The sequence below is a fragment of the Panthera onca genome, chromosome E2, assembly GCF_046562875.1.
Source record: "Panthera onca isolate mPanOnc1 chromosome E2, mPanOnc1 haplotype 2, whole genome shotgun sequence".
Classification (NCBI taxonomy): Eukaryota; Metazoa; Chordata; class Mammalia; order Carnivora; family Felidae; genus Panthera; species Panthera onca.
The window spans coordinates 24,797,667-25,951,099 of NC_138353.1; the positions used below are offsets into that span (position 1 = coordinate 24,797,667).

General features: G+C 37.8%; 7 protein-coding genes, 1 long non-coding RNA gene, 1 other non-coding gene and 3 pseudogenes across 19 annotated transcripts; 4 read left to right on the top strand and 8 right to left on the bottom strand.

Moving 5' to 3' along the window:
• Window positions 1–809: 809 nt before the first annotated feature.
• Window positions 810–36,120, bottom strand: LOC132690424 (UPF0547 protein C16orf87). 3 transcript variants are annotated; one of them, XM_060650835.2, is made up of 4 exons: window positions 35,950–36,116; window positions 27,044–27,140; window positions 9,875–10,057; window positions 1,182–3,198 (listed from the first exon to the last, which is right to left on the bottom strand). In XM_060650835.2, exons 1-4 carry the CDS (start codon window positions 36,013–36,015, stop codon window positions 3,080–3,082), a joined length of 465 nt encoding a protein of 154 aa, XP_060506818.1. In that variant the 5' UTR covers window positions 36,016–36,116; the 3' UTR covers window positions 1,182–3,079. The 3 variants fall into 3 exon arrangements, with proteins under 3 accessions (XP_060506822.1, XP_060506818.1, XP_081647661.1); XM_081791535.1 differs by lacking the exon at window positions 1,182–3,198 and adding an exon at window positions 3,788–4,486 and having other exon boundaries at window positions 35,950–36,118; XM_060650839.3 differs by lacking the exon at window positions 9,875–10,057 and having other exon boundaries at window positions 810–3,198; window positions 35,950–36,120.
• On the bottom strand, window positions 36,104–97,590 carry LOC144612750 (uncharacterized). The gene is made up of 7 exons (XM_081791380.1): window positions 97,473–97,590; window positions 92,347–92,458; window positions 91,241–91,247; window positions 90,350–90,934; window positions 57,208–57,304; window positions 44,112–44,467; window positions 36,104–36,469 (listed from the first exon to the last, which is right to left on the bottom strand). The coding sequence occupies exons 1-7, from the start codon at window positions 97,588–97,590 to the stop codon at window positions 36,104–36,106; spliced, it is 1,641 nt and encodes a 546-aa protein (XP_081647506.1).
• LOC132690425 (small ribosomal subunit protein uS9 pseudogene) lies at window positions 47,111–48,556 on the bottom strand (annotated as a pseudogene).
• A 9,040-nt stretch (window positions 97,591–106,630) lies between the features above and the next one.
• Window positions 106,631–106,945, bottom strand: LOC132689886 (peptidyl-prolyl cis-trans isomerase A pseudogene; annotated as a pseudogene).
• An 11,728-nt stretch (window positions 106,946–118,673) lies between these two features.
• On the top strand, window positions 118,674–139,671 carry LOC132689885 (large ribosomal subunit protein eL30 pseudogene; annotated as a pseudogene).
• A 4,810-nt stretch (window positions 139,672–144,481) lies between these two features.
• On the top strand, window positions 144,482–178,571 carry GPT2 (glutamic--pyruvic transaminase 2). 2 transcript variants are annotated; one of them, XM_060650833.3, is made up of 12 exons: window positions 144,482–144,605; window positions 144,823–145,086; window positions 152,555–152,644; window positions 154,734–154,842; window positions 159,443–159,576; window positions 161,686–161,929; window positions 165,766–165,845; window positions 167,976–168,112; window positions 171,542–171,716; window positions 173,185–173,340; window positions 174,429–174,541; window positions 176,044–178,571. In XM_060650833.3, the coding sequence occupies exons 2-12, from the start codon at window positions 144,844–144,846 to the stop codon at window positions 176,132–176,134; spliced, it is 1,572 nt and encodes a 523-aa protein (XP_060506816.1). In that variant the 5' UTR covers window positions 144,482–144,605; window positions 144,823–144,843; the 3' UTR covers window positions 176,135–178,571. The 2 variants fall into 2 exon arrangements, with proteins under 2 accessions (XP_060506816.1, XP_060506814.1); XM_060650831.3 differs by having other exon boundaries at window positions 144,504–144,626.
• A 21,671-nt stretch (window positions 178,572–200,242) lies between these two features.
• DNAJA2 (DnaJ heat shock protein family (Hsp40) member A2) lies at window positions 200,243–217,469 on the bottom strand. The gene is made up of 9 exons (XM_060650830.2): window positions 217,279–217,469; window positions 215,737–215,796; window positions 215,229–215,452; window positions 212,174–212,254; window positions 211,789–211,922; window positions 209,873–210,069; window positions 202,347–202,491; window positions 202,081–202,208; window positions 200,243–201,489 (listed from the first exon to the last, which is right to left on the bottom strand). The coding sequence occupies exons 1-9, from the start codon at window positions 217,354–217,356 to the stop codon at window positions 201,298–201,300; spliced, it is 1,239 nt and encodes a 412-aa protein (XP_060506813.1). The 5' UTR covers window positions 217,357–217,469; the 3' UTR covers window positions 200,243–201,297.
• Window positions 217,470–286,111: 68,642 nt separating this feature from the next.
• NETO2 (neuropilin and tolloid like 2) lies at window positions 286,112–341,687 on the bottom strand. Of its 3 annotated transcripts, none has more exons than XM_060651943.3 (9): window positions 341,308–341,687; window positions 329,472–329,528; window positions 326,586–326,726; window positions 325,665–325,913; window positions 321,834–321,857; window positions 321,603–321,730; window positions 304,607–304,835; window positions 289,746–289,859; window positions 286,112–287,951 (listed from the first exon to the last, which is right to left on the bottom strand). In XM_060651943.3, exons 1-9 carry the CDS (start codon window positions 341,339–341,341, stop codon window positions 287,371–287,373), a joined length of 1,557 nt encoding a protein of 518 aa, XP_060507926.1. In that variant the 5' UTR covers window positions 341,342–341,687; the 3' UTR covers window positions 286,112–287,370. The 3 variants fall into 3 exon arrangements, with proteins under 3 accessions (XP_060507926.1, XP_060507925.1, XP_060507927.1); XM_060651942.3 differs by having other exon boundaries at window positions 321,813–321,857; window positions 341,308–341,686; XM_060651944.3 differs by lacking the exon at window positions 329,472–329,528 and having other exon boundaries at window positions 321,813–321,857; window positions 341,308–341,686.
• A 204-nt stretch (window positions 341,688–341,891) lies between these two features.
• On the top strand, window positions 341,892–359,922 carry LOC144614579 (uncharacterized). Its single transcript, XR_013552411.2, has 3 exons — window positions 341,892–341,992; window positions 355,437–355,488; window positions 359,635–359,922. It is a non-coding gene; the product is annotated as an uncharacterized LOC144614579 (long non-coding RNA).
• ITFG1 (integrin alpha FG-GAP repeat containing 1) lies at window positions 351,862–695,285 on the bottom strand. Its single transcript, XM_060651941.3, has 18 exons — window positions 694,944–695,285; window positions 693,159–693,231; window positions 687,076–687,221; window positions 685,203–685,260; window positions 683,670–683,744; window positions 658,232–658,326; window positions 609,856–609,917; window positions 594,575–594,656; window positions 543,410–543,504; window positions 541,006–541,178; window positions 482,856–483,006; window positions 479,962–480,070; window positions 441,510–441,553; window positions 416,952–417,030; window positions 366,839–366,963; window positions 360,213–360,295; window positions 356,519–356,636; window positions 351,862–353,283 (listed from the first exon to the last, which is right to left on the bottom strand). The coding sequence occupies exons 1-18, from the start codon at window positions 695,149–695,151 to the stop codon at window positions 353,224–353,226; spliced, it is 1,836 nt and encodes a 611-aa protein (XP_060507924.1). The 5' UTR covers window positions 695,152–695,285; the 3' UTR covers window positions 351,862–353,223.
• Window positions 435,338–435,441, bottom strand: LOC132691408 (U6 spliceosomal RNA). The gene has a single exon (XR_009615758.1). It is a non-coding gene; the product is annotated as a U6 spliceosomal RNA (small nuclear RNA).
• Window positions 695,286–695,351: 66 nt separating the features above from the next.
• On the top strand, window positions 695,352–960,495 carry PHKB (phosphorylase kinase regulatory subunit beta). 6 transcript variants are annotated; one of them, XM_060651937.3, is made up of 32 exons: window positions 695,424–695,537; window positions 697,711–697,800; window positions 740,154–740,243; window positions 742,012–742,150; window positions 761,773–761,872; window positions 766,570–766,677; window positions 770,307–770,387; window positions 813,835–813,950; window positions 846,620–846,683; window positions 855,296–855,391; window positions 856,666–856,863; window positions 860,224–860,281; window positions 860,830–860,907; window positions 863,180–863,338; window positions 873,543–873,637; window positions 913,092–913,147; window positions 913,672–913,765; window positions 920,867–920,950; window positions 921,560–921,664; window positions 923,114–923,196; window positions 923,400–923,490; window positions 929,027–929,088; window positions 929,175–929,337; window positions 930,514–930,595; window positions 932,489–932,546; window positions 934,906–934,996; window positions 937,804–938,006; window positions 947,457–947,591; window positions 952,711–952,840; window positions 956,143–956,250; window positions 958,820–958,960; window positions 959,606–960,495. In XM_060651937.3, the coding sequence occupies exons 2-32, from the start codon at window positions 697,746–697,748 to the stop codon at window positions 959,741–959,743; spliced, it is 3,261 nt and encodes a 1,086-aa protein (XP_060507920.1). In that variant the 5' UTR covers window positions 695,424–695,537; window positions 697,711–697,745; the 3' UTR covers window positions 959,744–960,495. The 6 variants fall into 6 exon arrangements, with proteins under 6 accessions (XP_060507917.1, XP_060507916.1, XP_060507920.1 ...); XM_060651936.3 differs by having other exon boundaries at window positions 695,427–695,537; window positions 697,706–697,800; XM_060651935.3 differs by having other exon boundaries at window positions 695,430–695,537; window positions 697,688–697,800.
• Window positions 960,496–1,153,433: the final 192,938 nt, after the last annotated feature.

Below are 1,153,433 nucleotides of genomic sequence, written 5' to 3' on the forward strand. Positions count from 1 at the left end.
GACTCTTGATTTCAGTTCAGGTTGTGATCTACACTGACAGAGTGGAGTCTGCTTGGAATTCACTCTCCCTCTCTCTACTCCTCCCCTGCTTGTGCTCCTCTCTCTCAAAATAAATAAATAAAACATTAAAAAAACCCAGCACATAAGAACGACTAGAAAAAGTAAAATATATATGTGTACATGCATATATAGATACATATACCCAAATATAAAAACAAGGCTTAGAAAAACAGGAATCAAAGATGAAAAAAAAGGAAACCCAACTACATTTGCACAAAAAATTTAAAAATTCTATCCACAGCTTATTTTTGTATGCAGAATCAAACAAATTTGATTAATATTTTCATATGAAGTACATGAGAGCTTAATTTCTCCAAATTTAAAGGATAAACATATGCATGTTGAATGTAAAAATTATCAAAAAAAGGTAAAAAGTTTTGCAGTTAGAATTAGAGAATCAAATGCAATTACCATAGTTTAGAAAGTCGAACACTTTTCAATTTGAATTCTTATCTCAGAAAAAACACGTACATATTACTTTTAGCAAACACCACAAATGTCATGACATACTGAGCATTATTTTTTAAAGTACTTTTGAAGTTTCAAAAAGTATGTATTTATTCTGGCTAAACTTTTAAGTCATTTATAATTTTATATTTTATGTCATCATGATGTAAATTGTCTCAAGCTGTTTGATCATTTCCAGTGATTGCTACAGAAGAAATAATTTGCAGGATTTCCTTAAATAACTTACATTAAGTACAACCGAAGGCTTCTCTGCCCATAAAAATGTAAGAAGTGTTGTTAAAAAAAAAAAATTAAATCTCAAAAATTTAAGTGTCCCCCCCCCCCCCCCCCCCCCCGCAATGAAAACACTCTGGAATACAATGGGATTGGGTGGGGGAGGTAAACATACAAATTTGTATAGTTTAACCTAACAACTCCCAAATACCTTGTATTTAATTTTGTTCACATTTAAGAATGAACATATCTTCAATGGACCTAATCTAATTATGGAATCATTTTAGGGCATTCTGAATAATCATATCACTTACAGATATTAGAGCAGAATAAATTTTGGATTATATAATTAAATTACTACAATTATGTTCTTAGGATATCTGCTGATAATAAAGGCTTCTTAAACACCAATAACAAGTAATACATTCTGAGGCCATTACAACATTTTTAGACAAATTCAGCTTTATAATGAGATTATAAACATATCAGAGAATACAATTTTTAGAGAAATTTTTTAAATAGGTTACATCACAAATAGGAGAAGCTTAATTTGTCCCTCTGCCAAAGAACTTTTTAAATAAGACAATGATTTAACCTTATGAGCATCTGAAATAAATTATCTCTTTACATGGCAAGTTCCAGCCTAGTCACCAGTCTCCACCCTTATTGTATACATGACTATTTTAACATGACTTTCCTCTAAGGTCTCCAGCTTTAAATGGATAGATTCTGACATCAATAATTCTTTAAAGAGATGCCTACTCCTAAGCTTTTCTCCCTTTTTCTGAGGACATATATATACTCACAAGCATTTTAGATATTATTTTTTTTGTCAAATTAAAAATAGTTTTCTTATATTTCAAAGATAAAATCACATTAGCATGCTTGGGAATAAACTTTATTACTAGAGCTTTAAAATGCATACAAGATAATTGTAGTAGTACCTGCAGGTAAATAGGGGGATTGAGGGTAAAGGAATTCTTAGAAAATTCTTAGAATAATTCTGCATCCTACCTAGAGTACCTCTTAAGCTCCCTCTGCTGGCTACCATTTAAATGAAATAGGAAAAAATGTGAATCTTTTTTTCTTTTGGGAGGTGATGGGAGATGCAGGATGAAGCTGCCAATGCTACTATTGAAACTGAAAGGGAAATTCTCTTAAAGTTAAATCTGGCTGATGACTACCTTCACTAATAGGGCTTCTGGACTTCCAAACAGATTTGGCCACTGGGGTGGGAGAGGGAGGTACCTGAAATAAGGGAAGTTACGGTCAAATTTGAATGTTAAATTGATATGCAAAAAATGCAAAAGCATCTAGTATAAAATAAATCAGCTATAAACAGTTATCATTTATGACTAGAAAAACTAAGAATTTAAATATAGTTCACAACTTCATAGAGCACAAACTTATACCACACTATTAATCTATTAGTTTCAATATTAAGGTTTATTTTTTTTCCAGAGTGAGGTTAAGTAACAATTTAAATAATTATCAGGATGTATAAATGAACATCCATTCAGATAAAACATTACTGCTTAAAAGTGGCTAAGAAATATTTTGTATGTAATAAATATATCTTATGTTTAGGTTAACAGGCACCATCTTGAGAGCAGAAAAGGTTTTTTTTAAACCAATAAATAAATTACATTCAAGAAAACAAGTTGTTTATATCTGAAGTATGATATATCCTTAAATGTTTTTCTTCATATAGCACCCAAACTTCCCAAATGTCTAGAAAGTATCTCCCAAAATATAACTCATACCTTAAGTCATAAAAATAAAGGCCAAGAAAAAAATCAAGACAAAATTTACAGTTTATATTCTTAATTCCCCATTCAATAAAATATCAATTGCCAATTTATTAAAAGTAAATGAACTGTATATATGCAATCTGTTACTGCTGAAAATCTGAAATATATATTTTTAAAAGTCACTCTTTTTCCAAGTACTTAAAATATTGCATCTCTGGTGGCAAACCTGAAAACTAACAAGCATTTTATTTCCCTAGTTTTCATTCTTCCACTCCCACCCCCTACCCCTTTACCCTTTAACAGCCATCCATTGTTTTTGTTTTTGTTTGTTTTTGTTTTTGGTAAATATACTTACTTATATCCCAAACACAAAACACTGACAATACTCCTTGGTAAACAAGGAAATCCCAGAACAGTCCAAGCCTACAGCTTTGCTCCCAAAGTGTGGCACAGGCTAAATGACAGGGGAAAAAAAACAATCAATGGCCCTTATTGATGCAGTCAGAATGCTCCTGAGAGTCCACAACTGTTTGAGAATTTGCTGATGTAATCCTGAAGAAAGTTTCAACACATTGTGCAGACAAATATCAGAGAATAAGTCTTTGATTGATAATTTTTCTATTTATTTCTGCCAAGGCGACTGAAAACACGAAAGCCTTTTCATCAGAGAGGTTAGCATAGATGTCAATTTCCTTTTCCTGTTTCTCTGTTAAAAGAAAAAGAGAAAGCTTAATATAAAGGCAGTAAATTCAGTCATTAAAAAAATACTTAAAGCTTTCAAGTATTTCTTTAGATGATAATAAACATTATATATAATACTAACACTGTATATTAAGTGTTATATAGTATCATGCTACTAAACTGAAAATTTTTAGAAATTACACAAAGGAGTTACTGAAATGCCATGAACTAAATGGAAACTGTATATATTTCTATACACACTGTTCATGTATCTACATCATTTCTGTAAAAATCCCAAGTATTTCTTTCTCTTCACTAGGATGAGTGCTCACTGTCCCAATCAAAATAAATTTCCTCATCCTAAAGATGTTCCCTTCTGAACACCAACAGTACCTTGATGAATATATTAACTTCTTCAACAAATAAGAATAACCTACATTTAATTCTAATTTCACCCTCCTGATTACAAATGTAACCCAAGTTCATGGTAGAAAGTTGAAATAAAAACAACCTATATATTATCTCCTGAGCCAGCTAAAATCACAATAAATATCTTTGTACACATTCTGCCAAATTCTTTTTTTGGGGTCTTCTAAGATTCTATTTTTGTCTGGTTTTTTTTTTGTTTACTTGTTTTATTTTGGCTTTTTTAAGCAAAGTTAAACACATACATAAGTTTAGATTCAAATCACTTTTATAAAACTTATCACAAAAAACAGAAGTCCTCCTCCCCACATGTACATTTTTCACTCTCCAAATGCAACTATTTTTTTTTCTCAGTTGTTTCTTTTTGTTTTTGCCTCTCTAAGCAACATTTTTATATGATGCTACTTCGTGGTTTTAGGCATTATTAATTGACCTTCCACCAGAGAAAGTTAGAATTCAGTTGTATCACAATTTTGATGAGACCAATATTCAATGTTTATATTATTCTAACTATGTAAATGATTTCACTTTTACTGCACATTGTTTTTTTTTTTTCCCCTGAAGAGATTCTCTTTTTCCATCTGGTTAATTTTCATTACTAATTGAACCCAAACTCTCTCCAAGTTGTATAGATCTTTCAGGATGTTTACACATATTAGGCATTATATCAATTTTATCTTCTTGAAGAAGTCTCTCCAAGTCTTCTGCTCCAATCTGAAATGGTTGCTTTCTGGACCTGCTACACAATTAATTATCATTGAGATCTCTCTTCAACATCATGCTGGATATAACCATCTTTCTCTCGAGTTGGACTCTGTGTCCTGGATGCCAGGACATTTTCTTGGTTTACTTCTTCCTTTGGATGTCATGTATCTTGCAGTAGCTTCCTGAGAAAGGGGAGTACAGGTAGCAAAAATTTTGAGACTCTGAATGTTAGAAATTGGCTTTAGACTACCTTCATGCTAATCCATAGTGTGGGCAACTAAAAAGTCATAGATTCCCTCTTAGTATGTCTTCTAATGGTGTCACTATTTTTTTTAAAAAAGCCAGTACCTTTTTGTACAGTTATTTAAAAAATTATTGCTAAATATGCATACAATGAAATACACAGATCTTAAGTGTACAATTGGATGAGTTCTAACAAAATATACACCTACATAACCCACACCCTCAATCATTAATATACAGGAAATTCCTCATGTTCCTTTCCAGTCACTGCTTCCCCCACCTCATCAGCAACTACTGTTCCATCGCCAGAGATTCATTTGCCTGTTCTTGAACTTATATATGGCATTATACAGCATGAACTGTTTTGTGTCTAGCTTCTCTCATTCAACACATTTTTAAAATTCACTGATGCTGTTCATATATAAGTAGTTTGTTCCTTGCTGGGTAGTATTGCATTATATTAATTCCAAATGCTATCTTGATTTCCTCTTTTTCCCTTGAGCACTTGAAGGGGTTTTCCTTTGACAAAAGAGATAGGATTTATGATAGTACGTTTCAGCATGATCTCTACTTTTAACCATTCACTGGTCTGGGAATTTGGTGGGCCATTTCAATGTGGAAACTCAATGTCCTTCAGGTGGAAAAATTTCTTGAATTATTTCATCGATGACTTCCTTCTCCCCCATCTTCTATGTTCTTTTTTGGAACATCAGTTATTTATTGATGCTGACCTCAAACTGGTCCTCTAAATTTATCATTCCCATTCTATATTTTCATCTCTTTTTCTACTGCTCTAGGTTCTAGTACAATTCTTTAATTCTGCCAATAAACCTGTTAAAGTTTTTCATCTGCAAATCTTTATATGCATATTGTTTGAGATTTAAAGTTCATTTTCTAGGTACTTTTTGACACGTGCTTTTTCTATTTAAATATCATCTTGTTCTTGTTTCATGACTACAATATCTCCTCTTGCCACGAACATTAATGATAGTTTTAATTTTTTCTCATTCATGCAAAAACTTGTTTTACCCAAGCTATTGTTTTTTCCTGTTGATATGGTCTTAGCCTTCCGTATAGATGCTTTCAGAGAACACATGCGCACACAAGCTGGGGAGAAGCAGAGAGAGGGGGAGAGAAAGAATTCCAAGCAGGCTCCCTGTTGTCAGCACAGAGCCCATCACAGGACTCAATCTCACAAACCATGAAATCATGACCTGAGCCAACATCAAGAGTCAGACGTTTAACCAACTGAGCTATCCAGGTGCCCCAACCTGGGTAATTCTTGATAATTTGCTCATATTTATGAGTGGGATCCAAAAAGCTGATTAGCTCATATACATTGTGGAGCCTGACTCTGATCACTAATTTAGGGTGATCTGAATAGGCCATTTCTTTGTGAAATCCCTAATGAAACTATCTTTATTTTAGGCTTTTTCTCTTGGGTTTTTCACATTTCCTAGAGAAGATACTACTAATTTCTTTCTTACCTGGGAGATAAAAGCCTGAGTATAGAACTCAGTATTATTTATCATCTCCAATTCTCACATAGTCTTCCTGATCTTAATACAGTACCCCTGCCCTCAATGACACCTGGTGTTCCCTAAATCAGAGACTCTGTTTTGTCTGACCTTTTTCAAAGGATAAATTTGGAAGGAGGGGAAAATGATGTAAACAGCCCTACCAGGCCATTAAAAAATAGACTTCCAAGCAATCTCGTTTTTAACCTCACCTTCACCTCTACACTTCCAGACCTAACTGATGTACAAATTCCTGACCTTAAGGCAGTTGTGTAATAAAAATCAGTTTCTTTCTTAGTTTTCCCCAAAGGAGCTTACAATTTAGGTTTCATGGGTCTACTAAAGCAGTGATCACTTTCCAGAATTCTACTGCTTTTCCCATTCCTTGTCCTTGTGGTATTTGGTCCTTTAAAAAAAAAAAGTCCCTTTACTATAATATTACTAGGAGTTGAAGATGGTGGAGAGCAAGGTGTGGTTATTCAATCTACCAACTTTAACTTGAACTCTACATTAATCTCTTATGTTCATTAATAAGATATTCAGAATTGCCCATTATATTTTAATAAAAATGTCACTCAACATTACTAATATTCAAAATAATCCTACTCCCCTCATACAAAATAAAAACTTATCTTAAACCAACCAAAAAATTTTAATGGTTTGTTTTTATGATTGTATAAAAATAGGTTGTTATCTAGATGTCTAACAAGCTTCCCTTTCCCACTCTCTTCTTCCTATTCTTTTTTGAAATACAGAAAACACAGTCAATTAAAAATGTGTTTTTAGACATACTGTCAGGTTTTCCTTATTAAAGGTAAAGCTTGCTTCTTTTTAAGCACCCAATGAGCAAGGAATCAATAAAAATGGAATTAAATAGCTACTTAATACTAAGAAGCATATGACAGAAGTCTATTTTAAAATACACAGATATTTCAAAAGTTCATATTTCTTATCCCTATTATATTTAGGGAACATGGTCTGCCTCAAGGGTTGGTAAAATACAGTCCAAGGTCAAATCTGGCCTGCCACCTGTTTTTATAAAGTCTTAGTGGAACAGAGAGCCATGCCCGTTCATTTACATATTGTCTATGGCTGCTTTCCAGCTACAATGACAGGGCAGAGTAGCTGCAACAGAAGACCGTATGGCCCACAACGTCTAAAATATTTATTATCTGGCTCTTTACAGAAAAAGTTTGCTGACCTCCTCCCCCCTCAGACTCCTGGACTACATTAAAAGATTCTACTCCTCCCCCGTCGCCCTCCTGGCCTATATTAAGATTCCAGTTTATTCTACAAAAACTGCTTTGAGCATCTTCCTGTTTGTATTAAAAATAAATCAAAAGCATATCTTACTCTAGAAATAGCTCAAGATTTTTCTACCATAAGCTGAAAATACCTGAAAAAAGAATTTATAGCTAAGTAAATTCCTTTCTCAAGTTAACATGAAATAAAAATTCAGACCTGTACATACAGAGTCCTAGCACAACTATCAATAGACTTCATTTCTCCAACTAAAAGACCATCATTATCTGTTTTCTCATCTCCTCTCACCACCAGAAGCATTCCTTTTCCATTCTTTGGGTTATATTCCCTTTACTTCAACTGAAAAGTATGTTCTGTTTTCTGGGTCAAGCAGTATTTCCCTCTTTTTTTTTCCCTCCTGTTGCCTTTTCTTTACCTAGTTTCCCTTCTGAAACAGGTTTTAGCACAGATTTTCTGACCACCCCATTAAAAAATATATTCAAGGGCGCCTGGGTGGCTCAGTCAGTTAAGCGTCCAACTTCAGCTCAGGTCATGATCTTGCAGTTTGTGTTTGAGCCCTGTGTCAGGCTCTGTGCTGACAGCTTGGAGCCTGGAGCTTGCTTTGGATTCTGTGTCTCCTCCTCTCTCTGCCCCTCCCCTGCTCATGCTCTGTCTCTGTCTCTCAATAATAAATAAACGTTAAAAAAAAAATTTGTTTTTAAACACAAAAACCCCAAAAAACCACATTCATGTTTAGAAAATAACTCAAAGTCTCCGGAAGAGCAGCATAAGAGAAGGAAAGAAAATGGGAGTAAAATTACCCATGGAATTAAGGAGTATTTAAGTATACTTCAAAGAATACAAATATGATATAAACCTTATCCTTTTCGCTATACAGTGCTAAGAAACCATATATAATTTATTTTTACAGTAAATTTATTTTCCCTAACAGTAGTAACTTTATTCAAATAAAAGCATACAGAGGGCCACTTGGGTGGCTCAGTCAGTTAAGTGTCTGATCTCAGCTCAGGTCATGATTTCATGGTTGGGCAGTGCAGGGCCTGCTTGGGATTCTGTCTCTTCTTCTCTCTGCCCCTCCCCCACTCATGCAAAGGAGCGCATGCCCACACGCTGTCTCTCAAAATAAACTTAAAAAAAAAAGCATACAAAGCAGGGAGAAATGGTAAACAGGTAAAAAAAAAAAAAAAAAAAGCTCAGATGTCTAAAATAAAACAAATTTGTGCTTATGCTTGAATACCTAAAAACGAATGCCTGAAAAAGCAAAGTATAACTCACCAGCAAGAAATTATTAATGCATTTCACTGAATATGAAATTATTTTGATACAGGTTTTTTAAGTAATTAAAAAGAGCAACTATCCCTTTTTCCATTAATTACAGGTTTGACAGTCTCAATTTCAAAAGATATTCATGGCCACATGGGGGTTCATCATCTAGTCTAGTCTCTCTACTCTTGTGTCATCTTTGAAATTTCCATGGTAAAAAGTTTTTTAGAAGATGTATAAAAAGAGAAGATGAAGTTTTAGTTAATCATAAAAACAAGTTACTGGTAGACATACTACTTATCAGAAGGAGAAGACATGTAAGGAGAAATATAAATACATTTTGGACCAAGAAGAATTTACCTAACTATCCAAAAGCTGCCTCAAAGCAGGGAGGACACAATGAACAATTTAAAAATTCATACTAAAGAATACTTTCAATAGAAAAATTTTAAAACTTGTAGTATAACAGTTTGAAGTCTAATGGAACTCAGATTTATCTTTAAAAACAAATAAGTAAAAAACACCCATTTTAATAGGCTTCTCTGGGTGTCATATGAAAATTATTATCTCTGAACTCTTACTATCATCAGTTTTTTAAAATTTTTTTAATGTTTATTTATTTTTCAAAGAGAGAGAAAGAGAGCATGAGCAAGGGAGGGGCAGAGAGAGACAGACACAGAATTTGAAGCAGGCTCCAGGCTCTGTCAGTACAGACCCTGACACGGGGCTCAAACTCACCAACTGTGAGATCATGACCTGAGCCAAAGTTGGACCTTTAACTGACTAAGCCACCCAGGTGCCCCTCTGCTATCATCAGTTTATAGCAAGGTGAATTTTACCTAATTTAAGCCTTTAGATTTTGAAAACTAAACTCTGATTTTTTTTTTTTTTTAAACAAGCATCTATCCTGGAGGAAATATTTTCAAACTAAAATATGAGTTGTGGGGCACCTGGATGGCTCAGTTGGTTAAATATCCTACCCTTGATTTGGGTTCAGGTTACGATCTCACAGTTCATGAGATCAAGCCCTGCATCGGGCTCTGTGCTGTCAGTACATGGGCTGCTTGGGATTCTTGCTCCCCCTCTCTCTCTGCCCCTTCCCGCTCAGGCTCTCTCTTTCTCAAAATAAATAAACTTCTAAAAATTTTAAAAATAAAATATGAGTTGTGATTTTAAGTCTAGGAGCTCAATGCCTACCAAACACTTTCTTTACTACTATCTAATTAAGGCTCTAGAAAAATTTTAATATTTGAAAAAAAAAAAACTGCTTGGATTTATTCATACCTCTTTCTTCCTCATGTTTTTTGGCAGATGCAGTTTTAGGTCTTCCTCTTCCTCGTCTGATATGATCTGAATGGCTGTTACTTCGAGACCTCTTTCTGTTTTCTAAATCCTTATTTACTGTAGAATTTATCTTCTCTCGCCTAACTCTCTCTGTTCGCCTCCTCTTGGCCTCATGCTTGTTTTCTGTATGGATGAATAAAAGTGATATATTTTAGGGCTTAGCAAGAACTGTTTGCCCAAGTTCTCATTGTCTTCTTTTTCTTTCTAAATAGCACTAAAGTTTGCTGTCTGGCATAATTTATAAAACTACAACTGTTACATCTATGCTCCTGACACCCACATAGGAAAAAAGAAATTCAAATTGAGATCCACATTAACTCATGAGGTAGGAGGAATTTTAATAGAAGACCAGTTTCTTTATTTGGCACAGTTAATTTCAGTCCCTACATATTCACACAGTCCAACAGAGATCTTTCTGCCTTTTTCCTTCTCTCTGCTTCCAAACTAAAAATGGTCAAGTATTACAAAAGGAAAAACAAAACAAAACATTTCGTTTTGCCCCCTACTCAAATTATAGATTGAAATATGTCAAATACACAGAAGCAAAACTGACCTTAACCATAATATATTAATTAAGGTTACCAACAAAAAGCAAACAGAAGGCATCCACAGAAAAATATAAAAACACTAGGGAATAAGTAGTTTTCATTTTAGCCACAGATGAGGTCATTTCTGACATTCTCAGAGCATGTGGATCCCTAAATGGAATAGCAATAGGGGAACTTTACTCAATATGATGATTTAAATAATGCAAGAAGCGATCCTTCTCACTCCAAACAATTCAAAACGTTGGAGAAGACAAATTTTAAAAAACAAAAATGTGCTTTAATACATCTGAACTCAAAAGCAACAAAGAGAAGGGGCACCTGGGTGGCTCAGTCGATTAAACATCTGACTTCAGCTCAGGTCATGATCTCATGGCTTGTGAATTGCAGCCCGGTGTCTGTCTCTGTCTCTCTGCCCCTCCCAACTCGTGCTCTGTCTCTCTGTCTCTCTCAAAAATAAACATTAAAAAAAAAAAAAAAAGCAACAAAGAGAATTCCCCAAATGGCTAAACCACAATGGTGAAGGGCCAAAATAAATAAAATTCATATCCCAAGAAGTAAAGAGAATAATTTAAAAGACTGTAATATAATTATGCTTAATAGGCTAGTGTAAAATTAAAAAAATAGTAATGATTATTTCCAAATGCCATATCTTTAGAAAATTAATTCTAATCTCAGACATATCAGATGATGCAAGAACATTTAATTATTCCAGACTTCAAGTTATCAAAGACAACCAGGCTTGTTAAAGGATTCAAGGGCAACTGGAAAAGGCCTGACCACTGCAGGACAACTTGAGCATCAATAAAAATAGTAACTGTAAAGCTGAAACATCAAATATACTGAAAACTACAAGCACATGACATTAAATACAAAAACAAAAGCAAAAACTACTTGACCAGGATAGGAAGATGCTAATGAACCAACTGAGTATTTTGAAAACTTAAAGAGACAGAATTCAAACTGTACCATTTACTGGATAACAAAACAACAGATAAAGAGAAGTTTCTCATTTAAGGATTATTGTGGATAAAAAATGAAGAAAGAATGATAAAATCAAAGTATAGCTGTTTTCAACCAGAAATGAACTAAAGGATGTAAGTACTAAACATAAATAGCTGCTAACATCAGAAAAACAGAGACAAGCAGGCTTTAATGAACCTCCTGACAGAATATCATCTTGTCAAGAAAATCAAGCCTTTGAATCCAAATTACAATTTACAGGAAAAACAAGTCACTGGAGGAATGTGTGATCCTATATTTCTACACCATAAAGACCCAAACAGCACATCCAAATGTAAAAATGACAGTATCTTTAACATATAATTTGCAAGGAAAAACAAAAAAAAGAAAACAACGGATAAAAGAGAGCTAAAAAAGATATTGTCCATATGTAACATGGAATTTGGTTTTTAAAACTTTTTTTTTTTTAAGTTTTTAAGACCATTTATGAGACACCTGAAAATTTCAACACCAGTTGGGTATTTAATATTAAGGAATTGTTAATTTTAATTGTGCTTATGTTTTTAAAGATCTGTCTTTTAGAAACATATAATGAAATATTTACAACTGAAATTACATGATATTTGCTTAAAAATAATATGCAAGGGAAGGAGTAAATGTGGGTGTTAATGGGGACAGGTTGGCCATTTTCTCCTCTGTGTGTGCTTAGAAAACTTCTAAAAAAATCAAGGAAATAGTGATAGGTAAAGCTTCTGGTATGCCTTTTGAAGTTCAACAATGAATTTAGGTTTGTTCTTCCACCTACCCACTCATCTCTGCTAACTTCTAAATTATTAGCCAAACTTCTCAAAAAAAGAGATATCTGTACTTTCTGTCTTCAGTTTCTCAACCTCCCATTCCCTCATCAATCCATTCCAATACAGTTCCCCAATCAATGAAACTGATCATCCAGAAGGACAAACATCTGTTAACAAATCTAACAGTTTCTCTTTAATCATCTTAATACCATTCGTTATCAAATCTAACAGCATCTTTCTTTAATCATCTTAATACCATCCCTAAAAAATTCAACAAAGATAGGGGTGCCTGGGTGGCTCAGTCGGTTACGCATCTGACTTCAGCTCAGGTCATGATCTTGGTTTGTGAGTTCGAGACCCATATGGGGCTGGTCTGCTGTCAGCATAGAGCCCACTTCAGATCCTCTGTCCCCCTCTCCCTGCAGTTCCTTCATGCACACACACATACTCTCTTTCCCCAAAATAAATAAACATTAAAAAGGAGGAGGAGGAGGAGAAGTAACACACTCTCTCTCCCCAAAATAAATAAACATTAAAAAGGAGGAGGAGGAGGAGGAACATACTCTCTCTCCCAAAAATAAATAAACATTAAAAAGGAGGAGCGGGAGGAGGGAGGAGAAGAAAGAAAAAAGAAGAAAGAAGAAGAAGAGGCACCTGGGTGGCTTAGTCAGTTAAGCACCCAACTTTGGCTCATGAGTTTGAGCCCCACATCAGGCTCTGCACTGATAGCACAGGGCCTGCTTGAGATTCTGTCTCCCTCTCTCTCTCTGCCCCTCTCCCGCTCTCTCAAAATAAACTTAAAAAAAAAAAAAAAGAAAGAAAATTCAACAAAGATGACTATACTTTTCCTTAAATTATTCTTCACTTGATTTTCAGGCTTCTGTCTTTTCCTCCACCAGGTTCTCACCTTTAATATTAAAGCCCTGGGACTCTGACCTGAGCTCTCTTCTCTTACTTACACTCTAGATAATCCATAGACCCAAACGGTTCCAAAATTTATACTTTCAACTGATATCTTTCCAAAGCTCCAACTGCCTACCTGACAGCTTCACTCTAAAATCTTACAAGCATTTCAAATGTATCAAAAAAATAACTTGATTTTCCCTCCTCCAAAGCTTCCTTATATTAATAGATAGTACCACCCAGGTGCAAAAGCCAAATAATTTGTAGTTATCTGTGACTCATCTTGTTTCCTATCATCACAAAAGTCCACAGGTATTCTCTGCAAAATATATCTACAATTACTTTATCTCTTTGCCTCTATGGTCAACATCCAAACCTAATATATTTTGTAGCTGCCAAAATTATCTTTAAAATATTCAAACCATATAGCTGCCCTTCTAAAATCTTTCATTAGCTTTTCATTGTATTAAAAAATAAAGTTAAATTTCCTTATGAGAGACTACAAGTGCCTATAAGACCTGACATTTGCCTCTCTCCAATCTTCTCATAGTGCTAGACACTTTGTTCACTACACTCCAGACATGCCTCCCTTTAATTAAAACAAGTTCCTTCCTCCCCTTAAGTCTCTGCATTTGCTAATCCTTCTGCCTAAAGCTCTTCCCAAAACTTTTAATGAAGCCACTTATTTACTTCAAATTGTCAATTTATAAATAAGACTCTGTGTCTCACAGTCCATATTACTTTTTATAATCCACTACTACTATAATCTGTTATTTATTTATATGCTCAATCCCCCATTGGAATATAAACTCTATGAAAGCTGGGAGGCCTTTGTCTCATTCACAGATCGAGAACATTACTTACACAGATTAAGTAGTGCTAAATAAATAAAATCAGACTGAGCACAAGCATCTACCACCCCCCCCCTTTGTGGAAAATCCCACTGAAATGAGAATAAACATGGGTAAAAGGGAAAGGGAAAAAGGAAAATAAATCTGTAGTGCTGGAAACAAGGAAAGGATGCTATCAATCACCTGAAATTACAGAGTTTCAGCCAACTGGCGAGCTCACAGATTCTGATTAAGAAACCAGAATAGAAGAAACTATAATCTAAACTAGAAACAAAAGATGGCTCCTGTAGAAGGCAGAGGTGTTCTTCCCAAAAATACTCCCAGGACAGATCAAAAAGTACAGTAAGGGAGAGCAAGCCATGAGTAATCATCGGAATACCTACAGGACTATTGCAGAACAGTTGGGCCTAAGAACTGACATAAGGAACCTCCAAAACATAGAAGAAAGAAACAAATGGCAACTCCTCATAGAAATGAAATACTGGGGCGCCTGGGCGACTCAGTTGGTTAAGCAACAGACTTGATTTCAGCTCAGGACACGATCTCATAGTTGTAAATTCAAGCCCTGAATTGGGTTTTGCGCTAAGAGCTTGGGACCTACTTAGTATTGTGTCCCCCTCTCTCTCTGCCCCTCCCCCACTTGCTCTCTATTTCTCTCTCAAAATAAATAAAAATTTAAAAAATGAAGTACTATAAGGGATTTTGCATTCTCTCCCAGAATGAAGCTTTCCTTATTTTGGCAATCATGGAATTCAACAGGATCACTCAGCTCGTATAATTTACATCCAAAAGCCTGCCAATAAGCTCCTCCCAACGGTACACTAAAGAGATCTGTGGTCAAAACAGACCTTTAAAACAGTGTGTACGATAGTCACGCTAATTATCTACACTGATAAATCAAATCCTACACTGATAAATCAAATCCTTCATTTATAAATATCAACAGGCAATTAAGGATTACCAGCAATTTAAGGAAAATGAAAAGTGTAATAGAGGAAGAACAAAATAAAATAGGAGGAAGAAAGGTAGTTCAAAAAACAAGACAAGGGGTGTCTGGGTGGCTCAGTCAGTTAAGCGTCCAACTTCGGCTCAGGTCGTGATCTCACAGTCGGTGAGTTCAAGCCCCGCGTCGGGCTCTGTGCTGACAGCTCAGAGCCTTGAGCCTGTTTCAGATTCTGTGTCTCCCTCTTTCTCGGCCCCTCCCACGCTCACGCTCTCTCTCCTTCAAAAATAAATAAACATTTAAAAAAAAAACACAAAAAACAAGACAAAACCATCTTTAAAACATTCTAATGCATAACTTTAGAGAGACCTGATTGGACTTTATATCATTAAGAATAAGATTCTTTTACAGAAATAGAAAGCTCAATCCTAAAATTCATATGGACTCTCAAGCGATCCAAAATAGCTAAAAGAATCTTGAAAAACGATGTCAGAGGTCTCATATTTTCTGATTTCAAAACTCACTAATAAGCTACAGTAATCAAAAAAGTGTGGTACTGCAGTATGACAGATATACAGACCAACAGAATAAAATAGAGAGCCCAGAAATAAATCCTTGAATATATGGTCAAATGATTTTCAATAACAGTGCCAAGACGATTCAAGGAGAAAAAGATAATATTTTCAAGTCATACTGGGACAACTGGATATCCACATGCAAATAAATGTAATTGGACCCTTATTTTATACCATATACAAAAATTAACTCAAAATGGAATGAAGACCTAAATATAACAGCTAGAACTATAAAATGCTTAGAACAAAAAGGGAAAAGCTTCTTAACACTGGACTTGGCAATGATTTTTTGGATATGACCTCAAAAGTAGTATAGGCAACAAAGAAAAAACAGACAACTTGGATTTCATTAAAATTTAAAACTTTTGTACATCAAAGGACACTATCAACAGAGAAAAAAGGCAACTTATGGAATAGGAGGAAATATTTGTAAATGTGTATCAGATGAAGGATTAATATCCAGAATAAAAAGAACTTATACAACTCAATAACAATCCAATTCAAAAATGAGCAAAGAACTTGAATAGACATTTGTCCAAAGATGACCGGCAAATGAAAAGATGTTCAACATCACTAATCATTAGAGAAACGCAAATCAAAACCACAAGTTATCACTTCATACTGATTACAATGGCTATTATCAAAAGCATATAAAATACGCATTGGTGGGGCGCCTGGGTGGCTCAGTCGGTTAAGCGTCCGACTTCAGCTCAGGTCATGATCTCGCGGTTCATGAGTTCAAGCCCCGTGTCGGGCTCTGTGCTGACAGCTCAGAGCCTGGAGCCTGTTTCAGATTCTGTGTCTCCCTCTCTCTCTCTGATCCTCCCCCGTTCATGCTCTGTCTCTGTCTCAAAAATAAATAAACGTTAAAAAAAAAAAAAATTTAAAAAAAATACGCATTGGTGAGGATGTGGAGGAATTGGAAACTTCAGGCACTGCTGCTGGTAACATAAAATAGTGCAGCTGTGGTGGAAAATGATATGGCATTACCATAAACACAAAAATACCCTATGACCCAGCAATTCCACTTCTGGGCATATATACAAAAGAAAACAGGGAATCAAACAGATATCTGAACAACAATGTTCACAGCAGCATTATTGACAATAGCCAAGAGGTGGAAGCAACTCAAGTGTCCATCAAGGCATGAATAAACAAAATGTAGTACATACACACAATGAAGTATTATTTAAAAAGGAAATTCTGACACATGCTACAACATGGATGATATTTAAAGACATTAATGCTAAGTGAAAAAGCCAGACACAAAAAGGCAAATACTGTGTGATTCCAAATAGGAAATAACTACACTAGTTAAATTCACAGGTACAAGATATATATATCTTTGCCTGAGGCAGTGGGGAAGGGGAACGGAGAGTTACTGTTTAATGGGTATGGCCTTTCAGTTTGGGAAGATAAAAAGAGTCCTGGAGATTAATAGTGGTGATGGTTAGGTATACAATATGAATGTACTTAATGCTTAAAATGATTAAAATACTAATTTTATGTTATGTGTAATTCACCACAATGAATAATATGAAAAAAATAAGATTCAATGGAAAAGAAATCAGAAAACAAGATGAACTATTCAAAATTAAAATGCAAAAGAGAAACTAAATAATGGACATGTCTGACTGAAGACAGAATTATAGATCTAGAAAGGGAAATCCATGAAATTTCCTGGAACACCAAAAAAACAAAAAAGACAATAGGTGAAAAGTAAGTGAAGAGAAATGAAGATCGAATAAATCTAATATTCACCCATGACATAATTATTAATTATCTACCCAATATTCATTCTCCCCCTCTTCATTAAGAACAGAATGTTCTATTCAAGACAGCAATGGGCCCAGCTAAAATATACACATTCTAAGACTCTCCTGCAGATTAAGTGGACATAGAATTTTGTTCTGGCCATTAACAAGCATGTGGAATTGGGTGAGGTTGCCAAAAGATTTTTTTTAAGGGGGTAAGCATAGCTGGCATGTCCCTTTGTCCCTCTGCCCTTCCCTTTTCTTCCTACTTGGAATGCTTATAGGATGCGTGGAGGTACAATAGCTATCTTGTTAACAATGAAGATGAAAGCCATGTCAGGACAGAAGAAAGAGAAGAGCCCACGTCCTTGATGATATCATTGAATCATTAGTCCCATAGTGCCAACTTCACCTTTCTTTACTACATAGTAGAAAAAACCCTATTTGTCCAGTCCAGTGTTAGTCTCTGTGGATGGTAATCCTGATGTATCATACAGTAAGTATGCAGTAAGTATGCCAGGAGGAAGAGAAAAACGAATGGAGAAAAAGAAATACTGGGTAAAAACTGCCCTAAACTGAAGATTTGAGCCCTCATATGGAAAGGACTGAGGAAGAATGAGAATGACATTTAAATGTGAGTACAAAGGAAAGGCCTTCCACACAATGGAAAACAGGAAATGTACCACCACATATCTTTTATAAAAAAAATTTTTTACAGGCCTAAAACAATTTTCTGGAAAATTTATTTCAGAAATAAAAGCACATGAGTTAAAAAAAAAAATGGTACATAAGAAAAAGTGGAATTATCCTAAGAGTACAAAGGAAACAAGTCTCAGTATGACAGCTATGCAGCAGACCTAAAATCAGCCACTCTTAATTAGACGAAGTCAGAAGATTCTATAAGAGCCCTAAAAATAAATACTGCATCATTATACAAACTATATGATTAAGAACCTAAATGTATAGGTACAGATATATAAAGCTATGCATTCTTCCATCAAAAGGCAAAACAAAAACTTAAAGCCATGTCTCATATATGAATGTATAGCAATTTTAAGTGATTAGCATATAAGAAACAATGTTTTCTGAAATAACAAAACCAAACCTTCATTGTCAAGTAATTCAGAGTTGAGGATCACTTACTACTGAATTAATATTCAATCACTGGGTTTATAAAAGGTACTGGCAATCAATTGGCAATAATCATTTCACTTTTTTTCTTAACTAAAAGTGAATGTTATTTATAGACTTCTTGGCTTATTTATCAGCCTCTATTAACTTATCCTAGAGAATAATTTGAAAAGTTTAATTTTTTTAATCCGTTTTTTCCTTCTCAATTAAAACTGAGGAGGTTGTTATTTATCTGCCTAAGCTTAACCTGAAGAAATATACAGTTTATTTATTTATTAATGTTTATTTTTGAAGGAGAAAGAAAGAGAGTAAGTGGGGGAGGGGAAGAGAGAGAGGGGGAGATACAGAATCTGAAGCAGGCTCCAGCCTCTGAGCTGTCAGCAGTCTGTCAACAGTCTGCCGCTTGACCAACTGAGCCACCCAGACTCCTATCTTTATAGTTTTTAAAATTAAAATTTTAGAAGGAAAAAGGCACATCCATAATTATTAAATGCAAAATGGCACCCCTGATATGACAAAACACCCAGAATAACCATCAGAAAAAACAAATTTAAACATCTGGATAAAGCAGAGTTTGTTCTCGCCAAAAATTGTTTCTATCAAAATTTTTGGTGACTGATCAAATATTTGAACAATATTTGGTGCTCAAGGTTTGGTCTACAGTACAGATACTCTCAATTTTAGGATATATAGTTTTTCTCATTTAATCTTTTTATTTTTTTAGGATTTTTTTTTTTAGGTAATCTCTACACCCAATGTGGGATTCAAATTTACCCAAAACAAGAGTCCTAATGCTCCACCGACTGAGCCAGACAGAGACCCCTTCTTTAACTTTTTTTTTTTTTTAATATATGAAATTTATTGTCAAATTGGTTTCCATACAACACCCAGTGCTCATCCCAAAAGGTGCCCTCCTCAATACCCATCACCCACCCTCCCCTCCCTCCCACCCCCCATCAACCCTCAGTTTGTTCTCAGTTTTTAACAGTCTCTTTTGCTTTGGCTCTCTCCCACTCTAACCTCTTTTTTTTTTTTTTCCTTCCCCTCCCCCATGGGTTTCTGTTAAGTTTCTCAGGATCCACATAAGAGTGAAACCATATGGTATCTGTCTTTCTCTGTATGGCTTATTTCACTTAGCATCACACTCTCCAGTTCCATCCACGTTGCTAGAAAAGGCCATATTTCATTCTTTCTCATTGCCACGTAGTATTCCATTGTGTATATAAACCACAATTTCTTTATCCATTCATCAGTTGATGGACATTTAGGCTCTTTCCATAATTTGGCTATTGTTGAGAGTGCTGCTATAAACATTGGGGTACAAGTGCCCCTATGCATCATTAAAAATAGACCTACTCTTTAACCTTTTTTTAAAGAAATTGCTTCAAATCAATAGTTTAAGACTTAATCATAAAACTATTTTTTTTTCTCTTTTAATTCATTTATTTTTAAATTTACATCCAAGTTAGTTAGCATATAATGCAACAATGATTTCAGGAGTAGATTCCAGTGATTCAACCCCTATGTGTAACACCCAGTGCTCATCCCAACAAGTGTCTTCCTTAATGCCCCTTACCCATTCAGCCCATTCTCCCTCCCACAACCCCTCCAGCAACCCTCTGTTTGTTCTCTAAGAGTCGCTTATGTTTTGTTCCCCTCCCTGTTTTTATATTATTTTTGCTTCCCTTCCCTTATGTTCATCTGTTTGTATCTTAAATTCCTTATATGGGTGAAGTCATATGACATTTATCTTTTTCTGACTACTTTTGCTTAGCATAATACCCTCTAGTTCCATCCACGTAGCTGCAAATGGCAAGATTTCACCGTTTTTGATTGCTAAGTAATACTCCATTGTATATATATACCACATCTTCTTTATCCATTCATCTGTCAATGGACATTTGGGCTCTTTCCAAACTGGCTATTGTCAATAGCTATAAACATTGGGGTGCATGTGCTCCTTCGAAACAGCACACCTGTATCCTTTGGACAAATACCTAGTAGTGCAATTGCTGGGTCATAGGGTATCTCTATTTTTAATTTTTTGAGGAACCTCCATACTGTTTTCCAAAGTGGCTATACCAGTTTGTATTCCCACCAGCAGTGCAAAAGAGATCCTCCTTCTCTGCATCCTCTCCAATATCTATTTTTTAAACTCTTAGGCAACCATTCAATTTAGAAATGAAATCCTACATTAACAAGACAGTTAATTTTTTTTAATTTTTTTAATGTTTTTATTTATTTTTGAGACAGAGAGAGACAGGACATGAGCAGGGGAGGGGCAGAGAAAGAGGGAGACACAGAATCTGAAGCAGGCTCCAGGCTCTGAACTGTCAGCACAGAGCCCGACGTGGAGCTCAAACTCACAGACCGTGAGATCATGACCTGAGCCGAAGTCAGACGCTTAACCAACTGAGCCACCCAGGTGTCCCAAGACAGTTAATTTTTAAAAACCTATCTCCATTTACTACTGCCCCCCTAAAAAGAATACAAGGAATAACACAGACCTAATTCATTTGGAAAGTTATCAAAGAATAATTAATTGTCTTTTGGTTCTATGCACTCATACAAAACACTGAGCATTTCTTTTTTTTTAAATTTTTTTAATGTTTGTTTATTTTTGAGAGAGACAGAGTGTGAGCAGTGTGAGCAGGGGAGGGGCAGGGAGAGGAGGAGACACAGAATCTGAAACAGGCTCCAGGCTCTAAGCTGTCATCACAGACCCAACACAGGGCTTTAACTCACAAAACTATGAGATTATGACCTGAGCTGAAGTCAGAAGCTTAACCAACTGACCCACCCAGGTACTCCATCTTAATACAGATTTATTTATAACACTCATCTTTTACCCTTATCAAAATTAAAAAACTTGTAAAAATCCTTTAATTTCCATAATAAATTTTATTTAAATGTATTTTCAACTTAGATAAAGTTCTATGTAGGTAATGTCCTACCTCCCTATTTCTACTGTGCTATGAAGATACACAGATAATTAGTATATTTGAAAAAATTTGAGTTTTAAGCAATTTAAGCTTAGATAAATCTATTTGACTTAGCAGCTAATTTTCCTCCTACATGTCAGAAACTTACAACAGAAATTTCGGGACACCTGAGTAGCTTGGTTAAACATCCAACTTTGGCTTAGGTCATGATCTCACGGTCTGTGAGTTCGAGCCCCACATCAGGCTCTGTGCTGACAGCTCAGAGCCTGGAGCCTGCTTCAGATTCTGTCTCTCCCTCTACCTCTCCCCTCCCCTGCTCATGCTTTGTCTCTCTCTCTCTCTCAAAATAAACATTTAAAAAATTAAAAAAAAAATTCAACCCACTGAAATTTAAGATTATCTTCTACAGCTTTGATTTCATTTTTAAAATAACTGCAATCTGAACTTTACAGATGGCTCTCTTTCCTGTTTTAAATGTTTGTATAAGTAAAAGTCTTCCTTGATTCCTCCCTTCTTATTTAGTGATCTACCCATGTAGAAATCATTTTGTGGGGTCTTAAAATTAAAAACAAATGGAAAATAGAACTACCACATGATACAGCAATTCTACTTCTGGGTATTTATCCAAAGAAAATACTAACTTGAAAAGATACATGCACCCCATGTTCATTGCAGCATTATTTACAATAGCCAAGATTTGGAAACAATCTAAAGTGTCCACTGATGGATGAATGGATAAAGATTATGTGGAGTATTATTCAGTCGTAAAACAGAATTGACAGAATAAAATCTTGCCATTTTTGGCAACATGGATGGCGATATGCTAAGTGATATGTTAGACAAAGGAAGATATATACCATATAATCCCATATAATCCCACTTATATGTGAAATCTTAAAAAACAAACCTAAACTCATAAATAACAGAGAACGGATTGGTGGTTGCCAGAGGTGAGACTTGGCAGGTTTGCGGGGATGGGGTGGGGTGGGGGGTGATCTGGGTTGAAGAGGGTCCTACAAGCTTCCAGTAACACTATACAATATACAAAGTACAAGTTTCTAACAACAATATAAATAAGTCATGACAAGTAACATACAACATGGTGACTATAGTTAATAATACTCTATTGCATATTTGGAAGTTACTAAGAGTAAATATTTAAAGTTCTCATTACAAGAAAAAAAAACTTCTGTAAAAAAAAAGTTCATGCAAGTATCGTTTTGTACTTTTTTTTTAAGTATTAAAGTTTATTTATTTTGAGAGACACACACACACACACACACACACACACACACACACACACACACACACGGCACGAGTGGGGGAGGGGCAGAAGGGAGGGAGAAAGGGAGGGAGAGCGAAAGGGAGAGAGAGAGAGGAAATCCCAAGCAGTGCCTGACACAGGGCTCAAACCCACCAACTGTGAGATGATGACCTGAGCCAAAGTCGTGAGCTGGATGTTTAACTTACAGAGCCACTCAGGCACGCCCTGTACTTTTTTTCTTAAATTAACTTTTAGAGATTTTTCCATGTCAATACATAACAATTTGCACCATTCTCTCTAATTAGCATATACTATTGTTCCCTAAAAGACGTACCCTACTTAATCACTCCCCATTGATAATATCTGGCTTCACTTTTCCTATTATAAACACTGTTGCCTGAAAATCCTAGTTAAGTATTTCATTGTGTATTATAAACAACTATCTCCAGGTTACATACCTATTGATAAAGAAGTCTAGATTCTAGGTTACGTGCATTTAAATCTTTTAACAACTACTGTCAGACTGTTCTGCAAAAAGGCTGTGGTGTTTTATAACCTCACCACTAGTATGAAAGTACTCATTCCACCATATTCATAAAAGTACTTGGAAATCCTTTACATTTTTGTCAGAATATGGGTAAAAAGAATGGTATTTTATTTCAACTGCATTTCCCTAATTATTAGTGAAATTCATTATCCTTCCAGATATATATTATATTGTCCATTTTCATTTTTTATTTTATAAATTCTTATTAAAACTGAAATGTTTTGGATCCCATTGACCAATGTTCATCAAGTACTTGGTAACTGTAGACATTTTAAAAATTATACTCTTCTCAATCTCCCACATACTACAAACTAACCAAGGTAAATCTTACTTTTAAGAAATTTAATTGTAAAAATGAACATTTACTGAGTACCTATAACATACTAAACTTTGTTTACATTAGCCATTTTTATATGCACTTCATCTGCACTTCAATCCTCTACAGTTGATACTATAAATCTACCTTACATGCAAGTAAGTAGCAGCCACTCAAGGGTTAATTAACTTGTTAGAGAGTGACAAAATTGGAATCTGAATCTGAAGCCAAGGTTTCCAACTCCCATGTTTGTACTATACCAAACTGTTTTCTAGGCTTTGAATATTCTTAACCTTTCTCCTTAAAACCTTTTCCTCCTTTGGTTTCTACGGCACAGTCTACTTCTGATGTTCCTCCATATTTTTAACTATTTTTTGTTTCTTTTGCTGGTTCCTCTTCCTCCTCCAGGGAATTTCTAGGCTTTATTGTCTCATCTTTACTTCAAGGTCACAAGGCCACTTTTTATTAAACAACAGAACCTCAGGAAATTCCAAATGTAAAATAATAATGAACTGCCTCTTATTTATCACCATGACTTAAGTACCACCACTCTCTTTTGTTTGTTCCCCTACAGCTGACATGTACATGTACATCTTCTCAGTTGACCTGAACTCCCTAACAACCTCCACCATTTATGACTGGAGTTTGCCAGAGTTCAGTCTCTGAACTCCTTCCTTTTCCTACCCTATAGACCCTAGGGCACAATCTCCTCCATTTCCATGATGACAACTACCATTCACTAATGGCTCAAAAGATTTATCTCCAGGGTCACCAGGATGGCTCAGTCCAACGACTTTGCCTCAAGTCTTGATCTCACAGCGGGTGAGTTCCAGCCCCAAGTTGGGAGCTATGCTGTCAGCAGGCCTGGAGCCTGCTTCAGATTCTCTGTCTTCCACTCTCTCTGCCCCTCCCGTGCTCATGCTCTGCCTCTGTCTGTCAAAAATAAACAAATATTAAAAAAAAAAAAAAAACAAGATTTATCTCCAGGGGCACCTGAGTGGCTCAGTCCATTAAGCATCCAACTCTTGATTTCAGCTCAGGTCAGGATCTCACACTGTGAGATGGAGCCCTGCATAGGGCTCAGGATGGGCTTGGAGCCTGCTTGGGATTCCCGCTCTCTCCCTCTACCCCTCCCCTGCTCAGGAGTGCACGTGCACTCATGCGTGCACTCTCTCTCAAAATTAGTAAATAAGCATAAAAAAAGAGATTTATCTCCAGTTGCGGCTATTCCCTAAGCTTCAAACTCTATGTCCAATGGGGAAAAAAATAACCCACAAGGATATTTCACAACCACATCCAAAACTAAATTCTTCATCTTTCCCTCAAAACTTGTCTTCCTTTTTATATTCCTTTTCTAACCAGTAATTCAAGTCATTGGGAGTCACTGTAAAAGTCTTCCCTCTGGTTCAAGTGATTCCAATTTCTTAATTGCAGCATCTGTCCCTTCTCTCTATCCTTGCTGGGTTTCTTCTTTATCTCATTTCTCACCTGAGCCATTGGTATACAGAAGGAGCTCAAAAATATTTGTTGAATAAAAAAAATCAACACATTTGTCCCGCTAAGGGGCACAAACTATGTCTTACTCATTTTGGAGACCCAGAACTGAGTTGACACACCACCCAGAAATCTACTGAATGAATCATTCCAGGATTTCCATACCTGAACCAAACTCTTTAGAGAATATGACCCAGGAGAACCCATTTTTAACAAACTCTCTGGATGACTCTTGTATAACTAATCCAGCAAAGCCTTTATTCTCATAATGAATGGGAACAAACTTAAACAGAGGCAGAAATGGAATTAAATAATTTTCTTGACTCCTAGAATAAGCAGACCTCTCACAGACATAAATGTAAATAATTCTTGAATCATCTGCTACTATAACCTAACCACTCTCTTAGTATTTTCACTCAGTTAACATACTGCAATAGCCCACTTCTGTCTTGTACACCTTTCTCTAGACAACAGCCAAAATGGTTATTTCTGAAAGGCAAATCAGATCATGCTACCTTTACCTCACTCCATCCCACATCCGAGGAATAGTTTCTCCTCACATTTTAAGAACAAAATCCAAAACTTCTTACTCTGGTTTACAAAACTGTATGCAATCTGGCCCCTGCCTATCCCTCTGGCCTCATCTCCCACATTCCCCTGCTCTTACTGTCTACACTGCAACCACACTGGCCTTTTTGTTCCTAAAATACACCAAAATTTTTTCAGCCCTAAAATTTTTGCATTTGCTATTTCATCTGTCAAGAATGTTCTTGATCTTATCAGGGCTAGCCCCTTGTTCCAATTCAGCCTCAGTTTAAATGTCCCTTCTCAGAGAGGCCTTCTCCAGTCACTCAATCAAAAGTAGCCTTCTAGTCACATACTAGGACAGCAATCTATTTTAATTTCCTACAAGGCATTTATCACAAGCCAGTAACTGCCCTTTTTATTTGTTCATTGTCTATCTCATGCCCACAAGAATGTAAGCTCCATGACAGCAGTGAACCTCCCTTGAGAGATTTCATTCATTGCTTTACGCCCAAGGCTTAGAACAATGCCTAGCATACAGCAGTCACTCAAAATTTATTTGTAATCAATTTACTTTTATTTGGAGATCATCACTCTTCTAATATCACGCGAGGATAAACAACAAAATTTCATCTTTTAATAAATATACTCACTGAATAAATCCAATTTGTCTACATTAATGGGAAAGTAAAACTCCAACAAAATTATTTTTTAGATATTCTAAATGAGAGAATTATAAAAAATAACCAATATGTCTAAAACTTATATTCACATCAAAATCAAGTTATATTTTTCCAGTTACTAGTTAAAAAAAAAAAAAAAACTTGAAAGTTGTTATAAATTTTACCAGCACTGAGGGGGTAAAACCAAATGTCCATCAACCAGTGAATAAACAACATACTGTCACATAGCCATACAAAAATTACTAGTGAGTAGTAAAAAGCAATTGATTCTTATTGATAAACACAACAATATGGCTGAATCTTAAATTATGCTCAGTGAAAGCCAGGCAAAAAAAGAGTACATACTGTATGATTCTATTTATATAAAGTTCTAAGAATAGTGACAGAAAACACATCAGTGGTTTTGTGGGGGTGAAGGTAGCAAGAAGAGAGTAACAAAGGGGAACTAGAAAACTTTTGGAAAGATGGACATTTTCATTACCTTGATTTTGATGACAGGTGTAATGATATGACACAACCTATCAGACTGTACACTTTAAATATGTGCTATTTATTGAATATCAATTATACCTTAATTAAACTATTTAATTTGTAAAAATCAGATCAGATCACTCCCTTCTTTAAAACTCTTCTATGTCGAGACACATCCTCCAATAATAAACAGATTCATCAGCATTATAAGGGAGTTAACATTTAAATGGAATGAAGGGCAAACTAATGTCATAAACTGATTTCCAACAGCTAATAAGAACCAAAGGCATACTTTAATAGGTTTTAATTTTTAACTTCAACAGAGATGTAAATACTAAATTCACAAAAATTAGTTTTAAATTTCTACATCAAAAAGCTAAATATGTGGTAAACTTTCACAATTACCTGTAGAAGGTGGTGATTTTTCTGGGTGTTTTGCATTTAAAAGTTTTCTGCTAATAAATATGTAACCACAGGGACACGATTTACATGCAACAGGAACCTGTACAAAAATAAGAAAAAGTGTATTATTACTATTCTTCTATTGAACTTCTCAGTGTTTATGTAGTCTCCTGAACTGAATGATAAATTATTGAAGTAGGGATCATAGATTTATTTAAACCCCACCCCCTTACAACAAATTGACACTGGTATTATGTCCTATACATCGTTACATTCTCCTAATGCTTTAAAATACCATGAATATAGAAAATGCATGATAAACATGTGCTGATGAGAGTGACCCATAGAACACCATAACAGAATCAGAGCAAGGGAAAAAAATGTGGGATAAGAGGTAGTATTTTCTAAAATATATGTTTGAGCCAATATCCCTGATGAATATGGATGCAAAAATTCTCAATAAGATACTAGCAAATCGAATTCAACAGCATATAAAAAGAATTATTCACCATGATCAAGTGGGATTCATTCCTGGGATGCAGGGCTGGTTCAACATTCGCAAATCAATCCACGTGATACATCACATTGATAAAAGAAAATATAAGAACCATATGATCCTGTCAATCGATGCAGAAAAGCCATTTGACAAAATTCAGCAACCTTTCTTAATAAAAACCCTCGAGAAAGTCGGGATAGAAGGAACATACTTAAACATCATAAAAGCCATTTATGAAAAGCCCACAGCTAACATCGTCCTCAATGGAGAAAAACTGAGAGCTTTTTCCCTGAGATCAGGAACACGACAGGGATGTCCACTCTCACCGCTGTTGTTTAACATAGTGTTGGAAGTTCTAGCATCAGCAATCAGACAACAAAAGGAAATCAAAGGCATCAAAATTGGCAAAGATGAAGCTTTCACTTTTTGCAGATGACATGATATTACACATGGAAAATCCGACAGACTCCACCAGAAGTCTGTTAGAACTGATACATGAATTTAGCAAAGTTGCAGGATACAAAATCAATGTACAGAAATCAGTTGCATTCTTATACACTAACAATGAAGCAACAGAAAGACAAATAAAGAAACTGATGCCATTCACAATTGTACCAAGAAGCATAAAATACCTAGGAATAAATCTAACCAAAGATGTAAAAGATCTGTATGCTGAAAACTATAGAAAGCTTATGAAGGTAATTGAAGAAGGCATAAAGAAATGGAAAAACATTCCGTGCTCATGGATTGGAAGAATAAATATTGTCAAAATGTCAGTACTACCCAAAGCTATCTACACATTCAATGCAATCCCAATCAAAATTGCACCAGCATTCTTCTCGAAACTAGAACAAGCAATCCTAAAATTCATATGGAACCACAAAAGGCCCCGAATAGCCAAAGTAATTTTGAAGAAGACCAAAGCAGGAGGCATCACAATCCCAGACTTTAGCCTCTACTACAAAGCTGTCATCATCAAGACAGCATAGTATTGGCACAAAAACAGACACATAGACCAATGGAATAGAATAGAAACCCCAGAACTAGACCCACAAACGTATGGCCAACTCATCTTTGACAAAGCAGGAAAGAACATCCAATGGAAAAAAGACAGTCTCTTTAACAAATGGTGCTGGGAGAACTGGACACCAACATGCAGAAGATTGAAACTAGATCACTTTCTCACACCATTCACAAAAATAAACTCAAAATGGATAAAGGACCTGAATGTGAGACTGGAAACCATCAAAACCCTAGAGGAGAAAGCAGGAAAAGACCTCTCTGACCTCAGTCGTAGCAATTTCTTACTTGACACATCCCCAAAGGCAAGGGAATTAAAAGCAAAAATGAACTACTGGGACCTTATGAAGATAAAAAGCTTCTGCACAGCAAAGGAAACCACCAACAAAACTAAAAGGCAACCAACAGAATGGGAAAAGATATTTGCAAATGACATATCGGACAAAGGGCTAGTATCCAAAATCTATAAAGAGCTCACCAAACTCCACACCCAAAAAACAAATAACCCAGTGAAGAAATGGGCAGAAAACATGAATAGACACTTCTCAAAAGAAGACATCCAGATGGCCAACAGGCACATGAAAAGATGCTCAACGTCATTCCTCATCAGGGAAATACAAATCAAAACCACACTCAGATATCACCTCACGCCAATCAGAGTGGCCAAAATGAACAAATCAGGAGACTATAGATGCTGGCGAGGATGTGGAGAAACGGGAACCCTCTTGCACTGTTGGTGGGAATGCAAATTGGTGCAGCCACTCTGGAAAACAGTGCGGAGGTTCCTCAAAAAATTAAAAATAGACCTACCCTATGACCCAGCAATAGCACTGCTAGGAATTTACCCAAGGGATACAGGAGTACTGATGCATAGGGGCACTTGTACCCCAATGTTTATAGCAGCACTCTCAACAATAGCCAAATTATGGAAAGAGCCTAAATGTCCATCAACTGATGAATGGATAAAAAATTGTGGTTTATATACACAATGGAGTACTACGTGGCAATGGGAAAGAATGAAATATGGCCCTTTGTAGCAACATGGATGGAACTGCAGAGTGTGATGCTAAGTGAAATAAGCCATACAGAGAAAGACAGATACCATATGTTTTCACTCTTATGTGGATCCTGAGAAACTTAACAGAAACCCATGGGGGAGGGGAAGGAAAAAAAAAAAAGAGGTTAGAGTTGGAGAGAGCCAAAGCATAAGAGACTCTTAAAAACTGAGAACTGAGGGTTGATGGGGGGTGGGAGGGAGGGGGGGGTGGGTGATGGGTATTGAGGAGGGCACCTTTTGGGATGAGCACTGCGTGTTGTATGGAAACCAATTTGACAATAAACTTCATATATTGAAAAAAAAATAAAAAATAATAAATAATAAAATAAAATACATGTTTGAAAGCAGTTTATTAGAACCAGTTAGAAAAGAGAACATGGTTAGAAAGTAATTAAAGAAATCCCAGCATAAGAATGAGGGCCCGACTGGAATACGCTAATTTGATAAGACATAGGCATCTTTATTACATAGGCATGTTTATTACAGCATTATTTACAATAGCCAAGATATCCAACCCAAGTGTCCATACACAGATAAATGGATGAAGAAGTTGTGACACACACACACATACACACAGGAGTATTACTCAGACATAAAAAGAATGAGATTTTGCCAGTTGTGACAACATGGATGGACCTTGAAAATATTATGCTGGGGCGCTTGTGTGGCTCAGTCGAGAAAGTGTCCAACTCTTGATTTTGGCTCAGGTCATGATCTCACAGTTCATGGGTTTGAGCCCCATGTCGGGCTCTGCACTGACAGCACAGAGCCTGGTTGGGATTCTTTCTCTCTTCTCTCTCTGTTCCTCTCTCTCTCTCTCTCTCTCAAAAATAAACAAACATTAAAAAAAAAGAAAATATTATGCTAAGTGAAATAAGTCAGAGAAACACAAATATCATATGATTTCACTTATATGTGGAATCCAAAAAACAAATCAACAAACAAACAAAAGCAGAAACAGACACATAAATACAGAGAACAAATTGATGGCCCCTTTGGGGTGGGGCATAGGTAGGGGTATGGGCAAAATGGGTAAAGGAGAATGGGATGTTTAGGCTTCCAATTATAGAACAAAGTAAAGTCACTGGGTTGAAAGGCACACCACAAGGAATACAGTCAATGGTACTGGAATAGACTCCTAGGGTGACAGACGGTAGCTACATTTATGGTGAACACATCTTAACCTATACTATCAAAATATTATAATGTACACCTGAAACTAATGTAACGCTGCCAAATATACTTCTGTTAAAACCATTTTTTTAAAGGGAAAGTACTGAAAATGACTCGGGTTCTAAAATGAGAGGGTAAGATGCCAATTGCCACTGACAAAAAAGAGTAGTTCACAACAATCACTTTGAAGGGCAAAAGTATAGCACAAACAAAAGAGAATGTAGGAGTCAAGATCTAGGATCTTTTTTCTTTTAATATTTTTATTTATTTGAGAGAGAGAGAGAGAGAGCGAGAGAAAGAGCACGCTCAAGCCCGAGCAGGAGGGGCAGAAAGAGAGGGAGACACAGAATCCGAAGCAGGCTCCAGGCTGTGCTCTGTCAGCACAGAGCCCAACACGGGGCCTGAACCCATGAGCCCTGAGATCATGACCTGAGCCAAAGTCAAATGCTTTACCGACTGAGCCATCCAGGCGCCCCCAACCTTCTGTTTCCAAATGTGTAAATTACTTACAAGCGGCTTTCTCCATGTCAAGTCTATAATGATTTTTCAAAAGCCAAATATTATTAAAAATCATTTTTAAAAGTTTGATTTTGCATAGTCATTTCACTAATACTAGCCTTAATGATCCCTGAAATCAAGACATGTTCACCAAAAACCAGAAAGTAATCTCAATAAAAAGTACTCAGAATAATTATGGTCAGAAAATTGTAATTTACTTTTCAAGATAAATTCCATTTGCCCATTGTTTTGCCTGTGTGAAAGCTTAGCTACAATTATAAAGCTTTTTATCCATATATATGAAAAATGCTTCATGGTCTAAAATATAAATACTTGATCTGATTAAGCTAAATTAATATTTTGATAGAATTTTTTTTACATGAAAATACTAAACAAAGGATCTCTAGTTTGCAATTTCAGAAAAATCACAATGAATCCTATAAAAATAATCGAACTCCAGATAGCTCAAACAGCATGCTTTATCAAGAATATGATGAGATTCTTTCAAACCAGGACAGAAAATGTAATGTTACATTTTTTACTACTGTAAAATGTACCCAAAATAGATGTTTGTCATTTTAAAATTTCACATCTTCACAGAAATCAAACTCAAAGGTACTGACTCATTTCCTTTACACTTACACTATTAAGGTAATTCACTGTACTGTAAACTATTTTAAATTAGTGCTATCCAAAAAACACAGAAACATGATTTTCTTGTTCAAAAGGTCTTTTGCTACTCAGCAAGCATATTCTTCCAGTCACTAAAACCGAACAAATATAAATTTAGGTCTCTGTCTTATACACAAGAATAATATATCAACCCATATCCAGAATTAACAGAGGGCTGCACTTAAGTGAGACATGTACATTTGCCTTTGGGATAAAGAATGTACAAACACCAATCGATAGGTGGATTTTCATCCCTTAGTAAATGTTTTAGGACTAGAAACATTCATGCGCCTGAGCTAAGTTACCCTAAAGTCCCTTTTAAATGGAAAGTTGTCATTCCCCTAATCCCAACTCTGATAAAAACACAACCAACCACCACCAAAACCCAGATCCTAGAAAAAGAATATTAAATAGGGTGGACTTCAGTAATATTGCTCTTTTATAGTACAATTTGGATTTTAAACAAAAAAATCCTAAATTTCCTTCAAATTTCAGTTGTAATGACAAAGATGATACTAACAAAAGTTCTAATGCTATACTCTCAGGATTTTAAAATAAAAAAAATAATAAAAAACCTAAAGTTTGTTTACTGATGACTTATTGTGTATCAATTTATCCCTTGTAAAGTGCATTCAGATTGTTTACAAGTAAAAAAGGTAAAAATAGGGGCCCTGGGTGGCTCAGTCAGTTAAGTGTCTGACTTTGGCTCAGGTCATGATCTTGCAGTTAACGAGTTCAAGCCCCGCATCGGGTAAAAAAACAAGTGCAAAAACAAGACCCTGGTTCTATATTGTTTCATTGATTTTCAAAAGTTCAAAATAACCACACTACAGAGAACTCATTTACATTTCCTTGCTAACAGAACCAAAGTGACCTACAGTGGACACGTTTGCAACATAACACATAACATTTCCTATAAATGGAAAAAAAAACTGCTTTATTAAAAAAATTTAAGGCAAAAACAGACACATATACAAAAGATACCAGACAACTAATAAGAATCTTGAATATTCCTATATACAAGATGGTTCAATAGTTTGAGCTACTTGATGTGAAACCTCTCGAAAATGAAAAGTATTGTGGTTTAGATGTTTCAGAACTGTATTTTCAATACAGGATATAAAGGGTATGTTACAAAGCAACTGAAAATCTATGTCTTTCTTGATCTCTGTACCTGTTTTTAAACTTTTACACACACGGAAACAGAACATACGGGCTCTGTGCTGACAGCACAGAGCCCGCTTGGGATTTTCTCTCTCCTTCTTGCTCTATGCCCCTCCCACACACGCATACATGAACTCTCTCTCAAAATAAATAAATACTTTTTTAAAAAATGGCTTTCTAGGGGCGCCTGGGTGGCTTGGTCGGTTGGGCGTCCGACTTCGGCTCAGGTCATGATCTCACGGCCCGTGAGTTGGAGCCCCGCGTCAGGCTCTGTGCTGACAGCTCAGAGCCTGGAGCCTGTTTCAGATTCCGTGTCTCCCTCTCTCCCTGCCCCTCCCCTGTTCATGCTCTGTCTCTCTCTGTCTCAAAAATAAACGTTGAAAAAAAAAAATTTTTTTTTTTTTAAAAAATGGCTTTCTAGATTATAATTTTTTTCTCATTTGTAACCATTGGAAGATTGTATTCTCCAATAATTAGAAATTTAAAATTAATCTTTTGTTGCCTTCAATCCAGTTGCTTTTAGTAAAAGATAAATCATTTTTAAGAATCACCAAAAGGTTTTTTTTAATGTTTACTTATTTTTGAGAGAGCACAGGTGCAGGGGAGGGGCAGAGAGAAAGAGAGAAAGAATCCCAAGCAGGTGCCTCACTGTCAGTGCAGAGCCCAAGGCTCGAATGGAACTCACAAACCATGAAATCATGACCTGAGCCAAAATCAAGAGTGGCACCCTTAACTCACTGAGCCATCCAGGAGCCCCAAAAATCACCAAAAATTTTAATTAGTCCTCATGTATATTATATTCTCTTAAATATTTAGAATAAAAAACAAAACCAACATTTTAAATTATATAGTAGCTTGCTGTGGACTGAATCGTGTCCCTCCCAAAATTCATAAATTGAAATGCTAACCCCTAATCTGAAGGTATTTGGAGATTAGATAATCAGGTTTAAAGTCCCGAGAGTGGGGCCCTCATGATGGCATTAGTGCCCTTATAAAAAAAGAACAGAACCAGAAAGCTCACTCTCTGCGAGGATCTGGGACTCCCAACCTCTAGAACTGTGAAAAAATAAATTACTACTGTTTGAGCCACCTTATCTATGGTATTTTGTAATGGCAGCTGGGGGGGGGGGGGGAGTTTTGTGTGTGTGTGACAAAATTAATGTATGTTTACAAATAAAATGCTCATCACATTTTGCTGAACAATTAAGGGGACTCCTAACAAGTTTATTATCCTTTCCTTTTTCTTTAACCAGGATATTAAAAACAGGTTATTTTTCCCAAAAGATTCCATTATGCCAAGTAAAACAAGGTCAAGACTTGCAATAACTTGTGCCCTACAAAAACTGGAATGCATAAAGCATACCATGTAAACCTTATACTGCAGTTCATTAGAACAAATGGAAATGATTTAAATATTGATATTATCTAGCAAAGAGACTTAAATCACAAAATCCAATTTTGTCAGATTTAACAAATTTTAATGGTAAGAATAGAAGTTTAACTTTACTTCAAAAAACATGGCTAAATTGTTTTTATACTGCATACCCAATAAACTCAAAAGATCAATAAACTAATTCTCCTTACACAATCTTCCTTCCTTAAATTTCTATCACTGCTCATAAAATATACTGAAACATGTAATGTTTTCTTTTACTAGATTAGATCAACGTACGAGATTGCTCTTAAAGAATGCACTAACATCAGCATGTTATTTTTTTAAAAAGCTCTCCAGCTATTTACTGGAGCCATACTACTCCTGTTTTAAAGAAAAATATTTTTTTTTTTAAAGAAAAGTGGGGGAGAAAGGTAGTCATTTTGAAAAAACTGCCTCAGTAGAAAAGAAAAAAATCACACCCAGATCTGCACACTGGCATGTAATAAGGGCCTTCAGATGGTTTTATTGAGAGTTTTAACTCAATAGATTGTAAGACTTAGAGGAACGTCCATTATTCTAGTAAACAATGAGGCATGCATAAAACTAACAAACAGTAAAATGCGATTTTAAAAATTACAGCTGTCACTATTAATTCTGTGCAGAAAGAAGTCATTTAAAATTCATAAAACTACATACAAATTTTTTAAAAGATCTGGAAGCAGAAACGCCAAATTTTTAACAGCGGATACGAGGGCGGGTGGGGGAAGTGAGGAGCGCCCAGAAGACAAGGGCTTCAATGGGGGCGTTATTCAATAATGTTTCACAAAAAACAATGTAAAGATTCACTTTTATTTCCCTCAAAACTATAAGGAATATATATTTAGAAGAAAAAAATTGTCCAAATTCGCCTAAACTTGAAACCATTGCATTGCGGCCCCTTTTGTCACATTAAGCCTCCGCCTAGCTCGCGGCAGAACAGTTTTGGGGGTTCACTGTATACATCTTATGTGAACAAAGCAACCCTGCGTGGCAGGAGCCGCTTTCGGAGCCAGAACCCAGGAGCCTGGAGCCGGGCACATCGGGCATTCTCGTCGGGCAGAAGGGGAGCTGAAGGGGCCGTGCTCGTCCACTTGGGCCGCTGCCCCCACACTCCCGCCGCTGTCAACCGGAGCCGGCCAGGCGACTCGGGGAGGATCCGGACAGGCTCCAGACAAACCCACGCCTCCCTCCCGCGCACACAGTCGCCTGGCTGACGCTGCCAGGTGGGCACCGGCCGGACTGCGACCCTGAGCGCCTCCCTGGCACCCCCTCGGCTCAGCCCGGCCCGTTCCGGGCTTCCACTGTAGCCCCCGAGCCCAAGCGGCCCGTCCACTCGGCCTCCCGAACCCGGCGAGGCGGCCTCTCCACAGCCAACGGCCGCCCGCCCGCGCACTCGCCCGGTCCTCTGCGCCCACCTGTTGGTCGCACTCGGGGCACGATTTGGTGGCCATCTTCACTTTCTTGGCTCGAGTTGCAGACATGCTCCTCTCCGGGTGCGGAGGCAGTGGCAGCAGCGGCGGCGACGGCGGCGGCGGCAGCGGCAGCAGCTCGGGCTCCTCCCCTAGTACCTCATCGGCCCTGCCTCCGCCAGGCGGGTCCCTGCTGGCCAGACCAAGGGTTGGGCGGGTGCGCGCGCGCGTGCGCGAATTCGCACGGAGCCTGCGTGCCGGGGGAGGGGGGGCGGTGGCGTGCACCAGCAGCGGCCGCAGGCCTCTGGCGTCGACTCCGCGGGCCCGCGAGACTCGCTCCCACACTCACGGCGCCGGTCTTCGAGCGTGTCCAGATTCTCACGAGAAGAGACGGTCTCGAAGGTCCACAATGACCAACGCCTTCTCCTGGCCCTGCGGAATGCGTGGGGGCGTGGCTTGGGCGTGGCTCAGCAGTAACGGGCGTCGGGATCGGCCAACGAATGCACAGATAAGGCGGGTCGTGGTGCTGGACACCCCCTCCCCCCGGGAGGAAGAAGATCGTGAGTGAAAGTGGTGGAAGAGAAAGCGCGCTTAGCGCAAGTCGCGGCATTTAATACACTTCAGTGAACGTTAGCCACTCTAATTATTGAGGAATTGTAATAGACACCTGCTGAGTCTGCTGTATGTCAAGCCTAGAATCGGCGCTAAGAGATACAAAATTCAACGTTAACTCAAATATTGAAAGCTAATTCTGCCAGCCAGACAAATGTGAATACTAGGAAGTGCCTGCCCTCAAAAAATATGCAGACTACTGTGGTACATGGCCTAATATTAGAATACAGCAGAACTGGGCGGTTGATAGGAAGAGTAAATCGGTTGACTATTTAGAACTTCATACCAAAATTTTAAATCCACATAGCCATTGACCTAGCCCCATAATCTAGCAATTCACCCCTAATAGTGGAAAAGATATTTTCCACCTGTACTCAAATCCATTTGTGCAAAGATATTGCACTTTGCGTCTCTGCTTGTCAGAGAAAATCAGAAACAGTCCAGGTGTAGGACAACAAATTGCTTGGGCAAATTAAGGCATGCACGCAACAGAATATCGCTGCAGTTCTTTAAAGAATGAGATAGATCTGTATGAAGTGATATAATGGTCTCCAAAATACAGTGTTGGAGCACCTTAAGCATCCAACTTCGGCTTAGGTCATGATCTCAAGGTTCATGAGTTCAAGCTCTGCGTAGGGCTCTGTGCTGACAGCTCAGGGCCTGAAGTCTGCTTCGAATTCTTTGTCTCCATCTCTCTGCCCCTCTCCTGCTTGTGCTTTCTCAAAAATAAATATTAAGAAAAAATTTTAAAACAAGTGTTAATTGGAAAAACAAGGTACAGAACACCTTATAAAAATAATATGAAAATGTATTTATACTTGAATATGTATTGAGAAACTGGAGAAAAGGAAATGGACAGCAGGAATAGGAAGACTTATTTTTCATTCCCTATCATTCATATATCCATTCAATTCATATTATTTGAAATTTCTACTAGATCAACCTGGTATGGCCTTTTCCCCCATAAAGGGAAAAGAATTTGTAACAACTACTGAGCTACTTAAGAGGTCACCTGCCCCACTGTTGAGGGAGTTAGAAGTCCTAGAAAGCTTTCTAGAAAAGTCATCTCCACAGCTGAATCCCTAAGGATGTCAAGTGGAGGTCTCAGGCAGATGGGGCAGAGAAAGTAAGCAATTTGGTGTGGGAATACCAAGTGCAGGGCAAAGTGCTGGGGAGGTGTGCTATATCCAGTTATGCAGGGTCTTCGCTACCATGGGAAGAAGTTCAGGATTCATCCTGAGGACAATGGGGCAATAAGGGTTTTAAGTTGGAGTAACACGATTCGATTTGAATTTGAGAATGATTGGTCCAGCAAAATTTAAGTTATCAGACCTGAGACAGGAGAAAAGAAAGGTCACTAAAGGAGAGGAGAGGGACTAAAAAAATATGAAGGCCATAATGTTAGCAAAACTTGAGAAGCCATTTTGCTGTGGCAGAGAGTTATCAGAAGTATTTCCAGGATAGGTCTGAAGTATCTATTGCAAAGGACTGGAGGACTAGAAGGAGCCATGGAAGATAGTGCTGCAGTTTTCCAAGAATGGGGTGGGACACGAATCAGAAACCTAGGCCCTGCAATCCAAGCCCTGAGGAGTTTTCTGAAAGTTTCATTTCCTTTTTCTGGAAATTTCCTCAAAAGCTCACTTGGCTGGGGTAGGTGTTAATGAAGAGGTCTTTTAATGTCTTTAACTCTATGGGGTTTCCAAAATGGTTAATGTGGAAGACACTGACAGTTGGCTGACACAAACTCCATCTAGGTCCCTGCTTCTCTCTAGATGCCTTCTAGCTAAAAGTGGTCATGGGGAGTTATCTGGTCAGTAAGATACAAACCAGTCTGCTGAGTGGCGTTATCTGGCCAAAAAGATATAAACCAAAGTCTGCTGAGGTGGGATTTTCTGGAAAGGTTCTGAGTTCCTGATAAAAATGAACAGATTCGGGGCGCCTGGGTGGCTCAGTCGGCTGAGCGTCCAACTTTGGCTCAGGTCATGATCTCACCACTTGTGGGTTCCAGCCCCGCGTCAGGCTCTGTGCTGACGGCTCGGAGCTTGGAGCCTGCTTCTGATTCTGTCTCCCTCTCTCTGCCCCTCTCCTGCTTCTGCTCTATTTCTTGCAAAAATAAATAAAGGTTAATTTTTTTTTTTTAAATGAACAGATTCATATTAAAAAAAAACTCTTTGTCCTTTGCCCTTCATACTTTTTCTTACTGTCTGGGGCATGAACAAGAGACCCTGAAGGTACAAAAAGCCATCTTAGGATGAGACAATGAGGTGTCATATTAGTTACCTATTGTTACATAACAAAGTACCCCAAAACTTGGTGGCTCAGAACAACAAACATTACCTCGGTTTCTCTGGGTTAGGAATCCAGGTGTGGTTCTGCAATCCCATCTGAATGCTCAACCAAAAGGAGATCTATTTCTACACTCACTCTTTTGATTGTTGGCAGACTGTCCCTTATCACATCATCTCTTCACAACATGGCAATTGTGAGCTGCCTCACAATATAGCAATTTGGCTTTCCCTAGAATGAGTAATCCCAAAAAGTATGAGAGAATGATCATGACAGAAGCCACACTCTTTTTATAACTTAATCTCAAAAATGGCATCTCATTGCTTCTGCTGTATTCTAGTCACTAAGCTAGTCACAAAGCCCAGCCCACACTCAATGGGCTGACTACCTCAGAAGCCATCCATAGAACTATAATCAAAGTCCACTAAGGATGAACAAAGTGCATGGGTCCCCGATAGCACTGTTAAGTGCCTACTCCAGTCATAGCCTGCCTCCCTATTTTCCTTATAATGTGAAAGGGGGAAAGTAGCTCAAAATAAGATACAGCTCCACACCCACCAGAATAGATAAAAAGAGTGACATCAAATGTTAGTGAGAATGGAGGGTATAAAATAGTGTAATCACTTTGGGAAAAGGTCTAGGAAAACTAGATATATACATATGCCTATGACCCAGTATTTCCAATCTTAGATATTTATCCAAAAGATACAAAAGATATGTCCACAAAAAGACTTGTGCAAGAATATTCATAACAGCTTTATTCAAAATAGGCTCAAACTGAAAAAAAAAACCCCACAAATGTCCATCAAACAGGTAAATAGATAAATTGTTATATTTGTTTCATGGAATACTAATCAGCTTTTCAAAGGAATGAAACATTGATACACACAAAATGGGTTAATTTCAAAAACATTATGCTTAGTAAAAGAATCCTTACACAAAAGAGCACATCCTGCACAATTCTACTTATGTGTAATTCTAGAACAGGCAGAACTATTCCATGGTAGAAAAAAAATCAGAGCAGTTGTTTTGCCTCTTGGGGTCTTGTAAGAGTGGGGATAAAATGAAAAGGGGTATGAGAGAACTTTCTGGGATGATAGTAATAGTCTGTATCTTCGACAGGGATTTGTATTACACAAGTGTTTGCATTTGTCAAAACATACTGAAGAGTACAATTAAGATTTGGGCATTTTATCAAATTTAAATTTATGAGAACAAGAACTTTAAACAAATATTTAACTCTAGGTAATGATATGTATGCTAAAGTATTAAGGGTGAAATGTGCTAATGCCTGCAACTTTACATTGAAATGCATAAAAAAAAGGATAGCTATGTGGGTAGGTAAAGTGATAAAGTATAATCATAAAGTAAAGTAATGTCAATTTAGGTGGCTGGCATACAGGTGTTCACTGTAAAATTCAGGTATTTTGTTTTTATGTTTGAAAATGTTCATAAGTTACAGGAAACAAAACCTACGTATTTAAGCCACTGTTCATTAGGTTTTCAATTATGTCTTATCCACATATTCCTTACTTACACTGATACCAAAACAAGGATTTTCTATAAAGTGAATGACACTGGCCCTAACACTTATTCATTTAATAAACATTTACTAGGTACCTACCATGTGCTGGACCTTGTGCTCTTGATGGGGGTATAATCTTGTGAGGAAAAAAGTCCCTGCTGTTGTGAATCTTATAATCAACAGAGAAGATGACAAACATATACTATCACACCAATAAACATGTAACTACTGTGATCACAGTTACGAAGGAACCATACTGGGGCTCTAAAGCCATTGACAAGGGGACCTGACCTGTAGTGGGGTGGGGTAATCAGGTAAGACATCCTGGGGGAAATGTGCATGACAGGTAGAGTTAATAAGGTGAAGAACAGTAGCAGCATGGACAAATTAGCTGAGATAAAAGGAAGTGAAAGGAAGCTCTGTGGCCAAAGCACCAACAGAAAGAAGAGAGAGTCCAACCTACTGACAGGTCCTGGAACAGTCTACTTTGCACTGGCTTTTGATCCTATCTCTAACTTTACCCAAGATCTTTTATGCATGCTATTAAAGTAACTGTAGGTGCTCTAGTCTCACAATAAGCAATCAGACCAGGCAGGAGCTTCTTTAATAACGGTTACTACGTACTTAATAAACCAAAATGGCTATTCAGAGCCACTTTGTTTTTTTGTTTTAAGTAAACTCTACCCCCAACACAGGGCTCTAACTCATGACCCTAAGATCAAGAGTCACGTAAGTGACTCAAAGCCACTTCATATTTCCTTTTGTAATAAGGACCCAAGCCAGGGAATGGCAGGGAGGTGAGATGTAGCAGCTTCCATCTCACTCCTTTGACACTCAAACCAAAGTTTCTACCAAGGAACCTCTTAAAGCTTTTTTTTTCTTTTTTTTTTTTTTCCCCTAGGAAAGGAGAATAAGATGGGATGCTTGGCAGGACTTTATGTGTATAAAATTTCTCATTTTTCTTGAAAATCTAATATAGCTTCCAGTTATAAATTTAAAGCTGTAGTTCCAGGGCACGTAGGTGGCTCAGTCAGTTGAGTGTTCAACTCTTGATTTTGGCTTAGGTCATGATCGTACAGTTTGTGAGATGGAGCCTCGTGTTGGACTCTGCACTGTTAGCTGCTTGGGATTCTCTCTCTCCCTCTCTCTCTGCCTTTCCCCCACTTGTGGTCTCACACATCTCTCTCAAAATAATCTTAAAAAAAAAAAAAGTTGTAGTTGCTACTTACTACAGAAAAGCCACAGGCTCAAAGTGACTGAAGAAGTCATCCCTCTTCTACAGCTGGGTACCTCTGGACAGTCCAAGCCAGGCACCGGCCTCAGTGAGCACTGAACTCACCCCAACTGGCTACCGTGGACACAGAGGGGCCTCCAGAGGTATCCCACACACCTTACTTTGTTTCTTCTGCTTTTACTTTTCATAGTATTAAATACTACTTATTGGGCATCTACTCCATGCCTGTGCTTTACATTGTCCCTCTTGATCCCCAACCCCTGCAAGGTGGTATCATGAACTTCATTTTACAGTTTAGTAAGGCTCAGGGGAGAGTATCAGTCAGGAATCTTTCTTCTGCCAAAATAGCCCAGCTCTCCAAAACGGTTTAAGCAAAAAGGGTACTTGCCATCTCACATAACCAAAATATACTAATAGTAGTAAAGACACAACTCAATCCAGGACCCATTTCTGCCTCTCAAGTCTACACCCCTTCTTGGAGGTGATGATTGCTAGGATAACTGAACATTCTATAACTGCTCCTTTCCATGTCTCATCACATTTCACTGCTTCTTTTTGGGTTGCCTACCCATCCCCAAACCACTCATTTGGGCTGAACAAGGATATCCACCAACTGTTTTAGACAAAAGTCTAGGATCCAACTCTGAAGTCTGACAAGGGGTCTGAGAATTGAGGAAAGGATGAATGGCCATAAAGCAACTACTACTCAGACTAAGTAACTATACAACACCACTTTCTTTCACATTGGGCAACCCTCTGTGACCATTTGACCTCACCCTTGTACTTGCTGCCTTTCATATAAAGTCCTTCCCATACTTCTGGTTTTAGCCTGGTTACCTTATCAGTCTGAGCTAAATCTCAGGCTTCATTCTCTCTTGAGAGTAAGCAAGAGTCCACAAAAACACTCAATAGATTCCTTGACAATCCAAGGATGGGGCAGTAAAATAAGCAGGTGACTCCAGACCAGGGCATCCAGCCAGGGGAGTAAATTAGAACTGAAAGGCACTCTGCTCACAAAGCCTCTGTCATAGCGCAGGACTGTTACCCAAAGAAAGGGACTTCTTTATTTTTAATTTATAGTAATGCATCCCATGGTCTTTAATCTTTTAGCTCACAGTCAATTCTACTTTAGGTAATTTCCATTCCATCTTTCCCTCCAATTGTCTCCCTTCTTCCCTCTTTCTGTCTCTCTCTTCAAGTAAGATCCATTCCAGGATGTCCTTCTCTCACCTCTTAGCTTTTAGGATTCCCTAACTCTCCTTCATAGGATAGACACAGCAAGTTGTCAGGAGGGAGAAAGGCAGGAAGAGGACCATCAGTTATCTTTATGCCAACTTAATCCCTGGAAGCCACAAGGAGTAACTGCAATCTAGCTATAAAATCATAAAGAGCCCATTAATTATGGTCTCTGACAGGCCACTTACACTTTTTTAAAAATAAAGAGTAAGAATGGAAAACATATGAAAGGGATTGGTTGTGTGACAGTAAGTACTACCACTCAAAAGCACCACTGTGCCATGTCTATTGTGTTCATGGCTTTTGGTGTTAGAAACATGCTTTCATTTCTTTATTCAAAAAATATTTTCTCAGAGCCTGAAAGTTTCTGTTGAGGCTGTTCATCTCTCTAAAACCTTCTTTATACCCAGATATTTGCATGGCTGACTCCCAAGCATCTTTCAAACATATATACACTCTGGGTTGTTCTACATTCCTCCAATGAAGAAGCCCAAAACTCAGGGGTAGCTTGTAGTTTTCCAGTACATTAGGTACCTTTCAGTCTTCATGTTCTGCCAGGGTCTGGGAAGATATTAGGTTGAACCACATGAAACTGCCTTTATATAAAAATGAAAATGTTATATTTTTCAGAAAAAGAAAAGTTTCATTCAACCAAAATATGTGCTGCTAGCAATAACTGCTTTCCCAAAATGATAAATTTTTCCAAATACTAAATTACATATTAATAAAGTTCAGCATTGTTAACACTTATTCAAATCCTTCAATTACTGTTCTCTATTGGAGAATGTTCTGTTTCTTAGACTTCCAAATGATGAAAAAGGTGGTAATCTGTTGAAAGTGATGGATGTGGCAAAAGTTCTTGGCCCAATTCAGTTATTCCCTATGGTGGTCCGCAATTTCAGTGGTCAAATGTTGTCATGGAAAAGTATAGGTCCATGTCTGTTAACCAATGCAGAGTGCTTTTAAATCTATTTTTATACATAATTTCAACTTCTTGACAATAAGATGCTACTGTTAGTTTTGCCTGGGCTAAAAGTAATAAATATTCTCTCTGCAGATCACCATCATTACTAGAACCTTCATTTTGGTTGCAGCAATAGTTTTAACACGTTTGGGAACTTCATCAACATCCAACCATTGTCCAGACCACTTTCATTTTTTGTCAAAGCTTATGATCCTCTCCAGAATAGGTCTCTGCTCTTTCAAATCCTAAGGTATGAGCACATCTCTAATCATCTCCATATATGATCATCCATCAGTTGGTGTGGTACCTACCCATTTGTCCAACTTTTTCACCTTTCCTATTGCAGCCAGATGTCGAGAAATTGTTGTAGCAGAAACTCCTAAGTCTGCTGCAAGGCCTCGAATTGCCATTTTGGGGTTAGCTTCCACCATGGCTCTCAATTGATCTTCATTTAAAACAGATTTGGGTCTCCCTCGAGGCTCATTTTTCAGACTCAGATCCCCAGAACGAAATTTTTCAAACCACCACCGGATAGTCCTTTCACTAACAGAGCCTTCTCCAAAGACAGAATTGATGTTTCTACTTGCTGTGGCTGCACTATGTCCTAGTTTAAATTCATATAAAAACAGTATTCGCAAATCTTTCAAAGATATGGTACAGTCCACTTCTGTGGAAGAAATAAACAATAAAAACTCAGCCATCAAAGAAAACTGAATACCATAATATCATTACGAATACTAAACAACACACCTGAAAACAGACCTGATATCAACTTTACCAATCAAATATCAGAAATTTCATCTGGAGAACACACGTTTTTTATCACTGTGTTCTGCTGCCATCAGTTTATATCAGGCAGATGACTTTACAGTAGGAACAAAATTTCCAGTAATTTTATAAGCATTACCATAAAAGAAATGATTTTGAACTAAAATATAAGTTGTGCTTTTAAATCTAGGAACTCAATGCCACACAATTTTTTCTCTACTATCAAATTAAGATTTCAGATAAGTTTAATGCTTAGAAAAAAAATCTCCCATAATGGGTTGATAAATACCTGTTTCTTATGTTTTCTGACAGAGTATTTTTAGGTGTTCCTCTTCCCTGTTTCACATGATCTGAATGCTACTTCACACATTCTTTACACATTCTAAATCCTTATTTACTACGGAATTTTTCTTCTTTCACCTCTCTGTTTCACTTTCTTTGGCTTCATACTTAATTTTGGTGTAAATGAATATAAATAGTATTTTAGGTATATGAAAGAACTGTTTGCCTAAGTTCACATTTCCCCTGGCAGTCATGTATTTAAATGGCACTAGGGTCCACTGTACAGTGTACTTTTTAAAACTATAACCATAACATACATGTGACCTAAACCTACCAAAGGGTTACAGAGAGAGAGAGAAAGGTTCAGCAGAATTCAAATCTGGGAATATCTTGCGGTAAGAAGGGGGAAGTTTTCCTTTTCAGCAGCTTTAATTCCAGCCCTTTGTAAGTACATATTCCTCCAATACTAACTTTTCTGCCTTTTTCCTCCCCTACGCTTCCAAGATGGCAAAGTGGAAATGGAAAAGGTTTCTATTCCTTTCTACCCTCACTTAAGTTCTAAACTATTTCAAATAAGTCAATAATCTATTACAAAAGCAGAAAAAAATTCTGACCTCAACCATAAAATAGTTACCAAAAAACAAAAAAGCACCCCATATATTTAACTACATGATAAATATTAGGAAAGTGAGTAACTTTATTTAGTCCCTAATACACTGAAAGCAATTACCCTATTGTTCATAAATGGAACAGGAATAGGGGAGAAAGGTTTTCCATCAATATAGTAGATTTAATAAATGCAAGACGCATAACATCCCACTTCAGACATACTAATTGAGATATAACCAAAAAACAAAACTTGTTTTAATACAGAGCTAAATCCAAAAGCAATAGAGAATTTCCCAAATGCAAAAAAGTGGGAAACATTAAAAGAGCACAGTCGGGAAGGGACACATGAATAGAATTCATACTCTTCATCTCAGAACTATATACAAATAATGGAACAATCTAAAACAGACATTTTAAGATGTTAGAATATGACATTTTGAAACATGCCTTTAATGTTCAAAGAGAAAACAAAGAAATAGATTTCATTCAGCAAGAACAGGCCATTGTGAAAGAAAAAACTCCCACATTATATTTAGTTGTCATATCTTGTTTCTTCCAATCTCTGACAATGCTACAGTCTTCCCTTATTTTTCGTGATCATGACTCTTAAAGACTACTGATTGGTTTACTCTGTCAAATATATCTCATTTGGGTTTGGCTGATGACTGGACTAAGGTTATACATTTTGGCAAGAGTACACAGAAATGATGAATCCTTCCCAGTGCATCACATCATGGGTTTCATGATATCAATATGTTTTATTATTGTGATGTTCACCTTGATCATTTATTAAGCGATTTATTAAGATAAATTTTAGCAGGTTTCATTCTGATAAATTTACTATCTTTCCCTTTGTGATTAATGAAGATATACTTTGGGGGACATTCTTTGAATCTATATGAGTTTTACTTCTCAAATTTTCACTCACTAATTTTACAATCAGTTGGTGGATCTTGTCTACAATAATTATTACTGTGTTTAGCTAATATTTCTTTTCTATTTTCCTCATATCTTACATCTTTCCACAGTTTTAATTGGAATTTTATTATAAGCGAGAATTGTTCATTTTCCCCATTTTTTTTATCTGTATCAGTATGGACTCATGGATATTTACATTATTCTATGAATTATAATCCAGTGATTTCATTATTTCTTTTCCTCAAATTGCTCCAGCTTCGGCCATTAGAACTCTTTCCGGTTGACTCCCATGTTTTTTCAACAATATCCCCCTGCCTTTTTAAAAGCATTTTGTTATTACCTGGCACACATCAAGGTGTCCCAGGCACCTTTAGTATTTTCTCTCAGTCCTAGAATCAACAACTTCTCCAAGGAGCCCTGGTTCCTTTTATTTGAGGAAATAAAATATTTACTTAGAAATAAAAAACTGGATCCTAGGTTTATTCATTACTATTGGGGTGTCATACCTTTTAGTCACTCTCAGTGGACATTGGTAGGAAACATGCATAACAACCCACACATATATTGATAGCTCAGATACCAAACCAAACCCAAACCAACAGAGTTCATTTTAGCCTTCTCTTTTCTTTATTTATGAGAACCCAGTTCTTGTTATTTAAAACATTTACCTATTTGTTCAGTTTGAGTACACACATAAGGCAGTTTCAGAATTGCTGATCTATGGCCCTGTAAGAAATACATTTACTGACTAGATTACAGCATTAATGTGCAGTTCTTTTTAACATTACAGTATCCGGTGAAGATGTTATTTTCGAAAAAAACTTGGAATAAAGCTCTTTTCTTCCTCCATCCCCTTTAATGTCACTCCTTCCTCATTCCTGATACCTAGTTCCCATCACCCCACTTTTATGCACCCCTTTCCCACCTACCCCCTATAGGTTACCAATCACTTTAGTTTCCAGTTTATCCTCCCAGTACGGATTCTATACAAATGAGCAGATGTGTATGTACTGTCTTATTATCTCCTTCTTTCTTACACAAAAGAATAGTATACTATGGATACTCCTGTGCTTTACTTTTGTCACTTAACAGCATATTATCCTGGCAACACTCCGTATCAATTGATATAGATAATTCTCATTCTTTTTTTACAGCTCCATTATTCCACTGCATGGACATACCATAGTTTAATCACTTTGCTATGTATGGGCATTTAGACTGTTTCCAACATTTTGCAATTACATTACACTACTTTGATGCAGTGAGTATCTTGTATGTATGCATTTTTATATTGTTGGAGGTGTATCTTCATGGTAAAATCCCAGAAATGGTCAAAAAATTAACAAATACATATTTTTAGGTATTACCAAATTTCCCTTCCAAAAGATTGTAACAATTCACACTCTCAACAGCAATGTATAGGAGTATCCATATCTTCACAGCTTCACCAACGAAGTATACGGTCATATTTTAAAATTTTTGTCATTGATAGGTATTATTTTAATTTGCATTTCTATAATTATGAGTGAATTTGAACTTTTTTCATATACTTTAGGCCATTGCTATGTCTTACTTTTTTGAGTTGTCCCTTCATGTCTGATTCACATTTTTACAACAGGTTTTTGGAACTCTGTCCCAAACTCAAATTTTTTGTTTTGTTTTATTTCAAAACCTTAAATCTCACAACCACTGTTTATTACCAAGGTGAACTCTGATCTTCACAATGGGCTTATCAATAGGATTTCTGGTAGGAAGTATGGGTACCAGAGCCTCCAAACTTTTTGGATTTGCTGCAATGGGGATCCACTACCACCAGCAGGGTCCACTCATACTGGATGGGGATGTCTGTGAGCTCCTTCTTGGAAGCCTCATCCACATATTTCTAGTAATAAGTACACCAGGGCTTTGGAGCTGGTACTGGTGAACTGTGCAAACCTGGACCACGTAACTACCACTGTTCACGCAGACTCAGACATCCACCCCAGGAAATCATTCCTTGCCCAGAAGCACAACAGGTTCCAGCAGCTTGTACTGTAGTGTGCACTGATGGATCATCTCCAGGGACTGTCCATTCACCTGGATAAGGCCATTGCCCTGTTTGCAATGCACCAGGATGTGCACTGGCCACCTTCCTGTGTCCAAGGACCTGCATGGACTGTAGAGGGCCCTTGGACTACATAGCTACCAGTGGGGCAAGAGCTCCTCACTGCCTGGCACTGCAACCTGAAAAGCTTTTGTCCCTCAAATTTTAAAAGCTATTTAAATATAAAAAGTATTGTCCTTTTTATGGGTATATATTATGAATATTTTCCCCCAGTTACTCTTTGAAAAACTTTTATTTACGGGATTTTTTTTTTTGTTATGCAAGAATTTAACTTAGTGAAATTTATCAACCTTTTCTTTTAATGCTTCTGGATTTTAAGTCACAGTTAGCAAGCCTACATACCAACTATAGAGGAATTAACTTATGTTAATGGTAGATAACAATGGCTCTTTTAATAATAGTGCAGGGACAAGTGGGTAGCCATTTGGGAAATGCTAAAAGTGGATCATTCATTGTTCCATGAAAAAAAGTAGATCATTTCCAAAAAAAGTTTCCAAAAACTTTCCAAACTTCAGCAAAGTTGTCAGATACAAGAATAAAAATCAACTCTGTTTTTATACACCAGGGATGAATAACTTGAAGAGAAAACTAAAAAAGCAATTCCAATAAAATACTTAGGAATGAATCTAACCAAGGACTTAAGATTTTATGCTGAACACACTGCTGAAAGAAATCAAGCAAGATCTAAATAAATGAAAAGACAATCATACTCATAGATAGGAAGACTTAACATCATTAAGATGTCAGTATTACCCAAGCAATCTATAAATTCAATATAATCCCCATCAAAAGTCCAACAGCCTTTTTGGCAATGGAAATGGAAAAGCAGATCCTTATTTTTATACGGAATCACAAGGGGCCCTGAATAACCAAAATAATCTTGTAAAGGAATAAAGCTGGAGAACCCACACTTCCCAACTTTGAAACTAACTACAAAGCCACAATAATTAAAACAATATGGGCATAAGAACAAACATAAAGAACAATGGACCAGAAAGAAACCCTCACACATATGGTCAACTGATTTTCGACAAGGGTGTCAAGACCATTTAGTGGGAAAGGATGGTTTTTCAACAAATAGTACTGGGAAAACTGTATATCACATGCAAAAGAATGAAGTTGGACCCTAACCCAGACCTTATACAAAAATTAATTCAAAAATGGATCAAAGACCTAAATGTAAAAACTAAAATTACAAAAGTCTTTAAGAGAACATTGAGGAAAATCTTCATGGCACTGGATTTGACAACAGTTTAATGGATATGACAACAAAAGTAAAAACAGGTAAACTGGACTGCATCAAAATTTAAAATTTCTGGGAAAAAAAACACAGTTAACAGTGAAAAGGCAACCCACAGAATAGAATATTTGCAAATCACGAATCTGATAAGGGGTAAATATCCAGAATATATAAAGAACTCCTACAACTCAACAACAAAATACAAATAGCCTGATTAAAAAAAAAAAAAATTTTAATGTTTATTTTTTTGAGACACAGAGAGAGTCAGAGCACAAGCAGGGAAGGAGGAGCAAAGAGAGGGAGACACAGAATCTGAAGCAGGCTCCAGGCTCTGAGCCGTCAGCACAGCTGACTCAACACGGGACTCAAACCCACGAACCACAAGACCGTGACCTGAGCCAAAGTCAGATGCTTAACCAACTGAGCCATCGAGGTGCCCCACAAATAGCCTGATTTTAAAATGAGCAAACAGCACTAGAATAAATGTTTCTCAAACAAAAATATATACAAGGTCAACAAGGATTTGAAAAGATGGCCAACATCATTAATCATTAGGGAAATGCAAATCAAAACCACAATGAGGTATCAACTCACACCCAAAAGGACAGCTACTAACGAGAGAAAATAATAAATGTTAGCAAAGATACAGAGAAACTGGAACACTTGGGCACAGCTGGTGGGAACAAAAAATGGTACAAGTCTCTATGGAAAACATTCATGTTGGTTTCTCAAAAAATTAAGAACAGAATTACCATATGATCCAATAATTCCATTTCTGGGAATATATCCAAAAGAACTGAATACAGAGTCTCAAAGAGGTATTTATATACCCACAATCACAGCATCATTATTCACAATGGCCAAAAGGTGGAAACAACCCAAGTGTCTATCAACCAATAAATGGATAAAGAAAATGTGGTAATTGCATACAATGGAATATTATTCAGCCTTAAAAAGAAAGGAAGTTCTGGGGTGCCTGGATGACTCAGTAGGTTGAGCGTCTGACTCTTGATTTTGGCTCAGGTCATGATCCTAAGGTCGTGGGATCGAGCCCCATGTCAGGATCCATGCTGAGTGTGGAGCCTGCTTAAGATTCTCTCTCTCCCTCTGCTCCTCCCCCCGCCCCAAACAACAGAAAAGAGAAAGGAGATTCTGATACATCCTACAACACAGATGAACCATGAACACATGATGCTAAGTGAAATAAACCAGTCACAAAAAGACAAATATTGTGTGATTCTACTTAACTGACATACCTAGAATAGTCATATTCTTAGAGATGGAAAGTAGAATAGAGGTTAGTGGGGACAGGGGCGAGGGAAGAATGGGAGTTGTTGTTTAAGGCTATAGAGTTTCAGTTTTAGAAGATGAAAAAGTTCTGGAGATCAACAGTAAAAGATGTGAAAGTACTTAATACTACTGAACTATATACTTAAAAATAGGATGGCAAATTTTATATTTTTTGTATGTTACCACAATTAACAATAAAAATAAAAAAAAATTAGGTAAGTTGGATCTCATTAAAATTAAGAATTTTGTGCATCAAAGGACACTATTAAAAAAGTGAAAAGACAACCTGCAGAATGGAAAAAAATACTTGCAAATCATACTTCTGACAAGGGATTAATACTGAAAATATATGAAGAGTTTCTATAACTTAACAAACAACCAAAACAACCTAATTAAAAATGGGTAAAGGAGTTGAATAGACATTTCTCCAAAGAAGAAATACAAATGGCCAATAAGAACCAGAAAAGATGCTTAACATTGCTAGTGTTTAGGGAAATGCATATCAAAACCCAGTAAGATAACAGTTCACACCTACTAGGATTAGGTTATTTAAAAAAAAATTGGAAAATGACAAATGCTGGTACGAATATAGAAAAACTGGAACCCTCATGCATTGCTTGTGGGAATGTAAAATAGTGCAACCACTGTGGAAAAGAGTTTTACGTTTCCTCAAAAGGTTAAACACAAAACTACTATATGACCCAGCAATTCCACTCCTAGGTATATATCCAAAAGAACTGAAATTAGGGATTCGAACACATATCTGTACACCAATGTTCATTACAACAACCCTACTGTCTATCAGATGAATGGATTAAAAAATGTAGTATGTACATAAAATGGTAATTATTCAGCCATAAAAAGTAATGAAATTTTCATATATGCTACAACATAGACAGGCCTTGCAAACATTATGCTTAGTAAAATAAGCCAAACACAGAAGGACAAATATTATATGATTCCACTTATATATGAGATACCTGGAAAAAGCACATTTACAGAGACACAAAGGAGAGACTGCCAGGGATTTGGGGGAGGTGTGGTGGTGGAGTGGGGAGGAAGAGATTGTTTAATGGGTACAGGGTTTATGTTGGGGATGATAAAAAAGTTTTAAGTATAAATAGCAATGATGACTACACAGAAATGTGAATGTTTTTAATTCCACTTAACTGTACACTTAAATGGTTAAAATGATAAATATTGTATGTATTTTACCACAATAAAAATGAGAAGAAGAAAAGGTCTATCTTTACCCTAGTAATTTTAAATACTACCTTTCTCATATACTAACTTTCCATATGAATTTGGGTCTAATTCTGCACTTTTTATTCTTTTCCACTGGTTTATTTGTCCCTGCCAATGCTACAATGTTTTAATTAATAAGGCTATTCAACCCTTATAGTTTTTTTTTTAAAGTTTCTCTTTTTAAGTGTTTTCCTGGCTAAAAGTAATATTGAAGAAGAAAACCAAAGCAGGAGGCATCACAATCCCAGACTTTAGCCTCTACTACAAAGCTATAATCATCCAGACAGTATACTATTGGCACAAAAACAGACACACAGACCAATAGAATAGAATAGAGAACCCAGAACTGGACCCACAAATGTATGGCCAACTAATCTTTGACAAAGCAGGAAAGAGTATCCAGTGGAAAAAAAGACTGTCTCTTCAACAAATGGTGCTGGGAGAACTGGACAGCAACATGCCGAAGAATGAAACTAGACTACTTTCTTAACACGATACACAAAAATAAACTCAAAATGGATGAAGAAACTGAATGTGACACAGGAAACCATCAAAACCCTAGAAGAGAAAGCAGGCAACAACCTTTGACCTCAGCCACAGCAATTTCTTACTCAACACATCTCCAAAGGCAAGGGAATTAAAAGCAAAAATGAACTATTGGGACCTCATCAAGATAAAAAGTTTCTGCACTGCAAAGAAAACAATCAATAAAACTAAAAGGCAACCAACAGAATGAGAAAAGATATTTGTAAATGGCATATTGGATAAAGTGCTAGAATTCAAAATCTATAAAGAACTCACCAAACTCCACACCCAAAAAACAAATAATCCAGTGAAGAAATGGGCAGAAGACATAAATAGACACTTTTCCAAAGAAAACATCCAGATGGTCAACAGACACATGAAACAATGCTCCACGCCACTCATCATCAGGGAAATACAAATCAAAGCCACATTGAGATACCACCTCACACCGGTCAGAATGGCTAAAATGAACAAATAAGGAGACTATAGATGCTGGCGTGGATGTGGAGAAAAAGGAACCCTCTGGCACTATTGGTGGGAATGTAAACTGGTGCAGCCACTCTGGAAAACAGTGTGGAAGTTCCTCAAAAAAATTAAAGATACAATTACCCTATGACCCAGCAATAGCACTGCTAGGAATTTACCCAAGGGATACAGGAGTGCTGATGCATAGGGGCACACATACCCCAATGTTTATGGCAGCACTTTCAATAATAGCTAAATTATGGAAAGAGTCTAAATGTCCATCAACTGATGAATGAATAAAGATGTGGTTTATAAATACAATGGATTACTACTTGGCAATGAGAAAGAATGAAATCCTGCCATTTGCAGCAACATGGATGGAACACTGGTGGGTATTATGCTATATGAAATAAGTCTGTCAGAGAAAGACATATACCATATGTTTTCACTCATACGTGGATCTTGAGAAACTTAACAGAAGACCATGGGGGAAGGGGGGGGGGAGTTACAAACAGAGGGAGGGAGAAAAACCATAAGACACTCTTAAATACAGAGAACAAACTGAGGGTTGATGGGGGGTGAGGGAGAGGGGAAAGTGGGTGATGGGTATTGAGGAGGGCACTTGTTGGGATGAGCACGAGGTGTTGTATGGAAGCCAATTTGACGATAATTTATATTTTTAAAAATCTAAAAAAAAAGTGTTTTCCTGGCTATTTCTAAAATCAGTTTTATTGAGATATAATTCACATCCCATACAATTTTCCTATTTAAAATGTACAATTTGGTGATTTCTGTTACACTCACAGGGTTTTGAATCCAATTTTAGGACACTTTTCCTCTTCCAAAAGAAGCTCTGTACTAATTAACAACTGTTCCCCATTCTCCCTCTAACCCTTTCCCAGCCCTAAACCATTATTCTATTTATATATCTGTTAATATTAGTCTGTTTATATATCTGCTTATGTGAACATTTCTTATAATTGGAATCATAAAGTATGTGATCTTTTGTAACTGACTTCTCTCACATAGCACATTTTCAAATCATTCATGTTGTAGCATATATCAATACTTCCTTTCTTTTTATGTCAAATAATACTCTATTATATGGATATATCACATTTGTTGATTATCAGTTGATGGACATCAGGACTGTTTCCACTTTTTAGCTATTGTGAATAATGCTGCTAATAACATTCACAAAGGTTTTGTGTCCACTTCTGTTTTCAGTCTCTTGGGTTTATACCTAAGAATGGAATTGCTGGATCATATTATAATTGTGTATTTAACCATTTGAGGAACTGACAGATTGTTTTCAAAGTGACTGCACCATTTTACATTCCTAATAGCAATATATGAGTGTTTCAACTTTTCCACTTCCTCACCAATACTTGTTATTTTCTGTCTTTATTATTGCATCTTAGTGGTGTCAAGTGATATCTCATGATTTTGATTTGCATTTCTCTAATGACTAACAAAAATATTTTGGTATAGTTGTTGGTCATTTGTATATCTCCTTTGGACCAATTCTATTCAAATCTTTTGTCCATTTTTTAAATTGGATTATTTCTTTTTATTATTGAGGAATAAGAATTCTTTATACATTCAAGATATAAGTTCCTTATAAGATATGTGATTTGCAAATAGTTTTTTCCATCCTGTGAGTTGTCTTTCTACTTTCTTGATATCATCTGCAGCAAAAAAAAGTTTTGAATTTTGATATCATCCTATGTATGTATGTATGTATGTATGTATGTATGTCATTTGAGCTCTGGGTGTCATATTTAAGAAAACACTGCCTAACCCAAAGTCACTGAGATGTACTGCTATGCTTTTAGTTTCATTAGCTCTTATATTTAGGTTTATGATCTATTCTGAATTAATTTTTATGTGTGGCATAAGACAGGTCCCCAACTTCATTCTTTTGCGTACTCAGCATGGTATTCCAATACTATTTATTGAAAAGACTATTATTTCCCATTTAATTTCTTTAGGACCTTTACTAAAATCAATTGATGATTTTCCTGGCTATTTTTGCATGTTTGTTTTTCCATATGAACCTTAAAATCAGCTTGTCTGACTCCATAAAACAACTTAATAGGATTTTTATTAACATTGCACTGATTTTATAAATTAACCAGGGAGGATTAACATTTTTATGATGTTGAATCATCGTATTCAACAACAAAGGACATTTTACCATTTGTTTAAATCTGCTTTAGTGTCTTTTAGGAGTGTTTTCAATTTTCCTTGTATAGATTTTATACCTTTCTTATTAAATTTATTCTAAACATTTAATCCTCCATGTTGCTATTGTAAATGGGCTTTCCTCTAACATTATGTTCAGTTTAAGCTATCTGTATATATGAAAGTTGATTTTTATATGTTAATTTTAAATACTGATCCTTCACTGAATTCTTTATTGTAGGAGTTAGTTTATTATTGATTCTCTGGAGCACAGCTATACTATGATCTGCAAAGAGATATTGTTCTACTTGTTCTTTACCCGTTTTTATGCCTCTTACTGATTTCTCTTAATTTAATTCCCTTGGCTAATTTACCTCTAACAAAATGCCGAACAGTAGTGAAGATAGTGTGGATGCTTGTTCTTGACATTAATGGAGATGCCTGTAGTGTTTCCCCTTTTTAAATAAGATATAGTTTTAATGCTAAGATGTATACTTCATCAAGTTAAAAAAGTAGTATTCAAGGGGCGCCTAGGTGGCTTAGTTGGTTAAACATCTGACTTCAGCTCAGGGCATGGTCTTGCAGTTCATGGGTTTAAGCCCCTCATCGGGCTCTGTACTGACAGCTCAGAGCCTGGAGCCTGCTTCAGATTCTGTGTCCCTGTCTCTCTCTGCCCCTCCCCCACTCATGCTCTGTCACTCTCTCCTCTCAAAAATAAATAAACATTAAAAAAAATTTTTTTTAAGTAGTCTTCAATTCCTATTTTCTTGAGTGTCTCTATCATGAATGGGTACTTATTTTTGCCAAAGGTTTTCTTAGTATCTACTGAGATAACTGTATTATTTTTTCTTTATACTTAATAACATGGTATATAACACTAATAGGTTCCCTCATATTGAACCAATCCTGCATTCCTGGAATAAATCCTGCCTTTGTTTTCCCTCTGTCTAGAATTTGCTTTCCCTGGTTTTCCTTCATCTATTCAGACCTTATAAAATATCTCCTCCTCAGAGATGCATTCCCTGGAACATTTCATCAAAAGCAGCCTTCCAATTAACCTCTAGGACAGTACCCTATTTTAATTTCTTACTCAGCACTTATTACTGATATTTTCCCCATATATCCCATATGTATATACCTCTACATATACCTTCAACCATTATGACAACACTGAACCTGTCTTGGTAGTAGATTTCTTACTGTATGCCCAAAATATATAGTACCTGGCATACGTTAGGCACTCAATAATTGTTGATAATAAATGTATTGCCATTTTGGGTTGACTATTATTACAAATGTGATTTTATCAAGCAAAAAATAAGAGTAACAAAAACCTATCTCTCACTACACTTATGGCATAAATCCAGATTTCTAACTTTAAAGAGAAAGTTACAAACTCAAATAAAATTGAAGTCAGCAGCTCTTTAGCTAGTCTAAATCCGTGAACTGAAAAAAATAACTGGTACTAAAAAATTCTAATACTAAAATCAAAGTTTCCTTTCTTTCAGTTAATATTTTCTAATTAAAATTTCTCATTAAAATTTGTTACAAAATTTATCAGTAAAGGAGTTAACATTTAAATTGGTTGAACAAACCAATGTAAACAACTTGCTGTATCTAATAAAAACCAAAATGTACTTCAACAGATTTTAGTATTATAACTTCACCAGCAAAAAAAAAAAAAAAAAAAAAAAAAAAATTAACTCACAAAAATTAATTTTAACTTTATATAAAAGAAACCACAAAAGACAGAAAGGTGGTAAACTCTCTCAATTACCTGTAGAAGGTGATGATTTCTCTGAGTGTTTTACTTTTAGAAGTTTCCTATTAATAAATATATAACCACAGGGACAAGATTTACATGCAACAGGAACCTGGAAGGGGGAAGAAAAAGGAAAAAAATATATTACTATTTTACTTATCAAGTGTTTATGTGGTCTCTTTAACTAAACAATAAATTACTCAAAGGTAGAAATCTCATTTTTATTTAAACTCCACCTCCTCATAAAAATTACTCAAGATAGGAAATCCTACCCATCCCATTCTCCTAGTCCTTTACTGTTCCATGCATATGGTGAATGTTTAATAACACTAATATAAGTGGCCACAGGAAGAATGTAAAGAAAAAAAAATAAAATAAAACTATTTCCTAAAATGTCTCAGAATATTTACAACATGGATTAGATTAGAAGAAAACAACTGGTTAGGAAACTATTACATTAATTCCAGTATGAGAGGCTGTTGGCCTGTTCTACAATGCTGGCAGGGGAATGTATTTCAAAAAAAACAAAGACATTTTAAAGGGAGGAAAGAGGGGCACCTGGGTGGCTCAGTCTTGGTTTCAGCTCAGGTCATGATCTTACAGTTCGTGAGTTCAAGCCCAGCATTGGGCTCTGGACTGACAGCAGAGAGCCTGCTTGGGATTTCTCTTTCTCTCTCTCTCTCTCTCTCTCTCTCTCTCTACCCCACCCCTGCTTGTACTCTCTCTATCTCTCTCAAAAAAAATTTTTTTTTGTCTTTTATTTTTTGGTCCATTGGTTATTTCAGGGTATGTTGTTTAATTTCTATAAATTTATGAGTTTGCTAGTTTTTCTTTCTGTTGTTGATTTCTAACTTCACCCTGTTGTGGAAAAATACTCTGAATGATATGTCTTTAAAAAATGAACTTTGATTCTTACCTTATGCCATATAAAAATAATATTTCAAAATGAAACTTCTAGAAAATACTAAAAAAAAAAATCTGCCTTCAAGAGTTTGAACATGAGAGAGGAAGAGGGCCAGTACCAATTACTGGAAAAGGACCATTTACAATAGCCAGTTTAAGGGAAAGAAGGTGGAAGACTACAAAAAAGATGCCAAACATAGGTTCTCCTAGTCTCTGGTTGAGGAAAAACCTTGAACAAATCTCATAAGCCCTGCGGGTTTTCTGTTTTCTTTTCTAAAGTCTTTACTACCAGAAGTAAGTCATGATCTTTACATATCTTTATTTAATTTTTTAAAAATTATTTTTAACATTTATTTATTTTTAAGAGACAGAGAGAGACAGAGCATGAGCAGGGGAGGGGGAGACGGACACACAGAATCCGAAGCAGGCTCCAGGCTCTGAGCTGTTTGTTAGCACAGAGCCCGACGTGGGGCTTGAACTCACAAACTGCGAGACCATGACCTGAGCCGAAGTTGGACGCTCAGCCGACTGAGCCACCCAGGCACCCCTATTTATTTAATTTTTTAGAGAGAGAGAGCAGGCAGGCACACATGAGGGGGTGAGGGGAAGAGGAAGAGAGAATGGTTTTTTTCTTTAATTTTTTTAATGTTTATTTTTGAGAGAGAGAGAGACAGCACAAACGGTAGGTGCAGAAAGAGAGACACACACAGAATCCGACGCAGTTTCCAGACTCTGAGCTGTCAGCACAAAGCCCAAAGTAGACCTCGAACTCAAGGACCACCAGATCATGACCTGAGCCAAAGTCGGGTGCTCAACTGACTGAGCCACCCAGGCACCCCCACATATTTCTAAGTGAAAAAATGATTATGTCATTTAACAGCTTTATTAAGTTATAAGAAACATGCAATAAACTATACATATTTTAAATGCACAATTAGACAAGTTTTAACAATTATATATGCCCATGAAATCATCACCACAATCAAGACAGTGAATATATCCATCATCCCCAAGTTTCATGTGCCTTTGTAATCTACCCTCCTGCCTCTCCTTAGCACCTTCAATATTCCCAAGCAACTACTGATCACCATTCTACCACTACAGATCAATTTGAATTTTCTAGAGTCTTATATAAATGGAATCATAAGTACATGCTTTTTTTGTTTAGCTTCTTTCACTCAGCATAATTATTTTGAGATTTTTCCATGCTGTTGCATGTAACAAGTTCATATCTTTTATTGCTGAATATTATTCCATAAAGACATACCACAGTTTATCTACCTACCTTGCTGATGTACGTTTTGACTGTTTTCAGTTTTTTAGTTATTACAAATAAAGCTGCTATGAACTTTCACGCAAAGTCTTTGTATATACATACACATTTTTTTCTCTTGAATAAATAGCTATAAGTGGAATGGCTGGATCATAAGGTAGATTTAACTTTTTGAGAAAACTACCAAACTATTTCCCAAAGTGGTTGGACCATTTTACATTCCCAACAGCAGTGTATAAGAGGTCTAGTTCCTCCTCATCAATAGTTGGTATGCTCAGTGTTTTAACTTTAGTCATTCCAGTAGGGTTTCCTTGTGATAATATGCATATCCCTAATGCTACTGAGCATTTCTCCATGAGCTTACTTGCTATCTACTATACATCTACTCTGGTGAAGTTTCTATTCAAATTTTTGCCTATTTTTTAATTGGGTTGTTTGTTTCTTAATATTAACCTTTGAGAAACCTTTACATATTCTGGATATAAGTATTCTATTACATACATGCTTTGCAAAGGTTTTTATCTGTTTGTGTCTCCTTTCTCTGAACAGAGATTTTCAAAGAACTAAAGTTTTAATTTTGATTAAGCCCAGTTTATCTTTTTTTCTTTTATGGGTCATGCTTTTGGTGTTGTAATTAACAAACAATTGCCTAACTTAAGTTCACAGTTTTTATAGTATTTTCTAGAAGTTCAATAGTTTAAAATTTTTCACGTAGGTCTACAATCCATCTTGAAATATTATTTGTATATGGCACAAGGTAAGGATTAAAGTTCATTTTTTAAGACAGATATTCAACCACAACAGGATGAAGTTAGAAATCAACAACAGAAAGGAAAACTAGCAAATTCATAAACTTGTGGAAATTAAACAACATATTCTGAAATAATCAATGGATAAAAAAAGAAATGATAAGGAAAATGAGAAAACACAGAGATGAATGAAAACAAAAATACAACCTACCAAAACTCATGGGACACAGTGAAGGCAATGCTAAGGAGGAAAGTTATAGCTGTAGTTATAGCTGTTATGTTAAGAAAGAAGATCTCAAATCAACAACCTAACTTTACCACTTAAAGAACTAGAAAGAAAAGAGCAAACAAAACCCAAAGCCAGCATAAAAGAGGATATAATATAGATTAGAAATAAATAAAATAGAGAATAGAGAAACAATAAAGAAAATCAATGAAACAAAAGTTGGTTTCTTTGAAAAGATGAACAAAATTGACAAGCCTTTCACTAGAGACAAAAAAGAGAAGACTTAATTACAGACATACCTCATTTTATTACACTTTGTTTTACTGTACTTCACAGATACTCTTTTTTACATATTGAAGGTTTATGGCAACCCTGCAAGTCTACCAGCACCATTTTCCAATAGCATTGGCTCACTTTGTATCTTTGTCACATTGTGGTAATTCTTGAAATATTTCAAACTTTTTCATTATTATCTTTGTTATGGCAATCTGAGATCAGTGATCTTTGATGTTACTATTTGAATTGTTCTGGGATGCCCTGAAACCACACCCATGTAAGACAGCAAATTTAATTGATAAATGTGTGTGTTCTGAATGTTCCACCAAATAGCCATTCTCCCTTCTATCTCCCTCTCCTCAGGCCTCCCTATACCCTAAGACACAACAATATTGAAATCAGGTCAGTTAATAACCCTATAACGGCCTTTAAGTATTCAAGTCAAAGGAAAAGTCACATATCTCACTTTAAATCCAAAGCTAGAAATGATTAAGCTTAGTGAGAAAGCCATGTCAAAAGCCAACACAAGCCAAAAGCTAGGCCTCTTGCACCAAACAGCCAAATTCAAAATGCATTAAAAAAAATTCTTGAGGGAAATGGTACTACTCCAGTGAACACATGAATGATAAGAAAGTGAAACAGCCCTATAGCTCATATGCAGAAAGTTTTAGTGGTGTGGATAGAAGATCAAACCAACCACAACATTCCCTTAAGCCAAAGGCTAATTCAGAGCAAGGCCCTAACTTTCTTCAATTCTATGAATGCTGAGAGAGGAAAGGAAGTTGCAGAAGTCTGAAGCTAGTAGAGGTTGGTTCATGAGGTTTAAGGAAAGAAGCCAGGTCCATAACATAACAGTACAAAGTGAAGCAGCAAGTGCTGATGGAGAAGCAGCAGTGGGTTGGTTATCTGGAAGATCTAGCTAAGATAATTAATGAAGGTGGCTACACTAAATAACAGGTTTTCAGTGTAGATGAAACAGCCTTATATTGGAACAAGATGCCATCTAGGACTTTCATAGCCTCAAAAGACAGGCTGGGTTCCTTGTAGGCTAATGCATCTAGTGACTGTAAGTTGAAGACAATGCTCATTTACCATTTCAAAGATCCTAGGGCCCTTAAGAATTATACTAAATCTGCCTATGCTCTATAAATGGAAAAACCAAGCCTAGAGAGCACACCTGTTTACCACATGGTTTACTGAATAGTTTAAGCCCACAGAAAAGATTCCGTTCAAAATATCACTGTTCATTGACAATGCACCTGATCATCCGAGACCTCTGATGGAGATGTACAGTGACACTAATGTTTTCATGCCTGCTAACACAACATACACGCTGGAGCCCATGGATCAAGGAGCTATTTTGACTTTCAAGTCTTCTTATTCAAGAAATACATTTTGTAAGGCTCTAGCTCCCATAGACAGTGATTCCCCTGATGGATCTAGGAAAAATGAATTGAAAACCTTATGGAAAAAATTCACCATTCTGGATGCTATCTCAAGAACATTCATGATTCAGGAGTGTCTGGGCAGCTCGGTAAGCGTCCGACTTTGGTTCAGGTCATAATCTCACTGTTAGTGTCAGGCTCTGTGCTAACAGTTTGGACACTAGGGACATCTGGGTGGCTCAGTTGGTTAAGTGTGCAACTCTTGGTTTCAGCTCAGGTCATAATCTCACGGTTCGTGAGGTTGAGCCCCATGTCGGGCTCCACTCTGGCAGCATGGAAACTTCCTGAGATTCTCTCTCCCTCTTCCTCTGCCCCTCCCCTGCTTGCTCCCTCTCTCAAAATAAATTAATTAAAAAAAGGACTGACTCCAATTTTGAAAGAAGTTTTACTATGGGTAAATGCTATTCACAGCATTGCATGCTACAGAGAAACTGTGAAAGGAAGAACTTCATTGTTGTCTTATTTTAAGAAACTGCCACAGTTACCTGAACCTCCAGCAATCACTACCCTGATTAATCAACAGCTATCAACATCAAGGCAAAACCTTCCACCAGCAAAAAGATCACAACTCACTGAAAGCTCAGATGATGGTTAGCATTTTTGAGCAATGAAGTACTTCTTTTTATTAAAGAGAGAGAGAGTGTGCAAGTAAGGGAGAAGGGCAGAAGAAGAGAGAATTTTAAGCAGGCTCCATGCTCTGAGCAGAACCCGACATGCAGGGCTTAATCCCATGACCCTGGGATCATGACTTGAGCCAAAATCAAGGCTCAGATGCTCAACCAACTGAGCCACCCAGGTGCCCTAAATGAAGTATTTTTTAATTAAGGTATATACATTGTATTGTTAGACAAATGCTACTGCACACTTAATAGACTACAGTATAATATAAACATAACTTTTATATGCCTTGGGAAACCTAAAAATTCATCTGGCTTGCTTTATTGTAACATTCACTTTATTGCAGTGGTCTGGGAACTGAACCCATAATATCTCCAAAGCATGCTTATACTAAATCAGAAACAAAAGTGGCCGGGGGGGCGGGGGGGGGTGGTTACTGCTGATTCTATAGAAATAAAAAGAATTATAAGACAGTACTATGAACAGTATGCTAATGAACTGGATAACATAGATGAAATAGACCAATTCCTAGAAACACAAAACCTAGCAAGACTAAATCATGAAAAAATGGAATATTTAACAGACCTACTAGTAAGGAAACTGAATCAGTAATCAAAAATCTCTAAACAAAGAAAAGTCCTGGACCTGATGGCTTCCTGGCAAATTCTACCAAACATTTAAAGAAGAACTAACACCAGTCCTCAAACTTTTTCAAAACTTGCTGTAACATGAACCATTAGGGACGGTTAAGTGAAGTAAGCCATTTACACAAGATACACACAGTATGACTCCATTTACAGGAGGGACCTATAGCAGTCAAATTAATAGAGACAGAAAATAGATGGGTAGGGGCACCTGGATGGCTTGGTCAGTTAAGCATCCAACTTTGGTTCAGGTCATGATCTCAGTCTGTGAGTTCGAGCTCCACGTCGGGCTCTGTGCTGACAGCTCAGAGCCTGGAGCTGCTTCGGGTTCCAGGTCTCCCTCTCTCTCTGCCCCTCCCCTGGTCACACTCTGTCTCTGTCTCTGTCTCTGTCTCTCTCTCTCAAAAATAAATACTTTTTAAAAATTTTTAAAAAGAAAATAGATGGGTAGTTTCCAGGGGCTGGGTGGAGGGGCCAATGGAAGTTATTGTTTAATGGGTATAGAGTTTCAGCTTTCAAGATGAAAACTATTCTGGAGATGGACAGTGGTGATTGGTGCACAATAATATGAATGAACTTAATACCACTGAACTGTACACTTAAAGATAGCTAAGATGATAAATTTTACATCATATATCTTACCACAATAAAAAACAATTGGGAAAAAGTTTGTTTTTGGGGGGGATTTTTTACATGTGCATATCTAATTATTCTACCATCGCCTGTTGGAAAAAAAATCCTTTTTCTACTACTGTGGTCACCCTGCAGAGGCACATGGATCTCATATCCAAAATTTGGTTCAGATGTTGGCACTGATGATGCTACCCATGTACCAGGAGGGTATGAAAAGGCTTTGGTAATGAGGGTTTGGGGGAGAACAGGGAAAGATCCCAAGCAGGTCCAAAAGACTTGAGAAGTAAGGAAAGGAGGTTAGTTCCACTTTTACCGCAGTTAGGGGGAAGGATTGCTCTCCTACAGGAGAGCAACTGTGGTTGACATGGTTTGAATGCTCTGTTGGCATGAAAGGAGGGAGTATCCAGGCTTTCTTATCAACTTGCCAAAATGTGGCCAGCAGGAGAAAGAAATGTTGGGGTTTCAAAGCCATCTGCAATCAAACTTGATCAAAAAATGGGAGTCAGGCATTTTATTAAAATTTACTCCTGACATTTACCTGATGGTTGAAATCAGCTGTTTTACTTAACTGAACATGAACTTGTTTAAGCAAACCATTATGGCAATATGTAAGGTCTCTTGTATAGGCTGAGACGAGTAAAGGAGGTGAGGATTTTGCTGAATGCATTGTGTATTTTGAGAAGTAAAAAGAGTGCCTTGGTCACTACCAATAATGTCTAGAACTACAACTGGGATAAGGAATGCCTTAGTGAGGCCTTGTACTGTGGCTTTAGTATGTGCAGAGAAATGTTTGATTTATATTTTGGGTGTCTGTGATGTAAGAAATTCCCAAAATTCTTTACCCCAAAGGGCCAACCTTGGGTAAGGAGTTGTTGCTGCCATTGGCAAGACCAGACGGCCAGACCATTGGCAATAAAAATATAGAGTTGACTGCTGGACAGAGCATCTAGTGCTAAGATAATTGCCTGAAATTTGGCCACTTGTGCTGACCCTTGAGTCCTGCCTTTTTAATTTTTTTATTAATTTTTAATGTTTATTTATTTTTGAGAAAGAGAGACAGACCATGAGTGGGAGAGGGGCAGAGAGAAAGGGAGACACAGAATCTGAAACAGGCTCCAGGCTCTGAGCTGTCAGCACAGAGCCTGACATGGGGCTCGAACTCACAAACAGTGAGATCATGACCTGAGCCGAAGTCAGTGCTTAACCAACTGAGCCACCCAGGTGCCCCTTAATTTTTTTTTTAAGTTTATTTATTTACTTTGAGAGAGACAGAGATAGCGTGAGCAAGGGAGGGGCAGAGAGAGAGGGAGAGAGAGAGAATCCCAAGCAGGCTCTGAGCTGTCAGCTGTGAAGCCTGACATGGGGCTCAAACCCATGAACTGAGATCATAACCTGAGTGGAAACCAAGAGTCAGATGCATAATCATCTGAGCCACCAAGGTGCCCCAAGTCCTGTCTTTGGTCAGCAACATCCCGCTTAAGAAATGGACAGCAGCAGCTTTCCCATGGGCTCCAACAACTGTGATGTCATAGAAAACTGTACAAACTCCCTTTGCTGCACACTCAGTTGATCCCAAGGAGTTCCTTAAGTATCTAAGGGGTCCAGTAAAGGGGTGATGCCCTCCAGCACTGTGGCATCTGACAAAAGACTGAGAAAAAGGGAGACCAACCGTCCTACAGGTGGAATATGCCAGAGGGCTCAGGTTTGGCTATATGGTGGTTCTATTTTGGTCTTCACAAGACTTTGAGGCTATATTGAGCTTACAGGTTGCTACCTCCATGACCTAAGGCATAGTGGGCAGCTGAGAAAAGACGGTAATGGGCTCAGAGCCTCTATTTTCCAGGAAAACTAGTATGTAGCCAACAATTACTGATAATGGTGTATACCATGGGGCCAAGAAGGGCAGTTTCTTGCATCAGAAGCTTACAGACAACTTATGGCCATAATGGACGGTCTAGAGATTCCAGGAGACATAGGAGGAGGTTGCTAACACTTCTACAGTAAAGAGGTCTTTGGGGCACTATGGGAGTGTCTGTTACATTGCAATTTCAACAAATTCTAAAACACTTTGTTGTAGAGTCTCCATTCAAGGTATCTATAAGTAACACAATAAATGGGCTTAAGAATAATTTGTAAATGAGGAATACATTGGCTTCAGAATCCAAAAGAGCCCCAAAGATATTACGCTTGTTTGAATATTGCTGAGAGGGTCAATAGTTATTCCTTGATAGTATCAGCAATAGAGCTGTTCTCAGCAAACCAAATAATTTTTCAGGTATTTAACCAAGATAACAAAGACTTCTATTATGTGTAGGGTAATGGCCCATGCCCTTTCTCTGGAATCCTTTGTAAGTATCTGTATGTCCTGAATAAGTGTGTCAAATCAATCTCCTTGGAGGAGGATATCATCACTGGGATGTCATACCTGTGCTTCTAGAGAAATGTGGTGCTTTAACATCTTGCCTGTAAAGACTGTGTGCAATGGCAAGGTTGTTGACATATCCATAGGAAGCTAGGTAAAGGTGTATTATGTTTATTTGAAGGTGAAGGCAAACCATGGTTGAGAGATTCTTGAAATAGGCACTGACCAGAACAGGTTAGCCAAATCTATGCAAAATACTTATGAGACATTGATTGGATGCAATCAGTAATTTCAATAATATTGATCATAGAGGCCTTAATGGGTAGAGCCACAAAATTAAGGTTGTGGTAATCCACAAAATTAAAAATCAGGTAAAATTGGGCAATGAGGTAGAGAAGCAGTGAAGATAAACGCTGTTCTTTAAACAAGTCTTGTGTACCTTCAATCCATCAAGTCCCTGTTTTAATTTATATTGGGCCAATATTAACTATTTTAATGGGGGTCATAGAGCCCCATTTGGTAAAGCTAATTATAAGTGCCACAGACTAATTTTATAATTTTTGAATGTTTATTTATTTTTGAGAGAGAGCAAGTATGAGCAGGTGAGAGGCAGAGAGAGAGGGCTCTGTGCTGACAACAGAGACCCCAATGCAGTGCTCGAACTCACAAACTGCAAGATCATGACCTGAGCCAAAGTTGGACGCTTAACTGACTGAGCCACCCAGACACTCCAACAGACTAATTTTAATGTATTACTTGATGGGTCTGAGCATCCGTGCCCACTCTGAGATATTTTATGGCAATATACATTATGGCTATAGGGAATTTAGGCAGCAATAGTTTTGACAGTTAAGATGAGACATAACTATTTATTCTCTATATTTTGTAACTCCTTTAAAACTATAGGGATACTTTGTTTAAATTTAGTAGGATCCCAGGTATAACTGTAATTTGAGCCCCAGTACCAACTTAGGCTAAAAAGGTTTACCACTCATACCCTTCAGCAGATGTTAAGGTTAACCCAGAACCTATGCTGTACAGACACACAAAACAATCAACCCTTTCATCTTTTCATTGCACAAAATCTAATAGCAAATTTTGAACTTCTAATTGGGTTAAACTGTGGACATGTTTCAACCTTTTGTTTCTTAGGTCTCTCTGGACTTTTGGCTGTCTCCTCAACTGAGTCTGTGGTGCTACTCCTGAAGTATTTTTCCCTGTGCCACAGCCAGAAATTCTCTTAGGGCAGTACGTCAGGGCAATTATATGGCTCATCTAATTTGTTTCTCAATTCTGTGAGTCACTATCCTTCATTACCTGATGTCCAATGTCCTGAAATCCATTATTTCAAACGTTTCATCTGTTTTTTATGGATGTTACAATTAGGAGAAAAAATCTGGTCTCTGTTACTCCATCTTGGCAAAAAAATAGAAGTCTTTCATCATATCATTTTTTGGCTTTTTTGCTTTTTTGTTTACTTTTTATTTAAGGAAATTATAAGATCAGATGCAATTACAAGAAATACTATCAAGAAACCCTTATCCACTTGCCTAGTTTCCTCCAATAGTAACACTTTGCAAAACTATTATCTATATGTATACATAATATACATGTGTAAATATGTATACGTACATATGCATATATAGATATTATATGTTGATATCATATATATATAATATATACATATATTGATATCACAAACAGGATATCAATTTGATACAATCCACTGTGGTTTTATTCAAACATTTTATATTTCAATATTTAAACCCCTGCAAAAAAGAAAAACTTTTATTTTTTTATTATTTTTTAAATATAATTTGTCAAATTGGCTTCCATACAACACCCAGTGGTCATCCCAACAAGTGCCCTCCTCAATGCCCATCACCCATTTTCCCCTCTCCTCCACCCCCCATCAACCCTCAGTTTGTTCTCTGTATTTAAAAGTCTCTTATGGTTTTCCTCCCTCCCTCTCTATAACTTTTTTTTTTAAAAACAACTTTTAAAGATATTGCTCACATGATGAGCACTCGGTGTTGAATGTAAGTGATGAATCACTGAATTCTACTCCTGAAACCAATATTGCACTATACGTTAACCAACTAGAATTTAAATAAAAATTTGAAAAGAAAAAAAAAATATTGCTCGCAAATAGTTTCACTAATGACAATCCTTTAATCAAGAATTATTCACCAAAAACCAGAAAAGATTTTCAACAAAACAGCACAAACAAGAATAAATACAATCAGGGGAGCCTGGGTGGCTCAGTCGGTTAAGTAGCTGACTCTGGCTCAGGTCACGATCTCACCACTCATGAGTTGGAGCCCTGCATCGGGCTCTGTGCTGACAACTCAGAGTCTGGAGCCTGCTTCGGATTCTGTGTCTCCCTCTCTCTCTACCCCTCTTCTGCTCACATTCTGTCTCTCTCTCAAAAATAAACATTAAAAAAATTTTTTTAAAAAGAAGTACATTCAGAAAACTATAATTCAATATGTAAAAATGTCCATTCTCGAGGCACCTGGGTGGCTCAGTCAGTTGAGGGCAGGACTTCAGCTCAGGTCATGATCTCACGATTCATAGGTTCAAGCCCCACACTGGGTTTTGCGCTAACAGCGCAGAGTCTGCTTCAAATTCTGTCTCTCTCTCTATCCCTCCCCCGCTCATGCTTGCACACTCTCTCTCAAAAATAAATAAACATTTTTTAAAAATGTCTATTCTGTTTTTCTTGAATAAAGCTTACTAGTAGTGCTTTATACTCATGTATTTTCAAGATGTCTCATACACTAGAACATATACATTTTGTCCAATTAAATTATTTAAAATTAATTAAGCTGTCTAATTGCTGTAGCTAGATCTTCCAGTACTTTCTCGTATAAAAGTGGCGAGAGTGGACATTCTTGTCTTGCTCCTGACCTTAAGGGAAAAGCTCTCAGTTTTTCCCCATTGAGTATGATGTTCACTGAGGGTTTTTCACATAAGGCTTTTGTTATGTTGAAGTATGTTTCCTCTAGACCTACTTTGTAGGTTTTTATCATGAATGGATGTTGTACTTTGTCAAATGCTTTTTCTGCATCTATTGAAATAATTATTTGGTTTTTATCCTGTCTCTTATGGATGTAATGTATCACACTGATTGACTTACAAATATTGAACCACCCTTGCATCCCAGGAATAAATCCTACTTGATCATGGTGAATGATTTCTTTAATGTATTGTTGGATTAGGTTCACTAATATTTTGTTGAGGACGTTTATATCTGTTCATCAGAGATATCAACCTGTAGTTCTCTTTTCTTGTAGTATCTTTGTCAGATTTTTATATCAGGAACCACAGAATGAATTTGGGAGTTTTCCTTTCTCTTCTATATTTTGGAATAGTTTGAGAAGAATAGGTATTAACTCTTCTTTAAATGCTTGGTAGAATTCACCTGTCAAGGTGAAGAAGGTCTTGGACTTTTGTTTCTTGGGAGTTTTTTGATTACTAATTCTATTTCATTACTGGTAACAAGTCTATTCAAATTTTCTATTTCTTCCTGATTCCATTTTGGGGAATTATGTTTTTAGAAATTTATCCATTTCTTCTAGGTTATCCAATTAGTTGCCATATAACTTTTCATAATATACATATCCAAAATATATACCCAAAATATATAAAGAACTCATAAAATTTAACACTCCAAAAATGAAAAATCCAATTAAAAATGGGCAGACAACATGAATACACATTTTTCCAAAGACATACAGATGGCCAACAGACACATCTGAAAAGATGCTCAACATCAAGGAAATACAGATCAAAGCTGCAATGAAATACCACTTCACAACCTGTCAGAATGGCTAAAATCAACAACACAAGAAACAACAGGTGTTGGTGAGAATGTGGAGAAAGGGGAATCTTCCTGCACTGTTGGTGGGAATGGAAATTAGTACAGTCAACTCTGGAAAACAGTATGGAGGTTCCTCAAAAAGTTAAAAATAGAACTTCCCTACAATCCAGTAATTGCACTGCTAGGTATTTAACCAAACAATACAAAAATATTTACTCAAAGGGATACATGCATCCCACTGTTTATAGCAGCATTATCTACAATAGCCAAAGTATGGAGACAGTCCCAGTGTCCATCAACTGATAAACGGATCAAGTACTGGAGTGTTGTGTGTGTGTTACAGAATATTTTTCTGCCATAAAAAAGAAAGAAATTTTGGCATTTGCAATGATGTGGACAGAACTAGAGAGTATAAAATGCTAAGCAAAATGAGCAATCAGAAAAAGACAAGTACCATATAATTTCACTCGTGTGGAATTTAAGAAACAAAACAAAGGAAAAAAAGAAAGAGAGAGAGACAAACCAAGAAACAGACTCTTAACTATAGAGAACAAACTGATGGTTGCCAAGGGGGAGGTGAGTGAGGAGATGGGTGAAATAGGTGATGGATACTAAAGAGTACACTTATTGTGATGAGCACTATGTATAGAATTATCGAGTCACTATATTATACACCTGAAACTAATATATGTATATGCTAACTATACTGGAATTAAAATAAAAACTTCATAAAAAATAAATTACAAAAATAAAGTGCATAAGTAAAAAAAGAAAAAAAAACTAACCTAACGAATTCTGGTAGAGATCTTTCTCTTCAGCAAAAATACTGAGAAAGCAGATCTCCAGCTTCTATTAAAGAGAAAGAACTTTAGTAACTGATTTATAAGATACAACTGTACTCTTGATATATCCAAATCCTTTTTTTTTTTCACTTTTAAAGTTCATTTATTTATTTTGAGAGAGAGAGCATGAGCGAGAGGAGGGCCAGAGAAAGAGGGAGAGAGAGAGAATCCTGAGCAGGCTTCGCACTAACAGCACAGAGCCCAACACAGGGCTTGAACTCACAAACTGGGAAATCATGACCTGAGCTGAAACAAAGAGTCAGATGCTTAACCAACTGAGCCACCCAGGCGCCACCCCCAAGTCCTTATTTTACAAGTTCAAAGATATTAATTCATTTACTTAAAATAGATTACCAAGAATATCATATATGCCCACATTCAGAACTAGCAAAGACTATTCTAGTTAAATGAGACACAAATTCGCATTCAATTATAGCTTGATTTCCATTACTTAATGAAAATGTTTATTGTGACATTTTTGCAACTGAACTAATTATCACCTCTCAAGACTGATTCAGATGTCTCTGAAATACAGTCCTCCACAGAGAATGTTATAAAGAAACTGAAATTTTATAGCTTTTTCTTGTTTGTAGCATTCCTATAAATAATGATTCTAAATTTTCTTAAGTATAATATATTCAAATAGAAATATGCCTTCAAACTAAGGATTTTATCCTTCAAAAGTGAAGGAGAAATACTTTCCACAGGCAAACAAAACTTAAGGCAATTTGTTGCCAGTAGACTTGTCCTGCATGAAATGTTAAATGAAGTTCTTTAGAGAAAAGGAAAATAATAGGATCAGAAACTTGGATGTACTATATATAAAGAAAACAAGAGCATCATAGAGGTACAAATGAGATGCATAGAAGTATACATCATAGAACTATAAATATAAGTATGAAACTTATATTTCCTAATCTAACAGTCTCTTCAGAATAACAATTATAACAATATATACAATTGCATATGCTTATATTTATTCTGTATATGTATATGTGTGGGTATGATTATATGTATATGTAGACATAGACACATATGATACATATGTATAAATATATACATATATACTCATGAACCATAGATAGCAATAATACAAAGGTTAGGAGAATCACTGTTATTTTGTTATAAGGCAATCACACTACTCATGAAACAGCAGAGTATTATTTGAAAGTGGACTTGGATTAGTTGTAAATGCTGATTTCAAACTATGAGGCAACCAATCAAAAAGCATAAGTGATATGCTTAAAGAGAGAAATGAAATTTTATATAATGTCCAATAAAAACCACACACACAAAAAGTGTAAGGCAAAAACAGAAACAAAGAATAAAAGCAATAAAAGCAGAAAACAATAACAAATAATGTATATATTAACCAAACTCTAACAATAATCACTTTGAACATCAATGGTCTCAATCTACCAATTAACAGACAAACTGGAGTGGATCAAAAACCAAAACCCACTGTCTACCAAGTAGACAAACCAAAATACCAAAATACACTGTCTACAAGAAACCCCTTCTAAACATAAAAATACATAGATTTACAAGTAAATGGATAGAGAAAAATTAATCACACTAACAAAAGAAAAGCAGGAGTAGCTATATTAATTTCAGATAGAGCAGACTTCAGAGCAAGTAAAGTTATCAGGGATAAAGAAGAGCATTACATAATGATAAAGTAAACTTTCCAACAAGACGTAACAATCCATAATGTGTTATGTGCCTAACAACAGAGCATCAATCTACATAGGCAAAAACTGACAAATCCACATTACAGTTGAAGATTTCACTACCCCTCCAACAAAAATGGGATTTTTTGCCTTCCCACAGGCAGAAAATTAGGAAGGACACACAGTTGACTCAATAATGCCTTCAATCAACTGGATATAATGGACATCTGTCTTAGTCCACTTGAGCTGCTATAACAAAATATCACACACTGGGTACCTTAAAAATGACAGAAATGTATTCCTCACATGCTTGGAGGCTAGGAAGTCTAAGATCAAGGTAACAGCATGGTCACATTTTTATGAGAACCCACTCCCTAGCTCATAGCAGACTCCTCAGTATGTCTTCATATAGCAGAAGGTCTGGGGAGTTCTATGGGATCTCCTTTATGAGAACATGAATTCCATTCATGAGGGCTCCACTCTCACAACCTATTCATCTCCCAGAGGCCCCACCTACTAATATCTTTGGGTATCAGGGTATTGGTATCAAGATTTCATCACCTTTGGAGGTTAGGATTTCAACATATGAATTCAGGACAACACAAACATTCAGACCATAACAGCTGTACAACAACAGAAGAATACTTCATACAACAACAGAAGAATACTTTTCTTCCAAAGTTCACATAGAACAATCACCAAGATATATCACATTCTGGGCCATAAAACACACTTTAACAAGTTTAAGTGAATAGAAAGCATACAATGTCTGTCAGACTACAATGGAATTAGATTAGAAATCAATAACGGAATGGTAACTAGAAAATCACAAAATACATGGGGATTAAACCACACAACTTGAAATAACATATAGGTCAAAAAAGAAATCTCAAGAGAAATTTTAAATATTTTGAACTAAATGAAAATAAAAACATCAAAATTTGTGTGATGCAGCAAAATCAGTGCTTACAGGGAAACTTACAGCATTAAATGCATATATTAGAAAAGACATCTGAAATCAATAAGCTTCTCCAGAGGAAAATAGTAAAAAAAGAAAAAGTTAAGCAAGCAAAAAAAGACAAACATCAGAGCAGGAATCAGTGAAACTGAAACAGGAAACCAACAGAAAATATCAATAAAACCAGAGCTGGTTCTTTGAAAAAGACATTAAGTCTGTAACCAGGCTAACTAAGAAAAAGGGAGGACACAAATGACTAAAGTCAGAAATGAAAGAGGGAACATCACTATGGATGGACATTACCATGGATGTTACAAGGATAATAAAGGAATACCTATGTATAGCTCTACGCCCACAAATTTGATAACCTAGGTGAAATGGCAATTTCAAAGAAATGAAACTCCTTGAAAGACACAATCTGTCAAAACTCACACACAAAAAAATAGACAATCTGAACAGGCCTATATCTACTAAAAAAAAACTGAATCAATAAATAATAACCTTCAAAAACAGCACCAAGCACAAAGAGGTTCACTGGTAAAGTCTACCAAACATTTAAGAAAGAAATTATACTAATTCTCTGTAATCTCTTTCAGAAGATAGAAGTAGAGAAATTACATCCTAAGTCATTCTATGAGGCCAGCATCACTCTAATATCAAAACCAGACAAAGACTGAAAACTACGGACAAGAAAACTACAAACCAATATATCTCATGAACACAGATGTAAAAACTCTCAACAAAGTATTAACTAATCAAATCCAACAATGTATTAAAAAAAAAAACTATATACCACAACCAAGTGGGATTTATCTGAGGTATACAAAGCTAGTTCAACACTTAAGAATTAATTAATGTAATTTACCACATCAACAACCTAAAGAAAAATCACATGATCATATCAGTAGATGAAGAAAAAGCAATTGAGCAAACCCAACTCCCATTCATGATAAAAACTTTCCATCAGCTAGGAATACAAGGGAATCCTCCACTTAATAAACACTATCTACCAAACAAACAAACAAAAAACAAACAAAAAATGCTACAGGTAACTAGAAGCTCTCCCAATAAGGTCAGGAACAAGGCAAGAATGTCCCGTCTCACCACTCCTTTTCAACATCAAATTGGAAGTCCTAGTAATGCAATAAGACAAGAAAAGAAAATAAAAGGTATACTGATTCAGAAGGAAAAAATAAAAATAAAACTCTGTTTTCAAATGACATGTCTACGTAGAAATACAAAAGAATTGACCACAAATCTCTTCAGTGAAATAAGCTACTATTACAAGGTTATAGCATACAAGGATAATATTAAAAAGTCCATCACTTTTCCACATACCAACAATGAACTGGAATTTAATATTAAAAACATAATACCTTTACATTAGCATGCCAAAAAAATGAAAGACTTCAGTCTACATACTACAAAGTATTCATACTACAAAGTATGTATGTACAAAGTCCATATGAGGAAACTATGAGGAAAACTATGAAACTCTAATAAAAAAAAAATCAAAGAACTAAATATATAGATATTCCATGTTCATGGATAAGAAAACTCAATGTGTCAAGATACCATTTTTTCCCTAAAGATTCAATACAATCCCAACCAAATTCCCAGCAAGTTATTTTGTGAATATTGATAAACTGATTCTAAACTTTATATAGAGGCAAAAGACCCAGAATAACCAACACAATGTTAAGAACAAGGTTGAAGGACTGACACTACCCAACTTCAAGACTGACTATAAAGATACAGTAATTACAACAGTGTAGTATTGGTGAAAGAACAGACAAATAAATCAATGAAACAGAATAGAGAGGTCAAAAATAGACACACATAAATTAGTCAAGTGATCCTTGACCAAAAAGAAAGCAAAAGCAATACAATGGAGCAAAGATAATCTTTTCAACAAATGGTGCCAGAACTAGACATCCAGAGCAAAACAAACAAACAAAAACGACAAACCTAAAAATCTAAACACAGACTTTACATTCTTCACAAAATAAAAAATTAACTCAAAATGGATCACAGACCTAAATGTAAAACACAAAACTATAAAACTCCTAAAAGATAACATATGAGACAATCTAGATGACTTTCACTGGTGATGACTTTTTAGATATGACACGAAGGGCACCTGGGTGGCTCAGTTGTTCGGGCATCCAAGTCTTGATTTTGGCTCAGGTCATGATCTCACAGTTCTTCAGATCAAGCCCCGCACAGTCAACATGGAGCCTGCTTGGGATTCTCTCTTCCTCTTTCTCTGCCCCTTCCCCACTCATGCCCTTGTGCTCACCCTCTCTCTCCCTCTCTCCCTCCCCCCTCCTCTCTCTCTCTCTCTCTCTCTCTCTCTCTCAAAATAAATAAACATTAGATAAGACACCAAAGGCACAATCATGAAAGAACTGATAAGCTAGACATCATTAAAATTAAATTTTTCTGCTCTGCAAAAGACACTGTCAAGCAAATAAAAAGACCAGCCACAGACTGGGAGAAAATATTTGCAAGACACATACCTGCACACATTTACAGCAGCTTAATTATTCATAATTGCCAAAACTTGCAAGCAACCAAAATGTCCCTCATTAAGTGAATGGTTAAACTGTGGTACTTTCAGATAATGGAGTATTACTCTGCACTTAAAAGAAATGAGGTATCAACCCATGAAAAGACATGCAGAAACCTTCAGTGCATATTATTAAGTAAAAGAAACCAATCTGAAAAAGGCTATACACTGTATGAGTCCAACTATATGACATTCTGAAAAAGGCAAAACTACAGAGACAGTAAGAAGATCAGTGGTTGACATGGGTTCAGGGATGGAGGAAAGAATACATGAAGCAAAAGGCAGTAAAAACATCCCATAAGATACTGTAATGGTGGATAATGTCATTATACATTTGTCCAAACCCAAAGAATGTCCAACACCAAAAAGTAAGCCATAATGTAAACTACAAACTTTGGGTGATAATGGTATGATAATAGAAGTTTATCAGTTGTAACAAATCTACCACTCTGATGGGAGATGTTGACAATGGAGAGGCTATGCATATGTGGGGGCAGAAGGCATATGGGGAATTCCTGTACCTTCCTCTCAATTTTGCTATGAACCTAAAACCACAGTGGTGGTATTTTTGCAATATGTACAAATATCAAATAATTATGTGATTTGATACATACACCTAAAACTAGTATCATGTTATTTGTCAATTATACCTCAATTTAAAAGTCTTTTCAAAAATCCTGTGAATCAATTACACACATACAGACAGACACACACTGTAGTACTGGCATAAGAACAAGAACAGACATATAGATTAACAGAACAGAAGTGACAATCCAGAAATAAACCCATATGTCTATGGTAGCTTGATTTTCGACAACAGTGTCAAGGCCATTCAATGAGGAAAAAATAGTCTTCAACAAATGGGAGTTTGAACAGCTGGATATCTGCAAACAAAAGAATGAAGCTAAACCCTTACCTCACCCTCCATACAAAAATTAATTCAAAATGAATCTTGGAAGTAAACATAACTAAAATAATAAACCCCTCAGACGATAAAAGAAGTAAATCTTCATGACGATGGTTTCTTCATTATGGTTTGGTTTCTTCATTGGTGATGGTTTCTTCATTATGACACCAAAAGCACAAGCAACAAAAGAAAAAATAGGCATTCATCAAAATAAAAAATGTTTGTGCATCAAAGGACACTATAAGAAAGTAAAATACAACCCATAGTTTTTGCAAATATTTGTAAATCATATATCTGAAAAGCATCTATATCCAGAATATACAAACACTCTTACAACAACAAAAAGAAAAACCCAATTAACAAGCCAATTTAAAAATGGACAACAAACTTGAATAGATGTCTCTCTAAAAAGATACATAAATGGCCAACAAGCACATGGAAAGATGTTCAATGTCCTTATTTGTTATGAAAATGCAAATCAAAGCCAAAATGATATCCTATTTCACACACACTAGGATGACTATAATTTTTATTTTTACTTTTTACAGTGTTATACTAGTTCCAGATGTATAATACAGTGATTCAACATTCCTATACATTACTCAGTGTCCACCACAAGTGTACCCTTAATCCCCTTCACCTATTTCACCCATCTCCTCAACTACCTCCTCTCTGGCAACCATCACTTTGTTCTTTATAGTTGAAGAGTCTGTTTTTTTTCTCTTTTCTTTGTTGTTTCTTAAATCCCACATGAATGAAATCATACAATATTTGTCTTACTCTGACTTATTTCATTTAGCATTATACTCTCTAGCTCCATGTTGTTGCAAACAGCTAGATTTCATTCTTTTTTATGACAATAATATTCTGTGTGTATGTATGTATGTACGTGTATACATCACTTCTTTATCTATTCATCTGCTGATAAGCACTTGAGCTGCTTCCAGATCTTGGCTATTGTAAATATAATAAATATAGAGGTGTATATAACTTTTCTAATTAGTGTTTTCATATTCTTTGAGTAAATATTTGGTAGTGCAATTGGTAGATCCTAGAGTAGTTCTATTTTTAACTTTGTGAGGAACCTCCATGTTGTTTTCCACAGTGGCTGCACCAATTTGCACTCCAACCAACAGTCAAGAGGGTTCCTTTTTCTCCATATCCTCGCCAACACTTGTTTCTTAAGTTTTTTTATTTTAGCCATTCTGACAGGTGTGAGGTGATATCTCACTGTAGTTTTGATTTGCATTTCTCTGATGATGAGAGACGCTGAGTATCTTTTTATGTGTATGATGGCCATCTGGATTTCCTCTTTGGGGAAATGTCTGTTAATGTCTTCTGCCCACTTTTTAATTGGATTATTTGTTTTTTGGGCGTTGAGTTGTATCAGTTCTTTATATATTTTGCATACTAACCCTATATCAGATATATCATTTGCAAATATCTTCTGCCATTCAGTAAGTTCTCTTGTAGTTTTGCTGTTTCCTTTACTGTACATAAGTTTTTTATTTTAATGTAGTCCCAATAGTTTATTTTTGCTTTTGTTTCCCTTGACTCAGGAGACATATCTAGAAAAATGTTGCTATTATCAATGTTAGAGACATTACTGCCTGTACTCCCTTCTAGGGTTTTTATGGTTTCAGGAACTGCATTTATATCTTTAATCCATTATTAGTTTATTTCTGTTTATGGCATAAGAGAGTGGTCCAGTCTTCCCAACACCATATGCTGAAGAGATGGTCTCTCCCATTATACATTCTTGCCTCCTTCATCAAACATTAATTGATCATATATTTGTGGCTTTGTTTCTGGGCTCTCTATTCTTTGTAGTATATCTTGAAATCTGGTATTGTGAAACCTCCAGTTTCATTCTTTTTCAAGACTACTTTGGCTATTGGGGTCTTTTGTGGTTCCATACAAATTTTAGGATTATTTGTTCTAGTTCTGTGAAAAATGCTGTTGGTATTCTGATAGGGAATGATGGTGGTATTTTGATAGGGATTGCATTAAATCTGTAGATTGTTTTGGGTAGGGTAAACATTTTTATAATATTGGTTCCTCCAGTTCATGAGCATGGAATATCTTTCCATTTATTTGTGTCATCTACAATTTCTTTCATAAATTATTTTACAGTTCTCAGAGTACAAGTCTTTTACCTCCTTAAATTTATTCTAGGTATTTTGTTGTTTTGGGCCATTGTAAATGGGACTGTTTATTTTTTTGAAACACATGAGATTATTATAATAGATTCAAATACAGACATTATAAAAATTGAAGCTCCTCAGAAGAAATTATTAACAGTATGATATATATCATATACATATACATATTAACATAAACATGATAATATTATAGCAAATAAAACATAAAATACTATTGTTCCAGGTCTATTTTTTTTTTCAACTTTTTTTTTTTTTTTTTTTTTTTTGGGACAGAGAGAGACAGAGCATGAACGGGGGAGGGGCAGAGAGAGAGGGAGACACAGAATCGGAAACAGGCTCCAGGCTCTGAGCCATCAGCCCAGAGCCTGATGCGGGGCTCGAACTCACGGACCACAAGATCGTGACCTGGCTGAAGTCGGACGCTTAACCAACTGCGCCACCCAGGCGCCCCATTCCAGGTCTATTTAAAAAAAAAAAAAAAAAAACTAATATTGACTTCACTGAGAGTTTCAAGAAAATACTGTTACAGAGAAATCAGACAGTAACCTGATTCAAGAGAATCATGATAAGATTACAAAACAGCCTTTACTATGGATTTAAAAAATCCTTTTGAGTCCAATGAAGCTGGGTTAGCAAAAACTGCATAAAAAATATCAATTAGTGCTAATGTGATCTCATAATGGTCCAGCTGTTTCACACAGGATGAAAACTCGCATTACTTTAGTAGTAATGCGTCTTAGAAAAAAAATAACCACTTCTGATTTCAAACATTTGTTACTGAAGTATATTTTTCTTAAATACTTTATTGTCAAGTTAGCTAACATACTGTGTAGAGTGTGCTTTTGGTTTCAGGGGTAGATTTCTATGATTCATCGCTTACATACAATACCCAGGGCTCATCCCAAAACATGCCCTCCTCAATGCCCATCCTCCCTTTTCCCCTCTCTCCCACCCTCCCATCAACCCTCAGTTTCTTCTCTGTATTTCAGGGTCTATTATGGTTTGCCTCCCTCTGCTTGAAACTATTTTTTCCCCTTCCCCCATGGTCTTGTTAAGCTTCTCGAGTTCCACATGAGTGAAAATATATGATATCTGTCTTTCTGTAACTGACTTATTTCACTTAGCATAATACCCTCCAGTTCTATCCACATTGTTGCAAATGGAAGAATTTCATTCTTTCTCATTGCCAAGAAGAATTCCATTGTATATATAAACCACATCTTCTTTATCCATTCATGGACTTTTGGGCTCTTCCCATGATTTGGCTATTGTTGAAAGCAATTTATAAACATTGGTGCACAAGTGCCCCTATGAATCAGCATTCCTGTATCCTTTGGATAAATTCCTAGCAGTGCTATTCCTGGGTCATAGGATAGTTCTACTTTTAATTATTTGAGGAACCTTCACACTGTTTTCTAGAGCAGCTGCACCAGTTTGCATTCCCACCAACAGTGCAGGAGGGTTCCCGATTCTCCACAACCTTGCCAACGTGTTGTTTCCTGAGTTGTTAATTTTAGCCACTCTGACTGGTATGAGGTGGTATCTCAGTGTGGCTTTGATCTGTATTTCCCTGATGATGAGTGATGTTGAGCATCGCTTCATGTTTCTGTTGGCTATCTGGATGTCTTCTTTGGAAAAGTGTCTGTTCCTGTCTTCTGCCCATTTCTTCACTGAATTGTTTTTCAGCTGTTGAGTTTGGTAAATTCTTTATAGATTTTGGATACTAACCGTTTATTCATTATGTCATTTGTAAATATCTTCTCCCATTCTGTCGACTGCCTTTTAGTTTTGTTGTTTCCTTTGCAGTGCAGGAGCTTTTTATCTTGATTAGGTCCCAAAAGTTCATTTTTACTTTTATTTCCCTTGCAAGAGAATTGCTCAAAACAAATATAAACAATATATCTGACCAAGAATTTAGAATAATAGTCATAAAATTAATAGCTGGGCTTGAAAAAAGCATAGAAGACAGCAGAGAATCTACTGCTGCAGAGATCAAGGATAAGAAATAGTCATGACGAATTAAGAAATGCTGCAAATGAGGTACAAAATGAACTAGATGCAGTGACATCAAGGATGGAGGAAGCAGAGGGGAGAATAAGTGAAACAAGATAAAATTATGGAAAATGATGAAGCTGAGAAAGAGATAAGAAAATACTAGACCATGAGGGAAGAATTAGAAAACTAAGTGATTCAATGAAACGTAGTAATATCAAGTATCATAGGAGTTCCAGAAGAAAAGAGAGACAGGCAGAAGGTTTACTTGAACAATTTATAGCAGAGAACTTCACTAATCTGGGCAAGGAGGCAGACATCCAAATCCAGGAGGCAGAGAGAACTTCCTTCAAATTTAACAAGAATAGGTCTTCTCCATGGCATATCATAGTGAAACAGGCAAAATACAAAGATAAAGAGAAAATTCTGAAAGCAGCTATGGACAAACAGGCCTTAACCTAAAAGGGTTGACACATAAGGGTAGTAGCAGACCTATCCACTGAAACTTGGCAGGCCAGAAGGGAGTGGCAGGAAATATTCAATGTGCTGAATAGAAACAATATGCAGCCAGGAATCCTTCATCCAGCAAAGCTGTCATTCAGAATAGAAGGAGAGAAAAAGGTTTTCCCAGACAAACAAAAACTGATGGAGTTCATGACCACTAACCCATCCCTGCAAGAGATCCTAAGGGGGACTCTGTGAGTGGAACGCTGCAAACACTACAAAGGACCAGAGACATCACCACAAGCATGAAACCTACAGATAACACAATGACACTAAATCCATATCTTTCAATAATAGCTCTGGATGTAAATGGACTAAATGCCCCAAACAAAAGACACAGAGTATCAGAATGGATAAAAAGCAAGATCTATCTGTATGCTGTCTACAAGAGACTCATCAAAAAAAATTTTTTTAAGTTTATTTATTTTGAGGACAGAAACATTGTGAGTGGGGAATGGGCAGAGAGAGAAGGAGACAAAGAATCCCAAGCAGGCTCTGCACCGTCAGCAAGGAGGAGCCAGACATGGGGCTAGAACACACAAAACGATGAGATCATGACCTGAGCCGAAACCAAGAGTCGGATGCTTAGCCAACCGAGCCACCCAGGCCCCCATACAAGAGACTCATTTTAGACCTGAGAACACCTTCAGATTGAAAGTGAGAGGATGGAGAACCATCTATCATGCTACAGGGAGTTAAAACAAAGCTGGAGTAGCCATACCTATATTAGACAAACTAGATTTTAACTAAAGGCTGTAACAAGAGATGAAGAAGGACATTATATCGTAATTACATCAAGAAGAGCTAACAAATAAATGTTTATGCCCCCAACTTTTAAGCACCCAAATATGTAACTCAATTAATCACAAATAATCTTATTGGTAAAAATATGGTAATTGCAGAGGACTTTAATACTTCACTTATAGCAATGGACAGATCATCTAGGCAGAAAATCAATAAACAATGGACTTGAATGATACACCAGACCAGATAGACTTGACAGATATTTAGAACTTTTCATCCAAAAGTAGGAGAATACACATTCTTCTTGAGTGCACATGGAACATTCTCCAAGATAGATCACATACTGTGTCACAAAACAGCCCTCAATAAACACAAAAGAATTGAGATCATACCATGCATATTTCCAGATCACAATACTATGAAACTTGAAATCAACCACAAGAAAATATTTGGAAAGCCTCCAAATGCATGGAGATTAAAGAACATTCTACTGAAGAATGAGTAAGTCAACCTGTCAATTAAAGAAGAAATTTAAAAATATATGGAAGCAAATTAAAATCAAAACATGACAGTCCAAACCATCTGGGATGCAGCAAAGGCAGTCCTAAGGGGAAAATACATTCCAATCCAGGCCTATCTCAAGAAACAAGAAAAATCCCAAATAGAAAACCTAACTGCACACCTAAAGGAACAAGAAGCAGAACAGCAAAGAAACCCCAAAGCCAGCAGCAGAAGAGAAATAATAAAGATTACAGCAGAAATAAATACAAATAAAAAAAACCACAATAGAACAGATCAATGAATCTAAAAGCTGGTTTTTTTAATTTTTTTTTTTAACGTTTATTTATTTTTGAGACAGAGAGAGAGACAGAGCATGAACGGGGGAGGAGCAGAGAGAGAGGGAGACACAGAATCGGAAGCAGGCTCCAGGCTCTGAGCCATCAGCCCAGAGCCCAACGCGGGGCTCGAACTCACGGACCGCGAGATCGCGAGATCGCGAGATCGCGAGATCGTGACCTGAGCTGAAGTCGGACACTTAACCAACTGAGCAACCCAGGCACCCCTAAAAGCTGGTTTTTTGAAAGAATAAACAAAATTGATAAACCCCTAGCCAGACTTCTCAAAAAGAAAAAAGAACCCAAATAGATAAAATCACGAATGAAAGAGGAGAGATCACAACCAATACCACAGAAATACAAACAATTCTTAGAGACTACTATGAAAAATTATATACCAACAAACTGGACAACCGGGAAGAAATGGAAAAATTCCTAAATACCCACACACTACCAAAACTGAAACAGGAAGAAACAGAAAATTAGAACAGACCCATAACGAGTGAAGAAATGGAATTAGTTATCAAAAAATCTCCCAACATATAACAGTCCTGGGCCAGATGGCTTCCCGGAGCAATTCTACCAGACATTTAAAGCAGAGTTAATACCTATCCTTCTCAAGCTGTTCCAAAAAATAGAAATGGAAGGACAGCTTCCGGACTCATCCTATGAAGTCAGCATTACCTTGATTCCCAAACCAGACTGAGACCCCACTAAAAATGAGAATTAGAGGCCAATATCCATGATGAACATAAAGCAAAAATTCTCAACAAGATACTAGCAAATCGAATTCAACAGTATTTTAAAAGAATTATTCACCATGATCAAGTGGGATTTATTCCTGGGCTGCAGGGCTGGTTCAATATTCATAAATCAATCAATGTGACACCCCACATTAATAGAAGGGTAAGAACGATATGATCCTGTCAATAGATGCGGAAAAACCATTTGACAAAATACAGCATACTTTCTTAAAAACCCTCAAGAAAGTTGGGATAGAAGGAACATACCTTAACATCATAAAAGCCATATATGAAAAGCCCACAGCTAATATCCTCAATGGAGAAAAACTGAGAGCTTTCCCCCTGAGATCAGGAACACGACAGGGATGTCCACTCTTACCACTGTTGTTTAACACAGTATTGGAAGTACTAGCCTCAGTAATCAGACAACAAAATAAAATAAAAGGCATCCAAATTGGCAAAGAAGTCAAACTTTCAATTTTTGCAGAAGACATGATACTCTACAAAACCTGAAAGACTCCACCAAAAAGCTGCTAGAACTGATACATGAATTCAGCAAAGTCACAGGATACAATATCAATGTACAGAAATCGGTTCCATTTCTATACACCAATAAAGAAGCAACAGAAAGGGAAATCAAGAAACCAATCCCATTTACAACTGTACCAAAAACCATAAAATACCTAGGAATAAACCTAACTAAAGAGGTAAAAGATCTGTAGGCTGAAAACTATAGAAAACTTATCAAAGAAATTGAAGAAGACACAAAGAAACGGAAAAACATTCCATGCTCATGGATTGGAAGAACAAACATTATTAAAATGTCAATACTTCCCAAAGCAATCTACACATTCAATGCAATCCCAATCAAAATTGCACCAACATTCTTCTCAAAGCTAGAACAAACAGCCCTAAAATTTATATGGAACCACAAAAGACCCCAAATAGCTAAAGTAATGTTGAAAAAGAAAACCAAAGCTGGCATCACAATCCCAGACTTTAGCCTCTACTACAAAGCTGTAATCATCAAGACAGGATGGTATTGGCACAAAAACAGACACACAGACCAATGGAATAGAATGGAGAACCCAGAAATGGACCCCCAAAATGTGTGGCCAGCTAATCTTTGACAAAGCAGGAAGAAGTATCCAATGGAAAAAAAGACAATCTCTTTAGCAAATGGTGCTGGGAGAACTGGACCACTTTCTTACACCATACACAAAAGTAAACTCAAAATGGATGAAAGACCTAAATAAGACAGCAAACCATTAAAAACCTAGAGGAGAAAACAAGCAACAACCTCTTTGACCTCAGCCACAGCAACTTCTTACTCGACACATCTCCGAAGGCAAGGACAATAAAAGCAAAAATGAACCATTGGAACCTCATCGAGATAAAAAGCTTCTACACAGCAAAGGAAACAATCAACAAAACTAAAAGGCAACCGACAGAATGGGAGAAGATATTCACAAATGACATAATGAATAAAGGGTTAGTATCCAAAATCTATAAAGAACTTACCAGACTCAACACTCAGGACTGTTTTCTTAATTTCACTGTACGTTGCTTCATTTGTAGCATATAGGAATGCTTAATTTGTAGCGTATATTGATTTTGTATTCTAGTAGTTTTTTTGGTAGAGTCTTTAGCAGTTTCTATACATAGTATCATGTCAACTACAAATAGGAAAAGTTTTACTTTTTTCTTATCAATTTGGGTATCTTTTCCAGAACTATGTTGAATACAAGTGGGGAGAGTGGACATTCTTGTCTTGCTCCTGACCTTAGGGGAAAAGCTTTCAGTTTTTCCCCACTGAATATGATGTTGACTGTGGGTTTTTCATATATGGCCTTTATATGTTGAGGTATGTTCCCTCTAGACCTACTTTGTGGAGGCTTTCTATCATGAATGCATGTTGTACTTTGTCGAATGCTTTTTCTGCATCTATTAGAATAATCATATGGTTTTTATCCTTTCTCTTATGGATGTATCACATTGATTGACTTATACATTGATTGAACCACACTTGCATCCTAGGAATAAATCCCACTTGATTATGGTGAATGATTTCTTTAATGTATTGATGGATTCGGTTCACTACTATTTTGTTGAGATACCGGCCTATACTTCTCTTTTTTCTGTAGCATCTTTGTCTGGTTTTGGTGTCGGGATAACGGTGGCCTCATAGACTCAATATGGAAGCTTTCCTTCCTCCTCTACTTTTTACAACAGTTTGAGAATAGGTATTAACTATTCTTTAAATGTTTGGTAGAAATTCCCCTGGGAAGCTATCTGGTCCTGGACTTTTGTTTGTTGGGAGACTTTTGATTACCGATTCCATTTCTTTGCTGGTTGCGGGTCTGTTCAAATTTTCTATTTCTTCCCATTTCTATTGTTGGCAGTTTATGTTTCTAGGAGTTTATCCATTTCTTCTAGATTGTTTAATTTGTTGGCATATAATTTTTCATAATGTTCTCTTATAATCCTTTGTATTTCTGTGGTGTTATTTCTCCTCTTTTATTTCTGATCTTGTTTATTTAAGTCCTCTTTTTTTCCAGAAAAAAAAGAAAAAAGTTTATCAATTTTGTTGATGTTTTCAAAGATACTGGTTTAATGATGTTCTACTGGTTTTTATTTGGCTCTATTTTCTTTTTTTCTGCTCTAATCTTTATTATTTCCTTCTACTGGTTTTGGGTTTTGTTTGTTCTTCTATTTCTAACTCCTTCTTTAGATGTAAGGTTAGGTTGAGTTTTTTCTCGCTTTCTGAGACAGGCCTGTATTGCTACAAACTGCCCTCTCAGAAAAGCTTTTGCTGCATCCTAAAGATTTTGGACCATCGTGTTCTCATGTTCAAGTGTCTCCGTATATTTTTTAATTTCCTCTTTGATTTCTCATTTGACCCATTCATTGTTTAGTAGCACGTTATTTAACCTCCATGAATTTGTGTTCTTTCCAGGTTTTTTTCTTGTGAATGATTCTAGTTGTACAGTGTTGTGGTCAGAAAAGGTGCATAGTGGGGCCCTTGGGTGGCTGAGTTAAGCAACCAACTCTTGATTTTGGCTCAGATCACGAGCTCACAGTTTATGGGTTTGAACCCCATGCTGGGCTCTGCACTGTGTCAACACAGCCTGTTTGGAATTCTTCCTCTCTCCCTCTCTCTGCCTCTCCCTCCCTCTCTCACTTGTGCTCTCTCTCCAAATAAATTAAGTGAAAGAAAGAAAGAAAGAATGAAAGAAAGAAAGAAAGAAAGAAAGAAAGAAAGAAAGAAAGAAAGAAAAGATACATGTGATATTTTTGAATTTGAGATCAGTTTTTTGGCCTAATAGGTGTTCTGTTCTGAAGAATATTCCACGTGTACTTTAAAAGAACATGTATCCAGGGCACCTGGCTCAGTTGGGCAAGCATCTGACTTTAGCTCAGGTCATGATCTCACAGTTCATGAGTTTGAGCCCCACATCAGGCTCTGTGTTGACAGCTTGGAACCTGGAGCCTGCTTCAGATTCTGTGTCTCTCTCTGCCCCTCCCCCTTTTGCACTCTGTCTCTCTAAAATAAACAAACATTAAAAATTTGAAAAAGAAAGAAACAAAGAAACAAAGAAACAAAGAAAAGAGTATGTGTCCTGCTGTTGTAGGATGGAATGTTCTGAATATATATGTTAAATCCATCTGGTCCAATGTGTCATTCAAAGCCACTGTTTCCTTCTGATTTTCTGTTTGGATGATCTATCCACTGATGTAAGTGGGGAATGAAGTCCCTTACTATTAGTGTATTACTATCAATTAGTTCTTTTATGTTATTAACTGCTTTTAAGTATTTGAGTGTTTCTATGTTGGGTGTATAAAAATTTACAACTGTTGTGTTTTCTTGTTGAATTGTTCCCTTTAAAATTATACAGTGTCATTCTTTGTAATAATTTTTTAAAAACAAAAATACCACTGTTGCTGAGGGTGTGGAAAAATTAGAACCCATGTACAGTGTTGGTAGGAATGTAAAATAGAGCAATGGCTATGGAAAACAGGTAAGCAGTTAAATAAGTTAAACACAGAATCACCACATAACCATGCAATTTCACTCCTGTGAATATAATAAAGGAAATAAAAACAGATATTAAAACAAAAACTTGTATGTGAATGTTCACAGAAGCCTATTCACAATAGCTATAAGGTAGAAACAACTGAAATGCCCGTCAATAATGAATAACAATATGTGATATATCCATACAATGGAATGTTATTTGGCCATAAAAAGAAACAAAGTACAGACATATGCTAGAATATAGACAAACTAAATGCCTAATTAACGGAATCAGATATCAAAGGGCATATATTATACAATTTCATCTATATAAGAAATATCAAGAAGAAGCAAATCCATAGATACAGAAAGCAAATTAGTGGTTGCTAGGGGCTGGAAGCAGGGTGGAATAGGGAGTGACTGCTTAATGGAAACAAGGTCTCACTTCAGAGTGATAAAAATGTTCTGGAATTAGATAATGGTGATGATTGCACAACACTGTAAATATATTAATACTACTAAAGTAGACCCTTTAACATAGTTTAAAGGGTGAATTTAATCTTTTTTACCACAATGAAAAAAATCAATTGTATTTCTATATGTGAATAATAGACATAAAACAAAAATTTTCAAACAATTCCACTCAAAATAGCACCCAAAAAGTTGAATTCATAAGGATAAATTCACAAAATATGTGCAAAACCTGTACAATGAAAACTACAACAAACTGCTGAGAGAAATTTTTAGAGGAGGCAGTAAATTTCTATTGCCAAGGCAATAGAGGGAGGTAAAAAGAGAGGTAACTATTTTGAAAAGATAGACACTTCATTTTGGCATAAAAGATGTCTTACCAATAGTTTTAATTGCAGTTTTAAATGAATTTCTACTTTTTCTAGTTAAGAATAGCCAAATTTTATAGAACAAGAGAAAAAAAAAACTTCATAGGATTATGACATGTTAGTAAAGTGCTCACAGAAGTCCTTCCTGAGGGAAAAAAAAAAAAAACTTTGGGTAAGTCTAGCACTCTTGATCCTGTCAGCCTAATCGAGTAGTGTTATTAGGCAATATTGCTATGGTAAAAATGGCCCCTTAATAAGGCATTTGGACTGGAAGGTACCTGATGAGAAGCTACCGTTTTAGGCCTCCCTAAGTACAATATAATCACACCATTCCCTGCAAAATCTTGGAAGCAAAGTTCTTACTCATGGGCTAAGAAACATGAAATTTCTAAGCCATGGTAAGTCTTGCAACCACTAGAAGGGTTTTGGGGGGTTTTGTGTTTTTTTTGTTTTTGTTTGTTTGCTTCCATATCTGAGCTGTCTGGAAAGGCAGAGATAGTCCTTAGTATGCTATGAGGATCCTCACGGACCACAATTCTGATGCTATTCTGATTGCACGGAGTTTTTATAACTGGGCCCAGGGGCCTGGGATAAGCCTGAGTGGCTACCTGCACTAGAGCACTGGTGGTCATAAAGCCATTGCATGACCTTGTGAACTTGGTTTATAAATCAGGTATTAAAAATTCAAGAAACCACATACAGGTAAGAATGGCAAATTCATTTTTAAAAAATTTAGACACATACTATTTTAAGAAACAGGGCTTTAACATAACTTGGTAGTTAATGGTGTTCTATTAAAAATTTAAAACAAATTAACAAATGATTATTTGGGTTATGAAAAGTATTAAAAGAACATTAAGATCACCAAATTACTGAAATCTAAACGGAAAATGTCATTATGGCTGCGGCTCTTTTTGTCACCATATACATCTGACAGGAACAAAGCAACTCTGCGTGGCAGGAGCGGCTTTCGGAGCCAGAACCCAGGAGCCTGGAGCCGGGCACATCGGGCATTCTCGTCGGGGCAGAAGGGGACTGAAAGGGCCGTGCTCGTCCACTTGGGCCGCTGTCCCCGCGCTCCCGCCGCTGTCACCCGGAGCCGGCCAGGCGACTCGGGGAGGGTCCGGACAGGGCGCCTCGTCGGCTCTAGACAAACCCACGCCTCTCTCCCGCGCACACAGTCGCCCGGCTGTCGCCGGCCGGACTGCGAGCCTGAGCGCCTCCCTGGCACCTCCTCGGCTCAGCCCGGCCCGTTCCGGGCTCCCACTGTAGTCCCCGAGCCCAAGGGCCGGCCCGCCCGCTCGGCCTCCCGGACCCGGCGAGGCGGCCTCTCCACAGCCAACGGTCGCCAGCAAAGGCCGCCCGCCCGCGCGCCCGCCCGCGCGCCCGCCCAAGCACCCGCCCGGCCGGCCCTCAGCGCCCACCTGTTGGTCGCACTCGGGGCACGATTTGGTGGCCATCTTCACTTTCTTGGCTCGAGTTGCAGACATGCTCCTCTCGGGGGCGGCGGCAGTGCGGCGACGGCGACGGGAGCGACAACAGCGCCACAGCTCGGGCTCCTCCCCTCGTACCTCAGCGGCCCAGCCTCCGCCAGGCGGGTCCCCGCTGCCCAGGCCGAGGCTTGGGCAGGTGCGCGCGCGCGTGCGTGCGCGAACTCGCGCGGAGGCCGCGTGCCGAGGCAGCTGGGCGCGGTGTGCGCCAGCGGCGGTCGCGGGCCTCTCGCGCAGACTCCGTGGGACCGCGGAATGCACTCCCACCCTCACAGCGCCGGCCTTCGAGCGCGTCCCGATTCTTAGGAGAGGAGACGGTCTGGAAGGTCTAGCGCCACAATGACCACGCCTTCTCCTGGTCCTGAGGAATGCGTGGGGGCGTGGTTTGGGCGGGACTCGGCAGTAACAGGCCTCGGGATCCACCAACGAATGCACAGATAAGGCGGGTCGTGGTGCTGGGCACGCCCTCTCCCCGGGGAGAAAGGAGAACTTGCGTGAAGGTGGTGGAAGAAAAAGCGCCTAGCATAGGTGAAGGCATTTAATAACTTCAAAAATGTCAGCAACTGTAATCATTGAGAGACTGTAATAGACATCTGATTAACAGTGTGGACCTAGCGTTCAAGATTGAAAATTCATTCATTTATTTAATAAATAATTGCCTAAGGCCCACTACCAGGCGAATTTGAATAAAATGCAGTATGCTGTCTAGGAGCACACTTTAGGTATTTACACCAGCGCTACTTCGTCCAAGATGAAGGACCCGTTTTTTCTTTCTTAATCCGTCAATCGCTGATACTTAACTAAATTAAGATAAGAATAAATTACACGTAAACTGAAATGGAAAAAATTATACAAAATACAAATTCATTTTTTAAATGTGAAATTCAACAGACAAAATTACATTTCAGCAAACAATCAGGACAAACAGAAAATAATTTTAAAAACTGTACACTTTGAGAAAATGTGCCAATCAGCATTTATTATAGTAAATGGCTATTACACTGTTTTTGTTCTACAGTTGTAACTAAAGCAAAGGTGTGAGTGAAATTTCTATTCTCTTAATAAATGCCTGTAAGCATACTCTGAATGAATGAATCCATTGTGTACGAATACTTAAAGCTTTTAATGTGACATATATTTTTTCTTGTGTGGTAATTTATCTAAAGTAGATTGGATTGATAAAGGCAGAGGAAATTTTATATCTAAACTATTTCTAATTTCTCATGGTAGGAAAACTGTCTCATGATGGTATGTTAATGGGAATGGAAGAACTGATTTTAAAGCAACTTCAGTAAATTCGTGGTTCATTCTTACCCTTTATCTAAAATTAACTGATGATTTTTTTTTTTTTCCAAAATTCGTATTCGGTCCTCTTAAGTGGCCAGTTCCAACATTTTATCCCATATTGTAATTAAAATTTTAAATATCTTTCCATAAAAAGAAATGGATTCCAGATTCATGATTTTCCTATGTGGCAATCTTCTTTTGAAGGAAAGTATGGTTGAAACTGTTCTATCATATTTGTAAAATATTTAATTACAATTTTCATAGGTGTGCAATGTCAAATTCATTGTTTCTTTTATTGATGTTTTTAATATATAAAAATAATATGTAAAATCTCTGTTCCCCCAACTTTCTAACTTAAATTTTTGTTTTTCCATCCTAACTGCCTTATGTTGCATTCTTTCCTTCCATTAAAATATTAAGATCCAAATCTTGTCCACAAAATACTAGCAAACTAAACTCAGCACATGTTAAAAGATTTATAGATCAAAAAAAAAAAAAAACCCTTTTCTAATATGATAACATGTTTCAAAAAACAAAAAAGAGTTATGTCATGACCAAGTGAGATTATTTCCCAGAGTGCCCGGATGGTTCTACATACAAAAACCATTTAATGTAATAAACCACAGGAGTGATAGTTTTCTAACGTCTTCCCCTCAAAGAACCCTGATTTTGACAACGCCAGCAAATGAGAGTATCCTTTGTGATACTCCCCCTTTATGGGAGTCCAGGAGTCCAGTGGAGAAGTTCTAGCACATCCTGGGAGAAAGAAAAAACAAAAACAAAGATTGGATCCATTGAAGAAAGTAAAAGAAATAGGTTTACTTTATCTGTGTCCCCATTCCCCCAAGATAGCACAGCTCAATACTAAGAAGAACCCCTTGGCCTGCAATTTCTCCCATAGCAGAAAGTGAGAGCATGTGAGTGAGTACCCAGATTCCCCAGTGTGGGCAACACTGCCAAAGATGCCCATCTCTTTCTCACCCCATCTGGAATACTGAGGTAAGCTGCACAACTGAAGGTGAGGAGAGGCTGGGAGCAGAGCAGGCAGGACTTAGAGTGCACCGCTCTAAGAGACATAGAACATACTAACTGCTTTGTGGACTTCATTACAAGGGCCACCACAAATCACTAGAGGGATCTTGCCTGCAGACTCCCCCAAATGGCCCACAGGCATCCCTAATGCTCTCTATGCCTCACCCACATAATCCCCTGCACACACATCTTGTGGCCAGTTCCCCATGTGTGCCCCTGCGAATGGCAAGTGCAAGATTGGCAGAGAGCTCATGAACACGCACAGAAAATTGGTCCAACTCTGCAAGATTCTGAGAAAGCAAACAAACTTGAATATTCACCACTGCCCTAGGAAAAGTAACGCTGAAGCTGTCAGCACTAGGTCTAGTTTTGCAGAAAGAAGGCATATAATCTTAAGAATGCCACACACACACACACACACACACACACACACGGGACAAGAAGTGTGGAGCAGGCATACCTATAGGAATGGTCTGAGAAAATCTGAGAATCCCTAAACAGGCTGACAGAAATTATTTCTCTTTCAAAGACAGACAATAAAGACTGGAAGAAGTTACTACTTCAAATGCAAAGGCAGTAATCCAACACTTGAAGGAACATGAAAAATCAAGGGAAAATGAAACCAACAAAGGAGCAAAGGAACAAATTGATTTTTTACTAACCAACCCCAAAAGAAATGGAGATCTATGATTTGAATGATAAAAAATTCAAAATAGTTGTTTTAAGGAAGCTCAGCAGCCTACAAAGAAACAAAGAAAAACAATTCAATAAAATCAGGAAAACAACACATGAACAAAATAAGAAGTTTAACAGAGAGATAGAAATCACAAAACAGAACTAAACAGAAATTCTGGACCTGAAGACCACACCAAATAAAATGAAAATTGCAGTAGAGAACACCAACAACTGTCTTGATAAAGGGAAAGAATCTCAACTCGAAGACAAATCACATGAAATTATTTATTTAGAGGAGATCACCAACAACAAAAAGAATGAAAAAGACTGAAGAAAGACTACTACATGGATTATAAAATTGCATCAATTGAAACAATTTCTGTATTTTAGGAGTACTAGCAGGAAAAGAGAGGGAGAAAGGGACAGAAAGCTTATTTAAAGAAATAATGTTAGAGAGGGCACCTGGGTGGCTTAGTTGATTAAGCATCTGACTTCAGCTCGGGTCATGATCTCAAGGTTCGGGAGTTCAAGCCCCACACTGTTGTCAGTGCAGAGCCCGCTTTGGATCCTCTGCCCCCCTCTTTCTCTGCTCCCCCCTACTCTTACATACTGTATCTCTGTTTCAAAAATAAACATTAAAAAATGTTTTTTAAAAAAAGAAAGAATGCCTGAGAACTTCCCATTTCTGGAAAGAGATGGGCATCCAAATTCATGAAGTTCATAGGTCCCCAAATATATTCAACCCAAAGATATCTTCTACAATACATTATAATAAAACAGTCTCAAAACAAAGAGGAAATATTAAAAGCAAAAAAAAAAAAAATCCCACATACAAGGTAAACTCCATAAGGCTATCAGTGTCATCCTCAACACAAACACCACAGGCCAGGATAGAGTGAGATGAAAAATCAAAATGCTGAGAGGAAAAAAAAACTGCCAACCAAGAATACATTACCTGGCAAAGCTGTCATTCATAATTGAAGGAGAGATAAAGATTTTCCCTGAAAAAGTCTGAGGGAGTTAATCATCACTAGACTTGCCATAGCAAATGCTGAAAGGAATTCCTTAATCTGAAATGAAAGGATGCTATTAACATGAAAACATACGAAAGAATAAAACATACTGGTAAAGGTAAGAATATAGTAAGTACTCTCACACTATAGTGTGGTGTTGTATAAATCACTTAACTCTAATGCAAAGATTAAAGGACAAAGCATTAAATAACTATTGCTACAATAGTTTATTGATGGATACACAATATAAAAAAACAGATATTGTGGAATGCCTGGGTGACTCAGTCCCCCAGGCATCTGACTCTTGGTTTTGGCTCAGGTCATGATCTCGCAGTTCATGGGTTTGGGCCCCATGTTGGGCTCTGCACTTACAATGCAGAGCCTGCTTGGGATTCAATCTCTCTCTCTCTCCCTCTCTCTCTCTCTCTCTCTCTCTCTCTTCCTCTCTTTCTGCCCCTCCCATGAACTCTCAAAAAAAAAAAAAAAAAAAAAGACGGACACTGTAACATCAGAGGCAAAATGGAGTAAAAGGGTAGTTTTTGTATGCAATCAGAGTTAAGTTGTTATCACCTTAGAATACACTGTAATAACTATAAGATGCTTTATGTAAGCCTCACGTGAATGTTATTCAACCATGAGAAAAAAGGAAATCCTGCTATTTGCAACTATATGTATGAACTTCGAAGACACAATGCTCAGTGAAATAAGCCAAACAGGTAAATACAAATACCATATGATCTCTAAACATGTGGAATCTAAAACAAAAACAAACAAACAAACAAAAAACATAAAAAGTTCTAAATCACAGAAACAGATAGTAGAATGGCAGGATCTGGGGAATAGGGAAAGTGGAAAGATGCTCATCAAAATGTACAAGCTTTCAGTTGTAAGATAAGTTTTATGGATCTAATGTACATACATCATGAATCATGGTGGCTATAGTTAATAATACTGTATTGTGTGCTTGAAACTTGCTAAGAGAGTAAATTTTTTTAAACAAGATTTTTTCTTTCTTTTTTTTGAGATTTTATTTTTAAGCAATCTCCATACCCAACATGAGGGCTCATACCCACAACCCCAAGATCAAGAGTCACATGCTCTACCAACTGAGCTAGTCGGGCACACCCCTAACAGAGTAAATCTTTTTTTTTTTTTTTTTTAAGAGAGATTGAGACTGAGAGAGAGAGAGTGCACGTGAGAGAGCTCCACAGCCACACGGTCAGCATGGAGCCTGACATGGGATTCAATCTCAGATGGAAAGATTATGACCTGACCCAAAATCATGAGTCAGATGCTTAACCAACTGAGCCACCCAGGCGCCCCTAAGAGAGTAGTTTGTAAGCATTCTCTCTTCTAAAACAAAAGGTAACATAAACTATGTAATATGATGGATATGTTAATTACTCTGATTGTGGTAATCATTTCACAAAGTATACATATATCAAATCACCACATTATACATGGTATACGTATACAATTTTAATTGTCAATTCTATCTCAATAAATCTGGAAAAATGGAATGTACCAGATTAATAGAAAGAAGGAGGAGAAAAACACATGCCAATTTGAGGCAGAAAAAGCATGTTAACAAAATCAACACCTTTTCATGATAAAAACACTCAACAAAAAACAGCAAGTGCCAGTGTGAATGGGAGAAATTGGAACCCTTATGCATTGCTGCTGGGAATATAAAATGGTGCAGCTGCCATGGAAAACAGTATTGAGCTTCCCTTAAAAACTTCAACATAGCGTTACCATTTGATGCAGCAATTTCATATTTAGGTATATACACAAAAGAATTTGAAGAACGGACTCAAACAGATATTTTTATACTAATTTTCATAGCACCATTCATTGCAATAACCAAAAGGTGGAAATAATCCAAATGTGCATTCAATGAAAGAATGGACAAAGAAAATATGGTATATACATACAATAGAATATTTCTTCAGTCATAAAAAGGAACGACATTTTGATATGTGCTATAGCATGGATAGATCCTGAATAAATAAAAGATCATGCTTAAATAAGCCAGACACAGGAGCACCTGGGTGGCTCAGTCAGTTAAGCGTCTGACTTTGGCTCAGGTCATGATCTCACAGTTTGTGAGTTTGAGCCCCATATCAGGGTCACTGCTGTCAGCACAAAGCCTGCTTTGATTCTCTGCCCCTCCCCCACTGATTCTCTCTCTCTCTCTCTCTCTCTCTCTCTCTCTCTCTCTTTATCTCTCAAAATAAATAAATAAACTAAAAAAGTAAGCCAAACACAAAAGCACAAATACTGTGTAACAACTCCATTTATATAAGATACCTAGATTACTCAAATTCATAAATACAGAAGGCAAAATGGTAGCTACTAGGGTCTCAGGGGAGGGTGGAGAGGAAATATTTTGGTAGATTTTTTCTAGTTTTATCGAAATGTAATTGACATGTAACGTCATATAAGTTTAAGGTATACAACATAGTGATTTGATATATGTATACATTGCAAAATAATTACCACAATAAGTTTAATATCTATTACCCCACATGTTTACAATTTTTTCTTGTGATGAGAACTTTTAAAATCTACTTTCTTGGGAACTTTCAAATATACAATACAGTGTTGTTAATTATAGTCAACAGGCTATACGTTACCTCTCCAAAACTTATTTATCTTATAGCTTGAAGCTTATATCTTTCAATCTCCTTCACTCCTTCCCTCATTCCCACCCCCCACCACCACCCACCATTGGTAATTACCAGTTAATTCTCTGTTTCTGTAAGATTCCACATATAAGTAAGATCATACAGTATTTGTCCATATGACCTTCTGATCCTACTTGGGCTTTGACATCTTATACTGACTCATACCTCCTCCATTCCCATTGCATATGTGCTTCTCACCCTTCTCAGGCTCTAACACATCACACCAGCTGCTGCTGCTATCCCCATACACACAGTTACTCTCCTCACCCTGCCTAAACCCGAACCCTGTGCTGGCTGCTACCACTCCACTTTATGGATGCCCTCTCTAGCCAGGTAGATCTTCAACACTCCACATTGAGTTACCATGGTTGCCTTCTTTTTCCCACTTGAAACCCAATCGCCCATGGACCCTTCTATTACATTCTTCATTTTTCTCAGACTTCAACACCTTGTACCGGGCCTTCAGCACAAATGTCCCCATCCCCATTTGCAGACTCTGACATTCCACCCCTTGCTGCAGGGATGTCCTCCTACCTTTATTTGTGCAACCTCTCACTGTCTCACTCTTTTCCTCAACCCACACAGACTTAACTTGCTTAGACTCACCTGATGGTTTTGGACTGGATTGTTCAGGAAGAAAGGAAGAAAGGAAGAAAGGAGGGGGAAGGAAGGCAGGAAGGAATGAAGGATGGAAGGAAGAAGGGAAGGAAGGAAGGAAGAAAGGAAGGAAAGAAGGAAGAGTTACTTTCTGTTATAACTAACATTGATTTTTTTATTTATAGGATATATAGAGTATAATTTCTTTTTTTAAATAGACCATTTTTTGGAGCAATTTTAGGTTTACAAAAAAATTAAGCAGCAGGTACACAGATTTTCCACACATACTCTGTCCTCCCCATCCACAGAGCTTTCCCCATGGTCAAAATCTGTCAACAGAATAACCTATTTATTATAATAGACATCACTGTCACCCAAAGTTCGTAGTTCAGATTATGGTTCATTCTTGGTATTATACATTCTGTAGGTTTGAACAATGTGTAATGACATATCCACCATTATAGTATCACACAGAATAATTTCACTGCCCTAAAAATCATCTATGTTTCATTCATCCCACCTCCCCCTTAACCCTTAGCACCAACTGATCTTTTTACTGTCTCCTTAGTTTTGCCTTTTCCAGAAGGTCATATCGTTGGAATCATACAGTATGTACATTTCTCAGATTGACTTCTTTCACTGAATAATATGCATTAAAGTTTTCTCCATGTCTTTTTAGGGCTTGATAGCTCATTTCTTTTTAGCGCTGGATAATATTCCATCACCTAAACGTACCACATTTTATTTATCCATTCACCCATTGAAGAACATCTTGCTTGCTTCCAAGTTTTGGCAATTATGAATTCAGCTGTTATAGGCATCCAGGTACAGGTTTTGTATGGACGTAAGTTTCGAAGTCACTTGGGGAAATGCCAATGAGCTCAATTCCTGGATCATACACCAAGAGTATGTTTAGTTTTGTAAGAAACTGCCAAACTGCTTTCAAAAGTGGCTGTATAGTTTTGATTTCCACCAGCAATAAGTAAGAGTTCCTGTTGCTGCATTGGGTGTTATCAGTGTTATGGATTTTAGCTATTCTAACAGACGTGTAGTGGAATTTCATTGGTTTAATTTGAATTTCCCTAATGACATATGATGTGGAGCATTTTTGCATATTCTTGTTTGACATCTATATATCATCTTTGGAGAGATGTTTGTTCAGGTCTAATGTTGAGCACGTTTTCATGCATGTGTTAGCCATTCATATATACTCTTTGGAAAAATATCTATTCTGGCCTTTGCCCATTTTTAGTTGGATTATTTGGGGGGGGGGCTTGCTAATGAATTACATGAATGAATTCTTTATATATTTGGCTGTTAACCCATCATTGGATATGTGGTTAGCAAATATTTTTTTCCCATTCCTAGATAGCCTTTTCATTTTGTTAATTGTTTGTTTTGCTGTGTATAAACTTTTTAGTTTAATGTAGTCCTACTTATTTATTATTTTGTTGCTTTTGCTTTAGGAGTCATATCCAAAAAATCATTGTGAAGACCCATGTCAACAAGTTTTTCCCTATTTTTTAATATAGGAGATATATGGTTTCAGGTCTTACATTTAAGTCTTTAATCCATTTCAGGTTAATTTTTGTGAGTAGTGTGAGATAGGGGTCTTCTGCAAGTAAATATCCAATTTTCACAGCACCATTTGTTAAAGAGACTGTGTTTTCTCCATTGAGTATTTTTGGCTCCCTTGCCAAATATTAGTTGATTATAAATGCATGGAATTATTTCTGGGCTCTTCATTCTATTACATTGACTATGTGTCTATTTTTATGCCAGTACTATACTGTTTTGATACTATACATTTGTAATATAGTTTGAAATGAGGAAGTGTGGTGCTTCCAGCATTTCCCTTTTTTCCCAGGATTGGCTTGCCTATTCAGGGACTTTTGTGGTTCCTCATATGAAATCTTAATAAGGATTGCTTTGAATGTTTTGGGTAGTATGGACATTTTAACAATATTAATTCTTCCAATCCATGAACACCAAATATTTTTCCATTTACTTGTGCCTTCTTTAATTTCTTTTATCAACGTCTTTTTGTTTTGCCTCTTGGTTAAATTTATTCCTAAGTATTTTGTTTTTGATGTATTGTCAATGGGATTGTTTGCTTTTTTTCCTTTTCTGAAAATTCATTGATACTGTATTGAAACACCACTGATTTCTGCAACTATACTGAATTTGTTGATTAAATCTAAGTCTTTTGGTTGAGTCTCTAGGATTTTCTATATATAAAATCATCTGCAAATAGAGACAATTTTAGTTTTCCTTTCCATTTTTGGTAACTTTTATTTCTTTTTCTTGTCTGTCTGCTCTGGCTAGAACTTCCAATACTATGTTGAATAGAAGTGGTCTGAGTGGGCACCCTTGTCTTATTCCTGATCTTAGAAGAAAAGCTTTAACCTTTCACCATTGAGTATGATGGTAGCTATAGGCTTATCGTATATGGTCTTTGTCATGGTTAGGTAGGTTCCTTCTACACCTAATTTGTTGAGAGTTTTTTTTTTTTTATCATGAATGGATATTGAATTTTTTCAAATGCTTTTTCTGTATCTACTGAGATGACCATATGATTTTTCAATCTCATACTTCTAATGAAATGTATCATATGTATTGATTTGTATATGTTGAACCATCCTTGCATTCCAAGTATGAATTCCACTAAATCATGGTATGTGACCCTTTACTGTATTGCTTAATTTGGTTTGCTAGTATGTTGAGAATTTTTGTAAGGATCAAGGATATTGGCTTGTAGTTGTCATCAAGCCTTATCTGGGTTTTTTTTTTAAATTTTTTTAATGTTTATTTATTTTTGAGACAGAGAGAGACAGAGCATGAATGGAGGAGGGTCAGAGAGAGAGGGAGACACAGAATCCGAAGCAGGCTCCAGGCTCTGAGCTGTCAGCACAGAGCCCGACGCGGGGCTCGAACTCACGGATCGTGAGATCATGACCTGAGCCGAAGTCGTACACTTAACCGACTGAGCCACCCAGGCGCCCCAAGCCTTATCTGGTTTTGACATCAGAGTAATGTTTGATTCATAAGATAAGTTTGGAAGTTTTCCTTCCTCTTCAATTTTTTTGGAAGAGTTTGAGAAATATTGGTATTAATTCTTCTTTAAATGTTTAGTAGAACTCACTAGTTAAACCATTTGGTCCTGAGCTCTTCTTTGTCACAATGTTTTTGAAGTACTTACTCAATTTCCTTACTCATTGCTCAGATTTTCTGTTCTTTCTAATTCAGTTTTGGTAGATTGCATGTTTCTAGGAATTTATCCATTTCTTCTAAGTTGTCCAGTTTGTTGGCATTTAGTTGTTCATGTGTCTTATGATCCTTTGTATTTTTGTGGTATCAATTGTTATGTCTCTTCTTTTATTCATGATTCCATTGCTTTGTGTTCTCTTCTCTCTCTCTCTCTCTCTCTCTCTCTATCTCTCTCGGGCAGTCTAGCTAAAGGATTGTCAATTTTGTTTACCTTTTCAAAGAACTAACTCAGTTTCATTGATCTTTTCTATTGTTTTTCCTTTATTTCATTTGTTTCTGCTCTTATCTTTGGTATCTCCTTCCTTCTGCTAACTGTGGGCTTAGTTTGTTCTTTTTCTAGTTCCTTACGTGTAGAATTAGGTTGTTTGATATGTTTCTATTTTCTTGTTGTATGCTTATATATATAAACTTCCCTCTTAGAACTACTTTCACTGCATCCCATTAGTTTTGGTATATTGTGTTTCCATTTTATTTGTATCAAGATACTTTTTGATTTCTCTTTTAATTTCTGCTTTGATCCATTGTTTGTTTGGGAATATGTTGTTTAACTTCCATGTATTTGTGAATTTTCCAGTTTTCCTGATATCTAGTTCCACACCATTGTGGTCAGTGAAGAAACTTGGAATGTTTTCAATTTTCTTAAATTTGCTAAGACTTAGGGCGCCTGGATGACTCAGTCAGTTAAGCGTCCAACTCTTGATATCAGCTCAGGTCGTGATCTTATGGTGGTGGGATAGAGCCCTGCGTTAGGCTCCACACTGAGCATGGAAACTGCTTGGGATTCTCTCTCTCTGCCCATCCCCCACTCATGAGGACGCTCTCTCTCTTTCTCTTTCTCTCACAATAAATAAATAAACATTTTCAAAATCTGCTAAGACTTGTTTTGTGGCTCAACATTTGATTTATCCTGGAAAATACTCCATGTGTGCTTGAGAAGAATATGTATTCTGTTGTTGTGGTGGTGGTGGTTGTTTTTGTTGGATGGATGGGGTTTTAGATGTCTGGTAAATCCATTTGTCCTATAGTGTTGTTCAAATACACTGCTTCCTGCGGCGCCTCGGTGGCTCAGTCGGTTGAGCGTCCGACTTCACCTCAGGTCACGATCTCGCAGTCCATGAGTTCGAGCCCCATATCAGGCTCTGGGCTGATGGCTCAGAGCCTGGAGCCTTCCGATTCTGTGTCTCCTGCTCTCTCTGCCCCTCCCCTGTTCATGCTCTGTCTCAAAAATAAATAAATGTTAAAAAAATTTTTTTTTAAATACACTGTTTCCTTATTGATTCTCTGTCTGGTTGACCTACCCATTGTTGAGAGTAGAGTATTAAAGTCCTTAACTATTGGGGCAACTGGCTGGCTCAGTCGGTGGAACGTGCAACACTTGATCTCAGGGTTGTGAGTTCAAGCCCCATGTTGGGTTCAGAGGTTACTTACAAATGAATTTTTTAAATAAAAATTAAAAAATTAAGTCCTCAACTATTATTATATTGTTGTGTATTTCTCTTTTCAGTTCTGTTAGTATTTGCTTTATATTTTTAGATACTCTGATAATAGACACATAAAAAGTAGCAGTTTTATGTCTTCTTAGTGGATTGACCCTTTTATCATTATATAATGACTTTTGGTCTCTTTTGACCATTTTTTGCTTAAAGTCTATTTTTACTTGTATAAGAATAGCTCCCTTGCTTTCTTTTGTTTACCACTTGCTTGAATTATCTTTCTCTATCCCTTTAATCTTAGTCTATGTGCACCTTTAGAGCTAAAGTGGATGTCTTATAGGCAACATATCATTGAATCATGTTTATTTTTTTTTTAACAATTCAGCCATTATGTCTTTTGATGGGATAACTTAATTCATTATTTTTAAAGTAATTATTGGTAGGTAAGTACTTACTATTGTCATTTTGTGGGTTTTGGTTTGTTTTGCAGTACCATTGTTCCTTGTTTTTTTCTTATTGAGGTATATAATTAATATATAACATTATATTAGTTTCAGATGTACAACATAATGATTTGATATTTGTGTACACTGCCAAATAATCACCACAAGTCTAGTATCTTCTTGTCACCATATAAAGTTACATAATATGCAATTCAATATTATTGGCTGTAGTTACCATACTGTACATTACATCCTCTTGATTTATTTTATAACTAGAAATTTATACGTCTGGACCACTTTTTCCCATTTTGCCCACCCCCCCACATCTCCTCCCCCCTGACAACCACATCTGTTCTCTGCATCTATGAATTTTGTTTGTTTTGTTTTTTTAAGTTTTTATTTTAAATTCCAGTTAGTTAACATACAGTGTAATAGTAGTTTCAGGTATACAATGTAGTGATTCAACACTTCCATTGAACACCCAGTGCTCATCGCAACAAGTACACTCCTTTATCCCCATCACCTGTTTAACCCATCTCCCCCACTATCTCCCTCTGGCAACCATTAGTTTGCTGTCTATAGTTAAGAGCCTATTTCACACCACATGGGTGGCTCAGTCAGTTGGGCATCTGACTCTTGATTTTAGCTCAGGTCATGGTCCTGGGATTGTAGGATTGAGCCCCATGTTCAGCTCTACACTGAGCGTGGAGCCTGCTTGAGATTCTCTCTCTGTCTCTGTCCCTTTCCCCTGCTTGCACATGCTCTCTAAAATAAATTTAATTTTTTTTTAATAGTCTATTTCTTGGTTTGTCTCTCTCTTTTCCCCCGTGCTCATTTGTTTTCTTTCTTAAATTCCACATATGAATGAAATCATATGGTATTTGTCTTTCTCTGACTTTTTTCCCTTAGCATTATACTCCCTAGCTCCATCCATGTCATTGCAAATGTCAAGATTTTATTTATTTATTTTTTAATATTTATTTACTTTTGAGACAGAGAGAGACAAAGCATGAAGCCGGGAGGGTCAGAGAGAGAGGGAGACACAGAATCCGAGACAGGCTCCAGGCTCCGAGCTGTCAGCACAGAGCCCGACGCGGGGCTCGAACTCACGGGCTGCGAGATCATGACCTGAGCCGAAGTCGGATGCTTAACTGACTGAGCCACCCAGGCGCCCCAAGATTTTATTTTTTTGATGACTGAGCAATATTCCATATTACTCCATATTACATATACATATATATGTATATATACATAAATATACCACATCTTTATCCATTCATCAGTCAATGGACACTTAGGCTGTTTCCATAATTTAGCTATTATAGATAAAGCTGCTATAAACACCAGGGTGCATATATCCCTTTGAATAAGCGTTTTTGTATTCTTTGGGTAAATATCTAGTAGTGCAATTGCTAGATCATAAGATAGTTCTATTTTTAACTCTTTGAGGAAACTTCATTCTGTTTTCCAGAGTGGCTGCACCAGTTTGCATTCCCACCACCAGTGCAAAAGTGTTCCCCTTTCTTGCATTCTTGCCAACCCCTGTTGTTTTTTGTGTTGTTGATTTTAGCCATTCTGACAAATGTGAGGCAATATTCATTGCAGTTTTGATTTGTGCTTCCCTGATGATGAGTGATGTTGAGCATCTTTTCAGGTGTCTGTTGTCCATCTGTGTGTCTTCTTTGGAAAAATCTACTTTTATAATTTGCCCATTTTTAATTGGATTATTCATTTTTGGGGTGTTAAGTTTGAGAAGTTCTTTGCATATTTTGGATATGAACTTTTTATGAGATATGTCATTTGCAAATATCTTCTCCCATCCTATAGTTTGCCTTTTAGCTTTGTTGATTGTTTCCTTCACTGTGCAGAAGTTTTTATTTTGATGAAATCCCAATAGTTTATTTTTGCTTTTGTTTCCCCTGCCTCAGTAGACATATCTAGAAAGAAGTTGTTATGGCCAATGTTAAAAACATTACTGCCTGTGTTCGTCTCTAGGATTTTTATGATTTCAGGTCTCGCATTTAGGTCTTTAATCCATCTTGAAATTGTTTTTGTGTATGGTGTAAGAAAGTGGCCCAGTTTCATTCTTTTGCATATTTCTGTCCAGTTTTCCTTAAATCATTTGTTAAAGAGACTTTTTCCCATTGGATATTCTTTTCTGTTTTGTTGAAAATTAGTTGGCCATATAATTGTGGGTTCGTTTCTGGGTTTTCTATTCCGTTCCATTGATCTATGTGTCTGTTTTTGTGACAGGACCTTACTGTTTTGTTCACTACTATAACTTGAAGTCTGGAATTGTGATGCTTCCAGCTTTGCTTTGCTTTTTCTAGGTTGCTTTGGCTATTCGAAGTCTTTTGTAATTCTATACAAATTTTAGGATTGCTTATTCTAGCTCCATGAAAATGCTGTTGGTATTTGATAGGAATTGCATTAAATGTATAGATTGCTTTGGGTAGTATAGGCATTTTAACAACATTTGTTCTCCCAACACTTGAGCATGGGATATTTTTCCATTTCTTGGCATCATCTTGAATTTCTTTCATGAATGTTTATAGTTTTCAGAATACAGGTCTTTTGCCTGTTTAGCTAGGTATTTATTCCTAGGTATCGAATTGGTTTGGGTACAATTATAAATGGGATTGATTCCTTAATTTCTCTTTCTGCTGCTTCATTATTGGTGTATAGAAATGTAACAGGTTTCTGTATGTTGATTTTGTATCTTGCACCTTTACTGAACTTGTATATCACTTCTAACAGTTCTTTGGGATTTTCTATATAGAGTATCATGTCATCTGCAAATAGTTTTACTTCTTCCTTGCCAATATGGATGCCTTCTTTTCTCTTTACGTTGTCTGATTGTTGTGGCTATGACTTCCAGTACTATGTTGAATACAGTGGTGAGAGTGGACATCCTTATCTCATTTCTGACCATAGAAGAAAAGCTCTCAGTTTTTCCCCATTAAGGATGATATTCGCTGTGGGTTTTTCATATATGGTCTTTATTATGTTGAGGTATATTCCCTCTAAACCTACTCTGTTGATGGTTTCTATCATGAATGGATGTTACATTTTGTTATATACTTTTTCTGCATCTATTGAAATGATTATAATGTTCTTACCCTTTCATTTATTAATGTGTTGTATCACACTGATTGCCTTGTGAATATTGAATCACTGCTGCATCTCAAGAATAAATCCCACTTGATGGTGGTGATTGATTTTTTAAATGTATTATTGGGGGACATCTGAGTGGCTCAATCAGTTGAGCATCTGACTCTTGGTTTTGGCTTGGGTCATGATCTCACATTTCATGACTTCATGCCCCATATTGGGCTCTGTGCTGACAGTGCAAAACCTGCTTGGGATTCTCTCTCTCTCTCTCTCTCTCTCTCTCTCTCTCTCTCTCTCTCTTCTCCTCCATTGCTCATGTTCTCTCTCCCTCTCTCCCTCTCTCTCTCAAACTAAATAAACTTTAAAAATAAACAAGTTGTTGGAATCAGTATGCTCGTACTTTATTTAGAATTTTTTTTACCAATGTTTATCAGGGATATTGGCTTGTAGTTCTTTTTGCTGTTGTTGTTTTTTTGTTTTTATTCAATAATCATGAACTTAACTCTGCAATCCAGCTAGACTTGGAAGGGAATAAGGAAAATATGGAACCCATAGAACTGCAGTGAGAGCACAAAGATTATAGGATATTTCAAGCAGATGGGGACAAAAGGGTGCCCTCTTGAGGTACAGGAATGGTCTGGACGTTAAGATAAAACACAAGTCAAATTTATTAGATTTGTGCACAGTTAGCAATAGTTATCTTTTTGCTGGTCTTGCCATTCCTGGGCCCAAAGTGCTCCATGGCTTCCGCAATATTCATGCACTCTTTCACCTTGCCAAAGACCACATGCTTGCCATCCAACCACTAGGTCTTGGCAGTGCAGATGAAAAACCGGAAACCATTTGTGTTGGGTCCAGCATTTGCCATGGACAAGATGCCAGGACTTGTATGCTTCAGAATGAAATTCTTATCATCAGATTTCTCCCCATAGACGGACTTGCCAGCAATGCCATTATGGCACGTGAAGGTACCACCCAGGCACATAAATGCTGGAATAATCCTGTGAAAACAGGAACCTTTATAACCAATATTTTCTCCCCAGTGCTTACAGTACAAAAGTTTTCTGCTGTCTTTGGACTTTGTCTGCAAACAGCTCAAAGGAGACACGGCCCAAGTGCTCACTGTCTACAGCAATGTTGAAGAACAGTGAGGTTGACCATAGCTGGGAACCGCAGGTGGCTCCAGGGTGGCAGTGTCTGCAAGGCCTGTAGTTCTCTTTTCTAGTGGATTCTTTATCTGATTTTGATATGAGGCTAATGTGGCATCATAAAATGAATTTGGAAGTTTTCCTTCCTTTTCTATTATTTTGGAATAGTTCGAGAAGAAAGGTATTAACTCTTCTTTAAATGTTTGGTAGAATTCCCCCGTGAAGCCATCTGGCCCTGTACTTTTGTTTGTTGGGAGATGTTTTGATTACTGATTCAGTTTCTTTGCTGGTTATCAATCTGTTCAAGTTTTCTATTTCTTCCTGTTTCAATATTGGTCATTTATATGTTTCCAGGAATTCATCCATTTCTTCTAGATTGTCCAATTTGTTGGCATATAGTTTTTCATAATATTCCCTCACAATTGTTTGTATTTCTGTGGTGTTGGTTGTTATTTCTCTTCTCTCACTTGTGATTTTATTTATTTGGGTCCTTTCTCTTTTCCTTTTGATAAGTGTGGCTAAGGGTTTATCAACTATTAATTTTTTCAAAGAACCATCTCCTGATTTCATTGATCTGTTCTATTGGTTTTTTTGTTTGTTTGTTCTATATCATTTATTTTTGCTCTAATCTTTATTATTTCCTTCCTTCTGCTAGCTATAGGCTTCATTTGTTGTTCTTTTTTTTTTTTTTTTTTTTCTAGCTCCTTTGGGTGTAAGGTTAGGTTGTTTATATGAGATTTTTCTTGCTTCTTAAGGTAGGCCTGTATTGCTATTTACTTCTCTCTTTAGCTGCATCCCAAAGGAGTTAGACTGTGCTGTTTTCATTTTCATTTATTTCCATGTTTTTTTTTAAATTTCTTCTTTGATTTCCTGGTTGACCCATTCATTGTTTAGTAGCATGTTGTTTAACCTCCATGTCTTTGTGATCTTTCCAAATTTTTCTTCTTGCTGACTTCAAGTTTCACAGTGTTTTGGTATCTTTTTGTTTGTTGAGGCCTGATTGGTGACCTAGTATGTGATATATTTTGGAGAGTGTTCCATGTGCACCTGAAAAGAATGTGTATTCTGCTGTTTTAGGGTAGAATGTTCTCAATATATCTGTTAAGTCCATCTGGTCCAGTGTGTCATTGAATGTTATTGTTTATTGATTTTCTGTTTAGATGATCTGTCTGTCCATTGCTATAAGTGGGGTGTTAAACTCCCCTACTATTTATTATTGTATTATTATCAATTAGTTCCTTTATGTTTGTTCTAATTGTTTGTTTTATATTTGAGTGCCTTATTGTTGGGTGTATAAATATTTATAATTGTTAAATCTTCTTGTTTATTATCATCTCTTGTTACAGTCTTTGTTTTAAAGTCTAGTTCATCTGATATAAGTATTGCTACTCTGGCTTTCTTTTGACATCCATTTGCATGATTAATGTTTCTCCATTCCCTGACTTTCGATTTGCAGGTGTCTTTAGGTCTAAAATGAATCTCTTTTAGCAGCATATAAATGGCCCTTGGTTGGTTCTTTTTTTTATCTGTTCTGATACCATATGTCTTTGAATGTTTAGTCCATTTAGAATCAAAATAATTATTGATAAATATACATTTAGTGAATTTTATTACTTGTTTTGTCATTGTTTCTTGAGATTTTTCTCTGATCCTTTCTTGTCTTTCTCACTTTTGGTCTTTCCTTTCCACTCAGAATCCCCTTTAATATTTCTTGCAGAGTTGGTGTAGTGGTCACAAACTCCTTTAGTTTTTGTTTGTCTAGGAAACTATCTCTCCTTCTATTCTGAATGATAGCCTTGCTGGATAGAGTATTCTTGGCTAGAGATTTTTCTTATGCATATCATGCCACTCCCTTCTGACCTGCCAACTTTCTGTTGAGAAATCTACAGCTAGCATTATGGGTTCTCCCTTGTAAGTTAAGGAATTCTTTTGTCTTGCTGCTTTTGAGATTTTTTTCATTATCATTATATTTTGCAAATTTTATTACAATATCTTGACCATGGATGTTATAGGAGTTCTCTGTGCCTCCTGGATCTGGATGTCTGTTTCCTTTCCTACATTAGGGAAGTTTTTAACTAATAGTTAAATTTTTTTGCCTCTTTTTCTCTCTTCTTCTGGGACTCCTATAATAATCCTATAAATGTAATGTGACATTTGAATGTTAGTGACATTTGATGGAGTCACTAAGTTCCCTAAGTCTATTCTTGTGTTCCATAATTATTCTTTCTCTCTTTTGTTCAGTTTCATTATTTTCTATTATTTTGTCTTCTATGTTACTTTTTTTTTCCTTTGCTTCTTCCAGTCTGCTGTTCATTGCATCAAGCCTGTTTCCAATCTCAGTTATTGTATTCTTCATTTTTGACTGATTCTTTTTTAACTTTTATCTCTGTGGTAAGGGTCTCCCTGATGTCTTCTATTCTTTTCTTAAGTCCAGCAAGTATCCTTATGATTGTTGCTTTAAATTCTCCATCAGGCATGCCACTTATATCGGTTTTGCTTAGATCTCTGGCCATGGCCTTATCTTGTTCTTCCATTTGGGATGAATTCCTCTGTTTTGACATTTTGTCTAAGTCTCTGCCTTCTTCTCTGTGTTAGAAAATCCCATTGTGTTTCCTGCTCCTGAAGTAATGGCCTTTTGAAGAAGAGATTGTATAGTGTCCAGGGCCTGGCTCTTCCAGGATTGTCTCTGGTGTGTGCTCTGTGCATCCTGGTGTTGTGTTTTGGCTGCTCTGTCCCTCAGGTCAGTCTCCTTCAGGGGCTCTCTTTGCCTGCAATGGGCAGTGCTTGGTCTTTGGCCAGAATGTGGCAAGTTTTAACTAGGTGTGCTCTGGTTTGCTTGTTAAATGAGACCTGATACTACTTCAACTGAACTGAGGCTTTGCACAACTCTCTGGTTAGGAGATGTGGTTTGGGCAGCAGTTCCTGCTGCTCTTCTGGATGCCTTTTATTCTTTTTTTCTTATCTAATTGCTGTAGCTAGAACTTTATTTGTTCTTCTTTTTCTAGCTCCTTTAAATGTAAAGTTAAATTGTTTATTTGAGATTTTTCTTGTTCTTGAGGTGGGACCTTTATTGCTACAAAATTCCTTCTTACAACTGTTTTTGCTGCATCCCATACAGTTTGGAGTGTTGTGTTTTCATTTTCATTTGCCCCAAAGTACTTTTTATTTCCTGGTTGATTTCTTCATTGACTCATTGGTTGTTTGGAAGCATGTTGTTTGGTCTTCACATGTTGGTGTTATTTTCCACTTTTCTTCTTGTAGTTCATTTCTAGTTTCATGCACTGTGGTTGAAAAAGATGCTTGATATAATTTTAATCTTCTTAATTTACTCTTCTTAAATTTATTGACACTGTTTTGTTGCCTAATATGTGATTTATCCTGGAGAATGTCCCATGTGCACTTGAGAAGAATGTGTATTCTACTGTTCCTAGAAGGACTTTTCTCTGAGAGAGATTAAGTCTATTTGTTCTAATGTGTTGTTCAAGGTTAATGTTTCCTTATTAATCTTCTTTTTTTCTTATTTATTTATTTATTTATTTTATTAACCTGTTTTATTTTTTATTTTTTTTAATTTACATCCAAATTAGTTAGCATATAGTTCAACAATGATTTCAGGAGTAGATTCCTTAGTGCCCCTTACCCATTTAGCCCACTTAGCCCATCCCCCCTCCCACAACCCCAACCTTATTAATCTTCTGTCTGGATGATCCATCCATTGATGTTCTCTCTCAATCCATTGTACTCTTCTATCCATTGATGTTCTCAAGGTTAATGTTTCCTTATTAATCTTCTGTTTGGATGATCCATCCATTGATGTGAGTAGGGTTTTAAAGTTCCCTACTATTATCATATTGCTGTCAATTTCTCTCTTTTTGTCTGTTAATATTTGCTTATATATTTAGGTGCTCCTATTGTGGGCACATAAATATTTATAAGTGTTATCTCTTCTTGTGGTTTGATCCCTTTATCATTATATAATGCCATTCTTTGTCAATTATTACAGCCTTTGTCGAAAGTATATTTTGTCTGATATAATTATTGTTATCCCTACTTTCTTTTCCTTTCCATTCCCATCCCTCATTCCTTCTGTGTGTGTCTTTGGATCTGAAGTGAGTCTCTTATAGGCAGCATATTTTTTATCCATTTAGCCACCTTCTGTCTTTTGACTGGATTACATAACAACCTGTGTAATGTAGCAGTCTATTTTAAGTTGGTGGTCATTTAGGGGCACCTGGGTGGCTCCGTCAGTTGAGCATCCAACTTCGGCTCAGGCCATGATCTCATGGTTCACGAGTTTGAGCGCCGCATCAGGCTCTGTGCTGACAGCTCAGAGCCTGGAGCTGGCTTAGGATTCTGTGTTTCCTTCTCTCTCTGCGCCTGCCCCACTCATATTCTGTGTGTGTCTTTCTCTTTCTCAAAAATGAATATGAAAAAAAATGTTTAATTTTGTGGTCATTTATGTTCAAACACATTCCGAAAACACTACACTTTTAGTGTTTTGATGTCATAATTTACATGTTTTTATTTAATGTATTTCTTATCTAATTAATGTAGATGTATTGGCTTTTACTACTTTTGTCTCTTAACTCTCATACTAGTTTTATAAGTGTTGATCCACTACCTTTTCTATATGTTTGCCTCTACCAGTTAGAATTTTTTCTTTCATTTATTTTATTGTGTCCAGTTATGGCCTTTTCTTTTCCATTTAAAGAAATCCCTTTAATGTTTCTTGTAAAGCACATTTGGTGGTGATGAAATCCTTTAGCTTTTGTTTGTCTGAGAAACTTTCTATCTCCCTTTCAATTCTGAATGATAATCTTGCTGGGTAGAATTTCCTTGGTTATAAGTTTTTTTCCTTTAAGTACTTGGAATATATTGTCCCACTTTCTTCTACCTTGCAAAGTTTCTGCTAGAAAATCAGCTTCCCTTATACATAAGTTTCCCTTATATATAACTATTTGCTTTTCTTTTGCTGCTTTTAAGATTCTCTCTTCATCTTTACTTTCTGACATTTTAGTTGCAGTGTGTGTCTTGGTGTGGATCTCTGCATTCATCTTGTGTGGCAGTCTCTGTGATTCCTGGTAGTTGTCTTTAAACTATCCTCATTTTTAAAGATACTTTTTTCTTTTTGCTGTTCAGTTTTGGTGATTTGCACTACCCTGTCTTCCAGATCACTGATTTGTTCTTCTGCATCTTTTAATCTGCTGTTGATTCCCTCTAGTGTATTGTTTATTTCTGTTGTAGTCTTCAGCTCTGATTGATACTTTCTCATATTTTCTATCTTTGTTGAAGTTTTCACTATGTTTATTCTTCTCCTGAGTTTGGTAAGCATCTTTATGACCATTACTTTAAACTCTTTATCAGGTATATTGCTTATCTTCACTTCATTTAGTTTTTTTCTAAGATTTCATCTCGTTCTTTCATTTAGAACATATTCCTCTCTTTCTTCATTTTGCCTAACTTTGTGTGTTTGTTTCTGTGTATTAGGTAGTACAGCTAAGTATCCCAGTCTTGAAGGAATGGCCTTATATTAAAGATGTCCTGTGCGACCCGGAAGTACAATCCCTGGCCACCAGAGCCAGCTGCTCCAATTGTGTCGCCTTTGTAGTATGGCAGAGCCATAGGTGCTTTGGGTACACTGGTGGGGGGTATGGCTCCTGTCTCAGCTAACTATAAAGACCAGTTTTGACTGTTGCTGGTGTGCTGTGGGCAGAGTTATCATTCTGTCGATTGTGAGGCCCAGCCAACACACAGGGTTGTGTGATGCTTTCAGCAAGTCATACCCCAAGGCATTAGCAATTTAGAAGGAGATTCCAAAATGGCAGCCATCACTGCTGGGATCAGCAGAGCAGAATTACGTAGCAAAAATGGTTGCTGCCAGTTTCAATCCCCAGAGAGAGACCCAGCTGCCTCCTGCCTCCTGCCTTTCCAGCTGGTTCTCTCATTCATAAGTGGGTCTCCTTCACCTGTGATCTATGTACTTTTCCATCTGATGTTTTTGTGCTAGTTTCTAGGTCAAGTGAGTCTGCACACAAGCCCTTCAAAAGTGCATTTCCCTATAGTTCTATAGTTTTCCTTGAAGTATTCCCTGTTAGTTTTCAAAGATAGCTTTTTGCCAGATCATCTCTCTTGTGTAGAGTTAAGGTTTGGGGTGCCTGATCTGGAGCTCGAATATCTCACTCCTCAGGGAAAATTTCTGTACATTTGAGATCCCTCCTGACAGTGGAGTGCTGTACCTGGTGTGTAGTTTTTTTTCCTTAGCATAGCCACATCTCTGCCTCTTCTACCCATCTCAGTGCCATCCCTTGCTGGGAGGGTCTGTCCATCCAGGTTCTAGGTCGTCTTCAGAGGCAATTATTCTGAACGTAGGTGGAGATTTGTTGTGTCCATGGGAAGAGGTGAGATCAGGATCTTCCTAGTCTGCTATCTTGAAACCTCCCCTTATGTTTCATGTTTTAAGGAACTGTCAAACTGTTTTTTTCAAAAGGAGTTGCACTATTTTTCTGTTGTCTTTTTAATCCAATAATATTTATTTTAAAAGATTATCTTGAAAAGAAAAAAAAAGATTTTGTAACTGTATGGTGACAGATATTAACTAGACTTATTGTCTAGTTGTCTTGACTTATTGTCCATGCTGCCCTGCTGCCCTGGCACCCATGGCCTAGGAGCAAGGAGAATGCGACCTATGCTGCCTGCTGGCCACTGGCTGCCACCTTCACCCCTGCTGCGCTTGGCGCCACGCTACCCACCCTACCACCCCCTCCCCTGCCCTTGGAGCTGCTGGCATCTCAGCCACCTTCTGTATTTTTTTTTCTGACCTGAGATAATTCTTTTTATTTTGACCAAAGAGGTGAGTCAAGTAGGGACACCCAGCCTTCCACCAACAGCCACTTCTCCAAACAAGCTGCCTGTCCAGACACCTTGGTCCCAGGCCCAGCTAGTCCAGGGGCCCTCATGGGCAGCAGGAAGAGGAGAGAGGAGGACACAGCAACAGGGTCAGGGCCCCTATGGGGCACCCCTGGCCACCCCCGCCCTACCCCACCCACTCTGAGCCTCCAACAGCCAAGATTCAAGCAAAGCCAGGAGAGGGAGGCCTGGGGTGGGGGGGGGGGGGTTGGAATCTCTAAAATAACCCCACCCTGGAAACAAACCAAAGTGAGCCTAAGTTCTTCCTGGGAAGGAGTCCCAGCTCTCACTGGTGTATTTCTCTCAAAACAGCAGAGCCCTCAGCGGAGGTGAGGGCAGGGGGGGCAGGGACCACACTGAAGACTTGCCGTGGTGATCATTTAGCAATATATACATATACAATCATTATGTTGTATACTTGAAACTCATACAATGTTATATGTCAATTACCCCCTGATTTCTAAAAAGATTATTTTGGTTTTGAATTTATTTCTTTATGGTTTTTAAAAATATTTATTTATGTATTTGTTTAATAATCTCTACCCCCAGCGTGGGGCCAGAACTCATGACCCCAAGATCAAAAGTCGCATGTTCTACTGCCTGAGCCAGCCAGGTGCCCCTTCTTTGTGTTTTGTATGTAAAGTCATTTACATTTTTATAGTTTTATTGTTTCATTAAGCAGTATACCTCCACAAATAATATACTACAGTCTTAGCTCTTGACTGTTAACTTTGGCTTTTCTTGGCAAAACCAAACCAAAAACAGTAAAGTTTCTTTTGTCATATTAGGGTGAAAAATAAGTAAATTTTCCTCCTCTAATTTAGCTGATAATAATAAATTACATATATTTTTTAAGACTTAATTAAAACTTAAATGATTATAAATTTAGGAGCAGCTTAGCTGGGTGATTCTGGCATAGAATCTTTCATGAAGACGTTGTAGTCAAGTCGTCAGCTAGAACGCAGCCATCTGTAGCCTTGACCAGAGCTGCAGGTTATGCCTCCTGGAAGACTCACTCCCATAGTTGTCAACAGGCAGTCCCAGTTCCCTGCTTCATGGATCTATCCACAGGGATGTTTGAGTGTCCTCATGTCAGGGAATTTCCCCTCAGATCACATAGTCTAAGAGAGACAGCAAGGGTAAAGTTGTGATTCCTTTCATGACTAAATCTCAGAAATCACAAATCATTATGTCTGCTATATTCTGTTCATTAGAAGTGAGCCAACAAGTCCAGTCACACTTAAGGAGAAAGGAATTAAGCTCCATTTCCTGAAGGGAGATGTATCAAAGAATCTGTGGACATCTTTTAAAACTACTGTCTTTTAATGACACAGCAGCTAAACTTCCACAGGGCAAGTGATCCAAGAGAGAACAAGAAAGATTCCACAATGTCTTTTATGGCCTAACTTCAGAAGTTATATGCTCATTTCTGCAATATCCTATTGGTCACACAGGTCAGCCTCATTCAGTGTAGGATGGTACTAAGTAAGGGCATGTAACCCAGGAAGCAGGTATCATTGGAGGCCATTCTGGATGCTGGCTACCACAGATACCAAAGGAAGCAATAATTAATTCTGCCAGGGCATGCTGGGGATGGCACCACAAGGGAAGTGACATAAAGATGGGCTTTTGTGGTCCCCCAAGCCCTAAGAAAAATGAGAAAAACCAGTCGAAATCATCTAGTCTCTCCTTGACTTGAAGACAGAAAGAAAGTAAGAACCAGAGCAGGTGCCAGAGGACTCCACTTTCCACTGGCTTTTGATGTTATCTACTTTACCCAAGAGCTGTCATGCATGCTATTAAAGTAACTGTAGGTGCTCTAGTCTCACAATAAGCAATCAGACCAGGTAGGAGCTTCTTTAATAACAGGTATTAAGTGCTCGATGAACCAAAATAGCTATTCAAAGCCACTTTTTGCTCTCTGTAATAATTAGGACATGAACTTCCCCGGGGAGATTAGGAGAAATGAGATGTAGCAGCCTCCACCTCTACTGCTGTCATTGTAACATTCAGAACACAGAGTCTCTACTAAGAAGTCTTTTAAAGCTTTGAAATTTTTGGTGGGAGAAGAAAAGAAGACCAGTGGGAAGCCCAGCAGATTTTTAAAATATAAAATTTCCCATTTCTCTCAGAAAACTGAAAATAGTTCTTGGGTTATAAATTAGAAGTCTCTTTTCTTTCTTGTTTTGTTGTTGTTGTTTTTCCCCAAAGCTTTGGAATCAACACAATGCTGCAAATGTGGTCACGTTTATTCTTTTTATTTTATTATAAACTTTACATACTTCCACAAAAGAACCATTTACATAGTTTACAATCAACAGTAACAAAAATAAATTCAAAGACTGTCCAGGTAAAGAAAAAGAGGATGACAATCCTCATCTTTGGCTAGAAAGAAGACTTGTTTTTACTCCTACGTGGACAATAATGCACTGGGTCAGGGAACACTCATTGCAGAAAAGCCACAGGGTCACAGTGACTCAAGAGGCCAGTCCTGCTTTACAGCTGGGCCCCACTGGACAGCCCAACCAGGCACTATCCTTACTGAGCGCTGAACTCAGCCCACTGGCCTACCCTGGACACAGAGGTGCCTCCAGGGGTGTCCATACCTTGCTTTGCGCCCTTTGCTTTTTCCTCTCATAATATTAAGTGCTATTTATTGGGCATCTACTCTGTGCCTGTGCTTTACATTAATTGTCCCTCTTTCAACTCAAACCCTGCCAAGTGGTATCATGAACCTCATTTACAGTTAAGTGAAGCTCAGGGAATGTATGAATCAGGAATCTTTCTTTTGCTGAAACAGAAAACCCAAACTCAAAATGACTTAAGCAGAGTATTTATTAGTTCACATAACCAAAAAAGTCAAGCATATTATGGGTGTCAGGCACAGCTGGATCTATGTGCTCATGTGAACCACAAGGGCCACGTTTCTCTCATGTTTCTCTCTCTGCCCCTTGTACCTATACTCCTTGTGGGCAGGCTCTTCCTTCTTAGTGTTAGGAGATGGCTGAGGCAACCAGATATGCTACATTTCATTAAGTGTGGCAGCTGTGGAGGTGCTCTGTTTGGATCTCCCTTCTAAAAGAAGTTGCTATTCAGCTGCAAGGAGACAGCCTCCTGTTGTGCCACCTTCAGGATCTTGCCTTTCCTAGTCAACTACCAGGCAATGACTAGACATGGCAACAAGTCGCTGCTGCCCAGTGCATGACCCCTCTCATGATCAGTGTTTGCTCCAGAGTTCCCATGGGATTGGCTGACTGTCAGATATGACTGTGTTCTCAGGCTCTCCCTTTATTTTTCACAGGCATTACCTTCCTTCCCCCCAAACAATCCTTTTGTACTTCAAAACCATCTGTGTCTTCCTCCTTCAGGAGTCATCTGACATCCCACATTTCACCAGCTCCCATCCCCACATGAGACAGATGTCTTTGCTTCACCCAGATCCCTTTAGATCCCTTTGAACTGATTTTCAGTGTGTTATTCTAACATCCAGCACCTACAGCTATGTTAAGGCAGTGTTTGCAGAGCCTCAAAACTACCCCTTCACCCTAACTGAACATTCAGAAAGTCTAGGACCTAGGTGACTCCCATGCTTCCTCCCCTCCCACCTAACTGGTGACTATCAGGTTGAGGGTTTAAATGCTAAGGCTCTCTGCCTCTAGGCAGGTCTTCTGAAACATAACCTACCCTCCAAAACTCCCCTATAGCATCAGGCTGAAACTACCCTCCAGAGGACTTTGCCTGGGATCACACTTTGCCTGGATTTCTCACCTGTGCTGCCCTGCTTCTCACACTTCACTTCCCATCTGCCCTGGGAGTACTTCCTTAATAAATTACTTACAGATGAATCCTCTTCTTAGTGTGCTTCTCAGGAACCCAGTCAAGAACCAGCAGCTGGGACCACAGCACCTGTCAAGTGGCCTCTTCCATAGAGCAGATTCTGCTGGGTCCTCTCCCTCTTTTTGTTCCATCAGGCCTATGGGTTGTAGCTGCTTCCTACTGCCACTAACTCTAGCATGCTTCCCCAGGTCTTGATTGTTTCCCTGGGTTCCTTCTCACTCCTTTGTAAGTAGCCCTTTCATTAAACTCTCCCCAGGTACTGCTTTGGAGTGTGCTGTTTCTTGCCAGAACACTGAATCATAAATACGACCATTACAGGATTTATTTTTTTAATTACCTATCCACCCAACCATCCGTCTATCCATCTATCCATTCATCCATCCATCCATCCACCCACCCACCTATCTTATCTATCTATCTATCTATCAAATCTATCTGGTCTATCTATAAAATTCATAGTACCCTAGAGGTTTGAAATGAGACAGAAGTTTAACATTGTGAGATGATTGCCCTTTTCCCCTATCCAATCAGTTAGGCTCTGGGAGTGCAAGAAGGTAAATTGGAGATAATATAGAAAATCTGATTTTGAGTTTCTTCCTGATGTAAAGACAGAGGTAGTGACCTCCTCCTTCCAACTGGCCCTCAAAAACCTTCCAGCTGGAAACAGCCAGTAAACAACTTGCAAAAGGTGACATTTGGCGCTAGATGGCGGACATGACCCACCAGTGCCATTGCTCACAGAAGCCACTGACCGACCCAGCTTGCCTGGCTCTGCAGGTCCAGCAAAAACCAGTTTGCCTGCCAGCTCTCCACTCTTAAATCATGGTTGTTCCTCATTCCTCCAACACAGAGGCAGCTTGTGGTTTTCCAGCACCTCAGGTACCGGACCACCTGCCTTGCCAGAGCCTGGGAAGGTTTGTATTTGTATCTCCCTATAGCAGCTCTCCCTCAGTGCATCTGTTACTAGACATTAAACACTGATGCACACCCAAGGGTCTGGATCTCTGAGGAAGAGAATGTAGAATATAAAGGCTTGGGGGAATCCCTGTCAGTACAAGAAATATTAGTGTATTTCAGCTGCCTCTCCTTCTAGCTAACTGACCTCCACGATTGCTTTGGCTGGCCTCCCCCACGCCCTTTTGGCTTTAGCAAATGAGTAACATCAGTTAAAATCATTGTATTAATAAAGACACTTTTAGTTGCAAGTCACTGAAGCCCTGTGAAAATGAGCTTAAGCCAAATAAAAAGATGGGAGGTTTAGCCAATAGCTTTGAGAACCATATGTGAATTTAGACACAATTATTAAACTCATTAGACACATGAGTTTTAGGTATGGCTGGATCCAGGTGCTGAAAAAAAATCATCAAGAATCTACCTGTCTTCATCTATCTTTTTCCCTTTTCTTTTGAGTACAAACCCCCAAGCACTAAAAGAATAGTTTTGCTGAGACTCCCAGACTTGACTGAGGTCCAAATTCATCCCTAGACTAATCACATGATCACTAGTCAAATGCCTATTACTAAAAGAAGGCAGCGGTGAGAATGAAAATAAGGAAGGCTTAGATCCCCAAGAAGAAAAATCAGGGTAATATCACCTGGAGAAGGGACACAGGACAAGCCAAGTCAGCAGATGCCCATGATGACCAAGCAGCCTAGTTCCCTTTCCTCTCTCCCCTACTCACAATCTACTGACTCATTCAGTACACCTCAAAGTCTCCTGACAGAAAGCCCTCCTAGCTTTCCCTCTGCACTCCTACTCAGGCAAAAGTCCTGTTTATCCAACCTCTGTATCCTCCTACCACACAGTCTCCTAATATCCTGTTCTTTTCCTTCAAAGCACTGATCAGTTCAAGATTGTATAATGACGTGTAACTATTAACCTAGTGTGTATCTTTCTATGAGATTGTAATCTTCAAAGAAATAACATCTTGTTGTCCCAAGAGCCTAGTACAGTCACTGGTACAGTAGGTACTTAGTAAATATGTGTTGATTCATCCACTGGAGATAGTAAGTCCAATCAGACATGGTCCCTGCCTGGCTTCTATGCTAGTGAAGGAGATAGCCGAGTAAATCACTGCTCACAGTCCAACTGCAATGCTTTCTCCAAGAAGGGTGGACCCAAGGGAGTCTAGGGGAGGAACATATAAATCAGAAGGATCCAGGAATGTTTTCCTGAAGAGTCATGATGTTGACCTAACTTTAGGAAAATAAGCAAGATGAATGACAGGAGGAAGATGCCCTTAGAATAATGTTAGAAAACAGGGAAATGTAACATAGCCTGATACAGTCCTGGGAGAATTGATGGCCTTGATCTCATTTCATTAGCCACCCAGAATAGGGATAACCATATAGGAATTAGGCCTTTTAGCTAAGACTGTGCCTTTTAAAAAAAGAAGAAAAGAAAAGAAAGTGAAAGAAAGAAAAGGAAAGAAAAGAAAAGAAAAGGGGGCAGTTCTAAAGTAGAGTTTGTTGGACAGAAAAACTAGCTTAAAAGGATAGGGAGGAGCCTTCTGATTACATCAGCAACTGCCACATAGTAGGTCTTCATTAAATGTGTGAATGCCTGTATGAAAGTCATTGGAATCCATCGTTCTGCTTAAAAGCACGAGCAAAGCCAGCCAGGGATATGGCCCATTAAGAATCCAAGCAGACTCCCAAAGGCACACAAAAGAAATAAAGGGCAAAAGAAATTACTTTAAAGCAAGAAGATTTATATAACGCTGTCTGCGTAGAATAAAAATGTGCCCAGCTTTGCATGCCATTTGCTGCCAGGATCTGAGATTGTTACTAAGAAAAGGGTGGGAGGAGGCTGTTGGGAGAAATCAAATGCCAGGCGGAGACACAGGCACAGAGAATTCAACATTGGGGATTTGAAAAGAAGGCCTGGAACACAAGCCTCTTTTGTTTCTCAGGCTTCTCTTAATTACCATGTTCGAGACCTGAGATTTATGAAAAAGGCACTATTCAAAAGGACAATTTACACTCCATTATAGAGAAAGTTCAGTCACAGTCCCCAGTTTCCCCTCTAGTTGCAACCTGAGTCATTTGTGGGATGGCTGTGTTAAGTATGGAGGAGAGCTATAAATGGTTTATAAGTCAGCATGTTGCATCACAAACTGAAGTGGTTGCTGCTCCCAAGGCTGGGAGCGGAATCATGAATCAGAGTCTAAAGTTCTAGAACAATGTTTGTGAATCAAATCTCACAATGAGTTGCTCTTAATGGCATTCTACAGTGATGCCCTCACCCCCCGATCTCCTCAATGCAAGCCATACCTCATCATGCACATGCATGGAACCTGCAAGCATATCTTTCCAAACTAAGATGGATGAGTTGATGAAAGGGGTCACTTCCAGTCACTTTATCTTAGCTTATCCCACCTTAGATTAAAGGAACACTACCCTTTATTGAAGACTTGCTGTACGGAATATTTCCCCTACTTTCTCCTCAGGATCATTAAATCTGTCAATAATGGCAAAGACTTTAGATCTTATCCCATGCCTTTCTCTATTCTAAGTGTTTTATGCATATATAATCAATTTTATGTCGCACAATCTTATGGGGGGTATTGCTGTCATCCCCTACTTTTCAGATGAAGAAACTGAGGCCCAAAGAGGTTTGGTAATTTCCCAAGGTCACATAACTCTTAAATGGTTATGTCAATTTTGGAACCAAGGTCATTAGGCTCCATAGTCAACACTCCCAACTGCTATGATATGTTGCCTTGTAAGAGAGGGTGCCATCTAAGTCAGATGGAACCATTCCTTGTCACAGCCCCACTCTGTTAACCATTCCTGGTGTCCTCCTACTCACCGCTACCATTCAAGAGATGCTAAAGAAGCTGCCAACCTTGATTAGGCATGAGCCAATCAGCACATCAGTTTTCTCCTGACCTCAGTGATTGGCTCAGAGCTGGGACTGTGACCCAATCAGAGCCAGTGAATCATGATGGAATTTTTCCTGGGGCCTTTGGGAGAAAGAAGTCCTCTGTTCTCTCCTGAGGAGCAAGTGGGGAGTGTGGGGAGACGAGTTACTACAGCACTTTACTGCTATGAAGAGAGACCACTAAGAGGGAGTCAACAGAGAAAGCAGAACAAAGAGAAGACCTCCCAGCACAGGACTATGGGGGCATTGCCAAGAGTACCTAGTGTTGGGCTCATGCCATGCAATATAATGGGAGCCCCTGAAGTTGAGTAAGGCATAGTATTGCCGTGAGCCCACTGGGGCCCTGAATCCAGTGACTCTTGAAGTGTCAAATACCTCCACACTGTGTGGTTCCATGAACCAGTGTATCCCTTTTTAATAGCCAATATGAGTACGGTTTTTTGCAACTTGAATCATAAGGCACTATAATCAAAGCAATCTCCACAAACCTTATGAAAGGGGAGCCCAAAAGCCCATTAGTTACCAATACTGTGGTGGAATAGTAAGATTTGCTGATCAAAGATAGAACAATGTCTAAGGCTCTCACCATGCTCTAGAACAGAGAAAGAGCAAAATTTCTTAAATTCTCAACCATTCTCAAGTTTTACATTTTTTGTACAAATGGAAAACAGCACAGATAATCCTCCCCAAATGGCTATTAGCAGGTTCATTTTCATCATTACATTTAACTTTAGTTAATGTCAAAATGACTTTAAATGCTATGTCAGCAGGGCAGAAGGTTGTGGACCAGAAGTTTGTTGAAGATAGGGCAAAGTCAGCTAGGCATCAAAAAATAGCCAGGGGATTTGGATTGGTGAGCTGGTCAAAGAGGACTTTAGCCTTATGTTCGTGTTAATCTCTTATAAAGGAATGTATTTGTAAGTCATTCATATAATTAAAAGTTAACTTTAAAATAGGGTTAAAGGACAAGTCATGTAATTGCATTATCTTAGACAAGTATTATCATACTTTTTTTGGTAGTTTTATGGTGTTATTAACACAAATATGATGTGCACATAAGCTGTATGTCTATTCATTTTCTTCACTACACAACCTGGAGCCATGATTGGTGATTCTGATGGCCAGCTGAGCTGCTTTTTCCCTAATGGCTTTGTGGTTCTTGGAGGAGACATTGTAAGCACTCTCTGCACAGTAAGATTTGTTACACATTAGCAACACTTCAAGCTCTTTGACAGTTCAGACTAGGATCTTCTGGAAGCCACCAGGCATCATGTGCTTTGTTTTCTTATTGCTCCCTTAACCAATGTTGGGCATCAAGATCTAGCCCTTGAATCTTCTGAGCACCCTATGGCTCTGGGTTTCTACTAGTTTCACTTAATTTTGACATATGGGTCTGACTGGTACCAGATGAACTTCTTGGTCCTCTTTTTAATGATCTCAGGTTTCACCAGAGGTCTGAGGGTGACTATGATGAAGTAGGAGACCTCTGCCACCTCCTACAGACAGTGCTGAGGAAGAGCTATCATACCTTTCTTTTTTTTTTAAATAGTAGAATCCCTCAAATGAAATGTTACATAAAACACTGTAGTGAACATCTGTTGTTTCCTCTTTTTTGATATAGAGTTCAAAAATATGATAGCTTGCTTCCGGGGACCCATCTTCTCCTATTCACACTTAACTGTGGTTTAGGCACATGGTCCTGGATGAAAATATAATTTGCTTCCTGAGCTCTCCTGGCACATTTCCCACCCACACCCCCCCACACCCCGACAATTCTAGAAAGAGACAGCAGTGGCATGGTTTTTTAATCTCCCTGAATCCCCTCCCCATCCAAAAAACAAAAACAAAAAACAAAAAACAGCAGACAGTAACTAGATAGTGAAACCAAAAACAACTGTGGACAACAAGGTCAAATGACAAGGTGTCCCCACAAAATTTAAAAACTCAAGAGAGTAAGGACAACTAGTACCAGTATTACAAAATCTGCATTATATTCACATTGATACAGGAGAAAGCAGAGGGAAGAAACAGGGCAACTGATGGGATGGCAAAATTGTATTTATGGAAGGCAGAATGGGCTGATTCAAGCAAAGCAGATGAAGCAACAGACGGTTTGCCTGTTCCAATATTGGATGAGTACAAGGGGTCTCCGATAAGATCTGAAGAGGCTGGAGCAGTTTAAACAACATGGATTCCTAAAGCTAATTGACCAAGTTCCCTTCCACAAAATTGATGAAAAATATAAACTAGTATTTCAAAACTAGCTAAAAGATACTTGAAAAGATACAAGGTATCAAAGATTAACATGAATCAGAACTAGAAAAATATTGCAGTTAAGTGACAAAACTTAAGGAAAATTCAGAATAAAAGTGATTTCAGAAATAAAACTAAACCAGAAAGAAACAAGAGTATATATAGACTATAGATATTGCCTTATATGAGAAGTAGAAGGTGAAAAAAGAAAGCTTTTAAAGAATAAAGAGAAAGAAGATTTGATAGAAAATGACAAACATTGAAGACATGTAAATAATATATAACATGTTTTTTAGGGGTTACTGCAAATGAAAACCAAACCAAGGCAACAACATGACAAATAGTAAAAATAATTATTCAAGAAAACTTTCTTAAAATAAAGATTTTAAATTACATTTTGAAAAGGCACCCCTTAAAACTGAAAATATTGACCCAGAAAGACAAACACTAAGACATATTCTAAACTTCAAAGAGGAAGAATAAAATTGATCCTTTTTTGTATCTAGGCCAAAAGGCCAAATGAATTATAATGGAAAGAAAATTAGATTTCCACTAGACTTTCAACAGCAATTCTTTATGCTGGAAGAAAATAGAGTCACATATTTAACATATCAAGGAAAGAAAATGTGAGCCAAAGATTTTGTATCCAACTGAGTATAAAGGGCACAGAAACAAACAACCTGCTATCAACATGCCAAAACTCAGGGAATCTTGCCCAGAATTGTAGTCATTTTGAAAAAGGGTTGGTTGTGATTAAGATGAAACATGAATTACTTCTGAGTGGCCGGCAAAGTTCCATCTCTTATCGTAAGTGGTGGTTATAAGAGTGTTCACTTTATGTTAATTTTCAAAGCCATATGTTATGATTGGTATAGTTTTCTGTATATGTGTTTTATTTTTTAATAAAACTTTTAAGGGGCACCTGGGTGGCTCAGTCAGTTGAGCATCTGACTCTTGATTTGGGCTCAGGTCATGATCCCAGGATCATGGGATCCAGGCCCATGTTGGGCTCCTTGCTGGTCATGGAGCCTGTTGAGGATTCTCTCTCTCTCTCTCTCTCTCTCTCTCTCTCCCCCTCTGCCCCTCTACATTGCTCTCTTTCTCTCTCTCTCTCAAATAAAATTTAAAAATTAAAATTAAAAAAAAGCTTAAAAACAACAAACATAGGGGCACCTGAGTGGCTCAGTCAGTTTAAGCGGCCAACTCTTAATCTCAGCTCAGGTCATGATCTCACAATCATGAGATCAAGCCCCACATCAGGCTCCATGCTAAGCATGGAGCCTGCTCAAGATTCTCTCTCTCCATCTCCCTATGCCCCCCACCACTTGCTCACAGGCACATGTGCGTGCTCTCTTTCAAAAAAGTAAAATAAAACATTAGACAATTACATTTAGAGAAATTTGAATATGAACCAAAGATAATATTAGGAAACTATTGTTGTTAAATTTTTAGGTATGAAATAAGGGCATTGCAGTTATATAGTAGAATGTTCTTATTTTTTGGAGATGCATGCTGAAGAATTTACTTTATTATTATTTTTTCAATATATGAAGTTTATTGTCAAATTGGTTTCCATACAACATCCAGTGCTCATCCCAAAAGATGCCCTCCTCAATACCCATCACCCACCCTCCCCTCAACCCTCAGTTTGTTCTCAGTTTTTAAGAGTCTCTTATGCTTTGGCACTCTTCCACTCTAACCTCTTTTTTTTTTTTCTTCCCCTCCCCCATGGGTTTCTGTTAGTTTCTCAGGATCCACATAAGAGTGAAACCATATGGTATCTGTCTTTCTCTGTATGGTTTATTTCACTTAGCATAACACTCTCCAGTTCCATCCATGTTGCTACAAACGGCCATATTTCATTCTTTCCCATTGCCACGTAGTACTCCATTGTGTATATAAACCACAATTTTTTATCCATTCATCAGTTGATGGACATTTAGGCTCTTTCCATAATCTGGCTATTGTTGAGAGTGCTGCTATAAACATTGGGGTACAAGTGCCCCTATGCATCAGTACTCCTGTATCCCTTGGGTAAATTCCTAGCAGTGCTATTGCTGGGTCATAGGGTAGGTCTATTTTTAATTTTTTGAGGAACCTCCACACTGTTTTCCAGAGTGGCTGCACCAATTTGCATTCCCACCAACAGTGCAAGAGGGTTCCCGTTTCTCCACATCCTCGCCAGCATCTATAGTCTCCTGATTGGCATGAGGTGATATCTGAGTGTGGTTTTGATTTGTATTTCCCTGATTAGGAGCGACATTGAGCATCTTTTCATGTGCCTGTTGGCCATCTGGATGTCTTCTTTTGAGAAGTGTCTATTCATGTTTTCTGCCCATTTCTTCACTGGGTTATTTATTTTTCGGGTGTGGAGTTTGGTGAGCTCTTTATAGATTTTGGATACTAGCCCTTTGTCCAATATGTCATTTGCAAATATCTTTTCCCATTCTGTTGGTTGCCTTTTAGTTTTGTTGGTGGTTTCCTTTGCTGTGCAGAAGCTTTTTATCTTCATAAGGTCCCAATAGTTCATTTTTGCTTTTAATTCCCTTGCCTTTGGGGATGTGTCAAGTAAGAAATTGCTGCGGCTGAGGTCAGAGAGGTCTTTTCCTGCTTTATCCTCTAGGGTTTTGATGGTCTCCAGTCTCACATTCAGGTCCTTTATCCATTTTGAGTTTATTTTTGTGAATGGTGTGAGAAAGTGGTCTAGTTTCAATCTTCTGCATGTTGGTGTCCAGTTCTCCCAGCACCATTTGTTAAAGAGACTGTCTTTTTTCCATTGGATGTTCTTTCCTGCTTTGTCAAAGATGAGTTGGCCATACGTTTGTGGGTCTAGTTCTGGGGTTTCTATTCTATTCCATTGGTCTATGTGTCTGTTTTTGGGCCAATACCATGCTGTCTTGATGATGACAGCTTTGTAGTAGAGGCTAAAGTCTGGGATTGTGATGCCTCCTGCTTTGGTCTTCTTCTTCAAAATTCAAAATAGCCTTCAAAAGGCTATTCGGGGCCTTTTGTGGTTCCATATAAATTTTAGGGTTGCTTGTTCTAGTTTCGAGAAGAATGCTGGTGCAATTTTGATTGGGATTGTATTGAATGTGTAGATAGCTTTGGGTAGTATTGACATTTTGACAATATTTATTCTTCCAATCCATGAGCACAGAATGTTTTTCCATTTCTTTATACCTTCTTCAATTTCCTTCATAAGCTTTCTATAGTTTTCAGCATACAGATTTTTTACATCTTTGGTTAGGTTTATTCCTGGGTATTTTATGCTTCTTGGTGCAATTCTGAATGGCATCAGTTTCTTTATTTGTCTTTCTGTTGCTTCATTATTAGTGTATAAGAATGCAACTGATTTCTGTACATTGATTTTGTATCCTGCAACTTTGCTAAATTCATGTATCAGTTCTAGCAGACTTTTGGTGGAGTCTATCGGATTTTCCATGTATAATATCATGTCATCTGCAAAAAGTGAAAGCTTAACTTCATCTTTGCCAATTTTGATGCCTTTGATTTCCTTTTGTTGTCTGATTGCTGATGCTAGAACTTCCAACACTATGTTAAACAACAGCGGTGAGAGTGGACATCCCTGTCGTGTTCCTGATCTCAGGGAAAAAGCTCTCAGTTTTTCCCCATGAAGAATTTACTTTAATTTACCTTTTAAATGCTTTAGCAAAAACAAAAATCAATGTCAAGTCACATTTTGTTATTTTAATTTCTGAGATATAATAAATACAGTATTATGTATTATATACAGATGTTAAATCTTACAAAGAAATGAGTTTTGATAAATGCCATTATTCTATCAAAATACAGAATATTTTCCTCAGAACATTTCCTCCTGCCTTTTCCAAATCAATCTTCTCTCCAGCCCCTCACTGAGGGAGCCACTGTTCTGATTATCTCTTTCACCATAGATCAGTTTTACCTGATGTAGGACTTCATATAGTGGAGTTATGTAACACACAATCTTTAGACACGTTTCTTTTTTTATATCTTAATATCCCTAAAAATTGGAATGTATCTTAGAAATTGGTGGTGTTTAAACAATTAATAGCAGTGTTTTATTTTATTTTCATGTAAAATAATGGGGTGTCTTACAATCAGTGTCATCTTTGATTTGATGAATTATTTATATATAAATGAAGCAAATATAGCAAAAATGTTAACAGTTGCTGAATCTTGGTGGATATATGAATGTCCTACTTTTCTATGAGTTTGAGCATTTTTACATGAAAAAGTTTACTAAATAAGTAAATAAAAGGATACCACAATTGTTATACCCTGCTTTGGCCTTTTTTCCTCCTTAATTAAAGTGACCCTTAAATAATGGAATTAGCTGGAGCCTTTCTTGACCTCTGTGAGACCCTGACTACAGTAGGGACATGGGTGCTCTAGACTAGTACAAGTCTTTGTAGAATTTGTCTTTTTCTCAGATATGTTATTATTCTATGCTCTATTTTTCCAAAATTTTCAAAAGCTTCTGTCCTCTGTGTCCTGAGAAAGAGGAGCTCTGCACTTGTGATCAAAGTGCCTAGTCAGGTATCAAATCCAGCATGCTGAGGGCCTGAGTCTGAGGCAAGAAAGAAAAGCTAGGGCCCAGAACTAGCACCTTGAAACTGGAAGACCACGGTACTGGTTCTCTAAGTATAGACTTACTTCCAGTTCCTCCTTATGAATAATTATAAATCCATATAATGGGTACAGAATATATAAAGATGGAATTTTGACATTAATAATATAAAGTTTGGGAAGATGGAGCCATATAGAAGTAGAGTTTTTGTATGTGATTATAGTTAAGTTGGTATCAATTTAAAAATAGACTGTTATGGGGTGCTGTAATATATATATATATATAATATATATATTATTATATTATATATAATGAGATATATAGATTAATATATATAATATATATATAGATATATATATATTAATATATATATAATGAAATATTTTTTAATGTTTACTTATTTTGAGAGGGGGGAGGGTCAGAGAGAGAGGTAAAGAGAGAGAATCCCAAGCAGGCTCTGTGCTCAGTGTGGAGCCTAATGTGGGGTTCCATCCCATGACCATGAGATTAAGATCTGAACCGATATCAAGAGTTGGGAGCTTAACCAACTAAAGCCACCCAGGCATCCCTGTATATATAATGGAATATTATTCAGCCATAAAAAAATAATGAAATCTTGCCATTTGTAACGACATGGATAGAGCTAGAGAGTATAATGCTAAGCGAAATGTCAGTCAGAAAAAGATAAATACTATATGATGAATTTAAGAAACAAATGAGCAAAGAAAAAAAGAAGACAAACCAAGAAACAGACTTTTTTTAAAAAAAATTTTTTTAACATTTATTTATTTTTGAGACAGAGAGAGACAGAGCATGAACGGGGGAGGGTCAGAGAGAGGGAGACACAGAATCTGAAACAGGCTCCAGGCTCTGAGCTGGCAGCACAGAGCCCGACACAGGGCTCGAACTCACGGACTGCGAGATCATGACCTGAGCCGAAGTCGGCTGCTTAACCAACTGAGCCACCCAGGTGCCGCAGAGACAGACTCTTAACTACAGAAAACAAACTGATGGTTACCAGAGGGGAGGTGGGTGGGGATGTGGATGAAATAGGTGATAGGGATTAAAGAGACACTTATGATGATGAAAAAAAGTAAAATGAAATGATAAAACAAAACATATGTGGTCTTTGTTCTCAGTTCCCGGCACAGAGCTTCTAAAACCCTTGGAATATCATGAGTAATAGGAGTGTCTTTAGTTATTCATAATGAGTCCCTCTTAACCATATCTGAGTTTATGCTAAGAAGGTGGCTGAAGGTGAGCCCTTAGATAATTTCAAGGGAGGAGCTGGCCATGCACCATGATTAGAGGATTGGAACTTTCAGCAAATTCCAGGGAGGTGAGTGAGTCTAGACATTGAGTTCAATCACCAATGGTCAATGATGTAATCAATCATGCCTATCTAATGAAGCCTTGATAAAAACTGAAACAAGGAGGCTAGGGGAGCTTGTGGGTTGGTGAATATTGATTTGCTGGGAGGATGTGTTGCAGGATTTTTTACCTCAATACCCAGTGTTCGTTGTCTCGCTGCTTCAAAGAATGAAGAGGTGGACACAGAAAGAGCAGCTTGCAAAATTTTATTAGAGTATGAGATCAGAAAGGAAGAATAGTAGAAAAGCTCTCTTTACAGAGAGGAGGCATTGAAAGTGAATGCCTGCAACTATAGGCAAGGGTCCTTGTTTTTCTGGTCGTCCTCTCCTTTCCTTCCCCCTTGATCCTTCTCAGGTTCTACCCTTATTGGCTTGATAGCTCTAGGTGCTGGGTTGTCCATTCCTGATTGGCTCATTTCCATTGTATGAGGGGTGGTCTATGGCCATACTGTTCCTTGTGGGTCATACGTTTTATGGTCTATTACTTATTTTTAGTCAGGTCTTTGTCAAATTCCTGAGGGGAACCTTAGGGGGAGGAGATGTGTCTTACATTCTTAAGAGGAACCTTATGCCCAAGGGGCTTTGCTGTGGTCAGATGCTCCCAGCTATTCCCCTCTCTGAACATGTGACCCCTTGACCCCTAACTGCCTTTAGGAATTGGGACAAGACCAACAGATCTTAACTGCTTCCTGCTGAAGGGCGGGCAGGGAGGGGTGGGTGATGACAGAAAGACAGTCAGGGCAGGTTCAGCGGTTGATCCAGATGTCTGATATAATGGGAGGGTGTTTGGAAAATCTGCACTAGCAAAATTTTGTTGGATGTCTTATTTTTTTTTTGGCATATGAAACAGCATCTACAAATGACATACAAAAAGAATATTAGACCAACAAACATCAATATTCCAAATGTAATGCCTCCTAGGGAGGAAGCCACACCATAGGAAGGAAAGACACATTGCAGCCATCAAAAAAATCCCTGGCGTGTCTGGTCATATTTTTTATTAATTTGACTATAGTTTTTCCTCTCTTTCCCATACTTATTTGGATCTTGTAATAGTGTTGATTAGAATAACTAAGTACCTGAACTAGATTTTGGTTCTCAATCTTCAAATCTTCCTTTGGCCATCCAGTTTCTATAGGAACAACTCCATCAGGTGTAATTTTACCTCAAGGAAAGATTGACCTTTGATATCCAGATTGCTGTAAGTTTAGGCAATTGTTTGTCTGTCCTGGAGCTAGTAGTTTCTAATTCAGTCATAGTTTCTGTAGTTTCTAATTCAGTCATAATGTCTCTTTCTAGCAAGGGAGTGAGGCTCTCTGGCATTATCAAAAAAGAATGTGAAAAAATCAAGTCTCCCCATATGCACCCCAGTGGCTGAGAAAAAAAATTTAGTCTTAAATTTTCTGGAGGTGCCTCTAATAGTTACACTGCATTTGGATAGTTGGCCAGGAGGTGGAAAGGACAAAAAATGTGGCTCCAGTGTCAAGAAGGAAATCAACCATTTTTCCTTCTATATCTAGAGTTACCTGAGGTTCTGGATTTCCAATAAGTAATTGGTTGGGGGGAGCCACTGTAAAGAACCCTGGGCAGCATCAGTCCCTTTCAGGGACATTGGTTATCTGAGCCCTTGCAGATTGAGGTCCCTGAAGGCATTCAGATCTCCAGTGACTGTCTCCACACAAGGGGCGTGGCTTATGGGTTTCAACTTCAATTGTCCCCTCTGAGGACATTCTCATTTCCAGTGCCCTGAAAGGCCATATAATTGGCCCATGATAATTAATGAGTTGCTCATCCCCATATCTCTCAACCGCTACCAGAACCCCATGTTTCAGCATTAAGAGTCTGACCTGTATCTTTCCAGGTCAACTCAAAAACATATGTGATATTCTGAAAGGCCTCTATATACTTACCTGGATCATCAGAAAATTTACCTAGATCTCCTTTTATCTGTCTTGAATCTTGTAATGAAAAAGGTACTTGTAATCTTATCATAGTGGTGCCTCTTTGTGTCCCTTCTCCTGGCACTCTAACTTCTTGTAGGGGAAACACACCTGTTACATTATGGGGAGGGCCTGAGTAAGGTGGGCAGCAGGGAGCAGAAATGCACATTTGTGGGTTTTTTTCTTTTAAGTCTGGATATATAGATCGAGGACCCAAGGAGGAGGAAGTTGAGGTGGAAGATTTCCCTTCCTCCTTCTCTAGGTCTGCTTTGGGTACAGGTAATGGGCCCTTAATTGTTTCTTCTCCTGATTTCTGGACCTTGGAAAGGGCTGCCAATAAGCCAGGGTTGACCTTGCATTGCATACACATGTCCCAATTTTTCTCTTAAAGCCCCAAAACATCAAACATAGGGGACTTCTCCCCATTTCCCCTCATGTTTACAAAACAAGTCCAATTGTAGGATAGTACTATAATTGGTATTTCCCCCTGGCGGCCAGGTTTCCTCCTCCAATTTGTACTCAGGCCAAGCCTCCATGCAAAAGAAAGTGAGTTGCTTTTTCAGAATGCATCCCAAAGGAGTTTGGCCTTGGTTGGGGAATTGCTCAGCTATAGAAAAAAGGGGAAAAGGCATCCCTTATCTCAATTTCCTATGACTGGCCAGGAGAAAACTCATCTCCTGACCCCAATTGTTGGCCAGGAGAAACTTCATCTCCTGGCCCTGCATTTTGGCTGGCTATGTGAATGGCAGCCAAAAGCCCTGTCAGTCTCGTGAGGTGCTGGGAGGTACGTTTACCCGGGCTTGATCCTACCTCCAAGAGCTGGCCTGTCTTCCTCACTTTTTCCTACCCCTCCATTTCCCACCTGCAGGACTTTGGGGGTATCTACTACAAGCAAGACTCCCTTGGTTGTAGAAGGATGCACTAATTTTATTTTGGCCCAACAGCAATTTACATATCGATCATCAGCTGTTGAAGGGGGGTGCTGTAAGGGCCAAAGTCAAGGTCTAGTCCCCTGCCCCTTTCAGCAATGCCCACATAAATATGTTCCAGCTATATGGGTGTCCATTTTAAAGTCACTAGATTGGTACAAGTCAGCATACACTGAGCTAAGTGTAACAAAATGGCTCCCATGTGTCCTGGTAAAAGGCCTTCATGTCATAGTCATCCATCCTTCAGGCATGGGGTGCATCCATTCCTCTGCTTTGCAGAAACAACACAAATGTGGAGCATTTGGAGGCCAGCAGTGAGGGTATCGCTGTCATTTCCCCAGTTTTTGGATCAAAGGAGGGGCAATTATAATCTTATATCAGTGTATATCATTTTAACCTTAGTCCATCCTGACCACACATAAAATTCCTTTCCAAAGATTTCCCTTCATGAACCTTCTACAACTTTTCTTTGCATCCAAATTTTGTCCCAAGCCATCTCTCTCCAAAGAACCAGTTTCACTTTAGGACAAAATTACTTCCTTTTACTTCAACAAAAATGTATTTCCATTCCTTATGTTGTTCTTACACATCTACTTTTCTATATACAGAGTTGCTTTCCTTATATCCATCAGTCTTAACCACATCTATAGAATTTTAACTCTTAGAAACCTTAGTCTCCAGTGAAAACTCAGTAGTAACCAGTGAACTGTTACATCAGAATTCCTTAAATGGCAAACTTATGAATCAATAAAGCACAAAGCATGTTTTCCAACAGACCCAAATATCCTTAGTTTTTCTGCAATAAGTCAAAAGCACAAACCTATGTTTAGTAAATAATGTTTCAGCATTCCATCCAATTTGGAAGAGGCCTAAATGTCCAATGAATTTAATCCAGTTTATCATCCAAGAAAAAGTTAATAGTTTCATGTTATCAAAGACCTGAAAGCTATCTATCTTAATGATTACCCATGAAAACTTTGAGACAGACCAAATTAACTATCATTTTAAGTCATCTTTTTGCTAGCAAACTGTGACAGACATAACATGAGCTTATTTGACCTTCAGTAAACCTAGGTAGAAAAAGTTTTTTGGATTTAGTGCTGATAACTCTAAAGACATGTCTATCTTAAAGATGTTTGTTTTTTTTTAAATTTTTTTTAAACGTTTATTTATTTTTGAGACAGAGAGAGACACAGCATGAACGGGGGAGGGGCAGAGAGAGAGGGAAACACAGAATCCGAAGCAGGCTCCAGGCTCTGAGCCATCAGCCCAGAGCCGGACGCGGGGCTCTAACTCACCGACCATGAGATCGTGACCTGAGCCGAAGTCGGACGTTTAACCGAATGTCTATCTTAATTAAACCAATAAATTAAAATCTGTTTAAATACTGAATATGTTCCACCTGTGTCCATTTAAAAGTCAATCAATTTGTTCACCATTGTTAATTTTTATCTGGGGCACCAGTGGGGAAATCTGAAGTAAGCGGTACAAGTAAGGGGGTGTTTTTTGCCCCTGGACAGCAAAGGAGGAGTTAGAGCCAGTGGTCCCTGAGGCACCAAGGATTGTATAAGAACCAGTTTGTAGGCCGTACCCAAGGTGGGGCAGAAACAGGAATAGAGAGGGGAAGATGAAGAGGTGAGGTTCATAAAGAAGCCTGGACACAGATAAAAGCCCAGAGGGCTAAGAGAGCGGTCTCCTGGTCCTGCAGCCTGTCAGCTCAGACAGATGAGCAGATGCAGATATTTTTCTTCTCCCACCAACAAGTGGAAATGGGCAGTCCTTGTCAGGCCAGAAAAGATGGGGAAGTTCCTAGAAACAAAAGGAGTTTTGGCAGCTGCTTGGGAATATTCCTTACTTAAAGTCCCCATCCCGAGGTAGACTAACCAGAGACAGTTGGCTCTAATTATCATCTGCATCTTGAGGGAGCCTGCCAAATGTCTTCTCTCCCATCCACTCCATGGACATCAGGGGCAGGAGGAGGGTGGTGAGCCCAGGTGGCATGGAAGTCAGTGCTGCTCTCTGCTCTGGAAGAGACATTTGAAAATCAAAGATCCAAAAAATGGGGACCTGGGAGGTGAGCCATGCCAGAGTGTCAAAAATGGAAGCAAGCACAGGACTGCCTTCCACTGTAGTTAGGAAACTTGTGAGTAAGACCCCTTGGAAGTCATCCAGATAACTCCTGGAGAATATCCAAGGGATCAGTCCTGGGCTCTTCCACCCATTTCCCAAAGGGAGAGGCTGGCCAAGACAGAAAGAGAATTCCACTGGTTACCCAAATGGATGATCAGGGATCAGGTCCTGCCAAAGGCCTTCAAGCATCCATCAAAAAGTCACCTTGGTCAGGACCCATCAGTTGCTGTTTGGCCTCCCCTGAGCCCATGCATCCAGAACTTTTTCTCAAAAGGAAATTGGGGCTCCACCACATTCCCAATTATATTGGGAGATCAGGTGCCCATTATTTAGTTTGAGAGTTTTATTTATGATAGAAAAGGGGGGGGGGGTGCTGGCTACTCTTTACTTACGGTTGGAAGACATTGATATCCCAGACAAGCCCCCAAAGAAATGCTGTAGGATTTTTTACCTCAATACCCAGGTTTTGTTGTCTCACCACTTTGAAGAATGAAGAGGTGGACACAGGATGAGAAGCAGGAAAAAGCTTATTAGAGTATAAGGTCAGAAAGGAATAGTAGGAAAGCTCTTTTTGCAGAGAGGGGGTATTTGAAAGTGAATGCCTTTGACTACAGGCAAGGGTCCATGTTTTATAAGGTTCTGGTCGCTCTCCATCCCTTCCCCCTTGTTCCTTCTCGGGTTCTTCCCTTATTGGCTTGATAGCTCTAGGTGCTGGGTTGTCCATTCCTGATTGGCTCATTTCCATTGTATGAGGGGTGGCCTATGGCCACATCATTCCTTGTGGGTCTACTTATAGATGTTTTATGATCTACTACTTATTTTTAGTCAGGTCTTTTGTCAAATTCTTGAGGGAAACCTGAGGGGGAGTAGATGATATCTGTTACATTCTTAAGAGGAACTTTATGCCCAACGAGCTTTGCTGTGGTCAGATGCTCCCAGCATTGTTCCAAAACATGTGTTTTTCCCCACCCAGGGACCTCACGTCATAATCTTTCCCTCTCTGCCTACTAAATCCTATCTTTTCCTATCATAGCTGGCTCGCCCAAAGAGGGCATGGAAGCTCTGTGCCGTCGCACCCGCCCATACTTTGCCCTGTTCATCTCTTCCATTTAGCTACTCCTGAGTTGTATTCTTTATCATACAATTGTAATCATAAGTATAGTGCTTTCCTGAGTTCTGTGAGTCATTCTAGACAATTATTGAGCCTGAGTGGAGTGTCTCAGGAACGCTTGAGTTTGTAGTTGTTTAGGCAGAGTGCAGGTAGCTTGGAGACTCTACTTGTGACTAGTGTCAAAGTGGGAGCAGTCTTGTGGGACTGAGCCTTTGAAGTCTTAGGTTCAAATTTCAGCTCTGCCACTTATTAGCTATGTGATTGTCACAAGTAGCCCAATCTTTCTGAACATCAGTATTCCTGTCTATGTAATGGGGATCATAGTAGTAAGTATGTCATTGGGTTGTTCTGAAGCTTGTATGAGACAATGCAGTAGAGTGCTTAATACAGAACCTGACACATTTAAAATGCTTAATAAATATTAGCTATAATTAAAAAATATTATTAATAAAGAAAGCTTTGTGCCAAACCCAAATCACAGATAATGTTCTAGGTAAATATCTGTGCCTGTGTCCCCAGGCATAAAACAAGAAACAGATTTCCTTTCTTAAAATTTCTTAAAACACAGAAGAGTCTGAAGAATGAACAAGAGCTAGAATTTAAAAGCTAAAAGAGGGGTGCCTGGGTGGCTCAGTTGGTTAAGCCTCCGACTCTTGGTTTTAGCTCAGGTCATGATCTCACAGTTACCAAGTTCAAGCCCCCAACAAGCTTGTGCTCACAGCACGAAGCCTGCTTGGGATTCTCTCTCTCTGCCCCTCTGCCCTGTGCATGCACTCTCTCTCAAAAAAAAAAAAACAACAACAACAAAACCCCCCAAAAAGAAAACAAAACAACAACAACAAAAAAAAACACATAAAGTTGAAAGTAAACTTTTTTTTTTTTTTTAACCTAAAAGAATAAATGAGAACTACAAAACAAGGCCTTGCAGGGCACCTGGGTGGCTGTCGTTTAAGCTTCTGACTTTGGCTCAGGTCATGATCTCATGGTTTGTGAGTTTGAGGCCCACATTGGGCTCTTGCTGACAGCTCAGAGCCTGAAGCCTGCTTCGGATTCTGTGTCTCTTTCTCTCTCTGCCCTCCCCCACTTGTGCTCTGTCTCTCAAAAATAAATAAATGTAAAAAAAAAATTTTTAATAAAAAAATAAACATTAAAAGTTTTTTTTTCAAAGCATAAGACCTTGCATAAATATTTTTTTCTCCTAAGTTCCTAGGTCCTGAAACTATTTTGCAAGCCTCTCTAGGTGAAAGATTATGTGGCTTCATGAAGAAAATATCTGGGAAAAGTTGGAGAATAAACCAGCTGGAGATACTGATTCAAGCATTGCTTAATATTTTGTCTGTGCTTTAAGGCACTGAATAGCTAAAATCACTGAGTTTGCTGCTAAGGGTTTTCTTTATATTGGTCTCTTGGACTGTTTCTGAAGTCTCCCAAATGTCCTTCATGGAAAAAGTAAAGTCAGAGTCCTCATACCCCCGCAGGACCAGGAAGCAAGAAATCAAGGAATGTGGAACAACAAATACACTGAATGAAAGAGGCTGTATTTGCTCCTGAAGCTTATACAATTGCTCTTTCTCCTTTGCTTTTCTACCATTTCCTCTCCTCATGTTCAGTACTTTCTGGATTTTTTTGATTTGGCTGCTAAGACCACAACATTCTGCCTCTGCTTTGACATGTTGTCAATGCAATACTGAACTGTAAATATTGCTTTTGTGAAATGTCTTTATTCTGTCTCAATCTCTGTAAATTACACTTATGTTGAACATGCCAGTTGCCTTGTCTAGCTTGGCTTTGTATCTTTACAAGTTTATCTTTAACCCACTTTGCAGGTCATTTCGAAAGCTTTACTGATACGTGTGTCCTGGCTATTAGCTCAACTCAACTAATATTTGCTTGTTAGGGAGGCAATAATTTGCCTCAGATTGACTCAGAGCAGATGGATCTCAATGAAATTCCCTGCTAATTTTCTCCTCAAATCTCAACACTGACTTTTTAAAAAAATGACCTTTATTTAGAAAGGGAACCATGAGGAGCAAGGATAGAAGCTGACTGGTTTGTGGCAGAGACAGAGGGAGATGGAGAAGCCTGAGCAAATGCTCCCAGATCCACTCACAGTAGCCATCTCTGAAATAACACCACAACAGTCTAAGAGTTACAGTTTCCCTTTTTAAACTTTCCTGTGGGGCACCTGGGTGCCTCAGTCTATAGCTTCTGATTTCTGCTCAGGTCATGATCTCACAGTTGGTGACTTTGAGCCCCACATCTTCTCTCTCTCTCTCACCTCTGTCTCTGCCCCATCCCCTTTCATTCTTGCTGTCTCTCTCTCTAAATAAGTAAAAAAAAAAAAATTTTCTTGCAACATACAGGAAATCCTTGTGATTACTTTTTATTATGGTAAAATATACATAAAATTTACTATTTTGAGCATTTTTAAATTTTATTTTATTTATTATTATTATTATTATAATTATAATTATTATTATTATTATTATTATTTGGAGAGACATAGAGAGCAGGGGAGGGGCAGAGAGGGAGACAGAGGATCCAAAGCTGGCTCCTCACTGTCAGCATGGAGCCGGATACAGGGCTTGAACCTACAAACAGTGAGGTCATGACCTTTTTAAGTTTTTTAAAATTTATTTATTTTGAGAGAGAGAAAGAGAGAGAGAGCACGAGTAGGGGAGTGCACAGAGAGGGGGAAAGAGAATCCCAAGCAGGATCCACGCTGTCAGCACAGAGGCCCACACAGGGCTCCAATCCATAAACTGTGAGAGCATAGCCTGAGCCAAAATCAAGAGTTGGCCGCTTAACCAACTAAGCCACCCAGGTGCCCCTTATCATTATTTTTTAAAACATTGACAGTATGTTAAGCAAAAGGAAAAATTAGTCATCAATAAGCCCACCACTCAAAGATAACCATCATTAACAATGGACTGTTTATTCTTTCAGATTTTCAAATCTATCCTAATATCCATTTAAAAAAAAGAAGTTTAAAAATATCATTTTAGGGGCACCTGGCTGGCTCAGTCTATAAAGCATGCAACTCTTAATCCAGGGATCATGAATTCAAGCTCCATGTTGGGCATAGAGCCTACTTAGAAAGAAAGAAAGAAAGAAAGAAGAAAGAAAGAGGAAGAAAGAAAGAAAGAGAGAAAGAAAGAGAGGGAGGGAGGGAGGGAGGAAGGAAGGAAAGAAGGAAGGAAGAAAGAAAGAAAAAAAGAAAAATATCATTTTAGTCTTGTCATTCCCGGGCATCTTGGTTGGGGCTGATTCACACCTAAAGCAGGAAGATAGTGGCAGCAAAGAGGATGAAAAAGTCGCTGGAGTTGGTCAATTCTAGTTTCCAACTCGTTATGACAAGTGGAAAGTACATGCTGGGGTACAAGCAGACTCTGAAAATAATCAGATATGGCAAAGTGAAACTGGTTGTCCTCGCCAACAACTGCCCAGCCTTGAGGAAATCTGAGATAGAATACTGTGGCATGTTGGCTAAAACTGGCGCCCATCACTACAGTGGCAATAATATTAATTTGAGCACAGCATGGAAGAAATATTACAGAGTAAGCACTCTGACTAGCATTGATCCAGGTGATTCTGATGTCATTAGAAGCATGCCAGAACAGATTGGTGAAAAGTAAATCATGCAAAACTTTTCTTTAATAAAACTGACCAGAGCTTGTCTTAAAAACAGTGTTAAAAAAAATTTTTTTTTAATCCTCTCAGGAAGGATTAAAGGTCTGAGGAAGACACTGTCATCACCTTACTGACAGGTAAGGAAACTGAGGCTCAGTGAGCAGAGGCTGCAGCTGTGACTGAGGGAGTCAGTTGGGCTTGAAGAGGAGGCTGAAATATCTTCAAGCTAGAGCCAGTAACTTAGAAATCAGGTAGAAATGCAGGTTGTTCTGCAGATGAGGAGGCTAAGGCCCAAGAAGAGGACAGTGCTGGCTCAAGGTCATACATACAACAGGTTAGAGACAAATTTGGAACCAGAATTCAGAACTTTCTGATCTATGCTTTTTCCACTATGATACTGCCAAGCCTTGCCTTGCACCTGTGGTTCTCAAACTTTAGTGCACATCAAAATACTGATTATAGGAAAACCCTGGGTAAACCCACCCCTGGAGTTTCAGAACCAACAAATCCAAGTACAACTCTGGAATCTGCATTTTAAGGAAACAATCAGGGGCTCCTCAATAACACTTTAGAATCACTGCTCTGGATCAAGGCATTTGATTATTAAGGGCACTAACTTCTACTGAGCTCCCCAAGTGTCCTTGGGAGCAAGAGACCAAGAATTACCCTTAAGTCACCCGAGCACCCAACTTGAGCATGATTGGACATTCTGGAATGTCAGCCATCTCTCACTCCAGCACCATAATGCGCATCTGCTCTTGGAAGATCCTCTCACTTTCTGTTCTGGCCCTCACTGACTACAAGGACTGGCTGCTCTGCACTCTTGGGGGCTACTCTTAACACTTACTATGCACTGCCCATCTCCTGCTGGACTGCAAGGACCTTGAGAGCATGGACCTTGTAGAGAGCTCGGACCTTGTAGAGTCTACTCCATTCATTGATTCGACAGAGAACTTCTGTGTGAAAGGTAATATGCCTTTACTTTGCCCTTTAGACCAGACTGGAGATGCAGAAGAGCCTATTTCTCATCATCCATTCTTCAGTCCAGGCCAACAGTGGACCTTGCTGGTACCACAATCCATCCTCTTGCACCCTCTACAATCCATCTTCATGCAGCAGAATTTAAACATAAATAGGATTGTGTCACTCCCCTACTTTAAGCTTTCCAGAGGCTTCTAATTGTTCTTAGGATGAAAACTGAAATTCTTACATTTAGGACCTAGGCCACCTGTCCAACACCACTCACCTCTGACCCTTGTCTTCTAGCTCTGCCCCTCTTCCTCACTGTCTGCTCTACAGTCACCTTAGCCTCCTTGGAGCTCCTCACCAGTCCCTGGCCTGGGATGTTGTCTGCCTCATCACTGACAGAGATGGAATGTGAAGTGCAAGATGGATATTAGGGATCTACTTCTATAAGAGGAAGTGGGAGGAAGCAGGATTGGGCAGAGAAAGAAAAGCCATGAAGCAGGCTTGCCAAAGCCTCAGCCAACCTCCTGGGGAAGGCTTGGAGCAAATATTGCTCCAGCACTTGCTGAGTCTTGCTCTGTCACTAAGTTTAGGCTTCTCCAGTTAGGGTGTGATGGCAACCTCAGGCAAAGCAGTTCTGTGCAAGTGAGGCTGACACTGATGGCACTGACAGGTAGAGGCTGTCTGCTAACCACACCCCTTGGTTGAAGGCAAGTTCTCCCCTCCTATTTTTTAGGCAAGTTTTTCCTTGATGGGTGAGGGCACATCCCCATGTCTACCACACGGGTCAGTACTGCTATCCCTTATCATCCTGACAGGCTTCTGGGTAGTTCATAGGCTTCGTCCTCTGGGAAACCTTCACTCAGACCTCTGGGCTATAAGTGCTCATAAAACTCTGTCCTTTTTCTCCCCAGTATTATCACAGTTTGTAATCACATGCTTGTGTGTGTGTGATTATCTAACGGATGTCTGTCTTTCCTAAGACACTATATGTTTGTGCAGGCAAGGACCATCTGTGTGACTCACTATAGTCCCAGAGCTCAGGCCAGTACCTGGTACATGGTAAGGAATGAAGTAAAAACTTGTTAAGAAATGAAGACTCGTACAATGTCTTGCAAACAAATGACTTTCCCAATTGTGTGGATCATCAAGAGCTTGCTGTGTATTTGGAGTTCTCATCCAGCTCACAGAGAGGACATTCATGACTATTTCAGGTTTTATCTTTAATATTTAGGAGCCTGCTCCTGCCCCACACCAATCTGGTCTAAAGGGCAAAGTAAAGGCAAAGTTCACACTATTACCACCATCAACATCACCACAACTACCACCCATAAGCCTTTTAAGGGCCCAGTGCATTGCAATGTCAGTGCAAATTTCCAAACCCAGAGAGCTATACAAGCCTGGTCCCTGCAGGTATGGGCTACATCACTGGGTTAGAAATCACAGTCCCTGCTCTACACTTAGCTGTGCCATCTGAATAAGTCACTTAATCTCTTTGAGCTTCACCTGTAAGATGGGGATAATGCCTGCCTTTTTCACTTCATTGATGTCGATCAGGTTCAAATGCAGTGATAGATAGGCAAGTGCTTTGCAGATTGTAAAGCGTGGTTCACAGGAAAGAAAGGGAGCTTTCTTTTCATGTAATTGTGACAGGTTGGCAAAGGACATAATTGGGACACTAACTTGTTTTCTACCATGATGACGTGGGAGCCCACGTAGATGGACTGTGTGCTAGGCATTGTTTTTCCCAGTTGTGCAAATAGATTTGTGTTCCCCTCTCTGCCTGCCCTTCCTTCTACCTCCTCTGCCCCTTCTGATCAGGGGTGGAGACAACAGGAAGTGCACCAACCCTTGGGTGAACAGTGAGGGACTGTGTTGACATCATATGCAGGTCAAGGTTAAGTGTGTTTAGAGGTGGAGGGGTGTGTGGGTGTGTTTCTCCACAACTGGGCAGAGCAGGTGAGAACATGACGTTGAAGGCAGTGTAGTCCTTAGGGAAGCCAAACTCCCTGGGGGGAAATCTTTTACCTGGAAACTGAATACTTGGCCACTGAGACCGAAGCCAGGAAGAAGACAGTATAGACATAGGTGCTGGAGGTGGAACCATTGATGAGACGCCCAAATAAACTTCCAGGGTCCTTGGTGGGCAAGCCAGTTTGCTAATAGGAATATTCAGAGAGATTTTTGGTTTCTGCTGCTCTCTCCATCCCATTTACCCTTTTATTGGTAATCAATTTATTTAATCCAGGTATATGGCATTCTCTTGACAAGGATGAATAGGAGTGACCCACAGCACTAGGTTCCAAACTTTTGGCTTTTTCAGTTACCTCACTGAACTTTCTTCACAGCCCCATGACGTAAAACTAAGCTTACAAAGGCTAGGTAACATGCTCAAAGTCAATCAAGAGGTAAGGGACTATATGTAGCTACATTTAAACTTGGATTTTCCAGTACCTTCTCCCCTACACTGCTATGGAGGGTTTTTTGTTTTTAAAGTTTGCTAATTTATTTTGAGAGAAAGAGAGAGAGAAAGCACAAGGAGAAGAGGGGCACAGAGAGAGGGAGGGAGGGAGAGAATCCCAGGCAGGCTCCACGCTGAGTGAGGACACCCACACTCACAATAGTGAGATCATGACCTGAACAGAAACCAAGAGCTGGTTGCTTAACTGACTGAGCCACCCAGGTGCCCCTACACTGCCGTGTTTTTTAAGTTCCCCTCCCCCCCTCCTACTTTCACACATCTACTGTGAGTGTGTGTGTTTATTGGGGTGAGGGAGCTTTGGGCTGTTTTTCTACCTGAAAAACACCTAGGCAGTGTTTCCACAATGGGAAGGGACCTTACGGGTTACTTAATCCAATTTACTTTGCAGATAGAGAATCTGAGGCCCAGAGAGGGACAGTGACTTTTCTCACATACTCCCTGGATTTTGGGGTCTCAGACCTGGTGTCTTCCAGTCCTATTCTTGCCCACCCTCAGGGAGCCAGGGTGCCTCTGCCTGTCAATATCTTTGCCAAAAATAATAGCTATCCTATGCTGAGCAGTCATTCTTCAAATATTTACTAGTGCCTACTATGTGCCAGGAAACTTTACAGGTGCCATATGAATAGGATGAACAAAGAAAACTGCCCTTCTGGAGCTTACGTGGTGAATGGAGCTTAACAAGTCAGTAAGAAGTATATAAATACGATAATTTCAGATGCTTGCAAGGAAATAAAGAGGCAATGACGGTGGGGACAGACTCCAGACGGAGTAGTCAGGAAAAGCCTGACCACCTGGTACCTGCCAGGTGCTGGTCCTTTATTTCTCACAATAACCCTTAAAATCTAGGTTCAGACCTCCGCTTTTCTAACAAGGAAACCCACATTCAGAAGGGGTAAGAGTGGCAGTGAAGTCCCAAACTCCTAACCTACCAGCCACTGTAGGGCCCTGGATGATGAAACTCCGGACGAGGACTGCACCATCTCTCAGCCTGCCTCCTCGCAGGTATTGGGTAGTGGGGGGAGGGGCTGTGGGAAGGCGGGATGCCCTCCAAGGAGACGCTGCAAATACCTCTAAATTCGCAGAAGGCTGAAAGAACAGCCTCTGGCTGGCCCCAGCCCAACTCTGGCCGCAGCCCAACTCTCAGCACCCTCAGCGAGGACAAAGAGGCTGCCCCCTCCCACTCGGGCAGCTTCCGAAGACCGTTCCCGCCTCTTGCCCGGCCCCCTATCGGGCCGGCGCGGGGCACTTTGGGACTTGTAGTTGATCCAGCCCCCCACACCAGCTCCGGAAGCAGACTGGGGGAACTACAAGGCCCAGGAGTCAGTGGGCAAGCCCGGGGCGGATCCGCCGGCTGTGGGTGTGCGATCGCTGGGGGCCGGGCTGTGCGGGCTTGGGGCGCTGAGATGCGGCTGCTGGTGCCGGAGCCCGGGACCAGTTTTAAGCGCGCGCGCTAGCGGGGCACGGCGAGGGGTGGCCAGGCGGTGGCGACAGGCACGTTGATGCATGCGTTAGGTGCAGCTTTTGCAAAACTGCTAGGCTCTGCAGTGGCGCGGTGGAGGGTCCGAGTCGCCGGGGGATGGGCACCCAGCCCCGGAGCCAGGCTGGCACTGCTCGCTGAAAAGGCCCTTGGCTGGGTTTGGGGGCGGGGGCACTGGTGCTTGCCTTGGATTGTGCACGACGTGTTCGTTCTTTTTCTTTTTGTGCCAAGGTTTTCCTGGGCGGGCGCGCGATGCAGCGGGCAGCGGCACTGGTCCGGCTGGGCTGTTGCCCCCGGACTCCAGGCCCGTGGGGCCGTAGTCAGAGCAGCGCGGCCGCCGAGGCCTCCGCGGTGCTCAAGGTGCGACCGGAGCGGAGCCGGCGCGAGCGCATCCTTACGCTCGAGTCCATGAACCCGCAGGTGAAGGCTGTGGAGTACGCGGTGCGGGGACCCATCGTGCTCAAGGCGGGTGAGATAGAGCTCGAGCTGCAGCGGGTGAGTGCGGGCGCCGGGCTAGCGGGGTGGGAGGGCCCTAGTAGGGCCCAAGGGGAGCTGAAGTGGGGTAGGGGGAGAGCAGTAGCTGCCTGCGCCTGGGGTCCACCCGCTTGACTCACTCCCACCCCTGTGGCCAGCTCCTTAGTTGGCTAAAAGAAGAATGTCCATCTCCCATCCCTTCATCCAGTAGTGCCGGGCACCTGGCACAAAGTAAGGCCCTTAGATACCGTTCACTTGTTGAATTGAATTCATCAGTTGTAATTGAGCGACTGTAGTGCCAGGCACTGCACGTTATGTGACTGTCCTACCCGAGTGAAACCAAGATCCATGGGGGGAGGGCAACAACAAGCAGTAAAGAAATAGACGGGAATTTCAGATAGTGAATAGTGCTTTGAAGAAAGTAAAAGGGAGGAGCGGTGTAAGGGGGTGCTGGATGAGAGTGGTGGGAAGGATATCAAGTTAGGTTGGAGGAGAAGGAGGAAGGCTCTAAGACTTGGGTTTGTTCCCAAAGCCTTTTCCTTTCCGTCTGAGACCTTTTGGGTCATTCTGCCAGTAATGATTTCATGACAAGAGTAGAAGTGTGGAGGAGGATCCTGAACAATTCCTTCCTTTAGGCCCCTCACTGGAACCTTGATTAGCCACCACATTTTGTTTTCTGAGGACACATTCGTCCCTAGTGAGTAGTCAAAATCTTGGGCCTTTGGGGCCTTTGGTAGGATGGCTCTGGGACTTTTTTCATCTCAGTGGCTGGCTGGCTAGGATCGTGGCTTTAGTTCATAGTTGCTGTAAAGTGACCACATCCCCAGGGGTGATTTCTCCCTCCTTCCAACCGGGTGACTGGTGTTTGTGAAAGATGCCCCTGTAGGACACCAGTTCTAATCTGAGTGGAATTTAGGAGGCCATGTCAAGAGAGGCAATGTAAAAAAAAAAAAAAAAAAAATGTAAACACTCCTAAGATTTGTAAGATCTGATGAAATAGCTGCTTGCTTAAGATAGTTCTAACCCAGAAGGGGGGTGGGGGTGGGTTCCTTGATCTTGCTCTCAGAGGCACTAGAACTGGATGACTGGGGGGCAAGTTGATTACTTACTGTCCCTTGAATGCATGGGAAAAAGCTACGGTGGAATGCCCAGTTCTCCTGACTGAAATTAATGAGCTGGACGAATCAGAGTCCAGTGTCTCCCTCTGACTCCTTGGGTAGGGGTTTGATTGGGGTTTGGCTTAAAGAAGGCTGGCTCAGTTTCTATGGGCCAGGGGCAGAAAACATGAGTTTTGCTGCTCTGCTTCTTGTTGATATCTGGCTGACTGGAGGTGACGGTTCTGGAGACAACAGTCTTCCTGTTAAAACAAAGCTGAGATTAGATTGTTCCTGGTTTATCACTTTACAGCTAATTTCTCGGATTCCAGAGCTGGTAGGGGTTCCAGGGATTATCCCTATCTATCTTTTGCTAAATAACAGCTTGGTTGTGGGCTTCATGAAGTAGGAGGATGATTAGGACAGAAAGGGGCCCTGTCTTTGCCTTCAGGAGGTTGACTGCCATACGGTTCTCTGGGCCCGAGCCTCTCCTCCCCCAATTTTTTAAAGATTGGTGGGATTTTTTAGCAGAGAAAAATGTAAGAGCATTCCATGTGGGAGCAGGGCTGTGAGCAAAGACAGAAGGTTGGGAAGTTTTTGGGCATTTGTGGAAGGGGATGGTGCTGTTGGAAGAGCGCTATGGCAGGGGCATATGAGAGATGAATGAGACAGAAAAGGGGGACTGGAGTCTTGGGTGCTGGGCTCAGGACTTTATGGTGCAAAGTTTTGTGGTGTGAAGTGGGGGAACCATCAAGGGTTTCCAGTAGGATATGGTTCCATGATTGAGGTGGACAAATTTATTGGTCATTTAAGCCAGAAACACCTGTGATTTCTGGTATAGACACCCTACACTCCCATGGCCTACTCCTGAGTGAGTTGAGGTGTTTTGTGTCCACTTTGCATCGTCTGGTGTTTTCATTCAAGCCCATCTCTTCGTGTTTTATTCTCACTTCATCCGAGTCTCTGTTTCCCAGTCTAGGTGCTGGAGACATAGCTCGACCAAGCTGGCATAGCCTCACCTAAACCTTTCATTTTGGGAGACCACCTCTGTCCACTTTACTAGCTTACACAGGGCGCCTTCTGAGAGAGCCATATTTTCCCAGTCTTTTTTGGCATGCAGGGTGGGGGGGTGGTGGGGAGAGGGCTGGGCTTGGCACAGCTTCATTTTTTTTTCTACCTCTGTTTTGTATTGCAGTGACTGAAACTGGACTGATGTTATAAAGGGTTTGATTGGGTAGAGATGGGATGAGCAAGGGTTTGCAGGGAGTAGGGTGACTTGGGTGAATCTCCTATGCTCTCTGGGCTTTGGTTTCCCTGGTCTGTAAGAGGAAAGAGGTGGCTTGTGGGCCCAAAGTCCCCCGCCCTGACTTTTGTACCATCTTGTCCATCTGAAGGTGTCCTGGCCATTATGCTACCTTATGGAATTATTTCACCATGTGCTCTGCAAACACTACCCACTGTTTGGCTGGACACATGGTTCTGGTGTTTGACTTTGGGGTGGCTTGATGGGCGAGTCCCATCCTTCTTCCTTCTGTGATAGAGGGGAGAATCCTCAGGAAAGCCTGAAGGAGGGGGGAGGTTGGCTAAGTGGGTATGAAAGGCGCCATTCTCCAGTCTGTGTGCTCTCAGGGAGGCCTTGTTTCTCCCTGACAGCAGCTCCAAGGGGGGGACACTGTTAGCTTTTCAGATCCTGCTGTTAGCTGGGAGAGGCACTTAAAAATAAGCTGCAATTAGCAGGAGTTTTGAAAAGATCTGTCAGTTCTTCCTCAACCTACTTCTTTTTTCCTTTACTGCAGGAGGGGAGGAAGTTGGCACAAGTAGAGACAGAGGAATGGCTTTACTTCTATTTGTAAAGTACATACAGTTGAGGCAAAACATTCATAGAGGGAAAAACTGGTTATGACTGTTAACATCAGTGTGTGCTCATCTAAACCCTGGTAAAAAATGGGGGTGCTATAACACATGGTTATAGTCAGCTAAGAACTAAGATTGAAAACCCTGGCTATTCCAAGCACAGGTGGTGAAATCTAATTGGTCATTTTCTTCAGAGTTTAGATGCTACTTTAAAATAAATGTGTAGGTAGGGGCGCCTGAGTGTCCAATGCCTGATTTCAGCTCAGGCCATGATCCCAGCCAGAGTCATGGGATCGAGCCCTGCATTGGGCTCCATGCTGAGCATGGAATCTGCTTGGGATTCTCTCTCTTCCCCACTTGCGTGCATGCTCTCTCTCTCTCTCTCTAAAATAAAGATGGGGCACCTGCATGGCTTAGTAGGTTAAGCATCTGATTTCAGCTCAGGTCATGATCCCACAGTTCATTGGTTTGAGCCCTGTGTCAAGCTCTGTGCTGATAGCTCAAGCCCTGGAGCCTGCTTTGGATTCTGTGTGTCTCTCTCTCTCTCTGCCTCTCCCCCACTGTGCATGGGCATGCACGCATGCTCTCTCTCTCTTTCTCTCAAAAATAAAAAACAAAAAATAAAGATAAATAAAATAAATGTGTAGTGTGGGCTTATAATAGGATGAATCTTCTACCACCCACCCTGCTCAAGTCATCATAGACCTATACCCTGGGCTTTGGTTTTATGTGCTGTGGGCCTCAGACAGGTCTTTCAGACTACCTTGGCCTCAGTTTATTCCTTTGCAAAATATTTCTCCTAAAGCCTAGTTTGCAATGTCAGTAACAATGCTTTGAAAACAGCTAGAAGCCGGTTAGAACTCTTAAGAGCCGTTTTCTCAAACTAATGAGAGTTGCTTGAGGAGAGGCACCAATGGACCCCTGTCCTTGCCTTTGTGCTGAACCTCTTTGGGTCTGGGAATGTGCATTCTGTGGGGTTTGCTCTGTCTTTCCTGGGCCTTAGCCTTGCTGTCATGAATTATCCTATTTGGAGCTCATTCATCTTTCATCCCTACTTCTGCCCTGTGAGTCTCAGTTTCTATGGTTGACCCTCCCACAGACCCCCAGAGTTCAGAATCCTACACCCAGCCTTCCCTGCTTTCGTGGTTAGGAAACTCAGCCGTTGGAGCTCCCATCTAGTCTCTTAATTGTGGGCATTTATAGCTTCAGCTGGGTTTCTTCTAGCTTTGTTTGTCTTTCCACAGTGGTTGGGACCAGACCCAGTGCTGAGCCTCAGTTTCCTCACTTGTGAAATGCACCTGTTTTCAGGGACAGTGGGGACTGGTTTGAGTTTGTCTCTGGGACCTCCTTCTGGGGCTGTCTGTAGGACTTCCTGCCTGCCCTAGTCCTGTCCACCGCCTCAGGGTCTTTTCACATGGTGTTCCTGGCCTGGTACTTGCTGTGCCTTCTCTCCCTTTCCTGCACCCACGTGTTATTCGTTACCAGCCTGGGCTCTGAAGGGTGGTAGTGTCTCCTGTTTTGCTCATTCCTGTCACTGGGCATGGGCAATCCATAAGTATTTGTTGAATGAGAAGGAAATTATCTGGGGGAAAAACTGTCCTACCAAGCCTTTCCACCCACGTGTCACATGAAATGACAGGAGCCATCACTCGCTCAAGGAAACTGCCATGTGCCTGTTTGAATCATCTGTCATCCAGGGTGCCTGGGTGGCTCAGTCAGTTAAGCGTCCGACTCTTGATTTCAGCTCAGGTTTCTCACAGTTTGTAAATTTGAGCCCCGCATCAGGCTCTGTGCTGATAGTACAGAGCCTCCTTGGGATTCTCTCTCTCTCTCTCTCTCTCTCTCTCTCTCTCTGCCTGTTCTCTCTCTCAAAATAAAATAAACTTAAAAAAAAAATCATCTGTCATCCCCTCCGCCCTCATGGTGATGCTGGGCCTGTAAGCTGGGAAGACAATGATAATCTTTCTCCCTGCTAACACCTGCTGAAATATGCATCCCTAAGAACCCAGGGGCCTACTCCCCTGATCCTTACCTAAGCTGAATGTTGGGAAAGGAGCTCCCCTGGGTGGGACCTTCATCTCATTGCTGCACGGGGAGGCAGCTCTGAGCTGAATATATGCAGGTGGATTATCTAGATGGGCTCTAGGATACTGTGAGAGGAAACTAGGTTGCTAGTGCTGACCTGGCAGGCTCCTGGGCGGGGTTGAAGCAAGGTTAGCATTGGGTGTGTCTGTCAGACCTGGATGAGTCACTGTGAGCAGGAGTCTGTCCCTTGCTCCTTGGTATTTCCCATTCCATGTAGATCTTGAGTGTCCAGATACAGAAGTCTGCCCAGAAGTTTCCTCTATATGGTGGCCTTTTGGGAAGGCCCATTCACGGGAGCCAGTTTTCCACCCCACCCCCCAAAACATCCATCACAGCAAAGTGTCTGGGGTCTGTGGGTACCCAGACCCAAGAAAGATGTTCAGTGTTCCCAGGCTCCTTGTCAGCAGGCCCTGAATTGGTTGAGCAGTGGCAGACGGAGGGCACGGGAAAGGGACATCCAGTGCTCTGTTCCAGGCATCATTCCCTCCCTGCATTGGGTTGGCTGAGGGCCCGCAGCTGCATGTTTGTTCTTGGCCCTCGACTGTGACCGAGTTACTCCCTACCAAAGAATGGACTATGCCCATACCATGGAAATCACCTGTGTTCAACTGGCTGAACCTAGAGAACTATGTAATTCAGTCAGGCGGATAGAGGGGACCTCTGCCAGGAGCCCAGGCCAGTGCCAAGGGCTGGGTCAGGCCTGCCCCTTTGCACACAATGGCCTGGGTCCCTCCCCCATCCCCAGCCTCTTGCCTCCCATCTGTGGGGCAAGCCCTGAGGCTGCATGTCTCACTGCCTGTCTCTAAGGTGCGTGCTCTCACTCCTGTCCTATCCCTGGAGCAGAAGGTGGTGTCACCCCATGCCTTGGCCCTCAGGACCCTTTGGCTGCTTCTCCCATTCACCCTGGGACCTCTTTCCATATTGGCCACCTCCAAAGAGCTCCGCAGAAGGAACACAAGGGAATTAAAAGGGAGCTTTCCCCCACAGAAGCTTTTGGCGACTTATCAAGCCCTGTTTAAGCCCTTCTAGTCTAGGGCCATTTATGGGACACCCTCCTCAGCCACCCATCCCTCTTTGCTCCAGAGCAGCCAGAGAATTTCTATAGAGGAGGGTCTTAGGGGTGGCAGATGAGGGTCAGGAAAACTTGTGTGCCACTGTTTTTTACTTAAAGTATACATTACTGATTTGAAAAAAGGGGAAGTTTTCTAAAGGTGCTTTTATTCACACATTGTGTGAAATGGAGAGAAGCGTCAAAGCCATAGAATTGTATGTTTAAAATTTGTGTTTAGCATGCCCTTGAGGAAAGGGCAGCTGGAGATGGGAAGGTGGCCAGGCCTTCTACCCAGGCCACCCCTCGGTCCTGCCACCTCCTTGCCCCACCTCCTTCTTCCTCCACCACGACCCTCTCAGCCTCGTCCTTGGTCCGGCTTTGTAAGATGATGATGTTTGTACTCTGCCGAGTGCTTTCGTACTGTTTGTCTCGGATAATCCTTCAGCCGCTCTGGGAGGTCCTGGAACCTGCTACTGATTCTTACTCTTCCAATGGCTAATTCTGGACTTATCAAGGAGCTCTGTGGAATCCCCACATTTCTAGATCCCCACAGTCCTCCATCCAAAGTGCATTTTCCCCTTTACGTCAGCCAGGACTGACCCCTTCAGTCACCCCCAGTGACGTTGCCGTTGGTGGGGTCTCTGAGTTCCTCCTCTCTGGGACCTCCTTCCTGTGCTGAACACATTGTTCAGGCAGTGGCCATGAGTTTTCTCATCAGCCAGTCTTTCCATCCCTGATGCTTTTTTTTTTTTTAAAGTAAAAATCAGCCCACATTTTTTATTCTGCAAAGTCAGGTTGCAAGGGAACAACCTGAGAGGTCCCTGCTGATTGGGGTCTTCTGGAGGGGAGGGTGGCCTTAGTGCCCCTGCTATTTATTTAGGCTGTCAAGGTAGAGCTGCACTTGGGGACGAGTAGTGGGAGCCTCTCCCTGACGTTTGGCAGCCTCTGCTGCTGACCCCTGCCTTCCACCACTTTTGCCCCAAGGCCCTCTTTTAGGCATCCCTCCCAGGCCACAGCTGGCTGGCCCTGGACCTGCAGCTGCCTCAGGGTGCTATGGCAGCCCTGGAGAGCTCTTTCAGCCTTCTCAGAAGGAGGGGGAGTGGTGCTGCGCAGTGAGCATAGTGGTTAAGAAGAGTGATCTTGGAATGACCTCAGGCAAGTTTCTTAACCTTTGAAGCCTCATTTTCCTCATTTGTAAAATGAGATTAATACTAGTTCTTCTTCATGGGAATGGTGGTTAAGGTTAAATGGGGCTAGCCATGTCAAGGGCTTGGCACTATGCCCGACACCTGCTAAGGCTCAAATTAGGAGTGTTTATTAATATCCTGTGGGGGCATTGCTTGGCCTCTGGAATCCAGGATCTGAGAGTCTCCAAGTAACCACCTGTTGCCTTCTCTCTATTCAGGGTATCAAGAAACCATTCACTGAGGTCATCCGTGCCAACATTGGGGATGCCCAGGCCATGGGCCAGCAGCCAATAACCTTCCTCCGACAGGTAAGCTGGCCCTCAGGAGCAGAAGCTGCTGGGAGAGCAAGGAACTAGAGACTGGTAGAGCCAGCCCATTTCTCTGATGTCCCCTGGGTCTCTCCTTCAACCTCTTCTCCTTCCAAAGTTGTCTAGAATTCCTAGACTCATTTTGGGGTTACTCTAGTGTACAAGGCTCCCAGGCATGCCTTTCCACGGTCCATGGTCTTGGATACTGAATTTGGAGCTTGGTTGATGAGGGCATCAGAGAGGCAGCCTGGAGAGGTAGAGTCCCAATGGGCTGGGAGGTGGTATGTGGGAGTCCAGATACAGCTTCCCAAGTGAGACACCCCGAATTTAAGTGTTAACTCTGCCATTTACCAGCTGTGTGGCTTTGAGCAAGTGGAGATCACCAGAGCATTGCCTTGGAGCACAGCTGGGGGCCTCAGTGCAATGATGAGTGTAAAACGCTCATCCCTAGCCCAGCAGGAGAGTGTGGGGTTGGTGATCACTGTCAGCTGCTGCTCTCCTGGCTGCCTTGCTGATGTGACCCAGCTTGCTCCTGAGGTCTCCGGGAGGCAGGTGTTAATGTTTCAGTTTGAGCACCAACCACAAGGATGCTGCATGAGCTCAAATTGTGGGATTGATAGGCTGGAGGGGTAAAAATAGGGTGTGAGAATGCCATAGGGCCTCCTGAACAGAGACTGGAGACCAGCTGTGATGAAAGCTGTTTCCTAGAGGAGAATTGGGGCCCTTTTTGGAGCAAAATATGGTCCTTGTGTGGTTAAGGTTCACAGGGTCAGGCAGGCAGGGAAGCTGAGCACTGAAGTCCCCAGTTCTTTTCTCAGCCTGTGTCTCCTGCTGCAGGGGGCGATACAGGGAGGGGCGACCCTGCCCAGCTCTTGGTGGAGGGGTGTGGGGGTGCTGGGGGACCTTAGCTCAGGGAGCACACATAGGGTATGAGGAAAAGAACCGAGGCTGACACTGACCTGAAGGACATCCGTTGGCCTCCCCTGCTGTGGCCACTGCTGCTAACCTCAGGAGCATGCCAGCTGACTGTGAATATAAGACCCAAACTGGGCCCAGGATGGAGAAATGGATCAGACCAAATAGAGCAGCTCAGCCAGGGAAGTGGAGGCAGGAGGAGGCTGGGGGGCCCTGGTTGTCCTGGAATCATGCAGCTTTGAAGGGGAGAGGCAAAAGATGTTCCCCACACATGCCTGGGACTCTGGGCATGAAGAGGTTCCTGTTGCCTCAGCCTTTCTGTCTGGCTGACATGCTCCTAAACCCTGCTCTGCCTTGGCAAGCCCAGCCTCTCCCACCTGATGCTGGCCTCCTGCAGCCTTCACGCATCTCCTTTCTTCTTCACAAGTGCCCCTGGGAGGAGGGCTGGGTCACTGCCCTTGTACAAATGAAGAAGAATGAGGCTCCAAGAAGCCAGCACCTGCCTGAAGTCACCCAGCTGGGGTCAGAGCTGTGAGCACCCTCCTCCCCTTAGTGGTCCTGGCACAGTTCCTAAGCTGCCAGCTTAGACTTGCCCAGTGAGCTGGGGTTTACCAGCACTTTTGCAAACATTTCCTTGATTAATCCTCTTAATTTGTGAAGTTAGGGTGATTTTCTCTGTTATAGAGATGAGAAAGCTGACCGGCTTTCAATTCTGGCCAGGAAAGGGGATGATGGTGAGAAAGGGGGAGGGGGCCTGGGGCACGGGGATCAGGGACAGTCAGTCTGTGAGTTAGGAAGGGGTCTATGTTCCTGTCAGTTGGGGCTCACCTGCTTGCTCAGTTCTCGCCCCTTCTCAGGAGCCCCCTGGTGTGTGGACTACTGTCCTCTTTGGAAGAGTTGGTGCCAGGGACTGAGTAACAGGCTCATTCTGTCCCATGGATCCTCTTCTGGAAGACCCCCTATGGGCCCCAAGCCCAGGTCCTGATGTACCCCACCTTTCAGCATGAGAGCCCAGTGTGCTCCTCCCCCACCCGCCCCCAAGCTCCTGCCAGCTGGAACCCTTGTGGAGCACATCTGCCACACATCCCTGAGTTGTCATCTTCATACCCCTCCTGGGGCTCTGGGGTGGGGGGGGGGGGGTGCTGAGAGCCCAGCCATGCCTCTTTTCCCCCAGGTGATGGCACTCTGTACCTACCCAAACCTGTTGGACAGCCCCAGCTTCCCAGAAGATGCTAAGAAACGAGCCCGGAGGATCCTACAGGCTTGTGGCGGAAACAGCCTGGGTGAGGCCCCCAACTGGCCAGGTCCCAGAGGGTGTGAAATGAAAGTGTGCTCTGAGCGTGGGCTTGGGCCCTGACCCCGAATGGAGAGTTATTCATGTGAGTGAGTGTGTGAATGTGCATGGGATGGTGACCTGCAGAGTAAAGGGAAAAATAATGTTCTTCTTCTTGTCTGTGCTCTGCTAACCTCCTGTTAGCAAGGCAGTGAGGTCAATGCCCTCTTTGGTAAGCCGGGGCACATCAGGTACAAGAGCCTACATTTGCCTGGGTTTTGGTGTTACACCTGGGAGCCAGCTTGGATAGCTGAGCCCTCTGTCAGAGGAGAGGGTTTAACCCAGTGATTGGCCTCACTGACAGGCAGTTGGGTGCAGTGTGTGGCTTTGTCTAGCCTTCTTGCCTGTCTGTGGCCCCTGCCCAGCATCCAGCAAGTGGCAGTCAGTTACGGGGGAAGGGAAGTGCTGTGAGATGCCTGTGACCCCTGTTTGGTGGCTTCCTTCCTTCTGGTTGTGCTTCCGCCACCCCAGCCTCTGGTCCTCTCTGTCGGAAGCCCATGTCCAGCCATCTGCCTCCTTATTGAGGGGGCACACCAGGCACCAGAGGGCTCCATGGAGGGAGGCCCCAGAAGTTGGCCCCTGTACATGTGAAAATGATATTCTCTCTCCCTTTGCTGCTGAGATGGATTTCCGGCCTCTGGCCCTCTGGCTCTTTGTTCTCATCTTATGTTCTTTGTTCTGTTTGTTTTTGCCCCATTCCTTTGCCCAGCACCTACACAGGAGATCCAGCTTTCCTCACTACAGGAAAAACAGTTGTTCTTAGAGCTTTTTTAGGACACATGCCTAAATGTTCTAGAATGTGGAAGAAGGATTCTTATGGCTTGTTCAGCAGAGGATCAGCTACCTTTGGCCTCTCTGCCATCTCCCTGCCTCTCCACTCCCTTTTTCTGCTCTTTCCCTTTATTGAGAGCCCTATGCTTGCTTTCCTTGCCATGGTTACCGCGCCAGCCCTCTGTCCAAGTCTGTTACTGTCCTTTTTTTTTTTTTTTTTTTTTTAAATGTTTGTTTATTTTTGAGAGGGTGGGGAGAGGCAGAGAGAGGGAGACACAGAATCTGAAGCAGGCTCCAGGCTTTGAGCTATCAGCACAGAGACCTAATGTGGGACTCAAACTCATGAACCATGAGATCATGACCTGAGCCGAAGTCAGACGGTTAACTGACTGAGCCACCTAGGTGCCCTGGTCACTGTCCTTAATGGTGTCCTTCTCATGAAGGGGCCAGCTGCCCCTTGCTTCCTGCCCATCAGCCTGGGTAGGGTGTGGGCCAGCACCTTGTGTGGCAAGGCCTAAACCACAAGCTGGTAGAGAGCTGCCCAATAAGCCCAGAGGCCCGGCCTCCAAGCTCTTTTCCTTCTGCACCCTCTGCCCAGCCCAGAGGACAAAGGTGCTTCTCAAAGACCCCTTGGCCATGGGCCTAAGACTCTTGGAAGCTGCAAGGAGAGAGGAGGAGGGAGTGTTTGCCTTCTGCGTGTCTGGTGGGAATGTCTGGGGAAGGGGGAGGAGTTCTTTGTTTCATGGAGGAAACTTCATCAAGTTTTGCAACTCTGTCAGCCAGGCTATGGAAAGGAGTTTGAGAAGCCATGTTCCTGTGAGTCTCCTCTTGGGGTATTGTAGCAAGAGGAAAGTTGGCCTTTGGGGTTTTGGGGACCTGCACTGAGTTTTTTCTGAGGACCTTATGAGGATAGGTGAGGTAGGTGCTCTCTGAGCCCCTCTCCTCATCCTTGAACTAGGAAATACTTTGTACTCATCTCCTAGGCTTGTGAAGAAGGTTGAGATATGTGCTAACCCCCCTTGTCAGGTATGGAGAAGCCCTGTCCCTGGAGGTTGCTACCAGTTCCTGTCCATTGCTGAGGGCAGGGCAGTATCATCAGGGAGTGGTGCTCTGTCACCTAAGCCTTGGGCAGCCTAACAACCTGCCTGCCCATAAGGGTAAAGGAAATAGAAAATGTCAGTACCCAGGGCTACCCTGACCCAAGTGGGGATTATTAAATACACATACAAGGTCTTAAAGCTCACCCAGATGTTTTTATCATGCCCTTTAAAATTACTTCTTACTAGAGTTTCCTTTATTATCTGTTTGACAAGTAATTCCGCTCTCAAGTTGTATCTTGGATCTTAGGTAGGATTAAGGTGGAATCTAGCCCTTATCTAGTCCTCCCTGAGCATGCTCTAGGCATTGAGGGACACTGGTGAACCAGGTGAATGGAATTTCCATGCTCACAAAGCTCACTGTCAGATTTGGGAGAAACAAACATTAAAAAGAATTGACAACAAAAAATGTTCTAGTTTTCATGAGTTCTTGGAGAAAGAGCAGAGAGTTATGGGGCTTTACCAAGGGATTCTAATGTCCAGGGAGGGTTTAAGGAGCAAATACATCTCAAATTCATGTGGAGGGTGAGTAATAGAGAACCTGCAATGCATCAGAAGAAATGGTGTGTGCAAAGGCCCTGAGGTTTAAGAACTGGGTGAAGAGGTCTGGATGGGGCGTATGTGATGGGGCTGGGAAGTTTGGTAGTGGTGATGGTGCCAGTTTGTAGGCCATGGGAGGCAGGTTGCCATCAGCCTGAGGGCAGTGGGTCCCAAGCTGGGGTAGACCAGGCAGGGGGATAGGTGCTGTAGCAGAGATGCACAGAAGAATCTGGCCCCTGCCCTCAGGGAACTTATATTCAAGATGGGGAGGCAGGGCTTCATAAATAACTGGAGAAATTGCAGGTCAGGAGAGAGGCTGGGGGTGGGGCAGTATCTTTATGACAGGCCCCCTGGAGAGAGACTAGATTAGAGCTTTGAAGGACTAGTGTGGTTTGGAGCATAACAGAAAAGTTAAAGGAAAAGGGTTGGAAGGTCATGGCCTACTGGAACAGGGCATTTGCGGATGGCAGAAGGCCTGGGAATTCAAGGAAGTGGATGAACTAGAGGCAAGAAGGAAGGGGAGGCTTCATCCCATGGCGAATGGCCCATGGAGTGAAGAGAGCATTAAGAGAAGGCTTAGGAAAATAGGGAGCCCTAGCAAGTTTCTGAGGATGGAAGTTCAGCAATAAGTAAGTCACTCAGTAAAGGGAGAATTCTCTAACACCAGCATTTGTACTTCCCCACTGTTTTTAATTTACAAAATATTTCAATGCAACAGAATACCCAAAGTAATGTAACAAAAGACTTTATACCTACCACCCAGATTTGATACATGTTAATGTTTGCCTTGTGAACTTTAGAGAATTGGCCCAGCCTCCCCTCTTTTCCAAACCCTCCATTTTATAGCTTGTCAGAGGGGAAGTGTGAGCCAGTTTCACACACAGGCTGAGGCAGAGCCTGCCTGGCCTTCTTCAGCAGAGCCTCCAGGGTGCAGGGCCTGGACTGATATCCACTGAGGCCCAAAGAAGCCCTGTCCTGCCTCCTGGTGGTGGTTTTGCAGTAGACTTAGAAGGAATAGGCTGGTTCTTTTTAAATGTGGTATAAAATGTAAATGGTATCAAAGGATATAGAATGAAAACTCTGCCTCCCACCTCTGACCCCTAGCCTCCTCTTCACTTCCCCAGAGAGTTCAGCTCACCATTTTGAGACTCCTACCAGATCTTGTGCATGTGCAGCTACCTATTTCCAAATTCTTTCTAAAAACATAGTGGTTTGACCTAAAAAAACAAAACAAAACAAAAAAAAAAAAAAACAACAGAAAAACCCAACAAACTCTTTATTTGAAGTATAGCAAACCTATAGTAAAATGCACCAATATTAATGTACAGCTCAAATAGTTTTTGCACATGTACACACCTGTGTAACCCCCACCCAGATCAAGACATTGAACATTTCCAGTGCTGCAGAAAGGCTCCTTTGTGCCCCTTGGCAGTCATACCACCCCCCCCCAGAGTGGTCACCACTGTTCTTCTACCTTCCAGCACCGTAAATTAGTTTTGCCTGTTTTTGAACTAAATGTAAATGGTAGTCTGGATTTTAATCCAAATGATAGCCTAAGGATATTGTTGACATGGGTGGGGGTAGGGGAGTCATGCCCAGCAGCCCCAGGGATCTGTGGTTAGTACCAATCAGGGATCTGGACTCCTGGGGCTGGCAGCTGGTGCCATTTTGGGTTGACCCATTCTTCCAGGTTCTGTGGAACTGTGTGTAGGCAGAGGTGATAAAGACATAGCAAGCCCAGCTGTAATGATTTATACTATTGTAGAACGTGTATAAATCCCACAAGGGTAGATAAAACAGGTATGGGCACATTTAACTGATTGGAAGCCAGGGCCTATAATAATGCTTGACATATAATGGGTTCTCAGTGAATACTGAGTGGATGAATGGGGGGGTGGGTGGGTAGATGAACAAATATGCAGATGGATGGATGGCAGGTGGATGGTTGGATGAGAGGGTGGGTGGATGAAGCCCAGATAGGTGATTAAACAGCTTGCCACCATTCCACAGCCTAGAGTAGTGGGAGTTGGGTCCCTTCCAAGACCTTCCCAACCCCACCCTAGCTAATTATATAGATTTCACTAACTCCATAGCACCAGTTACCATGCCTCTCTAGTCACTGTCTTGTTTGCTGTCTTACAGGCTCTTACAGTGCTAGCCAGGGTGTCAATTGCATCCGTGAAGACGTGGCTGCCTACATTACCAGGAGAGATGGCGGTGTGCCTGCAGACCCAGACAACATTTACCTGACCACTGGTGCCAGTGACGGCATTTCTGTACGTGTTATCTAATGTTCACCCATGTGAAGAATAGCCTTGCATGCTAGGGCCAAGCGTGTGAGCCTACCAGCCGGGGGATGGGCCTGGGAGGGAGGGGTTGGCTACTCTCTGGTTCCTGCTGTGTCCCCCATCCTGCTGTCCTTACCCCATTCAGTCATCTTGAAGCTGGATATTCCTGCAGCCTTGGTTTCCCTCCAGAGTGCACACCTGCAGATCCAGCTGGAGAAGAGCCATGGGCACTCAAGGGTGCATTGGCCTTTCTCTCACTTAGTACATACTGGTGTCCCTTCTCTGCCAAGCACTGTACCAGGTGCTGGGGAGATGGTGGCAACCAAACACGTTTGGCCTCTGTTTACATACTCGTGTTGGATCAGACTAGCCTTCATATCAAATAAATGTCTCATCACACGCTTTCAGTTTCTCTTCTGAGTGAACAGGACAAAATGCTACAGGAGGGGCAGCAGGTGGCAGGGGTGGCTGTCAGGGGGCAGAAATGTTTCTACAAGGATGGCTGAGCAGAGATCTGGAGGATATGTAGGTGTGAACAGGGGAGGCAGGGGTCAGGGTGTGTTTGGGACAGAAGGTCAACATGTGCAGAGGCTGTGAGCTGGAAGGAGGCTTTATGTTTGGAAATGGAGAGATGAAGTGAATGAGCACCTGTAGCAAGGGCCAGTTTCCAGAAATGGGCTAGGGAGGCAACTGGAGCCCTAGTCCTATAGGGCTTTTGTGGCCATGTTAGGATTTAGGTCATTGTCCTAGTAACAATGTCCATTGAAGGATTTGAAGGTGAGGGGAGTGCTGTAAGGACATGGAGATAATTAGATTTGTGTTAAGTTTTAACTTTGGCAGGGAAGGGGCATGATCGGGATGAGGAGGAGGAGGGGGAAGAGGTGACTTGGGCTGCGGGTCAGCTGTGGATGGAGTGAAGAGGGGCTGGTATTAAAGTGTGCTTAGCAGAAGGGGCCTGAAGTCCTGGGTCTGAGGGACCTGTGGTCCATTCCCATGTAGCATGCCTCTTCCTGTGCCTAATCAGTGCTAGGCGCCTTCAATTCACTTATTTTCCCTCCTCAGGGAGTGTGTGCTGATCTTTCTTTTAAATGGTTATCTTTGTCTTTTGACCTCCAAGGCTCTTGTTTCTAATGTTTACTGAGTGCTTTCATCCTTTCCCAAAACCTTTCAGATGCTTTAAACTCTTACTGGAGACCGTGAGGAAACAGGCCCAGTAATGTTAAGTGGTCTGCAGGCTTTAAGTCAGCCTCTTGTGGAATTTGGAATTTGAGTGTTGAGGCTCAGGTCTTCAACCGCAGCATATTCCATTGTGTTCTGTTGTCAGAGCCCCTTGTAATTCCCAGAGAAACCCACATACACCCAGAGGTCCTGGAGCAGGGGAGGAAGGTGTCTTCAAGATTTAGGGAAAAGAATCAAGTTGTTGAGCTTCTTAATTTGGTGGCGTTCTTGCAGCAAGGAACTGAGCCTGTGTGTAAGGTGGGGGCTCTGACAGAAGAGGGTTTCTTATGAACTACTGCCATGTCCACCGGTAGCCCACAGGACTCACATGACCTGGTTTCTCAGGAGTCCTGCAAACCTTGAGCTGTGGAGACAGCTGTGGAGACAACCAGGTTGAAGCACCACCTGCTGATAGTAGATGGGTATTTTCTCCCAGTTTGACAATCCTTTCCTTGTTGAGGGGTCTGTCCAACCTTGGACAATGGTAATTACTAACAAGACAGATTTCCACTGCTCATCCCCACCAGGACAGACGGAATGAGGTTAAGGGCTGAGGTCAGGATATTATTCTGAGACAGCCAGTTTGTAGACCACTGCTTTAGAAGACCTCTTTAAAAAGTAGAAGCATTGAGTCTTTTAACTACTGTGCTGAGAACGTTAAAGCATTTCATTTTGCTTATTCCTCATAGCAGACCTCATTTTACACATGGAGAAAGTGAGGCTCAGGGAAGCCAAGGGGCTCATGTGGACTGCACTGCAGGCAGGCAGCAGGGTGGCTGGTGAAAGGCTAGAAGTGGGGCTTCCTGGAGTATCTGCCTGGCAGCCCCCAAAGGGTGCAAGGTGGCAGTATTCTTGGAAGACATGGCTTCTCTATTGCAGACAATCCTGAAGATCCTGGTCTCCGGGGGCGGCAAGTCACGGACCGGCGTCATGATCCCCATCCCACAGTACCCCCTCTACTCGGCCGTCATTTCTGAGCTCGATGCCATCCAGGTGAACTATTACCTGGATGAGGAGAACTGCTGGGCCCTAAATGTGAATGAGCTCCGGCGGGCTGTGCAGGAGGCCAAAGACCACTGTGACCCCAAGGTGCTGTGCATCATCAACCCTGGGAACCCCACAGGTCTGTGCTTCACTTCGCCACTTTATTGGGGAGTAGGGGTAGGGCAGCCGGTGTACTACAGGTCTGGACACGAAAGAGTTAAATAATGTGACGTTCTCTTTGCTCCCCTTTCCCAATCTAGTTCCAGATTTGTTAACATAAAGCCATAAAATCTGCCACAGGCCACCTTAGGAGATGAGCAAATGCAGGCATATTTTTTGGACAGGGTTGCATTATTATTAAGACCAGTTTTTTGGTTTTGTTTTTCTTTCTCCCATTCTTACATTTGCAAAGAATCTCCTTGAGGTTACTTACAACCTGTCACCATTAATCATAGGCCTCATTTTACCTTTACTCCTAGTTGTTTTTCTGAACCAGTTTTCAGAATGCTGGTGTGTGCGGTTTTTTCTTTAACACAGCGTTACTGTGTACTTTGAGACCTGGAAAGGAAATGCCATATTAAAAACAAAAGCAAACAAACTGAAAAAACCTGTTTCCAGAAGTTGAAAATCGCTCCTAATTTTGCATATTTTTCTTTAAAAAAAACAAAAAAAGTCCAGCCCTGCATGTTTGGATCTTTCTGGGCTGCTGGTTTCATTTGCCCCCAGTGCTATTTGGATGCTGAGAACAAGGGCTCCTCTTTCCTCCTTTGTTGAGATAAATTGGGTCAGGGCCAAAACGCGTTGGAGTTGATTGTGGAATCTGCTTCTTTGGAACATTAAATGATGCTTCAATCAGCTGAAAGCACCACTTGAATTCCTGAGTGCAGAAAATGGGTGCGCCTGGCTGTAACACTCATTTATTTACATCAGCTCCCTGGGGGTAGGAATGCAGATTCTAGCTCTAATGCAATAGGAAAATGACTACAGCTGGGTTCTCAATCCTGGTTGCACATTAGAATCACAAAAGGAGCTTTTAAAAATGCCAAAGTCATGGCTGCATCCCAGAATCTCTGGGGATCGGGCCCAGGCATCAATATTCCCCACAGCTGATGATGAGAACCACCACGTTAGGACAGTAGTTCTCAGACTTAAGCTTGTTAAAAAGCAAACTGCTGGACCCCGCTCCAAGAGATTCTGATGTAATTGGGCTAAGTTGGGGCATGAGAGTTTGTATTTCTAATGAGCTCCCAGGTGATGCTGTTGCTGCTGGTCCCAACTTGAAGTAACAGTTCCTACATCTTGGGAAATACTCTGTATACCTAGTTTATATTAGAGGGTTGGTAACTTTTAAGGCCAGGTGTTTATGCATATCTTTTCACCTGGTTCTCTGGGAAGAAATAATTGCATCAGAGACTTTACTATTTTAGGTAAAGGGATCATGGGAGTGTATATTAATATGAGTAATTTTTAGAATAACTGTAAGTGGGCAGAGGCTGGTGTTGCTTTCTGGGGTCTGAAATGTGTGAAAATTGGTGAGCTCTTGGAAGATGGGGGATGAAAAATAGAAACTCCCTGTGATGGCCATATATCTTGTCTGGACCACACACTGACCACTTGGGCTGAAAGGTGTCAAAATGGACTGGGATATTAAACCAGGCCTCTGGGTTCTAAGATAGAAACCCAGCTCAAGATTGCAATTGGGTCATAGAACTGTAAAGTCCAGGGGTGAAGGAGCACACCTGAATCAGCATCATTGTCATAGGAATCTCGGTCCATTTCCCAGGTCTCAGTTGGAGTCCTTCTCAGGAAGGATCTGTCCTTGGTGTGACCTTCAGCAGCCCCAGCCATGGCCCACCAGCTGAGCAACCTCAGCAGAGAGCCTCACCCATAGTTTTAACAAAAATTCCAGGCCAGACCCACTTTGGCCCAGCTTAGGTCATCTGCCCATTCCTGCACCAGTCAAATCACCAAGACTGTGGCCAGGTCTGTGTCCCTTGGCCCTGCTGGAGTGCAAAGAGAAGCAGTTCCCCATAGAATAGCTGAGCTCTGTCACTCAAAGGAGGGAAGGACACTGGGCAAACAAAGCAACAGATTTTCTCTTTGGGTTGTGGGAAATTTCCTTTGGCCTGGCCTCTGGTGAGAGGCACTTGGAAGACCCCTCTCCAGCCTTCTGTGTCAAAGCCATCCCTTCTATGAGGTGGTCTCATATCTCCCCCTGCTGGGCATAGCTGTGCCTTGGCCCTCTAAAGCCATTTATGACTGTCCCTTCTACAACACTGTATGTATTTGTCCACCCATTGGCTTAGAGGCATGTTCTGAGTGACTCCCAGACACTGGAGAGAAATAAGCTCTGTCCTTATCCTCAGGGTTGCGTTGCACACATCAGTGGAATTATTTACATATAGTGTGTCCGTTCCCTCTATTGAGCTGCAGGCTTTCTGAGGCCCTGGTCCTTGTTTACTTCCTCTTTGCACTCTCCTTGGCACTATGTGCACATGGTTTTGATATTCTTGCTGCTCAAATCTTTGCTTGCATTCTAACAGGATAGTGTGTGGGATCAGAGGCATGGAAGGGCAAGCCCAGTAGGGTTTGCAGGCAGACTCAGCCCCCTGGGGAGCCAGCACCTGGCTGTCAGTGGGAAGAGTAGTTGGTTCCTTGTAGAATCCCGGGCTGTCTCCTTTCCAGAATCCCAGAACCCTGAACTTCAGAGGAAGCCTGGTTTGGTGCTTGCTTGGCAGGAAAAAGCTGGACCTTTCACAAAGGAATTGAGCTTTAGTAAAATAATTGGTTCATTGCTTTGATAGTTCAAAGCTGAGATCCTGGCTGAATCATACTGTGCTCTTATAAGATATATCTATTTTTTTCCATACATGTCCTTGATATTCTCACACAGAGAAGACTATAGGTATTTTTATTTTTAACAAAAAGGTAACATATTCTACGTATATAAATAGTACCTCTGCATACATATACACATACTTACAGAGTTATATGTGATATGCATAGAGACACATACATATACATCTTTAAAAATGCTGTTTCTTTACTAAGTCAGTAAGTATTCTGACTTACTGGGATTCTGGGTGTTTTTCCGGAAGGTATGTGAGCACCGCTGATACCCCCAGTGCCACACCCATAGCAGGTCTCAGGAAACACTGGGGAAAGTTTCCATCTCCATCTTGCTGCATTTGTTTCTTCCCCATCTAAGCCCATGGCATTTCTGGTGAACTGGTAGAGTAATATTTTGCTATTTGTGCTCATTTCTGTTAAACGGGTGCTGATTATTTCCACTGTTTGTGTTGAGTCTAGTGCACAAAGGTAGACCTTAAAAGGGAAGACTGCAGAGTGTTCTCCATCATCATCAGTGATACATAACTCCCACATGGCCACGAACAGGAGACACCAGAGCTGGCACACAGGCTTGTTCATTTTGTGCTTACTTTGCAAATATTTACCGAGCACCTGCTGAATATGGGCTTTGAGGATACCCGATGAGCCATACAGACCATGTCCCTGCTTCATGGAACTTGTGTGTGCCTCTCTGGGAAGTTGTGGTAACTGTCCATCAGCCAGTGTGATTCTCTTCGTCAGTTGCTATTGGTGTGTGGTAAGGGGGGCTCAGAGATTATTGATTTAACCCCTTCAGTTTTATCTTCCTTCTCCTTAAGACACTATCCTCCAACACAAACATACCCCGCCACCCACCCACACACACCTCTCATAAGAATAACAAGAAAGTTGAGTGTGAAACACTTCTCCCTCCACATACCTGGCATAAGTGAGTCAGACAGATGGGGCAGAGACTTGGGAGTCCCTAGAGGTTGACTACACCCTATTAGGCACAGCAACTAGGGTGGTCCCTAAGGGTCATGCAGGAACACAGGACACCTGAGTGATTCTGGGTGGGATTCTTGTCCTAGGGACAATTTAAACAGCATTACAAACTGCATTCTGGTTTTGTTGGGGATTTTTTAGGTCAGGTCCAAAGCAGAAAGTGCATAGAAGATGTGATTCACTTTGCCTGGGAAGAGAAGCTCTTTCTTCTGGCTGATGAGGTAAGAGTTGCCCAGCTCTCTCCTCCGTGAGGAGTGAGGCTGAGCTTTCTCTTCCAGGGGGAGGGAGCCAGGCCTGACTGTTCTGTACCACAGGGAAATTTCTAGGTGTTGGAGGAGTGATTCTAACCAAGGAGGAGGATGTTAACAACCTGTGAAACTGTGACCTAAATCATCCCTCTATTCGGTTGGATTCTTGATTATAAATTTCAGAAAGTTAACCCAAACCACTTTAAACTTTAAAAGAGGGGCATCTGGGTGGCTCAGTAGGTTAAGCATCTGACTCTTGATTTTGGCTCAGGTCATGATCTCGGGGTTTGTGAGATAGACCCCTGCATTGGGCTCTATGCTGATAGTAGAGCCTGCTTTGGATTCTTTCCCTGCCTCTCTGCCACCGCTCCCCCCCACCCCTCACCTTCCTGCCTGGTCATGCTCTCTCTCTCTCTCAGAATAAATAAATAAACTTGAAAAACAACAGTGGGGTAAAGGTGTGGGGCTAAGTTCAGGGACACAAACCATATCCCTCAGACTCACTCTCCTTCCACTTAGGCCTCACAACATTGCTATCTTCCCAGCCTAGAAAGAGAATTTCTTCCTGGTGATTCTAGCAAAAGTCTCAGAGTTGAGCCTGAATCACACAGCTTGGGTCACACACCCACTGCTGAACCAATCACTGTGGCTGATGGTTGCAATATGCACATTGACCAGGCCCCATACAAGGGGCAGGCTGTCTTCCCTAAGAGCAGGGAGCAGTGTTCCCCGAGGGGAAATCAGGGGACTCTCTCTCAGGAAGGGAGAGTGGATGCTGGGTGGACATAATGCTGTGTTCCTGTGCCTCCTGTGCTTCCATATCTACCATCTCATTTAGTCCTCACTGCAGCCTGTGAAGGGAGGTGGGGAAATTTTAATTTCATGGTTGCCACTCCTTGAACCTCAGTTCTGGAGCCAAGGCTCCCCATTTTTTTCTTGCTTTGCAAGGAAGAAACTCAAGGCCTGTCAGATTCTATTTCACTTCTTCATTTCTGCATGATTCTGGTTAGTGGTAGCTTCTAGCACCCTGGTTTCATTTCTTTGCTCATTAGCACCCCCCCCCCCCCCCCCCCACACACACACAGAACTTACCCACCAAATTGTTGCCATGATTAATAGATGGGCTAAAAATCTTCCTTTCTCTCTCTCTCTTTTTTTTAAATTCCAGTAGAGTTAACATACAGGGTTATATTTGTGTCAGGTGTTAAAAATCTTCATTTCTAAAGGAGAGAAGGGGCAGCAGAGTGACTTCGTGCACTAAACTCCTCCCCTTGAGGTCCAGGAAGAGGAGGGCATGAGGAAGTTCATCTCCAAGGACAGAGGAAGGTGCTTGCCTGCTGAGTGTGGACTATGTGGACAGGGAAAAACAAAGCATATGTGGGTGCCATTCATGTGTACAGTCTAGTGGGAAAGCTGGCAGTGAAATGAATAGAAAAACAGTAGTTCCAAAGGGGGTAGGTGTCGTAAAAAGCCAGGAGAGCAACACGTTCAGCTCTTCAAGTACGGAGGTCAGAGGATAGCTCCATGAACTGCTTCAATTATTTTTTTAAAACTTTTTAAATTTTTATTTTTGAGAGAGAGCGACAGAGAGAGAGCAGGGGAGGGGCAGAGAGAGGGAGACACAGAATCTGAAGCAGGCTCCAGGCTCTGAGCTGTCAGCACAGAGCCTGACATGGGGCTCGAACTCATGAATAGTAAGATCATGACCTGAGCCAGTCAGACGCTTCACCGACTGAGCCACAGAGGTGCCCCTGAACTTTCATTATTAATCTTATGGAAAGAAGTAAACATTCAGGGAGGAAACTTGCTTGGGCAAGTAGGAGTCCTGACATTGTCACTGGTCAGATGAGGTAGAAAGGAGATCTGAAAGTTGGGTGGAGGTGAGTGTGGGTGAATGGGAGAAATCAAGTGGGCATACAACTCAAAGCTTTTCTCCTTGTGTGTTCTATAAGGTTCCTTTGGGCACATCTGCCTTATTCCTGGAATGGGCTTTGTAGCACACAGCCTGACTGCAGGTTGACCCTGAGCACCTGTGCCCTTCCTACATGGGCTCAGGCCTCTCGGGGAATATGGGTGACTGTCCCTGTGTCCCTGTTCCCCCAGGTGTACCAGGACAATGTGTACTCTCCGGACTGCAAATTCCACTCCTTTAAGAAGGTGCTTTATGAGATGGGGCCTGAGTACTCCAGCAACGTGGAGCTCGCCTCCTTCCACTCTACCTCCAAGGGCTACATGGGCGAGTATGTTGGCCCCCACCTTCCTCCCACTGCCTCTGGGCCTGCCCCATACCAGATCCCCTCTGCCCTGCCCCACACTCAACCTGGACAGAGAAGGCCGTCCTTATCTATGGCCTCTGCTGACCTTAGAAGCAGGAGACAGGCCACATCTCCCCAAGGGGAAGCCCTGTGATGTGAGGACAGCAGGACAGCCTTGTGCAGAGGCCCATACAAAATAAGGTCATGCTTGAAAGAAACCTGACTGCAATAAACAATGCAAATGAAAGCAAGACCTACAGCAGCTTCCAACACTAGTGTTTTCTGCCAGCCCGTTTACTGTTGCTCCAACATTGACTGAAATCTGAGGGGCTGGAGAAGGCAGGTTGAGTGGACAGATGGTGTCAGGGCCAAGCTGTATGTGTACCTCACCCTAGCACTGGGGCCAGAGAGTCCGCTTCAATCCTGTATTTGTTCATTCAGCTAATACTTTTTGATGACCTGCTCTGAGTCCAATACTGATCTCGGCACTGAGGATACAGCAGTGAGCAAACCACAGCAGTCCCTGCCCTAACAGCTTATGTTCTAGTGAAGAGAGAGGCAGTAGACAAATGAATAAAATCATGTGTCAAGTGGACAAAAATAGAGAAGAAATGGGAATGCGGGTGGTGGGGGTAGAGTTATTGAGGAGGAAAGAGGGAGCTATGCAGGTATCTGAGGGAGGAACATTCTAAGATAAGAGAATAGCATGTGTGAAGGCCCTGAGGCATGCCTGGAATATTCAAGGAGTAGCAAGGAAACTGGAAAAGAGTAAGTGAGGGGGAAAGTAGCAGACATGGAGGCCAAAGAAGTCACAAGAGGCCAGATCATCTGGGCTACTTAGGTTATTTTTTACTTTTACTCAGAGTGAGATGGGATCTGTTGGAGGATTATAGCAGAGGCATGAACTCACCTGACTTAAGTTTTACTGGACACTGTCTGTTTGCTGTCTGGTGAGGGCAGGAACAGAGACCAGTCAAGAGGCTGTTATAGCCAGGCGAGGTATATATATGACCGTGGGCCAGGATCGAGATGGGGAGAAGACGCTGAATCCTGGATATATTTGAAGGTAGAGTGGACAGGAGTGGCTTGATGGAGAAGATGATTGTGAGACAGAGGAATCAAGAATGATTCCCAGGCTTTTTATTCAAACAACGGGAAGGATGAAGTAGCTAGCCATCAATGGATGAGGAAGGCTGTGGGTGAAGTAGGTTTGGGGGAAAGATTGGGAGTTGGGTTTTTGACGTGTTGAATTTGCAAATGCTCATTGCATGTCCAGATGGAGATGGATGTGTGAGTCCCCAGCTCAGGGCTGATAGCCAGCTGATTTAAGTTTGGGAGGTTCAGTGAATGAGTTGTTAGATCTCTGAACCTGGACATCTCACAAGGAGCGAGGTAGACCCTAGGTAGACCAGGGACTGGTTTAGGCCCTCACTGCTCAGAAGCTGGGGGAGAAGAGGAGGAACCTGAAGAAGAGAATGAGAAGGAAAGACTAGTGAGTTTACAGCTAAGGGCATTCATCCACCAACTTTGTGGGGGTTCTTTTATGCGCCAGCTGTCAGGTTCTCCCTTGTTAAGCTGAAGGCCAATGGAACCATGAAGCTTGGAGGAATATTTTGGCCAGGTTGATGGAGCTGCATCATTGGGATGATTGCCCAGCTGGCTTTATTTGATGTAGGCAGGGGTTAATTTATGCTGGTCTTTCTGGTCTATACTAATAGCAGTGCTTTATCTCTGCTAGACTTTTGTGTGCTATGTAGCTCTTTTCCTAAACAAGTCTGTTCTCTATTAAGTCTTTTTTCAAACTCAGGTGTTTTTATCACATACTTAGTCGTGTCTCCATCTGTGCTATTGATTATTGTTTTTAACAGTCTTCTGGATGTTGGTATCCTGAGTTATGACCTGTAGTCTTCAGATCCTGATTACCTGGGATTAGACTGCTCTTCTCAACTTGGTTTTCTGCTCATCAGCAGAGGATTAAGCAGAAAGTTGTTTCTTTCAGCCTTTGTTATGGGAAACCTTTCTGCAATACTAGAATTTATCTTCTTGCCTTGGAAAGTCCAGTCAAGAGATGAGATGGGAACTGGCCTTTGCCAGTTCAGTTCTGCAGCCTAATTCCAGTGGCATTTTTTTTTTTTAATGTTTATTTATTTTTGAGAGAGACAGACAGAATGTGAGTGGGTTAGGGACAGAGAGAGAGGGAGACACAGAAGCAGAAGTAGGCTCCAGGCTCTGAGCTGTCAGCACAGAGCCCGACGCGGGGCTCAAACCCACGAGCTGTGAGATCATGACCTGAGCCGAAGTCGGACGCTCAACCGACTGAGCCACCCAGGCGCCCCAGTCCAGTGGCATTTTATTGAGTGTTTCACTGTGTCGGGTCTTCTGAGGTTGAGGGTGTGGAGTATACAGAGGAAGGTAAGACTGGGTACCCACCTCAAGGAGTCTGCATTTCTGCAGTCTTAGTCTGAACGTTATCTATCACAGTCCAGAGAAGGAGGTACAGCTCCAGAAAGTGTGACTGCTGGGGCAGATTCAGGTTCGAAAGTTTTTGGGGTTTTTTTTGTTTTGTTTTAACTCCTTGCAGATTTCATCTTACTTTCCTGTGATTTCAGTCTATATCAAATATCTATATCAGGATCCTAGTGGTGATAGTAATGGTGGTGATTTAGTGATGGAAACTAAACTTGAACTGACTTTCACCAAAGAGGTTTTTTTAAAAAAATTAATATCAGTAAAAAGTCTAGGAATCTTAAAGATGTCAGTGGGACTCTATCCCTGATTTCTTGCTTTGTCTCATTGTCTTTCTCAGCTCTGCTCTCCTGTAGGTTAGCTTTGTTTTCAGAAGAGGACCAGCAAAAGTCCTCAGACTAGGTTCATAAGCTCCAGTGAATCAGGTACCTACCCCTGGAGCCTGTGCAGGCTTGAATCATGTGCCCCTTTAGAACAGAGGCTAGTGTATTAGTTAGGACTCAGGCTAAGCGGCTTTAACAAAGAGGCCCAAAAATATAGTGGCTAAAACAAGTGGATCTCTCTTTGACATAACAGACCAAAGGTAGGAGAAGTCCAGGACAGGCTGTGCTCCACGAGGTCATTCCAGGACTAGGCTGGTAGGACAGTTCTGCCATATCAACATGTGGCATCCATCTCTGGCACTGAGGCTGCTGCTCCAGTGTCTCCATTTCTCAGGAAATGGGGGGAAAGAAGGAAAAAGAAGAGAGCATACTTTTTTCTTGTAAGGAAGTGATGTGGAATTTGCTCATGTCACTCCCGTTCACCTTCCATTGGGAAGAACTTGGCCACATCTGACCACTCAGCATTAGGAATGGGGATGATTACAGAACATTCTGGCTGACCGGATTGCATTTAGTTGAGGCCTCTCTGTGACTGGTGGGTCCTCTCCCCATCTTCAACCTGCAGGTGTGGCTACCGAGGAGGCTACATGGAGGTGATCAACCTGCACCCTGAGATCAAAGGCCAGCTGGTGAAGCTGCTCTCTGTGCGACTGTGCCCTCCCGTGTCCGGGCAGGCTGCCATGGACATCGTTGTGAACCCCCCAGTGCCTGGAGAGGAGTCCTTTGAGCTGTTCCACAGGGTGAGTTGCTGTGTTCTGTGGCCCATCTGCATCCCTGCCACAACAAGCATCATGGGTATTCATGGTGTATTCAGGATCACCATGGCCAGCCTCTCTCCACACCTCTGACGGGTGCTCATGGTTCCTCTTGATGCCTAAACCACCCCATGAGGTTCAGTGTGAAAATGTAGTTGGGCTGTGTTCTGAAGTGGAGGACTGTCCATGCATGTGGGTGGGAGACCCCTACCCCTTCATCCCCTGTGAGCGCCATAGATGGGCAGGCATCCCTGGAGGATTCTGTTACTAAACTAAAAAGGAGAAAAGGATGGGTGTGGCATTGGTTCTAGGCCATAGGCCTGTCTTTGGCCCAACCAGATGTTCTCACAGCTCAAAGTAATCCAGTTAGACCCTTTCCATTCATTGCAAGTGACAAAAACCCGACTTTAACTAGTTTACACACAAAGGAATTTATGGGTCATGTAACCAAACAGTCAGTTCCCAGCCATTCTAGGCTCACATTTTTTTTAAAATTGTGGTAAAATACACAGAACATAAAATTTATCATTTTAATCATTTTTCACTGAACATAAAATACACTCACATTGTTGTGCACCCATCACCACCATCGATCTCCAGAACCTTTTCCTCATCCCAAACTGAAACTCTATACCTATTAAACACTAACTCCCCATTTCTCCATCCCCCCCAGCCCCTGGTGACTAACCTCTGTTCTACTTTCTGTCTCTATGAACATGACAACTCTAGGTACTTCATCTAAGTGGAACCATACAGTATTTGTCTTTTGTGACTGGTTTATTTCACTCAGCATAATGTCCTCAAGGTACATCTGTGTTGTAGCATGTGTTAGACTGGGCTTCCTTTGGAAGGCTAAGTAATATTCCACTGTGTGTGTAGACCATGTTTCCTTCATTTTCAGGCCACAGCTTCCATCCCCTGTTCCAACAGTACTTGCAGAAGTCCTGGACTGACACATGTGCACCTCTGAGCCAGCCAGTGATTTGCTTTGCCTGAGTCACATGCCCTATGCATACCACATGGATTGAAAGTGGCCCCCCAAAATGAAGTGGTTGGGCCATCTCCTAGAAGCATGTTCTAGGGCTCTCTATCCAGGGCCAGGTCCACTCAGACCGCTGGGCAGGGACAAGGTTTTCTCATTTTGAGAAATAACCTCCTTCCTGGTAAGAGAATAGAAGCCATGACACAAGTTACCCAGGACCTACCTTTTTCCCAGAACTCCCTGCACTTATGGGCCTCAGGGCCCACAATAGCCTTTTGGGCTGAGCACCCGGAGAAGTTCCTGCAGAGGAATGTGTCACCCACCTCCTTGATTTGCTGTGTTCCTGCACACACAGGCTCACTTTTTACCAGGCCACCCCATTCCCCTCCTTGTTGAAGGGACAGTTTCCAGTAGCTAGAGCCATTCCATGATGCCCAGAGGTGCTGACTCTTGTTTTCTGTGTCTCATCAGGAGAAAGAGTCTGTCCTGGGTAATCTGGCCAAAAAGGCTAAGCTGACAGAAGACCTGTTTAACCAAGTCCCAGGAATTCACTGCAACCCCTTGCAGGGAGCTATGTATGCCTTTCCTCGGATCTTCATCCCCAGCAAAGCCGTGGAAGCAGCTCAGGTTTGGGGTGCTGGGCCGGGGCTCACTGGGTTCGCTTGGAATTGCTGGGTTGGGGGTTGGCTCTTGCCTTGGGGAGCAAAAGTGCTGGTTCTGGAGGCTCGGAATTTTTCGGACCCCTCGGCCAGATGGTGCTTATAGCATAAAGATGATGGGCCCCCGGAGGCCCAGCCCTGCAGCATGCTGTGGTGAAGGGGCAGCGATGAGGTCAGCCCCAGGCGAGTGGTGCTGATCTGGGCTCTGTTACCTCCAGTGTTCTGAAGGCAGGTGCCCAAGCATGACATGATGCATTTAAAACTGAACCCACGCTGGGGAAGCAGTGACAGCCGTCTCTTCTGCGCAGCAACTGCCCTAGAGCAGCACTTCTCAGTCCTTGAAAGTCAACACAAAATCACCTAGGGACCTTGTTAAAATGCCAGTGATGGTTCAGGAAGTCTGTGAAGGGGCCGAGATTCTGTGTTTGCAACAAGTTTTCAGGCCGTGCCATAGACATCTGCCTACTTTAAGGATCAGAAGCCAGAGCAGTGTTTCTGAAAGTGTTGTCCTTGTGTCCCTTAAACCTCCTCAATACCTTGTTAAACATTCAGAATCTGGGCCCTCCCCCACTCACTCAGACCTGCTGAGTCAGAATCCCTGGTGCCCGAGAAGCCATTTAACAGGTACCCCAGGTAGTAAAAACCAAGGTGCAAGAAGCACTATGAACAGAGCCCCCAAGCTGCTGTTCCCTAAAAGTCCCCCTGGGCACAGACCTCAGGGCCATGTTGTCAGAGGTTATACAGCTTGGCATATATATAGGGAACCACCATCAAGGCTTGCGGAGATACTGCCTGGCTGTGGGGCACAAAGGAAAGAGACTCTCAGTCCTGGGCAGAGAGCGAAGTACCACAGCCCATGGCCATCCTGAAGTAGCCCGCAGACCCCAGCTTCTAGCAGTTTCCAGTATCCCACCCTGGTCCTTGCAGGGAGGGTGGATGAGCCCTGTCACGGGAAAGAACCTGCCGTTTCCATTGTATTTGACTTTGAGTGTTCAGTGGTGTGTTTGTGCAGTGCAAAGCCGTAAATGAACTCTCAGTCCTGCCCTGCTCCCACAGGCTCATAAAATGGCCCCCGACATGTTCTACTGCATGAAGCTCCTTGAGGAGACTGGCATCTGTGTTGTACCTGGCAGCGGCTTCGGGCAGAGGGAAGGCACCTACCACTTCAGGTACTGCTGCCTCTCTGTGCCAGGGGACTGGTCCCAAGTTTGTCTTGGAAAAGACAACCTGTGTTATCATAGAACACAGTCTGGCTTTAGACACTGAGGTGTGTGCAGCCCCAAACTCACTGTGGCAAACCACCCGCCCTGCCCACTCCCATTCTGTCCTGTTGCAGAGCCAAGCCAACACCTGGGTCTGGGGATTAAGGAAAACTATGGGTAGATTCCAAGGTCATCTCCTTGACCACTCTGTCCCCCCCTCCATTGCCTCCATCTGTCACATACTATCCAAAGTGTCCCCAGTGGGGTGTTTTCTTCTTTATTTCCATGTCCTTTTCCAACTCCATGATAGCAGCTTGCAGTACCCAGGTGCTCAGTAGCTTATCCAAAAGTCTGCAGAGATGCCACATCTAAAACAATGGAATTGGTTTCACTTACTGTGACACATTTCACAGGGTGTGCCAACTCTGCCCCTGTGTGGATGGCAACCCCAGGAGCAGAGCAGGCTAGAGCAGCTCGGCCCAGGTTTCCCCACTGAAGCCAGTTCTAACAGGACAGCATCTTCTCCACGCTTGGTGCTCTCAGATGTCTCCTGCAGCAGATGCTAAAAAAAGAAATGTCATGAGCTTAGTTAGCACCTGGAGCCAAGTCCTGACTCAGGTTGTAGGCAGTGTGCCCTGGATGGACAAACGTGTCTGGTTGGCCTTTCTACCCTAGTGAGGTCCACCTTGGCAGTTCACGGCTCATTCAAAAAAACGGTTAAATCGAGAGGGCTGACTTTAAGGTGGTGAAGCAAACCAACAGTATTAGAGGAAGTATTAGTTACTATGGCAACTTGGGAGTTCTTCTGGAGGGAGAGTTGTAACTGGAGGTTCTCACTGTAAGAGAGTTTTTTTTTTTTTTTGAGAGAGAGAGAGAGAGAGAGAGAGAGCAAGCAGGGGAGGAGCAGAGAGAGGGAGACAGAGAATCCCAAGCAGGCTCCACACTGTCAGCACAGAGCCCAATATGGGGCTTGAATTCACTAACCTGAGCCAAAATCAAGAGTCAGATGCTTAACCTACTGAGCCACCCAGGCACCCCAAAAGAGAAATTTTAAAAAGGCCCACCTAGCAGGAAGAACATCTTGCTCTGTATCTGCAGGAAACACCAAGTCATGCTCTAGAGGAAGTTGTATACACAGGTCAGAATGTTGCATGGGCCTTCTGTGATAATGGGTGGACGTGTTAGTGAGATTAAATGCTGCCGGCATCTTACTGCTTTTGGTCATACATGTTACTTGAGTTAAAAGTAAATGTACAAATTCGGGCAGGAGGTGGTTCAACAAGTCAACAAGTTCCAGGTTTTGTCCAGGGGCTGGTGTTATCGCAGTGGACAAGACAAGCCTTCCCCCTCCCACACTGTTTGCCCACATTGTCACAACTGCGACTGAAGGAAGGAGCTGCCAGGTTCATTCCTCTCCCCTTTTCCAGAACAACTTATGTCCAGGCTGATGCTATCTTCTTTCCTGACAGAATGACCATCCTCCCTCCGGTGGAGAAGCTGAAAACAGTTCTACAGAAGGTGAAGGACTTTCACATAAAGTTCCTGGAGAAGTACGCATGAGGATTGCTCGGGCCCAAAGGGAGACACAGTTGTCAGGCCTTCCTCCTGATGGCCCGCCCACACCAGACTGAACTTGCCTTCCCCAGCAACTCTGCCTCAGGCCTCACAAAGGCCACTGGTGGCTTTTGTTGTCATTTTGCCCCAAGAGACTTCTTTCTTTGTGCCTTGATGTTGGGAGCACTTCTCTTCTGAGCAAATGTGAATTGGGGATATCTCAGAAGCCCTGTTTTTGTTTGTTTGTTTGTTTGTTTTTTGTTTTTTTAAGCAACCAAAGTAGAGGGGACTTGCTCAGCACATGTGGCCGGTGTTCTCTGAATCCATTATTGTGCTATTGGAGAGGCTATTTGGGGTTTAAAACAACCAGGGTATGTATGTTGGGTGAGATGTTTCAGATCTGAAGAAACACGAAGGTGCTGGGAAATGTATGATAACCATGGCAAGAAGTGGAAATCCTAAACTCACCACCGTGATCTGTGAAATAAAACCATTAGCGGTGTGAAAATCTAGTTCTTCAAACAGGAGAGCCTGGAAGTCTACTAGAGGCTCAGAGAGGGCCCACCATTCTGGCTTGTAGGCAGACAGCCTATCTCTCAGACAAGAATGGTGAAAGCAGTAGCATGTGGGTTGGACTAGATGCCAGGCTAGGTTGTGACAGGTACGAGGGGCAATGGCCAAGTCAAAGCGTTCTGCAGGGGAAGAGTGGGTGCAAGCCAGGCTCCAAGTTGAACCAGGTCTCCACTTGGGAGCGCACATCAGGTAGTGAGGACTCTGCAACAGGTAATTGAGCAACAGGTAATGAGGGCTTTGGGGGTGAAACGTTCCCTTAAGAATGCTTAGGTTGGGACCCGCATCTGGGAGGTCTTCCTGGACTTCAGGGACACAGGGTACAGCCTGTCCCAGTCGCATGGAGGCATTCTGCCTGCTGATGTGTGGATCCATCCTGCCCTTAGCCAATAGCTGTTTTCTACCAAGGGCTTGATTTCCACACATCGCCCTCTGTTGGTGACAGCAGGGACAAGGAAACACTGAAGATGTCCACAAATGAGGGAGGGGCATCCTCAAGGACTTGACCAATCAAGCCCAACCAATCCCCTCCTGTAGTGTGTGTTGTTTCAAATCAAATTCAGTCCATTTCCTAGCTGATAACTGGTCAAAGTGCCTGGTAGCTTGGCTGCTGTGGGCGAGTACAAGTAATTGGATTCGAAGTTTATAAAAGTATTTTAACTTAATGCCAAGCATTTTGCCTCACTTTGCTGCTGGCTCCCCTCCCAGACTCTGCAGACTGTGCTGTAGCATCAGTCATGTCTCCAGCCAGGGGAGTATCCTCCATCAGGCTTGCTGCTTCCCTGGCATTAGCAAACCTGGGTCAGGGCCTGACCCACACTTTGAAAACAAGTGGGTGCCATGGGAGCAGCAGGCTTATCTGAGAGCCCCTTCATTAAGAGACCCTTCCTACCATTGGCCTTCCCCAGTGGGCAGTGAGGGAAGCCAAGGCCAGCTATAGAGCCTGGGGGCCCAGCAAGTCCCAAATTGGAATCAAAGGAGCTGGAGAGACAAAAATGAAGAGAAGTGAACTTTGAAGGCAGCCTCCTATGCTGTAATTTCCACGCTTGGGCCCGTGCAGGGGAATATGATAGAACACTACAGACTGCCCCTACTTGCTAACATTACAGTTCCTGTGAAGAAAGTAGCCACAATCTACAGTAACAAAGGGAATGTTTGGGAACTTTTCCTTCCTTAAAAATTGAGAAAATTGCACTTGTGCTTGTTGGATGGCACATCAACCAGAATGTGTCCCAGAGTTGTGAGGTTTCTGGTGGAGAGGTTACATAGTAGAAGCTAGTCTATTTTTTATATTTTTGTAACAATTGCTTTTTTCATGAGGGGATGAGGGGTTAGTATTTGTAGTCTTAACGAGTCTAGTAGTTTTTTATAAATCTCTTCAGATTATAAATAACATAAAAACTTTGCAACGTTTACATGATTTTTTAAAAGACGCTGTATGCACTTGGTTTGCTTTTAAAATAAAAATGTAATAGGTCAGCTGGTTTAGGAGGTTAACTTCATTCAGGGTAGGATTGCTGATCATGATAGATTTGATTTTTTACAGACTTTATTCTGGCATCTTGTTTGGGTACCGCCAGAGAAAGTCATTTGTCATTTGGGGTCGCACTTAAATCTACACCTGCAAAGTTTTTTGTTGTTCATCTAGGTCCGCACATGGGGAATGCCAGACTGTACCTCTGGTGGTTGATCACCTCATACCCTGAGGCCCAGCATGTTGCTGTCCCAGTGTTGTGTGATTTTGCAGGAAGAGCTGACAGGCCTGCCTGTCCCTGTTTCCCAATTTAGATTCTCATAGGCATCTCCTGACAAAGGTACTTAATGATAGCTCTGCTGGAAATTTCTAAACAATAAAATACATGTCCAAAATGGTGATGGTGTTTAACTTTCCTTGTAGTTTAAAAGTCAAACAGATATCACTAATTATACATCTTCACTCTTTGTAATTTAATGGTCCTAGCACTAGAATGAACATTTTCCTCAAATGCTACAAACTTCTCTCACCATTTCTCAGCTTCCGTTTCCTTTTAGGTGTCAACCCTCAGGACCCTGAGCTGCTTTTTGTTGCTTGAGGTAGGAAAACATAGATTCTTGAAATGGGATGTTGTTAAAATGAATACAGACCTTGTCTGTCTGGTGGAATCAGAATGAACATCCTCTTCACAGTGGTCAGGAGAAGCTCGAGAAGCACAGCAAGGTCAGTGGGGGAAAGGAGTCATTGATACAAGGGATTTCATTCCTTTTCCCTAGGCTTTCCCAGATCTACATCAGTTTTGATGTGTGGTTTTGAATTCAAAACTATTTTTCACTCAAAACTAAAATTTCTATGTTTTTATTAAAAAAGAATTGGAGGGGTGCCTGGGTGGCTCAGGGTGGCTCAGTCAGTTGAGCATCTGACTCTTAGTTTCAGCTCAGGTCATGATCTCCCAGTTCGTGGGATCAGGTCCCAAGCTGAGAGTATGGAGCCTGCTTGGGATTCTCTCGCTCCCTCTCTGCCCCTCACCCCCTTATTTATCTATTTAAATAAACATAAAAGAATTGGAAAATGGAAAAAGGTAGGATTCTTTCAGTTGGAAGAAATGGAAACCTACTCAGAATAGCCTGAAGTAGGAAAGAGGAATTTATTGAAGTCCTGGAGGGAAGCTGGCTTAGGTTCTCCTGTTCACTTTGTTAAATGCAAAGCCTGTCTTGTCCAGCTCCATGTTGAAAAATTCCAAGGAAGGACTTTGATTGGCTACCTTTGTCCGTGTCCTTCCCTGAATCAGTCTCTGGTCCAGGGTGATTTGGCTGGTCCTGTGCTTGCTGGTGAGGCAGAAGAGGGGCTTAGAGTCACCAGCCCCATCAGAGCCATTGGAGGAGCTGCTCTCTGTAGGATAGGGGACTTCATTTACTATATGTGGTTCTTTAGAGAGGACTGGGGGAGAGAATGGTGTGTTTAGGGTGTGTTGAGGGTCCTTACTGGTTGATAACCAAGGGAACTAGAGATGTTCTCTGCATCTTCCCTCATCATTCATTTACATGGAAACATACAACTTGCCTGGAGACTAAACTTTGTGTAGCTATTATACAGAGAGTTTATTAAGTAGGGGTTAGAAAAGACTTATTATTCAATATTATTTTTGGTATGGTTTGCTGTAACACACCTAGAAAGCTGTCAGCAAATGTTTGATAAGTACCATGAGCCATGGACTTCTAGGAAACAGGGAGTCAAAGCTAATAAAATATCACTGTCCTCAAAAAGCCATACGTGCAATGGCCACCAGACAGTTGAGTACTCAAATTCAATCCACCTAGTTTGCTGGGCTTAAAAGAAGCATGTGGGTCAGGCATAGGAGAAGGGGATGATGCTGTTCTCTACCAATTTAAGGATTGGTACTTTCTGAGAGCCAGATATCTTTGGCTTTCATCCTGCCCCCAAGCCAGGAGACACCCCTCTCCCTAAGAAACAAAGAAGATGGAATTTACTGCCACTGCTCAGCTCCTTAAGAGGCACAGGTCATCTAGAGTTTCTTATTAAAATTTCATTCTCCCACTTAAAAAACCATACTGACGTTTTTTGTCTCCCCAATTTCATCTGCCTTGTTCTGAATGCACATACTGCGGCATCCCCTTGAAGTCCTTTTGAAGATATGAAATGTTGAAGATTTTAAAGATATTAAAGATTTTGAAGATATTTAAACATCCAGAATCCTAGTGAAAACTGACAAGTTCAGACCACAAAAGTATACATTCCACAAAAGTGTAAAACTCAAAAAATAATATGATTAGCAAAGTAAACATGTTTGTGTGGAAAAGTTAGAAAAGAAAGAAAAGTTCAGAAAACTTGAAATCCCCTAACCAAAGTTAATTAGAAGCCTAACATTCTGGGAGATTTCCTTACTGTCCTTTTCTTGAGAGAATAAATATATATATATATATATATATATATATATATATATATATATATATTCATTTTAAAATTTACATCCAAGTTAGCATATAGTGCAACAATGATTTCAGGAGTAGATTCCTTAATGCCCCTTACCCATTTCGCCCATCCCTACACACAAAACCCCTCCAGCTACCTTCAGTTTGTTCTCCATATTGAAGAGTCTCTTATGTTTTGTCCTCCTCCCTGTTTTTATATTATTTTTGTTTCCCTTCTCTTGTGTTCATCTGTTCTGTGTCTTCAAGTCCTCATATGAGTGAAGTCATATGTCTTTCTCTAACTTCGCTTAGCATAATACCCTGTAGCTCCATCCACATAGTTGCAAATGGCAAGATTTCATTCTTTTTGATTGCCAAGTAATACTCCATTGTATATATACCACATCTTCCTTATCCATTCATCCATCAATGGACATTTGGGCTGTTCCATACTTTGGCTATTGTTGATAGTGCTGCTATAAACATCGGGGTGCATGTGTCCCTTCGAAACAGCACACCTGTATCCCGTGGATAAATACCTAGTAGTGCTATTACTGGGTCATAAGGTAGTTCTATTTTTAATTTTTTCAGGAACATCCATACTGTTTTTCAGAGTGGCTGCACCAGCTTGCATTCCCACCAGCAGTGCAAAAGAGATCCTCTTTCTCTGCATCCTCGCCAACCTCTGTTGTTGCCTGAGTTGTTAATGTTAGCCATTCTGACAGGTGTGAGGTGGTTCCTGAGAATATTTTTAATGTGATTGAGGTGTGTATGTGTGTGTGTGGTTTGAATCCTGTTTACTCCCTCAGCATCACAACATGCTAATAAAGGTGCCTGATGAGCAGTTTGGATGGTCACCTTACCAATTCTGTGGAGGATCCCATCATTTAGTTAACTGCACTCTTAAGCATTTAGATTGTATATTGTTCTTGGTTTTTAAAAATAATGCTGCATAACTAGCATCCTCACATTAAGAGGGTATCACACCTCCCTTGCCCTTGTATTTAGGCTTCTTGTGGAACATTCTTAGGACTCAGTGTTTGCCATGAGTTTCAAGGGCTTCCTCCCAAGGGCAGAGTCCAGAGTAGGGTAGACCATGGTGCACACCTAGGCTCTAGCTCTTACCAGTTGTGGGATCATTGTGCCCCTGTTCCCATCTGTAAAGTAGAGCTAATAATACCAACTCATGGAGTAATAGGATAATTATGAGGATTAAATGGGGGGAAATTGTGTGTATGTGTGTGATTTAGCATATTTCCTGGCAAGTAGCCTCATTTATTGAGCATTTTCCATGATTATCTCCAGTTTAGAGTAGTGTTGATATGACCTATGTTTGATAATGTTGAAATTGAATGGGACAATATGCCAGATACAATATGAAAATGACAGAATCAGTGAGGACCATTTGCCAAAACTTCTGAACATATTCTATGAGGCAGAGTACACTGGTTATTTTTTTGTCTGTGGTAACTTTTTTTTTTTTTTTTAGTCATGGTTTCTGAAATAAAAATGCCTTGAGTCCAGTTACACTGGAGTCTTTATAAGGTAAGTCCAATTTAAAAATCACTTTTTACAACTGGACATTGTAACTGGACATTTGTTTTTGGTGTGGGTCCATCTTGACTGGCTGGTGCCAGTTAAGAACTGAAATTACTGGGCTCCTTGGCATTTACATGGGGTTGTGCCCTCCCTCAAAGGACCTCTGTGGGCCTTTATTCCTTTGTGGTTAAGGTAAACTGCTGTTTGCCATTGCTGACTTAAAACTTCAAAACAGGGTGACCCCAATCTTTTGAGTCAGCCTCATAGGACACACATTGGGTGCCAAAACCCCACTCAAGGGTACAGAGTATGTAAGTTAGGGTTTTTCTGGTCGCACATGACAGAAGAACAGACCTGAGAAGTTAAGAACTGGTACAAAGGTAAGAGAAAGGTACATTTCTCAGCTTCCCTTTCTTCTATATATGGCTACAAATTCAATGGGACATAAATAGCGTCACGTGGCAGCTGCTGGGAACTTCCCTTAGCAGAAGGCTACCTCCCCTTTGTCCCTTTTCTTCCTTGTGCTCTCCTCTAGCTGCTTGGAATCTAGCTGTAATGGGTGGCATCTGAGCCATGACAACAAGGACAACATGTATGTACATAGTGAACACTGTGAGATTTAGCTATTATTTCTGCTGTTGTGTTACTCCACCCTAATCTAAAGACACAATCTTTTGGGCTTTCAGAAACATCTGCCTGGAGTTTAGCTTGATTGTCTCATCTTGTTACCCACTAGGGCAGCTTAATAAGTGTTAGCAACATTCACAGATATGTTAGAGCTTCTTATCATTCATGCTGGGTACAGTGCTCAGTAATGGGAACACAGCAGTGAATAAGACACGGTCCCATGATTTAGAAGCTTAATAATGACCCATGCTAGTAAGAGTGGGGATACATATTGGTAGGAGTGTGAATTTGTACAACCTTTTGGAAGAGCAATGTGGCACTGTCAATGGTAAACATATATATGCCTACTATAGGAACCAAGACAGTATGGTGTTACTGAAAGGACAGACAAAAGAACAGAATAGAGACTAGATATAGACTCATACATTTGTCACTGTAGCATAAAAAAAGACCACACACTCACATATGTAAATATATATCTTTGATACACTTGTATTGACAAAATAACTCTTGATACAAAGCAGTACAAGGAGAGGTACCTGGGTGGCTCAGTTGGTTAAGCATTCAGCTTCAGCTCAGGTCATGATCTCATGGTTCATGAGTTCAAGCCCCGCATCTGGCTCTCTGCTGTCAGCATGGAAGATCCTCTGTCTCCCTCTCTGTCTGCCTGCCCCTCCCCCACTTGCACATGCATGCTGTCTCTCAAAAAATGAGTAAACATTAAAAGAAGACAAAGCAATACAATGGGAAAGAAAAGTCTCTTCAACAAATGGTACAGACCTAAAATGTGAGCTAAACTATAAATCTTCTAGAAGAAAACATAAGAGAACATCTTTGCCACTTTGAGGTAGATAAATATTTCTTAGGACGGAAAGGCACAAATCATAAAAGAAAAAATTGATAAATTGAACCATATCAAAATAAAAACTTCTGTTTTTTAAAGAACACCATTAAGAAATGAAAAAGCAAGGCTCAGAGAGAGAGAAGACATTCTCAGAACATAAATCTCATAAAGGACTTGTATCAAGAATATATAAAGAACTTTAAAACGTCAGTAACAAGACAAACAACCCTATTAAAAACCAAAGGAAAGACTTGAACAGACATTTAACAAAAGGAAATATACAAATGGCCAATAAGCACATGGAAAAATGTTCAATATCATCGGTGCTCAAAAGGAATGCAAATTAAAAGTACTAAGATACCACTGGAATGGCTAAAATGAAAAAGAATGACAGTATCAAATGTCAGGGAGGTGGAGTGATCAAAATCTTGATCATGGGAGTGAAAAATAATCCAATCACTTTGGAAAACTGGTAGCTTCCTAACAAAGTTAAACCTACATCTACTCTATGACCCAGCAATGCCACTCCTAGATGGGAATTCATCCAAGAGAAATAAAAACACATGTCCTCGAAAGCGTTGTATGAAAAGGCTTTGTTTGGGATTCTCCTCCCTACACTGTGGCCTAAAACCTTTTGCTAGGCAGAAAGCTGGGGCACCCTGCAGCTTGCTCCATTTGTTTCTCATCTCCCAACACTATCTTGTGCTGCCTATTGTTTAATGCCTCGCCTATTGTTTTGTAGGGTTTTTTTCCTCCAATTTTTTAGTTGATTAAGGTAGTCAGGTAAGTCCAGTCGCTGTTACTCCATCATGGCCTGGAACAAAGTCCTGTTCCATGTCTTCATAGAGCTGTGGGTTACACCACTGTATTCATTTGTCAAAACATATAGAACGGTCCACTTATGACCTGTGTATTCCACTGTATGTAAATTATAACCCAACAGACTTAATTGGGGCAGGGGGAATGCATATGTTCCTTGATCTAAAAATTCTACCTGTAGGAATGTATCCTAGAACATTTCCCACATGTGAAAGATACATGTACAGGGATGTTCTAGGCAGCATTGTTGGCCATAGCAAAAGGGGTGGGAAGACATAAGTATCCATTAATAATGAATTGGTGTATCTCTTCAAAGGAATACCATGTAACTGTTAAACCAGTTTAACTGTTAAACCTCTATATCTACTGACATGAAAAGTCATTCAAGATACACTATTTTTTTTTTTTTTTTAGACCGAGAGCACGAGCAGGGGAGGGGTAGAGGGAGAGAGAGAATCCCAAGCAGGCTCCGCGCTCAATGCAGAGGCTGATGCAAGGCTTGATCCTACACCCCTGAGCTGAAATCAAGAGTCAGACAGACGTTCAACTGACTGAGCCACCCAGGTACCTCAAGATACACTATTAACTAGGATTAGCAATTGCACTTGCCAAATGTGATGGACATCTGCAGTATTGTCTGATCAGACTCACCCCATCTATTTCCTGGGAATATTCTTCCCTCCCCCAAGTAAGGGAGCTGATCTTAGGTAAACCTGCCAAACCCTTGGTCTTTGGATGGGCAGTAAGTCCATTCCCAGGATTTTCTAACTTGAAACAGAGTCTAACTCTCCAAAAACTGAAATTATTAAAACAAATAAATAAAAACAAAAACAACCCATGAAACTCGAACTCCAAAGACAACATGGATCTTGTTTCATGGAGGAAAAGGGATTTTCAGCCAAACTGACATTTGTAGAAAACCAGAGATGAGAGTCTATGGCCCAAAAGCTTAGCAATATCCCTGAACTTCTGATTTCTTATATTTTAAGGGTCAGTAAACCCTCCCTTTTGTCAAAATTAGCTGGAGTTGTTTCTACTACTTTCAGACAAACTACATCTCAGTATATACAGAGGGATTATATATATGTGGACTATAGATGCTCAAACTACTCAGCCTGATTTTTAGCAAAGAGAGCTGGGAGAAGGAAATGGTGTGACTAAAGCCATCCACAACTGTTGCCACTTTTGTCGGAAGTGAAGCTGGGTCTGGTTTCGGCTGTTTAAAAGTAGATTGTGTGGAATTTTTTTTATTATTGAAGTATAGTTGACATACCATATTATGAGTTTCAGATGTTCAACAGTGATTTGACAGTTCTATACATTACGCATTGCTCACTGCAATCAACATAGTTATCAGTTACTATTTGTAGTTACCAGTAACACATAAAGTTATTATAATATTATTAATGATATTCCCTATGCAGTACTTTTCATCCTCATGATTTATTTAATTTATAACTGGAAGTTTATGCTTCTTAATCCCTTCACCTATTTCACTTATCCCCCTATCCTCTCTCCTCTGACAACACCAGTTTGTTCTCTGCATATGAGTCTATTTCTGCTTTTTGTTTGTTCATTTGTTCTGTTTTTTTAGATTCCACATATAAGTGAAATCATATGGTATTTGTCTTTCTCTGTCTTAGTTCACTTAGCATAATACCCTCTTGGTCCATCTATGTTTTTGTGAATGGTAAGATCTCATCGTTTACTGTGGCTGAGTGATATTCCATTATATATATATATATTCCATATATGTGATATTCCACATATACACATGCACACACATAGTAAAACCTTGGTTTGCAAGCATAATTCTTTCTGGAAACATGTTGTAATCCAAAGCATTTGTATATCAAAGCGAATTTCAAGAACCATTGGCTCAGTTGTGATCATGTGATGGTCAGCATCATGTACTATTCATATTCCAAGACATAGCTCATTTATCAAGTTAAAATTTATTAGAAATATTTGCTTGTCTTGCAGAACACTCGCAGAACAAGTTACTAACAATCCATAGTTTTACTGTGTGTGTGTGTGTATGTGTGTGTGTGTGTGTGTGTGTGTGTGTGTGTGTGTATTTATCACATCTTCTTTATCCATTCATATGTGGATGGACACTTAGGTTGCTTCCAAATCTTGGTTGTTGTAAATAATGCTGCAGTAAACATAGGAGTGCATACATCTTTTCAAATTAGTGTTTTTGTTTTCATTGGGTAAATACCCAGAAGTGGAATTACTGGCTTGTATTTTGAGCAGAGAACAGGAACCTACTGGGTAACCTTGAGATAGAACTGTATCTACATAATATCTGTTATGGGAATCAGTCTCCCTCACTTTCTCCCTCACTGTCTCTCTTGATTTCCATCTCTCAGGCTCTGCATCTCTCTTACAGACAAGGGATTTTCCCCTATAATGCTATTATTCTGTCCTAAATACTTAAGGAGAAAATTCTTAAGAAGTCTGAAGCATCATTACACTGCTAAAAAGTTGCAAGTCTTTATTTGTCTTTACAGCATTGCTGTATCCATCAGATTTAGTATTTAATTGCTTAATGTAATCAGTGTGTTTCTGAGGGGGGAAAATGTGTAAACCAAAGAATTTTTCTTTTTTTTTTAAATATTTATTTATTTTTGAGAGGGAGGGCAGGGGCAGAGAGAGAGGGAGACAGAATCTGAAGCAGATTGCATGTTGTCATCACTGAGCCTAATGCGGGCTCGAATTCACAAACTGTGAGATCGTGACCTGAACCGAAGTTGAATGCTTAACCACCAGAGCCACCCAGGCACCCCAGAATTTTTCATTAAAAAAAAATTTTTTTTAATGTTTATTTAATTTTGAGAGAGACACAGTACAAGCAGGGGAGGGACAGAGAGAGAGGGAGACACAGAATCTGAAGCAGGCTCCAGGCTCCAAGCTGTCAGCACAGAGCCTGACACGGGGTTCGAACCCACAAACTGTGAGATCATGACCTGAGCCAAAGTCAGATGCTCAACCAAATGAGCCACCCAGGCACCCCAGAATTTTTCATTTTTAAAAATTGTTTCTTTTAAATAATAGATGTTGTGTTTATCATAAAAAATTAGAAGACACAGATAAGAAAAAAGAAGAGAAAATCATTCATGACAGTATGACTATAATCTGGGTAGTGCAGAATGCAAAGGGCTTAGTGGACATTTTGTTAAGTGTGATAATGGCATTGTAAACACACAAGAAATGTCCTTTTTAAAGATGCATCTTGGGGCGCCTGGGTGGCTCAGTCAGTTGGAAGTCCAACTTTGGCACAGGTCATGATCTCATTGTTTGTGGGTTCAAGCCCTGTGTCAGGCTCTGTGCTGACAGCTCTGAGACTGGAGCCTGCTTCAGATTTTGTGTCTCCCTCTCCCCCTCCCCCTCCCCACCCCTTCTTTCTCAAAAATAAATAAACGTTAAAAAAATAAAATAAAGGTGCAGGTTGAAGTATGTAGGGATAAAACCCAGTGATATCTGATATTTGCTTTTAGGAGATGGTGGCTCTGTGAACTCACGGTTTGTGAGTTCAAGCCCCACATTGGGCTCTCTGCTGTCAGCACAGAGCCCACTTCAGATCCTCTGTCCCCCCTGCCTCTGCCTCTCCCCTGCGCTCTCTCTCTCTCTCTCTCTCTCTCTCTCTCTCAAAAATAAATAAATATTAAAAAGTGGGGCTCCTGGGTGGATCAGTCAGTTAAGCGTCCGACTTCGGCTCAGGACATGATCTCATGGCTCGTGAGTTCGAGCCCTGTGTCGGACTCTGTGCCGACAGCTAGGAGCCTGGAGCCTGCTTTGGATTCCATGTCTCCCTCTCTCTCTGCCCCTAACCCACTCACATTCTGTCTCTGTCTCTCTCAAAAATAAATAAAAACATTAAAAACATCTTTTTTAAGTAAGATAAAATACCTCAAGAGAAAGTTCATTTTTTAAATATTTTTGAAAGAGAGCACAAGCAAGGGAGGGGCAAGGCAGGGAGACAGAGGTTCCAAATCAGGCTCCAGGCTGACAGCAGAGAGCCTGAATGTGGGGCTTGAACTCATGAGCCATGGGATCATGACTTGAGTAAGAGTCTGACAGTCAACCGACTGAACCACCCAGGCGCCCTGAGAGGTCAGTTTTTAAAAACAAAACAGGTGAAGCAAGGATGGCCAAATATTGATAATGAATTGGGGCAATGGATGTAGAGCAGTTCATTATATAATTCTACTCAGGTGAGTATTTTCATAATAAAAATGTCTTTAAACATATATAAATGTGAAACAGAGAAAACCATTATTTTCAACTTTGTGTACCTCCTGTCAGAACACTTTTGAAAGCACATATTTTTTTAAATAGTACCATATTGAATGCATTTGCTATTATATATTTAACATCATGTCATGAAGCATTCTTTAAAACATTGTGTTTTAACAAGTACATATGATGCATTGAGTGGATGTAACAAAATTTAATGGGGCATATTCGGGTAATTTCTAATTTCTCACAAACATGAATGATCTTTCAGGGAACATTCTTGTATTGAATCTTGTAGCACAGCAATCTTTCCCTAATATAAAGACCTCAACGGGGATTTCCAGATAAAAACCTGTTTAAGCACCAGGGGGAGCTGGTCACCTACAGGATCCCCACAGGCAGTTTTTGTTTTGTTTTGTTTTGTTTTGTTTTGTTTTGTTTTGTTTTAAAGCAAACCCTCACAAAATTAGCAGCCGAGCCCATCTTGAACTTCCTATTTCAGCTTCATAAGATGAAAGTGTCAAACACCTGGCCATACAGCTCCTAAACAGTGTCTGGTACCCAGTAACACTTAACAGATCCCCTGGACATATGCCAGTTATATGACTCTATCAATTTAGAGATCCTGTGCATAGAGGGAGGTGAGATGGGTGGTAGACATTCTTTCTTTATTACTCACTGGACAAGTTTCTTAGCCTACAGATGATTCTTTCTGGTGCATTCCTGTACATCCTCATAAGCCTTGGGGTTATTTTGACATTTTGATTGGCTTTGAGGACCTGATCAGAAGGAAACTGAGGGATGCCTGGCTGGCTCAGTCACTGGAACATGTCACTCTTGATCTCGGGTTTCTGGATTCCAGCCCCACAATGAGTGTAGGGATTGCTTAAAAATAAAATCTAAAAAAAATAAAAAAATAAAAATAAAGGAAACTGAGATGTTTAACAACTGACTTTCCTCAGAGATTGTGGAGATCCTAATTCAGAGTGCCTCAGGTCCAGATGCTGCCTCCAACTCCCATCCCTGAATAGATACACATTGGTCTGTCAGAAAAGGTGCTCTATTGGGGTGCCGGGGTGGCTTAGTCAGTTAAGTGTCTGACTTTGCCTCAGGTCATGATCTCGTGGATCATGAGTTTGATGAGGCCCGCGTCTGGCTCTGTGCTGAGAGCTCAGAACATGTAGCCTGCTTTGGGTTCTGTGTCTTCTTCTGTCTCCCTCTCTCTCTGCCCGTCCCCTGCTGCTCTCTCTCTCTCAAAAAAAATAAATAAACATTAAAAAAAAAAAAGGTACTCTAGGGATGACCTCCCAACATTTCAACTGGTCAAAGATGACAGTGGAGAAGGACAGAAGCACCAAGGCCAAGAGTAGAGGCAACACTACCTCCCTGCCCACCCCCAACAAATGAGGACAACTGATGTTTCTCAAACACATAAAATGCCATCACCTTCCATTCCCAAGCCCTTTCTATATGGACATGCACTGGCATTGTCTGGGTCATGTAATTTAGATGAACATGCCCCCCCGCCCGCACCTGCCCAGGATCACGGTTGGGGATGCAACCCAAGCCCAGCAACCCTGACCCCAGTGACAGGTTTAAGGATGGCATATGTCCCACACAAGCCAACGAGAGCCCCACTCGGGACTTTTGCTCAAATTATGGAGAAAGAATTGTTGCTTTTACAGGGTTACTGACTTGGTTGTATAGCATCAGGTAGAAGAGCAAGTCCTTGAAGTTTGGACTTGAATTAGCATCCCCTCTTCATTACCTATTGGCTATGTAACCTTTATGAAATCCCTTAATATCTCTGAGATGTGTTTTCCTTATCTGTAAACTGGGGCAAGATAATTTTCTACTTTACAGGGTTGATGTGGGTTTCATATGATGTAACACATGTAAACTATTGGCACATATCAATCATTCCATGAAGTTTGTTGGTTATTATGACACCATCCTCAACCTGGCATATGAAGGCAGCAAGCTTCCATCTTGTTAATCCTGTTAGTCCACAGCACTATTCCTCTCTCACCAAATATATGTGTATATTCTTTATCCTTTTATACTGTGTGTGTGTGTGTGTATAGTATCTTAATACTATAAGTATACTGTATATATATATATATATATATATATATATATATATATATATAATCTTAATCTTAATCAGATTGTGACCATACACCTGGGATTTGGGGGGGAAACTCCCAATATCAAGTATTTGATCCTGTTGGCAGAAAACAAGTAGCAGCTTCTGGTCAAAGGAACATACAGTCCCATCCATCATTGATGGGAAAGGACCATTGCTGCTGTTCTGGTCATGTATTTTAGGCCCTGCCAGGAGATAGATTTGTATCAGGCAGGCTTCAGTCAGTTGTCAAATGACAGAAAACCTAACTCAAACTGGGTCTAATCACAAGAACTGAGAGTGAGGAAGGTCTCTTGGGGCAGAACTGGGCAAACTTTTCCTGTATAGGATCAGATAGTAAATATTTTAGGCCTTATAGACTATATGGTCTCTGTTGTGACTAGTCAACCCTGCCATTGTAGCATAAAAGTACCATATAAAATATGAAAAAAAAATGAGTATGCCTGTGTTCCAATAAAACTTTATTTATAAAAACCTAAAGAGAGGAGATTGAAAGAAAGTAGCCAAAATATAGAAAATGCTATAATATAGAAAAGGCTTATAAGCCTTTAATGCTCCTGACATACTCTGCATTTTCTGTCCTCTTCAAACAAACAAAATAATGTTGACTAGCTGGGCTAGGGATCTAGTCTATGTGGATATAACAAAGGGAGGTTCTTTCTCTCTGTGGATCTACTATATCGGGAGTTCAAATTCAGGACCTTAAAGAAGGGGATACTGAATCCTGGGGAGCCTGTGTGCTGAGATTTTACTTCTTTATAAGCTGATTTCTTTTGTGCCAGCTCTAATTTCTTAGGCAGACACCTGGAGCCATGATTGTCCATGGATCAAGACTCTTGGACTTTCAATGATACAAGATAGTGTATACATATTGTACACAAGATGGGTCTCACTGCTTCTTACGACTGGTGTGTCTTTGTTAATTGCAATCACAAAATGTTTTAGATGTAAGTATGTACTGATCAGTATTAGCAGAATGTTAATCAACCATTATGTACTTATGTTTTGAAGTGTCTTGGTCAGATAAATATGTATACCATTGGCAAAGGCATTCTAAGAACTTTATGTGGACCAGATATTAGTTTGCTGAATCTTGTGTTGAAGAAATGTAGTCATTAGTCTTCTGTGAGTAAATATGAGGAATGACAAGGAAACTCTGTGGACAAACTCTTTGAGACCAAAGCCATTTTAATCATAAGGAGTCAAAGTTTCTAAAGGAGAAGGCATAGCTGGCCAGTGGATTACTGCTTCTCCATCCTTGAAGTATTAGAACTTTGCATCAACATAAGCTGTGACAAGAGCCTAACCTATAGCTACATAGGTTCACCTATAGTTGAATCTCTTCTCTTCGATAGCAAAAAATGAAACATTCAAAGCATAAATTCCTGTAATGGGACCACTACAATGGACATGTCTGGATTATTGGGATACATTGGGAAGATGCAATACTGTCTTTCCTAGGATAATAATTCTGGGTATCTAGCTACTGACTAATGTCTAGGACCAAGCCAGAGAGGACCTAGAACTTAAGGAGCTTTAGCTATAAGACATTCCTGGATCAACATGGTGAGAAAGAGAATGGGATGAAGTGTCACCATGTCTATCATGCCACTGCTACCCATATAGAGTCTTGTTTGTAGAGCCTGCTCGTTAAGAGCATTGGGAACAAGAGATCAACTATGTCTTCAAAGAAAGAGCTCAACCCTCATTTTGCTTTTAGGTGCCTAAGCAAGGCCAAAGCCTTGGAGACTTTAGTCTAGCTGAAATCAATTGCGCATAAGGGAAGCCCAATTCTCAATGATATCAGTATTAGTTCATAAGGCTTGGCACTGAGCCATCTTTAGTTGGGTATTTCACTGAAGGATTATCTATAGTGTCTCAGGAAGTGGCATTCTCAGGCATTCTCCTTGACTGAATCTTGTGACTTCTAAAGTTAAGTAGACCACTTGAAATATAGATCCCCATTTTATGGTTTTGGTTCTACTGTGAGTTACATCATACCTTTCAGGACTGAAAATTGTGCCTTAATAAAGTAAAAATGTAAGTAACCATAATTTGTTTGGCAAGCAAAATATTTCAGCATGAGGTCTTTGGTACTGAAGAGGTTGAGAGACTCATTTTGGTTCTGTCCTCCAAATCTAGTGTTCTAAGAGGGATATATTATTCTCTAGAGTCCTTTTTCAGAGATTTTAAGTCATTATTTCATATCTTCCAGATTAGATTCAGAAGGTCAAGAGGCACTCCTTTCGTTCAATAAGTATTTATTTAAGGGCGCCTGGGTAGCTCAGTCAGTTAAGCATTTGACTCTTGATTTCAGCTCAGGTCATGATCTTACAGTTCGTCAGTTTGAGCACCACATCGGGCTCCGTGCTCATGGTGCAGAGACTGATTCTCTCCCCCATCTCTCTCTACCCTTCCCCTGCTAATGCTCTCTCACTCTCAAAATAAATAAATAAATAAATAAATAAACAAACAAACAAACAAACAAACTTTTTAAAAATAAGTATTTATTTAGGTTTTACTATGAGCCAGCATTCAATGCATTAGAAGCTTAACTTTATAATCGGTGGTTTGTGTACAAATGCACAAAGATGAGCACCTGGGTGGCTCAGTCGGTTAAGCGTCTGACTCTTGATTTCGGCTCAGGTTATCATCTCTTGGTGCATGAGATCAAGCCCCACATCAGGCTCTGTGCTGACAGCATGGAGTCTGCTTGGGACTCTCTCCCCCTCTCTCTCTGCGCCTCTTTCACTTGTGCACACTCTCTAAATAAATAAATAAATGTAAAAAAATACACAAAGACATATTTATGGTGTTATTATCCATATTACTGCTTCCAATAAGACATAATTGGAAGCAATCCAAATATCTATTGTGAAAAGTAATGAGGGAAAATCTCATTTAGAATGAAGTCAAGAGTGGCACCTAAGTGGTACAGTTGGTTAAGTGGCTGACTCTTGATCTCAGCTCAGGTCTAGATCTCAGGGTCCTTGAGTTCAAGCCCCCCTGTTGGGCTCTATGTTGGGTGTGAAGCCTACTTAAAAAAAAAAAAAAAAAAAAATGGAGTCAGGAAATCTGAATGGGGACCTCTCATACAGAAACTTTCTGTCACAGCTTACTTCACATTCCTGAGCAAGAGGTTCACATTACTGCCCCCAGCAAGAATGAGGATTTTCTCCTTGCCCAGCAACAGCCCAGCTAGTGAGAAACTAACCACAACTCAGCCAATGAGAAATCATCACCACCCTAAAGTCTTGCTTTCCTCCAATAGACTTGTTCAAAGCAGCCCCTCCTAGCTTCCTCATTTTCTCTATAAAGTAACATTTTCCTCCTTTATTCTCCAGACTTGCCTATGTTTTGCCATAGCTTGCATGTCCTGAATTGCCATTCTTCTGCTATTTCACAAATAAACTCATTTTAACTGGCTATTTTTAAGGTCAACATTACCAATAGAGAATTGGATGATGGTTCATTCAAACATCAGAACTGTGAGGTCGTTAAAAAGAAGACATAGACCATTATGTATTAGTATGCAAATATAGCAAAGGAATAAAAAGACCAAAGAAAAGTTGTTAAAGAAGTTGTATCCCATTTGCACAAACACACACATGAAAAATGGTAAAAGTGACTGTATCTGAGAAGAGGACTAAAGATGGGACGTTTGGTACTATGTGTATTAAAAAAAAAAGTCTTTTTTTTTTTAAATTAACATTTATTTATTATTGACAGACAGAGAGACACAGAGTGTGAGCAGGGGAGGAGGCAGAGAGAGGGGGAGACACAGAATCTGAAGCAGGCTCCAGGCTCTGAGCTGTCAGCACAGAGCCCGACGCGGGGCTGGAACTCACAAACTGTGAGATCATGACCTGAGCCGAAGTCGGTCGCCTAACCAACTGAGCCACCCAGGCGCCCCCCAAAAAAAGTCTTGAAGAATAAAGACTGATCTGTTTGTATTGATAGTCTCATTAGTATGGTATTTGAGGAAAGCAGTTTATTCATTTTTTCACATCTCATTTTTTAATGATCATGTGCTTCCCTGAAAACATAATTTTTAAATTTTTTTTTAACATTTATTTATTTTTGAGACAGAGAGTGAGCATGAACAGGGGAGGGTCAGAGGAAGAGGGAGGCATAGAATCTGAAACAGGCTCCAGGCTCTGAGCTGTCAGCACAGAGACCGACGCGGGGCTCGAACCCACAGACGCGAGATCATGACCTGAGCCGAAGTTGGACGCTTAACCAACTGAGCCACCCAGGCGCCCCAATAATTTTTAGATCACAAGAGGGGATTAGCTGGTCACACATAGACTGGTAAAATACACCACTAATTGAAGGTCCTCAACCTTCCACTGCTGAAGAGCTTCCTCAGGTCCTTCTCTTTAGCCTGACTCATGGGGGTACTGGCCATAGGTTCACTTTGGCCAGAGATTTAACTGAACTTTCAGAAATTAAAAACAAACAAGAATCATACAACGTTCTCTAGAAGGCTGTGCCAGACTAAGTCTGCTTCAGAATTTTATCAAATCCCTTGCAACTGGAGATGAATTAATCACAAGACTTTTGGAGTAATTATTAGATTACATGTATCTCTTTGTAATCAAACTCCAGCTATTTATATTAATATAAATGTGTTTACTTGACACTGAAAGAACATAAGAATTGCAAAATAGCAAGCCAAAAAAGTCCAGGTTTATAGATCTAACTTACTCTGTATGGACAAAGTAAATGAGTTGGCAAGGAGAGACAAGAAAATGAGTACTATAAGTAGTACTTGAGGAAAAATACACAAGACCTAGTTGATACAATTGTTTTTAAAAAAAAAAATTTAATGTTTATTATTGAGAGACAGAGAGAGATAGAGCATGAGCGGGGGAGGGGCAGAGAGAAAGAGAGAGGGAGACCCAGAATCCGAAGCAGGCTCCAGGCTCCAAGCTGTCAGCACAGAGCTCAAGGTGGGGCTCAAACTCACAAGCTGTGAGATCATGACCTGAGCCAAAAGCGGATGCTTAACCCACTGAGCCACCCAGGTGCCCCTAATTGATACAATTGTTAACTGTAACTTCATGTGGGCTTCCCAAGTAAAATATCAGTTACCAGGCAATATCTACAATGTCCTTCCTACTCACCAGAACCAGATGACTGTTGTATGCAAAACAGTAGCTACTATACCAAAATGTTATACATTTTAGTTAAAATTCTTTATACTGCTCAGAAGGACAAGTAACAAAAGAAAAAAAAAAGATAAATTGGGCTTAAAAATTAAGAATCTTTGTGCTTCAAAGGACACTATTAAGAAAGTGAAGACAGCCCATGTAATGGGAAAAAGATTTTGCAAATCAAGTGTCTTAATAAAAGATAAACTGTTGGGGGCACCTGGGTGGCTCAGTCACTTAAGTGTCCGACTTCAGCTCAGGTCATGATCTCACAGTTTGTAGGTTCAAGCCCCGCGTCAGGCTCTGTGCTGATAGCTCAGAACCTGGAGCCTTTGGATTCCTTGTCTCCCTCTCTCTCTCTGTCCCTCCCCCGCTTGTACTCTGCCTCTCTCTCTCTCAAAAGTAAATAAAATAAAACATTAAAAAAATGAAAAAAAAAAGATAAACTGTGGTACATCCATACAATAGAATCTTATTCGGCAATTATAAGAAATGAGTTATCAAGCCACAAAAAGATATTGCATGAATCTTAAATGGATATTGCTAAGTGAAATTCAGTCTGGAAAGGTTACAATTGGCTCACTCCAATTATATGAAATTCTGGAAAAGCAAACAGTAAGAAGTGGTTGCCATGGGTTCAGGAGCAGGGAGGGGCAGTTGAATAGGTGAAGCACAGGATTTATTTTAGGGTGGCCACACTATTCCGTTTGACATTGTAATAGTAGATACATGACAATGCATTTATCAAAACACTGAACTTTATAGTACAATGATGTTTAATGTATGCAGATTTAAAAAACTCATCTAGGAGGTGGTGGGGGTTGTTCATAGGATGAAATGCAGAGCACAACAAAACTTAAGTATGTTACAAACATAATAAACAGTCTCCCTGGAGAGGGTGAGGTTGCTGACCTAAGTCACTTTGGAAATGATATCTATAAAATTAAAGGTAGAGGGAACTATTCTTAGTACTCCACGCTAGTTGATAAAGTTGTTTCCCATGTGGGCATGTGTTTATAGTTCTGCTACCACTATACACGTATACTGGAATTCAACAACTAAGCAAATGGTATGCAGATGGTAGGAGCAAGCTTTCTCAATGTTTCACTGAAAGAACACTAGACTGATTCATTCATGCAAGCAGGTCTGTTAGAAGCAAGTTTTACACATGTGCCTTTACAGAGTTTTAACAGGCAGCAGTGTGTGCTGAAGTGTTTCACTGAGATAATACTGTGAGATTGTGGTAGAATAAAAATACACGCATTTGGTCTTTATTCTTGGTTCCTGGCATAGAGCTCTTAAAACCCTTGGAATTTCCTGATAGGAGTGGGAGGAGTGCCTAGGAGTGGGAGGAGTGTGTTTTTTATTCATAATAAGATCCTTTCAACCATACCTGAGTTTATGCTAATAAGATGACTCTTGTAGGACACGCTGGGAGCTGGTTACCAGAGGAAACAACCACATGATTACAGGGGTGGAACTTTCAGTCCCACCTCCAGCCTGAGAGAGAGGCTGAAGATTAAGTCCAATCACAAATGGCCGATGACACAGTTCTGAGACCATTCTTTCACCACTGATTAAGATTAGGGTGGCAGGTATCAGGGATAATATTCTTTTAGCCTTGTGAGCTCTCTGGGCATAGTTGTGACCTTGCCAGCTCCAGCTGCCCAGCTGCCTCCTGGTCCACTACTTTCATGACACCATTCAGGTTTAATTGTAAAAGGTTAATTATAACAATGCATCATAAAATGTTCAGAAGAAAAGGAGAATGTTTTGTGACCCGTGTTTTGTGTGTGCGTGGCAGTTTTAGGTTATTAATTTTTAAAATAAGTACTTCTTAATGGAAACAATTTAGCCAAAAATCTGTCAATCTTGAGACCCATTAAAACAAAAGTTGAATGAGACAACAAAAATAAACCCATAAATGGCCAATGAACTTAATCAATTATGCCTATGTAATGGAACCTCCACAAAAATCCTAAAGGACAGGTTCCGGATAGCTTCAAATTGGTGAACAACACATCAAGGTGCTGGGAGAGTGATGTGCTCAGAAAGGACATGGAAACTCCACATCCCTTGCCCTATTCATCTCTTCCCTTTGGGAACTCCTGAGTTGTATCCTTTGTAACTGACCTATATATCCTTTAGTGTTTTCTATGAGTGTAGCAAATTATCAAACCTGAAGTGGCAGTTGTGGGTAACCCAATTTATTACCAGTTAGAAGTACAGGCAACAACCTGGGACTGATGATGGACACTGAGGTAAGGGCAGTCTTGTGGGACTGAGACTTTAACCTGGGGGGTCCACACCAACCCCAGGTACTGTCAGAAGTGTTATGAGCAAACAGGTTTTTCTTTATACTAATTCATTCCTACAGCTAGTGATTTAAGAAACAACTTTACACGTGTAATCAAGGGACATTCTGTAGAAAACTTAATCAGGATTCCTCAAAATTGTGTTGGTCATCAAAAACAAAGCAAGTCTGATAAGTGTCACAGTAAAGAGGAGCCTACGAAGGCATGACTAAATGTAATATATCCTGGAACAGAAAAAGACAAAAACTAAGAAAATCTGAATAAAGTATGGTGCAAAGGGTTTGAATACATTTCTCTAAAGATCAAATAGCTAGTAAGCACATGAAAAGATGCCTAACATCATTAGACATTAGACAAAGGCAAAAACCGCTTCATTACCAAGGTGGCTATAATAAAGCCAGATACTAACAAGTGTTGGCAGTTAATGTGGAAACATTGAAATCTCATATATTGCTGGTAGGACTATAAGATGGTGCAGGCTTTTTGGAAAAATTTGGCAGTTTTTCTAAAGATTAAAGACCATGTGACCCAGCAATTCCACTCCTGGGTATAGATCTAAAATAATTCATTATTCAAGTGGAAATAAAAAACGTATGTCCACCAACTGATAGATGTGAAAACAAATGCGTGGTATTGCTAGCTATATAATAGACTGGCAATAAAAATGAACTGATACGTACTAGGACAGGGATAAACCTTGAAAACACAATGAACCGGTTACAAAAGACCACATATTGTTGACTCCATTTTATATAAAATGTCCAACAGACAAATCCTTAGAAATGGGAGGTGGGGAATGGAATGGGGAGTGACTGCTAATGGATTTGGGGTCTCTTAATTCTTTTAAATGTTTATTCACTTCTGAGAGACAGAATGCAAGCAGGGGAGGGGCAGGGAGGGAGACACAGAAACCCAGTTTCCAGACTCTGAGCTGTCAGCACAGAGCCAGATGCGGAGTTCGAACTCACGAGCCATGATCATGATGTGAGAAGTTGGACACTTCACCTACTGAGCCCCCCAGGCACCCCTTGGCGTTTCTTTTCTAGGGCAATGAAAATGTTCTGGAATTAGACTGTGGTGGTTGTTGCAAACTCTAGAAATATACTGGTAACGACTGAGTCATACACCTTTTATAAAAAGGTAGATTTAATGGCTTATGAATTACTTCAATAAAGTTACTGAAAAGACTCTTTGTGCTGTTGATACTATACATGCTTATTCTGTAAACAGGTGCTCTACAAAAGCAGAGCACAACTGAGTGAAATAACAGATCTCAACAAGGTTTTATTCTCCTTCAATATGGTTTTCTTTGCTATGGCCAAAAAACCTGAGTAGAATTAAAAGAAAGACTACACTGAACAACTCTAATGTTTTATAAACCTTTATTGGAAAGGCTACAAACTTCATATTGCCACTGCATTTCTTAACCTTAAAGTGGTTGTGGGGAAGTAACCTTGGATACAAAACTACTATTCTGTTGAATCTTGCCCAGGCTGGTTGTAAAATATTTTTTGTACAATGGAGGTAGAGTGGATAGGGCAGTAATTTAATCCTCACAGGCCTTGATTAATGCCAGGACACTTCCTAACATTCCACCCCCACCCCCACCCACCCACCATTCAGGTTATCTAGTAGGCCTAGAAATAAACTACAAGTACTGTATTTAGGCTCAGGGATGGCATAATACATTTTTTAGTTTTCAGTTTTCCCCATTTGTTCTTTTACAAATGTAAAATGTATAACTGATGTCTCTTTTCCCTAAAATTAAAGTGTGTTCTAAAAATATCTACTCTGGGAATGAAAAGGTAGTAGAAGATGGAAAGAGCAACACAACATCCTTTTCATAGTAGTTTTACCTGATTTTTCTCATACCAGCCTAAGAGTCTTACTTTTCTATAAAACATTAGTAATCGATGCTTCCCCCAATTTCAAATATTCAACTTAATGGAGACAGAGAATCTTTAACTTAACATTTAATGAAAACAGAGCATTTTAACAGGTTCTATGCAGACATGGTTCTAATATTGATTTGCTGTTACCTTATTTTTAAAAGGAGGAGGTGGTGGGGAAATACAGAGGCTAGGTTAACCTGGCCCCAATGCTCAGGATTATAACTTATGAGTTACAGAACTCAGATGTCCTTGACTGTACAAAGCATCAGTTGAAGCCAATAAAGCCTGTTTTTACCAACATGTCAAACTTTCTTTTTGCCTTTTAAAACTATAAAATGGGCATGTACCTGAAGCATAAGCTTCAGGCCAATGGGCTTTTAAGGGCTGCTTAAGAACCAGAATGAAGGATACATTCTCCAGTTTAAAGATACATTTTACAGTTCAAAGTATGTTCTTCCTTCTAGAAATGTGACACAAAGAATAATTTATACCAACTGCTTTTTATTATTGAGTCTCAGAAACCTTTCACAAGATGGTTAAAAAAAAAAAGGGGGGAAAGAAAAACAAAACAAACAAAAAAAAAAAACTTTACAACCACAGCTAATGTTATTTTCTCCATTGTTCCCAGTCAGCTCCAAACCCATTGTGTGCAAAGCCCATTTTTCCATGCATCTAAATGATAGATACAGGCTATGAAATTCTTTATTCTATTTGTAGCAGCTTACGCAGGTGCAGCCAAACACAAAGCTTCAGGACAAATTGTACACAAACTTTACAATGTGGGATTTGGATTTAAAATATGAACATAAAATCTACACAAAACTGATAAAAATCAAGCACAGATACCAGGACTGAAACTTATAACCCATGTGTGAAAGGGAGTCTTGTTTCCTTTCAAGTGCTTTATTCTGCTACAGAACAGTCAAAATGAAGATGTAAAGCTTTGTGGTTAGTTTAAATTATACACTCTGTAGATACTATACCAATTTTAAAAGTTACACATAGACCAACAGATGTCCATCAGTTCATCTGGATTGACCAGACACTCCAGCTGGATCGCTGAAAGCAAACCGAGCAAATGTGGAAAGAAAATCCACCTGTGCAATTTGTTTGCAGAGTTTACTGATGGGCACATTGCACTCCTGGTCCATGATGGCTGCTGCTTTCTTCATCAGAGCTATCATTATAGGCTTCACGCCTCTGACCACCTCCTGAGCCCCGAGTGCTATCAAATTCTTGAAGCTCTACCTCCTCTGTATCTCCAATGATGTTTGGAACTTCTGGTCTAGATGGCAGAAGGTCTTCTAGTTCCTTCATTAAAACAAAACACAGATTAGCTGGGAAATATCTTCAACTTTCCTTTGGATACAATCCAAGATATATGCTTGAGAGTTAAGATAGGTCAACCTATGTGCACTTTAAGCCAGAGATCACAAACTGATGACACACAGGCCAAATCTGCAGAAATCTTTTGTACAACCCAACTTAGAAAATAAAAAGCCAGAATTAGTTCCCAACATTAAAACACTGAAAGATTTCACATGAGACGTGCCTTCCCGCATAGAACAGCTAAAAGATGCTAAGCTGGCATACTACTATGATATGTTGGATGCCTTTTCAGGTGAGGGATCTGGTCTCCAGAGAGCCTCAATCCTCCCAACACCAACTCATACCCAGTCTGCTTTACTTCTTTACTATTCCCTGCTTGGCCCTGTCAACATTTACACCAGCAAGCCTCGCGTTTAATAACCACCAGAACGGCCCAACAATCACTCAAATGTTAAAAAAGTAAAATTTTATGAATTATGTGTTCTAATCTTAGCACTAAAAACAAATGAACGGTGACAAAGAAAAACAACTATTATTAAACTTTAAGTTATCTGCTGCTTAGAGAACACTTACAGAAAGCTTGTCTGGGTTGATCCAGTTGTTTTCAGGAAACTGCACATCAAACTTTATGTATAGATCACCTTTTTCAAAGGGATTACGATACTGTGGCATTCCTTCACCTCGAACTACACGGACACATCCTATTGAGTAAAAAGGAAACTATTTAGAATTTATTCAAGAAGGTACTCAATAATTCTTTTGAGAGTCACTAGCTATAAAAAACTAAAAATCACAAAAGAACACATGGAATCCCGGATCAAACAAAAATCAAGATCTACCTGGTTCAATTACTTTTCCAGGGGGGTATTTCACCACAATCTGACGTCCATCAAGGTGTTTAAATGTGAACTGAAATCCACACAAAGCTTCAACAAGTCCTATCTTGTATGTCATGTGCAAATCATTCCCGTCTCTCTGGAACACCTACAAATAAACCACACAAAACATTTTAAAAAGTACGGAGCCATGACCTGTTGTGCTGTGCTCCTTGAAATAATTTCAAAACCTTAATTCTACCATTCATAGTAAAAGCCAAACTGTCATCATCCCTAATTCCCTAAATTTACATAAGGAAACCTAGCTATTTTCACTTAATATGCTAGAAACTTCTGTCAGAAAAGCACTGGAATCAAGAAAACAATGGCTCATAAGGCAGGCTGAGGCTCCAAAAAACAGAACCAGGTATATTCTGCAATTGTGGCCCATTTCCTGACTCTGCCTCTGAGCAAAAAAAATGGTGCAGACAGTCCAGTAAGATTCTGTAGAACAGGTTCACCTTAGGACTGTTCCCCAGACGTGATCCTAACAGGTAAAGGGGAGAGTCCAAATTCAACATAAAGTTCAACCAGTAATGTTCAGCCAGTAAACGGGCTCACACACACGTACAAAGAAGTTTTATCTCATCTAAAATTCAAAATTTGCTTAGGTGAATGTACATCAAACAGCAAATGCTAAGGGTGCCTAATTACACTATAAGCCTATTGACTAGGTAATGCAATGATTATTCAAGAAACATCAAATATGTTTCTGAGCTTTTAACGTATAGGAAAAATATATCCAACTTCACACATACCTGACTTACAATTTTTGCTTATTAGAATTTACAAAGATCAGGGCACCTGGGTGGCTCAGTAAGTTAAGTGTCTGACTTTTGATTTCGGCTCAGGTCCTTCTCATGGTTGAGATCAAGCCCTACTTCAGGTTCTGTGAGGAGTGTGGAGCCTGCTTAAGATTCTCTACCTCTCTCTGCTCCTCCCCTGCTCGCATACACTCTCTTTCAAAAAAAAAAATTTACAAATATCTATACTTAGCCTTTGAGATTTAGGATGAAACAAAATTTACAATGAAAGGTCACTAAGATTTTTTTCAATACAAAATAGTCTCTTCCAAAAAAACAATGCTGGCTAATTCAGGGAAAAGTGGAAATCTAAAAAGATATCCTCTTTTCCTAAATTATCCTCCTAAATTTACCCATGAAGAAAAGTTAATCTCAAACCATTATCTTGGATCAGTGGTCCTGAACCAGCAGCCTCAGCAGCACCAGGAAACTTGTTAGGAATGCACATTCTTGGGCCACACCCCATACCTACTGCATCAGAAACTATGGAGGTAGGGCCTAGTAATCTGTAGTTTTTTAACACCAGGTGATTCAGGGGCACCTGGGTGGCTCAGTCGGTTAAGCGTCCGACTTCGGCCCAGGTCCGTGAGTTCGAGCCCCTCTTTGGGCTCTGTGCTGACAGTGCAGAGCCTGGAGCCTGTTTCAGATTCTGTGTCTCCCTCTCTCTCTCTGACCCTCCCACATTCATGCTCTGTCTCAAAAATAAACGTTAAAAAAAAAAAAATTTAAAAAAAAAGAAACACCAGGTGATTCTAATGTAAGTAAAAGTTGAGAACCACTGAATGTATATTACCTATGTGCATTTCTTTAAGTATTTCTCACAATGGGTGAAAAAATTAAGTTCAATAAGGATTCTTCAATGCAGAATGTTTTAACGCTTTAATATCTATAAAATGTTAGTGTTTCTAAACATCTTATTATTGTTCCAAGAATCATCTATAACCAAATATCCTTTGGTTAAAACTACATTAGAAATAGGGAACAAGGGGCACCTGGGTGGCTGAGTCAGTTAAGCACCTGACTCTAGATTTTGGCTCAGGCCATGATCTCATGGTTTGTGAGTTCGAGCGCTGACAATGAGGTGCTTGGGATTCTCCCTCCCCTCCCCCCCGACTCTCTCTCTCAAAATAAACTTAAAAAAAAAAAAAAAAAAAAAAAAAAAAAAGGAATAAGAAGGACACCATGCTCCTGGATAGGAGAGCTCAACTTAAAGTGATTCCAATTAAAAATGATATCAGGGCGACGGGGGGGTGGCGGCAGGGACTAGTGGACAGGTGTGTAGATTAGAAAACTTGGTGCTAAAATTCAAACAGAATAAACAAGCAAGGACACTCAGGAATTTTTTAAAAACCATGTTAATTAGAGGCCCCTGGGTGGCTCAGTCGGTTGAGTGTCCTTTTGTTTAGTGTCGGTTGTGTTTGACTTCAGCTCAGGTCATGATATCATAGTTCATGAGTTCGAGCCCCACATCAGGTTCTGTGCTGATAACTTTGGAGCCTGGAACCTGCTTCAGATTCTATCTTCCTCTCTCTGTCCCTCACCCGCTTACGCATACTCTCTCTCAAAAATAAATAAAAAACTAATTAAAAACCAAGAACCAGATAGTAAAAGACTTAAAAGCAGTAAGAATTTCTGGAAAACAAAGGTACAGAGAACAGAGAAGGGACTAACATCACCAGATATGGTGATTTTTTGCTATGCAAATGCACAATGGTAGCCATAACACCAGAACAGACACACACCTGTACTGAAAGATGAATACACATGATTTACTGCACTCTCAAAATCAAATGTTTTTTGATCAGAAGATTTATACTGTTTCAGCTAACAGCACCCACCCTAATCTCATGGCCTCATAATTCCTTCAGCACAAGTGTTGGGAAGTGGGGGGGAGAAAATAAAAGAAAAAAAAAAGCCCCTAACAAAATAACTACAAGCTTTTTCATGAACTAGTTGAGACTACCCAACTTTTCTTAGAGGGTTAATATTTTTGGGGCATCTGGGTGGCTCATTCGGTTGAGTGTCCAACTTCAGCTCAGGTCATAATCTCACAGTTCATGGGTTTGAGCCCCACATCGGGCTCTGTGCTGACAGCTCAGAGCCTGGAGCCTGCTTTGGATTCTGTGTCTCCCTCTCTCTCTGCCCCTTCCCTGCCTGCACTCTGTGTCTCAAAAATGAATAAACATTATAAAAAAAAAAAAAAAAAAAAAAAAAAAAAGGAGGTTAATATTTTCAGTGGTATAAATGAAACAAGATGCCTAAATCCCACCCTGGGCTCAAATTTACTTTATTGGTCATAATAAAACCAAATCTTTGACCTCTTTCTAGCTGAACTTCCACTCTAACCTCTACCATCTTTTATTTTCTACTTTACACAGTTACATCTGCTGTCTGTTGGAAATTCCATGCAATTCCACACCTTCCAACAATTTTAAGAGGTGACCTTCTTCCAAATACCTTCCCATAGCCTTAAGAAAGAAAAGTAGCTTATTCATGATCTCATTTGATTCTACAATATCCTTCTAAGGGAGGCCTCTCTTTGTATTTAATAAAGCCAAGCCAAGCCCAGGGATCCCAAAGCTAGTAAATGGGGAGTCAGAACTTAAGTCCTTATCTCCAAATCCAGTAATCTTCATTTAAAAAATTTCCATTTAATTATGTAGCAACATTAGAAACATCTGGGTAGCTCAGTTAGGCATTATACTCCTGATTTTGGCTCAGGTCATGATCTCACAGTTCCTGAGATGGAGCTCCACGCTGTTAGTACAGGGCCTGCTTGGAGGATTCTCATTCTCTCTCTTTCTGCCCCTCCCCCACCTGTGCTCTCAAAATAAACATTTTTTTTTTTTTAAATTATGTAGCAACATTAAAGAATGAATGTAGGGGTTAAAAAAAAAAAAAAAAAGGTTTCACCATCAGTCTGACATACCAAAAACTCTCCGCCAAATAAGCATTACTTAACTTCCCCATTACTCTCCCGCTACTACAGTGCCACACATCATTTGGTAACTGTTCCAACGATATAGCAACGAAAATACCCACGTGTTATCTGAACCATCTCAAAATACAGTTTATACCCAAGCATACTATAAAGCTTATAAACATCTCAATTACTTGGCTATCGTTCTGCCTTCATCCTTTGTATGGTGGTGTGCATGAAAGGCATGACTGAACAAATGAGGAAGTAGCTAAAATACCAATTAACAGAGAATCTAGAGTTACAAATATTTCAACCTCTAAGACCTTAAGGCAGAATTCTAGGAATTATTGTTTTTTAGCAATCAAGAAGCCCTTGCTATTTGCAGGATTAGCAATATCCACAAAGGGCCTAGATGTAGATAGTAATTTATAGTTTTGCCAAGGCAAGAAATTTGCCCTGAGAAAAACAAAGGAGAGCAAACCACAACCTAGCATGGGAATTGATCTAATCAAATTCCCAGAATCAATATGGCTTTATTATTCTCTATTAGATTCAATTCTTTAAGTTTTATTTATTTACTTTGAGAGAGAGAGTGAGGATAGGGAGAGGGAGGGAGAGAATCCCAAGCAGTCTCTGTGTCAACACAGGCCTCGATCTCATGACCATGAGATTATAATCTTACCCCAAATTAAGAGCCAGACACTCAACTGACTGAGCCACCCAGGCACCCCGTGATTTTCAAAATTTATTTGTAGAAATCACCATCAAATGGGAGAAATTTTTAGTGTAAACTAATAAAGTGGTGACTTGTGATATAAAGACCTTCAGAGAAACTCAAGTCAATGAGATCAAGTAATGCCAGAACCCCGTCAAAGGCTTTTATAGTCAAGAATCTGGGTGATTACTAAACAAGTTTCCTGAATAGCTCCAGATACAGCTTTCAAGAATAAAGGCTTTTTACAACTGCACCAAGAACCATAAAGTACCTAGGAATAAACCTAACCAAAGAGGTAAAAGATCTGCACACTGAAAACTATAGAAAGCTTAGGAAAGAAAATGAAGACACAAAGAAATGGAAAAACATTCCACGCTCATGGACTGGAAGAACAAATTATTGTTAAAATGTCAATACCACCCAAAGCAGTCTACACAGTCAATGCAATCCCAATTGAAATAGCACCAGCATTCTTCTCAGAGCTAGAGCAAACAATCCTAAAATTTGTATGGAACCACAAAAGACCCGAAATAGCCAAAGTAATGTTGAAAAAGAAAACCAAAGCAGAAGGCATCACAATCCTGGACTTTAGCCTCTACTACAAAGCTGTAATCATCAAGACAGGATGGTACTGGCACAAAAACAGGCACATAAACCAATGGAATAGAATAGAGAACCCAGAAATGTACCCACAAATGTATGACCAACTAATTTTTGACAAAGCAGGAAAGAATATCCAATGGAAAAAAGACAATCTCTTTAGCAAATGGTGCTGGGAGAACTGGACGGCAACATGCAGAAGAATGAACCTGGACCACTGTCTTACACCATACACAAAAATAAATTCAAAATGGATGAAAGACCTAAACATGAGACAGGAAACCATCAAAATCCTAGAAGAGAAAACAGGCAGCAACCTCTTTGACCTGAGCCGCAGCAACTTCTTAATTGACAGGTTTCCAGAGGCAAGGGAAACGAAAGCAAAAATGAACTACTGAGACCTCATCAAGATAAAGATAAAAAGCTTCTGCACAGCAAAGGAAACAATCAACAAAACTAAAAGGCAACCAATGGAACGGGACAAGATATTTGCAAATGACATATAAGATAAAGGGTTAGTATCAAAAATCTATAAAGAATTTACAAAACTCAACACCTGAAGTAATCCCATCAAAAAATGAAAGACATGAATAGATACTTTTCCAAAGAAGATATACAGATGGCTAACAGACACATGAAAAGATGCTCAACATCACTCATTATCAGGGAAATACAAATCAAAACCACACTGAGATACCACCTCACACCAGTCAGAGTGACTAAAATTAACAACTGAGGAAACAGATGTTGGCGAGGATATGGAGAAAAGGGGACCCTCTTGCACTTTTGGTGGGAATACAAACTGGTGCAGTCACTCTGGAAAACAGTGTGGAGGTGCCTCAAAAAGTTAAAAAATAGAATTACCCTATAACCCAGCAATAGCACTACTAGAAATTTATCCAAAAGGTACAGGAGTGCTGATTCACAGGGGCACATGTGAAGAGCATGTGCTATTATAGCAGAGCTATCAACAGTAGCCAAAGTATGGAAAGAGCCCAAATGTCCATCAACTGATGAATGGATAAAGAAGATGTGGGGTGTGTATGTATCTACATAAATACATACATACATACACACACGCAATGGACTACTACTCAGCGATGGAAAAGAATGAAATCTTGCCATTTGCAAAATGGATGGAACTGGAGGAACTGTTTTTATTTTTATAATCATGTTTAATTTTTTTTAATGTTTATTTATTTTGGAGAGAGACAGAGAGTGAGTGGGGGAGGGACAGAGACAGAGAGGAAGACACGGGATCTGAAGCAGGCTCCAGGCTCTGAGCTGTCAGTACAGAGCCTGACGTGGGGCTGGAACTCACAAACGGCGAGATGATGACCTGAGCTGAAGTCGGACACTTAACCCACTGAACCACCCAGGCACCCCTGGAGGGTATTATACAGAGAACTGAGGGTTGATGGGGCTGGGGAGTTGGGGAAAATGGAAGATGGGCACTGAGGAGGGCACTTGTTGGGATGAGCACTGGGTGTTTCATGTAAGTGATGAATCATGAGAATCTACTCCCAAAGCCAAGACTACACTGTATACACTATATGTTAGCTAATGTGACAATAAGTTATTAAAAAAAAAAAAAAAAAAAAGAATAAAGGTTCACAGGGGCACCTGGGTGGCTCAGTCAGTTAAGTGTCCGACTTTGGCCCAGGTCATGATCTCAATGGTTTGTGGGTTCAAGCCCCATGTCAGGCTCTGTGCTGACAGCTCAGAGCCTGGAACCTGCTTCGGATTCTGTGTCTCCCTCTCTCTCTGTCCCTCCCCTGCTAGCATGCCCTCTCTCAAAAATTAATAAACATTAAACAAAGAAAAATAACAATAGGCTCATAAAAAAAATAAAGGCTCATACTATACTATATGGCACATCAGAAAATAGAGGTGCAATGGTATAATCAAAAGAATATACACTAGACCACATCGTTGGACCAGTTAATTATGCCTTGTACCTAAAATACAACATAAGAACAGAATAAATTTTTTTTAAACTGAAGTACTTTTTCTATCAAGAAAAGGTCACGTGGTTAACCCAACATGTAAAACAATTCAACAGAAAAGCACTGAGGACTGAAGCCCTATCTATCCACCATTCAACACCAATCAAAGGAGTTTCACAATGAAAAATAAGCTGCCTTAGATCATCTGGTCCAATGCCCTTATTTTCATAAAATAAGGAAACTGGGGTACAGAAACAACAGGATTACTTACGATTACAGTGTAATCAATGGCTGAGCTGCAACCAAAACTGACTCCTTTTCAGTGCTTCTGACTGCACCTGGCTTGTTGGTCTACTAGTCAGTTCTTATGAACTCAGCCCAAGCACTTAACAACTTCATTTAAGTTCAAAGTTGTTCCAGAGAACCCAAAAAGATCTAACCCGTACCTTGAGCAAAAGACTCATTTCTGCATAAAACAAAAATCAAACAAACAAAAAGGAAATTACCTCATGTTCCTTCTCTTGGAGCAAAAGAACAATGTCTCCTGGTTCCACTCCTGGGGCCTGATCTGCTTCCCCAGTGAATGTAATTCTCTGTCCATGTTTCATGCCTTTGTCTACGTGGACTTCAAGAATCTTCACTTCTTTAATCACCTTCTTGCCTTCACATTTTTTACAGCGGTCCTTCTCATTAATTACCTCTCCTAGAAAGAGAGGTCATTCAAACTTCCAGCAAGAGAACCATACTGCACTCTTAAGATACATCTTGATAATGCTTTTATTCATTAAATAAACGTTCCGAATCTAACTACTATCTAAAGTTTTGTTTAAACTATCTTTCTTAGTAACAGAAACTTGCATCTTACTACCCAGTCTCCTCTATTTCAGAATATAATGTATTTTAAAATACACTTTCTTGGCTGACTCATCTCCTAAATTTAAAACAAAGTCCAAGGATCAACAAGGAAACAAAATGCGTGGTCAATGGCTAAAGCTTCTACAAGTGCTTCTTCATTTTTTGTTTTCAGTCTTAGTTTCATATAGGTTTAACTCTGTCAGAGACAACCCAAATAAAAATTTAAATACCCTTTATGGATCATTATTACATTGTATAATCGGTACTGGATTTTATTTATTTCATAGACTAACCCCTGCTCAGGTGTCCTATTATGGATCTTCCTTTTATTTAGGTGCACTATCATTGACAATTTCCAAAACCAAAGAAGAGATGGCTAAATTTTATCTGACACTGAGTATCTCCATACCATGTTTAGAACAACACAGCTTTTCTATGCATTCTTCTGAAACATTTAATTAGTGGTATAATGAAGTAAACATGAAGTTGTACATAACTTATTATGAAAAAATATCATTGATTTTTGATGGCTGATTATTGGCACACGTTAATGCTTAGATGACACATATAATTAATGACCTCAGGGACTGTTTCTAGAACACTGCTTTCAAAAAGTATGTTCTGTAGAACACCAGTTCCTCACAATGGTAATGGTACACGGGAAAAGATTTCAGTAAACTTGGTTCTTGATGGCAGAAACTGTTAGAAACTTTAATAAGGGAAAGTGCACTGAGACTTTACAGGAAGGGAATATAATATGTAGTTTCTCCATTATCTCATCACTTCCTGGAGCAATTTGGAAAAACATGCTCTAGAACTGTTTTCAGTGTGGTAGCCACCAACCATTTGTGGCTATTTAAAGTTTAAATTAATTATAATTAAAAATTCAGTTACTCAGTTACACTAGCTAAATTTCAAGTACTCAATAGCCACAGGTGGCTAATGGTTACCATACTAGACATTGCATATACAGTATTTTTCCGTTATTGTAGAAAAATTTTATTAGATAGCACTGCTCTACAACAGGGTCTGGCAAACTAAAACCCACAGGCCAAATAGGGTATGCCCTTGTTTTTCTAAGAAATGTTTAGCTGGAAGTCAGTCATGCCCATTTAGTTATATATTGTCTGTGGCTATAAAAGCATTACAAGGATAGGGGTGAGTAGTAGTTTCAAAAACCATTCTGAGCCTAAGTATTTCAAAGACATTCAAAGCCTAAAGTATTTACTTCTGTGAGAAGGACTTCAATCCCTGTAACTACCCTTAAAAGCTAGCAGCTTACAGTACAATCTGTTGCTATCTCCCTCTTTCTCAAATATAACCTTTAAAAATATAAAGGGACAAAAAACTTTGCCCATCCTTTTGGAACTAAAAAAGACTAACATTTCACTGAACATAACGTAAACTTACTATTTGTGTTCATTGGGCCTATACATGATAATTATTTTCATTTATTCTTTTGGAACTGTATGAATACACATGTTAAAAAGAAAAAATATAAGCCTCTCCAATTCCTGCATTCCCAGTCCATTTCAACATAAAAGCAGAGAAGTACTGGCATGCATACCTTCTCCATTACAGTCAGAACACACAGACTGCATCTGTTGTACCATTCCCGGAGCCAGCTGTCTTATCATAATGCGTACACCTCGACCCCGACAAGCACTACACTTCTGAACAGCTCCAGACTTTCCACCTTGGCTAAAGCAAGCAAAAGTGTAAATTAGATTTTTGCCCATAGACCATTCCAATAGGTCATGGAAAACAAGAATTGTGCTTTTCAACTTCATCTTCTCAACACCCAATGACCAGTATTTAAATGGACTTTCAGAAGTATCAGAAAATGCTGAGTTGGGTAGTTTAAATCATAAACAATTTTTACCTGGTAGAGACTAAATGTACCACTGAAAGATCAGATGAAATGCATCTTATAAACTAGAACACACACTTACCCACTGCATGCACTACAGAGTACATTCTTGCTAAGTTGTAGTTTGGTTGTCTTGCCATTATACAGATCTTCTAAAGATACTCTGGGGAGAAAAGAATTAGATTCAATCAAATTTTGCCAAGTTCTCCTAAATACAAGATATACATGACAGCTGACACAGCAAATTCCACTACAGCCTTTTAAAACAAAGAATTAAAAAACATCTTACACTAAGTCAACTAAGGTTTTATTTTGTGGCTCAAATTAACAGAAGGATTTTATAGTTATGGACAGTATATATGGTGTCAAAACCAGAACCTACAGGATCGGGCCAACAATTTACTATGCTGCATTTTCTGATAAAGTTGATAACTGCACAAACTCAAGGATCAACCTTCTTCTGGCCTCAAGCAGGAGCCCCTCCATCTAATCCAACCCTGTGAATGTGGTACAATTATTATCCTCATCTTACAAGACAAAACTGAGCCTAGAGAGGTTAACTTGCCTTACTTGATCACACAGGCAGTTTGGCTCCAGAATCCATGCTCTACTAAAGACTCTGTTCCCCTCAAGGACAAATTTTAGAAAAGCTACAAAGTTACATTACAACTTATGGGAGTTATATGCAACTTAGATTGTATATGTCTCAAAAACAAAACAAAAAAAAGTGACCTTGTCAACAGTGTGACAGAGAGGAGGAAAAGAACAGGTTTTCAAGAGAGACAGAAGTTTTAGAGGTCTTAAGAAACCACTGACTTATAAGCAAAATTATATATTTGAATTAACTTTTACCAAACTTTCAAAGGGGTCTATGATCAAAATAGGGAGGTTTAGGGGCGCTTGAGTGGCTCAGTCGGCTAAGCTTCCAACTTTTCATTTTGGCTCAGGTCATGATCTCATGGTTTGTGAAATCAAGCCCCAGCATCAGACTCCACACTGAACACGAAGCCTGCTTGGGATTCATATTCTTTCTTTCTCTCTCTGTGTCTGTCTCTCTCTCTCTCTCTCTCTCTCTCTCCCCCACCCCCTACCCACCCCTGCTCATATGCATGGTCTCTCTCTCTCTCTCAAAATAAATAGACATTTATAAAAAAGGCAGAGCTTATAAGCCTATTAAAAATACACAACTGATAAAACCCAACTACCTTTATACAGCAGATGAATTATAGGGCCATTTATTTCCAAACCAACCTCAAAAAAAATCTATGTATATCAAGTCTCAAAAACACTATTCAGGGGCGCCTGGCAGGCTCAGTCAGTTAAGTGTTCACCTTCGGCTCAGGTCATGATCTCAAGGTTCATGAGTTCAAAGCCCTGCATGGGGTGGGGGTGGGTCTTTCCTAATTTAATTTTTAAATTAAAAAAACATTTTTTTTTTAACACTATTCATTTAGGATCTGAAAGCAATGCTTTTAATGTGCTTTTTTACCCATCTCATTGTGTTTTTAAATTTCTTTCAGCAGTAAAGATTTACTTTAAAATAGAGGAACAATAGTTAAAAGTAATTTGCAAAGCACCCATAATATTTATTTTGTGGTATTCAAACTTTCCCAAAATCATTATTTCAAGCTAATATTTGTACACATTCTAGGCAGTATAAGAATAAGACACTTAGGGACAAAACATTATCAACACTTGCAAATAATGACATAGCTACAGCTTAATCTTAGACAAAAGCAATTGGCTGCATCTTTCTTTTAGTACTCATAACAATCTTTAACCAAATCATTTACAGAAAAAAAAAAAACAGGTACGTCTTTTCCTCCTTGTATATTAAATTGCAATCAGTATGCAAAACCACTATCTAAGAGGCCAGAAAAATACGCACTTCAACATGGCCAATGGACAAAAAATGTGGGTAACAGTCTGGCCAAGCTGGCACTATCCACCAATGGTGCTAAACTGGCACAATCCTTTACAAGGCAATTTAGTTGTATTTATCAGCCTCAAAATACTGATGCCTGCCTGGGAATCTCTGCCAAGAAGAGACAAAGCTGTATATAAAGACACTCAAAGCAGTTACTCATTACAGAAAAATATTAGCAACAGCTTATAGAAAAGGTGAATGATTAAATAAAACATGGAATGGAATATTATAAAGCCACCCAAAATGAAATGTAACAACAGGTAAATTCTAAGTAGTATTAAAACCGGCATTTACTATATAATTTGAAAAAAATTTTAAGGAGAATATTAAGAATTTATTAAGGTACAGCAAGCACTCTCTTGATCCTATTTACTTCTTAGATCACTTCTGTATCAAAGAAAAAAGAACACACACCATACAAGTATTACTCTTCGAATAATATCCTAATGATATTCTAAGGATAAATTCTTTTAAAATACAAACAAATTTGAGAATGAGATTCAAACAATGTAACAGTTTGCACTTCCTCTAATCTACTCAAATATATAAATTAGGTAATATGAAATATTTTAAATAAACGATGAAAGTCAAGTCTCTGGCATTTGCTAGTAAAACCCTTATTGGTTCGTGAAGACGATAAAAGACCTCACAAACTTTGCAAAGTAAAATAGCTATTTTCATACTGTAGAGGGCCATCGGTGGTTAGCAGTCTAAGATCAAGGTCAGACACCATTCATATGTTGGCAGGTTAATGTCAGGCTTGAAGCCAGCAAGCTCCATGGAAACCAATTTAGGAGAGTTCACACTGAGGATCAAGTAATGAGTGACTGTAACAGTGTAAACAAACTAGTCAGAGAGTCACTCACTTTGTAAGTTTTTAAACAAAAAGTAACTTGTAAAGTTTAAATACTTAAAAAGCAAATAATCTTCATAATTGAAATTTTAAATCATTTAGTAAAAGCAGCTTCAGATGCATATAACAAAACCACCTACCTACTCACTAAAAACGCCATACTTTCAGATCTGTAGCAAAGTACAAACACCTAGGTTACCAAATTCAATTTAGTCACCCAAAGAAGATAGCAAGGACATGGAAGATTTTTTTTTTCTGACAAAGGATGAACATTTTTAATACATTTCTCTTTACTGAGCATTACTACATGAAAAAGTAGTACTTAATATTTTTTTAAGAAAGAAAAAAGATATTTACTTAAGTGGATGCATCATGTCTTCTCCTCTTCTTCTGCCATTTCGACTTCTACTCTGATTGCCCATAAAGCCGAACAATCCCCCACCAAAAATGTGAGAGAAAATATCATCCATGCCACCACCTCCGCCGCTACCTTCCCGAAGACCTTGTTCTCCATATCTGTCATATAATTCACGTTTCTCAGGATTTGACAGTACTTCATATGCAAAACTTATTTCTTTGAACTATAAAGAAAAGTAACAAGGAAAACAATTGGGTTCTCAGGAAGATGAGTGGGGGAAAGGTTAAGGGAATCTGGAATCTAAAAGAAAAGCCACAAATTACATTTGGTTTGATTCTGGTCCTACCTCCCTCTGCCCGGAATGCGGGCATTCCCATTACAAAACCAAAATATTCTTAACGTAAAGATTTGGCTCTACAGGCATAGATGGGACTTTTCTTACAACGTTCCTGTTTTTAAGGAGGGCAATTTAAAACTGAAACCTCATGGGGAAAAGTGTCAACTTACTTTGTCACCAGCATTTGGATTCTTATCAGGATGATATTCCTTGGCTAACTTTCTGTATGCCTTCAATAAAAAAGAGAATTTTTAAAAAAGGTTACATAGAAAATCTGCTTTAAAGATTTGTGAGTACTAAATATCCATTTTTCTGAGAAGCAATTGTTCTAAAATCAGAACCTTCTAAAAATTATCTTTTATTCACTAAGACTGTTTGGCATCTAGATTCATAATTACTAATTTATCCATCCCAATACTGTTTACTCACTATCTTGATCCAAAAAAGCAGACAGCAGCTATACTTGAACAATGCCAGAGAAAAACCAAAATACTGGAAAATTCTGCATCTTCACTATTGTCAAATGACTTTGATGGCCAGTAACCAGACCAAGATGACTCCAATGAACTCAAGAAATGACTGTCAAGCTTAGCAAACTGCAAAACATTACTACTAAAAATGAAACGAAGAATCTCTGCTCAGGATAGCTCCTGCCTTTCCTCTAGTTGAAATACCAGGAAAAAGCCAGGAGAAGCTTTTAATATTTCATGTGGTGGATTTATTAGGGTCTTAATTAATTGGAGTGACCTCAGTCTTCGCGAAGTTGCATACATTTTAGGTGGCTGGGATATACAGCACTTAAGTCTTTATTCACAGACACATGAAATTATATAATACAGACTAGCATTTCCGGTAAGGTAACAGGAAGTCCATTTTACTCTCAACTGTATTGGTCCCAGTGCCTAAGGAGCATTCTCATTTTTTTCTCAGCTTACAAATCTGGATACTCTAAAATCAGGGAAGACGGTACAGGGTTTAATCAAATGCCGCAAGTGCCTTGAAATCCTTAGATCAAAGATTCGCAGCACTACAAACAACAATAAGGTCTTATATTTATTTTTAGTTAGTGTGCACTCAGGTGTTTGGCCGAGACCCACGGCTTATTCCCGAAGCGGATACAGAACATCTAGGTTACCTGCCCACAGAACAATACATCCGAACACAGACCCAAGGGTCTGTGAGCGGAGGAGGAAAAGAGCGAGGTGCTCCTGCGGCCGCGGCACCCAGGAAACATCCCCCACTGCCCGGAGGCACCGACGGGGGCGGCCTCAACCCTCCCGCCAGACCCTAGACCCAGCCCCGACTCGGCTCCGACGCCGACTACCACGACGTGGACAACTTCTCTCCCGGGGCGAGATGCGCTGCGCGCCTCTGTCCAACCTGTTTTTCCAGGGTGGTGACCTCCGCGCGGGGAGGGCCGAGCTGGCTGCAGCCTCCCGGGAGCGCCCAACCTCCGGCGCCCGCCGGGGGAGACAGGAAGGAAGCGTTCTTCTGGTGTTTGCGCAGGGGTGGGTTTCATTTGCTGCATTTGCGGGCGGGCGGGGCCGACAGCCCAAGGTCAGCCGAGGCCGGTCTCGCCGCCACCGCCCCCCAGCCTGGGCCCGCCGCGTCCGGCGCCGGCTCGTGGGCAGCCCCGTAGCGCGGCCTGGCCGCCCCAGCCACGCAGGCCCGCGCCCCCCACACCCTGCCTGGCCCGTCCCGCTCCCCACTACCTTCTTCAGCTCGTTCTCGCTGGCACCAGGTGGGACGCCCAGAATGTCGTACAGCTTAGTGTCGGCCACGTTCGCCATGGCGGCCGGCTGAGAAGCGCTCAGAGGAGAAGGCGACGGAGCGCAGCCAGGCCCACAGCGGCGTCGGCGGCAGCGCAGGCCGAGGAAGACAGCGAGGGGGAAGAGGGGCGGAGCTGAACTTTGACCCGGCGCACGGCGCGCCGTGACGTCGCTACGCAGAGTCCGCCCCGAGCGCTCGGCAGCGACTGTTGAGGGTCGTGGTGGTGACCGAGCTTGCGGTGGGCTCGCTTTTGCTCAGGGTCCAAGCCCTGGGAAACTGAGACAACAGTGATCTGCGCTTTCCAAGGATTCAGCTCCCTGCGAAAGGCGTTAATGGAGGGTACTGAGGGGATGAAGAGGCTGTCCCCTTGGTCAGCTTCGAATCCGGCGGGCGAGAAAACCGGGCCGGGCCCCCGCGGGAGGCCCCGTTGAGGTCGTCCTCTGAATCCGAGATGCCGCAGGTGGACTCTCTGCGTCTAGTTCCCTCGGGGCTACGAGAAAAACAGCTCCTGGGGGTGGGTGTGCGTGTCTTTCTGTCTGCGTGTTTGTTTTGTATTAAGGAATTTTTAAACACTCAACAAAGGTAGTATGTTACACCGAGGAGTACAACAGTTAGCTACATTTTACCGATTTTGTTTCATCTCCTCCAGCCTCATACTCCTTAATCTTAAGTGTTTTAAGGGAAACCGTTTTATTCATAAACATAAATATATATGTCTCTAACATGAGTTTTTAAGGCATAATCACGTTATCACATTTAGTCCATGTTCAGATTTTCACAATTGCCTTAATCACAAATTGTCTTTTCACAATTTGTTTGTGGCTTCGGGATCCAAATTAAGGCCGACCCGTTGGGTCTGGGTCATGTGTTTAAGTCTCTAACTTGATAGCTTTACAATTAGCAAACACCAGAATTCTAGATGGTATAAGGCAGCCTGACAGGACACAAAATCACCTGGTGATTGATGCCCGTTGATTTATATTCGCTTTTCAAAATGTTTGCAGTGCACCTACCACGTGCTGTGATGGTACAGACACGGACTGGGGGAGGGGTGTTACAAGAGAATAAGCCCTAGTGCCTGCCTTCAACTCACTAACGATTTATGGACAGGAAAATAAAATGTTCTGATCCTTTGCAACCTGAACTGGTGGTAAAGACTCCAACATAATTATCTCACTCAGGCTAAGCTCTCTTCCTCGGCATTCCTCCAGACCTAGTTGTGGAGGGCCTGGAGTACCATGCCCAGGAGTTTAAAATTTATCCTGAAAACCCTGGGGAGTAATTGATGGGAAGTCATCATACTGTTTCCACCTAACTCTTCCCTTTTCTTCAAATCCTACCCCAAATGCTGTTCTTTCAGTGAAGTCTTCTTTGATTCCCCAATCCGGTGAATACCACTGTCTCATCTGAGTTTACACTACTTTAAGTTTGTGCCTCTCCTAAATGGGTCTGATGTGCAATTTAAATAGTATTTTGGTGTGAGTCTGAACTCCATTAATAGGCTGTAGGTTACTCAGGGGAAATTCATTCTTCTGTACCCCACAGGGTCTGGTTTTGAATGCAGTAAAGGCCTCAGTAATTTCAGTTTCCCCACTTCCTTTTCACATTTTGAGACATTCATAAAAAGCAGTGTAAAGTTGTAGTGGAGTTAGATTATGTGGGTTGGTGGCCTGATTCTGCCATTTATTACAATGTGACCTTGAACAAGTTACTTAATTTTTCTGAGGCTATTGCCTCACGTGTCAAGTTAGATTTAATAGTATTTATGTCATTGGCTTTTTTTCAGGATTAAAAGAGTTAGTAGCATACTTAGAACAGGAGCTAAAACCAACTATATTAGCAGTTGGTTTTTACCCATTTGCCTGTAGGCTGTTTCCATATCTGTCTATTCGTTTTGTCTTCATTCGTTTAAATACCTGGCTTCCTGAGCGGGATTCCCCAGCTTCCTCCTTGTCTATGTGGAATGCCCCTCAGTCCTTTTTCATGATCTCACCTCTCCAGATCTCCCAGCTTACCAATTACCATACTTTCTTCTTCATTCAACAGTTCCTGCTCCACCTGGGAATATGAACTGAAAACTGGGTCATTATTGCAACCTTCATGTAGTTTACCTTATTTTCATCTTTTTTTTTTTTTTTTTTTTTTTGCCCATAAAGAGTCAAAAAGAGCTGGACTTTTCTGTTTCAGTTTTACTCAAACTTTTTTTTTTTTTTACAAGAAGGAAAAAATCCTCATTTAGTTCAATTTTAGTTTCTGATACTCTATTGAAGAGTAGCTGGGTAAATTCCCTCCTTAGCTCAAAGTTTTTTTTGGTTTTTTTTTTTTTTACCTGTCTCTAAGCCAGCACCATAGTTCATATTTTAATTTTGTTTTCATTTACTTATATTTTCTCCATTGCTGAGTGTTCATTGTAGTCAGTATGGTTATTTGCTAATTTTATAGGTCAACAGGTTATTTCAGAACAGTTCTGTGTGTTTCAGCTGACACATGCTCTCCTCCCTGTCATCACATACTGAGTCAAACCTGTGTCATTGTGAGCACTATAATATTTCAGCCACTGGCTTTGTGTTTTTAAGGTAGCTCTTTTATTTTAGCTCCATATTTAACTAATGCCATGAAGGGAACAAGACCTTTATCTCATTTCATGTGTCAGGCACCATAAAATGCTGAGTCACAGTCATCTGAGGGCTGCTCTCAGTAGGCAAATGATTTAAAGTTGGAGGCTCTAGTGATTTCAGATTTCTGCCAGGCTTATATTCAATTCCTTTTCAAAATTTTTAATAATTTGGTGTAATTGTGCGGGGTTGGGGTGGGGAGGAGGTGGTGGGTAAGGACTAGGGACAAAGTGTATGAACTTTAAGAGTTTTAAGGCCATTCATAATGTTCACAACTAACACAATACAGACTATGTAATCCATTACTTTGCAGATAGCCCTGTATATATGATTTAGGCAGTTCAGACAGTTTTGCTTTCAGCTTTTTATCTAATTAGTTTTGAATGTACAGGGCAGGTGATGCCAGTTAAAATATTTTTCAGGGGATACAAAAGAAAGTGCTAATGGCTCTTGTCATGAAGATATTAAGACTACAGAATTGATGATTGTTGGTACTCTGGGGAGAAAAATTGTGGGGTTCGGATCACTAAATTCTTTGCAGTTCCTCAACTAGATTGTTCAGTAATGGAGCAACATGGTTGTATATGGTGTATACATACAAATATTTATATACGTACAAATATTTATATACATATACACACACAAATATATATACACATATGTGTATATGATTGTATATGGTGTATAGCCCCGCTGCTAACCTGTCAAACCATGTCATGTCAAACTTTTCCATATCAATTAGCACACTGTAAAGGTTCAATTTGCTTATAAATTGCAATGGTATAGTAAGCATAAGAATGGATGTTTAGCTATCTAACTGTTTGGGAAAAAATAGTGGAGAAAATATCTCTACGTATTCATTCATCATCAGATATATATTAGGGCCCATAATGTATCAGACATTATCAGGGTTAGGGATATAGTCATAAATAAAATCCCTGCCCTCAACTTCTATCTAGGGGGGAAGACAGTAAACAAATATATGGTATATCATATGGCAATATGTACTCTGGAGAAAAGGAAAAGGGATAGAGAGTTTTGGGATTGGATATTATTTTTATTTAGGGTATATGGGGAAGACTTAATTGATAAGGTTACATTTGCATTTCAGTCTAAAAGAAGTGAGGATATTTGAGCAACCTCCCAGGCAATGGGCCTGCCAAGGCCCTAAGGCAGAACAGGCCTGTCTTACTTACAGGAAGGAGGCAAATATGGCTGGGTACAGCATGTTAGGGAGATAGTGGAAGGAGAGGTGGTAAAATCACAAGTTGTGAGAGACCCAATTAGGTCCATTTTATTTTATTTTTAATTTTTTTTTAACTTTTATTTATTTTTGAGACAGAGAGAGACAGAGCATGAACTGGGGAGGAGCAGAGAGAGAGGGAGACACAGAATCTGAAACAGGCTCCAGGCTCTGAGCTGTCAGCACAGAGCCCGACGCAGGGCTCGAACTCCCCGACCGTGAGATCATGACCTGAGCCGAAGTCGGATGCCCAACCGACCAAGCCACCCAGGCGCCCCTAATTAGGTCCATTTTATTCTGTGATGAGAAACCATTAAAAGGTTGTGAGCAGAGGAAAGACCTAAGTTACCATTTTAAATGTATCACTCTGAAAGCTGTGCTGAGAAGCTATTGCAATAAAACCCAGGCTGAGACATGAAGTGGGCAAGATAGAAGAGGTGGGGGTTGGTGAGGATTGGTTGGATTCTAGATGTATTTTGAACTTGGAGCTGACAGAATTAAATGTTTGTTGGAAATGGGAGTGTGGTAAAAATAAAAGTTCATGTTAAATTAGAGATGCTTATTAGATATTCATGGAGCAATGTTAAACAAATAGTTGGGTTTATAACAATGGAATTTGAATGGGGAGTGTTTCAGGTTAAAGATGTAAATTTGGAACCCCTTCAACATATTGGTGGTGTATAGAGAGGTAAGGCTGGGTAAATTTATCTAGGATGGTGCATTGAATAACTGCATGTTAGAACCCCCTAGAGAAGCTTTTTAAAAATGGCAGTGCCTAAGTCTCTCCTCCCAGACGTCCTGACTGAATTGATCAGAAACAGGGTAGGGCATTGTATTTTTTTTTAAAGTCTAAGGTGATTCTGTTTTTGAACACTTAGATTGTTTACCCTTTTTTAAAAACGTTGTAAACAATACTTATATGAGCTTATAGTCTAATTTTTGTGTATACTTTTTGTTGCTCCTGTAGGATACATTTCTAGAATATTGATAGTATTTCTGTCAGTTTCAAACATGAAGAACATATAATTTTGTTCTGGAGTACAATTCTTAAAATACTCCAAAGCTATGAATTTGCTTAATAAAATTTCCATGCCTTAAGCATTACAATAATTGTTATTAAACAATTGATAATATAGATTAGGAAAAACATCCAAAATCTATAGTGACATTTAAGTGTCAAATCTTTCTCCTACACATAGTGCTAAGAGGTCTCGTGATTGTTTAATCAGAAAAAAAAATCATAGTTTACAAAAAACAAAAAAATGAATAGCATACATAAAGCTTATTCAATTCTGATTTAGTCATTAAGGTAGTCACAATCTTGGATTCAGTTTTTTTTATCAGGCACCTTCTTTCTTGGTGAATTTCATCAAAGTAAAATCACAGTATCAAAGATACACAAAATAAAATGTTGTTAAATAAGGATTAAGGAAACCAATTAGGAAGCTTAAATGCAGGGACCCAGGAGAGAGAAAGGTAGACAATCTGGAGTAGGATGACAAAAGTGAAAATGGAGAGGAATGAATGGATTTGGTATATATCTCAGAAGTAAGGCTTGGAGGTAGGATGGATAATCCTCAAAGCTGTTTCCATATATTTCTCCCTCCTGCATTCCAAAAACAAAGTTTTACTATCTAGTCACCAGACTATATCACCTACTACTCCATAATGCATCGTCAATTTATTAACCCTTAGAGTCATTCCCCCATATTTCTCAAAAATTTTAGCTCTTGGCTCACTCTCTCCAACTCTACCACTGTCTTAATTCTTGGCCTGAAATATATGCGTAAATGATCCTTCCAACACCCTGACCTCTCAGTTATTACAACTCAAATCCAATGATCTTGTCCTACACTGCCTTGGAACTACTTACTCTCATAGTTTTAGGACTCGATCGTTGCCAAACTACCCTTAGTCCCATTTACTGACTAGCTTTCCATTCCCTCTAAGACTCTTGATTCTAACAATCTGTCAACCACACCAGGATTGGATTTAGCAAAGTGGAGACCATTAATGAGAACCATTAGTGAGACCATTTGAGAGTTTGCAGGGGAGAAATGATAATTTTTGACAGTGAGATTTTAACAAGAATGTAAATTGACATTGTTAAATAGATTATGGGTCATGGCCCTATATGACTCACTGATTGTTTTAATGTGGATATTGAAAAGAAGAGAAGATGATGTCTAGAGTTTTGACTTGAGGCTAAACTGCTGATAGAGTCATTTACATAGATAAAAAAGACTAAGGTGATAAAAAAGAGCCTAAGAGATAAAAAAAACAAAAAAACAAAAAAAACAAAAAAAACACAGATTTGCTGGTTATATGAATTATATTCTATCTAGTTAAATTTGAAATTCTAATATTTAACTAGAGCCGTAGGCTAAGGAATCAGACTGAATCACTTGGAACTCAGGGAGTAGGTCAGGGCTGGGATACTTTTGTAGCAGTTATCCTGCGGTAGCATTCAAGTCCAGAGATTAGAGGGCAGGAAGCCCAGGGGTAAGGAGGAAAAACAGGCACAGTTTGAGTGGCCTACAGGTTTTTCTTTGAACAAGAAGGCAAAGGTAAGTTCAGAAAAGGGGATGGAACTATAGGAAATTTGATGGATGGTGAATTCTAGAGGAAGAATTTTAGCCTTATGATAATTTGGGACCCAATCCACAGGAATTTAAATTTCTAGTACCAGCCAGTATTGCTTTGAAACCTTTTCAGATCTGGTGTGATATGCTTCATAAACCCAAGATGATTTATTACAGAACTTTAATTATATTAAAGGGTATCAGATATTTTTTCAATTCTAGCCTAATCAAGAGTCCTAATGCTTTCTTTCTAAATATCTGGGTCAGAAGGATTAACCAGTTTCTCAAATGAAAAAGGAAAAAAAAGTACTTGATTTAATCTACAATAGAAAAATTTCATTAAATGACTTTTGGGATCAACTGTTTTCTAGGATTATCTATCTCAACTTGAATGGTTCTTACACATATAAGTCCATAAATGTAGACATCTTGCTAACAAGATTACCTCACCCCATTGCCTATATTTCTTAACTTATCCTTCCATTTTTCTTTTAAGTTTATATTTATTTTGAAAGAGAAAGCACACAAGCACCTTGAGCAGAGGAGGGACAGAGAGGAAAGGAAAGGGGGGAGGGAGGGGCAGAGAGAGAGGGAAAGAGAATCATAAGCAGGCTCCTCTCAGCATGGAGCCCGATGCCGGGCTCCATCCCATGACTGTGAGATCACAACCTGAGCCCATATCAAGAGTCAAAAGCTCAACTGACAGAGCCATCCAGACACCCCCTTCTATTGTTTCTTTATACAAGTCAAACAAATATTTATATTCTATCTCCTCTTTTTGTTAATATGAAAATTAGAATACTAAATGTACTTCTCAGCATTGGCTTTGATCACCTAATGAATCCTGAAAATTCTATATCAGTATATAGACTTATTTCATTTTTTTCTAATTTTTTTATAGGAACATACTTTGTGAGACTATACCATGATTAATTCTTTATTGATAGGCACTTGTTATCTGGTAATTAAGGTATGTATCTGTGCCAAAGATGAATGCCTTAGAAGTTATTATTTCCCAACTTTTAGAAAATAAGATCCATTTCTTAAGGGACATCTATAAGGCTGAATCAAGTTTTGAATTTATTTTTAGTAGTTTAATTTGTAAAGGAAGTTGCTTTAATCAAAAGAAATTTTCAAATTTTCTTTGGAACAGAAGGCATTACTTTTAAATATCATGGAATTAAAGAGCTCCCGGGGGGCTATATAAAGCCAACAGCCATCAGCATCAACATTTGCCCTTTGAGCTTGAAGTTATTAGCTTTCTCCTATGATTCAGGGAAGGATACCTTGAAACTGAAAGAACAGTAGCTTTGAATTACAGTTTCTAGGTCAACGTAATGGAGACTACTTTAGCTGTGGTTTAGCTGTGGACTTGGCTAGCAGATCTTTCCTGCTAAGAAACAAGCTACTCAGGTCAAACTGGAAAAATACATAGAAGGAATCCAGAGGAATTTTGGTCTCAGTGATGGAAGACCTCTTTTCCTCCAAAAGAAACCATGTCAAAATACTGTGTCTTCTTGGAAAGAAGATCCCATTCTGAAATTTTATTTAGGGAAACCAAAGATAGGCCATTTAGATGCTTTTTATCTGGCAGATTAGTGGACTGGCAGACTGAGAAGGGTCATAAATGAATGGCCCACCTTATCTAGAAAGCCATCATTTCAGTGGTGGCCTAAGGTGAAGTGCCACCTAGCTCCTACAAGAATTTCTTGAGTTCTTTTGTCTCTTTTCCTGGCAGGATTAATGAAGTTCTAAATGTTAGTTGTGACCACTCCCCTAAAAGTTGCTCTGGGAATTGCTGCAAGTTGTCATCAAATAACAACAATAACAGTTATTGAATGCTCATTCTTGCTAGCTGCTATAGAATGGGCATGACCTTTTTCCTCAAAGACCATGCACCATGAAATCTCAACACTGCCTGTTCTCCAGCAATTAGATTCCTGAACTGGATGGATATTGAGAAGTGAATGTGGTTCCATTGCTCTTTGAAGATGGGAGATAAACAGTAATTGTTAGGTTCCAAAATGCTCTATAAGGGTAAGGGAAATGCCATCTGTAGATATGTGCAGGCCAAAGACTGTGGTTCTTATGTTTTGTAGTAAGTATTCTGAATGTGAAAGTAATTTAAAAATTCCTTCCCATTTTTCTATATGTTTCATGGGAGCAGGAACTACATCTCTCTTGTCAAAGCATGATAAGGAAGACTTTATTCATAGTGGGGGGAGCACTATTGTGTGATAGGTATAGTAACCACTTGAGTAGAATGTTGCAGTTTGACAGAGAGATTGGGCTCAACTCTGAATAGAACATGGACAAGTGGGAATTTATAGCCAAGGAATAGGGTGGGGTCAGTGGAATGAAAATTACTAAGAGGACACATTTGAGGTAAGGGGAGATTCCAGCTAAACTGACCTAACAAGATTCCTGCTGAAGGCAGGCCAGGATGATCATACATCATCTGGGGGATGGTGGAGGATGAGGAACCTGATTACATATTGAGGGTGATCAAATATGAAGGATGGGGTGGGGGGAGGGTTCTGGTTAACTGATTTATCAGGATTCTTGTTTAAATTGGACAAAGTAGAGGTAAATTAAGAAGTCAAAAAGTTAGACCTCATTGAAAAAGAGTTCAGGGGGGGCGCCTGGGTGGCGCAGTCGGTTAAGCGTCCGACTTCAGCCAGGTCACGATCTCGCGGTCCGTGAGTTCGAGCCCCGCGTCGGGCTCTGGGCTGATGGCTCGGAGCCTGGAGCCTGTTTCCGATTCTGTGTCTCCCTCTCTCTCTGCCCCTCCCCCGTTCATGCCCTGTCTCTCTCTGTCCCAAAAATAAATAAAAAACGTTGAAAAAAAAAAATTTAAAAAAGAAAAAGAGTTCAGGGGAGTCTGAGTTTGCATTGAAATACTGTTCACATGTGTGTAAAGCAAAAATATAAAACTCCCTGAAAAAAAGTAATGCATGCCCCACTGAATTTCTTAACTTTGGGACATGTGCATGCTGGTATTTACCACACTGGATTATGTGCAACTTGAGTGTCTAACCCAGTAGACTTTAGGCTCTTAATGAGTAGGATTTATGGCTTTTGTCTTTATTTCCTATCAGAGTACCTGGTCTAGACAGTACATGTTTGCGGAGTGAATGAATTTTGTATTACGAATTTTGAATGTATTATGTTTCCAGGCATTTTCCATATGAGTTTCCATTTAAATCTTTTTGTCTATAATATAAACACAAAGTTTTTTTGTGTTAAAAAATATACACATTACAAATGAGACCGGGGTTCTGTGTTGCTCAGAAACATCTGCTCTTGTGCTTTTATTGTGTATGTTGTAATTCAATAAAAATTCCTTTAGATTCCTATTGACCTTGTATTATTAATGTGTTCCCTATCAATTATAAGACATGCATTTGAGGATTTGTTTTATAATAAGTTTGATTTCTTCTAAGTTTCCATGTTCTGTTTTAAGAAGTTTGTAAAGCATAGGGATACCTGGGTGGCTCAGTCAGTTAAGCATCTGACTTCCTCATGGTTCGTGAGTTCAAGCCCCATGTCGGGTTCTGTGCTGACAGTGTGGAGCCTGGAGCCTGCTTCAGATTCCTAGTCTCCCTCTCTCTCTGCCCCTCGCCTTCTCATGCTCTGTCTCTCTCTCTGTCCCGCAAATGTTAAAAATAAATTTTAAAAAACAGTTTGTAAATCACAAAAGTGGCCCTGAACACACACAAGCCTCCACCTCCCCATTGTCCTAGCACTTCCACTTTCTCTCCTAATGCCCTCATCCTTCCAGTTGCTCCCATCACAAACACACTCTCCCTTATTTCACCCTGAACTCGTTTTCCATTTCTATCCACTCATGTTATTTCATGCCTCTCTACTCTTAAACCAGCAATGAAGTGGCTTCTAAAGTACTTGTCAAATTCAATTTGGTGACTGGCTATCAGAGTTATATCAATTTTGAAGGAAAATAAAACTAAATCTTTTTGGACCTCTTTCATTTCCCACCTCCCCTACAACATCTGATAATGGAAACACAGTGGAAACCTTTCATTGTCTTTCCATCCCCAGCAATTATTCACATTCTCCTCCTGAAAGTACTGAACTCTGCCCAGCAGACATTTTTCTTCCCAAATAGCCTTAAGTCTTTTGAATTTTCACCTCAGGAAATATGTGGAGTATTTAAAAAGCAGTCACTTTGGGAAGACCTATTTATAAAATTTTATATAAATCTTTACCACATCAGCCATACTATAAAGAATATCAACCACCTTTATCTTAAAAGGCTAAATAAGACATATGCCCAAATCACTCAGCAGGTAGAAGATTCAAATTTGGTCTAAAAGATTTCGTGGCATTAACATAATCCCAGTGAAACCTGTAGACATGGTGTTTGTAAAGGTAAAATCTATGCCTGCCAAACCTAGTATTCCTCCTAAAGTACAGTCACTTGATTTCTGTTTGTAAGTGTCATCTATACAGCACAAGTATTTATGTCAGATGCACAGAAGGTAGTATGTATGCAGATTTTTATAACCCATGTGTATCTTCTTTTCAACATCCAGCCATTGTGATTTCAATCTTTCCACAAATTTTTGTTGAGCACTTACTCTGTTAGACACAGTGCTAGAGACTAGAGATACATTCATGAATAAAACAGCAAATTTCTTGCTTTCATAGAGCTTGTATTTCAGAATTGGGGTGGGGGGAAGAAACACAAAAGAGAATATCTGATAGTGTCAAAAGCTAAGGGAAAAAGACAGAATGGGGCTACAGAGTGCTGGGAAAGCATGAGACTAGGGGTGGGAGAAGCTATCTTAAATAGGGTAGCCAGGGAGGACCTCACTAGAAAACAATTGAGCTGAGACCAGAAGGAAGGTGAGGGAACTGGCCCTACTGCCATACTGCTCTTTTTAAAAAAAAATTTTTTTTAACGTTTTATTTATTTTTGAGACAGGGAGAGACAGAGCATGAACAGGGGAGGGTCAGAGAGAGGGAGACACAGAATCTGAAACACGCTCCAAGCTGTCAGCACAGAGCCCGACGCGGGGCTCGAACTCACGGACTGTGAGATCATAACCTGAGCCAAAGTTGGCCGCTTAACCGACTGAGCCACCCAGGCGCCCCTGCCATACTGCTCTTTGAGGGAAGAATGTATTCAGTGGGCTTGGTTGATTAGTTTTTGTTTTTGTTTCCTTCAAGAAAGCTTCTTCTAACAGTCTCATTGAAAGAAAATATTTTTCTATTTCAGCAGGTCATTCCCATCCAATTACCATATACATTCTACCTTCTTTTAACTTTTGAAGGGTTTAAATGGATCACGAAGATCACAAAATCCATTTCCAACTGAAATACATTACTAAATGAAATGTATCATCATATCAATAACTATAAAGACAGAATAGAGCCTATTAGTGATATGATACAGAATTCAGTCCATCTATTAGAATCATGGCCAAGATCTAGCAGAAAAGAGACAACTCTCTTGCCTAGCCGTAAAGGGTGAAAAATGCAGAGTAAAAATGTGAGTTAGACTCCTTCCCATTGCTAATAATGAAAGTAGATGAGCTGGGAGTACCTGATTTAGACATTTTGTTTTCAAATTAGCCTTTCTTCCCAAGGGATTGGTGATTTCTTTTTTTTTTTTTTTTTTTTTTAAATTTTTTTGAATGTTTTATTTATTTTTGAGACAGAGACAGAGCATGAACAGGGGAGGGTCAGAGAGAGAGGGAGACACAGAATCCGAAGCAGGCTCCAGGCTCTGAGCTGTCAGCACACAGCCCAACGTGGGGCTCGAACTCACGGACCGTGAGATCATGACCTGAGCCGAAGTCGGACGCTCAACCAACTGAGCCACCCAGGCGCCCCAAGGGATTGGTGATTTCAGTTAGGGTTCTTTGGGTGGCAAGGAACAGAGGTCCCCCTGAACTTATTTAAATAAAGCAAGTTTTATTACAAGGATTTACAAGGTTTGACCCCTGAGTTCCCAGACCAGGAACCACTTTCCAGGAACCTGGGACCAGGAACTGTGCAGCTGTGGGAGCTGCATGCCCCCAATTCTGGTGTCCTACTCTGTCCTACTCTCTTTGCTCACTAGTTTCCTTTACCTATTCTCTAATAAATAGCTGTTGAGTTACCACTGGCTTTGGCTTTTGTTTTGACTAATTGCTGATTTTCCTTTTAATATTAAAGTAATACAGGGGTGTCTGTGTGGCTCAGTGGTTAAGTGACAGACTCTTGATCTCGGCTCGGGTCATGATCTCACGGTTCAGCATATCGAGCCCCACGTTGGGCTCTGCACTGATAGTGCAGAGCCTGCTTGGGATTCTCTCTTTCCCTCTCTCTTTGCCCATTCCATCCCCCCCCGCCCCCCACTCACATGTGTGCATACACTCTCAAAATAAATAAACTTTGAAAAATAAATTAATACATTCATGAGTAACGAATTATTTCTCTTTCACTCCAGACCCTTAGCCTTGTCCTCCAGGAGGCAATTTCTTTCTTTCTTTCTTTCTTTCTTTCTTTCTTTCTTTTTTTTTTTTTATTTATTATTATTATAATTTTTATTTACATCCAAGTTGTTAGCACATTGTGCAATAATGATTTCAGGAGTAGATTCCGGTGATTCATTCCCTATGTGTAATACCCAGTGCTTATCCCAACAAGTGTCTTCCTTAATGTTACTTGCCCATTTAGCCCATCCCCCCACCCACAACCTCTCCAGCTACCCTCAGTTTGTTCTCTATATTTAAGAGTCTTTTATGTTTTGTCCCCCTCCCTGTTTTCATATTATTTTTGCTTCCCTTCCCTTATGTTCATCTGTTTTGTATCTTAAATTCCACATATGCATGAAGTCATATGATATTTGTCTTTCTCTGATGGACTAACTTCGCTTGGCATAATACACTCTAGTTCTGTCCACGTTGTTGAAAATGGCAAGATTTCATTCTTTTTTTAAAATGTAATATATATTTGGGGCACCTGGGTGGCTCAGTCGGTTGTGTATCCGACTTCGACTCAGGTCGTGATCTCACGGTTTGTGAGTTCGAGCCCTGTGTCAGGCTCTATGCTGATAGCTGGGAGCCTGGAGCCTGCTTCAGATTCTGTGTCTCCCTCTCTCTCTGCCCTTCCCCTGCTTGTGCTCTGCCTCTCTCTGTCTCTCAAAAATGAATAAATGTAAAAAAATTTTTTTAAAATATATATTTATTTCACATGGTAGAAAGACTGTGTATTAAAATGACATCCTGGCCTAGTGTTAAAACTGAAACCAAAATAGGTAGGGAGGGGTGGGAATGTAATTCCTATTTATTTATTTATTTATTTATTATATGAAATTTATTGTCAAATTGGTTTCCATACAACACCCAGTGCTCATCCCAACAGGTGCCCTCCTTAATGCCCATCACCCACTTTCCCTCTCCCCTAACCCCCATCAACCCTCAGTTTGTTCTCAGTATTTGAGTCTCTTAAGATTTCATTCTTTTTGATTGCCAAGTAATACTCCTTGTATGTATATACCACATCTTCTTTATCCATTCATCTGTCGATGGACATTTGGGCTCTTTCCATACTTTGGCTATTGTTGATAGCGCTGCTGTATACTTTGGGGTGCATGTGCCCCTTTGAAACAGCATACCTGTATCTCTTGGATAAATACCTAGTAGTGCAATTGCTGGGTCATAGGGTAGTTCTATTTTTAACTTTTTCAGGAAACTCCATACTGTTTTCCAGAGTGGCTGTACCACCTTGCATCGCCACCAACAATGCAAAAGAGATCCTCTTTCTCCTCATCTTCACCAACATCTGTTGTTGCCTGAGTTGTTAATGTTAGCCATTCTGACAGGTGTGAGGTGGTATCTTATTGTAGTTTTGATTTGTATTTCCCTGATGATGAGTGATGTGGAGCATCTTTTCATGTGTCGGTTGACCATCTGGATGTCTTCTTTGGAGAAGTGTCTATTCATGTCTTTTGCTTATTTCTTCACTGGATTATTTGTTTTTTGGGTGTGGAGTTTGAGAAGTTCTTTATAGATTTCAGATACTAACCCTTTATCTGATATGTCATTTGCAAATATCTTCTCCCACTCCATTGGTTGCCTTTTAGTTTTGCTGATTGTTTCCTTTGCTGTGCAGAACTTTTTATCTTGATGAGGTCCCAATAGTTCATTTTTGCTTTTGTTTCCCTTGCCTCTGGAGACGTGATGAGTAAGAAGTTGCTGCAGCCAAGGTCAAAGAGGTTTTTGCCTGCTTTCTCCTTGAGGATTTTGATGGCTTCCTGTCTTCTGTTTAGGTCTTTCATCCATTTTAGTTTATTTTTGTGTATGGTGTAAGAAAGTGGTCCAAGTTCATTTTTCTGCATGTAGCTGTCCAGTTTTCCCAATACCACTTGCTGAAGAGACTGTCTTTATTTCACTGGATATTCTTTCCTGCTTTGTCAAAGATTAGTTGGCCATATGTTTGTGGGTCCATTTCTGGGTTCTCTATTCTGTTCCATTGATCTGAGTGTCTGTTTTTGTGCCAGTACCATACTGTCTTGATGATTACAGCTTTATAATACACCTTGAAGTCTGATTGTGATGCCTCCAGCTTTGGTTTTCTTTTTCAAGATTGCTTTGGCTATTCAGGGTCTCTTCTGCTTCCATACAAATTTTAGGATTGCTTGTTCTAGCTCTGTGAAGAATGCTGCTGTTATTTTGATAGGTATTTCACTGAATATGTAGATTGCTTTGGGCAGTTATCGACATTTTAACAATATTTGTTCTTCTAATCCAGAAGCATGGAATATTTTTCCATTTTTTGTATCTTCTTCAATTTCTTTCATAATCTTTCTATAGTTTTCAGTATATAGATTTTTCACCTCTTTGGTTAGATTTATTCCTAGGTATTTTATGGGTTTTGGTGCAATTGTAAATGGCATCAATTCCGTGATTTCTCTTTCTGTTGCTTCATTATTGGTGTACAGGAATGCAACCGATTTCTGTGTATTGGTTTTATATTCTGCAACTTTGCTGAATTCATGGATCAGTTCTAGCAGGTTTTTTGGTGGAATCTTTTGGGTTTTTCATACAGAGTATCATGTCATCTGTGAAGAGTGAAAGTTTGACCTCCTCCTGGCCGATTTGGATGCCTTTATTTCTTTGATTGCTGAGGCTGACTTCCAATACTCTGTTGAATAACAATGGCGAGAGTGGACATCCTTGCCTTGTTCCTGACCTTAGGAAGAAAGCTCTCAGTTTTTCCCCAAGGTTCTTCTTATAAAAAAAAATGGAAATGTATAAAGTATAATAAAAACTTTTATCTCATTGAAATTAAACACTGATCTTCCAGTATTGGATATGGAGGGAGAGTCTCTGATGAGGAGGTATAGCCAGCTACTGTTATTCTACCTATGTGTATGATGCTTACAGCTTTTACTTAATATACTTAATTGTAGAAAATTTGGCAATTCAAGATAACCAAAAATAAAACAAAACTCTTCGTTACTTGGTGTTCAATAAATCATAACCTTGTTTTGTGGCATATCTGTGCATCTGCAGAACACGTGGCACTGATGCACAGAATCACAACTCTACATTGTCTCCTGAAACCTCAAAGACTAAAACTTGCTAAGGAGGTATAGCATAGTTGATTCTGACGGCTGCTTGACCGCTTACTGTGTAACATGAGGCAAATTCACTGCTCTGCACTTCAGTTTCTTCATCTATAGAACTGGGATGGTAACAGTACCTACTTGAAGAGTTAGGAAGACTAAATGTGTAATAGCTGTAAAGTGCCAGGCACACTGTAAGTGCAATACAAATGTGTTATTACCATAGAAATCATTTTAATGTTTTAGCCCAATTCTTGGAAAATTGAGAACACATGTAGGTCTCATTTAATAGCTCTTATTTATCTAGAAGAATTGGTTAATCAGGGCACTGCCTTCCTTGACCATGTCAGATAACAGGAAATTTATTGTATTTGGTGTTGTAGAAGTATATATTCAAAAGGATGGTTATCATCATGGGTAGCTTAATATAGTCACAGAGTGATTGATACAGAAGTAATTACAGAGTGTGTGCATACATGATCTGGTACGCATCTATATTTTTCCTAGCTTTGCCCACAGAGAGAGCCTTAGTAGCAATGAGCACATCCAATACTGAGATCTTGTTTTCTAAACACCATTCTCTAATAAAAGAAATCAGGTCTTGGGCTGCCTGGGTGTATCAGTTGAGCATCCAGCTTTGGCTCAGGTCATGATCTCTCAACTGGTGAGTTCAAGCCCTGCGTCAGGCTCTGTGATGACAGCTCAGAGCCTGGAGCCTACTTTGGATTCTGTATGTGTCTCTCTCTCTGCCCTTCCCCCGCTAATTCTCTCTCTCTCTCTCTCTCTCTCTCTCCCTCTCTCTCTCAAAAATAAACATTAAAAATTTTTTAAAAACTAAAAAAACCCCAAAATATAAAATAAATATATAGGAGTCCATAGTGATATAAATAAACAATTGAATAAATAAATAAGTAGAGGAGAAGAGACAAATCTTCCTTGCCAAAGAATTTATATTGATAACCACCCCTCCTTGGGAAATGGAGCATAACCTCCACCCCAGCACCAGAGTGGGCTGCATTTAGTGATTTTCTTCCAAGAATAGAGTACGGGGGCACAGGAGAGTAACTTTACAGTGGAGAAATGTGGAAACACTACCTGAGCCTGGTAATCAAGGTTAACATCACCAATAAGTCATGTTGATAGCATGTACCCTGATAGTATGTGATGAAAAGGTTATTTCACCTCCGTGATGTTCTTCCTAAAATGCATAATTCCATATCTAAGAAAATAATCAGACAAATCCAAATTGAGGGACAAAGTACATGATCAGTAATTCTCAAAACTGTCCCAGTCAGGAAAAACAAGGAAAGACTGAGAAACTGTCATAGACCAGACAAGAGTAAGGAAGCTGGACAACTAAATGTAACATGATATTCTGGGTGTTACTTTGGAACAGAAAAAAGATGTTAGTAGAACAATAAGTGAAATCAGAATAAAGTCTGGAGTTTAGTCAATCATTCCAAGTTGGTTTCTTAGCTATGACAGATATACCATGGCAACTTAGGATGCTAGCAATGGGGAAATTGGTTGAGGGGTTTATGTGAACTCTCTGTGCTATCTTTACAACTTTTCTCTAAATCTAAAGCTATTCTAAAATAAACAGTTTATTAACCCCACCTTTTTCCCAAAAAAGGATAGCCAAATATTTGTTCCTTCTGGGTGTCTGCTCCATTAGAGACTCTACTTGGTCTGTTCCTTATCTGGGCCTTTAACAAACACTATGGTAGGACTGATTAGTCCTACTTGCCATTTATCAGTGTCCTTCCATTTATGCCCTTTCAGCCACTTTTCAATTCCTGTGAGTATTTTTATCCAAGTTATATTAAAATAATTCATAAAATAACTTTGAAACATCTATCATGTGCTTAGGTACCAAAACCTTTTTCCTTCATACATTTATTTTATAATGCTAATGGAAAGAACCATATCATTCTTCTCAAGTGGTTTGAGACCATATAGTACTAATATTTGTTATTTACGATCCCATTGTCTTCTAGACTTTGGCACTTGATTTATTATTTAATTTTTTAAAAACCCAGAAAGTGGAATCCATAATCCCTCATTTATCAGTTCTTAAAGAACAATAGAAATGATTACAACCTTAAGACTGAAGTCTGATGGAAAGAGTAATAATAAATCAATGCTACATTTGTTAATCTGCCAAGATTTGGAGTGGATTGTTTTAGTTAAATGGAAATTATAAAAATAACTTTTAAATCCCATTAGTATCCTCAAAGGTATTTTCTCTGCAATTAGTGGCTAGAATGTATTCAGATTTTCCAAGGGTACCTCAAGCAGCTTTTCTTATGTCCTTTTCTAAAAGATGTGTAAATTTTTTTAGTGAAAAATTTTCCTCTATTCTTATTCTCTGAAAAAAGGTGTCAATATTGCCATCATTTGGAAGGAGTTTTAATTTCTTACTCTTTTTCCTGTTTTAAAAATAAATTCTCTATTGTCTGTCTTGGTTTGCCTATACTTGCCTATAGAGTCTTATGGGTTCATTTTTATAACAAAAGGAGTGTAAACGAGAAAGTCTAAAATAGAAGTTGCAACCTGGTGACCCATAGGCCGAATATAACACAGATTTGTTTTGGTAGGTCCCATATAACTTAGAACTTTTTCACATGAAAGTCTAGATTTCCATATTCTCTTAAAACAGTTCTGACAATACGAGTCTCATATTTCCACCTGGCTGCAATTAGCCATACCTGAAAAGCGTCTTCCTTCATCTAGTTGTACAAATACTCCACAATGCCACAATCCTTATCAATCTAAATTGTAAGACACTCAGTTTACCCCCATTCATGCCTCTCTGCAGCTAATTGAATTTCCAAGTCCTGATGTAGAATATAAAATACTTTCCTGGTCTAAGTGATTTTCTTTGAAGTGTCATAAAGAGAAAGAAAAAATAACTAAAGCTATGTAGCAAAATGAACTTTGTACAAACCTTCCATAAAATGAATTTAAAGCGATCACTCTACACATATTTAGAAAAAGTGATAAAGAAATTAATGTTTTACTGTAAGTGTGCTACCTTTGGAATAATACTCTTGAAGGTGCCAACCAAAATTTGGGGTTGTTGGTACTTATGGCAAGAAGTACAGTCACTTCCTAACCAGCACCTACCTTTGCTGTTGGGATACTACACAGCCCTAGTGACTTTAGATTACATGCTGAATGTCTTCTCCGTTTGAAGCGTAATTGTGACTGGACAACATCAGTTCTCAGATGAATGCAGTATGATCAATGGTATTGAAAGAAGTAAAGTGGCCTTTCTGCATCCTTTATCACAATGACAGCACAGTTAGATGTGAGACTTTGCTGCTAAGAAGACAGAGCCTACCCAACATGACAGAGATGTAGATTCTCAGCCCAACTTCCTGGACTATACTGGACATTGAAATTTTAATGTTTATGCCATGGTGAACAAAACTGTACATATTTTCACATTTTCCTAAAAAGGTTAATCTATGATAATACTATATAACAACAAAAAAAGAACGGATTGTTTTCAGCTTAATAGCATATATATCCTACTTTTTCTCTACTTGTTATAAGAAATTCATTTTGTCTTAAGTATTTCTAAAATTATCTGCTGATGCGTCTTAGAGCCCTGAATCAAAAGTCATATACAGGGACATCTGTGTGGCTCAGCTGGTTAAGCGTCTGACTCTTGATTTTGGGTCAGGTAATGATCTCATGAACACCAAGAGCCCCATGTAGACCTCTGGATTAATAATGTGGAGCCTGCTTGGGATTCTCTTTCTTTCCCTTTCTCTCTGCTCCTCCCCTGCTCATGCTCACTCTCTCTCTCAAAATAAATAAATAAATAATTAAAAAAGAATCATATATGCTGTCGATTAGCCTAATGATTTTTTTATATCCTTGTGTCTAAAGTCAGCAGGAATTAGTGGAGATCTGGAAAGTTGGTTTGAAGGCAAGAAATCACAAAGACCAATTGTCCAGAAAGTAAAGAGGACCAGTATGACTTGGGGAGACATAGGTGGACACTGCTCCCACCCTGAAATTGTTCATTTCCTGGTATCAAAGAGTTGATCCAGGCCACTTCCTGGGCCTGGCAGCTCAGCCTCCTGCCTGAGTCTTCTCAGCTATTCTCATTAGGGCTTCTGTTTTCAGGAGTAGACTAAGAACAGATTCTATGGCCCTCTGGTTAGGGCTTACCAAGTCCCTTTTAACCCTAGGAAGTGAGATTGAAAAAAGAACACCAAATTTTAGTGAAAAGAGCCCCCTGGAAAATAATGCAAAGTAGAGCACATCTTATGGATTTTCCTTTATATGATGTAACAGGAGGGGGCTGATGTGCTGGGGCCAGCTGGGGTCAAATGTAGGTGGAAGGGAGGGCCAGCTGGGCAGTGACAGAAACCTAAAAGCAATGCTAACAAAGCAGTAGCACTGCAGCAGGATAATGGCTCCTTCTACCTGTTTGCTATTCACCCCCTCCCCATGTCCATCTGTCCCAGACTAAGACAAAGACTGAGGGCTGATAGATTGGGGGAAAGGGATAAGAGGGGCAGGGAAAGTGATGAAGGTTTAGACCCGAGTGAAATCTGGATAAAGGGGGTCCAATGTTCACCAGTGGGAAGTGCAGAAAGAAACATACTAAATCCCAAGAATCTGAGAACAATAGATTTGTGCCATGCTTCTTGGGAAAGTTGCAAAACCCTAGAGAGGAAATGGTCACATAGTCTGGGCGGATGTGGGTATGGAGAGACACAGTTACTTCCCAAGCCCAGACACAGCAACGGAAGCAGCGGCAGAATGGCCCAGGTGCCATTCACTATAGTGTGGACCGTGCTATGCCACCACCAGGATCAGGCAGATGGGGGGAGGGACGGCTCCTTGGACAACTAGTAGGCAACAAACTCCAACTTCCTGGTATGACAAAAGCCTCTAGAGCTTAGATACAACCACAGGAAAGGGAGGAATTCCACATTTCCACAACCTCAGTCAAATAAGGGTCTTGATGGAAATTGAGTTATAGAACAACAGAAAAAGTTCTTTTTCTTGCACACTCCAATTGTGTGCCCAATACAAAATGTAAATTGATCTGGTTTTTACCAAAGCCTACAGCACTGTGAAGCTGAAATCCTAAAACATCCCTGCCTACACACAGCTATGGTCAGAGTCTGAAATGAATAATGTGTGGTGTTGTATTGCTTATTGGTAATGAGTCATTTATTTTGTGATCTAAAGTTTAAACCCCTTAATATGTGATCCCAGGGTGGGGGTGGGGGAACGACTTGGAAATGTAAGAAGCAAAACTGAAGAATAAATAAGAATACAGAAGAAGCAGAAAGTGTTTTAATGAAATTTTTCTAACATGAAATTTGCTTTAGCCAAACAAGGTAAATTAGTAAAGCAATCTGCTTCTTGGTACAACTTTTATTAAAATTTGGTGAAAATGGGAAATCTGTGTATAAAATGGGGACATATGTATTTATATGTGCATAGGAAATGTCTGAGATGATGCAGAAGAAACTGTTGTCACTAACAGAAATTGCCTCCTGGAAGGCATCACAATCCTGGACTTCAAGATGTATTACAAAGCTGTAATCAAAAAAATATAAAAACAGGGAGGGGACAAAACATAAGAGGCTCTTCAATATGGAGAACAGAGGGTTACTGGAAGGGTTGTGGGAGGGGGGATGGGCTAAATGGGTAAGGGGCATTAAGGAATCTACTCTTGAAATCATTGTTTCACTATATGCTAACTAATTTGGATGTAAATTTTAAAAAAATAAATGAAATAAAAAAAAAAAAGAACCTTATACATTTCCCATTTCCCTTTGCCTGTAAGAAAGCTCAACATAACAACTGCACAGGTCCTTATGGCTGACTCAAAGATTTTCTTGGTTGTAATTTAATTCACTTTTAAAAATATTAAATCAGGGGTGCCTAGGTAGCTCAGTCGGTTGAGCATCCGACTTCAGCTCAGGTCATGATCTCACAGTTCATGGGTTCGAGCCCCACATTGGGCTCTGTGCTGACAGCATAGAGCCTGGAGCCTGCTTCGAATTCTGTGTCTCCCTCTCTCTCTGCTCCTCCCCCACTCATGCTCTGTCTCTCTCTCTCTCCTTCAGAAATAATAAAAAAAATTAAATCAGAGGTGCCTAGGTGGCTCAGAGGTTAAGCATCCAACTTCAGCTCAGGTTATGATCTCAAGGTTCATGGGTTCAAGCCCAGGATTGGTCTCTGTGCTGACAGTGCAGAGCCTATTTGGGATTCTCTCTGTCTCCCTCTCTTTCTGTCCCTCCCCTGCTTGTGCTCTCTCTCTCTCTCTCAAAATAAATAAATAAACATTAAAAAACATATATGTATATTTTTAAAAAGTTCAAATCCAAGGCTAAACTGAAAATAAAGAAAGAGAATTTCCCCAAGTGCCAACAATAAAGGGAAACTCATACCAGAGTGGTACCCATGCAAGTTAGTGACATGATGGCCCAGGAGACAGTGGATCTGGATATTGCCCAAACATTTTATTGGCCACAGTGGGCCTCCAGCCACAAGTGGTGAGGGGTTGAACTTAACTACTGCATAAACCTGGGGTCTGGAATGGCTGCATCTCTGTGATTAGAGGACCAAAAACATTGCTCATCTACCCAAGCATGGGGGTTTATCTTGTCAAGGCTCTGGATGAAAAAAAAAAAGAACAAATTGAGCACTTAAACATCCAAATTTCTTTTTTCTTAAATATATATATATGTATATGTATATGTGTGTATATATATATATATGTGTATATATATATGTGTGTATATGTATATGTGTGTATATATGTGTGTATATATATATGTATATATATGTATATATATATATGTATATATATATGTATATATATGTGTATATATGTGTGTATATATATATGTGTGTATGTGTATATGTGTATATATATATATATAGAGAGAGAGAGAGAGAGGAAGTTGAGATAATTAATGTGAGAAATTACCCTGTGGAAAAATAATAGACTTGATAAAATTCATAAATCTCTGGGCTCAGGAAGCACCCAGGATGCTGAGCAGCATGGACAAACCAAATGTGCCCTTGAGGTGTTTGCTTTGTCAGTTCAGGTTTTCATAAATTTAGCGTTCTTAAAGGAGAGCTCACCATACACAGAGGGCCATCAGGAAGGATTTAGGAATGTTTTGGGCAGCCCTAACAAAAGAAGCCAGCCCTTTTTAGATGCCTGGACAAAGAAAGGCTCAAACCACAGAAACCCTTATTACCTGGAAGATTCTTCCATAGCACTCTGTCCCCCAGGGCTTGGCAGACCACTGGATGTCTGCACAGGACACTGGATTAAACGGTTGTGGGTTGACATAGGAAGAAAGATTAGAAGAGCTAAAAATGACTACTGGGCAGAGTCACACAGTTTGCTGACCAGCTAGCTGCCCACTTAGTCCTGTGCTACGTGGAGCAGTTCACAGGGTTAGCAAAGGCAATGTCGGAAACTGAGAACAGGAAGTTGAGGATGTGAGCCAGGGGAAATCTGCCAGAAACACTTTCCTCAAGAAGAGAGGATGTTTGTAAGGAGAGAGGACTCAATACTACACAGGCTCTGCAGCATCTAATGAAGTTACTGTGCATCAGTTAGCTGGTTAATTTGGTCCATGAGACAATATGATCTGCCACTTGTTTTCTTATTCATCCTTCAAGACATGGCTACAAACTCCCCTCTTGGAGAACCCTCTCTGCCTGTCTCTATCCCAGCTTCGATTCTGCCCCCTCCTCAGTGTACCTTTTGTTCACGTCCATATGGTGTCTGTCTAGTAACCCTAACAAAAAGACCACAGTGGCTAAATCCTAGCGCAGTGACCTGGCATGATTTTGGATCATGGAGCCAAATGATGGGATGTCCAGACAAGCTCCCACACTCCACGCATTATTCAACTGGTGCCATACAGGTAAGGAGTTAAGTCAACTGCGCTAATAGAAGTTGATACAAATACAGTCTTAATGCTAATCAGGCAAATAGAATCCATTTATTAAGAAAAATCACAATTCAGTGGGGAGAGACCAAACAGGTTTCTTGACATGGTATAGAAAAGAGTTAATGGACTATGTTGTGCTCTTCATTGATATGTTTTGGCATCATTTACATGGTAGTAATAATTTTATCTGCCTTTCCCAACAGTTTAAAAAATTTTTTAATTCCGTGGAACATTTTTTTATATATTTTCTGTCCAACTCTGAAGGAATGAGAAAAACCAGAAGAGCCAACAATCTATTTTTAAATGTTTAAGTACAGCTATATTATTATTATTATTTTTAACAGAGGATTTAAATATTTATTTTAGCTATTGTTAGTTATTGTTCCTTAAGGCTTTATGTGGATGCTGGTGGAACTCAAAGTGGGTATATTCTTTGAATACAGAGAAATACAGTCTGTGTGAAATAAACCATGATTTAAATAGATTCCTTGACTTATTAAAAGTGGTTCTTATCATAAGCCCAAGTTTTGAATTGGTAAAGGCATTTGTTAGAAGCATGCTCCAGTGCTGAAATCAGAAGTAGGGAAACAAATTCATAAAAAATCCATTTATAAGCTCAGCAACTCTCCTTTTCACAAGCAGCAACTTCTCTCCTGAATTGGTTCAGACTCACAGCTCTTACTGCAGAGATGGTTCTGCTCTAGAAAGTGCCAACATGATTCCAGTCTATTAATGCCTTGAAGGACACAGAACTGTATCTTTAATGCAGCTCTTGGTCTAATCTTCCTGCCAGAAGGGAGCCTACAAATCTCCAGGAGCCAAAATTGTTGCTGTAAAATTGGAGAACAAAAAAGTGGTTTTTTCCTATCAAGCCACGTGTGCTGGGCTGAGGCACACATTCAGTGTCTCTCTGTGCAGATGAGGTGATAGGTGCTCCATTTCTGCTTCTAGGATGCTATGGCAAGAGAGGGGCACAGGGCTAGAGGTGCATGTGGTTACAGAATAAATGCTATCTTGGGACAGAGATTTAGTCAATAAAGGACTTTCTAGATGGAGATGGTAAAAGGCTTGATTTGGAATATGCAGGCATGAAACTAGTTAACTCATTTGTTCAAAGTAAGTGGTAAAATTGGGCCAAGTCTACAAACTGAGGCTTTGGGGGCCATTTTGTTTGGATTTGGGGAAATACAGTGGCTCCTCATACATGGTCCTCAAACCTAGCTGATCTTCAGTCACCCTGGGAACTTTTAAAATACAAATTCTTAGGCTTTCCCCTAGATTTACTGAATTAGGGGTGGGAGGGTGGGGCCCAGGAATCTTGAGTTTGGGATACACTGGACCTTAGAGAAAGAGTTCAAGCTTAAGACTAGGCAGATCTTGGGGCGCCTGGGTGGCTCAGTCGGTTAAGCGTCCGACTTTGGCTCGGGTCATGATCTCACAGTCCGTGAGTTCGCGCCCCACGTCAGTCTCTGTGCTGACAGCTCAGAGCCTGGAGCCTGCTTCAGATTCTGTGTCTCCCTCTCTCTCTGACCCTCCCCCATTCCTGCTCTCTCTCTGTCTCAAAAATAAATAAACATTAGGGCGCCTGGGTGGCTCAGTCGGTTAAGCGTCCGACTTCGGCTCAGGTCACGATCTCACAGTTCGTGAGTTCGAGCCCCGCGTCGGGCTCTGGGCTGATGGCTCAGAGCCTGGAGCCTGCTTCCGATTCTGTGTCTCCCTCTTTCTCTGCCCCTCCCCCGTTCATGCTCTGTCTCTCCCTGTCTCAAAAATAAATAAAACGTTAAAAAAAAAAAAATTAAAAAAAAAATAAATAAACATTAAAAAAAATTAAAAAAAAAGACTAGGCAGATCTTGTTTTGTGACTCTGAGCATGTTTCGAGCTTTCTTAGCCTCAGAACCTCTAAGAAGAGCAACTTTGGGGTGAATCAATGAGATGCTAAAGATCTCAGAGGGTTGGTGCAGAGGCTGGACATTATTGGGTATTTGGTAACTGTATTAGTCCACTTGGGCTACCATAATAAAAATACCATAGACTGAGTGAATTAAACAACAAATATTTACTTCTCACAGTTCTAGGGGCTGGGAAGTCTAAGGTCAAGGTGCCAGCAGATTTGGTTTCTGGGGACAGTCCTCTTCCTGGTTCATAGCTGACAGTCTTCTTGCTGCAACCTCACATTGGCGAAAGGGGCATGGGTGCTCTCTGGAGCCTCTTTTATGAGGGCACTAATTCCATTCATGAGGGTGCCACCCTCATACCCTAATCACCTCCCAAAGGCCCCATTTCCTAATACTATCACTTTGGGTCTTAGTATATCAACATATGAATTTTGTGGGGATACAAACATTTAATATATAGCAGTAACTGTGGGCTGTCATCTCCTTCCTAATTCCAGCACACGATGGCCTTTGGGATTTCCGTGGACATGGTGATACTTAAACCATAATTAGATGGCAACATGGCAGGTCAAGAAGCTGGCTAAATCACAAAGAGGAAGTACTTGACATCCTGGTGAGTTATGATAACCTCACAGTGAACCTGTAAGTATGTGGCTGCCCAATCAAAGGCCAATAGCAGTTGGATGGAACCAGTTGAGCAGGCTGGCTTAAGCCTCAGGGCTTCTGATTCATTGAGGGACATCTGTTGTATGGGGTCCCCCAAGCACTTGATCATGCTTCATGCTCACCCTGGATATCTTCAAGGTTCACTTCATTCTCACCAGAATTGGGTGGAGGATAGCCTGCAGGATCCCCCTGACAGCACCTTGCTGGCCCAGGATCTTCCTCAGGGTGCAGAAATTAAAGGAACTCAGGGGCATTTGTAGCCACAGAATAAACATGGCTTCCTGGATTGTCCATTTTATTCAAATGCTAGAGGAAGCAGCATTGATTTTACACTAATAATAGCTGGTGTTTATTGAGTGTTTGCTTTGTGCCAGGCACTTTCATCCTAATAACAATCTTATGAGGAAACCTTGTGAGGTAGGTACTATTATTATTCTTGTTTTAAAGATGAGGAAAAACTGAGAAACAGAAAGGTTAAATAACTAAACAAAGGAGTATTGAATGGGAGTGAGGAATTTGAAGAGAAAAGGCATTCTTGGTAGAGGGCACAGGGCACGTGCAAAAGCCCTGGGGCAAAAAGAAACACTGAGAAAAAGAAAGGCCAGCATAGCTGCTGTGCAGAGAACAAGAAAGCAAGAATCACCAGATCATGCAGGGCCTCTCAGACCAAAATGATTTTGTTTGTTATCATAAAAGCAATGGGAAGCAGTTGAGATTTTTGTTTTTAATTTCCCTTTTATTATTGAAATTTAAAAATATATACGGTAGCAGAAGAAAATAACAGACCCCTATGCACCATCATCCAGATTCAACAATTAACCATTTAAGCATTTCAAACAGGAAAGTGACATGATTAGCTAGCTTTATGTTCAACCAACCAACCAACCTTCTGGCTACTGTGGAAAAGGAATTGGAGGGAACAAAGAGGACATGGAGAGAATGTTGAGAGGCCACTGCAGTGCTCCAGGCAACAAGTAGTATCCTGGCAAGGTGAGAACAAACACAGGGCAGCAGACAGATTGAGGAGAAATGAAAATGAAAAAAAAAAAAAAAAAAAGAGGAAATGAAAATTCAGGAGAGTCATGGGTTGGCTTTCCCCAGAAGTAAACTCTGATACAACTATTTGACTTCAAGTGGAGTATTTGGGGGTCAGCAAATACTGATGGGAAAGAGGGGAAGAGAGATAGGGAAGGGAGGAGGGCAGACAGCTAGTGCTTTCCCAAGCCAGCTACCCCATGGGCAGGACCAGCTGCATTATTTGCAGGGCCTAGTGCAACATGAAAATGTGAGGCCTGTTGCTCATAATTTATTAAGAATTTAAAAATAATGGCAGCAGAGTGTTTGGCCAAGCATAGGGCCTTTTGGCACTGGTGACTTAGGCAGCTATGTTGCATACCCATGAAACCTGTCCTGCCTTTGGACTTGATCCTGTGGGAACCTTGGGGAAATAGTATAAATTTCATCAGAGAGATGAGGGTTGAGATAGATGAGAGATGAGGGAGCCATTGGTCATTATTTGAAGGCTTCTCCTGGAGAGGTTGAACTTCCTGGCACTTCCAGCCTGCCTTGCCTAGGAAGAATGGCTTTCCCTGACTTCTTCATGCAGATCCTGGCAGTTAGAAGATGAGAACCATTGCCAATGACCAGAGGTGCTCAGTCCTGAGGGACATAGGCTGGATACCAACAGCATCTGCTGTAGGCGCTGAGGATGGGGGGTGGTCCAAAGAGACATGAGGTGACTTCTAGGTCTCTAGCTTAGGCATTGGAAGGTCAGAGGGAACTTGAGACAGGGAACACCAAAGGGGAGCAGGTGGGGACAGGTCAGGGAAGCAACTCACTTTGGTCTGAATGTGTTGAGCTTGACTCATTCACATGGAGCTGTCAAGAAGGCATTTGGAGTTTTGGCTCTTAGGCTTAGAGACAATACTGGCTATGGGCATGGGCAAAAGTGCCTGGGGAGGGTAGACAGGGCTGTGAGACGCCTGATATCTGCAGTCCACAGGCTGAGGCCAGGCCACAGGCTGGCACTGAGGGCACTTAGTTAACTACAACTAAAATCTGCTCCCTCAGCCTCTGCTCCTCAGGCCCTGGCCTCTGAGCCAGGGCAGTCATGGGCCACCTGCACTGATGGCCTCTCCAGGGGGGCAGCTAGAGCCATCGTCCTGCCCAGGCTCCTGTAAGTATCTTCTTGTCCCAGCCTTGGTGGAAGCAGAGAGCAGATCCTCTAAAACCATCAAAGTCAGGATGACCTCTTGCCGTGCCCCCCTGAACACTCCCCAAGACAGGCCAGGGGTGGACAGAGGCAAAAGGAAGTTATAAAATCACCTGTACCAATACTGAAATCATTTTCTATCCTTATCTCCAGTTTCTGTTTCATGGATTTTCTCTGTGCAAATAAAACCCTAAGTTTACCAGTAAATATTAAAACAATGAATTTTCTTCCCAAATGGGGACATTGAAATGGCTAGAGTTTTACAGAATCTCATTACCAGGAGCAATGAAAGTGTTCAAAACTTAGTGTGTGGGTGTCCAGATGACACGGATACTTCTGCATACTTTAATGCCTATTTAAAGACAGGGCACCCAGGCTCCATTTGTGTCAAGAGAGGCTCCTGGAAGTCACTGTATTTCTGACCATTAAAGTCAGTCTGAGTTTCCAAATAAAGAGGAAGATAAATGAGTCGGACCTGCCAGTCTCAGGCAACCCTGGGCTCCTTGGCCCAGTAATTGCTTCCTTATTGTTTTTTCTCTTCAAACACTCACTGCTCTCCCTTTTAGGGTGAGAAATCTTCCCAAGGGGCAATGGGAGGGCCCCAGGAGCCCACCACAGGGAAAGTCCAGGCACAGGCTAGGGCCTCCATCTTGCATGCTTATGGCTTTACTTCAGGTCTTCTTGGGCAGAGTCTTTCTACTTTTCTTGTGCTTGAAAGACTATACATACATGAAACTACCTCCCAGGTTTTGGTGTGGGCCAGTTGAAGCAATTTGAAAAAAGGCCAGAGTGCACATCTCCATTAGAACTTTTGGAAAGTGGCAAAAATGATGAATGTATTCTATTTGTCATTGTGGAAAATTAAACATCTAGCCTGTTCATTAATTTTTTTACTTTTTTTCTTTTTTCTTTTTTTATGTTTTTGAGAGACAGAGAGAGAATGAGAGAGAGAGAGTGTGGAGGAGAGAGACAGTGCTCGTGCACACACACACACATTAGTATGAGCAGGAGAAGGGCAGAGAGAGAATCTTACACAGGTTCCACACTCAATGCTGAGCCCAACAAAGGGCTGGAACTCACCTGAGCCCAAACCAAGCTCTGGACTCTTAACTGACTGAACCACTCAGGCGTCCCTAATTTTTTTACCTTTTTTTTTTTTTTTTTTTTGAGAGAGAGGGCACAAGTGAGCAAGAAGCAGAGAGAGAGAGAGAGAGAGAGAGAGAGAGAGAATCACACAAGGGACAGAAAGAGAGAGGAAGACAGGGAGAGAGGGAGAAGCAGGGCTCACTGGAAGCAGGGCTCATGTTTTACATGAAGCGGGGTACAAGCTTACCCGATGTGGAACTTGAACTCATGAAGTGTGAGATCACGACCTGAACTGAAGTCAGATGCTTAATGATGCCACCCAGGCACCCAATCTTATTTTTTTTTAATCCAGCTATTTTGACATGGCAGAAATACAGCCTGAGAGCCTCTTATTTATTATAATTTCATGCCTGTTTTACTCAGTGATGATATTTAAATCTTGAGCATTAGGTTGGACATGAACACCACCCCAAAATAGCCAGTATATGGTGTTGGTATGCATTGGCCTAATAACAGTCCTGCTGTCCTGTTCACTCTGGAAGTGAAGGGAGGGAGAAGGGGCATCGAGGCAAGACTTTAGGTGGCATTTCCATTTGTCCTGGTATCTTGCTGTAAACTGGAGATGGTGCAATGCTGGGGAAAAGGTGGAGCATTAGGTTGCCCTGGTGTTCCTGGGAACTCAGTTCTGGGGGGCTGGTGGCTGCCTGGCTGCCCTCCCCCAGGGCAGACCTGCTGCTTCTATCTGTCCTCTTGATACCAGAGCGGGTGAGAACACAGATACCAAGGACTTGGACTCCAAGGATGGATAATCTGTGGTATAAAAAATGACACTCTAAATTGGTTCCAAATACAAGGATGTTTCATAATGCTGCTGGTGCTGATTGTCTCCTGTAGCTTCATGCTTCAAATGTTTTCAGCCAAATAGAGAGGACTAATAGCCATCAAACTCTTGTCCAGTGTAATTACCATAAATCATTACAAATGGGTTCTAATATTGCTAGAAACATAGATGCACAGCCATGGTCACGGGGAAATGGGGCCAAGAGATTGTTTTGCTGAGGGAATGTGGTATCACATTGTGTTCATGAGACTAGCTTGAACCCTTGCTCAAGAAGTGAAGGAGATCTCCCCAAAATGCTTTGTGACTATTACAGGTGCTATTATCAAATGTGGGAGAGAACTGGAATGTCACACTATTCCAGGAGAAAAGTCAGTGGTCACCTCTCGGTAGGCAGTGTTCCAGCAATAATTATAAAGGTAAGAGCTAACATTACTCCATCATTGGCTTTGTTTCCAGGTTTAATTCAAGGGACTTTACATCAATTAACTAACTTATAAGGTAGGTGTGGTTATTATTCCCAATTTACAGTGAGGAAATAGCTGGCAATTGACACAGGCAGGTACTAACTACCTGGTTACAACTTTCATTAATCCAATTCATACAGATAGTGACACCTCCATGTGCCTTGGGGGAAACACAGAAGGAGACCCAACTTCAGCCCTTAAGGGTCTGCTCCCTGTGTCCTGCAGACACAAGTTTGAAGACAATGGAGGGAAGGCCCCTTGTGGTTGGAGGGGTCCCAGGGAAGACTGGGGACTGGGGATATTTGAGCAGAGCCTTGAGAATAGGTAAGGTTCTCCTTGTTTTCAACAGCTCATATCCCCATGGTGTGAATGTAAATTCCAGGTAAAAATGTGAAGTTTGCATTGCTATTTTACCTCTGGCCCCAAACTGGATTTAGATCAGCCCCTCTGCCTGTCCCAGCTTCTCTGGGACCTGCTTGCCCAGCCTTCCCCACCCCACCCCCTTAGGGCCTTTGCTAGAGGGTCAGGAGGGTTGCCAGATTTAGCAAATAAAAATACAGGCTATTTGTTAAATTCTAATTTCAGATACACAGCAAAACAAATTTTTAGTTTAATTATGTCCATGCAATATTTGGGACATACTTATACTAAAAGAATTTTTCATTTGCTGTTTATGTGACATTCAGATTGAACTGGGCTGTCCAATGTTTTCATCTGACAACCTAATAACCAGCCTCTGGGAGATCACCCTCAGCACCCTCAGGCCTGTGGTCCCAGCCTTGAACCCAGACCCTCCCAGTGGCCCTTCTCTGGTCTACTTGAAACTCATTCATTTAGTTTTTAGAAATGGCCTGAGCACTCACATGAAGGAGAGTCCCATGCTAGACTCTTTGGGGGTGAGATGAGCTGGCAGGGTGGGCCCTGGAGAACCTCTCACTCAGTGGGACAGAGGGGATACATGCATTTGCAACATTGTTACAAGGAGAAGGGCCAAGTACAATGACTTGATTGTGGGCTGGGTGGAAGGTTCTAGGAGGAGGTGGTCTTGCAGGGGCACTTTGAAGGAAGGGATGTACCTGGCGATCAAGGAGAATGAGGGCAGGGGCTGCCATGAAGCTGGGTTCAGGCCAGTTACCACAGCCTCCAGAGCATATTCCAGAGCGTATCCTCTGTTGGAAAGTCTGGTGAATAGAAATCAACACTGCTGGTTCCTAACTCTGGCCACCAGAGGGCGGGCTGGCTTGTGAAATGATTTTCCTCCACCGAGGGGAGGGAAAACCGACTGAGCCTCACCCGGCAGAGTTTCCCATTTTTTTTGCTCTGAAACCATGTCAAAGAGGAGAGAAAACCAAGGGTACATCCCCTCCTCCTTGTCAATGAAGGGTCTTGCTGAAAGTCTCATGAGAGCCAAGACAGCACCTTCTCAGGTCAGAAGAGAACCCCCAGCACATAGTGTAAGGCCCGCCTTTCTGAGGGTGCCCAGGAAATGTGGGAAGAGAGGGAGGAAGAAGGAAGGGGGTAGAGAAGAAGGAAGGAAGGGAGAAGAAAGGAAGGAAGGAAGGGAGCAAGGAAGGGAAGGATGGAGGAAGGAAAGAAGAAAGAAAGGAAGGAAAGAAGGAAGGATGAAAAGAAGGAAGAAAGGAAGGGAGGGAGGGAGAGGGGAAGGAATGAAGGAGGGTAGAATAGATGGAGGGAGGGAGGGAGGGAGGAAAGAGGTGAGAATACAAGAGAGGACACACACTCTGGGTGTGATCAGCATTTCCTCTATCCTCTTTCCCCTGTTAAACATTCTAGAGACCCTAGGGCCATAATTTTCTTATTTGCAGGAGAGAAGTTTCATTCATTATTCAACAAGCATTTACTGAGCCCACAGTCTCTGCCATCCCAGGAGGAACATTCTAGTAGGGCCACAGCATGTATGCCACAAGATTCCCTCAAGGGTCTCTATAGGGCTTCACAGTTAATAAAGCATTTTTACAGGAGCTTTTGTATTTGTCCTCTAGGCAACTGAGGGCAGAGGCAGAGGCAAGATTATTTTTTTCTTTGATTTAGAGACAGGAAGCAAGGTCAGAGATCCCAAGTGCTGCCCAAGGTGACTCAGTAGTGAGTACATTCATTTGGCCTCTTTTTCAAGCAAATGCTTCAAATGTAGTGATTTGAGAAACGTAACAGGAGAAAGTGATCTTGTTTGAGGAATGAATTAATGAGGTGAGGAAAAACTGGAAACAAGCTGATGTTTGAAGGGGCAAAGAGGCTCAGCACCTCTGGACCATGGAAGGCTGTACCACTGTTCTCATGGCTTTGTGGGTTTTGAGATCATCACAGTGTTTTTCCATAATTTAGGGTCCTCAGTGTGCTGGGAACTCTGCCAAACTTTCCACATAGATTATCACGTAACCCTCACGACAGCGTCACAGGTAGGTACTCAGGGAGGTTGACTGACCCTTCAAGGTCACGCAGCTGGGGAGTGGTGAGGGTGGTTCCAAGCCCAGGTGTCCACTCAGGAAACTGCCTTCTCTGGATCACAGCAGTGTGAGTGCCTAGCTCTCAGGCATGTTCATGGATGTTTGTAGAAAGTTTGTCATGTCCTATGTCACCTAGTCACATTCCACTGACTTGTTGAGTGGGGAGGTAAACAAAGGAAGTTACAGAACACACCAGACTGGTGTGTTGAAAAACAAGATTTCATGTGGGCATATATTTTTGTTTATGGGAAGAATAATCCTCTGAGAGGACACTAACTAAACTATTTTCAACGGTCACCTATGCAGTGAATGGAATTAGAGTGGGGGCAGAATAAGGGAGAATGTCTGACACTATTCTATGATCGTGGCTACTGTCTGAAATTTTATACTTTAGTAGTGCCTGGGTGTTTCCCTTGGTTAAGTGTCTAACTCTTGGTTTCTGCTCAGGTCATGACTTCATGGTTCATGAGTTCATGAACATCGAGTTCTCTGCTGTCAGCACAGATCCCACTTCAGATCCTTTGTCCCCCTGTCTCTCTACCCCTCTCCCCAACTCTTTCTCTCTCTCTTTCTCCCAAAAATAAACATTAAAAAAAGTTCTTAGCGCACCAGGGTGGCTCAGTCAGCTAAGCATTTGACTGTTGGTTTCAGCTCAGGTCATAATCTCATGGTGTATGGGTTTGATCGATCCCTGTGTCAGGCTCTGCACTCTTAGTGAGATTCTCTCCCTCTCTCTCTCTCTCCCCTTCCCTCCTCTCTCTTTCTCAAAATAAATAAACTTTAAAAAATTGAAATTCTTGTACTTTAAAAACCTTGGAAATCTATTGTTTGTATTGTGAAAATTTATGAACAACATAAATGCCTCTCACCAACACCATAGGTTCTCCCAGTGCATCTGGCCTGGCTGCCCTCCCAGTTCAACCTAGGGTGGGATTGAAGGTCTCCCCATCTGAGAATGGGAGTCAGCTCAGATTGGAGTAAAAGGAAAGGCAGTTGTGTGGCTGTGGCAGCCTCCCTCCCCCCGCAGTGGCTGCTGGGACTGGAACTGAAAGTCTGTGGGAGCGTGTGCACACACATATACACATACACAGACATATTACACCTCCCCCCTACACATACCCTATAATCTGACCTCTGCTCCATAATTCAGAGGCTTCTCTGTGCCTTCAGGCCTTGCCTCCTCCTGGAAGCCTGCTCAGGGCTGGGGATGCACATGTGTTCTCTGCCACAGGCCCCATCCCTGAGGACTCTAATGGCTAAGCTCTCTCCCTGACTTGCCTCTATACCTGATAACTCTGATAGCAATGGGCCTAGGAAAGGAGACCCAGGATCCTCTAGTATCCTGGAAGATCAAGGCCTTGGGCAGTCAGCAATGATTCCAGGTTACTTTCTTGTTCCCCTTTTCAAAGGAGAGAAAGTCTTTCTCCTCCCAGCCCCTCCACAGGCCTTCCCTTGTCTAGAGTACCTAGGCAGAGTGAGCTCCATCTACACAGGATCCCAGCTGGTAGTAAGCATGTTGATACACATGCACATATATGTAGAGAAAATTTTGGGAGGTGTTGCCCAAAATGTTCACTGTGGTTACCTCTGGGTAGGGGATTGTGGATGAGCCTCACTTGTTCCTTTTCTCACATTTGTGGCTTGTATTTATTTAATTTTTAAAGTTTGCTCACAGCTCCAGACAAAAAAATCATCCAGAAAGGAAGAAAGAGAAAAGTAGAAGAGATACACAAAAAGCAAGAAGAATCAAAGAAGAAGCAATGAAGAGAGAATGAAATAAAATGAGAGAGGGTATAGGGGAGCAGAGAATAAGACTGGGAAGCAAAGAGCAGAGGAGAACTGGTGGTGGGCTGAACTCCTGGCAGCACCATGGTCTCCCTCTCAGGCCACACCTCAGGTCCTCTGGCACTTTGGGCAGCCTGGCATCTCTGCTGGTGACGGAAGCAGCAGATGCTGGAAGGAGCCAGAGCAGTTGAGTGTTAGGAGACAATCCTCAAATGGGTCTCTCATATTTCTGCACATCTCCCAAGCAAGACACTGGAAAAAGTAGTCCAGTCTCATTCTTTTGCATGTAGCTATCCTGTTTTCCCAGCACCATTTGTTGGAGATACTGTCTTTTCCCCATTGTATATTCTTGCCTCTTGTCACAGATTAATGACCATATAAGTGTGTGTATACTTCCAGACCCTATTCTGTTCCATTGTCTGTTTTTGTGCCAGTGCCATACTCTTTTGATCACTATTGCTTTGTATTATGATTTGAAATCTGAGAGTGTGGTATCTCCAGCTTTGCTCTTCTTTCTCAAGATTTCTTTGGCTATTTGGGATCTTTTGTGGATCCATACAAATTTAGGATTATTTGTTCTATTTCGATGAAAAATGCCATTGGTATTTTGTTGGGGATTGCATTGAATCTGTAGATTGCTTTGGATAGTATGGACATTTTAACAATGTTAATTCTTCTAATCCATGAGCACAGTATAGCTTTCTTTTATTTGTGTTGTCTTTAATTTTTTCATCAATGTCTTATAGTTTTCAGATTACAGGGCTTTTACCTCCTTGGTTAAATTTATTCCTAGGTATTTTGTTGTTTTTGATGCAATTGGAAATCGGATGGATTTCTTAATTTCTTCTTCTGATAGTTGGTTATTAGTTTACAGAAACTAACAGATTTTTGCATATTGATTTTGTATCCTGCAACTTTACTGAATTCATTTATTAGTTCTAGTGGTTTTTGGTGGAATCTTTAAGGTTTTCTCTGTATAATATCATGTTATCTGCAAATAGTGACAGTTTTTAAGTAAAAATTCCTTTCTAATTTGGATGCTTTTTGTTTCCTTTTCTTGCCTAATTGCTGTGTCTAGGACTTCTAATACTATATGGAAAAAAGAGTGGCAAGAGTGGCCATTCTTTTCTTGTTCTTGATCTTAGAGGAAGAACTTTCAGCTTTTCACCACTGAGGATATAGTTAGCTGTGTGAGGAGATTCTTTCATAAAACAGTTTGAAGGTGGAAGGCAATATCCTGGTTTGGAAGGTGACAATGAAGCAAAGAGATCGTCCATTGCTCTATATAAGAAATGCAAGGAGGGGCACCTGGGTGGCTCAGTGGGTTGAGCATACAACTTTGGCTCAGATCATGGTCTCATAGTTCATGAGTTCAAGCCCCAAATTGTCTGTCAGCATAGAGCCCACTTCGGATCCTCTGTTCCCCTTTCTCTGCCCCTCCCCCACTTGTTCTCTCCCCCAAATGAATAATATTAAAAAAAAAAAGAAATTCAAGGAGATTTTGGGTTGGGGTGGGGTAGTGAAGAGAAGTCAGGAGGTAGGGTGGGAAATGAGGGACAAAATGGCAGGAAGCTGATTCTTAGTAATAATTAGTAACCCTTACACAGACTTATTCTGTACTGGGCACCGTCCTAGTTCTTTCTCTAGTATACACATGTACCTTACAAAATGATTTAATCCTCCATTCTGCAGGGATTACTGAGCACGTCACATGCTCAGTAAGTGGTAGTGCTGGTATTTGAGCCAACACCATCTGGCTGTCAGTCTGAACTCTTAACTGCTAGGCTACACTGCCCCAGTGTCTTTGAAAACAGTCTCATATGTCATTATATGTCATTTGTGAGTGGCCGTGTAAATCTTCTTTCCCCCCCACCTCCATTTCAGTAGAGATTGGTTGGAGTGTCTGGGGAAGCGCTGAGTTGCATGTTGGCATCAGCATTAGCAGAGACACAAGAACAGACATGGGAGTGAGACAAGAGTCTTACTCAAATTGCAGACACCAGCAGGGGCAGGAGGGGACCCTGAGTGCAACCATCCCCAAGGAGTCGCAGATCTTGGGGACAAATATTGGATTTCTCATTGACAAGTGATCTGAGGCCCCCACAAGCTCAATTTAAATTTCAAAGAACAGCATATATATATGCTATAACTGGCATCTGGGTTATAGGAAGGCTCTGTGATCTCCATTTCACAGAATAAGAATAACCCAGAGAGATGAAGAAACTTGTCCAAGGTCACACAGTGACATGGGGTTTGAACTACCTGTCCTAAAAAATACCTAGAGAAGATTTGTGCCCTAAGAATACAGTTCCTGTCACCTGGGTCCCCAGGCTGTTCCAAAGCTGGAAAAGTTCATGTAGCCCTTTCTCTTCATCTATAAGCTGCCTGGATCTTTCAGGTAAATTATCTTCTTTGTCCTAGGAAAGCCAAAGGTGTTTCTTCACTTGCGATAAAGTACAACTAACAGATGGATGTGAGGCCTGCCCAGTGCCCAGCCTTGGCCTGGCCCTGGGCATGTAGGTCCAGCTTCTGCCCTGGAGGGGCTCATAGTCAGGAGGGAAGAAGCTGCCATTGTCAGAAGGAAGCTGATGAGAGGGTGTGTGCGCTACCCATCACCCAAAGCCTCACCGGAACTTCCCCAAAGACTGTCATCCTCCAGGAGCTGGGGCAGGAGTAGGGGAAGATGGGGGAGGGGGGACGTGTCCCTCATTTTCAGTGATGGGATTTGGATCTATAAATAGTCTTCAGAAATAGAGCAGAGAGAGAAGTCATTTGTGGGCTTACATTAATTCAATAGTGGCCTTTTTCTTCCTTATTAGACAAGCTATTTGATTCTATTCAAACTGAAAAAGATAAAAACTACTTGATTCAAAAAGTCTATTCTGCCCCCTTGATGCCCCTCAGGATGGGGAGTCACATGTTATGAGGCCCTTGCCAGGGTGCGTGTGCAGGCAGATGGCTGACTGGTGTGGAGGAGGGACAATGAACTCCAGGGCCCCTTCTTTCCTTCTCCTTCCAACAAGGCAACAGAAAAAACTAATCAGCATCAGTAGCCAGAGGGGAGAAATTCATTAGCAGATCTGGTTTTGCATAATTTAGTAGTTGGCATTAGCAAATTAAGTCTTTTTTGGCTTTCTTCATTGTAATGGTCATTAGAGAAAACAAGAAGAAAACACAGGCTCATAATCCCAACAGTTTTCTGGAGATGATAATTAATAACAGCAATAATAAACTGCTAATAAGACTTTGCAATTTTCCCTTCCACTCGCGTTGTCCTGCTTTTCCTCACAACTGTAGCAGAGGAAAGCAAATCTGGATCATTGTCCTATTTGATGGACAGTGAAACTGAGGCCTGGGAGGCATGTGCAGGTAAGGAGGGCCTCACTGCCTGCCTCAGGCATGTCCGTGTGCTCGAACTCAGGGCCAATGTGTGGTCTCAGGAGAACCAGGCTCAGGCAGGACTAATGGCCTTCTCAGTGGGAGTCTCAATTCTCCCTCAGCCAGAGCAAATCCTATTAACAGCAACAGTAACAATCATAAAGCTAACCTTTGTTGAGTACTTCCAGGCACCAAACGCTTTACATACATACTATCTCAAAAATAACAGCCATGAAGTAGGCATTGACATTAGCCTCATTCGTTCGTGAGGAAATTGTCTCAGAGAAGTGTAACAGACACTGATTGGAGTGGCTTCCTGGTTCCTAGTGAATCTTTTTCTCTAAGAGTGATGTAGACACATAGGTGGCCAGTGGCTCTGCCTTTGTCATGTGGCCCTTGACAAACCTGACTGGGCCAGGAATGGGCAACTGACTTGAGCTTGGCCAATTAAAGTCCCTCTCTGGGACTTGTCAGGTTGGAGCTAAAGCAGGGGAGCAGTCCCCTTCTGGTGATGGCTGACATGGAAGAAGTCAGGAAGGCAGATGCAGTGATGGGGCAGGGAGGGGCGGGCAACACCCTGTGGTATTTGAGTCCTTTGTTCTAATTGTCCCTGAGGCACATGGGTGGTGAGAAGCCCCAGTGTCCCCCCTTTTCTGGTTTCTGTCTCTCTTTTTTTAATGTTTATTTATTTATTTTGAGAGATAGAGAGAAAAAAAGTGCGTGTGTACACAAGTGGAGGAAGGTCAGAGAGGAGGGAGAGAGAATCCCAAGCAGGCTCTGTGTTGTCAACATAGAGCATGATGTGGGGCTTGAACTCATGAACTGTGAGATCATGACCTGAGCACAAACCAAGAGTTGGACACTTAACCAGCTGAGCTACCCAGGTGCCCCAAGTTTCTGTCTCTTCAAACCATGAGTCATAAGCTAGGACCTTGCTTGGTGTCCCCCAGGAAGAATGTGGTGTGGCAGGGACGGCAGTCTTATTCCCTTTCACCACAGTGTCCAGGGTCTCCTGAGCCTCTCCTGTCTAGCCATGTCTGGGGGCATGGGGGACAGAAGGGCAGACCTCTAGCTTTGATGGCCCCCTGGCAGTGGGGTCTGTAAGTCCTGTGCCCTGCAGAGGAACCATAGTGAAGGCAAAGTGCACTGAAGCTGAGTCTTCAGCTGAACCCTCAGTCACTAGTGTGGTGCATGGCTCAACCCCTGTGCTCTGGTAGGACTGGTAATGCTGACCATTTGGGGCCTTGGAATTTCTGAGAAAGGAAGCCACAGCCATCTTGGGTCTGGAGGGAAGGGGTAGGTGAAGATGGCCATGAATCTGCTCCTGGCCTTTGCTCTAGACCCAGCCTGTGGCCATGCCTCTGGGGGCTCCCAATCCATGAATTACCATGGAGAGTTTCCCTGCCTTCTTGTCCCACTCCTGGGCTTCCCTGAATGTCAGGAATCTAACAAGTGCTTTTCAGGATCTCTCTCCTCCCCATTTTACAGGTCTTTTGAGAAAAGTTGGCCCCAGGCTCCTATGGAATTCCCACAGTCCGGGCCTCCTGAGTAGACAGCCTGAGGCGTGTGCCACAGGTGGTTGGCATACAGGGGCTGCCGTTAAACTGCAGAGGCTCTGCCATTGCTAGTCCTGTCATCTGTAGGAACATTCTTTGACCCCTCCATGCTTCCAGTTTCTAAATCTGTAACAAAAATCCAGCAGCCCTGGCTGGAATTGAGCCGTGGTCTCTGACTCCAAAGCCCAGTTCCTTCCATCCCTGCCCCGCTGCATAGACCAGCTAGGAACAGTGAGGGGGCAGTAGGAAGGATCAGGATACTATGACGGGACATGAAGGTGGATGTGGTTTGAGAAATTTGATCCTCTGCATCTGGTCCTGTGGTACCATCGCTCTAGGTGAAGTCAGAGGGCACACACTAAGAACTACCCTGGTGAGAAGTGACTTGTAGGCCATGTGCCCATCCTGACTGACCAACCGATATTCAGAACTTGGTGGAAACTTCTTTATGCTATTTATGAAACAATAAAGAAACAAATTCTAAAAAAAAAAAAAACAACCCATCTCCTGGTGTCAGAAGCCACATACAGCACCAGAAGAGGATTGCTTATGGATGTGGCTTTCAATTGGTCACTGCCCTGAGAAAGGTGTCCCCTATCCCAATCCCTCCTATTTTCTATAGCTGGACAGGGTCCTCCAGTGGGGAGGACAGAGCCCTCTTCCACTGCACAGAGTTCATGGGACCCATCACTGCTGCTGGACCCCAGAGCTAAAGGTTGGCGAGAACTTGGACCAGGCACAGTGGGGAGAGGGAAGAATGGAGATCCAGCGAAAAAGATGGTCCATCGTGGTGGGCAAAGTTTAGCTCTTGAGGCCAAGATACTAGTCTTGCAGTGACTCTTCTCCTCACTTGTCTGTCCATCTGTCCACACACCCACTCAACACAAAGCACCTATTATCTAGTGCACTGAGGGGAGAGGCTGAAATAGGCGGTTCTTCCCTGGGTGGATTCACTAGTCCCTAGTCCAACCCCAGTTCCCTGGGCTCAGAGTCTGTATCTGGCCAGCCCCTCTGAGCACACAGGATAAAGGGAAACTAACCCACAACCCAGAGTCCTGGGAGATGGAGGTAGAAATATATATTCACTGATTAGTCACCAGTGAGAATTACAACTGGCAGGCAGAGGTCCGTATGGCCGACCAGTACCTTTCCTCCCTGCTGACCAGTGATGCGGAAGGCCTGGTTATCAGAAGGGGTCATGGTGGGCACGCTGCAAAGCCAATGACTTGTGCGTTGGGAAATGGTTGCCTGAGGCAGCCCCCATTCCCAGTGTGGCCCTGCCTTCCTCCAGAACCTCTCAGGTCAGGCATTTCTTCTTTTAAAGAACTGAAATGAGGCCACCATTCTCTTGGGAACTGCTTGGGAGGGTATGGTCTGTCTCTGTTGCTGATTTCCCCTCTTTTATACTTTCAGAGCCAGCCAACCCCCTGTGACAGAGACATTCTGTCTTTAGACATGTTATTAGTACTTGTAATCAGGTTATGGTTGGTCTTGCTGACTGAGAGCCCATCTCTCTAGAGTGACAATGTGTGATTCTGCTTTTCTCTGGGAAAATTTCATAGTTTAACTCTCAGAGAGTGATCTTCCTCCTTGTTTTCAAGTCTTTGAGTGCACCTGAAGCACACCTCCACTTGGCACAAGGCATGCAGAGATGAATAGCACACAGTCTCTGCCTTCCTTACAGTTGGGAGGGAACAAAAGGCATGCTCATGAAAAATGAACTACATTCCTGGAAGTCTTTAGGAAAAGACTCATCCACTGGATGATCACTCCCCCATCCACTGGAGGCATATTGTTTGCTTGCAGGGATGCAGGCATCCAGTTGAAGCCATGAACATTCCTGGTTGGTGAACATTCCTGCAAATGCTGGGAGATTAGTGAGGGCTGTAGCTATGGCATCCCAGGGTGCAGGGCCTCTGGCTCATCTTCTCTTATGTGCCTTCCACAACTTTCCTGGTATCCCCATTCTCAGGCTGCCCTTCCTAGGTAATGTGAAGTCCCAGGATTATGTGGTATCCCTGGGCAGTGTGAGCCCCAATCTCTTTTGTGTCCTAACTCCATCTACACTCAGCCTGGAGATCTTAAGGACTGAAAATGAGGTTACTATGTGCATTTTAGTAGGCTATGTTTGATGAGTTTGGTATTTTTTTAAATGTTTGTTTATTTATTTATTTTGAGAGAGAGAGAGAGAGAGATCAGGGGAGGGGCAGAGAGAGAGAGGGAGAGAGAATCCCAAGCAGACTCTGCACTGTCAGCACAGAGCCCAACGTGAGGCTCAAACTCATGAACTGTGAAATCATTACCTTAGCCAAAATCAAGAGTCAGATGCTTAACTGAGCCACTCAGATGCCCTGATGAGTTTGGTTTTAAAGTGAAGAAACTGAGTTCTTAATAGTGCAATTTCAGGCAAAATTGGGCACGCTTAAGCCTCCTTAGAGCTTCCAGAATCTTAACAGGATGTAGACCTTCTCTCTTACTGGTGGGACCTGGGGCAGATCGTTTATCTTATTTGAAGATCAGTTCCTTTGTCTGTAAAGCAGGAATGGAAAATATCAGAACCCACCCACAGGGCTGTTGTGAGGGTTCATTGAGGTGATATGTGTACAGGGCTTAACACTTGGTCTTAGTGCTTGTGAGGCAAGGATTCAAAAAACATCAGCTCTTCTTTTTCTGGTGGCATGGCCTCTCTGAGTTGGCTGTGTAAAGGGTATCTCCCTTTGCTTCTCTGTCCCTCTGGCTGTCCTATCTTTCATTTTTTTCCCCTCCTTAGCCCTGGCCCATTCCTCAGGAAGTGTGGCACTCCAGAAAGGAAGTGCCTGCAGAGGGCTTTGGGAATCTCACTTTGTGGGGTATTGGGGTTGACTTGGGTAGCGACACCCCAGCCCAGAGAAGGCCCCACTTTCTTCTTTTAATTAACTAAAATCTCTGCCTCCTGATTAATTCTTGTCAAGAAAATTGTTCTTCATAGTTTATAGCTATTTTCCTTTCCAATGAGTGTCTTTCTTGGAATGCTGCCCTAATTGTATTGTGGCTGCTGGGGAGGTGATAATGGTAGGGGCTGGTGTGTGTGTGTGTGTGTGTGTGTATTTGCTGGAGGTGGTTCCAGAAACTGGAAGTGGGGAGCTCCTGTTGATTCCTTCTGGGCAGTGTACAGGGTAGAAATAGGTCCCTCCTGACTCTTCTTTCCCTCTTGGCCTTTGTGCTGTGTCTGAAGTAGTGCCTGAGTGACCTGACTACTCTCCTTGAGCCACATCAGCTGACCTAAGACATGGGCTTGGAAGACAGAGTGGGTATGCTCTGCCCCTGGGATGCCCAGAAGGGCCACAGTGGCACATCTGGGTTCAACAGAGCAATTTCCCCTCCTGTCTCCTGGCCTTCACTCAGCCCTCATATTGCCAGCTATTGTAGTCTCATCTGAAACAAGTCTGTGAAACCATGTATTTTATGAACTAGCTATATTTTTATATTAAATATATAACAATTTCAACAAAATAGTTCATGTTACATTTTACCTAAAATCATCCCCATGTCCCATCAGTGGTAGCTGCCACTCTATGAAAACATCTTAGCTTGAGTTTTGGCTAAGGGAAAAGGGGTAAGAGTTCATGCCATGTGCACTTGCTAAAATCCCTCTTTCTAGGCTAGGAGCTGGGTGAGGATGGAGGCTGTAGTAAGGAGGACGGAACACATAGTAAGTAGCACGGTGTGGGTACAGGAAAGAACACAGCTTTGCATTCAGATCTGCGTTCAAAAACTAGGTGCCTGGGTGACTCAGTCGGTTAAGCATCTGACTTCAGCTCAGGTCATGATCTCACCACTTGTGAGTTTGAGTCAGGCTCTGTGCTGACAGCTCAGAGCCTGGAGCCTGCATCTGTCTCTTTCTCTCAAAAATAAATAAACATTAAAAAAATATTTTAAAAAAACCAGCTTGTGCTTTATTTTGTATCCAATTCAGGGGAAGCTAATTTATTTTGATCTAGTCCATGTAACAGGGATAACCTCTATCTTGTAGTAGTGTTGGGAGGCCAAATGGGATAGTATATCCAGTACTTAGTATAGGGCAAACTCTTAATAGATGCCAATTCCCTTCCTTTCTCTCTTCTGGTATTTGATTAATCAATCTGTACCAAGCTGTTAGTGAGATAATGTGCCTCCCCCTTTCCCAAGGGAGTTTTTGCGTTTACCCTCAAGGATGAGTCTCAAGGATCACAGGCAGTAGCAGTACAGCAGAGAGGCATTTAGGCTGAGTAGCAGCTCCCTGGTGGGCACCAAGGTCTCAGATTTCACCCTGGGGCCATCACTACTGCTGGCCTGGGAGGCAAGACTTAAAGTGGGATCGCAATCTCAAGTCATCCAGAGACTGGGCTTGTAGTAACATAACACTGAGCATAGGATGGCACCCGTGCGGGTGGCAGTGCTGACGGCACACTGGAGAAAGCCTGATGGCACTCAGGTTCATGGGAAAGCAACAACACTTTATTGGCTAAATGAAACAGGTTTGACAAAACAAACAAACAAAAGCAGAAACAGACCCATAAATGCAGAGAACAAATTGATGGCTGCCAGAGGGAATGGGCAAAAAGGAGTGAAGGAGAGTGGGAGGTACAAGCTTCCAGATATGAAATGAATGAGAAAAAAAAGAAACAAAATTTAAAAAACCCCAGGGCACTGCTAGTTTACAACCTGTCAAAGCAGGCAGGAATTATAGTCACAATATTTAATGACTAGAAGGCTGGTTATGAGACACAAGCAGCTCCCCATTTCAAGCCTCTCCATCCCCTAAAACTCTGGGTGGAGGGAAGAATGAACTTCCCCCCTGGGTCCCCAAGGCCTGAGCTGCAGCTTCCTGTCCTCATTTTACACCCAGTCTATAAAGAGTCACTGTCCTCCTGGGCTCTGGCTCAACCTCTTTCTGGGCCTCCTTGCCTGGGGCAGAGCTGCTGGGCAATGCTTGCTTCCAAGCTGTGTGGGGTCCTTAGCATGTGTAGGCTGCTCCTGCTGACCCTGAGGGGCCCTGACACCCAAGATGGCCTGGCCTAACTGCAAATCCAGGCCACTCTGCCAGTGGTGGTTTGTAGCTCAGGTTTCTAGAGCTCAGTCTTTGGGGATCTGAAGCCTCTTTATTCTTGACTTCTGAGGCTCTTACTGATGGGAGATTGAGTTGTGCAGACTGGTTTATAACCTTCTCTGAGACTTGGCTTCCTGCATCCCAAGGGTGGGCTGAATAAGATGCCAATCTGCTTGGGACGGTGAAAATCATGAAGGTCAGGTACAAGGGTATATGTATGGCTTATATTTCCTCTGGCCCACCTACTGCAGGTCAGGAATGCCCTGTGACTGGTAACCGATACAGCTCCAATGATCACATCATGGGGATTATCTGGTCCCTGTCCAGCCCTCCTGGTGTGAAGAGTCCCTCACACCTTATGTGTTCCAGTTTGAAAAGCATTTCTACATCTATACTCCCTGGGAGTCTGTTCACTGCCACCAATCTAGGCAGGACAGGGAATGATGTATTTATGGTTTTGGTAGAAGATGAGAGGTCAAGGGGCTTACCTAAAATCAAACAGAAAATTGAGGATAGTGTCTGGATTGGATAAAAGCACAGACCTGCCTCCAGGGGCTTTCCTCACCACTCTTACCTCTCTTTCCCACATTTGCTACCCCCTATTGGGGAGCATGGGGTGTGAATGGACACATTCCCTTCTATTAAACAGCTAGAGAGGGACAGTGAGCTGTGAACAGAGGAGAGGGGAACAGTGGGCATTTAAAACCCAGTTAAAACCCATGTTTCAAGGCCCATTGTGGACATCTATCAGATTATGTGTGTCTCACAAAGTATACAACATCATCTATGATATTTTAGAGCCCCAAATGTTTCACTTGAATTCCTCAAGTGGAGGACCCAACTAAAGGACATTGCACTAAAGCAACCAGACAACCAAGAGGACATGGAATTCTGCAGGGCAAGTGGTCCAGTCTCTCCACCAAGTTTAATCACATAAAAGGAATACTGTGCTAGATTACAGGAGACCTAAGGAAGGTATCAGGTGCAATTGGTGGTCCTGGATTGGACACTGGTTTGGTGAAGTGGCTGTAAGCAGGTGGGAAAATCTGATTGTTGTTTGTTCACATGAACAATGTTCACATGATATGAACATTTACTAAAATGGAAGGGAGACTGTTAACTGAACAAAATAGGTTAGGAAACAAAATAGGTTTGTATCAGACAAATCCAAATTGAAAGACATTCCATAGAACAATTGACTGGGCCATTCAAAATGTTAATATCATTAAAAAAAACCAGGAAATATAATTTAAAGAAGATGGACAGAGGCACCTGGGTGGTTCTGTCAGTTAAGCATCTGACTCTTAATCTTGGCTCAGGTCAAGATCTCATGGTTCATGAGTTCGAGCTCCTCATCAGGCTCTGCGCTGACAGTGTGGAGCCTGCTTGAGATTCTCTCTCCCCATCTCTCCCTGCCCCTCTCCCTCACTGTAGCTCTCTCTCTCTCTCAAAATAAATAAATATTTTAAAAAAGATAAAGAAGGGGTGCCTGGGTGGCTCAGTCGGTTAAGCATCCAACTTCGGCTCAGGTCATGATCTCGTGGTTCGTGAGTTCAAGCCCCCTGTCAGGCTCTGTGCTGACATCTCAGAGCCTGGAGCCTGCTTCGGATTCTGTGTCTCCCTCTCTCTCAGGCCCTTCCCCTATTGAGCTCTGTCTCTGTCTCTGTCTCTCTCTCAAAAGTAAATAAACATTAAAAAAATAAAAATAAAAAAGATAAAGAAGATGGACAACTTAGTCCAACTAGTGACCCTTGATTAGACCCAGATTTTAAAGAAAAAAAAAAAAAGAAAGTCTAGCTTTGTGCTACCCAGATGTTCCCTCAGGACTTGCTGCCCAACTGGAGGAAGAGTAGTCAGCAGACAGCTCCTTCGGATCTGTTCCAGCTCATGCCCTTCCCAGGGTGATCCCAGGGAGTGACTGATCCAAGAGGGACCACAAAGCCCACTCTGGCTCCACACAGGACCTTCTGATGGGCAGTTCTAACTCCAGAGAATCTCCATTGGGTAGACTGAGTCTTCATCAGCTCTCATGCAACACTTCATGTCTTCCTCTACCCAATCATGCTTCCTACTGCTTCCTTTCACAGGAGTTGATCCCAGATGAACATCTTGCAACCTATACTCCATCTCGATGTGTCCATCCAAAGAACTCAACCTGTGACACCAACTCTAAAGGACTGCATTGGACAATTAGGAAATTTTGACTAAGGGCTGTATATTAGTTAATAGTATTGTTTCTGTGTTAACATTGTTGAATATGGCAATTGCTGGGTGGTGGTATAAGCAGACTGTCCTTGTTCTTGGGAAACAGGTTAAAGTATTTCATAGAGAGAGGTCAACTTAGTCTCAAATGGTTCACATATATCTACATATCTGTGTTGCTATATTATCTATACAGATCTCCCTATATAGATATCCAGATACATGGATGTAGATACATATGTAACTACATAGAAACCCATATATACTGGAAATAGAGACAGAGACAAAACAATTGTTGCAAAATGGTACCAATTCATGAATCTAGGATTACAAATCTAGCTTACAAATGCTCATTTTATTAGTTCTTCAACTTCTTGTGAGTTTGAAATTTTTCCAAATAACAACTGGGAGAAAAAATCAATAGCTATAGTTTGACTTCATTTTGGTAAAAATAATACACGTATATGTCTATGTGCAGAAAAGGTCTGGAAGTATGTACACTAAGGAGCCACAGTGGTAATCTCTGAGTGGTTGGAAATGTGTTATTTTCATTTCACTTGTCAGCATTTTCTCCTTTGCTGAAATTCACATGTAATGAAAAATTACTAAAATAATTCATCAAGGCCAACAGCAGGGGAAATGTGGGCCTCCCTGTGACCCAGGAGGGCAGTGGGCTGGAAAAGGGGGACAACTCCTTCACTTCCTACCCTCCAACAAGTGAGATTAAAATTCCAATAATGTCACTGCTTCTACTGGCTGTTCCAGCCTCAGGCTGACATGGCGCTGACTTGAGAAAATGAAATTATTGAATAGGAGATCACCAGTAACAGATGAGGCTGGCCCACTGGTGGAGAGTGTGGGCTGCTGGCTACTTCAGGCCGCCCAGAGCTCTGTCTATGGACACCAGACACATGTTATTTCTGTTTTCCAGCTGTGTGTTGGTGTGGAGAAAACATGAGTATTTTTTGAATTACATTTAAAATTGAATATTTGCACCTCTCTCAGGTGTCATTGTGTAACTATCAGTTCTGATATTTTTGTAACCTTTTTATTTTTTATCTTTATTTTTTTTAATTTTTAAAAAATATTTATTTATTATTTTTGAGAGAGATCTGTGTTGCTGGGATCCTGGGCACTGAATTGGGTCTGGGTGGGAGACACAACCCAAAGTGCAAGACAGTCACCTGGATGTCTCCCAGATGCTGAAAACTCAAAATTTTCTGCTTTGAAATCATATGTTCAAACTCACTTCTATTCGTGGAGACCTTTCCCAAGCTCTAGGCTAGGCTTAGGACCTTGCCCTGTGCTCCTGCTGGTCCTTCTAATTCCTCTACATCACTCATCACATTAAAAAAAAAATTGCTTGTTTAAATCAGCCTGCTCTAAGAGCTTCTACATTCGTGAGGACAGGGACCATGTCTGTCTAATTCACAATGGGATCCTTTATGCCTGGCAGTTGGTAACTCAACATTTGCTGAATGAATGACAGAGTGAAAATTCAAGTCACAGTTGGAGAGGGAAGACGGAAGCCAGTCCAGGAAGAGCAGCAGCCTCAAGCACAGGTTTGAGATCAAAAGCCAGAGAGAAAATGAGGGATATGAAGCTACACTCAGGTATCGGCTGGGAGGTTGGGTAAGAAAACTATGGTTTGGGACATAAACTGTGGCCCAGGCAGGATGCTGGGATCTGACCACAGAAGGGACAAATCTCATGGTAAGCTGATTGTTTTAGTCCCTGTTGTTAAGCTTTCTTCAGGCACCCAGAAGTTACTCAACACTGGATCCCAGATGACTGACTCTGCACACATGGATTTTCTCTCTTGATGTGTGTGGAAGTCCTCAGCACAGATCTTGGCACTTAGCACTTACTGATGCTAAATTGACAGAGCAAAGTTATATTAGCCAAAGAAAGAAAGGCAGCTGTATTTATTAGGGTTCTCTGGTTACAAGCAAGAGAAACTGACTCTGGCTAACTTACACAAACACTTAACTAGAAGAGAAGTGGAAGAAGCAGTCTTTGAGACTGAGAGGGTGAGTACAGCTCTGGGAATATGATATCAGAAACAGTGAGGTGTCTCGATAAGGAAGAATTTCCTTCATCCATCCTTAGTCCTTCTCACACCCAGCCCAGGAGGGATAGGCTCCTTGACAGTCCCATCAAGTCTGCATGCAGCAGGAAGGGGTTCCCCAAATGAAAGGGGTATAGATGTTCACACTCCCAGCCCCTGTGTTGACTCAGTGAGAGTCTCTCCTGGTACTGGCTGGGATGTCTTGCCTTGTCTAGTAATTTGTCCTTCACATACAGTTGTCCTTTCCCTAAGCCTTGGGCTATATGCCTGAAACTTTTTGGCTTTCTGGGCTACCCTGATCTGATTCCCCTTGTTTTGCATTTTGCATCCACAGGTCCAGCCTTCCTACCCTTAGTTCCAGAAGCTGATCCCCTCCCTTGCCTGGGAGAGGAGGTCAGATAAGTTCCCAGGAAATATGAACCATCAGCAATCATAGATGTGAGCTGGAAATCGGAGGCCAAGAGGGGATAGATATGTTGTCACTATTGGTGCGTGAGTTAAGGGTAGATTCACAGCCATAGCCTAGGCTTCTCTGTTTCCTGGACAATACATTTTTGCTTTTAATTATAGAAGTAACATATGTTCATGAAAGAAAATCTAGAAAGTATGTGAAAGTGACAAGTACCCACCCCAATACACCCACCCATTTATATTTTAGACCCAAATCTTTTGACGTCTATCTAGTTTAGCTGGGGAGGCAATATAGCAAACTGGTTGAGAGAATGGGCTCTGGAGCTCCAGCCCTGCCAGTTAGTAGTTATATGACCTTTTAATGTTCATTAGCTTCCCTAAACTTCAGTTATCACCTAATGTAAAGAAAAAGCAGAGAGATGTTTGTTATATAGTAAGTACTTAACAAATCTTGGTAAGTGCTCAATAAACATTTAATTATATTAACATTTTATGCCCTGTCTATGCTGTCACACTGCCTGGCCCAATTCTTTCCCTGAATTACTTAGGCAACTTATCTCAATCCTGGCCTTCTGGGGGTACCATCCATTTGTCTTGGGGAATTTTTTTAAGCCATTTTTAAAAATGTTTATTTATTTTTGACAGAGAGAGAGAGAGCACGAGCAGGGAAAGGGCAGAGAGAGACAGAGACACAGAATCCGAAGCAGGCTCCAGGCTCCCAGCTGTCAGCACAGAGCCCGACACGGGGCTCGAACCCATGGACCATGAGATCACGACCTGAGCCGAAGGTGGATGCTTAACTGACTGAGCCACCCAGGCACCCCAGGGAATAATTTTCTTTATTGGACCCACTCCATGCCCTAAAAGCAAAGCTAGCATCCAGGAGATTACATGGAGCGATTTGAGCAGGAAGTGTGGCGAGGATGAAGACGAAGTGCATGGAAGAGCCAACGGAGCATTATGTTGGCCCACAGCAGGTAGGCTCTGACTGCTCTCCCCTTCCAGTAATAGTGCCCTTACTCCCTTTTTCTTCAGGAAAGTCTTCTCCCTAGGTATTCCAACCCACTGCCTTTGTTGGTTCAGTAATTGGCAAGTGATCTCAGCTGGGCCCATTAGATTCTTCTTGGGGCTTCGTCTTTGGAATCAAGGCTGGAAGGATGTAAATGTGTGCTTGCCATATGGAGGAAGCCTGCTTGCAGGGAGAGAGAATGAGATCAATATCAAGAGATGCACAGATGAACCTGCAAGTGTCAAGTTCTGGGTTCCAGTCCCTGAAGCTCTTGTTCTTACAGGACTTCTGAATTATGTGGGTTTCCCCAGTATTCTTCCCAGCCATGGGAAGCCATGTAATTTTCCTTTTTTTTTTTTTTTTTTTTTGCTTAACTGAATTTTTTTTCTTAACTGAATTGTATTAGGCTGTTATTTCCAAGTCAAAGAGTCCTGACTAATACAAATGCTTTGTTTGTAAATGTGGGAAGATAGTTGTGTAATCATTCTGTAATTTTGTCCATTCTGTCTCTGATGAGCAGGAACATTCTCCCCAAGTATGTAGCACTCCCAGCACACTGACCAAGATCAAGAGAACCCCAATCTTTTGGGACTAGGTCTTGCTGATTACTTATTCAAGGCTCTCTGGAGTTGCTCTCTGTCTTATTGATTGCTGATATGCTCTGAAGCATTCACTCCATCAAGCAGAATTTGAGTCTCTCAAGCCTTTGGAGTTATTTGAAGAAACTGTGATCCTTTCATCTCTTCTGGTTTCCTTGGAGCTTGTTCTATTCCCTTTCATCTCCAGCTCAGCACTATGAAAAGGTGTAATGGCATGAGATCCTGGAGTCTCGATGTGTATGAAAGTATATAAGCATATTCTGAGCAATCAGAATTAATAATGTGGCATCCATATCCTACTTGGTTTATTATCTCAGGCTTCTTTTTTTCTTTTTTTTTTTTTTTAAAGCATGCCCGGATGAATGGGACATCCCAGGGAAGGCTTGTGCAGTCCTCTGTCTGGTAGAGGTGCAGGAAGAGAGCTGGTCCCATGTAGTCAGGGATGCAACAGGTTTCCAGTTTGTTGCCACCTTGAGGATTCCCCTGCAGTCAGAGACTGTCTTCCCATTGTCTGGGAAGCCTGCCCACCTTCTCATCACGTTGTCACTCTCCTCCTTCAGGAAAGTGCACAGAACACTTCAGAAAGCCTTCTGGCTTGATTCCTTTCAGTGTCAATAAATCCAGCATTTGTTGTTTCTTACATGTGCTTTTTTTTTTTTTTTAATTTCTTTGAGCCTTCGTACTTATTGGAGGCAAGAACAGTGTATCCTTAGATTTCCTTAAGAACATCATAGAAAAAGCAAGAGATAAGGGGCTCAAGGCCAGTTTAATGGGTTCTGGGATATGTCTAGATTTCATCATCAAGGTGAGGATATAGAACTGGGGGAATAGGCTTTGTGGTGTGTACTTTCTAGGATAGAAATGCTGAGAGGGCTATGACCAACTTAGAGCTTTCAGTTGCATAAAATTCATAAGAAGAAATGAAAGAGGATGTTTTTCCTACTCTCTATTTGGTTTATCTCTGCTCTAATCATTAGTAATACTGTTTGCTAACTTTGGGTTTGGTTTGTAATTTTTCTAGTTTCTTGAGATGTGAAGTTAGGTAGTTGATTTGAGATCTTTTTTGATGTAAGCATTTATGGCCATAAACTTTTCTCTTGGCGCTGCTTTCACTTCATTCCCTAAGATTTTAATAGGTTGTGTTTTTATTTTCATGTGTCTCAAGCTACTTTATAATTTCCTTTGTGAGTTCTTCTTTGACCTACAGTTGTTTAAGACTATGTTGTTTAATTTCCACATTTCTATGGATTTTCCAGTTTTCCTTCTGCTATTCATTTTAGTTTCATTTTATCATGGTTGAAAAAACTTGTTTGTATGATTTCAGTCTTCTTAAATTTGTTAAGAATTGTTTTGTGTCTATCATGTGGTCTACCCTGGGGAATGCCTCATTGCACTTGAAAAGAGGTGTATTCTGCCGCTCTAGGCAACAAAGTCTCCCTCCTCAACTAACCTGTAGTCAACTTCTCTAAGGACATGAGGCCTCTACCTTAGTGTCTGTCCTCACTGGGGCTGCCTCACCTATTTGTAGCAGTAAACTTGCTAAATTAGCTTACAGAGAATCCCCCCACACTTGACATCTGGTCACCGTCAATCTCAGATCAAATTCTTCACCTGCTTCCATCCCCCCAAGTGATGTCTGATCATTTTGGTCTGCCCTCAGCAAGAATCCTGTTCAAGTGTATTTACTAGAATTTGTCCTTCCCTTTGATATTTCCTGTTAGTAATTTTTCATCCACTAACCCCACTCTGTTCCTTGGCTACAAATATTTAATTGTCCATGTTGTATTTGGAGTTGAACCCAGTTCAATATTGAAATCTCTTTTTCTTGATTCCAATAGTTCCTGAGTAAAATTTGTTTTTGTTTCTGTTTTTACCACTTTAACCACTGGTAGGTCTTGTTTTTCCTTAACGTTGGAAGGAGGATTTTCTGAATATTCCCACAGATATAAATGTGCAAGTGACTTTTGGCTTGATTTGTTGGCATTTGCAAATATAAATGCTACTGTGATAATTTCGTTGCAAACCAGTCAACCGGTCATATCTGAGCAACAACAAAAAAATTAAGACTTCTAACCAATGTTCTACTGGGCCTCTCGAGTGTTCTAAGGGGTCAGCAGAAGTTGTGAATCCCACCAGGATGAAGTGATCAGGTGATAAAGAGAAAATTGTAAAAGCAGTCAGAAAAAGAGACTTAGTATATATAGAAACAACAAATGGCCACAGACTTCCTGCCAGAAATGATGCAAGCCAGAAGACAATAATAATCCATCTTTAAATTGCTGAAAGACAAGAAAAATCTGTCACCTTAGAATTATATAACCAGCAAACATGTGTTCCAAAAATACTTTTTCAGACAAACCCCATGAGACCTATACTACAAATTGTACAGGAGTTCTTCAAGCAGGAAGAAAATGATACCAAATAGACACTTGAATCTTCACAAAGAGTGTATGAAATAGTAAATATGTGGCTAAATGTAAGAGATCTCCTTTCAATAACTAACATATTTAAAAAAGAAAAGATAATTGAGGGGTGCCTGGGTGGCTCAGCCAGTTAAGATTTTAACTCTTGATTAACTCTCAGGCCATGATCTCATCAGTTGTGAGATCAAGCCCTGTGTGGGGGCTTCACACCTAGTGTGGAGCCTACTTAAGATTCTCTCTCTCTCTCTCTCTCTCTCTCTCTCTCTCTCTCTCTTTCTCTCTCTCTCCCTCTCCCTCTGCCATTCCTCCATCCATGCTCTCACACAAAAATAGAATAGAATAGAATAGAGAATTAAAAAGATAATTGAATACTTAAAGCAAAGTAGTAACAATGTATTGTGGGGTTTTAGCAAAATATATAACAACAAAAGTGGAAAGGATGGAAGGGAAAAAAGGAATGCTGCTGGTATAAGGTTCATATATTACATGTGAAGGGAAATAAAATTATTTGAAGGTAGACTGTATAAGTTAAAAATGTGTATTGAAAACCCTAGAACAACCACTTAAAAAGAAGCAAAGCTATAATAGCTAATAAGCCCTTAAGTAAAAATAAAATGTAAAAATAAAGAAAAAAAAAACAGTCTAACACAAAAGAAGCCAGGAAAAGAAAAAAGAATAAAGAGTGGATGGGACAGGGGGCATCTGGGTGGCTCAGTCGGTTAAGCATCTGATTTTGGCTCAGGTCATGATCTCATGGTTTGTGAGGTCGAGCCCCATGTCAGGCTCTGTGCTGATAGCTCAGAGCCTGGAGCCTGTTTCAGATTCTGTGACTCCCTCTCTCTCTGCTCCCCGCCCCCCTCATGCTCTGTCTCTGTCTTTCTCTCAAAAAATAAACATTAAAAAAAAGAGTGGATGGGACAGATGGTACACATAGAAAATGGATAGCAAGATGGTAAATTAAAACCTAATTATATCAATAATTACATTAAATGTGAATGGTCTGCATTATCAAGGATTTAACTTGAAGGTCTATAATCATTACATTGTCAAGGATAAAGTGGATAATTTCATAATGATAAAGGGGTCAATTCAACAAGAAGATAATCTTTTTTTATTAATTTTATTTATTTATTTATTTTCAAAAATTTACATCCAAATTAGTTACCATATAGTGCAACAATGATTTCAGGAGTAGATTCCTTAGTGCCCCTTACCAATTTAGCCCACACCCCCTCCCACAACCCCTCCAGTAACCCTTAGTTTGTTCTCCATATTTATGAGTCTCTTTTGTTTTGTCCCCCTCCCTGTTTTTATATTATTTTTGTTTCCCTTCCCTTATGTTCATCTGTTTTGTCTCTTAAAGTCCTCATATGAGTGAAGTCATATGATTTTTGTCTTCCTCTGACTAATTTCACTTAGCATAATACCCTCCAGTTCCATCCACATAGTTGCAAATGGCAAGATTTCATTCTTTTTGATTGCCGAGTAATACTCCATTGTATATATATACTACATCTTTTTTATCCATTCATCCATCGATGAACAGACATTTGGGCTCTTTCCATACTTTGGCTATTGTTGACAGTGCTGTTATAAACATGGGGGTGCATGTGTCCTTTTGAAACAGCACACCTGTATCCCATGGATAAATGCCTAGTAGTGCAATTTCTGGGCCATAGGGTAGTTCTATTTTTAGTTTTTTGAGGAACCTCCATACTGTTTTCCAGACTGGCTGCACCAGCTTGCATTCCCAACAAGAAGATAATCTTATATGAGTTATGCATATAAAAGAACTTCAAAATTCTTGAAACAGAAAATGACAGAAGTGAAAGAAGAAATAGGCAAATCTACAGTTATAGTTTGAGATTTCAAAACACTTCCCTTAATAATTGATTAAAGGGGCGCCTGGGTGGCTCAGTCAGTAAAGTGTCTGACTTCAGCTCAGGTCATAATCTCATGGCTTGTGAGTTCAAGCCATGATCTCATGGCTTGTGAGTTTGAGCCCCACATTGGGCTCTGTGCTGACAGCTCAAAGCCTGGAGCTTGCTTTCAATTCTGTGTCCCTCTGGCTCTGCCTCTCCCCTGCTCATGCTCTCTCTCTCTCTCTCTCTCTCTCTCTCTCTTTCTGTCTCTCTCTCTCTCAAGAATAAAAAAAAACATCAAAAAACATTAAAAAAATAATTGATTAAAAAGCAATAGATATATAGAAGACTTCAATAATGCAATGAAGACTTTCAACCAACTATGCCAAATGATATTTATAGACCGCTACACTCAGTAACTACACAACACAAATTCTTTTAACTTTCACATAAAATATTTACCAAGAGAAACCATATTCTGGGCCATAAAATGAATTTTAATAAATTAAAATGACAAAGATCACACAAGGGGTGTATTTTTAACCACACAAGAATTAAACTAGAAATCAGTAATGGAAATATTGCTAATAATAGAAAAGTCTAAAGCCAATGATCAAAGCTTCCACCTTAAGCAGCTAGAAAAATAACAAATCAAGCTGAAATCAAGTAGAAAGGAGAAAATAAAACTATAGAAGTGAAGTCAATAAATAGAAAATAGACAAACAATAGAGAAAATCAATTAAATCAAAGGCTGGACCTTGGTAAAAATCAATAAAGTTGCAATCTACCTGGACTGATAAAGGGAAAATGAGGAATTTCTAATATTGAGAACAAAGGAGGAATCAACAAAATTAAAAAGCAATACTGAATAGGAGAAGATATTTGCAGGTGACATATCTGATAAAGGGTTAGTATCCAAAATATATAAAAACGTATACAATTCAACACAAAAAGCAAATAATCCAATTACAAAATGGGCAGAAGACATGAACAGATATTTCTCCAAAGAAGACATCCAGATGGACAACAGACACATGAAAAGATGCTCAACACCACTCATCATCAGGGAAATGCAAATCAAAACTACAATAAAGTGTCACTTCACACCTGTCAGAATGGCTAAAATAAAAAACGCAAGGAACAACAACTGTTGGCTCTCAAGGGAGAAAAAGGAAACCTTGCACTATTGGTGGGAAGGCAAACTGGTGCAGCCACTGTGAAAAACAGTATGGAACTTCCTCAAAAAATTAAAAATAGAACTATCCTACAATCCATTAATACATTACTGGATATCTACTCAAAAAACACAAAAACAGTAATCTAAAGGGATATATGCACCCCTATATTTATGGCAGCAATATTTATAATAGCTAAATTATGGAAGCAGCCCAGTGTCCATTGATAGATGAATGGATAAAGAAGATGTGATATTTATAAACAATGGAATATTTTTTTAGCCATAAAAAGAATGAAATCTTGCCATTTGAAATGACACAGATGTTGCAAGAGAGTATAATGCTAAGCAAAATAAGTCATTTAGACAAAGATAAATACCATACAATTTGACTCATGTGTGGCATTTAAGAAACAAAACACATGAACAAAGGAAAATAAAGAGAGACAGAGACAAATCAAGAAACAGACTTTTAACTATAGAGAACAAACTGATGGTTACCAGAGGGGAGGTGAGTGGGGGTGTGTGTGAAATAGGTGATGGGGATTAAGAAGAGCACTTGTCATGATGAGCACTGGGTGATGTATGGAATTGTTGAATCACTATATTGTACACCTGAAACTAATATAACACTGTATGTTAACTATACTGAAATAAAAAAAAAAAAAAAAGAGGATTGCTTTGGCAACACATATACTAAGAACAAAGGAGGGGACATCACAAGAGATCCACAGAAATCTAAAGGATAAAAAGGAGATTTTATACTAATTTTATTCCAATAAAATCAACCTAAATGAAATGCCCAAATTCTTTGAATTCCAGAACAACCCCAAAAGGAAACAGAAAAACAAAATAGCCCGGTATCAATCTTTAAAGTGAATTTCCTATTAAAAATCTTTAAACAGGTTTAGTCATAGCTTCACTGGTAAATTTTATCAAACATTTAAGGCTGAAATAATACTAATTCTATGCAAAATCAGAAAATGCAGGAGGAAGTAAAATACTTCCCAACTCATTTCGTGGGCCAGAATTGCCCTTACACTGAAGTCAAAGACATCACAAGAAACTTTATAAACCAATATTTCTCATCAACATAGATGCAAAAAATCATTAACAAACTATGAGAAATCAAATCTAGCAGTATATACAAAGTATAATATACACTATTACAAGTGAATTTATCCAAGGAATGCAAAATTTGTTAATCATTTGGAAAATCAACCAATGTAATTTACTGTATAAAAAAGAGAAAAACCATAAGATCATCTCAATAGATGTCAAAATAGCACTGGATAAAATTCTATGTAATAAAATCCCTTAGTAAAGTGTAAATAGAAGAGAACTTCATCGACCTGATAAAAAGCATCAATGAAAAATGTATATCAAAGTAATATTAAATGGTGAAAGACAGAATGCTTTCCCTCCAAGATCAAGAACAATAAAAGGATATCTACTCCCACATTTCTATCCAAAATCTTACTGAGAGCCTTAGCCAGTGTAGAAGGCAAGAAAAAGAAATAAAATGCATGCATCATGTAAAACTGCTTTTACTCACAGATGTTATGTTTGTATATATAGAAAATCTAGAGGAATCTATAAAATGCTAATAGAATAAGTGAGTTTTGCCATCTTGGGAATAAAGTCAGTATACAAAAAAATCAATTGCATTTCAATTTATCAGCAACAATTAGAAATTTAAACAATGAATTACTGAATACAGAATATAATTATATTTAAATGTTTAAAGAAAAGAAGGAGAATAAAAACCAGGAAAATTTCACAATGCATATATCTGATATAAGACTTGTATTCAGTATATATATAACTATTATTGCACCATGAAAAGAACACAAGCCAATCTAAAAAATTTTGCCAAAATATTTGTATAAAAGCCTAACCAAAGAAGATATGTAAGCACATGTAAAAAAGCACAACATCACTAGTCATCAGGGAAATAGAAATTAAAACAATGTGGTATCATACTCATTAGCATGGTTAAAATTAAAAAGACTAATCATACTAAGTAGATTAGTATGCAGTAGAGCAGATGGAAATTTCATACATTGCTGGTGAGGTTGTAAAATGGTACAACAATTTTGGGAAAACAATTTGGCAATTTCTTAAAATGTTCAACATGTACGTAGACATAATCTAGCAATCCTACTCTTTGATATTGATATGAGATGTAAACATATATGTCCACACCAAGACTTGAATGTGAATGTACACAGAGGCATTATTATAGCCAAAATGGAAAACAATCCATATGTTCAACAAAAGAATAAATAGATTGGGGTATACTCAACTATGGAATACACTCAGCAATAAAAACTATGCACTATTGACACACACAGCAACATAGATCAATGGGAACATTATCTTGAGTAAAAAAGCCAGACATAAAAGAATACATAACATACAATTCCATTTTTAGAAAACTCTTGGAAATATAAATCTACACTATAGTGACAGAAAGCAAATCAGTGATGTGAGGGGTTAGGGGAAGGTGCTCAGGGAATCTTTTGGGGTTTTATATCTTGATTTGTATGTGCCTACAGAGGTGTGCATATTTATTAAAACTCATCCAACTAGGCACTTAATTATATGCATTTTGTTGAATGGCAATTATACTTTAATAGAATTAATAAAGAATTTCATAGTATCTGTGGGTTTTGAAAATCCCAATATGAGAAACTAATCTAAAGTCATCATGGGTTGAAAGAACCCTGGAGACATCTCACAGAAGCAAATGCAAATCCTTTGTGGATGCAATATACTCACACCTGTCTTCATCAGATTCCCACAGTTATAAAGCCTTTTCACAGATGTATTCACAATAAAAAGAAAGTTAACAGCCAAGCCACCCATGAAAACCAAGTACCACGTGCATAAGTCAACAGAAAGAATAAATAACTAAAACTCTCAAGAAAGTTTGGTAATGAAATTATGGAATACAGAATGTAAAATTGTTTAAAGGAGAAAAGAGAATAAAAACACAAGAAAAGAAAAGGATACCATAAAAAGGAGCAGATAGTTTTAGAAAAGAACTAAATGGAATTTCTAGAAATAGTCAATATAATAGTTCAAGTTAAACACTCATTGGAACCCAAGAAAACCAACTACTGTGAGTTAAATAGAAGTTAGATACAACAAAACAGAATATGTAGCACATGGAAAATATGAAGGGATGGAAATACTGAGAGATTAAGAGACATGAAAGATAAAATTTTCTACAATGGAATCATATGGAACCACAAGAATAATATAAAATAAGTCCATATGTAGATATACTATAGGAAGTGACAGAATAGAAAAGAATATTGTACAATTATTAAGAGGGAAAAGAGGTTATAAATAAAAGAATTTAGATTTATAAAAGAAGCCAGGGGTGCCTGGATGACTCAGTTGGTTAAGCATCCAACTCTTGGTTTTGGTTCAGGTCATGATCTCCTGGATCATGAGTTTGAGCCCTGTGCCAGGCTCCACACTGACAGTGCAGAACTTGCTTGGGATTCTCTCTCTCCCTTTCTCTCTGCCCCTCCCCTGCTCATTCTCTCTCTCTCTCTCTCTCTCGCTCGCTCTTCTTCTTCTTCTCTCTCTCTCTCCCTCAAAATTAATACATAAACTTAAAATAAAAAAGCCAGATCATCTAAACACTGAGAGAAAATAACTGTCAATGTAGACTTTTATACCCAGATAAATTTTCAGAAAAGCAAAAATTGGACAGATCACTAGGCAGAGTGTCTATAAATAACTTCCAAAGGAAAGCAGAAGGAAAGTGAGCCAGATGTAAGGTCTGGGATGCAAGAAGATATGAAGAGCAAATGAATTGAAAACCATAGAGGAAAGTTTAAATATTCAATATAAACATAAAAATATTGACCATTTTGGGGATATATAAAAAACAAATTAAAATTAAAATACCTGTAAGATGGAAGGTGGTAACTGGAAATAAAGCATTATATGATTCTTGTTCTGTTCAGAAAGATAGTAGATATATTAATTTCAGACTTGATGCATACATGAGATAATGTGAAGGTCAGTCACAAAAGTAAGACATAGGTATTTAACTTCTAAACAATATAGACATGGGAATGATAAAAACCAAATTCAGGAACTCCGAGGGATAGGGCTGGAGAGAGGGAGGTGAAACTGGAAAGTATTAAGCAGGGCTCCGGGTATGGGGTGCTCACTATTTTTTTTTTTTTACTCTTTTTTTTAATGTTTATTTTTGAGAGAGAGAGAGAGAGAGAGAGAGAGAGAGAGAGAGAGAGAGAGAGAGAATGAGAACAGGAGCATGAGCAGGAGGGGCAGAGAGAGAGGGAGACAGAGGATCCGATCTGGGCTCCATGCTGACAGCAGAGAGCCTGATGCAGGGCTTGAATTTAGGGACTACGAGAGCACGAGCTAAGCCGAAGTCAGACATTTAACCGAGAGCCACCCAGGCACCTCTACCTCCCGTTTTTTTTTTTTTTAAATGTTGGGTGCCCTTTATTTTTTATACCTTTTCAGAAGTCTGAAGTATTTCTTTAAAATAGAATTCAACAGCTTCTGGTTATTCTTTTTCAAACCCTTTAATCTCTCTACAGCAGTGATTCTCAATCAAGGTTTATTTGAGCCCTCTCTCCAGGGGACATGTGGCCATAACTGAAGACATTTTTGGCTGTCACAAATGGGGGTGATGCTCTTGGGACCTAGTGGGTAGAGGGCAGGAATGCTGGCAAACATCTCACAGTATGCAGAACTTTCCGCCCATAACAGAGAATTATCTGGCTGTAAATGTTAATGGTGATAAGTTTGAGATATCCCATTCTTGTAGAATAAGCAAATTATTTTTTTCAAAATAGATTTTTCTCCCTCTCCCTTCCATTTAAAAGAAAATGAAACTCCATTTTGTAAATCATGAGAAGCAGAAATGATATCAGATGGTGACTTCATCCTCAGTACTTTTCATGTACATAATTATTTTCAGAAAGTAAAAATGCTTGATAAAGTCTTCAGGAAAAACATGAACTTTGTAAATAGGTAGTGTTAAAAATTAATTTACCTTTGGTTGATTGATAAAGCGCCATGAGCAGAGCAACAACTACTATGGGATGAGTTTGACTGGAATTTATATACGAAGTTTCTATGAAATAATCACTTTCATTTTCTCCATCTCCAAGAAGGGACAAAAAGGTAACTGAGAAAGAAGCTGTTTGTTCTCTTGTTTTCTTGTTAGTGGCACATTAGTATTCAACAGTGATACTGTACTAAATTCTGGAGCTGCTACTGAAATGTCATCATTAAATTCTGACTTTACACATCTGGCATGCTGCCTAAATGCAGCTCAGTGTGTTAAAGTGTAGATTACAGTCCAACAAATCAATGCTCTTGAATTGTGAGTTTATGTAAACCTGCAATTATAAACAGTGTGCAATCACTTTCTATGCTTACCTGATGAGGGGAAGAAAAGCAAGCTGTTTTTCCAGGTGAAGGGGTGAGAATGCCAGCTTAGAATAGAAGCATTCTCCAGCACATCCTTTAAGACATGGCTTTTGATAAAGGCAGTTTTTCTGCATACGTTTTAGCCTACTACTACCTGTACTGTTTAGGGAAGTTCCTTTCTTTTTCACTGACAGACTTGGGAGTTTCTTCAGGGAACTGGTTTCGTGTTTTAGTATTTTCTTAAAAAATCTGTGAGCATTTGTGGTAATAGGAAAACAAAACAAAACAAGAGCCACGAGGCCCCTAGTAGAAAGGCAGGCACTTCTAATCCCACAGAAAATGAAGTTTCAAGCAGCACACTCACTGACTGCTATCTAGCAATTAAAAATGGCAGGATGGGGAAGACCAGAGATTCTTTTTTTTTTTTTAAGTTTATTTATTTATTTTGAGAGAGAGAGGGAGAGGGAAAGAGGATCCAAAGCAGTCTCCATAATGTCAGCACAGAGTCTGATGTGGGGCTCTAACTCACGAACTGTGAGGTCATGACCTAAGCTGAAACCAAGAGTCAGATGCTTAACCAACTGAACTACCCAGGTCCCCAACCAGAGATCCTTTTGATGCTTTTGCAGAGATCAGAGTACAAGGAACAGGTACTATCCTATTTCTAGAGGCTAAGGTTTGATGGATTTATATTAGAAAAGGATTTGGGACACAATTATACCCACAGGGCAAAACAATGTCAGCAAAGTCAGCTTCAAACTCAAAGGAAAAATTTAAACACAGATACAATTAAAGATAGAACTTTATCTTCATAGCAGGTAGCTGGTGGCTGTCAGCCAGTTATTGAAAACAATTTTAGAAAGAAAAACTTTCCAGGGTTGGTCTTTCAATCATATTTTGGCCAAAATAAAGCAGAGTAAAAAAAAAAAAAAAAAAAAAAAAAAAGCGTTTTCTCAGGAAATCTTTTTATCACAACAGAAAAATCTCTATATAGAAGTGTTTTTGGCCACATTTCTCATTTGAGAATAGGGTGGTTCTGGACATGAAATGCTTGTATTTCTTTTCTCAGTGACAGTCCCCTCCACCTTTTTTTTTTTTGGAGGGGCGTTCCATTGCTTTTGGGAAAACCAATTGTTCCAAGAGTCACCTTTTCATGTAATATAGAGTTGTAACCAGCCCTGCAGTCTAGAAACTGTGATGGAAATGTGGAAGATGTTGACTGAATTATGGGAGCATGATACAGAATCTGAATAGAACTTTATTCTTTATACATTTCTAGATAAATTCATTTTCCTCAGAAACTTGATGAGTCACTTAAAAGGGGCACTATTCAAGGGTTAGGATTTCATTTAATCTAACCTACATTTCAAATGTAGAATCAAATTTCAGTATTTTGCCATACTTGGGAGACAATGGATCTAGTTAAGTGTTTTTATCTGTGGCTAGGGAGGCTAAGATAGCTGACAGGTACTCATGTTGGAAGAAGACCAACTCTTCTTATTCCATGCTGCCAGATGCGAGATGATATGCCCATTGCTTTCAGGTTCTTTTGCAAACCTAAAACATCATGTTAAATTCTCATCAACTATTTTTCCCCCCTGGGATCGAATTGGGATATGCCATTGTCCTTTTCTAGCTTTGTATTAGTTATCTATGGCTGCATAACAAGTTACTCCAAAATTCAGCTTAAAACAACACCTGTTATCTTGGATATCTGCATCAGCTATCTTGGTGGCATTCAAGGTCTTTCACAGGTTGCAATCATGGTGTTGTCTGTGGTCATCTCAAGGCTCCAGTGTGGAGAGCACCTTCTTCCAGATGTGTTGCTGGCAGAATTTCAATTCTTTACAGGTGGTTGGATTGAGGACCTCTGTACCATGTTAACTGTTGGCTGGAAATCCCCGTTTCTTGTCACATGGACCTCTCCAAAGAGCATCTCAGCACATCACATCTGACTTCCATCTGGGCAGAAAATCACAAAACTACTATTGTGTGAGCAAGACAGAAGCCAGTCTGTCACCTAATCTCAGAAGTGAGAGGTCACTTTTGGCACATTCTATTCATTAGAAGCAGGTCCCCAGATCCAGCTCACACGCAAGGCAGGGGATGACAAAAGATTGTGAACACCAGGAGGCAGAATCCCTGGGAGTCAACCTAGAAGCCTCCTACCACAAGCTTTATTCATCTTTTTTATATTAAAAATGAATGAGGAAGTAAGATTGCCTTTAGACTATGAACGTGAAAAACAGGGGCAGTTACAGCAAGTTTACTATTGTTAGTTGGATGCATTTTCAGAGCTAAACTGTCTTCTGAGGGTCTAGAAAGAACTCCCCTACAATTCATGTGACTATATTTTGGCTCAAAAGTTGTTATTTCTCTGAAACACTGTTTAATACGATAGGACAGTCATCAAAGCATGGTTCAATACCTAGATTTCTGATGAAAATTCCTTCTAGCAATCAGCCGTTACTCAAAATGTTTCAATAAAGTATGTACCCGCTGAGTGGCCTGCTGGCACCAGATGTTACAGAGTATGACAAAGCTTGGCAGGTGAGAGCACTTTCAGATAAATGCTGTTTCTTGATCCTAAATAACACAGAAAGTAAAATTGCTCTGTAACTATTTGCAGAGACACACCAGTGGTAACTGCTTTTTCTTGTCTTTCTTTACTCCTTGATCTTTGTCTATATGATTGTAAAACTCAAACGAGTTTTTTTGCCTTCTGTTGCTTTCTTCTCAGTGAAATCTACTCATCCATTCTTGCTGAGCAGTGGCTGTGACGGTTGCGTTCCACACCTCAAAAGGACGGTGTGTTCTGATAGCCCACTCTGGAAGTCCTCGCTGCCACTTTAGTGACTGGGTGTAGCAGACTGTATTTGCAGGCAATCGAACACATATTCTCCTTTAAAAAGTTCTTTTCTTTTTCTTTTAGCTTAAGATTAACCTGGAAACTTAAATGGTGTAACAGCCTGAGGATGCTCTTATTTAGTTATTTTTTTTATCATAACTAAGATTACTTTATCAAAGTAAAGCTTTGGTACTGGATAGGAAAGCTACTGGATAGGAAATGCCAACTTCGCCCTATAAGGAAATAAGGCTTCTTTGCCACTTCTGGAGACTTTGCAAATTGAGACAAGCAAGGAAAACAAAACACAAGTTTTGTTTCCAGCTCAAGGGTCATATTCCCTACTGTGAAGTGTCAAACCCAGGATTAAACATAGAAGAATTCTTATATGGTCTGGAAGTTCAACTCTAAAAAAATTAATTGCTTTAAAAAAACCATTTAGCTTTTTGGGCTTTTGTAGTCATTAAACCAATCACAGAAATATATGAAAAAGTTACTCAAAAAAAATTCAGAATTTTTGTTATTAGTAGAGGTATATAAAACATGGAATACTGATTTTGCAGGTACCTAAAAAGATATCTGAGGTCAACTTGTCATAATGGCTCAGAACTCAAATCATTCTACAAACTCAAGAGATAATAGCACATACATCTTTAATTTCTGGAGTATACATTATTTCCTTTAGATTAAAAAAAATCACAAAAGCAAAACACTGAAGCTGTTTTTATCTAGTGCCAAGCCTATAAATTGTTAACATTGTTTATTAAGAATTCACAGTAATTGTCTTGCAGTTTGCAGATGCCAAGAAGTCGTGGCAACAAAATTGTAGAATAATGTTACATAGATTAAAAAAAGGTAAAATATAATGCTTTGAAAAAATTATAGAATAAATTACATTTTAAATCAGAGTGGTAGACAAGCTTACATGGAACATCTGGGCTGCTGTTTAGAACTGTTTGACCTTTAAAACTTCCAGCCAGCTAAAGCAGGGAAAAACAGCAAAGGCAAGGAAAGAACATGGGACTAGTTCTGAGATGTGGGTACTCTCTCCTCTTTTCTGGGCCTCAGAATTCTCATTAATAAAGCTGGAGCAGATCATCTTTCTTAGGATCTTAAAAAAACCCCAAACTAGATTCCTTCTAATCATGAACAACATAGCACACACCATTTTGTAAGAGGGCATAATCCCCTTTGAGAATCACTCCTGGAATCACAACTGGCTTTTTTCCTATTCTGTCTCCTCAGTTGACACACTCCTGAAGCCAGAAAGCATCCTGCTCATCTGACAATTGCACAACTATAAAAATGTTCAGAAGTAGACACTTAGGAGGTCCTTTTAATGCCTAATAATTGCATGTAACATGACAAAGACACAAGACCTGTCATCCAGAGTTAACAAAGCCTTTTTAATCTCTTTTGTGATGTGAAATGTGGAAAATCCTTTGCTTTTTGTTAAACCTTTAGGTTGAACATTTCCCCCCACAAAAGGTACATCACACTTCATTCATACATACTTTAGATGTTGGGATTCGTAGGTTTCCTGCAATTTCTGGGCACTTGAGGGTTGGTATCTTGTGCTAAACTCAGGATCACAGATGAAAGGTAACAACAGTATAGTAGAGGTGTCCTTAATGCTGCTCCTGAGTTGAAGATATTCTCCCCTCCAGATTTGTATTTTCCACTGTATGTTTAACAACTGGCTACTACATTCTCTATGAAGGGTGTAGTAACTTCCACAAGATGGCTGAAGTTCATCTCCATTACTAAAATTTATGGCTTTTACTTTAGTAAACAATTTGTCAAGTTTTCTCACTGACCTCAAAAATGATAGACTACATATGCAGCAATTAGCATTATGCTGGTAATAATGCCTAAAAATTAGTTCCATTCTCTTCTCTTCCTATGGTGTACTGCCAAATAAATGTTTGACTAAAAAATAAATGAGGCCTAGTCCCCATCTATAGTTCAATGAAGGCATACAATACATGGCAGTTTAAGGCTGGCTTAGCTAATATTGATCATCTGGCTCTTCAGTTCTACCCCTGCAGACAGACTAACTCATCAGAAACCCCTGATCCTGGACCAAATTAAGAGGTACCTTCACTACATAAAGATTTACTATTTAGACTTCTCTCTGCATTTTGCTTTTTTTTTTTTTTCTTTCAATTCAGAGGAAATGTTGTTCTGTATAGAGACCCTCTCTTTCTTTAGTTGAAGAGAAAACTGCAAGTAAGTTTGGGTTGTCTACTGTGGAAAACAAAAACTATTTCTTTTGTTTCAGTAGCCAGAAAATTTAGAACAAACTCTGTTGTCCAAGATTTACTTGCTGAGTTGCCTGAAACTATGTACTTTTGTGCTCTTTTAATGTTAAATGTCTTCTTTAAAGGCTCTATTTTGTAGGCCTCTTCACGACCTTTTAAAAGAAAATAGGATACAAATTTCAAAAATAAAAATAAAAATATAGTTACAAGTGACTCTCATGAAGCATACTGTATTATTTTCTACTATAAGGTAGGTGTTAAAGATGAATTTAACAGCTGTTTTTATAATGCAGGTGATTTTACACAGAAAATACGCTAGCTTTCCTTCATCATGAAGAATGAGATCACAGTTATTATTATACTAAATAATTACTATGCAGTTCAAATGTTAGCTGGCTACTAATACTAGAATGCCTATTCAACATAGCTACTGAAAGAATTTCTATCTAATCTGGCTCTGGTTCATTAGTTCAATGAATACTACATTCATTAAGTCTTTCTACCTTCCCAAATTCTATTTTTAGAACAGGAAATTATGCTGACTTAAAAAACAACTTAAATCATAAATATACTATGTATAGGTTTTCGTATCTCCTGGATATTATATTTAAAAAAATAAAAAATGTGATAAGAAATATGTTGAAGGGGTATCATATATGTATAATATTTAAGGTCCCAGTTTTCACTAATCTGAGAAAATGCATGGATGTGATATCTTAAAAAAATCAATGAAATTCCATGAAACTTCAATTTCTCGTTTCACTAAGAATTTACTACAAAATATATCAAAAATGAGAATTTATCTCTTTTAAATGGCATGTCTGTATTAGTTATAATTTGATAAATGGTTCCTTTTCATATATTTTTTAAGATCCAAAATCTCAGTGTAATAACATGATTGAAGAATCATGTAACAATGTATATTTTAATATAAGATTTGTGTAGTGATTTGGAATAAATAACACACAGTGAAAAATTTATCATAAACTAAATGCAGTAACAAAAAAAACCCAAAGCTATGTACACATTACCAAGGTCTTTACAATGAGTTATAACGTGGAGCTCCATCACAGCATACTTGTATACAAAGCCACTAATGTGAACACTGAAATAAATCCGTCATGTAGGTCTTTAATCTTGATTTAATAAAGTTTTGTACAGTATCAAATAATATCAAAAGTCTAAAAAAACACAATGAGTTTTTATATCATGTTTATAAATTATTGTTTATATACCATAAAAAACATAAGGTCAAAAGTGCAGTTTAAAAAAAAGTGGAAGTTGTTATTCTTGGTAAGAACTAGAAAAATGTACTATCCCAAGTACGAAGCCATCTGAGGGCTTTTACAGTTTCTTAGGAATTCTCCTTTTACTCTCACACAACCTTGGTTACCATACGCTATAAGATAAACCAATATAAAGGGAGCAAAATCATCTTCTTATAAAAATAACAGGGAACACAAATCTGGTGGTGAGAAATGCTGGAAATAAACATAATTACAGGCTTCTTCCAAAATGAATTAAATGACTTTGCTCACAGGAATGAATGGGCTATCACTGAATGTGACCAAATTTGGGAAATTTCAAAGGATTTTCAGAAATTTTAATCCTTAAGTTTTTAGTCATAACTGGCAAGGGTGCATACATCCTAGGATTATGAATTCTTCTAGTATAAGTAAGACAAGATAGGACCTAAAGGCGATAAATCATATCATTTACCATTCAGAAAAAATAAAGACTAAAAATCCAGTAACTAAAAGGCAGCAGTATAGAAATTAGTCAAGAAACAGATGGGCGAAACAGAACTCCGGGTCTTAATTGGCACTTACCACAGTAACTAGTTATATTTTGAAAAATTCTAGAACAAATGCCTGTATTGAAATATGTGTGGTATGATAACCACTTATATTTAGCAAGAAACCAAAATGGTAAAATCACAAACTTATAAAACAAATTAAATTTAGAGAAAAGAAAAACAAAAGGAATGTAAAGAAAAATCTTATTTTTAAACTTATTGTGGGATCACAATATTGACAAACTGTATCAATCAAGAGCAGTATTCCTGAAGCAGCCTGAGCCTGGCTCAGCAGAACTACTTCACTCTTTAAATGCTATTTAACTGGTACTTTGTTTATGTGACATCAAGCAATAAATGATTATTATTTTTTTCACTGAATGGAGTAAGTTCCTTGGTTGGCTTAACATATAGACTGCCTGAGATAATAAAAACTTCACCATTACAACAGATTAATGGGAAACGAAGGTCTTCCTAGTTTCGACAGGAGAAAAGGGTTGGCTGCTGGAGAGAATGGGTGCTCTGTAGGCTGCATACGTACATACTTAATAATTAATGTCTCCTTTTGTAGAAGATTAAAAATCGATGGATATGGATGCTTGTGCAGAATCATCTCGCCCCCTGACATAAATTTCACAAGGAATCTCCTCCATTACTCTGTCTTCTAGGGCCTGTTCAGGGCACTCATGTGCCTGTTTGAAAGTGTAGCTACTCTTTTTGAAGGTGCTATTAAATGTTTTCATTGGCTGTGGTTGTGCAAAATCATTTCGGAAAGGCAGTTCCATGGAACTCAGGTTGGTCCTGCTTTGTTTGACACTGGATGCTTGCGATCCGCAGTGATGGTCATGAATGCACCGGGAGGCAGTGGAGGAGCGCCGCATCTTCTGGTAGTTGTCCAGTTCTTCTGACAGGTCGGCTAGGTCTGCAGAAATCTCTTTGTCCCTTAGTGAAAACAGTTCATAATGAGGAGGATCAAACACTTCCTGAAATCCAGTTTTATTAAAAGCAGTTTTGCAAGCCATGACCTTTTTTCGAGGCTGTTTCACTTGTACTAAAATAGAAATAATGAGAAGGACCAAGACAATCCCTGATGTAATGCCAATAATTGTTCCATGAGTTTTAGTGATTTGTTCAAATAGTCCTGCTTTTTTCTTTTCTGCAGAAAGAGAAAGAGAAACAATGAGGCTTTCAAAATTCATTAATGAGCCCTGTCCCAAACTGGTAAGGTATTTTTAGGTAAAGCAGAACACATGGGTCAAACAGACCACAGATGATGCCACCTAAAATTAGGTTTTTGAACAAATAAAACAATACCATTATGATTTCTGGTTAAATTAGCCAATCGTAATATGGCTAGATAGATTACATAAAAGAAAAAGGACTTGGTTCTTGCAAATTAAATTAAATACATGAACATAAAGAAAATGCCAGGGGCGCCTGGGTGGCTCAGTTGGTTAAGTGTCCGATTCCTGATTTTGGCTCAGGTCATGATCGCAGTTTGTGGGGTCCAGCCCCATGTTGGGCTCTGTGCTGACAGAAAGGAAGCTTGCTTGGGATTCTCTCTCTTTCTCTGTCCCCTCCCCTCCCCCAGCTCATGCACGCACATGTGCTCTCTCTCTCAAAATAAATAAAATAAACAAAAAAGGAAAATACCAAACAAATACTCTTATTCTATCAAGTTTAGCTTTCTGTTCTATGGCATATCTTTTTTTTTTTTTTTTTTAATGCTTACTTATTTTGAGAGGGAGAGAGTGTTCACGAGCAGAGGAGGGGTAGAGAGAGAGGAAGACAGAAAAACCCAAGCAGGCTCTGTACTCTCAGGGCAGAGCCCATCGTGGGGCTTGATCTCATGAACAAACCATGAGATCATGACCTATGCTGAAATCAAGAGTTGGATATTTAACTGACTGAGCCACCCAGGCTCCCCTATGGTATTTCTGACAAACTGCCATGTTGAGGTATATCCACAGTATCTCCACTAACCGCCATCAGCAAGAGAGAACTAAAGTGATCAGGCTAACCCACTTAGGGATGTTATTATCACAATCTACATTTGAATGATTACCTTAAATTACTTCAAGTACTTAAGACAGCCGTATCAGATCACATTAACTTTTCACAGTAAGATATTTACTGAGCTTTTGGAGAATAAAAGGGAGGTAAACTTTAGGACTGAGACAGTGAGTTGATAATGTTTGTAGATATTCAACTATTACCACAAGTCACATTTACCTTAGATATACACTAGAAATAGAGCATAGGAAATTTTATAAAATGAAAAAAAGCGGTTCTTACAAGTCTGTTTTTGCTGCTTTTTTTTTTTTTTTACATTGATTTATTTTTGAGAAACAGAGTGAGACAAAGCGTGAGCGGGGGAGGGGCAGAGAGAGAAGGAGACACAGAATCTGAAGCAGGCTCCAGGCTCTGAGCAAGCAGTCAGCACAGAGCCTGATGCGGGGCTCGAACTTATAAACTGTGAGATCATGACCTGAGCCGAAGTCGGATGCTCAACCGACTGAGCCACCCAGGCGCCCCTGTTTTTGCTGCTTTTTAAGACTGAATGCATCAATATTTATTAAACAGCATTTGTATATAATTTAAAAAATACTACTATTTTAGGTAACTTTCTAAATTATTCTGAGAATAAGGTATCTTTACAATATGAATAAGAAAATAATGAAAGAAATATTAGAGCAGACTTTTGAACAACTTAAAAAACACAGTACATAAAAATGAATGCTTTTGTTGAGAATAAGTATTTTTCTTTACTTTCACCACATAACAGAGGTCTACACTCTATTTAAAACAAACATTTATATTTTATGTTTCCATTTCTGCCAAAGCAGCTATTGCTAAGTACAGTTGTAGAAAAGGGCATTTTAAGTCTTTCTTAATGAAGGGCAATGGTCACTTTTCTCTCAAAAAGGTTGGCCTTTGCCATTGCACTCACCTTTACAATGATTTTCATCCCAAGGGTATGCACAGTTCTGAACACCATTACAGACTAAAGAATTATTGATGCACATGTTGCTGTGGCAAAAGAAAGTGCTACCTGTGCAGGGAGCTGCAGGAAAGAAAAACAATTTGTTGCTAAGAACTCATTTTGGTTTATTTACACTTAAACTTGTTTCATGAATACACTCCTACTATATAAACAATAAGACAAAGGCCAATACTCTCTGATATGGTCTCACCTAAACTTTTACTTAAGGGTGCCCAAGTGTCATTTTTAAAAAAAAAAATTTTTTTTAACGTTTTATTTATTTTCGACAGAGAGAGTGAGACAGAGCATGAGCTGGGGAGAGTCAGAGAGAGAGGGAGACACAGAATCCGAAGCAGGCTCCAGGCTCTGAGCCGGCAGCACAGAGCCCGACGCGGGGCTCGAACTCACAGACCGAGAGATCATGACCTGAGCCGAAGTCGGACGCTCGACCAACTGAGCCACCCAGGCGCCCCCCCAAGTGTCATTTTTAATGTAATGAGAATATGAATATATTTGCCATGGTTCTCAAGGAAGTAGTACATAGCCTGGTAGCATTCCAAACTGTTAGAATAAAATGTTGGTGAGGATGTGGAGACACTGGAACCCTTGGTGCATTGCTGAGGGAAATGTAAAATGGTACAGTTGCTGTGCAAACACTATGGAGTTTCCTCAGAAATTTGCACAGATTACCATGTGCTGCAGCAATTCTATTCCTAGGCACATATCTCAAACAACTAAAAGCAAAGATTCAAACACATAATGTACAGCCATGTTCATGGCAGCAATATTGACAAGCACACAACAGCATCATTCCACCAAAAGGTAGAAATAATCTGAATATCTGTTGATGGATGAATGGATAACCACAATGTGGTGTACACATATCTAATGAAATATTATTCAGTGTTAAAACTCAGAAGGAAATTCTGGCAAATGCTACAACATAGATAAATCTTGACATTCATTATGCTTGAAGGAAGCCAGACACAAAAGAACAAATATTGTAGGATTCCGGGTATATATATGGTACCTGGAGCAGTCAACTCATTGACATAAAAAAAGCGCAATAGCTACCAGAACCTGGAGGAAGAGGGAAATGGGGAGTGTTTAATGGGAGAGTTACAGTTGGGAATGATAAAAAAGTTCTGGAGATGGATGGTGGGGATGGTTGCAGAAAAATGTGAATGTACCTAATGCCACCAAACTATATACTCAAAAATGGTTAAAATGGCGAATTTTATGTTATAGAGATTTTACCACACAAAAAAATAACTCTTTAGAATTTTAACATTAATATTTTTTAAAACAACAAAGATTTTGGAACATATACCATGTAATTTTGTATTTTGTATAAACTGTTCAGCCTGAAATGTCTCCTTCCTCCTTTCCCTTCCTGGTGACCATCTACTCATCTTTCAAGATCATCCAAAATGTTGCCTTGTCTGTGAAGATTCCCTCAATTCTCCTAGGCAGCTAGGGACCCCTGTGTTCCAGTCATACTGTATATGTGCTTCCATCTAACACTTCTCCTTGTTTGTGTAAAAATTTGTTACACTAGATTATGACTCAGTGTGTTTACTTTAGTTAGGAAATAAAGTCTTAGATCAGAGACAAAAGTACCAGCATAGTAATAACGTGTATTTCAGTGTAAAGACACACACACACACACAAATCTGAAAGTCAAGAAGGATAGCTTATTTTTTCTTCCACTCAAAAAGACTGCAGAATTATGACAGAAGCTCCTAAAAATCAACTAACCATTTTGATTTCCAAAAATATACTCAAACACAATGTATTTCCTGTCTAAAAAATTCTACATTTATTTTAAGAAGATACATGTCACATCAAGGCAGGAAAACTGAGTACCACTCTCTATTATACTGACAGGCTTCAAATATTTTATTTTATTTTTTATTATATGAAATTTATTGTCAAATTAGTTTCCATACAACACCCAGTGCTCATCCCAAAAGATGCCCTCTTCAATGCCCATCACCTCCCCTCCCCTCCCTCCCACCCCCCATCAACCCTCAGTTTGTTCTCAGTTTTTAAGAGTGTCTTATGCTTTGGCTCTCTCTCCCACTCTAACCTCTTTTTTTTTCCCTCCCCTCCCCCATGGGTTTCTGTTAAGTTTCTCAGGATCCACCTAAGAGTGAAAATATTTTTTATATTTTCTTTTTAAAAGTTTCTTTTCAAGGTGTGCCTGAGTGGCTCAGTTGGTTAAGCACCTGACTCTTGATTTTGGCTCAGGTCATGATCTCACAGTTCGTGGGCTCTGGGCTGACAGTGAGGAGCCTGCTTGGGATTCTCTTGCTCTTTTTCTGTCCCTCCCATCTCACGTGTGAGCGCACATGCTTTCTCTCTCTGAAAATACATTAATATTAAAAAAAAGTTTCTTTTCAAGATGAAAAGAAATATCTAAAATTTTATGAGATTAATAACTGAATTTCTTCCCTAAAAGTATCTTTTTAAAAATAAATATACAATGAACCTTATTAAAACAATAATGAAGTTAGTATTTCTTTCCCTCTAAAGAGAAGGCCCTATCTTTAGGTTACAATCATAGGAAGCTTTGGAATACCTAACCACATTGTCCAACTGCATCATCAGTAATAAAACTGACAGTCTGATAGAAAACAAACAAACAAAAAACCAACACACACATAGAAAACAAAAACCTGACAGTTTGGTATCCACCTGCCTGACCCCTTTGTCTATTTCTCAGTTTGGCTCTGAAAATGGACTATAGAAACAGGTATTTATTGGGTCCCCAGGAAACCCTAAAATATCATCTGATATTTATCAAATATTTATTAGACTTATAATGTAGGTCAATAGACAACATCCATTGCATCACTAATCATCAGGGAAATGCAAATCAAAACCACAATGAGATATCACTTCACACCTGTCAGAATGGCTGTCGTGAAAGACAAGAAATAAGTGTCAGTGGAGATGTGGAAAAAAGGGAACCTTCATGCACTGTTGGTGAGAATGTATATTGGTGCAGCCCCTGCACCAGTATAAAGTTTCTCCAAACAGTATAAAGGTTCCTCAGAAAGTTAAAAATAGAATTACCATATAATCCAGCAATTCCACTTTTGGGTATATATCTGAAGAAAATCAAAATACTAATTCAAAAAGATGTATGCACCCCTCTGTTCATTACATCATTATTTATAATAGCTAAGATATATAAGCAACCTAAGTGCCCATCCATGGATGAATCAAAAATGTGCGTGTGTGTATGTGTATACACACACATACATACAATGGAGTATTACTGAACCATAAAAAGGAATGAAATCTTGTCATGTGTGACAACACGGATGGACCTAAAGGGTATTATGCTAAGTGAAATAAGTCAGAGAAAAACAAATACTGATGATTTCATTTATATGTGGAATCTAAAAAATAAAACAAATGTACAAACAAAACAGAAAGACTCAGAAACAGAGAACTAATGGTTGCCAGAAGGAAGTAGGGGTGTGGGGGTGAGATAGGATGAAATAGGGGAAGGGGATTAAGAGGAACAGTCTTCAAGTTATAAAACAAGTAAGTCATGGGAATATAATGTACAGCTTAGGGAATACAGTCAATAATATTATAACAATTTTGTATGGTGACAGATGGAACCTAGACTTATGGTGGTGATCATTTCATAATGTATGTAAATATCAAATCACTGAATAGAATATCATCCACTGAATGAATGTCAATTATTTGTCAATTAAAATAACATCCAAAATTGCTTTGCTATTAGAGAGCAAATATAAGCTCTCTTTTTTTAAAAGACTGTTTATTTATTTATTTATTGAGATAGAGGGGAGGGCAGAGAGAGAGAGAGAGAGAGAGAGAGAGAGAGAGGGAGACAGAGACAGAGAGAGACAGAGAGAGAGAGAGAGAGGAAGAACCCCAAGCAGGCCCTGCACTGTCAGTGCAGAGCACAACGCAGGGCTCAATCTCACAAATGTGAGATCATGACCCGAGTCAAAATCAAGAGTCAGATGCCTTACCAACTGAATCACTCAGGCACCCCTAAAATCTCTTTTTAAGGAAGAATCCCCCAAAAGTAATATTCACCCAAGTTCTAGTTCAGCAGGCTTATCTATGGTTAATCATTATGAACTAGGATGTGTTTATCTTTCCTCCCTCCCTACTATAAATTAAATGGAATGTAGGCATGACGTTTATATACAGTTAATTATTCAGTGCACTAAACTTTTAGGCTTGCTTATTTGCTGGGTACTTACCCACTCCAGTTTAAGTATAATAACCCTTAGGTGGCTCTGATAACTAAAGAATCTAAAATAGCTAAGAACTGTGAATAGCTTGGGAAATCATGCTATGAAGCAGAGAATGGAAAAAAAATGGATTAGTAATTAAGAAAAATTGTTTCTGTTACTAGTTAACCTGTCTACTTTGAGATTTTAACTAACTCCTTGGGTCGCTGTTTCCTCTTTTTAAATGAAGGGGATAGACTGTTATCTCAGACTTCTGGTTCTAAAATCAATGAGACTATGAAATTAGTGGTTTCAATCATGTGGATAATTCTATTCTTAGAAGTATCATGTATATAACAAGTAATTTACTCAGAGACTGAACCCATCACATGTATCATTTAAACTATTAAGTAATATTTCATGATTCTTAAAAAAAATGTTTGATGGTTTCAAAACTTACAAGGGCAATACATATGAGTTACATGAATAAGCCATTAGGTTGAGGGCAGAAAAGCCAAAGAAAACATATGATGATGGGGTGCTTGGGTGGCTCAGTCAGGTAAGTGTTGGGCCCTTGAGTTTGGCTCAGTCATGATCTCACGGTTTGTGGGATCGAGCCCCACTTTGGGCTCTGAACTGACAATGCAGAGCCTGCTTGGGATTCTCTCCTCTGCCCCTCCTCTGCTTGCGTGCTCTCTCTCTTAAAATGAATAAATTAAAAAAAAAAACAGTATGGTGGTATTTTATTTAAGTACAAACTTAGCTGGTAACCCACTTCAGTTGTGTCATGTATATTATAAAATTATATTACACCCATGTGTGCAGTTTAACATAACAAATGGCCTAGAGAACACACAGTATTTTTGAATTTCTCACTTCTAAAAACTGGAGTTTTCTGGCTTTTTGTTTATGTATCATACAACAATCCTAATACATACTATATCATATTACCTGCTGACCTCTAATTTTACCTATCTTATCCAGTTCACAAATGAGAATACAGGGAACAGAAGCTATTTTCAAGACAAGCTGAGTGAGGTTGTAAGTACTGTGGCTTCTAGGCATGCTGATTTTGAGTCAAACTATCATTAGCTCTTTAAGTTTATCCATAGAACATTGTGTGACCACATTTGGATTCTCTTTATGGTTCAAAAGTGGCAAAAAAAAGACAAGTTTTCTGCTTAGAGTTTCTCACTGACTAAACAGTAAGTAGAAAACACCCTCATGAGGTTTTTATTTTATAGAATTCTTTACAATTGCTCCCCACATGATTTAAAGCAATTAGAAAGCAGCAGTGATATCAGGTTTTGTTTTGTAGAAATACATTATATTCATAATTACAGATGTATTAAGCTCTATGGATTTTCAGTGGGTAAGCATAGCTGTTTATGATGAGAATCAAAGTATCAGTTATTGACCTGGGATGCTAATGACATGCTTCAATTAAAAACTATAAAAAATGGCTGAGTTATAGCAATTTATAAGTAAAGGGCAAAGAGAATAGCAAAAATAGTGCCAGTTATGAACTATTTTCTACTTCTAGCCTGAGGACTTTCTCTTTTCCCTTTTACTCACTACTGGATCATGGCATGAGAAAGAAGAAGGGTTATGGTTTCAGCCCCTCTTCCCTTCCCATGAGATGTGGCAATGATGCTGAAAGATGGTCTGTCCTTCAACTAGGCCTGCAGGGGCCTATAGGCAGTATGTCACTGAAAATCACATTATGGATTTATTTTGACAAAAATAACTTCTGTTGCTTTCATGGTTGTAGTCCTAGAAATTATCTTCCTAAAACCATATCCTGTCTGAAAGAGTGAGGTGTATATTAGTATTCAGTGCTTGGGAAGAGGTCAAACATATTGACTGACTGTTATTCTGTACCTTTCACTTTAGCCAAGTTATATTATTTTAGTCATATCTGTAATCCACAATGGGTAGGTATGAAGTGTATCTCATGCAGATTTAGTCCATTTATGTAAACCTTTTCTGAAATATTGATTGTTTTCATGGATGGATTCATAACAGTTACAAATTGTTAACAGTTTAGAGAAAAACAAAAAAGTTTAACAATTTGAATTAATGATGAGCATATAAAAATGTATGGTTTGGAGCTCTCTAATGTGATTAAAAGGAGATTTCCTGGGCACCTGGGTGGCTCAGTTGGTTAAGCATTTGACTCTTGATTTCGGCTCAGGTCATCACCTCACGGTTCACGGGTTCAAGCTCCATGTCAGGCTCCAAGCTGACAACATGGAGCTTGCTTAGGATTCTCTCCCTGTCCTTTCTCTCTACCCCTCCCCCACTCCCTCCATCCCTCCCTCTCTCAAAATAAATAAACATTAAATAAAAAAAAGGAGATTTCCAAACCAGGACTTTTGTTTTAGAAAACTTATAAAATCCTTTACTTTGATCACATACATATGACATTTGTTTTTTGGAGGGGTGGTTTTCTTGTTCTTCATGGATAATAAAGCTAAATTTAGGATATGGAGCTAAGTCTATTGCAACCTTTAACTTAGTTTTATATTTAATTATTGTAAAGATATCACTTGAGGGAGGCTTTTCACCTGTTTACTTATCAGATTTGTACTGATGGAGACATCACTAGTGCAGATACAGAAATACCTTAACTAAAACACATCAGAGAATAATTTTGCATTTAAGATTTAGACCAGTGTTACCCAAAATATAATGTAAGGCAAAATATGAACAAGTAGCCACAATAAAAAAGATATTTAGAAAGAAACAAGTAGAATTAATTTCACTAGTAGCTTATTTAACCTCATATATCTTTGCAGAAAAGAGAAATACAGAAGGACTGAGGCTGCTACCTTTAGAAGGGTCTGTGTGCAAGTTTGGCCCTTAGTTTTGGCAACTGAGAACTTGACTTTCCTCCATTCCCTGACTGGTAAGGTTCATGGTGCCTAGAGTTGGTGTGAACAACATCATTTATGCCATATACCTTCTTTCCTTTCGTGAGCCTACAATTTTGGTACAGGCAAGGCAGATAGATGGTGCCTATGTGCCTAGCCCTCAATAAAAACTTGGGTGCTGAGCTCTAAGTGGGTTCTCTGGGCAGAAACGTACATGTTACTGCATTTTTTGTTGCTTAAGAAATGCACATGCTTAGTATGCCCTTCATGGGAGGGAGAGAGGATAAGGAAGTCTGTGAAAGGATTTCTCCAGACTCAGACAGTATTTTTCCTTTGTTGATCCTATATCCTTTCACTGTAATAAATTTTAGCTCTGAGTATTCAAATGTATGCTGAGTCCTGTGAGTCCTTCTAGCAAATCACCTATCATGTGGGTGGTGTTAGGGAGCCCTGAAACAATATCCAAAATATTCTCATTTAACACGTATATAAAATATAAGGAGATATTTTACATTATTTCTTATCAAGTCTTTGAAATTCAGAATAAATCTTCATAATTATAGCACATTTCAATTTAGATGGGCCACATTATGAGTGTTCAATAGCTACATGTGGCTGATGGGCACTGTTGGAAAACACAGGTACAAGATGTTGGGAATAAATAAGACGAGGAGAAAGGAAAATGGCTGAAAGGCTTTCTTGCTAACTTTAACTGTATCTTTGTATCAAGCACTGCTTTGTAGTCATTTGAAATAGTGAAGCAGCCTTTACATAGCTGTTTTTTTCAAGTTTGAAAAGTTGATAAAAATTTTCTGGACATAGTTGATATCCATCAATAGGGCAACAAGCAGCGGCAGCAGTATACTCCATGCAAGTATCACTGCTGAGCTCAACATTTCCCCCTACTTGAGAAACTCACTAAATCCAAAATAACTCAAAGCTTTTTCCCTTCATCTGTCCAATTTTCACTTTCTAAGTCAATCAGACCCTAACTGTAGGTATCTTTGACTCATTTTGATCAGTCCCCAAATCTTGTGTAGTCTACCTCCACAACTCTTCTTTCTTCTGTCACTGCTCTGGTTCAGACCTTCCTGGTCTCCCCCTCTGACTATGGAAGTTAGCCTCCTAAGACCTCCACGCCCCAATTAAAGCACAGCCCTGATTACATCATCTTATAGTACAAGACCCTTCAAAACTCCCCAAAGCTTATAACATGAATTCTAATTTTATTTTATTTTATTCTAGAGAGTGTGTATTCATGCACACACAAGCTGGGGAGACAGGCAAAGGGAGGGAGGAAGGGGGAGAGAGAGAATGAATGAAATCTTAGCAGACTCTATGCTCAGTGTGGAGCCCAACACAAAGCTCAATCCCACGACCCTGGGATCTTGACCTCAGCAGAAATTAAGAGGCGGACGCTCAACAGACTGAGCTACGTCATGAACTCTAGTTTTTGTCTTCCTAAAAAAAAATTTTTTTAAGTTCATTTTTTCATTTTGAAATAAAGAGCATGAGTAGAGGAGGGGCAGAGAGAGGGAAGGAGAGAATCCTAAGCAGGCTCCACACTGTCAGCACAGAGCCCGATGTGGGGCTTGATGTCACAAACCATGAGATCATGACCTGAGCCAAAACCAAGAGTCAGGTGCTCAACTGCCTGGGCTACTCAGGTGCTCCTACTTTTACCCTTTAATTTAAAGGCTTTCTAACTCTAGCTAGGCTCCATGCCCAGTGCAGAGCCTAAAGCAAGGACTGAACTCATGGCCTGGAGATCAAGACCTGAGCTGAGAGCAAGAGTCAGACGCTCAACCAACTGAGCTACCCAGGCAACCCTAATCTACCTTTTTTTTTGTTTTTAATTTTTTTTTAAGTTTATTTCTTTGTTTTGAGATAGAGTGAGAAAAAGCAAGAGCACAAGTAAGATAGGGACAGAAATCAAGTTGATGCTCAACTGACTGAGCTATACAGGTGCTCTATGAGCTCTAATTTTAGCCTTTGTAAAAAAATTTTTTTTAAGTTTATTTATTAATTTTGAAAGAGAGAGCATGAGCAGGGGAGGGGCAGAGAAAGAAGGAAAGAGAATTCCAAGCAGGCTCCACACTGACAGTGCAGAGCCCAGTATGGGGCTCAAACTCATGAACTGTGATATCATGACCTGAGCCAAGATCAAGAGTCAAATGCTTAACTGAATGGGCCACCCAGGTGCCCCTCTAATCTACCTTTTGACTCATTTTTCTCTCTTCTTTCTTCTACTACTTCTTGTGGTCCAAATTGGCTCCATGCTTTTGTTCATTCTGTGGCCTGTTTGGAATAGCAACCTCAATTATCCAACATTTCTACCTTCTAAAATCTCAAGGACAAACTCCAAGGTCCTACCTTCAAGGATTACTTGCTCCATAATCAATGCTGTCTGCTAGAAGTAACCTGGATATTTAATCAGGAAGCACTTTGTTTTCTGTCTCAAACAGTCATTGTCATAGTCAATCCTGTAACTGCCTCATTTGCATCTATGTCACCTCACCTAAGTGACTATAATAAGATCCTTTAGAGCAGGGAATGTTTCATCCATTCCTGTATCTTCATAGCAAATAGCATCTTGTATGATAAATGTTAAATAAATGAATGGAAGGCAGGTAGGAAGGCTGGTTGGCTAAATTGGCTTCATAACCCAACTGCCCATCCGGCAATTCATCAAGTCTTGTAAAATTACAGACAGAAGAGTTCAGCTATAATAAAGCTTGTGTAGGTCACATACAATCATGATATTAATATAGAATCCATGGAACAATAATATTTTGAAATTACAAGTAAAGGGAAAAAGTACTAATTCCTAAATTTCTGAAGGAAAATATCTGATAGTATCTTACTCTTACACCTTTATATTTACAAATTTTGACTTGCAAAAATCATATAGTTTACCATTTTACTCTATTCACTTAGGCTATAAAGGCGAAAATATTTCCTTCTCTTATGAGGACAATATATACCAGTTATTTTAAAAATATATATGATGTGAACATACACACTAAACTATCTTGGGGCAGTCTGGATAAATCTTTAAATGGTAATTTTCTTCATACAGAGGTGACTGTGAGGAAAGGGATTAGTCAGAGAGGCTAATCAGCTCTCTCCAAATGTAGATTAAAGTTAAAGGCCACTTAAAGCCAAGCCAAAAACATGAAGGTATTTTTGAAATCAATTTAAAAAAACTTTTTTAATGTTTACTTTTGAGAGAGAGAGAGAGAGAGAGAGAGAGAGAGAGAGCACGCGAGAGTGAGAGGGAGGGGCAGAGGGAGAAAGAAGGAGACACAGAATCTGAAGCAGGCTCCAGGCTCTGAGCTGTCAGCACAGAACCTGATGTGGGATTCGAACTCACAAGCCATGAGATCATGACCTGAGGTAAAGCCAGATGCTTAACCAACTGAGCCACCTAGGCACCCCTTGAAGACAGTTTTTTTTTTTTTTTTTTAAATCGAAGGTAATGTAATATGATTTACACTTACAATAAGCAAAATCAAAATAATTATCAAAAGTACTGACAAGTCACTTGGACTTTTACAGGAGATAGAAAGGCAATAGAACCAATTTTTCCTTGGGATTTGTTCATGTGAATTATCAGGAATTTAAGGGAAGAATCCTAAAATCTGTCCTCAGAGTTCTTCCACTTTTAAGCTGGATTAGTATCTACAGTGAGCTACAACATCCTTTAAGATGAAAAAATTCTCACATGCTCACAAATTAGTAAAGATGACTTTTAAAGACTTAACTAAGATAAAGAGAAAACCCCATTATAACTACAAAGAAAATTTCTGAATATACACAAAAGGAAATTCAACTGTGTTGCCACAAAAAATCAATTAACCACAAAAGGAGGTTGTAATGAAGAAAATGAGGGAGAAAAAGCTTTAAGACATTTAGAAAACAAATAGCAAAAGTGTAGAAGTCCTTCCACCTTAGTAATTACTGTTAATGTAAATGAGTTAAACCCTCTATTCAAACAGCAGAGATTGGCAGAATAGATAACAAAAAACCCCCTAGATCCAACTATATACTGTTCTACAAAAGACTCACTTTAGATTTAAAGATACAAATTGGTTGAAAATAAAAAAAAAAAAAAAAAAAAAAAAATGGAGAAAGATATTCCATGCAAACAGTTAACCAAAGAGAGCTGGGGTGGCTATACAAATATCAGACAAAAATAGACTTTAATGTCAGGGTATTGACTGTTGCAAATGATAAAAAGGGACAATGTAGATTGGTAAAAGGGATTCATCAAGAAAATACAACAATCATAAAAATATATAAATAAATAAAATATCAGACCCCTAAATTATAAGAAGGAAACACTATCAGAATTTTAAGGGAGAATTAGATATTCTACAATAATGGCTGGAAACTTCAATATCCCACTTTTAATAATGGATACAACAACCAAACAGAAGATAAATAACCAAATGAAAGAATAACACTATAAGTCAACTGGAGGACCTAATAGATATATAAAGAAAATTCCACCTAGCAACAGCAAAATATACATTTTTCTCATGTATAAGGAACTTTGTCCAGGATGGACCATATGTTAGGCCAGCCATATACACACAAAAATCTTAAAAGACTGATATCATACAAAGTTTCTTTTCCAATCACAATGAAGTAAAACTAGGTATCAGTCACAAAATAAAAACTAGAAAATTTGTAAACATGTGGGAATTAAACTACACCCTCTTAACCAACTAGTCAAAGAAGAAATCACAAGGGAAAATTAGATAATACCTGAGACCAAAGAAAATGAAAACACAGCATACCAAAACTTATGAGAAGCAATGAAACAGTGCTAAGAAAGAAATTTATAGCTATAAATGCCTACATTAAAAAAGGAGAAAGATCTGGAACCATTAACTTAACCTTAAAGAGCCAGAAAAGGAAGAGCAAACTAAACTCAAAGTTCTATGCCTTTGTCAGTAGTACTGAAATTATAGAGAGAGAGAATAGAAAAACTAAAGAAAAAACCAAAAAATGGTTCTTTGACGAGATCAACAAAATTGGCAAACTTTAGTTACAATGATTAAGGAAAAAAAGAAACAGAGATAAAATGACTCAAATTACTAAAATCAGAAATGCAAGTGGAGACATTATTACAGATCTTATAGATATAAAAAGGATTAGAAGAGGATACTAACAACAATTCTACACCAATAAACTACTAATCTAGATGAAATAGACAAATTCCTAGAAACATACATTCTACCAAAATTGAATAAAAACCAAACAGGAAATCTGAACAGATCTCTAACTAGCAAGAATATTGAATCAGTAATCAAACTATTTCCCAACAAAGAAAAGCCCTGCACTGAATGGCCTCACTGATGAATTCTACCAAATGTTTACAGAATGTCAATTCTCAAACTCTTTCAAAAAGCTGAAGAGAAAGGATCACTTCTTACTTATTCTATGGATCAGCATAACCCTGATACCACAGCCAGACAAAGATACTACAAGAAATTGAACTACAGACCAATACCTCTTTATGCATATTGATGCAAAAATTCTCAACAAAATACTGGCACTGAATTCAACAACATATTAAAAGGATTATACACCATGACCAAGTGGGACTTATTCCTGGAACACAAAAACAGTTCCACATACAAAAATCAATGTAACACCCCACATTAACAGAATGAAGAGGGAAAAAATGACATGATCATCTCAACTGAATCAGAAAAAGCATTTGACAAAATTTCATGATGAAAACACTTAATAAACTAGGGCCAGAAGAAAATTTCCTCAATGTGATAAAGGCCATATATGAAAACCCCACAGCTAACACCATACTCAATGGTGAAAGGTTGAAAGCTTTTCTCTTAAGATCAGAAACAAGACAAGGATGTCTCCTTTCACTTCTATTCAACATAGTACTAGACATTCTAGCAAGAGCAATTAGGCGAGAAAAGGCAATAAAAAGCATCCAAATGGGACAGGAAAATGTAAAATTATCTGTTTGCAGATAACATGATCTTATATGTAGAAAACCCTAACAAGATTACACACACACAGACACACACAGAGCTAATCCAGTAAAGTTATAGGATACAAAAAACAGCATACAAAAGACAAAAGTCAGGAGCATTTCTACACACTAACAATGAAAAACTGGAAAAGAAAATAATTCCTTTATAACAGCATTAAACAAAAAAATTCTTAGGAATAAATGTAACCAAGGAGATGCAAGACCTGTATACTAAAGAATACAAAACACTGTTGAAAGAAATTAAAGACAACAAATAAATGGGAAGACATCCTGGGTTCATGGACTGAAGACTTAATATTAAGATGACAATACTACTCAAAAGCAATCCACAGATTCATTATGATTTCTATTAAAAAACAAAAAAAAAAGTGTTTTCTGAATGTTTTCTTTAAGAGAAGGAAAGAGCTTCTTGGAAATATGGTTGGTTCTAGGGCTGGACCAGGGAAAACACAGTTGAGCCTGGGCCATCTTGTGGTAACAGAAAGTAAGAAAGTGATTTTTTTTTTTTTTAAAGGCACATCAAAAGGATAAAGGAGACAACTTGAAGGAGCTCCCAGTGGCCAAAGCTGGGATTCTGAGCAACAAAATAATGTTAGTACTATAATAATTATATATCATATATAATTATATATATAATAATGGCATAAAATAAAAATCCATAAACTCATACTGATATAAATAACTGAATAGATAAATGAGGGGGAAAAACAGCTCTTTCTCACAGTTTAATTACAATTAATAAGGGTAGAAGGAATAATGGAAACAGAAAACTCCCATTAGGTAAACACTACAGGAATACCTATTACATGAGAAACTAACAACAGTGAGAAAAAGGATATTACATAGTCTCAAAGAGAATTATTAATTAAGATGAAAAAATCAGTAACTTTATAGTGGAGGAACCTGACAGCACGTTAAGCAAGTGACTGAAGTTAATGTCAGACAAATCCACATTATGTACCCCTGCCTCACTGGTGTGATACACTGAGAAAGATATAATGTGATTTCTGGGGTACTGACAGAAATACGTAACTTCAAATGAATCCATGAGAAAACATCAGACAAACCTAAACTGACAATCGGCTAAATAAATGGCCAATACCCTTCAAAAGTATTAAGGTCATTAAAGACTGAGGAACTGTCACAGATGGAGGACACTAAAGGACAGATGAAAGTAAATGCAATGTGGACATTAATGGGAAAACTAGTGACATGTAGATAAGGTCTATATACTGGTCAATAATACTGAGTCAGTGTTATTTTTCAGTTTTACTACATTATTAGGGGAACCTGAGTGAAAGGCATATGAAAACTCTACTATTTTCATAACGTTCTATATGCTTAAAATTATTTAAAAATAAAAAGTTAGAAAAAAACAGCCTATCTAGATCTTTGATGAGCATGGTTTGGTAGATTCGTAATTATTCACCACGCTGAATTACTACTACTGATAATTTTTTAAATCTTGAAAGAAGTCTCCACTTTCTGCATTCCCTATCACATTTACACCTTTATACTAAGGTAGTGCTCCAATTTAATGTATTAACATGGTTTTTCATCCAGGACAGTTAATTCCTTGAGAATAGGGGCTAAGACTTAGTTATTTCTACATCCTGTTACTAGTCTTTGCCAAAAGAAAATAGAACTGAGTTCTGAATAAATGAAAATTATGTAAAAGATCTCAATGCTATAGGATTTACTTACGCTCCACAAAGGAAGTAAAGAGCATTCTGAACCTGCTTAGCCGACTACCTTCATCTGCCCACATTCGGATCACTCCAACTCCTGTTTTCAGCATGACATCATTGGCCACAGTGCTGCAAAACTTGGCCTTCAGGTTTTCAATAGAACTGCTTCCATCATAAACTGCAACGAAATTTCTCTTGCATTCATTTGAGTGCTCCATTTGATAATCTAGGAACCTCAAATAAATCTGTAACATTAAAACAGAGAAAAACACTGCTTTTGAAAATATAAATTTGAATTTTCTAGTTCTGCTATCCAATGAACATGGTAGACAAGATTACAGTAGCTGACAGATAAACAGATAAATCTAACAACAGACAAAAGGCTGGGGCCTAAGCAGTTAAAAGACTAAGACACTCTTTGGCCTCTTTCTTTGTCTTAATGGAACTAAGCATTTAAGGAATCTTAAGTTTGTGTTTGATCTATAAAGAGAAGAAACTTTTTGTTCCATGAGGCTCACTGGTTGTCTTAGTTTCCTTATTATGAAAGCAATCTTGTGGTACTGACAGATTGGGAAAATAAAAGAATCCCTCATAACAAATGTAGTTTTTTAAAAGTTTTTCTTCACGTTTTTAAAGCCCAAGTTTAGTAGTAAGGTATATACAACCTGGTTTTTCATGTAACACATCAAAACCATTTTTCTATTACCTATACTCTTCATAACCATAAACATTCCCATGATGTCCTGTCATTTATTTACCCTTATTCTATACTGCACATTTAAGTGGCTTTAAAATTTCACCCCATAAATGACAATTTCTAAGGTTTCTGTCAGGAAGATGTAAACTGTAGTACCAAAATAAGCACTATTAGTATTCTAATTTGATTAGCACTCTTTTTCTTGAAATTTTATAGGCAGCTTGCCACCTGGCACTAAGTTCTTAAAATATGCTTGGTCCACTCTTGTTTAAAGATTTCCTTTAGATTGTAGGCTTAGAAGGACTGTGCACATTAATGTTCAGGTTGTGGGTTTAGAAGGACATTGTGCTTATCTCTAAAATAACTGAATGAAGTAACTATTATTCTTTACAGGCAAGGAGAAAATGAAGACTCAGATAGATTAAGGAATTTGTCCAAGGTTACTCAGGGCGAAGATCTGACCTAGGCTGGACTGACTCTAACATTTGTGTTCTTCCCACTGTCTGGGATGCCTTTCATGCAGGCACAAGCACAGTTCACTTTTTGCTCTAGTTACTCCTATGTGATTCTACAATTAAAATTTTAGTGACTAGAGAATACAGACTTCCTCTGATTGACATTAAAGACATATAATGAGTATTCAATCTAGTTTCTATCTCTGAGGTAGCAATGTGATGCCACCTCCCTCCCTCCCTTTCTATTCATTCATTCGTTCAAAGATTTTTTTTCTTAGATATTTATCTTTCCTTTTATTATTTTATTTTATTTTTTTCAATATATGAAATTTTCGTTCAAAGATTTTAAGTAATCTTTACACCCAACAGGGGCCTGAACTCACAACCCCGAGACCAAAAGTCACATGCTCTACCAACTGAGCCAGCTGTCTTTTAATTCAAAAGACTTGGGGCACCTGGGTGGCTAAATCAGTTAAGCATCTGACTCTTGGTTTCGGCTCAGATCACAATCTCACAGTTCATGGGTTTGAGCCCTGTGTTGGGCTATGCACTGACAACACAGAGCCTGCTTGGGATTCTCTCTTCCTCTCTCTCTGCCCCTCCCAGCTCTCTCTCGCTCTTAAAATAAATAAACTTAAAAAAAAAATAAAAGACTTCATATAACAAAAACGTAATGTCATAGATCTCTCTAAAATATCTTGATGGTACAAAACTAAGCAAACAAAAAAATATAGCTCAAAGGGTTAAATTTCAACCAAATAACTTTAGCTTATTTGAAATGACCAGTTTGCTACTTCCAAGAGAACAGTGGAAAATTGGTAACTAAGTAGGATCACCATTTCAAAACCTCATAAAACCTTTATAAATGTATTACATATAAGCAATAGGTTTCCTTAAATATATCATTTATTCTCATTAATTCCATTGTTTACATAACCAAAGCATTCTGTCCATGGTTCTGTGGTAGTGAGCAAGTTTCATCAATACAGTAATTATTTGCCTTCCCTATTATACTGTAAGGTCTTCCAATGAGAGAATCATGTGCTAATTATATCTAGTATAATTCTTGCTCATAGCAAGTAATGAATACATGGCTAGGCTTATAAAACTATGAACTGGTAGAGCTAAATATAAGAAAAATAAAGAAGTCTGAAGTATTTAATCTTTTCTGTAATCCAAAGAAACATGGTACTACACAAGACCACAGTAAATGCTCTTTAACTTTTTAAGCCAAAAGTTTTAAGTCCTATGATAATGACATTCTTTTCTGAGTGTAGCAAAATACTGAAATAAGTTTAGTTCAACTAATTTTCAGAAAATATTTCTAACAGTATGAACCTAACAAATTGAAATAGGTGGGAGGGGGGCACATATACTCTTCTCTCACCCAGACTGCATGGCAACAAATCTACTAAATGCTCATCTCTTATCCCACTCCTACACCTTCCCCAGGGAGGTGGAGTTACTTTGATGGTGGGGAGTCTGGTCTCTCTTTCCCTGGACCACCAAGTAGGAAGCAGTGACCTTAGTGGGTTTCTTCTGCAGATGCAAACTTTCCTTGGGCTGGGATGGTCCAGGCTAGATTTAGGTGGGAAGTACAACTGGTGGGTAAGGAACTAGCAAGTCTAATATGACTCTCTCACTAAGCTGCTTCCTCTAGCCTTTGTTGTAATAAAGGAGCTATTTTGAATCTCCACATTCTCAGTGTGGAGGGAAAAGGGGATGCAGTCTACTGGAACTCCTGAAGACTCCAAAAGAAATGCAATGACATCCTCAGAAAGCAACTATGGACATATCTTGGAGGTACTGCATGTTTGGTTCCAGACCACAATCAAGTGAATACTACAATAAAGTGAGTCAAATGCATTTTTTGGTTCCCAAAACTGGCATATAAAAGTTGGCTTGCACAGTAGTCTGTTAAGCATGCAATAACATTAAGTCTAAAAAAATGTACATTCCTTAATTCAAAAATACCTTATTGCTAAAAAAAATGATAACCAGCATCTGAGCTTTCAGCAAGTCATTATCTTTTTGCTGGTGGAGGATCCTGCCTCAGTGTTAGGCTGGGGTGACCGTGATATCTTAAAATAAGGCAACAATGAAGTTTGCTGCATCAATTGACTCCTCACACAAATGATTTCTCTGCAGCATGCAATACTGTTTGGTAGCATTTTACCCACAGCAGAACTTCTTTTAAAATGGAGTCAATCCTCTCAAACCCTGCCACTACTTTATCAACTAAGTCATGTAATATTGTGAATCCTCTGTTGCCGTTTCAAGAATCTTCACTGTATCTTCACCAGGAAGAGATTCCATCTCAAGAAACCACTTTCTTGCTCATCATAAGAAGCAACTCATCTGTTAAAGTTCTATCATGAGTTGCAGAGATTCAGTCCCACCTCTAGGTTCCACTTCTAATTCTAGTTCTCTTGCTGTTTCCACCACATTTGTAGATACTTCTTCCCTGAAGTCTTGGATCTTTAATTTGTAAAAAATGCAGTAAAATGAAGTGTGCCTGTATAGCATTCCAGATGAAAAGGAGATCCTTGATAATAGGCAGTACAACTACTGACATTAGATCCTTATCTTATAGTTGACATAAAATCAATCCTTAAATGTTAAAACCAAAGCACACAGATCAAAATACATAAGTGTAGTTCTACAACCTATGGTTAGGAAAGTTTATTAAAAACAAACATAGAAGACACAAAGTATAAACCATAAAGATAAAAATAATCAATTTTACTACATTAAATAAATGGACTTCCAGAACCACCCAAGATGAAACAGTATGGCTTAACTAAAAACTCAGAATAAAATGTGAAAAGCAACTACATGAAGATTCTGGAAAGTAAAAGATGGGCCTTGAAGGAAGTCAAACTTGAATGACCCATAAAGGAGGTGAGATTCAGTTTTTCTTTCTCCTTTGTGTCCTGGGCAGATTCATGGAACTCACAGCAAAAAACAGACAATGAACTCAGAGAAAGCACTCCAGCCAGAAGACTAAGAAATTGGGACGAGGGGTGTGTGTGTGTGTGTCTGGTTTGTTTTTCCCACTCTACCAGCTCTGCCCAGGGTCAGCACCAGTCACAGATTTGCATGCAGCAGCTACAGCAGCAACTGAAACTCCAAGAGAAATCCCATCTCCTGAACTAGCAGAACTAAGAAAAGAATATGATGATGTCAAGAGAGTGTGGAGGGAGGGAGTTCCCCCACCCCATTTTTCCCCCTCTCTCTCTTAGTCACTCAAAACTCACAGGTCAGGAGGCAGAAACACTGAAGAAACTTCTTTTCGGCCACAAGAGGAAATGAGAAAAGGAAACGTTATCTGGAGAATGTGAAGGAGTCTTGGAGAGCAGAGAACTAAAGAAAAAGCACTAATTCTGGCTTCCCTACATATTCATGGCATACCTATCTGGCTTACCTGCATATTCATGAAACAGAACTAAAGAAACATGACAAAGATGTTGAGAAACCAAACTCGAGTACCTGAGCAGGACATCCCCTGGGTAAGCCTCCACAGCACAGCAAAGGCCCCCAAAACTCAACAAATGCTGGAACCACCACCCACACGAAATGACATGGTACATGCAATCTGAATCTAACTGGGTAGACTGACAAAAATAAAATAAATAATAACAAAAGCCAACATTTTCCAGGTATTTTTAACAGGACCCAAAGTCTCACAATGTTATATTGAAAATATCCAAGACATAATAAAAAATTACATATAAAGACCCAGGAAATGGGATTAATTCTGAAATGAAAAAATAGTCAACAGATCTCAATCCTAACAGGATCCAGATATTGGAACTGTCAACGCCTTTATTTTTTAATTTTTTTTTTTTAACGTTTATTTATGAGACAAAGCATGAACAGGGGAGGGGCAGATAGAGAGGGAGACACAGAATCTGAAACAGGCTCCAGGCTCTGAGCTGTCAGCACAGAGCCCGACGCGGGGCTCGAACTCACAGACCGCGAGATCATGACCTGAGCCGAAGTTGGACGCTTAACCGACCAAGCCACCCAGGCGCCCTTTTTTTTTTTTAAATTTTTTTAAATTTTTTCTTGTCAACGCCTTTAAAGCAACAATATAAACATGCTCCGTGAGGTAAAGGCAAACGCTAAAGGAGTAGACAGATTATAGGAGAGAAATAGAAATTGTTAAAGAACCAAGTGGAAATCTTAGAACTGAAATTGAAAAATACAATGTCTGAAACTAAAAAAAAGAATCCACTGTATGGGCCCAATAGGAGAATGGGGATGGCAGAGTGAAGTCAGTAAAATGGAAGAGGACTCCTGAGAATCTGAGATACTGAGTAAAAAGGGTTGAGAACATATGAACAGAGCCTCAGGGACTTGTGGAACAATTTCAGAAGGCTTAAAATTCATGTCCCTTAAGTCTCAGGAGAAGAGATTCTTACAGAAAAAAATATTTGAAGAAATAATTGCTAAAACTGTCCAAGTTTAGTGAAAGACAAAAATTTAGATTCAAAAAGCTCAGCAAACATAAAACAGGATAAAAGCAAACAAAAACCAAGGCCTACACACATCAAAAATCAAAATCAAAGACTTGAGAACTGACAGAGAAAAATGATGCATTTTGTAGAAGGGAACAATTTGAATGGCTGTGGATTGCTCTTCAGAAATCAGTGCCAAAGGCAGTCCATCAAAATTTTTAAATGTTGAAAAAGAGAACCTGTAAACTTTAGAATTTTATATACAGCAAACATGTTCTTTCAGGAACGAGGGCAAATAACACACCCGGGTGAAGATGTAAGAGACTCAGAGTTTGCTGTATACAGACCTGCTATAAAAGAAATGCTAAAGGAAGCTAGTTATTTATTTATTTATTTATTTGAGACACAGAACGAACAAGCAGGAGAGGGGCAGAGATAGAGGGGGACAGAGGATCGGAAGTGGACTCTCTACTGTCAGCAGGTGCAGGGCTCAAACTCACAAGAAGGAACTCATGAACCTTGAGATCATGACCTGAGCCAGAAGTTGGACACACAACGGACCAAGCCACCCAGGCACCCCTAAAGGAAGTTCTTAGGTAAAAGAGAAAGGCTACTAGAATGAATCCTAGAACTTTATGAATGAAAGGAAGCAGATATGGTAAAATATCTGGATAAATATAAGCCATCAAGAATAAAAAAAAAAGAGGATGGGGCGCCTGAGTGACTCAGCTGGCTAAGAATCTGACTCTGGATGTTGGCTCAGGTCATGATCTCATGGTTCATGCATGGGTTTAAGCCCTGCATCAGCCTCTGTGCTGACAGTGCAGAGCCTCCTTGGGATTCTCTCACTCCCTCTCAAAATAAATAAGCTTAAAAAGAAAAAGAAAGAAAAAAAGAGAATATCACTACAGACCCTACCAACATTAAGAAGAGTGAAAAAAGGGGGTGCCTGACTGGCTTAGTTGGTGGGGCATACATCTCTTGATCTTGGGGTTGTAAGTTCGACCCCATGTTGAGTGTAGAGATTACTTAGAAATAAAATGTTTCAAACAAAACAATAAAAAAAATACAGTAAACAGTTCTATGCCCCCAAATCAGATGACTCAGATGAAATGGACAAATTCCTTAAAAGGGACAAACTGCCCAAACACTTCTAAGAAAAATATGTAACCTGAATGGCCATATCATTTATCAAAAATAATGAATTCATAGTTAAAAACCTTACAAAAAAAGCTCCAGGCCTAGGTGAATTCACGGTTAAATTATACCAACCATGCAAGGAAAAAGTTATGCCAATTCTTTTACCAAAGACATAAGGAAACTACTGATCAGTATTTCTGCTGTCATACTGTGTTTTATAATAAAATATATATATTCCATCTTCATCTCTGTTTCTGGCTCAGAGCTCCCCAAACCCTTGGAATTTCCTGAGCAATAGGAGCAATGGGAGGATCTTTTGTTGTATTTGGTCTCTTGTCCTCAGTTCCTGAAAATGTTCTAGAGCCATAAAGTTGAAATGGGTGTCTTGTGGCCCTTTCAACAATTATTTATGTTAGGTAACTTTTGGAAATCCCCTAAAGATGGGGGCTGGTCACTGGGGTAAATAACCATGAATTGAGGGTTTACACTTTCAGTTCCACCCCAACTTCTAGGGAGAAGAGAGGGCCAGGGCTGACAGCTGATGATTTAATTAGCCATGCTTATGTAATAAGGCCTCCATAAAAAAACTCAAAAGGAAAAGGTTTCAAGAGCTTTCAAGTTGGTGAACCAGAATGTTTCCATATGCCATTGTGCTAAACCCCATACTCCATGGGTACAGAAGCTCCTTTGTTCAGGGCCTCACCTGTATTTTTTCATCTAGCTGTTGATTTTTATCCTTTAATATGCTCTGTAATTAACTGGCAATTTAAGTAAGCAAACAGGTTTCCTGAGTTTTCTAAGTGGCTCTAGCAAATTAATCAAACTCTAGAAGGGGCTCATAGAAACCTCTGATTTATAACCAGTTGGTCAGAAGCACAGGTGACAACCTGGATATAAGAATGGCATCTGAAGTGGAGGCCAGACTTGTGGGACTGAGCCCCTAACCCTAGGAATCTGATGCCATCTCAGGGTAGATACTGTCAGAACTGAGTTGAATCACTGGACACCCAGTTGGTGTCTGAGAACTGCTTGGTGGTATAAGGGAAAAAAGCCCACAAGTTGGAAATGGTATCAGAACCATCACTCCAGAAAATAGATGCAAAAATCCTCAATAAAATATTAGCCAATCTAATCCAGCAACATAGAAAAATGGTAATACTTTTACATAATCACAACCAAATATGGTTCATCCCAGGTATCCAAGGCTGGTTTAAATTATGAAGAATCAATATAAGTCTCCATTGTAAACAGACTAAAAGAGAGAAGATACATGATCACTTTAATCTGTTAATCAACATCCATTCATGATGAAAATCTTAGAAAAACAGCAGAACTTCTGTAATCTGGTAAAGGGTATCTACAAAAACCCAGAGCTCACACCATACTTAATGGTGAAAACCTGAATGCTTTCCCCCTCAAAATCAATAACAAGGTAACTCCCATTCAGCACCATACTGGAAGCTGTAGAGTGCCAGAGTGTAGACTTTAAAGCTCCAATAATCAAAACAGTGTGGAACTGACAAAAGGACAGACACACAGATCCATGAAACAGAACAGAGCCCAGAAATAGATTCTTACAAATGAAGTTATTATTATTCTTTTAACGGAGGTACAAAAGCAATAATGGAGAAAGGATAGTCTTCAACAAATGGTGCTGGAAAAGTCAGACATCCATAAGCGAAAGAAAGAAAGAAAGAAAGAAAGAAAGAAAGAAAGAAAGAAAACAAACCTTGGGCTATACACAATACCTTATACAAAAATTAACTCAAAATGGGTCATAAAAATATAAAATTATTTAACTTTCAGAAGGAAATATAGGAAAAAATTATGACTTTGGGTCAGGCAAAGAGTTCTTAGATACATTAAAGGAAAATTCATTAAAAAGTGAATAACTTGACTGCATTAAACTTTTTCTCTGTGAAAGACACTGTTGAGTAAAAAGAGCCACCAACTGAGAGAAAATATTTGTATATCACTTGCCAAAAGACTTAACCCAGAACTCAAAAGTGAATAGTAAGAAAACTACTCAGTCTTAAAATGGGCATAGCCAACACCACTAAAGATTTAGACATTGCAAATTTGCAAATTAAAACCCATAGCATTATATCTTCATTAGAGTAACTATAAAAAAAAAACAAAAAACAAACAGCTGACAATACCAAGTGCTTAGAACTTACGTAGAGCAATTGAAAATCTGGTAACATTCCTTGTGGAAAGAAATCCAAAACAATATAACCACTCTGGAAAACAGCTTGGTGGTTTCTTATAAAGCTACCATGTGAATCAGCAGTCTCCTGGATGAATATCCAGAAAAATTAAAAACATGTTTACACAAAACAGCCTGTACAGAAATGTGTATAGAAGTTTTATCAATAATAAAAAAACTGGAAACAGTCCCCATGTTCTTCAGCTGTTAAGAATAAACTATAGTATATCCACATCATAAAATCTGTTCATCAATAAAAGAAATGAACTACTGGTACATGTAATAACAGAAGAATCTCAAGCACATCATACTAAACAAAAGAATTCAGACTCATACATACTGTGTGATTCTAATTATAGGACGTTTGGAAATGGTAAAACTATAGAACAGTAAAAGATAATTAGTTGCCAGGGATCAAGATTAAAGACGGGTTTTGACTGCAAAGGAAGAAACCAAGATAATTTCATTGGGGTAATGGAATGGTTCTTGATTATGGTGGCTGTCAAATGACTCTGAGCATCGGTCAAAAAATTTGACTGTATGTTACTTGATATGACCAAGTGTCAGCAAGGATTGAGTAATGAAAATACTCTTAAAAGAATAAATTGCCACTAACACTTTGGCAGCCTTTGGCATGCTCTGGTAAAGCTAAAGATGGTCATGTCCTACAACACAAAACTACACTTCTAGCTATATAACCAAATGAAGTCATCATACATGGGCATAATGAAAATACAAAAATGTTTATAGCAGTACTATTTAATATATTAAAATGTGAAAGCAAATTAAATGTCTAAAAAGAGAACGGTGATTTATTTCTACAATTGATAAAAAATTTAAAAATATACAGAATAGTATATATTTTTATAGTACATAAATATGAAAATACAAAATTGTATAGAAATTATAAAACTCGAACTAAGGGTATGTAGGAAAGCTAAAGGGAACATATGAGGCTTCCTCTATTCCTGTAATAGTTTTTATTTTTTCATGTGACAATATTTAATAATTATTTAAATGTTTAAGAAATTAGGGTTGCCTGGGTGGCTCAGTTGAGTGTCTGACCCTTAATTTCGGCTCAGGTCATGATCCCAGGGTTGTGGGATTGAGCCCCGTGTCAGGCTCCGCACTGAGTGTGGAGCCTGCTTAAGATTCTTTCTCCCTTTGCCCCTCTCCCTGTCTTGCCCATGTACTCTCTTTTAAAAAGGTAAAAAATAAATGTTTAAGAAATTAATATTTCTTAGACCTTGTTTTTGAAGTACTTCATGAAGAAATAATTCGAGATTCATAAATTCTTAGGAGTGTTATTTGGAATACTGAATATTGGAGAATGTTACTTTTTCAAAACAATTTTTTAATGTTTATTTTTGAGAGAGAGTGAGCAAGGAGGGGAGGGGCAGACAGAGAGGGAAACAGAGAAATCTGAAGCAGGCTCCATGCTGTCAACGCAAAGCCTGATGTGGAGCCTGAACTCACGAACGGTGAGAGCATGACCTGAGCTGAAGTCCGACACTCAACCTCCTGAGGCAGCAGGGTGGCTCAGGCAGTTAAGTGTCGGACTTCAGCTCAGGTCATGCTCTCACCGTTCTGTGGGTTCAAGCCCTGTGTCGGGCTCTGTGCTGACAGCTCAGAGCCTGAAGCCTGCTTCAGATTCTGTGTCTCCCTCTTTTTGCCCCTCCCCTGCTCACACTGTGTCCCTCTCTCTCTCAAAAATAAACATTAAAAGAAATAATAAATAAAATTGTGTTAAACTAAATGACTAAACAGATGATATAAGAAAGTTAAAGGAAAACATGTTAAAGACCACCCTAACCCATGAATACTCAATATGGAGTAAACTAGTTAATGGGTGATGTTTCAGAAAAATCCACTTATAAAAATATATACAAAAGAAGTGTGCAAGTAGTGTTCCAGTCCATTGTTCTCAGTGGCCTTTCCACAAAAAGAGAGGCATACCTTATTTCATCTTGCTTCACAGATACTGTTTTTTTTTACATATTCAAAGTTTTTGGCAACCCTGCATCAATGATGCAAGTCTATCAGTGCCATTTTTCCAACAGCATTTGCTCATTTTTGTCTCTGGATCACACTTGGTAATTCTCACACTATTTCAAACTTTGGTATTATTATATTTGAATTGCAACCATCTCATGATAAAACTCTAACAGATGAAGTTTCTCATGGATGAGCAAAGAAAGTGATTTCTTCAGATGGAGTGTACTCCCGGTGAAGATGCTGTGAAGACTATTGGAATGAGAACAGAGAATTCAGAATATTACATGAATTTAGTTGATAAAGCAGTGGGAGGGCTTGAGAGGATTGACTCCATTTTAAAAGAAGTTCTACTGTGGGTAAAATGCTCCCAAACAGCATCGCATGCTGCAGAGAAATCATTTTCGAAAGGAGAGTCAATCACAGCAAATTCATTGTTGTCTTATTTTAAGGAATTGTCACAGTCACCGCAGCCTTCAGCAGCCACCACCCTGCAGCCATCAATATCGAGGCAGCAAAAAGACTATGATTCGCTGAAAGCTCATATCCTGGTTATTAGCATTTTTTAGCAATACAGTATTTTTGAATTAAGGCACATACACTGTTGTTCTAGACATAATACTATTGCACACTTAACAGATCAAAGTACAGTGTAAAACAACTTTTAGATGCACTGGGAAACTAAAAAATTCATTTGACTCACTTTATTATAATATTTTCAGTACAATACAGTGATTCAACAATTCTATACATTACTCAGTGCTCAACACAGTAAGTGTAGTCACCAAACATTATTACAGTATTACTATATTCCCTATGCTATACCTTTCATGCCTGTGACTTATTTATTTTATAACTGAAGTCTGTACCTCTTAATTTCTTGTCTACTTCACCTATTCCCTCACCCACCTCCCCTCTGGCAACCACCATATATGTGTAGTTTTACCTTTAGATACTTAATTCAATTTTATTAGTTTGTATATTCCACTGACAAATGCATTCTATCCAACTGCCACAACTTTATCTTGAAGGGTAAGTATCTCCACTTGTTTTTATTCAAAACTGTTATGGTTCTTCTGAATGCTTTCCTCTTCTATGTGAATTCTAGAATTAGCTTGCCAACTTCCCTAGAAAGCCCTCCTGGGATTTGGAATGGAATTACTTTAAATTGATAAATTAGAGAACAATGAACATTTTTGTGATACTGAATCTTCCCATCCATGAAAATGATCTCCCTCTCTCCCCCATTTCTGTAGGCCTTCTTTTATGCATTTCAATTTAAAAATTTGCTTCCTAGTACCTTATGATTTGTTCTTATTGTAAATAGTGCTTTAAAAAGTTTGATTTTCTAACTGCTTTTGGCTTTAGTAGAGAAAAGCAGTTGATCTTTATAATTGATGAACTTTTTTTCTCTCATTTTGATGCCCCAACCAGGATTTCAGAACACTAGCAAATAAAACAATGACAACAGACATTCCTGACTTGTTCCTGACTTTAAAGGAAATACTTCTAAGGTTTCACCATTAATTACAACGTTTGAATTAGGGTTTTGGTAGATACTCTTCATCATGCTGAAGACATTCTTCTATGCTGGACTTACCAACAGTTTTTTTATCGATAGGTTTTAAGTTTCACTGAATATTTCCTCTGCATCCATTGATAACTGGATTTTCTCCTTTAATCTGTTAATATGGGAAACTATATCATTTGATTTTCTAATATTAAACTGTCCAACAATTTCTAGGTCATGACTTTTAAAACAAAACCATTATAAATAATCCTGGTGTATAATTCTCTCATGCTATTTAGCTCTGATAGAACAGGCTGGGGGAATGTTCTATTTTCTTCAATTTTTATTATGTAACATGTTCCTTGACTATTTGGTAAAATCTAACATGACCAATTTTTCTTTTTTCTTTTAGTTTATTTATTTATTTAGAAAGAAAGGGAGAGAAATCCCAAGCAGGCCCCGTGCTGTCAGCGCAGAGCCCAAAGTGGGGCTCGAACTCACAAACTGTGAGATCATGACCTGAGCTGAAGTTGGACACTTAACCAACTAAGCCACCCAGGCACCCCGACCAATTTTTCTGTTTACCTATTTTAACTAAAAAATCAATTTGATAATTTGGTAAGATTTATTCAGGTTTTCTATTTAATTAATTTTGGTAAACATATATATGTATGTAAATACGTATATACACACATATGTTTCAGGAAACTGTCCATTTAGATGGTTTGCAAATTTATCAGCAAAGAATTACTCTTAGTATCATCTTCTAGTCTAAAACAGTTTGATTATGGAAAATTTCAAATGTGCAAAAGCGGACAAAATAGTATCCTAAACTCATGCCCCATCTCCTAAGTTATTAATTCAGCCAGTCTTGCTTGAACTGTAATACGCCTCCCACTTCTGCCTCTCACATACTGAGACAAATCCCAGAGAGATTCACACGTCAACAGTTCTAGGTGTATTGCTATTGACCACTTAAAAAATAATCTCAGTACTATTATCAAACCAAATTCTTCATTATCAAATACCAGTGTTCAGACTTATGTCTTTTAATGTTTCCTTCTTTTACAGTTTGCTTGAACACACAAGTTCATTTGACTTTTATATTTCTTTTAATGTGTAGATTCTACTGCTGTGTTTTCCTACCTTGTCATTTATTTAAGAAACACTCAGGTTTTTTGTTGTTGTTGTTTAGCAGGTCTTCTTCATAGTTTGTCTTATGATGGTTTTTAATCTCTGCTGTAGATGATTCATGACCGTTTCCATTTCAATATTATTTAGGTCTTTTTTTCTAAATCAATCTTGGCAGAGGTGTGTCTATAGTAATCTTTTACAAATGGCCAGCTTTTGGTTTTGTTGATTCTTTTTATAACTTTGTTTTAAAATACTGTTTATTTCTGCTTTCATTATTACCGTTTCTTTGGATTCCTCTGGTCATTCTTCTAACTTCTTGAGTTGAATCTTAGCTTATTAAATTTAAATCTTTTTTTTCTTCTAAAATAAGCATTTATAAAACTCCCTTAAAGTACTTTTAGCTGCATACCACACATTTTGATATGTAGTATTTTCAATATTACTGAGTTTTAATCTGTTTAAATTTATGTCCTGATTTCTTCTGTGACCTATTAAATACTAGCTGGCATATTATTAAATTTCTAAACATAAGGGTTTTAAAGGTATCTTTTGGTTACTGGTTCCCAATTTATGTGTATTTTTGTCAGAGGATGCTCTGCATGAAACTAAGCACTGGTACATATTTCAGACTTCTGTTTTTAGTTTTAGCGTATGGATCAGATTTTATAAATGTCTCATGTATGCTTGTAGAAAATGCTTATTTTCTGGATGTTGGAAGTACCATGTCTTATCAGGCATACTGCATTATTTAAATCTTCTGAGCCTTACTAATTTTTTTGTATGCTTAATTACTGAGAGGTGAAATTAATTACCCACTATAATTGTGGGTCTGTCAGTTTTGCTCAGCAACTATCAATTCATGTTTTGTACATTTTGAGGCCATATTAATAGATAAAATTTAAAATTATTATCTTCCTTGCAAATTGGTGACATTCTTGATTTGTATTTTAATAGCTATATCAGATATCTTTTGGTATTTGTGCTATTTCTTTTCTATTTTTGTTATTTCAAAATTTTCCACAGTTATCCTAAAACAGGATACACTTGGATTTTAACTGTAGTATTTGGTCCATTTATTATTTGTGCTCAGAGATATTTTAATTTTGCCCATATTCTTAAATGATAGTTGAGTACTGAATTTTAGAATTTTAGCTTGGCAGTTATTTTTTTCTTAGCACTTTAAGGACATTAGTATCTTCTGGCTTCTATTTTGCTGTTAAGGATTCTGATACCTCTCTTTTATCTCTAGTTGTTTTAAAGATGTCTCATTGTCTATGGTGGCCAATATAGGTAGGTGTCAATTAAAACTTTTTTATTGCTTTGGGTATCACTTTGTGTCAATGTTTTTTGTCAGCTTGAACATCTTCTTTTCTTTTTGTTTCTTTGGTTTATTTATTTGAGAGAGAGAGAGAGAGAGAGAGAGAGAGAGAGAGAGAGAGAGAGAGATGGAGGGAGAGAGCATGAGCAGGGGAAGACATAAAGAGAGGGAGATAGAGAATTGGAAGTAGGTTCCAAGCTACAGCCTGGCATGGGGCTTGAACTCATGAACCATGAGATCATGAACTGAGCCAAAGTTGGATGAACTTACTGAGCCACCCAGGTGCCCCAGCTTTAACATTTTCTTGATAAACTGCCACTACCCCATCCCCTGGGTAATTTTCTCAGATCTATCCTTTAATAACTATACCTTTTACTTCAAGAAGTTTTACCTGGTTATTTTAAAAGTGTACTTGGGTCATTTTTCTTTCTCATCTTTTTGATTCCTTCTTATAAGATACTTAAAACACTTACGTTCTTAGGGATCTAAGAAACTCCTCGCTGTTATGCCTGCTAATTCACTTGTGGTGAGTTGTCTGCTTATGTTTTCTTTCTTTTTTTTTTTTTTTTTAATGTTTATTTTTGAGAGAGAGACAGAATACAGGCAGGGGAGGGGCAGAGAGAGAGGGAGACACAGAAACCCAAGCAGGCTTCAGGCTCTGAGCTGTGAGCATGGAGCCCAATGCAGGGCTCAAACTCATGAACAATGAGATCATGACCTCCGCAGAAGTTGGATGCTTAACCAACTGCACCACCCAAGCTCTACTTGTTTTCTAATTTTGGGTTGTGAGCATACCTTCAGCGTATTTTACTGGTGGCAATTCTGTAGCCTCCATGGTTATTTTGTATTTATTTTTGCCCGGTGTCTATAAAAAGGTTATTTGAGGTCAGGACGATTTTGTTAATTTTTAGACTAACTGGTTCCTGGATTGGGCATGGAATGTAAATTACATACATCCCAACCTCTAATATAAACAGGTTTCTAGGTAAAAATTTTAGGGGAGACCCCAGCCTTATCCCTGAGACTGAGCCTGGAAAGATAAGCTTCTTCATTATCAACCCATGTTAGTGGAAGTTTTTTTTCTAATCTACCACTTCATAGCAATTATCTCTCTTTGAGAGTTCCAGCTTTATGTGAGGGATCTCACAAACACAAACCCCAGGCCTTTTCTGTCTCACCGTGGCCGTTAACACCAAGCTCCTGGCATGTCTTCCGGTGAATAGTCAGAGTGTACTGAAATCAGCAAGAGGCATTTGTACCATCGATTTCAGTTTTCAGTTTATTACTCTGGTTTATAGTTATCTCTCTTCATTTCTAGTCCATTAAGAATTATCTTTGGAAATCTTACCTATGCTTTTAAAAGAGTATCTGTTGTATTTTACCCAATATTTCTAGGTGTTTTGTAACAGGTAAGTTTTCATATAATCTAATCCATCATATTACCTTAACTCTAAATTTGATTTTCATAATTCTTTAAAGGTTTGTTCTCTTATCCTCACCCTCTCTTTTCACATGTATCCACATTAAATATAATTTTAACTGTGAATATTCCTAGAAGTATAAATTAAAAGCTTTTTTGCAAAAGTAGTTAGCAACCAATCTCAATCTGTCAGAGTTATTTAAAAACATCCTTCCCTGTGGTACTTTCCAATCATAGTGCTACATCGTTAGCACAAGACAGCATGGAAAGAAAGAACACAGAACTGAGACTCACTATATTTGTGTTTTGGTTTTGACACTATGACCAAGTCTGAGAACCCTGATAAGACACTTCAACCTCTTGAGGTCTATTTTTCCTCCTTATAACATTTTTTTTTTTTAAGAATCTATGATCGTATGGATCAACACTTGTACTTTCCACTTAGGAATACAGAGATTTTAAGAATCTCAAAATTTGTGTGATATTCCTGAATTTATATTGTAGTTTACTTAACTGTAATAATGCTGTGATGCCCAATCTGATTGCAATAAAATCAATTTTTAAAAACTTGGAGTATCAGTTTATACAATAGTAAGTATCTGCAGGAATCAAAAAAATATATTATGCAATTCAATGTCTTGTTACGTTCTTTTCTAAAGTGACTCAGTACATAATAATACCTTGGCTTTTGGAGTAGCTTTAATTGTCCATATGCAATCAACTGCTTGGCCAGGTTTTGTTTTCTCTTCTTGTTCTACCTGACTAGAACGCACTATTCCATCAGCTCCCGAGAGCTCAAACTGGCAATCTAGAAAGAAAAGTTGAATGATGTTCAAAGGAAAATAAGACTGATCAAAATGCCATGAGGAAAAAGAGGTGATATACTAAACCTGGGATAGGATTTAAAATACCTCCTAGGTAAGTAAAGTCTGGATCTGTAACAGAAAAAAGAAGAAAGTCATTGGCATTGAGATAGTTTAGTTACTTTAAGGCTTAATGTCTTAAGTTCTATCTAATGCTAATTTAATAGCAGAGCAAGAGAAAGCTTTCATTGGTGTAGATTACAGATCACTGTTTCTGGGCATGCTTAGGTGTTTGTTTATAGGAGCAATGTTTTTTAAAATGCTAATATTTATACTTCTGATCCCATCATGAATAACTTATTTATGTCACCTGGAAACTCAGAACTCTGTCAATTGCGATAGCTAGTCCACTGAGGGATGAATGAATGTATATACAACACAATGGAGTATTATTCAGCCCAACAAAGAAATGAAATTCTGACACAAACTACAACATGGATGAACCCTGAGAATCCTAGATTAGTCAAATTCATAGAGACAGTAAGTACCACAAGCTGGAGGAAAGGGGGAATGGACAGTTAGTGTTTAATGGATACAGAGTTCCAGCTTGGGTTAACAAAACAGTTCTGGAAATGGATAGTGGTGACCACTGCACAACATTTTAATAAATGTACTTGACATGTACTTGTACACTTAAAAAGGATTAAAATTGTGAATTTTGTAAGTTATTTGTAATTCAATACATATACAAAGAAGTAGCTAGTGAGCTGTGTTTTCAAAATGGCAGGGAAAAAATGACTAGCTGATATACAGGGTATTCTGCCCTATGAAGTAGTTCATAGAAGACTGAGAACCAACAGCATATATCAAATAACTGATTAAAGTTAACTGGTCGGGTATTTGTTTTTATGAACTAAACCAATTAACTGAAGTAATGATATTTTGGTGTCAAAAAGGCTTAAAAAATCTTAAATATGAATCAAATCTTTACAAACTGGTTTAGAATACCTGAAACAAAAAAAAAAGTCAAAAACAATGCTCTTAATACTGTTTTTAAATATTAAAAATCAGGCTTTTTAATATGTAAAGATTGTCACTTTAAAGAAAAGTAGCTCTTTTTCTATTAGTTTATGTATCATGAGAGCAATTTTATATGGATTGTGGCTAAAATATAGACAAATTAAAAGAAAATGTGTAGGATTTTATAGTACTTCAGAATTTCTACACCCACTATGCTAATTATAGCAACATCAGGAAAACTATGTAATATTCTATTTTATAGATGAGGAAACTGAATGAGAGAGATAATGATTTTCTTAGACCATATATATAATGGCAAAGTCAGGACTAGATTGCAATTCTCCAGACAATTTTTCTTACCCTACCACCATGTTGCCTTTATAATGTGGGTAAGGATGCCACAGTTTTACCACTGAAGAAAAAAATATCAAAATAAATAGGTAATGCATAATTGGCTAATTATGGTTGTGTCTAGGTATTTAAAATCATATTTATAAAATAAATTTTTCAATAGGGATCAATAAAATCAAGAAGATGACTACTACTACTAATGAGAAATTAGTATGTTTTAAATGGAATTCTTTAAGCTATTGGTGATATTTGTTGAGGCAGAGGACTCTTAACGTATTGCTACTTCCTGGAAGTAGCAACTGGGATAATTCTGGAAATTTTAGTGCAATAATGACAAAATTCTAGAATTCTTGCCTACACATGAATAAACTCTGATTCATCTGGCAGGTAGTTCCTATGACTTTTTACTCCAATGCTGTTTAATTAAATTTGTCTTTGATATTTCTCTGCAAAAGAGCTCAAATGTCACTGACCCCTTTCAGCAAGGTTGATTTAGTTTATTAAGTTAAAAAAGAAAAGTCTGAGATGTATACTCAAGCTAAAAGTTTCTCCCCTACTTTTTTTTTTTCAATATGGTGACCATGCATAAAGTATCTGTAATAAAAAACAATTTTAACAAGAATTGAGCACCCAGCTAAATACAATAAACTGTGATTGAAATAGGTTTTGCAGGCTATTTAAAGATTCTGAGATGTTTTAAACTAGCAGTTTTTTCATTCTGGCAGTTTGGTGTATATAGGTCCTATATGAACTTTCAAATTAAGTTTGATAACTCTGTAATTATTTAAAATTATTTTAAATTCTGGAAAGGGCAAAACTATGGAGACAGTAAAGATCAGTGCTTGCCAAGAGCTAGGGGGAGGAATGAATAGGCGGAGCACAGGATTTTTAGGGCAGTGGGAATACTTGGTATGATACTGAAATGGTAGACACACATTGTCATACATTTGTCTAAACACACAGAACACCCAACACCAAGAGTGAACCTAATCAATGTAAACTATGAACTTTGGGTGATGTTGTGTCAGTGTGGGTTCACTGACTGTAGCAAATGGACCACTCAAGGAGCAGGATATTGATTATGGAGGCAGCTGTGTTTGTGCGGGGTTGGAGGTATATGGTAACTCTGTACTTCCTGCTTAGTTTTGCTGGGAACCTAAAACTGTCCTAAAAAATAAAAGTCTAGAGGTAAATTTTACTTTCTAAAAATGTTATCCTTTTGGTATTGAGAACATAAATATTGAAACAATGCTTAAAAATTCCCATAATGTTTACTGACAAAAAAAAAAGTTGATTATGTTGTTTAGGCAAAAAAAGCAGGTAATATAGATACATGGTCTCAGTTATGTAAGACAAAAAGAGATACAGAAAAATATCTGAAGGGATACATACCAAATTGTTAACAGTGGTTTTTTATATAGAAGATGGTAAGATTATGGATATTTTTTCATTTAGATATATGTGTTTTTTAATTAACAAATTTCTTACAAAAACATAATAGCAAAAAGATTATATAATTGATGTTACTTTTTCATTGTTTCAGTCTCTAAGTTGTTTGAAGACAGGAGCAATAACTTGTAGATCTTTGTGTTTCCGTATTAGGGATATGCATGGTTTTACACCAGAGAGGCTTTACAATTCTCACAGTGTTTATACATACCACAGGATAGGGAAGACTGGTGGAGTGGGCTGAATGGAGACCCTAATTTGAATCCTCAGAACCTGATAATATTATGTGGTTAAAAAAAAAAAAGTTGAATATTACAAAACAAAAGATGTGACTAAGTTAAGGATTTTGAGAACAGAGGGTGATGTGAACATGGAGGCAGGGACTGGAGCGATGTGGCCACAAATCCAGGAACGCTGGGGCAGCCCCCAGAAGCTACAAGAGGTGAGGAATGGATTCTCCCCTAGAGTTCTCGGAAAAAAAGGTGGCGCTCCTGGGTTTTCTGCCCTCCAGAACTCAAGAGAATAAAATTCCACTGTTTTCAGCTGCTAAATTTGTAGTTAATTAGTTAAGGCAGCCTTAGGGAACTAATACATCAGGTACTCCCATTTGACAAATAGCAACTGTCAGGCACAACTGTGCCTAAAGTCTTATAGCTATTAGGTAGCAGAGAAAGGATTCAAACCCAGATCTTTTCACCTCCAAGTGCACAGCAATATTTTTTCTATTGCTCAATACTTCTTAGAGACTACTTATTCAAATGAGGGGTTAATTCAATCATTCCAATGCAAAAAGCTGCCAAAATAATTTTTGGTAAGGATTATGAAATTAAGACAATTTGCTGTATTATTTTTAAAGTGTATTTATCTTGATTTTTCACCCTTGATAAACACTATAAAACATAAATAAATCTAAGAAAAATGTGTTACCATCTATGAAATGCTTCAAATTCAAGTGATATAGTTCTATTTCCAATTTTTGGGTTTATTTATTCACAGAGTGATTTCCCTCTGGCCTTAATTTTTTTAAAACCTTAATTTGACTAACTTGACTAAATTCTCTTTTATATACATAAGATTCTAAAACCAGAGTGAGACCCACTGAAAAGATAACTTCATTACCTGGAATAAATGAATATTTTGCTCGAAATCCCAGTCCTTCAAGTTCTTCATCAGAACTAAACTTAATCCACATAAACCTCCCTGTTGATCTAATTAGTGGAGGGCTTTTCACACCACAATATCGATCTATAAGTGGAGAGAAACCAAATGGCCCATCTCGAACTTCCAAGTGGTCAAACCGACATTCAAATGATGGTTCTATATAATAATGTTCATCAAAGGTCAACTCTATTCTTTGACGTGGAGCAGCTAGAAAATAAGAGCAAGCAAATCAGGGCAACACAAACAAAGAAAAGTAATAAATGTCCTGACAAAAGTGGGGAAAGCAAAACAACTACCTACTATTTCACAGAGGAGCATCATAATGAGGATTGTTATGTATAAAATTCATAACTGATGTTATATTTTATATCAATAGTAGCAAAGCTACTTTGTAGAACTGTAGCAATCTTTCCCTTTGGCATATGCTATTCATTAAATTAGTTAAATGTATTTAAAATTACAGTAGAAAAGCTAATGCTGAGTACATGAGATACAATATACAATGAATAGAAAAACAGAAGAAATGAACTAATGTAACTATGGACATAAGTTTGCATAAAGCATGATAAGAGATGCCAGTAAATTTAAGTCTTAACAGAGAAGTTTCTCATATATACCAACGCATCTGGTTGAATTATATTTTAAGAGATTCAAAATTCCCATAAATTTCAATTTTTTAATTGTTAATGTATTGTTAATGTGTTTGTTAATGTGTTTATGTGTTCAGTACTCAGAAATATTTAAAATTACTAGAGTTTAATTCAAATACATGTTTTTAGATTTTGTTCAAACTGGCTCAAACTGGGCATCTTACCTACGTACTTAGTTTTACAAAAAAGTAAAAATTCATCCATTAAAAGATAGAAATTGGTCAGATACCTTCCAAAATGTAGATACACTCCTTGTTTGGTGGATAAGAGTCAGGATAATTTGGTGAAGCAAAATGACCTCCATTGCTGGTTCGAACCCAAATGCCACACTGGGTTGCAGGAACATGCTTGATTCCAATATTTTGTCCATCTTAGGGAAAAAATCACATTTAAAACATGAATTACAGCAAAAGAGAATAGTATTCTCTTTTCCCCACAATTTAACTACACATTTGCTCACTAAATGTTACACATATACTGTATATAATTTTGCAAGAACCACCACTAAGTTTAGCACAAAAAACAACACAGTGAAGTGAGAGAAAGGTAAGATTGTATGCTGTGCTGGTGAGAAGAACTTGCTGCTAGAGGACAAGTTTACCCTGTAGGAGAGCAGGGAAATAAAATGCTTAGATTTTACAAGGGCAAAACCGTGTGGGAGAATCTGATAAATCAGTACAACTCTATAAAATTCAGTTCTGACATAAAAATAAAAATAAAAATAAAAGGATCCCAGGGGTTTATCTCTACTGTGGTGCCTCTATATTTAGTTTAACACAAAAGCCAAATAGGATCCAAAGATTACAAAGGATTTTGGTTGAAAACTGTAGATTAAACACATGTATTTAGTTCTCTATCCTCAAACTCCACTTAACAGTAAAGGATGTTTTAAGGGCATAAATAAACCTTTAAAGAGGTCTAAACGTAGGTGCAATAACAACTGGCAGTGCCTGATATCTCTGGAAGCAGGACAGGGGTTGACAGGTGGTGGTAAAATTGTGCTTTTTAAAAATATGAGGCTTGGGTAAAGGTGTATTTAGAATCAATCTGATTTCTAATACTCTCCCCTACTTCACAAAACCAGGTAGCTGCTACTCTATCACATCAGAAAATGAGGTTATTCCTTTGCAGAAAAGCAGCGTTATTACATTAGGAAGCACCAGGAACAGCTGACGGTGACAAGACCAACCTGCAAACAAAGAGACTCAGGAATGTTAACACAGTGGATGGCATTCCCAGCCTCTTCCCCTGCTCAACTCCCTTAAAGCTTCTAAGCAGGAAATGGAAAGCTTCCTCTCTAGGGACTCTAAACACTCCAAAGAAATCGAGACCCAAGCAAGAATGCAGACTCAGGAATTCCCCAGTGTTGGGTCATTCACCAGTGAGGGCCACAGTTAACAAGTCTTTCCCACACTTGCAGACAGCTAATGATCAGATTTTAGTGCTCTTCTCATAAATAAGTGGATATTCAGGGATCACCATATTTGAGGAAATCCTCTAATATGAAAAATGAATAAACAAAAGAAAGCAAAGCTGAGGAAACAAAGATGTAAAAAAAACCAAAAAACAAAAACACACACACACACACACACACACACAAACAAACATTTAATCTCCTTAGAGAAAGAGAGTATATCTATAAGAACAAGAATACTTTAAGAATATTTGGAAAACAAAAAGCTTCTAAAAATAAAAGAAATGAAAAATTAATAGAAAGTTTAATGAAGAGAACTATAAATGGCCTGTGCCCTGTTTCTGTAGATAAAGATTACAGTGGAAGACATCCTTTTCCACTCACATGCCTACTGTCCATAGCTACTTTCACACTACAAGAGCAAAAGTGTATAGTTGCTTCTGAGACTGTAAGGCTGTAAAGTTTTAAATATTATCTATCTGGCTCTTTAAAGAAAAAGTTTTCCAGTTTCCGGTTTAGAGGATGAAGTTGAAGAAGTCTCAATAGAGACTACTGAGAAGAAAACAGAGTAGAAAGGTGGAAAACAGAAAATAATAACAAAAATACCCCATAACTAAATACAAGTTTCTTAAAGATAGAATAGAAAAAAATAGAGAAAGATAATTTAAGAAATTAAAGGGTGCCAAACTGGCTCAGGCAGTACAGCATGTGATTCTTGATCCTGGGGTTGGGAGTTTGAGTCTCATGGGGGGTATAGAGATTACTTAAAAAAACAAAATCTTAACAAAAATTTAAACAAGGAAAAAAGGAAATAAAAATTTCCTAAATTAAAAGACAAAATTTTCATATGGATAAAGTTTCATGAGTGACTTAATGTAAATTCTGAATACAGAGGTGACCAGAATTACGACACAATTACACTGAGACAGGTGGTATGGAAGGAAAGTAACAGAACATTTGTATATACTAGGGGGTAGAAAATGCATGAAAGAGCTAAATTCTCATCTTCTGTGGTAGAAAATCATTATCTAATACCTAAGACTGAAATAATTAAGAATTAACAGTATAACATATTATTTAGTAATATGCAGCAAAATTCCAAAAGATTCAGCTAAAATACTGGTTATCTCCATGGAGAAGGAAGTAGAGTAGCATAGGATGGAGGATTGCCTTTTCATCCTTAACTTTTGAATGCTTTGATTTTTGTCACATGTATGTATAACTTAAAGGAAAATAAAAAGTAAATCAGAAAGTGTATTAAACCCTGGCATGAAAATCTGGTTCAAAAATCACACTAGCTTATCTTCTTTCATAAACAAGGACAATCAGAACAGGTTACAGGGCTTTGAATAAGATACTGATGGAAATATTTCACTTGTCTACCCTGAAAAAAGGGATTTTTATTTTTCCTGAGTGATAAGCACAAATCTCATTTAATTTCTGGATATAATCCATAGTGTGCTAGGAACCACTAGTAATGCCAATTTAAAAAATTTATCAATCAGGGCAAGACTTTATGTTGACAATTTAGTTAACTGCAGCTGAACCCAGTTAAATTGAGGCTGATAGGTTGACAGAAAGCCTTAGGTCATTGGAACACCCAGAGGGACTATGGAAATAGTATTCAAAAGTTGCAATCCCTTCCTATAAGCCATCCCACTGTCCTGGATAAGTGGTAAGTTATCACTGTAAGTACTTTACCTTGGGTCTTTTGGGCCACAGCAATCCCTTCGACTACAAGTATTGTTATTAACAACACTAGAGAAATGACAGAAAAGAAAAGTTAAAAAAGTGAATCCATATCATCTTACTAAATTTTTAAGGAAAATCAGATGATAAAAAAAAGATTAATCAAGCCCTCTCTTTCTTGCTAACATTCATTCTCAAGATTTTTAAGGTCTAAATGTTGTGTTCTGATTTACTATTTCACAGTTAACCCAAGAAGAAACACGATTGATACTGTACTCATTTACACAAACACTAATAGTGTATGGCATTTACAGCATTTTTCAATTTGTGATAGATTAAAAACACAGTTTTTTTGCAACAAACTTTGTTTGCCCTAATTTCTATTTACTATATAAATACTATAAAGTAAATATAGACTATATTGTATACATTTGTTGTACTCCATCTCAAAGGGTTTACATGCATTCTATGGCTGGCTCTGCAATGTAGTATACCAAAGTTCAATTAGTGATTGTGAGAGCACTTATAATTAAGATGGAAGTAAGGGGGCAGCAGTCTCCCAGAAATCAATTCAAGATGTTTTATAGCTGCACATAACTATGCTGTGTCCTGTGTTACAAAAGCCAGCATATTTAGAAAATGAAGCTTTAGGCAGACTTCAGCTCAGGTCACGATCTCGCGGTCCGTGAGTTCGAGCCCCACGTCGGGCTCTGTGCTGACAGCTCAGAGCCTGGAGCCTGTTTCGGATTCTGTGTCTCCCTCTCTCTGACCCTCCCCCGTTCATGCTCTTTCTCTCTCTGTCTCAAAAATAAATAAACGTTAAAAAAAAAATTAAAAAAAAAAAAAAAGAAAGAAAATGAAGCTTTCCCCCCGAGTTGAACATTTCTGAGACCCAGTCACATTGAATTGTTTTGTGTATGTATGTATTTTGATGATTCTTTTAAACATTTTATTTTTATGAATGGTGCATGGATAGCTTTCTCTGTCCCTTTCAATGTAAAGTTCACTTGCCTCAAAATCTTGTGAACTGGAATTTTTATTATTCATTCAGTCAATAAGCACTTACAGAGTACCTACTGTCAAGGATAGCAGGCACTGAGGATGCACAGATGTTGGGGGAGAAATACGGCAAAATATTTAAGACTATGGACATTACGAGTTTGGTGGATACAGGTTGAAGTTCAAGTTTTGCTGTGTACCAGCTGTGAGGCCTTTTTTTTTTTTTTTTTTTTTTTTTTTTTCCTGTGAGGCCTTTTTAACTCAGTTTACTTATTTGTAAAATGGGGATGTTGTACTAGTAGCACTAACCTCAAAAGGCTGTTGTGAAGATTAAATGAGATGATAGCACTGGTGTAGCACTGGTTACATGCTAGGCACTCTGTTACATAAATGATAGACAGGAAACTACTGTCCTTTAGTCTATTGTCAATGATAGTTTACAATACAAGGTGAAAAGAAGTTTAACAGGATTTATACTGGAAGCAGGGATGGGAACCATTCATTCTGCTGAGGGTGAAGAGGAATAAAATGGGAAAATTTCAGAAATAGATGGTATATTCTATTTGTACCTTACAGTACCTCAACCCAGGATACAGAGAAAGAAACAGCTTAGACAAAACCACGGGCGAGCACTTGCTTATGGCAGGTCAGCAAACTCTGAGTTCTATACAGCAGGATGAGCATGTGGAGGACCAGTCGTGTATCAGGTGACAAATAGAATGAAGTCTGATGTTAAAAGTCTTGACAAGCATGCTGAAGAGTTTGGACTTTTGACTATAATGAGAAGTCATTGTGAGTTTTTAAAGTACAGTGTGACATTATCACATCTGTGTTTTTGACCAATGATCCTGATGGTTGTGTGAAGGGTAAACTTTTAAAGAGAGGGGAGAAGGGGGTGCCTGGGTGGCTCAGTCAGTTGGGTGGCCGACTACGGCTCAGGTCATGATCTCACGGTCTGCGAATTGGAGCCCCGCATTGGGCTCTGTGCTGACAGCTCAGAGCCTAGAGCCTGCTTCCGATTCTGTGCCTCCCTCTCTCTCTGCCCCTTTCCTGCTTGGTCTCTGTCTCTATCTCTCTAAAAAATATTAAACATTAAAAAAAAATTTTAAAAAAGAGAAGGGAGAAGGATATTCAAAATGGAAGCAAAGATGATGAGATCTCTAAGCAGAGCAGTGGTAGTGGAAATGGAAAGGAGGAAAGAATTTATAACATGATTCAGATGTCGAGTTAATTGTAATTGGTGACTTACAGGATGAAAGCAAGGAGAGAGATGGGGGCATTGAATAGGTTGCTAGTTAAGTGACTGGTAGACAGTCACGCAACAACACGTATTGAGTATCTACACGTATTGAGTATCTACTTCCCAAGTCACCAAAGTAAAAAGATAATTCTTGCCATTCAGTTGTTTACATCTTAAAATCTAATTGCTTGGCATCTTCATCTTTAGTTTCCTGTATCCTTGCTGACCTTTGTCTCCTCTATCTTCTGTCAGCACCTTTAATTTCCTCTTCCTTTTCTTTGGTGGCTAGTAGTGTTGAAGACCTCCTGTTATGTAGGACAATCAATCCTCCCTTCAAACTCTTCACAACTCTTCACTGGATCAGAGTTTGAAGAACAGAGAATTGAAACGTGTTTTTTTAAAAACAGAATATGTGTAATCAAAAAGAAAAACCTAGGGTAATATTAGGTATCTGACAATTCAGCAAATAACACATCCATTTGTATCAATTCGTATCTTGTTAGAGGACACTACTTCCCAAGGCTATCATTCAGATGATACACAACTGATCAAAATTTTGTGCTCAGTATACCTTTCCTCCTGAATCACAGACGTAACAATTTACTAGTCCTCACATTTATGATTCATGGCATATAAGTAACACAAAGCCAGGCAGAAAGGGCAAGTAAGGAATCAACAAACTGAATCCAGGAGAGCAAGAGTGAAGCTATGGCAAAGGGATGAACTATGCTAGTTCATTATTACATAATGACCAATAATTTGGCTACATAAAATATGGACTTAAGAATTTTACAGAGTGTGCAACTAAGGCAGATCATTTTAAAAATACAATTATAAGCCCAAATAAACCTATTATTCTTTTCTACTCTATTTAGAGGGTGGCTCACAATTTTTTTTCCCCAAAATCTTTAAAAAAAAAATTCACAACTCAATAAACCAAATGAGCTATGCTACTGAATATAGAAATGATATATAAAGAATACGGTGAATCTGCATAACAATCAGGGATAGAAATATTTAGTGACACAGTTGTGACTACTAATCATTCTAAATTCCATATCATAATAAACATAGTTTCCTCCCAGTTGTATAATAGGATCTTTGCAAATTGCTTATTATAACAAGGCTGGGATATTAAAACAAACTCCATTAATGCCAAACACTGGAATTATTTAACTATAAGAAGCAGTGCCATGCTGCTTTGTTCTGTCTTTAGCCCCAACTATGTGCCACTGTTCCCTTCTTCCTCTTACCAAAAGGATCAATAATTTCTCAAATCCAGAAATACCACACACTTCAAATTAAAAGATAATGTACCCAAGAAGGCACTAATTCATTAAGGTAGAAATCCATGCCAAAATAAAAATTCTAAACTCCTTAACCATACAGTTTAATTACATAAAGAAGGGTTTGTGATTTGATGCTTAAAAGAGGGAATGCTCATTATTTATGCCCATACCTCTAGTTCTGGAGTTTAGGCAAGGCCTTGTAATGTGTGTACAGACCTGACTTAAAAATGAAGACTTAAATGATAAAGACAGATGCTATTCAAGGTGTTAAATACCAGTCCTCAATGCTACTCCTTTTACCTTGAAAAACTGTCCTATTAGCTCTATGCAGAGTCTTCTCCCCAGGGCTTTCAGTTTAAAGGCCTTACCCTGAACTATAAAAATCAAGATCAAGTTTATTCTTTCCACTGTTACTTAACAGTGGAAACTCTGGCCAATGCAATACTGGAAAGGAGACAAAATTATTATTTATAGATAATGTTACTTAAAACCTAGAAGTCTCAAGAGAATTACTAGGAAATTATTACACCTATTAAAAGAAGAAAGTAAGACTAAAACAAACAAACAAGTAAACAAATTTAATACAACGGAGTGACTATAGGTTTTGGATAATAAAACAATGTGAAGGTAACAATTCTTCCCAATAAGTTACATATTTAATGTTTTAATCAAAATCTTAGTTTTCTGGAGGACTTAAAATGTTGCTGATAACTCATCTTAAAAGCTTTTTCATACGGCTCAAGAAAAATTAAAAAATAAAAGACATAAAATACATAAAAATAATATATACTTATTGCAAAGCTATAGTAATTCAAAATGTAGTAATGGTATAGGAAGAAACAGATGATCCGTCAACAAACATATCCAGCCCCCACTGTATTACAGGCAGTGGTCAGTCCTTGAGGCTACAGCAATGAAGCAAGCAGCCCTGGTCCTTATTCTCAAGCTTAAAGATAAGAAGATGGAAGAAAAAGCTGAAGAAATGAAATAAAATAAATAAATAAATAAATAAATAAACAAACATACATACACACACACACCACAATTTATTATATGTATGGTATTTGAAACTCTTGGTGAAATGATTCTGGGATAACTTGTTAATTATTAAAAAAAAAAAAGTAGGTCTGTTCCTTCAAGCTAAATAGAAAAATAAACACCATATTGAAAAAACAAAAAGTTGAATTATCTATGTATATTTTTGGGTGGAGAACACGTTCATGTACCAAAGACAAACAAATAAAAATTACAAATAACTGAGAAAAAAAGATTATGCCATAAGAAAAATGTGCCAAAACCAAAAACAATGAAGGACACCTGGGTGGCTCAGTCAGTTGACTGTCTGATTCTTGATTTGGGCTCAGGTCATGATCCTAGGGTCACGGGATTGAGCCCATGGAGTAGAGCCTGCCTAAGATTCTCTCTGTCTCAGTCTCTCTCTCTCCTCCTGTCCCTCTCCCCAGCTTGCATGCATGCTTCTCAAATAAATTTTTTAAAAATGCAAAAATTTAGCCTAATATTAAAAAAAGGCAGATTCTATTGTTGGTCAGGATATAGAAAACTGACATACACTGTCACTGGACTGTAAACTGGCATACCTTTTTGGAGGTTAATCTGGTAATAATATACCAGTTTAAAAATGCACAAATCCCACCCAGCAAGTCTACTTCCAGGTGTGAGAACTGAATCAATCATCGGGACAGTAGCGTGCAATGTAAAAGATAATCACCCAGAGAACTTATTAAAACACAGATTTTGGAGTGGGGTGGTGGGGGTGGGTGCCTCCAGAGATTTTGACCCAGTAGGTCTGGGTTGGGGCTTGAGAACTTGCATTTTAACAAGGAAGTCCCCCATTGATGCTAAAAGCTTCTGGCCCTGGGAACATACTTTGCAAACCAACTACTACAATAAGAGAATGATGGTAGACTGTAAGAAATGGAAAGAGGCTGCCCATTTTCTCCATTGGTGAAGGCAGGGGCAAGTTTGGGCCAAAATGGATGTGGCAGGGTAGGGGACTAGCAAAAAGGAGTTGATGAGTTGGTTTTGGAAATGTTGCTGAACGCTCTGCTACCTATTCTTATAATGTTCCTATAAATACTTCTTATTTCTGGGCATCTGCACTTGCCATGGATCACCCTTTGCTTCCACTAGAGTACTTTTGCACTGTTTAAGACATGCACTTTCAAAATTAATTTTATTTGATAGCATTCAGATTTTTCACTTCTGTGACTATTTAACAGTTCTCAATCTCTGCCTGGTTTTCTTTTACTGATTTTGCACAGTTTACACAACATAGAATATATTTCTGCCAAGTATACAAACTGTGGAGGTAAGTAGTCAAGGGCTAGAGTGAAGGCTATATCATTACTAGGGATCTTCTATTTTATGCAGTTGTAGATGATTTAAAAATTTTTTTTTTAAATTTTTAAAATGTTTATTCATTTTTGAAAGAGAAAGACAGAGCACAAGCAGGGGTGGGGCGGGGAGGGAGGGGGGAACACAGAATCTGAAGCAGGCTCCAGGCTCTGAGCCCAACAAGGAGCTCAAACTCACGAACTGCGATATCATGCCCTGAGCCCAAGTCGGATGCTCAACCGACTGAGCCACCCAGGTGCCCCAGTTGTAGCTGATTTTAATTCCAAGTTCATCTTATGGTCCAATATGTACGCCAGAGTGCCAGTCAGTATATCTTCATTATAGCTACTCACTCCTGTGTCAGCAAAAATGAAGAAGTGACACAGGACATTCCTCCTTCCTTTAAAAGACATTTGCCCAGAATCTACAGTGATTTCAAAATAAAATTTTTAACTGAACAAAAACACCATCACTTTCCCAAAGTTGCACACACATGTAATTGGCCAAACTTAGTCACATGACCACACCTAACCCTATGGAAAGCTGGAAAATCTAGTCTTTCTGTTGGGTGTTCACGGGCTTAATTAAAATTCAGAGAATTACTGAATTATAAAATGGATATTGGGAGACAACTGGCTATTCCTGCCACAGTTCCCTATAATCTATTCTGTACTCAGCAGCCAGTGATCCTTTCAAGACATAAACCAGATCGTATCAGAGCCTTTCATAAAATCTTCCAATACAGTCCCATTACATTTAGAATAAATCCAATACTCTTTACTCTGACTTCAGAGGTCCTACGTGATCTAGCATCTGACCTCCCGATTGCTACCAATGGCTACACAGGCCTTCTTCTCATTACTTCTATACACCAAGCTAATTCTTGCTTTAGGGACTAGTTTATTCCTTTTGCCTAGAATCTCTCTGCATGGCTGGGTTCTTCTGGTCATTCAGGTTTTGTGACTGACTTCTAAAGAAACTCTACATTTTCTCCTTCATCCTACTTTATTATATAAATATTTTAATTACTATTTATATGACTTGGTATTTTCTTGCTTATTATTTGTCTCTTCTTACTAGAAAGAGGAGCATTGTCTGATTCACTGATGCCTCTCTAGTGACTAGAAGACTGTCTGGCCCACAATAGCATTCAATAAAAATTAGATGAATACATGAAATGACTAAGCATGATCCTGATTATGTCTTTTCTGTTGACTACAACATAGTACAGAGAGCCCTGCATTAACAAACTAAGCAGCACACATCTTGGTTAACAGTAATCACACAGATGACCCAGCTTCTTTTATCTGAGCATACGTCAGGGACAGGAAAATAATTGATTTTTTTTTTTTCTTTTCAGATATCTAGTCACTACTCTTACTTTCCTCAAGCTGGCTCAATTTACTTGTTAGTAATTGAGTGTGCCTCTTTCCAATAAGCCTTCTTGTTTTAAGCACTTAAGGTTTGTAGAATCTATCATGAGATGCCATGATGTAAAAACCACCTAACTCTTTACGGCTCTATAATGAGAGCAGAATGGAGTTTGATGAGAGTCCAAATGCTACTTGAGGTAGCAGTAACTTGTTTTCAATAAACTGTGTTCCACAGGATGGAGTACCCAAATGTAATCAAACTCAATTTTACTTATTATTATTAGTTAAGGAAGAAGACGGATTTGGGTGCCTGGGTGGCTCAATTGGTTAAGTGTCTGACTTTGGCTCAGGTCATAATCTCACAGTTCCTGAGTTCGAGCCCTACATCGGACTCCATGCTGACAGCTCAGAGCCTGGAGCTTGCTTCGGATTCTGTGTCTCGCTCTCTCTCTCAAAAATTAGTAAACATTAAAACATTTTTTCAAAAAAAAAAAGACACAAAGAAGATGGATCTTGGCAAACTCTGGGATCACTCCAGCCTACATATGCTAATCCCACTGCCAACCACTTTAACAAAGATTAACTGTAGCAGTACTTTCTTTCCTGCAGAATGTGACAACCTCTTTGCTGGCCAAATGCTCTGCAGACAGCAGTTTTGTATCTTCTCATTTTACAAGAGCCTTCTTTAGACATCCACAGCAACTACCATCAAATTTTAATGTGACCAGATCACATTTTAAAGAGTGAGTCTTCTCACACACTAGTGCTGTAATTTCCAACATGCTACTCTAGGCATATTTAAACCAACATGTTTTAATATCATTTTGCCTAGGAAGAACTGAACTTTCAGATTAGTGAACTACAATTTTGTAATATAACAAACACATTAAAAAGTATCAGTTTTGGGGGGCCACTCTGATGAGCCTTTGAGAGGGTGAGGTCCCTCACCAATTAGAGCAACCTTGCTCTTATCTATTGTCTTTGTTTAGTTTTTAAGTACCTCCTCATAAGGGTTCCTTTGAGGTAGCTCTCCTGTTAACCTAAGTTTGGAAACCAGTGGGCTGGATAACATCTTTGGTTCCCCTTTCCAACTTGAAGACCATAATAACTGGGATCTCAAAGTGATTCAGGGATACATTTTTTTAAATGTCAACAATTACTGTGCAGGAGCATAATTCAAAAATGAGACTGGAAAAAAAACTGCAGGAGACTCTGAATAGGTAATAACCAAGAGGAGAACTTGGGATTGTTTTAAAACTTTATATATGAATTTTACTTACAGTTTATCTTTTTCTATCTTATTCCAAAAAGGACTGAAGGTGGTTTTGGTTTGAATTTGTTTTATAATGCATGTGTGTCTGTATTACAGGGCTGCATGTTTTCTCTAACAGGTGATCATGGTTTCAAAACACAAATACACTGGATTCTAGTTTGAGGATTTACTACAATAAAACCAGTGTTTACTCATACTTTTCAGTTTTCAGCATTAAAACATTTTCTTCAACTCCTGGGGGGAAAAGCTGAAAAGCTAATTTTTAACAAGACTGTGCTTAAAGACTTCACTATTAAAGGGACAGGTTTCCAGTACTGTACGTATTTTGGTATAGTTTACATTTTTGGATGAGGTGTAAGAATGAAAGACAGGAGTTAATTTTTGCCAGTCTAAGATTTTAAAAATACAGTGTTGAGGGATATTTATGATTTTAAAAATATAGCATAGAGGGATATTTATGCTATTACACAATAAATTTAACCTCAGTTTATACAGATTTAAATATAACGGAGTCTAATAGGTTTCTCCAGAAGTGTGCAGAGTGAATAAAACAGTAAAAAATGGGTTTATAATACTAATGCAGTATTTTCATGTGACTATGATGTTTACTTAACTTTGGCAGAAAGTTAAATTTTATAAGACCTGGAGTGATCGCAAACAGTTAAAAGTGAACTATTCAGTAATAACATGTGAAAGATTTAAAAAGCCTAGTACAAGTTATCCTTTTGTTCTCACTGCTGAGAGTAAAACAAAAAGAATCAATGGCATCTTAAAGAAAATTACCTTCCATTTAAAATCTCACACACTCATTATGGATGATTTGTTTTAGTAGAAATTGACCATAATATTCCAAACAAGGCTTTAGGTAGGTAATATCTGTAATTATGCAAATACTAAAGAACTGCCTCTGATAAGAACCTCTTCAGCATTGAAACAATTCACCTTACAGAACACTTAAAGGCTGCTTTTTATGCCTTCATGCACACAGTGAATGGCAGGATTCCAATATTTTTCCAAAAGATAATTAAAAAAAATTTTTTTTAACGTTTATTTATTTTTGAGAGACAGACACAGAGTGTGAGTGGGGGAGGGGCAGAGAGAGAAAGACACAGAATCTGAAGAGGCTCCAGGCTCTGAACTGTCAGCACAGAGCCCAACACGGGGCTCGAACTCACAAGCTGTGAGATCATGACCTGAGCCGAAGTCCGACACTTAACCGACTGAGCCACCCAGGTGCCCCTGATAATTTTTTTAATTAAAAATGCCAATTTTTGTATAGGTAACACACTTACTTGGTTTAAAAAAAAAAATCAAGTGGTACAAATGGGCATGCAGTGAAATAGAAGTGTTCCCCTCACTTTGGTCTCTGTCTCCCAGATTCCTTTCTCAGAATCAACTTTTGTTAATTTCTTTAATCTTTCCAGACCAATTTCCCATATTTACAAGAGCGCGTGCACACACACATACACTTTAGCAGACTTAAAAATAGCTTGTTTCATCTCTAGTAAGCCTACAACAACTTAATTTGAATTTTAAAAATACTTCAGCATGTAAAACTAGTGTAGGTTTTAGTGTACTTTAAAAAAGAAAAGCCAGATACTACATTGTTTTCACTGTTAGCTCTGTCATCACCACAGAATCCTTTCCTCAAAGGTGCAACAACTAAATGCTTCATCACAGTGGCCAGAGAGGGCACTGTGTACCAACGACAAAGGCATAGGCAGAAAAGCTGCGAATCCCTTCACCATTCAGGAGGACCAGAGATTCTCTCCTATCCAGCTCAGTTCCCTCAAGTTCAGCAGCAAGAGCTGTATAACAGGGCTAACTGATTTCTCCCCAAGGAGGCTACCCAGATGGACTGTCATGATGTTGATAACTTTAAAGCAATCAGAACAATGAAGCAAATTTGGATCATGAGGACTATCAGAAATCTTACTGTGCTTATGTGATTTATTTTGAAAGAGTAAAAGAGGATCTTAATTTCCAAGGAATGGCTATGTAAATTAGGATTTACAGATAGGAAAACTACATGAAATTAACCTCAGAGTTTTAAATTGTAACATAATAAAGGAATCACTAAGAATTTATGGGGTGACATGAAATATTCACAAGGTAGAAAGTCCTAGGTTACCTTAGTACAAACTGTATCTGTAAGCATACAGTTGGCTAGTTAAGCATTTTAAATTAAACTGCTCAAATCTCAATTATGAATTTAGGTATGTCTGGAGAGCAGGTAATTTGTCCAATTAAAATTAAAATCAAAATTAGACTGAATTTTCTAATAAACAAATTTGAGAAAAGTATTAATATGGAATGGGAAAAAACACCCAACATCTGTCACTGTACAAATATCAGCATACAATAAGCTATATATGACACTGCTAATACAATACCTTAACTCCTTACCCAGTATGAAAAAGAGAATATTTCATAACATTACAAACGTTACAGCTATTCAGTTTTTAATTTAAATCGGTAGGGAAAAAGGGAAGCCCTTTTTTTTGTGTGGTGGTGTTTTCCTCTGACGACTGAAAAAAGGACTTATTCAGTCCGAGTTTCGGAAGCAACTTTGTATCACAATCTTAATTACCTATGTATATAAATTTTAATCTAAAATAACACCTTCAGGAAAATGCAAAGCAGCTACAGCACGTTTGAGAGCTTTGTGCACTTGGCAAGTCCACTGTTTTAATTCCCGGCACAACAAATCAAAAGAACTACACGACAGCAGCACGGTATTCCGAGGTCCTGGGAACCGCCGGGGCGCGGCCACGAGCAGAGAGCTCCGGGCCGGGCAGACTCGGGTCGCGGCGCCCGCAGTGGTGCCGCAGCCTCCGCGGCCGCAGCAGGTGGGACCCGGCCCGGCCCGCAGGCCGTTCCGCCACCCGCCATCGCGGGGCTTTTGGAGAGCCGCTCCGCGACTCCTCGGCTGGGGCTTTTATTGTTTGTGTGGAATGACTTTCTGTCATTAAATGCTGAAAACAGACCAGTCTTCGCCCCACTTACACGAACCCCACAACTTTGCAAAGCGATGCGAGGAATTTTAAGAAAGAGGCGCGAGGACACAGCTCGGAGGGCCCCGCCGGGCCGCCGCTTCCTGATCTCCCGTTTGTTCCTACCAGTGCCCCCGGAGCCTGTCAGACACACAGAGCGTAGGGGAGAGGCGCTCGGAGAGCAAATCGATCCCGGGCGGGCGCGAGGGCTTGGCGGTCCGCGCGGACCAGACAAAGAGGCGCGTCGGGCGCCCGGCTCCAGGGAGGGACGCGAAGACGCCGGTCTCGGCCCGCAGGGGGCGCCGTCCGCGGCCCCGGGCGCTTACCTTTGAGGACCGCGCAGAGCTGCTTCAGGGCCATATTCCCGAGCGGCCCGGCGCTTCGCGAGGGGCCGAGGCGGCGGCTAGGAGGAGGCGGCGGCGGCGGCCCTCACGGCCCGGTGCGGCGGCAGTCCCGCTCAGTCCCCATCGCTGGCCACCAGGATACCTCCCCGCGGGGCACGGCTCAGGTCCTGCGGCCCGCCATGCTCGAGCACCCCGGCGGGCTCACGCGCTGCCCGAGCCCCCCGACGGGCGGCACCTTCTGCTCCGTGACGCTCCGTCCCATTGACCGCCCCGGAGGCGAGGCGCGCTGGCGAGAGGCACGGCACCGACGCTGGCCGCCCCGCCTGCGGCCGCGGCGCGGACCCCTCCGAAGTGGCGGGCCTGGGAGCCCAGGCTCATTTAAGCGGGGAGCGCGAGCGCCGCGTGCCGGCCGCGCCGCCTGCGCGCATGTGCCCGCCCCCCGCCTCCGCCCGCGTGCCCCTCGCACCCTCCCGGCCAATCGCCTGGCGGGCCCGCCCGCGGCCTCGAGCCCTGGGAGGGCTGCGCGCCGGCGACCGTTGAGCTGGGGGCGGGGCGAGGGGGTGCGGGGCGCCGCCGTCTCGACCCCTTCGGCTGTGAACCGCTGATCCAGAGAGGCCGGCGCTGAGGGAGAGCCCGGCCGATTCCCCGCCGCCGCAGGGCGTCCGGGGTAAGCAGGTCCGAGCCCTCGAGGCCTCTGGCCCCAGGGAGGGAACGGGGAGCCCCGCAGCCCTTCCCCACCTGGCCATCTCCGCGCGCCCTCTCAGATAGAAAGGGGAGCCGACCCCTCGGCCTCTTAGGACTCAGCTCAAGGTCAAAACTCTGCCCCAGTTTGCCCCTGCTGGACTATCTGCTTTGGGCAGGGGGCGTGGATCTGGGCGGGGCTCAGGGGCAGGGGGCGCTTGAGGCTCTCACCTTCCCTTAGCGTCAGGTAAGTTAACCTGACGGCCTTGGGGATTATTAGCATTTCCTGAGCACTTCCCAGGTTGCCAGGCAGAATGCCAAACACTATGCATATCAACTCTTTTTAATCCTTACACCCAACTCATGCGGTAGGTACTGTTAGAGAGTGGGAATAACGAGGCCAGAAAGGTTAAGTAATTTGTCCAGAGCCACACAGCAAGGGAGAAAGGGTTGTGAACCTGGAAAAGCTGCGGCATTGTCCACTAAGCCATGTTGATGGGGTTGCTCTACTCTGCTGCTAAAAAAATCCAAATTAGCAAACTGTATTAATATATCTTGTTTTATTTTCTCCATAGTAATTGTTATGCTCTGAAATTACCTAGCTCTTCTACTTGTTTTTTTGTTCATCACCTATTTCCCATTTACCCCTACACCACTAAAATATGAACTGCTTGAGGGCAGGAGGCTACATTCATAGAGACGCTCAACACATGCTTACTGAGTTAACTATGCAGAAAACCATAATAGGTGCTGGGGACTTAAGGCTGTGATTAAGACTCTACTTACCATAATAGAATATTTGTGCCTGTATGTGACCTCCAGTAGGAACTCCACAAATACTTGTCTAACAAATTATAATTAAGGACAATGTTAGGCAACCGAAAAAAACTCTTCCAGGATGCCAAGCTCTTTTTCCTTCTGTCCCTCCAAGAAAGGCACAAAAGTATTCACAAGGTTTGCAAGTAAAAACATATTTAACAGAAATTAATAGCAAGATATTTGGTCTTTTGCCATGTGCTATGGGAGGTATAAAAGATGTGTATGTTTGGGTTCCCAAGACAAATCACCTACAAATCACAAATCACTTGTGAACCAACTAGTAAATAAAACATTCAAGATCCTTTCCCACAAGTATAAAGTGACATATTGGAAGACTAGGACAGTAGTAAGTATTAAATTTAAGTCACAGACAAATGTGGACAAAAAGAATTAGGAGGAAGGAGTCCTCTCAACTTCTGGAACAGAATAGGTTTCTTAATGCATAGTTGTTGACTGAAGGAAGAATCAGTGTGTGTGATGTCATCAGAGAATACTTCATGAAGGAGATGACACACAAAGAATGGAAAGGCTGTGTGTGGATGGCAAGTGGAGAGGAGAGAAGGCAGAAGAGCTTTCAAGTCAGGCAAGGAGCAAGTGTTAGCATTGCATTTGGGGCAAGTGCTGTGTCTGGTAGTAAAGATAGAATATGAAATTCTTGCTTGAATGCTAGGCAGAGGGGTTTGTGCTTGATTCAGGGGCCAGAGGCATAGTTTTTAATAGTGGAGTAATATAGTTCTGGAAAGATTAATCTGGCAGTTCACTGAGGATATAGTAAAAGCGGGGAGGGTATTAGAGCAACTGTAGTGATTTAAAAAGTGTATACACAGTACTCACATTTGGCCTAGTAGCTCTTACTGGTAGTATCATTTTGATGAAACCTAAAAAAGTTTTTTCCTCTAGGATATTGGCTATAGATTGGGGATGTTCATTTTTGGCTCCCTTTAAGACACCTATCTTTTGGCTGTACTAGTATAATTGTAGTACATTTTTCAAGGAATGTGATAAAGCACAATCATGGTTGGGACTACTGTGTGGCCATATGTTAATCAAAAGGAAAGCACTTTGCATATGTCTCAGTTGGAGACTTCTGTATTTGAATTAGTTTCCCTCAGAAGACCACCCAGTAGCACTCAAGTCTGTTTCTAGGTTACCTGCCAATTCCCAGGTGACTGGGGACTCTGCCTTCATTGCATCCTGCCCGATCTTCCAAGGCGTAGATATAACTTCTCCAACTCCTCACAGAATCATTCCTAGTTTATATATTATTTTTAAAAAAATGTTTACTTGTTTTTGAGAGAGAGAGTGTGTGAGCAGGGGAGGGGCAGAGAGGAAGGGAGACAAAGGATCCAAAGCAGGCTCCACGCTGCCAGTGCATGGAACTCACGAACCCGTGAGATCGTGACCTGAGCTGAAGTCAGATGTTTAACCACCTGAGCCACCCAGGCACCACTCATTCCTATGGTTTAAGTTGGCTTTTCTCCGACCAGGTTCCCTGTTGCACTTGAATAGTATGTAGCACTGACTTACTAGGAAAATGAGTCATAAAAAATACATCATTTTATCTCAGTGTATACTGAACAGCTTTTTTTTTTTTTTTGTTTAAAAAAGAGAGAGAGAGAGAGAGCGAGAGCGAGCAGGGGCGGGGAGACACAGAATCTGAAGCAGGCTCCAGGCCCTGCTGTCAGCACAGAGCCTGATGCGGGGCTTGAATTCATGAATGGTGAGATCATGACCTGAACCAAATTTGGACCCTTAACTGATTGAGCCACCCAGGCACACCCTGAACAGCTTTTTGTTGTCTCTCTTTTTCACTAGAGTTTGGGAGCTCTAACATCTTATTAAATGATAGCCTAGGAAGGTTGGTGGTTCTGTTTAGAGATTTTTATGGACTGAATGTTTGTTTCCCTTAGAATTCATATGTTGAAGTCCTACTCCCCAGTATGACTATATTTGGAGATGGGACCTCTAAGGTTAAATGAGGAGGGGGCTCTATCTGATCAGATTAGTATCCTTAAAGAAGAGACACCAGGGAGTGATCCCTTCTCCTTTACACTCCAACACAGAGGAAATGACCTGTGAGGACAAAGTGACAAGGTGGCAGTCTACCAGCCAGGAAGAGTTCTCACCAGAAACCCAAATGGCTAGAGCCTTGAAATGGGACTTCTGCCTCCAGAACCAGGAGAAAATAAATGCTGCTAAAGCCACTCAGTGTATGGCATTTTGTTAGGGAAGCCTGAGCAGACTAATACAGAGATATGATTCAGGAAGACAGGAATTTACACATAACCAAGGTGATGTACAGAAACATTTTTTCATACTAAAGTAGCATAGGGGGTCTTACACTGCTTTTCATATAGCATGTGGATATGGAAACAATGATGGTGAAATTTAGTGAAAAACAATATCATATAGATGAAGATTTCATTGTAATTATACAACTGTAGGGACAGAAAAGAGGAACTTAAAAAAAATTTTAACCCATTGTATTAGTCTGCTTGGGCTGCCATAACAAAATACCACATACTGGGTAGCTTAAACAATAGAAATATATTTTCTCACAGTTCTGGAGGCTGGAAGTCCAAGATAAATGTGCACATAGGGTTGGTTTCTGGTAAGTCTTCTCTTCCTGGCCTGCAGACTGCAGACTTCTCGCTGTGGCTTCACATGGCCCTTTCTCTGTGCACTGTAAATGTTTCTTCCAGTTATAAAGACACCTCAGACTGCATTAAGGTCCCACCCTTATGACCTCATATAACTTTAATTACATTCTCAAAAGCCCTTCTCCATCTGTATCACACTGAGGGTTTAAGCTTCAACATATGGATTTGGGGGACACAATTCAGTCCATATACTCATATTAGGCACAATTCAGTCCATATACTTATACCTTCATGAACCAAAATTATTCCTTTGTTACCGATCTTGAAGAAGAGCTGCTTCCAGGGAGTCAAAACCAGTTCTTTCAGTAACACTGTCATCTACACTACACTTGTTTCCAAATTTCTACTTTTGTAATTCCGAAGCAAGGAAGTTTTTAAGAAATACTGCCTACCACCAGTACAAAAGTATTTCAACTTTATCAGGAGAATTTCTGATCAACCATTTACTTTCATTTGATTGTGAAAAACTAAAAAAGGTCCTAATGATAGTCCTTAGAATAACATTGCTAACATATATGGTATCATTTTCTTAAAAGCCAAAATCCCATTTTGGAGTATCTATTTACCTTATGCTTAAACCTGTTTATAACAAGCTGAAATGAATGCTGGATTATTTGTACAACATGAAACCATAATTAAACTGTAAAATTCTTTATATAGTTATTTGGTAATGTTTGATAGATAATAGAACTTTCCTATATGTTCAGCTTAAGGACTGAATAATATTTGTGCTGCTTTATATCCTATGCTATTAATGCTAGTGTGATTAGAATGTGTATATATTCAACTATATATTAGTGTTCTTCAATTCTTGTAAGGAAGTATCTAAATTATTTTTTTATTAACAAAAATCTCAAAACTATTTTTTATGCTATAAAATACATAAGATTTATAATGAAACTTATATTTATAGATATGTGATCTACAAAAGGATCTTTGGGAAACTTTTGTAGGAGTATCTTCAAAGTTGTGAAATAAAATGACATATCTGATAAAGGGTTAGTATCCAAAATTTATAAAGAACCTAAACTCAACACCCCAAAACCAAATAATCCAGTTAATAAATGGGCAGAAGACATGAATGGACATTTTTCCAAAGAAGACATCCAAATGGCTAATAGACACATGGAAAGATGCTCAACATTGCTCATCATCAGGAAAATACAAATCAAAACCACGATGAGATACCAACTCACACCTGTCAAAATGGTTAAAATTAACACAAGAAACAACAGATGATGGCGAGGATGGGGAGAAAGGGGAACACTCTTGCACTGGTAGTGGGAATGCAAACTGGTGCAGCTACTTGGAAGACAGTATGGAGGTTTCTCAAGAAGTTAAAAATAGAACCACCCTACAATCCAGCAACTGCACTATTAGATATTTACCCAAAGGATACAAAAATACAGATTCAAAGGGGTACATGAACCCTGATGTTTATAGCAGCATTATCAACAATAGCGAACTATGGAAACAGCCTAAATGTCCATTGACTGATGAATGCATAAAGAAGATGTAGTATATATATATATATATATATATATATATATATATATATATATATAGTATATATGCAGTTAATATTACTCAGCCATTAAAAAGAATGAAATCTTGCCATTTGCAACAACGTGGATGGAGCTAGAGTGTGTTATGCTAAGTGAAATAAGGCAGTCAGAGAAAGACGAATACCCTATGATTTCACTCATATGTGGAATTTAAGAAACAAAACAGATGAACATATGGGAAAGGGGGTGTGGGCGAAAGAAGAGAGAGAAAGACAGTTCTCTGTCTCTTAAAGACAGAGAACAGGGGCACCTGGGTAGCTCAGTCGGTTGAGCATCCTACTTCAGCTCAGGTAATGATCTGGGGGTTTGTTCATGAGTTTGAGCCCCATGTTGGGCTCACTGCTATCAGCATGGAGCCCGCTTCAGATCCTCTGTCCCCCCTCTTTCTGCCCCTCCCCTGCTCATGCTTTCCCTCTCTCTCTCCAAAATAAACATTAAAAAAGAACAAACAGGATTGACAAAGAGAGGTAGGTGGGAGATGGGCTAGATGGGTGATGGATACTAAGGAGGGCACTTGTGATGAGCACTGGGTATTGTATGTGAGTGATCAATCACTGAATTCTACTCCTGAAACCAATATTGCAATGTATGTTAACTAACTAGAATTTAAATAAAAATTTGAAAAGGAAAAAAAATTGTGAAATATAATATTTATTCAGAGAACTGTCTGAAACAAATATGTATGTTTGTTAATTATAAAGCTAAGTGCCATGTAAACACCACCTAGATCAAGAAATAAAGCTTCACTTATACCCTGAAGCTCCCCAAGTGCTTGTGCCTGATTATAATCTTCTCATTTCCCCAGAGTTTATTACTATTCTTCATCATTTCCTTCCTTTTTTTTTTCTCATGTAACATAACTATTTTTCTCCTTTTTAAAATTTTTTTAAACGTTTTATTTTTGCGAGAGAGAGAGAGAGAGAGAGAGAGAGAGAGAGAGAGGAACAGAGTGTGAGCGGGGGAGGGGCAGAGAGAGAGGGAGACACAGAATCTGAAGCAGGCTCCAGGCTCCAAGCGGTCAGCACAGAGCCGGATGCGGGGCTCGAACTCACAACCGCGAGATCATGACCTGAGCCAAAGTCAGACGCCTAACTGATGGAGCCACTCAGTTGCCCCTCTCCTTTTTTTAAATTGAGGTATAGCTGACATACAGTATTAGTTTAAGATGTACAACACAGTGATTTGATCATTGTATACGTTACAAAATGTTCACCATGATAAATGTAGATACCATCTGTGACCATTATTATAATCTTATGGACTGTACTCTCTCTGATGTACATTTCATCCCATAACAGTTATTGTGGAACTGGAAGTTTGTACCTCTTAATCCCCTTTACCTATTTTGCCCATCCCCTCACTCCCTCTTCTGTGGCAGCCACCAATTTGTTCCTGTTTCTGATGTTTTGTTTGCTTAATTTGCATTCCCTTAATTTGAACACCTTTTTATATGTTTATTGGCTACTTGGATTTCTTTTTTTGGTGAATGACCTGTTCAAAACTTTTGCCCAATTTTTTTACTGGGCTTTTATTTTTTTATTTATTTTTTTACTGGGCTTTTAAAATCATTTTGTAGAATTTCTTTATTTTGGATACTAATCACTTACATGTGTTGAAATATTTTCTTTAATTTTATGGCTTTTCTTCCCCTTTTAATAGTGTCTGTGGTGAATGGAAGATATTAATTTTAATATGCTCTATACATATAAAATTTTAATTTATAGTATTATGAGTGACTTGAATAAGAAACCCATCCCTACCCCAGGATCATGAACTTATTTATGTATGTTAAAAATACTAAAAGCTTATAAACTTGCATTTCACATTTAGGTCTTGAATCCACCGGTCTCTTTGCTAATACTACACTGTATTAATCATTATAACTTTATATTAAGTTTTGGTATCTGATAGAGTAAGTTCTTGTTCTTTTTCGAGATAGTCTTGGCTATTCTTGGCACTTTGTATTTCCATATGCATTTTAGTATATGTGCTGCCGAAGCGAGCACTCCATATGCATTTTATAAACAGCTTATCAAGTTTAGCAGCAACAACAACAAAAATCTGTTGGGATATTGAGTGGAGTTGGAGATGATTTGACATCTTGACAATACTTTGTCATCCTGTCCACAAATATGGTATAGATGTACATTTATTGAAGATTTCTTTAATTTTCCTCAAGAAAGTTTTATAAACCCCACTGAGATGTGATGCAACTTGTGTTATTGATTCCTGTATAATTGACTTTATTTGATGCTCTTATAAATGTTACCTGTTTTAAAATCTATTTTGTATCTGATATAAATTATATATTCAATGCATATATAAAAATGTGTTTGATTTTAGAAACTACCAAAGTGTTCTCCAGAGTCGCTTTATTCTTTTATATTCCTACCAGGAATATGTGAGAATTCCAGTTTGCTCCAGTTGTTCCTCATCCATGTCAGCACTTGGAATTGTCAGTATTTTTTGTTTTAGCTGTTATAATAGGTGTGTAATGGTATCTTTTCATGATTCTTAATATTCTTTTACCTAACAGCTAATGTGGGAAATCTTTTCATCTGATTAGTTGCCATTTGCATATCTTTTTTAGTAATGTGTCTTGCCCAGTTTTAAATTGTATATATTTTAATTTATTGTTGACTTTTGAGAGTTTACTATACATTCTGGATACAAGCCCATTTTCGGATATATGATTCGTAAATATTTTCTTCCCATATGCAGCTTGTCTATTCATACTCTTGAAAGTGTTTGGCAAAGAAAATGTTTTTAATTTAGATGAAGTCAAATTTGTCAATATTTTCTTTTATGGATCATACTTTTGGTGTCATTTTTAACAACACTTTGCCTAACCCCAGTTCATGAAGATATTATTCTATGTTTTCTTCTAACAGTCTTATAGTTTTATGCTTTACACTGAAGTTTATGATCATATTATCATATTAGGTATTTTTGTTATTTATCATATAAGGTATGAAAGTTTAGGTCAAGGTCCCTTTTTTCTCTTTGCATATATCTGACCAATTATTCAAGCACTATCTGTTGAAAAGACTGTCTTCCACCTAATCACTTTTACACTTTTGTCAAAGATCAAATGGCTATATTTGTGTGGGTTTCTTTCTGGACCCTCTACTTTGTTCCATTGCTCTTCTATTTATTTGTCAATACCACACTATCTTGATTTCTATAAATTTATTCTAAGACTTATTGTAAGTCTTAAAATCAGATAGTTTGATTCCTCCAACTTTGCCTTCTTTTTCAAAATTATTTTAAGCTACTTTAGTTCCTTTACTCTTTTATGTAAATTTTACAATAATCTTGTCTATTTCTACAAAAACAACAACAACTGCTGGGATTTTGATAAGGATTAAATCTATAGATCACTTTGGGGAGTGTTACATCTTTGCTTGATCGAATCTTCCAACCCATAAACACAGTCTTTACATTCAAGTCTTCCTTGATTTCTTTCATCAGCATTTTATAGTTTTCTGCATACAGATCCCATGCATGCTTTGTTAATAGTTCCACATAAGAGTTTCATTGTGTTTATATAGAAATGATTGTGTTGGGGCACCTAGGGGGCTCAGTCATTTAAGCATCTGACTTCAGCTCAGGTCATGATCTCATGGTTCATGGGTTCAAGCCCCGCATTGGGCTCTGTGCTGACAGCTCAGAGCCTGGAGGCTGCTTCAGATTGTCTCCCTCTCTCTCTCTGCCCTCCCTCCACTTACACTCCATCTCTCTCTCTCTCTCTCTCTCAAAGATAAATAAACTTAAAAAAAATGATTGTGTTGACCACGAATTTGCTGAATTCACTTAGTTCTAGGAGGTTGTGTGGGTGTGTAGATTCCTGGGAATTTTCTAGGCACTCATGTCATCTAATAGGGACAGTTTTATTTCTTCCTTTTCAATCTGTATGCCTTTTGTTTCATTTTCTTGGATTATTAAGATTTCCAGGACTATGTGGAAAGCTATCAGTGGGAGAGGACATCCTTGCCTTGTTCCTAGTCATTGGGAGAAAGCATTTGGTCTCTCACCATTAAGTATGTGAGCAGATTAGCTCAGGTTTAAAAAACATCATTAGCTGCAGATAAAAAAAAAAAAAAAAATGCCCCTTAAGGTGAAGGAAGTTCTATTCATAGTTTGCCTAGATTTTTTTTTTTTTTTTAAATCAGGAATGTTAGATTTGTTAAATTTTCCTTCTGTGTCTATTGAGAGCATAAAAGATGGTTTTTCTGATTTATTAGTATGGTGAGTTATACTGCTTTTTTTTTTTTACCTCAAATAGTGAAATTAGTTTTGCATTCTGGAGGAAACCCACTTGATTATTACATGTTATCTGTCTACATATTTCTGGATACAATTAACTAATGTTCTGTTGAGTTTTGCATCTATATTGGCCTGTAGTTTTATTTTCTTGTAATGTACTTGGTTTTAGTGTTAGGGAAATATTGACCTTATTAAAGGAATTGTGAAGTATTCCTTTCTCTTCTTTTTTTCTTTTTAACATTTGGTTTGCTTATAACACTACTCCTCCATATATCCTGACTCCCAAGTGAGTTTTAAACCTCATGCTGTATCAATTTATAGATACTCAGCCTAACAGTCTTTAGGGACAGCGTGGAATAGTGCCTGGCACAGTATTGCCGTTGATAACTATTTAGTGAATTTAACTAAGTACTGTAGTCAGGGGATTCTTATCTTGCATGAACTCACAAGGAGGCAATGGGTGAATCAATTTTCCTCTGTCTCATGGTCCAGAAGGTGATTTAGACTTTATAATTAGTTACAAAATATTTACAAATTCACCAAAATACTTTGTTTCAATACACAGTATTTATTAAGGAGACATATTAACATGCATAGATACACAAAGTAAACCACTTATACACATGCCATTCCCAGTGAATTGTGAAGAAAAAAATAACACAAAGAAAAAAATTAAATTTTGGGGGGTAAGTTTTTGTGTTTTATAGGCATCATATGTCCATTTGCACATTAGACAATCATTAGCACTGACATATAAACTTTTCCCAGTCTTAGGTTTAAATCTTAGGGTAACTTTTTGGTGAGGTGAAGTTCACAAAAATTTGCATTGAAGTGTGAGTGTAAATTAGAGAATGCTTTTGAGAATAAAAATGTGGTTGAAGATTTGCATTCTCAGATGCTATCTACAGCAGTTTCCTTTCAAGAAATCAAATACTCTTCATTATCACATGATTAGGATCAGTGTTCAAAAGAAAATTTTTAGTGCACGTTAATTCTTGGAGGGTACTATCATTTGTAGTTAATATGAGCAAGTAATAAATTGTTATATAAGATGTCAACCACCCTAAGAATTTAGGCTTTCCAAAGAATATGATTTCTTCATGCCTGAAAATAAAATTCTATTGAGTCTATATATTTTGATAATTAGTTGTAGAAGTCTGTAAAAAGCAAATCTAAAAATAGTAACAATGACAACTACCACTTAATTGAGCACTAACTCTGTGCTAGGCACCAAGCTAAGCACTTCACATTCATCATCCCATTTGATGTTGACAAACTCAAGTAAGTAGTATTCTTAGCCCCATTTGTAAACAAGAAAACTGAGGCTCACAGATTAAGCAATTAGCCAAATTCAATCACCTTGTGACTGGTGGAACTGGAAATTTAAGGCAAGTCTGTTGGACTGCAATTCCAAAGCCAGAGTACCCAATCACTACCCTGTGTGCCCTCAGTGAGTGATTCCTGGCCCACTGTGGCGAAGGTGAAATAACTTTATCTGTGATACATTCACAAAAGTATAATTTGCAGTTAGAAGAAAAAGCAAGACCAATTCAAGTGGAACACAAAAATCCCTGCTCATTTATTTTTATTTATACATGTCTTTTTCCATCATCATTATTCTAATAAGATTATAAATACATAAACACCTGAGTACATGCAACACATTCCACAAAGGAACAAAAACATACAGCACATTTAAATAACCCAAATCTTTGTATACAAAGTGCTTTAAAAAAAGACCTTGTGACACATTCAGACCATATTTATTTGAATACTTTTCAATAATTACCAAAGGATACATCATTTATAAATAATATTCAAAATCCCCTATTTTCTTCTATCAGCCAAATTTAGTATTTCAATTAATCAAGTGAATAGCTGTTCCATCACATAATATTAAAGGCAAGTCACATAGCATCAAAATGAAACCGATGGGCTTCTTGTCGTTTTTCTCTATCATCTGCTTTCTGAAAAAGAATTTTAGACTAGGTTATAAATGATAGGAAAATGTCAATAAAAGCCATTTCTGAAATGTTAATTAAAAAAATCTTAAACCTCTAAGCTAGTAGTAGGTAAACGATGTGATTTTATTATGTAATAATGTTATGAAATTTTTGTAGTTTACAGTAGCTATTTTATAATTAAGAACCCACTAACTGAATTGAAAAACCAACTAGAATGGGCTAAATGGGTAAGGAGCACTAAGGAATCTACTCCTGATTGTTGCACTATATGTTAACTAATTTGGATGTAAATTTTAATAAGTAAAAAATACAATTAAAAAAACAAAGTACTGTCCAGGGGGAAGATAGATTTTCTTTTAAAGGGATAATAAACTCAAGAAAACAAAACAAAACAAACAAAAACTAAAAAAAAAAAAAAAACAAAAAAACCCAACAAGAAATGTTCCTTTTCCTTAAATACTGAGTTGGTTATCATTTATTATTTATTTGAAAGTAGTAGTAAACATTTAATTCTACAAGGATGGAATTAACTATTTTTCCCATTCTTTCTTATTTTATTTTTTAATAAAGTTTATTTATTTTGAGAGAGACAGAGACAGTGCCAGCGGGGTAGGGGCAGAGAAAGAGAAAGAGAGGGAATCCCAAACAGGCTCTACACTATCAGTGCAGAGCCTGATGTGGGGCTTGAACTCATCAACTGTGAGATCATGACCTGAGCCAAAGCCAAGAGTTGGAAGCCTAACCAACTGAACCACCCAGGCACCCCAACTATTTTTCCCATTCTTAACACTATAAGCAAATCTAAGCAAAGTACGTTAATTATTTTTGCATTAACCTATTGATTTAGCATATATTCATTGACCTTCCACTCCCAGCAAAGTACTGTGCTTGGTATTTTGAGGGATTAGAAAAATCCTCAGTTTTGTATCTTGTTCTCAAGGAACTTAAAGCCTAGAAAGAAAAAAGCAAACCAGATTGAATTAACTGTATTTCAGGAAAAAAAAGTGAAAAATGTCACTAATATTCTGGGAGAGAGATTACTTCTAGGTTGGAGTGAGGAAAGGGAAAGCTTTGAAAAGATAGTAGTCATGGAAATGAGGGGGAGGGGCATTCATTCCAAACTGGGCATGAAATAGGTATAATCATGCCAAGTGGGGCAGAAGCATGGAATACTTGAAAGCAACTGGTAACAAATAAGGTTGGAAAGGTATATGGTGGAGTCCTATGGAAGTTCTAAGAATGATAGACTAAGGAGTTTACAGATTTTAGGCAAGAGATTTTTGAACAGAGGAGTGACATGATTAAGGCTAAACTTGATGATGAATAATATGGCAGCAGTGCAATCAATGAAGTGGAAAGGGAAAGAATGAACTCCGGGAGACCAGGCAGGACCTAACAAGGAGCTGAACCTAAAGCCCCTGGGAGTAAGAATGCAGATGTGGGGTCAGCTGCAGGGATTGCTATGGAATCAGAATCAGTGGGGCAACTGATCAAATTTTATAGTTAAGTAGGAAAGAAGACAAAGCTTTACAATATTGTTTGTTTTTTAAGTTTATTCCTTTTGAGACAGAGAAAGTGTACAAGCGGAGAAGGGCCAGAGAGAGAGAGGGAGAGAGAATCCTAAGCAGTCTCCACATCCAGCGCAGAGCCCTCCACTGGGGCTTGATCCCACAAACTGTGAGATCATGACCTGAGTTGAAATCCAGAGTCAAAGGGCTTAACCAACTGAGCCACCCAGGTGCCCCTACAATACTGGTTTTATGGTGCTTGTAAGTGATCTAGGTAGAGATGTCATGGAGACAGCTAGAAATGAGGGAAGAGACCTTTAGGGAGAGATGAGTGTTAGGGGTATTTGAAGTAATAGTGTGAAGTTATGCCTTTGGATAAAATTGGCAGGAAAACTGTACAAAGAAGACACCCTAAGGCAGACACTATGGTTAGGAAATGGTAGAAGGGAGCACCCAGCATAGGTGAAAGAGAAGTGGTCAGAAAGGTAGAAGAACCACAGTACCAGAGTGGAGCATATATGGTTAAATCCACATCTGTATTTAAAACTTCAATTTTCAGTCACTGAATCATTATTATAAGTCCACAATGTTTATCCTGTAATCAGATGATCTGAGGAATTAATGAAATTAATTTCCTTTCCTTTATAGGTCTAGAGCTATTTAATACTTCAGACTGTGTTCTGATACTTCTGGAAAAAAAGTATGTAGGATCACCCTTTATTTTACTTCTTAAGTTGCAATCTTAAAATTAACTGAATATGTAAGTTTCTGTTATCATTTTTGATGGAAAGGAGTAATTTTTGGGGAGAGACAAACCTATGAAAATTTATCAGAACAGTTAAATTTTTCTCTTTTTCATAAGTTAAAACAGCTAAAACACATGGTAAATTTAGTTAATAAAAAATAATTATAATGGGCATGACAATCCAAAGAGAGTAGTTACAAAAAAAAAAAAAGAAAACAGTTGTATGACACAAAGAAGACTTTTTTGGGGAATATTGTTGGAACCTGCTAGTTATATACTTTAATATATATTCCTATTAACACATGTATTTAATTCATATTCACATTTTCATAGAAATTGGTTTTTCAATTTATATCTCAACTGCTAGTAAATTTATGTGATAGCCTTTTCTTTCCTCCTCACAAACACTGTATAAAGAAAAACTATGTTTTTGGACTGTTGTTTTTAATTATTTAGGAGTTATACTAAAGAATAGAAATATGTTTAGTGCAAAGAATACTTTACAAATAGAAAAGATGTTTATCACTTTAGTTGTTACTTCCCATCCAAACCTTGAGAAAATCATTTAACTTGTCTGTGTTTCAATTCTTTATATAGAGATAGCTGTTATTCCTGGAAAAAAGGGTTCATGGCTCTAAGTAGATCATAAACATAGGCTTGTTAAAAAAATTATTTTTCAGGACTTTATGAAATTGTTTCTAATTAAGTTTTTCTATATTTCTGGTAATTTTTGGGTGATCATTTTATTACTATTATACAGCACTGAAGTTTTAAAATAATTTTCTGTGATTTGTATGAATTGTTAAGAGACATTTGTAAGTTGAGAGGATGAAAGAAATTATCAGTAAGATGACATTATGGACAGAATGTGAAAAATCAGAAAATCTTAGTTATTTGAAAAAAGTTTAAAACATAATGTTTTTAGAGAGCAATGTATTACTATTCTAAGTTAACAAAAGTTAATGTTTCATTTAAATGAACAAACCTTTTCCTGCCAATGTAAAATGCCAATTATTGCCAAGATGAAAACACAGACACCGATGAGAGCTATAGCAGTAAGTAGGACGATGTTACTTGGTGTAAGGTACAGCTTGGCACTCCAGCTGTAGATAAAACAGAATCATTAAAATTACACATTTAAATGAAAAAATTACAAAATTCTACTGAGACCCAAAAGCAAATAGCTATTAACTAATGAAACAGTTGATTCATCAATTAATTCATTCTCCCAACTATCCATTCACTATAAATAAAACAACAGCACTTAAATTTAGATAGGGCTAAGAATATTAATGATCCTGTAGAGTTCAGATTTCACTCAGAGAACTGAAACAGAATAGAATTTTTGATGAGATGCTTCATTATTTTTCTTTGATCCTGTGAGAATTATTCTTTTTTAATTTTTTTTTTTTCAACGTTTATTTTATTTTTTGGGACAGAGAGAGACAGAGCATGAACGGGGGAGGGACAGAGAGAGAGGGAGACACAGAATCGGAAACAGGCTCCAGGCTCTGAGCCATCAGCCCAGAGCCTGACGCGGGGCTCGAACTCACGGACCGTGAGATCGTGACCTGGCTGAAGTCGGACGCTTAACCGACTGCGCCACCCAGGCGCCCCTGTGAGAATTATTCTTAAGTGAACTTATTAAGGGTACTTAGGACAATCTTAGAGATTGTTTTTATGTCTTGATTTACTTGCTGAATTTGCAACCTTGAACTTCAAGACTATATAATTTTGATATCATGTCACCTTATTTTCTGATCCTTGTTCATATATGTACTATGGCCAACTAAAACAGCCATATAACTAAGTGGGTATAGATAGATGGCTTGTGTAAAAACACTTCTACCATTTCTGTGCCATGTTGGAGGGTTTACATTACCACAATGACATTGAGACTTCTTACAAAATCACTTTTAGTCCCTCAGTGTTAATGACAATATACAGACTTTAGCATAAATAGAACTAGCTCTTTCTCTAAAACAGTCTACGTAATATGGCACTTGCAAACCTTGAAAAGCTTAAGGTCTATATCACCAACACTGCAGGTGGTTATATACAAAGAATTTTATTCTCCCTGAAAATAGATGATGGATATATTTTCATTTTAAAGTCACCTACTATTATTATATTACTGTCAATTTCTCCCTTTAGGTCTGTTAATGGTTGCTTTATATATTTAGGTGCTCCTATGCTGGGTGCGTAAATATTTACAATTATTATATCCTCTGGGTTTTTTTGACTCTTGTGTTATTATGTAATGCCCTTCTTTGTCTTTTATTAAAGTCTTTGTTTTAAAATATTTTGTCTGATATATATATATATGATATATATATGTATATATATACATATATATGTACACATATACATATACGTATATGTATATATATGTATATATATACATATATGTATATATGTGTGTGTGTGTGTGTGTGTGTGTATATATATATAGCTATCCAGCTTCTTTTTCTTTCCATTTGCATGAAACATCTTTTTTCCTTCCTTTGACTTTCAGTATGTGTGACTTTACATCTGAGGGGAGTCTCTTATAGGAAGCATATACATGGATTTTTAAAAAATATATTTAGCTTATTTTTATTTTAAAAGTTTAATAAAAGTAAGATCATTCCAATGAATAGTAAGTAGTAATTGACTTATTTTGGGATAATTAAAATTTATTGATCTGTAAGTTAGCCTCTAGTCAATAAATCTCAAAATACACCTCAAACTAAAATCAATTAACGTTTTTATTATGTACATAAATTTGAAAAGAACATTTCTTCAGAAAGAGCAAGAGAAACATGAAAAATGTTGAGATTATAAAAGAAAACTGTAACAGAATTTTCCAAAATACAAAAGTAAGAAAACTAAGAAAATGAATACTGTTAGTTGAGGTTAGTTATTCTCAGTACCTTACTTCATACTTAAAAAAAAAAAAAAGTTCTTTCATGAGATTTTTTTGGCAGTTCTTTTAAAATAAACAACAAAAAAATGAAAAGACGTAAGAAAAAAAATCTTGGTAAGAAAAAATATGGACAAAAGGCCAATGTTTAGTTTCTTATTCAGAAGCAATCAATTCTTAGCAATTTCCTGCATATCCTTCCAGAGATATTCTATACATACATAGACATATATGCACAAATATCTTCTTCAAATCACAAATGGTTGCTTATTGTACATATTCTAAATGCATTTGCCTTTTATTGTCTTTTGCTTACCACTCTATTTTAAGAGATTGTTCTGTGTCACGATATTACACCATATAGAAGTACCATAATTTATATAGCTTCCTATGCATTGTGCAGATTTTTTAGTTTTGTTATAAATTTCATGTATAAAAAAGTAACAAACACATAATATAGACTCATTAAAAAATATCTGAACTCAGGCTATAACTGTTTCTAGAGATGTTCTCTCTTTTTAAAAAGATTTTATTTTTAAGTAATCTCTACACCCAACATGGGGCTTGACCCACAACCCCAAAATCCAGTCATGTGGTCCACTGGCGGAGCTAGCCAGGTGCCCCTCTACTGATGTTATCTTATTTCATGCCTAATGTTGTGATAAAGTTGTTTTCTTAAGTAGTTTGCTTCTAAAGCCCTTAAATCTACCATAAAATATATCCTGTAGTGAGCTGGTAAAGTGGCTCTCTGGGGTGGGGAAAAAAGACCTATTGGCAGTTGCCAATTTTCATGTTGTAAATACTCCCATCATAGCTGATTTTAATGTTACCTCACTGAACAGAGTGGGAAAAAGATGCATACCATCAGCTCATGAGATGGCATGAGCTGGTTCTAGCAAACCATTCAATATATTCCATTGAAAAATTTAATAAAGAACAATACAGCCTGGATTTTGAGAAGAAATGTAACAAAACAGCACCCTGCTGGTTACATATTCATAGATAAATTACACCCTTCCTCTTTGGTTATTTTCCAAAACTGATATCAGACTAACTTTAAGGACAACTTGTATTCTTTCCAATGAAACAAGTGTTAGTGAATACTTTCATTACCTACTTTTTAAAAATGATGTAATGAATCTAGTATTTTAAAGAAAAATGAACAAAGATAAGGAGTTAGATTTATGCTATTTTTACAGGAGGAATATATTCTGCTAAAGATAAAAAACATCTACCTTTCACTGAAAATTTACTCTATGCTGGGCACTGTCTTAAACATATTTCATCTTCATCTTTTTAAGGTAGGTGTTCTACTTCCCACTTCACAAATGCAGAAATTGACCATCAGCAGCGGGTCTTAGTTTCTAGCTTAGGTCTGTTTGACTCCAAAACGTGTGCCTAACCACTGTGGGATATATACCACTTCTCTAAGCATTTATTAAAAAGATCAATGCTTATTGAAAAATTCAGCACTCTGAAATCTTAGAATTTATAGCTAGTGAACTGAAGATCAGTTTATTTAATCAGAATATATATAAATCCCTAATTAGTTAACCTGCTGTTTTTCTAATAGGGTTTAATTTGTTTTCCATAAAAAAAGTCAGGGACCTTTTGTGTAGGAATGTTTAGTCATTTAAGGTTTGCTGTAAGCAAATTAAATGATGGCACTCATGGGAACACAGCAGGAATAGAGACAGAGTTTTTAAAAGATGTAACTGTTTCTATGATTCTGAATTGACAGTATTTTTACCAAAATCAGTTCAAGCAAGGGCATTACCTTCGAGGAACATTGTGAGGATATGGAATGACAATTAGCTGGGAATTTGGAATGATTGCAGTCCACTCTTGTTTTCGTACAGACTGAAAAAAGAATGTTAAGAACATTTAACATCTAGTATACTTTAAAAACAATTATTAGATTAAATCGAAGATGGCGGCATAGGAAGACACTGGGCTCACCTCGTCCTGCTGATCGCTTCGATTCCACCCACATCTGCCTAAATAACCCAGAAAACTTCCAGAAGACTAGTCGAACAGACTCTCCAGAGCCAAGCGTAGACAAGAGGCCCATGGAAGAGGGTAGGAAGGGCAGAGAGGCAGTGCGTGCTACACGGACTGGTAGGAGGGAGCTGGGGCGGTGGAGGGGCAGCCCACCTGGCAAGGCAGAGCCCCCGAAGTCTGGCTTGCAAAAGCAGAGGGGCCGGACCCTATGAGTTCTGACAGCCAGTGGGACTTACCATCTGGAATGTCAAAAGTCAACAGCTCTGCTCTCAGAGAGCAGGGAGGGCAAGAGGACACTGGAAGGGAGAGTTGTTGAGCCCCAGAACACAGAGCTCAGCTTGGCGGGAGACAAAGGCACTGGGAAGTGCCATTTCCCTCTCCCATCTCCCAGCTGAAATTCCAAAGGGAACCAGTTCCCCTCACCAAACTTGCTTGCACTGTGCAAATGCCCAACGCTGTTCTTCTGTGGATCCACGCCTCTGACGGGCCTACCTCCCTCCCCATGCTGCAGGGTTTCTCCCACAGGGGACCACCCATGGCAAACCTAGCTAAGCCTGCCCCTCCCGCCCCTGTGCACCTTGAAGATCCACCCCGGCTAATACGCCCTTGGCCATATCCCATTGAAGCAGCAGCACAAGCCTGGCAGTGTGCAAGTAGCCCAGACAGGGGCCACACCACTCCACAGTGAGTCCTGCCCTTGGGAGAAGGGAAGGTAAGGTACACACCAGTATGACTGTGGCCCCAGCGGTGAGCTGGGGACAGACATCGGGTCTGACTGCGGCCTCGCCCACCACACAAGTTACTCCTGATAGCACAAGAAGTGGCCTATAGTTTGGAGTTACCACAGGGACTACCCAAAATAACAAAACGGAAGAACTCTCCTCAAAAGAAGGTCCAGGAAGTAGCGACAGCTAATGAATTAATCAAAACTGATTTAAACAATATAATGGAATAAGAATTTATAATAATGGTCATAAAATTAATCACTGGGCTTGAAGAAAGCATAGAGGCCATCAGAGAATCTATTGCTACAGAGATGAATTAAAAAATGCTATAAATGAGGTGAAAAATAAATGGAGGCGGCCATAGCACGGATTGAAGAGGCAGAGGAGAGAATAGGTGAATTAGAAGATAAAATTATGGAAAAAGAGGAAGCTGAGAAAAAGAGAGATAAAAAAATCCAGGAGTATGAGGGGAGAATTAGAGAACTAAGTGATGCAATGAAACGGAACAATATCCATATCATGGGAATTCCAGAAGGAGGAAAGAGAAAAAGGGGCTGAAGGTGTACTTGAACAAATCATAGCTGAGACCTTCTCTGATCTGGGGAAGGAAAAAGGCATTGAAATCAAAGAGGCACAGAAAACCCCCTTCAGACGTAACTTGAATTGATCATCTGCACGACATATCAGAGTGAAACTGGCAAAATACAAGGATAAAGAGAAAATTCTGAAAGCAGCTAGGGATAAATAGGCTCTAACTTACAAAGGTAGACACATAATAGTAGTAGCAGACCAATCTACTGAAACTTGGCAGGCCAGAAAGGAATGGCAGGAAATCTTCAATATGATGAACAGAAAAAAAAAAAAAAAAGAAAGAAAGCAGCCAAGAATCCTTTATCCAGCAAGCCTGTCATTCAGAATAGAAGGACAGATAAAGATTTCCCCAAACAAACAAAAACTGAAGGAATTCATCACCACTAAACCAGCCCCAAAAGAGATCCTAAGGGGGATTCTGTGAGTGAAATGTTGCAAGGACCACAAAGGACCAGAGACATCACTACAAGCATGAAACCTACAGACATCACAATGACTCTAAACCCATATCTTTCTATAATAACACTGAATGTAAATGGACTGAATGCTCCAACCAAAAGATATAGGGTGTCAGAATGGACAAAAAAAAACAAGACCCATCTATTTGCTGTCGATAAGAGATTCATTTTAGACCTGAGGACACCCTCAGATTGAAAGTGAGGGGATGGAGAACTATCTATCATGCTACTGGAAGTCAAAAGAAAGCTGGAGTAGCCATACTTATATCAGACAAACTAGACTTTAAATTAAAAGTAAAAAGAGATGAAGAAGGGCATTATATAATAATCACAGGGTCTATCCATCAGGAAGAGCTAACAATTGTAAATCTATGTTCCGAATAAGGAGGCCCCAAATGTGTAAAACAATCACAAACATGAGCAACCTTATTGATAAGAATGTGGTAATTGCAGGGGACTTTAATACCCCACTTACAGCAATGGATAGATCATCTAGACACATGGTCAATAAAGAAACAATAGCCCTGAATGATACATTGGATCAGATGGACTTGACAGATATATTTAGAACTCTGCATCCCAAAGCAACAAAATATACTTTCTTCTTGAGTGCACACGGAACATTCTCCAAGATAGATCACATACGGGGTCACAAAACAGCCCTTCATAAGTATACAAGAATTGAGATCATACCATGCACACTTTCAGACCACGATGCTATGAAATTTGAAATCAACCACAGGAAAAAGTCTGGAAAACCTCCAAAAGCATGGAGGTTAAAGAACACCCTACTAAAGAATGAATGGGTCAACCAGGCAATTAGAGAAGAAATTAAAAAATATGTGGAAACAAACGAAAATGAAAATACAACAATCCAAATGCTTTGGGATGCAGCGAAGGCAGTCCTGAGAGGAAAATACATTGCAATCCAGGCCTATCTCAAGAAACAAGAAAAATCCCAAATAGAAAATCTAACAGCACACCTAAAGGAAATAGAAGCAGAACAGCAAAGACACCCAAACCCAGCAGAAGAAGAGAAATAATAAAGATCAGAGCAGAATTAAACAATATAGAATCTAAAAAAACTGTAGAGCAGATCAATGAAAGCAAGAGTTGGCTTTTTGAAAAAATAAAATTGATAAACCTCTAGGCAGGCTTCTCAAAAAGGGAGACGACCCAAATTGATAAAATCACGAATGAAAATGGAATTATTACAACCAATCCCTCAGAAATACAAGCAATTATTAGGGAATACTATGAAAAACTATATGCCAACAAACTGGACAACCTGGAAGAAATGGAGAAATTCCTAAGCACCCACACAGTTCCAAAACTCAAACAGGAAGAAATAGAACACTTGAACGGACCCATAACCAGCAAGAAATGGAATCAGTTATCAAAACTCTCCCAACAAAGAAGAGTCCAGGACCAGATGGCTTCCCTGGGGAATTCTAACAGACATTTAAAGCAGAGATAATACCTATCCTTCTCAAGCTGTTCCAAAAAATGGAAAGGGAAGAAAACTTCCAGACTCACTCCATGAAGCCAGCATTCCTTTGATTCCCAAACCAGACAAAGACTCAGCAAAAAAGAGAACTACAGGCCAATATCCCTGATGAATATGGATGCAAAAATCCTCAATAAGACACTAGCAAATCGAATTCAACAGCATATAAAAAGAATTATTCACCATGATCAAGTGGGATTCATTCCTGGGATGCAGGGCTGGTTCAACATTTGCAAATCAATCAATGTGATACATCACATTAATAAAAGAAAACATAAGAACCATATGATCCTGTCAATCGATGCAGAAAAAGCATTTGACAAAATACAGCATCCTCTCTTAATAAAAACCCTCGAGAAAGTCGGCATAGAAGGAACATACTTAAACATCATAAAGCCATTTATGAAAGCCCACAGCTTAAATCATCCTCAATGGGGAAAAACTGAGAGCTTTCTCCCTGAGATCAGGAACACAACAGGGATGTCCACTCTCACCGCTGTTGTTTCACATAGTGTTGGAAGTGCTAGCATCAGCAATCAGACAACAAAAGGAAATCAAAGGCATCAAAATTGGCAAAGATGAAGTCAAGCTTTCACTTTTTGCAGATGACATGATACTATATATGGAAAACCCAACAGACTCCACCGAAAGTCTGCTAGAAGTGATACATGAATTCAGCAAAGTCGCAGGATACAAAATTAATGTACAGAAATCAGTTGCATTCCTTTACACTAACAATGAAGCAACAGAAAGACAAAGAAACCGATCCCATTTACAACTGAACTAAGAATCACAAAGATCTGTATGCTGAAAACTATAGAAAACTTATGAAGGAAATCGAAGAAGATACAATGAAATGGAAAAATATTCCATGCTCATGGATTAGAAGAATAAATATTGTTTGAATGTCAATACTACCCAAAGCAATCTACACATTCAATGCAATCCCAATCAAAATTGCACCAGCATTCTTATCGAAGCTAGAACAAGCAATCCTAAAATTTGTATGGAACCACAAAAGACCCTGAATAGCCAAAGTAATATTGAAAAAGACCAAAGTGGGAGGCATCCCAATCCCAGACTTTAGCCCTACTACAAAGCTGTAATCATCAAGGCAGCATGGTATTGGCACAAAAACAGACACATAGACATATGGAATAGAATAGAGACTCCAGAATTGGGCCCACAAAAGTACGGCCAAGTAATATTTGACAAAGCAGGAAAGAATATCCAATGGAAAAAAGACAGTCTCTTTAACAAATGGTGCTGGGAGAAGTGGACAGCAACATGCAGTAGAATTAAACTAGACCACTTTCTTACACCATACACAAAAATAAACTCAAAATGGATGAAGGACCTGAATGTGAGACAGGAAACCATCAAAACCCTAGAGTAGAAAGCAGGAAAAAAACCTCTCTGACCTCAGCCGCAGCAATTTCTTACTTGACACATCTCCAAAGGCAAGGGAATTAAAAGCAAAAATGAACTATTGGGACCTCATGAGATAAAAGGCTTCTGCACCGCAAAGTAAACAATCAACAAAACTAAAAGGCAACCAACGGAATGGGAAAAGATATTTGCAAATGACATATCGGACAAAGGGCTAGTATCCAAAATCTATAAAGACCTCACCAAACTCCTCACCCAAAAAACAAATAATCCAGTGAAGAAATGGGCAGAAGAAATGAATAGACACTTCTCTAAAGAAGACATCCAGATGGCCAACAGGCACATGAAAAGATACTCAATGTCGCTTCTCATCGGGAAATACAAATCAAAACCACACTCAGATACCACCTCACGCCAGTCAGAGTGGCTAAAATGAACAAATAAGGAGACTATAGATGCTGGCGAGGATGTGGAGAAATGGGAACCCTCTTGCAGTGTTGGTGGGAATGCAAACTGGTGCAGCTGCTCTGGAAGAGTGTGGAGGTTCCTCAAAAAATTAAAAATAGACCTACCCTATGACCCAGCAATAGCACTGCTAGGAATTTACCCAAGGGATACAGGAGTGCTGATGCATAGGTGCACTTGTACCCCAATGTTTATAGCAGCACTTTCAACAATAGCCAAATTACGGAAAGAGCCTAAATGTCCATCAACTGATTAATTGATAAAGAAATGTTAGTTTATATATGCAATGGAATACTATTTGGCAATAAGAAAGAATGAAATATGGCCTTTTGTACAATGTGGATGCAACTGGAAAGTGTTATGTTAAGTGAAATAAGTCATACAGAGAAAGCAGATACCATATATTTTCACTCTTATGTGGATCCTGAGAAACTTAACAGAAGCCCATGGGGGAGGGGAAGGGGAAAAAAAAGTTAGAGAGGTAGGGAGCCAAACCATAAGAGACTTTTAAAAGTAGAATAAACTGAGGGTTGATGGGGGGTGGAAGGGAGGGGAAAGTGGGTGATGGGCATTGGGGGGGCACCTGTTGGGATGAGCACTGGCTATTGTATGGAAACCAATTTGACAATAAATTTCATATTAAAAAAACCCAAAAACCAAAAAAACCCCAATTATTATTATAAATAATTAAGGAAAAAGCTTAAGTGCTCCTTGATTAACTGAAATCCTATGTATGGATTAAGCTAAACTGATATATAATAAGCACCAAATAGGGCTCCTGTGCCCTGGTGGCAATTTTTTTTTTTTTTATCTTTTGAAGGATTATATTTCTGTCTCACAGATTTAATAATTCAACAAATACTTATTCAACAGTGTAGCAGGCATTGTTCAAAGTGCTATGTACAAATGCTGCTTGAAGCTAAAATTCGAGTGGAGGTGGAGTATGACAAACAAAATAAAATACATATTATGTTAGATATTCAAGATGAAGAAAAAAAGGAGAAAAGAGGGATAGGGGGTCATGAGGTTTATGAGAGAGATGCTAGAAAACTATATCTTCTAATTATGACGTGTTCTATGTAAGGCAAGTTTAGATAGATCACTATTTCTTTTTCTTAAGTCATTATGTCTATTTTTCTACATCTCTTTAAAGAGATTAAAAAAGTTTGAATTATTTGAATTCAAATATTCAAATTGTTGAATTCAAATACTAAATAGTGAATGTTAAAACACAGATTCATTGTAAACAAAATAAATTTTTACTTACCTTCTCTCCAGATGGACGGGGAATGCCAACATAAAGATGATCAAGAAAATTTGCACTTCGACCTAAACCAAGTACATTGTATGGTAGTTGGAGAGCTAAATGTGCTGACTGGCTGAGTTGTCCAGCTACATTTATTAAAAAAAAAAAAAAGCATCTTTGTAAACATTGCTCTTATCAAACATTAAAATGATAAAAATGTTAATAATTTAGGTGCCAGAACTTAATTCTTTAAGGATAAAAATGTGAAATGAAATGTCTCGATTATTAACATTACTGATTCACTTTTCAAAGAAAGCAGGTTTATTGAGATATAATTCACATACCATAAACATCACCAACTTAAAATGTGTAGTTAGTGTTTTTGAGTATATTAAAAATGTTGTTGAACTATAACCACAAATTTTAGAACATTTTCATCACCCAAAAAGAAATCCCATACCCATTAGAAGTTACTCCTATTTCTAACCTTTACTCTTTCAGCTATGGGTAATCACTAATCAGTTTCTCTATAGATTTGCCTCTTCTAGAGATTCATATAAATACAATCATACAATGTGTGGTCTTTTTATGAATAATGCTGCTGTGTGAACATTCACATACAAGTCTTTGTGTCAACTAGTTTTCCAAAATGGCCACAGCATTCTATATTCTGTATTCCCACCAATAATGTATGAAGGTTCCAAGTTTTCCACATCCTTGCTAATGCTTCCTCTGTCTTTTTGATCATAGCCATCCCAGTGGTTGTGAAGTGGTATTTCTCATTGTGGCTTTTTTTGCATTTACCTAATGCCTAATGATGCTGAGCTGCTTTTCAAGTGTTATTGGCTATTTATGTAGCTTCCTTTTCTGTTAAGGTTGGTAATAGTATCCTCTTTCATTATGGACTTTAGCAATTTGAGTCTTCTCTTTTTTTTTTTTTTTTGTCAGTCTAGCTAAAGGTTTGTAAATTTTGTTAATCTTAAAAAAATCTTTCAATTGGTTTTCTTTATGTTTTTCTTCCCTTCTTATTTTCTCTCATTTCTTGGCTTCTGCTTGCTTTGGGCTTAGTTTCCTTTTCCTTGGCTAATTCCTTCCTTTTCCTTCCTTCCTTCCTTCCTTCCTTCCTTCCTTCCTTCCTTCCAGTTTATTTACTTATTTTGAGAGAGAGAGAGAGAGAGAGAGAGAGAGAGAGAGAGAGAGAGAGAGATAGCACACAAGCAGGGGAGGAGCAGAGAGAGAGAGAACCCCAAGCAGGCTCTGCACCACCAGCACGGAGCCTCATGTGGGGCTCGAACTCATGAACTGTGTGAGGTCATGACCTGAGCTGAAACCAAAAGTCAGATGCGTAACAGACTGAGCCACCCCAGGTGCCCCAGGTAGTTTCTTAAGGTGGTTATCAGTTTCATATTTTTCCTATTCCTTAATATAGGCACTTACATCAATAAATTTTCCTCTAAGAACTGGTTTAGCTGCAGCCTATATATTTTGGTATGTTGTGTTTGTGTTTTCATGCACCTAAGTATTTTCTAGTTTCCCTTGTGATTTATTTGACCTATTGGTTTTTTAGGAGTCTGTTGTTTAATTTCCACATATTTGTGAATTTTCAAATTATTATTGATTTCTAATAGCATCCCATTGTAGTTAGGGAACATACCTAGGATGATTTCAATTCTTTTAAATTTATTGAGGCTTGTTTTATGACCTAGCATATGGTCAGTCTATTTTGGAGAATGTTCCATGTGCGTTTGGGAAGAATGCATATTCTGCTGTTGTTGGGTGGAGTGTTCTGTACAGTTCTGTTAGGTTTTGTTGGTTTGTAGTGTCATTTTCTCTTTCCTTAACAATCTTATGCCTGATTTGATCCATTATTGAAAGTGCAGTATTAAAGTCTCCAATAATTTATTTTGAATTATCAATTTCTGTCCTCAATTCTTCATGTATTTGGGGTGCTCTGTAGTTAGGTGCCTATGTCTTTATAGTTCTTATAGCTTCCTTATGGATTACCCTTTTTATGGTCATTATAAAACGTCCTTCTTTGTCTCTAGTAACAATTTTTGTCTTAAAGTCCAGTTTAGTCTGATACTAGAATGGCCACTCCAGCTCTCTTTTGGTTACTTTTTGCATGGCATAATTTCCCCCATCTTTTTACTTTCAAGTTATTTGTATCTTTTTTAAAAAAGATATTATTTTTTAAAGTAATCTGTATACCCAGTGTGGGGCTCAAGCTTACAATCCTGAGATTGAGAGTCACTGAGCCAGACAGGCACCCCCCCCTCCCCAAACTTATTTGTATCTTTGAACCTAAAGTGTCTTTTGTAGATGGCACATAATTGAGTCATATATTATCCATTCTACCAATCTCTGCCTTTTGATAGGAGTGTTTATTCCAATTACACTTAGTTTGGTTGCTGATAAGGCAGGATTTATGTCTCCCATTTACTATTAGTTTTGTACATGTTTTATGTCTTTTGAATTAAAGGCACTACTACTTTGTTAAATTATTTTAGTATACTATTTTAATTCCCTAGTTATTTCTTTTATAGTTTTTGAATTATTTTCTTCATGGTTGCCATAGAGATTACAATTAACATATTAATTAACTTAATTCCTAGTGCATATAACAACTTTGCTCCAGTATAGCTATTGTCCTCCCCTTTCCTTTGTGCTCTTATTATATGTTATATTTTTATACATAATCAGCTCATCAACACAGATTTACATGATTACTTTATGCACTTTTAAGTCAGATAGGAAATAAGAGACATTACCATATTTTCTATTTATCTATAGTCTTACTGGTGTTTTTACTTAATTGTGTGGATTTGAATTACTGTCTAGTTGTCCTCTAAGCTCAGCCTGAAGGGCTCCCTTTAGCATTTCTTTTAGGGCTGGCCTGGTAGTGATGAATTGTCTGTTTAAAAAAAATTTTTTTTAATCTTTATTTTAGAGAGATTAAGAGGGAGAGAGAGAGAGAAACAGAGAGAGAGAAACAGAGAGAGAGAGAGAGAGAGAGAGAGGGAGGGAGAGAGAGAGAGAGAGAGAGGGAGAGAATCTCAAGCAGGCTCCACATTCAGTACAGAGCCCAATGCAGGGGCTTGATCCCACAATCATGGGATCAAGACTTGAGCAGAAAACAAAAGTTGGACACTCAACTGACTGAGCCACCCAGGTGCCCCTGAATTGTCTGTTTTGTTTATCTAGGAATGTCTAAATTTCTTCATTTTTGAAGAATCGTTTTGCCACATATAGAATTCTTCACTGACAGTCCCCCCCCACCCCCACCTTTAGCATATATCCTCCTCCTCTGGCCTCTATGGTGTTTGTTGATAAGTCAGCTGTTGATCTTATTGAGGCTCTCATATATGTGATAAGTAGCATCTCTCTTGCTGCTATCAATAGAATTTTTGTCTTGTTGACAGTTTGACTATGCGTGGATCTCTTCTTAGAATTTGCTGGGCTTCTTATATGTGCATATTAATGCTTTTCATCAAATTTAGGTGCTTTTGGCCATTATTGCTTCAGATATTTATTTTGCCCCTTTCTTTTTCTCTTTTCCTTTTATGAATCCCCTTATACATATGTTGGTATGCTTGATGGTGGGTCCATAGGTCTCTGAGTTTTTTTTTTTTTCTTCTATAACTCAGGCTGTATATACTTCCTGTATACAGAAATTAGTATTCAAGTTTGATCCTATTCAAGTTTGCTTATTCTTTTGTCAACTCAAATCTGTTGAGTCCTCTGCTGAATTTTTCTCTTTAATTTCCATTTCCAGAATTTCTATTTGATTTTTAAGATGATCTTTATCTCCTTATTTCCATTTTCTATTTACTGAGACATAGTTGTCATATTTATCCCTAATTCTTCAATCCTGGCTTCTTTTAGTTCTTTCAACATATTTATAATACCAACTTTATAGATTCTGTCAACTATGTCCAATATCTTTGGGTACATTTTCTGTTATTTTATTTTATTTTTTTAAAAATGTGTTTGTGGCATAATTTCCTGTTTCTTTGCATGTCATATAATTTTTGGTTGAAAGTGGATTTCTTAGATAATATAATGACTGTGGTATCAACCATCTCCTTTCAAGGATTTGTTGGTTTTTCTTTGTTGGTGGCGCTCATTTGTTCAGTGAGTTTCCTGGATGAATTCTATAGATCCTTCATTCCCTGCCACAAAGTTATTTTATTTTCTTATTTTTAAAGTTTTTATCTTAAGCCTGGCTTCCTAGGGGATATACTTGAGTCAGCAATGACTGGTCACAAGATTTCTTTAAATATCTTGTCTATATGTCTTCCACACTTTGGGGGATTTGTGTGTGGAAGTATTCCTTCAAACTTCAGGCAGTTTACAGATTAATTTTATCTTTCATGCATTGCTTAAGCAGGGCCACAAGGTAGTATTTGAATGAGGTAGTTTTATTTCTAGGCATGTTCACAGCCATATAGATCCCTATGAAAATATTGGAGTTTTTCAAAGTCATTTTGTTCCTCAAGATTTCCTTTTATACATTGAACAGGTTCTTGTTTCACTACATTTGAAATCATAGGCCTAGGTAGCTTAGATTTTGCCAGCAGATGATTGTTCTTTTTGGTAATGCCCCAGGGATAGGGCTTTTTAAAATTTTTAAAATAAATTTTATTTTTTACTGCTGGGCTGAACTCTGAGTCAAATCAAACAGCCCCCAAATCCTGAGAATGGGGATTTTCCAAGGAGTTGCTAGTTTAGATAAAATATGGACAGTGCTATGGGGATCGGAATTTTAATGGAGCTCCAAAGGTCAGTCCTGTCCACTGACTGTGAGGCTGCTAGCTTTTCCTTGCTGCTGTACTGCTCAGTAGAGAAGGTAGTTCAGATGGGAATAGCCTGAAGTAAAAGTGCCACAGATCCTGCTGTCTTAGTGAGGATTAGTAGGTCTTCTTGGATACATACAGACACACTCCATTCTATAGCTTTGGTTAATTTCTTAAATTCTGAAGTGGTTGATACTAGTTGTTTGGCCAGTATTTTTATTTCGCTTTTTGGGGAGAGCAGGTTCATGTAGTCCTCACACTGGCATTCCAAAAGTCAATCTCTCCCTATGAGTATATATATTTGCTAGGTGTTTGTTACATAATTAAGCTGAACATTTAAACACTAAGACTGGGGTGCCTGTGTGGCTCAGTATGTTAAGTGGCTGACCTTGGCTGAGGTCATGATCTCGTGGTTCCCATGTCAAGCCCCATGTTGGGCTCTGTGCAGACAGCTCAGAGCTTGGAGCCTGCTTCGAATTCTATGTTTCCCTCTCTCTCTACCCCTCCTCCACTAGTGTTGTCTATCTCTAAAAATATAAAAATTAAAAAAAAATAAAGGATAAGACTAATATCTAAAAATTTTAATATTTAGTGGGACTCTCTTAACATCACTAACATTACCTAGAAATATGAAATAATTTGAAAGTATACATGATTTATTATATAGTTCTTATGTTAGAAATAGAAATGTATAATGGAAAGAGTGAACTTACGTATAGGCATTTAAAAAAGGTTAATGTATATAAAATTGTAAAGCAATATAATGAATTGCAAATTAGAAGAATTAGTCTGCCTTATGGAGTTATGCTTATTGAATGAGAATGCTTAAAAGTATCTTGCCCTGCCTGGTAAACACTAAATACAGGTTAGCTGTATTTGTTAAGATAAAATTTATTATTACATGGTTGAAGTAAAAATCAAATATGTATGGATTTTGCTACAGTACCAGCAAAGACTGACTTAATAGACATCAAACTACTCACATAAATTATTTTCCTATAATTACCTTGCTGTAAAGAACCAAAAATAAGAACATTTATCAAGAGTACTCTGTTAATAACATAAATTACAAATTAAAAGAGTATGTTTAGTAAGAAAACATGTGGCATGTGGGTGGGTCAGTTGGTTAAGCAGCTGACTTTGGATCATGTCATGATCTCGCGGTTCATGAATCTGAGACCTGCATTGGGCTCTTTGCTGACAGCTCAGAGACTGGAGCCTGCTTCAGATTCTGTGTCTCCCTCACTCTCTGCCCCTCCCCCCCCAACACTCTCGCTCTCAAAAATAAAGCAATAAAAAATTGTTAAAAAAAATAAGGAAACTTGAAAACTATTAAAAATAATTAGCATAAAATTATCCAAAATCTCAAAATGAAGACATAATTATTATATTTTAACATACTTTCAATCATGTAATTTTTTTCCCTAGGTATATGCATGCACAGATAAACACATTAGCATAGTTTGGTATTGTTGCTTTTCACTCAGTATTATTTTATGAATATTTTTTCATGTTATTAAAATTCTTTAAAAATAGGTAAGCAGAAAGATCATTGTAAAACTGAAATCCCATTAAGAGAAAACCAAAGTAACAGTTAAAAGACATTTATTATTATAAATGCCTTTAAAAATTATTTTTTCTAAAATCTACACAGACATGATCAAAAACATAATTTTAAGCAAAAATGAACTACTGGGACCTCATCAAACTAAACTAAACTAAACTAAACTAAACTAAACTAAACTAAACTTCTGCACAGAGAAGGAAACAATCAGCAAAACTAAAAGGCAACCAACAGAATGGAAGAAGATATTTGCAAATGACATATCAGATAAAGAGTTAGTATCCAAAATCTGTAAAGAACTTATCAAACTCAACACCTAAAAACCATAATCCAGTGAAGAAATGGGCAAAAGACATGAATAGACACTTCTCTCTTCTCCAGAGAAGACACTCAGATGGCTAATAGACACATGAAAAAATGCTCCAAATCACTCATCGACATACAAATTAAAACCACAATGAGATACTACTTTATACCTGTCAGAATGGCTAACATTAACAACTCAGGCAACAACAGATGTTGGTGAGGATGTGGAGAAAGAGGATCTCTTTTGCATTGTTGGTGGGAATGCAAGCTGGTGCAGCCACTCTGGAAAACAGTATGGAGGTTCCTCAAAAAGCTAAAAATAGAACTACCCCATGACCCAGCAATTGCACTACTAGGCATTTATCCAAGGGATACAGGTATGCTGTTTTGAAGGGACACATGCACCCCCATGTTTATGGCAGCACTATCAACAATAGTCAAAGTATGGAAAGAGCCCAAATGCCTATCAATGGATGAATGGATAAAGAAGATGTGGTATATATATACAATGGAGTATTACTTGGCAATCAAAAATAATGAAACCTTGCCATTTGCAACTATGTGGATGGAACTGGAGGGTATTATGCTAAGTGAAGTTAGTCAGTCAGAGAAAGACAAAAATCATATGACTTCATTCATATGACGACTTTAAGAGACAAAATAGATGAACATAAGGGAAGGGAAACTAATACAAAAACAGGGAGAGGGACAAAACAGAAGAGACTTATAAATATGGAGAAAAAAACTGAGGGTTACTGGAGGAGTTATGGGAGGGGATTGGGCTAAATGGGTAAGGGGCACTAAGGAATCTACTCCTGAAATCATTGTTGCACTATATGGTAACTAATTTGGATGTAAATTTTTAAAAATAAAAAATAAAATAAAAAAAATTCCAGTTAACATACAGTGTAATATTAGTCACTCTACTTAAAAAAAATCTTAGTAAAGCAGTATCTTGAAAATATTTATCAACATATGGAAGTCAACTTTTTTCATGAAGAGTGAAAAAGACAATGATTAAGACTCATCACATGAAGACTCTTTTTTGAAGTAAACAGAATGACATCTTGTAATAACTTTATAATTCCTTTCATATATATTTCTCTTTGGGATTACATTACTCAGTGAAACTAGCAAGAAAGGGAAAGATGAAAATCTTAAGACACTCCAAAGTTAATTTCTCAAGATTTCACTGGTAGTCTGTGTTAGAGTCAGCCCACGAATATACTTAAAAATTTTTGTTTAATGTTTATTTGTTATTTTAGAGAGAGAGAGAGAGAGAGAGCAAGCGAATGTGAGCAGGGGAGGGGCAGAGAGAGAGGGAGATACAGAATCCAAAGCAGGCTCCAGACTCTGAGCTGTCAGCATAGAGCCTAATGTGGGGCTCTGAGATTATTACCTGAGCTGAAGTAGGATGCTTAACCGACTGAGTATACTTTTAACTTCCTATTAGTATTCTCTTCACTACATGAGATTGCCTTGGTGATGAATTCAAGACCATTGCATTACACAAAAATCCAATTCATTTTCCTTCAAAACTAACTTAATGACATGTATGATTACTGCTTTTGTTTAAGTGTCCTCTCTGCCAGTTTGTAAATCTTGTAAAAAATTCTTAAAAGCTATGTGAAGAGCTAATGGAGGATAAGAACATGAACTGTGGATGTAACTTTGTATTTGCTGTCCATTGCCTTAACAAAGATAGAAAATACATTGCTGTGACATGATGTGTCAACTTATAAGCTTAGAGACTTATAAAACAATGCTATGTTACCATATGTATACTTTAAAAAAAGAAAAAAGAGGAATGTTAAAAAAGACCATAATTTTATTCCCTACATTAATTCTCTAATATCATCATTTTAAAAATCTACTGTTGGAGAGGGAGGAGCCAAGATGGTGGAACAGCATGGAGGTTTTTTTTGTGTCTCAAGTCCATGAAATACAGCCAGATCAACACTAAACCATCCGGCACACCTAGAAAACTGATTTGAGGATTAACACAACAATCTGCACAACCTGAACCACAGAACTCGGCAGGTATGCGGCACAGAGAGGTGAACTGGGTGAGAGAGAAACCACGGAGGGCAGGGAGCTATTTTTGCTTGTGGAGAGAGGATAGAAACAGGGGGAGAGTATTGGAAACCCCCCTCCCCCCAAAAAAAAGCAGCTGGAGAGAAAGTAGAAAAGTGGAAACAGCCACAGGGACTGAACTAAAAAGGGACAAAAGAGAAAGGAGAGTGTTTAAAATCCACTGAGACTCTATAAACAGGGGGAGCACAGCGTCTGAAACTCCACAGCTTGATACCTGGTGGTGCTCTGCTGGGAAGGAAGAATCCCCAGGAGCAGAGTGAGGTCCAGGAGTCCTTGAGCCACAGGGGAGAGGTGGTTCCCCAGTGGGGAGGAAATCTGGTATAGGCTGTGTGGCCCCCCCACAGGCAAATGTGCCAGTAGACCCTGGAGAACAACCACATTTGCTGGTACTGGAACAAGATCGTTGAGGGTAAAGACTGGTGCCAGATGTGTGTTGAGATTTTACATGATCCCTGAAACACTGCTGCTACGTGATCATGTGAACATATTCTGGGGTGGGCTGGCAATCAGCCGTAGTCTCTGGGCATTGGCAACAAACAGCATGGTCCCAGGAACATTCCTGGGTGTGGCTGGCACCTGGCCATTGCTTGGTGAGATCCTCCCCAGAAGGTCTGCGCAGGACAAAGCCACAGTCCCTCAGAAGTGAGGGGTTGGGAAACACAGTCACATCTGAAATAAAACTCAGGAGGGAGGCACCGCCTGGCAAAATGATGGCTTGGTCACAGACAGTGTAGAATCAGGGAGTGGATGGAAGCCAGAGACAAAGGATGGGTGTGTGATTGCTGATCTGGGAGAACAGAGTTCCGATACTAGAAACTGGATATCTGGGTGACACCATTTTCAGCCCTCCCGCGCATGCGCATACACATCTACAAGCACCACAGCAATCCATTCCAGTAAGCTATGCAGCGCCACCTAGTGGAGAACAGACCCCTTACACTACGCCCTGCCCAACTGGGCCAACCTTGCTTTCAGGAACACAAGTCTCTCTGCCTGCTTAGTTTACGGACTATACTTGCTTCATAGTTTCACTTCTAGGGGAAAATGATGTAATTTCAATCGTATTTCAGTCTGTTCACTGGTCCATCTATTTAATTTTACTTTTCTTTTGTTTTTCTTTTTTGTTTCTTGAATACAGAAAGAGAAAAAATTTATTTTCATTTTCAATTTTTATTAAAAATATTTTTTTCTCCTGTATTTTTCACTTTCTTGTAAATTTTTCAAATTCTATTTTACTTCCATCATTTCCTTTTATTCTATTTCTTTTTTTTAAAAATTTTTTTTTAAGTTTATTTATTTTTGAGACAGAGACAGAGCATGAATGGGGGAGGGTCAGAGAGAGAGGGAGACACAGAATTGGAAGCAGGCTCCAGGCTCTGAGCGGTCAGCCCAGAGCCCAACGCGGGGCTCGAACTCACGGACCGCAAGATTGTGACCTGAGCCGAAGTCGGACGCTTAACCGACTGAGCCACCCAGGTGCCCCATCATTTTATTCTATTTCAATGTATTCAGTTTTTCAAATTTTCAAATGTTTTCCTTTTTTTCTTTTTCCCTTTTTTCTCTAATCTGTCAAGCTCCTTTCAACAACCAGACCAAAACACACCTAGGATCTAGCATCATTTATTTGATTCTTTTATGTGTATGTGTTGGTTTTCATCTTTTAATTTTAATTTTTTTGCTTTATTAATTCTTTTCTTCTTTCGAAATGATGAAATGAAGGAATTTACCCAAAAAATAAAGAGCAGGTAGAAATGACAGCCAGGGACTTAACACAGATACAAGCAAGATGTCTGAACCAGAATTTAGAATCATGATAATAAGAATACTAACTGGGGTCAAAAATAGATTAGAATCCCTCTCTGTGGAGATAAAAGAAGTAAAAGCTAGTCAGGATGAAATAAAAAAATGCTATAACTGAACTGCAATCTCAAATGCATGCCATGGTGGCAAGGATGGATGAGACAGAGCAGCAAATCAGCGATATAGAGGACAAACTTATGGAGAATAATGAAGCAGAAAAAAAGAGGTAGACTAAGGCAAAAGAGCACAATTTAAGAATTAGAGAAATCAGTGACTCATTAAAAAGGAACAACATCAGAATCATAGGGGTTCCAGAAGAGGAAGAGAGAGAAAACAGGGTAGAAGGGTAATGTGAGGAAATCATAGCAGAAAACTTTCCTAACCTGGGAAAAGACACAGACATCAAAATCCAGGATGCACAAGGGACTCCCATTAAATATTACAAAAACTTATCATCAACAAGGCATATCATAGTCAAATTCACAAAATACTCAGGCAAGGAAAGAATCATGAAAGCAACAAGGAAAAAACAGTGCTTAACCTACAAGGGAAGACAGATCAGGTTTGAACCAGACCTATTCAGAGAAACCTGGTAGGCCAGAAAGGAGTAGCAGGATATATTCAATGTGCTGAATCGGAAACTATGGAGCCAAGAATACTTTATCCAAGAATTCTTTATAATTCAAAATAGAAGGAGAGATTAAAAGTTTTTCAGACAAAGAAAAATTACAGGAGTTTGTGACCACTAAATCAGCCCTGCAAGAAATTTTATGGGGGACTCTCTCAGGGGAGAAAAGACAGAAAAACAAAAACAGACCAAAAGCAACAAAGACTAGAAAGGACCAGAGAACACCATCAGAAACTCCCAACTCTACAGGCACACATACATATATACTATGGAGTATTACTTGACAATCAAAAAGAATGAAATCTTGCCATTTGCAACTATGTGGATGGAACTAGAGGGTATTATACTAAGTGAAATTAGTCAGAGAAAGACAAATATCATATGACTTCACTCATATGAGGACTTTAAGATAAAAAACAGATGAACATAAGGGAAGGGAAGCAAGAATAATATAAAAACAGGGAGGGGGACAAAACATAGGAGACTCTTAAATATGGAGAAGAAACAGAGGGTTGCTGGAGGGGTTGTGGGAAGGGGGATGGGCTAAATGGGTAAGGGGCATTAAGGAATCTATTCCTGAAATCATTGTTGCTCTTTATGCTAACTTGGATGTAAATTAAAAAAAAAAAATTAAAAAAAATCTATTGTTGGAGATGATGGATTTCTCTTTATTTTTCACTATTACATTAAACTGATAAGAATAGAGCCAAAAGACCAAGAAGTGATTAGTCTTTCACCATTGTAAATAATTCTTTAGTGAATATCTCTGCACATCAATATTTGTCTGCATGCAGATTAGTTTTTTATATTCCTATATGTGGAATACTGGATCATGGAGTAGAACGTTCATTAGATAAAAAACAGTCTCTTCAACAAAGTGCGGTGGGACACCTGGATAATGATACAAAAAAGAAAACCCGATTTCTAAAATGAGGTTGTATCTACTAGTTTTCAATGAAAGCACCTATTACACTCCATTTCATTATTTTTTTTTTTTTAGGGTGAAATTCACATAATGTACAATTAACTACTTTAAAGTATAAAAATTAGGTGGTCTTTAGTATATTCACAATGTTGTGCAACCACCAGCTTTCTCTAGTCTCCAAACATTTCATCACCCCATAAATATAACCATACTCATTAAGTAAAAACTCCCCATTCCCTTCTCCTCTCGTAACCTCTAATCTGCTCTCAGTCTCATGTATCATATAAAAGGAATCATACAACACGTTACCATTTGTGTCTGGCTTCTTGCACGTAGTTTAATGTTTTCAAGACCTATATAAATTGTAGCAATTATCAGTACTTTACTCCTTTTAATGGCTGAATAATATTCCTTGTATGTATATACTTTATTTAGCCATTCATCCACTGATAGACATTTGGATTAATATGTACATTAATGTACAAATATCAATTTGAGACCCAGCTTTCAGTTCTTTTGGGGTATATACTCAGAACTAGAACTCCTCAGTTATGTAAGTCTGTATTTCTACTTACTTGGACTGGTAACCCTGTAGTTACAGTACTTTCCCTCCCTCATATATACACAGTCTGCCAAGAAGTCAAATATATGTATGTCCACAATGCAAACACATTTCTAACTTCATTGCTGTCACCTTGATCCAAGCTACATATCATCTCTGGCCTGAATTATTTTAATTGTTTTCTATTTGGTTTCTTTGCTTTAGCTGTTGTTCTTCCTATTGTTACTACTTCACTCAGAATAAAGATTTGTCCTACCTAGTTTACATTCCCCACTCCTCATTTAACTCCGTTTCACCTTCTACTCCTTAATCTCCCTTCCTTCTTTTCTAAGACACTGGTCTTTTCAGTTTCTTGGAAATTACAGGAATGCTTATACCTTCCAGGCTTGACACTGGCTTTCTCCTTTGTCAAGAATATTCTTCAAAAGAATAATAACTTTTCAAAAGAATAATAATATTCAAAATAATAATATTCAAAATTCAAATATTCAAAATTCATATTTTCAAAAAAATATTCTTATTTAAAAGAATAATATAACTTTATGTCTAACTCTCTTATCTCCTTCAAATCTTTGTTCAAATTGACCCTTTCTCAGAGAGGCCCACTTTGGCCACTCTACACAAAATTGATCCTGGCTTTATTTTCTCCTGCCCCACAGTTCTTATCACTTCCTAACAACTAAATAGTGTTAAATATATTACTTAATTATGTTTATTACCTCTCTCCCCCTACTAGGATGTAATCTCCATGAGGGGTAAATTTTAGGTCTGTTTTATTTATTTCCATATTAGAAGAGACTAGAACAGGCTAGACATACATTAGGCACTCAGTACATATGTGCTCAACAAGTGAATGAATACATGAAGGAAATTTTACCCTCCAAATACATCAGACCTGAGTCTTGTAATGTACTCCCTGCTCAAAAATACTATGTCAGTTTATATCACATAGATAACCGGTACAGAAAGATTGTCTACCTAAAGGTAAATACATAAAATGCATTTGTGATACTCCAGCCATCAGATTCAAATGCCTGCAGGTTCTTTTATGCCTGCATCATAATTGGACTTTCAAAAAACAGTTCAAACAGACATTTATGTAATTAAAAAATTAACAGTTTTTAAAGTTGATTCGTTTTTATTCTCCAGGAGAATATTATACTGACATGCAATTCTGACTGGCAATTCTGAATGCCACTGTAAAATAGATTATGCTGTAATTTAAAATTCTGAATTAAGTAAGAAGGTAGGACAGGAGATAAATTTCACTTGGTTTTGAGGCCAAGTGAATATTGGCCAAGTGAATATTGAAGCCAACTTCATTGTTTAAGAGTACTAGATATTAACTTTTATCATAACTGTAGCTTTGATATCTTAAATAATGTATATATGCTGACATAAGAGGTGGGAAGAGTGGAAGGGAAAAGTCACTAGCTGAAGGGGGGAAAAACCACTGAAATTTTATCTTTCTTGGTGTGTGTGTGTGTGTGTGTGTGTGTGTGTGTGTGTGTGTGTGTCTGTGTGTCTGTGTGATTCTGAGTCAAAAGGACATTGAATTCTATCTCCCTGCAAGGGTTTAAGCCACAGGGAATTGGCATCTAACAGTAATGTGTGTAACTCCTCTGGCACTGCCCTGGCTTGAGGAAAAATAGCATCTCTATAAAAATGAGATAAAAGAACACATTCAAACACCCAAATTTTTATGCAACTTTGGAGAAAAATATGCCTCTTCTTGGGAGAGGAATTGTTCTGAGAAGTATTCATTATCTCAGATGGATGGCTCTGAAACAATAGTACATTGACATCAATTAAAATGGAGATGAAGAACACCAAGAAAGGACAAAATATGAAAATTAAATACACTCTGTAAGCAATAAGAATTAACAGCTATTAAATGTGTCTGATTTGGGGCACCTGGGTGGCTTGGTCGGTTGAGCGCCTGACTTCGGCTCAGGTCATGATCTCATGGTCTGTGAGTTCAAGCCCTGCGTTGGGCTCTGTGCTGACAGCTCAGAGCCTGGAGCCTCCTTCAGATTCTGTGTCTCCTTCTCTCTCTGCCCCCACCCCTCCACTCTCTGTCTGTCTCTCTCTCTCTCTCTCAAAGATAAATAGACATTAAAAAAATGTGCCCAATATGCCAAAAACCGTGGCAAGTGCTTCTTGTATGTTATTTGTTAACAATAATTGCATGTGAATAGGTACTATTATCTCTACTTTATCGTGAGGAAATCAAGAGGTTAAGCAATTTGACTAAATGGTGGAGGTAGGGCTTTATTTTTGGCAGCCTAATTCCAAATCCCACACCCTTCATCATCACCTATGATCTTATTTTCAGTTGAAAAAGAAGTGTGATGTTTGTCTTACTGCTCTATAAAAAGGGTTTCTAATGACACAGAATAACCTCCTCCAATGACATTTGATCTTTTACTTTTTGGATCTATATAGTATTTGTGATATCCCAGGATATGGTCTGGGAATCTGTTTGTTGTTCCAGTTAACATGACATTTGTTAAGTTTTGTAAACCCAGGCTGTAAGGCCATATTTAATGGTTGTGGCATGTGGGCTTTGTGATGTTCTGGCTTTTTAAGGAATTCTGGGAGATGAGGCTGGTGTATTTTGTTGATCTTCTACAACAGGCACCAACTTGCTCAAGAGTTTAATCCAATTATATCCATGCAGGATTCGATTATGAAAAAGACTGTGCTCTGGATATGGATTAGCCCTTGATCTACACTAGAATAAACTCAGGTTCTCTGGCTCACTCAAGACAGTTAAAAGGGCAGAGTGAAAATTTTAGGACTAGTTTCATTGCTTATAGGGGGATTATAAAAAGAAATATCATCATATTTTTGTGTCATGTGGTATGCATGATAAATTCTATTTTCCTATAAGAATTATGGAGATTCTAAGAATTAGTAAATTCTATTTCCTATAACAAGGAAATATATTCTCCTATATGAGAATATCAGGTAGGGGACAATGTTTCTCTACAAGGAAAACCTGTAATGTTGAGAAATTGGATAATAACATGAGTGGTCAAGGTTAAGAAAAATGAAGGTAAGATTTTTAAAGAAAAATATGCTTCTAAATAGATTTAATATATTTTTATTTTTTTTATTAACGTTTAGTTTTTTTTGAGACAGAGAGAGACAGAGCATGAACGGGGGAGGGTCAGAGAGAGAGGGAGACACAGAATCCGAAACAGGCTCCAGGCTCTGAGCTGTCAGCACGGAGCCCGATGCAGGGCTCGAACTCACAGACTATGAGATCATGACCTGAGCCGAAGTTGGACGCTCAACCGACTAAGCCACCCAGGCGCCCCAATAGATTTAATATTAACTCTATTTCATTATATAGGAACTCTTCTATAAATTATTTGGCCAGCAGTGTTTCCTCTTACTCATTGGTATGTACTCTTTAATGGCCTGTTTCCAATTGTCTAGCTGCTTAAGAGAATCATGCTTTTGGTATAATGTCACTCTATCTTGAGTCTTTCCACTGTTAAGTAAGAGATGTTCCTTTAATCAATATGTTCTCTGTTCATTAGGTGATGTAGATATACCATCTCTTCCTGGCAGGGCAAAGAGATGGAGAAAGGGACTGTTCCAGGTACTGATGTTTTTTTTCCCCCCTCATAACAAAGTTGTCAAGAATGATTAGGATTCTATAAAAATCAGTGGATTTAAAGTCTTGATAAATGGTAAAATTAAAAATTAAAAAATACATTATCACTTGCTTTCCCTTGCTGCTGGTATATTTTAACAGCTAACAGAATAAGTTTCTGATATAGGTAATAAAATATTACTGGCTAAAATAGTTATCACAGTCCCTGGTATGTAAATGACAGCCTGAGGTAAAAATTTGTATTATTTCATATGATAAGTTTCGTTGTAAAATTTACCAAATCAGATATCCTAGCCAGAAAGTCTAGCAGTTAAGAAAACAAGTGCTAAAATGGATTAAAATAGTGATGATTTTTAAAATACTTGTTTGAATCTTTTATTCTTTAAAAAATTTAAAAAAAAAATTTTTTTTTTTTTTTTTTGAGAGATATAGATAGAGCACAAGGCAGGTAGGGCAGAGGGAGAGACAGGGAGACACAGAATCTGAAGTTGGCTCCAGGCTCAAAGTCGGCTCTGTCTGCACAGAACCCAATGCGGGGTTTGAACTCACAGAACCATGAGATCATGACCTGAGCTGAAGTTGGATGCTTAACTGACTGAGTCACTCAGGCGTCCCTCTTTTATTCTTTTTTTTAAAATTCCAGTAGAATTAACATACAGTGCTATAGTAGTTTCAGGTGTACAATATAATGATTCAACACTTCCATACAACACCTGGTACTCATCATGATAAGTGTACTTTTAATCCCCATCACCTATTTCCCCGGTCCTCCCCACCCCCCACCACTGCTAACCCTCTGGTAACCACTAGTTTGTTCTCTATAGTTAAGAGTCAAAACAGTGATGATTTTTAACATTTAAATTCATTGCTGAAGTGTTTAGCCAGCTATAGGGAGAGATAGCTAATTCCTAAATACAGAACACAGTTAATTATGAAAAAGCTACTTGTTGTCAACAGTCTACACTTACCTGTATTTCTCAATACCATACTATAATCTGACACCAGAATTTGAAGTTGTATAAAAAGAAGACACAATAGATTTGGAAGGTAAGGAGAAATTTTGGAGAGAAATTTTGGAGAGAATAATAAAGTATTGATATTTCATTTTAAAAATTGGGTACATTTCAGCCTTAGTCACTTGACATTTAAAACATTTACCAAATTGGAGCTTAACTTCTTATTTTTGTTTTAAAATTCATTGATTTTAATTAAATGGATGGCTACCCACACAGAAAAAAAGAAATGAAGCAGTTTTTTTTTTTCTTGATGGTAAAACCTCCTACTGGATTATATGACTAAAGCACATCATTTTATTGAACTTTGGGAAAAATCTAGTTTCCAGTAAGTGGATGTTCACTAATCACCAAGTTTGTGACTGCCTGGAGAAGCACCTTAACCAATGTATGGTCAAATTACAAATCTGAGACGTGTTAATTTAATGTCACTATATGCATATTCCCGTTTTTTAATAGTCCAATTTAGTAATCAGCTTAAGAATAAGAAATAGCCTGTCTTCATAGGAAGGCATAAATCCAAGCAGAGTAAGTTGTTAATACCTTTTAAAAAGTATGTGATGTTACTAAGGTGCTCTAGAATGTGGATGTAGAAGAAACATCCTGCATTATCTTAAGTGAATAGTATATGGACATTTGTGAGGTTACATGCTCAAATGCTAAATTCCTGGATTTCAGAAGTTAAAGGAGTACAGCTATGGAAAAATTCTTTAAAGAACTGTTGGCCTCTTTTCCTGGTAGTTGATGGGTGACTTATAATGGAGAGTGATGGAATCCACTGACATTTGACTGTTATTCCTTTGGAGTATTTTGAATTATATCTGAACTCAGCTTCTAGATAACCGACAAGGATAAAGTGATAAAATACGTGGGAGAACCTCCTACTAGATTGAAAATAGCTCCATGAAAAGAGGTGCTGAGGTGTTTTCAGTCTAGTGATGTATTCCTTTTTATGCCCTATTTCTAGGGTATAGCATAGTGGCTGACACCTAACAGGCACTTGGTAAATATCTGTTGTACTGAGCGGAAGATCTGGTAGTAAATAATAAAGTCTAATTTGTATAATTGTTTAACTTCAGGTTTTCCTGAGGTCTTACACAATACACCATATCAATGATTACTGTTGAAGACATTCATTTTGCAGAGAACAAAAAAAGGGCATTGGGGGGGGGAGGCAAAATGGGTGATGGGCAGTGAGGAGGGCACTTGTTGGGATGAGCACTGTGTATTGTATGTAAGCGATGAATCATGGGAATGTATTCCCAAAGCCAAGGGCACACTGTTTACACTCTATGATAGCTAACTTGACAATACATTATATTAAAAAAAGACATTCATTTTAATAATAACCTGACATCAGCTTAACAACTGGCACTTGAACGAATGTATTCCTTAACACAGGAGGCTTGTGATGTGGTATTATGGAAAGCACATAGGATTTGAAGACCAAAGATGGTGTTTTAACACTGCTTTGTTTGATTTTTAGAAAGTTCCTGGACTTCTCTAAGACTTAATGTGTCTATTTATTCCCAAAACATATGTTGAATGCATACTATATATGCCTTTTACACAGAGATGAAAAAGAGACAAACCCTGACCTGGAAATCCTTAAAGATATAACTGAAAAATATAACTTGAATGTTTCTTCATTCTTAAAATTAGAATTACAATACCACTTATTCATGGACTTGGTGAAGTAATTACCACACTGGTACGTAATTTTTTTTTTTTAACATTTATTTATTTTTGAGACAGGGAGAGACAGCATGAACGGGGGAGGGTCAGAGAGAGAGGGAAACACAGAATCTGAAACAGGCTCCAGGCTCTGAGCTGTCAGCACAGAGCCTGACGCGGAGCTCGAACCCATGGACTGCGAGATCATGACCTGAGCTGAAGTCAGTCAGATGCTCAACCGACTGAGCCACCCGGGCGCCCCGTAATTTTTAATGGTAGATAAAAGTGCTTTGGAAACTGTAAAGCACTATACACATGTTAGCTGTTATTTATTATATAATCATTCTTCCTAGTTTTTGTTTTTCTTAGGTTAAATTCAACTTCCTAGTCCTGAAAAATAGTGTAACACCAATTTTTCTTGGAAGTTCTTTTAATTTGTCTTTTGTAATAAATCAGGAAGCTTGGAAATCTGGTTCAAACTTCGTGTCAACCTGCTTCCCAATTATAAATTGAGAATATCGTTTTAACTTTCCTTTTTGTTAAATTGATATATAATTCACATGCCCCAATGTCCACCACTTTAACGTGTACAATTCAGTGGTTTCCAGTATAGTCGCAAGGTTATATAACTGTCACCACTAATTCCAGGACATTTTCATCACTACAAAAAAGGAACCCTGACCTTGCAGTCATTTCCCATTTTTTCCTTCCCCGAGTCTCTAGTAAGCCTTGGTCCCTTTCTATCTCTATGGATTTCCCTATTCTAGATCTTTTATAAATGGAATTGTATAATATGCAGTCTTTTGTGAGTGACTTCTTTCACTGAGAATGTTTTACAAGGTTCATCCATGTTATAGTATGAATCATGTTTTTATGGCTGGATAATGTTCCACTGTATGGATATGCCACATTTTGTTTACCCATTTATTAAAGGGCATTTGGTTCATTTATACTTTTTAGCTATTATGATAATGCTATGAACATTCATATACAAGTTTTTGCATGACTTACATTTTCTATTCTCTTGGGAATATTATTCCAAGGAGTGGAATTAATGGTTCAAATGATAAGTCTGTACTTAACTTTTTTAGGAACTGAGTAGTTTGACTTTGATAACTGTTTTTCTACAGTTTAATGCTCATAGCATCTAATGAAGGAATGATAAAAACCACAGCCAATGCATGTAAAAAATAACGTGAAGGGAAACAATAAAATAAATCCACAAGTCTCATAAAGCCAAATTGCATTAGGTGTGACTGTGAATGTCTAATGTAATGATCAGTGCTCCTACAGAGTTGCATTAGGGAGGTAAACTTTTCTGAGGTTATATACAATTATGTTTCAGCTGTCATTCTCTGGATTAGAAAGATAAACTCTGGTTTCCAAAGTGGACAAAGTGGTATAAATGAGCTAAATGGGAAAGCCTGGCTTATGCTTTAGTGCATATTATTTTTCATGTTGGAGACCTCTCTCTGAGAGGCAAACCATTTGGCCGTGGCATATTAGTAAAAACTGCAGTTTCTTGGTAGTGTAAATAAAAAAGCACAATAAAGTAAAACTGCTTGGTTCTAAAATAGTGATAGAAGATGCAAAGCTACTTAATAAACCAAAGGGGAGAAGTTTTTTTATTTGCAAGTTAGGTGTTTCACTGAAATATGTGATTTAAAAGTGTTTATTAGACTAGGTAGGTATCATATTTTTTTTAAATATGAAATTTATTGTCAAATTGGTTTCCATACAACACCCAGTGGTCATTCCAACTGGTGCCCTCCTCAATACCCATCACCCACCCTTCTCTCCCTCCACCAACCCTCAGTTTGTTCTCAGTTTTAAGAGTCTCTTACGCTTTGGCCCTCTCCCTCTCTAACCTTTTTTTTTTTTCTTCCCCTCCCCCTTGGACTTCTGTTAAGTTTCCCAGGATCCACATAAAAGTGAAAACATATGGTACCTGTCTTTCTCTGTATTACTTATTTCACTTAGCATAACTCGAGATCTCCAGTTCCAACCACGTTGCTACAAAAGGCCAGATTTCATTCTTTCTCATTGCCACGTAGTATTCCATTGTGTATATAAACCACAATTTCTTTATCCACTCATCAGTTGATGGACATTTAGGCTCTTTCCATAATTTGGCTATTGTTGAGAGTGCTGCTATAAACATTGGGGTACAAGTGCTCCTATGCATCAGCACTCCTGTATCCCATGGGTAAATTCCTAGCAGTGCTACTGCTGGGTCATAGGGTACACCTATTTTTAATTTTTTGAGGAACCTCCACACTGTTTTCCAGAGTGGCTGTACCAGTTTGCATTCCCACCAACAGTGAAAGAAGGTTCCTGTTTCTCCACATCCTCGCCAGCATCTATAGTCTCCTGATTTGTTCATTTTAGCCACTCTGACTGGCGTGAGGTGATATTTGAGTGTGGTTTTCATTTGTATTTCCCTGATGAAGAGTGACATTGAGCAACTTTTCATGTGCCTGCTGGCCATCTGGATGTCTTCTTTAGAGAAGTGTCTATTCATGTTTTCTGCCCATTTCTTTACTGGATTATTTGTTTTTCAGGTGAGGAGTTTGGTGAGCTCTTTATAGATTTTGGATACTAGCCCTTTGTCCGATATGTCATATGCAAATATCTTTTCCCATTCCGTTGGTTGCCTTTTAGTTTTGTTGATTGTTTCCTTTGCTGTGCAGAAGCCTTTTATCTTCATGAGGTCCCAATAGTTCATTTTTGCTTTTAATTCCCTTGCCTTTGGGGATGTGTCAAGTAAGAAATTGCTGCGGCTGAGGTCAGAGAGGTCTTTTCCTGCTTTCTCCTCTAGGGTTTTGATGGTTTCCTGTCTCACCTTCAGGTCCTTCATCCATTTTGAGTTTATTTTTGTGAATGGTGTGAGAAAGTGGTCTAGTTTCATCTTTCTGTATGTTGCTGTCCAGTTCTCCCAGCACCATTTGTTAAAGAGACTGTCTTTTTTCCATTGGATAGTCTTTCCTGCTTTGTCAAAGATGAGTTGGCCATACGTTTGTGGGTCTAATTCTGGGGTTTCTATTCTATTCCATTGGTCCATGTGTCTGTTTTTGTGCCAATACCATGCTGTCTTGATGATGACAGCTGTGTAGTAAAGGCTAAAGTCTGGGATTGTGATGCCTCCTGCTTTGGTCTTCTTCCTCAATATTACTTTGGCTATTCGGGGTCTTTTGTGGTTCCATATGAATTTTAGGATTGCTTGTTCTAGCTTTGAGAAGAATGCTGGTGCAATTTTGATTGGGATTGCATTGAATATGTAGATTGCTTTGGGGAGTATTGACATTTTAACAATATTCTTCCAATCCATGAGCATGGAATGTTTTTCCATTTCTTTATGTCTTCAATTTCCTTCATAAGCTTTCTACAGTTTTCAGCATACAGATCTTTTACATCTTTGGTTTGGTTTATTCCTAGGTATTTTATGCTTCTTGGTGCAATTTTGAATGGGATCAGTTTCTTTACTTGTCTTTCTGTTGCTTCATTATTAGTGTATAAGAATGCAACTGATTTCTGTACATTGATTTTGTATCCTGCAAATTTGCTAAATTCATGTATCAGTTCTAGCAGACTTCTGGTGGAGTCTATCGGATTTTCCATGTATAATATCATGTCATCTGCAAAAAGTGAAAGCTTAACTTCATCTTTGCCAATTTTGATGCCTTTGATTTCCTTTTGTTGTCTGATTGCTGATGCTAGCACTTCCAACACTATGTGAGACAACAGCGGTGAGAGTGGACATCCCTGTTGTGTTCCTGATCTCAGGGAGAAAGCTCTCAGTTTTTCCCCATTGAGGATGATTTAAGCTGTGGGCTTTCATAAATGGCTTTATGATGTTTAAGTATGTTCCTTCTATGCCGACTTTCTCGAGGGTTTTTATTAAGAGAGGATGCTGTATTTTGTCAAATGCTTTTTCTGCATCGATTGACAGGATCATATGGTTCTTATCTTTTCTTTTATTAATGTGATGTATCACATTGATTGATTTGCAAATGTTGAACCAGCCCTGCATCCCAGGAATGAATCCCACTTGATCATGGTGAATAATTCTTTTTATATGCTGTTGAATTCGATTTGCTAGTATCTTGTTGAGAATTTTTGCATCCATATTCATCAGGGATATTGGCCTGTAGTTCTCTTTTTTTACTGGGTCTCTGTCTGGTTTAGGAATCAAAGTCATACTAGCTTCATGGAGTGAGTCTGGAAGTTTTCCTTCCCTTTATATTTTTTGGAACAGCTTGAGAAGAATAGGTATTATCTCTGCTTTAAATGCCTGTTAGAATTCCCCAGGGAAGCCATCTGGTCCTGGACTCTTCTTTGTTGGGAGAGTTTTGATAACTGATTCCATTTCTTCGCTGGTTATGGGTCCGTTCAAGTTTTCTATTTCTTCCTGTTTGAGTTTTGGAACTGTGTGGGTGCTTAGGAATTTGTCCATTTCTTCCAGGTTGTCCAGTTTGTTGGCATATAATTTTTCATAGTATTCCCTGATAATTGCTTGTATTTTTGAGGGATTGGTTGTAATAATTCCATTTTCATTCGTGATTTTATCAATTTGGGTCATCGCCCTTTTTGAGAAGCCTGCCTAGAGGTTTATCAATTTTGTTTATTTTTTCAAAAAGCCAACTCTTGCTTTCATTGATCTGCTCTACAGTTTTTTTAGATTCTCTATTGTTTATTTCTGCTCTGATCTTTATTATTTCTCTTCTTCTGCTGATTTAGGCTGTCTTTGCTGTTCTGCTTCTATTTCCTTTAGGTGTGCTGTTAGATTTTGTATTTGGGATTTTTCTTGTTTCTTGAGATAGGCCTGGATTGCAATGTATTTTCCTCTCAGGACTGCCTTCGCTGCATCCCAAAGCATTTGGATTGTTGTATTTTCATTTTCGTTTGTTTCCATATATTTTTTAATTTCTTCTCTAATTGCCTGGTTGACCCATTCATTCTTTAGTAGGGTGTTCTTTAACGGCCATGCTTTTGGAGGTTTTCCAGACTTTTTCCTGTGGTTGATTTCAAGCTTCATAGCATTGTGGTCTGAAAGTATACATGGTATGATCTCAATTCTTGTATACTTATGAAGGGCTGTTTTGTGACCCCGTGTGTGATCTATCTTGGAGAATGTTCCGTGTGCACTCAAGAAGAAAGTATATTTTGTTGCTTTGGGATGCAGAGTTCTAGATATATTTTTCAAGTCCATCTGATCCAATGTATCATTCAGGGCCTTTGTTTCTTTATTGATCCTGTGTCTAGATGACCTATCCATTGTTGTAAGTGGAGTATAAAGTCCCCTGCAATTACCACATTCTTATCAATAAGGTTGCTTATGTTTGTGATAAATTGTTTTATATATTTGGGGGCTCCTGTATTCGGCGCATAGACATTTATAATTGTTAGCTCTTCCTGATGGATAGACCCTTTTATTATATAATGCCCTTCTTCATCTCTTGTTACAGCCTTTAATTTAAAGTCTAGTTTGTCTGATATAAGTATGGCTACTCCAGCTTTCTTTTGACTTCCAGTAGCATGATAGATAGTTCTCTATCCCCTTACTTTCAGTCTGAAGGTGTCCTCAGGTCTAAAAGGAGTCTCTTGTAGACAGCAAATAGATGGGTCTTGTTTTTTTTATCCACTCTGATACCCTGTATCTTTTGGTTGGAGCATTTAGTCCATTTACATTCAGTGTTATTATAGAAAGATATGGGTTTAGAGTCATTGTGATGTCTGTAGGTTTCATGCTTATAGTGATGTCTCTGGTCCTTTGTGGTCCTTGCAACATTTCACTCACAGAATCCCTCTTAGGATCTCTTGTGGGGCTGGTTTAGTGGTGATGAATTCCTTCAGTTTTTGTTTGTTTGGGAAAATCTTTACCTCTCCTTCTATTCTGAATGACAGACTTGCTGGATAAAGAATTCTTGGCTGCTTTTTTTTTTTTTTCTGTTCATCATATTGAAGATTTCCTGCCATTCCTTTCTGGCCTGCCAAGTTTCAGTAGAGAGATCGGTCATGAGTCTTATTGATCTCCCTTTATATGTTAGAGCATGTTTATCTGTAGCTGCTTTCAGAATTTTCTCTTTATCCTTGTGTTTTGCCAGTTTCACTCTGATATGTCGTGCAGAAGATCAATTCAAGTTACGTCTGAAGGGGGTTCTCTGTGCCTCTTGGATTTCAATGCCTTTTTCCTTCCCCAAATCAGGGAAGTTCTCAGCTATTATTTCTTCAAGTACACCTTCAGCAACTTTCTCTCTCTCTCCCTCCTCTGGAATCCCTATTATACGTATATTATTGTGTTTCATAGCATCACTTAGTTCTCTAATTCTCCCCTTGTACTCCTGGATTTTCTTTTTCTCAGCTTCCTCTTTTTCCATAATTTTTTCTTATTCACCTATTCTCCCCTCTGCCTCTTCAATCCGAGCTGTGGTCACCTCCATTTTATTTTGCACCTAATTTATAGCATTTTTAGCCCCTCCTGACTGTTTCTTAATCCCTTGATCTCTGTAGCAATAGATTCTTTGCTGTCCTCTATACTTTTTTTAAGCCCAGCGATTAATTTTATGTCTATTATTTTACATTCATTTTCTGTTATATTGCTTAAATCGTTTTTGATCAGTTTGTTAGCTGTCACTACTTCCTGCAGTTTCTGTTGAGAATTCTTCCATTTCGTCATTTTGGACAGTACCTGGAGTGGTGCGGAACTGCAGGGCTCTTCCCCTGTGCTGTCTGGAGTAACTTGTGTTGGTGGGCAGGGCCACAGTCAGACCTGATGTCTGCCCCAAGCCCACCGCTGGGGCCACAGTCAGACTGGTGTGTACCTTATCTTCCCCTCTCCCGGGGTCAGGACTCACTGTGGACTGGTGTGGCCCCTGTCTGGGCTTCTTGCACACTCTCAGGCTTGTGCTGCTGCTTCTGTGGGATCTGGCGTATTAGCCAGGTTGGATCCACAAGGTGCACAGGGGTGGGAGGGGCAGGCTCAGCTTACTTTGCCTTTGGTCGTCTGCTGTGGGAGGGGCAGTGCTGCACCGGGAGGGAGGCAGACCATCGGAAGGATGGATCCACAGAAGCACAGCTGTTGGGTGTTTGCATGGTGCAAGCAAGTTCGGTGACAGCAACTGGTTCCTTTTGGGAGTTTGGCTGGGGGATGGGCGAGGGAGATGGTGCTTCCCAGCGCCATTGTTCCCTGCGGAGCTGAGTTCTGTGCCCCGGGGCTCAACACCTCTCCCTCCTGTTGTCCTCTAGCCATCCCGCTCTCTGAGCAGAGCTGTTGACTTATAACATTCCAGATGTTAGGTCCTGCTGGCTGTCAGAACACACTCCATCCCGCTCCTCCGCTTTTGCAAGTCAGACTCGGGTGCTCTGCCTTGCCTGGCGGGCTGCTCCTCCACTGCCCTGGTTCCCTCCCACCAGTCCCTGTATTGCGCACAGCCTCTCCGTCCTTCCTACCCTCTTCCGTGGGCCTCTTGTCTATGCTTGGCTCCAGAGAGTCCATTCTGCTAGTCTTCTGGCAGTTTTCTGGGTTATTTATGCAGATGTGTGTGGAATCTAAGTGATCAGCAGGACACAGTAAGCACAGCGTCCTCCTACGCCATCTTCCTCAAAACTCCAGTGTAGGTATCATATGTTAATCAACTTGGAGAGACTTGGAGACAATCACCTGGCTATAATATAGATAAAATAAAAGTACCTTATAGTTTTTCCTTTACCAAAGTCCTTTCTTTCACATGCAGCTTCTTTCTGGAGAACGTGATGAAAGTTGTGACTGTCAGGAAGCGTGTTCTCTTAAACTCTTAAGTTCTCACCTTCTGCTTCTGTATATTTCTTTCCCTTTCCTGTCTCCTTATGTCTGCAATTACCAAACACACCTTTTTTTTTTGTTGTTGACAGGTCCACCTCTGTAAATGCTTTCATATTTGGCTCTTAAGGAAAGCAGAACACACTCGTTTAGTATTTATTGTTTTATAACAAACCGACCAAAAGTTTGGTGGCTTACAACTATAACCATTTTATTTCTTATGGCTGGGAAGTTTCTGCTGGTTTTGACTGGGCTCACTATTATGGCTGCATTCAGCCGGTAGGTTGGCTGGGATGGCTGAGTAGGTCTCTCTCCTTTTAGGCTTAAATTCTCTAGGAGACTAGACTGGCTTCTTTACATGCAATCTCAGGACAGCATTCCAAAAGGGCAAGTATCTAATGTAAGAGTTATCAAGGTTCTACTTGTGTCATGTTTGCTCATATCTTTTTGGTTAAGCAAAGTCAATATGGGAAGGGCCTATATTATGAGTTATTGGGGGCCATTGGTGTAGCAGTTTACGCCTCAGTGGTCATTAAGCTAAATGATAGTTTTTTCTTTTTCTCTCTGATTTTTAGTTTGGGAAGTTTCTATTGACTTCTTCAAGCTTACCGATTCTTTCTTCAACCATGGCATTCTTAATTTGTTATGGTGCTTTTGGTTTCTAGCATTTCCTTTTTTTCTGTTTGAGCCCTTAGGATATTAATCACAGTTATTTTAAATTCCCAGTCTTACAATTCCAAATTCTCTGTCATAACTGATTCTGGTTCTGATGCTTGCTTTGTCTATTCAAATTGCCGTTTTTGTTTGTTTTTTGCCATTTAGCATGCCTTTTGATTTTTGTTGAAAACTGGTCATTTATAGTGTGAGGCTTTATGTTTATCAAGGTATGAGTTAGGCTGCAATTCTTGGTTGCTGTAGCTGTGGGTGTCAGAGGCTAAAATTTCCTTTAGTGTCCTCTTTTCGTCTTCTTTGTTATCTTTAGACTTCCTTAGAGACTCTTTTTTAAAAGGGCTTGATCCTTGCTCACCTGTAATCCCCTGTTATACAGGAGCCTGGTTAATGTTGTGGTAAGATGTTGGGGGAAAGGTTAAGTGTTCTATAGGTCTACAATTAGGTCTCACTCTTTAAGAAAGTCTATGACCTTTTACATGTGTTTCTCAGGTCCCTTCCCCTCAACCTTCATCCATTCCTGATGGTGAGACAGGAAGACAAGATGGGGCTAGAGGTGGGTATTTCACTTCTCTTAAACCAGTTAAGTAAGATCTAAAAACCTAAGTTGATTAGGTTGTTGTATAAAAATTTCCCGAGATCAGGGCTTTGTTAACATGAACAGTAGCTCTGGGAGTCTTTAAAAATGTTTAATTTCCCCCTCTTCCAACAGCAGCACAAGGAGATTTTTTTTCCAGATTTTGACCCCAAGAAACTGGTATGGCTCCTAGATGTGAAACTCATGAAAGTGCGAGGTCCCCTAAGTCTGGACCTCCAGGACTTTTTAATCTCTTAAACTAGTCTCAAACTCCATCTCCAGCAATTAGTCAATTACTTTTAATTGTTCTTGCTGGCCTCACTGTGACATCTGCTCTATTACGCTGTGATTCTATGTATTTGCCTCCTTTCCAGTTTTGGGGGCAGTGGTTTGCTTTGTGTTCTCAATTTTCTTATGAGTCTAAGAGGACTTGTTGATTTCTATTTTCACCTTTTTTTGGAGTGAGGGTGGGAGTATGAATTCCAAGCCTGTTGGACTAGAAACAGAAAGTCCCCAACACTGAACTTGTTAAAAGGAGATTTTTCATTCATTTGTTCATCATTCATTCATTCTTTCTTTCTTTAAAAATTTATTTCAAGAACTGGGCAACCAGGCATATTCTAAGATTGTTTATTGATTTTTAAAAAATATAAGATCCTTGAAATAAATTAAATTGGACTCATATTCCCAGTTACTACATACTGTGAATATGGCTAATTAAGTAACATATATTGTAATGGTTAGTAAACTCTCTAACTTAAACTTAGAAATAACAAATATTTTGTGTAAAGAACAATAACCATACTAAATTTCAGGGATGCCTGGGTGGTTCAGTCGGTTAAGCATCTGACTTAGGCTCAGGTCATGATCTCACGGTTCATGAGTTCGAGCCCCGCATTGGGCTCTGTGCTGACAGCTCAGAGCCTGGAGCCCGCTTCAGATTCTGTGTCTCCCTCTCTCTCTGCCCCTCCCCAACTCATTCTCTGACTCTGTCTCTCTCTCTCTCTCTCAAAGATAAATAAACATTAAAAAATATTAAAAAAAGAGCAATAACTATACTAAATTCCTGGCTATTTTTCCAAGTTATACAAAGATGCTAGAACAACTAAATGAAATCAATGGGAACATCTGTCTGGGATACTAGAGATTTTCCTCAATGCACTTAAGAAAGTAAAAGGAAATATTCAAAGATGATATAGCTTTTGTGTGTGGTATAGATTTCAAAAAACAGAACAAGATTTGATTGATTGTTAAATTATTTTCTTTTTGTGTTTTTGTACTTTCCTAATAAGGTCACATTTCTCATATTTTGACTTTTATAATACTACTTCAACCTTCTTCTTCTTTTTAATGTTTGTTTTTGAGAGAGAGAGAGAGAGAGAGAGAGAGAGAGCGAGAGCACGCATGAGCAGGGGAGGGGCAGAGAGAGAAGAAGACACAGAATCTGAAGCAGGCTCTGCGCCACTGTCAGCACAAGCCGGACATGAGCTCAAACTCCCCAACTGTGAGATCATGACCTGAGCTGAGATCAAGAGTAGGAAGCTCAACCAACTGAGCCACTCAGGCGCCCCCTTTACCTTTCTTCTTCTTCATTTTTCCTGATACATGTTGTACCAATCCTTCAAATGAAGACTTCCTCCACAAAGTGTTACCTGTCAATCAGTCCACAATGATCTTTTCTTTCTTTGAACTTCTTTTTTTTTTTATGTTTATTTTTGAGAGAGAGAGAGCGAGCATGAACGGGCAAGGGCAGAGAGACAGGGAGACATAGAATCTGAAGCAGGCTCCAGGCTCTGAGCTGTCAGCACAGAGGCTGACATGGGGCTTGAACTCACGAACTGTGAGATCATGACCTGAGGCGAAGACGGATGCTTAACTGACTGAGCCACCCAGGCATCCCCTTTTCTTTGAACTTCTATAGCACTTACTGTTTGCCATTAATTTGACACTTATTGCTTTGTAATTACTACCTATGAAGATATTTGAAAATATTTATGTTTAGCTTTATATGAAAAATAAAGTTCCTCATGGTAGCAACTGCATCTTAATATTTTTGCACATAGCAACTGGCAAACTGTCCTGCTCAGTTATCCAGGCAAATAAGGTCAAGGGCATCAAATTTCTAGGAAGTCTTATAAGTAATGATATGGAATCCTTGTCTTTCTTATGACTCCACTCTAGATACATAAATCTCATAGAAGAAAGGGCCAGTGAACAGTGAAGTCATCATCTTCCAGAAAGTTATTTGTCTTCTGACAAATCCTTTATTAGTTGGTTATCATGTTATAGCAGCATTATCAACAATAGCCAAATTATGGAAAGAGCCCCAGTGTCCATTGACTGATGAATGGATAAAGAAGATGTGGTATGTATATACACAATGGAATATTCTCAGCCATCAAAAAGAATGAAATTTTGCCATTTGCAAAGACAGGAATAGAGCTAGAGAGTATTATGCTAATAAGTGAAATAAGTTAGAGAAAATTAAATTTGATATACTTTCACTCATATGTGGAATTTAAGAAAACAGAACAAACTATCATAGGGGGAAAAAAGAGAGAGGCAAACCAAGAAGCAGACTCTTAACTATAGAGAACAAACTGATGGTTAGCAGAGGGAGGGTGGGTGGGGGGATGGGTTGAATGGGTGGTGGGGATTAAGGAGGACACTTGTCAGTGATAAGCACTGGGTGTTTGTAAGTGTTGAATCACTAAATTGTACACCTGAAACTAACAAATTGTAGATTATGTTAACTAACTGGAATTTAAATAAAAACTAAAAAAAATCAGGTTATTTTTTCTTGTTATCTGTCCAAATAAACTGTAGACTTTTTGAGGATAATGAATATATTTCATACTTCTTTTTTTTTTTTTTTTTAAAGATTTTATTTTTTTAAAGTACTCTCTATACCTAATGTGGGGCTTGAATTCACAAACCTGAGATCAAGCATCGCATGCACTACTGACTGAAAAATTCCCTAATCTGGGAAAGGAAAAAAATATCCAGATCTAGGAGCCACAGAAACTACCATCAAAATCAGTAAAATCAGGCCAACACCATGACATATTGTAATTAAATTTGCAAAATATAGTGATAAAGAAAAAATCTTAAAAGCAGCAAGACAAAAGAAGTTAACTCACAAGGAAAAACCCATAAGGCTAGCTGGAGATTTTTAACAGAAACGTGGCAAGCTAGAAATGAGTGTCACGATATATTCAAAGTGCTGAATGGGAAAAATCTGCAGCCAAGAATACTCTATCTATCCAGCAAGGCTACCATTCAGAATAGAAGGAGAGATAAAGAGTTTCTCAGACAAACAAAAACTAAAGGAGTTCTGAACACTAAACCAACTCTGCAAGAAAATATTAAAGGAAACTCCTTGAATGCAAAGGAGAGACCAAAAGTGACAGACAAGAAAGGATCAGAGAAAATCTCCAGAAACAACAAGAAACAAATAAAATGCAATAAATACATATCTATCTTTGAATATAAATGGACAATGCTCTCATCAAAGACAAAGGGTGTCAGAATGGATTAAAAAGACAAGACCTATCTATACGCTGCCTACAAGAGACTCATTTTACATCTAAAGATACCTGCAGATTGAAAGTGAGGGAATAGAGAAACATTTATCATGCAAATAGATGTCAAAAGAAAGCCAGAGTAGCAATACCTATATTGGACAAACTAGACTTTAAAACAAAGACTGTAAAAAGAGACAATGAAGGGCATTACTATATAGTCATAAAGGGGACAATCTAATAAGAAGACCTAACAACTGTAAATATTTATGCACCCAACATTTCATAGAACCCAAAGAACATTCTAATTGACTTTTAAAATTTATGAAACTAGTTTTCAGTTTATGATTACAATGAGCCACACACTACTATCGTAGTAGAGAAAATCACTAGTTTTGGTTTGCCAAAAGAAATTTTTTTCTCCAATTCTGAATTGAATATTTCTCTTCATTGTCCCGTCTTAAAAATGGATATTTTATTAACAAATCCATTAATGTATGTATTTCATAAAAGATATGCTTAAACCTTTTTCTAGATGAATTAGAAATCTATTTTAGAGCTCATTTCTTTTCTAATAGGGTCAAATACATGTGTCATGATCCTGCTTTTTAATTTTTGTTAGTCCTGTGGCAACTTAATCATATATGAATGTAGATTCAGTTGTAGAATATGAATTAAAATATACTAATCAAAAAATATATGCAGAACTAAGTAAAATTATTTCAGATTTCTTGATCCTTTTAATGTGTACAGCTTGTTGGTGGTGACATTTTTCTTGCTGGGCACTTGAATTTTAAGGATTTTGTACTTTTCTGCTGTAGCTAAGATTTATGGTTTTATGGTACAGTTCTGATCTGTTGGGTAAACTACAGCAGAGTTGCAGTCACTATGCTAAAAACCAAAAGAAACGGAGGTGCCATTTATATATTAGCAATATGCCTTACAGTCAACTATTTTATTTCAACTTAAAACAATATGACTAATGAGAAAACTTTAGTTAATGTAAACAGAGTAAGACTTTTATGCCTGAAACATGCTTAACAATAAGAGTACATATCTTTCCCTAGGTGTCTTCCACACAGACATTCCAATTTTCCATTTTAACTGCTAAAATAATTTCTATTATTAATAATATAGTATATTAATTGTCATAAGTATCAATGGATAGAGGTACACACATAAAGGTACTTGTTTTTCGTCCTTGGTAATTACCTGGAAATTGTACTATGCTCATATTGATCTTTTCTACCGTACTAAGTTAAAATACTTATATAAGAATGATGATGTTAAAACAAAGTATATCCTAGAAAATAAACATTTTTAAATAGTGCTCTTAATAAAATGAGTCTAATTAATTGCAATGCCAAACAGTCCACTACACAACTGGTAGATTTCAAATGAGACTGTCAAATACTGTTAACATCTGAGTACCATAGCTCATTAATCAGAAATTCCTTCATTTTTGGTTCCATGATATATTATTTTTATATAATGTTCCCCTTCTCACATACATGAATGAGACAAATGAATCAATAAACAAATTGCTTGGTAGTATTGTATAAATGAAGTTTTATTAGATAGATAACTATTTTTTTTTTTATTAGAAAGTGAGAGCAAGTATAGGAGAGGACCAGAGGGAGAGTGAGAGCGAAAGCAAGAGTGAGAGAGAATCCTAAGCAGGCTCCATGCTCAGTGTGGAGCCCAATGCTGGGCTCAACCCATGACCCTGGGATCATGACCTGAACCAAAATCAAGAGTATCAAGAGTTGGACAGATGCTCAACCGACTGAGCCACCCAGGCACCCCTGTATATATTTTTATTCTAGAAGCTTAAAAAGTGACAGATGTAGAAACCAAGTCAGCTGTGTCATGAAAGTGAGGTTAAGACACACAAGTTTCAGGTTGTTGTATGCCTTTGCCACTGCCCCCACCCCCTAGATCTACCACTGTCATTCTCTCATTTGAGAAACTAAACCTCAATTGTGGCAAGAGGAACTGGCAACGTATAGACCAGAAAGTTTTTTTTTTTTCCATTCCTTCTAGATTAAAATCACTCAGGCTAAACTTTCCCTTCTGTGAAGATACTAATAGTGGATTCATGTTTCCTAATTCCTCCTGCTAAGTATAACTAAAATCCTGGAACTAGGTAGAAAGATCATGTCTGGAGACATTTTCCCCCCAGTTTTACTGAGATATAATTGACACAGAGTTCAAGGTATATAGCATAATAATTTGACTTAAACTGTAAAATGATTACCACAATAAGTTCAGTTAACATCTATAATCTCAAATAGATACATAAAGAAAAAGTTCTTTTCTTGTGATACGAACTCTTAGGATCCAATCTCGTAACATTCAAATATACCATACAGCAGTGTTAATTATAGCTATCATGTTGTATCTTACATCTCTAGCACTTATAACTGGAAGTTCATACCTTTTGACCACATTCCTCCGATTCTCCCTCACCCCAACCATAAATCTGATCTCTTTTCCTATGAAGTTTTTTTTAGTTGTTTTTTTAAGACTCCACTTATATGTGAGATCATACAGTGTTTTTTAAAAAAATATATTCATTTAGGGGCACCTGGGTAGCTCAGTTGGTTAAGTGTCTGACTTCAGCTCAGGTCATGATCTCACAGTTTGTGAGTTCGAGCCCCACATCAGGCTCTGTGCTGACAGCCCAGAGCCTGGAACTTGCTTCAGATTCTGTGTCTCCCTCTCTCTCTGCCCCTTCCCTGCTCATGCTCTCTCTCTGTCTCTCAACAATAAATAAATGTTAAAAAATTAAAAAAAATATTCATTTATTCTGGGGAGGGCACAAGCAGGGGAGGGGCAGAGAGAGGGGGACAAAGGATCTGAAGCAGCTGACAGGCTGACAGCAGCAAGCCCGATGTGGGGCTCCAACTCATGAATTGTGAGATCATGACCTGAGCTAAGTCGAACACTCAACAGACTGAGTCACCCAGGTGCCCCAGATCATGGAGTATTTATCTTTCTGTCTTACTTATTTCATTTAGCATAATGCCCTCAAGGTCCATCCATGTTGTCACAAATGTCAGGCTTTCCTTCTTTTTTTATGGCTGAATAATAGTCAATTTGTGTGTGTGTGTGTGTGTGTGTGTGTACACACATGCTACAACTTCTTTATCCATTCTCTGCTGATGGACACTTAGGTTGTTTTCATATCTTGGGTACTGCACATAATGCTGCTGTATACATAGGGAGCAAATATGTCTTTGACATAGTATTTTAATTTCCTTCAGACATATTCTCAGAAGTGGAATTGCTGGATCATCTGGTAGTTCTATTTTTAATTATTTTCCGGAAACTCCATACTGTTTTCTATAGTGGCTGCACCAATGTACAGTGCTACCAACAGGGCAAGAGGGTTCCCTCTTCTCTATATCCTTACCAGCATTTGTTATCTCTCATCATTTTGATGATGGCCATTCTAACAGGCATGAGGTGATGTCTCATTATGCTTTTGATTTGCATTTCCTGATGATTAATTACGTTGAGCACCTTTTCATGCACCTGTTGGTCATCAGTATACCTTTTTTGGAAAAGTGTCTATTCAGCTCCATTGTCCATTTTTAAATTGGATTACTTGTTATTTTGCTATTGAGTTGTATGAGTTCTATATATATATTGGATATTAACCCCTTATATATGATTTGCAAATATTTTTTTCCCATTCTGAGGCTATCTTTTCATTTTGTTGATCACTTCTTTTGAAGCTTTTTAGTTTGATGTAGTCCTATATTTACTTTGTTTAATTTTGATTTTTTTTTTTGTTTGTACTTTAGGTATCAGACCCAAAAAGCCATTGCCAAGACCCATGTCAAAGAGCTTTTTTCCTGTGTTTTCTTCTAGTTTTATGGTTTCCAGTCTTATATTTAAGTTTTAGTCCAATTTGAGTTAATTTTGGTGAGTGTTATAAGACAGGAGTATAGTTCCATTCTTTCACAAGTGAATAACCAGTGTTCCCAACATCATTTATTGAAAAGATCATTATTTCCTCTGCTAAATATTCTTGGCTCCCTTGTCAAATGTTAGTTGACCATGTATGTGGGGCTTTATTTCTGGGCTTTCCATTCTGTTCCACTGGTCTATGTGTCTATTTTTATGTCAGTTCCATACTGTTTTGGTTACTATAACTTTATAATATAGCTTTAAGTCAAGAAGTGTGATTCCTCTCACTTTGTCCTTCTTTGGAGACATTTTTGTTTGTCATGACCAGAGGGTGTTAGTGGAACCTAATGGGTTGAGGCCAGAAAGGCTGCTAAACAACCTATAATAAACAGAACAACACCCACAACAAAAAATTATCTGGCCCAAAATGTCAATAGTGCTAATTTGAGAAATCCTGCCATAGACTATAAAATACACAAATAGTATAAAATTTATGAATATTTAGTTAGGATTCCCCCTTTCTATCTACTTGCCTAAATAATATTATCTGCCAGACACTTTATGGCACTGCAAACAAAAAGATGAATTGGGACAAGATTTGATATAGAGAACAAACTGAGGGTTGCTGGAGGGGTTTGGAGTAGGGGGATGGGCTAAGTGGGCAAGGGGCATTAAGGAGTACACTTATTGGGATGAGCACTTGGTATTATATGTAGGGGATACATCACCGGATTCTACTTCTGAAATCATTATTGCACTATATACTAACTTGGATGTAAATTAAAAAACAAAAATAAATATAAAAAAAGGGAAAATATTTGAAAATTGAGGAGCTTATAATTTAAGGGCAAAAGAGGAGAGGCAAATCTAGATGGCTCTGGGTTCATTTTCTCCTACCTTTTGACAACCTAGTAAGAAGTTGGCTCAGCAGGTCTGAGTTTGATCAATAAAAGAACAAGCTAATAACTGAAGCTTAGTTCCAGAGATTTTTCCTTTCTAAGAAGGCCATTTTCCTTAACCAGGAATTTCTCTTTTCATCTAGACATTCCTCATTTTCTTCCAAGATCTGTAAAAAATACATTCTCTGGACATTTTATCTTCTACTGGAGCATTCTCCATGGTGCATCCCACTACAGTTGATTAAGGTGTGCCTTGCTGTAATATAGTGAGAGGACAGAGGGCCATGTATTCTGCTGTTTCTCTTCCTGTCAGTTATCATTAAACCTCATTGCACTTTTACACTACTTGGTACAAGTGATGAGTGTGTGCATACCTCCTTTAAGAACAAGCAAGGAAGGAAATAATTAAACAAAAAAAGCTGTAATAGAGTTATAAACAAATGTGAAGAAACTAGAAGCTATCAAAGTATAAAAGTATTTCTTTTAGCGAAGTTATTGAATTTACTATCTGAAGTAGCACTTTAGAGGAAAAAAAGATGCTGTCTTTCACCCCCTTAATTAAGTTTATTCCTAGCTATTTTATTGTTTTTGGTGTAATTGTAAATGGAATTGTTTTCTTAATTTCTCTTTCTGTTGTATAGAAATGCAACAGATTTATGTACATTGATTTTGTATTGTTTGACCTTATTGAATTGATATTTATTAGTTCTAGTTGTGGAGTCTTTAGGATTTTCTACATATATTATCAAATCATCTGCAAACAGTGAATATTTTACTTATTCTTTACCAATTGAGATGCCTCTTACTTCTTTTTCTTGTCTTATTGCTGTGGCTAGGACTTCCAGTACTATGTTGAATACAAGTGGAGAGAGTGGAATCCTTTTCTTGTTCCTTATCTTAGGGGAATAGCTCTCAGTTTCCCCCCATTGATTATGATGTTCTCTGTGGGTTTTTCATACATGGCCTTTATTATGTTGAGGTATGTTCCCTTTAACCCTACTTTGTTGAGGGGTTTTTTTTTTTTTATAATAATGAATGGATGTTGTACTTTGTTAAATGCTTTTCATGTATCTACTGAAATGACCATATGTTATCCTTTCTCATATTGATGTGATGTGTCACACTGATTGATTTGCAAATAGTAAAACATGCTATACAGGAATAAATCCCAGTTGATTGTGGCGAATGATTTTTTAATGTATTGTTGGATTCAGCTCATCAATATTTTGTTGAGGATTTTTGCATATATGTTCATTAGAGATATTGGACAGTAGTTCTCTTTTTTTGTAGTGCTTTTGCCTGGTTTTGGTGTCAGGGTAATCCTAGCTTTCCCTCCTCTTCTATTTTTTGGAATAGATTGAGAAGAATAGGAATTAACTCTTCTTTAAATGTTTGGTAGAATTCACCTGTGAAGCTTTCTGTTCCTAGACTTCTGTTTGTTGGGAGTTTTGAATCCTGATTCAATTTCATTGCTGGTAATTGGTCTGTTCAAATTTTCTGTTTCTTCCCGCTTCAGATTTGGGAGATTATAGGTTTCTAGGAATTTATCAATTTCTTCAAGGTTGTCCAGTTTGTGATATAATTTTTCAAAATATTCTATTACAATCCTTTGTATTTCTGTGATGCTGGTTATTATTTCTTCTTTTTTATTTCTTATTTTGTTTATTTGAGTTCTCTTTTTCTTGATTAGTATGGTTAAATGTTCATCAATTCTGTTGATTTTTTCAGAGTACCAGCTCCTGAATTTCATTGACATGTTGTATTTCATTTTTAGTTTCTATTTCATTTGTTTCTGCTTTTAATCTATTATTTCCTTCAACTAGTTTTGGGGTTTGTTTGTTATTTTTTTTCTGGCAACTTTAGGTGTTGATAGGTTTAAGATTTTTCTTGTTTCTTGAGGTAGAACTGTATTGCTATAAACCTCCCTGATTGGGTTGTGTTTTCATTTTCATTTTTTTCCCCATGTATTTGGATTTCCTCTTTTATTTCTTGGTTGACCCATTCATTGTTTAGTAGCATGTTATTTAACTTCCATGGGTTTGTGTTCTTTCAGATTTTTTCTTTTGGTTGATTTCTAGTTTCATAGTGCTGTGGTTAGAAAAGATACATTGTATGACTTCAATCTTTCTAAATTTGTTGAGACTTGTTTTGGGGCCTAATATGTGATCTATTCTGGAGAATGTTCCATGTGCACTTGAAGGACTGTGTATTCTGCTGTTTTAGGATGGATTGTTCTAAATATATCTGTTAGATCCATTTGATCCAGTGTATCATTCAAAGCCACTGTTTCCTTGTTGATTTTCTGTTTGGATGATCTGTCCAATGTTTTAAGTGGGGTGTTCAAGTCCCCTAAAATTATTGTATTACTATTAATTACTTGCTTTATGTTTGTTATTAGCTGATTATGTATTTAGGTGCTCTCATGTTGAGTGCACTAATATTTATAATTGTTTCAATGTCTTGTTGGATTGTTCCCTTTATGATTATATACTGTCCTTCTTTGTCTCCTATTAACTGTCTTTGTTTTGAAGTCTATTTTGTCCAATATAAGTATTGCTACCCTGGCTTTATTTTCACTTTCATTTGCATGATAAATGCTTTTCCATTCCTTCCCTTTCAACCTTCATGTGTTTGTACTGAGTCTCTTCTAGGCATCATATAGGTGGGTCTTGCTTTTTTATCCATTCGGTCACCTTATGTCTTTTGATTGGAGTGCTTAGTCCATTTACATTCAAAGTAAGTATTGATAAGTATGTACTTTTTGTCATTTTGTTACTTGTTTTATGGTTGTTCTGGTAGTTCTTCTCTGTTCTTTTTTTCGCTTGCCCTCTTCTCTCATGGTTTGTTGGCTTTCTTTAGTGATATATTTGGAAACCTTTCTCTTTATTTTTTTTGCATATCTATTACTGGTTTTTGATGTGTGGTTACCATTAGTTTCATATATAACATTTTAGGTATATAGCAGGCTACATTAAGTTGATGGTCACTTAAGTTTGAATCCATTCTTTATTCTTTTCCCTTCACATTTTAGGTATATGGTATCATATTTCAAATCCTTTTATTTTCTGAATCCTTTGACTGATTTTTATAGATATTCTTAATTTTACTGCCTTTATGCTTCCTTCTTTTCTTACTCTTACTTATGGTCTTTCCTTTCCACTCAAAGAATCCCCTTTAACATTTCTTATAGAGCTGTTTTAGTGTCATGAATTCCTTTAATTTATGTTTGTCTCGGGAAAGTATCTCTCCTTCTATTCTGAATGAGAGCCTTGCAGGACTTTTCTTTCAGCAGTTTGAATATATCATGCCACTCCCTTCTGGCCTATAAAGTTTCTGCTGTAAAATCAGCCGATAGCCTTATGGGGTTTACCTTGTATATAACTGTTTTATTTCCCCTTTCTGCTTTAAAAATTATCTTTATTGCTACTCTTTGCCATTTTAACTACCATATGTCTTAGTGTGGACCTCCATGGGTTGAGGGCACTCTGTGCCTCATGGATGTGCATTTCTGTTTCCTTCCCTAGATTTCTGAAGTTTTCAGATGTTATTTCTTCAAATACATTTTCTGCCCCCTTTTCTCTCTCCTCCTTTTGCGAATGTTATTATTCTTAATGATGTCCTAAGGTTCCCTAAGTCTCTTTTCATTTATTATTGTTATTTTTTCCTCTCTTCTGTTCAGCATGCTTTCCATTACCATGTCCTTTAGGTCACTGACACATTCTTCTGCTTCATTCCCTCTAGTGTATTTTTCATTTCAGTTATTGAGTTCTTCATGTCTGATTGGTTCTTTTTCATATTTTTTAAACCTCTTTGTTAAGGGTCTCACTAAGAACCTCCAGGCTTTTCTCCAGTTCAGTGAATACCTTCATGACCACTACTTTAAATGACCTATCAGGCATATAACTTATCTCTGGTTCAGTTTTCTTGCTGTGATTTTGTCCTGTTCTTTCATCTGGGATATGTTCTCCTGTCTCCTTATTTTGTCTAAATATCTGAGTCTGTTTCTATGTGTTAGCAAAGTCAGCTATAGCTCCTGCCTTGAAAGTAGTGGCCTTAGGAAGAAGAGATCCTGTAGGGTCTTGCATTGCAATGTCTCCTGTTCACCAGAACCTGGCACTTCAGGGGTGTCTTCTGTATGTGCTGTGTGCACCTACTGTTGTGGCTAAGCTGCATTTGCTTTCAATCCAGTTGTCTGAAATGGTTTTTTTTTTTTTTTTTTTTTTTTTTTTTTGGCTGTTGTGGGCAGGGTTTGGTCCTGTGTTGTTAGTTAGTCGGCCAGTTTGGGGTTGCCTTGGCCTTGAGTTGAGTCATAGCTGGTGTTTGCCAGAGACGGAGTAGCAGCAAACTACCCAGCACTTTTCCTGTGTTGTCCCCTGAGAAGTTTTGGGTGGTGGGTGGGGCCTGCAGCCAGACCAGCTCTCTGTCCTTAGCTCACTGCTGGGGCCATAGCTGGACTGGTATGCGTGGTTATCTTTCTTTCTACCAGGGGCAGGAGTCACTTTATAGAGTGGTGCTGGCCTGTCGAGGCTGCTTGCATACTGTCAGGCTTGTGGCACCACTTTGGATGGATTCTGGACAAGGTGGGGTGGGTTCACAGGAGAACGCGGGGGTGGGGCACACTGTTAGCAAGCTAGGTGGGGTATGTTGGTGCTTTCCTGTTTTGCGTGGGTATCTGTGTATCTAGGGGAAATTGAGGGAAATGGTGTACACCAGCTTCACTGTTCCTGGAGAAGTCTCCCAATGATTCCTGACCCTCCAGGTTATACTCTGAGATTAGTAACAAATCTTTCTCCCATATACCCAATGCATTTTGAAACTTGCTTCTATGCTGTATCCCCTTGGGCTGTTTGTGCTCTCTCCTCAAGGGTGGGGGACTCAATTTCCCACTGCCCTGCTGGCTCTTCTAGAGCTCAATGTGCTGTGTTTTTTGTTTTTGTTGTTATTTATTTATTTTTTTTTTGAGAGAGAGAGAGAGAGACAGTGCAAGTGAGGGAGAGGCAGAGGCAGAGAGAGAGAGAACATCCCAAGCAGGCTCCACACTCAGCACAGAGCCAGACAGGGCTTGACATGGGGCTTGATCTCATGACTGTGACAGCACAACCTGAACCAAAATCAGGAATCAGATGTTTAACCGACTGAGCCACCCAGGTGGCTCAAATGCACTGTCTCTTAAACTCTCCTATTATTAACCACTTTAAACACAACAGATAGTTATGTTCAACAAATAGTTAGAATTTGATGAAAGTTATAGGTCCCCGAATCTGCTGATTTTTAAACTGCCAGATGTGAAGCCCCAATGACTGCAAGAGTTTGTGAAATTATGTCCCTCTGTTTTTCAAAGCCACGTTATGAGGATTAGTCTTCTGTGCCTGGGGTGCTTGGTGTGAGTGAATGTTTCTTTCCCTTCTCTGAGCTGCTGGGTCCCTCCTTCCTAAAGCCAGTCCTGCAGGTCCATTTAGCTCCAGACCACATCTCTGTCCTTCCTACCCTCTTGGATGTGACCTCTTCTGTACATTTAACTGTGGAGAGTCTGTTCTGCCAGTCTTTGGGTTATCTTCTGGATTATTTACATTGATGTGAGGATTATCTACTTGTATCCTTGGGACAAGTTGAGCCCAGGATCATCCTATTCTGCCATTTTCCCTACAAGTTCTCTATCCATTCATCTGTTAATCTACACTTGGGTTGCTTTCACCTTTTGGCAATTGTGAATCAAGCTGCTATGAACATGGGTTTACAAATATATTTTGGAGACCTTGTTTAAAATTCTTTTGGGTATATACCCAGAGTGAGACTGCTGGATCATATAGTAAATTCTGTTTAATTTTGTGAGAACTGTCATTCTGTTTTACATAGCGGCTGCACCATTTACATTATTGTCATGTCTGTCTGTTCAGACCATTATAAAAAAAAATGCCATAGGCTAGGTAGCTTATAAACAACAGTAATATATTTTGCACTGTTCTGGAGGCTGGGAAGTCAGAGATCAAGAAACTAGCATGATTGTATTCTGGTGAGAGTCTGCTTCCTGGTTCATAGTCAGAGCCTTCTTGCTGTGTCCTCACATGATGGGAAGGGGGAGGCAATTCTCCAGGGCTTCTTTTATAAGGGCATTAATCACTTTCCAAAGGCCCCATCTTCTAATACCCTGGATATTAGGATTTCCACAGGAATTTTGGGGGAATATAAATTTCTGCCTATAGCATATGCCTATAGCACAGGGTTCTATTTCTCTGCATCCTTACCAATGCTTGTTACTTTCTGCTTTTTTGTTTCGTTAGTAGTCATCCTAATAAGTGTGAGGTAGAATCTCATTATGGTTTTGATTTGTATTTCTCCAATGATCAGTTTTATTGAACATCTTTTCAAGTATTATTAATCATTGGTATATCTTTTATGGAGAGTTATCTACCCAAGTTTTGTCCATTTTTGAATTGTGTTTGTTTTTGTTGTTGAGCACTGCCACAGATTTAAGATTTCTGTCTGAGGTAATAACTGATTCTAAGTGCTTTCCTATTATATTTCATTTAATAGTTACAAACTGCATAGCAGCCTTTGAAATAACTATCCACTCACAGGGTAGAGTGTGAGAAGAATTAATGCTAGGAGAACCTTAAAGAATATCAATTAGCTTGTGAAACATAGCAGAGATTTAAAAAATTGATTACAAGGTTTGAATCTGTATATTTTTGTTCTTAACATTTAGTTTTTGAATCTGAGAACTAAGCCTGAGTTGGCCAATGTTATGGAATAATTTTTTTCTGTTTTCCATTTTAAGAAGTCTTTAGAACACTAGTGTCTCCTTTCTTAAACTACTTGAGTGTATTAAATGATATCTTCCTAGGTGAGAAAGATAATTTAACTCTTTAAAAAATTTTTTTTAAATGTTTATTTTTGAGAGACAGACAGAGTGCGAGCAGAAGAGGGGTAGAGAGAGGGAGACACAGAATCTGAAGCAGTCTCCAGGCCCTGAGCTGTCAGCACAGAGCCCGATGCAGGGCTTGAACTCACAAACTGTGAGATCATGACCTGAGCCAAAGTCGGACACTCAACTGACTGAGCCACCCAGGCATCCCAAGATAATTTAACTCTTAATAACAAACACCCATTCCATCTCATCTACTAAATTATTCATATATCACTAAAATAAATTATAAAATATTTACAGATTAAAGAATAAGTACTTCTTACTACCTACTTTAATATAAAGGAATAACAATAGTCACGTAATATTTGGCAGAGTGTACTATTTGGTTCCTAGTGTTTAGCCTATGAATATTGGGTTTTCTAACCTACGAATGTAACTAAACCATTCTTTTTGGTTTTTTACATAGAATGCCTGTTCTATGAATTATTGAAAAACTTTCAAAAGTATTTTTGCTTACATGGAAAAAGTTCAAGGATACCAAAATTAATATAGTAAAAACACATTTAATAAAACAATCTGGTCATACATTTTAATTTAATTATTTTAATTCTTTGGTTAAAATACCTGAATTTACTATAGTCTTAACTGTTGAAAGTGTAATTTCTTTGTCTTAAATGAAGAATGTTAGAAATATTAGAAATTTTAAGGTACATCTATTATCTTCTTCAGAATGTATTAGGAAAATGGAAATCTATGTTCATTAAATCAAGGAAAAAAGAAATGCAAAAGCAGAATACCAGAATCATAACATTTCCTTGTTTTACTGAGAATTTTTCTCCTCTTCCTTATGTACCAATATATGTACTATTATGATACTAGAGTGCTTTTTAAAATTTTTAAAAAAATGTTTATTTATTTTTGAGAAAGAGACAGAGCATGAGCAGGCGAAGGGCAGAGAGAGAGGGAGACACAGAATCTGAAGCAGGCTCCAGGCTCCGAGCTGTCAGCACAGAGCCTGATGCAGGGCTCGAACTCACGAACCAGGAGATCATGACCTGAGCCCAAGTCGGATGCTTAACCAACTGAGCCACCCAGGCGCCCCACTAGAGTGCTTTTTTAATTCTTATGTATTTACATTTTAAAAGCTTTATGCACTATATATAGCTGAAAGGAAATTTTATGCCCAGTATTACAAATCAGAACATCCATGTACAATGCTTTGTACAATGCCTGGTCAGAGTAAGTACTAATCACTGTTGGCTATTATTATTACTGAAGAGTATCCTCAAGTCCTAAGGACATAAAAGATAGTAACAATGTCCCTTAGAAACAACATCAAGCAGTTTGTTAGAATCACTGGTCAATTTGACACATCTCTGAAGGCAAGGGAAATAAAAGCAAAAATGAACTACTGTAACCTCATCAAGATAAAAAGCTTCTGCACAGCAAAGGAAAAGGCAACCAATGGAATGGGAGAAGATATTTGCAAATGACATATTGGATAAAGGGCTCATGTCCAAAATCTATAAAGAACTTACCCAAACTCAACACCCGAAAAACAAATAACCAGTGTAGAAATGGGCAGAAGACATGAATAGACACTTTTCTAAAGAAGACATCCAGATGGCCAACAGACACATGAAAAGATGCTCAACATCACTCATCATCAGGGAAATACAAATCAAAACCACATTGAGATACGACCTCATGGCTAAAATTAACAACTCAGGCAACAACAGATGCTGGCAAGGATGTGGAGAAACGGGAACTGGTGGGAATGCAAACTAGTGCAGCCAGTCTGGAAAGCAGTACAGAGGGTCCTCAAAAAATTAAAAATAGAATATCCAAGGGATACAGGAGTGCTGATGCATAGGGGTACATGTACCCCAATGTTTATAGCAGTGCTCTCAACAATAGCAAAATTATGGAAAGAGCCTAAATGTCCATCAACTGATGAATGGATAAAGAAGATGTGGCTTATATACACAATGGAATACTCTTGGCAATGAGAAAGAATGAAATCCTGACATTTGCAACAACATGGATGGAAATGGAGGTATTATGCTAAGTGAAATAAGTCAGAAAAAGACAGATATATGTTTTCACTCATATGTGGAATTGTAGAAACTTAACAGAAGACCATAGGAGAGGGGAAGGAGAAAAATAGCTTCAAACAGAGAGGGAGGCAAACCATAAGGGACTCTTAGATACAGAGAACAACGTGAGGGTTGATGGTGGGGGGTAGAGGGGCAGGGTGAAAACGGGTGATAGGTATTGAGGAGGGCACTTGTTGGGATGAGCACTGGGTGTTGTATGTAAGTGATCAATCATAGGAATCTACGCCTAAAATCAAGAACATACTGTATACACTGTATGTTAGGTAACTTGACAATAAATCATATATATATATATATATATATATATATATATATATATATATATATATATATATAAATTGTGGGAAGATCAAAGCTGAAGCAATACTTGCTCACTGATATGAACTAGCATTAACTTTACTATTTTACATTCACTTTAATGCTGCTGGGAGCTCCTATATAAAGAGCCTTTCAGAATGTTCTTTAAAATAAAACCAAGACTTGGAAAGCACAATAAAATTCAATTTATCCTGATCAAAACACAAAACAAACAAAAAAGCATCACTGGTAAATTGACTCCTCCTGTCACTTAACTACTAAATAAAGTAGGATCAGCAACCTCCTAGAAAGTCAAAGGATGTACCCATTATTTAAATGCTGTTTCTGAAATCACTACAAAACACAAATCATTAAGTACAAAGTCTTAAGCCTAAACCAAAACCAAAACATCATAAAACAACAGTTTATGTTTATTAAATTTAGTCATTTTCACTTTACACAGTTACCATGGTTAAAATAGAAATGAAACAAAGATTATTAGGGATAATTTCCTCTTTTTAGGATACCCTAAGCTTTTTACAAGATGACACTTAAAAATATTGTAGTAGTATTAAGAATGTACAGGTTTTGTAGCATCTTTTCATGTCTGGTAGTCATCTGGATGTCTTCTTTGGAAAAGTGTCATTTCATGTCTGCTGGCCATTTCTTCATTGGATTACTTGTTTTTGAGGTGTTGAGTTTGAGAAGTTCCTTATAGATTTTGGATACTAACCCTTTATCTGATATGTCATTTCTAAATACCTTCTCTCATTCTGTCAGTTGCCTTTTAGCTTTGTTGATTGTTTCCTTTGCTGTGCAGAAGTTTTTATCTTGATGAAGTCCCAATAGTTCATTTTTGCTTTTATTTCCCTTGCCTCTGGAGACATGTCAGGTAAGAAACTGCTGCAGCCAAGGTCAAAAAGGTTGCTGCCTGTTTTCTCCTCTAGGATTTTGGTGGTTTCCTGTCTTACATTTAGGTCTTTCATCCATTTTGAGTTTATTTTTGTGCATGGTGTAAGAAAGCGGTCCAAGTTCATTCTTCTGCATGTCACTGTCCAGTTTTCCCAACACAATTTGCTGAAGAGACTGTCTTTTTTCTACTGGATACTCTTTCCTGCTTTGTTGAAGATTAGTTGGCCATCTATATATGTCCATTACTGGGTTCTCTATTCTGTTCCATTGATCTATGTGTCTGTTTTTGTGCCAGTACCATACTGTCTTTATGATTACAGCTTTGTAATTACAGCTTAAAGTCCAGAATTGTGATGCTTCCAGCTTTGGTTTTCTTTTTCAGGATTGCTTTGTCTAGTCAGGGTCTTTTCTGGTTTCAAACAGATTTTAGGATTGTTTGTTCTAGTCTGTGAAGAATGCTGGTGTTATTTTGATAGAGATTGTATTGAATATGTAGATTGCTTTGGGTAGTATTGACATTTTAACAATATTTGTTCTTTCAATCCATGAGCATGGAATGTTTTTCCATTTCTTCGTGTGTTCTTCAGTTTCTTTCATAAGCTTTCTATAGTTTTCAGCATACACATCTTTTACCTCTTTGGATAGGTTTATTCCTAGGTCATTTATGTTTTTTGGTGCAATTGTAAACGGGATCGATTCCTTACTTTCTGTTTCTGCTGCTTCATTATTGATGTATAGAAATGCAACCGATTTCTGTACATTGATTTTATAGCCTGTGACTTTGCTGAATTCATGTATCAGTTCTAGCAGTTTTTTGGTGGAGTCTTTCAGGTTTTCCATGTAGAGTATCATGTCATCTGCAAGGAGTGATAGTTTGACTTCTTTTTTCCCAATTTGGATGCCTTTTATTTCTTTTTGTTGTCTGATTGCCGAGGCTAGGACTTCCAGTTCAATATCACTCATCAACAGGGAAATACAAATCAAAACCACACTGAGAAACCACCTCACACCTGTCAGAATGGCTAAAATTAACAACTCAGGAAACAACAGATGTTGGTAAGGATTGAGAGAAAGGGGAACCCTTCTGCACTACTGGGGGGAATGCAAACTGGTGCAGCCATTCTGGAAAACACTATGGAGGTTCCTCAAAAAATTAAAAATAGTACTACCCTATGATCCAGCAACTGTACTACTAGGTATTTATCCAAAGCATACAAAAATGCTGATTTGAAGGGATACATGCATCCCAATGTTTATGGCAGCAGTACCAACAATAGACTAATTATGAAAAAAGCCCAAATGTCCCATCGACTGATGAATGGATAGAGAAGATATGGTATGTGTGTGTGTGTGTGTGTGTGTGTGTGTGTGTATAATGGAATACTACTCAGCAAGCAAAAAGAATGCAATCTTTCCATTTGCAACCACATGGATAGAACTGGAGTGTATTATGCTAAGAGAAGTAAGTCAGGCAGGGAAAGACAAATGTACAATTTCACTCATATGTGGAATCTGAGAAACACAACAGATGAACATAGGGGAAGGGAAGGAAAAATATGTTAACAACAGAGAGGGAGCCAAACCATAAGAGACTGTAAAATACAGAGAACAAACTGAGGGTTCCTGGAGAGGAGGTGGGTGGAAGGATTGATGGGCATTAAGGAGGGCACTTGTTGGGATGAGCACTGGGTGTTATATGTAAGTGATGAATCACTGGGTTCTACTCCTGAAACCAATACTACACTGAATGTTAATTCACTTGACTTTATAAATACATTATAAGAAAGAAAAATAAAAGAATGTGTAGGTTTTGTAGTTAGTGCTGAGTTTAAGTCCAGCTCTACTAGTTAAGAGCTGACTGAAACAGCTAAATTACTTGAGCTCCCGGAGCCTCAGCATCCTCAGGTGTAGACTGAGGGCTGCCATGCAAGGGTGCTGTGAAATTCAATGAGATACCATAGAGTGAGTTTGCAATAGTGGCCAGCATAAAGTAGAGGCTTTATAATAATAAACACAGATCTATTAATTTTAATTCAGTTTTTTCAATAGTTTATACTACTTTATGTTAGATGAAGAAATTGTTTTTGCAACCAGTTATGAACTGTCACTATAATCTATTTTGGTTAAGCTTTCTGTTCAAGTTTTCTGTCTCAAATCTTATTTTAAAGAAATATAAATCCTTGAACTGGTTTTATGTTAGCATTTCAACCAATATTTGGGTGTCCTAGAAAGGGCAAAGCACATAAAGACAAAATTAGGTATAGAACCAGTCTTTAATGAGTCTATAGTCTAATGGGAGATAAGACAGATATAGAACTATTGACACAAGGTAGAGTGTGGTAGGTGTTATAAGAGAGGTACACCATCAAGTTCTACTGACATTTGGTGGGAAGGGAGTTTATTTCCAGTTTTTGAAGGAGGGTTAGCGAAAGACTGATTGCCTAAGTTATACTTACTTCATTAAATGAAATAAGTACATCTTTTTTTCATGTGCTCTGGAACAGCTTACCTAGCAATTAAATTATCTACATGTTAAAACTCAAACAGAATTAACTGATAAAAGATAAAACCAACTGGTCCCAGGAACTTTTTTGTACAGTTTGATATGTATCTGAACTAAAACATAGATAAGTAATTTGTTCAAATTGTCTATATCCTTATTCAAATCTTCTTGACTAACAATGATGTACTTATTAAAGTATTTGTTTTTAGTCATGTTTGTCAATTTCTCCGTGAATTTTATTAAACAGCTTTTGTTTTATGGAATGTTTCTATGCTGAAGCAGTATTATAATTGAGAGTCTTAAGTGTGTATAATTAGCTAAAAAGGAAACTCATTCTTTTATATTTCATTTATTGTTAAGCCATTATATAAAAAGAGAATGGTCATATACGGATTCTTCCTTTTTTTGGTGCATAAAAATGGACGAGTAACAGCAACTCTTTTTATACTTCTTCATGGTTAGGACTCTAGGAATCTCAAAGAAGCCCATTAATATGTTAGGGTTCCTTTTCTTATTTAGGGAATTGAAATTAGAACAGTTGTATTTACTATGATTTGGACCTCCTCTCAGTCAGCTAGCCATCTGTCAAAAACGGACATCCTTTGCTTAGTCTTATTTCTTTTTTGTTTTGATTGCATACAACTAGAAGTTTTTATTTATAATCACATATTAAAAAACCTATATATAACATTGTAGCTTCTATTTCACATATGAGAAAACTAGAATTAGTCTAGGTTGTAGACTGGATTCCTAATTTTTACTTCTTCTAAGAATAGCTTTGTTAATAACTAAGTTACCACTTCACATCTTGGTCAAAATAACTCAGGTAATGTCTCCCAATTTCTCTGTTACTTCAACTGAAAAGTGAGGATAATGATTTGGCTCCAATATGGCTCATAATCGGGATATATGAGGAATGAACGTTAGTATATTTATCATAAGGATCTTTTTGTAATCTGATGGGCACAGTTTCTGGTGTGAAAACATGATGATAATTTTTGTCATCCAGCTTACCTTGCCAATATATTGATTGAAGGTGTTTTTGTGTATTATGGATATTGTATCAAGTCTTACCTGAACCATTTTTCAGATATCCATTTGCATCTACAGTTGTATACATGATATAAGGTCCAGGCTGATTTACTCCAAAGGGCTGCAATAAAAAAGGAATAAATAGTTAAGCCTACAAAAGTAAGTCATTTGAAGTTTCAGACAAATCTCTTACAAATAAATTAAAACAGTTTTACAATAATTATTATATAGAATATATGTTATATATTATGTATATTATATATATACATATATATGTATGTATATATGTATGTATGTGTGTGTATATATACACACACATACATACATATATAGCAGTTAGAGAACATTTCCTTAAGTAGACAACCTGTTAAGTATTCAAAAGAAAACCTCTGTGGGTCGCCTGGGTGGCTCAGTCGGTTAAGCGGCCGACTTTGGCTCAGGTCATGATCTCAGGGTCAATGAGTTCGAGCCCCGCGTCGGGCTCTGTGCTGACAGCTCAGAGACTGGAGCCTGTTTCAGATTCTGTGTCTCCCTCTACCTGACCCTCCCCCATTCATGCTTTGTCTCTCTCTGTCTCAAAAATAAATAAACATTAAAAAAATTTTTTTTTTAAATAAAAAAAAGAAAACCTCTGTTAGTAGAAAATTCTCAACACTTTAAATGATTTCATAGTTGCATTTATAGTTATTTTATTGTATATTTCTAACATCTAATATTATTCTTTATTATATTAATGTGAATATTTTAAGCAAAATTTACTACTTTTGGTTCCACCTAGAATAGAGTTACGAGAGTCTTATTATGACATTTCTGTTGAGTATAGAATTCCTTTTCCGTTCTGGGATGGATTGGACATAGTTTACATTTTCCCAAAATAAATATCAAAATGAATAAAATCCATCCATAATAATTATAATAGATTGGAAAATATTAATGAATAGTTCCACCACATTTCTTCTCTTATGCTAGACTTAAGAGAATACATTATTTTCCAGTTTAGGAAAACACAACTGGCAGAGCCTAGTTACAGTCACGATGTTTGGCTCCAATTTGTGTATTTATTGTTCCTTACTTCTGGAACATTGATACAATGATTTATTCTCTTTATATATCAACACTAATTAAATAGAGTACAAAGAAACCAATGTCTTTAATGGGTATCCTAAGAGGAGATGACAAAATGATTAAGAAATTCTTTGAACACTTCACAGAATTCAAAATTCTACTGTTCTTCCCACTAAAGTAGAGAAAAGTTAACTAAGATATGTAGATGGTCTAATGATGTGCTAGAAAAGATTTTCCTCCAGGATGACAGGCCAGAAATAATGGATTTAACTGATATGACAATTACCTGATTGATATTTTAAGAGTGTTAGAAGTCTATGGACTTTCAATGGTCATGAGAAAACAGGTTGCTCTAAGAATGGAATTATTCATAAGATATAACTGAGTAAAAGATTCATGAGTAATACAACTACTAACAACAAACTTATCAATGAAGTCCTTTTTTTTCTTAAAATATTTTTTTAATATGTATTTATTTTTGAGAGAGAAAGAGTGAGAGCGTGAGCAGGGGAGGGGCAAAGAGAGAGGGAGACACAGAATCTGAAGCAGGCTCTGGGCTCTGAGCCGTCAGCACAGAGCCCGAGGTGGGGCTTGAACCCACAAGCCATGAGATCATGACCTGAGCTGAAGTTGGGTGCTCAACTGACTGAGCCACCCAGGAGCCCCAGTGAAGTCCTTTTCTGGAGGAAAAAAAAAAATATTTGTACACTTTGTACAACATATATTACTTCAATGAAAGAAAGACTAAGACTCTTTTGCAAATGGGCAAGAGAAAGCGTTGTTCTTTAGATATGCACAATTTTAAAGCAACTACAGGTAGTTTTATAGAAGTTACTCTATGGAATTATCTTCATGCAATTATTCCTTTTTACTTTATAGTTTTATCATTTATGCAAATGTGTTAAAATATATTTGGTTATGCTTGTTTTAAATTTTTATGTAAATAGAACAATACTGTATGTATCTTTCTGTTTTTTTAAAACTTGCTTTTTAAAATATATTATTTTGAGACGTATTCATGATTAAGCATGTAGCTATATAGTTCATTTTCACTGCTTTGGAATATGCCATTCTATGATTAGGGTATATTTTTCATTCTATTGTTGATTGGCACTTGTTTCCTTTTTTTTGCCATGATAAACATGGCATTCTTATGTATGTCACCTGATGCACAAGTGCTAATAACATTTATCAGGGGTTATGTACCCAGAGCAGAATTGTAAAGTCAGAGGATATGAGTGCATCTTCAAGTGTACTAGGTAGTGCCAGTTTTTTAAAAAAAGTTTTTATTTAAATTCCAGTTAACATACAGTGTGATATTAGTTTCAGGTGTACAATATAGTTATCCAACACTTCCATACAACACCTGTTGTTCATCACAACAAGTGCACTCCTTAATCCCCATCTCCTATTTCACCCATTGCCCTACCCACTTCCCATCTGGTAACCAGTTTGTTCTCTATCATTAAAAGTCTGATTCTTAGTATGCCTTTCTCATTTCTCCCACCCCCCCTCCCCCGCCCTACCCTTTCTCCTTTGTTTCTTAAATTCCACATCAGTGAAATCATATGGTATTTGTCTTTCTCTGACTTATTTTGCTTACCATAATAACCTCTAGTTCCATCCATGTCATTGCAAATAGCAAGATTTCATTATTTTTTATGACTAATATTCCATTACATAGATACCACATCTACTTTTTATCCTCTCAAATATAGGGTTAGAGTTAGGGCCAGGGTTAGGGTTAGGATTAGGGCCAGGGTAAAGGTATGTGCCTGGCATCCTGCAGTTCAGAGACCTTTCCATAGAGTTAGGTTTAGGGGTTAGGGGCTAAGTGTTAGGTTAGGGGTAAGGTTTGGGTTACGCTATGTGCCTGGCATGCTGCAGTTGAACAACCTCCTCAGAGAATAAAACCCCAAACTTCTGCTGGGGTGAGAATAGACATGGAAGCCATCTACAAAGCTGAGGCAAGGAGAGGATTTGGGGCTCTAAACACTCTTTGAATAGATATTCAATATTTCCTTCTGTTTTTTCCCCTATGTTGGTAGGTAGCAATATTATTATTATTATTACTGTTGTTGTTATTTTAAGTTTTAATTTAAATTCCAGTTAGTTAATGTACAGTGTAATATTAGTTTCAGGTGTACAATATAGTGATTCAACGCTTCCATACAACACCAGGTGCTCATCACAAGTAGTGCCATTTCTTTCTTTCTTTCCCTTTCTTTCTTTCTCTCTCTCTCTCTCTTCTAAAGTGGTAATACAGGTTTACACTCCTACTAGCTGAATGTTGCTTCACATGCTTAGCAACAAACATTGCTAATGTGGTATACACTTCTTAATATGAATTATTTCATCTCTCCTAGGTTTATTTCTTTGGAATAGGGTATGCCCTTTCATAGTTTACTCTTGTCTCATCCCACTGAAGCTTGAAATAATATTTATGAGGCTACATTTATCACTGTGTTACAACCTCAAATTTACTTCATTACCCATGGTCTCATCTATGTGCTGGAATACTGGTATCTTGAATATAAGCAGTGTTTTCAGTGAACTTCCCCAAATGTATTCTAGACTATTTTTTGTACTTCACACTTGAAAAATTTCATACTATTATCCACAGTACCTTATTTTACAGATTTACTTAGGCATGTTTTTCTCTCTTGTTCTATATTCATTTAAAAAATAAGGTCAGCAAGTCACTATTATGAGTCTTAAAGCTGAATTTCACTTCTCACCATGGGTCGGTCACTTTGATATTGAAATCCAGATTCAATTCCTCCATACAATAGTTCTGACTATGGTGGAAGGTCCCTGGGTCCCTGGGATGTCCCAAGGTCCCACTGTAAAAAGGGTGAATAATCAGCAGTGGCACTAAACTATGGTTGTTCATTAGGTATTTCAATTTAGCCTACATTTTCTTGAAAATGACAAGGCAAGTCTGTCATTTGTAGGAAAATGACTGGCAGTATTCGTGGCTAATGATACAATTTGAGCTTCTCAATGAAAATTGGAATTTTATTTATTTTTTAAATTTTAGAGAGCGAGCGTAAGTAAGGGAGGGGGCAGGGGTGGGGGGGAAGGGGGGGAAGAGAGAGAGAGAGAGAGGGAGAGAGAGAGAAATATCTTAAGCAGTTTCCATGCTTAGCATGGAGCCTGATGCGAGGCTCAATTCCACAACCCGGGATCATGACCTGAGCTGAAATCAAGAGATGGACACTCAATGGACTGAGTGAGCCACCTAGGTGCCCTGAAAATTGGAATTTTAGAAGACTTGTATCCACCACTGTGAGCCTGAAATATTAAAAACTTAACAACTTTTCCGATGCGATCAGTGGTGATATAACAAGTGTGATTTTATTTTATTTATTTATTTAATTAAATTTTTTAGTAGGCTTCAGGTCCAGTGTGAAGCTCAATGCTGGGCTTAAACTCATGACCCTGAGATCAAGACTTGAGCTGAGATCAAGAGTTGGACACTTAACTGACTTAGCCTCCCAGGCACCCCTAACAAGTGTGATTTTAAAATATTATATAATGAAATATGTTAATATTGGGAAGATCTGCATAACTTGGTAAACCAGTATTTTCCAAATGACCAATGCATGATGTTATTAAATCATTCATGGATTCAAAGTACAAGACAGACCAATGGATTTTAAAATAATAGAGGAGAATCACTTCTAGAATGGTATAGTAAGGACCTCAAAAATCTCCTTCATAAAAGCAATGAGAACACTGGTAAAAAAAAATTGTCAAATCCTTTCAGGACTCTGGAAATCAAAGTTTTGCAAGCATCTGAAAAGAAAAGAACTTCAAGAAAAGAACTGAATATTGTTAAGAATAGTGCACTTTGCTGCATTTTAATTTGTCCTATTCCTATAACCCTTTCCCTAGCTCTGAAGTAGGCTTTGAAATCAGCAGCTCTGCAACTACATTAGCGTGAAAATGAAAGCATAGCAGCTAATAGAGGGGCAGAACAGGTTGGGAGCTCCCAAAGCCTCATCCACAGAGAAATGTCACTATTTGCTGTGTCTGGCAGTTTTCACCAAAGCTCTATTCTAACTATCTTTATTTGGAAAGACTGAGAACTTGCTCTGGGTGGATAGCCCTATCACACTGGAACATTTATTAAAAACGATCATTAGCAATTGCTTATTTGATATCAGTTTGGGCTAATGAGAGGTTGACCAAATCTTAAAAAGCAAAATGTGAACAAGATGTTCAAAGACGGGCTTTGAAAAGCTCGGACATATTTCTGGAGACTAGCAGGCCACACACGTGTAACACTGTTTCCAGACAAAAGACCACAAAGGCCCTAATCTCTCATCTAATATCTCATTTAAGGAAATGTCTATCCAATTATATCTGACTCTTAGGCTGACTAGGGACTTCAGTGGCTACACACAATAGAGACTTTAAAGTATTAGCCCAGGAAAATCACTGAAAAAACAGGAGCAACAACAACAAACACCAAAAACAACAAACCCAGGGGAGAGATCTCCATTATATAAAATGTCTGGTTTTTAACAGAAAATTATGACACAAATAGGAGAGTTTGGTTCATACATAGAGGGAAGAAAAGCAGTCAGTAGAAATTGCCCCCAAGGCAGCCTAGATGTTTGACTTACTAGGCAGAGATTTTATTTTTATTTTTTTATTATTTTTTAAAATTTAGGGGCGCCTGGGTGGCTCAGTCGGCTAAGTGTCCGACTTCGGCTCAGGTCATGATCTTGCGGTCCGTGAGTTCGAGCCCCGTGTCGGGCTGTGTGCTGACTGCTCAGAGCCTGGAGCCTGTTTCAGATTCTGTGTCTCCCTCTCTCTCTGACCCTCCCCCATTCATGCTCAGTCTCTCTCTGTCTCAAAAATAAAAATAAACGTTAAAAGTTTATTTAAAAAAAATTTAAATCCAAGTTTCTTAACATATAGTGTAATAATTATTTCAGGAATAGACTTTAGTGATTCATCACTTACATATAACACCCAGTGCTCAACCCAACAAGTGCCCTTTGTAATGCTCATCGCCCATGTTAGCCCATCCTCCTACCCAACACCCCACCATCAACCCTCAGTTTGTTCTCTGTATTTATGAGTCTCTTATGGTTTGTCTCCTTCTCTGTTTTTTTTTTTTTTAATTTTTATTACTTTTGCTTTCCTTCACTATGTTCATCTGTTTTGTTTCTTAAATTCCACAGATGAGTGAAATCATGTATTTGTCTTTCTCTGACTTATTTCGCTTAGCGTAATACACTCTAGTTCCCTCCACATTGTTGCAAATAGCAAGATTTCATTTTTTTTATCGTCACGTAATATTCCATTATGTGTGTGTGTGTGTGTGTGTGTGTGTGTGTGTGTGTGTATACACACACACACCTTCTTTATCCATTCATCTGTCGATGGACATTTGGGCTCTTTCCATACTTTGGCCATTGTTGATACTGCTGCTATAAACATTGACGTGCATGAATCCCTTCGAATCAGCACTCCTGTATACCTAGTAGTGCAACTGCTGGGTCATAGGGTAGTTCTATTTTTAATTTTTTCAGGAACATCCATGTCTTCCAGAATGACTGCACCAGTTTGCATTCCCACCAGCAGTGCAAAGGAGATCCTCTTTGTCCGCATCCTTGCCAACATCTGTTGTTGCCTGAGTTGTTAATTTTAGCCATTCTAACAGGTGTGAGGAGGTATGTCATTGTGGTTCATTGTGGTTTTTTTTGGGAGGGGGGGCAAATAAGGTTTATTTGAGTTAGCTTGAATGTGGGGAAATATAGTATAAAAACCACGTCTTTATTTTTTACTTTATTTTTATTTTTTTAAAAATATAATTTATTGTTAAGTTAGCTAACACACAGTATGATACAGTGTGCCCTTGGCTTTGGAAGTAGATTCCCATGATTCATCACTTACATATAACACCCAGTGCTCATCCCAACAAGTGCCATCCTCAACGCCCATCACCCATTTTCCCCTCTCCCCTGTCCCCATTAACCCTCAATTTGTTCTCCGTATTTAAGAGTCTCTTATGGTTGCCTCCCTCTCTTTTGAAACTATTTTTTCCCCTTCCTTTCCCCCCATGGTCTTCTGTTAAGTTTCTTAAATTCCACATATGAGTGAAAACATATGATGTCTCTTTCTCTGACTTATTTCCCTTAGCAAGTAATTAATTAAAAAACCATGTTGTTGGCACATAATGCATGAAGATGTAATTTGTATGACAACAAAAGAACAAAAGAGGGGGGAGTAAACTGAGGTATACTGGAGCAAAGTTTTTTTTATGCTATTGAAATTAAGTTGGCATTAATATGAATTAAATAGATTGTTTCTAAGATGGAAACTAATTCTGAGAGAAACTACTAAGAAAATAAGTTAAAAAAATAGAGTATAAGAAACAAGGGATTTAAAATCCCATCTAGATGGTAACCCAATTAGAGCTGGAGTGGCCATACAACACTTTAAGACAAAATACACTTTAAGAGGAAATTTGTTACTAGAGACAAAAAGGACATTTTATAATGATAAAAGGAGATATAATTATACATTTTTTAAATGTTCATTTATTTTTGACAGAGAGAGAGACAGAGCATGAGCAGGAGGGGCAGAGAGAGAGGGAGACACAGAATCTGAAGCAGGCTCCAGGCTCTGAGCTGTCAGCACAGAGCCTGACATGGGGCTCGAACTCACAGACCATGAGATCATGACCTGAGCCGAAGATGGATACTCAACCGACTGAGCCAGCCAGGCACCCCAAAAGGAGACATAATTATAAATGTACCTAACAACAGAGTTCCAAAATACATAAAGAATTGATGGGAGAAATAAATAATTCAACAATAATGGCTGGATACTATTATAATTATCAAAAAACCAGTTTTATTAATGTATAGTACAATGAGGCAGAAGATCAACAAGGAAATAGATGACTTAATACTATAAATCATTTAGATGTAGCAGATGTGGAAAGAACACTGCACTCACCTCCAGCAGAATGCATATTCTTATCAAGCACACATAGAACATTCTCCAGGGGGAACCAAGTAGTAGACCATAAAACAAGCCTCAATAAATGTAAATTCACAAATGTATGGAAAATTATTCAACCGACTTGTAAATAACCAGTGGGTAACGTAACAGAGCAAGAAAAATTCATTGATATGGTTTAAAATTCCTCACTACAAGCAACCTGTCAATAACTGCCACTTGTTCAGCCTCAGTATAGTATTAATCTGAACAGGAAATCAAACTTCCCCATTTTCTACTATACATGTGTGAGAAGTAAAATTTTTTTCATGTATTTCAACAAAAACAACAAAAAACTGAATGCAAAAAGAGATAGAAGAATCTTCTGTCTTCTATTATGCCAGACATTAAAGAGATTTAAAAAAAAATGTAAAGCAATGCCACTCCACTAATTTTTTAATTTGGAAGGTATAGTTAATTTTTTCATAAAATATAGGTTATGTTAACATACAATGGGTTTATTGTTATTTTTAAATGAATTAATAGAAATATTAGCAATTATTTGTTTTTGGTTTTTTAAAAAAAATTTTTTTTAACGTTTATTTATTTTTGAGACAGAGAGAGACAGAGCATGAACGGGGGAGGGTCAGAGAGAGGGAGACACAGAATCTGAAACAGGCTCCAGGCTCCGAGCTGTCAGCACAGAGCCCGACGCGGGGCTCGAACTCACAGACTGCGAGATCATGACCTGAGCCGAAGTCGGCCGCCCAACCGACTGAGCCACCCAGGCGCCCCCAGCAATTATTTGTTTTTAATTTCAAATAGAGTAGTAGTGATAGACATAACTCAAAGAAAACTCTTTGGGGTCCTTAGACCAAGAAGTTTTAAAACCACTGTGTACATAATGAGTAATAAATCCTGCTTTGCCTTCCCCATTTGAAATGATATGACTGATACCTCTGCCTATAAATCTTTTTGGTCTCTTACTCTATATGTCATAGCATTACACATGTTTCAGAGTTGTTTTTTTTTCTTCCCCAAGATAGTGCCACTTGGCATTTGTATGAATACTCAGTACAGAATATACTAAAAAATGATCATGCTTACACTGAGTGCCAAGATACTTGGAATAATTTTTACCCTGTGTCTCTTCTAATACAGTAGAAGTGCTAGGAGTATTGCTATATCTTTAGTATCTTTTACATATCTTTATTAAGAATTTCTGAAATAATTCCTCTAGTTCATGTAAGTATTTATGCACACATCTTAAATTCCTTTAGGTAAAACCTGAAAAGGTAATATGCCAGGAGCCCAAACTATGGGAATGTCAATCAGGAATGATGATAACACATCTGTGAGTTTCACATTAATTTCTTCTTCACACCTCCTCTGAAATGGATTTTTGTTCTGTTATGGACTGAATGTTTGTCTCCACCCCAAATTTATATGTTGAAGCCACAACTCCTAATGTGCTGATATCTGGAAGGTAATTAGGGTTAGAGAGGTTATGAGAGTGGAACCCTCGAGACACCACAGAGCTTGCTCTCTCTCTCTCCATGTGCTCAAACCTAGAAAGGCCATATGAACACAAAGCAAGAAGGTGACCCTTGGCAAGCCAGGAAGAGAGCCTCCATCAAAACGTGACCATACTGGTACCCTGATCTTAGACTTCCAGGTTCCATAACTGTGAGAACATAAATTTCTATTGTATTTTGTAATGGTAGTTAGAGCTGATTAATACAATAATTTTAGGCCTGTGAGTTATTCCATATATTTCATATATTGAGAGTATTTTAGGTATTAGCTTTTCAAATCCTGAGAATAACAATGTAGTTTTTAGAGTCAGACAATATGGATTCAAATTTCTCCTCTTTAATTTATTTTCTGTGTGATCTTCGGCAGGTTACTTAACTCCTCCCTGTTTCAGTTCCCTCATCTTAAATTAAGGATAATCACAGTACCTCTCTCATAGGATTATAGTGAAGACTGAGCAAATATGTGTAAAATAATTAGAACAGTGCCTGGCACACAGTAAGTATTCAATATGTACACATTATTGTTTTTTAATTTTGGTAATGAAATCTCCTTTTCAATTATGTTGAACTATTAAGTGAGCAAAATTATTTTGATTATAACCAGAAACATTTATCAAGTTCACCTTCTTTTTTTTTTTATTGTAGGATTTTAAAACTACATGAATAATTTCTTTGCAAGAATTTATCTTTGGAATAAAATTCCACTTCCAAGTATACATAATTGCTGTGTAAGACAAAGATGGCCTATAGTAAATCCCTTTCCCCAATGTCCAGGGCTGTGGACTGGACTTTCAAACTTTAGAAAGCACTGAACACCTGGAGTGACTGTTAAAATACAGATGGATTGAGTGCATCCCCAGATGTTCTTATTTCACATGTCTGGGTGAGCCCTTGGGAATGTGCATTTCTTACACTTTCCAGAGATGCTGATGCTGGTTGTTTGGGGACCCCACTTATCTACTAGGACTACATTTTGTATACTTTATAAATATTATCAGCTTATGAGAGTATTTAGCATACCCTAAGTTTTTGTTTAATGATTGGATTTGATTCAATACAAGAGAATAAAACCATTGATTCAGTTGGGTACACAGAAAACACTGAGACACTTCTCATTCTTTTCAATTGCTTGTAGTGGTGCGGAATTTTTTTTTTTTTTTTTTTTTATAGTTGCAATGCACCTTTCTTAACCAACACAAATTTTGCAAAGCAGTAAAATGAGAGTTCATAGAATTGAAATTTCGCAGATTTGAAAGGCAGAGAGATTCAAGTTGGGAATCATTAAGCTTTCTGAATTGTGTGATATAATATGAAATGTTTATTTACTTTAAATTATTTAGCTCTTAAAAGGCATGATCTGAAAGCATTTATTGTGTAAGTGCTTTCACATGGCCTATACTATTATGACTTGAGCATACTCAATTTTCATCTGTAACTACAAAATAGTGTGACCTTTTCCTCTTAAGGGCAAACTTAAGGCTATCAGATAGGTATATAAGTGAAGTGTAGGGTCTTGTAGGAATATGTGTGGGAGTAGAATTCCCTTGACAAGCAAGGAAGCAAGTAGTATACATAAGAAAATATGGATATTTCAGCATTAAATAACCTTTATTAAATTTGCAAGCAAATTTTAATTTGCAAGTGATTTAAATTGAGAGAAAGAACAATCATGTAGATGGGAGCACTCCTATCTTGAGCACTAAATCAGAGTATTTCAAATGAGAGAATCCTATAGCTTGTATAGTTTCACAAGAGATAGTTTAAAATGATTTGGAGGGAACATCTCTGAAACAGCAAATATATGACTGAATGGATATTTAGGGTGCTAGCTTAAAAAGTTTAGTTAATCAGAGAAAGATGAGAGTAACTTTTACTTTCTATTGTTGTTATTCTGCCCAGATGTCTGCAAACATTTTATCTATAGAGCCAGATAGACAGTAAATATTTTAGGCTTTGTGGACCATAAAGTCTTTCATTGCCAGTTACTTTGATATAGCATTAAAGTAGCCATAGATAATATGTAAATAAATGAGTGCGGCCGTGTCCCAATAATACTTAATTCACAAAAACAGTCAGGAAGCTGGATCTGTCCACTGGATGGTGTTTTCTTGCCCCTGTTCTATTCAACAGAAAGAACAATAAGGCAGAAATTATAAAATTCTAAGTAGTTTGTCTGATATGGATGATCACTCTACCATAAGGTTTATATGTGCCAATGATGTGTTTTAACGTTTAGAAATGTTTTCCACATACATGGGATAAGGAAAAGGTACTTACTATAAATGGGAAGACTTGTAACAATACATAAAGTAAACAATCTCTTTTTTATCACTTCCTATATTAAGTGAGTAATTATGGAGTTCTTCACCATTTCATGAGAGTTTCTTCCTTTTTACAGTAAGACATCTAAGTTCCTGAATTGAACAGAAAAAGACACAGGTTTTTGGTTTGTTTTTTTTTTCCCTGGTTTGTAAGTGGGGGAAGAAGGCTGAGTCAGGGTCTAGGAATGGACCTGGTGCTGCTTTGGAGGTCCTGAGTTTCATCTGAAGTTTACAGACACACTTTCGAGGATGTAACCTGTAGTAAGTGGTACAGTAATCTTGGTTGTCTAAGTGTTAAGAGTTCTTGCTTAATGAAACAAATGCATACTAGTTTCTATAAAATGAACTGTTTCCTCTTTGAAATTCCTCCCCCCTACAGAATTCACACTGAGGTCAACGTTCCCCCCTACACATTCCTATGGAGACCTAACATCCAGGATTAGCAAGAAGTGTATTAAATGTCTTTTTTTTTCGAGCTGCCCACTTTCTTTGAAGACACTCTTGAATTGTTTTTGCTGTGGACATTTGATTTCCTAAACAATCCAAGCCCATTCCCCTCTTTTATGCTTTTACCCCATCCATTCCTCTCCCATCCCTCCAATTTTTGACTACCTGAATTGGGTATGTTCGCCCAGTTATAAGCACTCCTAACGCTGGGTACTTTACTACTGAAGTGCTCATCATTCTTGTAATTCTTCATATGGTCTTGGATTGTGAATTCCATGAGGTTGGGTACAATTTTGGATTTGTTCACTGCTGTATCCCAATGTTTTATAGTGGAGCCTGGATCATGGTAAGTGCTTAACAACTATTTTTTTTCAATGACTGAAGGAATGATGTGGTTTTATAATTCAGGTCACAAGAATTTACTCTTAATAGCCCCAGGGCCTACAGCCACATCAACCTTAGGCACTAAATAAATGATGCCTTCGCATATACTATTTTCCTCTACCTGGACTGCCCTCCTTCTGCTTCTGTACCTACTAAAATCCTAGTCTTTCAAGAATCAAGTCATGGTCACCATGGAAGACTCTACAGGTTGTCCATTTTACCACTCTAGGGGGTGCCACTGACACAGACTGTGACATGAATGGTGAAACCCTGGAGCTGTGCAATATAAAGGCCACTCCCAGCTCAAATATCTCATTCTACTAGTATGCTGTACTAGTGTACTAGACTGTGATCTCCATGAGGGCAGTGATTTTTGTCTCATGTAGCACCTAGAACATAGCAGGAAGTGAATAAATAAATACTGACTGAATACATGAATGACCTCCTCAGTCATAAAAAAATCATTGGTCCTTTATGTCTTACATCTTGTCCTTGCTTCTGGTTTGGCAACTTTTTTTGTGTGGAATGATGTTTATAAGTGCCTCACGATTATGACCCAGTTCCCAGTGATTCTGAATCTTCTTTTTTATACTGGAATGTGAGGGTTTTAGAGAGCCCGTAATAGTAAGATTGAAGGCATGATGCCATATCTACACACAGGCAGATCAACTCTCCACAGAAATTTCTGGAAATTGTGCACAACCATGTTTTAATGTGGCCTGAAAATTTCACATCAGGGTGTGGTACATACAGTTTAGGTCACAAACCATGGTTTTTGAGAAGTGCTGTTTGAGAGTGAAGGCTCTGGAAACTTAGATAGGAAGCACAAATAAGCCTTAATGGATTGACAGTTATACTCACAGGTGCCAGCCCAAACATAAGGTACACCACCAGGCATTTCTGGCTTGAATTGTATAAAAGAGTGGTGTTCCATGTTCTGAAGAGTTGGGGGAAGGGAGGGACTGTGTCATACGTGTGGGTGACCAAACCTCCTGTTTTCAGCAATGATATCTAGTATATTGTGATTTCATATTCTGTGTATTTTGGGGTCTCAGATCATACAGGAGCATTTTTTCTCTTGGATTCACTGCAAAGCCCAAGAATTTACTCACACTTTCCTGGACACACCTCACTTAACATGACATTTGTACAATGATGTTTTGAATCAGGCTGAGTAAGTGGTAAAGCAGTCAATCATTGAGTGTATAACCCTGGGTAAGCATTGCCAAACAATGGCCCCTGTGGCAAACCTGGCCTGCATCCTGTTTTTATAAATTTTTATTGGAACACAGATTTTTGCTCATTGTTTACATATTGTCTATGGCTGCTTTTACTTTAGAGTTGAGTAGTTGAGATGGAGACCATGTGACCCACACAAAGCTGAAACTATTTACTCTCTGGTCTTTTACAGTTTGCCAACTTCTGACTTAGGAGACGAAGCCTCCTTCTGTCATTAGAAGAAGTCATGTTGTAATTGCCTATTTTCGTTTTTAAATTGAAGTATAGTTAACATAAATTTTACAGTAGTTTCAGTTTTTATTTTCAAGGCAGAAACATATTTGTTGAAAACATTTCATAAATTGATTTCATAAATTTTGGTAAGAAAAAATTAAGACATTAGCTATTCCTCTGGAATGCTGAGCCCTATACCCCATCATCTAGTAAGTTCACTTTCTGTGTGAAAATCTTAGTACAAATCTCTCACATTGTCCCAACTTTCCTTTTAAATGTCATGCTGATATTCGTTTGAGAGAATTCAGAGAAGTTAAATGAAAAAATATTAGTGATCTCTCAAGTTTTCCATTCTAGAAGTAAACAAGGACTATATTTGGCTCATTTTTCTTGTTCTAGGATGTGTCATATTGATGCAACACTGTTTGGGTGCTGTATTATACAGATTGTTTTAAACTAACTGTCCTCTGTATGCCTGTTGAATTATAGAAAATCAGGGTTGGAATACATTTCTTTTCTTCATTAGACTATCTTTTTAAGTAGCCTAGACGAATCTTGGGGTTTTTTTTGGGGGGGGGGTTTTATGTCACTGTTAAGTGCCTGATTATCTAAGGATTTGTTTTAAGGTCTTGGGCTCCTACTTGGAGACTACAGTATATTTTACATCACTGGCTCTGGATGGTAAAACTAAACTGGAAGAACTTGTAAGACACATTGTGTTAGCTAAAATCAATATTAGGTTTAACTATGCAATATAAAGTTTATGATTCTAAAATGTTAGAAAAATAGGTGACTTACATATGGATTTATTTTTCTCACAGGTAATTTTTTTATCTTGTTCATGTTTTTATAAACACTCATGGATATTTTTCCTTATTTTCATTAGTGTTAACTGTATTGCCTAATTTAGTTCAATATTGAATTTTTTCTATTATTTCTTACTTATTTCTTCAAGACATTAAATTCAGTAAATTATTTATTTAATTTTGGTTATTTTCCTGTTAAAAATGCAAGGAACTTTTCCCTTTGTAAAGGACTACAAAAGGACATTAAATGCAGAAAAATTTCAATTTTTTTCTATCCTTGGTAGAAGAAAGATGATATTGCCACTGTCAGGTGTGATAAAAAGGCAAATACTTAGAATTAAAGGTAGAATAATAGTTTAAAAAGATATCAAATACATAAATCTGTTTTGATCAATAAATATTTGTTGTAGCAAAGACTAGTGTCTTTTAAAGATGGGAAGGTAAAAGTACTAAATCAGATTATTTTCCTTAAAATAAAGACAAAGAGAAACTTACTTGGCTTATACTTTCTCATATTATTCCTACACAGAACAAATACAAGCCTGAGAATATTTCTGATTGAAAAGATGAAAAAAAATGTTAAAGATACATCTTGTTCTGCTACATATATTAAAAATCTGTTTGTAGTAACAACTGAAACATCTGTCTCATAATGAGGTATCTCTGAGAGCATAAATAAGGGATGTTTTCCCTTTATATCAGGGCTTTGCAGAATGCATTTCTCTTGTGAATAGCTTGTAATTTATTCTGCAAATGTTCAAACTTAGCAATGAATATGTTAAGTGATTGTGGTTAAGAGGTGGTATGTGGATTGTGATTGTGGTTAAGAGGTGGTATGGTAAATTTATCAATGAAGGCCCATAAAAAAAAAGGAAACCAAATTTTAGGAAAAGCTCATTTATTCATACATAAATATTTATTGTGCTACTATGTGTCAGGCCACTGTGTTAGGGAGTAAGTACAGAATAATAAACAAGACCCAGTCTCCTTCAAGGGCTGAACACAGATAACTCACCAAATACAGAAGTGGTAAGTAGCAGGACTATGCATAGGGTGCTAAGAAACAACAGACGGTATATCCAGACCTATGTCAGTGGGGAGCCCAGGAATGATTCTCAGAGGAAATACTGTCTGAAAGCTGACCTGAAGGTCACATGAAGGAATCTAGGAGAAGGTGGAGAAGAGGAGGCTTCAGGACAGAGAAAAAACATGCAAGAGGCTGGAGATGAGACAGAATGGCAGAACAAGTAGTTATGTGTGGCTGAGAGAGCTGGGAGTGGGTGTGAGGAGAAATGGCAAGGAATATGGCTGAAGAGGTAAACAAAAGCTCAAGCTAGGTCAAACTAGGTCTAACTAGGTTTGGACCATTTTTCAAGGACAAAGAGAAGCCACTGAAGGTCTGTATTTTAGAAAGATCACTGGGGTACCTTTTTGAAGGATGGCTCAGATAACTCCCAACAGTCAGGCATGAAAAGCAAGAACAATGATAACCTGGACTAAATGATGATTGGATAGAGGAAGGATATTTAGGGGTTGAGACCAATAACCTCGTAGATCTGGGGGGTAAGGGAAAGGAAAAAGTAACTGAGAAAGGGAACATAGGAAGTGGACTGAGTTTTTGTGGGGAAACACTGGATTTCAGTTTTATCAGTCCCTGTAAGACACTCAGATATAAAGGTCTGAAGCTCAGGAGAGATGGCTGGAAAACAGGTTTGGGAGTGATCAGTATACAAATGGCAAAAACAAGCACCCCAAAACAAAACAAAACAAAACACCCACCAAACAAATAGGGGAGAGACTGAGATAACTAAGAGAGTAGAGTGAGAAGAGAACCTAGAGTGAGAGCCTGAGGAGCACCTGCATTTCCAGATGGGCAGAGTAAATGTCCATAAAGGAAAAGGGAGAATGGCCAGAGAAGTGGAAGGGAGCCAGAAAGGGTGAAAATAAAGGAAACCAAGGAAAGGAGAGTGTTCCTAGGAGTGGTCAGGAGAACCAGGCCTCAGGTCAAATGCTAGATTATGACAGTCGGTTAAGGATATGGAAGTAACTAATTGGGAGAGATCCAATGGTGGACAACTTAATAAATTTGACTGAGCAGAGAAAACCGAGATTAGGTAATAGCTGGAGAGGATGTGAGATTCTGGAAAATATGCATATTTGCTCTTGCAGATAAGAGAGACTTGGGTGCTCCTTAAATGCTGAAGGGAAGGCAGCAACAGAGAGGCGGAGGTTGAATACACAGGCTAGGTAGAATAAACAATGGAATGAGGTCTCTGAGAAGGATGTGGAACTCACAGCATAATTAGTACATTGATTAATAAAAAGAAATAGCAAAAGGGATGGGTGTGGATGAAGAGATTATATTTAGTGCTATAGAAGATAACTGAAACTGGTAAGCACGGGCCCTGTGCTATGTTCTAGGACATACAGACAGGCAAAACAGATCCTTCCTCTGTCCTCATGAAACTACTTAAAAGGAATATGCATGGATTCTTTTTGTGTATAGCAGATTAAAGGACTATTTCCAACCCTTTGTTCAATGAGAACACTCATATGCCTGCTTATAGACTCATAATCCAGAAAGCGGGAAAAGTCAGCAGGCTTTGGTTAAAAGAATTACCAATTGACAGAGAAAGAAGCTATAATCTCTACTAACACAGTATATGTTATTATTTTTAAAATGTTTTTATTTATTTTATTTTATTTTATTTTTGTTTTTATTTATTTTTGAGACAGAGACAGAGCATGAGCAGGGGAGGGGCAGAGAGAGAGGGAGACACAGAATCTGAAGCAGGCTCCAGGCTCTGAGCTGTCAGCACAGAGCCTGACCCAGGGCTCAAACTCACAGACCGTGAGATCATGACCTGAGCTGGAGTCGGATGCTTAACCTACTGAACCACCCAGCCGTCCCCACAATATATGTTAAATTGTGAATAAAAGATTAAAAAAATTAGTTTGGTATTTAAAGAGAAAAATCAGGAAATAGGAATAAAAATACTCTTTAGATTCACAGATGCTTATGGTAGCTCTCACTAAAAATAGATATCCATATTTCATAAATTTGTGATATATATCAAAAAAGATTTACATTATAAGAAAAAAGTCATGAAGTCAAATAGACCTCTAGTCTTATCTTGAAGGCAAACAGAACACCAGCATTTCTCAAAAATTTGGAACTCATTATCCTTGCTAATACAGGGATGTTATAGAGGCAGGGAAATAACCATTACCATTGACAAAGAATAGCAGATACACTTTTTGAGTATTTATTGTGTATTAGACCTCTGCTCTGATTTGCCTACATTAATTCTTCTAATCCTAATAAAAACCTTAGGAGGTAGTGTAGTAGGCAGAATAATGGTCCCCTAAAGATGTTCACATCCTAGCTCCCAAAACCTGTTGATAATCTTATATTGCAAAAGGGAATTTGCCAATGTGATTAAGGATTTTTTTCCCTTAAGAATGTGGAATGCTTCATGAATTTGCATGTCGCTCTTACCCAGGAGCGATGCTAATCTCTGTATCACTCCAATTTTAGTATATGTGTTGCTGAAGCAAACACATGATTAAGGGTCTTGAGATGGAGAGATTATCTTGGATTGTCCAGATGGACCCAATGTAATCACTACAGTCCTTATAAGTGAAAGAGGAAGGCAGGATTGGGTTAGGGTCAGTGGTACGAAGATGCTACATGGTTGGATTTAGAGATGGATAGAAGGGCCATAAGCCAAGGAATATAGGTGGCCTTGAGAAGTTAAGGGCAAGGGAATGGATTCTCCTTAAAGCCTCCAAAGGAATGGAGTCCTGCTCTGTGAAGCGTATTTGTATTTTTGACTTCCACAACTGTAAAAGGATATATTTGTGCTGTTTGAGGCCACTAAATTTATGGTAATTTGTTACAGCAGGAATAGGAAGCTAACATAAATGCATACAATTAGTTCCCCATTATACAGATGTGGAGAATAAGGCTTAATAGGAGTTATATAACTTCCCCAAAGTTACTGAACACAGTTGAAGAAATTCTGATTTTACATTCTTATTTTCCCTTTGAAGTAGGAATCTAGGTCAATGACTGAGAAATGAACGTGGGGATGGATTTAAGAAGATGCTGGAAAGGATATAAAATAGTTTTTATGAAAAAATGGGAGTTTCTGGTCTAACATGTAAAAAGTCCTTATCTTAGAGAGATATACATGGAAGTATTTACAGAATATAAGACATAATGGATTTTCCTTAAAATAGCGTAAGAGGGGCTGTGAATGGAATTAGTAGGTGGTGGTATATGATGATAGTGCTGAAGCTGGATGGTAGTATGGACACAAGGAGTTTTATTATATTAACCTATACTTCTATAGATGTTCAAATTTTAAAAAAAGTTAAACAAATTTCAAGGAAAAGAACAATAAATGACACAGAGGAAGACATATTGATAAAAGCCATGAAGTAACAAGAACAACTTTTAAAGTAAAGCAACACTCACAGAGAAGCTATCAGTGGTGACTGAGGAAAAGTAAGTAGCATAGGGAGGAGGGTCAGGGAAGGTGAGAAGGAGGGATAGCCAAGGGGCACAAAAAAACTTTTAGATATAGTGTTTCATTATATTGGCATGATATATCCATATATAATGGATATATATATCCAAATAAATATATATATTGTGTATATATATATATAATATATACAACATAACATCAAATTGAATATATTCATTATGTACAGCTTATTGCATGTCAGTTATGTTGTAATAAAGCTATAACAAGGAAAAATAAAGCAATACTGATAAAAATGCAAGGAGAGGGGCTCTTGGGTGCCTCAGACAGTTAAGCATCTGACTTTTGATTTTAGCTCAGGTCATGCTTTAATAGTTCATGACATTGAGCCCCACGTCAGGCTCTATGCTGACAGTATGAAGCCTGCTTGGGATTCTCTCTCTCCCTCTCTCTCTCTCCCCTTCTCCTGCTCTCTCAAAATAAATTTACTTAAAAAAAATCTTTAAAGAAAAAATATGAGGAGAGTTTCTGGTCTGACCTGTAAAGAGCTTGGAAGTCCTAACTCCTCAGAAAAAGAACAAAAAAAGCTGAAGTAAAACAATTCTCCTTAGATTCAGAGAACTCAGGTCACAGGGCAAACTGCTACCCTGACACTGGAGAGAGGGGTGGATACAGAATCACAGCTTACTGGGAGCAGAGGCCTAGATGCAGATGACTGAAACTGGAGCTAGTACTGGTAGGACACTTAAACTGTAATGGAAAAATTGCTGGAAGCTCAATAGGAACTAGTTTGAGAATTCAAACTCTGGAAGAGGGAGGTAAACAGTCTTAGAGGAGCCCCACGCTTTTGTGAGTTTTACCTCCAGAAGTCCCACCAGATTCTCAGGGGTAAGATTGGGTCAGAACTCTCATGCTTCTAGCACAGGGAGGGGAGGTAAGCATTCTGACATAGGCCCAGAGCCCTTGGTTCTTAACACCTTACCCTCAAGGAAAACTATTTTACCAGATCTTAAGTGACCTGGGTTTAACCTGGGGGAAAGGAAATGCCTAACTTTAGCCCTTTCTGGCCTTCCTGTCTTGCCCATGGGGGAGGGGAAGCTAAGAAGAAGCACATGTGTATGCCACATCCCAGGGACACAGGCTCACTAAAAGCCTGAGACCTAATCATAGGAGTATAGGATGCATTTTCTAACTCTTGCTCCTTACCACCACATCAACTGGGCTTCTGTCTTATAATGGGATTATAGCTAAAAGCACTGCAAGCCTCAGACCCTGTTTAAGAAGTGGGAGAAAAACACAAAGACAATAGGGAAGAAAAAAGACACTGGAGAAAACTGCTTCCTCTGACAGCATAGCTACTGCAAACAGTAAACACAGTTGTTAGAGTTATCCTAGCTGGATAAACATAAAACCTCATGCTAAAGGCCCATCTACCTTAGTTCCTTTCACCCAATATATAATATCCGATTTTCAACCAAAAATTTCAAGGCATGCTAAAAGGCAGAAAACAAAGTTTGAATGGACAAAGCAAGCATTGGTACCAGATTCAGATATAGCAGAATGTTAGAATTAGCAGACCAGAAATTTAAAAGAACTATGATTGATACATTAAGGGCTCTACTGGAAAACGTAGACAGCATGCAAAAACAGACTGTTAATACAAGCAGAGAGATGGAAACTCTTAAGAATCAAACAGAAATGATAGAAATAATTAAAATGAAGAAAGCCTGGATACGGCTGAACAAAGGATCAGTGAGCTTGAAGATCTAGCAATAGAAACTTCCAAAACTGAAACAGAGAAAAACTATTGAAAAAATTGAACAGAACTGTGGGACAAAGGTGTAACATATGTGTCACTGGATTACTGGAAGGAGAAGGAGAGAAAGGAATAGAAAGAAATGTTTGAAATAACATGACAATTTTCCAAAATTAGTGACAGATATCAAACCACAGATCCAGGAAGCTTAGAGAACACCAAACAGGAAAAATACTAAAAACCTATATTTATCTATGCATATCATATTCAATCAGCAGAAAACCCAAGACAAAGAGAAAATCCTGAAAGTAATCAGAGAAAAGGAATAGGCGAAAAGATGACTAGGAATCCATATAAGACTATGATACAATTAAGAATGCTCATTTCAGGTAAAGACTATGAACTAGTGGTGGTACCAATATGCAAGTATGTTTATTATTTTTTTTAGAAATGCCCAGGAGCCTAGGTCTAGGACTGAAGAAGGTAAACAGCTTGGACTAACCCAGGGCTATAATTTTGCTAGGCAGGTACAGTAGAAGGAGAGTGCTTAATGGGAGTTAAAAGTAATGGCAGGAGTGAGGTTGATGTATGGTAGCTAAACGAGGAGGGTAAAGGCAGGAATGGGCTGATTACAGGTCAAGAGACGAACAGCCTTAAAGTTGAACAGGTGTAGTAATGGGAAAGAGAAGGCTGGAAAACAGTTTGTAGTCAAATAGCTGAATGGATGGCATTAAAATTTCAAAAGTAGGGTACCTGGGTAGCTCAGTAGGTTAAGCCTCTGACTCTTGATTTTAGGTCAGGTCATGATCTCACACTTTGTGAGATGAAGCCCTGAGTTGGGCTCTGGGCTGACAGCATGAAGCCTGCTGGGAGTTTCTCTCTTCCTTTCTCTCTGCCCCTCCCCTGCTCGCCTGCATGCCTCTCTCTCAAAATAAATAAATAAATAAACAAACAATAAAAAAATTTCTAAAGTAAAATAGTTCTGGTAGATAAGGTCCAGAGTATGACCAGGGGTTTTCAAAATGGAGATGAAGGAATTTGGGTGGGATTGGTTTCTGATTTGAATAATTCCTTCCTTTCTTCATGTTATCAAATAGGCTGCCTGTATCAGGTGGGAACATATTAGTAGCACAAGAGCTATCCAACTCATAAATTAACTCAAGTGGTAAAGTACTCATGTGGTAGGTACATTTTCCCTCTTAGTTTAACATAGGGTCATATACCTGATGTAAAACTTTATACTATGTTCAGTACAAAGCAATATGAAGAAGGCCTACTTTTTCATAAAATACAAGAGGGCATACATTTGATATATGGAAAACTGGGGAAGTATAGTGTGCATTTGTTTCTTTTAGGTTGTCATAAAATTGTGATTTGTGATATCAGTGGGGCAGGAAAATGATATATGTGAAGGCAGTTCAGCAGGATCTGAATTTCAAAGAAAATAATAAATGGACTAATGGGAGGCAGATCTGTCACCAAAAAAAAGCCCAAAGGTGCAGGACTGTTGGAGTAATCATCGTAAGAACATCTCTCTGCATGGTGAATTTTACTTATGTGACTTTCTAAAAAAAATTTTTTTAAACGTTTATTTATTATTGAGAGACAGAGAGACACAGAGTGTGAGCAGGAAAGGGGAAGAGAGAGGAGGAGACACAGAATCTGAAGCAGGCTCCAGGCTGTCAGCACAAAGCCCGATGCAGGGCTCGAACCCACAAACCGGGGGATCATGACCTGAGCTGAAGTTGGACACTTAATCGACTGAGCCACCCAGGCACCCCAATTTATGTGACTTTCTAAATGAAAGTTCTCCATACAATTAAAGTTGCTTTTATTTTAAGATAAAGAGAATGGGGACATTATTGATCTCAGAAGTATTACCTGCAGCTGCTTTAATCATACAGCCTTTCCTATCCACTTTTCTGCCAGAACTTATAGGTAAAATGAGTGGGTTTCATTTCAATGTTTCACAGTTCTTTGCTTGACCATGTAATGAATATGGTCAATGACAGGAAGCAAGAGGAATTGAATAATTCACAGATTAGGTAGACAATACCTAAATCACCAAGTTAATCTTAAGCCTCTGATTAATTACATTTATACGTTAAAATTTTTAAAAAACAGACTTTCTTGTTTAGAGCAGTTTTAGATTCATAGCCAAATTAAGTAGAAGGTACAGAGAGTTCTCATACATCTTCTGCATTCCCCTCCCCATAGCCTCCCCTACTATATACATCTACATTTTTATAATGATATGAAAGCAGATGGACTTGACCAGGCACTCATATACATTCATAAAAGATGTGATGCATTGTCCAGATATTTTCTTCAGGACTGAGGCACTTATTCCCTGAGCTCCTCAAAGTGTTGGCTGCTGATAGCTCACAGCCGGGTTCCTACCTGGACACTGTTTTCAGCCAAAGGAAGCTGGCTCCTACTAGCTATAAGCCTTTCCTGGAGACTGCCTGCAGGCAAAGTCTGATTAAAGCAGGAATACAAACGCCTGGCTTCTCTGCCTCTATTTGAGCCATTTCTGAAGGGCCAATAGCTGTTGCTTTGGAGTTGAGTCTAAATTAAATCTCTGCATGCAAATCTCTGGGTTAGGGTCTGTTTCCACATGTCTCAAATATGTGAAGTTTCCCAACCATACACAAAGTGTTGGTCTTGCAGTGCTTAACTGGGGTAGTAAAAGTGTGAGACTATAAGCAGAACACCTAGCTTTGTGCTCTAGTTCCAGTACTTCATAGCTCTATGATTAGATAATTTAATTTCACTAAGCTTTAGTTTCCTCATCTTTACATGGGGGGTAATTCCTCATGAAACAAGGTTATTATGAGGACCCAAGCAGGGATACGCCCACACCCATACACAATATAATATTCTTATTATAATTTATATGAACTGGCAATTTAAAAAACTAAGCCTAATTATTTTTACACTTTGTTATTTCACTGAAGCACAGAAAGTCAATATTAAGACTATACCAAAAAAAATCATTATTTACTATATGCTTGACCTTCGGTTATGTACCAGGTATACATGATGAGAGGGTTCTTGACCTTAAGGGATGCCAGTCTAGTATAGAGAGGCTTTTAATATAGAGACGTGAGCTCAAGTATTATATATGCTAAAATGGCGGTAGTATGCCTTATGCCAAGAAATTACAGGAAGGTATCAGAAAAGCCTTCATAAAGGAGGTGAACCTTGAGGTGAGAATCTTTTAGACAAGGTATTTTATTCTCAGTAAAGTTTTTTGAGCACTAAAGGATACTTTAATCACTTCTAAATAATAACAATTTGAATGTAACTTATAAGTATTTTGTGAGTATCTATTATGCAGAATATTTTCACTGAAAATTTTACAACTGAGATTTGTTTACTTACTGTTATCTTACGAGGACAGTCATTAGAACACAGACCACTAAGAACTGTGGAAAAATAAAGAAAAGGCTATTACTACTATATTATTACTTTAGCTTATATTTAAAGTTAACTCTAATTTTTCCCCTATAATCTATTAACATGCTCTACTGAATCATAATCACAGGCAGAAACCAAATCAATTCCTTTAGATCTGAGTAAATCAAGTTTCTATTGTTTATTTTATACTGATATTTTAAAAGCTTTTATTAAGCAGTTAAGATGCTAATGTTTTGTGAAATATATAGGTGAAATAATTAATTATATTTATATCATACTATACCTACTGTTGGTTCTAGTTTCCAAGTATAAGACTTAGAATCTGACAGAAGTGCTAAATGCAAACCAATTAAAATGTATGCTGAGAAAAACATTTTATATCTCATATTAGACTTTTTTCCACTTATCTAGTCAAAGTTGTTGGGTCAAAGATTTTGGGCACCCTTGATAACTATTATGGAGAACACAACTATAAAGAATTGACGGGTCTATAACAAATACATAAAAATAATTTAATGACACATTTATTCTATAATCACCAAAAAAGAAAAGGTTAGAGTATCTGAATATTCTTTATATAAGTAACATGAGTTTTGAAATATAATTATATTACCACCTCTTCATGTGAAGTGATACCTCTATAAGAAAGTGGACATTACCACTCCTGTAACTTTATTCAACACAGTGTTGAAAGTCCTAACCTCAGCAATCAGACAACAAAAAGAAATAAAAGACATCAGGGGTGGCTCAGTCGTTAAGTATCCAACTTCGGCTCAGGTCATGATCTCATGGTCTGTGAGTTTGAGCCCCATGTCAGGCTCTGTGCTGTCAGTTCAGAGCCTAGAGCTTGCATCGGATTCTGTGTCTCCCTCTCTCTCAGCTCCTTCCCCTCCCCTGCTCTCTGTCTCTCAGAAAAATGAATAAATGTTAAAAAAAAAAAAAGAAACAGAAATAAAAGACATCCAAATTGGCAAGGAGGAAGTCAAACTTTCACTCTTCACAGATGACAGGATACTCTTTGTGGAAAACCCAAAGGATTCCACAAAAAACTGCTAGAACTGATACATGAATTCAGCAAAGTCACAGGACATAAAATCAATGCACAGAAATCAGTTGCATTTCTATACACCAAAAGAAGCAGCAGAAACAGAAATCAAGGAGTTTATCTCATTTACAATTGCACCAAAACCCATAAAATACCTAGGAATAAACCTAACTAAAGAGGTGAAAAATCTATACACTGAAAACTATAGAATGCTTATGAAAGAAATTGAAGACGCAAAGAAATGGAAAAACATTCCACGCTCATGGACTGAAGAACAAATGCAGTTAAAATGTCGATACCACCCAAAGCAATCTACATATTCAATGCAATCCCTATCAAAATAACACCAGCATTCTTTACAGAGCTAGAACAAACAATCTTAAAATTTGTATGGAACCACAGAAGACCCTGAATAGCCAAAGCAATGTTGAAAAAGAAAACCAAAGCTGGAAGCATCACATTTCCGGACTTCAAGCTGTTTTACAAAGCTGTAATCATCAAGACAGTATGGTACTGGCACGAAAACAGACACACAGATCAATGGAACAGGAAAGAGAACCCAGAAATAGACTCACAAACATGGTCAACTAATCTTTGACAAAGCAGGAAGGTGTATCCAATGGAAAAAAGACAGTCTCTTCAGCAAATGGTGCTGGGAAAACTGGACAGCAACATGCAGAAGAATGAACCTGGACCACTTTCTTACACCATGCACAAAAATAAACTCAAAATGGATGAAAGACCTAAATGTAAGAGAGGAAACCATCAAAATCCTAGAGGAGGAAATAGGCAACAATCTCTTTGTCCTCAGTTGCAGCAACTTCTTACTTGACATGTGTCCAGAGGCAAGGGAAACAAAAGCAAAAATGAACTACTGGGACCTCATCAAAATAAAAAGCTTCTGCACAGTGAAGGAAACAATCAGCAAAACTAAAAGGCAACCGATGGAATAGGAGAAGATATTTGCAAATGACATATCAGATACAGGGTTAGTATCCAAAATCTATGAAGAATTTATCAAACTCAACACCCAAAACACAAATAATCCAGTGAAGAAATGGGCAAAAGACATGAATAGACACTTTTCCAAAGAAGACATCCAGATGGCTAATAGACACATAAAAAGATGCTCAACATCACTCATCATCAGGGAAATATAAATCAAAACCACAATGAAATACCACCTCACACATGTCAGAATGGCTAACATTAACAACTCAGGCAACAACAGATGTTGGCAAGGACGTGGAGAAAGACGAAGTGCTTTTGTACTGCTGGTGGGAATACAAACTGGTGTAGCCACTCTGGAAAGCAATATGGAGGGTCCTCAAAATTCTAAAAATAGGACTACCCTATGACTCAGCAATTGCACTACTAGGTATTAAAGGATACAAAAACACTGATTTGAAGGGGTACATGCCCCCAATGTTTATAGCAGCACTATCGACAATAGCCAAATTATGGAAAGAGCCCAAATGTCTACTGAGTGACAAATGGATAAAGAAGATGTGGTATATATATACAATGGAATGTTACGTGGCAATCAAAAAGAATGAAATCTTGCAATTTGCAACAACATGGATGGAACTAGAGTGTATTATGCTAACCAAAATAAGTCAGAGAAAGACAAATATCACAGGATTTCACTCATATGTGCAATATAAGAAACAAAACAGATGAACACGGGAAGGGAAGCAAAAATAATATAAAAACAGAGAGGGAGACAAACCATAAGAGACTCTTAAATACAGAGAGCAAACTGAGGGTTGCTGCTGGGGTGTTGGGTGAGGAGATGGGCTAAATGGGTGATGGGTACTAAGGAGGGCACTTGTTGGGTTGAGCACTGGATGTTATATGTAAGTGATAAATCACTAAATTTATTCCTGAAATCATTATTACACTATATGTTAACTAACTTGGATTTAACTTAAAAAAAAAAAAAAGAAAAAAAAAGAAAGTGGCCATTATGTGCTATTAAATATTCTATATGTTATGCATTAAAGAGGGATGGCATACAGTTGTGCTTGGTAAACATGAATTATTTCAATAAAAACTGTAAATTTTTCATTCAAACATATCCATAGGAAAAAGGTATGTTACTTAGGTTAGGTATATAAAGTATATATAAGGTCTATACAGTATATACAGGACACCAGAAAATAAGCATGGCATACTTCACCACAAAGAAGATACCTGTTTGTTGACTATAGTGCACTTACATGAACTACAATCAGAGAAGACAGTAAACTAAACGTTTTATATTTGGAAAACAGTTTTCATTATTTAAGTTTCTTATCATAGCACAGTGCCTGGTTCTCTTTTATTCTCAAACTTTCCATGACCTAACTTTTTCTTTGTTCCTCTCTTCCCTCAACTCCAGGCAGATACTGGTCATTCTTTTCTTCTTGTCACAAAATGATTTTCATAAACTTCATTAAAATCATTATCTTGCTGAATAGTAATTATTTTCTCACAAGTCTGTCTTTGAACTAGTATGTAAGCTCTGCATCATTTTCTCCTTATTTTCTCAGGGTCTAACCCAACATATTTGCTCAATAAGTACCTGTTGAAGGAGGAAAAACATGGATTATTCAATAAATGGTCCTGGATAGTTGGCTATTTGGTGGAAAATAAACATAGATTTTAACTCATAACATAAAAATTATATCTGGCAAAGACACAAATAATATAAATAACTCATATTTTATTTTTTTAATTTTAATTTTTTAAAAAATTTACACCCAAATTAGTTAGCATATAGTACAGCAATGATTTCAGGAGTAGATTCCTTAGTGCCCTTTACCCATTTAGCCCATCCCCCCTCCCACAACCCCTCCAGTAACCCTCAGTTTGTTCTCCATATTTATGAGTCTCTTATGTTTTGTCCCCCTCCCTGTTTTTATATTATTTTGTTTCCCTTCCCTTATGTACATCTGTTTTGTCTCTTAAAGTCCTCATATGAGTGAAGTCGTATGATATTTGTGTTTCTCTGATTGACTAATTTCACTTAGCATAATACTCTCCAGTTCCATCCACGTAGTTGCAAATGGCAAGATTTCATTCTTTTTGATTGCTGAGTAATACTCCATTGTATGTATGTGCATATATATATATATATATATATATATATATATATATAGATTACATACACACACACACACACACCACATCTTCTTTATCCATTCATCCATCGATGGACATTTGGGCTTTTTCCATAATTTGGCTATTGTTGATAGTGCTGCCATAAACATTGGGGTGCACGTGTCCCTTTGAAACAGCACACCTTTATCCCTTGGATAAATAACTAGTAGTGCAGTTGCTGGGTCGTAGGGTAGTTCTATTTTTAGTTTTTTGAGGAACCTCCATACTGTTTTCCAGAGTGGCCACACCAGCTTGCATTGCCAGCACAATCCAAAAGAGATCCTCTTTCTCCGCATCCTCGCCAACATCTGTTGTTGCCTGAGTTGTTAATGTTAGCCATTCTGACAGGTGTGATGTGGTATCTCATTGTGGTTTTGATTTGTATTTCCCTGATGATGAGTGAAGTTGAGCATTTTTTTCATGTGTCGGTTAGCCATCTGGATGTTTTCTTTGGAGAAGTGTCTATTCATGTTTTTTGCCCATTTCTTCACTGGATTATTTGGTTTTTGGGTGTTGAGTTTGATAAGTTCTTTATAGATTTTAGAGAACTCTTATATTTTAATAGAAAGACAGGCCAATTAAAAATTGGGCAAAGCATCTGAATAGGCACTTTTCCAAAGTAGATACAGAGATATACAAAGCTCAGGAAAAGATGCTCAGCATCATTAGCAATCAGGGAAACCAAACCACATCCACAATGCAACGCACATTTGCAATATCCAAGAGGTGGAAGTAACCCAATAAATGTCTGACAAGTAAGTGGAAATAAATAAAATGTGGTATATATACACAATGGAACCTTATTCAGCTTTAAGAAGAAATCCTGTCACATGTTACAACATGAATGAACCTTGAAGACATTATGCTAAGTGAAACAAGCCAGTCACAAAAAGACAAATACTGTATGATTCCATTATGCAAGGTATCTAACAGTGAAATTCACAGAAACAAAAAGCAGAATGGTGGCTAAGGGTGAGGAGAAGAGGGGCAGTTGAAAAATGGGTATAGAGTTTCATTTGTGCAAGACGCAAAAGTTCTGGAGATCTGTTCAACAACATGAATATACTTAACACTACCAAACTGTACATTAAAAAAAGGTAAGATAGTAAATTTTATGTTTTTTTTTTTTACCACAATAAAAAAAATGGTTAAGATGGTAACAAAACAAAATGAAATAAACTCCCAAGATACCATTTCATACTAATTAGGATGGGTACAATAAAAAAGTCAGATAATAATGTTGGTAAGGATGTAGAGAAATAGGTCCCTCAAACATTTCTGGTAGGAATATAAAATGGTTGAGCTGCTTTGGAAAACAACCTGGCAATTCCTTAAAAGGATAAACACAGAGTTCCCATTTAACCCAGCAATTCCATTCCTAGGTATACCTCAAGAGGTATTAAAGTAGAGAAATGAAAACATATGTCCACATGAAAAATTGACATGAATGTTCACAGTAGTAGTATTCATAATTGCCCAAAGTCATCAGCTGATGAATAAATAAGATGTGGTATATTCATATAATGAAATATTATTTGGCAATTAAAAGGAATAAAGTACTGATAATGCTACAATATGGATGGATCTTAAAAACATTATGTATGGTAAATGAACGAAGTCAGTCACAAAAGACTACACTTTATATGATTCCATTTATATGAAATGTCTGGGATAGGCAAATTTATGGACACAGAAAGTAGTGGCTGCCTAGGGCTGGGGTAGGATGGGGTGGGGACAGGGGATTGAGAGTGATTACTAAAGGGCTTCTGTGGTAATAAACATTTTTAAAATGTATTGTGGTGATGGTTGCATAATTCTGTGAATAAGCTCAAAGCCACTTAAGTGTACACTTCAAATGGGTGAATAGTATGGTACATGAATTATATCTCAAAGCTGTTACAAAATAAAAAAGATACCATAAAAATTTAAAAACTAATGAAGGGGTAAACTTTCTTTTAAACATACATTACAAAGGCATACTGTTGCTCATATACAAAGATCTTCTAGGTGTGAGTTCAAAGATCATAATCCAATAGAAACAAAGGATATCAAGAAGCAATATCCAGAAAGAAAATGCAAATAATCAAAAGCCATGAAAACACTCAACCTTACTAGTCAGGGGAAAAAAAAATCAATTTTATACCTAACAGGCACAAAATAAAATGCTGAGAAAAATGTCTGCAGGAAAAACAATAAAATCAAAGACAAATGACAAACTAGGAAAAATACTTGCAACACATGTCACAAAGGGTTAACTTCCCTAATATATACTATGGTGCATTTATAAATAAGACAATGAAAAAGGGTAAGGACTGTTTGTAAAAATAAAAATACAGATGGCTCTCACACATATGAAAAGATGCTGAAATTTACTCAGTATAAGAAAGACACAAAATAAAAGAGACAATACTTTCACTTACATGACTGGCAAAACTAAAAAAGTTAATAACCCGTTGGGTTGGTGAAGGTATTAGGAAATATGCATTCTTATATACTGCAGGTGAAAGTATAAGCTGATACAATTTCTATGAAGGGACATCTTATACTATACTGTAGTGTGTGTGTGTGTGTGTGTGTGTGTGTGTGTGTGTACGTGTATGTGTATGTATGTATATATATATACACATACACATTCGAGCTACAAAGTTCGAAACTGGGCAGAATTAATCTATGGTGTTTAAAATTAAAATAGTGGATACTTTTAGGTGAAGAGGGTTAGTAACTAATAAGGTGGCATGAGGAAGCTTCTGATTACTGGTTATGTGTTTCTTGATTAGGTGTAATTACATGAGTACATTTATTTTGTGAAAATTTACAGACCTGTGTACTTAGATATACTTTTCTGTATGTATATTTCAATAATATGTTTATTTAAAAGATGCACATGCTATTTTTTAATAATTCCATTTTTAGAAATTTATCCTACAGGATATTCTCTGTGGCATTATTTATAATAACAATAAGAGATTGAAATAGCCTTGATATCTACTTTAAAAGAACTCTGGGGCGCCTGGGTGGCTTAGTCGGTTAAGCGTCCGACTTCAGCTCAGGTCAAGATCTCACAGACCGTGAGTTCAAGCCCCGCATCGGGCTCTGGGCTGATGGCTCAGAGTCTGGAGCCTGCTTCCGGTTCTGTGTCTCCCTCTCTGTCTGCCCATCCCCCGTTCATGCTCTGTCTCTCTCTGTCTCAAAAATAAACGTTAAAAAAAAAAAATTAAAAGAACTCATTAAATTATGTCTTATCCATACTATGTGATACTATTCAGTAGAAATAATGAATGAATAACTGATGCTATCAGTTAAAATAATGAGGCTGCTCTAGATTATATTACTGTAGTATAATCTTGAAGATATGTTGTTAAGTGGAGAAAGTAAAGCCTAGAACAACCATTTATGTACAATAAAAGTATATACACATATAAGCTCATATACACATAAAATATCTTGGAGCGATACAAAGAACTTGTCTTTGGGAATAGGAATTGGATCATTGGGAGACAGGTTAAAGGGAGACTAATTTTTCACTATATACTCTTGAATTTTTTTCATTGTTATCATGTATTACTTATTTTAAAAACCAAACTTATTAATGAAATAAAAACTTAGAGCTCTCAGATGAATATATGCTGGACAGTGTCATATGCTGGTGGGAATATAAATGTGTGTATATTGTGGGAACGATAATTTGGTATTATCTATTAACATTAAAAACACAGCCCCCTCAGCTTATCGATTTCATGCCTGGAAACCACCTATGTGTCTGCTGAGAGGAAACATTGGGTAAACTGTGGAATATCCATAGTATTATGGAATGGCATGGAGTTATTAAAAGAGTGAAAAAAGACCTGGTAAGTCCTAACTTGAAAGGGTGTTTATACTCTCTCACTGAGGTAAAAAAAAAACAAGATGCAGGGAAACATGTTTAGTAACATTCTATTTGCAAACGTATGTGTTGGATAAATCTCACAGACATAATGCTGAGCAAAAGAAGCCAGATGCAAAGGGTACAATCCTGTATTCTTGCTTTTACGTGACATTCAGAAAAGGGAAAATGATTCTACGGTGACAGAGATCAGGACAGTGGTTATACTTTTGCAGGGGAGTACTGACTGGCTTGGAGGACCTTCTAGGGTATGGCAAATATTTTATCTTGATCTAGGTGTGGTAGAAGGGGGTATACCTATGTAGAATTTCACCAAGCTGTAGACTTTCACCATATTTCCTTTGTAACCCCATCACTATTACCTTTCTTATCACTTCACACCTATCTGACTGTATGCCAAGGTGGTTACCCTGGGATTGAATTTTTCATTATGCACATCTATTTTTTTCCCTCTGAACACTGCTGCAAAATCTGTCTTCTTAATTCACACAATTGTGTTAACAAAGGCTCTCTTTGATGAAAAATGTAAAGAGTGTGATAGTTTTTTGCGTAAACTTGACCAGGCCATGGGGTGCCTAGATGATTGGCCAAAAATTATTCTAGATGTTTCTGTGAGAGAAGTTTTGGGTGAGATTAACATTTAATTGGTAAAATGAGTGAAAGAGAGAGACAGGAAAAAGGAAGATGGCGGCGCAGCTGGACGCTGGGCTTACCATGTCCTGCTGATCACTTAGATTCCACCTACACCTGCCTAAATAACCCAGAAAACCGCCAGAAGACTAGCAGAACGGATTCTCCAGAGCCAAGCACAGAGGAGAGGCCCATAGAAGAGGGTAGGAAGGGCGCAGAAGTGGTGAGCGCTACACGGACTGGGGGGAGGGAGACAGGGTGGTGGGGCAGCATGCCAGCCAAGCAGAGGCCCCAAGTCTGGCTTGCAAAAGCGGAGGGGCCAGATGGAGTGTGTTCTGACAGCAAGCGGGACTTAACATCTGGGAGGTTATAAGTTAACAGCTCTGCTTGGAGAGCGGAAAGGCTGGAGACAACAGGAGGGAGAGTTGTTGAGCCCCAGACGACAAAGCTCAGCTTGGCGGGGAACAAAGGCGCTCGCCGGCACCATCTCCCTCACCCATCCCCCAGCCAAAATCCCAAAGGGAACCAGTTCCTGTCAGGGAACTTGCTTGCACTGAGCATGCTTCTGCGGATCCATCCCTCCAGCGGCAGCGGGTCTGACTCCCTCCCGGTGCCTCAGGGCCCCTCCCAAAGTGGATCACTGAAGCATAAGCAAGCTGAGCCTACCCTGCCCCTGTGCACCTTGCTGAACCATCCCAGCTAATACGCCAGATCCCCAGCACCACAAGTCTGGCAGTGTGCAAGTAGCCCAGACGGGCCACCCCACCCCACAGTGAATCCCTCCCCTATGAGAGGGGAAGAGAAGGTACACACCAGTCTGACTGTGGCCCCAGCGGTGGGCTGGGGGCAGACATCAGGTCTGAATGCGGCCCCACCCACCAACGCAAGTTATTCAAGACAGCACAGGGGAAGTGCCCTGCAGTTCTGCCCCACTCCAGGACCTATCCAAAATGACCAAACAGAAGAACTCACCTCAAAAGAATCTCCAGGAAATAACGACAGCTAACGAACTGATCAAAAAGGATACAACAATATAACAGAAAGTGAATTTAGAATAATACTCATAAAATTAATTGCTGGGCTTGAAAACAGTATAGAGGACAGCAGAGAATCTATTGCTACAGAGATCAAGGGACTAAGGACAGCCAGGAGGAGCTAAAAAATGCTATCAATGAGTTGCAAAATTGAAATGGAGATGACCACAGCTCGGATTGAAGAGGCAGAGGAGAGAATAGGTGAACTAGAAGATAAAATTATGGAAAAAGAAGCTGAGAAAAAGAGAGATAAAAAAATCCAGGAGTATAAGGGGAAAATTAGAGAACTAAGTGATACACTAAAGAGAAATAATCTACGCATAATTGGTATTCCAGAGGAGGAAGAGAGAGGGAAAGGCGCTGAAGGTGTACTTGAAGAAATAATAGCTGAGAACGTCCCTGATCTGGGGAAGGAAAAAGGCATTGAAATCCAAGAGGCACAGAGAACTCCCTTCAGACATAACTTGAATCGATCTTCTGCACGACATATAGTGAAACTGGCAAAATACAAGGATGAAGAGAAAATTCTGAAAGCAGCTAGGGATAAATATGTTCTAACATATAAAGGGAGACTGATAAGACTCATGACCGATCTCTCTACTGAAACTTGGCAGGCCAGAAAGGAATGGCAGGAAATCTTCAATGTGATTAACAGAAAAAATATGCAGCCGAGAATCCTTTATCAGCAAGTCTGTCATTTAGAATAGAAGGAGAGATAAAGGTCTTCCCAAACAAACAAAAACTGAAGGAATTCATCACCACTAAACCAGCCCTACAAGAGATCCTAAGGGGGGATCCTGTGAGACAAAGTACCAGAGACATCGCTACAAGCATGAAACCTACAGACATCACAATGACTCTAAACCCATATCTTTCTATAATAACACTGAACATAAATGGACTAAATGAGCCAACCAAAGACATAGGGTATCAGAATGGATAAAAAAAAAAACAAGACCCATTTATTTGCTGTCTACAAGAGACTCATTTTAGACCTGAGGACACCTTCAGATTGAAAGTGAGGGGATGGAGAACTATTTATCATGCTACTGGAAGTCAAAAGAAAGCTGGAGTAGCCATACTTATATCAGACAAACTGGACTTTAAATTAAAGGCTGTAACAAGAGATGGAGAAGGGCATTATATAATAATTACAGGGTCTATCCATCAGGAAGAGCTAACAATTATAAATGTCTATGCGCCGAATACCGGAGCCCCCAAATATATAAAACAAATATATAAAACAATTACTCACATACATAAGCAACCTTATCGATAAGAATGTGGGAATTGCAGGGGACCTTAATACCCCACTCACAGCAATGGATAGATCATCTAGACACATGGTCAATAAAGAAACAAGGACCCTGAATGATACATTGGATCAGATGGACTTGACAGATATATTTAGAACTCTGCATCCCAAAGCAACAGAATATACTTTCTTCTCGAGTGCACATGGAACATTCTCCAATATCACATACGGGGTCACAAAACAGCCCTTCATAAGTATACAAGAATTGAGATCATACCATGTATACTTTCAGACCACAATGCTATGAAGCTTGAAATCAACCACAGGAAAAAGTCTGGAAAACCTCCAAAAGCATGGCCGTTAAAGAACACCGTACTAAAGAATGAATGGGTCAACCAGGCAATTAGAGAAGAAATTAAAAAATACATGGAAACAAATGAAAATGAAAATATAACAATGCAAACGCTTTGGGATGCAGAAAAGGCAGTCCTGGGAGGAAAATACATTGCAATCCAGGCCTATCTCAAGAAACAAGAAAAATCCCAAATACAAAATCTAACAGCACACCTAAAGGAAATAGAAGCAGAACAGCAAAGACAGCCTAAACCCAGCAGAAGAAGAGAAATAATAAAGATCAGAGCAGAAATAAACAATATAGAATCTAAAAAAACTGTAGAGCAGATCAAGGAAACCAAGAGTTGGCTTTTTGAAAAGATAAACAAAATTGATAAACCTCTAGGCAGGCTTCTCAAAAAGAAAAGGGAGATGACCCAAATAGATAAAATCATGAATCAAAATGGAATTATTACAACCAATCCCTCAGAAATACAAGCAATTATCAGGGAATACTATGAAAAATTATATGCCAACAAACGGGACAACCTGGAAGAAATGGACAAATTCCTAAGCACCCACACACTTCCAAAACTCAATCAGGAGGAAATAAAAAGCTTGAACAGACCCATAACCAGTGAGGAAATGGAATCAGTTATTAAAACTCTCCCACCAAAGAAGAGTCCAGGACCAGGTGGCTTCTCTGGGAAATTCTAACAGACAGTTAAAGCAGAGATAATACCTATTCTTCTCAAGTTGTTCCAAAAAATAGAAAGGGAAGGAAAATTTCCAGACTCACTCTATGAATCCAGCATTCCTTTGATTCCCAAACCAGACAGAGACTCAGCAAAAAAGAGAACTACAGGCCAATATCCCTGATGAATATGGATGCAAAAATCCTCAATAAGATACTAGCAAATTGAATTCAATAGCATATAAAAAGAATTATTCACCATGATCAAGTGGGATTCATTCCTGGGATGCAGGGCTGGTTCAACATTCTCAAATCAATCAACGTGATACATCACATTAATAAAAGAAAAGAACCATATGATCCTGTCAATCGATGCAGAAAAAGCATTTGACAAAATTCAGCATCATTTCTTAATAAAAACCCTCGAGAAAGTCGGGATAGAAGGAACATACTTAAACATCATGAAGCCATTTATGAAAAGCCCACAGCTAACATCATCCTCAATGGGGAAAAACTGAGAGCTTTCTCCCTGAGATCAGGAACACAACAGGGATGTCCACTCTCACCGCTGTTGTTTCACATAGTGTTGGAAGTGACCCAACAGCAATCAGACAACAAAAGGAAATCAAAGGCATCAAAATTGGCAAAGATGAAGTTAAGCTTTCACTTTTTGCAGATGACATGATATTATACATGGAATATCTGATAGACTCCACCAAAAGTCTGCTAGAACTGGTACATGAATTTAGCAAATTTGCAGGATACAAAATCAATGTACAGTAATCAGTTGCATTCTTATACACTAATAATGAAGAAACAGAAAGACAAAAAAACTGATCCCATTCACAATTGCACCAAGAAGCATAAAATACCTAGGGATAAATCTAACAAAAGATGTAAAAGATCTGTATGTTGAAAACTGTAGAAAGCTAATGAAGGAAATTGAAGAAGATATAAAGAAATGGGAAAACATTCCATGCTCATGGATTGGAAGAATAAATATTGTCAAATGCCAATACTACCCAAAGCTATCTACACATTCAATGCAATCCCAATCAAAATTGCACCAGCATTCTTATCGAAGCTAGAACAAGCAATGCTAAAATTCATATGGAACCACAAAAGGCCCCAAATAGCCAAAGTAATTTTGAAGAAGAAGACCAAAGCAGGAGGCATCACAATCCCAGACTTTAGCCTCTACTACAAAGCTGTCATCATGAAGACAGCATGGCATTGGCACAAAAACAGACACATAGACCAATGGAATAGAATAGAAACCCCACAACTAGACCCACAAATGTATGGCCAACTAATCTTTGACAAAGCAGGAGAGAATATCTAATGGAAAAAAGACAGTCTCTTTAACAAATGGTGCTGGGAGAACTGGACAGCAACATGCAGAAGGATGAAACTAGACCACTTTCTCACACCATTCACAAAAATAAACTCAAAATGGATAAAGGACCTGAAGGTGAGACAGGAAACCATCAAAACCCTAGAGGAGAAAGCAGGAAAAGACCTCTCTGACCTCAGCCGCAGCAATTTCTTACTTGACACATCCCCAAAGGCAAGGGAATTAAAAGCAAAAATGAACTATGGGACCTCATGAGATAAAAGGCTTCTGCACAGCAAAGGAAACAATCAACAAAATAAAAGGCGACCAATGGAATGGGAAAAGATATTTGCAAATGACATATCGGATAAAGGGCTAGTATCCAAAATCTATAAAGAGCTCACCAAACTCCACACCCAAAAAACAAATAATCCAGTGAAGAAGTGGGCAGAAAACATGAATAGACACTTCTCTAAAGAAGACATCTGGATGGCCAACAGGCACATGAAAAGATGTCCTCCTCATCAGGGAAATACAAATCAAAACCATACGGAGATATCACCTTACACCAGTCAGAGTGGCCAAAATGAACAAATCAGGAGACTATAGATGCTTGGAGAGGATGTGGAAAAACGGGAACCCTCTTTCACTGTTGGTGGGAATGCAAATTGGTGCAGCCACTCTGGAAAACAGTGTGGAGGTTCCTCAAAAAATTAAAAATAGACCTACCCTATGACGCAGCAGTAGCACTGCTAGGAATTTACCCAAGGGATACAGGAGTACTGATGTATAGGGGCACTTATACCCCAATGTTTATAGCAGCACTCTCAACAATAGCCAAATGATGGAAAGAGCCTAAATGTCCATCAACTGATGAATGGATAAAGAAATTGTGGTTTATATACACAATGGAGTACTACATGGCAATGAGAAAGAATGAAATATGGCCCTTTGTAGCAACATGGATGGAACTGGAGAGTATTATGCTAAGTGAAATAAGCCATACAGAGAAAGACAGATATCATATGTTTTCACTCTTATGTGGATCCTGAGAAACTTAACAGAAACCCATGGGGGAGGGGAAGGAAAAAAAAAAAAGAGGTTAGAGTGGAAGAGAGCCAAAGCATAAGAGACCCTTAAAAACTGAGAACAAACTGAGGGTTGATGGGGGGTGGGAGGGAGGGGAGGGTGGGTGATGGGTATTGAGGAGGGCACCTTTTGGGATGAGCACTGGGTGTTGTATGGAAACCAATTTGACAATAAATTTCATATATTGAAAAAAAAATTAGTGAAAGAGATTGTTCTTCATACTGTGGATGGGCTCCATCCAATCAGTTGAAGGCTTGAATAGAACAAAAGGGGGCGCCTGGGTGGCTCAGTCGGTTGAGTGTCCAACTTGGGCTCAGGTCATGATCTCACGGTCTGTGAGTTCGAGCCCCGCATCGGGCTCTGTGCTGACAGCTCAGAGCCTGGAGCCTGCTTCGGATTCTGTGTCTCCCTCTCTCTCTCCCCCTCCCCTGCTCATGCTCCGTCTCTCTCTGTCTCAAAAATAAATAAAAACATTAAAAAAATTAAAAAAAAAAAAAAAAAAAAAAAAAAAAAAAGAACAAAAGTCTGACCCTCTCCTAAGTAAGAAGTCTTCCAACAGACAGCCTATACACTAGAACATGAGGTTTTCCAGGGACCCCTGGGTGGCTCAGTCAGTTAAGCATCCAACTTCAGCTCAGGTCATGATCTCACGGTTTGTGGGTTGGAGCCCCACATCTGAGCTATCTGTGCTGATGGCTCGGAGCCTGGAGCCTGCTTCAGATTCTGTGTCTTCCTCTCTCTTTGCCCCTCCCCCATTCACATTCTGTCTCTCTCTTTGTAAAAAATTAACATTTAAGAAAAAAAAAAGAACATGAGGTTTTCCTGCCTGACAAAGTGGGACACTGGTTTTTCCTAATTCTATAGCTGCCTGCTGGCTTTGTGACTCAAACTGGGACAGTTTACAGAGTGTCCAGATTCCAAATTATGGAAGACTTGGCAGCTTCCAACATTGCATGAATCAATTCATTATGCTGGTGGGATAATCTCTCTCTCTCTCATAGTCTATTGGTCCTGTTTCTCTGGAGAACAGTGAGTAATACAGTAAGTTTCTGCAGTTATTGGGTCACTAACAATATTCTCTTTGCCATATATGCCCATTCATCAGTGGATATCATCAATATTTTCCCTTATTGATCTTTAACACCATGCAAGAAGGTGAGTTAATTTCTATTTCTTACTTTCTGATCATGGCCTTCCACCTGGAATGTTGTGTTATTTCCCATTTTGGTTATTCCATTCCATCTTTCTGGAATTCTTGTTAACAATAAGTGTTTGTTATATAAATGGTAGTTTTTTCACTGAAAAAAACTTAGTAGTCAAAAGCCAAGACAATAATGTGCCATGTGGGTGAACATACTGTGTATGGTGACTGGAAGTGCTAATAAACAGATCTATTATCAAAACCCCTTATGTGTGTGCATGTGCATACACACACACACACACATTTTGTAAAAGCCTTGAGATATAATTCACACACCATAGCAGTCACCCACTTACAGTGTCCTATTCAGTCGTCTTTAGTATATTCCCAGAGTTGTGTGACCACCATCATAATCACTTTTTATCACTTCTAAAAAGAAACCCTGTACCCTTTAGTGATCATGCCCTAGTCCTCCTATTTCCACCTCCAGCCCAAAGCAACCACTAATCTACTAATCATCCATTGTCTACACACTTTTCTGAATATTTTGAATACATTATAGAAAAAAAAATTAAAAATGTAGACAAGAAGAAGAAAATAAAAATCAATTGTGACCCAACCATTCAGATATTATTACCAATTTGTCACTATTACAGACTGAATGTGTTCCCCACAAAGTTCATATGTTGAAGTTCTAACCTCTATTGTTGTTGTATTTGGTGATGGGGCTTCTAAGGAAAAATTAAGGTTAAATGAAGTCATAAGGGTGCAGTACAGATCTGATGGGTTTAGTGTCCTTATAAGAAGAGACATGAAAGAACTTGCTCAAAGTAGGAGTAAAACCTATTTTGCTGGCACCTTGATCTTGGAATTTCCAGCCTCTAGAACTGTGAGAAGCAAATTCGTCTTGTTCAACCTGCCCAACCTGTGTATGGTCCTTTGTTATAGCAGCCTGAGTGGACTAATATACATACTTTAAAAAATGTACACATCTGAAATCATGCTATACATAATTTTGTAACCTTCTTTTTGGTTAATATAATATAAACTTTTCCCATAGTATTAAATATGCTTCTACCACACAACTGTATTGTACATCACTGTAGTATAGATAGGTATATGCATAAAAACACACATCCATTCTTATTAGGACATTTAGGTTCTCCTCCACTCTATAATCCAACTCTTTTCCTCTTAAAAACACCACTGGGATGATCATCTTTACAGACATGGGGCATTATACACAAATCTTTGGCATATCTCTGATAATTTTCCTGGGATAATTGTATAGAATTAAAACTATATTCGGGTTTAATCCTAAAGCTTTTGGAGTATATACTGAAATTATCCTTCATAAAGGTTATCAAGCATCTTTTTAGTAAACATTCACTGATCTGGAAAGTGCCAAACTCTGAACAGAAATTTGCTTTCATATATGCTCTTCCTTTATCCTCACAGCAAGATTGTGAGATGAATTTAGTTGGCCCCCACCACCTTCTTTTTACAGAAAAGGAAACTGAAGCTTGGGCCAGTACACCACTCAAGGTCACAAAACGAAGGGAGCTTTTATGAAAGAACACGTGGCCACTAGACACTAACTCATTTAAAAAACACATTATCCTACTTTTACGGGAGATGGAAAAATCGATGAACCGGTGGATTATTTTATTTTCTGTATGAGATAAACTGTCTGTGTCTTGTTTAGCATAGTTGACAGTATTTACTCAAAATTATATAATAGTCTCTTTCATTTTGTATATAGCAAGCTAAAAATTGGGTTCCTGTATCTGTTTTTGTTTCTTTACAAGACTTCCTCTGTCAAATTTGAAGTTTCATATTATAGCAATAGAATCAAAATAAGATTTAAATGTATCATACCTATATACATATCATAAATATATGTCTACATACTATACATATATGTGTCTTATAAAAGGAAATGTCTACATAATACAAATATGCATTTCCTTGTTTTCTATAAGCACAGTTACAAGAAGGAATGGTAACAATCCTTGGGCCTAATTAATATTCTGGTTGATAATATTGTTTAATTAGGAATTCAGAACTCCTAAATACTATTATAAAAGTTAACCTGTTCTTAGCCTGAATGAATTATTTCATCTACAGAACAGCCTGACTATTTCTAGTGACATCTACCTGGTTACTGAAGGAGGGAAGGCAGACTTAGTTAGAGTGTATGGTTCTGGGCTTTACTACCTCTGTATGTTTGACATGAGGCAGTAAAAAAGAAATGCCTTTAGCTACATTCAGCAATTACACTGCTTTTTCAAAGAATATTATAGAAGAGTGGAATTTTACTTTTAGCTTTGGCTGTATCACTAAATCCATTTCCCCTTTAGGTTTCCCATCAGAAAGGGACACACATACTCACATATATACTTCTATTTTCTTCCTCTCTTGAGTTAATAGTCATGATCTCATGGTTCTCTTGAGTTTGAGCCCTGCATTCAGCTCACTACTGTCAGCACAGAGCCTGCTTCAGATTCTCTGTCCCCCCCTCTCTCTGCCCCTCCCCTGCTCACACTTTCTCTCTCAAAAATAAATAAAGCATTAAAAAATTCTGAAAAGTATTAGGTTTCTTCAAATGTACAGGCTATATTAGGAATATTTTTATTTCTCTACTACATTTTTCTGTATATTTATGTGATAGGCTCATCAGTACAGTTTAAATCATAGCTTATTAAAATTACATACAACTTCTCCAAAAGAAAGGAAGAAGTGCATTAAATGCTGCTGAGAATTCTGAATTTCAGTAATCCTGAAAAAGAAAACCAAAGCTGGAGGGATCACTATCCCAGACTTCAAGATGTATTACAAAGCTTTAATCATTAAGACAGTACGGTACTGGTACAAAAGAGACACATAGACCAATGGTATAGAATAGAGAATCCAGAAATGGACCCACAAACTTACGGTCAACTAATCTTTGACAAAGCAGGAAAGAATATCCAAATGGAGTAAAGACTGTCTCTTCAGCAAATGGTATTGGGAAAACTAGACAGTGACATGCAGTAAAATGAACCTGGATGACTTCTTACACCATACACAAAAATGAACTCAAAATGGATGAAAGACTTAAATGTAAGACAGGAAGCCACCAAAATCCTCAAGGAGAAAGCAGGCAAAAACCTCTTTGATCTTGGCTGCAGCAACTTCTTACTCAACACGTCTCCAGAGGCAAGGGAAACAAAAGCAAAAATGAACTATTGGGACCTCATCAAACTAAAAAGCTTCTGCACAGAGAAGGAAACAAGCAGCAAAACTAAAAGGCAACCGGAAGAATGGGAGAAGATAGTTGCAAATAACATATCAGATAAAGGGTAGTATCCAAAATCTATAAAGAACTTATCAAACTCCACACCAAAAAACAAATAATCCAGTGAAGAAATGGGCAAAAGACATGAATAGACACTTTTCCAGAGAAGACACTCAGATGGCTAACAGACACATGAAAAAATGCTCAACATCACTCATCATCACTGAAATACAAATTAAAACCACAAGGAGATACCACCTCACACCAGTCAGGATGGCTAAAATGAACAACATAGGCAACAACAGATGTTGGTGAGGTTGCAGAGAAAGAGGATCTCTTTTGCATTGTTGGTGGCAATGCAAGGTGGTGCAGCCACTCTGGAAAACAGTATGGAGGTTCCTCAGAATGTTAAAAATAAACTACCCTACACCCAGCAATTGCACTACTAGGTATTTATCCAAGGGATACAGATATGCTGTTTCGAAGGGGCATATGCACCCCAATGTTTATAGCAATTCTATTGACACTAGCCAAAGTATGGAAAGAGCCCAAATGTCCATCGACGGATGAATGGATAAAGAAGATGTGGCATGCGTGTATATATATATATATACACACACACACTGCAGTATTACCTGACAATCAAAAATAATGAATTCTTGCCATTTGCAACTATGTGGAACTGGAGGGTATTATGTTATGTGAAATTAGTCAATCAGAGAAAAATATCATATGACTTCACTCATATGAGGACTTTAAGATACAAAACAGATGAACATAAGGGAAGGGAAGAAAAAAAGAATATATTTCTAATATTTAAGAAAAAATAATACAAAAACAAGGAGGGGGACAAAACATAAGAGACTCAAATACAGAGAACAAACTGAGGGTTGCTGGAGAGGTTGTGGGCTAAATGGGTAAGCAGCATTAAGGAAGACACTTGTTTGGATGAGCACTGGGTGTTATACATAGGAGATGAATCACTGGAATCTACTCCTGAAATCACTGCAGTATATGCTAACTAACTTGGATATAAACAAACAAACAAACAAACAAATAAATAAAACATAGGTAAGTAAATAAATAAATACAATTAAAATAAAAGTATCAGTTTTCACTGCCACAGCTTCTTTTTTATGTGCTTGAAACTTTGGGAACCACCAAAAGCAAGCAGAATGGTCAGTGCTGATAGTATTTATATCTAATAAGTGGCAAAGGGCATAGCTTTTAAAAAATACTTCTCCAGATATTCCAAATGTTTTATAATAGGCTGCCTTATTTTGTAATCAGAAAAAGAAACAAGTGCTAAACCAAAAGTTTACCAATATAAAAAGGAACAATGTTTTAAAATTCTCTTGCATAATCAAGAAAGTAAAAGGGTAGAATCTGATGGCATTTTTACAAAATGTCACCCTGAAATTACAATTTTAAGACTCTATAATGTGAAGCTTAAGAGGTAAAAAGTACCAGTAGTCTATTAAATCATTGCAACAATGTAATTTCCACAGTGACATCAGAATAAAAATTCCATCCTTTATGCTTTTAGTGAGGAAAAAAAAAAAAAAGAAGAAAAAGAAGAAAAGAAAAAAAAAACACCAACTAGTCCTGAACGCTCCAAGGCAGAATTTATTATTATTACAGCAAAAGCTCACTTCCCAGAAGTGAGACAGTTTTACTTTTTATATAACAGCATATGGTTTTAAGTGAAGTAAAACATTTATCTTAAGCAGCTGCAACAACTGGGAAGATGTGCTAAAATAAGAGCCCAAATGGAAAACGAAATTACAGGTATACAATTCCAGCCTTCTACTACTTGTGTTTTTCACCACTGTGAGCTTCTTGAAGGCAAGGACTGTTGTGTTTTTTTTTTTTTTTAATTTGTTTTAAGTTTATTTATTTATTTTGAGAATGGGGGGAGGGGCAGGGATAAAGGAAGAGAGAGAATTAGAAGCAGAACTTGAACTCACAAACTGTGGGATCGTGACATGAGCAGAAATCAAGAGTTGGTCGCTTAACTGACTGAGCCACCCAGGTGCCCCCTGTTTACTGGTTTTTAAGTGTCTCTGTTTCCCATTTCAGATGTCAGTGAATGTTTTCCTACTAACTAGCTGAACTTGGCTAACCACAGTCTAATTAGTTTCATAAGCTTTTGTAAATTATTAGTATGTATTTGTGACCATATTGTGAAATACTATTTAGATTTATTGTAACATTTTATAATACCCTTTTAAATAAACTGTTTTAAAAAGATTAATGGAATATAGATGACAGTCTATTCACAGAATTACATGAAAACTTGTAATTAAAATACTTAATGAGCTATTTGAAGTGCTGGTTATTAGTGATTAAATTAGTTTAAAACATGACTAATGGGATGTATAATTCATAACTTTTCTTTAAAATGACAATGCTTAGGATCTTTTTTTTTTTAATGTTTTATTTATTCTTGATAGAGTATGAGTCAGGGAGGAGCAGAGTGAGAGAGGGACACAGAATCTGAAGCAGGCTCCAGGCTCTGAGCTGTCAGCACAGAGCCCAATGTGGGGCTCGAACTCACAAGCAGCCAGATCATGACCTGAGGTGAAGTTGGATGGTTAACCGACTGAGCCACCCAGGTGCCCCAGGATCTTTTTTATTTTTTAAAGATTTTTTATTTTTAAGTAATTTCTACACCCAACATGGGGCTCAACCTCACAACCCTGAGATCAAGAGCTGCATGCTCTGTGGACTGAACCAGCCAGGTGCTTCGACAATGCTTAGGATCTTAAGATTTCATGTTAAACAGGAGAGGCCAACATGGCGGAGAAGTAGGGGTATCATACTTCCTGTGTCTCTCAAAAAAAGAAGGGTTGAAGCCAAAGGACTTTGAACACTTAGAGTCTGGGAGGAAAAGAGACTGAGTCTACCAGGGAGAAACCAGGACAACCTGACGGGCCATAGGTGGGTGACTGCGAACTGGGGGAGATAAAATGGGCCACAAAGGAATGGAAGGGAGGGATCCCCTTCTGCAGAGAGACAAAGGGAAGAGAAAGACTGGCTGGGGAAGTGTAGGACTGTATCTGGATAAGAGAAAAAAACCTCGGACCAGGACAGAGAGGGATCCCATCTCTAACTGCAGGGCTTTCTTCAGACTGGGGCTGGCTGCCCTGTTCGTGCACCTGGGGAGGAGGGGAGCCACCTCTGGGTTTGGTAGTAGGTCAGGGGCGCAGTCTGCAGCAGGAGAAACCAGTACCCTACCCTGAAGTGCTGTGGCACAGGACAAAACCAGCCAGGACCACTGCTGGGGCTCACAGAGAAGGAGTTGAAATCCCAGCCAAGCAATGGAGCACAGGAATGGGTGGAGAGAGACAGACAGCCTCATTTGCACTTGTGGCACTGTGAGGGCATTTCCAAAGGAGTGATTTAGGACGCCGGGTGGTGGAGAAGAGACTGGGGTGGGGTGGGGGTTGTCATTTTTCTACCCACCACCACCAAGGCGGGGCCTCAGGGATCCACCATGGGGCCCAGAGTGGAGGCAGGACCAGCCTACACCAAACCACGTCCCTCCAAGCCAGGTAACTGCATATCTACTGGAGCGGGATACATGATGTGGAACCAGACGGACCCCTCCTCCAGACTAGTGCTGCTGCATTGCCTGGATTAATTCTAGGACAATTCTTGTTATATAGATACATTCGCCCTTCCATTTCTCCTTCTTATCTCTTCCGTCCTCTAGGCTGGGTACTCTGATTATTGGTTTGTTTAAACAGACATATTTAATCCATTCTTTTGATACATGTTCTATACCTCCTTTCTTTCCTTTCCTTTCTCTCTCTCTGGAATAATCAAGCCAAGTAATATAGTTTCTTTGGGTAACTTTATCTTCCTTTTTCCCTGCCTCCATCCTTATTTTCCCTTTTCTCAGGATTAAGCCTTTTAGACTCTCTGCCTGGTCAATGTTTATTTTTTCTCCCCCCACCCCCCTGGCCCCGTCCCTCTCATTTCTCTCTCTTTGCATGTGCTCTTCCATCAGCACCGCCTCCACCCCATTCTTTACTTGTAGCTGGTGTTTCTGGTTTTAGCTTTTGGATTGTTTTTAGTTTTTAGTTTTTGTTTGTTTGTTTGTTTTGTGTGTTTGCGTGTTTTTGTTTCCTGATGGTGTGTCTGTCTGTTTTCCTTTCCAGGACTACTCCAAGGAACAAATCAAAGCATACCTGGTAGAGAGTCCAAAACATCACTAGGAGTAGGGAAATAAAATAACCAAATTCACAACAACAGAGAGCAAGTAACACTCTCCAAAAAACACCTCCTGAAGAGCCAGGCCCTGGATAGTGTATGATCCCCCCCTTTAATATAGCAGACTCGCAGGTGCAGAGCACTTAACAAGCTTTTAAAACTCCTAAGAGACAGAAAACTAGCTAAAATGATGAAACAGAAGAATTCTCCTCAAAAGAAATTCCAGGAAGAAGTGACAGCTAAAGAATTGATTAAAACAGATATAAGCAACATAACTGAACAAGAATTTAGAATAAAAGTCATAACATTAATCACTGGGCTTGAAAAAAAAGCATAGAAGACAGCAGAGAATCTATTCCTGCAGAGATCAAGGGACTAAAAAATAGTCACAATGAATTAAAAATGCTGTAAATGAGGTGCAAAATAAAATGGAGATAGCCACAGAGTGGAATGAAGAGGCAGAGGGGAGAATAGGTATTTTAGATGATAAAATTATGGAAAAAAGAGGAAGCTGAGAAAAAGAGAGATAAAAAAATCCAGGATCACGAGGGGAGAATTAGAGAATTAAGTGATTCAATAAAATGGAACAATATCCATATCATAGGAATTCCAGAAGACAAAGAGAGAGAAGGCTGAAGGTGTAATTGAACAAATCATAGTTGAGAACTTCCCTGATCCGGGGAAGGAAACAGGCATTGAAATCCAAGAGGCACAGAGAACTCCCTTCAGATCGTAACTTGAATCGATCTTCTGCACGACATATCAGAGTGAAACTGGCAAAATACAATGATAAAGAGAAAATTCTGAAAGCAGCTGGGGATAAACAGGCTCTAACTTACAAAGGTAGACACATAATAGTAGTAGCAGACCTATCTACTGAAACTTGGTAGGCCAGAAAGGAATGGCAGGAAATCTTCAATATGATGAACAGAAAAAAAAAAAAAGCAGCCAAGAATCCTTTATCCAGCAAGCCTGTCATTCAGAATAGAAGGAGAGATAAAGGTTTTCCCAAACAAACAAAAACTGAAGTTCATCACTACTAAACCAGTCCTAAGAGATCCTAAGGGGGACTCTGTGAGTGAAATGTTGCTAAGAGATCCTAAGGGGGACTCTGTGAGTGAAATGTTGCAAAGACCACGAAGGACCAGAGATATCACTACAAGCATGAAACCTACAGATAACACAATGACTCTAAATCCAATTCTTTCAATAATAGCACTGAATGTAAATACTAAATGCTCCAATCAAAAGAAACAGGTTATCAGAATGGATAAAAAAAAACAAGTCCTCATTTCAGACCTGAGGCCACCTTCAGACTGAAAGTGAGGAGATGGAGAACTATGTATCATGCTACTGGAAGTCAAAAGAAAGCTGGAGTAGCCATACTTATATCAGACAAACTGACTTTAAATTAAAGGCTGTAACAAGAGATGAAGAAGGGCATCATATAATGTTTACAGGGTCTATCCATCAGGAAGCGCTAACAATTATAATGTCTATGCACTGAATTCGTCAGCACCCAAATATACAAAACAATTAATCACAAACATAAGCAATCTTATTGGTAAGAATGTGGTAACTGTAGGGGAATTTAATACTCCATTTACAACAATGGACAGATCACCTAGACACAGGATCAATAAAGAAACAATGACCCTGAATGATACATTGGATCAGATGGACTTGACAGATATATTTAGAAGTTTTCATCCTAAAGCAGCAGAATACACCTTCTTGTCGAGTGCACATGGAACATTCTCCAAGATAGATCACATACGGGGTCACAAAACAGCCCTCAATAAGTATAAAAGAATTGAGATCATACCATGCACACTTACACATCACAATGCTATGAAACTTGAAATCAACCACAGGAAAAAGTCTGGAAAACCTCTAAATGCATGGAGTTTAAAGAACACCCTACTAAAGAATGAATGGGTCAACTAGTTAATTAGAGGAGAAATTAAAAAATATATGGAAACAAATGAAAATGAAAACACAACAGTCCAAACACTTTGGGGTGCAGCTAAGGCAATCCTGAGAGGAAAATACATTGCAATCCAGGCTGATCTCAAGAAACAAGAAAAATCCCAAATACAAAATCTAACAGCACACCCAAAGGAACTAGAAATAAAACAGCAAAGACACCTCAAACCCAGCAGAAGAGAAATAATAAAGATCAGAGCAGAAATAAACAATATAAAAAAACAGTAGAACAGATCAATGAAACCAAGAGTTGGTTTTTTGAAAAAATAAACAAAACTGATACACCTCTAGCCAGGCTTCTCAAAGAGAAAAGACAGAGGACTCAAATAGATAAAATCACGAATGAAAATGGACTTATCACAACCCATCCCTCAGAAACACAAGATATTACAGGGAATACTATGAAAAGTTATAGGTCAACAAGCTGGAAACCTGGAAGAAATGGACAAATTCCTAAACATCCACACACTATGAAAATTCAAACGAGAAGAAATAGAAAATTTGAACAGACCCATAACAGTGAAGAAATTGAATCAGTTATCAAAAATCTCCCAACAAATAAGAGCCTGGACCAGATGGCTTCCGTGGGGAATTCTACCAGACATTTCAAGCAGAGTTAATACCTATCCTTCTCAAGTTGTTCCAAAAATAGAAATGGAAGGAAAACTTCCAGACTCATTCTATGAAGCCAACATTACTTTGATTCTCAAACCAGACAGAGACTCAGCAAAAAAGAGAACTACAGGCCAATATCCCTGATGAATATGGATGCAAAAATTCTCAACAAGACACTACCAAATAAAATTCAACAGCATAAATAATTCAAAAGAATTATTTACCATGATCAAGTAGGATTCATTACTGGGCTGCAGGGCTGGTTCAACAGTCACAAATCCATCAATGTGATACATCACATTACTAACAGAAAGGATAAGAACCATATGATCCTGTCAATAGATGCAGAAAAAGCATCTGATGAAACACAACATCCTTTCTTAATAAAAACCCTCAGGAAAGTCAGAATAGAAGGAACATAGTTAAACATCATAAAAGCCTTTTATGAAAAGCTAATCACAGCTAATGTCATCCTCAGTGGGGAAAAACTGAGAGCTTTCCCCCTGAGATCAGGAACATGACAGGGATGTCCACTCTCACCACTGTTATTTAACATAGTGTTGGAAGTCCTAGCATCAGCAATCAGAGAACAAAATGAAATCAAAGGCATCCAAATTGGCAAAGAAGAAGTCAAACTTTCATTTTTTGCGGATGACATGATACTCCACACGGAAAACCCAAAAGACTCCACTAGAAGTCTGCTAGAACTGAGACATGAATTCAGCAAGGTCACAGGGTACAAAATTAATGTACAGAAATCGGTTGCATTTTTATACACCAATAGTGAAGCAACAGAAAAAGAAATAAAGAAACTGATCCCATTCACAATTGCACCAAGAACTATAAAATACCTAGGAATAAGCCTAACCAAAGATGTAAAAGATCTGTCTGTTGAAAACTATAGAAACCTTATGAAGGAAACTGAAGAAGACACAATGAAATGGAAAAACCTTCCATGCTCATGGATTGGAAGAATAAATATTGTTAAAATGTCAATACTACCCAAAGCAATCTACACATTCGATGCGAACCCAATCAAAATTGTACCAGCATTCTTCTCAAAGCTAGAACAAACAATCCTAAAATTTGTTTGGAACCACAGAAGACCCTGAATAGCCAAAGTAATATTGAAAGAGAAACCAAAGTGGGAGGCATCACAATCCCAGACTTTAGCCTCTACTACAAAGCTGTAATCATAAAGACAGGATGGTATTGGCACAAAAACAGACACATAGACCAATGGAATAGAAGAGAGAACCCAGAATTGGACCCAGAAATGTATGGCCAACTAATCTTTGACAAAGCAGGAAAGAGTATCCAATGGAAAAAAAGACAGTCTCTTTAACAAATGGTGCTGGGAGAATGGGACAGTGACATGCAGAAGAATGAAATTAGATCACTTTCTTACACCATTCACAAAAATAAACTCAAAATGGATGAAGGACCTGAATGTGAGACAGGACACCATCAAAACCCTGGAGGGGAAAACAGGAAAAAACCTCTTTGACCTCAGCTGCAGCAATTTCTTCCTTGACATATCTCCAAAGGAAGAGAATTAAAAGCAAAAATGAACTATTGGGACCTCATGAAGATAAAAAGCTTCTGTACTGCAAAGGAAACAATTAACAAAACTAAAAGGCAACCAACGGAATGGGAAAAGGTATTTGCAAATCAGATAAAGGGCTAGTATCCAACATCTATAAAGAACTCACCAAACTCCACACCCAAAAAACAAAGAATCCAGTGAAGAAATGGGCAGAAGACATAAAGAGACACTTTTCCAAAGAAGACATCCAGATGGCCAACAGACACATAAAAAGATGCTCAACGTCACTCATCATCAGGGAAATACAACCACACTGAGATACTACCTCACACTGGTCAGAGTGGCTAAAATGAACAAATCAGGACACTGCAAATGCTGATGAGGATGTGGAGAAACAGGAACCCTCTTGCACTATTGGTGGGAATGCAAACTGGTGCAGCCATTCTGGAAAACAGTGTGGAGGTTCCTCAAAAAATTAAAAATAGATGTACCCTATGACCCAGCAATAGCACTGCTAGGAATTTACCCAAGGGATACAGGAGTGCTGATGCATAGGGGCACATATACTGCAATGTTTAGAGTAGCACTTTCAACAATAGCCAAATTTGGAAAGACCCTAAATGTCCATCGACTGATGAATGGATAAAGAAGATGTGGTTTATATGCAGAATGGAATACTACTTGGTAATGAGAAAGAATGAAATCTGGCCATTTGCAGCAATGTGGATGGAACTGGAGGGTATTATGCTAAGTGAAATAAGTCAGAGAAAGATACCATATGTTTTCACTCATATGTGGATCTTGAGAAATTTAACAGAAGACCATGGGGGTAGGGAAGGAGAAAAAAAAAAGAGTCACAGAGAGGGAGGGAGGCCAACCATAAGAGACTGTTAAATACTGAGAACAAACTGAGGGTTGATGGAGGGGGTGGAGGAAAGGAAAAGTGGGTGATGGGCATTGAGGAGGGTACTTGTTGGGATGAGCATGGGTGTTGTATGGAAACCAATTTGACAAATTATATTGAGAAAAAGATTTCATGTTAAAAAACATTATATGTTACAAGTCATGTATTCTTACAGTATATTTAAGAATGTATATTTAGGGGCGCCTGGGTGGCTCAGTCGGTTAAGCCTCCGACTTCAGCTCAGGTCACCATCTCAGGGTCCATGAGTTTGAGCCCTGCGTCGGGCTCTCGGCTGATGGCTCAGAGCCTGGAGCCTGCTTCCGATTCTGTGTCTCCCTCTCTCTCTGCCCCTCCCCTGTTCATGCTCTGTCTCTCTCTGTCTCAAAAATAAATAAACGTTAAAAAAATTTTTTTAATAAAAAAAATTAAAAAAACGAATGTATATTTAAAGAATTTATATTCAAAGTATAGCTTAGTGAATCTAGTGATAGTACAGTGACAGTATAGCTTATTTAAAGTTTACGTTAGCTGCTTCACACAAATGTCAAAACCAAAAAGCAGCAATAATCATGCATAAATACTGTAACACTAAACCACTGTGCAGGCTGGGAGAAGGATGAGTAGCAAAAAGTCAAAGCTATAAAGGTCAATACTGTATAATGGTTTTAGTAGCATTTAAAATGAAAAATCCTTGCCTGGATTATAGATGACTCCTCATATTTATTCTCTGAAAATGTCTTTCATTTTTGTTTCTTTAAGACATGTGAATACAAAGCAAATATCATAATCAAATATCATGTGTGAAATAAAGGCTCCCCTCCTAGCTATTCCTGTTATTTAGACATTATTTGAGACATTTTGTGGAAAAATGTTTATGTTTAATTACCTATCTTTCATTTTTTTAATTAAAAAATCATATGCTCATTGTAAAGAATTTAGATACAGAAAGTAAAAAATGACTAATCTTTCAAGTAATTTTGATCTTGTTCTCTACATGTGCAAACAGTTATTAAATGTGGTAGGCATATGTTTTATACACATATAACTTTATACACATATTTTTATACACATATAAAATTATTAAATTTTATGCTAAATTCAGGAGAGGTCTGACATTTAAAAACATATGTGGTTCTAGGTAAATATGTCTGAAAAACTTTTAGCAAATAATTTAATATGCAAAACATATATTTACCTTCCTTAATTCCCTAAATATCACTACCATGATTAAATAAATCTGAAAATAAAAGTGTTCAGTGATCAATGGCAGCTATTTTGAGGAATTTCTAAAGGGTTTTAAATAGGTAAATAATATTGAGAAAATAGGCAATTAATGCTGACCAGGTCAGAGAGTCAATAGGGCACTAGAGGATGGACTCTCTAGTAGATCAATGAGAGATCCTGACTCAGAGCTGTGAAAGAGAACAAGGGCAAGCCATGATGGGGCCAGGTATTCAGGAGGAGACAAAGGACCCCTGGAACTGTGTGGCTCACACAGGGAATAAGTGTATCTGTCACCTGGAGGTTCCTACTAGCTAATGAAAGTGGGGGATTTGCTGGTTCTCCTAGACAGTGTTCTAAATAATTTTAGAGTGTTGCCAAAAAAAAGAAACCTCTGAAACCACTTGGTGAAATGACACAAAAGGCTCAGGAAAGCAGCTGTGCCTCCCTGTAACTCCCCTTCTTTTCTTCCCACTGGAAAGCACAACTCTGTTCAGACTCAAAGAATCTGATGATCTCCTAGGTTGAGGACAGAGGAATGAGTAAGTCAGAGACTCTTATAATGTCCCTTGCTAGTGATTCTCACAGAGGTGGGTGCAGTTCACCACCAATGCATCACTTGTGCTATGTTATTTGAGGACCCTGAAGACACCATCTTGTTCAAAATATTTGTTCCACTTCAGGTGCCTGCTCCCAGCTTTAGAGCCCCAAGGAGCTCCTGCATGGGGAGAGGAGAAAGGGAGTAGTGGCAATCATCTGCTGGCCAGAATTGTATGTGACACATGTGCTTTTCCTACCATATTACCTACCAACACTAATTCTTTCTAGAAATATAGGCAAAGGCATAGAAAAGTTATCAGACACAAGAAGAAAAACAACAGCTTAAGAGAAGGAAAGCCAAAGTGAGAAATCATGTAAATGATCATATACATGATATAAATGATCCCTACCTAAGCAAGGAAAAGGAGAGAATTCAAAGATTACCATACTATTTGCAAGAAGTAAACAGCACAATGTTTATAAAATTCTATATTAGCAAAATTAGCATTGATATGTAAGAGCAAGACAAAAAATATTTTAAGACATAATAGTACTCAGAAAATATATTAACCTATGTACAACTTTCTGAAAATCATCCGAGGAAGTACTCTATCAAAAGAGATAGAAATTCATGGGGTGCCTGGGTGGCTCAGTTGGTTGAGCATCCGACTTTAGTTAAGGTCATGATCTCACGGTTCATGAGTTCGAGCCCCGCGTTGGGCTCTGTGCTGACAGCTCGGAGCCTGGAGCCTGCTTCAGATTCTGTGTCTCCCTCTCTCTGCCCCTTCCCTGCTCATGCTCTGTCTCTCAAAGATAAATAAACATTAAAAAAAAAATTAAAAAAAAAAAAGAGACAGGAATTCAAAAAAAGTAAGGGCAAGGGGTGGCATATAACTAAAATGGTAGCAATAAAGCTGGTAAAACTTGTTAAGTTTAAATAATCATTGATAACATGGTTTTGAATTATTAAGAAAGAATTTGCAAAACAGAAGGCACAAAATTAAAACTGAATTAATCACCAGAAAAAACACTTCCATATTATTTCAACAGAATCTTGAAACAAGCAGGGAAGTAAAACCTTTCTAAATGTGTCATCTCACTTGGGAAGTAAAAGTAAACACACTTACAATTATAAAAGTGTGAGGGAAACAGGGTCAGATATTTGTTAGAAATTGGAGTTAAGTCCTGGTAGCACTGAATTAGAATGCAGAACCTTCCAGTGCAGCTGACAAAAGAGGAAAAAGAGCTAGGAATCAATTCTGATTCAAGGGAGTTTTACTTTTCCCTTGCCAATTTCTTGAATGTCCTTAACTGAAAAACAGTGACTTTTAGCACAGGCTAGTTTGAACATTAGAGTAACAGTACAATTTTAGAGCAAAATCAATGGTGGACATTGTAGACGGCTTTGAAAGGATAATTATATACTAGTAAGTGTCTGACTTAAGGCCAAAAACTAATAATCAAAGGAAAGAGTGGAAGGGCATTCCAAAACAACTAGAAGGTTATTTTTCCCAAATGATTGCTTCAAATTGGTACCTCATTTCCCATGACCTTTTTGTAAAGTATGTTATTAATATTTATGTTAATATCTTTCATGTAAAGTTACCTTGTTTTCTAAAACTAAAACCTCCTGCACCAACTTGGCTCTGGGTCTGAGCTTGGAGATGTGTGGAGAAAACTTTCTTCAGGATACTGTTAATTAGATGCCAGTGCTATCCAGTGGTCCCCCCATCCTGACTCAGGCTAGGAAGTCACAGGCCACAGATTCTCAAGAGACTTTTAGGTATTTAAACTGTTTACATGGAATTTTTCAAATTATACAAAATTAGAAATATACAAAGGACCCCACTCACACTTCACACAAGTTCAGTGGTCAACAACACATAGCCAATCTTGTTAAATCTACCCTCCATTTCCTACTTCCCTGGATTACTTTAAAGAAACACCTCAACCATGTCATTCCATTTTCATGTAGTTTGTTTCATTATTTAATTGTTTAAATAAGTTTACTTTTTCCTGAGCAGTACCATCATGTATTCATGTATTCTGTTACTGTATTTGTGGTCTACTCTAAAGATAAAAACTGCAAAGATTTCATCAGGACTAATTGTTTTGTTATTCAACAGATATTTCTCCAGGGCCTGCTATACATCAGACATTAGTATCAACAGAAGTAAACTATGCACATTCTACTTCATACAGAATAAATATTCTGGCAACTATATTGACTCATAAAAGAAGTGTGTGTTCCTTTGTGAGGAGGTGAGCTTTACTGCAAGGCATTCAAGCAGATGCTGGCTGAGGTGTTGCATTAGGGTAGACTTGGGCAAGATGCCTTCTAAGGCCTTTCCCATATCTAAGATTCTGATTGTTCTGTAATTTCTAAAAATGTAAATAAACAAATACAAAGGAAGGACTGAAGATCCTACATTATATGTATGTATTTTCCACATGGACAATTTCCAAATGATCAATATAAAAAAAATGTGAGACCGGTTTTTGCTTCATATGAGAAACTGCCTCCTTTCTTTAGCATTATTATTATTATTATTGTTATTATTATTTTATTATCATTATTATTATTATGAGTAGGGATCTGGATCCCTTATCACTGTAGGAAAATCTTATGCTCTAATTTAACTTTATTTCACTGACAATCTCTGCTCTAGGAAAGAGTCTACAGGAATCAGCAAGGGAAGCAACAGCATCACATGCCCTCACACTAACTCAGATTTGGGAGTATATCACAAAAACTCAATCATATTTTTTCAAGAGCACAAAACAAGTAATTTTTAGTAGAAAAGTAGTTTTAAGGCTTGAATAAAACAACCTGCTGAATGCAAGGGTGAACCTGATTTGTCCTAACCATATACAAATTAATACCCCTTTCACTGGAATTTTTCCTTACTACTCAATGAGTAACATCTATTGTAGAAACCGTTAATTTTCAATCCATACAGACACACAAAAACACTTCAAATTCAGATGAACTAAGCAATAAATCTGTGGTTTTTTGGAAACTTTAAACTTGAGAAAATAGTTTCTTCAAAGTACACTGGCAAAACTCAAATCAAGGACACAAATAGTACAGCTATCTAATTACACAGAAAAAAAAAGAGAATTATTACTGTGAGTTTCAATATAAATTTTTGAGACAAATAACATTTATTCTAGGTTGGAATAAAAAGATGATTTTCACAGCATCCCATTAAGGTCATGAGAGAGAACCTCTCTCTTACTCATTGCATGATGTTCTTTCTGTACATTTTTCATTTATAAGCCTGGGAAATTAAGTATTTCTAGTCACAGAGAATCCTAAAAGATAGGTAGATGTGAGAACTTAAGCCAGGGCAGAGTAACTAGCTCACTAAGGTTAAATATTCTCTTTTCAAGAAATGAACTATTGACTAGCTATAGCTCTGACATCAGAGAACAGGTAAAGGTGCAAACATGTCCTTGAAATGGAGTTTCATCTTTTGGTAGAATGCTTCCTAGAGACAGAACATGGGCCTGAGGCATCAGGCATTAGGCCCTAGCACCATTGGGTACTAGAGGGAATACTTTTATTGTCTTAAAAATTTTTTTTTCACATTTATTTATTTTTGAGAGAGAGAATGAGAGAGCACACTTGAGTGGGGAAGGAGCAGAGAGAGGGGAAGACACAGAATTCAAAGCATCTCTAGGCTCTGAGCTGTCAGCACAGAGCCCATCGCAAACCCACAAGCTGTGAGATCATGACCTGAGCCAAAGTTGGACGCTTAACCAACTGAGCCACCCAGTTGTCCCTCTGAGCCACTCAGGTGCCCCAAGAGGGAATACTTTTATGTTATGTTATGTTATGTTATGTTATGTTATGTTATGTTATGTTATTTTAATTTTATTTTTAATATTTTTTAAATTTACATCCAAATTAGTTAGCATATAGTATAACAAGAATCTCAGGAGTAGATTCCTTAATGCCCCTTACCCATTTAGCCCATCCAACATCCCACAACCCCTCCAGTAACCCTCTGTTTGTTCTCCTTATTTAAGAGTCTCTTATGTTTTGTCCCCCTCCCTGTTTTTATATTATTTTTGTTCCCTTTCCCTTATGTTCATCTGTTCTGTGTCTTAAAGTCCTCATATGAGTGAAGTCATATGATATTTGTCTTTCTCTGACTAATTTTGCTTAGCATAATACCCTTTAGTTCATCCACGTAGTTGCAAACAGCAAGATTTCATTCTTTTTGATTGGTGAGTAATACTCCATCGTATATATATACAATACATCTTCCTTATCCATTCACCCATCGATGGACATTTGGGCTCTTTCCATACTTTGGCTATTGTTGATAGTGCTGCTATAAATATTGAGGTGCATGTGCCCCTTCAAAACAGCATACCTATATCCCTTGGATAAATAACTGGTAGTGCAATTGCTGGGTCATAGGGTAGTTCTTTAATTTTTTGAGGAACCTCCATACTGTTTTTCCAGAGTGGCTGCACCAGTTTGCATTCCCACCAGCAATGCAAAGGAGATCCTCTTTCTCCACATCCTCGCCAACATCTGTTGTTGCCTGAGTTGCTAATGTTAGCCATTCTGACAGGTGTCAGGTGGTATCTCATTGTGGTTTTAATTTGTGTTTCCCTGATGATGAGTAATGTTGAGCATTTTTTCATGTGCCAGTTGGCCATCTGGATGTCTTCTTTGGAGAAGTGTCTATTCATGCCTTTTGCCCATTTCTTCACTGGATTGTTTTTTGGGTGTGGAGTTTGGTAAGTTCTTTATAGATTTTGGATACTAACCCTTTATCTGATATGTTGTTTGCAAATATCTTCTCCCATTCTTCCAGTTGCCTTTTAGTTTTGCTGCTTGTTTCCTTCTCTGTGCAGAAGCTTTTTAGTTTGATGAGGTCCCAGTAGTTCATTTTTGCTTTTATTTCCCTTGCCTCTGGAGATGTGTTGAGTAAGAAGTTGCTGTGGCCAAGATCAAAGAGGTTTTTGCCTGCTTTCTCCTTGAGGATTTTGATGGCTTCCTGTCTTCTGTTTAGGTCTTTCATCCATTTTGAGTTTATTTTTGTGTATGGTGTAAGAAAGTGGTCCAGGTTCATTCTTCTGCATGTTGCTGTCCAGTTTTCCCAGCACCACTTCTGAAGAGACTGTCTTTATTCCATTGGATATTCTTTCCTGCTTTGTCAAAGATTAGTTGGTCATATGTTTGTGGATCCATTTCCGGGTTATCTATTCTGTTCCATTGATCTGAGTGTCTGTTTTTGTGCCAAGAGGGAATACTTTTAAATTAAGATAGCCAGGGATGTCTGGGTGGCTCAAGTTGGTAAAATGTCCAACTCTTAGTTTTGGCTCAGATTATGATCTCATGGTTTGTGAGTTCAGGCTCTGCATCCGGCTCTTCATTGACAATTTGGAGCCTGCTTGGGATTCTCTCTCTCATCCTCTCTCTTCCCCTCCCCCATTCGTATTTTCTCTCTCTCAAAAAAAAAATTAAAAAAATAATTCAGATAGCCAATTCATGCCTTGAAAAGTAGCTGGCCAATTGTTTAACATAAATTTCCTAAATGCCTCCTATAAGCCAGGCCCTGTGTAAGGCACTGGGGAATCAAAGACAAATAAGGCACAGATACTACTTTCAAGTCGTTTCAACTACCATAGCATACTATGAGAAAAAGATGGTAAGCAAGTGACCTAAATATAGATTTCAGAGTGCTTCTCAAATAGCCTGGAATAGATGGGAGTTGGGGTGGAAAGGAGATTATGTTATATTAAAATAAATGGGGACTAGGAGTATGCTGTCATTGACAAATGATAATTCTAGGGCACAGAAGAGATATTTTAAGATGTATGCTTTTGTTGAATCTCCCCTTGGCAACCAGAGTCTGCATTAGTTGATGGCTGTACTAGACTTAGTTATGTATCTGTGGGGGACCAAATTCTAAACTCTTACTTTAACAGTGCTTGTTTCAATTTAATTGATTGAAAACGAATTATTCTAATTACATATACATTTAGTGTCAGCAAAAATTTTAAGGATTCCTTGCCTTTTTATCTAGAGGATTAAAGTTGAAGGAAAATCGCTGAAAAAAAACACTTTAAACTATGTAAGTTAATAACATGACAACATACAGGATAGTTTAAATTTTTTTTAGCTCTAAGATAGCCAAATAATATTCCCTTCAAAATGGCAAATGAGAGCATACAGTCACATGGATAAAAAGTATAGAAATGGGTAGACTCATATATCCATATTCTGAGACTGCAGTAGTAATGAAGACGGGAGTCACTCTTAGTTCATTCAAATAAGAATGAATTTGCTGATTAAAAAGGAAAATTATATTTTCTGTCATTTTCATTTCTCAAAATAAATTTCCCAATATTCATTCATTATTCTGTTGCTTTTCTGTATTCAGCTACTTATGCCCATTTTAAAACTGTAATATTTATATGAAGTATGTGTCACTTCATTAACAAATGACTGCTCTTGATGGCTATCTTAGTGTTGACTATAATAGTAACACAAAAACAGTAATTTCCCATAGCAATTCATGATAAAACTCTCAGAAAACTAGAAATAGGGTAAACTTCCTTAACACAATAGAGAGCATCTACAAAACCCAATAGCTAATAATATCATAATTAATGGTGAAAGAAGGAATGCTTTCCCCCAAGATCAAAAGCAAGGCAAGGATGTCCACTCCCACCAATCTTTTCAACATAGTAATGGAAATTTTAGCCAGGAAAAGAAAAACAAAAAAGGCATAGATTGGAAAGAAGAAATAGAACTGTCTCTCTCTGGGGTGCCTGGATGGCTCAGTTGGCTAAGCATCCAACTTCGGCTCACATGATGATCTTGTGGTTTATGAGTTTGAGCCCCAGGTTAGGCTCTGTGCTGACAGCTCAGAGCCTGGAGCCTGCATCCAATTCTGTGTTTCCCTCTCTCTGCCCCTCCCCTGCTTGCATCTGTCTCTCTGTCTCAAAAAATAAACACTAAAAAAAAAAAAAAAAAAAAAAAAAAGACTCTCTTTGTAGATAACATAATTGTCTATGTAGAAAATCCTATTGAATCTTAAAAAAACCTCCTAGAGTCAATAAAGAAGTTGAGCAAGATTGCAGTATACAAGACTAACACACAAAAAAATCAATTGCATTACTAATTACTAAAAACAAACATGTGGAAGCCAAACTTAAAAACACAGCATTTATAATCACCTAAAAAATGTAAAAGATCTCTGGTGAACATACGTGTCAGCTGGAGGAGATGGTTAGCATGGTTGGGAACAGGTAACAATGAACAAATAAATAAATATACAGAGGAAAGTGGGAGCCGGGTTTCTCACTGCTAGAGAAGATATACAGACAGAAAAGATTAGAAAGAAGTCTTGACATGCTGTTTTGGATCCGAAATGGAAGTAATGGCATTAAGTTCATGGTTTTATAGTAAGTGAAGGTGATGTATACACATATATACATACACACATATAGTTATAGATATGTATATTTGTGTGTTGAGTATATAAAGCCATATCTGTATTTCCTGCTCTGTCCATTGAGAGAAGCTAGAAGAAATGACAACTCAGAAACAACCAGCACACTGAAAATTTAGAACATGGCTTTTAAATACCATCTTTTACAAAAGGAAATGGGGATCCTTGGGGAGAGAGAAGATTCTAGACTTAGGGCAAGGTAAGAATAAGATGAGTCTGGAATATCTGTCTATCCCAGAGAACATGTAAAATAGATATAGGAGCCAGCCTGAAGGAGCTCCTACTGCTTCTACTGGGAATACTTTTAACATTAAAGGAAATGATTTTATTTATTGAATAAATAAATATGAATACATAGATCTATACTGATAAATGAATACATAAATACATGGGAGAGAAGCAAAAGATCTTCCTTATAGTAGAATGCCAACTATAAATGTGGAAAGAATGTTGGAAATAGAGAATTACTCTTTGACAACTATCTTAGAGAAGGCAATCACAAAGAGGGAAAAGAGTGAATTTAAGGTGGAGAGTCCTGGTGGTCACTAAGATGATCAGAAGCTCAAGGTAAACATTTTGGTGGTGAGATAGACCAACATCATGTGCTTCCTGATATAATGCACTGAGAAATGCACAGCACTGGTTATGCAATTCTATGCAGTAGAATTTCTGCAAAGAATGTATGACCTGAGTGGAAAGAGAAGAAACAGGGTTATGGTACAGAAGAAGGCCTGTATTCTTTAAAACTGATAAGGACCTAAAAAAGGAATTATTCCATATTGAAGAAGTCTGCAAAGATGTGACAATTAAAGAGGGAATTCCTTTATAGAATCCTGAAACAGAAAAAAAAAATCATTGTTAGGACAACTGGAAAAGTTTGAAGAGTCTGTGTATAGGATGGTAGTGTTGTAACAAAGTTGATTTCCTGATTTGGAGAGTTGTGTGTGTAACACACATAGGGGTGTGTCCTTATTCTTTGGAAACTTTGAGTTGACAGACAGAATACAAAAATAAATGTTAATAATTAATAATAAAACATATGAAACAAATACTCACCAATGACTTTAACAAAATAAGCATCTGCTTCAAAGTTATTTTTTAGTGTATGGATGGAAAAATCATTCTTTGTATATCCTTTACTTAGTACTACAATGTCCAAGATTCCCTGGAAAAAACATAAACAAAAGTCATAAGAACAAACCAGCAGACTGAAAAACTAATGAAAATACATGTATGTTTATCATGTAAGTTTAAACCTTATTTATTCAACTTGATGTTTAAAATAAAAATATTATTAAAAGTATAAAACCTTAGAGAGGGGCAAACCAAGAAACATACTCTTAACTATAGAGGACAAACTGATGGTTACCAGAGGGGAGGTTGGTGGGGTAATGGGGGAAATAGGTGATGGGGGTTAAGGAGGGCACTTGTGATGAGCACCAGGTGATATATGGAAATGCTGAATTACTATAGGGTACATTTGAAATTAATATTATACTCTTTGTCAACTAACTGGAATTTAAATAAAAACTTAAAAAAAGAAAGACCTTGGCACAATACCCTCCAGTTCAATCCACGTTGTTGCTAATGGCAAGATTTCATTCCTTCTCATTGCCAAGTAGTATTCCACTGTATATATAAACCACATCTTCTTTATCCATTCATCAGTTGATGGGCATTTGTGCTCTTTCCATATTTGGCTTTTGCTCATTGGGGTCCATGTTCCCCTATGAATTAGTACTCCTGTATTCTTTAGATAAATTCCTAGTAGTGCTATTGCTGGGTTGTAGGATAATTCTATTTTTAATATTTTGAGGAACCTTCACACTATTTTCCAGAGTGGCTGCACCAGTTTGCTTTCCCACCAAGAGTGCAAGAGGGTTCCCGTTCCTCGACATCCTTGCCAGCATCTGTTTTTTCCTGAGTTGTTAATTTTAGCCACTCTGACCAGTGTGAGGTGATATCTCGATGTGGTTAAGTAAAATAAGTCAGTCAGAGAAAGCCAGATAACATCTGTTTTCACTCATATGCAGAATTTGAGAAATGTAACAGAAGACCATGGAGGAAGGGAAGGGGAAAAAACTAGTTTCAAACAGAGAGGAAGGCAAACCATAAGAGACTCTTAAATACAGAGAACAAATTGAGGGTTGATTGGTAGGGGGTAGGGGTAGGGGAGAGGGGAAAATGGGTGATGGGCATTGAGGAGGACACTTGTTGGGATGAGCACTGGGTGTCGTATGTAAGTGATGAATCATGGGACTCTACTCCCAAAGCCAAGAGCACATTGTTTACACTGTATGCTAGCTAACTCGACAATAAATTATAAAAAAAAAAAAAAAAAAAAAAAAAAATTCCCCGTGTTAAAAAAACCAAAACAAAACCTTGGAAATAGTAAAATATAAACAAAATGAAAAAAATCTGTAATTTTAATCCCTGGAGATAGCTGTTAACATTTTAGTAAATTTCTTTCTAGTCATATTTGCATGAATTTTTAAAGGCCTATGAAACGGAAGGCCAAATTGTTTCCAACCCTCAGAGAAAGAGAGCACCTTTTTAACTGTCCTGGTAACCACGGCATATTAACATTACTTTTCTGTAAAAAAGAGGGAGGCTTTGCTGATTATACTGGGGGGAAAAGGTGTGCTCATTTAAATTCCATTTCACTATTATTTATTTATTTATTTATTTATTAAACTTTTTCTGAGTATACCTGACACACAATGTTACATTAGTTTCAGGGGTACAACAGTGACTCAGCCACTGTATACCTTATGCTATGCTTGCCACAAGTGCAGTTCATTCCACTGATTCTTAATCAAACTGGTCATTTATCATATTTTTTCATATGTTAGCCACATATGTTTTTTCTGTAAATTCACTATGTTCTGTTTTTCCAGTGGGAGTTTTTGGTGACTTATATCAGTTTGCATAAACCCTTCTTATATTAAAGATATTAGTTATTTGAGTCTTTCATAAATAATTTTTTCCCCAGATTTAAAAACAATTTAAATTTCATTTATGATGTTTTTTATGTGCAAAAATTAAAAATTTATTTGTAGACAATTCTCTTGAGTTTTTTCCCCTTATGTAGTTATTTAGTTATTTATTTACAAACCAAACTAAACCAAACCAAACCAAACCAAACCAAAAATGGGGTTAGGAGACATAAATGTCCTGATGGGCACTGAATTTTTTTTTTTAATATAATTTATGGTCAAATTGGCTTGCATACAACACCCAGTGCTCATCCCAACAAGTGCAAGTGCCCTCCTCAACACCCATCACCCATTTTCCCCTCTCCCCCACTCCCCCATGTACCCTCATTTGGTTCTCTGTATTTAAGACTCTCTTAAAAAGACATGGGATGGATTTTTTAAATAATCACATTATTTTACAAGGATATACTGTGATATATTAACTCTGGAATTTAATACATTTGGTATCAGAATTTATTATTTTTCTGCATGGTAAACTGGCTTTTCAAATTAGACTGGAGGAAACCAGTGCCCTGAGGGCCTTTCATTGTCACCTGGCAACTGCAGATAGAATCATAGGAATCCTTGGCAATAGTTCACAAAGTTAAAAGGGAGTAGTACTTCATTCACTCTTCTGTGATCTTGTACAGGTTTAAGACCCTGTTATCTGTTGGCTGTGCTTTTGTCTACTGGTGCATATACACATTTGCCCGTCTCAGAGCATGATTCTCTAGTGGCTTAATCTAAATAGGCACAAAATGAGATAAAGGCGTTTTCATATTTCACTGTACTGATCAGCTAGCGGTGTCGATAAATTTGTTCCCTGTGCCATCTAACATTAAAAGGGGCTTTCTTTAATTAACTCATTAGCTTTCATTATCTCATCTACATTTTCTGGTCAAACATGGTGAAGTGAAAGTGAGATGAAGTGGATGGCAATTAGACTCCAAACATGCAGGAGACCTCTGAACTCACATCTTCATAAATGTCAAAGAAGGTGGCAACCATGGCATCTCTGATTTGATTTAGGTCCATCAGCTCCCAGTAGACTTTAAACATACGATGTGCCCCTTCACAGCTTGCGTTATTACATGGAACATTCTCCAGTAAAAAGGCCTGCTGATTGCTGTAAGATAAAGGAAAGGCATTTAGTTAATATAACACACCATTGCTGTGTTGCATCAGCTGTGCTGTATGTCCTAGAATCAAAGATATGATAAATGGTATATAGTGAAATGATATGAAAAAAGCTCCACATTTTATTATTTTACTGTGTCATAAAAAACTGAAATTGTTGGCTATACTTTGTGAGCCTTTGACAAAAATCCTGAGGCTAATTGGTTGCAAGCCTCTCCTCTTATGTGGAGTTTCCAGGTCCATCCCTCTTTCTTCCCTTGCTAATCCATAGCCATTGACCATGTGGTTCCATTTCTGAGTTCCTGGACACTGCCATTATCCCTTCTGATGTGTATAACTCCCCAAATGAATATTTGCATTTTAAATGGAACCACCTGATATCCCCAAGTCTTGTAAAACCCAAAGCAGTGAATCTACAATGATAGAATTTCCACTTCCAGACAGGCAGTAGGGTGGATATTGCTTAGGTCCTTTCAGACAAAAGAAGCACTGTACTTTGTACGGTTATGAAATCTTCCCTTTTATATGTGACTCTATAGGCAAAGTGGTTTTGAGCTTAGATTCTGGAGCCAGATTATGTGGATTCAAATTCTGACTGTCATTTAGCTGTTACTAACCTTGAGTAAATTAGTTAATCTCCTGAAGCCTCCTATCCTTATTTGTAAACTGAGCAATGAGTACTTATATTAGGGGTGCCTGGGTGGCTCAGTAGGTTAAGCATCTGACTCTTGGTTTCAGCTCAGGTCATGATCTCATGGTTCATGAGACTGAGCCTCATGTCAGACTCTGCTAATAGCATGAAGCCTGCTTGGGATTCTGTCTTTCTCTCCCTCTCTCTCTGCTGCTCCCCTGCTCACACTCTCTCCCTCTCTCTCAAAAATAAATAAACTTTAAAAGAGTCAAGAATTATAAAAAGAGTTGTTATATTATAGGATTGTTATAAAAATAAAATGAAATACTGAATGCAAAATACTTAGAACAATTCTTGTTATCCAGTTAGATCTCAGTGAAAGTGTTTGTTATCACCATTCTTTTTTTTTTTTTAATTTCTTTTTTAACGTTTATTTATTTTTGAGACAGAGAGAGACAGAGCACGAACGGGGGAGGAGCAGAGAGAGAGGGAGACACAGAGTCTGAAACAGGCTCCAGGCTCTGAGCTGTCAGCACAGAGCCCGACGCAGGGCTCGAACTCACGGACTGTGAGATCGTGACCTGAGCCGAAGTCGGCCGCTTAACCGACCAAGCCAACCAGGCGCCCTTGTTATCACCATTCTTATTTCTATAGTGCAATACCATGCCATGCAAAAATATTTCCTTTAGAAACAGAAGTAACTTTTGCAGTGTGATTTTATGTGATGGTTCCTATTATAGGCATTTCCCAATGTATATAGTTCTTTACTTCCCTCTACTTATGCAAAAAGTAATAGGCTAAAGGTATTAAATTTTACTAGTGCTCAATTTTCTCTAATAGTATTTTAAATAAAACTAAAAAGATATTTCCTTTTTTCCATATGAAAATACAACTTTGGGTATTAGCCTGAATCTGGACACTTTGGAAAAGAAAAAAAAAATGAGGAAAATTTCTTTCTGTTCAACACAGTAAGGGAACCTATGTATAAAATATTCAATTTGTATAATGTACTAAATATATAATTGACTTCAAATTATTCTAGATAAAAAATTCCAACACAAATAGTTTAGAATAATTCTTTAACAAAGGAAAAAAACCCTCCCAGGTTGTAACAATTACCTGGAAAGCAATGAGGTGACTTTGCTCAAGACCTAACATATAACAGAAGGAATAATCATTTCTTCTTTGTCTCCTGTGTAGTAAGTGATTTTTAAATTATAATTTGTAATATTCTTCCCAGGTAATTTATCCATCGTACCTTTTTAGCCATGTAATTTTACTAGATATTTCACGGAAATGAAGACTATTCTAGTTTGTTATTAGCAGATCATATTAAAACATGAGGACATGTGATAAAGGTAGCATTTCTACAATCTTCTGTAACCATAGTATCATACTGGTCAACCTTTTGAGTGACTGTGCTGTACTAATTTCCTGTTTCAAAGTGAATGTGTGGATTTCATTATTATAACTCTGGCTGCAACTTAAAATACACAATATAATCTACAACATTGTACAATTTAAAATGTCATTTTAATTTTTGTTATGAGTTTGTGAAGAGTATAAATGCCATGTACCATGGTTCTTGTCTCAATGCTCACTAACTACCTTGGTTTTGCAGTATTGAACTTGGGGTCTGTAAAATTTCAGTCCTTTAAAGTTTTACTGAACCTACAGGCACAGTCCAACATCTCACTTTTATAAATAAAATTTCATTTAAGCACAGGAAGGAAAAACCTTGATCCATTTGGGTTTGAAATCTATGAGAAGAAATGATCTTGCTTATTTAGAGTCTGTCTCTTGATGTGTTCTTGTCAATTACAACACATGTATCTTTTTAAAAACTGTTTTTTCAAAACTATTACAAAGTTATTGCTAAATTCAAGTAACAGAGACTTTAAAAAACAAAATTCTTCCTTTCTAGGGATAACCATTGTTACTAATTTGGTATGCATGTTTCCAAACCTTCTAGAAACGTACAAATATGTAAGTATATATATCCTTAAAAAAACCTATTTAGGTTCTACTATACAGATTCTTCTGCAACTGATTTCTTTATGTCCCATAATACAGCATACACAGGGAGAAAGGGATATAGTCTGAATGAAGACTTCTGATATCTATTTTGAAAAGACCCCTCAGAGAAGTTGTACTAGTTTATATCTCCCAGCAATAGCCCATCAAATTGCCTGTTTTTCCACATGTGCATTCTTTCCAATGGCTACTCCACAATATGGCTAAGCCATCATTCATTCATTTTAACACCCTGCTATTGATAAGTAGTCTTCAATAGTTTTCCGTTGCAGCATGCCACTCATTCACACACCTATAAATATGTTATTCTCCCTTGGGAATTTGTACATAAATTTCCAAATGATAGTTATGTGGTCAAACAATATGCATATTTTATATATCCATAGGTTAAGTGAAATGGTCCTCTAAAAAATGCACCAATTTGTACTTCTAGTGTATGGGTATATCACTCTTCATATTTTGCCAATGTTAGTGTTATTGCTTCCTATGCTTGCCAGGTGGGTAGCTTAAAAATCTCATTCTCCAGATTATAAGAGAAGCTGAGTATTACTTTCATATATATCAGCTATTTGTGCTTCTTCTGGGAACTGGCACTTTAATATATTTTTTTTAATTATTGATTTTCAGGACATCTCTGAATGTTAGGGACCCTAACAACTTACCTGTTACTCTGACATCCTTGTTTGTAACGTAAGGGTAAAAACAGTATATTAATTCAAAAGGTTGTTTTAAGGATTAAATTAAAAAGTACAGAATAAATAGTTCAGTGTAGTACCTGGAACACAGCACAGCACACATTCAACATATGCTATTATTATTATTGCTATACGTGCTGTAATTATTACTGATATGTTATAAACGTTTTGCCCCAGCCTTTTATTTTGTTTTAAAAATTTATGGTGTTCTTCACTGAAAGGTTTATAATATTACAGTCATTTATGTCAATATTTTTCTTCATGGCACTGTAAGAAATGTTAAAGTCCATTGTGCAGATGGAAAATGAAACCAGATGAATATTACATTTATACAAAGCAGTGAAAATGTTAAATATATAGGCAAATAAATATTTTTTATTGTTTAAATCTCTTTAAAGGTAACAGATAATTAAACAACACAGTGTGACATGAATGATGTAAGTAGATGTAAAACATGTGAAACAACAGCACCAAGGTCAGAAGGGGAGAAATGAAAATGTGCTATATTGTGTGGTTTTTCAACTGTATGAGAAGTGGTATGATATTGTTTGGAGAGAGACTGGGATAAGTTAAAGATGCATCCATTAAAATGACAAGATAAAGTTAATAATTTAACAAAAAAGACAAAATGGACTCATAAAAAATGCTCATCTAATTCAAATGAAGGCAGAAAAGGGAAAAGGCAACACTGATGGTGGGAGTGGAAAATGGTACAGCCGCTATGACAAATGGTATGGAGGCTCCTCGAAAAACTAAACACAGAACTACCATATGATGCAGCAATCCCACTTATATACTGAAAGGATCTAAAATCAGAATCTCAAAGAGATATCTGAACTCCCATGTTTGCCACAGCAGTATTTACAGTAGCTAAAATATGGAAACAATCTGAATGTCCATCAGTTGATGAATGGAGAGAATGGGGTGGTGTGTGTGTGTGTGTGTGTGTGTGTGTGTGTGTGTGTGCTGGAAAATTACTCAGACTTAAAAAAGAAAGAAATCCTGACATTTGAAACAACATGGGTGAACCTGGGGGACATTACACTAAGTGAAATAAGCCAGACACAGGAAGACAAATACTGTATGATTTCACAGGTAGAATCTAAAAACACTGAACTCTTAGAAACAGAAAGCAGCATGGTAGTTGCCAGCAGCCAAGGAGTAGGGGGAAATGGGAGATGTTGGTCAAAGAATATAAATTTTCAGTTATAGGATGATTAAGTTCAGGGGATCTAATGTACAGCATGGTGATGATAGTTAACAGTACTGTACTGTATACTGAAAACTGTTATGAGAGTAAAGCTTTAATGTTCTCACTATAACAACAAGGATAAGAAAATGGTAATTACCTGAGATGAAGAATGTTAACTAATCTTAATGTAGTAAACATTTTGCAATATACATGTATGTTTATCATATTTGCACATCTTAAATTCATACAATGTAATATGTAAACTATATGTCATAAGGCTGGAAAAAAAGAAAAGAGCAATCAGCAACAGTGACATTCAAAAATATTTGGAAGTTAAATGCTACTAAAAATCTACTGGTAAAAGAAAGGATCAAAAGGGAAATTACAAAGTACTTTGAATTGGACAAAAATGAAGACACACATATCAAGATTTGTAGTATGTCACTAAAACAGTATTTAGAGGGAAATTTATAACATTAGATACTTCGCTAGGAAAGAAGAAAAGTCTCGAATGACCTCAGTTTCTTTCTTAAGACAGTGGAACTAGAAGAGCAAATGAATAGTGAAATAAGAAGACAGGAAATAATGACACAGAGAAAAGCAATTAAGTAGAAAACAAAAACAGTACAGAAAATCAATGAAACCAAAAGATGGTTTTTTGTGAAGAATAACTTTGATAAACTTGATAACTTGATAAACCTCCAAATGAAATGGAAGAAGACACAAAATACAACTATCCTGAATAAGAGAGGTAACACCAGTACAGAGTTTACTGGTATTAAAAAGATAATAAAGAAATGTCACGAAAAACTTGTACCAATATAATTGACAAATCAGATGATTATCACAAGGGTGAGTAGAGTACAATAAGATATTTTGAGAGACAGAGACCATATTCACCTAACTTAAACATTATAGTACATTATAATTCTATTTTATTATTAGTTATTATTGTTAATCGACTATGCTTAATTTACAAATTAAACTTTCTCATAGTTCTATATATATAGGAAAAAATAGTATATATAGGGCTCAGTGCTATCAGCAGTTTCAGGTATACATTGGGGGGTCTTGGAACATACTCAGTGTGGGGCCTGCTTAAGATTCTCTCTCTCTCCCTCTGCCCCCCTCCCCAGCTCTCATGCATACATTCTTTGTCTATAAAAGAGAGAGAGAGAGAGAGAGAGAGAACAAACAAATGTCTCAAATAAAAGGCAAAAGATCTGAACAGACACTTTACCAAAGATCTATGAAAAGCAAATAATTACATGAAAATATGTTAAATAATCATCAGTTATTAGAGGAACTGAAATTAATACTACAAAGAACTACACTACAAACAAAATAGCTGAAATTAAAAAGACTGACCATACCAATGTTGAAAATGTGAACCAAAAAATTAAATGTGCACCTTCCAAAAGACCAAACATTCCATTCCTTGACATTTGCCCAAGACAAATAAAAGCTTGCATGACTTTTATAAGAGTGATCATAGTAGACTATTTTTAACAAACAGACCTGGTAAGAACCCAATGTCCGGCAACATGTAAATGGATATAATAAGCAAATTGTGATATACCTGTACAATGGAATACTCCTCAGCTATAAGCAACAATGAACTAAGATACATGTTAACAGCATGGATGAATCTCAATATTATAATGCAGAGTGAGAGAACCCAGACATAAAAAAGCATAAAATCCACGATTTCACTGATACAAAATAGAAAATGCAATCTAATCTACAGAGATGAAAAGAAGATTGGTGGTTGCCTGTGGGATGAGGGAAGGGTAGAAGGAGTGGAAGAGTAGCTTACCAAGGGTTAAAAAGAAACGTATGGGTTGTGTATATGTTCTTTATCTTGACTGTAGTATTATTTTCATAGGTGGTATATGTCAAAACTTATCAATGTACACACTTTAAAGACACGCACTTTACTTTGTCAATTAAACCTCAATGAAGCTTTTAAAAAATGTTACTCCTTCATGACAAAAAATGAAACACAAGCAAGAAAAACTAATCTTGGCATCATTCAAACGAAAAACATTTGTGCCTCAAATGATACCATCAAGAAAGTGAAAAGATGATTCACAGGCTGAGAGCCAATTTTTGCAAATCATGTATCTAACAAAAGGGACTTGTATGTAGAAGATACAAAGAATTTTTAAAATTTATTTATTTATTTATTTATTTATTTATTTATTTATTTGGAGAGAGAAAGAGAGAAAGCATGAGTGAGGGAGGGGCAAAGAGAGTAGGATAGAGACAATCCTGAGCAGACTCTGTGCTGTCAGTGCAGAGCCCAGCATAGGGTTTGATACAGTTGGATGCTTAAGTGACTGAGCCACCAGGTGCCCCAAGAATTCTTGTATCTCAATGATACAAAAGCAAATACCTATATTGTAAATGTGGGCAAAGGATCTAAATGGACAATTATTGTTTGGGAGGCTCATTTGGTTAATTAAGCATTTGACTCTTGATTTCAGCTCAGGTCATGATCTTATGGTTTGTGAGACTGTGCCTCTTGTAGGTCTCTGGGCTGACAGTGTGGAGCCCAGGTGGGATTCTTTCTCTCTTCCCTCTCTCACAAAATAAATAAATATTAAAATAAATAAATAAATGGACAACTATCAAAGGAAGATATACAAACGGCCAAGAAGCACATGAAAAGCTCAAAATCATTAGTCATCAGGAAACTTCAAACCACAATGACATAATATTTCATACTCATTAGGATAGCTATAATAAAAAAGACAAATGCTGGTGAGGCTGTGGAGAAGCTGGAACCCTCATACACAGCTGGGGGAAAAGTAAAATGGTGCTGCTGCTTTGGAAAACATTCTGGTAGTTCCTCAAATGGTTAAACACAGAGCTCCATTCCACTTCCAGGTATATCTCAAGAGAAATGAAAACATGTCTGCACAAAAACTTATATATGAATGTTGATAGTAGTATTATTCATAATAGCCAAAAAGTAGAGACAACTCATATGTCACATTCACTAGATGAATGAATAAAATGTGGTAAATACATACAATGGAATATATTCAACAACAGAAAGAAATGAAATAGTGGTATGAAAAACATGCTACCGAATAGATGAACCTGGACCCATTATTCCAAGTCAAACAAGCCAGTCATAGAATATCATGTATTATTTGATTGCATTTATATGAAATGACCAGAATAGGTAAAACGAGAGAGAGAGAGAGAGAGAGAGAGAGAGAGAGAGAGAGAGAAAGAGAGAGAAAGAGAGAGAGAGTAGATGAGTGGTTTTCTAGGGCTGGTGAGACTGGAGACTGACTAAGGTACGTGGGGCTTCTTTTCAGGGTAATGAAAATGTTCTAAATAGTGATTGTGGTGATGGATACGCAACTCTAAATATACTAAAAGCCACTGAATATAGAGGCAATGGGTGAATTGTATAGTGTGTGAATTCTATCTCAATAAAACTTATGTTAATAAAAAAACCCAGAATAGCAGAAAATTTTAACCCATTAAAAAATCCATGGGAAATGTTCAAAAGACATAAACATGTAAAATGCACATATCAAATGCCCTTTCTCTGAATAGGCTGGTATTTGCACATCTAGCATGCAGCCTTTTGAGTCTGGTTTTAATTTCTCTTTCAAGTCTATAAAATTGGTGGTGTTTCTTGATACATTACCACTTGACAAAGTTTGGTTTATTCTAGGATGTTAATATGCTGTGTGCATCTGTCTTATTTCTCATTAAGAAAGGTAGCTGATGGATCATTTAACTTGAAGTTTGATTTTCTCCCTGGCTGCTCTTAGAGCTTGTGTGTCCACTTTAGTCATTTCTATCTCCAGTGAGTTCTGCTCTTCTAGATTGTCCTTAACTCTCTTCCTCTTAATTCCCCAATTTCATTATCAGCCTAGGTTCATATGGAAGGAAAAGACCTTCATTTTGAGGGTATGTCTATCTTTCTGTGTAAACCTTAAGAAAGGCAGCTCTACACACAGAAGAAACACAAATTAAGAAACACAAATATGTCCATTAGGCATACTCTAAAAATAAAATAATTCTTTTATTTTTGAATTGCTGCTCTGAAACCATGCTGCCAGCTACTGGTAAATGCAGAATCCTTGGCTAAGCTAATATAACAAAGTAAAACTTCCACTTTGAAACACTAAAAATTATTGAAGTCTTTCTGTAATACAGACTTACAACTGGAGATATTCAAAAGAGATGATAAATTTGATATCCAGAACAAAGTTCACTTGGGCTCTGGGTAAAAGCAATACATTTATTCCCCAAACAGCACCTAGGATGTAAGATTCAGTGGGCACAGAAAATGTTTCTTGAATGAAAGGAGGAAGCAAGCATGTTTTTGTAGAGCAAGGCCAACTGAAAGGCAAAACTTAACAGGATATAAAACTTACTGCTAACTGTTCCTGTTAAATTATTGGTTAGAAAAGATTTTGCCATGTTTTAATATATCTTTATTCAAAGATGTACTTTATACTGGCCAACTTGGTAGCTGCTACAGCACCTTCTTTCTAGTTATTATATGTATTTTTTTATTATGAAAAATGAAATATAAAATGTGATCATTTTAATTGTTAGTTGGGTGAGAGCAAAAACAGGATATTTAGACTTTAAGAATGAGAAATTCATGGATATAACACAATTTATAAAGTACACATGCAAAAGGAACAAGGATATGTTAGGAAATTATACCAGTTCTGGTTTAGATGTAGGGGAAAGGGAAAGAGGAAATGAGGAAAGAGGGAAATGAAGGACGACCTCCACATTTCTGGTTTGAATAATGTAAGTGATGGTACCACCACCTGGGATAAACAGTACACTATGAACAGGTTTCGGGGAGAGAAGATACTTTCAGGTTTGGGGTGCCATAGGTACAGCTTTCAGGGGAAGATCTATCAGGCACTAATACACACAGGTATAAGGTCTAGATAAAGGGATTTAAAAGTCCTAAGCTTATAAGTGGCATTTAGAATAGCCAAAGTAGGTGATGAACAGGCAGGAGAACAAAGGGCTGAGAATGCAACCCCAAGAAACACCAGTAGTTACAGTGGCCCAGAGGAAAAGGGGTTCTCAGAAGAGATGGTATAGGAGCAGTTAGAGAGGGTACAGAGAGAACCAGAAGAATTTTAGGAGTAAATCATCAACAACCAACAGTAGGCAAGAATCTGGTGACATAAAGACTAAGTGCTCACTGGATTTGTCAGTTAGAAGTCATTGGGGCTGAATGAGATATTTAGTAGAGTGGAGTGGGCTGACGCTAAAATGACAGGTGAATCTGAAGTGATTATAGTAGAGATTGTCCAGAGTCACATTTTTTTTTTTTTTTAAATTCTGGAGAGACTTGCAATTACTTAAAGAATAAAGGAAAGAGGGTGGAATGAGAAGATTTTGAAGACAAAGGATGCAAAGATCCAGAGGATCCAGATGGAATTGAAATGGAGATGGCATCACAGAGGGACAGAGAAATCGATGAGGAAACTATTACAGTAATTCTAGGTAGGGACAAAGTGACTTGATCCAGGGAGGTGGCAGTGATGATGGAAAAGAAAGGTAATTTAACTTTTCTAGGCTAAAATGATTGGGGCCATGATAATATCTTTGTAGTAAACTGGGAATTATGAGCAAGGGTTGGATGTAAAGAGAAGGGGAACTATGATTATGGTTGGATATCTACATGACAGACAAGACAAGGTGTGAGATACAGATCTGGGAGTTATTCACTTAGAGGTTAAGATAACTTGTGCTATAAATCTGAATGGAATAGCCCAGGAGAGAAATACAGTTAAGAAGTGTCAACAGCTGAAGATTCCACCTTGTAGAATGTCCTTGGGGGAAGATAAAGGGTAAAACAAAAAAAAAACAAAACCAAAACCCAGTGATTGAGAGAACATGTCATTCAACATTAGAAATGATTTCTTTGAATATGTGAACTTTAGCTAAATACGACGTCTCATGTGATTTTTTTTGAATTATGCTGTATGACAGTGCAAGCATTCAATTACTAAAGATTGGTTAAATCAACCCAATGGAATATTTTACAATTATTAAAATATTACAAAAGTAATTATTATTGACATAAAATTGTTCATAATACGTTAAGTGAGAAAACATGTCACAAAACAGTATTAATGGTATGATCTTGTTTTGTAATACAAATGGAACACCATGCACATACTCATACACACACTCGTGAGCACACAGAGACTTAGAGCAGGTTTTGGAAGGATACATACCCAAGATGGATACATACCCAAGATTAATGGTGGTTGTCTCTTGGTAGGCAGGGTTTTAGGCATGTTTTACTTTATTTCTTTTGATATGTACTTATATTTCTGTAGTAAGCAGAAAACAGTATTTTCTTACAGTCCCCAGTCATTCTCACATCACCTATTTTAATTCACTGCATAATCTTAGCACTACTTTATATTTTTCCTATTTTTGATTTGCTTGTTTATTGCCTACCTTTCACAAATTTATCTCTCTTATTCACACTTGTATCTTCAGCATCCAAAGTCTGCTTCAATACAATAGGCACTCAATAAATATTTAAGTAAAAGTTTATAAGTAATGCTTTTGTAATAAGAAAAATAAACACTAAAACTTAATTTATTGTTAAGCCTGTTTCTCCTAAGTTTCTCTATTTTAGAAGTGACCAAATAAGTTAGAAACAAAGGAAAATGGTGGAGATGTAGCTTACCTTACCCCCAATGGACTTTACCCCCAATAACACTCTGAATCTGAAGACAGTCAAATATTTCTCTGGTCTGCCTACTGAGATACCTGACAAAGCCCAGACTAGCCTTGGATTGTTGCACAAGAAAAGACTGAAAGTGACAAGTTGATATGACTCATTTTTATAAAAAAGCAATCTCAGAACACACAAATCTTGCATCCTCCAGGTAAGCTCCTAGTAATGCTCTACACTTATTTCAATGTCATTGCTTACAGCTATGTGATTCCTCTTTGAGTATGCCGTCAGAAACTGCTGAGTCTTCTGTGATCTTCAGTGATGGTAAATCTTCAATGTGAGCAGTAAATGTGAACTTAGGTATTATTATTAAGGTCAGTAAATAGGTTCGTTAGTATAATATTTGTACAAAATCAAAGTATGTATGAAGCAGTGAGACTTATGTAAACCTGACTCTTTAATGGACTTATTTTTATTGAAATATAATTCACACATCAAAAAATTCACCATTTTAAAGTGTTCAATTTAGTAGTGTAGTATATTCATAAGGTTATACAACCATTGGCATTATCAAATTTGAGATTATTTTCATCATGCTCACATAAAATCCCATACCCATTAGTAGTCACTTCCCATATAGGCAATTATTACAGAAGAATTTTTGAAGTGTTTTAAACATCAGTAAAGAAATGCCTATTCTATGAAGATGGCTTCTTTGGACAACTGATTCATCTGTATGTATTGTTTTTAGATAAATATCAGTCATATTCATTTGTATTTGGGGATACCAATGAAATTCAATCAAGGAAAACAAACTGTATTGGCACCAGGCATATTTTCTTTTTACATCACATTCTAAAGCCAACTGTGAAATGTCCATTAGTTCATGAAAGATAAGAAATCCAAAGTACTTGATTACCTGTGAGACAAAAGAACTAATCACATTTAAGTTCAATTTTATCTTCTTGGGAACAGTCTGATAACATGCTGAGTTAAGATAATTATGTATCTTTAAAAAAGGGCATTATCCCATCAATGAGAATGCATTAAAATAAGATTAAACCAGGACTGTGTATATAATCACCTATTAAACCCTTTATTAAGCAGAGGACAAAACATTTAGATAATTAACTAAAACTTTGAAAGAAAAAGCAGATGTAACACAATTAGTGCTTCTATAAAACTGAAAACTTTTTCCTAGTCAGGTCTTTCTTGGCCTTGAGTGACCCTAAGTGACCAAACTTAAGATTTAAGTTCATCATCTTAAGTTACTTTTTACCATTACTCAAAAGTAAGATAAAATTCTCTGTTCTTGGGATAATGATGGCTTTAAAACTGCCAGGTAATGGCATACCGATGATAAGGAAACTTTATAGAAAATATTAACTATGACTCCCGTGTTAGGCTAATCATGCTAACAAATAATAAGTGGTTGAAAATGTAGAGTCTTGAACTACTGTGGGAAAGACCATGAGTTCACTTTATGTTCAATGGGAAAAAACCTGAGGAAGTGTATTTAAATACCTCAGTTATGATAAAAAAAGGAGCCTGGATTTGGTCAGTCCATGGTTTCTCCTTTGCCCTTTAGAACTCTATTTCAAAGTCTATAGCATATGAAAAATGACAAATATGTTCTATTCTCACTTTGGTGATCTGCTTGGCTTTGGATGTTCACTTATTCGGAAGGGAGGGAAGGAGTTTCTAAGACCTAAAAACATTTAAAAAGCATTTTAAAAGTTAACATGGGTTTTATATACCAGATTTCTGTTATTTTAATAGTTTCCCTTGCATGGATTCATGTTCCTAAATCTTTTGATGTTATTCTCCTTTGTTTAGTTGACATTAGTTGTCCACTTCCTGAAAGCACTAAGAATGAATACTATACATTCTTGGAATGTGAAAATCTGAGGCCTCTTCTCTGCTGTTATATTTCTTAAATTGCTGTTTTTGCATTATAAAGGGCATCTTCTGTGAAATGCCAATCATGAGTCTAAACCAAAATGCAAGCAAATATACAAAAATAGATATTTATAAAATATGGTACCTTTTCATATGATGGAGTTGTACCTTAAACAAGCACAAGTGCTCAAGTCAGTGGAGTGAACATCATTTACATACTGGAGTTGATACACACACACACACACACACACACACACACACACACACACACACACACACATTTAAGGTCCTAAATTCTACTATATGTATAATGCTTCACAGACTGAGAGATTAATATATATGCTGTTCAATAATTCCAGAAATATAGTAAAAAGGCTAGAGAAATGCATTTTCATATGTATTTTCTATTTCATTTCACAATATATATTATGTGTTAACATGGATTACACAAATCCATATACAAATACACATACACATACATACATTTATGGGTGATTTAATGAATTTTAAAGAGTAATTTTGCCTTTTTCAGACTGATTTCCAAGCCTAAATTATGATTCTGCCATAGACCAAAATGCAAATAGTGATCATCTGTGGATGATGTCATTATGGGTGCTTTTAATTTAGTTTTTTTTTCTTTTTCAAAATTTTCTTTAAGTTCTAGTTAGTTAACATACAGTGCAATATTCGTTTCAGGAGTAGCATTCTGTGATTCATCACTTACATACAATACTCAGTGCTCATCATAACAAGTGCCCTCCTAAATATCAATCATCTATCTAGTCCATCTCCCACCCACATACCTCCATCACCCTCTATCATTGTTTGTTCTTTATTATTAAGAGTCTCTATGGTTTGTTTCCCTCTTTGCTTTCCTCCCCCCTCCAATATGTTCATCTGTTTTGTTTCTTAAATCCCATATATGAGTGAACTAATATGGTATTTGTCTGTCTCTGACTGATTTATTTCACTTAGCATAATGCACTCTAGCTCCATCCATGCTGTTACAAATGGCAAGACTTCATTCGTTTTGATGGCTGAATAATATTCCATTGTATATATATCCCATATCTTTATCCATTCATCAGTTGACGGACACTTGGGCTCTGTCCGTAGTTTGGCCATTTGTGTAATATTTCTATAAACACTGGGATGCATGTACCCCTTCAAATCTGTATTTTTGTATCTTTAGGTAATGCCTAATAGTACAATTGCTGGGTCATGGAGTAGTTTTATTTTTAACTTTTTGAAGAACCTCCATACAGTTTTCCAGAGTGGCTGCACCAATTTGCATTCCTACCAACAGTGCAAGAGGGTTCCCCTTTCTCTGCATCCTCATCAACATCTGTTGTGTCTTGTGTTGTTAATTTTGGCCATTCTGATGGGTGTGAGGTGGTGCTGCATTGTGGTTTTGATTTGTATTTCCCTGATGATGAGTGATGTGGAGCATCCTTTCATGTGTCTATTAGCCATCTGGATGTCTTCTTTAGAAAAGTGTCTATTCATGTCTTCTACCCATTTCTTCACTGGATTATTTGTTTTTGGGTGCTGAGTTTGATAAGTTCATTATAGATTTTGGATAATAACCCTGTATCTGGTTATGTCATTTGCAAATATCTCCTCCCATTCTGTTGGCTGCCTTTTAGTTTTGTTGATTGTTGCCTTTGCTGTGCAGAAGTTTTTTTATTTTGATGAAGTCCCAATAGTTCATTTTTTGCTTTTGTTTCCCTTGCCTCTGGAGACATGTCAAATAAGAAGTTGCTCTGGCCGAGGTCAGACAGGTTGCTGCCTTTTTTCTCTTCCAGGATTTTGATGGTCTCCTGTATAACATTTAGGTCTTTCATCCACTTTGAATTTGTTTTTGTGTATGGTATAAGTAAGTTGGCCAATTTCATTCTCCTGTGTGTTGCTGTCCAGTTTCCCCAGCTCCATTTTCTGAAGAGACCTTTTTCCATTGGATATTCTTTCATGCATTGTTGAAGATTAGTAGATTATAGTTGTGGGTCCATTTTTGGGTTCTCTAATCTGTTCCATTTTATCTATGTCTTGATGACTACATACTGTCTTGATGACTACAGCTTTGTCATGTATTTTGACATCTGGAATTGTGATATATCCAGATTTGCTTTTCTTTTTCAGGATTGCTTTGGCTATTTGGGGTGTTTTGTGATCCCATACAAATTTTGGGGTTGTTTGTTCTAGATCTGTGATATTTACTGGTGGTACTTTGATGGGGATTGCATTAAATGTGTAGATTGCCTTGGGTGGTACAGACATTTTAATAATGCTTGCTCTTTCAACCTACGAGCACTGAATGCTTTTGCATTTGTGTCCTCTTCAATTTCTTTCATAAGAATTCTGTAGTTTCCAGAGGACAGATCTTTTACCTCTTTGGGTATCTAATTGTTTTTGGTGCAATTGTAAATGAGATCATTTCCATGATTTCATTTTCTGCTGCTTCATTATTGGTGTCTAGAAACACAACAGATTTCTGTGCATTGATTTAAAATTTTTTAAATATTTATTTATTTTTGATAGAGAGAGATAGAGCACAAGTGGGGGAGGGGCAGAGATAGAAGGAGACACAGAATCCAAAGCAGGCTCCAGGCTCCGAGCTGTCAGCACAGAGCACGACATGGGGCTCAAACTCACAAACTGCAAGATCATGACCTGAGCTGAAGTTGGGCGCCTAACCAACTGAGTCACCAAGTGCCCCTGTACGTTGATTTTATATCCTGAGACATTGTTGAATTCATGTACTAGTTCTAGCAATTATTTGGCGGAGTCTTTCTGGCAATTATTTGGCAGTCTTTTGGGTTTTCTACATAGAGTATCATGTTGTCTTCAAATAGTGAAAGTTTAACTCTTCCTTGCCAGTTTGGATGTCTTTATTTCTTTTTGTTGTCTGATTAGTGAGTCAAGACTTCTAGTACTATATTAAACAGCAGTGGTAAGAGTGGACATCCCTGTCTTGTTCCTGACTGAGGAGGAAAAGCTGTCAGTTTATCCCCATTGAGGATATTAATGGTAGGTCTTTAGTATGTGGCCTTTATGATGTAGAGGTATTTTCCAACTATCCATACTTTGTTGAGGGCTGTTATCAAGAATGGATGCTGTATTTTGTCAAATGCTTTTGCCGCATCTATTCAGAGGATCATATGGTTCTTATAATTTTTTTATTAATGTGATTTATTTGTGAATGTTGAACCAGCTCTGTAGCCCAGGAATAAATCCCATTTGATCATGGTAATTTTTTTAATGTACTTTTGGATTTGACTTGCTAGTACCTTTTTAGGAATTTTTGTATACCTGTCCATCAGGGAGATTGTCCTGTAATTCTCCTTTTTAGTGGGGTCTTTGGTTTTGGAATCAAGGTAATGGTGGCCTCATAGGAGTTTGGAAACTTTCCTTCCATATCTATTTTTTTGGAATGGTTTGAGAGGAATAGGTATTAAACTCTTCTTTAAATGTCTGGTAGAAGTCCCCTGGGAAGCCATCTGGCTCTGGGCTTTAGTTTGTTGGGAGATCTTTGATTATGAATTCAGTTCCTTTGCTGGTTATGTACAGATTTTCTATTTCTTCCTGTTTCAGTTTTGGTGGTTTGTATGTTTCCAGGAATTTGTCCATTTCTTCCAGATTACCCAGTTTGTTGGTATATAGTTTTTCATAATATTCTCTATAATTGTTTGTATTTCTGTGGTGTTGACTGTGATCCCTCTTTCATTTGTGATTTTATTTATTTGTGTCCTTTCTCTTTTCTTTTTGGTAAGTTTGGCTAGGAGGTTATCAATGTTATTATTTCAAAGAACCAGCTCATTTTGTTGACCTGATCTGTTTTTTGTTTGTTTCTATGTCATTTATTTCTGCTCTAATCTGTATTATTTTCCTTCTTCTGCTGACTTTAGGCTTTATTTGCTGTTCCTTTTCTACCTCCTTTAGGTGTAAGATTAGGTTGTGTTTGAGACTTTCTTGCTTCTTGATGTAGACCTATATTGTAAAATACTTCCTTCTTAGGACTGGTTTTGCTGCATTCCAAAAGTTTTAGACTGTCATGTTTTCATTTTCATTTGTTTCCATGTACTTTTTAATTTCATCCTTTAATTCCCTGGTTATCCCATTCAGTTTTTAGTTCTTTAACCTCTGTGTATCTGTGGTCTTTTCAAATTTTTTATTGTGGTTGACTTCAAGTTTCATAGCATTGTGGTCAGAAAATATGCATGGTATGATCTCGATCTTTTTGTGCTTGTTAAGGACTGATTTGTGACCCAGTATGTGATCTATTCTGGAGCATATTTCATGCGCACTTGAAAAGAACGTGGCTATAGGATGAAATGTTCTGAATATACCTGTTAAGTCCATCTGGTGCAATGTGTCACTCAAAGCCATTATTTCCTTGTTGATGTTCTGTCCATTGCTATAAGTAGGGTGATAAAGCCCCCTACTATTATTGTATTATTATGAATGAGTTTCTTTATGTTTATTATTAATTGATCTGAGTACTTCCTGTTAGGGGCATAATTATTTACAATGGTTAGATCTTCTTGATGGATAGACCCCTTAATTACGATGTAATGCCTATCTTCATCCCTTGTTACAATCTTTTTTTTTTTTTTTAGTGTTTATTTTTTGAGAGAGAGAGAGAGAGAGAGAGAGACAGTGTGCGAACAGGGGAGGGGCAGAGAGAGGGAGATGCAGAATCCAAAGCAGGTTCCAGGCTCTGAGCTGTCAACACAAAGCCCCACTCGGGGCTTGAAATCACGAACTGCGAGATCATGACCTGAGCTGAAGTTGGATGTTCAACCTACTGAGCTACCCAGCTGCTCCTAGGGTCTTTGTTTTAAAATTTAGTTTGTATGATAAAGTATGGGCACTCTGGTTTTCTTTTTCTTTTTTACTTTACTTTTTCTTTTTTTTTTTACCAGAGAGAGAGGGGGAGGGAGGGAGAACGAGGGAGGGACGGAGACAATTATGAGCAGGCTCCATGATCAGTGCAGAATCTGATGCCTGGCTTGATCCCATGATCCTGGGATCATTGACCTGAGCTGATATCAAGAGTTGGACGCTCAACCCAGTAAGCCACCCAGGCACCCCTCTGGTGTTTTTTTGACATCCTTTGCATGATAGATGCTTTTCCAACCCCTCACTTTCAGTATGCAGGTGTCTAGGTCTAAAATGAGTTCCTGTGTAGGCAGCATATAAATGAGTCTTATTTTTTTAATCCATTCTGATATCCTATGTCTTTTGATTGGAGCATTTAGTCCATTTATATTCAGAATGATTACTGAAAGGTATGAATTTAGTGCCATTGTGTTAGTTGTAGAGTCACTGTTTCTGGAGATCTTCTCTGTTTTTAGTCTTTGTTGCTTTTTGTCTTTTCTTCCCTCCACTTAAATAATCACCTTTTATTTCTTACAAGGCTGGTTTAGTGGTCATGAACTCCTTTTGTTTTTGATTGTCTGGGAAACTCTTTATTTCTCATTCTGAATGACAGCCTTGCTGGATAAACTAATCTTGGCTGCATATTTTTCCAATTCAGCATAGTGAATATATCCTGCCATTCACTCTGGCCTCCTATGTTTCTGTAGATCTGCTGTGAACCTGATCTGTCCTTCCTCGTAGGTTAAGGGTGTTTTTCCCTTGCTGATTTCAGGAGTCTCTCCGTGTCTGTGTCTTGGCAATGGCCAGCTTTTGTTGAATCTAATGTGAGTTCTTGGTGCTTCTTGGATTTTGAAGTCTGTATCCTTCCCGAGATTAGGGAAGTTTTCATCTACAATATGCTAAAATAAACTTCTGCTCCTTTTCCTCTCCTTTCATCTTCTGGACTCCTAGAATACAAATGTTATTATGTTTTAAGAAGTCAGTGAGTTCCCTAAATCTACCTTTGTGATCCAATACCTTTCTTTCCCTTTACTTTTAAGCTTCATTATTTCCCATAATTTTATCTTCTATATTAGTGATTCATTCCTCTGCTTCATCCACGCTTGTTGTCATGGCATCTATTTGGGTTTGCATCTCAGTTATAGCATTTTTAATTTTGGCCTGACTAGATTTTAGTTCTTTTATCTTTGTAGTAAGGGAGTCTCTAGCATCTTCTACACTTTTTTTCAAGCCTAGTTAGTATGCTTATAATTGTTGTTTTAAATTGTAATTCAGACATCCTACTTATATCTGTATTGATTAAATCCCTGGTTGTTACTCCTACTTCCTGTTCTTTGTTTTGGGGTGAATTACTTCACCTTGTCATTTTGTCCAGGAAAAAAAAAAAAAAGCTAGATCATAGGTATGTTTTGTTATGCTTATGAAAAGCTAGATCCAAAAAATAAAAGCAAATATATATATTAAAAAAATCAGAAAAATTAAAAGAAATTTAAAAAATAAAAACAAAAAGGAAACTAGATCCTATTTTCCCTAGAGTAGAAGCTTCGCAGCACTCTATGCTCAGTAGACTTGGCTCCTGTGAAAGGTTTGTGCTGGTGTTCTGGGGGCAGGCCCTGTTGACCTGATTGTCAGGTGGGCTTGCCTTAGAGTATATGAGCCTGCAGGGTGCAGGTTGGTAGGGCTTGGTGTAAAGGGCTCCAGCTTCCACTTGGTGGTGCTATTTTTCTCACTGAAGTGATATATGGTCAGTGCTGATGGGGGAGGGGTGGTGGTGAAAATGGCATGGCCATGCTCTGTCATCCCTGGAGTGGGGAGCTCACCTGTGCCACCCCTCAGGAAGCCTTCATAGAAGAGCAAACAAGGACTTCTCCTGTGTCCCTGGCCTCTGTCAAGATACGTGCCTTCATGCTGCCTGTGTCTGATTTGTCTGCCTGCTAGGTGGTGCAGCACTCCTGTACTTTATCTCAGATTGCACAGCTGGGTTCCAAAACTCCAAATTGTAGAGATCTGTACACTTTGGTCCCATGTCTATCCCATGGGGGAGGGTCTTGCTGCCATGTGGCCGCCTACCAGTTTGTTTCAGAAATCAGTTGTGAGACTATGCAGCAGCCTGGAGTTTATGGCAAAGCACAGCAGAGAGCTGGCTGGCACCAAGACTTGCAGCCCTCAGCCATAGCCTATATTCCTATGCTAGAAAAGAGGGTAGTTCAATGGTGCCCACTGGGTCCCTCACCCCTCGAGAGGTCACGCTCCCTCTCCCAAATGCACTCCAAGCAGGGGAACTTCCTCTCCCCATGGTACCCAGGGGATCCTTGGACCATGCCCTCCTTCCTCATTAGAGCAGTGGTAAGGCTGCCAGGCACCACCCTGGCAATGTCACAGACCTCCAAAATTTCAGACTCTGTGTTTCACTGTTCATAACAACTTGATATAGTCCTCCTCTCTCTTTTCCTTAGCTGACAGTTTTGGGGAAGAGTTTTTCTTGTGCAATTCTCTGCGTGCAATTCTACTTTCTCTTTCTTTCTTGCTTCTCTTTCTGTGATCAGGGCTCCCTTCCCATTGCAGCAATTGCATGTCTTCCATGCCTCAAATCAACTCTTTGCAGTTCCTACCTTCCATGACGTGGTGGTTTTTTCACCTTTAGTTGTGCATATTTGCTCTCTCAGTCCTCAGATGGATTTCTTGGGTATTCAAAATGATTTGATATTTATCAAGCTGTGTTCAAGGGATGAGGCAAGCCTAGGATCTCCCTAATTCTCCGCCATCTTAACTCCTCCTTTTATTTTTCATTTGTACTTTCTAAATTTCTGTAATTTGAAAAATACTTAAAATAAAAGAATACTATACTGTACTTACATTTACTCTACTAAATAATGCCAGTTTCTGTTTCATATTAATAAGTTTCTATTCTTTTGAATAGAAACATAATGTATCATCATGAACAAAGAAATGATGCCAGACAACACCATTACTACTCAACAATGTAATGAGAATCATGGCCAATGGAGTAAGACCAACAAAAGAAAGAAGAGTTATAACAATTCTATAGCAAGAGAACTAACTATCCTTATTTTCAAGTGAAATGATTATATACATGGGAAATCCAACAGAATATATAAACTATAAGAATAGAAGAATAAGGCAAGATTGGTGAACACAAGATCTACACATCAAATTCAAGTCTTGTCATATACCAATGATAACCATTAGAAAATTAATAGAAAAATCTTATTCACAGTAACAACAAAATCTCTAAGCTATTAAGGGGCAATTTAATGAGAGATGTGTAGCAGTTTTATGAAGGTAATTTCAAAATATTCCTACAGAATATTTAAGGAAAATATGAATAAAGGTTATGAACTGAAAGACTGAAAATCACAAATATGTCAACTCATCACAAATTGATCAGTAAATACAATGTAATCATATCAATCCAAGTCCCAACATAATTTTTTAGTCAGGTAAGAAAAATTAATTTTTAAATTTCTGTGGATAAACAAAGGGACAAGAATAATCAAGATAATTCTGAAGGAAGAAATCACACAGGAACATTTTCTCTATCAGATATCAAAACTTATCTTATAGCTACAATAATTAACACAATGTGTAATCAGCACAGAGAGTGACAAACAAGATAAGGCACAAAAATAGAAGGCACAGAAATAGAACCATGCATATAAAGCAACTTGATATATGACAAACGTGGCATTAAAATCAGTGGGGTAAAAGAGACTAAATAAATATGGGGACAATTAGTTATCTAAGAAGAATATAATTAGATCCCTTTAATGTATGCAATACACAAAAATACATTTTTGGTAGATTAAAAGCCTACATGTGATATGGAAAAAATGTTAAAGTTTTATGATAAATACAGGAAAATACCTTTATGGCCATTGGATGTATCAGTATTATTGAATAAGATCAAGTAAGCTTAGACTACATATAAAATAATCTGTATTTATATTACATAAACATTTCTAATATTAAACTGGATATAATTACCCCACTCTGTAATATTTTGTTCCATAGGAAGGGTCTATTGAGTGCTAGTGGTTATCATTAATATTATGGTAGCTTATACACAATAAAATATAAAAACATTTTAGATTTTGTATTTAATTGAACCACATAGGTCATAAAGGACACAAAATTATATTAAAACCAGTTTGCTTATTTATTAGAAATACAATCCATGCATTTTTATTTCTCAGTTATAAAAATTAAACATAAAATATATATTTACAATGAGTACAACACCTAGGAACTTAAAGGTATGACCATTTTAATATCCAATATTAAGTGGTAAAAAAAATGAAATTAGACTTGTAGCTACAAATTTGAATTTCCAGGCTATTAGTAATGAGATGATTTAGTTCAAAACTGTGCTGTCTCATATGGTAGCAAGTAGGCCACAGATGGCTACTGAGCAATTGAACTGTGGCTAGACCAAATTCAGGTGTGCTGTAATGTAAAATACATAGTGAATTTGGAAGAATTAGTACATACACAAAACTTACACACTACAATAACAAAGCTGTGTTTTGAAGAGTATATTATTTACATTTATTATTCTGTGAGGAGATGGCTGCGTGATGTGCACACGTTCATTTTAGCTCTTAGATTTGGGAGGGAGCTTACATTTCCAGTTCAAGCTCAGAATTGCCTATAATCAATAAGAATGTATATCTTAGGTGTCCCAAAATTATATACAAGAAAAAGGCAGAAGAAATGTTTCAACTTTATATCAAATATTTATTCAAATACCTTCCTCTCCTTGTTTCTTGATATTGCCACTGTCTAAAGAAGAGCTAACATTTATACCCATTCATTTGTGGGTCCACAGTACTGTTTGTAGGGTTTGTTTAAAGCAAATAATAGATTACAAATGGGAGATTCTATGTATAAAAGTGTCAGTGCATTAATACATGTAAATAAAAGATACACAAATCATGAGAGAGAACACAACATTCACAGAGGAGTCAGCTGTATTTCAATGATGTGAAGCAAATGTGACAAAAAGCTACGATTTCGTAGAGTAGCAGAGATTTGCCAGATGAATGGAAGAAGTCATTTACAAATTTCTTACCAGACATAAGGATTGGTTTAGTCAGTCTGATTCAGAAACAGACCAGGCAAGTATTGCTACCTCATTCCATACTCTAAATGGAAGATTATGCACAAGTGCCCAGAGTCCAGGTGGAATGGGAGAAAGACTAAAAGAAGAGAAGGTAAAGGAGGCAAGGAGCCTTCTTTCTATATCCCTGCCTGAACAGAAATTTGGCTGCTATTCTGAAACAGACCTGTCACACACAGGCTTAGATAAAAAATATTTCTGCATAGGAAAAAATTGTGGAAGTAATATTCTGGAATTTCTGATGCTGCTACTGCAGGCAAAAACCAGTAGTGGTAATGGGGAGGGAGAGTGATACAATACATGAGGGGAAAATAACCCAGCAACTAGAGTTGAAACAGTGATGACTATCAGCTAATAGAAATCAACATCACACTAAATACTCACTGACAGCAAAGCTATGTACAATCTATAAGAGGATAACTTAAGAAATGGTGAGTACTTACGAAAACCTGGAAATTTCTTTATTCTAGGTTTAGCCCACATAAAAATTTTTAGGAACCAGGCTATATTCTGAATCTTACTCTTTGCTTACTATTGAGTTTAGAGTTCTTCGTATATTATGAACACAAGTCCTTTTTGAGTATGAGATATGCAAATATTTTCTCCTAGTCTGTGGCTTAAAAAAATCCCTTTAACAATATCTTTTGTGAAGCAAAATTTTTGAATTTTGATAAAGATCAACTTCCCAGTTTTGTTTTTTTCCTAATTTTTTTTTAACGTTTATTTATTTTTGGGACAGAGAGAGACAGAGCATGAACGGGGGAGGAGCAGAGAGAGGGAGACACAGAATCGGAAGCAGGCTCCAGGCTCTGAGCCATCAGCCCAGAGCCCGACTCGAGCCTGGCTCGAACTCACGGACCACGAGATCGTGACCTAAGCTGAAGTCGGACACTTAACCGACTGAGCCACCCAGGCGCTCCTTTTTTTCCTAATTAAAAAAAAAAAAAATTTAATGTTTATTTTTGAGAGAGCGAGAAAGCGTGCATGAGCGGGGGAGGGGCAGAGAGAGAGGCAGACACAGAATCGGAAGCAGGCTCCAGGCTCTGAGCTGTCAGCACAGAGCCCGATGTTGGGCTTGAACTCACAGACTGCGAGATCATGACCTGAGCAGAAGTCGGATGCTCAACTGACTGAGCCTCCCAGGCGCCCCTCCTAATGTTTATTTATTTATTTTGAGAGAGAGAGTGAGCAGGGGAGGGGCAGAGAGAGAGGGAAAACAGGCTCTGCACTGTCAGCACAGAGCTGTATGGGGGGCTCGATCTCATGATTCATGAGATCATGACCTGAGCTGAAATCAAGACTCAGATGCTTAGCCAAATGAGCCACACAGGTGCTCCAGTTTTGTTCTTTTATTAACTTTTTCTTTTTTTGATGTTATGTGTAAGAGCTCTTCAATTAACTCTAGGTCACAAAAATTTTCTCTGTACTCTTCTAAAAGTTTTACATTTTACACTTATATTTATGGTCATTTTGAATTAATTTTCATATAATGTGTGAAGTTTGGGGTCAAGGTGACTCTTCATTTTTGCCTATGGATGTCCAATTGATTCAATACCTTTTGTTGAAAAGACAATGATTTCATCACTGAAATGCTACTGCACTTTTTGTCAAAAATCAGTTTGGTGTACTAGTCCAACTTTATAACCAGTTTCACTTATCTATGTGATCTTTGACCTATCTATTGCTTTGCCAATACTACTGTTACTGTATAGTAAAATCTTCTACTTAGGTACTGTGATTCCAACAATTTTCTTCTTTTTCAAACAGATTCGGCTATTCTTGCTCTTTTGTCTTTCCACATAAGTTATAATCAGTTTTTCTAAAAAATCCTATTGGATTTTGATAGGAATGACATTAAATCTATGGGGAGATGGAGAGAAACAATATCTTTGCTGTTAGGTTTTCCAAAACAACAATGTCATGTCTCTTCATTCAGTCTTCTTTGATTTCTTTCATTAGCATTTTGGAGTTACTGGCATATAGATACTTACTTTTATTTATATTTAAGAATCTTGTTCTTCTATTTTATTTAATTTTAATTTATTTCTTTTATTTTGAGAGAGTGAGAGAGGGAGGGGCAGAGAGAGGGAGAAAGAGAATCCAAAGCATGCTCTGTTCTGTCAGTGCAGAACCCAATGCAGGGCTTGATCTCACGAACCATGAGATCATGATCTGAGCTGAAATCAAAAGTTGGATATCATGACCTGAGCTGAAATCAAGAGTTGGATACTTAACCAACTGAGCCACACAGGTGTCTCTGGTTTTTCTAGTTTAAACTGCATTCTATTGTTCATTGCTGTTTCCAACTGGTAGTTGCCAGTATATACATTTTTAAAAAAAATATCGATCCCATAACCTGCAAGTTTCCAAAACTCTTTATTACATGAGGTTTTTTTTTTTCCTTCATACTTCTAAATTTTCTACACAATCATGTCATCTACAATAAAGGAATTTTAATTTCTTCCTTTCCAATTTCCTTTTCTTGCCTTACTGCACAGGGAAAGATTTCCAGTAATGTGTTTAATGAGATTGATTGTTAAGAGTACACATATTTGCTTTTTTTCCAATTTAAGGAGAAACCATTAGTCTGCCTTTCACCATTAAGTATAGGATTAACTGCAGATTTTTTCTAGTTCTTTATCAAGTTGACAAAATTCCCTGTGTTCCCTTATTTCTGTGAGTTCATATCATGAATGATTGCTGGATTTTGTCAAATGACCTTTCTATGTTAATTGACATGATTTTTCCTCATTTAGAGTAGTAAATGGAACACTATAACAATTTTTGAATATGAAACCAACCCTGCATTCATAGAATAAACTCTAGTTGGTCATGACATTCTTTTTTTTTTTTTTAAGCAATCATTTTGGGGATAGTTTATTATTTAAAGTTTTTTTTCAAAGTTAATTAATTAATTAATTAATTAACATCCAAGTTAGTTAGCATATAGTGCAATAATGATTTCAGGAGCAGGCTCCATTGATTCATCCTCTATGTATAACACTCAGTGCTCATCCCAACGTGTTGTCCTTAATGCCCCTACCCATTTACCCCACCCCCCCCACCCATAACCCCTCCAGCAACCCTCAGTTTGTTCTCTGTATTTAAGAGTCTCTTACGTTTTGTCCTCCTCCTTTTTTTCATATTAGTTTTGCTTCCCTTCCCTTATGTTCATCTGTTTTGTATCTTAAATTCCTCATGTGTGAAGTCATATAGTATTTGTCTTTCTCTAATTTCACTTAGCACAATACACTCTAGTTCCATCCACATTGTTGCAAATGGCAAGATTCATTCTTTTTGATTGCTAAGTAATACTCCATTGTGTGTGTGTGTGTGTGTGTATGTATATATACCACATCTTCTTTATCCATTCATCTGTTGATGGACATTTGGGCTCTTTCCATACTTTAGCTATTGTTGACAGTGCTGCTATAAACATTGGGTGCATGTGACCCTCTAAAACAGAACACTTGTATCCCTTGGATAAATACCTAGTAGTGCAATTGCTGGGTTGTAGGGGAGTTCTATTTTTAATTTTTTGAGGAACCTTCATTGTTTTCCAGAGTGGCTGCACCAGTTTACATTCTCACTAGCAGTGCAAAAGAGATCCTCTTTATCTGCATCCTTGCCAACATCTGTTGTTGCCCGAGTTGTTAATTCAGCCATTCTGACTGGTGTGAGGTGGTATCTCATTGTGGTTTTAATTTGTATTGGTTGTGATACTATTCTTTTGATACAATGCTGGAATTGTGTGACATAACAGAAAATACATGTCCTGTTCTTTGCACAGAGTGCCTAAAACCTTTGGAATTTCCTGTTGACAGAACCATTTTTTGCTATTCAACACAAACCTCTTAGTCTATCCTAATGAAATGACTCTTGGTGTGGCCTCTCTACGCCTTCAGGATGGGGTTAGATGCCAGAAAGAATAAGCCTTGGAACCTCCAGGAAGGAGAGGGACAGAAACTAGGGTAAATCAATAATGGCCAATGACTTAATCATGCCTAAACAAGGAAAACTCCATAAAACCCCTAAGCAACAGGGTTCAGAGGACATCCAAATTGGTTAACATAACGACATACCATTAGGGTGGTTCACTTCAACTCCATGGGGTCAGAGGCTCCTGTGCTTGGACTTTGACTTACATACCTCTGTATCTGGCTATTAATTTGTATTAGTAATAAACCAATAGTAAGTATAACATTTTCACGAGTTCTGTAAGTGGTTCTAACAAATTATCAAACCTGAAAGTCATGGGTGTGGTAGGAATCCTTGAATTTGTAGCCAAGTCAGGCTGAAGTGTCTAGAGACTGGGACTTCCAACTGGCATCTGAAGTTAAGAGCATTCCCATGAGACTGAACCCTTAAACCTGTGCAGTCTAAACTAACCCCTAGTAGTTTGTGTCAGAACAGGACTGAATTATTGGGGACACTCAACTGATATTGAGAATCAAAAAGATTTAATTTGGTAATACTTTGCTTGGTAATTTTGCATTCTTCATGAAGGATATTTGTAGTTTTACTTTTTGGATTCTGTAATTTGGTATCAAGGTAATGTAGGTCTCTTAAAATGAGTTGACTCTGTCAGTGAAACCATCTTGATCTGGAGGTTCCTTTTTCAGAAGGCTTCTACAAAAAAGATGGATTTTAAAAACAGTTATACAATGGTTAATATCATCTACTTCACTTTGGGTGAGTTTTGGTAGTTTGCAGTTTTCAAAGAATTGATCCATTATATTCAAGGTCAATTTGTGCACGTTGAGTTGTTCAGTCATCTCTTATTATCCTATAAAAGTCTGTGAGGTCTGTAGTGACAGCCTCTTTTTTATTATTGGTATTTTCTATCACTTCTCTCTTTTTTTTTAAATCAGTTTTGTTTAGAAGATTACTAATCTTTTCAAATAACCAGCTTTAAGAAATTTTTAAAACAATTTTTTTTGAAAATTTTTTAGAGAGAGAGCAAGTGTGTGTGCATGCAAATGAGGGAGGGGGAGAAAGGGAAGGAGGGAGAGAATCTTTAAAAAAATTTTTTTTAATGTGTATTTATTTTTGAGACACAGAGAGACAAAGCACAAGTGGGGGAGGGGCAGCACAGAGCCGGATTCGGCTCGAATCCATGAACCATGAGATCATGACCTGAGCCAAAGTTGGACGCTTAACTGACTGAGCCAACCAGTTGCCCCTGGGAGGGAGAGAATATTAAGCAGACTCCACGCTCAGTGGGAGCCCAACATGGTGCTTGATCCCACTACCCTGGAATCATGACCTGAGCTGAAATCAAACATCGGATGTTAACTGTCTGGGCCACCCAGACATCCCTCAAAGAACCAGCTTTTGATTTGACTATATCTACTGTTTTACTGTTTTAAATTTTATTGAATTCTTTATCTGAATTATTTCCTTCCTTCTGTCTGCTTTGAGTTTATTTTGCTTTCTTTCTCTATTCTTTTCTATTGTATTTAGTGCTGTAAATTTTCTCATAAGAATTGCTTTGTTTGTATCCCACAGATTTTAATATGTTGTATTTTTTCATTTAGTTCACTACATTTAAAAATTTTCCTTCAGACTTCCTCTTTGACCAACATACTATTTAGAAGTGTGTTGTTTAATTTCCAAGTGTTCAGAGACTTTCCTGTTATCTTTAATTGACTTTTAGTTTAATTCCATCATGGTCATATGTTGTACAGGTAAATCTATTTAGGTATGTTTTATCTTGGTAAATGTTCCATATGGTCACATGAAAAGAATGTGTATTCTTCCACTGTTGCATGAATTCCTCTGTAAATGGGAATTAGATCTTGGGTAATAGCACTGCCCAATTCTTTTATATCTTGCTGATTTTTTGTTTAGTGGTTCTTCTCATTGAGAGAGCAGTACTGATGGTTTTCTCCACTGGCCACACCTCCTCAGTCTCTTGCTAGCTACTTCTTGTTTGTAACTTGTAAATGTTGAGGGCTCTATAACTCAGTTATGATACTACTTCTCTAGCTATACCAATTCCCTAAATTATCTCAATCTTAAAGTTTTAAATATTATATATAAGCTGATCCTTCTTTTTTTTTTTTTTTTTTTTTCAAACACAGCTTTGAATGATCTCTCCTGAGCTTCTTTTTACATATCTAGCTATCTATACAACAACTCTTCTGGGGTGGTTAATGAACATTCCAACCAAAGCATATCCAAAACAGATCTACATAATCCTTTCTTCAGTGCCCCAAACTGCTTCCCCCTACTGCTCCCCTTATCAGGAAATGGTACCCCCATTCAACCAGCTAGTCAGGGCTCCTCTCATTCTCTTAGACTTTACATCCAATTCATAAGACACGTGTTGGTTCTACCTTCAAATATATTAGCAAAACTTATCACTGTCCCATACCTTCACTGCTATCAACTTTAGTCACCACTATCTCTTATCTATAGTTGTGCAACAGCCTCCTAATTGGTCTCCCTTATTCAAATCTTGCTCAACCTCACCTAAGCCCATTCTCCAAATAGTAGCAAGAATAATCAGAAATGATTCTTTTAAAACTTAAATCCTGTATCTTTTCAAATCCTCTAAAATGGTCCTATGATACTTCAAGTAAAATCCAAAGCCTGACTATTGCCCATAAAACTATAAATCATGAGGCTTCTATTTCTCTGGCCTCATTTCCTATAGTTTTCTGGATTACTCACTCCAGCCACACTCACTTTCGCAGAATATTCTAACATGGTATTTCAGGACCTTTTTCCTCTACTCACAGTGTTCTTTAACTAGATAGTCCCATGACTTCTTGCTCATTGAATTCAGGTTTCTGCTCAAATGTCACCTCCACAAGAAGGCATCACCTGATTTCTATGTCCAAAATTATCTACCATGTTTTCACTGTCCTCTCCTTCTACTCTGTGACATATTACCTTGCTTAATTTTGTTTTTCTTGGCATTTATTTTTCACATTTTATATTTACATATATTTGTAATCTGCTCTTTCCATTATAATGTCAATCCTAGGAAATTAGGTATTCTATTAATTTCATGCTGTTATTTTCCAAGTATACAAGAGGGCCAAGAATATGGTACATCCTCAACAAAATTTGTTCAATACGTAAATTACTGATCAGGTTTTATGATGTTAAGTAGTTCTCATGTGAATATCTCCTTCTTATAATTTGAGCTTAATCTCAAATGTTATTACTTTGGCAATTCCTTATTTGACAAACCTAAATTAAAGTAGACATCTTGGCCTCAGCCCCTACCACTAGAAGGTAAAGCCCAATGAGAGGCAAGAGCTTTGTCTTTTTTTGTTCTTGCTCTAACACCTGAAAAAAATTCCCAGCACTATTTATTTTCTAAGTGAATGAATACGTGAACAAATATAACTTGCATAAGAGACAAGATACCTTCACAAACTAAAATAATACAAAGATTTAGAAGAAAAAAACCCATATATATCAGTTTAGTTGATTACAAGAATATTTTAGGTATTTTCAAGGTTATTATAAGACTGAGTTTTTTTTTCCCTCTCCTATATTATATACATTAAAATGCCTTCAGTTTTGCAGATGTAGATAACATTCTTAATATTCTACTATATGTTGAGGAAAATATAAATAATCGATCATTTTAACAATTTAAAGTATACAGTTCAGTAGCTTCATGTACATTCACAGTGGTATGCAATCATCATCATTATCCATCTCCAGAACTTTTTTCATCTTCAAAAACTGAAACTGTATGCATTAAACACGGTTTCTTCACTCCCCTCATCTCCTGGTAACCACAATTCTACTTTCTGTTTCTATGAATTTGACTATGTAGGTACTTCATATAAGTAGAATCGTATAGTATTTGTCCTTTGGTGACTGGCATTTCACTTAGCATGTCTTCAGGACTCATGCATATTGTAACGTGTGAGAAAATTTCCTTTTTTTAAGGCTGATAATATTCCACTGTTACCCACCACGTTTTGTTATTCATTCATCTGTTGATGGTTTCATGGATTGCTTTCTCCTTGGCTGTTGTGCTGCTGTGAAAGTGGTATACAAATATTTGCTGGTGTCCAATACCTTTGTATACCCAGAAATGGAATTGCTGGATCATATGGTAATTTTATTTTTAATTTTCTAAGGAAACATCATACTGTTTTTCATAACAGCTACAGTTTACATTCTCACCAGAAATGCACAAGTGTTCTGATTTTTCCACCTCCTCGCCAAAATTTGTTCCTTTCTTTTTAAAATAATAGCCATCCTAACTCATGTGAAGTGGTATATTATTAAGGCTTTGATTTGATTTTCCTTAGTGCTTCATGACGTTAGGCATCTTTTCATGTGGTTATTGGCCATCTGTATATTTTCTTTGGAGAAATGTTTGTCCAAGTCCCTTGTCTGTTTTATGTTTTTGTGTTGTGTTGATCTGTTGGGAGTTCTTTATATATTACAGATATTAATCCCTTATTTATTAAGCATTTTCTCACATTCTTTGGGTTGCCTTCTCACTCTGTTGACAGTGTCCTTTAATGCACAAAAATTTATCATTCTGATGTAGTTCCATTAGTCTGTTTTTTGCCTTTGTTGCCTATGCTTTTGGCACAGTCATATCCAAGAAGTAATTGCCAAATCCAAAGTTGTGAATATTTTTTCCTGTTTTTATCTAAACGTTCTATAGTTTTAGCTCTTATCTTTAGATTTTGATTAATTTTGAGTTAGTTTTGAATACAGTATAAAGTAAGGGGCCAATTTTTTCTTTTTGCATGTGGATATTGTTTTCCCAACACTATTTATTGAAAAAAACTGTCCTTTCTCTTGAACGGTACTGCCATCTTTGTTAAAAATAATTTGGCCATATATATGAAGGTTTATTTCTAGATTTTCTATCTTATTGTCTGCCATTATGCCAGTAACATACTGTTCTGATTACTATGGTTTGTAAGTTTTGAAATCAGGAAGTTTGAGACCGCCAACTTTGTTCTTCTTTTAAGACTGGTTTGGCTATTCCACTAGGTTTTGAAAACTTAGTATTTTAAATACCATCCACCATCTCATATATGCTGTCATTTGTATTCACTTCATTCTGTGACAACCTTGTTTTGCTCATTGATAAAACGGGGTAACAACAGTACCAGCTTTTTGGAATAGCAGTGAGGATTAAATGAAATACCATATTTAAACCTGTTATCAAAAAAAAAATAAATAAACCTCTTATCAAAGCACCAGGACACATCATCAGTGCTCAGTAAAATTAGCAGTTATCTTGAGAAAAATGTACCAATATACAACTTGAGGAAGACAGAATAATGGCCACCCAAAGATGCTCACATTGTAATCCCCAGGACCTCTGTATAGGTTAGCTCATATGGCAGAAAGAACTTTCAGAAGTGATCAAGTTAAGGATCTTGAGGTGTGGAGATTATCTTGTGTTATCTGGGTGGGCCCACTGTAATCACAATGGCACTCATGAGAGGGAGGGAGATCAAAGTTAGAGCTAGAAGGCCATGGTGAGGTCAGAAGCAGAGAGGAAGAAGGTGAGGGGCTCGGAGAACTGCTGATGTGGACGTTCGTAGAATGAGGATAGCTTCCAGAAGCTCTAATGGAAAGAATAAATTCTCCACTCGAGCCTCCAGAAGGAACTAGCCCTGGTAACACTTGTTTTTAGCTTAAAAAGACTCATATAGAAATTCTGACTTCCAGAATTGTTGCAGAATAAATTGTGTTTAAAACTGTGTTGTTTTAGGCTGGTAAGTTTGTGGTAACATATCAGTAATATATCAGTAAATTAGTGGCAATAGTAAATTAATAAATATTTTGGTACCAGAAGGGGGATGGTGCTGTAACAAATATCTAAAGATGTGAAAGTGGCTTTTTTTTTTTTTTTCAACGTTTTTTATTTATTTTTGGGACAGAGAGAGACAGAGCACGAACGGGGGAGGGGCAGAGAGAGAGGGAGACACAGAATCAGAAACAGGCTCCAGGCTCCGAGCCATCAGAGCCTCCGAGCCTGACGTGGGGCTCGAACTCACGGACCGCGAGATCGTGACCTGGCTGAAGTCGGACGCTTAACCGACTGCGCCACCCAGGCGCTCCTGAAAGTGGCTTTAAAATTGGGTAATTGGTAGAGGCTGGAACATGATAGAAAAAGTCTACGTTGCCTTGAACAGACGGCTGTTTGTATAAATATGGATGTTAAAGATTGGTAGTGAAGGCTGAGAAGGATGTGAGAAACATAATCAAGAACATCTGTATCTTTTTACAGAATATCTAAGTCATCATGAACAGATTATTGGCAGGAACATGGACATTAAAAGCTCTACTTACTGGTAAGGGCTCAGAAAGAGGTGAGGACCATATTATTGGGAGGGAAGCTTAGTTGTGTCTTACTATTATATGGAAAGCAGAATAGCAAGTGATGAATGTGGACATTTAACTGAGGAGATTTTGAAGAGTTTTGAAGGTAAAACTTGGCTCTACTGCTTATAGTAAGATGGGAGATGAAAGATAAAGTGAGGAGAGAACGGTTAAACCCCAGAACTTGGTGATTTGGGAAATTTTCAGCCAATGCAGGTTGCAAAAGACACTTAAATTAAGATTCACTGTCAGGAAAGCATGCTTTAGAAAGAATGCCAAAAATGTCCCTGAGCAATATTTTGCTAGTATCTTGGAAGGATCAAAGATCAAAGCATTCAATCACAAATAGGGCTCTCTGCAGAGATCAGGTGTGTGACTTGTCTCTTTAGTCTTCTCAGAAGCCAAAAATGGGTGGGCTTGCACAAAAAAAGATTTGTGGAGAAGTCTTTTGTCTAATGGAGAGAATTCCTTAGACACATGCAGGAGATGCACAGGGTTACTGAGAATGTTATACCAACAGAAACACTGTCAGGGAGGATGGAAAGGAAGAGTGAGAGGATTAAGTGAAAGAGGGGTGTCAGACTCTTAAAATCCTACAGCCAGGAAACAGGTCAATGAAATTACTCAGCCGCAAACATGTGGTACTCTTTGTGAAAACAAGGGATGACTCCAAGGATGAGCCCATGAGCCCAGTGGATGGAGCTGAGGGCCATGGAGGATTGGTCCTAGGCCCTGAAACCTAGTAGTATGCTGGATTGGATTTTGTAGTTGCTTGAGACCAAACCATTCCTTTTCCCCTTTAGTTTTCTCCCTTAAAAAGGAGAAAAATTCCTTTAAAAAATGGGAATGTCTAAAATTATTATCCCATGATTGTCCTACCGTTGTATTTTGGTAACAAATTATTTGTTTTCTAGTTTCACAGGTTCGCAGATGGAGAACAATTGTGCCCTAAGGGTCACTTACAGCGACAGCCTTACATGTACCTAATTTATATGAGATTTGGGACTTTTGAGCTGAGACTTAGATGACATTCTGAACTTGATTTGATGCTGTAATGAACTGAGACTTTTGGGGATGTTGAAATGCAGTGAATATATTTTGCACACAGGATGAGGGTGAATATTTGGTAGGCCAGAGGGCAGATTGGTAGAATGAATAATGGCCCTCCAAAGAATACAACATTCTTTCCTTATAAAAGGGAAGAAGGAGGGAGGGAATGTGAGGAGACGATATAAAAATAGAAGTAGACCAGAAAGGAGAGAAGACATGATAGTTAAATGTGAGTTATCAACTTGACTGGGCCATGGGGTGCCCAGATATTTGGTTGAACATTATTCTTGGTATGTCTGTAAGAATGTTTCTGGATGAGATTAACATTCAAATTGGTAGACTGCATAAAGTAGATTGCTATCTCTAATGTGTGTGGGCCTCATCCCATCAACTGAAGATCTGAATAAAAAAGGCTGAGTTAAAGGGAACTCCTCCTTGAGCTAAGACATTGGTCTTTTCTGGCCTTTGGATCTGGACTGAAACACTGGCTCCTCTTGGGTCTTGAGCATGTTGGAATTTGGACTGGAACTTATACAATCAACTTTCCTGGTATTCAGGCCTTAAGACTAAGACTGAAACTACACAAGGCCCTCTGGGCCTTGAGCTTGCTAACTGCTTATCTTGGGACTTGCTAGCCTCTATTATCATGTGAGCCAATTACTTTATAATAAATCTCTCTCTCTCACCATCTATCTATACATATCCTATTTGGTCCATTTCTCTGGAGAACACTAATACAAAGTTACTACACTGTTGGCTCTGACAATGGAGGAAGGGGCCATGAACCAAGGAATGTTGGCAGTCTTGAGAATTTGGAAAAGGCAAGGAACAGATTCTTCCCTACAGTTTCCAGAGAGAGCTAGCATTGCTAACACTCTGATGCTATTCCAGTGAAACTAATTTTAGATTTCTGACCTCTACAATTATAACGGAATAAATGTTTTCATAAAATACTCTGTTTGTGGTAATACGCTAATACACAATACAGTGTCATTCTTGGTATCCTTCTACGATATTATGTCAGCCATGACTTGAAGCTTGGATAAATAAAATGTGTTATATTTATACTGTGGAATATTATTTGGCAGTAAAAAGAAAGAAGTACTGATACATGCTATAACATGGGTAAGCCCTGAAAACACTATGGTAAGTGAAAGAAACCAGAAAGAAACACATTGTATGATTCCATTTATGTCAAATGCCCAGAATAGGCAAATCTATAGAGATGGAAAGTAGATTAGTAGTTGCCTATTGTTGCCTTGGGTTGAAGGTCTGGGGAGTGGTAATAGCTTAGAGTTATATGGGTTTCTCTGTGGGGGAAATAAATACTTTCTAAAATTGATTGTGGTGATGGACACAGAACTCTATGGATTTAGCTAAAGCTATCAAACTGTATACTTTAAATGGGTTAGTTTTATGGTATGTGTATTAATAAGGGTATGAAACAATTATACATCTATAAAAAATAAATGATGAAGTGGTATGAAAGTATCCTAACATCCTAGCAAAAACCTATAAATACAGAACCTATAAAATATTACCACGTTTCTCTAGTCACAGTTGTATGCAACTTATTTAAGCAGACACTGTGTTCATTACATAGTAGCTTTAGAAATAGTATTGTTTCCTCACACTCACAAATGTTTTAATGCTGATAGAAAAAACTCAATTTTAATTTTTCTGATATATTTTTCAGTTGCAATGTATAATATAGCCATCCTGTAAACAGGTGACAGATGTTTTCATAATAATTTTTGCTACCTCTTTCATCTTCAACCACCAGTTAGATCATTTCAGAAGGAGGCAGGTAAACTATGCCCACCATCCCCACATCCACTCTAATTAGAATTATTCTTTGTGTTCCTTAGAGGCACAAGAGAAATAAATGTAGTATTTTTGTACATATCTTTGAAAAAAATTCATGTGCATGGTATAATCCATGGATATAACTCACATATGATAAAATTTTAAAGTGTATAAGTAAGTGGGGTTTTTAATATATTCACTTAGGCATGCAATCATCACCACTATCTAATTCCAAAATATTTCCATCACCCCAAAAAGAAACTCCATACCTATTCGCAGTCAGTCCCAATTCCTCTCTGCCCCTACCTCCTGATAACCATTAATCCTTTTTCTGTATCATAGATGTACCTATTCTGGAAATTTTAAGTAAGTTGAATCATATATATGGGCCTCTGTGTTTGGCTTCATTAGCTTAGCATAATGTTTTCAAGATTCATCCATGTGGTAGTATCAGTACTTCTTTCAGTGGTATTTCATTATGGCTTTGATTTCTATTTTGCTAATGAAAAATGATGTCGAGCATGTTTTCATGTGTATTGGCTATTTGTAGATCTTTGTATAAGATTCACAGTTTGTTTTTAAGATGAAAAGTGAGTATTAACTTCTATTAGAACTCATGGATAGGATTAATGTCTCAATTTACTTTTCCTCTGCCTTATACAGTGGTATACATACATAGCAACTTCAACTGTTAACATCACTTCCTCAGGGAAATCTTCTTGTTTGAATCCTTCTAGAATAGGAGAAATGACGCCGTTTTACATTTTCATTATACCTTGCACTATTCCTTCATAGCATTTAACTGTTTAAAAGAATTGTGCACTTAGACTGAAACACCATGAGGATGAGGATATGTATGTCTTCCTCCTGTATCCTCAGATCCTAGCATAATGCTCCTTTCCAAGTGTAGGAAAGGAATGAACAAATACTCAGCCAAATCAAATGGAAAGTTCAATAGACTGGATCCAGAAATACTTAAGTAATCTACTCACTTTTACTACTAATTGAGTGATCTCAGCTAAGTCACTTAACCTCTCTGAGCCCTAATTAACTCATAAATGAGGGAAATGGACAACATGTTTTTAAATTTCCTTTGAACCCTCTATATGCATTTATTTATTTATTTATTTATTTATTTATTTATTTATTTATTTAGAGAGGAAGAGGGGCAGAGAGAGAGAGAGAGAGAGAGAGAGAGAGAAAGAGAGAGAAAATCCCAAGCAGGCTCTGCACCATCAGCAAAGAGGCCAACATGGGGCTTGAACTCATGAACTGTGAGGTCATGACCTGAGACAAAATCAAGTGTTGGACACTTAATGGACTGAGCGACCCAGGTGCCCATCTATATGCCTTTATAAAGGTAAGTAAAATTCATGACTAGAGAGAATTCCTAAAAGACAATGGGAACAAAACAAACAACAAGACAAAAGAAAACAATGCCCATTAGACAATCCTCCTGCCCATATCAACTAAGAATCAAAGGTGATTCTTGAAATATATTTACACTCAAAGACAACTGATTAAAACTGAAGAAAATAGGGATTAATATATTACAATAAAGTAAAGGCAAAAGTAAAGTAAAGTCAATGCTTTAGTGAGTCTGTTTTGATTTAGAGTGAAAATAAGTAACTTCTATTATGGACTAGTAATATTTCTAATTTCTTTTAGCTAAATATTTTATATGACTGACAAATGATAAATGACAAGAATATAGAGAATGGCTGAATGATGTGACAGAGTATCAATTTGAGAACAATCTCATCTTTAACTGATGCATACTTCGAACAAATTTTTCAAAGATCCCAGTTCAAATATTAACAGGTCTCGCCTTATTGGTTGACCAGAACCAGCCAGATTTTTTATTACCAGATTATAGTATTTGACAAGCTCAGAACTGCCCTCTCAACTCACTCCATTAGGTTATTTTTACGTGGATGAAAGGTACTGAGGAGGGAGCCAACCATATGAATGTGACCATATCTAGTTTCTCCAAGTGACTTTTCACAATGAAAAACTGTGTCTCATTAAAAATGTAATGCTGTCATGCAGAATATTTGAAAAGAAGCATAAGAATAAATAAGATAAAAGGCAACCTCTATTAAAATATATTGGCTATTATTCTGTTCTTTACAAATCCTACTTGCCAGGAAGTTGTATTAGAATTTTACTATTAACAGGGATGCCTGGGTGGCTCAGTTGGTTAAATGTCCGACTTTGGCTCAGGTCATGATCTCACGGTTTGTGGGTTTGAGCCCTGTGTCGGGCTCTGTGCTGAACTCTTGCTCAAGAGCCTGAAGCCTGCTTCAGATTCTGTGTCTCCTTCTCTCTCTGCCCCTCCCCTGCTCGTGCTCTCTCAAAAATAAATAAATGTAAATATATATATATATATATATATATATATATATATATATACACATACATACATACGCACACATACACACACACACACACACACACACAGGAATTTTACTATTAACAGAAGTGTTAGAGTCAAAATTTGTATTAGTTTTTTTTTAATTAACAGAAACATTAGAGTCAAAACTTGTGTTCATATCTACAAGAGTAGAGAAATCTGAATTTTTCTTGTAAAAAGTCTGCATGTCTCCCAAATATTTCAATTAATAGAAGTATTACCAAGGAATAGACCTCTTCTTTAGCCATGATCTATCTTATTTGGTTTTATTATTATTATTATTTTTTTTTTTAGCAATGTGAATGCCTAATATATAACTAAAGGAGATTATACCCCAACGTTCAAGACTGCAATCTCTAAATGTTATGAATTAAAGCACTGTAAATACTTGCTTAGAGTAGTAAAAAACTGTTACCAAGAAATTAAACATTAAAATAAAGATTTAACTTAATAAAGCATTTTGTAGTTTTCTTTTGCATACATATTATCTTGTTTAGACAACTTCTCTGTAACACAGCACAAGTATTTGCTTCATTTCACAGATGAGGAAATGATGACCCAAAGTCCGGATGCTAAGATAAATGTTTTCATCACATCTAATTCTCATCCTGTGTGCCCTGCTGCTTTGCTGCCTGGTCTACATTTGGTATGTTTGCATATTGTGGATACTGAGGATGAAAAGTCTTAATCAGGCCTCCCCTCTGTAAAAAAAAAACAGCCCAGCTTTAAAAAATTCTATTTAGATTTAATTTAATGTCAAAGATACAAAGACAATGGGTAGCAGTGCTAATATATATTTTTGTTGCATATTCTTTATGACTGTCCCTTTCTATTTGCTCATGAAGAAAATGAGAAAAGGTGATAGATTTACACAAAAAGGATCTTGCCACCATAGACTTTTTTTTGTTTTAATTAATGTGTAATAATACTGAAAACAGTGACCCACTGTAGCATTTAATCTATCAGCCTTGTGGAAAAAAGCCTGCATATGGAAGATCTGGAAAGACTTGGAAATTTTTAAGTTACTTTTTAAACTCAATAGAAGAAACAATTCTACCTTTAGTTAAAACATTCAACTTGTGAGAGATAATTTTGAGACTGCTGTTTTCTACATAAATATACTGTCTTTTGAAAGATTCTAATCTGACTAAACCACTTAGATTTGAAAAAAAATTTACATTATATGCTTAGATTGATATGTTTTAACTTACATATTTTAAATTTCTAACACATAAATTTGGGTTTAGGAGTTGTTATGGTTCAAAATTAGCCATCAGTTCTTTGCCTGACAATATAAATCCTGTGGGGTTTATAGATCAGAGGTTACTTAGCTGTTACAGGCCTTGTGGAACTAAAGTCAACATTCATGTTATTGACAGTCTAGTTAAAAAAAAACATATATATATATATATATATATATATATATATATATTTTTTAAAGGTTTATTTATTCATTTTGAGAGAGAGAGAGAGAGAGAGAGAGAGAGAGAGAGAGATAGTGCACGTGCAGTGGAGGAGAAGGAGAGGGAGAGAGAGAGTGAAAATCCCAGGCAGGCTCCACCCTGTCAGCATGGAGACTGAGGCGGGGCTTGAACTCATGAACTGTGAGATCATGCTCTGAGCTGAAATCAAGAGTTGGACACTTCACCAACTGAGCCACCAAAGTGCCTGATGGTGCTTTAAACAGTCTAATTTAAATATAGGCTTCTTAGTAAGGTAAGCTTGAGAGGGAAGGGGGAATGGAGTGGTATTTCATACAATCCTCACAAGAAATTTGTAGGGGAGGTAAAACCATACTTATTTTATAGATTTGGAGATAGATAAGATAAATAACTTGCTGACAGAAACAGAACTCCTAAGTGGCACCACTAACATTTAAACTGGAATCCAAAGTCTATGATTTTGTCTTTCTCTTGTAAGCTGCATTTAGAATTAAACTTTTCTTTTAAGCTTATGTGATATATAATGTAGTGGAAAAAGTGTATATTTTATTTCTTCTTTTATTAATATATCTGACTCCAAGTACATACATAACAGAGAAGTCCGAATGTAAGACCTGTCTTATTCATGGACTAATAGGAGAGGCATTTTCCGTTCTGTCATCCTGAGAAATGGATTCCGTAGTGCCAGTTTCTACCGCCATGAGTCTAACTGATATAGCTGGTAAGAATTACAAAAATAGGAGATAAAAATCTTCCATGTTACTGCTCTTTTGAAGGACACTGTAACTGTTCCTTAGAGGTCATGAAACTGTGGCTACTTTTCTAGTAAGCAAGCTGATTTAAATGAAATAAAATGGATTTAAGTACATTATTCCTAGCACCTCCTAACCATTTATAAAAGTTAATTGTATATATGCTGATGATTCAATAGTTAGAAAGCTTAACTTACTCTATAACAGTATAATTTTATGCAAAAACAAAGTTAGCAATGTACTCATCAGTTATATTGAATTACTTATTGAATTTATCTTGGTAGTAATCCTGTGTAAATAATAAAATTTATCAACATAGTCTGCCTTGAAAGACTACTATATACATTCATACATTATCTACTACTCTTTGAAATTAATGATGCGTGTTGCCCTATTCATATAAAATACTTATAAAAATGATGCTCTTTATCCACTGTCAGTCATACTTTATGAGTTATTTTCATAGTGGTGATTAATAATCTGTATTAATGAAAACTAAAATTCTGTCCCATTCATTTCTGTAATGAAGGTAGTGAATTGAGCCAGATATTTTTCTAGAACTCAGCACACAAAAATGTGAGGGGATGAGATGAACAACAAAAGACGGATCTAGAAGTTCGTGCATTTGTTCTAACAAATGCTTAAGAAAAAAATGAACAAGCTAACAAGAAAGAGTCAAGAGATTCAAAGAAAAGATACAAGTCACAAAAAGAAATTTAACACGGAGACAGATCCAACATGGCGGATAAGTACAGGGACCTGAAAGTCCCAAGTACCTCAAACACAGCAGAGTTGAGGCCAAAAAGGCTTTGAATTCGAAGAGTCCGGGCTACAGAGTGGCAAACACTTCTCCAGGGGCCCACGGGGACAACCTGGCAGACCATAGGTGCATGATTCTGAATTGGGAGAGCTAAAACGGGCCGTGTAGGTATGGATGGGAAGGATCCCCTTCTGTGGAGAGACAACGGAAAGGGAATGAGAGGCTGGGGAAGCGTAGGACTGTATCTGGACAAGAGAAACACCATGAACCAGGATGGACAAAGATCCAATCTCTAACTGCTGGGCTTTCTCCACACTGGGGCCGGCTGCCCTGTTCATGCACCTGGAGAGGAGGGGAGCCAGCCCCAGGCTTGGTAAGTAGTTCAGAGGCGCAGTCTGCAGTGGGAAAAAATAAGCCCCTCCCTGGAGTGCTGTGGGAAGAAGGTATATAACTGTTCAAAGGACAAAGACTGCCTATGCCCGCCAGCCAGAGGCCATAACTCAGAGATGCGGAGTGGCACTTACCCAGAACTGGGGTACACAGAGTGGGACCCTTTAAGACACTGGGATTTAAATCCCAGGTGAGCACCAGAGAGGCGAGGTGGGAGTCGGCGGAGCGGGACAAACCGTGCATGCCGCACTGTGAGGCGGCACAGGGTGGCTCTTCCCTAGAACCGGGGCGCATGGAGTGGGACTCTTTAAGACATGTAGGTTTAAATCCCAGCCAAGTGCCAGGGAGGCTGGGAGTCAGTGGGAGCAGGACAAATCACCTCGTTCGCACCTGCCACACTATGAGAACTTCCTGAACAGAGTGGTTTGGGACACCAGGTCCATGGAGGAGACTGAGGTGTCGCCATTTTTCTCCTTATCACCAACAAGGTGGGGCTTCATGGAACTGACAGCAGGCCCACGGAGGAGGCGGGATCTGCTTACACCAAACCACGCCCCTCCACGCCTGGTAACTGCAGCAGGATTGACAGTGATTAACCAGATAAACCCTCCTCCAGACCAGCGCTGTCACTGGTTCCAAGGCACCCAGTGGTTTTTCACTTCCTGATTTAATTCTTGGACAATTCTTATTTTATATATTTATATTTATATTTATAATTTTCTTCCTTTTGTCCTTATTTCTTCCCTCCTCTAGTCTAGTTATTCTGGTTGTTGGTTTGTTAAGGCAGACTTATTTAATTTATTCTGTTTATACCTGTTCTGTATCTCCTTCCTTATTTTCCTCTCCCTCTCTCTCTCTTTTACTCTGGATTAAGCAATATAGTTTCTCTGCCCGGTCAATTTTCTTTCCCCCCGCCGCCCCTGTCATTTCTCTCTTTGTATGGGATAAGGCCTCTTCCATCAACAACGCCCCCACCCTGTTGTTTTGCTGTAGCTGGTGTGTTTTTGTTTATTTTTTTTTCTTTTCCAGGGCTACTTTAGCCAACAAATCAAAGCACACCTGGTGGAGGGTCCAAAACATCACTATGAGTAGGGAGACAAACCAACCAGAGTAACAACAACAGAGAGCAAGTAACACCTTCCAAAAAAACTACCTCCTGAAGGGCCTAGCCCTGGACAGTGCATGACCCCTCTTTAATATAGTAGTGCTCACAGGTGCAGGACACATAACAAGCTTTCAAAACACATAAGGAACAGAAAACTAGCTAAAATGATGAAGCAGAAGAATTCTCAAAAGAAATTCCAGGAAAAAATGACAACTAAAGAATTGACCAAAACAGATATAAACTATATAACTGACCAAGAGTTTAGAATAATAAGTCATGAGATTAATCACTGGGCTTGAAAAAAGCATAGAAGACAGCAGATAATCTACTGCTGCAGAGATCAAGGGACTAAAAAATAGTCATGATGAATTAAAAAAATGCTGTAAATGAGGTGCAAAATAAACTAGAGGTGGTGACAGCTAGGACTGAAGAGGCAGAGGAGAGAGTAAGTGAAATACAAGATAAAATCATGGAAAAAGATGAAGCTGAGAAAAAGTGAGAAAAAAAATTTTGGATTACAAGGGGAGAAATAGAGAACTAAGTGATTCAATGAAACGTAATAATATCCATACCATAGGAGTTCCAGAAGAAGAAAGGGGTGGAGGGTGTGCTTGAACAAATCATAGCTGAGAACGTCCCTGATCTAGGGAAGGAAACAGACCTTGAAATCCAGGAGGCACAGAGAACTCCCTTCAGATGTAACCTGAATAGACACATCATAGTGAAACTGGCAAATTACAAAGATAAAGAGAGAATTCTGAAAGCAGCTAGGAACAAATGGGCCTTAACCTACAAGAACAGACACATATGGGTAGTAGCAGACCTATCTACTGAAACTTGGCAGGCCAGAAGGGAGTGGCAGGAAATATTCAATGTGATGAACAGGAAAAATATGCAGCCAAGAATCCTTTATCCAGCAAGCCTCTCATTCAGAATAGAAGGAGAGATAAAGGTTTTCCCAAACAAAAACTGAAGGAGTTCATCTCCACTAAACCAGCCCTACAAGAGATCCTAAGGGGGACTCTGTGAGTGGAATGTTGCAAAGACCACAAAGGACCAGAGACATCACTACAAGCATGAAACCTACAGATAACACAATGACTCTAAATCCATGTCTTTCAATAATAACACTAAATGTAAATGGACTAAACGCTCCAATCAAAAGACACAGGGTACCAAAATGGATAAAAAAAACAAGACCTATCTATTTGCTGTCTACAAGGGACTCATTTTAGACCTGAGGATACCTTCAGATTGAAAGTGAGGGGATGAAGAACCATCTATCATGCTAATGAAAGTCAAAAGAAAGCTGAAATAGCCATACTTATATCAGACAAACTAGATTTTAAACTAAAGGTTGTAACAAGAGACAAAGAAGGACATTATACCATAATTACAGGGTCTATCCATCAAGAAAAGCTCACACTTATAAATGTTTATGCACCTAATTCAGCAGCACCCAAATATATAAAACAATCACAAACATAAGCAATCTTATTGGTAAGAATGTGGTAACTGCAGGGGACTTTAATACTCCACTTACAACAATGGACAGATCATCTAGACAGACAACGAATAAAGAAACAATGGCCCTGAATAATACAGTGAACCAGATGGACTTGACAGGTATATTCAGAACTTTTCATCCTAAAGCAGAATACACATTCTTCTCAAGTGTGCATGGAAAATTCTCCAAGATAGATCACATACTGGGTCACAAAACAGCCCTCAATAAATGTAAAAGAATTGAGATCATACCATGCACATTTTCAGATCATAATACTATGAAACTTCAAATCAACCACAGGAAAAAGTTTAGAAAACCTCCAAACGCATGGAGTTTAAAGAACATCCTACTAAAGAATGAAAGGGTCAACCAGGCAATTAGAGGAGAAATAAAAAAATGTATGGAAACAAATGAAAATGAAAACACAACAGTCCAAACCTTTTGGGATGCAGCAAAGGCAGTCCTAAGAGGAAAATACATTGCATCAGGCCTATCTCAGGAAACAAAAAAATCCCAAGTACAAAATCGAACAGCACAACTAAAGGAACTAAAAGTACAACAGCAAAGAAACTGCAAGGCCAGCAGAAGAGAAATAATAAGATCAGAGCAGAAATAAACAATATAGAATCCAAACAATACAAAACAAAACAAAACAAAAACAGAACAGATCAATGAAACTAAGAGCTGTTTTTTTTTTTTTTAAGAAATAAACAAAATTGATGAACTCCTAGCCGACTTCTTAAAAAGAAAAGACAGAGGACCCAAATAGATAATATCACGAATGAAAATGGACTTATCACAACCAATCACTAAGACATATAAGCAATTATCAGAATACTATGAAAAATTATATGCCAACAAGCTGGAAAATCTGGAAGAAATGGACAAATTCCTAGACACCCACACACTACCAAAACTTAAATGGGAAGAAATAGAAAATTTGAAGAGACCCATAACCACAGAAGAAATTGAATCAGTTATCAAAAATCTCCCAACAAATAAGAGTCCTGGGTCAGATGGCTTCCCAGGGGAATTCTACCAGACACTTAAAGCAGAGTTAATACCTATCCTTCTCAAGCTGTTCCAAAAAACAGAAATGAAAGGAAAACTACTGGACTCATCCTATGAAGCCAGCATTACCTTGGTTCCCAAACCAGACAGAGACCCACAAAAAAGGAGAATTACAGGCCAATATCCCTGATGAACATGGATGTAATAATTCTTAACAAGATACTAGGCAAATCAAATTGAACAGCATATAAAAAGAATTATTCACTATGATCAAGTCGGATTCATTCCTGGGCTGCAGGGCTGGTTCAATATTCACAAATCCATCGGTGTGATACAACACATTACTAAAAGAAAGGATAAGGACCATATGATCCTGTCAACAGATGCAGAAAAAGCATCTGACAAAACACAGCATCATTTCTTTTTTAAAAAAAATTTTTTTTCAATGTTTTTTATTTATTTTTGGGACAGAGAGAGACAGAGCATGAACGGGGGAGGGGCAGAGAGAGAGGGAGACACAGAATCAGAAACAGGCTCCAGGCTCCGAGCCATCAGCCCAGAGCCTGACGCGGGGCTCGAACTCACGGACCGCGAGATTGTGACCTGGCTGAAGTCGGACGCTTAACCGACTGCGCCACCCAGGCGCCCCCAGCATCATTTCTTAATAAAAGCCCTCAAGAATGCTAGGATAGAAGGAACATACCTAAACACCATAAAAGCTATATATGAAAAGTCCACAGTTAATATCATCTTCAATGGGGAAAAACTGAGAGCTTTCCCCCTGAGATCAGGAACATGACAGGGATGTCCACTCTCACCACTGTTATTTAACATAGTGTTGGAAGTCCTAGCATCAGCAATCAGAGAACAAAATGAAATAAAAGGTATCAAAATTGGCAAAGAAGAAGTAAAACTTTCACTTTTTGCAGATGACATGATACTCTATATGGAAAACCCATAAGACTCCACCAAAAGGCTGCTAGAACTGATACCTGAATTCAGCAACGTCACAGGGTACAAAATCAATGTACAGAAATTGGTTGCATTTTTATACACCAAAAATGAGGCAACAGAAAGAGAAATCAAGAAACTGATCCCAGGGCGGCTGGGTGGCTGTCGGTTGAGGTCATAATCTCACAGCTCGTGGGTTTGAGCCCCACATCGGGCTCTGTGCTGACAGCTCAGAGTCTGAAGCCTGCTTCAGATTCTGTGTTTCCCTCTCTCTCTGCAACTCCCCTCCTCACACTCTGTGTCTCTCTCTCTCAAAAATAAACATTAAAAAAATTAAAAAAAAGGAAACGGATTCCATTTACAATTGCACCAAGAAGCATAAAATACCTAGCAATAAACCTAACCAAAGGTATAAAAGATGTATATGTTGAAAAGTATAGAAAACTTATGAAGGAAATTGAAGACGAAACAAAGAAATGGAAAAAAACATTCTATGCTTATGGGTTGGAAGAATAAACATTGTTAAAATGTCAATACTACCCAAAGCAATCTACACATTAAATGCAATCCCAATCAAAATTGTCCCAAAGCTAGAACAAAAAATCCTAAAATCTGTATGGAACCACAAAAGTCCCTAAATAGCCAAAGTAATATTGAAAAAGAAAACCAAAGTGGGAGGCATCACAATCCGAGACTTTTGCCTCTACTACAAAGGCTAATCATCAAGACCATACAGTACTGGCACGAAAACAGACACAGAGATCAATGGAACAGCATAAAGAACACAGAAATGGACCCACAAATGTATGGCCAACTAATCTTTGATAAAGCAGGAAAGAGCATCCAATGGAAAAAAGTCTCTTTAGCAAATGGTGCTGAGACAACTGGACAGCAACATACTGAAAATGAAGCTAGACCACTTTTTTATACCATACACAAAAAATAAATTCAAACTGGAGGAAAGACCTAAATGTGAGACAGGAAACCATGAAAACCCTAGAGGAGAAAGCAGGGAACAATCTCTTGGACCTCAGCTGCAGCAATTTCTTGCTCGACACATCTCCAAAGGCAAGGGAATTAAAAGCAAAAATGAACTATTGGGACCTCATCAAGATAAAAACCTTCTGCACTGCAAAGGAAACAATCAACAAAACTAAAAGGCAACCGACAGAATGGGAAAAGATATTTGCAAATGTCCTATCGGATAAAGGATTAGTATCCAAAATCTAGAAAGAACTCACCAACTCCACACCCGAAAAGCGAATAATCCAGTGAAGAAATGGGAAGAAGACATGAAAAGAAACTTTTCCAAAGACATCCAGATGGCCAACAGACACATGAATGATGCTCAGCGTCACTCATCGTCAAGAAAATACAAATCAAAACCAAATCAAAACTGAGATACCACCTCACACTAGTCAGAGTGGTGAAAATTAACAACTGAGGAAACAACAGATGCTGGCGTGGATGTGGAGAAACGGGAACCCTCTTGCACTTTTGGTGGGAATGCAAACTGGTACAGCTGCTCTAGAGAACAGTGTGGAGGTTCCTCAAAAAATTAAAAATAGAACTACTCTAGACCCAGCCATAGCACTACTAGCAATTTATGCAAAGGATACAGGAGTGCTGACTCACAGAGGCACATGTACCCCAGTGTTTACAGCAGCACTTTCAACAATAGCCAAATTGAAAGAGCCCAAATGTCTATCAACTGATGAATGGATAAAGATGTGGTTTATATATACAATGGAATACTACTTGGCAATGAGAAAGAATGAAATACTGACATTTGCAGCAACTTAGAGGGAACTGGAAGGTATTATGCTAATTGAAATAGATCAGGCAGAAAAAGACAGATATGTCTTCACTCATATGGATCTTGAGAAACTTAACAATAGATTATGGGGGAATGGTAGGGGAAAAATAGTTACAAACAGAGAGGGAGGGAGGCAAACCATAAGAAACACTTAGATAAAGAGAACAAACTGAGGGTGGATGGGGGGATTGGGGAGAGGGCAAAATGGGTTTTGGACATTGAGGAGGGCACTTTGGGATGAGCACTGGGTATTATATGTAAGTGATGAACCACCGGAATCTATCCCAAAAACCAAGAGCACACTTTACACACTGTATGTTAGCCAATTTGACAACAATCAGATTAACAACAGACTTTTCACTAGCAAAATTAAGAATTGGAATTTAATTGTTAAATTAAATAAATGTTGTTTATTTATATAAAATAAAATGATTGCTTCTCGGCCTTTTGGCTAAGATCAAGTGTATATAAAATAAAATGATTTTAACGCCAGAATCCTATACTCTTCTAAGTTAGCATTCCAGCTAGAGGAAAATAAGTTTTCAGACATGGAAAGTCAGAAAGACTCTTTATACTCTTGCTTATAGAATTATTTGATAACATATCTAGAAAAATAATACATGAATCAAAGAAAGAATGGACCACACCATGTTCAATGGTGATCAAAGAAACTACTAAACTTTATAGCCAAGTGTAAATAATTATAGCAACAAATGTTAAAATAAGTAAATAAATGGTGATGATATCACTGAATGGGGAGTGAGTGGAGTGGGGAAAGAGAGAACTGAATGTGTGCTAAAAGTTCTGTAAGTATTAATGTGTCTTCAGTAGTTCATTTAAAAATAAAATTTAAAAATATATACTAAACATTAAAGTATAACCACTACAACAGAAATAAAATTTATAATATATAAACCATGTTAGGAACTATAAAAGAAGAAATATTTAAATGATCCAACAGAAGAGAGAAAAGAAGGGGAAAAAAACAAGAAAAAACATAATGAATACAAAACATAAAATGGCAGAAATAAAGCAAACATGTGTGACCACATAATATTATTAAATAATTAAAATAACAGATACACATAGAACTTACATTGTGCCATGAAGTGTTCTTAAGTCCTTTGCATATGTTAACTCATTTGATCCTCACAGTAACTTCATGACATAGGTACTATTATTATTCTCGTTAACACATATTAAAACTAAGACACAGGTCAGTAGCTGCCATGATCACACAGCCAATAAACAGTAGAGCCAGAATCTAAATCTAGGTTTTATCCACTAAATTGTATTTCTTGAAATGGATTATATTCTACTATTAAAAGACAGAGAATAATAGTTTTAAAAAATTCCCTTTCCATCATATATTCCCTTTTTTATTTCACCTAAGATTTTTAAGATTCATTCATGTTGCTTCTTCAGTAATTTATTCTCTTTTTTATTATAGATATCACTAAGTTGTATAAATATGCCATCAATTATTTATCTATTTTCTTGTTAATGTACCTTTGATTTGCTTCCAATTTGATGCTATTATAAATAAATATACCATGAACAATTTTTGTAAGTCTTTTGGTAAACTTAAGTTTTCATTTCTCTTGCATAAGTACCTAGGAATAGAATGACTGTGTTGTAGGAAAAATAGGTGTTTAAGGTCATTAGAAACTGTCAGAGTTTTTCAAAATTAATGTTCAATTTTGCATTCCTATAAAAAAATATATGAGAGTTTCAGATGTTCTATATTCTCACCAACATTTGGTGTTATTGGTAGTTTTTGTTTTTTGTTTTTATTTTAGAGAGACAGAGACAGAGAGTGTGCCCACTAACAGGGGAGAGGGGCAGGGGAGGGGAAGGAAAGAGAGAGTGAGGATCTTAAAAAGATTCCACACCCAGCACAAAGCCCAAGGTAGGGCTTGATTCCATGACTCTGGGATCATGACTTGAGCCAAAATCGAGAGTCAGATGCTGAAGCGACTGAGCCACCCAAGCACCCCCATGTTATTGGTAGTTTTAACTGCAACCATGCTAATGGGTGTGAAAAATATATAATGGGTTTAATTTTATTTCTCTAATTACCCATTGGTAACATGTAGAACATTTTCTCATATATTTATTGGCCTTTCATGTACGTTCCTCAATGAACTGCCTTGGCATCTATGCAAAAAAGTCAATTTATTATAATATGTATAGCTCTATTTCTAGACTCTCTTTTATGTTCCACTGATCTCTGTAAGTATCTATTATGTAAACACACAAGGTCTTGATTACTACAGCTTCATAGCAAGTCTTAAAGTGGCATGAGTCCTCCATCTTTGTTATTGTTGTCAAGAAAATTTTGGCTAATCTAGCTTTTAATTTTAATTTTTTAATCTAGCTAATCTATTTTTTTCACATAACTATTAGAATCAGTGTATACATTTTTTCAAAAAAGCTTGTTGGGAATTTGATGAGAATTGCATTCAATCTATAGATCTAGGTGAAAAGAACTGACTTTCTAGCAATATTGAGTACTATGATGCATGAATATTTTCTCTCTACATTTTTTCTTAGGTCTTTTGTAAACACTCTCTGCAGTATTCTGTGGTTCAAGAACAGGCAAAGCCAACCTATCTTGCTGGAAATCAAAATATTGGTTACCTATGAGGCTGGGGATTAACCAGAAGGGAAGCATGAGAGATTTTCTGGGGTGATGAAAATGTTTTTGTATTTTAATTGGAGTACTAGTTATCAAATGTTATCAAAACTCATCCAATTATACATTTAAGGTTTTTGCATTTTATCAAATGTAACTTTTTCCTTATGTGATATTTTGGCACATAAAAATTGAAAATAAAGGGATAGAAATATATGTGTGGTAAATGCTTAGGAAAAGAAATAGCATATAAATTTGATATTACAAAAAAGAAATCAAAGTAAAAAAAATTAAAAGGAAACATCCCTATATTTCATGATTATATAAGAAGTGAGGAAGACAAAATATGCAAAAAGCCTTATGCACCTAATAATCAAAGCTGCATTTTTCAAATGAAAAACTGAGAAGCTGACAACTGTTAATTATGATGGTTAAGATTGTTAATCCCAAAAATGAACTACTGGGACCTCATCAAAATAAAAAGCTTCTGCACAGTGAAGGAAACAATCAGCAAAACTAAAAGGCAACTGACAGAATGGGAGAAGATATTTGCAAACGACATATCAGATAAAGGATTAGCATCCAAAATCTATAAAGAACTTACCAAACTCCACACCCAAAAAACAAATAATCCAGTGAAGAAAAGGGCAAAAGACATGAATAGACACTTTTCCAAAGAAGACATCCATATGGCCAACCAACACATGAAAAAATGCTCCACATCAGTCATCATCAGGAAATACAAGTCAAAACCACGAGATACCACCATATACCTGTCAGAATGGCTAACATTAACAACTCAGGCAACAATAGATGTTGGCGAGGATGCGGAGAAAGAGGATGTCTTTTGCATTGTTGGTGGGAATGCAAGCTGGTGCAGCCACTCTGGAAAACAGTATGGAGGTTCCTCAAAAAACTAAAAATAGAACTACCCTAGACCCAGCAATTGTACTACTAGGCATTTATCCACAGGATACAGGTGTGCTGTTTCGAAGGGACACATGCACCTCCATGTTTATAGCAGCACTATCAAGAGTAGCCAAAGTATGGAAACAGCCCAAATGTCCATCGATGGATGAATGGATAAAGAAGATGTGGTATATATGTACACGATGTAGTATTACTCGGCAATCAAAAAGAATGAAACCGTGCCATTTGCAACTACGTGGATGAACTGGAGGGTATTATGCTAAGTGAAATTAGTCAGTCAGAGAAAGACAAAATCACATGACTTCACTCATATGAGGCCTTTAAGAGACAAAACAGATGAACATAAGGGAAGGAAAACAAAAATAATATAAAAACAGGGAGGGGGACTATACAGAAGAGACTCATAAATATGGAGAACAAACTGAGGGCTACTGGAGGGGTTGTGGGAGGGGGGATGGGTGAAATGGGTAAGGGGCACTAAGGAATCTACTCCTGAAATCATTGTTGCACTATATGCTAACTAATTTGTATGTAAATTAAAAAAAATAAAAAAAACCCCAAAAAACAAAACAAAAAAGATTGTTAATCCTAGTGAAGGATTAACATACTTTTAAAAGTAAAGAAAAATATGTAAGAGTATATAGAAGATTTAAATAACATTATTTAAAAAAAATTTTTTTTATATGTTTATTTTTGAGAGAGAGAGAGAGAGAGAGAGAGCGAGCATGAGTGGGGGAGGGGCAGAGAGAGAGGGAGATACAGAATCTGAAGCAGGCTCCGGGCTCTGACCTATCAGCACAGAGCCCAACGCGGGGCTCGAACTCGCGAACCGTGAGATCATGACCTGAGCTGAAGTCGGACATTTAACCGACTGAGCCACCCAGGCGCCCGGATTTAAATAACATTCTTAACATGAATGATATTTCAAATAATCATTCATCAGGCTATCAAAGTACCAGAAAATCTTAACAAATTTCAAAACATGTTGCACAAGACACAATTCTGTATGCAATGAAGCAACTTTAAGAAGAAACAATAAAAATATAGATCCAAACCTCAAAACAATACAAAACAACTCCCCAAACATATTTATGTGAACATTTAGGAAAGCTTTTAAAAATAACTCTTAGGTTAATGGAAACTTATAATTAAACAAACAAAAGAACGGTGAAAGCACCAATTATCAAAATATGTGGTCTGAAGTCAAGTACATAGGAAATATTTAGTCTTAAAAAACACTTATTATTAGAGGATCACCTGTGTAGGTTAAGCGTTCAGCTTCAGCTCAGGTCATGATCTTGAAGTTCGTGAGTTCAAGCCCCACTTCCGGCTCTGTGCTAAAAGCTCAGAGCCTGGAGACTGCTTGGGATTCTATGTCTCCCTTTCTGTCCCTCCCCGCCTGCACTCTGTGTATGCCTCTCACTCTCAAAAAATGAATAAACATTAAAATAATTTATTAAACACTTACTAGAAATATTTTGTTTTTATATTTAAGCTCTATTTTGCTTTTTTAGGCTTATTTTTATTTTTTGCTTAAAAGTTGATTTCAATGACTATTTTGATTTGTTTGGTACTTCCTCATATTTTCTCTATCTCTTTGTTGAAGTTCTCTTTGTGTTCATCCATTCTTCTGAGATTGGTGAACATCTATGTAAACATTACTTTATCAGGTAAATTACTTATCTCCATTTTAATAAGGTTTGTTTTGGGTTTTATCTTATTTTTCCACTCATCTGTTTCCTCATTTGCTTGAATCCCTGTGCTTGTTTCTATGTATTAGGAGAAACAGCTACTAAGTGGTAGGAAGAGTAGTAGTATGTTTCAGTCTACTGTCTGTGCAGAGCCCTGGATGTGGCAGCCTGCCAAAAACTGTCTCTCCCATTGTTTTAGTCCCATGAGGCCTAGAAAGGCAAGCTTCCCTGGCTACCAGAGTCAGGTGTTCAAGAGGCATTACCTATATGGACTATGCACATGCCCTGGCTTTGGTGGGACTGTGTGAAAGTGCAGACAGAGGTAAGCCTACTCGCCAACTTTGGTGGGGTGGTCCCAGGAGTTATGTCAGGCCAGGCATATCTGCTAATCAGATTTAGTGGGGGCAGGCTGTGTAAGAGTACCAGTTGGGTTTAGAAGGTTAGGCTGAAGGAGTGCCAGGCTGGGGCATGCCTGCTGGCCAGGCTTAGCAGGGTGGAGCTATGGGGATGTTTCTGGCTGGGGCATGTGTAACCTGGGGTTTAGTAAGCAATGCAGCAATGGTGCCCAGCAGTGCCTCTGTCTCTGGCACAACAATGTCATTTTAAGTTTTCCTTTCTTCTCTCAATAAAATGAAAATTCAGAGAATTAAGACATGACTATACATAGAATATGACAATAAACTAAGGGCAACTGAGTATCAATGGGATAGCCAAGGGAAAAAAACAGGGTTTTCAGTCAGTGGTGGCATATATGTAAAATGACTGATCTCAGACCAGGCTGCTTCTATAAAATGTCACTAATAGAGAAGTTTTTCATGTGCTATGATTTTAAAGATTAACTCATGATACATTAGGCCTTTTGTATAAGAGAAAAAACAAATCTAAACAACTCTCTTCTCAAAACAAAAACACACACGTTAACAAACTATGGTTTCAGAATTTCTCTTCATGAATTACATGTTGTGGATTTTATTCTTTCTGCATAATGTCTACCTCATTTTTAAAAACTGCAAAAAAAAAAAAAAAAAAAAAGGAGACCAAATTCTCCAGGTAGCAACCCTTCAAATTAGAACCATCACCCTGCACTAATTTTCAGCAACACACCAATCTTGATAGCAGTTAAAAATTATAAAATGCTTTTTAGATAAAAGTAAATTCACACAGGAAAGAATTATCATGCACAATATATCTCCCCAACCCCTTTTTTAAAAGTCTGTTTATTTAATTTGAGAGTGGGAAGCAGAGGCAGAGAAAGAAGGAGAGAGAGAATTCCAAGCAGGCTCCATGCTGTCAGCACAGAGCCCAACAAAGGGCTTGATCACACAAAGCATGAGATCATGACCTGAGCAGAAATCAAGAGTTGAATGCTTAACTGACTGAGCCACCCAGGTGCCTTTTTTCCTTCTTCTGTTTTTTTTTTTTTTTTTTTTTTTTAATTTTTTTTTCAACGTTTTTTATTTATTTTTGGGACAGAGAGAGACAGAGCATGAACGGGGGAGGGGCAGAGAGAGAGGGAGACACAGAATCGGAAACAGGCTCCAGGCTCCGAGCCATCAGCCCAGAGCCTGACGCGGGGCTCGAACTCACGGACCGCGAGATCGTGACCTGGCTGAAGTCGGACGCTTAACCGACTGCGCCACCCAGGCGCCCCTCCTTCTTCTGTTTTAAGGAATATATTATGCTGAATTCTCCTGGACACACATCTCCCTTTCAAGGATAAGGCTATTTTTCATTTAGTGATTTAATGAAAAATGAGATGTTAAAATCTATCCTACTAAAATCTAACCTTCAATTCTCATCTACCCCAAAAGAACCAAAGAGAAATCCCAGTTTTAAACAGTTGCCTTTATAAAAGCATCAAGTGTCTATGACTGACTGCCTCTTACATTATGTCTTCTGTGGAGTTATACTGTTCTCTGCTGAATTAGCTGTGGATACCATCATTATTTCTGAATGGTAAAGGAACTTAAGTTAAATATTTGATGGTTTAAAAGAGAAAATATTAATAAAAACTTTTATAGCAATATATATACACATGAATATTCAGCCATAAGAAGAATGAAATCTTGCCATTTGCAAGATGGAACTAGAGAGTATAATGCTAAATGAAATAAGTCAGTCAGAGAAAGACAAATACCGTATGATTTCACTCATAAGTGGTATTTAAGAAATGGAACAAATGATCAAAGAAAATAAAAGAGAGAGAGACAAACCAAGCTACAGACTCTTAAGTAAGAGAACAAATGGATGGTTACCGGGGGTGGGTGAAATAGGTGACATAGATTAAGGAGAACACTTGTGATGAGCACCAGGTGTTGTATAGAAGTGTTGAATCACTATATTGCATACCTGAAACTAATATAACACTGTATTTAACTATACTGGGTTAAAAAAAAATAACAACAACAAAATACAACTCACTAGTTTAAAAATAAAAAAAAAATCCTTTATGACAAAAACAAAAATTGTTTGGATATTCCTCTAAGGATGAGTAATCACAGACTTAATCAATTTGGGATGGAATTTCTTATTCTTTTGAATAAGATTAATGTCCAGAATAAAGCAATTTTACATTTCTTTGTTTTTACATGCCACTATACCTTTAAAAGGAATAATAATCACATTGAGTTCAGAGATTCATTTGGTTACATTAAATCTGTCTCACACATATAGGTTCTGAATGTACATACTCTGCATTATGAAGCATGATGATCATGACTGGAAAATTCTGTAAACATAACTTAGAGCAATTATAATTTCAAATCAAATTCTTAGAAAGTTTAAGTATAGATTCTCCATAATTGTCTATAAATATTTAGGGACATTCACTAATAATATATGTTTCTCTAAGAATCAGATCTCTAGATGACACTGTTTGGTGCTAAAAGCAACAATAAATCTGATTTTTTCCAGGGAAGCAGTATTGCATCATAAGCCTGGTAGAAAATGTGAAGCTGAATTATCACTAATTCCGGAGTCAACAAATGAATTAATGCACAGAGGAAAAATTATGGATAGATATGATGTAGGAGATAATAAACAATAAGGGCCAAGAAAGAGAATTAATTGTGATAGGAAAAAAACAATAAGGTATTAAAATTTAGGAAGGATCATATTTATAGAATCTGCAAAGACTCAGGCTAATTATAAATTTAACTATTTTGGTTTACCTACTGGTACCTCTACTTAAGGAAACAAAAAGGAGCTGCAGTACTCAAAGTCACTGATAATGTGATAAATACACTATTATTGTATATATATAAATACACATATATATATATATAAAATCATGTTTGAATTTTCATTGCCATTATAAACAAGCAACAGTAAGGTAACTCACTGAAAGTCTGCATGTGCTAGGTACTAATTGCTTCATTTATGTTTATCTCATTTAATCTTCACTACAACTACACAACACAGATACAATTAGTACTCTCATCCTAGGCTCAGCTCTTAATCATGAGGGTTTTCAGTCTGAAAATGTAACTGTTTTTCAAAAATTTTGGCCTATAAGTGGAGGGTTCTGGGAGATAAAGGCTTCTGGTTATGGAATGAATAAGTCATGGGAATAAAAGGCACAGCATAAGGAATACCGCATAGTGTTGTGACAGGTGGTAGCTACATTGTGAGAATAACATAAGGTACAAACTTGTCAAATCACTATGTTGTACACCTGAAATTACCATAACATTGTGTGTCAACTATACTCAAATACAGAAATAAAATAAAAAATAAATTCAACTATTTCCAGGAAAAAAAAACAAAAAATAAAGGGTACCAATCATTCTGTCCTTTGTATATGCCTCTATTATTGAATGTAATACATTGTACTGCAATTACTTGCTTATAAGCCTGTCTCTACCTCCAGAATGGAAAACTTCTTGACTGTAAGGATCATGTGTAATTGCACATAAATAAGGCTCAGTTAATATTTAATGAATTGAATATTAAATTGCAGTCATTAAAAGAAAAAAATTTTGGCTTTTTAACAATAAAGTTTTGTTGAATCAAAAATGAGCTTTGTATTTTAGATTAGATGTTCACCTCTGTTCTACAGAAATTAAATCTATGGAAGACAACAGGTATTCTAAACAATTGGTAATTCAGGCACAGGGTAAAGAAACACGAACTAAGCTCAACATGTTCCTTATTTAAGGCACTCTACCGTATTTAGGTGCTATTCAGTTAACAAAGTATCAAAGTGCAGATATTTTTTACAATATTTTTCACTTAATTTCCATACCTTCCGGATGTATTCTTCAGTATGGCAAGAGCATCTGGATAGCCATCCATGTTGTAGTCTCCAATATGAAGGGTAATTGGAATTGGTATTTCTGTTGGTCGTTGTTCATGCACAAATGGCACAAAGCCCCAGAGTGTGCCCTTGTTGCTGAACTCCCGTAGGACTGGAACCCACTATGGAATCAAGAGGGAAAAGGTCAGATTTTATAGTTACTTGAGAAAAAAAAATTCACCATTTGCAAAACAAATGATCCATTAAAAGTCCTCAAGATAAGCGTCATCTTACTTCAATTTCTTTATCTCTACAATATGCTAGAGTATTATAATTTACTTTTAAGAACAGTAATTGACACTCTGGAAAAGTAAAGTCCCCTTTAAAATTCATTACTGGTAATTTTTTCCTTAAACTGGCACATAGAGCCTTTGAAGGTTTTTCACAAAATCACAGACTCTTACATTTGAACTGATGCTGATTCTGATAGTTGAATCCCCCATTTTAAACCTGTGTTGAGTGGAAATGTAATCTCAAGTGAGTATTTTTTAAAAATTACAGCAAACTGTAATATCATCTAATACTGATGTCCTTTTAGGAGGACCAGCTTAGGAAGAAAGTTAGAAGATGACGGAGTCTCCCTTGTTCCCCTGCTTTGCCTCTTACACATGATGATGACTTCAGTTACCATCTTCAGAGCCAAGAGTTTTGAGGCTTTCCTAATAACACCAGCACCAGCCCTGAAGAAGCTCTGCCTGCCCAGGGGGATGAGCTTTGTCACCAAAACAGCTGGAAGCTACATTTTTAGTAAATTTTTTATTTCTATATTGATTATAATGAAGACAACAGAGAGCATAGGGTTGATTTCAAAAACAGCTTTCGGGAATCCATTTCTTTTTTGAATGCCCTAATCTTTACTTTTGATAACCTAACGCAAACTAAAATCTGAAGAGTGGAAATCATACCATTAAAATTATAACTATGCCCATAATTAGTTAAGAGCATGAATACTGGCATACACTCTGAAGATATGCAAATAGGTGCAGCTGGCTTGAAGTGACAGTAGGACAAACATGACTAAATATATTTTTTTTTAAACAGGTGACTCTTTATGTGTCTCCAAGTCAAACTATACTAAAAATGGCTTCTTGGAAAGGGTTTAGTACATACGGTATCCCAAACATTTTCTAGGTTTTCCAAAGAAAGCATATTTTGCCAAGGAAAAAGAAAAAAAATAGCTAATAGAAAACATACTTATAGAAAACAAGCTGTTTAAAAAAACTTATTTACATCTTTAATCAACTTTTCAGTCTTCCCTAGAAGGAAAAAAGTATTATGTAACATCAACATGTTTTAATGATTCACTTGACTTTGAAAAAAATAGTTTCTTTTGGTAGGAGATGGGAAATTTCACAAAGTGCCAAGTTATCACAAATTTCTGAAGAGGTTGACAGATTATTAATGAGGATAAAATATTCCTATTAAGGTAAACATATTAAGGTCTAAAAAGTAAAAAGATGTTTTATTAATATGACATCCTTATGAGTCACTAAAGAACTGTGACATTTATTTTCCCAGAGAGAGATTACTGTATAATTTGAAAATATTCTCATAGTAGTCTGTCACTTGAAGCCAGGCTATAATTACTGTGTTTACTTATACATATGAATCAATTATTAGGTGTTACTTGACCTCATGTTTTCAGTAATTCAAAACTTTAAAAACTTTAGGATAATAAAACTTATGGGTATAGTAAATGTTTATAGACTGTTGACTGAAGATTTTTCTTTAGTGTCTTAGTATAAAATGTGGTTTCTTATGTATAAGGGCGATAAAAGTCAATATGTTATTCTATCATTTATCACCCTAAGATAAAAAACAAAGCTGATTAATTCTACTACTATATTACTGGCTTTCTTTTTCTAGTGATATCAATATGGAAGAATTCTCAGTGTTACAACCTATCATTCCCACATTAATCTTCTGCTATGACTATCAGATTCTAAATTGTTTACCTATAAGCCACAGGTAAAAAGTCAGCATGAGAGAATGAAACTGATTTATATGCACAAATAAAGACAAGATTAGCCTTGACAATAGATGTGATGTTATTTTCCATAACCTTTTATTATAGTTGCAGTGCATTTTATCATATTCCCGGCCTATAAAATGCTAATGGATCATTTAATTATAGGAACAATAATAGGTTTTCTTCACCAGAAATGACTATAACAGTGCTTTCCCCCCTCAATAAACAAACACAAGATTTATATGCCTTTCATTAAATTAAAATGAGGAAGTCAATGATTTACTTTGGTTTCTCTGTGTGTGATTCTTCAGATACTTTTTCAAATCTCTGAAGATTTTCTTCAAGAAGGTAACTCTACTGACATTAAAAAACGAGCTGGTATACCTGCTTTGTTCCAGATCTTGCTAAGTAAATGATGCTTTTCTGGCAGTTTTTATCTTCACAGCCTGGCAGTAAGTGATCCATGTGTCCATCTCCATCTGCCAAAAGAAACTTTGAGAGTCCATTAACAGCTACAAAATAAAGTGTGCTTGTACAGCAGGTTACATTTCCTATTTGGTCAAAGTCTGCATCAATCTGCATAAATGGAAGAATGTGACGGATGACTTTGTAATAAATGTGATTCAATTAAAACAATTACTCTGGCCCTTGCTACCTATTACCTGGATTATATCTTGTTTTATTTTTATTTTAAAAAAATTTATTTATTCTTGACAGAAAGAGTGCGGGCATAAGTGGGAAAGGGGTAGAGAGAGAGGGAGAGAGAGAATCCCAAGCAGGCTCTGCACTGTCAGCTCAGAGTGTGACACAGGGCTCAAACCTACAAACTGAGAAATCAGGACCTGAGCTAAAATCAAGAGTCAGACTCAACACACTAAGCCATCCAGGTGCTCCTAGATTTATCTTGTTTTAAATTGCTCACTTTAATGTAGTTAAAAATTTATCCAATGTTGGAAAAAGACCCCATTTTCAGGCTTCAATGTTAAAATCATCAATTTTTAAACAACATGGGTTTTGATTTATTTACATAATTATCATAGCCGCCACAGGAGAAAAACAAGCATGTCAATAGTAACTCGTTATTATATGGCTTATTTTAAATGTGTCTTTACACATATTCTTAAGTGTCTTTTATATAGTATGAACTTCAATTTAAGAGTTATAAAGCTCTCAGCCCCCTGGCTTCTAAAAAGCACCAATTAATTTTTATCAATAAAAAGGCAAATGAAGAGAATACAGATGTCATTTCTGGCTGATTGGTTAAAAAACTGCACAGTGTTTTGCGAAGACCTTCAGAAATGAGGTTACTGAGGCACCTGGGTGGATCAGTCGTTTGAGCATCTGACTTCAGCTCAGTTCATGGTCTCGCAGTTTGGGGGTTCAAGCCCCATGATGGGCTCTGTGCTGACAGCCCAGAGCCTGGAAGTTGCTTCAGATTCTGTGTCTCCCTCTCTCTCTGACCCTCCCCCACTTGTGTTCTGTCTCTCTCTCTCTCAAAAATAAATATTAAAGAAAATTAAAAAAAAATAGAAATGAGGTTACTGAGGAACCTCTCTCCTATCTACTGCCCCTTACCTGATAGAGTTTACTGCAGTTTATAGATTTTGATGTCCTAGAGCTAAATCTCTACAGTGACATGCACAGAATAGTCATTTGGATTTTAAATTTTGTATTGCTTTATTCACTGACTTATTTGCTATGGTTTAATATACAGTGTGTGTCTGAGGTAAGTACCTTCAGATGGAAGGAGATAATAAGGATTAACAATAAAGAAATATTCATCCTTGTGTACACTTACATATTAAGAGAAATACAGAATTTAAACAAGCCTATCAAGTCTTCAGTAATATATTCACAAAGGAAAAAAGAATTTTAGGCTGAGTGGGTTGAAAATCTAGCCAATGGAAGCTGACCTCAGCAAGGAAAAAGGCACAGCATAGTGAAAAATAAATTTCTTTCATTTAATTTCATGGTTTAATTACTTATGATCCTTATGATTAATATCATTTGTGATAATATACCCTTACACAGAGGAGTAAAACATCAAATAAAATAGATGAATTGACAACGGAAAGTATAGAGAACATCTGTGATTTGACAATGTATAGATTTGGATTACTGAGAAAGAAGCTGAGAGAAAGAGGTACAACTCTAGACAAATACTTGGAAAGAAGACTTTCCAAGGGCATAAATATCTGTCACGGTTAAAAAAAAGAATAAAAAAGAGCCAGCTAAGTAAGAATGAGTTAAGTGAAAAATGTGATTTATAAATAGGTTCTAGTAATATCATCGACATCATTAAAAGCCAAACCATTTTATCGCAAATTAATGGGGGACCAATTAGAAGACCATTACCAAGTCTCTGCCCTTCATTTTTACCCAATGGCAAAATACTCAGATTAGATTCTGATTTACACTTTGATTTCCCCCTAGTTGGTCTTTCTTCCAAGTAGTTTCCTATTTCCTACAAGTATTTCAACCATGACTTAGCTAATACTTAATGCTGGCAAGTAACCATGTAATAAACATAAAATAAACTCAAGTGATAACTCATAATTATATCTTTTAGTATAAATTATCAGCAATATTTTATAGATATGGTCTTAGAAATTGAGAACTTAATCAGAGAATGCTCCTTGTACCCTCTCTAAGTGCTATTTTTTGATACTTAGGGAAATAGAAAAGCTTTCTGAGAGTTCAACTTCACATCCAGAGGAAAGTTTTCTTTCCTAAAGAAAACAAACATTTAAATCACACGTTTCACTTTTCTGCAGGTTGTCTGTTACATTTTATTTGAAAATAATTTAAACTTAAAATTATAACAATAAAAATAGTGGATGGAATGCCTGTAAACCCTTTATCCAGATATTCCTATTGTTACCATTTCACCCCATTTGTTTTAACATTTGTATGCTCTATGAAATCAATCTTCTGCTGACTACATACATAATTACATACATTATGGCCCTTTACCCCTAAATAATTGAGTGTTTGTTTCCTAGGAAAAGGGATATTCTCTGACATAACCACAGTAGTTATCAGTTCATCAATTCACACAAATACTTTTACCTAATGTACTATCTATATTCCAATTTTATCCACTGACTTAACAATGTCCTTTATAGCATTTTTGCCTCTTACCTATCTAATATAGGGGTAGGAATTGCATTTAGTTGTTTTTTTTTTTTTAAGTTTATTTATTTATTTTGAGAGAGATAGAGAAAGAGAAAGAACACACACTAGCAAGGGAGGGGCAGAGAGAGAGAGGGAGCAAAAATCCCACGCAGGCTCTGTGCTATTAGTGAAGAGCCTGATGTGGGGCTAGAACTCACCAAATGTGAGATTGTGACCTAAGCATCAAGAATCAGATGCTTAACCAACTGAGCCACCCAGGCACCCCTGCATTTAGTTTTTAATTTTTAGCCTTCTTTAATCTAGACTATTACCATAGCCACTGTCTTATAATCTGCATAACCTTTTTATCTCAGACTACAGTAGCCTTTTACTCAAAAAAAACCAAAAAACAAAAAACAAAAACAACTTCCTCTTTTCCATAATTTTATCTTCTAATTCACCTATTCTCTCCTCTGCCTCTTCAGTCTGTGCTATGGCTGCCTCCATTTTATTTTGCACCTCATTTATAGCATTTTTTAGCTTCTCATCACTATTTCTTAGTCCCTTGATCTCTGTATCAATAGATTCTCTTCTGTCCTCTATGCTTTTTCAAACCCAGCAATTAATTTTATGATTATTATTCTAAATTCTTGTTTCATTATATTGCTTAAATTGTTTTTGATGGGTACTGAGGAGGGCACCTGTTGGGATGAACACTGGGGGTTGTATGGAAACCATTTTGACAATAAATTTCATATTAAAAAAAATAAATGTTTTAAAAAAATAAAATAAAATATAAAAAAATAAAATAAAAAAAACAAAAACAAAACAAAACAAAACTTTAATAATACTTTAACTTTTGTACCTAGGGAAGGAAATAGTTTCAGAAAAATAAATTTTACATGAATCAAAGGCCCAAGACTAGGAAATAATTTTGATTTAAGCAAATTCTCTAAGAATAATGTGATTTTGAGTAGACCATGAAGAAATCATGCTGATAGAGGTTCCAGTCTGTAAAGTTGGACACATTCTTTAAAAAAAATTCTTTTTAACGTTTATTCAGTTTTTGAGAGACAGAGAGAGACAGAGCGTGAGCGGGGGAGGGGTAGAGAGAGAGGAAGACACAGAATCAGAAGCAGGCTCTAGGTTCTGAGCTGTCAGCACAGAGCCCAATATGGGGCCTGAACCATGAAATCATGACCTGAGCCTAACCCAGCCACTTAACCAACTAAGCCACCCAGGTGCCCAAACTTGGATACATTCTTTAAAGAAGTCCCAGGAATTGGTAACTTTGTATTCCCCTCTCCCCAGGACTTCAGTACACTACATATCTCAAGTTTTCTTGAAGGCTAACATCACTTCTCAAAGACTCAACAGAAAATATAACAGAAGGAATGGTATTTTGATTATTTTATAAACTGCAGTGTAAAAATTGACCTTTGGAATGGCTGACCACTAGAGACTACAGTGCACATTGAACACATGTTAATTTCCATTTGATGTTGACCTTAGCCAATTTTCAAATGAAATTCTCCCTTAAAAACAGATAAGTAACTTACTGAAATAAATGTAATGATTCAAACAGATTTTTCTAAGAAATTTTAACTTTAAAACCAAGAAGACACTAAAATTAAGTTACTGTTTTCATAAAAATGTATAATGAACTTTTATATAATAATTTTTATTTTTAACTAGCAGGGGATTAAGAAGATATACATAAGAAAGGGTAACATATATATTACTTGTCTTCTTAAAAATTTATAGTATTTCAGTCTCTTGAAGTTAAGTGACCTTTGGTATCATTTAAAAAAATTACAATTCATTGTTCTGGCCCCAGATCACATATTACCTATCCAACTTCGAACAGCACAGTTTCTCTAATGCAGTGATTCTCAAAGTGGAGTCTCAGTCCCCATAGCCTAAGTATCACCTGGGAACTTGTTAGAAATGTGAAATCTTAAGCCCCTGTCCAGATCTAATGAATCAGAACCTTGGAGAGTGGGGCCAAGCAATCTGTGTTTTCATACGCTTTCTGGTTGATCTTGATGCATGGGAAGGTGTGGGAACCACGGCTCCAAGGTATTTACAATGGTCTCCCAGGGGTACCAGGGGGTGCTACATGGATCCCTACTTCTGTCCTGAATAAACTCCTTTTGCTAATCAAATTCCATTAGCTGCCTCCCCCCATTTTTTATGTTTATTTGATTTTGAGAGAGAGAAAGAACACGAAGAGGGGAGGGGCAGAGAGAGAGGGAGACAGAATTCGAAACAAGTTCCAGGTTCTGAGCTGTCAGCACAGAGCCTGACATAGGCTCAAACCCACGAACTGTGGGGTCAATCATGACCTGAGCCAAGTCAGACCCTCAACCAACTAAGCCACCCAGGAGCCCCTCCATTAACGCTTTAGTATGTATCCCTTCCTTCCTCAGGAGCTTTCTTCCATCTAGCCTCTTGGGGCTGAGTCCATCTAATCTTCTACAAATTATTGTGTCTCTTGTGCAGGTCAACTCATTATGGCAACAAAACAATTACTACTACATAAAATAACTGTTTTCTGTGAATGTCTTCCTACTCCATGAGAGTGTGTGTAAATTTTAATATAATAGAAAGAAAGTAGAACCAGGATTAGACAGATTTGGATTCTTAACCTGATTTAGCTCCTAATAAGTAATTTGTCATGTGGTTTTGGGAAAGAAACTGAAAAACAATCTTAAAATATTAGGACTTTTTGGGAACAAGTGCAGCATTTCTTTTCTTTTTTTTTTTTTTAATATTTTTATAACTGTTCAAAGAGTATTCAGTTGTTTTTGAAATGTCTTCCTCCTATTTTTGTTGCTAGGTCCCCTCCAGAGTGGCAGCCACAAGCAGTTTCTTGTTTATCCTTTTTTTTTAAAAAAATTAATGTTTATTTATTTTTCAAAGAGAGAGGCAGAGCATGAGTGGGGGAAGGGCAGAGAGAGAGAGAGGGAGACACAGAATCTGGAGCAGGCTCCAGTCTCCGAGCTGTCATCACAAAGCCTGATGCGGGGCTTGAACCCACAAACCATGAGATCATGACTTGAGCCGAAGTCGGACGCTCAACCAACTGAGCCACCCAGGTGCCCTTGTGTATCCTTTAACAGATAACATATGCATATACATATACTACATATAATTTTGTACAAAAGGCAGTGTAGTCTACATAGTTTTTGGCACCTTGAATTTTTTTTTTTTAACGTTTATTTATTTTTGAGACAGAGAGAGACAGAGCATGAATGGGGGAGGGTCAGAGAGAGGGAGACACAGAATCTGAAACAGGCTCCAGGCTCTGAGCTGTCAGCACAGAGCCCGACGCTGGGCTCGAACTCACGGACCGCGAGATCATGACCTGAGCCGAAGTCGGCCGCTTAACCGACTGAGCCACCCAGGCGCCCCGGCACCTTGAATTTTTGATTTAATGTATCGTTGAGATCTTTGCACATTGATAAATCTGTATGTGTCTCATCTGTGACACAGCATTACATTATATGGATATACCTCAACATAGCCTCTATTGATGGGCAAACACTAGGTTGTTTCTGATCTTTTGATCAGAATATAACAATGAATAACTTTGTACATTTATTACCTCATCTTTTGAGATTATATCTGTAATATAAATTCCTAAAATGGAAATTACTGTTTCAATGGTTATAATGAACTTAAAGTTTTTATTTCAATCTCCAGAAAGGAGTAGTTCTCAAACTTTTTAGTCTCAAAATTCTTAAAAACTCAAAAGCTGTGGACCCCAACAAGCTCTGTTTATGTGGATTATATCCATGGGTTATTAATCACATTAGAAATTAAGACTGAGGAATTTAAATATTAAGTTAAAAATAACAACCATAAATCTACATGTGAGCACAAATAACATTTTCATGAAAAGTAACTACTGTATTTTCCAAAAAAAAAAAAAAAAAAACATTTTGTAAGAAGAGTGGCATTATTCGGCTTATTAGAAAAAAGCTGGATTTTCATGCTACTTTTGTACTCAATCTGTTGTTTTGGTTGACAAACATAAAAATATATACCTGGAAGAAGTATTTCAATAGTTTTTTTCAGAAAACTCTGGATATTCTTTCATATTACCACAAAAATTCAACAAGTAATATTTTCTTAAAGGTTAGTTGCAATGAAGAATCTAGAGCCATAGCAATGAAGTTTTCCTACTGTTAATTAAAATCCAACAATTTATTTTGCATTTTGAATGGATATTTTACCATTGCATGACTTTATAAAACCACTATCAAACATTTAGAAAATACTGATTCACTGAGTTATGGAGATTTTCCAAATGTTGAAACATTTCATTATATAATATCAAACATTCCCATTTGTTAATATCACCATAAATCTCCTCAAGAAAGTCTTTAGGAATTGGGAAGCTGTCAGTTCATGATAGATTACAATTTTCTAAAATCCCAATTTTTGCTTGAAATATTAAATTTTATCATTGGTACCTTCCTGTCAGTTGTTACCTCAAAGTGATGAGTTCATTTTGTTCATTTTAGAGAAAATGTCTACCAAACCCCAAATGTGAATAACCATAGTTTATCATTTGTTTCAAGTGTCATGTTAAAAAAAAGAGAGGGGGGTGGTTAATTCAGCTTACAATTCAATATCTCCAATGCTTTTCATCAAGACAACCACCATATTCTATATAGCAAAAAGTTTTATGGACTTATTTTCCAACAAAGACTATTAAAAAGATGTGTACTCAAGAGTCAAGATCTAATAAAACTATGATTTTTTTGCTTGCTTCATCAAAAACATTCTTTAAAATTTTTTATTAATATTTATTTGAGACAGAGACAGAGGGGGGGGGAGGGGCAGAGAGAGAGGGAGACACAGAATCCAAAGCAGGTTCCAGGCTCTGAGCTGTCAGCACAGACCCTGGACTGGGGCTTTAATTCATGAACCGCGAGATCATGACCTGAGCTGCAGTCGGATGCTTAACCAACTGAGCCACCCAGGTGCCCCAATTTTTAGTTTCCTTATTAATAATGTTGTTGGCCTTTTCTTGCCAATTTGCAGGAGTCCATTCTACATTAGAAAATTATTGTCTATGATTTATTAATATTTTTCTTTGTAGCATCTATGTTTGCTTATAAGTTAGAAGTTTGCTTTTAAATTCACAGTACTTAGGGACACTTTTTGTTTTTAGGTCTTTGATTCACCTAGAATTTATTCTGGCTTAAGCTGTGAGTTATGATCCCACTGTACTTTTTTTAGAGATATATCCAGTTTCCCACACCACTTACTGAATAATCCAGTTTTCAGGAAACTCATCTCTGTATTATTTATCTACCATCTGGGGTCATTGTGAGGATTAAATGTGGGTGAAGGAATTTGGGAAATATTATAAAACAGTAAATAACCATGAAGTAGTATATTATACCTATATTTCCCCTCTATCACAGTGATATACTGTACCTACTTAGGACAGTGGTATACTGTGCTGGTAGGCAACACAATAAAAAAAAAAAAAAAAAAAAAAAAAAGGCATAACTCCTAGAAGGACTACTTTTTCCTTCAGAGTTCTCATTTCTGGGAACCACTTAATGCTTCCACAGTAGGACACACTGAAACATCAGGTCATGAAAAATGAAAGTAACAATTTAGGATATTACTCCATAGATGGAGAAAAAAATCATAAGTAGAATCATTGAATATTCAGATTTATAACCTGGAACTCTGAGTTCAATAACAAAAATAAATCAGAAATTTCTGAGTTACAGAGTAGAACATGTCACGACAGCTCAAATGGAGAATAAGTCAAAATGACTCTTTCCACCATGTGGAAAATTTACTCATGGATGGGTATACCATGCATAGGATATAAATACCACAAGTCATATGACTAATTAATGGTAGAAGGTTCTAAATGGAATTCAAGGCTTTAACTTTTAGCATGGGCGACCCAAGGCTGAAAGATTTCTGTACAGGGTTTTTAAAATTTTATTTCTTGCTAAAATAGACAAAGAATATAAGTAGAAGTAACAGCTTTTCTATCACATTTGTCAAGAGACTTGTAAGACATATGACAGATAATGTATTCACATATTAAACTACATTTTTTGTGATTATTAATAAAAAGCTCGAAATATGCATGCTAAAGTAAAAAACCATTTACCAAAAATCATTTCCTTTTTACTTCCATTGTAATATATGAAGCTTATGATTTTATATTTTTCAGAACACATCATTAACATTAGAGAAATTACTGACACAGAAATAAATTGAATCTGATACAAAATCTGTAATAGCCAGATTAGATTATTTTAAGAAAACAAAATTCAGATTTTTAAAATAAATGATGGGGTGCCTGGGTGGCTTAGTTGGTTAAACATCTGAATTTGTTTACCTCAAAGTGATGAGTTCATTTTGTTAATATTGGTTCAGGTCATGATCTCATGGTTCATAGGATTGAGCCCCATATCCAGCTCTCTGCTGACAGTGTGGAACCTGCTTGGGATTCTCTCTCTCCCTCTCCCTTGCTCTCTCTCTCTCAAAATAAATAAATATTAAAAAAACAAACGATGAATTGTATAAGAAAAGAGGGCATGAATTAAAATACTTAATTTCTTTAGCTTAAAAAAATACTCATAAACCAAACTATGACAGTGAGAAACAGCCACTATATTACTTAAGAAAACAAGAGGAAAAAAAAGAATATTATCACATATGTAAAAGGAATAAACTTAATTTCTTCAAAATAATCATTTTTAAATGACAAAATGACAGAATTATGAATACATACATCAGTTTACTAAATTTTATTTTACATGTTAAATAGCATACAGGTTGATTTTTAACTATGTTCATATAAACCTAGTATTAATATACTTATGTGATTGAATATGAGTCTAGAAAGTACCAGGGACTTAACAAAATTTCACTGTTAAACACATATTGTCAAAGAATATGAAAATGATCAAAGCAGAAAAATTATAATTCTTTAAGATGCTGCTGGTTACTATCAGACATGGTTATGCTTGAAAGCATGAAGTGGGACCAAGAATATACAAAGTTAATCAAATTTGCTTTAAAATATAGGCTTTGTGAGTAGCTAGTCTCAAATAGGACTTTCATAATGACTTAGTTTTCTTTTGTCAATTCTATTATTTGTTCTTATTGAAACGATAAAATATTTTTTGTTATTATTTCAATACCTAAATATCTATTAGGCTTCAATAATATCTGCAGGATACTTATCTGCTGATGCTTTCTGATTTGCTGAATACACTGATTCTTTGACTACCACTTCTTCATGATTTTTTTTCTTATTAAGAATTTTATAGAAGTCATGACCTATTCCACCTCCTGTTCTGAGTTTCCCCTGCTCTGTTATGTGAATAGACATAAAAACCAACTGTTTTGGTGAGTAGGAGGTAATAGGGTAAAGAGGACTATTTCAAGCCCAGTTACCAGTAGGTAGTGGAAATGTCTCTCTAATATTCTAGATGGCAATGGCCTTATTTTACTTTCTGAAGTTGGGAAGAGAGTGAAGAGAGGAAGGTTCAACCAGGTTATTTTTAAGATTCTTAGGATTAAATCTAAAACTCTATTATTTTATGCTAATTATTAAATACGCTGTAAAATTATATTTCTTTTACCATTTCTTACCAAAACTGAACATTGTGCGTTTATTTAGCTACATACGTACACAGTAAAATTTTTCCAGAATATTCATGATTACATAAATATATGAAATTATACATGGTTTTGAAAGCAAGAACTAAGACAAATTAAAAAATAGGACATTTTAATTTTTCGGGTGCCTGGGTGACTTAGTGAGTTATGTGTCCAGCTTGATTTTGGCTTAGGTCACAATCTCACAGCTGTGAGATTGAGCCCCATGTTTGGCTCCATGCTGAGTGTGGAACCTGCTTAGGATTCTCTCTCTCTCCTTCTCTCTCTGCCCTTTCTCTGCTTGTGCACGCATACACATGCTCTCTCTCTCTCTCTCTCAAAATAAGTAAACATTAAAAAAAAAAAAAAGATTGGGGCACTTGGGTGGTTCAGTCGATTAAGCATCCGACTCTTGGTTTCAGCTCAGTCATGATCTCACAGTTTCTGAGGTCGAGTCCTGCATCCGGCTCCGTGCTGACAGTGTGGAGCCTGCTTGCGATCTACCCCTCTCTCTGTCCCTCCACTATCCCCCCACCCCCCACCCCGTTGTGCTCATGCTCTCTCTCAAAAAAAAAAAACACCCTAATTTAAATTGAAAAAAAACAAACAACAAAGATAAAGTAACTTCCTCAAAAACACCGAGTAAGAGTAGTGAGAGGCAGAGCCAGAATAGTTAAAACCGAGGCAGACTGACTCTGGAGCCACTATTCCTAGCCACTGCCATTTGCATAATGCTTGGCACATACAAGCTTAATGGGAGATGGCTCCCATTAACATGGGCATCAATAATAACCACTAATTAGGGTTTTCTGACAACTTTTGCTACACTCACCCTTCATTGAAATATATATCTTTGGAATATTCACCTTTGAGACATTTTTATAACTGGCAATATTTTAAATAAACGTGGACTAGTTTAGAAGTACTGAAAAAGGACAAATTTCAGAAATATGTAGATGAATATGAAATATTCTTTAAAAAATAAATGCTCTAGTCATGCTAATTTTGAAATTTTCATGAAAAAATACTTTAGAGGATTTTAGTCATTTGGTTGTACAATCAAGGAGCTAATTAGCACTTTTCTCAGAAGATAAACATCTTTAATCCCCTTCACAACTACAGAGTAGTTATAATTTCCACTGAGGCCATAATTTATTTAGGATGGCTATTAAACAACCAAATATGCATCTTTATTAATACCCAACAAGTTATTAGGACATCAAGCTCTCAAGTCCTGGCTCCTTATCTTTAAGAAGTACGATTTTCCACCTAATAATATTCATAATAGATTCTTCTGTATGGAATGTCTGAAAGACTGCTTTTTCTAGCTTTGGCTGAATTCTGTTTCACTGATTGGCTGTGAACTTCTTGTCAGAAGGATGGGGATAGATGAAATAAACACTGGCAACAGTGATAATACCATTACTCTCACAAGATACTCATTTTCAAGATTAAAATCTTTATTACCCATCCTTGCAAATGAGAAACAGGGAATCAAACTCTATGAAGTTGCTAAGTACATAAGCAAAGTGAACTGAACAATGAATTCTACAGCAAGCTGTGATCCCTGTAATTATTTCATGGGCATTAATTAAAAGTAAAATATTTACCTATTAAGAAGTATAAGGATCCCTCATAACACCAGTGATTTATACACATATTTTCCTAATTATTAACCCCTTTTTTTAAATAGTCAACAGAATATAGCAATCAGCTTGACTAGATCAATTTCTTTTTTTTTTAAATGTTTTATTTTTGAGACAGAGAGAGACAGAGCAGAGTGGGGGAGGGGCAGAGAGAGAGGGAGACACAGAATCCAAAGCAGGCTCCAGGCTCTGAGCTATCAGCACAGAGCCCGACAGGGCTCGAATTCAAAAAGGGCGAGATTATGACCTGAGCTGAAGTCGGATGCTTAACCTACTGAGCCACCCAGGCGCCCCTGACTAGATTAATTTCTTATTGATTTATATACTGATAAATTATATTGATAAATTATTATATTGATAATATATTGATAATATATTATATTGATATATATTGATAAATTATATAATAGAAATATAAAGGGTCATAGAAATTATGTCCTTTATCTCTACATTTAAGGATGGGAATACTAAGTCTCAGAAAGATTAAATTATTTTTCTTGCGTTACATGGAGAGGGAGAGCAAAGACTTGACTCCAGTCACATGTTCCTTCAACCATGCAGGCTCTATTTGGAAATGGTCAGAACCAGATAATTATTCAATTTGTTAGGCATAAGTCACTGTATAACATCCAGAATATTGACATCATCTTTCCAACTACCTTCTCCATTAGAACAGCATTTATTTAAAGGTACCAGAGTGATTTAGAGGGTTATTCACCTATGAAATAATTGAAACATCATTTACTATCACATTTATAAACAATTATTTCAGTTGTGTTCATAAACACTGAAAAAAATAAAAACACCATGCCTAAAGCTGCAGTTCTCAACTTTTTTACCCCACTCTGATACAAAGGAAGGGTATGTCTTGGAGTGGACAGGGGAAGAGAACAGATAATTTCTTAACATATGCTAAGTCCTAGTGGAGGTTTTTTTTTTTTTTTTTTTATACACACTATCACATTTTTCTGAATAAAAAAAACACAATAAAGTAAACAATATTATTCTTATTTTATAGATGGGATAATGATGCTTGGCTATGTTAATCACACAGGGAAAAAGCCAGGAAAAAGGAGGAGGTAACTTGGGATTTGAAATCAAGTGTAAGTTTATTATCCAAGACTGTCTCCTTCCTTTACTGAAACTGACACTTTCAAAAGTTCAACCATATTTAGAGACCTAGCAAACAGGTAGGGAATACTGTTTTCTCTGGATTTTAAGGGAGTGGACAGTAATGAATACATTCTCAAATATAACTTTACATCTTATTCTGAGTTGATCAGTTCAGGTGTAAGAAATGTGAACACTTGTTCTAAAATATTTGATTTAGCAAAATATATTAACACTGTATTTATTAACCACAATAGTAAATGGTCAAGTAACTTTGATAAGTTCATACAGTTAGTTAGGAGAGGAGCAGGGATTCATACCAAAAACTGTCTGATTTTAAGGCCATAGGTAAGTTACTTTAGTTCATATATTCAATTTTCTAATCCACAAAACAAGCCAAGTGGACATGAGACTTTTTTAAAAATTAAATTAAATTAAATTTTTAAATTCAAATTCAAGTTAGTTAATATATAGTGTAGTATTGGTTTCAGGACTAGAATTTAGTAATTCATCATTTACAAATAATATCCAGTGCTCATCTCAACAAGTGTGGACATGAGACCTCATTATTGCTTTAAGGAATTGGTCCACTTTACTTTGTCCTGGGAACAGGAAAATAAATGTATTCTTCCTCACTGACTGGGCATTTACTAAACAATATTAAACTTTGAAAACCCCAATGGCTCTAATTAAGATTTCAAAAGTTAACAATTGTGAAACCCACATCTTACATGACTTCACTATAGATTAAATAGTACTTTATTAAATAATTACAGTAACATTTAAGACACAGCATTCACCATATTGCTACATTGGCCCACTACTAGGTATTGTGATAGAAGTGTTAGCATGTGAAGAGGATTTCAATTGTGTTCCATTTCATGTGGTTAATCACTGATTTTGCTAAGACAATGAAATGCACTAATGTTACTCCCATCCAAAGACCCTCTTCTTAACATAGGAGTATATTTTTTCTTGTTTCCTTGATAAATGATGTCATTTCCCTGTCTGATGAGTTATGGCTATAGGAAATACCTTTCATTCTACATTAATACTTAAGTGTAGGTGCAATGAACGTTAAAAAAATCCCAGACCAAGTAATTACAGAGGTTTTGTGTGTGTGTGTGTGTGTGTGTGTGTGTGTGTGTGTATGACTCATTTCTTAAAACCATGTTTCCAGGCAAATTATGTATCTTTATGTGGGTGAAGAACTGTCAGCTAAATTGCAATGCTGACATTGGGTCTAGGTAATTTCAACTCTGACACCCAAGAAATTTCTGCAGCTTCTTCCTCATTCTGAGCTATGGCAAATAATCATCAGTCAACATTAGTTAGTATAATCTCTCTAAAAGACTCCATTTTATGATACTATGATACTACTTTCCTTACACACAAATACTATGATTAGAAAATACTCTAAATAATACAACGTTCTGAGATGATAAAAAATACATGTTGTTGATAAACATAACATTCAAGACCTTATTTTGAAATGAATCATAGAGATAGAGGGGGCCAAACCATAAGTGACTCTTAAAAAACAGAATAATCTGAGGGTTGATGAGGGGTGGGAGGGAAGGGAGGGTGAGTGATGGGCATTGAGGAGGGCACCTGTTGGGATGAGCACTGGGTGTTGTATGGAAACCAATTTGACAATAAATTTCATATTAAAAAAAAAAGAAATGAATCATAGACTTAAATGTAACAGGTAAAAATAGAAAACTTATAGAAGAAAACCTAGGAGAAAATGTTTCTGTTCTTGGGTTGGACAAAGATTTCTTAGATATGACACTAAAAGCATGATGAATAAAAGCAAAATCTGACAAATTAGACATTAGAAAAATGTAAAACTTTTGCTCTTCTAAAGACTCTATTAGGAAAATAAAGAGAAAGATAAGCCACAGACTGAGAGAAAAGACCATCAAATCATGTATCTGAAATACGATTTGTGTTGCGAATATACAAAGAAGTCCTACAACTTAGTAAGACAGACAACCAATTTATAAAAAATGGACAAAAGACTGGAATAGATATTTCACTAAATAAAATATATAAATGGCAAATAAACATATAAAAATGCTCAGCATCATTAGTCATATTGGAAATGCAAATAAAAGGCATAAGAAATCACTATGCACTCAACAGAATTATTATAAGAAAAAAGAATCACAACACTAAGTGTTACAAGAGAAATTGTAACCCTTATACACTGTGGGTAATAACTTAAAAAAGATATAACCACTTTATAGAACAGTTTGGCAACTTCATAAAAGTTAAGCATATACTTATTATAGAGACCTAGTAATTTTACTCCTAGTTATAACCATAGAAAAATGAAGCCACATATCTACACAGTCTTTTAACCAAATTTTCATAGTATTATTCTAACAGCTCCAAACTGAAAACATTCTAAAATATTTGTCAATAGGTGACACATGAAATATGGTACACTCAGGGAATGGAATCCCACCAAGCAATAAAAAGGATCAAATTACTAATACACACTACAACATGAATGAACTTCGGAAACATGATGCTAACTGTAAAAACCCAGAAATATTGTATGATTCCATTTATATACAATTTCTAAAATAGGCAAAACTATAAAGACTAAGTAAATCAAATGACATCAGCAAGATGGCAGGCTAGGCAGCTCTATCTAGGCTCTGTTCCGTCATAGACATACTTAAAAACAAACAAAAAACTCCAAATAAACAACCAACCAACCAAATAAAATAATCACAAACAGAACTTACAGAAACAACTTTGTCAGAATGTTAAAAACAGTCAAATGTTGACAGCAACCAAGAAAACTCCGATTTATAAAAAAGACAAGTTAAAAATGGTCGATAAAGTTTGTGGCACTTCTACCTGTCCCTGCCCTATCCCTCTCAGTGTGACAGCAGTGCTGAAATAGTGATGGCTTGCATTCCCAGCATGAGACCCTGGATCCAGCGTCAAGGACAGACCTTATCTGCAAATTACTGTGTCTATTTTAACCTAAGGGCTCCCTGAAAGACATATGCAAGATGCTTCTGGTATTTTTGGCTAACTTGAAACTCAGGCCAGAAAAGCAGCAGGCACTGTTTAAAAACACTGCAAGGCCCACAGATGTGTGGGTAAGATACAGTTGGCTGCCTAAGTCATGGGAGGAAAATATGAAAGAGATTCTTTGTGAAATTTAAAAGTACTTGGGTGAGGGATAGATGTGATTGATTTAGAAAGCTACATAGCTAGAGCAAGACACATGCTTAGAAAAGACCCAAAATAAAAGTAACCCAAAGTTTTCACTCTGGGTTGCTCCATAGACTCAGTGGAAGCCTGGCTAAGATTTGAAGGAATGACTTAGCATAGAGCTAATATGTGAAGACTAGAAGTGGGTTTTTTTTTGTTTGTTTGTTTCTTTTTTTTTTTTTTTTTTTTTAAGCTCCTGGTATTCAAGGACATCTGTCAAATACCAGAAGAACATGAGCTAAAGGTATAGAGACTTTAGTGAGTGTACATGACAAAGAGCACAGTTTTTGTGAAAAGTCTGGAAAAGTACCTAAACAAATGGACTGCTTCAGACTAGAACTCTGGGAAAGGGTTAAGAATCTGATTTTCAGTTATCACATAATAATAATCAAGTATCCAGTTTAAACAACAACAAAAACCCACACAGGATTCAAAGAAACAGAAAAGGACAGCCCATTCAAAGAAACCAAAGTAACTAATGGAAACTGTCCTGAAGGAAACCCAGACAGACTCAGTAGACAAACACTTTAAAACAAATGTCTTTATATTCTCAAAGGGGTAAAAAACAAAAAAAAACAAAAAAAAAAAAAAAAGAAAAAACAACAACAACAACAACACAGAACTAAAAGAAATCAGAAAAATGATGTATAAAGAAGTTGAGAGTATCTAAAGATATTACAGAAAGGAACCAAACAGATATTTGGAACTGAAAAATACAATAATTGAAATGAAAGGTTCACTAGAGAAGTTCAACATCAGATGTGAGTAGGAAGGAGAATAGTCAACTTGAAGATAGGACAATTGACATTAATAAGTCTGAAAAATAGAAAAATAAAAGATGAAGAAAAGTGAATAGAGCCTAAGCGACAAGTGGGATTCCATCTGTGGATCAACACAGGCATTATAGAAGACAGGGTACAGAGGGGGAGTAACAGAAGAAACATTTGAAGAAATAATGGCCAAATACTTCTCAAATTTGAGGAAAGACATGAATCTGAAGCTTAGCAAATTCCGAGTAGGATACTCTCAAGGAGACTCACTATAATAAAATTGTCAAAAGCCAATAATAAAGGGAAAACCTTAAAAGCAGTAAGAGAAAAGCAACTCATGATGAAGAAGGGAGACTTAATAAAATTAGCAATCTTTCTCATCAGAAACCACGGAGGTCACAGGGTAGTGGGACAACATATTTAAAACACTAGCGGGAAAAAAAAACACTGTTACTCATGAATTCTATATTTGACAAAACAGTCCTTCAAAATTGAGGGACAAATTAAGGTACTCCCAGATAACCAGAGGCTGAGTCTGTTATCATTAGATCTGACTTAGGAGATAAATGAGGGAACACTAGATAATAATTCAAAGCTATATGAAGGAAAAAGATTTTTGGTAAACATAAATACCTGGGCAAATATAAAAACCAGTATTACTGAATCTTTTTTGGCTCTACTTTTTATTGCCTACATGATTTAAAAGGCAAATACATTAAAATACTTATACAACTATGTTATTTGGCATGCATTATATATGTGTAATCTGGGACAGCAAAATAAAGGGAGGGACAGAGTTGTATATGGGCAAGAGTTTTTGTACATTATAATGTTAGGTTGGTTTCAATTCAAACTAGATAATATAATTTTTGGTTCTTAATTGTAATCCCCATGGTAATATAAACACACAAAAATCTACAGAATCTATATAGATTGAAATAAGAAGGGAATCACAAAAGTTCACTGCAAGTCAACTAAACATAAAAAGAAAAGATACGGGGACAATACAGTTAAATAAACAAATAAACAAATAGCATAATGGTAGAAGAAAGACCTTCTTTATCAATCACTTTAAGTGTACTTGAATTAAACTCTCCAATCAAAAGGCAGAGACTGGCAAAATGGATTAAAAAACAAAGCGAACGACAAGAAACAATAACAAAAAACATGGTCTACCTATATGTTATCTGTAAGAGACAGCATACATCTAAAGATACAAATAAGTTGAAAGTGAAAGGACCGAGAAAGATATTCCACCAAAGTGGAAGAATAACCAGAGTGAGCTGGAGAGACTATATTCATATAAGAGAAAATAGCCTGTAAGTCGAAAATGGTTGAAAGAGACAAAAGATGTTATATAATGAAGAAAAGGTAAGTTCACAAAGAAAATATAATAAATGTAAACATATAATAAATATATAGCCCCAAAACAAATGGAGCAATCTTTGACAGAACTGAGAAAAGAGATAATTCTATAGTAGTTGGAGGCTTCAGTACTGTACTTTCTGTAATGAACACAACACCTAGACAGAAGATTAAAAAGGAAAAGGAGGAGTTATACAACACTAAAAAAAACAGACCTAACAGAAATGTATAAAACAATCTAACCAACAATAGGAGAATATATATTCTCCTCAAGTGCACATGGAACATTGTCCAGGATAGATCACATGTCGGCCCACAAAACAAATCTCAATTAAAAAAAATTGAAATCATACAGATTATCTTCTCTGAGCACAACAGAATGAAGCTAGAAATCAATACTGATGGAATACAGAAGTATTCACAAATATGTGAAAATTAAACAACATATTTTTAAACTACCAGTGGATCAAAGGAGAATCACTAGGGAAATTAGAAAGTACGTAAGAGATGAATGAAAATGAAAACACAGCATACCCAAACTTATGGGATACAGTGAAGGCAGTGCTCAGAGGTAATTTATAGCTATAGATATAATGTCTACCCTAAAAAAGAATAAAGATCTCAAATCAATAGCCTAAGTACATACTTGGAGGAATAAGAAAAAAAGCAAACTACTCCAAAAGCAAGAAAAAGAAAGAAAATAAAGGGTATAGTGTAAAGAAAACAGAAGACAGAAAATAAGATCAATGAAACTAAAAGTTGCTTTTTGAAAAGATCGAAAGAATTGACAAAACTTTAGTGAGACTGAAAAGAGAGAAGATGCAAATCAAAAAAATCAGTTATGAAAGTGAGAAATAAAAAGCGGTGTAAGAGAATATTTTGAACAATTTTATGGCAAAAACAAATCAGATAATCTAGATGAAATGAACAAATTCTGAGAAACAGACAAATTACCTAAACTGAGTCAAGAAGAAATAGAAAATCACACCAAACCTATAACAGGTAAAAAGACTGAATCACTAACCAAAAACTTTCCATCTAAACAAAATTAAAGCAGATGGCCTCTCTGGTGAATTTTGTTAATATTTATAGAATTAACACCAAATTCTCAAACTCATACAAACAATAAAAGAAGGAACACTTTCTAAGTCATTGTATGAGACTAGAATTACCCTGATACCAAAGTCAGACAAAGATATCAATGAACATTACAGATCAATATTCCTTATGATTTTTGGTGCAGAATTCAATAAAATACCAAGAAACAAAATCCAACAACATATTAAAATGACTATATACCATGAGTAAGTGGTATTTATGCCAGGAAGGCAAGGGGTGACACAACATAAGAAAATGAATTAAGGTAATACATAATAATGGTAAAGAATGAACACCCACATGACTATCTCACGTGACACAGGAAAGGCATCTGATAAAATCTAACATTCTTGATAAAATTTCTCAAAAACTATGAAGAGAAGGGAACTTTCTTTCTTTTTTTAAAATTTATTTATGTTGAGAGAAAGAGAGACAGCAGCATGAGCAGAGGAGGGGCAGAGAGGGAGAGAAAGAGAATCCCAAGCAGGCTCTGTGCTGTCAGCACATGGAGTCCAATGCAGGGCTCGAGGTCATGAATGGTGAGGTTGTGACCTGAGTCCACCCAGTGCCTAGAAGGGAACTTTCTTAACTTGATAAAGAGCATTTAAGAAAACCCACAGCTAACATCATACTCAATGGTGAAAACTTTTCCCCTAAGTTCAGGAAGAAGATAAGGATGCCCACTTTCACCACTGCTATTCAACACTACTGGAAGTTCTAGCCAGAACAATTAGATAAGAAAAGAAATAATTGGCTTTCAAAATCAAAAGTAAGAAATAAAACTCTATTTCCAGATATGATGCTACATGGAGAAACACCCAAAGGACCCACAAAAAAGATATAGGATGTAACAATGCATGAACAATGGATGTAGTAGGGAAGTGGCAGAGCACAAGATCAACTAAGAAAAAAACTGGTTGTGTTTCTATATACCAACAATCAATCAATCAATCAATCAATCAATTTTTTTGACACCAAAAGCAAAGGCAACAAAAGCAGAAATAAGCAAGTTGGATTACATCAAATTAAGAAGCATCTGTACAGCAAAGGAAACCATTACCAAAATTAAAACACAGTCTACAGAATAAAAGAAAAATATTTGTAAGTCATATTTAACCACAACTAAAAAAACAGATTAGTGGTTGTCTGGGGCTAGGGGTGAGTGCAGACTACCTATGTGCATGAGGAAACTTTTTGGGTAATAAAAGTATTCCAGAATTGGGATTGAGGTCATGCTTGCACAACTGTATCACACTTTACTAAAACCCACTGAACTCTACACTTTTAATTAAAATGGAAGACTTTCATGGCATGCAAGTTATACCAAAATAAAGGTGTTAAAACTTTTAAAGGATTTATTTAAGCAAACTCCTCTCAAAGGAATTATTCATCAAACATTTACTAAGTGTTTATTGTGTGGTAACATTATTCTAGACACTAAATTATAAATATGAAAAGTCATTCTCTGCAAAAAAAACTTCTCGGTAAGTGGGGGAAACACAAGTAAATTAATCATTGCATGAGTACAGCAGGTGTTAAAACAGAGCAGGTACAGCAGGAGCAAACAGAAATTGGCAAGTCCCTCTAACTTGAAACTCTATCTCATATAATCACTTAATCGATCAGGTATAAGTAAGCAGCTTATTTATCTATCCAGCAAACACTTTCAGAGAGCCTATTATAGGTACTGTGGTTAGTTTGCTAAGTATAACTATTAATTAAGACCTGAAAAGTAAGTAGGGATCAAGTATGAAAGAGGAGGAAGGGGATTCCAGGGAAGGAAATCCCACATACAAAGGCTTGGAAATGAAATAGGAAAAGGAGTATGCTATATTTGGGGGAGTGTACACACATCACTGTGTCTGTAAAGTCTTGCTGTAGTTTAAGTAAAGAGAAGCCTGATCTAAAAGAGCCTGCCTGGTGTGCCATAGTGAACACTGGACCTTATCCTAAGGGCACAGGGAGTTTTTCAAGGATTTTAGTTTTATTTATTTTATAAAATTTATTTATTTTCTTTATTCAAGGATTTCAGATTTATTTTGTGTAGAAGGAGCACTACACAGTGGAGAATGGTTTGGAGAGGCACAAGAATAGAAGTGGAAGATCAGTAATCTTTCAGTAAGTATCCACTGAAAAGGACAGTTTAAAATTTTTTCTTTAACGTTTATTTATTTTTGAGACAGAGAGAGACAGAGCGTGAACAGGGGAGGGGCAGAGAGAGAGGGAGACACAGAATCTGAAACAGGCTCCAGGCTCTGAGCTGTCAGCACAGAGCTTGACGCAGGGCTTGAACTCACAGACAGTGAGATCATGACCTGAGCCGGAGTCAGACGCTTAACCGACAGAGCCACCCAGGCGCCCCTGAAAAGGACAGTTTAAAGAAATATGAAGGGAGTAAGACACATGCATTTTGGTGATTTGAGGAATACAGGGCAGTGAAGAGGCGGTAAAATTTTAGGTAGATATTCTGGGAGCAGTAGAGGAAAAAGGAGAAAGGTTTTAAAGAATGATTTTGTACTAGGAACTCCTCTCTTCATCTTTTGAAGAATATACTGAATAAAGAGGATATTAAACTATAAGTAAATGGTCTAAAATATTATTTCAGCTCATATTTGTTCAGAATGAACCATGTGGAAGTCACTAAAGCAACTAAAATATCATTTTGTTTTATGTTTCTCATAGACCTAGTTATAATCCCATATTATACATGAGAAAGTAGTTGGTTAGAGTTTGAATAACTTACCCAGAACTGAACTTTGAATCTAGACCTATATGAATTGAAAGCCTAAGGGGCACCTGGATGGCTCAGTCGGTTAAGCATCTGATTTCGGCTCTGGTCATGATCTTGCAGTTTGTGAGTTTGAACCCTGTGTAGGGCTCTGTGGTGACAGCTCAGAGACTGAAGCCTGCTTCAGATTCTGTCTCTCTCTCTCTCTCTGCCCCTCCCTTGCTTGCACTCTGTCTTTCTTTCAAAAATAAATAAACGTTAAAAAAAATGAAAACAAAGGGGCACCTGGGTGACAGTTGGTTAAGTGTCTGACTTCGACTCAGGTCAAGATCTTGTGGTTTGTGAGTTGGTGCCCCGCATCGGGCTCTGTGCTTACAGCTCAGAGCCTGGAGCCTGCTTCAGACTCTGTGTCTCCCTCTCTCTGTCCCTCCCCTGGTCAGGCTCTATCTCTTTCTGTCTCAAAAATAAACATTAAAAAGAAATTTTTTTTAATAAAAAAAAAAGAAAGCCTAAGACAAATCTTTAATAACAAAATAGTACCATTATAAGTGATTTGTGAAGGAGTTAAAATAAAAAACAAATTATATATTTTCTTTACAAGTCCTCAATCACCTTTAATAGGTTCATGACTGATTTCAAAAATGTCTTATATACAATTTACTACAGTCCTATTCTCTGCTGCTTTCATTTATCATACAATATGCTACTGTTTGAAAACTTGCAGTTTATATTGCCTACAATAGACTCATTTCAGTCCTAAAGACACAAAGACTCAAAGGGAAGGGATAGAAAAAGATATTCCACACAAATGGAAGCAGAAAAAAAAAAAAAAAGCAAGGGTAGCAATATTTATATCAGACAAAACAAACTGTAAGTCAAAGACAGTAGCAAGAGACAAATGGCACTACAAAATGACAAAGAGAACAATCCAACAAGAGGACAGAACAGTTAGAAGTATTACACACCCAATACTGGAGTACATAGATAAAGCAAATACATAATGCAATAATAATAGGAGACTTTAACACCCCATTTACACCAATGGATAGATCATCTACACAGACAGAAAATCAATGAGGCAACAGTGGATTTGAATGACACATTAGACCAGGTGGACCTAATAGAACACTCCATCCAAAACCAGCAGAATACATTCTTTTAAAATACATGTGGAACATTCTCCAAGACAGATCATGTGAGACCACAAAACAAGCCTTAATAAATTTAAGACTGACATCATGCCAAGCTTCTTTTCTGACCATGACAGTATGAAACTAGAAATTAATCACAAGAAAAAAATTTGGAAAAACATGGGGCGCTTGGGTGGCTCAGTTGGTTAAGGGTCTGACTGGTGGTTTCAGCTCAGGTCATGATCTCATGGTTTGTGAGTTCAAGCCCCTCACTGGGCTCTGCACTGAAAGCACCGAGCCTGCTTGGGATTTCTCTCTCCCTCTCTCTCTGCCCTTCCTGGTTTGCTCTTTCTCTCTCTCTCTCAAAAAATAAGTAAATAAACATGAAAAAATTAAAAAAGAAAAATAAAAAACACAAACACCAGAGACTAAATGCATGCCTCTAAACAATGAATGGGTCAGAGATGAAATCAAAGAGGAAATAAAAAAATGCACGGAGACAAATGAAAATAAAAACACAATAGTCTATAGTCTTTGGGACTCAGTAAAAGTATTCTAACAGGGATGCTTATAGCAATGTAGGGTTACATCAAGAAACAAGAAAAATCTCAAATAAACCACCTAACCTTATACCTAAAGGAGCTAGAAAAAGAATAATAAAGCCAAAACTAGTAGAAGGAAATAATAAGGATTAGATCAGAAATAAATGAAACAGAGACTAGAAAATCAATGGATAAGATCAATGAAATCAAGAGATGGCTCTTTGAAAAGATAAAATTGATAAACCTTTAGTCACTCACCAAGAAAAAAAAAAGGGCTCAAATAAAGTAAGAAATGAAGGAGAAGAAGTAAAACTGACACTATACAAATACAAAGAATTCTAAGAGAATATTATGAAAAATTATATGACAAACAAAATGGACAACCAAGAAGAAATAGATAAATTCCTGGAAACATAAAAACTTCCAAAATTGAATCAGGGAGAAATAGAAAATCTGAACAGATGGATTACTAGTAATGAAACTGAATCACTAATAACAAAACTTCCAACAAACAAAAGTCCAGGTGAATCATACCAAACATTTAAAGAAAAATTATACCTCTTTTTTTTAAAAACTATTCCAAAAAATAGAAAAGGAAAACTTACAAGTCCAGTATTACTCTGGTACCAAAACTAGACAAAGACACTAGAAAAAAAAGAAAGGTACAATCCAGTATCTCTGATGAACACAGACGCAAAGATCCTCAACAAAATATTAGCAAATTGAATTCAGCAATACATTTAAAAAAAATCATTCACCACAATCAGGTGGGATATATTTCAGGGATACAAGGGTGGTTCAATATTTGCAAATCAATCAATGTGATATATAACATTAACAAAAGGAAAAATAAAAACCATTATGATTAACTCAATATATATAGAAAATGTATGTGACAAAGTGTAACACACATTCATGATAAAAACTCTCACAAAATGGGTTTACAGGGAACATAACTCAACATAATAAAGGCGATATATGAAAATCCCACAGCTAACATCATATTCAGTGGTGAAAACTGAAAGCTTTTCCCCTAAGATCAGGAAGACAAGGATGTGTACTCTCAACACTTTTACTCAACACAGTGCTGGAAGTCCTAGCTACAGCAATTAGATAAGATAGAGAAGACATCCAGATTGGTAGGGAAGAAGTAAAACTGCTACTATTTGCAGATGACATTATACTATATATAGAAAACCCTAATGAGTCCACCAAAAAGCTATCAGAACTGATAAATCCATTTAACAAAGTTGCAGGATAAAAATGAAAATATAGAAATATGTTAATATTTCTATACACTAATAATGAAGTAGCAAAAAGAGCTATTAAGAAATCAATTCCATTTACAAACGCTCCAGGAATAAAATACACAGGATCAAAGTTAACCAAGGAAGTGAAAGACCTATACTGTGAAAACTCTAGGACACTGATGAAAGAAATCAAAGACAGAAGAAAGAAATGGGAAGATATTCCATACTCATGTATTGGAAGAATTGATATCATTAACATGTCAACCATACCCAAAGTAACCTATAGATTCAGTGCAATTCCCATCAAAATACAAATGAAATTTTTCACAGAACTCGAACAATCCTAAAATGTGTATGGAACCAGAAAAGACTTGAAATTGCCAAAGCAATGTTGAGAAAGAAGAAGAAAGTTGGAGGTATCACAATCTCAGATTTCAAGATATATTACAAGCTACAGTAATCAAAACAGTATGGTACTGGCACAAAAACAGACACAAATCAATGGAACAGGATAGAGAGCCCAGAAATAAAACCATACCTAGATGGTCAATTAATCTATGATAAAGGAGACAAGAATATATAATGGAAAAAAGAGCCTTTTCAATAAATGGTGTTGGGAAAATCTGATACATACATATCAGTAAATTAAACTGGACCACTTTCTTACAACATATGTATACACAAAGAATAAACTCAAAATGGATGAAAGACCTAAATGTCACTTGAAACCATAAATCTCCTAAAACACAGGCAGTAATCTCTTGGACACTGGCCTTAGCTACATATTTATGGATATGTCTCTTCAGGTAGGGAAACAAAGGAAAACATAAACTACTGGGACTATAGCAAAATAGTAAGCTTTTACACAACAAAGGAAATGACCAACCCAACAAAAAGGCAACTAATTGAATGGGAGAAGATATTTATAAATGATAAATCCAATAAGGGATTCTATATAACTTATACAACTCAACACCATATAAATACATAATCCAATTAGAAATGGGCAGAGGACCTGAATGGACATTTTCCCTAAGAAGGCATTCAGATGACCAACAGACACATGAAAAGATGCTCAACATCACTATCAAGCAAATCCAAACCACAACAGGTATCATCTTACACCAATCAGAAAGGCTAGTATTAAAAAAATAAGAAATAACAAATGTTGGCAAGGATATGGAGAAAAAAGAACTCTTGTACTGTTGGTAGGAATGTAAACTGGTACAATCATGTGGAAAACAGTACAGGAGTTCCACAAAAAATTAAAAACAGAAATACCATACGATCCATTAATTACACTACTGGTTATTTACCCAAAGAAAACAAAATGCTGATTCAAAAGGAGATGTATACCCCTATGTTTACTGCAGTATTATTATAATAGCCAAGATACGGAAGCAAGCCAGGCGTCCATGATACATGAATACATGAAGAGATGTGGTACACACACACACACACACACACACACACTCATCCACAGTGCAGTATTACTCATCCACAAAAAAGAATGAAATCTTGCCATTTGTGACAATATATATGGACCTAGAGGGAACTATGCTAAGTGAAGTTAAGTCAGAGAGAGAAAGATAAATAATGTAGGATTTTACTTTTATGTTGAATTAAAAAACAAAAAAACCCAACAGAAAACCCAGACTCTTAAATGTAGAGAACAAATTGGTTGCCAGAGGGGAGGTGAGTGGGAAGATGATGAAACAGATAATGGGGATTAAGATGTACAAATCCCAAGTTGTAATGTAAATAAACCATGGAGATGGAAAGTACAGCAAGCATTCAATGATGTATAGAATTAGAAAAAATTTTTTAATGTTTTATTTTTGTGAGACAGAGAGAGACAGCATGAATAGGGGAGGAGCAGAGAGAGAGGGAGGCACAGAATCTGAAGCAGGCTCTAGGCTCTGAGCTGTCAGCACAGAACCCGACATGGGGCTCGAACCCACAAACAGTGAGATCATGACCTGAGCTGAAGTCGGATGCCCAACTGACTGAGTCACCCAGGTGTCCCCAATAATGTACAGAATTTTTGAATCAATATGTTGTACACCTGAAACTAATATAACATTGTATGTCAATTATGCTTCAATAAAATCAAAAGAAGCATGTGTCAACAGGGACCTGCATCTATAAAAATAAATTAATTAAAATAAATAAGTAATGAATTAAAATTTACATAATGACAGCTTATTTTGAAAAGATTATATGAGATGTAGACTTTATTTATTTATTTATTTATTTATTTATTTATTTATTTATTTTGAATCACTATGGTCAGTTTATTTATTTATTTATTTATTTTTATTTTTTAATATATGAAATTTACTGTCAAATTGGTTTCCATACAACACCCAGTGCTCATCCCAAAAGGTGCCCTCCTCAATACCCATCACCCACCCTGCCCTCCCTCCCACCCCCCATCAACCCTCAGTTTGTTCTCAGTTTTTAACAGTCTCTTATGCTTTGGCTCTCTCCCACTCTAACCTCTTTTTTTTTTTTTTTTTCCTTCCACTCCCCCATGGGTTTCTGTTATGTTTCTCAGGATCCACATAAGAGTGAAACCATATGGTATCTGTCTTTCTCTGTATGGCTTATTTCACTTAGCATGAGATGTAGACTTAACGGACATCCTTAATACGTGACAGATAACCGAAGTTTCAAATGAAGACTACTAAATCAAAGGAGAAGGAAAGAAAAAAAAATCATTTGTATAATATGAAGCAAAACATTCTTGATTTAAAAAATACAAACTAAGAATTTATATACGAAAGAATGTATTTGAATACATTTAGAGAAATCCTGCTTTCAAAGGATGAGTTACAATTTAGAAATGACTAAATAATATAGACATGTGGCTGAAAACCATAAACAACTGTAGTACGGGGAACAATAAAAATCAAAGGGAGATCGAGGAGCTCATTTCTAGGAAATGACCTCCCAAAAGTACTCAGAAAATTAACAGCTTTGCACTAATAATAACTAAAAATTTATTATACTTGATAGATATATTCTGAAAAGTTGTTAATTCAAGTGATACTAATATATACAGTGAGTTTTTAAACCAAAATCACCAATTCTTGTGTTGATTTTTTTTTTCTGGAATCCATAAGCATTATATATGTTATATATGTTAGAATCATTGATACACATAATCATATTTTTGAGATGGATAATTACTTGGGAAAACTGTCAGATAATGAAGAGATTCACCATTAACATACTATACAATTTTATAAAACTGAAACAGCACATACGAGGAGGTCATTGTTGGTGGCCATCAACAAGGATGGTCCCATATTTTAATATGTAATGCAAAAGAAGAGGTATATAGTATTTAAGAGCATAGCTTGTGAGACAAAGAAAAGAATGATGTCTCAGCTCTGCCACTTACCAGCTCTGTGCCCTTGGGCAAGTTTTATAACTTCTCTGAACCCCTGTTACTACATCTGTATAATGAGGATAAATAATACTGCTTACCTCAGTAAACTCTGGGAGGATTAACTGAGATAAATGTAAAAGTTCCTGCCAAATAAGTTAAGTACTGTTAAGTATTATGAAAAGAAGTAAACAAACATTTGGAAAATACTAAACTGTTAAATCCTTAAATGTCACTAAGTAACAAGAACTTGAAACTTTCCTATGATTAAATTAAGAATACAAGGGGGAGGAGCCAAGATGGCAGAGCAGCATGGAAGTTTTTTTTGTGTCTGAAGTCCATGAAATATACTCAAAACAACACTAAACCATCCTGCACACCTAGAAAACTAATTTGAGGATTAACACAACAATCTGCACAACCTGAACCACAGAACACAGCAGATAGGCAGCGTGGAGAGGTGAACTGGGGGAGTGAGAAGCAGTGGAGGAGGACAAGTAGCTGTTTTTGCTTGTGGAGAGAGGACGGAGATGGGGGAAGAGTATGGGAAAAGCACCTCCCCCTCTCCCCCCCACCCCCCCACCCCCTCAAAAGCAGCTGGAGAGAAAGTAGAAAAGTGGAAACAGCCGGTGGGACTGAAAAAAACAAAGGGAGAAAGGAGAAAGAAGAGGGTATAAATTCCATTAAGACTCTAAACAGGGGGAGCGCAGAGTCTGAAACTCTGCAGCTCTTTACCTGGAGGAGCTCTGGTGGAAAGGGCAAATCCCCAGGAGCAGAGAGTGAGGTCTGAGGGGTTCTCGGGCCACACAGGGAGAGGCGGTTTCCCTGCAGGGAGGACATTTGGTAGAGGCTGTGCAGTCACTCTACAGGCAAAGGTCCCAGCGGACCCTGGAGAACAACCACATTCACTGGTGCTGGAACAAGGACATTAAGGGGGAAGCCTAGTGCTAGATGTGTGTTATGATTTTCCATAATCCCTCAAACGCTGCTGTTACACTATTGTGTGAACTTTTTCTGGGGCGGGATGGGATCCAGCCTCAGTCTTGGGGCATTGGCAGCAGCACGGTCCCATGAACGTTTCTGGGGTCAGGTGGACACCTGGTCATTGCTCAGTGACACCCTCCCCCAGAGGGTCAGAACAGGTCAAATCTGCAGTCCCTCAGAAGTGAGGGGTTGGGAAACAGCCACATCTGAGATAAAACTCAGGAGGGAGGTGCTGCCTGGCAACCTGACGGCTTGGACACAGACTATAAAAGCAGGGAGTAGATAGAAATTGGAGACAAAGGGAAGGTGCGTAACTGTTGCTCGAGGAGAACAGACTTCTGATACAACAGACTGGGTAGCTGGGTAACCCCATTTTTACCCCTCCCACGCATGCGCATACACACCTACCAGTGCGACAATCCACCCCAGTAAGCTAAGCAGTGCCATCTTGTGGAGAACGGAGCAATTACACTAAGCCCTGCCCAACTGGCCAACCTTGCTCTTCAGAGATCACAACTCTCTCCACCTGCTGAGTTTACAGACTATAAGTTGCTTCACAGTTTGGGGTACCTGGGTGGCTCAGTCAGTTAAGCGTCTGACTTCGGCTCAGGTCATGATCTTACAGTTTGTGAGTTTAAGCCCCGCGTTGGGCTCTGTGCTGAGAGCTAAGAGCTTGGATCCTGCTTCAGATTCTGTGTCTCCCTTTCTATCTGTTCCTTCCCCACTCGTACTCTGTCTCTCTCTCTCTCAATCAATAAAGAATAAAAAAAATTTTATTGTAAATAATAAAAGTGCTTCATAATTTGACTTCTAGGGGAAACCGATGTAATTTCAATTGTATTTCAGTCTGTTCACTGGTCTATCTATTCAGTTTTTTTTCTTTTTATTTTCTTTTCATATTCTTGAATACAGAAAGAGAAAAAATATATTTTCATTTTCAATTTTTATTAAAAATATTTTTCTTTAAAATTTTCTACTATATTTTTTGTTTTCATAATTTTTTCAAATTTTATTTTACTTCCATAATTTCATTTTATTCTATTTCATTGTATTCATGTTTTTCAAACCTTTTCCTTTTTTTTCTTTCTTTTCCTTTTCTTATCTTTCCCTTTTTTCTCTAATCTATCAAGGTCCTTTCAACAACCAGACCAAAACACACGTAGGTTCTAGTATCATTGATTTTTTTGTGTTGTTGTTAATTTTTTTAACCTTATTATTTCCTTTGCTTCCTTCAAAATGACAAAATTAAGGAATTCACCCTAAAAGAAAGAGCAGGAAGAAATGACAGCCAGGGACTTAATCAATAGAGATATAAGCAAGATGTATAAACCAGAATTTACAATCGATAATAAGAATACTAGCTGGGATTGAAAATAGATTAGAAGACCTTTCTGAGGAGATAAAAGAAGTAAAACCTAGTGAGGAGGAAATAAAAAATGCTATAACTGAGCTGTTATCTCGAATGGATGTGGCAAGGATGGATGAGGCAGAGCAGTGAATCAGGGATATAGAGGATAAACTTATGGAGAATAATGAAGCAGAAAAAAGAGGGAGACTAAGGCAAAAGAGCACAATTTAAGAATTAGGGAAATCATTGCCTCATTAAAAAGGAACAACATCAGAATCAAAGGGGTCCCAGAAGAGGAAGAGAGAGAAAATGGGGTAGAAGGGTAATGTGAGGAAATCATAGCAGAAAACTTTCCTAACCTAGGGAAAGACACAGACATCAAAATCCAGGAAGCACAAAGGACTCCCATTAGATATTACAAAAACTGATCATCAACAAGGCAAATCATAGCCAAATTCACAAAATACTCAGGCAAGGAAAGAATCATGAAAGCAGCAAGGGAAAAACAGTCCTTAACCCACAAAGGAAGACAGATCAGGTTTGCAGCAGACCTACCCACAGAAACCTGGCAGGCCAGAAAGGACTGACAGGATATATTCAATGTGCTGAATTGGAAAACTATGGAGCCAAGAATTCTTTATCCAGCAAGGCTGTCATTCAAAATAGGAGAGATAAAAAGTTTCCCAGACAAACAAAAATTAAAGGAGTTTGTGACCACTAAACCAGCCCTGCAAAAAACTTTAAAGGGGACTCTCTGAGGGGAGAAAAGACTAAAAAAAAAAAAAAAAAAAAAGACCAAAAGCAACAAAGACTAGAAAAGGACCAGAGAACACCAGAAACTCTAACTCTACAGGCAACATAATGGCAATAAATTCATATCTTTTAGTACTCACTCTAAACGTCATTGGACTAAATGCTCCAATCAAAAGACATAGGGTAACAGAATGGATAAGAAAACAAGATCCATCTATATGCTGTTTACAAAAGACCCACTTTAGACCTAAAGACACCTTCAGATTGAAAGTAAGGGGATGGAGAACCATCTATCATGCTAATGGTTGACAAAAGAAAGCCGGAGTAGCCATACATATATCAGACAATCTAGACTTCAAAATAAAAAATGTAACAAGAGATGAAGAAGGACATTATATCAAAATTAAGGGGTCTATCCACCAAGACCTAACAATTGTAAACATATATGCTCCAAATGTGAGAGCACTCAAATATACAATTGAACTAATCACAAACATAAAAACAAAAAAACAAAAAAAACCACCTCATTGATAGAATACAAGAATAGTACAGGACTTAAACACCCCACTGAAAACAATGGGTAGATTTTCTAAACATAAAATCAACAAGGAAACAAAGGCTTTGAATGACACACTGGACCAGATGGACTTAACAGATACATTAGAACATTTCATCCTAAAGCAGTGGAATATGCATTCTTCTCCAGTGCACATGGAATGTTCTCCAGAAGAGATCACATACTGGGACACAAATCAGCCCTCAACAAGTACGGAAAAACTGAGATCATACCGTGCATATTTTCAGACCACAAGGCTACGAAACTCGAAATTAACCACAAGAAAAAATTTGGAAATATAACAAATACTTGGGAGACTAAAGAACATCTTACTAAAGAATGAATGGGCCAGCCAAGAAGTTAAAGAGGAAACTAAAAAGTACATAGAAGCCAATGAAAATGATAACAACACAGCCCAAAACCTCTGGGACACAGCAAAGACAGGCATAAGAGGGAAGTATATAGTAATCCAGGCGTTCCTAAAGAAGGAAGAAAGGTCTCAGATACACAACCTAACCTTACACCTTAAAGAGCGGGAAAAAGAACAGCAAATAAAACCGAAAACCAGCAGAAGACAGGAAATAATAAAGATTAGAGCAGAAATTAATGCTATTGAAATAAAAAAAACAGTAGAACTTATCAATGAAACCAGAAGCTGGTTCTTTGAAAGAATTAACAAATTGATAAACCCCTAGCCAGTTTGATCAAAAAGAAGGAAAGCACCTAAAGAAATAAAATCAAGAATGAAAGTGGAGAGATAACAACACAGCAGAAATACAAACTAATATGAAATTATGTGCAATTATATGCCAATAAAATGGGTAATCTGGAAGAAATGGACAAATTCGTAAAACATATAAACTACCAAAACTGAAAAAGGAAGAAACAGAAAATTTGAACGGCCTCATAACCAGTAAAGAAATTGAATTAGTAATCAAAAGTCTCTAAAAAACAAGAGTCCAAAGCCAGATGGCTTTCCAAGGGGAATTCTACCAAACATTTAAGGAAGAGTTAACACCTATTCTCTTGAAGCTGTTCCAAAAAATAGAAATGGAAAGAAAACTTCCAAACTCTTCCTATGAAGCCAGCATTACCTTGATTCCAAAACCAGACAGAGACCCCACTAAAAAGGAGAACTATAGACCAATTTCCCTGATGAACACGGATGCAAAACTCAACAAGATATTCGCCAACCAAATCCAACAATACATTAAAAAAAATTATTCACAACAGCCAAGTGGGATTTATACCTGGGATGCAGGGCTGGTTCAATATCTGCAAAACAACTAATGCGATTCATCCCATCAATAAAAGAAATGACAGGAACTGCACGATCCTCTCAATAGATGCAGAGAAAGCATTTGACAAAATACAGCATCCTTTCTTGATAAAAACTCTCAAGAAAGTAGGGATAGAAGGCTCATACCTCGAGATCATAAAAGTCATTTATGAAAGACCTACGTCTAATATCATCCTCAATGGGGAATAACTGAGAGCTTTCCCCCTAAGGTCAGGAAAAGACAGGGATGTCCACTCTCACCACAGTTATTCAACATAGTATTGGAAGTCTTAGCCTCACCAATCAGACAACACAAAGAAATAAAAAGCATCCAAATTGGCCAGGTGGAGATCAAACTTTCACTCTTTGCAGATGACATGATACTCTACATGAAAACCCAAAAGATTCCACCAAAAAACTGCTAGAGCTGATGCATGAATTCAGCAAAGTCGCAGGATATAAAATCAATGCACAGAAATCAGTGCATTCCTATACACCAATAATGAAGCAACAGAAAGAGAAATTAAGGAATTGATCCCATTTACAATTGCATCAAAAATCATAAGATACCTAGGAATAAATCTAGGTGAAGAGGTGAGAAATCTGTAACTGAAAACTATAGAAAGCTTATGAAAGAAATTGAAGACACAAGAAAATGGAAAAATATTCCATGCTCCTGGATAGGAAGAACAAATATTGTTAAAATATCAATACTACCCAAAGCAATCTACATATTCAATGCAATCCCTATCAAAATAACACCAGCACTCTTCACAGAGCTAGAACACACAATCCTAAAATTTGTATGGAACCAGAAAAGACCCTGAATAGCCAAAGCAATCTTGAAAAAGAAAACCAAAGCTGGAGGCAGCATGATCCTGGACTTCAAGCTGTATTAAAAAGCTGTAATCATCAAGACAGTATGGTACAGGCACAAAAATAAGACACTCAGATCAATGAAACAGAATAAAGAACCCAGAAATGGACTCACAAACGTATGGCCAACTGATCTTTGACAAAGCAGAAAAGAATATCCAATGGAATAAAGACAGTTTCTTCAGCAAGTGGTGCTGGGAAAACTGGACAACGACATGTAGAAAAATGAACCTGGACCACTTTCTTACACCATACACAAAAATAAACTCAAATGGATGAAAGACCTAAATGTAAGACAGGAAGCCATCAAAATCCTCAAGGAGAAAGCAGGCAAAAACCTCTTGACCTCGGCCACAGCAACTTTTTACTCAACGCATTTCTGGAAGCAAGGTAAACAAAAGCAAAAGTGAACTATTGGGACCTCATCAAAATAAAAAGCTTCTGCACAGTGAAGGAAACAATCAACAAAACTAAAGGCAACCAACAAAATGGGAGAAGATATTTGCAAACGACATATCAGATAAAGGGTTAGTATCCAAAATCTATAAAGAACTTATCAAACTCAACACCCAAAAAACAAATAATCCAGTGAAGAAATGGGCAAAAGTCATGAACAGGCACTTCTCCAAAGAAGACATCCAGATGGCCAACCGACACATGAAAAAATGCTGCACATCCCTCATCATCAGGGAAATACAAATCAAAACCACAATGAGCTATCACCTCACACCTATCAGAATGGCTAACATTGACAACTCAGACAACAACAGATGTTGGCAAGGATGTGGAGAAAGAGGATGTCTTTTGAATTTTTGGTGGGAATGCAAGCTGGTGCAGCCACTCTGGAAAACAGTATGGAGGTTCCTCAAAAGATTAAAAATAGAACTACCCTATGACCCAGCAATTGCACTAGTAGTAATTTATCCAAGGGATACAGGTATGCTGTTTTGAAGGGGCACATGCACCCCAATGTTTATAGCAGCACTATCAACAATAGCCAAAGTATGCAAAGAGTCCAATTGCCTATCGATGGGTGAATGCATAAAGAAGATATGGTATGTATGTATGCGTGTGTATATACATTCATATATATATATGTATATACTACACACACATATATATACACACACACACACATATATATATATATACACACACACACACACATACACATATACAGTGGAATATTACTTGGCAATCAAAAAGAATGAAATCTTGCCATTCACAATTATATGGATGGAACTAGAGGGTTTTTTGCTAAGCAAAATTAGTCAGAGAAAAACAAATATATGACTTCACTCATATGACGACTTTAAGATTCAAAACAGATGAACATAAGGGAAGGGAAGCAAAAATAATATAAAAGTAGGGAGGTGGACAAAATATAAGAGACTCTTAAATACAGAGAACAAACAGAGGGTTGCTGGAGTGGTTGTCGGAGGGGGGATGGGCTAAATGGGCTAGGGGGACTAAGGAATCTACTCCTGGAATCATTGTTGCAGTATATGCTAACTTGGATGTAAATTCAAAAATAAATAAATTAATTATTGAGGTAAAATGATAAGGAAGAAGCAGTTTAAGTACAGATAATACCATTCATCTCTGTATGTGATAGGGAATAAAAAGGAATGACTTGCTACTGCTGGACAGAATAGGAAGATGGCATTGCTTTGTGAGAGCTGCTATGGGAATGGATTGCTCTGGACCAAGGATTGTCACAAAAGGTACTTTCACCCATCCATCCATCCACTACTCATCTACTATCTAGCTAACTACCCATCCATCCATCCATCCATCCAATCCATCACTCAACTCTTTAGTGGGTGAGGGTTAAGCACAGAAGAGCTGTGTACCTACCTACATCAAAGAATTACATCTTTGTTTTTGCTTATGAATGGATGGGGCATTTACACAGAATGAAAAAGCAGCATTTTGATGGATGAAAACGGGTTTGAAATGAAAGCCTAAGTTGTTTGAAAATGGAACAGGACATTTAGAAAGGGGGTGGCACTGGGACCTTCATAATTTATTCTCAGCCTTCTTTATTGCTCTGATAGCAGATAATTCCCCTCAGGTGTAATATACCAAAGAGGAATAAATTTCACTGTCTTTCGTCTTTCCCAGGTGGTATGTAACTACAAGATCTAAGAATAGGCAAGACCCTGCAATAATCACTTTCCTAGTACTGTGGCAATCAAATAAGGAAAAAAATGTCTGCTGAAGTTCATAGAGCAGTCACATGGATTGCTCTACTTAGCAAAGATTCATTCTACTAATTGAGACAGGCTTAGAGAGACAAGTGTCCCAATTAAGTTGTGGGTTATATCAGAAAGTAGCAAGAATATCATCCGTTCAATTACAAATAGAAATGTAATAATGTAAAATAATTATCCTACAGAATTTTTAATATTCAAAGGGTGAATTATACACTCTAATACCTTGCATAATTAAAAAAATAAAAACTGTAGTTCTGAGAATATAGAATGTCTTCAGAGGTATAGTTTTACTAAAAACCTTCTTACCTACAAAGGCAAAAATTCATATTACATACACAAACCTGTACATAAAGGCTTTAGGGATTTAGGGTCCTGGTTTTTCCTCATGCTTGTGTATCTTAAAAGAAATGAATACAGCTTTAACTCTGCTTTAAATGCTGAGTATGTATAAAATCAGGACTCTGAAGCAGCAATTTTATAATTTGTATATAAATTACCATTCCAATCAAAAAGCATTCAAAATATTTTATCAGAATCACATCTGGCATCCATGACTCACCAAGATAGATGCCTGAGTCTTTGCTAGAAAGTAGAAACTCAGAGAATAATCACTTTTGCTATGGCAACCATTGCAGTGCAATCACCATAGTGACATGGAATGGAACAAACTGGACTTAGAATATTCCAAAAACATCTATTCACTTTAGGCTCCAAATGGCAATGTGTGCATATAAAATATTTTAGTTTTATCAAAAATTTGTAACAGTATTATCTTTGCTGTGATAGGGACAGGTCAGGTGGAGGGGAACCAAGGTCTAGCAGGTTAGAGAGAAAAATGTTTAAATTGGTTGCTTTTACTTTAATCATGTCTAGAAAGATAAAAAAAAATAGTGAGAAGCTGTTCAAATACACTTGTTTCAGTGTTAAATAATATAAATACTATAGATAATACATGCTGGCAGAATTCACGAATTAGAAAAACAGAAATACAAGGACTAAGAATAAAAATCTGTAAGAACCCAGGATGTCTCCCACTGAAATCAGCACTTATCTATTTCATTTTATTCTTTAAAGTTTATTTATTTATTTTTGAGAGAAGGGAGTGAGTGAGCAGGGGGTGCAGAGAGAGAGGGAGAGAATGCTAAGCAGGCTCCACACCATCAGCACAGAGCCCGATGCAGGGCTCGAACCCATGAACCATGAGATCATGACCTGAGTCAAAATCAAGAGCTGGATGCTTAGCCGACTACACCCCAGCACCCATCTATTTTAAAGATTCAGAACACTTTTTAGTTCAAGCACTTAGCTTTAATCAAAATGAGCAAATATAATGTTAGATCAGTCCTCATCATGTAAATGACACTTAGAAGTTCTGGTTTAGTAGGATTAGGGTTAAAGATACTTAAAATATATCCTAAATTTGGGCCCAATTCTTAAAAACCAATTAGTTAAATCAACTAGAATATATTTTCATTTAATTAAATTATTCATTCAAAATTATTCATTGAGAATTTACAAAGTGACTGGCACTGCTCCAGGCATGAAATATAGCAGTGGACAAAACACAACAATGGAGGATATTCTAGTGAGTACAAGAGTAAAATGCAGCATATGCCACTGTTCAATGCTATGGAGAAAAATAAAGAGGGAAAGGACATAGGAGTGCTGGGGGGGGGGGGGGGAAGGGTAGAATTTAAATACAGTGATCAGAGAAGGTAGCCTGCAATGGGCATTATTTTAGCAAGAATAGAAGGTTGTGAGGGAGTGACCCATGAGAAATATCGGAGAAAGAACATTCTACAGAGAGGAATGAGCAAGGGCAGAAGCCCTCTGGGGAAACCATGCCTGGCCTGTCTGAAGGATACAAAGAGGCCAATATGGCTGGAATACAGTTACATTTTTATACAATTAGGAAGAAAGGTGGGATACTTTGGGCAGGTACTCCTTCATTTACCCCTCATCCATCATCTAAAAGGCATTTTAACAAGGATACGATGATACCCAACTCTGTGCCTCTCCAGAGCTTGTATCTTCCATTTGTATCTTGTTTTAGTGTGGAACAGACATCTCAAACTTAACATGTCCAAAACAGAACTATTAACAGAACTTCCTCTTTCTACTCCTTTTCTACCTTGGTGAATGGTATCAATATCCAGACAGTTGTTCAAGCCCCAAACCTGTAAGTCATCCTTTCTTCTTCTCTTCCCTCCAATATCAATCAGTAAGTCCCATCAACTTTGTCTCCAACATCTCCTAAGTATGACCCCTTCTCTTATCTCCTAATGATTACACAGGTCCAAGTCATCATATCTTTTGCCTGGTTAATTGCATATCCTACTAACAAGTCTTCTTGAAGCTTCCAATTACATTTCGAATAAAATCCAAAGTCTTTACTTTGGTCTACAAGGCTCTAAAGACCTGGCCAAGTGCCATACTTCTTTTTGTTCCTTCAACATTTGCTTAGGTGTTATCTCTACATGGAACAGTTTCCCAAAACCTCATGTGACTTCATCTTGGGTCAAATATGACCTCTAATCAGCTACAGAACATAGCCCCTCTCACTTCCCATTACAATACTTTATTTCTTCAAAGCTCTTACCACTTTCTAAAAACACCTTACTAATTTAATGAATTCTTCTTGACTTTCTCTCCTCAAACGAATGTAAACTTCATAAGGACAGGGTTCTCGTATGCTTCACTTGTGGTATATGCCAAGTAGCTAGAATAGAGCAGTCCAAACAGTAGGCACTCAAAAAATATTTTTTGAATACATTAACATATTATATATCTTTTGGTATAAAACAGGAAGAAAACTGAATGGAAAAATAAGTGATCACCATACAATTTTAAAGAATAAACTATTTGATTGATATGTTTGTATCATAAATTCATTCAAAGGAATACAAGTATTATATTTCAAATTCCTTCAATCTAAGAATTATATCTAATTTGTCCATACTCCATATATGAAAATATTCTGTATTTGAATCTACTTAATAAATTCTGATTGACAATGAAGGTGCTATGGTAGTACATTTAAAAGAGAGTGTCTGAAACCTCAAGCATTTTTTTTCTTTTACTGATTATTCTCAATTGGAATTCAGTGTCACTTTTTGATGAAAAAACAAATAAAGCTACTTAACAAAAGAGTAGCCAGTTTACAAGTGTGTGAAACAAACAAACAAACAGACTCCACTATTAAGTCTTTGAAATAAAAGGTAGTCTTAAATGACTCATACTGAAAATAGGCCCAGAAAACATAACACCTAGAACTTTCCCCTGTACAACCTCTTTTATAGTATGATCATCATCTACTTGAAGGCATTTAATTTTCAAAATTCTTTTGTAAAAGAGAATATGAACATTCAGCTCTCCATTAGCACTCAGGCTAAATAATAAATTTAAATTTCCATACATGGCTCATCTGATTTACTTTTATTACCAAATCAAGCACTAACAAGAAATAATTTTAACAGCTTGTTATTAAATATATATCTAACTGTAAAACAAGAGAAAATATAACTGTCATGTTACTTTGAACTAAGCATTTCAGTTCTACCATGGTTAATTTGGATTAAAATCTAATTTTTATCTAGTAGCATCTAGACTTCATAAAATAATTTGATTTTGAGGTTTCTTGCTTTTTCTCTTTCACTTTAAGATTATCAATGATTATTTCCTGGGCTAGGCAAGGGAATACTCAATTGAATATTTGGTCTCAACCAGCACAATATTTAAAGGGTTTGATATCTTGAAATATCAAGGGTGACCAAGTTCTGCAGACAATACCTTTTAGGCCATTAGTGCCCTTGTGACCTGTAAATGAAAAGGCCTTTTCTTGGTCATAATATTGTCAGTGGTTTCTGACCACCTTGTAGTGCTTGTTTTTCTCCCTCCTTATTCCTCTGTAAAGCTGTTTATACCCCCTTCAGGTCTTGACTTCTTAGCTCTTGGAGGACTTTTAAACTTGCCTTGCTGTATTCCTGAAACTAGGTTTCTTAAATGTTCCCGCTTTGTTGTCTTATTAGTATAATTAATGTGATGACTCTAAAATATCTCTAAGTATCCAAACAAGCTTTCTCTCCTAACTACCTATCTCTATGAAGGATGGTATAGAAAATAATTCTTTTAGTCATTCAGGGATTTTTTTTTTTTTTAATTCACTAGAGTCAAATCAATCACTAAATTGACTGATTGTTTCTTTATGTTTCTCACACTTGTTCCTCCATTAATTGATGTAGTTAAGTGCATGCTCTTAACACCTCATGCCTTGACCTGTCTCCTGACTGGTTTTTACCCCTATTAAAACATGTATTTTAAACTTTAAATGTGCCTCCCTTTTGATATAAAAATCTCAAGCATCTTAGAGATTCTAGTAATTTCCACCTGAATTCCTATTCTATGCCTAAGGAGCAATACCTTCTGCATGCCCTAAAAGACCAGAAGGTTTTAACTTTACTTTCTGAAGTTAATTTAAAAAAGGTATTAACACAGAGATGTCCAAAACTGCTCTACTACTTCCCACTGCTTTCACTGAACACAATTAACATTTGTTCACCTGCTACTCATTTGGTAATTCAATGTGTTCCCAGTCCATTTTTATGTTTTTACATTTTTACAGAAACTCTATTCAAGCCTAAGTGGTGTATTCACTAGTCACTAACCACACCCTGTTTTTATACCTCTATATATTTTTAACCAAACATCAGAGTTGTTTCAAAGTCCAGTCCAAAATCTCACATCTTCCATGAACCTTCCTACCCTTTCTTAGCCTAAAGTGATTCAATTTGCCATAAGACTTTATATCTTGTCTATGGCATTAATTCTGTAATTAACAGTGAAATACGGTCTGGTGTCTCTTACATTATGGTAGTTGTTTTTTTATTCCTGTGCTTTTTCAAATTTGTCTTTTGTTTTCCAAATTAGACTATATATATATACATATATATATATATACACACACACACATATATATATGTATATAAATATACACACACACACACACACACACATATATATATATATTTGAAAAAATATATTTTAAGTTTATTTATTTAGAGACAGAGCATGTGAGTATGCATGCATGAGCGAGGGAAAGAATCCCAAGCAGTCTGCACTGCCAGTGCAGGGCTCAATTCCACGAACCCATGAGATTGTGACCTAAGCCAAAACTAAGAACCAGGTGCCCAACTGACTGAGCCACCCAGGTGCACAAGACTACAAATTTTGTTCTTTCTTCTTAATGTTTATTTATTTTTGAGAGAGAAAGAGCATGAGTGGGGTAGGGGCAAAGAGAGGAGACACAGAATCCAATGCAGGCTCCAGGCTGAGCTGTCAGCACAGAGCTTGACACAGGGCTTGAACTTACGAACTGCGAAATCAGGACCTGTGCCAAAGTTGGATGCTTAACCGATTGAGCCACAAATTTATTTTTTTATTGAATATTTTTATGTTTATTCATTATCGAGAGAGAGAGAGAGAGAGAGAGACAGAGACAGAGACAGAGAGAGAGAATGAACGGGGGAAGGGCAGAGAAAGCGGGAGACAGAATTCAAAGCAGGCTTCAGGCTCTGAGCCGTCAGCACAGAGCCCAATGCAGGGCTTGAGCTCGTGAACTGAGAGATCATGACCTGAGCGTAAGTCAGATGCCCAACTGACGGAGCCACCCAGGCGTCCCAAGACTACAAATTACTTAAAGGCAAGGACCTTATCTTAAAAATCTCTGCATTCTTACATGGCATTCAGTATAGTATTTGAAACATAACAAAGGTCTAAGTTTTGTATTTTATTTGTAGGAGTTAAAGATCTTGTTAAAGTATATGACCACTCTAAAGAAGATTTCATGCAACTCAGAGGATAGGATCACTTATATATGAACTTAGTTAGAAATAGTAGGACAAAAATATCTAACAACACGTTAAGCACATACTTTGCTGTCTTTCTTGCCATTGCTAATTATTACCCTTCCATAATTAACTTTTTCATAATTAAGCTCATATATTAAATCAGTCTGACTACATAACAGAAAATATGAAACACAGGGAATAAGATAACCTATTAACTTGCTTTCACATAACCATGACTATCAGTCTGAAATATTTTTTCTAGTCTGGTTTTGTTTCAGATGATTACATTGTGTAACACTGTTCTGTTCTTTACTTCGAACAGAATCTTCATAACCATCATTTTCATCAGCTGCATAATACTCTATGGTGTTTTATTTAGCTAATTTCTGGTATAGAATTTGTCTTATAAAGGAAATAAACAACATAATTAGTCTGAACAATTACTCTGTTGATTTTTTGGTAAAGACTCTTGATTTGTGTGATTTCAAATCACCCTACCCTTATTCTATACCAGAATAGCCTAAGTTTAAAGTAGATTTTTTTAATCTTTAACAAAATATTTTTTATTAGCAGCTAAAAACTTCATCATAGCTGTAAAAAAACCTTCTGTTCCTAGACAACTTAAGTGAACTGGGAGCCATTTAAACCCTCTTTTCTGGTACAGGATTCTTCCTGTGAGCTCCATCATTTATTCCAGCATGTGCTTTTATTTTTTTTTTTTTTATCTATTTGGTAAATGGTGAATTTCTGAAATCATGCTGACTTCCTGGCTGTCAGTCAAACTTGACTTGGTTCTAAGAGAGTGCAGGTGGAGAAGGAGTTGAGGATGGAGGGCAGGATGCAATTCACAGATGTATTCTAATGTTTAGAAAATGTATATTTTGTTTATATTAATATTCATAACCTTATTCAATGCCATTTGCTTTTCTGCACTCATTAGCAGTCTTGTTTTTTAATAATACTCAACTAAAAATACATGGATGTTTTAAAAGACATTATGGATATTTACTTAGGGTTTACTGATATATTAAAAGTGTTTAGAAGGGAGAGGTTTGGAAGATGGTGGCGCAGGAGGACACTAGGCTCACCTCATCCTGCTGATCAGTTAGATTCCACCCATATCTGCCTAAATAACCCAGAAAGCTGCCAGAAGACTAGCAGAACAGACTCTGTGGAGCCAGGTGTAGACAAGAGGCTCACAGAAGAGGGTAGGAAGGGCAGAGAGGCGGTGCGTGCTACACGGACTGGCGGGAGGGAGACGGGGTGGTGGAGGGGCAGCCTGCCCAGCAAGGTGGAATCCCCGAATCTGGCTAGCAAAAACAGAGGGGCTGGACTTCGTGAGTTCTGAGAGCCAGCAGGACTTACCATCTGGAATGTTATAAGTCAACAGCTCTGCTCGGAGAGCGGGAGGGTGAGAGGACACCCGGAGGGAAAGGTGTTGAGCCCTGGAAGACAGAGCTCAGCTCGGCAGGGAACAAAGGCGCTGGCCAGGGCCATCTCCCTCTCCCATCCCACACGAAATCCCAAAGGGAACCAGTTCCCATCACCGAACTTGCTTGCACAGTGCAAACACCCAACGCTGTGCTTCTCTGGACCCATCCCTCCGATGGGTCTGCCTGCCTGCCTCCCTCCCGGTGCTAAAGGGCCCCTCCCGCAGGGGACCACCAAGAGCAAAGCAAGCTAAACCTGCCCCTCCCACCCCTGAACACCTTGCGGATAAACCCCAGCTAATACACCAGATCCCATCAAAGCAGCACCACAAGCCTGGGAGTGTGCAAGTAGCCCAGACAGGGGCCACACCACTCCACAGTGAGTCCTGCCCCTGGGAGAGGGGAAGATAAGGTACACACCAGTCTGACTGTGGCCTCAGCGGTGGGCTGGGGACAGACATCAGGTCTGACTGTGGCCCCGCCCACTAACACAAATTACTCCAGACAGCACAGGGGAAGTGCCCTGCAGATCCGTGCCACTCCAGGGACTATCCAAAATGACAAAACGGAAGAATTCTGCTCAAAAGAAACTCCAGGAAGTAGCGAGACCTAACGAACTGATCAAAAATGATTTAAGCAACATAACGGAACAAGAATTTAGAATAATAGTCATAAAATTAACCGATGGGTTTGAAAAAAAGATAGACGACAGCAGAGAATCTATTGCTACAGAGATTAAGGGACTAAGAAATAGTCATGAGAAGCTAAAAAATGCTATAAACAAGGTGCAAAATAAAATGGAGATGACCACAGCTCGGATTGAAGAGGCATAGGAGAGAACAGGTGAATAAGAAGATAAAATTATGGAACAAGAGGAAGTTGAGAAAAAGAGAGATAAAAAAATCCAGGAGTATGAGCGAAGAATTCGAGAACTAAGTGATTCAATCATGCGGAACAATATCCATATCATGGGAATTCCAGAAGAAGAGGAAGAGAGAGAAAGGGGCTGAAGATGTACTTGAAGGAATCACAGCTGAGAACTTCCCTGATCTGGGGAAGGAAAAAGGCATTGAAATCCAAGAGGCACAGAGAACTCCCTTCAGATGCAACTTGAATGGATCTTCTGCATGACATATCATAGTGAAACTGGCAAAACACGAGGATAAAGAGAAAATTCTGAAAGCAGCTAGGGATAAACACACTCTAACATATAAAGGGAGACCCATAAGGCTAGTAGCAGACTTATTTACTGAAACTTGGAAGGCCAGAAAGGAATGGCAGGAAATCTTCAATGTGTTGAACAGAAAAAAATATGCAGCCAAGAATCCTTTATCCAGCAAGTCTGTCATTCAGAATAGAAGGAGAGATAAAGGTCTTCCCAAACAAACAAAAACTGAAGGAATTCATCACCACTAAACCAGCCCTACAAGAGATCCTAAAGGGATTCTGTGAGTGAAATGTTGCAAGGACCACAAATGACCAGAGACATCACTACAAGCATGAAACCTACAGACATCACAATGACTCTAAACCCATATCATTCTATAATAACACTGAATGTATATGGACTAAATGCTCCAACCAAAAGACATAGGGTATCAGAGTGGATAAAAAAATACAAGACCCATCTATTTGCTGTCTACAAGAGATAAATTTTAGACCTGAGGACACCTTCAGATTGAAAGTGAAGGGATGGAGAACCATCTATCATGCTACTGGAAGTCAAAAGAAAGCTGAAGTAGCCATACTTATATCAGACAAACCACACTTTAAATTAAAGGCTGTAACAAGAGAGGAAGAAGGGCATTATATAATAATTACAGGGTCTATCCATCAGGAAGAGCTAAAATTATAAATGTCTATGCGCCAAATATGGGAGCCCCCAAATATATAAAACAATTAATCACAAACATAAGCAACCTTATTGATAAGAATGTGGTAATTGCAGGGGACTTTAATACTCCACTTACAACAATGGATAGATCATCTAGACACAGGAGCAATAAAGAAACAAGGGCCCTGAATGATACATTGGATCAGATGGACTTGACAATATATTTAGAACTCTGCATACTAAAGCAACAGAATATAATTTCTTCTCGAGTACACATGGAACATTCTCCAAGACAAATCACATCGTAAGTATAAAAGAATTGAGATCCTACCATGCACACTTTCAGACCACAATGCTATGAAGCTTGAAATCAACCACAGGAAAAAGTCTGGAAAACCTCCAAAAGCACAGAGGTCAAAAACACCCTACTAAAGAATGAATAGGTCAACCAGGCAATTAGAGAAGAAATTAAAAAATATACGTAAACAAACGAAAATGAAAATACAACAATCCAAACGCTTTGGGATGCAGCGAAGGCAGTCCTGAGAGGAAATTACACTGCAATCCAGGCCTATCTGAAGACACAAGAAAAATCCCAAATACAAAATCTAACAGCACACCTAAAGGAAATAGAAGCAGAACAGCAAAGATACCCCAAACTCAGCAGAAGAAGAGAAATAATAAAGATCAGAACAGAAATAAAACAATATAGAATCTGAAAAAACTGTAGAGCAGATCAATGAAACCAAGAGTTGGCTTTTTGAAAAAATAAACAAAAGTGATAAACCTCTAGGCAGGCTTCTCAAAAAGAAAAGGGAGATGACCCAAATTGATAAAATCATGAATCAAAATGGAATTTTTACAACCAATCCCTCAGAAATACAAGCAATTATCAGGGAATACTATGAAATATTATATGCCAACAAACTGGACAACCTGGAAGAAATGGACAAAATCCCAAGCACCCACACACATTCAAAATTCAAACAGGAAGAAATAGAAAGCTTGATCAGACCCATAACCAGCAAAGAAAATGAATCAGTTATCAAAACTCTCCCAACAAATAAGAGTGTAGGACCAGATGGCTTCCCAGGGGAATTCTACTAGACATTTAAAGCAGAGATAATACCTACTCTTCTCAAGCTGTTCCTGAAAATAGAAAGGGAAGGGAAACTTCCAGACTCATTCTATAAAGCCAGTATTACTTTGATTCCTAAACCAGACAGAGACCCAGGAAAACAAAAAAGAAGTACAGGCCAATATCTCTGATGAATATGGATGCAAAAATTCTCAATAAGATACTAGCAAATTGAATTCAACAGCATATAAAAAGAATTATTCACCATGATCAAATGAGATCAAGTGGGATTCATTCCTGGGATGCAGGGCTGGTTCAACATTTGCAAATCAATCAGTGTGATACATCACTTTAATAAAAGAAAAGATAAGAACCATATGATCCTGTCAATTGATGCAGAAAAAACATTTGATAAAATTCAGCATCCCTTCTTAATAAAAACGCTCGAGAAAGTCAGGATAGAAGGAACAGACTTAAACATCATCAAAGCCATTCATTAAAAACCCACAGTTAATATCATCCTCAATGGGGGAAAATTGAGAGCTTTCCCCCTGAGATCAGGAACACGACAGGGATGCCCACTCTCACCACTGTTGTTTAACATAGTGTTGGAAGTGCTAGCATCAGCAATCAGATAACAAAATGAAATCAAAGGCATCAAAACTGGCAAAGATGAAGTCAAGCTTTCACTTTTTGCAGATGACATGATATTATACGTGGAAAACCTGATAGACTCCACCAAAGGTCTGCTAGAACTGACACGTGAATTCAGCAAAGTCGCAGGATACAAAATCAATGTACAGAAATCAGTTGCATTCTTATACACTAATAATGAGCAAAAGAAAGACAAATAAAGAAACTGATCCCATTGACAATTGCACCAAGAAGCATAAAATACCTAGGAATAAATCTAACCAAAGATGTAAAAGATCTGTATGCTGAAAGCTATAGAAAGCTTATGAAGGAAATTGAAGAAGATACAAAGAAATGGAATAACATTCCATGCTCATGGATTGGAAGAGTAAATATTGTTAAAATGTCAATACTACCCAAAGCTATCTACACATTCAATGCAATTCCAATCAAAATTGCACCAGCATTCTTCTCGAAGCTAGAACAAGCAATCCTAAAATTTTTATGGAACCACGAAGACCTTGAATAGCCAAAGTAATATTGAAGAAGAAGATCAAAGCGGGAGCCATCACAATTCCAGACTTTAGCCTCTAATACAAAGCTGTCATCATCAAGACAGTATGGTATTGGCACAAAAACAGACACACAGACCAATAGAATAGAATAGAACCCCAGAATTAGATCCACAAAAGTACGGCCAACTTATCTTTGACAAAGCAGGAAAGAATATCCAATGGAAAAAAGACAGTCTCTTTAACAAATGGTGCTGGGAGAACTGGAGAGCAACATGCAGAAGGATGAAACTAGACCACTTTCTTACACCATTCACAAAAACAAACTCAAAATGGATAAAGGACCCGAACGTGAGACAGGAAACCATCAAAACCCTAAAGGAGAATGCAGGAAAAAACCTCTTTGACCTCAGCCACAGCAATTTCTTACTTGACACATCCCCAAAGGCAAGGAAATTAAAAGCAAAAATGAACTATTGGGATCTCATGAGATAAACGGCTTCTACTCAGCAAAGGAAACAATCAACAAAACTAAAAGGCAACCAACAGAATGGGAAAAGATATTTGCAAATGACATATCAGATAAAGGGTTAGTATCCAAAATCTATAAAGAGCTCACCAACTCCACACCTGAAAAACAAATAATCCAGTGAAGAAATGGTCAGAAAACATGAATAGACACTTCTCTAAAGAAGACATCCGGAGGGCCAACAGGCACATGAAAAGATGCTCAACGTCGCTCCTCATCAGGGAAATACAAATCAAAAGCACACTCAGATATCACCTCATGCCATGCAAAGTGGTCAAATGAACAAATCAGGAGACTATAGATGCTGGCAAGGATGTGGCGAAATGGGAACCCTCTTGCACTGTTGGTGGGAATACAAACTGGTACAGCCGCTCTGGAAAATAGTGTGGAGGTTCCTCAAAAAATTAAAAATAGATCTACCCTATGACCCAGCAATGGCACTGCTAGGAATTTACCCAAGGGATACAGGAGTACTGATGCATAGGGGCACTTGTACCCCAATGTTTATTGCAGCACTTTCAACAATAGCCAAATTATGGAAAGAGCCTAAATGTCCATCAACTGATGAATGGATAAAGAAATTGTGGTTTATATATACAATGGAATACTAGGTGGCAATGAGAAAGAATGAAATATGGTCTTTTGTAGTAACGTGGATAGAACTGGAGAGTGTTATGCTAAATGAAATAAGTCATACAGAGAAAGACAGATACCATATGTTTTCACTCTTATGTGGATCCTGAGAAACGTAACAGAAGACCATGGGGGAGGGGAAGAAAAAAGAACAGCTTAGAGAGGGAGAGAGCCAAAGCATAAGAGACTCTTAAAAACTGAGAACCAACTGAGAGTTGATGGGGGTGGGAGGGAGGGGTAGGTGGGTGATGGGTATTGAGGAGGGCACCAGTTGGGATGAGCACTGGGTGTTGTAGGGAAACCAATCTGAAAATAAATTTCATATTAAAAGAAAATAAATAAAAGTGTTTACTGATATGCTACCTAAAGTCATTAAAAATAGTGGGGAAATATAGTTATGTTTCTTAATGGGCTATATCCTATATTCTGCACATTTGAACAATACCTGCATGTAAAAGTCTATGGTTAGTCAAATTTAAATAAATTTTAAGAAAAGCTACCAATAATGTTGTTATGGTCAAGGCACTTATATAAAACACATGATCATAACACAAATAGAAGTTCTTAACTAGAGTTAAGGGAGGTATGTGTACCCTTGAAAATTATATAATGCATATATACTTTTTTTTTTCTAGAGGAAGACTTGCAAAAGGATTTGTCATCAATCCAGTTTATCAAGTCAGTCAGCAAATTTAAAAAAATTTTCATGTATAACTTCACTATTTGCTTATTAAAGACTATATGTAAATCAGGAACCAGAAAAAAGCTCAAAATCAAAGTAACATGCAACATAACCAAACTAAAATACAGTACAACATAGAGATGTTGATATTTCCATCAAGTAACACTATTTTTTAAAGTTTATTTATTTATTTTTGAGAGAGTGTGCACGCACACATGCACACATATGAAGGGGCAGAGAGAGAAGGAGGGAGAGAATCCCAAGCAGGCTCTGCACTGTTGCAGAACCTGACATGAGGCTTAATCTCACGAACCACGAGATTATGACCTGACCCGAAATGAAGAGACCAGCGCTTAACTGACTGAGGCAGCCAGGTGCCCCTCAAATAACACTATTAAACTTGTTATAGCTGCCTTGGGATTCATTTCTATGACACTGAACAAAGAGCTGATTGAGCCAACTGAGCAAAGAGCAGTAATGACAACAAAAAAACAGGTAAGTCCAATGAAAAGATGTTATACAGTAATTTATTGTCATATTACTATGTGCCCAATAATGTACTTTATTCACATTGTGTTCCTCACTATAGTCTTGGGAGGTGGATACAATTGTCATTGAAATTTGACAAATGAGGAAGCTGAGGCCTCTGGGCATGGTGACATGTCATCTGGATTCTGAGGAAGAAGCTGAGGTATTTATTGGCAGAATGAAGGAAAAGTAGGAGGAGAGTGGGCTTTAAACTCCTAGGTAGTGGTCATCTAGACTACTATCTAATACAAAATCCTTTTTAATAATAACTGACAAATGATGAAAGAGGCATACATGCTTTGGAAGTTCCTAACCAAAGTGAACTTGATTTACAGTGTAGAATCTTAAGGAAAACAGAGATTCATGTGTCCTCATCTGGCAAATTCACAATAGATGTTACTGTTCTTTGAAATTATGATGTAAATAGAAATGGTTTTTAGTATTCAAGTTTCAAGAGGTCAGGTTAACTCCCAATTTTTTTTGTTCCATCATTTAGAAATGTATGAAGACTTCACAATAATCACTAGTTGGTATCCTTTAGAAAAGCCTCAACAGACTTCCTTGTTTTGCATGTTACTCCTGCAAATAGGAGACCCTTAAGTTCAAGTTATACTTTAAACATAAATGTCATAAATGGCCCCTTCTTGTGTTAAGGAATTGACCACATGCCATGTATAATACTGGAAAAGACACCTTTTAAATCTTCAATAGTTCTGAAGACAATACAATTATATTCAGGTATGGGAAATTAGTATGACTAGGTTAGAGAAAGGGGTAGAATTTGAAAGATGAAAAGAATCTTACCAAAGTCTGCAAATGCTGACTGTCCAATCACCACCATATTTTGAGGTTTTTCAAATACAGTATTGACAGAGAAATTTCCATCCTGTTAACGGCAGAAAAGTTTGGATTAGCCTATTATAATCCATTCATCTGTCAAGTGTGAAACAAAGCATTTTAACTGAGGCACGGAAATAAATAATTTAAGGCTTTTGTTGTACTACAAAAAAACTATTCACTTTCCTGTTCTACTTTTACCATAAAATAAAAGAAAGAAAAAGCAACTGCTGTGAGTTGATAAAAATTGCCTGGAGTGCTTTCCTTGCCTTCTGGTGTTATATTCTTTACTAAATCTTCATTATAATTTCAGACATGAGTGTCTTCTCCTTTCAAGTACTGTGGAAATAGTAGTGTACTTGGTATATTCTTTATATTTGGAAATATAAAGAAGTATAAAAAATAGATCCTACCTTCAGAGAGCTTCCAGTTCAATTGGGAGATAAGATATGTCAAGAAAATAGAACTTCTGAAGGTAACACATAAGTGGTACAAGCAAGTAGCAAAGACACTGTTTTATAGATTTCAAAGGAAGAAGACTTCTATTGGGTACAATTAAGAAAAAATATCAAGATTCAAATGAGATGAGGGGTGACTGGGTGGCTCAGTTGGCTGAGCATCTGACTTTTGATTTTGGCTCAGGTCATGATCCCAAGGTTGTGAGACAGAGCCCTACATCAGGCTCTGCACTGAGCATGGAACCTTATTCTTATGATTCATTCTTTCTCTTTCTCTGTCTCTCTCTCTCTCCCTATCTCTCCCCCAACCCATGACCCTCTCCCTGGCTTCTGTGAGATCTCTTTCTCTCACTCTCAAAAAAAAAAAAAGATTCAAATGAGATGATAATTCCATGGATCCTTAAAGGGCCATTCATTAGCAACTCAACTCAAGTTTCTGTATCATTGTGAAAAGGGAACAAAGGATTACAACAACTGGTAGGTGCTAAGGAGAGCTCGGCTAAGCTAAACAAGAAAGAAAATCCATTAGAGATCCTTTGTTTCAGTTACTCTTTCCAAATGGAGAATTGCCTTTCCTTTCTATAATTTTATTTATTCATTCATTCATTTATACAGCACAAGCAGGGGAGAGAGACAGAGAGACAGAGAGACAGAGAGAGAGAGAGAGAGAATCTTAAGCAGGCTCTACGTTAACTGCAGAGCCCAACATGGACCCTGAATCCATGACCGTGGGATTTGACCTGAGCCAAAATCAAGAGTTGGGCACCCAGGTGCCCTCCTTTTCTACAATTTTAGATTACAACACCAGAAAAATCAACCAAAAAACTGAATTTGGAGCACTTAGTTCTATACAGAGCATTCTTTTTATCATTGACATTTCTACTATTTGACATACTGACTTTGATTACTATATACTTTATATAGATAACTATATGTTGAAAAATATTATAAAAATTAAAAAATTTTCTCCTAAGGATACTGCAGATTTGCAAGTTAATTTTATAAGGAGTCACTTCTGCTATTTTAGAGAAAGGCACTGCTGCAATGAAAACATGAAGACCAAATGCTCGAGGAACATGAGTAAGTGGGTAAGATTTGTCTTGTGACAAACCAAGTATTTTCCAATCATTTTAACAGTGTTATCTGCATGCAGAAACATGTTTCCCCTACGATTACTAAAGTATCTGATATACTTTTTGAATGATGCTTCTATAGAAATCTTATTTACACAGTGTCTTAAACTTATGATTCCCCTCCAGTCTTATGGAGTACCTGAAGTTACATTAGAGATATATCAAAGGTGCCAAATCTCTGACTGAAGTTCCCACTGCCTTTGCACTTTAGAAACATCATAGCATATGTTCACTCTGTAGAGTGGACATAATGGTTCTAGGATAAATAGAAAATCTCTTTTAAACTACATCAGCTTCACGTTAACATAAAGAGGAATGCCAACTCATTATACTGATTCAAGTGAACAAATTACTCCAGTGAAGTTCTTTTAAACTTAATAAGTATATGTAGAAGTGTTTCTGGATATAACCTCATGGTGCATTTCCATCAAGAAACACTGAGTACTTCCCAGGTGATGGTCTCCCATGTCTAAGATGCCATATTAACCCCAAACCTCAGTAGAACAAAAGCAATAGTTCCTTTCAGTCACTGGGGAAAAAGAACATATTCTTGCTACAGTGAGAGCATGCAGAATACATTATATATATACGACATAATTAGGGGAAGATAATACTTTATCAGATTTAACTTCCCTTTATTATCATTACTTATTCTTTGCTCTAATTGGTAATAGAAAAGTATATAACTCAATCTCAATTCAGATTAGTATCATTTACATATTTAATATTTGATAACAATGATTCTATAAACTTTATCAACATGTTATTACTCTTAATAGATAACACATTTTAAAGTGAAGTATGACCATACTTATTTTCACTTTTAACTTTATTTTTTTTTAATTTAAATCCAAATTAGTTAGCAGATAGTGCAACAGTGATTTCAGGAGTAGATTCCTTAATGCCCCCTATCCATTTAGCCCAACCCCCCTCCCACAACCCCTCCAGTAACCCTCTGCTTGTTCTCCATATTTAAGAGTCTCTTATGTTTTGTCCCCCTCCCTGTTTTTATATTATTTTTGTTTCCCTTCCCTTGTGTTCATCTGTTTTGTCTCTTAAAGTCCTCATATGAGTGAAGTCATATGATATTTGCCTTTCTCTGACTAATTTTGCTTAGCATAATACCCTTCAGTTCCATTCACGTAGTTGCAAATAGCAAGATTTCATTCTTTTTGATTGCCAAGTAATACTCCATTGTATATATATACCACATCTTCTTTATCCATTCACCCATCGATGGACATTTGGGCTCTTTCCTTACTTTGGCTATTGTTGATAGTGCTGCTATAAACATGGGGGTGCATGTGTCCCTTTGAAACAGCACATCTGTATCCCTTGGATAAATACCTAGTAGTGCAATTGCTGGGTCATAGGGTAGTTCTATTTTTAATCTTTTGAGGAACCTCCATACTGTTTTCCAGAGTGGCTGCACCAGCTTGCATTCCCACCAACAATGCAAAAGACATCCTCTTTCTCCACATCCTTGCCAACATCTGTTGTTGCCTGAGTTGTTAATGTTAGCCATTCTAACAGGTGTGAGGTGGTAGCTCATTGTGGTTTTGATTTGTATTTCCCTGATGATGAGGATGTGCAGCATTTTTTCATGTGTCGGTTGGCTATCTGGATGTCTTCTTTGGAGAAGTGTCTATTCATGTCTTTTGCCCATTTCTTCACTGGATTACTTGTTTTTTGGATGTTGAGTTTGATAAGTTCTTTATAGATTTTGGATACTAACCCTTTATCTGATATGTCGTTTGCAAATATCTTCTCCCATTCCATCGGTTGCCTTTTAGTTTTACTGATTGTTTCCTTTGCTGTGCAGAAGCTTTTTATTTTGATGAGGTCCCAAAAGTTCATTTTTGCTTTTGTTTCCCTTGCCTCCAGAGACATGTTGAGTAAGAAGTTGCTGCAGCCAAGATCAAAGAGGTTTTTGCCTGCTTTCTCCTCGAGGATTTTGATAGCTTCCTGTCTTACATTTAGATCTTTCATTCATTTTGAGTTTATTTTTGTGTATGGTATAAGAAAGTGGTCCATGTTCATTCTTCTGCATGTTGCTGTTCAGTTTTCCCAGCAGCACTTGCTGAAGAGACTGTCTTTATTCCATTGGATATTCTTTCCTGTTTTGTCCATACTTATTTTCAAACATGAAATTGCTTTGTACCTATCTAACGTAGGAAATACTAGCATATAATCAAGACTCTTTCATACCTAGAGAGCAGAATAGACTAATGGAAAGGGCACTGGATATAGAGTTAGATGACAGGGGTTCTAGTTCCGCTTTCATTGGTAAGTTGTATCACTTTGGAACAGCCACTTACTGTTGTGGGTCTCAGCTCTAAGCCCTTAGAAGGGGATAAACATACGGTCTACTCGAGGGTTCTATATGGTATCAATGCAATGACAGATTAGAAAGTATTCTACAAAATGTAGCGTTATTAGGCACTTATATAGTATTTTTATAATGGCAGTCCTATGCTTAGGAGCTCCGAGTACCTTTTTCATGGACTGCTATTTGACATGAATGCACTACACTTGGTCTTATTCTTTACCATGCTGTTCTCACTGGTCTTCACTGTTGAAGCCATTAGGGGTTCTGCTGCAGCTATGTCTTTTGCCTTTCCTTTTGTCTGTACAACGAATGACTTATAGGTAGAAATTTGAGAAACAGATTTCCTAGTTGAACTTCTGGCTCCACTGTTTGCTAGCTTTCAGGTCAAAATAAGTTAGCTCTACTCTAAAAGCATCTGTTTACTTATCTTGAAAATGTATTTTTACAAAGTTTTGTGAAGATTAGTGAGATAGTCCATATAAAGTGCTTAGTAGAATATATGCAGACAGTATGGATTTAGTAAACATTAACTATTATCACTAGTAGGAACACTAATAATAATACCACTATTCCTGCTACAAACACTACCATCTGCCATTGAAGCAGCTAACCCACTGCCAGTGACAGAGGACACTACCTGCCAGTTTCTGCTTAAATTCCAACCACAGGTGCAATGTTATAACAAGTATCTTTTTTTATAGATGGCTACCCATGCATTGGCCTATATGTTTTAATATTTAATGTTAAAATTGTTATATTTACAATGTTTGAGAAAATGACCAAGAAGTAATATCTGATGACTATTTTGTGTTTACATCTTTATTCATATAAAGCAATGATTCTCAACAGGGGGTGATTTTGTTCTCCAAGGACACTGGGCAATGTCTGGAGATCTTTTTGATTGTCAAAATCGGAGGTAGCTACTAGCATCTAAGTGAGTAGAAGTCAGAGATACTGATAAACAACCTACAATGCATAAGATGGAACTCTATGATAAAGAATTATCTGGCCCCAAATGATAATAGTGTCAAGACTATAAGTTCTGACATAAAGGGTGGTAGGTATTACCCAAGGGTCTGGCTTTGCCATTTTTGTCCTTAGTCTTTTCCTTTGTGACACTTACCTAGTCTCTTCCTTGAACTCTAGTCCGAATATTTCTTTTTTTTTTTTTAATTAAAAAAATTTTTTAAAAATTTAGTTCCAAGTTAGGTAGCACATGATGCAACAATGATTTCAGGAGTAGATTCCTTAATGCCCCTTACGCATTTGGCCCATGCCCCCTCCCACAATCCCTCCAGTAACCCTCTGTTTGTTCTCCATATTTAAGAGTCTCTGATGTTTTGTTTCCCTCCCTGTTTTTATATTATTTTTGTTTCCCTTCCCTTATGTTCATCTGTTTTGTCTGTTAAAGCCCTCATATGAGTGAAGTCATATGATATTTATCTTTCTCTGTCTACTCCTACATTACTAATTGCCTTCTTGATATATCTCTTATCTGAAATAATTTTTTTTCCCTACCTCAAATTAGATATTTCATTTGTCTTTTCTCTAACTGGTCACTAGTACAAAACACAAATTACCCTTGCATTGATAAATATTTTTCATATTTATCCCTTCTAGGCCATTCCCAATACTTTATTCCTTTAATCATTCACCTCTTTCCCAGGTTATAGTAAATTCCACCTAAGTTATCTCCCTGCTTCCAGATTTTCCATGCAAACTTATCTGATCTACAGTAGTAAGATAATGGCAACAATGAGAACTCTGTTCATCTCACCTTCAGTCCTAAAAGGTTTAAAAGCTTCTCAATAAATATTTAAAAGATTAAATTACTTAGTTTAGAAGTCAAAGCTTCTGCTGATCTTGTCTAAACCAATTCTTCTTATCTTACCTTCCAGTATCTTTTCATGCTCTGGGCCAAACCAGCCTTGTTCAACTCTCTGAATATGTCCTGGGTTCCTGTGTACTTCCTTCCCCATCTCTTTCTTTCTCTCACTTCCAACCACTAACATTCTGCTCATTTGAACTGGCCATTTCAAATACCACATCTTTATGGAGTCTTCCCTGATGATCCTCGGTAGACCAAACAGAAGCAACTGCTCTGTCTCTGAGCTACTTGTAGCATGAGGTTTGTATACCTCATTATACCAGCCAGAGCTGCCCATACTTAGCCTTCTTGGCCTATAAGCTCCATTCATTTCTGTGCCTCCCAGAGCACGGGCATGGGACTGTGTACACAATTCACATTCTAATGAGATTTGCTAAAGCTCTAGCTCTACTACCTAATATGGCTTTATAGATATTTGGAGGGTTTTTTTTGGTCAACTAGTGTATCCTACAAATTGTCTGTCCAATCTCTAACTGAAAATAATCCTCCATTTAACAAAATCTACACTTTATTTAAACTAGTTAATACTAAGTCTACATTTCCCTTAACTGTACCAGTGACTTATTAATTGTCAATATGGGTATCTTATTGATCCAGCTGTTTTACTGCAAGAACAGCCCTTAGTCTCTACTGCCCATCACTTACTTTATTAACTTTCTTTAAAAGAAAACAATAATAGAAGAGACCAAATAAATATCTGGTCTCTTCTTGAAGGTTTTCCCCTACTACATTGCTTTACTAGGTTTAATTCCGAAGGCTGCCATGATTTGCAAGACCAGGAAACTTCCCTAATATACACGACTTCTCTAATGTATAACAGAGAGTCAGACAAAATGAAGAAACATAGGAATATTTCTTAAATGAAAGATATAAAGCCACAGCAAAAGATCTAAATGAAATGGAGATAAACAATATGCCTCATAAAGAATTCAAAGTAATGGTCATAAAGACACTCACTGGACTTGAGAAAAGAGTGTAGAACCTTAGTGAGACATTCAAAAAGAGACTGAAAATATAAAAAAGAACCAATTAGAGAACAAGAAGATAATAACTGAAATTAAAAAAGCACTAGAGGGAATTAACAGAAGATCAGAGGAGAGAGAAGAACAAATTAGTGACCCGGAAGACAGAGTAATGGAAAGCAACCAAGCTGAACAGCAGAGAGAAAGAAGAATAATAAAAAATGAGAATAGACTTATGGAAGTCAATGACATCATCAAGTGTAATAATATTTGCATTATAGGCATCCCAGATGGAGAAGAGACAAAGGGGCAGAAAATTTATTTGAAAAAATAATAGCTGAAAACATCCCTAATTTGGTGAAGAAAACAGACATCCAGATTCGGGAGGCACAGAAAGCCCCCAACAAAATCAACCCAAGCAGGTTCATAATAATACACATAATAATTAAAATGGCATAAAGTACTGATAAAGAGAGAATTTTAAAAGCAGTAAGAGAAAACAGTTACATTCAAGGGAAACCACATAAGGCTTATAAGCTTATTTGCCAGCCGAAAGTTTGCAGGTCAAAAGGGAGTGGAATGATATATTCAAAGTACTGAAAGGAAAAACCTGCAACCAAGAATATTCTACCCAACAAAGTTAACATTCAGAAGAGAAAGAGAGATAAAATGTTTCCTAGACACACAAAAGTTAAAGGAGTTCATCAACACTGAGCCTTCTGAGAAATGTTAAAGGCAATCTATGAATGGAGAGAGAAGGCCATAATAATTAGGAGTAAGAAAATTATGAAAGGAAAAAATTTCACAGGTAAATACAAACATAAGGAAAGCAGATTAATCACTTATAACACCAGTACAAAAGTTAAAGGGAAAAAAAAAAGCAGTAAAATCAATTATATCTGTAAAAACCAGTCAAGGGACTCAAAATAAAAGAATGATGGGGCACCTGGGTGGCTCAGTCGGTGAGTGTCCACTTCAACTGAGGTCATGATCTCACTGTTCGTGAGTTTGAGTCCCATGTTGGGTTCTGTGCTGACAGCTCTGAGCCTGGAGTCTGCTTCAGATTCTGTGTCTCCCTCTCTCTGCCCCTCTCCTGCTCACACTCTTTGTCTCTCTCTCTCAAAAAGAAATAAACATTAAAAAATAAAATAAAATAGGATGAAACGTATGATGTCATGTATGTAAAACATAGCGGGGGGTGGGGAGTAAAAATTTAGTGCTTTTAGAATGGTTTAAATTTAAGTGACCATCAATTCAATACACAGTATTGTATGCATAAGATGTTATATATAAGCCTAAAGGTAACCATGTAATCAAAACATTACACAAAAAATATACACAAAAAATAAAGAATAAGTAATCCAAGCATATCACTAAAGAAACCCATCAAACCACCAGGAAAGACAACAAAAGAAGAAAGGAACAGAGAAGAACTACAGAAACAGACATAAAACAAGTAACAAAATGGCAGTAAGTACATACCTATCAATAATTACACTGAATGTAAATGGACTGACTACTGCAACTAAAAGACACAGGGTGACAGAATGTGTAGAAAGGCAAGACGCAGCTATCTGTTGCCTATAAGAGACTCATTTTAGACCTAAAAACACATGCAGATTGAAATTTAGTAAAGTGAGGAAAACCATTTACCATGCAAATGCAAGTGAAAAGAAAACTGGGGTAGTAAAACTTATATCAAAGAAAAGAGACATTAAATAAAAGACTGTAGGGGTGGCTGGGTGCCTCAGTGGGTTAAGCGTCAGACTCTTGGTTTAGGCTCAGGTCACGATCTCGCTGTTTCATGGGTTTGAGTCCTGCATCAGGCTCTGCACTGGCAGCATGGGGCCTGCTTGGGATTCTCTCTCATTCTCTCTCTGACCCTCCCCCACCAGCACTGTGTCAGTTTCTCTCAAAATAAATGAATAAACTTATTTTATTTTTTATATGAAATTGTCAAATTGGTTTCCATACAACACCCAGTGCTCATCCCAAAAAGTGCCCTCCTCAATGCCCATCACCCACTTTCCCCTTCCCTCCACCCCCCATTAAATAAACTTAAAAAAAACCAAAACCAAACACAAAGACTGCAACAAGAGACAAAGAAGGGCACTACATAATGATAAAGCGAACAACCCAACAAGAGTATGATACAGCTAATTGTAAATATTTATGTACCCCACATGGTAGTACCTAAATACATAAAGCAAATACTTACAGACATACAGGAAAAATCAACAGGAATACAATAATAGGGAGCTTTAACACTCCACCTACATCAATGGATAGATCATCCAGACAGAAAATCAACAAAGAAGCAATAGCGTTGAGTGACATACTGGATGGACCTAACGCAGTGGAATACTCATTCTTTTCAAGTGCACATGGACCATTCTCCAGATTAGATCACATACTGGGTCTCAATAAATTCAAATAGACTGGAAGCACATCATGTATCTTTTCTGACTACAACCTCATGAAACTAGAAATAAATCACAAGAAAGAATCTGGAAAGGACACAAATACATGGAAGCTAAGTGATATGCTACTAAACAATGAATGGGTCAAGGAAGAAATCAAAGAGAAAATAAAAAAATACTGCAGACAAATGACCATGAAAACACAAGAATCCAAAATGTTGGGGATGTAGCAAAAGCGGTTTTAAGCAGGAAGTTTATAGTAATAGATGCCTCGAGAAACAAGAAAAATCTCAAATAAGCAACCTAACCTTACACCTAAAGGAGCTAGAAAATAAAAACAAATAAAATCCCAAACCAGTAGAGGAATTAATAAAGATTAGAGCAGAAGTAAATGAAATAGAGATTAAAAAACAAGAGATCAATGAAACCAGAAGCTGATATATTAAAAAGATCAACAAATATTGATAAATCTTTAGCCAGAGGCATAAAAAATCAGAAATGAAAGAGGAGTGCAAGGCCACATGCAGAAGAGTGAAACTAAACCACTTTCTTAAATCATACACAAAAATGGATGAAAGACCTAAATGCGAGACAGGAAATCATCAAAATCCTAGAAAAGAACACAAGTAGCCACCTCTCTGACTTCGAACACATGAACTTATCAGACATGTCACCAAAGGAAAGGGAAAAAAAAGAAAACATGAACTATTAGGACTTCATCAAGATAAAAAGGACAGCAAAGGAAACAAAACGAAAAGGCAGCCAACGGAATGGGAGACTATATTTGCAAACAACGTATCTGATGAAGGGTTAGTATCAAAATCTACAAAGAACTTATCAAACTGAACACTCCAAAAAACAAACAACTCAGGTATGAAATGGGCAGAAGCCATGAATAGACATTTTTCCAAAGAAGACATTCAGATGGCTGACACATGAAAAGATGCTCAGCATCACTTATCATCAGAGAAATGCAAATCAAAACCATGATGAGATTATCACCACACACTTGTCAGAATGGCTAAAATTAACAACACAAGAGACAACAGGTGTTGGCAAGGATGCAGAGAAAGGGGAACCCTCTTGCACTGCTGGTGGGAGCACAAACTGGTGCAGCCACTGTGCAAAACAGTATGGGAGGTTTCTCAAAGAACTAAAAATAGAACTACCTATGATCTAGCAAGTGTACTATTAGGTATACCCAAAGGATACAAAAATACAGATTTGAGTAGATGCATGCACCCCAATGTTTTTATAGCAGCAATATCAATAATAGCCAAACTATGAAAGAGCCCAAATGTCTATTGACTAATGAATACATAAAGAGGATGTAGTATATATATACAATGGAATAGAACTCAACCATCAAAAAGAATGAAATCTTGCAACAATGTGGATGGAGCTAGAAAGTAAAATGCTAAGTGAAATAAGTTAATCAGAGAAAGACAAATACCATGTGATTTTACTCGTATGTGGAATTTAAGAAACAAAACAGATGAACAAACAGGAAGCAGAAAAAGGAGAGAGGGAAACAAACCGCATGAGACAATACAACAAACGATGTCTTAACGATAGAGAACAAACTGTGGGTTGAGGGAGGGAACTGTGGGGGGAGATGGGCTATATGGGTGATGAGTATTAAAAGGAGGGCACTTGTTGTGATGACCACTGGGTGTTATATATAAGTGATAAATCACTGAATTCTGCTCCTGAAATCAATATTGCAATGTATGTTAACTAAAATTTAAATAAATAATAAAAAGAAATGAAAGAGGAGAAATAACAAGTGATGCCACAGAAATACAAAGGATTATAAGAGAAGAGTGTGTGAAAAATTATATGTCAACAAATTGGACAACCTAGAAGAAATGGATAAATTCCTAGAAACTATAACTTCTTAAAACTGAATCGGGAAGAAATAGAAAATTTGACCATACTGATTACTACCAGTGAAATTGAATCAATATCCAAAAAACTCCCAACAAACAGAAATCCAGAACCAGATGGCTTCACAGATGAATTCTACCAAACATTAAAAGAAGAGTTAATACCTAATCTTCTCAAACTATTCCAAAAAACAGATGAGAAAGGAAAGCCATCCAATTCATTCTATGAGGCCAGCATTACCCTGATACCAAAACCAGAAAAAGACACTGCAAACAATGAAAATTATAGGACACTAACTCTGATGAACATAGATGGAAAGGTCCTCAACAAAATATTAGCAAACGGAATCCAATATACATATAAAATCATTCACCATGATTAAGAGGATTTATTCCAGAGATGCAAGGGTGGTTTAATATTTTCAAAGCAGTTCATATGATATGTCACATTAACAAGAGAAAGGATGAAAACCATGTGATCATATCAGCAAATACACAGCAAGCATTTGAGAATGTACAACATCTATGCAAGACAAAAACTCTCAACAAAGCAGTTTTAGAGGAAACCTACCTCAACAAAATACAGGTCATATACGAAAAACTCATGGGTAATATATGCAATGATGAAATGCTGAGCTTTTCTCTAAGATCAGGAAGAAGACAAGGATATCCAGTCATCACTTTTATTCAACATAGTACTGGAAATCCTAGCCATGGCACTAAGACATCCAAATCATCCAAATTGGTAAGAAGTAAAATTTTCACTATTTGCAGATGATACGTATAGAAAAAAAAAAAACCTACTAAAATATGTACCAAAAATCTACTAGAACTTATAAATGAATTCAGTAAAGTCACAGGATATAAAATTAATATACAGACACCTGTTGCATTTACATACCCTAATAATGGAGTAGCAGCAGGAGAAGTTAAGAAAACAATCTCTTTTACAACTGCACCAAAAATAATAAAATACTTAGAAATATACATATCCAATAAGGTGAACGACCTGTACTCCAAAAACTATAAAACTCTGATGAAAGAAACTGATGACACAAACAAATGGAAAGGTATTCCATGCTTGTGGATTGGAAGACCCACTATTGTTATAATTTCCATTATACAGTCTACAGATTTAATGCAATCCCTATCAAAATACAAATAACATTTATCACAGAACTAGAACAAACAATCCTAAATTTGTATGGAATGAAAAAAAGACCCCAAATAGCCAAAGCAATCTTGAGAAAGAAGAAGAAAGCTAGAGATATCACAATCGCAGATTTCAAAATAGAGTACAAAGCTATAGTAATCAAAGCAGTGTGGCACTGGCACAAAAATAAACACATAGATTAATGGAACAGAATATAGTCCAGATATAAACCCACACTTATATGTTCAAGTAAGAATATATAATGGGAAAAAGAAAGTCTCTTCAACAAATGGTATTGTGAAAACTGGACAGCTAAATGCAAAAGAGTGAAACTGACCACCTTCTTACACCATACAGAAAAATTAAATTCAAAACAGTTTAAAGACCTAAATGTGAGACCTGAAACCATAAAATTCCTTGGAAGAAAACATGTGGCAACTGCTTTGACATTGGCTGTAGCAATATTTTTCTAGATATCTCTCCTCAAGCAAGATAGACAAAAGCGAAATTAAACTATTGAGACTATACCAAAAATCAAAAGCTTTTGCACAGTAAAGGAAACCATCACCAAATCAAAAAGGCAACTTACTGAATGGGAGAAGTTATCCAATGGGATATAATAGGAAATGATATCCAAAAAGGGGTTGATATCCAAAATATGTAAATACCTTATATAACTCAACATCAAAAAACCCAAAAATTTGATTTAAAAATGGGCAGAGGAACTGAATGGACATTTTTCCAAAGAAGAAATAAATGGCCAACAGACACTTAAAAGATGTTCAACATCACTAATCATCATGGAAATTAAAATGATCATTAGATCATTTTACACCTGTCAGAATGGTTAAAATAAAAAACGTAAGAAATAACAAGTGTTGGCAAGGATGTGGGAAAAAAAGGAACGCTCTGTGTATTGACTGTAATGCAAATAGATGCAGGTACTGTGGAAAACAGCATAGAAGTTCTTCAAAAAGTTAAAAATAGAATTACCATATGGCCTAAGGATTCCACTCTAGGTATCAACCCAAAGAAAATAAAAGTACTAATTTGAAAAGATATATGCACCCCTATGTTTATTGCATCAGTATTTACAATAGCCAAGATATGGAAGCAACCCAAGTATCCATTCACAGATAGATAAAGAAGAGGTGTTGTATATATGCAATGGAATATTACTCATCCATAAATACAAATGAGATCTTGCCATTTGCAATAATATGGATGACTCTGGAGGGTATAATGATAAAAAAAAACATTAGTCAGAGAAAGACAAATATCATATGATTTTACTCATACGTGGAATTTAAGAAACAAATGCATAAAGAAAATGAGAGAAATTAAAAAATAGCCTCTTTAATATAGAGAACAAACTAGTATTTGCCAGAGGGGAGGTGGGTGAGGGGATGCCTGACATAGATAAAGGGGATTAACAGTACAATTATCCTGATAAGCACTTAGAAGTGTATAGAGTTGCTGAATCATCATACTGTACACCTGAAATGAACATAACACTGAATGTTAATTATACTTAAGTTAAAAAAAAATCTAACCTAGGGCAAAAGAAAATCAGCCTAGGCTGAGAGGATATCAAACAGTTAAAAGTATTTCATAATTTTATTACACCTTATATTTATGTGCAATGAGGCTTTTTGTCCTCCATATGGATATAGATTAATCAAAATGATTGATTTTCTCATATCTAATACCTCAAGATTCACTTTAGGTATTGTTTTCAAGTCCACCTAAAAAACAAATATCCCCCAGCAGTGGGAGATTTAATTTATAGTAATAATTAAGTATATAACAATCATATTTCTAATATCAGTAGAAGAAATATAATTAATTTTTTAAAAAGTAAACAAAAATAAATCGTTCTGGTTTAGTTATATTTCTCACTTTTCCCATGTTAAGAAAAAAGAAGGATCAAGTTGTTTACTGTAGAAGTAGCATTTAGAAGTCCTGTTCTTATCTACACATAGCTTCTCCACTCATCCTAGTTTCCTTCTATGAAGAAATTTGAGTCATGACCAACATCAATTACTATCCTTTACTTGAAGGCTAATAATGAACTTCCTTCCACAAACTTGTACTGAACATTTTTTGAGATATGCTTATTTTCCATCCATATTTAATAAAAAATGTAAAATGTTATGGGTTTAATTTGAATTGAATAAAACACAATCATCAGTAAATAGATGAGAAATTGAGAGATCTAAAATTAAAATTTGTTAAGTGTCTACTGGGTACCTGGCACTTCACACACATTGTTTCATTTAATCTTCACTTTCACATTACATGAAGCAGACACTCTTATTCTCGTTTTGCATATGAGGAAAGTCAGGTTCAATACTTGACCATTACTTGATGAAAGTCAGTTGGCCAATTTGGCCTGTCCTCAAATCCTGTCTTCTGTTACATAGCATGAAATTCAATTTTAAGACTTAGAGTGTTCTATTCTTCATTAATTAATATTTCATACAATCTACATCAAGCTAAAAGTAAAATAAAATAAAATCATCAGTTTGGGAGTCTTCTACTTGCAATTAAAAAAATATATATATTGGGAAAGACTCCTTAATCCTGGTCAAGTTGGCAGTCAGTTTAGTGTGTGTTGTTCTTATTATTTTATATAAGCCTGAAGGCAAAGAGGAAAAATTAGTCTTTTAAAAAAGGGTTTTTTTCAATAAACCATCATGCTGACAAATTAAATGATAGTAACCTCTCTCAACAGCTGACAGCCTAGCAGGGGCCCTGTTAACATTCACATTAGGGCAGACTGATTGGTTTAATTGGCAGTCATGCCTAAAAACCTGCAGAGGAATTGATGCTGAATGAATCATTTCCTTCAGCAATATTCAGCAGTTTGAATGCAGCAATGCAACCAAAGGCTCTTAAAGTTGTTCTATTTATTGTTGAAACCAACCAACCAAGTGATTACTTTCATTTTATTTTCTAAAATTGTGTGCTTTTACTGAAAGCCATCATTTAAAAATGCTTCAAAGAAAAGATTTCTTACCACATTTTCCCATATCTCAAACTGGAAGGTACTAGAGGCAGACAATGTCGTGAGGAACAAATCTAGAAGGAAAATAATAGAATTGTAAGTGTTGTTACTGATGTGTACATTTAAAACAGGAAGAAATGCAATACATAAAAATAGTTAATACAGTTGTACTTAAACATATTTTAAACTATATTTTAAGGAGCTTGATCCCATCAAAGAAAGCAAGCTGATGATCCTGTACTTGTAAATTAAGGAAAATGTATTTAAAGGGTGAATTTGGTGTTAATCCTTCAAAAGCATTCTTTCTTTCTTTTTAAAATATTTATTTATATTTTGGGAGACAGACAGAGAGAGAGAGAGAGAGAGAGAGAGAGAGAGAGAGAGAGAGAGAGAATGGACAGGAGAGGGGCAGAAAGTGAGAGGGACAGAGGATCTGAAGCAGGCTCTGCGCTAATGGTAGAAGCCCGATGCGGGGCTCAAACTTTGAACTCACGAACCATGAGATCATTACCTGAGCTGAAGTCAGATGCTTAATCGACTGAGCCATCCAGGTGCCCCAAGCATTCTTTATTTTTAAGAGTGGTTATGCCATAAGAGGCTCTTAAATACAGAGAACAAACTGAGGGTTGATGGGGGGGTGGGAGCAGGGAAAGTGGGTGATGGGCATTGAGGAGGGCACTTGCTAGGATGAGCACTGGGTGTTGTATGGAAGCCAATTTGACAATAAATTATGTTAAAATTTTTTTAAAGTTAAAAAGTAATAAAAATTTTCATTTTTGAATTAAAAAAAATAAGAGTGGCCATGCATACTAACCTTTTTATGACACACATTTTTAGGTTAAGGTAGACTATATTAAAAAAAAGTATTCTAGTCAGAATCACATTGTGCTTTCTCAACTTAAAAGCTATGTTTCCTTATATGTCATAGCTGGGTTTCAGAATTATTTTAAATAACAGTATTTTAGCACAAAAATCTTTAGTACTCATGTTAGATGAACAACAAATTATATTCAAATTTTGAACAGAATTGTCCTTATATAGTCCAACTAAACAAAACTGTTTTATTGGAAAGTGCAAGATTTTAATAAAATTTATTGAAGAATAGGTTGACAGTCAAATCTAACATCCTACTAACAAAGGTCAGGTGAACTGCAAATCTATTCTAGTGCAGTATTTATTATATTTGCATAATGACAATTTTACTTAATGAATATACAAAATTTAAAAATGATGAGTTGACTCAGGAATATTAAAATAACATTATTCTTCTATGCTTTAAAAATGGGAATTAACTCAGTGATATGCAGACCATGACTATTTTAAAGAAACGTTTTTTTCTTTTTTTTGCACCATTAAATACGTTTAAGAGAAATATCCTTCACATTTTAATGTGTTTTCTGTAGAGCTTTCATATGAATTTCATGAAGCTAATTTATATAATAGTTATAATAATAATAATTTTCATAGAATCCCCAAAAAACTAAGGAATATTCTTCATTGTGAGAATTTGTTATACTCAAACTCCTGATTACAAGTAAGTGGAACTATTCTTTATGTCAATGTTTTTCTCTGTGTTTATTTTTACACTAAGATGCTTTGCCTGTGGACATACAAATGTAGTCTTTAATGAAGGTAATTTCATTACTCCATCAAACATACACTCCCAGTGAGTGTCTATTTCCAGACTCATTTAGGAAAAATCCCATAGAATACCTGAGATTTGTGAGATGATATACCTACAGCCAACATGCTCTCTTCCTTCCATACACCCTCCACATTACCATCAGCATGATGAAAAATCAGAAGTGCAAATTTGATCTCATTCCTTCTCCTCCAGGATCTCTTCTCCCCCTGTGAAAAAGGCCTACTTACCTAAGCTTCCATGCTCATGTCCTGCTACTCCCTTACATGAAACTGACTCTCTGTAGTACCCTTTTACATCATAGCCATCTGGTATCCCCACCATTCCTGAGGCCATTCCTCTCTCTAGGCACAGCTTTCCCTCCATTGTTATTCCACTATGATATCTGTCAAGGGTTATCACAAGATACCATGATATTTCGATTTCACATCTGTCTTTCCTGAGCTGCTTGAAGGAGGAGTCATGCCTAACTGGTTTTTATCTTTGTGGTTCCTATGCGCTTGGAAATAATATGTGCTCAAATGACTGTTTAATAATTAAATGATACCATATATATCTTTACATATACCACTGTATACAGTGTGTGTGTGTATGTATATATATATATATATATATATATATATATATATATATGTATATATATACTAAATATATAATCATTTAGTTGAATAACTAAATGATTCAATATATATATATATAACTATAGTTATATATTGAGTTATGGTGAGAGGGTCTAGCCTTTATTTCTCTGAACTGATTCATATAGTTATATGAACTGATATGAACTCTGAAGTGATACATACAGTTATATGTATATAACTATAGTTATATATATATATATTGAATCATTTAGTTATTCAACATATATAGTGGTTCTTGCAGATACAAAAACTAAACTAGAAATAGTTACTCTATTGCCTTTTTAAAGAGTCTTGGGAAAAGAATGGTCTTCTGTTAAAGCATTTCATTAAAATTAAGTATGACTGATTATAGTGACTACAGTCTTAAAAATGTTTAAAAGCTGTTAATTTTTATATTATCTGAAAAGGTGGGTGATCAGGTTAAGGAAGTGATTAGGGATTAACAGCCACAGAGATTTCTAAGAATCACTTAGAGCCATGTCAGTGCAAGCTCTGAGCTATTTGAAAGACATAAAAAAAGGGATAATTATGCTATTATTATATAACAGAGGTGAATTTGTTCAAACAGAAAGCATTACACTGTTGAAATTCTTAATGCATTTGAGAATAGATGAGAAGGCATCTTTCTGATGAGGGATCATAGACTTGTGGCCTTGATAAACCAGTTAGCTTTGTTGGATTGGAAGAGCTATTTCATTACCATGAATGGCCATGCAGGGATATTTAGAAGGGAGGGGTGGATGGTTACCAGCAACCTCTCATCATTCCTGGAAAAATAACACAAAATGTTTTTTTTTTTTTTTTCTGTTGGTGTTGCACTTGTCTCAATATATTTGTATAAAAGGTTATAACTTAAGAGCTTTTTGCTCTTTCATTCATAGTTAGAAAATTGAACAACTATAACCACAATTTTTGCTGATTCTATTTTCATAGCTTCATGGGGTATTTACTAAGATTTTGGAATACAGTAAAGTGAGATGAAGGATTAGAAGTACCTTGTAAAACAGATTAAAAAAATCTTTTCCCTATTCAATTGTATAAAAAAGGTTATAGGAAAAATAAATGATTCATTATGTGGAGAAAAAGAGACAATTTTTAACAATTCAATATGAAGAATCACCTCTGACTCTGAATGAAATGAGAACGAAATAATAGCTAGAAAAAAATTTTAGTCAACAAAGCAACAAAGTTCTCACCCTCCTACATGGTTGAGAGTAATCCACACGATATAATGAAAGGAAATGTTCCCAATGAAACTGTAGTGGGTGCTGTGACATGCCACCCAGGTCCCCTCTTAGGATGAAGGACTTATTACTTCAGCTGCTGGAAATGCTACTGGAAGACAGCCCTTTGTAGTCGCCCTTTCTGGAACAGCTTTGGGTGAAAAGAGCTACTCTGCCAAACGTTGTAGCCTGGCCTGCATCCAATAACTAATCAGTTCAGAGAAATAAAGGCTAGACCCTCTCACCATAACTCAGGACAACTCTTCAGGGCCACTGCACATTCAGAAGCCCAAGGTCAGTTGAGGCTTTTATTGACACTAAATCATGGCCCAACTCTGCTTCCTTCCCTTTTCCTCCAGCAGTACCAACTACCAGAGCAGTCCCTAAAATTAAACTTCTTGCACACTAGTTTCCAGCTCAGAGCCTACATCCTAGGAAATGCAATCTACAACAACTGATACCAAGAGATCTGAGAAAGCAGATACTAAGATTTTGGAGTTGGATCACCTAACAAGGGACTGCCAATAAGGATTCTTTCACAGGGGTAAGCAGTGCACAGATGGCCATACTATCTTTTACTGGTATAATTGGGATGATATTCCAGTGGAAAGGAATGCACTAGAGGGTGTGATCATTCAGGCTTTTTGAGAAAAAGGGGTAAATACTAATCAGAAGGACAGTGGAATTAGATAGGTGTTGCTAAGCTTACCTGAGGAAATACAGGAGAGACCAAAGGCTAACAATGACTGCTCACAAATTAAAAGCTATGTGTGAAAGCCAGAGGGCCTCTCTTGGGTAGCATCTAGAGGTTCTCATCTCCTGCAGTAGGAGGGCAAACATGGGCTGAAGACCAAGACCAGGATTTAATGATAAGAGTAAAAGAGCTCCCAAGAAGGTTAAATTCTCAACCTAAGCAGGTCTTAACCTTAAGCAAGGTTAGGGCCCTACTTAGGAAAGAATGATACTTGTTTCATGGATTAGGAACTGTTAAAGGCTCCTGTTTGAAAATGATGAAGTTTCTCCTAAATGCTAGTGTTCTCCCTTGTTTAAAGATGATGGAGAAGATTCTGCTGCCATTGGGCAACATGCTTCCCACTTCCTACAGTCTGTCTCATCTTCTCTCCTGGCCACTATGCCAAAAAGTGGGGTCAAATTACAAAATAATCTGGCCAGGAATGGGATAGACATGAAAAGGAAAAAACTATAGCCTGAATTAAGTCCAGGACCTAGCTAACATTTAGTGGTAGGAGCTAGGACAGTATGCATGAGACTATACTCTGAGAGTGCTTGATCAAGACGGGGTAAAGGGTGGAGTAGGGAGTGGAGTATGGGGTGGAGCAGAATAAAGAGTTGGGGACAAGGTGACTACATTGGATCCCTTCCATCCTAGAAGAGGCAGCAATTCACTTTATAGGAGTAGACCATACTCTGGATCTGGATTTGCCTTTCCTGTCTTGGAAGCTAATTTTTAAAATGCTAATAGAAACAGTATGATGATAGCTGACATCACTGGTACTCACTTGAAGAAATAATCTTTAACAAAAGATCACATCATGAGTTAGTGAAAAATTCAGGACATAAACCCCAAACTCAATTAAATCCTTTTTCATTAAAATCTTGTTAACACGTAAAATAGTGAAACTATTCAATGCACATGCATTCTTCTCCAGAAAACACAGACTCATAGTCAAGTAAGTGTGTACAAAAACATCCAATGGTACTGCTTCAATTATCTCCATTCACAGCTTGAAAGGAGTAAGCTACTGCATTTTTAAACATTGCTAAGTGCAGTGCAGTCTTCTTTTCAAATGAAAAGGCTTCTGGTTAAAGTTGGCATCAAAAGGAAGCCCACTTAGGAGTTTTAAAAACTTAAATTGGAAGTTTGACTATGCAAACTAAACCATGTTAGGAAAAATGCGAAGTTTTATGACTGTGATTAAAGTTTAAAGTTTGATGGTAATGGGCACCTAACACCCTTTCCATATACTATGTATGATATGAAGGAAGAGGTTAAAAACTGTAATTTCTGGCACTGTACCCTTTCAGTGTTAAGTCTTGATGGTTTAAAAACATATTTTGGTGGAAATGTTTAAAAAGTATTCATAATGTCATTTAGACTTCCTGCATGAAGAAACTCTCCTTGAATAGTGAAAGTCACTATATTTCCAAAGGAGTATATATTATGGTTTATTTGGAAAAATATAGTTAATAAAACATTTTTAGTATTTCCTGGAAGCATCGCATCAGATATTTCCACAAAGAATGGTTCAAAGCAATATCATAGTTTGTGCTGTTTCAATGCTTGAGCCAGGAGGACATGCTAAGCTCATGTTTACATCTGTTCTATAATACTGTCCAGTATATCTCAGGCCTGGTTATAGCAAAGATCAGCATAAGAGTGTAGAATAAAAGCAGATTTCCCCTGCTTCCACTTGTTCAAAGAAAAGCACACTGAAAGCCATATGACAGCTGAAATTGTGAAGACAAATGAGCTCTTCCCCTTCCCAGCAGCAGTTTGCACTCTGTGGTTCCGAGGTCATCAACTCACACACTGTTAGGCACGATGCCCCAAATTAAATAAGTTAGCAGGCCCTAGTACAACCAAGATGATCAAATGCCCCACTTTTAACACCTGAGACTATATTGGTCTCAGGATGGATGATACAGTGGGAAGTAGGAGACCTAAAAGAAGTAACAAGCGCCTATCACTGACCAAAGAGGACAGCAACTAATTAGCTCCAGGCAATGGCAGGTATGGAAATATGGTTTCCTTAAATATGAAAAATTATATTTTAAAAATATTGAAATCTAATTCAAAATATTTTAAGCAGTAGAGGCACAAAATCAGAAACATGTCTGCAGACTCCAGTTTCAGCCACAGGTACTAGATTGAAACCTTTGATAGATGACTGCTTTGCTTATATATCTGTTTACACAGAAGCAACCCTCCTTCTTATATTTCCCTATATCAAATAATACTGCTAAATCATATTCTGTACAGATGCAATAATTTAATAAGACATGAGGAAGCTGTTTAAATGGGTGTCCATTCACAAGACAGTGTTCTTAGGAAAAAGTATACATTTCTAGGAATCATTTTTCAATTTTTTAAGTTCATAACCTTTTATCTAGACTTCCCTTTCTTTTTCCTATCCTGAAACACTGGGCCCCATATGAAGATTCACTATACTTAGCAGAGAGCTCTGACTACCTCCAACTTAAGAGTATGTACACAAGATAACAAAGACTTAGCACACTCTGGAACACAGCAACACATTATAAGAGTGGAAGCCCAAAATCATGGGTAAACAATAAACAACTCCTGCCCACCTTCCCTCATCAGTGAAATCTTTACCAGAAGTACTTTTGTTGTAAGAAAGAAAAAAAAAAAACCTTGAATTTATTTATTTCAGATTGTGTAGGAACACAAAAATCTCAGGTGAAAAAAATAAACTTGAAGTAATAGGCTGCTGGCAACAAATGATGAGAGAGGCCTAGTAAGTACCCTGAAATTGAATGTTTAAGGGGATTATAATTTTCCTTTGACGAGGATTATTAACAAATGAAGATATATTTTACTTACATTTTTTTACCACAGGATATTTGTTTTTCAGAACTTGCATGTTGAATATTTAAGAGAAATGTGCTCAAGGTAATTATGATAAGTTAATAGTAAGTCTTAGCAATGTTCTGAATTTTAGTGTTTTATACATATATTTCAATTGAAGTCACGTATTTCCTCTACTCCTAAGAGGTCAGGGTCTTAAAAGAATCCAAGAGAGTGTGCAGTTTTAATGTTTTAAATCTTATGTTTCTATGGGTGAACAGACATTATGATTCAAAATTCCAATATGAGAAGACACTTCATCTTCTAGAAGAGTTCTCTATGTTTCAGAAGGTAAAGAATTCATTAGAGATGATAATACTTAATGATGGAAAGAACTGGAGAACAAGAACCTGGTATTAATCACCACTAAGATTTTCAGATTTTCCATTAACTGTCATTAAAGTAAATTTGAAATGAATGTTTTATAACACAAATCTTAGAACTGCATTTGGCCTGATGTTTTTTCTCAGGGCTATGACATCAACCTGCATCCACCTGACTTATACAATAAGGGAATCTACTTCCATTAGTCCTTTTATTCCAAAATCCTGAGCCTTTCTTATCACATCCACTTGTGTCATTTACAAATTTATGAAGACGTCATAGTTGCTAATTATTCAACAGTTGCCTACACAGCACTTACATGACATGTTGGAGTTTTGAGTACTTATTTCCTCTGAATAAAAAGATTAAGCTACAGATGTTGGCGAGGATGTGGAGAAAGGAGATCCCTCTTACACTGTTGGTGGGAATGCAAACTGGTGCAGCCACTCTGAAAAACAGCATGGAGGTTCCTCAAAAAGTTAAAAATAGACCTGCCCTATGATCCAGCAATTGTAGTACTGTGTATTTACCCAAAGGATATGAAAATATTGTTTCAAGGGATACACGCACCCTGATGTTTATAGCAACATTATCAACAATAGCCAAAGTATGGAAAGAGCTCAAATGTCCATCACTGAAGAATAAAGAAGTTGTGGTATATATATACACAATGGAATATTACTCAGCCATCAAAAAATAAAATTTTGCCATTTGCAATGATATGAACTGAGCTAGAGAGTATTATGCTCAGTAAGTTAGAGAAACACAAATACCATATGATTTCAGTCATATGTGGAATTTAAGAAACAAAACAAATGAACGTAGAGGTAAAAAAGAGACAGGCAAATCATAAAATAGACTCTGAACTATAGAGAATAATGAAGGGGAGGGGAGGTGGGTTGGGGGTGGGCTCAATGGGTAATGGGTATTAAGGAGGGCACTTGTGATGAGCACTGTGTGTCATACGTAAGTGATGAATCACTAAATTTTACTGAAACTAGTATTAAGCTGTATGTTAACTAACTGGAATTTCAATAAAAGCTAAAAAAAAAAAAACAAACCCAACTTATGTGTAGAAGCATAAATAAAAAAATATTGTGTGTCAGTCTATAATGATGTTAAAGGACCTTTAAAGGACCACAAATGTATCCTTTATAGATTTCTGTCTCCTGAGTTGTATCATTTTTAATAGAATTCTTAATTTTCGCTACACAATGGGCTTCTCCTACTCAGGGGGTTCGGGTTAGAGAAGAAACCTCAATTTTGCTCACAAAAACAGTTGCTAGACATTTAAAATCAAATTCAACTTGAAAGTAATTTAATTCTCAAGTGGCATGATTCAATCAAGGTGATGAATGCTCTAAAATTTATGAGTGGAAGCTGTTGATCTCTCTAATAATGGCTATGTCAGACTGAACTGCAAAACACAATACATATGGTCAGAAGAGTTCATCAGATTATTCCTCTTGTAAATCCATGTGTAGGACAGTTTACCATACAAAAGGAATTATTTGAAATGCTCATAGTCACTCAAAAGCAAACTTCTAACAGTAGGCAGTTATGCCCCATCCCATTTAGGAACTCTTCAATTGTGTGCCAGCTTCTCTTCTTACCTGGTCCCAGTCTCTTTCTTATAGGGATTTTTTTTCTTTAAGTTTATTAATTAATTTTGAGACAGAGCAAGTGAGTGAAAGTGGGGGTGGGGCAGAGAGAGAATCCCAAGCAGGCTGTGCACTGAAAGTGCAGGGTTCGAACTCATGAACCGCAAGATCATGACCTGAGCTGAAGTCAGATGCTTGACCGACTGAGCCACCCAGGCGCCCCCATCCTAGTCTCCTTCAAAGCACCACAGAAGAACTTTCTGCAAACTAGAATAACAGTTACCCTCATGAGAGAATTCATTTATATGTTTTCTATGCATCACATTTCTGGAACATATTAGATGGGAATACTTTTGCTAAATATAGAGCAGTGTGGTGATAAAATGCTTAAAGTGTAATAAATTCCAGCAAGTTGGAAAAAGTAAAGTAAAGCATTAACCTCTCTGGGCTTCATTTCCTTGCCTATAAAATGATGTGGTTAAACTAAATGATCTTTAAGATTTCTTTCATATCATATCCACCCACTTGTTCAACATCTTTTGAGCACCTCTGATACACTTGGGACTTAATTAGGTATTAGATAAACACAAAGGGGGCGTACTCCTTACTTTTGAGGAACTTGTCTGTGGGGGAGACAGATGTAGAAAGACAAATAACGTCTGGTGATGGCTGTGCTAGAATTATACATGTGTACCATGGGAACTGAGTTGACAGAGATACTCACTGACTGCTTAGATGAATTTGGGGAGGGCTTCACTGAGAAGGTGACATTTGTATGGTCAGAAACTTAACAGGTAATTACTTTTAGAAGTTACAATACTCACATCAGTGAAGTGCTAACATTACCAACACATGATGTTTTATTGTATTAAAACTCCTCATATATGGAATAAGTTAAAACCAAACAATCAGATAATTAAAAAACTTCAAGTTAAAGCAATTAAAATAATGAGACATACAGCCTTCTCTTATTCAGAAACAAGTATTAGGTAAAGCTTATATTACTGATATAACATACATACTAAGTATGCTTGATAATTACAAAAATTGCTCATATACCCATTCCAGCTATACAAAATCTGAAGTTAATGGTAATTCTGAGAAGTAAATAATTTCCTCAAGATTATGGAATTTGATTAAAATAGTACCCAAATCTCACATGTGACATTACAAATGTATTTGTGAAGTAGAAACAAGCACTGTAGGGAGTAAACATAAAAATTAATTGTATATTAAATGCATTAAAGCTTCCTTTCAAATAGCTACACGAAATAATTTTAAAAACTTTATGTTAGCTCCAAAAGTACATATTTAGTGATATGGAAAGTGGACAGTTGTAATGCAAATAGTAAACTTTACGGTGTCTATTAAACCTCTAATTAACCTTTTTTTAAGTATGTCTTCTCTGCCCATTGTAATAGCAGAATGTTATTTATAGGTCATGTTAAGAGTGTTCACATCAGTAAGAAGAGAGTTAACCTTTCTTTTTTAATGTTAAAGGGCCTTACATGAGAATCAGAACTTCATTATTTAAAACTGAAAACCTAATTAAAACACTGTCAAAATTAAGAAAAGGAAAGGCTTGTTAAGCCAGATAGGAAAGTTCTAATGATGCTTTGTAAATTTATCATATTTACTTACAGAATAATCTCTAACATGACAGAATCCCATATAACATTATAAACCTTATCCTGAAAAAGCCCCACCAGAAAAAGCAAACAACAAAATTCAAGGCCATAGGCTTAAACAAAAACCATGGTCTGGCATTATGATGGACTCCTTAAGGTTGGCAAATGCCTACTAAATGTGAAAGTTCCATCTCTGGATCACAGCATGAGGAGGTAGTGTCACAGACCTGCTCCCCAGCAAAACAAGCAGGGAAAAAAAACCCAGGGGGAAAAATCATTAAAAAAACCCACAGCTGCTGAAAGTCTCTGGACATTGTTATAAAAAGCCGTCAGCAGATGGAGAAACATCTCATAAAAAAAATATACTAAAACTCAATAAGAATAGTGAGATCTGTGGCATCTGAACCACAACCAGCTCTTTCCCTTCCCATCCTAGGTCAGTGTGACAGAAAACTCTGCTCTAGGCAGGTATGGAGCCAAAACAGAGGGTTCCCTTTCTCCCCAGCTACCAAACAATCTATTCCTCTATACCAATTTATTCTTCTAGAGTAATCAAGCGTTGTGGTATGTTCTCGGGAGGGGCAGGTGCCAGTATTTTTTTTTTTTTTTTTTACCTCTCCCAGCAATTGTTCCAGAGGCTAAATTTCAAGTGAGAGTAGCTGAGATGTCAGGGGATCTCTTTTCAACTTGGCCTCCTCCTTAGGAGGATCTTCCCAAGGCAGAGCACATTTAAAATAGTGGTGCTCTGATCACCTGCACCACAGCTCATTTGTAGGGTGTTGGTTCTATGCTAGAGAGGTAAGCCAAGAGGATCAGAAGCTACCATCCTCAACCTGTGCTCTGCTCCTAAAGCAGGTATGTCACTTGCAGAATCACTGTCTTGGCTCCCAACTCTGGAGCCATGGCTGAAAGATTTTACCTAGGAGGAGAGGCAGGAGGCACACAGAGAGCTCCCAAGCTCTTGTCTAAAAAACTGACTTTATTTGAAACAGAAAGTTGGGAAGTTCAAGCCTAAGGGCACACTCAAAACCAATGAAAAAAAAAGCAATTAAGAGTAGGCTATCAGTCTTTAAGAAAGAAACATCCTAAACCACACACAGGATAACTTAGCAGAGAGAATTACGGAAAGAAGAAATAAGAGCCTTTCTGGGGTGTAAACAACCTAAAACACTGACATAAACTAACCTGCAAGGAAGTCCAAAGTTAATTACATGAGACTATGGAGCAATTTATGCCCAAGGTAGGGGCACCTGCATGGCTCAGTCGGTTAAGTGTCTGACTTCGACTCAGTTCATGAACTTGCGGTTTGTGAGTTTGAGCCCTGTTGGGTTCTGTGATGACAGCTCAGAACCTGGAGCCTGCTTCAGATTCTGTATCACCCTCTCTCTCTGCTCTGCCCCTGCTTGCATTCATTCATTCATTCATTCATTCATTCATTCATTCATTCATTCTCTCTCTCAAAAATAAAGATTAAAAAAATAATAACAGAGCAATCAGCTGGCAATTAGCCTAACAGTTGAGTGTGATCAGGGAGAGAGACAAAGATAGCCCCACTAAAACTACTGTCATCCCAGGGTCACTGTGTACACGTCAAAAGCTGTAGCCTCTGAGGAGCAAAACCAGCTAACCAGTAGAGGGAAAAGTAAAACAATACACAGAAGCAGAGCTAGTAGAAAAGTGGTGTCACTGTGATTTTAGGACAACTGGAGCTTAGATGCTCAGGATGAAATAAGGAAGGTCACCTGGTCCCCAGAGTTTCCTGGATCTCTAACAACAGCCAAGGACACATCCACCTAATGTATCTGCTCCTTTTCTGACTATGTCATACTTCAGGGTGCATGAGCCTTTATTCCTCCAGCATAATTAAATAATCGGTAATGTAATGATACACCGCACACACAATACACACAATCCAAAGGGCTGTGCTGGTGTTCAAGTATTCTGGGAGTTCAAGAGAAGGTCTGTGGTAGATTAGAAAGATCCTACAAGAAAGAATGGCAAAGAGGCAGCAGGCAAATTTTGTTTTCTATAACTGCTTACAGAATTGATCTTTTCAAGTTTATTCAGTTAAGAGTGACTATAGGGGAAATGATTCTGGGAAGATGGCAAAGTAGGAAGCACCAAGAACCTGTCTCGCCACCAAGACAACAACTACACTGGCAGAATCTATCTCATGTAATTATTTTGGAATTCTGTAGTCTATCAAAGGCTTACAATTTCCAGAGGAATGCATGGATGGTAAACTGCAGTTAAGTTTGGTCTATTTCAGCTCCCAGCCCAGTATCAGCCATTCATCTCTCATTCCCAGCTCCATGGAAGGTAGTGTGCGCCTGTTCCTGAAGCAACATCAACAGTTTGCAGAAACTGGGGATGGCAAAGAGGATCCTGTCCTCCAAATACCGGGAATCTATTCTCTGATCACTTATTGCTGTATCTGATCACAGAGGTTAAGGCAAAGAAGAGGGTAGCCATTGTTGTTGTAACTGCCCTCACTGATGCATCCCCCCCACTTTCAGCTACAGTGACTTCAGGGGATCTAAAGGGTTAGTTTCCCCACCCGCATTTTTCTCTTTTTTTTTTTTTTTTCCCAATTTAGGAACCATACATTAAAGACTAGGACATTAAAAAACAACTGAATGTACAGGAAAAATTAAAAAGTGACCATGCATGCTCAGGGAAAGGCTCAGGCCCAAAAGAAACCTGAAAAGACTTTAAGTTTACACCTCAGGTTGACCCTTGGCACTGAGAGAGCCTACAACAATCAAAAACAATAAACAATAACAACAACAAAAACCAGTTAGCCTGGGTAAGGGGAAGAATCTGGTTTCAAGGGTTAAAACATTATTAGATTCAAATGTCCAGTGTTTAGTAAGAATTCACAATGCATACAAAGAAAAAGTAAAGTATAGCCCATTTAAAGGAAAAAAAAAAAAAAAAACCCAAAAAACAGAAACTGTCCCTGAAAAAGACCTCTTGGCAGATCTAGTAAACAAAGACTTTAAAACAACGATCTTAAAGATGTTCAAAGAACTATAGGAAGATGTTCAGAATGTCAAAACAATATCTGAACAAAATGGAAACATGAATAAAGAGAAAACCTAAAAATAAACTGCCATAAAATTTTAGACGTAAAAAGACAGTAACTGATAAAACATCCACCAGAGGGAATCAAAAGCAGATCTGAGCAGGCAGAAGGAAAAAAAAAAAAAAGGCATTGAACTTGAAGAAAGGATAGTGGAAATTACTAAGTCTGAAGAACACAGAGATAAAAGATTGAAGAAAAAGGCATAATCTCTAAGGGGTCTGTGGGACACTGTGGAAGTCTCTAAAGGAGAAGAAGAAAGGAAGGGGTAAAGAGAAAATTTAAAGAACTAATGGTTAAAAAATTCCTTAATTTGACGAAAGACATGAATATAAACATCCAAGATGTCCAATGAACTCCAAAAAAAGAGATGAATTCAAAAGGAGCCACACCAAGACATTATAATCAAAACTTTCAAAAGACAAAGTCAAAGAGAGAATCTTGAAAGCAATTAATCACACACAAGAGATCCTAAATAAGATTAAAAGCAGATTTCTAATCAGAAATACTGGGAGGCCAGAAGGCAGTGCACCAATACATTCAAAATGCTAAATGGATCCTGGGAAGATGGCTGCGTAGGAGGACGCTGGGCTCACCGCGCGTCCTGCTGATCACTTAGATTCCACCTACAGCTGCCTGAATAACCCAGAAAACCGCCAGAAGACTAGCAGAACTGAGTCTCCGGAGCCAAGCGCAGACCAGAGGCCCATGGAAGAGGGTAGGAAGGGCGGAGAGGCAGTGCGCGCTCCACAGACTGGCGGGAGGGAACCGGGGAGGAGGGGCGGCCCGCCGGCCAAGCAGAGACACTGAGTCTGGCTGGCAAAAGCGGAGGGGCCTGATGGAGTGTGTTCCGACAGCAAGCGGGACTTGACATCTGGAAGGTTATAAGCTAATAGCTCTGCTCAGAGAACGGGAGGGCTGAAGGACAACGGGAGGGAGAGTTGTTGAGCCCCGGACCACAGAGCTCAGCTTGGCAGGGAACAAAGGTGCTCGCCAGCGCCATCTCCCTCGCCCACCCCCCAGCCAAAATCCCAAAGGGAACCAGTTCCTGCCAGGGAACTTGCTTGCACCATGCAAACACCCAACGCTGTGCTTCTGCAGATCCGTCTCTCCGGCGGGTCTGACTCCCGCCTGGTGCCGCAGAGCCCCTCCCAAAGTGGATCTCTGAAGAAAAAGCGAGCTGAGACTGCCCCTTCGGCCACCTTGCACCTTGCCGATCCACCCCAGCTAATACGCCAGATCCCCAGCACCACAAGCCTGGCAATGTGCAAGTAGCCCAGACGGGCCACACCACCCCACAGTGATTCTCGCCCCTAGGAAAGGGGAAGAGAAGGCACACACCAGTCTGACTGTGGTCCCAGCGGTGGGCTGGGGGCAGACATCAGGTCTGACTGCAGCCCCGCCCACCAACGCAAGTTTTTCAAGACAGCACAGGGGAAGTGCACCGCAGTCCCGCACCACTCCAGGGAGTATCCAAAATGACCAAACAGAAGAATTCCCCTCAGAAAAACGTCCAGGAAATAACAACAGCTAATGAACTGATCAAAAATGATTTAAACAATATAACAGAAAGTGAATTTAGAATAACAGTCATAAAATTAATCGCTGGGCTTGAAAACATATAAAGGACAGCAGAGAATCTCTTGCTACAGAGATCAAGGGACTAAGGAACAGCCAGGAGGAGCTAAAAAATGCGATCAATGAACTGCAAAATAAAATTGAGACAACTACGGCTCAGATTGAAGAGGCAGAGAAGAGAATAGGGGAACTAGAAGATAAAATTATGGAAAAAGAAGAAGCTGAGAAAAAGAGAGATAAAAAAATCCTGGAGTATGAGGGGAAAATTAGAGAACTAAGTGATGCACTAAAGAGAAATAATATACGCATAATTGGTATTCCAGAGGAGGAAGAGAGAGGGAAAGGTGCTGAAGGTATACTTGAAGAAATAATAACTGAGAACTTCGTGGATCTGGGGAAGGAAAAAGGCATTGAAATCCAAGAGGCACAGAGAACTCCCTTCAGAAGGAACTTGAATCAATCTTCTGCACGACATATCATAGTGAAACTGGCAAAATACAAGGATAAAGAGAAAATTCTGAAAGCAGCTAGAGATAAACGTGCTGTAACATATAAAGGGAGACCTATAAGACTCATGACTGATCTCTACTGAAACTTGGCAGGCCAGAAAGGAATGGTAGGAGATCTTCAATGTGATGAACAGAAAAAAATATGCAGCCGAGAATCCTTTATCCAGCAAGTCTGTCATTTAGAATAGAAGGAAAGATAAAGGTCTTCCCAAACAAACAAAAACTGAAGGAATTTGTCACCACTAAACCATCCCTACAAGAGATCCTAAGGGGGATCCTGGGAGACAAAGTACCAGAGACATCACTACAAGCATAAAACATACAGACATCACAATGACTCTAAACCCGTATCTTTCTATAATAACACTGAATGTAAATGGATTAAATGCGCCAACCAAAAGACATAGGGTATCAGAATGGATAAAAAAACAAGACCCATCTATTTGCTGTCTACAAGAGACTCATTTTAGACCTGAGGACACCTTTAGATTGAGAGTGAGGGGATGGAGAACTATTTATCATGCTACTGGAAGTCAAAAGAAAGCTGGAGTAGCCATACTTATATCAGACAAACTAGACTTTAAATTAAAGGCTGTAACAAGAGATGAAGAAGGGCATTATATAATAATTACAGGGTCTATCCATCAGGAAGAGCTAACAATTATAAATGTCTATGCGCCAAATACCGGAACCCCCAAATATATAAAACTATTACTCACAAACATAAGCAACCTTATTGATAAGAATGTGGTAATTGCAGGGGACTTTAACACCCCACTTACAGAAGTGGATAGATCATCTAGACACACAGTCAATAAAGAAACAAGGGCCCTGAATGATACATTGGATCAGATGGACTTGACAGATATATTTAGAACTCTGCATCCCAAAGCAACAGAATATACTTTCTTCTCGAGTGCACATGGAACATTCTCCAAGATACATCGCATACTTGGTCACAAACAGCCCTTCATAAGTATACAAGAATTGAAATCATACCATGCATACTTTCAGACCACAATGCTGTGAAGCTTGAAATCAACCACAGGAAAACGTCTGGAAAACCTCCAAAAGCATGGAGGTTAAAGAACACCCTACTAAAGAATGAATGGGTCAACCAGGCAATGAGAAGAAATTAAAAAAGTATATGGAAACAAATGAAAATGAAAATACAACAATCCAAACGCTTTGGGATGCAGCGAAGGCAGTCCTGAGAGGAAAATACATTGCAATCCAGGTCCAACTCAAGGAACAAGAAAAATCCCAAATACAAAATCTAACAGCACACCTAAAGAAAATAAAAGCAGAACAGTAAAGACACCCCAAACCCAGCAGAAGAAGAGAAATAATAAAGATCAGAACAGAAATAAACAACATAGAATCTAAAAAAACTGTAGAGCAGATCAACGAAACCAAGAGTTGGTTTTTTGAAAAAATAAACAAAATTGATAAACATCTAGGCAGGCTTCTCAAAAAGAAAAGGGAGATGACCCAAATAGATAAAATCATGAATGAAAATGGAATTATTACAACCAATCCCTCAGAGATACAAGCAATTATCAGGGAATACTATGAAAAAGTATATGCCAACAAACTGGACAACCTGGAAGAAATGGACAAATTTCTAAACACCCACACTCTTCCAAAACTCAATCAGGAGGAAATAGAAAGCTTGAACAGACCCATAACCAGCGAAGAAATTGAATCAGTCATCAAAAATCTCCCGACAAATAAGAGTCCAGGACCAGATGGCTTCCCAGGGGAGTTCTACCAGACGTTTAAAGCAGAGATAATACCTATCCTTCTCAAGCTATTCCAAAAATAGAAAGGGAAGGAAAACTTCCAGACTCATTCTATGAAGCTAGTATGACTTTGATTCCTAAACCAGACAGAGACCCAGTAAAAAAAGAGAACTACAGGCCAATATCTCTGATGAATATGGATGCAAAAATTCTCAATAAGATACTAGCAAATCGAATTCAACAGCATATAAAAAGAATTATTCACCATGATCAAGTGGGATTCATTCCTGGGATGCAGGGAAGGGAGCATTTTCTAATTCATTCTATGAGGCTGGCATTATCTGATATGAAGGCTGGACAAAAAGACACTACAAGAAAAAAATAAAAATAAAAAACTGCAAGCCAATATCCTTTATGAACACTGATGGAAAAGTCTTCAGAAAATTCAGCAAATCAAATTCAGTAGCATAGTAAACAGACTATAAACCATGGTCAAGTGGGATTTATTCCTATAACACAAGGATGGTTCAACATACAAAAACTGATCAATATAATATACCATATTAACAGAATGAAAAAAAAAAGGATACATGGTCAACTCAATTGATGCTGAAAAAGCCTTTCACAAAATTCAATACCATTTCATGATAAACATCTAACCTAGAAATAGAAACTACTTCAACATAAATAAAAGCTAAACATGAAAAGCCCACAGTCAACATTATATTCGTAAAAGACTGAAAGCATTTCTCTAAGCTGAAGGATCAAAGTAAGGATGATCACTATCACCACTTCTGTTCAACAGAGTCCTAGATGTTCTACCCAGAGCAATTAGGCAAGAAAAAGAAATGAGAGGCATCCAATTAGAAAAGAAGTAAAACTGTCTATGTTCACAGATGTAAGATCTTGTTGAAAACCATAAATATGCCACAAAAAATATTGGAACTAATAAACGAACTTAGCAAAGTAGCAGTATACAAAAAAACATGCCAAAGTCAATAGTATTAGTATACACTAACAATGAACAATCTAACAAGAAAATTAAGAATGCAGTTTCATTTACAATAGAATCAAAAAAATATAATACTCAGGATTTAACTTAACCAAGGAGGTAAACGACCTGTGAAATGAAAACTATAAAATAATGCTTAAAGAAATCATTAAGAAGACAAACAAATGGAAAAACATGCCATGTTCCTGGATTGGAAAATAATATTACAACAAAAGAAACAACAGATATACGGGACTTCATAAATTTTTAAAAAACATTTTTGCATTGACAATACTAATAGACTATAAAGGCATTCTACAGACGGGGAGAATATGTTTGCAAATCAGGTATCTGATGAGGGAGTAATATTTCAAGTACATAAAAAGCTCTCAAAGCTTAACAATAGAAGGAAGAAAAACAGCCTGATTAAGCAATGTGCAAAGGATTTGAATAAATACTTCTTCAAAGAAAATATGCAAATGGTCAATAAGTACATAAAAATATGCTTAACACCACTAAACATTACAGAAATGCAAATCAAAACTAGAACAAAATATCACTTTGCACTATTAGGATGGCTACTGTGGAAAGAAACAGAAAATAACAAGTGTCAGCAAGTAGGTGGAAAAACTGGAACCCTTGTGCACTGTTGGTGGGAATGTAAAATGGCAAAGCTGCTGTGATGGCAAGTTCCTCAAAAATCTAAAAATAGAATTACCACAGTATCCAGCAATTGCACTTCTGGGTATATACCTAAAAGAATTAAAAACAAGGTCACCAGGGTATGTTTGTATACCCATGTTCATAACAGCATTATTCACAAGCCAAAACATGTTAAGTACCCAAGTATTGTCCATCTTCGAAGGGGGGGTGGTAAGCAAAATGTGGTATCTACCTATAATCGAATATTATAAAGCCTTAAAAAGAAAGGGAATTCTGACATATGCTACAACATGGATGAATCTTGAGAATATAATGGTAAGTAAAATAAGCTGGTCATAAAAAGGCAAATACTTCATGATTCCAGTTAATGAGGGACTTAGAATAGTCAAAATCATAGAGTCATAAAGTAGAATGGTAGTTGCTAGGGGCTGGAATAAGAGGAGAATAAGTTAGTGTTTGATGTATATAGAGTTTCAGGTTTTTTTTTTTTTTTCCTCAGTTTATTTATTTTGAGAGAGAAAGAGCAAATGGGGGAGCAGTAAAGAGAGAGGACAGAGCAAGAATCCTAACAGGGTCTGCACCAGTGTGGAGCCTGATATGGGGCTTGAACCCATGAACCATGAAATCATGACCTGAGGTGAAGTCAGGTGCTTAATCAACTGAGCCACCCAGGTACCCCTAGAGTTTCAGTTTTACAAGATGTTTAGAATTATGGGAGGACTGCAGTGATGGTAGGTCCAGATTATGAATGGATTTAATATCTATGAAAAGTTAATTACAAATAGGTGGTATATACACAAATAAACTCAAAATGGATGAAAGCCCTAAACGTAAGACAGGAAGCCATCAAAATCCTTGAGGAAAAAGCAGGCAAAAACCTTTCTGAACTTGGTCGCAGCAACTTCTTACTCAACATGTCTCTGGAGGCAAGAGAAACCAAAGCAAAAATGAACTATTGGGACCTCATCAAAACAAAAAGCTTCTGCACAGCAAAGGAAACAATTAGCAAAACTAAAAGGCAACCGATGGAATGGGAGAAGATATTTGCAATCGACATATCAGATAAAGGGTTAGTATCCAAATCTATAAAGAACTTATCAAACTCAACACCCAAAAAGCAAATAATCCAGTGAAGAAATAGGCAAAAGACATGAACAGACACTTCTCCAAAGAAGACACCCAGATGGCCACCCGATACATGAAAAAAAGTACTCAACATTACTCATCATCAGGGGAATACAAATCAAAACCACAATGAGCTACCACCTCACACCTGTCAGAATGGCTAACATGAACAACTCAGACAACACCAGATGTTGGCGAGGATGTGGAGAAAGAGTATCTCCTTTGCACTGCTGGTGGGAATGCAAGCTGGTGCAGCCACTCTGGAAAACAGTATGGAGGTTCCTCAAAAAATTAAAAATAGAACTACCCTACGACCCAGCAATTGCACTAGCAGTTATTTGTCCAAGGGATACAGGTATGCTGTTTTGAAGGGGCACATGCACCCCAATGTTTATAGCAGCACTATCAACAATAGCCAAAGTATGGAAAGAGCCCAAATGTCCATCAATGGATGAATGGATAAGGAAGATGTGTTGTGTGTATATATATATACGACAGAGTATTACTCGGCAATCAAAAAGAATGAAATCTTGCCATTTGCAACTACATAGACAGAACTGGAGGGTATTATGGAAGACAAATTCCATATGACTTCACTCATATGAGAACACTAAGATACAAAAAAGATGAACATAAGGGAAGGGAAGCAAAAATAATATAAAAACAGGGTGGGAGATAAAACATAAGAGACTCTTAAACATAGAGAACAAACAGAGCGTTGCTGGAGGGGTTGTGGGAGGGGGCATGGGCTAAATGGGTAAGGGGCATTAAAGAATCTACTCCTGAAATCATTGTTGCACCACGTGCTAACTTCGATGTATTTTATAAAATATAAATTATTAGATAAAATAAAATAAAATAAAATAAAATAAAATTGCTTGTATATAATTACTAAAAACAACTAAATAAAAATAGGTGGTAAATTTTATCTTATGTGTATAAATAAAATACAAAGATTTGAAATTTTTGGAAAAAAAGAGTAATTTCATGTCACGATAAATATAAAGCTAGTTATTAAATACAAGACCGTGGAATTAGAACAAACTTCATCAAATATTTGGCTGTTTTATGTTTTGGGGATTAACAAAACCATGGGCAACCATAACACATTAATAGTTCAGTGTCATTTAAAATATATAGCTTTTAATTCAAATCCCTTTAGGTAGGTGGAGTTCTCAATTACCAAAAGGATTAGGATTCATCCTTTGGCCGATTAAACATTTTATATACTTTGGTATGCAAGCTGGAATTACCATTTATTCTAGTACAAATACTAGTAATGCTTCTGTGAGCAATAGGGAGGAATTTACTCACTAGGAGCAGGCTTTAAAACCTCATTATTTTATGTTTAGCAATTCATACACTAAATGTTTTTGTAAGAGAACCCATTCATTTCTTTCATCTGCAATATATTTATAATGATCACAAAAAAATTAACTTTGGCTTAAGAGGACAAATACATTTAAAAGTAAGATATAAATGTGCTGTCTTGCAGATATATTCCATGCTGGTTTTAAGGAAAAAACAGTATGCATGAGTTTGGCATTCAGGTCATCATTTTATTTATTTTTATTTTTTGATTTTAAATTTATTTCTTTCAATTTAATTTAGTTAACATACAGTATAGTATTGATTTCAGGAGTAGAACCCAGTGACTCATCCCTTACATATAACTCCCAGTACTCAACCCAACAAGTGCTCTCCTTAATGCCCATCACCCATTTAGCACCCCTCCCCCCAACAAACCTCCCCTCTAGCAACCCCTAGTTTGTTCTCTATATTTAAGAGTCACTCATGGTTTGCCTCTCTCTCTGGTTTTATCTTATTTGTCTTTTCCTTCCCCTATGTTCATCTGTTGTGTTCCTTAAATTCCACAGATGAGTGAAATCATGTTGTCTTTCTATGTCTGATTATTTTTAGTTCCATCATATTTTAGTTCCATCCATGTTGCTGCAAATAGCACAATTTCATTCTATTTGAATGCCAAGTAGTATTCCATTGTTTGTGTGTAAGTGAGCATGTGTGTGTGTGTGTGTGTGTGTGTGTGTGTGTGTGTGTGTGTGTGTATACATGTGTGTACTCACCAAATCTTCTTTATCCATTCATCAGTCGATGGATGTTTGGGCTCTTTCAATAATTTGGCTATTGTTCATAGCACTGCTATAAACATTGGGTGCATGTGTCCCTTTGAATCAGGAGTTTTGTATCCTTTGGATAAATATTTAGTAGCGCAATTGCTGGGTCATAGAGTAGTTCTATTTTTAAGTTTTTGAGGAACCATCATACTCTTTTCCAGAGTGGTTGTACCAGTTTGCATTCCCACCAACAGTGCAAAAGAGATCCTCTTTCTCCGCGTCTTCACCAATATCTGTGGGTTCCTGGGTTGTTCATTTTAGCCATTCTGACAGGTGTGAGGTGGTGGCTCATTGTGGTTTTGATTTGTATTTCCCTGATGATGAGTGATGTGGAGCATTTTTTCATGTGTTGGTTGGCCTTCTGGATGTCTTCTTTGGAGAAATGTATATTCATGTCTTTTGCCCATTTCTTCACTGGATTATTTGCTTTTTGGGTGTTGAGTTTAAGTTCTTTATAGATTTTGGATACTAACCCTTTATCTGATATGTCGTTTGCAAATATCTTCTCCCATTCCATTACTTTCCTTCAAGTTTTGTTGTTTCCTACGCTGTGTAGAAGCTTTTTATCTTGATGAGGTCCCAAAAGTTCATTTTTGCTTTTGTTTCCCTTGTCATCTGGGACATGTCTACTAAGAAGTTGCTGTGGCTGAGGTCAAAAAGGTTGTTGCCTTCTTTCTCCTCTAGGATTTTGAAGGTTTCCTGCCTGACATTTAGGTCTTTCATCCATTTTGAGTTTATTTTTGTGTATGGTGTTAGAAAGTGGTCCAGGTACATTCTTCTCACTGTCCAGTTCTCCCAACACCATTTGTTGAAGAGACTGTCTTTTTTCCAGTGGATACTCTTTCCTAGTTTGTCAAAGATTAAATGGCCATACATTTGTGGGTCCATTTCTGAGTTCTCTATTCTGTTCCACTGATCTATATATCTGTTTTTGTGCCAGTACCATACTGTCTTGATGATTACGGCTTTGTAATACAGCTTAAAGTCCAGAATTGTGATCCCTCCTGCTTGGGTTTTCTTTTTCAACATTAATCTGGCTATTCAGGGTCTTTTCTGGTTCCATACAAATTTTAGGATTGTTTGTTCTATCTCTGTGAAGAATGCTGGTGTGATTTTAATAGGGATTGCACTGAATATGTAGATTGCTTTGGGTAGTATTTACATTTTTTTTTTAATTTTTTTTTTTTCAACGTTTTTTATTTTTTATTTTTGGGACAGAGAGAGACAGAGCATGAACGGGGGAGGGGCAGAGAGAGAGGGAGACACAGAATCGGAAACAGGCTCCAGGCTCCGAGCCATCAGCCCAGAGCCTGACGCGGGGCTCGAACTCACGGACCGCGAGATCGTGACCTGGCTGAAGTCGGACGCTTAACCGACTGCGCCACCCAGGCGCCCCAGTGTTTACATTTTAACAATATTTGTTCTTCCAATCCATGAGCATGGAATGTTTCTACCTTTTTTTGCGTCTTCTTCAATTTCTTTCATAAGCTTTCTATAGTTTTCAGCATACAGATCTTTTGCATCTTTGGTTAGATTTATTCCTAGGTATCTTAAGGTTTCTGGTGCAATTGTAAATGGGATCAATTCCTTGATTTCTGTTTCTCTGCTTCATTATTGGTATACAGAAATTATTGGTGTATAGAAATGCAACTGATGCAACTGATGTTGATTTTATATCCTGCAACTTTGCTGAATTCACATACCAGTTCTAGCAGGTTTTTGGTGGTTTCGGGTTTTCCAGGTTGAATATCATGACATCTGTGAAGAGTAGAAGTTGGACTTCTTTGCAATTTGTATGCCATTTATTTCTTTTTGTTGTTTGACTGCTGAAGTTAGGACCTCCAGTACTATGTTGCACGACAGTGGTAAGGGTGGACATCCCTGTTGTGTTCCTGACCTTCAGGGGAAAGCTTTCAGTTTTTCCCCACTGAAGATGATATTAGCCATGGGCTTTTCATATATGTGGCTTTTATAATGTTGAGGTATATTCCTTCTATCCCTACTGTTTGAGGGCTTTATCAAGAAAGGATGCTGTATTTTGTCAAAAGCTTTTCTGCATCTATTGATCCTTTCAACAGATCACCATTTAAAAATTGTTTGGAATTAATAAATACACTTACATCAGCTGATAGCTTGCAAAACTCTCTGGAGTCAACAGTACTATGTCAGCATGCTCTGCTCTCCTGACTGCTTTGTTTTAAATCTGTTATGACTCACCTGCAAAGACTGATTCTAGAGTTTATTTCAGAAACAAAAATTTTTTGCGCCTTAGGCAATGGGGGGTGGGGTGGAAGGAGAAAACCAAAAAACACTGTCTTTGAGAATGCTGACCAGATGCTGTGTCCCAGGCACTATGTGTTTTCCTAGAGTGGAAGGGCTAGGTCCTATTATTTGCCAGAAGCACTGTAATTTAAGTTCTTTCAAAAATCATATTAAAAAAGAAAAAAACGATGGCCTCTTAATTTGTAAAAAGTAATGCTATATACTTTATTTCACCATACATTTTAATTACTTTGTATTTCTAAACATGGATACTAAAAGCATTCTCAAGTATTTTCAAAGCACCCAACTGACATGAATGATACCAAGATCTTTGTGCTAGAAGAGTGCAATGGATTCTTCAGTCAATAAAAATTACAGTTTCTTCTTACTCCATAATTTCGGGTAGCTTTCCACAAAACATCAATGGAAAACTGGCTGTCTTCGTTTTGGGGAAAAGGCAGCCATGGTGCAACTAAATATTTCCTTTTGGGCATTTCTGTTTTACTTGTTAATATACAATATGCAGAATCCATTATGAGTATAGACAATTTCTACAAAGATAAATGTATACTTCTTGGTCAAAACATTTTTAAGTGACTTAATTTAAATGTTAATTTTAAAATCTTCTTAACTGTACCAATGTAACAGTTTCAAGGCCCATGACATTTAATGTTAATAGCCTTTTTTTAAAAATGTTTTTTTTAATGTTTATTTATTTTAGAGACAATGCCAGAGACAGAGTGCAAGAAGAGGAGGGGCAGACAGAGGGAGACACAGAATCCGAAGCCGACTCCAGGCTCCGAGCTGCCAGCCCAGAGACAGATGCGGGGCTCAAACTCACAAACCATGAGATCATGACTGAGTCGAAGTCGGACGCTTAACTGACTGAGCCACTCAGGCACCCCAATGTTAATTAATAGCCTTTAAGTTCATAGTACACCAACTATAATGGATAGAAACTGACTTAGTTCATGTTGAATATAAGTAGATGACAGTTCAAAAAATTTTAGGTACTTAATGTACATTACTACACAGGATATTAAAACATGATGAACTACCACAATCATTTAAGTTTTTTGGCATAATATGTGAGGCTTGGAGATGCCATGAAGTGTAAAAGACACTAGTGAAGTGCCCAAGTAAAGAAACTTGTTTTATTTCTTTAAATTTTTTAAATGTTTTATTTCTGAGACAGAGAGAGAGCATGAGTGGGGGAGGGGAAGAGAGAGAGGGAGACACAGAATCAGAAGCAGGCTCTAGGCTCTGAGCGGTCAGCACAGAGCCCGATGGGGGACTTGAACTCACAAACCGTGAGATCATGACCTGAGCCTAAGTAGGTCGCTCGACTGACTAAGCCACCCAGGCACCCTGAACAAACTTGTTTTAAAAGTCTATACTATAGGGGTGTGTGGGTGGCTCAGTCAATTGAGTGTCTGACTCTTGGTTTCAGCTCAGGTCATGGTCTCATGGTTTGCAAGTTCGAGACCCACGTGGGGCTCTGAGCTGCTTATGCAGAGCCCACTTGGGATTCTCTCTCTCCTTCTCTCTCCCAAAATAGAGAAATAATCTTAAAAAAAAAAAAAAGTCTATGTTACAATCTAAACCAATGAAAAGGTAACTAGGAAAAGTTAAAATGGCAGCACAATTTTGTCAATTACAGACAAAGATTGAAAGACATCTTCAGATAATTAAGAATCACTGTTTAGGGTACCTGACTACTTCGCAAGCACTGTATAATAGAGCAAAACATGTAATTTTATTTTCATTATTGTATAGTCAGTAAGAGCTGAGTATCTAAGGGTACCAAACACTGCTTTAAAATGAAATTTCTAAAGTTCTATTAATAATATAAATACCCAATTTCATAATGTTGTCCAAAAAACCTGAGTTTCATAAACTTCCTTCCATTTATGTAGAAAATACAATATTACTGAGCTGTGTCTATCGTCAGCAGTATGCGATCCTGGATATCAGATTAAGAACACATCTATATTCAGAAAGCAGGTGTGAAGAAACATCAAACCATGGAACATAATCTGCTACTAAATGTCATATCCGTCTCCTGGTAAAAGACTGCCTAATGTTTTAGATATCTGATGACCCAATTTACATCTACTCAGTTATCCAAAGAATATTTTGTTCAGCCTGCTTGATAGTAGCAGAAAACGTTCAACAGTCTCTTTTTATTTTCTTAAGAATATGGGTGTCTGTGGGGGGAGGTCTATATTTGTCATTGAAGCCATTCAGAGCAAATACACTGCCAAAATGGAACAGGTACAGCTGTTGGCGGTTGTTGAAATGTGTGCATGGCTTTCTTCTCCCAAGGTAGTTGGAGGCAGGGAGGAGGAAGGGGAGAGGAACAGGACAGATCACCTGCCATGTATCAGGATGACAAGAGACCAATTTTAAACTGTGACAGAGTGAAGAAAAAGTTCAGGAAATATGAGAGAATAAAATGAGGGCTTGACTTTAGAATGTCTGATTGAGATCAAGAACAGACCCCCCAACTCAATGATTTAATGTTTTTCTTGGAGAAATAACTGGGTTTGGCCAGGATTACAGTGTTGGAATGTTAGAAATGATATAAATTAAGGGTATTTGCAAGAGACTGTAACGATGTATCATGGACAGGGAGGGAGGTGGAAGTGAGAGGGGGATGGGTGGATATAAAGCAGCAGAGATCTCAGTAAGATACAAGAAATGTTGAAGGGAGGGCACTTAGGCAGGCAGCCTAGAAGGGCAGGAGGTGGTAGTGGGAGAGTGGGACATATGATTAGTGACTCTTGGGACAGTATATTTTCTGGTACCTACAAGGTACAGGGAGTTAACTGAAGTAGCTGAGGTGGGAAGGTTATGATGCTGGGTTGGGGTCATCTCTGTGGACCATGAAATCATCTGAAATTATGGCAACACTTAGGTAACTGTCTGGGAGGCATTATACCTCCAGTAAACTAGCAAACTGGTAGGTGTCAGCCATGAAAAATGGAAGATGGTTGGTATAGCTAGGTGGCAGAAGCCTCAAAGGAATAAATGTGCAGAAATTTAGGGCAGACATAATTTGTGCATGTCATTTGCTTCCCAGGGGACGTATGGTGAAGTCTGAAGATATTTTTTTTTTTTTTTTTTTTTTTATTACTACTGGCCAATGAGCATGGCAATGAGGAAAACTAGTGCATGCTCAGTGCAGGACAGCAGCAGGGGAACTCCAGGATTAAAGCTGGATCTGAGGCGAGGGCTACACAGCATGCACCCTAGGGAACCAGCGTCTAACTTAGAGGACAAAGAGGAGCTACTCCAGGTCTCTGAGAAAAAACAATGACACAGTATCACTGACTTGGGAGGTTTGCATGACTGGGGCCTTGACAGTAATTTCTTTTCAGTTTACAAGCACTTTGTAAGCATGACTCTAACCGTAACACTTCAGTGAGGTCTCACATCCTTGACAGGAGAGACACTATGTCCCACAGTTGACCAGGCACACACAGCAGGCTAGCCTGAAGTTCAAACTTTAAACCACCACCCCACCACCTATACCTACTAAAAATAGAGAAAACGTGAAAAAGCTTTATTTCCTCTTTTGTCATTTCCAATGTTTAGTTAGAGGTGCTGAGGAACAAAAAATGGCAGGAAGCATGATGAGGGAAAAGAAAAAAAGGCCTTAATTAATATAAGAAATATGCAAATACTTCCTGAAAAATTGACTGCAAACTGTACTGCTCAATTTTGGAAATACGAAAGCTAAAACATGGGTCACTATTCTTCATTTTAATTCCTTCTCTTCAAGAAGAAAATCACTAACTCAAGCTTCCTAAATTTTTTAGCTCTTCGGTAAGCTGTTTGGCTCACTTCAGTTACGTTCTATAATGATGGTAATTTATAAAAGGCTGAACATAACCAAGGCAATCTGTTTCTAAGAACAAAATATTACCTTGATTCAGGTTGCTGTTTCTATTCCTCTCCCTGAAAATAAACTAGACACCAAATAAGGTTACTAAGGCAATAATGACCCCAAATAAATCAGATCCTTTCTGACAGGTAAAGAATTTAATCTGCTGGCAGAATGATAGCCATAATGCCAAAGTGTCACTTATTCCTTCTCAGTGCACCAAATGGAGCCTTAGTGACATTTAAGAGCTAATATGATTTCAATGGTGCTCTTTCCATACTTACGGAGAGCTTGTTTACCAGACAATGTTTTGGTGAACATTAATCAGAAAGAGAAGCCCAATTTTTCAAACTACATGTATGCATCAGACTAAATAAAATTTACAATGGACCTTTCCACATCAGGAAGGAGAGAGAGCTATTCTCCCTATAATTTTCATAGCTCAGATAAGAGTTTCCCTATGCACAGATCAAATTTTGAGGGCTAGGGCTACTCTGACATTGCAAAGAATATAAGACATGTTACCAAAGTGCAAGTAAATTAATCTGTATAACCAAATTATAGATAATAAGTCCAGTGAACATGAAATAAAAATTAAATGCAATAATACTGGTAGGTGGATTTTAACAGAGAGCTACAATTCACTTTTCTTCTGTAAGAAAAACACTGTATTTTATTTTTTAAAAATTTACATCCAAATTAGTTAGCATATAGTGCAACAATGATTTCAGGAGTAGATTCCTTAATGCCCCTTACCCGTTTAGCCCATCCCCCCTCCCACAACCCCACCAGTAACCCTCTGTTCTCCATATTTAAGAGTCTCTGATGTTTTGTCCCCCTGTTTTTATATTATTTTTGTTTCCCTTCCCTTATGTTCATCTGTTTTGTCTCTTAAAGTCCTCATATGAGTGAAGCCATGATATTTGTCTTTCTCTGACTGACGAATTTCACTTACAATAGTATCCTCCAGTTCCATCCACATAGTTGCAAATGGCAAGATTTCATTCTTTTTGATTACTGAGTAATACTCCATCATACACACACACACACACACACACACACACACACCACATCTTCTTTATCCATTCATCCATCGATGGACATTTGGGCTCTTTCCACACTTCCATACTTTGGCTATTGTTGATAGTGCTGCTATAACATTGGGGTGCATATGTCCCTTCGAAATAGCACACCTGTATCCTGTGGATAAATACCTAGTAGTGCAATTGCTGGGTCGTAGGGTAGTTCTATTTTTAGTTTTTTGAGAAACCTCCATAGTGTTTTCCCACCAACAATGCAAAAGAGATCCTCTTTCTCTGCATCCTCGCCAACATCTGTTGTTGCCTGAGTTGTTAATGTTAGCCATTCTGACAGGTGTGAGGTGGTAGCTCAGTGTGGTTTTGACTTGTGTTTCCCTGATGATGAGTGATGTAGAGCATTTTTCATATGTCAGTTGGCCATCTGGATGTCTTCTTTGGAGAAGTGTCTATTCATGTATTTTGCCCATTTCTTCACTGGATTATTCGCTTTTTGGGTGTTGAGTTTGATAAGTTCTTTATAGATTTTGGATACTAACCCTTTATCTGCAAATATCTTCTCCCATTCTGTTGGTTGCCTTTTAGTTTTGTTGACTGTTTCCTTCGCTGTGCAGAAGCTTTTTATTTTGATGAGGTCCCAATAGTTCATTTTTGCTTTTGTTCCCCTTGCCTCCGCAGATGTGTTGAGTAAGAAGTTGCTATGGCTAAGATCAAAGAGGTTTTTGCCTGATTTCTCCTTGGGGATTTTGATGGCTTCCTGTCTTACATTTAGGTCTTTCATCCATTTTGAATTTATTTTTGTGTATGGTGTAAGAAAGTGGTCCAGGTTCATTCTTCTGCATATCGCTGTCCAGTTTTCCCAGCACCACTTGCTGAAGAGACGGTCTTTATTCTATTGGATATTCTTTCCTGCTTTGCCAAAGATCAGTTGGCCATACATTTAAGGGTCCATTTCTGGGTTCTCTATCCTGTTCCACTGATCTGAGTGTCTGTTCTTGTGCCAGTACCATACCGTCTTGATGATTACAGTTTTGTAATGCAGGTTGAAGTCTACCTTATCCTGTATTTGTTATGCTACAGGCACTATGGTAGATACTCTTTATGTGTTCTCTAATTTTATCCCTTACCCTACAATGTAGGAAATGTTAACATCCTCATTTGGGGGGTTTGAAGCTTATGTGAAATAATTTGTTCAGGTGGTCAGTGGTAAAGGCAGGATTAAAACCCAGACCTACTGGACTCCAAAGCCTGTATTCTTAAACACAATGCGACACTGTCTGCCTTTATGGATTTTTCTCACTTTCATTCTTTCCTTCATCATTCAAATAGGCAATTGCTAGGCACAAGCCCTGTGTCAGGAGCTGGGGCTAAAACGATAAACAGAGCAGACAACTCTTGTTAAGAGCTGACAATCTCCTACAGGAAAAGGACAAGTAAACAAGCAATTATGACAGAGTATTAGCTGTTACACTGGGGGTCAGAGACAGCTTCCCCCCAAAAAAGGGAGCGCTCAGTTGAGAGCTGAAGGATATGTAAAAGTCAGCCAGTTGAACAGAGGCATGGGAGTTCAGAGTGTTTTGGGCAGAAGAAATAGCATGTAAGTTCCATGTGGCAGGAACACAAAGAGGGGGTTTAGAGAGAGCTCAGATGGCGGTAACACACAGCAGGGACTAGACTAGGGAGGCCCTTGGGTGCTGTGATCAGGAGCACAAAATTCTTCCTGATGGTTATGAGGTGTCACTAAGAGATTTTAATAAGGGTGTGATTAAGATCAAATCTCTACTTTAGGATTTTATCTGAACACTGGACTTGAGAGAAGGACACTGGTGACTATGAGACCAAGTTGGAAGGCTGTTCAAAGGTATAGTAAGTAAGATATAATATAATATGGTGTAAACCTGGGTAGGTGAAATAGTGGTTTCAAAAGGCTGTTAGGAGGCAAAGTCAGGAGGATTTGGTAACTGGAAGTAAGAGTGAGAAAGAGAGGGAATAAGAATGATTCTTGTAAATAGCTTGACCACCAGGGAGACAAGATAGAAAGCAAAGCAGAATGAGGAGGTTTGGAAGGTAACATAACATGTTCTATTTGGGGCATGTGGAGTTTGAAATGCCTGTGAATTACAGGAATGGTAAAATCTGTAAGAGAGATCAGGATAGGAGACATAAATTTGGGAGTTGGGGGCATAACTAATGTAACTGATTTAAGCCAAGGAAGTGAACAAACAATCAATAAAGTGCCCAAGAAGAGTGTTTAGTGTAAAAAGGGAAGAGGGCTGAGGACAAAATCCTGAGCCTTACCCAACATCTATGAGTCAGAGAGACAAAGAGGAGCCCATAGTGGGTTCTAAAAGGAAAGCAAGCCCATTTAAGAAAGCAAATATTATAAAGATAGAAAAGTTGTGTCAGATAGTGCCTAGAGATTAAATCAGAATCAAAAGGACAGGGGATTGTGGTAGGAATTCTGGGAGATAAGCAGTAGGTATGACTCGGGGACTGGTGCCTGAAATGAGGTGGGGGTGTTGACCTATGGGGATGGTTATTAAATAGAACAGACAGTTAAAGATTAAAATCATTTGGGAAAGTGTTTTGTGAAGTAATTATTTATGTGCTTAATTATAAGAGGATCATTTACAAAAAATCAGTGACCTCAGGAGACACGATTGAAAGCACAGTTTTCAAATTTGTCTAGTCAAGACAAGTTTCAAGAGCCTCACTGAAGCCGTCCCTCACTCTTGCTCTGGTTTCCTTTGTCCTTTCTCTCCAGTTTGAGCCATACACTCATTCTGCAGCCTCCTATGCCCATTATAAAGCTGATCCCCCCTGGTATTCTTTCACATACCCACATGAAACACCATGCCCAGGTGTTTCTTTGTGGTTTAGTTGATAGTTCACAATGACCCATTTTCTTGTGTATTTTCTCTCTTCCCCAAGGGGCTACAGGAAACAACAAAAAGCTAGGGACTGCCAGTTCTGTTCACACAAGTATGTGATAACTGCTCAAGATATGTTTGCTAACTGAATGACCAAAACGGTAGAATCATTTTGGTAGTAGAATCTGAAACTAATTGAATCTTTAGTGTTTTCAACCAAGGGCCATTACCTTTTATTGGGTCATGAAATCAATTTCATTAACATTTTAAAATAAAGTGTACCACACACGGTATGGGTGAAATCTGTTATATAAAAATGTTTATTACATGTATAGGTATATACCTATAAGTATACATGGTACAACTATGTGTATACAGGTTATGATGTAAAATGTTTTCTTACTATTGTTCTCAGTCAGAAACACTCTAAAGCCACTGCCTCAAGCTAGGTGATACAATCCCTAGTTTTACAAATGGGAGACAGTCTCAAAGACTAACAAAGACTTGACCAAAACCAAGGCTGTGAGGGGAAAAACCCAAAGATCAACCTCATTGGATGCCAAGACACCGCTCCCTATAGAACCCTGGCTCTGGCCACTCTTAGCCATTGTGCATGGTTGTTTAATAACGTTCACTTAACCTATGATTATAAATGTCTGAAATATGGTATCAAACGGAGAAATGACTTCAATTATCTTGTCTAATCTTAACAGCTTTTATAGGGTAAATTTATCAGTTAATGATTTAAATGACTTAATTGATCATGGATATAAGGAGATTATGTTTTTATTTCTAGAACCATAAAACATGACTATCAAACACCTTTGCACAGGATCAATGAACAGATTACAACATATCTCACATACTGAAATATAATTGTGTTTTTAATGCACAGGAAAAAAATACTTCATGCAACAAATACCAAGAACCATTTGAATCAAAGGAAGAAATTCCATGTTGCTATTTCCATATAATAAATAATATATTGTACTAATATAGTAAGGAAAAAGATAACTTAAAAATGTTTGATATATATATTGAACTTGAGAAGAGTCTCTATAAAGTGGTTATGGCCAATACACTGCTCCCTCTATGGAAATACAACTAATATAATAAGCACTCATTACATTTGATCCTTCTTTTTCTTTCTTGCTTTCTTTTTTTTTTAAAGATAACATTTGTGGTATTGATAGCATTTTTACTTTTCTCTTCATAATTACAAAAAAAGTTCATCTTTGTCAAAGCACACTGAGCTTACTGGAGTACCTTCCATTTTTTTACAATAAGAAGTTGGTGTACAAAAGTTAAACACCATGTGGAAGCAACCAGATAAATACAGAATCTGGGGCATACTGTAATACAAGTGGTTTGGACTATTTAGAAAGTTAGTATCATTAAAAAAAGGGGAGGGGCAAGGTGGTAGCTAGATTAAGAGAAAGTAAAATAACTACATATGTGAGTTTTGATTGGATCCTAAATAGGAAAGAAAGAAAGGTAGTTATGAAGGTGTTTTTGTTTTTGTTTTTAAGTTTATTTATTTTTGAGACAGAGAGAGACAGAGCATGAACGGGGGAGGGGCAGAGAGAGAGGGAGACACAGAATCGGAAGCAGGCTCCAGGCTCTGAGCCATCAGCCCAGAGTCCGACACGGGGCTTGAACTCACGGACCACGAGATTGTGACCTGAGCTGAAGTCGGACACTTAACCGACTGAGCCACCCAGGCGCCCCATGAAGATGTTTTTGAAACAACTGTAAAATGTGAATATAGATGGATTATTAAATGACATCATGGAATAACTACTAATTTTCTTAGATGTAATAACAGTATCATGGTTGTATATGAGAACATCAACTCACATTCAATTAGTTCAGGAAAACTTTATTTACGTATATATGAATGAGTGTATATATGTTAAAATATAGCAAAATGTTCAATATTGTTCAATCTAGGCTAAGAGTATTCTAACTCTAATAGTCTTCTAAATATGTTGTACATGCTTGAAAACTTCCAGAATAAAAATTTGGGAAAAGAAAACAAGAAGTCAGTGCTAAATGTAGAATGCTCTATTAAGTAAGCCAAAAGAAGATTTAGTGCTACATACAACAGTACACTGGCATTATAGCATGTGTTTACTTGAAGTTTAAATAAACTTTAGGGGCGCCTGGGTGGCTCAGTTGGTTAAGAATCCGACTTCAGCTCAGGTCATGATCTCGCGGTTCATGAGTTGGAGCCCCGCTTTGGGCTCTGTGCTGACAGTTCAGAGCCTGGAGCCTGCTTTGGATTCTGTGTCTCCCTCTCTCTCTGGCCCTCCCCCACTCATCCTCCCTCTCCCTCTCTCTCTCTCAAAAATATACATTAAAAAATTTTAAAAAGTAAACTTTAAACCAACAAAATTTATATTATTTTTTTACTTTATTAAAATTTAATACTTTTTTTGTTTTACTTATCAAGCATTTAAAAAAAATTATTTACTGTTTAATTTACACCCAAGTTAGTTAGCATATGACACAATTATGATTTCAGGAGTAGATTCCTTAATGCTCCTGACCCACTTAGCCCATCTCCCCTCCCCCACCCCTCCAGCAACCCTCTGTTTGTTCTCCATATTTAAGAGTCTCTTATGTTTTGTCCCTCTTCCTATTTTTATATTATGTTTGCTTCCCTTCCCTTATGTTCATCTGTTTTGTATCTTGAAGTCCTCATATGAGTAAAGTCATATGATTTTTGTCTTTCTCTGACTAATTTCACTTAGCATAATACCCTCTAGCTCCATCCACATAGTTGCAAATGGCAAGATTTCATTCTTTTTGATTGCTGAGTAATACTCTGTCGTATACACATATACCACATCTTCTTTATCCATTTATCCATTGATGGACATTTGGGCTCTTTCCATACTTTGGCTATTGTTGATAGTGCTGCTATAAACATTGGGGTACATGTGCCCCTTTGAAACAGCACACCTGTATCCCTTGGATAAATATCTAGTAGTGCAATTGCTGGGTCTGTAGGGTAGTTCTTTCTAATTTTTTGAGGAACCTCCACACTGTTTTCCACAGTGGGTGTACCAATGTGCATTCCCACCAGCAGTGCAAAAGAGATCCTCTTTCTCTGCATCCTCGCCAACATCTATTGTTGCCTGAGTTCATTCTGACAGGTGGTAGCTCATTGTAGTTTTGATTTGTATTTCCCTGATGATAAGTGATGTGAAGCATTTGTTCATGTGTCTGTTAGCCATCTGGATGTCTTCTTTGGAAAAGTGTCTATTCATGTCTTTGCCCATTTCTTCATTGGATTATTTGCTTTTTGGGTGTTGAGTTTGGGAAGTTTTTTCTAGATTTCGGATACTAAACTTTATCTGGTATGTCATTTGCAAATATCTTCTCCCATTCCGTAGGCTGCCTTTTAGTTTTGCTGATTGTTTCCTTCGCTGTGCAGAAGCTTTTTATTTTGATGAGGTCCCAATAGTTCATTTTTGCTTTTGTTTCCTTTGCCTCCGGAGACGTGTTGAGTAAGAAGTTGCTGCGGCCGAGGTCCGTTGACCAGGTTTTTGCCTGATTTCTCCTCTAGGAGTTTGGTTTCCTGTCTTATGTAGAGATCTTTCATCCATTTTGAATTTATTTTTGTGTATGGTGTAAGATAGTGGTCTAGGTTCATTTTTCTGCATGTTGCTGTCCAGTTTTCCTAGTACCATTTGCTGAAGAGACTGTCTTTATTCATTAGCTATTTTTTCCTGCTTTGCCAAAGATTAGTTGGCCATATGTTTGTGGGTCCATTTCTGGGTTCTCTATTCTGTTCCATTGATCTGAGTGTCTGTTCTTGTGTCAGTATCATACTGTCTTCATGACTACATAAAATTTAAATTTTAAATCAACAAAGTAAAAGCCTTAAATCCATTGATGGTAGTGGTATTTACAGACAATATGCAAAATCCACATGAACACAGAGAATCCCTTCACAAACCAGAAGGTTTAGTAAGCAGCATTTATTACTGGCATTCTTTCCAATCTATGTTTAGTGGCAAGACTTAACATGTTAAAAGAATTACATATTCACACAAAAATAATTCAGCTATGATGTAGATGAAGTAATCTAAAGTACTGAGATAGAAGAAAGGTTTCTAAGAAATTAAGTGAAAAAAAGAATTGTGAAAATGGTATATATAGTTGGACCCTCATTTTTGGCAATCATTTTTAAAACTGTGAAATAAGTCATACAAATAAAATCTACCAAAGATAGAATGAATAATAAACACTTGGGGCACCTGTGTGGCTCAAGCAGTTAAGCATCCAACTCTTGATTTAGGCTCAGGTCATGATCTTACAGTTCGTGAGATAATAAACAATCAAATACACATAATAAACACTCAAATATCTTCTGCTCCCTCAACAAAATGATCACTCTTTTGCCACTCAAATCCAGCAAATCTCTGCTGAATCTTTTCTTCCTCCTTCTCCATAAAGGTTTTGCATAGTTTTGAAATCTACCTAAAATCTCTCCTTGGACATTTTTTTTGCTGAACTAATTCTGAGATTTATTCATGTTAATGTGTACAGCAATTTTTTCACTATGCAATGAGGGAAATCTCAATAGTTTTTGCAGATCAGATGAGTGTAAAATGTTACGGTTTTCATTTTAATTTCTCTGATTGTTTAGAAGTTTGAGAAAAAGAGCACACGTGTGCGGGGGAAGGGCAGACACAGAAGGAGAGAGAGAATCCCAAGGAGGCTCTGCACCACTGTCAGCAAAGAGCCTGATGCAGGGCTCAAACCCACAAACCGTGATATCATGACCTGAGCCAAAACCAAGAGTTGGATGCTCAACCAACTGAGCCACTCAGGTCCCCCTCTCTGATTTCTACAGACATCCAATATGTACATTTGCTAGTCTTTTTGTTCTTTTGTGATAAGCCTCTCAGTATTTTTGCCTATTTTTCTAGTAAGCTGTCTTTTTTCTTGATTTATAGAAATTCTTTAGTTTGGAACTCAATCATGCTTGGTCATGTATGTTGGAAATATCTTAATTTTATTTTAATGATATTTTCTGATGAATAGAGAATTTAGATTTTAATATAGTTCTTACATCATTAAAAAAAACACAAAAGAAATCTCATATAGTCACTTTTGTGCATAAAATATGCTTTGAAAAACAATGTGGTGAACACAGACCAAAGCAATAACAATGTTAATATCTAAGGGTTCAGGTAATATGGGACTTTGTTTTCTGCATTATATGTCTGTAATGTTTAAATGTCACTATGTAAAATGAGGTGTATTATTTCCTTCTTCACTGGGGTCCTTCTAGGGAGTTTACAGATAGGGTCAGGGTGCTCATGAGCAAAACCTTTTATTTTTATGTGCATTTTTCTTCACAGAGGTTCCATAACTTTCCCTAGATTCTCAAAGGGGTTTAGGATCACAACAATGCTAAGAATACAGCTCTACATGGTTATATAAATGTATAATGTTTAGAGGCAGAGAGTCTTCCTTGGGTTCCATGGTGTGACTTTGGGGAAATTACTTAACCTCTCTATGTTGGTTTCATAATAGTGAGTTTATTAATAGAATTTGATCCATTAGGTTGTTGTAAGGTTCAAATAAGTGAATACTTACTAAATAAATAATACTTAAGCTGCTTAGAATAGGGCCACATTCATTTAAGTGTTCAATAAATGGTCATGATTCTTAATTCCTGACTATTTCAGATGAAAACTAAAAAAAATTATGACAGATTCAGTACTTTAATAGACTTTTTTTGGGTAAGGGGCGGACATTCCTGATTAAGCCCACCTACTAAAAATAGGTACTAATAGTTATGAAATAAACAAGTGTAATATTGCTACAACAGACTAGTATCTCTATAAAATCTCTCTCAGAAGTGTTTAAGAACAAACTGTGTAAGTATCAAACAAGTTATAGGATGCTTACAAAAAAACATTTCCTATTATTTTGTCTCCCTGGTGCCCTATTCTTATCAGAGACCAGGATGATAACATCAGAAACAACTGCAATTTTTAGTAAACAGGTCTCTTCATCTTTGCTGATAAAGATCAACTGTTACTTAGGACAGAATTTGAATCAGTTCAAACTGAATGCATTTAGAAGGGATTTATAAGATAACCTTATGATATCTTAAGAGTTGAAATGGCTTAATTTGTATTTTTTAAAAAATGGACAGAGTTCTTAGGAAAATGTCTCCATTATTTTCTACATCTGCTTAGATAAAATTTCCACGGCCAAAGTTCCAAGCTTTGTATATAGTTCTTAGAAAACCCTTATGGAGTTTTAAAAGAGAACCCACTTAACAATCTATGTTTGAACTTCTGTAAACAAATAACATTTTCCTCAAGAGCTTCCTTTGTTAGCCATTAAATCTTTAGCTGAAAGAGGCCTACCAATTAGGGCCAGTTTGACCACATATTTTTAATATGTTACCTGTCTTCAGGTTGTGTTCTGTTGCTAAACCTGTGACTATTTAATCAACAGATACCCTTACCTTTCTATTTGGTGCCAGGATTGTTCTAGTGAACAGAACAAACAATAATCCCCACCCTCATATACTTTATGTTGTAGTATGAGAAGATATAATAAGAAAATAAGTAGACAGTATTTTAGCAAAGGAAAGGGCTTTGGGGAAACACTAAAGGAGAGCAAAGGTAAAGGGGAGTGCTTTTGAGTTGCAATTCTGAATACAGCAGGACTCAATGAGAAATAAGATGACATCCGAATGAAGATGTGAAGGAAGCGAAGTAGATTTGGAGAAATAAGTTGAAGGAGGTGATATAGGTTTCTGGATGAATAATATTCCAGGCAGAGAAAATAGTTACTTGACTGAAGCCCTGCAATTGGACCTTGCTTTGTAGTGTTTAAAGAACATCAAGGAAGTTAGTGTGGCTAATGCAAAGTATCAAAGGGCAAAGAGAACAGAAGGGTGAAGAGGTGATGGTGGGTAAAATTATGTTCACTTTACAGACTTTGGCTGGATCTCTAAATCTAATGAAGAAGCCACCGAAAAACTTTGAGAAGAGTGACATGACCTGATGTATATTTTTAAAGAATCACAACAACTCATGTGTTAAAAACAGACTGTAGGGGGATAAAGGCAGAAGGAAAGGAATAGTAACTGGAATAATTCAAATAAGAAATGATATTGTATTGAACTAGGACTACTACAGTGCAGGTGGTGAGAAGTGGTCAGGTTGTGGATATATTTTTAAGGCAGAATGAGCAGTATTTCCCGACAGATCTGATGTTGGATGTGACAGAAAGAGGCAGCAAGGATGACTCTCAACATTATGACAGAGTAAAGAAAGATGGGGCTACCACTGAGATGGAAGATTAGGGGTTGAGAACTTCTGAAGAGAAAGATTGTGGATACAGTTTAGGAAACACTGATGTCTTATCAGACAGAGACAGAGATGTGGAGATGGTTGGCACGCAGTTGGATATGTGACTCTGGAGCTCAGAGGGAGATCTATCTTCGAGATATATAAATTTGGGAGTCATTAGCACGTGGATAATGCTTAAAACCATGAGATCGCCAAGAATTTGCAAGGAAAGAAAGATAAAAAGAATCTTGTATAGCTCCACCAAATGCACTACAAGCAAATGCTCTTTAGCACTGACAAACACCTGGGTCTGAAATTGTGCTGCATTTTAAAACATTTAAGATGTAAATCAGTGTATTTAACAATCAAATTTAAACTTCTGAATCCAGCATAAATAAAGTGCTGACTTGCTATAATAACGTCCTTGAGGTTCATGCTATTGTTGCATTTGAGTCTAGTGATCTTGTTTTTCATCTTTAAACCCCTGGTATCTAGCATAATGCCTTGTATAGAAGAAAAATCAGTAAGTAATTATTGTGATTGATGAATGAGAAAAAAAAAATATTTGACTAGGGCAGCAGTTCTCAAGCTTTTTGGCCTCTGGATTTTACACTCTTAAAAAATTACTGAGGAGAAAGCAGGAAAAAAACCTCTCTGACCTCAACCGCAGCAATTTCTTACTTGACACATCCCCAAAGGCAAGGGAATTAGAAGCAAAAATGAACTACTGGGACCTCATGAAGATAAAAATCTTCTGCACTCCAAAGGAAACAATCAACAAAACTAAAAGGCAACCAATGGAATGGGAAAAGATATTTGCAAATGACATATTGGACAAAGGGCTAGTATCCAAAATCTATAAAGAGCTCACCAAACTCCTCACCCGAAAAACAAATAATCCAGTGAAGAAATGGGCAGAAGACATGAATAGACACTTCTCTAAAGAGGACATCCAGATGGCCAACCAACACATGAAAAAATGCTCCACATCACTCATCATCAAGGAAATACAAATCAAAACCACACTGAGATACCACCTCACACCTGTCAGAATGGCTAACATTAACAACTCAGGCAACAACAGATGTTGGCGAGGATGCAGAGAAAGAGGATCTCTTCTGCACTGCTGGTGGGAATGCAAACTGGTATAGCCGCTCTGGAAAACAGTGTGGAGGTTCCTCAAAAAATTAAAAATAGATCTACACTATGACCCAGCAATAGCACTGCTAGGAATTTACCCAAGGGATACAGGAGTGCTGATGCATAGGGGCACTTGTACCCCAATGTTTACAGCAGCACTTTCAACAATTGCCAAATTCTGGAAAGAGCCTAAATGTCCATCAACTGATGAATGGATAAAGAAATTGTGGTTTATATACACAATGGAATACTGCGTGGGAATGAGAAAGAATGAAATCTGGCCTTTTGTAGCAACATGGATGGAACTGGAGAGTGTGATGCTAAGTGAAATAAGTCATACAGAGAAACACAGATACCGTATGTTTTCACTCTTATGTGGATCCTGAGAAACTTAACAGAAACCCATGGGGGAGGGGAAGGGGGGGGAAGGTTAGAGAGGGAGGTAGCCAAAACATAAGAGACTCTTAAAAACTGAGAACAAACTAAAGGTTGATGGGGGGGTGCGAGGGAGGGGAGGGTGGGTGATGGGTATTGAGGAGGGCACCAGTTGGGGTGAGCACTGGATGTTGTATGGAAACCAATTTGACAATAAGTTTCATATTAAAAGAAAATAAATTAAAAAAAATAAATAAAAAATACAAAAAAAAATTACTGAGGACCCTAAAGAGCTTTTGTTTGTGTGAGCTGTATCTATCATATAATAGATAAAACATTGATATAATCTACCACATTAAAAATTGAAGCACCTTTTTTTTAAATAGGAAGGTCTTAATTAAAATAATTAGCATTTAAAATACATGATTACTGAAGTTACAATTATGTGAAAAACATATTTTACATGGTCAAAAGTCCAGGGCAGACTCTGCCAAATTTGTGTTGGAGATTTATTCAATAAACATTTATTGAACTTGGGTATTTGGCCACACACCATTTAAGCAGATATGCTAAAAACATTAACAATATATAAACACACACACAGGATGTGAGAACAATGGACACATGTTTTTTAAAGTTTCTGATAAACTATCTACTTAAGAAAGAAGGAGATCAAAGAGAATGACAGGGAAAAGAATGAGAGAGAATGAGGGTGAAAAACAATAATGTCTTATGGTTTTTATAAAAATTCTTTTGACCTCATTGACCCTCCAAAAGGGTCTTGGGAATCCTGAGGGATACCCAGACCACACTTAAAGCCTTCAGGAGGGCAATGTGGCAATGTTTCACTGTAGAAATCTTTATTCTTGTTTAACCAGGTATTCCACTTCTAGGAACTCTCCTTGAGGAACTTATGAGAGATGTATACAAAATAAGGCACCATACGTCCATTTAGAATTAAAAACAAAACAAAACCTAGAAACTACTGTTCAAAGAAAAGGATTAAATAAACTATATGTTACAACTATACAATGGATAAGAGTCATTAAAAGCCACTGTTTTGGTAATTATCAAAAAAATTAATAAACAAAAATGTTTAAAACATGTTTGTTATGGAGAACTCAGTATATTACATATTTTGTCTTGTCTCCCATAGGAAGTCTCACTTAGAACAAGAATTTCTTTTAGAGATAATTGTTTGGAAAAGCTTTATATTTTCTAAGGAATGAACATAGAACATATGATGGACAACGAGAAGCATGTAACTCACTTCTTCCTTTGGCCAAATTCTTAGCTAACAGTCCCAAAAGCAGTGGGACTATCTCTTCCTACTACCCCTCTTATTATATAACAGTTTGCAACTACTATGCACTTACTTTATTCTGCCACATATCATGGCTAGACTTGTAAAGTCTCTCCCAGTAAACTAAATGCTCTTTAATGACTGAAAGCATTTCTTGTCATCTTTGTATTTCACATAACAATGAGTAGAGGAGCAGGTACTCAATAACTTTCCTGAAATGATTTTAAAGACAGAGATAATGTTTTGAATAACACAAGACTAACAATGACAATTTTTAATATTTCCCCATATATTTTAAGTTAACTTTGGAAAGATTACTCAAATAGAATTTCTTTACTTTTTATATAATAGATTGCTTAGCTCAAAATAAGACCTCCTGTGAACAAACGGCTCTGATGTGTTTCACCACAAAATTTCTAAGGTAGATTTTGCTGACCGTGTAAGAATAGCCAAAAATTCTTTAAAAATTACTTAAATGCAAAGTCAATGTTGTTTAAGGAAGTCTAACATTACTTTACTAAAAAAAACCCCTAAGTTCTAAAACCTCCTAAATAAGATAGATCCTTCCTGCAAAAGGAATTGTAAAAAAGAAAAAAAAAGTGTGTGTGTAGAATGCGAGAACAGAAAATGAGCCCAGAACAAATGATTTTCCTTATCTTGAAAAACAAGCTTTTACAACAACTTGCATGGCAGTATACTCAAACCTTATTACTGTGCTTTTACATGGTTTAGCATACCAGGTAAGCCACACTAAAAATAACCTCTCTTTTATCTTCTTCTTTATTATTAATTTTTTTAAATGTTTATTTATTTTTGAGGGAGGGAGAGAGTGGGAGGGAGAGAGAGCGAGCGAGCATGTGAGAGGGGGAAGAGCAGAAAGAGGAGGCAGAATCCATAGCAGGCTCCAGGCTCTGAGCTGTCAGCACAGAGCCTGACATGGGGCTTGAACTCAGGAACCATGAGATCATGACCTGAGCCGAATTTGGATGCTTAACCGACAGAGCCACCCAGGTGCCAGCTCCCACTCTTTTCTTAAACTCTCTCTTCTCTTTCTAATCAGAATACACACACACACACACACACACACACACACACACACACACACGAACCTAAACTCTTAGAACTATAAAAAACTTACTGGGCAAATGGCTTAATTTGTGGTTATTTTTGTTAAATCAGTTAAAATCCAAAGTATCTGAGCACTAAAATGTTCTCGGCTTTGCAAATATTATCTTCATAATGAAAATGCTCTAGCAAAACTGTATAACAATGTTGGAAGAGCAGAATAGGTATTTGAAAACTGGTAAAAATGGGATGAAGAGGAAAATTTTAAAAAGGTATCCAATTAGAAAAGAGGAATAAAATTATTTCTGCTCACAGATGACATGATTTTATTTGTAGAAAACCTTAAAGATTCCACCAAAAAGTGTCAGAACTAATAAATGAATTCAAAAAATAGCAAGATGCAAAATTAACACACAAAAATTGGTTGCATTTCTACACAATGACAATAAAAAAATCCAAAAAGTAAATTAAGAAAACCACTTCATTTATAATAGTATCAAAAGAATAAAATACTTAGGGATTAACCAAGGAGGTGAAAGACAAAGTATGAAAATTATAAACACTGCTGAAATAAATCATTAAAAGACATAAATAAATGGAAACATAATCCATGTTCATCGATTGGAAGACAATATTGTTAAGATGTCAATATCACCCCGGGTGCCTGGATGGCTCAGTCAGTTGAGCATCCAACTCTTGACTGTGGGTAAAATCATGATCTCATGGTTCGTGGGTTTGAGCCCCACTGACAGCACAGACACTGCTTGGGATTCTCTCTCCCCCCGCCCCTCTGCCCCTCCCCAATGCATGCTCTCTAAGTAAATAAACTTTAAAAAATAAAAAAAGATGTTAATATTCTCCAAAGTGATACAGATTCAGAATAATCCTTATCAAATTTGCAAGGGCATTTTTTTTTCAAAAACAGGAAAACCTATCCTAAAATTCATATGGAATCTCAAAGGACACCAAATAGCCAAAACAATTCTGAAAAAGAACAAAGTTGAAGAACTCACACTTCCTGATTTCAAAATTTACTACACAGCTATAATAATCAAAATAGTGTGGTATTAGCTTAAAGACAAATGTACATATAGACCACTGGAATAGAATAAAGAGCCCAGAAATAAATTCTACTAGGGGTACCTGGGTGGCTCAGCTGATTAAGTGTCCAAGTCTTAATTTTGGCTCAGGTCATGATCTCACAGTTCGTGGGATAGAGGCCCGCGTCAGGCTCCATGCTGAGTGTGGAGACTACTTGAGATTCTCTCTCTCCCAAAATAAATAAACGTTACAAAAAAAAAAAAAAAAAGAAAGAAAGAAAGAAAGAAAGAAAAGAAATCCTTCTTCTTCTTTTTTTTTTTTTTTTTTTTTGAAAAGAAATCCTTCTATACATCATCAAATGACTTTTAACAAGGGTGCCAAGATCATTCAATGGGGAAATGCCAAATCTTTTCAATAAATGGTGCTGGGAAAACTGGGTATCCATGCAAAAGAATGAGGCTGGACCCTTATCTAACACCATACACAAAAGTTAACACAAAATAGATAAAAGCTCTAAAAGTAAGGGATAAAAGTATAAAACTCTTATGAGAAAATATAGGGCAAAAGCTTCATGACACGGGACTTAGCAATGATTTCTTGGATAGACACCAAAGGCAAGACAACAAAGAAAACAACAGACAAGATGGACTTAATGAAAATTGACACCATCAATGGAGTAAAAAAGGCATCCCCCAAAATAAGAGAAAATATTTGCAACTCATGTAACTGTGAGGAAGAAATATTCTGAATAGAGAATAATTTAAACTTGACAACACCAAAAAAAAAAAAAAAAAAAAAAAAATCCAATTAAAAAATGGGCAAAGGACTTGAATAAACATTCCTACAAAGGAGATATGCAAATGGCCAATAAGGACATGTGAATGTTCAACATTATTAATCATTAGGGAAATTCATATCAAAACTATAATGAGATACCACCTTGCACCCATTAGGATAGCTACTATGAGAAACAGAAAGTAACAAATGTTGCCAAGTATGTAGAGAAATTGGAATCCTTGTGCACTCTTGGTAGGAATGCAAAATGGTGTAGCTGCTGTGATGGTGGTTCCTCAAAATCTAAAAAAATAAGAATTACCATATGGTCCAGCAATTCTACTTCCAAAGCAACTGAAAGGTTTTCTAAGAGACGTTTTTGTGCATTCATGTTTATAGCAGTATTATTCACAACAGCTAAAACATGGAAGTAACCCAAATGTCCATGAATGGATGAACGAATCAGCAAAATGTGGGATATAATATACACATTATTCATAATTATCCGTTATGAGTAATAATGAAGTATTCAGCTTTAAAGAGGAAGGAAATTGTGACATATGCCATAACATGGATGAACTTTGAGGACATTATGCTAAGTGAAGTTAAGTCAGTCACAAAATAATACTGTATGATTTCACTCATTTGATGTACTTAGGAGTAGTCAAAATCAGAGCCAGGACATAGAACAGGTGTTGTTAGAGGGTGAAGAAAGGGAATGAGCATTGCTTAATGAGTGCACAGTTTCACTTTTATAAAATGAAAAGAGTTACATTGTAGGTCAACATTATGAGTGTATTTAATACTTCTGAACTGTATATTTAAAAATGGTTAAGATGGCAAATTTTATGAGTATTAGAACACATTAAAAATATTTGGAAAAAAAATGGGGAGAAGGGGGAAAAAAATCCAGCATTTAACCTGCCTGTCTCAACTGTACCTCAGGTGACTAAAGAGCTAATGATGGAAGTTGCCTTTTTTATAAAATAGAAAATTCCAAATAATATACATATGAATGATAGGGTGCCACAATTTTGTTAACGCCTATTGAAATAATGGACATGACCATAAATATCAACAGCTGCTGACACTATTAGGAGAGCATTATAATGAATGGTCCATGCCGAGGAAAACTGAAGCCACTGATCAACCTTAACATCACAAAAGAGACAAAAGGTAAATCACCTACCTCTTAATGAACTGAAAGAAATAGCAATACTACCTAGGAAGTATTCTTGATAACAACAACCACAAAAAAAAAAAGCCCAATTCTGATCAAGACTCCAAATTTAACTACTTGTTACTGGTTTTGAAGAAATACAGGGGACAGAGTCACATGCTAACCCCATGGGGATAAGAACTGGCAAAATCCAGAGTTTGAGACATCCTACAATACAAATAATGTTTTTATGTACCTTGCTTAGCTCCCAATTTGATAAAAAACATTTAGGAGATAACTGGGGCATTTTGAATAGTGAGTATTTGATATTAAGAAATTATTAATTTTTTTAGGTCTGAAAATGATCTTGTTAAAAATAAAGAAGTCCTAATCATTTAGAGATACAGATTAAAATATTTACAAATGAAATGAAACAACATTCAGGATTCCCTTTGAAATTACCTGGGTAGCAGGGGCTTGTGGATGGTTGTAATAATGAATTGAGTATAGCCACACACTGATAATTATTGAAGCTAAGAGATAATTGCCTATATCATATTATTCTACTTTTGTATGTTTAGAATTTTCCACAGGGCACCTGGGTGGCTCGGTTAGTTAAGTGACTCTTGGTTTCAGCTCTGGTCATGATCTCATAGTCTGGGTTCGAGCCCCACGTTGGGCTCTATGCTGACAGTGCAGAGCCTGCTTGGGATACTCTCTCTCCCTCCCTCGCTCTGCCCCTCCCCTACTTGCTTGTGCACACGTGCTCTCTCTCTCTTTCTCTCTCTCAAAATAAACTTAAAAAAAAAAAAGAATTTTGCATAATAAAAAGTTGTAAAAAGCCTTTGAAAATTTTAAATTCATAAGCTAAATATTTTCTTATGATTAAATTTAGAGCATTTATCAATAATTTTTTTAATTTTTAATTTTTATTTATTTTTACTTTTTTTGAGAGGGCACATGTACATGGGGAAGGGGTAAAGGGAGAGGGAGAGACAGAATCTTAAGCAGTTCCACGCTCAGCATGGAGCCTGAAGTGGGGCTCAATCTCACAACAGTGAGATCATAACCTGAGTTGAAATCAAGAGGCAGATGTTTAACCAACTGAGCCACCGGGTAGTACCCCTAGTCAATAATTTTTCAATTAAAGGGAAAGAAACAGGTGTCTAACTTATGAATTCGTTATAAGTGGAGAATCCAAAAATAACAAGTAAAGATTCATTTATTATATTTAGTACTTTTAACGTGTATTCAGTATCATTAACTTCCTTATAACCTTGTAACATTTTGGTTTTTACATTCAATTCAACAGGATTTTTTTTTTTTTTTTTTTTTTTTTTTTTTTTGAGAGAAAGAGAGGGTGCAAGTGAGCTAGGGGCAGCGAGAGACAGAGGGAGAATCCCACAAGGGGCAGAGAGAGGGAGAGAGGGGGGAGAGAGAGAGAAGTCAGGGTCACCTGGGGCTCGTTTTACCTGAAGCAGGGCTTGAGCTCAACCAGTGTGGGACTTGAACTCATGACGTGAGCTGAACCCAGAAGTTTAACGACTGAGCCACCCAGGCGCCCTCAATAGGAAATTATTACTAAGAAAAGAGTAAATAAAATCTCATAATTCTTTGGCAGTTCTAAAGAAATATTTTACATTTATGTGCAACTTACCTGCTGTAAAATCTGCAGTCAGATCAATAAATGAATGAGAATGTGGAATTCGCATTTTACTTTTAGTGGTCAACGCAGGATGCCATGACAAATTCCTAAAAAAAAAAATAATTTTCTTAAGGCAAACATCAAATAAGCATTGTTTTAAAACAGAAAAATCTCCGGGGCGCCTGGGTGGCTCAGTCGGTTAAGCGTCCGACTTCGGCTCAGGTCTGATCTCACTGTTGGTGAGTTTAAGCCCTGCATCAGGCTCTGTGCTGATAGCTCAGAGCCTGGAACCTGCTTCAGATTCTGTGTCTCCCTCTCTCTCTCTCTGTGACCCTCTCCTGCTCACACTCTCTCTCTCTGTCTGTCTGTCTCTCTCTCAAAAGTAAATAAACATTAAAAATAAATAAATAAATAAATAAGTAAATAAACAGAAAAATCTTTGCCTGTAAGATATTTTAAAAATTTATTGATTTTTGTTGAGATATTTCTCACACCATAAAATTCACTCTTTTAGAGTATCCAATTCAGCAGTTTTTAGTACAGTTTGCAACCATCACCACTAATGACTTTGAAAACATTTCATCACCTCAAAAAGAAACCCTGTATCCATTAGTTGCTTCCCATTCTCTTTTCCTTCCTGCCCTTGGCAACCAGTAATTTGCTTTCTATCACCTTGGATTTCCCTATTCTGGATATTACATATAAATGGAATCATAGAAAATGTGACCTTTTGTGTCTGGTTTCTTTCACTTAGTATGCTAATTTCAGGTTCATCCGTGTTGTAGCATGTGTCAGTACTTCAGTACTTTAATGGCTGAATAATATTTCACTGTATGGCTACATTTTTTTATTTATCCATTTTTCTGTTGATGGACATTTGACTTGTTTCCACTCTTGGCTATTATAAATAATGGGGTAATGAATATTTCATGTACAAGTTTTTTTTTTTTTTTAACATTTATTTATTTATTTTTGAGACAGAGAGAGACAGAGCATGAACGGGGGAGGGTCAGAGAGAGAGGGAGACACAGAATCAGAAACAGGCTCCAGGCTCTGAGCTGTCAGCACAGAGCCTGATGCGGGGCTCGAACTCACAGACTGTGAGATCATGACCTGAGCTGAAGTCGGACGCTTAACCGACTAAGCCACCCAGGCGCCCCAATGTATAAGTTTTTATGTGGACATATGTTTTAAGTTTTTTTGGGTATATAACTAAGAATTGCTGGATCACATGGTAATTGTATGCTTAACTGTTTGAAGAACCATCAAACTGTTTTCTTACCAAGTGGCTTCACCATATTGTTTTTAACTAGCAATGTCAGAGGGTTCCAACATCTACATCTCTTTATCAACATTTATTATTTATTGTCCTTTTGTTTTATTATAGCTATGCTAGAGGGTGCGTATCTCATGGTTTTGATTTGTATTTTCCTGGTGGTTAATGATGTTGAGCATGTTTTTATGTGTGTATTGGCCATTTGATCCTCTTCTTTGGAGAAAGGTCTATTCAAATCCTTTGCCTATTTTCAAATTAGATTATTAAATATAATGTTTTATTTTTGAGTTGTAAGAGTTCTCACACTCTGCACATTGTCTTCTTACTTTCTTGATAGTGTCCTGTGATACACAGAAGTTTTAATTTTCATGAATCCAGTTCATCCTATTTTTTCTTTTTATTGTTCTTATGCTGTCATATCTAAGAATCCATTTCAAAATCCAAGTTCATAAAGATTTAGCCCCACGCTTTCTCCTGATAATTTTATAATTTAACTCTTATATTTGTCTTTGATTCTTTTAATTATAAAAAAGTGATTTAATATTATCATGGATCTTTTTTCAAGACACTTTAGAATGATAATGATTACCTTTTATGAATATTAATCCCAACATTTTGAGCCAAGCAAAAGAATAAATTTAAAACCTTACCTCACACCATATATCAAAAATTAACTCAAAATGCATCAAAGTGCTGAAACTATAAAACTCTTGAATGAAAGCATGGGAAAATGTTCATGACCTTGGATTTGGAAATGATTTTTTAAATATAACACCAAAAAAGGGGCACCTGGGTGGCTCAGCTGGTTAAGCACCAACTTCAGATCAGGTCATGATCTCATGGTTTGTGAGTTTGAGCCTCACATCAGGCTTGCTGCTGTCAGCAAGTCAGTGCAGAGCCCACTTCAGATCCTCTGCCACTCTCTCTCTGCCCCTCCCCCATGTGCACTCTCCCAATAAATATTTAAAAAAAAAAAAAAAAAAAAAAACCATCTTTAAATATAACACCAAAGAAGAAATAGATGAATTAAGTTAATCAAAATTAAAAACCTTTGTACATCAGAGGATACTATCAGGGAACTGAAAAGACAATTTCATAGAATGGGAAAAAATACTTGCAAATATCTTACCTCTGATAAAGATCTAATATCTAGACTATATTCAGAACTTTTACAACTCAATAATAAAAACCTGATTAAAAAATGGGCAAAGGACTAGATATTTCTCCTAAGAATATACACAAATAGCTACTAAGCATGTCAAAAGATGCTCACCATCATTAGTCATTAAGAAATTGTAAAAGAAGACCATAAGGAGAAACCACTTCACAATCACTATGATCGCCAAGAATCAAAAGCCAAGTTAAGTGTTGGGGATGAGTTGAAGAAATAGGAAATCTCATATACTGTTGGTGGGAATATAAAATGGTGCATTAGTTGTGGAAAACAGTTTGGAAACAGTGTGGAAAACAGTTCTTCAAAAAGTTCTTTCAAAAAGTGGAACACAGAGTTAACACAATCGCATTTCTACACTTGGGTATATACCCAAAACAATGGAAGACAGGTATTCAAACAAATACTAGTACATGAATGCCTATTCACAAAAACCTGGAAATAACCTAAATGTCCACCAATGGATGAATGAATAAACAAAATACCATCTATTCATACAATAGAAATATTATTCAGTCAGAGGCATTTGGGTGGCTCAGTCGGTTAAGTGTTTGACTTGGGCTCAGGTCATGATCTCACGGTTCATGAGTTTGAGCCCTGCATTGGGCTCTCTGCTATCAGCACAGAGCCTGCTTCTGATCTTCTGTCTTCCTCTCTCTCTGTCCTTCCTCTGCTCTCTCAAAAATAAACATTAAAAAAATATTATTCAGTGATAAAAAAAACTAAAGTACTGATACATGGTACAACATGAATGAACCGTTAACACATTATGCTATGTGAAAGAAGCCAGACACAAAAGGTCACATCCTGTAAGATTTCACTTAGATAGAGAGAAAGTAGATTCGTGGTTGCCAAGGACTGGGTGGGGGGGAGGGAAAATGATTGCTTAATTGGTACAGGGTTCCCTTTCAGAATGATGAAAAGCTACTGGAAGTAGGTGATGGTTGTAAAACATTGTAAATATACTAAATATCATTAAATTGTATACTTCATATAGCTAATTATAGGTTATATAAATTTTATTTCATTATAAAAAAAAAGTACATACTTTTCATATATTCCTCATCCAGTTTCCCCTAATACAACCATAGAATAATTATAAAACCATGAAGGTTACACTAGTAGACTGTTATGAACTATAGAAGAAGTTTAAATAAAATAATTTCTCTATTCCTCATCAGAACACACTCCAGTGTCAAAGGGATTCCCATTTATGAAGGCCCCACTTTACTTTTCTTAGTGGTATCTGTGTACACTTTTCTCTACTAATAGCATGTTTTAAGATGCAAGCTCCTCTGGATATCCTGATTCAGAAATATTTCTATCTATATCACCTAACCAGGACATGGCTCCCAAGTAGTGGCTGAAATGAATCATGGTCCAAACAGCAAATAACTTGCTGGACTACATTATACTTTCAAGTAGCATCACCTATTCTTCTCTACCTCTAGTAAGAACATGCTACTTTTAAAAAAAATAATATGTTCCAGTGAAATATGGAAGCACAGATGTCATCTCCAAAGATAAATTTAAGGCTAAGTAAGTCCAAATTAATTGTCAACATAGCATCCAATTGACTGGAGAGCAAACAAGGTTTATTTGAATTTGGTTTTGATGTATTGGGAAAGCAGAGAGAAAAAATTGACTAATTTGCTCTTGGCAGGTGGAATCTGGGAGAAAGAATAACAATCATCAGGAGAATATTCTCCCTACACAAAGGGTCTAAGTTCCACAAACAGTAACCTCTTCCCTATAGCCTTCTTCCACATTTTTTAGCATACAGTAGGTCTCATCTGTTAACTAAACAAGACAGTAAAAACAAAACTAAGCAATGTTCGTATACCTTGATTTTATTTTTTAACCCAAATCCCATAATAAAAGGTTATGGCAATAAAATATTAAAATAAAGTGAGAAATCATATTCAGCATTAGCATTCATGTCATGTTCTTTTTTCACACTACACAACATGAGAAATGCCTAAAATAATTTCAATCAAGTCCAATTTAATAATGGCTGGTTCATTTCTTTTTAAGATAGACCATTTATTCATAAGTTCTTTAAATTCTAAGCATTGAAGTATTTTCAATTACTAACAAAATAATCAGATGCAGGTTAGAGAAATTCTACAAGTTTAACCCAAAGTCATTTCAGAAGAGTTTCCTAATGTTCTCAACAAGTTTGTAATTACAGGCCAAAAGTAAATTAAAAAACACAAGCTTCTATAGAATTGAGCTCAATAAAGTTAATCATGTGGTTGTTTTTAATTACTACCTGAGAAATTATCGATCTCATTCCCTAAAGAATTTTTTATAGGTATGCTTTGAAATTAATTACCATTAGAATTTTTGGAAAACTTCAACTAACTCCTAGAAACTACTTGACAAAAATGTACATTTCAAATAAAGATTCCAGAAGAGTGATAAAGCAAAAATTATGAAGTGGCAGACTATAGGCCCAATTCAACATGAAAATGTGTTTTATTTAGCTCACACATTGTTTTAAATATTCTGAATTCACTGGTAAAGCTTAAATTTAAAAAATCAGATTTCACATAAAAATCTGGATTTCCAGCTTCTCTTGAAATACCTGGTCAGGTAACCAACTAGCTCTTTTTAGACAGATCTATAGTGTTTATGGGCAGGTGAAGTCCCAACCTTCTCAAACTGCTTCGCTCACTTTGGTTTCCTTCTGGGTCCCCTTAGACATTTGAGTTGCAACTCGTAACAAAATACTAATTGTAATCTTGCTTTCTGGAACATTTCAAATCAATAGTCAAGGTCTTCAGAGTATTTTAAGTTTTATACTTGTTGCCTATACTCTGTTAATTTACAGTAATGTCTCTTAAAAGGCAGTTAACTTGATCCTTATACTTTATATATATATTGTATATATATTATATATTGTGTATATAAATATATACTATATTTATATATTGTGGGGGGAGAAGGGAAGAGCTATTATTTCTTTTTGTGGAGCACTGTAAGATGGCTGAAAATTTAATGTACATACAGTTGTAAATCAGAATTCAATTGTTTAAAAATTTACAGTTGAAAATAAAACTAATCTCTCCCTACTTTTACTGTTGTTCTTTGTGTGTATCACTTTTTCAATAAGAAGCAACAGATACCATCTTTAGAAGCAACTATGTTCATATAAACTATAATCTTCTCATATACGTGCTCAACTTCATTTGAAAGTGAAGGTCACAAATACAAACTGTTCTGATTACAAAGGAAGAAACAGCAGAGATGATAAAATGGGCAGTTCTGAACCATGCTGAGTCTATTTGTTGACATTTCTTGACCTCTGTAGAAAATTCCAATTATTAGCTCCCTACCAACCCCACAGGAAATATAATTATGTCAAGGTGTTCTAATTTGTGGGCACCATTACCCTTAATAACAAAGAATAGCATTTATCAAAAGATGAATTTAAATGCAATTAATGTCAGCTGTAGCTTTTGGTTGCCTATGGTAACCGCTCTTTGAAATGACTGGTAATCCACCCACTTTTCAATGATCAGTCTATACTGAATTATCATTATTTTAGATAACCAGATAGAAGCAGTTACCAGGAAATGGGTCTTAGCATGCCTCATGAAGCTCCCTAGTTCTTTAGTCCAGTGGTCTTCAAACATTTTTGCTAAGATAGGCTCCAAAGTAATTTTTAAAAACCATGTATGCCTTCACACATTCAAGTGCATTTTTAAAAAATGTAATCTAAATATTTCCATCAGTTTAAATAGCTATAAATATGTAACTTTCAAATCCATTAGAATTATTGAGATTTTAAAATATACTTAATTTCACTTAGCATCACACTCTCCAGTTCCATCCACGTTGCTAGAGAACAAACTGAGGGTTGATGGGGGGTGGGAGGGAGGGCAGGGTGGGTGATGGGTATTGAGGAGGGCACCTTTTGGGATGAGCACTGGGTGTTGTATGGAAACCAATTTGACAGTAAATTTCATATATTAAAAAATAAAAAAAATATAAAATAAAAAAAAAAATATACTTAAAAAAATTTTTTTTAAGTTTTATATATTTATTTTGAGAGAGAGAGAGAGAGAGAGCATGAGCAGGGGAGGTGGAGAGAGAGAATACCAAGTAGACTCCACACTGTCAGTGTGGAGCCCTGATGTGGGGCCTGAACTTATGAACCATGAGATCATGACCTGAGCTGAAAATAGGAGTTGGACGCTCAATCGATTAAGCCACTCAGGAGCTCCTAAAATAATTATTCTTTTTTTTTTTTAAATTTTTTTTTTTAACGTTTATTTTTTGAGACAGAGAGAGACAGAGCATGAACGGGGGAGGGGCAGAGAGAGAGGGAGACACAGAACCGGAAGCAGGCTCTGATGGCCCAGAGCCTGACGGGGGGCTTGAACTCACGGACCGCGAGATCGTGACCTGAGCTGAAGTCGGGCGCTTAACCGACTGAGCCACCCAGGCGCCCCTAAAATAATTATTCTTAAAAGTATATTTGTGGAATATAAATACCATACTGAATTTTTGTTCACCATCATCCACACACACAAAAATCACATGAAAAAGACGGCGTGAAAAATTGGGGGAGGAGTACCCTAAACTCACCTCATCCCACATACACAACTAGATAACACTCACATTAGTGTAAATAACCCAGGAAACAATCCAAAGATTGGCAGAACTCCAAAATTAAATATAGAGAAGTGGCCACATCTAAGAAGATAGGAAATGCAGAGACACTGTGGGGAGCCAAAAGGACCCACAGGACTGTTCACAGGAGGGAGAGATACTGTAGGGAGACAAACAGACTCTCACAACAGGAAGTTCCCACAGAGAAGAAGAATCTCCCTAACATTTGGCTTTGAAAACCAGAAGGGCCAAATTTCATGAGTTCTTACAACCAGCAGGATTAAAACTTGAAACCTCAAAAATTAGAGTCTCTACTCCAGGGGAACTGGGAAGGCAAGAGAAAACTGAGTCACTGCCCTTAAAAACACGGCACAATAAACAGCTTGAGGAGATACAACACAGAAGCAGCAGTTTGAAAAGTGCCAGGGTCATATAGAAGGGAGATTTGTTTATACTAATTTCAGAGTGTATGCTGGAGGGGCAGGCCTCCGTGGGAGACTTCTCTGGGAACAAAGAGGATGGCAGGTGCCATTTCCCTCTCCTACTTCCCAGCATAAATACATGTCCACCTGCGGGAACTGGTGCAGTGCCAATACTCTCGATCTAACTTGCTTATACCACAAGTCCTGCTCCCACAGGTCCCTTCTCCCAGAGGACCCACACAAACCTTGCTAACACTGCACACCTGCCCCCACATACTTTGTGGATCTGTTCCCTCCAAACCAGGTGGCCTCAGTACTGGTGACTGCAGCTTCCCTCCTGCAAAGGACCTGCCTGCAAACCTCTCAAAAACTGCAGGTCCTACTCCAACACACTTTGCAGATCCACACCCTCAGATACTCTCTTGGCCAGTGCACACCCAAAACAACCAAAGGCCTGGTAGTGTGCAAGCAGTCCTGCCCAAAGTCAGAACAACTCCAAAGTAACTTCTGCCTCAGAAAGGGGGAAAGATAATCCCACACACACCAGTCAGATTAGGGAGCCAGCAGTGGGCTGGAGAGAGACAGCTGGTCTGTGTGCAGTCCCAGCCCACCAATCAAAGCTTCTTAGGGGAGGACACAGGGATGGCATCCTGCAGTTTGGTGTTACTGCACCTCTGACAAATGCCTGGTCTGACTAAACTAGTAACACAGGGACCAAACACTGCCCACAACAGACCAACAGAGCCATTGCCTGGACTGAAGGCAAAAGTGGCTCAGCCACAAAAGCAGGGCAAAGGCAACACAAATAGGAGAAATTCCTGAAGTGCTAGGTTCTGGTGAACAGGGGACACTACATGACCTCTTCCTCATAAGGACACAACTTTCAAGAGCAAGAGATGTAGCTAACTTTGCTAACATATAGAAACAGACTGGAGATTTAGGCAAAATGAGAAGAGAGAGGAATATGTCCTGAATGAAAGAACAAGACAAATCACAGCAAGACACCTAAGCAAAACAGAGATAAGTAATATGACTGATAGAGAATTTAAACTAATGATCATAAAGATACTCATTGGGTTTAAGAGTGGAGGACCTCAATGAGAACCTAAACAAAGAGACAGAAACCATGAAAAAGAACCAATCAGACTCAATAACTGAAATTAAAAATATACTAGAAGTAATCAATAGTAGAGTAGAGGAAGCAGAAGACCAGATCAGCAACTTGGAGGACTGAGTAATGGAAAGCAAGCAAACTGAACAGGAGAGAGGGAAAAAGATAATACAAAATGAGAATAGACTTAGGGAACTCAGCAACAACCATCAAATGTACTAACATTCCCATTATAGGGATCCCAGAAGAAGAAAAGAGAGAATAGGGGGCAGAAATTTTATCTGAATAAATAGCTGAAAACTTCCCAAATGTGGGGGAAGAAAACATATTCAGACTCAGAAGGCACAGAGATCTCCCAACAAACAAACCCAAAGAGGTCCACACCATGACATAATATTAAAATGACAAAAAGTAGTTAGGGGGAATTTTAAAAGCAGAACGAGAAAAAGAAAACAGTTACAGAGGAAACCCCATAAAGCTATCAGCTCATTTTTCAACAGAAACTTTGCAGGCCACAGAGAATGGCATGATATATTCAAAGTACTGAATGGAAAAATCTTCGGCCAAGAATGCAACAAGACTACCATTCAGGATAGAAGGACAGATAAAAAGTTTCTCAAAGTTAAGGAATTCATGACCATTAAACCAGCCCCACAAGAGATCTTTAAGGGGACTCTTTGAATAGAAAGGATAGAATATAAGTAATAGCAAGAAAAGTAGGAAGCACAAAAGCAGAAAAATAAGTATATTGTAAAAATCAGTCAAGGGATTCACAAAATAAAAGGGAGTAAAGCATACTTTACCACATACCTAAAATGTGGGGGGGGGGGGGGCTGAGGAGCAAACAATGGTTCAAACTTAAGTGAGCACCAGCTTAATATAGACTGCTATATGCAGAAGATGTTACATACAAAGCAAATGGTAACCACAAATCAAAAACCAGAAAAAAGATTTACAAAAAATAAAGGGAAAGGAATCTAAGCATACCACTAAAGAAAGCCAACTAGCCATGAGAGAAAAGAGCAAGAGAGGAAAGGAGATAACTATAAAAACAACCATAAAACAAGGAATAAAATGGCAACTAAGTACATAACTATCAATAATTACTTTGAATGTAAGTGGACTTGACACTCCAATCAAAAGACATAGGGTGAGGGGCGCCTGGGTGGTTCAGTCGGTTAAGCGTCTGACTTTGGCTCAGGTCATGATCTCAAGGTTCATGACTTTGAGCCCCGCATCGGGCTCTGTCCTGACAGCTTGGAGCCTGAAGCCTGCTTCGGATTCTGTGTCTCCTTCTCTTTCTGCCCCTCCCCTGTTCATCCTCTGTCTTTCTCTGTCTCTCAATAATAAATAAATGTTAAAAATAATTTAAAAAGCCAATATTCCTGATGAACATAGATGCAAAAATTCTCAATAAAATATAAGCAAATTGAGTCAAGACAATACATGAAAAAATCCACCAAAAAACTCCACCAAAAAACTGCCAGAACTGTAACACAAATTCAGTAAAGTTGCAGGATACAAAATCTACACACAGAAATCTTTGCATTTCTACATACCAATAATGAAGCAGCAGAAAGAGAAATGAATGAATCTATCCCATTTACAACAGCACCAAAAACCCTAAGATACGTAGGAATAAACCTACACAAAGAGTTAAAGACCTGTACCGTCTACACAACATTCATGAAAGAAAACTGAAGGTTACACAAAGAAATGAAAAGAGACATTCTATGCTTATAGATCAGAAGAACAAATACTGTTAAAATGTCTATACTACCCAGAACAATCTACACATTTAATGTAATCCCTATCAAACTAGCAACAACATTTTTCACAGAGCTAGAGCAAACAATCCTAAAATTTGTATGGAACCACAAAAGACCCTAAATAACCAACGCAAAAGCAAAGCTGGAGGAGGCATCACAATTCTGCACTTCAAGTTATATTACAAAGCTGTGGTAATCAAAACAGTCTGTACTGGCACAAAAACAGACACAGGTCAGTAGAACAGAAGAAAAAAACACAGAAATGAACCCACAACTATATGGTCAATTAATCTTCAACAAAGCAAAAAGGAATATCCAAGTCTCTTCAACAAATGATGTTAGGAAAACTGGAAAGCAACATGCAAAAGAATGAAACTGGACCACTTACTTACACCATACACAAAAATAAATTCAAAGGATTAAAGACCTAAATGTGAAACCTGAAACTATAAAAATCCTAGAGATAACTTCTTTGATATCAGCCATACAAACTTCTTTCTAGATACATCTCCTGAGTCAAGGGAAGCAAAAGCAAAAGTAAACTATTGGGACTTCATCAAAATAAAAAGCTTCTACACAGTGAAGGAAACAATCAACAAAACCAACATGCCTATGGAATGGGAGAAGATATTTGCAAATGACATATTTGTTAAACGGTTACTATCCAAAATATATACAGAATTTATACAACTCAATACTCAAAAAATAATAATCCAACTAAAAATGGACAAAAGACAAGAGTACACATATTTCCAACAACATACACATGAAAAAGTGCTCTACATCACTGATTACCAGGGAAATAAAATCAAAGCTACAATGAGATATCACCTCAAACCTGTCAGAATGGCAAAATCAACAACACAAGAAACAACAGGTGTTGGCAAAGATGTGGAAAAAGGGGGACTCTCTTGCACTGTTGGTGGGAATGCAAGCCAGTGCATCCTGGGAAAACACTATGGAAGTTCCTCAAAAAGTTAAAAATACAACTACCCCATGATCCAGCAATTGCACTACTAGCTATTTACCCAAAGTATATACAACTATTAATTCAAAGGGATACATACATCCCCATGTATAGTAGCATTATGTACAATAGCAAATTATGGGAACAGCCCAAATGTCTGTCAACTGATGAATGGATAAAGAAGATGTGGTATGTATATACAATAGAATATTACCCATAAAAAGAACAGAATCTTGTCATTTGAAACAATATGGATGGAGCTAGAGAGTATTAGGCTAAGTGAAGTAAGTCAGAGACAAGTACCATATGATTTCACTCAGATGTGGCATTTAAGAAACAACAAAAAAGCAAAGGGGAAAAAAAAAAAAAGAGAAGGAGGCAAACCAAGAAACAGACTCTTAAGTATACAGAACAAACTGATGGTCACCAGAAGGGAGCTGGGTGAGGGAATGGGTTAAATAGATGATGGGGAATAAGGAGTGCACTTGTTGTGATGAGCACTGGGTGATGTATGGAATCATTGAATCACTATATTGTATACCTAAAATTAATATTATACTTTAGGGTAACTAACTGGAATTTAAATAAAAACTTAAAATGAGTGAGAGAACTACAGATCAATATTCTCTGATGAACATAGATGCAAACATCTTCAACAAAATATTAGCAAACTGAATCCAAGAACATATTAAAAAAATCATCTACCACAATCAAGTGTGGGATGCAAGAGGAGTTCAACATTGGCAATATCACAATAAGAGAAAGGATAAAAACTATATGATCATTTCAATAGCTGTGGAAAAAGCATTTGACAAGGTACATTTATTCATGATAAAAAACCTCAACTGAGTAGGTTTAGAGGGAACATATTTTAATATAATAAAGGCCATATAGGAAAAACCCACAGCTAACATCCTATTCAATGGTGAAAAACTGACAGCTTTTCCCCTAAGATTAGGAACAAGACAAGCTGTTCACCACTTTTATTCAACATAGCAATAGTAGTCCTAGCCACAGCAATCAGACTATGTTTATGAATAAAAGGCATCCAAAGCAGTAGGGAAGAAGTAAAACTTTCTCTATTTGCAAATGACGTGATACTATACATAGAAAAAAATGCCTAGACTAGAATTGATAAATCAACTCAGTAAGGTCACGGGATACAAAATCAATACACAGAAATCTGTTGTACGTCTATATACTAATAATGGAGCAGCAGAAAGATAAATTGGGAAATTAGGAAAACAATCCAAATTACAATTGCACCAAAAATAATAAAATACCTAGGAATAAACTTAATCAAGGACGTGAAAGACCTGTACTCTGAAAACTATAAAACATGATGAAAGAAATTAAAGACAACACAAATAAAAGATAGTTCATGTTAATGGATTGGAAGGACCAATATGATTATAAAGTCCATACTACCCAAAGCACCCTACACACTTCAGGCAATCCCTATGAAAATACCAACAGCATTTTTCACAGAAGTATTGACAAAAATGTGGAGAAAAAGGAACCATTGTGTACTGCTGCTAAGAATGCAACAGGTGCAGCCACTATGGAAAAGAGTATGGAGGTTCCTCAAAAAATTAAAATAGAACTACCCGTAATCGTACTAGTGGGTACTCAAAGAATACAAAACCACTAATTTGAAAAGATATAGACACCCCCAGATTTGTTGCAGAATTATTTATAATGGTGAAATTATGGAAGCAGCCAGTGTGCCCATTGATAGATGAATGGATAAAGATGTGGTATATTTATATAATAGATTATTCAGCCTTAAAAAAGAATGAAATCTTGCCTACTGCAACAACATGGATGAAACTAGAGTGTAATACTAAACAAAATTAAGTCAATCAGAGAAAGACAAATACATGATTTCAGTTACATGTGGAATTTAAGAAACAAACCAAAGAAAAAAGGAAAGAATAAATTAAAAAATCCAGACTCTTAAACATAAAAAATAAACTGACGGTTACCAGAGGGGGATGGAGGATGGGTGCAACAGGTGAAAAGAGATTACATTTTTTTTAAATGTTTATTTTTGAAAGAGAGAGAGAGAGAGAGAGAGAGAGACAGACAGACAGACAGATCCCGAGTGAGGGAGGGGCAGAGAGAGAAAGACACAGAATCTGAAGCAGGCTCCAAGCTCTGAGCTGTCAGCATAGAGCCCGAAGTGAGGCTCAAACCCATGAACCGCAAGATCATGACTTGAGCCGAAGTCGGATGCTTAACCCACTGAGCCACCTAGGCACCCTGATTACAATTATCTTGATGAGCTCTGAATATAGAATTGTCGAATCATTATACTATATACTTGAAACTAATAAAACACTGTGTGTTAACTATAGTAGACTTAAAAAAAATATATGAGAATGAGGTCTTCTTTAATTATACATCTTTCCCTTTATCCTTGACTTTGTAATTCTATTCCATCTCTTAGAGAACTTTATCATGAACCAAAATGTTTTCATATCTGAAGCAATTTTATTGGTCACTATATCTATCATACATCTATGAAGAAATGTATGTCTACAAATTGATAAACAAATTAAAATTGGTATTTAAGTTGGTTTTGTTTATATATCCAAGTATTAAAAGAGATCTCTTTGCAGTTGAATTATTTTAACTATTAGTGTACAACTGATGAAAACACCTATTATATAGTTTGATAATTTATTAAGCAAAATGTCAAAATTTTATTAGAAATGCATTTTTTGAAGAGATGACCAGGACTTTAAAATACATTATTCATCCTTATAATAATATGACGTTACTAGAATGAGACAGTAGTCAGTATAAAGTCTATTCCTACTCTTCATCTTTATAGATATAAATGCTAAGAAATCTCGTTCATAAAGTTTTAAAACATCTCCCCGAAGATGATTCTTATTTAGGTATGGTAAAAATATTGAGACTATATATTTTTAAAATATTAGACATACTTTATAAATAGATATTGAAATATTTATAGATTAAAAATATCTTGGCTGTGGGTAGAAGAGAGAAATGAGGGGAAGATGTGAAAGAAAAAAGACAGACTAAGTGTTGATAAATAAGTGTAACTGCCTGACAGGTACATTATAAGCAAATTAATTGTCCCATTCTCTGTACCTTGCATACCTTTAAAATTTTCCATAATAAAAGTAAAAAACAAATTAGAACTGCTGAATTAATTCATTCTATTTATGGAGAATGTCTGCCGTATAATCCAATCAGCAAAGCCAGTTCTCACTGCCAAATGAATGTCATTTTCCATCAGAGTCTGACTTCAGTTTTTCAATTCAAATACATATGGGGGCGTCTGAGTGGTTCAGTCACTTAAGCATTTGACTTCGGTTCAGGTCATGATCTCATAGTTTGTGAGTTTGAGCCCGTGTCGGGTGAACTCGAGCCCAAGTTGGGTGAGCACAAGTGCCATGTCAGGTGAGTCCCGCGTCCCTTTCCCTTTCCCTCTCTCTTTCTCTTTCTCTCTCTGACCCTCTTGGATTTCTCCCGCTCTCCCTCTTTCTCTCACTGTACCCCCCCCTTCTCTCTTTAAAAAAAAAAAAAAAAAAAAATATATATATATATATACACACACACGTGTGTGTGTGTTAACACATCTTTCAAGGAATATGATTAAAAAAGCTGAGAAAAGTATAAGCAGTCAAGATTAAAATAATATAGTTCTTATAAAACTGACCTATTTTTATAAAATAGGTAATAAAAACAAGGCAGTAAGGCAACACGCTGTTTTTCAATTAACACAGCAATGCAATATAGCTAAAATAATTTATAATACAAGAAGCATGGTAAAAGAAGTTAGTTCTTCATTAAATGTGCATGAATATTGACCTCTGGTCTGGAATAATTCAATAAAAGTTGAATATAAAAAAATAAAAAAAATTGAGTATAAAAATGAGAAACAACACTGTTTTTTCTCATTTCTTTCGATAGAAGAAATGTTTCCTATGACTTTAATAAATGAGAAAGGTATATACTGCAAAAAATTACCTGGCTCAGGAGCCAGCATGTAAATTTAATTTTTATTAAGAGAAAGAAAATAATAAACATCCCAAAAAGACATAATGAGATGCTTGACTTTAAATGGAATTTTCTTGATATGATTTGATAAAATAGGTTTCAGCTACATGACAGAAAAATGCATACCAAATATGAAGGAAATTATGTAAAAGTTTTATCCATACGTTTGGTAGTCCAAGAGAACATTCCAGTCACATATAACATAATCACTGTCATCATCTAAAACTACATTGGGATGAAACTACCTTCCTTCCAGTTCATGTTGTATCCTAGGGACAGAGTACTAAGAAAAGCTGAAAGGTCTGCTTTGTGGAATTCAGTATTTATTACGGATGCTTTTTGCTTTGCTCTCCCAGGGCTCTCTCAACAGTAACAGATTTTTGACAATAGCCATGGAATGGAAGAGGCAAAGTCATTAAAACAAAAACTGTCATTACTCCCACAACACTATTCTACCACATCTGAATTCAGAATATCTCACTGTGGATCAAAATGTTCCCTTCTGCAGCCAAGCTTCATCTTAAGTGACAGAGGTATCATGAAACAGAAATACAGGAAACAGTTTAGTATAGCTGTGTTTGGTGCCCTATGGGTTTTTACTCTCCAGGAAATGCATCAGTAAAATTTAGGAAGGGTAAGGAATATGGCATCCTCATATGAAGGAGGAGAAAGTTATAATGGAAACAGGTACATTCTCAGGCACATCAATTTTGGGTAAGAGTACCTTTGAACCTGAGGATCTAGAAAGTGATTTACTTAAATGATTTGTTTGCATGTTTGTTGGTAGGTCTTCACTTATGGTAAAGTAAATACACACAGACTACTATGTTGTATTTCTAAAGATGATCACATTATTTCAATTCTGCCATGCCCACATATACAGGTAGTCTATAATCCTCCAATCCCCTTGAATCTTAGCTAGTTCCTTGATCTATTTTGACTAATAGAATGCAGCACAAGTGATGCTGTTTAACTTCTAGGACTGGATCTGGAAGAGATCTATAGCTTTTACCTACACCTCTCGGAATGCTCCTTCTTAGAAAACAGACACTATGCTATGAGGAAGTCCAAGCCAGCCATGTAGGAGCACCACCAAAGGCCCTCTGTGACTACAGCAATGGTAATGGCTGTACAGAAATAAAGGCAAGAGTACAGGCTTTAGAATTTGGAAGACCAAGATTCAAATCCCAGATCTATCACTTATTTTTATATTCTAAGCTTGTAATGGTCACTTCACCTCTGAATTAGCCTCTTTAAGCAGCCTCCCTGAAAGAGCCTCTTTAGCCACACAAATTATCTGCTGTGAGAAAAAAATATAAGACAAGTGAGGTAAAGTGCCAAGCCCAGAGTTACCAAAAGGCCTGTTTAAGGTTTTCTTTTTTCTCTTCCTTGCTCATCCAACCCCAAGCCCCAAGTCTCAGATAAGCTGTGCAACCCCATGGTATGCCTCTCCTGGAGGGGCACAGTGAGGAGCAGAATCTAGGGAAGGTGGATCAAGAAGCATCACTGGAGAACAAAGTTACCCTGGCAACATGTGATGGGCCATTCACACACTCTGGGTCTGTGTTAGAACTCAAAGGTGTGGGATGGACCAGGTAAATCTTAAGGACCTCACAGAAATAACATGCCCGTAGGAGAAAATATGGAGATTTTTTTCAGCCATATTCTTACTTTGTCCCAGTATTCCTACCTCCATACGGTATGCATCATAATATTATATCTAGGAGACATGCCAAGTTGTTATAGTTCCTAGGGCAGGGAGATACAACAACAGGATAGGAAGTCTGAAGAGAAGCATAGGACTGCACAGCTGAACTGACTCAGGACCATTGTGGAACTCAGGAACTACAGCTTAGAGCCTAGGCCTGCATACTGGTAAAAATCATGTATTTGTAGGGCATTTTGAATAGCAAATAAAAGTGTAATAGAAATCTAATGAAAGAGATTTAACCCGTATTTTCAGAAATAATAAACTATTTTGACTCATTTTACACTAAATTAGAATAGTATTACTAATCTTACTCAAAGTCTGTGTATCCACAGTTTCTCTATGTTTTTCTTTTTCCAATTTTTTTTACTATGTGAAATGTACATGACATCAAATTTAGCATCTCAATCATTTTTAAGTATACAGTTTAGTGTATTCTATGCTTGTTTTAAAGTGCACTTTTTTCAATACATATGCAAGAAATAATGATATATAAAAATAGTTTACCCTCAAAGAAGGAAACAAAACTTTGATGTATACTAATGGAAAGAGGCTGAAGCCACGACATTTAAAAATATCATCAGTATTCATAATGACTTGTTACTATCAAAATTTGCACAGAAACTATAAAACTATGCTTTCTCAAAAGAAGTTGATTATCTTTCTGAATGATTACTACAAATACATATCTAAAAATTGTAAGATTTAACTGAAAGCAAAGTGAGTAAACCTTAAGAATAATCTCTTAAATCACAAACATAAATAGACCCACTGATAATAATAATGCAATAGTAGGGGACTTCAATATCCCACTTACAGCAAAGGACGGATAATCTAAGGAGAAAATCAACAAGGAAACAATGGCTTTCAATGATACCCTGGACCAGATGGACTTAACAGGTATATTCAGAACATTTCATCCTAAAGCAACAGAATACACATTCTTCTCGAATGCACATGGAATATTCTCCACAACAGATCACATACTGGGACACAAATCAGCCCCTGACAAGTACAAAAAGATCAAAATCATACCTTGCATATTTTCAGACCACAACACTATGAAACTCAAAATCAACCACAAGAAAAAATTTGGAAAGACCATGAATACTTGGAGATTAAAGAACATCCTACTAAAGAATGAATGGGCTAACCAAGAAATTAAAGAGGAAATTAAAAAGTACATGGAAGCCAATGAAAATGAAAACAAGACAGCCCAAAAACTCTGGGATGTAGCAAAGGTAGTCATAAGAGGGAAGTATATAGCAATCCAGGTGTTCTTAAAGAAGGAAGAAAGGTTTCAAATATACAATCTATCACTACACCTTAAAGAGATGGAAAAAAACAGCAAAGAAAGCCCAAAACCAGCAGAAGATGGGAAATAATAAAGATTGGAGCAGAACTCAATGATATCAAAATAAAAATAAATAAATAAATAAACCAGAACAGGAGCTGATTCTTTGAAAAAATTAACAAAATTGATAAACAACTAGCCAGAATGATCAAAAAGAAAAATGAAAGGACCCAAATAAAATCATGAATGAAAGAGGAGAGATCACAAACAAACAACACTGCAGAAATACAAACAATAATAAGGGAACATTATGAGCAAATATATGCCAATAAAATGGGCAATATAGAAGAAATAGACAAATTCCTAGAAACATATAAACTCCCAAAACTGTAGGAAGAAAGAGAAAAACTGAACAGACCCATTATAACCGGTAAAGGGATTAAATCAGTAATCAACAATGTCCCAACAAACAACAGCCCAGGGCCGGATGGCTTTCCAGGGGTATTCTACCAAACATTTAAAGAAGAGTTAACACCTATTCTTTTGGAGATGTTCCCAAAAATAGAAATGGAAGAAAAACTTTCAAACTCATTCTACAAGGCTCCCAAAGCAATCTACCCATCCAATGCAATCCCTATCAAAATAACACCAGCATTCTTCACAGAGCTAGAACATACAATCCTAACATTTGTATGGAACTAGAAAAGACCCCAAATAGCCAAAGTAATGTTGAAAAAGAATACCAAAGCTGGAGGCATCACAATCCCAGATTTCAAGATGTAGTACAAAGTTGTAATCATCAAGACAGTATGGTACTAGCACAAAAACAGACACACAGACCAATGGAACAGAATAGAGAACCCAGAAATGGACCCACAAACGTATGGACAATTAATCTTTGACAAAGCAGGAAAGAATATCCAATGGAAAAAAGACAGACTCTCCAGCAAATGGTGTGGGGAAAACTGAACAGTGACATGCAGAAGAATGAAACTGGACCACTTTCTTACACCATACATACAAAAAAACTCAAAATGGTTGAAAAGAACTAAATGTGACCCAGGAAGCCATCAAAATCCTAGAGGAAAAACAGGCAACAATGTCTTTGACCTCAGCTGCAGCAACTTCTTACTTGACATGTCTCAGGAGACAAGGGAAACAAAAGAAAAAATAAACTATTGGGACCTAATCAAGATAAAAAGCTTCTGCAGGGCAGAGGAAACAATCAGCAAAACTAAAAGGCCACTGATGGAATGGGAGAAGATATTTACAAATGAAATATTAGATAAAGAGTTACTATCCAAAATCTATAAAGAACTTATCACAATACCTAATAAACAAATAATCCAGTGAAGAAATGGGCAAAAGACATGAACAAATACTTTTCCAAAGAAGACATCCAGATGACTAACAGACACATGAAAAGATGCTCAACAGCCATCATCAGTTAAATACAAATCAAAACCACAATGAGATACCACCTCACACCTGTCAGAACAGCTAAAATTAACAACTTGGGCAACAATAGATTTTGGTGAGGATGAGGAGAAAGGGGAACCCTTTTGCACTTCTGGTGGGAATGCAAAGTGGTGCAGCCACTCTGGAAAACAGTGTGGAGGCTCTTCAAAAAATTGAAAATAGAACTATTCTATGAACCAGCAATTGCATTTCTAGGTATTTATCCAAAGGATACAGGAGTGCTGTTTTGAAGGGGCACATGCACCCCAATATTTACAGCAGCACTATTGACAATAGCCAAAGTATGGAAAGGGCCCAGATGTTCACTGATTGATGAATAAAGAAGAGGTGATATATGTATATACACATATATAGATCACATATACACATAATGCATATACTTTGCATATGAAATGTGACATTATATATATGTGTATATATGTAATGGAATATTACTTGGTGATCAAAAAGAATGAAATCTTGCCTTTTAAAACAACATAGATGGAACTAGAGTGTATTATGCTAAGCGAAATAAGTCAAAGGCAAATATCTTATGACTTCATTCATATGTGGAATTTAAGATACAGAAGAGATGAACATAAGGGGAGGGAAGCAAAAATAACAAAAACTGGGAGGAAGAAAAACTGTAAGAGACTCTTAAATACAGAGAACAAACTGAGGGTTGCTGGAGGGGTGGTGGGTGGGGGGATGGGCTAAATGGGCAAGGGGCATTGAGGACACTTGCTGGGTTGGGCACTGGGTGTTACAGGTAAGTGATGTATCACTAAATTCTATTCCTGAAATCACTACACTATATGTTAACTAACTTGGATATAAATTAAAAATAATAAAAAAAGAAACAAACCCCAAAACATCTTAAATCATACATTTACAAACAAAAATTCACTTACATACAATACTGCCAACCAATACCTCAAACAAAGCAGTATCATTAATCACCAGAGAATTGTGGGTCATTTGACCCCTGAAAAGGCCTCTGAAAATAAAGCCCCAATCTTGATTTTGGCTCAGGTCATGATCCCAAGGTCGTGATTTTCAGCCGTATGTTGGGCTCTGCTCTGAACATGGAGCCTGCTTAAGATTCTTTCTCTCTCTCTCCCTCTCCCCTTCTCCCCTGCTTTCTCTCTTTCAAAAAGTTCCTGGTGGGACTCCAGAAAAATAACATTAGGGATCCTTAAGTAACATGCCATTTGAAATAATCACACCATATAAAATTCTGTCATCTCATAAAGCTTTTCACTATTTCTGTGGCTTTTGAAAGGAAAAAGATTTAGATGAGAAACAGTGGGAAAATAAATGAATTTATCTCCAATAAAAAAGCTTCTTTAGGAAAAGAGGAAAGTTAGAAAACTGTTGTACTGATTCTAAGGAAATACCAATATTAAACTAATTTCTCAAGTTCTAATACATTCCATTCAAAAACAATGTTCCAAATATAAACGGTGTATAAGGTGAGAAGGGGTGAAGACTACTTGGGGAATAAGAGTATTTTCATATCTGAAAATATGAATCATCTCAAGCTTTTATTGTCAAGATTATGAATACTAATGCTAATTACAAAGTTAAAAGCTGCCTTGATGATCATTTGGTTCCTTTTGTGTCATAAATCTTTAACTTTCATATTTTTTCAAAAAATAGATTTGTAACACAATATCATTTCATTTCATTAAAGGCAATTATTTGCAATATTTTCCATAATGCATCAGCAAGCCAACAAAAGGAGCAGCAGTAAAAATGAAGGGGATTAAATAAGTCAGTAATTGGTATAAAGTGAGAAAAGATTACATGGAAAAATAGGGATTTATACCTCTTGGATTGAGACTAGCTAACTATATTTAAATAGAAAATATATATATATTTTTTGGCATTGGAGGAAAATTACTCATCTACATAACAGTTAAAAATGGCTGCTTTCGGGGCGCCTGGGTGGCTTGGTCAGTTAAGCGTCCGACTTCAGCTCAGGTCATGATCTCACGGTCCGTGAGTTCGAGCCCCGCGTCGGGCTCTGTGCTGACAGCTCAGAGCCTGGAGCCTGTTTCAGATTATGTGTCTCCCTCTGTCTCTGACCCTCCCCCGTTCATGCTCTGTCTCTCTCTGTCTCAAAAATAAATAAACGTTAAAAAAAAAAAAAAAAGGCTGCTTTCAGTGCCGCTAATATTCATTCAAAATTTTTATGCAATCACTTGTGAAGTAAACAGAGTATGGCAAAGTATTTATCACATACCTACATTAATATTCCCCAGTATACAACTTGGGCCTGACCCAGAAATGTGTTTGAACTCAGTACAGGAGTCCCAGAATTTGAAAAGACTAATATTACATTTGACTTTGATTAAAATTACAAGTACAAATGTTTTCACTTCAATACTTAATATTCTGAATGTTTTTGCAACATCAGTTTCAAACTCCCTTTTATAAAAAATGCTCATTGATCATAACCTCACATCATTGCAAAAGCCACCATAACACTTAATGGGTAGGTGTTATTTTTAAGTAATATGACACATGACTACTATTTCAAGTCATTATAAAGTGGGGTTGAGACACAAACCAAAGCCTCACCTTTGACCACTTAACACAGTTATCTCTGGCACCTCAGTAGATTCAGCATCCTTCCTGTCCCTGTTAGATAGCCCCCACTGTGCCAATGAAAAGGGATTCTTTTGCCTATTATCACTGTCTTCTTAGACTGACCATATGTACTTTTACTCCAGCCAAATCAGTAATGCTAATTTTACTTGTGGGCAATCTCCTATTCTTATTCCTAACTGAACCAGGTTACAAGCTGTGGGCTTTTCAGCACAATCCTATGGGAGCATTTAGCACTCTATTTAAAGATCATTGCAAATTTCCCACAAAATTAAGGTGTTGGCAAAATTTAATTAAATTTAAGATAATCTTGGGTCTACTGTGCCCATAAAACACAATATTTAAGTTGCAAAAATTAGGTTAGATTTCTTGATAAATAAGATTGGGTTTCCAATCAGAGGTCACATGAAAAGTCCCAAATGTCAATGCTGTGGCTTTTTCACTTATGTACCTGTACATATGTCTGTATTTGTAAAAGTGGTATGGCCTAAATATAATTTTCTTATTTTAGTCACACATTAATGCTTGCTCCCAAAGGGACATATTCAGCTTTCTGTTATCTGAATCATGATATTGCCAGGCTATAGTTATCCTAAAATGCTACTGACAGGAATTCTTTTCTGCCAAGTTATATAATTTCTTTCTCTAAACTGGAATTAAAATATCTTGGATACAAACTTGTTACTTATAATACAGTTAGCTATTATTGTTTAATCTGTATGAAAGTTTAAATGAGAAATATCATAAAATACAAGGATATTACTATATTACTCCAGCGTACTAAAGTATGTCAGAATATAATGTCTAAAAAATAAAAGTGAATAAAAGTGAAAGTGAATTCTCCAAGTAGAATAAGTTTTAAAAGCTATCGTTTTTCAGGAAGCGACAGAGAAAAAATGAATGCAGAATTCAGAACAAGTAAATAAGCCATGACACTATCACATGATACTCTAAATAGTTTCCTTGTGGATTAAGTAGAAAATCCATAAAGACATTATTAGCTTTCCTTTCTGAATTAATAACAACAGCTGTTAAAAATTTTCAATTTCTAAAGATCAAATGACATATTAAAGGTATTCCAAGTATTTCTTTGACTAAAATAGAAATTACCATGAAACAAAGCAGGCCAGAAGTTACCATCATGTTCTAAATCACATGTATGCCTTTATTTACTTATGTGTTTTTAAGTTTTTATTTAAGTAATCTCTATACCTATGTGGGGATCAAACTCACAACACTGGAATTGCACACTCTTCTGACTGAGCCAGCCAGGCGCCCCCCACATGTATGCCTTTAAAGAGAGGAAATGAAAAAGACAACTTCCTGAATAGTCCCAGCCCAAGGCAAATAAGCTGGGCTTGCCATGGTAGGGGTGGGCTGTGCCTTCCTCCAACCCCACCCACACACAGTTCCCCTAGACAGGGCCACAACAGACCAAGCAAGATCTCCATCCAATTGGTCTCTAGAGCAGGGCTCTCTTCAAACTTTTTCAAAGTTTGGGGGAAAAAACAGGTTTCTCATTCAAGATTCACAGTAAGTCCTTCAAAGGTCATTCTCCCTAGCATCAAAACACCCATATTCTTCATTGAAAACCTTCAGAAAGGGGCGCCTGGGTGGCTCAGTCGGTTAAGCATCCGACTTTGGCTCAGGTCATGATCTCGCGGTCCATGAGTTTGAACCCTGCATTGGGCTCTGTGCTGACCGCTCAGAGCCTGGAGCCTGTTTCAGATTCTGTCTCCCCCTCTCTCTCTGACCCTCCCCCGTTCATGCTCTGTCTCTCTCTGTCTCAAAAATAAATAAACGTTAAAAAAAATTTTTAAAAGAAAACCTTTAGAAAAAGTGATAGGAAATGTAACATTTTCTTCTCATAATACCTTAAATTTTGACAGTTTACTCATCTATGGGCTTATCAACCACAATTCAAAAGGTACATATAAAAATATACAACTTTTCCAAAACACAGAAAGGAAATTTGTTAGATTTCCAAACACTTGGGAAAGACAGAATGATAAAGGTAGTTCTCCACACTCACTGGAAAGTTAAAAAAGTAAATGTGTTCCGTATTCTTTTTTTTTTTTTTTTTTTTTTTTTTTTTTTAATTTTTTTTAACGTTTATTTATTTTTGAGACAGAGAGAGACAGAGCATGAACTGGGGAGGGTCAGAGAGAGGGAGACACAGAATCTGAAACAGGCTCCAGGCTCTGAGCTGTCAGCACAGAGCCCAACGCGGGGCTCGAACTCACAGACCGCGAGATCATGACCTGAGCCGAAGTCGGCCGCTTAACCCACTGAGCCACCCAGGTGCCCCTGTTCCGTATTCTTAAACTAAATTTTTGGCTTATCAGATACAGAAAAAATTAACCAAGCTGAAGGGATCTCATGAAAAGTATCTTGCTATAAATGTTAAGAGGCCAGTTCTTTTTAAGTCTAGAGGAATTATATCTTTGAATTGCAAAATTCCAAACAGATTTTCCAAAGAATGGCACACAAGGATAGTGAGAGAATCCCAGCATACATGTCAGTCAAGGATAAAGTATACTTGGAAAAATTTCCAGAGCTCAGAGGAGTGTTTACATTCTTGGGCAATTATTGATTGCTCAGTGAACAAATAAAAGGAAGAAGGAACAGGCTTATCAGTAAAAGGCTCAGAGATAAAATGACTAATGTGGAGAATCCAATCAAGACTGCAGGTATCCATTCTGTTCAAATTAAATCTTTCCTAAAAAACAATGAATGAACATTCAAATTGGGACCTGTAAAGTTTGTATCTCTAATTTCCAGAAGGATAAATGGATTAAGCTGGCTCTACAAAGAGAGCAGTTGCAGATCAAATCCAAAACTGTGTGAGAAAGCTTATATGTCGACCAAATGCCCTTTTAAAAATCTCTAAGAGCATGGATTTCCAATGAGCTACGTTTTTCCCTAATGGTTAAAGCAATCAGTTTACACAGACACATAGTTCCTGTAGCAGCAATAAGTACAATTAATTACATGGTTATAATCATGTTTACTCACCCTCCCAATAATATCTGTGGCTGGCTGGATTCATTTGTAACACCAAATACATCAGGAATTAAATCACCATTGAAGCTGAAAAGAAAACATTAAAAACATTAAGCAGCTATTTCATAAAATTCTCATGTTCCAGCTTTAAAAGGAAAATAACCTTTGGGAGGTGTGGTAGAAATCACAATGCTCACCAGTTTCTGCTATAGTCAATAAAATGTCAGCAAAAGTGTCAGACATGTATTATTTCTAGGCCAAAGTGTTTGTTATTTATTACTGGACCTCCAGCCCTCCCTCTTTAAGCTGGTAGTAGCAATGAGACATGTGTTTCAGATGGTCCAGCTCCACAGATGACGGAGCCTCTGATATACCCTGAGTGATGGCACAGAGCAGAACCTACCACTGACCCACAGTGGACAGACACAAGATGTAAGAAATAAACTTTTGTTGTGGAATCTTAGGGTTGTCTATAGTTTCTGCATAACCTACCCTATTCTTGAGTGGTAAGAAAACAGTACGTGTTTCAGAATCATGACCCAAACTGTTTAGTTTAGATGGGCTGAGGAGAAATAACCCACAAAAGTAATTTCCAGCTGGTATAAAAATTCATACTGGCCATTGATTATTGCAACAACAATGAAAATATACACAACTATAAATGAAATCAAGCTGAGGGTCTTTATGGATTTATAGTTCAGACTTCTGATTGTCACTGACCTATTGGTATATGATTATTATTTTAATAACTGTATGAAAGGCAACAATGAAAACAAGAATGTGGCTGTACATTACTTTAGCTCTCGAAATGATCTCTGTGTCATTACCAAAAATTCTGACAGGAATTTGGATTACATTTATCCTGGTACATGAGTGTACTGTGAGGAATAATAACACTAAGGAAGAGCTTTATAAAAAGGATAAGCTGGGGCGCCTGGGTGGCTCAGTTGGTTGAACGTCGGACTTTGGCTCAGGTCATGGTCTTGCGGTCCCTGAATTTGAGCCTTGTGTCAGGCTATGTGCTGACAGCTCAGAGCCTGGAGCCTGCTTTGGATTCTGTGTCTCCCTCTCTCTGCACTTCCCCACTCAGCTCTCTCTCTCTCAAAAATATTAAAAAAATTGTTTTAATAAATTAAAAAAGGATAAGTTTCTCCTTAATATAGACATCTGTCTAAATTTCTGGAAGAAATCCCATACCATTCATAACTATCAATCAAGCACTAATAGTTTTACCCTGAAACAGATACCTTAATTCTTTGAGTAATGACATGGCTATAATCAACACAGATCCATAATGAAGATATTCAAAGCTACTGAAGCAAAAACAAAAACACAAAATTCTTCCTCTTTCCAAAATACTGAATTTCATTTTTCTTTTCCCTCCATCATGACAGATAAATATCATTTAATCAAGTACCAGCCTCTATCACCTTCAAAGGGAGAATGAATTTAGTGTCAATGCCATGTAGCAAAATAGTCTCTTATGTGAGAAATTTTATGTTTTTAAGTTTAAAATCATTCAAACGGTAGCAAGCACATACTTACTCCATAATTAGTGGTTCATCTTGAAAAGTCCTATTGAGTACAGTCATATTGTTAGGATCTGTATAGAAAAAAAAAAAAAAAAAAAAAAAAAATATATATATATATATATATAAGGCACTTTCTATTATTTTAAATTTTTTTTAAAAAATGTTATTCATTTTTGAGACAGAGAGAGGAGAGAGAGACAGAGCATGAGTGGGGGAGGGGCAGAGAGAGAGGGACACAAAGAATCCAAACTAGGCTGCAGTCTCTAAGTCATCAGCACAGAGTCCAACGCAGGGCTTGAACCCATGAACTGTGAGATCATGACCTGAGCTGAAGTTGGACACTTAACTGTCTGAGCCACCCTGGAGCCCCTATGATTTTTGATATCTACACTTGGGGTAAAATATCTGCATTCTTTTCAACGTTCATCTCTAATTAATTCCAACAATTACTATTAACAAGACACTATAAATCTAACTTAAACAGACATCCAAGTTTGTAAAGACAAAATCCTGGGGTTCATTCTTTTTTTTAAGTTTATTTTGAGAGAGAGAGAGAGAGAGAATATGTGGAGCAGGAGCAGAGAGAAAATCACAAGCAGGCACTGCAACGGCAGCACAGTGAGCCACCCAGACACCAATGGGGTTCATTCTATAGTTAAAACCATTACAAGAACTTTTTTTTAGAGGCTGCAATCTAAAAATCTTAGGTGAGTTTTCTTTAAATACAAATTTAGCAGTTGGCAATATGCACAAAACTACTTGATTCTAAAATATCCATGCTTATGTACACAAAATGCTTTACACATGGTACTATTTCTTCAGATATTTATTGACTGAATTAATTTGAAGTATTGAAACTACTGCTTAAGTTCAAATGTTACCAAAAACACAACTGCATCCCTTCCACCCCACCCTGAAAACTGGCCCCATGAACAAAGTCATCTATTTAGTTATAATTAATTGGTTTTTCAGATAAGTTCTGAAAGTTTAGGGGTGGATATAGTAGACTGACTCTCAATCTTTTCTACAACCTTTTTGTGCTTTTCTGTACTGGGAGGGACTAGAAACCAAAATAACTATTCTCACGTATCTTTGCATCTGAGATTCTGAATAAGATGTAAGCCTTGACAATCAGATACACTCTGAGTTTTGGAAGCTAGGAGTGAAATGAAAGCTGTGTCTCTGCTATTTCTACCTCAGTGTCTGATCATTGAATTTGTGAGTATCAAGAGGCAGGGTGCAGGGTAACCATTTGGCTGGTGAGGGTCACAGCAGACACAATGTCATCCTAATAGTTATTGTGTAATTGGCCATGTTCTGACAGTAAAAAGCCTTCCTTGAAGGCTTTGGGGATTGTTCCTGAAAGGTCAACCTAGAACGTGTTCTTTAGCCATCCCAATAATTCCATAGGCCATAAAAATCCTTTAATAATTCTCTCTCTTAAGTTAGCAAGAGCAGAGTTTGTTCAACCCCAGACTAGTCCTGGGTTGCAAAATAAAAAAATTGACTTTTAAAAAAGTTTTACAATTACTGATTTTTTTTTTGTTGTTGTTAAGTTTAAATGTTTATTTTTGAAGAGTGAGAGAGAGGGAGGGAGCAGAGGAGGGGCAGAGAGAAAGGGGGACAGAGGATCAGAAGCAAACCTGTGCTGACAGTAGTGAGCCTGATGTGGGGCTCAAACTCACAACTGAGAGAAAATGACCTGAGCTGAAGTCGGATGCTCAACCAACTGAGCCACCCAGATGCCCCTACAATTAGACTCTTAAGAACTGCATTACTGAACTGATTTCAGAACAATATTTTTGTTACATTTACCTAAGAATAAAAGGCATATTCTTCCTTTAATATCCAAAGACACATATTAAGAACTCTTAAAACAAATTCACCTAATGTTTGATTTTGTCCCCAGAAGATAACAGCTCCCAATTCACTGCTGGCATGATTTTTGGGAAGATACGTCAGGAGGACATCCATTTGTGAGTCTCCATCATAATCCCCCGGGACTACACTTGTTATCAATGCACTGTGATTCCTATAAGAAACACACATTTTAAGGTATCTAGTCAGTCTATAATAGAAAAGGACAACATCTCTATATCTGTACTACATACAAATATTTTCAATGCAAAATTTAAAGTTTCACGTTAATTTTATTCTCATCTTTAATATTTTATTATCCTTCATGTATGTAAGCCTCCTTGGTCTACAAAATAATTCAGGATGAAGGTAGACCTATCTTAAATAAAAAATCTAAAACATTTCAAAAGAAAGCACAGTTTAAAAAAAAAAAAGAAAGCACAGTTTTACATTCATGCACTGCTTAATATAGTCCTTTTACTTAGTTCTTTTGTCAAGGACACTAGTGCATTTGGCTGGCTTATAAGAAATAGAGGCTCAGGGTGCCTGGGTGGCTCAGTTGGTTAAGCATCCGACTTCACCTCAGTTCATGATCTCACGGCTCAAGGGTTTAAGCCTCGCATCAGGCTCTGTGCTGACAGCTCAGAGCCTGGAGCCTGCTTCAGATTCTGTGTCTCCCTCTCTCTGTCCCTCCCTGGCTCGTGCTCTGTCTCTCTCTCAAAAATAAATAAACTTTAAAAAAAAAACTTAAAAAAAAAAAAAGAAATGGAAGCTCATAATCAATTGTTAAAGCACTGTCACTTTATCAGTTAAAAGGTATTATTTGTGAAATATTTAATTTTGGATTTTAATGCAGATTTGAAATTTTACAGTGAAAATTAATCATTTTATTTCTGAAAGATATTCAATATTCACAATGGAAAATAAGTTCTTTTTACTAAACCTGGCAATATACTGTCAAAACACATATACCTAATACTACGTTATTAAAGTGAAATAATTCTGAATTTATTTATATTAACATTGAAAACGTAAAGCATGTCTTGTCATAACGCAGTTTGAATAACCCAACCAAAAAAATAGGCCTTGTGTTCAATTTATATTTAATTCCATTTAGAGCAAATAGCAAGGCAGCAAGTTTTCAAATATATAATTATTTTGAAAATACCATCAAAGTTCTAAAAATATATATATCAGATTTTATTTAAGATGAAAATGAGAAAAATACTGAAAAGGTTAAATAGGGTGAAGAAAAACAATACTACAGATTTATCATGATGCATCTACCTACTGTGTCCCACACATTACATCAATGCTTAACAGCTATTAACTGATAAGTTTCCAAACCTGAAATAGGTATGGTCATTCTTATTGAATGGACTAGGAAACTGAAGTTTGTAGCAATTAAGTAGCTAAACCTAAAAGCTAATAGCAAACTACTAGTAGCTAGAAATTCAAATTGTGTCAGTCTCTAAAATTGATTTTCATTATGATAAAATCATTTTGGTAATGCCAATTTCCTCAAATAATTCCAATAAAACTTTAACTTTTCCATGAAAAATACCTGGTGTTTAAAAATGATGATACAGCAACCATACACGCTACTATGAGATACAGTAGCAAACTATATCTAATGGTGGAGGCCTCTTCATGTGCATGTGTACATATGTATCCACAATAACATATACTGCACATACTTGGCAGTAATACCTGTCTATATATATTCATAATTTGGGGCTAAAAATATTATGGAATAGATAGAAATATATTACAAAGGATTAGATGGAAATTTAACATAATCAATAGGTTTTTTTCTTTTTCTTTTTAAATTTTTTAATGTTTGCTTATTTTTGAGAGACAGAGTGCCAGCGGGGTAGGGGCAGACAGAGAGGGAGATACAGAATCTGAAGCAGGCTCCAAGCTCTGAGCTATCTATCAGCACAGAGCCGGACCCGGGGCTCAAACTCACCAACCATGAGATCATGACCTGAGCTGAAGTCGGAAGCTTAACAGACTGAGCCACCCAGGCGCCCCAACCTAATCAAGGTTTCATTGTCATAAATACCCAGCTTCTTTATGATTGTAAAAATACAAAGTAGAAGCATTTAAAGATATGAGATTAACTCATGTGTTTATCTTTTCTTCTTTCAAAGAATCCACTAAAATTATATGGAATGAACTTTAAAAACAAAAAAGGTATAGCCCCTCAGAAACAAAGAGATCACGAAGGAAGATATTGATAACGGACTTACAATGGCAAGGAAACTGTAAGCTAAAGTGTCTGAAGGTAAAGTCTTAAGAAGAAAAGCTTTTGGCCCAGAACACCTGAGAGGCTCAGAATTTGGAGTCATCAGAAATTGTGAAACACAAGAGTGATGCAGAAGGCTGAATACAGGTTAAACTGAAAGTCTGTATTGTGAGTGACGGTCCCTTCTCTGTCTCTCTCTCTTAGCAAGACAAGGACCACAGAGTTTATTAATCATGCATTAGAGAGTTAAATTACAACAGAGCGTAAGGTTTTAGCCATAAGCTAAAAACAGGGGGTTAATGGAAAGTCTACAGAAGGAACAGTTTGACCCTTCCTCCAGCTCTACCCTATTCCTGGACTGCTAGTCAGCCAGGAACATGACCACAGGGCAAGAGACAGGCGACATGTTCAACCATGCAAAGACTTTCCAATTAGTTCTTTATTGCCTTACTCTTAAATATGATATCCCTGCTTTTTGAAGAAAACTATGAATATCAAAGAGAGCCAAAAAATAGCAATAAAGAATCTGAACAAAACAGTAAGATGAATAAAGAAACTTCAAATTACACTTGAAGACATAAGAGAAGAACGTATGTCCATAAAACAAAAAGAAACAGCCTGCTTAAAAAAGGATAATAAGAGAACAAAGAAAACTTCTTGGAGATAAAAAATATGACAGCTAAAATAAAAAATTCAATAGAAGGCTTAAAATAAAAGTGAGAAGACTTCCTAGAAAGGGAAACAAAATGAAATGACAAAAACACAGATAAAATGAAGGAATAAAGGTTGGACTCAGCAGTCCAATAACAAAGTGATAAGAATCCTGATAGAACAAATAAATTACTAAAGAAATAAGAACATTTCAAAAAGCCCCCAAGATAGAAGCTTCCAGTTTGAAGGGATCCACTTAATACCCAGTATAATAAATAAAAAATAATCTATATCAAGGTACAACATCATGAAATACCAAAACAAAAGGGATAGAGAGACCCTAATAGCTTCCAAAATTAAAAATAAAACAAGTCACATTAGAAGGATTAGAAGAAAGAAAAGCAATGGATTTTAAAATAGCAACCCATGAAGCTAGAAGACTATAGGCCAATGAAATTATTAAGAGTAAAAAAATTGGGGGACATTGAACATACCATACATTCTATCTCAGGAATTTCCTAAAGGATGCATTCCAGGGAAGTAAACGAAGAAGCTAAGAATAAAATGGCACAGGATCCAAGAAAGAGGGATCCAACAAAGAACAGCAAAGGGAAAGTCTCCAAATACTAACCTTGCAGAAGGCTTAAAAATGAACTGATTGGGCAGAAGTGTATAGGACTCAAAGGGGAAAACAAAATGTACAATAGATATTTGGCCGATATGCAACATCTACCAAGAAATTAAGGATATGTACACAGAAAACTATGCAATTGATTGTTTTCAAGTTTATTTATTTTGAGAGGGAGGAAAAAGGAGTGTGAGTGTGCACATGAGCGGGAGAGGGGCAGAAAGAAAAGGAGAGAGAGAAGCCTAAGCAGGCTCCTCCTGTCAGCATGCAGCCCAACTCAGGCCTCCATCCCATGAAGAGTGAGATAATGAGCTGAGCTGAAATCAAGAGTCGGAAGCTCGACCAACTGAGCCACCAGGCGCCCCTGCAATTGATTTTAAAAAGCAACCATTTACAGCAGGAGGAAAAACGCTACAGAAATGAAATACGGGGGTGCCTGGGTGGCTCAGCTGGTTGGGCGTCTGACTTTGACTTGGGTCATGATCTTGTGGTCTATGAGTTCGAGCACGTTGGGCTCTGTGCTGACAGCTCAGAGCCTGGAGCCTGCTTCGGATTCTGTGTCTCCCTCTCTCTGTCTACACCTCCCCTGCTCGTGCGCGCTCTCTCTCTCTCTCTCAAAAATAAACATTAAAAAAAAATAAAAAAAAAAAATGAAATACTGTATGCTTCTTGGTTCTGAAGTGCACAGAATCTACATGGTCAAAATGTAAACAATGTTTATTGATTTAACTAAAAATATGATATAATGATAATTGAGATGATATAATTTAAAGATGGTAAACCCTCATCTATGCTAACAAAAATCCAAGAGATAAAGATAATTACTAAAGAGATTACAGTGTAAAAGCTTATTTTAAAATACGGAAATAAGCACCAGAAAAAAATAGCTTAAGTTTTTAAAAGTGGTTGCATCTGAGAAAGGAACAAGGGAGCGGGGGAAGTAAAGAATGAAGGAGAGTTATTTATACTTTGAAAAATATTCTTTTAGGTTTTTGGGTTTTTTTTGAGGGGGGAGGGGCAGGGAGTGAGAAGGAGAGAATCCCATGCAGGCTCTGTGCTGTCAGCACCGAGCCCAAAGCGGGGCTTGAACCCGTGAACCCGTGAGATTATGACCTGAGCTGAAACAAAGAATCGGATGCTTAACTGACTGAGCCACCCAGAAGCGCCATATGCTTTGAAAGATATTCTAAATAAATAAAATAAAAACAAGTTTCTAAATTGTAATAGTATAGAAAACAACACTGCATTTGTTAATCAAGAAGATGAAATGAATTGGGATTTTTTTTTTTAACTTAGTGGAACCCTAGTCCTTTGTAGTTCAAACATTTCTTTCCAAGAAAAATCATTTGTAAGCAAGTCATTTCTTGTATATAATATTTATCTTTCTGTTCCCACTCCAAGCATGCTGATATCCAGTACGTAGGAAAATTTCTCACTAGGGTAAGTTTCTGTTTGTCCATTTAAAACTTTCCTTTCAATGTTCTAACTTAAGGCCATTTTTTAAAACATAAGTGTGAGTTTAAATATTGTAGACTCTGGGCAGTTATTAACCCACAAAGGAATTTAAATTTTTTTTAAACCATTTCCTAAGTAACCTCTGATCTTTCTGTAAACCAATTCATCCTGCATATGGTTAACAAGTAAATAAACTTAAAATACTGTTGTTTTTTCATCTCTCCTTTAAACAACAACCTATCATTCTCCACTTCTCATGGGATTGGGTTCAAACTCTTTCTGATATTTATGAAGGTTCCTAGTCTGCCCTAATCTCATCTTCTTGGTCCAAAACTCTCCAAAGTACACCCTACACTTCTGTTAGGTAAATCTTTCCACCTCCTCTTCACAATATGCTTACTGCCATCTTGTTAATGCTGTGTCGCCAAACTTGAAAGCCCTTACCTAAATTGTACTGAAGTTCACTGAAATTTTGTAACTTTCTGGAAGCTTCCACCTTAGTATGCACTAACTCATTTCTTCTTCCTTGAACCATCCAGCAATCAATCCTTGCTTCTATGTTTCAAAACTGTGCTGGCTCACTACTGAAGATCACTGAGTTTCAGGCAATGCCAGTCATATAAATGAAAGAACTATTATTTGAACATTTAAAGACTTCTGCTTGATTTAAATTCCTTCAAAATAAACCTTAAAAAACTCATCACCTACAAGTCAACAAACAAAAAGAAATTAGAACACCTCTTCCCCAGTGCAAATGAAGCCCCCCTCTCACCCTCAATACATAGTTGACCTGACAAGCCTGTGTTCCCACCGGCACACTCAGGATGAGGGACAATCCCCAACACATTCATGAAGGGGTACTATATTGCTAGAGAATGAAGGGTGTTTATGCAGGAACAGATGTGATCTACTCAAATTTATTAATTTGTTTTCAAAAGTAAATGACTTTTAAACTTTGGTATATTCACTATTTTTCCTAACTAATTACTTGCTACTCACACCTCATAACTAGTGGTTTTGTGTCAACACAGTTAAATAAAATTGATTTCAAAGACAACCCAACTAGCTATTACATATCAATCATTACAGTAATGATTGTTTTTTATAGGAACAGATACATTTGTACTTACTTCAAGGATATTTTTACTTTGGGTTTAAAATAGGGTGCATTCTGGTCTGCCAAAAAGACGATTAAATCATTTCCTAAAAGAAGCGAATACATGATATTAGAGAAAAGTTTCTAGGTAACACCTCCAATCAGTAGTTACAAAAAGCTTTTCTGGGTGCTGTTCTTAACAATAACATTTTCATTTTACTCTAGTTACTATGCCCTTTCAAGGTGAGTCCTACATGTCTAATGGAATGGAGATACCTAATAGTATATCACAAATTCAATGTTAAAAAAGTAGCAGAGAAATAGGAAGGATGAACAGTTGGTCAAAACAAACTGAAACCAATGGCTTTTTGCCAGGAATCAGATCAGTTGACTTAACCATGTAAAGAACATACCTTTTAATTATAGTATATGTCAAGCCTTGTTTCCCCAAGAACATGACCTCTTATAAGCTGTTTAGTTCATCACGCAGATGCATCACACCAAGGACACAGGAACTCCTACTGTAGGTATCTGACTAGTAACAAGGACATGACTACATACTTAAGAAGAAAAAGATGTATCCTCCAAGACCCTCCTCTTGTGGCTCCTATGGAACCATTCCCTAGGATGGTGCATCTTTGGAACTCATTGGATACATTCAGGAGGACTCATTGAACAGACTTTTGAAATGGTTTAATTAAACCCAAGCCATCTTTAACGTTAAGAGGAGAGTCTCTGCATCCAGTTTGGATGGAGTAGCTAGGGGTTTGATAGTGTGCACCTTTCTTGCAACAGATACATAGTCATACAAAGACAGGAAAAATATACAGGGTCCCCAGGGGGTTCTGGTATCGTGGCAAGAGCCCAAGAAACCTAAGCCAAGATCCTGTTAGTTGAGTTCTGTATAAACCCGCTTCACCTCCTTCCTTCATGGCCTTGACCTACCCAGTTTTGTGGGTACTCAAAAGAATGCTAAGACCCTCTAATACCCGTGGTCAGCATCAAAATTTACAGTAAAGTTTGTTTAGTGATGTTTAGTTAAAGCAAAGAACTCCTAAGAACCTCGAGTTGACAAGGAAAGCAGAGATTTGGAAGACAACGGTGGTGACCAAAGTGAGGAAAAGGTCAGGTGCATATGAAAGACTAGACAGCTCGGGAGGGAGAAGAATCTACAGTTTGAGAATCTTTTCCCAAGGAGACATTGAGTTTATCAGTGGCCCCTGCAAAATGCTTGTGTGAGCTGTGGAGTGTTTAGGGCGTTGGGGAGTGGGGAGTAGGTTCAAAGAAAGCTGGGACCATGAAAAAGAGGAGGGGCAGGTGAATAAGGCAAATGAGGTAGGTAAAAGTCCCCTATGAGAAGACACTGTCAAGTTGCATCTTTTCCAGTTTATGAAAGGGGAAGGAGAATTGAAGAAGTAAAGCAGGAAGGAACGAAAGGACTTTAGGAGGGAACGCAGAGGCAAGCTACAAAGACTCCTGGGAATCAGGAAGGACTTTGAAAGGCAGGTGATTCCATGCGGAGGAGGGGGTACGTGGGTGAAGGCCTACGGCTTCTCAGGAAAAAAAAAAAACAAAACTGGGGTGTTTCCAGGACTTATGTGGGTAAATAAAACTGTGGGGTGGTCAGGCCAGGACAAGGGGCTGGAAAACATGGAGAGAACGGGCAAACTGCAAAGGATGCTGGAGATAAAGGGAGAGACAGGGTCGGGAGAGAAGGGTTGGGAAATGCAGGAAGAGTGGCCATCCGGGCTAAGGGTGTGGGGTACACCGGGAGGGGCACAGGGACAGCGGACAGAGGGAGGGCCGGGCAAGCACTGACTTTCCCGCAGCACGAAGAGGTCCGTCTGCTTGTCGGAGTTGAGGTCTCCGAAGGCCGCCAGGGTGCCCCAGGCCTCGACCCCAAAGAGCTCGGCTGTGACGTTGTGCAGCGCCCGCGCCGGGACCGGCCCGACTCCCAGCAGTGCGAGCCCCCCAAGCAGCAGCGCCAGCAGCGCCCAGGAGCTCGGCAGCCGGCCCGCCGCCGCCATGGCAGCCCCTCGGCCCCCGCCCGCCGGCCCAGTGCCGCGCTTGACGGCAGCCGGAAAGCACCGTGCTGCCGACCAAGAGAGAAAGCGCACAGCCGCCCCGCCCGTACGAGCCGCCACCGGCTCCCCTCTCACTTTCCCTTAGAACTACACCTCTGACTCTTGGGAGGCCGTGAAGCTGGGTCGAAAATCGCCCCTGCGTTCACTTCCGGCCGGCGCGCCTCCCGACAGTGTCGTGCGTGGGGGCGGGGCCGGCCGGGCGGAGCTGACAGTCGGCGTTTGGGGCGGTGGCAAAGGCGGCGGCCTGAGAGAGATGGTGGGGGCGGCGGGGCTCATGGCTGAAGGGAACTGGAAGGTGTTGGAGCGAAGAGCCCGGGCCAAGCGCTCAGGTTTGGCTGGCTGGGGAGACACCCCCTCCCCTGCACCAGGGTGGTGCTCCCCCTCAAGCGCCTTGGGCGGGAGGCTGGTCGGGGTCCTGGAGTTGAACCTGTGCCCGCGTGTTTCCCCTTAGAAAGCAGACTGCGGTCCCGGCCTTCCTCTTCATGTTTACCCCCACCTCCCAAATTGGTGGTGCCCCCGACTACATGTGTTTTTCCCCAACGCTATTTCGTGTGTGTTCGCTCAGAAATTAGGTGGTGGTGTCCACCAAAGCTGGAGTTTTACTCTTTAGAAATCAGGCGGCTGCCAGGTTCCTGGGAAAGACAGTGGGTCGTCCCTCAAAAATCAAATAGGTTCATTCTTAGATGTGATTATGATCTGGTCCTAGAAAACTGCCAGCAAAAAAGTTTTGCTTTATTTCATATCTCCCTTTTATGTTCTTCACAAGTTCTGAGCCCTAGCCGATTACTATGTGGCAGAAATTGAGTGGAGACAGGGCCTTAGGCTATGAAGGGGGTCACGTTGAGCGTGCTTAAGGGCTCTAGCGGGTTCCTTCCCTGGGCAAGTGGCCTCAGGACACAAAGTTCCCAGCTGTGCCTCCCAAATCCAAAGCCACCGAGGTCAGAAGACGCTGCGCAGGCAGTTACTACAGTTGGAAGTGTCCTGAACTGACTTGTTCAAATTGCAAAGTCACGTCTTTGAAGTTAGCACTTAGGGCCCATCAGTCCTCTGAGAGACAGGATTGAAACTTCCCTCGTTTCTGGCTGGCTGTATGTAATCTTGAGCTAAAAGTGTGCTTACAAAACAAAAGATGGTGGGATGACAAGTGTTCATTTAATCTTCCCTTTTAAAGGAATGATATTACTATTTGTCAGTGTTGAAAGATGCTACTGTTAAGGAAAGGCATAGCCCTAGAAAACTAAGTCTGTATTTGCATCTATCCCTAGAGGGTTTTTTTTTTCTCAGCTAATATGCCCCCATTATGTTTGGGGTTTTACCCAATTTATGAAGTTCTTGGTTGTCCCTTGTGTAGTTTTCCTTTTTTAAATTTGAATAAAGTATCTAATTTCATAAATAATACAGGAGAAATTCATCCAATCTTTGTTGCTAATATCCATTATGTTTTTAAACTTTATTTATAAAGTTCTGCGCTTATTTACTTAGATTATAGCAAAACTACCACAGAAGTATGAGAGAATTTTTTAACACTCCTTAGTACATTTAAGAGTAAATATAGTTGGTATAGTTTATATTTGTGTTTCACACTTAAAATTTTTGTGTCATATTGAAGTATTGATTGCTAACAATTGTTTATTTGGGCTATAAAGGGAATTGGATTGATAATATCTGGTCAAAGAGAGTAACCTGAGTTTTCTTAACAGGGAACTGAGCTCTGCCCTCCACATCTATCTTACAGCATTTCTCTTTCCTCTTAATAAGCATATAGGATTTATTTTCTTTTCCAGTTTTTATTTTCTCTGAATTGCATGTCATAACAGTGAGCTTTGAAAACCTACCTTCTCTTTCTTAAGTGAGAAAAAAACTCAAATTTTATTTAACTTTTGTTGAATGCAGTCACTTAAGTCCAGTTTCATGTGCAAAGTAGTTAAATGCATAGTATAAATGTTGGATGTTCCTATATTGTTTATATCATTGTAGTAAGAGATAGATACTATTTGAAGTCATTCAAATTCATTGAGGTTTCTGGTTCTAACTCTGTAAGGTATTGACTATATGGTTTCTTGAATGAATCCTTGACTTCCTATGTCATTGAAAACAACCAATCTGATTCTGTTTGTTACTTTTAGAAGAATATATAAACTCAGCCTAGTTTGAAACTTGGGCTAACCTGGCTCTGATATAGATGTCACTGCAAAGTTCTGAGCATTGTTACATAGTAGCATAATCACTGCACTGTTCAATAGAGGATGCCACTCTTATGTAATGTTAATAAGTGGATATTATGTATTTCCTGCCTCATCCATATAAGCAAATGTAATTTATCAAAGCAAAGAAAATCAAATTTTCAAGTCATTAAAAAGAAAATAAAATTAAAATGAACCTCAATTATTGCCTTTGTTGCACACTGCATCATGTTAATAACTGCTCACACTGCTTTCAATTAATCTAACGCTGATTGCTTCTAACCTTCACTAAACAGTTTTGAAAATTGCTCTAGTTTAGCCTGCGACGCTTATGATTAGAGTCAACAATTTGAAATGGCCAACTCACCTGATGCCATCGTCTCTTCTCCACCCGCTTTCTTAAGGTCTGGTAAGTGTGTAGACCCCAAAAGGGTCACTTGGTAATTTTAGATATCTTTGATTCTGAAGGTTGATGTCACCACATAATGTCATTTCAGTTTTATTTCCTCTTTGGTGGTCCCAAGCCCGAGTACCAATTCTGCTGTTATTAGGCTCAGGTTTGTACTGTGTGTTGAATGTGGCCTGTAGTGGAGTTGTGTAGGGCATGAGAAGTGCAGACTGGAAACCTGTCTTTACATCAGCTCTGTTTGACCAGGGTTAGTTCCTCAGTAACTGGGACACTCAATTGTAAAATGGGTACTTAAAAAGGTTCTTCAGTGATTATTGTCTTATTGCATAATGGAGATAACTTTTATAAATCAGCAGTTTTTGGTAAGGGTTACAATTATTTACTCTTTATCAACTCCTTGTGAAAGAGGTATTTTTACATACAATTTCATAGACAAGAAATGGAAGCTCACAAAGGTGAAGCAATTTGCCCCAGGTCTCCAGACTATCATGTTTCAAGGCCATTGCTCTGCCTTCCAGCCCATGGCTTTTTGGTATAAGGGCTGGAGAAGGCATTTGCACAATGGCTCTTAGACTAACTTGGACCTCATGTTGATGAGACCCTTAGCAAGCTTGATGAAAGCTGATTGCTCCCCTGATGAGTGCCCAGGATTTTGAAAACAATTTCAAGGAAGTTCATGCATCCAAGAGAGACCACCTTTGTATTCCCATTAGGAACTCAGGTCTTTTGATGTATCTAGTCTACCTTTACAGAGGAAAAAAAGGCCTTTGTTTAATGGCCATAGAGCTAAAATCACAACTAAAGTCTTTAGGGCTTTTTTCTGTAGGTTGTGTTTCATTTTGGCCATTTAAAACCTGTTCATTAAGGGAACACTCTGCAGAAGCCTAATGTCAAGAGGCTGGTTTTTGTCTCAAATATGCCTTAAGCAGAGCCTCAGGACTCATTAACAGGTAAATGTGAGATGAGCCTGCCTAAATCCTGACAGTGGTTCCCCTTTTATTTCCATTTAGATTTTAAATCCTGTTTTGGCAAGATTGAGGAGGAAAATCATGAAAAAGGAAGGAGCTTAAAGAAGAATCACAATCAGATATAAAGGAAAGCTTTTATTAAGGCCCAAAAATGACCCTTATCTTCAGTTGTCATCTGCTAAATAACAAAATGGTATATGTAACATTGCCAGTTGATTACTGATTTAATCTTTGAACTAAGAATAAGAGGACATATATCTTTGGACTGTGTTTTCTGTATTTTAAGCACTGGACTCTTTTTCTATCTAGGCTTTCCTAATAAGGGCTTGGTGGGTTTCCAGCACTTAGCAAAGTCATTCAGCAGTTATAGGGAAACAGAATACTAAAGATATGCTTTTATGCATCAACAGTTCTGAAAATTTCAAAACCTAAGAACTGTACTTTAACATTATATTGAGTGTTTGAAGGCATACACAAGAAGCGTTTCCAGTACCATATTATTAAATTGAAATAGAATGCACCAAGAAACAAAATAGAAATATACTAAACTTCATAGTTTAAGCCATTTAAAGAACTGATTTCTTATAAATTACTTTCAACATTTACACCTTTTTTTTGGGGGGGGGTCCCCCTAACCAAAACTTAGTAATGGCTCTAAAAAAATCCTTAAATCTTTCATCTGTTAAAATAAATACTTAGAGTGGTTTGCATTTATAGTTTATTTACTAATTGAGAAATATTGCATTGGAATTGATTTGTTTTCTTCTATTATGGTTCTTTGGACATTACTATTGTAGGAGAGTGTTTTAAGGAATAATTTCATTTAACAGTTATTTAAAAGTATGTTCTCAGTTGACAGCGGAGCTTTTCCCTGGTACTTTTGGCTAGACACTATTCAGTGTTAGCAAAAATGGAAGCTAGTACCTTGATTTTGGAAAATTAACTTCTGGTGTTACCTAGATTGTTTTATGCATTGTAACCCTCTTTATTCCTCTTGGATTTATTTCTACTATTTTGTCTTTGTTTCTACTCTTCACTGAATTTAGTGTGTATCCTGCGTTTATGTGTGTGCATGCTTGTTAAGTAGTGCTCTGACTGCTGATGTGTCAGTGTGTGCTTTGGTTGAATTTCTTTTGTTTTGACTGCTTAAATCCAAAGAGATAATGTGGAGGTCCAGGTTTCTCTTTAAAGAATCTGAAGAACCTTGGAGTAAAATGTACAAGACAATGAATTTATAGGCAAATTCCATAATGAAAATAATTAACTAATTAGGGAAGGAGTGTAGCATGCAGTACCTCAGATTGCTTTCATTTTCCATGTGACTACTACAGTTACACAATATGTTAGGTTGACAGAGTTAGGCAGCAATAGCAGTCACTTTGGTATTGCAGTTAAATTATTTGAGGTAATTGTTATGAGCTAAGAAATGTCTTGGCATTTTTACTTTTATTCTTAAATGATAATTTTAAAAGTTACTCCTTAAAATGAAGTATCACAACTCTATCTTGGCTCCCTAAATTTATTAACATCTAAGTGAGTTTATCGGCATGACTTTACTTTTTTCCTTTACTTATTTCTTTTTTGGTTCTTTTGGTTTTTATATGTCTCTTTCTTTATTTTACATGTCTCTTCTTTTTATACATTATAGCCTTGTTTTCAGCCTAATTCAGTAGTTAATCAGTAATATTCTTATAGCTTAAAGAGACCATAGGCTTGGGCTCCTGGACCATTGTGGGTTTTAGACCGTTTTAAAAAAGCCCAAGGCAAGTGTACATGTTTTGTGTTCAGCTAAACCTGAATCTCCTCCTGGCTCTGTTGCTTACTATCTGTTTGATCTTGAGCAAGTTACTCTACATCTTTGAGAACTGGCTTCTTCCTCTATAAAACTTAAGGGTAATAAAACTTGCCTGGAAGGATTATTGTGCAAAACACTTGATATTTAATAGCTGCTCAATAAATTTTAGTTCTTATCTTTCCTAACACGGTCTTTTACAATATTGCTGATAGCTATTTAAGAGTAAGACTTACACAAAAACAGATAAGGTTGCTTGTCTGTTTCTCTCATTTTGATATCTACCCTCTAAGTAGCCATTTGATTAAGAAAACTTGTCACACTAAAAGACAATTAGCTTGAATCAGATTACCCAGAATCTAGTTCTCATTTGACTCCAAGCCTATTTTGTTTTTGTCAGTAATCACAAATCTAAGGAAATTCTTTGTGATAGTTTCCATGGAAACTCCTGTCTGATAGCAGGGAGAAGTCATTATTTTATGTACAGTTAGGGTTTACTTTTGTCTTGTATTGGGTATGCAATGGATTCCCTTCAGATAGGATGGAATTTTCAGAAACACTTATAAATTTTATCCTGCTGGGAGCTCCGATCTCTTCTTAGTAGGTCCTGCCCTATAATCTTGTAAGATTTTAGAAATAGAGGCCACATGATATGGGTTAACTCTCTTGGCATGAATCTCATTGACCTTAAAGCTTACTTTCTTTCTGTATTATTATCCTCAGCAGAGATGATGCTTTATTTTCTATAAGTGAAATAGTTTCATGAGGAGTACAAGGTCTTGTCTCACTGTTGTAGATTGTTACAGAATACTCACATTATACTCACATTCTAAAATCTATGTTCCTCTTGATGTTTTCTGTATCTTCAGTCTTCTATGAAGCAAGAGAAAGGATAAGAGGAACTTCCAGGATTCCTGATTCTGATCCAGGTGCCTACTGAACATTTCCAGATGGGTATATGATGGGGATCTCAAATGAAACCTGGCTAAAACTGTACTCTTATTTCTAACTCCTGTTCCTACCCCAAACATGTACCTCCCCTAATTTTCGTCACCTCAGTAAACTAAACCATTATAATACAGAGGTTAACCCTTTTTCCTTCATCTTTTTTATTCAGTTCATTTGTAAATCCTTTGTACTCCATCTCCTGAAATGTACACCAGAATCTGTCTATTTTTCTCCAGCTGTATTCCTGCCTCTCTAGTTAAAGCACTTTCATCTCTGGTCTAAACTACTGAGATAGCCTGGAAAGAATTCACATTTTTGTCTTACTACAATCTGTTTTCCATCCAGCAGTGAGTAGCTTCTTTTAAACATAATTCAGATCATGTCACTTTCCCATCATCCTTTATTACCTTTAAGCATAAAATCCACATTCCTTTCTCTTGAGTGACCCCAAGGCACCTGGCTGTTGCCTGCCTCTGTCATCTCATGGAATACTCCATTCCTCCCCCACTGGTGTTTGGCCATGCTGACTTGCTTTGTTTGCTTAAGACACAATTTTGTTTCACTTAGACTCTCTGTAGTAGCTATTTCCTCTGTCTGGAAAGCTCTCTATCCTCTTGTTTGGTACCTTGTGCTTGTCCCTTTTGATTGTCTTTTAGGTTCTCATCTTAAATTTAAATCTCCTTAGAAAGGCCTTTTCTGCCTATCTAATCTAAGTGACCCCCAGACACATCACTCTTAATTCTGAATCTCTGTGGTGGACTTCTCGCTGTTTGATATTTTTCTCTTATCTTGCCTTCTCATGAGAGAAGAGACTTAACCTGTTTTGTTTCTCTTGTGTGCTTCAGAGCCTAGAAGAACTCTTAGAGCATAGTAAATATTCAGTAAATCATATGGCTTAGAAAATTATATTACTTATCACACTGAGTCCCTCCTGCCCCTTTTGAGAGACAGTGTCATAATGTGTTTAATATATAAACTTTAGACTCATAGTACTAGGCTCAGATCCCAGTATGATGCTTAAAAACTGTGCAGACTGGTTTTGTACCTACTTTCCCTCATTGTGTAGTAGAGATAATAGTATATCCTTCCTAAGTTCTTTTGTGAAGATGAAATGTCTCTGAAGTACTTGGTGATTGTAGTAGTGGTACTAATAATAAAAATAATGATTATGATGTTGACAGCGGTGACTAATTTTTATTAGTAGCTAATTTTTATTAAGTACTTGACATGTGACAAGCAGTGTTCTTTTCAGTGCTTTACATTTAAATCTCACAACAGTCCTTTGACATAGATACTAGCTCTTGAAAAAAACCAAAACGCAGAGATGTAAACTCATAAAGTACAAACTCTGGCAGAGCCACTGCTCCTCACCACCGCTGCCTTCCCCTTCTTCATTATGCATAGTGCCTAAGTGTTCAATAAATGAATGACAGTGATTATTGTTTGCATCTTGGTTATGTTCACTGATGTTCTCACACTCATTTCAAATTAACTAATGTTTATGGGGTCTCTCTAATGTCATAGGAAGTTTGTAATATATAATAGTGGTCTTAGAGAGCTCATAGCCCGATGGAACTTTATGCAGAGCCAAAGATGACTTTAGTGTTCTTATATACATATGATCTCTGTTTCTCTCTGAGACTCTTATAGTTGTTTCCTACTTAACTTCGCTGCCTATAGCTGTCATCTCCCTCATATCACCTCTAGCCAGTCCATTGTACAAGTTCCTGTCTGGATGATTTTTCTAAAATAAGGAATTAACCATTACTCCTTTGCTTTATACCACTTACCAGCTCCTCATCTCCTGCAGCATTAATGTGGGACATTAGTGAATGCTTCTATGGAAGTGACATTTGAGCTGAAGGAGAAAATAGGAGTCAAGTAAGAAGTTAGGGTGAGGAGGGTTCTAGGCTAGGACCTTGGGGGTTGATAGATGGACATTTGAGGAGCACTGAGAAGACCAAAGGACAAAGCATTGTGAATGACAGGAATAGGAGAGAGAAGATGGCTGGGATGGGCAGAGCACTGGAAGCCTTGAAGATACTTGGATTTTATTATAAATGAGAGGGAAAGCTATTGAAAATTTGAAGTAATACAGTGATAAGACTGAGTAACATTTTATGAAGATCCTCTGGCTACTAAGTAAAAAATAAATTGGAGAGTGGGCAAAGGTAGGGAGCAGCTGATGCAGAAACCGTGTATTATATGTCTATCTCTGTTTGACACTTAGCACAGGACACAGTGCCAGGTGTGTGGGTCACTCAGTCCATTTTAGGTCATGAAAACACATATATTGACTCTGTCATCAGTCTAGATTCAGAAAATGTGGCCCCCTTGATTAGAATCCATTTATCATTTATTACATAATTTTTGACTCAACAGACTGACTTTTATTTTTATTTACTTTTTAATGTTTTTGAATGTGTATTAATTTTTGAGAGAGAGAGACAGAGCGTGAGGCAGGGAAGGGCAGAGAGAGAGAGGGAGATACAAAATCCAAAGCAGGCTCCAGGTTCTGAGATATCAGCGTAGAGCCTGATCTGGTACTCAAACCCACGAACTGTGAGATCATGACCTGAGCTGAAGTCAGACGCTTAACTGACTGAGCCACCCAGGCGCCCCTTTACTGGTAAGCACTTAAACGCAGTTAGGAGATGTCTGTTATGTATTTGGAGGGGGGCTTATTTTCAAATTCTTGAGCAGAAAACAAATAACAGAAAATTGTATGTTATATACGTGGTCTTGAAAAATTGGTAAATACTTTTTGATGGTTCATTGTAGTTTTCTGTTTTTAATAAATTCACACTTATTCTCATTTTTGTCACATTAGGCCTTGGATGCCTTGATTACAGTGGTTTCTTAATGTTTTTTAAAATGTTTATTGCTGACAGAGAGAGAGAGAGAGAGAGAGAGCGGGAGACACAGAATCCGAAGCAGGCTCCAGGCTCTGAGCTGTCAGCACAGAGCTGGATGCAGGGCTAGAATTCAAGAACTGTGAGATCATGACCTGAGCTGAAGTCGGATGTTTAACTGACTGAGCCACCCAGGCGCCCCGGAGGTGGTTTTTAAAAGATGAAAAAAAGTGTTCCTGTTTTCTGTTTTGTTCCTTTTTTTTCCTATGGATTTTATTAGTTACTTTTTACCAACAATGATATGACTACATATTAAGTCCTTTAAAAAGAATTATTCTTCATTTTTCAGTTCTTGATTTCATAGCTTTCTTCCCTTCCAGTTCATATTTCACCAATTTCTTGAGGAAGTTCCTTTTTACAGGTGCACAGATATGGCATATTAAGTGATTTCCATAAACCACAGTGGGAATCCTAAGTGTTTAATTGAAATTGGCTATTTTTATAGGTTCTGGTGTATGTCTTATATGTTCTTGTCTTTCAAAATACACATCGTTAGTTTTTACTTTGTTATATAAAAATTTTAAAAGCTTATTGTTGTATTTGCTAATAAAGCAATAATAAATCAGTAACCTCACACCATTTCCATGGCCTTCCTTTTTGGTCATTTAAGATTCAGGTCTTATGGCTCAGGACTGAATGTTTAGAAATACATGGTCCCACTCATGGAGATGAATGGCCATGAAGTTTTTGGACAGTAGACTGCGTCTTACTGCTAAAGTTGTGAAGGTATTCTGACAAGGACAGGCACAGGGTTCAGAATTGGGCAGTTGAGTTTTGGACTGTATTTTATCATATATGTGTTCTTTCCTGGTATGTTTTGAAAACATACTCATATCAGGTGTTTCTGATGTTCCTTTTGCATTTCAGTCTTCCTTTTGAACTTGAATCAGTGAAGAATTTTCTATGTATTTAAAATCTTTTTCTTTATGTGTTCGCATTAATTTTTAAAGCTTGGTCATAAACATCCAATGGTTGCTTATAGTTATAAAAAATCAGTTTGTCAAAAATATGACCTTGGCTTGCTGTGGTTGTAATCAGTGGACTATTTTTTCCATGAAGTTTTCAGCTTATAGGACAGTTAATTGTTTATGTAATTTACATCTGAACTTTTAACAGCTCTTGATTTACAAGGATTTCAGTCACATCTTTTTTTTTTTTCTTTTCTGTCTTCTGAATATATTTCTTTCATGAATTTTTGTCTGTAACCTAATAGCAATTGTGCAAATGTATCTAATTCTTCAGAAATTAAGGTGAAGAAATAAACCTCTAAATGTACTATGATCTTTGATTTTAAATGTTTTTATATACTTTACTAATGTTTTGTGATATATTACAATTTACTGATGTATTTACTGATGTATTTACTGATACGTTATGATGAAATTTTGGCATGTCTCAACTAACTCGTGTATGTGTAAAGCAGACGTCATAACCACTACACTATGGAACCACAAGCCCCAACTAACTCGTGTGTGTGTGTGTGTGTGTGTATGTATGTGTGTAATTTGACCATAGACCTTGTTGTCTTAATGTAGTGGCCTTACTATGTTCTCTTTCTTTAAGTAAAAACAATGTATTTAATAAGTTTTGAACAACAGGACATCCTATGGCTAAGTGATTTCAAAGTAGTCAGCACTGTTAGGTTTTGACTATTTTGGTGTATAGATTTGGTTAGGTGACTTCATCATGAAATTGTTGAGGATTTTTATATCTATGTTCGTCAGAGATATTGGCCTGTAGTTTTTTTGTAGTGTCTTTGTCTGGTGTACGTATCAGGATAATGCTGGCCTCAGAATGAATTTGGAAGTTTTCCTTCATCTTCTATTTTTTGGAATAGTTTGAGAAGAAGAGGTATTAACTCTTTAACTCTTTAAACGTTTGGTAGAATTTACCTGTGAAGCCATCTGGTCCTGGACATTTGTTTGTTGGGAGGTTTTTGGTTATTGATTCAGTCTCCATAGTAGTCATTGTTCTATTTGCATTTTCTATTCATGATTCTATGTTGGAAGATTTTGTTTCTAGGAATTATCCATTTCTTCTAGGTTATCCCATTTGTAGCCATGTAATTAGTAATAGTCTCTTACAATCTTTTGTATTTGTCTGATAACAGTTGTAACTTCTTTCATTTCTGATTTTATTTGAGCCCTCTTTTTTCCTTATTGAGTCTAGCTAAAAGTTGGTTAATTTTGTTTATTTTTTCCAAGAAACAGCTCTTAGTTTCATTGGTCTTTTCTATTGTCTTTTTAAATCTTTATTTCATTTATTTCTGCTCTTAATTATGACCTTCCTTCTACTAACTTTGGCTTTGCTTGTTCTTTTTCTAATTCCTTTAGGTGTAAAGTTAGATTGTTAATTGAGATTTTTCTTGTTTTTTGAGGCAAGCCTTAATCATTATGAACTTCTTACTGAGAACTGCTTTTGCAACTTCTTTTCACTTCAGCATGCTGTATTTACATTTTTATTTTGTTCAAGGTATTTTTTTATTTCTCCTTTGATTTCTGTGTTGACCCATTTGTTGTTTTATAGTGTGTTATTTATCTTCATATATTTGTGATTTTTTTTTAGTTTTCTTCTTGTAACGGAGTTGTTTCATATCATTATGTTTAGAAAACATGCTTGATATGATTACAGTTTTAATTTATTGAACCTTGTGTTTGTGACCCAGCATATGATTTATTTTGGAAAATGTCCCATGTGATTTAGAGGAACTGTCCATTGATATAAGTGGAGGTGCTGATGTTCCCTGATATTGTATTGCTGTCAATTTCTTGGTTTAGGTGTGATAACATCTGCTTTATATATTTAGGTATTTCTATGTTGGGTGCATAAATATTTACAAATGTTTTATTGTCTTATTGCCTTAGCATTAGGTAATACCCATCTTTATCTTTTATTATGGATTTGTTATAAAGTATTTTGTCATATATAAGTGTAACTGCCTCAGCTTTGGTTTTTTTTTTTTTTTTTTAAATGTTTATTTATTTTTGAGATAAAGATGGAGCACGAACTGGGGAGGGGCAGAGACAGACGGAGATATAGACTCCAAATCAGGCCCCAGGCTCTGAAATGTCATTCAGCACAGAGCCCAATGCAGAGCTCGAACCCACAAGCTGTGAGATCATGACCTGAGCTGAAGTTGGACGCTTAACTCACTGAGCCACCCAGGCACCACTCAGCTTTCTTTGTTTTCCATTTGCATGAAACATCTTGTTCCATCCCTTCACTTCTGGTCTGTGTATGTCCTTACATCAGAGGTTAACCCCTTGTACAAGTCATATTGATAGATGGGTCTTGGTTTTTTTGTTTGTTTGTTTTAATCCATTCATTCATATTTGTGTCTTTTGATTGGAATATCAATCAAAATACAACTGTGTGTTGTCCAGTTTTCCAAACACCATTTTCTAAAGAGACTGTCTTTATTCCATTGGATATTCTTTCCTGCTTTGTCAAAGATTAGTTGGCCATAACCTTTGTGGGTCCATTTGTGGGTTCTTTATTCTGTTCCATTGATCTGTGTGTCTGTTTTTGTGCCAGTACCATACTGTCTTCATGATTACAGCTTTTAATACATCTTGATGTCCAGGATTGTGATGCCTCCAGCTTTGGTTTTCTTTCTCAGGATTGCTTTTGCTATTCAGGGTCTTTTCTGGTTCCATAAAAATTTTAGGATTGTTTTTTTCTAGCTCTGTGAAGAATGCTGATATATTTTGATAGGGATTGCATTGAATATGTAGAGTGCTTTGGGTAGTATTGACATTTTAACAATATTTGTTGTTCCAATCCAGGAGCATGGAATATTTTTCCATTTTTTTATGTCTTCAATTTCTTTCATAAGCTTTCTAATGGTTTTCAGTGTATAGTTTTTTCACCTCTTTGGTTACGTTTATTCCTATTTACTTTTGTGGGTTTTGGTGCAATTGTAAATAGGATCAACTCCTTGATTTCACTTTCTCTTGCTTCATTATTGATGTATAGAAATGCAACCAATTTCTGTGCTAAACCTAAGACGGGAAGCCATCAAAATCCTCAGGGAGAAAGCAGGCAAAAACCTCTTTGACCTCAGCTGCAGCATCTTGTTACTCAACATGTCTCCAGACGCAAGGGAATGAACTATTGGGACCTCATCAAAATACAAAGCTTCTGCACTGCAAAGAAAACAGTCAACAAAACTAAAAGACAACCAGTGGAATGGGAGAAGATATTTGCAAATGACATATCAAATAAAGGGTTAGTATCCAAGATCTATAGAGAACTTATCACACTCAACACCCAAAAAACAAACAATCCAGTGAAGAAATAGGCAAAAGAAATGAATAGACACTTTTCCAAAGAAGACATCCAGATGGCTAGCAGACACATGAATAAATCCTCAATATCACTCAACATCAGAGAAATACAAATTAAAACCTCAAGGGGAAACCGAGGGGAGCCAACATGGCGGAACAGCATGGAAGTTTTTTGTATGTCTCGCATCCATGAAATACATCCATACCAACACTAAACCATCCTGCACACCTAAAACACTGATTGGAGGATTAACACAACAATCTGCACAACCTGAACCACAGAATTAAGCAGGTACCCGGCGTGGAGAGGTGAACTTGGGGAGCAAGAAGCAGCTGCAGGCAGGGAGCCACTTTTGTGGGCAGACAGAGGACAGAGAATGGGGGGGGGGGTTGGTGATTCGGGAAAAGTACCCCTCCCCAAAGAGCAGCTAGAGAGAAAGTGGAAAATTGGAAACAGCCGCAAGGGCTAAACTAAAAAGGGAGAAAGGAGAAAGAAGAGGGTTTAAATTCCATTAAGCCTGTAAACAAGGGGATTGCAGAGTCTGCAACTCCACAGCTCGATAGTTGGTGGTGCACTGGTGGGAAGGGCGAATCCCCAGGAGCAGTGTGAGATCTGGTACCTTCTTGGACCACACGGGGAAAAGCAGTTCCACTGCTGGAAGTACATTTGGTAGAGATTGTTGAGGACCCCTGGTCCCAGTAGACCCCAGGAAATGCCCGCATTCGCTGGTGCTGGAACAAGGTGATTAAGGGTGAAGCCTGGTGCCAGATGTGTGTTGTGATTGTACATAATCCCTGAAACACTGCTGCTTACACTATCTCGCGAACTTTTTCTGGGGCTGGCTGGCACCTGGCCACAGTCTTGGTGCACCAGCAGCAGCAGGGTCCAGCCAGCTTTCCTGGGTGTATCCGACATTTGGCCATTGCTCGGTGAGACCCTACCGCAGAGGGGCGGAACAGGTCAAAGCTGCAGTCCTTCAGACGTTAGGTGGTGGGGAAAACAGTGGCATCTGAAACAAAATTTGGAAGAGAGGTACTTACTGGGGCTTGGTCATGGACAGTGACAAAGTGGAGAGTGGACCAAAGCTAAAGACAGAGGACGGGTGTGCGATGGCTGATCAGGGAGAACAGAGTTCTGACACTAGAAACTGGGTAGCTGGGTGACGCCACTTTCACTGCTCCCGCACATGCACATACGCACCTACAAGCACCGCAGCAATCCACCCCAGTAGGCTAGCAGTGCCATCTAGTGGAGAAGGGAGCCGTTACCCAACTGGGTAAGCGCCTCCCAACTGGGCCAACCTCGTTCTTCAAGAACACAAGTCTCACTGCCTGCTTAGTTTATGGACTATAAAGTGCTTCATAGTCTGATTTCTAGGAGAAAAGGAAGTAATTTTAGTCATATTTCAATCTGTTGATCCATATAGGGTCCATCTGTGGATCTGTTGATCCAAAAGGGTCCATCTATTCATTTTTCTTTTGTTTCTCTTTTTCACTTCTTTTCTCTTTCTTGAATTCCGAAAGAAAAAATTCATTATTTTCAATTTTTATTAAAAATATTTTTCTTTAATTTTTTTACTATATTTTTTACTTTTATATAATTTTTTTCAAATTCTATTTTACTTTCATCATTTTATTTTAGTCTACTACAGTGTATTCGTTTTTTCAAATTTTTGAATGATTCCGTTTTTTTCTGTTTTTCATTTATTTTTCTTGAATACAGAAAGAAAAAATTCATTTTTGTTTTCAATTTTTATTAAAAATATTTTCTTTAATTTTTTCTACTATATTCTTTTGTGTAACTTTTTTAACATTCTATATTCCATCATTTTATGTTAGTCTAAATCAGTGTACTCACTTTTTTAAAATTCTCAAATGATTTCCTTTTTTTTTCTCTCTAATCTATCAAACCACATTCAACACCCAGACCAAAACACAACTAGGATCTAGCATCATTGATTCGATTTTGTGTGTTTTTAATTTTTTAATTTTAATTTTTTTAATTTTAATTTTTTATAATTTTAATTTTTCTCCCTCACCAATTCCTTTTCTCCCTTCAAAATGACAAAATGAAGGAATTCACCCCAAAAGAAAGAGCATGAAGAAATGACAGCCAGGGATTTAACCAAAACAGATACAAGCAAGATGTCTGATCCAGAATTTAGAATCACGGTGATAAGAATACTAGCTGGAGTGGAAAATAGACTAGAATCCTTTTCTGCGGAGTTAAAAGAAGTAAAAACTAGTCAGGATGAAATAAAAAATGCCATAACTGAGCTGCAATCAAGGACGGATGCCGCAGCAGCAAGGATGGATGAGGCAGAACAGGGAATCAGCAATATAGAGGACAAACTTATGGAGAATAATGAAACAGAAAAAAAAGAGGGAGATTGAGGCAAAAGAGCATGATTTAAGAATTAGGGAAATCAGTGACTCATTTAAAAGTAACATCAGAATCATAGGGGTCCCAAAAGAGGAAGAGAGAGAAATAGGGGTAGAAGGGTTATGTGAGCAAATCATGGCGGAAACCTTTCCTAACCTGGGGAAAGACACAGAGATCAAAATCCAGGAAGAACAGAGAACCCCCATTAGATTCAACAAAAACCGACCATCAACAAGGTACATCATAGTCAAATTCACAAAATAATCCGGCAAGAAGAGAATCATGAGAGCATCAAGGGAAAAAAAGTCCCTAACCTACAAAGGAAGTCAGATCAGGTTTGCAGCAGACCTATCCACAGAAACCTGGCCGGCCAGAAAGGAGTGGCAGGATATATTCAATGTGCTGAATCATAAAAATATGCAGCCAAGAATTCTTTATCCAGCAAGGCTGTCATTCAAAATAGGGGAGAGAAAAAGTTTCCCAGAAAAAAATTAAAGGAGTTTGTGACCACTAAACCAGTTCTGCAAGAAATTTTAATGGGGACTCTCTGAAGGGAGAAAAGATGAAAAAAAAAATACATAAAAATAAATAAATACCAAAGGTGACAAAGAATAGAAAGGAACAGAGAACACCACCAGAAACTCCCAACTCCACACGCATCATAATGGCAATAAATTCATATCTTTCAGTACTCACTGTTAATGCCAATGGACTCAATGCGCCAATCAAAAGACATTGGGTAACAGAATGAATAAGAAAACAAGATCCATCTATATGCTGTTTACAAGAGACCCACTTTAGACCTAAAGACACCTTCAGATTGAACGTAAGTGTATGGAGAACCATCTATCATGCTAATTGTCAACAAAAGAAAGTCAGAATAGCCATACATATATCAGACAATCTAAACTTTTAAATAAAAACTGTATCAAGAGATGCAGAAGGGCATTATATCATAATCAAGGGGTCTATCCACCAAGAAGACCTAACAATTGTAAACATTTATGTGCCAAATGTGGGAGCACCCAAATATATAAATCAATTAATCACAAACATAAAGAAACTCATCGATAGTAATACCTTAATAGTAGGAGACTTCAACACCCCACTCACTCACAGCAGTGGACAGATCATCTAATCAAAAAATCAACAAGGCTTTGAATGACACACTGGACCAGATGGACTTAACAGATATATTCAGAACATTTTATGCTAAAGCAGCAGAATATACGTTCTTCTCCAGTGCACATGGAACCTTCTCCGGAATAGACCGTTTACTAGTACACAAATCAGCCCTCATCAAGTACAAAAAGATCCAGATCATCCATGCATATTTTCAGACCACAACACTATGAAATTCGAAATCAACCACAAGAAAAAATTTGGAAAGGTAACATACTTGGAACATCCTACTAAAGAATGAATGGGCTAACCAAGAAATTAAAGAGGAAAGTAAAAAGTACATGGAACCCAATGAAAATGGTAACACACAGCCAAAAACCTCTTGGACACAGCAAAGGCTGTCATAAGAGGAAATTATACAGCAATTCAGGCCTTCCTAAAGAAGAAAGAAATATCTCAGATACACAACCTAACCTTATGCCTTAAAGAGCTGGAAAAAGAACAGCAAATAAAACCCAGAACCAGCAGAAGACAGGAAATAATAAAGATTAGAGCAGAAATTAATGCTATCAAAACCAAAAAGACAGTAGAACAGATCAATGAAACCAGAAGCTGGTTCTTTGAAAGAATTAACAAAATTGATAAACCACTAGTCAGTTTGATCAAAAAGAAAATGGAAAGGGCCCAAATAAATAAAATCAAGAATGAAAGAGGAGAGATCACAACCAATGCAGCAGAAGTAAACACAATAATAAGAAAATATAAGAGGAATTATATGCCAATAAAATGGGCAATCTGGAAGAAATGGAAAAATTCCTAGAAACATATACACTACCAAAACTGAAACAGGAAGAAATAGAAAATTTGAACAGATCCATAACTAGTAAGGAAATTGCATTAGTAATAAAAAATCTCCCAAAAATAAAGATCCAGGGCCAGATGGCTTTCCAGGGGAATTCTACCAAACATTTAAGGAAGAGTTAACACCTATTCTCTTGAAGCTGTTCCAAAAAATAGAAATGGAAGGGAAACTTCCAAACTCTTTCTATGAAGCCAGCATTACCTTGATTCCAAAACCAGACAGAGACCCCACTAAAAAGGACAACTATAGACCAATTTCCCTTATGAACATGGATGCAAAAATCCTCAACAAGATATTGGCCAACCAGATCCAACAATGCATTAAAAAAATTATTCACCACAACCATGTGGGATTTATACCTGGGACGCTAGGCTGGTTCAATATCTGCAAAACAATTAATGTGATTCATCATATCAATAAAAGAAAGGACAAGAACCATATGATCATCTCAATAGATGCAGAGAAAGCATTTGACAAATACAACATCCTTTCTTGATAAAAACCCTCAAGAATGGAGGCCTAGAAGGAGCATACCTCGAGATCATAAAAGCCTTTTATGAATGACCCAACACTAACATCATCCTCAATGGGAAAAAACTGAGAGCTTTCCCCCTAAGGTTAGGAGCAAGACAGGGATGTCCACTCTCACCATTGTTATTTAACATAGTGTTGGAAGTTATAGCCTCACCAATCAGACAACACAGAGAAATAAAAGGCATGCAAATCAGCCAGGAGGAGGTCAAACTTTCAGTCTTTGCAGATGACATGATACTCTATATAGAAAACCGTAAAGATTCCACCAAAAAACTGCTGGAACTGATTCATGAATTCAGCAAAATGGCAGGATATAAAATCAATGCACAGAAATCCGTTGCATATTCCTATACACCTACAATGAAGCAACAGAAAGAGAAATCAAGGAGTCAGTCCCATTTACAATTGCACCAAAAACCATAAAATAGCTAGGAATAAATCTAACCAAACAGGCGAAAAATCTATACACTGAAAACTTTAGAAAGCTTATGTAAGAAATTGAAGAAGACACAAGAAAATGGAAAAATATTCCATGCTCCTGGATAGGAAGAACAAATATTGTTAAAATGTCAATACTACTCAAAGCACTCTACATATTCAATGCAATCCCTATCAAATGGAAACAGAAAAGACCCCGATTAGCCAAAGCAATCTTGAAAATGAAAACCAATGCAGGAAGCATCACAATATGTATAGCTATACTACAAGGCTGTAACCATCAAGACAGTATGGTACTGGCAGAAGAACAAACACTCAGATCAATGGACCAGAATACAGAACCCAGAAATGGACCCACAAATGTATGGCCAACTAATCTTTGACAAAGCAGGAAAGAATATCCAATGGAATAAAGGCAGTCTTTTCATCAAGTGGTGCTGGGAAAACTGGACAGCAACATGCAGAAGAATGAACCTGGACCACTTTCTTACACCATACACAAAAATAAACTCAAAATGGATGAAAGACCTAAACAGAAGACAGGAAGCCATCAAAATCCTTGAGGAGAAAGCAGGCAAAAACCTCTTTGTTCTTAGCCACTGCAACTTCTTACTCAATACTTCTCTGGAGGCAAGGGAAACAAAAGCAAAAATGAACTATTGGGACCTCATCAAAATAAAAAGTTTCCACGGCGAAGGAAACAATCAGCAAAACTAAAAGGCAACTGACAGTATGGGAGAAGATATTCGCAAATGATATATCAGATAAAGGGTTAGTATCCAAAATCTATAAAGAACTTATCAAACTCAACACCAAAAAACATAATCCAGTGAAGAAATTGGCAAAGGACATGAATAGACACTTCTCCAAAGAAGACATCCAGATTCGCAACCGACACATGAAAAAGTACTGAACTTCACTCATCATCAGCGAAATACAAATCAAAACCATAATGAGATACCACCTTGTACCTGTCAGAATGGCTAACCTTAACAACTCAGGCAACACCAGATGTTGGTGAGGATGTGGAGAAAGAGTTTCTCTGTTGCATTGCTGGTGGGAATGCAAGGTGGTGCAGCTACTCTGGAAAAAAGTATGGAGGTTCCTCAAAAAACTAAAAATAGAACTACCCTATGACCCAGCAATTGCACTACTAGGCATTTATCCAAGGGAGATAGTTGTGCTGTTTCAAAGGGGCACATGCACCCCAACGTTTATAGCAGCATTATCAACAATAGCCAAAGTATGGAAAGAGCCCAAATGTCTATCGATGGATGAATGGATAAAGAAGTGGTGTGTGTGTGTATATATATATATATATATATATATATGTGTGTGTGTGTGTGTGTGTATATGTGTGTGTATATATATATATATATATATATATATATATATATATATATATGGAGTATTACTCAGCAATCAAAAAGAATGAAATCTTGCCATTTGCAACTATGTGGATGGAACTGGAGGGTATTATGGTAAGCGAAATTAGTCAGAGAAAGACAAATATCATATGACTTCACTCATATGAGGACTTTAAGATACAAAACAGATGAACATAAGGGAAGGGAAACAAAAATAATATAAAAACAGGGAGGTGGAGAAAACATTGAGACTCATAAATATGAAACCAATTGAGGGTTACTGGAGGGGTTGTTGGAGGGGTATGGGCCAAATGGGTAATGGGCACTAAGGAATCTACTCCTGAAATCATTGTTTCACTACATGCTAACTAATTTGAATGTAAAGTATAAAAAAAAATAATAAAATAATTTAAGAAATAAAAAAATTAAAAAATAATTAAGAAAAAAAATCCTCAAAATCCTCAAGGTATACCACCTCACACCTGTCAGAATGGCTAACATGAACAACTCAGGCAACAACAGATGTTGGTGAGGATGTGGACAAAGAGGATCTCTTTTGCACTATTGTTGGGAATTCAAACTGGTGCAGCCACTCTGGAAAACAGTATGCAGGTTCCTCAAAAAATTAAAAATAGAACTGCCTTATGATCCAGTAATTGTACTACTGGGTATTTACCCAAAGAATATGAAAACATTCATTCAGATACTTGCACTCTGATGTTTATAGCAGCATTAACTATAGTAGTCAAATTACAGAAGCATCCCAAGTATCCACTGATAGATAAATGGGTAAAGAAGATGTGGTATATGTACACAATGGATTATTATTCAGCAAAAAAGAATGAAATCTTGCCATTTTCAATGACATGGATGGAAGTAGCGGGTATTATGCTAAGCAAAATTATTCAGTCAGAGAAAAACAAATATCATATGGCTTTACTTATATGAGGAATCTAAGATACAAAACAGGTGAACATAAGGGATGGGACACAAAAACAATATAAAAACAAGGAGGGGTACAAAACATAAGAGACTTAAACACAGAGAACAGACTGAGGGTTGCTGCAGGGGTTTTGGTGGTGGGAAGGACTCTATGGGCAAGAGGCATTAAGGAAGAGACTTGTTGGGATGAGCACTGGGTGTTACACATAGTGGGTGAATCACTGGAATCTAGTCCTGAAATCATTCTTGCTGTATATGCTAACTAACTGGGATATAAATTAAAAAATAAATAGATAAATAAAATTAAATGTATTCTAAAACTACGTGTTTACTCCCCCACACTTTCTAATAGTTTTGATATCATATTTTACATTTTTTTGTGTGTATGTCATAATTATTGTAGTTATTGCCATTTTGACTACTTTTGACTTTTAACCTTCATACTAGGTTTATAAATTTCCACTATTTTTACTTGTATGTTTATTTTACCAGTGAAATTTTTTACTTTCGTATGTTTTCCTTTTCCTAATTAGTGACCTTTCTTTTAAGGTTAAGGAAGTCCCTTTAAGATTTCTTGAAAGGCCGGTATGGAGGTGATGAACTCCTTTAGCTTTTTTTTTTTTTTTTTCTCTAGTCTGGAAGAGTCTTTTATCTCTCTTTCAATTCTGAATGTTAACCTTCTAGGTAGAGTATTTTTCATTGCAAATTTTTCCCTTTCAGTCCTTTGTATATGTCATCCATTCACTTCTGGCCTACAGGGTTTCTGTTGATAGTTTCATAGGGGTTGCGTTGTATGTAAGAAATTGATTTTCTTTTGCTGGTTTTAAGATTCTCTAACTTTTGGCATTTTAATTATAATGTCTTAATGTGGCTCTCTTGATTCATCTTAATTTAGCTTTCTAGGCTTAACTGGATCTTGATGTTTGTTTCCTTCCCCAAGTTAGGCAAGTTTTCTACCATTATTTCTTCAAATAAGTTTTCATCCCTTATCTCTTTCTTCTCTTTCTGGGACTCCTATAATGTGAATATTATTCCACTTGATGTTGTCCCATAGATCCCTTAAGCTATCTGTACTTCTTTTTTTTTTTTTTTTTTCCTGTTTTGTTTGGGTGGGTTCCACTGCCTCTATTCTAGTTTACTAATCCTTTCTTGTACATTATCTAGTCTGGCTTTGAACCGTCTAGAGTATTTTTAGTTCATTTATTATATTCTTCGACTTTGTCACTGCTGTTTGGTACTTTTGTTTGTTTGTTTAGTAGTTTTTATATTTCCTATCTGTTGAAGTTCTCTGTATATACATCCATTCTTCTCTTGAGATCATTACTTTGCACTCTTCATCAGGTAAGTTACTTATCTTTGTTTCATTAAGGTTTTTTTTTCCTGAGGTTTCATCTTGTTCTGTGTGGAACATATACCTTTATTTTCTCATTTTTCTTGACTGTCTCTGTTCGTTTCTTGTTTGTGTTAGGTGAAGTAGCTATTTCTCCCAGACTTGGACTAGTTATCTCATGTAGATAAACCTTATGGTTCAATCTTGCCCTAGCTCTTGGGCAGTGTGATTGTCTAAGCCGTCTAATTTATTCTTGATAGGTTACTGTTGTTGGGGTATGCCAAGACTTGTCAGTATTCCAAAGGGAGAGATCTCAGTCAGCACCTGGGTTCAGGCTGAATGTCAGTACTAGTTTCAGGCTTAATGGGTGGTAGACCCTCAGGCAGCAACCTTTAAAGTATGCAAATATGTACAGTCTTGTGGAGCTGCAGACCTAGCTAGCTACTTGTCCTGGGGATTCAGAGGTGTCCCTGGGCAAAAGTGCAAAATTTGGGGCCTCAGACAAATGTATGAGCCCTTTCTGCTAGGTATTAGTGATCTGTAGTGAAGCCAAGGAAATAAGAAAAGATAGTTTTCCCCAGCCTGTGTTTCCTGAGATCGCCTCCATAGCCTCTGTATGTGTTGGAAACCTGACGCTTGCCCCTCAGGCTTAACTTCCAAGACCAGTAAATAGGCCCTTTTCAGGGAAACACTTGGGATGTGCTTTAGTCTGCTGTCTGTGCAGTGCCCTTTGGGTATCATCATGATGAGAACTATCTTTCCAATAGTTTCAGTCCCATGGGGCCCAGATATGCAAGACTCCCTGGCCTCCAGAACCAAGTGATCTACTTGCATCTCCTATGTGGACTGTGTGTGCCTGCTGGCTTTGGTAAGGTGGCAGAATAGTCCAGGGCTGAGATGTGTTTTCCAACTAGTGAGACAGCAGGAGAGTGTTCCTGCAAGTTGAGGCAAGGCAGCAGGAGACCATAGGGCCAGCACACATCTGGTAGCTCTAGTGAGGCAGTGTGAGAATACAGGGCCAGGGTGCACCTGCTCCCTGGGAGTTGCCTCGGGTGTGGGGCACCGTGGCAACTTAACTGCAGCAATGGGACAGTGCTATTACTGTGCATGTCTAACAGCTCTATCAAGATGGAGGGAGAGCTTAGGAATGGTGCATGATAGCACTGGCACTAGCAAGGTAAAGGGGGAGTCCTGAAATGACCCCCATCCCCAGAGAGTCCCAACAGGCCCCACTCCTTTGTCAGACATTTTAAGATAAACAAATGAATCTCTACATACAGTATAGGCACTTTTCAAACTTGGTTTTGTGCTGGGTCATAGGGTGAGTAAGTCTGAGGCAGCCCTGTATGACTGGAATCTCATTTCCCTACATCTCTTTGGGTCTCCAGGACATAAACTCTCTTGGTTTTCAAAGGAAGACATTTGGAGTGCTTATCTCTCTGGTGTTATGTCCTAAGGGTTGGGGTCCTGATATGGAGTACAAATGCTTTTGTTCGTCAGGGAGAAGCTCTGTATTTTTGAGATCCCTCTGGTTTTGGGTTATTGCACTGGTGGTGGCGTTTTTGGTGAGACCATGTCTCTGCCTCTCCCACCTACCTTGATGTGGACCTTTTATTCTTTATTTTTGAGGAGTTGTTGAGCTAGTTTTCTGGGAAAGTATTCCATATGCACTTGCAGATTTGGTGTGTCCATGGTTGGAGGTGAGTTCAGGATCTTCCTATGCTGCCATGTTTTAATACCCCCACCATGTGGAATCTATCAGTTTTTATCATTTCTGTCAGTTCAGAGATCCTTGTGTTTGGTCATGTTATCTTGTTTTCATGGGAATATATAATGAAGCTCAATTATTTGTTATACCCACTTAATCCCAATTCTCAATAGGCTTGTGGCTTTGATAATAATCATTTGCACAATAACCATAAGGATAAAAAAATCTTAGCAGGATGTAAAGTTAATTATCATAATTTAAATAAATGAAAACTATTTGGGGATTACGAATTATCACTGGACTGTTTCTCCTGTGTATCACACTATGCAGTATTAATATTTTACTTAATACCTATATCAAATTTAAGCCTTTCCGTAGTCTTATTTATTCTGTTTACTAAATATTTCTTGAATTTTTCCTCCCCTCTGCCTTCCTGCTGTGACTATTTTAATTCAACACTCTAGAATGAATGTTTTAACTAAAAGTGGACTCTTGGGCCAAGGGCTCACCACTGACCTTGCAGTCCTTCACAGTGCCAACAGAGTTATCTTTCTGAAGGTTTGATCATATGGTGGTCTTGTCTAAACCTCTTTAATAGCTCTCCATTATCCAAAAGATAAAATGCTAACCTAGAACCTATTGTTCAGCATCTTCCACTGGTAGATTTCCAGATACTTTCCATTCTCCTCTCCCTCTTGCATTCTCCTCTGTAGTGCTACTAATCTGTAGCTCTCAAATGCGGCACATTCTGGCTTCTGCACCTTTATAGTGAGTTCCCCTCTATGTTAAATAGCCTTTCTCTATAAACGTGGTCTACCCCTGTAATCTTTTATTCTGTCCCAATCATCTCTTCTTTACATATTTTCTGACTCCCCCTTTCCTCTGCAGCTGAGTTTTCAGTGAATTGCTCTACTTGTTCTTTGGCACCTTGTCCATGCTTCTTTTAGCTTTGATGCCACTGAATTGCTATTAGGTAATTAATTATATATCCATCTCCTTTCTGGGTTATGAATTCCTTTAGAACAGACTGAACTAGTTGTTGTTTTGTGTCAGTAGCCCCTTGATATAGGCTTGGTGCTGGGGACTTAAGTTGAATGAATCATACTAAAAAGAATTGGTTCAATTTTGGTACAGAATGAACTTGTCACCAGTCTGTTTTGTCTGATTTCACCTTTATGTTTGGTAAATAAAATTTGATGAATTGATTTTCTAGCTGTTTTTGAGTAATAACATTTTGTGCTAAATATATTTCCCTTACTGGTCAAATCTAAAAAGTTTCAAAGTTGAAATTCAAAAAAGAAATATAATAAGTGAAGCAAAATAGTGACCTTAGAGTGTAATAACTTCCTGAGTTGGGCATTTTTGATTGTTTTCTTCACTTGTAGACAGCTTCTCCAGGGCCCAACTGCATGGTTTAAACAACGTTTGTCCCTTGCTTAAAAACCTCGAGCAGTCTTTATGTGCTGAATATTGCTTTCCTTGAAAGGAAAATGTAAAAAATCCTATAGTTTTTCATCTATACAGTATTGTTATCAAAATGTCAGTCATCAGTAGCATGTTAAGTTTTTCACCCAAAGAGAGGTAAGTGCTATTTAATTAGCTTTACCTAAGATACCAAAAATTTTGAACTTGGCATTTAAATTTTAGGAATGTGGAAGCACAATAAAATGATACCCTTTTAAATGAACTGGGAAGAAATTAGCCTCTTAAATGTTGGCATCTAAAGTAAGTACAAAACTTTTCAGAATAAAAAATGATACAAACTATATTTCTCTAAAGATCTTAAATGCAGTGCTACATAATACACTAGAGAAAAATCTGTTTTCATGTTAGACCTCTTCAGATCAAGCCTATCAGTTGTTATGTATGTAACTCATAGAAGAGAGCCCTTTTTATTCTTGTGCACTGCAGTTGTCTTAAACTAATAGAAGTAAAGGGAAATGAAATCTAGGTAAACACAGGTGTGTCAGGTATAATGTCTGGTATAGATTATTTACATGATTAACATGGACAAAGCACAATGATCAACACTAGAATTGTTTGGAAAACAACTTAGTGCTTTGGACAAAATTATTGTGTTTTTTTTTTTAATTTTTTTTTTTTTTTACATTTATTTATTTTTGAGAAACAGAGTGAGACAAAGCATGAACAAGGGGGAGGGGCAGAGAGAGAAGGAGACACAGAATCTGAAGCAGGCTCCAGGCTCTGAGCAAGTGGTCAGCACAGAGCCTGATGCGGGGCTGGAACCCACGAACTGTGAGATCATGACCTGAGCCGAAGTCAGACGCTCAAGCGACTGAGCCACCCAGGCGCCCCTGGACAAAATTATTGTTAAAGCAGTATTTCTGATTTAAATGTTTTTTTGGAAGCAGTTTATATATTTCTGTGAATCTGTGTTATTTCATAGAAATGAAATTTTCAAGAGAAGACCTTAAATAATAAGTATATAGTCATCTTTGTTTTGTTTTACCTGAAAGAAATAAAAAACCAAAACATACTTCAGTGTTTAAGACCTAGCTGTCTCCCTTGCTAGCAGTAAGACTTTGGAAGAGTCACTTACCTTGGTATTTTTTAATCTTTAAAATGGAAATAATAATAGTCCCTACGTAATAGGGTTGTGAGGATTGAATGAAATCACTAATATAAACCTCTTAACAGTACTTTGCACATGGCAAATGCTCTAATAATATTTGCTGTTTTTATTATGGTGCTGGTAATAATGAGATTATATTCTTTACCTTTTTGATCTCTTTGGGTTAAAACTGGATTTGTGTATTTGTATTCAGTCTGGCATGTTGCCTATTGACAGCTTACTTTAAGTATGGTGTTTGGGTATACTGGTAAATTATATTAACATTAAACAGTATGCTTCCCCTGGACATAGAGGTGAAAATAATGTAGATTTAAAAAAAAATCAGACCCTGAAGAGAGAGTCAGAAGATCTTGTTTCTTGTGTTATTCTGTTCTTAAATAGCTCTGCAGTTTTGAGCAAATTGTGAATTTTTCCAGGAAATAAAGGGCTTAGACCAGATGCTTGTTCGTATTCCATCCGGCTTCAGAATATAATGGCTCTTGACCATTAACTTCAGGATAGTTAAGGGAGGATATTTATAGGGTTTCAGAACTTAGGCTGGGTGATTTTAAGGCAGATCTTACAAGATGAGGAATTGGTTGGGATTGAGCAGAGTTGATGGCATTATAACTTTGGATTGGTTATTACAGTGATTCAAAGTCTTGAAGCAAACCTCAGTGAGCAAGATATATTAATTGGTTCATAGTCTTACCTTCTAGAGATTGTTTTTTCCTAAAGGTTGTATTTTTCTGTAGAGCTGGATTTTCCTAAGACAACAAGCTGCCATTTGGTTTTGATCCCCTCTTTCCCTCCTCTATCTTGTTTTTTACAAGATGGAGTTACTACTTCCTTAGAGCCTTGGGTCTCTTTAAAATGGAGACTCTCATTCAGCAGGTCTAAGATGGAGCCTGAGAGTCTGCGATTCTAACGTGTTTCCAGGCAAGGTCCTGCTGCTGGTGGTTAGATTACCATTTGAGGAGCAAAAGTCTACAAAGGACCATACTTGCTGAGCAGAGTTCTTTGTAGCATCTTCATCTCTTCTCTGCCTTGCATTGTAGACTCTAGATTGTGGGCTCTGAATTAGGCATCCTCATGTTCCCAATCTTGAACTTTGTCTTTGGATAAATATGTCATTATCAGCATCCCTGATTCCCAATGGGCACAACTCCATAGTTCCTATGTGTGACCAGGGCTTGTTTCTGTAGCCTCCTTTCACTACTATGGCTCTCTGCCTCTACCAGTTTTATGGTCTACTTCAGTCTCTGACCTCTGCCTGGATTTACCTGGACCAAGTCCTTTTACTAAGCTGAGCTGGAGCATTTGAGTTGCTAGTTCAGGGCTCTCATTTTGAGGCTATTTCTATACATTAAAACATAAGCCAAATTTTCTAACAGATATTATTGAAAATGGGTATTACTCACATTTCCTTCTAGTTTCTTTATCACACATGATTTCAGTGACCAAATTTTGTGATCCTTTCTATGTCCAGGGGTTCATGTAGTCTCCATTTCAAAAGACAACCCTGTTCAGGATGTAATGACCCCCTCCATTTTTAGAGAGTTGTCTAGCCAATTGAATGGAAATGAGAGGAATAATTGGTCAGCACTGGAAGTTAGGCTGATTTTTTTCCCCCACAGTCCAGTTTGTTTTCTAAAAGTATTTGTTTGAGAAACCGAAGTGCTGACTGTTTGAAGATCTTTGTGGAAGCCCCTGATGGTGGTGGTCATTTTGCAGGCAGGGGTGGGAAGTGAGAAGGATCTGGCTTCTCATATCTCAGGAAGCTTATCATTTAGCTTTGTCTCCCCACGGAAAGCATGCTTTCTTGGATGTTTGACACTTGGCCCTGAATTAGACTTGGAGGTTGGTAGTGACTTATTATTGAAATTAAGATGAGCTCAATAGTCATGCTTCAGAAATAATTATTCATTTTGGTTATAAAATTTTATTGAATACCTGTTAGCATCACTCCTATGTAGCAGAGGATAATATTTCAGTGGGGCATTTCTCCCTCTTCTACCCTAAGTAATGCTTTTTCCTCTGGTTTAGTGAAAGTGATATCTTGGTTTTCTATAGTTCCTGCATAAATACATAGGTACTAAACTACATATAGCACCCCAAGGGTACTTTAATATCACATTCACAGTTCAAATTCCACTCAGTTATCTTTTTGCCATTTCTTAAAGGTTATTTTTTATGTAAATTGATGATTTAGAATCACTGTGTGGAGCATTCATCCTTGCATCAATCAAGATGCAATCAAGAGAGACCTCTCTTTTACTTGACTGAACTTTGGGGTTTAACTTTATTCCCTAAAGAGTAAAAGTTGGCTTGTAAAAGATATGGCTTGGATTCCATACAAGAATGTTCAGTCAGTTAGTGATTTTATTGCAGGTGGGTCTTAACAGAAGGCAGTTCATTGACACAGACCCTTTGGACAGCCTTGGAGCAAATCACCAAAGACTGAGGATATACTGTAGGAAGTAACAGTGCTATCTCTGTGCTGCTTTACTTGGCCAGTTATCTAAACTTCAAATTAACTAGCTTTCATTATCTACAACTCTATACTGTCTTTTAGTAGTACTTCTACTTTTATTCTGGTTGTGAATGTTTTTGTTACTATGGTAAGCTTACTTGGCTAATTCATAGTTTATAATGATTTTTTTAAATTAACATTCCAGACTTCTCTATTCACGCCTGTTGTACAAAGTGTTATCAGGACAGTTTTTACTTAGTGGTAATAACATTCATATTAAATGCATTTCTGAACTTTGCCAAGACTAGAAATACAGACCAGGCTTCATCAAAATGTAAATGATAAAGGGAATTGGTTCAGTCCCACTTTTCTAAGTACTGAATGGCTTGAAAGTATAATGTCTTTCAGACTTGTGTATAATAACTTATGATGTAGCATAATGTCTAGTATCACATGCTTTTATCACTATGGTAACAGAAGACATAATAAAGCTAAATATTTCTTGTAAAGATTGGGAATGGTGTATAGTGAAGTTCTTTTTCCTTCTCTGTATAATTCAATTAATGTTGAACTAAAGCTCTATTATTTAAGTCTTAGAAGTTTGGAATTTATTATTTTTACTTGTAGTATAAGTATGAAATAATGCCTCTGGGTTTCTCTTGAGAAATCTTATATATCCAGATTGGCATTATCTTTTATAAAGTGACCCACTTGTAAGGCTATATACATTTATTCTAGTGACCAAACCATTTTTTAGTCGTATCCTTTTATGATTTCATTCAGATCCTCCTTTATGAGCAATAGAAGAACAAAAGAGTAGAACAAGTTGAATTACTTTATGGTCACACCTTAGGTAATTGATAAGTGGGTCTTACCTAACTTCTTCTACCCTGACACATCATCTCATTCATTACAGTTGATTATGAGTAAATTTTGGCAAATATTAGATATCAGAAGATATTAATTTCATTGTTCATTAAATATTTATTGAGTGCTTACTGTATGCCAAGCACTGTTGGCACTGAGGTTATAACAGTAAAAGAAACAACCACTGTTGAGAAAACTTTACAACTTGTGCACTTCTGAATGCATCGTTTTCCATAGAGAGGAGTTCCAAAAACTTTTAAAAAGATTAGAATTGTTGGAATATAGCTATAACCTCACAGAAATTATACAAGTTCATGGTACATTATGGGAAGATATTCTTCTAGACTATAAATAAGAAAGGAAAATGAAATCGCTAATTGAGTGATTGGTATTCATAAGGTCAACACATGAAACATCAACTGGATTTAATATCCTTAAATAGATTTTATAGGTTGTGCTCCTTTTATAAAGGTCACTGGAAGAACTTAATACCTTTTTATTAAAAATAAAATGGGAATAGTAGAATGGCCTTTTCGCATCTTATTTGGGTAAGTTGAACAGGCAAATTTTATTTCGTTTTTATAAAGTTGTGTTATTTCATATTTACCATTTCATATTTTACATTTAAAATGTTTCTTATCTAACTCACCATGAGAAACATACAGACATAAAAAGTTGAGGGTTCAAATGAACTGTGATCGTATTGGGGTTAAGTAAAAATATATATGTATGTATATGTACATATTATTTTGGAGCAAGCTCATAATTTTGAGGTTTCATTGTATAGGGAGAAGAGTACACATACAGTTTGTCTTCAGAGAGCCCTGTGTTCAGATTCACACTGCCAATTAATGATTTCTTTGTAACTCAATTTCATGCCAACCTCGGAGCTTTGTCAGATGATGAAATAGGACAATGTATATAAAGTATCTTATATAATGCAGAGTAGTAAGCGTTCAAAATTTCGCATTTAAATTTTTTTTAATGTTTATTTATCTTTGAGGGAGAAAAGAGAGAGTGTGAGCAGGGGGAGGGGCAGAGAGAGAGGGAGACACAGAATCCAAAGCAGTCTCCAAGCTCTGAGCTGTCAGCACAGAGCCCAACGCGGGGCTTGAACTCACAAACCATGAGATCATGACCTGAGCTGAAGTCAGACACTTAACCAACTGAGCTACCCAGGCACCCCATCCATTTCTCATTTTAAAAAATTATGCAGGTAGTAAATGAATACCATCTTATGTAATATTTAGACAATCAGAAATATAGAGTAAAAATCACTGTCCCCTACCCAGTAGTAACATTTTTAACAGTTCGGTGTGTATCCGTTTTAGGCATTTTAAAGTTCTTAGTTATCTTTATGTATATTTACATTTGTAAACATCACACATGTATAGTTATTTTTGGTTAGTTTTGCAACATGTAGTATCATACTGTAAATCTTATCCTGTGATGTTACTTTTTCCCACTATTTGTTTAGTGTTTCATGATATGTCAATAGATTCTACCTTATTCCTTTAACTGTTTCAAGGTACTTCATTGAAGTGTCATAATTTACTCATTCCCACCCATGGGGTACGTTTATTCCTTAATATTTTAAATTTATGCACATGATGGAACTTAACAGTAAAGAAAATCATGGTTGAAGTTTTGTTTCTTTGTTTTGCAAGGAGATATTGGTCATCTTGAAGGTGCTTGAAGTGTGTAGCCATGTATGGTATATTTAAATCTTTTAACTGTAAAAGTTAGCAGTATTCATTCTAAAGTTAGTAAGACAAGTTTTCCAATTTGTCTAATTATGGAAGTCTGAAGAAGTTGGACATAATCATTAAATCAGAGGATGTGGATGGGGCAGTAACAGGAGATAGGGTAGCTTGTGAGAATAAAGTTGTGAAAGTAGTCATCAAAAATTTCATGAAACACATTTTTGTCAGCTTCTCTCCTTTTCCTTCCTTCCTACCAAACCTTACTGCCATCTACTACTAACTAGGTGTGGTCTCTGTCATTGATCTGCTTCCAGTATAGTATAACACATTAATCAAATAGTGTAAGTAAAATGTATCGTGAAAAGGAAGAGCTATGATTAAAGTATTTTCAATGTGTTATAAGAATGTAGAAGATGGAACAGTTAACTCTGTGGGAATTCAAGAAGGCCTCTTTCTGATCATGTGATTCACCTAGTTCAATTTAATAAATATTTATTGAGGACCTCTTAGTACTATTATCAGGGATATAGAGTTGAGAATGTATTGGAGTAACTTGTCCCTTCTGTAGTAGTATGTAGTATACTTCTAGTTTTTATCATTGGAGGAGTAAAATAATTTAAAGATGAAGAAATCATCATCCGAAGTTAATGATGTAACTTAAATTTCAAAGTTTCTTGAAAATATATTGTATCTCATAAAGATTTATATAGAATAAATGTATAGATTATTGTACTCTGAGAACTCTTGCTATCTTAGGAGCTCAAAAATTAATGTTTTAGTAATTTACTGATAAACCACAGATTTTTATCAGTAATTCACTGATAAAACACAATGGTTTGCATATACTTATGCATATCTGAGTACAAAGAATATATAAATCTTATGGAGAGTATGGAACTATTTGACCCTCTAAAAAGGCAGGGTCTTCAGATTCTGCTTAGTTCTTAATTTGTGTAACATGTTAACTCAGGGATTTTGGTTTTGTTTGTTTGTTTTTTTCTTTACTATTTTATTTTATTTATTTTTTTGCACTACATCAGTGTATAAAAGTATTTATTCAATATATGAAATTTATTGTCAAATTGGATTCCATACAATACCCAGTGCTCATCCCAAAAGGTGCCCTCCTCAATACCCATCACCCACCCTCCCCTCCCTCCCACCCCCCATCAACCCTCAGTTTGTTCTCAGTTTTTTTTTCAATATTTGAAATTTATTGTCAAATTGGTTTCCATACAACAAGCAGTGCTCATCCCAAAAGGTGTGCTCCTCAATACCCATCACCTCCCCTCCCCTCCCTCCCATCCCCCATCAACCCTCAGTTTGTTCTCAGTTTTTAACAGTCTCTTATGCTTTGGTTCTCTCCCACTCTAACCTCTTTTTTTTTTTTTTTCTTCCCCTCCCCCATGGGTTTCTGTTAAGTTTCTCAAGATCCACACAAGAGTGAAACCATATGGTATCTGTCTTTCTCTGTATGGCTTATTTCACTTAGCATAACACTCTCCAGTTCCATCCACGTTGCTACAAAGGGCCATATTTCATTCTTTCTCATTGCCGTGTAGTACTCCATTGTGTATATAAACCACAATTTCTTTATCCATTCATCAGTTGATGGACATTTAGGCTCTTTCCATAATTTGGCTATTGTTGACAGTCCTGCTATAAACATTGGGGTACAAGTGCCCCTATGCATCAGTACTCCTATATCCCTTGAGTAAATTCCTAGCAGTGCTATTGCTGGGTCATAGGGTAGGTCTATTTTTAATTTTCTGAGGAACCTCCATACTGTTTTCCAGAGTGGCTGCACCAATTTGCATTCCCACCAACAGTGCAAGAGGGTTCCCGTTTCTCCACATCCTCTCCAGCATCTATAGTCTCCTGATTTGTTCATTTTGGCCACTCTGACTGGCATGAGGTGATATCTGAGTGTGGTTTTGATTTGTATTTCCCTGATGAGGAGTGACGTTGAGCATCTTTTCATGTGCCTGTTGGCCATCCGGATGTCTTCTTTAGAGAAGTGTCTTTTCATGTTTTCTGCCCATCTCTTCACTGGGTTATTTGTTTTTCGGGTGTGGAGTTTGGTGAGCTCTTTATAGATTTTGGATACTAGCCCTTTGTCTGATAAGTCATTTGCAAATATCTTTTCCCATTCCGTTGGTTGCCTTTTAGTTTTGTTGGTTGTTTCCTTTGCTATGCAGAACCTTTTTATCTTCATAAGGTCCCAGTAATTCATTTTTGCTTTTAATTCCCTTGCCTTTGGGGATGTGTCAAGTAAGAAATTGCTACGGCTGAGGTCAGAGAGGTCTTTTCCTGCTTTCTCCTCTAGGGTTTTGATGGTTTCCTGTCTCACATTCAGGTCCTTTATCCATTTTGAGTTTATTTTTGTGACTGGTGTAAGAAAGTGGTCTAGTTTCATCCTTCTGCATGTTGCTGTCCAGTTCTCCCAGCAACATTTGTTAAAGACTGTCTTTTTTCCATTGGATAGTCTTTCCTGCTTTGTCAAAGATTAGTTGGCCATATGTTTGTGGGTCTAGTTCTGGGGTTTCTATTCTATTCCATTGGTCTATGTGTCTGTTTTTGTGCCAATACCATGCTGTCTTGATGATGACAGCTTTGTAGTAGAGGCTAAAGTCTGGGATTGTGATGCCTCCCGCTTTGGTCTTCTTCTTCAAAATTACTTTGGCTATCCGGGGCCTTTTGTGGTTCCATATGAATTTTAGGATTGCTTGTTCTAGTTTTGAGAAGAATGCTGGTGCAATTTTGATTGGGATTGCATTGAATGTGTAGATAGCTTTGGGTAGTATTGACATTTTGACAATATTTATTCTTCCAATCCATAAGCACGGAGTGTCTTTCCATTTCTCTATACCTTCTTCAATTTCCTTCATAAGCTTTCTATAGTTTTCAGCATACAGATCTTGTACATCTTTGGTTAGATTTATCCCTAGGTATTTTATGCTTCTTGATGCAATTGTGAATGGGATCAGTTTCTTTATTTGTCTTTCTGTTGCTTCATTATTAGTGTATAAGAATGCAACTGATTTCTGTACATCGATTTTGTATCCTGCAACTTTGCTAAATTCATGTATCAATTCTAGCAGACTTTTGGTGGAGTCTATCGGATTTTCCATGTATAGTATCATGTCATCTGCAAAAAGTGAAAGCTTGACTTCATCTTTGCCAATTTTGATGCCTTTGATTTCTTTTTGTTGTCTGATTGCTGATGCTAGAACTTCCAACACTATCTTAAACAACAGTGGTGAGAGTGGGCATCCCTGTCGTGTTCCTGATCTCAGGGAAATAGCCCTCAGTTTTTCCCCATTGAGGATGATGTTAGCTGTGGGTTTTTCATAAATGGCTTTCATGATGTTTAAGTATGTTCCTTCTATCCCGACTTTCTCAAGGGTTTTTATTAAGAAAGGGTGCTGAATTTTGTCAAAGGCCTTTTCTGCGTCGATGAACAGGATCATACGGTTCTTATCTTTTCTTTATTAATGTGATGTATCACGTTGATTGATTTGTGAATATTGAACCAGCCCTGCATCCCAGGAGTGAATCCCACTTGATCATGGTGAATAATTCTTTTTATATGCTGTTGAATTCGATTTGCTAGTATCTTATTGAGAATTTTTGCATCCATATTCATCAGGGATATTGGCCTGTAGTTCTCTTTTTTTACTGGGTCTCTGTCTGGTTTAGGAATCAAAGTAATGCTGGCTTCATAGAATGAGTCTGGAAGTTTTCCTTCCCTTTCTATTTTTTGGAATAGCTTGAGAAGGATAGGTATTATCTCTGCTTTAAACGTCTGGTAGAACTCCCCTGGGAAGCCATCTGGTCCTGGACTCTTATTTGTCAGGAGATTTTTGATGACTGATTCAATTTTTTCGCTGGTTATGGGTCTGTTCAAGCTTTCTATTTCCTCCTGATTGAGTTTTGGAAGCTTGTGGGTGTTTAGGAATTTGTCCATTTCTTCCAGGTTGTCCAATTTGTTGGCATATACTTTTTCATAGTATTCCCTGATAATTGCTTGTATCTCTGAGGGATTGGTTGTAATAATTCCATTTTCATTCATGATTTTATCTATTTGGGTCATCTCCCTTTCCTTTTTGAGAAGCCTGGCTGAGGTTTGTCAATTTTGTTTATTTTTTCAAAAAACCAACTCTTGGTTTCGTTGATCTGCTCTACAGTTTTTTTAGATTCTCTATTGTTTATTTCTGCTCTGATCTTTATTATTTCTCTTCTTCTGCTGGGTTTAGGCTGTGTTTGCTGTTCTGCTTCTATTTCCTTTAGGTGTGCTGTTAGATTTTGTATTTGGGATTTTTCTTGTTTCTTGAGATAGGCCTGGACTGCAATGTATTTTCCTCTCAGGACTGCCTTCGCTGCATCCCAAAGCGTTTGGATTGTTGCATTTTCATTTTCATTTGTTTCCAAATATTTTTCAATTTCTTCTCTAATTGCCTGGTTGACCCACTCATTCTTTAGTAGGGTATTCTTTAACCTCCATGCTTTTGGAGGTTTTCCAGACGTTTTCCTGTGGTTGATTTCAAGCTTCATAGCATTGTGGTCTGAAAGTGTGCATGGTAGGATCTCAATTCTTGTATACTTATGAAGGGCTGTTTTGTGACCAAGTATGTGATCTATCTTGGAGAATGTTCCATGTGCACTCGAGAAGAAAGTATATTCAGTTGCTTTGGGATGCAGTGTTCTAAATATATCTGTCAAGTCCATCTGATCCAATGTATCATTCAGGGCCCTTGTTTCTTTATTGACTGTGTGTCTAGATGATCTATCCATTTCTGTAAGTGGAGTGTTAAAGTCCCCTGCAATTACCACATTGTTATCAATAAGGTTCCTTATGTTTATGAGTAATAGTTTTATATATTTGGGGGCTCCCGTATTCGGCGCATAGACATTTATAATTGTTAGCTCTTCCTGATGGATAGACCCTGTAATTATTATATAATGCCCTTCTTCATCTCTTGTTACAGCCTTTAATTTAAAGTGTAGTTTGTTTGATATAAGTGTGGCTACTCCAGCTTTCTTTTGGCTTCCAGTAGCATGATAAATAGTTCTCCATCCCCTCACTCTCAATCTAAAGGTGTCCTCAGGTCTAAAATGAGTCTCTTGTAGACAGCAAATAGATGGGTCTTGTTTTTTTATCCATTCTGATACCTAAGTCTTTTGGTTGGCGCATTTAATCCATTTACATTCAGTGTTATTATAGAAAGATATGGGTTTAGAGTCATTGTGATGTCTGTATGTTTTATGTTTGTAGCGATGTCTCTGGTACTTTGTCTCCCAGGATCCCCCTTAGGATCTCTTGTAGGGCTGGTTTAGTGGTGACGAATTCCTTCAGTTTTTGTTTGTTTGGGAAGACCTTTATCTCTCCTTCTATTCTAAATGACAGACTTGCTGGATAAAGGATTCTCGGCTGCATATTTTTTCTGCTCAACACCTTGAAGATCTCCTGCCAATCCTTTCTGGCCTGCCAAGTTTCAAAAGAGAGATCAGTCACGAGTCTTATAGGTCTCCCTTTATATGTTAGGGAATGTTTATCCCTTGCTGCTTTCAGAATTTTCTCTTTATCCTTGTATTTTGCCAGTTTCACTATGATATGTCGTGTAGAAGATCGATTCAAGTTCCTTCTGAAGGGAGTTCTCTGTGCCTCTTGGATTTCAATGCCTTTTTCCTTCCCTAGTTCAGGGAAGTTCTCAGCTATTATTTCTTCAAGTACACCTTCAGCACCTTTCCCTCTCTCTTCCTCCTCTGGGATACCAATTATGTGTATATTATTTCTTTTTAGTGTATCACTTAGTTCTCTAATATTCCCCTCATACTCCTGGATTTTTTTATATCTCTTTTTCTCAGCTTCCTCTTTTTCCATAATTTTATCTTCTAGTTCACATATTCTCTCCTCTGCCTCTTCAATCCGAGCCGTGGTCATTTCCATTTTATTTTGCATCTCGTTTAAAGTGTGTTTCAGCTCCTCCTGACTGTTCCTTAGTCCCTTGATCTCTGTAGCAATAGATTCTCTGCTGTCCTCTATACTCTTTTCAAGCCCAGCGATTAATTTATGACTATTATTCTAAATTCACTTTCTGTTATATTATTCAAATCCTTTTTGATCAGTTCATTAGCTGTTATTATTTCCTAGAGATTCTTTTGAGGGGAATTTTCCATGTGGTCATTTTGGATAGTTCCTAGAGTGGTGCGGACCTGCAGGGCACTTCCCCTGTGCTGTGGTGTATAACTGGAGTTGGTGGGCGGGGCCACAGTCAGACCTGATGTCTGCCCCCAGCCCACCGCTGGGGCCACAATCAGACTGGTGTGTGCCTTCTCTTCCCCTCTCCTAGGGGCGGGATTCACTGTGGGGTGGTGTGGCCCATCTGGACTACTTGCACACTGCCATGCTTGTGGTGCTGGTGTTGTGGCGTATTAGCTGGGGTGGGTAGGCAAGGTGCACGGGGGCAGGAGGGGCAGGCTTAGCTCGCTTCTCCTTGGGTGATCCACTTCAGAAGGGGCCCTATGACAGCGGGAGGGAGTCAGACCCGCTGCTCGAGTGGTGGCTCTGCAGAATTACAGCGTTGGGTGTTTGCCCGGAGCAAGCAAGTTCCCTGGCAAGAACTGGTTCCCTTTGGGATTTTGGCTGGGGAATGGCGAGGGAGATGGCGCTGGCAGCGCCTTTGTTTCCCGCCAAACTGAGCTCTGTCCTCCCGGGGCTCAGCAACTCTCCCTCCATTTTTCCTCCAGCCTTTCCGCTTTCCGAGCAGAGCTGTTAACTTATGACCTCCCAGATGCTAAGTCACTCTTGCTGTTGGAACACACTCTGTCCGGCCCCTCCGCTTTTTCAAGCCAGACTTGGGGCCTCTTCTTGGCCGGTGGGCTGCCCCTCTGCCCCGGCTCCCTCCCGCCAGTTCGTGCAGGGCGCACCGCCTCTCAGCCCTTCCTACCCTCTTCCGTGGGCCTCTCGTCTGCGGTTGGCTCCAGAGACTCCGTTCTGCTAGTCTTCTGGTGGTTTTCTGGGTTATTTAGGCAGGTGTAGGTGGAATCTAAGTGATCAGCAGGACGCCGGTGAGCCCAGAGTCCTCCTATGCTGCCATCTTCTGCCGGTCCCCCCAAATATTACTACTTAAATGTTTATTTATTTTTGAGAGAAAGAAAGAGAGAGAAGAGACCATCCCAAGCAGGCTCTGTGCTGCGAGCACAGAGCCCAATGCAAAGGGCTCAAACTCACCAACCCTGGACATCAGGACCTCAGGGATTTTGGTTTTTTACTGCTTCTTTGTACATACTTTCTTATTAGTTTATTAGCCTCTACTTCACAGGCTTCAAAAACTACTCCTTAGGCTTTCAGATACTTGTTACTAACTGAAAAATCACAACTTTTAACATGTCCTCTATCTATAAAATTAGTTGCTTATGGTAAATTAGCTAAGGCAGGAGCAGATTCTAAAGTTGGAATCATTAGAACAGGTACATTTCAGCTTGCTCTATTTCCAAAGTAGACAATCAATCAATAATAAAATGCAGAAAGAAGATACTGATTGATTCTTTCCTTGGGCTAGGATTCTACTCACAAATTTGTGTATTTTTCTGCTAGAATCCAAGACCCAAAGAAAAATGAAAGTATGCTGTTTATGTTTTAACTTTGTGTCAATATTCAGTACCGAATGCTACATAAAATACTTAAAAAAATCTGTATATGTTCCCTGAGGCAGTGATATTTTTAGAGACATGAATGCAATTACACAAAAATCTGACTTATTTAAGCTATTTGCAAATATTGTTTGTTCATGTTAGGTTTGAAATCTTGCATAAAATTGTAACTGTGAGAAAGTATAAGTAGGCCACATGCTACATTATCAGACACTAGAGTTTTTATATAGCTTTTGAAAATTAAGTTATATTATTTCAAGAAGAAATGGTCTGTTTGCATCCCATAACTTGAGATGGTCTCTGCTTATAATTTGGGATGAATGGACCTTTCTATTCAGTATTCTGTAACCAAAAAAAAAAAAAAAAAAATTAGACCAATTTGATCTTTTTAAAATTCCGGGCCTCATTATTTACTTTAAAAGCACTTTAGAAAACAAATTCCCAGTGGATCAAAATTTCCCTAAATGGGAGATTTATTATAAAAAGCTTAGAAGAAAGTTGAGGCAACTATGTAACCTAGAGATTGTCAAAACCATTTTTAATTTATTATTTTTAAGTTCTTATTTAAATTTCTGTTAACATGTAGTGTAATATTAATTTCAGGTGTACAGTATAGTTCAATAGTTTAGTACAATAATATTCAACATTTCTATAGAACACCTGGTGCTCATCACAAGTGTACTCCTTAATCCCCATTATCTGTTTAACCCATCCTCCCACCCTTCTCCCTCTGGTAACCACCAGTTTGTTCTCCATAGTTAAGAGTCTGTTTCTTGGTTTGCCTTTCTCTCTCTCTCTCTTTTTTCTCCTTTGCTCATTTTGTCAAAAACCTTTTTAAACAGAAAGGAAAACTAGAACCAAGTGAGGAAAGATAGATATATTTAACTATTGAAAGTTTTTTATATTGTAGTATTGGTATACTAACGAAAACTCAGGGGATAATATTTGAAATGAAGTAGCAAAATAGCAAAATATTAAATAGCTTTTAGAAATTGATGACAAAAACACTAACAAAGCAGTAGCAAATGGCAATAGGATGTATGCAATTTCTAGAAGAGCAAATCCAAATGGCCAATCTGTAAATATTTTTCAAACTCACTAATTGTATGAGAAATGAAAAACAAAAGTGAGATAACTACTTTGTTTTTATCAGATTGGAAAAACTTTTAAAAGTAAGGAGCATTTATATCTAATAGACATGTGAATTGTTTTAGCCTTTAAAGAAATGCAATTTGCCATTATTTTGTAAAAAGTACACTTATTTCTTAATTTAGTACTTCTGGGAATTAGAGGTGAGTAAACTTCTTTTATAAAGGGCAAGATGGTAAAAATTTTAGGCCTTTGCAGACCATTTGTTTTTTGTCACAACTACTCAAATCTACATGACATCGCTGAATGCAGAGTTGGAAAGACATGTGTTGTAACATGCTATTATATGGTATTTCCACGGTACAGATCTATAGGTATAAGTCAATTCAAGAGCATATATCATAGTAAAATGTAAAACTAGGAAGTGATGAATTTTGAATACTTATTACCTTTGTTTTAATAATTATTCATCTATAAGCCTTTATAATTTAATTTTCATTTATGTGTTTCATAACCAGCTCCCAAAATTCCTGAAACTTTAACAGTTAACTCTTTTCAGCCAGCATTAATTGGTTCTAGCATACTACTGGCTATATCTGTGTACACATAAGGATGTTTTGCAGGATTGTTTATGATGGCAAAAATAGAAAAGTATATACTTCTTGATGGGGGAATAACTGAATAAATTATACTGTGTCAATACCCTGGAATATATAGCAGTCAAAGAAACAATCATTGCCTTTTTTGATTTCCATGTGTGTTGTCAAATGGGAGGAGCAGGAAGCAAGGAAGGGTCTATTTCATGACCCCAGTTTTATAAAACAAGCGACAAAAGACTTCCTTCATTGATGCATATATATTTTTTAGATAAATATGGAAAAAGTATGTTTACATGGGAATGAGGACAGAAAAGGGCAAGAGGTGAGGTAAGGGAGCAAAGGGCTAGTGTCCATGATAAAAAAAGCATGTATGTTATGAGTCCATGTGTAAATTTTGTGTATGTTTATATATATTGCTTAAAGAAATGCCTGAAAGGAATGTACCAAATGTTAATGATGCTTGTTTTAGGGTGAGGAATGTTAGATATTTTTTTAATCTGAAAAGAAATTATTTTAATTGAGGGAGAAAATCAGAATCCTGTAGGCTTTCTAAAGATTTAGGTTTATAATAAAATTCTCTCTCTTGTGAAAGATCATACTTGGATCAGTGTTCAATAAAATTTACCCTGTTAGTTATATATCTTTTCATGTGTATCACTTAAAAAAACAAACAAACCCCTTGGTATGTAGTATCTTATTTCATAAGACCTTGTATCAGCTTTAGAGCTGTGATAGTGTATCTGCAAGTTTGTATATATGTTTATGACTTCATGTTTAGTTGTTTTCTTCATTTTCAGATGGCAGTGCATTGTTTGAAATTGCTTTTATTTTCAAAGATTGCAAGATAGAAGTTTCCTGTTCCCTCAGCCCCACAGGGATGCTGAATTTTCCTATCCTTTGTTTTTTAAGGAACCCACACTCTAACTCATATTACTCTTCTTCAAAACTTTATCTTACCTTTCCTACTAATCTGTGGGTCCTGGTGGCCTACTGGATATATGGTCCAGAGTTTTATGCATACAATGCATATATTAATTGAGAACAAATAATGGTATTTATCTTCATCTATCACCATACATGGAGAAATGATAAAGTTAGTTAAGGGTTCACCAAAGCCTTGATTAATAACATTTTTGTATGTACAGTATTAAAGGGCTTTCAATCATATAATGAAAGATTGTATGCCCAAATAATAGAGTATTGAAATTGTTTTGGTTTGCTTATCCGCTTTCCACCTTGACTTCCCTTTTGAGTCCTCATTTTTATTCTTTTAGTGTTTGCTACTTGAATTACCAGTTCTGTCTTGTGATTGCTTAAGAGCCTCTTCCATAACACTTAGAAACCTTGTTGGTGTTTTATAGTGCCAAATTCAGAAAGTTTGTAGCTTTGTTAAGGTTATGCGCATTCTTGGTATTGTTTTTGTCTCATGGAAATTTCTTAGGAAATTCCTTGTTTAATCTCTTAAATAAAATAACCCTTCCTCTTACGTGATAAAACTGGAATATTACTCTGCCTCTTGTATTATTGTTCTTTGTCAGTGAATATCTTTGGTAGTAATGTGCTCTGAAATGAGACTAGATTGTATTTTTCTAATACCAAGAGAATTGTCAGCTAAAAAATCAGATTGACATGTTTAAACTCATTTTACAAATTGGAGAAATGATAATTTTTATTTTACTTTGTGATGTTTAAATATAGGCATAATACAAATGGGAAAAACATGAAAAGGAAAAATTTACATCGAAAAGCTTCGTTTCATTTTGAACTCTAAACATTTAATAGTGTTTTCTGTTATTTTGCATCTTTCTCATTGTCTTTGGGAATTCATGCTCTATTGATTGCTTTCTCCACATTTTTATTTGCATTGAACCTTTTCAGGCTAATTCTTGTTTAAAATGTTACCATTGATTACTTTTCCTTTGACTTCAGATTTTTGGTACTGTTTGCCATAAATTGTGTGGAACATCCTTGTTTAATTTTATGCATTTACTTCAGAAGCAATACAATGGTGATTATTAAAATGTTAACATTTATTTAGGTATTTATTTTTTACCCTAAAATCCATTAAAACAATCTTTCAAAATAAACTCACAAGTATTATGGTAGATACAACGGTGGATTTCAATTTTGCATATTCTATTTCAAGTTTTATTCACATGCACATGTATTGTTTATGTAATGAAAGTACATGTAACTTCTGGTGATGTTATTTTTCTTATATAAAGCAAAATATTAGCTCTTCTAATAATAGAGCTCTAAAAAAAAATGGAAATATCATTCATCCACAATCCTTCCACCCAGCAAATGTGTCTTCTTTAATCTTTTTATATATGTACCCCAATTTACAACTTGTGATGATTTGTACCTGATTTTATTTTATTAATTGTTGTATGAACTTCACTGAGAGTGTGTAAACTCCTAGAGCTTAGCACCTAATGTGTAAGCAGTAGCCATATTATTTTTTTTTCCCAGCTGCCAGGCTGCCTGTATACTTAACACCTACCCAGAGCTATTGAATGCAGGGAGGCAGAGGGCATGGCCAAGCCCTGACCTCTTGTGCAGGAGTCCTGAAGCTTTCTTGTTGTGTTGATAGGCCTTCCCATTCTTACCTATGGGGCAATTCTGGTTGGTGTCATTGTGAAGATTCTTTTTTAGAAATTCTCTTCACTCAGAGGAAGTCATTTTATATTGCTGATTTTATGCACAAATCATCGTTCTTTCCAACATAAGTTAATGAGATTATTGCCTTAATATATAGATCCTTTCATTACTTCCTTGTTTATTATCTCCCTAAACATAAAGGGATTCCAAATACCTTGGCTTTATACTAGCATACTGGACATTGCAATTTTAATTTTCTTTAAAAAAAAGATTCTTAATGCATGCCAACACATCCCTCACCCCCAGGTAAATTTTAGGGCCACTCTTGTGCTGTGTGGTTGGATTATATGATGTACGTTACCTGAATCCAGTTGTGGATTCGTTGTGACCTTGAGATGTTTATAATTTGAGTGCTTTTAACAAAGAATGAGAGATAGTACTTAGTCTGATGGCTGAAGGTTCAGAGGTCTTCCTTTCAGTGAGCAGTTGAGAATGTGCACCAGTCAAGTGAACAATTTGCTGTATCTATTTTGTGGCAAATTATCATAATTATTGGGTATTCTGCAGCTTCTGAGCAGTATGCTCTGTTAATACCTTGGAGTAGTTTTCATGGATGAGAAGTAGAAATGGTTTCTGCTTTAGTACAGATAATATGGCATGAGTTTTATCTAACGAGGAGTAAGTAGAGTCTTCAGAATTTTAGTATGAAAACTCTCTGAATATTCATGGAGTGGATGACTTTGGAGCATGTCAGTATTATCTTTTTTCTTGAGATTTTTGGGGTATGATCATTTGGCAGAAAATTGCTTGATCATGAGCATGAAGAATAAGGTTTGGATTTTAAGGCATTTAAGTAGATATTTCTCAAAGGGAACTGAAATTATTGACCTAGGGACTATCACATAAGTATTAGTGGTATTCGGGTTGTTGGGACCAGTATATATATGAATTAGCTATAGTAACTGCCAGGTGTTGGGGGGTTGGGGGTGTTCCCATAACATTTGGAACCCTTCTGTACTTGTTTCAAGGGCAATTTCTTCTCTCTCCTTCCCCTACCAAACATTTGACCAGTAATATAATGTGTTAGTTCACATATAAAAATGAAAATTAGATTGCTAAGTAGTGCTTTTTCATTTATTTAGAAGTTTTGTTTATCTTGGTGAAAATGACTGAATTTGATGGGTTTTCATTTTTCTTTTAGGCTCCGTTTATGAACCTCTGAAAAGCATTAATCTTCCGAGACCTGATAATGAAACTCTGTGGGATAAATTGGATCATTATTACAGAATTGGTAAGGAATACTTGAGGAAAACATGTCCTTAGGTAGTTATGATTAGTATTTACTCTACCTTATATTGCATATGTTACGTGCATGATGATGATCTCTCATTTGGATGTGGGGATAGTTTCATTGCTTAGGCAGCTATATATTCCAATTGGATCTTGACCCTGGGACTATAAAAGATTTTCAGCACATCATATCTGTCCCTTGAATAATTTTAAAACTGTCACCAGTGTCCTCTGTGTCTTTTTACTCTCTTAAACTTTACTAGATTTGAGAACTGGAGGCTGTTTCTTCATTACTACCTACATAAAGATTTTGTAAAAGTATTCCTTGCTTACTCATTTACCCATACATGGTTTCTAAGTAGTCCTAAACCTTTTATATCTATTACTAATTCTTTGGGATACAAAAGATAATCTCAGGTTACTATTACTAATATTAAGTACCTGTTATATTTGTTGTTGTTTTGTTTTGCCAAGAACAGCCTGGCAAATTTTGCTTTTTAATGTGAGTAAGCAATTTTGAGATATGTATGCATGGGACTCCTCTTGGTTCATCAGACTGTAAGTTAGAAAAGCCTATTAATTTTTGCCAGTTTGCTTCTTGTGCCATTTATGTGGCCTTGTATGGCAAATAATATAAAATTTAATTTATTTATTTCTCTAAGATAAGGATTTTTGTTGTTGTTGCTGTTTGTGTTAACCTCATATAAAACCTTAATTCATCTTATTTTAGTTAAAATTCTAGAATATGTTCTTATGTGGCCCTTTTATTATCATTGTAGCCATAACTAGATGAAGAAATGTAAATACCTTTTTAAAGAAATGTCAGTTGTTTACTTGAGACTTTAAGGACCAATTCTTTCCTCTGGGAAAAATGATAAATACCCTGACATTCTAAAAGAAATGGTAATGATAATGTCAGGTTTGTCTGAGAAAAAGAAGAAAGTTAATTCTTTAATCTCTGTGAAGGAGAATGCTTTGGACCTTTGAAAAACTGTCCTAAAAGTAGTTGACATACGTCAGTCTAGATTAGAGTAATTTAATGCATTTTGGTGAAAATCATTTATATTTAGGAATAAAATCACTTTTAGGAAATATAGTTTTAGTGTGTGTATTTTTATATTTTAGGATTCTTATAAAAGGTAATAAAACATTAATGTCAGACTTTTTTTTAAGTAAAATGTTCTCAAAATAATTATTTACTTGTTTTCATGTCATATGAGAATGGGATTTGGTTTTGAAATGATAAACATATCTCTAGCCTGTATAGTATAATATGTAAAATGAATATATTTCTCAGAAGTCTAGGCACAAATTAGTCATCATGGAAAATAGGATTCTGGTTTATTTAGCAGTGGAGCTGGCTTTGGATTTACCCATTAATGCCACTCTATGTTGTACATTTGTTTTGTTTCCCTATTGAACTTCTGTTGAAAACAATAATAAAAAGATATTGATCTTTTTTTTTCTGTATCTGATGTTACAACACTTACTGACATTAAGTATGATATGCTAAAAGCTTTTTAATTGCTAATTAGCTGAGTCCTATCCTCAAAAGTAGAAATACCCTTCCTGCAGAGTGGATTCCCACTTGTGCTGGAGTGACTTACATGAAGTAATTTCTGCATTCTAAAAAGTTGTATACTATTGGTATGTTTAGGAACAACAGAATTATCAGCAGTAGGATGAGGAAACGAAAGAGGATTGAGATCTTCAGCCCAAGGGAAATGGATGGCTGTACAGTTCATTCTTTTTCTTGTCTTCCATTCCAGTGAAGTCAACGTTGCTGCTATATCAAAGTCCAACCACAGGTCTCTTTCCCACTAAAACTTGCGGTGATGATCAGAAGGCAAAAATCCAAGACAGTCTTTACTGTGCTGCTGGGGCCTGGGCTTTGGCTCTTGCATACAGGTAAGCTGGTGTGTGCTCTTCTAGTAACTGTAAGTCTGGATAATAGGATTTTGTTGGCCCACGTTGAAATGAGCATCTATATTTTGGCTCTGCTGATGACTCATTGTGTGTGATCTGTGACTGCTCAAGGCCTCTAAACAAATTTTAAGTTTTCCTAAGGATTTACACCAGACTAGTTCTAACAGTTTAATGACCTTGTGACCAAAATTTTTTTCAGCTGTTAGGTTTTTAAATCATCATTACTTTTTGGCAGAATTATCTGCTCATTCTCTTTGAGTTATTTGCTTTCAATCAGAAGGATTAATGGTTGATTGAATTTTGCAGATGATAAAACTGGGGCCCAGGTAGTTAACAGATTTTTCCAAAAATACACAACTAGTTAATGATAGAGCCAGGGCCAGGACACCCCCCACTGCACCCCACCCCACTCTAGTTTAGTTTTTTTTCCCCATGCAATTCATGGAGATATTTATCACTTGTTAAATCTGGTTGTAAATCAAATAATTATTTTATAAAGTTAAAAAAAATCCCTTTACAATACAAAATATCTTCTTATTTTGTAATATATGGAAAACATTCAGTGTGTGTGTCCTGACTCACCATCAAAGATAAACATTTTAACCATTGTTAAGATTAGGTTTCTGAATATTAATTTTCTGAAAGTGAAACATATGCATGTACTTCTGATTTGAAAATTGTATCTTTCACGTGAACATGAGTCCTCTGTTGAAAATTATTGATGTGTTGCACTTAGAAAATCAAATACTGAGATAATATGAAGTAATGGCCTTTAGCACACTTGTTTGCTAATGTCACTACAAGCATTTCCTAACATTCTATGTGAGCACAGTACAGTTTCCTTGAATGTCAAGCTAATACTGGTCCTATGAGTACAGAGAATGCCAGCAATACCTTAACCAAGTGGTCAGGCTAGTAAGGACAGGAGTTGCTTCACTGTGACACAGTGCTAAGTGCACATTGCCCATGTTGACTTCTTACCAAAATGATTAAATAGATCTACCTATGAATAAACAATCAGACAAAGCCAAATTGTGGCTACTTATAAGTCAACTTGCCTGGACTCTTAAAAAATGTAGCTATCAGAGAAGATTAGAAAGTAGTTATGAATATAATTTAGAGTAAGAAAGACTAAAGAAATGATTCAGGAAGATGGTAGAGCAGAAGGATCCTGAGGTAACTTTGTCCCACAAACACCCAAGATAACAGCCACATTAGTGTAACTAACTCTGAAAATGACCAAAAGACTGACAGAACAGACTTTACACAGTTAACTGTAGAGAGGAGGCCACATCGAAAAGAGTAGGAAGGGCAGAGACATGGTTGGGAGCCAGACCCCCTGGGAGACTAACCACAAAGGGGATGCACACCACCAGCACAGAGGAGTGAGAGGATCAGGCTCCACATGGCACTCTAGGCACAGGGGACCCACACTGGGAAGATGGCTGTCTATAACATTAAACTTTGAAAGCTAGTGGGGCTTGAATTCTGGAGTTTTTACAATCAGCAAGGCTTAATTCTTCCTTTAAAAATTAGCAGGTTTAGCTCTGGCAGAGCTGGAGGGTGATAGGAAACCGAACACCTGCCTTTAAAGAGCCAGCATAAGAAGTAATGTGGTCACACAGTTTGAAAAGCATGTGGGGTGTTCATAAAAAAGATTTATTTACTAATGTAAATAACTCTTGTAAGAACAAGTGCTGGAGGGACAAGGATCTTGAGGATCTTTAGGAGACTTCTTCTGAGAACAAAAGAGGTGTCAGGTGCCATTTCTTTCCCCCTGTGTAGCCTAGAAAGCAGGACACTTGCAGAACCAGCACAAACACTTTCTACTTATCCTGCTAGTACTAAGCACCCTGCCCTGCGTTCTCCTGGGGATCAGCCCCATTTGGTAGGTGTGTCTCCAAAGCACCTCCTGCCCCAACCCGCCCTGCAAGCAACCCTGGCTGGGACTGGCACCATTTTACAGTGACTCCTGCCCTGAGGAGTGAGGAAGATAACCATCCACACTAGCAAGTCCACAGCCTCAGCAGCTGAAATTTATAGCTAGCAGCACAGAGACAGTGCCTTGCCAATCAGTGTGACTGCGGTCCTGGCAGATAGACTGGGTGCAGGCATCTGTGCTGACTGATGGTCCTGCCCACAAATGAAAGCCTTTCAGGGGACAAAGCAGGGAGAGTGTCCTGCAGGTCGGTGTGACTGCATTTCCAGATGACAGACTGGGGACAGCCATCTGGCTTGACTGCTAGCCCCAACCACTAATGAAAACTTGTCAGAGGACAAGGAAGGGAGACCGCCCCTAAGGTCAGTGCAACCAGCCCCAGCAGATGGGCTGAGGGCAGACATCTGGTCTAACTGGTGACACTACCCAAATAGAAGCCTGATGCATCCACAGATTGGCTTCTTAACAGGTAGCAAAACCCTACCTGCTGAAACCACAACAGGCAAAGTGAGCCATTGTAGCCTAAAAAACTGAAGGCAAATGTGGCTTAACAACAGTGGGGCACATGCAACCCACATAGGAGATACCCCTGAAGTACCTGGTTCTGGTAAAGAGAGAGCATTGTGCTATAGGGCATTACAGGACCTCTTCTTCATAAGGCCATGACTTTCGAGATCAGGAGATGCAGCTGACTTTTCTAATACATGAAAACCAATAGATTGTTAGACAAAATGAGACAGAGAAATATATCCCAAATGAAAGAACAAGACAAAACCACAACAAAAGATCTAAATGAAATAGAAGTAAGCAATATGTCTAATTAAGAATTCAAAGTAATGGTCATAAAGATACTCACTGGATTTGAGAAAAGAGTGGAGGATATCAGTGAGACCTTCCAGAAGATAAAATATAAAAAAGAACCTGTCAGAGATATAAAAGTCCGTAATTGAAATAAAAAATACACTAGAGGGAATCAGTAGAAGATCAGAGGAGGCAGAAGAGTGGATCAGCGACCTGGAAGACTGGGTAAAGGAAAGCAACTGGGCTGAATAATAAGAGAAAAATATATAATAAAAAATGAGAATAGGTTAAGGGAATTCAGCAACACCATCACATGTAATAACGTTCACATTATAGGGATCCCAGGAGGAAGGGCACAGAGAATGTATTTGAAGAAATAAAATCAAAGAAAGAAATAAAACCAAAAACTTTCCAAATCTGGGGAAGTAAACATATCCAGATTCAGGGATCACAGAGAGCCCGCAGTGAAATTACCTAAGGAGGTTCACACCAAGAAACATAATATTAAAATGGCAAAAAGTAGTAACAAAACATCTCAAAGGCAGCAAGAGAAAAAACAGTTACAAATAAGGGAAACCTCATAATGCTATCTGCTGATTTTTCAGTGAAAACTTGAATGTACAGGGATGGAGAAACATTTATAATACAAATGGAAGCTAAAAGAAAGATAGGGTAGCGATACTTTTATCAGACAAAATAGACTTTAATACAAAGACTATAATAAGAGATAAAGGACACTACATAATGATAAAAGGAACAGTCCAACAGGATGGTATAACAATTGTAACTATTTATGCACCCACCATGCTACCACCTAAATACATAAAGCAACTATTAACGGACATAAATGAAGAAACTGACAGGAATACAATAATAGTGGGTGACTTTAACACTCTGCTTATATCAATGGATAGATCATTTGGCCAGAAAATCAACAAGGAAACAGTGGCCTTGAATGACACATTGGGTCAATTGGGCCTAACAGATACATTCAGAACATTCCATTCAAAAGCAGTGGAATACATATTCTTTTCAAGTGCACATGGAATGTCTCCAAAAGATATCACATGTTAGGTCACCAAAGAAGTCTCAATAAATTCAAAAAGACTGAAATAATGTTATGCATCTTTTCTGACCAAAACGATATGAAAATAGAAAGTAATCACAAGAAAAAATCTGGAAAGGGCACAAATACATGGAAACTAAATAACATTCTAACAAATAAGAAATGGGTGAACGGACAAACAGAATAAAAAATACATGCAGACAAATGAAAATGAAAACAGAATGGTCCAAAATTTGGGGGATAAAGCAAAACCTGTTCGAAAAGGAGTGATTGCAGTCCATCTTAAGCAATGCAGGTCTGTCTTAAGAAAAATTTCAGCTAAACAACCTAATATTACAACGAATGGAGCTTGAAAAAGAAGAGTGAACAAAGCTAGTAGAAGAAAGGAAATAATAAAGATTAGAGTAGAAATAAATGAAACAGAGACTAAAAACAAAGCAGAATAATTAATGAAACCAGGAAGTGGTTCTTTGAAAAGATGAACAAAAAAGGTAGACCTTTTGCCAGACTCAAAAAAAAAAAAAAAAAAAAAGGGCTCAAAATCAGCAATGAAGAAATAACAACCAATACCACAGAAATACAAAGGATTATAAGAGAATATTATGAAAGACTATTTCCCAACACACTGGGCTACCTAGAAGAAACGTATAAATTTCTTAGATGCATATAACCTAACAAAACTGAAGCAGGAAGAAATAGAAAATTTACATGTTAATGTGAATAGCAAGATTTCATTCTTTTTCTGGCTGAGTAATGTGGGTGTGTGTATGTGTGTGTGTGTACATATATTACATCTTCTTTAACCATTCATCAATGATTGGACACTTGGATTCTTTCTATACCTAGGCTACTATTGTAAATAATGCTACAAAAAATGTTGGGTGCATATATCTTGTTGAGTAAGTTTTTTCATTTTCTTTGGGTAAATACCAAGTAGAAGAATTACTGGATGATATGGTAATTCTATTTTTACATTTTTGAGGAACCTCCACAATGTTTTTCACAGTAGCTGCACCAATTTGCATTTCCTCCACTGACACACAAAGTGTCCACATCCTCTCCAACAATTGTTATTTCTTGTGATTTTGATTTTAGCCATTCTGAGAGATGTAAATGATATCTCATTGTGTTTTAATTTGCACTCTCTGATGATTGGTGACGCTGACCTTTTCATGTGTCTGTTGGCCGTGTGTAGGTCTTCTCTAGAAAAATATCCATTCCAGTCCTCTGCCCATTTTTTAATTGAACTATTTGGTTTTTGTGTGTTGAATTGTGTTAAGTTCTTTATATATGTTGGATATTAACTCCTTCTCAAAGATATCACTTGCAAATATATTGTCCCACTCAGTAGTTTGCTGTTATGCCTCATTGCTGGTTTCCTTTGCTGTGCAAAAGCTTTTCATTTTGGCATTCCCAATGGTTTAATCTTGCTTTTGGTTCCCTTGCCTGAGGAAACATATTTAGAAAAATGTTCCTATGTCCATTGTTGAAAACTTTGTTGCTCACGTTTTTTTTCTAAGAGTTTTATGGTTTCAAGATGGAATAGGAGAAGATGGCGGTATATAAGGATGCTGGGCTCACCGCGTCTTGCTGATCACTTAGATTCCACCCACATCTGCCTAAATAACCCAGAAAACTGCCAGAAGACTAGCAGAACAGACTCTCTGGAGCAAAGCATAGACAAGAGGCCCATGGAAGAGCGTAGGAAAGGCGGAGAGGCGGTGCATGCTACACGGACTGGTGGGAAGGAGCCAGGGCGGTGGAGGGGCAGCCCGCCTGGCAAGGCAGAGCCCCAGTCTGACTTGCAAAAGGGGAGGGGCTGGAATGTGTGAGTTCTGACAGCAAGCAGGACTTAACATCTGGAATGTTAAGTCAGCAGCTCGGCTCGGAGAGCAGGAGGGCAAGAGGACACCAGGAGAGAGAGTATTTGAGCCCCGGAAGACAGAGCTCACCTCAGTGGGGAAGAAAGGGTCACCGAACTTGCCTGCACCGTGCAAACACCCAGTGCTGTGCTTCTATGGATCCATCCATAGACTGTTCTGTCTGCCTCCTGGTGCTGCAGGGCCCCGCCCACAGGGGACCACCCGGGGCAAAACAAGCTAAGCCTGCCCCTCCCGCCCCTGTACACCTTGCGATCCACCCCGGCTAATATGCCAGATCCCATCAAAGCAGCACCGAAGCCTGAGAGTGTGCAAGTAGCCCAGACAGGGGCCACACCACTCCAGTGAGACCTGCCCCTGGGAGAGGGGAAGAAAAGGTACACACCAGTCTGACTGTGGCCCTAGCTGTGGGCTGGGGACAGATATTAGGTCTGACTGCAGCCCCGCCAACGAACACAAGTTATTCCAGACAGCACAGTGGACATGCCCCACAGTTCCACGCCCCTCCAGAGACTATCCAAAATGATGAAATGGAAGAATTCTCAAAAGAAACTCCAGGAAGTAGCGACAGCTAACGAACTGATCAAAAACGATTTAAGCAATATAACGGACCATGAATATAGAATAATAATCATAAAATTAATCACTGAGCTTGAAAAAGTATAGAGGAGAGCAGAGAATCTATTGCTACAGAGATCAGGGGACTAAGAAACTGTCAGGAAGAGCTAAAAAATGCTATAAACGAGGTGCAAAATAAAATGGAGGAGACCGCAGCTCGGATTGAAGAGGCAGAGGAGAGAATAGGTGAATTAGAAGATAAAATTATGGAAAGAGGAAGCTGAGAAAAAGAGAGATAAAAAAATCCAGGAGTATGAGGGGGGAATTAGAGAACTAAGTGATGCAATCAAGCACAACAATATCCATATAATAGGGATTCCAGAAGAGGAAGAGAGAAAAAGGTGCTGAAGGTGTACTTGAACAAATCATAGTTGAGAAATTCCATGATCTGGGGAAGGAAACAGGCATTAAAATCCAAGAGGCACAGAGAACTGTCTTCACACGTAACTTGAATTGATCTTCTGTGTGACATATCATAACAAAACTGGCAAACTACCAGGATAAAGAGAAAATTCTGAAAGCAGCTAGGGATAAGGACCCTCTAACATATAAATGGAGACTGATAAGACTAGTGATGGATCTATCTAATGAAACTTGGCAGGTCAGAAACGAATGGCAGGAAATCCTCAATGTGATGAACAGAAAAAATATGCAGCCGAGAATCCTTTATCCAGCAAGTCTGTCATTCAGAATAGAAGGAGAGTTAAAGGTGTTCTAAAAAAAAAATGAAGGAATTCATCACCACTAAACCAGCCCTACAAGAGATACTAAGGGGGATTCTGTGAGTGAAATGTTGCAAGGACCACAAAGGACCAGAGACATCACTACAGGCATGAAACCTACAGACATCACAATGACTCTAAACCCATATCATTCTATAACACTGTATGTAAATGGACTAAATGTTCCAACCTAAAGACATACAGTATCAGAATGGTCAAAAAAACAAGACCCATCTATTTGCTGTCTACAAAAAGAGACTCCTTTTAGACTTGAGGACACCTTCAGATTGAAAGTGAGGGGATGGCGAACTATCTATCATGCTACTGGAAGTCAAAAGAAAGCTGGAGTAGCCATACTTATATCAGACAAACTGACTTTAAATTAAAGGCTGTAACAAGAGATGAAGAAGTGCATTATATAATAATTACAGGGTCTATCGATCAGGAAGAGCTAATAACTATAAGCGTCTATTCGCCAAATACGGGAGCCCCCAAATATATAAAACAATTACAAACATAAGCAACCTTATTGATAAGAATGTGGTAATTGCAGGGGACTTTAACACTTACAGAAATGGATAGATCATGTAGACACACGGTCAATAAGAAACAAGGGCCCTGAATGATACATTGGATCAGATGGACTTGACAGATATATTTAGAACTCTGTATCCCAAAGCAAAAGAATATACTTTCTTCTCGAGTGCACATTGAACATTCCCCAAGATAGATCACATACTGGGTCACAAAACAGCCCTTCATAAGTATACAAGATTTGAAATCATACCTTGCATACTTTCAGACCACAATGCTATGAAGCTTGAAATCAACCACAGGAAAAAGTCTGGAAAACCTCCAAAAGCATGGAGGTTAAAGAACACCCTACTAAAGAATGAATGGGTCAACCAGGCAATTAGAAAAGAAATTGAAAAATATATGGAAACAAATGAGAATGAAAATGCAACAATCCAAACGCTTTGGGATGCAGCGAAGACAGTCCTGAGAGGAAAATAATTGCAGTCCAGGACTATCTCAAGAAACAAGGAAAATCCCAAATACAAAATCTAACAGCACACCTAAAGGAAATAGAAGCAGAACAGCAAAGGCAGCCTAAACCCAGCAGAAGAAGAGAAATAATAAAGATCAGAGCAGAATTAAACAATATAGCATCTAAAGAAACTGTAGAGCAGATCAATGAAACGAAGAGTTGGTTTTTTGAAAAAATAAACAAAATTGATAAACCACTAGCCAGGCTTCTCAAAAAGAAAAGGGAGATGACCCAAATAGATAAAATCATGAATGAAAATGGAATTATTACAACCAATCCCTCAGAGATATAAGCAATTATCAGGGAATACTATGAAAAATTACATGCCAACAAACTGGACAACCTGGAAGAAATGGACAAATTCCTAAGCACTGACACACTTCCAAAACTCAATCAGGAGGAAATAGAAAACTTGAACAGACCCATAACCAGTGAAGAACTTGAATCACTTATCAAAAATCTCCCAACAAATACGAGTCCAGGACCAGATGGCTTCACAAGGGAATTCTACCATACATTTAAAGCAGAGATAATACCTATTCTTCTCAAGCTGTTCCAGAAAATCAAAAGGGAAGGGAAACTTCCAGACTCATTCTATGAAGCCAGCATTACTTTGATTCCTAAACCAGAAAGACACCCAGCAAAAAAAGAGAACTACAGGCCAATGTCCCTGATGAATATGGATGCAAAAATTCTCAATAAGATACTAGCAAATCGAATTCAACAGCATATAAAAAGAGTTATTCACCACGATCAAGTGGGATTCATTCCTGGGATGCAGGGCTGGTTGAACAATCGCAAAACAATGTGATACATCACATTAATAAAAGAAAAGAACCATAAGATCCTCTCTATCGATGCAGAAAAAGCATTTTACAAAATCCAGCATCCTTTCTTAATAAAAACCCTTGAGAAAGTCGGGATAGAAGGAACATACTTAAACATCATAAAAGCCAATTATGAAAAGCTCACAGCTAATATCATCCTCAGTGGGGAATAACTGAGAGCTTTTCCCCCGAAGTCAGGAACAGGACAGGGATGTCCACTCTCAACGCTGTTGTTTAACATAGTGTTGGAAGTTCTAGCATCAGCAATCAGACAACAATAGAAAATCAAAGGCATCAAAATTGGCAATGATGATGTCAACATTTCACTTTTTGCAGATGACATGATATTATGAATGGAAAACACGATAGGCTCCACCAAAAGTCTGCTAGAACTGATAACATGAATTCAGCAATGTCTCAGGATACAAAATCATTGTACAGAAATCAGTTACATTTTTTTTTCAATATATGAAGTTTATTGTCAAATTGGTTTCCATACAACACCCAGTGCTCATCCCAAAAGGTGCCCTCCTCAATACCCATCACCCACCCTCCCTTCCTTCCCACCCCCTATCAACCCTCAGTTTGTTCTCAGTTTGTAAGAGTCTCTTATGCTTTGGCTCTCTTCCACTCTAACCTCTTTTTTTTTTCTTTCCTTCCCCTCCCCCATGGGTTTCTGTTAAGTTTCTCAGGATCCACACAAGAGTGAAAACATATGGCATCTGTCTTTCTCTGTATGGCTTATTTCACTTAGCATCACGCTCTCCAGTTCCATTCACGTTGCTACAAAGGGCCATATTTCATTCTTTCTCATTGCCACGTAGTATTCCATTGTGTATATAAACCACAATTTCTTTATCCATTCATCAGTTGATGGACATTTAGGCTCTTTCCATAATTTGGCTATTGTTGACAGTCCTGCTATAAACATTGGGGTACAAGTGCCCCTATGCATCAGTACTCCTGTATCCCTTGGGTAAATTCCTAGCAGTGCTATTGCTGGGTCATAGGGTAGGTCTATTTTTAATTTTCTGAGGAACCTCCACACTGTTTTCCAGAGCGGCTGCACCAATTTGCATTCCCACCAACAGTGCAAGAGGGTTCCCGTTTCTCCACATCCTCTTCAGCCCTATAGTCTCCTGATTTGTTCATTTTGGCCACTCTGACTGGCGTGAGGTGATATCTGAGTGTGGTTTTGATTTGTATTTCCCTGATGAGGAGCAACGTTGAGCATCTTTTCATGTGCCTGTTGGCCATCCAGATGTCTTCTTTAGAGAAGTGTCTACTCATGTCTTCTGCCCATTTCTTCACTGGGTTATTTGTTTTTTGGGTGTGGAGTTTGATGAGCTCTTTATAGATTTTGGATACTAGCCCTTTGTCTGATATGTCATTTGCAAATATCTTTTCCCATTCCGTTGGTTGCCTTTTAGTTTTGTTGGTTGTTTCCTTTGCTGTGCAGAAGCTTTTTATCTTCATGAGGTCCCAGTAGTTCATTTTTGCTTTTAATTCCCTTGCCTTTGGGGATGTGTCAAGTAAGAAATTGCTACGGCTGAGGTCAGAGAGGTCTTTTCCTGCTTTCTCCTCTGGGATTTTGATGGGTTCCTGTCTCACATTCAGGTCCTTTATCCATTTTGAGTTTATTTTTGTGACTTGTGTAAGAAAGTGGTCTAGTTTCATCCTTCTGCATGTTGCTGTCCAGTTCTCCCAGGACCATTTGTTAAAGAGACTGTCTTTTTTCCATTGGATAGTCTTTCCTGCTTTGTCAAAAATTAGTTGGCCATACGTTTGTGGGTCTAGTTCTGGGGTTTCTATTCTATTCCATTGGTCTATGTGTCTGTTTTTGTGCCAATACCATGCTGTCGTGATGATGACAGCTTTGTAGTAGAGGTTAAAGTCTGGGATTGTGATGCCTCCTGCTTTGGTCTTCTTCTTCAAAATTACTTTGGCTATTTGGGGCCTTTTGTGGTTCCATATGAATTTTAGGATTGCTTGTTCTAGTTTTGAGAAGAATGCTGGTGCAATTTTGATTGGGATTGCATTGAATGTGTAGATAGCTTTGGGTAGTATTGACATTTTGACAATATTTATTCTTCCAATCCATAAGCACGGAGTGTCTTTCCATTTCTCTATACCTTCTTCAATTTCCTTCATAAGCTTTCTATAGTTTTCAGCATACAGATCTTGTACATCTTTGGTTAGATTTATCCCTAGGTATTTTTTGCTTCTGGGTGGAATTGTGAATTGGATCAGTTTCTTTATTTGTCTTTCTGTTGCTTCGTTATTAGTGTATAAGAATGCAACTGATTTCTGTACATTGATTTTGTATCCTGCATTTTTGCTAAATTCATTTATCAGTTCTAGCAGGCTTTTGGTGGAGTCCCTTGGATTTTCCATGTATAATATGTCATCTGCAAAAAGTGAAAGCTTAACTTCTTTGCCAATTTTGATGCCTTTGATTTCCTTTTGTTGTCTGGTTGCTGATGCTAGAACTTCCAACACTATGTTAAACAACGGTGGTGAGAGTGGACATCCCTGTCGTGTTCCTGATCTCAGGGAAAAAGCTCTCAGTTTTTCCCCATTGTGGATGATGTTGGCTGTGGGCTTTTCATAAATGGCTTTTATGATGTTTAAGTATGTTCCTTCTATTCTGACTTTCTCAAGGGTTTTTGTTAAGAAACGTTGCTGAATTTTGTCAAATGGCTTTTCTGCATCGATTGACAGGATCATATGGTTCTTATCTTTTATTAATGTGATGTATCACATTGATTGATTTGCGAATGTTGAACCAGCCCTGCATCCCAGGAATGAATCCCACTTGATCGTGGTGAATAACTCTTTTTATATGCTGTTGAATTCGATTTGCTAGTATCTTATTGAGAATTTTTGCATCCATATTCATCAGAGATATTGGCCTGTAGTTCTCTTTTTTTACTGGGTCTGTGTCTGGTTTAGGAATCAAAGTAATGCTGGCTTCATAGAATGAGTCTGGAAGTTTTCCTTCCCTTTCTATTTCTTGGAATAGCTTGAGAAGGATAGGTATTATCTCTGCTTTAAACGTCTGGTAGAACTCCCCTGGGAAGCCATCTGGTCCTGGACTATTATTTGTCGGGAGATTTTTGATGACTGATTCAATTTCTTCGCTGGTTATGGGTCTGTTCAAGCTTTCTATTTCCTCCTGATTGAGTTTTGGAAGCTTATGGGTGTTTAGGAATTTGTCCATTTCTTCCAGGTTGTCCAGATTGTTGGCATATACTTTTTCATAGTATTCCCTGATAATTGCTTGTATCTCTGAGGGATTGGTTGTAATAATTCCATTTTCATTCATGATTTTATCTATTTGCTTCATCTCCCTTTTCTTTTTGAGAAGCCTGGCTAGAGGTTTGTCAATTTTGTTTATTTTTTCAAAAAACCAACTCTTGGTTTCGTTGATCTGCTCTACAGTTTTTTTAGATTCTATGTTGTTTATTTCTGTTCTGATCTTTATTATTTCTCTTCTGCTGCTGGGTTTGGGGTGTCTTTACTGTTCTGCTTCTATTTCTTTTAGGTGTGCTGTTAGATTTTGTATTTGGGATTTTTTTGTTCCTTGAGTTGGACCTGGATTGCAATGTATTTTCCTCTCAGGACTGTCTTCGCTGCATCCCAAAGCGTTTGGATTGTTGTATTTTCATTTTCATTTGTTTCCATATATTTTTTAATTTCTTTTCTAATTGCCTGGTTGATCCATTCATTCTTTAGTAGGGTGTTCTTTAACCTCCATGCTTTTGGAGGTTTTCCAGACTTTTTCCTGTGGTTGATTTCAAGCTTCACAGCATTGTGGTCTGAAAGTATGCATGGTACGATCTCAATTCTTGTATACTTATGAAGGGCTGTTTTGTGACCCAGTGTGTGATCTATCTTGGAGAATGTTCCATGTACACTCGAGAAGAAAGTATATTCTGTTGCTTTGGGATGCAGAGTTCTAAATATATCTGTCAAGTCCATCTGATCCAATATATCATTCAGGGCCCTTGTTTCTTTATTGACCGTGTGTCTATATGATCTATCCATTTCTGTAAGTGGAGTGTTAAAGTCCCCTGCAATTACCACATTCTTATCAATAAGGTTGCTTATGTTTGTGATTGTTTTATATATTTGGGGGCACCTGTATTCGGCGCATAGACATTTATAATTGTTAGCTCTTCCTGATGGATAGACCCCGTGATTATTATATAATGCCCTTCTTCATCTCTTGTTACAGCCTTTAAATTTAAAGTCTAGTTTGTCTGATATAAGTATGGCTACTCCGGCTTTCTTTAGACTTCCAGTGGCATGATAAATAGTTCTCCATCCCCTCACTCTCAATCTGAAGGTGTCCTCAGGTCTAAACGAGTCTCTTGTAGACAGCAAATAGATGGGTCTTGTTTTTTTATCCATTCTGATACCCTATGTCTTTTCGTTGGTGCATTTAGTCCATTTACATTCAGTGTTATAGAAAGATAAGGGTTTAGAGTCATTGTGATGTCCGTAGGTTTCATGCTTATAGCGATGTCTGTGGTACTTTGTCTCACAGGATCCCCCTTAGGATCTCTTGTAGGGCTGGTTTGGTGGTGACGAATTCCTTCAGTTTTTGTTTTTTTGGGAAGACCTTTATCTCTCCTTCTATTCTAAATGACAGACTTACTGGATAAAGGATTCTCGGCTGCATATTTTTTTGTGTTCATCACATGGAAGATCTCCTGCCATTCTTTTCTGGCCTGCCAAGTTTCAGTAGAGAGCTCAGTCACGAGTCTTATAGGTCTCCCTTTATATGTTTCAGCACGTTTATCTCTGGCTGCTTTTAGAATATTCTCTTTATCCTTGTATTTTCCCAGTTTCACTATGATATGTCGTGCAGAAGATTGATTCAAGTTCCGTCTGAAGGGAGTTCTCTGTGCCTCTTGGATTTCAATGCCTTTTTCCTTCCCCAGATCCAGGAAGTTCTCAGCTATTATTTCTTCAAGTACACCTTCAGCACCTTTCCCTCTCTCTTCCTCCTCTGGAATACCAATTATGCGTATATTATTTCTCTTTAGTGCATCACTTAGTTCTCTAATTTTCCCCTCAAACTCCTGGATTTTTTTTATCTCTCTTTTTCTCAGCTTCTTCTTTTTCCATAATTTTATCTTCTAGTTTACCTATTCTCTCCTCTGCCTCTTCAATCCGAGCCGTAGTTGTCTCCATTTTATTTTGCAGCTCATGGATAGCATTTTTTAGCTCCTCCTGGCCGTTCCTTAGTCCCTTGATCTCTGTAGCAAGAGATACTCTGCTGTCCTTCATACTGTTTTCAAGGCCAGCGATTAATTTTATGACTATTATACTAAATTCACTTTCTGTTATATTGTTTAAATCATTTTTGATCAGTTTGTTAGCTGTCGTTATTTCCTTGACGTTTTTCTGAGGGGAATTCTTCCGTTCATTTTAGACAGTTCCTGGAGTGGTGCGGGACTGCGGGGCACTTCCCCTGTGCTGTCTTGAATAACTTGCGTTGTTGGCCGGGGCGGTGTCAGACCTGATGTCTTCCCCCAGCCCACCGCTGGGGCCACAGTCAGACTGGTGTGTGCCTTCTCTTCCCCTCTCCTAGGGGCGGGATTCACTGCGGGGTGGCGTGGCCCGTCTGGGCTACTTGCACACTGCCAGACTTGTGGTGCTGGGGATCTGGTGTATTAGCTGGGGTGGATCGGCAAGGTTCACAGGGGTGGGAGGGGCAGGCTCAGCTTGCTTTTCCATTGAAGATCAGCTTTGGGAGGGGGTCAGACTGCTGGAGGGATGGATCCACAGATGCACAGCGTTGGGTGTTTGCGGGGTGCAAGCAAGTTCCCTGGCAGGAACTGGTTCCCTTTGGGATTTTGGCTGGGGAATGGACGTTGGAGATGGCGCTGGCGAGCACCTTTGTTCCCTGCCAAGATGAGTTATTTCGTCATGGGCTCAACGACTCTCCCTCCCATTGTCCTCCAGCCCTCCCGCTCTCTGAGCAGAGCTGTTAGCTTATAACCTTTCAGATGTCAAGTCCTGCTTGCTGTCGGAACACACTCTGTCCAGCCCCTCCGCTTTTGCAAGCCAGACTCGGGGGCTCTGCTTGGCCGGTGGTGCCCCTCTGCCCCGGCTCCCTCCCGCCAGTCCGTGGAGCGCACCACCGCCTCGCCACCCTTCCTACCCTCTTCCGTGGGCCTCTCGTCTGCGCTTGGCTCCAGAGACTCCGTTCTGCTAGTCTTCTGGTGGTTTTCTGGGTTATTTAGGCAGCTATAGGTGGAATCTAAGTGATCAGCAGGACGCATGGTGAGCCTAGCATCCTCCTATGCCGCCATCTTCCCAGGATGTCTTCATCAGTTGCATTTTTAACACTAATAATGAAGCAACAGAAAGAAAAAGAAATTGATCCCATTCACAATTGCACCAAGAAGCATAAAATACCTAGGAATAAACCTAACCAAAGAAGTATAAGATGTGTATGCTGAAAACTATAGAATGGTTATGAAGAAAATTGAAGAAGACATAAAGAAATGGAAACCATTCCGTGCTCAATAATTGGAAGAATAAACATTGTTATAATGTCAATACTACCCAAAGCTATCTACACATTCAGTGCAGTCCCAATCAAAATTGCACCAGCATTCTTCTCAAAACTAGAACAAGCAATCCTAAAATTCATATGGAACCACAAAAGGCCCCGAATAGCCAAAGTAATTTTGAAGAAGAAACCAAAGCAGGAGGCATCACAATCCCAGACTTTAGCCTCTACTACAAAGCTGTCATCATCAAGACAGCATGGTATTGGCACAAAAACAGACACATAGACCAATGGAATAGAATAGAAACCCCAGAATTAGACCCATGAAAGTATGGCCAACTAATCTTTGACAAAGCAGGAAAGACTATCCAATGGAAAAAAGACAGTCTCTTTAACAAATGGTTTTGGGAGAACCAGACAGCAACATGCATAAGGATGAATCTAGACCACTTTCTCACACCATTCACAAAAGTAAACTCAAAATGGATAAAGGACCTGAATGTGAGACAGGAACCCATCAAAACCCTAGAGGAGAAAGCAGGAGAAAACCTCTCTGACCTCAGCCATAGTAATTTCTTACATGGCATATCCCCAAAGGCTAGGGAATTAAAAGCAAAAATGAACTGTTGGGACCTCATGAAGATGACAAGCTTGTGCACTGCCAAGGAAACAATCAACAGAACTAAAAGCCAAGCAACCACATGGGAAAAGATATTTGCAAATGACATATCAGACACAGGGCTAGTATCCAAAATCTATAAAGAGCTCACCAAACTGCACACCCAAAAGACAAATAATCCAGTGAAGAAATGGGCAGAAGACATGAGTAGACACTTCTCTAAAGAGGGCATCCAGATGGCCAACAGGCACATGAAATGATGCTCAGTGTCGCTCCTTATAAGGGAAATACAAGTCAAAACCACACTCAGTTACCACTGCACACCAGTCTGAATGGCCAAAATGAATAAATCAGGAGACTATAGATGCTGGCGAGGATGTAGAGAAATGGGAACCCTCTTGCACTGTTGGTGGGAATGTAAACCGGTGCAGTCGCTCTCAAAACAGTGTGGATGTTCCTGAAAACAGTAAAAATAGATCTACCCTTTGACCCAGCAATAGCACTGCTAGGAATTTACCCAAGGGATACAGGAGTACTGATGCATAGGGGCACTTGTACCCAATGTTTATAGCAGCACTTTCAACAATAGCCAAATTATGCAAAGAGGCTAAATGTCCATCAATTGATGAATGGATAAAGAAATTGTGATTTGTATACGTAATGGAATACTATGTGGCAATGAGAAAGAATGAAATCTGGCCTTTTGTAGCAACGTGGATGGAACTGGAGAGTTTTATGCTAAGTGAAGTAAGTTATACAGGGAAATACATATACCATATGTTTTCACTCTTATGTGGATCCTGAGAAACTTAACAGAAGACCATGGGGGAGGGGGGAAAAAAAGCAGTTAGAGAGGGAGGGAGCCAAAATATAAGAGACTCTTAAAAACTGAGAACAAACAGGGTTGATGGGGGTTGGGAGGGATGGGAGTGTGGGTGATGGGTATTGAGGGGGGCACCAGTTGGAATGAGTACTGTGTGTTGTATGGAAACCAATTTGATAATAAATTTCATATTTTTAAAAATTAATTAATTAATTAAAAAAAAGTTTATGGTTTTGTGTCTCACAGTAATTAATTTGGAGTTTATTTTTGTGTGCAGTGTAAGGAACTGGTCCAGTTTTATTCTTTTGCATGTAACTGTTTAGTTTTCCTGGCACCATTTATTGAAGAGACTGCCTTTTCCCAATTAGACATTATTACTTTCTTTGTTGTATATTAATCAACCATATAAGTGTGGGTTTATTTATTTATATGTGGAATTTAAGAAACCAAATAAATAAATGAACAAACAAAAAAGAGGCAAACAAGAAACCATACTCTTAAATGCAGGTAACAAACTGGTAGTTGCCAGAGAGGAGGTAGGTGGATGGGGGGGATAGGCGAAATAGATAAAGGAGATCAAGAATACACTTATCTTCAGGAATATTGAGTACCATATTGTTGACTCATTATATTATACACCTGAAACTAATATAACACTGTATGTTAATCATACTTCATTTAAAAAAAGAAAAAGGAAATAAAATGTTAAATTAGTCAACAAAATAAACATGGCACTCAAATGCAATCTTTTATTGTATCCCACATTAGAAATAAATACTAAAAGGTATATCTTGGGTATATTTGGGTAAATTTGATATAGCATATATATTAGATAATTTAGTAACAATAATAAATTCCTTGAGTTGGTGATAATATTATGGTTATGAAGGCAAAAATCTTTGTTTTGAGGAAATGTTTTTGAAGTGTGTGATAAGTAAATTCACGGATTATTATTCTTCCATTTATTCATTTTTTAGAATTAAAAGTATTCATTAGATCATATTAAAACTTGAGTTTACCTCCACAGAGCTTATTAAGGAGAGTGGAATATTGCTAGATCCTGGTAGAAAATAAAGGAATTATTTCAGGTCATCATATTCACCTTAAATCTGTGAAAAGGTAATAAATATATCCTGGCAGCCTAAATGTTTTTACTCAAATGCACCTGTTTTTTTGTTTGTTTGTTTGTTTGTTTGTTTTACTTTCTTAGTCAGAAGTGAAATATTCTTCTGGTTTCTACTTTATTTGGTGAAGAAAGGAGAAATAGGGGAACTTCATTAAAAGGGAAGAACTCTTCATAGTGGCTGATTTATTCTGGAATATTTTAGTTTTGGTTAAATGCTTATTAAAATTAGGGGCAGAAAATTATTTTAAAAACAATTTTATGGGGTGCCTGGTGGTTCTGTCAGTTAAGTGTCTGACTCTTGACTTTGGCTCAGGTTGTGATCTCAGAGTTTGTGAGTTCGAGCCTTGCATTGAATGGGGCTGTCAGGGTGGAATCTCCTTGGGATTCTTTCTTTGCCTGGCTCTCTCTCTCTCTCAAAATAAATAAATAAACTTAAAAAAGACAATTTTAGAAAAACTTGAATTTTATTTTGTTTTATTTTTAGATGAGGTTGGAATTGGACACAGATTTCATTGAGTTTATTCTACCCGAAGTATGCTCTTTCTCTTGTATGGTCCACTGTTACCTGTGGTATAATTTGCCTCTATTAAAACACTTGTGTTGGACATTAGACAGAAAAATAGATCATAGAACAAAGTCATGGTGGTTTTACTACAGTACCTGCATTGGAGGGAGGAATGATATTCTAATAGCAGCTTACTTTTGTCTGACATTGACAGTGCTATGTTAAAATGATCATTCTTCTTTCTCATAGTGGTAGATGAGATTCGCAGTTAGAATAGGAAGAAATTGTAGTCTACTTTTTAAGGAGACGGGTGATACTTTTTATCAAGGGAGGATGAGTGCCAGATATTTTAGTTACGATTCAGTGAAACAATGAATAAGTTACTTTCATTTTTCAGTCATGGTTAAATGTTATCTACCTTTTGATCCATGGTAAAAAAGGAACCTAAAGTTAGAAGAATATCTTCATCTTGCTAAATAGTTACATTTTAACTGATTTTTTTCTTTTTAAAATCAAGAGATATAAACAATGGTCGATTGATTTTAAACTAAGACCCAAGAGTATAAAACTCCCCAAATACATCATGTGTCATACTGGATGTGTGTTTTTTTAAAGGAATCTTTGACTAAAGTGCCCACCTTGACATTATTAAACACATGGTAGACCAAAGAACGCATGTGCCTACATTAATCTGTGTTGCCTTGAATCAAACCATTGCATAACCTAAAGGGATTGGTGTTAAAAATCGCCTCTACTCTGTAACAGCATATTAAAAAAAAAATCTTTTGGTTGGTTTTTCCAATTTAGAATATCCTTTAAAGTTTTAGCCGAGTCAGTGTAGAAATATTGTATGCTATTTTGAAGCCATTGGCTAACTTCCTTAAAAGAAGGAGAAATCAACACAAGTTTCATCATAGGACTTTTTTTTTTTTTTATTGCAGCATTTCTACATCTGCTGGGAAAATGGAGTTTCACTGTTACAGAATTAGTAGATGTGGCCAGAACATAGGATTAGTCAGATAGTTAAATACTTAATTACTGAAAGCTCTGCTTCCTTTTCAAATGCATTTCCAATTTGTTTCATGAGTTATCTCTCTTACCCAGGCGCATTGATGATGACAAGGGAAGGACCCATGAGCTGGAGCACTCGGCTATAAAATGTATGAGAGGAATTCTCTACTGCTATATGCGTCAGGCCGATAAGGTAAAACACTGTAGTGTGGACTGGAATTCTCACATCGTTCTGAAGGATTAATTTAACCAGTATAGCAATAGCATCTTCTAAAGAAGAATGTACTTTCAAAAGGTAAAGTCACATCCTAGAGCAGTCTAGATAGCTTAAAACAGCCCTGCCTTCCCAGCCCAGGGTTTGAAATACTGAAATTAAAGAAACACCGTAAGCAAGAGGTGACTGAGAATTGTTATTTAGGCGTTAATTTGTTTGTATGTTGGATCTGGTGTTTGCTTGATAAAGACTCAGTTTCTCAGGAACGTTACAATATCCATAATTGTAACCAATATATTACTTAAGAAAATTCTTATCCAAATCCTTTTGCACATGTGCTTGCCCTGGCTTAATTGAACTTTAAAAATACTTCATCATTTACATGTAAAGAGGACAGGAATTTTTGGCTGAGAAAATAGCAGATTTTACAGGGATATTGTGGAAAGTAAAATAATATACATAAAAATCAGTAATTATAATAATTATTATTAAAATAATATACATAATAAAAAGTCTAAGATTCTATGCAAATATAAGATGATAATTCTCCTACTTACCTACATATCTGTGTCCCTGGGTCCATATACATCAGTGAGTATATGAGTCTCCAAGATCATCCCCAGGTTTGATGATTCAGTAGCAAAGATGTACATTAGTAATTATGAATGTTTTATGTTTTTATCACTTAATATTTTATGTTTTTATGTAAATATTACATTAAGTTTTTGTGATTGTATATTTTTTTAAGATCTGTATCTGACGTCAAAACTGAAAAAAAAATTATACTCTATCAGAATGTGGCAACAAGAAAATGTTAGTGGCAGAAAAAGTAAATTTATTCACCAGCTCATAATAGAGATATGTAACAAACCTGTAATTGTCTACTGAGATTTGACTTTGCAAATCATTATTATAAAGGTTTTTCAGTGCTTGAAATAAATCATATTGTCATACTTGACTTAAACTAGTATGTCATATATATTGAAGTAATTGTGATTAATTTTTTTTTCCTAAGTGTGGGAAGTTTACTCTTTATTTCACATTTATCATCTCATGAATGCCTAATGTCTGTGAATTAACTTTTTTCTCAAGGAAACATTGTGAGACCAGTGAATTTCATATGTTTATTAAGCAAGCTGACAGACTTAAATAAGTAATGTTTATCAAAAGGAAGGAAATGATGATAAAAAAGGGTCTTTGTGGCTTAACCAATTGTTAATATCCCTTTCTGAATATTACTCAACCTTACTAACCAATCTTCACAATTATGTGTTCTTTTGAATACAGCTTTATCTGTCCTGAATTTCTTAAATTATAAAGAATTAACATTTCTTTCCTTTGTGTAGTTATGATGTTAGACAAAGTAAATGTGAGTTGTAAGAAGGTGTAGATCATATTAGGATTAGGTATGTATGCATACCACAAAATACAGGGTTTTACATATTTTAAAGCATTTTTATTGTTGTAATCTTTTTTGATCCCCATAACCTTCTAGAGTAGGAATGAAGGATATTTTCATAATTCACATGTGACTGTGAAGGACTGACTCAGAGATTTAACCACACATGCCCGGCTCACTGCCTCCTACCAAACCTTCACCTCATTGATGCCCACCATTTTCTTCATGATTCTATAGCTGTAGAAATATGTAGTAGAATATTTAAAATATGTTTGCATATTTTAAAATGTGAAATATATATTTTTTGCCTTTTTTGTAAAACTAACGTGAAGTGTATTTATAGCAATAATTTTTTATTTGACTTCAAGGTTTATTTTCTTTGTCTTCTGAAGTAAAATCATGACATGCTTCCTGACACATTTTCTAAAAATACTACTGAAAAGATTTTAATTCATTATGCATTTGAATGAATAGAGTTGTCCTTGATTTGCAGAATGTAGAGCGATCTGATTTCTATTATTATCTTTCCACTTACTTATCTTAATGCCTACTTAGTCATATTAGGAATTGTTTTTTACCTTTAAATGTTCATATTCTCTCATTTATTCTATTTTCTAATACCATCACCACCCCCACCCCCACCCCCACCCCTGGGAGAAGTATTCAGAATTTTTCAAAATAAATTCAATTTCCTTTGAGTAGTTTGGAAGGCACGGATTTCCTTTATAATGGGCTATGAACGTTTCTGTCCCTAGCTATCTATATAAAAAATTTGTCTAAAATGTTACTGAGTAGTTTCTAGTTTATTAAAAGTCATTAAAATTTTATAAAATTTATTCTTCCGGGATTCCCTTATGAGATGGTATTCCCACCTAAATTCTGTGTTAGGTCTATAAATTAAGAATGGATGACAAATTACTCACCTTTTCATAAATGATAAGCTGTTTATTCACAATTATTTAAGTTTCCAGGAAAAATCTAAAAATACAAGTTGAGAAAACATTATTTTAGATTTTTTTGGTTTAGAAAATTTTGCCTTAATTGTTCTTTATTTTTACTTTCCAGGTGCCCAACATATAAAATACTGATTAATGTCCCTTGTTTTTTTTGTTTGTTTTTTTGTTTTTTTGTTTTTTTGTTTTTTTTTTTACTGATTTCAAGAATAGTTGTTCTCTACAATTCACATATAATAATGCCTCATTAATTTTCAAAGCTTCTACAGTCTGGGTCTTCTTTTTTTCCCCTGGCACAGTGATTGAATATAATATAAATTCTCATACTGGGTACTTGTGTATCTTGAAGACAAATGACAAACACTATGTTATCAACTGTAGCAATAACTTTTTTTTTTAATGTTTATTTACTTATTTTGAGAGAGAGAGCTCATACAAGCACGGGATGGGTAGAGACAGACGGAGAGAGAGAGAATCCCAAACAGTCTCCAAACTGTCAGCGCAGAGCCCTTCACAGGGCTCAATCTCATGAACTGTTAAGACCATGACCTGAACTGAAATCAAGGGTTGGACACTTAAATGACTTACCCACCCCGGTGCCCTGTCGTAATAACTTTCTTAAACTAATAAAAACCTTATTCTTTCAGATCTTTATCAATAGGTAAAATGTATTTTATTTTAATTTAAGCATATTTTTGTCTGAGAGCCCAGAGTAATGTTCATCACTTTGAGATAATAATCATGGTAGTGTAAAAGGGGTGACCGCATTGATTTCTATTTGTGTAGACTAAGACTGTAGCCAGCAGTTTCAGATACTGAGAATGGATAGCCTTCTCATCTTCTTCTGTTAATACTGGATGTCTTGGTCATTTTATAGATAGAAGATATACATCTCTACCTTCATCCTCATCCTCTCATTCCTAACTATCTAATGGTAGGGCCTTGCTTTCAGTTTCTTGACTTCAGTCATAAGGAAGGCTATGCATTTGTTTATGGAGTATTTGCAGGGCTCTTGAGGGTGTGCAAAAATATATTAGCCCTTTAGCACAGTAGTGTCCAGTGAACTTTCTGTGATGGTAGACATGCTCTGTATTACTGTGTTGAACTTTGAAGAAGCCCCTAAGCACATACGGCTATTTGATATGTAGTCAGTGTAAATGAGGGACTGAATTTCTAAATTTTGTTTAATTGTAATTTAATTAGTTGCCTGTAGCTAGTGGCTCTATATCGGATAGTGTAACTTGTAGAAGCTTAAAGATAGTAAGAGTGTATAAAAAGAGAGAAGAAATTTTGAAGAATAAACACCCTGATGTAGGAGTCCAGGGAAAGGAATTTGAGGTACAGTTCAGAAGGGACTTCATAAAATAAGGTGTTTTTTGGAGATAGAGTTTTAAATATGAGAAGAAATTTGAAGGTGAGGAAGAGAATATAGCTCCATGTGCTTTCTTAGCCAAGTGAAACAAGACAAAATCATAACCATGCAGATATTATCATCACTTATATCTTTTCAAGGAGGAAAAGCTTCATATATAGCTTTGATTTATTCTATCCATTCTCTGTTTTTATTCATCTCATAATTTCAGGGGCTGGCATAGTACTTGGCATATGATTGGTATCAGAAAATGTTTGCCAAATTGAATTGAACAAGCCCTAAAAAAGTAGATAGATTTTTTTTTCCCTTGGAGGCTGTTAGGTCATTTAGTATTTACTTAGTATTCTAAAATGGTTTGATTTTATATGCAGTTGATAAGTACAGGTATGATCTATGTTCTCTTGGAATTGGTGCCTTGTAAGGAGAGTATATGTGGCAAAGGAAATGAAAAGAAAGGAGCATAGGTTACAATTTGTGATCCTTAGAGAAGGAAATAGCATTTGAAGTTTTGAACACCAACTGAATTAGAATGAGATCTGAAGCACTTTTTCATTGAGTATCATAGAAGCATTTTCAAATAGCAATACAGTGGGTTGTAATCACTGAAATCCTGTCCCACAGACTGAACCATTATTTGACTCTAAAATAAAATGATACAAAACGGTTGCAAAAGCCATTGCTACCGCATTAACAAGGTCCCTACTACACTTTATTTGCTATTTGTGAAATAATTAAATATTCAACAATCATGTTAACTATTAAAATTAGTAGTTATGAGTTTTTTTCTGTTTTCTTTCTTTAGAAAAAAATAACATTTCTGCTTTGCTCTGTCCTCTGCTTTTAAGCTATAGCTTTCGTCATTAAAAAGTTTCATGAAAAATAATTTATAACTTCTAAAGTTGGATGAAAATGTGAGTTATGAGTACTATTTGAATTTTGTGTTTGATTCTAGGTCCAGCAGTTTAAGCAGGACCCACGCCCAGCAACCTGTCTTCACTCTGTTTTCAATGTGCATACGGGAGATGAGATCCTCTCCCATGAGGAATATGGCCATCTTCAGGTAAAAGGAGAAGACTACAGGTTTTCTTCTTCTCTGTGTACACTCAGGTTGTAGAAGATTTTAGGGTATTTATAAATTTCATAAAATAGATTTCATACATTGTTTAAAATAAAAGTAGAAAACCAACCATAAAATGGAGAAGTGAAATGAAAACTGCCAGGGCTGAGTTAGTTATTGTGATTGAGCATTAAGTCAGACTGAGGTCTTGGTCTGCAAGCAAAAAAGGGCAAGTGGATGGTTTATAATATTATTACTGTCTAAAAGAAGGGCTCTCACTGTTCTTTCTATGACAAAAGCTTGTACTTATAAAATTTAGAAGAACTTCAACACGTAGGAACTAGGGAATAAAAGACAGTTGACAGTGATATAACAGCAAATCAGAAATTTTTGTTACATGACAGCTCATTTTTGATATATCAACCTTCAACAAAGCTATAAACATACCCCTAAAATGTAATTCCAAAAGGCATTGCTGGAGTCTATAAATTTTGTCTTATATAGTATATTAAATTTTATACCTAGGCTAACCATGCACTGTAGGATTTTGTTTTGTTTTCACTTTTTTTTCCTCATATCTGTGTACTTCTTTTAGCTGGACATCCTGTTGCCTTGTTTTTAGGATATAAGTATTATATATGCTATTTATCTTTAATGAGTTTTCTTCCTTCTCATCATTTGGTTCTGCTGTCTTTAGGACAGAATACTTATTATTCATATATTCCTTACTAAAATAAGAGTATGTCCTTTTTATAGTCCCTCTCTCTCTAGAGATCTGAAATGTCTTACTTTAGTATGACTTCTTTAGACATAGAAAGCACAGTGTCCCCATTTCTATGTGGCAGAAACTCTTACACTTATTTCTAACCAATTCCTTGGGGAATTATTAGTATTATATGTTGCTCTACCTTCTCCTTATAATTATAACATAATTAGGTTTTATGTACCTTTTGCTTTGACAAATATGTTTACTGTTTGAAATAGGATTTCCAGAAGATAATGGTTCATTTATTTTTGTATCCCAGAATTTAAGCTTAGTGCCTGGCTCATAGCAGATTTTAAATAAATGCTGGTCAACCTGTTATTTGGCTGTTTCTGTACAGTTTGCCACTTGATGATATTTTCTCACAGAAGCATCCCAGAAATGAGAGCAAAGAGCTCTTGGAAGTGTAGTTTGTAAATGGTTATCCATAGTGATAAAATTTCTTTGAAGTCATTTCTAATAGGCCAGTATCAGTGTTTACATGTAAGAAAATATTTGGGTAAACCTGGCAGTGGTTTGAAGCTCTTTTCCACCATGTTCTGAGAAGGGCCATTCAAAAGTTTATGTCAGTCTAAAAAACCTAAACCCAGAATCTTGTATCTTTCTGTCTGGCTTACTTGGACCTTGACAAGACCCTTACACCCACTGGACTTTGAATGCTGAGAAGTCAGGAGACATCTAAGATAGTTCTGCTTCCTGAGAGAACCACCTACTCTGCCAGGACCTGGTGGTGGTTTTAGGTAGTTTCAGTGAGCATCTTTGCTGCAAGAATTTTCGCTGCATGTATTTTCACCGCATAACTAATTGACTGTAAGGCAATTTTACTTTGAAAGATAAAATCACAAAAAATAAAAGAGGGACATTAAAAAGGACATAATATAACATGAAAAACGAATGACAAAATTAAAAAGTCTTTTTTGTGAAATACCAAATGCTAAATGCATTTAAAATATGTATAGATTCATGGGAACATTGTGCAAATAACTGGTTTTATTTTTTGGATGTACCTGAGCATTTTTTTTCAAAATCTTTGGTTCAGAGTTAATACATCTTTCTTACTTGTTGATTTTCTCCTCATTTGGCATTATACTTTTTCATTATTCACTAAAATTTCTTCCTTCACTGAGAGGGATATCAGTTTCCAAATACTAGGGTGCGTATTTGTAATTGGTCTTTGCATTGCGTTGTGAAAGACATCTACCCTGTTGTTTGTTCTTGGCATCTTGTCACATGTTTATTCCTAGACATTTGATGGTTCTCTGGGAAATGTGGGTTCAAAACTCTGTGTCATTACATAGACCATTATGAGGTCTAAGATTTATATAATACAAAAAGTATGGAATACAAAAAGATGATTATGAAAATATAAGACATATAATATAAAAGTGGGAGTTTCACATCAATGGAGAAATAAAACCAAACTGTCAAATCAAACTGTCAACCAGTTATTTTTTTTATCTTTTACGGCCAAATTGCCTCATGGCCATTTAGTTTAGTGGAGAAAATATACACACTGATAATGTTTGCAGTAAAATGCTTGTGACAAAGATGTCTAAGGCAAAGATGATTGGGCAGAGATACCCAACACACCTGACAGCACAGGCATGCTTTGTCCAAGGCGTCTCAGACACAAATAATTTTCTGCCCCAGCTTTCTGTCAGTTCCTTGGTAAGGATTGGAGGAAAGTTGAGGAAGGTACAAGACACCAAAGCTGTGGGAGGGTAATAATCTTCTGGGTTAGAATCACATAAGGACAAAATTACATTGTGCTTTATCTTTGTTTTTAAATAATCATTTTCCTAGCTAATTTTTTACTGTTTCCTATGTATGTGTTTGTTTATTATATAACAGCTTTATTAAGAAACAATTCATATAACATACAATTCACCTATTTAAAGTGTACAATTCATTGATTTTTATAATACAGAGTTGTACAACCACTATCATAGTCAATTTCAGAATATTCTCATTATCCCATAAAGAAATCTGTGCTCATTAGCAGTCACTCCCCATCTCCCACAAAGCCCCCCGCCCTAGGCAATCACCAGTCTTTCTATTTCTATAAATACTCCTATTCTGTAAATTTTATATACATGGAATCATACAATATATGGTCTTTTGTGACTGGCTTCTTTAGCATATATTCAAGGTTTGTCTTTGTTGTAGTGTTTATCTTTCACTATTTGTTTCCTTAAGACAATTTACACATCCCCTTCAGGATTTTTGTGAGAATCTTTTTTTGCTAAAGTGGACATTATTGTCTTTATTTTCTTTTCTATCATATAATGTCTATCTTTAATAGACAGACTAAAAGAAAAAAATGTCATTTGTTTATAAAACTCATTTGTTCATAAATATATTTTAAATTCTATGCTATACCATTGATTAAAATCAGTATGTCCCTGCAGTTGCTTACATCAACTGTGCATTCTCTGAGAATAAGACTGTTTTCAAGATTTGCTGCCTATTATTTATGGTGTACTGGCAAAGTCCTAATGTCTTACGTGCCAAATAACTTTTTCATTTACATACATTTGAGATGAATTGACATTACATAGCTGCCTGTGGGGCAAAACTACTTCAAAGTAGGGTAAGTTAGACTCAGAATTTGGAAATAAGTCTTCTAAAACAAATGTTACAGAAACAGTTGCTAACAGTTCTATTTGTGGCCATTTTCCTAATCAGATATTAACCATCACAGGGAATTTGAGGATTTTAGAGTTTTATATTCAAAGCTGGGATTTTATTAGGAACTAAAAAAAGAAATAGTTTTTATTTGCCACTATTAGAGCAAATGACTTGTAATTTTAGCTCCTTCATAACATAGTCTTTCTGTTATTTCCTTTAACCTTTTAATATTGTTTTTCAGATAAATACAGTGTCACTGTATCTCCTTTACCTTGTGGAAATGATTTCCTCAGGACTCCAGATTATCTATAACACTGATGAGGTATGAATTTCCCAAATTCTAGTACTAAATTTCATCTCTGAAAATATCTTTTTTCCTTTTCCTTTTTAAAACTTATTTTATAAATGACTTATTCATATAATCAGATATTGGATTTTGGATCTGGGATCAAGAATGTTTATATTTTCAATGCGAAGCACTTTAAAAATGAATGAAATGGGGCGCCTGGGTGGCTCAGTCGGTTAAGCGTCCGACTTCGGCTCAGGTCATGATCTCACGGTCAGTGAGTTCAAGCCCCGCGTCCGGCTCTGTGCTGACAGCTCAGAGCCTGGAGCCTTTTTCAGATTCTGTGTCTCCCTCTCTCTGACCCTCCCCCATTCATGCTCTGTCTCTCTCTGTCTCAAAAATAAACAAACGTTAAAAAAAAATTTTTTTAAATGAATGAAATATATGAAGATTGCAAAGCTTTACACCTATGAAGTCTCTGCTTCAGGTGATCTGAATGAAATAAAAACTTGTAACTTTCAGAAAATTTTAGTAACAGTGAAGGTAAAATAGCATTTGCAAATTTTCTTAGAGTTTTTTTGTCTTTTTTTTTTTCATATTGTTACTTTTTGTAATCCATCTTTTTAAAAGTAAAAAGATACTTATATATTTTTTTTGTGGGAACCTCAGTAGGTTTCTTGATGTTTTTTTAAAAAATCAATACAATGTTCTTATTAGAAAATTTAAAAAGATGAAAAGCATCCCTTTCATAGGCACTAATGCTTGAACAGATGCGCATGCTGACACATTTTGAAATATGCCACAGTGGGAGCAAAACGTTTTTATTGTTGAAATGGTACATAGAGTAAGACTCCATCAAAGAGCAGGTATGCTATATATACTTGTTATTATTTCTGTGCGATGATCCATTCAGGGAGAACAAATGTATTATAAAATTAACACCCCAGTCATCATGGGACTGCAGTGAGGGTGCTGTGAAATGGTATATGTAGTCCTGTCCTCCAGTAGTGTATAGTCTTTTACATCCTTCCAGTTGTGTTTTTTTAATAGTAAGGAGAGTCTATTTAGATGTTCAGATAAATAGTAAAGAAGTAATTAATAGTACCCACTTACGGTTTCTTCTGTTTGATCTCTCAAAGAATTACATGTTTTATTTCATCCAAATAGTTCTCAGTTTTTATAGTATTGTGAAATAGTGGTATTCAGAGATTTTGGGTTGGGGAAGATGTGGAAGAGTCCTATTTCAGACCAATTTAAGCAGCATCCTAAAACACAAAACAAATGGAAGAAGCTTGATTCTGACTAAGGACAGAAAGGCTCCTAGAACCAGCACATAGAGTTTTTCTAAGAAATTCCAAGATATCCATTATTAGAAGCAACAACTAACATCGAAAATTGCAAGTGGCTTCCCAGTAATGTCACTGATAGTAGTGGTAAGATTGCTTTAGTTAGTGGTAACATTGTTTTGTTTGGCAGTTTGTCTTAATTTTTAATTTTTAACATTTTATTTTTTGCTTTCTCCATAACTACCATAGTTTATTTTAAATCTTCAGTTATCAACTGACAGTTTTCAAAAATGTGATACTGCTTTACCCTTTCCATTCTTTTTTATATGATTTGAATATACTTAAGCAATTTTGATATCTTCTTCTTAAGCTTTCTTTTCTCTTTTTTTTTCTTATTTTTTTCCTTACCCTTACAGTTTCTATTCAGTAGATATAAAATTTTTATGTAACAAATTTCAATAGGCCTTTAACATGTATACTTAAAATCCTAGAATAACAAAACATGTTATTGAGGCACACCATCTTTTTCCTTGAGTTTGCATGTACTGTGTCAGAAATTATATCGAGAAGCAATAAATGGTCCTGCGTAGAATCTTTCAGAGAATGAAATTCCTTCTCTCTAATTATTTCAGAGAAGTGAATCCTTTGTAAGATAGTACAACTTGGAACCATTTCTTTTTAATTATAACCTATACCCCGAATGGCAGGTTTGTAGCCCTGCCTCTTTTCTTCATTCCCAACCACATCATATCTCAGGACAACCTATAGACCTTTCTCTGTTTACTGTCAAATTTTTAATTTACCCAAATCTTTATTTTTTTAGGATTGAAGACTACAGAGTTTACATACATACCCAACACACACACACAGACACGTAATATACATACTGTCGACACTTTGGTTTATTTAAAAAAAAATTTTTGTGTGTTTATTTTTAAGAGAGAGAGTGTGAGCAGATGAGGGGCAGAGAGAGAGGGAGACACAATCTGAAGCAGTCTCCAATCTCTGAGCTGTCAGCACAGAGCCTGACATGGGATTCGAACTTGCAGACTGTGAGATCATGACCTGAGCTGAAGTCAGATGCTTAACCGACTGAGCTACCCAGGCGCCCCTATTTTTTAATGAATCATTTTCCTTAATTTAACAGCTTATCATCATATCTTTCCCGATTCACTTGTTTTTATACACTTTGTACCCATATTGTATTTCCTTAAGGAAAAGGCCATTGTCTTTTTTTTTTTTTTAACGTTTATTTATTTATTTTTAAGAGAGAGAGACAGAGAGACACAGAACAAGCATAGGAAGGGCAGAGAGAGAGGGGGAGACACAGAATCCGAAGCAGGCTCCAGGTTCCGAGCTGTCAGCACAGAGCCCGGTGCGGGACTCGAACTCACAAACTGGGAGATAATGACCTAAGCCTAAATTGGACGCTTAACCAATTGAGCCACCCAGGCGCCCCAAGACCATTGTCTTAAGGGTATGCTTCTTACGGTGGTGTGTAAAATAGTGAGTGCCAGTGTTTGAGCCCATGAATCTTGCTGGGGAACATATTTCCTAAAGGCAGGAACATTAGCGTATTTTCATGTGCCATGTCTTGTGGTTACCCAGTATAAATTGGTGTCTATAGAAGTATTGCCATGAACTTTTGCAAATTGGATTTTTATTTAAAGGAAAAAAAAAAACAAAAAAACCGTGGGGGTGCTTGAGTGGCTCAGTCGGTTGAGCGTAGGACTTCGGCTCAGGTCATGATCTCATGGTCTGTCAGTTCGAGTCCCGCATGGGCTGTGTGCTGACAGCTCAGAACCTGGAGCCTACTTCGGATTCTGTGTCTCCCTCTCTCACCGCTCCTCCCCTCCTCACGCTGTCTCTCTGTCACAAAATAAATAAACTTTTTAAAAAAATTAAATAAAATAAACAAATAAATAAAAAACTGTGAAAGAGGCAACCTTCTATAGTTCTTTCCTGGCACTCTTACTTGCTTTCTCTTCTTTATCTGGACAGAAACCCATAATGTATGTTAAAGTTACATATTTTAATAAAAGTTTATAAGTCTTTTATATATATATATATATATATATATATATATATATATATATACACACCATATATATATATATATATACACCATAAAGTTCACCTAAGTCTGTCCTTCCCTCTGTTAATGGAGATAACTCACATTTGTTGGAGTGGAGAAATGTAATGAACTACCACATGTAATTCAATGTCTTGTTTCATGACATTTTCCACAAATAAATTTCCTAAAAGTAGATTAAAAGAAACAAGAATCATTCAGAAATGGGTCCAGAGAAACTTACTTTATTTAAAAAATCAAGGACCCACCCCCCAATTTGTATAACAAATGATTTTTTCCTTTATGTTTAAGATAATTTTTTCTTAAAAGGTTGAAAACCACAGTTTGGCGACCCCACAACTATAAATATTAAAGAGGACTTTGAAAGTGAAGATATACAAGGTTAAAATTTTGTTCTCCCTTCTTAAGTTTTAGATTTGCTTTTATTTATTAATTTTTTAATTTTTTTTAATGTTTATTTATTCTTTGAGTGAGAGAGAGAGAGAGAGCATGAGCAGGGGAGGGGCAGAAAGAGGGAGACACAGAATCTGAAGCGGGTTCCAGGCTCTGAATTGTCAGCACAGAGCCTGATGTGGGACTTGAACTCACAAACCACAAGATAATGACCTGAGCCAAAGTCAGATGCTTAACCCACTGAGCCACCCATGCTCCCCTAGATTTGCTTTTGTTTTTAATTAAGATATTAAATCTGTTAATTATATGTCTCAGTGTTATGTTATATTGGATAAATCTTTATACATGGAAGTGGAAAAAACTACCCATATAGATTCTAATATCCCTTTTCCAGTGTCATGCTGTTATATGACTAATTTATTATTATTAAATTTTTATTATTAAATTTTATTAAATTTTTATCTTAATGTTTATTATTAAACATTATTTATTAAATAATTTTTTTTAATTTTTTGAGACATGGAGAGAGAGATAGACTATGAGCAGGGGAGGGGCAGAGAGAGAGTGAGACACAGAATCTGAAACAGGCTCCAGGCTCTGAGCTGTCAGCACAGAGCCCGACGCAGGGCTCAAACTTACAAACCGGGAGATCATGACCTGAGCCCAAGTTGGACACTTAAACGATGATCCACCCAGGTGCCCCTAATTTTGGTATTATTTAACGATGGGTCACAAGTCATAATGTCCTATCATTTTAGAAAAAAACTAACCTCAGATAGTCTTCTTACAATCTTAAAATTTAAGGAGAAATAAGAATTAATTGGGGGTAATACTTGGAATGGTCTATCAAGCCAATTGAATTGACAGAAGTTTGTGAAATAGTCCTGCATGCTCCAGTTCTCTTATATTTTAATATAATTTATTGTCAAGTTAGCTAACATACAGTGTACACAGCGTGCTCTTGGTTTCAGGGATATAGATTCCTGTGATTCATCACTTACATACAACACCCAGTGCTCATCCTAACAGTTGTCCTCCTCAATGCCTGTTACCCATTTTTCCTTCTCCCTGCACCTGTCATTAACCCTCAGTTTGTTCTCTGAATTTAAGAGTCTCTAATGGGTTTGCCTCCCTCTCTGTTTGAAACTGTCCCCCGTAGTCTTCTGTTAAGTTTCTCAAGTTCCACTTATGAGCAAAAAAATATGATGTCTGTCTTTCTTTGATATATTTCACTTAGCATAATACCCTCCAGTTCCATCCACATTGTTGCAAATGGCAGGATTTCACTGTTTCTTTTTGCCAAGTAGTAGTCCATTGTATATATAAACCACATCTTCTTTATCCATTTATCAGTTGATGGACATTTGGGCTCTTTCCATGATTTAGACAAATATATTTGAATATTATTTCCATGAATGAAAACTTGTTTATTCAGGAATGGTCAGTTACTTCTTCAGATTGTAAGTCTTCTAATAAAAATGCTGTTCAAAAGGCATGTGCTTATTCAACGTGAGACCTGGATGAGTCTCCTTTAGGACTGCCTCTCATGTCATTTACTTTTTTTTTTGCAAATATACTTTCTACCATCTGACCTAGAAGCTTTTTTCAGATGTTTTCAGATTGAATGACTCATGGAATTTCTTTCTTAATCTATTAAGTCTCTACTGACGTATGAGAAATTATCTCAGAATTTAGTGGCTTAAAATTAATAAACATTTATTATCTGATAGTTTTTGTAGGTTAGGAATTTGAGAGCAGCTATGCAGGGTGGTGCTGAGATGCAGTCTCTCATTTGTTGCACTGAAGCTGTCAGTCAGGTTGTTGAAGGTTTTCCTGAGGCTAGAGGACCCACCTGTAAGGTGACTCACTCACATGGCTGTTGGCAAGAGGCCTCTCCAAAGAGTTGCTTGAGTGTCTTTACAATATGGCAAGTAGCTTCCTCCACAGGAAGTGATTCAAGAAAGCATGATGGTAGTACAGTGTTTTTTATGACCTAGCCTAGTGGGATTTGGATAAGATTGGGAGCCAGCATTCTAAGCAATAGTTTTAGTTGAACTTTGTTAGAGACTTTTTTATGATACGATTTTTTTTCCTCACACACTAAAACTTATTTTTAATTTTAAAAATAGTCATTATTTTTCTTACTCCTATTATTTACTGAGTTTTGACTTTTGCTTTGTGTGCATGTTTTATTATAATACTAGCAGTTTTTTTGCTTCTGTTTATTGTACAGTTACTTTTATGTTATAGATGCTGTTTTTTGGTATGAAGTGGTTTACAGGCTGAATTTGAGGGGTCTCTGTCTTTTAAAAGTTAGAGTAAATCTCTTTGAGTAATTTTAGAGATGTTACAAGATATGCTTAGTTCCTGCATGTCAGCAATGTACACAGAAAACTGAATGTTACTCAAACTATTTACAGATACTTTTCTCTAAAAATAGAAAGATACTATTATTCTTATTTCTCAAAATTATACATAACAATAATAACAGCTAACGTTTGTATAGCATTTATTATATGTTGTCACTGTTCAAAGTGATTTGCATATATATAAATTCATTTAATCTTTTCAACACTATCAGGTATGTATAGTTTCTATCTTCATTTGAATGACAAAGGTAATGCAAAGAGCCAGTAAGTGGCTTGTCCAAGGTCTTTTCTGCAGTCAGTGGCAGGGCTGGGATTTAAACTGTGTGGTCTGGCAATAGAGTCATTTTCTATACTGACAGTAAGTCTTATATCTTTGTTTACCTTGAGCAGATATGTATGACACATGTCAAGTGACATCATCATGTTCAAGTAATGTGGGCAGCTGGTAGGACTCAGGGCTTACAGATTTATATATGTACAGATGCCTGTATTCATTTATGCACCCTTCCATGAATAATGCAATTATTTGACAAATATTTACTGAGTTTCTACAGTGGACTAAACATTGAGAAAATGGCAGTGAAAAAAGAGATTAGTCTCTAACGTCATGAAGTCCACATTCTAGTGAGGAAAATAGAATTAATAAATGATTAAATATACAGTATCAGGTAGTGACATATAAATTATTTGAGTGTAAGGGGAAAATAGAAATAAAATTATAAAACTTTTTTAAGTAGAGTTATCAGGACTCTACTGAGTTTTAGGCTTTTCTGAAAAAGAACACTTGAGCAAATACCTTCATGAAATAAGGTAACAAGTTGTGCAAATATAAGAGGAAGAACACTTCAAAGAGGAAAAGAAAAGTGTTAAGCCTTCAAGATTGAATGTGGTTGCTGTGATTGAGGAATAGCTAGAAGGTTTTATCATTGGAGTGAGTAGATGGTCAGAGAGTAGTAGAGATTACTTCTGAGTAGTCAGATGCTGTGATGAGAACTTGGAATTTTATTTCAAGTGTGGTAGGATGCCATGGGAGCTTTTAAGTTAGTGGTATGATTAGAGTTATGTTTTAAAGGGTTTACTTTGGTTTCCATGTGGAGAATAGACTATAAGAGGGCAAGATTGGAATAAGGGAGACCAGTTCAGTTATTTTAATAGCCAGGGGGAAGAATATTTATAGCTTGGACTAGCATGATGGCAGTGGAAGATATTTCATTTTTGATATGAAATAAAGGTGGTACCAACAAAATTAGCTTATGGGCTAGATAAGTAGTATGAGAGAAAAAGTTAAAGATCACACAACATTTGTGGGTCTAAAAAAACTGGATAATATTATTAACTGACATAGTAGAGAAGATGGGAGAAGAGGTTTGGCTGTGTAGTGGTGATATGGGTAGGAATTGGGAGCTTGGTTTTAGATATGTTGAATTTTAGGTGCCTATTAGACACTAAAAGAGAGATCACATGGGCAGGTGGATAGCCTACTTAGAAGTCGAAGAGAGAAGGCAGGGGTGGCAATATGAATTTGGGAGTCATTATTCAGATGTTTAAATCCAAGGGACTAAATGAGATTACTTGGAGTATGACTATAGCTAGAAGAGGGAAGGAGTAAACCCTGGGCACACTGGATATGGGAAATAACAATAGTATCCAGCAAAGCAGTTTGAGGAGGAGAGCTCACTGGTAAACAAGGGAATGGGGTATCCTAGAAGCTAACCAAAGAAAGTGCTTCTAGGAAAAGGAAATAATCAACTATCCAGTAATGTCCAGAGGTCAAATAAGGTGAGGACTAAGAATTGATCATTGTTTTTAGCACTGTAGTCATTCATGGGGTGACCACATAATTCCTTTTTTAACCAGGACATTTTTGATAGTGAAAGAGGACACCATTAATAATTATTCCACGACAACAGGCATAAGTAAGAATGATGCAAACATTACTGAAGTCACTGGTGAACTTGATAGGAAAAGTTTCAGTGGGAACAGTAACCCTGATTGGAGGAGAAGGGGAGAAAAGAAAATCACTTTACTGAGAAGTTTTCTTGAAAAGAGATCATGGAAATGGGATAGACTTTGAACCAAGTCAGTCATACTGGATTATAGATTCTTAGCCCTCTTGTAATTTTACTTCAATGTAACTTGAAAATAAATAAGTAGTGCTGTGTCAGGGGTCCCAAAGGCCACCCCTAAGTTGATGAGAGAGTCCTGGAAAAACTCGCAGGACTTGTCATGTTGTCATAGTCGTGGATGAGATTTATTATAGACAAAGAATATAAAGCAAACTCAGCCAAAGGAAAAGGCACATGAAGCAAAGCCTGGGAAAAAACAGGTTCAAGCTTTTAATAGTCCTTTCGTGATGCAGTCATACAGAACATGCTTAATTCCTCCAGCATCAAATTGTGACAACATATCTGAAACCTTGTCTCTACCATGTAAGCTCATTAGGGAGTTACTGCCCAAGGTGTTTACTGGGGTCTAGTAACGTGAACACCTTCTACCTAGCAAGTACCAAATTTCTAACTCTCAGGAAAGCAGGTATTCAGCACGACATCTGTTTAGGTAAAAAATATTGTTTGCATTAACAGTTTAGGTACAGCAAACCACAATTGTGACTTAATAAATTATTCCTTAGTCCTGCCTATGTATGAAAGAATATTTCATCATGTATTAGTCATCTTAATTACAGGAATTTATAGCTTATATATAAATGATAAAAACTATTTTGGATGTCAGAATATTTAGAGCTTTTTGTGTTAGACTAATGAGCAAGCATAATCGTTTCTAACAAATCAGAGTGTATATTATCACTTTTTGTTTATTTTAACCCAAATGGGAAAATTATATGTGAAAATTGAACCCAGTAGCCCCTTATATATGAGAAATTTTAGAGATTTGAGCATACCCCAATATTCTTTTGTTGTGAATGTTAAATGAGAAAATATAGCTATGTCATGTTTGCTGTGATGCAGCCTAGTTTTCCAGATGCTTTTATTTCTTCTTAGGTACTCTTTTTCTGAGGTGTCTTGGCGTCTTATAGTCTTCCTGGGTGTTATTAACCAAATTTTAGTGATGCCAGTTTACTGAACTTCACATTTTAAAATTTAAAAAAAATATATTAAAAGAATCAAGTATATTTTTTTACTTTGTTTCTTTGACCTTTATTAAACATATATTTAAGAAAACAAGTACTGGGGCGCCTGGGTGGCTCAGTCGGTTAAGCGTCCGACTTCGGCTCAGGTCACGATCTCGCGGTCCGTGAGTTCGAGCCCCGCATCAGGCTCTGGGCTGATGGCTCAGAGCCTGGAGCCTGGAGCCTGCTTCTGATTCTGTGTCTCCCACTCTCTCTGACCCTCCCCCGTTCATGCTCTGTCTCTCTCTGTCTCAAAAATAAATAAACTTAAAAAAAAAATTTTTAACAAAAAGAAAACAAGTATTAAATTACAGTTCTTAATATATGGTGACTTGAAGAAATAAAAAGTTTCAAATATAATTTAGTACTTTTACTGATCTCAGCTCCACTTATTACTGACCCATTATGTGGGGGGTTTTAGGTGCAGTGAATTATGTTTTACAAGAAAATTTTCTTTCAATCTAAATCCTCAAATACATTGGCATAAATTTTTTCATAATATCCTTTTATCATTTTAACAATTGTTGGTTCTGTAATGATGTCCTATTTTCAGTTCCTAAATTTGATAATTTGTGATATCTCTTTTCTGATTGGTCTTACAGTTTTTTCAGTTTTATTAGTCTTTTTAAAGAACCAGTTTTTTAGCCTTGTTGAGTTTCTCTACTGTATGTTTTTGTTTCATCCATTTCTACTCATATCTTTATTTCCTTTCTTCTTTCCTTATATTTAATTTATCTCCTTTCAAGGTTTTTCTTTTTATGGAAATTCAGATCATTGATTTTTAGATTTTCTTCTGCCTAATGTATATGTTTAATACTTTAAATATTCCCTCTGTTGTATTCTAAAAGTTAGTTATACTTTTATTATCATTCAGTAAAAATATTTTCCAGTCACCATTATGATGCACAGTTTCCCAGTGAGCTATTTAAAAATGTATTTCTTAATTTCCAGACACTTGGAGAAGATTTTCTGTCTTGGAAATCTTTCCAAGTGGAAATCACTTGGAAGAGATTTTCTGTCTTTTTAATATGACTTGTAGTATAAATCTACAGTGGTCAGAGAACATATTCTATATAGTTACAATCCTTTAAATTTTTTTGTGATTTGCTTCTGATCCAGCATATGGTCATTATTGGTTAGTATTTCCTGGAAACATGACAAAGATACTTCTGGCTATACTCTGTTAATCAGGCTATTTATAACTTTTATGTGTGGTGCAATTTTCTGTTATGTTCATTCAGTCTCCTACTATGATTGTGAATGTTTTTCTCCATTTAATTCTGAAACGTTTTGACTTATGTATGTATACACACATATGTGTATGTATGTATATTTAAAATTACATGCATATGATTTTAAATTGTTATACTTTTTTGTTGAGTTGGGACTGTCCTGTTTCAACTCATAAAATTTCTTTCTTACAATCTACTTTTTGTACCTGGACCAGTTTGTTTTGATTAGTATTTGCATAGTGTATCCTTTGTAAGCATCATATAATTATTGCTGTTTTTAAAATCCAGTCTGTAATCTTTTCCTTTTAATTGGAGTACTTAGTTCATTTATAATTTAATGTAAATTTTGATGTATCTTGTTTTCAGTCTTTTCATATTTCTATTTGTTGTTGGTTCCATCTATTCTTTGTACTTTTTTTCTTTCTTACATTCTTTTGCATTTATTAAGTATTCATTAGTGTAGCATCCCTCCTTCTGTTAATTCATTAGACTTTCTTTTGTTATTGTTTTAGTGGTAACTGTAGAAATCATACTATCCTTTCAGACCATTCAAAACCCTTAGCATCTTTTAGCATTCCATATTATTGTTGGCATTTATTTTAATTCTACATATATTTTAAACTGCATAAAACATTAGCACTATTGCTCTATACCACAATAAAGAACTGTATATCCATTTATATACATATACCTTCATATGTACCGTTATGATGATCATCTTTCTTTCCTAGGATATTCTGTCTGGAATCATTCTCTATTCCTTACTTATTATTTTTCTGAAAATATCTTTGTTTTTATTTAATTTTTGAAATGTATTTTAGGTTATTTTTTTGAATACTTTAAATATGTCATTACATTATCTTCTGTCTTCCATTTTTTTATATAGATCAACTGCAATCCTCTTGTTGCTTCTATGAAAACATTGTCTTCTTGAGCGGCTTTGATATGTTTTTCTTTTTGATTTTTAATAGTTTTATTAAGATGTGCTAGTTGTGCTATTCTTTGTATTTATAATCTTTCTTGGTACTTACAGAAGTCTTCAAGTTTAATAAGCTCAATGTCTTTCATAAGATTTGGAAAAGTCTCAGCTAGTATCTACTCAAATATTGCTTGTGCTCCATTCTTTTTTCCATTTTCCTTCTTTGAAACATCAAATATATATGTGTTACACCTTGTCCCATATCCTTTCATCTCCTTTTTTCTATTCTTCTCCCTATCCTTTTTGCTATCTCTACTTTGATTTGGACCTTTTTTTTTTTCTTTTTGCTGGTTTAGCTTCATATTCATTATTTACATGCTTTATATATCTAATTGGTTACTGAAGCCTATTAATTGAATTTTTAATTTTAGGTATCATACTTTTTCATGCTAGAATTTGCATTCGATTTTTTTTAATTTTTAATTTAAAAAATTGTTTTTTATGTTTATTCATTTTTGAAAGACAGGGAGAGACAGAGCACGAGCAGGGGTGGGGCGGAGAGATAGGGGGACACAGAATCTGAAGCAGGCTCCAGGCTCTTCACTGTCAGCACAGAGCCCGACACAGGGCTCGAACTCATGAACCGCGAGATCATGACCTGAGCCGAAGTTTGGACACTCAAAAGACTGAGCCACCCAGGAGCCCCAGATTTTTTTTTAGATTAATGTCTTCTACTTAAATTCTCATTTTTAAAATTTCTTTTTTGTCCTTTATTGTTGTATTAACTTCCATGATTGATATAACTGATATAGCTGCAATGTATGGATTACCTATGGTTTTATTTTTATGATCTATTTTCTTTCGTCAGTTTTGTAATTTCTTTTTGTTTTCTTCCATGGCTATTGTGCTTCATAACTGATTGTTTTAACATTTTTTTTGTTTTACTGTATTCACTGAATTGTGAAACTAAAAGAAAAACTGGTACTTATTACCAGTCATTCCCCATTTCCCTTTACTCCTGTCCCCCTGTCAACCACTGATCTACTTTTTCTCTCTATGGATTTGTTCATTTGGACATTTGATATTTAGGGACTCATATAACACCTGACTTTGTGTGTGTCGCTTTTTCATCTAGCCTATTTTCAAGATATATCCTTGTTATAGCATGTATCAATTCTTTATTTTTATGACTAAATATGTTAGATTGTATATATATTCCACATTTTGTTTAACCATCCATCAGTTGCTAGAAATTTGGGTGATTTCTACTTTTTGACTATTACAAATAATGCTGCTATGGATATTTGTGTTGCAGTGTTTGTGTGTAGGTATGTTTTCAGTACTCCTAGATATATATATCTAGAAGTAGAATTGCTAGATCATATAAGTGAAGTTAATGTTTATGAGGAATTGCCACTGTTTGCCAAAGTCAATGCATCATTTTATATTCCCATCAGGAATGTATGAGCATCTATTTTCTCTGTGTCCTTCCTAATGTTTGTTCTTGTGTTTTGTTTTGTTTTGTTTTGTTTTATAGCTATTCTGTTGGGTGTGAAGTGATATCTCGTAGTTTTGATTTGCATTTCTTTTCTTACTACTGATGTTCAGCATCCTTTATATTGTGTTGGTCATTTGCTTATCTGTGGGAATTATCTATTCATATCATTTACCCCTTTTTAATTGAGTTGCTTGTCTTTTAATTGTTGACTTATAAGGATTTTGTAAATATATCCTGGATACTAGACCCTTATCAAATATATAATTTGCAAACATTTCTTCTATTCTGTGGGTTTTCTTTTCATTTTATTTCTTTTCATTTATAGTGTCCTCTGAAGCATAAAATTAAAAAAAAAACTTTTTGTGAAATCCAGTTTATCTAATTTTCCTCACCACCTGTACTTTAGGTGTCATAAATCTTCCTTAATTTTTCCAATGAGGTTTTGTATTTTTCAGTATATGTTTTCCTTTCTTTTTAAAATTTATTCCTGAATTTTTTTGTATGCTATTGTAAATGGAATTTCTTAATTTCCTTTTCAAACTGTTTATTCCAAGTGTATAGAAATATAATTGATTTTTTTCATTTTATTTTATTATTTTTTTAATATGAAATTTATTGTCAAATTGGTTTCCATACAACGCCCAGTGCTCATCCCAACAGGTGCCCTCCTCAATGCCCATCACCCACTTTCCCCTCCCTCCCACCCCCCATCAATCCTCAGTTTATTCTCAGTTTTTAAGAGTCTCTTATGGTTTAGTTCCCTTCCTCTCTTTTTTTTTTTCTTCCCCTCCCCCATGGTCTTCTGTTAAGTTTCTCAGCATATACTTTATTTTTTTAAATTGACCTTATATCCTGCAACCTTGCTGAACTTGTGTACATTTTAATAGTTTTTATAATAAGTCTGGCTAGTGGTTTATCAATTGTATCATTTTTTTTTTTTTTTTAAAGAACTAGCTCCTTGTTTCACTGATCTATTGTTTTGGTTTGTAGATCATTTTTTTCTACTCTGATCTTTATTATTTCCTTCCTCCTGCTGGTTTTAGGCTTCATTTGTTGTTCTTTTTCTGTATCCTTTAGGTATAAGGTTAGGTTGTTTATCTGAGATTTTTCTTGCTCCTTGAGGTAGGCCTGTATTGCTATCTACTCACCTCTTAGGATTGTTTTTGCTGCATCCCGAAGATTTTGGACCATTGCGTATTTTCATTTTTTCCCACGTATTTTTTTTAAATTTCTTCTTTGATTTCCTGGTTGATCCATTCATTGTTTAGTAAGCATGTTGTCTAACTTCCGTGTATTTGTGGTCTTTCCAGAGTTTTTCTTGTGGTTGATTTCTAGTTTCATAGCATTGTGGTGAGAAAAGGTGGATGGTATGATTTCAATCTTCTTGTATTTGTTGAGGCCTGTTTGGTCACCTAATATGTGACCTATTCTGAAGAATGCTCCATGTGTACCTGAAAGGAATGTATATTGATTCCTGAGGATTTTTTTGTATAGAATACCATGTCATTTTCAAATAGTGATTGTGTACTTATTAATTTCTAATAACAAATGCCTTTTCAACCTTTAACTTACCTAATTTCTCTGGCTACATCCTCAAATACAATGTTAAATGTAAGTGACAAGAGTGTGCATCCTTGTTTTATTTCTGATTTTAGGGGGACATATGCTGTTACCTGAGGACTGTTTTGTAGATACCCTTTATTAGACTGAGCAAGTTTTCTTCTCTTCCTAATTTCTTGGGTGCTTCTATCATGAAAAAGCATTCATTTCTCATATGCTGTTTTGGCATCTGTTGAGATGATCATGTGGTTTGTATTTTATTCTATTGATGTGGTATATTGTAGCAATTGATTTTTTTATTTCAAACCAACCTAAAATTGGGATAAAAAGTATTCGGTCATGGTATATGATCCTTTTTTATGTATTGTTGTATTCCATTTGCTAGTATTGTTTGTGTATTTTCTACATCAATACTTTTTTTTATTTAAAAAAAAATTTTTTTTAACGTTTATTTATTTTTGAGACAGAAAGAGACAGAGCATGAACGGGGGAGGAGCAGAGAGAGAGGGAGACACAGAATCGGAAGCAGGCTCCAGGCTCTGGGCCATCAGCCCAGAGCCCGACGCGGGGCTCGAACTCACGGACGGTGAGATCGTGACCTGAGCTGAAGTCGGACGCTTAACCGACTGAGGCGCCACCCAGGCGCCCCACTACATCGATACTCTTAATGAATATTGATGTGTACTTTGTTGCTGTTGTTTTGTATTTGTTTTTTATTGTGACATCTCTGTCTGGACTTGGTATTAGTGTAATAATGCCCTCACAGAATGGGTTAGGAAGTGTGTCCTCCTCTTTTCTTGAAGAGTTTATGAAGGGTTGGTTTTAATTCTTTAAACATGTGGTCTAATTCACCACTGAAGCTAGATGGGGCTGGGCTATTCTTTATGGGAAAATTTTTTATTATGCTTTTAGTCAGTCTACTTATTATATGTCTATTTGGATTTTCTACTTATTCTTGAGTTGGTTTTGGTATATTCTCTCTTTCATTCTTTATTGTAGTATTGTATATCATATTTCCTCTTTTTTTCATCAGTCTAGCTAAAGGTTTATCAGGTTTTATTAATATTTTCAAAGGACCAATTTTTTGGTTTCATTAATTTTGTCTCCTATTTTTCTATTCTCTATTTTATTTGTTTCTCCTCTAGTTGGAATTGTTTACTTCCATTTGCTTTGTATGGAATTGTTTGCTCTTATTCTAGGTTCTTAAGATAGAAGGTTAGATTATTGGGTTGAGATTTGTTCTGCTTTTCAAATATAGGCATTTTCAGTTATAAATTTCTTTCTATAGCCTTCTCTGCTGCATGTCATTATTTTTGATATGTTATTATATTCTGTTCATTCATCTAATTTCCCTTGTGATTTCTTCTTTGATTCATTGGTTATTTAGTAGTGTATTTTTTCATTTTCATGTATTTGTGAATGTACCAATTTTCTCTGTTATTGATCTATAATTCTATTCCCTGGTGACTGGAGAACTACTTGGAGTGATTGTAGTAAAATTATTGAATACCATTATTCTCATTTTTGTCTTTTTTTTTCATTTTTATCCTTTCAACTCAAATTTTAATTTTGGTTCCTGTTAGTAGTTTCTATCTCTTTATTGACTCTATTTGTGAGATACTGTTCTTACCAAATTATCTTTGGTTCTTTGTGCATAGTTTCCTTCACCCCTTTGAGCATAATTGATTTAAAGTCTTAAAATAAATTGATTATAATTGATTTAAAATAATTAATTAAATTGATTTAAAGTCTTTGTCTAGTAATTCCAATGTCTGGGTTTTATCAGGGATACTTTTTTTTTTAATTCAATTTTTTTTTTAAATAATTAAAAATAATTGATTTAAAGTCTTTGTCTAGTATGTCCAATGTCTGGGTTTTATCAGGGATACTTTTTTATATTTAATTTTTTTTTTTTTTTTTTGAGAGAGAGAGTGAGTGTCCACATAAGCAGGAGAGGGGCAGAGGGAGAGAGGAAGAGAGAGAATCTTAAGAAGGTTACATGCCCAGCATGGAGCCCATTGTGGGGCTTGATCTTAAAACTGTGAGATCATGACCTGAGCTGAAATCAAGAGTTAGACACTTAAGTGACTGAGTCACCCAGACACCCCTGTCAGGGACGCTTAAAATTTCTCCTATTCAGGTATATGGGCCATAATGTTTTGTTTCTTTGTATGCCTCATATATTTTTTTTGTTAAAACTGGACATTTAAGATATGGACAATGTATCAATTCTGGTAATCTGATCCTCCTCCTTTAAGGTGTGTTGATGGTGTTTCTGTTATTTGATTGTTTAGTGTCTTTCCCGAAAAATTTCTGTGAACTTTGTATTCTTTGTCATATGTGGATATTGATATTTTTGCTCAGTTAGCTAAGGGTCAGTTGAAGACAAGAATATCCTTAAAGGCTTTGAACAAATAAGTCTCCTAGCCTTTCCCAAGGTCTTCTGTGTGTGTTTGAGGCACAGCATGAGAGCTTTCACAGAGAGTATATCTCCTTTGGCCTACATTTTATCCTTTTGCAGAGCCTCAAGTTCAGCCAGAGTGATGATATTAATTATATCTCAGATCTTTTCTGGTTATAGGCATAACCCTAAAAATGTGCACTGCCTCCTGACTTTCTAGGAATATGTTGGAGATTTTCAAAACCTCTATGTACAGCTCATTTTCCATCTTAAGAAAGGTTTTTTCTGTTTGTTTGTTTCAGGCAGCTGCAGTGCTTAATCATTGCCTCTGATTGTTTTTGTTATATGCCTAGGGCAAAAGCTGTGCACATTGTGCAATCTCTGATTCAGGTCATTTAAAGATAAGCTCTGTGATGCCAATTTTTAAGAAGCTGCCAGACAATTCAATAATGACAGTTCACAGAGATGGTGATTTGGAAGAGTTTCAAACTTGTTATATCCTTTCTGGTGGCTGCTAGTTTGCTGATTTTCTTGACTACTATGATTGTGTGGCACAGGCTGCAAAAGAGCTGGGATAGACAGTAGGAATAGGACAATTTAATATGTTCCAAAGCTCACTCAACTGAGATTTCACAGATTTTTCTTGATTAAATGTTCTTTACATTGTTGTAAGGTCTTGTTTAATTTCTAGAGTTCTGAAAAAGTTGATTTTCATTTTTGTCATACTCTTATTGCTTTTATGGATGACTAGATTTTCTGAGTTCTTTACCATTGCAATTCTGTGAGTTGAATTCCCATTGTAATTATTTTTAATGTAACTTTCTATTTATACATTTTTTCCCAACAGCTTTTTATCCTGCAGTTTAGCCATTCCATAAGATCAGTTAACCCAGGAGTCCCAATGTATTTTTAACTGTATTTAAGAAAAAATTTCAATATTCTGCAACCATTTTGTCTCATTTAAACTTCTGAATAACAACACATTTAATAGCTATCTGAGATTCTATACCCTCTGTCAGAAATATGCAACTACAAGTGCCTACTGTCCATTCATTCTCAAATGTATAGTGAACACCTGTTGTGTGTTTTGACATGGTAGTGGCACCTATTGTTTGATGGACATTATGTTTCTTTTATAACAGTAGTATTGTTATAAATGATTTTTTTGCTGAATATATGTACCTATTTGGTGCAGTATATTTGAGGAGTTGTTAAAATTTAACTATTACCTTGAGATTTTTTCATCACTTCACTGATTTCATTATTAGGCAGTCAATTTTTACTTCTGCCCAAACTAGTATCTTTGAATTTTTAGAAAACTAAAATGGAACTCTCAAGTAATTATGTAGAAATTCTTTTGTAATGTTTGCTGGGTATGTGGCTGTTATTGAATAAATTTAGGGTTGTCATACTTAATAAAGTTTATCTTATGAATAATTGAAATTTATCTTTCATTTTGGCCTTTCTAAAATTATAGCTCAACATGAAATGTTAGACTAATTCATCCTGTATCTTTTGGGAATTTACTACGGTGGCTTAAATGAAAAGGTGCTTAGTTTTTCTTGTATAATATGATGCCTGGAGATAGTTAGCTGCTTGGTCTGTTAGTTTCTCTTTATTATCTCAGAATGGCTACTATAATTACTGGCATCATGACAAAAAAGAAGGGAGAAGGTTGATAGAAGTGGTATGTTAGGTATTTTTCATCTGAAATAGCCTTTTGTATCAGAAACCTCAAAGGCTTTCCCAAAAATCTCTAGCACACTCCTGCTTATGCCTTATATAAGGCTACTTCTAGCTAAGGAGGCAGGCTGGGAAATTATATTTGTTTGTTTGTTTTCCAGCCTCTACAGTTGGTCTGTTTAATAGAAATATAATGTGAGTCACTTGTGTGTGTAATTTCAAATTTCCAGTAGCTACGTTAAAAACAGCAGACAAAATTAGTTTTTATAATGTATTTTACTTAATGCAATATACTTAAATATCTTTATTTCAACGTGTAATAAATATAAACAATTATTAAGGAGCTATTCTTAAATTTTTGTTAAGTCTTCAAAAGTGGTACGTATTTTACACTGAAAGTTCATTTTACTTTAGACTAACTACATGGCAAGTAGACACATGTGGCTAATGGCTACCCTAGTTACTGCACATGGTTGTTTCCTATCTTTGCTTGTTTAAAGTATATTGAATTTTTGTAATGTAATAAAATGATTTTGTACAAGAATCAGAAAATTATTTTCCTTGAGATATTTTCCCATCCCCTGTTCTCTACTCCAAAACCCAGCTTTTCTTGATGAAAGAAAGGTTATTCTACTTCATTTTTTAAATTGTTCTGGTAGTGACTCATAAAAGATTTAGTGTCTCATAAGCCAACTGTACATCCCACTATATATGGATATAATCTTAACCTGTTTTTTAATAGATAAAATGTTAACTTGTTACAAAAAGTTTGTTCTTTAGAGCACTATTCCAGTCATCAGATTCATTGTCTAACCATTGCTACCATTCTGTGTCCCCATGGCCTTCCAGCCCCATATTCTGTCTCTTGAAATGTTCACATTCCTGAAACCTTTCTCATATCTCAAATGGAAATTTGTCCTTTTCTTGTGGTGATACTTGTACACATAATTCAGACTGTATTATAGTGTTATGATATTTTGGTTATGACGTATTATAGAAAGAATTAAACACAAATTGTCATCATCCATAGTACAGATATTTTTTATAATATTACATCTAGGTTGGAGTGCTCTAATCTAAGGAATTATCAGACATGGGCGAGGATTCAGGTTTGTTACTGTTAGAAAAATAGCACCTTGTAGTGCTTACATCATTTTAAATTATGTAGAATAGATGCTAGACGTGGACACACCTAAAAAGATATGGTTGGTGTAGCTGATCTCTTGAGCTCTTTCCCAATCCAGTCTCCAAATATTTAAAAATAACAATTATATTCTGTTTTTGTTAGCCAAATAAAAATATTTCCCAAACATAAAAATTTGTTCCTAGTTTCCTATACATGCTTTGAAATTTAGAAATTGAATTTTATTTCAGTGTGTGTGTACTGTTTGTAGGAGATAAGAGAGATGGGGAAATTTAAACAATGTTCAATAGGATTAAAATGGATTTTTAATTGTTATTACAATAGCTTCTCATTTCAAGATAATGTTATAATTTGGGGAACTTAAAAAAATTAGGACTACAGTATGTTGGTATAGATTTCTTAATTAAAGAATAGTGTTGCCAAAAGATGTATTCCCAAATGTTATTACTGAAATAAAACAAATAGATGAAAAAGTATTGGTAATTTCATGAGACATAGTAAGATGGAATAGCCACTTCTCTCATTGCAGAAATTTATACAAATTAACCATATAAAATGGTCATTGGTTAATATGGATTTACTTTATATATGACATGTTATAGGAAAAAAATATAGTATTAGTAATTGTTCATAATCATTTTTTCAAATATGTTTACACTTAATAAGTAAAGAGTTGTAACCTTTACCATTATAGACAAGTTAAATACACATATAGTCAGAGTCTTCTCTTTCATCAGGAAACGCTGATAGTTTAGTGAATGGCTGAATTACTTGTCTAAAAGTTTTTAATCTGTTATGTGGTATGACGTTTACTTTAGATTCAGATATAAGGAATTTCTTGTTTCCTGGGAAAATATCATTTGTGACAATTATTTCTATTTGTACAATAAAATGACTTCTTGTGAACTAGAATTCACTTGCATTGGCCAAACTAAAATATATCATGGTGAGCTACAAAGCAAATTCTGAATAATCATTCTTGAATCATAGCATAAAATTGAATTTTCAGAATTATTCCAAATTACTGTAAGAGGAAGGCAAGTTATTGAAATTTTGAACCATTCTCTTTCCACGTAATTAAGCAGCATTTAGGATATATATTCTTCCTATATTTTTTATTAAGAATTAAAAGAAAAGAGTCCTTAGTAACCTATAGTGTGACAAAAAAACCTTTTCAATGACTTACCTCTTTTTAATTGTTTCTTAGCCATTTCTTTGCAGCATCAGTGCATTTTGATTTCCTTACTATTAGTTGCGTGTTCTCAACTACTATGGTAATGAAGTGCTGATAATAAGATGAGGTGCTAAAGTTAGGATGTAAATGCTTGATTTGTGAATTATACTCTTTGAGGGTATTGTCTTTCAGTTCTGAAATTACTTTATTGTTATTTAATGTCCTGGGATGCCTTACTGGGAAATCTTGAGACTTTAGTATTTTTCTTTTTACTATTTCAAAATTCTATTTGGCTCACTTAAAAATTTGTAAAGGCCTTTTATGGGAATTTTAGATCAAGTTATATTATTTGGTATTTAATGGTATATTATTTGGGTACTGTATCCTGAATCTGGAAAAGGGTTCTGATTTCTTTCCAGTAGAATTTTTGTTAGGATGACAAAAATTTTGTTTTCTGAAATTCCTGGATGAAAGTTCTGTACAGTTGAATGCACCTGCACTTGTCACCTATAACAGCATAACAGAGGATTAAGTCCTCATCAAAGACAAATTATTTTAATATTTTGGGAAGAAAGAAGGGTGCATTTCAGTTGAGAAAAGACTAATTTATTAATTTTAATATTCCTGATGTTTATGCACACAAATGATCACTGTTTAAGGGTAAGGAGGGCTTTTTCTTCAGTAATGCCAAAGCATTGAAAAGGTAATTGGCTTTTCTGTTGGTGTTTATAGATATGTTAAATATATGCCAATTTTTTTCAACAAATATTTCTTGTGGACCTTTCATGTATTACCTGTGGTAGGTATTGGGATAAAATGGTGACTAAGATACACATCCAACCTTGGGAAATCAGGGAGGTTTTTCTTTTCTAGGAAGTTTCTCATCCAGGTTGATATCTGAAGGCAGTGTAGGAATTATAGGTGGGTGAAGCAGTGGAATAAGAATATAGTAGGGAGAGGCAATAATATTTAGAAATCACCAAACTTGGGAAAGAACATAGATTACTCTAGGAAAAACTAGAAGTTTCACTTGTAAATTCTGGGGGCAACCAGAAAGATAGGGTACCTATCAGAAGAGATATTTGGTCATGTTTCTGTAAATGTCACAATACAACTGACTAAGCTGATTTTTTAGCCTCTCTCACTCCAAAAATACATATGATTAGATAAACTATAACAAAATGTATTTTCAAAAACTAAGTAACCAAGCACAAATGAAATAAAGAAAATCCCTAGATGCCAGAAATGCAGGCAAAATTAGTAAATTAGCATTTGATCTGATGATAGGGGTAAGCTCAGAAACCTAATAGATTCAGATATATTGTGTCACTTAACTATTATAATTTCTTAACAAAGCACTCCCAAATTTAGTGTCTTATCTACAACTTTTTCCCATAACTGGCTGGCCAATTCTGCTGGCTGTGACCAGGCTCAGCTGGTCTTGGCTGAGCTCACTCATGTAGGTTGTGGCTAGTTGACAGGTAGATAGCTGATTTAAGATGGCATTGACTGATGTAAGCGATCTGTGCTCCACATGGTCTTTCATCCCCCAGAAAGGAGTTAGGATTATTCTCAAGGCAAAGTAAGAGATCTGAAAGAGTAGATGCATGTTAGGCTTCTTGACCTAGGCTCAGAATTGGTACACCCTCACTTCTGCCACATTCTGGTGGCATAGTAAATCATGTGTCTGACCTCTTATTGGAAGGAACTATAAGATCATATTTCAAAGGGTCTAGATAAGAAGGGTGGAGGATTGAGTCCATTTTTGTGATCATTGTACATAGATTTTTTTTTTAATGTTTATTTATATTGAGAGAGAGAAAAAAAGTACATGTGCACACAAGGAAGGGACAGAGAGAGAGGGAGACAGAAACCCCAAGCAGGCTCCATGCTGTCATTGCAGAGCCTGACACAGGGCTCAAGCTCACAAATCATGAGACCACGACCTGAACTGAAATCAAGAGCTGGACCCTTAACTGACTGAGCCACCCAGGCTTCCCACTGTATCATAGATCCTATGGGCCCGGGGCTTGAGTTTTTAAAAAGTTACACTGGAACAAGAGATGCTGGCTTGGGCGAATTCAAGATGAGATGTCACATATGAATTCTATGCATGAAAAGAACTGTCTTCTCTGGAAGGAGAACAAAAAAACCTCTGCTCACTGGCCCAGAGAATAGGAAGGTACTGTTGTCTAGGACTGTAGATTGTGCCATGTGCTGATATGGGGTCTGAAACAAGATAAAATTGCTTTTTAGGTACATATCCACTGAAATGAGTTAAATAATACAAATAATAATTACAAATGATTACAAATTACATGAAGAAATGATTCAAAACAACCAGGTACAGCAAATAGGAGAGCTTGCACTCTATGAATTTTAGATAATAGAAATATTTGAAAGAAACTCTAAAATAAAAATATTTAAATTGTTAAATATTAATATTCTAGAGACAAAATAAAGAGTCTAAAATAGTGTATGAAAAAGAACCAAAAGTGATTATTAGAAATAAAAATTATGAATAACTAAAAGGTTAGTGGACATGTTAAAGAGTAGATTAGACATTGCTAAAGATAGAATCTATGAACTAGAAGATATGTACTGGGAGAACAGAGAAGTGAAAAGATAGAAAATATGAAAGAAGGTTTAAGAGTAATTGAGGATTGAATGAGAATGTCCAAATTATGCTTCATAAGAATAAAGAGTAGAGAGAATTGGGGAAAGGCAATATTTGAAGAAGTGGCGACTGATCATGTAAATTGAGGAAAACATGTGCAAAACTTTGTCTTGCACAAAGTAGATAAAAATAAATTCTCCCCTCCTGCCTCCCCTCTTCCCCCACCCAGAAAACTCCTAGGGAATTATAAAACAAATGATAGAGGAAATCTGGATCTCTAAATGACATTGTGGAACTAAGCTGCCCCATTAACCTGTGTTTTATAAAATTTAAAGGTTTTTTTTAATGGGGAAAAAATGTTTTTGATGGCTGGAAACAACATAGTGATGCTCAGATGAAAGGCACAACTCTTGTTTACAGCTCTGAATGAGAGAAAGCCCCTATGTAGTGCCACACTGGGGGTTATAGCTGAGGACAGGGTAACAAGCTGCAACTATTGGGGACAGCATATGTATAGCAAGCAGGGTGGAATTTAGTAGGTTTTGTAGTCTTTCTGTGTACTGGCTAATTTGAATACTTCTGGAGCTGTAGGGTCTGTCTCTACTTTTATGGTATCTAGTCCTGATGTAATTAGGGTGGGTGTATAATGCACAAAGTGTAAGAACCCAATAAGAGAAGTGGTTAGGATATGAACTTATTAATCAGTACTTAATCCTCTATCTTATACAGGAACTGGAAGTGACCAGTCTCCAACCAGCACGTCAAAATTGAGATAAGACAACATTAAAACAAAGAAGTAACCAAAACTATATCACACATGGACATACAATATTGTACAAGAAATCAATTATATCTTAAAATGCCATTGTATTTGGGGGTTTTCTTTTTACAGCAGTCTATTTTACTCTGTGTATCTAAGGTAAAGGTATAAAGATTGGCATTACTTAATGATTAAAGGATACAATAGTACTGTATAAACCTAATAGTATATCCTCAAAATATATAAAGCAAAAATTTAAGAGAACAGGTAGGAAGGAGATTTTTAACACATTTACTTAGAAAGTGATAAAGGAGATAAAAAATAAAAGTTATGACATAGATTATTTGAATAGCACAGTTATTCTCAACAAAACTCTACAAAGACCAAATGAATACCAAAGAATAAGTAGATATATTCTCTGACCACATTACATTTAGAAGTCAATAGGTAAAGATGCCCACTAAATATTCAAAGCAATTTTTAGCTTTGAACACACATATTAGTAAAGAGTTATGATGAAAAGCTAGCAAGTTAAGTATCCTGCTTTTAAATTCAGAAAAAGAATACTGTAGTAAACAAAGTAGAAGGAAGCAAGTGACAAAGATAGAAATAATGGTATAAAATATGAAGTTGGAATAGAGATTTTCAGCAAAACCACAAACTGTATTTTTTTAAGGTTAATAACTTAAACCAATCTGTTAAAAATTTGCCAAGCAGAAAAGGAATACTCAAGGAGATGAGTAATATTAGGAATGAAAAGGAGAGTATAACTACAAATAAGCAGAATTTTTTTTTAAATGTTTGAGAGAAAGACAGTACATGCATGCAATGGGGGGGTGAGGGGAAGAGAGAGGGGAAGAGACAGAATCCCAAGCTGGCTCCATACTCAGTGCAGAACCAGTAATGGGGCTTGATCCCAGGATGGTGAGATTATGACTTGAGCCAAAAGCAAGAGTCAGACACTTAACCAACTGAGCCACCCAGGTGCCCCAACAAGTAAGTAGACATTTAAAGAGAGAGAATATACCATAAGAAATTATTTGCCAATAAATACCCAAATTATCCCAAATGGAACGTGTTCTAGGAAAACCATAGGTTACTTTTATAAGCTGATTTGCGACCCCTCCCCAAATTCATATGTTAAAACCCTAACCCCCAGTATCTCAAAATGTGGTCTTATACGGAAATAGGATTGTTGCAGATGTATTTGGAGATAAGGCCTCAAAAGAAGAAAGTTTAAATCTGGCCCACAGAATGAGCCCTAATACAATCTGACTGGTGTCTTTATAAGAAGAGGAAATTGGAGGGGCACCTAGGTGGCTCAGTCTGTTGAGCGTCCAACTTCTGCTCAGATCATGATTTCGCAGTTCGTGAGTTCAAGCCCTGTGTCGGGCTTTGTGCTGACAGCTCAGAGCCTGGAACCTGCTTCGGATTCTGTGTCTCCATCTCTCTGCCCCTTCCCCGCTCATGCTCTGTCTCTCTCTGTCTCACAAAAATGAATAAACGTTAAAAAAAATTAAAAAAAAAAGAGGAGGAAATTTGAACATACAAAGAGACACCATACACAGGGACATGTGTGATCAGAGGGACAACCATGTGAGACAAAGCAGCAAGAGGGTGGCCCACCTATAAGTCAAGGAGAGAGGCCTTAGAAGAATCCAAACCAGCTGATACCCTGCTCTTGGTTTATGGCCTCCATAACTATGAGAAACTAAATTGTTTAAGCCTGCCAGTCTCTGACATGTTGCTGTCGAAGCCCTAGAAAACTAATACAGTTACTAAAACTAACTTAAGAAAGGGAAAAATAGAATAGACCTATTATGGTGTTTCTTAACCTTTTTGTTGTTATTGCCCTCAAGAGGGGGAAAAACTAAGTTTTCTCTAATGTAAAAATTAGGGAATGAGTTCTGTCAAGGTAGAGTTGAGCATTCCATGGCCACACCCTATTGTAATATCTAAGATTTTTTTGCTTCTGAGAACCAGTTTTCACCCTCTGAGGAATGCATGAAGTTGGTATAATTTTATAAAATTTGACAGAGGAAAATAAAATTCTAGGCCAATCTTACTTTTTTTCCCATTAAAAAAAATGTTTTTAGGTCATTTAACCATTCAACAAATTGATTGAGTTGCTATCATGTAGAAATTACTGTTTTAGACAGTAGGGATACAGAACGATGAAGATAGACAAGGTCCCTGCCTTGCAGAAATTGAATTTTAGATGGGAAAGTTGGCAAAAGCTTACTAAAATAGATAAAAGATAAGATTCAATGTAGCAAATTCAAATGGCATGATCTGATAAAGAATGACAAATATACTACTTTTGATTGAGTGGGCAGGGAAGTTTTAAGATTCTAAGTTGCAAACCAACTCCAGCTGTCAGGGGGGAGAGAGGAGAAAGAAGAAAGGTGGAGAAATGAGAATGTGAAATGAGTCATGGATAATGTATAATTTAAGTTACATTTGGCAATAAGTAATAGAAAACACAACAAAGATGGTTTCAACAGGTACAAATTTTATTTCATGCACCAACCAACAGTTTTGGAGGTTGGAAGTCCTGGGCTTTAACAGTAGCTGATCAATGTCAATAAGGATATAGACCTACTTTTTCTCCTATTCTGCCATCTTTAGCATTTGGACATTTATCCAAATAATTGTACAAAAGGTGCTATTCTTCCAGGTATCATGTATACACTAGTAGATAAGAATTGGGAAAGAAGAATGGGCTTTAAAAAAAGTATCTAGGGGCGCCTGGGTGGCGCAGTCGGTTAAGCGTCCGACTTCAGCCAGGTCACGATCTCGCGGTCCGTGAGTTCGAGCCCCGCGTCAGGCTCTGGGCTGATGGCTCAGAGCCTGGAGCCTGTTTCTGATTCTGTGTCTCCCTCTCTCTCTGCCCCTCCCCCGTTCATGCTCTGTCTCTCTCTGTCCCAAAAATAAATTAAAAAAAAAAACACGTTGAAAAAAAATAAAAAAAGTATCTAGACACCTGACCCAGTGACTTTAGCTTAATCTTATTGGTCAGAACTTGGTCACAAGTTTTTTTGTTTGTTTGTTTTGTTCTTAAATTTAAAAAAAAAATTTTGTTTAACGTTTATTTATTTTTGAGACAGAGAGAGACAGAGCATGAACAGGGGAGGGGCAGAGAGAGAGGGAGACACAGAATCTGAAACAGGCTCCAGGCTCTGAGCGGTCAGCACAGAGCCCGGCGCGGGGCTCGAACTCCCAGACCGTGAGATCATGACCTGAGCCAAAGTCGGACGCTTAACGGACTGAGCCACCCAGGCGCCCCTGTTCTTAAATTTTTTAACTTTTTTTTTTTTTTTTTTTTTTTTTTTTTTTGAGAGAGAGAAAGAGAGAGCGAGAGACAGTGCAAGCAGGGGAGCGGCAGAAAGATAGGGAGACAGAATCCTAAGCAGGCTCCAGGCTGTGAGCTGTCAGCACAAAGCCTGATGGGGTCTAAAACTCACAAGCCATGAGATCATGACCTGAGCTGCAGTCAGATGTTTAACCAACTGAGCCACCCAGGCACCTCTCTCCCCTTTTTAAGGGGTATTATTTATGTGTTTATTAAGTTTATTTATTTTGAGAGAGGGAGACAGAGCATGTGAGTGGGGGAGGGGCAGAGAGAGAATCCCAAGCAGGCCCTGTACTGCCAATGGAGACCCCAGTGCTGGGCTTGAACCCCCGAACCGTGAGATCATTACCTGAACCAGAGTCAAGAGCTGGATGCTTAACCAATGAACCACCCTGGTGCCCTGGTCATAGGTTTTTTTAAACTGTGGAGGGCATTTTGACAACATCTAGTAAAGTTGAAAGTGCACTTAGCACTTCAACTTTCAGCGATTCAACTTTCAGATATGTACCTTAGGTCAGAACTTTCCTACTAGGACACCACAAACTGGTTAAGATAGGCTGAAGAACTGAATCCTTCATCCTAAAGCTCTTTGTGTCACCTCCCAGGATAGTAACTTCTGGCTGTCAAGAGTCTTGTCCAGTTACTTCAGTGTGTTGTACAAATAACATTTCTATGTTGTCACAATGGTTAGGAAACTCTTTCCTAGAAGCATACTAAGATGTTCATTGCAATAATGTTACATAAAACATTTATTACAGTAGAATTCTAAATAATAAAAGTGAACAGGGAAATATAAAATCACCTTTAGGCAAGAGCTACAGTAATAATTATTATATGGAAGATTTACTGATAAATGCTAAAATTATCGGGTGAAAACATGAAGAGAAACAATCTATATAGTCTTAAAGCATTCCCCTTAATATATTTATTAACTACAGAGGGAAAGATAGTAACATTATACAGGAGAACCCCAGTAGGAACCACTATAACTAAGTGACCAGGGTTATCACCACCTGTAAGAAGACATTGTCACCATCCCCCTGCTATGATGAACTAAGAAAGTCACAACATTATTTCTATCACATTTTTGCCAAAAATGCATAACCTGTTGCCAAATGTACATAACCTCAGTCCAGTTTTAAGAAAATACTAGGTAAACTAAAATTGTGATAAAATAACTGGTTAATATTCTTTAAAACTGTCAAGGTCATAAAAAACCAGGAGTGAGGGTAAAATAAACTAAGACCTCCCTAATTACAAACTAAATATAACAAGGAAGTATGCTGGTTAGGATACTGGAACAGAATGACATGAGTAAAAACAGATGAAATTCTAATACATTCTTTAGTTAATAGTATTGTACTAATGTTAATTTCTTGATTCTGATCATTTAATCTCAGATAATAAGATGTTAACATTAGAGAAAGCTAGATGAGGGATATATGGAAACTGAACTCTTTTTAACTTCTGTGTAAGTCTAAAATTAGTCCAAAATTTAAAAATTTGTTAACCTAAATATCCATATTTAGGCAGACAAATGAGTGAATTGTGGCATTGTCAAATGATTGGAATATTATATAGGTGTTAAAACCAATTAGATTCACATATATCAACATGGATGAATTTAAAAAATAATGTTAGTTAAAAAAAAGTCAAGCTGTAAAAGGATACATATATATAGCGTGATGCCATTTATACAAAATTTCAAGATGTAAAAACAACTGTTCTTCATATGTATGTGATAAAAGCTTGAAAACATTATGAAGAATTCTTTACACCAATTTCAGGTTACTAGTTACTTCTGGGAGAAGTGGGAGGGACTTGGCTATAGAATAAGAGCTTCAACTGTTTCTGTTTCATGTGCTTAAAAGTAAGATCTAAAGCGGAGAAGGCAGCATGTTAACATTTGTTAAATTTAGTTAATGATTCCATGGGTGTCTGTCATTTATTTTTTGTGCTTTTTATGCATGTGTGTAATGTTGTGTAACTTAAAAAATATAGTCCTTTAACTGAGTTCTTTGGAAGATCAAGACATTTCTGATAGGTAAACTATCCCTATGCAGTACTTTAAAGAGTGAACGTTTTGAGAAATGAGAATTTGAATAGAAAAATCTATGCCCTAAAGTAAAATTTTTTTCATCTTCTGAACCTTAACTTTTTGGTTAAGTTTGCACACAGTATGTAGAGCCTAGGCAAATTAAAGAAAACAGTGTTATTTGTATATTAACATATTTAGGAGTCTCTTGAAAAAAGAAAATCGACTTCAGTTTTCAAGCTTCTCCTACCTAGTAGAAAGTTACTCTAATGGAAAATTCTAATACACTTGAATTTAGTCTCAAAACCTTTTGTCCCCCTGCTGTGAGAATATTGAGTTCTATTTACATGAACTGTGAATCATTTTTGTTGAGGATACTTAGCAACAGAAAGAATTAAGTATTAGAAAAAATGGGAAGAGAAAACAGGGCAAAGCGAGAATGGAGGCTTTTGCTTTGAAAGTACCATAAGAGGAAAAAGAAAACCAGGTGGAACTCACTTTCACACACCAATTGCTGAGGAGGTTGCTGTGCAGGCACTTTGGTAGCATATGCTTTGGTAGGTAGGTATTGTGCCAGAACTAAAACCACTTTACCTTGGGTTTCAAGGATGGTATATGTGAAATAAATTAAGGCCACCTACATCATTTTTCTTCCCTAGCAACCACTGCCTGAAGGTAGGGGCTCAATCATTCCAAAGAGTATGTAAAATCATGAAAGCCTTAAACCTTTAGATGACTACAAGATACAGGTTGGAAAAACCCTTTCAATATGCACTTGTATTTAGGCAAACTTAATTTACAAATAAATATCTTTTTGAAACTATGGAAAGGGGGCTTCTAACATATTTCTAGTAGGAAAGGAACAGTAAATAGAAATCAGTTTCATAGTACTCATTATTGCTAACTTAGCATGTATAATAAATCATTTAAACTTACATTTGGCATATGATCTGAATTGTTTTATTTTAGTGAATATTTGTCAAAAGCCTCATTTTTAAGGATTTTTAATTAAGTTATTTGCAATATTAGTCCTCCTTATCTGATTTCTCCGTAGTGTCTTAACTTTTTTATTCACAAATTTGTCCTCTTATAAATGTTTATATATTTATATGCACATATATATATATTATGTTTGATAATATATAGACATAGAGAGTTAAATTGTTCTTTGCCTTTGGAATTTATGGTAAACTAATTAAAATTGTATTTGCTTATTAAATGTGAGGCCTTCTTAATCTCTAATTGTCATTGTTTTTTTATTACACATACCTTAATTTTATTAAGTCCATTAAGATTTTGTTTTTAAGCACAGTGTTATACCAATTCACCATCTCCAAAATTGTGATCATTTCATTGACATTTAACTGTTTTGAAATGATATCTGATATTTGAGTTATTTATAGGTAAGCTAAACATATCCAGAAAAAGCCACTGGAAACATTTGATTATGACTGTTACAGCTCTTTCAGATTAGAAATCTTTCTCTATAGTCTTTTTTCCAAAAGTGGCTTTCAAAGATACATCTTCAAAGTAAGGCAACACAAACTAGAAATTGGTTTGAAGATGAAGCAAAGGGCTAACAACATTGGGTACATAAACTGGGTTCAGAATTGAAGTTTGTACACAAAATACCCTGACCTTATAAATGGTTATGATCTTGATTTTCATATCCTAGCAATCCCTCCAAATGCCCAGTCCTTCTTATGAAACCACAGCATTTTGTGTGGAAGACAACATACGTGTGTTTCTGAGTTTGTTTGTTTGTTTAAATATGAAATTTATTGTCAAATTGGTTTGCATACAACACCCAGTGCTCATCCCAAACGGTGCCCTCCTCAGTACCCATCTCCCACCGCCAATCAACCCTCAGTTGGTTCTCAGTTTCTGAGTTTAAAGAAGTTATACAGGTTCGGGGCGCCTGGGTGGCTCAGTCGGTTGACCTTCTGACTTCGGCTCAGGTCATGATCTCACGGTTTATGAGTTTGAGCCCCGGGTCAGGCTTTGTGCTGACCACTTGGAGCCTGGAGCCTGCTTCGGATTCCGTGTCTCCCTCTCTCTCTGCCCCCCACTCACATTCTGTCTGTCTCTCTCAAAAATAAATAAACATTAAAAAAAAAGTTATACAGGTCCTTAATTCCTTATATGAAGAAACGTTTTAGATATCCTAATTTGGGTTTTAAAAAAAGAAATACTGTTTAAATCAGGTACCTTAATCTTGATTTGCCTCTCTCTGTGTATTTTTCCCTTTGCTCATTTGTTTCTTAAATTCCACAAATGAATAAAAATATATGGCATATGTCTTTTTCTGAGTCTTAATTATAGAGAACAAACTGATGGTTACCAGAGGGGAGGTGCATAGGGGGATGGGTTAAATAGGTGATGGAGATTAAGGAGGGCATTTGTTGTGATGAGCAATGAGTGTTGTATGGAGGTGTTGAATCACTATATTGTACACCTGAAACTAATACTACATTTTATATTAACTGGAATTTAAATGAAAACTTAAAAAAAAAAAGATACCTTATTTATGTAATGGCCCCAGCACAGTTTAGGGCAAAATCTCATCATCAGCACATTAATATTTTTGCATAAGACATACACATATTCACATAAAGTGGGATGAATAAGGCAGATAACCTCATATCATTTCTGAATTTTGACAAATGAGTTAAACAAAAACAACTGGTTTCAGAGTTTGTGGGATTTTTGTATTGCAAATAAAGGGTGGTAGACCTGGATAGTAAGTAGAGGTTGGGGGAAGATCACATAAAACAAAGGAAAATTAATAACTCTGGTCTTGACTCTAAGTGCAATTTGATTTAAGAGAAAGAAGTCAAAGGCTTCACCAGGGAGGAAAGGTTTGAAATGGGACTGAAGAAAGATTCATAGAAAACTGTTTCACTTGGAAATGAGCAAAACCAAGCTCAACTGGAATCTAATGTTCCTGTCAAACAGTAGAGTATATATACAGAGGCACATGAGGATAGGGTGGGAAGATTAAGGAAGGTTTGAATGTCAGACATGATTCACAAGATTCACAAAATCTTCATGACCAAAGAACTGATGTGAAAAATATCAGGACTTGGTGTCAGAATGATATGGGTGATTAAGAAGCCATAGTAGCAAAAATATGTTTCTAGACCAAGAGTAGGAAAAATCAGTTGTGTCATAGGGAAAAACAATTGAGAAGGGCTTACAAACTGTGGAACATAGTGTTTAATGGGAAATCCAAATGGAAATATTTGTATTTGGATATAGAAAGGAAGGTATGGGTTATAAGTATTCTGGGCTAGAATCCCCAAAATTATAGAATTGTAAGTATGCATTGTAAACATACAATGTTTGTTAAGGTTTTGGTCCATTTAAAAAATTGAATTGGTTTTTATTTTTTTAATTCTATTTTTTTTATTAATTAACTTTAATTTAGGAGAGAGAGAGAGAGAGAGAGAGAGAGAGAGAGAGAGAGTGGCCAAGGGGCAGAGGGGGAGAGAGAATGAGAATCTTAAGTAGACCCCACAATCCATTCAGAGCCCGATGCAGGGCTCAGTCCCATGATCCTGGGATCAATACCTGAGCCAAAATCAAGAGTGGGACCCTCAACTGACTGAGTCACCCAGGCGCCCCTGGATTGGTTGTTTTCTTATTATTGAGTTTTAAGTGTTCTTTATACAATTCGGATTAGCAGTGCTCTATCAGATGTGTCTTTTGCAAATATTTTCTCCCAATCTGTGGCTTGTGTTCTCATTCTCTTGGTAGTGTCTTTAACAGAGCAGAAGTTGTAAATTGTATTCAAGTCCAGATTATCAATTATTTATTTCATGAATGATTTCTTTGGTGTTGTATCTAAAAAGGCGTCAATGGGGTGCCTGAGTAGCTCAGTCAGTTAAGCGACCGACTCGGTTTCCACTCAGATCATGACTCACTGTTCATGAATTCAAGCCCTGCATCAGGCTCCACGCTGACAATGTGGAGCCTGCTTGGGATCCTCTGTCTCCCTCTCTCTGCTTCTCCCCTGTTGTCTCTCTCTCTCAAAATAAATAAACATTAAAAATAAAAAATAAAAAGGCAGCACTATACCTAGGGTCATCTAGACTTTCTCCCATGTTGTTTTCTAGGAATTTTGTGGTTTAGCTTTTATATTTAGATTTATAATCCATTTTTAAGTTAATTTTTTTAAAGGGTGTAAGGTCTAGCTCTAGATTATTTTTTGTTTGCTTGTGGATGTCTACTTATTCCAGCACCATTATTTGAAGAGCCTCTCTTTGTTCCATTATGTTGCCTTTGTTCCTTTCTTACAGATCAATTGACTGTATTTATGGGGGTCTGTTTTGGGGATATCTATTTTGTTTTATTGATTTATTTGTTTATTCTTTTGCCTATACCACACAATCTTGACCACCACAGCTTTATACAGATTTTTTTTTACCATAGCTTTTGAAGTTGGGTAGTATGAGTTCTCCAATTTTGTTGTTTTTCAACATAGAGTTGGCCATTTGGGCCTTTTGCTTCATTATAAAACTTAAGAATCTGTTGATGTCCATAAAATAACTTGCTGGTATTGGGATTGGGATTTATAGAGCTTATAGATTTAGGAAGAAGTGATATCTTCACAATATTGAGTCTTCCTGACCCAACATGGAACATTTCTATTTATTTAGTCATCTTTGATTTCATTCATCAGTTTTTAGTTTTCTTCATATAAATCTTGGTATAAATTTTGTTAGCTGTATACCTAAGTATTTCATTTGTGGATGTGCTGTTTTTAATTTCAAATTCTATTTGTTTGTTGTTGGTATATAGGAGAGCAATTGACTTTTGTATATTACACTTACATCCTAAAACTTGTTATATTCACTTATTAGTTCCAGTTTCTTTGTTGATTCCTTTGGTTTTTCTAAATAGACAATTATGTCTCCTGTGGTGAAAAACAGTTACATGCCTTCTTTCCCAATCCATGTACCTTTTATTTCCTTTTCTTGCCTTATTGCATTAGCAAGAACTTGAGGTACAATGTTGAAACAAGTGGTAAGAAGGGACATATTTGCCTTGCATCTGATTTTAGTGAGAAGGATTAAGTTTCTCACCATTAAGTATGATTTTAGGTTTTTCATAGACATCTTTGTCAAGCTGTGAAAGTTCCCCTCTATTTTATTGAGATTTTTTATGATGAATGATGTTGGCTTTTCTCAAATGCTTTTCTGCATCTGATGATCATATGATTTTTCACTTTTACAGTGTTTATGTAATGTCTATGTTAATTGGTTTTCTAATAGGGAACCAGCTTTCATGCCTAAGATAAATCCCAATTGGTTGTGTTCTGTAATACTTTTTATACTTTCTTGGAATCAATTTGCTAACATTTTGTTGAGGATTTTTGCAACTCTCTTCATAAGAGATACTGGCCTTTAGTTTTTTAATAACGTATTTATCTTGTTTTTGGTATTAGGGTATTGCTCATATAATGAAGTAGGAAGTATTCCTTCTGTTCCTATCCTCCGAAAGAGATTGTGGAGAATTGATATAATTTATTCTTTAAATATTTGATAGACTTCACTAATAAACTGTTTAGATCTGATGCTTTCTGTCTTATAAACTCATTTATTATTGATTCAATTTCTTTTTTCAATTTTTAATATGAAATTTATTGTCAAATTGGTTTCCATACAACACCCAGTGCTCATCCCAACAGGTGCCCTCCTCAATACCCATAACCCACCCTTCCCTCCCTCCCACCCCCCATGAACCCTCAGTTTGTTCTCAGTTTTTAAGAGTCTGTTACGTTTTGGTTCCCTCCCTCTCTAAACTTTTTTTCTTTTTCCATCCGCTCCCCCATGGTCTTCTGGTAAGTTTCTTAGGATCCACATAAGAGTGAAAACATATGGTATCTGTCTTTCTCTGTATGACTTATTTCACTTAGCATACCACTTTCCAGTTCCATCCACATTGCTAAAAAAGGCCATATTTCATTCTTTCTCATTGCCACGTAGTACTCCATTGTGTATATAAACCACAATTTCTTTATCCATTCATCAGTTGATGGACATTTAGCCTCTTTGCATAATTTGGCTATCGTTGAAAGTGCTGCTATAGGATACAAAATCAATGTACAGAAATCAGTTGCATTCTTATACACTAATAATGAATCAACAGAAAGACAAATAAAGAAACTGATCCAATTCACAATTGCACCAAGAAGCATAAAATACCTAGGGATAAATCTAACCAAAGATGTACAAGATCTGTATGCTGAAAACTATAGAAAGCTTATGAAGGAAATTGAAGAAGGTATAAAGAAATGGAAAAACATTCCGTGCACATGGATTGGAAGAATAAATATTGTCAAAATGTCAATACTACCCAAAGCTATCTACACATTCAATGCAATCCCAATCAAAATTGCACTAGCATTCTTCTCGAAACTAGAACAAGCAATCCTAAAATCTGTATGGAACCACAAAAGGCCCTGAATAGCCAAAGGAATTTTGAAGAAGAAGACCAAAGCAGGAGGCATCACAATCCCAGACTTAAACCTCTACTACAAAGCTGTCATCATCACGACAGCATGGTATTGGCACAAAAACAGACACATAGACCAATGGAATAGAATAGAAACCCCAGAACTAGACCCACAAACATATGGCCAACTAATCTTTGACAAAGCAGGAGAGAATATCTAATGGAAAAAAGACAGTCTCTTTAACAAATGGTGCTGGGAGAACTGGACAGCAACATGCAGAAGATTGAAACTAGACCACTTTCTCACACCATTCACAAAAATAAACTCAAAATGGATAAAGGACCTGAATGTGAGACAGGAAACCATCGAAACCCTAGAGGAGAAAGCAGGAAAAGACCTCTCTGACCTCAGCCGTAGCAATCTCTTACTTGACACATCCCCAAAGGCAAGGGAATTAAAAGCAAAAATGAACTACTGGGACCTCATGAAGATAAAAAGCTTCTGCTCAGCAAAGGAAACCACCAACAAAACTAAAAGGCAACCAACGGAATGGGAAAAGATATTTGCAAATGACATATCAGACAAAGGGCTAGTATCCAAAATCTATAAAGAGCTCACCAAACTCCACACCCGAAAAACAAATAACCCAGTGAAGACGTGGGCAGAAAACATGAATAGACACTTCTCTAAAGAAGACATCCGGATGGCCAACAGGCACATGAAAAGATGCTCAACGTCGCTCCTCATCAGGGAAATACAAATCAAAACGACACTCAGATATCACCTCATGCCAGTCAGAGTGGCCAAAATGAACAAATCAGGAGACTATAGATGCTGGAAAGGATGTGGAGAAACGGGAACCCTCTTGCACTGTTTGGAATGCAAACTGGTGCAGCCACTCTGGAAAACAGTGTGGAGGTTCCTCAGAAAATCAAAAATAGACCTACCCTATGACCCAGCAATAGCACTGCTAGGAATTTACCCAAGGGATACAGGAGTACTGATGCATAGGGGCACTTGTACCCCAATGTTTATAGCAGGACTCTCAACAATAGCCAAATTATGGAAAGAGCCTAAATGTCCATCAACTGATGAATGGATAAAGAAATTGTGGTTTATATATACAATGGAGTACTACGTGGCAATGAGAAAGAATGAAATATGGCCTTTTGTAGCAATGTGGATGGAACTGGAGAGTGTGATGCTAAGTGAAATAAGCCATACAGAGAAAGACAGATACCATATGGTTTCACTCTTATGTGGATCCTGAGAAACTTAACAGAAACCCATGGGGGAGGGGAAGGAAAAAAAAAAAAAGAGGTTAGAGTGTAAGAGAACCAAAGCATAAGAGACTCTTAAAAACTGAGAACAAACTGAGGGTTGATGGGGGGTGGGAGGGAGGGGTGGGTGGGTGATGGGTATTGAAGAGGGCACCTTTTGGGATGAGCACTGGGTGTTGTATGGAAACCAATTTGACAATAAACTTCATATATTGAAAACAAATAAATAAATGAACATTAAAAAAAAAAAGAGAGAGAAAGTGCTGCTATAAACATTGGGGTACAAGTGCCCCTATGCATCAGCACTCCTGTATCCCTTGGGTAAATTCCTAGCAGTGCTATTGCTGGGTCATAGGGTAGGTCTATTTTTGATTTTTTGAGGAACCTCCACACTGTTTTCCAGAGTGGCTGCACCAGTTTTCATTCCCACCAACAGTGCAAGAGGCTTCCCGTTTCTCCACATCCTCCCCAGCATCTATAGTCTCCTGATTTGTTCATTTTAGCCGTTCTGACTGGCATGAGGTGCTATCTGAGTGTCGTTTTGATTTGTATTTCCCTGATGAGGAGCGACGTTGAGCATCTTTTCATGTGCTTGTTGGCCATCTGGGTTACTTCTTTAGAGAAGTGTCTATTCATGTCTTCTGCCCATTTCTTCACTAGATTATTTATTTTTCGGGTGTGGAGTTTGGTGAGCTCTTTATAGATTTTGGATACTAGCCCTTTGTCTGTTATGTCATTTGTAAATATCTTTTCCCATTCTGTTGTTTGGCTTTTAGTTTTGTTGATTGTTTCCTTTGGAGTGCAGAAGCTTTTTATCTTCATGAGGTCCCAGTAGTTCATTTTTGCTTTTAATTCCCTTGCCTTTGGGGATGTGTCAAGTAAGAAATTGCTGCGGCTGAGGTCAAAGAGGTCTTTTCCTGCTTTCTCCTCTAGGGTTTCGATGGTTTCCTGTCTTATATTCAGGTCCTTTATCCATTTTGAGTTTATTTTTGTGAATGGTGCGAGTAAGTGGTCTAGTTTCAATCTTCTGCATGTTGCTGTCCAGTTCTCCCAGCACCATTTGTTAAAGAGACTGTCTGTTTTCCATTGGATAGTCTTTCCTGCTTTGTCAAAGATTAGTTGGCCATACGTTTGTGGGTCAATTCTGGGATTTGTATTCTATTCCATTGGTCTATGTGTCTGTTTTTGTGCCAATACCATGCTGTCGTGATGATGACAGCTTTGTAGTAGAGGTTTAAGTCTGGGATTGTGATGCCTCCTGCTTTGGTCTTCTTCTTCAAAATTCCTTTGGCTATTCAGGGCCTTTTGTGGTTCCATACAGATTTTAGGATTGCTTGTTCTAGTTTCGAGAAGAATGCTAGTGCAATTTTGATTGGAATTGCATTGAATGTGTAGATTGCTTTGGATAGTATTGACATTTTAACAGTATTTATTCTTCCAATCCGTGAGCACGGAATGTTTTTCCATTTCTTTATATCTTCTTCAATTTCCTTCATAAGCTTTCTATAGTTTTCAGCATAGAGATCTTATGCATCTTTGGTTAGGTTTATTCCCAGGTATTTTATGCTTCTTGATGCAATTGTGAATGGGATCAGTTTCTTTATTTGTCTTTCTGTTGCTTCATTATTAGTGTATAAGAATGCAATTGATTTCTCTATATTGATTTTGTATCCTGCGACTTTGCTGAATTCATGTATCAGTTCTAGTAGACTTTTGGTGGAGTCTGTCGGGTTTTCCATGTATAATATCATGTCATCTGCAAAAATTGAAAGCTTGACTTCATCTTTGCCAATTTTGATGCCTTTGATTTCCTTTTGTTGTCTGCTGATGCTAGCTAGCACTTCCAACACTATGTTCAACCACAGCGGTGAAAGTGGATATCCCTATCGTGTTCCTGATCTCAGGGAAAAAGCTCTCAGTTTTTCCCCATTGAGGATGATATTAGCTGTGGGCTTTTTTGTAAATGGCTTTTATGATGTTTAAGTATGTTCCTTCTATCCCGACTCTCTTGAGGGTTTTTATTAAGAAAGGATGCTGAATTTTGTCAAATGCTTTTTTTGCATCGATTGACAGGGTCATATGGTTCTTATCTTTTCTTTTATTAATGTGATGTATCACATTGATTTGCGAATGTTGAACCAGCCCTGCAGCCCAGGAATGAATCCCACTTGATCCTGGTGAATAATTCTTTTTATATGCTGTTGAATTCGATTTGCTAGTATTTTATTGAGAATTTTTGCATCTATATTCATCAGGGACATTGGCCTGTAGTTCTCTTTTTTTGCTGGGTCTCTGTCTGGTTTGGGAATCAAAGGAATGCTGGATTCATAGAATGAGTCTGGAAGTTTTCCTTCCCTTCCTATTTTTTGGAACAGCTTGAGAAGGATAGGTATTATCTCTGCTTTAAATGTCTGGTAGAGTTCCCCTGGGAAGCCATCTGGTCCTGGACTCTTATTTGTTGGGAGATTTTTGATAACTGATTTAATTTCTTCACTGGTTATGGGTGTGTTCAAGTTTTCTATTTCTTCCTGTTTGAGTTTAGGAAGTGCGTGGGTGCTTAGGAATTTGTCCATTTCTTCCAGGTTGTCCAGTTTATTGGCATATAATTTTTTATAGTATTCCCTGATAATTGCTTGTATTTCTGAGGGATTGGTTGTAATAATTCCATTTTCATTCATGATTTTATCAATTTGGGTCATCTCCCTTTTCCTTTTGAGAAGCCTGCCTAGAGGTTTATCAATTTTGTTTATTTTTTCAAAAAGCCAACTCTTGGTTTCATTGATCTGCTCTACAGTTCTTTTAGATTCTATATTGTTTATTTCTGCTCTGATCTTTATTATTTCTCTTCTTCTGCTGGGTTTGGGGTATCTTTCTTGTTCTGCTTCTATTTCCTTTAGGTGTGCTGTTAGATTCTGTATTTGGGATTTTTCTTTGTCTTGAGATAGGCCTGGACTGCAATGTATTTTCCTCTCAGGGCTGCCTTCGTTACATCCCAAAGGTTTTGGACTGTTGTATTTTCATTTTCATTTCTTTCCATATATTTTTCAATTTCTTTTCTAATTGCCTGGTTGACCCATTCATTCTTTAGTAGGGTGTTTTTTAACCTCCATGCTTTTGGAGGTTTTCCATACTTTTTCCTGTGGTTGATTTCAAGCTTCATAGCATTGTGGTCTGAAAGTGTGCATGGTAGGATCTCAATTCTTGTATACTTATGAAGGGCTGTTTTGTGACCAAGTATGTGATATATCTTGGAGAATGTTCCATGTGCACTCAAGAAGAAAGTATATTCTGTTGCTTTGGCATACAGAGTTCTAAATATGTCTGTCAAGTCCATCTGATCCAATGTATCATTCAGGGCCCTTGTTTCTTTATTGATCCTGTGTCTAGATGGTCTATCCATTGTTGTAAGTGGAGTGTTAAAGTCCCCTGCAATTACCACATTCTTATCAATAAGGTTGCTTATGTTTGTGATTAATTGTTTTATATATTTGTGGGCTCCCGTATTCGGCGCATAGACATTTATAATTGTTAGCTCTTCCTGATGGATAGACCCTGTGATTATTTATAATGCCCTTCTTCATCTCTTGTTACAGCTTTTTTTTTTTTTTTTTTTTTTCAACTTTTTTTTTATTCATTTTTGGGACAGAGAGAGACAGAGCATGAACGGGGGAGGGGCAGAGAGAGAGAGAGACACAGAATCGGAAGCAGGCTCCAGGTTCCGAGCCATCAGCCCAGAGCCTGACGCGGGGCTCGAACTCACAGACCGCAAGATCGTGACCTGGCTGAAGTCAGACGCTTAACCGACTGCGCCACCCAGGCGCCCCTCTTGTTACAGCTTTTAATGTAAAGTCTAGTTTGTCTGATATAAGTATGGCTACTCCAGCTTTCTTTTGACTTCCAGTAGCATGATAGATGGTTCTCCATCCCTTCACTTTCAATCTAAAGGTGTCCTCAGGTCTAAAAGGAGTCTCTTGTAGACAGCAAATAGGTGGGTCTTGTTTTTTTATCCATTTTGATACCCTATGTCTTTTCGTTTGGAGCATTTAGTCCATTTACGTTCAGTGTTACGGAAAGATATGGGTTTAGAGTCATTGTGATGTCTGTAGGTTTCATGCTTGTAGTGATGTCTCTGGTCCTTTGTGGTCCTTGTAACATTTCACTCACAGAATCCCCCTTAGGATCTCTTGTAAGGCTGGTTTAGTGGTGATGAATTCCTTCATTTTTTGTTTGTTTGGGAAGACCTTTATCTCTCCTTCTATTCTAAATGACAGACTTGCTGGATAAAGGATTCTCGGGTGCATATTTTTTCTGTTCATCACATTGAAGTTTTCCTGCCATTCCTTTCTGGCCTGCCAAGTTTCAGTAGATAGGTCTGCTACTGCCCTTTTTATCTACCTTAGTATGTTAGGGCCTGTTTATCCCTAGCTGCTTTCAGAATTCTCTTTATCCTTGTTTTTTTGTCAGTTTCACTGTGATATGTCCTGCAGAAGATCGATTCAAGTTACACCGAAGGGCGTTCTCTGTACCTCTTGGATTTCTGTTTCCTTCCCCAGATCAGCGAAGGTCTCAGCTATGATTTGTTCAAGTACACCTTCAGCCCATTTCTCTCTGTCTTCTTCTTGTGGAATTCCTATGATACAGATATTGTTCCTTTTGATTGCATCACTTAGTTCTCTAATTCTCCCCTCATACCTCTGGATTTTTTTTTATCTCTTTTTCTCAGCTTTCTCTTTTTCTCAGCTTCCTCTTTTTCCGTAATTTTATCTTGTAATTCACCTATTCTCTCCTCTGCCTCTTCAATCTGTTCTATGGCCGCCCCCATTTTATTTTGCACCTCATTTATAGCATTTTTTAATTCCTCGTGACTATTTTTTAGTCCCTTGATCTCTGTAGCAATAGATTCTCTGCTGTCCTCTATGCTTTTTTCAACACCAGCGATTAATTTTATGACTATTATTCTAAATTCTTTTTCTGTTATATTGCTTAAATCGGTTTAATTTGTTAGCTGTGGCTACTTCTGGAGTTTCTTTTGAGGAGAATTCTTCCATTTTGTTATTTTGACTAGGCCCTGCGGTAGCTCCAAACTGCAGGGCACTTCCCTTGTGGTGTCTGGAAAAACTTGTGTTGGTGGGCGGGGCCACACTCAGACTAGATGTCTGCCCCTAGCCCACCACTGGGCCACAGTCAGACTGGTGTGTACCTTACCTTCCCCTCTCCCAGGGGTATGGCTCACTTTGGACTAGTGTGGCCCCTGTCTGGGCTGCTTGCACACTGCCAGGCTTGTGGTGCTCCTTCTGTAGGATCTGACCAATGACGTATCAGCAGGGATGGATCCGCAAGGTGCACAGGGGCAGGAGGGGCAGACTCAGCTTGCTTTGCCTTCGCTGGTCCGCTGTGGGAGGGGCCCTGCTGCACCAGGAGGGAGGCAGACCCGTGGGAGGGATGGAATCACAGGAGCAAAGCATTGGGTATTTGTGCGGTGCAAGGAAATTCAGTGATGGGAACTGGTTCCCTTTGGAATTTTGGCTGGGGGATGGGAGAGAGAAATGGTGCCTTTGTCCCCCCGCTGGCTCTGTCCTTCCAGGGCTCAACAACTCTCCCTCCTGGTGTCCTCTCTCCTTCCCTGCTCTCTGAGAGCAAAGCTGTTGCCTTTTAACATTCCAGATATTAAGTCCTGCTGGCTGTCAGAACTCATGGAGTCTGGCCCCTTAGCTTTTGCAGTCCAGACTTCAGGGGCTCTACCTTGCTAGGCAGGCTGCCCCTCTCCCGCTCTGGCTCCCTCCTGCCAATCCTTGTAGTCTGCATCACCTCTCTGTCCACATAACCTCTTCCATGGGCCTCTTGTCTATGCTTAGCTCCGGAGAGTCTGCTCTGCTAGACTTCTGGCAGTTTTCTGGGTTATTTAGGCATATGTGGGTGGAATCTATGTGAGATGAGCCCAGTGTCCTCCTACGCCACCATCTTCCCAGAACTCCCCTGAACGTGTTAAAAGAGTGTTGGTAGGCAAGTGTCTAATTGGATTTCAAATGGTATCTAATATTCTTATCGGTATCTAAAGAGTCTGTTACTCCATTTGACCTTATGTTTCTTTTCTTTTCTTTTAGGTATCTTTTATTCAAAACCTGGTATTTTGTGTAGAAAGAGTTTACCGTGTACCTGACTTTGGTGTCTGGGAAAGAGGCAGCAAATATAATAATGGCAGCACAGAACTACATTCAAGGTAATTTGCTGATTTGAGTGGTTTTTTTTTTGTTATCTAAATGTGTAGAATTTGAATAAAAATCAAACTACTAGATTGCAACTGTATTATTTGTCTTTTCATCTCTTATTTTTCTATATATGGTAACAGATAAAATTCACTTAAAATTAAAGCAAGAAATTACTCTCAGTGCCCATAAACAGGTCCAAGAAAAAGTACGGTATCTTTCCCAACCTCTCATGATGTCAGTATATGCATATCAGCCTCCAATCCAAGTCTTGGCCTTTCTGCTAAACCAAATCTTTCTTTTTCCTTTTTGAAATGATGCCATTTGAAAGATCAAATATATTAGGATTGTCAAACACCAAATGTATACACATTTCATGTAAAATTCCCTTCCATACTGTTGAGCTGATTTTTTTTTATCCTAATCAGATACTCACACCTTTCATATAAAACTTAACATTTTTTTTTTCTGTAGGTGGTGTGATCAACATCTTGAGTTCTGGTTTAGTGGGCTTGATAAACAATGATAACTGATGACTGATGTTAGTGGTGTATTAATTTCCTTTACTACTTTTGGTGAGAGAAATAGCTTTAGTAACTGACTGTACCTTTCAGATATCCAAATTTTTTGCCTGGTAGGTTATCTTTTAACTGAGAAGTATAGCTCAATTGCACCATAAATAAAATACCTAGGAATAAACTTAACCAAGGAAGTGAAAGACCTGTACTCCAAAAAGTATAAAACACTGATGAAAGAAATTAAAAATCATACAAAAAAAGGAAAGATATTCTATGTTCATGGATTAGAAGAACCAATATTGTTATAATGTCCGTATTACTCATAGAAATCTACAGATACAATTACAGATGTAATTCCTATCAAAATTCCAGTGACATTTTTCACAGAACTAAAACAAATAATCCTAAAATTTTATGGAATTACAAAATACTCCAAATATTGAGAAAGAAGAACAAAGCTGGTGGTATCACAATTTCATATTTAAAGATATACTACAGTGCTGTAAAACCAAAACAGCATACTAGTGACACAGAAATAGACACAAAGATCAATGGAACAGAACACAGAGCCCAGAAATAAATCCATATTTATATGGTCAATTAACCTGCATCAGAGGGGGAAAGGATATACAATGTTATGCGAATGGTACTGGAAAAAATGGAAAGCCACATTGGAAAAGAATGAAACTGGATCAGTTTCTTACATAATACACAAAAATAATCTCAAAATGGATTAAAAACCTAAATGGTGAGGCCTGAAACTCTAAGAGTCCTGGAAGGAAAACTGGACAGTGTTATTTTTGACATTAGCCATAGAAACATTTTTCTAGATATGTCTCTAGAGGTAAGGGAAACAAAAACAAAGTTAAACTATTGGGACTACACCAAAATAAAAAGGTTTTGCCCAGTGAAGGAAACCACCAACAAAAAGGCAGTGTACTGAATGGGAGAAGATATTTGCAAATGGCATGTCTGATGAGGGGTTAATATCCAAAATATATAAATAACTTATACAGTTTAACACCAAAGAAACAAAGAATTTGATTTAAAAATGGGCAGAGGACCAGAATAGACATTTTTCAAAGAAGACATACATGTGGCCAACAGTCACATGATAAGATAGTCAACATCACTAATTATCAGGGAAATGGTAATTGAAAGCACAATAAGATATCATTCTACATCTTTCAGAATAGCTAAAATAAAAAACATAAACCACAAGCGTTGACAAAGATGTGGAGAAAAAGGAATCCTTGTGTACTGTTGGTGGGAATGCAAATTGGTATAGCCTCTGTGGAGAATAGTATAGAGTTCCTCAAAAAATTAAAAATAGAATTACCATATGATCCAGTAACTCCACTATTGAGTATTTACCCAAAGAAAATGAAAACACTAATTTGTAAAGATATGTAAACCCCAAATGCCCATTGATAGAGGAATAAATAAAGATGATGTGCTGTGGGTGTGTGTGCGTGCACACACACACACACACACACACACACACACACATATAGGGATGTTATTCAGCCATAAAAAAGAATGAGATATTCCCATCCACAACAACATGGATGGACCCAGAAGGTATCATGCTAAGTGAAATAAGTCAGAGAAAGACAAATTCCATATGATATCACTCATATATGGAATTTACAAAACAAAACAAAAAGAGAAAAACAAAAAACCAACTCTTAAATGCAGAGAACAAACTGGTGGTTGCTAGAGGAGTGGTGGCTGGGGGGATGGGTCAAATAAAGAGAATTAAGAATACACATACCTTTAAAAATTATTTTTTAAGTAGGCCTCATGCCCAATGTGGGCCTTGAATTTATGACTCTGACATTAAGAGTCACATCCTTTACTGACTGAGCCAGTCAGATGCCCCAAGAGTATACATATCTTAATCAGCACTGACTAATGTATATAATTGAGTCATTATATTGTGCACCTTAAACTAATATAACACTGTGTTAATTATACTGGAATTAAAAAAAGAAAAGTATAGTTCAATTAATTAGCTCAATCCAATTCACACTAAAAAACTTATTAAGAGCTTAATGGTTATCAGCTATAGGTCAGTTTAGGTCAGTGAGACTTAAATGAACTAGAGAAACAGTGTAGGAAACACTGGTTAAGAGGATATACTTTTTTGAATACAAGGACTAATCACACACACAAAAATTAAGCTGATATAAGATAATTAGTAAACTAAAAATTGGGTCCGGGTCATTAGCTGTATACTATCCCTATGCCTCAGTTTCCTTCTCTACAAAATGAAGACAATAATAGTTTCTACTTTATGAAGTTGCTATAATGATTAAGTTAATATATACAAATAATTTGAATACCTAGCAGAAGTAAGCACTAGAATGCAGGTGTACTCACACATTTCAGAATATGTTAATAACAAATATTGAAACAAAGAGGTTTTTCCTATTAACTCTGGGAAAGTAATGTACACACATTTTTCTATAAGTTTTATGATTTATATGAGGCATTTTGAAGTATAGAGCAGAATACTAGCAATCAGAAAAGAAGTCAGTGAAGTAGAGAAATGATTTGTGGGAAAGTTCAGTTCAGACATTAAACAAATTCTGGAAAATACTAAAAATAGGAAAATAAATAGAAAGTTATATTTCAGCTATCATTCAAATTAAGTTCTTAACACTCCAGATTATCATTCAAATTGTAAGAAAAAGTGGATCTAATTAGAAAAGATGATATTTTAAAATGTACCTTTACAATATTTATGATTTATCAGCCCCCTTCTCTGCTTTTTTGTTAACTATTTTGTATATTCCAATGTGAACCCAGTGACATTTTCAGTATAAAATATTTAGAGTTTGGGATTTCCTGTTTACAAAAAAAAAAAAAAATGTAAACTCAGAAAGTACCTTGAGTTAAAGTTAACATTACCCCTAGAAAGTGAGGGTATTGGAATGTCCCCAGTGAAAAAACCCAGAAACTCCAACATGTGTAATTGAAGTGCCAACCTTTAAATTGAATCATTAAGGATTTTATTTCAAGGCTCAGAAGATCATTATGTAATGTTCTTTGCTATCTTTTGCTTGCAAAATCAATCTTAATTTGTGGCATGTTTGTTTTATTCAAATGGATGGGAAATGAAGTTTGCCATTTGGATTTGGATGATGGGTTTTACACATTTAACATTGCTCTCCTACTTTTCTATGGTGTATCACTTTACAATTCCCCAGAAAAGAACTTTAAGCATTTTTCTTTTCCCCCAAACATTACTGAACTCAGGTCTCCACATGTGTGTTTTGGGTGTTGTCATGTCTGGTGCCAAAAGAGTCTGTTGTAAAATCGCAGAATTGAGCCTCATGGCACTCATGGACTCAGTGATGGCAGTGGTGGTAGGAGGCTGGTAGCCTCTGCTTACACGTGGGTAGTGGAATGTAGAGCTGCTACTAACCTGGGACTCTGTCTCTTGTTGCTGAGACATCCCAGAAATATCTCTTCCTAGTTGTATGTGTTTTTTACTACTTAATACAATATCCTTTTTATATCATTAAGCTGTTCCATAATTTCAGACATCCTGAAATAGTATACGATAATTCTTGCTATAAGAACTCATACTTCTCTGTCTTCTGACTTTCTTTGCCTCTCTTCATCTCTAGGCCATTCAGTCTCCTTGGCAGGAATCAGAGAAAGAGCACAATCTGACTAGTTCCGGTGCTCACCAAGGCCTTGGCCAAAGTGACTGGCTTGAGAAATGTTTCTTCCTTTCCTTGCCACACTGCACACATCCCTTCTAAGCTACACCTTGTGCAAAAAAGATTACCACCTCTGGGCCCTCACTACACATTCACATAGTATTCTGAGGTCAGAGGCTCCCTCTTCAGCATCCATACTCAGGTGTTCTTTAACCATTGCAATCTGTGTCTTTGTACAGTTATAGTATGTTTTTTATTTAGTCCACACAGGGAACATATTACTGTCTTTTATGGGAGGAAGCTAAAGTTTAGAAGGTTTTGTGATTCTCCTCCCATATACCTTAAATAGTGCAAATCACTGTGTGGTACAGCTAGAACTGGATTCCAGGTGGTTGGCCTTCAAATGAAAGTTGTTTCTACTGGATCATGTTGTAATTTAAAGTCTTAAAAAGTTTTCTAAAGTTTGAAATAACATAGGTGTGCAAACTTGGTGAAATTTTGATAAGTTTTAAAGATATCTTTAATCATTAAAGTTTGATTTAGCTCAATGCTTTGGTCCGTCCCTTCCCAATCTGCCCTTTTCAGTCCCAGGTTTGCTGGTATCTATCTCTTTTAGTTCAAGTTCCTTAATTATTTTGTATTTCTTAGATAAATCCCAGAAGTTTCTTTTGTAAAAAGTGATTTCATTACATTTATCTGAATGTCATTCTAGCAGAAACTACCCTTTTCAGGGCTTTAGTAAAAGGACCTATTGCCCTAAGCTTATAGTGATTCTCTTAAAATGTTTCCTAAGGAACTGTTCCCATTTCTTCTGGTTTTACTGTTGACCCTACTTTCCTCAAGCAACATGCTCCTTTCAGTTGCTACTAGTGGGGTTAGAACTATATCAGATAATTCTCTCTTCTTCTGTTCAATCTCTAAGTCTTCTAGTAAGTTCCTATACACTTAAAAATCCTATTTTTTGATTTAATTGCATTTTCCTCCAAATATAATCTTGGTACATATTTAATGTAGCATAAGTCTTCTTAGCCCCTGGAGTTAAGTATCCAAGTAGTCTTCTTAACCGCTCCAAGTTTAATTTAGGTGTTTTAATCTTAATATTCCCCCCTCTTCATTTATGTAAGGATATTCCTATTCCTCAGGGCTATCTTTAAACTAAACCAAAACTCTTTGTTTTGGAGAAGAAAGGAGTCTTCTATAAAATAAGAATTTAATCTCAAACCTAACTTTGAACTGTTTTGGTTATTGGGAAGCAAAAAGGAAACCTGTATTTAATAACTTAGTAATGCAGATATATACCCAAATGGAAAGATAAGTTTTTGAAAGGTTGACTCCTAAATAGAACTTTACATTTAACAGCATAATTACCTTTTTTCACTTTGTGAAATCTTGTATTTGCAGTATGAAGAAGACCTTAGAAGCAAGGAATTTAAATGTGATTTTTCAAGCTTTTTATTTTTTAATGGTTTTATGTTCTATTCTCTTGGCTTTTCCAATAAAGAAAGTTATCATTAAAATATCAAATAAGTAACCATCATAACGATACTTTACTCCATTTAAGATGCCTTTAGTGACCATTTTTTCCCATACACTGTTATTTAAAGTAACTACTTAGTCTTTTTAAGTTATTTTTTACATCATTTTCTAGTCATTGAGTTATGATACAAGCAACTATCGATCTGTTTTGCTTCATTTTATGAATTTTTACCACACTGAACAATTCATGAACATCCATTAAAACCATAGTAGTGTAAAGTCCTTGTTCTTTCAGTATGATTGGGTAACTCAGGGAGTTAAAACATAGTGTTAATAAGCAGGAGACTGAATTTAGTTCCCATGCTTGCCAGTTCATTTTTTGGATTCCATAGTGAGTTATAAATCACTTTGTCCAAACCCATCCTTTGTCTAGTAAAACTTGATTTATGTAACAAATCACATTGTTACAAGCTATATCTCAAGAAATGTAGCTTTTAGTTCTTTTAAATGAATGTTGAGGTAACACCTTGCAAGAATCAAATTGGTGTACGTTCTATTGATAATAGTCCCCTAATATTAATATATTCAATTGCTAATCATAGAATAACTTAATTTTCTGAGTGTCTTATGCCAGTAAAGTATTTTTAATTCTTACAACATAATGTATTATATTTGCCAGTAAAATGTAAATCACATTAGGAGTATGTTTGAATATCTGAATAACTTGATTTAAATAAGCATTGAATAGTAAATTACAATACTTGTGAATTTCAATTAAGTCCAATTATTTAACCAGTTACATTGGGAAAGAAAGTTACATTGGGAAAAAAACAATCTTAATAACACATACCTCACAGTGTAGGGGGAAGTTTTCTGGTTTTACTAGGTTAGATGCATGTGTTTGTACATAAACCACCACATATAGTTTACTTGGACTTAATCCCTTTAGGTTCCAGGTCTTGTCATTGCTCTAAAATGTCTTGGATATGAAAAGAGACCACTCTCCTTGTCTTGAGTATACTAGCAGTACCATGTGCAATGTTATGTAAATTTGTTTAACCTGTGTGAAATGCTAGACTGCAGATTTGAGTCAGCAGGACAGTATCTTAAACCCAGATTATTGGCTCATTTGTTCTTGAAAACCGGGGTAAAGTGGTCAGCATAGATTCCAGTAGGGAAGAGAGATTTCACCAAAGACAGAGTGAGGATGAATTTGAAAGCTACTTACATTTAATCTCTTGGGACTTTAGTATGTGTCCTCATTTTAGAAGTAGGAGTTAATGAAAGAAATATAAGGCTTGTACATTGAAAACTACAAAAAAAATGTTGAAAGAAATTAAAGACAACATACAAAAATGGAAAGATATGCTGTATTCTGTGTAATCTATACCAAAATCCAACTGTCTTTTTGCAGAAATTGACAAACTGATCCTAAAATTCATGTGGAAATGCAAGGAACCCAGAACAGCTAAAGCCATCTTGAGAAATAACAAAGTTGGCTCACACTTTTCATTTTCAAAGTTTACTACTGTACTATGCTTATTATATATACAATAATATGCTATAATAATTAAATAATGTGACGATGGCTTAAGAACGGATATAGAGATCAGTAGAATAGAATTGACCGTTCAGAAATAAATCCATATATTTGTGGTCAGTTGATTTTGATGAAGGTGCAGACAATTCACTAGTCTTTTCAACAAATGGTGATGGGGCAACTGGGTATCTGCATGCAAAAGAGTGAATTTGGATCCCTACTTCACACCATATACAAAAATTAATTGGAAATGGATCAAAGACCTATATGTAAGAGATAAAACTGTAAAACTGTTAGAAGAAAACATAGTTGTAAATCATTGTGACCTTGGGTTAGACAAGGTCACACTTTAGATATAGCACCTAAGGTACAAGCAGGCAGCTACAACAGAAAGATTCTCTACAGGTTTTTGTGTGAACAAAAGATTTTGGTTTTCTAGGATGAATGCCCAATAATACAGACGGTAGGTAGTTGCGTATTTAGATTTCAAAGAAACTGTAAGACTTTTTTCAGAGTCCTATTTTACTTTCCTACCAGCAATGTATAAATGATACAATTTGTTTGCATCTTTGCCAGCATTTGGTGTTATCACTATTTTTTATTTTAGTTACTCAGATTGGTTTATAGTGCTATCTCCTTGTGGCTTTAATTTGCATTTCCTAGTGGATAATGATGTTGGATCTTTTCATGTGCTTATTTGCCATCTGTAGATTCTCTTCAGTGACATGTCTCTTCATTCGGGTTTTTTGTTCATTTTCTGCTTGGGTTGTTTTTTTAATATTGATTTCTTGATAGTTTTGCTTTTTAAATTTTTTTCATGTTTCTTTATTTTTGAGAGAGATAGAGCTGGGGAGGGGCAAAGAGAGAGGGAGACACAGAATCCAAAGCAGGGTCCAGGATCTGAGTTGTCAGCACAGAGCCCAACGCAGGGCTCAAACTGACTAACTGTGAGATCATGATCTAAGTTGAAGTCTGACACAATCGACTGAGCCACCCAGGCACCCAGATTTCTTGATAGTTTTTAATGTAATTCCAGATACTAGTCCTTTGTCAGATAAGTGTTTTGCAAATATATTCTCCCAATGTATATCGTGTCTTTGCATCCTCTTAACAGAGTCTTTCACAGAGCAAAAATTTTTAATTTTAACAAAATTCAACTTATCAAGTTTTCCTTTTATGGGTTGTACATTGGAATAGTCTGATAACTCCTTGCCTGACCCTTGATCCTTAAGATTTTCTCCAACAACTTGTTTTCCAAGAGTTGTATAATTTTATGTCTTATATTTAAGTTCACGATCCATTTTAAGTTAATAATCTATAAGGTTCGATGAGACTAAGGTTGAAGCTCTTTTTTCTTTTTTTATCTAAGAATGTCCAGTTGTTCCAGAATCATTTGTGTTTGTTAAAAAGACTATCATTCTTCCATTGAAATGCCTTTGAGCTATTAAAAATAAAGTGGGCACATTTTTATCAGTATATTTTGGGGTTCTATATGTCTGTGCCTCCACCAATACTATACAGATTTGATATAATCATGAGATTTTTCTTCTTTAGGCTGTTAATATTATGATGGCTTATATTGATTGCGTTTTGATTACTGAAGCAGGCTTGTGTCTCTGGAATCAAGTCTACGTGGTCAGTTATGGTGATAATTCATTTCATATGTTGCTAAATTGTTTAGTCATTTGTTGAAAAGGATATTAATATCTATATAGGTGAGGGATATTGGTGTATAGTTGTCTTTTTGGGTACTGTCTTTGTCTGGTTTTGGTATCGGTGTAATGCCAGCTTCATAAAATAAACCCCAAAGTTCTCTCCTGTTTTCTGGAAGAGAGTATATAGAATTTTGGTATTAACTTTTTTTTTGGCCATTTTGAAATTATGGATTAAATATCCTTAAAAGTTATAGGACTATTCAAATGATTTATTTCATATGGGTGAGTAGTGGTAATTTTTTTCTAAGAATTCATTATTTTTTTTCTAAGTTGTCAAATTCATGTATATAGAATTATTTACAGTGTTTTATTATATTTTTGCTGTATACTGTGTCTTTTATGATATTTCCTTTTATTCCTCACATTGGTCATTTCTATCTGTTATCTTATTTCTTTGTCAGATCTGCTAGAGGTTTGTCAATTTTCACTAGCTTTTCAAAGAATGAGTTGTTTCACTGATTTTTTCTATTATTTTCCTGTTTTGAATTTCATTGATTTCTGTTCTTATCTATATATTTTTTCTTTTTGATTTGGGTTTATTTTGTTCTTTTTCTAAGTTCTTTATGATGGAGATAGGTAATTGATTTGAGGCTTTTTCTCTTTCTAGGATATGCGTTTAGTGTTATAAATTTCCCTCTCAGCACTCCTTTAGCTGTTCTACTCAAATTTTGATGTTATATATTCATTTTCTTTTTTTCCAGTTTTTAAAAAATTTATTTGTTGGGGCGCCTGGGTGGCGCAGTCGGTTAAGCGTCCGACTTCAGCCAGGTCACGATCTCACAGTCTGTGAGTTCGAGCCCCGCGTCAGGCTCTGGGCTGATGGCTCGGAGCCTGGAGCCTGTTTCCGATTCTGTGTCTCCCTCTCTCTCTGCCCCTCCCCCGTTCATGCTCTGTCTCTCTCTGTCCCAAAAATAAATAAAAAACGTTGAAAAAAAAAAAATTTAAAAAAAAAAAAATTTATTTGTTTAAACTCAGGTTAGTTAACATACAGTATAGTGTTGCTTTCAGGATTAGAACCCTGCAATTAATCACTTACATATAACACACAGTGCTCATCCCAAGTGCCCTCCTTAAATGCCCATCACCTATTTAGCGCATCCCCCTACACACCTCCCCTCCAGCCACCCTCAGTTTCTTCTCTGTATTTAAGAGTTTCTTATGATTTTACCTCTATCTCTGTTTTTATCTTATTTTTCCTTCACTTCCCCTATGTTCATCTGTTGTGCTTCTTGAATTCAGTGTATGCGTGAAATCATACATTTGTCTTTCTCTGCCTGACTTATTTTACTTAGCATAATACCCTCTAGTTCAATCCACGTTGTTGGAAGTGGTAAGATTTCATTGTTTTTGACTGCCGAGTCATATCCCATTTACCATATTCTTTTTTCCTTTTAAGGGAAATAACACATTTATTTATTTATTTATTTATTTATTTATTTATTTATTTTTATTTATTTATTTATTATTTATTTATGTATTTATTTATTTTAATATAATTTACTGTCAGATTGGTTAACATACAGTGTGTAAAGTGTGCTCTTGGTTTTTGAATTCGATTCCCGTGGTTCATCACTTACATACCACACCCAGTGCTCATCCCAGCAAGTGCCCTCCTCAGTGCCCATCACCCATTTCCCCCTCTCCCCCACCCTCCCATCCACTCTCAGTTTGTTCTCTTTATTTAAGTGTCTCTTATGCTTTGCCTCCCTTCCTCTCTGTTTGTAACTATTTTTTTCCCTTCCCTACCCCCATGGTCTTCTGTTCAGTTTCTCAAGATCCACATATGAGTAAAAACATATGATATCTGTCCTTCTCTGACTGACTTATTTCACTCAGCATAACACCTTCCAGTTCCATCCATGACGCTGCAAGTAGCATGATTTCATCCTTTGTCATTGCCAGGTAGTATTCCATTGTATATAAAAACCATATCTTCTTTATCCATTCATCAGTTGATAGACATTTAGGCTCTTTCCATAATTTGGCTATTGTCGATAGAGCTGCTATATACATTGGGGTACATGTGCCCCTATGAATCAGCACTCCTGATTTTTTTTAAATGCAAATTTTTTGTTTTATTTTGTAATTCATTGTTGCACAGTATCAGAAGATGATCCAAGCTGCAGTTCATTATTAATATCATTTCTTCTTTGTTCTCCTGGAAATTCTGATGACATGCTTGATATTGGCATGTGGTGGAATGGTACTGAGTAGTCTGCTAATGAAGGTGGAATAGCAGCCAGATCAACCGAAGTCACACTGGGCATCCTTACAGAAGATGGCTGATACATGAGAACCCCTTTGATTGGGCTGCTTTGTGTTTCTGACATAAAGATGCATTTCCTTTTGGCAGGAGGGTCTTCCTCTATATCAGAAGAGCTTTCTATAGTCAAGTCAATAATATCCACTTTCTTCTTGCTTGTCTCATTGGCTACCGTCACTGAACAAGGCTTACTGAGGACACTTGAACTGTATCCCTGTATCCCTTAGATAAATTGCTAGCAGTGCTATTGCTGGGCCATAGGGTAGTTGTATTTTTAAGTTTTTGAGGAATCTCCACACTGTTTTCCAGAGCAGCTGCAACAGTTTGCATTCCCACCAACAGTGCAAGAGGGTTCCCATTTCTCCACTTCCTCACCAGCATCTGTTGTTTCCTAAGTTGTTAATTTTAGCCACTCTGACCAGTGTGAGGTGGTATCTAGGTGTGGTGTTGATTTGTATTTCCCTGATGATGAGTGATGTTGAGCATCTTTTCATGTGTCTGTTCGCCACCTGGATGTTTTGGAAAGTGTCTATTAATGTCTTCTTCCCATTTCTTCACTAGATTATTTGTTTTGGGGTGTTAAGTTTGGTTAAATTCTTTATAGATTTTGGATACTAACCCTTTATCCAATATGTCATTTGCAAATATCTTTTCGCATTCCATCTTGGTTGACTCTTAGTTTTGTTGATTGTTTCCTTTGCTGTGCAGAAGCTTTTTATCTTGATAGGTCCTAACAGTTCATTTTTGCTTTTAAGTCCCTTGCCTTTAGACAGTTGAGCAAGAAATTGCTGCAGCTGAGGTCAAACAGGGTGTTGCCTGCTTTCTACTCTTGGGTTTTGATGGTTTCCTGTCACACATTTAGGTCTTTCATCCATTTTGAGTTTATTTTTCTGTATGATGTAAGAAAGTGGTCTAGTTTCATTCTTCTGCATATTGCTGTCCAGTTCTCCCAGCAACTTTTGCTAAAGAGACTGTCCCTCCCCCCCCCACTGGATACTCTTTCCTGCTTTGTCAAAGATTAGGTGACCATACATTTGTGGGTCTATTTCTGGGTTCTCTATTCCATTGATCTTTGTGTCTGTTTTTGTGCCAATACTACACTGTCTTGATGATTGTGCTTTGTAGTAGAGGCTAAAGTCTGGGATTGTGAGGCCTCCCAGTTTTGTTTTCTTCTTCAATATTACTTTAATTATTTGGGGTCTTTTGTGGTTCCATACAAATTTTAGGATTATTTGTTCTAGCTTTGAGAAGAATCCTGGTGCAATTTTGATTAGGATTGCATTGAATGTGTAGATTGCTTTGGGTAGTATTGACATTTGAACAATATTCTTCCAATCCATGAGCATGGAATGTTTTTCCATTTCTATGTGTCTTCGTCAATTTTACTCATAAGTTTTCTTTTTTATTTATTTATTTATTTATTTATTTATTTATTTATTTAATATATGAAATTTACTGTCAAATTGGTTTCCATACAACACCCAGTGCTCATCCCAAAAGGGGCCCTCCTCAATACCCATCACCCACCCTACCCTCCCTCCCACCCCCCATCAACCCTCAGTTTGTTCTCAGTTTTTAACAGTCTCTTATACTTTGGCTCTCTCCCACTCTAACCTCTTTTTTTTTTTTTTCCTTCCCCTCCCCCATGGGTTTCTGTTATGTTTCTCAGGATCCACATAAGAGTGAAACCATATGGTATCTGTCTTTCTCTGTATGGCTTATTTCACTTAGCATCACACTCTCCAGTTCCATCCACGTTGCTACAAAAGGCCATATTTCATTTTTTCTCATTGCCACATAGTATTCCATTGTGTATATAAACCACAATTTCTTTATCCATTCATCAGTTGATGGACATTTAGGCTCTTTCCATAATTTGGCTATTGTTGAGAGTGCTGCTATAAACATTGGGGTACAAGTGCCCCTATGCATCAGTACTCCTGTATCCCTTGGATAAATTCCTAGCAGTGCTATTGCTGGGTCATAGGGTAGGTCTATTTTTAATTTTCTGAGGAACCTCCACACTGCTTTCCAGAGTGGCTGCACCAATTTGCATTCCCACCAACAGTGCAAGAGGGTTCCCGTTTCTCCACATCCTCGCCAGCATCTATTGTCTCCTGATTTGTTCATTTTGGCCACTCTGACTGGCGTGAGGTGATATCTGAGTGTGGTTTTCATTTGTATTTCCCTGATAAGGAGCGACGTTGAACATCTTTTCATGTGCCTGTTGGCCATCCGGATGTCTTCTTTAGAGAAGTGTCTATTCATGTTTTCTGCCCATTTCTTCACTGGGTTATTTGTTTTTCGGGTGTGGAGTTTGGTGAGCGCTTTATAGATTTTGGATACTAGCCCTTTGTCTGATATGTCATTTGCAAATATCTTTTCCCATTCCGTTGGTTGCCTTTTAGTTTTGTTGGTTGTTTCCTTTGCTGTGCAGAAGCTTTTTATCTTCATACGGTCCCAGTAATTCACGTTTGCTTTTAATTCCCTTGCCTTTGGGGATGTGCCGAGTAAGAGATTGCTATGGCTGAGGTCAGAGAGATCTTTTCCTGCTTTCTCCTCTAAGGTTTTGATGGTTTCCTGTCTCACATTCAGGTCCTTTATCCATTTTGAGTTTATTTTTGTGAATGGTGTGAGAAACCACACCTTTTTGGTATGGTGTGTGGAGTTTCAACCTTCTGCATGTTGCTGTCCAGTTCTCCCAGCACCATTTGTTAAAGAGACTGTCTTTTTTCCATTGGATGTTCTTTCCTGCTTTGTCAAAGATTAGTTGGCCATACGTTTGTGGGTCTAGTTCTGGGGTTTCTATTCTATTCCATTGGTCTATGTGTCTGTTTTTATGCCAATACCACTCATAAGTTTTCTATAGTTTTCAGCACATAGATCTTTTATAACTTTGGTTAGGTTTATTCCCTAGGTATTTTATGGTTCTTGGTGCAATTGTGAATGGGATCAGTTTCTTTATTTGTCTTTCTGTTGCTTCATTATTGGTGTATAAAAATGCAACCGGTTTCTGTACATTGATTTTATATCCTGCAACTTTGCTGAATTTATGTATCAGATCTAGCAGCTTTTTGGTGGAGTCTTTCGGTTTTCCATGCCATCTGCAAAAAGTGAGAGTTTGACTTCTTTGACAATTTGAATGCCTTTTAGTTCCTTTTTTTGTCTAATTGCTGATGCTAGGATTTCCAACACTATGTTAACCAACAGTGGTGAGAATGGACATCGCTGTCATGTTCCTGATCTCAGTGAGAAAACTCAGTTTTTCTCCATTGAGGATGGTATTAGCTGTGGGCTTTTCATATATGGCTTTTATGATGTTTAAGTATGTTCTTTCTATCCCGACTTTCTTGAGGGTTTTTGTTAAGAAAGGATGCTGTATTTTGCAAATGATCTTTCTGTATCTATTGACAGGATCATATGGTTCTTATCCTTTCTTTTAGTAATGTGATGTATCACATTGGTTGATTTGCGAATATTGAACCAACCCTGCAGCCCAGGAATGAATCCCACTTGATCATGGTGAATAATTCTTTTAATATGCTGTTGAATTCGATTTGCTAGTATCTTGTTGAGAATTTTTGTCTCCATGTTCATCAGTGATATTGGCCTGTAATTCTCCTTTTTTGTGGGTCTCTGTCTGGTTTGGGAATCAAGGTAATGCTGGCTTCATAGAATGAGTCTGGAAGTTTTCCTTCCTTTTCTATTTTTTGGAACAGCTTGCGAAGGATAGGTATTACCTCTGCTTTAAATGTCTGGTAGGAATCGTCTGGGAAGCCATCTGGCCAGGACTCTTATTTGTTGGGAGATTTTTGATAACTGATTCAATTTCTTCACTGTTATGGGTCTGTTCAAATTTTCGATTTCTTCTCATTTGAGTGTTGTTAGTGTGTGGGTGTCTAGGAATTTTTCCCTTTCTTCCAGAGTGTCTAGTTTGTTAGCATATAATTTTTCATAGTATTCTCTAATAATTGCTTGTATTTCTGAGGGATTGGTTGTGATAAGTCCATTTTCATTCGTAATTTTTTTCTATTTGGGTCCTCTCTTCTTTATGAGCAGTCTGGCTAGGGATTTATCAATTTGGTTTATTTAAAAAAAAAACAGCTCCTACTTTCATTCATTTGTTCTGGTTTTTGTTTTTTTTTTTTTTTTTGATTCTGTATTGTTTATTTCTTCTCTGATCTTTATTATTTCTCTTCTTCTACTGGGTTTGGGGTTTCTTTGTTGTTCTGCTTCCTTTAGGTGGACTGTTAGATTTTGTATTTGGGATTTTTTTTGTTTCTTGAGATAGACCTGGATTGCAATGTATTTTCCTCCTAGGACTGCCTTTGCTGCATCCCAAACCATTTGGATTGTGTGTTTTAATTTTTCTTGTGTTAAATTTTGTGTTTCCATTTCTTTCCATATATATTTAAATTTCTTATTTAATTGTCTGGTTGAACCATTCAATCTTTAGTAGGATGTTCTTTAACCTCCATGCATTTGGAGGTTTTCCAGACTGTTTCCTGTGGTTGATTTCAAAATTCAAAGCATTTTGATATGAAAGTGTGCATGGTATGATCTCAATTCGTTGGTATTTATTGAGAGCTGTTTTGTGACCCAGTATGTTATCTATCTTGAAGAGTGTTCCATGTGCACTCGAGAAGAATGAGTATTCTGCTGCTTCAGGATGAAAAGTTCCAAATATATCTGTCAAATCCATCTGGTCCAGTGCGTCATTCAGGGCCGTTGTTTCTTTATTGATCTTCTGTCTAGATGATCTGTCCACTGTTGTAAGTGGAGTATTAAAGTCCCCTGCAATTGCCACATTCTTACCAATAAGATTGCTTATGATTGTGAATAATTGTTTTATATATTTTGGTGATACCAAATTGGGTGCATAAACATTTACAATTGTTAGCTCTTCTTGATGGATAGACCCTGTAATTATGATATAATTTCCTTCTTCATCTCTTGTTATAGCCTTTAGATTAAAATATAGTTTGTCTGATATAAGTATGGCTATCCCAGCTTTCTTTTGACTTCCAGTAGCATGATAGATTGTTCTCCATCCCCTCACTTTCAATCTGAAGGTGTCCTCGGGTCTAAAATTTATCTCTTGTAGACAGCAAATAGATGGGTCTTGTATTTTTTATCCATTCTGATACCCTATGTCTTTTGGTTGGAGCATTTAGTCCATTTACATTCAGTGTTATTATAGAAAGGTATGGTTTTAGAGTCATTTTGATGTCTGTAGGTTTCATGCTTGTAGTTCTGACTCTGGTCCTTTTTGGTCTTTGCAACATTCCACTCACAGAGTCCCCCTTAGGATCTATTGTAGGGCTGGTTTAGTGGTGATGAATTCCTTCAGTTTTTGCTTGTCTGGGAAAACCTTGATCCCTCCTTCTATTCTGAATGACAGGCTTCCTGGATAAAGGATTCTTGACTGCATATTTTTCCTATTCAGCACATTGAAAATTTCCTGTCACTCCTTTCTGGCCTGACAAGTTTCAGTGGATAGGTCTGCTACTACCCTTATGTGTCTACCGTTATAGGTTAAGGCCCATTTGTCCATAGCTGCTTTCAGAATTCTCCCTTTATCTTTGTATTTTGCTAGTTTCACTATGATATGTTGTACACATCGATTCAAGTTATGTCTGAAGGGAGTGTTCTATGCCTCCTGAGTTTCAATGTCTGTTTCCTTCCCCAGATTGGGGAAGTTCTCAGCTATGCTTTGTTAAGTACATGTTTGGCCCCTTTCTCTCTTCTTCTTCTTCTTCTTCTTCTGGAACTTCTATTATATGGATATTGTTCCGTTTCATTGAATCACTTAGTTCTCTAATTCTCCCCTCCTGGTGCAGAATTTTTTTACCTCTCTTTTTCACAGCTTCCTCTTTTTCCATAATTTTATCTTCTATTTCACTTAATCTCCCCTCTGCCTCTTCAATCCTCGCTGTCACTGCCTCTAGTTTATTTTGCACCTCATTTACAGCATTTTAAAATTCATCATGACTATTTTTTAGTTCCTTGATTTCTGCAGCAGTATATTTTCTGCTGTCTTCTATGCTTTTGTTCAAGTCCAGCGATTAATTTTATGACTATTTTTCTAAATTCTTGTTCAGCTATATTGTTTATATCTGGTTTGATCATTTCTTCAGCTGTGTTTGGGAGACAAGGAAACTTCCTGGAATTTCTTTTGGGGAGAATTCTTCTGTTTTGTCATTTTGGCTAGTTTTCTGTCCCTTATGTGTTTGTTTATGAAAGCTTGTTCATGTGCTGCACCTGTGAGCACTACTATATTAAACAGGGGTCACACACTATCCAGGACTTGGCCCTTCAGGAGTTGTTTTTTGGAGAGTGTTGCTTGCTGTTTTTGTGACTTTGGTTACTTTATCTCTTTAATCGTAGTGATGTTTTGGACCCCCCATGAGATGTGCTTTGGTTTGTTCATTGAAGTTGCCCTGGAAAGGAAAACAGGCAATCAAAAAACAAACAGAAAAGAAAAACACGCAAACAAACAAACAAACAAAAAAAAAAAACGCAAGAAACCAGAAACACCAGGTGTAAGTAAACAACAGGGTAGAAGTGGTGTTGGTGGAACAACCCTTATCCCATATAAGGAATGAAATGACAGGTGAATGGAAAAAGAAAGGAAAAGAAAAGAAAAATTGACCAGAGAGAGAAACTATACAGCTTAATCCAGAGACAGAGAGTGAGAAAGTAAAATAAAGAAGGAGGTGGGAATAAAGAAAACTGACCAGACAGAGAAACTGTACAGCCTAATCCTGAGATGGGAAAATAGGGGCACCTGGGTGGCTCAATTGGTTTAGCATTCAACTTTGGCTTGGGTCATAATGTCATGGTTCATGGGTTCAAGCCCTGCGTCGGGCTCTGTGCTCACAGCTCAGAGCCTGGAGTCCGTTTTGGATTCTGTGTGTCTCTCTCTCTGCCCCTCCCCTGCTTGTGCTCTGTCTCTCTCTCTTTTTCTCTCTGTCTCTTTCAAATAAGTAAATAAATGTGAAACAATAAAAATTTTATGAAAAGAAAGAAAAATAAAGAAGGGGGTGTAGAACATGCTCACTGTTCTTCAGGCACAAAGGAGGTGGTTGTCTCACTCTGCTGCCTCCCATACCTTCCTGGTGTTCAGCTGGGATTAAAATCCTGATATCTTTAAGGTTCACACTCTGTCTGCTCTGGTTTTGGGAAAGTGCTGTTCTGTGCTGCCCGATATATGGTCTCTGACTGGCGAGCACAGGCAGTCTTTGTCCTTTGAACGGATATATACCTTCTTCCCACAGCACTCCAGGGAAGGGGTTGCTTTCTCCAACTGTGAACTGCACCTCTGAACTAGTTACCAAGACTGAGTCGGCCTCCCCTCCTCCCCAGGTGCGTTGACAGGGCAGCCCACCCCAGTCCACAGAAAGTCCCACAGTTAGAGATTTGATCTTTCTCTGTCCCAGTCCGTGGTTTTTCTCTTGTCCAGATATAGTCCTATGCTTCCCCAGCCTCTCTTTCTCTTACCTTTGTCTCTCCACAGAAGGGGATCCCTCCCCTCTGTTCCTCTGCTGCCAGTTTTATCTCTCCCAGTTTGCAATCATGCACCTATGGCCTGTCAGGTTATCCTGGTGGGTCCTTAGATGCGTTTCTGTCACTTTGCTGCACAGACTCTTGGAGTTCAAAGTCCTTTGGCTTCAACACTGCTGTGTTTGGGAGACAAGGAAACTTCAGATGCCCCTACTTCTCTGCCCTGTTGGCCCCCTGTTTGCCACATACTCTTTATCCATTCACCAGTTGATGGACATTTGGGGCTTTTCTATAATTTGGCTATTGTTTATAGCACTCCTATAAAAAATTGGAGTGAATGTGACCCTTCATCAGCATTTTTCTATCTTTGGATAAATACCTAGTAGTGCAATTGCTGAGTCGTAGGGTAGTTCTGTTTTTAATTTTTTGAGGAACCTCCATACTGTTTTCCAGCATGGCTGCACCAGCTTGCATTCCCACTAGCAGTGCAAAAGAGATCCTCTTTCTCCTTATCTTCACCAACATCTGTTGTTGCCTGAGTTGTTAATGTTAGCCATTCTGACAGGTGTGAGGTGATATCTCATTGTGGTTTTGATTTGTATTTTCCTGATGAGTGATGTTGAGCATTTTTTCATGTGTCGGTTGGCCATCTGAATGTCTTCTTTGGAAAAGTTTCTATTCATGTCTTTTGCCCATTTCTTTATTGGGTTATTTGTTTTCTGGGGTGTTGAGTGTGATAAGTTTTTTATAGATTTTGGATACTAAACCTTATCTGATATCATTTGCAAATATTTTCTCCCTTTCCATCAGTTGACTGTTTCCTTCACTGTGCAGAAGGCTTTTATTTTGATGAGGTCCCAATAGTTCATTTTTGCTTTTGTTTACTTTGCCTCTGGAGACGTGATGAGTAAGAAGTTGCTACAGCCAAGGTCATAGACATTTTTGTCTGTTTTCTCATCTAGGAGTTTGATGGCTTCCTGTCTTCTGTTTAGGTCTTTCATCCATTTTGAGTTTATTTTTGTGTATGGTGTAAGAAAGTGGTCCAGGTTCATTCTTCTGCATGTCGCTGTCCAGTTTTCCCAGCACCACTTGCTGAAGAGACGGTCTTTATTCCATAGGCTATTCTTTCCTCCTTTGTCAAAGACCAAATTTGCGATATGTTTGTGGGTCCATTTCTGGGTTCTCCATTCTGTTCCATTGATCATTAGAATAATTTCATTGATCAGTGTCTGTTTTTGTGCCTGTAGTGTACTATCTCGATGGTTACACCTTTGTAATATGTCTTGAAGTCTGTGAGTGTGATGCTTCTAGCTTCAGTGTTTTTTCAAGATTGCTTTGGCTATTTGGGTCTTCTGTGGTTACATACAAATTTTAGGATTGTCTGTTTTAGCTCTGTGAAGAATGCTGGTGTTATTTTGATAGGGATTGCATTCAATATGTTGATTGCTTTGGGTAGTATCGACATTTTGACAATATTTGTTCTTCGTATCCAGGAGCATCGAATATTTTTCTTTTTCTTTTTTTTTCTTTTTTTTGTTTTTGTGCGTCTCTTCAGTTTGTTTCCTAAGCTTTCTATAGTTTTCAGTGTACAGATTTTTCACCTCTTTGGTTAGATTTATTCCTATGTATTGTATAGTTTTCGGTGCAATTTTAAATAGGATTAATTCCTTGATTTCTCTTTCTGCTGCTTCATTATTGGTGTGTAGGAATGAAACCCATTTCTGTGCATTGATTTTATACCTGTGCCTTTGCTAAATGCATGGATCAGTTTTTTGGTGGAATCTTTTGGGTTTTCCATATAGAGTACCATGTCATGTATGAAGCGAAATTTTGACTTCCTCTTCACCAATTTGAATGCCTTTTATTCCATTCTGTTGCCGGATTGCTGAGGCTAAGACTTCCAATACTATGTTGAATAATAGTGGTGAGAGTGGACATCCCTGTTGTGTTTCTGAGCTCTCGGGTTTTCCTCTTTGAGGATGATATTGGTCTCGAGGCATGATCCTTCTATCCCTACTTTCTTGAGGGTTTTTATCAAGGAAGGATGCTGTATTTTGTCAAATGTATTCTCTGCATCTATTGAGAGGATCATGTGCTTCTTGTCCTTTCTTTTATTGATGTGATGTATCACATTGATTGTTTTGCAGATATTGAACCAAGCCTGTATCCCAGGTGTAAATCCCACATGGTCGTGGTGAATAATTCTTTTAATGGATTGTTGGATCCGGTTGGCTAATATCTTGTTTAGGATTTTTGCATCTGTGTTCATCACAAAATTGGTGTGTTGTAGTTCCCCTTTTTAGTGGGGTCTGTGTTTTGGAATCAAGGTAACGCTGGCTTCATCGAAAGAGTTTGGAAGTTTTCCTTCCATTTCTTCTTTTCAAAAGAACAGGTGTTAACTCTTCTTCAAATGTTTGGTAGAATTCCCCTGGAAAGCCATCTGGCCCTGGACTCTTGTTTTTTGGGGAGATTTTTGATTACTAATTCTATTTCTTTACTGGTTATGGGCCTCTTCAAATTTTCTGTTTCTTCCTGTTTCAATTTTGATAATTTATATGTTTCTAGGAATTTGTCCATTTCTTTTATATTGCCCATTTTATTGGCATGTAATTGCTCATAATATTCTCTTATTATTGTTTGTATTTCTGCTATGTTGATTGTGGTCTCTCTTCTTTCATTCTTGATTTTATTTATTTGGTTGCTTTCCTTTCCTTTTCTTTTTTTTTTTTTATCAAACTAGCTAGGGGTTTATCAATTTTGTTAATTCTTTCAAAGAACCAGCTTCTGGTTTCATGGATCTGTTCTACTGGTTTTTTTTTTTTTGTTTGTTTGTTTCAATACATTGATTTCTGCTCTAATCTTAATATTTCCGTCTTTTACTGGTTTGGGGTTTTATTTGCTGTTCTTTTTCCATCTCTTTAAGGTATAAGGTTAGGTTGTATATCTGAGACCTTTTTTCTTCTTTAGGAACGCCTGGATTGTTACATTCTTCCCTCTTATGACTACCTTTGCTAAATCCCAGAGGTTTTGGGCTATATGTTATCATCTTCATTGGCTTCCATGTACTTTTTAATTTCCTCTTTAACTTCTTGGTTAGCCCATTCATTCTTCAGTAGGATGTTCTTTAGTCTCCAAATATTTGTTATCTTTCCAAATTTTTTCTTGTGGTTGATTTCAAATTTCATAGTGTTGTGGTCTGAAAATATGTACGGTACAATCTTGATCTTTTTGTACTAGTTGAGGGCTGATTTGTGTCCAAAATGTGATCTATTCTGGAGAACATTCCATGTGCACTGAAGAAGAATGTGTGTTCTGCTGCTTTAGGATGAAATGTTCTGTGTATATCTGTTAAGTGCATCCGGCCCAGTGTGTCATTCAAAGCCGTTGTCTTCTTGGTGATTTTCTGTTTATATGATATATCCATTGCTGTAAGTGGGGTGTTGAAATCTCCTACAATTTTGGTATTATTATCAATGAGTTTCTTTATGTTGGTGATTCATTGATTTATATATTTGGGTGGCACCATGGTTGGAGCATAAATGTTTACCTTCTACATTTGGAGCATAAGTGTTTACAATAGTTACATCTTCTTGGTGGACATACCCCTTAATTATGATATGATGCCCTTCTTCATCTCTTGTTCCAGTCTTTATTTTAAAATCTTGATTGATATAACTGTGGCTTCTCCAGATTTCTTTTGGTGACCATTTGCATGATAGATGGTTCTCCATTTCCTTCTTTCCATCTGAAAGTGTCTTTAGGTCTTAAATGGGTCTCTTGTAAACAGCCTATAGACGGATCTTGTTTTCTTATCCTTCTGTTACCCTATAGTTTTGATTGGAATGTTTAGAGTGAGCATTGACATTTAGAGTGAGTATTGAAACATATGAATTTATTGCCATTATGTTGCCTGTAGAATTGAAGTTTCTGTTGATGTTCTCTGGTCCTGTGTAGTCTTTGCTGCTTTTGGTCTTTTTGGGTTTTTTTTGTTTGTTTGTTGTTGTTGTTGTTGTTGTTGTTGTTGTTTTTTGGTATTGTGTCCCCTCGGAGAGCCCCCTTAAAGTTTCTTGCAGGGCTGGTTTAGTGGTCATGAACTCCTTTAATTTTTTTTTTTTTTTTTTTTTTTTTTTTTGTCTGGGAAACTTTTTTCTCTCCTTCTATTTTGAATGACAGCCTTGCTGGATAAAGATTTCTTGGCTACATATTTTTCTTATTCATCACATTGAATATATCCTGCCACTCCTTTCTGGCCTTCCAAGTGTCTGTGGATAGGTCTGCTATGAAACTGATCTGTCTTCCCTTGTAGGTTAAGGACTTTTTTCTTTTGCTGCTTTCATGATTCTTTCTTTGCCTGAGTATTTTGTGAATTTGACTATGAGATGTCTATTGGATGGTCAGTTTTTGTTGAATCTAATGGGAGTCCTCAGTGCTTTCTGAATTGTGATCTGTGTCTTTCCCCAGCTTAGGAAAGTTTTCCACTATGATTTGCTCACATAACCCTTCTACCCCTTTTTCCTCTCTCTTCATCTTCTGGGAACTCTATGATTCTAATGTTCTTCGTTTTTAATGAGTCACTGAGTTCGCTAATTTAAAAAAAAATTTTTTTTAACATTTATTTGTTATTGAGAGACAGAGATAGACAGAACGTGAGTAGGGGAGGGGCAGAGAGAGAGGGAGATGCAGAATCCAAAGCAGCTCCAGGCTCTGAGCTGTCAGCACAGAGCCTGACGCGGGGCTCAAAGTCACAAATGGTGAGATCATGACCTGAGCTGAAGTTGGTCGCTGAAGTGACTGAGCCACTCAGGTGCTCCGAGTTCTCTAATTCTTATATCGTGCTCATTTGTCTTAGGCTTTCTCTTTTTTTCTGCTTCATTATTGTCGTAAGTTTGTCCTCTATATTGCTGATTCACTGCTCTGCTTAATCCATAGTTGCCGCTGTGACAACTATTCTTGATTGCAGTTTAGGTATAGCATTTTTAATTTCATCTGTTTACTTCTTTTATCTCTACAGAAAGGGATTCTAATCTATTTTCAACCCAGCCAGTGTTCTTATTATCGTGATTGTAAATTCTGGTTCAGACATCTTGGTTGTATCTGTTTTGATTAAGACCATGACTGTCATTTCTTCCTGGTCTTTCTTTTAGGGTGAATTCCTTTGTTTCATCATTCTGAAGGAAGAAAAGGTATTAAAAAACTAAAAAAAAAAAAAAAAAGGTACAAATTAACAAATTAAAAACAGCACAAAAATATCAGATAAAGAATGCTAGAGGGGCGCCTTGGTGGCTCAGTTGGTTAAGCGTCTGACTTCAGCTCAGGTCATGATCTCATGGTCCATGAGTTCAAGCCCTGCATTAGGCTCTATGCTGACAGCTCGGAGCCTGGAGCCTCCTTCAGATTCTGTGTCTCCCTCTCTCTCTGACCCTCCCCAATTCATGCTCTGTCTATGTCTTAAAAATAAACGTTAAAAAAAATTAAAAAAAAAAAAAGAATGCTAGATCCTAGGTGTGTTTTGGTCAGGTTGTTGAAAAAAGACCTGATAGATTAGAGAAAAAAGGGGAAGATAGAAAAGAAAAGGAAAGAAAATAAAAGGAAAAGGAAAAAAGACAAAAAAGGAAAACGTTTGAAAATTTGAAAAAATGGATAAAATAAATTAGAATAAAATGAAATCATGTCAGTAAAATAGAATTTAAATTTCCAAAAAAGTGAAAAATATAGTAGGAAAAATCTAAAGAAAAATATTTTTAACAAAAATAGAAATTAAAAATAGTTTTTTTTTTCTTTCTGTATTCAAGAATAAGAAAAGAAAGGAAAACAAATTGAATAGATGGGCCATTGAACTGAATTAAATATGATTGTAATTATATCTGGTTTCCCATAGAAGTCAAATTGTGAAACACTTTATAGTCCATAAACTAAGCATGCAGTGAGACTTGCGGTGTTGTTCTTCAAGAGTGTGGTTGGTCCACTTGGGTGGAGCTTAGTGTAATGGCTCCATTCACCACTAGATGGTACTGCTTAGCTTACTGGGGTGGATTACAGTCCTATGTCTAGGCGTGTATGCACATGTGCTGGAGGGGTGAAAATGGCATCACCCAACTACCCAGTCTCTAGTCTCAGAACTCTGTGCTCTCCTGCACCAGCATTTAAGCACCCGTACTTTGTCTCCAGCTTCTGTCCACTCCCTGCTTCTACACTGTCCATGACCAAGTCGTCAGGTTGCCAGGCTGCACCTTCCTCCTGTGTTTTATTTCAGATGGGGCTGTGTTTCCCAACCCCTCACTTCTGTGTGACTGGGGCTTTGACCCATTTTGGCTCCCTGGGGGAGGGTTTTGCTGATCAATGCCCAGGTACAGGCCTGTCCCCAGAAACATTTGCAAGACCGTGTCCTTGCAAAGGCCCAGTGACTGCAGCTGGGCACCAGCCCGCTCCATAAAATGTTTGTGCCATCGTGTAGCAGCAGTGTTTCAGGGATTATCACAAATCACAACACACATCTGGCAAGAGGCTTCACCCTTAATGTCCTTGTTCCAATACCAGCAAATGTGGCCTTTTTCTGGGTTCCACTAGTACCTTTGCCTGTGTGTGTGGGGGGGGTGCTGCACTGCCTCTACCAAATGTCCTCCTAGCAGGGGAGCCGCCTCTCCCTGTGTGGCCTGAGGACCCCGAGGACCTCGCAGTCTGCTCCCGAGGATTCACCCTTTCCACCAGAGCACCACAAGGTTGAGCTGTGGAGCTTTAGACTCTGCACTCCCCCTGTTTCCACAGTCTTAATGGAATTTAAACCCTCTCCTTTTCCTTTCTCCTTTTTTTGTTCAGTCCCTTGCAATGTTTCCACTATGACTTTTTCTTTTTCTCTCCAGCTGCTTTTTGGGTGGGAGTACTTTTCCTGTACTCTACTCCCCATCTCCATCTTGTCTCTGAAATAAGAATGTTCCTTGCCCTCTGTGGCTTTTCTCTCCCCCAGTTTACCTCTCCATGCTGTGTACCTGCTGAATTCTGTGGTTCAAGTTGTGCAGATTGTTGTGCTAATCCTGAAAGCAGTCTTCTAGGTATCCAAAATGGTTTAGTGTTGATCTGGCTGCATTTCAGCGATGAGAGACGCCAAGAAAAATTTTTCATTCTGTCCCGCCATTTTGGCCCCTCTCCTCATTTTTGCTTTAATTACTCTTGTTTCCTGAGACACGTCTCAGTATAATGTTACTGTGGCTGAGGTCAGAGAGGCTTTTGTCTGTTTTCTCTTCTATGATTTTTTGGTTTCCAGTGTGACATTTAGGTCTTTCATCCATTTTGAATTTATTTTTGTGCATGGTGTAAGAAAGTGGTGCACATTCATTTTTCTGCACATCACTGTCCAGTTTTCCCAACACCATTTACTAAGGAGACAATCTTTTTTCCACTGGATACTCTTTCCTGCTTTGTTGAACATTATTTGGCCATCCATTTGTGGGTCCATTTATTGGTTTTATATTCCATTTCATTGATCTATGTCTGGTTTGTTTGTTTGTTAGTTGGTTTTTTTTTGTTTTTTTGTTTTTTTTTTTTTTTTTTGCCAGTGCCATACTGTCTTGATGATTACAGCTTTGTAATACAGCTTAATATCCAGAATTGTGATGCCTCCAGCTTTGGTTTTCTTTTTCAACATTACTTTGGCTGTCTGGGGTCTTCTCTGGTTCCACACAAATTTTAGGATTGTTTCTTCTAGTTTTGTGAAGAATGCTGGTGGAGTTTTGACAGGGCATGCATTGAATATGTAGGCTAGTATAGACATCTTAACAATATTTTTCTACCAATACATGAGCACAGAATGTTTTCCCATTTTTTTGTCTCTTCCTCAATTTCTGTCATAAGCTTTTTGTAGTTTTCAGCGTATAGATCTTATACTGCTCTGGTTACATTTGTTCCTAGGTATCTTATGTTTTTTGTTGCAATTGTAAATTGGATCAATTCCTTGATTTCTGTTTTTGTGCTTCATTATTGGTGTATAGAAATGCAACTGATTTCTGTTCATTGATTTATATCCTGTGACTTTGATGAATTCACGTATCAGTGCTAGCAGATTTTTAGTGGTGTCTTTCAGTTATTCCAAGTAGAGTATCATGTCATCTGCAAAAAGTGAAAGTTTGACTTCTTTGCCAGTTTGGATGCCTTTTATTTCTTTTTGTTGTCTGATTACTCAGAGTAGGACTTCCAATACTATGTTGGACAACAGTGGTGAGAGTGGTCATCACTTCGTGTTACTGACTAGGGGGAGAGCTCTCAGTTTTCCCCCATTGAGGATGATATTAACTGTGGGCCTTTCATATCTGGCCTTTATAATGTTATGTTCTTTTTTCCCCTACTTTCTTGAGGGTTGTAATCAAAAAGGATGCTGTATTTTGTCAAATGCTTTTTCTGCATCCAATGAAAGGACCTTATAGTTCTTATCCTTTCTTTTGCTAATGTGGTGTATCATGTTGATTGATTTGTGAATATTGAAACAGCCCTGCAGCCCAGGAATAAATCCCACTTGATAATGGTGAGTCATCTCTTAATGTACTCTCAAATTCAATTTACTAGTATCTTGTTGAGAATTTTTGCATCCAGGTTCATCAGGGATATTGGTCTGTAATTCCCCTTTTTAGTGGGGTCTTTGTCAGATTTTGGAATCAAGGTAATGCTGGCTTCTTAGAATGAGTTGGGAAGCTTTCCTCCCATTTCTACTTTTCGAACACTTTGAGAGGAATAGGTAGTAACTCTTCTTTAAATGTCTGGTAGAATTCCCCTGGGAAGCCATCTGGCCCAGGACTTTTATTTGTTGGGAGATTTTTGATAACTGATTCAATTTCTTTGCTGGTCATGTTCAGTATTTTTTTTTTTTTTTAATTTCACTTGAGACTTTCTCTTTCACCCATGTAGATTGTGTTGATGGACAGGTATTGTTTTGTTTACAATTGTTGGGAGATTTTCCTATTGCCTTGTGTTATTGATTCTAATTTGATGCCATTGTAGTCAGAGAACACATTGTGATTTTAGTAGCATTATATTTTTGAGGTTTTATTTATGGCAAATATATTGTCTATCTTGGTATATGTTAGTGGGCACTTGAAAAAAACAAGGTATACTCAACTCTCGTTATGTAGAGTTTTATTAGTCAGCTTGGGCTATCATTAAATACCATAGACTGGATAGCTTAAATAATATAAATTTATTTTGTAATACCTACAACAAGCACCTAAAAGCTATATAAAAATATCCATTCAAATCTAATAGATATAAGTCAAAATGGAATTCTAAAAAATGTTCAAGAACTCACACGAAGGTAAGAAAAGAGAAATGAAAACAAGAGAAACACAAAACAAATAAAATAGAATGCCAGAATTAACTCCAAACATATCAGTAATTACATTAAATGTAAAAGGTTTAAATATGTCAATTAAAAGAAAGATTGGCAGTGTTTATTTAAAAACATGACCCAATTATATATTGTCTATTGGACACTCACTTCAAATATAACAATATAGGCAGATTGAAAGTAAAAGGATAAAACAACTGAACTCTCTCTTTCTGTCATTTCCTTTCTGTTCTAGAGACTAGAAAGTCCAAAGGCAAGACCAAAGTGCCAGCTAATTTGATTCTGTGTTGAAGACTCTCTTTCTGGTTTGCTGATGGTTATCTCTGGTATCTCTTCTTGTAGGGATACCAATGCCATCATTAGGGTGACCCTTCATGATCTAATCTAAATGTGATTACCTTCTAAAGGCTCCATATTCAAATATATAACATTGGAGGTTAAGGCTTTAATGTATGTGTATTGGGGGGGAACATAATTCAGCCCATAGCAAGAATGTTATAAAAATATTGACTGGATTCTGCTGTATAATGGTCCTTCTGTATCCTCGCTGATTTTATATCTAGTTGTTTTACTCATTGTTGAAAAAGAAGTGTTAAAGTCGCCACCTATAATTGTGATTTTGTCTATTTATCCTTTTAGTTCTATCAGTTTTGCTTCACATGTTGTGCAGCTCTTTTATTTGCTGCATGTACATTGAATATTGCTATATTTTCTTGGTGAATTGATTTTTTTCATCATTATATTATATCCCTCTTTGTAGTAATTTTCTTTGCTCTGATATCTACTTTGTCTGATATAGTCACTCTTTCTTGTTGTAAAGTAATGTTTGCATGAGATTTCTTTTTTATCCTTTTACTTTCAATCTGCCTATATTGTTATATTTGAAGTGAGTGTCCAATAGACAATATATAATTGGGTCATGTTTTTAAATAAACACTGCCAATCTTTCTTTTAATTGACATATTTAAACCTTTTACATTTAATGTAATTACTGATATGTTTGGAGTTAATTCTGGCATTCTATTTTATTTGTTTTGTGTTTCTCTTGTTTTCACTTCTCTTTTCTTACCTTCGTGTGAGTTCTTGAACATTTTTTAGAATTCCATTTTGACTTATATCTATTAGATTTGAATGGATATTTTTATATAGCTTTTAGGTGCTTGTTGTAGGTATTACACATATACAGATACAGATACATTTACATTTACAACAATGCAACTTATTGATATCATCGTTTTACCAGTTGGAGGGAAATACAGAAATCTTACCTCCCTTTATGTGATATTACCCTCTCCCATTTATAATATAAATATCCTAAGCATTTCCTCCCCATACATTTAGAACCACAATTTTACAACTTTTGCTGTAACCATCACATAGAAGAAAAGCCTATTGTATTTACACATATTTTTGCTTACCATCTTCCCTTTTCCTTTTTGATTGTTCCAAGATGGTTGATTTCTTTCCCTCTCTCTTTCTGTCATTTCCTTTCTGTTTTGAGAACTTATTTTAATCACAGTTTTAGAGTAGATCTGCTGGTGACAGATCTCTTATTTTTCTTTTATCTGAGAATGTCTTGCCTAGATAGATAGATAGATAGACAGACAGACAGACAGACAGACAGACAAAATAATATATTTACTGGTATAAGATTCTGGGTTGACAGTCCTTTTCTTTCCGTGCTTAAAAACTTTTGTGCCGCATCCTTTTAGCCTTCATGGTTTCTGAAAAACAAGTCACTGCTATTCAGTTGTTTTCCTCCTATAGTTAAGGTGTTTTCCCAGGCTTCTTTCAAGACTTTTTTTTTTTAAAGATTTTTTTTTTGTTTTTAAGTAATCTCCACACCCAACATGTAGCTCAGACTCACTAACCTGAGATCAAGAATGGCAAGCTCCACAGACTGAGCCAGCCACGTGCCCCCTTTCAAGATTTTTAATTTGTATTAGTTTTCAAAACTATGGTGTGTCCTAGCATAGATATTTTTATTTTATTCTGTTTGAGTTAGCTGCTCGAATCTGTAGCTTTTGTCATTTGCTAATTAGGAAGTTTTCTGCCATAATTTCAAGTACTTTTTTTAGCCCTGCCCTTTTTCTCCTCTCCTTCAGGGAGTCCAGTGACTTGAATGTTAGATTTTTTTGTTACAGTCCCATAGATCCCTGAGGCTCTTTTCATTGTTTTTTAGAGTCTTTTGTTAAGACTGGATAATTTCTATTGTTTTATCTTTTAATCTAGTTGTTTTTTCTTCTGTCTTCTCCATTCTGCCATCAATCCTGTCCATTAAGCCTTTTGCTCTGATTATTGTATTTTTCAGTTCTAAGAGGTTTGCTGAGACTTCCTGTTTCTTAGCTGAGGCTTTCTATCTTGTCATTTGTTTCACTCATATTCATAATTGCTCAATGAAGCATTTTTATCATGGCTGTTTTAAAATTTTGTCCCATAATTCTAACATCTCTTCCATTAGCATTTATTATCTTTTTCATTCAGTTTGAGATCTTTCTGTTTTTAGATATGATGAGTGATTTTTTTTTTTTATTAAAGCATGGACATCTGGGTATTATATTATAAAACTCTGAATCTTTTTTTAACCTTTTACTTTAGCTGTATTTTATTGACACCATTCTGGTAGGGGAAGGGGACAGGAGCATCACTCTATTATTGCCAGTTTAGAATGTATTGCCAGGTTTTTTGTTGACACCCAAGATAGAGAGTCTTCATTCCTTCTGGATCTGGGTGGGATGTATCGCTCCCCAGTTGGCTTCCACTGATACCTTCCTGGTTGGAAAGGATAGGAATGCTTCATTACTTATTCCCAACAGGCCTCCATTTATATGATAGGGAAAGGGTATAGCCTTAGAGCTGGGCATTAGTGAAAGACCTAACTCTCCATTGGACCTCCTATGATGACATTCCAGCAGGACAGGGAGGTTCATTTCATTACTGATGGGTAGGAGTGGAAATCTAGGCTCTCCATGTGATCCTCACAGTATGAGGAGGGGAAACTTCTTACCACCCACTGGGAATAAAAAGTCTTGGCTTCTTTCTTGGACATCTCTGATATCACCACAGCTGAGAGGGTTGGTGATTGGGTATGGTTCCTCATTATAGACTCTGGAGTGTAGATGTCTAGGTTTCCCATTCAGCCTTTATAGGACTGGGTGGAGATAAGGACCACGGTTTTTTTCTGAATGGTTATTGTCTAAAGTTTTCTGTTTTATTGGGCTTCCCTGTTCCTCGTGTTTTGGCTAGAGAGAGCAGGCTTTTGTTGGGGCTTTTTTAAATGTACCTACTGACATTTCCTAGTTGTTGACTTCGTTAAGTCTGTTATATATGAGGCAAAAAGGAAACTCAAGGTGTTTACCACAGTGTTGTTCCTAAAATCCTGAGGTTCTTAGCCAGTCTGCCTTTTTCCCCCATTTTCTGAACCTTTTTATGTTTGCTTACATAATGTCCAAGGTTTTTAGTTATATTTAGTGAAAGGAATAGGGAAAGTTATGTCTGCTCCACCTTTCCATCCATATATTTCAAAATAAGTTTCCCACTTCTTTCTATTCTTTCAAAATAGATTTCCCTATCTGGTAATAAAAGTAGTAGTCTTACTTGAGAACATTTCATGTAAACAACTCATAGAAAATATGGATGGCAATGACATGATTAGCTTAAAACAGTGCTTCTCAAATTTAAAGTATATTCAAGAATGTAGAGGGCTTTTTAACACTGTTGGGTCCCACTCCCAGAGAGGAGTGAGAACTGGCATTTCTAACAAGTTCCCAGGGAATGCTGCTGCTCTGGGGACCACACTGCACTGCTCTGGGGATTACTGCACTGTAATCACTGCTTTAAAGAAATATTTAAATGATGACAGGTCATGACTTTTAAATGATATTAATGGCATACGCAGTTGCTTTAAGTAAAAAAAAAAAAGAAAGAAATTATAATAAGTAAAATAAGCCAGGTATTTGATCTAAAATACTTAAAGGTTGGTATTTATAAGATGACAGTGTCACATATTTAATGAAATTGGGGTCTTCCCACTTTTTAGCACTATTGTATATGACATTTGAGAGGCCAAAAGGGCACAGATTTTACACAAAGAGAAGAGTATAGCAAAGAAATGAGAGGTGTGGTGATCATTTGTTCTTTGAGCATAAAATAATGCCAATTTTATTGGACCCTAAGCAAAGAGCATTTGAATGGTTGTATTAAACTCCTATTAAACTCTGGTAAGTGTATGACGTGCAAGATCTTTTTTAAAGCTCAGAGTTGATGTCAGAAAAGTTCTGTTAAATTGATATGAACTAATGATGCCCAATCTGGTTATTACTGAGTACATGTCATCATAATACACCTTCCTCTAAAGTTCATCTTTCTTTTTTTTCTTGAGTTAGTGAATATAAATGATACTGGGATTAAAACTACTCCCACCAACAGTATGACCATTTGTCTAGATCAAGGTGAACTTAGAAATATTTTTCCCAGAAGATCACTAACCATAAAAAAGAAAAATTAAAATAGTGAAATGTCAGATTAAAGTCTCTTAGACATTATTTTTCTCATGGAAGTTGTTATAAGTGATAATAAAGAAACTTGCTTGTGAATATTCATTAGATAATGGTTATTTTGTAGCCAGATACATCAGAATTATACAGTATTTCCTTTTTCCTTTTAGCTCTGTTGGCTTAGCAAAAGCAGCTCTAGAAGCAATTAATGGATTCAACCTCTTTGGCAACCAGGTAAAAAGAAACAAAAAACAAAAACAGCAATATCAACAATAAATTTTGATTATTTTGTTGAGTAGTATGATTAATTAATGTAGCCATTCATTTACCCAGTCATTCCTTATGATCAAAGAATGTCTGGAATTTATGTAGTTGCTCATAGTTGAACAACCTTTCCTTTGAATTTGATTTGCCAGTTAAATTTTAATTTTCTAACTAAAAAACATTGCTTAATTTAAAAATATCTTTTGATAAAGAATTGTCATTTTCTTTGTTCAATAAGTTTTCTCTCATATCTCTTGTTGAGCTTTCACATTTTTATTTCTCTTTCTTTTTTTAAGTAAGTTCTATGTCCAGCATGGGGCTTGAACTCAAGACCCTGAGATCAAGAGTCTGATACTGTACCAACTGAGTCAGCCAGGCACCCCCAGTTTTCACATTTTAAAATATTCTTGACATTATAAATCATATGTTTTCCATGTCAGTTCCCATGTTAATTTCAACTTAATGTGTATCAATATATATCATGGATAAGGGAGTTTGTGTAATGTGTGCAACCAAAGAATTGGAAACTTTGATCCTAGCTTAACCTTCAGCTGGCTGTAATTTTATGTCAATATATCATTTTCTTTGGGATAAAAAGGAAACCCTGAGGGTTATCTTAAATTTTCATAAGATGTTTAACTAGTTTCTGCACCTAATCAAGTGACCATGGACTGAGTTGTCAAATGGAAGGAAATAATATGTAGGAATACAGGTTGCTTTTCTGGGTCAAGGAGTAAACTAAATTTCGTTAACAATTTTTGTAGATTTCTAAGATGGGAGACTAAAGGAAGTTTCCAATTGATACTATAATTAACCCTAAGCTATTAAAATGCTAAGTCAGTGAACATACATTTTAGGAAGTTATTGCAAAATGTGACATGGTTTTTGTTATAGCAGTTATAATACTGTTCAGCTCAAGTCTTTAATTTAAGAAAGTTGCAAGTCGGAGTATGGTAGCACAACTGCCTTTCTGCCCCTTCCTATATATGCAGTCTCTTTTCTTCTCACTCCCATTTCCTCTGGAGGATGGACTCTGATTATATCCAGTCCATGAAGAATGAAGAATGAGCACAGACATGAAAGGATTGGGAAAAGGAGAGCAACACCCCATTCTGGGTTCCCAAGAGGTGACTCTAAATCACCCACTCCCATACTCTTCTTCCTCTCTCAAGACTTCTGGCTGGAGAAATGGAGGGATCAGAGATCATGGGTACTTAGCAGTGTGTGAGCCTACTGAAAATCATGAGTATTAATATTATGCCTCTCCTGGAGATTCTTGGTTCCCCTGGCACTGTAGGATCCCTTGCCTTGTACCAACATTTCTGTCTCTCTGGAAGAGTCAACATACTCAAGAAAATCCCACTATATCTATCTATCTATCTATCTATCTATCTATCTATCTATCTATCTATCTATGTGTGTGTGGGTGTGTGTATTGAAAAGTGTGTGTATATAAATATATATATACATGTGAATTTATGTGTGTAAATATAAATATGTAGAGAATACATATATAGAGAGATAGGTAGATAAATAGGGGTAGATAGGAAGGAAGGACTGGGAGAGCAGTATGACATAAAGGAATGACATTGTTTTCGGAGTCAGAAAACAGGATCACTGTGTGCTCTGTACTCCCACCTGTGAGCTCTGTAACTTTGGCTAGTTATTTATCTATGTCTCATCTTCCTCATCTAAAAAGATAGAGATAATGATACTAGGACCTAACTCAGAAGGTTTTTATGCAATTAAAAAACTTAATTAGCATAATGCTTGGCAAAGATTAAACCCTCAATAAGTGTTAATCTCTTGTTATTATTAATGAATTACTGGTAATACTGGTAATCCTAAAGGAAGGAAATGAAGAGAAGCACTGAAAAACCTCTAGAGAGTATCTCAAGGGGACTGAGAAGAGTCATGGACTAAACCAGTAGTGTTAAAGTCTGGAAAGATGCAGGTCTTGCTCTTCTGTTCTCTATGGCCTACCAAATAGTGGCTGAGTTGTGTGTCTAGGTTGGATGTTAAGAAGTAGTGATCAGCTCTTTTTTGCAGTTGTGCCATCTCCTTTGATGTACCTGAGTTGTAGCATATGTTACTTCTGTATCTACTATGTATACCTCCTCCACCTACTTAGATACCCACACCCCTATCTCTAACACCCCATCTTTCAGAGCTCTGCCTTCAGGCTGCTTTTCCCAGGAAGCTTTAATAGATTGCTTAGCCATAATTCTAAAAGCACTGAATTGCTTTTTTATGCATTCTGATTTTGAGTTATAAATATACTGCTGGTATTGTTACCCAGCCATAATTTCTCAGTCTTGGCTGCACATTGAAATTATTTGAGGATCTTAAAAACAGTGGTGATGCCTGGGCTCTACCCCTAGAAATTCTGATTGAATTGGTCTGGGGGAAGCATTGGTTTTGAGGTTTTCCTGTACTGCCCAGGAATTCTAATGTGCAGCCAAGGATGAGAATAACTGTTCTAAGCAGAGTTCATTCTTGACCTTGTTTAGCTCATGTATGTTTACAGCAGAGCCATGCACCAAATGTCCACTGACTTGAGTATTTCTTGATTATTTCAAATGGGCAAATAATATCTTATTCCTGTGGCCACATAGATGTTACCTATTGCAAGTAAAATCCCTCTCCATCTTCCATTTTTTTGGATAATATCAGAGAGAATCCTAGTTTTACAAATTCCCACCACTACACCAATTAAATTAGAGAGGTACCTGCTAAAGAGTAACACATTTAAAAGTGCATGCAATCTTTTTAGTGTTTAATGATCTTATAATATTGCTTCGTGTACTTTAAAGAGCTGTGATCTAATTAAAAGTCAGTGGTTAGAAAAATAACTAATATAACAAAAAAATGTTTTTATTCAAATGAAAACCCTAAGAAACCTCTTCAAGACTTGAGGGATTTCAGGTCACATGTATATTCTCAGTTATTTCTAACAACCATTGATACAGTGTTTTGGAAGACCTGATCATGTGTCTTTAATTCAGAGCTTTCAAAAAATGCTTTTCCTGTTGGTGGCAACTTAGAGAGTTATTGATCTTTGGAGTTGGAAGGGCCCTTCTCTCTGAGTGATCAGAGTTGAGATGGCTTTTCACAGGTTATGAAACAGAGAGGCAAACCAGGGAATTAAACCAAAGACACTTGGTAATGAATCTGGAATATCAGATATTAGTACAGGAAACCTTGGATCTTGAGTGCTTTCCACCTGTAGAAGTGACAGCTGTGCTTTTTCTTGGAAAACTCTTAAGGCACTTAAGAGTCAAAAAGTTCTTAATTTTTTAAATTAAATTAAATTTTGTATTGAGAGAATTAATATAAAACATTAATTTCAGGTGTGTGACATAAGGATTAGATATTTGTACATGTTACAAAATGATCACCACATTAAAGTCTAGTTTAACATCCATCAACACACATAGTTACAATTTTTTTTTCTTGTGGTGGGAACTTTTAAGATCTATTCCCTTAGTAATACTCAAATATACAATACAGTGTTATTAATTACAGTCACCGTGCTGTATATCACATTCCCATATTTATTTCATAACTGAGAGTTTATACCTTTTGACCACACCATTTTCTTCTTAATTATTGAACTTTTGAAGGAAGTATCCACTTATCAAACAATGTGAAAGCCCTGCCTTTAACCCTTAGTGTACTTTGGTGTAAGAGATAACATGGATGTTAACTTTTATTTTGATGGGAGATTATTAGGTGGAATAAGCTTTTAGCTTTCATTATGATTATCATCTTTCTACTTCTTTTCTTTTTTTTGATATCAGACTTGCTTTATTATTCAAGAAAAAAAACCATTATTTAAATATTCACTCTGAAACTATTTTCAAAACTTATTTTCCTTTGCGAAAGAATATCTAAGAAGAAAATATGATAAAATGGCCCAGTTTATTTACTGATCAGTTTAAAATAAAGGCTAATTTGTAACATTTAGAAGCATAACTCATATAACCCTAAATATAAGAATTATATATTTCATCATAGTTTCAATATATATTCCATAAAAATATAGTGACAATATGTAGAAAAATTATTAGAAATATTTAAATAAATCATACTTTACACTCAGGAAATGTCATAGAGATTGTTAGCAACAGTGTTGTGATTCCTGAGTCTAAGTCTCAGCTCTGCTCTTCCGAAACCCTGAAAATTAACACTCAGGCTCATCTTTCCCTGTAGTTTGAAATTTCCTTCAACAGTATGTGAGTAGGATTTTCGGTAGAGAAAAGAAGCCTGGCTTGTGGGAGGGGCTATGGAGGTTCCTGTTGGGTCAGTATATAAAAGTTGGCACCTGGGTGGTTCAGTTGGTTAAGCATCAGACTCTTGATTTTGGCTCAGGTCATGATCTCATGGGCTGACAGTGGGGAGCCTGCTTAGGATTCTTTCTCCCCCTCTCTCTCTGACCCTTCCCTGTTAGTACTTTCTCTTTCCCTCTCAAAATAAATAAATAAACATTAAAAAAAAAGTTGGGGGCTTCTGGGTGGCTCAGTCAGTTAAGTGTCCAACTCTTAATCTTGGCTCAGGTCATGATCTCTTGGTTTGTGAAATTGAATCCCTGCTTGGGATTCTCTCTCTCTGTGCCTCCTCTGCTTGTTCTCACTCTGTCTTTCTGTCTCTCAAAATAAATAAGTAAACTTTAAATTAAAAAATATTTTAAAAACGTTGGCTATTTACACACCCATGCCACCCACAGCCATGGTGCAGAGGGGTAATGCCCACCAGCAAATATCCTTTCTGTAAGAATGCCACTAGCCAGGATCTGCCACAAAACTAGAGGACAGTCTGATACTGAACTAGGGAAGGATGTGGTGTGATTAGAGTGGTGTGGTTTTGTTTTCAGAAGAATAGAAAAGATATCATGTATAGTAGATATATTGACCAGTTTCACTGTTTAATTCTTTGATGCTAGATGAGGGCAGCAAGCCCATTAACTCAGGTTTAGAGAAGTGATTAATGGGGAAAAGAAAGGCTCAGACAATTCTTCAAATCATTTCACTTTGAATTGGGACTAAAGAGATCATCAGTGTCTTATGGTCATAGATATCACCCTTGGTACCATCCCAGAAATGTTTGTTGTGGTCATGGAGCCTTGAGAACATGTCTCAGTACAGCTCTTACCCACCACTAAAGCTCAAGTCCCCATGACAGTAGTCAGGTTGACTAAAATTCTAGTGTATTATTTACTAGGACACAATTGCAGAAACTCAATTTGGGGATTAAAGTTTGAACTATCTGTCTTAAAATATGTTCTTCAGCTGAAGCTGGGATGTTATGGCAGAGATGTAATGATTTCAGAAAATGGAAGGTGAATATAAAATATCCAAAGCTAATCAGATATTTTGCAGTGACATATGCATAATAAACATCCTTTCAGATTTGTGTCTTTAGTTGGAGAAATCAAGATACTGACAGATGCACTGAGGCCAGAATCTAAAAGGTGATGACTAGAGAGATCGCTCATATTATGAAAAGTGTTGAAAGTAATGGAGACATATGTAGCTTCCTTTGAAGTTTATGGTCCTAAAATTAACATGTCTGATAATTTAAAGTAGGTGATAATTAATTCCATATGTATGTTCTCCTTGATGGCTTTTTTATAAAGTTGTTTCTGAATAGGAATAGCAGCCCATGGCCTTGGATGAATTTTATTCTCCTGTAAATCTGGGTTATATATCTAAAGCATGTTATATTTTTTAAGAAGTTAGCTAAACAGTATAGTTAACCAACCCTTGATCTCAGTGTTTAAATATGGTAACATTATGAGATTATTTTTCCTTTTGTGCATATTTCTTAGAGGCTGGCAGAGGAAGAGACCTCAACCAATACTTTGAAATTAGATAAATAAGCCATTTATTTGTGCCCATAAAATAGAAGTTTCCTCTTTATATTAATCAAAGAGGGACAGGAATTGCCAGATTTGTCATTTCACTTTATTACTTAAAAAGATTGCCCTACTTAGACTGTATCTTTTAAAAATTCAGTTCAAGGCAGACTGATTTGGCATACAACTAACTTTATTAATTATCAGCCTAAGATTAAACTGTAAGTCCTATTTTCTATACTCACAGATTCCCAACATCACATGCCCATTTATTTCTCTATTTTGTTCTAACCACCCTACTAGCTTCCTTTTCCCCAAAATTCATATCCTACTTTACCTTCTCCATTAAGTGTCCCAGGTTCCCTATTGTTTTTCTCCTGTTGACTTAAGTTTATTGTCATTAGTATTCTTTCATCTAAGCCAATCATTTGGTATATAGTTTTGTACTGACTGCCATGTGCAGTCTTTTTGTTTTGCTTAATATTCATCTTATTTAGGAATATGTCACCTGGGTCAGTTACTTGAGAGAAGAGATCAAGTTCTCTCTTGTTTATTTTCCTCAAAGGAGAGAGTACTTACTCTGACAATGGCAGCTACTTTGTGAGCTCAGTTTTGTGGGTGGAGATGAGAAGCTGAGACTTTAAAATCATAGAAAGGACAGTTTAGCATTAATCTCATGGTTGAGAGTCAGCTTTACTCATTCATTTTTTATTTATTAATTTATCAGAGTTAAGAGAGATTTAATAAATGATACCATGAATGAAAAATTATTCTATTTTTAGAGATAATATTCACGTATGAACAGGTTAACAGGAAAAACATACATATAGTGAATCTGATATTTTGATGTAGAGTGTAGTAGTACTAGATTTTGAGCCCGTCTAGGTGATTGATTCGAAATATTTCAGTTTCAGGGTGAATACATCTTTGAGGCTGGTGTAAATTCGGATGAGATTTAGAGGGTAATATTAAAGTAACATGAAAGTTATAGAGTTCTCTTCTTCCTTTCCCCATGTATTTTTCTGAGTATTGTCTTATTATGGAAGCAGTCTCTGTATACCAATTTCATTCCCTGCATTTTCTTTTTTTAACACTCATTATTGATTTAATACCTTTTTAAATTTCCTCCTTTGCTTCTTGGTGGTTTTTTTTTTTTTTTTTTTTTCCAGTAGATTCATGCTAATCAGGATACAAATAAGGTCCACACCTTGTATTTTGTTATGTCTTTTAATTTTATGTCACAAAATGTGATTTGTCTTTGTAAATGTTCCATGGACACATGAGAAAAAATGGGTATTTTGCTGTTGTTTGGTAGAATGTCCTGTCTATTAGGTCAAGATAGTTGAATGTTTTGTTTAATATCTACTGTTTTTTCACAGAATTTCTATTTGTTCTATCAATTACTAAGAGATTGTTATTAAATTCTCTAACTTACAATTGTGGATTTGTCTATTTCTCCTTTCAGGTCTATCAGTTTTCATCATTTATTTGGATGCTCTGTTTTTTTGGTACATAAAAATTTAGTATTGTTTCATCTTCTTGATAAATTGACCCTATTATCATTATGAAAATATTTAGCTCCCCAATAAAACAAAAAAAGCCATATTTGCTTATGACGATTCTCTTGAATATGAAAAGTGCTAATAGTAAATTCAAAAAAATTTTTTTAATGTTTTATTTATTTTTTAATTAATTAATTAATTAATTTTTTTAGATGTTTTTATTTATTTTTGAGACAGAGAGAGACAGAGCATGAGTGGGGATGGGGCAGAGAGAGAGAGGGAGACACAGAATCTGAAGCAGGCTCCAGGTTCCAAGCTGTCAGCACAGAGCCCCATGTGGGGCTCGAGCTCACGAACTGTGAGATCATGACCTGAGCTGAAGTCGGATGCTCAACAGACTGAGCCACCCGAGCGCCCCAGTAATTTATTTTTAACTTGGTTATTAAACCAATTGCCATTTTTTGGTTACCTTTTTTTCTGTTAAAGTTTTTGGTTCTTACTTGAAAGTTACATTTTAATGTGGGAAATTGTGTAACTCATGTTAAGACATGAGCTTTTATGTCAAAGACCTGATTTTTGAACCCTTCCTCTGTTAAACTAGGAGTCAGCATCCTCTTCATTAAAAGGAGCATAATAATATCTACATATTGGGGATTAAGTGAGATAATCCATGTGAAGAACAGTGCTTCACATTATGAATATTAGCTAGCATTATGTGGCATTATTATTATTAGAGATGCTCCTATCCTTTATACTGTAATCAAATAGTTTTTTATGTCTCTAATTATAGATTATATCTAACTTTGTTTAGTTAGATCATATCAATGTTCTTTTTAGGACTGTATAATTCAGATTTCATGAATTCTGATTAGTTCTTGCTTTATTCCTTATCAAAAATGCTAGCTAAACAATTTTTATCTTTATTAAAATAAATATCCTTAATTGATTAGTTATCTTGTAATCACTATGTTTTGATTTATAAGAAAACTAAGGAGAAATATGGAAAATGTAAAAATAATATTTATTTTTATATAAAATTGATATGTTTATTGCAAAAAATTTGGGAAATACTGAAAATATTGAAAGAAAATTAAATCTTCTGTAAGGTCACTCTAAAATGCAACAAATGTTAGAATTTTTGTGAAATTTCTTGCAGTCAAAATGTCCAGCATTCTAAAAGTTCTTTTTTCTTGATTTAGGAAATGTGTTTTTCTCTCTTGTTCCAGGGATGTTCTTGGTCGGTTATATTTGTGGATCTTGATGCTCACAATCGCAATAGGCAAACTTTGTGTTCACTGTTACCCAGAGAATCAAGATCTCATGTGAGATATTATTATTTTTTCTAAATGTTTATTTATTTATTTTGAGGGGGGAGGGGCAGAGAGAGAGGGAAAGAGAGAGAATCCCAAGCAGACTCCATGCTCAGTGAGGAGCTTGATGCATGGCTTGATCTCATGATTGTGAGATCATGACCTGAGCTGATATCAGGAGTTGGTTGCTTAACTGACTGAGTCACCCAAGCGCCATAAGATATTGTCATAATAAATTAACATGAACTACCATTTATGATTGCTTCCCCCAAGAAAATGCTTAAAATGTTAGAGGTTGCGAGAGGAAGTGAGGAGAATAAATGTTGCCCCTCACTCTGCTGTCCTGTGGAAGTTTAGTTTAGGAAGTGAACAGAGCTGTGGACAAAGCTATTTTGTCCTTGAGTCTTTGTAGAACTATAGAAAACTAGACCTATTTTGGGGGGGAGGAGGAGAGGGTAGCAACATTATACCCAAATGAATTTTTTGGTCATAGAATATTAGAAAAATGTTTTTCATGATTTATATTTCTTTTGAATAAAATTACCTTCTTTGTTTCTTTTCAATCATGTGATTCATCTTTAAACTTTTATATGCCTATAGTACCTGATTATAGATTTTTCTAGGGTTTTTTTGGCTCTGTTATTAGAAAACATCACAAATAAAATAATGTAATTACGTAAAAAGAACTATTTCATAGAAGTAATATAAGATTATGATTAAAAAAAAAGAACCCACAAATAAAAATATAATAATGTGACATCCACTCATTTTACCACTTAGTTATACTTTTAGGGTGACAACATTTGGGTCTGTATGTTTGCACATGGTTTTATGTACATATGTGATATTTTTATTTTATAAAACTGGAAGAATATTATTTATAATGCTTGATAACCTAGTTCTATGAATGGGCATATTTCCACATCTATAAACATTTCTACAATATAAATTTTAATGACTGCTAATTTACTCAGCTAATTGTGGGACATTCAGATTGTTTTCTGTTTTCACCATTATAAACCAATGTTATGACAGACTAAGTTATAATTACTAATTATCGGTGTTAAATTTTTACACACTTCCTTAGAGTTTGAGTCCAGTCAAATCTTGAGAATACTCCTTATTAATGGATAAATTTTTATCTTCTCTGTAAGGTTTGCTAATGTATGTCCTCATTGTCAGTTATGTAAGCTGATTGACTTTTTCATCTCCCTGATTCTCACTGGGCTGTGTTGATCATATCATTGCAGGCACTTACATTACCTTCTTTTTCCTGTTGCCCCCAGAACACAGATGCTGCCCTACTACCTTGCATCAGTTATCCTGCATTTGCCCTGGATGATGAAGCTTTGTTTAGCCAGACACTTGATAAAGTAGTTAGAAAATTAAAAGGAAAATATGGATTTAAGCGTTTCTTGAGAGATGGTTATAGAACATCATTGGAAGATCCCAACCGACGCTACTACAAACCAGCTGAAATTAAGGTATCAAAAAATATTTCATACCATAACAGAGTGGTCAAAAGCACTGATTCAGGAAACAGGCTTCTTAGGTTTGAATTCTGGCTCTGCCACTTACTAGCTATCTTGCCTTGGGCAAGTTAATCAACCTCTGTGTGTTTAATACTTTTCATTGGTAAAATAATCATACTATTATTGAAGTTCTTATGAGGATTAAATGAGTTAACATATATCTAAAAGTGCTTCAAATGGTTCTTGACACAGAGTAAGCACTCAGTAAGTGTTAGCCTTATTAGTAGTAAGGCCCATTTGCTAATATTGAGCCATGTTAATTCACTGGATGAATAATTTTTCTAACTGCACTTTCAGTGCTTTGCCTGCCTGCTCCATATTGTTTGCCTTATATAATAGGAAATATCTATTTGTGATTGAGCTTTCAGTCTTTTAAACAAATGCTCTTTTTTTTCTGTTTCACTTAGACATTTCCCTTTGAAATATAGTCTTCTTAATATTTAGTTTTAAAGCAGTTATTTCAAGTGCATATACATACCACTTTATCTAGGTTTACTGTAGCTATTTTTAAGCTGTCCAGAAAATTATAACAGCCCAAAGAAAGGGTAAGCATCCATCCACATTGCTAAAGACTTCCCTTTAGTGGTATATGTACTGCCGAAGGGAGCATTCCCTTTGGTGGTATACACTGAAAACTATTTTTGTAAGCATGGTCCTAACTTTGAAGATAGGTAAGTAAGATCCCATGGATCTGTATATAGAAAATGTCTTGGCAACATTGTACCTTGTAATTTGTTAGGCAATTAAGTGCCACTCTTTAATATTTAATACATAGTTTTGCCGGACAACTAGACAAGCTATTTATCGTTTTACTTAATTTTACAATTATCATCTAGAAGCAGTAGGAGCCATTTTATTGTGTACATATTTGAAACTTTATAGCAGTCTACTAGGTTGGGTCACAAGATCCATTTATCTCTTAAGCACTTTCAGATATCTCTTCTCTATTTAATAACATTTCTGAGCTGATTTACAGCACTTACATTTGAATTGGACTTGCTGTAACTACTACCCTGAATATTGTCAAATTTGGGTCAGTCGAGCAGAGTTTCCTTATTTCTGTACCTGCTGCTGAGCACCACCACGGAAAGCCACAGCACCATGGACAGATGCCACCCCAGATTCAGAACACCCATCTTGGTTCAGTCCTCATCATTGATTTCACTCCTTGTCAGTACTGCTGTGTGACTCTGCTAGGAACTCCCCTTACAAGCTTCTCCAGCTTTTTTTTTTTCTATTTGTGTTCAAGTTCTCAGACTTTACTTCTTACTCCATAGCCTTTCATTTCTTTTTTTCTCTGTTTTTTCATTTTTAAAATATTTTTTTTTTAAATTTGTTTATTTTTGAGAGAGAGAGAGAGAGAGAGAGAATGCGAGCGGGGGAAGGGCAGAGAGAGGGAGACACAGAATCCAAAACAGACTCTAGGCTCTGAGCTGTCAGCACAGAGCCTGATGCAAGGCTCAAACTCACCCACCGCAAGATCATGACCTGAGCCAAAGTCAGGCGCTTAACCGACTGAGCCACCTTTTTTTTTAATGCCTATTTATTTTTGAGACACACACACACACACACACACACACACACACACACCGCAATGGGGGAGGGGCAGAGAGAGTGGGAGACACAGAATCCAAAGCAGGCTCCAGGCTCTACGGGGTCAGCACAGAGCCCTACATGGGGCTCAAACCAACCAGCAGCGAGATCATGACCTTTGCCAAAGTCAGACGCTCAACTGACTACCACCCAGGCACTCCATAGCCTTTCATTTCTGTTTGACATCCTCCATTCCATCTGTCCTTCATCCATACGTACCTTCATCTCTCTTGTCTCACAGAAGGTGCTGTCTGTTCTTTATCCTAAGGCTAACCCTCCACATGTGCACCTTAACCTGTTCTCTTTTACTTCCTTGGGTCTCTTACTCTATCATTTGTTTTCTTCTCTGGTAGAAGAATGTCTGTCTCTATCTTTTTCTTTTTATCCTCCTCATCTTCCTCACTTTCCCTTTCCTTCGTCTTGCTTTCCCCCCAACTCCAATCAGCTTCTTTTCCTCAGCATAAACACAGTGATGTTCATAATTAGAAGAAAAAAAACCCAAAAAACCTTACTCCTGTCTGCCTCCAATCCTCTCTCTTTGTAGCCACACTTTTGAAATGCATAGTCTATTCTTGGTGTGTCTCCTTGTTTGCCTCCTACTCACTCCTTCATGTTACACTCCAGCTCTTCTTCAGCATTTACCAGTAGCTGTGTTGGTTTCAGTTAGTTTAGGTCACTGGTGGTAGTGGATGATTTTCACTGAACCTCTCCTTGGCATTTGAATGCTTTAATGGAGACCTCTTTCTTGGAACTTTCTTCATTTTCTGTGATCCTATTCTCTTCCTAATTCTCTTTTGTCATTGTCTTTCTTAGTTCCTTTTCAGATTCTTCTTCTGCCACCTCCTAAACATTGCTCTTCTCCTGAGTTCCATCCTTACTTAGTCCTATTCTCTTTTCATGCAATCATAGCTTCAGCTATCACTCTTAACTCCAGATCTCTATCCCTAACCTATACTTCTCCCTCTTAGTGCCCTACTGTGTATCCAACTGCCTCCTTCTGGATATCCTTAATTACTTTACTTGCCAGGCCCTTTCTAATCTGGCTAGCCTGGTCCCCCCACCTCTTGGGTATTAGCTTTCATGATTTCTTTCTTGTTTGTTCCAGAAATACTGACTTGCTGGTAGTCTAACAAACTTTGTCTTCTTATACGTCTGTGGTTTGTAGTATTGTTTTCTCTGCATGGAGTTCCCTTAGTTCATCTCCCCAGAGAAATCCATCAAGCATTAATTGAAGCATCTCCTTTCTTATAAACCCTTCCAACCCTAGGCAGATTCAGGTGTTTCATTTCCTGTGTTCCTGATGTAACATGTGTAGACATCTCATATGATACTACAGTTGTTTATTGACATGCCTGACTCCCCACTAGGCTGTGAGCCCTTGAGGGCAAGTTCCCTCTTTTTAGGCCTTCATAGCCCCCTTTCTAGTTGGTGCCAGGCATTACAAAGGACTTAGTAAATATTTATTGAATGAGTGATTAGTATGTGATGTATTAAATGAATGTGGTTTTGAATAATAAGAGTTCTAAGAATTCTTTTTAAAAGAACAATGAAGCTACTTATATCAGTCCAGTTTTGTTATTACTATATAAATCATCTATGTATACCCTAACTACAATTGTTCAATATATATAATTAATATATTTGTTCTAATTACCATCATTGTTATAATTGTTCTAATTAATTTTAGTGAAGTTTTTAATATTTTGTGTTCTGTTTTAGCTCTTTGATGGCATTGAATGTGAATTTCCCATATTTTTCCTTTACATGATGATTGATGGTAAGTGAGCTTTTTTCCTGAAATTTAAGATATAGAATATAAGTGGTTTAAAGAAAAGCAGATGAAATATGACCCTTTCAGCTAGCAAAATAGACTATACCTCAGTGATGTTAACTGCTCTGTATTTTTATATGCTATTCTTCTGCTTTCTGAGTGAATATTAAATCATTTAAAGAATTAAAAAATATACTTTGGAGTTATTAAGAAATGATACAAATATATTTTCCTATTTGCAAAGAAAAATTTTTTATGAATAGTAATAATGAATGAATATTATAATCTGTGACATTGTGAATATCCATAACATTTATACTTAAAAATAGACAAATTTCAATTAAAATTCAATTTTCACTTCTAAATGCTAACATGACCTACTAAAATCAATTTCCTGGAATACTGTCATACATATTTGCATTACCTTTTTTCAATTTTATTTTTATCATTTACATACAAAATTACCAAAATAATCATAACTAGACTTTTTTTTAAGGTAAAATTTCTGTGGTGCTTATCCTCAGATGCTATTGGATTAATATTTTACATTTTAGGAGTTTTTAGAGGCAATCCCAAACAAGTAAAGGAATATCAGGATCTTTTGACTCCAGTACTTCATCAGACCACAGAAGGTATAGTTGGATTGTTTTTTAAGAAATTCTTCCTGCTGATATTTCCTTAATGTTCCTTTGTAATGCATTAAATGATGCCATTTTAAATAAAGCTATTTATATTAAAGTGAAAAAACGAATGGAGCCTTGAATGAATTATAAAGAATAATCTATTCATTGGTTAATGTAAGTTTATCTTTATAAAAGGAGTTCATTGGGCAAGACAAGGACGGGGAGTAAATTTAGGTGGTTATGGCCATAATCGTTGCAAAATAGTTTGCCAGATGGGCAGTGGTTCTTATTCTGATTACCTACTATGAAAACTCCTTCACTCTGTGTAGTGTGACAATAATATAGAGTGACCGATTTTTTGTCCAGATCATCAGAAATGCTGTGTTCAGGTAAATGCAGCCCCTTCCAGAGGGCTACCTTAAGAGGCTCTGCCCTAGCCTAAAGGTACTACCATTTCCAAAAACATTCAGCCTCCTCTTTGGAGTTGTTTCTTTGATCTTTAGCATGTTATTTTAAATGTCTGCCTTGTGCTAATGCCTCATCCTTTGAGGATAGATTTACTATTTTAGAAATGGCTTAAAGACTCTTAGGAGTCTTTAGTTGGTTTTAGTTAAATACCAGTAGGGCCCATAGTCAGTATGACTAAAAAACTAATTCTCAAAGAATTCCAAAGAAGAAGCTCCAAATACTTCGGGGTTTGGAAGTATTAATAAAATAAGAATATGTACTAAATAAATAAATAAATAAATAAATAATATATATGTGAACAACTTTGAAAACATATTTATCTGAAAATTAAAAAAATTATGTGTGGGTAAAAAGTGGGTGGTCTTATGGACATGGTGTACAAACTTGCAATTATAGCATTGGGCCCGTTCTTACCTCACACGAAGTTTGTGATATTCTTTACGGTTTTCCACAAGTACCTTAGAACAAAACCTTCACAGTATGTGCTCACCCTTGAAAATTCTTGTAATGTTAAAACAGTGAAATATTTGTGGATAAACATTGAATTCCAAATAAATATTAAATTTTAAAACCAGTTACTGGGGCGCCTGGGTGGCTCAGTCGGTTAAGCGTCCGACTTCGGCTCAGGTCATGATCTCTCAGTCCGTGAGTTCGAGCCCCGCATCGGGCTCTGTGCTGACAGCTCAGAGCCTGGAGCCTGTTTCAGATTCTGTGTCTCCCTCTCTCTCTCTCACCCTCCCCTGTTCATGCTCTGTCTCTCTCTGTCTCAAAAATAAATAAAACATTAAAAAATTAAAAATAAATAAATAAATAAATAAATAAATAAATAAAAATAAAACCAGTTACTTATATCTTTATGCTACAAATAGTAATTTGTCCAATGTGAGATATAATGTAATGCATGTTATAATGAATATACTATTTGAAATCCCTTGAATCAGATTGTTAGTATTCAGTGGTAGATTATTGATGCATTGAGGTGGTAGTTCAGTGTACAGCAGTTCAGTCTTTATCATGTTCAGAGAGTGATTTTCAAACTATTCTTTGTGTATCATAGACCTTTTTACTGGTTTTAGATACAAATATAACTATTGATGGATGTATGAAGGAAGAAAATTTTAGAGAAATGTGTGCAATTTTATTAGGAAAATTAAGTGTACTGTGGGCTGATAGTGCAAAGTCTTCTGTAGCATTGTATTAGAATGTTATTGTTATTTTTTTTTCCTTTTATGTCATCCACAAAGATTTTAGTCTTTGAATAATAAATTTTAGTTTCTATCAAGGAATGTTTTTAAATGGGTCGGTCAAGGAGAGAATGGATTTTTTTTTCCCCTTCAATGATATTGAATGGTAGATAATGGACTTAATGTTTAAAATGAGGATTCCTTTGCTTTAAGCAATGGCTCAGGGTTATAATTCTTCATTTGGGATTACACAGTATCTCATTTGTAATGCTTCTACAGACTAATCCTATTAAAGATAGCTTCTATGGCTCTAAATGTTTGCCTACTGTATTTTTATCAATTCATTTAAAGGTGTTAAAATTAAATGTTGTTAAAGGAGATTATGTACACATTATTGGCTAAAGCATAACATATGCTGTCAAATTAGTGTTTTAAAATCAAGGAGCTTTATCCACATTTTTCACTGGCAATTTCTGAAAGCCAAAATTACCAATTTTCTATAGCTTATCAAATCTGTTACCTCCTTTACAACCTATTTCTCTGCTTTCTAATATTGCAATTTCTTGAAGGGAAAATTTGAGGAGGACACTGATTTTTATATTTCAAATATTTATTTTAAAACTCCACAGGTTATCCTGTCATACCAAAGTACTATTATGTGCCAGCAGATTTTGTAGAATATGAGAAAAGAAACCCTGGTAGTCAAAAGCGATTTCCTAGCAACTGTGGCCGTGACGGAAAACTCTTTCTTTGGGGACAAGCCCTTTATATCATTGCAAAACTTCTGGGTAAGTGGAGAAGGTTGGGAAGATTTTTCCCTTGTAATCAAGCTATTAGAAATAAGTATGTTTCAGGGCACCTGGGTGGTTCAGTTGGTTAAGCATCCAACTCTTGATTTTGGCTCAGGTCATGATCTCATAGTTTGTGAGATCGACCTCCATATTGGGCTACATAATAGTGCCTGCTTGAGATTTTTTTCTCCCTCTCTCTCTGCCCTTCCCCCCTCAAAATAAATAAATAAACATTTATTTTTATGTTTTTTTATGTTTTTATGTTTTATTTCCCATTTGTGGGAACTTTGAGTTACTTTTATATAATGTAAAAAAAATTCTGATTTTATGCTTGGTCATAGCTTTAGTAAACCACTTGCCAAAAGGAATTGGTTATCTCAAAGTTCTCTTCCTTCTCATAAATACACATTGACAATTTACTCAGTTAGCTTAGACCATTATTCATAGTTTTTTAAGAATTATTTTCCAGCTTATCCTAAAACTTCTGCTAAATATGAGTACTCTTTGGACACATTGAGATGAAGGCTAATTTAAAGAACACACACAAAAAAGCATTATTATGCATCTTCCTGCATCATTGCTTGCTAACATTTCGAATATTATTAGCATTCCCATCAAAAAGGCTATCATGTTAGAGTCAGAATTCCTTTATGGCAAATAAATTATGAAACAGGCTGATTGTAAATAGTATATATACCTGCACTAAAAGAACTGCTTAGTGTGTGAAGTAGTGTTATTGTCTTTATTGTTCCTAGTATTATTCTATAAATGCTAAATTTGTTTGTGTTGTAAGAGTAATCATCTTTGGTTTCTTTTTTTACATTCCATTAGGGAAGAGTATTTCAGATTTCCAATTCAAACTTTACACAAATGATATATAAGGAGCAGATAGGAGCTAACCAAAGAAGAGAAAATCAAGTTAATGCTGTTTTCAATTTGCTTGTTTCCTAACTATATATTCTGGGTCTCCATATATACTTAATGCTAATTTAAGAACCTGTAGAAAAATTTACTTCTTTAAGGGGACAACTTTTTGATAAGGAGTTGATATTATTTATACAGGTCTTGCTTTTCAATTTTTTCAAAAGAAAAAATATATATACATGAAATAGATTTCTTAAAATCAAGCCAAGTTGGCAAGGTTATCTCTGGTTAGAATGTTATTTCCATCTCACTAGCATGAATACCAAGAAGCCTTCTGGTGATACTCACAGCTAAATAAAACATGTTACAGTAGAGAAGTAGTTAACCTATCTAAGATAAAGAATTTTAATATCAGAATCATAAATTTCTATATACTACAGCTTGGAAATTACAGATGAGCGTGATGAAATTTTTCAGATTCTGAGGTTGAAAACTGGAACTTGGGGTATTGGATTTGAGATCTAAACGTTTATCGTCCTGATTTTTGCTCTATATCTGGTCTGGGATTGAGTGCTAGAAAGAATGCTATTTGAGAAAAGCCTGTAGATAAAATTGAGAAGGCTGATGAATTGGGAGTGCAGAATTGACTATATTCTACATAAGCAAATTGGGCTTTTAAAAAGGAAAAGGTTGAAAGTAGTATCAATCAGTAAAAAAGCATTAGATCTTCCTTACTCTGAAATAAATGTATTCAATGTAGACAGATTTTGAGTGTAGATAGCATTTTCTTATGTTAAGACCAGTGTGAACAGAAATAGTTTAGGCCATGCCTTCTCATCTCTGTTTCATGACCAAAAGGAAGAAAAACTTCAAAGAAATAGTCAATTTCTCTTTTCCCTGCTGAGCTACTAAAAAGGCAGCAGAGAACATACAGAAGGTGTGTTGCAAACCCTGAGATCACATACTTTCTCTCCCACTGAAAAAAGGAGATGCTCCGTGTTCATTATCACTCTGACCTAGCTGTGTGTCATCTGGTTAACAAACTCACTGGTTAAGAAGAATAATATCTCAGAAGATTCAGTCATGTAGTTGCTCTTAACTATTACATCCTTGCCTCAAGAACATCAAACTTCTATGGATGTTCTTAAGACTCCAGTCACATTTACTTACAAAGTCTTATGTATTCATTAAATGAGGTTTGGTTAGATATCTGCTTGACAGCATTTTGTGGGCAGTTAATTGGAGTTACTTGAAAATAATAGAACAGTAAATCTTTGAAAATATTCTATAATATATGCCTTCCACTAATTCAGGCCAGTTTGTATCCAGTGAAATCTAATAAGAATATTTTGCTTTTGTGTGTGTGTGTGTGTGTGTGTGTGTGTGTATGAATATATATATATATATATATATATATATATATATATATATATATACATATATATATATATATGTATATATATATATATGAAGAATGAATGAATGAATATATAATGAATATATATATATGTGTGTGTGTATATAATGAATATATATACATATACATATATATATACGTATATATATATATATGTATATATATATGAAGAAAATGTTGTGATGTTAGTTGCTACTTCATCATTGATCTTTTCCATGATTTAGCTGGTATTTGTAGAGGACTACTGTATGTTAGTCACTGATATCTAGTAGCTCTATAGCAAGAATCAAATGTGACAACCTAGGAAATATTTCTGTCTCTCTGAGGGCAGCCTAATTACTCTGATATACTATTTCCTAATTACAGTGTTTGTAACTAAGGTAAGTCCACTTGCATTTGATTTCATTCATGGTATTTTTTTTTGTCCAATTGACATCAGATGTAAAAGCCACTGATTAAGTCTGGAAATCTAATGCTTTTTTAAAGTTAAAGTTAGTGATCAAGTGCCCCCTAGTGTGCATGAGGACATAAGAAAAGGAGGTCTTGATTTTCATTGGTCTCTTGACTTCAAATGCAGTTGGCTCCTTACTCAATATAGCACATGGTTTTGTTACTGATCAGTTAAAGATAAAACGAACAGATAAGAGTATACAGATATATTTCTACATTGTGGTTGCTAAGAGATTTCCCAGCTGTTACACTTCAGGAAACTTTAAGCAGTAAGACATGGATTTCTGAGCACTTTTGTTATCTTTTTCATGCTATCTGTGTGATTGCTAGTGCCCTAATGTGGGATTTCTGTGCAGCGTGCATTAAAAACATCTTCAGAGTACGTGTAATACAGTATTACTTTAATAGCTTCACCCAAGGAAATTTTCTTCCTGTAGCTTATTGTATAAATCTCTAGTTTTCTTAAAACTAAAATTTTTAGTTTAATTGCTACTAGAGCTAGAAAACTTGTATAAAAATTTATGATCCCACCCTTAAATATATTAGTAAAATTGAATGTAAAAGCAGTGATGCCTAGAGTCTGAGAAGACTACATATATACTGTCAGACTGTTTCCCAGAAATACTAATAATACTTGCCTTAAAATGTGTCTGATTCTGTTCTCTGCCCTTTACAAGTATTATCCTGACTATTATTACAAGTATTATTCCTAGCTTCTCTATGAGATGGATACTGTATGTCATAACTGAGGTTTAGAAGAGTTTAGCAACTCACCCAAGGTCACATAGCCCACAACTGGGACTTTACTGATTTACTTGCAGGATGATTGTGTCACCTGTAACCTTTATGGCACCAAATATGATCATTAAAAATAAAAACCTTGCTAACTTAATAAGATATTAATTTGTATACTGTTTTCATTTACATGCTTATTGTTAAAGACATATTTCTTAGTCATTTCTTGTCCTCTGTGAATTGTCCAGTTTGCTTTGCCCATTTAACCTTAATTTTATGGTCTTCACAGTCTGCATGAATGTTTTACGTATTAGGTATACTAATCCTCTCTGGTATTTTCCTGGGTTGTTTGCCAATTAACTTTGCACTGTTTCTTGATGAACGAAATTTGAAATCTTTATATAATTAGATCTATCATTGTTTTTCAATTTAATTCTGACCATGGAATTTAACATTTGATTTTAGGAAGTCTATCCCTGTTAGTTAATTGAGTTAAAAACATTGGTAATTTTGGACTTTTTTTGGTATAACATATGAGGTTGAGGATCTACATTTTCTTTTTCTCTCTAGCTTATTTGTTAATACATGTGTTACTAATATGTGTCACTGCAGCTGAGAATCAGTCTTTGAAGCACATAATTTTACCCCATAAATTATCTGCTGAGCCTATTTTAGTGTGTCCTATGTAATTTTTGTGTCATGATAAAAAAAATTACTTGCTCTGTTAAATTTCCTTTGAATTGTCATTTTATTAAAGAAACAAAAATTCTTCTTGATATTCTCTTTTTGCCCTTAATAAAGATTGTTTGAAGTAAACCCAAGGTGTATTTCATAAAATTTCTGCGCATAAAAAATACAAATATTAATGAAGCTAATCTGTCTTATAAAGATTTAAAGATGGCTGTCCCTATTTATAGAAATGCTTGGTTATCTGTGAGGTTTCGTACTGTAATGAAATGTAGAAAGCCATTGCTCTTTTATCCTTGTTCTCTTATTTTCATTTTAAATATTCTGTAGTTGGTCAGGCACAAGTGCTTTCAGGCTTGTCCTTTTTCACCAAAAAGCCAGTGCCATAGAATCAGCACAGCGAGGAACTCTTGTTTTGCCTCCTGAATGATAAAAAGCAATGCAGTAAAAAAAATACGTCTATTCACCTGAACTTTGTAAGGAGTTAGTCACTTTTACCATTATGGAAATTAAAACAATGATTACAGCAATTATGTTTCTGAATTTGTTAATCCACCAATTTATTATTTTGTTTAATAAGTCTCTTAAGTGCCTACTATATGGAAGGTGCTGTGCTGGAAAGTGGGGTATATCCATGAATAAGAAGCAAACAACCTGTGGGGTTATAGATGAGCACATAGTGTAAATTGGAACATTAAGCTAGATACACGGGTACAGTACAAATAGAGAAATGAGAAAGGAATGCCAAGAAATAAGCTTTTTTAAGAGATGTTGTTAACTATTTGATTCATATCAATTTTAATAGATTAGCGTTTATGCTTTCCAAGGATATAATATTTCTTCATTTTTCTGTCATCATTTATAAATAACAAAATAATAAAGATAGAATTTCATTTTTGTAGAAACAGTGAAACATTAATTATGTAAAATGCTTGTTGTTAGTGGAGATTTTTTCACATCTCAATGATCAGACAAATGAAATAGGGAAATAATTTGGTGTTATTTAGAATATCACTGTACTAATCAACCCTGCATCATGAGCTCCACTGATATTAATAAATAGAAATTATATGTCGATATTTGCCATAATTAAGCCTATATTGGTTTGTTTTAAATTTTGCACAAGTATATTTTTTTTTTCAGAGAGAGAGGAATGTTCTGTGATATGCTCCCTGATTTGAATAGGAAAAATATAACATATCAAGATCTAAATTATTTGTTTAATGTTTTTTCCTCCTGGTATCTTCTCCATCTGTGTTGTATACAGTGTCAGTGTTCTTACAGGGCAGGATTAGTATGGGCTAAGAACGTAGACCCCAGAGAGAGACAGCCTGTGTTTGAATCTAAGCTCTGTCACTTACCTGCCATGTGCAAGTTGCTTAGCTGCTCAACGCCTCCATTTTGTCATCTGTAAAATGATAAGGATGTTGTGATGGTTAATGACTAATTGATTAATTAATTAATCCAACAAGGCCAGGAACATAGGAAGCACTGTGTAAACGTTGCTGTGGTTGCTGTTGCAGAGGCGGCAGTGGCTGTGGTGGCTTCTGTGGCTGCTGCAATTGCTGTTCCTCCTTCTTTTTCTTGTCATGCTATTAGTAATATCACTTTTAATATTATTAAAAGCATCTTTCAGGAGTTACTAAAAACACCTTTGGTGATAACATTGAATATGTGCCCTAAAGTTACCCTAGAATAGAAAAACCTGTATAATGAGAAACATTACCACAGCTGCAAAGAAATTTACAAGCATTTTTGTGGTTGACTCTCTGCTCTGTTTTTCAGAATTATTCACTGACTAAAAGAAGTATCTAAAAAGCTATGGAAAATGAGGTGTATTTTTTGAATTAAATATTAAACATGGGTGAATTTAAACAAAACTCAACATGGTGTCATTTTTATGTAGTCAGTATAGAACTGAAGATCGAATATGAAGTAGCACATTTTCATAACTTGAGTGCAGCAAAAATAAAATGTTCTGATTCACTTTGGGAGAAGTTAAATTCTTTTTTTTTATGTTATTATTCAATTAACTTTTACATGTCTGAGTGTAACTAAGATAACCTTACAGATTTGCAATTGCTGGGACAGAGTATGCCTGCTATAAATTTGCATAGATACTGTCAACTTATACTTCAATGAGGTTAGGCAGAATTTCATTTCAAGGTTTTGTTCCCACCACCCCTTCTCAGCATAGTCCTTTTCACATCCATGGAGAATCCCTGCTACACTGAGCCTCTGGTGCTGAATCTGAGGTGCATTACAACAGAAGATAGCAGAGAACCACTGACTCAGAGTACCTTCTCCACACCCTCCCCTTCCAAACTCTCTAAATTGCCTTCCTTATTATGTCCTTGGACTTTATCAAAAGTTGCCACAAGGAACTACCACATGAAAAGGGCTTCCGTGTTTACAGAACAATAGCAGTAGTAGACATTGTTTTCATGCTGGTTAGTGCCCTTTGAAAAATGCCCTGTCTCAGAAATGTTAGAATTTAGTATCAGGAAGCACTTTGTCTCCCCTTCGTGAACTGGTTTCCTTTCTTGAGAGAATGCGAATACATTCTTTTTAGAACAGCTTTATTTAGGTATAATTTACATACTATATCTTAACCTATTCAAGGTTTACAATTCAGTGGTTTTTTGATACATTCAGAGTTGTACAACTATCACCACAATCAATTTTGGAATATTTACATCACCCCTCAAAAAATGTCTTACCCACTCTCCACTTAACCCTAATCATTTCACCGTTTCCCCCAACACCGGACACTCACTAATGTACATTTTATCCTTGTGTATTTGCCTATTCTGGACATTTCATATACCTTGAATCGTATAATGTGTTGTTTTCAAGGTTCATTCATGTATCAACAGCTTAATTCTTTTTTCTGACCAAATAATCTTCCACTGTATGTATATACCACATTTGATTTATCTGTTCATCCGGTGGTGGACATTTGGATTATTTCCACTTTTTTTTTTTTTTTTTTTTTTTGCTTTTATAATCATGCTGCTGTGAACTTTCATGTACAAGTTATTGTTTGACATGTTTTTCTTTCTCTTAGGTATATACCTAGGGGTAGAATTGCTGAGTCATATGGTAACTCTGTGTTTAACATTTTGAGCAATTTCAGACTGATTTCCAAAGTAACTGTCCCAATATGCATTCCATTCAGCAATGTGTGAGGGTTCCAATTTCCCTACATCCTTTCCAACCCTTGTTCTTGTTTCTTTTCTTGACAATAGCCATCCTAATGGGTATGAAGTGGTATCTCATTGTGATTTTGATAAGCATTTCCCAAATGACTAATGTTGAGCATCTTTTTACGTGCTTACTGGTAATTTATATACCTTTGGAGAAATGTCTATTCAGATACTGTGGCCATTTTTAAATTGTGTTGTCTTTTTATTATTGAATCATAAGAGTTTTTTTAATATATATATTCAAGACAGAAATCCCTTACAAGATACGCAGTTTGTAAATATTTTCTCCCATTCTGTGAGTTGTCATTTCACTTTTTTTGATGGTGTCTTTCGAGGTCCAAAAGGTTATAATTTGACAAAATTGAGTTTATCTCATTTTTTCTTTAGTCACTTACGTTTTGATTTTTAGTTTTGCCTAATCCAAAGTCACAAAAGTTTACTCTATTATTTTCTTCTAACAGTTTTATAATTTTAGTCTTATATTTAACTTTTGATCTATTTTGAGTTTTATAGATGATTTGATGAAGGAGTCCAACTTTATTCTTTTGTCTATAAATATCGAGTTGTCCCAGCACTATTTGTGAAAAAAACCTATTCTTTTCCCCCACTGAATTGTTTTGGCATGCTGTCAAAACTCAGTGGAACATAAATGTAAGGATTTATTTCTACACTTTCACTTCTACTCCATTAATCTATCTTTATACTAGTACCACATTATCCTTTTTGTAAAATTTAAAAAAATGTTTATTTGTTTATGGGGCATCTAGATGACTCAGTCAGTTAAACGTATGACTCCTGATTTCAGCTCAGGTCATGAGCCCAGGGTTGTGAGATTGAACCCCACGTTGGGCTATGTACTGAGTGTGGAACCTGCTTAAGATTCTCCCTCTCTCTCTCTTCCTCCCTCCCTCCCTCTCTCTCTCTCTCTCTCTCTCTCTCCCTCGCTCCCTCGGTCCCTTGCTCCCTCCCTTTGCCCCTCTCCCCCACTCATGCTCTCTCTCTCTCAAATCAAAATAATAATAATTTAAATGTTTATTTATTTATATTGAAAGAGAGAGAATCCCAAGTAGGCACTGTGCTGTCAATGCAGAGCCCAACACAGTCTCACCAGCCACAAGATCATGACCCGAGCTAAAATCAAGAGTCAGGTCACTGAGCCAACTGAGCCACCTAGGTGCCCCTAGTAGCACATTATCTTAGTTACTTTAGATTCTTCCTTTCAATCTGGATGACTATTATTATTTTTTTCTTGCCTGTCTTGACTTTTCTGGCTGTAACCTCCAATACACTGTTGAATAAAAGTGACAGGAGTTGACATCATTGTCTTATTCCTGATCTTAGGGGCAAAGCATTCAGTCTTACCTTTGAATATGATGTTAGCTATAGATTCCCTTTATCAGGTCAAGGAAGTTTCATTCTATCCTAGTTTGTTGAATGCTTTTTATCATGAAAGAATGTTGCATTTTGTCAAATGTATTTTCTGTGTCTACTGAGATGATTTTGTAGGGTTTTTTGTTTTTTTTTTTTTTTTTTGTCCTTTATTCTGTTGATATTGTATTACTACAATAATTGATTTGGGGAAGTTAAGTTATCCTTGCACTTGTGGGATAAATCCCACTTCGTCATTGTGTGTAATCTTTTTTATATGTTAATGGATTTAGTTTGCTACTATTTTTTTTGTTGTTGAAGATTTTTCTATCTATATTCAGAAGAGATTTGGATTTGTAATTTTCTTGTGGTGAATATAATTTTTTTATTAGGGTAATACTGGCCTCTTAGAATGAGTTGGGAAGTATTTCCCCTACTATTTTGGAAACGTTTGTGATAGATTGGTTTTACTTCTTCTTTAACTGTTTGGTAGAATTCACCAATGAAGCCATCAGGTCCTGGGCTTTTGCTTCTCACCACCCCACCCCCACCCCCTTCCCCCCCCCCCCGCCCCCTGCCCCAGAAGGTTTCAGTTACTTGTAAATCTGTTCATATTTCCTATTCTTTTTTGAGTTAGTCTTTTTGTAATGTGTATATTTCTAGGAATTTGTTCATATCCATCAGGGTTATCTAAATTATTGGCATACATTTGTTCATAGTATTCTCTTGTAATCCTTAAGGATATTCTTAATTTCCATTCCTGATTTAGTAATTTGAGTCTTTTTTCTTTTTTTCTTTGTCAGTCTAGCTAAAGGTTTGTCAGCTTTTGAGTTTTTCAGGAATCTACTTTTAGTTTTATTTATTATTCTCTTTTGTTTTTCTACATTCTATTTCATTAATTTCCACTCTAATCTTTATTATTTCCTTCCTTCTGCTTGCTTTTGATTTAGTTTTCTCAGTTTTATCCACTGTCTGAAGATGGAAAGATAGGTTGTGGATTTGAAATTTTTCTCCCTTGTTTAATATGGGCATTTACAGCTCCAGATTTTCTTCCTAGCATTGCTTTAGTTACATCCATAAATTTTGGTATATTTTGTCTTCATTTTCAATCATCTTATCAGAACATGTATTAGAAGTATCTTCTTATTTCCCATTTGTTTTCTTCTTTGACACATTAGTTATGGTGTGTTATTTAGTTTCCACATATTTGTGAATTTCTAAAACTTCTCCTGTTTATTGAATTCTAATTTCATTCTTTTGTGGTCAAAATCATACTTTATAGAATTTTAATTCTTTAAATTTATTGAGGATTGTTCTATATGGCCTCATATATGGAAGATGTTCTATGTGCATCGAGGAGTATATACATTCTGGTCTTGTTGGATGAAGTGTCTATTAGGTCATTAGGTCTAGTTGGTTTATAAAGTGTGTAGATGCATTTTTGATAATGTCATTTCTCTTCTCTTTTTTTCAGCTGATAAATTAATCAGTCCTAAAGACATTGATCCTGTCCAGCGCTATATCCCACTACAGAATCAACGCAACGTGAGCATGAGGTTTTCCAATCAAGTAAAGATATTTTTTTCCTTAATTTAGACTCATCTAAAGACATTTAAAAGTTAATTTTAAAAGAAATTTTATTCTGAATGGGTTTTATTGCTTTTTTTGAAGGCAAGGCTTTTCTCTTTTCTGGTTATTTAAGATTTACTTGTGGCAAAGGATTATTTGTTAATGAATAAATACGAGTCAAATGTGTCCAACAAGATGTCTTCCAGGCAAACACTTTCATCTTCACAGTGGTTGAGTTTAAGGTGATAAATGTCTTTGGGAGGATGCACTATGTATGGGTAGGCAAGGGGACAGATGCGATGGCATTATTATTGAAGGAAGTGGGGTCCCATGAAAGGCCCTGTGCTTAATGTCTTCTCCATTGCTGTGTCTCTATGACAGCACTGAGTAACTGACAGAGTTGTTCTTAGTACTTGGTGACATGTTGGGTGAAGGAATAATTTAAATTTTTTTACATTTAGTAGCTATGGATTCAGACTGTGTTGTGTCAACAAAATAAGTGTTTGCAGGATCAGCAAGATTGATGTTGATTTGAGCAAACCCTCAAGTATTAAATGATACCAGTAATGAGGACTGTTAAAATGAAAATGTTGTAGATTATGGAAACTGCCTGAGGAGAGAGGGAATGAACCTGAGTGTGTGCCTGGGATTCCAAGCAGTTAACATTTATTTAACAAGAATAGCATCAGCACTTCCGGAATATATGCTTATGAAATCAAAAATGCTCCTTTTATTTAAAAAAAAAAAACATGCATATGCATATAACACACACACACACACACACACACACACACACACACACACACACACACACATAAATGCTTGTTTTAATGAGAGAATGAGAAAGCCAGCCAGGTCCATTAGATTCTATCACACTATTTCTCTGATTCTTTTGCTGCTCTTCAACAAAATATGTAATTACTCTGAATGGTTTATAGGTGAGAAGCTATTTGGGAGACTTATAAATAAATGTTAAGATTTTCTCAAGAACATAAAATCCTTCTGTTAATATGTGTTAGAAATTTTTCACTGCCCTGTTGACTCCTGTGTAAGGTGAGGATTTGGCCTCATTACCACTCATGTCAGTACACTACAAGTATACATTCTGTACAGATTTGAGATACACAATTTCACTTGAAGAAATGGTAAAATAGAGAATACATTTAACTTCATATTACACAGTGCTGTGACTGAGCCATTTGAAGACTAGTATTTATCATTTATATAGCATTTCACATGTATGACCCACTTCTCTAGGGTAATGAAATCTCAAAGACTTTTCTTAGAAAATAAAGTAATAGGTCACAGATTTGAGTTGTGGGGACAGGAGCTAGAGAGCATAAAATCACATAGCTAACAAAATCAACAATTTGAACAGCTATTTCATGCTTGATACATATAATGAAGGCTGTGGGTTATGTGTAATTTTTGACATACAGTATACCTCCAACTCTTTCTTTCTTACTCAAGGAAGCTTATCAGAGTACAAGTGAGTGAGAGTGGATTTTATGGAGAATTCACTCTATTTCTTATATTGAAAACATTTTCTAATGTTGCTACTAAATAATCTGTGCCATGCCTCCCAGGTGGAGCCACATTCCTACATACAAGACTTGCTATAGAGTAAGGACAAGGGCTTCTCTCCTGCAGCTTCATGGGGATCACATCTGTGCAGAATTGCGTACAGTCCCTGAGAAGGAGATGTTTCAAGGATTAACAGCAGAAAATTGCTGGGAACCATCATGCCCCACCCTGGTTGCAGCTTGGTGATATATAAAATGGTGAGGTGTCAGGGCACCTGGGTGGCTCAGTTGGTTAAGTGACCAACCTTTGATTTCAGCTCAGGTCATGATCTCATGGTTTGTGAGTTTGAGCTCTGCATCAAACTCTGTGCTCACTGTACAGAGCCTACTTCAGATCCTCTGTCTCCCTCTTTCTGGACCTTTCCCTCTCCTGCTTTCTCTGTCTCTCTCAAAAATAAACATTAAAAAAAATTTTTTTTAATAAAATAAAATGGTGAGGGGCCGTTGCCACTTTCTCAGCCATTTAAGGGGTAGCCAAGACCAGGCATGACCTTGTCCATTGCTGGGACTGGATGGCATGGACTGATGAAATAAAGAGGTCAGACATAGCCCTCTGCTTTGAAGGTTGATGTTAGAGACCTCTTGGTCATTATTGACCAGGTCAGACTTTGACCAGGTGCTTCAAACCCTGCCAAATGATGAAAAAAGTTAGAGAGGGAGTAGTAGAGTTCAGACAATTTCTGAAAATGAGAGAAATCCCTGACTTTGAAGGAAGATATATCAGGGGTCCCCATTTATCCTTTGCCTCAGTGATTCACTAGATGAACTCACAGGACTCAGAAGCTGTGATACTTACACTTATGGTTTATTACAGTGAAAGGATACAGGGTAAAATCAGCAGAGGAACACAGGGCAAGTCTTGAGGAAACCAGTCATAAGCTTCCCAGTGTTCATTCCCAGTGGAGTTATGTGAGACACAGTTACCCAGCAACAATGTGTAAAAGTTGCAAAGTGTTGCCAACCAACTGCTTAAGCTTGACTGTCCAGTTTTTACTGAGGGTCAGTCATGTAGGCATGTAGAACCTGCAGGTTTGACCTTGGCTATTCAAGCTCTAGCTCCCCAGAGGAAAAAAAAAAAAAAACAGATGTTCACCATAAATCACATTGTTAGCATAAACCATCTGGACAAACTGGAACAGGATGGCCCAGTGCCATAATTAAGCATGCAAAAACACTCTTCTCCGACAGGACATTCCAAGAAGCCAGCTTTCAAATATAGTTTTCTTGGGAATGTTCAGAGTTTGAACAGCCCAGGACTACTGAATCAACTCATTCCTTCACAGAAAGTTTATGGCAGAAGGAAGTTTCCAGAATCCAGTAAGCAGGGAGTGTGCCAGAACTGTAGAATTGTCTACTCCTTCAAGTATACATAGGGCTTTTGGCAAATTACAAACCTGAAACATTGAGGACTAAATTGAGAGCTGTTGATTTTTGTAGAAATACCATAATAGCAAAGTAATTTCATGAAAGAGAAGTACTTTTCTACCTGTGTTTAAGACTGGGGTTGGAAAGGCACCTGGATGACTCCATTGGTTAAGCATCTTAGTCTTGATTTTGGCTCAGGTCATGATTTCATGGTCTGTGGGTTCAAGCCCTGTGTCGGACTCTGCACTGTCAGTGCAGAGCCTGGTTCGGAATCTCTCTCTCTCCCTGTCTCTCTGCCCCTTCTCTGCTCTCACTCTCTCTCTCAAAATAAATAAACTTAAAAACAGAAACCTGGGTTGGAAAAACATGGTATCATCTGGGATGACCCTCCCCACTACTTGCTTACTAGTCAGAAATTGCTGTTTTCTTTTGCTGTTACTTAGAGAATAAAACAAATCCCCTTTTATAAGCAAGTTTAGAGGAGTAGAAAGAAAAGCATTGTAAACAATAGCATATATGCTTGATAGTATTGTGAGCTTTTGACAGCCCCTCCCCCAAAACCCCACCTTTTGGAGATCTTAGTATGTAAGTTCCCACAGGTCAGAGACCATGTTTAATTTATTTTTGTAGCTTCAGTATCATCATAATATCATAACACCTGTTATATAGAAGGTAGTCAATGTTTAACTTGATTGAGTGTGCTTGCAGGTATGTGTGGGAGGAAGGTGTGTCATGGGAAATAGTGGACTTCTCATGCAGATGTCTCTAATTTTAGATCTGTAATTAGATCTAATTAGAATCTAATTTAGATTCCTAATATGTAACCTTGAATTTCCAACTACTTAATGATCATCTCTCCACACAGATCTAGTATTTAAAACCCAGTATTTCTTGATGTATACTTGTTTCTTCTCATCCAGTTGTATACATTAAATATATACACCTTTTTGGATTGCAATCGTATATCAATGAGGTCGTTTAAAAATGAAACACATTTAGGGGCGCCTGGGTGGCTCAGTCAGTTGAGCGTCTGACTTTGGCTCAGGTCATGGTCTCGTGGTCTGTGAGTTCGAGCCCCGTGTCGGGCTCAGTGCTGACAGCTCAGAGCCTGGAGCCTGCTTCAGATTCTGGGCCTCCCTCTCTCTCTGCCCCTCCCCTGCTCATGCTCTGTCTCTCTCTCTCTCTCTGTCAAAAATAAACATTAAAAAAAATTTTTTTAATGAAACACATTTCTTTTTTTATGAATTAACTTTTTTAAGGTTTTAATTCTAGTTAGTTAACATACAATGTTATATTAGTTTCAGGTGTACAATATAGTGATTCAACACTTCCATACAACACCCCGTATTCATCACAAGTGCCCTCATTAATATCCATCACCAATTTAACCCATCCCCCCCCCCACTCTGGTAACCATCAGATTGTTCTCTACAGTTAAGAGTCTCTTTCTTGCTTTTACTCTCTCTCTTGCTCTCATTTTTTTTTCCTTTGCTTGTTTTTTTGTTTCTTATATTCCACATATGAGTGAAATAATATGGTATTTGTGTTTGTCTAACTTATTTCACTTAGCATTATACTCTCTAGCTCCATCCATGTCTTTTTTATTGCTAGATAATATTCCATTGTGTGTATATATAACACATCTTCTTTATCCATTCATCAGTCAGTGGACACTTGGGCTGCTTCCATAATTTGGCTATTGTAAATAATGCTGCTTTATAGGGATGTATGTATCCCTTTGAATTAGTGTTTTTGTATTTTGGGGTAACTACCCAGTAGTGTGATTGCTGGATCATAAGGTAGTTCTATTAACTTTTTGAGGAACCTCCAAACTGTGGCTATACCAGTTTCAATCCCACCAACAGAACATGAGTGTTCCTTTTTCTCCACATCCTCCCCAACACCTCTTGTTTCTTGTGTTTTTGATTTTAGCCATTCTGACAGGTATGAGGTGGTATCTCATTGTAGTTTTGATTTGCATTTCCCTGATAAGTGATGATGAGCAAAAACACAATATTTCTAATGTCAAATGTGTTATCTTCTCTCTTCAAATCTGCCATTCTTTCCATGGTCATTGTCTTGGATAAGGACATTGCCTTCAGTAGTCCCTTCTCATGCCAGTAGCTCTTCTGTCCAGATGGTTCTTACATTGTCTCTGCCTCCACAGTATCATTCATATTGGTCTCTTCTTATTCATCCCCACTGCCATGTATTGCTTAGACTTCATTACTACTCAGTGGCATGGTTTTTATAATCTCTCTCTGTCTCCAGTCTCTCTGTTTATTCTCTGTGCTTGAGAACACATGATCTTATAACACCTGTGTCTATTAGTGGATTCCTGCATAAAACCTTCCGTGACTTCCTACTCTCCTCAGGATATAGTATAAACTCCATATCTTGACATTTGAGGCCCTACACAGCACTCAATACCTTGTTTTTCACCTGTATCTTGAAGTTTCTCCAAATTTCTCCCAACCTTCCTGTTCTACAGTCTCAGCAGACTTGCTGATCTAATATAACACCCAGGGTTCACCCACTTCTAGGCCTCTACACTCAGTGCAACCTTCATCCCAACTGAAAATGGCCTCTTTTCAGTCAGAATCCTTAAAATCCAAGCCCCAGACAGTGCCTTTTTTTTTGAATATGTATAAAAATTGTATAAATGCATATTTTGAAAAGTGAAATAATGCAGTTGAGATTACAGTGCAATTGCATAACATTGTATTGGGAATATCAGGCATTCTGCCACTTCTTTATCTCCAGAAAAACATTTATTTAAGAACCATATCTATTTTCACCTCTGTCTCCAAACTTCTGAATAATGTATTTGTAACTCTTTTTGCTTGATATTTTACCATTGCACAGTGTCTGTTGTTTCTTTGTTTTGAAAGGTCATTTGCATACCTCAACCTCCTTTCCATCTTACTCTCCTAATATTTACTAGTTATTTTTAGTTATTTTATGTATCACCTTTGTTACCCTAAACATTGTAATAAAACTACATTTTTGGCATCATATCCTTTTGGAAACTTGTCTTTATTTTTGGTGTTTCATGGGAACCTGTTTTTCTGTGTGTTAAATGGGGATTTGTTCTGCTTCGCACTTGGGCCCTTTCAATTTGTGACTTTATTCAGCTGTGGGAGATTTTCTTAAATTATTTCTTTACTTTTTCTATTTTTTTTCTGTTAGGGCTCTTTTATTAGTCAGATCCTAGTCCTATAGGAGTGGTCCCCTGAATCTCTTCCCTTTTATCCAAATGGTTTCTATTTCTTTGGGTTTTTGTTTGGTTTGGTTTTTGGATTTTTTTTTTTTTTTCAGAGACTCTTCCTCAACTTTTTGTTCCAGCTGTTCTGTTGAATTTTTTTCAAAGTCTTTTTAAAATTTCTAATAGCTCATCTTTGTTCTCTGATTATTATTTCATAGATTCCTTGTTTTTTGTTTAAAATTATTGCCACAATTATTCAAAATTTAGAGAATCAAAAAATTTTGAGGTGTTAATTTAATAAATGTTTTTAACTTTTAATTTTGAAGTAAGTGTAGATCCACAAGAAATTGCAAAGAAATGTCCAGAGAGGGCCTGTGAATCCTTCATTACGGTTCCACAATGTTAACATCTTATATAACTGTAGTGCAACATGAAAACCAGAAATTAACATTGATACAATTCATAGAGCTTATTCACATTTTGTTATATATGTACACTCATTCGTATTTGTGTGTATATAGCTATATCCATTTTCATTATATATGTAACTTTGTGTAACCACCACCAGAATCAATGGTACTAAAATGTACCATTACCTTATCATCCTAAGACTTCCTTGTGTTACCCTTTTATAACCGCACCCACTCCCTCACTGCCCTCCTTAACCCTAGGCAATCACTAATCTGTTCTCCATTTTATAGTTTTGTCATTTCATAATGTTATATAAATGGAACTGTATGGTATATAACCTTTTAGATTGGCTTTCTTCACTCCAAAGAGATAAGTCCAAGCTGTTGCAATATATCAAGTTGGTCCTGTGTATTGCTGAGTAGTATGTCACAGTGTGACCATACCACTGTTCAACCATTCACTCATTGAAGGACATCTTGTGGGTAGTTGAACTTTTTTTTAGAATTCCATTTTGATTTATTTATAATTACTTTTAGTATATTGATTTCTTAAATTTTCTTAGTGGTTCTTCCAGGAATTACCATATACATAGTTATCGAAAGTCCTACTAATGTCAATATTTTTGTTTGAGTGTAGAAACCTTACTTCCATTTAGTTTTCTTTCCTTTTTTTTTTTACTTTTTAAAGTATTTCCTCTGTGTTTATTGAGCAGCATATCAGATTGTGTCAAAAGTTTTGCTTCAACCATAAAATTTGATTGAAGATATTCCTGAGGTAAAAGTCTATTGTGCTTATCTCAACTTTTACCATTCAACTGTTGTTTCCTTTCTGAATGTCTTAGCCTTTTTCTGTTATTATTTTCTTTCTGTTTAATAGCTTTTTAAAATTTTTTATTTTAATTTTTTATTTTATTTTTTTAATGTTTTATTTCTTTGTGAGAAAGCGCAAGCAGGGGAGGGGCAGAGAGAGGGGGAAAGAGGATCTGAAGTGGGCTCTGCGCTGATAGCAATGAGTCCACTGTGGGGCTTGAACTCAAAAACTGTGAGATCATGACCTGAACCAAAGTCAGATGCTCAACCAACTAAGCCACACAGGTGCCCCTAATAGCTGTTTGTTAGACATTATTTATGAGCAGGTCTGCTAGCAACATAATTCTTAGTTTTCTTTTGTCTGACAATGTCTTTATTTCCCCGTCATTCCTAAAGGATAGACCCAGAATTTTTGTTTGACAGTTGTTTTCTTTTAGCACTGAGAATTATTGTGCTTTCTTTGGCCTCCTAGTTACAGTTGATACATCCTTTAGATTTGTGTTTTATAGGTAATATGCCATTTCTCCCTGGCCACTGAGTTGAAGACTAGGAGACACCAAGCTCAGCTGATGTGGGTGGATCAGCCTACTTACTGGTTCCCCAGATGTGGAACAGGGGTTGAGTAGGCTTGTCACTGCTGTGAAGCTGCTGCTGCAGGCAGATCAGACTGTCTGCTGGTGCGCTGGTTGTGCAGTGGGTTTTGAGATGGCTCTCAGAGCTTTGCTACTGCTACTGCAGGTGAATTGGACTGCCCATGGAAGCCCAATTTACAGAGTAAATTGGCCAACTAACTGGTTCGGAGCTCAGTTGAGGAGCTAGGGTTGGATCTCCCAACTCAGTCTCTGTTGTGCTTCCTATTTCTGAGTCCTGTAGCCAGAACAATTAGACTTTTATTGTTCTTGCGTTTATTTATTTATTTATTTTTTGTTTATACCTGTTGGTTGTTTTAGGCCTCAGGCCTCTGTGGTGCTTAGCCCAGCATATGTGGGATCTCAGGAGTCTGACCGCATTGCCTCAAGTCCTGAAGTTCTTAGCCAGTTCAGTCTGTCTTCTTCCCAGCTCCCAGAGTCCTTTAATCATTATCTATCGAATTACTTGTAGGGTAAATAGTTGTATTAAGAGCAGGAGGGAAAATTGTGTCTAGGCCATCATGTTCCCACCTCCCTTTCTTTTAGTAGATAATCTGTCTTCATAAGTCTATCTAGGAGTAGTAATCAGAGTTAAGATTTCTTCTATTCCTTGAATCATCTTTTTTTCCTCCAGAGTAATTTTTTAAAACAATAATGACTATAATTTACTGAGCATTTATTTTTTTAGTTAAAGCTTTATTGAGATATAATTAATACTATCCAATTCACCAATTTAAAGTGCATAATTCAGTGGACCTTAGTATATTCACCTTGATTAATTTTACACATTTTCATTATCCCCAAAGGAAACTCTGTAGCCTTTAATAGTCATTCTCCACTTTCCTCAACTTTCCTCTCTCTCTCTCTCTCTGTCTCTCTCTCTCTCTACACCAACCTTAGGCAACTACTAATCTACTTTCTGTCTGTATGGATTTTCCTATTCTGGAGATATATAAGTGGCTTCATGTAATATGTGGTATTGTGTCCCTGGCTTTTTTCACTTCACATTATGTTTCCAAAGTTCTTCAATGTTGTAGCATGTGTCTGTACTTCATTCCTTTTTATGGTTGAATAATATTCCATTATATGGGTGTACCGCATTTTATTTACCTATTTATCTGGTGAATTCATCTAGTTACTAATGTTGTTGAGCATCTATTCATGTGGTTTTTTTTGGGAATTTGTATATATATCTTCTTTGGAGAAATGGCTCTTAAGATACTATGGTCATTCTTAACTTAGGTTATTTGTCTTTTTATTATTCTGTTTAAATGTTCTTTATTCTAGATATGAGTCCCTTATATGATTTGCAAATATTTTCTCCCATTCCATAGACTAGCAGTCTAATTTCTTGATTGTGTCATTTGAAGCACAGAAGTTTTTCATTTCATATATCTGTTTTTTGTTTTTTTGTTTTGTTTTGTTTTTTTGTTTTTGCTTCTGGTATCATATCTAAGAAACCATCACCTAATCCAGGGTCATCAAGATTTATGCCTATGTTCACAAAAAAAAAAAAAAAAAAAAAAAAAAGCCTCCCATCAGGCTCACTGCTGTCTGAGCAGATCCTCTTTTCCCATCTCTCTTGCTGCCCCTCCCCTGCTCTCAACTCTCTCTCTCAAAAATAAACGTTAAAAAAAAAGATTTATGTCTGTTTTCTTCTAAGAATTTTATTGGTTTAGCTCTTACATTTAGGTCTCTGATACGTTTTGAGTTAATTTTTGTATGCCATGTGAGGTAGGCATCCAGTTTCATTCTTTGCATGTGGATATTCAGTCGTCATAGTGCCATTTGTTCAATTTCCAAACTGACTTTTAAAGTCTCTTTTATTACTGTGTTGCAATATACATTACCTAATATTTCTCATTTTAACCATTAATAATTGTACAGTTTAGTGGCATTGAATACATTTCAGTGTTGTGTAACCATCACTGCTATCTGTATTCAAAACTTTCTCATCATCCCTAACAAAACTCTGTGACCTTTAAATGATGATTCCCCCTTCTCCCCTCCCTCTAGTCCCTGGTAATCTCTATCCTACTTTCTGTCTCTATGAATTTACCTATTCTTGGCACATCATATAAGATATGAGGAATAGTACAATATTTGCCTGTGTCTGGTTTATTTCACTAAGCATAATGTCCAAGGTTATTTTTGTGTTTCATTAATGTGGTGTTTCTCTTTTTTCCTGCTATTTATTTTGTCACAAACCCGATGATCTTCATTTATCTAATTACATATTGTATGATAGTCTGGCTATTCTCAGTATATTAAGTAGTCTCCTCCCCCCACCACCTCAACAAGAGGTGAGGAAGATGTGATTGGGAGCTTTGTCTCTCAAGAATCTGGTGGGGAGCAAACTAGACCCTCACCACCTTTGCTAAATGCAAGAATGTAAAGGACTTTACTTTAAGGAAGGTATTGCTTACACTAGAAGCATTACCTTACCATAGCCAGTTTATTTAGTTTATTAAGAGAGAACCCTGATTTTTTGCTGACTGTGGTTTCCTGTGAGGGACATGGAGCTGGTTCCTGTGGCCTTGTATTAGTTCTGTGTCATGTCCCACTTCTCCTATCTGCCCTCCGTTGTACCTGTCCCTCTGCAGCCCCTCTATTTGTGGGTCAGCTCCCACAGCTGTGGTAGCATTTGGTGATACTGGTGGCTGGTGGTATGGTGGTATATTTAGGTTATATACACTTTCTCTGCTCTGCTTTATTCATTAATACACTTCCACTGGCCATCTTTTGTACTAGAAATGTGAAGTATCTTATTTGATGGCCCTCTTTCTTTTTTCTATTCATTGCTGTAATTTAAGTCTTTTATGTTCATTTTAAATATCTATATGGTCATTTCTGTGAGGTGAGGAGGAATGAGAATTCTCACTTTTGCTGTCTAGAACCAGAAGCCTAGACTTCACCTCCTATGCTTCAGTCTTATCTCATTTTTGTTAAATATGTTTTTCTCCATCTACATTCTATTGCTGCTTCACATCTTGGTTGATGAGTCTAACACTGGGATTTGAGTAGAGTAGATGTTCATTAAGCAGTTGTGATGCCCCAAATAGATGCAAACCAAGCAAATTAAATGTGAAAATTATTCAAATTGTCTGATAAAGAAACATTTGAAAGAAAATAATTTACCCCAAACTGTTAGTCTGTCCTTTATTCTTATAAATAGAGTGACCTTGTCTGCTTCACTTACCTTGCTTTCCTCTGCCACATTTGATTTGGAAAAGATAAATTATACAAAAGACCATATTATCCAGTCATCCCATAAATTACTCCCTGGAAACAGGTCTTATGGGTTTGGAAACTATGCCATTAAGCCTGCTTTCCTATGGTCCTTTTCATACTCCATATTACAACACTTGCCACACTATTATAGTTGTTGATTTACATGCCTTCCTGTCTGGCAGTGGTCCTCAGAATAGAGGATACATCATATTCTTCTTGGTCTTCTATCACTGTAGTTTGGTTTTGACAGGGCAAGAGAAAGGAAGTGAGAGAAATGAAAATAATCACTATTCTTTGTGCTCCTACTGTTTATAAGCACTGTTCAAATAATTTTATATGTATTATGTGTTATTTCAATAGTTTTGAAATAAATATTATCATACCAGTTTTATAGATAGATAATGTGAGTCTTAGAGAGGGTTAGTGTTTTTCCAAGGTCACACTTTTGTCAAGTAGCAGAACCAAAATGAAGGTGTTAACTGAAGAAGGAAAGGAGGAAGAGGTGTCAGGCATTTGGAAGCAATGATTTTCGTAGTGGTGTAAAGGAATTAATAGAGGAAATAGCTTGTTTCCTCAGCAGCCTACCTCAGTATCACATCACGGAAAAATAGTTGCATCTGCCCCTCTAGGCCCTCTAGGCCTGTGGAAATGATCTGAAAATTAAGTACAAAATGTGGGCTCGAATACATTATATTTAACGTTTATAATTATTAAGGGGGTCTAAGTGTTACTTTTTTCTTCCCTGCTAGCATTAGGATGAGACCAAGTGCACAAGTCTAACCATTAGTAATTTTCCTAGGGATTTCCCTCTTTCTTATCTAAAGGAAAGTACTTTCAGGAGGCTAGCAAGCTTTCATTGTTCACACTGCAGTGCCTCTACCCTATTAATGTGAGATAATGACCATTTGTTTCCAGCCTTTGCTGCTCCTTCATATTTGGAAGAGGTCTGATTACTGCAGAAACTAAGCAGCTGACTATGTACATTTCACTGATTCAATATATTCTGCATTATAGTTGTCCACTGGGAATAAGGTAACTAGAGGACATCCATTTATAGCAACTGGGGGGTAGGTTTCTGGAGTTGTATAGCAAATGGACTTTACTTTGAAATGTGTGTTAATACTAATCAAAATACAAAATATTTCTGGTTAAATAGGAAAAATCACTTAATTCCTTTTGGCAGGATTTGCAGGATTCTATCTGAAACTAACATGTGTAACAGGTAATAGCATAAGACTAGCCAGGAGTTGGAGGGGGCAGAGATTCTTTTTTTTTTTTTTTTAAGCCAATTTGAGAAAAATTGATCTTTTTTCTTGAAATAGATGTGGAATTAAACAGAATTTTTATATAAGCAAGCCATTCTAATATCAAGAGTCACAGAAAACAGCATTATGATATGAAAATGTTATTTTAATATTCAAGAATATAAATAGATTTCTTTTTTAAAAAAGAAGTTTATTTATTTTGAGAGAAAGTACACACAAGCTGGGGAGGGACAGAGAGAGAAAGAGAGGGGGGCAGAGAGAGAATCCCAAGCAGGCTCTGCACTGTCAGCACAGAGCCCAACGCGGGGCTCAAACTCACAAACTGTGAGATCATAACCTAAGCTGAAATCAAGAGTTGGACGCTTAACTGATGGAGTCACCCAGCCACCCCTAAATAGGAGATTTCTTATTGCTGGACATTCTGCCTAGCAAAACAATGAAGAGCACAGCTTCTGGAAACACAATGTGTGGGTTTGAATCCAAGCTTGGGCAAGCTGATTAACCTCTGTGTACCTTAGTTTCATTACATGTAAAATCAGAATAGTACCTCATAGAGTTATGGTAAGGATTAGATGAGTTAATACAGATAAAGAGCTTAGAACAGTTCCTGGTTTATAGTTAAGAACTCAACAAATGTTAGCTATTTTATTTGCATTTTGGTAGTACCAATGTAGACATGGTAGTTAATTGAGGTACCCAGCAGTTAATTAAAAGAAAAGGTACAAGTTTATGTTACTATTAACATGGTTCATGGTGGAAAGTGAAACTATGAGAGCAGACAATTCTTGGAGAGCCAGACGTGAGGCTTAGTTTTTTGCCAGGGTATAGGGAGTACAGATGTTGGAATAAAGGGATGTTCAAAGAAAGGGCAGAACAAAGGAATCCAGCAAGAAGGTAAAACAGTGTCAATGGATGAGAAAATGTGGAGGATTTTGACTCTGAGACAACGATTCAAGAAGGCAGTCTACCTAGTTGGCTGGGAAGTATGGCACAGCACTGGCAGAAATTCAGGTGAGAGTCTTCAGACCTTGCATGGTTCACCAGCAGTGTGATCTGGGGAAGGTCTACTAACATATCTATATAGTTATGTTCTCTAGGTATAGTATAGGTATAGTTCTCTAGGTTATGTTCTATATAGTTCTATATAGAACTATATGTTCTATATAGTTATGTTCTCTAGGTATAACTATAGGTATAGTTCTCTAATCTATAGAATTATTTGTCTGGGTTTGATTTGTAAATCTACTTCTAGCACTTCTGTTGCTGGCTTCCATGATCCTAGGTTGTTGGTAACCGTTGAGTGATTTTAGTGGATAGTGTGCCCAGAAGCCAGATTGTAGGGAGTTAAAGAGTGACTAAATGGTAGAAGACCATCTGTTCAGGAACTGAGTTTGCTCCAATCCACAAAAGGTTATAAGCCTCTCTTAATTTAGTAGACTCATTGTACAGCACTCCTACAATATGGACTTATACCTGCTTCTCTGTTTTATTCTTGTTTCATGTCTGTTCACAGTTTTTAGAGGTTTATTTATTAATCTTAGGTGATTTAAAGAAATTTTGCATGAGGTTCAGTTTTATTTGGTTCAGTTCATTCTAATGCTCACAAATAGTTTAACCAGATTTAGACATAATTTCTACTTAAAGGATTAAAAAAAAAAAAAGAAACAAAACTATACTTCATTAGCTTGGCAAAGAAAGAAAGTATTTGTGTGGAACCAAAAAGCCAAATTTATCTACAAGCATGGGAATAAATTTGAGTACTGAACAGAAGTTCTTTGATTATCATAATAAAACAGAATAAAATAGTCAAGACATCAAAAATGCTTATGAAAGCCTAGCTTGCATATGCCACAGCTACACAAAGGTAATACTGTCTGTAGTCTTTAAGGGAAATGAGTTTCCTATCAACTGGTATTTATACCAGAGGCAATGAAAATCAAATGCCTTGATCAAAAATATCCAGAACTGAAAAATGTTAAATTGGAAAAAAAAAAAAAAAGCTCAAACACTTTTAATAACATCATTCTAATTAACCCACTGAACTTAATAAAATTAAAAGTTCCAATAATAGACATGAGATATAATGAAATATTTCATCAACAAGATGAAGACTTCTTTAAGTTATGGCTGAAATGTAAAAGAGGAAAAACAGATCCAAGTAAAAAAGCAAGGCTTTTGGTCAAAAATAAAGATGTACAGGAATATTATGATCTAGTATTGTTTTAGTGAGCCTACTGCCGGTCTCAATTTATGCCCCTGCTCTAGTCCAACCTGCTGAGCCTAGCAATATTCCTAGTATTTTATTCTGAGAAAAAAAAATCTTATTTTTTCAAAAATATAAATAAATTTATGAACTTACCTGTGACTTTCCTACTCCCCTTTTTTCTTATTTTGAGTCTATTAAAATTTTAAACATCTATTGATTTTTGAATAAAAACTTAACCCTTTAGTCCTATTCTAACCACCTCTTATATAATGACCCATATTATGAGAAGCCACCCTCTTCTAAGCCAGAGGACTGGGCTTCAGGAGCCCCTACTTTCCCAAGGAGTGATGTTTACTCATGAGGTCCTGGGAGAGTTCCAGGTATTTTTGCCATCATACTGGTGAATAAAATAGGAGTATTTTTGGTCAGGTACTTGAAGCAGTATTTTACATTTATGGCATAATTATCATGAGAAAGCAGATCGTGTGTTGAAGCACCCTTAAGAGAACTCAGTTTCACATTTATCATTTTCAGTGACACCCAAGCTTTGAATCTGAGAAGTAGACTGGCACATTTAATATTCCAATTAAAATGGATTGATCTACTTTGACAGTCTTTGGAGAAAAGGCCAATATGAAAGGAATGATTTTTAGTCATAATAAGAGCTTATTTTCCAAGGTGCAGAAGTTCTAAATTTAGAGTGGAAGTCAGTACTTACTTACTAAATCATGTACATATTTATACAGATCTCAGTTACAAACATGTACACTTGTTGGTCTCTCATTTTTCAAATTCATGAAGAAAAGAGGGGACTCATATTTTGTTTTCCGAAAATGCAGGTGCATAAAATTTTGCACAAATTATCTTCCTGAAGATTAAAGAATACCACATATATACATGATACATTTTTAAGAAGGTGACATAGTATAGTGACTTTGCATTATATAGGCCCAGCTATAAAACCAGTCTCTTCTACTGATTAACTGTTGCCCTTGGACAATTTAATTAATCTCTCTAAGCCTCACTTTCCTCATCTATTAAGTAGTGATAACCATTTCTAACTTACGGTGGTCATATACGATAAAATAATAATGTATATAGAGCTCTTAACAAAATGCCTGACACATTATAAGAACTAAATGAATATTATGCTATTTTTATTTTACTCCAAATAATTTATTTTGTAAACAATATTACTTTATCTTTAATGAAAATAAAATCCTGAAATGAATCCTGAAAAGTCTGGAGGAAAACATTATATTTTCAACACTTTGGCTATAACTGTGCATAGTCTTTCTTTATTATGTGTTTACAGCCTTACTGGATATTCAGTTTTGCAGTCACTAACATTTATCCTAAGTTACTTTTCATACTATTTCTATAAAATATTATCTTAAATCCCTTTATGGTGGGTTTTTTTTTTTTTTTTGTTCATTTGGCTATACCAAGGTTTCCTTTACCTAACACCTAATAATTTCTATTCTAGATGTTTATCCTAATAAAAGCTGATTAAGATTCGATGTTTAGTGCAGCATTATAGCATTTTTAAAACTAGTGGTGTGGCTAACTTGCTATTCATTAAAAGGTCTCTACTTACTACTTTTCTGTTGCTATATGAAATATTTTATGTTCCGTAGTATTCATTAGCTAATGAAAATAAGACAAGAGATTATAAGGTAAAGCAATTTAAGTTTACAAGTGTAAATAAAAATCATAAAATCAAAAATCACTTTCCAAAAATGTTCCTTCCCTAAGACATACATGATCCAAACATATTGTTTTAGACCTTTGCTCAGATTTGAGAATGTTTTATTTATTAATCAAATGTGTCTGGATAAGCCATGAAGCTACCTATAACTCTGTAGCAAAGAGGAGTTGATTTCTTCTTGTTTCACTGATAAAGCTCAAAATGTGTGATTTTATGTTTTATATTTATATTTATATTTATTGCCTGTGCCTCACATACATGGTAGAATATTAAGAGAATTAGGAGAATATTAAGATTATCAAGAGTATCTTATTTAATTCCCTCATTTTATAGAACAGGGAAGGATTCAAAGAGAAATGACGTGTCTAAGGTCACAAAGTTACAGATCCAAACCTGGAACCCAGGGTTATTGAAGTGTAGCCAGGTGAGCCATGTACACCATGTTTACACTATGGCATACATGGTTGTATGGTGGTGAATATGGTGGATACAGTGTGGTAAAAAATATACATTATTGCATGGTATTAAAAAATAAAACTATTTGGGGATGCTTATTAAAGATGATAAGGCAAACTTTATTCCAGACCATCACAGTATGTATGGGGACCATTGCAATGGTGTTTTACAATAGGAGAGAGAGAGTGCGCTCAATTCTAAATACAGCTTGAGCAAGTGGGAATTTATAGCTAAGGAGCAGGGTGGGGGGTCAGTGGATGGAAGTTACTAAGAGGAAACATCACAGGTAAGAAAGATTCTGGCTAAACCAACCAAACAGGGTTCTTGCTGAAGATAGGCCAGTGTTATCAGACATCATCACCTGAGGGATGGTGGAAGATGAGGAGCCTGATCAGATATCAAGGATTATCAGATATCATTAGCAGGCTTCTTGTAAAAACTATTTTACAAAGAAGCACATGGATGAGCCTAGGAAAAGTTTCAGGGGCCTGACTAAAATTTGGTTAAGCAGAGAATCCTTGTTATTCATGTATTATTTGTTAATTGTTTGTTAACTGTTAATCATTTATTATTAATGACATTTTTTGTGTTCTCATCATCCCTTAATTATGACTTAGCTAGATTAGTTGGAAGCAGTATCTCTTATAGTATTGCATCTTCCATGCCAACAAGTAGCATATAGCTAGGCTAACAAATATTCATTTATCAGCCAGTTACTTAGCAGTAGTAATGTGAAATCAGAATGTAGTTTCTGCCATTCTTTTGCTTTCTCCTAATTTGGAACATTTTTCATTTTTTTGTTTTTTGAGTAGTCAGAGAGAGTTTGACTTTGTTGATTATCATCATATAGTAAAATAGTTCTTGTATACATTTTTACAATTTCTCTTAATTAAACACTATAGTTGGGCTACTTTTCAGAAGATACGATTCGAATTTGTGAAGAATTAGAAAGGATATAAAGGAAGCATTGGCCTCATTAAGTAAGGAACAATTTGAATATATTTTTTAGATTATATTCAACTTAGAAAAACTTAAAATTTGAGTATTTGACCTGTTAAATTCCTTTTATCTCTGTGCATGTCTCTAGTTGAGAGTATCCCTATATACATTCAAGCCAATGTTTTAATTTGGACCGGTTCTTTTTTAAATTTGGAATATAGTTCCATTTTAAAAATTAATCATATATAGGTAGGGTTTTTTGTTTTTTTTGAAAGAGAGGAAGCTAGTAAGTGAGCAGGGGAGGGGCAGAGAGAATCTTAAGCAGGCTCCACACCCTGCATGGAGCCTGACATGGGGCTTGATCTCACAGCTACACCCAAGCACCCCCATATATTGATAGTTTTGATTTGGTGTAGATACAACTTAATTGTCCATTGCCTGTTTCAGATTGCATTATCCTGTTGCATACCATACTTTTTAAGAAAATAATTGAATTAGAAATGTCAGAATATAAGGCCCAAGAAATGTATCTTTTTTTCGTTTAAATTTATTTATTTATTTATTTTGAGAGAGATGGAGACAGCACAAGTGGGGGAGGGGCAGAAAGAGAAGGAGAGACAAAATCCCAAGCAAGCTTTGTACTGTCAGCACAGTGCCTGATGCAGGGTTTGCACACACAAAACCATGAGACCATAATCTGAGCTGAAACCAAGAGTTGATACTGAACTGAGCCATCCAGACGTCCCAGAAATGTATATTTTGAAAATCACTTTCAGAAGCTAGGAGAAGGCAATATTCGTATAATACATATAATTTTCATATAATTTAATAATTTTCATAAATGTCATGAACTTTAATGGGAAAGTCTTTATATTTTATTTTTCTCCTTATTTATTTTTGTGACCATCTTATTATTTTCATCAGTCTTATTTAAAACATCTTCCATAGTGAGAGCCTATAGTCAGGAGAGCCAGATGCTTTATGAAGAGGAATTTTAAGGGACACTGTGGCATGGTCAGATAATTGACACTGATTATGACTCTTCTAATCATATTATTAATTAGAGACTGAAGAAACTAATAAAGTCAGCCCAAGATATGAGTTAAATATGGGAATGAAGAGTGAATAATCCTATATAGTAGAGCATGATCCTTTCCTGTTGCCCTAGGTCAAAATTGTTAAAAGTGGGAGATAAGAGTTTTAAGTTCTAAGAAGCGTTTATAAACATAAAGATTAAAACTAGACTAATGGATTCTAGTATATGCTGAGATCCTTGCTGCTAATTCTGAAGTGAACTATTCTTCTGAATCCCAGAAGTCTAAGAAAAAACCCCATTCCAGGCATTAAGTCACCCAACTTTTCCCCCCTCAACCTTTAACCTGTTCTGTGTTGATATCCATTCTTCTATATTTCAACCTTTTTCTACTTATTTCTTCTTCTGAATCTATAAGCATGTTTTATTGTCTCTTGACCTAAAAAAAATATTTCCTCAACTATGTCTCTTTTTTTTTAATGTTTTTTATTTGTTTTTGAGAGAGAAAGAGACAGAGTATGAGTGGGAGTGGGGCAGAGAGAGAGGAAGACTCAGAATCCATGAAGCAGGCTCCAGGCTCTAAGCTGTCAGCACAGAGCCCGACGCAGGGTTCAAACTCATGTACCACAATATCATGACCTGAGCCAAAGCCAGATGGTTAACTGAGCCACCCAGGTGCCCCCCCCCCCACTTTTTTATGTTTTTAATTTATTTTTGAGAGAGAAAGAGACAGAGTATGAGCAGGGGAGGGGCAGAGAGAGAGAACTGTGCCTCTGACTTCCCTTGTCTCCTTCCATTCAGACATTGTGGGAAAGTACTTGCCACCATCTCCTGTTTTCTCAACTCCCAGTCACTCATTGTACAGGATCAGGCTGCTTATACCACCACTACACTAAAACCACATGCAAAAGGTTACTAATTACCTTCTAATTGATATATCCAATGATCTCTTTTCAGATTTAACTCTGTTTGCCCCCAAGACATTGAACACCATTGAATACTCCCTCTTTCTTTTAAACTCTATAAAAGTATAGAAGTGCTTTTGATTTCTCTCTGCTTATGTGACTACTTCTCCCCTTCCAAATCCAGTCCTGCCAATTCTATTTCCTAAATGTTCTTGAAATCTTTCCATTTGCTCCTTCATTCCCATTGCTATAGCCATGTCACCATCATCTCTCAACTACAGCCTGCAGCTAACCTCCTTGTGTCTACCCTGCCATCTTCAAACCATGTCTATATGGTAGCCATCATAATATAAGTTAATATAGATAAAATGCTTGGGCAGGATCTGGCCTATATAGTATGTTCAATATATGTATTTAATACTATTATCCTAAAAATGTAAATTCCATTCCCTTTTTTTTGTTTGAAACCCTTTCACTAGTTTTTCATTCCACTTGGTTGAAAACTGAATACCTTGTTGACTCAGTAAGCCCTGCTAGGTCTGACTTCCACCTTAATCTCTTATCATTCTTTTGCTTGCCTGCTTTGTTCCAAACATTCTCCTCTCAGTTCCTCAAATCTTTCAAGTGTTTCCATCTCAAGGCCTTTGCACACGCTATTCCTTCTGCCTGAAGTGCTCATTACCACATCTTGTTCCTTTTTTGTTACTGAATTCAGTCTCAAATTTAATGACACCCCCTAAGAGGATTATTTTCTGATCATCAATCTAAAGTAGCTCCTATCGTCAGTCACTCTATTATATTACCCTTTACATTTATCCTGGCATTTATCATCGTTTTTTATTATTTAATAATTTATACATTTTATTTATTTTTTAATTTTTTCTCCACCACTGAAATGTAAGTTTCATGAGAGAAGGACTTTGTCTTATTTGTCTGATACATAATAGAAGATAAATATTTACTAAATAAATTCATCAATGGTAAGTTTTTATCTTTTAAGAACAAACACCTCAGATACCTTTACTATAAATTTCTTCTCCTTTCTCTAAGGCTAAATTAGATGCTCCCTCTTTTGCCCTCAGAGCAACCTTTAAGAGCACACTGTATTTAGTATCCTACTGAACTCCATGTATAGTTTGTCTTTTCTGTTATATGGGAACTTCATGAAGGTTAGTGTTTCTTCATCCATCTTTCTGCCATCCCTGGTGCCTGCCATGATGTCTGGATGAATGAACGAATGAGAAAACCCTTTAAGGCAGGAGCATTCCTAGTACACAACACTGTTGAATTGTGCTAAATAGCAATGGAAGACATTTAGGTTTACTCTGCTAAGAGTGATCGTTGAGTGTCTCCTCCATAGTCAGGTACTTACTGAGAATCCACACGAGAAACATTTGGCCTCAACCAGTGAAGACAGCTGTATATAGTTAAAGGCTTGCTGGATTCCTCTGTCGCTGTTTGATCTCTAATGCAGTGGCTATTAATCTTGCCACACTTTCTCCCTTGCACTGTCTTACCAGCCCAAACTTCTTGTCCTTGGGATGAGTATATAATGCCGAAAGACAAAGTAGCACAGGTTTTTATATTCCTCTCCCTTTAAACCATGCTTCTTAGGTGGCTTTCACATTGCAGTAACTGCATATGTCCATTCATTTCCACTCCTACGGGGAATCGCGTGTTTGACATTTCCCTAGCATACTGACATGTTGACTGTACAGACGGTAAGATGAAGCAGTCTGACATAGTAGAGAGAACTTTGGACCAAATCAGTCCAGAGACCTGGATTCTGCTGCTGGGTCTGCCATTTCCTCTGTCTGGGCCCCAGTGTGCGTATCCATCAAGTGGATTACTGATTTTTATCAAGGAAACCTGTTTCACACAAAATCTTAGGCAGAATCTCAGCATATACAGTTCAAAGTTATGCTGCTCTATGTTAATTATACTGGAATTGAAATTAAAAAAAACAGAACTATAAATAAAATAAATAAAATTAAAAAAAAAATAGTACTGCTCTGTCTGAAGTGGAGTCCTGACACCTCGTCTTTCTCATAGACATCCTCATACCTTTTTCATTACCCACTTCCCAAGTCCCAGGTGATAAAAATCTGACATTTTCAGCTCACACAACAGGTAACTAATCTACTCAGTATACCCAAAGGGAAAAACCAAAGCAAGTTCGTTTGCTATATACTTGCTTCCTTTCCCTCCATGAATCCAAATAGGGGGTTTCCTTTTGTCAACCATATAGAGGCCTTTCATTGGTGGTAACTGAGGACCTGAGGCCCTTTGAAACAACAGAAACCCTGAGAGGAAAATGAGTAGCGTTTTGAAGACTATGCTTCCCCCTTCTGCCTCTGCCTCCCCTGTCTCACTTCATCTTACCAGTCTTTCCTGATGCTGTGTTTCTAGAAGTTCTTATAATATGTTCTTCCCTCTGGTTGTGATTAAAGCTGTATGAACACCATGAGTCAGCCTTTCTCCACCTGGGTCGAGTAGTCATTTTAGCGTTGTTTCCAAGAAGTAGCAAGATCTTTCACACTGTCATTTCTTTAAGATAAAAATATAGAAACATCCTGTTATAGCAAGTGCTTACAGAGGAATGAATACAGTTTTACAAATCAATTCATTGTGACAAAGTGATGATCAGTATTCTCTTCCAAGATAATTGCACTCATTGAATGTCCTGCTGTCAAAAGACATTGTCTAATTTATTCATTCCAGCATTTGAACCTATGTGTCTGAGGTCTGGGAATACTTTTTAAAATTAATTTGTTTTCCTCTTAAATAGGAAGCTTATATTATCAGTAATGCAGCATATAAATACAAGGATCCTACAGGGCCATTTTTTTCCCTGGCCAGCTCTACTCTTAAGCTGAGGTTAGCTTTTTAACCATGCTTGATGTTGTTATTCCTCAGGTATTTCTACTTATCTTTTCTCTGCTTCCCTATTAGTTTTCTCCATGTTGCTGCTTTGGCTTGGTTGGAAATGTCAGAACAAGATGCCAATGTGTTCCAGTCAGGATGTGCCTGTGTTCAAACTGCTGTATCCTGTTACTTGGCTCCTACAGGAAAAATACTGCGGTTGCAGTGTCTCCAGTTGGAATTGAGATGTATAAAGCATCTGCTTGGTTTCTTCAGCTAATGAGGTTTTGCTGAAAAATGAATGTAATGAAAAAATGCTGGCTATTGGCAGGACCTACTGAGGAAGGCTAATGAGCATAAATGAGTTTCTGTAAGGCCCCAAAAGCAGAGGCATAGAATGTTTCAAGTGCACTACCCTTGAGGCAAGACCAGCCTTGGATGAGGTGTGACCCATTTATTTGTTGGCTTCTTTTTTATTTCCTTCTCTCCCTCCTCCCTTGCTCTTCTGTCAATAAAAGACCCATTCAAGCCAACCACAATAGATGATTTTATGCAGCATAAGGCATTTAAAAAATAAAGCTTAGACTAGGGTTCAATACAATGTTCCAAAAGTAAGAATTATGAATTCTACATACTGTTATACATTATTTAATAGAAGAGATAATTTTTAAATTTAATTGCCAAGAATGTAACAATTATATGCTATCTTAAGAGACTCTTAAAAACTGAGAACAAGCTGAGGGTTGATGGGGGGTGGGAGGGAGGGGTGGGTGGGTGATGGGTATTGAGGAGGGCACCTTTTGGGATGAGCACTGGGTGTTGTATGGAAACCAATTTGACAATAAATTTCATATATTGAAAAAAAAGAATTATATGCTATCAAAAAGCAAATTAAAAATAGGTATTTTTTAAACAACAGTTGGAATTGAGTTTTCTTAAAACCTGATCTCAAATGGATGAAGAGTGGACTGTTGGGTCACAATGGCTTTTGCTTGCCACTCTGCCCCCCATGATTGTAACACATTCCTGCAACCACGTGATGGTTAATTTTATGTGTCAGCTTGACTGGCACACACCGTGCCAAATATCTGGTCAGACATTCTGGATGAGGGTGAGAGTATTTGGGGACAAGATTAACATTTAACTCAGACTAAGCAAGTCAGATTGCTTTCCCTAATGTGGGCAGACTTCATCCATGTAAGCCTGAATAGAACACAGAGGCTGACCCTTCCATGAGTAAGAGAGGAATCTCCCTGCCTGATGGCCTTGAAACTGGGACATCAGCTTTTTTCCTACCTCTGGATTTGAACTCAGTATTGAGCCTCCTGGCCTGCAGATGAACTATACTATCAATTCTCCTGGGACTTGCACTGCAGATCTGGGAACTTACCAGACATCATAATTACCTGAACCAACACTTTCTTTTAAAATTTTTTATTTTAATTTTTTAAGTGTTTATTTTATTTTTTGAGAGAGAGAGAGCACGTGCAAGTGGGAGAGGAGCAGAGAGAGAGGGAGAAAGAGAATCCGAAGCAGGCTCCAGGCTCTTAGCTATCAGCGCAGAGCCTGACATAGGGCTCGAACCCACGAACCGTGAGATCATTACCTGAGCCGAAGTCGGATACACCCAGGCATCCCCTGAACCAGTTCTTAATAGTGAATCTTTTTCTGCTCTTTACACAGACACACACTCTATCATTTCTGCTTTCTGGAGAACCCAGACTACTGCAAACCACAATAGCAGTCAGCATATAATCTATGAAATATATACTATGACATGTACCATATTGACTTTGGACATAGACATACCTGCAGTCAGGTTTAAGCTCTACCACTGGCTAGACATATGACCTTTGACAAATTATTTCACCTTTCTCCATATCAATTTCCTGATCTTTAAATATGGGAATTCTTGTGACACTATATAACATAGTTCTTAAATAATACATAGCAGGCTATCAAGATATACTAGTTTTTTGACATTCTAAACTGGACTTCAAAACAAATATAACCAATAAAATAATAATATAAATCTTATTAATAATTTTAATAAATCATGTTATTTCCATGAATGAGTTGTGCAGGCATACCTCAGAGATATTGTGGGTTTGGCTTCAGACTACTGCAATAAACCAAATATCTCAGCAACAAGTCAAATGAAATTTTGGTTTCCCAGTGCATATAAAAGTTATGTTTACCTATACTGTAGTCTGTTTAGTGTGCAATAGCATTATGTCTAAAACAACACTGAATATACCTGAATTAAAAAATACTTTATTGCTGAAAAATGATAATTAGCAGCTGAGCTTTTAGCAAATCGTAATCTTTTTGCTGATGAAGAGTCTTGCCTTGATCATGATGGCTGCTGCCTGATCAGGGCGGTGGTTGCTGAAGGTTGGGGTGACTGTGGCTATTTCTTAAACTAAGACAATAATGAAGCTTGCCACATTGATTGATTCTTTCATAATGGTTTCTCTGTAACATGTGATGCTGTTTGGTAGCATTTTACCCACCATAGGACTTCTTTCAGAATTGGGAACAATCCTCTCAAACCCTGCTGTTGTTTTATCAACTAGTATATGTAATATTCTAAATCCTTTGTTGTCATTTCAACAATCTTTATAGTATCTTTGCCAGGAATAAATTCCATCTCAAGAAACCACTTTTTTGATCATCATAAGTAGCAACTCGTCATCTGTTAACGTTTGATCATGAGATTGCAGAGATTCAGTCCCATCTCCAGGCTCCACTTCTCATTCAGTTCTCTTGCTGTTTCTACCACATCTGCAGATATTTCTCCACTGAAGTCTTGAACCCCTCCAAGTTATCTGTGAGGGTGGGAATAAACTTCTTCCAAGCTCCTTTTCATGTTTGTATTTTGACCCCTTCCCATGAATCACGAATGTTCTTGATGGCATCTAGAATGATGAATCCTTTCCAGAGGGTTTTCCATTTACTTTGCCCAGGCCCACCAGAGGAATTACTATCTATGGCATCTATAGCCTTAAGAAATGTATTTCTTAAATAAGAAGACTTGAAAGTCAAAATTACTCTTTGATCCATGGATGTTGTGTTAACATACATGAAAACATTAATCTCATTGTACATCATCAGAGCTCTTGGATGACCAGGTGCATGGCCAATGAGCAGTTATATTTTGAAAGGAATCTTTTTTTTCTGTGCAGTAGATCTCAACAGTGGGCTTGAAATATTCAGTAACCCATGTTGTAAACATATGGGCTGTCATCCAGCTTTTGTTCCATTTATAGTGCACAGGCAGAGTAGATTTAGCATAATTCTTAAGGGCCCTAAGATTTTCAGAATGGTAAATGCACATTGGCTTCAATTTAAAGTCACCGGCTGCATTAGCTTCTAATAAGAGAATCAGCCTGTCCTTTGGAGCTTTAAAGCCAGGCATTGACTTCTTCTAAGTAACTTTCAAAGTTTTAGATGACATAGAAGGTGGTTTCATCTACACTGAAAACCTGTTGTTTATTGTAGCCACCTTTATTAATTATGTTAGTTAGATCCTCCAGAAAACTCACTGCAGTTTCTACATCAGCACTTGCTGCTTCACTTTGCACTTTGATGTAATGAAGATGGCTTCTTTTCTTAAACCTTGTGAAACAACCTCTGCTAGCTTCAAACTTTTCTTCTGCAGCTTCCTCATCTCTCTCTGCCTTCTTAGAATTGAAGAGAGTTGAGGGCCTTGTTCTGAACTAGGTTTTGGCTTAGCGAATGCTGTGACTGGTTGGATCTATCAGGACTACTAAAACTTTCTCCATATCAGCAATTAGGCTATTTCACTTTCAGATCATTTGTGGCATAGCACTTTTCATTTCCTTCAAGAACTTTTCCTTTTTTTTTTTTTTTTACAACTTGACTAACTGGCACAAGAGGCCCAGCTCTCAGTCTGTCTTATATGCCTTCCTCACAGAACTTAATCATTTCTAGCTTTTGGTCTAAAATGAGAGATATATGACTCTTCCTTTTACTTGCATACTTAGAGGCAATTGTAGGGTTATCAATTGGCTTACTTTCAACATTGCTGTATCTTAAGGAATAGGGAAGCCTGAGGAGAGGGAAAGAGACAGGCCAGTCAGTGGAACAGTCAGAACACACACAACATTTATCAGTTAAATTTGCTGCCTTTTATGGACACAATTTGTGGCACCCCAAAACAATTACAATCATAACATCAAAGATCACTGATCACAGGTAACCATAACAACTATAATAATAATGAGAAAATTCGAAATATTGTGAGAATTACCAAAGTGTGACACACAGACACAAAGTGGGGAAATGCTATTGGAAAAATGGTGCCGATAGCCTTGCTTTATATAGGGTTACAATACTTCAATTTGTAAAAAACTTAATTATCTGCAGGGGCCACAAGTAGGAAGGAGAGACACTTCACTGAAAACTTAAATAATTTTGAAATTTTGAACCATATAAATTAATTATGTGTTGAAAAATTAAATTAAAAACAGAACAAGGGGAAGGAAACCATTAGGGCACATTCACATTAAAGTTTCTCTGTATACCCTTTGAAAGTTGTATTACACTGTTTTATTTATAGTTCCCAGCTGCAAATCTCCTAGCTTTGCTGCTTTGACCTGATTTGGGTAATTTAAAAACTAGAATCTAGACAGATGTACATGCAGTGCTTTAATTATCATAGTTTAAATTTTTAGCAAGATCAGTTAGTGTTAATATAGGTAGTGCCTATCTTATAGGCAAGTTGTGCTATAAAAATTTCTACTGTACACTTAAACCTGGTTAAAATGGTAAATTTTGTGTTATGTGGTTTTTATCACAATAAAACTTTTAAACCTAACTTGATTCATTTGTAAAGGTGAAAGTTTTAAATTAGAATATTTCCAACTACAGGTTGTTGGTCCCCAATCATGTGATTAAAATGACCTGTGTACATTCTTGATGGCTTATATAAATGTGTACACTATGTTATGATTATTTCCCTTTGTTAAAAATAGCAATATTTGTAAATATTTGTGTGTATTCAAGGAGTGATTTGTGTATTATTAATAAATGTAAACAGCAATACTTTAAAAAAACAAGATTCTTCTTTCAGACCACCAAGTGAGCACTGTCTTTCTTTTAATATAAGGTGGTGTATACATGCTAGATAAGAAAAGTGAACACATGGGCCCCTTACGGGGTTCACTCTGTAGTTATATAGACCACTTAAAACCATGCAAAAAGCCTTCCAATGAGATGGTATGAATATTGTCAAGTGACTCATACAGACAATATCTGCTCTTGCTGACAGGAACAGAAGATATCTGGGCACCTTGATGTTTGGGGAGTTTATAGAGGACACTATTGAAAAAGTGGGTCAGGATCTGTATAGACAGGAAGAAAAGAGCAGTTCAAATGTAGAATAACAGAAGAACAGTAGACAGAAACTTGAGATGGACAAGAATGAACTGTTTTTAGTGGAGTGCTCTCAGGCAAACAGATGGGAGAGAAATAAGGGAACCATAGGTAGCAGTGACATTGTAAAAGGTCTTCTGGAAGTTGGGGCTTTATTTGGGAAGCACTGGTTTTAGAGTATGGAAGTGATATCGTAAACATTACGTAGATATATGTTTACTCCCCCATATTTCCTCCCTTTTCTTCATTCATTCAACAAATAGTTTTTGACCACTTCCTTTGTGCAAATCACTGATATAAGAAAATTAGCCTGACCATAAATTGTGGAAGATGGGCAGAGGCAAGTATGAAACAGAAAGTCAAGGATTGTGGTTATACTTCTGGAGTTGATGAGAAGGCTAATGTTTTTTGAACACTTAAGAGGATATGTGAGATACTGTGTTAAATGCTTATATGTGCTCTCTATTATCTTCATAATCCTATGAAATAGATACTTTTATTCCAGTGTACCAGTGAAGAAACTGGTTTAGCGAGGTTAGTTGACACAGATTATCACAGAACAAATAGTGTAAATATCATGTGTTTAGGAGATCAGTAATATTTTTTTATTGATTCTCCCCCTGTGTGGTAGGCATATTACATATCATTATTCCTTTAGAGATAAACAGAATTGAGGTACTTGCTTGGGCAGTCATTTAACAAATAGTAAGCACCAACTATATGCTCAGGTTTTCTTCTAGGCAATTGGGGCATAACAATGGATAAGATAGATCAAGGTTCCTGTCTTTAGGAAGTTACTTTCTGGTGGGAATGAATAACACTGAGCATTTATGTAAATAATGTAATATAATTTCTGGAGCTGGCAAGTACTATGATGTAGACAAAATAAGGAAGGTAAAATGATAGAGGGGCTGGCTGTCTTAGAGAGAAGGCCTTTCTGTGGAAGGGATAATGGCTGAGACCTGCATAACAAAAAGGCATTCTCGAAACAATTGGAAGGAAAAACATTCCAAACAGAAGTTCAACAAGTGCAGAGGCCCAGTGATAGGAACACAGCTGGCATTTCAAGCGACAGACACAACACCTTGTGGCTTAAACATGGTGAAGGAAGGGAGGAAGAATGAGTAAGAAGAGGTATGCTTGGAGCTAGGTCATGCAAGCCATGGTAGGTAATGGTAAGCAGTTTGGTTCTTATTCTGTGGGCAATAGGAAACCACTGGAGAGTTATAAACAGAGTGTCCATGTATGTATGCCTGGAGGTGGGGTGGAGTGAGGTGATGGTGAGATGGTATAATTTACACTTAAAAAAAATTATTTAGTTAAATTTTTGTTAGTTAACATACAGTGTAGTATTGGTTTTAGGAGTAGAACCCAGAGATTCATCACTTACATATAACACCCAGTGCCCATCCCATCAAATGCCACTTCTTGAAAAAAATCTCCTCATTGCTGTTTGCAGGATGGGGCACTGTGCATGGTGAGATAAGACTGAGGTAGTTACACAGTTAATTGATCAACTGAAAGATCATGGTGACTTTGAGTAGAGGTTGGTAGCAGTGGTGATTGTGACAGAAGTGATGTGTTTGAGACATGCTTTACAAGTGGAACCATATAACTGATTGGTGAATTCACACATTAGATAGGCAGACACTATAATGTTTAAGAGATAGATGAAATTGCCCAGATGTGAATTCCCCCTTTTCCATTTATTATCTGTGTGATATTGGCTAAGTTTTTAACTACTCCATGCTTCAGTTGTCTCATCAGTAAATGAGAATAATAATAGGAACCTACCTAGTATGGGTGTTTTAATGAGTAATTTACTATGGTTACATAGTCCTCAATAAGTGTTATGTTGTTGTTGTTGTTGTTGTTGTTGTTGTTGTTGTTGTTGTTGTTTAGAAGGTTTGAAGGAAAAAGGAATTGAGAATGACTTACATATTATTTGCCAGATCAAATGAGTACATAGTGTGGGGCCTTAAAGACACAAGAAATACTTTGCGGATGAGTCGTTCTAAAGATGGAATTCAGTGGCTCAGTCTTGTCCATAACAAATTTAAGGCATCTATTAGATGACCCAGATAGTGCCAGGATAAAGTAATAAAATAGGATTTGTATGTGGATCTTTCCAGTCTTAACACCCACCCTTTTCCACTCTCTGAGAGACAAAATGAGTGAATATGAGCACAGATTCTGCAAACTTGTTGGATCTCTTTTTAAAAATTTTTTTAATATGAAATTTATGTCAAATTGGTTTCCATACAACACCTAGTGCTCATCCCAACAGGTGCCCTCCTCAATACCCATCACCCACCCACCCCCCTTCCACCCCCATCAACCCTCAGTTTGTTCTCAGTTTATAAGAGTCTCTTATGGTTTGGCTCCCTCCCTCTCTAACCTCTTTTTTTTTTTTTTTTCCTTCCCCTCCCCAATGGTCTTCTGTTAACTTTCTCAGGATCCACATAAGAGTGAAAACATATGGTATCTATCTTTCTCTGTATGACTTATTTCACTTAGCATCACACTCTCCAGTTCCATCCACGTTGCTACAAAAGGCCATATTTCATTCTTTCTCATTGCCATGTAGTACTCCATTGTGTATATAAACCACAATTTCTTTATCCATTCATCAGTTGATGGACATTTAGGCTCTTTCCATAATTTGGCTATTGTTGAGAGTGCCGCTATAAACATTGGGGTACAAGTGCCCCTATGCATCAGCACTCCTGTATCCCTTGGGTAAAAATTCCTAGCAGTGCTATTGCTGGGTCATAGGGTAGATCTAATTTTAATGTTTTGAGGAACCTCCACACTGTTTTCCAGAGTGGCTGCATCAGTTTGCATTCCACCCAACAGTGCAAGAGGGTTCCCGTTTCTCCACATCCTCTCCAGCATCTATAGTCTCCTGATTTGTTCATTTTAGCCACTCTGACTGGCATGAGGTGGTATCTGAGTGTGGTTTTGATATGTATTTCCCTGATGAGGAGCGATGTTAACATCTTTTCATGTGCCTGTTGGCCATCCGGATGTCTTCTTTAGAGAAGTGTCTATTCATGTCTTCTGCCCATTTCTTCACTGGATTATTTGTTTTTCGGGTGTGGAGTTTGGTGAGCTCTTTATAGATTTTGGATACTAGCCCTTTGTCCGATATGTCATTTGCAAATATCTTTTCCCATTCCGTTGGTTGCCTTTTAGTTTTGTTGGTGGTTTCCTTTGCTGTGCAGAAGCTTTTTATCTTCATGAGGTCCCAATAGTTCATTTTTGCTTTTAATTTCCTTGCCTTTGGGGATGTGTCAAGTAAGAAATTGCTGCAGCTGAGATCAGAGAGATTTTTTCCTGCTTTCTCCTCTAGGGTTTTGATGGGTTCCTGTCTCACATTCAGGTCCTTTATCCATTTTGAGTTTATTTTTGTGAATTGTGTAAGAAAGTGGTCTAGTTTCAACCTTCTGCATGTTGCTGTCCAGTTCTCCCAGCACCATTTGTTAAAGAGACTGTCTTTTTTCCATTGGATAGTCTTTCCTGCTTTGTCAAAGATTAGTTGGCCATACGTTTGTGGGTCTAGTTCTGGGGTTTCTATTCTATTCCATTGGTCTATGTGCCTGTTTTTGTGCCTGTGCCAACACCATGCTATCTTGATGATTACAGTGTTGTAGTAGAGGCTAAAGTTTGGGATTGTGATGCCTCCTGCTTTGGTCTTCTTCTTCAAAATTCCTTTGGCTATTCAGGGCCTTTTGTGGTTCCATACAGATTTTAGGATTGCTTGTTCTAGCTTCGAGAAGAATACTGGTGCAATTTTGATTGGGATTGCATTGAATGTGTAGATAGCTTTGGGTAGTATTGACATTTTGACAATATTTATTCTTCCAATCCATCAGCATGGAATGTTTTCCATTTCTTTATATCTTCTTCAATTTCCTTCATAAGCTTTCTATAAGTTTTCAGCATACAGATCTTTACATCTTTGGTTAGGTTTATTCCTAGGTATTTTATGCTTCTTGATGCAATTGTGAGTGGGATCAGTTTATTTGTCTTTCTGTTGCTTCATTATGAGTGTATAAGAATGCAACTGATTTCTCTACATTGATTTTGTATCCTGCAACTTTGCTGAATTCATGTATCAGTTCTAGGAGACTTTTAGTGGAGTCTGTTGGGTTTTCCATGTATCATATTATGTCATCTGCATAAAGTGAAAGCTTGACTTCCAGCATTGCCAATTTTGATGCCTTTGATTTCCTCTTGTTGCCTGATTACTGATGCTAGCACTTCCAACACTATGTTAAACAACAGTGGTGAGAGTGGACATCCCTGTCGTGTTCCTGATCTCAGGGAAAAAGCTCTCAGTTTTTCCCCATTGAGGATGATATTAGCTGTGGGCTTTTCATAAATGGCTTTTATGATGTTTAAGTATGTTCCTTCTATCCCGACTTTCTCGAGGGTTTTTATTAAGAAAGGATGCTGAATTTTGTCAAATGTTTTTTCTGCATCGATTGACAGGGTCATATGGTTCTTATCTTTTCTTTTATTAATGTGATGTATCACATTGATTTGTGAATGTTGAACCAGCCCTGCATCCCAGGAATGAATCCCACTTGATCATGGTGAATAATTCTTTTTATATGCTGTTGAATTCGATTTGCTAGTATCTTATTGAGAATTTTTGCATCTATATTCATCAGGGATATTGGCCTGTAGTTCTCTTTTTTTGCTGGGTCTCTATCTGGTTTAGGAATCAAAGTAATGCTGGCTTCATAGAATGAGTCTGGAAGTTTTCCTTCCCTTCCTATTTTTTGGAACAGCTTGAGAAGGATAGGTATTATCTCTGCTTTAAATGTCTGGTAGAATTCCCCTGGGAAGCCATCTGGTCCTGGACTCATTTGTTGGGAGATTTTTGATAACTGATTTAATTTCTTTGCTGGTTATGGGTGTGTTCAAGTTTTCTATTTCTTTCTGTTTGAGTTTTGGAAGTGCGTGGGTGCTTAGGAATTTGTCCATTTCTTCCAGGTTGTCTAGTTTATTGGCATATAATTTTTCATAGTATTCCCTGATAATTGCTTGTATCTCTGAGGGATTGGTTGTAATAATTCCATTTTCATTCATGATTTTATCAATTTGGGTCATCTCCCTTTTCTTTTTGAGAAGCCTGCCTAGAGGTTTATCAGTTTTGTTTATTTTTTCAAAAAGCCAACTCTTGGTTTCATTGATCTGCTCTACAGTTTTTTTTAGATTCTATATTGTTTAATTCTGCTCTGATCTTTATTATTTCTCTTCTTCTGCTGGGTTTGGGGTGTCTTTACTGTTCTGCTTCTATTTCCTTTAGGTGTGCTGTTAGATTTCGTGTTTGGGATTTTTCTTGTTTCTTAAGATAGGCCTGGACTGCAATTATTTTCCTTTCAGGACTGTCTTCACTGCATCTCAAAGAGTTTGGATTGTTGTATTTTCATTTTCATTTGTTTCCATATATTTTTAAATTTCTTCTGTAATTGCCTGGTTGACCCACTCATTCTTTAGTAGGTTGTTCTTTAACCTCCATGTTTTTGGAGGTTTTCCAGACTTTTTCCTGTGGTTGATTTCAAGCTTCATAGCATTGTGGTCTGAAAGTGTGCATGGTAGGATCTCAATTCTTGTATACTTATGAAGGGCTGTTTTGTGACCCAGTATGTAATCTATCTTGGAGAATGTTGCATATGCACTCGAGAAGAAAGTATATTCTGTTGCTTTGGGATGCAGAGTTCTAAATATATCTGTCAAATCCTTCTGGTCCAATGTATCATTCAGGGCCCTTGTTTCTTTATTGATCGTGTGTCTAGATGATCTATCCATTGTTGTAAGTGGCGTATTAACGTCCCCTGCAATTACCACATTCTTATCAATAAGGTTGCTTATGTTTGTGATTAATTGTTATATATATTTGGGGACTCCCGTATTCGGCTCATAGACATTTATGATTGTTAGCTCTTCCTGATAGATAGACCCTCTAATTATTATATAATGCTCTTCTTCATCTCTTGTTACAGCCTTTAATTTAAAGTCTAGTTTGTCTGATATAAGTATGGCTACTCCAGCTTTCTTTTGACTTCCAGTAGCATGATAAATAGTTCTCCATCCCCTCACTTTCAATCTGAAGGTGTCCTCAGGTCTAAAGGTGTCTCTTTTAGACAGACAGCAAATAGATGGGTCTTGTTTTTTTTTATCCATTCTGATACCCTATGTCTTTTGGTTGGAGCATTTAGTCATTTACATTCAATGTTATTATAGAAAGATATGGGTTTAGAGTCATTGTGATGTCTGTAGGTTTCATGCTTGTAGTGATGTCTCTGGTCCTTTGTGGTCCTTGCAACATTTCACTCACAGAACCCCCCTTAGGATCTCTTGTAGGGCTGGTTTAATGGTGATGAATTCCTTCAGTGTTTGTTTGTTTGGGAAGACCTTTATCTCTCCTTCTATTCTGAATGACAGACTTGCTGGATAAAGGATTCTCGGGTGCACATTTTTTTTTCTGTTCATCACATTGAAGATTTCCTGCCATTCCTTTCTGGCCTGCCAAGTTTCAGTAGATAGATCTGCCACTAGTCTTATCGTTCTCCCTTTATACGTTAGAGCGTGTTTATCCCTAGCTGCTTTCAGAATTTTCTCTTTATCCTTGTATTTTGCCAGTTTCACTATGATATGTTGTGCAGAAGATCGATTCAAGTTATGTCTGAAGGGAGTTCTCTGTGCCTCTTGGATTTCAATGCCTGTTTCATTCCCCATATCAGGGAAGTTCTCAGCCATGATTTGTTCAAGTACACCTTCAGCCCCTTTCTCTCTCTCTTCCTCTTCTGGAATTCCTATTATACGGATATTGTTCCTTTTGATTGCATCACTTAGTTCTCTAATTCTCCCCTCAGACTCCTGGATTTTTTTATCTCTCTTTTTCTCAGCTTCCTCATTTTTCCATAATTTTATGTTCTAATTCACCTATTCTCTCCTCTGCCTCTTCAATCCGAGTTGTGGTCGCCTCCATTTTATTTTGCGCCTCATTTATAGCACCTCATTTATTTTTATTTTTTAGCTCCTCATGAGTGTTTCTTACTCCCCTGATCTCTGTAGCAATAGATTCTCTGTTGTCCTCTATACTTTTTTCAAGCCCAGTGATTAATTTTATGACCATTATTCTCAATTCTTGTTCTGTTATATTGCTTAAATTGTTTTTGATCAATTCGTTAGCTGTCACTACTTCCTGGAGTTTCTTTTCAGCAGAATTCTTCCATTTCATCATTTAGAATAGTCCCTGGAGTGGCAAGGAACTGCAGAGCACTTCCTGTGCTGTCTGGAGTAACTTGTTTTGGTGGGCGGGGCCGCAGTCAGACCTGATGTCTGTTCCCTGCCCACCACTGAGCCCACAGTCAGACTGGTGTTTACCTTATCTTACACTCTCCCAGGGGCAGGACTCTCTGTGGAGTGTGTGGCCCCTGTCTGGGCTACTTGCACACTCCCAGGCTCATGGTGCTGCTTTGATGTGATCTGGCGTGTTAGCCAGGGTGGATCCGCAAGGTGCACAGGGGTGGGAGGGGCAGGCTTAGCTGGCTTTGCCATCAGTAGTCCCCTGCGGGAGAGGCCCTGCAGCACCGGGAGGGAGGCAGGCAGGCAGACCCATCGGAGGGATGGGTCCAGAGAAGCACAGCGTTGGGTGTTTGCGCTATGCAAGTAAGTTCGGTGATGGGAGCTGGTTCCTTTTGGGATTTCGTCTATGGGATGGGAGAGGGAGATGGCCCTGGCCAGCCCCTTTGTTCCCTGCCGAGCTGAGCTCTGTCTTCCAGGGCTCAACACCTCTCCCCCCGGATGTCCTCTTGCCCTCCTGCTGTCCAAGCAGAACTGTTGACTTATAACATTCCAGATGTTAAGTCCTGCTGGCTGTCAGAACTCACTCCGTCCAGCCCTCCCCTTTGGCAAGTCAGACTCAGGGGCTCTGCTTTGCAGGGGTGGGGGGGGGCTGCCCCTCCACCACCCCGGCTCTCTCCCGCCAGTCCGTCTAGCGTGCACCACCTCTCTGCCCTTCCTACCTTCTTCCATCAGCCTCTTGTCTACGCTTGGCTCCAGAGAGTCCATTCTGCTAGTCTTCTGGCAGTTTTCTGGGTTATTTAGGCAGATGTGGGTAGAATCTAAGTGATCAGTAGGACGCGGTGAGCCTAACGTCCTCCTATGGCGCCATCTTCTCCATAAGATCTTGCATCACAATTCTAGCCCTGCTGTTTGCTGGATAGGTTACTTAAGCTTTCTTTGTGTCAGTTTTATTACCTGGAAAATGGAAATAATGGTTTGTTATTATAAAATAATGGTTTGTTAGTACCATACCCTGCACATAGAATGTCAAATGTTACATAAAGTGTTTGTTGCTATTGTTGGTACTTTCCAATCCTGAATATCGCTATAGAAAGGAAAAGAAAAGAATGTTCAAGACACTTTATGAAGAAAAGATTTAACAGGATTTTGGTGACAAATTGGATATGGAGGGTAATAATCAGGAGTCAAAGATGATTCTGACATTCTGAGCTGGAAGTGAGCTTGTTTGGGGTGGAGATAGGGTTAGTGAGGAGTTGAATTTTAGAATTTTTACCTTTGGAAATAGCCAAGAGAAAATGTCCAGAAAGCACTTAAAAATATGGGCACTGGAACTCAGAGAAAGTGTAAGACTAGAAATATAAATATGAAATCATCTGCTTAGAGGTGGTAACTAAAGCTACAGAGTGATTGAGTTTGGTGAGAGAGACAAGGAAAGAGAAGTGCAATGAGTAGAAAACCAAGGACTTAAGTGTAAGGATTTCCGTCTCTAAAGGCAAAGTATGTTGGAAGGCAAAGTGCAGAATTATAGAGGCAAGAAAGGTAAGAAAATAGCTGTAGTCTATGTTTGAGAAATAAAAGAAAAAATTGGAAAGTGGTAAGTCACCTGAGGATTTCTTTTAAAAGATGTTTGGAATTCTTTGGAGAAGAACTAGCCGTACAAAAATGGGATAATGGATGGTCCTAATGTGTTAGAATGATGGAAGCCAATGAGATTTAAGTTGACACAGGTATTACAGCAAATCTCAACAAGGACGAGAGGAGCAGCTGTCCTAGGATAGCTGTGAAAATAATAAGTACAACTGCAGCAAGTATTAGTGCCCTTTATTTTTGTTATGTGCCAAATACTGTGCTTAGCAGTTTGTTCTCTCCCTAAATCCTTAGCGATTCTCCAAGATAAGGACAATTATTATATTATTCTCTGCAGAAGTGAAATATTGGAAACAACATAAATGTCCACCAAAATAAACATTCCTTAAATAAATTATGGTATGTCCATATAATGTAATGCCCTACAGCCATTTTTTCAAAAATAAGGTAGATCTATACTACCAAAGGAAGCTATCAGTGAAATACTTTTATGTGATAATAAATACCTGTTGTTCATATGTCCCAGTATACTCTAAACTCCTCATGGAGGGACACTGGGTTGTTTTCCTCTTGCAACATCAGGCCCTAACATGAGGCCTTGTATATTAGAATGCCTTGATGAGTACATAAATACAGGTAAAATGGAGAATACCAGTACCATACAGGCCTTCAGTGTCTGTATGCATATGTATATGTGTACACTTCACAAACCTAAAAGCAGAAAATATTATACTAGTATTAAGGGAAATACCATTCAGAAATAGAATTTAACAACTCCTATTAGGATGTTTTCAGAGAGACTTCATTAGTTTAGACAACAATGCTGGTGCTTTGACGAAAATGGTGAAAACAGAAAAGATGGTTCCAATTTTGGCAATGAAAGGAAGAGAATTACTGGGTTGGGATTGTACATGCTGAATTCTGTCTGTGGGTAGAAATGAGGTGAAAGGTCCCACTTGGGCTGTGGTTGAAGGCCTAAGATCAGCATAGAAGGTTTGTGAATTAGAAATTTCTGAAATGCTGAGTTTTTACAATGAAAAAATTCTTCAACCAAATATAGTCCCCTAACCAAATACTCATTATGATTCAACGTGTGTAGGGAGAATTTTAGATCTAAGTACTCTGTCATACAAATGGAAACAACATTATCCTAAACAGGTCTGTGATTCAAAAAGAAGATACCAATTTGCCAATTAGGATCTGTAAGCTGCCTTATTTATTGTTACTGAAATATCATCCGCATTCTTGTATATGTATTCATTTGTTTTTTATTTAAGAATCTCTAATTGTCTTGAAGATTGTAGATAATTGCCCACTCTAAGGTTACTCCTTTTGATGAAGTAAATACTAGATTTCATCTGAGAGAAATAAGACTTAATGTGTTAGAAATCTTGATGAGATTCTGAATAATTAATTTTTTCTCATTCTTCTGAGTAACATTAACTTTTAAGGTCTTTATCAAATAAAAATAGAATTTATGGCATTTTTAATGTATATTTATTTTTGTTGGGTTGTTATATCTCATTTTATCCTATATATTCATTTAAATCATATGGAAGTCTGCCTGAAATGCATTTTCACGATGATTCTGGGAACCATCCTTTTGATTGTAGGATATTTACTGCTAATATATGTATTCTGGTGTTTCTTGCTTTCCATCATACATAAATTCTAGTGACATATTGAATACCATAGAGGGTAACTGACTGATGGTAAATCAAACATTTTACAGCATACTATTGGGAATATTGGATTCATTACTATAAAGGAATTATATTTGATCAGTATTTTCAGAGCTTCCTAATACTGTAATTTATTGATGCTTCTTAATGTTCTCTGTTAATTAATACAGGCTCAAAATTGGGTTCATTTTAACCGTGTATAATATATGCTATAGTGAATCTTTTCCATACACACACAAAAAGGAGTAGCAAATATCCAACACTATCTTTGATTAGAACTATTAAGCCCAACAGCTTGTATTTATTGAACAAAGTGTTAATTACATAGTCAACTGGGTAGTTCATTCTCTAGTATAGGAATTATATATTAGAATAAAGCTATTTTGATGTATAGGTGCCAAAGGAAAATTGGCTAACAAGAAAGAGAATAGCCTTATATGTGATTAAGATACCAAATGAACAGTTTTAACTCATGATCATTTTTAATAGAGAATACGTAAGCTGGGTTTTTATTTTTAGTTCCTCCCTTTCCCTCCAGAGTTAAATGATGGAAAATGACTCTCAGTCCCCAGACTACTCTTATGCATCATTCAAAATAGTCCTGACAGGCTAGCCCCTCTGGTAGCGGTGAGATTTATGGCTTTCCGTTCCTTGGTGTTCCATTACTCTGTCTACACCATCAAATTGATTAGTAGGTAGTGGAGAGCAAGGAAAGAGAGGTGACTGCATGGAGCCAGTAGGTGTTCATCATTTTAATGAACTGCTTAGAGATGGTTAATATTGTCCTTGATTCTCATTGTATCTGATGATGACTGGATCTTTTAAAATGTTCCCCCCACCCCTTATTCTGTATTACAGGGCCCACTGGAAAATGATTTGGTAGTTCACGTAGCACTCATAGCAGAAAGTCAACGGTATGAAACCCAGATGGGTGGTGTGTTCCTTTGGGAAGTGGGGGGTTGGGGGGCTTATTGCTTTATGTTGCAATATTGAGTCTCTTGGGAGAGATTAATTTCACAAACCCCTTGACAGGGTTTCAAGGATGTCTGTCATTAATGTTACTTTAAGTGCCAGAACAACAATCTTTTCATGATTAAAAATAACTTTGTTTTAGTTGATGTGAATATTAAAGACTGTGACCTGTGCCAGTGTTGTCTAGGGTGTAGTTTTGAGAAGTTAGTGCAACAAATAATGGAGATTCCCAAAATCAGTGCTTACTCTTTCTTCCAGCCCTCAGAGCTCCCATCTAATACCTTGTGAAGAACCCAAGAGGGCCTCTGGAACCCAGGGCAGATGGCATATTGCTCGTGTTAATAAATGAAAACGTTCTCTAAGCTAGTGTAGTCTCATCTCACTCCTCCTCCTTCTCCTCCACCATTCTCCACACTTTACATGCATTGCCTAAAAATGTCTCTCATTTTTTCCCTATTTTCTTTAGCCTTCAAGTTTTCCTCAACACGTATGGTATTCAGACTCAAACACCTCAACAGGTAGAGCCCATTCAGATTTGGGCTCAGCAGGAGCTGGTGAAAGTAAGTGATTCTGCGTCTTTGTTGACTTTGTGGAGGTGCTAGAGCATGATTATTAGACTTAGTTTACAGTCAGGTGGCATAGTTAAAGCCCGATTCTGAAATAGGGTCATTAATCTAAAAGCCTTTCTAATTAAGTTGAAAAACCTACTTTATCAGACATTATTAATTAAAAAAACAAAAAAACAAAAAAAAACCCTAAATTGTATGTATATACATTATATTCATAAGTCTTGTTGATTCTTACTCCCTTCTAAAGTCTATTACTGACCTAGACTGAGCACTTGAATAATGAATTAACCTTAATTTTAGTACTTGTGTGTAAAATTAATCTTTACGTTGAATTTGATAATTTTCCCTTCCATTAACTATTAAAGAAACCTTGTAAATATTTATTGGTAATAATTACTTCCCTTTTTCTCTTGCCTTATCATTTGAGGTCTGAAGTAATTCTACACTTTTGGTTTGCTGGGTTTCAAAGTAATTATAAAGTAACATCTGAGTTTATCTTGTATGCAGTTAAGTACGTATCTGAATTGGATTAAAAGGTGACTTTTGAGGTCTTTTGCATGCACTGCTCTGCCGATATATTCAGAAATGCCTGTTTAGGAATATTCCTGCCTATTAGGGACAGGAAATTGTTGACTTCCACTAGTTATTTATAAACTACCACTTTTACTTAGTAATTATTAAAAACATTACAGGAACAAACTCTGAAGTGTTTGGGGTAAGTACTTAGAATTATCTCTCTCAAATGATCAAGGTCAGCTCATTTAGATTGATATACATGTGTGTGGTCAAAGCCTTGATGCTATAGCAAAGAAGAAAAGCTTAGAAAAGTGAGGTGCACATTGCATGGGAGAAGGCAGGGCCTCAGAGCATCACTGCTAATCAGACAGGACCCTATCCATTGGCAACAAAACCAGAATCTGGGTGTCAGATTACCCAGAGCACCAGATCTTTGAGAGCTCTTAAACCTCCTTTAACAAATTTAGAACTCTTCCCACCCTGATTAAAGAGCTAACGCTGAAATGCAAGGATCCCTAGAGTAGGTAACACTTTAAAATCACACAAAGATGTAAATGGGTTTGGAGTGGAAAAGGAGAGGAACTGAGGATCCACAAGACAAGCAGAGGAGGCAGCATGGAAGTGGAGAAAATCTAAGGCTGTACACTGCATTTATCATTCAGTTATAGGCTATGTTTGCTGGTAAACTTTTTATGGTTCTTCACTGAAAGCTCCAGAGAATAGTAACAAAGACTATTATTCTTTGATAAACATGAGCTCAAAGCAAATTAACCTGAATCTGTTTTTTTCAGGCCTAATTTATATTGCAACTTTTTTATGCTAGGTGAGTCTGTACTCTACCAGACAACATGCAGTCAGGATTTAAAAGACCAGCATGGCTCCAAATGACTTAAACGTGGCATTTTATTCATTCATTAATGAACACCTGCTATGTGCAGAGTTTTGTGTCGGGCACTCAGATAAAATGGCTCTATGCTCTGTTCCTGTTCTCAGTGAACTCTGAATCTATTAGTATGACAGGAAAAATAGCTAATTATAATCCACTTTGATAAGTTTATACAGGGTGCTGTGGAAATGATAGAAAGCATTCCATTAAGGGTAAGGTGAAGACTTAAAACTGGTCCTTACTTATTTTATATTTTGTTGTTTTAAAGATGATATGAACAAATGGTTTAAAGTTTGGGTATGTGGTATGGTTAAAACAAGATTTGGAACCAAGGGCCTAACTTCCCTAAGCATGTATCAAGATGGAAGATTTTCTGTGGCTACAGCCTCTATGTTCCAAGCTAGCTGCTCTTTGGGATTTGTCCTCTAAGATATACTTCCTAATATATTGCTTCTTATAAGCCCAACTTTAAAAAAGTTTTAATTCCTCAGCAAAGTTGCAGGATATAAAATCAATGCACAGAAATCAGTTGCATTCCTATTCACTAACAATGAAGCAACAGAAAGAGTAATCAAAGAATCGATCCCATTTACAGTTGCATCAAAAACCATAACATACCTAGGAATAAATCTAACCAAAGAGTGAAAAATCTATGTACTGAAAACTATAGAAAGCTTATGAAATAAATTGAAGAAAACACAAAAAAATGGAAAAAGATTCCATGCTCCTGGATAGGAAGAACAAATATTGTTAAAATGTCGATACTATCCAAGGCAATCTACATATTCAATGCAATCCCTATCAAGGTAATACCAGCCTTCTTCACAGAGCTAGAACAAATAATCCTAAAATTTGTATGGAATTTTAAAAGACCCCAAATAGCCAAAGCAAGCTTAAAAAAGAAAACTGAAATAGGAGGCATCACAATCCTGGACTTTAAGCTATACTATAAAGCTGTAATCATCAAGACAGTATGGTACTGGCACAAGAACAGACACTCAAATCAATGGAACAGAATAGAGAATCCAGAAATGGACCCACAAACATATGGCCAACTAATCTTTGACAAAGCAGGAAAGAATATCCAGTGGAATAAAGACAGTCTCTTCAGCAAGTGGTGCTGGGAAAACTGGACAGCGACATGCAGAGGAATGAACCTGGACCACTTTCTTACACCATACACAAAAATAAACTCAAAATGGATGAAAGACCTAAACAGAAGACAGGAAGCCATCAAAATCCTCAAGGAGAAAGCAGGCTAAAACCTCTTTGATCTTGGCCGCAGCAACGTCTTACTCAACACATCTCCAGAGGCAAGGGAAACAAAAGCAAAAATGAACTACTGGAACCTCGTCAAAATAAAAAGTCTCTGCATAGCGAAGGAAACAATCAGCAAAACTAAAAGGCAATTGATGGAATGGGAGAAGATACTTGCAAACGACATATCAGATAAAGGGATAGTATCTAAAATCTATAAAGAACTTATCAAACTCAACACCCAAAAACATAATCCAGTGAAGAAACAGCAAAAGACATGAATAGACACTTCTCCAAAGAAGACATCCAGATGGCCAACTGACACGTGAAAAAATGCTCCACATCACTCATCATCAGGGAAATACATATCAAAACCACAATGAGATACCGCCTTATACCTGTCAGAATGGCTAACATTAACAACTCAGGCAACAACAGATGTTGATGAGGATGTGGAGAAAGAGGATGTCTTTTGCATTGCTGGTGGGAATGCAAGCTGGTGCAGCCACTCTGGAAAACAGTATGGAGGTTCCTCAAAAAGTTAAAAATAGAACTACCCTATGACCCAACAATTGCACTACTAGGTATTTATCCAAGGGATACAGGTATGCTGTTTCGAAGGGGCCCATGCACCCCAATGTTTATAGCAGCACTATCAACAATAGCCAAAGTATGGAAAGAGCCCAAATGTCCATCGATGGATGAATGGAAAAAGAATATGTGGTATATATGTATACAATGGAATATTACTTGGCAATCAGAAAGAATGAAATCTTGGCCATTTGCAACTATGTGGACAGAACTAGAGAGTATTATGGTAAGTGAAATTAGAGGACAAATATCATATGACTTCACTCATATGAGGACTTTAAGAGACAAAACAAATGAACATAAGGGAAGGGAAACAAAAATAATATAAAAACAGGGAGGGGGACAAAACATAAGAGACTCTTAAATATGGAGAACAAACAGAGGGTTACTGGAAGGGTTGTGGGAGGGGGAATGGGCTAAATGGGTAAGGGGCATTAAGGAATCTACTCCTGAAATCATTGTTGCACTATATGCTAATTTGGATGTAAATTTAAAAAAAAATAATTAAAAAAAATTTAATTCCTGTGTAGTTAACATACAGTGTTATATTAGTTTCAAGTGCACACTGTAATGATTTCACAGTTCTATATATTACTCAATAATAATTCCACCTTTTAAAAGTAAAAATGTTCCCGCAAATCTTAGTTAATACCCATATTCTTATGCCAATGGCTAATCTTTCTGTTCTGAGGAGCTGCACCCTCCTTCAACCAACTTAAGAGTATGTGAGGACAGGGCTTTTACCGTGTGTGGTTAACGTTTCATGATGCAGTGATTGGTGTGGTTTTTGCTTTATGGGGGATATGAATATAGTGCAGACCTAGGATGAAGTACTTCTGTACTTCTGGGTCATTTAGCCATTACTATATCCTATTTCAGTGGATTAAATGGTGTGAATATGTACAATGTGGGGACAGTATAATATGCACAGGGGAATGCAGAGAGCATTCCAGGTCTGTCTACTTACCTGTCATAGACCTGCTGTACTGTGGTTCAGAAAGTTAAGGAAAACTCTTTTACTGTGATAGAGTAGTATTTAAAGGAAATCTAGATTGGTCCATTTTAACTTGTAAATGGTTTATTAGTCACTTGTCCAATAGAAGAAATCTAAAATAGTTTAGAACATTTATTTCAGAAAATTTGAAAGTATTTGTGGGAAAGGAGTTTCCATCTAGCATAATGTGCGATAGTTTCAGTACAGCTATATATCCTAATGCTTATATAGTACTTTTCCTGGCAGTAAAACCAGTGCTATTCAAGAATCAGATTTCACAGCACATGTAGCTCTGGAGGACATGCTCCCTCATTCATCCATCAGGTGTTTGCTGAGCACCAGCTATATGCCGGGCAGAGTGCCAGCCAACCCAGGATATGCTGTTCTGTAGGGAGATAACAATGCAGAAAGAGAAAGAGACACAGACATAACTCTGACACGGAAGTGTACACCATAGCAGAATCAAAGAGACATTAATTTTGTGTATAGTGAGGTAGATATTTGAAGTCAGTTCAAATCATAATCAGTAGATTATGTAGAAACAGTTGGTTTGATTTTCCACTTAGGAAAACAGGTTAGATTTCTACCCCTCATCAAACAGAAAAATAAATTCCAGACAGATTAAAGATTTAATGTATTTAAAACCTTGAATTGCAAATAACTTGTTCTACATGTGCTCAGCAAGACAAGCAAGTATTTCTAATAAATTTTAACTTATAAATGAGCAGTATCTTGTAGTACGAGTATTACATGATGCTGAATGTCACATGATCACAACTGAGCCAATGGTTCTTGAAGTTTGCTTTGATATACAAGTGCTTGGGATTACAAGCATGTTTCTGGAATGAATTAGTCATGCAAACCAAAGTTTTACTTATTTTTTAAAAAATGATTTAAGCATAAAATCACTAGGAAAAAAATTGAAGAGCAGTTTACAGCTGTTTGGAGTGAAAATCCATTCTTAGAATAATACAAGTGCTAAAAAAGCCATTAAGGAAATGATTGACAAATTTGACTAAATATAGCTGAAGATGAACCTGGCATATCAAAGGTGCTTTGTGAAATTTCCTAGTAGAAAAATGTTTAGATTAAAATACCACATGCTGAAATGATGTTTGACCTACTATGCAAACATTCTCACATTTCATCACAACATGGAAGATGAGTGAATTGGGTAAAATATTTATACAAAAGGTAATATTCTTAATATACCAAGACCTCTTACAAATCAAAAAAGAATGAAAAATGCCCAATAGAAAAGGGAACAAATGGAAAACTTTATAGAACATACAAGTAGCCATTAAATATATGGGAAAATGGTCAACCATAAATTATTTGAATTGAGTAGTTTAAGATGAAATATCATTTTGACCCAAGAAAAAGGCCTATGCACTGTTAATGCCAATGTAAATTGGTCCGTTATTTCTACACGGTGACCAACCTGGCATTATATTGCAAAGAAAACATATATTCTCTTTGATCCAGCAAGTCTAGGAGATTATCCTACAGAAACAATAGTACACCATCCAGAGATGTTTATTGAATTGGTTTGAAATAACAAAAAGTTGGGAACTACCTTCATCAAGGGATAGGTGTTAAATAGGATTGGGTAAGGAGGCTTCTAACTGGATTAAATGCTCAGCTCTGGCACTGATTAACAACTGAATTATTCCAAGTCCATCTGTTTTTACTTTGTAGAAATTCTAGGGGCGCCTGGGTGGCTCAGTCGGTTAAGCGTCCGACTTCAGCTCAGGTCGCGATCTCGCGGTCCGTGAGTTCGAGCCCCGCATCAGGCTCTGGGCTGATGGCTCAGAGCCTGGAGCCTGCTTCCGTTTCTGTGTCTCCCTCTCTCTCTGCCCCTCCCCCATTCATGCTCTGTCTCTGTCTCAAAAATAAATAAAAAAAAAAAAGTTAAAAAGAAATTTTTTAAAAAAATAAAAATTAAAAAAAAAAAAAGAAGAAATTCTAGAAGTTTCTTCTCCACTGTGGCACCCTTTTCTGTTTTCCAGTAGTGAGGGCTACAGATATTTTCTTGGGTCTTTATATTTCTTCCATTATTTCAATATTGAAATGTACAGTAAATGCATACACTCAGTTTACCATCTTGAAACTGGAACACCACAGTACTAAATTTTAACAAGTAGGACACCAAAGAGATATATATAGTATATGAACCCATTTCTGTAAACATATATACATATTGATTTATGTGTGTAATATGGATATTTATCTGTGTATTTTTAAAAATCTGTAACCCTGCCTATACTTCACGTGTTTTTTAGGGCTCACACAATGAATTGCACTTCCTTCAACATACATCAAAGTGCAAGAGTTATCACCTACAGGGTTGTGAGAGTAAACAGCACCATTCACTTGGAGCACATGGCTTACATTTTTCATAAAATTCATATTATCAAAAAAATCAATAAAGACATTTCCATTTTTGTGGTAAATACTTGAAAGTCGGAATCTAGTAGGAGATGTGAGTCCCTGAATTTTAAAACTTTCATCAGATTTTTTATTACACAGGAAACGTTTGCCTCTTTGTGTTCTTTTATGAATTGGACAGAACCCTGCAAGTTGTACATTTATGATAGCACAAGAAAAATGTCAAATTTTAGAATGTTGCTTTGCAGATCTGCAAAGATATGCTCTCAATTCTCTCAGTGCCCCCAAATCTAAGTTGACATCATTGGCTGGCTTATTTTCCTACAAATGTATTGAATAAGGTTTCCCTGGCCATTTTTCCTCTGGAAAGATCAGAAGTTAGGGCATTAGGGGAACAAAGGGGGCAAACAAGGAAAAGCATGGATTCTTCTTGCCTAATTTATAAATTTATGTCTTACAGGCTTATTTCCACCTGGGTATCAATGAAAAATTAGGACTCTCCGGAAGACCGGATAGACCCATTGGCTGCCTCGGTACATCAAAGGTGGTTATGAAATTTCCTTGTGGAGCAGTGTTCAGATTATAAAACCACAGAATGAAATGATGTTTAATCTGCTATGCATCCATTCTCACATTTCATTATATACTTAGGCTGCTTATCTGAATTATTATTTTCTACGAGTAAATCTTACTGTTTATTTTGTATGATATCACAGAAGGCTTCTAGGAATGAATAAGCATCTAACTGCTATATTATTTCTGAACATTGTAGGATACCTGATTATGACAGTTTTTATTCAAACAGAGGCTTTTTCCATCACAGTAGAGATGGATTACTCTATTAGTATACTGATCTTACTGATCTAATCAAGAAACTTTAAAATTTCATTATCAGTTTTAATTTCTTATTACGGCTTATGCTACTGTACCTGTGTCTTTGGTTCTGTTATAAATATACATATAACATATATATATATATATATACACATGTATATATATGTGTGTGTGTGTATATATATATATATATACACATGTATATATATGTGTGTGTGTATATATATATATATATATATATACACATGTATATATATGTGTGTGTGTATATATATATATATTTATATATATATATATATTTTTTAATTATCTCTTACAGATTTATCGCATTCTAGGAAAGACTGTGGTTTGTTACCCTATCATCTTCGACTTAAGTGATTTCTACATGTCTCAAGATGTTTTACTGCTGATAGATGACATAAAGGTAGTTTCAGAGCCCCTTTTTATTGAAATTGGATGACTTTGTTTCTACTGATTTTATCATATGTTATTAAATTGAGTGCTCCTGGAGTCTGTGACACTGGGTTAACACAGTGTAAAATATGAAAGTAAAACAATGTCTGCGTGGCTTTGGAGAAAGAGTTAAATTGCTTGCAGCATTAGAGTAATAGATGGAGTGTGTTTTATATTAAGTTGTATGACTTTGCTTGATAGACCATTCTACAAATGGAATGAAAATATATAGTTTATAAAGCAGAAGGGGAGCCATGTTCATACGACAGCAGTAGTTTATCTCTTTTTGAACAAAAGTTGAGTTAGCAAGATAATTTTATTTATGAAGAATGTCAAGTAAAACCTCAACTGACTCATAACACACAGTCAGTTAAAAGTTTCCTCCACTCTCTTTTCCATTTGCAGAGTAGAGAAGCTTAGAGTCATGGTTCAGAGCATGAAGTCTAGACCCAGATTCCATTTGTTAAAGATATTGGCTCTACTGTTTATTTACCAGCTGTGTGATCTTGGGCAGGTTACTTGGGCAAGTTACTTGGGCAAGACACAGAGAAGTCTCTTTTCTCATCTGTATAACTGAATAATAATAAGGATATTCTGAGAATTAAATAAGTATGTAAAACACTCAGAATAGTGCCTGACATATAGTGAAGTGTTATGTAAGTCTTTGATATGATGATGATGACAACGACAGTAGAAATTGAGTCAAAAAAAGAACTCTTTCCACATTTCTGATGGTCTGTATAGATTCTGTCTAGGTTCTTCTACCTGCTGTAATAAATGCACAGTAATGTGGAGTGAGGATTAATCTTTTAAGAGACAACCCCTGGGTTGATTTTTCCTCCCTGGGACCATTCTTTGTTTTTTTCTTTTTTAAGTATTTATTGTAATTCTAGTATAGTTAACATACAGTGTTATATTAGTTTCAGGTATACAATATAGTGATTCAGCAATTCCATACATCACCTGGTGCTCATCACAACAAGTACACTCCTTAATCTCCATCACCCATTTCATCCTCCCACCCACCTCCCCTCTGGTAACCACCAGTTTGTTCTCTACAGTTAAGAGTAAATTTCTTGATTTGTCTCTCTCTTTTTTTTTCTTCCTCTGGGACCATTCTTGAATTGTATTTTTTAGGCCACCAAAAAAGAAGCAGCCTTAAAATATGCGCAATCTGATTACTTCTAAGAATAAAGTTTAAAGTCAAAAAAGTTTCAAACTTAACTTGTATATATTCATACTTGTAACATGGATGTATCAGAACATTTCTACACATATGTAGTCTCTCCTACCCAGAGTTTGACTCTGAATTGTCTTGATATATGAGAGTTTTTTTGGCTCTTTGCCACAACTGATTAAACATCCTGATCAGCTCAGATATGGTGTCATTACATTCTACCTCACTCTTATGTTTTGATAGAATGCACTACAGTTCATTAAGCAATACTGGAAAATGCATGGACGCCCACTTTTCCTTGTTCTCATCCGGGAAGACAATATACGGTAGGTTGATGAAAGAAATGAGGTATGCCCATCTTCCATCTTTAAGACTGTGAACGCTTTGGCAGCAGGGCTTCCTCCTATTTTTATATCTTTGTCAGCATGTGTCAGAGAGACTTGCATATGTAAAGGATACTTAGTATTAGATTTTTTTCTCATTCTGTTGTTAATAATGCACCTTTTGTTTGTCTGTTTATATTTTTTAGAGGTAGCCGATTCAACCCCATATTAGATATGTTGGCAGCCTTTAAAAAGGGAATGGTTGGAGGAGTCAAAGTTCATGTTGATCGTCTACAGGTAGTCTTCTGAATTTCAGTGTGTTTCTGTTTTCATGACAAGTAAGGCACAGATGCAGCTGTATTTCTTCATATATGTTCTGTTTAAGTCTTTTGTCTTAAGCTTTTATTTTGTGCCTACCTTCCTATTCGTGTTGTAACCATCTGTTTATCTTATTCCTCCAATCTGATGGTTGAACAATTGGAGTGGTTTCCCAACCTGAATTTTAGACTTTAATAACTCATCTCCAACCTCTGTTTTGCAGTTGAGGAAGCTGGTGTCCAGAGTAGTGAAGTGACCTGCTATATAATCTTGTGCCTTTAGGCACAGGTACCAGTTGCCTAACTCCCTGGTCCAGTGTTCTTTTCCCTGCTCCACAGTAATATCCAACCTGGAGATAATCTCCGTTCATTTCAGGACCTCACAGCACCGTTTCTCAACTCCTAAATAACAAAGCCCCTTGTGGTTCTCTATTAGCCAGAACAGCCTCCCTGCCCAGTTATCTCCTACTAAACACTTTGTGTTTCAGCCAATACAGATGAATTACTGTGTTCTGACTTTGTGAGGTTCTGCCCCTCTGCTCATGCCATTTCCTCTGCCTGGAATAAACTTCCTTCTTTCAAGGTGTCTGCTCTTTAAAATCTTAACAAATGTTAGGAGCGCCTGGGTGGCTCAGTTGGTTAAGTGTCCAACTCTTGATTTCAGGTCAGGTCATGATCTCACTGTTCATGCTTCAAGCCCCACGTCGAGCTCTGTGTTGACAGCACACAGACCCTGCTTGGGATTCTCTCTCACCTCTCTCTCTGCCCCTCTTCCCTGCTCACACTCACACATGTGCTTTCTCTTTCTCACTCTCTCTCTCTCAAATAAACTTAAAAAATAAAATAAAATAAAATAAAATAAAATAAAATAAAATAAAAAAGTAAAAAAAATAAAATAAAATAAAAGTAAAATCTTACCAAACTTTAGGGCCAGTTCTGCAAAATCACCTACGCCAAAAGTAACAGTACTCTTCTTGAACATCCTTTTATGACCTTTGACATGAACTACTTGGATTGTAGTCCATCATGGACTTAAGTGCCTTACTTATTTCCTTTGAAGAATTGTGATTATCTTGTAGAGTCTTTCATGTAGTCGGTTCTCAATATTGAGTAAGAAAAAAGGAAAATTTATAGAGGGACCTATATAGGTAATATTACAAATGGCATGTTTACATACTTATTCACCAGTGCTTGTGTTTTGCATATTTGATTGATTTTTATCTAGCTTTTTAAATATCTTTCCTCGTTATTTTCTGTCACTTTCTGTTGCTATTCTATTGTCTTTTTGTCATGGTTCCTGGAAAAATTTCTTTCATATTTATCATGCAGCTTCTCTGTTAAGTTTTGTATTTTGACTATCACGGTTTTAATTTTCCGTTTTCATAATATCATGTTTTTATTTTCTAGATATTATAATTCATCTTCCTGAGATTACCAACTAGACAGTTTTTGAAATTTTCTTCTCTGCCTTATATCTTTCAGGTTTCTTTTTTCTGTTTTGTGTGTGTGTGTGTGTGTGTGTGTGCGCGCACATGTGTGCACTCAGTATTTTCATGTTGGAGGCATTTGTCAGATATGTGGTAATCTTTAGCTATCCATTCATTTTTAAGAGTGAAAGAATAAGAAGTTTATTGGGATCTCTGTGTTTAGGAACAAAGATTCTTGTCATGATGAAGTCATTTATCAGGTAGTCTGGTGGCAAGGGCTCTTTTTGTTGGGGGAAACCCCAGCTGCCAGTATCTGGAGATTTTTTTCTCTTAGGCTCTTCAGTTTCCAAAATAGTCATCTAACTTTTTGTCTGAATGGCATGCATTTTGCTTTCATGTGCTGAGAACAGGGTTAGGGAAGAAGCCAGGGGGTCCCACAGTACTGTGTAGTCTTTCACCTTAGTCTACTGTTGAATATTTGTATCCACTGATCTCTGTTGTGCCTCATACCCTTGAGAACAGAGTCTTTAACCAAAGAATAGGCTTCTTTTCATTTTGTAGAATGGAAACTTTATACTTATTAAACAACAACCCTCATCCCCCCCACCCTAGCCTTCATCTTCTCTTTAATATAGTAAATGAAAATAGCATCTATATGCTTCTCTTGGATTTCATATCAAGTCCTTTCAAATTTCCTTAGTCTGTGATCCATGGGCTCTCTTGTCACTGGGCCTCAGCCTCCCTTCATAGCTTCATCACCCAGCATATTTCCATCTAGCTCATTCCTTGCCCTGCTTTCCGCTCCCCAAGTATACTGGGTACTTTCAAAATCCCTAAATGTAATTGGAATTTTTTCCTGCTCATGCTGTTATTCTATTCTAGAGTTGTTGTTGTTTTTTTCTTTTTTCTTTTCCTTCTAAATACTTTAATTTTATAATTTAGGTCAATGTCACCTCTTTAGTGAAGTCTCCAAGGTTGAATTAATTTCTCATTCCAGTGTGTTTCTGTGGCATTTTGCTTGAACCTTTGCTATAGCTCTTAATTTAGGTGTAGCTAGTTTCTTGTGTCTGCTTCTCTCTGTGGATTGAAAACTCTTTCAGGCCAAGTTTGATTCATCTCTGAATTCCCAGAGTGATCTGCTCGCTACTGTTCTCTCTGTAGGAAATGTGTAAATATTGGTTCACTGATTTAACAGATATTGATTGAGCTCCCTCTCTAGGCACTGGGGATAAAATAGTGAAAAAAAAAAAGAAAAAGAAAAAGAAAAAAGCTAGGTAGGGTTGCAGGATGACAGGATGGAGTACAGTCTTCAGTAGAATGTTCAGCTAGAAAGGATCTTCATAGGATAGAATTAGGTATTGCAGAGCAAGATACCTTTTTGAATATTATATTTCATTTGACATATATATAATAATATTAGGTTATTTAATTACCATCAGAACTAAAGTATTAATGCCTAGTAAAGCTTTTTTATAAAACTAATTTAGGAGCCTCTGTTAACAAACTGATTTTTTTTTTATCTAAAGCTCTAGAGGGGTGCCTGGGTGGCTCAGTTGGTTAGGCAAGTGACTTCGGCTCAGGTCATGATCTCACAGATCATGAGTTCGAGCCCCACTTCGGGCTCTGTGCTGACAGCTCAGAGCCTGGAGCCTACTTCAGATTCTGTGTCTCCCCCTCTCTCTACCCCTCTCCTGCTCACACTCTGTGTCTCTCCATCCCTCAATAATAAATAAATGTTAAAAAAAATGTAAAGCTCTAGAGACTATTAATGGAATTTAACATTTGCCTATTAACATTTACCTTATGGGCTTAATCAGTACATAGGGTGGATAGACTAAAAATAGAAAATATTAAAATGATTTTTCTTATGTTTTCAGAATTAACTATTAGCTTTGAGCATCAAATAATTCTTGATTCTTCTCTTTTTTTCATACTTTACACTTTTACAATCCATTATCAAATCTGGTTTTCTCTACCCTCAGATTATATCCAGAATCTAACCACTTTCCATCACCTCTAACATTAACATCATGGCCCAAGTTACCATCATACCTCACCTATATTTTTACAGCAGTTTCCTAAATTCCTACTGGCCATAAGACAGTTAGCATCTTCATACTCTGCCTGGTCATAAGACAGTTAGATTATGTCACATATCCTAAGCCTCCAATGACTTTCTCTCACTTAAAATGAAAACCAAAGTCCTTCCAGTGGTCTTTGTGCTGTCCATGATCTGGACCTTTTTTTCTGACCTCATCTCCTAATGATCTTCCCTGTCTACTGTACTTTATCCACACTCTCCTCTTTACTGCTCCTAAAGCACATCAAGCATGCTTCTACCTCAGGACCTTTGCACTTGCTATTCCCTCAGCCCAACACATCCTTCCTTAAGATCGATATTGTTGACTACCATCTTTCCTTCAGTCTCCGTTTACATGTCACCCTACTAGAGAAGGCTTTTCTGGTCACCTGTATAAAATGACAAACCTTCCTCCTCCTACTCCCCCACCCCACTTCCCATCCTCTACTTTTCTTATTTCTACTTTGCCCTTAACATCATCAGATAGAACATATTTAGTTTTTTGTTTATATTGTCTACTTCCTACACATACCTAAGGTCAATTTCAAGAAAGCAAGGATTTTGTGTATTTTATTCTTGCTATATTCTTAATACCTAGTTGAGTGCCTGGAACATGGTAGGTGTTCAATAAATATTTGTCTAACAAACCAGAGAGTAAGATGTGGAGATGTAAGCCTGAATATTAGGAAATAATCACTCAACAGACTTCTGTTATGCTCAACATTGCTATCTGCCCAGGTACAGGCTGTTCTCAGACCCTGAGTATTGCTGGGCCACATGAAAATGTGCAGATCGGTTGCATGTTTGGCCTTCTTCACTCAAACTCTGCAAGGAGACTTTAGTATGATTGCTGGTAATATGTCTATCCTGACATTTGTAGTGGGTATTTGTTGATTGATGATCTACTTTTGTTTATGAGTTTCCAGTAGAGGAGAAGGCAGCACAACTCTGGGTGGTTAGCCAACAAGTGAAACATTTCCTGTGTCATGTTGCTTCATATTTGAAAAGAATAGTGTGAAAACAAAAAAAGTAGTATATATAAGACAGTTTTGATTAAATAATAACCTTATTTTTAAAATAATAATCTTATGGCTTTTTTAATGCAGTACATTTCTCAATTTTATCTGACAGTTCATCAGATAATTAAAAATGACACATATTGCTAAAAACACCATTGTGGGTTATCATTCATTTATGTTCTTTACCCATGAACCATGGACCAACAAAAACTGTGTTTGAGTTTGGCCTTATTTAGTTTGCTAACCTATAATCAGGAACTAATGAAAAATAAAATCTGAATATGGGTTGCCAGAATGTAGAGAAGCACTGGCCTCTATAATCAACACCTTAATGTTCCTGAAAATGGAGATTGGCAGTATCCCATCATTGGATGTCCCTGAAATATTATGGTAACAGAATTCATAGTGCAATTTCACATCATTTTTCCCAAAACAATTATAGCATTTCTAGTTGTTTTATTTCACACTATTTTTAAACATTTTAATAGGTACTGAATTTTAATTCTAGCTTAAAAGTAAATGCCCACACTTCTAAGAATAGAGAAAAAATACAGTTCCTTTCATGTTGACTTTCCTATTTATTATGACCCATGAACTTGTAGCTTGATTTGTATGTTCTTTTCTTTTTTAAGTTTATTTATTTATTTTGAGGGGGTGGGGGGGCAGAGAGAGAGAATCCCAAGCAGGCTCCACACTGCCAGTGCATAGCCTGATGCAGGGCTCAAACTCACAAACCATGAGATCATGACTTAAGCCAAAATTGGACACTTAACTGACTGAGCCACCCAGGTGCCCCTATGTGATCTCTTTTTAAGAGGGTTTTGTTGTATATGAAAACTTATCTGATTTTAGAGTGCTCATTTAAGAAATTACTTAAAAGAGTTGTGTGTAGTTTTTTAAGTAAACTTTTTTGAAGTATTACATACTACAGATTATAAGTGTATGGCTTCATGAATTTAAGAGTTGTGATTTTTCTCAACTACATTTCAGACACTAATATCTGGAGCTGTAGTAGAACAACTTGACTTCCTACGAATCAGTGACACAGAAGAGTAAGTCCTTTTGGGTTTTTATTAGAAAAGCAGGAAATTAGAATTAGAAATACAGGAAACCTGAAACTTTTTCTTTTAATTTCTAGGCTTCCAGAATTTAAGAGTTTTGAGGAACTAGAACTTCCCAAACATTCAAAAGTCAAACGACAAAGCAGTACCTCCAGTACTCCTGAACTAGAACAGCAACCAGATGTCGCCATTACCGAATGGAAGAACAAGCCCACCCATGAAATTCTTCAAAAACTGAATGTGAGGAAGATGTATTTCCCACATGGCTCTGAGTGAGGTTGGCAGGCAGGAATTCTCAGGGGCAAGCCATCTTTCTTTTGTCCTCTCAGAGAAGGTAGATAAAAGTGCCTGGGTAGATGGCCTCTCTATATTAGGGGCAGTAATGAGAGAGATTGTTCTCATTGTTAAGACATTAGCATGGATGTCTTAAACATGCTTAAGGAGTAGGGACAAATTGGGTTGCCTTTGGTATGAAGGTATTGTACGAGCCATTAAAGAAGTTACATCAGGAATAATTCCCTTTGGGATCTCCAGACTTCTCTTTTAGTACACTTCCCTAATTTTTCCCAACTTAGATCTCCTCTCCTACCCTAGTGTTTAGGTCTTAATGTTTGCTGTAAGTCTCTCAGTCACTGTGGAAAGCAATCCTATGACCACATCCATGTGAATATTATGTTACCAACTTAATTTTTACCTTCCCTAAGATTATTTGCATTTTAAAAGAGGTAGTGCGAGAGTGGAGTATAGTAGTTATTTGAGGAAATGAAATTCTAATGATAGAACTAAAATACTATGACATCTTGTTGGGCTATACCACAAATTTGAGCATGTAGGTTAAATATATATCTTTCCAGACATTATTAGTCCTTGTTATTGATTGACATTATCTATAGATCTCCATTACCATGAGTATGATATGGTAGGCATAAAACACATAGCATAGTGTCATAATACATATAAAGCACTCTATATATGTTGTCTTCTTTTATCCATCTCCTCATAATAGGTTGATAGCAACATGGTCTCTCACTTATGAATAAGCAATGTACAAAAGGGAATGGTTGAATGGCGTGGCCAAATTTCTCAGAGAGTGACAGAATCAAGTATTAATCAAGTATTAGTGCTTGTAGACATTTTCTATCCCTTGCTTATCTTATTTACTGGAAAATTTGATTATTAAATACTACCACATGAGGAAGCCAACTTGTCTACTCTCTGTCTCCAAGACACCTTAGATAAATAGTTGTGTAATGTCATCTGATGCTTGGTAATATATCAGTAACAATTGATCTGGCAGATCTGGCAGATCAGTAACAATTCCATGGCAGATTTCCTCTCTGCATCATGTGGTTACATTTCTGTGGTAAATTTTGTACCCATTTTATTCCAGTTACTCACAGTGATTTGTGTTTTTAGGACTGCAGTTGTCTGGCTAGCCAAGTCATCCTGCTGGGTATACTGCTCAAAAGAGAAGGCCCCAACTTCATCACCAAGGAAGGTAAATATACATGCCTAACAGAAAATTTTTAAATAATGAGATCTCTCTATTCTTGGGTATATATCAAATATACCTTATGAATAGATACTAAAATGTTATGTTATTTTATCCTCCATTAAATGCTTTTTTTTAACCTTTAAATGGAAAATGTTTATTCATACCCCCTAGAGTAGAATAGACTGATGTATGAACTCCTAAATTGCTTTCATGCAGTGATTCTTGATTGTTTCTCTGATTGTCTGAATGGTGTTAGAGCCTCATTCTGCCTGTGACTGTTAACCTTTGATGACTTCTTTCATAGTTGTTTATTGACAGTTTCTGTTTCCAGTTTTATTTTCTGTTTTTAAGAACAATATTGAATCATTAAAGCTATAAAAATTAGCTCCTTCATGGTCTGCAGCAGCCATTTGAAATGGAACATGATATTTAATAGAATTGTGCTCTAAACATTGTTAACAAAAATAAATCATTTCTAATCATGTCCATTCTGCATTAAGGATGTAACCGAATTATCCCTGAAACCCACACTTGTATGTTGAGTCACTCTAAGGGAGTCTTGAATTCTGTATCATGATCTGCTTCTGTCATTTTATTATATAGAATAATATAGAATACATTCCAAGATACTCAAAGTTTTTGGTTCATCTGAAAATCCTCTGTTAAAGGGGCATGTTGATTTGGTTAGGATTAGAAACTGAGTCAGTGTTCTGAACAGCAATGTAATTAATAAGACTTATAGTTTTGGTAGTAAACAAACATAATTGTGTATTCAGATAAGGTCTACTTAGTTTTTACATTATTGTAGCTAAGAGATAAACTTCTTGAATATTATACATGTCAACTGAATAGTCCTAATTTTCTTAACTGAGTAAAGGCAGAACAACTTTCAACAAATTTCAGACAGAAGACTTCATGTTTTTAATTAGTCTTGAAACTATAAGCAGAATCCCAGTTATATTGAGGACATTGATTGAAATTCATACTTTAACTAAAACAATAAGATTTTTAAAAGGCAAACATTTTATTAGGAACCTAGAATTCAGAATGGCTATTTTAGTAGTGCTTTAAAATAAAACAAAGTTTATATAAAATTGTTTATAATGAAAATGCTGAGAGAATTACTTTTTAAACTATTTTTATAATCAGGAATAATACTCATATTTTGCTTAGATATTTGAAAGATTGAGTTTTTAAATCTATAAAATCTTTTACATTGAAAATCATAAGCATCTACAGAATCTGAATATAATTTTATCCAATTTGTTATAAAGCTATAAAAAATATATTCATGGTAAAATGATAAAGATCTTGTTCTCTATCCTTGTTTTCTTTTCACTACTCTCTCCTGTCACCATGATTAATTTATTGTTGACAAGCCAGTCTTGAGGCCAGACCACATGTAAATTGCCAAAGAATGAAGTCCAGTGGTGTCTTTTGGACTAGTATATATTGGAAGGATCATGCACATAACAGAGTCTCTATAAAAGTTTTCTGAAACAAATAAATGAAGAATCATATATATTCAGAGTCTATAGTATTTGTGCAATTTGCTGCATTCTGTTTATTTTCTTTAGTAAATTAAAATAACTTATTTTTAATTGTTAAAAATTTAGATTGCATATTAATTAAGAAGACAATAAATTTCAAGAAATAAAGTACTCACCAAAATCATATACTCAAAGTAAATAGTAACAAGTGCTGGGACATTCACACTATATATTTGGGTTACATATTTAAATATGTCAAGTAGTTCAGAATACTAATGGATGTGCATGTATTAACTCTAGTGGAATAAAAATGAAATTCAAGAGTAATATTTTTAAGGAGAATAAATGTTATGCATTTAATTAAAGGTTTTTTTTTTCAACAAAGACTTTATTATCTAATGTCTAGGAACCGTTTCTGATCACATTGAGAGAGTCTATAGAAGAGCTGGCAGCAAAAAGCTTTGGTTCGTATCAGTGTCCTTGTCATTATGTTTTATTTTTTGTGTTGTCATGTTTAAAGGCATAAAGGTAATAGACCAATCTTAAAGATGGTTATTTATCCAAATTTTTACCCTTTTTTAATTTTAGAGAGAAAAAGAGTGTGAGTGAGGGAGAGGGGCACAGGGAGAGAGAGAGAGAAACCTAAGCAGGCTCCATGCTGAGTGCAGAGCCCAACGTGGGGCTTGATCCCACAACCCTGAGATCATCACCTGAGCCGAAATCAAGAGTCAGACATTCAACTGACTGGGCCACCCAGGCGCCCCAAATTTTTACTTTTAAACTCCAAGGTTATGGCCATGATTCTGTCTACTTTCTAAGAACCTGCCTACATTCCATTGTATCATGGCTCTCCCAAGATATTAAAAATAATGTCTGGGAATAAAGACCTCCATAGGAATAGAAACTAGAGAGCATATTCACTGGAGTGATATGCTAATGAGTCTTTCCTACACCACACCTGCTCTGTCCCAGCAATGTGCTTTAGGTTCTACTTTGTATTCAGGAAATCTATTCTGTGGTCATAGAAGGCCATGAAAAGAGACCAATGGTTCATTTAATCATAAGCAAAAATAATAGAAGGCTGTTCTCTTACCACTTAAGTTAGAATGAATCCCAGTGATTACAGTTGCTTCATGTAAAATAACTAATATGTTCTGCAAAAGTAGTCTCCCAGGGACTGAAAAAAAAATTAGGTAAGTTGAGATAAAATTGTTTCAATTCACAGTGGGGGTAGGTATGCCTAAATGCATAGCCCTCTGTATTTGGAAGCAATTATAGCCATTTTACTAGAAGAATCTAACATTTTGAAAGTAAGAGTACATGTATTTTTTAAACAACCCATTATTATCTCATTTTGAAAAAAAAAAGATCTCAAGCAATGTGATAAGAAACTCTCATAACCTCAATAAGCCTCAGATTTCTAATCACTAAGGGGATTTGACGAAACAATTTCTTAGCAGTATTTCAACTCTATGATTTATAGTAAATATATTATTCCAACCCAGGAGAAATAAGATAATAATCCTCTCACTAAATCTCAAATTTTCACTGTAAATTCTCAGCACAGTAAGGCATATAAGCCAATAGATGTTTCTTTAAGCCAGTAAGTTTCAAATGTGGTCTATAGTCTTATTTTTTGCTAAGCAGACTTGTTTTTGCTTTATGTTATTATACTTGGATTGTAGATAAAGCATTAACTAGCACATATTTAGAGTGCTGTTATGTTTAAAAGAACAAATGCCTGTAAGTTTATTTACTGTATTTTCCCTTTTATGGCTTTCCACTGACACATCCAGGTTGGCGGTACGCTATGGGGCTGCCTTTACCCAGAAATTTTCTTCCTCTATAGCCCCACACATTACTACTTTTCTGGTACATGGGAAACAGGTAACACACACAGAATGTGGAAAAACTCAAGCTGCTTGAAACGTGTGGGCTTATTTGCATTCTGAGGGTGAAGTATGTCTTTTGGTCTTCAAGTGTGTGGGCGAAAGTGTCTCTAAAAGTAGGAAGTGTTTGTTTCACTAACTTTATCAGTTATTGACTTAATTTTCTACTCATCCATCTATGTTGAGATTAAAGAATATAAATGCTTTTTATAGGACAGCATCCATGGATATCCTGAAATACAGGAAAACAGTTTTAAACCTATATTTTCATTTTATTTTTTTCATCTAGAAGTTCCACATGAATTTTACTTTTGAGGGAAAAAATGTCTTATATATTGCATGTGCCATGCATTAAAAAAATCTGTTCTCTCTACAGTCTGAGACTTTTCCAGAAATGTAAAAATAGCAGTGTGAATTCCGTCCTCCAACATTCTGGCTTTATCAGGAAAAAAATGCTGGTATTTCATTGTGTCACTTCCTAAAATTGAGTACTAAGAGAGTCCCCAGTCCAGGGATTTGGTTATCTAGGTACCAAAAGAAACATGATTTAAAGTGGTTATAGGAATAGATGACATTTACCAGTGACATACTTAATAATGAATTTTTTAATGCAAAGTCAGAATACTCACTTAATTCCTCCTCCTACTCCTCATCAAAGGCATGGTTAGGCCCCCTTTTTCTTTTTTTTAAATTGATAATGGCATGAACCGTGCTGGTAACAGAGGTGAGGATGAGGAATCCCTCCCTAATTCTGGATGGTCTGCAGTCTGGGAGACTTCAGCTGTTAGGTCCAGGGTCTTAGGCTCAGTATTTCCTCCAAATTATTATGTGAGGACCTAATTGCACATTTTTCAGTCTCTTCCATCAGGGACCCCATTCATTCATCATCTTTTAGATTTGTCAACCTCTGGCGTGCTCTCTTCTTTGCCCCCAGGTCGGTTGTGCGCTGTGCAGCAAGTCTTTTAAGTAAAGTAGTGGACAGCCTGGCCCCATCCATTACTAATGTTTTAGTGCAGGGAAAACAGGTAAGTATCTGATTTTCAGACTGTCACTTGGTCACAATCACAAGTTTCTGGATAGGACTCTTGCTTTTAAATCTAGCAAGCCTCAGTGTTCTAGGCCTCTCAACCATATTAACAATGGCTCGAGCATTTCTACAGAAGGCTCCTTCCCCAAGCAAAACCTGGTCTTAAAAATGCACAGTTACTAAGTAGACCACTCCTTTTTCCTGCTGTACCTTAGAGCTGTGATTTTGAGTTCCTGTGTTTAGATCAGTGAAGATGCTGACCCAGAAAATGGATTAATTCCTACTGAGGTACTCCAGACAGGTTTAGGATAGGCAGGGCAAAGACAGGTGAATAGTGAAGGGCACATTTTTCCTTCTACTCCACATGAGAGTCTTCTCACCCTTAGAAATGCACTGACTCCCCAGATCCTTAACCTTTTGAGCCACGTCTCCCTGTAGCTCCTCCACTCCCACAAGGGACAGCTCTCAGCAGCTACTTCTCACAGAACCATCGCAGAACCAGCGGCCCTTCTCTCCACTGGGTTCTCAAAACAGGCCTATGACACTTCTCACAATCTGCCCTGGATTCCAGTTCATTTCAATGTGTGTCTCTCTACCCCAGGGTAGGCTGTGAACCCCTGGAAGTCAGGGCCCAGGTCTGGTCCTGTCCCAGCATGGGGTCTGGCTTGGAGTAGGCACTTGATGAATGTGGCTTGAATTGAGCCTGTGCATGTGGAATGTGGCTGCTCATTTCTTGTTTTGTTTTCTATAAGCTCTAATTACCTGGCTGAACCACCATTTGGTTGGAATGAAAACCTGTTTGCTTTTTTTCTCTTCTTTGGGAATGTGTGTGCTTTATTGTGTTTTCCTGACAGTTAACCTAGGGGTATAATAAGCTTTAATAATATGAAATACTTGTAACCTTCTTTAATAGAATCAGCCCATTGCTTACATTTCAGGGCTCTTAATTCATTGAAATTATATCATCTTGACATCCAGCTTGAAATGTTAGAATAGTAAGTTATTTTATCCTGTAGCATTTAATAACAATAACAAAGCAATAATACTAATTAAAACCCTTAAGAAAAAGTTAAATCACTTTCATGTATATTATTATCTCTATTTTCTCCAAATTATTAAGAGGTAGAATTTTCATCCTCATTTGTCAGCTACATAGACCAAGGTACAGGAAGTACCTTATCCAGTGCCCTTCCTCACCACAGTCCTCACCTCCAGCCATAGTCTCATACTGTTGCCCTGGACTGAACCACCTCTGAAAGAAAGTAAATCGGCTTTGGGAAGCTATTTTACCTTGGATTTTAGGTCCCTGTAGTATATTTGAAAATACAATTAATTCTACTGTCTATGAATAGATGAGAGGGTTTTGGAGATCTTTGTCGTCTCCAAATGGCACCTGACACTTGGAGAAGGGTAGGTTAGTCATGTCCATTCTTTGCATTATATAGAGGCGCTTGCAGCTTGTGATCCTGAGACTCTGCTCCCCATATCCCGGAAGCCTTGGAACCTGTCCTGAGGCTGTGGCTGGACCATTGCCCATCAGACCATCACATGTCCCAGGGAAATAGTCACTTAAGAGCTGAGTAAGCCTGGGAGGCTGATAGTTCAGGTGCATGAAGTCCATTCACTGACTGCATCTTACCCCTTTACAAAAAAGAAATGAGAATGGAGCAAAGTTTGCATTCGCTGATTCATGAAATGCTGAAAGTTAATACTGTTTAAACAAAGCACTTTCAGATCACCTCAAGCTCTCCGGAATGAAATAGTGGTTTAGTCGTCAATGCTTCCAGAGGCAGTAATGTGCCTTCTATTTGTTTTCTTCTTTACACACTGACATTTTAATAAAAGTAATCGCACTTGGACTAACTGGTTGGTACCACTTGTGATATAATAAACCAGCAGTTCTCAGTTTTCACTCCATCACAGAGTAGGGGCAAAAGACCCCATGTTCTGCTCTCTCCCCTCATCTCTGAAAATACAAGGGCCCTTTGATAAGCTCTTCATTTTCCTGCCTCTTATAATCGTGCACTGTCCATGGAAGAGAGAAGGAGAAGGGTAATGAGGGGGAAGGCAGACTCTTCTGGGAGACAAGATGCCAAGGAGAGAGGAGAGAGAGAAACCCAGTATTCCTCTTGCCAGCTTCAGCAGCACTCTCTGCTTTGAGTATTTGTTGTCATTTCCCTCTGTGCTTTCTCATTTCCTAGGCCTGTGGGCAGCCTCATTTATCTCTCTCCACAAGTGAGAGATACATCAACAAGTATTTTAATACTCGCTAGGTGCCTAACACTATGCCAAGAAAAGTGGGGGCTACACTAGAACCATATGACCTTGCATCTGCCTTTGAAAAGGTTATAGTGGCGTTAAAGAGCAAAAGTTCCACATGAGAAAATATAAAAGAAGTGAAAAATATACTCTCAAATACTAAATTGTATAGACTGTGCAGTAAAGTAAAACTATCCAATGTATTTTGGTTTCTCTGGGGAGTTTCTAGTACTAAAGTCATTCAGAATAATTTGCTCTTAATAGTTATTTATATTCCTTCCCTGCTTTTATCCACTCACCTTCACTCCCCTAACTGGGACCCTTACCTGCCCTCATATTTTAGACCAGACTGTGAGCCATCATGAACTCCAGTGGGAGTCACGCTTTGAAAGCCATTTTAATAAATAGCAGGAACAGTTATTCTACCTAATTCCCTAGCTCGCATAGAGTAATTTCAGCCTGCCAGTCATCCTGAGCCTTGATTTTTTTTTTCTTTTATCTTTTAGTAGCTAGGAAGTTTTTGCAATAAAATTCTGCCACTTATAGGTAACTCTGGGTGCCTTTGGGCATGAAGAAGAGGTTATCTCTAATCCTTTGTCTCCAAGAGTGATTAAGAACATCATCTATTACAAGTGTAATACCCATGATGAGAGGGAGGCAGTCATTCAGCAAGAACTGGTCATCCATATTGGCTGGATCATCTCCAATAACCCTGAGTTATTCAGTGGCATGCTGAAAATACGAATTGGGTGAGTAAAGTGCTTTGTGTTTGCGTAAACAGAATTGTTCAAGGTGTCCTCCAACAGACTTGGCCTACCCCAGGCCTGGTGCGTATCTAGGAAAGCACATCTTTCTCTGAAATAATAGAGGCAACATCTGGTGGTTTGAAGAAATAAATACATGTGAACTGAAAGAATCTTCCTGTTTTTTTAACTCCCATGTTAGACATAACGACGTAACTGTTCTCTGGTAAAATCAAGCTCCAGGGATTTAAACAGCTACATCATGTTTTAAAAAGAAAACAACAACAAAACATAATACTTGTAAAACTTTCTATAAATAAAATGGATAAGGCTTAAGAGAAGAATGATTTTCAGTAAAATTGGGTGTGAGGAAGATATACACTCAGGTAAAATTTTTGTTCTTTTAACAATATTCTGCTGCATCCATTTTCTACCAGAATCTAATTTTTAATTATTAAAATCATAAATGTTCTGTTTGGAGGAGAAATTAAAAGTAAGGATCTGACAACCTTGAATCCTCTTAATCAAGAATTTTATGAGGCAGTGTCGTAGGGCCAGTTGACGAGGCTTCAGCATTCAGAATTGAGGGTCCTGGCCACCACTTACCACTTTAGTGACCTGAGATAAATGATGCTGAGCCTCTCTAGCCTCACTTTCATACCAGGCTCATTGTTTTATGTGAGATGAAATGAGAGAATATGTTTTAAAACACTACCACAACCAAATAAAGTATAAATGCTTTTATTTAACATATTTTTATTGTAACATACATGAATATATTGTAATTGTAAGAATCAAACAATACTGCACATATAGAGTAATCTAATATATGGCCAATTGAGGGATGTTCTTTAAGTGTTTAAAAAGAATATATAGTCTGTCAGACACAAATATATGTGAGTGTGTGTGAGTATGAATAAGTGTATAACTTCCTAATTATATAAATGTATTGTTAGTATCTTTACTATTTCTATCCTACTTGATTTTTGGTGAAACATATTAATTTCTCATTTTAGTTATGGATTTATCCCCTCCTTGCATTTTTATCAGTTTTGTTTTGTATATTTTAAAGGGTTTTTTTGTTTGTTTGTGGGACTTTATAATTTTAAAAATATATCTTCCCTTGTGCCATTTATTTTCTACTTGAATTCTTTTAAAAATATTTTAATTTCAAACATCTACAAAAGTATAGAGACTAGTAATAAAATCTTATGTGCCCATACTTTCACTCAGTTTCAACAATTTCATCCTATGCCCTACCTATGACCCACCCTACCAACACCCCCTCTAGGTTAAAACAAATCCATCATATCATTCAATCTGTAAATACTTGAGTGTGCATAACAAATTATTTTTTGACTGATATTACTGCCATACCTGCTTTCTTTTTCTGTCATTATTAGCTTAGTATACTGTCTTCTATCTTTTTACCTTTAATGTTCTTTTTTCATTTAGTATAGATATATCTTTTATATTCAGGGTTTATGCTGTATTTATTTCTAATTCAATCTTAGATTATCTTTTCATTTGTGCCTTTCATTTCATTTCATTTGTGCCATTTCTTCTCTATTTTGACTTACTCATTCCTACCTTTTTTGTCTGTTTACTATTACAACTAAGGTTTTAGTTTTGCACATGAGTATGAAGCACTTTATGAGAAATGATTACCTAGTTTTTCCTTCAAAAAATTACATATAAAAAAACTAGTTGCTTATTTGGCAGGATCTGCCTACCTCTTGTTTCAACAATTCTCATTCCAGGAATTTAGACCTGTTTTACAGGACTCTTCATTCCAGCAGTGTTTGAAAGAGTGAAACATTGGGAACAAGCTACATATCCATCACTAGCAAATTGTTTAAATAAATTGTGATAGCCATGTAGTAAAATGCCGTGCAGCCATTACAAGTAACAAGAGAAAGCCTATACTGACATTTATAAATGTCCAAGATAAATTAAGTGAAACAGTAAGTAAGTTGCAAATGTATTGTTCCATTTTTTAATAAAAGAGAAATAATAATACTGCACATATATGTATATATGGGGAAATATCTGAAAAATGGAAATAAAATTAGTGTCTGTTATATTCTCTAGATTTCTACTTTTAAGTTATATTTTTCAGTTTTATTTCAAGTTTTTTATTTGAGATTATTATTTTTAAACTTTTTGCCTGATTTCAATTATAACATATTTCAGGTGAATTTCCCAATCTTTGGTCCCCTTTCTTTTGATATCAAGAAGTGAGTTTACTCAGCATAGAACTTGACCTTAATTTTTATCTCTTAAAATTGTTCTTTTCAAAGATTTAGAGGTATTCCAAATCAATTATAAAGACTTTGAGTCATACCCTGATTTGTTCGGTGTGTTTGCTCTAGTATTTTTAACTCCAACCTCTTGACTATATATAAGGATACAGAAATGAGTCTTTCATGTATGTTGTCTGTGTGTTGTCGGTAAATGAAAGGAAATGTGATTCTCTGTATCCATACAAGGTATTAAAAGTACTCTATTGTCCCAGACTCAGGCATTGCTCTGAAGCTGAGAAGCAAAGGTTATAACTCTTCCGAAGCACATTCTTTGTAATAAATGTTCTATTCAGGAAAGCCTCTTTAAGTGATAGGCATCCTGGCAGAGGTCTAAACAAAGCCTTGGAGTAAAAGTTAACGGTTTCCCAAGATTTTACTTCCAGTGCTGTGTTTTTCAGCCTTTAGTACTTTTCCTTTACTGCTTATTCAGCATTTTAGGCTAATTTATTTTCTTCCAAAAACCCATTGGAATTTCCTTTCTTGAATTCAAATCTGACCTGAAGCTTCTTTCTCTTCATGGAAATGAAATATGTTTATTCTAAAAATAGTTTTCTTCCTGGTTTTGTTTTTGTTTTTGTTTGTTTTTGGGTTTTTTTGGTATCTGCTACTCTATATGTTTAGTGCCTTCCATGAGAAATAACATACTCTTTTTTCCTTAAACTGTGTCACCCAAAATAAAAATGTCAGGACAGCAGCATGTGACTTAGTATTTAATGATAGCAGAAAACCTCCTAATGAAGATTTGCCATGAAACTTTAATTATTCATTGTCCTGAACCTCATCCTGGAATTAATTATGGCATTATATTTCCATTTTGAGTATTAATAGTGTCCCTGCCTAACTCATTAATGTGTATTTCCCTCTCACGTGGGACACACAGGGTCAGCCCTAAATACTGGTACATTTTCAGTTGGAGAGGAGTCTGTTTTTTCAAAAACGTGTAATTTATTTGAGAAATTTACTTCTGCTGAGGATTTGGACCACATCTTATCTTCCTGTATGTATCAGGTCTAGCTCACAGGTCTAGCTCAATAAAATTTGAGCATTGTTTAATATATAGGTTATAAGCAAATTCAGATAGCAGATTCAGATAGACAGTGATGGGGATTTTAGGAAAAATAAAAGATAGCATATCTCTGTGCTTATTAAATAAAGAAATAAAGGACTCTTTTACTTTTGATAAATACCCTTGATTTGTACAAGTTGTATCCTTCAGGATATTACCAAGTTAAATAGGGCTTTGTTAAATGAAAATGCAGTCATACATGTAGAAGGTAGAAGGATATAGCACTTTTCACCATCATTTATTAGTTGAGTGGTACAGTTAATCACATCAGAGTATGGTATGAGTTGCTTTATAATGGTACCTCTCTAAACAGCATTCCCAATAAGGATCTAAGGGGATACCCATATAAATAACAAACATGTGGTTAGTGCACTCAGAAGTTCACTGTGATAAACTATTTCCGCCTGTTCTTCCAACATAACCACAGAAATTATTTATTGAATGCCTATTATATACTACACAATATGCTAAAATACTCACATATATTATCTGATTAATCCATTCAACAAGTTTGAGGCAGGCACTAGTACCATTTTAAAATCAACAAACCGGGATTCAGAGCTTAGATAACCTGTCTTAGTCAAACCAGTATGTCAAAGTGAGATTTATACCCAGATCTGCCTGACTCCAAAGTTCTTGTTCTTTGATCTTAAGTACTTCGTGTGTGCTTTCACTTATGTATACTGTTGCTGTTTTCTCAGGAAACAGGCGTTGATGTTTTTCTAAAACCTTATGGCCTTTATGGTGTCTTCCACATGATTTCCACTTATGACCCATTTTGTGTTCAAGTATTCATGTAGCAATTATGATGTACTTTGGCTCCGGATGCTATTTGTCTTTTGTTTATCACTCCTCTAATTTGGCATCAGTACAGTTTAGCATTGTACAATGCGAGGCACACCAAAAAGCCTGAATAGTTAGAAGTTAATATGAGAAATGAGATTTTGCCCCTTTATTCATCATGAGACCAAACAAATGGGGATGATTTGGAATTGATTCTAAATTAGCCCTTTGTACACTGTAAGAAATGCATTAAGATGCAATGAAAATTTAGCAAAGTAACTTGCCCAAGGTCACAAGACCATGAACCAGGAATTGAACCTAGAGTGAATGTCTCCAGTGTTCATGTTTCCCCATCCCCTATTCCAGCTTTCTTGTCTATAAAATAAGGAAGCTATCCCTGCTTTCGCTTCCTCAGTGGATTGTGGGGATTTTGGGTAAGCAATGTGAAAATGTTTTGCAAAGCTTCAACATTATTTCTGTGACATTGAGTAATTTGAGGTCCTCTATCATGTGGCTTTTGGAGAACAGGTGACTCTAGGGATATCTTTATACATGCCATAAATCCCAAGAAGAAGGAACCTCTCACATCCAACACACATTCATACTCTCTCTCTCTCTCTCTCTCTCTCTCTCTCTCTCTCATATCTTCCAGTCCTAGGCTTGCAAAGACCCTCTGATCCCACAAGATACATTCACCCTCAAGGTATCCCTTTCTGCCATGGTTGTTTCTCCTTGAGAACCCAGTGCAAATGATCCCCAAGCATTTCACACAGAAACCTTAAGTCAAAATCCCTTTTGGATTCTCTGCTGCCATCTGACATGGTCTCACCCCCCCATCACTTGATCTTCCCTCATGAAATACTTGGCAAACACCTGTGCCCATAGTGCTCTTCTACCACATTGACAGAAAGGTCTTGGAACCTTGTTTCTATTCTAGGGATGTAGACAACATTAGAGCAGCACAGTTATCCTGTCTGTGGAGCTTTTGATAGTGTCCCTCTGAAAGATCTTTTTGTATCTTTTTAATATCTTTTTATTGCATTTTATCCTAATCAGTTTTACTCAGACCTCAGCTCCCTTAAGTGAATGGCTTCCTTGAGTGTTAGTTTACTACCAGCAGCAAACACATGTTTCTTTACAAGAATTTACCTTGAATTAGTTCCTAGAAAGTTTTAGTTTGCTTAATGATGAGCAAATTATTTATTTATAGGGTCCTTGAATGTCAAGTTTCTTATAAATTGTTAAACTTGTTGCTCCTCTAAGTCACCCGTTTGTGTATTATCGTGATTGCAGCATGATTTAAAAAAAAAGGGGGTAGTGTTATAGAAAACATTCTTTGTTTTACTTCCTTAGTTAATTAAAGCATTTCAGACTCGTTGACATCAAAATTTTTACTATTGTTTCTCTTATTGATTATGAATAAAGAGATTGATAGTTCAGTTAGCTTTTAACACCATATTCTTCCCAAAATCCCAAAAATACAAACACAGCCTTATATCCTAGGCTTAATGGACATAAGATATAAGGACATTTGTCTTAGTCACAGCACACATACCTGGAACTCCTCAGCCCTATGTATACTTTTATCTCTCTGTTTTAACCTTTCTCTCTGAGGTTTTGGGTTTTTTTTTTTTTTTTAATTTATTTATTTACATCACCCACTGCCTCAGTTGCTTTAAACCAGTATTTCTTTTCTCTTTTTTCCAAGGTTAATCCTGCCAGTGCGATTTCTCAACATTACTGCGATAGGCACTCCTGTGAACAAAATTAACCTGCTAACAGGAATGGTATTCTAGTCTGATAATGATTTGATTTGCTGTCTCATTATTGATTTGTGCTCCAGCTTTCATGTTGAAATAGATCAAGTTCTTGACAGGCCCATTACTGTAAAGACCTCCAATCAACTGCTTTCTGCTCTAGGTCTGTCAGTCAGGCTTTAGTGGGAGATAACCCCTGAGGATATATGTTATCAAGCCTTTTTCATCTCTGCTTTTCATACTGCCAGGACATCCTCTGTAAGTAATTATGATTTAGGCATGTCTTGTCTTCTGATGCCCACAACTGAGTTTGTAGATCATACATGTGGTGCTTAGAGAAGGCCGTTGATGTCATAGGTACTAGACTGTAACATTGCTTGTGCAGTAAAGGAAAGAGGAGGTAATTAGAGCTCTGAGTTCGTTAGCATGGCTTGATACTCATTCAATGGTCTTTGTTTTTGACATTTGATATGAGGTGAGGAAGTGAGATGATGGAGCTCCCCTACCTCTATTCTGATTATTTCAGGGGTAGAGTGAGTGAGTCATTGTTCTCCAGCTTCTATAGGAAGCTCAGTTTGCCTTATGAAATCATCACTCTCTCTGTATTAATATGAATCAAGCAGAAAAGTCCCTTCCTGCAATTTTCCCATCTCCTCTTATATGGCTTAGTAAATGCTTGCAGAGAGTTATTCATTCACTTGTTTAACAGCAAACTTGGCAAACACTGAGTATCTTCAAATAGGCTTAAAATGATTATTTTTAAAATTGTTTCTGGCTATGAATTAGTTATATTCTTTATGGCATGTTTTCAAAAAATGTCAGCTGTCCTGGTTTACCAATGATGTCAGATTTCCATATACTTCATTGTATATTTCACTCCTTGATTGGGGCATGTTGGAAAGAAAAATACAAACACATATACAATATGCTTACTAACCTCACAACAAGAGAGTTTTTAGAAGGATAAGGTTATCCCTAGGACTATATAGGAATACTATTCCACCTTTTCATAGTTTTCCAGCAGCGCTGAAGAATTCATTATTCTCAAATCAAACCTTGATACATATGAAGGTTGATCTGGTCAGTCGTGTGTATCTGCCACTTTCTCATTTGCTTATTGGCAAGTAAGGCATGTCCCTTGTTCTTTAGACAGACTGAATTTATACGGATGTGGTCCAAGGACAACCTTCATTTTTTTGAACTTCCACATTTGCTTGCTTGCTTGCTTGCTTTCCCCATCTTGCGTTAAGTGCTTTTACATTGGAATTGTCACATCAGATTTGATGACTTTGTTAGTGGGAATGAGGGTAAGAAGTGAGACATTCTCATGCAAAGGAATTGATGCCCTTTTGTATTAGTAGTTCTAAAAATGGATTAAATGTCTTTGAATTTTTGCACTGTGTTACTCACTTGGTAATTTACTTTCTCTGTCTCTGACTGCTGTATAGTAGTTTATGTCTAAGACTTTTGCTATGTTTTAGTCCTTTGAATAATTCCAAGCTAAAAAGATTAGTTTGGACAATATTTTTGAATGAATAAATGTATTTTAATAATCTGACTGATAAATTATATTCATTTGTGCTGGAATGAATGAAAGACGGTCACTTTGTTTCTTTGGTGACTGTTGAGTGCAATGTTTTCTATAATTTGGCTCACAGAACTGGTGAGATTTTGTAAACAGAAGGAAGAAGCCTGAGGGAAATTTGTATATCTCCAACTATCTTTGTTTCTGGTACTAAATATTTTAAAAGGTAAATGTGATAAGTAATGTTCAGTTTTAATAACTCAAGTTTTGGAGGATTTTAGAATGATAGCATTTAAAAATTAAGTTACTTATTTTAGAAGACGACACCTCCTTTTTTTGGTTTCATTTTTTTTAAACAATTGTATTTATTTTTTACTTATTTATTTTTTTAATATGAAATTTATTGTCAAATTGGTTCCCATACAACACCCAGTGCTCATCCCAACAGGTGCCCTCCTCAATACCCATCACCTACCCCCGCCCCTCCCTTCCACCCTCCATCAACCCTCAGTTTGTTCTCAGTTTGTAAGAGTCTCTTATGTTTTGGCTCCCTCCCTCTCTCAACTTTTTCTTTTTCCTTTCCCTCCCCATAGTCTTCTGTTAAGTTTCTCAGGATCCACATAAGAGTGAAAACATATGGTATCTGTGTTTCTCTGTATGATTTATTTCACTTAGCATAACACTCTCCAGTTCCATCCACGTTGCTACAAAAGGCCAGATTTCATTCTTTCTCATTGCCACGTAGTATTCCATTGTGTATATAAACCACAATTTCTTTATCCATTCATCAGTTGATGGACATTTAGGCTCTTTCCATAATTTGGCAATTGTTGAAAATGCTGCTATAAACACTGGGGTACAAGTGCCCCTATGCATCAGCACTCCTGTATCCCTTGGGTAAATTCCTAGCAGTGCTATTGCTGGGTCATAGGGTAGATCTAATTTTAATGTTTTGAGGAACCACCACACTGTTTTCTTTCTAGCTGCTGAGTTGCACTGTCTCTGTTTGTTAAGTGTTCGCCGAAGGATTTAAGGATAAAGCATAGGAATCTGCTGTGTAAAACTAATTCCCTAGCTCTTCCTAATGGTGTGTAGAGTTCTGGTTCCCTAAGGCACAGTATTATTCCATGATTTTCTTTGGTTTGCATAACTAGTTTATCTGAGTTCTTTTCTCACAATACAGTAAATGAAAGAAATGAGATGAAACTGTATAAGTACTTATTAAAAGCTTCTGGAATTAAAAAGTAAAATAACTTACATATAAAATAATTAAATATTAGACCTTGGAAAATACAAGGCACACAAATAGTACTCCATAAATGCTTGTCTAAGTAATTACATTAAAGCTTCTGCAATAAAAAAAATATATATATATTTTGTGAACAACATTTAAATATCTATTAAAGGATACATTCTTTAAGAATAGGTACATGGACAGCATTTAAATATCTATATTTAAATATCTATAAAGAAGACTTTCTGAAATGTATTTGTTAAATAAAGCGTGTTCTCTAATATATTAGTATGATTGAGTTATAACTAACTGCGTCCATGTATTTCAAAGTCAGGTTCTTCTCTGTGCCCTCCAATCACAAGGGATTGACTGCAAAATAAAGGAAATAGGTGAAAGTGTCCTTCCTGAGAAAGAAACATTTCTATAATAGCATATCTCAACCCATTTCTTAAAATGAATTGTTTTTATCCTATTTGTTTTTTGCATAGACCTAGTATAATGAAAATAATAGTGTAGCAGCTATTGTATACAGTATGCTTTAAGTACTTACCTATTTTCATGTTTACTACCTAACCACATATGCAAGAGCAGGCCTCTTTTTTAGGAATCTGATCATGTCACATAATCTTGATGGAAGTAATTATATCAGCAGTTTAGAAAATTCAGATGGCCTTTTCTTCATTCCCCTTTGAATGGGTCAGTGCTGTTAACAGGAGCATTGCCATGAGAAGCATGAGATGATTTTATTTCAAGAGTTATTGATTCATGCTTCTCCTCTTTTGTTTCAGGTGGATCATTCATGCTATGGAGTATGAACTACAGATCCGTGGTGGAGACAAGCCAGCCAGAGACTTGTATCAGCTGTCACCTAGTGAAGTTAAACAGCTTCTGTTGGATATTCTTCAGCCTCAACAGAATGGAGGGTAATGAGAACCTTTTATTACCCATAGAACATTCTGGATTTACAGTAACATCATACTTGTATATATACACAAAATTAATAAGATAGTAATAAGAAATAAAATGCAGCAGAGTATCAGAGGTCACCTTACTAGGTAGACAGTGTACATAGAGATGCTAATTAAAATGTCTATCTTCAGTTGTGATTTTCTGTTGATTTTAATTTTTATTTTTTTCAGGTATAGTTTATCAGTGTTTCTTAATTATTATTATTTTGTGCAAACTGTAATGCTCCATACCACTTTGGTCAGTTCCCTTTCTGAACCTTTGTAGCACTCACCATCTCCTCCCAACATTTTGGCATGAAGATTTGCGTTTGGTAACATTATTTAAATAAGTTGCCTGGGACTCTGTCTCTCTAAGTAGACTATAAACTTCTTCAAATGGGCTAAACCATTTGATAGACTTAACTTGTACTAAGCTTAGAATAAGAGCAAAACAAGTACTTATGCAATGTATTGAATTGAAGAACATTTTATTACAGAAAGAAGTTTAATATAATTATTTAGGCAAGCATTTATTAGCACCATTTGTGTGCCTGATATTTTCTAAGGTGGTATAGTTATATGCCTAGAAAACAAGTCTTCCATAAAAGTAGATTTGAGCAAATGGAGAGACATCTTTGTTCTTAGAGAGGCACACTCAACATTAAAAAGATATCAGTTATAAATGTAATGCAATTCCAAAAAAAATTCCAACAAACTGTTTATGGAGTTAGACTAGTTAATACTAAACTTCATATGGAGAAACAAACATGCAAGAATAACCAGAGGACTTGCCCTAACAGGGAAACATACCATAGAGCCTCTGTGATAAAAATAGTGTGAAGCTGGCACATGAACGCATAAAGAGGCCAGCTGAACAGAATGGAAAGTCCAGAAATAGACCTAAACACATATGGAAATTTAACAGGTGATAAAGGTGATGTCTCATATTACTGGGTCAAGGATGAACTTTTTAAATAAATAGTGATGGGACAACTGGATAGCCATTTAGGAAAAGATAAAATCAAATCCATACTTTATACTATACACAAGAATAAACTCTAAATAGATCTGATATCTGAATGTAAAAAATGAAACTATACCAGTGCTAAAAGAAGACATGGGTAAATTCTGCTTTAACCTCAATATGGGAAAGGCTTTCTAACTCTGGCTCAAATCTAGGGGCATTAAAAGATTAATAAGACTATATAAAAATTTAAAACATCATTTTGCATGGCAGAAAATAGTTTCAGAAGACAGCTGAGAAACTGGAACAAAACATAGACTATAAAGAGCTAATGTCCAAGAATTCTTAAAAACTGTGGGACAAAGAACCAATAACCCAAGAGATAAACAGGAAAAAAATACAATTAATCAATTCCTTTAAAACATAAAAAAAAATGGACCTTAGATATTTGAAAAGATGTTTGAACTAAGTCATAATTGGAGAAATGTAAATTAAAACATCTATTGGATACCATTTCTCATCTATCAGACTGGCAAAAGTTAAACAGCATGACAGACATTTGCTGAGGCTGTAGGGAAAGAGACACTCTCATACATAGCTGGTGGGTACAGCCCTTCTGTATGGGAACTTGGCAACATCTAAAACAAGTCTACATGTATATTTACCCTTTGACTTTCAGGAATCTATTCGGAAAATGTGCTTCCAACCATATGAAAATACATATGTATGCAATATTACTCATTGCATCATTGTTTATAATTATAAATTTTGGAACACCCATTACCGAAATGCCCATACATGGGAGATTATTTGAATAAGCTGTGGCGCATGCACACAGTAGGGTATGAGGCAGCTGTGAAAACAAGGAGAGTTGTCTCTGAACTGATACGGAATCATTTCTAGGCTATATTGTTACATGAAAACAACAAAATGCAAAGATCATCTGTAGTATGCTACTCTTCATGTAAGAAAGAAGATTATCTCCTCATTTGTATGGAAAAAATACAGAAAGGTTAAATCAGATACTAAGGAGACTGGCTACCTCCCTGGTTACCTTCAGGGAGTGGGTGGGAACAGGGTGGAAAGAAAGGACAGCTGGGTACAGGGTAATAGGGCTGAATGAGAGAGCAGTAATTCCCTGAATATACCTTTTTTAAATAGCTCTGATTCTTAAACTTTAGTAATATTTTATATGCCTAAAATGTAAATAATTAAAATTAATCCAAATGTGGAAAAAAAAATAAAACAATACGAATAGTAACAAATGAACCTAACTGTATTACAAATGAATAATATTCCCACCCTGAAGGGAGGGGAGAAGAAAAGAATTAACCCAAGTACCTTTGGAAAACATTTCTAGATACTATAAAGCTAAAGGAAAAAAAAAAGAGCTATACACAAATACTGTACTTATTAGTTAATAAGGTTTTTTTTTTCCTCACAGAGGTAGGGATTGGTAATTTTGAAATTGCTGTATATATTGTGTAAATATATTGTGGGTAATGAGAGCCGGATTTCTCTCTGTCAGAGAATGTAGTTAGAAATGAGTGAAGGGGAAGGATTAGAATATACCCTGTAGTGGTGGATTGAAATTGAAAATGTCAGTATGAATTCATGGTTTTCACACAGATGGACAGCTACAGAAATAAACGTGGATATGTGTGTATATGTGAGTATACATCCGTATCTTTTTTGGCTCTGTCCACTGAGAGGACCCAGAAGCAGTGAAACTCACACAACAGTGAGCAAACCTGGTGCCCAGATACTGATTTCTAAATAATATTTTTTAAGAGGAACCAACATTCCATGGAAAAAATGTTTGATTCCAGGGCTGGGGTAAGAAAAATACAGGATGAGCCTAGAGCATCTTATGGTACCAGAAGTAAGATAATGTTGAAAAAAATTATAGAAATGTGTTAGAAGGATACTGGAGACATACTGGAGGAGGCTCAATGGCCAAAGCTAGGATAATTTGAGCAAGAAAAGAAATAATAATAGTATTGAATAAGAACCCATAGGATAAATGTCCAAGAGTCCATGCTGATATAAATAGATAAATGGGATAGAAGGGATTCTTCTTGATAGTAGAATTCCAATTAATAAGTGTAGATGGAATGATGAAAATAGAAACTCATCATTAGACAAATACAATAGTAATAATTGTTGCAAGCAATAACCATCAATGGATGCTCAAATTTAGTGGGTGGAAGTAGGATGAGAAATGAAAAATTTGTATAATTTAAAAGTATTTCCACTCAAGATACTTTTTAATTGCAAAAGAAAAATATTAACTTTATAATGAAGAAACCCAGTTGACTCTACCTTAGTCAAATGATCAAGGATAGCATCCCTGGAATAAGACACATCAGTATCATGTATTCCCTGACAATGATGTACTGAAAAGGCACAACTACTTCCAGGTATTCTTGCCAAAAATGCATAATCTAATTCTAATCATGAGAAAACATCAGATAAACCCAAAGTGAGGAATATTCAACAAAATAACTGACATTTCTAAAATGTTAAATTCATGAAAGATGAAAGAAAATTGAGGAACTGTCACAGATTGGAAGAACCTAAGGGGACTTGGAAATCAAATGCAGTGTGGGGTCCTGGATTGGACCCATGACCAAAACAAGGACTTTAGTGGTAAAATGGCATAATTTGAATAAGATCCGTAACTAATAGTATTGTGTCAATGTTCATTTCCTGGTTCTGATAGTTGTTATGTACTATGACAGACTAGGGGAAGCTGAGTATACAGGAACTTTGTGAATTACTTTTTGACTTTTCTGTAAGTCTAAAATTTTTCAAAGTAAAAAGCCAAAAAATAAAAACAAAAGAGAGGTCCTCAAAAATAATTCTTCATCTCCATTATGAGTATTCACACACTTCTATTTTGTTGTTCTAAGCAAACATCTCCTTTTTATAATATTAATCATGACTGTATAGAACTCTGAAAATACCATTTTTTCTGGTTGCCATACAAAGGGGATAGGAAAAAAAAATCAAATGCAGAGTCCTGGGTATTCAGTTTGCACACCCATTATCCAAAGTAAAACATCACCAAGGAACCCCTACACCTCTGGGCTTTTTCTCTTTGGCATAGCACTGAACCGAGCCACACAAGTCTGGGCCTGCCAAAAAAAATCTGTGCATCCAAAAAAGATGCCTCACTCATTTATGCAGTTTTAAATTTTTATTGGTCCTCTTCCATCAGAACCAAAATAATCTTTTTCAGTATACTGTCTCCTGCATAGTCATTTTCCTACCTAGAAATATTGTTGGTCACATACTTACCTTGTGGCTGATGGTATATTTCATTTGATGCTTGTTTTAATACCAAGTATAAAAAGTATATATCTGTTCCTAGCTTCACCTTTTGGAACAATATGCTACTGTGTCATTTGTATGTTCTTTTCAAATTATGCAAGTTCTGCATCTTTAGCAATTTGTGAGTATTATATCTTTAAGATGTAATACTTAATCCATGGAAATAAGAGATCTAGAATTTTGGCTTATCACTATGGTGTGATTACTGTGACATGTAAGATTTTGTAGCTGATTTTTCAGCACTGGTACTTTGGCCATATTTAAATAGAAAATGAATGTAAAGTTTAAAGTTTAAAACAAGATATATTTCGTTAGATACATAATGCTTTTTTGAGTCTTCATTATTTATCAAATGTTTATTAATCATCTTTCTGGGGGGGGGTATATAGGAGTGATCAAGCCATATGATGTCCATGCTTTCATGAAGGTTATATTTTATTGCATATAAGGACCGCATGAAGTTATTTCAAAATTGGCTGCTTCTGTGTTTTTAAATGGAGCTTCTTTGCATATTAGGAAGTTATTTGATCACATAGTGAGCAACCTTATAACTTACTAGAGAATATCATTTTGCCTATTGAATTTTTTAAAATCTTGGGGATTTTCTCCTATCCTGCAAGCTCTGTTTTCACTATGAAATATTTAGTAACCTCTGTAACACATGGTAGATATGCATCATTGATGGATTTTGGCTTTTATTGCTTACCCTATTGGAACAATTAATCCATATTGAAAACCCTGCTCTCAATCAGAACAAGCTTGTTTTTCAACTCTGAGGCATTTTCTTTTGGTCTACAGATGTTGGCTGAACAGGCGTCAGATTGATGGGTCTTTGAATAGAACTCCCGCTGGGTTCTATGACCGAGTATGGCAGATCCTGGAGCGAACTCCCAATGGTATCATTGTAGCTGGGAAGCATTTGCCACAGGTATAGCCCCATTATATTTGTATCATTTAAAGGGACCTAAGGGCATAGGGGATTCTTTCCCCCTCTGCATTGCAAATAACCTTTCTGCTTATCCCGGTTTTTAAGAGTATTTAAAGGAAGGGTATCCAGATACCTGAAGGGAGGAAATACTAGAAAGTAAGACACCTAATCAATTGGATTGGAAATATATTTTCACAGTCTGAGTTACTTTAATTTTAGTGCCCCTCTATACAAAAGCCTTGCTTTACCTAATGGATATTTTGCTTAAAGTTTGTATTTAATCAAAAACAATTTTGTATTATATTTCAGATGTTTCAGGGAAGCTCTGTGTTGAAAGGAACCATGTGCCCAAACCTTTTGCCAAGCAACTGTCTTTCCCTTATTTATTAATGAACTTAGGGTTCCTTATGTTGGCATTGCTATGAATGGTGGTACTTCCTTACCACCAGCTGATAGTGGGCTAGTGCCTAGGGGACCTCACAATTGGTAAAACATACATTCAGAATACAGAACCAAATCAGAACTAAGAAGCAAGGTGACTTAGTAATGCTATGGATAAGGAAAGGACTGTGAATTTCAGTGAATGTGAAAAGTGTAATAACTCATTAGGTCAGGAGATAATCATTTAATTTACTCAAGATATAATTTACCTTTGGTCCAAATGAATTAGTGCCCCCTCCTTCAAATGGTTTTCCCAAGTTATATGAACTGGCCTGCTTCTTTGATTTAGTTACTTTGTTGAATACTGACATCTAACTCATTCTGCTTATACACAAACATGAATAATTAGGCTTTTTGGAAATGGAGTACTGTATTTGTTCTTTGTGTTGAAACACCAATCAAATTATTTTTGATGAAGGTCTTTATACAAATATAGTATTCTTAAATACACATACCCACACTCATTTTGTTTATACACACACAAACACACACACATACATACATGCACAGAGTATTTCTGGAAGGACCCACAAGAAATTGGTAACATTCTTTTCTTTGCCTTAGGGAAAGGGAACCGTGGTTACAGGACACAGGGTGTGCTTTTCACTGAAAACCTTTTTTAACCGTTCAAATTTTGAACTATGAATCTATGACTTATTTTCTTAATGAATGAAACCTGTTAAAAAGTATTCTTTATACTATTAACAAACTACTGAGTGGTTGTATTTGGTTGCCAGTATAGGTGCCCTATTCCTTTCCCAGATGCTCTGTGATCATTGGGTGGAGCAGCACTGTCTCCTATGAGCAGGGAACAGGCTTCCATTATTCATGCTCTGCTTCTTCTGTTAGGCTTTGTGTCTACATACAGTGGACTGTGGCAACCTTTTTGTTAGCTGCTTTCCCAGCCCCCACTAATACCTACCAGATTTTAATTTAATTGTCTGATTGCCCAGGCCACTTATATTTTGTCTCCTCTCTTTCCTAACATCAATAACAGCAGGTGCATGTCAAGTATTTTTATATTATATATATATATATATATATATATATATATATATATATATACACACACACACACACACACATACACACACACACTTTCTAAGGTGCTCCTTTAAAATCCTCACAACAATCTTTTGGTGTAGGTACTTTATTATTCCCACTTGACAGATGAGGAAAATGAGGCCCAGCAAAGTGATTTTCCCAAGGTCATACATCTAGGAAGTAGCTGACCCAGAGTGTGACACCTATCCCCTGCCCTATCCCCGGTAATTTTACTTCTAAGCCTTTTGTATTAACTTTTCTGCTATACTGCCCACCCTAAGTTCTTCCAGAGAGTGGGAAATAAAGCAAGTTTGATGTTTCTTCTCTAGATTTATCATAGTTGCACAATAGCTAGGTGACTTTTCAAATGTGATATATTAAAAGGAAATTGATATGAAACCATGACAGGATTTTCCTTAACTTCTGTAGCCCTACTAATCCCATTGCTAGACATATAAACAATTATAAATACTGTGTTCAACAAATGGGCTTCACTTTTCCCAAATTAGGTACTACCTGTAAACATTAATAATATGTTAGATTATATTGAATACAGAATACAGTAGATGGACCATAATGAATTACAGGGCTGGTGCATTATTATACCAGGCCGAACAACTTTGCTGTTACTTGATTTCAAGGGAACTTTCCTGCTAGGTCCCATTTGGAGTAGTAAGTAGATACACATTGTTCTGAGGCTACGATCAAGTTCACTGTAAATCATCAAGGTAGAAGCAAATAAGTATGACTCATCATTTCTTCATCTCTGGTAATAAGTCTGGTGACTACATCTGCTTCCCAACGTACAAACCTAACACTTAGAGCCTTCTCTTCAATCCTTTGAGAGTTATCCACCATGCCCAAATTTGGATTTGGATTTGAGTTTATTTGCTGCTTTCATTTGGTTTGTAAAAAGTGAGTGGAAGACTATGCAATACTCTCATTTTAAATGAAATATAGAGAGTAAATTCTTTTAGTTTTGCTTTTTTTCTGTGTTTTCTTGCCATTTCTACATATAATGTTGTTTTTGCTTATTTGTATGCATTTCTATGCTGCCAGCTCAGAAAGGATCTGCCACAGAAATGATGTAAATCAGTAGCAAGTGACTTACATGGTAAAGTGTGACAGCAAGCATAACTTCTTGTGTTAGTTCTGAAAGCAATATGTACTCTATTTGTTGTCTCAATTTTTGGCTGTTCCTTTTGTGTATTAAAGTGGATTTCCAAGATAGCCCCTCTTTCTTAACACTTGTATAGTGAAGATAACCACTAAAAACAGGAGGTTTAATTTATCACAATAGTCAGCTGATTGGCTTCAGTAGTTTGACATATATAAAATCCAGTCATATAGCTGAAAATGCGAAGGTTTTATAGAAACTCAAAAAGATTGTTGGTTAGAAAATGAAATTCCTTGCTTCAGATTCTGTGTCTCCCTCTCTCTCTGCCCCTCCCCTGCTCATGCTCTGTTTCTCTCTGTGTCAAAAATAAATAAAACCATTAAAAAAATTTTTTTAAAAAGGGGCGCCTGGGTGGCTCAGTCGATTAAGTGTCTGACTTCAGCTCCGGTCATGATCTCACAGTCTGTGAGTTCGAGCCCCGCATCGGGCTCTGTGCTAACAGCTCAGAGCCTGGAGCCTGCTTCAGATTCTGTGTCTCCCTCTCTCTCTGCCCCTCCCCTGCTCATGCTCTGTCTCTCTCTGTCTCAAAAATAAATAAAAACATTAACAAAAATTTTAAAAAAAGAGAAAATGAAATTCCTCTATTAGGTGGAAACCACAGTGTAAGAATGCATGTTAATATTGAGTTATTGTTTTTCAGCAACCAACCCTGTCAGATATGACCATGTATGAGATGAATTTCTCTCTCCTTGTTGAAGATATGTTGGGGAATATTGACCAGCCAAAGTACAGACAGATTGTTGTGGAGGTTTGTATTTAGAAATGTAGATTGCTGAAGAAATGCTTTCTATCTGTTCCCTGAAAACTAACATAAAAGAAACTGCCCAAGAGACTAGGAATTCCACTCCTTACCTATCCCGATCTCCTCTAGTTGAGTCCTGGAGGATATAGGCATCCTTGACTCAAGTCAAAGTACATGAACAATTCAGTGCCCTTCAATGGCAAGTGCATGAATGCCACTAAAAAACAGAGGAAGCAACCTTATCCTGTTTGCTTTAATTTCAGGGTTTTTTTTTTCTGTTTAGAGAAATAGCACATGACTATTATATAAAGTTTTAATTCAGAAAATTACAGAAAAGAAAAAAATTCCCCACACCCAGTAGCAATAGATCACTGATGTTGATATTTTGAGGGACATCTTTCCAAACATCTTCTGTGAACAGAGAATACATGTAATTTTGTACTGTATCATTATTTTATATAAAGTTAAATGCTCAAATACACACACACATCCATGCACGTGTATACATGTGCTCTTTTGCCATTTTAAAACATTATGCTGAATACATAGAGAATTCCCATAATGAATGGATTTAATACATAGTCCGTCTTCACTTTGTGTCTTTTTCTGGGTAGACTTTGTGTCTCTTGTGGGTAGGTAACATGTCTTAGTGATACAGAAGATCTCAGTAAATGCCAAACTGGTTGTGGCACCTGAAATGCAGCGTGTCTGGACCTACAGCCAGAGTGGAGTGAGATTCAATCCTATCTCAGATGTGCCAGGATTCATAAACAGTATCAGCAGCATGTGGGAAGTCAGGCAGACTGGGGTCAGAAAGAGATGGGGTTATTGGAAAGGTGAATGCCTTCCTTGTGCTGTTAGCCTTTCAGTGTTTAGTGCCCAGCATCTGGGACTTACAATGGACATGGAGGTCCTTCTTGTTGACCAAAATGAGGGTCCCTTTGCAGAAGAAATTTTTCTTCAGAACTAGAGCAACGCTTCATATTCTCCTGGCTAAATCCCTGCCCCAAGATTTTCCACATTTTGACACCTGAATTTTTCTGAAAGGGTTTCCTTTGGTTCCTTCAGGTTCTGTTTTGGAAGCATTTAGTTGAAGTACAGTCAGGAAGAATCCCAAATTTGGAATTATGAGGTCTTTTTTCCTGTTCCACATGCAAAGTAGGAGGCATAATAAAGATCAGAAAGTCTTTACCAAGCATTGTGTACTCAGACACAGTCTTTGTGTATAATGGTTTGTCATCTAAAAAAATGTCAGTGGGGCACCTGAGTGGCTCAGTCAGTTAAGCGTCTGACTTTGGCTCAGGTCATGATCTCGTGATCTGTGAGTTTCAGCCCTGCATCGGGCTCTGTGCTGACAGCTCAGAGCCTGGAGCCTACTTCAAATTCTGCATCTCCCCCTCTCTCTGCCCCTCTCCCACTTACACTCTGTAAGTAAGAGAGACAGGGAGAGTTTGAAAGAAAGAGACAGTGGAAGTTGGAGAGGGGCAGAGAGAGAGGGAGACACAGAATCCGAAGCAGGCTCCAGGCTCTCAGCTGTCAGCACAGAACCCGACGTGGGGCTTGAACCTACAAACCATATATCATGACCTGATCTGAAGTTGGATGCTTAACCGACTGAGCCACCCAGGTGCCCTAAAAAAGAAAAAAAAATTAAAATGAATGTTAGTACTTAGGATGAATGTATGAGATAGACAAACAATAGGATTATGCATTAAACTAACACATGTAGACCAAATAGTACTCATATCAAAGAGGTCAGAGTTAGGTGTATTTTTTAAAACATAACCATACCCTGAGAAACTACTGTGATGTCACAGTATTATACTCATTTTAGGGTGCTGGGCTCCAAGTCATTTGATTAGAGGCTCCACTGAACTCTCACCTGCCTTCTTTGGCTTTGCTGCCTACCACTTCTTCTAGGGCAGCCTCCGCTCCGCTGGACACTGCTTTTAGTGTTTTGCCAACAAGGATTAATGCCCAAAGGCAAGAATGTTCAGGCACTTTGGGTGAACAGGGCACTATGTACTACAGACAAGATTAGGAAAATCATTTTTCAAAGTTCTTAGTTTCATTTAAATAACTAAAAAACATTTCTGCTCAGCTATAAAGATATATACAATGAAAAAAAATGTGCAGTTTCTAAACAGAACTTATGCTACTAGTTTTTAAGATTAGAAAGATTCCAGGAGTGCCTGGGTGTCTCATTCGGTTAAGCGTCTCACTTCAGCTCAGGTCATGATCTCTCAGTCCCTGAGTTCGAGCCCCGCATTGGGCTCTGTGCTGACAGCTCAGATCCTGGAGCCTCTTCAGGTTCTGTGTCTCCCTCTCTCTCTGGCCCTTCCCTTCTCGAGCTCTGTCACTCTCTCTCTCTCTCTCAAAAATAAATAAACATTAAAAAAATTTTTTTGAAAGATTAGAAAGATTCCATTCACAATGATCCAAAAACCTGTCATCGTGCAGAATACATTATGGAATATGAGGATCACCCATTAGTCTGACTAAAGAATGAAAACATGTCCAGGCTGTGTTGTTTTTATGGTTCATATAATTGGCTTTCAATGTCTGTCTCTTCTAGTTACTAATGGTTGTATCCATTGTACTGGAAAGAAACCCTGAGCTAGAATTTCAAGACAAAGTAGATCTAGACAAACTGGTGAAAGAAGCATTTCATGAATTTCAAAAAGACGAGAGTCGACTAAAGGAAGTTGAAAAACAAGTAAGTGGATAAAACAGCCTTTTATAGAGTTTTTTCATTGTCTCAACTCTTCAAAATATCCCTAATCTCTTATCATTTAACTTACAAAACAGATTTATAGAGTGCAAAATGTAGTACTCGAGGGGCAGGGAGGAAGTCTGGCTTATTTGAGGAATTAGTGGTACGTTTTAGTTAATTACTAGTCAGTTCAGCTATGAAGCTTTGACTAAAAAGAAAACTAGGAAGACATAAGTTTCCTTTATATAGTTAGCAGTTAAAATTGTTTTACCAGAAAGGAGCCATAGATTCCAGAAGGCTATAAAATTAAATTCTGGGGAGGATGGGAATGCGTAACAGGCTACCTTGGTGCTGTGTATACTACGAATATAGTCCCTTCCAGGCTCTCTGTTTAATATTTTATGCTCATCTGTAAAAAGGTTCTTTAAGTAAATAAAAATTATCAGCAAAGAGAATACTGAAAACATCTGTCTTTGTTTTATATGCTGAGAAGACGCCTTAGGAAAATGAAAGAAAAGCTCAAGATTCTGTTTTCCACAAGGAAATCTTTCTGTGAATTTATTTTCCCCCCTAGGCTGACACTGATTCTACCTGTCAACTCTTTACAAACAAAAAATCAAATGACTTGCTTACTTTTTTGCTTTGTAGGATGACATGACTTCCTTTTACAACACTCCCCCACTGGGAAAAAGAGGAACATGCAGCTATTTGACAAAGGTTGTGATGAATTTGCTGCTAGAAGGAGAAGTCAAACCAAGCAATGATGACCCATGTCTGGTTAGCTAGTGAGAAAGGTGTAAAAGGCTCTGTTGAGACATGTTTTCTAGTAGTGTGTTAAGTTTTGTGTTGAAGCTTGGTTCAGGCCACCATTAATGTATGGACTGAGTATGTTGGTGAGGTGGTTGCCACGTCCTTGGCAGAGCCACTGGACCTCTTGCACTCCATAGCCAATCTAATGGTAAGAAATGCTGTAACTAGGTGGAAAAAAGTTCTGATGATTATTATGCCAACTACAATAATAATCTTTACTGAATGATAGAAATAGTTTATGAATTGAAAGTTCACTACTGCATGTTTTATGATCAAATAACTCATCAAAATGAATCTTTGCTCTTTGGACTAAATTCCCACCTTACTGCCATTAAAATGAATTTGTCAGCTAGTGATGCATACTGGATATTGAAAGAATGATGAACTTAACTTAGTGTCATTGTTATACTAAAAAAAGATATTAAAAATCATAAAAGCAAATCTGCCAGCTAGTGTTTTGATTCTCAAAAACTGCATTGTTGATGCAATTTTAGTATACAGAACTATTGTACAACTTTTACCTTATAAACATGACTATAGTTGTGTATTTGTGCTGACTTTAGGGGTTGGACTAAAATACAGTGTAATCTATACCTGATTAGACATTTTTCTTTGAGCTCTTACTAAAAATATGGCATATGTAAGATTTTTCAGAAGTATGGACTGTTAACCTAGTTTGTACTAGTAAAAAAAATTGAAAATCATTAAATTTTACTTCTGAATTAATGAATATATCTGGATATATCTTTTTGTTCTCACGTTCACGATATTAAGTTTATTACTCCTGAATATTTCCATTTAATTGATCTGGAGATAGAATGGAAGAGAATATATGGTACCTACCATTACACATATTTTGCTATGAAATTTACTTAAGCAAACTTTAGTAAAATTAGAAAATAGATTAAACATTTAAGTTTTATCAATTTATTTCCTTACTGAATGTTATAGTACAGCCCATTAGTTTGAGCCATGGACCCAAGGAAAATCATTTTTCTGACCATTCTTATTATGGAAGTATCACCAGAGAAGTAAAACTTGTTACACAAAGAATGCAGCCCATTTTTAGAGTCTTGAAAGGACCTAAGAAAGATAGGACAAGTGGCTTCAGTAACAAGTCAAATTGATATCAAATAAATGGATGTTTCAGCACATGGGAAAAATTGCAGAGTCAAGCACATTTCTCATAACTTTGAAGTGTACTGCCTGGATCTCACATAAAAAATCATATATGCACTGGTTGGCAAAATTGAGAAGAATGAGGTAAAATCTAACCTTACAGAACATCTTAAGGAGAGCGATATGACAAAGAAGATAATTACTTCATAAATTAAGAGAGTTTATGAAAAGATAATAATGAACCTTGTTTATAAAAACAAACATACAAAAAACCTTAAACTGGAAACCCATGGAGAATTGAGGACTGACACTTCATAGCTGGAGAAACTGGAAATAAGAAAAAAAAAAAAACCCTGGAATATTTAATATTTGCTGAAACCTAATGGAAGGAAAGTGTTGTATTTTTAAGAATTTTTAAAAAGCCTGATAAGCTGAGCAAAGTTGCCATAAACCTGTCACTGTCTTTATTGAAATCAAACATCCAATGCAAATGTATATTTCCTGAATGAGTTTTAGTTTCCTGCTTATATGTTACATATGCAGAATTCCAGTTTTCCCATGTTGCTGAAGGCATTCAGAATCTGTGACATATGTACCAACTTTGTATTTAGATGAAACTCAAAATTTATTGTACTGAAAGATATGATGGGATCAGTAATCCTTGATGTACACCTCTACAGAAGCCAATGTCTGTTTTCTTTTTTTTTTTAATATATGAAATTTATTGTCAAATTGGTTTCCATACAACACCCAGTGCTCATCCCAACAGGTGCTGTTTTCTAACCAGAGAAGCAAAATATAGTGAGAATTAGAACACAGAACTCATATGAATTTTAGAAGTCCCATTTGACCTACAGAGCTAAAATGTTTTAACAGCTGTACGAGAGACTGACTGAAAATATTAGCACATTTATCCAGGCATGACAAGATTTAAATCTGATTTAAAGCTTCCTCTATCACAATGGCAGATTCACTGTGTAAGTTTATTGTACTAGCAACGTCTGTTGGAAACTCCTGACTGAATATCAAATTCAACTACATTTCCAGAGCTATCATTTTAAGAAACATAGTGTTTTCCAGATTTCCTTCCATTTTATTTAAGTCTGAAGAAGTCGTATTTCAATTTTAAAAATCAGAGTGTGGGATCATCTTGATGTCATCCTCAATATGTGATAAACTTGCAGTGCCTTATGGACACCAAATAACATTTCTAGAACACCTGAATAAATTTAACTTTTCACCAGAACTCTAAAGAGTAGGTTCAGACATGCTTGTAGCCCTTCATGAACATGCATATTAAATAGATGGCATATAAAAGTGTAAGAGCACGGTTATGGCAGCACAGAGATACCACATCTAAATCAAGGAGAGACTGGAAGTAGCATGTTAGTATGCAGCCAGATCATAAAACTACTCTATTTTAGAAACTAAAAACATGAATGAGAAATGAGGGAGGAAGAATCAACAAAACAACACCAGCAGCATTCAAACAGAGGAAGCAATACAACCTCATACCATAAACTCTGAAAAGCAGCAGGAAGACAAAAGACTTCTTGGAATTTGTATTTGGCTCCTATACTCTGGCATTCCAGAAGCTGTACAAGGTGGGGATAAGGCAAGTAGATAAATTATGAAAAACCTAATGCATTTGGAGGGAATCAGATAAGGGAGTCAGTGTCTATGGGAAAGACAGAAAATGTCCTTCCAGGGTGGAAGTCCTTCCCCTACTACACATATCACCGTCTGGCATTAATCTCCCACAGTGCTGCTGCCAACCCACGTGATATCTGTGTGAGTTAGAAAAAGGCACCCTTTTGGGGCATACTCAACCCTGTGGGCACAGGGCTAAACACCTTTGTGCAAAGGAAAAAGTCCTTTCTCTTAACAGATGTAACTCCATCCCAGGACATGTGTGTCAGAGAGCCAAGTGTAAACTGGATTTCAGTCCCCCTGTTGCCGTCTCAACTGAGTACCTTTGTGCAGTGCACGAACTGCATGACTGCCATAGTTGTGCTCCCCAAGGAAGTAAATTGCTATTGGGAGTGGCCATTTTGATTTTTCGTCTGGGAGGGTGGTAGATGAAGAGCAAGGGTGACCACAATCCCCAGAACCAATTATCTATAAGAATACTAGTTGAGAACTAGTACCACAGACCCGTGTTTTGTTGCCTGAGAGGGAGCTTATGGGCAGTGGTGATTAGATTTATGACTACCCTTTTTTTTTTTCTGAAATTGTATTTTATTTTTTTACATGTTTCTTTTGAGAGAGAGTGAGTGGGGGAGGGGAAGAAAGAGAGAGGGAGAAAGAGAATCCCAAGCAGGCTCCATGCTCAGTGCAGAGTCCCACACGGGGCTCAATCTCACAAGTGTGAGATCATGACCTGAGCTGAAATCAAGTCAGATGCTTAACCGACTGAGCCACACAGGCATCCCTGAAATTTTGTTTTAATACTATGAGACCTGAATTCACTCTGCCTAATCAAGGGCATATCCCGTTTCCAAAGATGGTGCCTTATAGTATGCGATTGTTCCTCTAAACTGGGTAAACTTAGGCACTTACTGCCTGAGAAGGAGGACTCAGCTGGAAATAGCTAGGAGAGAACAAAAGAGCTCAGATTGGGAAAAGGTTCAGAATACTGCCCACACTGTATCCAGGTGCCCACAAAGTTGCTTGTGCCAATCATGAGAAAGAAGGAAAGAAGCTACCTATAAACTATGTAAAAATACTATAGAAAAAAAAAAAAAGAACAGATACGGAACTCTTTCTCTATGCTCAATGCTCTCAAAGAAATTAAAGAGAAAAGGAATTGATGAAAGAAGAAATCAAAGACAAAATAAGACAACAAATAAGATAGAAAAATAGAGCTGACAAAACAAGTTTCATAAATTAGAAACAGCAAAGAACAAAATATACATAACTGAAAACTGAATTGCTGACATACAGGGAGAGCTTGAGATAATTCAGTCAAATACTTATTGAGCATCAACTATATGCTGGACACTGTTCTGGCATGGTAATGAAAAAAGGACAAATTTCCTCTCCTCGTGGAGTTTATGTTCTAGTTGGTGTTGGGGACATAGTAACACATAGTAATAAATGCTATGAAGAAAAATAAGACAGGAGGGGAAGAGAAAGAGTGACAGACATTACTAGTATTCCTGTGGCTGTGGAAAGGTCTTATTTCATAAGAAATAATCAGAGTAGGGGTACCTGGGGGGGCTCAGTTGGTTAAGTGACTGACTTTGGTTCAGGTCATGATCTCGCAGTTCAGGGGTTAGAGCCCCGCGTCGGGGTCTGTGCTGACAGCTCAGCCTGGAGCCTGCTTTAGATTCTGTGTCTCCTTCTCTCTCTACCCCTCCCCAACTCACACTCTGTCTCTCAAAAATAAACGTTAAAAAAAAAAAGAATCAGAGTCACTGATGATGGAAAAGGATCTACACGGGGGTGGAGAAGGTTGATCCAACATAAAGAAAATTGGTATCCATGGGTACAGAAAGCTACGATTGACACAGAAGAAAAAAAAAATTCAAAGACAAAAAGTTTTTCCTAAATAAGGAAGAACTTTCATTGTTCTGGAAAAATTTGATGCAAAATGAACAACACTGACACATCTTGGAGAAGTTAAAATAAAAAAAAAAACATCATCTTCTGGGGCTCAATTTCAAACCAGTTCAACGTCACACAATAAGGGTGGTCTAAGATTTTTTTTCCCACCTAGTTGTAAAGGCAAAGAATTCTTAAATATACAGTAACTCAGGAATCATAACACTGAGAATCTTTCTTGAAAATAACACTTGACTAAATCCAATAAACCAAGAGAATCAATGTGAATAGTGCAGTAATGGAGAAAACATAATAAATACATAAGAAGTACTCATAAATTGTTAATCCATTAAAATATAAAATTAACAGTAATAACAAGGCAATTTACAGTTATAGAAAAGAGTCACCTGAAAGAAAAACTTTGCAATTTAAAATGATGTAACTAATGGACTGGGATGAAAATCATACAGAAGGCTAACAAAACTCGGTAGGGGCTGAGAAGGAACTATAAGTGAGTTAATTTCCTTGTTTTTCACAGAAAGACATATTATTCACTTCATTTTTTAAAGTTAATAATCAAGAAATAATCAAGAAATAAAGTTTTTTAATGTTTACCACTTGAAATACAAACAGTTTTAAATTACCAGAAGGTGCCTGGTAGGAGGGGTGGGTAGCATTCAGAAAATTAACCATCTAGCAACTAGCAAAAGATAGAAAACAAAAATGACACTGTCCAGATCCCTTATCATTGCAGCTCTCCACTTTAATGTCAGACCACTTTTATTTTTTTTTTTTAATTTTTTTTTTTTCCAACGTTTTTTTTTTTAATTTATTTTTGGGACAGAGAGAGACAGAGCATGAACGGGGGAGGGGCAGAGAGAGAGGGAGACACAGAATTGGAAACAGGCTCCAGGCTCCGAGCCATCAGCCCAGAGCCTGACGCGGGGCTCGAACTCACGGACCGCGAGATCGTGACCTGGCTGAAGTCGGACGCTTAACCGACTGCGCCACCCAGGCGCCCCAATGTCAGACCACTTTTAATTAAAAGTAAAAAAGCATTACATTTGTACTAGAATTCAAATGGCCTAAATCTGTATGCAAAACCAAACAACATCATGGCAGAAATTTCTGGCCATCCATCAAAATCTATTCTCCACTTCCATAGTAACAGAATTACAGTTGTGCATATATGGCTGCTCAGATATACCACACATTCTATTACCCCACAGGCTATGTCCTTGTGACTTTAGTGGAATGTTCTTTAATGAGATATGAGCAGAAGTAATGCCACTTCTAAGCCTGTTCCATAAGTCTCCATGCTTGCCCCCTCTACCCTCCACCCCCTGGCCCTGTGCTCCTTGCCCATTCCTGTGGGCCGGGATGACTTCCAACAAGGTTAATGTGGTAGCCATTTGTGGAAGATGGCCAAATTGCCTCCATGTCAGTTCCTGTCTAGTGGTGGGCCAGTTTGTACCCCTTCACTCCCCACTCTGCTTACTCTAACACCTGTCATTGACCACTGAGCCAGCATTCTGTCAGGACACAGAAACTATCCCAGTTATTTAGACAGAAAGAATGTAATGTAAAGAATTGTTTAACCAAATATAAATGATGAAACCAAGTATGCGTATGAGCCATTATATTTATTCTAGCAGTTCACTCTAACCAACGGCAAGATACATAAAGTATCTGAAAATGCAAGGAGAAACAAAAACATAATCAGTAACTTACCTATGACCAATGAAATCTGAAAACAAATAATGATAGCATAGGAATAATATAATCACTAATATATAAATATTTAATCTGTATCCAAACCACTGTGATTATTCCTTCTAGTTTCCCTGAAACATTTTGAAGCTGACCTTATTCCAGGTGCCAAAGAAAATCTCCATGCATTTCAAAATTAGAAATAGTGAAGACTGCATTCTTATGTCTGGCAAAAGAAAAAAAAGCCACAGTTTAATAACCAAAATAGAAAAGAATAAAGCCAACCTCTGGTAAATTTTGAAATTCTAAATTGAAACCAAATTGAAATTTCAGAATATCAAATTACTACATATAAGATGGCTATCACCATATTCAGACAAAAATTCATGGTTCTAAACATAGTACTAAATAAGATTGAATGGGGGTTAAATACCACAAGTAATCTTAAAATTAAAGCAAAATAAGGAAAGCACAAGAAAGAAAATGATCAAGTGAAACTAATTCAAGAACAGAAAAAAAGAATAAATCCAATAGCTGGCTTAAAAACAAAAAACTTTAGATAACTATACCACCAGTTAGCCTAATCAAGTAATAATAGGGGCTAATAATAGCTTACATTTCCTGAGCACGTAATCTACCATGCATTGGGCTTAGTTCTTTATATTAAAATGTAATATGCATATAAAACATATAAGCATATAGTGCTATATGTATATTATGAAGTAGCAGCTATTAGTACCCTCATTTTACATATGAGGAAACTGAGGAACAGAGATTAAGCATCTTTTCCAAGGTCCCACAAATTGTAAGTGACTGAACAGAGTCCAGGTCACAAAATTAGAATTTAGAAAATTGAAATAATTATTTCACAAATGTGTAGGAAATTAAAATTTTTTTAATGATACATATTAACATTAGAAAATTCTCAAATTTGTAATATGACTGGTTCAAAGATGCTTTATAAAGAAACAAGCTCATCTACTTTTTTCCCTAGCCTATGCCCACTTTACAACAGCATTGCTTCCTCTGTGATGTGTAAGGTGTCGACTGAACAACACAGTGGGAACACAAGGGAGCAGTTTTTCTAAACTGCTGGAAACCCTGCAGCTCTGAGAGAAGTACATTTACACTGGAATCTGCCTTAATCCTCCTTCCTTGCAAAAAGATCATCTGAGACATATCCATGTGACAGAAAAGGCAGGTCCTAGTTACAGCTTGCTGAAATCATTGAAGGGTGCTAAATAAGTACAAAAGTTCACAGCATGAGTGTATTTCACTTTCTTTTTGAGCCCACAATAAAATGAGAACAAAGAAATTCAATAACATCAGTCACTCACCATCAAGTGCCCACCCTGCCATGTTCCTGTGTTTGGTAGAGAAATACAACATGAGGTGGGTAATTAATTCTCCCAACTTGTGCACTCAGTACAGTGAACTACACGGGCAGGTTTAAGTGACAATTTTGGTTCAAATACTGGCTGAGCCACCAGTAAAGATGACAAGTTCATAAGGGGTTTGGAACATTTAGAGAAGTGTATGTTTTCTGAGTCTGAGAGTGGGTGCTGTAATCAGAAATCTTTCATGCGGCACGCGTTCCCAGCTCTTCAGATTCAATTGTTTTTTGATGGAGATACTGCAAATTATGAAAGCACAGATCACGCCTTAGAAATTTGGCAGCACGATGAAGTTTTCCTTCTGGTCAACTTCATGCACAAGTCTGGGCTGAAAAGAAGCAGGATGATTCCACCAGAAAAGAAATGTTTGAATCTGATTTTTTCTACTACTTCCTTATCCTGAAAAAAAAAAAATAGGAGAATGACTTTCCAACCTTTGAAATCATTAATCTACCCTCAATTAAAGAGACTCTGTTTCATTTAAAAGACATTTTTCTGGTTTTGCTTTAGTCGGTGTTTCTTATTGACCTATGTTAGAGGACAAAGTGTAGTAGTAGTAGTCAAAATTCCTTGACTCATATTTATTTTTCCCCAATTTAGAAGTTCACGATTGCCAATTTCATCCTCATGGTCAATATTAATTAACATTCACCTTGCACACAGCCATTTCCTGGTCTCCTGCTTAGCACTGTGAGAAAGGACAAAAACTGGGAATCTGAGAACTTGGTCTCCTGACACCGGTCTCTCATTTTCTGGATGTTGTGGACCACTTGACTTATCACTGATGCTCTCTGAACTTCAGTTTCCTTCTCTTTAAAGTGACTGAGTTGGGCTAGATTTCTGCAAAGGCCCCTTCAACTTTACCATTTTATCAAATCATCTTATATTTGTGTAACTGTGTGCATCCCCTTTCCTTTATACCTTCACTCCCTGTGTTGCTAGGTGCTGTTTTTCAAAGAGCATCTCCATTCTCTTGCCTTAAATATCACCTCAGTCCTTATAAGTCTCATAAGTCTCTCTAAGGTACTGTTATTACTCCTATTTTACAGATGAGGAGACTGCATAATTTCAGATCTGGGCTTTTATCTTACTACATTTATTTGCCTCACTTTCTTATACAGCTGGTTTATTTTATTTTTTAAGCCATCTGTCTGTCTATCTTTTTTACAATAATGGCTAAGAAAAAGCAAGTTGAAACAGTGTCCTCTGTTGATTTGGCTTCTGCTCCATTACATCCCTCCTCCTCACATTAATGGAGCCCCCAGGCCAATTAGGGGTAACTGGCTCTCTTTAGAACCCAGGAGACTGGAGCTTATCTCTTGGGGGGGCGTACTTCCCTAGTCCAGAATTCCCACGGACTGGTACATTTGATTGACAGGGACAGCAGAGATTGACATCTCTTCCTATCTAAAACTTAAAACCTTTTAAGATCCATGGTCTCATAACCAAACATGGCTTTGATTTAAACTATGGCTTTTATATGGTGTGAGCAGGAGGTGATGAGATAGAAGTCTTTCTTTTTTTTTTTTTAAATATGAAATTTATTGTCAAATTGGTTTCCATACAACACCCAGTGCTCATTCCAACAGGTGCCCTCCTCAATACACATCACCCACCCTCCCTCCTACCCCCAGCCCCCATCAACTCTCAGTTTGTTCTCAGTTTTTAAGAATCTCTTATGTTTTGGCTTCTACCTGTACCCTTTCCCTGATCCTGGTGAGGCCCGACCTGGAGCTGAGACTCCTGCTAAATGTTCTCATACTCCCATATGTCCTTTTCAGTTCTTTTGTTCTTCCTGGGATCCTCCCCGGCAGGGGATGTGGGAATCACTTTCTTACCCTAGAACTATACCACTGCCAAATACTTGGACTGTATCCTCCACTCACGCAGTTTGAGGTCTCAAGTCTAATTACCATTCCCTTCTAGCCATTGCAAAACTGAATGTAAACACTTTGTTCATCTTGTAAATAAACCTTCAATGACTCTCTATTTTCTGACTTTTTTAGTCTGTCCAGGCTTTACAGTCTTCAAAACAGACACAGATGTGGTCTCCTTGCCTGATATATACTTTCCGTCCTTCTCTCTTATTTCTTTCTTCCATCCTCATGACCCCTCCTCCTCCTAATAGTCTGTCTCGGCATGCCCAAGGATGCCACAGATTCCACACAGTTATAGAATATAGACTCTCCACTGGTGCATTTATTATTTCATGAAGCCAATGCTTTCTTTAGATGGAATATAAGCCTTCTGCATCCTAGCATTCAGTAAAAGCTGAATAAATTGGGTGTCTCCACCCACTGCCAAGTAATAATAAATTTATTATGAATGGGATTTTTTCCAAAGGGAAATGTTACTGTCTTGCTGTCTGAAAATAGGGACTAAGGGCTGTTTTTGTAGTTTTATATATGACTGTTCAGCAAGAGAGAAATTCAGTCTACCTGTACATGTTTATCTCATCTAGAAAATTAAAGGTAAAAAAATGTAATCTCAGTGTTTATGAGAATTACTGATGAATGACTATAGTCATCTGAAAGCAAAAAGCTGAGAATTCCAACTTTGTAAAAATAGCTTTAGACTCACATTCTGAAACTGGAAGATTTTACGCAAATTAATAATACAAGTGATTTTTCAACTTCTATTGAGCAGGGAAGTAAATAACTAGAACTAGCAGAGTCAGCAGTTAGTTAAGTGGTTCTCCCAAATGCATCAAGTGCAGGGCCATTAATTTTCTCTGTTGTGGAGGTGGAGGATGATCTCAACACAATTCCTTCTACTTTTGGCCCGGTGCCCCGTATCCTTGACAAGAGTTTAGTTGGCAACGTTTGGTTAAAATACATTATGCCAGTGAATTTTTCCTTAGATTCTTTAACTAAGAAGAGACTCAAGGCAGCAGCACATAGTATTAGCTGGAGCAAACCCTTGCTTTTGTCACTTGCTTTACTATGAAGTGGAGGGAACACATGTTCATCCATAGGTCTTGGCTCCTCTCTCCTCATCAGATGCATGAGGGAAACCTCAGAGGGCCACTGTGAGGAAAAAGTGGGGTGATAAATGAGAAAGTGCACTGAAAAATAACACTGTAATATATAGCATATTGTCATTGAAGGTTTCTGGGTATAAAACAACAGGTCTGCATAGTAGTTATTCCATTACACAACTTATAAAATGAAGTTTCAACTATGTACAGGGAGACTGTTTTGTTGCACACATGGGAGACTGACTTGAATATGCCCATTTGGTACTAGAATAGTGACTACATAGGCCTTTGGCCCAAAACTCCCATGCAGGCTGGAGGTCCATATGAATCTTTGCCAGATGCTTCCAACATAATGATTCATGACAATATTAGCCACCTGTTCAAGGACCTTTCCCAGCCACCATCTCCTTTTACCCTCATAATCACTGGGCCTCTGCTCTGGGGTGGTTCCCCTCCTCCTAAAGTGGTGGCCCAACATGGAGCCCAGGTCTCACCACCATGCAACCACACTGGAGTTGCCCCAAAGGCCATTCCACCTGAATTCTGTGATTAGAGAAAGGGGGCAGCTGCCTCTATCATAGTTTAGGCCTGAGGTTTTATGAATTTTGTAGATCCGAGGGGCAGCAGCTATTCTTCTCTGTTGCCACTGTTCCATTTAGTGCCTATCTTGTTGCCTTTGGGCAACACTGATGCAAACACCACCTCTCTGGAGTGATATTATGCTCCCAACTCTCCTTTTACCACTTATTATGTGTCAATTGGTCTGCCCATGGGACCTGGCTATTTGTTATCATCCTGAGAAGGTGAAGGATGGACAATCTGAACTCTGAGAGCAGGAAGAATGGTAAAAAGGTGCTTTGACGTGTGAAGTGTATACTGAGGTCTCAGCTGTGCAAGAGAAAGCCTTTGGGCAGGAAGCAGAAGTAGGGTCTCCTATGAGGTTTCTGTTTCCAAAACACATGATTAATGAGTGCACATTCATGCGTGTGTGTGTGTGTGTGTGTGTGTGTGTGTGTATGTGTGTCAGCAGGGAGGGGGGTGACAGGCAAGAAGAAATCTCATCCAACAACCAGTGCATGGTGAAGAGCAATTGATACCCAATGATGCTTTTTTAGAATGTCGTTTTTGCTGCCAGCGCAGCATGGCTCCATCTCTGGCTATAGCTGAAACCAGGGTTTGCCTCAGGCTTCTCAGGACATAAGCAGGTTTCTCTTTCAACCCCAGCCAACCCCTGCAGCTATGCTGGGATCTCACCCCTCTGGTGTTTTTAGGCACTTTACCCATCAGTCATCTCCTTTCTGTTCTACTCTTTACTGAATCCTTATTAACATTAACATTTGCTTACATTCTCCCAGCTTACAAAAACCTTCCTCCCTCACCCCACATGGCCCTTCATCCACATAACCTTTCTTCTCTTCGCTTCCCATCCACAAACAAATTTCTCAAGACAATATGCACATATTCTATTTTTTCACACTCCTGTCTCAGAAATGACTCTTACTAAGGTCTCCAATAATTTTCATGTGACCAAGTCCAAAGGACATTTTTTTAGGCTTCATCCCTTCAGCAGTGTTTAAACAACCTCTCCTGCCTGAAAGCACTATCTTCCTTTGGTTTCCAGGTCACTACATCTCCTGGTTTACCTCCTCCTCCCTGGAAGCTCCTTCTCAGCTGCTTTAACCAGCTCATCCTCTTCTATCCACCAGGGGAATGTTGGCATTCCCCTTTGGCTTCACCCAAGACCCCCTATTCTACTCTGTTGTCTCCTCCTGGGTGGTCTTGCTTGTAGGACATCAATGGTCCAGAACCTACTATACGACAATGACTCCTGTGTTTATATCTTTAACCCAGATCTCACCTCTGACACCAGACCCATATTCAACTACCCACTTGACAGCTCAGTCTATGGACACTTCATCGTCAGTATATCCAATATCAAACCTATAATGATCTCTCTCCCAACTCCTAAAATCCTGATTTCTTCCAGTTTTCCTTCCATAATCCATATACCCAGCCACGGAGGCATCATATTTGGAATTCATCACAACCATAGTCAGTTACTAAGGTCTTGTAATTCAGGTCTCAATAGACCTTATATTAACTCACTGCTCTTGTTTCCTTTGAGTTAGGCCACCATCATCTTGTAGCTGAACTAATGTGATACACTCTTAACGAGTCTTCCTGTTTTCTCTCTTGCCTTCCTCAGTCTATTTTCTAGCCATCAGCAGGGGATGTACTTTTGGGAATGAAAATCTTAAAGGGGGCTTGGGTATTGAGGGGAGAGCAGGGAGACTTGAGACTCTTAAAAAGTAGAAAACCAATTGTTCTAAGATAAAATTCAAAATTCTTTTTTGTGTTTCTCAGATTCACCACAAAGCCTTTCTCCTGTTTTCTCTGCTGCCTCCTCACTTCACTCCTTTTGTCAGGCTCTCTCCTATTCAGCCATCAGCCCTCAATTCAATTGTCATTCTGCAGGAAGCCTTCTTGGAGCCTCAAGACCAGAAAGCTCCTGATGTTTCATGCTTTATTCTCTCAAAGACGTAGAAGCAATGATCACAATTGTAATTCAATAATTGATGAAGGGATTAGCTCCTTAAAAACCTTACGCTATCCTAAAAAAAACCTATTGTGGTGATGGTTGAACAACTCCATGAACATATGAAAAGCCATTAAATTGTACACCTGAAATGTGAGAATTGTACAGTATGTGAATTATATTTCAATAAGCAGTCTTTAAAAAAAGCCTTACATGAGAATGAAAGCTCTAGAGGAGGCAGGAAACTTGTCTATCTTGTTTATCATTGAGAACCTGGCACACAACAGGGTGCCTTGCACATAGTGTGTGCCTAAATATTGGTTGAATCGTGGTGTATAGTGTGAGTGGATACCAGGGCTGTTCTTCTGAATGGGTCTGGCTTTCTAAATGTTTTGTGTTTTCTTTAATTTGGGAAAGAAAGGTTGGCTTTGATCTATTCCACCCTAATTATTTTAGTACTTTTTACGTAAATGCCCTTAGACCTCTGTCACGCAGCAAGGGGAAGCTGTGACCCTGAGTTTAGAGGTTCCAAGCCCATCAGAACCTGGAGTTTTTGCATTTCCCCTCTGAAAGCCTGCGCCTGGTAGCACCAGGCCAACCCTATACCTGCAGATATAGTGAAATGGTGTCAGGTGTCTCAGTCCTCCACACAGTGTTCTTACCTACAGTTCCTAAGGAAACACAGCTGATTACTGTCATTATCATTACTGTTTTACATCTCCTGACCGGTTTCTTTGTTGTTTGGTATGGCTCCACAGAGGTGCCACACACATTCATGTCAACACTGAGGAAATTCCGTAACCAATATAAATCAATCACAGAGGGAGCCATCAGAGAGAATTCCGACTGACCAAAGACCCTTCTTTCTACAAAGCATTAACCTTTATTTATTTTAGAATTTTTCTAAAGGGAACCAAACACAATGAGTCTGACCCCATTTGGTTCCATCTCTTTTTACTCTCCTTTCTCTATCACTGACTCCAGATGAAACAAAATATGCTCCAGTGAGCATGCTCATAGTTTGCATCATAGCTGGAAAAGCTGCCTTATTTGTGTTCCCTGGGTGAGCATGTGGCAGCCTGGGACAACACCAAAATAGATGTGTAAGAAGAGTAGGTAGGTAAGTGTACTTCAGAAGGAGATTCCAATTGCAATTTTTCTTTTCATCACAAATCCCTTTCCCAAGCAGTGCATCACTCTGACTTTGAAATTACTGCCTGTGCAGACTGCCTGAGACCTAAAAGACTTTCCAACTGAAGCCCCTTGTGGCTTGTTTATGTAGGATATTAATGGGGCTGATTGCAGGATGCATCTCTGGGTAAAAATACCCACCAATGAATGTAATAGTTCTGGGGCGGGAAAGCTAGAACTTCTGGTTTTTTACTATATAACAATTTCCTACAAATTACTTCTGTCTTCTATCAAATGCCATCCAGGAGCACAAGGGTTGGGGGAACTGGAGTAATGACTTTGGTCAAGACACATGCAGGATTCTCCATACAATACTGCCAGATTGGCATATTTCCACATGTACTTGCCCAATTGCTGAGATCTTTAACGATTTATTTCTAGATTTTTAATTGTTGTGAGTCTCCTAACAAAGTCATTCATTCATTCAAAAATTTTGATTAAGCACATTATAGGCACTAGGGATCTAGTGGCAAACAGGACAAGGGAGGTCTCTGTCCTCAAGGAGCTTACATTCTAGTGTGGAGAGACAGAACAATAAGGCAAGAAATACAATAATGTCAGAGATTAAGGATAAAATGAAACAAAACCAGGACAGTGATTAGAGACTTATGAAGGGAGAAACAATATTTTAGGGAACATCAGAAAGGCTTCTATGAGCAAGTAGAATTTGAACTAAATGATGGGAAGGCATCAGCCATCCTGATTAGACAGAAGAGCAATTCAGGAGGAGGGAACTTCAAATGCCAAGGTCCTGGGGCTGGAACATGTTAGTTGTGTGCATAGAACAGAAAGAAGTCCAGAGTTGCTGGACCAGCGTGAACAAAGGGGAATGGGTAGATGTGAGTTTTGAGCAGGGCTGGAACTAAATCAAGTGGGGACCCTGCAGCCCTCAGCTAGGGGTTTTGTTTTTAGTCTAAGTGCTGTGGGAAGACATTGGACAGTTTTAAGCAGTGAGTGTAGGGGATGATGTGAATGCCTCGGAGTGAAGAAGAATTTGGAGGACTCATTGCAGCGTTGGAAACACAGGCACAGCCCCTGGTAAGGCCAAGGCCAGTTGATGTTTGTCCAGCCTCTCAGCCAAGGGCCAGAAATACTAGCTCTCACTAAACCATCTCCTTTGGCACTGGTTAACCAGTTGGCCTTTAAGTTGAGACTAACTTTAAGAAAACGCAACTAAAAATCTTGTGTCTTTAGCTGTGTATTTCATCAGTGCCCTCCATCCTTTCCAATTTGTTGTGGCAACTTATATTGGATTCCCAAACTCAGGTGCTATTTCTTTTTAATGAAGAGGCTCTGGCCTTAATTAAGATGACTTGGCCATATTTGCAGAGTTAACATTCTACCTTTAAAACCGCTGTCACCAAATTGCTGGGTGCCTGAAGCCAGCCAGCCACCTCCAAAAGCTGCTTTTCTCTATGCCTCCCTGTCAGGAGATGGGTAAACACCTAAGGGCTTCTAGGGACCTCTTATTAAAGTGCTGGACAAGGCTCTTCTGTGACATTTGTCATGGTTCTTAGAAGCAGAGAATTCTCAATTAGCCATGTAGTCTGCTTTTAGAATCTAGTTCAAACATCATATCCTCAAATACACTAAATTATAATTTTTTTTCTGCCAATTACAGATAAGAGATCCAAGCATTTTAAAACATATTGCTCTTTTCTAGGGGAGGAATAAAAATCTTTACACTTAAAAATTGCAGCAACCAACCATCATGTTTTTCCTATGATGTAAAGGAGCACATCCTTATGTTCTTCACAAATAAAGGTACTGTCTGGGTCAGAGTGGAGTGTGGGAGGTGAAAATGGCTGCATGATGAATTTTGGTTCCACTTTATTCTCTGCCTACTTGTGATTTTCAACTCCCACTAGTGTTTTCCAATAACCTAATACTGAATTACAGCATTCTTTTCTTTAGCAAGGTCTCTTGACAGTTAGAACTAAGGTAATAATAATGGGAGGCAGGAGGAGGAAATGGATCTTTAACCAGCTTTTATGGTCTATGATAGATGGAGAAAGTAGAGCACGTGGTTAGCTTTGAGTGAAGCCCAGGGACAGGGTCCGGTAATAGGTCTGACAATTTTAAAATCTATTCTGCACATTAAAAAAAGTTAATCATCAAATTGCTTTCATAATAGTCCCTCAGAAGCAAGACATGATTCTGCCAATTTTTCAAAGAACCAGCAAGGAGGCTTTGGTGGCTAAACTCCACCACTGGATCAGAAGATGGCACAAGAGGGAAGGACAGGAACTCAGACGATGGAACAGCAAAAGACATCTGTCGCTGCCTTTCTTAGGAGTCTTTGGTCAATGTGAGTGGAGAAGGTGTTCTCTGGGTATGGCCTCTCCCAGCTAAGGAAAGCAAGACATGCTGTAGCAGGGCTTGGGAAACTTCAGTGCCCCCTTTCCAGACATTCTCACCCATATAACCTCATTGACATGGATTCATCATGCAGGCTGCCTAAGGGCAGAGCCAAGAGGCAATTTCCACCCATTTGCACTTTGCATTTTCATCTTCAAAACCTCTCATTTCCACTCCTCCCAATTACCTCTTCCCACCAGCTTTGCAAACCTGAGTTTTATCTTTTAGGCCCAACTTGCCTACAAGCATCATATCCAACCAGTTCCCGTCCTGCTCAGAAACATTTCTTGAATCCCCACTGTTTACAGAATAGGGTTCAGACTTACTAAATTGTGTGTTGGAAAAGTCCCAAAGCTGTACTCTGCAACTGACTAGCTCTCTTCTAAGGGGAGAGTCCTGCAACCCATTTGGTCCAGAAGCAGAGTGAAGGGACTGTCAAGACCACACCCGTCCCTTTGCCTATGGGTACAGATGATAGGAAATATTTATCTCCTTTTCTATGTTGCAGTCTTTAGATTTGTTGAAATGTCAACTTCATGAACACATCTGGGTTTCTCTATGTATTTACCCATTTCCAGATAAATTCTGAAGAGGCAGAGGGAGAGCATGTACAAACACATTACACCAACTCTTTCTCTATCCCTGTTTGAGGCTCCTCTCTGTGAAATAGGAAAAACAACACTTAGTTCAGTGGCTTGTACATGAAAGTGACACTCTGTCATATCTGGTCCCAACACTTCATTTTATTCCCCTCCACACCCCCTCTTACAGCTCTGTAAGCTCTGCAGTGCCTAGAAGGATGCCTCACATATTAGTAGCTTAGTACTCTGTGAGAGACAGCGTGATGGGGGAAGAGCTGAGAGAGAATCCCAAGCAGGTTCCACACTGAACTCATGAACCAGGAGATCATGACCTGAGTTGAAATCAAGAGATGCTTAACTGACTGAGCCACCCAGGTGCCCCAATTCTGATGTCTTTTACTCACTTTGCTATGGGATGTCTTTCCTCAAGGTCTCTCCACGAAAAACCAAAAAATGCATCTCTCCAAGTTTTGCTGTCCTGCTTATTTCTGATCCATTAACACAGAATGGTCTGCCCTATGAATGGCCACAGTGGCCAGGCTGCCATCCTTCAGTGGGTTTCTTAGGGAGTGGGGAGTAATGCCATAGCAATTTAATTTCGTCTCTGCTCCCCAATCAGATGTGGCAGATGGCTGGCCCGGGGAGCCAGCAGATCTAAATTGAGTCTCTTACAGCACACCCTGCGTTCAAGGTTCATCTTGTTCAAGGGTACAGTGCAAAGAACGGAGTCTCAATCAAAGTGAAAGCCATAGGTGATAAGGCTTCCACTTCCTCCAGCTCCACATTCCTCTGCCTCCAGCTCTACATTCCTCTGCCTCCAGCTCCAGCATTACCAAGAGCACAGCTCTGCCTCTGATAAAAAACAATAACAAAAACAAAACAAAACAAAAAACCAATAGACCACACTTCCTACCCGATCCCTCCTGCCTGGTTGAGTTTGGGTGGTAATTCCCATTTAATTACTGCTTTATCACCATCATGGCAAATGATCTCCAGTTGCTTTTCACATCCATCTGTTGGAAGTTGCTTTAGCTAAAGCTCTCAAGCTACTCCAGTAAGGGATTGAAAGGAGATTAAACCAAGGAAGATAATATAATAAATAATAATAGCCAGCATTGACTGAATATGTTGTGTGTCAGGTAATGTGCTAAGTACTTTGCATGAATTATTACTTAATTGAATCCCCCTTGCAACTTTGTAAGGTAGAGGGGAGTATCTCCATCTTAGTGATGAAGAAACCAAGTCTCAGTTCCACACCTGAGGGGTTCCACAGGTTCCGCAGCTTTGTCAAGGTCATAGAGTTATAAATGGTAAAATTAGAATTCAAACCCAAGTTGGTCTGCTTCCAGAGTCCATGCTCTTAATCATGTCTCAGTTTTCTGGGAAGAACTGAACCCCAGACTTGTTTTCTCGAATTGTCCAACAGCATTTTCTTATTCTGCATCTTATCTCTTGCCTGTCTGTCCCAAATTATTGACCCACTCTGAACTTCAAGGTCCCCATATAGAGTGGTTAAAAGTAAAGGTATCACATGCACTGAGTGTTTTGTCAACGTTGTATCAGCCAGAGCAGAGATTCAGAAAATGCTACTTACATTTCTCAAGAGGAACCTCTACATGGATACTTCGTTTTTAAACTAAAACATTTAAAACATTTGGATGTTAAAATGTCTCTTGGTTTAGAGACATTTGGATGTACACATTCTGTGAAAGATTCCTTTTACAAGTCACTTTATCCAATGTAAAGACTAGTCTTGCTAATGAATGATGTCAGTGAATGAAGTAAGCTGTTTCCTCTCGAAGATTTATGTTCTAGTAGCCAAGGTGAGTCCACCCAGCTTGGTCAGCCTAGAGGGTAAGAAACAATGAGAGGCCAGGTGTGATTTCACAATGAGGCATTCATGGGCAGCTTCACATTTACCTTCTTTGGCTGAACCACATCCTCTGCTTGGTGAAGACCATGCAGGAGAAGAAGAACCTTGTTTCACTTCTACCCCTCATACACCTAGGAGCAAATTGAACCCTTTGTGATTAAAGCCTATTGAAGTCCTGGGGCTTCCTTCTTTAATTTTATTTTTCCTCCTGGTTTTCTAGGGGTTTGTTTCAGGAGAGGCTTGAGAAATCATACAGTGTAATTGGATGATTGGTGTCCTTTAATTAAGGCAGCGAAATGTGCAGCACATTTCAGGTTGATTGTAGTAAGGCTAGGCAGTTGTCTGCTATATAAAGCTCAGAGAGGCTTATTTTAATAACCTGCGAGGTGAAATTGCCATCTGTAGTTTGGTCTGTGCTGTTAAGACTATGGGGTTACATTTGTATGTAAAAACTAGTGAGGCTTCTGAATGATCACCCCTTAATCTAGCCCCATGTGGGTCCTGTCTTAATGAATTATGATGACCAGTTCCTTGGTAGTCAGGAAATTGTCATTGCATGGAATTAAATGATCTCTTGATAAATTTTAAATCAGTCTGGTTTCCTTCCAGCCCTCACAGCTATCCTCTCTAATCATGCAGTTTGTGCCTAGTTGAATATTTAACTAATTTTACTACTAGATTAGAGCACAATTCGGGAAGTTAAGAAGGAAAGTATCCTTAAAATTCAACATATTCCTAGCTCAGATGTAAATTACTTTTAGATTACTTGGTATTTTGGAAAATGTGCTACAATTGTATTGAAAACCAAATGTGCAAAGATAAAGTTTCCCTTAATTTTAAAAATAAATGCTCAGAAAACTTGGGAGTATAGATAATTATAAGATATGTACATGGCTAGGGTGGAAGTAAGTACTATTTTATCATGGTGATACTTATGCATCCAGATGGCATCCCATAGAAAGCTTTCTAAGAATTGGTATTGACAGGAACTTATAAAAAAATGCTTTTGTTGTGTATCCTGATTCACATGTCTGGGTTGCTCTTGTCTCATTGGTTACACTTGGGACCATTTCTTTCTCTGGGGGCTCACCTATCCCAGATTATGTCAGCTCAAGATAATGTGAAGAAATGACAACAGTGACCTACCTCTCAGGAGATAGGGATGATTCAATGAGACAAATATAGCATTGTCACTGTGTGTGTGTGCATGTGTGTGTGAGAGAGGATAAATAAACAGATATCCAGGACATACCTCTAAAGATATGTATTTAATAAAAAGGATCCTGCATACAAATGGCCAACAGATACATGAAAAGATGTTCAACAAAATAAGATACCACCTCACACGTGTTAGGATGCCTCTTATCAAAAAGACAAAAGATAACAAGTGTCAGGGAGGATATAGAGAAATGGGAACACTTGAACACTGTCAGTGGGAATATATATTGGTAGAGGCGTATAGAAAACAATATGGAGGCTCTGAAAAAAAATTAAAACTAGAATTATCAACATAATGATTCAACAATTCTATAGATTACCTCAATGTTCACCATGGTAAGTGTAGTCACCACACAATGTTATTATAATATTATTGACTATATTCCCTATGCTGTACTTTTCATCTCTGTGACTTATTTATAACTACAAGTTAATACCTCTTAATCCCCTTAATATGTTTTGCCCATCCCCCTCCACCTCCCCTCTGGCAACAACCAGATATTTTTTGTTTTTTTTTTTTTTTTTTTTTTTTTTTTTTTTATTTATTTATTTTTTTTATTTTTTTTTTATTTTTTAATATATGAAATTTACTGTCAAATTGGTTTCCATACAACACCCAGTGCTCATCCCAAAAGGTGCCCTCCTCAATTCCCATCACCCACCCTGCCCTCCCTCCCACCCCCCATCAACCCTCAGTTTGTTCTCAGTTTTTAACAGTCTCTTATGCTTTGGCTCTCTCCCACTCTAACCTCTTTTTTTTTTTTTTTTTTTTTTTTCCTTCCCCTCCCCCATGGGTTTCTGTTATGTTTCTCAGGATCCACATAAGAGTGAAACCATATGGTATCTGTCTTTCTCTGTATGGCTTATTTCACTTAGCATCACACTCTCCAGTTCCATCCATGTTGCTACAAAAGGCCATATTTCATTTTTTCTCATTGCCACGTAGTATTCCATTGTGTATATAAACCACAATTTCTTTATCCATTCATCAGTTGATGGACATTTAGGCTCTTTCCATAATTTGGCTATTGTTGAGAGTGCCGCTATAAACATTGGGGTACAGGTGCCCCTATGCATCAGTACTCCTGTATCCCTTGGATAAATTCCTAGCAGTGCTATTGCTGGGTCATAGGGTAGGTCTATTTTTAATTTTCTGAGGAACCTCCACACTGCTTTCCAGAGCGGCTGCACCAATTTGCATTCCCACCAACAGTGCAAGAGGGTTCCCGTTTCTCCACATCCTCTCCAGCATCTATAGTCTCCTGATTTGTTCATTTTGGCCACTCTGACTGGCGTGAGGTGGTATCTGAGTGTGGTTTTGATTTGTATTTCCCTGATAAGGAGCGACGTTGAACATCTTTTCATGTGCCTGTTGGCCATCCGGATGTCTTCTTTAGAGAAGTGTCTATTCATGTTTTCTGCCCATTTCTTCACTGGGTTATTTGTTTTTCAGGTGTGGAGTTTGATGAGCTCTTCATAGATTTTGGATACTAGCCCTTTGTCCGATGTGTCATTTGCAAATATCTTTTCCCATTCCGTTGGTTGCCTTTTAGTTTTGTTGGTTGTTTCCTTTGCTGTGCAGAAGCTTTTTATCTTCATAAGGTCCCAGTAATTCACTTTTGCTTTTAATTCCCTTGCCTTTGGGGATGTGCCGAGTAAGAGATTGCTACGGCTGAGGTCAGAGAGGTCTTTTCCTGCTTTCTCCTCTAGGGTTTTGATGGTTTCCTGTCTCACATTCAGGTCCTTTATCCATTTTGAGTTTTTTTTTGTGAATGGTGTGAGAAAGTGGTCTAGTTTCAACCTTCTGCATGTTGCTGTCCAGTTCTCCCAGCACCATTTGTTAAAGAGACTGTCTCTTTTCCATTGGATGTTCTTTCCTGCTTTGTCAAAGATGAGTTGGCCATACGTTTGTGGGTCTAGTTCTGGGGTTTCTATTCTATTCCATTGGTCTATGTGTCTGTTTTTATGCCAATACCATGCTGTCTTGATGATGACAGCTTTGTAGTAGAGGCTAAAGTCTGGGATTGTGATGCCTCCTGCTTTGGTCTTCTTCTTCAAAATGACTTTGGCTATTCGGGGCCTTTTGTGGTTCCATATGAATTTTAGGATTGCTTGTTCTAGTTTCGAGAAGAATGCTGGTGCAATTTTGATTGGGATTGCATTGAATGTGTAGATAGCTTTGGGTAGTATTGACATTTTGACAATATTTATTCTTCCAATCCATGAGCAGGGAATGTCTTTCCATTTCTTTATATCTTCTTCAATTACCTGCATAAGCTTTCTATAGTTTTCAGCATACAGATCTTTTACATCTTTGGTTAGATTTATTCCTAGGTATTTTATGCTTCTTGGTGCAATTGTGAATGGGATCAGTTTCTTCATTTGTCTTTCTGTTGCTTCATTGTTAGTGTATAAGAATGCAACTGATTTCTGCACATTGATTTTGTATCCTGCAACTTTGCTGAATTCATGTATCAGTTCTAGCAGACTTTTGGTGGAGTCTATCGGATTTTCCATGTATAATATCATGTCATCTGCAAAAAGCGAAAGCTTGACTTCATCTTTGCCAATTTTGATGCCTTTGATTTCCTTTTGTTGTCTGATTGCTGATGCTAGAACTTCCAGCACTATATTAAACAACAGCGGTGACAGTGGGCATCCCTGTCGTGTTCCTGATCTCAGGGAAAAAGCTCTCAGTTTTTCCCCGTTGAGGATGATGTTAGCTGTGGGCTTTTCATAAATGGCCTTTATGATCTTTAAGTATGTTCCTTCTATCCCGACTTTCTCAAGGGTTTTTATTAAGAAAGGGTGCTGGATTTTGTCAAAGGCCTTTTCTGCATCGATTGACAGGATCATATGGTTCTTCTCTTTTTTTTTGTTAATGTGATGTATCACGTTGATCGATTTGCGAATGTTGAACCAGCCCTGCATCCCAGGAATGAATCCCACTTGATCATGGTGAATAATTCTTTTTATATGCTGTTGAATTCGATTTGCTAGTATCTTATTGAGAATTTTTGCATCCATATTCATCAGGGATATTGGCCTGTAGTTCTCTTTTTTTACTGGGTCTCTGTCTGGTTTAGGAATCAAAGTAATACTGGCTTCATAGAATGAGTCTGGAAGTTTTCCTTCCCTTTCTATTTCTTGGAATAGCTTGAGAAGGATAGGTATTATCTCTGCTTTAAATGTCTGGTAGAACTCCCCTGGGAAGCCATCTGGTCCTGGACTCTTATTTGTTGGGAGGTTTTTGATAACCGATTCAATTTCTTCGCTGGTTATGGGTCTGTTCAAGCTTTCTATTTCCTCCTGATTGAGTTTTGGAAGAGTGTGGGTGTTTAGAAATTTGTCCATTTCTTCCAGGTTGTCCAATTTGCTGGCATATAATTTTTCATAGTATTCCCTGATAATTGTTTGTATCTCTGAGGGATTGGTTGTAATCATTCCATTTTCATTCATGATTTTATCTATTTGGGTCATCTCCCTTTTCTTTTTGAGAAGCCTGGCTAGAGGTTTGTCAATTTTGTTTATTTTTTCAAAAAACCAACTCTTGGTTTCGTTGATCTGCTCTACAGTTTTTTTAGATTCTATATTGTTTATTTCTGCTCTGATCTTTATTATTTCTCTTCTTCTGCTGGGTTTAGGCTGCCTTTGCTGTTCTGCTTCTATTTCCTTTAGGTGTGCTGTTAGATTTTGTATTTGGGATTTTTCTTGTTTCTTGAGATAGGCCTGGATTGCAATGTATTTTCCTCTCAGGACTGCCTTCGCTGCATCCCAAAGCGTTTGGATTGTTGTATTTTCATTTTCGTTTGTTTCCATATATATTTTAATTTCTTCTCTAATTGCCTGGTTGACCCACTCATTCGTTAGTAGGGTGTTCTTTAACCTCCATGCTTTTGGAGGTTTTCCAGACTTTTTCCTGTGGTTGATTTCAAGCTTCATAGCATTGTGGTCTGAAAGTATGCATGGTATAATTTCAATTCTTGTAAACTTATGAAGGGCTGTTTTGTGACCCAGTATATGATCTATCTTGGAGAATGTTCCATGTGCACTCGAGAAGAAAGTATATTCTGTTGCTTTGGGATGCAGAGTTCTAAATATATCTGTCAAGTCCATCTGATCCAATGTATCATTCAGGGCCCTTGTTTCTTTATTGACTGTGTGTCTAGATGATCTATCCATTTCTGTAAGTGGGGTGTTAAAGTCCCCTGCAATGACCACATTCTTATCAATAAGGTTGCTTATGTTTATGAGTAATTGTTTTATATATCTGGGGGCTCGGGTATTTGGCGCATAGACATTTATAATAGTTAGCTCTTCCTGGTGGATAGACCCTGTGATTATTATATAATGCCCTTCTTCATCTCTTGTTACAGCCTTTAATTTAAAGTCTAGTTTGTCTGATATAAGTATGGCTACTCCAGCTTTCTTTTGGCTTCCAGGAGCATGATAAATAGTTCTCCATCCCCTCACTCTCAATCTAAAGGTGTCCTCAGATCTAAAATGAGTCTCTTGTAGACAGCAAATAGATGGGTCTTGTTTTTTTATCCATTCTGATACCCTATGTCTTTTAGTTGGCGCATTTAATCCATTTACATTCAGTGTTATTATAGAAAGATATGGGTTTAGAGTCATTGTGATGTCTGTATGTTTTATGCTTGTAGTGATGTCTCTGGTACTTTGTCTCACAGGATCCCCCTTAGGATCTCTTGTAGGGCTGGTTTCGTGGTGACAAATTCCTTCAGTTTTTGTTTGTTTGGGAATACTTTTATCTCTCCTTCTATTCTAAATGACAGACTTGCTGGATAAAGGATTCTCGGCTGCATATTTTTTCTGTTTAGCACACTGTAGATATCGTGCCAAGCCTTTCTGGCCTGCCAAGTTTCAAAGGAGAGATCAGTCACGAGTCTTATAGGTCTCCCTTTATATGTGAGGGCACGTTTATCCCTTGCTGCTTTCAGAATTTTCTCTTTATCCTTGTATTTTGCCAGTTTCACTATGATATGTCGTGCAGAAGATCGATTCAAGTTACGTCTGAAGGGAGTTCTCTGTGCCTCTTGGATTTCAATGCCTTTTTCCTTCCCCAGTTCAGGGAAGTTCTCAGCTATAATTTGTTCAAGTACCCCTTCAGCACCTTTCCCTCTCTCTTCCTCCTCTGGGATACCAATTATGCGTATATTATTTTTTTTAGTGTATCACTTAGTTCTCTAATTTTCCCCTCATACTCCTGGATTTTTTTATCTCTCTTTCTTTCAGCTTCCTCTTTCTCCATAACTTTATCTTCTAGTTCACCTATTCTCTCCTCTGCCTCTTCAAGCCGAGCCATCGTGGTTTCCATTTTGTTTTGCATTTCGTTTAAAGCGTTTTTCAGCTCCTCGTGACTGTTCCTTAGTCCCTTGATCTTTGTGGCAAGAGATTCTCTGCTGTCCTGTATACTGTTTTCAAGCCCAGCGATTAATTTTATGACTATTATTCTAAATTCACTTTCTGTTATATTATTTAAATCCTTTTTGATCAGTTCATTAGCTGTTGTTATTTCCTGGAGATTCTTCTGAGGGGAATTCTTCCGTTTGGTCATTTTGGATAGTCCCTGGCGTGGTGAGGACCTGCAGGGCACTTCCCCTGTGCTGTGGTGTATAACTGGAGTTAGTGGGCGGGGCCGCAGTCCGACCCGATGTCTGCCCCCAGCCCACTGCTGGGGCCACAGTCAGACTGGTGTGTGCCTTCTCTTCCCCTCTCCTAGGGGCGGGATTCACTGTGGGGTGGCGTGTCCCGTCTGGGCTACTTGCACACTGCCAGGCTTGTGTTGCTGGGGATCTGGCGTATTAGCTGGGGTGGGTAGGCAAGGTGCACGGGGGCTGGAGGGGCAGGCTTAGCTCGCTTCTCCTTAGGTGATCCACTTCAGGAGGAGCTCTGTGACAGCGGGAGGGAGTCAGATCCGCTGCCGGAGGTTTGGCTCCGCAGAAGCACAGAGTTGGGTGTTTGCGGCGGAGCGAGCAATTTCCCTGGCAGGAACTGGTTCCCTTTGGGATTTTGGCTGGGGGATGGGCGGGGGAGATGGCGCTGGCGCCTTTGTTCCCCGCCAAGCTGAGCTCTGCCGTCCGGGGGCTCAGCAGCTCTCCCTCCCTTTGTCCTCCAGCCTTCCCGCTTTCCGAGCAGAGCTGTTAACTTATGACCTCCCAGACGCTAAGTCGCGCTTGCTGTCGGAACACAGTCCGTCCGGCCCCTCCGCTTTTGCCAGCCAGACTCGGGGGCTCTGCTTGGCCGGCGAGCCGCCCCTCCGCCCCGGCTCCCTCCCGCCAGTCCGTGGAGCGCGCACCGCCTCGCCGCCCTTCCTACCCTCTTCCGTGGGCCTCTAGTCTGCGCTTGACTCCGGAGACTCCCTTCTGCTAATCCTCTGGCGGTTTTCTGGGTTCTTTAGGCAGGTGTAGGTGGAATCTAAGTGATCGGCAGGACGCGCTGTGAGCCCCGCGTCCTCCTACGCTGCCATCTTCCGGAACCCCCCAACCAGATATTTTTTGTATTTAAGAGTCTGTTTTTTTGTTTGTTTGCTTTGTTTTTTAAATTCAAGTATAATTAACATACAGTGTTATATTAGTTTCAGGTGTACAATATAATGATTCAGTAATTCTACACATTACTCAGTACTCATTATGATAACTGTACTCTTAATCGCCTTCACCTCTTTTACCTATCCCTCCACCCACCTCCCCTTTGGAAACCATGAGTTTGTTCTCTATAATTAAGAGTCTATTTTTTTGGTCTCTTTTTGTTGTCGTTCATTTGTTTTTTTTCTTTTTACATTCCACGTATCAGTGAAATCATATGGTATTTGTATTTCTCTGACTTATTTCACTTAGCATTATACCCTCTAGATCCATCCATGTTGTTACAAATGGCAAGACCTCGTTTTTAATGTCTGAGTAATATTCCGTTGTGTATGTATAATATATATAGTATCTTCTTTATCCATTCATCTGTCAATGGACATTTAAGTTGCCTCTATATCTTGGCTATTATAGATAATAATGCCGCTATAACCATAGTGCATTAATTATACTTAAAAAAATTAAAACTAGAACTGTCATGTGATACAGTAATCCCACTTCTGAGTATATATCCGGAGGAAATGAAATCAGTATCTTGAAGAGATATCTGCACTTCCATGTTCAGTGTAGCATTATTCACAATAGCCAAGATATGGAAATGACTTAAATATCCATCAACAGATGAATGGATAAAAAAAATATGTGTGTATATGTGTACACACACACGCACACTGGCATATTACTTAGCCTTAAAAAAGAAGGAAATCTGCCCATTTGTGACAACATGTGGATAAACCTGGAGGACATTATGCTAAGTAAACAAGCCAGACACAGAAAGACAGAACCCTCTTGATCTCACTTATATTTGAAATCTACAATAGTGAGACTCATAGAGGCTGAGAGAAGAATGGTGATTGCCAGGAATTTTGGGGGAGGGGGAAATGGGGAGAGGCTTTTCAAGGAGTGCAGAGTTTCAGTTATGCGAGATGAATAAGATCTGCAGAGCTAATGTATAGCATGGTGACTATACTGAAGTGTATATACTGAATAGTATACTGAAGTGTATATTTGACATTTGCAGTGAGGGAAGACTTCAGTGTTCTTCCCACATACACAAAAGAAAATGGTGACTATGTGAGGTGACATGTTAATTTTGATTGTTTGTGGTGATCATTTCACAGTATTCACACTATATATCAAAGCATCAAGTTATACACCTTAAATATATACATTTTTATTTGTTAATGATGTCTCAACCATGCTGTTATAAACAAACAGGCAGGGTCCTTTGAGGACTACTTGATTTCTCCTATGGCCTTCCCTGACCTGCCCAGTTCACAGTGGCTCTGCTGTCCCCTAGCTCTGGTAACTCTGGTACCATTCTCCTTCTGAACCACACCTCCTAGCAGCATTGATCTATACACTACTGATCTCAGGTATGTCCTTCTTGTCTCCTTAGTCAGCCTATTAGCTCCTTCACAGCAGTAACTATATAGGAAATGGCTTCTCTGCTCCTCATAATACCTATACACATGGTCATGTACTTAGCTTACTAGCCTCGCTATTAGGAGGGAAAAGGCAAGCAAAGTTGACAAGAAAGCTTTCTATTTACCTGGAATTAAGACTGATGTAGACCTGGCTTTTCACTATGAATCTTGCTAATCTTTGGGCTGCTTCTTAAAAGCCTCAAAAGCCACGGACGGCCTGAAATTGGGATTATGTGGCTGGTTTTGTTCCTTTCTTAACAAACTCAAGTTAGCTATGAAGGCTAGGAGTTTTCAGAAATCTGGCTTTCATCCTGTATGACAGGAAGCTACATGCAGAATAATGTTCTTTTCCACAAAGCTGTCTACTGTTAAATGATTGAACACCATTCATAATTTGTTAGAGGAGGGGAGCATCAAGTCTGTTGTGCATGTGGCATCTTTTAAATGCTGACTTTTTTTTTTCTATTCTTTTGCTATTTGAGCTCAACTTTGAACTGATTTTCAGGGCTAGTGAGAATATTGAAAGTAGTTTTTTTTTCTGAAACAGTTCAGTTTTCTTAGGAAGTTTATAGAAAACCTTAAGATATGTAATGCTACCATTGTTTGGGAAATCATACCAATTTTACAAGATGGACATACCTGAGAACAATGATGCATAGATCAGTACTGCAAAGAGGTATGGTTCAGATGGTAATTCTTACTAAGTCATAGAAATTATCTAAGTCTGAATCCATATACTTAGTGTTATTCAGAATATGAGCCATTGTTCACATTTAAATTTAGTCTCCAAATTAAGATGCTCAATAACATGGGGTTGGAAATATAAAAGGAGTAGTAGTGATGGTAGAATTAGGAAGTAGAGAGAAATCACTATCAGATGCTGGTCACTAGGGATATCCTCTGAATATGCACCACCTCCAAAGAGCTGGCTCCATTTTTGCTCAGCTCCTTGACCTAGGTAAGTAATTCAGCATTACCAATATGGCCCAATGGAGGGACAAAGTTGATGATAAAGCCTTGTCATTCTTTTCTTGGTCTTAGCTTAACCATTTTTTTAAATTATTTCTATAGACTCCATTTCTTTAGGAATTTATTTTTAAAGTTTATTTATTTTGAGAGAGAGGTAGAGAGGAAGTGGGGGAGGGATAGAGAGAGAGGGAGTGAGAATCCCAAGCAGGCTCCATGCTATCAGCACAGAGCTTGATGCAGGGCTCAAGCTCAGGAGCCATGAGATCATGACCTGAGCCCAAGTCAGGAGTCAATCGCTTAACTGACTGAGCTATTCAGCGCCCCTCCTAAGAAATTTAATATCTCAGTGGAAATTCCCTGTCTGAGCTATCCAGCGCCCCTCTTTAAAAATTTACTATCTAAGTGGCAATTCCCTGAGCTAAGTATATCATTTAGATATTACCATGTAACAAATCACTCCAAAAAAAAATCAAGCATTTATATAACTCATGATTCTGTGGACTGGTTGGGTAATTTCTCTGTTCTCCTCTGGGCTTGCTCATGCACCTTTGGTCAGCTCTGGGTCAGATAGGTACCTGCAGATATTGGCTGGACTTTCTTAAATGTTGGGAGTCAACTGGCTGCCAGCTGGTTTAGGAAGACCTTGAGTCTTCTCCAAGTTCAGATAATCCAGCTTGCTCACACTGCAGTAGTAGGGATCCAAAGACAGAGAAGCAGTGAACAGGGTCTCTTGATGCTTAGGTTCAGAACATGCACAGTGTCACTTCTGCCTACTCTGTTGGGCAAAAGAACTCACCACACCAGCCCAGATTCAAAGGATGGAGTATTAGACTCTATCTCTGGAGGGGAGGGGCTGCAAGTCACATTGAAAAGAGCATGGGTACAAGGAAGGTAAAGAATTATGGGTTTGGTTTTTGTTTACAGTTTATCACACTGGGAAAATCTTACACAGATACAAACAAAAAATCATATTTTAGCTACTGAAATGTGGGAGCAATGATCAGAGTGCAAAATTAGGTGTCATAATTTAAAAGAAAATGTTTATCCTGTATTCTAATTTTAGGTGTCCCTTCTCTCAGGGGTTGACCTTGGTTATTTTGCTATTGTTGCTCTCTCTTCTCATTTGGCTACATTTTCAAAAAACTAGGATTTTCAGATGCCTGAGATCATTTAAGATACAGGTCTTAAATGTATGTTTGGAATCTTTGTTCTGTGTAATTGCTTTCTTTGGCTATAATAGTTTAGTTTTTCTACGATGTTTATACTCAATATTTCTTTGCAGCATTTAAGAAAGTCCTGTCTTCTAATTTAGTGCCATTAAATTAAAAATGTTTTTGAAACAGTGTTCTGAGTGAAAAATAAAAAGATCTGGCAATATTCATGAACCTTCAATTTGCAACTACCATGAAAGTCTTTTATTTTATTTTATTTTATTTTATTTTATTTTATTTTATTTTATTTTATTTTTATTCCAGGATAGTTAAGATACAGTGTAATATTAATTTCAGGTGTATAATATAGTGATTCAACACTTCCTTACATCACCCTGTTCTCATCATGACAAGTACACTTAATCCCTATCACCTATTTCACCCATCCCCCCACCCACCTTCCTTCTGGTAACCATCTGTTCTCCATGTTAAGAGTCTATTTCTTGGTTTCTCTCTCTCTTTCCCTTTGTTCCTTTATTTTTTTCTTAAATTCTATATATGAGTGAAGTCATATAGAATTTGTCTTTCTCTGACTAACTTATTTCATTTAGCAGTATACTCTATAGCTCCATCCATGTTGTTGTGTCTTGAGACTCCAGGCCAGGGGTGGCCAACTCACTGACCAAGGCAGATAAGGTCTGAGTGAACTGCTGGGTGTGTTATCTCAGAGGCAATAGAGAGTAGCAATTCCTGACATTTGATACATGTTAAAATCATCTGAGGAGTTTTAAAAAAGTGCCCAGGCTGTGTTCCAGACTCATTAAAACAGAATCCCTGGAAATGAAAAACAGATATCAGTATATTTTTAAAGCTCCTCGGGTAATCTCAACGTACAGCCCGATTTATGAACAAATAGATTAAGCCAGGATGTCTCAGTCTTTGATGTGCAGACAAATGACCTGGAGATTCAGATGTAGATACATCAGGTTTAAGGTGGGACTGAGATTCTGCATTTTTAGTGAGTTCCTGAGTGATGCCAATGCTGTTGGTTTTCAGACCATACTACAAAAAACAAGAATCTAAAGATCTCAAGCAGCCCACAGAGAGTTTTGTGGGCTTTTTTTTTTTTGGTTGGTCTATTGCATATTTAAACACAAATTGAGTCAACATTTCAAAATTGAGAGATTTCTCATAAAAATTCATATTTCTGATTTCTCATGAAAAAAGCAAATGATCTCATGATACCAGCTCTGCATTTCCACATAGATTAGCGCTGAAGAGCGACTGCCCCTGATAAGAGGGTGCAAGTGATTCACCAAGGGAGGCTTTGAAGTGCTTTTCCCTGTGTTTGTTTATGAATAGTATAAATGTATCTTTTTCCATATGGACTGGCACAACACATGAGTGCACACGTGCATGCTCAGCAAAAACCATAAAGGCAAAAGCCAAGCAATGAAGTGGGAAAAGGTGAAAGGAGAGGAAAAGAAGAATAATTTCTTAAAACTTAGATATGCTTATTAGTAAGGACCCTAATTGGTTGCATCAGAAACCTACTGGATCTCTTTAAGGGGAGAAAACAATTGAGGGGGAATTTAGTATATATGGGTAGCTCATGGATCCACGATGCAGCTGGGTTTCAGAAAAGAATAAACTCAAGGACATGGATGTCATCAAGGCAGACCTTCTCTTTGACTTCATCCTGGCTGCCCTCTGCACATCTTCCTTTATTCCATGTCCTTGCTTCCTCTGTTCTATAGTTCACCTGGTGTAAGACATGGCCACCAGCAATAACTGGGTTTACATGCTGAGGATCTTGCTACGAGTCCCACTCCATATTCCTGAGGAAGGGATTATGAATGGCTCAGCATGGAGGATGAGCTGAGAGGCTTCTGTTACTCTCAGAAAACTTACTGCAGTTGAGCAGGAAGTTGAACCCTCCCACCAGAGAGGCAGAACTAATGATCCGGAAGTCTAGAGTGACCCCAGCCCAACCTAGAGGCAGGGGACAGACATGAAGGTCTATGGACTCCTTCACTCATGAGGCATCTTTGCCCTTTACAGGAGGAAGGTCCAATTGCAGAGTTAACTGTAATAATAACAATAATACCTGAGGATGAAGCAAAGGGAGCAGGTACTAGCTTCATTGATTTCTCTCCTCTCCAAAACACAATGCAAAGCATGAAAATGACATAAAGATGTCATTTCCTGACAACCCACTACAGGCAAACTTTTGGTTATGAGTGTGACTGTGTGGGTAGCATTAAGTAAATAACCCACAGAAATCATCTCTGGAAATGAATTCAAGGGAACTCAGCCAAAAGTACACAATGCAGAGATGCTCCTGCTGAATTTCAAAAGGTGAGGAAACTAGGTGAAATGTGAAAATGGGAAAAGAGAAGAGGAAAATGTTAATAAGCCAGGTTATTGAGAAATCTGAAAAGTGGTTCACAAGAGCGTGCGTTTACTCCCCTATAATGAGATCTGGGATTATCTGTAAAAACATTTAGCTCTGATTGTTTTAAAGAGAAGAGATAAAATGTTGAATATGTGGCACCCTAGAGTGTGCCATTTTTCCTTATTTCAAATGATAATCCTAATGAAACACCTATAATGTGTAAGAGATCAAGTCGTATAGCTTCCCATCAGAGAGTGCAATTGAGAACAAAGGCACAGATGTTGTATATTCAAATGACGTGGTGAGAGCAGATTTGAGGATAGAAGGAACTAAAGTGCCTCATACAAGACTATATGAATACTCCCACCTGGTCCTAGGACTCACCTGTCTGACTTTGATCAAGATGTTTTATAATGCACAGGGCCAAATGATGAGTCTACCTTATAAGTTTAAATATACCCCAAGGCTCTTTCTTGAGATCTGAAAAAATGTGATTGTACTAATAATTATAATGAGTCATTGGGCACAGACCAGTGACTTACAAGCCTGAGAGAATGTACATCCATATGTAGTGAGGAAATATTGAAATCCCATTTGTTCTGGGGTATAATCTTCAGTTAAGTTTGTCAGGGGTCCTAAAGCTTATCTATTTGTCTTTGTATTAAATCTATAGGTACTGGCCATTCTTTCTGGAAAAGTAAAAGTGGTACCTTCTCCCAAATAATCTCAGGTTAGGTTTGATTCCTACAAAAGCCGAGTGGATTCACATGGAGAAGACATGGAAATGTCTCCCTGGCTCCTTTTTCCTCCTTCCCTTCCTTCCCTTCTTTACTTAGAATCAGGCCCTCGTAACAATGCATTCAAATAAATCCGAGTGGTACCAGAATAAGAATACATTTTCATTGAGGCATGGCTTCTTTCCACAAGGAAGGCTATGCAGACAACTAAATCCTGCTTGGTGAGGTCTCTGAAATGAGAGCAGGACTACCTGCCTCTTATTACCTGTGCTGGCACAGCTGGCTCTCTTCCCTTAGCCAGTGAGTGGGACTCTGCTCTATTGTGCTTAAACACTCCCTTTCAGAAAAGCCAAACTGCCCTTTCACTTATGCTGATTACATTAATATTTGCTCTAAACACTTTCTGGCTACTCCAAGCAGGCAAATTCCAGCAACCTCCAGTTTCTGCCTTCACACATGGTGATTTTTAAGAGTCTTTCATGGAAGACGAAGCATCTACCTTTTCTTGACAGGAAATAGGTCTTTGCACTCTTCTGAAGAAATCAACAGATAGACAGTTTGAATCACTCTCTTCATTAGTGACTTCTTAAATTGTCCTTAAACTCAGGATCCTTGTGACTTCTGAAGTAGTGAATGCTTTCAAAAACGGATCTAAAAATATTCTTTTTGTGCTTTGTATGCTTCATCTAAAGAAAAAGAATAAGGAAATGACTAACCACACACGTGCAAAAAAAGAATAGAGGAAAACCAGGAAAATGAGGTGAGTGACAGAATATCTATAAATATATATGGATGGATTGATGCTGTGCAATAAGAGAAAACAGTAAGTGTATGGTGGTGGTGGGGGGGATTCTGATAAACGCTCAGTAAATTGATGAGCTGGGAGGCAGAGATGCAGGTGAAGTGAAAAGTTCCAGAAATCTTAAATGAGGTGAGTATGAAATAGACTATGAAGAAGAGGGAGTGAGGGTATGAAGTAAAAACAGAGCAAAGATCCCACGTCACCGTGGTCATGTAGAAACCGTGTGTGCCATGGGTCCCCCTACAATAGTTCAGTTAAAACCAAAGAGGAACTTAAGGGTTAAAACACTAAACAGGATACAACAGGAATATTATGTAATGATAAAATCAGATATGCTTGTACCAAAAATAATAGTAACTAAATACAGATAGTCAGGAAGAACTGAAAAGAATTTAAAGTGGGCATTCAACCATCTCTCTCAAAATCTTAACGATAGTTTTATTTTATTTTTTAAAGTTTATTTATTTATTCTGAGACAGAGTGAGAGAGAGAGCACGAGCAGGGGAGAGGTAGAGAGAATCCCAAACAGGCTCTGCATTGTCAGCACAGAGACTGACGTGGGGGGCTCAAACTCACAAACTGTGAGATCATGACCTCACAAAACCAAGAGTTGGCCACTTAACTGACAGAGCCACCGAGGTGCCTGGTAATGATAGTTTTAAAAGTAAATTATAGTTTTAGCATAGTTTTAGATAAAAGAAGCACTGTGTGTAGTATAGAGAGTTCCCCTATACCCCACATTCAGTTTCTCCTATTATTAACATCTTAACAGTATTATGGTACATTTGTCTCTATTAATTAACCAATATATTTAATCATTTTAACTGAAGTATAATCGACATATAATATTCCATTAATTTCATGTGTACAACAAAGTGACCCAACATTTGTGCCTGCTGCAAGCTAATCACCACAATAAGTCTAGTTACCATCTGTCACCACACAAAATTAATACCATATTATTGCCTGTATTCCCTATGCCTTACATTACATCCCCATGACTTGATTTATTTCATAACGTGAAGTTTGTACCTCTTGGTCTCCTTCATTCATTTTGCCTCTCCCTGGCATCCCCTGAGTAGTATTCCATATATATATATATATATATATATATATATATATATATATACATATGTATATATATGTATGTATACATACATATGTATACATGTATACATATGTATATATATGTATGTATACATATATATGTATACATGTATACATATGTGTATATATATATATCACATATTCTTTTATCCATTCACCTATTGATGAACACTCAGGTTGTTTTCATATCTTGGCTTGTGTAAATAATGCTGCAATGAACATCAGGGTGCATATATCTTTTTAAATTAATATTTTGAGTTCCTTTGGGTAGATATCCAGAAATGGAATTGCTGAAGCATATGATAGTTCTAGGTTTAATTTTTCGAGAGACCTCCATAATGTTTTCCATAGTGATTGTACCAATTTACATTCCCACAAACAATACAGAAGTCTTCTCTTTTCTGGTCTTTCTTCCACACTTCTTATTTCCATCTTTTTTTAAATTTAATTTTTATATTTATTTTTTATAAAAATTGTTTAAATGTTTATTTGTTTTTGAGAGAGAGAGAGAGCAAGTGGGGTAGGGGAAGAGAGAGAGGGAGACACAGAATCTGGAGCAGGCTCCAGGCTCTGAGCTGTCAGCACAGAGCCCAACACAGAGCTCGAATTCACGAACTGGCAGATCATGACCTGAGCCGAAGTTGGATGTTTAACCAACTGAGCCACCCAGGTGCTCCTTTATATTTAGTTTTAATAAAAGTAAACTTGACATACAATATTGTATTAGTTTCAGGTGTACAACATAGTGATTTGACAATTAAATACATTAAAAAATACTCAAGAAAATAAGTGCAGTTACCTTCTGTCACCATTCAAAGCTATTACATTATTGTCTATATTCCTTATGCTGTACTTCTTTTCCCTGTGATGTATTTATTTTATAACTGGAATTTTGTACCTCTAATCCCCTTCATCTATTCCTCTTATCCCCCTCTTCTTCCCCTCTGGCAACTATCAATTTGTTCTTTGTATTTATGAATCTGTTTTTCTTTTGTTTGTTCATTCTTTTTTTAGATTCTACATATAGGTGAAATTGTACATATTTGTCTTTCTCTGTCTTATTTTACTTAGCATAATGCAATGTCAAGATTTCATTCCTTTTTATGGCTAAGTAATATTCCATTGTACATATATACCACTTCTTTTTTATCCATTCATTCATCAGTGGACATTTGGGTTGCTTTCATATCTTAGCTATTATAAATAATGCTGCAATAAACACAGGGATGCACATATCTTTTCCAATTAAGGTTTTTATTTTCTTTTTTTTAAATTTTTTTAAATGTTTATTTATTTTTGAGACAGAGAGAGGCAGAGCATGAACGGGGGAGGGTCAGAGAGAGAGGGAGACTCAGAATCTGAAACAGGCTCCAGGCTCCGAGCTGTCAGCACAGAGCCCAACACGGGGCTTGAACTCATGGACTGCGAGATCATGACCTGAGCCGAAGTCGGACACTTAACCAACTGAGCCGCCCAGGCACCCCTATTTTCTTCAGATAAATACTGAGAAGTACAATCTCTATTTTCAGTCTTTTGAGGAACCTCCATACTGTTTTCCACAGTGGCTGCACCAATTTATATTCCTATCAACAGTGCAGAAGGGTCCATCTTCCTCCTAATCCCCACCAATACTTGGTATTTCTTATTTTTTTGATACTTGCCATTGTGACAGGTATGAGGTAATATCTCATTGTGTTTTTGGTTTGCATTTCCCTAATGATTAGTGATGTTGAACACCTTTTTATGTCTGTTGGCCATCTATCTTCTTTGGAAAAATGTATCTTCAGTTCTCTACCCATTTTTAGTCAGATGATGATGGCGATGATTTTTGAGGCTAAATTTTATGAATTCTTTAGGTATTTTTATTTACCCTTTCTTGGATACAATCATTTGCAATTCTCTTCTCCCATTCATTGCCTTTTCATTTTTGATGATGGTTTCCTTCGCTATGCAAAATCTTTTTAGTTTGATGAGTCACAATTGCTTATTTTTCCTTTTGTTTCCCTTGCCTGGGAAGACAGATACAGAAAAATATTTCTGAGGTTGATGTCCAAGAGTTTACTGCCTATTCTTTTAGGAATTTCATGGTTTCAGGAGTTACATTTCAGTCTTTAATCCATTTTGGGCTTATTTTTTTTGTATGTGGTGTACAAAGGTGTCCAATTTCATTCTTTTGCATGTAGTTTTCCAGTTTTCCCAGCATCATCCACCAAAGAAACTGGCCTTACCCCATTATATATTTGACTCCTTTGCTGTAAACTAACCATATATGCATTGGTTTATTTCTGGGCTCTCTATTCTGTTCTACTGATCTATGTCTGTTTTTATGCAATATCATACTGTTTTGATTGCTATAGCTTTGTGGTATAGTTTGTAATCAGGGAGCATGATACCTCCAGCTTTGTTCTTCTTTCTCAAGATTACTTTGGCCTCATCAGGTCTTTTGTGTTTCCATACAGATATTAGGATTATTTGCTCTAGTTCTATGAAACAATGCTATTGGAATTCTGATAGGAATTGCACTGAATTTATATATTGCTTGGGGCAGTAAGGAAATTTTAACAATTTGGTTTGCTAATATGTTGCTAGGATTTTTGCATCTGTATTCATCAGGCATACTGGCTAATAATTTTCTTTTTTGTGTGTGTGTGTGATGTTTTTGGTATCAGGGGAATGCTGGCCTTGTAAAATGAGTTTAGAAGCATTCCCTCACTTCAGTTTTTTGGAAATGCTTGAGAAGAATAGGTATTCAATCTTGCATGTTTGGTAGAATTCACCACTAAAGCCATCTGGCCCTGGACTTTTGTTTGTTGAGGGTTTTTTTTTTTTTAACTGTTTCAATCTCCTTGTTAGCAATCAGTTTATTCAAATTTTCTATTCATGATTCAGTCTTGGAAGATTGTGTTTCTAGAAATTTTTCTGTTTCTCCTAGGTTGTACAATTTACTGGCACATTACTGTCCGTAGTAGTCAATTTTAATCCTTTGTATTTATTTGATATCAGTTGTAACTTCTCTTTCACTTCTAATTTTATTTGTGCCTTCTCTCTTTTTTTCTTGATGAGTCTAGCTTAAGGCTTATCAGTTTTATTTATCTTTTCAAAGAACCAGCTCTCAGATTCATTGATTTTTTTTTCTATTGTCTTTTAAGTCTCTATTACATTTATTTCCATTCTGATTTTTATTATTTCTTTCTTTCTACTAATTTTGGGTTTAATTTGTTTTTCTTTTTCTAGTTTGTTTAGGTGTAAAGTTAGATTGTTTATTTGATATTTGTCTTGTTTATTCATGTAGGCCTGTATAATTATGAAATTCCCTCTTAGAACTGCCTTTGCTGTGGTGCCTGTGTGACTTTGTCAATTAGACATCTGATCTTGATTTTGGCTTGGGTCATGATCTTGAGGTTTGTGAGTTCAAGCCCTGCACCCAGCTCTGCGCTGATAGTGTAGAGCCTGCTTGGGATTCTCTTTCTCTTCCTCTCTCTCTGTCTCTCTCTGCCCCTTCTGCATATTCTCTCTCTCTCTCAAAATAAAGAAATTTAAAAAAAAGTGCCTGTGCTGTATCCCATAGATTTTGGTTTGTCGTATTTCTGTTTTCATTTGTCTGTAGGTATTTTCTGATTGCTTCTTTGATTTCTTCAATGACCTATTGAACATGTTCAGTAGTATGTTGTTAAATCTCCACTTTTTTTTAGTTTATTTCTTGTAATTGATCTCTAGTTTTATATCATTGTAGACAGAACATTTTTAAATAAAATTTCTATCTTCTTGAATTTACTGAGACTTGTTTTATGGCCTTATATATGATCTATCCTGGAGAATGCTGCATACGCACTTGAGAAGAATGTGTATTCTGCTGTTTTGGATGGAATGTTCAGTATAATTCAATTATGTCCATCTGGCTTAATGTGTCATTTAAGGTGGATATTTCCTTATTGACTTTCTGTCTGGATGATCTATCCATTGATGTAAGTGGGTATTAAAGTCCTCTACTATTATTGTATCACTGTCAATTTCTCCTTTTAGGTCTGTTAATCTGCTTTATATATTTTGGTGCTCTTATCTTGGGTGCTTACATATTTACAAATGTTATGTCTTCTTGGTGGATTGATCCCTTTATTATTATGGAATGCCCTTCTTTGTCTTTTATCACACACAGTCTTTGCTTTAAAGTCTATTTTATCTGATATGAGTATAGTTATACCTGGATCCCATCCAGAACACCAGATTATATTTATCCATCATGTGTTTTCAGGCTCCTCTTAGCTATGACAGTTTCTCAGAATTTCCTTGTTTTTGATGACTTAGACCATTGTTTATTTACTTGTTTTGTTTTTGTAACAGCTTTACTGAGATATAATTTATATACCATACATGGCATAAAACAGACACTCAGATCGATGGAACAGAATAGAGAACTCAGAAATGGACCCACAAACATATGGCCAACTAATCTTTGACAAAGCAGGAAAGAATATCCAATGGAATAAAGACAGTCTCTTCAGCAAGTGGTCCTGGGAAAACTGGACAGCGACATGCAGAAGAATGAACCTGGACCACTTTCTTACACCATACACAAAAATAAACTCAAAATGGATGAAAGACCTAAACATAAGACAGGAAGCCATCAAAATCCTCAAGGAGAAAGCGGGCTAAAACCTCTTTGATCTTGGCCGCAGCAACGTCTTACTCATCACGTCTCTGGAGGCAAGGGAGACAAAAGCAAAAATGAACTATTGGGACCTCATCAAAATAAAAAGCTTCTGCACAGTGAAGGAAACAATCAGCAAAACTAAAAGGCAACCAACAGAATGGGAGAAGATATTTGCAAATGACATATCAGATAAAGGGTTAGTATCCAAAATCTGTAAAGAACTTACCAAACTCAACACCCAAAAAACAAATAATCCAGTGAAGAAATGGGCAAAAGACATGAATAGACACTTCTCCAAAGAAGACATCCAGATCGCCAACCGACACATGAAAAAATGCCCCACATCACTCATCATTAGGGAAATACAAATCAAAACCACAGTGTGCTACCACCTCACACCTGTCAGAATGGCTAACGTTAACAACTCAGGCAACAACAGATGGTGAGGATGTGGAGAAAGAGGATGTCTTTTGCATTGCTGGTGGGAATGCAAGCTGGTGCAGCCACTCTGGAAAACAGTATGAAGGTTCCTCAAAAAGTTAAAAATAGAACTACTCTATGACCCATCAATTGCACTACTAGGTATTTATCCAAGGGATACAGATGTGCTGTTTCGAAGGGGCACATGCACCCCAATGTTTATAGCAGCACTATCAACAATAGCCAAAGTATAGAAAGAGCCCAAATGTCCATCAATGAATGGATAAAGAAGATGTTGTATATAGGTACACAATGGAGTATTACTCAGCAATCAGAAAGAATGAAATCTTGCCATTTGCAACTATGTGGATGGAGCTAAAGGGTATTATGCTAAGTGACATTAGTCAGTCAGAGAAAGACAAAAATCATATGACTTCACTCATATGAGGACTTTAAGACACAGAACAGATTAACACAAGGCAAGGGAATCAAAAATAATATAAAAACAGGGGAGGGGGGACAAAACATAAGAGACTCTTAAATATGGAGAACAAACAGAGGGTTGCTGTAGGGGTTGTGGGAAGGGGGATGGGCTAAATGGGTAAGAGACATTAAGGAATCTACTCCTGAAATCATTGTTTCACTAAATGCTAATTTGGATGTAAACTAAAAAAATAAAATTAAAAATGAAAATGAAAATGAAAATAAAAAAAATTTATATATTATACAATTTACATACCATTTGAAGTATAAAATTCGATATTTTTTAGTATATCTATAGAGTTGTATAACTATTACTGCAATCAATCATCACATTTAAATAACCCTAAAAATAAACATTGTTCTTTTTTTAGTCCTCCCAACCCTCCCTGAGCAAACTTATTATCCCTTCAGCCCCATGCAATCACTAATTTACTTTCTGTCTCTATGGATTTGTCTAATCTGGACATTTCACAAAGATGGAATATATAATATATGGCCTAACTTAGCAAAGATTCACATATGTTGTATATCAGCACTTCATTTCTTTTTATGACCAAGTAACAATTCACTGTATGTATTTACCACATTTTGTTTATCCAAACATCAATTGATGGACATTGGGGTGGTTTCTATTTCATGAGTATTATGAATACTGCTACTAATTTCCTTCAACATTGCATAGTTTTCAGTGTACAAGTTTTGCATATTTTTGTTAAATTATTTCTAAGCATCTTATTTGTTTTTATACTATTATAAATAGAATTGTTTTTCTTGATGTCATTTTTAATTGTTCATTGAAAGTACAGTTGACTTTTGAATCATATGGGAGTCAGGTATGCTAACCCTGCCATATACAGTAAAAAATCTATGTATATATTTTGACTCCCCCAAAACTTAACTACTAATAGCCTACTGTTGACTGGAAGCCCTACCAATGACATAAACAGTCAATTAGCACATATTTTGTATATGTATTATATACCATATTCTTATAATAAAGTAAGCTTGAGAAAATAAAATATAATTAAGAAAATCATAAGGAAGAGAAAATACATTACAGTACTATACTGTATTTATAAAAAATGAAACCCACATATAAGTGGACTCATACAGTTTAAACCTGTGTTGTTCAAGAGTCAACTGTATACAGAAATACAATTGTTTTTGCATATTGATCTTCTATCTTGCAACCCTGCTGAACACATTTATTAGTCTACTAGTTTTTGTGTGCATGTATTTTTTAGAGTTTTCTATAAGATTGTATTATCTGTATGTAGACATAGTTTTACTTCTTCTTTTCCCGTCTGAATGACTTTTATTTCTTTTTCTGGACTAGTTGCTCTGGCTAGAACCTCTAGTACAATGTTGAATACAAGTGATCAGAGCAGGCATCCATGTTTTGCTCCTGATCTTTGGGAAAGCATTCACTTTTTCACCATTAAGTATTATGTTGACTATGTGTTTTTCATAGATGCTCTTTGAAAGGTTGAGGAAGGTCTCTTCCTAGTTAATCATGAAGGAATGTTGAATTTTCTCAATGTTTTTCTGCATCCATTAGGATGATTATGTGGTTTTTAAAAAATTATTCTATTGTTATGGTGTGTTATATTGATTATGTTATGTTCAGATGTTAAGCCAATCTTAGATTCCTGGGATAAAAATCTATTTGTTCATAATGTATAATTCTTTCTATATGCTGCTGAATTCTGTTTTCTAGTACTTTGTTGAGGATTTTGCATATATTTTCATGTAGTTTTCTTTTATAATGGTATCTGTCTGGTTTTGGTATCAAAGTAATCAGTATTTCTTCCTTTCCTTTTTAAAGGAGTTTGAGAAGATTAGTATTAAATATTCTTTAAATGTTTAGTAGAATTAACCAGTGAAGTGATCTGATTCTGAGAATTTTTTGTGGGAATTATTTTGATTAGTAACTTAGTCTTTAACTTATCATTCAGAATTTCTATTTCTTCCTGAGTCAGTTTTTAAATTGCCTCTTTCTAGAAGTGTGTCCACTTCACCTAAGTTATATGATATGTTGGTATAAATTGTTCATAGTATTCCATTATCACCCTTTTATTTCTGTAAGGTTGGTAGTAATGTGCTCTCTTTCATTCCCAACTTTAATCATTTGAAACTTATCTAAAAAGATATATATTCTTGAATTATTTTCATAGTAACTTACCTGAAAATTACCATGAACAGTCTTAATTGATAATAATCTAACTTCGACATCAACTTAATTTAAATTTATGTAAAACTTTCCTCCTATATAAGCTCTGTTTCTTCACTCCTTTATGCTGTTATTGTCACAAATTACATCTTTGTACAAAGTGTGCCCATCAACCTAGGTTTATAATTCTTGCTGTATGTAGTTTTTTTTTTTTAAATAAGACAAGAAAAAAGGGTCACAAATAAAAAATACATTTGTAATGTCATTTATATTTAACTATGTAGTTAACTTTACTAGTGCTTTTTATTTCTTTATATGGACTCAAGTACTGCCTAGTGTCCATTTATTTTAACCTGAAGGACTCTCTTCAATACTTCTTGTAGCACAATTCTAATTCTGCAAGCAATAAACTCACAGTTTTTGCTTTCCTGGGAATGTCTAAAATTCCCTTTCATTTTTTGAAGAATAATTTTGCTGAATATAGAATTCTTGGTTTACAAGTTTTTTTTGTTTTAGCACTTTCAACATGTTATGCCATTGCCTTCTAGCCTCCAAGGTTTCTGATGAGAAATCAACCATTAATCTTATCGACAACCACTTTTTATGAATAACGACTTGCTGTTTTACATATTCTCTTTTTGTCTTTGTCTTTCAACTGTTGATTATGGTATCTAGATGTGGATCTCTTTATATATTTTTTACTTGGAGTTTATTGAGCTTTTTATGTGTATATTAATTTCTCTCACCAATATTTGATAAGTTTCCACCCATTATTTCTTTGAATATTCTTTCTGTCCTTTTCTCTTACTTTCTCTTCTTTCTTTCTGGGATTTGTATTATTCTTGTGATGGTATGCTTGATGGTGCCATCAAAGACCCTTACATATCCTTGAGATTCTGTTTATTTTGCTTCATTTTTAAAAACATTTTCATACAGAATAAACTCAATTGACCTATGTTCATGTTCTGATTCTTTTTCTTCTTTATATCTGCCTTTTATCTTATACTGAGCCCATCTAGTGAATTTTTAATTTCAGATAGTATGCTTTAATCCAGCTTTTCTATTTGGTTCCTTTCTAAAGTTTCTTTTTATTGATATTTTCTAGTTGTTCTGATTCCTTAAATGCCTAGAACCTGTAATCTATGGGTATTTGCCAAGGGGGCTCTGTGTACATGTTTGGGAATGTCTTCAACACTCAGCCAAAGTGAGTTCCAACTTTGTCTCGGTCTTCACTTGCTGCTTACACTTGCCTCAAAGTCGAGCGGTGGTGAGAATTTAGTACTTTCCTCAAGTGTCTGGTGTTTCCTGAACATGTGTATATCCCTAAACATGTACATGACCTTTTAGCCCTTATGGACATCTTATTCCTCAGCTTTTTCTTTCAAACTTTTTGATTAGTCTATAGTTTTACCCAACTAGTATTCATTGCCTCAGGCAGCCAACATTTAAAGATGTTTGACAAATGTCTTCCAAGGAGAATATTTTAGCACTTGAGTGCTAAAAACACTTGACTTTAGATTTGAGTGACATCAAATAAAGGCAAGCCTTTGGAGTGAGGTCTTCCAGGGAGCCACCAAATTGATCAAATAATGATTCCTTTTTGGTCACAAGGCTTTGAGATAGAGCTCCAGCTCCATTTTGCTCCCTCTTATACTAGGAATACAGGCTACTATTTTTCACGGCCTCCACAGTGCTGAAGAGTGGGAAATGAGAAGTTAAAATGCGACAAAACTTGCTGCTTTTGCTGAGATTCTGTTTCATTTTTTGTTTTGTTTTTTGGCTAAATGCTCTCAAATTTATAGCAAGTGTTCCTTTAGTTTCCAGAGTTTTAAGAAAGTTGATTCTGACCATTTTTGCCAGTTTTTCCCTATGGCTTTTATGGAGGGAGAACTTTGGTGTAGTAAGTCCTTATTCTGCCTTCTTTATTGATATCTCAATCTTGACAGTTTTGAGTACTAGTCAGATATTTTGTAAAGGGTCCTTTAAGTGGAATTTGTCTGATTTTTTTCCTCTTGATTAGACTGGAGTTATGGTTCTTGGAGAGAAATATCACAGTGGTAAAGTGTGATGTCCTATTAGATCAGGTCAAGGGGACATACTATAAGGGCACTTGGGTGACTCAATTAAGCATCCGAATTCAACTCAGGTCGTGATCTCATGGTTTGTGGACCCAAGCCCTGTGTCGGGCTGTGTGCTGACAGCTCAGAGCCTAGAGCCTACTTCAGATTCTGTGTCTCCTTTTCTCTCTTCCCTTCCGCCACTCATGCTCTGTCTCTCTCTGTCTCTCAAAATAAATAAATGTTAAAAAATAAAGGTGGATATACTATCAGGGTGACTTAGCATGTAGATGTCAACTTTGGCCACCTGGATAAAGTAGTGTTTGTCATGTTTCTCCACTGTAAGGTTATTTCCCCCCCTCTTTCTTCCATACTGTACTCTGAGGAAGAAAGTCATCATGCACAGCCCACACTTAAGAAGTGGGTGTTATTCTCCATGTCCTTGAGAGTAAAGTTGTTACATAAATTATTTGGAATTCTGCACAGGAGATTTGTCTATTCTTTCCCCAATTACCTATTTATTCAATCATTTATTTGTATTAGTATGGACTCATGAAGCTTTATTTTATATTTTAGGTTATAACTTCTTACTATTTGTTTTGTTGCTCAAATTTGTTCTAGTTTTGGGAATTGGATATTCTTTCAGTAGGCTCCAGTCTGTGAGAAAGATTTTTTTAAAGAAATCATATAGTGGAAATTGATCACACTCAAACTTGATTTGATAACTATAGATAGAACTTTGTATCTTTCAAATGCAAAATGGAGTTTTTCTATGTTCATGTACATATTTAAAAAATGGACTTGGCCATGAAGAAAACCTTAAAAATTTTTCACCTTACTCTCTGATTATAACCCAATAAATGTGGAAATAATAATGAAAGAGTGATTTAAAAATCTTAATTACTTGGAAATTAAGAAACATACTTTTAGAAAACCTTGAATCAGAGAGAAAATTTTTTAAATTGCTAGTAAAATAAAATGACCCAATACAACAGAATTCTCTAGAGCTTTAAGTGTCTTAATTTTTAAAGAAGAAAGACAAGTCTATTGAAGTAGGTGATGGGCATTGAGGAGGGCTCCTGTTGGGATAAGTACTGGGTGTTGTATGGAAACCAATTTGACAATAAATTTCATATAAAAATAAATAAATAAAGTAAAAAAATACTCATCATATAAAGTTATGAAAAGAAATAAGCTTAGTAATTAAGAAGAAGGAATTAATAGAGATAAAGTCTGAAACAATGAAACAGAAAAAAGAAAAGATAAATAAATCCAGAAAGTGGTTCCTTGGGGGCTGGGGGGGGGGGGGGAATGTAAAACAGAAACATTTGCAAGCATAAATAAGATGGGACAGAGAGCAAAAATAGGCAAGATCTGGAAAGAGTAAAGGGGCTATCACCATTTAAAATTTACAGAAGAGAGATGTCTGGGTGGCTGTCAGTTAAGCGTCTAACTCCTGATTTCAGCTCAGGTCATACATAATCCCACTGTTTGTGGGATTGAGCCCTGCATCAGCTTCTGCGCTGACAGTGTGGAGACTGCTTGGAATTCTCTTTCTCTCTGTCCCTTTCCCCACTGGCATGTGATTTCTCTCTTAAAATAAAAATAGAATTTACAGAAGAATTTTGCCTGCAACTCTATGACATCCAAATTTAAGACCTAAAGGAAATAGATCATTGCTAGCAAAGTAGATATCACTAAATTTGACTCAGAAATTGGAAAACTTGAATAAAATAATGATCATAGGAAAAACTAAACTTTTATTCAAGTTTTATCATTGGAAAAATGTGAACCTTTTTTATCAAAACAGCATAATTTTAACACCTAATAATGATAATTCTCATATAAAATGTCAACAGCCAATTTTGCTTATGAGTTGTAGAACCATTGCTAGACTCTATTTGCTATAAAAACCTTTTTTTTTTGCATCAAATAAGTAACAGATGATACAGTGTTTAGAATATATTTAAAAGAAAGGAACTGACCCATTTGAAGATAATTATAAAATCTTACTGATAATGGAAAGGTCTCTCCAAGAAACTTATTCTTGAATATAAAGACTTCTTGTTAGTGTTGGTTCATTCCAATTGAATATAGAAACTCCATGCAATTTCAATTAGTAATATAGATACTTTTAAAAATATGGGTAAGAAATTCTAGAAAATACATAAAAGAATAAATACCTAGGAATATCCTAGAAAGCCCCAAAGAATAAACATGAAGAGGATTTGCTTTTTAATATGCCACAAAGTCACTGTATTTAAACCAATGTGGTACTTGTATGAGAATGAACGGATCAGAGAAATTAAAAACAGACTCTAAAATAAATACCAAAGCTTGAGAATTTAACATATGGCAAAAATGGTAACTTCTATGGGAAAAAGTGGGTTATCTTATCTGATACCATATCCAATGATAAATTTGTCACAGGTTAAAAAAAAAGTTTGTTATGGACTAAGTCCATACCAAGTAACCTGTCCACATTCCACTACAGAAAAAAATTATAAAAGACAGACTTAATACAAAAAGCAATGATCTGGGGCGCCTGAGTGGCTCAGTCCATTAAGCATCTGACTTCGGCTCAGGTCATGATCATGGTTTGTGAGTTCAAGCCCCGCATGGGGCTCTGTGCTGACAGCTTGGAGCCTGGAGCCTGCTTCGGATTGTGTCTCCCTCTGTCTGCCCCTCCGCTGCTTGCACTCTGTCTCTCACATTGTCTCAAAAATAAATAAACATTAAAAAAAAAAAAGAAATTACCTGAAAGTGTGGGTGAGTGAAGAGAAGCTGACAGATTCTAATGGGAAGTGCACATTTTCTTGGGGTGGGGAAAATGAAATGCTCCCTACATTCTTATCTGTGGCTCCACACACTGGTGCACACAGCAGCTGTGGGGGTACACGTGGACAAACTTGCCTTTCAAGAACCAGAAGGTTGAAGCTGGAATCCTGTGAACACTGAAGAGAGTTGGGGATGGTGATGTACCCACATCTCTGGCTCTCAAACTACACATATGCAGAAGACTGAGAGCGGCTCAGCTAAAGACAAAAGATCTGAACCAAGACTACTGTCACTGCTCAAGGGACAGATTTGAAGTTTAAGAACTAGGCAAGAACATTATCTGCTAAAAACACTCATAAGAGGAAAATAACAGGATCCAGAATTTTCACGATTTAACATTCATAATGTTCAGGATATAATCCCAAATTATCTAAAATAATTTAAAAAATGGAACATATTCTCAAGAGAAGAAAAATCATACAAGCATGACATTCAAGATGAACCAGATGCTGTAACAGACAACGTAATTTAAATGACTGTTATAACTGTCCTTGATAAAGTAAGACATTTTCAATTAGTGAAAACTTTAGCATGGAAAAGGAAATCTCAGGAGAGGAAATAGACACAGTAAAAGGAAACAAATAGACATTCTAGAAATGAAAAATACACCTTCTGAAGTTAAACATTTACTGGATGGCCTTAAAATCCAAATGGATATGACAGAGGGAAATGTGATGAATTTGAAGTTAGACTTAAAAAATTATCCAAGGAGAAGGACAGAAAGAGGATTGAAAAACAAACAGTTTTGTTGTTTTCAACAGTTTTCAATATGTTGTTATTTTGAAATACTTCTCATTTCTCTACTTATCATGTTCAATCTTCCTCTAGCTTTTTGAACATACAGGATGCAGGTATAATGACTATTTTAATGTCCTTATCTCCTAACTCTATCATATGTGTCATTTCTGGTAAATTTGATCTACTTTTGTCCTTACAATGGGTTATATTTTTTCTGCTTTTTCACATGCTTTGTAATTATGTATGTATGCATGTATTTTAATTTACATCCAATTTAATTAGCATATATTGCACCAATGATTTCAGGAGTAGATTCCAGTGATTGATCCCCTATGTATAACACCCAGTGCCCATCCCAACAAGTGTCTTCCTTCATGCCCCTTACCCATTTAGCCCACCCCCACACACAACCCCTACAGCAACCCTCTGTTTGTTCTCTATATTTAAGAGTCTCTTATGTTTTGTCCCCCTCCCTGTTTTTATGTTATTTTTGCTTCCTTTCCCTTATGTTCATCTGTTTTGTATCTTTAATTTTTTTTTTAAACGTTTATTTATTTTTGAGACAGAGAGAGACAGAGCATGAACGGGGGAGGGTCAGAGAGAGGGAGACACAGAATCTGAAACAGGCTCCAGGTTCTGAGCTGTCAGCACATAGCCCGACGCGGGGCTCGAACTCACAGACCGCGAGATCATGGCCTGAGCCAAAGTCAGCCGCTTAACCGACTGAGCCACCCAGGCGCCCCCCATCTGTTTTGCATCTTAAAGTCCTCATATGAGTGAAGTCATATGATATTTGACTTCTCTGACTAATTTTACTTAGCATAATACCCTCTAGTTCCATTCATGTAGGCTCAAATGGCATGATTTCATTCTTTTTGATTGCTGAGGAATATCTATCTATCTATCTATCTATCTATATATCACATCTTATTTATCCATTCATCTGTCAATGGACATTTGGGCTCTTTCCATACTTTGGCTATTGCCAATAGCACTACTGTAAACATTGGGGTGCATGTGCCCCTTCAAAACAGCACACCTGTATCCCTTGGATAAATACCTAGTAGCGCAATTGCTGGGTCATAGGGTAGTTCTATTTTTTAATTTTTTGAGGAATATTCATACTATTTTCTCTTTTTTTTTTTTTTTAAATTTTTTTTTCAACGTTCTTTATTTATTTTTGGGACAGAGAGAGACAGAGCATGAACGGGGGAGGGGCAGAGAGAGAGGGAGACACAGAATCGGAAACAGGCTCCAGGCTCCGAGCCATCAGCCCAGAGCCTGATGCGGGGCTCGAACTCACGGACCGCGAGATCGTGACCTGGCTGAAGTCGGACGCTTAACCGACTGCGCCACCCAGGTGCCCCTATTCATACTATTTTCCAGAGTGGTTGCACCCGTTTGCTTTCCCACCAACAGTGCAAAAGAGATCCTCTTTCTCCATATCCTCGCCAACGTCTATTGTTGCCTGCACTGTTAATTTTAGCATTCTGACTAAATGTGAGGTGATATCTCATTGTGGCTTTAATTTGTATTTCTCTGATGATGAGTGATATTGATATTTTTTCATGTATCTGTTAGTCATCTGGATGTCTTCTTTAGAGAAGTGTCTATTCATGTCTTTTTTCCCAGTTTTTCACTGGATTATTTGGTTTTTGGGTGTTGAGCATAAGACCTTTATAGATTTCAGATACTAACCCTTTATCTGATATGTCATCTGAAAATATCTTCCCCCATTCTGTTGGTGCCTTATAGTTTCACTGATTGTTTCCTCACTGTGCAGAAGTCTTTTATTTTGATGAGGTTCCAGTGGTTCATTTTTGCTTTTGTTTCCCTTGCCTCTGGAGATGTGTTGAGTAAGAAATTGCTGCAGCCAAGGTGAAAGAAGTTTTTGCCACTTTTTCCTCTAGTATTTTGATGGCTTCCTGTCTTAGGTTTAGGTCTTCCATCAATTTTGAGTTTATTTTTGTGTATGGTGTAAGAAAAGTGGTCCAGGTTCATTCTTCTGCATATTGCTTTCCAGTTTTCCCAGGACCACTTGCTGAAAAGACTGTCTTTATTCCATTGGATATTCTTTCCTGCTTTGTCAAAGATTAGTTGGCCATACGTTTGTAGGTCCATTTCTGGGTTCTCTGTTCCGTTCCATTGATCTGAGTGTCTGTTCTTGTGCCAGTACCATACTGTCGTGATGATTACAGCTTTGTAGTATAGCTTGAAGTCCGGAATTGTGATGCCTCCAGGTTTGGTTTTCTTTCTCAAGATTGCTTTGGCTATTCAGAATCTTTTCTGGTTCCATATAAATTTTAAGATTTTTTTTTTGTTCTCGCTGGTGAAGAATGCTGCTGTTATTTTGATAGGAATTGTATTGAATATGCAGATTGCTTTGGATAGTATCGACATTTTAACAATATTTCTTCTTCCTATCCAGGAGCATGGAATATTTTTCCATTTTTTTCTGTGTCTTCAATTTCTTTCATAAGCTTTCTATAGTTTTCAGTGTATAGATTTTTTATCTCTTTGGTTAGATTTATTCCTAGGTATTCTATGTTTTTTTGGTGCGATTGTAAATGGGATCAAGTCCTTGATTTCTCTTTCTGTTAATTCATTATGTGTGTATAGGAATGCAACTGATTTCTGTTCATTGATTTTATATCCTGTGACTTTGCTGAATACATGGATCAGTTTTAGCAGTTTCTTGGAATTTTTTGGGTTTTGCATATAGAATATCATGTCATCTGCTAAGAGTGAAAGTTTGACCCCCTCCTAGATGATTTGGATGCTTTTTATTCCTTTGTTTTATCTGATTGCTGAGACTCACTTCCAATACTATGTTGAATAACAGTGGTAAGAGTGGCATCCCTGTCGTGTTCCTGACCTTAGGGGGAAAGCTTTCAGTTTTTCCCCATTGAGGATGATATTAGTGGTGGGTCTTTCATATATGGCTTTAGGATCTTGAGGTATGATCTTTTTATCCCTACTTTCTTGAGGGTTTTTATCCAGAAAGCATGCTGTATTTTGTCAAATGCTTTCTCTGCATCTATTCAGAGGATCATGTGGTTCTTGTCCTTTCTTTATTGATGTGATGTATCACATTGATTGTTTTGCAGATATTGAGCCAGCCTTGCATTTCAGGTATAAATTCCACTTGGTCATGGTGAATAATTCTTCTAATATATTGTTGGATATGGTTAGTTAGTATCTTGTTGAGGATTTTGCATCCATATTCATCAGGAAAATTAGTCTGTTGTTCTCCTTTTTAGTGGGGTCTTTGTCTGGTTTTGGAATCAAGGTAATGCTGGCTTCATAGAAAGAGTTTGGAAGTTTTCCTTCTATTTCTACTTTTTGGAACAGCTTCAAAAGAATAGATGTTAACTCTTCTTTAAATGTTTGGTAGAATTCCCCTGGAAAGGCATGTGGCCCTGGACTCTTGTTTTTTGGGGAGAGTTTTGATTACTAATTCTGTTTCTTTACTTGTTATGGGTCTGTTCAAATTTTCTATTTCTTCCTGTTTCAGCTTTGGTAATGTATATGTTTCTAGTGATTTGTCCATTTCTTCCATATTACCCATTTTATTGGCATATAATTGCTCATAATATTCTCTTATTATTGTTTGTATTTCTGCTGTGTTGGTTGTGCTCTCTCTTCTTTCATTCTTGATTTTATTTATTTGGGTCTTTTTTCTTTTTGATCAAACTGGCTAGGAGTTTATCAATTTTGTTAATTCTTTCAAAGAACCAGATCCTGGTTTCATTAATCTGTTCTACTGGTTTTTGTTTTTTGGGTTTTTTTTGTTTTGAAAGCACTGATTTCTGCTCTAATCTTTTTTTTTTTTTTTTTTTTTTAATTTTTTTAATGTTTATTTATTTTTGAGACAGAGAGAGACAGAGCATGAACAGGGGAGGGGCAGAGAGAGAGGGAGACACAGAATCTGAAACTGCTCTAATCTTTATTATTTCCCGTATTCTGCCGGTTTGGGGTTTTATTTGCTGTTCTTTTTCCAGCTCTTTAAGTTGTAAGGTTAGGTTGTATATCTGACACCTTTCTTCCTTCTTTAGGAACGCCTGGATTGCTATATACTTCCCTCTTATGACTGCCTTTGCTGTGTCCCAGTGGTTTGGGGTTGTGGTGTTATCATTTTCATTGGCTTTCTTGTACTTTTTAATTTCCTGTTTAACTTCTTGGTTAGCCCATTCATTCTTTAGTAGGATGTTCTTTATTCTCCAAGTATTTGTTATCTTTCCAAATTTTTTCGTGTGGTTGATTTCGAATTTCATAGTGTTGTGGTCAGAATTTATGCACAGTATGATCTCAATCTTTTTGTAGTTTTTGAGGGCTGATTTATGTCCCAGGATGTGATCTATTCTGGAGAACATTCCATGTGCACTTGAGAAGAATGTATATTCTGCTGCTTTAGGATGAAATGTTCTGAATATATCTGTTAAGTCCATCTGGTGCAGTGTGTCATTCAAAGGCATTGTTTCCTTGTTGATTTTCTGTTTAGATGATCTGTCCATGCTGTAAGTGAGGTGTTGAAGCCCCCTACTCTTATGGTATTATTATCAATGAGGTTCTTTATGCTTGTGATTGACTTATATACTTGGGTGTTTCCATGTTTGAAGCATAAATGTTTAAAATTGTTAGGTTTTCTTGGTAGATAGACCCCTTAATTATGATATGATGCCCTTCTTCATCTTTTGTTACAGTCTCTATTTTAAAATCTAGATTGTCTGATATAAGTATGGCTACTCCGGCTTTCTTTTGTTGACCATTAGCATGATAGATGGTTCTCCATCTCCTTACTTTCAATCTGAAGGTGTCTTTAGGTCTAAAGTGGGTCTCTTGTAAACAGCCTATAGATGGATCTTATTTTCTTATCCATTCTGTTACCTCATGTCGTTTGATTGGAGCATTTAGTCCATTGATGTTTAGAGTGAGTGCTGAAAGATATGAATTTATTGCCATTATGTTACCTGTAGAGCTGGAGTTTCTGGTGGTGTTCTTTTGTCCTTGCTTGTCTTTGTTGCTGCTGGTATTTTTGTTTTTGTTTTTGTTTTTTTAATCTTATCTCCCCTTGGAGAGTCCCCCTTAAAATTTTTTGCAGGGCTGGTTTAGTAGTCACAAACTCCTTTAGTTTTTGTTTGTCTGGGAAATTCTTTCTCTCTCCTTCTATTTTGAATGACAGTCTTTCTGGATAAAGAATTCTTGGTTGCATATTTTTCCAGGTCAGCACATTGAATATATCCTGCTACTCCTTTCTGGCCTGCCAAGTTTCTGTGGATAGGTCTGCTGCAAACCTGATCTGTCTTTCCTTGCAGGTTAAGGACTTTTTTCCCCCTTGCTGCTTTCATGATTATTTCCTTGCCTGAGTATTTTGTGAATTTGACTGTGATAAGCCTTGTCGATGGCTGGTTTTTGTTGATTTTAATAGGAGCTCTCTGCACTGCCTGGATTTTGATGTTTGTGTCTTTACCCAGGTTAGGAAAGTTTTCTGCTATGATTTGCTCACATGAAACTTCTACCCCCTTTTCTCTCTCTTTTCATTTTCTGGGACCCCTATAATTCTGATGTTATTGCTTTTAGTGAGTCACTGAGTTCTTTAATTCTGATATTGTATTCTATTGCCTTAGTCTCCTTCTTTTTTTCTGCTTCATTATTCTCCAAAAGTTTGTCCTCTATATCACTGACTCGCTGCTCTGCTTCATCCATCCGTGCTGCTGTGACATCCATTCAAGATTACAGCTCAGTTACAACATTTTTTATTTCATCCTGACTAGTTTTACTTTTATCTCTGCAGAAAGTGATTCTATTTTCAACCCCAGCTAGTGTTCTTATTATCGTGATTTTAAATTCTGGTTCAAACATCTGTGTTAAGTCCCTGGCTGTCATTTCTTCCTGTCCTTTCTTTTCTTTTCCTTCATTTCATCATTTTGAAGGAAGGAATTAATAAAGTAAAAAACAAAACTAACAATTAAAAGTTAAAAACAGCACCAAAGTAATCAAATAAAGGATGCTATATCTTATCTTTATTTTGTTCTGGTTATTGAAAGAAGCTTGATAGAGTAGAGAAAAAAGGGAAAGAAAAAAGAGAAAAACATTTGAAATTTTGAAAATGAATACAATAAAATAGAATAAAGTGAGATGATGAAAGTAATATAGATAAAAAATTTACAAAGAAGTGAAAATTATAGTAGAAACAATTAAAGAAAAATCTTTATTATATAAAAAATGGAAAATAGGGGCGCCTGGGTGGCTTAATCGGTGAAGCGTCCAACTTCAGTTCAGGTCATGATCTCATAGTCTGTGAGTTCAAGCCCCGCATTGGGCTCTGTGCTGACAGCTCAGAACCTGGAGCCTGCTTCAGATTCTGTGTCTCCCTCTCTCTCTGCCCCTCCCCTGCTCATGCTCTGTCTCTCTCTGTCTCAAAAATAAATAAAAACATTAAAAAAAATTTAAAAATGGAAAATAAAAATGATTTTTTTCTCTTTCTGTATTCAAGAAAAGGAAAGAAAAAAGAAAAAAATCAAATAGATGAACCAGCGAACAGAATGAAATAAATTCAAATTACATCCAGTTTCCCCTAGAAGTCAAATTACGAAGCACTTTATAATCTGTAAACTAAGCAGGTGGAGAGACTTGTGGTGTTCCTCAAGAGCACTGTTGGCCCATTTGGGTGGAGCTTCATGTAATGTTTCCATTCTCCACTAGATGGCACTGCTTAGCTTACTGGGGTGGATTGTTGTGGTGCGTGTAGGCGTGTATGCACATGCACCAGAGAGGTGAAAATGGCATCACCCAGCTACCCATTCTGTAGTTTCAGAACTCTGTACTCTCATGGTTTGACAATCAGGCTCCCCTCCTTTGTCTCCAACTTCTTGACCCTCTCTTTGCTTCATAAGTTTTGAATGTATACCATAGCTTTGTGAACTTTTCCTTGTTGAATGATGTACATTATTGTATTCCTATGAATATACTTGAGCTTTATTTTGGGAGGCAGTTAAGTTACTTGGAAATAATTTGATCCTTTTGAGTCTGGCTTTCAGCTTTGTTAGGAGGGCACAGAGCAGTGTTTAGTCAAGGACAAAATTTTCCCTGCTACTGAGGCAAAACTCTTCAGCATTCTACCAGTACTAAAGTATAAGGATTTTCAACTCTGGACGGTCTGAACAGGCACTATTCTGGCCCTTGGTAGTTTTCAAGGACTTGCTCCCCTAATCCTTTTAGTTCTTTTCTCACATGCATGTGTGAAGAAGACTGGGACTCTCCTAGATCTTCAGAGTTTTTTTCCTTGTAGCTGTTGCCTCTTCAACACCTTGCCCTGCTAATTCCAGCTGCCTTAGAATCCCTGGATCCCCATCCTTTTCAACTTAGGAAGAAGTTGTGCTCCATGTGAATTGCCCCTCCTGGTGCTTCTGCCTAGAAATTCTCTCCAGTCCATAGCTAGAGCAACTGTAATAGTTATTTCATTTGTTTCTCATCTTTAAGGGATCAGTGTCCTTCTTTACTTGATGTACAATGTCTTGAAAAACCTTCTTTCATATATTTTGTCCAATTTGTTAGTGTTTCAGGCAGAAAAAGAAATCAATTTCTTGTTATTCCATCTACTCTGGGCCCCATCAATAGCCACCTTTCCCAGTTTGGACTTTATATCTGGGATGCTCCAGTATCTGAGAAGATAAAAACCAACAGACTTTTTAAAGAAAGTGACAGATTTAAAAGTTTATATAGAAAGGCAATAGACATAAAAAGCTAAAATAATTTTGAAAAAGAAGAATCCATTTGGAAAACTTACACTACCTGATTTCAAAATTTACTATAAAACAATAGCAATCAGATTGGCATAAGGATAGTCATATAGACCAGTGGAACAGAACAAAGGCCAACAGAACCACATTTAAATGGCTATATGAGTGTTAAGGCATGTCAGTGGAGCATAGGATAGGCTTTTTAACAAATGTGCTGGAGGGGCACCTGGATGGTGTCCAACTCTTAATTTTGGCTCAGGTCTTGATCTCATAGTTGTGGGATTGAGCTCTTCATTGGGCTCTGTGCTGACAGGGTGGAGTCTGCTTGGGATTCTCTCTCTCCCTCTGTCTCTGCCCCTCCCTCTCTCTGTCTTTCTTTCTCAAAATAAATAAACTTTAAAAAAATATCCTGGAATACTTGTGCATTCATGTGCAAAAATAAAAAAAAGAACTCAATCCTTACCTAAAATTATACAAAAATTATTCCCAGTGGATTACAGACCTAAGTGTAAGAATTAAAAGTATAAAACTTCTGGGGCACCTGGGTGGCTCAGTCAGTTAAGTGTCTGACTTGTGATTTCAGCTCAGGTCATGATCTCACAGTTTGTGAGTTTGAGCCTCATATCAGGCTCTGCACTGATGGTGCAGAACCTGTTTGGGATTCTTTATCTCTCTCTTTATACCTCTGCCTACTCTCCCTCTATGTCTTTCTCTCTCTTTATCAAAAGCAAAAACACAAACAAAAACAACCCTATAAAGCTCTGGAAGGAAGCATAGGAGAAATCTTTGTGACCTTTGGTTATACTAAGTTTTCTTAAATAATACACAAAAAGCATAAAATTTAAATTTAAAAAGTGATAAAATAGAATTCATCAGATGAAAAGCTTTTGGGTTTTAAGAGACACAGTTAAGAAAATAAAAGTTCAAGCCAAATACTGGGAACATTATTTTTGCAAAACACATCACACAAAAGACTTGTATCTAGAATACATAAAGAGCTCTTATAACTCAAAAATAAGAAGTCAAATATCCCAGCAAAAGGAAAGGACCAAAATTGTCAATAGATATTTTACAAATGAAGATATATGAATAGTCATAAGCATATGAAAAGATTCTCCACATCATTAGTTATCACAGAAATGTCAATTAAAAACCACAATGACATGCATACTAGAATGGCTGAATTAAAAATTGACAATAACAAATGTTAGTGAAGATATAGAATAATTGTTAAGTCTCATTAATTGCTTGTTGAAATACTAAATGTTATAGTCACTTTGAAAAACAGTCTGGTAGTATCCCTAACTGTATGACATACACTTACCTTTTGACCCAGAAGTTCCACTTCTAGATATTTACCCAAGAGAAAGAAAAATTTATATCCACAGAGACATGTATGCAATGTTTATAGCAGGACAATCTATAAGAGACAAAAACTGGTGAATGGATAAATAAATTTTGATTTATCTATACTATGAAATTCTACACTACAATAAAAAGTAACCAAAGATTAATGCATTCAGCACCATCGTTGAATCTCAAAAACATTATGGTGAGTGAAAGAAGTCAAACACAGAAATCTATACTGGATGATTTCCATTGATACAAAATTTTAGAAAAAGGCAAAACAGAAAATAGATCAGTGGTTGCCTGGGACTAAGGTAGGGGGTATAAAGGGACATAAGAAAACATTTTATAGTGATGAAACTATTTTACATCTATAAAGCAATTACTTTATCATATACAATTAACCACAATTCATCAAATTGTACACTTAAATGCATTTAATTTTATATAAATTATACTTTAACTTTTAAAAATCAAAAAAAAGGAAAAATAGGTTCCTCATGATTTAAATGCTCAAGTATAAAAAATCAAAACAAAAAAAAAAAAAAAACAAAACAACTCTTGCAAGAACACCTTGTAATGTAGGGATCAAAGAGAACTTAAGAGCAGAAACTTGGGTGCTATAAAAAATGGTAATAACCTTGTGTGGTTAAAAGAGCAATTAAAATCAATGGATAAATTGGGGTAAAATAGTGTAATACAAATGCAAACAAGATGTAAGCTGTCCATATTATTCAAAGTGTTTCTCCAAACTGAGAAGAAAAATACAACACTGTTAAATAATTGACTAAGGAAAAGTCATAGAAGAGCAAACGTAAATGGTCACAGATATATGAAAAGATGCTTAAATTCCCTGGTAACCAGGAGAATGCAAATTTAAAGAGCAATGAGATAGCAGTTTACATTCATTAGAAAGAGCTACACACTTAATACTCCTGGCAATTTAAAGAAAATAATACTCTCATATTCCTGGTGGAAATGTGCAGTGTTATAGCCTTTGGCAGAAGTAAATAGCAACGTTTATTAAAAATAAAAACACATACATCATTTAACCTTACTAGGCTTCTCCCAAGAATGCCAATAGAAATAAAAGCAGATGTATTAAGGGGCATGGGCACTAAAGTGTTTATTGAAGCATTGTTCCTAATGGCACAAAACTAGATTAAAGTGGATGCTTGGTCAAGAAGGGACTGGTTGAATAAATTCTGTTGCGTGTGTACTACATTTTATTCAGCAATCAGTAAAATGAGTGAATTAGAGCTATAGTAGGTGACTTTATTTCACCACTTTTTGTTGATCAAGAAATGCAAGATATATACCTCTTTCTTTTTGTGTAAAGCAAACACTAAAATCCCACATATATTTGTATAGTATTATGAGCATGAAGGAAAAATATGAAAGGATACACACTAGATTTTTAAATCCTTCTACCAACGTGACCCAAGTCATTTGTGTGGATATATATGAAGGTAGGGGTAGAGCCAAGCAACAAGCAAGCCAAACAACAAAATCTGCATTTGGAAAGCATTTATATAATCAGATGTGTATTGTATTAGTCAGGATAGATTAGCTTATTCTCCAGTAGTAAATGGTCCAACATCTCAGTGCATTAATATAAAAAAATATTTACTTCTTGCTCACACAAAGTCTGAGGGTCTGGGAGACTTTCCAGAGCAATTTTCTCAACAGGTTAGCTTAAACCTCCAGGCCACTTAGATTTTATGGAATCTTCCTATCAACTTTGTGTTTTTATTATTGTTACAGCTCAGGAAGAAAGAAAATGGAGAATTGTGTACCAGCAATTAAAATTTGCCTGGATTTGATGCATGTCATTTCCTTTTTTTTTTTTTTTCCAAATCAGGGCACATAGCCATATATAAATTCATGAAATTATGGAAATCTATTTCTCCTGTGCTCCTCTGGAAGGGGAGAAGAAGTGGAAATATTAGTGAGAAGAAATAATGTCTAACTATATATACATTTATGAAATTGTTTATACAGGATAAAGAAACTAATTTTTTTGAATTTAAATTAACGTACAGTGCAATATTGCTTTCAGGAGTAGAATGCAGTGATTTATCATTTACATACAACACCCAGTGCTCATCACAACAAGTGCCCTTTTTAATACTCCTCACCCATCTAGCTCATCTCCCATTCACCTTCCTCCATCAATTCTCAGTTTGTTTTCTATTGTTAAGAGCCCCTTGTGGTTTGTTTCCCTCTCTTCTCTCCCCACCTCCCATGTGTTTATCTGTTTTTTCTTAAATTCCACATATAAGTGAAATCATATAATTGTTTTATTCTGATTGACTTATTTTGATTAGCATAATACATTCTAGCACCATCCATGTCGTGTAAATGGCAAGATTTCATTTTTGATGGCTGAGTAATAGTCCATTGTGTGTGTGTGTGTGTGTGTGTGTGTGTGTGTACATACCACATCTTCTTTATCCACTCGTCAGTTGATGGGCATTTGGGCTATCTCCATCATGGTGATTTTTTTGATAATGGTGCTATAAACATTGAGATGCATGTACACCTTCAAATCTGTATTTTTGTATCCTTTGGGTAAATACCTAATAGTGCAATTGCTTGATAGTAGGGTAGTTCTATTTTTAGTAAGTAACTAAGTTTTAAGATGTCTTTGAAATGACTTTATGAACAAGAAATTTATAAGCTATAAGAAAATTATCAGTAAAAATAAATTTATGCAAATTAATTAAGATTATAAATGTTGATAGGGACTGGTGATGATGAAAGTGTGGGAAAAAGAGAAATTCTCATATGTTCCTTGTGTGAGAATAAATTTGTACAGTACTGAAATATAATCAGGCTAGATATCAAGTGTAAGTTTTGAATTATCTTTTGGCCCAGTAATATGACTTAAGAGAATTCACCCTTGGGGTGCCTGGGTGGCTCTGTCAATTGAGCTCTCAATCTCAGCTCAGGTCATGATCTCATAGTCCTGAGATTGATCCCCACATCAGGCTCTGTGCTAGGCATGGAGTCTGCTCAAGATTCTCTCTCTTCCTCCTTTGCCCCTTCTCCACTCTTTCTCTTTATCAAAAAAAAAAGGGGGGGGGGAATGGACCCTTGAAAATGATCAGACATGTGCATAGGTAAAGAAATGTTCCCTGCAGTATTATTTATGATTAATAAAAGGGAAGGGGTACCTGGGTGACTCAGTTGGTTAAGAGTCCAACTTCAGCTCACATCATGATCTCGGGGTTCATGAGTTTGAGCCTCACATCAGGCTCTGTGCTGATAGCTCAGAGCCTGGAACATGTTTCAGATTCTGTGTCTCCCTCTCTCTCTGCCCCATCCCCTGCTCATGCTGTTTTTCTATCTCTCAAAAATTAATAAACATTAAAAAATTAAAAATAAAAGGGAAAACAGTCTAAAAGTATAATTATTAGGAATGAGTTAACATATGGTAAATGCATATAATAAAATACTATAAGAGCCACTAAAAGAGACAAGGTGGATTTAATTTGTTTTAACATAAAAAATATTCAAAGAATATGCTTTGGTTATCTAATTGCTTTGTTACACTCAACCCTGAAACTTCTGAGTTTAAAAAAATGATTTTACTCTGCAATGATTCTGTACATGGAATGAAAAAAGGCTCAGATGGAAGGTTTGTTACATGTATTCAGCTGGGTCAGCTGGGATGAAAGTTTCGACTTCCAAGATGACTTAATTTACTGCCGCCTTGGTGAACTTTGGTTTCTTTATCTCTCAACAAGGAATCTCATCCTCCAGGCCTCCTTGGGCTTCCTCACAGCATGGCAGTCTTAGGATAGTCTTAGTTTTTACAAGATGTCCAGCTTCCAAGAAGAAGAGAGTGGAAGTTGCCAGTCCAGTTAAGGGCTATGCACAGAACTAGTATAACACAGTAGCCTTATTCAATTGATCGAAGTAGTCCAAAGACTTGCTCAGATTCCAGGGGGTAGAAAAACAGCAGTTTTTAAAAAGTTTATTTAATTTTGAGAGAGAGAGAGACAGAAAGAGAGAGAGAGAGAGAGAGAGAGAGAGAGAGAGAGAGATTGAGAACACAGTAGGGGAGGGGCAGAAAGAGAGGGAGACACAGAATCTGAAGCAGGCTCCAGGCTCTGAGCTGTCAGCACAGAGCCCCATGTGGGGCTCGAACTCTCCTACAGTGAGATCATGACCTGAGCTGAAGTCAGACACTCAACCGACTGAGCCACCCAAGTGCCCTGAGAAATAGTGTTTCTTAATGAGAGAGTGATAAGGATACTTGCAGAAAAACATGCAGGATGGGTATATTGCTGTGGCTGTCTTTGGAAAACAAAGTCTGCCACAATATCATGTGATTCGATATATATAAATATTGATTTTTCTTTATATTTAAAAATCTAGAAAAATATGAAGACAAAACAATGTTTCTCTGAGGTATAGCAATTTTGAGTACACTTTGCTTTCTATATTAGATTCTTCAGTGTTTTTTATAGTAAGCACAAATTACTTTTACAATCAGCAAAATTTTTAAAAATCCCAATTTTGATATGAAAAAGAAATAGGTTGTTTAAAGTTGTTTGCTCACAGATTTTGCAGTGCTCAAGGCATGCATTTAAAAAGATGACTTTTTTTCCCTATGGAAAATTTCAGGAGGAACTTCTACATTTAAGTTTCCATATTTGCAGATAGAGTAGGAGTGATAGCTTCTTGGCAAAATTGAATTTAAATAATAGATTTAAATAATAGAAGCCATTATTCAGGTTGAGCTTAATGCAGTTCCCACCCAGCTAAACGATTTAGGCAGTGAAATGGAACACATAAAGCTTGACAGTTGCTTCATGCAAATTATGTTTTATTAAAAACTTAACAAAAAAATTAAAAATTAGCAGAACGAAAACTTCAAGAAGAAAGGGCTGAGGGGTTAAATGACCTTTTCAGCAGTCAGAAAAATGATCTCAGCCTTCAGTGAGCATCTGTCTGGTTCCTACTCTCTATTTTCAGCATCATCATTCATGTGGCTGTGAGTTATCAGAATAACAACAAACGTGTATATTCGAAGATTTTTCATTGCCTTCAACCATCTTCTCAAACATACCCAGAAGTCATAATGCTAGAATTACACTGACACAATCATCCCCATGGAAACAGAGCCTGGTGTCATAAACATGGCATTATGACTTCTCAGCAGGAGGAGGCAGATGGAATTTTGGCACTGAATCTGTAAGATTTATTTAAAAACACAAATGTCTTAGAGAATGACATCAAAGCAGAAAGGGGGGGGGGATGGAGTTGTCCCTATAATATGAATGGCTTTTTTTGTTTGTTTTTAATGTTTTCCAAGGATTTGTTCACCGCTGGCAGGACTTGATTTTGCCTATTCTTTTTCATTGTTGTGCTTAGCACATTATGTTCTCAGCGTATTCATTAGCTGTTCATCTTGGCAGGTGTTGCATTCTCAGATGGAGAAGTTGAGGCTCAGAGAAGGGAACTGACCTCCTTGTTAGCAGATCTGTTGAAGCCAGAGCCCTTCTCCTGACTTCCAATCCACACAGTTTAGCTTCCTTTTTAATGTCTCAGTTTTACTCGAGAGCATAATTTATACATGAGTTACATCATTGTTTTGGCCATTCTAATGAGATTTCCTCTCAAATCAAAGTGTTTTAAACAAGGTAGAAGTTTTTTTTTTCTTTCCAAGCAGGTGTTCGGGACCAGTCCCAGGTGTTAGGGACCATGCGGTCAAGGACCCAGGCTGTTTCTGTCATTTTTCTGCTCTCTCTAGTAGTTGACCTCATCTACTAGCACAGCATGTCACACACCAGAACTGCATTCCAGTCAGAAGAGAGAGCATTCCCCCCACATTTTAAGAGCACAATCTGAAAGCTGCATATATCACTTCTGTTAACATCTCATTAACAATAATTTAGCCCTATAGCTGTACCTATAGTTCTATAACCATGTGATCAGCTAAATGAGGGTGAATTATTATGGGAAAAGAGGAGAACACATACTGGCAATGACTAGTAGTGTCTGCCAGAACTTGTTTCCTCTAACAGAGTTGTTTTCAGAGGGCTATCAAGTAATTTCTTTTTACTTAATGTAATGGCTGGATACTGATTATGGTATTTATTTCCCTGAAGGTATTTAAAACAGTAATTACTATATTATTTATAGAGGTCACAAAATTGATAAAGACTGGACATCAGACCTGAGATCAAGGCAAATTAATTGACTATTAGAAATGTATTAGGATTATAACAGAGATCCTGTAATTAAGTAGCTGTAAAAACAAATAAATTTCTTTTTCACCCAACAGTCCAAGATGTGTGATCCAATGTTGGTGAAGCTTTGTTCTGTGCTCTATTCAAGGATTCAGGTTTATGATAGTGCTTACGTTTTCAACATATCGCTTCTAAGGTCCCTCTGCTCATTGCCAATCCTGTCTCAGGATGGGAGAAAGAACAGTTCAGGGTTGGGTCTCTTTGTTTTTGTTTTTGTTTTTGTTTTTCATGTGTGAGGCAGGAATTGTTCTTCTCATTCTGTTTCTGAGAGCTTAGTCATTTGGCATCATGAGAGCTGGGTTGCTGCATCCCATATTCAACTCCATTAATATGGAAGATGGTTGCATAGATATTAATGGACAAATAGTGGTTTCCTTTATAGGGTGCCACAGCTGGAATGACTGAGCTCCAGGAATTTCTTTCTTTCATCCAAGTATCTTTTCACTTAAAAATGAGACAGAGGGAGAATTTTTTTAAATTTTGAATTTATTTATGTAAACTCAAGTTAGTTAACATACAGTGTAGTCTTGGCTTCAGGAGTAGAACTCAGTGATTCATCTCTTATATATGACAATGCTCATCCCAACAAGTTCCCTTCTTAATGCCCATCACCCATTTAGCCCATACCCCCACCAGCTTCCTTCCAACAACCCCCAGTTGGATTGTTGACTGTATTTAAGAATACCTTATGGTTTGCCTCCCTGTCTGTTTTTATCTTATTTTTCCTTCCCATCCCCTATGTTCATCTGTTGTGTCTTAAATTCCACATATGAGGGAAATCATATGATATTTGTCTTTCTCTGCCTGACTTTTTATCATAATATACTCTAGTTCCATCCACATTGTTGCAAATGGCAAGATGTCATTCTTTTTGATTGCCAAGTAGTATTCCAATGTATGTGTGTGTGTGTGTGTGTGTGTGTGTGTGTGCATGCATATCACATCTTCTTCATCCATTCATTGGTTGATAGATGTCTGGGCTCTTTCCATAATTTGGCTGTTAATAGCACTACTATAAACATTGGGGTGCATGTGCCCCTTCGAATCAGTACTCCTGTATCCTTTGCGTAAATACCTAGTAGTGCAATTGCTGGGTCATAGAGTAGTTCTATTGTTAATTTTTTGAGGAACCTCCATACTGCTTTCCAGAGTGACTGCACCAGTTTGCCTTCCCACCAACAGTGCAAGAGGGTTCCTCTTTCTCCACATCTTCAGGAATTAGAACAGACTCACAGCTGGAATCCAGTAATTTCTGAATGATCTCAGTATTTTCATTTCTTTTATGATCAGTTACCCTGGCCACTAGACACATTTGCCATGGCAAGGAGGGAGATTTCTGGTACATAGTTGTGCTATATCAACATTCATATTCAATGTTTCCTGGCTTCCCCTTTATTCCAGGGATTCTAGGTCTATAAATTGATTCAATCCTTGGAACTAAGTAATGGGCTGTGATTATCTTCATATTGACTCAAGTAAGTCTTCTTTGCCAGACACATAGCATGTTCAATCATACTGAACAAGAAGGACTATAGAGCTGTTCATCTGTTTTGGTCCTAGAGACGCCAGTGATCAATTGACTTCCATCAAATATTTCAAATATTTCTAATTACTACTTGGACTCCACTGTCTATTACTATTCTCAGGTAGCAGCAATATTTAACTGCTGCCAGCTCTGTTCTGTCACTCCTGGATAGCATCATCCTCCTGGAAAAAGGAGGATCTCTTTTGAAGGGTGGGCTTTCCTATCTTAGTCTCTTGCCTGCAAAAGATAGCTTCTGTATCTTTACAAATATATTCCTATGCCAGAAATGCAAAGCTCATTGAACATTTGAAAATAAACAATGTATGATTTATGAACAGACCAGAAAACAAAAAGCCCCACATTTTAATAGATGCATAAAAATCAATTGACAGAATCTATCATCTAGTTATGATAAAAAATAAAAGAAAACCCACCAAACTTGTAATAAAGGGAATTTTCTTAACCTGATAGAAGACACCTACAAAAAACCCTTATATAAATGTCATATTTAACAGTGAAAAACTGAATACTTTCTTCCTAAAATCTCCCCAATTTTATTGAATATTTTGTTGGAGGTCTTAGCCAGCACAAGAAGGCAAGAAAAAGAAATGAAAGGCAACCATATTGAGAAAGAAGAGGTTAACTTTTTATTGGCAGATGGCATGATCATTTATGCAAATAATCCTATGGAATCTACCCAAAAACTATTTGAACAAATAAGTGAGTTTAGTCAAATTGCAGGGTACAAGACCAGTATAGAAAAGTCAACTGTATTTCTACATACTTAGAATAAAAAATCTAATTAGAAATTTAAAAAAATGATACCACTTATAATATCAAAACATATGAAAAATATTAGGGACAAAATTGACAAAGTATGTGCAAGACCTGTGCACCAAAAGCTGCAAAACATTGCTGACAGAAATTAATGGAATGATATATCATTTTAGACATTGGAAGACTCAATATTATTAGGATATCATCAGTTCTTCCCAAATTGATCTACAGATTCAATTAAATCCCAATAAAAACCTACAGGCATTATTTGTAGAAATGAACAAACTTACTTACAAGTTTATGGAAAAATGCAAAGAAACTGAAATAACCAAAATTATTTTGAAGAAAAAGAACAAAAAGAGAGGACATTATTACCTGGTTTCTAGACTTATTATAAAGCTTCAGGAATCAAAATGGTGTGTACTAACCTAAAGACAGATAGTGGGGAGCCCAGACTTCCACCCTCATGAGGCTGTAAAGAGGCACCCCAACACCCAATAAGGTGTTGTCAAGGAAGGCCAAGTAGGAATGTGGCTTGCTGGCAGCTAATGATGCCTAACCCCTATGGTATCAGTGGACCACCTGTATATCCACTCCACACAGCAGTTAAAAGACACTCATTGGTGTCAAAACAGGACTAGTGGAGAGTAAGGACTTTCACTGTAGCCCAATGGTAATGATGCTACTCCCACCAGAGTTTCAGTGGAGATCACATAGGATGCTGGAAGTCCCACTGCTGCTCAGCAGTAATGAGGAACCCTCAATGCACAGGTGTCAGCAGACGCCGAGTGGGGAACCTAGACTGCTACTCCCATCTGGTACTAACAAAGCAGTGCCCCCATTCCCCTGCCAGAGCAGTGTCAAAAAAATCCCACCAAAAAATATTGTAAATAATATCCTGTTTCATAACAAATGTGGAGATGTCCATTTTTCAACTAAAAAGTCACTCATCATACCAGGAAGAACAGAAAGATTCCAAATTGAATGAAAATGTCATCAATACACGTCAACACCAAAATGACAGAAATTTTAGAATTAACTGACAAAGATTTGAAAGCAGCCATGATATGGATGCTTCAATGAGCAATTATGAACATGTTTGTAACAAGGGAAAAAATAGAAAGCAACAGTAAATAAATAGAACTATAAAAAACAATTAAATGCAAATTTTAGAACTGAAAAATGCAATAATTAGAAAAAAAATCAGTTGATAAGATCAACAGCAGAATGGAGAGAGCAGAAGAAAGAGTAAGTGAAAACAGAAAAATAAAAACACCCAACCTAAACAACAGATTTAGACCTATTTTGAGAGAAAATAGAGTGAGAACAATTGAACAGAGCTTCAGCGATCTATGGGATTATAACAAAAGATCTAACATTTGTGTCATCAGAGTCTCTGAAGGAGGGAGAAAGAGAGCATGACTAAAAAAGTGTCTAAAGAAATAATGACTGGAAACTCCCCAAATTTGACAAGAGAGGTAAACCTACAGATTCAACAAGCTGAACAAACTCCGAATGGGGTAATCTCAAAAAAATCAATGTCAAGACACACCATAATTAAACTGAAAAAGACAAAGTCTTGAAAGTCAGAAAAATATCACGCCTTAACCATAAATAAAAAAAAAATTAGGGAGCGCCTGGGGGGCTCAGTCAGTTGAGCGTCTGACTTTAGCTCAGGTCATGATCTCACAGTTGAGATCACAGTTGAGCCCCGCGTCTGTCTCTGTGCTGACAGCTCGGAGCCTGGAGCCTGCTTCGGATTCTGTGTCTCCCTCTCTCTGCCCCTTCCCCACTCATGCTCCATTTCTCTCTGTCTCTCAAAGGTAATAAATGTAAAAAAAAAATTAGAATGACAGCAGATTTCTAAAAGAAATAATGAAGGTCTGGAACACCTGGTTGGCTCAGTCAGTTAAGCATCCGACTTCAGCTCAGGTCATGACCTCATGGTTCATGGGTTTGAACCCCGCATCAGGCTCTATGCTGACAGCTCAAAGCCTGGAGCCTGCTTCAGATTCTGTTTTTCCCTCTCTCTCTGTTCCTTCCCAGCTCATGCTCTGCTCTGCTTCTCTCTCTCTTAAAAGTAAACATTAAAAAAATTAAAAAAAAAAAAAAAGAAATAATAAAGGTCAGAAAAAAGTGGCACATTTTCCAAGAGCTGAAATTATCAATGCAGATTCCTATATCCCATGAAAATAATTTTCCGGAATGAAGGGGAAATCAATATATTCTCAGATAAAGTACGTAAGAGAATTTGTTGCCTGGAGACTTACCCTAAAAGAATGACCAAAGAAAATTCTTTAAATATAAAGAAAATAATAAAAGCAAAAATCTAGGCACATCAGAAAGGAAAAATATGAGTAGAAAAAAAATACAATTTCCTCTCCTCTTGAGTTTTCAAAATGATGTTTAACTTTTGAAGCAAAATTATAACACTATCTGGTGTGGATCTAAATGTATATAAGACAAACATTTAAGATAATTATATTACAAATTGTAGGGCTTAAAGTAAGTAAAAGGAGGTGAAATTTCTATATGTTCTTCAAACTGGTAAAATGATGATACCAGTAGACTATGACAAATTATGTATATAAAATGTTACACCTAGAGCAACCACTAAAGAAGCCATACTAAGAACTTAATACACTCATAAATTTAAAATCACTATAGATCAATCAAAGTGGAATTCTAAAACAATGTTGAGGTAACCCACAGGAAGGCAGAGAAAAGAAACTAGAGAAATAAAAAATGGAAAGAACAAACAGAAAACAAACAAACAAAAAACAACTTAAACCTTAACACATCAATAATTACATTAAATATAAATGTCCTGAATAATCCAAATTAAATTTTAATTATCCAATTTTTTTGAATTTTTATTTTTTAATTTAAAAACTTTCATTTTAATTCTAGTTAATATACAATATTATAATAGTTTCAGGTGTACAACATAGTTATTCTACAATACCATACATCATCTGGTGCTTATTATGACCAGTGTACTCCTTAATCCCCCTCACCTATTTCACCCATGCCCCCACCTACCTCTTCTCTGGTAACCATCAGTTTGTTCTCTATAATTAAGAGTGTTTCTTGATTTGTTTTTTTCTCTCTCTTTTTTTCTCCTTGCTCACTGTTTTGTTTCTTAAGATCCACATATGTGTGAAATCATATTGTATTTGTCTTTCTTTAGCTGACTTATTTCACTTAGTATTATACTCTCTGGATCCATCCATGTTGTTGCAATGCCAAGCTTTCATTCTTTTTTATGGCTGAATAATATTTCATTACATCTATCTATCTATCTATCTTCTTTATCCATTCTTCAGTTGATGGGGCTGACCTGGTTCCATAATTTGGCTATTGTAAATAATGCTCCTATAAACACTGAGTTGCATGTATCCCTTTGAAATAGTTTTGTATTCTTTGGGCAAATACCCAATAGTGCAATTGCTGGATTGTAGGGTGGTGTTATTTTTACTTTTTGAGGAATCTCCACACTGTTTTCCACAGCAGCTGCACCAGTTTGCATTTCTACCAAGAGTACACAAGAATTCCTTTTTCTCCATGTCCTTACCAGCATCTGTTGTTTCTTGTGTTGTTGATTTCAGCCATTCTGACAGGTGTGAGGTGATATCTCATTGTAGTTTTGACATACATTTCCCTGAGTATGAGTAATGTTAGGCATCTTCATGTGTCATCTGGATGTCTTCTTTGGAAAAATGTCTGTTCCTGTCCTCTGACCATTTTTAAATTTGATTATTTGTTTTTTGGGTGTTGAGTTTTATTTTTAATTTATTTATTTCTTTATTTTCTTCAATATATGAAATTTATTGTTAAATTGGTTTCCATACAACACCCAGTGCTCATCCCAAAAGGTGCCCTCCTCAATACCCATCATCCACCCTCCCCTCCCTCCCACCCCCATCAACCCTCAGATTGTTCTCAGTTTTTAACAGTCTCCTATGCTTTGGCTCTCAGTTTTTAAGTCTCTTATGTTTTGGCTCCCTCTCTCTCTAACCTCTTCTTTTTTCTTCCCCTCCCCCTGGTCTTCTGTTAAGTTTCTCAGGATCCATATAAGAGTGAAAACATATGGTATCTTTCTCTGTATGGCTTATTTCACTTGGCATAACACTCTCCAGTTCCATCCACGTTGCTACAAAGGGCCATATTTCATTCTTTCTCATTGCCATGTAGTATTCCATTGTGTATATAAACCATAATTTCTTTATCCATTCATCAGTAGATGGACATTTAGGCTCTTTTCAGAATTTGGCTATTGTTGAGAGTGCTGCTATAAACACTGGGGTACAAGTGCCCCTATACATCAGTACTCCTGTATCCCTTGGGTAAATTCCTAGCAGTGCTATTGCTGGGTCATAGGGTAGGTCTATTTTTAATTTTTTGAGGAACTTCCACACTGTTTTCCAGAGTGGCTGCACCAATTTGCATTCCCACCAACAGTGCAAGAGGGTTCCCGTTTCTCCACATCCTCTCCAGCATCTATAGTCTCATGATTTGTTCATTTTGGCCACTCTGACTGGTGTGAAGTGATATCTGAGTGTGGTTTTGATTTGTATTTCCCTGATGAGGAATGACGTTGAGCATCTTTTCATGTGCCTGTTGGCCATCCAGATGTCTTCTTTAGAGAAGTGTCTATTCATGTTTTCTGCCCATTTGTTCACTGGGTTATTTGTTTTTCAGGTGTGGAGTTTGGTGAGCTCTTTATAGATTTTGGATACTAGCCCTTTGTCCGATATGTCATTTGCAAATATCTTTTCCCATTCTGTTGGTCACCTTTTAGTTTTGTTGAATATTTCCTTTGCTGTGCAGAAGCTTTTTATCTTCATGAGGTCCCAGTAGTTCATTTTTGCTTTTAATTCCCTTGCCTTTGCGGTGTCAATTAAGAAATTGCTGTGGCTGAGGTCAGAGAGGTCTTTTCCTGCTTTCTCCTCTAGGGTTTTGATGGTTTCCTGTCTCACATTTGGGTCCTTTATCCATTTTGAGTTTATTTTTGTGAATGGTGTAAGAAAGTGATCTAGTTTCATCCTTCTGCATGTTGGTGTCCAGTTCCCCCAGCACCATTTGTTAAAGAGACTGTCTTTTTTCCATTGGATATTCTTTCCTGCTTTGTCAAAGATGAGTTGGCCATACGTTTGTGGGTTTAGTTCTGGGGTTTCTATTCTATTCCATTGGTCTATGTGTCTGTTTTTGTGCCAATACCATGCTGTCTTGATGATTACAGCTTTGTAGTAGAGGCTAAAGTCTGGGATTGTGATGCCTCCTGCTTTGGTCTTCTTCTTCAAAATTACTTTGGCTATTTGCGGCCTTTTGTGGTTCCATATGAATTTTAGGATTGCTTGTTCTAGCTTCGAGAAGAATGCTGGTGCAATTTTGACTGGGATTGCATTGAATGTGTAGATAGCTTTGGGTAGTATTGACATTTTGACAATATTTATTGTTCCAATCCATGAGCATGGAATATTTTTCCATTTCTTTATATCTTCTTCAATTTCCTTCATAAGTTTTCTATAGTTTTCAGCATACAGATCTTGTACATCTTTGGTTAGATTTATTCCTAGGTATTTTATGCTTCTTGGTGCAATTGTGAATGGGATCAGTTTATTTGTCTTTCTGTTGTTTCATTATGAGTGTATAAGAATGCAACTGATTTCTGTACATTGATGTTGTATCTTGCAACTTTGGTAAATTCATGTATCAGTCCAAGCAGACTTTTGGTGGAGTCTATCGGATTTTCCATGTATAATATCATGTCATCTGCAAAAAGTGAAAGCTTAACTTCATCTTTGCCAATTTTGATGCCTTTAATTTCCTTTTGTTGTCTGATTGTTGATGCTAGAACTTCCAACACTATGTTAAACAACAGCAGTGAGAGTGGACATCCCTGCCGTGTTCCTGATCTCAGCTAAAAGGCTCTGTTTTCTGCATTGAGGATTATGTTAGCTGTGGGCTTTTCAGAAATGGCCTTTATGATGTTTAAGTATGTTCCTTCTATCCCAACTTTCTTGAGGGTTTTTATTAAGAAAGGATGCTGAATTTTGTCAAATGCTTTTTCTGCATCGATTGACAGGATCATATGGTTCTTATATTTTCTTTTATCAATGTGATGTATCACGTTGATTGATTTGCGAATGTTGAACCAGCCCTGCATCCCAGGAATGAATCCCACTTGATCATGGTGAATAATTCTTTTTATATGCTGTTGAATTCGATTTGCTAGTATCTTATTGAGAATTTTTGCATCCATATTCATCAGGGATATTGGCCTGTAGTTCTCTTTTTTTTCTGGGTCTCTGGTTTAGGAATCAAAGTAATACTGGCTTCATAGAATGAGTCTGGAAGTTTTCCTTCCCTTTCTATTTTTTGGAACAGCTTGAGAAGGATAGGTATTATCTCTGCTTTAAACGTCTGGTAGAGGGGCGCCTAGGTGGCTCAGTCAGTTAAGCGTCCAACTTCGGCTCAGGTCATGATCTCACAGTCCGTGAGTTCGAGCCCCACGTCGGGCTCTGTGCTGACAGCTCAGAGCCTGGAGCCTGTTTCAGATTCTGTGTCTCCCTCTTTCTCTGCCCCTCCCCTGTTCATGCTCTCTCTCTCTCTGTCTCAAAAATAAATAAACGTTAAAAAAAATGAATAAATAAATAAATAAATAAACGTCTGGTAGAACTCCTCAGGGAAGCCATCTGGTCCTGGACTCTTATTTGTTGGGAGATTTTTGATAACTTATTCAATTTCCTTGGTGGTTATGGGTCTGTTCAAGCTTTCTAATTCCTTCTGATTGAGTTTTGGAAGTGTGTGGGTGTTTAGGAATTTGTCCATTTCTTCCAGGTTGTCCAGTTTGTTGGCATATAATATTTCATAGTATTCCCTGATAATTGCTTTTATTTCTGAGGGATTGGTTGTAATAATTCCATTTTCATTCATGATTTTATCTATTTGCTTCATCTCCCTTTTCTTTTTGAGAAGCCTGCTAGAGGTTTATCAACTTTATTTTTTCAAAAAACCAACTCTTGGTTTCATTGATCTGCTCTATAGTTTTTTTAAGATTCTATATTGTTTATTTCTGCTCTGATCTTTATTATTTTTCTTCTTCTGCTGGGTTTAGGCTGTCTTTGCTGTTCTGCTTGTATTTCCTTTAGGTGTGTTGTTAGATTTTGTATTTGGGATGTTTCTTGTTTCTTGAGATAGGCCTGGATTGCAATGTATTTTCCTCTCAAGACTACCTTTGCTGCATCCCAAAGCATTTGGATTGTTGTATTTTCATTTTCATTTGTTTCCATATATCTTTTAATTTCTTCTCTAATTGCCTGGTTGACCCATTCATTCTTTAGCAGGGTGTTCTTTAACCTCCATGCTTTTGGAGGTTTTCCATACTTTTTCCTGTGGTTGATTTCAAGCTTCATAGCATTGTGGTCTGAAAGTATGCATGGTATGATTTCAATTCTTGTATACTTATGAAGGGCTGTTTTGTGACCCAGTATGTGATCTATCTTGGAGAATGTTCCATGTGCACTCAAGAAGAAAGTATATTCTGTTGCTTTGGGATGCAGAGTTCTAAATATATCTCTCAAGTCCATCTGATCCAATGTATCATTCAGGGCCCTTGTTTCTTTATTGACCATGTGTCTAGATGATCTATCCATTTCTGTAAGTGGAGTGTTAAAGTCCCCTGCAATTACCACATTCTTATCAATAAGGTTGCTTATGTTTGTGAGTAATTGTTTTATATATTTGGGGGCTCCCATATTTCGTACATAGACATTTATAATTGTTAGCTCTTCCTGATGGATAGACCCTGTAATTATTATATAATGCTCGTCTTCATCTCTTGTTACAGCCTCTAATTGAAAGTCTGGTTTGCCTGATATAAGTATGGCTACTCCAGCTTTCTTTTGACTTCTAGTAGCATGATAAATAGTTCTCCATCCCCTCATTTTCAATCTGAAGGTGTCCTCAGGTGTCAATCAGGAGGTGTCCTCATTTTAATGAGTCTCCTGTAGACAGCAAATAGATGGGTCTTGTTTTTTTATCCATTCTGCTACCCTATGTCTTTTGGTTGGTGCATTTAGTCCATTTACGTTCAGTGTTATTATAGAAAGATATGGGTTTAGAGTCATTGTGATGTCTGTAGGTTTCATGCTTATAGCGATGTCTCTGGTACTTTGTCTCACAGGATCCCCCTTAGGATCTCTTGTAGGGCTGGTTTCGTGGTGACAAATTCCTTCAGTTTTTGTTTGTTTATCTTTTGTTTGTTCTTTTGTTTGTTTGTTACCTTTATCTCTCCTTCTATTCTAAATGACAGACTTGCTGGATAAAGGAGTCTCGGCTGCATATTTTTTCTGTTCATCACATTGAAGATCTCCTGCCATTCCTTTCTGGCCTGCCAAGTTTCAGTAGAGAGATCCATCACGAGTCTTTTCAGTCTTCCTTTTTATGTTAGACACGTTTATCCCTAGCTGCTTTTAGAATTTTCTCTTTATCCTTGTATTTTGCCAGTTTCACTATGATATGTCGTGCAGAAGATGGATTCAAGTTATGTCTGAAGGGAGTTCTCTGTGCTTCTTGGATTCCAATGCCTTTTTCCTTCCCCAGATCCGGGAAGTTCTCAGCTATTATTTCTTCAAGTACACCTTCAGCACCTTTTCCTCTCTCTTCCTCCTCTGGAGTACTAATTATACTCAGATTATTTCTCTTTAGTGCATCACTTAGTTCTCTAATTTTCCCCTCATAGTCCTGGATTTTTTTTTTTCATCTCTCTTTTTCTCAGCTTCCTCTTTTGCCATAATTTTATCTTCTAGTTCCCCTATTCTCTCCTCTGCCTCTTCAATCTGAGCATGGTTGTCTCCATTTTATTTTGCAGCTCATGGATAGCATTTTTTAGCTCCTCCTGGCTGTTCCTTAGTCCCTTGATCTCTGTAGCAATAGATTCTCTGCTGTCCTCTATACTGTTTTCAAGCCCAGCGATTAATTTTATGACTATTATACTAAATTCACTCTCTGTTATATTGTTTAAATCATTTTTGATCAGTTCATTAGCTGTCGTTATTTCCTGGAGATTCTTCTGAGGTGAATTCTTCTGTTTCGTCATTTTGGATAGTCCCTGGAGTGGTGCGGAACTGCAGGGCACTTCCCCTGTGCTGTCTTGAATAACTTGTGTTGGTGGGCAGTGCCACAGTCAGACCTGATATCTGCCCCCAGTGCACTGCTGGGGCCACAGTCAGACTGGTGTGTACCTTCTCTTCCCCTCTCATAGGGGCGGGATTCACTGTGGGGTGGGGTGGCCCATCTGGGCTACTTGCACACTGCCAGACTTGTGGTGCTGGGGATCTGGCTATTAGCTGGGGTGGATCAGCAATGTGCACAGGGGCGGGAGGGGTAGGCTCAGCTTGCTTATGCTTCAGTGATCCACTTTGGGAGGGGCCCTGAGGCACCGGGAGGGAGGCAGACCCCCCTGCCACTGGAGGGATGGATCCGCAGAAGCACAGCATTGGGTGTTTGCTTGGTGCAAGCAAGTTCCCTGACAGGAACTGGTTCCCTGTGGGATTTTGGCTGGGGGATGGGTGAGGGAGATGGTGCTGGTGAGCACCTTTGTTCCCCGCCAAGCTGAGCTCTGTCATCTGGGGCTCAACTCTCCCTCCCGTTTTCCTCCAGCCTTCCTGCTCTCCGAGCAGAGCTGCTAACTTATAACCTCCCAGATGTGGAGTCCCGCTTGCTGTCCGAACACACTCTGTCCAGCTCCTCCACTTTTGCAAGCCAGACTCGGGGCCTCTGCTTGGCCGGTGGGCTGCCCCTCTGCCCCGGATCCTTCCCGCCAGTCCGTGTAGTGTGTACCGCCTCTCCGCCCTTCCTATCTTCTTCTGTGGGCCTCTCGTCTGTGCTTGGCTCCAGAGAATCCATTCTGCTAGTCTTCTGGCAGTTTTCTGGGTTATTTAGGCAGGTGTAGGTGGAATCTAAGTGGTCAGCAGGACACGGTGACCCCAGCGTCCTCCTATGCCGCCATCTTCCGGAGGGTGTTCTTAATTATCCAATTAAAAGAGATTGGCAGGCTGGATAATGACACAATGCTTACTAGAAAAGCACTTCTTTTTGAATCATTTTTTCCAGTTTTATTGAGATTGACATACAACACTAAGTTTAAGGGGTGCAGCATAGTGACTTGACAGGCAAGTAGTCTGCAAAACGATCACCACAATAAGTCAATATCCACTACTTCATATAGTTACAAAAAATGATTTTCCTTGTGATGAATAATTTTAGGATTTCTTTTCTTTGCAACTTTCAAATATACCATACAGCATTGTAAACTATAGTCACCATGCTATACATTCTCAGGACTTTTTTATTTTATAGCTGGATGTTTGTACGTTTTGACCACTTTCATCAGCTCCTTCTCTCCACCCCTCATCCCTTCTGTTAACCACTAATCTGTTCTCTGTGTGTCTATGCATTCAAGGGGATTTTTTAGATGCCAAATATAAGTAAAATCATATGGCATTTGTCTTTGTTTGACTTACTCCATTTAGCATAAGGCCCTCAAGATCCACCTATGTTGTTGCAAATGGCAGACTTCCCTTCTTTTTTATGGCTGAATAATATATATCCTTATGGATATAGACCACATTTTCTTTATTTATCAGTGGCCATTTAGGTTGCTTCTATATCTTGGCTAATGTAAATAATGTTGTAGGGGTTGCAGATAACTTTATGAGTTAGTGTTTTTGTTTCCTTCTGGTATATACTTGAAGAGGAATTGCTGAATCATGTGATAGTTCTATTTTTAATTTTTTGAGGAACTTTTGTACTGTTTTCCATAGTGGCTTCACCAATTTACATTGTCACCAGCAAAGCATGAGGATTCCTTTTAGAAACTCACTTTTAATATAATGATATAGATAGGTTGAAAGAAAAAAAGATTAAGATATATTACATAAAATTAATAAAAAGAAAACTGAAATAGCTATATTAATATGAGATAAAGTAGACTTGAGGGCAAAGAAAATTACCAGAGACAGAGAGGGATGCTATATAATGATAAAAGTGTCTATTTACTGTATATGATCCAAACAACAGAGTTTCAAAATATGTGAAACAAAAACTGATAGAACTAAAAGAGAAATCCACAGTTATAACTGGAGATTTAATACACCTCTCAAGAAGTGCTAGAACAACTAGATAGAAAATACGTCAGCATACAGAAGAACTGAACAGCATCACCAACTACCAGGAATAAATAGATATTTATAGAAGTTTCTACCCACAACAGAAGAATTCACATTCTTTTCAAGTGCCTGTAACATATGCCAAGAAAGATCAAATTTGAGCCATAAAACAAATCCCAAAAAATTTTTTAATTGAAGTCATACAGAGTATGAGTACAACCAGAAAAGAATCAAACTAGAAATCAATAAGAGAAAGATAACAGGAAAATCTCCAGACATTTGGCAACTAAACAATGTATTTCTAAACAATCCATTTGCTAAATAGGAAGTTCTTAAGCAGATCAAAAAATACATTGAACTGAATGAAAATGAAAATATAACATATCAAAATTTGTGTAACACAGCTAAAGAAGCGAAGAAATGGAAATATAGCACTGTATGTATACATTAGAAAAGCAGAAAAAATCTCAAACCAATAATCTAAGCTCCCATTTTAAGATTCAAAAAAAAAAAAAAAGAAAAATCAGCTCAAATCAAGAAGAAGGGAGGACAAATTAAAGATATGTCAATAGAAATTCCAAAAACTGAGATGCAAAGAGAAGGAAGAACAAATAAAATGGAGGAGACTATCCATGAACTGTGCAATATTTACAAACAGTGTAACATATACATATTGTAAATATTAGTAGGGAAAGAGATAAATATTTGAAACAATAATATTTGAGAATTTTCCAAAATTAATGACAGATGTCAAACCACAGATCCAGGAAACTCAGGCAGGATAAATACTATATATATATATATCTATATATATCTACCCAGGCATATCATATACAAACTACAGAAAAATAAAGAGAAAGAGAAAATCTTGAAAAAGGCTAGGGGACAAAAATACTTAACTTATAGAGAAACAGGAATAAGAATTGCATTGAACTTCGATTCAGAAGCTGTGCAAATAAGGAGTGGGGTGAGATATTTAATGTGTTGAAAGAAAAAAAAAAGCCACCAATCTAGAGTTTTGTACAAGCAAAATTACCCTTTAAAAATTGAGGAGAAATAAACATTATCTTTGACAATAGAAACTGAGGGAATTGAGGGAATTTGTTGCCAGTAGACCTGCCTTGCATAAAAAAATGTTAAAAGAGGTTCTTTAGAGAGAAGGAATGATATAAATCTACATAAAGAGAGGATGAGCAATAGAAAAGGAATAAATAAAGGTAAAATAAAATCTTTTATTTTTATAATTCTTAACTGATCTGATAAGAGTTTATTCAAAATAATAATAACAATAATGAATTTGGTGATTATGGTTATAGATAAGTGAAATAAATAACTATGGTATTACAAGGGATGAGAGAGAGAATTTGGAAATACTCTGTTACAAGTTATTTGCACTACCCATGAAGCAGTATAGTTTTATTTGAAAGTGGACTTAGATTAGACAAAAGTGTATATTGCAACCTCTAGAGCAACCACTAAAAATATGTAAAAAGAAGTATAACCAATATGCTAGTAGAGGAGATAAAGTGGAGTCATATAAAATGTTCAATTAAAACCACAAAAGGAAAAAATAAGTGGAAGACAGAAAAAGAAAAAAAAGAGCAAGGGTAACAAATAGAAAAGTTATAAATATAGTGGAAATAAATGATATAAACAATTACTCTAAATGTGAAAGTCTAAATATACAATTAAAAGACAGAGACTATGAGAGTGGATAAAAACTTCCAATCTCACTTCACCACTGTCCCCCACCTCTGTGGAAGGAGTGGGACTGGAGATTAAGTTCATTCACCAATGGCCAATGACTTAATCAATAATGCTTACATAATGAGGCCTACATTAAAATTCTAAGCTAGAGGAGCATCCAGGTTGGTGGCACACTGATATGCTAAGAAGATAGAGTGCCTGGAGAGAGCATGGAAGGTCTGTGCTATACCCCCACCCTCATACCTTGCTCTGTGCATCTCTTCTGTGTGGCTGCTCCTGAGTTGTATCCTTTACAATAAAATTATAATAGTAAGTACCGTGCTTTCCTAAGTTTTATGTATAATTCTGATTCTAATTCCAATTGTCAAACTTGAGAAGGGTGGCTAGGTTATGGGAGCCCTTGAATTTGTAGTTTGCTGGGCAGAAATGTGGGTAGGCTAGGGATCCTGTTTGTAGATGGCTTCCGAAATGCAGGCAGTCTGGTCAGACTGAGCACTTAACTTGTGGGGTCTGTGATAACTCTGGGTGGTTAGTGTCAGAGTTGAATAGAATTGTAGGACACTGAATGGTGTTGGAAAATTGGAGAGTTGGTTATCGTGGGGAAAAGATTCAGAATGGTTTGACGTTAGCTGTTGGAGGACAATATGAAGGGTACCAACAGTGGAAAAAGCAGGAAGACCAATCAGGAACCTAGTATAGTAATCCAGGAAAGACACAGAAAGTGGCCATGATGAGACATGTTTGGATTATGGATGTATTTTGAAGGCAAAGCCAACATGGTTTCCTGACGAATTAGGTGTGCGATAGAGAAAGAGGAGATGAGCTTGATTCAAAGTCTGGGTGTGTGGAACTGTAATGTATTTCTCAATGCTTAGTAAAGGATGGTTCCTCTGGGCCACCTCAAAAAATATTCTAAAATATTGTGTGAGCTGGTCACACATGATAAATCTCTAGCAACACTCCCATCCTCATGTCTGTGAATTTCTTCTGCTATATTATACCAAGAAATTTCTGGCATTTATACTACATTCAGTGCAGTCACCAATTAGTCCAATTTTACCCAACCAAGTAAGCAAACACTTAACAACCACAATTAGCTCTAGCTAACACACTGAATCCAGAGTCTCTGGTAAGAACATTCACATTGATAGATATAGCCTGAACTGAAACTTCTTCTGCCTTCTGTGCTTAGCACCTTCAGAATCTATTTCCTACATTTCCCCCAAGTTTTTGCTCATAAATTTGTAAATCCTGCCTTCATTTTTAGTGTTTTGGACTTTACCTGGGTTTGACTTTGAGTTTGATCCAATAGGTCTAGGGTTCAGCCTAAACACAATGGGAAGTGCTGGGTGTGGGATTTAAAGAGAATTAAGATCTCCTTCTAATGTAACCACCTCAGGTGAGGTCATTATGGGCTCTTCAATTGAAGCAACACAACCTTCAGATGGAATCTACTGCAAAAGGGATATCAGTGGGGTTTCAGGGATGATAATATTCAAAGACAGCTAACTCCTCCCAAATATTACCAATCCAGTTCTCAAGGTGCCATTTCCCCCCATTCAATGTCTTAGCACTCACATAAGGGTTAGAAAAGTGTATGAATTTGGCAGCCCATAGGGTCAGACTTTGCTTCTCATTTTTGCTTATATCTACCCTATGGATATATAAAAAAATGATTTTTTTGTAGTTGTTATAAAAACTCTCTTATCATGCTTTGAGCCAAAAGTATATAGCTCAGAGCCTATAATTTTTCCCTTTAAGTTTTTAATACAGTGAGAGATATCTTACATTCTTTGTGAGTACATGATGATATATCCCATCAGCCATTCTGTCCACCTAAGTTCTGATGTCAATAGACTCTTGATTTCAAGTGGCTTCATAACTTTTACCTTTGGAGCCAAGGACCACTAGGTCACTAGATATTTTCTGTCTTCAAACCCAATCACATCACTTAGGTACTTCCATATTTTCATCCCCTTGAGGACTTTTTTGATCTTGAAGCAATCACTCTTGTGGTTTACTCTAATGGTTGGAATTCTTAGTCTCACAAAGCTAGTTTAAGGAAAACACATTGATTAAGAGCTATAGGTATATCACAGAATAATTTATAGGGCTTAATGAGCAGAACTGTGATTGTTAACTTTATGTGTTAACTTTACTGGGCCATGAGGGTGCTTCTGGATGAGATTAACATCTAAACTGGTAGACTGAGTAAAGCAGGTTGCCCTCCCTAATCTGAGTAGGCCTCATCCAATCAGTTGAAAGCCCAAATAGAACAAAAAGCCAGCACCCCCGACCCCAAGTAAAAGAGAGTGCTCCCTGCCTGATTGCTTTCAAGCTGGAATATTGGCTTTTTCCTGGGTTTGGGCTCAAAGTAAAACATTGGCTGCTCCTGGGTCTTAATTCTGCTTGCCTTAAGAACCACATGATCAGCTCTCCTTGTTCTCAAGCTTCTTGATTCGGACTGAACTAAACTATCATCTCTCCTGGGTTTCCAGTTTACAACTTAGCCTGCAAATCTTGGAAATTGCCAGTCTTTATAATCACGTAACCAATTCTTTATTAAAAATCTCTCTCTCTTTCTTTCTCTCTCTCTCTCCTTTCCTCTTTCTCTCTGTTTCTCTTTGTCTCTCTGTCTGTCTCTCTCTATCTCTCAAGAGATCTCCTCTCTGGAGAGCCCTAAGACAATAATACAAAAGCCTAGGCTGATATTCCAGCAATAAATCAGAAAACTAAACTGTAGCACTGACCAACCAAGGAATTGCTGCCCCTGCCCAATCAGGAAGCTACCACCAAAGCTATAGCTTCCTCAGCAGTAATCCATGCCAAAAAAATGAACACCCTGTTCCTTTAAACTCCATGTCCACATAAACACTGTTCTGAATGGGTCTCAAATGAATGTATCTAACTGATGGAACCTAAGCCATGTCTAGAACCCCAGACTGTGAGGAGAGATTTGATCTCTCCAACCTCTGCAGTATAGAAAGGTATGTCTTATGCAGTGGGAATGCTTGAGCCAAACCACAGTGCCCCCAAAGGCAGTTGTGGGCTGTTGGAAAGAGAGTTGATCCTTGGTATTATAAAATGCAACAAATGTTCAATTAAATTACTTAATTCTTGAGTTACCAAAAAAAATCTCAAATATCTGCTAATCAAAAATTTTCAAACATGAATACTTAAAGAAGAAAAGTTTATCTTCGCCTCCTATTTCAACCAAATCTTACCAACCTCTTCATAGTTAACCAGTGTTTTTAACCCTTCCAAATAATTTCCTATGCATTTGTACATATGTGTATATCTAGCTTTTTTCATAAATATTATGCTACTAAATTGGCAACCAGGTATGGTGACCTGCAGAGAGGGAGAGTAAACACCTTGACCTCCCTTCCCACTGTCACTGATTTGTTGGGGCCTCCCATCAGCTGAGAGGGAAGCCTCTTGATGTGGCTGACACAGGTCAGGCTCCCAGCACAGAGCACAGTGTGGAGAGGAGACCTGGAGGGGCAAAGGAGAAAATTCAGTCTAGAAAGACAGAAGACAGGAGAGGAGAACATTACTTGTGAGCGTTGTGTAAGGAGTAGTCATAAATGGCATAGATCCCACAATCACTTACTCCTGCTTGGTCAGGGTAGTTTGATGGGGCAGCTGCATTAATATCTTCATGTTAATCCCCTGCACTACCACTTCTGCAGGGAAGGGTGCAGGCTTCCCCATACTTGTAGTGTTCTGTGATCTACTCCTTGCAGTCATGAATCAGGTACACTATCCCTGCCTTTGCCTGCAGGCTGGGCTAAGATGAATGTTATCTTTTCTTTTTTTTTTTTTTTTCTTTTTTTTTTTTTAATATATGAAATTTACTGTCAAATTGGTTTCCATACAACACCCAGTGCTCATCCCAAAAGGTGCCCTCCTCAATACCCATCACCCATCCTGCCCTCCCTCCCACCCTGCCCTCCCTCCCACCCCCCATCAACCCTCAGTTTGTTCTCAGTTTTTAACAGTCTCTTATGCTTTGGCTCTCTCCCACTCTAACCTCTTTTTTTTTTTTTTTTTTCCTTCCCCTCCCCCATGGGTTTCTGTTATGTTTCTCAGGATCCACATAAGAGTGAAACCATATGGTATCTGTCTTTCTCTGTATGGCTTATTTCACTTAGCATCACACTCTCCAGTTCCATCCATGTTGCTACAAAAGGCCATATTTCATTTTTTCTCATTGCCACGTAGTATTCCATTGTGTATATAAACCACAATTTCTTTATCCATTCATCAGTTGATGGACATTTAGGCTCTTTCCATAATTTGGCTATTGTTGAGAGTGCTGCTATAAACATTGGGGTACAGGTGCCCCTATGCATCAGTACTCCTGTATCCCTTGGATAAATTCCTAGCAGTGCTATTGCTGGGTCATAGGGTAGGTCTATTTTTAATTTTCTGAGGAACTTCCACACTGCTTTCCAGAGCGGCTGCACCAATTTGCATTCCCACCAACAGTGCAAGAGGGTTCCTGTTTCTCCACATCCTCTCCAGCATCTATAGTCTCCTGATTTCTTCATTTTGGCCACTCTGACTGGCGTGAGGTGGTATCTGAGTGTGGTTTTGATTTGTATTTCCCTGATAAGGAGCGACGTTGAACATCTTTTCATGTGCCTGTTGGCCATCCGGATGTCTTCTTTAGAGAAGTGTCTATTCATGTTTTCTGCCCATTTCTTCACTGGGTTATTTGTTTTTCAGGTGTGGAGTTTGATGAGCTCTTGATAGATTTTGGATACTAGCCCTTTGTCCGATGTGTCATTTGCAAATATCTTTTCCCATTCCGTTGGTTGCCTTTTAGTTTTGTTGGTTGTTTCCTTTGCTGTGCAGAAGCTTTTTATCTTCATAAGGTCCCAGTAATTCACTTTTGCTTTTAATTCCCTTGCCTTTGGGGATGTGCCGAGTAAGAGATTGCTACGGCTGAGGTCAGAGAGGTCTTTTCCTGCTTTCTCCTCTAGGGTTTTGATGGTTTCCTGTCTCACATTCAGGTCCTTTATCCATTTTGAGTTTTTTTTTGTGAATGGTGTGAGAAAGTGGTCTAGTTTCAACCTTCTGCATGTTGCTGTCCAGTTCTCCCAGCACCATTTGTTAAAGAGACTGTCTCTTTTCCATTGGATGTTCTTTCCTGCTTTGTCAAAGATGAGTTGGCCATACGTTTGTGGGTCTAGTTCTGGGGTTTCTATTCTATTCCATTGGTCTATGTGTCTGTTTTTATGCCAATACCATGCTGTCTTGATGATGACAGCTTTGTAGTAGAGGCTAAAGTCTGGGATTGTGATGCCTCCTGCTTTGGTCTTCTTCTTCAAAATGACTTTGGCTATTCGGGGCCTTTTGTGGTTCCATATGAATTTTAGGATTGCTTGTTCTAGTTTCGAGAAGAATGCTGGTGCAATTTTGATTGGGATTGCATTGAATGTGTAGATAGCTTTGGGTAGTATTGACATTTTGACAATATTTATTCTTCCAATCCATGAGCAGGGAATGTCTTTCCATTTCTTTATATCTTCTTCAATTACCTGCATAAGCTTTCTATAGTTTTCAGCATACAGATCTTTTACATCTTTGGTTAGATTTATTCCTAGGTATTTTATGCTTCTTGGTGCAATTGTGAATGGGATCAGTTTCTTCATTTGTCTTTCTGTTGCTTCATTGTTAGTGTATAAGAATGCAACTGATTTCTGCACATTGATTTTGTATCCTGCAACTTTGCTGAATTCATGTATCAGTTCTAGCAGACTTTTGGTGGAGTCTATCGGATTTTCCATGTATAATATCATGTCATCTGCAAAAAGCGAAAGCTTGACTTCATCTTTGCCAATTTTGATGCCTTTGATTTCCTTTTGTTGTCTGATTGCTGATGCTAGAACTTCCAGCACTATATTAAACAACAGCGGTGACAGTGGGCATCCCTGTCGTGTTCCTGATCTCAGGGAAAAAGCTCTCAGTTTTTCCCCGTTGAGGATGATGTTAGCTGTGGGCTTTTCATAAATGGCCTTTATGATCTTTAAGTATGTTCCTTCTATCCCGACTTTCTCAAGGGTTTTTATTAAGAAAGGGTGCTGGATTTTGTCAAAGGCCTTTTCTGCATCGATTGACAGGATCATATGGTTCTTCTCTTTTTTTTTTGTTAATGTGATGTATCACGTTGATCGATTTGCGAATGTTGAACCAGCCCTGCATCCCAGGAATGAATCCCACTTGATCATGGTGAATAATTCTTTTTATATGCTGTTGAATTCGATTTGCTAGTATCTTATTAAGAATTTTTGCATCCATATTCATCAGGGATATTGGCCTGTAGTTCTCTTTTTTTACTGGGTCTGTGTCTGGTTTAGGAATCAAAGTAATACTGGCTTCATAGAATGAGTCTGGAAGTTTTCCTTCCCTTTCTATTTCTTGGAATAGCTTGAGAAGGATAGGTATTATCTCTGCTTTAAATGTCTGGTAGAACTCCCCTGGGAAGCCATCTGGTCCTGGACTCTTATTTGTTGGGAGGTTTTTGATAACCGATTCAATTTCTTCGCTGGTTATGGGTCTGTTCAAGCTTTCTATTTCCTCCTGATTGAGTTTTGGAAGAGTGTGGGTGTTTAGAAATTTGTCCATTTCTTCCAGGTTGTCCAATTTGCTGGCATATAATTTTTCATAGTATTCCCTGATAATTGTTTGTATCTCTGAGGGATTGGTTGTAATCATTCCATTTTCATTCATGATTTTATCTATTTGGGTCATCTCCCTTTTCTTTTTGAGAAGCCTGGCTAGAGGTTTGTCAATTTTGTTTATTTTTTCAAAAAACCAACTCTTGGTTTCGTTGATCTGCTCTACAGTTTTTTTAGATTCTATATTGTTTATTTCTGCTCTGATCTTTATTATTTCTCTTCTTCTGCTGGGTTTAGGCTGCCTTTGCTGTTCTGCTTCTATTTCCTTTAGGTGTGCTGTTAGATTTTGTATTTGGGATTTTTCTTGTTTCTTGAGATAGGCCTGGATTGCAATGTATTTTCCTCTCAGGACTGCCTTCGCTGCATCCCAAAGCGTTTGGATTGTTGTATTTTCATTTTCGTTTGTTTCCATATATATTTTAATTTCTTCTCTAATTGCCTGGTTGACCCACTCATTCGTTAGTAGGGTGTTCTTTAACCTCCATGCTTTTGGAGGTTTTCCAGACTTTTTCCTGTGGTTGATTTCAAGCTTCATAGCATTGTGGTCTGAAAGTATGCATGGTATAATTTCAATTCTTGTAAACTTATGAAGGGCTGTTTTGTGACCCAGTATATGATCTATCTTGGAGAATGTTCCATGTGCACTCGAGAAGAAAGTATATTCTGTTGCTTTGGGATGCAGAGTTCTAAATATATCTGTCAAGTCCATCTGATCCAATGTATCATTCAGGGCCCTTGTTTCTTTATTGACTGTGTGTCTAGATGATCTATCCATTTCTGTAAGTGGGGTGTTAAAGTCCCCTGCAATGACCACATTCTTATCAATAAGGTTGCTTATGTTTATGAGTAATTGTTTTATATATCTGGGGGCTCGGGTATTTGGCGCATAGACATTTATAATAGTTAGCTCTTCCTGGTGGATAGACCCTGTGATTGTTATATAATGCCCTTCTTCATCTCTTGTTACAGCCTTTAATTTAAAGTCTAGTTTGTCTGATATAAGTATGGCTACTCCAGCTTTCTTTTGGCTTCCAGGAGCATGATAAATAGTTCTCCATCCCCTCACTCTCAATCTAAAGGTGTCCTCAGGTCTAAAATGAGTCTCTTGTAGACAGCAAATAGATGGGTCTTGTTTTTTTATCCATTCTGATACCCTATGTCTTTTAGTTGGCGCATTTAATCCATTTACATTCAGTGTTATTATAGAAAGATATGGGTTTAGAGTCATTGTGATGTCTGTATGTTTTATACTTGTAGTGATGTCTCTAGTACTTTGTCTCACAGGATCCCCCTTAGGATCTCTTGTAGGGCTGGTTTCGTGGTGACAAATTCCTTCAGTTTTTGTTTGTTTGGGAAGACCTTTATCTCTCCTTCTATTCTAAATGACAGACTTGCTGGATAAAGGATTCTCGGCTGCATATTTTTTCTGTTTAGCACACTGTAGATATCGTGCCAAGCCTTTCTGGCCTGCCAAGTTTCAAAGGAGAGATCAGTCACGAGTCTTATAGGTCTCCCTTTATATGTGAGGGCACGTTTATCCCTTGCTCCTTTCAGAATTTTCTCTTTATCCTTGTATTTTGCCAGTTTCACTATGATATGTCGTGCAGAAGATCGATTCAAGTTACGTCTGAAGGGAGTTCTCTGTGCCTCTTGGATTTCAATGCCTTTTTCCTTCCCCAGTTCAGGGAAGTTCTCAGCTATAATTTGTTCAAGTACCCCTTCAGCACCTTTCCCTCTCTCTTCCTCCTCTGGGATGCGTATATTATTTTTTTTTAGTGTATCACTTAGTTCTCTAATTTTCCCCTCATACTCCTGGATTTTTTTTATCTCTCTTTCTTTCAGCTTCCTCTTTCTCCATAACTTTATCTTCTAGTTCACCTATTCTCTCCTCTGCCTCTTCAAGCCGAGCCATTGTGGTTTCCATTTTGTTTTGCATTTCGTTTAAAGCGTTTTTCAGCTCCTCGTGACTGTTCCTTAGTCCCTCGATCTTTGTGGCAAGAGATTCTCTGCTGTCCTGTATACTGTTTTCAAGCCCAGCGATTAATTTTATGACTATTATTCTAAATTCACTTTCTGTTATATTATTTAAATCCTTTTTGATCAGTTCATTAGCTGTTGTTATTTCCTGGAGATTCTTCTGAGGGGAATTCTTCCGTTTGGTCATTTTGGAGAGTCCCTGGTGTGGTGAGGACCTGCAGGGCACTTCCCCTGTGCTGTGGTGTATAACTGGAGTTAGTGGGCGGGGCCGCAGTCCGACCGGATGTCTGCCCCCAGCCCACTGCTGGGGCCACAGTCAGACTGGTGTGTGCCTTCTCTTCCCCTCTCCTAGGGGCAGGATTCACTGTGGGGTGGCGTGTCCCATCTGGGCTACTTGCACACTGCCAGGCTTGTGTTGCTGGGGATCTGGCGTATTAGCTGGGGTGGGTAGGCAAGGTGCACGGGGGCTGGAGGGGCAGGCTTAGCTCGCTTCTCCTTAGGTGATCCACTTCAGGAGTAGCCCTGTGACAGCGGGAGGGAGTCAGATCCGCTGCCGGAGGTTTGGCTCCGCAGAAGCACAGAGTTGGGTGTTTGCGCGGAGCGAGCAAGTTCCCTGGCAGGAACTGGTTCCCTTTGGGATTTTGGCTGGGGGATGGGCGGGGGAGATGGCGCTGGCGCCTTTGTTCCCCGCCAAGCTGAGCTCTGCCGTCCGGGGGCTCAGCAGCTCTCCCTCCCTTTGTCCTCCAGCCTTCCCGCTTTCCGAGCAGAGCTGTTACCTTATGACCTCCCAGACGCTAAGTCGCGCTTGCTGTCGGAACACAGTCCGTCCGGCCCCTCCGCTTTTGCCAGCCAGACTCGGGGGCTCTGCTTGGCCGGCGAGCCGCCCCTCCGCCCCGGCTCCCTCCCGCCAGTCCGTGGAGCACGCACCGCCTCGCCGCCCTTCCTACCCTCTTCCGTGGGCCTCTAGTCTGCGCTTGACTCCGGAGACTACCTTCTGCTAATCCTCTGGCGGTTTTCTGGGTTCTTTAGGCAGGTGTAGGTGGAATCTAAGTGATCGGCAGGACGCGCTGTGAGCCCCGCGTCCTCCTACGCTGCCATCTTCCGGACCAGTCGAATGTTATCTTTTCAATGACACCCCTCAGCTGTCCACTCCATGCTCCTTGGCCACCCCTCCCTCTGTCCCAAGCCAATCCAGTCACCTGGAAGGTCCTGGAAATGCCATATTTCCCTGTGGAAGGATTTAACTGGCCTCTCATTCTCTTCAGGATGTAAACAGCTGGTGAGATGGATAAAATCCACCTTTATTTTCCTGACTCAGACCATAGAGACTAACACTGGCTGGGCTGCTGTCTGGCACAGGGTGTGAGTCAGGCATTGGCATCTTTGGGTGGAACCATTTCAAAAACAAATTTGCCTCAAAACTTTCTATCCAATGCCCATGAGAGCACTATTGTCCTGAAAAGCCTCTGTCCCCTTAAAAACATTCTGTGTTAATTAGGCAATAACAGGTTTCAGTAAAAGCTTTGGATGGCCCTTTTCATTTTTACTCTTAATGCCTTGCAGGTCTCTGTTTCAGTTATATTTTCTTGGTCAAACATAATTTTTTCTCCTTCCTTCAAAAACTAGCTGCACGTTCATTTTTGATGACAGGCTTCCTTGGGCATCCTAATTCCTACTTCTATTCTGGTGACAGGGTATATCGAAGCCCAATCTTTTGTTGTTCCACTTCTAAGTACACAAGAGCAGTGTTGTGGACAAAAAGTGTTGTAGAAAGACCCCCACCTGGGTGTGGGAGGGTCCAGGTGTGGTGTGGCCCCAGATGGCTCTGAGACTTTAGATAAATATTTTCTCTTATTGATTGGTGGAGTCTGCACACTGGGCCAACGGACCAGATCTGGTTCCAGATATTCTGTTTGTCCTAAAAAGTGCTGCTAAACATTCTAAAATGTCTATACTATCCAAAGCAATCTACACATTTAATGCAATCCCTATCAAAATACCAACAGCATTTTTCACAGAGCTAGAACAAACAATCCTAAAATTTGTATGGAACCACAAAAGACCCCAAATAGCCAAAGAAATCCTGAAAAACAAAGCAAAGCAGGAGGCCTCATGATTTCAGACTTCAAGTTTTATTACAAAGCTGTAGTCATCAAGACAGTATGGTACTGGCACAAAAACAGACACATTGAATGATGGAGCAGAATAGAAAAACCAGAAGTGGACCTACAACTCTATGGTCAGCTGATATTTGACAAAGCAGATAAAAATGTCCAATAGAAAAAAAAAAGACAGTTTCTTCAACAAATGGTGTTGGGAAAACTGGACAGTGACGTGCAAAAGAATGAAACTGGACCACTTTCTTACACCATCCACAAAAATAAATTCAAAATGGATGAAAGACCTAAATGTGAGATGGGAAACCATCAAAATCCTAGAGGAGAAAACAGGCACAAACCTCTTTGACCATGGCTGCCGCAACTTCTTACTAGACATGTCTCAGGAGGCAAGGGAAACAAAAGGAAAAATGAACTATTGGGGCCTCATCAAGATAAAAAAACTTCTGCATAGCAAAGGAAACAATCAACAAAACTAAAAGGCAGCCTATGGAATGGGAAAAGATATTTGCAAATGACATATCTGATAAAGGGTTAGTATCCAAAATCTATAAAGAACATATCAAACTCAACACCGAAAAAACAAATAATCCAGTAAAGAAATGTGCAGAAGACATAAATAGGTATTTTTCCAAAGAAGAGATCCAGATGACTAATGAACACAGGAAAAGATGCTCAACATCACTCATCATTAGGGAAATACGAATCAAAACCATGATGAGTTGCTGCCTCACACTTGTCAGAATGGTTAAAATTAACAACTCAAGAAACAACAAATGTTGGTGAGGATGCAAAGAAAGGGGGAACACTTTTGCACTCTTGGTGGGAGTGCAAACTGGCACAGCCACTCTGGAAAACAGTATGGATTTTCCTCAAACGTTAAAAATAGAACTACTCTATGATCCAGCAATTGCACTATTAAGTATTTACTCAAAGGATACAAAAATATAGATTTGAAGAGATACATGCACCCCAATGTTTATAGAGACATTACCAACAATAACCAAACTATAGAAAGAGCCCAAATGTCCATTGACTGATGAATGGATAAATAAGATGTGGTATATAAACATAATGGAATATTACTCAGCCATCAAAAAATGAAATCTTGCCATTTGCAATGATATGGATGGAGCTAGAGTGTATGATGCTAAACAAAGTAAGTCAGTCAGAGAAAGACAAATATCACATGATTTCACTCATATGTGGAATTTAAGAAACAAAACAGATGAACATATGGGAAGGGTGGGGAACAGGGAGGGAAACAAACCATAATGATAGAGAATAAACAGGGTTGATGAAGGGAGGTAGGTGGGGGAAGGGCTAGATGGGTGATGGGCATTAAGGAGGGAACTTATTGTGATGAGCACTGGGTGTTGTATGTAAGTGATGAATCACTGAATTCTACTTCTGAAACCAGTATTGCACTGTTTGTTAACTAACTAGAATTTAAACAAAATTTTAGAAGAAAAAATTGCTTTTATTATGTATGTTTTGAAATGTGAATGTGCCTTCCAGATCACTGTATCCCTTTCATATCTCCACCTAACCTGTTTGATACATTTAGACTGTCTTTGTGGTCCTTATTGGTATGTGCTCTTGACTCCTGATTCTTGGTCATTTATTCTTGAGATTTTGGGGGATGTGGAGCCTCGCAATGATATGGATGGAGCTAGAGTGTATGATGCTCCATGTATGATGAGAATCAGTGAAAACTTTCTACTCTCTTCCTAAAATGACTCACATATCACACATAGATAAAATATTGCATATAATTTCAGGGTACTTAGCAAACACTCTGGATCCATCCATGGATGAGTCCTCCCAGAAGTGCATGAAGCCCTTCATTTAAATGATATTGAAGGCCACTTGATGGCCTAGAGATGGGAGATTCTTGACAATCTTCTGCTTCTCTGAGGTGGAGTGCACTCAACTATAGTTCACAGATAACAGCCAATGTGGCTGTTGTGCTGTCACAGCCCATGCGGAGCAAGCATGAGGAGAGTTGGGTTGAAGGTCCTGGTACTCCTTCCCAGAGATCCAGGAAAGGATTGACTTCTGCCAGATACTGGATGAACACTGAACATATTGCTATTGAGCTGTTTCCTGTTCCTGTAAAGAAAAAAGACATTTCCTAAGGGCAAAGCCTCTTTCCAACCACATTCGGTGTCAGAAGGAGAAGAGAGTTTTTCAAAGAGGCCAGAATCAGCATATGGCTGCTTACCCCTACAAGCTGTTGATTATTTTCATTAAAAATTGCCATGGTGACTAGAAGAAGTTCTGTTGGTGGCTCCTTCCCAGGGGCAAGGTGGAGAGCTAGCTTTTATTGGAAGTACCCCACACCTTCCACTGAGGGTGGATAATGAGCAACATGGAGTCAGGAAGAGCAGCAAGCCTGTTTGCCAAGAGATCTGAATTCTAATTCTGCACAATCATAATGATAGCTGGCTTCTGACTAGTGCTTATCTCATGTAAAACAGTCATAAGCTTATGAAATAGGACTTATTATTCCTGTGGACATGGAGGACATGTGGATGTGGACATGGAGGCTCAGAGAGGTAAGGTGACCTCCCCCAGGTCACACAGCTCAGAGGCAGTGGGTTAGGCCAATCTGACTCTGTCCTGTAAGTTCTTATCTGGGATGTTGAGAGTTGCTGGGTGTGTGAGTGGGTGAGTGACTCAGGCTCCCCACCCCATGGTGAGTCATACTTGGTTGTGTAGGGAGGAGGAAAAGGAGGAGGGAGGCTATGCCAGCCAACTCCTGCAACATCTGCCCACAAACCCAGCACCACAGAATAGCAACTGAGGCTGGGAGGAGGAAGGGGTGAGTCCCCCACTACTGCTAATCATTCTTCTTGACAACCCCTCTTGACTGCCTCAGCCCTGAGCCCCCACTGTGGCCTAACTCAGGAGAGACAGGAGTCCCCTAGGAGAGCCCAGAAGGGACTGAGTAAGAATGGGAAGCAGACACTCAATCTAGACTCTCACTCTGAAAGTGTGAAAATCCTTGGCTCTGACTCAATAAAAGTTAAATTAGCACTTTTAACTCTCCAGATCTCTTCCCTGGCATTATTTCATTTTCCCCTGAAATAACCCTCAGTCATTGTACATTTATTTCATCTGCTTTTCTGTTTGTATATTATATTTCAAACATAAAAAAGGTAAAAGAATGCATATCTACAATTCAAGTGGGGTGGCTGGTATTATTCCCTTTTTATAGATGGGGAAATAGAGGCACATAAGTTAATAACTTGACTAAACAGAGTTGCCACATCCAATTTTGCAGATTTTTCACTGTATAAGGAACAGAGCAGAGAGGTAAATAGAGCTGAAATATCATCTATACTAGATAGTCAGGCTGTCCATAGGCTGCATCTACCTGGGAGAAGGGACACCTTTTTCTGTTTTGCAGGAAACAGAAGTCTTTATGCAGCCTAGTGCCTAGGGTGGGAGGTGGGTCAGGGCCATCACTGGGAAGAGAGGCCAGGTCTCCAAACTCTTGCAGCAAGCTCACTTATCATACCCATTGTCCAGGTCCTCTGTCCCTATCCACCTTCAGTTATTTTCAGTCTCTGCCTACAACCTTCCCACCCTGTTTTCTAAATTCAATAGCCTTGGGGAGAGAAAGAGAAAAAAATAATGCAAAGGGAGGGCAAGTGGAAGTGAAAACAGAAATGTAATGGGCTTTAGAAAAGCATTAGTGGCTTCTATAGGCAGGGATAGAAAGGTATACAGATAGAGAAAGATGGGATTGTCTCTTCCTGAGGCTCCTCAGGAGGCAGGTGAGTGCTGCTTGTTTCTCTCTGTTGATGCCTTTGGGTTCCTGGCACCCTGCCAGATGCTGCTAAAAAGTCTTATTTTAATGTGTAATTTAGTGATTTCTTTTTACCTCCTTGTTTCCCTGGAGTAGGTTTATTCACTCCATCTTGGTGAACCTTCCTTGGGGTTCCTTCTGACCTGCCTACTGCTTCCTTTGGATTAGAATCTCCCTGGTTTTCACTTCCATTACTTCCAGGCTTCTGCTCTCTGGACAGACAACCATACCCCTGGATGGTGGGATTTCCTGTGGACTCAGAGGCTCCAGCATCTGGAAGTGGGCGGGGTTACATCCCTGATGGGTGGACAAGGGAGGATGGTGCTCGCCTTTGCAGCAGACTCTCCCAGCTCAGGTTCATTCACATCTCACATCTGAGTTGTGTGTTCTTACTTCTGCCCTCCCAGAATTCATCTCCCTGTCCAATAGCACCCAGGTTCCTCGGGAAGTTTCCTCTTTCCCAGGATTTTGCTGCCTTAGGGACAGGCCTGTTTCAGGTCCTGTGTCCATTGCAGAAACTGAGGACAGAGCCTTTCTCTCCCCACCCTAGTTTTCTGGGGACTGGCCAATGGAACATGACTTCTTGGGAGTCAGACTCAGAGCAGAGAACACACAGAGAGGGTGACTGTTGTCCTGTGTAGGTTCTTCAGATGTGAGAAGGTGCTGTGCTTCCTGATGCCCATCTCCTGGCATTGTGACACCCTCTTGTTTCCTGCTTTACCAAGTTCACTGTTGCACAGATTCTACAACTGTCCTGGAATCCTCAACAGATTCTCTGTTTTTGTTGCTCACAGCCAAGAACCCTGTCTTAGTCAGCTTGGGCTGCCATAACAAAATACCACAGACAGGGTGGTTTAAACAACACACATTTATTTCTCACAGTTCTGGAGGCTGGGAAGTCCAAGGTCAAGGCGCTGGATGATTCAGTTCTTGCTGAGAGCTCTTCTCCTGGCTTGCAGATGACTGTGTACTTGCTGTGTGTTCACATGATCTCTTCTCTGCCAGCACGTGGAGAGAGAGGTCTCTTGTCTCTTTCTCTTCTTCTAAGGGTGCTAATCCCATCCTGAGGGCTCCATTCTTGTGACCTAATCTAAACCTAATTATCTCCAAAGACCCCACCTCCTAATACCACCCCATGGTACAGGGGTAGTTAGGGCTTTACCATATGAATTTTGGGAAGACACAAACATTCAGCTCCAAACAGACCAGGACTGATCCAACCCCCAAATTTCTGGACTTCGTATGCTATAGCAGCCCAGTAGTAAACAGTTTCTACCATTTTAATGAAGTCTTAATCTGAGGAAAGGGGGCTGTGAACACAGTTTATGGATAGTGTAACCATTTATCCTGCCCCTGAGTCTCTGCCCAGTGCTTTCCTTACCCCCCATGAAGGGAATACTTCTTTACCCAAAATTGGCTGCCTGAAGGCAACACCTCCCTAGCTCCCACCTTCTTGTTTCTTAAGACAGACACCCACTTACTTGTATTATTATGCAAGTATAGGAGGAACTCAGCAGGAGGTAACAATGACAATAAGCTTAAAGAATTTTTATAAGGATTAAAACTCAAATTCTCTTTGATTCTGTGATATCAAACCTCAGTCTGGGAATTTCCTGACTGTGTTGTCATGGGCATATTACTGAATCATCCATGTCCCCAGGTTGTCATCTAAAATACGGTATAATATTATCTATATCTTAGTAATTTTGTGATGGTCAAATGACAAAACAAACCTAATGTGCTTTGTATATTTCTTCATATATAAGTGCTTCAACATGAGCTATTAAATGATTGTTATTATTATTAGATTAGTATTTGTAATTATAGGGTTTTTTTCATTTCTCCAGGCTCATGAACTTTGATGATTCAGGAAGGTCCCTTTCTAGCCCTTTGGGCTTCCTTCCTGTGACTCTTGGGAGTAAAATGTTCAAGTCTTCGCCCTTTGGGAACAATTGACCACTTTTGCATTGAGTGCACTCAGCCTGGCCACACACACACACACACACACACACACACACACACCTCCCCATGTGAATCCGTGTGCCTCTGTGCCCTGCACTGGTTGTAGAGCATGCTGACCTCAGGAGCTGCTCCCTACAGCGTGTGTCTGATCTCTTAACCTCTCTACCTCTATGGAGAAAGTCCCATCCCTTTTGCATCAGGCTTCTCTGTGACTTCTTGGCTTTTTCATTCACTCTTACTGAAAGTTCTTTAGCTGCCTGCTCCTGCAACCCACCTCCTCCAGAAAATGCTGTCTGAGTAGCTGACAGCACAGTGACGGTTCTCTCCAGGGATGCAGCCTACTCAGAAGTCCTTCTTGTCTTCACATGCTGGGGAAGAAACTGCCTCTGAGGACTGTCACTCCTGGGGCCTGTGGGGATACCATCACCTGTCAGAGGGAGAGAGAGGAATCTCCCTGGCATCCTCCTATTGTAGTGCTGTAGGGTCCTAATGCAAACTCATAGACTCCTAGAACTCAGAATTTCAAGGAACATCAAACAATCACCACTTTGACTAAAGACAGACTCATATGGTTGTTGAGATCATGTGGACACAACAGGATCACATGGCTGGAGCAAAAAGGTGACCTAGAATTGAGTCTTCCTTCTCCTGATCAGAAGAACTGCTAGGAGAGCCATTCTCTACCCCAAGCAAGCCCATTCTCCAGAAACTGTGTGGCTTTCATTCCCTCTCTCTCTCTCTCTCTCTCTCTCTCTCTCAGTGTGGGGGATAGGGATGGGAGGTATTTCTTGACTTCCTCCCCCACAACCCAGCCCTGCTCACTGACTGCTGAAACTTGGCTCTGCCTCTCCTTGCAGCATGGTGGGTGCTGTTCCCCACATCCTGGTTCTTCTTTATGAGGCAGGTTAGCCTCTCATTGGCATCACTGCTTCCATGATTATAATTGGCCTGAAGATTTTGAGCCTCAGTCTATCTGTTTGATTTCTCATTGAGTCTCACCACATACTTAGGACTTAAATAATTGACTTTAAGTGTACAAATTCACAGATTATAGATGCTATTAGAAGAAGCCAAGCTTTTCTTGTCTTCCTAAATGTAAGGAGAGTACTTATTCAGGACCCAGGACATTTCTTGCTGATTTTCCTCCACTTAGAGCATTTACATACAGGTTGAACATTTTTAAGATGTTGAATTTTCATTCTTTTGTGAATTAAAGCAAGATGTTAACTTGGTTTGGAGTCTCTGGTGTGTATAAGGGCCACATTTTAAAGTGTTAACAGACTCTTTAATAAAAGATGAGAGAAAGCAAGTGGCAGTGAAAATCTTCTTCTTCTTCTTCTTCTTCTTCTTCTTCTTCTTCTTCTTCTTCTTCTTCTTTTTTTTCCAGTTAAGGAACTTGGAATTCTGAACATTTACATGTAAAATTCAGCTGCAGCGTATCTGGTATAAATAATACATTGAAAATTTTATGTAGTTAAGCATTACAGGAGTCAGACAAGCTCTGTTAAGGATTTGCATTTAATTCTGTTTTTTTTTTTTAAAAAATGTGTTAACTAAAAATAAACTAATTTCAGGCATAAAAAGTAACTAAGACAGTAGGAGAATTTGCAATAGAAAATGATCTGTTTAATTTAGTGCCTGTATCTTAAACCATTCATGGGATTAATTAACCACTCACAGGGAGAAGGTCACCCTAGGGGTGGGAGGAGGAAGCTGCTCTGAATTACAAGCCAGGACGTTGGTTTTGGCCTTCAGATATGTCCCACCTTACTCCTTCCTGGCTCTTCACAGAGCCAGCTCTCCTTTCATTAAGCAATGCCAGAGAAATGTTCCTGTAGTCAGAGAGGCCACAGATGTGGGCTAAGACAGGAGGTGAGAGGAAAGGAAGAGAATAGGAACATCTGGAGACTCCACTCCCTTTGCATTTGCCTTCACCTTGATTCAACATTTGGGGCTTCTTCTTGGGGTAAGACACTTCTGAGCAGGCATCCAACAGCCTCTTGGTGACCATATTAATCTGCTTGTGCTGCCATAACAAATGCCACAGACTGGGTGACTTATCCAACAAACATTTATTTCTCACAATCCTGGATGCTGTAGGTCCAAGACCTGAGTGTTAGCAGGTGGATGTCTCCTGAGGCCTCTCTCCTTGGCTTGCAAATGGCACCTTCTCACTGTGTCCTTACTTGGCCTTTTCTCTGTGAACACACATTCTTGTATCTCTTCCTTTTCTTATAAAGACACAAATTATATTGAATTAGGGCTTCACCTATGATCCCATTTAACTTTAATGACCTCTTTAAAGGCTTTCTCTCCAAATATAGTCCCATTAAGGATTAGGGCTTCAACATATGAATTTTTCAGAGACACAATTTAATCCACTATAGTAATCATAGTCCTATAGGGGCTGAGAGTATGTGTGTGTAAGGGGGTGGTGCTCAGAAAGGAGTCCTCCCTTTCCATCCCCCATGTGACCTGAGTGAGTATATTATACAACCTTTCAGGTCTTGGTTTCTTCCTGTAATAAAAGTTGGAATTACAAAGTGATATCTTTGATCTGTCTCAATTCTGGGATTCCAGATGGCCCTTCAGACTCATAGTCACCAGACATCTATATTCCTGGGGTTTAGATCCAGATTCATTCCCAGTTACTCTCTAAGCTTATCTAATAATAAATGTATACTCCAGACCCCATGTTGGGCACCAGGGACATATAGCTGACCACAACCCAGTCCTTCTCATAAGGAGTCCCCAGACAAATAAAGCAAAGGCTACTATGCATATAGGTGCTGGGTTATAGGAGAGTAAATAGTGCTTCAAGAGGTGTGTCCCCTTTTTAGTGAGATGGCACTCACTCTGTGCCATTTCCTATACCAAGTGCCCTGTTAGCTTGGCACAGCAGACCAACCATACCATGTGCTCCATACACACTCAATTTCCTTCAGTCACATGATCTCACTATGGAATAGGCACTCTTTTTTCATGGAGGTAAATTTTATATAACATGAAATTCACTATTTTAAGCATTTTTAAGTAAGGTAGCTTACTTAAGTAGCTTCTAGTACATTCACAATGTTGTGCAACCATCACCCTATCTAATTCGAAATGTTCTTACCACCCCAAAAGAAATCCTGTCACTCTCCATTCCTCCTAAAAACCAGTAATCTCTGCTTTCTTTCTCTATGAATTTGCCTATTCTGGACATTTCATATAAATGCAATCATACAATATGTGGCTCTCAATGTCTGACTTCTTTCACTTAACATAAAGTTTTCCAGGGTCACCCATGTTGTAGCATGTCTGTAATTTTAGCCCTTTCTATGCCTGAATAATATTCCATCTTGTTGATATACCACATTTTGGTTTACCCATTCATCAATTGATGGACATCTGAGTTGTTTCCATATTTTGGCTATTGTAAATAATGCTGCTATGAACATTCGTATACAAGTTTTTGTTTGAAGGCATATTTTTATTTCTCTTGGATTTATGCTTAGGAATGGAATTTCTGGGTTATACAGTAACTCCATGTTTAATATTTTGAGTAACCACTATTATTCTCACTTAACAGGTAAAGAAATTGTAGAGCTGGGAATCCCACTAAGAACCTCTCACTCCAGAATTCATGCACCAACCACTTCATGACGCTGCCTTAAAGGTGATGATGGAGCTGGATTCTGAAGGACTAGAAGTTATCTTGGTTGACAGGGCAGGAAATGTGTTCTGGGCATATGTGTTGCGGACTAGAAGTATGAGAGAGCTTTTTGCATTTACACAGCGGGAGGCAGTTGAGGACATCTACAGCATGCATTTTTTTGTGGGATGAATTTCCAGGGAAGAAGCAGAAGGACCAAACCCTAAAGGGTCTTACATACCATGCTCAGAAGTTGAGTGCATAAAGATCTTAAACAAAAGAATAAGTATGAAAAAATATATGTATGTAAAGCAAAAATGAAACCCACAAGTCAAATGAAAAGGCAAACACACTGAGAAAAAATATTTGCAAGCCATATGACATTGGGTTAATAGCTTTGTTATATAAAGAACTCCTAAAACTGATTATGAAAACATTTAAACTGAACTAGATAAATGGGCAAAGGACATGAACAGATGATTCACAAAATAAGAAATGCAAAGCAGTAAACAAACATATGGAAAAATGTGCAACTTCCTGTATAATCAAAGACATGCAAATTTAAACAACAGTAAGAGAACCATTCTTTGCCTATCGGATTAGTAAATGTTTGTCAAAATGGTAATAGCTGATTCTGGCAAGAATGAGCTGCAAAAGGAATCCCTGCACATAAGTATGTTCGAATCCCGGATGCCAAATGTTCCTTTCCCTATAATTCTGTAATTCCAGTTCTGGTAATCAATTCTCTCTGAGGCTACATTTATATACTGTTTGCAATAAAGAAAAAATTTGAAACAAGGAGACAGAAGGTACAGGTGACCAAAGTTTAGAACATCACTTCCGTGTGGACACCAGAAACATTTTTCTAGCCCTGACTTCTTTTTTGAGTTCCAGAACTACCCCAAGCTGAACTCTTCATTGTTTTCTCCAAATCTGGTTTGCCACATTCATTTTCATGTTTCATTAATGGTATCACAGGCTATATTGTAATCCAAGCCAAACCTTAGAAATTATCCTTTCTTCCTTGCCATGGTCTAGGTATTTGTGTCCTTTACCACCCCACACCACAAATTCCTATGTTAAAAACCCTAACTCCCACAGATGACAGTATTAGGAGATGGGGCCTTTGGAAGTGTTTAAATATAGCATAGAGCCCTCATGAATGGGATTAGGGCCTTATGAAAGAGACCCCATAGAAATCCCTAGTCCCTTCCACCATGTGAGGACAAGGACAAGGACAAGGTGAGACCGCTTTGTTTATGAACCAGAAAGTGGGCGGTTACCAAACACCAAATCTGGTGGCACAACCATCTTGGGCTTCCAGCCTCCAGACTGTGAGAAATAAATTCTGTTGTTTATAAGCCATGTAGTCTGTGGTATTCTGTTATAGGAGCCTGAAAGGACCCAGACAACCCTCTTCTCCTTCATTTATTCTATCCACCTCAAATTTTGTCAGTTCCACGTCAGGAGGCTTCTTTGTGTTTTTTTTTTCTATTTTATTTTATTTTATTTTATTTTATTTTATTTTTTTATTTTATTTTATTTATTTTATTATTTTATTTTATTTTATTTTATTTTATTTTTTATATGTTATTTTATTTTCTTCCCAGTATAGCTAACATACAGTGTTATATTAGTTTCAGGTGTATAATATAGACACTTTTTGAATCCGTTCTCTCATTTTCTATATAGTTGCCATTGTCTTAAACTACCCCTTATATTTTCACCCTGAATTGTTCCAAGTCTCCTATCACAGGCCATTCACCTGGAGGGTGCTGAGTAAGAGAGGAGGGCCGTATTGAGGGGAGAGCTACAAGTGAGGCTCCAACAGGGTCTCTGAGTTTTTTCTTTTTTCTTTTTAGAAGACCTGAAACAAATATCTTAAAAAGTTGAGGTTTGTTGAATCTGGTATGGATAAGATGTTCATTACATTATCTATTTTTTTTTTGTATTTTGAGTATCTAGTAATAAAAATGTGACAAGTCTCTTTTCTGATCTCCTTTTGCAAGTTCCCCTTCATTCATATCCCTACTTCACAATTCCACTAAATATTTTAAGAATAAAAAATCAAATTTTGTCATTCTCTACTTGAAAACCTCCATTACATTAGTTTCATATTTCTTACAGAATAAAATCTGAATTTATTAGCTTGACACAACAGACACTCCACACCCTATGCCCAAGCCATGCTAAATTTTATAGGTCCCAAACCCTAACCTAAATGACTCTAGACCCTACTCATACCTCTGTACATGCCCTGCTTCACATTTCACTTCCATCTCCCCATCTGGAAGACCTCAACTCACTTTTCAAAACCAAGATTCAACATCTGTTCCAGAGGAAAGCTTTCTCTGAGCAGAAGTTGGTCATTCCTTCTAAAAAAATTTGTTCATGACATTTATCACTGCTCTTGCCACATTGTTCTGAAATCTTTTTTTCACTCTTTCTTCAACACACTGTGGGCTCTTCATGGAGACGGCTGGTGTCCTCTTTATCTTTGCAAGCCCCAGACTGAGTGTAATGCCAAGAACTTCAGAAACCCTTTGAGTGCTGTTAGAATGGAGGAATGAGGATAAGGAGAGAGCCAACATTCACTAGATCATGAAACCTTTCTCTCCACAAGAGAAACTTGAGAAAGTGAGAATAGAAATGTGTGTAAGAGATGTAGTTTGGATCAGTAATCAGACTACTGTCTGGAAAAGAATCTCATCCAAGGAAAGAAGGCAGGATGGAAATTTCAAATGTTTGAAGGCAATCTGTGAGGGCAGACTCCCAGCCCAGACTAACCAGGCATGCTACTGGCCCTCAGTGATATAAAAAATGCCCCGGCTTGCAGCCCAGATCTGCACTTTAGGACTAAGCCATTCCCCCAGCTGTTGAAAGTGTGGCAGCCATTGGCTCTAAGTTGAGTCACTCTCTGAGAATTGTCCCCAGCCAAAGAAAGCCCTCCTCTAAGTTCATGCCCCTTCCTGAAGGTATCCCTCATCCACTGACTAGTTAATGAGGTCCAGCCCACTTACCTGGAGACTGAACAATGCTGAAGGGCCCTCCCAGCACCAGAGCTCCACATGGAGCCAGCTGAGGCCTTTTTTTGGTATCCACAACAAAGTTCAGCTTCTCTCCTTGCTCATTCCTCCTTCCTTCACTCCTAACAGGTATTCATTCCTAAGACACTGTCTAATAAATACATTTTCAGCATGTAAATCTCCATCTCCAGAGTCTATTTTCCAGAGAAATGATCTAAGACAAATGTTCTTGGGCTTAGAGTTCCATCCCAATATTTTCACTACATTGGAAGATACTTCCTTGGACACAGATGCCAAGATCTCCTCCACAGATTCTTGAAGATTCTTTTGTCATTTTTGGAATTTTGTTAGTAGCCCCAAGACCACTGCCAAATAGTCACACCTCCTCACCCATGTCCTGATTGATATTTTTGTAATGATTGTTAAGGTGTCACTTATTTAAAGTCATATTTGTTTTGTCAGACAGAAGTCTGAAAATAAAATAGTTAGTGGTAAACTAGGAGAAGACAGAAAACATTAACATTTTGGTCTCCTCTATTAGCTAACTTTTATTTTTTTAATTTTTATTACTTTTAAATTTTTTATTGATTTGCTGATTGATTTAATATAATTTATTGTCAAATTGGCCAACATAGAGTGTGTACAGTGTGCTCCTTGTTTTGGGGTAGATTCTCACAACTCATCACTTACATACAACACCCAGTGCTGATCCCAACAAGTGCCCACCTCAATGCCCATCACCCATTTTCCCCTCTCCCCCACCGCTCCATCAACCCTCAGTTTGTTCTCTGTATTTAAGAGTCTCTTATGGTTTGCCTTCCTCCCCTCTCTGTTGGTATCTATTTTTTCCCCTTCCCTTCCCCCATGTTTGCTGTTAAGTGTCTCAAGATCCACATATGAGTGAAAATATATATCTGTCTTTCTCTAACTGACTTATTTCACTTAGCATAATGCCTTCCAGTTCCATCCATGTTGATGCAAATGGCATGATTAGCTAACTTTTAAAGGATAACTTAAAAACTTTAAAGAAAAATTCCAACTTTTGGAGGAAAGATGGCTATGGCCAGACATGTTTTTTGTCCTAGTTAGCTGAGTTAGAAGGATGGGAGTCTGTTTACTCTAGATCAGTGGAAGTCACTGAGGACAGGCTGTGGTTGGGAGTGGGGGCCAAAGTATGTTCGGGATTTTTAATTCATGGACCTAGGTGCCAATTGTTTACTTGAGGTAGCAAATGTGGAGTTGGTCAGACATCCGATCATTGTGGTGTTTGCCCCTGAATGTTCCATCCCAACAATGCATTTCCCTTGCTTTGAGTATGTGAATGGCTATGGTGGGGCACTGGAAGGCCGGTAGAATCTGTGGGAGAGTTCTTGTTAGAAGGACAGTCTCTCTCCTCCTTCCTTCCCTTCAATTTTTTTCTTTATAATTAACATAACTTCCTTTGTCTCTAATCCTTCCTGGGACTCGGTCCTCACTTTTGACCCTCAACTCCAGCAGGGCGTCTTCTCTCTAGCAGTCTATATAGCTTCTGCCTCTTCATCCACATTCCTGTTCATGTTGTGGCAAATTTTCTCCAGGTTCCTCAATTCATTGTTTCATAGAATTGTTTTTTAATATTTGTGAATTCATTTGGCAGGCAGACATTGCAATTATGGACAAGATTGACTATTAGGAGAAATCCTCCCCCTTCCCACCTCCCCAGGAGCAATTGAATCAAAATGAGCAGGCATTAGCATCAGTTGTAAACAATTTACACTGCAGAACTCCTGCCATCTTGCCAAATGCCCTAAGAATTAAATGTGGATTCCAACTCACCTTGCTAATTAATTCAGAACAAGAAGATATCCCAAAAAGCAATACTCTTCCATACTGGTGGAGAGTGACACAGACATTTAAAAATGCTTGGAATATCCACTCTGTTATTTTTAGCTTAAGATTTCTTTGCCAAAGCCTGCTTCCAAAATTTCATCACTTTCTGAGAAAAATAGTGTATATGGAAGCATGTGGCTGTTATTGCTGCCTCATTCATTTTGAAACCCCCTCACCTAACACAGTTCTGGGCATATTGTAAACACTCAGTTGTTATGATATTGAATTAAATCATAGAGCACTCCTCTAGTGCAGTAGCCAATTCAGGAATTCACAAGGATAATCAAGATAAATTCCAGTACACCTCCAAGTGTTCACCACTTTAGGCTGCTATAACAGAATACCATAGACTGGGTGGCTTATAAACAATGAGAATGTATTTCTTATAGTTATGGAGGCTGAGAGTCCCAGATCCAGGTGCCAGCACCATCAGGTTCTTGTGAGAGCACTCTTCTGGATTGCAGGCTGCTAACTTCTCACTGTATTCTCACATGGTGGACAACAGACAGGGGAAGCAAGCAAGCTCTCTGGTGACCCTTCTAAGGGCACTAATCCCATTATGAGGGCTCCAACCCCATGACATCATCTAATTCTGATTACCTCCCAAAGGTCCCATTCTTATACTATCTCATTGGGGGTGGGGCTTTCAACATATAAATTTTGAGGGAACACACTCAGTTTCTAACACTTTAGTGATACCTATATTATGTGCTTTTGTAACCAACTTTTAAGGACGGAGTTTGCCCAAGGTTAGTAGGTAGGAGGGCTGAGGGATCAGATTTGGAATTCAGTACTGTTTGATTCCAAGGCTGTCTCTCTCTCTCTCTCACCATGCTGGAGGATCTGTTTCCAAGGTCTGTCCTTGGCAATTTTGTTTGGTCTCAGGTGCACATGTGTTTTTGCCTTTTGAAAGACTTCTCCCTGCATTCAGAACCTCAGACATCCAGTGCTTTCACCCCTCCTGGACTGCAATGGGAATGGGAAAAGGAATATGATCAATAGATTCCAATCAAGATGCTAACACCCATCAAGGATGTTTGTGGATTTAAGTCACTGAAATATGTTCGCTCAACAACACAAGTGTCATTCCCCATCTTAAAACCTCCCAATTGGCCTCCCATTGCATTTGGAATACACTTCAACTCTACACCATGGCCTACAAGGGTCTACAAGATCTGGCTTCTGCCAGCCTCCCTGGTTCCAACTCATCCCACTGTCTCCTTACTGTCAGGTTACTAACCTGATTCCCTGAACACACCGGACTCATTCACAACTCAGAGCCTCACATCCACCATTCCTACTGCCTGGAATGCTTTTCCCTTGGAAATTTTCCATGGCTGCCTCCTTCCCATTTTTTCAGGTCTACTTTGAGAAGTCTTCCTTTATCACCTAACTCCAAACTGTCTTCCATTCCAAGCCATTCTCTATTTGCTGATCTTCTTTTCATTTATTTATAACATTTATCATTATCTTGTTATTTGTGTGCTACCTGTCAACTCCCACTAGGATGTAAAACTCTCTGATTGCAGGGACCTTATCTTTCTTCTTCACTGCTGGTATCTCTCATGCCCAGAACACTGCCTGGCACATAGTAGGTGCTCATTAAACATCTTTGAAATGAATGAACATCTTCAAAAGTGAAGTCCAGATCTTTGTAGAAGCAGGAAAAGGGAGGAGAAATTTGGAAGTCAGAGAATATCTCTGAAGGGAGCCCATCACCTCTCCCTCATCTTTAGATGTGCAGACCCTTTCTTAGCTCTGGTACCAGACGCCTTGCTAATCTGGAGCTGTAGTTGGAGTCTGAGAACTGACAAATGTGTGTCGCTGTTCCCTTCAAGGTGCTTGGGGGCCCCTCCATGGGTGGTGTTGTACAACACCAGTGGCAGCATTGTACTATGGAATTCATTGTGTTCACATGAAGCAATGAACTACATTTTATTGAGGAGGTAAAGGTAGTTGTTGTTGCTGTTGAACAAATTCCTTGTGAGCATCCTGTCCTCTCTATTATGAGGCTCCCAGAGAGCCCTGCATAATAGGATTTCTTGCCAGCCATTACCTATTCACACCAGAGGTAGGAGTAGCAGATGCTTATGAAGAGAGGGGTTATTTTAGTGACTGAGTGGATTGACAAATCACTCTGGGTAGCCACTTTAATGAAATAAGTTCCTGCATTAAATGACACACACCTGCACTTAAAACCTGGTTAAAACTTCCTTCACTTGCTTTGGTATGGCCGAGTTTTTCAATGTAACTGAGTAGCTTCACTGTTCGTGGTTCTGAAACAATTTTTCTTTCAACAGGCAACTGATAGGAAATAACATTTCTGCCATCATCCATTTTGATGCTACAGAGAGATTTATGGGTTTCAAAACTCTTTTCACACATATCTTAGTTTTCTTCCTGAGAGTTTTGTAAACTTTGTAAAGAAGGTGGCTATCCCCACATTTTATACGCTTGGAATCCTTTGCTGGAATCTACAAACCTGTACTTTGATTGGAATTTCTTTCATCTTGACAGATGTCCCTTAAAACAACTATTTTTTTACATATGTAAACAAAGTTAATTGTGGAAATTTCAAAAAGACAGATAAACAGTTCCCACACCCAGAAAGAACTACTGTTAGCATTTTGATTAATATTCCTTGATACAGATACATAGATAGATGGAAAGAAGATACATGATCTAATATTGTGTACACTATTTTACAACCATATTTTTCACTTAGAAAATTATTAGATACTTTTTCTATGTTAGTAAATATATTTTCACAGCTTTTCAAAAGAGGTGAATACTATATGATTGTGGGTTTATACCATACTTTATATAACCAATTTTTGTTGCACATTTAGATGATTTCTATTGTCTTTGTGATTACAAGCAATATTTTAATAAGAACTCTCATAGCTAAATGTTTATACATATTCCTATTTATTTCCTCAAGAAAAATTCTGAAAGAAAAATTTCTGGATCACACAATTTAAGTTCTTTTGATACAATAGTCCACTTTGTATAGCTATTGGCACCTCATTTTCCTCAATACTCATACACTGTGAGTATTACTATTTAAAAAAAATTTTTTTTTAATTTATAGGTACACAAAAATGAACTCAAAATGGATGAAAGACCTAAATGTAAGACAGGAAGCAATCAAAATCCTAGAGGAGAAAATAGGCAACAACCTCTTTGACCTTGGCCACAGCGACTTCTTATTTGTCATGTCTCAGGAGGCAAGGGAAACAAAAGCAAAAATGAATTATTGGGACCTCATCAAGATAAAAAGCTTCTGCACAGCAAAAGAAACAATCAGCAAAACTAAAAGGTAACTGACAGAATGGAAGAAGATATTTACAAATGACATATCAGATAAAGGGTTAGTATCCAAAATCTATAAAGATCTTATCAAACTCAACACCCAAAAACCAAATAATCCAGTGAAGAAATGGGCAAAAGACATGAATAGACACTTCCCCAAAGAAGACATCCAGATGGCCAACTGACACATGAAAAAATGCTCCACATCACTCATCATCAGGGAAATACAAATCAAAACCACAATGAAATACCACCTTACACCTGTCAGAATGGCTAACATTAACAACTCAGCCAACATCAGATGTCGGCAAGGATGCGGAGAAAGTGGAATACTTTTGCACTGGTGCAGTCACTCTGGAAAACAGTATGGAGTTTCCTCAAAAAATTAAAACTAGAACTACCATACAACACATCAATTGCACTACTAGGTATTAAAGGGTACAAAAATGTTGATTCGAAGGGGCACATGCACCCCCATGTTTATAGCAGCACTATCCACAATAGCCAAATTATAGAAAGAGCCCAAATGTCTATCGAGTGACAAGTGGATAAATAAGATGTGGTATATATATACAATGGAATATTACTCAACAGTCGAAAAGAATGAAATTTTGTCATTTGCAATGACGTGGATGGAACTAGAGTGCATTATGCTAAGCAAAATAAGTCAGAGAAAGGCAAACATCATGATTTCACTCATATATGGAATTTAAGAAACACAACAGATGAAGATAAGAGAAGGGAAGAAAAAATAATATAAAAACAGAAAGAGAGACAAACCATAAAAGGCTCTTAAATACAGAGAACAAACTGAGGGTGGCTGGCAGGATTTTGGGGTGGGGGATGAGCTAAATGGGCAATAGGCATTAAGGAAGACACTTGTTGGAATGAGCACTGGGTGTTTTATGTAAGTGATGAATCACTAAATTCTATTCCTGAAATCATTCTTACACTATATGTTAACTAACTTGGATTTAAATTTTAAAAATAATAATAAAATAAAATAAATACAATTTATGGTTGGAAATAACATCTTGCCATTCTTATTTGCCTTTCTTACATTATTGGTGAGATTGGATATGTTTAAAGTATTTGAGGCCATTTGAATCTTTCTTTTCTTTACTTCCTTCTCATGATCTTTTATTACTTTCCTGTTTGAGAGTTTTGATATCTAGGCCTTCTGTTTCTAAATTCAATGCTCTTTCTTCAAATTACAAGGTATCGCTATTAAGACAATATGTATGTGTCCAGGAAGCATCCTTCGGTTGTAAAAGTGGTTCTTGCCTTTTAGGTTCTTCTCCTTCAGGCTTCCAGTGCTGTTCCAATTCCAGCTATGATGACTCACTAGTACCTATGTTGCTTTATTACTTATATATTACTTCCTTCAATTCTTACAAGTGTCCTAAGAGGCAGATGGGGCAAACAATGGTGTCTGTATAACAGGTGAAACTGAGGCACGTTGAGGCTAATGGACTTACCCAAGATCACAAACAGGTACCTAAATCAAGGTAAATCTTTTTTTTTTAATTAAAAAAATTTTTTTAATCTTTATTTTTGAGAGAGAGAGAGAGAGAGAGAGAGAGAGTGCAAGTGGGGGAGGGGCAGAGACAGAAGGAAACACAGAATCTGAAACAGGCTCCAGGCTCTGAGCTGTCAGCACAAAGCCCAACGCGGGGCTGGAACTCATGAACCACAAGATCATGACCTGAGCCGAAGTCGGACACTTAACCGACTGAGCCACCAAGGTCCCCCAATCAAGGTAATCTTGAACCAGGATCTCTTAGGAATCTAGTGGGGAGGTGAAATAAGCAAATCACATGAATGCTTAATGACTAACAATACATTATCTTTCCCACGGTTATTTGCATTAAACAGAGAGGAACATGAAGCAATCACTACTTAATGTGCCCTGTGAAGCCAGAGGAAGAACTATTTTAGGGTCTGGAGCCTGCCCACTCCTTAAATCACACTATGTAGATATCCACCTACTGCATCTATGCATGGTCCTGGCACTTCTGTCTCAATGTGGGTTGACTTGAGACACCAACAATGACAATCTGAATATATACAATATAATGCCCCAAACATGAAGAAAATAAAGGCTGTTTCTCTCTCTTTCTCACCCCTCTCTCTCTGTTCCCTCATTTTAAAACTGTCTTTTTTGAGCAGAAAACTGTCTTTCCATTTTCTTTACAACCTTACTCAGCACCTCTTTTCCTTTTCTTTTGAAGCTAGTGAGTTACTAAGTGTCTCTCAGAAATGGTCTCTAAGCACCCAGAAGAACAATAACCATTTAGCTAGAAAGTCATGGAACAGTGAGCAGCAGGGACAGCATCTCTCTGCTGACCCACTGTCTGATGAATTCAGGTTTTAGTTTCTCACAGCTTGCCTGGCCCACAGACATTAAGTGGTAGACCCACCTTAGGCCCTTAGTGGACACCAAGCTTCATCAGAGCAGGTGGGGATATCTCTGAACACCACCCCTCTAGTACTATTATTGTGTGGTGACATTTCTCATTGTGCAAAACCACAAAGATATATCAAGACCCCTCAGGGGTCTAGTCCTCCCTCATTTTGGATGTCGGCCTTCAACTGCCATCTCTGCCTTTGTTTTCTCCTTGATAGGTTTCACCATAATGACTTTAAACATTTTATGAGAGGAGGCTTTGCAATATTTGGGGGTAGTATTTTTTTGCAAAATATTTGGTAATATTTTGCTGGTATTCATTCAATAATAATTGAAGAGAATTGCTTTTTTCAGTGACCATCTAGTGCCTTATCTATATTTTCTTACTTAACTCTATACCATCTTTAGAAGAATATTCTAAAGGTCTTTTTGGTACTTTAAGTTTCGTGCAATTAACACACCAATGCTAGGAATCCTGAGGCTCAAAGTAGACTGGTATAACCTAGCATTATGAATTTTTTCTTCTTATGAAGATGTGAAGTTTGACATAATTTATAGTCAACTGTAAATTGGCTAGTGATTACAGGAAGGAAGAAGATCACAGATAGATTCACACTTTGATTAATACAGTTAAATTTTTTATTCAGTGGTGGATTAACCATGGTGAAGATAAGAAAGATCTGAGAACAATCTCATATCTCCAGGGGGAAATAATCAGGCAGGAGATAATCACTACTAATTGATACCTCCCACTGATGTGCGTGTGTGTGTGTGTGTGTGTGTGTGTGTGTAGCAATAGGGATATCATGCTGTCTGTATGGGTTAGGATCCATCTTAACTCATCCTGGACCTTTTCATGGTCCACAGGTTTCTTCTCCATCAAATGGTGATAATAATCCTTGCTTTATAAACCAAATAGGGTGGAAATCAACAGTAAAATGGAAGGAATTTGACAAGAAGACAGACAGTGCTATACAAATGTAAAGGATTTTGATTTCCTGCTGTTTATTGGAGCAAAGGGCTCACACAGGGATCCAGAGCACATGGTCGGCAGGTCCACCAGAGCTGGATAACTAAGACATCAGGAAGGGTAGCTGCAAGGCCCCATACTGAAGTGCTTACATCTTTGAAGAAAACTTTTCAGAAGCTAGAATGACAGATGTCTGAGAATCAATTTTTTGATACACAACCTTTTTCAGTATGAAAGGAGCCTACATAATTTGTTTCAGAGAAATACATGTCCCAGCCACAAGAGTCAGCTCTCAGAGTGTGTTGGGCGGTTTCACATCTGTGCACATGGGCGGCAGAGCTGCCCACATGAGCAGAAAGGGCACTAGCCTCATGGCAGGCAGCTGTTCCTGCTGGAGCCAGAACTATACTTTCCTCTCATTTTGTCAGAAACAAAGTGTTATTTTGGTAACTCTTTATTTTCCACACTGCAGCTTCCCATGTAATTATTGAATACAATTAGATATTCCATGCTGCGTAATTACTCAGTTATCTGTGCCTCTGAAAGATATGAGAATAAATGATCATGAAAGTCCATAGTGAAGAGCCTCCATCCAAAGAATAAGAATGGGCTATCTACCTGACAATGTGTCTGAATCAGAAAAAAATAAAACTTGAACATTTTGGGTTTTTCCTCCATCTGCTATACTCACAGACAAAATTTTGCATTAGAAAGCAGAACAAACTGGCTTGGTTGACTTTTCTTCGTCATCTTAAGGTATGGCTTCCTATTCTGTTTTTTGTAGACATCTAAATAAAACTTGTACATGGCATGAAAAAAGGAATGACAGATCAGAGTCCAAAGATGATCCATAAATCCAGCTTAACTAATTCACAGGGTAGCTGAAAGGTCCTGCTATCTCTACATCAAATTCATTCTTTTGCACAAAAAAGAAAAAAATAGCAAGGTGTATTAAAGTAGAGAAAGGGCTTTGCTTTTTGTACACATCTATATTAACCAAGATTCTTTTGATTGCAAGTGACAGAAACCCAATTCCAGCCAGCTGCAAACAAGGGATTTAGTAACATGATACTGGAATAAAACATTGCAGGAATACACAAAACTCAGACTGGAACTGAAGACTTGATACCAAGACTTTGCCTTCTTCTATTCATCTCTTTGTTTTTCTCTCTGTCTTGGCTTTATTCTCTTGCATTATCAGAAAAGTTTTGGCAGTGATCATGCTACTACTGGAAACTCTGGGATCACAATTCTGAAACTTATATAAAAGTGAAAAAGTGAAAAAGGGAGTCTTTCATGTCAGTTCTATTAAGAAAAAACAACAAGGGCACCTGGGTGGTGGTTGGTTAAGTGTCTGACTTCAGCTCAGGTCATGATCTTGCAGTTGGTGAGATCAAGCCCCGCATTTGGCTCTCTACTGTCAGTGTAGAACCTGCTTTGGATCCTCTGTCTCCCTCTCTCTCTGCCCCTTCCTCTCTCTCTCTCTCTCTCTCTCTCTCTCAAAAATAAATAGACATTTAAAAAATTAAAAAAGAAAAAAAACAATAGTACTCTGTTGACCTAGGTTGGGTCAAATACCTTTCCCTGGACCAATTTCTGGCTTAAGGAGTAGGTTAAAGCATTAAGACTGGCCTGGCCTGAGTCATATACCCAAACCTGTGCAGGGAACAAGGTTTATAACCAGAAGAAGGTGGGGTCTGAGACAGGAGAAAGCATACAGGGGAGAGGACAATAGTAGCACCAAAGCATCACAATATGCATTTGTGCAAACTCAGGGAGCATCTTCAGGACCCAAGGCAATAACCCAAAGTATACTGAAGTGAGGTCATTTTATGTATGATCTTAGAATTCAGTTTTCTAATGGAACTTGTACTTTCTCTCATGACCTGGAACCTAGTGAGGCCACAAAGAAATGTCTAAGAATTTCAGGCAGAATTATTTTCAAAAGATAGACAACATCAAAACCTTAGATATGCTGGCAGTGAATGGTGATGGTAAGGACAGGCAAAGCCTGAGGTAGCTAGTGGTAAGAATCATTGTTTTATTGGGTTCAAGCCAACCAAGGCAGCAGTGAAAGAAAGAATATTGGCTATTTCCCCCCACTCAGATAGAAATCTCAGTGATGACAAAGTCCATGTCTTTTTCTTGCCTCATTTAAAGATAATTTCTGAAAGGAACTTTATCTCTTTCTCTAGGTAGATAGACAAAATTGCCCAATGATGCTCTGTTCTAACACTGTCACAAATCAAGTAGAGAACATTGGGTATTTCCATTGTATCATAAACTCACATTGCTTAATTTGATCCATGAATATTCTCAGTATCTTAGCTCAGTTTCCCCTGAGCAAAGCTTGTGACAAAGCTCAAGGACTAACTCTTTATTAGAGAATAAAATCCCAAGAAGCAGGAGTGAGGGACAAAGGTAATGAGGCAGAGGAGAGAAAGCCAGTATTAGGGTGTCTTGATAAAACTGGCCACCACTTACTAAGTATAACTGGTTTCTCTATCTCATGGGGCCATCTTCTACAATGCTAAACAAAAAGATGCTTCTTAAAATAATCCACCTGGCTGAGTAAGGGAGAATTTCTGCCAGATCCCATCTCCCATCAGTCCAATGTTTGACCAATAGGGCTTGAATGCCCTTGTACTTTCAGTGTGGGTGTTTTTACCTCAGTGCTAAGTGGAGAAGTCCCAGGACAAGAGGCTGATGGTAGGCAGTGCAGTCCTGAGGCAAGGCACTGTCCATGTGAGGCTGAGGCTGAGTTTGGCTCAGTTGGTCATCACAGTGTTGGTTGGCTTGGCCTAGAACAAGTGGCCCAAAGCGCTGTGGCACATGAGGCCCAGAGGAGAAGACTCTATTTCACCCAGAATTAGAATTTCAAAACTAGAATAAACCTTAGAGGTACTTTTCTCATTAGCAAATTAAAAGACAGAGTTTAACGGACTTGCTAAATAAACTCACAACCAGTTGTTCCAGTTAATGACAGAGCCTAGAACCTGCCCCACACCCAACTCTTTCTATTCCTCGCTTCTCCATGGCTTTCTAACAGCAGATCCCTATTTGTGGCAAAATTTCCCAAATGCCTTGTGAGGTGAGAAGCAAGTCAACACTTTCTAAATATTCATGAGCTATTTAACAGTTCAATTTTGGTGGGTAGCAATATGTCTATCAGGATCTATTTATTCTCATTACTTCAGTGTTGTTCTGATGCGATGCATTATAAACAATTTATGATGTGTTGACAGGACAAATGAATGCCAGGATAATAGGCTGAAGAGGAGAAAATCTCACCATTGCAAACAAAATGCAGAGATGTGACTCAGAAGGTTGATGAGAAAGATTTTGATAGTTTGTGTGCATGGCCATTTATGTGCTAGCCTGCAGTCCTGCTAATTTTGTGCCACAGCAGTTGTGGGTCTACCTTAGTCTCTGTTTGCATTGGGTATCTTTGTCATGGAACTTGTAGAATCTCTGCATCCCAAAAGGAGGGTATCATGGCTGGAGAGGCCTATAGCCTGTGAGCAGGAATATCCCTGAATTCCTGATGCCTCAGTAACTTTTGTATGGGAATATCACCTTACTCAGCCAATCCAAAAGTCATCAGGCTCAAGTTTTGGGTGAAGATTAAGTTTCCAAAAGTCAAGTCCATTTAGTAGCTCAGGCTAAGTAGTCTAATAATTTAGAGCTGCTGTTTTGACAAGAACAGAACAGAGGATTCTCTTAAATGCTGAATATTTCTTTGTCATTCAAAGCAGTAGTCTATGTTTACAACTCACCCAGAGATAGGACAGAACTCTGCTTTCATGTCTCCCCCAGATACCTCTCCTATAAAAAGACCCAAACACATAAACAAAAACCATGTTAAGCTTTTTCCCCTCAAGATACACATTTTGGGAAAAAATATTTGTTAAGTACCTGTTAGCTATTATCCACATTTTTTCAGAAGAGACAAAAGAGGTAAAAAGGGGTTAAGAAATTTGTTCCAGAAGACAGAAATGGCATGTATTAGAGCCAGAAATCTAGGTCTGATTGGTGAGCTCTTGCCGTCTGTGCTGTGAACATTATCATGCCTTCAAGTGGCCTTGAGAAATGGCGCTTACTTCTCAGTGTCTCATATTTCTCATCTATAAAATGTGGGTTTAGATAAATTGCCTTTAGATACATGCCTTAAAGGCAGGATCTGAGGGTAAAATAAATGGATAAGTCTAAAAGCACATTGAAAAAAGTTAAAAGACATGGGGAAAACAAAGGAAGGGTTTTCTCCCTTTGTCTTGTTGTTGTTAGTTTATTTCCTTCCAGAGTCTTGAGTATCTTTTGGATGGTCTCAACAAGCTGTCCCTCCCTACCAAGGAGGCAAACTGCAGTGTTCTAAAAAGCACATTTATGCACATCCCTCCCATCTGATCCTCCAAATTTTGAGAGCGGGGATGATGCCACTTTATTTGTGATAAAGCAAGTCTCCCATGGACTGATTTGCCCAGAGCTGGTGAATGATATGCCCAACATTGCACAGCGCTGGGGACAGAGCAGAGCCCTCCTCTGCTGCCTGGGTGTTCTATTCACACACCACCAGGCTTATTGTGCCTATACTAAGTTTTGGCATAAAGGAATCTTGAAATCAGAGCTGGCAGTGTGTGCTGGGCAGGTTCCTAGAGCTTACAGTGAGGCAAAGAGGATTCTGGAGATGTCCTTGTTCGCTTTCAGTTCTTCCTGCCCTTCTGAGCTGCCATGCACCTCTCTGAAGTACCTTTACATCCTCTCAGACCTGGGTTCTGATCCCCTCTTTTGTCCTCAGGCCAAGACTAGAGGGATATGAGGCAAGAGGGCGGGAGAGATGACAGCAAGACCACGTTGCTATCCCAACATTTGCTTGATTTAATTATCATGCCTTGTAGCTGCAACTATTTTTAACTCTTGGTATTTATGTTGTATAAATCAATGAGTGCCTTTTAAATGGCACAATGGGAGACTTAGAAGAGCTCGCCTGCTCATGTGCACCTCTCATGTGTTGAGAGTTGCTCCAGCTGCGTGATGGATAGATGGGGTTCATTAGATCAGCGGCCTGTACACTTCCTGTTAAAAAGCCAGATAGTAAATATTTCAGGCTTTCAGGACTCCAATCTTGGTTGCAACTACCCAGCACTGCTCTTGTAGCAGGGAAGCAATCATGGACAGTGTGTAAATGTGGCTGCATTCCAATAAAACTTTACCAAAGCAGGTGGCAGGCCAGATTTGCCCTGTGAGACAAAATTTGCCAATCCATGCTTTATTCCATCTAGTTTAGTAGACGTTTTAAATCTTCTGTGGTAAAACGTGAAAATATTTGTGCCTGAAGTTAGAGGTGATCATTTCTTAAAGTGAAACCATAGTTAACAAAATTCTTACCCTCTGTTGCTGTATGCAGAACACAGGTCACCTAATAGTAAGCACATTTTGGTAAAAGTAAGCTTTTTTTCATATGAATGAAGTAGAATGTCATCAATTGTCTTAAAAATATTGGTGACAGCTACATAGTCTCTCTGCAAACTTTGGGATAAAAACAAATCTAATTTTGTCTAAATTATTTAGACTGACTGGTGAGGCTCAGCTGGGGAGTTGGGTGTCAAATACGGCAGAAGTCTTTTTACTTTCCAAAGTCAATAATCTATAAACTCCAGCTGTGTGGCTTATGCCGCGGGCTGGGCAGGTGCAATTTAGGAAGCGACAGTCTTGCTCTCAGGCAGCAATTGTTTCTGATGCTCACTAAAGCCAATTCTCACTCCTCTGCTGCTATCACTTCTGTTTCCATGGAAATGGACATGAGCTCGACTAAAACAAGGTAACTGAGGTTTTAAAACAGTGATTATTTGGATTCTTCAGTTTCTATGGAAATCACAGTTTGCAGTCAAGGATCACTATTTAGATCATGAATTTTTTCATCCCTGACATAGGATACCAAACTTTGTGCAACAGTCTCATCTGTAAAATGGACATGAGCAAAGTACCTCCCTCATAGGAACGCTCCAGATAACAAAAGACAAAGAATAAATTAAAATATATAGTGCAGCTATTAAAAATAGCACTATGATGAGTGATGATAGGCAGGTAAGATGCTTCCATTAAAAAGTTAAGTAAAAAAGCAAGATAAAAATTATCTAAATGTTATTATCTCAATAACTTAAAAATATGCATAGTGAAAAACTGGAAGTATTATTGTGAACAGGATTCTCAGTAGTAAACTCACAAATTATTTTCATCTTTGCAAAGTGGGTCTATGTTCAGTGGTTTATACTGGCTTCTAGAATGATGAATTGCTTTGTGTGACTACATTTTAGGTATGCTTGATTTTCATATGATCTGAATGTTTCAAAAATAACCTGTAGTGAAGTAGAATGGTGGTTACTAGGGCCTGGGGGAGGGGGAGGGAACTGTTGTTCAGTGGATACAGAATTTCAGTTTTGCAGGATAAATAAGTCCTAGATCCGTTGTACAACCATGTGTAGATAGTTAACACTACTGTACTATACAGTTAAAATGGTTAAGATGGTTAGTTTTATGTTCTGTGTGCTTTACCTCGATATAAAAATGTGCTTCTAAATAAAGCAATGAGGTCTCCATCTCTGTACTGTCATGGAATAATCACTAGCATGCATTATTATGTGAAAAAAGCAAGGTGCCAGCAATGACAAGCACCACAAAAACCAATTGTGAGTGTGTTTCCTGGGGGGCAAAAAGCTGTTTTTTGTTTATACAATATAAAACAATGTTTTGAATTCAACCATTTGATAAAAGCACTTCTCAAGGTATTTAAAATGTCTTGTAAAATAAAATGAGCGTTCTGTGTTGTTTGGGACAAAGGTTAGTTCCCCATACAGGATGGAGTTCCGGGTTCTTCCACTCTCTTGCAGGATAGAGCAAGTGGACTTAGCTCAGATGCCAACACCAACAACATTTGTTTCTGTGCCTACACGTGGCTGGGGCTTGGAGGGTGGTCTCAGATTAAGAGAGTAACATGACAATTGAAATAATATGTAGTTGAAAAACAAAGCTTTCTGCCAAGAAGTGATTTTATTCTATCTGCCCTTCCTGGGAGCTGATTCACTCAATGTTTGCCCACTGCCATTATTTTAGCTGGGAGAAGAGTGCTATTTCTCTTGTGTCTATCTCTCTTTTTGTCTCTCTCTGTCTCTGTCTCTGTCACACACAAACACACACACACACCCCTTTCTTCTTTCTATAATGAAGCTATATCTTAGACAAATTAAAGAACTATTTTATAGAATTCCTTTCTGAGAAACCTAAAAAAAGAAATTGGAGAATTGTTAAAAAGTAAAACCTCCCAATCCTGATAAGCTGCTCTCATGTACTGCTGGTTAAAGCAACCCAATCTTTCTGAAAACAACAAGACAGAATATATCAAAGGCCTTAGCAATGTTTATATGCTTCAATAAGTTAATTCCTGTCCTGGGAATTTAACTTAAGGAAACTATCCAGAATGTTGACAAAGATGTTCTTTGAAGTGGTATTTCCCCTGCCAAGGAGGTAAAACTGAAACTAACTCCAATGCCCTTTAGGAGTGAATGGTTAGTAAATTATAACTTACATACACAGATGGGCCTTTGTGCAACCATTAAAGATGTTTACAAAAACAATAAAGTACTTAAACTTAACCAAGGAAGCAAAAGATCTATACAATGAAAACTACAAGACTTTGGTGAAAGAAATTGAAGAAGACACACACAAATGGAAAAATATCCTATGTTCATGGGTCAAAAGAATTAATATTGTTAAAATGTTTGTACTATCCAAAGCTATCTCCATTGCAATCCCTATCAAAATTCCAATGGCATTTTTCACAGATATAGAAAAAAATGCTAAATTTGTATGGAGCCATAAAAGACTGATAGTCAAGGCAATCCTGAGAAAGAAGAACAAAGCCAGAAGTATCACACTTCCTGATTTCAAACTATACTTCAAAGCTAAAATAATTAAAACAGTATGGTACTGGCATAAAAATAGACACATAGACTAGTGGAATGTAATAGAGAGCCCAGAATTAAACTCTTGCATATGTGGTCAACTAATATTTGACAAGGAAGCAAAGTATACTCAGTGGAGAAATGATAGTCTCTTAAATAAATGGTGTTGGGAAAACTGGACAATCACATGCAGAAGAATGAAATTGGACCCCAATCTTATCTACCACTCACAAAAGTTAACACAAAATGGATTAAAGATTTAAACATAAGATCTGAAACCATGAAACTCCTAGAAGAAAACGTAAGGTCTTGGCAACAATTTTTGGGTTAGGAAGCAAAAGCACACACACACACACACACACACGTACACACAAAGAAAAAATAAAGAAGTGGGACTACATCAAATTAAAAAGGGTTTGCACAGCAAAAGAAATTATCAACAATATGAAAAGATAACCTATGGAATAGTAGAAAATACTTGTAAACCTTATATTGGATAAGAGGTTAATATCAAAATATATAAGGAATTTGTACAACTCAGTAACAACAAACCCCAAAAATCCAACTTAAAAGTGAGCAGAGAAAGTGAATACACACATTTCCAAAGAAGACATACAAATGGCCAACAGATACATGAAAAGATGTTGAACATCATTAATCATCAGGAAAAATGTCAATCAAAACCACAATGAGATGTCACCTCATACCTGTTAGGATAGTTATCACCAAAAAGACAAGAGGCAATACGTGTTGGTGACGACATGGAGGAAAAGAAACTTTTGTGAACTGTTGGTAGGAATGTAAATTGCTATAGCCATTAAGGAAAGGTTCCTTAAAACCGTTTGAGTTTGGAGGTTCCTCAAAAAATGTAAATAAAACTGCCATATGATCCATCAATCATACTTCTGAGCATACACCCCAAGGGAATGAAATCAATATCTCAAAGAGATATCTGAACTCCCATGTTTTTTTTTTTTTTTGTAGCATTCTTCATAGTTGACAAGATATGGAAACAATCTAAGTGTCTGTCAATGGATAAACGGATAAAGGAGATGTCACACACACACACACACACACACACACACACACACACACACTGGAATATTATTTAGCCATGAGAAAGAAGGAAATTTTGCCATTTGGGACAACATAGATGGATCTTGAAGACATTATGCTCAGTGAGATAAGTCAGAGAGAAAGACAAATGCTGTATGATTTCATTTACATGGGAATCATAGAAACTGAGGGAATGGGAGATGGTGAAATTGGGGAGATGTTGGTCACAGTGTTAGAAGATGACTAAGTTCTGGAGATCTAATGCCTAGCACTATGATTATAGTCAACCACAGTTTATTATATTCTTTAAAGTTGCATATTCTTTAAAGTTGCATAAACGTAGCGTAAAGTTACATATAAATTCATAAAGTTACATATAAATGTAGCCAATCAACACATTGTATACCTTAAACTTACACACTATTAAATGTCAATTATGTCTCAACTTAAAAACTAAAGCTTCTGTTAGCAGATTTTTAAAAACATTTACAAAGTTTTAAAAAATAAATTATTATGGCATGATTACTAATACTCAAGATTTTGGTTTACAAATATAGTATATTCATATCTATGTAATAACATAACACATAATAACATATAAAATGGAAAGATAGCCAAACAAAATAATCACAATTTATTTTTCAATTAATTTTAAAAATTGAGATCTATTTGACATATAAAGTTATGTTAGTTTCAGGTGTACAACATAATGATTTGATATTTGTATATGTTGCTAAGTGATCACCACTAAACCTAGTTAACATCTGTCACCACACATAGTAAATTCATTTTTGATTATAAGAAATACACTAATACATTTTTAAAAAAAATTTAGAGAGAACTTAAGTGGGGGATGGACAGAGGGGGAGAAAGAAAGAGAGAGTCCTAAGCAGGCTTCACATTAAACATGGAGCCTGACACAGAGCTTGATCCCATGACCCTGGGATCATGACCTGAGCTGAAATCAAGAGTCCAACACTCAACTGACTGAGATACCCAGAAACACCATTTTTTATTTAAAAAAAAAAAAAAAGAGCTAAATCCCCTTTGACCACTGTGCTCAGTTCTAAGCACTGGCCCTCCCCCTCTGAGATTTTCACTTGTATTAGTTTGGTGTATCGGATTTTTAAAAAACCTTCTTCATACTTGTTTATTTTGTCTCAAGTTTTTTGCATTTCTTCATTAACTGTATTACTTTTATAATGTAAGTATATACTTTTGCAATCATAAAATGATTTAAAAGAGAAATACAAAATAAAATAATCGTAAGATACCATTTCACACCTATCAGACTGGAAATTATTTTAAAAATCTAATAACATTTGTTTGCAAGGATGTGGGGGAAGAATAGAGAATGACTATCCATTGCCAATAGGAGTGCTTACAGATACAACTACTTTAGAGAGTATTTTATAATACATAGAATATATCTCTTTACTCAGCAATGACAATTCTAGGCACATGTTCTAGAAAAATTCTTACCATGGACACAAGAAAATATGTACAAGAGTGTTCATTCCAATGCTGCAATAGTAAAAAGTTAGAAACAAACATTCATTGGTAGGAAATGCAGTTAACACATGTGTGTATATGAGATAATATGGTAATATGCAATTAAATAAAATATTAAGTGAATGATACAGTATGGTACAATTTATACAAAAATTTAGAAATACACAAAGTATTTCTAGTTACAATGGGGTAAACACACTCCATCCTGTTTCTCCCACTGAGTGTTAAGTAAAAGCCCTGGGCAGAATACATGGCATGTCTATCTGAGGACTCCAAAAAGTAAATGATATCAGGCTGACTGAGGAAGAAAACATGAACTTGAAGTAAGATTGATATGTTGGTGATATTCCTGCCTTTTCCCTCCTCCGTATATTCTGGTGTTGGTTCCAACACATCAGAATCCTGGAGCAGCTCATTGAATGGATAGAAAGCACTCTAAGAGAAGCTCTCCTTTCTTGTCAGAGGCATAGGAAGAGGAGTTCGTATTAGACAGAGAATGGGGGAAACTTCCTGTATTTTTTCTTTTTCTCTCCCGTCCTGAAAGTGAAATTTGGTGGAGGCAATGGTGGCATCAGTGACCAGGCAGGCATCTAAACTAAAGAAGATGAATCCTCCTCTCAAACCCTACTGGTGTCTGAAGAGTAAGAGAGGATCCATTGCTTCTCTCTCTATATATGTCCTTCCACCATTTGTCCTTGGAAACAAACCCAATGGTGAGAAGTGCACAGCACTCTAGGGAGACAAAAACACTAGATTTCTAGTCAGAGGATAGAAATGTGCTCCTGGGAGAGAGTGTGGAGTTGTAAAGAGCAGAAGGCTTGAGAAAGAGATCCCACAAAGTTGTTGTGGGTGAGCTCCTGGGCCCAACCTCCAAGATGTATATGGGTGGATTTGATTTTAAATAGTGTACTGACTACTTTGACAAATGAACTTTGGTGGTGGATCACCATCCAGGTCTTTAGCTGGCCCCTGGGTAGCACATTCAGAATACATCTGATTAACACTACAATACTTGAAAAGCAGAGCTTGAGGTCCCAGCCACACTTCAGGAGTCCTCAGGCTGTACTTATGACCAACTGGCTATAAGTTTGAGGGTGCTCACAACACTCTCAGGTTTGATAATTCACTAGAATGACTCCTAGAACTCAGGAAAGTGTTATACTTACAATTACAACTTCATTATACAGGGCGAGATCTGGTGGGGTCCTGAACACAGAGCTTCTATGCCCTCTTCTGGAGTTAGGCCATGTCACTTTCCTGGCACATCAATGTGTTCACCAACCAGGAAGCTCCACTGAGCTTTGGTATCCAGAAGTTTTTTTTAAAAATATAATTTATTGTCAAATTGGCTTCCATACAACACCTAGTGCTCATCCCAACAAGTGCCCTCCTCAATGTCCATCACCCACTTTCCTCTCTCCCCCACTCCCATCAACCCTCAGTTTGTTCTCTGTATTTAAAAGTCTCTTGTGGTTTGCCTCCCTCCCTCTTTGTTTGTAACTATTTTTTCCCCTTTCCCTTCCCCCATGGTCTTCTGTTAAGTTTCTCAAGATCCACATATGAGTGAAAACATATGATATCTGTCTTTCTCTGACTGACTTATTTCACTTAGCATAATACCCTCCAGTTCCATCCATGTTGCTGCAAATGGCAGGATTTCATTCCTTCTCATTGCCAAGTAGTATTCCATTATATATATAAACCACATCTTCTTTATCCATTCATCAGTTGATGGACCTTTAAACTCCTTCCATAATTTGGCTATTGTTGAAAGCACTGCTATAAACATTGGGGTACATGTGTCCCTATGCATCAGCATTCCTGTATCCCTTGGGTAAATTCCTAGTAGTTCTATTGCTGGGTTGAAGGGTGGTTCTATTTTTAATTTTTTGAGGAACCTCCACGATGTTTTTGGTATCCAGACTTTTTATTTGGTTTCATTACATAGGAAGGATTGATTAAATTCTTGGCCCATGTCATTGAACTCAATCTCGAGGCCCGTATTTTTCTCCAGAGATTGATCTGGCCCAAGGTTACTATCCTTTAATCACCTTTCTGGTTTTTATGGTGACCAAGTTCCATCCTAAAGCTATTTAAGCAACCACCAAGAGTCACCTTATTAGCATAACAAATACACTCTTATCACTTAAGAAATCCCAAGGGTAGATGGAACTATAATGTATCATACTAAGCGAAATAAGTCAGAGAAAGACAAATACCATGTGATTTCACTCATATGTGGAATTTAATAAAACAGATGAACATAGGGAAAGGGAACGAAAAATAAGATAAAAAAACAGAGAGAGAGGCAAACCATAAAAGAATGCAGAGAACAAACCACAGGTTTCTGGAGGGGAGTTGGGTGGGGGATGGGCTAGATGGGTGATGGGTACTAAGGAGGGAACTTGTGATGAGCACTGGGTGTTATATGTAAGTGACGAATCACTAAATTCTACTCTCGAAACCATTATTACACTATATGTTAACTAACTTGGATTTAAATAAAGTTAAAAAAAAAAAAGAAATCCCAAGGGTTTGGAAGCTCTCTCCAGGAAAGTGTGACATAGAGCACATAAATTATTATACCACCGCATCTAATAAGTACTCTTTGATTAGGATGAGAGATTCTATCCTCCCCAGAAGATAAAAGACACATTCCAAAGCCAGAAGGCATGGTATAGTAAAAGACAGAAGGCAAGTATTTTTTTAAAAAATATATTTTGCTTCTGAACTTAATCCAGCTCAAGGTGCATATAGCTTAGCAATTCAATGAATGCCTTTTTAAAATGAGAGTTACTACATAGAATTTTCTTTGACTTCTCAAGTGTGAGTTTCATAGGTGTTGGTAATGTGTTTACTAGAAATCCTTTTCTATTAGCCAAAGATAACAGTTTTGGGGATTTTTGCTTTGCAGAATGCTCTGCTTCACAAAGCAGTCACCAGCTGAAATGTGTTTTAGATGCTTTTCAATGTTGTCAAATCATTTTTCTGTAAGAAAGTATTAAGAGTGAAAAAAAAAGAGATAGCATTGAATCCTAGGGTTAGTAAAGTTCTCAAGGTCTTCTTGTTCAATCCTGTATATGATACCTGAAAATATGCAGAGGCACAATTTTCCAACTGATATTTCTAGCTCTGATCCTTGGAATCTATGAATGAAAGATCAGGGGGGCCTGACAAAAAGATAAGGGACATTCTATCAAAGATGTGTGAGAACACACCTTCCTGCAGGCAGAAGAGGGGTCCTGATGTCCTATGAGTGTTTCAGTTTCAGGAAAGATGGTGGTTAAGAACCTGTCTCATGGTTCTTCTTAGCTATCAGTCAGGAATTTTAGCACAAGGAAATTTACTACTAATGATGAATAAAAGCAGATAAAATAACAGCTAACATTTTTGATGCCATTATGTGCCAGGTACTGTGCTAGAAGCTTTCCTTGCATGATGTCACTGAATTTTGAAACAATTCTATATGGTAGACACTATCGCTGTCATCACCTTACAGATAGGTTCACTGAAGCTTCAGAGAGGTCAGATAACTTTCTCAAGGTCCCTCAATTAAGGTAGCTAGTTCTAAACCTTAAACCTTAACTCTAGAATAGATATTTTTAGTTGTTAACACAACACTAAATTCCACTTTAATTTAATTTAACTTTTTAATGTTTATTTATTTAATTTGAGAAATGGGGGGGAGGCAGAGGGAGGGGGAGAGCAAGAATCCTGAGCAGGGTACACAGTTATCACAGAGCCTGATATGGGGCTCAAATCCACAAACCGTGAAATCATGACCTGAGCCAAAATCAAGAGTTGGGCACTTAACCAAATGAACCACCTAGGCGCTCTTCCACTTTAATTTTAATGACACGTATGGGTTGCTGGTTTGTTTTGCCTGAAGCTAAGAGTCTTTTGTCTTCAGATCTTCCTGTATGCCATTTGCTTTGGAGAGATGCACTATCACCTTGGACAGGGGTAGGTCAGTTTGGGTAGCTGGAGTCCTGGTGTGAGTTGGTAGCAGGAGCACAGGAGAAAGAAACAAAATGAAACCCCCAAATGGTCCCTAGTACCAGAATCTAACTCTGTAACTGATGCCTTCAGAGTCTTTTTTTTTAATCTAGACAACTTTCTTGGGAATATCCCACTCCAGGGCATGTTACCAGCTGGATGTCACTGCACAATAACTTTTCTAGATGATTAGTGCCACCAAGAATGTTGGCTTGAAATTGCCTCACAGATTAGTAACTGTCCAGGGTCATGGTAATTTAGTAAGTGAAGGTTCTTCTGGGTTTTAGATGACAAATAGCCTTCACAGTGAAAGGCTCAGGGATGGGGCAATGAAAAGAAGGTTTTATGAAGTCCCATCAGAGAACGAACCCAGGGTCTCTCTCCATTTATTCACCCTCAAATCCTTCATGTGGTATCTGACTGTACTTGTTCAAGATGCTGCAGTTAATAAAATATACACAGTTTCTGCCCTGTGAATTATCTTCAAGAAATCCATCCAGGCATCATGGGACTACAGAGATGAATCACCTGTCATATCTGCCTTAGAAATCAAGAGATCAACATAAAAAATAAGATGAATGTGTGAATCACAGGCAGGACATGTAACAAGTGGTGAGAGAGAGAGAGAGAGAGGCAAAATGATGAGGTTTCCAAAGGAGAGAGTGGTCATCTCCTCTCCTTGGGAACCAAAGGAGGCTTCACTAAAAAGGTGGAATTTTAATCCAGAGATTACAAACTGGAGGCCAACATCTGAATCTAGTCCATAGATGTGGGAACAGTAAAGGATACAGCCTGCATGAGACAACATATCAGACAAACATGAAAATTGTATAAAACTCTTCTCTGGATTTGTTGCAATAGAGACTGAACAGGAGAAATGAGAGATTGAATTTAAAAGGTAGGCCAGGACTAGATTAGGGAATCTAATCTGCCAAATAGTTGGAATTTTCCTTCTTATTGAGTATATGCCAGAAAAAAGGGTCCTCATAAGGTAAAATTATCCTGTAACTCTATAGCCCTCCTCTCCAAGGGAACACTGAAGAATGACGAAAATGAAAATTATCAAAAGACTTGGGCCATTCCTGCTTATCTGGTGATAGTATTTGTGCCAAAAGCGGTTATCATTATGGGACTTGGAAATCCCCAAGAGGATTAGCAGATGCAATATTTTTGTGATTAAAACAAGAAATAAGCACATCTTAAATTGCATGTTACTATTAATAAAATGTATTCTGTGTGAACTTCACTATTAATACAATATACAAAGATTCCCAAAGGAGCCAGCTGGGAACCATGACCCCTGCCATCCTTCCTGCTCTCTTCCTTCCATGGAATAAATCACACCTGCCATCCTTCCTGTTCTCTTCCAACAAGCCAGTCTCTGCTCCGGGTATTTCAGGTTGGAAGAACTCCACCTTTAGTCTCACTTTATTTTCACTTAATATGCCAATTACAGGTCTTGCTGATCTACTCATGGGCAGTTTTCCAGAAGACCTGTCTCACTTTGTGTAGATCAAATCAATTATGCTGATTCAATTCCATTGGCAGCACATGTGGGACAATTATTACCAGGTTCTCTACTTTTCATTCCTGATTTAGGTCTGTAGCTTATTTTAATCACTTCTTTTCTTCTTGTACCTCATCTCTGTCTGGACTCAGGTCCTGGGGTTACTCTCTTTGCCTGAAGAATGGTGAATTCAGCATTGCTACTCCAGAGTCAGTATAGAATTGTTTGAATGCAAAGCTCCATTGGCTATGTAGCGATGTCTTGGTGCCACAGAAACTTAGCTGGCTTTTCCAGAATGTGATGACATCATTAAACAGATCTGGGGAATCAGGCTCATAGGCATGACTCTGCCAGTAACTTTCTGTCATGGACAACTGTGATTGTATCGATTTTCTCTCCTCTTCACAATAGCATCCAACATTTCTCAGCCATGAGGTTTGGGTGAACCGATTCTACCTCCAGCTCTTGGGCTAGGCCCTGTTTTCCTCAAACAAGTCTGCATATCCCATTGCAGTGGCCACAGTGATGGTTTCAGAGGTATACTACATGCCAAGCCAGGTGATGGCCAAGCTGTGGCCAATAAAACCAACTTCTGGAGCATTGGTTGAATTATTGGGGAAATGGAATCCAGTGGGGAAATATGTAGTTGTAGTTCTGGGGTGTCTTAGGGTCCATTTTGGTACCACAATAGGAGAGCCGGAGAATGAGAGAGGGAGGGAGAGAGAGAATGTGTGTGTGTGTGTGTGTGTGTGTGTGTGTGTGTGTGTGTGAGAGAGAGAGAGAGAGAGAGAGAGAGAGAGAGAGAGAGACACTAATCCCGATATCAATCTCATCATTGGGGTCCCAGATCAAGTCTTATCTAAAGATAGACATACCCCTGGATGGTTCGGCTACATGATTCAATAGGTTCTCTTTTTGTGTAAGCCAATTTGGGTTGAGATTTATATTTCTTGCAACCAAAAGCATTTGAACTGCCATGTGGTAAGCCAAATATGGTAAGTTACTTTCCCAATCTGAACCTCAGTTTCTTCATCTGCACACAAGGGGCTGGGAAGATTAAGCTCCATTCTGGCTCTGAGATTCTGAGACTTTTTTAATCTTTTGCTTCCAATTCTTTATAATGCACCTGGCCATTTTCCCTGATGAGAAAGAAAGGAAGCGTGAATGTAGATCTTGTGTATCGTAGTGTAGTTGGTGGTAGGAGTGGACCAGGAAAGGCTACTCTGAGGAAAGTGTTTATTTTTAGTTGAGGCATGAAGAATGAGGGGTGGTGAGGATGGTGCACATGATGTGTACTCTCCAGGCGGTGGGAACAGCCAGTTGTAAATGGGAGATTTTGGAACAGGTTGGTTTGATGTCTTCATATAAAATTGTAAAAGTAAGCATCTGTCCATCCTTGATTCCATATTTCTGTCCTCTGGCATATCTGCCTTCATGAAGATTTTCCTCTCCCTCATATAGTATCTTCTATTTCTATTGTAACTACAAATTCCTTGAGGACACAGGTCATGGTTTCATTGACTCAGTGCCTCTGGAGTGCCTAGCACAATGTTTTCAATGGACATGATGAGTTGAATTTCAACCCACAAGATGAGTAAACTCTCAAAAGTGGGAAAATGCAAGACAAGTTTGACAATGAAAAGGAGACAGGCTGGTTGCAATAGGGACTTAGAAAAGGAAGGAAATGGGGCTACAAAATTGTAGAGAGACTCTCAAATGCCAAGATAAGGTACTGGGGCCACAAGTTGCCTTTATACAGGAAACTAAACAGCAAGGTTATCAAAGGACACATTTGTGTAACCAAAATGCATTCCATCTCTTTAACTATCCAGGCCATTGATGGATCATTTGGCAACAGGGGATTTGTGTGAGCTGAAAATACATTATGCTCTGGAGACGGCTTGGGGAGTTTCTGGCTTTAGCTTTTACTCTTGGCAACCTTCCAAGAATAATCAGTTATATATTTAGGCTCATTCCCCACAGGTGTGGACAATCAGGGTGCTGGGAAAGAGGATAACTCAAGTGGGAATGCAGCACATTCAGACAGTTATTGGAGGTGGACCCAGAACAAGCCAAGCCCAGCATTGATCTAACCCCCTCCAATACACACATATTGTGTTTAGCATCTGTTCTTATCCAAATCCTCAGAGGAACCTGGAGTCTGAACAGGCTGTGAACTACTCTTTCAACTCAACATATCCAAAATATCCAAAAAACAAACTCATTCTTGTCCTCACTCAACCCTAATCTTCTGCCTGACTTAAGCATTTCCACTTTTCTCTTTTCTAACAGGGCACCAATATCTTCTCAATCTTCCAGGCCCGAAAACTGACAGTCATCTTAGTCTCAACCTCTATTGCTGCCCCTTTATCTCAACAGTTTCTGAGTCCTGCCAGTTTTCACCTTCCCCAACCTGTCCTCTTTCTGGTAAAGGCTCTGATAACTCCATGCTTATATTTTCATTGAGCCTTAACTGAACAACTGTTAACAATCATTCAGTCAGCCTTCATTTTTTTTTTTTTTTTAAATTTTTTTTTCAACGTTTTTTATTTATTTTTGGGACAGAGAGAGACAGAGCATGAACGAGGGAGGGGCAGAGAGAGAGGGAGACACAGAGTCGGAAACAGGCTCCAGGCTCCGAGCCATCAGCCCAGAGCCTGACGCGGGGCTCGAACTCACGGACCGCGAGATCGTGACCTGGCTGAAGTCGGACGCTTAACCAACTACGCCACCCAGGCGCCCCCAGCCTTCATTTTTTGAAACAACCTCAAACTTTCATAAAGTTGTAAAAACAATATAAATTATTTGAGAATACGTCGCTAATATGATGCTCCATTGCCCTTTAATATTGTGGTTACTGCAAAAACTATAATACAACCATCTAATTTAGGAAATTAAAATTGGTACATCACTATAATTTAATCCTAAGACTTCAAGTTTTCCCAGTTTGTTTCAGCATCCTTTTTAGTGAAAGGATGAAGCTCAGGATTGCATTATGTATTTAGTTGTTATGTCTATTTAGTCTTCTTCACACTGTAATAGTGCCTGTCCTTCCTTGATTTTTAAGATTTGGACACTTTTGAAGATTATAGACCCCTTATTTTGTAAAACGTCCCTTGATCTGGGTTTGTTTGGCGTTTCCTCATGATTAGACAGCTTATGTATCTTTGATTTCCTCATGATTAGACAGGTTATGTATGACAGAAGGGATATAATGTGTGTCTTATTGTACCTTAAGGTGGCACATGATGACTTGTCTCATTACTGGTGATGTCAACTTTGATCGCTTAATAAAGGGCTGCCTATTAGGATTTATAAAGTTATTCTTTTTTTTTTACTTTTTTTTAACGTTTATTTATTTTTGAGACAGAGAGAGACAAAGCATGAATGAGGGAGGGTCAGAGAGAGGGAGACACAGAATCTGAAACAGGTTCCAGGCTCTGAGCTGTCAGCACAGACCCCGACGCGGGGCTCGAACTCACGGACTGCGAGATCATGACCTGAGCCGAAGTCGGCCGCTTAACCGACTGAGCCACCCAGGTGCCCCAAAAGTTATTCTTTTTCCCTGTGTAACTTACAAATTTTTCTTGGTTGGTGGATACTTTGAGACTAGGTTGATAATTTATTTCTCCTTAAACTTTCATTTATTGTGTCCATTGATATGGGTTAATTGATCTCTTATTTAGCAAATTAGTTATAACCTGTTACTATTGCTCATTTTGATGCACTAATTATCTTAGATTTGAAGAGTGGAAGCCCCTTTGAGATGTCTTCTGTGACCCTTTGGCATGACCCCATCAATATTTGAACACCTAGATTTATTTTATACTTGTCCTCATCCTGCCCTAAAATAAATCATTTCTTCAAGGACCCCTGGTCCTTTTATAGAAGAATGGTATTTAGAAACCAAGATCTGGTGTGACTATTGATACTAGGGTGTCACTATCCTAGGCCTTCACAGTGATGAGTTAGGGAATTTATATTTACACGTTTGCATCTATATTTATTTCCATATTAATTTATATATATTTAAAAACCTTAAGTTCACACCAATATCATCTATTCATTATAATTTACATAAAATCTACTATATTAAATGTCTTTTCTTTTGAAGAGTAGAAGTTTTAAATTTTGATGAAGTCCAATTTATCAGATTTTTCTTTATGGATCACGTTTTTGTATCATACCAAAAAACCTTTGTCTAACCCATGGTCACAGAGATTTTCCTCCTTTCTTCTAGAAATTTTATCGTTGTATGTTTTATGATTTTGCTTATAATTCAATTTGTACATTTGTGTACATGGTATGAAGGATGGGTAAAGATTCATTTTGTTGCATATGTATACCCAATTAGTACAGACAATTTAATGAAAAGACTATGATTTCTCCATTGAATTGCCTTTTCACCTTTGTGTAAAAAACAATAGATGAGGGTCATGTGAGCAAGATGGTGGCGTAAGAAGCTTCAGGCCATCATTTCCCACCCCTCCTGAGACACTATATAAATAGCAATATATTGCTATTTATACACACAAGCACAGAGACTATGAATGCCACAAAAAGTTTTGAGAGCTCCCAGGATCTCAAGGTAGGCTGACTAGTAAAGTTCTTCCCTTGTACAAAATCAGTCTATAAAGAGGTTGTTTAGTCAAATGCTCAAACCTCAACAAAAAATCACAAGGAATACACGGAAACAGAATTGGGGATACTCAGACAAATGAAAAGAATAAAACAAATCACCAGATACTGGCCCTAGAGATACACAGATCTCTGAATTGCTTGACAAAGAATTTAAAACAACTGTCTTGAAAATGCTGCATGAGATAAAAGAGAACACACATGGGTAACTAAATGAATCTGAACAAAGGTGCATGAGCAGAATGAGAATATTAACAAAAAGAAACTGTAAAAGAGAACCAAATAGAATTTCTGGAGCCCAAAGGTACAGTAATTGAATTAAAAAAATTACTAGAGGGGCTCAATAGTAAACTTGATCAGGCAAAAGAAAAAATCAATAAACTTGAAGACAAGTCACTTGAAATTATCAAGTCAGAGAAGCAAAAAAAGAAAAGAATCAGGAAAAAGTGAGAGAGTCTAAAGGACTTAGGGAACACTATCAAACAGATAAATATGGGGGTCCCAGAAGGAGAAGAGAGAAAGGGCTAGAAAATTTACTTGAAGATATAATGTCTGAAAGGTCTCCAAATTTGAGGAAAATAAATGGACATAAATTCAAGAGGTGAAATAATTTCAAGTAGGATAAACCCAAAATTTCCCACACCAAGACACATTATAATCAAACTGTCAATTTCAACAACAAAGAGAGAATCTTGAGATTGGCAAGAGAAAAGTGAATTATCATATACAAGAGAGTCTCCACAAGATTATTAGTGGATTTCTCAGCAGAAATTTTATAAGCCAGAAGGCAGTAGGATGATATATTCAGAGTACTGAAAGAAAGAAAAAAAAATATGTCAACCAAGAATACTACATCCAGAAACTGTCCTTCAAAAATGAAAGAGAAATTAAGACTTTTCCAGATGAGCAAAAGGTGAGGAAGTTCATTGCCACTAGGCTTGTCCCACAATAAATGCTACAAGGAATCCTTCAAGCTGAAATGAAAAGATGCTAGACATTAACATGAAGCTACATGAGACTGTAAAGTTCCCTGGTAAAGGTAAATATTCAAAAAAATATACAGCCTGTAGCATTTGAATTGGGTGCATAAATCTCCTTCTAATTATTATATATAAGTTTTAAAAAGCATAAAGACAATTATAAATTTATATTAATGGGCACACAATAGATAAAGATGTAATTTGTGACATCAGTAACTTGAAATGGGGTGAGGGTAGAGCTGTAGAAGAGCAGTCTTTGTGTGTCATTAAAGTTAAGTTGTTGTTAGCTTAAAATAGATTGCTATAATTTTAAGATGTTTTATGTAATTACAATAGTAACCACAAAGAAAATATCTATGAAATATACACAAAAGGAAATGAGAAGGGAGTCACCACAAAAAGATCAATGATATACAAAGGAAGTAAGTAAGAAAGGAAAGAAGGGACATGAAAGCTGGAAGATACACAGAAAACAATTAAAATGGCAATAGAAATCCTTCCTTATCAGCGATTACCTTAAACATATATGGATTAAACTTCCTAATCAAAAGACATGACAAACCGAACTGATAGTTAAACAAGTTCCAACTAAATGCCATTTATATGAGATTCACTTTAGATCTAAAGACACACATACACAGAAAGTGAAAAGATAGAAAAATATTCCCTGCAAATATTAACCAAAAGAGAGCAGGAGCATCTATCCTAATATCAGAATTTAAGTAAAAAATTGTTATAAGAGGTTAGAGTGGGAGACAGACAAAGCATAAGAGACTCTTAAAAACTGAGAACAAACTGAGGGTTGATGGGGGATGGGAGGGAGGGGAGAGTAGGTGATGGGTATTGAAGAGGGCATCCTTTGGGATGAGCACTGGGTGTTGTATGGAAATCAATTTGACAATAAATTTCATATATTAAAAAAAAGATAAATAAAAGTTAAAAAAATTAAAAAAATTGTTACAAGAGACAAGTTGGGCATTATATAATAACAAAAAAGGTCAATTTGCCAGGAAGATATAACAATTATAAATCTATATGCACCAAATATCAGAGGTCCTACAGATATGAAGCAAACTTGGCACAACTGAAGTGAGAAATAGACAGTGCTAGAGTAATAATAGAAAACTTTCAATAACAGATAGAATAACCTGATAGAAGATCAGGTTATTAAACAGAGGAGTTGAATAACATTATGAGTCAATTAGACCTAAGGGACATACAGAACACTCTACCCCAAATCAGCAAAATACACATTCTTCTCAAGTGTGTATGGAACATTCTCCAGATCAAGCACCTGTTAAGCCACAAAACAACTCCTAAAATTTTAATTGATGTTGCAGTATCTTAAAATTTTTAAAACAGCTGAAACCATGCAGAGTATCTTTTCTAACCACAGTGGAGTGAAATTAGAAATCAGTAGCAGAAGGAAAGCTGGAAAATTCACAAATATGTGGAAAATAAACACCACACTTTTATTTATTTTTATTTATTTATTTTTAATATATGAAATTTATTGTCAAATTGGTTTCCATACAACACCCAGTGCTCATCCCAAAAGGTGCCCTCCTCAATACCCATCACCCACCCTACCCTCCCTCCCACCCCCCATCAACCCTCAGTTTGTTCTCAGTTTTTAACAGTCTCTTATGCTTTGGCTCTCTCCCACTGTAACCTCTTTTTTTTTTTTTCCTTCCCCTCCCCCATGGGTTTCTGTTAAGTTTCTCAGGATCCACATAAGAGTGAAACCATATGGTATCTGTCTTTCTCTGTATGGCTTATTTCACTTAGCATCACACTCTCCAGTTCCATCCACGTTGCTACAAAAGGCCAGATTTCATTCTTTCTCATTGCCACGTAGTATTCCATTGTGTATATAAACCACAATTTCTTTATCCATTCATCAGTTGATGGACATTTAGGCTCTTTCCATAATTTGGCTATTGTTGAGAGTGCTGCTATAAACACTGGGGTACAAGTGCCCCTATGCATCCGTACTCCTGTATCCCTTGGATAAATTCTTAGCAGTGCTATTGCTGGGTCATAGGGTAGGTCTATTTTCTGAGGAACCTCCACACTGCTTTCCAGAGTGGCTGCACCAATTTGCATTCCCACCAACAGTGCAAGAGGGTTCCCGTTTCTCCACATCCTCTCCAGCATCTATAGTCTCCTGATTTGTTCATTTTGGCCACTCTGACTGGCGTGAGGTGATATCTGAGTGTGGTTTTGATTTGTATTTCCCTGATAAGGAGCGACGTTGAACATCTTTTCATGTGCCTGTTGGCCATCCAGATGTCTTCTTTAGAGAAGTGTCTATTCATGTTTTCTGCCCATTTCTTCACTGGGTTATTTGTTTTTCAGGTGTGGAGTTTGATGAGCTCTTTATAGATTTTGGATACTAGCCCTTTGTCCGATATGTCATTTGCAAATATCTTTTCCCATTCCATTGGTTGCCTTTTAGTTTTGTTGGTTGTTTCCTTTGCTGTGCAGAAGCTTTTTATCTTCATAAGGTCCCAGTAATTCACTTTTGCTTTTAATTCCCTTGCCTTTGGGGATGTGTCGAGTAAGAGATTGCTATGGCTGAGGTCAGAGAGGTCTTTTCCTGCTTTCTCCTCTAAGGTTTTGATGGTTTCCAGTCTCACATTCAGGTCCTTTATCCATTTTGAGTTTATTTTTGTGAATGGTGTGAGAAAGTGGTCTAGTTTCAACCTTCTGCATGTTGCTGTCCAGTTCTCCCAGCACCATTTGTTAAAGAGACTGTCTTTTTTCCATTGGACGTTCTTTCCTGCTTTGTCAAAGATGAGTTGGCCATACAAACACCACACTTTTAAAACAACCAATGGGTTAAAGAAGAAATGACAGGGGAAATTAGAAAATCTCAGGACAAATGAAAATGAAAGCACAACATAGATTTATGGATTCAGTGAAATCAAAGTTGAAAGGGAAGTTTGTAGCTATAAATGCTTACATTAAAAAAGAGAAATGGCTCTCAAATCAACAGCCTAAACTTACATCTCAAAGAATTAGAAAAAGAAGAACAAACTAAACCCAGATCTAGTGGAAGAGAGAAAATATGAAAGATTAGAGTAAGGATAAATAGAGAATAGGAAAAAAAAAAATCAATGAAGCTAAGAGGTTTTCTTTTTAATTCTTTAATGTTTATTTATTTTGACAGAGAGACAGAGAGCGAGCAGGGGAGGGACAGAGAGAGAGGGAGATACAGAATCCGAAGCAGGCTCCTGGCTCTGAGCTGTCAGCACAGAGCCCAATGCAGGACTCGAACCCACAAACTGTGAGATCATGACTGGAGCCAAAGTCAGATGCTCAACTTACTGAGCCACCTAGGCGCCCTTAGAGTTTTTTGAAAATATCAACAAAAATGACAAATCTTTAGCTAGTTTAATACAAGAGAGAGAAGACTCAAATGAATAAAATCAAAATTAATGAGAGGACATTACAAGCAATGCCACAGAAACAAAAATAATTATGAGAGCAACATGAAAAATTAAATGCAACAAATTATATAATCTAAATGAAATGAATAAATTTCTAGAAAAACATAACCTACCAAGATTGAATCAGGTAGAAATAGAAAATCAACATAGACCTAAAACTAGTGAGACTGAGGCAGTAATCAAAAACCTCCCAACAAAGAAACCCAGTATCATGACATCACTGGAGAATTCTGTCAAATATTTAAAGAAGAATTAATACCAGTTCTCCTCAAACTCTTGCAAAAACAACAACAACAAAAAAAAAAAACAAAACTGAAGAAGAGGGCAGTTTCCAAATTCATTACATGGGGCTAGGATTACCCTGATATCAAGGCCAGAGAAAGATACTATAAGACAAAACAAACAAAAAGCAAAAACAAAAATAAAACTTCCCCAAACATCCAAAAAGCTTATAAAAATGTCTTTGATGACTACTGCTGCAAAAATCCCCAATAGAATACTAGCAAGCTTAAATCAACACCATATTAAAATGATTATACACTGTGACCAAGTTGGATTTATTCCTGAAATCAAGGATGATTGAACAAAAAAAAACCAATCAATTTAATATACGACATTACCAGAATGAAGGGGAAAACCCCACATGACCATTTCAATTGATCCAAAAAAATCAGTGATAAAATTCTACACCCCTTCATGATAAAAACACTCAACAAATTAGGAATAAAGTGAAATAACTTCAACATAATAAAGGATATGTATGAAAAGATGTCAACTAACATCATACTCAATGGTGAATGACCCAAAGCTTTTCCTCTAAGATCAGGAGTAAGATAAGAATGCCTACTCTCATCACTTTCATTCAACAAAGTACTAGAATTACTAGCCAGAGCAATTCTCCATGAAAAATAAATAAAGTCATCCAAATTGGAAAGGAAGACATAAAATTATCTTTGTTTGAAGATGACATGATATTATATGTAGAAAACCTTCAAGATTCTACAAAAACATGTATTAGAACTAATAATAAATTAAACAAAATAATAGGATACAAAATCAACCCATAAAAGTCAACTATGTTTCTACACATCAACAATGAACAATCAGAAAAGGAAAATAAGAAATCAGTTCCATTTACAATAGCATGGAAAAGGAATAAAACACTTAAAGCTAACCAAGGAGATAAAAGATGTATACACTAAAAACTACAAAACATTACTGAAAGTGATGCAAGAAAACAGAAATTAATGGAAAGATATCTTTTGCTTATGGACTGAGAGACTCCATATTTTTTAAGATGTCAATACTTCCCAAAGCAATCTGTAGATTCAGTGCAGTCCCTCTCAAAATCTCAATGGCACTTTTTATGGAAATAGAAAAATCCATGCTAAAATTCATGTGGAATGTCCAGGGACCCCAAAAAGCCAAGACAATCTTGAAAAAGAAGAATAAAGTTGGAGGCCTCATGGTTCCTGATTTCTAAACATACTACAAAGCTGAAAGACAGGCATATAGAAAGACAGAATAGAATAGAGCCCAGAAGTACACCTCTGTGCATACAGTCAAATGATTTTTTGACAAGAGTGCCAAGACCACTTAATAGGGAAAGGAAAAATAGTTTTAGGAAAACATGATATGCACATACAATGGAATGAAATTGGATTCTTACCTTACACCATATTAAAAAAAATAACTCAAATGGATTAAAGACCTAAATATAGATCCAAAACTATAACATTCCCAGAAGAAAACACAGGGGAAATTTTTCATAACAGTGGATTTGGCAATGATTTTTTTGATATGACACCAAAAGCATAGGCAACAAAAGTGAAAATGGACAAATGGAACTACATCAAACTTATCTTTATCAAAAGACTCAATCAACAGAAATGACAACATACAGAATGGAAGAAAATATTTGCAAATCATGTATCTGGTAAGAGGCTAATATCCAGAATATATAAAGAATTGCTACAACTTAACAACAACATAAAACAAGTAACATGATTAAAAATTGGCAAAGGATTTGAGTAGACATTTCTCCAAAGTTGATATACAAATGGTCTAACATGAAAACATGAATTTTTTTAAAATGTTTATTTATTTTGAGAGAAAGCATGTGACCAGGGGAGGAGCAGAATGAGAGAGAGAGAGAGATTGAGAGAGAGAGAGAAAGAGAGAGAATCCCAAGCAGGCTACTTGCTGTCAGCATGGAGCCTGATGCAGGGCTCGATCCCACGAACTGTGAGATCACAGTTCTTGAGCTGAGATCAAGAACCGATTAAGAGTCACCACTTAAGCGACTGAGCCACCCAGGTGTTCCCTGATTTTTAATATCACTAATCACTAGTGAAATGCAAATCAAAAGTACAATGAGTGATCTCCTCACCCTCATTAGTATGGCTACATTAGAAGAACAAAACAAAACAAAACACAAAATAACAAATATTGGTGAGGATGTAGAGAAATTAGAACTCTTTGGAAAACAGTATGGAGTTTTCTCAAAAAATTAAAAATAGAATTATCACACGATCCAATAATTCCACTTTTAGATACAAATCCAATAGCATTGAAAGCAAGGTCTTGAAGAGATATTTGTACCCCTATGTTCATAGCAACATTATTTCCTATAGCCATGAGATGAAAACAGCCCAAATGTCCACTGACAAATGATTGAATAAACAAAATGTAGTATATACATATGTATTAATTTTCTAGGGCTGCCATAACAAAATACCACAGACTGAATGGCTTAAACAACAGAAATTTATTTTCTTTTTTTTAAGATTCTTTTAGTATTTACTTTTGAGAGAGAGAGAGAGGGAGACAGAGGATCTGAAGCAGGCTCTGTGCTGACAGCAAAGAGCCCGAGCGAGGCTCAAACTCACCAACCATGACATCATGACCTGAGCCGAAGTCGAATGCTCAACAGACTGAGCCACCCCAGGTGCCCCCAGAAATTTATTGTCTCACAGTTCTGGAGGCTGGAAGTCTAAGAAGAAGGTGCAAGCAAGGTTGGTTTCTACTGAGGCTTCTCTGGTTTGCAGAAGGCTGCCAGCTTGCTGTGTCCTCACAATGCCTTTTCCCTGTGCCCATGCCTCCCTGGTGTCTCTTCCCTTTACTTAAGGGTGAATCAGAACTCCACCCTCATAATCTCATTTAATCCTAACTACCTCTTTTAAGGCCCAATATCCAAATGTAGTCACATGGAAGTTGGAGCTTCAACATAAGAATTTTGGGGAGACACAATTCAGTCCATAACAACCCACAAGGAAATATTATGCAGCCTTAAAAAGAGAGGAAATCCTGGTACAAGCAACCACATGGTGAACCTTGAGGACATTATCACCTAATGTCCTATATGAAAGACCTCTATGATTTTATTTTAGAACCTGCCCCCTCTCCTGCTCCCAGAACACTCATCCCTTCTAACCATATACTGTCGGTCACATGCCCCTCGGCCTTTGCACATGTCTGTTCTGTCTCCTGGAATACCTTTACTTCACTCCTCCCATCAGAGGGAGTCTCATCCATTCTTCAATGTCCACCCAAAATATTGTCTTCAAGGCTCCTGATCCTCAGGGAGTTCATTTCGCCTTGTCTGTTCTTTGTATAACACAGTTATACAGTTCTTTGTATAACACACTGTGTTTTGACTCTCTTTTTTCAGCCTGTTCCCTCCACTACTTATAAGTTCCCAAAGGCACAAGGCTCTTCCTCTTGTCACCTACACCTAGCACAGAGCCCATGTATAGTAGATACTCAGTAATGCCTGTTGAACACATGTAGGCATAGGCATGTAAACAGAGGTAAGGAAATTGAGACTCTCATGACTCAACCAGACTTAGTCCAGTCTTGGCAAAGTGGCTAAGTGTGGTGTGTTTATCAATAGTGACCTACAGGGTGACTTTTAGGTGGCACCTTGGATGAACACTTTTTTTTAATAGTTATACATGTATTTTAATGTGTCCAAAAAATATACCTACATCTTAAACCTGTGCATTCGTGAATCTCATTGCTTCTCATGGGGCCAAGTAAAAAGCAGTGAGTCAATTTAATTAAAATTATCTAGTAAATCATGCTACAGGTGGTACACGGCCATGGTAAAAATCCCAAATAGCTAAAGATTGAGAAACCCTGGGCCAAACCCTTTGGCCCCAGCCTTGGGCAAAATTATAGACTGATGTCCCCAATGACATTTGGATCACAATATTTTGCATGATTTATTCTGTTTTTCAGTCTTCAAGAGCAGGTATGGGGTGAGCTGGGGAGGGGAAATGAAGGCGACTTCACCATGTCTCCACCTGTCCTCCTAGATGCTGTCTTCGGTTTTATCCTGAGTGAGGAATGATGAGGCATTCTTGCAGAGAACATCAGCTCGTTCCTTTCATAGCCGAGCTCATTAGCATTTCTGGTGATTGTACATTGTGGTATCTGCAAACAAGTGATATATATTCTGCAGGCTTCTCTATCAGGATGTTTGTAAGATACATGTTAAAAAGATGGTTCTTTGGTTTGCTTCCAAGTCACAAAGACATAAGCCCTCTTTTAAAAATGTTCTTTATGCCTAGAGCTGACCTTACAGAATAGAGTGGGTAGGGGCAGGTGACCACCAGGAGGGGCGGAGTGGCAGGGAGAGGAAGAGTGAGATGGGGGCAGGTGGTAGTGGTGTTTTTATATTACAGAAAGATTCTTTGCCTTACAAAAGGATTAATCACAGGGTTCCTTTTAAGCAGAAAGTTCCATGCATTTTAAAAGAGGATTTGATTTACAAGAAACTTTTCAGGAACACAGCTGCTGGGCAAGCAACCTATTTACACTGACTTGAAATCCATTTTATGAGCCAGGAGTCTGGGGTGTTGTGGAGGAAGGATAAAACTCCTTTAGTTCTTAATTGACGAGTGATATTGACTAGCACAGTTAGGGGCCTAGGTACTGGGCCTTGGCCAGTGTGTTTCTGTAGTAAATATGTGTGAATGTGCTGAGTGGTTGAGTATTGATTCATTTATGTACCTGTTTGGCTTTTTGCTGTAAAGTGCTTTGTACTTTGCTGCTTTAGAGCCAAGCTGGCTTTCACAGAAGCCTGTGTCAGAATGTACCAGGTTGTACAGCATGAATCATCTGGCTCAGTGGCCTCTGGGGAGGGGCCTGGCCTTGGACAGCACTGCAATGAGATAGACTCAAAGACATCTGCCCAGAGAAAGGTCACTGGGGGTGAGAGGGCCGCACAAGTGGGGAGATGACATCTTGGCCTTGGAAACAAACCTCAGGGTTTCTTTTAATCCCTATCCCCACCCCACCCCCCAACTGAGACTGCTAATCCTATTCTCCCTTGCAGTTGTCGCACTCCATTGAGTTTTTATTATCACCTTTGTCTTGTGGAAATTCCACATGAGCCACTGGGGTCCTTAAATGGTTCCCTCTTTCCCGGCTCCCTGCTGCAATGGCACAATAGCAGAGTGTCAGGTTGAGAGCTTCCAGGAGAGACAGTCCCACTGCTGCCTCTAATCTTAACCAGGCGAAGAAAGTCAGACCAGGCCTTTGTTCCACAGGTTCTAAGACCCACCTGGAACACTGTCCACAGGATTTCATCCTGGAGCTGGCAAAATAAGGGTATCTCGCAGAAAGAAGTGCCTCTTTCCTCAGAGAGTAAAGCTATTAGAAATTCAGTCTCTGTCGATGGCCAATTAGTGGGTGTCCGAAGAGGTGGGAATTCTTTAGACACAGTTTGCATAATTAGGAGGAAAAATGGAGACTGACTTCAAGGAGCTTACAATCTGAAAGGAGAGAAAGGGCAAAAAACATGCTCATTACTCTGCCAAAAGGACTGTGTGACTGTGCAGCAGACGTGCACCCCTCCTGGGTCACATAACCCCACATGACTTGCTTTAGCTGATGAAATGTGAAGGAGCCTAAGAGGCATCTGTGCTTTGCTGGACTTCCTTCTTTCCCTCAGGCCAGTACAGAAGTTCTCTGTCAACTGACCCCTGAGTGAGAACAACAAAAATGACAATGTCGATGGTGATGCCTAAGCAAAGCCCCCAGCTCACCTGGAGGGAACACAGAGCCTGAGCGGGAGATAAACCTTTGTAGTTTTAAGCCCTGAGATTTTAGTGCTATTCGCTACCACAGCATAAGCTAGCCTCTGATTGATACACTTCAGCTTTTTTCTGATTAGCTGCAAAGCTCAATCTTAAATGATCTTATCTGACCAATGCCAACTTATCTTCATTTTATAGTAAATATCTGATGGGTGCTGAGGAAATCAATATAAAACCAGAATTTAGGGGAAGGGAAGGACCTTTGAGATTTGTCCAATCCGGGCATTTTATCATTGATATTCTGCTATATTTGCTTGTTCGGATGTCTCTCAATCTATCATTCCTCTGTGCATCCATCAAGCCACTTAGGACTGGCACATTTCATGTAAAGTTCCACTCTGACACTTTTAGATGATTATCCTTTACATTACTGATTTTGGCTGGGGTCGGACACTAGTACTTCATGTTGAGTTCATGTAGGTGTGAAGTTCAACTGAAATGAGGAATTTTTGATAAGGTAACAGAGCATTCAAATATGCTTAGCTGGGGGCACCTGGGTGGCTCAGTCGGTTGAGTTGGAGGACTCTTGATTTTGGCTCAGGTCATGATCTCAGGGATGTGGGATTGAGCTCCACGTCAGGCTCTGCACTGAGCATGGAGCCTGCTTAAGATTCTCTCCCTCTCTCTTTCTGCCCCTCCCCCACTGATGCCTGCACATGTTGTTTTTCTCTCTATCTCTCAAATTAAGGAAAAAACAAAAACAAAAAACAAATATGCTTGTCTGATAAATATTTATTGAGAATGTCAGTGATAGGCATAGTTTTGTGTGAGGTCCTGGGGGGCACAAAGATCAATCACTGTCTCTGCATTGGAGGAATTTAGAGTCTTCACCACCAGGACGAAGTTTGGCTTCATTTTCCTGTGTCGATATCTGTGATTTTAATTTAGCCTCAGGATCACCAATGACCATCTTTGTAATAGGCAAACACACTGACATTTGAACTAGTTAATTTGCTTCTTCGTTCCCTCTCTTCAGACCTCCAAGGCATTTAATCTTCAACTCTAGTAGAAATAGATAGATGCATACTTTGTAAGAGCAGAGTTGTACACACACACATGATGTGTTGATGTGAATGCAACTAGCATCATGCACAACAGACTTTGAAAGAAGTCAGTGATTTAAAAGATCACATGGAATAGAACGAGCTCTTCTAGCTCTGAGTCTTTAATTTCTTTTTGCACTTTTGGGACCAGTTTTGGGGAGGAAGGGAGAAAAATCCTCTCTGCCAGCATGAGTCAGGGATGAAGCGCAAAGCAGTTTCAGGACCAAGGGGCAGAAGCGTCATTCTGGGTTGGTGGTATCCATGGCAACTCGGGTGCCTGATGGAGTTAATAGCCCTGTTTTTCAGATCTCAGCTGCTCTCCTCTGGTGGGGAGAGGACTGGGCTTGGTTCATTTTTAAATTTTTATGAATTTCCCAGTTGGTGCATGGGGTCAGAGGCACTGGTCCCTTCCTATTTCATAACCAGCAGGGCTCACTCATTCAGTGGGGCGGGATAGGCCTGAATGAGACCCAGCAGCTGTGAGGACTTTGGGCAGCCTTTGAGGTTCCCTGTGGGACACAGAGTAGTGTTTGTTGCAAACTGCCCCCTCCTAACAGACAAAGAATAGCCTCCTTTGCTGCACCCCAAAATCAAGTTCGCCTTGGTGCCATGTCATCTCCTCAATCCTGCCTTGTTTCCTGGCATCTGAATTCATGGCTGCTGGATGTCCCACAGTGTTTTAGCCTCAAGTTGCTGCATCCATGTTCAAATCCTAACTTGGCCACTCACAGTTTCCTTACCCTCCTTGTGCCTTGGTTTCCTCATTTTTAAAAATCATAAGTATGTTAACTAGATGAAATACCCTGTGTCCAGCATTTAGAGTGGTGCCTGGCATATGTTACAACTGTGTTATTATGTGTGCTGCTGGGGAAGCTCACTGGGGACTGAGGCATGCCTGGGAAGAACAAGGGTGCGATTGCAGCCCAGCAAGCAGGTGGGTGAGGCTGACACAGGAAGATGAGCTAACATTCAGTGACTGAAAATAGTTCAAGCTTGTCAGTTTCTCCCCACCTCCACACCCACCCACAAAACCTGCCCATCTTACAGTCTTCTCCATCTTAGCAAGTGACACTCTCCCCTACCCCCACCCCCCTGCCAACCCATTACCATAGCCAGTAGTCTGGTGCCATCTGTAACTCCTCTCTTTGCCTCCTTTCCCAACCAATCACCAACTCATGTCAGTTCTTGGATTACTTAGTTAATTCCTTCAACAAATACAAATTCGGCTTCTACTGTGTATTAGACATTGTTCTAGGCCCTTGGATATATCAGTTAACAGAACAGTCAGAGCAGCCTTACCTTTGTGAAACCAGAAGAGACAAAATAAACACAACAAACCAGTGATTCCTATAATATTGTCAGCGTCCCCCAGGCAGAGGGCACTGGGAACACAGGTGTATTTGGGCACGTTGGATTTATTGCTCTGCACCAAAAGAGATTCCCATGGCTCCCCTGGTGTATCATGTCTGTCATTGCAGCAGTGACAAGCTGAGCATGTCCCACTTCAGCCTTCTGGTCTTTTGCTTGAAGGCATAGACAATTAGGAGGGAAGTGCTATAGAGAAAGCAAAGCAAGGTATAAAGAGGGGCATTAGAGTTACCCCGGGAGCAGATTGCAGTACTAAATAGGCGTTCATGGTGAGCTTCACCTGGAAGGTGAGATTTGTGCAGAGAAGGTAAGGGTCATGAGGGGAAGTGGAGAGGACATCCCAGGTGTAGTCAGCCTCCAGAGGCAAAGTGCTACAGGGAAGGTCTTCTGAAGTGAGTGGGGACGTACCAGGCCAGGCCACGGGGGGCCTTGTGAGGACTTCGGCTTTTACACAGGGGAAAATGGGGAGCTTTTGGACAGTACTGAGCAGAAGCATGACATGATCCTACTGACGTTTTAATGGGATTGTTTTGCCTGTGAAATTGAAATGAACCACAGTGGTGCAAAGGACCAGTTGGAAAATTATTACATGGAACGCCCATTTCTCCTCATTCCCTTCCCCAGCACACTTAAAACAACACCCTAGTTCTCCTAGGATAAAGTACAACTCCTGAACACAATCTACAAATTCCTGCCTCACCTGACTTCCCCTAGGCCCATGCTTCTTCCCATTCTCCCATCTTACCTCTCTCCCAGGCACAATTTCCTCCAGTCATATTGATTTTCAATGTTTTGTAAACCCCATGTTGAAATGGCACATTCTTCCTGAACTCCCAAATTCAGGATTATCATCCCTGAATACTCCTCAATGGTCACTTAAGTACTGTACTGGAGGTTGTCACTCATTTTCTTCACTCTCCTCACCCCAGCACACACACACACACACACACACACACACACACACACACTGACTGTAACTCCCTACAGGCAGGAACTGTGTCTATCTTGTTGAGTGTTGTAACTCTGTGCCCAGCACTATGCCTGGGGTATAAGACATTTCCTAATTATTTGAAACAAATGAATGCATCAAGACAGAACTTTACACGCTATTTCTAAATTTCACACACACACAAAAACCACTTGGAAGGTTTGTAAATTATCCTCATTATCTGGAGGATGAAATGGAAGCTGAGAGGCTGTGCCCAGGGTCACGGTCATTAACCATTCCAAGCTCTAGTATCCTCTTTTGTAAACTTGGGATAATTCTACCAACCCTCTAAGGGCACTGGAAGAAATCACCCAGCTGTTCTGGGCACAGGGTCACCTGTTTCCCTGCCTTCATCCACCTCGCAGGGCCCTGGCCATGCAAAACCCTGGGAATCCACATTCAGCTAGGGTACTTCTCTCTCTTCTGAGAGACACTGTGGTGGGGCTGAGGTGTCTGAACCTTAGGGGTTTAGAAGCATCCAGGGTGGCCAGAAAAGAAGTTGGAAGAAGAGGCAAGAGATCCTGATCCTAACAGAATGTGGGTCAAGACACTTATCAAGCCTGCTGAGGATACAGTCACATTTATACAGATTAATGGGGTGGTGCTGAGTTTGGAGCATGGCTCCCTAACCTGGCCCATAGGATGGGCTGGACAGCTGGACTCAACTGCATCTCTGGACCCATGAGCTCCCGCAACTATTCTGATGCTCCTTCGAGGCTCTGGTAGACATGCTGCAGAATTCAGTCCCGCTGGTCTCCACTTTGCTTGCATGCTATAGTTTGATTTCCTAAAATACTGTTTCTGTAGGCAGGACTCCCCAAAATCTCAGCTGGGCATTCTGCCTGTGTCTTTCTCCATGCCCCTCCCCCACACCATCACATCATTCCATGCTAATGATAACAACCTACCTTACATATGGCAAGGATTTTTGTGTTTAAAATCCTACTGGTCCTTTAAGGCCTGGCCTGAACTTGACCTCTTCCTGGAACCTCTTTTTGATTTCTTCTCTATGCAGAACCCATTGCTTCATTCTCTGCATGCCCACAGACTCTTGTTTGTGCTCTTTGGCATTTAATTCATTCTGCTCACTTAACAGGTAAATGAGTAAAGCAGACTGGGTGGAGGGAAGCAGGGAATGGAGGGTACCAGAGAAAACTAGGGAGCACATGCCCTACCCCAAAGCAGCAGCCAGTGTTGTGGCCAGTTCTCACTGAATGTCACCATGTGTGAATATGGCCAGTTATTGCCGCATCTCATAGGTTTAGAAGCTAAAAATGTGGCATTGAATGTAAAACATCCTGTCTTTTTAATATTGGCAATAAATCAATTTAGAAAAAAAAACCACATAGGATGAGGAAAATATGGCCAAACAGTTTGTGACCCTTTTTTCACTTCTGTCTCGCCTAAGATGGTGAGCCTCTCAAGGGTGAATCAAACAGGAAGAGCAGAAGTTGCAAACTGCGACTTAGTCCTCTTTGGGGAATTCCTACTACCCAGGAGTACCTGATGAGCCTAGTCTCACCCTAGTACTACCAGCTTACTTCCCAGAAAGGGCCCATGTGAGGCTCAAGGAAGCTAGTGCTGGTGCCTGGAGTGTAAAGTGCCCTCACGGTCTTCCAGTAGTAACTGATGTCGTGGCTCAGTGTCTAGCACAGAGTAGGTGCCTAATAATTGTGGAGTGGATGCATATTCTGCGAGCACGTTCACTTGCTCTAGAGCAGCAAGGAGACTGGTGCTCTGATAAGGAGTTCAGAAGAACAGGGCTAAATTTTGGTTTCTCTATTTTCAGCATATGACATTGGGTAAGTTATTTAACCTCCTTAATTCTGTTTCATCATCTGAAACTGGACTGATAAAGAGATAAAGTGCTTAAAGTCCTGGCACATCATAGAAAATTAATAGTAGCTCTCAAAATGGGATTTGGCTTTGTGTGAGAACATTATGTGCCTCTAGCCACAGTGCTTGGTTCATGGGTTAGCATGTCATCCAAGTAGGGCCAATCAGAACCATGGCCATTTTTTGCTGGGATTTTTGCTGACATATTAGCAAAGAAAACCTCTGTCTCAGGGTGACTCTACCAGCATGATGCAAGCTTGGGAAGGGGAGCTGCTGGGATCCATCTTTGTAGCATGGAATAAATCAGAGAAACCCATGTCTGTCTGGCAGTAGTTTTTGGACATTTTGATCCAGTGATGCCTGACTACCACTAAGCTTCTCCATCACAGGACACTATGTCCCCTTCCTTGATTAACCTAATTCCAGTTGGGTTTCTGTCATCTGCAATCAAGGAGTCCTGACCAGTATAAACCTGTCTAAGTGAGAATGAGGACCTCAGGAAGACAGTGAGTTATTTCTAAATGTACATGCTTGCTGGAGATTTGAATGAGTGGTTTCTGTGTCAACCACAAGTCTGCATTTGTGTAGCTGGTAATTTATGGATAGAACACAGTGGCTTTCAGAGGGGTCCGGTTTATTCATGTGGAGGGTTAACCTATGATTGTCCAGGCTTCCTGGTCAAAACAGGGTGGGCAAAGGCCCTGGGAATGGTGTGTTTGTATGAGCTTGAGGTAAAATTGGTTTACAGATTCCTGACTCTGAGGTCTTAGGAGGCAAGAAGGTGTCTGTTTTACAGGACTCATGTCATAATCAGAAGTGACAAAGGAGCTATGATGATGTGGCAACATGGTTTGGCAGCCAAATGCTGCCCCTGGCAACTCTTATCGCCCTGCAAGACCTTCTCCAAGGTGGACAGCAATCCTTGTCTGTCCTTAGCTGCTCTGATTCCTCATTAACATGCAGGCTTTCATAAGCTGTGACTCCAAGTCAGTCACGAGGGCACAGCATCCATAACCTTTGTCTCTAGTGCCCTGATGTGGCCAAACGGCAGCTCATAGGCATTTCTGAACTGTTCTAATGTGTCTCTATCCATGGGGCTTCTCCACACACTACCTTGTGCGCTGACAAGGGAGCTAAAATAAATCATTGTTTTACCAGCCTTCTGAGGCACGGCTGACACAGTGTGCTGTGGCAAAAGAACTGAGTTGGGTGGAGGTGGGGGGCAGTGCAGGGAGAAAAAAAGGATTGCATGCTAACTCTCTCCCTCTCAAAGATGACTTGGCATGAAACCTGTGTTTCGATTTTATTTTGACAGTTCCGGGCCAGGAGTCATAGGACTGTAGGTTTAGAAAGCATAAGAAACACATTTTTTGTTATCCCATCAAAATATTCCAGAGGAGCCAAGTTGTTGGGGCAAGTTTTGTGTCATTGTTGGCATCAAAGGATAGAAAAGAAATAAATGGTCTGGCTCACGTGCTGGAGCTGTCATCACAGGAGGGAAAAGGAACCTTTCCTGAGCCCCAGCCATAGCAACAACAAATATTTATTGAGCATATGTTGGGCACTGTGCTCAATCCTTGATGGGCATGAATCAGTGACCCTTCTGCTCATCCTCTGAGGCAGGTTACTCTATTATCCCATTTGAAGGATGAAGCAATGGAGGCTCAGAAGGACCAGATGATGTGTCCAGGGTTCATCAAAATAAGTGGTGGAAGTGGGATTTGAACTGGCTTGTCTGGCCCAGAGCTCATGCTCTTACAATGCTGGGACGCTCGACGGCAGAGAGTAGGGGTCCCTCCTCAGACCCAGGACCTGTGCTGTGAGTTACATGCATTATCTCATTTAATCTTTGCAACAACCCTGAGGCATAGACATTATTAGCTCTGCCCTACAGAAGAAAAAACTAAGATCTAAGCAGGCTGGGTGATGCCCAAGATCACACCATTTATAAACAGCAGGGTCAAGGCACTCTGCTGAGTTTCCTGCTTCCAAGTCCAGTGATTTTTCCACTGATTTTTACCAACATGGAAGGCAGAAAGGATCACTTGTTCAGGTTAGAGCTGAATTCAATATAGAAACAATCAGAGAGTATGTATTTGTTCTGTTTCTTTCTGTTTTTGATCATTTTTCTTAGACATGGACATATATAACAGGTTTTCTTTTTGGACCAGTTTGCTCAGAGCAGGGTACTCTCTTAGCTGAACTGCAAGCAACAGTAACAGACTTGGGCTAGATTGAATTAAAAAGGATTCATTGGAAGGGTATGTGCTTTATTATTATTCACTGAAAAACTATTGAGCACCTAATATATGGCAGGCATTATTCTAGGTGTTGGGGTACTTCAGAGAAGAAAAAAAAAACAGACAAAGATCTCTGAGCTCATAGAACTTAGTCTCTTGCTGGGGAAGGGAAAGGGCTGTTGGGCAGACAGATAGTAAACAATGAGGAAAAATAAGTTACAGGATATATGAGAAGTGATGTTAAATAAAACAAACAAAAGTAGAGCAAAGCAAGTGTCAGGGGTTGCACTTTTAGCAGGGTGACCAGGGCAGACCACACTGAGAAGGGGTGCTTGAAGTTGGTGAGGCATCAGCCATGCCAGTCAGAGCTCTTGAAGGCAGACACATACCTGGTGTGTTCCAGGAGCAGCAAATGGAGCCATGTGCTGGAGCAGAGAGAGGGGAGGGTGGCAATAGAGGAGGCTGGAGAGATAAAGGAGTCCCCAAACTATTTGGGCCCTTACCAGCCATGGCAGGGACTTTGGGTTTCACTCTGAGTTAAATGGTGAACCTGAAAGGTGTGCACAGAGGAGTGATGTGCTCTGAATTTCACTTTGGAAGTTACACTTTGGGAGAGTAGGCTGTAGAAGCAAGAAGGCCGATTATGAGGCAGTTGCAATAAGTCCTGCAAGAGATAATGGTGGCCAGGAGGTGGTAAGGGGCTAGATTCTGAATAGGCTTTGAATATACTTCAGGATGACCTCATATGTTGCATGTGGAGGGTGAGAGAAAGACAGGAGACACAAATGGCTCCAAGGTCATTGACTTGAGTGACTGGAAGAATCAAATTGCTAACCAATGAGATAGGGAAGGCTGTGGCCAGAATACCTTTAGGGGGAAGATCAGGAGCTAGATTGGAGTTTTGGGTGTCTGCTAATTATCTAAATGCCTATGTTGGGTATATGAGTGGAGTTTGAGAGAGGTCTGGGTGGGAGATGTAAATAGTTCACAAAAATCTAAGTAATTATGAAAAAACTTTGGAAAAGACAGGATCTATGGCAATTTCTCAGGAGCAAGAACACCAGGGATTTTCCCCTAAGGAAAATCAGAGTGTTCTGAACATGTAAAGTAGACCTGAGACAGAGCACAAGGAGCACTCAGAGATGTCCACTGCAGGGCCACATTCTGGGCATCATGACATTTCTTGCCAAGTCTTCCTGTTATTGTCAAATGAGGCTAAGTGATGTTCGTGACAGCCTGCTTTCCCATCTGCTCAGAAAAATCTCCATGTCTGGGTGAAGAGTGATGGCATGTTTAGGCTATCTTATTAAACACTGTTTATCTCCTAAAAACAGTCAGCAGTGTGTTTAATCAAAGTCAGGGCAGATGTGATTTGCAAATTCCAAAAGTCACTTTTCATTCTGTATTCTCTTCCTTAGGGAGGACCAGCCCCTCACTCTCACCCTGAATCCTGGAGGAAAGTGATGGGCTAATAATGGGCATCTCAGTCATGGGGAACAGACCGGAAGAGGTCATCCCTCATTTGTCCCTGACAACCTTACACTTTGTTCTCAGAGTCTTGATACTTTGGAAATGGAAAAAAAGGGCAATCTAAAATAAAAGTCAACAATGTCTGTGTTATTCTTATTCTTGCTAAATCACGGAAGAATCAGCTCACTGCTTTTCCCTTCTTGGGACTTCCCACCAGAGATCATTTCCCTTTTTACTCTTGAAGAAATGTAGCCAATGAATCTATGCTCCTGTATCTTCCATTTCTGCCCACAAATATCTGAGGAAATAAACTCTATCCTGAAAGTAGAAGCTGAATTGTGTCTCCCCAGCCCCATCCCTATGTTGAGATTCTAAACCCCAGTACCTCCAAAAGTGACTGTATTTGAACATAGAGACTTTGAAAAGGTATTTAAGTTAAAATGACGTTATTAGGGTGGTTTCTATTCCAATATGACTGATATCCTTATAAGAAGAGAAAATTTGGATGCAGACATGTGCAGAGGGAAGACCATGTGATGACACAGGGGAATGGTGGCCACTTGCAAGCTACGAGAGAGGCTTCAGAAGAAACCAGCCTACTGACACCTTGGTCTCAGACTTTGAGCATCCACAATTGTGAGGAAGTACATTTCTGTTGTTGTCACCTAGTCTGTGCCCCCCCTTTTTTTTGTGGCCCTTTGTTATGGCAGCCTTAGCAAAGTAATATACCTCATTTAAGGGTTAAAGCCTGTTTTGACCAAACCCTAAAGTTTAACTGTTCAAGTTTGCCTTTTCTTATGAGAGATGGTAAGGAAGGCCAAAGATTTCCAATGCAGTCCTGAAATGAGATACACCGAGTAGTGTTGAAAGGAGTTTTAAGAAGGGCAACGAATTATTAGAAAACATTTGTGACTTAATGTTTAGAAGATGTTTTCAAGATAATTTTGTCTTAATAGCCTAACCGAGGAAAATATTTATAGATATTCCCTGAGTGGGCAAACTCGTGGGACATCTTTGGCAGTGTTTGGACGTCTTTGCACACTCCATGGTAATGTTTCATTTTCTTCCAACAGTCACCTCGTCTACTTTTCTTTAGGAAATGTTTGCTGAGGGAGAAAAAAAATCTTCCTCCTGGAACTAAATGATTTAGTGTTTGGGATGCTGGCCAATTAAATGTGAGTCCAGGATATATTTAACCTTGAAAATGCTTTCATTTCAAACAGAAATGCAGCCCCAGGGTGAGAGGGTGACTTATTGCCTCCAGAAATGCTGTGCTGGTCTATACTCCGTTCAAGAAATATTTATTGAGTTCTTAGCATGTACCAGGCACTGTTTCAGGTGAGCAGTATTCAGTGCCATGGACACGGAGTCTATGGAGAAAAGACAGGTAACTAAGTGGACAATTATAACCATGTGTGATAGATGCTACAATAGAAGAAGTCATGAGGTCTTGAATATTAGAGGAGAATTTTTGGAGCAAGTGACATCGCAGCTGATCTTAAAGACTGTGCCTGGGTGGCTCATAGGTTAAGCATCTGACTCTTGACTTTGGCTCAGGTCATGATCCCAGGGTTTTGGCTCAGGTCATGATCCTAGCCAGATCCCTGCATGTGGCTCCATGCTGAGCATGGAGCTCTGCTTAAGATTCTCTCTCTCTCTCTCTCTCTCTCTCTCTCCCTCTGTTCCTCTCCCTTACTCGTGCTCTCTCTCTTTCTAAAAAACAAAAGACTGGTAGGAGTTAGCAGGCTAAGAGGCAATGGGAGATCATGGCAGACAGAGACATGCAAACAAGTAGGCTTTTTCAGAGAACTCAAAGTAGAGCAGTGTGACCAAGAGTTTGGACATTTAGTGGTGAGAATCTGTTTGTGTTCAAGGTCAAGTCTGAATTCTTACTAAGCAACCTTAGGTATCTAAGAGAATGGCTGAACCATTTATTTTTCCTTTCTTTCAATTTTTTAAAGTCTTCCTTCCCTCCACTCATTTTCTGTCTAGACCCCGAGGTTCCATTTTGCTTTCACTGCACTGCTTTGGGTACAAATGGTTGCAAGTCACCAAGCAGTAGCAGTGATTGAGACCATCTCAGAAAGAAATAACTTTTTGAGATGAATTTGCACTTTATTTAATTGTCTCCTGTTCATTCTTCACCTTGTAAGATTCTTAAATAAGGATTTTCCTTGCCACGGAACAACCTGTGGTTAAAAATTCTCATTGTTTTCCTTCTTCTTTTCTATGCCTCAGGCAGCTTCCTAAGAACGTGTGTACACAAAGGAAAATGGACATTTTTCTGTCTCACTCAGAGGCTCTGGGTTTCATTCCTAACATTCAAAAAGAACCATGCACAGCAGGGTTCCCTAGAGCCGGCCCATGAATCTCCAAATGCATCCAAGGGTAGAGGTGCCTCCTGTTAATATTAATAGGCTTCAGCTGGCTCTCTAGAGGAATTTTCAAAGGACTCATTTTCCTGCCTCCTTTCTCCTCCCTAGCCCTCATTGATTTTTTTAAAGTTTGGATTGCTTAAATCAAATATAGAAAAAGCAAATTTGTCTCTTGGAGGACAGTTTGTGTTTCTCAACTCTTTCAAGTCTTCCTGGACTGGTGCTGCCCACTAAAGTAAATTTCAGTATTTCTTTTTTCTGCTCCTTCTCTATGGAAAGAGTCTGTGTGTGAAAGAGCATGTAGAGCCAAAAGGTCATTCTGTGCTTTCTGAGAGAAGATGCAGCATTTTCCCACAATTCCCTTTTGCAATGAGGAAGAATAGAGACACTTCCACTTTTGATGCTTACATATGATATAGAAGGTCTTTCAGAAATATGAGAGTATTCATCATTGAGGCTTCAATGTTTGTGAGAATGCTCCATGAATTCCTTACATTCTGATTCTTCTAAATTAAGTCAGAGAATAGTTTGTGTAATGTGGTAAAATAAATCACAGAGGTACAAAGAATTTGTGGAGAAAATTCAGAGTGTATTCAGAAAAGTTGAAGATTACTGTAGGGCAAGTTTCTTAAAGGACATCCAAATTGTGTAAGATTGTCTATACTGCCTGGAAGACAAGCCCAGAAAGTCAACAAATGTTAATTTCACAAATATTTATTGAGCACTTGCTTTGAACAATAGTTTGCAGATAGTTTGATTGCCTTTTCCCTGGAAGAAAATGCAAGATAATAAGCCAAATAACTATTAATTCTCAAAAGTGTTTGGTAATATGGTCAAATACAAACACCACAAAAATTGTTATCCTTATATCATTAATAACCAATTCAAAAACATAAAGGGGAAAGGGTCTCATTCACAAAAGCAAGAACAAACTGAATATTAAGGCCTACATAAGAGAAACACTAAAATTTACTGAGGACATGAAAGAAGACCTAGATAAATGGAGATACATACCATACTGTTTAAATTTTTTTTAAATATTTTTTTTTATTTTTGAGATAGAGAGAGACAAAGAATGAGCAGGGGACAGGCAGAGAGAGAGGGAGACACAGAATCTGAAGCAGTCTCCAGGCTCCCAGCCATCAGCATACAGCCCAACACAGGGCTTGAACTCATGGACTGTGAGATCATGACTTGAGCTGAAGTCAGATGTTTAACCGACTGAGCCACCCAGGAGCCCCAATACATACCATACTGTTAGGAAATCTAATATGAATTCTTCCCAATTAAACTAAAAACTCTCAATTATAAAATCTCAATTAAAATTACAATAAGAAACTTAAAAAGTTTTACCTATTGCATAATGCCAATACCCAAAAGTAGCCAAAAACAATGAGAAATGCTTTGCCAAATTGTTTACAAGCCATTTCTAATGAATGACAATGAAAGGACTACAAATAAAAAACAATGGGAGATGGCCAGTATGGTACTCAGAGGATAATGTGTAGCTTTAAGAGCATACACTAGAAACTGAGAAATATTGAAAATTAATGAACTCATATTTAACATAGGAAGTTAGAAAAAACAATAAATAAACCAATAAAGTTAAAAGGCTAAATAAAATCAATAAAAATTAATTTCTATTAATGAGATAGAAAATAACTAAACTTGATTAATAAGATCAAATTGAGTAGAGATTTAAAAAAATACCTGAGAATACAAATAATCATGCAAGAAATTGGGAAGGCAATGAGAGATATATCCCTAAAAGTATACTAGTATAATGTAATAAGTGAGTTCTACTAAGTCATTAAAGAATGGGTAATTTCTGTCATTATTTTTATTCATATACAGTGGCCATTAACCATATACACACACTTTCAGGATTATAGAAAATGGTATCAAAGGTTCTAACCTATTGTCTGAATTTATCATAGTATTATTAAAATATTTCATGTGATATACAATCTTACAAAGAATGAATGACATAAGTCTATATGGGCCATGAACATGCATGTAAAAAGTCTGAGCTGGAGATGTTGGCTGGGAGAAATCAATGCAGGAATGATAACAAAACCCACCCCTCCATGAAATTAAGCATTGAGTTAAAGGTATACTACATCATGACCAAGTATGGTTGATGGATGCCCCAAGACATCTACTTCAGTAACTGATTAAAGAATAAACACTATGTGATCATTTCAATCAATTCAGGGGGAAAAAAACAATTTATAAAACCAACACCTATGTGTTTTATATTAAAAAAATCATAGTAAGCTAAGAATAGAAGGAAAACCCTCAATTTGATAGTTTTGCCACCTCTAACAATCAGAAACAAGGTAAAAGTGTCCACCAATGCTATGAATATTGGCAGTGGAAAGACGTGTGGAAAGTGAGGAGCAAATGTGGGTGATAAAGACCCATGTTTAATAGAACCTCATCCTCTATTGGATGTGGCTTGTGTGAGAGGTAAGTAACTGTGAGATGAGATTACGCTTTCTGGCCGGGGCCCCTGGCTGGGATGGTTATTGATGAGATTAGGAGCACAGTAATAGCAGGCCTAAGGGGGCTGAGAAAGAAAGCTTAGGACATGGTATCTATGAAAGCCCCATTTTAAAAAACTTATTTATTAGTTTATTTAATTTATTGTCAAATTGACTTACTTACAACACCCAGTGCTCATCCCAACAAGTGCCTTCCTCAATGCCCATCACCCACTTTCCCCTCTCCCCCAGCCCACCATCCACCCTCAGTTTGTTCTTTGTATTTAAGAATTCCTGTGGTTTGCCTTCCTTTCTCTCTGTTTGTAACTATTTTCCCTCTTCCCCTTCTCCCATGGTCTTCTGTTAAGTTTCTCAAGATCTACATATGAGTGAAAACATATTATATCTGTCCTCTGACTGACTTATTTCACTCAGCATAATACCTTCAAGTTCTATCCATGTTGCTGCAAATGGCATGATTTCATTCTTTCTCATTGCCAAGTAGTATTCCATTGAATATATAAACCACATCTTGTTTATCCATTCATCAGTTGATGGACATTCAGGCTCTTTCCATAATTTGATTATTGTTGAAAGTGCTGCTATAAACATTGGGGTACATGTGCCCCTATTCATCAGCACTCCTGTGTCCCTGGGGTAAATTCCTAGTAGTGCTATTGCTGGGTCGAAGGGTAGTTCTATTTTTAATTTTGTGAGGAACCTCCACACTGTTTTCCAGAATGGCTGCACCAGTTTGCATTCCTACCAACAGTGCAAGAGGGTTCCCATTTCTCCACATCCTTGCCAGCATCTGTAGTTTCCTGATTTGTCTATTTGTAGCCACTCTAACTGGCATGAGGTGGTATCTCAGTGTGGCTTTGATTTGTATTTCCCTGATGATGAGTGATGTTGAGCAACTTTTCATTTGTCTGTTGAGAGCCCCATTTGAAGTGGCAGTTGGAGAAGTCTGAGTTGGAGATATATTTTAAAAGTCAGCACAAAAATGATAAAGGAAGCCACAGGACTAGCTAAGATTGCCCAGAGAAGTAGATGACAAGACTGCAGTCCATGCTCTAGCCAAAGCAAACAACGGGTATGTTTCAAGCCTGCTGAATTCCCTCATCTCAGTGCATTTGCTGCCTTCATCCCCCATTCAACTTTCCCTTGACCAGAGTTTACATGTTCATCTTAGTTATCAACACTTCCTTCCCTGATCAACCACAATAAGGTTGGGTTCCACCTCTGTGCTCCCATTGGGTCAGTGATTTCACACAGAGGGCCAGGTTTCTACTATAATGTTGTGTAACAAACTGACAAACCTCAACAAGTCACAGAAATATTTAATTTCCTTACTCATGGGTAGAGGTGTTATCTAGGGCAGTTTTGCTACAGACTGAAGTTGGCAAGATGTGTTCTTCATATCTCTCATTCGAAGACACCCTCTTTATCACTGCAGGTGGCAGAAGTACAAGAAGCCAAGCAGTGTGAGCACATTTAAAGACTCTACCTTCTCACGTCTGCTCATATTCCATTGACCAAACCAAACCACATGGTCAAGCCCAAAGCCAGAGGGCAGGGAATACCTACAGCACATATTCATAAGGCAGAGCACATGGGTATATGTACAATTCCATTATAGGAAGAGAGTGAAAAGTTGGGGACAACAACCCAATCTGCTGCCTCAATGTCAAGTGTTATGACATCGGCCTGTTTACTGGTCTTCCCACTGAATTCTTAGTGGCTTCAGGGCCGGACTCTGGGTATCCTGCTTATTAGTGAGTCCCCAGTTCTGACCTCGGTGCCTGTTCTGGTGTGTAGTGATGACTAATGCACGGTTACTCCATGCAGAAATGGATGAAGGTGTCCCAGAGCCAAGGTGGAAGAGTGTTTCAGGAAAGCAGAGAGTGATTAATGCCTGGGAGACATTAAGACTGGAAATTGCTCTTTAGATTGAATAATTAGAAGTTCATCATGGACTCTGGAAAGTAGTTTCAGGGAAGTTCCAGGGTGAAAGAGGCAGAAGTCAGACTGCAAGGGCATGAGCAGTGAGCGGATAGTGAGGAAGTATAGGTGGTGAGTGAATGGCTTTTCAACTCTTGGTAGGGAAAGATTAGGTGATAATAGATTATAGGCAGTTAATTGGTAAAAGAGTTTTTTTTTTAATGAAGGGAGAGATTCAAACATGTTTATAGGCTAAAGGAAAAGGGCCACCAGAGGGAGAAATTAAATATACTTGCGAGAGAAAGGGTGGTTGAGAGAGAGAGGAACTTTACAAAGTGGGACAGGGATGAGATGCAGAGCATAGGCAAGGGTGTGTGTGTGTCTTAATGAACATTTGCCATGTTTTGGATGTTCAGCTTCTAGCCATCCTCTTGTGCTGGAGAAATTCTCCCACTGAGTATGGTCTTGGAGGAGGCAGTGCCCTGCCGCTGGCTGTGGAAGCTGAGGAAAATGTTTTTCTTCTTCCCTCCCTCTGGAAGATGGTGCACTGGCTTGCTTGTGACTTGTGCTCAGCCAGTTAGAACCCACCACCAGGCTATGAATCTTGAGGGAGGGACACACTGATGTGTGGTCCATTAGGACTCTTTCATGGTAGTGATGGCTTCATTCTGCCAGAAATTCTTGTGCTTCCTCTTTTTGGTATTCAGGGGCTGCCTTAATTAGAAACTATCTCTTGTTTCTATAAGTCCCTATTCTCCTTCCAGTATATTTGTTGTCTCTCAGTTTGTGTTTTGTTGGTGGTGGTTGTTTCTGTCACCTGCACCCTAATTATTCCTAACAGAAGAATGAGTGAGGTGTTTTTGGAACTGGAAAGAGAACATTCTGTGGACCATGGTATCTAGGTGATGAAGGAATGGATCAAGAGGCCAGGACAGGCTGGTGCCAAGTTCTAACTCATGCTCATTCTGGTTGACCCCTGCCATGTGAAGATTAACAGATGTTCACAGGAAAAATTTGACAGTGTTTTCCAAATTTCAGTCTTTGATATAGCACTCCCAAATATTTGCCATGTCCACATGGCACCTTATGTATAAATGCATTGTTATGTGCTACCACATAATATTTTCTTCAACTTGATTAGATTTTATTTAAATACATTGATTTAGAAATCATGATTCCAAGCAAAAAAAGCAGAATAACTTTGCTTTAATTAAACACAGACTTAATGTAAAAAACAAAACAAAAACAGATACAATAAAAACAAAATAATGCTATTAAGTTCTAGATGGATATTAACGCAAGATGAAGGTTCTCATCCAGATCTCCCTCTCTGTTAAAAAGGAAGATTAGCAAGTGTTGTTAAAAGCACATTAGTATCACCAAGACTTTCTTCTTGACTTAATCAGATGCACTGACATAGAAGCAAAAAGGAATCAACTTTCTCACTCTGTGATTTAATGTTATTTGAGGTTGAGTCAGTTTACCCTTAAGTCATCTAACATATCATCAATAGTGTGCATTTCTTGCTGGGGGAAAGCAGGTTGAGCAATACACATAAGTGCATGGAAAACGCCAAAGGGAGGCACCAGAATATTTGTAGTATTAGAATGGTCAAGGAAGGTTTCAGGGAGAATGTAGAATGTGAGTTCTGAAAGACAGAGTGGAGAGCAGAGGTCATTTCTGGCAGGAAAACATGAAAGTATGGGGATGCAAATAAACAGCATGGTTATGGGACAGTGCTAGACCAGCCTGGCTAGAAGGCAGAATATATGTTAGACGTAAGCTCACAAAAGGTTGGTATCTGTTCTTTTCTCTCACAATGTCCCCTACTCCACCCTTTGTGGGCAGGATCTTTGACTTTGCTATCTCATCCTGTGACTCATGTCTTAACCTGTCCCTGTCCTTGGGATGGGAGGTGTGCAGTGGCCAGTTGTGAATTCTCACATGGTAGCCACTGTTTCACAGTGACTTGGTCTAGGACTCTCAGTGGGTCTGGGTGGCCTGCCTGACACTCTGCTAGCTTCCATGCCAGTGCTGAGCTCACTCCATGGATAGGGTGAGCACAGCAAGTCCCCAGCTGCTGGGAATCAGACTGCATGCTTTTTGTCAACTCCATGTCCAATGCATACTGTTACTTAATAATTACTGAATAATGAAAATGACTCACTTTTAAATGGCATTTCATATCACTATTATAAATGCAGAACCAGCATCAGTTGCTATAAACATGAGATAGCACTTTAAAATAAATGCATAATTTTTAAACAATGTTTTCCAAGTATCATGTAAAATCCCAGATAATATGTTAATTCCCACTTCTCCTGAAGAATGAAGCAGACCTATTCTTGCTGTAAAGGGGAGAATCTTACAGCTGGAAAGGGCATTAGTAAGAATATAGGCAGTTGTTTGTAAGCTATTGTTTTCCCCCACAAATGATAGATACCATTTTGTCATCCCCCTATTCTTCTTCTTCTTCTTCTTCTTCTTCTTCTTCTTCTTCTTCTTCTTTAAAGCTGGGGATGATACATAAAGCCGCAGAAAGCATGGTTGCTCTGGCTGAACTCTTTCATGGATTCTCCCTGTTTCTCTGGGAAAGCCAAATCTCCCAAGAAACTGGAACCTTCTCCCCCAATTCCTTCCTCCCTCTGTCCCATGCGCACCCTCATGTTTGGCCCTTCCACAGACAAGCAGCAAAAGTGTCCTCAGGAGCCAAGCAGATGCAGAAGCATGTTGGAGACCAAGCAGTGGGATGGGCTGTGGAGAACCTACATTCTGTGTGACACTGGTACACCCCAGCATTGGCTAGGCACCTCAGAACTTCATCAAACACTGACCTCCATGCCTGCAAGCCCTGCAAAAAATACCCCATGAGCTTCCAGCTTCCTTTCAGAAGCATATCAGCCTGGGTCTCTGTTCTCTCATGCCAGGCACTGGGGAGTTTTAAAGAGCAGGCAGTTGCCTTTCTCTGCCTGTGCATTCATGCTTTGCTCCATCTTATCCTCCCCGTGGTTTCCCTGACACTCTTTTTCCTGAATATCATTTCTTTCCCTTTCTCTGGCAACACAAAAGCTCAACACGAGTTTATTCTGTGAGCTTGACCTTTTGCTTCCCCCGCTTGGCTTGCTCAAACGCCACTTGCAAAAATGTAAATCTTAGCGACGCTGAGTGCAGTTTTTGCTGCCCCTTTCCAAGTTCCTTGCTTCACTCTGTAGCATTGTTTGGTTCTGTGCTGAGGGGTCAGAGCAGCATCAGGCCTGGGAGAATCTACTAGATGAGCTAATGCTCATCCCCTGGGCATGGACTTAGAGACAGCCCTAGCCTGGTCCAGTGGAAAGTAAGACTCTAATTCTGGTCCTGCCACTTACTGTGAGACCACTCCTGACCTTGGCTTTATTTCCATTATAAAGATAAGAGAAGATCTTTCTTGTAAAGCTCACTGGGTTGTGGGGTGGACCGAAGGGGAAGACTTGTGGTCCTGAAATGCTGTAATAGCGAGGACATTCTCTTTGTTAGCTGTGTGTAAGACCTTCCCAGGGGGTTGAGCAGTTTCCTTAGAAAAAACTCTTTTGCAAATTGGCTGAATTCTACCTTCTCCCCAGACCTCCAATGCCAGCAAATGATTTTCTGGAGGTAGTAGGTAGAGGAATGTTTATGCAAATTGCATCCTGATTAGATGAAGAAAAGAATAATAATTGTTGACTGCTTTTTGAGGGTTCATTTTTATCTGAGGGTTTGTTTGCACATTAGATGCACACAATGTGATTTACATCATTGGTCTCACCCTGTCTTATTTGCCTTAATGTAATTGTCTGTTCAGATCCACTGATGGTGAAAATTGCATTTGTCCTTATCAGTGGAGATATTCTAAAAATGAGAAGTTCAAAGAAGGCAGAGGCTTTAACACAGGAAAAGTGTGTTTATTTTCTTAGCTCCTTTGAAATAATTTTATTCCCTGAAATGGAATAGTCTCTTTGCAGAACACCAAATGGATGGTTCTCAGTAACCCCTGATCAGGACAGTTGCTAAAAAAAAAAAAAAAGTGGCCTGATTCAGAGCATCCCTGTCACTTCAACAGTGTTCGTGGGTAACCTTGAAAGATTTGAGGATTTTCTGAGAAGTCCATAATGTGTGTCTTGCCTTGAGTGCAAAGGTTACTCCAAACGTTTCCTTTACTGGAATGCTTGTAGTAGGTCACATCCCTAAGTTGGGGGGACACACAGAAAGACTGGCAGTTAGATGTGGAGAAGGGAAGTCTTCACAATGTAGAATAGGTTCTCTTTGTTCAATATTGAAAGTCCATATGTATAGAGCTCTTTTGTTTTCTGGCTTAGTACTAAACATTTGGTTACATGCTCTCTTCCAACCTTACTTGTCTTCATTTGGCCATGGAACTGTAGCTTCACATGGAGTTTTTAGCTATTGGTTAAGTGTAGGTTTGTCAGACTACATAAAATAAAATAATAGCTAACAGTCATTGTGTGCCACATGCTAGACGCTACTCTAAGGGCTCAACGTGAATCATTTCATTTAATCCTCACAAGAGCATTCAGAGACAGGTTCCATTGCCTTTCTCCTTGTGGTTTGCAGCAGAAAAGTGCATTTACCCCAGGTGACACAGCCAGTAATTGGGAAGCTGGGATTTGAATCCAGATGTATGGCCTCTGTAGCAGTGGTCAGGAGTTCCTGGGCACATGGTGTGCATCAGGCTCACCCAGAAAATCCAGATAAAATGAAATTATTATGAAGTGTCACTTGAGAGGGTCCCAGGGATGTGTGCTTTAAGATGGTCATGTTTAGCTTGGATAAGAACCACATCCTAAGATAGGCTGGTATTGCAGCTTGCCTGGCTCCCAGAATAATTCAGGGGCATTTTTTTATAAATACAGGTTCTCATGCCCCATTTTGGAACTCCTGAATCAGAATCCCTGCAAAAGCACCAGAGAGACTTATTTTAAGAAATCTCTTGTCCTGAGTGCTTACCTAAGGACTGTGTATCAAAAGGTGCTCAGTAGGAATGTACTAAATGAGTGAGATGATTCACATAGAAGGTCATTTTTGCCATTTGTGGGGGAGAGTGCTTTGGACTAAGTCCTGGTCCTATTCTTCTCTGCTCTCACCAGCTGGGCAACCTCTGACAAGTCAGGTCCTCTCTCTAGACCTCAATGTTCCCAGGTGTAAAATGGGGAGTGGCCAAGATGACACTTCCAGACTCTCATCTTTGAATACCTTTAAAATTTCCTAAACCCACTTTTATAAGAAAAATCTAAACCCAAGCCTTCATGCTTGGGTTTAGATTCCCCGAAACTAATTTTTAGGGTAAAATACCTTAATTTGCTGTCAAACAGTGAATCTTTATGGAGGGGAGTCTGTTGTCTTGTGAATGTTAAACACTGATACAGCAGCTGTCTAACCCAGGTGTAACTTCTGGGTAAACCCTGGAGACGTTACCCAACCACTTCCTCCTGTGTGATCAGAAGGTATACCTGGGAGAGGCTGAGGAGATAGACCAGGCAAGTGATGAACATACTTCCATTGTCCTCAGTTTCCCAACTCCTTCCACATCCATGACCTCACCTGAACTGGACACAGATATGTAGGGTGAACAGGTCAGGGGGTGTTACTCTCTCCTGATCAAGGAGGTCCCATAGGTAGTTAATGGGGATGCTTTCTCAACTTCTCCAATGTAGGTGTGTGTTCCTCTGAATAAGATGTAAGTGTCATGAGAGAAGGGAGCTCACCATCTTGTTCAGCCTTGCACCCGGAACAGTAGGTGGCACTAATGGGTTGGAACACAGTGGGCACTAATAATTATCTGTTGAATGAGTGAATAAGTCTGGCCTTCATTCCCTGACCATGGCCTCTCTGAAAATTTAAAGAGGTGCATGGTGGTATGTAGGTGCCTGGAAAATAATTTTTATTACCACTGTCATGTTTATTATTCACATGATGATTGTTGAACCCTTCTTTTTGGAATGGCGTTGGGGAGTCTGGGTGGCTCAGTCAGTCAAGTGTCTGACTCTTGATCTCAGCTTAGATCAGATCTCAGGGTCATGAGTTTGAGCCCCGCATTGGGCTCCACACTGGGAGTGGCACCTACTTAAATAAAAGAACAGTGTTGAAAGCTATGAAAGCAGATGTCCTGGCATGTGAGCTAGAAGAAACCAATTGATGGTGTCACTGCCCTTGAGAATTCCCATCTGTGTGTGGGGGGTGAAAAATGAATAGGAAAACTTCATTCTTTCAGAAGCTCCTGATCTAAGGCTGCCACCCCTCTGATGAGGGGGCTCACCTACAGGAGGTGGTAGTGTCACAAAACAATTGGTTGGCTTGGGGAAAAAGACAAAACTTTGTATCAATAGATCGGACAACTCTGAGATGTGCTCTATGCAGGAACCTCCCTCAAGATGGGCTTTTTCCTGGGATGTGATAAAGACCTTGTAAGGTGACAGGTACCTATTGTATCAGAAGCTATAAACTGGGACCAGCAGATGAGCTTTGTTTAGCCTGCATAGTGTTTTTTAAATGTTTTAATTAATTAGTGATATATTTGAAAGTGAAAAGATTTCAAATAAAACTTAGATTTGTAGTTTCTCTTAAACACTAGGTCCATATTCTTGCATGGCCAACAATTGGTTGGAGCTAAATAGCTCTTACAGTTTCTCGCTGACATGCGGTCTGTTGCCTTTTGCATAGCAGAGAACTAGTATTCTGTACCTATGGCAGGCATCATTGGCACCTGGCCTGCTTCCTCTGGGCCTGTTCTGTCTTCACACACCCCAGCCAGACAACTTGGGGCTGTTCTGACCTGTCATTCTTTTCCTTGGGGCTTTCTCTGGCCACCTGAACATTCTCCACATACCTATAGGGTGGGCCAGAAATGTCAGGGGGCTTCCCCTGGGAGCAGCTCTCAAAATATGATGGACAGGAATTGGTGGATAAATACCCTGAATCTGAGGCACAATCTAAGCGATGCCTGAGGCCCTCAGCAGGATTGAATCCCAGCTGACCCCAGTGGGACCTGATCATAAACACTCCACATTGGCTCCCTTCCCTTTGCTTTCCTCCTGGTTTTCTTGGAATCACCTCCCAAATAAGTGACTGTACTAAATAATCATCTCACAGGGCACCTGGGTGGCTCGGTGAATTAAGCATCTGACTCTTGATTCCAGCTCAGGTCATGATCTCATGGTTTGTGAGATTGAGCCCCATGTCGGGCTCCATGCTGACAGTGCAGAGCCTGCTTAGGATTCTCTCTTCCTCTATCTCTGTCCCTCTCTTTCTCTCTCAATCTCTCTCTCTCTCTCTCTCTCAAAATAAATAAATGAACTTTAGAAAAAATAATCATCTCAGGATTTGTTTCTGAAGAAGCTCAACCTGAGACAATATGCTTGAATTATCCCAAAAGTGAAATGACAGAAAGACTCTGTAGCAGGTATTTCTTATTCCAGTGTCCTCCAAGATCACAACATCTCTGGAGATGCTCAAGAAGTCAGGTGACAAGCCATTCCTTTCACTGCAGAAGTGGCCTTGAGCATCACTGAGCAGCATGAGGCTTGTCTTTAGGGTTGCTGTGCCTTGAGATGGAACACCCATGCCTAGGACTATCAGGAGGTCATCACAACTGGATGGTGTCCCTTGACTATTCTTCAATCATTTCAGGGCCAGTGACCTGCTAAACAAATCTATGACTTGCATAATTGACAGCTGCTGGAAAGGATCTGTCACTTCTCCCAGTATTACCTATTCTGGTACAAGAGCCCATTCTTCATTTTGAAAAGCTGTTTCTCATCTGACCTCATTCTGTGAGGTTTGGGAGTAGGATTTAAAGAGAGCTAAAGCTACCCCAAAAGGATTCTTAACCACTACTGTGGCATTGCTGATAACTCAGATTCTTGAGTGAGATCTGCCACAGTGCACATCTCAGCTGCACCTGTTACCAGCTGTAAGGTGGGGTTAATCTTTGTCACCTTTCTAGACCCCAATTTCTTCATCTCTTTCACAGGCTTGTGAGAATTTAAATGATATAATAATCAGAAAGCACCTAGCATAGTTCTGGGCTCATTGAAAGTGCTCAACAAATAACTATTAATATTTAAGTTATTAAGATTCTAGTAGGCTGAGTGACATGAATATAGACACAAAGTCTGAGCTATAGTCTCTGAGCCACATGCTTGATTCTACTAGAGAACTCAGACTTTTTATTTTTTCCCTTCTATCTCTCCTCCCTTATCGTGTGTGTGTGTGTGTGTGTGTGTGTGTGTGTGTGTGTGTGAAATCACAACCCATTGAACATGCTTCCTGAGGCTTAGCTAAGTAAACTCCCTGCCAGGAACTTATGTATGGCCAACCAGGAATTGAGACATCAAATAATATTTAATTTCACTTCTCCCTAAATATTATTGAATTCATTCCCACTAACTTTTCTTTTTGACTAGCGCTTTTTGCAGCAGTTCAAGTGGAAAAAGAAATTTCTTAGATGCAAGTAAAAGAAACTCATTTAAAAAAAAGTCTTGAGCTAAATGCAAGGGACTGGGAGATTTTGTGTTTTATGTTATGTACATTATTTAGCATAAAGATTATCTTACATGTCTGTTTTTATTTATTTATTTTAGGGACTGCTTTTTCCATTCCCCTTGGGATCAAATTTTTAGCTCCATGGAGCATGAATTTTTCACTTATCTAGTGATTATTAGGTATAAAAATCCCCTTTGGTAAAGATTCCACCTTTACTGGTCTCTTCAATGAACACTTTTCTGTAAATATCATATAAGCTTATTCAGGGAAAAGTAATGCTCTGGTCTCTGGATCCTTTGTAAACGCCCTCTGACAGCACCTGCTAAGTCCTTGTGGATCTGTGGAGCTGACTCAGATTCCAGTACTGGAGTCTGACATTGTGTTTGAATGTGTGACCTTGAACAAGTTATTTCTGTCTGGCTCATTTTCCTGATCTGTAAAATGGAGATAATATCAGGAGCTACTTCATATGGCTTTGGTGAACATTAAATGAATTAACGATGTACAGTAGGGTGCTCAGAAAAGTGCCCAGACATAGTGAGTACTTTATATGTCAGCTTATCATCATCACTCAGTCCAAGTAGTTTCTTTACTTTCAACATACATGGTCTACTAAGAGGATGATCATGAATATAATTCCCTTTGTGTGGCAGGAGTGAACTCACCTATAAAAGGGTATAAATTTGTTGTGAAGATTGGATGAGCTAATGAATGTGAGGTGACTAACCCAGGGCCTCACTTACAGTAGGTATTCAAGAAATGTTAACTACAAGTCCTATTAGAGCCATTGCTTTCAACTTAGCACTGTAAAGAGATTAACTATGCAAGGCAAAAATGCAATGAATTCACTCCTTTAGTCCTTATAAGACTGAAGCGCTACCTATTGCACTAATGAGGCACCTATTCCTTTAGTCCTGAAACAGTTATTAGTGCTTTCTGTGGGCCTTCTAGCCTTGAGTGAAGGTTAAGTATTGAATACAACCATCAACTGACAAGGTCTTTACTCCATCTATTCTCATGTGAGGTAACTCACAACAAACAAATTTTTATATCATGTGGTAATAAGTGCTGTAGAAAAAAACATAAGGCAGTATAGGGGTATGCAGAATAAAGGAGTTCAGGAAGGAGAGAAAGGAGAAGGAATGTTAAAATAAATAGGATGACCTAGTAAAATCTCTATATTGGGGTGACATTTGAGCAGGGGCCAGAGGGAAGTGAAGAAGTGAGGGAAGTCCGGCTGCTGTGGGAAGAACCTTCTAAACAGAAGGTATGGTCAATACCAAGAACCTGAGGCAGCCAGGATCTTCTTGGAGACTATAATATTCTTTCCTTTTTTCAATTTTCTCTCCAGTCTTGGAGTTAAAGGTTCTCAAAGGGACTTCAAGAAGAGATAAACTTTAAGGAATCCAAGGTTCAACTACTTAAGAACACTTGAAGTCTTTAACAAATTCCCCACATTACTTCCTACCACTTCCCTGTCAAGCTTCCTGTTTAGGTCTGAGTAGTCAATTGCAGTCTCTAAATTGCTGATACAGCACATCAGCTAATTAAATTACTGCACATTGCCAGTTGCAAGGCTAAAGCCAGTGGAGTGATTTGTTATTATCCTCTTGAAGAACAATCCGTGAGGAAAATATTACTAGATTTGATTTTTCTAAGAAGCTGGGAGTGAGGCTATTTAATTAAGATTGTGTCAAAGCATGGCTCTATTTTTCCCTTTGGCCTTTTTCTATTCATCTAAAATATGAAAAGTTTCCTCTTGGAAAAATGTAAAACAAAATATTTTTTTCCATTATTACTGAGAACAAATTTTATTTAATCTATCTATTGTCAATCCATATTGTAAACTTGCTTTCAGGGCTCTTCTTTGCAGGAAGAGTCTAATCAAATATAATCCATGCTAGCTAGGGTATAGCTGAACTTCGTTTTATGTCAAGAATCCCTACAAGGGATCATATCCTGGATGGGGACTTTGGGTATAGTTCTTCATTCATCTCTTCATCATTCATTCACTCCATATCAGCTGAGATCCTAATGTGTGCAATATACTGTGCTAGGGACTGAGTGTACAATTAAAGAAAAGACAAGGTTATAATGCCTCCTGCTGAAAGCCCTTAAGGGCTTTTCCTGTTTAAACAGGAAAACTATCGGTAGAAGAGAAATGACTTGGTGCCACCAAATTTCATTTGTTACTTCCTAGAAATGGCCTTTCCTTCCCACTTGTCCAAACCTAATCTGTCCTTTAAACTCTTGCTCAGATTAGGTCTCTTCTATAAGGCTTCCCCTGAATACTTCATTCTTTACTTGTAATTCTTTTTTGCTTTTTCCACCTAAGTTTTCTCTGAACAATTTATACCACCTAATTTTGCATTTAATTAAAATTGTGTTGTAACTTATATATTGTCTTATTTCTGAATTCAAGTGCAGCTTTTTTAAGGGCTTAGACTATATCTCCTACATATTGTGTCAAAACACCCACCATCTTTTTGTCTTGCAGAAAGCAGGGACTCATTTGATGAACAACGAACAAACCTAATGGTAGTGTTCCTCAATTGATCTGATTTGACTAGAAGAGTCTGCTTATATCCATCATCCATCTATCTATCCCCCTATCCATCCTCCTTTATCTATCTACTAGCTAGCCAGCCAGCCATCTACTCACCATACATCCATCTGTCCGCCACCATTCATCTACCCAACTACCTCGTCCATTCATTCATTCACCAGGTAAACGTTTATTAAAAGTTAGTTCAATTATGTCAATAATCTATAGCTTTAAAAAAAGCCTTTTATCTTATGACTAATATTAATTGCTATATCAAAAATATCAAGAGAGAAAACACAGAAAATAAATATCAGAAATGAGAACAGGTGCACTGATTGGCCTTGATGACATTTGTTGTTTCTTCCCACTCAGATATTCTTTAGTTCTTAGAAGGCAGAAGAAGTCATCTTGTAAACATTTAGGTAATAGAAATAGTGCCACAGTTTGGACTGAGACTTACAAATCTTTATTTTATAATGGTTTAGTAGTCATTGGACATCTATAATTTAAGCCATTTAACTTGCTTTCAAATGTTTTGTTTTAGAAGCAATTTATGCTAATATAGTTGTTATATTAAAAATGGTACTAATTTAAGCTTTCCAAGAATACAAATATATACAGCTCATAACTGTTCTGTTATCATTAGTCACACACAAGAGAACATGACACAAGGTAGGTATTTTGTCTCTTGGAAACAAAAACAGTTTGGAAGAACAAAAGATTGCACATTAAATCCTGGGGGGGGGGGAATGCCAGGCAATTGGAGTATATCCTATAAAACATTAGTGATAAAAGAAAGGTAAGAGAGAAGAAGACAGAGACAGAGGAGGTGAGAAGAGGAGAAAAGGAGAGGAGGGAGTGAAGGAGAAGGTTTTCTGAATGGCTAAGGAAACAAAAGAGAAAGATAGACCCAGAAAAGAGAGTGTCCCATGATCTCCTGAAGGAGGCACTGAGTTAGTTGCTGGCTGGAAAGGAAAATCCCCATGGAGCCAGGGCTGCTCTTTTTGGCAGGCCTGTCTTCTCCCCATCACTATTCAATTCACACCTGGGTCACTTGGGCAGTGGGCTGTCTTTCAGTACCTTCCCCAGAAAACCACCTAATCTTTCCCCCTCTCTGATACCCTTTTCTCCCAGCCAAGTTTATAATCCTCTGCTGGCTCACCGAATACAAGACCCACAGCATCCAAACACAATTAATTGACTTAATGCCCTTCTTTACTGCCAAGCAGGTCTGCATAACAAAAGAGCCATTAAAAAAAAGCAATGTGGCTGCTAACTACATAGAAAAACAGAGTCATTGGCATCTACTGGTAGAGGCTGTTGGCTTGAATTGTGTCAATAATCACTCCAGACCTTCCCTCTAATATAAAACGTGAAAATGGTCATGGAGAAGTTTATTCATAATTTGTTTGGAGGAAAAAGAAGACACTAGTGCTATAAAACCATTAACCAAAAAGAAAGAAAAAAGTTCTGTTTATTTTTGAAGAATATGATTACCAGCCTTCACAGTGTTTGAGGAAATATTTCAGGAGACACCGATAATTTGCTAGAAGAGTATGACATGAACTTGAGAGGCATTTGTACAGCTTTTCTAAAATAGAAAAGAAATAAAAAGAGACAATGGTTTGTTACCCCAAGAAGTAGAAATGCAGAAGGAGTCATAGTATCTTGAAAAAGAAGAGGATGTTCTGGCTTCTTGCCTTGTTATTGTGCAATTATTTAAAAATATTTCAAATGATTACTATGCTGAATTTCCTTTTCCTAAAGGAGCTTGAGAAGAACATGTATAAGTAATACTTCTCTCTCTTGCTTTCCAATTTATATTTATTTTGCTAAATATAACTGCATTTAGAGAAAACAAAGGATTATCTTTGAAGTTCCAGCCAGAATCTTGAAGCCTCTACACTGGCATGGAGGGGAAGGAAAAAGCCTCAGTGATGTCCATGCCTGAAACAATGCCAGTCTTTTCTCTTCACAATGGCATTTCATTTTTCCCCTCAGAAAACAGTTTGCTTGGGTAAAGCTATCTAACTATTCCTTTCTTGTTCTTGTGGGAATATCGGCTAGCCCCTCCAATATTCCCTTTCTTCTGAGCCAAATGGTTAGGAAATTATGAAAAGTAGATTTGAATAGCAACAAGTCTGGGACTGAGACTAGAATCCCAGGCCTGATTTGCTGTGTGACCTTGGATAAGATAGTTAGCCTGTCTGTGCCACAGTTTCTTCATTGACAGAACAGGGATAATAATCTGCATATTTCATAGGGTTTGTTGAATGTTCACAAAAAACCCACAAGGGTTGTACTTAACACCCAACAAATGTTAACAATTGTTGACTCCCAAATAGCAGCCCCTACCCCAAAAGCAGTGCCTCTTCCAGGAAACAGATTTTGTCCTAACTCTCTGTAAATTTCCTGTTTCCAAAGTTGTTCATGTGTTTTCTCTATAATTTACATCACAATTTTTTGCAGTGAGTCAATTTATTCTTGATATCCTTATTTGATGTAATTCTTCTCAGTAGTGCCTGACAAAATCAAATTAAAAAAAAAAGCCTCAACATTTATAGGTGCCTTATGCTGGATTTACTTGCATTAGTTATTTAGATCCTTCTTTCTCGCTTGGCATTTGGCACCTTTTGCTTAACTATTTTTCATCCCAGAAGACTGACATCTTTGTATCCTTCTATGGTGCTTTGCATCTTGTTTTTTACACAGATGCCTACTCTCAAGTCAGCGATGAGATATTGATTCTTTTCTTGTCATTTAACATTCTCACGGAGACCCTGGCAGACCAATTTACAAATGATTGCAAAAGTGCTTTGGCAAATTGAGAGTGTTTTTGACTGAGAAAGAAAAACACAGACTATGAAAATTTCACACCTTTCAATTGGGCTCACTTAATGCTGCACAGGCTCTCCCTTAATGAGCATTTTCAATCACTGCTAAAAATCTTCCATTCTGTGATTCACAGAGCTCCCTCATTCAGGCAGGATGTCTCATCCTGCACTTTGTGGGCTGGAGTTGATCCTTTCATGCCCGGGAGGACTTGCCTCCATGCCTGCTCCTCTAGTAGAGGTTAGTCTTTGCCTAAACGGGCCAATTTGTTCTGAAGGCACCACCTTGGGATTAATTTGCAGGTCCTCCACCCACCAGGCAGACACCACATTTCTGACTCTTCTGTCAGGCCCCACAATTCATAGTCCTCCCTAGGGCAGAAGCCACGAGCTACAGAGCAAAGCTGCAGTCAGATTGTATATTTCAGGGTTATTTATTAGTCCTTGGCTTGGAAGTCTAGCCAGGAGGTTTTCACTCGGGGTCTGTTTGCCTTACGCAGTCTGTCTCCAAAGTGCAATTTAGAGATATAGAGACGTCAGGGTAATTTTCCGTTCTCTGGTGACAGTGTTATTATGGAGAAGGAAGGATGAGGGTTGCTTGCTGTGCTAATGACTGCTTCTCATTTCATCCAGGAGCCCTGGGATGTAAAGGACTATTCATGGCCAGGTTTCCTGGGAGCCTCACCTGGAGTTCCTCCCCCTGGGGAGGTGCTATTAATGGCTTTCTTTGCAAATTCTTCTCCACCCCCTGTCTCCTTACGGGATTGGAGAACCACTGTGTCTAGATGCCCCAGGAGATTTTGGGATTTCCCCGAACCTGTTTTTGCTTGTTTATTGTGCTGTCTTACCTGGAGCCTGTGTCAACACTCAGTCTGGGCAAGGCAATGCTGAGATCAGACCCTGAAAGTCCCTGCCTCCTTTTGGAAGTCTTCCTGTGCTGTCTCTGTACCCAGTCACAATAACCCTCTTCACTTCCTCCCACATCCCTTGATGCTGCCCTTTTCAGAGCTCCAAGAAAGCCCCCAGCCTGGATTGTTCCTTCTTTTTCTCTTCATCTTCTTAATGCCCTCCTGTGCTCTGTAAGCCATTCATCAGAGAACACTCCATGCCTTCACTCCAGATTGGGTGAGGGCCCTGCTGGAAGCTCTAAGAATTTCTGGTTTGTTTCCTTCAGTGTCTTTCCACATTTCCATTTAATGTTTGTGTGAGAATGTGTTTGGCCTCCTGCCCCAGACAAGCCCATGGTCTCCTGGGAGCAAGGGCAGCCAGCCTAGCTCACTAGCATTGCACCAAGGACAGTTCCTAACCCCAGGAGTTATTTTTCTTCATCTTTATTGCAGGGACAACTATGAGGGACTAGCCTTGGGGTATTCAGGGTGGGTTTGAGTCAGAGGTGGGATGTATAATGTGTACTCACCTGAAAATGGTCTTTTCTCTTTCAGTTACCCTGGGAAAAGGATGGAAAAGGAGCCACTCTATGGTGGGTTAGATGGAAAAAGGAGGGCACACCATCCAGTCATGGTTTACTCATTTAGACATGATAGATGTGTGTGAATAGCCATCAGGAGCAAACTCAAATCTTAATGATGTCATTTCCAGTAGACCTTTGGATTGAACAGCAAGCAATTGTCTGTTTAAAGCTGGTGTGTGTGTGTGTGTGTGTGTGTGTGTGTGTGTGTGTATACACAGAACTGTATGTAGAAGACAGAAATTTAAATATCAAATGAAGTAAACACTGAAGCCCTGAAAAAAAATCATGTTCTTCCATGGAACGGTATTGCCTGAAATAGAGAACAGATAAGCACATCTTAATGGTTTTCATTCTCTTTTTTGATCATAAAAATCCCTTTATTCTCCCTATCTACCCCTTCAATGACCCAAACACCCAGCTTTCTCAGGAATTTGATAGTTTGAGTCTTCTGCATTCATTTAGGAAATACCCACCAGGCAGTGGCTTTGTGCTGGGTGCTGTGACCATGTTTCGAAATCCTTCAGGACACAGGTCCTGTCCTCGGATTTATGGGAAGGTGTGAAAAACCTTAAGCTGAGGACTGTGAGTTGGAGTCGAAAATCTACCATTAACAAGCAGTACCAACTTGGGTAAGATATTTAATCTCCCCAACCCGCAATCCTACCTCTATAAAGTGATGTTAATGCTACTTCTCTCTTAAGGTTATTTCAAAGATTAAATGACACACAACCATGTAAAAAGTAAATCAGATCATGGCATGCCCTCACTCAAAACCCTCCAAAGACTGTTGTGAAGTTTGGAATAGAGTCCAGAGTTCTTAACATGGCAACGTGATTTGGCCCTTGTCCACGTCTCTAAATCTTTATTGTCTTGCTTCTTGGGCATACATTGCCCTGCTCCCTGTTTCTCCAGCACTCAAACATAGTCTCACTTCAGGACCTCTCTGTGTTGGCTGCTTCCTCTGACTAGAATGCTCTTCCTCCCAATAGTCATGAGACTTTTTCTCACATCATTCAGGCCACTGTTTCAGGGCTTCCTTCTCAGAAAGCCCTTCCTGACACCCTCAACTCAAAATGTCTCCCATCACTCTTGTGTCTTCAACCTGCTTCAATTCTCTACATAGAAATCATTCCTATCTGACATGATATCATGTTTTCCTTGGCTTACTGTCTCCCCTTACTGGACTGGAAATTCAGCGGTGGCAGGGACTTTAGTTTTTTCATTGCTGACTCCCCAGTCCCTATGACAGTGCCTATATTGAAATATTTGTTGAGCAATATTCAAGCTGAATAATCATGATGAACATGGTCTTACCCAGTGCTTAGCATGTAGTAGAAACTCAATAAATGTCAGTTCTCTTCCTCTGCTCTTCTCAGCAAGGAGCTTAAACTTTACAGCTGAAGATAAGACAGTAGGAGATGGATTTTTTTGGATTTAGTTAAGCCACTTGGATCTTTTTACATCCCAATAACTACATACCACAGAGCCTAAGAGAAAGTGAATCCTCTTTTTATGTTTTAATCAATTTGTTCCACATAAAGTATGTCTGGGGTGATAAGAGCAAGTGTTAGAAAAAAAAATAAAGCTCTAGAACAATTGATGGATTTGCTTATTAGTTCTTGTTCTCTTTAGCACTGCTTGCCTTGAAAGAAGGAACTGGGTAGAGAAAGAGTCACATTGACTCTCAGGAGGGAACATCACAATTAACACTGTCCTTTAATGAATCCTATGTGAACCTTGCTATTGAAAGATGCATCAATGGAAACTATTTCTGTCTGTTGCTTTATGAATGAATTATATGGAGATGTTTCTCTGATGTAGTAAAAAGCATCCTACGTGGAGCACATGCTCTGTGTTTCCTGCTCCCTAATTGACTCATGTGTTTATGGGGTGCAGATTACCAGTCCTGTGTGGTGGGTTGAGAATAGGGACGTGGGGAAGAAACATGTTGGCAGGTGCTATGAGAGTGCATAGCGGGGCCTGGATCAAGCGGTGGGGTAAAGTCAGAGAACACTTGCCAGAAGAAGGGATGTTTGAGCTGAGATTTTAAAATTTATAGGCATTGACTAGGCAAGAGGGTGGTATGGGGACAGTGGTGCAGAATGAGAAGCATTGTAGGCAGAGGGAAGAGCATTTGGAAAACTGCATCCTGAGTTTATATTCTACCTTTGCCCCAGCGAGATGCATCCCCTTTCTGTGCCTCAGTTTCCCCAAATGTATTGTGAGTGGATGGATTAGATGATTTCTTAAGTTCTAGGCAGAAAGGAATTCTGTCTGCTCCTGTAGAGCTCTCTTTTTCCTTCCCTCCCCATTCTGTCTACTGCCCTCCTATGAAGTTCATTTCCCTTTCCCTTTCTTCCTTGACTGTATCCCATATTTTTTTGCATGTTTGTCAAGTTGCCAAGGGCAAGAGAGAACATTATTTAATGTATTTGGGAATACCTGGGGCAGAAGGAATGGCAGATTGCTGCTTTAGCAATTATTCTCAAATTTTATAGGCAGAATAGTAAGTGGGTATGCTAAATCCCACGGTGGTAAAAAGGAAAATTGAATTCAACATTTGGGTAAAGAGTTTTTTTTTTTTAATGAAATGGATAGTCACTCTACATTTAATAATAATCATGGACTGTGATTGGATTCTTCCTATATTCCTATATTATACCACAGAACTCTCATAGCAGGTACGTATCAGTTATTATCCCTAAGTTATGGGTAGGGAAACTGAGACTCCAAGAAGACACTAAGCTAGCAAGCGGTAGAACCAGGCTTAGATCTCTGGTAGCCAGATCCCAGAGTTAATGCATCCATATTGGCAGATATGCCCCAGGTCATGCTGGCCATGTGACCCTGGCTCAGTCACTTCCCCTCTGGGCTTCAGTTTTCCCAGCTGACATCTACAAAGATTCTATCAGCTCTAACCTTCTGATTTGGTCACAAGCTCCTATTCTTTCCTTGTGTCTGAAGTCACCATGAGACAGAGGAGGAAAAAACAGCAAAGGACTTGCTGGCTCTGTAGGAAATGCTCCTAACTATTTCAATGACTGGGTATTTATTTAACTCAAGGAAAAAGTGAAGGACAGGTTGAGTTTGGTATACTGGGATGGAGAAGAGAGTAAATTTAGAGCATAGGACAATTTATAGGACTGCAAAGAGAACAATAAAAATCAGATTCTGCAGTAGGGAAAAGAAACCTCTCATTCCATCTGGGCCAGATTTATAACCAGGGAGTAGTTTTGGCAAGTGGAGAACCTTGGTTTGTTAAATATTAAACAAAAAATATTAATAATCTGGCTCACTCTTCGTGGCTGACTCTGGTGGTACAACAACTCCTAATTCACATTTCCTCTTCATTCTCTCTTAGTTAAGCTGATATTTGATTCTAAGAGAATTTATTTTAATAGCTAGTGGTAAGCCTCCAAAAGGTTTGCCAGAAGATAGATTCATGAGAACTATGTCTCCTTTCCTCGAGAATGCAAGAGCTGGAGACAGGAAGGGTATAAGAGACTCTTAAGGATTGCTTGGCCATAGAACAGGAACAGCACACAGCACTTCTCTTTCCTTGGCACTGGTCTTCCCTCCATGAAAAGGGACGTGCTCTCAGAAGGCACACAATGGACCAGATTCAAGAGTATAATTGTATATATCAAATCCAAATATTTCAGAGCTAGCTCTTCAGAAGAAGGAGAAATAGGCTTCAGTACCCTCAAGTCCTACAAGATCAAACAAAGTGATGGAATGGATGAAGTAATGAGAAGTGTCAGAATCTGCCTGGAGACACAAAGGGATGAGAAAGATCACTGGAGAAGAAGATATGAAAGTGAATGAAGTGTAGCTTGAATTATGGCACAGGAATGTGACTAGAAGTTCCTGAAAGCATGAGATTAGGGCATTATAAATAATATATAAAGATACTAGTTCCTGTCTTACTTATTTCCCATCATATTTAAAATATACGGACTGCCTCCACTGTTTGATATAGCACCATTTATAAAATAGGTAGAGCACACACCCAGAGTTCATTGTCCTTCCAGATGTAATTTTACCAAATTAGCAGCCATATTTTGTTTTCCATTTCCTATAAAAATGTTTGAAAAATATCTCTAAACAAAGACATACTTAACTGATGTTTAAAAACAAAAACTGCATGCCAAATAAAATAGCAGGATGTTAAGAGCTCTTTAAAAAATGCATACACTTTAAAGGCCTAAATGTACACACTCATTTCAAGTACATTTCATGAAATAATTTACTCTCAGTCTGTTTTGAATAATTATACAAAAATAGTTTATAAGCATAATAAATCTTTAACATACCCTTTTCTTGCATGCTGTTCCTGAAAGTCTCAATTTGAAGATTATACTTAATGGAATTGTCTGTCAATTTCCATCACTATCATCTGGGGCAGATGGCTCTTTGATTGTGCATTTAATATGCAGAAAAATCCCATGCCTCTTCAGCTTTTGAGTCAGCTGTCCGACAACTCACGTTATAATGGGTAGCTTTCCTTTTAGAAAATGGCTTCCCTGAAACACCAGACATCATGTATCATTACAAATAAATATATACAGATGAATTTTTTCATCTCCTTTATTTTGTTCACCTCACATATTAGCATTTGAAATGATACTCATTTGGGGTTTGTTATATAGATGCTAATTTTAAGAGGACTATATGCAGAGCTCCCACTAAAGCCAGAACCACAAAGGCAGCTGGACGTCTCATGGGAGCAAGATTCGTCTGAGGCAGGGACAAGTGCATACAGCCTGAGTTTGAGAAGCTGCCTCATATCTCATGCCTTGCTCTTATGATACTGGACTCCCTCTGGCAAGCCAGTGTCTCCCAGCAGGTCAAAGTTTTGGTATATACTCTTGACTCATATGTATTGGGCTTTTCTCCCAGAATTCTGTCTTAATTTTTATCCAGCATGCCTCTAGGGTGTGTGGAACAAGGAGGCATAAACACCATGGTGTCAGAATTCTCACTTGTGATGGGCCTTAGACCAGGCAGATGACTTCAATTGTGAAAATGACGGTTACCATTTTAGTTATGTTCCGAGCATCTACTAATGCAGCCACAACTCTATATTTAGTATAAACACATCTAAGTATATAATATCATTTGTGAATCTTATGTCACCGGGTGACATAGTAGCAAAAACATAGGTTTTGGAATCATACTACTCAGGTTTGAATTTTAGTTGCTCTCCTTGGGAGGGAGTTTAGAGTTTAGGCAAAAAAGGTGGCTCTGGGGTCTACGTGGCTGAATCTCATCTCCTCAGCTAGTAGCTATGTGACTTTGCCTGTGAACTTAACCTCTTTATATCTGTTTCCTCATCTGTAAAGTGGGGATAGGAATAAGGTTGTTGTGATGATTACATGAGATAAGGCATGTAACATTAAGAGGCAACTACAGAATGCTAGTCAAAGGTGACAATTATATACCAGTACCTGGCATTGCATAGTTGTTCGAGAAATATTTATTCATCCAAAGATGGACACTGAGGTTCTTTCTGTATCTTGACTATTATAAATAATGCTGCAATGAACATAAAGGTGCATATATCTTTTTGAACTAGTGTTTTTATGTTCTTCAGATAGATATCCAGTAGTGAACTTGCTGGATGATAGGGTAGTTCTATTTTTAACTTTTTGAGCAACCTCCATACTGTTTTCCAGAGTAGCTACACAAGTTTGCATTTCTACCACAGTGCACAAAAGTTCCTTTTTCTCTACATTCTCACCAACATTTCTTATTTCTTGTATTTTGATAATATCCATTATTATGGGTATAATGTGATATCTTATTGTGCTTTTGATTTACATTTCCCTGAAGATTAGCAATGTTGAGCATTTTTCCATGTGTCTGTTGGCCATTTGTAGGTCTTCTTTGGAGAAATGTCCATTCAGACCCTCTGCCCATTTTTTAACTAGGATTACTGGGGTTTTTTGTCATTGAATTGTATGAGTTTTTAAAATATATTTTGGAGGGGCGCCTGGGTGGCTCAGTCGGTTAAGCGTCTGACTTCGGCTCAGGTCATGATCTCACAGTTCGTGAGTTCGAGCCCCACATCGGGCTCTGTGCTGACAGCTCAGAGCCTGGAGCCTGCTTCACATTCTGGGTCTCCCTCTCTCTCTGCCCCTTCCCTGCTCATGCTGTGTCTCTCTCTGTCTCAAAAATAAATAAACATTAAAAAAAATATAAAAAAAATAAAAAAATAAAATATATTTTGGATATTAACCCCTTGTCAGATATATGATTTGACAATATCTTCTTCCACTTAGTAGGCTGCCTTTTTGTTTTATTAATGATTTTCTTCACTGTGCAGGAGCTTTTTAGCTTGACGTAGTCCCACTTATTTATTTTTGCTTTTGTTTCTCTTATCTTTTGGAGTCAGATCCAAAAAGAAAAAAAAATGCCACTAAGAACAATGTCAAGGAGCTTACTGCCTGTACTTTTTTTGTAGGTGTTTTATGGGTTTAGGTATTATATACAAATCTTTGATACATTTGAGTTAATTTTTATATATGGTGTAAGATAGTGAGCCACTATTTGTTGTTTTGCATGTAGCTAGCAGTCCCAGTTTCCCAACAACAATTATTGAAGACACTGTTCTTTTCCCACTGTATATTCTTGCCTCCTTTGTCATAAATGAATTGACTATATATGTGTAGGTTTATTTATGGTCTCTGTCTTCTCTTCCATTGGTCAGTGTGTCTGTTTTTATGCCAATACCATACTGCTTTGATTACTGTATCAAACTTGACAAAGGTGCTCTCCCCTTGTGCACGCATTTCCTTTATGGGCCGTCAGCCACCTGGCAGTGAGGAGAGGTGGGGTAGGGGGGGAAGCCCTCCACTTAGGCCCTGCTTGTTAGAAACTATGATTCTTAAACAATCCTGTGAATCAAGAGAAAAGCAACATTTGATTCACAAAAATTTAATTTGCATCCACGGTTTCCTTATTCCATAGAATATGCTCTCTGAGCAGTGATGCCCTGTGTGTGAACCACACATTATGCTGCAGATGCATCTTCATTAGTGACCAGAGTGGTATTAGAAATGGGTAAATTGGATCATTTAATATCATTGCTCTTACCTCCAGAAAAAAAGAGATTGAGGTATTTTTTCCCCATTATAGTTAATAAGACTTGAAAGGCTAAATTTTCATTAGGAAGGCAAAAGCATTCTTATAAATTCTGTCTCTATGAAGGGCTGAAGATGGAAAAGCATGAAAACTGGCAGCCATGGTTACTATCTTCCCAGAGGAAAAATCCTCGTGGTCCGTGGTCTGCTCTTTGGTATTAAGTCTTTGGGAGTTTAATCTCTACAGCCCAAAAGCGTTCTTTTGTTTGTTTGTTCACTTGTGTTGTTGTTGTTTTGATTTGACAATTCATATTCCTCTTCTCTGAAATTAAATTGAGAGCTCACTTCCTCCAGGAAGCCCTCTCCACTTATCTACCACAGCCTGGTCATGTTCTGTGTGTCCCACTTGAAGCCACTTTTAGACTCCATGTCAGGTATTCTCCCCAAAGCAGAGCCTGAGGCAAGTACTTGGGAGTGGGTGCTTCATTTGGGAGGTGATCCCAGGGATGACATGTAAGGCACTAGGGAGAGCAAGACAGGAGGTAAGGAAAAGACAGTATGATAATGTATGACTGAGATCATTGTTATGTGCACTGGGGTGGATTCCACCAGAACCTCCCAAATAACCTGCAGAACACCTTCCAGGGTTGTCTGCCTGACATGTGGGGTGAAGAGAGCAGTGAAGGCTACTGCCTCTGTTAGTTGTATTTTGCCCCTGGGGCACTAATCTCATACCAGGGGCGACAATTGTGTTCTGATCTAGTGAAATCCCAGAGTATGGGAGAAGACTCTGGGAGAGAATGAAAATCTGTGAGTGCTTGAGGTGAGAGCCAGCAAGAGACAAGTCAGGGCTGCCATAAGACCATCCACTACCTGTGGCTGAAACCAGATGTAGTGGGCAATGGGAAGCAGGATAGCCAAGGCACCTGCTGCAGGAGTAATAAAAGAAACTAACATTCATTGAGTACTTACATATCATTTATTTCTCATTCATTAACAAACACTCATCAAGAGTCTTTTTGTCAAATACTCTTCCAGACTCAACTCTAAGGATACTATAGTGAATAGTACAAAATAAATAAACAGTATAATTTCAGGTTGGGATGTACTATGAAAAAAGTAAAAGGAGGGTAAAGGGATAGAGCATCAGGGACAGCATGTTTTTTATTTTAGATAAAGTGATCATGGAAGAGGTGGCTTAGCTGAATGAAGTTAAGGAATAAGCCAAGAGAACATGGGGGATGGGTTGGGGTGGTGAGAGCAATCTGGATGAAGAACAGCCAAGCAAGGGCCCTGAGGTGGGAGGAAGTCTCTGTATTGGAACAACAAGAAGGTCAGTGTGCCTGGGGCTGAGTGAACAGTAGGAGAGTGGGGGACATGAGGCTAGAGAGATAGCAGAGTGAGATTGTGCAGGGCCTGCACTTGTAAGGCATGACTGGATCTTGTTCCCTCTGTGGTAGGAAGCTGGTGGAGGAAGGATGTGAGATGATTAAGCTTTCCAATAAGAGCTTTTAGCCAAGTGTGTAACAAACATTATACATGTTCTAATTTTTAGTCCTTATAAGAACCTCATGAGGTTTTAGATGGGAAGCAACTTCCCAAGGTAACACAATTTTCATGCACATACAGGATCCAAACCCAGGGAGTCTGGATCCAGAGACCCAGATCTCATGCTGTATCATTTTCTGCAGCTTCAAGTCATTTCCATAGGACTGTGCCCTGGATCCTCACCTGCCAGCACTTCTTCCAGGTCAGAGACATTCTTGCATCTTTTTTCTACTTCCCACAGCACCCAGTGCTGAGCAATGGGCTGGCCTGCCTGAGGGCACATCCTGGGGGCAGAGAGGAACAGGTGATGGTGGGAAGTGACTGTGATGTTTTGTCCTGCCTTAGTCAGTCCGTGCTCCCTGCCTTCTGGAGCTGAGGGTTTTGCAGGCATATGGCTTTTCTGGGCAAATGTGGCCAGACAATTCCTGGGGGTGGGGGGTGGGGGTGGGGGTGAAGGCAGGCTCATCCTGGAGGTTTCTGAGGCCAACACACAGCTACCTGATGGATGAGTGAGAGACCTCAGCAGTGGGAGGAAGTAGAAGGGACTGACATTTTGCAATTTTTCTATCTCTAAAAATAAACTCAAACAACTTCAACAATTTGATTTGAGCCAATGTTCTGACCTACACATGGCCTTTTTCATCCAGTGAGTGAAAAGGAAGGTGTTAATTTTTCCTCTGCACTTAGAAGTTTCCTTGACCACCAAGGACATTGGGTCAGCTCACCCTTTAAAGGTGGCGACTCCAATTTAGAAGATTTAAGTTTGGGAAAATGTGCTCTCTCCTAGGAGCCCAAGAACAGAGTCATAAAAAACTCACTCACCAGTCCAGCAAGCAGTGGTTTATGTGGGTTCATTCTGGAACCTTTCAATGGTGTAATAAAGTTGAGAGTGACTCTCCTGTTCCCTGACTTCAGGGGTGACTGGCCTCACAGGTCAGTGGGCAGCTTGCTCTGCCCCTGCTTTGAAGAAGAACAGCACCTGGTCAGAGAGGTGTCTTGCTTGAGGCACAAGACAGGTAGTGACTAAAGAGTTCCAAGAAAGCTCATTAATCAAGGCTGCAATGTTGGGGCTGTTGCAACTTCAGAGGTCAGTGATGGAGCTCCCGGAGTCAATTGGAATGAAAGACCAGAGGCAGGGATGGCTTCTCTGTGATCCATATCCTAGTTCCATAAAGAGAGGTGAACAGATCTTATTTGCCTATTTTCACAATGCCAGTAGAAGACTTCCTGGACCTGTGTTTGAAGCTTTGATACAAAAATAAATGAAAGACCAGCCTAACCTAGTGTTATCAGCCTGAGAAATACAATGCCCCAAGATAGAGATTCTGAGCAAAACCATAAAGTTTTGGAGGGAGGTTGAAATAAGGTAGAAGAGAGTAACTTCCTCTGGGATTTGGCTTCTGGGAGGAGGATCATCATAATACTTGAATCTCCCTCAGTAAACCTATCAGAGGGACCTCCTCAGTTGGATGGACTGTGGCACTGACCCAAGAGAGAAATGCTGGTCTCTTTAATGTTTGGTGTAAGTGGCTGTGACTTTAGTTATAGGTTGACTTTCTAAATCTTTGGGTGCAGAAGTGAGTGTGCAGGCACAAGTTGGGGTCAAATGCCAGAGACCTGAACTTTTCCCTGTATAGTAACCTGGTCATAATGACTGCCATAGTTGTGACAACTAATATTTATTTAGCACTCATGTACCAGACACTGTGATAAGTGCTTTTCATACTTTCTTACATCTACTCTTCCCAGTAATTCTAGAAAGTAGGTTTGAATCATTAGTCCTGTTGGACACTTGAGAAAATGGAGCCACAAACTAACTTGACTAGGTTCACCCTAGTAGGTGGGGCAGAACTGGGATTTGTCTTTGAGTCACTACGTCCCTCTAAGCACTGGTTTACAATCTTTTCATCTGTCATTACTGTCCCTGAAGCTTGAACTTTCCTTGAGAGAATTTCTGCACCCATTAAATTTGGAGGAAAAAGTGCATTGGTTGGGGGAGAGTGGGAAAAGTAGAGCTCTGGCTAATAGCTGACCAAGGTCAAAACCCTGGAAATCCAAGGAAGATGACTCCATTCTCCCCTTCCCTGGGTCAAGTGTAGTCAACCCAAGTCAAGAGTTGGTCCCAGTCTTTTGAAGAATCTGTCCTTCAAGTCAGTCAGATCTGTTTTGGGAAACAGAAGCCCTAGATAATTTCTTAACATTTGAGAGAAATTATAATTTGATTAAGACATTTCATATGTCTGGTAGCAGCAGTTCATCTGTAGAAATGATTTGAGGTCTGGGGAAAATAGCTACATTGAAAGAGAGTTTCTGAGCTGTTGAAAAGGACAATGTGAACAAAACTTAATTAGGAGTACGGGCTAATGGAATTGAGAGGGAGGCAAGACGAATTCATTATATTAATAATAAACCTGAACTTAGGGAAGGGAAAGCAGATGGAAAGAAAGGAACGCATAATGCGTTATGTTTCATTTCTTCTGAATAAAGTGTAGTGTGCTGAAATGTAACGAGATTATCCATCCTCTCCATCTGCTTTTGTCTAAATAAATTCAGGTTTTTCACAAATGTAATGAATTTTCAGCTTGTAATTTGCTGTCTCCGGTGTGTGTAGTGAGGAGAAGACCCGAGATGCTCCCTCTGAAGCCCATTTACTGCATGCCCCAGGCCTGGGACTTCCATTAAGCACCAGCGCCTCACATACTATCAGCACAAAGGTTCAAAGTCATCCTACTCTCAGCATGGGTGGGATGTTCTGTTACAGCAGCAACCTGGGGGGTCGCACAGCACAGGTTGACAGAGAAGGATAGTGGTCTGGATTTGCGGTGTGGGTCTAGGGTAGCAGGATGAGTCTCTTCTGCAAATTCTGGGAGAGAGATGAAAATTCATGAAGCTCTGCTCCCTTCTTATTTATCACTCATTTACCACAACGTCTTTATTCATGATGTTTTCTCCACCAGGAATTCCATGTCTCCTATACTACTATTTTCCAAATTCTATTAATTTTTCAAACTCACCTATTTCAAAATGTCTTCTTCAACTGCATTAGAACACACAGATTTATTCTCTTGTCCCAGATCTCCTATTCCCTTTTACTTGAATTCAACTCTGCACTCAGTTATTTAACTACTTGTATTGTTTCTCCTGAATAAGATGATAAGGTCCTCCTCTTTCCTCCTTTTAACAAATCTTTGTTGAATACCTTCCATTTGCTAGTCACTGTATTGGAGTTTCAGTGGTAAGCAAAATATACATGGTTCTTGGCTTTAATAGAGCTTGAGGGCTAAGAAGGAAGATGTGTTAAATAGCATTCTTCCAAATAAACAGGTGTGATGGTTAATTTTATGTGTTAACTTGGCTGGTCTAAGAGTTGTCCATGTAGCTGGTGAAACACTATTTTTGGGTACCTCTCTGAGGGTGTTTCCAGAAGACATTAGCTTTTGAATTGGTGAACTTAGTAAAGCAGAAGGCCCTTCTCAATGTGGGTTGGCATTATCTTATCCACTGATGGCCTGAATTGAACAAAAAGGTAGAGGAAGGGTGAGTTTGCTCTCTCTGCCTGAGCTGAGATATTCATCTTCTCCTGTCCTTGGACTTCAGGGCACATGGTTCTTAAGGTTTCAGACTCAAACTGGGACTTATACCAACTGCTCCCCAATTCTTGAGACTTCAGATTTGAGCTTTCCTTGTTCTCCAGCTTGCAGATGGCAGATAATGGAACTTGTCAGTCTCCATAACCAAATGAGACAATTCCTGTATTAAATCTCATATATACATCTCTCTGTATATATCCTATTGGTTCTGTTTCTCTGGAGAACCCTGACTAATACAATTACAAAATTTCGTAAGTGTCAAATTTAAGTCAGTGTTATTGAGATAAAATTTTATGTAATAAAATTCACATATTTTAAATATACAAGTCAATGATTTGACAAATATAGCCACCATGCCAAATAAAACTTGGAACATTTCCATCTTCCCAAAATTTTCCTCATACCTCTTCCTAATCTCCTTCTGCCCAAATCCTAACTGCCTATCTTCCACCACAGATCTGGTTTCTATCACTATAGGTTATTTTTACCTTCTCTAGAATTTCACATAAATGAAATAGTATAGTATTTAATCTTTTGTGTCTGGCTTCTTTCACTAAGTCCAACTATGAGATTCTTCAGTATTGTATTTACAAGTAATTTGTTCCTTTCTGTTGCTGAATATATACATGAGGATATAACAAATAATTTATTTATCAATTCACTTACTGCTGGACATTTGGCATGTTGATAGCTTTTGGCTCTGATGAATAAAGCTACTGTGAATATTTGTATTCAAGTCTTTCTGTGGTGTATATTTTTATTGCTCTTGAATAATAGGAGTGGAATTGCTGGGTTATGTGGAAAATATATGTTTGAATTTATAAGAAACTCCAAAGTGTTTTCCAAATGGATCACAGACTTACACATGAGAGCTACAACTATGAAAATTCTATAAGAAAACATAGGAGAAAGTTTTCACAACCCTGGGGTAAGATTTCTTAGGCATGCTATGCTTTTACACAATTTTTTTTTAAAAACCTTTGGATTTAATCAAAATTAAAAATCTGTGCTTTTCAAAAAAAAAGCCTTAGGAATTTTAAAAAGCAAGTCACAGATTGGGCTAAAATATATGTAAAATGTATTTGGCAAAGTAGCTGCATCCAGAATATATAAGGAACTCTTACAATTCAATAATGAGATACAACTCAAAAAAAAAAAAAGAAAATATTTGAATTAATACTATATAGAATGACCAAAAAGCACATGAAAATGTGTTCAATATCATTAGTCTCCAAGGAAATGCAAATTAAAACTACTGTGATATACCTCTTCACACCCACTAGGAGGTGTTAAAAAGAATGAAAATCCCAAGGGTTAGTACTGATATAGAACCACAAAGTAGTGCAAGCATCCTGGAAATGAGGTGGGTAATATTTTGTGAAGCTAAAAATGCTCTTACAATGTGACCCAACAATTCCACTCAGATAACTACCCAAGAGAAATGAAAACGTACTTCTCACAAACAGTTGTACACAAAAGCTCATAACAGCTTTAATAATAATAATCCAAGCTGGAAAGAATCCAAATGTCCATTACCTAATGAACAGATAAACAAATTGTGATACATTCGTGCAATGCTAGCAAAAAAAGGAACAAACTTTACAGACATTATGCTGAGGGAAAAAGACAGACACAAAAGAATATGTGTGACATGGTTTCATTTACAGGAAACTATAAAAAAAGGGAAATCTAATTTACAGCAAGAGAAACAGATAAGTGATTTTCTGGGGCTGTCTTGTGAGGATTAGCTGCAAAGAGGTAGAAGGGAAATTTCTAGGGTTATGCTAATGCCCTATGTTTTGATTGCATGGTTATGTGGGTGCATATATTTGTCAGTTACCAACCTGAACACTTAAAATGGATCTAATCCTTTGAATGTACGTTATACCTCAATAATGTTGATCAAAACAAACAGCACAGACCTACTAGTGTGACTGTCTATAAATGACTCTTCTCATTCCTTCCACCATTTTCCCAGTGAGAAAATGGATTCAGTACACAGAGGAATGCATCCTTTTGCAGAGACCCTATTCATCCTGTGAGAGCATGTTAGCAGTCTACTGGGGTGCTGGTGATTTAGTTCTACATTATGCTGCAGAAAATGAAACAAAAAGTGGATTCCATGTGACACTTGCATTTATTAGCAGAGAAAACAAAAGATCTGCTAAGAAGAGTGACACTCTATTGTGTGGATGTCACTTCTAATAGTCAAGTTGCAGAAAACATTCAGCTAAGTCTTCAGCTTGTTAAACCTGAAAGAGCTGTTTACAGGTTTTGTATTTGCCTCATGTGAACTATTAAGTATTCCTTCTAATTTGCAAAGGTAGAACAGGTTTTCTTGATGGCTTGGCTCCTTTGGGATGAATGCTGAGAACCACATTATCAGTACCAATGGATCTGGTCTCTATTAAGACAGTTGGAGTCTTAAACTGAGGGCACCCAAGCACCAGGAGTTGCAGCCTAAGTTACTGTGCTATGTCCATTCACAGAGAAGTCATACCTGGACTGATACTTGACTCTCACTAGGGCTAGTCATTTGTCCTCTAGTATAGGGAGGTTCAGAAGAGTGCTCAAAATGCTGCTCCTTCTTCACACACGATACTCAGTTGTGAGCAAAACTCTGTTTCCATCACTACCCATACCTTTAATCCAGGGTCAGGGGGGACATACCTGTATGGACAATAGGGAGAAAAGAGAGAGAAATCTCAGAGGACTGCAGCCACTGTGACTGACTAAAAATTATGTAATATTGTATGAGCACAAAAAAAAAAAAAAAAAAAAAAAAAAAAAAAGAGCAGCAGAATAACTTACTGAATGTCCTGGGTCTCTTGGAGTCCAGAAGTTTCTGCCCCACTTTTAATGAACAGTCACTTTTAATGAACAAAACATTAGATATAGCCTACAGAAGGGTCAACTTCCTAAATTTGGAAGGAGGACAACATCTGGAAGCAGAAGGGATTCAAGGGGTGCCGTACTCTGTCTAACAGGGATTCAGATACATTAAATGATGTCAGACAAGCCACTTAGCTCTTCTGGTGAAGTTTCCTCACCTATGAATTAAGTTAAAACCCAATGCTGATAACTAGCTGACAGCAATTTCTTTGTCTTTGCTTACCACCAAGATGGAAACAAAATCTAAATATCCTGAAAGAACCCACTCACCTGAAGAGTATAAATGAGCAAAGCTAACTTTATTGAAGATCTGGCAAGGGGAAGGAGAGAGGGATTTTTATTGAACTTCCCACACCTAAGGAATATTACAAAGGGACTCTGTATATATCTGAGTGTATGTATGAATATGCGTGTGCTGGCATGTGTGTGTATGTACCCATGTGCATGTGTCTGTGTGTTTAAAGCTTCTTGTTCTTCTTCCTGCAGTGCCCGGAATCCTCACCTTTCTTCCATCTCCTGGTATTCCTCCAAGAATTTTATACTTCTCTATCTTCCATCAAGCATAGCAATTCTGCCTACTCCCCAGTGTGTATACCCAGACTTACCTGGGTGCTGGGCAAACAAGGGGCCTCCACTGGACTCCTTCCTTCAGAAGATGGTTTGGTGATCATCTTTTATACTTGTGCATAATTTGGTGTTTCTCTCCTTGCATGTAAAATAGCCCATACAAATCTCTATATTTCATCAATTCTAAGACCAAGATTTTCTCATATTTTAACATCTCTGAAATTAGGATGCTATTTACAATAGAAGACATCTTACAATTACAAATGACAAGCATTTTTCTTTCTTAGCATCTTAGATTTGATTAAATATGGCATTTTCAGCAGCTGGATGCAGGGCTATTTCTCTCCAAGACCAATTATCATTATTATAAACTTATGGTATAAAATTTTCTCTGTCTCAAAACAAAAAATATCTCAAAGTCTATGGGGTTCCTAGGCCTGGTTAAGAAATTACACATACAGATATGCTAATCCCTGCTTCTGACTTACTCTCTCTTACTGTAAAGCATAAAGACAAACAGCTGGGAATAAGGAGGGGAAATTGTCTATTTAAATATATGAAATGGATTCTTTTCAGCAAGAATGGTTCATCAGCGTAATTGGGACGTACCTAGTAATGAGTTGATTCTTAAAATGCCGTCCAAAGACTACATCAAAATCCCCTGTGGTCCAAAGACTACATCAAAATCCAGTATATATATATATATATATATATATATATATATATATATATATATAGTATATAGTATATAGTATAGTTGTATACTATAGTTGCTTACTATAAAGTTTGGCTTTCTGGAGCATATTTTATTCAAAACTACATTACTAGTTTTTTGGAAAGCTGAGTACCCATCCTAGACCACAACTTCCATTTCAATTCATTATGATTTAAAACTCCCAAATACCCTTTAAAGATGTGCATAAGTCTTATGTTTGCAGTGGGTAAATGGAGGCACGAAGAACCTGAGGCACAAAGAATCTACCTAGAAAGTGGTGGTGGCTGGATGTGAATCTGCCTATCTGACTCCAGGGTTTTCTGAGCCCAATCTTGTCTGCACTGAACTCAGAACAGAATTTGTACAGCCTTTTCAGAATGCAATTTGACAAAAATCTATTGATGTTAACATGCCTAATGCCTCTACCAGGCAATCCTATTTCAAGGAGTTATACTACAGAAACACTCAAGCATTGGTGCATGTGCATACACGCACATGAATTTTCACTGTAGCACTACTTATAGTGGTAAAAAAATGATCAGAAATTATCTATAGGGTCCTCAATAGCAGAATGGTCAAATTATGATCCTGTCATGTTATGAACTACTATGTAGCAGTAAAAGAAATGTACAATTATATATAATAGCATGAAAAGATCTCTATGTCATATGATTAAATGTGAAAAAGTGAATTTAAGTACAAAAGTTTCAAGAAGAGTGTTGTTATGTAAAACAAAAAAGCATGTTTATGTTACAAATGTGAAGGCATAGATAGAAAAATATCTAGAAAGTTATATACTAGATTGATATAAATTGATAAATTTATATTTGATATCAATTGATAAATTGATAAATTGATAATAAATAAATTAAAAAACAAAAAAATAAAAAAATAAAAAAATAAATTGCAAATCATGGTTACCTTTTAGGAGGTGAGTTGTATTTGAAGTGCATGGGGCTGGAAATGTAGGGGTGAAGGTCACTTTGAATATTTATTCTTACTTGTACGTTGTATTAAGTTTTACCATGAGAATTCAGGTGTCAGATACAATTTTAAATTAAAAAAAAAAGGCAAAACATGTATAGTACACTGGGCACGCACACCTTTTCAACACTGAGGTTAGATGCAAAAGTGGCTGAAGGCTGTAGTTTCTGCAGAATAGTTAATATAAAAGATTTTTGTTGTTTCTTGTTATAATTATGTACTCTGTCTAATGGGGGTAGCTTGTTTTTCTTAATCTCAAATCAGAACTGTAAAGTATAAAAATATAACTCAGCAAAATCTACAAGTGCAACCTGAGTTGGTGAAACATTTCTATTAATGGTAATGTTGGGCTTGTTGGAAACTAGTCATATTTAATTTTATGCTTAGCTGCTCCCAAGTTTTAATAAAGATCCCATAATATCTGCTATTTACCAAGGGAATTTAAGAAAGCTCATCAAAATGTATACAAAAGAACAAAGATGAATTACATGCAGTGAACTGCCACATTCTTCTTGGTATATTAATGAAAAATGACAACTTTACTGAAAATTGCTATCCCTTGTGTCCTTTTTCTGTTTTGAAAAACCCAAATTGGCTCATATCAGAGAATTTCAATACCTGCCCCATTTGTCTTGAAGAGGTCTTTAAAATATGCCTATAATTACAGGTTTTGTGCTATAAATCATTTAATTCTTAATAAAGAATAGGCTCATTGAGGGAAAGCTGCAGTAATGTGGCTTGAAGTATGGACTGGGCAGTTTTTCATGACTTTCCCTGGGCAAGGAAACAAAACAGAAATTTTCATTATTCTCAACACCAATAACTCATCTTGCCCTCCTCATTGGATTGACTCACTGATTTTATTCCTTTACTGTGTTGTCTACTTGTATTCACCCACTACAGGTAATGGGGTATATCCTCTAAAAGCTGTGTGACCTTGAAAAAGTCACCTATCCACTGTGAATCTCATTTCTTCATTTATAAAACAAAAGAAGTTCCCAAGATAATCATGCATGGCTTCATTCTAGAGTTAAGAATTTGTAGCTTCTTCCATCAAAAAAGGTCAATGGGAAAAGTCTGGGCTGGCCTTGGGATTTGCTTTTACCAAGAGAATGTGATGGAAGAGACATTGTTCCAGTTCTAAGGCTAAGCCTCAAGACATCTTGCATGTTTCCACTCTCACTTTAAAAATCCTGCTAGCTTCCATGCGAACAAGCTCGAACTAGGCTCCAGGAAGATGAGAGACAATGTGGAGCAGAGATGAGCTGACCTAGCATGACCTACATGAGTGAGCTCATCCAGGATAAAAGAAACAAACAGTTGAGCCCATATTTAAATGGTCAGCCTGCAGAACTGTGGGTTAAATAAATAGTTATTGTTTCCAGCCACTAAGGAGTGGTTTGTTACACACTGAAAGAGAACTGGTACGATGGTGGATATAGAGACAACTGAAATAGTGTTCAGACACTAAATGAAGGTCATATGTGTGATTTTCAGTGCCAAGACTAGCAATGATTTCATGCCAATTCCTAACATTTTTCACTTAGTAAAAAATAATCAGAATAAAAAGAAGTCTCCCTAGAGTTCAAAAGATTGATGAGACATATTTTTGGTGACATATTTCCTTCCTCATATCACACTGCCATATATTTACATGATTATCAATTGGTATGACACCATTTGGAGGATAATTTTGGCAATATCCATCAATTTAAATGCATATACCAATTTTCCCAGAAATTACTAGGAATTTATCCTAAGATATACCTCACAAATGATATATGTGTAAAGATGTTCACTGAAGCAAAACACTGGAAACCATGTAAATGTAAGAAGGAGCTAGTTAAATAAGTCATCCACTACTTATACAGTGAGCCAATATCCAAATATTAAGATAGATACAAGCTGATACAGAGTGATTAAGCTGTGTTATGGACTGAATGTGCCCACCCCACCCCCCCTTGAATTCATATATTGAGCCTAATCCCCAATGTGATAGTATTTGGAAGTGGATCCTTTGGGAGGTAATTAGGTCATGAGGATGGAGCCCACATGATGAGATTAATGCCCTGATAAGAAAAGACAGAAGAGAGTTTGCTTCCTCTCTCTCTGCACTCTGCCATGTGAAGATACAATGAGAAGACAGCCATATTCAAACCAGGAAGTGGGTTCTCACTAGACACCAAATCTGCTGGCACTTTGCTCTTGGACTTCCCAACCTCCAGAACTGTGAGAAATAAATATTTGTTTTTTAAGCTTGCCAGTCCATGTCATTTTGTTATAGCAGCCCAAACTGACTAAAACAATCCATAAGGTATATTGTTGGATAAAAAAAAAAAAAAAGTGAAACACTGTAATTTGCTCCCTTATAAGTATGATTTTACATGATTCATATGTGCACATATAAGCATAGGTATGAATCTCCCCATGAAAAAGTGGAATAGAATCCTGGAACTGGAATTTAATCCTGAAATTTCCTTTAACATCTAATTCATCATCTGGTGCAGACATTCACATTATGACTTTATGTCATTCATCCTGGGCTTATGGAACATCTTATTGATGGAGAGTTCATTACCTGTGTATTTAGCATACCTCAAAAGAGCTGTTCTAGCATCCTCTCT

Bases quoted from the DNA above. Each gene is read 5' to 3' on its own strand.
- NETO2 (XM_060651942.3), bottom strand. From the start codon at position 341,341: ATGGCCCTGAAGCAGCTCTGCGCGGTCCTCAAAG. The intron at 321,731-321,812 runs GTTTAGTATATC...TTTTCTTTCTAG, and splicing joins TATTTTAAATCCTATCCCAG to ATTGCCAGTTTGAGCTCTCG. The intron at 289,860-304,606 runs GTAAGTAAATCC...TCTTTCCTGCAG, and splicing joins CTTTACTTCCTTTGTGGAGC to CTCCCTGCACAGGTAGCACT.
- LOC132690424 (XM_060650835.2), bottom strand. From the start codon at position 36,015: ATGTCTGCAACTCGAGCCAAGAAAGTGAAGATGGCCACCAAATCGTGC. The intron at 27,141-35,949 runs GTGGGCGCAGAG...ATTTTTGTACAG, and splicing joins GCCCCGAGTGCGACCAACAG to GTTCCTGTTGCATGTAAATC. The intron at 10,058-27,043 runs GTAATTGTGAAA...TCATCCATACAG, and splicing joins AAAATCACCACCTTCTACAG to AAAACAAGCATGAGGCCAAG.
- GPT2 (XM_060650833.3), top strand. From the start codon at position 144,844: ATGCAGCGGGCAGCGGCACTGGTCCGGCTGGGCTGTTGCCCCCGGACT. The intron at 152,645-154,733 runs GTAAGCTGGCCC...CTTTTCCCCCAG, and splicing joins CAATAACCTTCCTCCGACAG to GTGATGGCACTCTGTACCTA. The intron at 159,577-161,685 runs GTACGTGTTATC...TCTCTATTGCAG, and splicing joins GTGCCAGTGACGGCATTTCT to ACAATCCTGAAGATCCTGGT.
- ITFG1 (XM_060651941.3), bottom strand. From the start codon at position 695,151: ATGGCGGCGGCGGGCCGGCTGCCGAGCTCCTGGGCGCTGCTGGCGCTG. The intron at 366,964-416,951 runs GTAAGACTTGAT...TAATAAATGTAG, and splicing joins ATATCTGAAAAATGGTTCAG to CTGGACAACTCAGCCAGTCA. The intron at 353,284-356,518 runs GTTTGTTCATTT...ATTCTTTTTCAG, and splicing joins TTTTACATTGGCAGGAAAAG to AAAGCAGATGATAGAGAAAA.
- LOC144612750 (XM_081791380.1), bottom strand. From the start codon at position 97,590: ATGGGGACATTTGTGCTGAAGGCCCGGTACAAGGTGTTGAAGTCTGAG. The intron at 92,459-97,472 runs GTAACTCAATGT...TCTTTCTCCCAG, and splicing joins GGAAAAAGAAGGCAACCATG to GATGTGCTAGAACTTCTCCA. The intron at 44,468-57,207 runs GTAATTGAGAGA...TTTCTTCCACAG, and splicing joins GAAATCATCACCTTCTACAG to AAGTGGACTGTACCATATCT.
- PHKB (XM_060651934.3), top strand. From the start codon at position 695,462: ATGGTGGGGGCGGCGGGGCTCATGGCTGAAGGGAACTGGAAGGTGTTG. The intron at 860,282-860,829 runs GTAAGTGAGCTT...TTTACATTTTAG, and splicing joins CCTTTACATGATGATTGATG to GAGTTTTTAGAGGCAATCCC. The intron at 913,148-913,671 runs GTATGAAACCCA...TATTTTCTTTAG, and splicing joins CTCATAGCAGAAAGTCAACG to CCTTCAAGTTTTCCTCAACA.
- DNAJA2 (XM_060650830.2), bottom strand. From the start codon at position 217,356: ATGGCGAACGTGGCCGACACTAAGCTGTACGACATTCTGGGCGTCCCA. The intron at 215,453-215,736 runs GTAAGTTGACAC...TTTTCTTTATAG, and splicing joins ATCCAAATGCTGGTGACAAA to TTCAAAGAAATAAGTTTTGC. The intron at 201,490-202,080 runs GTAAGTGTTCTC...GTTTTAATGAAG, and splicing joins TCAACCCAGACAAGCTTTCT to GAACTAGAAGACCTTCTGCC.